This window comes from Heloderma suspectum, chromosome 4 (assembly GCF_057233095.1).
Source record: "Heloderma suspectum isolate Gila_16-S chromosome 4, 16-S_ref, whole genome shotgun sequence".
Taxonomy (NCBI): domain Eukaryota; kingdom Metazoa; phylum Chordata; class Lepidosauria; order Squamata; family Helodermatidae; genus Heloderma; species Heloderma suspectum.
Genome location: NC_139461.1, coordinates 235786695 through 236837999, shown reverse-complemented (window position 1 = coordinate 236837999; position 1051305 = coordinate 235786695). Strand labels below are relative to the sequence as shown.

Sequence of the window (1051305 nt, the reverse complement as noted above, 5' to 3'; positions counted from 1 at the left end):
TTTTAACACATGGCCTGTTGTTTTAAAGAACTGTTCATTCATTTATTTATTAGATTTGTATACTGCCCAATTGACAACTGTCCTCAGGCAGGTTACAATAATAAAACCAAGCAACATCAACAACATAACCCTAAATAAATAAATATAATGCAACTATAAAAATGTCAGAATAATACATTAAACATTAAAAATAAATTTTAAAACAGTGAGGAGCCAGCAGTAAAATTAGTAAAGCAACAGATTAAAGGTTAAATGCCTGCTTAAAGAGGAAGGTCTTAACCTGGCATCTAAATGTATACAGTGTATAAGTGAAGACTGTTCTAAGGAATTGCTATAGCTTGTTGCTTTTAAAGGGATACTTTAAATTGTTACTGTCATTGCTACTGCCCATTTAGTGTTTTGTGTTGTTTTTAATTCTATCTGACTTTATAGTGGATTGTATGTTTCTTTTTTTATGACCCACTTTGTTTTTAACAGAAAAGTCGGGTATACATTTCAGCAGCAAAGACATTTACAGCAAGTTCTATACATGTTTACCAAGAAGTTGTTGTTGTTGTTGTTCAGTCGTTCAGTCGTGTCCAACTCTTCATGACCCCATGGACCATAGCACGCCAGGCCTTCCTGTCCTGTGCTCTCTCCCGGAGTGTGCTCAAGTTCATATTCATTGCATCCGTGATGCTATCTAGCCATCTCATCCTCTGCCGTCCCCTTCTCCTTTTGCCTTCAGTCTTTCCCAGCATCAGGGTCTTTTCCAGGGAGTTTTCTCTTCGCATTAGGTGGCCAAAATATTGGAGCTTCAGCTTCAGTATCTGTCCTTCCAATGAGCACTCAGGGTTGATTTCCTTTAGGATGGACTGATTTGACCTCCTTGCAGTCCAGGGGACTCGTAAGAGTCTTCTCCAGCACCACAGTTGGAAAGCATCAATTCTTCGGCGCTCAGCCTTCCTTATAGTCCAGCTCTCACAGCCATACGTTACTACTGGGAAAACCATAGCTTTGATTAGACGGACCTTTGTCGGCAAGGTGATGTCTCTGCTTCTTACTATGCTGTCTAGGTTGGCCATAGCTTTCCTCCCAAGGAGCAAGCGTCTTTTAATTTCATGGCTACAGTCACCGTCTGCGGTGATCTTGGAGCCCAAGAAAGTAAAATCTGTCACTGCTTCCATTTCTTCCCCTTCTATATGCCAGGAAGTGATGGGGCCAGATGCCATGATCTTCGTTTTTTTAATGTTGAGTTTCAAACCAGCTTTTGCACTCTCCTCTTTCACCCTCAACAAGAGGCTCTTGAGATCCTCTTCGCTTTCTGCCATTAGGGTGGTATCGTCTGCATATCGGAGGTTGTTGATAATTCTCCCGGCAATCTTAATTCCGACCTCTGATTCATCCAACCCAGCATTTCTCATGATGTACTCTGCATATAAGTTAAATAAGCAGGGTGACAATATGCAGCCTTGTCGTACTCCTTTCCCAATTTTGAACCAATCAGTTGTTCCATGTCTGGTTCTTACTGTTGCTTCTTGACCCTCGTACAGGTTTCTCAGGAGACGGGTAAGGTGGTCTGGTACTCCCATCACTTTAAGAATTTGCCACAGTTTGTTGTGATCTACACAATCAAAGGCTTTAGCGTAGTCAATGAAGCAGAAATAGACGTTTTTCTGGAATTCTCTTGCTTTCTCCATGATGCAGCGAATGTTGGCAATTTGATCTCTAGTTCCTCTGCCTCTTCTAAATCCAGCTTGTACTTCCGGTAGTTCTCGGTTCGCATACTGCTGAAGCCTAGCTTGTAGGATTTTGAGCATCACCTTGCCGGCATGTGAAATGAGCGCAACTGTGCTGTAGTTTGAACACTCTTTGGCGTTGCCCTTCTTTGGAATTGGAATGTAAACTGACCTTTTCCAGTCTTGTGGCCACTGTTGAGTGTTCCAGATTTGTTGGCATATTGAACGCAGCACTTTAACAGCATCATCTTTTAGGATTTTAAATAGCTCGGCTGGAATACTGTCATCTCCGCTAGCTTTGTTGTTAGTAATGCTTCCTAAGGCCCACTTGACTTCACTCTCTAGGATGTCCGGCTCAAGTTCAGTGACCGCACTATCATGGCTATCAGGGACATTCAGATCTTTCCTGTATAGTTCTTCTGTGTATTCTTGCCACCTCTTCTTAATCTCATCTGCTTCTGTTAGGTCCCTGCCTTCTTTGTCCTTTATCATGCCCATCTTTGCACAAAACGTTCCCTTGAGATCTCCGATTTTCTTGAAAAGATCTCTAGTCTTTCCCATTCTGTTGTTTTCCTGGATTTCTTTGCATTGTTCATTTAAGAAGGCCTTCTTGTCTCTCCTTGCTATTCTCTGGAACTCTGCATTCAGTTGGGTATATCTTCCCCTTTCTCCCTTGCTTTTCGCTTCCCTTCTTTCCTCAGCTACTTGTAAAGCCTCATCAGACAGCCACTTGGCTTTCTTGCATTTCTTTTTCTTTGGGATGGATTGAGTTGCTGCCTCCTGAACAATGTTACGGACCTCCGTCCATAGTTCCTCAGGCACTCTGTCTATCAGGTCTAATCCCTTAAATCTATTCCTCACCTCCACTGTATATTCATCAGGGATATGATTTAGGTCATACCTGAACGGTTTAGTGGTTTTCCTGACGTTCTTAATTTAAGCCGAAATTTTGCAAGAAGCAGCTCATGATCTGAGCCACAGTCAGCTCCAGGTCTTGTTTTTACTGACTGTATGGAGCTTCTCCATCTTTGGCTGCAAAGGACATAATCAATCTGATTTCGATATTGACCATCTGGCGACGTCCATGTGTAGAGTCGCCTCTTGTGCTGTTGGAAAAGAGTGTTTGCTATGATCAGCATGTTCTCTTGGCAAAACTCTATTAGCTTTTGTCCTGCTTCATTTTGTACACCAAGGCCATGCCTGCCTGTTATCCCGGTGATTTCTTGACTTCCTACTTTAGCATTCCAATCCCCTATGATGAAGAGGACATCTTTTTTTGGTGTTAGTTCTAGAAGGTGTTGTAGGTCTTCATAGAACCGATCAACCTCAGCTTCTTTGGCATCAGTGGTTGGGGCATAGACTTGAATTACTGTGATGTTGAATGGTTTGCCTTGGATTCGTACTGAGATCATTCTATCATTTTTAAGATTGTACCCCAGTACTGCTTTTCCCACCCTTTTGTTGACTATGAGTGCTACTCCATTTCTTCTAAGGGATTCTTGCCCACAGTAGTAGATATGATGGTCACCTGAATTAAATTCGCCCATGCCTGTCCATTTTAGTTCGCTGATTCCCAAGATGTCGATGTTCAATCTTGCCATCTCATGTTTGACCACCTCCAGCTTACCAAGAAGTAAGTCCTACTATATCCAAAGGAGCTTACACCTTAGTAAGCATATTTAGGATTGAAGCCTTATTTAGGTTATTCAGTCCTAGCAAGTTTGCAGGGAACATGTAAGCCCTTCACTCCAAGAAAATAAAACTCGCCAAAGGGAAGCTAGGGATAATTACTCCCAGCATAACAGATACACAGTTCTTTTTGGCTGTGATGCTTGCAGAAATATGCATTCTTTGTCAGTTGGGAAACAGATTTCAACATCCTGTGTGATACCACACAGGATGTAAACATAAAGGTTTCATGTAGGCCTAAGACCAGCTGTTGATGGTTTTCCAGAAAAAGATGGACTCTATGTTCACTCTCTTATAATTGTTCTCACTGACTACTGCAACAGTCCTTTGCTTTGTCTTCCTGCCTGTTTACTCACACCTCTTTCTTCTGTCTCATTCTTCAGCTAATTTAATCTATTAAGCATGTTAGTATAATTTCTGTTCTTCACAATTGGCTTCCGCTTTCTTCTCATATTCCATTTCAGCTTTGTGTATTGACTTTCAAAAGTTTAATTCTCTTTGCCCCATTAATTTAGCATTTCTCTTTCTTTCTCCCGCTTTGTGCACTTTACGCTTCTCTGAGGCCCTTTGCCCTCTGTGATGTCACATATGTGTATGTTATAAATGTGTATATATATGTATGTGTGTGTGTGTGTATATATATATATATATATACACACACACGCACATTAATGTTATGGCTCTGTATTTTCTGGCAAGTAAATCTAGAGAGTGAGCGGTATGAGTGACAGGAGATATGTTGTATTTGCATCTGTGAGATGACTGGCTGAGTGGTGGTGGTGGGGTGAAATGGTGTGTGATATATAAACAGGGAGCAGTGTCTGTAGAGTTTTAGAATAGGAAGAGATAGGTAGGGCTTGTGTGGAGATCGTGCCTAGGATCTGCGTTTATAGGATTAATGATTGAGTGCATGTGTGTGTGAGAGAGAGGGAGAGGATATACAGAAGGTTTTAAAGTGACTTATTAGTTTAACTCAATTATTTATGTGCAGGGGGAGAGTAAAGTGTTTATTTACTATTTCAGACCTTAATTTTGTCAATAATAAATATTTATCTGCTTTTTAAAATCTTTCACCTACAGCTTATGGCTAACAAAGGGTAAAAGTGATAAGGGAATAACGTATGTCATAATAAAAAGCCAGTGTGTCCTCACATCTCGAGAAATAAAAGTGCTGGACCCGAGGTAATGGTCCTGGTGGCAGCGTTACTGTGTGTGTGGTGGAATGTACTGCCTGCTGTGGGAAAGGCCTTATAGAAAGGGTATTCACACTGGTAAATAGGCAGGAACACCACAGTCTCCATAGAGCAAAAATTACATCTGCCATTTCCTAACAATGCTTTTTCTTCTTTGCTCTTCCCTATCTTTGCACTGCTTTACCTCCTGGTACCTGTCTAGCTGAACTGTTGATAAAAACCTGGCTCTTCAGTTTCGTTCTCTAATTTTACCATTTACCCCACCCTGCCTTGTCTTGCCCTACATTGTAAGTGTAAGCCTGAAGGCAGGTCCTGTTTATATGCAACATCTAGTTTATATAGGTGCTCTAAAAATAATAATACACAACTCAGCTGACACTAAAAGGCATTTGACAGTTCATTTAGCCAGAGGTGATGAAGCTGATACAAAACAGAAAATTGTTCTTTTGCTGTTGCTGCTATCTGGCACTAACATCGGCTAGAGAAATAGGATGCTTCTAGATGGATACCTCCTAAAGCTACTCATCAAAAGGAATTTTGCAGCTGTCAGTGTCTGGACCCCGATAAAGTTCTGTGTTTGAGAAAGGGTGATTGTACAATACAGTCGTACAATTGTCCTTGTCTGGAAGCACTTAGTAGGACTAAATAGGTAGACGTCTTTCAAGGAAAGAAACACTGATCTGGCTTAGCAACATCTTTTGAACATTTATAGGCAGTGTGAATCTGGCCAAATATGCAATACTGGAAAGTCTCTAGTAAGACAGCCAGTGGTGCAGTTAGGTAATTTTGGACTCCAAATGCAATGGTCTTACATGGGCCCTGGTCCTTAGATGGTAATGTGTATTACACCACTTACTTCAAAATGTGGTAAGGCAGGCCTGCTGCATTTGGGGTTTTCACTTCTGCTGCATGGGGCCCTGGACCTGTGTCCCAAAGTCCAGTCCTGACAGCACCACTGAAAACAGCCCTTCAAATTGGGATATCAAGCAGTGGGAGCAGACTGAACATGAACATATGAAGCTGCTTTATCTTATACCGAGTTCCACCCTTGGTCCATCCAGCCTGGTACTGAAAGGCTGTGGCTGTCCAAGATCTCAGGCAGGAGCCTGCTCCAGTTCTGCTACGAGAGTTTTTAAAGTAGAAATGCCAGGGATTGAACCATGACCCCTAACAGATGAGAGTCCCTACTCATTTCTGCTTCCTCCTACTCAAACATTCCAAAGTGTATTTCAATCCCCTGGGAATAATCCCCTCACATCTACTATCCTGCATTTCTCCTCAAGCCCTAACCCATGCAGAGATTCTTCCACTCTTCTCCATTAGCTTGCCCACTATTCTTTCGCTGTGGCTGATCCATTTCTTCTCTTTGGGATCTCGCTTTGCTGAAATGTGGGTAAGCAGATGGTCTCCCTCCCTCCCTCCCTACAGAGTCCCACTTTTGTGAAGGTGTTAAGGGGCACCTTGCCCTGCACTTCTTCATTGTACACCCCACCCCTGCTGCCAGCCCTACTTTTCCCAGCTCAAGCATCACTTAGGCTAGCAGCTGCTGCTGTTCCTATCCAAACTGAATGGAGCCACAGGATACATCCACAACAGTCCACTCTTTCTGCAGCGTATTGCTGATACCTGCAGCTGGCAGCAGAGCATATTTATAAATATTGTTTCTGGAGGCTGGGGGAGTACATTGCACACTCCTGCAGGAGACGCCTTGAAATCGGATTGCTCCTTCGCTTCCGCGACTCACTTGGCATTTTCTGTCTTTGTTAGGTGTGTGCGTGCCCCCTGTAGTATATATAATTGAGGCCGTTAAATCATCCCTTCCATTCTCGGGACACGCGCCTCCGTGCTCTGGCCTGCAGCCTTTTTCCGGAGAGGACCCAGGCTAGCATCTTGCTGGCTCCCCTCAACGGAAGTTCCGCTGGTATGTCTTGGCGCCGCCTTAACCCTCTGCTACTCTTGCTTTCGCCAGGGAGCTGCTGCTGCGGCTTCACCGTGGACCAGGTAAAACCACTACATCGCTCTGTCCGGCATGTGGGGGAGGGAAGGTGCCGGGAAGAGAGGGGAGGGGGAGGAATCGCAAGGAGAGCGCATCCGTTGGGTGATGGGGGACGAAAGCCAGTCCAGCTCAACGTGCTGCGCTCCAGCATCGTCGGTGTGCCAGGACCGCAGAAGGGTGCCCGCCCGCCCTCTGCCTTGTTGCTGCGCTCTCCGCCACAGGCGAGTTAACTTTTCCAAAATCACCCACCTTTGGCGGTGGGGAGGAGGGCCTGCCTGCCGGCAAGAAAGCGCTCTTTGCAAAGATTAATCTGGCCTTGATAATCTGCCGCGTTACGTTTGGGACAAGCTTTGCACCAATCACCGCAGCCGAACGAGGTGGTTGGTGTGTTTGTTCCTTCTTCCCTCTCTTTAGCTGCCAGCAGCTTCGTCATCCTGGATTAGGTCAGGCAGGCTGAGGAGACCGGCGCTCTCTCCGCCCGGGCTTCCAAAGCCTTTTTATGCCCCCCTGACCCGTCCCAATCTCCGCAGCGGACAGCGGCCCTCCCACGCTATTCCTCAATTGGCTACCGAGGATACTTCGTGGCCCGCCCAGTGTCGGAGGGGCTGGGGGGGGGAGAAGCAGATGCGGCCCCTCTGATTGGGCGCCCTGTGGTCCCCTCCGCTCCTTGCCTGAAGTGATTGGGCAGCCGCGCGCCTTGTCCCTCGGTGCGCTTGAGCGGCTGGGAGCCCTCCTCGGGTCTGATTGGGCGGCGGGAAGCCCCCCGCGCGCTCCTAGTCGCTGGGCGCCTGGTGGAGAGCGCCCCTCGCCTTCCACCATTGGTCCTCGGAAGTCCCGCCTTGCTGTGTGATTGGCGACGGACCCCTGTCTCCGAGTCCGGCTGCCGCCGCTGCCCGGGTCGGCATGGCGGGTGGCTGGGGAAGCGGAGCGCGAGCCCGGAGGAAGGGTGGCCGGGATCGCCCCGCGGCTCTGGTGAGGAGGCGGGCGAGGGAGGGAAGTGGCTCCAGCGCCGGGGTGGGGGAAGAGGAGGAGGGAGCTGCTGCTGCAGCAGCGAGCGTGGGCTTCAGTTCTGCACCCTTCCTCCGTGTTTTCCTTTGCCCGGGTCAAGCGCCCGTCCCCAGAGCGATTCCTCTCAGTTGCGCCCCTCCCGGCCTGTTGCTTCTCCCTCAGGTCGACCTCCCCTGCCTTGCCCGGCGTCTTTTATGAAGACCCCGTTGTGGCGATCCCCCACCTCCGACTCGTCTCTGGCTTCTAAGATTGCTCCCGCTTGTTGCCTAACCTAACCCGTTCCAGCGTTTGGCCGGATGAACCTTTCCACGGCAGGAGCGCCTCGCTTCGCCTTCCAAGCCCTTCCCATCCATCAAGAATGTGGTCCCAATCCCATCGTCTAAACCAGCTTCCCACAACCTGCCGCCTTCCAGGTGTGTTGGACTACAACTCCCAGCATCCCCTAGCCTTCCTGGGAGTTGTAGTAAAACACATCTGGAGGGTACCAGGTTGGGGAAGTTTGATTTAAACATCTCTCTTTCGGTCAACGATCCTGCCATCTTGGGATTTGCCTGTGCGTAATGGATAGGTCTTTCTGTCTTGGTTTTCACAGCTGAATGGGGCTGGCTATGATTGAGCACTTGGATCGGGGAGAAAATAGAGGGGGAGTCAGGTATGTCTCTCTCTGTGTGTGTGAGGGAGTGCGTGCAGGGCAGGCCCACTTTGTTTTTTCTCTTGAAATGTTCAGGTGGTATGTATTTTTCTAAGACAAAGATGGGCAACTTGTGCCCCTCCAGATGTTGTTGGAGGGCCATAGGTTAATTTGTCATCCCTGAACATTGTCCATACTAGTTGGTGCTGATGCGAGTTGGAGTCCAGCAACATCTGGAGGGCCTCAGGTTACACACCCCTGTTTATTGCCTTCATTTGCTGTGTAGCAATGATGGGAGAGGAGAGAATGAAGAAGGAAAATTAAGCAAGAATGTTTATTAAATCTAGGGGAGTTACCTGATGTGCCTGGACTCATTTTTGCCCTAGGTCTCAACCACATGTAATCGCGCCATGTGGATTAACCATTGACCTGTGTAGTTGAACGTCCACATGCTAGTCACTTTCTGAATAAATTCTCCAGCACCATCATTGTTGACTGACCCAAAGGTGAATGTCAGCAGAATGCTGACTTGAACTACCTTTTTGTTTAGAGTACAGAGAAAACCTGAAGAGTTCTATGCAGACATTTATCTGCATTGGCCAAAACACTCTCTTCTTGTAACCTCTGGAGGTTAAAGACAGACCTGCTGAAAAATAATATCTTCAGCTGTTGGCCAATTTTGTAGGAGTGTCAGCAACATTTATGTAGAAGGTAACATGAGAGTTTTCTGCTGAAAGGGATCAATAATGCCTGACCGAAGTACTAACTGACCAAAGTTATCTAGAAGACCTGATCCCTTCCTGATAGAGAGAGTTTAGCCAACGATTCTTTCATCACCTTCTGTTCTTATGAACTGTCCTGAAGGGCAAGTTTTATGTCAGGGGAAAGGTTCTGATCTAGCATTCTCCCTGACATACTACTATCTTGGAATGTTCAGAGAATTTTTGTGTTTTTTTGTATGAGGCAGTACCCAGACATTCGACCCACACGTGTATTCTGATGTATCACAGTACATCCACTGACATATCATGTGAGGCTGTTGAGTTGTCTAATGAACCCAGTTTGCATGCACTTGCATTTCTTCATGATAAATTCCCATGCTTCTTTGGTACGTGTTTTGAATCTAAGAGTGACATGACTGGAGCTGTGTGCATGGTTCCTTCTCATTTGGTCATTGCTTAGCTAGGGGAATGGGCAATGGCTTGGTGAAAAGGAACCGTGCAATTGGCTATTCCTACCTTATTCCTGGATTCAAATCCAGAAATGACTCTCATGTGGCTACTGATGGTGATAAATTGGGCCTTAATTAAGCAAAGTTGACTTCTCAGCAATGTACCATTGGAGGTAGGAGGCCTAGCCTGATTTAACTGCCTCAGATGAAAAACCCAAATGATGCACCCTCAGGTAACAATAATTGCCATTGTTGCTCTTTTGTGGTGCCCAGATGTGCCATCTGAGGCAGACTGCTTCACTGTGTAATGGAAAGGCAGGGCCTGGAGGTCGCTATACCTCCAGGTCAGTCACTGTGAAAGATATCCAAACTCAAAGACAACTGCCGCTATGCCCACTCCCAGGTGCCTATAGTGAATCTAAAAAGTGCCTGTCAATTCTGGAAAGGTGGCATCTTGTCATCGGGGACCTCTTACGACTTGGAACCAAAGTGACTTAAATGGCTTGAGATCTGAGTACCTGAAGGTTTTCAACAGAGTCCCACCTCCAAGCTCCACCACCTTTTGAAGCTAGGGAGATAGTGATTGATGAGAGGACCTTGTCAGTCATGGTGCCCTGCATGTGGGACATGTGTAGCTTGCCTGATGGTGAACTTGATGTTTTTTCCAGCCCCAGGTGAAGACTTTTATTTCCCTAGCAGTGCAGCCCAGACCAGCTGGGTTGAACAGTTGCTGACAAGTCACTTACTAGCTCTGCTGGTTTCTCTTGTCCTGTTTTGCTCTTGTTCTTTTTAATGTTGTTTGTCATCATCTTTAACCATGTGGGTCCCCAGAACATCTTACACAAACATGTGATAAAATACCAAATAAAAAATAAAACACAAAAAAAGCATCACGACAAAAATATATTATTGTTTTATGATTGTTAGAAGCATCCCTGTGAGTTATCAAAGGGAAGGGTGGCATAGACATATTTTAAATATATACATAAGCCAATCCTGACATTTTCTCCCTAGCTCAATGATGCAGTTAGAGTAGCAATATGAAGAGCCAGAAAAATGTGGTGGGAAATTTCTTGGTAAATATATATAAAATTAGAATATATGGTGTGATACTAACTTATCAAACCTGACTGCTCTAAGAATATGAAATGTATGTATTTAACTACCAGTTAGCATATAAAATAGTACGGCTTAGTAGATTTATGAAATTTAAATGCATGAATACATTAGCTGTTATTCAAACAATGTTCACAAATGTAAGGTATCTAGCGTAAGCATATTTATTTTGTCAGATAACAGACCAGAAACAATTGAATAAAAGATGAAATAAAAGCACGCAACATTTCAATAAATGTTACCTTTCTGACTCTTTTTTTTAACATTGAGAGTTTTTGAGGGTTTATACAATATAGTTCTGAGGGTGTGTAAAATAGTTAGATTTTATATCTGTGTATCAGCGCAAATTTAGTTCACTTCTTCTGGGTGTCAAAAAGGCAGTTAATTATACATATTTTGTACAGGAGCTTACCAGGGAGTGAACTGAGATGATCCAGGTGGGAACCCATCCACATACAGGGGTGTTTTTTTTTGTCCCACTGTGCATCACACTGTTCTTATTTAGTTGAATCTCATACACAGTAATCCTGTCACCTAGGTAGAGATCCTCTTGGAGCTCTTCACAGCTTTCTTGGGATTTCATAATCATTTGGTGTCATCTGCTTATGCTCCTGACTGCCTTACTGTTTGCCTCAGATTTCAGACCATTTATGAACAAGTTAAATAGCACCAGTCCCAGTACTGATTCTTGTATTTGCATGTTAGCTAACACATGTAGCATGCCAAAAACTAGGACAGAAGGAAGGGATGGCCTTGAGTAGAGCTAAGGGGGATGGACTATAGCTATATTTTAGAAGTACTTTGAATACATTATTGTTTCAACATCTCCTTGGGGATTGCATGCGGAGGGGTAAGTCTCAATACTTTTGCCATTACTTTGGATTAGGAATTTGTTTTTTGATAGAAATTAGTACAATACAGTAGGTTTTCTATTCCCTTGGAGCAGGGCACTTAATCTGGGCTAAAGCCTATGTCTGCCAATTCTTAGAAATGCTGCTGTTTTGCTAATACAAAATGATACAAGTCTTGCTTTTTCTGGCCTACCTTGTAATGGGGCAAGTGTTGGCTATTAAATTGGACCCTATACTTAAACATATGGAAAGGTTTCAGCCTTTCTTCCCATATGAACACCTTCCTGATCTGTGGATCTGTGGATCATATGCCCTTCCTGATCTGTGGATACTTCATGCCTGGCTCTTATTATTATTCAGGCGTAACAGCAAGCTACAGTTAACACAAACCATGGCTTGCAAATCTGCTTCAAACTGGTTTTCTATCTTGGTTTGGCATTATATTGCAAATCATGGTTTGGTGTTATGTCTGGCTGCAGTCCTATATAAGGTTGCCTGGGAGTACCTTCCACTGAACTCAATGGGGCTTGCTTCTGACTAGACATGTATAGAATTGCTCTATTAGTCTTCATACCAGAAGTGTCTGTTTTATTCTTTGTTTTACCTGTAGGCACTTTCTTTGACAGGTAAGGGTCAAGAAGGCAAGACAATAATTTTGAAAGCGCACATTGACTTTTGGTTAACATCCAGTAGCAATTTTGGGGTGTGGTAACGTGAGCAATAATAATTGTACCTGTGCCAATAATCTTTAGCTTTTTGCTAGATCTAGCACAGTGTGCAAGTCAACAACTCCTTCCCTTTTCTCATGATATTCATTTAAAATGTTGATAAGAACAACGGACTTTACTTTGTAAATGTTTCCCCATGGGATTAACCAAAGGAGCCGTAGTGGTGAGAACTGGGTGTTCTCGCCTTAAAGCAACTCTGCCCCTTGTTACGAAATGCTGCATTTGTCTTATTATAACAAGCGGGGAAATCACTTTGAGCAATGGCAGCTGTTGAGGATAATGGCAAAGAAGTGTATGCTGCACTCTTCCTCCTGATTGCTACAGTTACATAGGAAGCTGTTGGATTTCTTTCCAACTTACCCAAATGTGACTCTAGGGCTCCAGCTGGCTGACAGATGAGTTTTCTGCAATATTTTTCTCTTCACTGCAAACTGATAGGGAGGAAGTGAACAAGCAGTGCAACAGCAGGATACATGCAGTGCAACTTGGTATTGAACCTGAGTGAAGGTTGGGGAATCCAAGGTTTTGGGCTTCCCATTGACTATTGTGGGAAAACATTTGCACTCTTAAGAAAATCATGTAGTTTGGCATATTTTTCCTTAACATAATTTATTATGTTTGCCTGGGAGTGTTATGGTATTCGTGACACTTTGGCAAGTGCTCTTTAAAAAAAATAAAAATCTTTCATGTAATATTGAAGTGACATTTGATATGATATAGAATAAATCATATCATAGTACATCCCAGTGGTTTTAATAAATGTGTGGTTCAAGAATTCCGCTGAATTCAGATGATATGCCAAGACATGGTTTGGAGGATTTGGAATGAGCCATGGATGAACATTCCTTCCTCCCCCTGCTCCTTCTCTCATTCATGTGTGCAGCTAAATCAATGATTTCTTCTTTTGACCAAACCATAATTTGCTGGTTTTGAAGTAGTGATGTAGTGTGGTGTGATAAAAAAGTGGAAGCAATTGATTAAGGGGAGGAGGGAGTGCCTGAGCCTGTGACTCATTTGCTATCCTCGAACTGTGGGAGGATTGAATTCAGCCAGAGTCTTATATCTTGCTTTTCCAAGACAATGCAAATGAGACTCATTTCCGCAAAAACAGATTGTCCTTTGTCTTTCTTTTGACACACAAAAAACTCAAAAGTTTTATAATAGAAACAGTGACCTATCCAACCAGTCCATTATAGATGGCAGATTTATAATTTCCACTGAGGAGCAATTACCATTCTTCCTGCTATTAAGAGATGAACAGTCATTTTCAGATTTTCTGGTTCCAAAATGGGAGTGGTTCTAATGGAACCATATGTCAAGTCAATATGGACTAATATTATTTTGCAGTACCATATAATATTTGGACAATTCCAGAAACCATAAATCTTATTAGCACTTGGTCTGCCACACTTCTAGCAGCTGTCACGGCCAAGTAATATATTGTATTGAATCTTATGATACTAGTGATGTTGGATCTTATAGAACCTATGTCTTTAAACATAATGTAATTTTTGGGAAATGTTGCCATAGCCATGATGTACGGTAGAATTTGCATTGTTAAAGGAAGGCTGAGGAAGTTTTGAGGGAGCCAAAACTTATGATGGTGAAGGAACAACAGGATATATTACAGAAGATAAATGGCTTTTAGCAACATTTAAATGAAAATAAATAGTACTTTTTAAGGGGAAAGCTGGTATATTTAGGACTTGTAAAATTAAACCAATTAAGTTTATAGCTTTAAACTATTAAAGATTTTTTTGCATAAATTCTCTAGTATCGTTTATCAGTCTTGTGGAATATTTCTTGGAATCAATGTTATCTTGTTTGAAACTTTGATACTTGTTCTAAATCAAGCCCAATGTATTCTGGAGGAGTGGACTTCCTAATCATGGTGATGGAGTAGTGAGTTGGCTTCCTATTATTTAGCACTCTAATATCACTCAGGAATAGCATTTATAGACTAAGGACACAATCCTGTGCATGTTTAGGCAGAAGAAAGTCCTATAACTCCCAGCACGACTGGCTGGGGAATGCTGGGAGTTGTAGGACTTTCTTCTGTCTAAACATGTATAGGATTGCACCCTAAAGCTTGGAGGAGCAGCACCCTGATTTTCTTTTTATTTTTGCATACAGTTACTCAGAAATGTGTTCTGTTCATTTCAGTGGAACTTAACTTCCATGTAAGAGTTATAGAATTGGGTGTTAGTGTCCATGATAAGAGGGCCTGGATAATATGTATGTTAGGAAGGGAGCGTATTAGGGATATGCATTGGATTTGGATTAAGCCTAAAGCTTGAGCAGAATTGGGCTGCTTTGGTTTGGTTCTGTTGCTTTCTGGGGTAAAGCCAACAGAATCAAAGCCGTTCCAGAATGAGGCTTTGTTAGCAACTTGTGTTTCAGAGATGCATAGACTTTGTCTCCTGCAAATAGAATAATTTGGTTTTGTTTCTCTAAATGCTGATTATGAGTCAGGGAGGGAGGGAATGTGTTTCCAATTCTGATTAAGGGGAGGGGAGTTGTAGCCATTTTTTTGGTTCTCCACTGTAGTCAGTGGGAAGCACAAAGCCTCAGATGTCTAAATTGCAACTCTGCTTTGGTACCAAGTTGAAGTGGACGGACTCCAAATTAGTACAAACCAAATTGCATACTTCAGTCAGGCTGTTTTCTGAAGTGCCAAATTGGGGTCCAAGTCAAAGCTGGGGGTCACTGATCTTAATGGTTCTGTGTGTTTTATTTCTGTAAGCTGCCTTGGGAGGGCTTTTGCCCTGAAAGGTGTCCAAGAAATATTTTAAGTAAATAAAGAAAATATGTTTGCTGTCTCATATTTCATGTATGCATATATTCTACAGAGGATGAGTAAACCAATTAGAAAATGCAAGGCTCAAACTGGTTCTTTTCCTCTCAGATCTTGTAGGAGAGCCAATCCCATATGAAGATGGCACTGCTGGTGTTTATGCGTAATGTGCTACTAGCCCTCTGTCTCTTTCTGGTGTTGGGATTTCTCTATTACTCAGCTTGGAAACTGCATCTTCTCCGATGGGAGGATTCAAGTAAGTATATTTGTTGTGCAGGCCATCCGAGAGTTTCTGTTGATGTGGGGCTAAGCAATTTTCCTCTTTTTCAGGTCTGCCCACAATGGAACAGCCTAGAACAAACCCAAACGCTTGGTGTATCATTTCATGTGCTCTAGAGATTGAATTTACTTTCTTTTGTTTTCTAGGTTGACTAATTGGGATACTGTAAAATAAATTGTACTGCCCTTGCTTATATAGGTATGTTTTCATGAACATGACTATTATTTATGTTGACTAAGGCTTTGAGAGTCAAAGTGGATCTATTGGCTTTCTTTATTGTTATTATATTCTTTATGTGAGCAGAGGCATGCTGTTGCTATTTCCCCTTTTTCTTCCATTAGCTTTTGCTTATATCTCCATAGGCCAGAGCTTTCCAAACTTTTCTGTTGGTGACACACTTTTTAGACATGCATCATTTCGTGACACGGTAATTCAGTTTTACTAGCAAACCGGAGGTTAAACTAACCCATTATAAGAGATACGACACATACATAAATTGTAATAACAAAATGTATGGGGATACAACGTATCTCATGAAAACCTTTCATTTGTATTTTTAAAAATATATGATTTGTAAGATAATAACATACATTGTTGTCATTTATGAGTAACAATATGTGCAAGAATTTAAAAAAGTTGAATAACACCAATAACTACTTACCATTTTAATGGGAGGTATGAGGTTGATGGGATGAACACAGCTTTTCAATATTTGGAGGAATATTAGATAAAGACACTCGCATTTTGTCATCAAGCATTTTTAAGCTTCCACGTTTCAGTGTCTTTAAGTTTGCTATCGTTGAAAAGGATACTTCACAAATGTATGTAGTGCAAAACTGCAAAAAAAATTTTAACGCTTTTTTAGCTATGTTTGGATGCATTTTTGAAATGCAAATCCAAAAGCTGTCTAAGTCACCCTGTTCATGCATCATTAACAGATTTTGATCATTTTTTTATGTCAGCTAATTCTTCTTCAATAAGTGAAAAGTTCCTCACTGCAGTTGAAAGAAATGGATTTCTGATCCAATTATAGTCTTGGATTTCAACATTTGGGAAGTAATGATGAACTTTCTCTCCAAGCAATGATAAATGATCAACAATTAGTGAGCTGATATCACATTTTAGCTGGCACTCAGCAGTTTTGGAAAACATTTCAAAATGTCCTTCTTTCATTTTCCTTTTCCAAATTGCTATTTTCTCTCTCATAGCACAAATTTTATCTACTGCTGTTAAGATATTTTCTCCTTTTCCTTGCATACTGGTGTTTATTTTATTCAAATGTTCAAATATGTCAGCAAGACATGCCAATTTTGTGCACCAAAGTTTGCTTTGAATTAGATTGCAGAATTCATTTTGCTGATTTTCCTCAAAAAGTTTAAGCATCATTTCCCTCAATTCATATACACGACAAAGCACTCGACCTCTTGAGAGCCAATGAACTTCTGTGTGTAGTAGAAGCTTTTTAAACCTTGTCCCCTTGTCTTCACGAATATGAGCAAATAATCTTGATTGAAGAGGTCTACTTTTAATGTAATTGACCATTTGAACCACTTTATCCAAAACTTTTCTTAATTCATTTCCAATGGTTTGTGCAACTAGTGCTTCGCGATGTAAAAAGCAATGAGTAATTATAATATTTTTATTCTCTTTCTTTGCTAAAGCTATAAAACCCTTTGTTGAACCAACCATTGAGGGTGCGCCATCTGTGCATATTCCTACACAATTTAACCATTGCAACTTATTTTCCTTCATGAAGCAATCAAAAGTTTTAAATATATCTTCACCTCTAGTTCTCATTGGAAGTTCTAGACAACACAAGAATTGCTCAATAATTCTGTCAGTATGAATGAAACGTACAAAAACCAATAATTGTGCTAACCCACCGACATCTGTTGCTTCATCTAATTGCAATGTAAAGATCATATTATCGTCTTGAAAAATATCCTTCATTTGCTGCTTAATGTCATCAGACATGTCTTGAATACGTCTTCCGATTGTGTTATCTGCCAAAGGGATTTTATTAACTTCTATCTCAAATTCGGGCCCAAACATTGTTCGCACAGCAAGATTCCTTTATGGTGGTTTCGGCAATAGCGTGTGGGTCCTTGTTTTTGGCAATTATTTGAGCAACCAAGTAACTTGCCTTTTGAGCTTTCTCTAATGTCTTAATTCTCTTTGTGAATGATGCAGACTGCTTCTTTATAGATTTTGAAAGCTCAATAAAGTATTCTACTGGTTTTTCTGACAAATGACCGTGTTTTGAGGTAAAATTACGCTTTAATTTATTTGGTACCATACTTTCATTTGCAAGTATATCCCCACAAACTAAACACTGGGGACAAGGATTGTTTTCATTACCAGAAAATGTGAACCCCAGTTTCATATAATCTTTACTATATAAACAAGGCTTAGAAATTCTTCCTTTACACTTCTTACGTACTAATACAGACCGTTCAACAGTTGATTCTTGCGTAGTTTCCTCTTTAGCGGCTACATCTTGTTCATTGCAAACATCATCTTCACCAGCTTTCCTTTTCTTAATTAGAAAGGTATCCATTTTACGGGTAATTCAACTGCAATTTAATGAATAAATCTATGCGAATTTATTTCTAGGTTTTAGCATTAACTAAATATGAAAATAACAGAACTGTTTTTAGCATTTATCTTTCTCTGTTTTTTCTTATGAAAATAACAGCACCTGCGCTCCACTCCCACAGTGATAAAGTGAGATAAAGATAGGAATCAGGACCAGGAGAAAATGTGAAAAATAAATAACATTAACTAAAGTATTTACAATATATATTAGGACACATAGGTCCAGGTAGGAGCTCAGCTGCAAAAACACATGAAGTAGAGAAGCAAAAGTCCAACAAAAATTGTGTAAATATATATGTCTAACTACAAGGCTATACTGCTGTAAATATTTGCAATGCCTATGTCCAGAGTCCAGTTCCAGCACTCTCCGGTGGTACACTGCCAGTGGGTGGTTAATCCACAATTACAGCAGAGTAAAAATAAAAATAAATGGCAGAAATCAACTGAGCTCCATTCTGACTGGCCAAGATGGTGGACGGTCCGCTCGGTGCAGTCCCAGGCGGCGTTTCCACCTGCGTGTTACTCTGGCCTGGCCGCGCAGCAGCGCGGTGCAGAAGTCCGTGAAGGGCATGCCTGAAACCACGCAGGGCTGGTGGCTGCTGCCACTTCTCTGCGCCAGCGTCGGCCGAGCTCTGCTCCCAGGGCAGTGCCTCCCTTCCCCTCTCTTCGCCCTGATCCTCTACCTTTCCGGGGAGCGCAGGCTCGAAGCTCCTCGCCTGCCTGGCACAGCCCTCCCTGCTCTGGGGGCGTCCAGCGGGCCGTTGTTCTCCCCCGCTGCAGCCACACTGAGGACGCGGGGAAGCCTCTTGCCTGAGCTGATTGCAAATTGCTCGACTAATTGCTCCGCTAACTTCGAATTCTCCACACTCCTCGTGCAGCCAGTGTTACCACACTCCTCGCTGTACTGCTCCAACACCGCCAATCACGTGCGTCCTACATCAAGATGCCACATGATCCTAAAGCAGCTAATGTTAAAGCACCTAAGCCTTAGCAGCTAAGCTGCTTTAACATTAGCTGCTTTAGGAAGTTCCAGGGGAGGGGCCAAGGGAAGCAAATGTGAGTAAGGGAGCTCCGCGGTGCCCTTCCGCACAATTTTCTGCATTTCGCGCAACACACCTACACACTGCTGCTGACACACTAATGTGTCACAGCACACAGTTTGGAAAGCTCTGCCATAGGCACTCATCTGTGGGATGGTTTTGCATCAGCTGTGCAGCTGACCTATGTGATTTTCACTGTGTCCATTGCATATAAATGTGCAACTGAGTTGGTGGGATTGAGCCCATGGTCAGGTGCAGCCATTGTGTTTGTGTGGAGTCAGGAGTAGCTTTGGTGCCAAATCTCTTGTGCTTCCTTTTGTATCAGAGCTTTGGCTGTAGAGGGCCAGATACAAGTAGAGTCTATTATCTAGTCTTTCCTTAAATGGAGGAAGATGATTTGATTCTCCAGAGCTTCATTAAGCTCAGAGAAATGGTGTTGCTTTTATTAACTATTTGATTAAATCTAGGATGTGCAGAATAATCTGGGTCTCTCCCTTCAGTATTAGCTTTATCATTTTCCTTTACTTTCTTCGAATGCACTTCTCCTTTCTATTTCTTCTGGGTTCCTTCCAACATATTTAGTAGGTTGTTTTCACATGGTGAGTCAGTAAACTCGACGTACCCTACTTCTCTGTCACATAAGTGTTCCTGCTACATGAACGTTGTTGGATTTTCTTTTTAACAACCTGGTTAGTATTTGTGCAAGTTACTTTACTTTTGGGTTTTTTATTTCAGGTTGCTAAAAGTAGTTATTCATCTGATGGGAAGGTGCAAGACAAGTTCTGTTCTTAACAAACCAGTGAGTGTAGGTGGGTCTTTGCACATCCTTTGGTGTCCTTTTCTAGTATCACTCCTCCTGGCAGCAGCAAAACAATTACTTGGGGCCCTGCAGAGAATACATGGTTTGCTCAAAAACACTCATACATTGACATCTAGATTTCATGCAGTGGAGGAGCCATTACTGTATGTACAGTAAAGTGGATTGTATCCAAAGGTGTCATTCTGCTAGAGCAAAGCTCTACCACTTGTGGAAAAGTGTCAAATCCAGTACTTTGATTCTGCTTGTTCAAGGTGTTCCACAGCTCATTGCATCTTCATTAGGCTAAGTGATGCTTGCACTAGTTATGCAAGCGCTAATAGAACAACAACACCCCTTGTATTTTTTCTTCTACTTAATGTTGGATACAACCCAGTGTGTTCATGGCAGTCTAAGGAAGGGGTTCTGGTATTGCCTTGCTATTGTTTACTGCTTTGCCTTTTTAGGCCCATTTGTGGTATGTTTATTTGGTTTTTAAAATTCCAGTACAGTATATTTTTGTAATGACTGCAGTTGTTGAACATCCTGTTATACAACTCTCAGTTACACCACATGAAATCTTGGATGCTACCGTATTGATTATGATATGAATTTTTTTCAATGGCAGTCTACTTAATTGCTTCACAGAAAGTAAAAAGTGATGAGTGTGTATATATTAAAAATAGGAGATGAAGTACACTAGAGAATAAAATGCATATTAACTACACTGTAGTTAATAACAGCCCTGATCTGATGTGTGTTTACTTGGAAGTAAGTCCTACTTAGTTCAGTGGGACTTATTCTCAGGAAAGTGGGCACAGGATTGGAACTTAGTGTGTTGACAAATTTCATAAAGACAATGAGGTCCACTGGAAGATAAAATGTATTCGTACAACTGGCATAATAACTGATGAGTATTGAAAATAGTGTGATTAAGTGTGAGAGCCAGCGTGGTGTAGTGGTGAGAGTGTTGGATTAGTGTAAGAGCTAGTGTGGTGTAGTGGTGAGAGTGTTGGACTGCAAGCTGGGAGATCCAGGTTCTAGTCCCCACTCAGCCATGGAAGCTCACTGGGTGACTTTGGGCCAGTCACAGACTCTCAGCCCAACCTACCTCACAGGGTTGTTGTGAGGATAAAATGGAGAGGAGGAGAATCATGTAAGCCACCTTGGGTTTCTTGCAAGAGGGAAAAAGGTGGGATATAAATGCAATAAATAAATAAATAAATAAATAAAATTTTCTCTCAAGTGTAGGACCTGAAATGATAGGTGGACCAATTTGCTCCTGTAGTGTTTTGTGTGTAGTTAAAAGTTTAAGTGGATAGCTTTATTTGTAAAAGAAGCAACATCGTTTGTGGTTGTGTAGGATTACCATATACTTCATGATGAATGGGTACAACCCAGCCAAAGTTAAGCACTTTCAAGTGTTATTAATGTCAATGGGAGTTAATAAAGCATATGCTTAACTCTTTCTGAAACCAATGGAATTTCAGTGTTTAACTTTGGCAGGGTCATACTCAGTATCTTCTCCTTTGTGTTTGATCAGATTTTTACATAGGTGTGCATACGTGCCAACTTACGATAGCGCTTAATGCAGATCATGGACTCTAATCCACAAAAGTTTATGCTATAAGCTTATTAGTCTTTAAGATGTCACAAGACTTTGTTGCTTTTATATAGGAATTTCTCCTGGACTGCAGCTTTAGCTTAGTGTCATGTTCTGTCAGCAGCATGAAATCCAGTCTTTTTCTGCTGTCTCTTTGGAGGGCATGATTCCAGTGACTGACTCTTTTATGTTTGAGCTGCATCTTTAAAAAAAGTGATATGACTGCCCAGTCGCCTAGTAACTGTAGATGACAAAGGTACAGAGCATCTTAGTTTTCACTTTTTTTTTTTTAGACAATAGTATATAAACAGAACAAAAGCAAATATTCTGTATGATGTATTCTATGGTCATGGAGTTGGAATATGAGAACATGGCATGTTTATCCTTCACATACAAAATAATGGAAGAGTTTGCTTCTGTATGGAAGCCTACATTCTGTGTGTCATCAGGAGAGCCTCCAATACCCCCTGTCAAAATCTGGCTGCCTCTGTTGTGCTACTTCCCCTTCTCCTTAGTCCATTTGCATTCTCGGAAGTTAAACAGTAGGCACTGCATTCTTCTCCCTTATCTTTATTCCAGGCAACTGGAATATCAGAGCTGATACAATATAGTGTGTTCCCTGACTTCCTAATCAATATTGACTGCCACCTAGATTAGCTGTATATTAACTAGAAATGCAAGATTTCCAGACAGGAATGTTCAGATGGATCTTAAGCAAAAGATGTTTGTACTCAGCACATGTAAATAAGATCTTCAATCACACAGGCAAACACTTAGCATTACAAAAACTGCCCACTACAAAGGCTTGAATTCCAAAAGTTGAGCACAAAGAACTGTTTTAAAATACTTTGACCTGGTTCACACATCATGGCAGCAATTCCTGTGTTATTTCACCCAGGAATCGCCAGAGACGAGTGGAATGCACAAGTTATGTGCATGCCGCTTTTGCTTTCTACCCCATTCCTGGGTTGTTTCATGACATGCGAACCCAGAAACTCAGGGTTGTTTATGGGTTAAACAACCCAGAGTTAACCCATGGTTTGTTGTTGGGTAGCAGCCCAGATGTGTAAATGGAGAGGATTGAAATAGTTACTCTGAAAGTCTAACGCATCAAAGAGGAGTGTGCTTGTATGTCTGAAAATTTAGTACATTTCTTAGCAGTTATTGAAACTGGATGTAACAGCATGTATGATAGAGGAAATAAACACTAGCAGTACACTTTTATTTCCCCCCCAACAAATGGGAAAGGTTTTGTTTAAATGTCTGTAATCAACTTATGAAGCTGCCTTATATGGAGTCATATAATTGGTCCATTTAGCTTCCATCTGGCAGCAGCTTTCCATGATCTAAGGCAGAAGTCATTACTAGCCCTGGTGGTGGGAGCCTTTTAAGCAGAAATGCTAGGGACTGAATTTGGGACCTTCTAAATGCAAAGTGTGCCCTCTGCCAATCATCTATGGACCCTTGGTATCTGAGCTATAGCACTAGTATCAGTGGTTTATGTGATGTGTGTTTTTCAAGAGGGAAAAGTTGGAAGAGTGTGGGTGGGCAGACATATGTAATACCTTTGGTTGACTCTACTTTGATGTGACGCATTCCAGTAAGCATCAGATCTTGACATCTGCTCTCTCTCAGCATCTCTCGTAGAACATCCTTGCTGAACTCTTTGTACCTTCAGCTTGCTGGCAAGCACGGATCACTCTCCCGACAAATTCTGAACCATGAAACTATAAGAACCTGCAAGTGACTCTTGAAACCGTTCAGTAGTCAGATTTCAGCCTGTGCCAGCTTCCTCCTGAAACATACAGTCACGTTCTTACTCATTTCTTTCTGCTGTTAGTGGCTTTTCTCCAATTGTTGTATTGCAAAAATGGTCCGATGGTAGGAAAGTACTGGGTGCAGTTCTTATCTTTTTTTTCCATTGTCTGTTTCCATGGGAACAGAAATTAGATGCATGAGCAATAGTATGACTTGCTCAGCTGCTGGTGGGAGATTCTGGTTTTGCTTCCCTTTCTGGCAAGCCTTAATGAGAAATAATCTGAACTGAAGTTTCTGAAAAACACTCTGCCTTGAAGTCCCCAGGGATCCTGTTGGTACCCTGGGACACTTTAACCAATGTCTGTGCCAGTCACGTTTTTGGCATTTTCTTGCCCCCTCTCTCCTTTAGCTCCCTTTGAGGCTTACTCGTCTAGCAGCGAGGTTATTTATCCACAAACATCCTTGACCCACCAGCAAATTCTAAAACATAGTTTTTGCAATCCATGTTGTAAACAGTTGGAAGTAAAAGCATTTATGAAATGAACCTTGTAGAAGCTTAAGATATGCATGTGTATCTCTAAAATTATCAAGTGTACAGCCTTGAAGGGTAGGCCTTAAGAATGTGTTCTTGATTTTATGTAGATCCTTGACTGAGTCTGATCAGAGAGGTAGACCCCTCACTGTAGGAGAGGAGAGTGACTAGTAACCATAGATATCCATGGTTTATCCTTTCCATTTTGCACATGCACTAACAGTTGGTGCAGCTGGAAAGCATCATAGTACCACTTTATGTTAGGAATCTCCAGTCCTCCTTGGGCCATAGTTTTATACATAATGCTTTTATGTTGATTTGGGGTGTTTTCCATTGTGTGTAAAGGAATTTTTTTTTGCCAAATGGAGAAGTTTTCAGTGGTAGCTCTATAGCAGGGGTGGGCAGCTTGTGGCCCTCCACATGTTTTGACACTGTAACTCCCATTAGCTCTAGCCAGCACAGCTTATGGTGAGGGTTCATGGGAGTTATAGACCAAAACATCTGGAAGGCCATAATTTTCTCACCCCTGCTCTGTAGGGAGTGCATAGGAACACAGAAAGCTGCCTTATACTGAGTCAGACCAGTATTGATCCATCTAGGCCAGCATTGTCAATACTGACTGGCAGCGGGTCTCCAGGATTTCAGGCAGGATTCCTTCCTAGTCCTAACTAGAGATGCCAGAGATTGAACCTGGGACCTTCTGCCTGCAAAACATGTGCTCTACTACTGAGCTGTGGTCCCTTACCTGACTGTTAGAGTGTTTTGAACAAGAATGTGAGCTTTGGAGGTATTGTAGTTTTTATTGTCGCAAATTTGCCCAGTATTGTGAGGTTATTCTTTGACCATCTTCTTAATTCTGTTTTAATATGCTTGATCAATGGAGTGAAGTTAAGCTTTCCAATGTGACTTAAGTCCTTGGAGATGTGGATTCCCAAGCACTTTATCAAGCTAGGTTTACAAAAAACTCAGAAATATTTTCTCACATTACTGGGTTGTGAGGTCCAAGCTCAGGGAGAGCAGTTCTGATTTTGCATCCCAGCCACTTGACCAAATTCCCAGATTACTGAAAACATCTCAGGGATGTATCTGGGTGGTGCTATATCATTAGTAAACAAGTGGATCATGTGTTCATGTGTTCCATTTATCCTTATCCCCTTGATCTTTGGATTTATTTTCAGAGCAGCTCTGTAAAAAGTGCAAACAGCAATGAGGATGAAGGACACTCCTGTTTACTATTCCACCTTATCCAAATATTAGGAGAATCAATTCATTTATTTGTACTCTTGGATCAGATGTCTCATTTCCTTCAGGAGTGGTTATACACACTTGCAGCAACCTGTCAAATGCTTTGCATGCACCCAGTTACAATATGGGAAGTAACTTCTTAGTTATTTTGCTGAAAAGGTCTATTTCTGGTTGGATTCAATAACTGGCCTGGTTGGTCTGGTTGGATTCAATAACTGTTAGTGCAATTCCATTTATTCTGGCAAGCATCACAGCTTTAAATATTTTTGCGTCTATGTTCACTGAATTGACGGGACAGTACTATTCTGTCTATTCAACACCTTTTCCAGGTTTGGGTATAATTCCATTCCTAGATGACCTCACTTTCCATAATGTCATTGTATAGCCTTGCAAGCTGGGGAACTAATCTCTGCAAATTTCTTATGAAAGTCTCCTCTGTCAGGCCATCCAAACCTGGAGATGTATAATTCTCTATTTTACTTGAAACATGTTTACTTTCTTTCTTTGAGATCTGCTGCTTTAACATATGTATGTCCTCCATTTATTGCCCATATGTCTGATCTATCTAAATAACTGTCAATACTTTTCACCTGGATTCTGTAATGTATATAACTCATTATAAACTGAGATCCTATTTTTAAGGATCTTTTTATTAAGCTGTTTACCAATATTCTGGAGTTTTGGTTTCTGCACTTGTAGTATCTTTGAGGTATGGGATGGCACTTAATGACTTTTCTAATCTCTAACTCAGGGGCAGGCAACACATGACCTATGGGCCACATGCAGTTCCCACCCCCAGTGTGGCCACCGGTGTCCCCCACTGCTGGGCCACCAAAATTTGTGGTGGCAAAAAAACCCATCTATTGCTGTGCAATAGTAAGAAGGTCAAATTTAGCTTGTTCTCAATATGCTCTTTATGGAACAGTAAATCGGTCAAATTTAGCTTGAGAACAAGCTAATTTTGACCTCCCTCCCTCTCTGTAGCAGTTTGCAGCTGAATTTTGTGGTACCTGCCATTTTCTTTTGCAGCCGTCTTATGGAATTCCTCAGGGTGGAGGCATCAGGAATGTGTGTGGATGTGTGAGCAAAAATGCCCCCTGGGTCCCCTGAAGTTGCCACCCTTGCTCTAATGGTTCCAGTTTATTTATTTTTATTTCTAGCTCTCTGTATGCCTTTTTACTGCCTGACTTTTTGCCTGGGTTCAAACAACATGATAACCCACACTCAAGGGCTGAGTAGGGGATGCATGTGGGTTGAGTTTGAACTATGTTTTTTTGTTGAAAAGTGGGTTGTGTTGTCTGAAACCAGCCACACTAACAAACCATGGTTTGTTAACCATGAACACCCCATGAAGAGAACCCATGGTTTGTTGTTGGGTTATGAACGGTGGGTTGTCCATGGTTACTAAACCATGGTTTGTTATTGCAGCTGGGTTCAGAGAACACAGTAACCCATGTTTCAATAACAACTCTTGGTTCAACGACAGCCCATGCTCAACCCATACTCAACCGTTTTCATGTTGTCTGAACCCCACCTTCATGTTCATATCCAGTGCCACAGTTGCCTCATGCAATTCCTGTCATTTAGCTTTTTTGACTGCACTTAACTCGCTAATATGCAAGCTTCGGATCACTGCCTTCATTGCGTCCCATACTGTTGCAAGTGATAGGGCCTTCATAACATTAAGCTCAAAATGTTGTTTTAATACTTATTTTTAATATGTTTATTGAGCTCTGCCTTTGCAGTAAAATAGGGTTAAGTCTCCATGCGTATGTTGTTGACTGTTAGCATCAGAAAAGACACTGATCTGGATAATGAAGAAAATTATATGACATGTTAAAGTGAAGAAGAAAGACAAAACAAAGAAACAGAAAGAGTTGCACTTTCAAAAAGGCGATCAGTACAGAGCTTCACTGCAAACCGTCCAGTCTTTTAGAACATGTTTCTTAACATGTAATGGTATTTGCTGTTTTTTAAATGCACTTTACACTCTAAATCCCACAGCAGCTGGGAAGAGGAGGAAGTTTCAGAAATAACACTCTCTGCAAGCATCCAGCTGACACAGGTAGCTCAGCAAGCCCAAGTGGTGAGGGGGGTAGCATGTTACCTGTTACTACCAGTTGGATTTTCTTTCACTGCATATTTGTAGTGATAATCTTGGAAATGATAGTAAGAGAAAGTTGGGCTGCAAGGGTAGAAAACATTTGTAGAGGCATGGTGTGGAAAAGACAAGGGATATGTATGCAACATGATCCATATAAGGAGTAATGGGAGATCTAAAGGTGTTTTAATTTAATGTCAAAATATTGGGTACCCCTATAAAAAGGAGGGGGGTATTGTCAGGAGCGCCCTAGCTGCCTCTTGCAGTCCCCACCAATAGCCAACTCAGGACACAGACGACGAGGAATTCTTTCCGAGACTTTATTCCTTTATTACTTTATGACTCTTTCAGATACTAATCACTAGCAACAAAGCAAGGAACAGCAATGGGGAAAGATAGCAGAGTAGTCTAAACTCCAGGTAAGGCAGTTGGTCCCCATTTGAAGGAGAACCATGGGAAGACCCTGAACTTATGGGTTAGGGAGAGATCTTCCCTCTTTCCCTTGGGTCCTCAGGACGCGACCATTGTTTGCATGCCAAGCGAGCACTACGCCTCCTTTCTATGCCCTCCATCTGTCGTCACTCCCTGCGTCTGCACTGAGCGTCCAGCAAGCCCCGCTCCAGCGCTCTCTCACTGCCAGGGTCACTATCTATCCCAGGTATGCTGGCAGGAGGAATCTCTGCCAGCTGCTGTGCTTGTGAGAGATGAGCTGGCTCCTCTCCCACGGATTGCTGTTCCTCCTCAGAATCAGAACTGCTCTGAGGCTCTATTGGCTCAGTTTCCACCCTGACAAGTATTAAACATTATCAAAATGTTTGCAGCTTTCCACCACCTAAACCCCTTTCCCATGAAATCCTTTCACATACCAAGAGCCACTGACCATTCTGCTAACCTGAAAATCTCTAGCATTCAAATCTCCTTGTCCACTGGCCACAGGTCAGGCGTCTCCTGTTCCACATTCTTCCCCTTTGTCTGCACATTCTGGCAAATTGCAGATTGCATGCTCTGCACACTCTTGACATCTATATCACTAATTTAAATGGACTGGAGGTGCAGTGGCAAGCAGTAGCAGCTATTGGTAGTCTGCCTTTTTGCCTTGCTTGAGGACATTGGTTCCTAATCCTGAAGACAAATACGTAGAGGGTGGCTTGCCAGCAGATGACTAAGCATAATTTAGAAGCTCTCCAATCCAAAGGCGATCTATGTCTAAGAGAGTGATCTGTTTTTGACAGATGTCAAAATCAAAGCTGCTCAGCACAAAGGAGATGCAGCACATGATGTCCTGAAACCAGTAACACAACCTAAGATCATGTTTTGTGTCCCAGGATTTATTGAATATCTGTGATGGCTAGTATGGTGAAGAGAGCTCTTCTATGACACAAGGCCCTGCTCATCCACTCAAAGGTATCAAAATGGCTGGTGACTCAAATTGTTTGAGGCACAGTTCAAACAACAGTGCTGAGACTGGATGAAAGAGTGGACTGCAACTATAACTCCACCAGAGAGTAAGATTGGTGAGATCTCCCAAAAACTGTAGGACATCACAGGCACTGCAAATGCGGTGGTGATGGAATGGGGACTGAAACAAAAAAAGATAAAAGCCCTGACAATGGTGACTCAGGATCACCAGCTACAGAAATAGATGTTAAAGTACATGTGTGAGCATGATCAAAGAGAGCGAGGAAGGCAATGATCAGTAGAGAGTGGCAAATTCAGAAGTGCAGGGTCCCTTCACGATAGTCACAGCCACGCCCCTTCTAAGATTATTCAACCTTGTACAATTATACAATAAAATGAGCTTTCAGTCACTTACTTTACCTCTAAACCATAATTTCTCCCGATTATGTTTGTGCAATTACTTGTGATTTCACCACCTTCTATTTCATTGCTCAGTGCAAATCAGTGCTATGCCTGTTTACTCAGGAGTCCCATTGAGTTCAATGGGTTTACTCCCACATAAGTGTGTGTAGGATTGCAGTCTTCACCTTGCTTCTCATCCCTGGTATATGTAAACTAATAATGCAGAACCATGTCTCCAGCAGTGCCAACCACATGCCTCCGGGACTCTCACAAACAGGACAAGATGGAGAAAGCCATCCCCTCCTGCTGGACTCCAAGATCTGGTGGCAGTCAGAAGTACCCTGCCTCTGATTATCAGGGGTACCCTCCTACCTCCCAATAGCACTGCTTGCACAAGGATGGTTAACAGGAAAAACAAAATCTCACCCTCTCCTCCATATGACATATTCTTATCATACAATGAGTGTAAGTGATTTGCAAAAGAAAACAACAAACACCCATGCACAATTAACATACAGAATTCCCTGACATTAGATGTGGGGATGGCTACTCCCACTGGCAGCTTTTATTCATGTAGGATGGTTCCATCAGTAGCTATTGGCCATGATAGCGATGTTGAACCTCCATGTGCAGAGGCAGTATAACTCTGGGGACCAGATGCTGTGGTCAAGCCACAGGGAAAGTTGGCCTTTTCCTATCTAAGCATGCATTCGATTGTAACTTCAATAGAAGGACAGGAGGTCATGTCAGAGATTCAGGCAGAAAAATCACCTTTCAATTGACTTATTCGCAGATTGCTAAAATGAAAAATGCCTGGATATTTCCTCCCCATTGTTTATTTATTATTTAATGTATATTCCATCTTTCTGCCAAAAAATGGTGCTCAGTACATCTGATAATAAAATACAGATTAAAAACAAAATATTAATTAAAACAGAACATAAAAACAAATACATTAAAAACAATTAAAAAACACTGCAATAAAAAATAAATATCAGTCAACCAATTAAAAACCTCTTCAGCAACAGACCAGCCAAAGAATAAAAAAAAATATTTGAATGCTGGACAACATCCCTATTTCTCAACTTCTGTAAACGCGGGGCCTAACTAAACATCATATGCAAAGGTGTATGATGGAACCCCCTTTTTATTACATCATCTAGTTTTTACAAGCTTGCAAAAAAGCAAAAAAAAAAAGCAAGCTAGCAAACAATGGCATTTAAGCTGCAGTCGTATAATGCTAACTTCTGGGGCATAACTGCAATCTTGGCTTAACTGCAATCTTAACTGTAATCTTACAATGCTAACTTCTGGCACTTAATTCTGAATAGATATGTAAAGCACAGCATAGAAGGCAAGCAAAAAAATTTCTAGTACCTCCTCTCAGTCTACCACTTCATTTTGCCCAATAGCTCTACACGATAGGGAATTTTTATTATTATTATTTGAGGCGGTGCTGCGCTGCCTGTTCAAAAAGGGCTGAACCACATGCCGCGCACACACACACACACACACACACCGTTCCTCCTCCCAAAAGTGATCTCACCTGCGGATCTGAGAAATTCAGCCTCCTCCACTGCTACCTAGTTCACCTTCTCCTCTGAGTGTGTTCTCGTAGTCTGGGCTGCAGCTACTACCCCTAAAACTCTCCTGCCTCCCTCAGAAGCTGGCTCTGGAGGCCACCATCTTCACTCAGGTAGGGGAGCCATGCTTGGTGTGCTCGCATATCCTTAACTGCCACTGCCTAGTGTGTGGTGGAATGAGCTCATCTGAACATGGCCAGGCAGCAGCAGCGCCGCCTCTCCTCCTCATGACCCACCGCCCTCCCTTGGAAGCCCCAGCCAGGGGGAAAGAACAAAAGCAGGGGCAACAGCCTGCGCTCGCTCCCTCCCTCGCTGACTCACTACTGGGCAAGTGGAAGGGAGCCACCTAGGACCTGTCTGCAAAAAACAGTACCAGGTTGAAGACCTGGTGTGACCTATCATGACTACAAGCCTGGCAATGATACCTTAACATTCCAGACGTAGTGCTTCAGTGAAATCTGGCCGATCCTGGAGGTTCTGGTGGATGACTTTGAAAGAACCTGCAGAGCACTGAGCCTGAGGCAGCAAAATAGGGCATGCCCCAGAGGCAAAGGGAAAATTATTAGTTGCATCAGCATGAGATCAAATTGCTGCTTTACAGGTGTAGGGTGTGGTAGTGATGATCAGGCACCATGAATAGTTTCCTGGACTGGAACCTCAACCTGCAAAAGAAAAGGAAAAAGACAATAGCTATTTTCAGACCACAGAAAGGAGAAGGTTTGTCTCCATGCTCAACATACTGAGACTCAGTGAGAGTAACTGTCACCTTCTAACCATGTTGCTAAAATTGTGTTCGTTGTGTTTTTATTATGCTAACCATGTATTTACTTTTTGATCCATTTAAACTTTAAGCTTTGCGATTTCAAACAGTGCTGCTTTAATTTTGTCCAGCTGTTTTAGGGTTAACTATCATTTTTGCTAACTGAAAGGAGCCCTCTTGTGGATCAGTTCATGATGAACATGATCTTATTTTGTTAGGGTTTCTGCAATTTCTTCCCTGGATTAGCAGGCTATGACAGCTGTCATGTGAGACCCTTTGCAGTGTGGGTCTCCGCCTGAAGGAGGTTGATTGTTTTATTGTGTTACTGTACCTTTCAAGTCTTCATCACACAAGGAAATCACTCCCTTGCTTCTATCCTGTTCTATGGCATATATCTCCCAGTGCTTGCATTGTCATTTGAAAATTGTATCCAACAATGTTAAGGGGTTAGGATCCCCTCTCAAAAGAAAGAGTGAATTGATGTTACGTAGATAGAATCCTGATGTAATCTTTTTTATAGGAAACAAATCCTCCTCCTACACACTGCTTAGACATCCTAGCTTGTACGTGCAACAAGATAATCAAATGAGGCGCATAGCCCTTTATTGGATAGGAGTTTCTGCAAAGAATAGTCCAAGTAGTCCATAGACATGACAGAACTTCTAAAATTGCTTAATAGATACCTTGGGGGATCTGAATCTAAGAAGTTGAGACTATTTTTCTCTCTCTTCAAGACAAATTTTTTTTTTTTTATAATAGATCAAATGTTTATTACTAAGGATTATGATCACAAATACAAGACAGCCAAATAGGAAAGATACCAGCCTCTGATCATAACCCTGTCACTCTAACCATAACCTTAGATGATATGAATCCCTGTACTCCAAGCTGGTGCCCAGTCCGTGCTAACTTCTTGACCAGAAGCATGCTGAAAGAAAAAAATAAAGGAAGATATCACAGAGTTTTTAAGTATCAACTCTACCCCAGGCATATCCCCAGGCCTCAGCAGTTCTAAGGCAGTGGTCAAAAGTTTATGTATAAAGGGGGCAAGCTTCTAGAAAAAGAATAGGGAAATTAGAGATTCCTTAAGGAGATCAAAGTAGCGCAAAACCCTATAGAACATTGGTAGGTAAATGGAAATAATTAGAGCCATATGAAAATGTCAAAATCTGTATCTCATTGACATGTATAAAGATCCTACAATGAATCTGGTAATACAATTCTAAATTACTTGCAAGGACATTGCAAAAAAAAAAGAGCTAAAAATTAAATTCCTTCTGTTTCAGATGATCAGAGGCATTAAGCATTTTAAAAGGAAAGATAGTAATAAAGCATTTGCTGAGTGTTATGAAAGAATATATGCATCAGGAAACTCCACTGCACAATGTATAAATCCATATCTAACTAAAATCTGATCCTAAACCTCTCAAATCAGAGCAATGCTTTGGTTTAAGAGGTTTCTTCAGCTTCATTTAAGCTGAAGAAATATAAGTGTTAATTAAAAAGCTTAAAAATGGTAAAAATAAAGAGATTAATGGTGTGACAGAGTTATATAAAGATTTGGCAATTTTTTTAGTCCTGCACCTCTGTTTTTTGTTTTTGTTTTTAACTCTACTATAGATAGAAATGCAATTCCTTTCTAGAAGTAATCCAGAGTTATTGTTATCCCAAAACTGGATAAAAAGCCACAGTCATTGAACCTTTACAGCCTGACTGTATTAGTAAATCAAGACATGAAGATCTTTACCTCAGTAATGACAAATCAACTTCATAAATAATTATCCAAAAGTATTATGTCTGCCCAACAATTGGCTGATTCAGTCAGGAAGGTGCTTAATGTGGTTTATCAAAGTATCAAAACCAAACACCCCATGTCTTTAATCTCATTAGATATCTACTAGGTGTTTGATCAAATTGAATACAGCTTCTTGCTAAACCTAGTATTTAAACTGGATTTTGGAGACAAATTGGTAGGGTTGATCATCCAGTTAGTTATATTCAGCTTCAGTGGTGTACTCACCTCAAATCAACCTCGACAAGAGAACCAAACAAGGGTGCCCACTTTCCCCTCTCCTGTTCACAAGTTATAGAAAGACTTGCAGAATCCATATGTACTAACCTGAAAGTATGAGAGGGGACAGTATGGGGTAAGATGCATATGATAAACCTTTTTGCTGGTGATATGCTTCTCTTCCTCCACAAACTGTGAGAAGTGCTACCAGAAATAAAACTTATACTTAAGGAGTTTAAATTAGCAGCTGGTTTAGAGATTAACTTTGCTAAATCAGCAATGTTATGCCTTAACATGTTATGCCACTCAATCACATAGAGCTCCAACAGTGATCAGACTTCAAATTACAAGCATAAAGCTTTAATTATTTAGGAGTGATACTCCGTAATGGTTTGAAGGAACACTTTCTTGATTAGGAACAATTGCAGCATCAAAAACGATGGCCATTCCCAAGTCTTCTGTTTCAAGTCCTTCCAGCTGAGACTGGGCAAGTGATTTTCAAAGAGTGGCAAAGATTAATAGAAAACTTTGCATATGGAAACACAAAGAGTAAGCAACTTTTGCAGAAAGAGGGGGATTTAGCTTCCCTAAACTACAGCTTTACTATGATGTGTTCCATGTAAAATTACTACTTTGCAACCTTCAGAAGCAAAAAAAAGAATCCCATGGGTGTCAAGAGAAATTTTACCAGTTTGATCATTTTTGTTTTTACCAGTGCAATCCTATACATGTCTACTCAGAAGCAAGCTCCACTGAGATTAATGGGACTTACTTCCAAGTAAGTGGATATAGGATTGCATCTTTAATCAACTATATTAAACAAATATGTAGAACCCCTTTCTAAAATCTACTAGTACCTTTTGCTGTAGCACTGCCCATACACCAGCCTAGATCATACTAGACCAACCTTCCCTAACCTGGTGCTGTGAGTTATAGTCTAACACAGCTGGAGGGTGCCAGGTTGAGGAAGATTGTACTAGTCCGTGAGAGCATGGTTTCCACAAGGAAGCTGGAGGGAATGTGCATGAATCCTAGTTATATGAGTAGATAAACATTCTACTAAAAAAAAAAAAAATAATGAAGGCAATTTTACTGGGAAGGGTGACATCAAAAGGAGGACACTGAGCAATGTGAGGCTGAACAAGATAGTGCCAGAATGCCTGATGAAGAAAATACAAACATATCACCTCTGCCAGGATTCTATATGTGGTGACCTCTCTACAACAAACTTGTAGCTAGAAATCCATGCACAACACTCACAGTGTGCATATAATTAAAGAACCAATTACCTCAATAAAATTGAATTCATTCAGGAGACTGATTAGAGCTCAAGAGCAGCTCAGTAAGTTCTAACATAACCATATTGGTGCAAGAGAAGCATGAGTGGAGTTCCTTTCTGCAGCTCCTTGGACTCCCAGAAAGCTTCTCCTGAGGGTCATGGCACACCCTGAAATGGTGTGGTATCTGGTGTGGAGGGCTGAGGCTGGATGGTGTGTGTGAATTGATGGAAATTGTGAACTCCATCCCCCTCCCCCAACTTGAATGAGTAGAAGTGCCTTTTGCTCACTGAAGAAACTCTTTGGATCCCAGACATGATCTCTGCCTTTGAGCTCTTCTCTTGAAGGGCAGCCTGTATGAAATGTCCAAAAGAGGAGTTTGGGAACTGAAACTCGTATCTACTGGATTCCCAAAGTACTGTGTTAAGCAGACTTGATTTTACATATCTGCAATCTCTTGCTACTTGGAGTTCAATGCTTAAATTCTTTAAAATATTGGCTTTTTACTAGTAAGGGGCTGTTTATTGGAAGTGACTACACATTCTCACATGGCTGGCTAAGCCTTGCTTATGCTTGGCTTGCTCTAATTGCATTTCTACTCTATCGTGGTGAACTAATTCTCCCTAGAGTATAGGTGAATAATTCTTCCCAGCAGTTCTTAATCATAGCTCTGTATATATATTTTTTTTCCAGAAAGAGTGTTTCCTTAGTGCAGGCTACTTGCTGCTGCTGTTCTAAAGTTCCTTAGAAACTAGTCTTTCCTTTTTCTTTCTTCTGAAATTGTATGGTCAAATTAAATAATAGTTTGGCCATTTGTTAGCTTTCATGCATGTGCTGTAGAGTCATTGGCTACCTTGAAGATAGGATTTAGGAAGTGGCTTTCATACGTTCATTAAAATATCCATCGTGGCCAGGTATTCAGGAAAATGACTTTTTGGTGGCCTAATTTCTTCACAGTCATTCTAGCCAACATGCCTTATACCCTGGACTGTGCATATTGCACACTAGAAAAAAAATCACAGTTCTGAACCAAGAACAGGTAAATTATGTGAACTATATACATTATGCAAACTGAACAATTTGCATTTCTCTCATTTTGCATAATCAATTCTGCAAGATTTTTTAAAACTGTTTTCCCATGGAGTGGAGTAAAGGGTCATATAGAGCACTGAAGCACAGCCCTTACTTGTTGTTCAGTCGTTAAGTCGTGCCCGACTCTTCGTGACCCCATGGACCATAGCACACCAGGCCTTCCTGTCCTCCGCTCTCTCCCGGAGCGTGCTCAAGTTCATATTCATTGCATCGGTGATGCTATCTAGCCATCTCATCCTCTGCCGTCCCCTTCTCCTTTTGCCTTCAATCTTTCCCAGCATCAGGGTCTTTTCCAGTGAGTTTTCTCTTCTCATTAGGCGGCCAAAATGTTTGAGCTTCAGCTTCAGTATCTGTCCTTCCAATGAGCAGCAGTCAGGGTTGATTTCCTTTAGGATTGACTGATTTGACCTCCTTGCAGTCCAGGGGACTCGTAAGAGTCTTCTCCAGCACCACAGTTTGAAAGCATCAATTCTTCGGCGCTCAGCCTTCCTTATAGTCCAGCTCTCACAGCCTTACTACTGGAAGGCTTTTTAGCCACCTATTTGTTTCCTAAGATTTCAGCATGTACTGGCCATACACTTTCAAACACATGTTTAAATTGATTTTATCTGTACGCCGCCCTGAGATCTTAATGATATAGGGCAGGATAGAAATGTTTTAAATGAATAAATAAAATAAATAAATGCAACATAGTTTTGTTTCTTAAAGTAGATACTTGTTAACCACTTGAGGGCAGTAGTTTCCTTTGAAATGCATAAATGTTGCATATATTGCTTGGTGCATTCTTGCTGCTTGTTTTGCTGTATTGCAACTCTGGATATTAACTATCTTTCTTTGCTGTCTGACCTTTTGTATAAAAAGCCATGGTGCTCTTCTTTAATCTGCTGCTTGTCTCCCAGGTACTTTTCAAGATTATTTTTAAATTTCCAAGTTGAAAAGTATATTGATGGGGAACAGGGGAGATGAGTGAGTCCACACAAGCCTTCCCCATACTGGACTACAACTCTCAGCAGCCTTCAGCCAGCATGGTCAATGGTCAGGGATGATGGAAAGTATAGTCCAAAACATATGGAGGGAACCAATTGCCTATTCTGTTATATAGAATTGCTTACTAGATTCATTGCCCATCCTTGTGGAATAGCAGTTCATCTGCTGACCCCTCCAGATCAAGGATTTGGTCTCTTGATCAAGCCTGACTACCTTCTGCACATTTTAAAAAGTCTCTCCCCACCTCCATTTACCCAGTTATTTCGTTCACTGTTCCATGCTCGTGGCTAAATTCACGTAGGGCACCAATTTATGGACTTATCTCTACCAGCACTGGTGGAGTTGTGTAGTTTATATTCCCCAACTTCCGCCACCGGCATGCTGTTTTGAATATTGGAGTTGGAATCTTTTTCTGGATGAAATGTCAAATAATATTGATATTAATAGTCACCTGTTTGTCTTGTTCCCAAGCCTGTAGAGTGATGATTTGTGACAGATTGATTAGACTCTGAGTGAAGTACCTGCATGTGTGTATGGTTTTTTTTTTTAATCCTTACAGATAAAACATTTGGCTTTTCTCAATCTGCTTGTCTCAGGATTCTTTCCCCATGCCCCATCAGTCTACCTCTGCCATGTCTCTGAATATGACTTGTATCAGTTTTTTCCCCTAAATATTCTGTGCTCCTGTGAGCTTTCATTCTATAAAAAGCCAATTTCATTTTGCTTGATGTTGAACCCTCCACAATTTAGAGTCCAAATGAATTATCCTAGCATTCAATTTCAGTATCTCTTTAGCTTGGCCTTTTTCAAGTGGGTTGTTTAGCTGCGGGAGGATGGAGAGGGGAAGGAGGCTGCTGTACGACACATAGGATGTGTCGTAGAGGCAGTTACACTCTCCTCACCCTGGAATGCCCCCAGCGAGGTCCCTTTCTGGCCGCTCTGTGCATCCCTTGTGAGTGCGGAGGATGGCAGCGTGGAAGTGGAGAGAGGTTGGTTCTCTGGAACCAACCTCAGAACATGGGCTCCGAGGTCGGTTCCCAGAAAACAGCATATCCTATGACTGTCTAGCCTCTGTCTGGTGGCCATAGGATTGCTCCCTCCATTTAGGATTGGAAATTGAGCAGTTCTGTTGTTCATTAGCAGTGTACTTGGGAATACCATGGTCAAGGATCCCAGTTACAGACTTTCCATTTATTGTGGAACTGCAATAAGCAAAGGTTTCTAGTTATAGAAGACTTTTTTGAATTTAGGGTGATTCTAGTCTGGTTGTTGGCCAGAACTTGATGGACTTGGTTTCAATCTGGCATAAGTCTTTAAGCAGACTTTCTGGATGATGAACGCAGGCATGTTCCAGCCACATGTTATTCATTGTGCCTTTCTCCCCAACTCACTGATAGCATGATACCAGGTCCTATATCATCCTATGCACACGGAGGAAAACCTTTGAGTGCGCCGCATGTTTTAGTCACATTGGTAGTTTATTGGTAGTCTTTTAATTTCATGGCCACAGTCACTGTCTGCGGTGATCTTGGAGCCCAAGAAAATAAAATCTGTCACTGCTTCCATTTCTTCCCCTTCTATATGCCAGGGAGTGATAGGGCCAGATGCCATGATCTGAGTTTTTTTTAATGTTGAGTTTCAAACCAGCTTTTGCACTCTCCACTTTCACCCTCAACAAGAGGCTCTTGAGATCCTCTTCGCTTTCTGCCATTAGGGTGGTATCGTCTGCGTATCTGAGGTTGTTGATAATTCTCCCAGCAATCTTAATTCCGAGCTGTGATTCATCCAACACGGTGTTTCTCATGATGTACTCTGCATATAAGTTAAATAAACAGGGCGACAATATGCAGCCTTGTCGTACTCCTTTCCCAATTTTGAACCAATCGGTTGTTCCATGTCTGGTTCTTACTGTTGCTTCTTGGCCCTCGTATAGGTTTCTCAGGGGACAGGTAAGGTGGTCTGGTACTCCCATCACTTTAAGAATTTGCCACAGTTTGTTGTGATCCACACAATCAAAGGCTTTAGCGTAGTCAATGAAGCAGAAATAGATGTTTTTCTGGAATTCTCTTGCTTTCTCCATGATCCAGCGAATGTTGGCGATTTGATCTCTTGTTCCTCTGCCTCTTCGGAACCCAGCTTGTACTTCCGGTAGTTCTCGGTTCACATGCTGCTGAAGCCTAGCTTGTAGGATTTTGAGCATCACCTTGCTGATTTCACAAGCTAATATATACATTTACTTAATTCTCTTCACAGATTTGGTGTCTTGCTGGTGCAGAATACCCTTTTGTACAGAGTACGCATAGTCTTCTTATTTGGAAAGAGCTAGTATTCAACCCAAGGAGGGAGAGAGGGAGAAGGATGGGTGAGGTTTCTTGCCTTCTTTTCATCCTTTATTGTCACTAATATCTTCTGTGCATGTCTGTGGCAGTCTAATAAGCAAGGAGAACTGTGTACTTCCCATATCCATTAATTTGTAGAAATTCAAGGCAACATCACTAGAGGTCCATGTACAACCTGTCTGATATCTTTTGTTTTGAGATATTAACAGTTGAATCCTCTTAAATGTTTACTAAGAAGTAAATACCATTGAGTTTAATGCACCTTACTCCTAGGTAAGTGGGTATAGGATTGCATCCTTGTGAATTCTGTTTGTTTCACAGATTTTAAAATATTGTAAAGGATAATGAATGAGTATGATTGTTGAATTAGATTTCTGCAAACTGTCAATAATTACAAAATTACAATAATTTGGAAACATTTTGAAGATTATATTTGATCTTAATGGTCAACATGCTTCCCCCCTTCATTTAATATCTGGCAGACCTCCCTGTTTTTTCTTTTGTTCCTCCTCTACTGTTTTTTAAAATTTAGAACTATATTCTGTTACTGAACAGTAGTATATCTATGCCCCCCAACCCCCAAAAAGGAATGTGTTGCAGAAGTGGGGTGGGGGGCTGAAGAGAATTGGAAGTCTTTAGCTATAGAGACTTGTCAAAGAGAATTGAATTGAAGAGGGAAGGCAGCTGCTTCATAATAACAAGAATAATAAAATAACTTTGCCATTTATGAGGAGGTTTGGTGCTAGAAATATTCCAGTAAACTGAAGTAGCTGTAAAGCTTGTCAAACCTATGAGTCTGTGATACCTTGTCTGTGTGCCCTACATAGCAGGTGGGTGGAAATATTCCAAGAAATGGTTGGGAGAAAATGACTGAGATATTTGCTCATGTCTACTTCTTCCAGAATTGAGCAAAAACTCATGAATTAAGTGTTTGTGCAATACCTGTTTATGAGGGGTTATTAATGGTTTGGCTAGAGGAACTGAAGATTTATGCAGCATCATAAAAGATGCTTTGTGAAGGTGTTTGATCAAATAAGTAGTAGAAAACTCTCAGTTCCTTTAGGTTTAGTCAGTGGTTTTCTTCAGCATCTTCTGTGAAGTTCTTGCCTTCATATCTCTTCTCTTTGTGGTAAAAATATAGGCAAATGGCCTTCCATTGCAAGGTTTGCCCCAGCTGTGAGGAATAAGTGGGTTGGAACAGCAAGCCAGTCAAACCTCTTTCCTGTTTGAATCTCCTGCTCAGTTTGCATGTGAACCTCATGTTGCTGCAAATCTCTGCTGCAGTAGAACATCTTACTAATATTCCTGTTAGTTGGCTAGTTGGTAGTTGCTACAGAGTGAGGCAGAACCCCCACCCCACCCCAATTGGCATATACATGGCAACTCCACAACATAACAGTTGAATTAGAAGAGTATTGGTAGTTTATGGCAGCATTTCTAGATATTTGATGTAATTGTCCTTTTTATGACCACATGAAAAATTTCTCTGCATTTACACTTGGGAATATCATAGACTTTTTTTCTCACTAGATCATGTCTTTCTCAAGTGCTAATTTGCAAGGCCTCATTGTGGTTTGGTTTTAATACACACTATGATGCAAATAATGTTTTCCTTTTTGAAAATGCTGCAGCTCTATTTGTCTAGGGCTGGAATGGCCTGTTTCCTTGTCATCTGCTATTATTTTAATAGTTTTCACAGCCATGCATTCTGCTTGTAGAGCTGACTGGTAACTCTCAGAGCCTGGTCTCTAGCTTACTGAAAATGCCCAAGCTTTTCCCATGAAGCAGATCCTTTATTGCTTTGAGATCATGCTCCCATTTGTGGGAATTTTCTCTCTTTTGAGTTTCTTGGCCCCATGTCAGAGCTGCAGTGGGCTTTCTCAATTTTTCAGTTTCACTGCTTTCAAGTCCAGAATCTTGGTCAAATGACCCCTGAGCAGAGGAGGCCAGCTCTTAGACTGTTGGCCCTGAACTTGTACTATTTTATTCCTAAAATGCAAGTGACTTGATTTGTAGTACTGCTTTACTTTGTTACACTATAGGTCACAGGGTTTATTGACGCACAAGCCTAATCTGTATGTAGTTTTAGTTTAGAAATATGTTGCTTTTGGTCTAGCCATCTTATGCGGGGTTTCTCTACAAAGCACATTCACTCCCAACTCGGGTCAATGATCGTGTAAGGCAGCTGAGGGCCAGAAACATCTTTGGACTTACAGTCCAGAATTAAAGCCATTGTGAGTCTGCCAGCCACGGCCTGCAGCCATGAAGGCAGGAGTGGAAAACCAGAAGCTTTGACTGTGTCTGTTCAGTGTCAGCTTTCATTGAATAACTGTCTTGTTCAAGCCCTTATAATGAAGAGGGAAGTGGGGCACTACCACTTCATAGAGAAAGGGTGTCTGGAAGAGCTCTTAGTCACAAGATAGTTTACTTTATCTCTCCTATCTCTCTTCTTTCTTGTGCTTCAGTCCTGTCTGCTGCTGGTTCATATTTTGTCAGTAGAATTGAGACAGGCAAGTCTTATCTGTGTAAAGCTGTCACTATGAAATTGCTAACAACTCTCTAAGCAGTGGAGCCATAGGTTTTTTTTTTAAAAAAAATGCTTTATGTTTTGAGAGGTTTGTGGCCACCTATTTCCTCTTGGAGAAAATGGTGAGCATTGTTGCCTTTATGAAAAGAATTTTTATTTTGAAGATGCTGGGCATTGGTTTGGTTTAAGAACATTCCGATTCATAATGAGCAATTAAAATTGGGCTAAATATCACTGTTTTAAGATGTTTTTGTTTGGTCTGCTTTTGTACTTAACAAAGGGTTTTTAATAATTTCTTCTCCTCCCTTTGGGTATATTGTAAAGTATTTATGGCACAGATTTTCAGCATGAAAATTGGCATATTAATGTAATTTGCCTTAATGCCTTCTGCTTTTTAACACACACACACACACCTTTAAAAAAGGCAATTGTTCATAATTGTTCAAATCACCATATTTTATTCCTATATAAATTGCAATTGCTTAAACTAGTTAGAAATCATTTGTGCTTTTGAAGTGATACTTGCACTAAACCGACTTGCATTAATCGGCATGGGTACCCAATGTATTGGACAATCTTGCTTTGAGTTATAAAACACTGTTGTCTGGTTCTTTGTTTCCTTCACAAGGGTCCTTCGAAGCCTAGGTATCCAGACAAGCCCTGCCTTTGCAAGCATTGTGCCAACTTTGCTGGCTGATCACCTTTCGGGAGTTCTGAGCACACATCAACAAAGAGTCAACCAAGTATTTTGTTTTTTGGCAGCCAATGTGAGATGTCAGCGAATCCACTCTGTTTACATGGGTATTATTTTGAGCAAGGATGGAGGGAATCTCAGGCTCTACTGGAAACCTGAAGAACAGTCTGCGGGATTCCTCTCCCTTTGTGCAAGGACGGCCTTCACATGTATGTGTGTGTAGTTATCTGACCTATGTATCTAAGTATGTAGGAAGATCATAATGTGGGAATGCAAGTGATGGCTTTTGCCAGACAGATCTTAAATTTGGAGGTATCAGTCTTGGAATGATCAGTTTTACATTATTTATGGATTCAAAAACCTGAAAAATGTACAATATGAACCAGTTTTAGTTGTCTGGTTCCTTTTAGGACCTTCAGGTTCTACCTGTATGACCTTCACCTTTTGTTGGTGAAGCAGCATGCCTGACTTGCCAAAACCTGGTCCTGTGACCCTTCAAAGGAGGTTTTTTTGTTCCCAGGATAGAGGCATACCAGCAATACTGTCAGCAGTCAAGTGGTGTGTGTGTGTGTGTGTGTGTGTATGTGTTTTAGTGTATATAGTAAATTCAGTTTGGAACTGGAGGAACCAGAATTCTTGTGGATCACTTCTGTTCTATGCTGTTTCTTTTCTTTTTTCTAGTGGAGTTATAGTATTTTTGGACATAAATTTATGATTTAGTGGTTTAATTAGACAAGACTTGTCAACTGTATGTCTTTATAAACTTTCTGGTTATCATCTCTCCATGTATCTTACAAATGAAAAACATTCTTTAGAGATATATGAAGGTACATATGTTTCTCAGCCGGGCCTCACAAGCACACCTCCAACTTTTGTGGTCTACGGGGGTAATTTTCTAATGCAGTGAAACACACACAGAGTAAGACTTCGTAAAGCAATCTCATTTTAAGGAGGTAGTTTATTAAAGTAGAAAATCCAGAATGTATTGGAAATGGTTTTTACAATCAGATGTTTCCTGTTGCTGGATCCTGTTGCTGCTTACCTTCTGTAAAGGGAATAAAAATAAGCCATGGGCCCCTTTCTCCTATCAATCGGACATGCAGCCAGACTGAGGTTCCATTCATATGTTCACTTACCAACAGCTTCTAGTCCCCTGTTTCACTTCTGCCATTAGCACTTTTCAGATGACATAACAGGGTACACTGCAAGTGTGTGTGTGTGTGTGTGTGTGTGTGTGTGTGTGAGAGAGAGAGAGAGAGAGAGAGAGAGAGAGATTGTGGTGGCAGGCCCCCATCTCATAAACTGTTTTGAACAGATCCTATGCATGTACAGTTAACAAGCTAACTGTTAAGGTAATTTACTGGACACAGCACACTCCCTAGTGATGTTGTCTGAAAAGGGCTGTTGCATTTGCGCACCTGCAAAGAAGGGGTTGTCACTGCATTTTGGAAGTTGCCCCATCATCATAACCCTCAACATTATCATGATTATTGTTACATTGTATTTCTATACCGCCTTTTTGGGATCAATCAACATGGTTTACAAAAATTCAGTAAACAAAAATCATAAACAAAGATAAAATGTTAAAAACAACCTTAAAAAACATAATTTAAAAAGTCAAAATAAAAAGATATATTTAGATTCTCTTCCTGAATGCAGAGGGGGTGGAGACCAGGTGTAACTTCAGAGGCAATGCATTCCAGTAGTCATTCTCAACTACTGTGCAAATAGTCAGAAAGCTGTGATATTTTGTGTACGTGTGCCTGCACATTGCTTGTTGCTTATGTTTTCGTGATTATAACTGTCACAGTGATAGCAGTGACAGTTACGTTAAGGCCTGTCAGTAAATCTCTCCCCCCAGAATGTTGAGCAGGGGTGGGGGGAAACCTTGGATGAGAAGGAGGAAGAGAAGATGACACTGTTTGGTGAGTTGGTGGGGGGGCTGAATCTGCTGGAAAAGGTGGGGTGGTGGGGAGGGGTCCCGGATTCTGCTGGGAAACTGGCACATGAGGAAGACTCTGATTTTTCAGCAGATTTAAACCTCCCACCAGCTTGCCAAACAGCCCACCAAACTCAGCTTGATAAGAACTGGGAGGATTCCTTGAGTTCTGCTGAAGGGAGTAAGGTACAGTGGTTAGAGCAAAAATGCTGTGTTAGGCTTGAGTCTTGGGGAGCGATAAAAGGGGGAAGGGACCACTTCGGTTGCCTCCAGGAAACACAGGCAGAAATTTAACTGGGAAAGAAGATAGTCCATCTCTGTATGAGATGTTTGGGATGAGGCAGGTGAAAATCTGCCTGTGCTGATAGGAACTGGGAGTTCTACTGAAGTGAGTAATATACAGTGGTTATATCCACCAAAATAGGTTCAACACCTTGGATAGCTCCTTTAGTGTTCTGACTGAAACCCAGAATGGATTCACCAGCCTCCACTGGCAGTACTGTTTAAAGTTGCACATTGCTCTTCTTCAGACATGATGCAGAACAAGGTTCCCGGAACTTACCCACTGAACTGCTGGGCTGTGTGCATATGCGTGAAGCCAGTGGGTACTGGGGCTCCCAATAAACTGGGTCTAAGGGCCCAACGAAATGTTCATCTAATTACACATGGTGTAGCTATGCATGATAATTTTACTGACTCTTGAGCAGGTGTGCATGGCCCCCATTTGGATTGGGACCATGGTGCTCCAGGAAGAGGGGGTTTAACCCCCCCCTCCATATGCACATGTTTTGGTCCTGAAAAAAGAAAGAGGTCTCAGTTGGAGACAATTCTAATCTGAACTGGGGCCATGCATGCTTACCTGAGAGTAAGTAAAAGTATCATGCACAACCACACTATGCGTGATTAGACTAACATTTAGTTTGGCCCTTAGGCTGGGGGCAGGGGAGGGTGAATGTCTCTTGTTAGCAGCTGGAGCAACTCTTCATAGCTCCTTATCTTAGGGTAGGGGAGGAAAAGGGATAATCCATGTATATGAGGCATAGTGAGGGGTAGGGAGTGTCCCCTGGCATTGTCATCGGAAATGATGATATTAGACTGCAGGGACTAGCGGAATGGACCAGGCTGTCTCTTGACAGATTACTTCACATATTTTTTTGACTGTGCATTAAAGAATAAAGTGGCTACCCACCAACTTTTCAAGGAGTCTATGTATATTCTTTTATTAGTGAGGTGTTAGTGAATGAATAGGAGCATGTTTGGGCCAATAGCTGTCTGATAGACATAATATGAATGGTATGTTGTTTGTGATTTTGGCATATTTTTTGTGTGAGAGAACCAAATTTCAGATTGGAAAAGCAGACTTGTTCAGTAACTGACTGTTGTTAGTTAATGGTCGGCTTTTCATTGTTTTCCATATCATCTGCTATCAGAAGAGGTCATTTGGAAAGAAACATCATAGATTAGACTTTTATTTAAAGCTGATCTTGAACCAGTAACATACACAGAAGTAGTTGTGTATGAATGAGGAGAGTGTATCTCATCAATACATTTGCACAATACGGCAGAAGTAATTTCTGGAACACTTAACTGGTGTAATACTTCCTATTTGTTCACTGATTTATTATTTAAAGGATTTTGACCCTGCTCTTCAGCTGAAGAACCTCCCCAAAATCAGAATGAAGACAATCCCTGCCCACAGGTTTATAATCTAAAAGACATGACACAAAAGGGAAAGGGATCAGAAGGAAGGAAGGAAGGAAGAAAACAGCGTACTCAAGTGCCACATTCTCAGTTACATAGATCAGCAGCAGTAATTCTGTAAGTTATGAAGCTGGATTTAAGCATAGCGGAAGGGCTGCTGATTCCTCTCCCTCTGGTGGCTTCAACAGTGGCGGTTGGTAGCTTGAGGGAGAGGGTTCTTAACTGGAGATGTATTCAGGCACAATGAAAGGTGCCTGATGCACAATATTCATGCCTGTGGATTAAAGTACTTCTGCTAATGATACTAGGTATAAAAGGTGTGTGCACATGCTTGTATTTGTATGCATCAGTCTTAGTATTTCTGTGAAGAGATTTCAACTTGAAGGGGATCTGGTAGTAGATTCAGCATTGACTGCATGAAACAGCAGGGCACTGCTCCAAGAATCATAGAATAGTAGGGTTGGAAGGGGCCTACAAGGCCATCGAGTCCAACCCCCTGCTCAATGCAGGAATCCAAGTCAGAGCATCCCTGACAGATGGCTGTCCAGCCTCGTCTTGAACGCCTCCAGTATGGGAGAGCCCACCAGAGATCGTTGTTTCATCTAGCCCGCTTTGAGCTAGTTCGCTCATCAGGATATCATGGGGCACTTTGTCGAAAGCTTTGTCGATCATATAAGTCGAGGTATATGATGTCTACAGCATTACCACGGTCCACAAGGGAGGTTACTTGATCAAAAAATGAGATCAGCTTCGTCTGGCAGGACTTGTTTTTGACAAATCCATGTTGGCTTCGAAATCCATGTTGGTTTGCATCACATCATATGTTAAACATGCCTTTTAAAGAATTTATTCACAGATTATAGTGCATGTGATTGTAGGAACAGCCACAATCTACTTTTGTTGTTGTGTCAGATGGGCTCTATGTCTAGAACATAGATGCTGCGAAGTGTTTTAGTTCGCTGGGTTTGTGTATGGCTTGTTAGATGCTTGTGAATTACATGTGAGGTTGGGGGAACTGCCTTCATTAGTAGAAGTTACTTGCTGGAATGTTGACCTGTGCTCTTGCTTTTTTCTGGAAATTACAACTTCATTTTGGGATGGGGTCAGGAGACCCCAAACAGTTTACATGACACTGTTGCACCCCTTTGTTTTCTGATGCTAAATTATATATTCCATGGAATTTCCGAAAATTTAAGTTCCAGGTTTCCCCTTAGAATAGTTGCTTCAGCTGAGCCTTGGAGCTGCACAGGTGTATGCACAGGTGCTTCCTACACTCCAGATTGGCACATCAGCTGTAAACCATATGTGGCGTGCCTGGGGAAGCAAAGGTAGACATTGGTATTTAGATTTAGCATAATACCAGTGCTCCTATCCTTGTGTGCATTACATAACCTGTGCACAGTTTGCAGTTCTTGCAATACAGTGAAGGATCTCACCAAGAATTCCTAAAGATTACTTCCCTGACTGAAATGGGGACTTGGCCTGGGTAGTTTACATGATCATGTCTAAACACTTTTTCTTGCTTGAAAGAGCCCTTTGACTCCTTAGAGCACGGTAGATCAGAATCTACTGGTAAACTACTCTGTGTTTTGAAGTAGATTTGCAAAGCTTTCTGACTCCAAATTGCTTAACAGTGGTAACAACAAAAGGATTCCCCCCTGCCCCATCCCAAATTATACTACTGAAATGAAGAAAGTGGGGAGGAGGGATAAGCAGGAGTGGATTTTTTTTGTGGAAGGACTGTGAGCTTAGCTCTGTTTTGATACTCAGAACAAATTCCTGGACTCAGAATTCTTTAATTATAAGTGTGTGTCTTTTGCATCTAGCTTCAGTTAGTGTATCTCCAACACCAACTGAAGGATTCTTGTAAAGGATCCTTACAAGGATTCTTGTAAAAAACAAACGAACAAAGTAGATCAGGAGTCTCCAACCCTTTTGGATTTGTGGGCACATTTGGCAATTTCTGAAACTGTCTTGGGCACCACACAAAATGGCCACCATTGGTAGCCTGCCCAAAAACTGAGTGTGAGACATTTCTGTACTGACAGAAACCTATTTCACAGAAGGCAAATCTTTTCCTCCCCCACTCCAGGCAACTCATTCCCCCCTTCTTTTTGTCTCTCACTCTGGCTCACCACATATATGGTATCTCCCTCTCATACATGCAGGCACCCCATGCATTCATCATGCATGAATGCATACATATATACTCACATTCCTCCCTTCTCCTCACTGCATGCACACTCACTGTTTTTCAGGAGCCCTCCAGAATCTGAGTCACCCCTGAACCCTGTCTTTCTCCCTCTCTGTTTCTCCCAGACATTCAGACATACAAGCACACAACCCCCCCCACCCCCAATTTTCCAGGTTGCTCCCAGTTGGCTCCCTCAGCCCCTTGCTGGGGTTTTGTTGCACTTCTTCCTCCCTCAATAAAAAATGGGGAGGAGTAGGGCATGGATGTCTGCAGGTACCAGACTGCTTACCCCCAAAGTGGGTTCTGGAAGCCTGAAGTCTACCTGGCCTTAAGCTATAGCATCAGTGGAGAAAAATTGAATACAAATCGGAATGAACACAAGCTAGTGATAATTTTAGAGCCTACTCAGTGGCAGTAATGGTGGCCATGAGATCTTATTGTTCCACCACTGTTGCTTCTGCACAGTGCTGGCTGCTGGAGGGGCCTTTTACAATCTGGCCTTTGGTGGCCCACTGTGTCCAGATTGCAAAGCGATTTGCAAATAAAGTTGCACACATCTGTTCCAGTTTGGATTGTACATTAAGTGTAAAATTGGTCCTAAAAATGGTACCTGTAGTTTCTGAACTGATTATTTGGATCCCCTTCAATCTGTTTCAGGCCTGGTTTTTGCAAGTCTGATTTCTTAAGACGTAGACCTCCAGATTCTATGATGGGGGAAAGCAAAATGGTAGTTACACTGAGATTAAAAAACCAGACCTGCCAGGCTAGTGTTACATATTAAACTAATTGAGTCTTGCTAAATATTTCCACATCAGTGACTGAATTGCAGGCATCCCTGTTCAACAGGAGTTATTACAGCCAATAGCTCTACAATTTCTGCGTATCTAGGCTCTGGTGATCAATGATGAGAAGCATTGTTACACTGAGCAGCAATCTCAGTGAATGTTTCAGAGGTATACCATATTTGTACATATATGCATTGCAGAAGCCTATGAGAAATATTCAGTGTTGGCCAAAATGTACTCAGGTACTCAAAAACAGCCAGTGATACATTTTGGTTCTAAGCCAGTTTGGAAAAGATATCAAAAGATTTTAAAAAACCTCCACTTTGTAGTGAATGTGTCAGTTTTGAAAAGACGTATCTCTGCAATGGTGTCTAAGGTCTGCATTTCTTTAAAGGAGCTGCCAAATTAGTGTTGGTGCCTTGCTATGTTTAGCTTGGATTCTGAAGAATACTATTCCTATGGTATGTAATACAAGAACTGGATCAAACTCTTATTAAAATTGTATTACCACTGTGGGACGAGTGGTTTGTTTTGTAATTTCTCAGGACTCCATCCAAGATAGCATACAATCTGTACATATAACTCTAAACCTTCAGAATAAGGACAGTTTATTGCTAAACATGGTTCTGCTAAAAACTGTATTTCTCTAGATATTGCAAGGAAAAAGAAAGTAGGAAATGGCTTCTTACAAGGCAGTGGGTTGGGTCCCAGGATATGTTAATTTAAAGTTCACAGAAGGAAAGTTTTCCCTCCCCTTTCCACCTTCTCTGCAGCGCCTGAAAAGCCTCTCCAGATGGTTGGCATGGGAAAGCTCTTCAACCCTGTGAGTTGGGGCACAAAGGACATCTGGGGAAGTTGCCCCAAATAGGGCATTTTGGGTGATCCCCACACCCCATCCCACATTGCTGAGGAGCTCCCTCCCCACCTGGAAAGGCTTTTTAGGGGGCTGCAGGGAGGGGAAGAAGGGATGGGTAACTTTCCTTCTGTGAACTTTCTTAAGCTAATTTATCTTGGGAACCAAGCCAATGTATTTACAACTGTGAAGAACAGTGTAGTAAGGTTCATATAGGCGTTGTGGAATTAAGTTAGACTTTGCTGTGTTGACTTCTCACAATTATTGTTGCTTTGTGTGCTCCCTTCTATCCACCTTGCATTCCACTCTTGTTGTTGTTCAGTTGTTAAGTCATGTCTGACTCTTTGTGACCCCATGGACCATAGCACGCCAGGCTTTCCTGTCCTCTGCTCCCTCCCAGAGCATGCTCAAGTTCATATTCATTGCATCGGTGATGCTGTCCAGCTGGAAGACAGAGGCACATGAATAGACACATGCTGATCCTTTGGTTGCTTCAGCAGGAAAATTGAGGATCAGAAACTGTTCCTAGTGCAGTGTATGGCATGAATGGAGCTGCTACTAGAATCGTCTATTGTGGTCAAGGTAGTGCCTGCATTCCTAAAACAGATGATGAAAATCAGCAACTGTTCAGAAAAAATTAAAGGGAGTGATTTGTTATTCAGATTAGCAACCTTTACAGTGTAAGATTTGGGTCTCGCAAACTGTCTAGTCTATCCAGTTGTGAATAAACAAGCGACTGTATTATGTTATACGTATAAGTTACCTCAGGGACAAGGAAAGGCCCAGTCTCCTCCATTTGTTGGATGTTGAAGATTGCCTAGTTTGGACTGAAAGTAAATGAATCAATTCCACAATCATGGGAACTGATGATTTACTCAAGGTCAGGATGGATTTTTTATCATTTGCAGACTTTTACATCAAGATGTTTGGTCTGAAGAGCTAATGTGATATAGTAGTTACAGTGTTAGACCATGACTGAGAAGGCCCAGGTTCAGATCTCCACTCACTCATGAAGCTCACTGGGTGACTCTCTTTTAGACTATCCTGCCTCTTGGGTTTGTTGTCAGAATAAAATGGAAAACCATGTTCTTTCAGGCTTCTTGAAGGTAAAACCATTATACTCTAGATGTAGCAAGCAGCATTCATGAATAGAAGCTCTTCCAATGGGTGTTTAAAAAAATAGTATAGCTTTTTCAGCTACAGTGAAGCAGGAATGTGGAATGAACCATGTGCATTAAGTTTGAATTTGAGAAGCTGTTTTTGTAGCTCACTGCTACATTGAGTAGAAAAATGAGATGATGTTCTTGCCCATTTTTAGGTTAAAGTCACTCTATATATGTCTGTATATGTTCTCCACGTTGGGGAAACAAATACAAATATCAAAGAGAACCATTGGGGAGTTGAATCCTCCTTGAGATTGTAATGAGGTCCTTCTGTTTTCAGGCTTCCCCTAGTTGCTTGTGCTTAGTAGTATTTCAGAGGTAGTCAAGTATGAAAACAGCGGCATTTTAATCATTCAGATTAAGTATCTGTGAGCCATGGGGTGTCTTGGTTGCATGGTTTTATATATATAAATCCGTGAAAATGATTCGTGTAGCAACAGCAGATCTGTTATACGGCCTCCCACTATCTTTCTCTCAAGACTTCTGTTATGTTGGGAAGTTTAAACTGTGGGCAGTGGTGATAAGAAACCACCTGAGACTCAACAGGTCATATCATTCCAGTAGCCATTCTTGATCTGGTAAACTTGAGATGACTCCTGCTCATATGCACATATATGTCCAACTTTGTTCTTGCTTATCTTTCATACATATAGATAGCTTCTCTACCGACCTGACACGAAGAGGGACTTGGGTATTCTATGGCACAGTGATTTGCTAGCACATTTGGCTAGTCCTCTCTCTCACAACACAGGAATAATTTAATAAGTGCAATACTTCTGAAATCCACCTGAGATGTTTGTAGCTTCTCCAAGGCAGTGGGGAGCTTGCCCCCAACTGACTTTCTGCTGTAGGTTGAGTGTCAGGTTTGGGTAGGACTATTTCCCCCCTTCCTGGAAGGGATATAATTCTGGGCCAGAAATGTTTAATGCTTCCCTTCAGTGTGGATTGATCAGCTGCACATGTAGAACACAAAAATGTCATGGTTAGAATTTCTCCACTGCAAGTGTAGCCAGTACACTGATTTTATTGAGGAAGAGGAAATAGGAGCCTCTTGTAAACAAGTAATAGATTTATGTGACAAGGGAAAATGAACTTGTACTCTTGTGTTACAGATTCAATGGTTCTTTCCTCTGACTCCGTTGGACGTTCAATAGGCTCAGGTACAACATCCCCTCCTCTCCCCTCCCCCTCCTCTCATTTTACCTCATAAAAAAGACTGCCATTTAATTTTTATGCAACAACCATGTTGGGAGGCAGATAAGAGGCTGTCAGGCCTAGTTCAGGATTACCCTTCAAGATAGCCACTGAAAGAAATCTGATGAACTTTTGTCTTAAAAAAGGAATTATTAAAAATTACTTAGCATGGCATGGCAACTCAAAGCCACTTAGGATGGAACTATTAGTTTCCTGTGTTCCATTTTTATTGCTTCAGTTGTGTGTTGGATTAAACACATGTTCTAGATCAGGGGTGGGCAACTTGTGGCCCTCCAGATGTTTTGGTCTACAACTCCAATCAGCTCTCACTATTGGCTATGCTGGCTAGGACTGATGGGAGTTGTGGGCCAAATCATCTGGAGGGCCACAGATTGCCCAACCCAATGGTGGACATGATTGCTACATTTGCACCTCATGAAAAGCCAACAATTCTGTCTTCTTATCATTACATATGAACATGGCCATTGGAAACAGGCTGCTGTGTTCCACATAATGAAAATTTGTGTGTGGGGTTTTTTTTTAACACCCACCCACTTTTCTCAAACACGGAGGTTATGTTAATTGCCTGGATAGTATTCCTCAATCCCAAGTTATTCTCCTGTGTGAAGTACCATTTGGTGGAAAGGTGGGATACAAAATAATGATAATGATAATAATATGAGCTTCCTCTAGGCAGAAGGTTTAGACACAAATTCCATATATACACATGCACACCTTCCCACCCCACTAACCATGGAGTGTGCTGTGCACTAATGGGAGAAAAAAGCTCTTCCAAGTCCAAGAGAGGGTATTTAGTTAAACAGATTATATATCCATGTGTGGAAGAAATGCAGATGAGGAATTTATTCAGGAGGGATGACGGAGATGTGTGCAGTTTCAGATGCAGAGTTTTTAGCAATTTCCAGAGGGGTAGATGTGTTAGTTTTTTCGCAGTTTTTCTAGAAATAGTTGGAGTTATTAAGCCCAGGGAGAAACTTCCTTTTGCTTCTGGATTATGAGTGAATTGTATAATCTTACTAATTTGAGCCTAGAAACAAATGTGATTATTGGGTCATGTCAGGAAAGCTATGAACCAACAGTGCAAGACTGTAGCTGCAGTGTCCTGTTGCTGGGAACGATCAATGTTCTGGCTTATAACCACAACACAAGATGAAGTTCTTGTGTTAGGGGCACATACAGAGAATTTGCAGTGTGGATTTCTGGCAAAGCAGGGATGGGGAATTTCTCCTTGGCCTGATTTTGGTACAGGCATAAAGAAGTGTGATGCCCCTACTAGAAGATGCTCGGATAAACTTCTCTTTAAAACTAGTCCAGCTCCTCCCACTCCTGTGATAAATGTCTTTCAGGATTTCTGATTTTACTCTGGTAAGAATGTTTGCTGCCTTCCAACATGGCCTCAGGCGTCTGCCTGCACAGTAATTCAGCACAGCTTGCTGCCTAGCACTAACAGCAAAGTCTTCCCCAAAGGGTGCTTCTGAGTTACTAATCTCAGTCTTGGATCTTTGAAAAAATCACCGGCTGCTTCCTGCTCTTCTTGCTGCATTCTTGAGAATATGTTCCTAAAAGCTGATTGGACAAGGGTGCATGAACTTGCTCACAAATTGCCCAGCTTTGCTTGGTGAAGGGAAATATTCTGAAGTTTTAAAGAGAAAATGGAGGGGTCCTTCCCCCCGCCCCTGTACTAACCCTCTCCAACTTAGCACTTTGCAGATACCCTTGTGGTAGCTGTGTGTGTGTTGGGGCAAACATCACAAGGTGTTAGAGGACAATTAAAAGGAAAACCATGCATTCCTCTATCCCAACAAAATTTAGTTATTCTGTCTTCATAATGAAGTATCCCAACTACACAGAGGAAGCTTGGAAATGGAACAGTTCATTAAAGTGCTGCATGTTAAACTAATTTAGGATTAAGAGCTTTGGCTTCTTTGTGCTTCAAGCCCTAGCTGCGATGAGAAATAAGCTGTGTAATAAGGTTGAGTTGTGTGGTCTGTTGCTGGACTGAGGGATAGCTTTCCTTGTTAAAACAGGAAGGAGAGAGAGAAAACCCACATCTCTTGTGCCTCTGTCATCTCTCCCATCACACCTTGCTGCAGACCTGGGAACAGGCAAACCTAAGAGAGAACCTGTCGCTATTCCACGCCCAACCATTCCTAGTAGGTACTATTTCAGGTTGGGGGAAAAAAGGAAACAATAATCAAGTGACACACGAACTGAAGAAATTTGGGTTACTGATATGTTTCAAGGGTTGGAAACTTGTAATGGGTGGTTTGGGAGTGGGCAGGTTCTGCTTCTGCTCAGTGGAGCTGGGCTTTGGTGACTTTGGAGGTACCTGTCAGCTCTGCAGTTGCCCAGTTATATGAATATGTCTTAACTCCAAATTTGCTCAGTTTTAATGTTTACAGCTTTTTATTCACTTTGGCTGATAAACCAACAGCAATCTTATCTGGATGGATAGCCTGGCTACAGTTATCCATGCTCTGGTAACCTTCTGCTTAGAGTACTGTAATGTGTTGTATGTGGGCCTGGCCTTTTGAAAATGGTCTGGAAACTTCAGCTAGTCCAAAACAAGATTGTAACCTTGTTAACTGGGACCAGATGATTTGAACATATCATGCAAGTGCTTTGTTGGCTGCACTGGCTTCCAGTCAGTGCTGGTCTTAACTTTTCATTCCCTAAATGGCTTGGGACCAGGTTACCTGATGGATCCTCTCCTCCCATATTTCCCTACCTGGACTTTGAGGTCATTGTCAGAGGACCTTCTCTGAGTGCCCCATGAAGTGAGATCCAGCAAGTAGCTACTAGGGAGAGGGGTTGTCTCAGATTGTAAAGTGCCTTCCTCAGAAAAGCTCATCTGGCTGCCTACTTTGCATGCTTTTCAGTGGCAGATGAAGACTTAAAAAAATTTCTCCCATGCTTTTAAAGTGCCCTTATGGGGGGCTTTTAATGAATTTTGAGAATTTCTGCTTTTAAAGTTTTAAGGCCTGTCTACAGTGACTTTTTTGGTTTATCTCTGCTGTGCTGTTTGTATATTGTAATTGTATTTAATACTTGTTTATATTGTATTTTTAATTTTTTATCTCCACTGTCCAGAGAACCTTGGTTATGGGTTGGAATGGAAATACCGTAAATAAATACATCTATTTTTCTTTCCTTTCCTCCTTTTTTCTCTTCTTACCTTTTGATTCTTAGTTACAAAACATTCTGAAGTAGGAATCATCCATAATTTTATGAAGCCCTGTATAATCAGTATTACTAGAATTATTAAATGAAAAATCACTACTGCGTTAAACAACTTATACCATCTTCTGTCTTTTAAAAAGCAAACTAACATAGGTGATCAGATAGTGTATATTCATCCCAGAAAAAGACCTTGGTACCTGAAGGACCACCTATTTCCACGTGAATGAGCCTGTGTGTTAAGATTGGCATTAGAGGGCCTTCTCTGTGTGGCCCTGCCATCAGTGATTAAACAGGTGGCAACCAGGGAAAGGGCCGTTTCACTGATGCTGCCCCAATGCTGGAATGCTCTCCCCAGGGCTGCTCACATGGTGCTTAACTTGATAAGTTTTTATTTCCCCAGGCATATAATAGACTTTTAGCTGCTGTTTTTATTCCGGTGCTGTTCTGCTGATTGGTTTTTATTCCATTTTATTTTGAGTGTTTTAGCTGGTTTTATTATGGTTTTTACTTATATTTTTAATAAGCTCTTTTGAGAACCTTGATTTAAAAGCAGGGTAGGAATAATTTAAAATCCATTAATATTCTGTTCATTAATATCAGAATTAATGGTAACCATGGTGGATTGATTTAAATCAAGGTGATTTAAATAAATTTAAATCATGACTTAAATCAGCAAGAAAAAAGGTTGATTTAAATCACTGATTTAAATCAAGTTTCCCTTTGAAACATTTTCATATATTTCCTGAACTATGGTGCAGATCTGACCACTAAACCATGTTACAACTAACTAGAGCATTATTTACACTGTTTACACTGCTTCATTCTAGCAAGCAGGCTTCACATCTCTTTGCCTCAGTGGGCTGGTTTGCATGATCAACGCACCCTACTCTGGTTTATCTGGTTGCAGTGCATGCCAGTGGCCATTTTGAATATTCAAGCCACAGTGGGTGGGCACCGTGGCTTATCATGTTGTCTGAACCTGGCAAGGGTGAGTTGTTGGTGTGGTTAACAAACTACCCACAACCCTAAAACAGCCCATGGTTTGTGGGTGGTTTGTTAAGCATGCCAATAAACCATCCTCGCTGGGTTTGGGTGACCTGATAACCCACAGAGACCACACACCATGGCTTGAATATTCAAATTGCCTGCCAGCACATGCCACAACTCATCGTGGCTTCAATAAGTCAAATTGGTGTGTGGTGATCATGTGACCCAGGTCACTGTATATATTTTGCATGCTTTCCTTTCTTTTATCTATAGAGGAAATGTCTTTAATATTCTGATATAGGGTCTTTCTTATGACCAGCATCCATTACAGTTTGAGATTAAAAGCACAATCTTATACATATCTCCTCATAAATAAGTTCCATTGAGTTCATTGGGGCTTACTCCCAGGTAAGAGGATATAGGATTGCAGCCTTAATATAAGAATACATGAAGATGCACACTGGACAATGTTGTCTTCTCATTTTCTTTCCAATGTTGGTCCTTCCTGCTGCACTCTATCTTGCCCCAGCCTCAGAAAAAACAAAGTAGCGAACAAAAATAAAATGCCAATGACTGATAGGTCAATCAAGGTTTGATAGTTACAGGGCTGAAAAAATTCCAATTGTTTTTAATCCCATGTTTTTAAGCATTTATTGTTATTCACACTCATATTGTCTTTCTGTTTTAACTAACTCCTTTGCCTTGCTTGGTCCAGCTCTGCCACCACATAAGAGTTCAGAGGAGGGCAACAAAGATGATCTGGGGACTGGAAACAAAGCCCTATGAAGAGAGACTGAAAGAACTGGGCATGTTTAGCCTTGAGAAGAGAAGACTGAGGGGAGATATGACAGCGCTCTTCAAGCACTTGAAAGGTTGTCACAGAGAGGAAGGCCAGGATCTCTTCTCGATCATCCCAGAATGCAGGACATGGAATAATGGGCTCAAGTTATAGGAAGCCAGATTCCGGCTGAACATCAGGAGAGACTTCCTGACTGTTAGAGCAATATGACAATGGAACCAATTTCCTAGGGAGGTGGTGGGCTCTCCCACACTGGAGGCATTCAAGATGAGGCTGGACAGCCATCTGTCAGTGATGCTCTGACTTGGATTCCTGCATTGAGCAGGGGGTTGGACTCGATGGTCTTGTAGGCCCCTTCCAACCGTACTATTCTATGTTTCTATAAGCACAGAACAACAATTCTATCTAACCTATGTCTTTGAACATGTGACTTTAGTCAGAGAAACTGAAAGCCCAGAACATTCAAGAAGCAAGAGCTGCTCCCATCTCCTCTAGCTATGGGATATGAATGTCTCTGGTGGGAATCTGCCTAGAAGAATACTTTAATTTATCTGTCCCTCCAGTAAAAATATTCCCATGTTCTCTTATTTATTATTTGGCATCTTTTGCAGGTCACGTTGACTGTTCCTAGAGGTTAACAAGAACTTGTGCATGTTACTTTTTTGCTAATATTATCTTTGACTTTTACTAGGGAATATGATACAGCTTCTGAAGTGGAGCAAACCCCCTTTTTGTGAAACATTCACTTAGGAATGTTCAACTGCACTTACATGAGGATACATAGCACTGAATGAAATCACAGTTTATGTAGCAAAGACTTGCATGTGTTCAAGTAGATAACATTTTAGAGACGAAAGGGAAAAGTTGATTTCCTTATCTTTTTGTGTTCTTTCTCTGAATTTCAGTATAATCTCATATAATGGATTTCCTTGAATTTCCTTGGTCTTGAAGACTACCTTAAATTTACTGCAGCTCCATTAGCAGAACCAGGAGGGGTGTGTGATTCCCCCTCTCCCCCACAGCCTCCCATGTGACTTCAAAATGTGCTCTGCAGGTTTGGAGAGATTTTCAGACAGCATGGAGGGCTGTAGGGGGCAGGAGAGAGGGAGAAAGTACCATTACACTAACAGACATCCATTAGCACGATGTTGATTTTAACCCAATGATAGGGCTGTCTTTGGGTTAACATTATTTTTTTTGAACCAGTGATGTTTTTGTCTACTTGCATCTGGTTGAAGGTGGAGCTACACAATATATATTCAGGCAACCCCATCTGCAAAGGTTTACCAGCTGATTTCTAATTTGCTTACGGCTTGGGAGATGCCTAAGGTGATCTGGAGCAGGCAGCCACTGAGAAGTGTTCTGGATATAAGCCTAGAAAAGGGGTTTCTCAGGTGTCTACTCTGGTATTTTCATCGAAAAGCAAATTCTTGCCAAAGGGCAGTGCCTAAATTTTATAATTTGCTGAGCAATCTGTAGCAAAAGATGGCATTCAAGATTGATGTTCATTGATGCCATGGTGAGGAAGATGTAAAGCAACGGGATAGGGAGTTTCTTTCTTGACATAATTAGAATAACTTCCATGCATTTGTTAAGCCTTTCCTGTTGGGTATCATCTGCAAGAAATAGTAGGAAGATGCAGATATTGGCAGGATGATGATACAAACAACCAGGTAATTTCAAAACCATGGTAATTTACCACTGGGCAAACTGTCATCTATATCCACCCTGTCTCAGAGATGGGTGAAACCCAACCATCTTGATTCAGAATGGGTTGGGTCTTTTCAAGGCTTTTTGGAAAATTCTTGGAATTCTCAAAAGCTTGGAAAGACCTCTTCTAGGGGAGCACCTTCACTCCCCAATGGCTCTCTTTGTCTACTAATTCTCTTTCCTTCCCCCAAATCCACCAAGTTGCAGAGGTGGGGGTGGGATAGCAACTGAGAGGGCTTGCATAAGCCTGAGGCTCTTCCTATGTTTCCAGTCCTCTGTAATGAAGGCTTTTGAACACAGTCAAACCCTATGTTGTCCACTGGAACTCTGGGAATTGTAGTTTTTTTATTCGTCCTGGTAAATGAGTAAATGGGAATTTAAAAACAAACAACCCTATACTTGCCAATGTTCATGTCTGCAGAATTAACTGAGCACGCAGCCTTGGCATTCACCTCATTCAGTATCAACTCTTCCACATGCAATTTGGTAAGTTTGTGTAAGCGCGAGACAGAGAGGGTGGGAAAGCAGGAAAACCAGTAGGGCTAGTGATGAACATTACAAGTTCAGGTGAAATTGGGAGGGGGAGCTGGACAAGTCTTGCTATGGCGAGGTCATTTCATTTCCAAAATTCTTCTCCATGCCTCAGAACAGTTCTTATTACCTATGTATTGGCATGAACTAGGCAGTTATTGACAATGATGGAACAGAAGGGTGTTTTGGAAAGTAATAACAATTTTCAACATTGAGAGCAGCCATTTTACTGTTTTCCTTCTGAAAATATCCATATGTATCTATATTGTTTTAACAAAGGTAGAGACCTTCCTGAACAGTTCAGTCCAGTTTATTGCTCAATAGCCAACCAGGCTTTTGCATATACATCAAACTCAAAACAAAACAAGAAAGAATACAATATGTTAACATGCAAGGAAATCAGACTAAGTATAATAAGAAAATAAGAAAAAATGTAACAAACCATTGACAACTGATTTGTATACTAACATTATTAAATTAATTAAAATAGCTCAGTGTCCAGTGTTCCCGCCTATCAAAATAAAATACTTTCTCTTCCCTAAAGCTAACTTAGGGCACAATCCTATGGCTGCTAGACAGCGGCTAGATGGCCACAGGATTTTTTGGTTTATGGGAACTGACTTCGGAGCCAGTGCTCCGGGGTCAATTCTCAGAAAACCGCCCCCTCGCCCCTGCCCCCACTGCCTTGTAAGAAGCGCAGTTCGTCCCTGGCTCCATGCTCGTAAGAGCAGTGCAAAGTAGGGAAAAGGGGGTGCTCCTCGCGGAGGAGATGGTGGAAGCATCGTTATGATGCTTCCTATCCACCGTCTGTCCTTCCTCCCCCCTCTGACCCACCCCCACCTAAACAGCCGAAATTGGCCATCTAGCCGCTAATGCAGGGTGGTTGGAGCGTGGTGGAGAAGATCCCCTCCATGCTCTGCCTGCCCTGCATTGGATAGTCAGTCACCTCTGAGTTTGGAGGCGGCTGACTACCCCCACTGGATTGCGCCCTTAACAAATTTAACAGTACAGTATTTCACAAAATAATCTGTGTCGGCCAATAGGGATACAATTTTGTTTAAAGGGATGTTAACTCTTAATACCAGCAGTAAGGGGTCAAGCTACTGAAACCTCAAATCTAAGTACAATGGGCGCTCCAAAATAAAGTCAACAAAATCCTTTATCATCTGGCATCCAACTGGACAATGTGTTGGCAACTGTAGCATCTCATAACCTTCATTAACTTCAGGGTGTTAATTTGCATGTAGGTAAGAGCCATCTAAAACCATCTGGGCAGATAAAAGACAAATATAGGGGCAGTTTCCCAAGAGGGGCTGGACAGTGTTCTTTCTGAACAGATGTTACATTTGATCAAATTGACAGCAAATGAAATATAGATTAAATCCCAAGTCTCTACCTTTGCTATTTGTATGCTGCCCTGAGATCTTAATGATATAGGGTGGGACACAAATGTTATAAATAAACAAACAAACAAACAAACAAATGATTCCTTCTCTTAATTATAACCTCTGTTAAATTAATGTAACAACATTTTGTTTCCTGCCTTCCTAGTTACAGAATCTTCCTCTTGTATAAATTCCCAACTAAACTATTAATCTGATTCTCATAACTCCCCTTGACTTCTGTTGCAGTTTAGATTAGTGCCTTTTTGCTCAGGAAAATGTTGTTTATTTGTATTTATTTATTTAGAGAGCAATCCTATGGCTGCTAGTCAGCCATAGGATATGTCAGTTCCCTGAGAACTGACCTTCCCCCTCCCCCGCACTGCCTCACAGGCAGCTTGAAACGGCCCTGCACTCCATGCTCAGAAGAGGAGCGTGGAGTGGTTAAAATGGGGTGTTCCTGGGGGCGTTCCAGGGCGGGGAAGGCAGAAATGTCAGTACGTCACATCCAAAATGTCGTCCGGCAGCCACTTCCCCTGCTCCACCTTCCCGCGGCTAGACAGCCGATTTATGCAGGGCAGCTGAAGCTCAGAGGAGATGACCCTCTCCGCACTTCTCTTGCCCTGCATTGGATAGGTGATCACCTCTGAGTTCGGAGGCAGCCACTTATCCCCATAGGATTGTGCCCTTAAATATGTTTACTACGTAACTTTTTTTTTTCAAAAAAGAGCTTCTTGCAAGTAACATTAACTACACCATAAAAAATTGTTGTCCCCTCCACTATGAATTTCTATAGAGTATGCACTTCATGGTATCAACATTCTGCTATCGGCACTTAAGATATCTTTGTTGGAAATTGATTCATAATGAATTAAAATTGTCACAAGTTCAATGGCTGGCTTAGCTGGGCAGCATACTTTACCCTATGCAGGCCCAGTAAGCTTTCTTGTAAACGGCCCTGAGAATATGGTTGAAGGATGGTATGAAAATAAAAATACCTATAATAAATAAATAAACTTGAAACCACAAGAGCAAGGGATAGGGTAGCCAGATTTCATGCTGTTGTGAAGTTTCACAGGAATTTTTTTGCCACCAGTTTATCATGTATTTATCCAATATCCCAGGTCTTGTATCCATATAACCTTAAAGATCTTTCTGTCTTGCCAGTCCACTCCTAAATCTTAAAACTAAGTTGCTTAAGAAGAGAGGCAGATTCTTATGTGAGGTAGGTGCAGTGCTTATTACTAAAGATACATTTTCAGCCTTGTTGCCACATGGCAATATTCTGTTGCCATTTTGTGTTGTCCCTTAATAACCACTGTGGCTCAAATGGTTTCATTTTGTCTGAAAGAAAGGCTGGAAAGAGCTGGCAAACTAGACAAAATACACTTGAAAGTTCCTGCCAAAGCCCTCTATTGAAATGGACAAGGATGTACTTCTGTACACTGGTGAACAAGGATGTGCGTCTGTATTCCTTTATACACTGGTGTGGGACCTCCTGAAATTGTCAGTGCTCTATCTTTTGCCAGTCATTATTGTTCTGGAAAGGGTTGCAGATGTGTGTAGAAACCAGTGGTGTAGTGCTGGCAGGTCACACCGGGACTTCACTCCTGCACTTTTATTGCAGCCGGCTCCCAGCCAGGTTAGTCTGCTATGGGAGGAGGAGGGAGCAGAGGAAGGGAGTGCAGGTGACGCCAGACAAAGGGGGTGAGAGAGGGAGCCTAAGGGAGCTCTGTATCCTCCTCTCAGCACCCCCTATTCTCCTCCTCAGCTCTCAGCTTCTCCACCTCTCCCCGCTTTGCTCCGTACCTGCACGCCCAGCGCTGCCCTTGTCCTGCAGCACTGGCCATGGCAGAAGCAGGAGCGTGTGTGTGTGTGTGTGTGTGTGTGCGTGTGTGTGTGCGCCACCATTGTTTACTTGTGGGGCAGGGCAGGCAGCTGGAAGAGCCCTAGAGTGGTCACTGCTGCTGCTATTGCAGTTACTCTCCCCGAAGCGCCAAGCATGGGACAGGAAGAGTGGTGAATTCCCCCCTGCCCCATCCAGAGAGCCCACCTGGGCAAGGCAGCCTTGCCCGGAAAAGGGTTAATTTACCCTCTCTTGCAGCCCACCTTCTCTCGCTCCGAGATGGAGAGATGGAAGAGCTGCCCGCCGTGCCTGTGCCTGAGCCTGCGCCGTTGCCATCTGGTTTCGGGGAAGGATGGGAGCACGTGGGCCAGGCTAAGTTGCTTGATGGAGATGCTGATCATGATTGTCAATCCTGTGCCCCCAGCAAGCCCAGCCAGTCATAGAGTGACGGCAACCCAGCAGCCCTGCGCCTGAGAACACGATGGCCAACAACAGACTCAGATAGGTCAGCTCAGTCAGTCTGTTGGGTGGCGGTGGTGGCGGCCAAAAAAGGCAGCAGGGTGTGGGTTGTGGTTTGAGCTGTTTGAAACTTAATTTTTGAATATACAAACTATTATTATCAGTATTATGTTCCTCTTTTTCCTCACACCATTTAGATATAAAGTGCCTTTAGGAAGTAAGGGTGTGGAGATGTGAATGGCCTAGATCCTTGTCCTCCTCTTGAAAATATGCCCCCATTGTTTTGCATCTTTTATTTAAAAACCCACATGCAGCTGATTTACATACCCTTAACTGAGGTTTGTTGGGGGAGGGGTCATTATTGCATAACCCTTAAAACTCTTGAGGCTTAAACTTGTTCTTGGCAGTTCTCCAAACTATATCCCAGCAGCCAGAGCCAGCTAGAGCACCATTTTTTCTCACTCCCACATTTTCAGGGCAGGAAAGGAGAATAGAGCCACAGCAATACACCAGCTCCCTCGGTAAGTGTGTTTAGGATTGGTGCCTTTTTGTGCTTTACCGGGGTGTGTATGTGGAGAATTGTTATGGAAAAGTTTCTTTCACATCTTGAACATGAAAAAGATGGAGGTAGATGGGCGGTGCAAATGAGAAGCAAGATGGTGTCTTGTTCAGCTATTGAATTATTAATATTCATTGTAAGAGTTGGTCTGGGCCACTTTTTAGGATTTATCACACAGTCCTATGCATGTTTACTCAGAAGTCAGTCCCACTATGTTTAATTGCCAGTTGGGCTTTCTCCCAGGTAAGTGTGCATAGGACTTCAGCCTTAGCTGCCTTCCCAAGATTTCTCTAAATTTAATTCAAAATAAACACACATTGGATTGCACTGTTAATTCTTGAACATTAATTTCTACACTAAGCAGAATTGCCAAAGGCAACTTGCTCTGTCAGCTACAATTTTTGGTACAAGGTTGGCATGGCATGAGCAAACAAACCCTGGTGGAGGGAAGGGAAACAGAAAAAAAATCAGTGGGGGGGAGAGGAGAAAGAAGGTGTGTGTGTGTGTGTGTGTGTGTGTGTGTAGTTCAATCCACCTGGTGTGTGAATGTTTCTGTTGGGGGAGGGGAGAGATGTAATGAAGGAGCTTAAGGAAGGCCAGTGGTTAATGTTGGGGTGCTAAGGGAGTGTGCAAGGGGGCTGTTTAAATGAGAAGGGATCTGTCCATGAAGGCTGAGTTGAGAGGGTGAAGCTTCCATAGAGTATCATATTTTGAAAACCTAAAATGTTGGTGTCTGGGTGGGTGGGTGGGTGGGTGAAAAAGATTTTAACACCCCTGCATTTTTTCTCAGACATCCAATTGAAATACCACTGCCTTACTCTCAGCTGCACTGTTTTTGGATCCCAGCTGAAGGTTGTATATCTTACAAGGTTGTACAGTCTTAGAAGGGGGCGTGGCTGTGACTGTCATGAAGGGACCTCTGAATTTGCCACTACGCTACTGGTAGAAACACACCCTGAGCAAATGTGGCAATAGTCAATTTCCAGTAAGATATAATGATCAGAGAGGTTAGACCAGGAGTAGACAACCTGGGGCCCTCCAGAAGTTGTGGACTACAACTCCCATGATCCCTGACCATTGATTATTTTGGATGGGGTTTGTGGGAGTTGTAGTCCAAAACATCCGTATGGTGCCAAGTTGTCTATCCCTGGGTTAGACATCAGCCCAACTGCGTGTATTCCTTAAGTACATGGATACATTGGTACCATGAAACAGGATCCTCAAACCAGAAATCTCTGTATAATCATGAGCATTTTATTGAACTGGTTGTCTGAATTGTGAGGAGGCAGGACTCAGAGGACGGAGTCTAAGAGCAAATCACAGTGCACTTCAAAGTAAGATCACATGGGAGCCCAATTCTAAATGTACTATATTCTCCTGTAACCGTTATGTGCAAAGATGTAGATTCTGTAGTTTCCTTGATGAATACTCGGTCAGTACCTGAAATGAATGAACTATCATCCTCTAGCAGTTAGAGGAGCTTGACTACCCAACTATATCCCAAAGTTTCTGAAACAAGCCAGGTGACAGAAACAGAACAAACTGATAAAACTTTATGCATAGAACATGGGTCGAACGTGTTCCCATAGTCTATACTTCCAGGCATATTTCTAGAATATTTCTGCAAAAAATGTACACATGAACCCAAAGCATCAGAAAGGGTTGCAGTTCTTCCTTTCCTGAGGGCAGAACTAATTGACTCTCCAAGAAAAAATGTTGTCAGGCAGGTGCTGAGGTTGTAGTATCTGCCCTTTGGTTTAACTTGTGTATATGTTTTTTTTATTTTTTAGATTTTATGTATGTATGTATTTATTTAATTTCTATACCGCCCAATAGCTGAAGCTGTCTGGGCGATTCACAAAAGCTAAAACCACAAAGTGCACCATAAAACAATATAACATATGAAAGCTTAAGTTTTTCATAATTATTCAGCCCTTGAGGGATGCACACTAGAGAAGATTCAATTTCTTTCTGTCTGTGTAAACATGTGGCTGCAGCTGGAAAATGTGAAGGTGGACAGATTGTACATGTATCTGCTCTTTCTGCTCTGTTCCCTGTTTGGGTGGTCTGTTGGGAGTTCAGCAATTAGACTAAGCATTTCTCACTTAATTGTCCAGCAGCTAGATTGACCGTAGGTTTTCAGAGGAAAGTTCCACATTTGTGCAAGTATTTAGCTTGACACAAAAAGTGTGTAGTTTATTGAGCTTGCTGTGCTTAGCTGTAACTGTTTGTGTTATTGCTGTTGTACTTTTATTATTATTGAATTGTTGGCAGTGATTAGGCATTTGAATCTCGGTTTCCTTACAACAAGGAATAATATGTTTTTAACTCTTTCAGCCTGAGGCCCAGTGTGTGTTCTGGGATGAGGGGAAATTAATTTCTTGTACTTGTAAAGTGCTGGGGTTATCTGTGATGTGTTGCCCCATCTGGTACAAAGATTAGTGGAAGATAGCATCTTGTCTGTTATGTTCCCATACCTCAAGAAACATTCTGCTTCCCCTAAATGAATAAAATACCTCTGCTTTTATCATTTTAGTTGGGATAGTTCATCTCTCTCTGTTTAGAAAAATCCATTAATTGATCAGTATTCTTGGGCAGTGAAGTTTCTTTAGGCTTCTGCTGCTCTTAGTTTCAGATGAGGCTGTCTTTATGTTATCCAGGACAGCAGTGGTTCCTCAAACTTTGTTAATGGTGATCCATTTGTCAGTGTATTTTTTTATTTGTGTGAATTAACATTTATTAATCCTTACTTAAAAATAAGTAAGGATTAATAAATGCTTAAATATTAAACATCTTATCTAGAAATGTAAAACTTCTCAATTGTGGATGTACAAAATAAAACCTTTATACCTCATATATACCATATATACCATGGTCATATTTTTGGAAATTTAAAAGATCTGCTTGACTATCAATTTTGGACATCTCCAAAGTAGAACATATAAAACTGTCCTCCTCTGATATTATCATGCAGAATTCAAAATTATTCATTTCTGAATTCATATATGACCAAATTTGGCTGTCTTATAAACCAGGCTAGGAGTTAGTTATCATTTTGAAAATGCATATACTTCTTGTTCATTAAGTCTGAAGAATTTTGAGTTTATGGCTGTGGATAATCCCACCTGCTTCTGAAGTTGTATGAATCTTATGAGGCTTGAACCCCATATTTCTGGATGTGTAGCTTGGCTCTAAATCCATGCAGTAATAGCCACTTTGAGAGCCTATTTTAAGTTAGTCAAGAGGAACATAAATAAAAGGAAGTTTTGTACAGCTCAGGGAGACATTCTATATTACTGATTGACCATCACCACTCCTCTGGGGTGGTTGGGGAATTATTAGTATTTGCAGAATTCAAAGCAGGATTGGATTTGTATTAATGGTAGTTATATGTAGGTGTGTTTAAATTTTAAGTTTACAGAATGCTATGTGGAGTTTTTAAATCCTATACCCAGTATTTCAAAATTTCCAAACAGCATCTCTTATGCAAGCCTCTTATTTTTAAATAAAAGTGTATCTGCAAAGTGTCTTGTGCTACACTGTGTTGCTTTTAAAAAAATACAGTATGCTATTCCAAAGGTCAGTGTATGGCCCTTCAGTAAGGAACAGTACCACTGAGTTTCATTTATGCTTGAAAGAGGCTTAAAACTCAGCTTTCAGAACAAGAGGGTTCCTGGTTGTTTGCATACAATGTCTGTTAATGCACATAGGACTACAACATTTCTGCAACAAAGGGCTGAGAACCCCATCCATTTGATCCCCACCACAGGAGACTGATGTTTGTTGTGAATTCCGTTTCTCAGGAGATGCAAGTAGCAAATTCTACAATACTTAATCTTCAACTGAAGTCACTGGAATTTAGAGTGTTCAGAACTTCCTGTCTTAAGTGTGTTATAACTTCACCCCTGTAGACAAAGCTGCTTCTTGCCTATTGCAAACTTGGACTATGTTCACACAATCAGTGCAGCTTGTCATGGTTTATTTAAGCCATGATGAGCTGCAGCGCCCATGGACACCATCCTGAATACTCAAACCAGGACTGCGGCTTGTCGTGTTGTCCTAACCCAGGGACTGTGGGTTATGTGAGGGTTAAATAACCCTCATAGAACCCATGGCCTGTATAACCCTTGCAAAACCCATGGTGCCCGGGTTTGGACAACACGACAAGGTGCAGTCACAGCTTGAATAGTCAAGATGGCTTAAATAAATGGTGTTTCTGGCATAGTGGGTCTGTTCAGCTGTATTCTGGCTGTGTTTATCTCTTTTTGCCCAGACATGTAGATAATATGGAGCGGGAGTGCAGGGAGGGTTTATAAGCACTTGCTTTCAGTCATGTGCTCTCCTGATTTGGCTAGTGATTTGTCTTGTCAATTATCTTCTAAAAGAAAAATGTAATATTTTTCTTTTAAAATATCTGTTCTAATAAAAATGATATTGAATGCTACCCGGTTTCTCAAAACATAATATTGTTGTCTTCGTTTTTAGAATTGCGGGGGGGGGGGGTGAGGTGATGGAATTCATTTGAAAGTTCGTTTGGAGACTTCATGAGGAAGAGTAAATCCAATCTGTAAATTGCACATCAACACCTGAAGCAGCTGGAAGCAGACAGCTGGGATGCTACTGTCTCTAGTTTGCTGAGCCAGAATGCAATTTGGGTTGAGATTTGAGACTGCCAGATGGAACAGTGTGGGAAGCTGTCAGTACTCTTGCTATATCCTTCTGTTGTATCCTTTTTGAGTAAGAAGGCAGTGGTTACATAGAGTTGATGGCTGTGCTTTATACATCTAATACATAAGTGGGAATATCCCTGCTCAATCAAAAATAATTCTTCTGGGATGCTGTGCACTGTTTCCCTGAAGAAACACATATTATAATGCGTTTTTTTTTAATTAAATGAAGGCTTTGCATTTAATTGTGGTAGGCATTAGAAAATGTTTTGTAACAGGGTGAATTATCATTATTCTGAGAATTTGCAAAATACTTGACCCGTGTCCAGAGTCAAGTTGAGAAAGGTATATACAGAAAAGGGCCTAATCCACTGAAAGAAAAAAATGCATTCTTATTGTTTTACGATCTCTTTCTATAAAATTCCACCCAAAGAGCTTTGGCTATTGGGTGGTATAGAAATGTAATAAATAAAATTAAGAAACCAGAAAAGTATTTATGCAGAAGTACATTTGGTGAGATTTTGTTGATGTATTAACCATGCTGTTACTTCCAGCTTAGAAACATTTTTGCCCTTCACAACAGAGTTTCTGCTCTTTGATGGGGCACCTGGATAATGAAGACTCTTGTTGCCTTAATTACCTGAAGTCTCCTGCTTTTGTCTTTCAGAATATGACAAGCTGGGATTTCTCCTGAAGCTGGATTCCAAATTGTGAGTAGAACTGTGGAAGGGCTTTTTCTGGATCTGGCATTATTGGTTTCCTCTGGAGATAAAATTAATTCTGAGCCTTTGCTATGTGAGGTAGTGCTCAGTGCTTTACAAGTGCGGCACAAAATAACAAAGGTAGTTGGTGGTTTCTTGCTGTTTAGCTCACAGCTTTATTCTTGCTCAACAGGACAAATCCAAAATCACACACATTTTGTTCTTGATAGTTGATTTACAGTGCAATCCTATGCATATTTACCCAGAAAAAGAGTTCAGTGGGACTCACTCCCAGTTAAGTATGTATAAGATTGCAGCCTGTGATCCCATGCACATTTACTTGGGAGTAATCTCAACTGAACACAGTGGGACTTTTCCCCAAGTAAATATTCATTAGTTCAGTCTGCATGAGTGTATTATTTACTCTGGGCTTAAGAAAAGCTTGTCACCTTGCTTTGTGCAAGTCATAAATTTAAAAACAAGATAACTAAATTTAAAAGAAATGGCAGATGGCATCCACTGAATGGGGCAGAAACTTAAGATTCCTTCAGATTTGGATACTGACATCATTGAATGGGCTTGATCAGTAGAGTCGGCGTTCTGTAGGCCAGGTGTGTAGTAAATTAGTAAACCACTATTATGGTATTCTAATTTAAATCCTTGGAATTAAAGGTTTTCAGTAAAGACTAGTTCATGTGCCAACTGACCTAGTGATAGAAGCTCCTTGTTGCTCATGCATACTAAGGGGCTTTTTCAATCCCAGTCCACAGTACAGAGTATTCTTAAAGATACTAGAATAGAAGTAGTAAGGACATACTGAGTTATCTGAAAAATGCAGTGATAGATGTAGGGGAAATGATAGAATTGAATTTGAACAGGCAGTTTCAAATGTTCAGACTTCCTCAGTTGTGAGAACTTACCTTACACATAGCCCAAACTTGCAATAATGAAATAGTGTTATTCAACAACTGCCAGCAATTGGATGTAATACTGTGCTTTTTCTGTTTGCTTCATTTCATAAATAGCCAGCACAGAGGTATAAAATAGTTGTGAAATGAAGACTAGGTTGAAGTAAGCCATAACCAGCATTAAGTTCCCAAAGAGTAGCCATGTTAGTCTGTTGCAGTCAGAAGACATATAAAACTGTGGCATTATAAACCACGCTGACCAGTTTGTGTCATGAGGTGTTTTCACAGGTTGAGGCAGCTTTCAATAGCTTAATTAATATTAAAAAACTGGATGATGGTATATATGTGCATATGTACACATATGCATGCACACACATTCATATGTGTTAGGACCAGCATTCTGTTATTTCAGTTCTTCATGTGTTCTTCCTTTTGGTTGTCCCTGATGCCCCCCGTATTTCTCCACTGGTTTTCATGTCATTTTTTTTTTGTAATCTGATGGCATCTGGCAGTGTGCTACTGCTTCAGGTACATCCAGTGACTCAGGTCTGTGAATGGAGCTACTCTTTCTACTAGTGAAAGGTTGCATAGGGAAGGAGGAATGAGGGAAGAATGGGCTAGGTCAATTTATTCTTCCTCACCTTTACTTCTGCCTTCTGAGCTGCCCCTCACTCAGTGCTCTGTCCTTCTTGTGCAGAGAAGCTGGATCATGGAGTGTATTAAGAACAGTGGAAGCTGCCTTCTACCAGCAGAGATCTTTTACATCATCTGCAACCTGACACTTTTAATTGGAGATTCCAGGGATATTTTTATTATTTTATTATTACATTTATTAATCGCCCATCTGGCTGGTCACCCAGCCACTCTGGGCAATGTACAGCATATAATAAAACAGTTTAAAACAATAAAATTCTACAATAAAAACATTTATTTTATTTGTTAGGATTAATTAGGATTTGTTAATACCTGTTGTGGTTGTCTTCCCATTATGTTTGTGCTTCTGCGAACCTAAGTAACTCCAGTGATACAGGCAATGATGGCACATACAGTCAAGGCCAGAAATATTGGAACAAGGACAACTGTTTTGGCAGTTGGCCTCCGTACACCACCACATTGAAGTTGAAAGGAAACACACCCAGATGGGAGTGAAGTCAGGACTTTCAGCTGTAATTCAAGAGGTTTGACAAAAGTGGGGCACTAACCATTCGGGAAGTACAGCCAGTGGCACCCCCCCCCCATCGTTCCAAGTAATGGAACAAATGGCTGACAAGTAGCTGCATGGCCAGGTGTGGCCTGTTTCCTGGGTACCCCATGACCAATCAAGCAGATAAAAGGCCTGGAGGTGGTTCTGAGTGTTACAGTTTCATTTGGTAGCTGTTCACTGGAACCCCCAACATGAGGTCCAAAGAGATGTCCATGTGAGTGAAAGAGGCCATCATTAGGCTGAGGAAACAAAATAAGCCCATCAGAGAGATAGCAAAAACATTGGGAGCGGCCAACACAACAGTTTGGAACATCCTGAAAAAGAAGGAATTAACTGGCAAGCTCAGCAGCAGCAAAAGGCCTGGAAGACCACGGAAGACAGCTAAAGTTGACGACCGCAGAATTCTGCTCATGTTGAAGAGGAACCCTTTCACAACACTTAGCCAGGTCAAGAACGCTCTTGAGGAGGTAGGCATGTCATTGTCAACATCTACAGTCAAGAGACGGCTTTATGAATGTAAATACAGAGGCTTCACAACAAGGTGCAAACCACTGGTAACACTCAAGAACAGAAAGGCCAGATTAGCCTTTGCCAGCAAACACCTAAAAAAGCCTGCCCAGTTCTGGAACAAGAGTCTTTGGACTGATGAAACCAAGATGAACTTGTACCAGAATGATGGGAAGAGAAAAGTATGGAGAAGGAAAGGAACAGCTCATGATCCAAAGCAGACCACATCATCTGTCAAACATGGTGGAGGCAGTGTTATGGCATGGGCAGGTATGGCTGCCAATGGAACCGGGTCACTGGTGTTTATTGATGACCTGACTGCTGATAAAAGCAGCAGGATGAATTCTGAAGTATGTAGGGCTATACTTTCTGCTCAGATTCGGCCGAATGCTGCCAAACTGATTGGGTGCTGCTTCATATTGCAGATGGAAAATGACCCAAAACATACAGTAAAAGCTACCCAAGAGTTTCTCCAGGCAAAGAAGTGGGATGTTCTTCAATGGCCAAGTCAGTCACCTGATCTCAACCCAATAGAACATGCTTTTCACTTACTGAAGACAAGACTGAAGGCAGAAAGACCTACAAACAAGCAGCAGCTGAAGGCAGAGCCAGTGTAGCGTAGTGGTGAGAGTGACGGACTGGGAGCTGGGAGATCCGGGTTCTAGTCCCCACTCGGCCATGGATGCTCACTGGGTGACTTTGGGCCAGTCACAGACTCTCAGCCCAACCTACTTCACAGGGTTGTTGTTGTGAGGATAAAATGGAGAGGAGGAGGATAATGTAAGCCGCCTTGAGTTCCTTGCAAGAGGAAAAAAGGCGGGGTATAAATGCAATAAATAAATAAATAAATAAATGCCTGGCGCAGCATCTCGAGGGAGGAAACTCAGCATTTGGTCATGTCCATGGGTTCCAGACTTCAGGCAGTCATTGACTGCAAAGGATTTTCATCCATATATTAAAGGTGATCCTTAAGTTTGAAATGATGTTGGTTTGTTCCATTACTTATGAGCCACCAATGATGGGTGTGTGTGTATGCCACTGGCTGTCCTTTCTGAATGGTTAGTGCCCCACTTTTGTCAACTCCCTTGAATTACAGCTGAAAGTCCTGACTTCGCTCCCATCTGGGTGTGTTTCAACTTCAATGTGGTGGTGTACAGAGGTCAACTGCCAAAACAGTTATCCTTGTTCCAGTATTTCTGGCCCTGACTGTACTTGCCCCCCTTGGTAATAATGGTTTCCTGACACTGTAATGTTAAAGAATAAGCTAATAAGGTTCCCTTTCTGCTGAACACAGTCTAGTGTATGACAGCCGAGGTGTGCTCTTCTTCCGAGTAAAACAAGTCTTGTTATGCCTCATTGTACATTGTGTATAGGTTGCCAACCCATAACCCTTGGGAGGCCCTCAATAAGAGGGGTGCTCCAGATCTCTCTGGGATGACCTGTTGCTTTCTCTACTTCGAAGTGTTAAATTGTAGAGGCAGCTTCCAGCAGAGAAACTATGTTTTCAAGTCCACTGTTCCTGCTATCTGTGGTTAAAGTCTTACCTCCAGATGTTTTTCAGTGACTGAATATCCAGCGCTGTGAGAGATTCAACTCAAATTTCAACTAGGAATATCCAAAGATAGAACATGATTTCTAACTTCCAGTACTAATAAATCTAGTTTGTGGACCATGGATATCCTGCCAATAGTGTAAGGTATAATTATTTTGTTTTTCAAATTCTGGCCTATCCCCTTTCAAGGTTATCAACAATTTAACAAAAGAGAGAGCATTTACAAAGACAGATAATTTGGACAGTTAGGTGCAGGCCTCTAACTAAACAAATGAGGTAAAACATGCATTTTACTTGAGTTAACTTTTCCCGAAGGGAGAAATATAATGCCTACTAACATTTAAGATCAATGGTTATCTTTGGCAATGCCTTGCCTATGTGAACTTCTGTAATTTTGTTGATTTGTTTTGGAATCTGCATTCCTAAAGATTTTTATCTTTAGCCCATCTAAAAGGTCCTGGTTCATATAAATGAACATTAGAATGAGGTGCCAAAGTAAGTAATTATGACTTATCCCAATTAATCAAGAAGGTAGGCAAGTCTGTGATCCAAGGTCTGTGATGAGCTGCAACAGTTCAGCTAAAGATGAAAGAGGATAGTTGTGCAATGAAGAAACAGTTGATACAGAATAAACTGGGCATATAGAAACTCCACATGAACTTTATATTTTCTTGAAATGAGGTAATTATTTCTTTTAATAAGGTGGATGGGTTGTGCTATTGAGAGATTCTTCCTGCTTATTCTGATGTATTTTAAAAGCAAGAACAATATAATTAAATATTTCTGTTTTTTATGTTTAGCAGCAAAACTGTATTCAGCATGTTTTTCTTCGCACCTTTAGCCATCTGTGTAGGGTACTTAATGATGTCCTAATCTTGCACCAACACAAGACCCCACATTCTGTATTGCTTATTTTTTATTTGTACAGGGAGAAATCTCATTGAATGTTTTCAGTGAAGGCAGCCATGCCTAGCTACAAAATTGGAAGATTCCAAATGTGGGGGAAAAAACTTTTTTGGCATATTGACAAGAAAGTCAAGGGAAAGGGTTAAACGCTAAATTCTCTTCAGAGCTTAATAAAGAAGATAATCCTGGAGCAGGGAGAGGTTCAAAGTGGAAGACATCTGGGCATGGTGGTGCATGGATATTATGTCTGAGCTGATGACTCTGTTGACAGAAATGGTTTCATTATATGGCTGTTTTGTAGATGCAGTTGTCCTTGTGGAATTCTACTGCTGATATGTAATTCTGTATCAGCGCCTTAATTGGTGATGGTGTGTCCATCCTTGTATGACTTGGTGAAATGGCGACAATTCAGTTACTACTTACCAAGCTCTGATAGGGAATTATCATTTTACCAGCAGAGATAAAGAAGCAAACTTTCTTGTTTAAACTAGCTTTTGAATAATGTCTATCCCTTGGCCCATAGCCAAGATGCTACTATATCTAGGAAATAACCCAACTGATGTAAATATAAAAGAGGCATTTCACATTTGTCTGTTTATGATTTTCCCTTTCTTGTGATGCCTGCTTACGTTGTTGATGCCTAGCCTGAACTGTTTACTGTGACGTCATTGACACTTGCTATGTTCACAGCTAGATAATGATTACTTGGTATTATTCTCTAGGGTTCATGGGAATTGAAAGGAAATGAGAAAAGGAGGCCTTCCCTCTATCAAGGGGAAAAATATTAAGAGTGAGCATTGTATGAAATTTCACGAGGGCTAATGTAGTCAGGCTGAAGTGCTGTCAAATAGGCTGTGTTCCCAGTAAGAATGAAGAAATAGGATGCAGAACAGAGGACAGCTGAGAAGTGTTTGTTTGTTTTTTTAACTAGGTGGTACATAAAGCTTTAACAAAACCAGGAACTGCTGTGCACACTGACAGGCAGACTGTAACCTGAATGTATCTCAACATTTTAGGCACTATGTGTAAATTATGCCAAGCTATAGATTGTAGGCCTGTGTCTTGACCCATATAAAACTTACTTGGCAGTAATTTCTTTATCCAGCCTGTGACTAGAAGAGTAGCCTCACATCAACAGTCTGTGATTAATCAACACCATAAATATATACACAAACCTGTATCGGCTCCAGGGAGATAATTTAATTGAAACTAAGAACTTTTTGGGTGATGGTGGTGGCTTCTCCTCTATCCACTTCCCAGACATTCTGTAGACTCTGAGGATTTGTCTTTGTTTTATTACATGCTTGTTTTACATCTCCCATATCTATACTAGAAAGGACATATTACACTGTAATTGCAAACTTCCTCGTAAGAAATAAAATGTGTAGAAATTGAGGTCTTTGTCCAAAATAAGAGGAGAGCCAAAAATAACAACCTTCACCCTCTCAAACCGAAATGACACTCAACCCAGACTGTGAGAAGACCATAAAAATGGAGGCAGCCTAAGCTAGGGACACATGCAGCTTGAGTTACTAGTGTTTATTTAAATGTCTTCCCTTTTCAGCATTAATAAAAGCTTAAGGAGATTTCTTTGCTTCTTCTCATTTCTGGGATGGGTGTTGAATATAGCGTTTTTTCCATTAGATGCTGAAGACGCAAATACTGAACTTTCGGGGGGCACAAACAAATACTGTGGCAAATGAGGCCACAGTTACACATGCCTTGGTTACATCAAGATTGGATTGTTGCAATGTACTCTACATGAGGCTGCCCATGAAAAGTGTTAAGAAACTTCCAGTTAGTTAAAATGCAGCAGCCAGTGTGGTTGCTGGGGTCAGCTTTGTGGAATATATTTCACTGGTGTTATGTGAGTTGCACTGGCTTCCTGTTTGTTTCCAGGCGCAATTTGAAGTGCTGGTTATTGCCTTTAAAGCCCTAATGGTTTTCGAGACACCTATTTGAAGGACTGTCTTCTCTCATATGAGACAGCCTGCCCACTGTCTTCATAATGTGATGGCTTCCTCCATGTCCCTTTGCCTTCAGAGGCTTGGCTGACTAGGATCTGTGATAAGGTATTTTTGGTAGTGGTGCCAAGGTTATGGAGTTCTCTCCCTTGGGAAACCTGGTTGGTTTCCTCTCTCTTACCCATTAGGTAAGTAGTTGAAGATATTCCTATTATACCCAGCATTTGGCTTGTTTTAATTCTTCTTCTTCCCGTTGTGGTTTGTGGTGTTGCTCCTGTTTCTTTTACCTCTCTGTTATTAACTGTATCTTATTGTTATGACTTTACTGTATATTGTATTTTTAAATTGTTGTAAATCATCTTGGGGGTCTTGTAATTGAAAAGCAGGGTAGAGAACTTTAAAATAAATAAATAATGCAAGCACCGGAGTGACTTGCCTGAGCCTGCTGATCTCAGTCAGCTGCGTATGTCAGCACAATATCAGAGAGATTATGCACTTACAGTCAGGGCCAGAAATACTGGAACAAGGACAACTGTTTTGGCAGTTGGCCTCTGTACACCACCACATTGAAGGTGAAAGGAAACACATCCAGATGGGAGCGAAGTCAGGACTTTCAGCTGTAATTCAAGGGGTTTGACAAAAGTGGGGCACTAACCATTCGGGAAGTACAGCCAGTGGCATACACCCCCCCCCATCGTTGGTGGCTCATAAGTAATGGAATGAATGGCTGACAAACAGCTGCATGGCCAGATGTGGCCTGTTTCCTGGGTACCACATGACCAATCAAGCAGATAAAAGGCCTGGAGGTGGTTCTAAGTGTTACATTTGCAGTTGGTAGCTGTTCACTGGAACTCCCAACTTGAGGTCCAAAGAGGTGTCCATGCGAGTGAAGGAGGCCATCATTGGGCTGAGGAAACAAACCCATCAGAGAGATAGCAAAAACAGTGGGAGTGGCCAACACAACAGTTGGAACATCCTGAAAAAGAAGGAAGTAACTGGCAAGCTCAAAGGCCTGGAAGACAGCTAAAGTGAATTCTGCTCATGTTGAAGAGGAACCCTTTCACAACATCTAGCCAGGTCAAGAACGCTCTTGCGGAAGTAGGCATGTCATTGTCAACATCTACAGTCAAGAGACGGCTTTATGAATGTAAATGCAGAGGGTTCACAACAAGGTGCAAACCATTGGTAACACTCAAGAACAGACAGGCCAGATTAGCCTTTGCCAGCAAACACCTAAAAAAGCCTGCCCAGTTCTGGAACAAGATTCTTTGGACTGATGTAACCAAGATTAACTTGTACCAGAATGATGGGAAGAGAAAAGTATGGAGAAGGAAAGGAACAGCTCATGATCCAAAGCAGACCACATCATCTGTCAAACATGGTGGAGGCAGTGTTATGGCATGGGCATTGTATGGCTGCCAATGGAACCGGGTCACTGGTGTTTATTGATGACCTGACTGCTGATCAAAGCAGCAGGATGAATTCTGAAGTGTATAGGACTATACTTTCTGCTCAGATTCAGCCGAATGCTGCCAAACTGATAGGACACCGCTTCATATTGCAGATGGATACTGACCCAAAACATACAGCAAAAGCTACCCAAGGGTTTCTCCAGGCAAAGAAGTGGGATGTTCTTCAATGGCCAAGTCAGTCACCTGATCTCAACCCAATAGAGCATGCTTTTCACTGCCTGAAGACAAGACTGAAGGCAGAAAGACCCACAAACAAGCAGCAGCTAAAGGCAGCTGCACTAAAGGCCTGGCACAGCATCTCGAGGGAGGAAACTCAGCATTTGGTCATGTCCATGGGTTCCAGACTTCAGGCAGTCATTGACTGCAAAGGATTTTCATCCAGGTATTAAAGGCGATCCTTAAGTTTGAAATGATGTTGGTTTGTTCCATTACTTATGAGCCACCAACAATGGGGGGGGGGCGGTGTATACCACTGGCTGTCCTTCCTGAATGGTTAGTGCCCCACTTTTGTCAACTCCCTTGAATTACAGCTGAAAGTCCTGACTTCGCTCCCATCTGGTGTGTTTCCTTTCAACTCCAATGTGGTGGTGTACAGAGGTCAACTGCCAAAACAGTTATCCTTGTTCCAATATTTCTGGCCCTGACTGTATCATTGCACCCCATCCAAATAAATTTTACTATCCCGGTAATTTAAAGTGGATAGCATTCTTTGAAGCTCTAGGTCTTGATATTCTCGGTTCAAAAATTAATTGCCCCCCAGATTACAATACCTAGGAGCTTTGGGATGGGATGGGACAGTTGTCTTAGCTTGTTTATGTGAATTGTTGGGAAGAGTGGCGATGATACATACCAATTTACACTAGGATTGTTTCTTTTGTGATACAAGCGTGAAACATGGTGGGAGTATACCTGACAAAATTATAAACAATCTCAAAAGCGGAGCCAATACCAAGTTTGAATAGTACTGGTCACTTTTCATCATAGCTGCTGGAAGACTAGATACATCATCCTATGGTGTTCATTAAACTTTATGCACCAAAACTGACAGGACTGCACATACATACATGCAGGACAATGTTCTGTACTCATTAATCATAAAATGTGTACAATATGGTCATGGAAGTCACTGCTAGGCCAACATTTTGTCAGGGTGGACACTGAGCCCATAGAATCCCAGAGTAGTTCTGATTCTGAGGAAGAGCAGTCGCTCCTGGGAGAGGAGCGTGCTCCTCTTTCCCAGGGCCAACAGCTGACGGAGATTCCTCCCACCAGCATTCCTAGCTTAGATAGCAGTCCAGGGAGTGACAGAGCACGGGAAGCAGACTTGGTGGACGCGCAATGCCGACGCAGAGAGCGGCGCCAAATGGAGGGCGCAGAAAGGCGGCGTAGTGCCCGGTTGGCACGCAAACAACGGCTGTGCCCAGAGGATCCAAGGGAAAAGGGGAGGGACTCTCCCTAGTCCTTAAATTCAGGGGTCTGCCAGTAATTCCCTTTCAAACGGGGACCAACTGTTCCAACTTAGGGCATAGGTACTCTGCTGCTCAGATCTAGTTGCTAACGGTAGAGTTGTTAAGTTGTAAAAGAAGAATAAAGCTTTGAAAGGAATCCCTTTGTCTGTGTCTGGACTTGGCTACTGAATTAGACTGAGAGAGACCTCCAAGGAGCCCTTGACACATTTGTCTTAGAATATCTACCACTTTTACTATAACTGTATCATATGAAAACCACCAAATTGTGCTACAACATCCTTATCCAAGACATTGTTGTCACTTAATACTTCTACATGGAATTATTGCAGTCACAAATACATTGACATAATCCAGTATACAGTAGTCCATTTTTGGCACATCTACATTTCTTTGGGGCCAGGTTATCTGAAGGATCGCCTCCTCCCATATGTGCCTGCCCGGACCTTAAGATCATCCTCAGCTGCCTTCCTCCATGAGCCCCTGCCAAAGGAAGTGAAGCGGGTGGCTACTAGGAGGAGGGCCTTTTCTGCCATGACACCCCAACTGTGGAATGACTTCCCTAGTGAGGTTCACCTGGCACCTACATTGTATTCCTTCCGGTGCCAGGTGAAGACCTTTTTATTTTCCCAGGCATTTTAGCATTTTAGCTTTCTAAACTTTTAGCTTTGCTGTTTTAAATCTGTATTTTAAATCTTTGCATTGCTGCTAGGTTTTACTCTGGTTTTACTCTGGTTGTATTGTTATACTGTGGTTTTAATGTTTGTATATTGTTTTACTGTGTGATTTTTGGTTTTAATTTTTGTGAACCACCCAGAGAGCTTCGGCTATTGGGCGGTATAGAAATAAATAAATAAATAAATAAATTGACCCATCCTTCTTCTCCTGGCCATACTGAGAGGTCCTGTTGCAATCACAATATGGGCGCTTGGCACAGGAGGGCATTGCTGCTGGGAGGTCCAAAAAGGTTGTCAACTTACACTATCTCTCTTTCACAAGCCCCATTTCCTTAGACAAGTTAAGTGTGGACATGTGACTAGGGCTTCCCCCAGATATGTCCAGCTTGATATGTTGCCCTTTTTCAGTGCTGAAGGAGTGGTGCTTGAGTAGGTGGTAAATTGTCAATCTCCTTTACCTTTACTAATAAGGTAATTACCTGCTTCCTCACATGGTTAGCTTTGCTACAATGATAAAACAAAAAAAATGTGTATCGCTCTAATTTGGCAAAGCTGTCTATCAGGATTGTTGTTAGTGCATCTCTCTGAAGTGAAGCAGGATTTCTCCAGTACAGCCCAGAGCAAACCTGGCTGCTCCAAGAGCCTTAGAGCCCACATCAGAGATTTGGAGGAACATAGATGTCTTAGACAAGTTGTTTTAAAATTGATACATTTCCCCATCCCAAGCTTTCCATAAAAGGAAAAAGCCAAACAGGGGGGAGTGGGAGGGAATAGAGGGGTGTAGTTTTGTGACTGACAGCTCTAGCTTCCAACCAGGTAATAACTTTATCAGGGCTCTCCTTTTTACTTCTGGTCACAGTGTGTTTGGGAGGGATGTAGAAGGAACTTATCAGTTGGTGTCAGTTGAGCAGGAAACTAACCAACAAAAAACCCCTCAAACTGTTTTCCATGCATCATATCTCTCTAACCTCTACACCTATCATTCTAAAGTTTTGCAGTCGAAGGGGAAAAGGCAAAATAGTGTGCCTACACTCCTTTTTGCTGTGCCCTTCCTGTGATCTTTTCCACTGACACCAAGTGGAAATCTTTTTTCTCTGGCTGTTTCCACCAAACCAGCCTTAAAACTCTCTAGGTCTCAGGTATCTACTTTAAGGAGTGTGGGAGCTGACTATTAGACGTGGGGTGGGTAACCAAGAAAGAGGCCACAAAATTTTGTATAACACATTTTAAATTTTACTGAAAGAAAAGTCAAATAGGAAAAATTTTTAATACCTGTGTATCAAATATCTTACCACAAAGAACCATATGAGCAATAGGGTAATAAAACAAACAGGGATAAATGCATTGAGCTATGCTAACTAGACTTTGTCCCTTTTTTTATCCAGGTCCTTTATCCAAGTCCCTTACCCAATAACAAGCAGTATCTTACTGCCATTGGTCCAGTTCTCTCAGTCAGTTCTCTAGCTTCGATTCTTTCTTTCCTCTAGGACTCTGGACTTCCTTCCTTCCTTCCTCTCTGCCACTCTGCTTTTTCTGCCAGAAGAAGCAATCCTATGGCCACTAGACAGTGGCTAGATGGCCATAGGATATCTGGTTTTCCAGGAATCAACCTTGGAGCCCACGCTGGGATGTCAGTTCCTGGAGAACCGACCTCCCCGCACTTCTGTGCTGACTCGGAGGCAGCGCGGAACAGCCCCGTGCTCCACGTTCACAAGAGGAGCACAGAGCGGCCAAAAAGGGGCATTCCCGGATGGCATTCCAGGGCAGGGAGAGCACAGATGCCTGTATGACACATCCAATGTGTCATACAGCAGCCTCCTCCCCCGCTCTGCCCTCCCGCAGCTAGACAGCCGCAATCAGCTGTCTAACCAAAAATGCAACGATCCCCTCCATGCATCTCCTGCCCTGCATTGGATAGGCGGTTGCCTCCAAGTTCGGAGGCAGCCTCCTATCTGCATAGTATTGCGCCCTTAGACTTCTATCTCTTAAACTTAGTTTTCTCTCTCCCCAAGTCCTCAACTGATCAGGAACGTAGTTTCTTGTTAATTTCTGCAAACTAAGTTTCTGTTTCTCCGAGTCAATATTTCTCTCTCTCTCTCCCTCTCTCTCCTTCCTCCCCTGACCTCCTGTTGAACTTTATAACATCCTGGCTTCCTGAGCAAACTATTAACCTTTTGGATGAAACTGATTTGCTTGTGCACACATACAAGATTTAACTCCATAATATTCTACAAACAAACTATACACAAAATTGAGAAAAATTCTGTTCCATTGCACACCCTTTGCATGAAAACCCCCAGAACCTATCTGTCATCTCATTAGGGGAAATTATATCTGCCAGTGTCATCCAATTCTGCCAAGAAATAAAGGTGTTCCCTTAAGAAAAGCAACCTCAGTGTGAGGGCACCTAGCATGATAACCCCTGAACCAATTTGCCTGAAATTTGGCAGGCTTCATCCACTCAGAAAGGGCTGCTAGGCCTTCAAATTTTCATCCAGTTATCTCAAAAAGTTTAAAAGTTATAGTGATTTGTTCATTTACCCATGTTCCTTCATATAGAGATGTTCCTTTGAAATGGCTTTGATCCATCTGATTCCATGTTTGTCTTGCTGATAGGTGTTTGCTTATAAATAGCAAAAAGGATGACCTAATGGGTTTTTAGTGGATGAGTTTCTTTTGGAGAGAACTGAGGGAGAGAAAGAATTTATAGTACTGGCTAATATGCCATTATTTTAAAACCTGCTCTCCTCCCCATATACATTTTATTAGAAGAATATACATTTTTAGGTTATCATGGATATGGTAAGGTAGAATCACGGGAAGTTATGCCCTACCTGTTTCAGAGTTGTTGTTGTTGTTCAGTCGTTCAGTCGTGTCCGACTCTTCGTGACCCCATGGACCATAGCACGCCAGGCCTTCCTGTCCTGCGCTCTCTCCCGGAGCGTGCTCAAGTTCATATTCATTGCATCCGTGATGCTATCTAGCCATCTCATCCTCTGCCGTCCCCTTCTCCTTTTGCCTTCAGTCTTTCCCAGCATCAGGGTCTTTTCCAGGGAGTTTTCTCTTCGCATTAGGTGGCCAAAATATTGGAGCTTCAGCTTCATTATCTGTCCTTCCAATGAGCAGGCAGGGTTGATTTCCTTTAGGATGGACTGATTTGACCTCCTTGCAGTCCAGGGCACTCGTAAGAGTCTTCTCCAGCACCACAGTTCGAAAGCATCAATTCTTCGGCGCTCAGCCTTCCTTATAGTCCAGCTCTCACAGCCATACATTACTACTGGGAAAACCATAGCTTTGATTAGACGGACCTTTGTCGGCAAGGTGATGTCTCTGCTTCTTACTATGCTGTCTAGGTTGGCCATAGCTTTCCTCCCAAGGAGCAAGCGTCTTTTAATTTCATGGCTACAGTCACCGTCTGCGGTGATTTTGGAGCCCAAGAAAGTAAAATCTGTCACTGCTTCCATTTCTTCCCCTTCTATATGCCAGGAAGTGATAGGGCCAGATGACATGATCTTAGTTTTTTTAATGTTGAGTTTCAAACCAGCTTTTGCACTCTCCTCTTTCACCCTCAACAAGAGGCTCTTGAGATCCTCTTCGCTTTCTGCCATTAGGGTGGTATCGTCTGCATATCGGAGGTTGTTGATAATTCTCCCGGCAATCTTAATTCCGACCTGTGATTCATCCAACCCGGCATTTCTCATGATGTACTCTGCATATAAGTTAAATAAGCAGGGTGACAATATGCAGCCTTGTCGTACTCCTTTCCCAATTTTGAACCAATCGGTTGTTCCATGTCTGGTTCTTACTGTTGCTTCTTGACCCTCGTACAGGTTTCTCAGGAGATGGGTAAGGTGGTCTGGTACTCCCATCACTTTCAGAATTTGCCACAGTTTGTTGTGATCCACACAATCAAAGGCTTTAGCGTAGTCAATGAAGCAGAAATAGACGTTTTTCTGGAATTCTCTTGCTTTCTCCATGATGCAGCGAATGTTGGCGATTTGATCTCTAGTTCCTCTGCCTCTTCGAAACCCAGCTTGTACTTCCAGTAGTTCTCGGTTCACATACTGCTGAAGCCTAGCTTGTAGGATTTTGAGCATCACCTTGCTGGCATGTGAAATGAGCGCAATTGTGCGGTAGTTTGAACACTCTTTGGCGTTGCCCTTCTTTGGAATTGGAATGTAAACTGACCTTTTCCAGTCTTGTGGCCACTGTTGAGTGTTCCAGATTTGTTGGCATATTGAATGCAGCACTTTCACAGCATCATCTTTTAGGATTTTAAATAGCTCGGCTGGAATACTGTCATCTCCGCTAGCTTTGTTGTTACTAATGCTTCCTAAGGCCCACTTGACTTCACTCTCTAGGATGTCCGGCTCAAGTTCAGTGACCGCACTATCATGGCTATCAGGGACATTCAGATCTTTCCTGTATAGTTCTTCTGTGTATTCTTGCCACCTCTTCTTAATCTCATCTGCTTCTGTTAGGTCCCTGCCTTCTTTGTCCTTTATCATGCCCGTCTTTGCACAAAACGTTCCCTTGAGATCTCCAATTTTCTTGAAGAGATCTCTAGTCTTTCCCATTCTGTTGTTTTCCTCGATTTCTTTGCATTGTTCATTTAAGAAGGCCTTCTTGTCTCTCCTTGCTATTCTCTGGAACTCTGCATTCAGTTGGGTATATCTTCCCCTTTCTCCCTTGCTTTTCGCTTCCCTTCTTTCGTGAGCTACTTGTAAAGCCTCATCAGACAGCCACTTGGCTTTCTTGCATTTCTTTTTCTTTGGGACGGATTTTGTTGCTGCCTCCTGAACAATGTTACGGACCTCCGTCCATAGTTCCTCAGGCACTCTGTCTATCAGGTCTAATCCCTGAAATCTATTCCTCACCTCCACTGTATATTCATCAGGGATATGACTGAGGTCATACCTGAACGGTTTAGTGGTTTTCCCGACGTTCTTCAATTTAAGCCGAAATTTTGCAAGAAGCAGCTCATGATCTGAGCCACAGTCAGCTCCAGGTCTTGTTTTTACTGACTGTATGGAGCTTCTCCATCTTTGGCTGCAAAGGACATAATCAATCTGATTTCGATATTGACCATCTGGTGACGTCCATGTGTAGAGTCGCCTCTTGTGCTGTTGGAAAAGAGTGTTTGCTATGATCAGCATGTTCTCTTGGCAAAACTCTATTAGCTTTTGTCCTGCTTCATTTTGTACACCAAGGCCATGCCTGCCTGTTATCCCGGTGATTTCTTGACTTCCTACTTTAGCATTCCAATCCCCTATGATGAAGAGGACATCTTTTTTTGGTGTTAGTTCTAGAAGGTGTTGTAGGTCTTCATAGAACCGATCAACCTCAGCTTCTTCGGCCTCAGTGGTTGGGGCATAGACTTGAATTACTGTGATGTTGAATGGTTTGCCTTGGATTCGTACTGAGATCATTCTATCATTTTTAAGATTGTACCCCAGTACTGCTTTTCCCACCCTTTTGTTGACTATGAGTGCTACTCCATTTCTTCTAAGGGATTCTTGCCCACAATAGTAGATATGATGGTCACCTGAATTAAATTCGCCCATGCCTGTCCATTTTAGTTCGCTGATTCCCAAGATGTCGATGTTCAATCTTGCCATCTCATGTTTGACCACCTCCAGCTTACCTTGATTCATTGATCTGACATTCCAGGTTCCTAAACAATATTGTTCTTTACAGCATCGGATTTTCTTTTCACCGCCAGACACATCCACAGCTGAGTGTCCTTTCGGGTTTGGCCCAGCCGCTTCACTCTTTCTGGCGCTACTTGGAAATACCCTCTGCTCTTCCCCAGTAGCATATTGGACACCTTCCGACCTGAGGGGCTCATCTTCCGGCGTCATATCTTTTAGCCTTGTGATACGTTCCATGGGGTTTTCTTGGCAAGAATACTGGAATGGGTTGCCATTTCCTTCTCCAGTGGACCACATTTTGTCAGAACTCTCCGCCATGACCTGTCCGTCTTGGGTGGCCCTGCACGGCATAGCTTATGGCTTCACTGAGTTACGCAAGCCCCTTCGCCACAACAAGGCAGTGATCCATGAAGGGGGTTTCAGAGTTACTGGGGAATATTTTTGGAATTTTTGTTATTAGAATATATTGCCAAACTAGGTAGAGTTATTAGAAAAACAATATACGCGTTTGCAAGGTTAAGCTGACTGAACTATAAATTTTAAACACATATAACTAGGGTAAGTGGTGACAGACGTTTGATCAACAGTCTGAAAAGCCAAAGAGTAGCTATTAAGTAATGGGTATTACTTAAGCTTGTACAAGGAGAAAGCCATTTATGAAAGAATGAGACTGAGGGAAAATATAATATCAGGGGAAATGCCAATTATGTCAAGATGCATCCATGTGTTGAACAAGTCTCTTCGTAAAGCTGTAGATGCTCATCACTAGGGACATCTGAAATGAGATCCGACAAATCTGCAGTGAATGTACAGTATGGGTTGGTCCTGAATTGACAGAGTTGCGCTGGAAGAACTAACGTCTTTTCATTCTTTAATGGTTAGGATTCTTCTCATCCACAGGCAAATAAGCAATTGCTTTAACTGTTTAGCCATGCACTGGTGACTGATTTTGCCATACTCCATGGCTTTGTTCATAAGTCCTCTTAATTTGGTGAGAGTTTTCAGTGTTAGCTTATGGAATATGGAGGTCATGCTACTATTAAATCTATTAAAACATCTCTTATTTACTAAATTAATATAGGAAGTTTTAATATCAGCTTTAGCTCTCATGTTCCCCTGGGTCTCGTTGAGGAACTGGGCTTTGTGTAAGCTTATTGCATGCACAACTAACTAAAATAAATTGTTTTCATCCTTTTCTTACTGTGTGTCAGGAATTTAAATCAATAATGTCTGCCTTCTTTCTAGGTTACTGGTGCATATATAAAATGGCTGTATTATTTTGCACAATATCTTAAATTGGAGGCATGTCATGACAGCAAGATGAACAAAAGTGAAATAAAATTAAACTCTCTGGTGATAATGGATAATGGAACATCCATTAAAACTGGCTCGACCAAGATATGTTTGTCCAAATATGAAGTTTGTGGACAATAGGTATCTTGTTTGCCAGAGGACAGGGAAGATTTTAGAAAGCACAGTATAGGCAGGTCACTGGCTCCTGTGTTAAGTGTGATAATATAGCTATTCCTGTTGGGGCAGTTTAGCTCTCCATGTATGTCAAAAGCACACCCTCTCAAGGATAACAGAATTCACATGAGTCACCACCAGTCATGACATCATTTGCCTTTGTGAGTCTTGTCCCTTTCTTGAAGTTTGGTCGTGGTGGGATGCCACTCATAGCTGTCTTTCAGTATTGGATCTCTCAGGTGAACTAGAATTGGAGGTAGTCCTGGAATTTTAAAATGGCTTTGCAACTTCTGCCCTAAATGCTATTCCCCTACTTGGTTGGAAGCACCTATTGCCATCTAGGCCCAGAACAGGTTTCTGCCCAGAAGTAAGAGTAAACAGTGGGGATGAGGCTTCACAAGGTGGCTCTTGTAAACGTAAATGGTGTTCATTGGAGCAAAAATCCCAGCTTCACATATATGCTGATGGGGTTTGAGCTGGTGGTGATTGACCAGGAAAGGGATGTTGGAGTTGTGCATAGAATCATAGAATCGTAGAATGATAGGGTTGGAAGGGGCCTACAAGACCATTGAGTCCAACCCCCTGCTCAGTGCAGGAAGCCTCATTCCCAGGTGGTCTCCCATCCAAGTACTAACCAAGGCTGACCCTGCTTAGCTTCCTGAGATCAGATGAGATTGGGCACATCCAGCCAGCATGAAAATGTCGATCCAGTTGTGGTGGTTGCAAAAAAGGCAAATTTAATGTTAGGGACTGTTAGGAAAGGAATTGAAAATAAGCCTGCCAATCTCATAATGCCTTTGTGCAAATCTATGGTGTGACCACACTTCGAATACCGTGTTCACTTCTGGTTTACCACACCAGAAAATGTATATTGTAGTGCTGGAAAAAGTGCAGAAGAGGGCGACCAAAATTGACAGCTCTCCTATGAGGAAAGCTTACAAGGTCTCGGGCTCTTTGACTTAGAAAAAAGGTAAGGAGGAGAGAACAAGATAGGGATGTATAAAACTATCCATGGTATGGAGAAAGTGGGTAATCTCTCATAATACTAGAACCCGGGATTATCCACTAAAGCTCAGTAGGGTGAGATTCAGGACAGATAAAAGGAAGTACTTCACAATGCATAGTTATGGAATTCGCTACCACTAGATGTAGTGATGCCCATCAACTCTCATGGCTTTAAAATGTGATTAGCTGAATTCATGGAGGATAAGGCTATCAGTGGCTACTAGCAGTATGCCTCTGAATACCATTTGCTGGGGAAAATGTGCAGGATGGTGCTATTGCACTCATGTTGTCCTTTGGGGCTTCCCATACACATCTGGTTGGCCACTGTGGAACCAAAATGCTGGACTAAATAGGCTTCTGGTCTGGTCCAGCATGACTCATGTTCTTACTATGCCCTGAAAATTAGGTTTAAGAAATCTAGAATAGCTGGGGACTATCTGCCACAATGGCTTCCAGAGGAGACTGTCTGGGGTCTTCTAGGCTACACAAAGCCAGCATCATCCCACTCAAACAGCACAGTTGAAATAATCCCCAGTCCAAACACCTTGGAAATTGTATCTGATTGGTGACATCACAGAACTAGTCAGTACGCTTTATAACATTTATAGACTACCATTTGCTTTAGGGATCTAGAAAGTGCCAAAAGTTCCTCTTTGAAAGGGGGCAAAAGTATAGGGATGTTTAAGTTGTTGAACAGTAACAGACCCAGGGTATATATATATTGATAAAGTGTACAAAGAACTGGAGTGTATGAGTCATTAGATTGTATTTATTTATTATTGTAGATACTCCTATTATGGTACCATTCATAGTAGACAGTGGTAAATACTATGTTAAAACTGATTTAGTTAATGTTGTAAGAAGTTAAGATATCTTCGTTTTTATTTCATCTTGTTTATGTGAATGTAAAATATTAGTGGGAGCCACAGGAATTTAATCAAATTTCTGGCATTTTTTATATATTTACTATGTTTCTTATCAGTGATGACTCAGCCTATCTGGGAGGAAAAAACTACACAACCTTCTTCATTACAAATATAAGCACTCTTAATATAATGCTAATTGTATTTTACCTATTCAGGAAGCTATAGAACAGTATTGTTGTGTTTATATTTCTAGTAATTACACTCATCTTTCCCCCTCTCCCTTGAGTAAATGTTAATGTAGTCTAATGGGACTCTGAAGAGGGAGAATCATCAGCAGACTCAATGAGCGTGTGGGCAAAAAAAAAGAAAAAAAAGTCAGTGCTAGCAACTCAAAGTATCAGTGCTGATATTTTCCTCACAATGACACATTGAAGTGCAGTTACATTGATTAAAAATTATAGATATGAACCACAATAATCAATATTAGGTTTATAGAGGAATACTGTGTCTAAAACTAAGCTCAAACCATTGGATGTCTTTATTGTGAAAGCACCGTAGATGCTTTGCCACATAACTGCTCTAAATGTGTCAATAGATGTTGGTTTTAGAAGCACTACAGTTGTACATGGGTTGGAAATCATGGCCAGGTTTTGGATCTGAGAGGATCTATCTGAAATACTCCATGTTTAATATACCATTTGCCACCTCAAAATATGACTGTCTCGGTTACATAATGCTTTCAACAAAGTGAGGGGCAGCTCTTCCTCTGAGGAATTTTCTTTGATGTGGCCCAGGTTATTAGCTATTTATTAGTATTCAAGCTGGCTGTGAATGTCTTTGTGAGAGTTTAATAAAGATTGAGATCTGTAGTAGTTAATAGGTCTAGACAAATAAATATCCCCAGATTGCTAAAAGGTAAAATGGTTTAAGAAATGATAATAGACTGACAAAGTGTGTGGTCAGAAGGGGGCTTGAGGTAAAGCTGAGCAACTGGTGCTGGCAGCTGCAGTTGGATTGCAAGCCTAGTTTGCTTGTAACATTTTGGAATGTGAACTTCTATCACATTTGGAAAAGTTTAACAAGTTTGTCTCTTGACTTCAAAGAATTTGGATATAATTGCAGCTTTTATAATAGATACCTCATACATTTCTCATTTGGCACCAGTCAAAGAAACTAGTAATTCAAGAATATTAATTCTTTTTAGGATTAGTTCAGGAGTCATTTTGACATTTTAATGTTGAAAATGTAAAGCAGTGTAAAAAGCAAGCTGGGGAAAGGTTTCTTTATGTATTGTGGTGGTTATTATGGGTAAATGTAGACATTCTGAATGGACAAGAAAATGTATTTTGTGGCAGTTGCTGTAGTAACTGTGCTCTTGAGAAATTACTCTGTTTCCTTGATATTTTTAAGCTTCACGGACTGGGTTTGGATGACACAATAACCCACAATGGGCTAAATAAGCCACAATGGCTTATTTAACTCATTGCTGATTACCGTGTTATCTGTCAAGAATTTTTATATCCACGATGGCTTATTTGGCTGAAATAACCCACACTGATAACCCACAGTCTGCAGTAAGATAACCCACTGTGGGTTATCTTGTTATCTGGCACTCACAGTGGCTTATTCTGATCACCTACAGAGTCAGCTGGCAAGAGTAGCAAAAACTTCTGCCACCACTCTGCTCCAGCCCGCAGAGCCCTTTTTCCAAGATCTGACAAGCAGCCCATGGACAACCACAGCCAAACAAGCACAGCCTTCCCTGATACTATGCTACAGTTACAAAATGACAGCTTTTCCCTAGTACAATGACAGCCTCACACTATCGCGCTACTCTGCTACAGCGAAGGTGCACAAGGACAGGCTTCCCTGATGGTTACTTTGAAACTGCGGAACTTGGAAAATAGGGGGATAGGGGGAAAACTGCTCACTTTTCCATGAAGAAGCACAATTCTGCAATTATCCACTACAGCATGTGGAGGCTGCCCATGAGGGCACCTCACCTGTGCAATTGTGAGCTCCCACCCTCTTTTTTTTTGTTCTGGTCATCCACTGTACAACCTTCCCTGATCTCTTATTGCACGACCCCGCTACAGTGAAGGAACGCACTGACAAACTTCCCACCTGGCAATGACAGCCTTCCCTGATCTCGCCATTGTGCTACCACGGTACAGCAAAGTCATGTAATGGCAGACCTCCTTTATCGCTACTGTGAAAATGCCCAAATGTGCATTTGTGCATTTCTGACTAGTGGAAAGAAAAAGTAGAGGGAAATATCCCTGATTGCTACTGCACAAATGCGCAGAAGTGGAAAGGAAAAATAAAAAGAGGCAAGGGAAAATAGGTAAATAGGGGGGAAAACTTCTTACTCCTCCATGAACAAGCAAAATTGTGCAGTTATCCAGTACAGCATGTGGAGGCTCCCAATGAGGGGTCCCCACCTGTAGAATTTTGCCCCATTCCAGCAAACTGTCAGAGAGTTGTAGTTCCCACCCCCCTTTTCCTTTCATGTGCACTTTCCATGAACAAGCAAAATTGCACTGTTATCCACTACAGCTTTTGGAGGCTCCCCATGAGGGGTCCCCACCCTGCCCCATTCCAGAAAACTGCCAAGGAGTTATAGCCCCCACCCCTGTTTCCCTTTTCTGGCCACTTCCCCATGAAAAAGCAAAGTTGGGCAGTACAGTACAGTCTTCCCCAGGACAATGACAGCCTCCCCTGAATGCGCTATTGCGGGGCTGCACTACAGCTAAGTCACACAATGACAGATCTGCCTGTTCACTACTGTGAAAAAAGGAAAAAGAAGAGGCAACTGCAGAATAGGGGAATGTAGGCATGTGGTATAGTACAGCCTCTCCTGATCGTGCGATCCTGCTACTAAGAAGTGTCGCATTTACATCCCTCTGTGATAAGTCTGACACTGCTTACTTTTCCATGAAAACTGCAACGCAAGGGAAGCTGGGATACCATCCAGCAGAGCAGGAGGACTGGGGAGGGAGGAGAGGCAAGGGCAGGGAAAATAAGCTACTCACAGTAGCTTATTTGGTCGATCGTGTGGGGGATAATAGTAGCTTATTTCCTAAATAAGCTACTGTGAGTACCTTATTAAGTCACCATAGCTTAAAGTGACATACAAACGCAGCCACAGAATGCTTTCTTCATGGGTTATTACATGGCAGCAGTGATGTAGATTACACAGGATCAGTTTATTGATTGACAGTGCAATCCTATACCGAAGTAAGTCCCACTGAGTTCAGTGGGGCATACTCCCAGATAAGTGGGTATAAGATTGTAGCTTTAAAAACCAAACTTTTAAATGATTGCCATGGATTTGCTAAAAAAGCAACCATTTTACAAATGGTAAATATGTAACACGTTACAAATCATACGTTGCCATTACTCTTTTTGTATTTGTCAATAACATCTTGAAAAAGCACAATTTGTATGAGGTTACATTAATGTCCTCATCGCCATAACTACAATTCTTCTCTATAGAGTTACATGTTAATAATATACCTACTCAGAAAGGTTATGAGGCCTAGTCCCTTAACAGTTATTAAGTATTGTAAGTTGAAGTTCCTGGTGATAAGATGAGGCCAAAAAAAGTCCAAGCAGTTTAATTGAATTAATTGAAGCATCAAGTGGCTTTTTAAAAGTACTTCTTTGTCCTCATGTCTAATGGAAACATTAACTACTCAACCACAGTGACTTTCCTTAGAATGTAAAAGCTTGTATATTCAGCATTTCACATACTCATTGATTGTGTGAGAGACTGAGCTATTAGAAAGTGAATGAAGGGAACAATGTTGGGCCTGTGATATAGAAATGTCCATTACCACACTGGCTGGTAGAAATTTGTGGTAATTTGGTTAGACTTCCTCTGCAAATAGTAACTTCACAGGACATGCAGATCTGTCGTGCAACAGAAGAATAGTCTGACAAGGGATTCTTTGTTACTGCTTACCTCCATTCTCACTGGAAAATTAAAGTCTAAAATAGAATCTGAGATTCCTTTCTTTACCTTTCTTGGTGTCTAAAGTCCAAAACAGCAAGGGAGTATGTTAGATGCCAGATTTCCCTTGAAACAATTGGATATTATTCCATTATGATCTAAGAAGCCTTTTTGTTGCTGCCTACTGCTGATCTTAACCATTTGAGAAAAACTAATGATGGAAGGATTAAGCTGACATAGCTTCTTAGAACCATCTTGATGCTTATTCTTTCTTCACAGGCCTCCAGAACTAGCATCAAAATATGCTAACATCTCAGAGGGAGTTTGCAAGCCTGGGTATGCATCTGCACTCATGACTGCCATATTCCCAAAGTAAGTGACTGGATCCCTCAGGTTTGTGCTTTACAGTCCTGCTTTTCTATCGCAGTATTGCCCCTAATTGTGCTAGATATTACTGTGATGATGACTGAGGTACTATCGTAATTTAAATGGATCCTGCGACTCTGCAATGCTGTTCTTAATGATGTAAAAATTAACATGGAAGGGTGTGTGTGTGTGTGAGAGAGAGAGAGAAACAAGAGTTGAACACAACTAAATGAGACAGTTAACTCTTTACATTTCAAATATTAGAATGAGAAGTGAATTATAAGAATAGCATGAGCAAAGGGCTGGATGTGCCTGATCTCGTCTGATCTCAGAAGCTAAGCAGGGTCAGCCCTGGCTAGTACTTGGATGGGAGACTGCCTGGGAATCAGGCTTCCGACACTGAGCAGGGGTTGGACTCGATGGTCTTGTAGGCCCCTTCCAACCCTACTATTCTATGATTCTATATCTTCCTCTCTGCCCAGTAAAGTTTAGTAAAAGAAAAATATACAATGCCACATTATCCTCCCTCCTGCTGTGATAATGTAGATGGAAAATACTGTAAGAGCACAGTCCTATGGGATTGCTGCTCTGTAGATGGACGGTTCCAAGACTGGAGCCCTCCATCTATCCTAAGCCCTGACAGGCAGGATGTGAGAACAATGGAAGCGTTTTTGCCTCCTAGTCCTGCTTTTTAGCATATTTAGCTAGATGGGCTCTGAGTCTTTTCTTCCTCCTTGACCCTCTTTTTCTTTTTCTCCCCTGGAGCTTTCCACAGTGGGGAGGGATGGGAAAATTCCCACTTTGTTCCCTTCCGAGGACATATCTGTGTCTATGGCCTCGGGGGTGGGGGATATGCAGCATCATATGGTCTCTGGGATTGTTCTCTGAAGGCTTAATCCTATGGTGATGCCTGTAAGCCTCCAAACTCGGAGACTTATGGACATCTTCGCCTCTGTGCTCCTGCCGCTCTGTGTTGGCTAGAAGGGCTTTTTTGCTCATCTAACTGGGCGAGTTGGAGAGGAGGGAAGGAGGCTGGGAATGCCTCAGGATATGTTGTCTCCCAGCTTCCCCAGTCCCCTCTCCACCCACTAGAATACCCCCTTCATCCCTCTCCAAGGTCACCTTTGTGACCTTGGAGAGGCAGCCGTTGCAGTTTTCTCAGTGCCGGCTATGAGGGGGAGGGGGCAGGGAGCATGGATTTCTGGATCCATGGTCGGAGTGATGTTTCTGACCTCAGATCCAGGAATCCGAATTATCCAATGGCCCCCTAGACTCTTAGGAGCCATAGGATTGCTCCCTAAGTGATATAAAATAAGCTAGTTTTTATGAAGGCACAATCAAAGCCACTTTATAAAGGTTTAAAACTTTGTCTAATCAGAAGTATGATGTAATTAAAATGTATTAGCTAATTTGTGAAATTAGCATATTTCATAATCTAAAGCTGTGCGTTAGAACAGGATTACATAACATTAATAACTGTAGATTGCTGAATATAAATTTTGCTGGTTTGTACATGCATGTACATTACTTGCTTTCCCATTGTGATGATCATCCTTTGCAATCTTTAGTAATTGTAACTGTGCCTGAATATTCAAGTATTGTTCCTCCTCTCCCAGTTTCCTTTTCTTATGGTTCCAATTCTTTTAGGTTATAAGCTGCAACTGGGGGATTGTCTTATTCAAAGTTTATTGTTCACCACCCTCTGCGTGTATGGAGAGAGAGAGAGAGAAAGAAAGAGACAGGCTTTTAACTATTTATAAAGAAATTCATGTCTCAAATCAAGATAAAACCAATGTTGTAGTATGATTACGCTGAAGGGTTTTTCAAATATATTCATATATGTAACAGCATATGAGAGAATTCAGAGACCAAAAGGCAGAAGCAGATCTTCAGTCTTTGACTTTGAATGGGTTGTGTCTGAAATGAGTGAGATACTTAATGGCCTTGCTATGTCCTTGTTCATTGAAATTATATTTCTTAACTGGAGGCCTTTGGTCATCTAAGAGTTCCATTGCTGAACAGCTTTTGACCTTTTTCTAGGAAGAAGGCTTTCTGTGTTTAAGACAAGGGCCTCCAGTCCTGTGGTATTAGTCTGTGGTGTAAACAACAAATGACCTGGTTTGCACATAACAACAAACCATTGGTTTAAAAACTGATGGGTTGTCATGCATGAGCATCTGTGCTGCCTCCCATGCACCCACCTCTTCCACTTTATCACACAACCCATGATTGGCTTCTTCGTATGTTGTGCACTTTGACATCTGAAACTGGACCACTGGGTTATTTAGGAGCTAAACAAACAAACAACAACCCATTGTTTGTTGTTGGGTTAACTGCTGGGTTGATTAGCCCCTAAACAACCCAGCAGTCTAGGTTCAGATGTCATGTTGCACAGGCTTTGAAGGAGCTGATTGTGAGTTGTGCAATAAAGCTGAAGAAGCAGGCATGTTGCACACGACAACCCATTGGTTTTTAAACCGATTTGTTGTTGTGATATGCGAATGTGACAAGGCCATCCATCTTGTCCTTTGCTTCTAAGCTTGAAGGATTTTCTACTCATAAACATGCTGTGGTTATGTACTAGTGTGCAAGCCCTAGCTACTTGCAGTTTTACAACTTAGGGTTATGTTGAGAGGGGATTTGCAGTGTGAATTGACAACAGGATGCACATCTGCAATTTAAAAAGGAGACAAAACATGTATAGCTCATTTGAAGTTGTTCCAGTAATGTTTCTCAGTGCTCATGTGAGTACGTTGGGAGATGGCTCTCCACTCAAATGCATCCAAGTTTGAATACAGTTGGGTTTTATAGTGGAACTTTAAGATTATACCATGTGAAAAGTACTAGTCCAATGGATGAATGATGAATAGATGTGTAGAGTTAGAAGGTGGTGTTCACTTCGTTGTCAAGTTTTGACTACAATTCAGCAAGATGAAAAATGTGACCTGCATAGTTTGCAATTTCTCTTTCTCCCAGGCCCTTCTCTCTGTGCTAGGCTATTAGTTCCAACCATTCTGCCTCATAAAATAGTTGAAATGGCTTGTTGGGCAGTCATGGCTCTAACAGATCTTTATATGTGGGCTGAGTGAGAACTACATGCCCACTCCTTCTATCATGAAACAAAAATCCTCAGAGTCTGTGAACCAGCCCATCAACGCTTCCTTTATTTAAAAAATATTTATACCCTGCCTTCTCTGTAAGGAGTTCAAGGTGGCTTACAAGATGTTACTGAACTGTGGAGAGTGATGAAAAACCTGAAGGGAGCCTGGAAAAGAATGCATTTTCCTACTTTGCTAGGATAAGGGTAAGATTGTAATAAGTGTGATATGGAATGCAGAATGGACTACTCTCACTCAGGAAAGAAGGACATGTGGAATGCAGTAGTAAAAAAGAACGGATATTTGCGAGATAAATGTGATTTGCCTGCTACTACTGAATGGCAGTATTTGCAACTGAAACATTTGTTAGTATCTAGATTTGGTCCTGCTGCTTTTACTGTGTCAGAGTCTCCTTTGCTATTGAAAACACTTATGGAAGCTGACCAGGTATATCGACTGACAATTCATGTTTATAAATACTTATTATCAGTAAGTAAATATGATACATGGGGTGTACAGCAAGAATGGAACAGGGAAATGGAATTTTCTATTTTGTCTAATCAATGGAACTCTGTTTTGGTGTCTGTATCTGATTTCTATATGGACCTCCGGTTACGTCTTATTCAGCAAAAACTTTTGTTTCGGATCTATTGGATGCCACAACATCTCTTTAACACAAGTTTGTCAAACTTGGCTAATTGTTGGAGGTGTAATGCAGTTAATACTTCTTCTATTCATGTGTTTTGGAAATGCCCAGTAGTTGCCTCATTTGGGGTGGAAGTTATCGTATGGATAAACTTTGTATTGGAAAGCTCTTTAATATTTACTGAATTTACATGTTCTCTTAAACTATTTACCTGCTTTTTGGAATGTAACACACAGTCAGTGTGAATGGATTTTTTGCACCCTTTTGGCTGCTAAAAGACTGATACTACAATACTGCGAGGATAAACGCTCACCACCTATAATGCAGTTGATTGAAGGCTTAACAACACTAGCAACATTTGAAAGAGTGATATATAGTTGTAACTAGTGAATGGACTTACATTTGGATATCTGGTCAGCTTTTACTGAAGTTTATGTGTCATCTATTCTTTTTTCCTTTTTTCTCCCTAGAATGTTGTAATATTTGAAACTGAGGACTTTAGAGTATGTTCTTATATTTTCAGTTTTTGGGTTTTGTTGTGTTTTTGTTTTGTTGAAACTCACAATTAAAAATGGATTTTAAAAAAAGAACTGATATATTATCCTCCCTGGCATGTCCAGCTTAATTATGCTGCCCCCAGCTCTGACCTGTGTATGTTGGGGGTAGCATAATTAAGATGGTGGGGCTGGTTCAAGTGTGCAGCTCGTAGCTCCAGTCAGTGCTGCTGCCATTGCCATCATCATAAGCAGCCAGCCGGCCTGTAAGCCAGAGGGAGCACTAAATGCTGAGGAACCCACCAAGGGCAGTTTTCCCAGATGCCTCAAAATATGGAACTGGGCTTGGCAGACAAGCATAAAGTACTAATCTTCACCAAGTTAATTACTGACAGCTTGGGTGGCTTGTGTGGCAGGCAGTGGGGATGACCAATGAAGTAGCAGCGATGCAAGCCAGGTGGTTATGGCAGTCAGGAAGTTGCAGGTACCAGAAGTCAGGACTCTAGCTCTGATCTGCCACTCCTCCTGATCCTGCCTGAAGCAAAGGTTCTTAGGCTGTTGCATGGGAAGCTCGGCCCTACCTGAGAGGAACAGCAACTTCTGCAGAGATTTGGATTTGAGCTCTGGGTGAGGAAATCAGTAGAATGGTATCATTTGGATGTCAGTTCATGAGGCCACTTTTTGGGAAGGTGAATACTGCAGAATATTCTGGGAGACTGGACTTTTGAGGGCACATCCCACACAAGATGAAATTACTCTTGTTCATCCCAGTCAGTAGACTGCCCTATGGACTCTAACCTGGGAGAGAAATTTGAAATTTTACCTTATTTGTAAATTTCCTGATCTTTCTGGTGGACACAGGGCAGTCTGGCTCACCTCTCGGAAGGGTCTCTCTCTGTTGTTAGCAAGGGGTGAGATTAGACAAAGGACACCAGGAGATTTCCATCTTGCCTTGTCTTCTCATTCTTCTCCCTCTGTCCTTAATTGCATACTCAGTTAACATGTTCATAAGTTACTGTTGGGTTAGGTCAGGGTGGGGAACTTCAGGCCCAGGGCCAAATCCAGTGCTCCTGGGGTCACAATTCAGCCCTCCAGGGTTCTGCAGATGGCCATGCCCTTTCCCCCAACCACCAGCCATTTGGTGATTTCCCAGCTTTTGTGCACTTCTCCCCCCGCCCCCCCCCCAATTCTAAAATGTTGAAATGCCTCTCCTAAGGCTTAGTTACTGACATTAAGGGCTTTAAGCTAGAATATGCTGGCATTTTTTTTTAATTTTTGTCCCTGTCCCTTTTGCCTTTGGCTCTGTCCCTTTGCCTTCAGCCTTGCAGCCCCCAAGAGCTTCTCTCACATGGAATTCGACCCTTGGGCTGAAAGAGGTTCCCCACCCCTGGGTTAGATAATGCTTGGAGCACTACAGTGCTTATGCATAGTTTGGGTATGTGGAGAGCCCATCTTTCCAGAAGAAGACTTAAATGGATGAAGCCACTTTCTTTAGCTAAGAGGAGGGGCAGACCTAGTGTGCAGACTGCCATAAGTCCAGATAAGGAAAAAATTGAATTTCTCACTGTTAGGTCCTTCAGTTATATTAATTAATTAATTTAAAACAATGATATCCCTTCCTATATCATTAAAATCACAGAGCAGTGTACAGATAAAATCAATTTAAACAGTATAAAACAATAAATAATTTAAACAGCTAAAAACATATTAAACATTAAAGAAGCTAATACCAGTTAAAATCTAAAACAATAAAACAGTTAAAAGAGTGTGCTACTTTAGGGAATGCATTCAGCCCTCAAAGGGTTTGGTACAAAGCTATGTTTTTACTTGGCACCAAAATGAAACCAATGTCTGCATCAATTGGACCTCCAAGGGGAGGGCATATCACAACCGGGGTGCCACAGCAGAGAAGGCCCTCTCCCACATCCCACCATAGTGTACGTCTTGCACTGGTGGGACGCAGAGGAAGCCCACTCCAACAGATCTCAGTCCTTGGGCAGGCATATATAGGGAGAGGCGCTCCCTCAAATATCGAGGTCCCAAGCCACTTAGGGCTTTAAATGTCATCATCAAAACCTTGAATTCCAACCGGAAGCATGTTGGCAGCCAGTGCAATTCCTTTAAAACTGGTGTTATATGATGTTTACACGATGTTCCTGTCCATAGTCTAGCTGCTGCATTTTGCACTAGTTTTAACTTCCGAGTCATCTTCAAGGGCATCCCCATGTAAAGTGCATTGCAGTAGTCTAATCAGGAAGTTACCAGCAGATGTACTACTGTGGCTAGGTTATCCCTGTCCAGGAAAGGCTATAGCTGGCAGATCAGCCAAAGCTGGCCCCAAGTACTCTGGGCCATGGAGTCCACCTGGGGCTCCAGTGACAGGGATGGATCTAGGAGTACTCCCAAGCTACACACTTCCTCCTTCAGAGGGAGTGCAGCCCCATCCAGGACAGGTTGCTTACCCAATTCCTGGACTTGAGAACCACCAATCCACAGAGCTTCCATCTTGTCAGGATTTAGCTTCAGTTTATTGGCCCTCATCCAGCCCATTCCAGCCTCTAGGCACTGGTCCAGCACCTTCACTGCCTCAGCTGACTCTGATGACAAGGAGAAGTTTAGCTGAGCATCATCAGCATACTGGTGACACCCCACCCCAAAACTCCTAATGACCTCACCCAACGGCTTCATATAGATGTTGAACAGCATGGAGGATAGAATAGAACCCTGTGGCACCCCACAGCTTAATAGCCATGGGGTAGAACAGGAATCCTCCAATACCACTCTCTGGAATCGGCCCTGCAGGTAGGAGCGGAACCTCTGTAACACAGTGCCCCCAACTCCCACCTTGCAGAGCCGATCCAGTGAGATACCATGGTCAGTGGTATCAAAAGCTGCTGAGAGATCCAAGAGGATCAGCAGGGTAGCACTCCCCCTATCTTTCACCCAGAGTAGGTTGTCAGTCAGAGCAACCGAGGCTGTTTCAGTGCCATACCCTGGCCTGAAACCAGACTGAAATGGGTCCAGATAATCAGTTTCCTCCAAGAAAGACAGAAGCTGCCCAGCCACCACACGCTCAAGCACCTTGCCAAAAAGGGGATATTAGCGATGGGGCGATAATTCTCAAATACCTCTGGGTCCAGGCAGGTCCTTATATGCACTGTAAGGCTGCTCCAATCAGGCCCTGGCATTAATTCCTGATGATACATGGATGTGTGGTGGACCAAAGAAATGATGCACAAAATCTGTCATGGTGGAGCCTCAGTCCTGGTGGGATTAGTATGTCATCTGCCATAATTTTAACAATTAAATTTTGAAATCTATCATGTATGTTAGACTGTGTAGGCCAGTGGTGGGCAGAAGGTAGGTCTCCAGATGTTTGGGACTTCAGTTCCTAGAAGCCCCTGCCAATGTGACCAGTAGTCAGGAATGCTATGAGTTGAAGTCCTAAATGTCGGAAGATCTACTTTCTGCCCATCCCTGGTGTAGGCAATGTATGATACCTTAAAGTATTGCAAATTTTCCCCTAGTTGATAAATTACTGGAGATTTATAGTTTGAAACCATCATTTCTTTCTTTATACTTCAGTTTGTCATCATGTGCTTTTGGCAGCTTCACAAAACATGCTATTTTTTCCCTCCAGTTTTAGCAAGTATCCTTTTTTAAGCATGAGATGACAAGGCTGTTGCTATAAAGCCCCTGTTAAGTTCAAAGGCTCCAGTTGTCCTTGCAGATTAACTCAATTCCTTTCCACTGAGCCAGCAGTATTTTATAGCTGTTAATTCTTTTGGCTAAAGTGAAATTATCAGCTTAATACTTTTACCTCCCTTGCCAAAGCCTTAGCAATCTTAAAAGGAGGGAGGGTGCACCCATTCATGAACCACTCTGATTCGATAGGTTTCTAGTGGCTATGTTGCTTAGCAATCTTCCCTGTATGTCCCTTGATCCTTCCCACCCCATTTTTGTGACTCTAGGATTGGTGTCCTGTGTCTTTTTTGGCTACTGCAAAGTAGTTTGGGGAGAATTAAATTAACAGTTATGCTCCCCCTAGTCATTAGTGCACTGTGCTCTTATCTGGTGAGTGTGCCAGTGGGAGAGCTGGGGAGTGTGAAATAGTATCTTCCCCTGCTTGATAAATTACTGGAGATTTATGGTCTTACTAATTCTTTTGGTTCACAGAAGAGGAAAAATAGAGACAGTACCTTTATACAGGCCAACTAATTCTTAAAATGCTGGAAAGAGACCGTTGAGTTGTCTAAAATGGTCCGTAGGGATGATCAAAGTTAAACAAATTGATACTACTGTTCATGGCTCTGTTGTTCATCTAGTTTTGCCAGGATGGTCTTTATGCAGTAGTGCTGGCAGAGTTTTAAATATCAAGATGGAGGAAATCTGTTGACGCACACACTTAACAAGAATAGAAATAGTCCATGCTGTTCAGGCTGCACATTGCCCAAACATTCCTCATACAGAAGGTAGTAAATGGGAGGTGGATTTACCTTTGGAAATATAGTATACCTCTGAATATCAGTTGCTGGAGTACATGAGCTGGAGGGTACTATTGAGCTCATGTTCTGCTGTGGGCTTTCCATAGGCATCTGTTTGACCACTGTGGGAACAGAATTCTGGACTAGATAGGCTTTTGGTCCGATCCAGCAGGGCTCTTCTTATGTTCTTAAGGTATGTCTCTGTCTCCAGCACCATTGAGACCTCACAAAACCCTTGGAAAGCAGACTGGAAAAAGTAAAACCTAAGAACATAAGAAGAGCCATGCTGGATCAGACTAAGAGTCCATCTAGTCCAACATTCTGCTCACACAGTGGCCAACCAGCTGTCGACCAAGGACCCACAAGCAGGGCATGAGCACAACAGCACCTTTCCACCCATGTTCCCAGCAACTGGTGTACATAGGCTCACTGCCTCTGGTACTGGAGGTAGTACACAGCCATCAAGACTAGTAGCCATTGATAGCCTTTTCCTCCAGGAATTTGTCCAACCCCCTTTTAAAACCATCCAAACTGGTGGCCATCATTACTTCCTGTGGTAGCGAATTCCATCGTTTAACTATGCACTGTGTGAAGAAGTAATTCCTTTTATCTGTTTTGAATCTCCCACCAATCAGCTTCATAGGATGACCCCGGGTTCTAGTATTTTGAGAGAGGGAGAAAAAGGTCTCCCTAGCCACATTCTCCACACCATGCATAATTTTGTACACCTCTACCATGTCACCCCTTACCCTCTTTTTTCCCAAGCTAAACAATCCCAGCTGTTGCAACCTTGTCTCATAGACGAGATGCTCCAGCCCCTTGATCGTTTTAGTTGCCCTTTTCTGCACCTTTTCCAACTCTACAATATCTTTTTTTAGGTGTGGTAACCAGAACTGTACACAGTATTCCAAGCGTGGTCGCACCATAGATTTGTATAGGGGCAGTATGATGTTGGCAGTTTTATTCTCAGTCCCTTTTCTAATTATGCCTAACATGGAGTTTGCCTTTTTTTACAGCAGCTGCACACTGGGTTGATATCTTCATTGAACTGTCCACCACAACCCCAAGATCTCCTTCTTGGTCAGTCACTGCTAGCTCAGATCCCATCAGGCTATACTTGAAGTTGAGATTTTTTGCCCCAACGTGCATCACTTTACACTTGCTTACGTTGAACCGCATTTGACATTTAGATGCCCATTCCCCCAGTTTGGAGATATCCTTTTGGAGCTCTTTGAAATCCCTTTTTGTTTTAACCACTCTAAATAATTTGGTGTCATCGGCAAACTTGGCCACTTCACTGCCCACTCCTAACTCCAGATCATTTATGAATAGGTTGAAAAGCAATGGTCCTAATATAGATCCCTGTGGGACCCCACTATTGACTTCCCTCCATTGGGAGAATTTACCATTTATTGCTACTTAGCAGTCATGGAATAAGAGGACAGGTCCTCTTATGGGTCTGTAGGGGGAAAAAACCCTAGAAACATTTATGTTACTGTCAAGTTGATATTAGTTTTGAAAGACTGCTAGATAAGTGAGCTGATTGAAGTCTAATTTTGTAATACTACCCAGTTGTTGGCAGATCGGATAGTGTGCTCCATTTGTCGTGGTTGTGTAAGGTTTTGATGTGCACACCTTTTGGGCATTTTTCTGGAAATGATGACAAGCTGTTTCATGTATGTTCTCTTCTTCCTCTGCATCCTTTTCCAGTGTTGATTTCTGTTATAAGATATGATCTCCCCTCCCCCTTAAAGTGTTTTATTTTCTCCCTGGCTTGGTCATTCTTGGGAGACTTATATGGGGGTGTACCTGGAATGAGATTGGAAACCATTTTCTTAACTCCTAATTTTTCTGGCTGTTCCTTCTGTAGAGACTTTCAAAATGACTGTGTTTAATTCTTTTTCTGACGCTGTTGACCTTCTGCAACACATTTAGCTTTTGTTTTAGGGAACTATTCATCTCAAAGACCTATTTTGTGACAGTTTAAATTGCCAGCATTGTGTTTGCATAGCAATACTTGTTTTGTCCAATGTCATTATTTTGTGATCATTTATAGAAAGAACTGGCAGAAATTGCAGGTTAAATGCAACACTAAGTGCAACCTCTCTTACGTTTCACCATACTGATTCTTTGTTCATGCTCAGGTTTTGTTATCTCACTGTCTACTTCCTTCTTGTGATTCATTAATGCATATGTTAGAGCAATTCTGATTTCTTGGATTACTCTGCTTTTTTAACACATGTGTGTTTAGGGTCATCAATAAAATATCTGTCTTATTGTTGTTCAGTCATTCAGTCATGTCTGACTCTTCGTGACCCCATGGACCATAGCATGCCAGGCCTTCCTGTCCTGCGCTGTCTCCTGGAGCGTGCTCAAGTCCATATTCATTGCATTGGTGATGCTATCTAGCCATCTCATCCTCTGCCGTCCCCTTCTCCTTTTGCCTTCAGTCTTTCCCAGCATCAGGGCCCTATCCAGAGAGTTTTCTCTTCTCATTAGGTGGCCAAAATATTTGAGCTTCAGCTTCACTATCTGTCCTTCCAATGAGCACTCAGGGTTGATTTCCTTTAGGATGGGCTGATTTGACCTCCTTGCAGTCCAGGGGACTCGTAAGAGTCTTCTCCAGCACCACAGTTCGAAAGCATCAATTCTTCGGCGCTCAGCCTTCCTTATAGTCCAGCTCTCACAGCCATACATTACTACTGGGAAAACCACAGCTTTGATTAGACAGACCTTTGTCAGCAAGGTGATGTCTCTCCTTCTTACTATGCTGTCTAGGTTTGCCATAGCTTTCCTCCCAAGGAGCAAGCATCTTTTAATTTCATGAATTAATGAAATTCATTAATTTATCATGATTAATTTTTCATGATTAATTTCACCGTCTGCAGTGCTCTTGGAGCCCAAGAAAGTAAAATCTGTCACTGCTTCCATTTCTTCCCCTTCCATATGCCAGGAAGTGATGGGGCCAGATGCCATGATCTTCGTTTTTTTAATGTTGAGTTTCAAACCAGCTTTTGCACTCCCCTCTTTCACCCTCCACAAGAGGCTCTTTAGATCCTATTCGCTTTCTGCCATTAGGGTGGTATCATCTGCATATCTGAGGTTGTTGATAATTCTCCCGGCAATCTTAATTCTGACCTGTGATTCATCCAACCCGACGTTTCTCATGATGTACTCTGCATATAAGTTAAATAAGCAGGGCGACAATATGCAGCCTTGTCGTACTCCTTTCCCAATTTTGAACCAATCGGTTGTTCCATGTCTGGTTCTTACTGTTGCTTCTTGACCCTCGTACAGGTTTCTCAGGAGACAGGTAAGGTGGTCTGGTACCCCCATCTCTTTAAGAATTTGCCACAGATGGTTGTGATCCACACAATCAAAGGCTTTAGCGTAGTCAATGAAGCAGAAATAGATGCTTTTCTGGAATTCTCTGGCTTTCTCCATGATGCAGCGAATGTTGGCGATTTGATCTCTAGTTCCTCTGCCTCTTCGAAACCCCGCTTGTACTTCCGGTAGTTCTCGGTTCGCATACTGCTGAAGCCTAGCTTGTAGGATTTTGAGCATCACCTTGCTGGCATGTGAAATGAGCGCAATTGTGCGGTAGTTTGAACACTCTTTGGTGTTGCCCTTCTTTGGAACTGGAATGTAAACTGACCTTTTCCAGTCTTGTGGCCACTGTTGAGTGTTCCAAATTTGTTGGCATATTGAGTGCAGCACTTTCACAGCATCATCTTTTAGGATTTTAAATAGCTCAGCTGGAATACTGTCATCTCCGCTAGCTTTGTTTTAGTAATGCTTCCTAAGGCCCACTTGACTTCACTCTCGAGGATGTCCGGCTCAAGTTCAGTGACTGCACTATCATGGCTATCAGGGACATTCAGATCTTTCCTGTATAGTTCTTCTGTGTATTCTTGCCACCTCTTCTTAATCTCATCTGGTTCTGTTAGGTCCCTGCCTTCTTTGTCCTTTATCATGCCCATCTTTGCACAAAATGTTCCCTTGAGAGCTCCGATTTTCTTGAAGAGATCTCTAGTCTTTCCCATTCTGTTGTTTTCCTTGATTTCTTTGGGTTGTTCATTTAAGAAGGCCTTCTTGTCTCTCCTTGCTATTCTCTGGAACTCTGCATTCAGTTGGATATATCTTCCCCTTTCTCCCTTGCTTTTCGCTTCCCTTCTTTCGTGAGCTACTTGTAAAGCCTCATCAGACAGCCACTTTGCTTTCTTGCATTTCTTTTTCTTTGGGATGGATTTCGTTGCTGCCTCCTGAACAATGTTACGGACCTCCGTCCATAGTTCCTCAGGCACCCTGTCTATCAGGTCTAATCCCTTAAATCTATTTGTCACCTCCACTGTATATTCATAAGGGATATGATTTAGGTCATACCTGAATGGTTTAGTGGTTTTCCCTACGTTCTTCAATTTAAGCCGAAATTTTGCAAGAAGCAGCTCATGATCTGAGCCACAATCAGCTCCACGTCTTGTTTTTACTGATCGTATAGAGCTTCTCCATCTTTGGCTGCAAAGGACATAATCAATCTGATTTCGATATTGACCATCTGGTGATGTCCATGTGTAGAGTCGCCTCTTGTGCTGTTGGAAAAGAGTGTTTGCTATGATCAGCGTGTTCTCTGGGCAAAACGCTATTAGCCTTTGTCCTGCTTCATTTTGTACACCAAGGCCATGCTTGCCTGTTATCCTGGTGATTTCTTGACTTTCTCCTTTAGCATTCCAATCCCCTATGATGAAGAGGACATCTTTTTGTGGTGTTAGTTCTAGAAGGTGTTGTCATAGAACAACACCTTCTGGAACCGATCAGCCTCAGCTTCTTCGGCCTCAGTGGTTGGGGCATAGACTTGAATTACTGTGATGGTGAATGGTTTGCCTTGGATTCGTACTGAGATCATTCTATCATTTTTAAGATTGTACCCCAGTACTGCTTTTCCCACCCTTTTGTTGACTATGAGTGCTACTCCATTTCTTGTAAGGGATTCTTGCCCACAGTAATAGATATGATGGTCACCTGAATTAAATTTGCCCATGCTTGTCCATTTTAGTTTGCTGATTCCCAAGATGTCGATGTTCAATCTTTTCATCTCATGTTTGACCACCTCCAGCTTACCTTGATTCATTGATCTTACATTCCAAGTTCCTAAAAAATATTGTTCTTTACAGCATCGGATTTTCTTTTCACCGCCAGACACATCCACAGCTGAGTGTCCTTTCGGCTTTGGCCCAGCCACTTCACTCTTTCTGGCGCTACTTGGAAATACCCTCTGCTCTTCCCCAGTAGTATACTGGACACCTTGTGACCTGAGGGGCTCATCTTCCGGCATCATATCTTTTAGCCTTGTGATACGTTCCATGGGGTTTTCTTGGCAAGAATAGTGGATTGGGTTGCCATTTCCTTCTCCAGTGGACCACATTTTGTCAGAACTCTCTGCCATGACCTGTCCATCTTGTGTGGCCCTTCACGGCATAGCTTATGGCTTCACTGAGTTACGCAAGCCCCTTCGCCACAACAAGGCAGTGATCCATGAAGGGGATCTGTCTTATTAGCCCATAATAATTTCATTTTTAAAAGAATTAATGATGAGCAATTTCCTTATACTTTCTGAAAACCCTGACATAACTGAGGGGTACAATCCTGTACTACCAGCTGGTTGAGTATAGGATTTGGGAGATACCTTGCTGTACTTGAGCAGAATGCAAGATATATCACTTCCATGATAGATATGTCTGCAGAACACCTCAGATATGCCAGTGGATTGCTTCACTGGCAGAGCTGTTCCACTGGGGAAGATACATTGGTGGAATAGATGAAATTGGCAGGATGTAAGTGGCACAGTGGAGGAGCACACTTGCATGATCACCTCTGCCCCTTCAAACCATGGCCATGCCCCCAGTGATGGCACAACTTCACACCAGCCCCAGATCTGGTGCAAAAAATTTCCCTCCCATTGACTTTGGTGAGGGATTTTTAAAAAACCTGTCCCCATCAAGAAAATCCCTGCCCATGTTGCAATAACTAATCATAGGATATAGTGTAACCCAGTATCCAATCACAACACACCACCATTAGTACATAAACCCCACACAGGGATATCATAACTCAGATGAGTGTGCAGCATGGGGCTATATGTCCTTCACCCCATGTTGTTGTGCTTTCTTCTCAGTTTACAATACAGAACTTTGGAGAAAAGGCACTTTGCACAAAACAGCCTGGTGCCACAACATAGGTAGGAACGTCAGTACGCCACTAACACTTTTCTGCCTAGAGCTCTTACAAGTATTTTGTGGACTCCAGACACAAAGCTTCCTCCCCTTGGTTTTTTGGCAAAAGGTTTTTTCTGTACTTGGCTGGATCTTGTCCCAAGAGGGCTGTGTATACTCTGTGCAGACCTCCTGTCCAGGGAGTTATGCAGGTACTCTGTTGTGCACACTCTCCTTCCTTCCCACTGCGTGTGTGGTTCTCCAAAAGGGTACTTGTGAATAGCATAAGAATATTTGAACCCCTGCCTCTAAGGATGCCTGAGGACTGGCAGTACAGGGTCATTGCTGGCTATGCCACTTGGGCTGATTACTAATGGACTGGGGTATTGTGGCATTGTGTGTGTGTGTGTGTGTGTGTGTGTGTGAATACAATGGGGACATGTCCCCATCATCATGAGTTCATTGACTCTTTCTGTGTTCAGACGATTACAGGGGGACAAGAAGCCACTGTGGCTTCTCCCCCTGCCTCTGTGTGCCTGTCATTTACATAATTACCTGCACCATGTCATCTGAATCCGTTACATGGCATGGCAGGCGTGGCTTCGTATCCACCAACCCACAACATGCAGTAGAGGTTGTAGGGTGGGTATGAAGCTCCTCCCGCCGCGCCACACACCAGGTTCGGACAATGCGCTAACCCATGCTGAAGTGTGGGTAATTATGTAAACAGTGGGTGTGTGTATAGCACACACAGGGCAGAAGGAGAAGTCACAGTGGCTTCTTTTCCCCCTGTGATCATCCAGACAGGCTCATGTGTGGGCAGCCTATAGGTGTTGCTGGCACAGTCCCTGATTGGTGGGCCACTGGTGGTGTTCTCAAGTATACTGCAGTATAGTCTGCCATTTTAATGTATTTTTCCTATTTTCTGATTGTGTGTTTTCCCCCTCCCCTCCTGGAATGTGTCTGCACAAGATATGGCAGGCATTCCACTGGTGTAACAGTGGCATCTCCTTCCCCCACATCCCCAGCATAATTGGAATATAGGATTGATCTGTGAAGTCAATCTCCAGTCAAATACACAAGCACTTGTGGGGAAGAGGGCCTTTTCTTTCCTCCTGAACATCTTTCTTGCAATGTTGGCTTACTTCTTAAATCAGAACTCAGGACGTGCTAAGCGATTGTAAAGCTTTGGTTCTGAGCATGTATACTGGAAAAAGCATGCTATGCAAATTAATGAGATTTATGACTTTGTGCAAGATTAGAATAAGTGCTTTATATAAAAAATACAGGCATGCTCTATGAATAGATGCAGGACATCTAATTTTGGGGGGAAATTGCTTACCAGTTGCAATTTTTAGATTTTGTTTGTCAAATGCTGTGCTCCTCCTTTACAAACCTTATAAATTTCATTATAAGTATTCATATGTGGATGTACTCCAAAGTGCCTGCCATAGGTTTTGTTTAGTCTGGAGAGGATACACTGAAGCAGAAACTATTAAGGGAGTCTGCAGTTTTATTGAGCTTTGCAGTTACTATTGTGATCATACCCGAGAAATGTACAAATAACAGTGACAGAGGACTGATGGCTAAAGTTTAAATACAGCGCACTTCCTACCTTTCAGTGCTTAATGCTAGTGGCTTCCTTAGTTAATCTCTGTGTTCAGTCAAACTGATCACATGAAATCCTCAGATGAAAGACAGAATTATGGCTGGGCACATTCAAAATATGTCCTGCTTTGTTGTGGCAAATGGAAGTTCAGACCTCCACAAAACTCCATTTTGCTGTTCTAATATGCTGAGAACTGCCTATAAGCATTTAATCTCACCCATCCTTGTTCCAGCTTTATTATGAGTGCGTGTGAGAGACACTATCTGTTCCATGATATAGACCAGGCCTTTCATGCTACCTAGGTGACTTGATAGTTATGAATGATCTGGGGTAGGGGCCTGCAGCATCTTACCCTTAGGATACATATATTCGGTTTGATATACTTTATAGCTATATATACCCATGTTCTGATTGTAGTCAGACTGATTTTCTGATAATTTTCCCTCTTTTGAGGAGCAATCATTATTGCACAATTCAGCATGCCAGGAATCGCTACCCAAAATTAAAATACTGTGACGTCAAAGATTCATGACTTGTGTGGTAACAGAAAAAAATAAATAAATAGATCAACCATATTCATCTTATCTTTTTTTTAATATCCTGTTTTAATCTTTTATTTTCTTTTTACTATTGTACTTCTTGTGTTCACCACTGTGGAATCTGTTTGGGTGGGGAGCAGTATACAAATGTTGTAAATAAATAAATTTTCATTGTGCACAGAAAGTATTTATATTAAAGCCATGGTGTTTATGATATGCTTGCAAGATGGTCCTTAGGGCTAACCAGCTAACCTCTGATTTGGAGCACCCCTACTTCTCAGGGATATGGACAGTACCAGATGAACTGTCTTTACATATTGCTGATCAGACAATTAATGTAAACTTTAATTATATTATATTATATAATGTTAATTGTTATATAATGATGTATAAGAAAAGTTCTATATACAGACTAAGTATGCAAAAAAATTTTTTTAACATAAATTATCTCAGTAACATTGTTTAGCCACATAATACAGATAGGGTGCTGAGGCTGGGATTAGTGGCTTCCTAAAGGGCTCAGGTGAGCTGGCATTTCCTTGCCTCATGATTATTATTTTGAGCAGCAACTTTTATCCAAATTCCAGATCCAAGTTTATAGTCACTTGAAAAGCAGTCATGCCTCTGCAGTTGATATCAGCTATGGTATACCATGCAAAGAATGGGGGAGTAATGACATAACTGGAGAGAGGACCAGGACCAGCAGAGCTGCTAAAAGTAGCACAAAATAAGCTCAGAGGGTAATCTGCCTGTTTATTTCTAGTGCTTGGAGTTTTGCCTGGAGGTAAAAGTATCTAAACACATAAAATGAGGATGAGGATGAGGAGAGGTCACAAATGGTAAAGTTTGGTAGTCAACTATTATTTCCTAGTACTTCATTTTGAAACCCAGTCCTATAACAATATACTCACTGTTAGCTGTTTCCCTTGGAAGTTTTAGGGAAGAAGAAAACAGATTGGGGGCAGGGCACTATCAGATGTGGCTTGGTCGTTGTGGTTACTCAGTAGTGATAGTGACTTCTCCGAGTCAGAGAAGGGGAAAAGCTGATCTAAAGCCTCAGGATAGATACTGCCCCCCACTTTGGTGAGAGAGTATAGCTAAGATCATCTGCACCCTTTAGCTCTCTTTCCATCAGGATACTCATGTCTAATGTCTTACCAATTCTGCTTGCTCAAGAAAATTTACCATGTTCTACAAGTTCTACAAGTTCTTCTCAGCTGCCAATGGAAGTTCCCTTTCCAACAGCTTTCACAGAATCCATATCTCAGCCTCAAGTAATTCATAGGCCCTACAACTTCTTCGATCAAGATATTCTTGTCCAAACTGCACTGAAGGCCACAGGAGGTCTTCCTTGCAAAGTTTCAGAAGCTCTTCTACAAGAAGTGAGCATCTTAGTCAGTGTTGTTCGACAAGTAGCTGGGCCATCACAGTCCTTTAGAAGAGTCATCCAGAATCCTGATAATTATGGGTGACAAATCTCCTGGGATGGGGTGCACAGTTCAAGGAATGGAAACAAGCTGATAAAGAAGCCAGGAGGACCAAGTCCTCTCTACACTGGGAAGTCATGAGCCGCCTCCTCTAAGTGAACAGCAACCTACTATTCATCCAACTGACGTGCATGCATGGGCATCACCAACAGGACAGTCAGTTAAGGAGCAGGCACCTGGAGCCAGGAGAATTGGCCCTCAATCCCAGGATCTTCAAGCAGCTGGTTCTGAAGACCTGGAATGTCAGGGATATACTTGTTTGTCCTGGCACACGGTCATCAAATCCAAAACTGTATGTCTTGTCATCCTTGTAAAAAATCTAAAGTTTTAGATTCACAGCTTCCTGGCCAAAGGAGCTCTTACCTATCTTCCTCTATGAGTGACTCTGATTCCAAAGGTCTTTGATACAAAGAGAACAGGTGGTGATCATCCAAATAGCACCTCATTAACCTGTGAGATGATGATCTTAAGAGATTCAGAGGAATCAATGAGCACAATGAGGTTACTGTAATCAGGTGCATCCTATTCTCTTAGCCTTAAACAAGATGTCCACAAATAGAGTGTACAATACACCTAGTGGGCCGTTGTTCTGTGGTGCTTTGTTCCTTCTCCTTTTTTCCTTTTTACATGCCCCCGTATGCAAGCATAAGTACTGCAGGTCTTAGAGGGGCTTTTCATGATGATTTGAATGAGGGTCTCCAGACCAGTGCCCTCAAGGGCAAGGCAACTATTGTCAGTTCTAACCTATCCTGTAAGAGGGAGGAAACCATCTTGGATCCACTGTCCCATATTTCCTGGCAGGAGTTAAATGACTGGCTATTAGATGCTCCTATGTGTGTGTGAAAGCTTTTGAGTTTCCTTGTCGTATTTTTCATCTTGTTGCCATAGACTGCCTAAAGGAAGTTACACCTGTTCCTGCCTCCTGAATGGAGAAAGGGTATTTCCTAGTCGTTTCAGGATATCTTTCTGTTCTTGACATCTCAGTTTTCAGTCCAAGGGAGATGGACTGATGTGAGCAGTAGCTTTGCCCATCCATCTCCAAATTAGCATAGTTACATATGTTTGCATGTAGTTGATTCCCAGAAACCTGGGGTTTTCAGCATGGTGTCCATAGGAACCTTTGTGCCTGCAGATGCCCCACGTGGTGCCCGACAAACTCCCTGTCCCTCCTGATTTTTATTTTATTAAGTTTTTTTTTAAATCAACCACAACAACCTCTTTTTTAACTGAGAGGCTGGTATGCTGCAAAGTGAAGTGCTGCCTTGCAGTGCCATCTTTATTGGGTTCAACACTTTATTTGTGTTTTGGAGGTCAGACCCCACCTCTGCCTTGTACTTAGGTTCTTGGGCAAATTCTTTTTCTTTTAGCCTCATCAGTTTGACTTCTGGGAAATAAGTGTTGTGTGACTGGCCATGCTCTCTGTGGTAGCCATTTTATGAATGGGCAAAACCCCACGGCAGCCATTTTGTGAGCGTGCCCATGGCACTCACTCAAAATTCCCACTGACCCAAAAAAGTTGGCAAACCCTGCTATAAGATGTGGTGATAGTTAATAATTTAGATGGCTGTAAGAAAAGATTAGACAAACTCATAGAGGATAGGCCTACCAGTGTCTATTAGCCATAATAATTACACAGAACCTCTATGTTCAAAGGCAGTATACCTCTGGTTACCAGGTGCTTGGGACAAACATTATGGTGTGGCCATCTTCATCATGCCTTGCTCATGAGCATCTCAAAGATGTCTAGTCACTTTGCAATTAAAAATGCTGAACTAGATGGACTTTGGTCTGATCCCTTTATGATTGTGTATTGTTATGGTTAGTGAATATTCAAGGTGCTGATGAGTGTAAGCGTAGCCCCCTAATGCAGAGCTAACCCATGCTTACTTTAACAGAGACAACATTGTTTTACTGTAGTTCCTCTCAAATACAGCTTGCAAACTTGAGTTTTCCATTTAACCTCCTGCCAAGGTTTTTGGCTTCATTGTGATTCCTGATACTAGCCTGTAATAATTACAGTGTAATTTAATAAGAGGCAGAGTTCTTATGTATATATTATTCAGGAAATACACCTCCATCAAAATAAATGTATTTGTGGAATGGATTTAACTTTCAAAGTGGCACATTCTTTTCCTTTGATATTTGCTTTGTGTGTTCTCCTACTTCTAGTTGAGGTTCAGCAACAGAATATAAAGCGTATAGAAAAGGCTCTTCTTTGGGTAAAAGAGAATGGAAGCAAGGTGGTTTCCTTGATAAAGAATCTGGCTACCCTGTTTGTTGAGTTCTGCTGCTCTGTATCCCCTGACGGTGAAAACATTTAACGCAGGAAAACTTGGGAAAGTTCTGGCTGGTCTGACTGTTGTAGCATTCCAGTTTAAATGACTGCATGTATCTAGCTTTGCTTCTCGTCCTAAATCATTAGGGGCACCACTCCTGTGAACCTCTGCTTGATGCAGTTGAAATTTGATGCCTGGCCTGTCAACAGAAATGCAGTCAGCTAATGGTGTTGGATTTATTTGTTTTAATTAAATGACTATTAAATCATGAAGGAGGCCTTTTGTTAGGGAAGAGAGTGCTTCACATACTGTAAACATATTGCAGATCCTTTGCAGTAAAAGTGGCAAAGAGCTGATCTGTGGGCAAGTCCATGAGAGATTTCAGAGTTGCCCTCTTCACGCATGTGCTGCGAGGTTTGTCCTATGCTGCACAAAATCAGTGTCGTAGATTGACCTATTCTGATCTTTAATTGCAGACCAAGTACTTTGGACAGCGATCTTTATGTCTTACATAACTTTTTGTTGGGGATAAGGGAAATCTGCCCTTTGGATTGGAGTGGGTAGTTGAGGGTCACTTCTGACAAATATCCTGAATAGAGGACTGAAAGCTGTTGCAGCTGATTTCTCTTGAAACAGGGTAGTTTATCCTCCCCCCACCCTATGTAGCTTCTGTTTAAGTATTCTGAAGGGTTGTCCTCTGTTTTTTGTCCAAAGGGTGAATAGATTCTTAAAGCTATCTTTCTTGGCTCCTTAAATTGACCTGGCATACTGGCACCTCCTCAGAACAGGTGCGGGCAGATAATTTGCTCTTGATTTATGTTCTACACTCTGTGTGGTTAAAGCAGCTGAGGCAAAGTTCAGTTTTTTTGTTTTGTTTTAATAGATGTCTGATGCATTCAAGGGCTGCTGAGCATGCTCTAGCTGTCAGGCGAGTTGCCTGTAACTCCTGGGCAGCTTGCAGGTACTGGGTTAAGGGAAAGAAACGTAAGCCTTATTTGAAGAATTAGTTTCTTTAGTCAGCCTCTCCATCTTCCTTCATAAAAGTTTAAATACTGCCTCTGAAATCAGACTCTTGCTGTCTCTGTACTGTTCATGCCCCACAGGGGAGCTGTAGCTATGAATAGGTCTGTATATTACTACTTAGCAGCTTAGTCATAAACAGTTTGTACAAATTAGATAATTCAGATGGGGGATTTCCTTACGTTTCCAGGAAATAACATTTTGTTTATATGAACACAAGATTTAAACACAAGATTCAATCTATACTGGAGGGAATCAGTAATGTAGCTCTGCTGATCTACTGTACATTGATTCCATTGAGCTATCCATTTGCATATGTGAAGTCCTTAATAATCTCCTTGGTAATGCCCTGGTATGATGAGATAGGTTTTGGCCTCCTTAAATGTTGTGAGCACATGATTCTACGTATGTACTATTTAAGTACCCATCAATCTGTATTTGTAATAAAATCTGTAGCCTGTGTTGTGTATGTGTTGTATTCAAATGGAATAGATCAGCAAAACGCTCTTGATGTAACCTTATCCTTAATTCAGCAATATGTTTCATTTCCAAATAAGACACTAAGCTGCTGTTAAGCCAATGCCATTATGAAGCATAGTAATTCCTTGTCTTGTTAACCCCTTTGCCCCACTGAATTGAATTAGCCAGGTTTTCCTAGCAAAATTAATTGCTCTTGGTTTATTATAGAGATTGTTTGCCCTCTTCTGAGGACTGTTTGTTCCCAACAGTGTGTTTTAGGATATGTTTGTATGTGCTGGCAATGTTTAGCTTATTTTTTTAAAGGTCACCTTGGGTTCAGAAAAGTTGAGAGTACCAGCAGCTAAAATAGATGCAAATAATACAGAAAGCTCCAGAAGGTGGTCGAGTAGCAGAATTTTTTCTCTTTCTCTCCAGAGATTTCACTGGCAGAATATACTTGAACTGGCTGTAAAGTGACACAGCCAATCACTTTGAAGATGCATTTCTGATGTTTTTACTCATTTTGTTGCTTCTCTGATGCATGCTGCCATGTGAATGGTTTTTGAAAACTTAAAGGGTAACATCAAAAGATTTATGGATATCAACACACTAGATTTGACTTTTGTCCCCTATAAATGTTGTGCCTTGTTGATCGTTAGACAATTCACATTACTCACCTTTTAGCCCAGTCTTCCACAACTTGGCACCCTCTAGATGTGTTGGACTACAACTCCCAGCATCCTTCAGCCAGCATGGAGGGTGCCAGGTTGGAGAAAGTTGTTGTAGTGTCTTGCATATTTTGTCTGCTACCTAAAATTAATAAATAATTGGGACACAGGTTTTAATCAACTACATCAGTAATTTGAGGAAACCAGTTCTGATGAATTGCCTGGATCAGATCACCCTTTCCAGACTTGGTGTCTCCCTGATGTTTTGGATTGCAACTCCCATCAGCCCAGCCAACATGGCCAATAGTCATGGACGATGGGAGTTGTAGTCCATCTAGAGGGCACCAGGTTGGGGAAGGCTGAAGTAGATGTCATTGTACGAATTGGGGGATGTCTGTGGGGCAAAAGCATAATGGGAGCACTCTTGCTTTTTATTAAAAAATAATCCCTCACTACCTGTGTGTCTTCATTTTATCTCACCATGCTGCTACATTATTTCTCTCTCCACAATGTGGCACACATTAGGAAGGCTCTTGGCATTGTGAACCACTTGCTTTCTTCCACAACTCCAAGATACATGGCCCAGAGCATAGGCATGCTGATAGCTGGCTGTAGATAGAGGAGGAAAAGATAGAAAATACATTTTGGTGGGCTTGATCTAGTATATTAATAAATGGCATGGTGCAAACTTTTCAAATTCCTCTGACTTCACATGACCACTGTGTGTTTCATTCTATGAGGATTCAGATCTTTCAGTGACAGATATGTTTTGATATTGGAGGAGGATAATGTAAGCCGCCTTGGGTTCCTTGCAAGAGGAAAAAAGGTGGGATATAAATGCAATAAATAAATAATAATAAATAAATAATAAATAATAAATAATATTTCCTAATCCTTGAGTGTGCTCAGTTTGAGTCAGTGGGATGCTGGTGAATTAGCTCCATTGGAAACACTAGTCTTATTCATGGGCCTTTTCTCCATTACAACAGGACCATGCAATAAATGCATTACTGTAAATGAAGTCCACTAAAGCAGTATACTTTACTGAATGGTCATTTCAAAACAGTATATCTGAAAAATAAAGGACATGGCGTCTTTATCCGAATATTGGTGAGTTTTCTAGCATTTTTTTATCCAGGTAATCTTCCATTTTTTTATACTGTTGATCTTTAGACAATCCATATTACTCACCTTTTAGCCCAGCCTTCTGCAACTTGGCACCCTCTAGATGTGTTGGGTTACAACTCCCAGCATCCCACAGCCAGCATGGAGGGCGCCAGGTTGGGGAAAATAACTCCTCACTTCCTGTGTGTCTTCATTTGTTCAGATGTTTGGTGTAGATTCTGCCCCAGTCCCTGCCTATTTTTCTGTGGCTTGATCATGTAATAGTGTCTACAAGTTTTCAGTGAGACCTTTACTCTGCATACATAAACATTATACAGCAATGGGCTTGATAATGATCTCGGACCAACAGTTCAATGTCCTTTCCATCTTAAATAATACTGGAATGTACCTTGGAAATGCCAGAAATAGTCCTTGGCTTCACTAAGTCTGCATAATGCAATCAAACAGGCAATAAATAGCAAGTACTTGGCAAAGAAATCTAACATTCATTCTGGATGGTCTTGCAAAGTTTTCAAAAGAGTTCAGTAAGGAAGAGAGTCTGATTGGTCAGATTGGCTTTGCAGGGGATATTTTGGCAGAGTCTTAAAATGGGGCAGGTATTTTAGGACTGATTCTGATAAAAATAATCATTCATGGAGAAATACATGTGAAGAGTATTATGCTGGAATGCAAAGTACTCATGCATTGTGTATTCAGAGTTAATATTTTTCACATGTGTTCCTCTATGGAGGAAATATTTTGCACCTTTTGTAGCTCACATAAGCCTCAAGAGGGAAATAAATTGATTTCTATATAAAAAAAAAGAATGCCAAGATCAACAAATGATCACAGGAAGGGCCAAATATTGAAAAAAAGATGTAATGGATGCAATAAAGAATGGAAAGTGAATAATGCATCACAACTGAGTAAAACAGAAATTGTCTTTATCTGAATGGTTGAAGAAAATTTGTAAACCTCCCAGAGAGCTTTGGCTGTGGGGCAGTATAGAAATGTAATTAATAATAATAATAATAGTGAGGAGGATGATGAAGAAATCGGTATGTGTAAATTTAAGGATGTCCTTCACTGGAGGGGTTCTCAACACACACACCTTTGAGGCATGGCTGCAGCTGGGAACATCCACAAGCACTGTTGGGTGGTGGGCCAATCCAGAACTAATAAGAGAGGCAAATGGGCCTTGGCATGATAGAGGGGCTAATCTGGCCAAGTGAGCCAAAGTAGCTCTCAAAAAGAGACCATGACAGGATGGCAAGGGAGGTGGCACTCAGCACTCTAGGGAAAGGGGAAGACTTGCACACCAGCACTGTACAATGGCCCTTATGGAACTGGGTTTTGCCCTGGGAGAAAGGCAAAAGTAGAACTCCTTCCCATGAAGGACAGGCAACACTTGCCCCAGGCTCACATTGCTGTCTCACAGCTCCAGGAGAAGAGCTTGGCTGGAAGCAAGGAGCATACAACACTGGGGGGCTTACCTCATGTTGGATGTTTTGGTCTAGTAAAGATAACTAGTCTGATTAGTCTTCCTCTGGATTTCCTGGACCTTCTGTTCAGCCATGAACTCAAACCCATGTCCCACCCCTGTCCAAGCAGACATCACGGAATACCCTGATATGGTGGCACTTTATGAAACTACTACCACTGTGAAAATTATACTCATGTGAAGGCACCAGTTTGCACAACTGGCACCTATTTGAAGCCCAACAGCAGCCTTCTGTGCACTGAAGGCTATCATGTGAAGGCTGTCAGTTTTTTCTGCTAGGAGGGTACAGAAGTATTTGGAAGAGAAATTTCTCTCTTCAATATTGACTAATGCTTTTAATACTGTGTGCGAATTAGTTGCTGAATTCTGTGGTGTCATTTTTCTTATATTTTTTTCTTTACAATAACTTAAAGAATCTGTCATTCGTCGCTGTGCTTGGCAATGCAAAGATGGCCATGGAGAAGAGAAAGGGGCTTTATCCCTGGATCTCCCATGTGAATTCTTTATATTTGCATTCTAGAATGCTCTTAGCTACAAGTAAAACTCCATTAAGCTAGGATTTTAATGGGTGTTTGCAAAACTAAAAATATTTGTGGAACATTGAAACTGTTGTTATGCTTGGTCCATAGTTTAGTGTCCTATCTTGGTTGCCATCTCAATGTGTCGATGAGAAGATTGATCTTTTCCAGAAGGAACACAGTATTCAGCTGATGCTGTTTCTTTGTGTGTGCTGAAAAAGAGTGAGAGAGGATAACAGTGATCTTTTTAAAGGTCAGTGCTGTTTCCTCTGAATATTCTTGGGTTCCTCATCAAAAGAAGGGACATCCCTTTCATGTTTCTCTCTAAATTAAAAATGAATGTTGCACAGTAAGGCTCCATGTTAAGGGACAGTTGCTATGTCTGTAACACAGTAACCTGCATTTTGGAGTGATTAGCAATAATAATGTTCAGCAGAAGCATATAATATCCATGGCCATGTAAACAGGGTATAAGTTTTACATTACTATGAAATATACATGTGTGTATAGTCTGTTAGAAGGTGGTCAGATATCAGATGAATGTTTGGGATCTCATCTAGTAATGGGACCCAGTTGCAAGTGTTCCAGAAGAGGCTATTTATTTTGCCCACCAGGTTAGGTGTAAGTGAGCTGCAAGGTTTCATGCATGGACAGTTAGGAGCTTCATTTCCTTTTTCTCACAGTGGAAACCAGGGGTGGGTTAGTTGACAGTTTAGGGAGTGGAGGGTAGGATGGTGGGTTAGCAGCCCATGAGCTTTGTGTCTGCAGGGTCTCACATTTCTTGCAGGAGGTCTGAGTACTCATCATGTTATGTTGCATGTTTCAAAAGAAGCAATTTTTAAATAAAATCTGCCCCACACCTTGAAAATCCCAGGTTTGTTAGCCCATTTACCTTGAAATTGCATGCTTGTGCTTAATAATTTGAACTTCTGTCAGTTCTGTGTACTAGGCATCACCATATTTATAGCATTAGAGAGCCAAACACCTTGGATTTTATAAACTTTATTTGATGTCAGGTATTTCATATCCTTAAGTAAGAAGGGAAACTAGTGTTGAATGAAGGAAATACTTGTATATGTGTCTTTTGAATACTTGGAAAATGTATTTATTATGCAAAAACAAGTAATGTGTTTTGAAAGCTCTTTTGCCTGAACCTTTATAACTTGCTTATATATAACTTGAAATTGCTTAAGAATCTTTAATTTCCAATCTAATAGCTTAACGCAAATGGCATTTTTGCAAAGCTTAATCAACTTTATAAAGGTCTCTGCATTAGTTACAATCTAGGCATCTTAGCTTTTCGTAGTCTTGGCAATTTCGCTCAGTTATCCAAACTTGCAATATCGTTTTGTGCGCCTTAATGAAAATGGTTTTATGCAAACAGTCAGTAGTCTGTGTCTCATAACAGGAAAGTTTAGAGAGGGCTACCTACAGGCTTTTAGAACTGGCGAAGATTTACAGGTGAATGGGCATGAGCACCATAAGCTAAGCCTGATACCCAAATGTAGTACTGGCAGTTACATTATAGCTCCATGAAAGCAAACTCTGCGATTTTGATTGTTCACCTGCTCCTCATCAAACCTTGGATCTGGTTCCCAGACAATAATTTAATAAGCACTTCACTGCCTGTCTAATGTGCTGGCTTTATGATCCATTCTCACAGGTTTTCTCGTGTCTCTCAGTCCCAGATGCCCACCTCTGCTTTTGTAGTCCTGCTTCTTGTGTCTCAGGTTCTTCTGCTCCTCCTTCCATTTCAGTACAGTTCTGCCACATACCTCAGTCTTGACCTGTAGCACCCTGGGCTGTTTTAGACTGATCTCTCTTTAACAGAAACGATTCTTCATTGTGAGATGAAATTCTGGTGTAAGCTTGTTTATATGCCTAAGAAGAACTTTCTGTTAGAACTGAAAGATGCTGAGCTATATAAAGGCAAGTGTGTGAAATGGTCCAGCATTTCCTGTACAGAAGACGATCCTTTGTGAACAGATTAATTAACTACCAATGCGTGGCTTTGTTATGATGGATACCATGTTTGTCTGGTGTGTGTGTGTATGTGTTGGTCTGCAGATGCACGTATCTCTTCTGCAAGGGTAAACAGTGTCAGGGCCTCAGGCCAAATTGGTCTGCTAAGGCTTTCCTCTCCCCCACCAGCCTATGTAGACTTGTACTGCTGCGTGGTGACTCACCCATGAATAGGTCATTCCAGGGGAGAATAAGGTGGGGGAAGCTTTTTCCAGAGAAAAGCCTTGACAGGCTAGATATAGCTCATGGACCTTAACATGGCCCATTCCTGCTGTAATGCACAAGCTCTTTGTCCTTATATCAACTTATCAGATAAATCTTGAATTCATCAGAGAAATTTGGGGTAACCTATAATCATAGGGTTTCACTAGGAAATGAAAGCCAAGCCCCTCTCTTACTTGCCATATTTTCTAGGTATTATGTTTTGGGTACTAGAAAATATCCCCTTCATGGATCACTGCCTTGTTGTGGCGAAGGTGTTTGCGTAACTCAGTGAAGCCATAAGCTATGCCGTGCAGGGCCACCCAAGACGGACAGGTCATGGTGGAGAGTTCCGGCAAAATGTGGTCCATTGGAGAAGGAAATGGCAACCCATTCCACTATTCTTGCCAAGAAAACCCCATGGAACATATCACAAGGCTAAAAGATATGACGCCGGAAGATGAGCCCCTCAGGTCGCAAGGTGTCCAATATACTACTAGGGAAGAGCAGAGGGAATTTCCAAGTAGCACCAGAAAGAGTGAAGCGGCTGGGCCAAAGCTGAAAGGACACTTAGCTGTGGATGTGTCTGGTGGTGAAAAGAAAGTCCGATACTGTAAAGAACAATATTGTTTAGGAACCTGGAATGTTAAGATCAATGAATCAAGGTAAGCTGGAGGTGGTCAAACATGAGATGGCAAGATTGAACATCGACATCTTGGGAATCAGCGAACTAAAATGGACAGGCATGGGCGAATTTAATTCAGGTGACCGTTATATCTACTACTGTGGGCAAGAATCCCTTAGAAGAAATGGAGTAGCACTCATAGTCAACAAAAGGGTGGGAAAAGCAGTACCAGGGTACAATCTCAAAAACGATAGAATGCTCTCAGTACGAATCCAAGGCAAACCATTCAACATCATAGTAATTCAAGTCTGTGCCCCAACCACTGAGGCCAAAGAAGCTGAGGTTGATCGGTTCTATGAAGGACCTACAACACCTTCTAGAACTAACACCAAAAAAAGATGTCCTCTTCATCATAGGGGATTGGAATGCTAAAGTAGAAAGTCAAGAAATCACCAGGATAACAGGCAAGCATGGCCTTGGTGTACAAAATGAAGCAGGACAAAGGCTAATAGAATTTTGCCCAGAGAACACGCTGATCATAGCAAACACTCTTTTCCAACAGCACAAGAGGTGAATCTACACATGGACATCACCAGATGGTCAATATCGAAATCAGATTGATTATGTACTTTGCAGCTAAAGATGGAGAAGCTCCATACAGTCCGTAAAAACAAGACCTGGAGCTGACTGTGGCTCAGATCATGAGCTGCTTCTTGCAAAATTTCGGCTTAAATTGAAGAACGTAGGGAAAACCACTAAACCATTCAGGTATGACCTAAAGCATATCCCTTATGAATATACAGTGAAGGTAAGGAATAGATTTCAGGGATTAGACCTGATAGACAGAGTGCCTGAGGAACTATGGACGGAGGTCCGTAACATTGTTCAGGAGGCAGCAACTCAATCCATCCCAAAGAAAAAGAAATGCAAGAAAGCAAAGTGGCTGTCTGATGATGTCAGGAGCGCCCTAGCTGCCTCTTTCAGTCTACTCCAATAGCCATCTCAAGACACAGACAAAAGGATTATTTTCAAGGCTTTAATCCTTTTATAATTTAATGACTCTTTCAGATGCTAATCACCAGCATCTAAGCAATGAACAGCAGACTAGCCTATGCTCCGGGTTAGGCAGTTGGTCCCCGTTTGAAGGAGAATCACTTGCAGACCCTGAACTTATGGGCTAGGGAGAGTTCCTCCGTCTTTCCCTTGGGTCCACGGGACGCGACCGTTGCTTGCGTGCCAAATGGGCGCTACACCTCCTTTCCGCGCCCTCCATCACTCGTCGCTCCCAGCGTCTGCATCGAGCATCTAGCAAGCCCCCCACACACTCTCTCACTGCCAGGGTCACTATCTGTCTCAGGAATGCTGGCAGGAGGAATCTCTGCCAGTTGCTGTGCCTGTGAAGGATGAGTGGGTTGCTCTCCCACGGATTGCTGTTCCTCCTCAGAATCAGAACTGCTCTGGGGTTCTGTGGGCTCAGTTTCCATCCTGACAGATGAGGCTTTACAAGTAGCTGAGGAAGGAAGGGAAACGAAAAGCAAGGGAGAAAGGGGAAGATATATCCAACTGAATGCAGAGTTCCAGAGAATAGCAAGGAGAGACAAGAAGGCCTTCTTAAATGAGCAATGCAAAGAAATTGAGGAGAACAATAGAATGGGAAAGACTAGAGATCTTTTCAAGAAAATCGGAGAGATCAAGGGAATGTTTTGTGCAAAGACAGGCCTGATAAAGGACAAAGAAGGCAGGGACCTAACAGAACCAGATGAGATTAAGAAGAGGTGGCAAGAATACACAGAAGAACTATACAGGAAAGATCTGAATGTCCCTGATAGCCATGATAGTGCAGTCACTGAACTTGAGCCGGACATCCTCGAGAGTGAAGTCAAGTGGGCCTTAGGAAGCATTACTAAAACAAAGCTAGCGGAGATGACAGTATTCCAGCCGAGCTATTTAAAATCCTAAAAGATGATGCTGTTAAAGTGCTGCACTCAATATGCCAACAAATTTGGAACACTCAAGAGTGGCCACAAGACTGGAAAAGGTCAGTTTACATTCCAATTCCAAAGAAGGGCAAAGCCAAAGAGCGTTCAAACTACCATACAATTCCGCTCATTTCACATGCCAGCAAGGTTATGCTCAAAATCCTACAAGCTAGGCTTCAGCAGTATGCGAACCAAGAACTACCAGAAGTACAAGCTGGGTTTCGAAGAGGCAGAGGAACTAGAGATCAAATTGCCAACATTCGCTGCATCATTAATTCCAGAAGTACGTCTATTTCTGCTTCATTGAATATGCTAAAGCCTTTGATGGTGTGGATCACAACAAACTGTGGCAAATTCTTCAAGAGATGGGAGTACCAGACCACCAAGAAGCAGCAGTAAGAACCGGACATGGAACAACAGATTGGTTCAAAATTGGGAAAGGAGTACAACAAGGCTGTATATTGTCACCCTGCTTATTTAACTTATATGCAGAGTACATCATGAGAAATGCTGGGTTGGATGAATCACAGGTCGGAATTAAGATTGCCGGGAGAATTATCAACAACCTCAGATACGCAGATGATACCACCCTAATGGCAGAAAGTGAAGAGGATCTAGAGAGCCTCTTGTTGAGGGTGAAAGTGGAGAGTGCAAAAGCTGGTTTGAAACTCAGCATTAAAAAAACGAAGATCGTGGCATCTGGCCCCATCACTTCCTGGCATATAGAAGGGGAAGAAATGGAAGCAGTGACAGATTTTATTTTCTTGGGCTCCAAGATCACCACAGATGGTGACTGTAGCCATGAAATTGAAAGACGCTTGCTCCTTTGGAGGTAAGCTATGGCAAACCTAGATAGCAAAGTAAGAAGCAGAGACATCACCTTGCCAACAAAGACTCGTATAGTCAAAGCTATGGTTTTCCCAGTAGCAACGTATGGCTGTGAGAGCTGGACTATAAGGAAGGCTGAGCGCCGAAGAACTGATGCCTTCAAACTGTGGTACTGGAGAAGACTCTTACGAGTCCCCTGGACTGCAAGGAGGTCTAATCAGTCAATCCTACAGGAAATCAACCCTGACTGCTCATTGGAAGGACAGATATTGAAGCTGAAGCGCAAATATTTTGGCCACCTAATGCGAAGAGAAAACTCCCTGGAAAAGACCCTGATGCTGGGAAAGATTGAAGGCAAAAGGAGAAGGGGACAGCAGAGGATGAGATGGCTAGATAGCATCACCGATGCAATGAATATGAGTTTGAGCACACTCCGGGAGAGAGCGGAGGACAGGAAGGCCTGGCGTGCTACGGTCCATGGGGTCACGAAGGGTCGGACACGACTTAATGACTGAACTACAACAACTAGAAAATATAAGCTAGAGATAAATGGAGTGACTGAACAAGGCCTTTCAATATACCCCCTTGAACCAAGTCATTTCTGTTACTGGATTCAGCTTTTGCACCCTGGAATCTTACTCTGCAGCTGCCACTTTTTCCTCTCCTTCCTATATCCGAAACTTGCTTGTGTGCCAGCTTGTTGACAGCTGCTGGACATTATCTGCTGCAGTTTTCTTACCAACACTGGTTCCCACGCTGGCTGCAGATGGAGAGGACTCAGCCATGTGATCAACTGTCATTTGTAATTGCCCGCATTCCTCATTTCCACGTGAAATGTATGCTCTTTAAAAAGACTACCAATTAAAAGTACATCTATTTTGCTTTTGGAAAACCTTGGCCTGTTCTTACGGGTTTAGAGTGGTGGGAGAAACCTTCCCAGAGTGACCAAGGGAGGAGATCATACTGTTTGTCAAAATATAGCATTCTGAGGACTATCAGTTCTCGTGTGGAAAACACAAGATAGCAAGCACCTAGTTGAATTTCCACCCCAGGGTACATTGGTATATTCCTTAGTTAGGAAGAAAGGAGACTCTCAGCTTCTAAAGAAACATATCATTTTCCACCCAATGTTGGTGTTCTGAGTTAATCTAGCTTTTTCTTTAATTCCAGTCTTTGTAGGTTCAGAACTGAATGATCTTGGCTAAAGTAATCAAGAAGGTGGTGGTGTTGCAACTCCAGATGCATCTGGATGCTATTAATTATCTGGACCCATTTCAGTCATGATTTTGGTTGGGCTATGGGACTAAGACTTTTGGTTGCCTTGGTGGCTTACCTACCCTGGGAACTGAATGGGAGGAGCATGACCCTATTAGTTCTCCTGAAGCTCTTAGTGGCTTTTGATACCATCTACCATGATATCCTTCTGGACCGCTAGATGGGGCTGGGCCTTGAGAGTGCTGTTTTGCAGTGGTTTCAGTCCTTTCTGTCAAGTCAGGTCCATCAGGTGGTGCTGAGGGATTGCTGTTCAATTCCATGACCATTGGCTTATGTGTCCCACAGGGTTCTGTCTTGTCTTCCATGTTATTTAACATTGACATGAAAACCAGATATGTTTTCAACAACAGAGGCATTGTTGGTCAGTAGAAAGCCTGACTTGGGGATTGGGATTCAACCTGTTCTGGAAGAGGTTGTGCTTCTCCTGGAGGATGAGGTTCATAGCTTGGGAGTGCTCTTTGACCCTATGCTGTCCTTGGAATGTCAAGTGGCAATGTTGACAAGGACTGCATTTGCACAGTTACACTTGGTGCACTAATTGCAACCCTTCCTGAATTGGCCTGACTTGGCAACAATTATCCATGGCTTGGTTACATCACATTTAGGCAAATGCAATGCCCTCTATGTGGGGCTACCCTTGAAGAGCAACTGGAAGCTACAATTGGTACAAAATGCAGCAGCTAGTATGCTAAACGTTGCACAGTATCAGGACCATATTATACCTGTTTTGAAAAACCTGCACTGGTTGCCAGTTGCTTTCAGAGTTCAATACAAGGTGTTGGTTTTAATCTTTAAAGTCTTAAATGGCTTAGGACCTGGCTGTCTAAGTGACCATCTGTCTCATTATGAACCTGCCTGGATTTTAAGGCCCTTTGAGGACACCATTACCCACATACACCCATTTCTTGAACAGGCATCACTCCCAAACTGTGGAATGTGTTCCCGCAAGAACTATGATTGGCCCCTACCCTCTTGGCTTTTAGAAAAAATGTGAAGACACCTCTCTTTAATTTAGCCTTTTAAATTATGTAGTTCTTTTAATGTAACTACATTTTACTGTTTCTAATGTTCTTATTTTTATTGGTTTAAGGTTTTATTGTTTTAAATTGCCATGCACTGCCTTGATGGCTTTTTAGCACATAAAGTGGTATCTACATATTAATAAATAAATAAATCATTTCAGCATTGGTAACTGTGGCATGTTCAATGGAAATATATTTCATTTATTAAATCCAAAAACTGGGGCTTGAAGACACAATATTTGCCATTCTTAAAATGTGTGAGATTTTAGTAGCTTCAGAGATATCTCCTCCAACAAAGCACAGCAGAAGAGTGGTAGATGGCATCTGACCAAAATTGCTAAAGCGTCTGGGCTGGCTAGTTTGCACAGAGGTGAAGAATCATTTCAGGCATCTTACTACATATTATTACATTACAAGCGGACCTCATTGGATAGAGTAAGTGAATCAGAGAGCATGCTCCAACAGTAAGAGGGCTCGCATGTGGAGCTTCTGGAGGGGTTTAGGGTATGAAACCTTTAGGGTATGAAACCTTAGCACTTGTGGAACTGTTAATACTGTGCTGCAACCCTTCTTCTGTCAATGGCAGATCGCAACACAAAAGAAGGTCAGCCCTGTACTGCTACTGGCCATGCTGCCCTCCCCAGAGGCTCTTTTTCATTGCAGGACTTTTCCTGTGTGCTTTTTTTTTTACTGTTAAATCTATGAAACCAGCAGCTCACAAAGCTTGCATGCAGATGTATCCTAATTTTAATTAGGGAGATAAAGTATGTTAAACATTTGAACTGTACAAACTGTACTATATACATGCCTAAATATTGTTATTTATTTTCTGTAACAGAGACTATGGATGTATAGCCTCAATTTATGTGGAGGACCTGATAACAGTTGAAGGAATAAGGACATGATTTAATTGGCTGACATAATTTCTGTGCCTCCCCATACCTCAAGTTCTCTTGAGAACCATCGAAATTGGTGGCCATCACTGCATCTTGTAATAGTGAATTTCATAACTTAACTGTGAGCTGTGTGAAGAAGTACTTTATTTTCTCTGTTGTGAGTGAATCTCCTGTCAGGATGCACCCTAGCTGCCTCTTATGGTCTACTCCAATAGCCAACTCAAGACACAGACAAAAGGATTCTTTTCAAGGCTTTAATCCTTTTACAACTTAATGACTCTTTCAAATGCTAATCACCAGCGACTAAGCAAGGAACAGCACTGGGGAAAGATAGCAGAGTAGCCTATGCTCCAGGTAAGGCAGTTGGTCCCCGTTTGAAGGAGAATCACGGGAAGACCCTGAACTTATGGGCTAGGGAGAGATCCTCCCTCTTTCCCTTGGGTCCTCGGGACGCGACCGTTGCTTGTGCGCCAAATGAGCGCTACACCTCCTTTCCGCGCCCTCCATCTGTCGTCACTCCCTGCATCGGCACTGAGCGTCCAGCAAGCCCCCCTCCAGCACTCTCTCGCTGCCAGGGTCACTATCTATCCCAGGAATGCTGGCAGGAGGAATCTCTGCCAGCTGCTGTGCCTGTGAGAGATGAGCGAGCTCCTCTCCCATGGATTGCTGTTCCTCCTCAGAATCAGAACTGCTCTGGGGTTCTATTGGCTCAGTTTCCACCCTGACATCTCCCATCATTCAGCCCCATGGGATGACCCAAGTTCTAATATTATGAGAGAAGGAGAAAAATGTGTCTCTATTCATTTCTCCATACCATTTATAATGGCATACAGCTCTATCATGTCATCCCTTACCTGCCTTTTTTCTAAGCCGAAGAGCCCTAAATGTTACAGCATCATTTTCAGCTCTACAGTATCTTTTTTGAGATATAGCGACCGGAACCATACACAGTATTCCTAATGTAGTTGTACTATAGATTTTTATAAAGACATTATGATATTCCAAGTTTTATTTTCAATCACATTTCTAATGATCCCTAACATGCATTTTCCCTTTTGTACAGCTGCCATACACTGGGTTGATGTTTTCACAGAGCTATCCACCATGACTCCAAGATCTCTTCCCTGATCAGTTACCACCAACTCAGATGCCATCTGTATATATATGTGAAATTAGGATTTTTTGCCCTAATATTCATTGCTTTAGACATAGTTGCATTGAACTGCATTTGTCATTTTCTTGTCCGTTTTCCCTGTTTGAAGATATCCTTTTGGAGCTTTTCGTAATTCATTTTCTGTTTTTACTACCCTGACTAATTTGATGACATCCACAAACTTGGCCACTTACGGTTTTCAGTCCAGATAACACTTCATGATGGCACTTTATAGTGTGGTTGTTATTGTCCACACAGCCTTCAAAAAGACCTAGCGACACATGATCTGTCTCCAGGTGAAATATCTATCTTTCTCCCATGGTGTCAGGGCCAACAGGCAGAGGTAACTTTCGGCCGACTCCTTCAAAAGGAAGGGCTCCATTCCCTCTCAGACTGCTCTTGTCTTGGTTGCTGAGAGAGTCAGGATCATAGCTCAGCTCCTGAAGAAGTTTATGTCTTGGTGAGGGATGGGGTTCAACTCTGCATAGTTTGGGACAGAGCTGCTTGACCTGGTGGAATGGGGGAAAGAGAGGTGAGGAAATGTTTTTTTCCCCTCTTTCATAGTCATTCATCTTTCTCACAGCCTGAAGCCAGAGGCTGCCAGTCCTAAGCTTGTTCTTAGCTAAACCAAGTATCTATCTGGAGCCATATCAACAAGCAGGAGTTCAGATGCCTCATCCAGCTAATGCCTGCAAAAGCCATGGTCTCATAATCAAAACATGTGTTATTTTATTATTGACCTTGCATTGAACAGCAACTGAAGCAACCCATTGAGGCACAATCATGCCTTTGGCTTGAACATTCAGAGAAAGGAGTAAGCAGTGAGGGGGAAGTGGTGTGTTGCTTGTCTTGGACTGTGTTCTCTTCCACAGTGAACTTGTTAGTAGGGTCAAGCATTGATAATACTTGTTAGTACTTGTAAGTATTTGTTAGTACTAGAGCTGTTTCTTCAGCTCAGTGCACTAGAAGATGTACTTTGTAGGGAGGGTAAAATTCTCACAGAGGTCAGCCCAGGCTCCCTTGGAATCATGGGGTAGGAAAGAGGGTTACAGCATGGGGAGGTCTGTGTTAGGGCTGGAAGCGAAGAAAGAGGTCCGTTTATGGTATCAAGTTGTGGGGCCAGCACTGGGTGGCAGAGGAAGGGCTGCCAACCTGGAAAGTAAAAAGGTCTAGTAAGAATAGTGATGGCACAGGCATTTTAATATTCCTTCTGGGTGACAAACTGCCCAAGGCTGGCTCTGAATGCTTGAAATAGAACTTTTAAGCAATCACAGTGGGAAATATGATTTAAGCAATTCCCACTATTCGGCTTACTTTTAACTGCTGGAATGCAGCAAGGTCAGGAGATGGAACTACTGGCATGCCACTCTTGTCTGTTGCATTTATTTGGAATGTTAGTATTAATGATGGTGCTGAAAGCATTCATGGCACTGAAGAATTGAGAGATGGAAGTCTGGAACATGGCTGGAAATTGAAGAGTTTAGAGCAAAGGGACTGGGATGGGGTGGTATGTTTCTAGTTAGGAACTTTTGGGGAATAGGTGAGAGTGGGTAGGTATATATAAACAAATTCAGGGCTTTTGGTGAGATATGGAAGATGTAGCATCACTAACTATAAGGGAAAACTCTTATGTTTTTAAAGTCACTTTGAAGATCTAGAGTAACCTTCCCCCACCTGGTGCCCTCCATATGTGTTGGAGTACAGCTGCCAGCAACCCCCAGCTCACTATGCTGGGAGTTGTAGTCCACACATCTGGAGGGCACCAGGTTGGGGAAGGCTGATCCAAACTACAGAAATGTCAAATAGCAAGAAGTATTGAGCAAGAATTACAGTCAAGTGATCTAGAGGAGGTAAGGAATGAAGGTGTGGGCAGATTTAAGACTGAGACTTTAGGGCAGAGGGATGGAGGGGCTAGACACACTGCATCAGCCTTCTGAATCTGCACAAATCAGTTTCTCTGGGAAAGAGAACTTGAATGTACATGGATCCTTTGTCCAAGAGCATTGTTAAGTGCATTTTATGTTAAACGTGACAAGAAGCCTTTCTTGAGTATGATGGAAAATTTGGTTACTCTTAGTGATAAAGCTTAGATGTGTCCTCAAGGACAACACTTTATACCTTTGAAAATCATCAGCTGAAATTGTCCAGGAGCCCACAAAAAATGTGAAATCGTTTCCCTAAATTAACAGGAAAATGGAAATGTCTTTAGTTCTTTGTTGCATTTCCTCTGCCTCCTTATAGATACTTGTGTCTTCAGCTTATTGTGCATGAATTTACAGATAACTGTCATAACCCATAAAGACTATCTTTTTGGCATATTCCCAAGTTTTTTAATTGCTAGGAAATAATGTGAAAAGAAGAATATGGTAGTCCATGAAACTTCCAATGTTAACTAATAGATTTGGCTAAATATGCATTAGTCTCTTCTCTCTAATAATATAACCATGTGGGTGCAAATCTTCATGTCACTTGCCATCAGTTCTACACTTTAATCAGTATAACAGGCAGGTGTAATCACTAATGCAATTGTGATAGCATGTGCATGGAGTTTAGAGCAGTTTCTATGCCATGCTGTTTGAGCTTTAGGTTTTATCTTTCAACCTCTCTTCCCACTTCCCGAGGCATCAGTGTATTAGCAGAGAGCGGTGCAGATGCATTCTTGAAAATAAATACCATTGCAGTTATTATCTTCAACCACCCTTCTGCTTGCCACTCACTGATATGTGTAAGTGTGCTCTCCGTCTCTCTGCTAGAAAAGAGAGATGGAACCTCCAAAGCTTTAAGTTCATACCTGCTAACATATTTTGGTGCTTTTCACTTCAGTGTTAAAGGTCCATTTTTACAGCTTTATCTGAGGCACTAACAACAGCTCAATGTTGCCTGCGTATTTCTCTTGTACTCTTCCTGTTTTTGTTTCTAAGCTTCAGGAATTGTCACCTGTTGGACTGAAATGCTGTAGGGCTGGTTTCCGTTTGAAGCATGATTTAAATGGAAAAGTATGAAGACAACAGTTGAGCCATTTTTAAAGGAGAAAAGTAAAATCAATGCATGTTCCATGTCCAAACGAAAGTGGGGGGGAGATCTTTAATTTGCTCAAAATAACATACCTTTGACTGGCTGGTTAAAGCTACAGTTGAGATCCCTGGTAAACAACTAAGTTTACAGCAGGGCCACTTTCAAGTGGGGGATGTTGATCCAGTCCAGTCCTACAAAGTGGATAAACCTTTGGAACTGAGAGAAAAATAGTCTACATTTTCTTTAACTGATTAGAAAATGATGAGGCAGAGATAGTTCTAACATGTTAGGGACAGATGAGCTACAGCAGAACCATAATCCATAGTCAGCTCTAAGGTATTGGGAATAGGATGGGGGATGTATACAGTAGTAGTATAAATTGCACTTAAAATGTTGTAAGACACTGGTGTTCAAAAAGTGGGATATAAATTAAATTAATACATAGCCTGCTAGCAAGCTCCATTGCCACATCTATCAGTACTTACCTACACACACATGGACAGATTTGGCTCTGGGCCTTTTGGTTGTTAATTACTAGTTTAGGGTGTGAATACTTTATTAGCAGGATGTAGCAACATTGGGTGTGTTTCCACACTATAGCCTTCACTTCTTTTCCAACTTGGTTGCGCCGTTTCCCCAAGTGCATTTTCTCTCTTGTGCATTTCCATGTCCCAAAAGGACCCAGTCTATCATCGGTGTACCCTGGTGGGCTGTGCTGTTTCCACAGAGCCCTAATTGCGTTATTCCCTTGATGGCTGAGTGGAGCCTTTTTGGAGTGGGTTGGGTCTGCTTGCCCAGTCTGTTTTCCCACCTCCTCCTGTTTCCAATTCCCCCCTCCCTCACCCCCTCTGCCCCACTGATGTTTCCCGCTCTGGCCAGTCTCCTCCTTGCCTTCCTAGCCCTTTTGTTTTGCTTTAGAGAAGGAGAGAAAAATCAAAGCACTGTCTGGAGCATCCCACACCCTTTTAAACTTTCTTTCTTGCCCCTAAAACAGGTGCTTATGTGTGCATCTTTTCATCTCTGCCTGACTGCTCCCTCCAGGATCATCTCCCCCTCTCCTTCACACAACTTCAGTATTCCTGCCTCCTCTGCTGTGTTTCCAGGACAACAGAAGGAGAAGCTAATGGAGGAGTATGGGATTTTTAAAAAGCCTTTCCCCTTCTCCCCCCTTTCTCCTTTCCCCTGAAAGTTGAGGAGGGGGGTGGACTAGATGGTCTTATAGACCCCTTCCAACCCTACTATTCTATGATGCTATGAAGTCCAGATGCACCTGCATTTCGGGAGCAAGACTCATTGAGCACAATGGGGGTTACTTCCGAGTAGACACACATATGCTTGTGCTGGGAAAAGGGGGGGACACAAAGAGGGAACCTAGCCCCCATTTTAACCCAGAGGACCTCATTGACCACAGTGGGAGTTACTTCTGACAAGACAGTAATGGGTTTGTTGTGGGAAAGAGAGCAAAACCAGTCCCTATTTCAATGCACAGGATCTCTATTTGGAAGCTGTGAAGGAGTTAGGTCCTGAAGCCTTGAGATTGCGCTTAATCGCATTTAAAGAATTGGGCTTAAAAGTGTGCCATTTCAGTTGAGGGGGAATCTCTGTAAGTTCTGATGTAGGCATTCAAAGGCAAGCCTTATTCAGCACAATGGGAGTAACTTCTGAGGAGACATTAATGGGTTTGTTGGGGGAAAGAGAGTAGTAAAGACAAAGACAGAATCCAGCCCCCATTGTAACCTGCAGGATACCTGTAGAAGAAGCTGCCAAGTACTTTCGTCCTAAGGCAGTTCATTGGAGCCTCGCTTGGTCGCATAAACGCATTTAAGCAATTGGGCTTTAATGTGTGCCATTTCAATTGAGGGGGAATCTCAGCCTTATCCACAGCAATGGGAGTTACTTCTAAGGAGACACTAATGGATTAGTTATGGAAAAGAGAGAGAAACCAGCCCCCATTTTAATTCACAGGATCTCTATTTGGAAGCTGTGAAGGAGTTATGTCCTAAGGCAATGGACCAAAGCATCGAGATCATGCTTAACCCCATTTCAAGAACTGAGGGGCTTTGATATGTGCCCTGTCAGTTGAGGGTCTTCTCTGTCATTTCTGTGGTCACTGAGAAGGCAAGCCTCATTCAGCACAAGGGGAGAATACACCCCTTGACTGGTGTCATGGGCTGTGTTCTACTGCTTATTTTCAATGATGTTTTAAAAGTAACTCCCTTGGCATCCTGGTCCACGATGGCAATGAAACTTCTGGAAAACAGGGAGGCGAAGGGTTGGGTCACTGAGGTCAGAGCAACACACCCATAAAGGCCGGGCTACACACCCCATGGGCAGGGCTAACACAGCAAACCCAGTGCGACTGTGGAAACAGGTCAGTAATGGAGGTGCCATAACTGGGAAAAGTCAGACTATAAGCAGTCTCAGAAGAAGCGGTTTTTCAGCAATAAAATGCAACACTGGGGCTGAATGGCCACGACGTCATGGAACCACAGAGACCCCACAGCGCAGGTAGGTTCGAGTAAATCACTCCAATGGAAACACAGCCATTATTAATAAGGGAGACTCTTAAGTGAAATGTAGAAGTAATTCTATTTTTAAGGATATGTCAAAAATAGCATCCTTATCCAGTATGGCTCGGTTATTGGCAAATTGAATTTATTTTTCAGCTCTAATCTAGCTGCTTGAATAAAGCTTTTAAATCACCACCAAGAATTTTAAAAAACACACAGTAATTTATAGCAGGCTGCTGGAGAGGGAGTATGAGGAACTTAAACATTGGTATTTAATATTGCTTCCATTGCTAGCTGGCTGTTATGCATTGATTTTTTTTAAATCATACCTTCTGCATAAAAGCCTTGTTGTTGTTGTTCAGTCGTTAAGTTGTGTCCAACTCTTCGTGACCCCATGGACCACAGCATGCCAGGCCTTCTTGTCCTCTGCTCTCTCCCGGAGTGTGCTCAAGTTCATATTCATTGCATCGGTGATGCTATCTAGCCATCTCATCCTCTGCCGTCCCCTTCTCCTTTGGCCTTCAGTCTTTCCCAGCATCAGGGTCTTTTCCAGGGAGCTTTCTCTTCACATTAGGTGGCCAAAATATTGGAGCTTCAGCTTCAGTATCTGTCCTTCCAATGAGCAGTCAGGGTTGATTTCCTGTAGGATTGACTGATTTGACCTCCTTGCAGTCCAGGGGACTCGTAAGAGTCTTCTCCAGCACCACAGTTCGAAAGCATCAATTCTTCGGCGCTCAGCCTTCCTTATAGTCCAGCTCTCACAGCCATACATTACTACTGGGAAAACCATAGCTTTGATTAGACAGCCCTTTGTCAGCAAGGTGATGTCTCTGCTTCTTACTATGCTGTCTAGGTTTGCCATAGCTTTCCTCCCAAGGAGCAAGCGTCTTTTAATTTCATGGCTACAGTCACCGTCTGTGCTGATCTTGGAGCCCAAGAAAATAAACTCTGTCACTGCTTCCATTTCTTCCCCTTCTATATGCCAGGAAGTGATGGGGCCAGATGCCATGATCTTAGTTTTTTTAATGTTGAGTTTCAAACCAGCTTTTGCACTCTCCTCTTTCACCCTCAACAAGAGGCTCTTTAGATTCTCTTCTCTATAAAAGCCTTGCATGTGTACAACTTCTTTAAGTTTTCAGAAGATATTTCAGTCTCACGCTTTTACAGCTGGCTGGAGGCAAGGACCTTTAATTTTGTCAGAGCCATATTTTAAATCCAGCAATTTAAGGTGTTCCTTCTCAGCTGGTTTTGATGGTCTTTCAAATTTTAGCAAGTTAACTAAGCATTCTGATATCTTTTCTACCAAAACCTCATGATTCAAATTGAATTTTCATTGCAGCCCTAGTTATAGTTTTATATAGATTAACTCCATAATATAGTATAGAGAGTAAGACAATCAAGTCCAAGGAGGTAAATGGAAGGTACATTTGGTTCTCACTGGGCCTCACATAGACAACAGAGTGTTTTACTGCAAGTTACAAATGAGGCACAAACCTGATTTGGAATATTTGGTATTTGTTGGTTATTATGTATTGGGGTGCTTAGAATCACTTGGGGCCTATCGCATATTTGAGTCATGTTACAAGCTGCATCGCTACTCAAATAATACAGCCCCTGAAATAAATGGAGATTGTCCCACCCATTTCAGACAACCACTTTTTTCTACCTCTAACTTTTAAATTTGTGATCAAGTATGTTTGGCACTTAAAAAACAGTTAAAAACTTTTAAAGATGGGTCTCTTTAATGCTTGGAAAGTTCTTTTGACAAGAGGAGAGGTGGCTTCATAATTGACACAAGGGCCAACCAATCAACAGGGTGCAAAGCTGGCTTTTGCTGTATACCAGAGAAAGTAGTTTTTCTTGAATTCAGTCTAAGACAGAAGATTGTACATGTGCCTCAAACATAGTGAATGTATTTCTGCAAGAAGCTCAGTGCTAAAATTATGTATGTGTGTATGCACTCTTAACTGAAGCCATTTCCCACTCTTCGCCAACCAATATCTGTTAGTCCCTAATCAAGTGAGCATCCCCAAAACAAATGTGGGATTAATATTTTTTGGTTCTTGCTTTTGAAGTAGAAAATAATGGAGAAAGGTGTACTGTTTTATTGGACCAATTCAAGCTGATCAGTGTGCACTAGTCTTTAGGTCTGCATACTGAGTAGTTGTTCGGGTATTAGGAAAATGGCTGAGCTTTATTCAGAAAAGCTTGGTTAGAATTATGCTGAGTTCCAGCCATTTTCCAAAGTTACAATCTCATTTGCTAACTGTTGAATCAATATGTTTGCTTTCTGGATACTAAGTGCTGGGAAAAACACATCGCTGTTACTTGCCAACAGAATGGGGCTTTTCATCTTGCTACTGCACAATGTTTGTTTGTTTATTTATTTAAAATTATTTTTAGACAGCCTTTAAGGGTAGAACCTTTACAAATGTTAAAATGCTTCTTCCCACTGTCTGCTGAGAAAGCTATGTTCTTAATAGGCTGATTTAATCCCCTTTCCCCAAGCAAATCCTGGATAAGATAACTGAAAGAAGAGCACTTGGATGGCCATGGGAAATGGTTGTAGCACATGAGTCACTGCAATAGCCTCTGCAACATTACAGGGAATCCTGGGATACTCTTCTCAACTTGCATGCTGCAGCCACTTCCTTTGGTTGCCTTGAATTAGATGCAGTGCAGGAAGCAGTGTGTGAGAAAGAGGAATGCTCCAGGAATCTCTTGTGGCACTGTAAAAGGTGTTGAACTGCAATTTAAAATTGCACACTGTAGTCACTTCACTTACCACATTATAGTGCAGCACAGCCATCCACTTCCCTTAGCAATCTTATCATTCTTAATGGGGGAGAGGGAATCCTGCAGCAAGTGGATGGGACCATGGTTTGTTCATACTCAATAAGATGTGAAAGCCTGAATTTGATCCTCCGCTACTCAGAAGTGTCTCTTTCTGATACAGGTGAAAATTCAGAAGACAATTTATGCTACCCAATATTTAATGCTCATGCAGTGCAATCATACTTTTCAAAAACAAAACATTGACATTGTTGCATTTGCAAAAATATGTGGCATACTCCTCTCTGAACCCCCAGCCCATTTCTGATGCACTTAGGGGAAACCTTAACTGTGCTAAAGGGTTTGTCTTTTGCCTCAGTTCCAACATGACAGTTTCTTGTGTATCCATCCCAAATGTATTATTGCTAAAAGCTTTTCTCATAAAGATGTTTTACAAGCTTAACCTTACTTTGGTGAAATATTTGTTTATATAATTTTTCTTTAAACATTTGTCTCCTGATGATCACAGGAAGGTTGTTTATATTAAATAGCACTGATGTAAATCAGTACAATTATAAAACATGCTCACTGCATGAGCATTTAAATATTGGATAGCAATTACCAGTTTGCTGATAATTTTGGAGTCAGAAGCTGATGGGACAGTTTCTGTACATTTCTATACATGGGCAGCACTGTGCATGATAGTGTTCTTGTCTTGCACATCAGTCATACCATCAAAACATAGAGACCTGCTGCTGGTATATGTTGAGAAGGCTGTTTAGAAAAGGGTCTTTTTTCTTACTTCCTTTGTTTTGTGTTCGTGGGCAGAGTGAGGAACTGTTGTTTCTAGGAAATTTTGACACTCAGTTAGAAAGGGGGAAAGGCCTGTGCTGAAACAACATCAGTGGACTTGGTTAATACAATGCAAACGGAATTCCTGTTAAATGTAACAGAAGCGTGCTATCTGGAATAGTTTTCTGCTCAGATTGCCATAGAAGTCATTAATATAGGCTTTGCTGTTCCCTAGTAATGGCTTTTCACTCATTTTGTGGAGGTGCTCTAGTACATAGTGTACAAAATACACTTAAAATGGGTGACATGATTGCCTTTGAAATACTTGAACTGAGATGAATGCTTCCTTTCCCCAGTCACACTGTATCAAATTAACAGAGGAACAAAATTGTCCCAGAATTGATTCTCAAACCAGTTAGTTGTGGCTGCTTCATCATAGGACTTTATGGTAAGATGGGTGGAATAGGGGCAACACTAATCCTTCAGGTGCTTGCCACTGGAAAGGGTCAATAAATGCTTATGACAGAGGGATACAGCAAAAGCATTTAATCCCCTTCATCCAAGCGAATCCTGGATAAGATAACTGAAAGAAGAGCACTTAGATGGCCATGGGAAATGGTTGCAGCACATGAGCCAAGAGTTGCACTGCATTTAAATATATAATAAAAGCATAAGAGGTCACAAAATGGTGCAAGCATGGGGAGGAATTGTTACATGACACCATATATGACATATACAATATCCATCAGGTGCCCGTGACAGTTGTGAAGCATATTACATACAATATTTTAGTTAGTTAGTTAGTTAGTTAGTAGGTTTATACCCCTTTTTCGACAAGGATTCTCAAAGCAACTTATAGTGTTTATAAAATAAAATGGATGCATCAAGAAACACAGTGTCAAAACAAAACCCCACTGGAGCAGGAGCTGGCACTTAATGTTCTTTCCCACAGGGCAGTTGTTGGTAGATGGTCCTGTGGGGGTACAGGAACAGTTCACCCACTTTGGAGAGATTCTTTTAGCTCCATTTATTCCATTTATTAGATCAATTTATTCCTACTCTATACTTCCTGTTCTTTAGCCAGTTACTGATTCATAAGACCTGCCCTCTTATCCTGTGACTGCTAAGTTTACCCAGGAGCCTTTAATGAGGAACTTTGTCAGAAGCCTTTTGGAAGTCCAAGTAAACAGTATCTATCAGATGACCCCTATCCACTTGCTTATTAACACTCTCAAAGAATTCCAAAAGATTAGTGAGACAGGACTTCCTTTTGTAGAAGCCATTTTGATTCGTCTTCAGCAAGACCTGTTCTCCTACATGCTTGATAATTTTATCTTTAACAATGCTTTTCACCAATTTACCTGGAATAGATGTTAAGCTATCTGGCCTGTAATTTCCTCAATCCTTTTGGATCCCCTTTTTTTAAAAAATGATATTATATAGGCCTTATTTAGGCATAACTATAGTTTAGTATTCCCAGCTCCCCTTTCCTCCTCCAGCATGACCACAAGAGGAGGATTGAAAGCTTTCACTTCTGTTTTTAACTAACCGCAGTTTATCATTATGTCTGAACCTGGATGAACTGTGGTTAAACTTAACTATGGTCTACTGAACTAAGCCACTACAAACTGTGATTTATTTACCTATACCACAGTTCAAATTAACCAATTCTTAGTGTTTGGACATTATGATAAACTGTACTTAATTGAAAATGGAAGCAAAAGCTTCTGGTATCATTTTTGTAGCCATGCCAGTGGAGGAGTGACAAGGGTTAAAGTTTGAACCAGACCACTGATTACTTTCCAGTCCTTTTGTACTGAGATTTATACTAACTTGTTTCAACAAACTGTAGTTTACAAATCATAGTTTAAACTAACTTATTCACTTTGAATGTAACAATAAATTCTGGTTAGTTTAAAAGAAGAAGCAAAGGCTCCTCTTTGCAGCTGTGCTGGAGGAAGACAGGGACCACATGAGCCAAGGCTGGTTTCTATTTATTCACATAGTACCAAGTTATAGTTTAGTGTTACATCCAAAATGGGCCTCAGGTAACAAGGGAGGAATATGTGCATATAGTGTCAATGTTACTACATCTTGAATCCGTTGTTAAGCATGTGGGAACTTTTACCCCTGCCCCAGGGGTTTGGGAATGCTGTTCCAGCCAGCCTGTGATTGGCTAACACAGATCTCCTTGGAGTTGTCAGGGGCTTGAGCATAAAAAGAGGGAGGCTGTAGCTGCTCGTTGTCTTCATCTTGCTTCTGGTTTGGGACTTTGAGCCTCACCTTTTGGGCCCTGTTCTATGTGAAGACCCATACTTAGGCATCTATGGACAGGTGTAGGTAACTTTTGTTATTTTCTGCCTGAAGTATGGTTTCCAAAGGTTACTCTGGTTCCTATATCCCTTTTTATTATTTTCCCCCTTTCCCCTTGAAAATAAACATAGCTTCCTTACTCAAGGGTTGTGTGGGCTTCCTTCCAAGTAAGCCTTAGTACTAAATCCAGAGTCTTCTGCTTCACTACCATCTAATGTTTCAAGTTTGAGGCTTGGGAATAGGGTGAGCTGGATTGAACTACTACTCCTTAAGCCTCAAGAGTGTCCTGCAAGGTCTCAGAGGCATATAACTCATTGATCATAGGGATGTGAGGGGCCTACAAGACCCTGCTCAATGCAGGAAGCCTGATTCCCAGGTGGAATCCCATCCAAATACTAACCAGGGCTGACCCTGCTTAGCTTCCAAGATCAGACGAGATTGGGCGCATCCAGCCCTCAGGCTGAGGTGGACATAAGGGGTGCGGCAGCCTGCTTTGGTAATTGTTTGTCCCTGCCTACACCGCTGGGAGCCAGAGTAGCCCCCTCCCTTCACAACTTGTAAGATAGGAAGCTACTTTATACTGGGTCAGACCATTGGTCCATCTAGCCTATTATTGTTAACACTGACTGGCAGTGGCTCTCCAAGATTTCACGCCGGAGTTTTTCCTACCCTAAGTGGAGATGCCAGGGAGCAAACCTGGGGCCTTCTGTACGCCAAGCATGTGCTCTCCCGTGGAGCTATGATCCCCTCCTGTGCTACAGGAGACAACATCTTGGCTCTGATCTAGGCTCAGTCAGGATTTAAATAGTTTAGGATGATAGTGCTGCTTCTTACTTGTTTGATTGTTCTTTGTTCATGTAATTCGAGATAGTGAAGCTAAGAACTGCCCTCCCCATCCAATATGCAACCCCAGGCCTCTCTGTTTCCTTACTATCATCACACAAAGTTTGGCACTGCTGCCTGCAGAGCCCTTTGATGGCAGCTCATACTGCAAACAGTGTCCAGCGGTGGACTTTTCTCCTTCCTCCTAACCTCACTGCCAACTATGTTGGCTTATACTGAGGAAATTCGATCTGTGTGAGGCTTTGGCTGTCTGGCTACGCTCATTATATGTGTGTGCGCATGGGGGGTTTGTGTGTGTGTGTTTGGGGTTGGGGATGGTATTGGAGATGCATTCCAATATATCTGTGAAGAAAGAACATGTGCATAGATATACAGACTGAATGCTCCTTCATTATTTTATGCTTCCCTGTCCACCTTTGAAATCCGAAAGCTAGGAATTCCTTCAGATTATGCTTACCTTCACTGTGTTTCAAAATATGTTGAAATTGCATCCTTTTGGCTCAAGCCTACTTTAAAAGCCTCAAGTGCTCCAGCTAGCTTATGGGACACCCACACACACACACAAGAGTAATTCAGCAGCCAGTTTCAAAGTAATACATTAAATACAAAAGATGACACTGAAGTAATGGTAAGAGTTTGATTTTAATCCGACACAGTTTGAACTGTGTGTAAAATTCTGCTTCTCATTTATACACAGTCCATGAGCACATGAGCACTTCATAAAAGTCATGTAAAAAACTGTTTCTGTCTAAATTAATTTTTAAAGTACATCATTTTAAAAAATACCTTCTTAAAATGTGACTTCTTGTCTGCATGTATTAGGAAAACCTGAAAAAATACTTCTTTTGTTCATTCCTGACTTAATTTTGTAGCCATCTGTGCCTTGGAATGGCTTCATTATATTATACTAATATTTCTCAGTAGCAACTTTCCACATAGTCATGTACGTTATCAAGATGTTGCCAATACTAAGCCAGATTGTGGCTGCAAGTTAAAGTGTATATCTGATGCTCCGAACCAGAGGTAGACAACACAGTGCCCTCCAGATATTTTGGACTACAATGCCTATCAGCCCCAGGCAGCATTGCCAATGGTCAGGAATTGTGGGAGTTATGGTCCAAAACATCTGGAGGGTACCAGGTTGCCTACCCCTTCAAACTGTCAAGAAGTGCTCTTATCCCTAGTTCTTGGTGCGGTCAGGGCAGGGATGCAGTCAAATACTTAGTTACTCTGGTACTTGGCAGAGAGAGCTGGCTCTCACATGAAAGTCTAAACAGAAATAGCTTTTGGGTCAAACTGGGGTCTGAAGGACATTTCTCCTTTGTAGCCATAAATTTCTGGAAAAAAAACAAGCTTTGGAACTAACCCAGTGAACATTATCCAAAGTGGTACTCACTCGCTCACATGGCAAAACACAATATGTTATTTGGACCTGATCAGATCAAATTGCTGTTTCCCTTCTTTCTTGAGCACTAGTTTGAAAATGTGTGAGCCATATATTAAATTCAGTCAGTACTGTTGTTTCTCCTCATAAATATCTTAAATGTGTTGCTCCCAACAGCTTTCCAGAGCATCCATAAAGGAGGACCCTCTGTAAATACATACATGTTTCCATAGCAAAAAAGCAATGTATTGGCTTTGTTTTCACTTTAAAATATCAGTGTGCTTTTTGGCCCTTGAAGCCAGGCATCTGTGTGACAGCTGGCTTTGCTGGGCATTTTCTTCCTCATAATTCTCAGAAGACTAAAGAGGATGAATGCTTCTAGTTACTTGGCTAAATCCTGGTCTGCTCAGATAGTACAGTTGAGTCCAGGGCATTTAAGCTTACATTACAAAATAAAAAGCCAGTAATCCTTTCTAGATGGCAAATGGCCTATCCCTGTGAAGAGACAAGCAGGGAAGGGCTTGATTCAGCCCAGAATCAGTTCTTAGAGTGTTGCTAGGTTAATCTAAAATAGTCGATCTGCAGGTGATGGTGTGGCTATAGATCTAGTACTGGTATGCCCAAATGTGAGGTGTTTCAAGATTAGGGCAAGCAACCAAAATATCCTTGTGGGATAGCAAACATAGAAAGTCAAATGGAACCTGAGAAGAATGTGGAAAAAAGAGGAAAGGAACTACCTGGCTGTCAAACAAAAATTTATTACTAACAATGATGGTGAGACTGCATCAAAAAAGCCAAAATATGTGAACTGGTACCACTCTTAAAATTAACTTTTCTTGTCTTTTCTTGCACTTCATATAAGTTGTATCTACTAAAGTGGGTGTGACTGTGCTGTTGATGGGTACTTGTCATGCTTTGTCTTTTTCTTACCAGCTGCTGCACTGGTAAATCTCTTACTCTTGGGCCCACTAATTTAGTTGGTGTCTATTTAATCTTGAATGTGAATGAGCCTGAAACTGGTGGATTGCATTTGTGCTGCCAAAACAAATACGTTGTGTGTGTGCATGTGCGTGCGTGTGTTTATTTTAGAAATCTGATTTTAGAGACTATAAATATTATTTATAAGCTTTATAGGGCCATTCTGTATATATTCTTCCTCTGCCAGCCAGGTATGCTGTACTTTTAACTTCTGAATCCTCTGTCAACTTTTTAAACATCAATTTAGCATTTTAGAAACAAAGTCTGACTGAGGAATAATACAGTTAATATATCTAAAAGATATTAGATACAGTAAATCATTTTCAAAAGAAAAATAAATGTTAATGGTAACTCTTCACTGTGTGATGGATTCCCCACTTTTCTGGTGTCTACTAGTAATTGATTAGTTTGAACACAGAGACCAAATTCGCTGCCTTTGTTTACTTTCTAAAGAGCACAACAAGTAATTTTTCTCCTTTGTCATAGTCTTCTACACAAAAGTTGTGGGAAGAACTCTTTTTCTGTATTGCCAGGTACATTTATCATTAATTGAAACGTTTGTACCAACAACAAAGAACCCCGTGGAACTTAAAAAATAATAGATTTAAGTGACATTAGCTCTTGTGGACTAGAGCCCATCATTCTCATTTCTACTGGCATCACCTGCATCACCCAAATCAGGTTTTACCTACTCCAGAAGAATTCCCTGGGGCATCCAGCCATTTCCAACTTGTCACATTTTTTGGTGATCCCGCTATTCTAACAATGGCTAAACACTGCATTTTAATTTGAAATGGTTTATTTAACATTGTGAAAAACAATAGGTTTCTGATTAGATCTTTCTCTCTGTCTGTACATTGCCTAGCATGGCTGAAGCATCCACCTATTGGAACGTATTCACTTACATTTATTCACAAATGCCTCAATTACTCTGACACTTTTATATACATATAGAAATAAGGAAGGAAGGGTTGTGAGCACCAGTGGGAGGAAGAACATGAGTGTGTGAATGGGAGGGAGAGCAGAAGAGTGCTCAACCATGCATACTAATTACTGCTGAACAGATAATCTTCCTTGATGCAGCAGACTTTGGCCTGAACTTACCTGTTCAGTTGTATCTCTTCCCTGGAACATCCCCCTCACCCCCCAGCATACTGTATAGAATGTGTTTCCTTTCCAGGCTCTTTGGTTTTGCTGTGCTGCTCTAACAGTGACTGCTGGTGTCTCCCTTATTGAGCTCCCTCCAAATTCATTAAACACTAAAGAAAGCTTTCGTTGACTGAGATTAATGATAATACTTTTGATTTGTATAGTGTTTCTCAGTATTCAAAGTGCTTCACATGCATTATTTTGCTGAAGTCCTCACAACAACCCTGTAAGGTGAGTGAATAGCATTATATGTAATACAGATGGGAGGTTGAGAAGGAGTGGCTTCCCTATGGCTATCTAGTGGATCCATGGCACAGGTGAACTTTGAACTGGGAACTTCTTGATGTGTGGTTTTGCTCTTTGCCACTGCACTACACCAGTTCTGAGTTCTCAGTCATATTGAGTTTGGAAACAGCAACTTTCTTGGGATTTGGCTTGCAACTTGTCCTGACACAACTGAATGGCATCTGATGTATTCCACCATTTGTATCCAAGCTTCACTTGAGAGACTACCACACTTCGTTAGAACTTGTGGTACAAGCTGGTATGCAAGAATATTGTATATATTGAACTGTGTGTTTGTTGGACACTTTTGGCCTCTGTGTTGCTACTAGTAGGGTGAGTGGCTGCTATCATAATGGACTCTGAGCTGCATATGTGGCATCGGTGGTACTGAAATGGGTTTTGAACCATTTCTGGGGCAATCCTGAGATTAGCAGACCCACAAGTTCCTCCCGCTTCTTGTCCTCTCTTTGTGTAACCCCCACCCCCATCATTGCTGACTTTTGTGCCATACATTTTTATAATCTGAATTTAGGAAGTAAAACCTTTCCTCTTCAGTTTTCTCTTTTTGTGAAGATTGTGCTTCATTATGTTTTTCAGGTTCTCTAAGCCAGCACCAATGTTTTTGGATGATTCCTTCAGAAAGTGGGCAAAGATCCGGGATTTTGTACCTCCTTTTGGAATTAAAGGACAAGGTAGGATGCAGACAATGGCAATACTTGGAAACCATTCTGCATTCCATAAATGACATAATTTTCATAATTTATTTACTTATGGATAGTGGGATTATTCAACACAGAATGTAAGATTTCAGATCATGGTTCTGGGTTCATGCTGTGAAATTAGCTCCATGAGGTCTGCTTGTTAAATGTGATTTCATTAAAATGGTGTGTGGGGAGGTGGTGCAATTTCACCTTAAAATCTGACTTCACACCGCAAATAGGAACAGGGCTGAGTGTAAATAAATTTGATAGCTCTATGTGAGGCAATATATTTTATTATGTATATAGTGGCATTAGTTGTCCTAATGAGAGGATGGTCTCAGAAACAGGAAGTTGCCATATAATCCTTGCACATGGTATAAAGAATAGTCCACACTTTCCCGATCTTTGCACCAAGCCACATTTTAGTCTGTGTAGGCACTTTGGGTTCTGTACATGTTTCTTCTCTTCCCATTAGAGATGCTTCCTTCCTAGTGAAGCTTATGATTAAATACAGCTGTGTAAATTGTCCAGAAGTGGTAGCTGCGTAAGCTGTTTAAAGTGCTGATGGAAGCTGGAATGTTTCATTGACTGCAAGAGAGTTACACCATCGCTTGTCTACCGGCTCCCAAGGTGTGCAGAAATACTGAGGAATACAGGTCTTGGCATTAGGTTGTTTTAGATCAAGCAGTCAACTGATCAGTTCTTCTGCCAAGCATCATCAAAATGGAGAAAGTTCAGCATAGGATGACTGAACATCTCTGGCAGTCTTTGCTTTGCATTTTCAGGCTGCTGCCAACTTGTGTCACCACCATGGTGTGATGTTAATCTAGGGTTTTATGTTGGATTTTCTTCAGTTAAAAACAGGAACTGCTATTACTTAAATGGCTGGGAGCTGAAGCAATGGGAGCAAAACAGTTGAATGGATTGTTTAATGCCCTCATGGGACAGAACTTTGTGCCAGGATTCAGTCTAAAGCAGCTTGTACATGTGGGAGGGAGGAATTATTACTCTCAGTAAACCAGTGTGCCTAATGGCTGTGCTGACAGGCCAGGAGCGTGAGAGAGGCAAATGGCACCCCTCTCGCCTCACACATCACTGGGAATTCTTGCATCAGCCTTTTCTGTTTATCCCAGGGGACACATTGGGGATGAATAATAGTAGCTTGATGATGGGATCTGCACTTCATTAAGGTCTTCAGTCAGGACTAGCCTGATGCTGGTTGAAATGGGACTTCAAGAAGAAGGTGCTGATAGCTGCCAGAACCACAGCAGGTTCAGAGATTGAGCAGCTAGTAAGAGAAAGATGTGCCAGTTTGGCATCAGAGGTCAGCTCTGATCCTTCATGAAGACACAAGCCATTGTCAAGAGAGTTGCACAGCTTAGTGCTCACCATGGGATGCACTTACTGTAAAAGTTCAGGAGCTTCAGCCTGTTTGCCAGCTGTTTGCTTTGAATTGGCACGGGGATTAACTTGCTTTGTTCTGCCAGCTTTGGATCATCCTGGCTGCAATAAACATAGTCTGCTTGGTTACTTTTCATAGTTCCAAACTGTTGTGCCAAGCAGTTTCATTCTATTCATTACGTAAGTAGATTGTAGAACTCAGAAATGTCTCAGAATGAAATTTTGTCCCAGATCAGTGCAGAGACCCTACAGCACAGAGTCCTGGCCAGCAAACAGTTAAATGCTATCCATAATAGAGTATATTTTAATAAAGACTCTTAGGTCTGGTGTGCTACAAAATAATCATTCTGAAACCAGCAAAATGTACCAGGATGATTTTTACCTGCCAAATCACAATTGGAGATGAGCAACAGAGGTCAGGAATAAATATTCTTAATCCTTGGGGTTTTTTTCCCCTTTCTTTTCTAACATTTGATGAAAAATGTTTTCTGTGCTTACATTGGAGGCTTACTTAGGTCATAAATACAATTGCTGATGAAGCTTCATTCACAGAGGTTGGGGGGAACTCTGCCAAGTCTCAACTGAAAAGATTTGTTGCTAGCTATGGCTTAAAAGAAAAGCCTCCAATATACCTTTTGTGCTGTGGTCCTGTATTTTACTCCCAGTTCCATCAGGTCCATTGTATCTCCTCCTCTGGCTATTTAATGATAGTTTGCTTGTTTGTTTGTTTGTTTATTCATTCATTCATTCATTCATTTGATTTCTACCCCTCCTTTCTACAAAACATGGCACTCATGCAGCTTACAAAACAGTTTAAGATAGATTAAAACAATAAAACACATTAAAATACACTTGCTTTAAGTGCATTTCTTTAAGTACCTTACTGACTGTTGCTTTTGGTGCTCCCTGCTTGCTGAAGTGGATTCCCTGTGTCCCTTTGGAGAGATGATATTTCTGTGATGCATCATTTGGAGCAGTGCATTGGGTCTTAAGTCTAATCATTTGCTTTTCTGATTGTATAGATGTTTCTCTTTTGGTGCACCTAGAGAGCATATTTCTAGTTCCCGAGTAATATTTGCCTCTATTGGAGTACCTTTGGAAGGATGTGTATGAAAAATATTGTGTTAGAATTCTTTACCTGTGTGAATTGAGCAAAATGTTTAACAAAACATGTTCTCTTGATGGCTCTCCCTCATGGGATTGCTTATGGGACTATCCAAAAAAAATATTTGGAGATGGTCAGTTTCAACCTATCATTTTTCACATATGCGCCTCTACAGGAATCATTCGAGGAGCATTCCTGTGGAGGCACATGTTACGTCAGAGAAGGCCTGAGTCAGTGTTGCCCATTTGCTTTTATGAGCTCTACACGATGGAAAGCTATGCATGCACACTTGGAAGTATTGACCTCCAGGGCATACTGAAACGTGCAGATCTGAGCACTACCAAACACAGTCTATGCCATTCACTTCCCTGAACATTCCTTTAGTTTCATAGCAGCCTCTTTTCACATCTGGAGTACTGACATAAATATTACTTTATCTCTGCTGATAAAATACAGATGCATGCTGACATCAAAATTGAAATTTGCACTGAACCAAACTATTTGTCTTTACACCTCCTTCTTGGCTTCCTGCCCAGATCTGTGCCTGGAGGAGTTGAAGTTCTATGAGAAGGAGTTCTCACCCATTTTTACTCCCTCTGCCACTTCCTGCATTGACTGACATTTTTTCAGACTCCTGTGTTATGGTAACCATCCTACACAAGTTGATGGGGTTTTCTAGTCCCTTTCTTTCATAAATGGATCTCTTGCCATCTGGAATAGGTTTAGGTTTACATCTTTGTCTGCCTTGAAAACCGTAGTCAAAGGGCATAATCTGTTCTACCCCAACCCTCTTCCTTAAGGCAGTGTCTTATAAATGTCAAGCCCTCTTCAGATTAACCTACACTGTTCACATTAATCTGTGCCATGAGACTAAAGAAATTAAGGTAAGGTGCATTTTGCCAGAGGAATACTTAGTTTAACAGTAAGGCAACTTATACTGGGTTTTGGCTACCTAGGAAGTTGTAGGCTGCATTGTGCAGGTATAGCATCCTCTTGTGCTGACACAACAAGATGACAATGTTACACCACACTGGTGCAGGAGGCAATGTTGTACACTCAAAACAGCTTTTGAGCTGATGTCACTGTAGTACTGGATATTTCTGCATATACATAGAACTGCTTACAACATGGGAGGAAAATTCTGTACCCATAATGGGTACAGCTTTGTTAAATCTGGGTTTTAGCTTTGCTTATATCAACTGCAGGCAGAATTGCATATTCACCATTTAAACTCCATTTTGAGCAAAACCCAGTTGCTTCTCTGCTAGACTGAGGTTAAAAAGCGAAACTCATTCATTACCATGTAGACCAGTGTTTCCTAACCATGGGTCCCAGTTTATGTTGGATTACACTACCAGCAAATGGGCAGGGTTTATGGGAGTTATAGTCCAAAATCTGGGGACTCAAAAGTTGGAACCACTGAACTAGACACTGGTAATATCAAACATGAATCTGCCTTACAGACCTGGGAGGGATATTCATGTTTTAGCTATCATGCTTGCATTTGACTATTTTCTCCTTACAGCGATACTGTACATGTGTTCAAATTTATATCCCTGCCTTCCCTTCCTCTTTAAGACATGAATAGGGGACCTGTGGTGAGGTGTAAATGCCTATTGCAGGGCTGGGGAACCTGTGACCCTCCAGGTGGTGTTGGACTCCAATTCCCATCAGCCCCATCCAGCCTAGCCAGTGGTGAAGGATGATGGGAGTACTAGTTCATCATGTGGAGGACTATGTGGAGTCCTATAGGCTTCCATTTTTCTGTAGAACAATGGCTGTTTCTTTGGCTTTAGCCTAGGAAGTTACTAGATCATATATTCTAAGAACCTTGTTACTATGATATTACTTGCTCTGCTCTAGAAGATTGGAAAATGTGAGGGCAACATTTCATTGCTTGCTTTCTATGGTCTTGTGTAGTTGGATCTTGACTTCAGCTTGACTTGAGATCCGTGAGTTTCTGGGGGAGAAAAGGTAAATATTTGAGAATTAGGCAAGCAGTGACCACACGGAGAGCCAGCCCTCCTGTATCTTTGAAGTGGAAGTGTGGAGGACTTCTGCACAACACATAAACACTTGTTTCTGCTTGTTAAGTTCCAACTCCAGCTATGAGAGCAATGAGAAGAAGAATGTCTCTTCTCTCCCTACTACTCCCAGAGTCAATGACTCAGTTTGGATGGTCGCGTAGGGAGAAGAAGCCATCATGGCTTCTCCTCCTGCCCATGCATGTGCTGCATGTGTGATGGGCATTTGCATAATTTCCTGTGATGCAGCATGGGTTGGTGTGTTGTCCGAACCTGGTGCACAGCAGGGGTGGCTTCATACCTACCCTACAACCCAATAGGGGTAGCACGGTGAGTACGAAGCCACCCCCGCCACCAGACACGGCCAACCCACCAACCCCCACTGCATCGTGAGGAATTATGCCAACGGTGGTTGTACGCACGGTGTGGGGGCAGGGCGAGAAGCCACAATGGCTTCTTCCCCCTACGTGATTGTCCCCCACCCCCCCATGACAGTCTTGGTTTGCATGACACAACAAGCCATCGTGGGTAACTAACCACAATGGGTCGTCATGTCAGCTGAACCAAGACTGCTTCCCGCAGGATGGCTTATTTTTCAGCAACAAGCCACCCTGAAAACCCGTGGCTTGTTCTAGGGGTCGTTTGATCCATGCTTGGTTGTCGTGTTGTCCTAACCTGGGAGAGCAATTTCATTGTGGTTTGTTGAAAAGTGCCATTGAGTCTTCGTGCAAGAGCAGCCAAAAACACCGCCATTCCTCTCCTTGCAAGTGATCTTGCTTCCCAAAGTCGGCTTAGCAATATATTGGGCTGCGGCAGCCTTTGCCCTGCCTCCTTCCTCGGCAGTCTCCTCCCTCACCTCCCACAGTTTTTCACTACTTCAGTTGTTAGCAGAGTAGTTTTTTCTTGCCCAGGTGAGCCAGCTGTGTGTAATCTGCACAGTGGCCTTGAAGGAGCTGGTTATCCTGCCTCCAGAAAGCAGGGAGGGAAGAGGAAGGCTTCAGCAGAAAAACTGCTCAAGAAGTCAGGCCACGGGATGGGAGTGGGTGGGGTGGGGAAGACTTGGCGACATGAGCTCAATGAGATTTCCCTGTCTGAAGCAACAAGGGCAGAAGGGAGGGTGGGTGAAAGCAGCTTTATCAAAGGGCTGGGGGAGGGGGCACTGGCTGCAACACAAACCGCTACCTGGGGAGTCAGATAGTGGGGGGGGGGCAGAATCGGAGTGAGGGCAGGAGACACTTTATAGAGGGAGGGGGAAGAGGGGGACTGGATGAATGAAACAAGCAGCAAGGGCAGACGAAGATAGTGCCTAATTAAAAAAAATGCAAAAGGGCATGAAGAGGTTTATAGTTTTTATTAGAAATAGAAGTAGGTATCAGCAGGCACAGGGTGGGGGTACAATTGGAAAATGTTCTGAAGGAGCCAGCAAAGGCAACCTATGCCCCAAACATGTAGTGGCCTAGTAGTGAAAAGGCTGCTGACATAGTAAGGGATTATGGGATGCAGATTGTGCTGTAAAGGCTCCTGGGATATATACTGGAGCCAGCTGGAGGACTGAGGGAGAAGGAGTGGGAGAACAAGCCATGGCAAGCCCAATAGTCTGTCAAGTGTATTTGCAAACCTGCCTAATGTGATGTTTCTGGTGGGTTCCTAGCCTTTTTGGCTTTTGAAAATAGTTTTTCAGCCTTTTCTGGCTCTTTTTCTAGAATGCCAGAGGGCATTTGCAATGTGTATGGCAAAGACCCTTCCAATATTTTTTGTGTCCAACGTACACATGCTAATGTTAGCTAGCTCTCCATACATTAACTCCCTCCTTCATCACACTATCTCTCTACCTGTACTTTTTAGGGGAAGAATTGTGCAGTTTGACTGGGTTTTTGGAGTATTTTTGTCCTACATTATAATACTGGGGGTGGGGGGCTGAACGGGGTTCACCTGCAGCTTTTCCACCAGGCAAAAAAGGCTATTTGGCTAGTTGAACATAGAAAGTGACTCAGTATCCTATGACATATTAAAGTTTTATATTGTTCTGGAATCAGTATTTAAAGATTTTTTTACCCTGTGGGATAGAAATTCCATGAATACTGACTGGAACTTCCCAAGAGAAAATAGAGCACTCTAAAACTGCCAGTCAAGGAGAGAAGGAAAAATAAATGCAGGTCTCTTACTTGGGAGTTACCCTTTTCTTAATCATGATGAACGTAAAAGCATGCATTCTGGATGAGGCCTTAGTTGAAGCCCACATATCTTCATAGGCCTATTTTCCACCAAAACGTCCCTTGAAATCCCCTTTGAAGTTTTCCCTAATACCCAAGACCCTAGAAATAGCTTTCACGCCCCTGACAAAAATTCTAGAAGGCTGAGGATAAAAAAATATATACTCTCTAAGGAATTAGAAAAGGAAAGGTATGTTCCATGTATAAATACATCTAGATGTTGCTTTACATCAAATTTTGATGCCCATCCATATATGTTCGAACTCATCTGTCTAGTTTCTTGGGGTCCTGGCTTAGTGCTATCATGCTAAATTGGGGACTCAGAAAGTTTAAACTCTCAAAGCAGGTACAACATAAACTAGATGTACCCTGCATTGGCATTTTACATCTAGCTATGAAAACTTCATGCATCTGTTACTGGTTTCACAGTTGGTCACATCTGGAAAGTAGATGAGCAGGAAACCAATCCAAGCTGAAAGTGTTGGCATCTGTGGATGGACAGATGTGTGCTGAATGTACATCTGATTAGGGGTGTAGTGAGCATTTGGGCAGGGACACTCGTATTGCTGAGCATCCCTGCAGGAATGCTTATAAACAAGATAGAGATGAGCACAGGTGTGCCTTCATCCTGGGAGCCTCTGCTCCCCACTTTCCTAGCTCGAATCCAAGTCCCAGAAACGTACCTTGGAGCAGAGCAGGAGGAAGTGATAGAGGTGGCAGGTACTCCCCAGGCCCTTATGAAGTGTCTTTTCCTGCCCAAGACTGGGACTAGAACTGCAAGTCCCAAAATCCTCTGCAGGAAATTGACTGCTTTTGGAGCAAGCTGTGGGATGCTTTTGCATCTCTAATCTCGTCTCTTCAAAAGCCTCCACATAGAAGTGCCATTCATTGCTTAAGTGTGGCCTCTTCCCAAGCTGGGCTCTAGTCTTTTTCCTTATTCAGTGAACAAAGCTAGTTGTCAAACTTAATAGATATATAAAAAGGGCTACATTCTGTTTAGTATGTTTTCCATTTATGACATTCAGCATCTGTTTGCATGGGTGTCTGTATTGGCTTTGTTCCAGAATCAACCATCCCACAAAATAATGCACTTGTTTAAAGAGGCACAGTGTGGCACAGAATTACCCTGTGCGATGCACACGTTGTTCTGGCATAGTACAAATTCTTACACTGCAGTTGCTTTTATGTGCAATGTCTTGTTCTGGCAAAGCTGTAAGCCCACAAGGCTCTGAACAAGGCCTGTAGGAGAGACCTGTACCCAAGTCCCTTAGCAAGTAACCAGATTCCAAGTTGCGAAGGCTGGGTCAAGCCGGGTGACGTAGTCAGGACTTGGGAGAGCTCCCATTGCCAATTTCTGGAAGCAATGGAAGTTGTCTGATGAAAGGTCGGAGGTTTGTGCTGTACATTTAACTGTATTGGTGCAGGTAAAGAACTGTTAGGGGGAATGCGAGATGCGTGTGCCTTCCAGAACTCCATCTAACTCTTCCTCTCTACCTGATGCAAAATACTTGTGTATTTCTCAGACCTTCAGAATTCTTATTCCTACATTTTTTGCTACTTCGTTATACGAGCAAACAGTGCTTGCATGTTCAGAATTCCATTTAAATGCTTCTAGGCTGATTTTGTGGCACATAAAAAGAGTCAGGGCGATCCATTCACCCAAACCAGTTGTGATCAAGTCATTTGGGTGAATGGAAGGGCATATTTGATTTTGATTTTTCTGGTGTAAATATGATCAGCTTTCCTAGCACCTGATAGTGTTTCACAAACCTGTTCCAGAAGCTTCCCATGTAAGGTCAAACTCATGATAATTGCAGGTGCATAGTGCTGTTAGGTGTTCACTTCCAGAGAGTTTAGGTGAATGTGTTTACCATTTTAGCCCAAGCGAATTCTTCAAATGGAATCCAGTGGAAGATACAATATTGAGATTAACTTTTTCTCACTGTACACTGTTTTGGAACACTTTGTATGAAAGACACAATGTAAACTTAGACGGAGCTGACTCATGTGGCAAGATGACCAAACTTGCTTGGAACACCATCCATCAGTGGTTGTTGATCTCTAGAAATGGGTGCTGAGTCATTAAGCCCAGTGACTGTTTATCCAACTGTAATGTAAAAGGGGAGTGAGAGCAGCACATTGGAGAAGGGAGGCTGAGCATTCCCTGGAGGGGAACTCTTATGTTTTAGAACTCTGGCAGGATCCCCGCTCATTCTGGGTATGTTGGCTTTAGAGTACAGCAGGATGACCCTAGGGTTTTGCTAGGATTTGGGGGTGGTAGTATCTGTAGCTGTACCTCTTACAGAGCTGCATTAGTTTGAAGGCTGGAGTAAGATTTTGTGAGTTACCAAGTTACTCAGGAGTGACAGAAATGAAATAACATCTGCAAGAGTTGGAGTCAACCTGGGCCATAAATCTACAAGTCCACTGCCTATGCAGTCTTATTCCCTGAGCACTATTTAGGAATTGGTATTGTTATTTATATCCCAGTTTTTCAGTTTTCTATGGTGCCCCCTTGCAACACACACCTGATTCATTAACTTATAGAAGCTGGCACTGACAAATGCAAAATACAAGAATGTATAAATGGACCAGATAGCTATTGAAACCAATATGACAGGGGTGGGGCACTTTTTTATATGTTGAGGGCTGCATTCCCTCAGGGGAATTCTCTTGGGGTAGACATGTCAGAGGTGGGCAGGACTGAGGTCAATAGTGGGTCAAAGCCAAATGTGGGCAAGGCCAGAGCTGGCAGAAGGCCACAACATTTCTTTATGCAAACCCCTTTTTCTCTGCCACTTCTTCCTCCACCTCTTCCTTCTCTCTTTTTCTCTCCCCACTTTATCTTTCTCTCCTCACCACCCCTCCATTGCAGTAAGGCTTAGAAAAAAGCTTTCATTTGTGTGAATGGGACCTTTTTCTAAACCTCATTTCCACATAGGGCATTTCTGTGGGATGGCAGCACATGGGGAGGGGTGGGCTGACCCTTTGCTCTGTTTACTCTGACCAGCAAGGTCTCAGGTAAGGGTTTTCTCCAGCTCTGCTTACTGAGGATTGAGTCTGGGACATTAGGCAGACAAAGCATGTGCTTTACCAATGAGCCCTCCCCTATGTAAGCCATGTGTTTATTTTAAGCATTTCCCTGTCTTTACTGGAATGCTTCATTTAGCTATTCAGTAGCACTAATAGTTAAGGAAGAGTATTTGTGCTGATTTTGGAGAAATGTGTGTTCTAACTTATTATGGTAACTTATTATTAGACCACCCTGCTCCCTAAATGTGATATGGAAAGCTAAAAAAAGAAAAAGAAAAAAGAATGGTCTGTTCAGCTACACATACTTGTTTATATATAAAAAAAAGGTTTATAAAAACTTGCAATAGGACCCCAAACCTGTTGTTATTACTGAGCTAATATTCATTTGGGAAAGCATGTAGGCAAAAACTGTGACTTCACTGAGGGGAGGCTCCAGTGCATGATAATTCTCCTTAGACCCAGCCATACCATTAGGCAAAGTGAGATGACTGCCACTGGCAGCTGATGAAATAGTTAGTTATTTAATGTATTGTTGTTGTATTTCTGCTGCCAAGGAGATGGGGAAGTGCTTATGAGATTTTCAGGTACCAGGTACCAAAATAACTTGTTTTACCTTGGGTACTATGCACCTGGGGTGGGGTTGGGGGCTCCATTTGCTCCTCTGCCCAGGGGGCAAAATGTCTTCAGCTGGCCCTGCTTCCCATTTAGTGCCATGCCATGTATCACCTAGATGTCCTTGATTATAATAAGCTCTTGTATCATGACTAGGGATAAGTCACTGAGAAATGCGTTTCTTTTTTGGCTCAGCGGAGTTCTGCGCCATGTACAACTTGCTTTGCATCTGCAACCCAAGCTGCAGGCTGTTCCCCAAATTCCAGGGACTTTTTGGTGCATTTTTGGAAGGACCTGCAATTTATGCAAATTATGGCCAAATTTGAGCAAATTGCAGAACCTTGAAAAATGTGCAAAATGCCTGGAAAATCCACAAACTGACCTAATTCATTGTATATAAGAGTCGAGCATTGCAGTGGGAACCCAAAGGAAGTCTGGGGGGCCAAGCTTAGGAAAACTAATTGAACTCCACCCCTCAAACAGATTTCTCCAACAGTCTATCTTGCTTCAAAAACAGAGATTCATTTCTGAAAAGTCACATTCAGCACTTCTACATGTGCATACTAGGGTGCTAGGATGCTAGATTGGTGAGAACAGGGTCTTTTCTGTGGCAGCACGAGAACTGTAGAACTCCCTCACTCCTTAGGGAAGTTAGACTGGCCCCATCTTTATTTAGTTTTAGGCAGGCTGTTAAGATTTTTCTGTTCCGCTCAGCCTTTGAATGGTTTTAAATGCAATTAACTCCATTTTTTGTTTGTAAAGATGGTTATTTCCTGCTCTTAATTTGTTTCTACACAAATAATATTATTGATATTGATGATGATTATACAATATTGATATTGTTTTAAAGTTTTAAAATTGTATGTCACCTTGGGGGCCTTTTTGGCTGAAAAGCAACCCATAAATAGCTCTATGAATGAATGAACAAACGAACGAACGAATGAATGAATGAATGAATGAATGAATCATGAATAACCAATCTGCCTCAGGCAACAAGGGTTTGTGGTACACCTGGAAAGGAGAAGGAGCTCATTGGCCTGGCATTGGCATAGAGATGGGTGTCTACACGTCTGCCTACCTCTCCTGTGCTATGTTGCTGCTTACTCCCTGGCTCAGTAGAGACAAACCACACCAATGCACTGTGGGGATTGCATATAAACTGTAGTGCATACTAGAGCGGCATCTAATACTATGGGGTTGACTTCTTGCAAACCTGCAGAAAGGTAGGTCATCCATACCTGCATTATTAAGACCTCTTATATAGTTAGGGCCAGAAATATTGTAACAAGGATAACTGTTTTGGCAGTTGGCCTCGGTATACCACCGCATTGAAGTTGAAAGGAAACACACCCAGATGGGAGTGAAGTCAGGACTTTCAGCTGTAATTCAAGCGGCTTGACAAAAGTGGGGCACTAACCATTCAGGAAGGACAGCCAGTGGTATACACACACACCCATCGTTGGTGGCTCATAAGTAATGGAACAAACCAACATCATTTCAAACTTAAGGATCACCTTTAATACCAGGATGAAAATCCTTTGCAGTCAATGACTGTCTGAAGTCTGGAACCCATGGACATGACCAAATGCTGAGTTTCCTCCCTCAAGATGCTTTGCCAGGCCTTTACTGCAGCTGCCTTCAGCTGCTGCTTGTTTGTGGGTCTTTCTGCCTTCAGTGTTGTCTTCAGGAAGTGAAAAGCATGCTCTATTGGGTTGAGATCAGGTGACTGACTTGGCCATTGAAGAACATCCCACTTCTTTGCCTGGAGAAACTCTTGGGTAGCTTTTGCTGTATGTTTTGGGTCAGTATCCATCTGCAATATGAAGCGGCGTCCTATCAGTTTGGCAGCATTTAGCTGAATCTGAGCAGAAAGTATAGCCCTATACACTTCAGAATTCATCCTGCTGCTTTGATCAGCAGTCAGGTCATCAATAAACACCAGTGACCCGGTTCCATTGGCAGCCATACAATGCCCATGCCATAACACTGCCTCCACCATGTTGGACAGATGATGTGGTCTGCTTTGGATCATGAGCTGTTCCTTTCCTTCTCCATACTTTTCTCTTCCCATCATTCTGGTACACGTTCATCTTGGTTTCATCAGTCCAAAGAACCTTATTCCAGAACTGGGCAGGCTTTTTTAGGTGTTTGCTGGCAAAAGCTAATCTGGCCTGTCTGTTCTTGAGCGTTACCAGTGGTTTGCATCTTGTTGTGAAGCCTCTGTATTTACATTCATAAAGCCGTCTCTTGACTGTAGATGTTGACAATGACGTGCCTACCTCCTCAAGAGCATTCTTGACCTGGCTAGATGTTGTGAAAGGGTTCCTCTTCACCATGAGCAGAATTCTGCAGTCATCCACTTTAGCTGTCTTCCGTGGTCTTCCAGGCCTTTTGCTGTTGCTGAGCTTGCCAGTTAAGTCCTTCTTTTTCAGGATGTTCCAACTGTTGTATTGGCCACTCCCACTGTTTTTGCTATCTCTCTGATGGGTTTATTTTGTTTCCTCAGCCTAATGATGGCCTCCTTCACTCGCATGAACACCTCTTTGGACCTCATGTTGGGAATTCCAGTGAACAGCTACCAAATGCAAATGTAACACTCAGAACCACCTCCAGGCCTTTTATCTGCTTGATTGGTCATGGGGTACCCAGGAAACAGGCCACCCCTGGCCATGCAGCTGCTTGTCAGCCATTCATTCCATTACTTATGAGCCACGAATGATGGGGGGGGAGCCACTGGCTGTACTTCCCGAATGGTTAATGCCCCACTTTTGTCAAACCCCTTGAATTACAGCTGAAAGTCCTGACTTCACTCCCATCTGGGTATGTTTCCTTTCAACTTCAATGCGGTGGTATACCGAGGCCAACTGCCAAAACAGTTATCCTTGTTACAATATTTCTGGCCCTGACTGTATGTATGAATAATGGAAGTAGTGCCCTCCAGACAGGCATGAAAACTAAAGTGCTACTTTTCAACAATGTTGCAGTTTACAAGTAGAGAGAGTAATGTGGCTGGTTGTTCAGGTAATTCCAGGTGATGAGTATCTGAGAAAAATATATTATGATATGTAGCTTGAAGAAAGCATTTATTTAATGTTAGCTACCCCTTTTCTGATTTCTCGTTACCCTATGACATAAGCCTACTGATATAAACTCATTCATTGTTCACTTTGGTCCCTGAAGCCTTTACCTGCCATTCTTATTACTATGGAAAATATGTGAGATGGCTTGACTTTTCAGACATATTCTGCCCTTTCTCTACAGATAATCTGATCAAAGCCATCCTGTCAGCAACCAAAGATTACCACCTTACTCCAGCCCTTGACAGGTGAGTAGATACTTAGTGGGAGGCTGAAGGAGCTGATGGCAGTTGCTAGCCATTGCTAAACAGCCTGTCTCTATGCTCTTTGTGATTGCTTTGGAAGAAAATGAGGACCTGGGAATGATGCTGCTGTTCCAATCCCTAGTGACTGTGAAAGGTTTTTTGCCAGCTTTAGAATTTTTATTTTTAGTGATACCACAATCTGCTTGATTGCTTACCTTTCCAAATAAATAACTGTCTATCTTTCAACAAATGCATTAACTTGTCACAGCCTCCCCTGAAGTGTGATGGCAAGGCAACAGAATCGTAAAGTGTTTTATTAAAACAAAATGTAAGTTTGGATTATTCTCACTATCAGGCCTTTTACTAAACCCATTTTTATAGCTGTAGAGCAGTGGAGCTAGTGACAAGAATGATGATGGGAATTTTTGCCAGGCCCTGGCAGGGTTGAACTATTGATGCACATATTCACATGGGGACAATACACTTAGATATGCCTATGTGTACATGTTCACATACATTAAGGGTTTTTCCTTATGTTCTAGTCTTAAATGCAGATGAAATGTAGGTAGAGAACCTATTCTCAAAGGTGCCAAAGGGAAATGTCTTTATTTGAACCCAGAGTGTTTCAGAGATAAAAGCTCCTTCATTGGCGTAACTACCTTTGGCCTTGATGGCAGGGCTGGCCCTAGGATAAATAGCACCCTGGGTGAGGAGTGCCTTTAGTGCATCCTGCCCCCCTAGTCAGTTTTGCAGGGCCACCCAGAGGATTTATGGGGCCTGGTGCAAGTGTGATGTCCATCGAGAATAACATTGCTCAAAACTTTGATCTCTCAGCCACTGTGCTACAATTGCACAAGCCAAAGTTCAAAAAGCCACATTCTGAGGAGTGGCAATGCACTATGCAACACAGCAAAACTATCACAGGTTTTACTTGTAATACTTCTTGTTTTGTAGCAGTGCCTATCTTTTGGTAAGCATTCTTTATTTTAGAATAGCAATTATTTTTATCTTTTTAAGAAAGCTATAAATAAAAAAGGTATCCAGCTGATCTCCTACAGCTTAAGGCTTTATTTTATTATTATTTATATAGTGCTTTAACAGTATTTGAAGTTCTAAGTGCTTGGTAACATTGACTCAAAGTAAAGCTGTGTTCCACTGATTTTTACCTAGCGCAAATGAAGGAAGATCATTTTTGTAGTTAGTACCCAAACAACCCATAGAACCTTGAAGAAAAGGTTACAGACACTTGCGTTTTGCCACCCTAGCTCACTGAAGACTAGGGGTGGGTGGACTTACCTGCATCCACGCTCAACGGGTGCTTGATGAACTCTCACCACCGCCTGCCCACGCTTGTCACTGGACAGCTTGACAAGCACCCAGCAACCTCCATGTGGCTGCCTGGACCCTTAGTGGGCCACGATTTTGAGTAAAAATGGCAGCTTGTTCTGTGTAAAAGGCCCTTTATGCAAATGGCGGCCATAAAGCCGCCTTTTATGCAAAACTAGAGGTGTGAATGGTCCATTCACACAGGGCAGGTGGGCAGCGGGGTTCATGGACCCCAGTCCAGCAGGCCAAGCAGGCTGGAGTCTGTTGGACCCCACTCCTGTCTCAGACGCCTGCAACATCCCTACTGCAGACAGTACATTAAAAAAACACAGCCCCTCAGCTCAGCTTGGAGCCCCCCTTAGCTTGGCACCCCTGCTTGATGGTATATGAAGGATAGCCACCATCTTTGTAAGTTGACTTTGCCTGTTTTCAGCATTTGCATTTTATAAGATGGCCCCCGACAAAGGAGCTTTTGTCTCTGAAATGTGTTGGGTTCGAATAAAGACGTTTCCCTTTAGCATCTATCTTTTTGCATTTCATCCAGTTTGGGTGCCTCCCTTTTAGTTTTTGCCAGCCTTAATGTAGAACACACTTCAGTTTTGTGATTGTGAGCAAACCTAGTGGCACATGGTGGAACTGAGTACCAAATTCTTGCTATCTAATACTAGCGTGGCACCAAGTTCTTGCTATCTTCTTTTTCCTCCTTTTTTTCCACTGAGCTCTGTACTTCTTCCCAGTGTCATTCCATATGCTGCCAAATTTTCTCTTATATGTTGATGTTTGTATAGCTAATGTAAGTGGATTTAGAGCATGTCACTAACGATAATCCACATACTGAATTGAGGAAAAAAATAGGAATAACTCACTGTCATAACAGAATATGGGGATTAATTTCCTGTAACTGGGAACCTTTTGGCAGAGATTGGATTGAAGGAAGAGAAAGAGATATGAAAGGCTCAAGGAAATGTGCTTGGAGGTGAGGAATTAAGGCTGCAGGAGCAGAGATGGGAGGCTATGGAGAGCAACAGGGAGTTTTACAGAATAGAGTATGTTCAACCCAGCTGCTGGAGACTGACAATTTTTAACAAATGCTTTTTCAAGCTTTTCCCTAAATGTGTGATTTAGGTAAGTCGTTGTCATGCAGTTTTCGATTTACTTATCTTAAAATGGGAAGAATAACCCTTTTTTTCAGACTGGCTGTGAGGATGAGTTAAATCAAGATTATAAATTGCTGTGCATACTAGAAGCTTCATTGAAATGATGTGATTGTACTGTTTTCCAACTGAAGCAAGAAGCATTTTCCTTGTTTGTGAACAAAAACCAAGTCAGCATCTCATTTGCCTGGGAGAATTTCTAAGGGCTCAATCCTATCCAGTTAGGTGGCTGCCTTCGAACTCAGAGGCGACTGCCTGTCCAATGCAGGGCAGAGAAGCACGGAGGGGATCGTTCCCTCCGTACTCCTCCTGCCCTGCATTTTCGGCTAGACAGCCGATTGCGGCTGTCTAGCTGTGGGAGCATGGAGCGGGGAAGGAGGCTGCCATACAACACATTGGATGTGTTGTACAGGCATTTCCGCCCTCCTTGCCCTGGAACACCACCAAACACGCCCCTTTTCAGCTGCTTCATGCTCCTCTTGCGAGCATGGAGGATGGCGATGTTCCGCACTGCCTCAGAGGCAGCGTGGAAGTGAGGGGAGGTCACTTATCCAAAAACCAACCTCAGAGTGTGGGCTCTGAGGTCGGTTCCCAGAAAACCAGATATCCTATGGCTGTCTAGCAGCCATAGGATTGCTCCCTAAGTGTCTGTCTTATGTCTGATGTTACAGCTTTGTTCACCTGTATCCTGCTTTACGTGCAGCTTACTGTTGTGTTGAACCTTCTGTTCCAGTTGTGATGCTTCTTTGAGTCAAACAGTTTTTCTGCACATCTTTCTATTTATGGTATCCCAAGGTGCTCCCACTCTCCCCTTAATATTGCTGAAGCCACTGAATGTAACCAAAAATCACCTGGTATTTAGGACCTCCATGCCAAAGATGTATGCAGAGAGGATTCCTTCCTAGAACATTTTCAAAAGACTTTACGGAGCAATGAGCAGGAGGAAGTGAGGGGAGCGGTAGAATTAAGGGAGTGGCTCATACATTATTACATAGGCAGTTTTTACTCAGCCTGGCATTTCCTCCAACCTCCAATCTGTCAGTTTACATGTAACTTACCAAATGAAGCTCTGCAGCCTGCACTTTTGCTGTTGAGAGATCACTCTATGAGGAGTCAGCCAAAGGAAAAGACAATCCTAGCTCTGCTATCCTTTGCTGATTTATTACATTTATGTTCCGCTTTTTCTCCAAGGAGATCAAGGTGGCATACATGGTTCTCCCCATTCGATCTTCACAACAACTCTGTGAGGTAGGTTAGTCTAAGGGAAAGTCCCCGTCCCAAGGTCACCCAGTGAGCATCATAGCTGTGTGGGGATTTGAACCTGGGTGTCCCCAGTCCTAGTCTGACACTCTAACCACTGCACTACACTGGATTTCAAAAATGATAGCTTTCAAATAAAGTAGCCATTAGTGTGATAGAGACTGAAGTCAAGTGTATCTTCCGGGCCTCTAAGAAGAGGAAAAGAGGAAATGGGCTTAAATGCAAGATGAGAGATCTAGGTCCAATGTCAAGTTGAACAGTAAAAGAAAAGGGAAAGAATCTCAACCATCCATCTCAGTGGAACTGTAAAACTGTTTTAAACCAACATTCTACTTGGCTCCTCAATGTTTCCCTGAGCTTTATAGCTGAGTAATTCTCTCAGGACTTCCTGACTGAAGATCCGTTTCAGTCGGGCTTCAGGCCTGGTCATGGGACAGAAACAGCCTTGGTCACCTTGGTGGATGATATGAGGAGGGCTCTGGATAGGGGCGAATGCTCCTTCCTTGTTCTCCTTGACCTCTCAGCGGCTTTTGATACCGTTGACCACGGTATCCTCCTGGACCGCCTGGAGGGGTTGGGCATTGGAGACACTGTATTGCAGTGGTTCCAGTCCTTCCTCTCCGGCAGGTACCAGAGGGTAGCACTGGGAGAGGAGGTTTCGGACCCATGGCCGCTCACTTGTGGGGTGCTATAGGGTTCCATCCTCTCCCCGATGCTATTTAACATCTATGTGAAGCCACTGGGGGCTATCATCAGGAGGTTTGGGGTGTGGTATCATCAATATGCGGATGACACGCAGCTCTACCTCTCGTTCAAATCTTCACCAAGGTTGGCCATAGAATCCCTGTCCAAATGTCTGGAGATGGTGAGTGGCTGGATGGGGAGGAATAAGCTGAAACTGAACCCTGACAAGTCCGAGATACTTTTGGTGGGAGACAAGAGGAGGTTGAGGGATGTTGACCTGGTGTTGAATGGGGTACAGCTACCCTTGAAAGACCAGGTCCGCAGCCTGGGGGTCATTTTGGACTCCCAGCTGTCCATGGAGGCTCAGGTGTCAGCTGTGAGCCAGACAGCACTGTACCAACTCCATCTGATATGGCAGCTGCGCCCCTACCTTCCCGACCATCTGCTCCCATTAATAGTACATGCCCTGGTCTCCTCTCATTTAGACTACTGTAATGCGCTGTATGTGGGGTTACCTTTCAAGATGGTTCGGAAGCTGCAGCTGGTACAGAACGCAGCGGCTTGCCTGATTAAAGGCAGACGCCGGCAAGATCACATCACTCCAGTGCTGAAGGAGTTGCACTGGTTACCAGTTGTTCTCCGGGCCAAATTCAAGGTGTTGGTTTTGACCTTTAAAACCCTATATGGTTCCAGCCCAGCCTATCTTAAGGAGCGCCTCCAGCAACACTAGACAGGCTGCTTAACAAGATCAGCCTTCGATGGCCTTCTCTCTGTCCCATCAGTCAGGACAGCTAGACTGGTGAGGACAAGGAAGAGGGCCTCCTCTGTGGTGGCCTCCACTCTATGGAACTCCCTCCCTAGGGAACTCCGCCATGTCCCCTCTTTAATGAGCTTCCACCATACATTAAAAACGTGGTTGTTCAGGCAGGCATTTGGGGTGGGTTAGGGTATTTTTAGAAGACAATGTTTTTAATGTAGAATTATTATATTATACACGCTGTATATCGCCCAGAGTGGCTGGGTGACCAGCCAGATGGGCGATTAATAAATTTAATTCATAAATAAATAAACTGTTTGCCTCATTTGGCCCTCCTGCTCCCTGCTTGGAGGGCAGGTGGGGTGTTGGTGTCAGAGGGAGGCTCCTATGAGTCCATAAAAAATACCAGGTAGCTGCAGCTTTGTCTAACTTTTGCTGAAGTACAGTAACCCAGTCTCTCAGTGTTTCTTATTCTCACCCTTACTGACTCTTTCAACTGTCATTTTCCCCATTAGGGTTGTCAGTGATATTTATCTTAAGCATGTAATTGTTTCCTGTCCCTGCATGTTTGGGAAGGCTGCCATATAATCATACCCTGCTGTGCCTGATTAAATAGCATTTGATTAAGCAGTTACCAATCTTCTGAGCAAAAGGAGAATTATCTGCCCTCAGTTTCACTTTTTAGTATGGAAGTAGGAACTTTCCCCTTACAGTTGTCATTTCATTATGAAATTAAACATTTTGTTAGCTAGTTAAAGTCAAGGATTTTATTTTGAGCCAGTAAGTCTAAGATATGATGAGAACAGTTCCTTCCTTGGCTGCTTGTGTTGCAATGCTCCCAGTACTATAAAGTGTCAGTCTGTTATTGCGAATTAATAGGGTACAGCCTCCTGACTATTCTTGCTGTGCCTGGATCAGATCTTGACTAGAAGTAGCTCTGCACTCATGGATTTTGCTGTTTAACCAACTGCATTTCTCTCTGTTTCCTTCCCAGTCTCAGTTGCCGGCGTTGTGTTATTGTGGGAAATGGTGGCATTCTAGCAAACAAGTCACTGGGGTTGAAAATTGATGACTATGACATTGTTATCAGGTGAGTTGCCTGGACAGACAAGAAGAGGTGATATATGGTTCTTTTCCTATATAAGGTGCCAACATCTAGATGAGCTCTCAGCAGCTATAGCTCATATTGTTATATGTAATAGAGGGTGAAGTTATTCATAAGATTCGTAAATCTTTCAATGCTTTATTTCTTCTTCAGTGTTAGGAATGCCTATCTTTCTTTAAATCACAAGCCACTGTTCTGGCTTCATTCAGACCCCCTCTGTAGTGCACTTGTCGGTTTGGAAATTTTGCCCAAAATTAGTTACCAGTAGCAGTCAAAGTGGCACTGGAGATTTTGTATTAGACATCCCCGGTTGGCCTTATGCTTGTTAATCCTTGGAAGCTGCTGTTGCAGAGTTATGTGCAGTCTATAATAGGAGGAGGTTTTAGGGAAGTATGACCTCTGTCCTCCTGCTTTGCTCCGAACACAAAGAAGAATGATTATAGGGGTAGGGTGAGGCCATCTTGCAGCTTCTGTACCAGATTTGTTTACTGTGAAACCCCTGCTGGGGATTAGGGACAGCTTATAAGACAATAGGAGGGAAAGCTTCAAGGCTTTGCTAAGGCACCCACTGAAAGAAACTGTTTTCCAAGTTAATTTCAAAATTGGATTCTTGGCAAGATGTCTAGGATTTGCTGTCTCTTGGGAAAGGCATCAGGATGCACAGCCTGAGTCATGCCATTTTGCACCCAGAATTTTTAATGTGTTTGTAGCTGAAGCTCTTTTTTTTTTAATGTGGGGCAGTAAGGATGGAACTCCTCACTGGCTCTAGAGAAAAACATAAAATGGCAGTTTTCAAGGTTAAATACATTGTGTTTTTATTTGCACTCCAATAAAAATGATGGTACTGCTGTGACACCACTTCATATGTAGAGTGTGCAAGGCATTAAAAGACCTCCTTTTCCAAGACCAGGTTGAACACTGAAAACCTTCAGGAGCCTTAGGATGCTCAGGTTTGTGGACATTTAGCATCATCTTATAGGATAGTCTAGCAGTACCTCACAACTATGATTAGCAGCTCAGTATGGTTGTAGGAAAAACCAAGATAGTGCAGAGGGATGAGAATGGGCACTAATGACTTCTGTTGCCTTTCTGTTGAGAATAGTGGCTTGCCCTTTAACTAAGTGCTTAGCTTCTCCCTTAGGTCAGTGGAAGAATCAGGAAATACTGTGAACGCTGAAATTCTTTGGTCAGTTCTAATTGTTTATCAGTTTCTATATTCACTGAGATCACACACTGGTTTTCCTTATCCCCTCAACCTATTTTCCTGGTGAGTTTGAGCCAGAGGGAATTGACTGGGTAGGTTCAGGAAGTGGTTAATGTCTCTCAGCAGGATGGAGTGGTGCCAACCACATTAAAAGATGACTGTAACAACCACTGCCTGGTTGCAAATATCCTCTTCTTGGGTGGTGACTATTCAACTTCAGGCATGCTTGGAAGGAGCTGATTTTCTTTACCCATTACAATCTGGCTTCAGACCTGGTTTTAGCACTGAAATGGCTTGGGTAGCCATGAAGGATTATGTGTATCAGGAGAGAGACAGTGAGAGTATGACTCTTAATTCTCCTTGATCTCTCAGCAGCTTTTGATACTGTTGACCATGGTATCCTCTTGGATCAACCCTGTGAGTTGGGGGCACAGTGCTTTGGTGGTTCCACTCCTTACAGGGCTGGTTCCAGAAAGTAGCATTAGGGGAAGTTTGTTCAGCCCCATGGCAGTTGTGCTATGGGGTTCCACAAGATTCCATTCTGTACTCTTATGTTTTCTAAAATGTGTATGAAGTCATTGGGAGCAGTCACCAGAAGTTATGGGGTGAGGTGTCATCAATATGTGGATGACACCCAACTCTGTTTGTCCTTACCATCTTGATCAGGTGAAGTCAGGTGGGTCCTAGATTGTTGTCTGGAGTCAGTAATGGGTTGGATGAGAGGCAATAAACTGAAACTGAATCCTGACAAGATGGAGTTACTGTGGCTAGGTGGTTCCCAGATCCAGGAAATAGGAACTTTGCCTGTTCTGGACAGGGTTGCAGTCCCCCAGAAAGAGCAGATGTGTAGCTTGGGAGCACTTCTGAATTCCACTTGATACTGGAAGCCCAGGTAGCTTCAGTAGACAGAAGTGCCCATTTTCAGCTCCAGCTAGTTCACCAGTCACATCTGTTCCTGCTCAGGGATAGCCTGGCCAATTATCTGTGTGCTGGTAACCTCCTGGCTAGGTTACTGCAACTTGCCCTTGAAGATTGCATGGAGACTGCAGCTAGTGCAGTATGTAGTGGCCAAAGTGTTAATGGGCATGTCTGTAAGTGACCATATTATACCAGTCCTTAAGCACTGCACTGGCTGCCTATCAGTCACTAGGCTGAACTCAAGGTGATAGTGCTAACATATACTTTGGCTATTGGGCAGTAAAGAAATGAAATGAATAAATAAAGCTCGAAACGGCTCAGGCCAAGGGATACCTGAAGAAATGCCTTTTCCCATGTAATTCTGGTCTGGCTTTGAGGTCAGGTGGGGAGGCCTTTTTGAGGATGCCCTGATTGGAAGAGATTTAAAAATCTTTAACTCATCAGATGGACTTCTTGGCAATAGTACCCCAGTTGTGGAATGCTCTCCTCTCTGAGCTTCGGTTGGTTCCTACATTGTATACCTTTTGGGGCCCACAGAAGGCTTTTTCTTTCCAACAGGCCTTTGGATATTGATTGTTTGTCAGCAATTATTGTATGTTTCTTATTTTTAAATTGTATTTGCTTTTATTTGATATCACCAACCCCGAGATCACATGTGGTAAGGGCCAGTATATAAATGTTATAAATTTATATAAATAAAATGTATACATACATTTATATAAATAAAATAAAGCTAAATACAAATCTTCTTGGTCTCCCTACAGGCTGAACTCTGCTCCAGTGAAAGGCTTTGAAAAGGATGTTGGTGGCAAGACAACAATGCGGATAACGTACCCGGAAGGGGCCATCCAGAAACCAGAGCAGTATGAGAAGGACTCCCTGTTTGTGCTGGCAGGGTTCAAGTGGCAAGATTTCAAGTGGCTGAAGTACATTGTTTACAAGGAAAAAGTGGTAAGATAATTTTCTCTGTGGACAAGAACTCCTGATATTTCATGAGTATTTGCTTGTAATCAGGACTCCCAGTGCTGTGCTTGGGATTCCTGCACATCTGTGTTTCTGTAGAATTTGTCCTTTCCATCTACCTTAGTTATAACAAAATGGGCTTGAGGGTACCGCGCATCCCAAAATAACCTGGGTATGAATGCCCACTAAATTCAGTTGAAGTAGTTCAGATGTTCATGCAGAAATGTGGAGTTTGGGTGCCACATAAGAAGTAATTGGAAGTAACTGAAAATGATAGAGTTGGAACAGCATCTCTTTGAAGGCTGCCTGCTAGCAAGTGGTTATCATTAGAAATAAGGTTGATAAATTAACCCAATGGTCATGGCTAATAAATTCAAACAAGTTAGGGGGAGATACCTTTGGGAGTTGGCTAATCCATCAAGAAGCACCCCAGATCCCAGCAGAATATAATGTACACAACCCATAGATAGATAAACAGAGGGTTTTAATTAGTGTTCGCAGTTAATCAGGATTTTTTTTTTTTACCAAGCAGTCATGCTTCATTGGGTTACTTTTGGTCTCACTTGCATGTTTCATTCTGGCCTTTGTTAGCTGCTTGACACATACTGTACGCATGGAACACATTTTGTTGTAGGCTGAATTCTAAATTAGCAAATGTTGGAGACAGCATGCTTTTAGTTCAGAAGTGTCAGCATTACCTGATGTATTTTTTGGAAAAGGGGCCAGCAGAAAGATACTTTAGAAATACAGAATCTGCCAAGTTCAGCTCAGGCGCTTTTGAAATAAGTAGGCCAGCCTACAAGCGCAGCCTTGGTTTATGCAAACAAGCTATCTAGTGGGTTCAATTCAAAGATAATTCCTCACCTCAGAAAAATGATTTCAGCTGCAGAAGGCTGTCCTTGAACATCTGGTTTATGTTGGTAAAGGAGCCAAGTCAGGGCAAAGATTTCCTTGGAAATAAGTAGCTTCCACACTTTTCCCTCTCTCAAGAATAACCCTATGCCTGCTTTCACCAGTAACCTGCCAAAACGATCAGCTTATGGAGAAAGTGCCTACGGCATCAGGAAGCTGTCTTTAGTAGTGTTGGTGAGTGAGCATCTGCCTGCAAGTGCAGCCATGTTCAAGAGCCTGCTCATTGTAGAGGTCTGTTTGACGCATAATGTGCAGGGATGACGTTGGAAACTGAGTAGGGTGCAGGGACCAACTTGGCTAGCAACACCTTACAGATCTTAAAAATCACACCAGGGCTAAAAGCTGCATAGCTCAGGAAAGGCAAACTAACTTTCCTGTGAACTGGAAACATCCCTCTCCCAGCACATCTTACTATAGTAGATACCAGTGGAAGAAGAGGTGGAAGAAACTGCCCAGTTTTTGTATACTAAACACATTAGTGATGATTTTCATTTGAAATGTGTGAATGAAGTACATATTTGAATGGGAAAATTTCTTACTACATTTGTGCCTGGCCAATATTTTTCCCTCTATTCTTATAGTTCCCTGTGGAATCCCCTGAGGAGCAAAGGGGAAGTTTTACCTGTTGAGCTATCTTTAGAACCATAGAGACACTGTTATCAGTTTGCATGTTATGGTGGCAATTCCTGGGTTGTTTAACTCAGGAATTGTGAGATTGAGTGGAGCGCGCAAGCTACGCAAGAGCCATTTCCGCTTTTAATTAACCCAGGAATGCCCCGTTCCTGGGTTGTTTTGTGACATGCAAACCTAAAAACTCTGGGCTGTTTATGGGTTAAGCAAGCCAGGATTAACCCACAGTTTGTTGTTGGGTAATTCTGGATTGTTTAACCCATAAACAACCCAGAGTTTCCTGGTTCGAACATCACAAAACAACCTAGGTTGTGAATTAAAAGCAGAAATGGCTCGTGCACTCTGCTTGTCACTGGCAATTCCTGGGTTAAACAACCCAGGAATTGCCACCATGATGTGTGAACTGTGTCTAAAAGATTGAAGATTGCAAGTATTTTTTTGAAGTGGGGGTGGGGGAGGGGTCAGGAATATTATGTAAACATGCCAAGTATAGTGCTCAAGTGGCAACTAATTTTTCTTGGTTGTGTAATTCCTTAAGGTATTACCTTATTACCTTTATTTAGTCACATACATGAATTACCTGCTACCATCTGGGAAGAGCCAGCACAACAATATACAGTCTTGCCCCCCAAAACTAATTAGTGCTCCAAAGAGCTTAAAATTAATCCTCTTTGCCAAGCATCAAAGAGGAAATGGGTGATTTAGACACTTAAGAATGAGTCACAGCCACAAGGTAAGCAAGAAGGAGGAAAGGGAGAGGCAGAAAGCAGAGCTGTCAAGTTGACTTCCTCCAGAATTAGTTATAAACACATGGACCTGGTTCACATGTAACAAAAACATAGTATGGGTTGTTGAATTGTGGGTTGTTACGTACGAACTCAGAACTATGAGTTATCTATGGTTTGTTAACCACAAACAACCCATGAAGAGAGAACCCAAGGTTTGTTATTAGGTTGTGAACTCTGGGTTGTTTAAACCATGGGTTGTCAGTATGTGTTAACCTAGAACTCTGGGTTATTCATGAGCTGTTCCACCAGGCAACAGAGGCATTAGGGAAAAGTGATAAAAAAACAAAAACAAAACCCAGCCACTCTACATTCCAGCACTACAGGGCTGCGAAGGCATTTGGGATACAGGGAGGGAGGGGGGTGAAAGGGTCGGGAACCTGGTTTTCTGTGCTGAATTGATAGTAAATGTTCTGCAGGTGGGGGAGCCAATAGAGATTCCTTTGGCATGGACAGATTATTATCTGATCAGTTTTGACCTTCAGGCTACCTGTAACCTCTGCAGTGGTGGGGGACCCACTGGAGGCTGATGAATCCAGATTTTCCTGCAGTCCTAGCTGGTGGTCCTGCTGAGGTCCTGGTCACAAATGTTCTCGATCTAGTCATAGAACAGTATCAGGTCCTTGGTATTCCAAGGGTGCTGTGAAATGACTGTATTGACAATTAGAGTACAAGTGGTGGCTTGGAGTGAATACAAGTGAACACAGGTAAGAATCCATTTGCAATCTTTGGAGGTGATGGCAGTGAAGAAATCCTACTTCTTCGCCACCATTACATCTGCTCAGTGTTGTCGAACAGAGCTCTTTTGGGTGGTTAAAGGCCTCTTGTGTGTAGGCCTGAACACAACAACTCAAACCCTCAAAGGCCTGCTGTGAGCAATTTGCCAGACCCTTTGCAGATAAAGTCACTCACATTTGTGCTGACTTGGATTCCATTGCTTTGACAGAGTCTGAGATGGATAGGGCTAGTGCACCATCTAGTCATGTCATGGATACCTTTTGGCTTGTGCAGCCTGAGGCTGTGGACAAACTGCTTGGAGGACTGAGACCTACTACTTGCCCTTTAGATCCTTGTCTATCCTGGCTTGTGAAATCTGCCAGAGCTGGGCTGGGTACCTGGACTTGGAGATGGTAAATGCCTCCTTGAGGGACAGTGAAGTCCCCACCGCTTTGAAAGAAGTAGGGGTGAGGCCCTTGTTGAAAAAACCAAATCTAGATTCTATGGTTTTGGATAACTACTGTCAGTGGTACTGGAGTGTGAAGTGGCCTCACAACTTCAAGTGGTGTTGGATGATACTGATTATTTAGATCCATTCCACTCAGGTTTCAGACCTGGTTGTGGGATGGAAACAGCATTGGTTGCCCTGGTTGATGACTTATGCCAGGGAATTGATGAGGGGAGTGCAACTGTATTGGTTCTTCTGGACCTCTTGGCGGCTTTTGATACCATCAGCCATAGCATCCTTCTGGATTGTTTATCTGGATTGGGCTTAGGAGGCATAGTTTTAAAGTAATTCTGGTCCTTCCTGGAGGAGTGGTCTCAGAAGGTAGTACTAGGCCTTGTTCCACTCCATGGCCATTTGCCTGAGGAGTACTGCAAGACTCCATCATGTCCCCTGTGCTTTTTAATATTTATGTGAGAACACTGGGGGAAATAATCAGGAGGTTTGGGCTGAAGTGTCATCAGTATGAGGATGATACTCTGCTCTATCTCTCGTTTCCATCTACACATCCCAGGGAGACTGTGGAACTCTTGAACCAGAGTCTGGAGGCTGTTTTGGGGTGGATGAGGGTAAACAAGCTGAAACTTAATCCAGATAAGACAGAGGTACCATGGGTTGGGAAACCAACTACCAGGCTTACAACTGGTCTTAGATAAGGTTGCACTCCCCCTAAAGACCAAATGCATTTGTTAGGGGCACCAAGTCTGGGAGTCCTCCTGGAATCTGTGCTAACTGTGGAAACCCAAGTGGCTGTGGTGTCCAGGAGTACCTTTGAAGACAGTTCAGAAACTTCAGATGGAGCAGAATGCGGCTGCCCAAAGTGTTGGTGGGGGCCAGGTGATTCGATCATATAACGCTTATTCTCACCAGCTGCACTGGTTACCAGTGTGTTGCCAAGCCCAAGTTAAAGTGCTGGGCTTAACCTTTAAAACCTTAAATGGTTTGGGACCAAATTACTTGAAAGGCTGTGTTCACCCATGTCAGCTTGCCTGCATTTAAGATCAGCAAAGGAGGACCTTCTCATCTGCCCACCTTTGGAATAAGTTGCCATTGGGGGGTCAGCCATGCCCCATCTTTGCAAGATTTTAATATGGGCTTGAAAACATATTATTCTACCTTGGCCTCCTCCTGATATGTTTGCTGTTGTTGCTATTGTTTCTGTTGTGGGTGCTGGTTTTATCGTTGGTTTTTATTGCTGTTTTTATTGCTGGTTTATACTGCTAGTTTTATTGCTGGGTTTGTTGTTTTTGTCGCTTTTAGTACCTTTAGTTTTATTGTTGTAAGCTACCTTGGGAGGACTTCTGGCTTGAAAGGCAGCCAAGAAATATTTTAAATACATTAAATACACTGTCTGGTCAGGGCTGGTTTCATGGCTACTACCCACCTCCACAGGGGTGGTGGACCAATTAAGATGGTCCTTCCCCGAAGGCTGATGGATCCATTGCAATTTCAAAATGCCTTGGAGGGTTTCTTGGCTGGTGCCACCACCGACAATGTCGAGTCCCTGGTCTCTGTGCGGAATGAAGATCTGGCTAGGGTTATTGACATGGTCGCTCCTAGTTGTCCTCTCCTACCTGCTTCCAAATGAGCTCCATTGTTTACAGAAGAACTGAGAGAGCTGAAGCAGCAAGGACGATGGTGGAAAACTTGACTTGAATTCTACAAGACACATCATAGGGATCGTTTGAAGACCTATGAGGTGGTGATACATGAGGTGGTGATACTACTCTACACATAACGTAGCCCAGCTGAGCTGTTCAGGGTGGTTAGGGAGCTGAGTCAGCCCCCCCCCCCCCAATACACACACTGAATCCGATCTTGGAGCCTTCAGTAGCTCGCTGTGATGCTTTTAATGAGTTTTTTGAGGATAAAATCTCTCGGATATGAGCCAACTTGGATGCTGTCATGGGGACAGAAATCAACAGTGGGGTGTCCACCAACTCTGCTTGCATGATTAAACTAGATCATTTTCAGCTTGTGACTCCTGATGATGTGGACAAGTTGCTTGATTTAGTCAAAAAGACAACTTGCCCTCTTGATCCCTGCCCATCCTGGCTTGTAGTCCAGGGAGGGGAGATGACAAAGTAATTTTTGCTGAATATTATTAATGCCTCCCTAAGGGAAGGTAATTTTCCATCATGTCTGAAAGAAGCAATTCTGAAGAAACCTTCCCTTGATCCCCTAGACTTCAATAATTATAGGCCAGTAAGTAATTTACCATTTTTGGGCAAGGTAATTGAGAAGGCGGTGTCCATTCAACTCCAAGCAGTCTTGGATGAAACTGATTACCTGGGCCCATTTCAAACTGGCTTCAGAGCAGGATATGGAGTTGAGACTGCCATGGTTGCCTTGGTGGATGATCTTCGCTTGGGAATCGATAGGGAAAGTTCAAAATTGTTTTAGTTATATGTTGTTTGTATATATTGTCCGTATGCTTTTATGTAAATGGGTTTTAAACTTTGTGTATTGTATTTTAATGTTTTAACTTTTGTAAACTGCCCAGAGAGCTTCACCTATGGGGCAGTATAGAAAATGAATGAATGAATGAATAAATAAATGAATAAATAAAACCAAACTACCCAGGAATTAAACAACCTGCAGTTTGCTCAGTCATCTGACAGCCAAATCATGGGTTAACTCTAGGTAAGGCAACAATCTATGGGTTAATTAAACCATGTGTTGTCAGTACGCATGAACCAGACTGGTACAGAAATTCCTATTCACTCCCCCTCCTTCACCTTCTTCTTGCGAGGCAGTTTTCCAGGGCAAACTGAGAGGCACCTTCAGGGAGGAGTTATAATATGTGTCATGGAATTTGGAAAGGCCCTCTAATCCTTTTATAAAGTGATTGCTAAGCTGCTGCTGGGATGGGAGCTAGTTTTTCTGGGGGATAATGTACAGGACCATAGCCTTCCTGTGACTCTTTTATGCTGCCCAAGTAAGAAACTTCCCACATCTAAATATGGAAGGAACGAATAGGATAGTATTTTCTGCTTAGATGTTTTTGCTAGTTTAGACCACTTGTACTGCATCTGCAAACCTTGGTACTCCACACAGGCCTTTGGGAGGTGTACTGTTTTTTTTGTTCAGGCATTGTTTCCCACATTATTATTTTGCTTCTTTTTAGAAGTACTATTAGTAAATAATCAAATTGCTAAGTGCTATTAACATAATATAAGTTCTTCCCAGGACGTGCTCATTTTCTTCAAGTTCTAGTCTCTCTTTTCTGCTCTCTGGGAATGAGGTAGTATCCATGCTTAGTACCTTGCACTGAATATCTAAACCCCCAATGCATCTATTCATTACAGAGGCATGAGTTTAACTCATGCTGGTGCCTAATTTCAAAGCTCTGAGTCATCAAGCTGAATCTTGTGTATCACTAAATATGCCATGTTTCTCTGCCTCCCCTGTTTTATTTCAGTTTTGTAACTGGTTAGTGAGTTTATTCTCTCTCACTAAAACTCAAGGCTGCAGTCCTAGCAAACAAGGGCCTGACTTCCTTGAGGATATTCCAAACTCTTATCCTAAACATATAGCTTTAAAAAAGAAAGGAAGGCCTGTAGCTCTTTTACTTAGCGAGGCACATTTGCATTGTTTGTTGTTAGCTGAGCAAAGTGAGGCCTTTAGTATAATTCTCCCATTTGGCATTTGGTTTGTTTGTAATGTGATAAGTCAACTGAACATTAAGAAAGAGGGTGAAATTTGGTACACATGTTTAGGGCAGAATTCTGTTACAAATACCAGCTCAACATCAGCACCTGTTTTCAAACAGGGGAAGGAAAATGCAAAATACAACACTATGCAATATCTCCCTTAAAAACAAAGAATGAACATTTGTGTCTGTGTTAAGGGCACCAGTCTGTGTTTGAAAGGGTGAGCAAATCCCCTGTAGCCATTTTAAAGAGTGCTAGGGTGAATGTAAAACACAATGCAGCATCTCCTTTAATGATTGAGACATTAGTGTTTAATCCAAAGAAGGCTAAACTATAATTTAGGATTGCATCAATGAGTCTCAGTCTCATGCGCTGTCCCCTCTTCTCTGACACAGCAGTGAGGAGGATATTGTAAGCTTCCACTTCCATTTTTAACTAATTGCAGGTTAGCAGTACTTCCAAGCCTAGATAAACTGTGGGTCACTATGGTTCACTAAAACAAGTCAACTTCAAATTGTGGTCTATGAAGCTGGCTTTTTTTCCCAATAAACCACAGTAAAAATTAACCACAGTGTAGGGTTTGGATGTAATGCCGAATCACAGTTAATTGAAAATGGAAGCAAAAGCTTTCCACCTCTTCCTCACAGCTGCACTGGAAGAAGAGAAGGGAAGGGGGAGCACCTGAGACTGTAGCTCATTCATGTAATACTAAACTATAGCTTAAGGGTTCATCACAAGGAGGTTTTATCTTGCTATTGAGATGGCTCGCCCTCGGAAGTTTGCGGGCTCTTAAGATGACACCGTTACCCTCCAGGGTGTCTCCCGCCATTTCCTCCAGCCTATCTCGTGTTTTCCCGAAACACAAAAAATGTGGTATTTTTTCGGACCCACAGAACAGGAGCACCATGACCTCAGTGTGAAATTCGCCAATAGCAGAAGAAACCAATGTGTCTGCCTGCTGTGGGCGTTTGTTTTCAGTTGTTGGGGGGGCAGTCAGGATGAGATTTAACAGGAGTGAGGGCAAGAATCGCTTGCCAATTGCGTCTCCTGCCTCTGTATTTCTCAACTGGAGGGAGAAGAGGGTAAAATGCCTCCCTGCAACAAAGGGAGACATATCTGATACCCCACCCCACCAAGCTCAGAAGCAACGTCCTCTGTTGTTTCAGAGCACCCTATTAAGTTCAGTGGGGCTTACTCCCACATAAGTGTGCCAAAGGTTGCAGACTTATAGCACAATCTTACATTTTATGTCTACTCAGAAGTAAGTCAGAGGTTTCTTGGGGGCTGCGAGAAGACAGTACAGCAGAAGATAAACTACGAAAACAAGACACACACACCCCACTGCTCCTTTGCACACGTGCCAGGGAGGGAAGGAGGCACTCCTTCAGTTCAAACCATGTGGCTGCCCTGTAAAGGATCCCTTCCTAATCCCTCAGAGAAACCGAAAGCAGGAAGCTCCGGAAAGGATGTGGGTTTTTACAGGTTTTTTGCTTAATGTAGAAACACCCTTAGTGTTACATCCCACTGAGAACTTTGGAGTGAAGATAGGAGTACATGTTCAGGACTACATTCTGCATTTCGCTATGAACCCCACTAAATATTACTTTTATTTTTGAAGTGTGTGTGTGTTGGGGGGGGATTGCAAAACAAATTATAATGTGGTCACTGAAGTGTGAGCCCTCTTGAACACTGTGGTTTATTGGTAGTTCACTGGGAGCAGTGCCTCCATATTCTTATTTCTTCATTTTTTCACCTCTTCAAGCCCCCAGGGCAGCTTGCAATAATGTTTAAAAAATCAAAGGTCCAATACAAAAGATAACTTAAAATAATCAATAAGAATAGCAGAAAAAGTTTCAAGAGGGATAGCCATGTTAGCAAAAACAACAAAACATCTTGTGGCATCTGACTAACAAATTTATTATGGCATAAGCTTTTGTGGAGTACAGTCCACTTCATCAAATGCATGGAGTGTTTTTCCTGAGTTACAAGTATATATAGATCAGTGCAGCGGGGGTGGGGGGTAAACAGGGACCTACTGGGCCCGTTTGCACAATCAAAATAAGCCATCATGACTTATTTAAATCACAGCATGTGCCCATGGGCTGTTGTAGGGTTACTGGAGGGTTGTTTCCCCCTCCAACGAGCCATAGTGCCCAGATTCAGATAACATGACAAGCTGCGCCTGGGCAGTGGTCATGAAAATCACGCCCTGCATGCACTGTGATTTAAATAAGCCACAGTGGCTTATTTTGATCATGCGAAGCAGGTCAATGACAACCCAGAGTATGGGTTGTTGTTGAATAGAATCATAGAATCATAGACTAGTAGGGTTGGAAGGGGCCTACAAGGCCATCGAGTCCAACCCCCTGCTCAATGCAGGAATCCAAGTCAGAGCATCCCTGACAGATGGCTGTCCAACCTCGTCTTGAAGGCCTCCAGTGTGGAGGAGCCCACCACCTCCCCAGGTAATTGGTTCCATTGTCGTATTGCTCTGACACTCAGGAAGTTTTTCCTGATGTTCAGCCGGAATCTGGCTTCCTGTAACTTGAGCCCATTATTCCGTGTCCTGCACTCTGGGATGATCAAGAAGAGATCCTGGCCTTCTTCTCTGTGACAACCTTTCAAGTATTTGAAGAGTGCTATCATATCTCCCCTCAGTCTTCTCTTCTCAAGGATAAACATGCCCAGTTCTTTCAGTCTCTCTTCATAGGGCTTTGTTTCCAGTCCCCTGATCATCTTTGTTGCCCTCCTTTGAACCCTCTCCAGTTTGTCTGCATCCTTCTTAAAGTGTGGTGCCCAGAACTGGACACAGTACTCCAGATGAGGCCTAACCAGTGCTGAGTAGAGGGGAACTAGTACTTCCCGGGATTTGGAAGCGATGCTTCTATGAATGCAGCCCAAAATAGCATTTGCCTTTTTTGTAGCCACATCACATTGTTGGCTCATATTCAGCTTGTGATCGACAACAATTCCAAGATCCTTCTTGCTCATAGTGTGGTTGAGCCACGTATCCCCCATCTTGTAACTGTGCATTTGGTTTCTTTATCCTAGGTGCAGAACTTGGCATTTGTCCCTATTAAATGCCATTCTGTTGTTTTCTGCCCAGCACTCCAGTCTATCCAGATCACTTTGAATTTTGTTTCTGTCTTCCAAAGTATTAGCTATCCCTCCCAATTTTGTGTCATCTGCAAATTTGATCAGCATTCCCTGCACCTCCTCCTCCAAGTCATTAATAAAAATGTTGAAGAGCACTGGGCCCAGGACTGAGCCCTGCGGTACCCCACTCGTTACCTCTCCCCAGTTTGAGAAGGTCCCATTGATAAGCACTCTTTGAGTCCGATTCTGTAGCCAACTGTGGATCCACCGGATCGTTGTTTCATCTAGCCCACATCGAGCTAGTTTGCTCATCAGGATATCATGGGGCACTTTGTTGAAAGCTTTGCTGAAGTCGAGGTATATGATGTCTACAGTATTCCCACGGTCTACAAGGGAGGTGACTTGATCAAAAAATGAGATCAGATTTGTCTGGCAGGACTTGTTTTTGACAAATCCATGTTGGCTTCGAGTAATCACGGCATTGTTGTCAAGGTGCTTCCAGATGGATTGCTTTATGATCTGCTCCAGAATTTTCCCAGGGATTGATGTCAGACTGACTGGTCTGTAGTTCCCAGGTTCCTCCTTTTTACCCTTTTTGAAGATAGGGACAACATTAGCTCTCCTCCAGTCATCTGGTACTTCCCCCGTCCTCCATGATTTCTCAAAGAGAATAGACAGCGGTTCTGAGAGTTCTTCTGCCAGTTCCTTTATGACTCTAGGATGCAGTTCATCTGGCCCTGGAGATTTGAACTCCTTCAAAGTAATTAGGTGTTCCTTGACCATATGCCTGTCGATCTCAAGCTGCAATCCTGCCCCTTCAGCCTGTACTTCGCCTTTTTTGTGGGTTGTTGTTGAATTGTGGGTTGTCATTATGTGTGAACCCTGCACTATGGTTTAATTAGGGGTTGTTAACCATGAACAACCCAGGAAGAGAACCTGAGCTGCCTCCCACCTGCTTGCCACTAGACCTTTTCATCCGCTTTGCTAAACAACCCCATTCCTGGGTAGTTAGCCGTGAAGTCCAACCCGGCACTCTGGGTTGTTGAGAGTTAAACAACCGAGAGTTTAAACCAAACCAAAGTTTAAACCCATGGTTTATTGTTGGGTTAAAATTCTGGGTTGTTTAACCCTCAACAACCCAGAGTGCCAGGTTCAGACATCACAACGAACAACCCAGGAACAGGGTGTTCCTAGATTGTTTAGTAAAGCAGATGCAAAGCAGAAGTGACGAGTTGGTAGGAGGCAGTGCATGCACTTACTCCCACATGGCCCCACCAATTCATGGGTTGTTTACCCCATGAATTGGTGTTACATGCAAACCAGGCCTCTGTATAAACTGCAGCCATGGCAAGAACAGTAGGTAGTACAAAAATTAAACAGAGGAAACAAGCATTTATCAAACGAGATGTATTTAATAAGGAAAAACTCTATATTTTATATAGCGTTTGAATTATTGTGTATATATTTATTTTCCAATCTTAGTAAAACTATTCATTATACATTTACTAATCACTACCATTTTCCAGAAGCTGAATTTTGGAGAGAAAGGGTAATAACTCCGGCAAGTCTTAACTCAGTATAAATTAAAAAATGGTCTGTTACAAGGATAGCCAACTGGCAGTTCACAGGCTTGATCAAGCACATTGAGCAATTTTATTTGGCCCTTGATGGGTTGACCAAAATTTAATGAATTTGGTCAACCCATCAAAACTTTTTAATGAAGATTTTAAAATATTCAGTGTTTGTATCCTTCCTGCTCCCAGATGTATCTAAGTCCTTTTCTCTGGATGAAATGGTTTTTTAAAGTTAATTGTATGTCTGTGTCTGAAAAAAGCTTTTAGGAATGAGATTTCCTGATCAGGGTGGCTTACTTGAGAAGTCTTTTCCTCCCCATTCTGTGACTTCTTACCACAGAATGTGGAATTCAGTCTTGGAAGTCTGAGTCACAATGCACCTACATTATTGACTAGCTGATGCCACAAGAGACTAGCCACCTTGAGTGCCATTTTTCTTGGGAATACAAACTAATTGAATAAATTAATTAATTAAAAGATTCTGGACTAAATTGTCCCATAATGTGGCACCCTTAATCTTCCAAAGTTCCTGACTGTGTACTTGGCTTTCAAACCAGTCCTATTTCAGCTGTATACTCAAATCCCATCCTTTTCTGACAGTAGAATCATAGAATCATAGAATAGTAGAGTTGGAAGGGGCCTACAAGGACATCGAGTCCAACCCCCTGCTCAATGTAGGAATCCAAGTCAGAGCATCCCTGACAGATGACTGTCCAGCCTCGACTTGAATGCCTCCAGTGTGGGAGAGCCCACTACCTCCCTAGGTAATTGGTTCCATTGTCGTATTGCTCTAACAGTCAGGAATGTTTTCCTGATGTTCAGCCAGAATCTGGCTTCCTGTAACTTGAGCCCATTATTCCGTGTCCTGCACTCTCGGATGACTGAGAAGAGATGCTGGCCTTCCTCTCTGTGACAACCTTTCAAGTATTTGAAGAGCGCTGTCATCTCTCCCCTCAGTCTTCTCTTCTCATGGCTAAACGTGCCCAGTTCTTTCAGTCTCTCTTCATAGGGCTTTGTTTCCAGTCCCCTCATCATCTTTGTTGCCCTCCTCTGAACTCTCTCCAGTTTGTCTGCATCCTTCTTAAAGTGTGGTGCCCAGAACTGGACACAGTACTCCAGATGAGGCCTAACCAGTGCTGAGTAGAGGGGAACTAATACTTCCCGGGATTTGGAAGCTATGCTTCTATTAATGCAGCCCAAAATGGCATTTGCCTTTTTTGCAGCCACATCACATTGTTGGCTCATATTCAGCTTGTGATCGACAGCAATTCCAAGATCCTTCTCGCTTGTAATGTTGTTGAGCCATGTATCCCCCATCTTGTAACTGTGCATTCGGTTTCTTTTTCCTAGGTGCAGAACGTGGCATTTGTCCCTATTAAATGCCATTCTGTTGTTTTCTGCCCAGCGCTCCAGTCTATCCAGATCACTTTGAATTTTGTTTCTGTCTTCCAAAGTATTAGCTATCCCGCCTAATTTTGTGTCATCTGCAGATTTGATCAGCATTCCCTGCACCTCCTCCTCCAAGTCATTAATAAAAATGTTGAAGAGCACTGGGCCCAGGACTGAGCCCTGCGGTCCCCACTTGTTACCTCTTCCCAGTTTGAGAAGATCCCATTGCTAAGCACTCTTTGAGTCCGATTCTGTAGCCAACTGTGGATCCACCGGATCGTTGTTTCATCTAGCCCACTTTGAGCTACTTTGCTCATCAGGATATCATGGGGCACTTTGTTGAAAGCTTTGCTGAAGTCAAGGTATATTATGTCTACAGCATTCCCACAGTCCACAAGGGAGGTGACTTGATCAAAAAATGAGATCAGATTTGTCTGGCAGGATTTGTTCTTGACAAATCCATGTTGGCTTCGAGTCATCACTGCATTGTCTTCAAGGTGCTTCCAGATGGATTGCTTTATGATCTGCTCCAGAATTTTCCCAGGGATTGATGTCAGACTGACTGGTCTGTAGTTCCCAGGTTCTTCCTTTTTACCCTTTTTGAAGATAGGGACAACATTAGCTCTCCTCCAATCATCTGGCACTTCACCCATCCTTCATGATTTCTCAAAGAGAATAGTCAGTGGTTCTGAGAGTTCTTCTGCCAGTTCCTTTATGACTCTAGGATGCAGTTCATCTGGCCCTGGAGATTTGAACTCCTTCAAAGTAATTAGGTGTTCCTTGACCATATGCCTATCGATCTCAAGCTGCAATCCTGCCCCTTCAGCCTGTACTTTGCCTTTGCCAGGGGGCTCATAGACCCTCTTTTTGGAGAAGACTGAGCCAAAGTAGGAATTGAGCACCTCTGCCTTTTCTTTGTCATCTGTTATCATTTTGCCATCCTTATTTAACAGCTGAACCACCTTTTCTTTCCTCTGTCTTTTACTATGCATGTAGCTGAAGAAAGCCTTTTTGTTGCTTTTAGCATCCCTCGCTAACCTCAGCTCGTTCTCAGCTTTAGTCTTCCTGACGCCACCCCTGCAATTCTGTGCTACCTGCCTGTACTCTTCCTTTGTTGCTTGGCCTTCTTTCCACTTCCTATATGTGTCCTTTTTTGTTTTCAGGTCATCTCTAAGCTCTTTGTGAAGTCACATTGGCTTCTTCTGTTGTCTTCCTCCTTTTCTCCTTGTTGGAATTGTTTGTAATTGTGCCTTGAGAATTTCCTTTTTTAAAAGCTCCCACCTATCTTGGACTCCTTTTCTCAGTAGAATCGCTTGCCATGGGACCTTCCTGATCATTGTTCTGAGTTTATTAAAATCAGCTTTCCTAAAATCCAGGGGACACGTTTGACTACACTCGGCTTTTGCTTCCCTTAGAACCAAGAACCAAAGTACAACATGGTCGCTTTCCCCCAGAGTTCCTGTAACTGCTACTTTATCCACTAAGCCATCTCTGTTGGTTAGGATCAAGTCAAGGATAGCCGATTTTCTAGTTCCTTCCTCTACTTTCTGTAGGAGGAAGTTATCTGCCACACAAGTCAGGAATTTCCTGGAGGGACCATGTTTTGCAGAATTTGTCTCCCAACAAATATCGGGGAAATTGAAGTCCCCCATTACTACTACATCATGCTTCCTTAAAACATTGGCTATTTGCTTTTCAAAAATTTCATCCTCGTCTTCTCCTTGATTGGGTGGCCGGTAGTAGACTCCGACCACCAGGTTCTTTTTATTCTTTGCTCCATTTATTTTGATCCAGATGGTCTCAATAGTAATAGATACCTTATAATTCTAGCGGGGTGTATTGGGTGCTGTTGTGTGAAAATGTGTGTGTAACTCAGTGAGAGAGTGTTTTTAGAGTAGATATTAAATGACCACCAGATCTACTACTGTGGACAAGAGGACCACAGAAGAAATGGAGTAGCCTTCATAATTAATAATAAAGTGGCTAAAGCAGTGCTTGGATACAATCCAAAAAATGACAATGATCTCAATTCAAATTCAGGGTAAGCCTTTTAACATCACAGTGATCCAAATATACGCCCCAACCACAGATGCTGAAGAAGCAGAAGTAGATCAGTTCTATGAGGATCTGCAGCACCCACTGGATAGTACGCCAAACAAAGATGTTATTTTCATTACAGGAGACTGGAATGCTAAGGTGGGTAGTCAAACGACACCTGGAATTACAGGCAAGCATGGTCTGGGAGAACAAAATGAAGCTGGACATAGGCTGATAGAATTTTGCCGAGACAACTCACTGTGCATAACAAACACTCTCTTCCAACAACCTAAGAGATGACTTTATACATGGACTTCACCAGACAGTCGACACCGAAATCAGATTGACTACATCCTTTGTAGCCAAAGGTGGCGGACATCTATGCAGTTGGTAAAAACAAGACCTGGGACTGATTGTAGTTCAGATCACGAACTTCTTATTGCACAATTTAGAATCAGACTAAAGAGAATAGGGAAGACCCACAGATCAGTTAGATATGAGCTCACTAATATTCCTCATGAATATGCAGTGAAGGTGAAGAATAGATTTAAAGGACTAGATTTAGTAGATAGGGTCCCGGAAGAACTATGGACAGAAGTTAAACAACATTGTTCAGGAAGCGGCAACAAAAAACGTCCCAAAGAAAAAGAAAACCAAGAAGGCAAGATGGCTGTCTGCTGAGACACTGGAAGCAGCCCAAGAAAGAAGGAAAGCAAAAGGCAACAGTGATAGGGGGAGATATGCCCAATTAAATGCAAAATTCCAGAAGTTAGCCAGAAGAGATCAGGAATTATTTTTAAACAAGCAATGCGCAGAAGCGGAAGAAGATAATAGACTAGGAAGGACAAGAGACCTCTTCCAGAAAATTAGAAACATCGGAGGTAAATTCCAGGCAAAAATGGGTATGATCAAAAACAAAGATGGCAAGGAGCTAACAGAAGCAGAAGAGATCAAGAAAAGGTGGCAAGAATATATGGAAGATCTGTATAGGAAGGATAATAATATCGGGGATAGATTTGACGGTGTGGCCAGTGAGCTAGAGCCAGACATCCTGAAGTGAGGTTGAATGGGCCTTAAGAAGCATTGCTAATAACAAGGCAGCAGGAGATGACAGTATCCCAGCGGAACTGTTTAAAATCTTGCAAGATGATGGTGTCAAGGTGATGCATGCCATATGCCAGCAAATTTGGAAAACACAAGAATGGCCAACAGATTGGAAAAGATCAACTTATATCCCCATACCAAAAAAGGGAAGCAGCAAAGAATGTTCAAACTATCGAACAGTGGCACTTATTTCACATGCCAGTAAGGTAATGCTCAAGATCTTGCAAGGTAGACTCCAGCAATTCACGGAACGAGAATTGCCAGATGTACAAGCTGGGTTTAGAAAAGGCAGAGGAACTAGAGACCAAATTGCCAAAATCCGCTGGATAATGGAGGAAGCCAGGGAGTTTCAGAAAAACATCTATTTCTGTTTAATTGACTATTCTAAAGCCTTTGACTGTGTGGATCATAACAAATTGTGGCAAGTTCTTGGTGGTATGGGGATACCAAGTCATCTTGTCTGCCTCCTGAGGAATCTGTATAACGACCAGGTAGCAACAGTAAGAACAGACCACGGTACAACGGACTGGTTTAAGATTGGGAAAGGAGTAGGGCAGGGTTGTATACTCTCACCCTACCTATTCAACCTGTATGCAGAACACATCATGCGACGTGCTGGGCTTGATGAAGCCAAGGCTGGAGTTAAAATCGCTGGAAGAAACATTAACAATCTCTGATATGCAGATGATACCACTTTGATGGCTGAAAGCGAGGAGGAGCTGAGGAACCTTATGATGAAGGTGAAAGAAGAAATTGCAAAAGCTGGGTTGCAGTTAAACCTCAAAAAAACCAAGATTATGGCAACCAGCTTGATTGATAACTGGCAAATAGGGGGAGAAAACGTGGAGGCAGTGACAGACTTTGTCTTTCTAGGCGCAAAGATTACTGCAGACACTGACTGCAGCCAGGAAATCAGAAGACGTTTACTTCTTGGGAGGAGAGCAATGACAAATCTTGATAAAATAGTTAAGAGCAGAGACATCACACTGACAACAACAAAGGTCCGCATAGTTAAAGCAATGGTATTCCCCGTAGTAACCTATGGCTGCGAGAGCTGGACCATAAGGAAGGCTGAGCGAAGGAAGATCGATGCTTTTGAACTGTGGTGCTGGAGGAAAATTCTGAGAGTGCCTTGGACTGCCAGAAGATCAAACCAGTCCATATTCCAGGAAATAAAGCCAGACTGCTCACTTGAGGGAAGGATATTAAAGGCAAAACTGAAGTACTTTGGCCACATCATGAGAAGACAGGATACCCTGGAGAAGATGCTGATGCTAGGGAAAGTGGAAGGCAAAAGGAAGAGGGGCCAACCAAGGGCAAGGTGGATGGATGATATTCTGGAGGTGACGGACTCGACCTTGGGGGAGCTGGGGGTGGCGATGGCCGACAGGAAGCTCTGGCGTGGGCTAGTCCATGAAGTTACGAAGAGTCGGAAGTGACTGACCAAATAAACAACAAAAATTAAAATTGATCTAAAATATAGATAAACACTAATAATATTCCAAGATCACATATTTGTGTCTTGAGTAACAAAAAGCATAAGAAACAAGTTTAGGAAATTAAAGCCAAATCCTCCTAGCAGAAGTTACCTTAACTCATGGTACTGTTACCATGACAGTGAAATTCTGCAGAGAGCCTATGTAGTGTAGTAGGCTAATCCGGATGTAAATGTTTTTTTTAAAGTATTAACCAAAATTATGACCAATCAAAATGTCACAAAATTGTAAGCAAGCTTTTGAGTCCTCCGGAACTCTTCATCAGACTGGATATTAAGCAAAGCAAGGCGTGGGGAGAGAGAAAAAAAAAACCTGGCTGGATGTTAAAGCCACAAAGTCTGTATTTAGTCACAGTCTTAAAATGAAGTAAAGGAGGGGATAGCATACTTAATTAGATTAAGCTCTACTAGGTTATGTAGGTTTCATGTTACACCCAGGACTGCTGGAACAGTATGTATGTAAGCATTTATTACATCTTCCACTATAGAATTCAAGGAAATATGCATAAGCTTCCCCGGGAGTCTCCCACCTAGGTGCTAATCCAGACCCAGGCCAGCTTCGCTTCAGCAAGGTTCCTGACCATGCCTTGTGACCTAGAGTTGCATGTAAAGTCTCATCTCCTGTCTGGGATGTTCCTAATCTCCAGTGCACTTCCTTCTCATAAATTTCATCCTCTTATATTTAATTATCAGTTACTTTATTGCAGGGATGGGGAACCTTGTGTTACCCAAGCAGCCCAGCAATTTCTTCCCTTAGCTCTGCCCCATCTGCCACAAAGGACAAAGCTCTTATCTCTGATCAGCTGCTGATTGGAAATGAGAGCTTTTACCTGTGGAGCAGAGCCAGGGGAGGGAGCTGCTGATTGATTCAGTCTTGCTTTCTTCTAAGCCTTGTCCTGCTTGTCCTACTTACTTCTGAGTACATATGCAGAGGCTTTTACTGCTTATTTGTGGGCAGATATGCTGTTTATGCTTGCTTCTGAGTAGACATGCTTCATACTATACATTGATAAAGGAATTTGGGGGTGGGAGGATGTTTTCAGACCCACCTACTGTTTCCTTTCGTCAGCCCACTATTGGAATGCGACCCCCCAAGAGCTTCTCCAAAATGGAATCTGGCCAAAAGAAAACAGTTCCCCAACCCCTGCTCTATTGGAATTGTAGAGAAGATTGCACTGAAGTTAGTGGAGTTAGATTAGCAGTCAGGCTAGTGCTGTATTTAGTTTGTGCATGGCTACATGCTGACCAAAATGTCAGGCACACAAATTAGCCCAGCAGCTTCATGCAGAATGGCAGTTAGTATAACTTAACACTCAGTTTAGTGTAGCAAAATACCCTGCAAATCCATGCTAATTAAACCAGATTTGAAGTTTAGGGAGCCTGTTATTTTAGTTCCGTAAGTTCACAACATGCATTCGTGTAAACATAAGGCAGGAATTTCCCAACATCAACCACAGGAATGTACAAGCAGTTGAGGGTGGTGTTACACACACACACACACACACACACACCCTGAAACCCTAGACTCCTCTTTTAACACATTGATCGTGCATCCAGTTCAGTGCTCACCTTTTGCCTTCCATATTATTGAAACTGGTGTTGTGGGTGGAACGGTTTTCTGGAGGACTCTGCTCTGCATTCCATCTTGAGATTGAAGCAATTCCTGTGGCCCCTGTACAGAATAGACAAACCAGTGTGCTTGTCTTGTCTGCTGAACTACCAGCTTATCTAAGTGCTTGCCCTATATAAATGATAATATGGTTTACAAGTGGGGGAGGCAGGAAACCTGGCAGCATTGCTCTGCCCACACAGCAATAGACAAGCATAGGTCCACAAAACTATGCAAGCTTCCACTAGATATTGTTGGCAGTGCTTGGGCTGTTTTGCACTGTGATAACCTTCTGAAGGTTAGCTGGGGAAGGGAAGAGTGCTCAGTATAAGACCAGAACTGAGAAAAAGAAAACACTTCAAATTCTTAGCAACTGTTGGATGGCATGCTACAACTGAGAAAAGAAATGCATTCCCTTCCATAACCTATATATACGAAATCCATTGGGATGTAGGTAAAGCATATTTTGGACTGTTCTGAGTCTTATTCTTGAAGGATGTGGTATACACATATCCCCTTCGACCTCTGGGTTTCCTCTAATAGGCAAAGATCTAAGTATCTACTCATGCCAGTTACCTGCATGTAAACACTTTGGAGAAAAGCATCTATGCATTGATGAATTCACAAAGAAGATGATTTCCGTGTCATGTGTGTGATGAACTGAGTGTTTGCAATCCAGTCTCTGCCTCTTTAAAAAAATTCTCTACTTTTGAGTCATCAGGAGTAGGTTCTGCCATGAAGTCTTTCAGACCTTACTCTATCCTTACGTTAGTTTGGTGGGGTTTAAGAGATGCACAGTCAAAGTTTAGGAACCACCTTGCAGCTTGGAACTAGGAACTGTGCAGAGCACCATACTCAAAAGGGTTTGCCAGTACCTTGCAAGCTTGCCTGCTGCCGACTAAAAATCCCTGTTTAGTTAGGTGTCTTTTTTATTATTTTTCACAAGAGAATTATTCTTCCTTGTCCTCTCCCTATCCTCCTCAGGGGCAAATATAACCTGATGGGTCTGAGTTGCTAAATGAGAGTGCTTACTTCAGGCATAACCAAGTTATATTTGGACAGAAACACTTCCCATTTGTCATTGTGGTAACCCTACCTACCCCTTGTGCAATGGTGTCAGGGATTGAATAACTGCATTCCTGGTTGGGTGGGGCAAACAAAGAGGCACATGGTGAACTGGAGCATTGTAGGGTCTATGTCTTCCTTTTCCTCTCATAATTTCTGGCCTTCTCTTATCAATTGTACCAAAGCCTAATTGTCTTCACCTAGATATTCAGAGCTTCTGGGCAGGTCTTCATTCTCATTCCTTGTTCTTTGTTTTCACATACCTGTTCCTGGAGCATAAAGTGTAGAAATCTCCCTTTACAGCAGCCTGTCAGGGTGGACACTGAGCCCATAGAATCCCAGAGTAGTTCTGATTCTGAGGAAGAGCAGTCGCTCCTGGGAGAGGAGCGCGCTCCACTTTCCCAGGGCCCACAGCTGGCGGAGATTCCTCCCACCAGCATTCCTAGACTTGAAAGCAGTCCAGGGAGTGACAGAGCGCGGGAAGCAGACTTGATGGACGCGCGACGCTGACGCAGAGAGCAGCGCCAAATGGAGGGTGCAGAAAGGAGGCATAGTGCCCGGTTGGCGTGCAAACAACGGCTGCGCCCAGAGGATCCAAGGGAAAAGGGGAGGGACTCTCCCTGGTCCTTAAGTTCAGGGGTCTGCCAGTAATTCCCTTTCAAACGGGGACCAACTGTTCCAACTTAGGGCATAGGTACTCTGCTGCTCATATCCAGTTGCTAACGGTAGAGTTGTTAAGTTGTAAAAGAGGAATAAAGCTTTGAAAAGAATCCCTTTGTCTGTGTCTGGACTTGGCTACTGGATTAGACTGAGAGAGGCCTCCAAGGAGCCCTTGACACAGCCTTCATGTCCAAACCGTTTGTCTTTCCTGCCAGTCTACCAATATTTCTGGTTATCTTTGCTGTGTGCAGGGTATTCAGATCTTGTGGAATGGTGCAGTATTGTTCCCTGGTATGGGGAGTTAGTTACACAAGGCTTGAGATTTCGTTTTCAGGGCACAGGTCACCTTAATGTGAGGTGACTTGCAGAATCTGTATAACACACTGCTATGAATTGGTGGGGCTCCTGAGTTATAGTTCTTCAATCCGGGTTAATTGAAGAAGTTTCAACTTTTTGCTACCCCAGGGGCTAACTACACATCACACATAAACAGGTGTAAATGAGTTCGAGTATCTATGAATCAAGAAGCATCTGGTTTGGATCTCCCCCCTGCCATGAACTCATTAGGTGAGTTCATTTGTCACACCTCTTTTAAAAGGAGCTTTTTAGAAAAAAGAAAAGAAAAGGCGCCTGTTACATGTGTCTGCAAGTAATGTATGGCTAGCCTTCAATTTACAGAGAAATCCAATGAGCATTGTCAGCTGCCTGCGTATTCAGAGCAGACACTATCTTTGTGCAGTTCTTCTGTTGTTGGTCTCTCTGATTCCCTCCTTCTTGCTGGTTAATTGCTCAATCATACTGTATTTGTGCACATTTTCTGTAGTACAACTCTTCTGAGAGTCCCCCTGCAACACACACACACTATTTCTCTATTGATATCCCAGCCCTGTCCAGGCAACTTAAGGGATAGCTCATTTATCCCTTGTGCAGCCTCAAGGAAAAAGAAATGCACCTCAAAGAAAAAGTGTGGGAAGGAGTAGGTGACATAAGATAGTTGCACTGTGAGCAGCACAGACAAAATATACGTATATCCAGGATGTCGCAGCTGAGGCCTACTTTACTAAAAAAACAAACAAACCCCAAAACAAAAATAGCTTTATAAAGGCTCCATTAAAGCCTTTTATTGCTTTCCCTAACTTTCTTTTTGAATCTTGGGGCATATGTGCTCAGGGGGTTCTCACACACTTGTTTGAGGAGTTGACATGCTCCATTAGAAGTACAAGAAATTGGGGAAAGTAGGAACTGTAGGAACTTCTCATACAGGTAGTGTGAAGCCCACTCTGCAGACTCCACAGGGTGTGCTAGTCCTGCAGTAATTCCAGTCTACGGTGTGGCTGGAAAGGAAGGCAGCTCTTCCGTGCAAGCTGAAAAGCTGGTGCATGTGACTGTGCGGACTGGATGGATTGAATAAGGGTATCTGATCTCATAAAATAGGCTTGTGTAGACACACACCAAGTTAGCCAGGTTGAGTCCCTTTGAGTAACAAACAACATGTATTTCACTCATGATGTCTGCATCCTGAAACCTTGAAGATTCTTTCTCCATAGCTGGCTTTGTACTATCATACTGAAATATAATGGGTGGAAAGTTACTGCAGGAAAGAGTTACTTTTTTTTCAGGGTTCTTGTACTGCAGTTGCTCTTTGGTCTATGCTTCAGTATTGCCTAGGTTGATCCAATATGTTTCCAGTCTGCTGCTTGGACTATCAGGAATTGGCTGTCCCTTTCTGGCTTGTGGATGTCAGGCATGCTGAACCAATGTGCCTAACACTGAAAATAAAAATGTCAAAAACCCCTTTGACAGAATTATGTTTTCCCCCATTTGAAAACATTCCTGAGGTTATCGGCAGTGGGATGAGAAGAGCGGTGACTATGATAGGGAGAGCAGATACAAACTAATCCAGAATTCACCATCTGCCCACAAATTGTTTTCTGAGCTCTAGTGGCAGTGACCAGGCTGAAGAGCAAATTCTGAACTTTGTTACTTGCAGTTCCTGTGAGGGTAGGGGCGTCCAGGTAGATTTCCATCACATTTGCTTTGCCCAGTCTCCATTTTCATAATGTAACCCTCCTTATTTGATGACACATACACCTCATTATGAGAGTTTATTGCTCACTGAAGGAAATAATTACTTCCTGCAAATAATTATATAAAAATGAAGTCACAATAATAGGCCCATTTTCTGGGAAGTGATTCAGTGGGATGTAGGTAAGGAAAGTGCTTGAAAGAGAAGAGCAGCAGTACTTCTCTGGACCTCCCTCCTTGGCTTTCCTTAATGAAAAATAGATAAGCATCTTCTTTCTGAGCCTACCCTACACATGACTGCAAAGGAGCAGAGAAACTGGCAGTGCTAATATCATCCTCCACAAATTCTTGAAATATCTTTGTCTTTTTAACACCCACAGCAGAGCCCTTATTCAGTCCTGTTGGTTCAGGCATTCATATAACAAGATAGCAAAGATACCCTGAATCCCAAATTGCTCTACTCTGTTCAACTACTGGGGCAAATGTAAGCGCCAGGAAAACACACAGCAATAAGAATGTAACCTCCCAATTTTATAATGAAGACAGCTTCAGTTCCCTGCAGGGAGAAGAGGTTAGTTATTGTCTGTCTTCGTAGAAAGAGGACTTAATTTAGTCACTTGCAAATCTGAAGATGTAATATAACTATGGTACTAGTCAGGTATCTCTAGTTGCCCTCCTGCTCATAGTGGACACAGTCTTCCATGAATATCTACAGCATGCCTTAACTTAAAGGGCTGAACACATGCCACCCTCCATTGGGTATTGGGAGGACCAGTGATGGATGCCAGAAGAGGTATAAGCAGACTCTACTCATACATGTCCTGCTTTGAACTGTAGTGTAGATTAGATTAAATAATTCCTTCCTCCCAAATCCATTTTAGAAACCACAATTCTCTTTGGCTTTGTTATGGAATGGCCTTAGTTTGCATCCTTCCTGTGCCTTGAGGGAGAGGTTGTGATGGTCATGAATGTTCTCTTGCAGTGCCATTGCTAGTCTCTTGGGAAGGGCAAATGCCAAACAAAAATCAAGAGGTAGCCTCATCCTTCAATCCCAGGAGTAGGCTATTTTGTTGCCATCTTACGTTTTGATAATCTTTCTTATGCAGTTATATTGGCCTTACTACATCTTATTTTCTATTCTCTTTCCCCCTTGTTTATGGATGCCAGTTAAGGGCATTAGACCTGGCCATATAAATTTGAAATGTCCGAGCACTGAGTGCATAGGTTGTTGTAGGGGACAAGAATGTAATTTTGCCCCAAAAGTTCACACAGAAGCTCTTGAAAGGGAGACAAAATGAGGGGAAATAGAAGCTAAGTCTGTGAGCCCTCTTTAACCTTTTGGAAATACTGCTGTGATTCTTCAGAATCTGTTGCTTTGCCTTCTGCTTCCTGGGTTATCGTATTGAACCAGCTTGTATTGAACTGTATTCAACCCATCCCCAGCTCCAGTCCTAAAAGGACTGCTCTGATCCCAGATATGGGAGAGGGATGCACTTTTTGATCTGTTTGATGCAAATGGTCAGACCATATCTCTGGCCTTGTCTTCCATGATAGAGATCCTAAATGGACTCCAGGAAAAGTGTGTTCTTCACTAGTGCCTGACATTTGTTAACAGCCCTGTCTGTCTGCTTCTCTCAGTCTAAAGGAGAACAGGTACCCCCAAAAGAGATTAACAGCTTTAGACATTTCCCTGAGCCACTAATCAGACTATTGGACATAATAGTGGCTGCCCCAGTAGATCTCAGCAACTGGGAGAAAATTTTACTACCAGCTGCTAACTAAAGCCTGCAGGGGCTAGTGGCTATGGAGCCATCTGCCTGCAGTTCGCATGGTGGTAGAACCAATTTTTGTAGCTGAGAAACAAAGAGCTGTAGAACAAAACTACAAAGCTTCAATTTTGGAACCCAAATGCAAGGAACAAGATGCTTGTATTTATAAGGCATTCAATGCGATAGCACATTTAGGGAATAGTTCTTGAATAATAGGACTGGAATAAACCAGAATATTGTCCACATCCAATCCCACATGGTAGAATCACTCCTTTCAAACCCCAATGAAGCCAAAATAGATGAAAGAGTAAATGAAGCGTACCATGGTAATATGACTACATAGCTATTGACTCTGCAAGTGAGTCAAGCAGTATCTTATCAGGAAAGGCTCCAGTCTTTCACAGGTGATAGATAATCTGTGTTGGGTGAAGATTTCTTCTCAGCCCCAAGTATGATGACAGAGCCTCAGCCTGAAACAAAACCCATTGACCAGCTCTCTCCAATAGGAAATAATGAGGTGGAAAAATCTATTCTCCATCTTTCTAAAAGTGAACTCTTTGATGACCAGAAGCAGATGGGAAGCCCAAACTGCTACATGGGAGGAAAATTACTCCCAGTGAGGAGTCATTAATGCACTGAAATAAAATACTAAATTTATATCAATTTTTCTTGCAACCATAGTTGGTGCAGTTGGCCTATTCTAGAATTTTACATCTCTTAATAGTTAAAATGTTTTAAGTGCCATCCCAGATTTATGAATGGCCACTTTATAGCCATTAGTTATTCTATCCTAGGGATGGGCGAACGAGCAATGATTGAGATGACCAGGATTCTCCAAACATCATCTCGCTGCTTGACTCGTGCCCAGTTCCTGTTTGCATTTGTGATCGCGGCTTGCTCTACATGAACAGGAAACTTGCTCAAATTGAGCAGCGATCGAATGGGCATTTGCACAAATCTCCCCCAATTTGCGCCAATTTCCTAATTTGAGAAAATTTCTTCCATAGGCTGATTTAAATCAGTGGAGCTGATTTAGTTTACTGGGGACATTTGTGCAAATGGAAATTGGAAATGGGAATGAGGCAAACATGAAGATGTGTTTGACAATTTGTGAATAATTTTGGAAGACATATGCTCGCACTTGCATTCAGAGCTTTTGCAAGCAAAAACGAAATTCTCATACATCCCCATTCTACCCGCAGTTTTATGAAACCTAAATTATCTCTGTTGTGCTGTGTTATCTTCCCACCCTAGATACATTTGTAGAAGGTTATGTTAGTACTAGGGTGTGTGTTCCAGAAGGTGGCTGGATTTCAGTCTTTTTAATGAGGTGGGATGGAGGGAGGATAGTGACTAGAGCTGTACCAAATATTTGGCTGAGATGTTGGGTCAAAACTAGCTATTTCAGCAGGATAGAAATTTTCTTGGGAAGAAAACCTTGGATTATGTGATTAGTCACCTAACATGATGGCATCTCTGAATATCAGTAAATAAAATCACAACTGATTAGGTTTGGATCTACTGTTGTGAGAGAGTGAAGGCAAGTGTTTTTTGTTGTTGTTTTTTGCAAGGAGGCTGCAAAACTGCTGAAAAGGTGGCATCTTCATTTTTGGTGCTCCCCAACAGCACTACCCATTTTTCATGAACATTTTGGCTCAGTTTTAATATAGACACATACTTGCAAATCACCAGGGTATTTTGCAAGAATGCTTCTTTGGAACTCTGATTCTCCAAAGTGTGTATGCATAGTACTCTCTCAATCGCTCAGCTGAATTGGAGAAGAAAATATCCTCTGTTTAAAGCAATAAGTCATATAAGTCAGTATAGTGTTAAGAAGAATTTTTCAGACACACACACACACATTTGATGTATGAAGATTGCCGGCCTGTTGCACACTGGCCCTGGGTTGCAAGCAGATGTTGCTGGCAACAAGACAAGGCAGTTAAGATAAACCTAGAAAACATTCTATTTAGAAAACTTGTTTTAACCTTTTCTTTGCTCCCATCTGCAAAATTCAAACATTTCAGTGTGTTTGGGGTTTTTTTAAAGAGATGTTTCAGGATAACAACTTGAGCTTGTAAGCATAAAGTAAATGTATAGGAGGTTTTTCTAGTCGTTAACATTTTCTTGGCAACATAGAATTGTTTAAGCCCTAGAGCCTGTGTAAAACATAGTAGGAGATTTAATCCAATTTGTAAATAGTATGTTAAAACAAAACAAAAAACATTCCATCTGCTTCAGTTCACAACTGCACTTCATGGTTCTGAGCCACAAATTTTACCTCCCTGTATGGTGGTGGATCTGCAGAATCTTGTCACATTGTGGAATTGATCAATAATTTTCCATCATGGGTTCATTTTCAGCAAACCAACCAGCATCCTGTACAGGTTTTTTTCCCTAGCTAGATATACAGTCCAAACCCACTTGTTTTGAAAAACAACATGGCATTTGTAAAATGTCATATACACCTAACTTCAGATTGAATCTCTCCCTACAATTTCCCTCTTTCTCTCCTTACAGTTCCCCCTTTCTTTCTCTAAGCTACTATTTTGGGGGATCTTCACACATATGAAGCATTTTTTACATATATGTTTTCCATGGAGGAAATCGCGTGTCCTGTCCCCCATCCCACTGTAAACGTTTGTCAAATGCACATGTCTGTTTTGTCACACCTATATGTTGTGTGACTTAATGCCAGTTGTGGCCTTCAGCTGCATGTATTTGTAGCAAGTGATGATCACGCAGTTTCCTACACAAAAGTTATAGTACTATAGAAAACTGGTTTGTATGTTTTGTCATCTCACTTCTCCACTTTTTCTTTCTGTGCAACTGTTAGCTTTCCAGCATTCTTCCCCTCCCCCTTTTATCAGAGCCACACAATCAAATCCAGGTGAATGGTATTACAGAAAGTGACATTGAAATTTGTTATATGGATTACAATACACAATTTATTGATACTAAAACTTCCAGTGTTTCTTCTTCAAATCCCCAGTTCTTTTAATTGACATCTCCGTGGCTACTGTAACTACTCCCTCTATAAAGTTTAGCACCTTGTTTCTCACCATATACATCATCTGCCAACTGATGCTGTAATGCCAACAGGAGATTGTGACAAGTTATTTTATTTCACATAACAGACATCTGTCTTTAATCTCTCATGTCTTAGGACAAGAGCCATTGTTCAGCACCTCCTTTGCATGTGAAAGTCCCAGATTCAGTTCCTGACATCTCTAGGAAGGGCTGGGGAAACCCCTGCCTGAGACTTTGAAGAGCTACTTACTGCCAGTCGGTGTAGACAGTACTGAGCTAGGTAGACCAGTAGTCTGATTTAGTGTACGCTTCCTATGTGCCTCTCTACCTCACTTAGCAAGTTTCACAACAGGAGGTCATACAGCTAAACATAAACTTCTGTCAGACTTCATTTTGATGAAGGTTGTTCTATCAGCGTCAGCACGTTGTGTAAACATTTTATCTTGGGAAGCAGAAATTGCAGCTAACCAAAAATGATATGAAAGTTGATTTTAAATTTAAATAGCATAGGAGAACGGGCCGCGGTGGCTTAGTGGTTAAGACGCTGAACTGCAGACTGGAAGGTCGGCAGGTCAGCAGTTCGAGACCCGAGTGCTGCGTGACGGAGTGAGCTCCCATCTTCAGTCCCAGCTCCTGCCAGCCTAGCAGTTCGAAAGCAAGAAATCGCAAGTAGATAAATAGGTACCGCCTCGGCGGGAAAGGTGACAGCGCTCCGTGCACCTCGGTGTTCAGTCATGCCGGCCACATGACCACGGAAGCGTCTTCGGACAGCGCTGGCTCTTCGGCTTAGAAACGGGGATGAGCGCCGCACCCTAGAGTCGGACACGACTGGTTGGGGGCACCTTTACCTTTTTTGGCATAGGAGAAAGCCCAAGTGGCGCAAACTGATTAAGGTGCAAACTGGCAATATAATACATCAGGAAATCAGTTGAAGGGGCTGAAAGTTCACTTTTGATGTGACAGTTTTTGAAGATCCTCTTATCATACTTTAGAGAGCCTGTCTCAAAACTGGTGTTTCAAAAAGCCCAGAAAAAGCTCAATAAAATGAAATGAATCAGTGGTGATTGGTCAAAGACAATTTATGCTATAAATAGTTCTTAATATTTTTTATGGTAAACAGTTGCTTATCTTCTATATCCCATATATCTGTGAGTCTGTCCGCCTCTCCTCTCCTCTTGAACCACTTTGCTGGCATAGGCAGGAGTGGCATTTGATGGAACATTGAAAGGGATGGCAAGGTAATAGACTGTGTTTGTGGACCCTGCAACCTTTCCCCTGGGAGAGAACTATGCCTTAATGGCCCTTCTTTCTACTCAGAACTGTATAGAGGAACGCTACTGATTTCCCATGCTTTAGGGAGACAACAGTCTCTTTGTGACATTAGCAGTCATTACACTGATCCTCATGATCATCTCATATCTGTTTACATGCCTAGCAACCAACACACCTTACACTAAGAAAAATGGTGAAAACTCTGGTACTTAACAGGACTGGAAAAAAGGGTCAGGAATGAATGTGGGCATACAAAGGTGAGCAACAATCAGCATAGCTACTTAAGTCCTTTTCAGATGTTTTTAATGTTATGAGCTCACACAGGAGAGATGTCAGGCTCTGTCCCCCAATATGCATACATTAAATGTGCTACCTGATAAGGCCTCTTGCATACAGTTGTGTGTGTGGAGGGTTGAATTCCATGTACTCAGGAACCCTAGAAAAGCAGAGTGCCCTAACACTGTATGTGTGTGAGTCTTTTCAAACAGTGCAGTGAATATGTCATGGCAGAATCTGCTACCACAATGCTGCCCCTCACTCCTCCCCCCACCCCCATACATGTTCATTGTATGTATGTTAAAATGTCTTGGAAAAACTATGACCTCCAGGGTTTGGAGTAGACAAAAAATGAAAAAAACTCTGCTCCTTATATAAGAATTCTACCAGTAGGACATTTTTCCCTGTACACATGTTCACCATTTGCTGGAGAACTCTCAGGATGAAAGGAAAGAGAGCAGTGGCAGCAGGTAAGTGAGGATCGCCAAGGACAGAGGAGGAGAAAGCCAAAGCCAAAGGAAAGAAAGATGGAGAAAACCAGCAGGGGAAGCAAAGTTGGGTCTGGTACTTTCTCACCCACTAAGCTATAGACCATTTTTATACCCACATTGCCATATATATTGTAACTGTTTGGGTATTTTGCTAGATCATAATTAAAGCCCAGTAGGTTTATAGTGCTTTAAAAACAACAGAAAACTCACAGTGAGTGAATTGCAAGAATTCATTTTAAAAAATGGAGAAAAACGGTTTTCACTGTAGGTTTGTGTGTCAGCATGCTGAATAGATACAGCTAGGCACATTGGGAATCTCTGGGAAACCTGTAAGAACAACTTCTGATCACTGTATCATGTTGGGAAATTAGTACGTGTTTCTAGGTGCGCTGAAGATTTTGGTTATAGAATATGGAGTAATAGTAAGATCTCAGAGCCACTGGTGCCATCATAGTCCCTACAGTACATCCTTCCCCAGAAGAGAAGGGAAAGTATTCTCCATAAATTCCTGTATCACATATCCCAGTGATTTCCTGCTGTTCATAATAGGTGTTGAATACTTTTTAGAACAATATTCAAAAGAATTGGATTGGGCATTGCAGGGAATCTCTCATGCCCTGACTGGAGTCCTCCTCCTCAGAGGAGGAGGAGCTGGAGGCCCCAGAAGCCCAGGGTACCCCAGACCAGGGACTGCCCCCAGACCCATAGGAGCCTGAACCCTCGGGGGAAGTGGCTGCAGGGGCATCCCTGTCAGGAGAGAGGGGCTCTGCCTCTGAGGCAGAGGCTGAGCTACCCCCTGATCCCCAAGAGCGTTGTTGCCTCAAGCTACAGGTTAGTGGGGCTCCTGTGAGGAGTGCTCGCCTCCAGAAAAGGGCTCCTCAGGAGAAAGTGGCTCCTCAGGAGTAGGCTCTGGAAAGGGAGCTCTGTTTGCTGCAGCAGAGATCTGGGTGGGATCTGGCTGGCTTTGGGCTTAAACGTCTTCACTAGAAACCCAGCCAGTGTTGGAACAACTTGGTCCATCCAGCCTCTGCTGTGTACCTTGCCTCCTGAATTGTGCCCTGTGATTGATGCTCTGTTTACTGACTTTGTGGACTGCCTAATGACCCTGCTTCTGGAATGTGTAATGTATCTGACTGATTTATTGCATTTGACCTCTTGTTTGTTACCTTGACTATTCCTGCTGCTGCCTGATCCTCATTGCCTGCCTGCCTGCCTGCCTGCCTGCCTGCCTGCCTGCCTGCCTGTGTTCTGACCTCTGCCTGGATTTTGACCCCTCGTGCCTTAGCCTATACCTCCTTGGACTGAAACCTGTGTGCTTGACCACTGGCTTGCCAACTTGACTATTCTATTGCTTCACTCCCTGTATTTGCTTTACAAACAGCCAAGACTCCATCTAGACCAGGACAGAATCAGAGTGCCATAGCAGGCACTCTGTAATTAGAACTGCTTGATTTGTCTCTACTAATCTTTCCTCAGCTGTGGATTTTACATCAAATAGCTGGTTTTCCCAGGGGTGCTATAAGAAGCAGAGACCAAGCTACAGTAAATAAAGATACCTAATCCATTTTAGACATGAGCCGAGAGCCCAGTTTCCTCATCTGTCAGAGTTCTCCCTTCCCTGGATTTATGAGGTGTTTCATTCTGCAGACATTCAGTTTTTCCTACAGTCCATGGGTGCAAAGGGCAGGCTGTCTGTATGGTTCATTGTGAGAACAAGTGAAATATATTACCAGTCTTGGTGGTCAGTCTAGGGAACAGCCAGGCTGGAGCTACCTTTCCCTTCCATAAGTAGTTTCAGTTAAGATTAATCTTACTCATTGTTTTGAGAAAGCAAAGGTCTAGTGGTGGGATTTATGTAGTTCTGGGCATACCTTGATTTGTTCTTGTGCGCATTTCCCCCTTATAAGGTGTTGTGTTTCACCTTAAGAAACACATCTTAAGCGATTGTGTTTTTACTAGATATAAGCAGGGCCTGCCCTAGTATTGCTGTCCAGAAAATTCTCTGAAGTATGGGTGTCATCTGTGGGAAGAATTTAGCAAACCTCCAGTCTTGGTGCAGTGCTCAGAAATGGTGGGTTTAAATTAGAGGTGTGCACCAATCCCCAGATTCAACTCGGACCCTGATTTGGCACTTAGGAAAACAGCCCAATTCTGCTTGGACTGATTCAGAGGCTGTCCACTTAGGCGCAGGTACTGAACTCAAGCCAAGTTTCGGAAATCTGAGGCTTCATGCCACAATTGACTATCATAGGAAATGAAAAATGGCTATACGTTTTTTACTTTTAGTCAGAATTAGATGATATGTGTAGGCATATTATTCCACTAGGAGAGGATTATATCTGCCAACTGCCAGAAAAATAGGTACTGGGTTTTTTTGTGCTACATGCCTTTATATTTTGTTTTTTTTTTAGAAACAGAACTTTTTTATTACCTGGCAGAGTTGGATGTCATTTGCAAGGATAGTTGCGCCTCCTGAGGGGACCGAGTTGGCCAAGTTTCAGATGAATAGGCATAGGGGGTTTCATACAAGAGCAGCCTTGACATTTTGTGGGTATCCTAAAGAGGCCACGCTTATCTCCATATGTTCTTTGACAGCCTAGATGTACCCCCAAATTGCTAAATTTCAGAAAGATAGGTGCAAGGCAGGGGCTAGGGAGTTAGGTTGATGGAAAACCAATTTAGGACATTTTTCATAGTCAAGCCTGTTTGCTTTGGAAGAATAGCCATCTCATGGTCCCATCCTTGCCTTCCCCCAAAACAGTCATTAGACCCCCTAGTAAAACATGCCCTAGGTGTAGCAGGTGGCCCTGTCCATCATTCAACAACACTTCCCCCTCTCCCCCACTCATCAGTGTTTTGGAGAAATAAAACCAAAAGACACTGTTTGGAGAGGAGACAGAATGTGTCTCCGAGCATGAAATGGTAGCAAAGCCTCGTTCTGGCCTGACTTTGGTTCTGATGGCTTCAGGGGGAAGCCCACTTTGGAAGCACCAGAAATGGTCCAAAGGGCCCCAGTTCTGCTCAGTCTTTGGGCCTTGTCCAAATCCAGTGCACATCCCTAATTTAAATGCTAGTAATAGTTTTCTCGCTTTTTTGTTCTTAATGTGCACCTCCCTTCTGTTTGCACGCTGTGTCCCAGATACCAGATTATGAGGCATTCCCCCCAAAATCAGGGATGCACAATGGAGAATGGGTGCTAGAAATTTAATCCATCCTGTGTCTGAGCCCAATTTAATGGATAAGTTCTCCCAAAGTTTAGGCCATCGTAAAACAAAACAAAACCCCTACAATTATGCTTGCTCTTTTTTCTTTTTTTCTTTTTCTTTTCCTCCTCACTGTACGTGTGGCATTTTCCTGCACAAGATTATTTTTCATGGATCGTAAATCAGATGTAACTTGATAAGGTTGACCGAAGATGGAGTATGGATAGAATGTATCTTAAAGACCCAGGCAAGAATGGCTGGAATAGACCAATCATTGAGACTTCTTTTGTTACCTGCCCATATCTTTGGCATAAATCCTTGTTAGAACCTAGAGTCAATTCCAAATTTTGTAATTTTTTTCTCCAATTCTGGTGGGTTCAAAAATGAAATGAGATTGTGACACACGGGTTCTCTAATCATCTGTGATGGGCTTTTGCATTTCTACAGAGTGCCTCTGATGGCTTTTGGAAGTCTGTGGCAATTCATGTTCCAAGAGAGCCACATGAGATCCGTATCCTGAATCCATATTTCATCCAAGAAGCTGCTTTCAGCTTTATTGGCCTTCCATTCAACAACGGCCTGATGGGCAGAGGGGTAAGTGTGCAGGGGAGCGTACTCCCAAGATGACCCTTGCCTTCTTTTGTGCTGCTGATGGAAAACAAAACCTGAAGTTAATCCATAACCCAAATCCCCATCCAGGTAATAGGTACTGTAAGTCCTTTGGACATGGACTGTGTCACTTCTATATTTTGTGCAATACCTAACATACTGGGGCTTAATGATAGCAGCAGTAATAGAAGTTAGAAGGGCAGCTAAAAATGATAAAAATAAACACCACAAAAGGGGGGTGCAAACAAATCATGATGTTACACAGAGCATGTAAATCGGCAGGTCAGACCTGGTCACGTAAGCTACATGTATTGAGATGTGACAGCATAAGGCATTATGATGCATCATGCTGCATCATGTTGTTTAAGAGAGTGTCTACTCATGGCTGTGTGTATGTGCTTCCCTGAGACATGAGAATAAAAGGCTATTCTCTCTGCTTCCATTTCACATGAACATATGAAATGTGATTCCCTCAAATGAATTTTCCATGTACCTCAGGGATCTCAATGTAAGGTCTGAGGATGTTTGGGATGTTTTGGGTTCCCAAAATGGCCTGCAGTCCTGAAGCCAATACTCTCATAGTTAGGCCTGTTTGCCAGTGACACCTTCTGCCCTGCAACAGCATCAGCCACTTCTCACTTTCCTTTTGAATTGGTGGTGTCAAGTGGCAGGTACTGCCAAGAGTGTAGGGTAGTGTGACATTTACTGCAACCTGTGGCCAAGGTTAATTCTATATCCACACTGGAGTGAAATTGATGTTTCTGGTGAAAAATTACAATTGCAGCTTCTGGGGAATATGGTCCTCCAACTCATTTGAGTTGTACATTCTGTAGCTGGTCTTAACACACTGAACAGGAGAAACATACAATTTGACCACCTGCTGCTGCTTTGATGAATACAAGCAGAGACATGGAAACAAATGTTGCTGTGTATTCCCAGCTGGTAAGAGCTCATGTTCAGGGTTCCAGTCAGCCTGGATCAAGAACCTTGTAATGTTGTTCATGGCCTATATATTAAGAAGAGGAGAGTTCTTTAAGCTCATGGCACACGTCTTCTCCCAAAGCTAATCCACGTTCAAGGAACTATAAGCAGTTAGGGTCTCAAGTAGGCCAATTTCCTCCCTCCTGGATTCCCCCCCCCTTTCCCCCTCTAATTGCTACTTAAGGATTCCATGGCACAACCGCTCTCAACAGTTCTGGAACTGTAGGTCCTGGAAACTTACCAGTCCTCGACAAGTAATGTTGGTTGTTGTTTTTTAAATGAACAACTTTTAACATTTATTTGCTTTTACAAACTCATATAGTTCTGCATACCTAGGGAGTCTCCCAAGTATGCATATTCACCACTATTTGGGGCAAAATGGTGTCCCCGCTTTGCTTCCAAACTGACAGGCATCGAATCTCCTAAGATTAGTATTAACAATGATGATGGTTCCCTATGCTGGAGAAAGGAGTGGTCATAAGTATAAATTCATCTTTTTTAATCTTCATTTCTCCATCCTTTCCCCATCAACTTTGCAACTTCATAGGATTTGACTAACTTACACTTTTGAGTGAATGCAACATGAACATACACTTATTTCTCCATTAAGTTAGAGATGTTAGTAAGCACAAGGTGTGAGGGAAGGTGTTGCTGATTGGAGGACACAGAAATCATGTCTCATCTATATATGAGCGGAACTGATGTAAATTCAAAGGAATAGGCAAAGATAAATAATTATTCAATAGAGCCAGGACAAGATGGCTCTTAAATTTTTTTAACTGCTTCCATCTTGCTCACACATTGTATCTTGCTTTTTCCCTCAGCAAAGTGGATTTGACTTTCAAATACTCCTGATTAATAGTTTACAAGAATTTACAGTTAAACTAAGTTTTATTTTTATTCTGTCTGTCCAATATATGTCCATGTTCCTTTGAATCCTGCTAAGTTTGTTATCCTCATTATTTGTAGCTAGTGACAACCAATCATTGGTGACATTGTGTGGAAAAATATTTCCTCATCTCAGTTTTCACTCTTCGGTTCACAGAATGGCCTTGTTCTTTTATGCTGTGAGGCAGGGAGGCTAGATACTGCCTCTCTGCATTCCTGTTGGGCTCTGTAATTATAGGGATGTTTGTCATCTCCTCTCTAAGGTAAACAATCCCAGCCTTTGCAGTTTTCCTGTACAGAAGAATCAGTCCAGATCCGTGAGAGTTCATTCCCCTTTTCTGGTCTGCTCCACCCCCAAAACCTTTTGAAGCATTTTTTCCTGAAATGGGAGATTTGGAATGAATGCACTTTAGAGAAGGTGGGACTTCTCTAAAGGTGTGCCATGGTCTGCTCAGAGTCGCTTGCTTAACACAAGACAGGAATAGGTAGTACGCTGCTCGGAGATCTGAGTGGGTCAGACCAACTAGATATGTAAAATGACAAAGAGCCATGTGATAAGTGCAGTCATATTATTTTTGAAGACAGATGTGGGGGAAGCACATCTTGTGATTAGATACTGAAATCAGCATTCAACCTTAGTATAAGATGCACCTCCAGTAGTGAAGGATAATTCAACTCTGAACTATTTACAGAGGGTACTGAGAAATCCAGTGATATTACTGAGATTGACTATTTTCCTAAACAAACCTGCTTAATCTGTATGTTTAGTTTCTACTTGTGTAAGAGATAAAATGAGGGGGTCACCATGCTCTTTTCCACTAAAAATGGGGGATGTGTCATAATCTTCAGAAGTAGAAAGTATAACTGGGGCTAGATATCAAGAAAGCCATATTGCATTTGTTCTTTCTCCTTCTCAGTCAGGCCCAGCTTGCTGGATATTAGCACGCTGTGCAGCAGCCTAGCATTTACAGATCTTCTGGGAGGGCGATTGCAGCATGCATACCTTATGCCTCATAGGATGCATACCTTAATTCTGTACTTTCTGATTATCATTTCTCTATTTCTGTGCTGTGTGCTGCCTAAACCTGTACATGGTAATGGCTACATTCAGAGAAAAGGAGGTCTAATGCCTGTTAAACCTCTCAAATATGCTCTGCCTCTGGTAGCACACTGCTGTACGTGTATATTCCTGCATTATAATAGTATAAGAAGAGCCTTGCTGTTGCTCCCCCCACCACTCCCTGCTAGCAACTGCTTTTGAAAATTCAGGGGTACCACTGTGAGAAGATTTTGTACTTTAGCAAGGATTTCCCTAAACCAAATTACATATGTACGTATGCTGGAAATCCACTTTTTTCATCTTGGTTCTTTTTATACAACAGCCCTTCTGAGGGTTTGATGTGTCTCTTAAAATAGCAGGGAGAGACAAACTAAATCTTTGCCATCCACTTTTCTCTCAATTTATTTTTATTTTGAAACACATTATCTTAAATGCACAGGCAATTACATTTCTTTTGGAATGTAGAGGAGGGACTGCGGAAATGAGCGTGCTGTGAATTTAACTTTGTGAGAGTTGATAGGTTGTGTTACAGATATCAGATTGGTAAAATCAACCAAGGAGGGTTTTAATTAGAACCTGATGCTTCACTTCATGAAAGTCTGCTTGGGCATTTAAAAAAATCTGGTTTATGCGACTTTAAGGAAAACAGATTTTGCCAATGGCCTGTCAGATGAAGTAAACGATAAACTATTTGGTCAGACACTTTGAACAAAAAAGCGGAATGAACTAGCTATGCAGGTGTAGAGTCTTGGGAAGTCAAGATCTTGTGTTCTGTTGTGGAACAATAATGATCCCAGTTGAGAGCATAAGTTTGCATCCACTTGGGAACTTCATGCATTCATGGATTATGATGTAGTGCACAACTAGTTTATGTGAAGGCAACCCCAGGGAAAAGAAGGATGGATATGATACAGGGCTTCTTAAACTAACATTACACCTTCCTGTGTATAGACTGCAGTGCCCATGCACAGCCTGGTATTACTTCTGTCTTCAGTACAGATAGGGTGAGAATAAGGGCAAGCCGTGCATGATGCAGTGTGACCTGTGGCTCTCAGATAGGCCCACTGATTATACTTGATACCACACCCTCAAAAATTCTATGCAGAAGTACCCCAAGAGGTAGTATGTGAAATTCCGCAAGTGTGATGCATCTCTCTCTCTGTAGAAATTGCATTCTCATGTGTTTCATGAACAGGACTTTGACAAATGGGACATGCAGCAAAATGTTGCATCATTCCTGTTCAGGAGGTCCTATTCAGGATTCCAGCCAGCCAGCCAGCCATGCCCTCCTCCAGGATACTCCATTCCCCCTACCCTTTTCTTTCCCCCTTGCCAAAACTGGTTCTCATCATTCCATGGCCACTGGGCTTGCTCAATCATCAATGGGGTGTGTTTTTTTGTGGGGGGTGTGCCCCTTAATTGCTTGAATCCTGTCAACGCTTACCACTTAAATTCACTATTAGAGGGAGTGATACATAGCACAATCCTACCAAACTCATGCTGAGAGTGAATCTTCATAATAAAGACATTGCACATTACATGGATGAGGACTCTGCAGTTTCCCCCCTTAATCTGTATGGTATTTGAGTGTGTATTAATCAAACCTCCTCTTGCATCAGGAACAGAATTAAAGAGGTTGCTGGGCAATTAATAAAAAATCCTGTGTAATCAAAGCCCTCTCACTGAGCGCCTTTGCTGAACATGTCCAGAAGTATACAAAGAGGTACCAGCAAAATGGAAGGTCAGGAGGAGGCTTGAAGTAGATCATCTCCTTAATAACTAGGGGCAATTTGAAATCCTTATAAAGGGTTGTAATATTCCATTCCTCTTTCCAGGCTTAAATAAACTTCAGGGCACTGCTAGGACACCACATATGGTAACAATGTGCTGCCAATTAACTTTGTAATTTTGGGTTTTTTTCAGCACGGTTGAGAAGGCTGCGTGAAATGGTTCGAGGCTGATCCCAAAGCATTTCTTCCAGGATTTAATAAACGGTTAAATACAGGAACATCCTCCACTTTGAGACTATAATTTTTGCCAGATGAATCTGGAGAATACTGCGAGGTACAAGAGCGCATAGGCAGCAAAGAAGGATGAGAGATCAGTTCCAGGGTGGCAGACTTGTTTTCTAGGCAGAATTGCATTGGCTGCATTGGGAATGAGGAAGCTATTGTGAGCATGCTGTTGTAGGTCTGACTGATATCCGCCTCTGTAATGGGAAAAGGATGAGCAGCCTGTTTAAACCAAACTTGCATTGAGAAAAGCAATCAAATCCTTCCCCCCCTCTATCAACCCAATCTGTATTTGGGGCATAAAAGGAACTTTTGGCTGCTTTGGCTTGTACTTCAGTAACATCTACTACTAAGGTAGGGCGTTGGGAGCATACACCTCGCTGCTGAAACAACTGCACTGGCATTCCCAGATCCAGTTCAGAGTGCTGATTATGACCTTTAAATCTCTGTGCAATTTAGGCCTGCCTTCTCCTGTACAAGCTTGCTCATCTACAAAGATTCTCTTGTCACTCCAAAAACTGCATTTGATTGGAATGAGGGAGAGAGCTTTTCCTGTTGCTGCACCTAGAAATTGGAACTCCCTCCCATCGGAAAGTTTGTTTTGTCCCCTCCTCGTTCGACTTCCAACAGTTCTTCCCGTTCAGGAAGGCTTTTAACCATTAGGGGCTGGTCACTACTTCCTGGCCTTGCCATAAGCAGTATGTAATCCTACTGTCTCTATTTTTACTGCTGTTGCTTTTAATAACTTTATTTGTTCTTTTAGTTAGTGTTTCTTATATGTTGGTTTTTATTATATTCTAATTCTTGTTAGCTGCCTTGAACTGTACAAGAAAACACAGGGTAGAAGTCACTTAGTACTATTAGTTTTGTTTTTTTGCTTAATACTGTTGTTTATGTAATTACATAATACAATTATAAGCCACAGTGGGCTGTGGCACATGCTGGCATGTGCCAGGCGGGTTTTGAATATTCAAGCCCAGGCTGCGGCTTATTACTTAATATGTACTGTTCATTCACAACTGTTCATTTTTATGTCTTTTTGCTTCTGCTTCTAGCTTATGAATGTGTTTTAGTGATTAATTATCTTTATGGTTTTATACTTTGTAAGACACTTTGAACAAGTCCTTATTTGGAGGGGGAAAGCAGGGTTAAAATCTATTATTATTATTATTATTATTATTATTATTATTATTATAAATTCTGGGCCACCTTTCAGGGCAGAAGCCCTCCCAAGATGGCTCACAGCAATAAAACAAATTCCAAATAGTTCTGAATTTGTGGATGTGACCACTAGACATACAGAGTATTTGTATTAAACAAATTACACTTCCATCACCTAAAAACCATTCCTCTCATAGATCTTAAGCCTGAATAGTCACAGAAGTTTAAGTGCTTTTTCTTAAGTGCCAACCAGTCAGATCCCAGTCTTCTGTACTTAAAATATTTATCGAAAGCTACCCCGAACATTCAAAGTTGAGTACAATATTTAAAAACACCATAACGATGTCATGTGCTCCCGTGGCAATAACGGTCTTGATCAACAGTTATGTCCCCGCCCACATTCCCTTGATGACATCCTGAGTACGCATCTCTTGCCCATCCACTGACAGTGACTTCAAGGAATCTGCACCTGTTGAATGCCTGCTTGTCAAAGGCACAGAAGTGCCGCCCAGCACAAGCGGCTTCCTCCTCCTCCTCACGAGCAGCCCTGCCTTCTCTCTGAGCAAAGGGAGCGCCTCTTGACGGGGCACGAGCAATCATCAGGCACTCGCTTGGACAGCCCCGGCCTTGAGGCGAGGGCAGCGGCAGCGGCGGCAGCATGCGCTGGAGGTCCTCGCGCGATGCTCAGCTGCTGTACAGCATGGCGGCACTATGGCGAGCGCGCCCGTGCTTCCCACGCGAGCCCGTGCGTCGCCGTACAGCGCGGGCCCTGTCATCAGGTACAGGGATCCCCTCACCGTAGGCCGCGCGGTGTTATGTATGGGGCTCTGCCTCCCCTCTCAGGAAAGCTGGGTTGGGGTCGGGGGGAGATTTTGAAATAGGGTCCATGCTTCTGGCAGAGCTGCTTGCCCCTTTGACAGGAGTGTGCCAGGCAGATATTCGACAGGTGGAGCTCCTCCTCACCGCCCCAGCGGACATTTGACAGGTGAAGCTCCCCGTCCTCCTCCTTGTTCTTTCAAATCTTCTAAAATATGGTGGGTACTCTTAACTCTTAACATAAAATATGGTACTCTTAACAAGTAATTTTTTTAAATAAGAAAAGGCCACTACTGCTGACATCTACGATGCATCCTTATTAATACTTCCTTGGAGTACTTTGTGTATGTTGAGTAATTTACACTCTTTATCTTTTCTATCCTTGCTACTATCATGCCAGTTATAGAACTGATCCCAAGTAATGTAGAACTTTGTAGGTCATAACCAGGATTTTGAATTGTGCCCAGAAATAGACCAGTAGCCAGGAAAGTTGTTATAATAAAGGAGTCACATGCTCCTGATACCCAGCTCCAGTCAGTAGTCTGGCCACAGCATTCTGGATCAGCTGTAGTTTCTGAACACTTTTTAGAGGCAACCCCACATAGAAACCATTACAGTAGTCCAAATTGGCTGTAACTAAGGCATGTGAGCTGTGGCCTAGTCTGACATCTCCAGGAATGAATCAACAAGTCCAGCTTCAGAGTTGGGTAAGCTAGGTTTGGAGAAATCAGGGTTGAGGTACTGAGAGGGTGGGTCAGAAGTCAAGGGTCCAGTAGGCAAAGTTCAGTAGAGCAAGGGTTGAGTTCCAGGATGGACAGCACAGGGGGGAGTCCAGAAGCGAGGACAGCTTTTCCAAGGTCAAATACCATCGAGCAGTACAAGGGGTGGATAGCACCATGGAGAGCTCCAAGTGGGCCTGGGAGCCAGACAACTTGTATGTTGCTCCAGCAACTGGCAAACTCAGACAGAGCTGTAAATATTTTTTAGCTTCCTAGAGGTGGCTAGTTCCTCCCATTGCAATGAGGCCTCATGTTTGCTTTTGAAACCTTTGGCTGTGAAAAGGATGCTAAAAACAACAAAAAGGCTTTCTTCAGCTACGTGCATAGTAAAAGGCAAAGGAAAGAAATGGTTGTTCAGCTATTAAATAAGGATGGCAAAACGATAACAGATGACAAAGAAAAGGCAGAGGTGCTCAGTTCCTACTTTTGGCTCAGTCTTCTCCCAAAAGAGAGTCTATGACCCCTCTGGCAAAGGCGAAGTACAGGCTGAAGGGGCAGGATTGCAGCTTGAGATCGATAGGCATATGGTCAAGGAACACCTAATCACTTTGAAGGAGTTCAAATCTCCAGGGCCAGATGAACTGCATCCTAGAGTAATAAAGGAACTGGCAGAAGAACTCTCAGAACCACTGTCTATTCTCTTTGAGAAATCATGGAGGACGGGGGAAGTGCCAGATGACTGGAGGAGGGCTCATGTTGTCCCTATCTTCAAAAAGGGTAAAAAGGAGGAACCTGGGAACTACAGACCAGTCAGTCTGACATCAATCCCTGGGAAAATTCTGGAGCAGATGATAAAGCAATCCATCTGGAAGCACCTTGAAAACAATGCCATGATTACTCGAAGCCAACATGGCTTTGTCAAAAACAAGTCCTGCCAGACAAATCTGATCTCATTTTTTGATCAAGTAACCTCCCTTGTAGACCGTGGGGATGCTGTAGACATAATATACCTTGACTTCAGCAAAGCTTTCAACAAAGTGCCCCATGATATCCTGATGAGCAAACTAGCTCAAAGTGGGCTAGATGAAACAACAATCCGGTGGATCCACAGTTGGCTACAGAATCGGGCTCAAAGAGTGCTTATCAATGGGACCTTTTCAAACTGGGGAGAGGTAACGAGTGGGGTACCGCAGGGCTCAGTCCTGGGCCCAGTGCTCTTCAACATTTTTATTAATGATCTGGAGGAGGAGGTGCAGGGAATGCTGATCAAATTTGCAGATGACACAAAATTGGGCAGGATAGCTAATACTTTGGAAGACAGAAACAAAATTCAAAGTGATCTGGATAGACTGGAGCGCTGGGCAGAAAACAACAGAATGACATTTAATAGGGATAAATGCCACGTTCTGCACCTCAGAAAAACAAACCAAATGCACAGTTACAAGATGGGGGATACGTGGCTCAACAACACTACAAGCGAGAAAGATCTTGGAATTGTTGTCGATCACAAGCTGAATATGAGCCAACAATGTGATGTGGCTGCAAAAAAGACCAATGCTATTTTGGGCTGCATTAATAGAAGTATAGCTTCCAAATCCCAGGAAGTACTAGTTCCCCTCTACTCAGCACTGGTTAGGCCTCATCTGGAGTACTGTGTCCAGTTCTGGGCACCACACTTTAAGAAGGATGCAGACAAACTGGAGAGGGTTCAGAGGAGGGAACAAAGATGATCAGAGGACTGGAAACAAAGCCCTATGAAGAGAGACTGAATCAACTGGGCATGTTTATCCTTGAGAAGAGAAGACTGAGGGGAGAGATGATAGTGCTGTTCAAGTACTTGAAAGGTTGTCACAGAGAGGAAGGCCAGGATCTCTTCTTGATCATCCCGGAGTGCAGGACACGGAATCATGGGCTCAAGTTACAGGAAGCCAGATTCCAGCTGAACATCAGGAAAAATGTCCTGACCGTTAGAGCAATATGACAATGGAACCAAATACCTGGGGAGGTGGTGGGCTCTCCCACACTGGAGGCATTCAAGACGAGGCTGGACAGCCATCTGTCAGGGACTCTCTGACTTGGATTCCTGCATTGAGCAGGGGGTTGGACTCGATGTCCTTGTAGGCCCCTTCCAACCCTACTACTATTCTATGATTCTAAAGCATTGAGGCAACTGGGGTGTTGTGGTGGCTTTGGAACCAGAGTTGTCGTCGTCCTCCTCCTCCATCATCATCATCATCTCATACCCTCTGAAAAAGCAGCAGAGGGAAACCTAGGATCCCGAGCCCCTGAAAATACTGAGATGGGGTGGGTAGACATCAGGCTTGTGAGATCTACTTCATTTCTTACTAGACTCTGAGATCCACCAACTGGAGCTTGGTGCAAAAGACATACCCTTAGAATTATATTTCTAAGAATTCTCTGAGCCAGGAATTTGCTTTGAGAACCAGAACTGAATGAAGCTTCCAGTCCTTCAACACAGATATCATGGTTAACCCAAGCTGTCCATTTCAGCAGTACAGTTTAGTGGGCCAGGGGCAGTCATTTTGTTGCTGCCATTGTTAAATAATCAGGAGTCAGAAATCCTTGCTGATCTACTGCAAATCACCCAGAGATCTACCAGTAGATCCAGGTTTACCTTCTCCCACCCCTGTTCCTAGATTTTCCTTCATTTACTTTTCAGATGCTGTGATATAAGATGATGAATAGTGTATTTGATTAAGGCTGTTCTCATATTTGTTCTAACATTTGCATTTGGGAAAGGCACTTTGGGCCTTCTGTTTTGCCACACCTTTGTGTACCCTATACTGAAGCTCACTACAGTCAGGGAGCATCAGATTCAAACATGGCAGGTGTGTGGAGTAAGCCTTTGGGTTCTGTGATTGTTCTGAGATGGCAAACTCATGGCTATGGCTCCATCCTGACCCCAGTATTATTCAAGGTGTCACTTCCTGACCATTTCAGGCCATATCTGAGATGTGTCTTCTGTGTGAAAAAGAGTGACTTCACACATGACTGTTTTGTTGCATGCACATAATCATGTAGGGAAAATATGCAGAAAACATGTATACTGTATATGAAACTTGCACAAGTATTTCTTTTGTCAGGATTACATATTTGGAAGCTGTAGTGCAGACTAGCTTCCAAACTCACATGATCATATCAGAATAAACATTTGTGGAACTTTCACACATGGTGATGTGAGAATTTTTCCAGTGTAGGCAAAATGTCGTTTTTCCTGATGTCATTTGGCATGAGACCAATTTCTGTGAGTTATAGGAGTTATATGGAATTATCTCATTGCTTGGGATATCTGTACCCTGTTGCCTAAAGTTGTTTGTCTAGTGACTCTAGTCTGGTCATTCTAAGATATTGTTTCTAATGCACAAGGCAGTGTGTGATGACTCCCCCACATGTCAAGAAAATATTCTCACTAGAATGCCAAATGGCTTCATGGCTGGTTTGGGGGAGCTGCATGTAAGGTGGGTTCCCCACCATGGCATCCCAGGCATGAAGAATATCAGATTGGCTTAAAAATCATGACACTTAATTACATTTCAGGTTCTTTATTTATATTCTAATGTTCTATTCATTCATGTACAGTGAAGTCACATTTTCCTGGATTTTCTTTTTTTCCTTTGTGAAGTCCTAGAATAAAAAAACTGATATTCTCACTATTTCTATAAGGGCTGAGGACACTACATGATCGATCCCTGCCCCCCTTTGGAAACCTATTCTGTGATTGTTTGGCTCATTTTATTGCCATGGCAATGACTGTGAACTATAGTTTGGGCCTCTGATGAGTAAGAATGAATCTGTGTCCCTCAAGGCACCTCAATCTTGCCTAGGGGAACTGCATACCGCAGTATTCACCTTACGTTTCAAGTTATGGATTTACACCTCTGTCATGTTCTGACAGCCCTCATACCCTTAGGGATTAACCTTCGAGGTCAGGAAGTCTGTGAGATTTACAGAATCTCACAGATTTACCTTCCCTATAGTTTTGTAGCTTTGGCCTAATAGTGTATAGCCCATGTTAGGGCCTCGGCATTGGCAGCCAGTCTAGAAGAAGGCATATTCGCAAGCAGTGGCTGTAATTGTACCTGTCTTGCTGTTCCCTGAAGATTATAGGCTGGCTTACCAAGTAAAGAAGTACTTCTGCTAGAGGTCAGTAGAACTGCTATTACCTGCAATCTGTTCCTAGGATTACCAAATTCTTCCCCAGAACAGAACTGGACTGCCCTCCTCCACTGTGGTTATATGTCAATCCACATGCCAGGTCCCTGCTCTGATGCCTTTTTAGGGTTTTAATTCTGAAGCACTTAATGGGAGAGAGGAGTAGACAAAGACTGCAGCAGCATGGTGATGAGGATTGTAGTACAGCAGTTAATGGCAGAGATTTTCCTCTGGCAAAATGTCCTTAGAGATATGTTTTCTGTTTGCTCCCAAATTTGGAAACTCTGTCTTCTCCAGGTTACCTGCATTTCTGGGTGGGATGTATGTATCAACAGTTCCTCTTATCTTGAAAGTCTCATTTTAACTTGTGCTGAGCCATTCAATCTGTCAACTATGCCTCTGATGAAGTGGACTTCAGTCCGCTAAATCGTATGCCATAATATATGTGCTAGTCTTTAAGGTGCCACAAGACTCTTTGTTTTAATTGTGCATGGTATCAACACAGACTGAATCCCAGCTTCAGCCCACCATATCCCCTACTCCAGTGCCTCTCTGCTCTGATCACTGGAAATATAAGTGCAAAAATTGGCTGACGTCCTGAGTTTGGATCACAAATTAACTTGTTGGGCTCTTTCAGTTCTAGAGAAAGGCTTGTTTCTCGCTAGAAGCATCAAAGAAACTCCTGTGCAGAAAGACAACTGATGTACTGGGTTCACATACATGAGATCACGAGTAGCATTCTGCTAGTGAAAGTTGTGGCATCACCACGCTTGTCATTTACACTCTGCCTGATACCCTCATGCAATTATATTATGTTATAGGAATTTGTTATTTTAATCTGGAAGCCACCTTAGGGACTCTTTGGGGATTGAAAGTTGGGGTAGAAATGTTCTAAAATAAAAAAATAAAAAATAATACATTTGCCCTTTTGTTTAAAGAAGGATGACAAGTGGAGTATTTAGAAGCATTTATTCTTCTGCAGGTGATGTCCACAACCAGTCTCACACACAGGATGAAGATCTCAAGCAGTGTGCTAGATGAGTAACAAAGACTCCTGCAGTTTTTCCATGAAACACCAGCTGTTAGGATACCATATGCCAGTGGTTCTCCTAATAAAGGCAGTGTGATAACACCCTTAGTTCAGGTTCTCAAATTTTCTAGAACTGTGAATGTCTTTGGACACTACGCTGATGCGAGGTGAGCAGGAAGTATAAGTGTTTCACAATCTTTGTTCCTCCACATCCTTGTAATGTCTGAACTGTAGGATAGACAGATAGACCAAATATAATGGATCTAATGAGAAATGCATACAAAATAAAAACATCAGGGTTTACCATTCTATTTAGTGGAGGAAGTAATCACCTGCTCCACTGTGGGGTTATACCCACTAAAGGATACATTTTTCATATAAAGGTGCATCTATTACAAAGCTATTTTAATTTATACACTAGCTTTCAGAATGGCCAGATGAGAACCCAAATATACTGTTACAGCACTAAGCATCAGCAAGTTTTGAGTCCTATGCTTGCCAAAGAACAGTGGTCTATCATTCTTGGGTCTTCACGAAACAATATTTGTATCCTGATTTCATAAACTTTTGCTTGATACTTTGTTCTCCCTTGCCAGTGGACTTAAGATAATGAGCCTATAGATGAAATAGGACTAGAAATTATGAGTTGAGACATCCAGCTTGCAGATATGATTAAGGTAATCACAAGTGTTCTGTTTGATTCTGTTTCCTCGAAGTTGGGTTCATTATGCTTTATCTGGTCTTCATAATAGTGTTTCAGTATCTAATTTCAGAGCCCTCCATTGTGGCCAGACTTTGTGATGCTTTGTTAAACAGGAGAATGTTTCCCACAAGCACTGCAGTCATTCACGTTCCCAATTAAAATAGTGAGGAACACTCCATTCTATTATCAGTTTGGCTTATTTTACCTGTCCATTCAGCTGTGCTGAGAGCAGCTTTGGTCTGATAACCTTGTGAAAAGCAGCCCTTCTGTGTCACCTTCAGACTGCTTATCATACCTGCCAAGGTTTCCAGCAGTTGTGCTGTTTGATACCTTGCTTTTCTTAAGAGACTTTGAATTGTGGACCTGAGGACATCTCAGTGGGCTGGTTTGCATGATCTCCGGTGCCCACTGTGACTTAAATAAGCCCCAGTGGGTTGTGGTGCACACTGGCTGCCATTGTGAATTTACAAGCTGTGATGGGTAGACGCCTCAGCTGATCATGATGTGCAAACTCAGGCTGGATGGTTTGTTGTCATGGTTAACAAACCACCCAAGAACACTACTACATTTCATGGGTTCTGGGTGGCTTGTTAAACGAAGGCAACAAGTCACCCTGCCCATCTTTGCATGTCACAGTAAGCTGCAGCGACTGCTCATTGCAACTTGAATATTCACAGTGGTGACCAGCATGCAATTTATTTATTTAAACTACGGTGGGTGCTGCTGATTGTGTGAACTGGGTCAATACCTCTGTCCCTTATGATGTCTTGAACTAACAAATTACCTTAAACATCACAGTCGTGGTTTCTAAAATCTTGTCTGAGGTTCTCTGTGATTTTTCATCATAAACAAGCCAGTTTTACTTGATACATTCTCCTTGCTCTTTTCCTTAGTTTCATATGGAGTTTACATTTAGCAAATAACACACCCATCATATTCACCCGATGGTAAAAATGCTTTCAAACACCTGAAGTGTTCTTGAAGCCTGGGGTCATTGACAAAGATCCTTTCTCAGCTGAAGTGCTATAACAACACTGCAATAAATACAACATTTCTAAATGAAGTATAAGTAAACCTATCTATCGTCTGTCGACTCAAACTAAAAATTAAATACACAAGTAACTGCCCAAATGTGATGGAATAAAAGCTGAACTACCTAGGTAGAATGGATGTTAAAATAGACAAGGAAGACCATATGACCCGTTCATATTGTCTTGGCCTCTGCAAGCATGTTCCTAATGGCAGGTTTGTGGACTGAGGTAAGTCTCAATACAATTGCCATTGCTAGAAAGGTGTACCCAACATGCACTTGACCGGAGACTGCCACTTTATGTGAAAGACTGTGTGTGGGTATTGCTTACGGAAGAATAAATGTTTCTAAGATTCAAGTGTTGTCAGAAAACAATATGAATGTATTATGATATCTTGGCTGACTTTAGTGGCATGTTAAGTTATTGTTTGTCTCAAATTCCACCAACAGAAATCTGCTCTTTAAAATCATTTGGGAATAATTGCTCTATTGTCATTAAAATATTTTAATGACTGTAATGCAAACTAGATCCCTAAATTAATAACTGCATGGTTTGAAGAAGGAAAATACTGTAAAACTATCATTGTGTATTGTGTTATCCTAAAATGCACTACTTATTTTTAAATGGATCATAGCCAAAACATGTTCCTTGAACAAGGGGCTTAGAATACATTCTTGCAAGTGATTGTGGGCAGATACAAACATGAACCTTGAAGGGGGCTGAGAGTCTGGGCTCAAAGGACAAAGGTAGGTGATAGTTTTGAAACTCCGGCACCCTTCCTTAGAGATGTGAATGCCCATCAGGTTTATTCTTCATCCAACCTCAGGATTTTGGCTAATTTGGGGGGGGGGGTAACTTGTATTTATAGTTTGTCTCATTGTTTATGTTTATAGTGACCACAGGGAGCTTGAGATGCTGGAGTATCAGGACTGGGTCTGGTTTTCAGGCAAGAAAGTTGATGGTAACTCTCTGTTGTTAACATGTAAAGTTGGCTGATTTTAACAGGACAAATTGCAGTGAGCTGTCTTGAAGGTTCAGAAACAATTGCTAGACCAAAGGAACTGCATGTTGCTGATACTCTCTCAAAGAACTACAATTATAGGTAGACAGTGGGGTCCCCCCATTGGATCAAATAACAACTGAAACCTCTCTGTACAATTCAGGTGTCAGGTATTTCGCTAAAGAGATTTACTGCAACCATTTCCTCCCAGTCCAAAAGGCAGTGACACAGACATGACCTCCACAACCCATAAAGCTGGCAAGGCACTGAAGCAGCAAGAATTTTCTCATGCATCTAGCCCTCTATTGTAGTATGTGTTGCTGTTCTTCGTGCTTGAGAGAAATGCTATGCAATAATATAAGCTCATTTAACAGTGCTCTCTTACTGAGCTAGCGGCTGTCATAGTGGCAGTAGCAGAAAAGTAACCAATGCCTGGGATACACGCTATCCTGAAGCTATTGATCCCTTGCCTATTCTACTCTGCTCCCAGCTTTTTCTGCTTCTCTCTATAGAGAGGTGACACTGGTGTATGTATGTGTGTGACTTGTGATCATGTTGCTCAGAGGAAATTAACTATTGCTGGCTAACATGAGGTCTGAGAGTTAAAGTTTCCAGGGGCTTTGTATATGATGTGCTAAAGATTTATTTAGGTCATGCCTGAATAATATAAGCCCACAAGCCAAATGCAGCTTCCTCATTGATCATTTGCAGACCCCTAGAAAATGTATAGTACTCATTATTTGTGAGCCTTTGCCAGCTCTTTGTAGGAATATATATGGCCTGCCCAACCCCATTAATTCAGGTGGAAATGGGAGAATGCCAACACAAGAAGAACTCTGCTGGATCAAACCAAAGGCCATCTAGTCCTGCATTATATTCCCACAGTAGCCAAACAGATGCCTGTGGGAAGCCCACAGGTAGGACATGGGTGCAATAGCACCCTGTCAGGGTGGACACTGAGCCCATAGAATCCCAGAGTAGTTCTGATTCGGAGGAAGAGCAGTCGCTCCTGGGAGAGGAGCGTGCCCCTTTTTCCCAGGGCCCGCAGCTGACAGAGATTCCTCCCACCAACATTCCTAGATTAGAAAGCAGTCCAGGGAGTGACCCAGCACAGATAGCAGACTTGGTGGATGCGCGGCGCAGACGCAGAGAGTGGCGCCAAATGGAGGGCACAGAAAGGAGGCGTAGTGCCCGGTTGGCGCTCAAAGAACGGTTGCGCCCAGAGGATCCAAGGGAAAAGGGGAGGGATTCTCTCTAGTCCTTATATTCAGGGGTCTGCCAGTAATTGCCTTTCAAACGGGGACCAACTGTTCCAACTTAGGGCATAGGGATGCTGCTGCTCAGATCTAGTTGCTACCTGTAGAGTTGTTAAGTTGTAAAAGAAGAATAAAGCTTTGAAAAGAATCCCTTTGTCTGTGTCTGGACTTGGCTACTGGATTAGACTGAGAGAGCCCTCCAAGGAGCCCTTGACACACCCTCCTGCTCAAGTTCCCCAGCAACTGGTTTACAGAGGCATACTGCCTCTGATACTGGAGGAAATATATAGTCATTATGATCAGTAGCCACTGATATCTTTATTCTCCATGAATTCATCTAATCCCCTTTAAAAGCTGTCCAAGCTGGCAGCCCTCACTGCATCTTGAGGTAGTAAATGCCATAATTTAAGTAAGTGCTGTATCTGTCCCAAATCTCCCACCATTCATCTTCATTGGATGACCCCTGGGTTCTAGTATTATGAAAGAAGGAGAAAAACTTCACAGCATCTGCATCAAAATATCTGCATTGCTCCATTGGATTTAGAGGTGTGAGGTGTTGCATGTTTTTAGTGCCTGCTGCAGGTCACCAGGATTGAATGAGCTCTTTTGTGCCTGAGATTCCTTCTCTATGAATTGTTGGGAGAGTGAAATATTTGTGTTCTGTTGCTTTCACTGACTTGAGCATGCAGGAGCAGAGATAAAGCAAGTGGGGAGAGCAATAGTAAAAAACAAACAAATAAACTGGGGGTTCGGGGGGAAGACTGAAGAAATAAAGATTTTCTACTGGGAAACCAAGGAAAAGAGGGAGTGTTTGAGAGGTGGGGTTAAAGGAAGACATGCAGTGGTGAAGAAAGAGAAAAGAAAGAGTACTATATGGTGTAGAGAGATCAGGGAAGTTAATAGAGATAATATTGCAGATAGATCTAAGACAAGAAAAAAGAGGAAGGTGGAGAAACAAAAAGAAAGGGTGCAGATGTCTGATATTGTGTCTGTTTCTTATTAGTATTTGATTAAATTCTGCTATTGATTTTGTAGGGGTAAATGGCCCAGTTATTGATCTTTATAGGCATAAATACAAACTTTGACATGGTGGTCGAACTTTCAGGAATGTGCTGTGTCCATGTACGTTATGTATGACTGTATGAATAGATATAGTTGGGTTAACAATGTGACAAAACTGTGTTCCTCATGGTTAATGTAATGATGTAGCCCTCTTAAGTTAAAACAAGTGGCTCTCGGAGTGATTTGAGTTATGCACTCCAGTTCTACAGTGACAGCATCTTGAACAAGATGGTTCTGCCCTAGGGATCACCTCTCTAGAAGAGCAGCATCACAGGTTCAGCCAGCTGGGCAGTGAGAGAGAAGTGAGGCAAGAGGTAGGACCTCTCTGCCTGTGGTAAGAAGATAGTTCATAGTGTCCCCTAAAGATTACAGTGTTCCTGATATCTGATAGTGTCAAGGTCTGAAAGAAGTTCCAGTAACTAACTGCACTCACTACTGTTATCAGATAAGCTTGAATGATTCTTTTTTTGAGCCTTGGAATCTATAATCCACTGAATAATAACTATTACTTGCTAAATAATTAATTAACAACAAACATTAACTTATTAAATAATAGTTCCCACAACATATGAGCAGGAAGTGAACCAATAATACATAAAATGATTGATTAATACAGAATGGCCTGATTTGAAGATCCTGCTTTTCCAGTTGGATTCTCTTCAGGTGCTCTGAAGCTGCTGCATGCCAATCAATATTCATTGTCAGAGTTGTGATCAATAGGTTTCCACTCAGGGATAATTCTGAGTCTTTGATACCTTTGTTTTTCCATAACTACTCCAGTTTAAATATTTTCTTCTCTCTCTCCCCACTCTGTTTTTCTTCTCCATTGCTCCCCTTCTCCTGATTTCCCCTTCTCTTCCCCCCCCCCCGCCTCTTGTCAGGTGCCATGGAATCTTCCTTATGTTTCCTGTATGTAGTTCAGCCTAGCAGTTTGTTCCAATAGAGCTTTACACTAGTTCCACAAAAAATATTTCTTAATATAGTGTTCCTACATTTTTCCTCTTGGAAACCATTAAGAGACTAGTGCTTAAGAGGATGAAAACTTGCTTACTACTTGTATTGTGCTTCTACCTGCCTGCTTTATCTCCACAGAATATCCCTACCCTGGGAACTGTAGCAATAACCATGGTTCTCCACAATTGTGATGAGGTAGCAGTGGCTGGATTTGGTTATGACATGAACTCTCCAAATGCACCGCTACATTACTATGAGAACATCAAGATGTCTGCCATCAAAGAGGTAAGGAATTCTGCATTCAGTATGCATTAGCCATGATAGTTCAATCCATGTTCAGAGGCAGTATGCCTATGAATTTTAGTTGAAGGAGACTTCCTGGAGGTATGTGCTGGGTACTTTGGGAAACAGGATGGTGTACTACATGGACCCTTGGCCTTATCATGCAGGCCTTTTATTATGAAGCAAAATATTACCTCATTGCTTTTCCTACATAAAGGGAACTAGGAAAGCACACAAAGCAAATCAAGCAACACCTGGACATTGTATTCTTAGGGCCTCATGCAAATAATATAAGCTCATATTTCATGTGAATGCTTGGGGGACTCCTTTGCACTATAGTTCTGTGTTTCTTTCACTTCCAGAGTATTCATCATAAAAGAACAGTTACAGAAAAAAATAAGATTTAGAATGGGTAATACAGAAGACTTGATTTTTCTAGAATGAGGTTTCCTTGGTCATTTCCCTTCAGTTGACTTACAGTTATTACTTCAGCTATATCTATACTATAAATTCCAACTGGCTTTACATAGCTTATAACAATCATGGCTTTTCAAGAACAATGCTGGAAACTATGGTTTTTATGAGGATGTGGAGAAGTTTTTATTGGAGATCCCTAAACAGAGCTACATTTCCCAGAGTTCTTTAGGGAAAAGGTGTGGCAATTTAAAGTACAAATACATATTGATTTGACATACAAGTACATGCTATAAGGATCTGGGAGGTGGGTTTTTATATATGGGAGAAAGGGCAGGATTGGAGCTCAAATGACGGGAGTTTTCAAAGCAGGAACAAGTAAAACTATAATCAGGCAAAATTTTACATCTATTAAAATAGGTTCTGGCCTATTAAAGATTATTCCACAATAATTTGTTAGTATTTAAGATGTTATATAACTCTGTTTAGTACTTCAAGAGGGTACCCTTTTGGAGTAATTGGACACTAACACACATTAATTTATTTTGGAGGTCAGGCGATTACCTCTGTGCATTAAAAGAAGCAGAGTGCCATTGACTATGAGTATGATAGGGCAGGTTTTGTTCTCCTTCCTTGCTTCCATTTGGTAGAGCGAAAGAATGTTTACCATATCTGAGCTGCCTTAGACTATTTAAAAGTTATGTGGAAATTAATATGTGCCTTATGGATGCTGTAGACTCATGTGAGACCCAACTGGTTGTCAGGTAAATGGAAGGCAAATGCAGCTGTTATGGACAGGCTAGTCTTCCAGAGGATACAACACCAGACTTCCAGAGTAGTCTGGACCTGCATGTGCCTACTAGTGGAAGAGCTGCTCATAGAAATATGAGGAGCACTAAGGACAGAGGTTCAGGAGGATGGGCAGTTTTTATTAAGTGTCTCTAATCTTCTTCTCATTTCTTATGAAATCCTCACAATCGTTAGAAAGAGGACTGCATCCCAACATAGATCGCCTTTTCCCATTATCTGATTTGTGGGTACCAGGCTAATCCTCATTTCTCAGACACAGGTTCTCCCACTGAGTGCCAGCCAGCACGGGGAAGGCTCCACCTCCGAGGCCAGGAAGGCAGTCTCCTATTTGATCTTCCAGAGGAGGAGGGGCCTCCCTCAAGCCCACCAGTTTTGACTCCCTGCCACATGGTGGGAGGTAGCTTCTCCGAGGCTCTCATGCAGCAAGAACAACGACAACAACCTGAAAAAAAAGAGGGGAGGAAGAAGAGAAGCAGCAGCCTTTTGGGTCACGGTGTGGGGGATATGACTGCTTCTCTAGCACACAAAGGGCTGGCTCACAGAGGGGATGTGGACTCAGCCCGCCCCGCAAGGGCTTCCTGCCCACTGCCACATAGGCACTGGGGAGTAGCCCCAATGCTCCAGCTTCTTCCCTGTGGCCACACAGACACCCTAGAGAATGGAGGGAGCTTTTGGCTGTGCAGGAGTCAGGTCTGACATGACGCCATCAGGCCCCTGCCAGCAACCAAGTGGATGCGGCAGAGTGAAGCCTACCCAAATGGCAGGGCCTGTGAAGGCTGGTGGCAGCCTCCAGTGCCCTGCCCCTGAAGGAGAACAGGAGAGTCATGGAGAGAGTGAATCTAGGTGACAACAGGGACCCTGAACAGCTGCTCCCCCCTCCCGCCTGGACAGACAACCACGCCACATGGAAAGCCAACACCCCCCCCCCATCGTTAGTCTAGGAAAAGGTGGGAAATGGAGGATCCCAGTCCCCCACATTTTCCATCATGGGGGTCCCTAGGAGAAGGATCAGAGGGCTCTCCCCAGTCAGGGCTTGGCTGTAGGCCCAATGCAGAGGGTCAACCCCCACCCCCAGCTCCATGAGGGGGAACAGTCCGTGCTGCAACTCCTAGAGGAGGCCATTCACCAAATCAGGTGCAGGGCCTCCCCCAAAAAGGGGACTGGACCCAAAGAGCACTCCCACAGGAGAGCATCCAGAGAAAGGGCCCAACTCAAGAGGTGCATCCGCTCACGCTCCCACTCATCCACAGACGATTAGCTCAGCAGGTCACACTCTAAACAGGGATGCAGACAGACCCCCACACCCCTGGGCCCACTCTAGGAGAAGTAGGCAGAGTAGGGGGAGGAGAGATGCCTCAGGTGGATCCCGATCCACCTCAGCCAGGAACCCTTCCAGGAGGAAGCACACCAGATTCTCATCATCCTGTAACTGAAAAAAGGTGAGGCACAAGGGGGTGGGGGTGGAGGGGCAAGATCCTCTTCCTCATCCCCCACCTACTGCTCTGGCTTCCAGAGCACCAGATCCCCTTCTCCTAGAGCAAGCTTATTGGAGTCTGAGGAAGGAGAGCCCTCAGAAGGTGGCAAGCACAGGAAAAAGCCCCGCCAAGGCCGACTTTTCCCTTTGGAAGCCTTTACCAAGCTGATCACCAAATGCCTCAACATCCTGGAGCTTACAGACCAGGAAGAGAACATGACATCCCCAGGGTGGCAGCGGCCTTCCCATCATTCCCCTCTACTCACCTGAACATGCCACTCCCGCTATGCCTGGAAGAAATACAGCGTAAGGAGTGGTCAAAGCTGGGGTCAAAGACACTCCATCACCACTGCAAAAAATTCTACTGCCTACAAGAGGATGCCATGCAGGTCCTGGTCATCCTGAGAGTAGACAAACCTGTTGTAGCACTCAACTCCATGGCTTTCCTGACCTCAGAACATGATGAGCACCCCTCAGACCTGCACAACTGAAGGGCTGAGGCAGCAGTCCGCAGAGGCTTCAAGGCCTCAGCCATGTCCATGCAAGCAGCAAGCACATCAACTATCATCACTAGGGGCATCTTCATGATGGCAAACAGACTACTCCATGACAGAGGCCTAGGGAAAGAGGCTTATGAAACCATGCAAGATATAGCCATGGTAGTGTGGTTCCTGGCTGACACTTCATTGGATTTCTTTCAGATGGGAGCAAATGCCACAGCAGCAAATGTCGTGGCAAGAAGGAATATCTGGCTACACAACTGGAGAGTGGATACCAAAACTAAATCTAATCTAGTGAGCATTCCCTTCTCAGGTAAGCTCCTTTTCAAGAAGACCTTGGACAAACTCCTGGTGGAGACAAAGGATAAGAAGAAAACTTTGCCAAACCCACTGAAGAAAGAAACAAAGCACTTCCAGGCAAAGCCCAAGCCCTTTCATCCCTTCAGGCCATCCTTCCCCTCCAGCTGCTTGCTCAGAGAGGGTAAGTCCAAGCCGGGCACCTGCAGAGGGCCTTCCCAGCAAGGCAAGAAATCCGGTACAGCATGACTCACTGTCTCCGCCTGTGGGAGGACGACTGCAAGATTTCTCAAATGCTTGGAGGCAGCTCTGCTTGGACAGCCGGGTTCTGGAAGTGGTAGAAGAAGGCTACTCCATAGAGCTCCAGAGGCCACCCAAGGAGTGCTTCCTCAGCTCTCCCCAGCAGGACCCAGCCAAGCAGTTGAGGACTCTCACAGCAATACAGTTCCTACAACAAATCCAAGCCATCGAGAAGGTACCATGGAGAGAGAGGGTACAGGGCATCTTCTCCTTCTTCTTCACAGTCCCAAAGAGGAAAAGGGGACCAGGCCCATTCCGGACTTGAGGAGGCTCAATCGCTGCCTGAGGAAACAGAAGTTCCAAATGCAGATGCTCCAGTCCATAAAGGAGAGCCTCCGAAGAGGGGACTTCTTGATGTCGCTGGATCTGTCAGGGGCCTTACCTGCACATCCCCATCCAGCCATCTCCCTGCAAGTTCCTACACTTCAGCTATGGAACAAAGCTATTCCAATTCACTGCCCTCCCCTTTGGCCAGCCACAGCTCCGAGAGTGTTCACAAAGGTCGTCCTGGCCCCAGTGGCCCACTTGAGGTCAAAGGGAATCTAACTGCACCACTCTCTGGGCAATATCCTCATCCTCGTTCCATCATATAACCTTATACCTCTCCCTGCAAAAGTATATCGCTCCCTGTGCTGCTGGTCACACCCACCCAACCTCGCGGAGGGTATTCCCATCCAGACTCCAACATTCACCACACTAACCACAGATGCTTGCCTCACCGGATGGGGAACTGTCTGCAAGGACCAATACACCCAGGGCCTGTGGACCAAGGAGGAATCTCACCTCAGCATCAATTTACTGGAACTGAGGATCATCCGTCTGGCACTGAGACACCCTAGCCCCACAACTAGAGTCTCAAGATGTCCTAATCAGAATGGACAGTGTGGTAGCCAAAGCTTATATGAACAGGCAAGAAGGGACCCCGTCCAAATCCCTTCAGAGGGACGCCATGATACTATTCAGGTGGGCACAAAAGCACCTCCATTCCATCAAGACAGAGCACCTAAAAGGCATGTTGAATGTCCAGGCTGACTAGCTCAGCAGGACATCCCTAGACCCAGGGGAATGGTCCCTCCACCCAGACTCATTTAGATGGCTGACAAGCCAGTTAGGCCTGCCCTGCTTCAGCCTCTTTGCCTCTCAGCAGAACACCAAGCTCCCCTGGTTCGCCACCCACTACCTCACAAGAGGCACCGAATTCACTGATGCTGTGATCAGCAGATGGACCAGGGGTCCCAAAGATGATCCAGAAGTTGAGAGACCAGTTAATCTTGATAGCACCCAATTGGCCAAGGAGGCCGTGGTACACTGACCTTATAAACCTATCTATGGACAAATCATTGATCCTCCCGGCCCAGCACGACCTTGTCAGGGTGGACACTGAGCCCATAGAATCCCAGAATAGTTCTGATTCTGAGGAAGAGCAGTCGCTCCTGGGAGAGGAGTGCGCTCCTCTTTCCCAGGGCCGCAGCTGACGGAGATTCCTCCCACCAGCATTCCTAGATTAGAAAGCAGTCCAGGGAGTGATCAAGCGTGGGAAGCAGTCTTGGTGGACGCACGACGCAGACGCAGAGAGCGGCGCCAGATGGAGGGCGCAGAAAGGAGGCGTAGTGCCCGGTTGGCGCTCAAACAATGGCTGCGCCCAGAGGATCCAAAAGAAAAGGGGAGGGACTCTCCCTAGTCCTTAAGTTCAGGGGTCTGCCAGTAATTGCCTTTCAAACGGGGACCAACTGTTCCAACTTAGGGCATAGGTACTATGCTGCTCAGATCTAGTTGCTACCTGTAGAGTTGTTAAGTTATAAAAGAAGAATAAAGCTTTGAAAAGAATCCCTTTGTCTGTGTCTGGACTTGGCTACTGGATGAGACTGAGAGAGCCCTCCAAGGAGCCCTTGACAGACCTGCTGACCCAAAGGCCAATCACACATCAAGGCCCACGCTTCCTAAAACTGACTGCCTAGAAACTGCTAGGGGACTGGGGCTACTTGTCAAAAGTGGTTTCCATCCTCCTGGCCTCCAGGAGGTCCTCCACTAACAGGTCATACAAGTGCACATTGAGGGCCTTCCTCAAATGGACTCAGGCAGCAGGGAGGGAACCCTTAGCCACTAATATAGGCAACGGCCTGAAGTTCCTCCAGGAGGGCCTGTCAGCATGCCTCAAAGCAAACACCTTAAAAAGACAGATTTCTGCTTTGGGGTCCATACTAAGAGAATTAGCCAGGGGCCCTTAGGGAACTACCCCCACGTTAAGAGATTCCTCAGGGTGGCCTCACTGATCAATCCTCCCCTGGTGAGAAGGCTCCCCACGTGGAGCCTCAGCGCCATCTTCAAAGCACTGAACAAAGCTCCATTTGAACCCCTAGGTGCAGCCACCCCGTAATGTGTTGACCCTCAAAACCATTTTCCTTCTAGCCATCATGTCCACCAAAAAGATCTCTGAGCTGGGAGCCCTTTCAGCAGAAAAGGAGCTTTGCATGTTTCACAGGGACAAAGTGGTCCTCCGCCTGGACCCTACCTTCATCCACAAGATCAACTCAGACTTCCACAGAGCCCAGGAGCTATTCATCCCATCCTTCTGCCCTCACCCTTCCAACCCCCAGGAGGGGGAGTGGCACACTCTGGATGCTAGACGGGCACCCAACTTCTACCTAAATAGGAGCAGGCTCCACAGGCAACATAGTGCCCTATTCATGTCCTTTAGACTGTCCTCCATGGGCAAGAAGGTGTCAGTAGTCTCTCTGGTACTTTGGCTACATGAGTGCATCATGCTAGCATACACCTCCAATGGCCTAACAGTTCCAGAGGGAATATTGGCCCACTTGGTGAGAGGGATAGCCACATCAGCAGCCTTCTGGGGAAGAGCTCCACTAAAGAAGATCTTCAAGGCGGCCATGTGGTCATCTTTACATACATTCACACACCACTACAAGGTCAACCTATTTGCCTCTGTGGAGGGTGCCTTTGGCAGGCAGGTCTTCCAGAGTATCTTATAATCCTAGCAGGGGGCTGTCCTGTAGGTTTGTTGGCCCACCCGAGGATTAACTGCTTTTTTACATCCCCATGCTGACTGGCCTCCTGCACTCAGTGGGAGAAATAGAAATTCTTTACTCACCAGTGAATTTCTGTTCTCATCGAGTGAAGGAGGCCCACCTGGGTCGGCCTTCTTCTAGGTGACTCATAGGCTAGGCAGGCTTCACCACTGTTGCTTCCTCAGCCAGATTGACAGTCAAGGTACCCAGTTGAGGGTTGTCAAGACTAGTGGCTTGTGAGGAGATACAATGACTTGGAAGACTCAGTTGGTGGGTTTGGAGGAAGCCCTGCCTCCTCTAGAAGATCAAATTGGAGACTACCTTCCCAGCCCCAGAGGCAGGACCTTCCCCATGCTGGCTGGCCTCCTTCACTCAATGAGAACAGAAATTCACCAGTGAGTAAAGAATTCCTGTTTCTCTTAGGTTTCACTTCCCCTAATACAAGGAGAGCCATCTGCTCCCAAGTATCAATAATTTATTGCTCTCCAGCCTTCTCTTCTCCCCTCTTGACTAATTGTTTGTAATATTGTGGAATCTAACTAGATGAGAGGGGATTGCATTTCTGCCTTGCCTTTCCTTTTTAGTATTAATGACAGCTAGTAATTGTTAGTCGCTTGGGAATTAAGTTGAAAGGTAAAAGGGACAGTGGCCTAGCATGTCATCTTCTGCTTTTCCTAGGAACGTAAGAAGTGAGAATTTGTAGTACGGCAAGGCTGGTGTTCCATAACTGGTAGGCTATGCAAATGCTAAGAGGTGAGAAGAATGTTATGTCATTAATGATCCATGGTGAAGGTGCACTTACTGTCTCTAGTAACCATTGCTCTGGAGAGGCCTTTTGGTACTGAGTGACCTGAGGCTGTATCCCTACTCTGTCTTTATATGCAGAGGTTCTAGTTGCTCATGTTAATTTACAGGTGCTTGTTGGCAGAGTATTCCATCCCATGCTATAAAGATCCAGCTCTGTCTGTGGTACTTTAAAGCTTTTTGAACATCAGCATTAGTGCCAGATAGGTGCAAGATGTATAAGTGATATGACATTGAGAAAGGGTGGAGGATATTAATCATCATAAGCTCTTGGGACACAATTATGTACAACAATGGGAGGGAAGGGTAATGAGAATGTGTTGATTTACTTCTCCTGTTTCTATTCTGTTCATTTGCATGTGCATTAAAAACTTGAGCTGGTTCACTTGGACTTAAAATTTGTGTCTTTTAAAAGGAGTCTTTGGGATCCATCCAGGAAGGTAGGTGTATGACTTGGGGCCTAAAACAACCACTGGGTGGAATGAATTATCTGAGTTTGAATTGCTTTGCCATATAGTACGGGAGTACAATAAAATCCAATAGACAATAAGTAAGAAATAAATCTGTCAGTCCTATGAAGCAGCAGACAAAGCAATCCATAAATGACTCTGAGGTAGCCTTCGAAATGATGGCTTATGTGGCTAGGCAGAGAGTGAATGGGCTGGTTTGCATGTAATGCTACAGTCAGTTGCAGAACAAGCCAACTTCAAACCATGGGTTCAGAAAGCTGGTTTAGCTAGAGTTTGTTTTAAACCAGGATTCCTGGTTCAAATGTAAGGTTAACCCTGGTTTCTTTAAAAGTGAAAGCTAAATTCTGCCAATGTCATTCTGGCCACACAGAAAGAGAAGAGAAGAAGGGGTGCACATTCAGCCCAACACTTCTCTCAGGCTCATTCAGGTTTGTCCACGTAGCACTAAAACATTTTTGTACGAAGTGCTACATAATCTACTGGGGCTAGAGGGAAAAAAATACGCTCATTGCATTTCACTTGGTACAAATTGTGGTGGACAAGATATCTAGCTGCTCCGTTAAGAGTTCCTGTTCTGATACCAGGGAGATGGATGGAATAGCCTGCTAAGATAGGTGTTAGGTTGCCTACACTGGACAATCTCCCTCCCTCCTAGGCCCCGTTACTAGTTTCAGGAAGGTAAAAGAGCCCCTCCCACAAATCTCCATTGTTTTTATATGGTAAGAATAAACAAACGCTCTCCCTATTTCTGCTAGCTCCAAATGTGCTTGGTGTGTATGTATAGGAGCCTCTCTGGGAATGTCCATCAACCAGCAATTCTATTGTACTGTGTCTTAGAGGGAACAGACCTGCAGGCTACAGCGTGTGTTCCCTAACACTAGGTGTGTCATTGATTTACACGCAATGTCTGCTTGACATCTCCCTGGACACCCTGTAAAAACTCAGTGACTCATCTCTAGAGAATTTCTTCTGAATACACACAAAGCCAATGAATTGCATTTGTTTGCAGCTGGGTGGAGATGGCCCCTCCTTTGCCAAGACATGGGTGATAAAACATCAAGATAGAGACAAATGTGCTTTCTCCTGCTACACTGTTGCACTGTGTGAACCTACAGGTTTTGTAATATTTTAAAGGCAAAAATGCTAATTGTGCAGTATATGCAATTCCAGCTACCAGCTAGATAATGCCGATCTAACTTGTATGCATATGGAAGTTTGCAAATCACCCAGGCAATGCTCATCTAGGCCAGCTGGAACAGGTAGGACTCACTGAGCTCAATGGGACTACTCATGAGTAAACTTGCATCTTTACGGTAAAAGATCCATCAAACATCTCTTTCTAAAATATCTTTGCTGAACAGGCAAGATCCCATCATGGCTGACCGTATGCGGACATCCCCTTCAAATGAAAGCACAACCTCCCAGTCAATTCTATTTTTATTTTATTCTATTATGTAAAACATTTCTATACCCACCTTTCAGTTCAAAAATCTAAACTCATAAAGAATTAGAATGAAATGGGAAGTTGCTCTTTTAGACTGGTTCAGTTGAAGTGTATGTTCCCTCACTTCTGCGAGGAGGGAGACACCAAGGAAGAACCAGTATGTGTGCCAGTTCTTGATTTTGGCCCCAGACTACATCCATTCTCGATTTCTTAGTAGGTGTTCATAAGAACAGAAAACATTTGGTTGTATCGTGTTCATTCAGAATGGATTCCCCCTTGCAGCCCCTGTGTGCCCCCCCGGTCTGCTCCAGAAGGTTGGGGGATCCTCTGGAACAGATTTGGGGGACACACTGGGGCTGCAGAGGTGAGGAGAGGAAGGGGAAGTCCCGTTGCATAAGTGGATGTCTGTTCACATAATGTTGGATGGAGCCCAAAGAAAGAATGGCCAAGATTGCTTATTTTTTGGTCCTAGCCTCATTTATCTCATCCTAACCTTGAATCTGCTATTTTCGTAATAAACCTGTATATCTAGTTTTGTCTCAGTTGGACTGAAGGGCCTTACATTCTCAGGACTATTAACTGGACCAGCCTGCTACTTTAGTGAATGTTCAACAGATCTAGGAATTTTGTGAGTCCAGTGTTGCGTAGGCTGGCACCACAATGATTTGACCTTTAAGGGCTTAGTTACTTAAAGCCTAAGGGAGTCAGCTTGGTGCCAAGATCAAAGCTAAAGCGTAAAAGCCTCTCACAAACTGATATACAAGGAGAGCTACCTACTGCCTTGAGTACCAGAAGGCTGTTGCATCTTGTTTCTCAGCAGCTTAAATAGTTGCTGTTTCTTACCTTGTCCTGGAAACTTGCTTGAGCCCTTTCCTTTCAAGTGGTTCAGTGACTTAGCAACATAATTTCTATTATTCCTCTTTAAACAAAATTCTAATTCTTTTTTAAACTTTAAAAAGTTAGAATTAAGAAGGTGTTCCTTTGGCTTGGTTTCAGATCCAGTTTCTTTGTTTAGAGGTGATTACCTAAGTCAACCTCCTCCAACCTAGTGCCTTCTAGATGAGTTGGACTCAACCTGGATGCTGTCTGGGGATGATGGGAGTTGTAGTCCAACATATCTAGGGGGCACCAGGTTAGGGAAGATTGGCCTTAGATGCTGCAGCTGGAATAAGCTCCCATTTTAACAATAGAAAATGCCTTCTCTCCAGGAAGCCACATGTTCCAGTGCCTCTTCTAATGCTATCGTGATAAAATATGGTTGGGGGCATGCTCTTTAATGGAGCTCTCACCCAGCAAAGCAATAAAATGTGAATGGCAACCTAGCCACCATTACCTGCCATCTGCACCATAACACCAAGACTGTGAAAGCTAGACACCTGAAATTTGGCATGCATATTAAGGGGAACATTCTACACCTTGGGGTTATTTTGATTTTAAAATATATTAATTTTAATGTGTCCATGTGGTTAACATCTGCAGTAACAGCTTCAGCCACTAAGGGCAGCCTCCCCGAACCAGCACATAGCTTTGCAGCCCATATAGTTTGAAGTTAGGGGAGTTTAGTAAGCCGACTCATTTTCCAGATGGCAAGCTGGTGAGACCAACAGAAATGTAACTAGCCCAAGAACCTAAGCATAAGGCAGAGGTGGGGTAGGGGTGGAGGAGTGTCTCTGAGCTCCAAAATACGAAAACACTCTTTTGCACCCAAATAAAGGTCAGCACTTTGCTTTGCAGCATGGCAATCTCCCAGTTAAAAAACCAATTTAAAATAATCTAAAGAATGAAATTAAAATCAGGAGAGTCTGGGAGCCTGGTGGATGCCAAGAGAGGTGTCCGTGGATGCATTGGCCCCCCTGGGTACCATGTTGGAAATGCAAATTTAGAGCCTTTAGCTCAGCAAATTCTTCCTGAGCTGGATACCTCCAAAAGCCAACATTTGTACTTAATTTGAGGAAATCTGAATTATGGAACTCTCTGCTACAAGGAAATAGCTATGCCAAAGAATTTACCAATTTCCAAAGAGAAATTAGTTATCAATATAAAATTATATCAGCAATTGCCAGCTGATTATGCCAAATACCACCTCCATGTGTCACCATTTTGTGACTGATTCCAGCCCTGCAAAACCATTTTGTGACTGGTGGATCTCAATAATTTTCAGCTCGCTCTCAAGCAGGCCTCATCGGTAGAAAGTTTAAGAATCTCTGCTTTACTGCATCAAACTAAGGGCTGTTTGAATCCATGCAGAGCCAGGTCCATTCTCTAGTAAATAACAAAATATTGCTGGTGTTGTGCAAGTGATGGTGATGGCAGTAACAGGATTTCATTGGAGCCAGAATATGGAGAAGTGCTAAGGAGGACGGTTTGTAAAGCTCCTTTACTTGCCAAAGAGTCTTCTGACATTGGAAATCTTGTACTTCACCAAATATAGATGGATGGATACATGATTGTCTGATACTGCCGATGAAAAAATGTATTACATTATGCTACAGCAAGAAGGCAAGTTCCAGACAATTTGGCATCAGTTTCTGGAGCTATATACAGATTGAAATGAAACAGGAGGGTTTATTTTACTATTACATCGTATTTACTTTATTAAAATATTTGTATACAATTTTCCATTGTTCAGAGTTGTTTTATAAACAAATCATAAAAGATTCAACTAAAACAAACATAAAGAAAATCCTGTGCCCACTTGCCCCTTTTGCTTTTAAAATTGTACCCCCATCCCTCTTTCTACATGATTGGGTCAGTAACATGCTTAACTATATGAAACTGCTGCCATAATTTTAGGTTAGCCCTTAAACTTTTCTTTTAGGTCACCAAAGTTGAATATACACTTCCATATTCTGAAAGGGAGGTAAAGCCTATGCCAGTTGTATGAGACATACAAATATATACAAATACATACCTTCACTGGAAGAACTGAAGCTAGTGTAGAATTTCAGCTCTATTATATTTTGTTCAAAGGTAGATTTAATGAGACACAGGCCAAGAGTACTAGATCTTTGGGAGAGTAAGTGCCTTATTGTTTGCCTCTGTGTATCCCAATATTACTGGTAAGCATGAAGAACAGGACTCCTCTCAAAACATTGCACGAGTCTGGCTTGATTAATGAACTGACAACATGCTGCCCTTCAAACCTGCCTCATGAATTGACCTGGGAATGCAAGAAACAGCACTGACTGAAAGAAAGATCAGCTTTTGAGAAGCAGGGGGCTGAGGCAGTATGATCTGCAAAAGGATGATGCATTTTTAGGGGGCTACATTGATGACTGATTGCATTCACACACACACCCTTTTAACCCTTATATTAAAACACACACACCACTCTTTGGCTTTTTCTGCCTTTGGATAAGAAGCAGGCTTAATACAAATGATTCTATAGACTCGATAGGCTCATTTGTAGTAGGCCTTTAGTATATATAGTAAAGAGAGAGAGCTGCCATGCATGCAGTTCTATATATATATGGGGGGGGGGGCTGTTAGCCTAGAGTTAGTGCTAGGCTGTATGCTTTTGAAGTTCAAAGGACATTGTGAGGTCCAGGGGAGGTCAGTGGACAAAAGAGCTGCAAACTTTGATATGAAACATGTCAGCGGGTGATATTTCATCTTCATAGCAGCAAACCTGCTCTTAAGCCTGCAAAATCAGAACAGGGGCTGGCCTCTAATATCTTTAACACCCCATGATGGCTACAAACACACAATCCAGTCCAGAATGCAACTTTTTCACAACACTTTCCACTTTTTATAGAAGTCCAAGTGCTTTATTATACTTTGAAATATATAGCTTGTTCTATCGATTCCATCTCAGGGAGGATAATAAATAACAATTTTAACTCCTTCATTCTATTATATTTTACTTGTGGGAAGCTGAGGCAATCAAGCCACCTCAGATTTTCAGCCCTTTACCGTGAAATACTTCATGCCCAATTAAAATGAATAAAAGGAAAAGTGAACAGAAATTACACTGGATAAAGAAATGTTGTGGAACCAATACAAAGCAAAATGAACAATAGCAGGTGAACATTACATTAGCAGAGTTCACTAGCCTTCTCTAACCTGGTACCCTCCAGATATTTTGGATTTCAGCTCCCATCAGTCCCAGCCAGCACAGACAATGGTCAGGAATGCTGGCTGTTGTAGTCCAAAACATCTTGAAGACACCAGGTTGAGGAAGGCTGGGCTAAAGATACTTGCCAGGACTACATTTCAATGTACCAGGATTCCCCCATTTTAATTTTATTTATTTACAATATTTATATACTGCTCCACATCAAAAGATTTTAGAGCTGTGAACAAGGATAAAAGAATAAAACACCATGTTAAAAGAGTTAAAACATTTTTTACAAGACAAGTTCCAATAAGGCTGAATTTAATAAACCTTAATAAACCTTTAATTAAATTTCATTTAATATTTATCCTCAATATTAGGTAATCCAAAATGAAAATACCCAGCTTTCCTCTAAACTATTTTATTCTCAAACCCCCTTATCCCAGCTTTCCAGGAATGCCAGAACTATCCTAAAAACAAAAAAAAGCTATAACTTTGGTTAATTGCCTTGATTTTTTTCTGTTGAAAAAGAAAGGTGGGACTTAAATGTAATAAACAGATTAAATAATAAAATCCAACTCTTTCCCCCATGAATAAGCTTCTGAAGTCAAAGCTGATAGTTCAAATCTTAACATTCTGAGCTGTCTGTTAAAAATCAAATTTCTTGCCTTTGTGCTTATAGAACCTAAAAGTATGAGCATTTTCTGATAACATTCTAAAAAGCCAGAAAGGTTAGGGTTTCTAATAATCAGGGTAAGGGAATAACTTCAGGCCCTAATCCCTACCACTTGTCCCCAGTTTGTATTTCTGCTTCCACACATCTGTCACTTCTCTATATTTTATGATAATCCCCTTTATCTCTGGAAAAAAATAATAATTCAGAATTCTTAAATACTTCTGCCACAAGAACAGAGCATTCAGATGAATTAAATATGAATTATGCCCCACTTTCCTAATTCATTGTGTTGTGTTGCAAAGTTTTAGTATATATTGAATGCTGCAGAATCCCAGATCCGCAGTATACAGGAGCTTGATAAGTGTCCACAGTCATTTCAATCCCAATCTGAAATGTTCCCAATTCAACCTGTATGCTTTACACAGTGTTGTCCCTAATCCTAATCTTAGGAACTGTCACAGGTAGTTTTTTAAACCTAGAACAGTTAGACCAGAAAATCAGCCTGGTTCTCCCACAAAGTCCAAGTACTGAGATGTTATCTTCCTGGGGCTTTTCTCCTCCTGAGCTATTAACTCAGACCCAATTCCTGTGTTCCCTAACGTTATCAAACCTTTGTCTCTGAGGAACTCCCTGTAAAGCAGTAGCTGAGATTCCTAACCTTGTCAGTCAGTAACTGAAGGGACATCATTACCCTGCAAAGACTTGTGTCCTGAATTTTAAAGACTTTTCTAGAGACTGCAGTGTTTCCCTGAGGATCAGGGTGGATTTAACAATCAGTGGCCTGGATATGACCGTGAAAGCAAAAGTGAACAGCAGTCAGGTCATTGTCAATAGAGAAAAAAGAGTTGTGATCCATATGTACTGAAACATTTGGGATGGATGATTAGGCAATTGGATAAGCAGTATACTTTGGAAGGAAGAGGCAGAAAGCAGCTGAGAGATGAAAAGTCTTCTAAGCTGCTTATGCATCTGATGAAGTGGACTTCTGTTCATAAAAGCTTATCTCATAATAAAATGATTAGTCTTTAAGGCCCCACAAGACTCTTGACTATTTAAGCTGCTTAAGGGCGCAATCCTATGCCTGTTTAGACAGAAGAAAGTCCTACACCTCCCAGTATTCTCCAGCCACCTGGCTGGGGAATGCTGGGACTTCTAGGACTTTCTTCTGTCTAAACAGGCATAGGATTGTGCCCTAAATCTCCTTACCAAAAATATTGGACTCCAGTGCCTTATGAACAATAGTAAGTACAGTTGTCCCACCCTTGTCCAGACACATGCTCTGAAGCACTATGCAAGCTGACAGTTACTGTACCTCTTGCCCTCTTCTCCATCCATCAGCATGTCACCATCCTCTGGTTGTTGTGACCGAAAGGACTGTTAAGGAAGAGACAGGGATGAGCAAAACGACTGGTGGAGGACTGGAATAGCAGATGCCGCGTAGCTACAGATTGGCTCAATGTCTCAGACCATTTAATGATATGTGCACTGTTTCTGGGTGATGACGTGGCACCCCTAATAACAACAGGGTTTTATTGTTGGGACAGTGACTCTTCTATTCCTACAGAAGCCATCTGTGACACACATGAAATAGGATAATAGTTAGGCAACATGGGCAAGCCTTCCTTCCTTGGCTATGCATATTAAATGAAAAAAAAACTCCTTTGAAATTACCATTCAGATAAGAAAGGATGTGTTGGTCTTCAAATCAAAGACTGTCCTCTGTAAATTAGGATACATTTAGAATAAACCCTAAGGAGAAATAGACCTGACAGGTTCAATAAAATATATAGAAAACATATTATCATTATCATCATCATCTAAATGTATCATGTTACTTCCCACTACAAAAAGCAGTCTCGAAATGACTTACACACACAATACAGAAATCCATAATTAATTTAACAGAGGAAAAAATCTATATAAACCATAATCAGCAGAATAATACAAATGAAGACCATAAAAACATAATCTAAAAACAGCACAATACAAAAAGTGTTAATCCACAATAGACAAAATGTTGTTTCCCTCACAGCCTAGAATAAATACTGCAGCAATCAGTCCATAACTAATGTCCAAATGCCTGGGAAAATAAGTACATCATCACTTGGCACTGAAAAGGTGATGATGTTGGGGCCAGGCAAGCTTCCTTGGGGACGGTGTTAAATAAATACAGGGCTGTCACAGAAAAGGCCCATTCCCAAATTGCCACCCCCTGAGCTTCTCTTGGAGAAGGGCCTCTGAGGCCAACCTTAGGGACCAGGTAGGTTCACATGGGGAGGGGCAGTCCCTGAGGTGCTGGGATTCCAAGCCATGTAGGGCTTTATATTACCAGATATTTGGTTTATGTGTCATCCAGGTTATTTTTCTTTTCAATATAGTAACTGATTTTAATCTGATAAAATTTATTGGGCTAGAAGGAAGACATTTCATCCATTTGGTACATCTCCCCTCCTCCAAATATTAAACCCATGTATTGTATTCCTCACCACTTTTCAGTTTTCCCACATGCTACAAGACAAAACAAATGTAGCTTCTTATTTCTTCATCTGTGCCCATGCCAAAGTAAAAATAAAATTGAGTGGCTGATACCACACAGCTCTCTCCAAACCATTTCAGTGAAAGAATGATACTTTCCCAGTAACTCTCTAAAAACCTTGGGTCTGTTTATCCCAACAATTACTTTTAGCTTTCATTAGATTGACTTTTTCACGGACTGATGTTGTTTGCATTTGTACACAGGTGCCTATGCAGTTCAGAAGTTGACCATTTGGTTTCCTCTTTGATTGCCATTGGGTAGTAGCTATTTGAGGCACTTCCTTTACCAACCACATGGAGACAGAGTCAAACTGAATCCAGAGAGTCCTCCTTAGAAAGATTAATTCCTCCTACCCGTATCTAGTTTAATCCTAGTAAAGATAGTTAACTCACATCTATCTAACACCTTTTTAGCAGCTAGGTGCCATATAGAATAAAATTTGGATCTAGTTCCTCACTGCAGCAAAGTTATACGCATTTTTCCTGGAAGTCAATTAAACTCAGCTGGACTTATTTCTGAGCAAGCATGCTTAGGATTGGGCTGTAAAGAGCCAAAACAACCAAAGTATGGGTATATTGAGCAATGCCAATGATTATCTACAGGTAAATTAATCTGGTGAGCCCCCGGGTTTTTTTAAAATTCAATAATTTGATTAAGAGTATCATCTTGTAATTTTCGTTCATCTTCCTCTGCCGTAAAACAGGATGAAGACATTCAAAGGAAGACAGGACTTTTATATATTTGTATAGAAGAGGGGATTTCAGCAGGTTTAGCATTTCTCACCTTTGGATGGCAAGATTGTACCTACCAAAATTCCCTTTTCTACTCGTTACTGAAGGTACAGAAGCCCTAAGCTCCCTTGCCTCTGGCCACTCTCCTTCCCCCTTCCTTTTCCATAGCTGTAGATAAAGTTTCCCTTGAGATACCTTAGAAGTTATAGTTGAACAATGTCTCTAATCAAAAACTATGTAAGAGGCACACAGGAAAAGAAAGTGGAGATTAAATGCTAAGTTCAATGCAGAATAAGTAGGCAGAGATGATTATGTGTGTGGCCACTTAGCAGTAGTGTAGTGGCAAATTCAGAAGTGCGGGGTCCCTTCGTGACAGTCACAGCCACGTCCCCTCACAGCCATGCCCCCTTCTAAGATTATACAACCTTGAAAGATATACAGCCTTCAGCTGGGATCCAAACACAGTGCTGCTGAGAGTAAGGCAGTGGTATTTCAATTGGGTGTCTGAGAAAAAATGCAGGGGTGTTAAAATCATGTTCACTCACTCAGACACAAACATTTCAGGTTTTCAAAATATACTCTGTGGAAGCTTCACCCTCTCAACTCAGACCTCATGGACAGATCCCTTCTCATTTAAATAGCCCCCTTGCACACTCTCTTAGTGCCCCAACATTACCCATTAACCTTCCCTAAGCTCCTCCATTATATCTCCCCCCTCCCTCTCCAACAGAAACATCCAGACACCCAGCTGGATTGAACTACACACACACACACACACAGAGTGGTGTAGTGGTAAATTTGGAAATGCAGGAACTCATTGTGACAGTCTCCAAGGGCAGTCCAAAAATTTCAGGCAGCTGTGTTGATCCATATCAACAAACCAGTTCTAGGAGTTTTCATCTCCACCATGAGCATGTCTTTGGTAAAGTAATTATGTCTTAATTGCCCGTTCCAGACCAAGTCATCCCAAATACTTTGCATTCCAACATGGAACAATATACTGTTGCTTGGAAAATTCATTCCCCCTGCAGCTGCAGTGAGAATTGCAGCTAAGCTCAGAGGGAACAGGAAATTCTGAGGGGGTGGCAGATGACATCAGAGTCCCTGCTAATGAAAAAGTGCCGGGGCTTCATCCCTGCAAGCTGTCAGGAGCGCCCTAGCTGCCTCTTACAGTCTACTCCATTAGCCAACTCAAGACAGACAAAAGGATTCTTTTCAAGGATTTAATCTTTTTACAACTTAATGACTCTTTCAGATGCTAATCACCAGCGACTAAGCAAGGAACAGCACTGGGGAAAGATAGCAGAGTAGCCTATGCTCCAGGTAAGGCAGTTGGTCCCTGTTTGAAGGAGAATCACGGGAAGACCCTGAACTTATGGGCTAGGGAGAAATCCTCCCTCTTTCTCTTGGGTCCTCGGGACGCGACCATTGCTTGCGTGCCAAATGAGCACTACGCCTCCTTTCCATGCCCTCCATCTGTCGTCGCTCCCTGCATCAGCATTGAGCATCCAGCAAGCCCCCCTCCAGCACTCTCTCACTGCCAGGGTCACTATCTATCCCAGGAATGCTGGCAGGAGGAATCTCTGCCAGCTGCTGTGCCTGTGTGTCAGGGTGGAAACTGAGCCCAGAGAGCCTAAGAGCAGTTCGGATTCTGAGGAGGAACAGCTATCCGTGGGAGAGGGGCCAGCTCATCCCTCACAGGCTCAGCACCTGGCAGAGATTCCTCCTGCCAGCATTCCAGAGATAGATAGCAACCCGGGTAGTGAGGGAATGTGGGAGGGGGACTTCTTAGACGCTCGACGCAGACGCAAAGAGCAACAAGTGATGGAGGGCACGGAAAGGCGGCGTAGTGCCCGTTTGGCGTGCAAGCAACGGCTGCCTCCCATGGACCCAAGGGAAAGAGGGAGGATCTCTCCCTAGCCCATAAGTTCTGGGTCTTCAAGTGACTCTCTTTCAAATGGGGATCAACTGACTACTTGAAGCTTAGGCTACCCTGCTGTTCCTTGCTTTAGTTGCTGGTGATTAGCATCTGAAAGAATCATTAAGTTGTAAAAGGATTAAAGCTTTGAAAAGAAATCCTTTAGTCTGTGTCTTGAGTTGGCTATTGGAATCTACTGGGAGAAGCCGCCAGAGCGCTCCTGACACTGTGAGAGATGAGCGAGCTCCTCTCCCACGGATTGCTGTTCCTCCTCAGAATCAAAACTGCTCTGGAGTTCTCTTGGCTCAGTTTCCACCCTGACATCATCCCCGCTCCCATGAGGCCCCGCCTCGTGCTTCTCCCCTGGGGCCCCGGATTTGTGGGGGTACAGCTGGTGGAAGCGCCTCAGCAGCAATGGAGCATGCACATTTTCCGCGGGTTCCCAGGATCGCTCATCTGGCCTTTACCCCTTCCAGTCCACTAGATATTGCAGGTGGCCACGAGAAAGGCGGGAGTCCAGAATCTCCGCGACCTCAAACTCCTCTTCCCCCTCCACTAGTACTGGCGGTGGGGGGGGACCTGACCGAACGATGAGGGTCGCCAGAAACCAGGGGGGGCAGCAAGGACCGATGAAAAACAGGATGGATCTTCATGGAGTGGGGGGAGAGCCAGGCAAAAAGCAACAAGTTTAATTTGGGCCGTAATCTGGAAAGGCCCTGTGCGGCGAGGCGCAAGCTTCCTTGCAGGCGAGTGAGAGGGGAGGTATTGGGTGGACAACCAAACCTAGTCCCCCAGTTGCAGAGACGGACCCAGCTGGCGCTGCCGGTCCACAGAGGTCTTGTACGCTGTCTTGGCTTGCTCGAGGGAGTTCCGTAAGAGGTGGTGTACCGCTCGCAACTCCTCTAAAAAGTCATGGGCTGCCGGCACCAAAGCGGGAGCTTGGGTGGACGGGAAAGCCTTGGGGTGGTAACCAAAATTGGCAAAAACTGGAGTTTGGTGGGTGGAAGCATGGCAGGCATTGTTATAAGCAAATTCTGTGAGAGGCAGCAAGGAAAACCACTCATCTTGTAGGTAATTGACATAACAGCGCAAATACTGCTCCAGAGTTGCATTGGTGCGCTCGGTCTGACCGTTCGTCTGTGGATGGTGGGCGGAGGAAAGACAGAGTGTCACATGGAGAAGCCCAAGTAGCTCCCTCCAGAAATGGGCAGTGACTTGGGCCCCCTATCCGAAATGAGACCCTCGGACCATCCGTGGAGCCGGAAAATATGCGCCAAAAACAGCTCCACCATCTCCCTGGCCGTGGGCAACCCAGAGCAGGGGATGAAATGAGCCATCTTCGAAAACAAATCCACCACCACCAGAATAGTGGTCGTACTGTGTGAGCGAGGCAAGTCAGTGATGAAGTCAAGGGAGAGCAGTTTCCAAGGTCCAGAGGGGGTAGGCAGGGGGTGAAGCAAGCCTGTGGGCTTGCCTGGGGGGGCCTTCGCCCACTGGCAGGTTGGGCAGGAGGCGACATAGGTCTTGACATCCCGACACACACGAGGCCACCAAAAATCCTGCGTCACTCCATGCAGGGTCTTGGCGAAGCCAAAAAGCCCAGTGGTGGGGAAGTCGTGGCACTGATGGAGGACCTTCTGGCGGAGAGGTCTAGAAGGCACATAGACCCAGCCGGAATGGTAAAACAGGCCACCTCGCAAAGAGAAGGGGGTAGAGTGGGGGGTCCAGAGGCTAGACCCAATTCCTCCACTTTTGTGTGGACAAAAGCATCCTGAGCCTGTGCAGAGTGAAGGAGCTCCTCCCAGGAGCGAGGTACTGCAGCTGCCACCAGGCTCTGAGGGGGAAGAATCAGAGGGGGGGGATGTCCCTCACCCCCTGGCTGAAGGTCCGGCTTACGAGAAAGAGCATCTGCTTGTAGGTTGTCGGAGGCCTTCACATGGAAAATCTTAAGGTGGAACCGCGGGGGGGGGGGGAAGCGACCACCTAATCTGCTGCTGGTTTAAGGCACGGGCTGTCTGAAGATGTTCCAGGTTGCGATGGTCGGTTCTAACCTTGACTGGGTGCTGTGCCCTCTCCAGAAGATGACACCAGGTCTCCAAAGCGGACTTGATGGCCAACAGTTCCTTCTCCCAGATGGTATAATTCCTCTCAGACATGTTCAGCTTCCTGGAGTGGTAGGTGCAGGGTTGCAACCCGCCACCCACCTGATCTGGCTGAAAAAGCACCGCCCTCACCGCAAAGTCAGAGGCATCAGTTTGCACTACAAAAGGCTTCCTCGAGTTGGGATGTAACAGGATCGGCTCAGAACTAAAAAGCCTCTTAAGTTCCTCGAAAGCCTGTTGGGCAGATGCCGTCCAATGAAAAGGAGATTTCCTGCCCTTAAGGAGGTCCATGAGAGGAGATGTCAGCTGAGCAAAGCTGGGCAGGAACTTTCTGTAAAAATTAGCAAGCCCCAGAAAACACTGCAAGTCCTTCTTGGTGGATGGAGCCTGCCAGGAGAGGACAGCTGGACCTTTGCAGGATCCATCCTGATACCGTCATCTGAGATAATGTAGCCAAGATAGTCCAAAGAGGTTAGGTCAAACGCACATTTCTCCAGCTTGGCATAAAGATGGTGCTCGCGGAGGCGCTGGAGGACGGCAGAGACATGGTGCTGATGGGCATGGGGGTCCTCAGAATATATAAGTAAACCATCGAGATACACAATGAGGAAAGTGTCCAAATAGTCCCGGAAGATGGCATTCATAAAACACGAAAGTGTTGGGGGGGGGGGGGGCACAGGCGAGCCCAAACGGCATCACTAGGTATTCATACGCTCTCTACTGGGTGCCGAAACAGGTCTTCCACTCATCCCCCTCCCAGATGCGAATCAGATTGTAGGCGCCACGCAGGTCCAACTTTGTGAAAATCTTAGCTCGCCCCAGGCACTCCAGCATCTCCGGTATGAGGGGGAGGGGGTACTTGTCGGGGATCGAGATCGAATTCAATGCTCTGAAATCATGCACTGGGCAGAGTTCTTCCAATTTTTTGGACACAAACATGGTAGGGGTGCAGGTAGGGGAGGAGGAGGGGCGAATGAAGCCACATCTGAGGTTTGTGTCCAAAAACTCCCGCAGAGCTCGAAGTTCTGGCTCCGACATTGAATACAGCTGGCCAGCGGGGATGGTCACCCCAGGAATGAGGTTAATGGCACAGTCAAAAGGGCGGTGCGAGGGGGAGCTGGTCATCTTCCTTCTTGTCGAAAACATCCCGAAAAGCCACATACTTCTCTGGGAAGATCACAGTAGCTGAAGAACTGCCAGAAGCAGATGAGGAGGGGGAGGAAAGGGTTAAGGCCTGGACTGGGACTGGTGCCTCGGTCAGGAGGCAATGCTCCCGGCAGTAGGGAGACACAAACTCCACTTACTGAAGCCCCCAAGAAATCTGAGGATTATGCTTAGAGAGCCAGGAAACACCCAGCACGATAGTGTATTGGGGAACCTTGGCCAAGTGAAACTGAATCTGCTCAACGTGGGACTGGGCATGCAGAGTGAGCAGAGCTGTAATCCGGGTCACCGCACCTGAAGAAAGAGGACGCCCATCGATGGTCTCCACTGCCAAGGAGGCAGGAAGAGGCAGGGTAGGTATCTTGTGGAAGAGAGTGAATGTTTCATCCACGAAACTGGTCGTAGTCCCAGAGTCCACTAAAGCTAGGGCCTCCACCCCACCCCACTGGGAAGAGCGAAGGTGAACCTGAAATAGCAGATGGGAGGGTGGGGGGGTTGCGGAAGGCACTCACCTGGTGGGGAACCGACTCCCACACTGGAGACTGCCAACAGGCTTGGGGGACAGCCTAGTCAGGCCTGCGGACAAGGAGGAGGAGGAAGGAGAGGCGGGGGAGGTAGTGGGGCTGCGAGTCTAGCGTGGTAGGTTTTGGCGAAATGCCCCAGCTTTCGACACTGAAAGCATCAGCGCTCTGCATGCTGTTGCTCTAGGTCCTCCAGTGACAGCGGGGCTCAGGTAGCTCCCAGCTGCATCGGGGTCTCCTCCACCCCCACCGCAGGGGTGGGGGAGGGGGCAGGAAACGTGGGGGAATGGGAGGAGGAAAATCTCAGCCCCCGGCGATCTGCCGGCACCCCTCCAGCCAACTATCTATCTGGAGGCAGGTCTGGATGACGTCCTCCAAAGTAGGCAGGCTAGGCGTACGTGCCAACTCATCCAAGATCTCGTCATTCAAACTGTCCAAAAACTGAGCCACCAGTGCGGCATCATTCCACTGTAAAACCTGCATCAGCAAGCAAAAAGTTGTTGCGTAGCTGGAAATGGAGTCCTTCCCCTGCCTGAGGCGGCGAATCTCCCGAGAAGCCATCTGCATATGCAGGGGGTCACCGAAAAAACAGGCCATCGCTGTCATGAAACCTTGATAGTCCCCAAGCAGGGGGTCATTAGCGAGAAGAAGTCCTGAAGCCCATTTAGCTGCCACGCCTGAAAGTAGGTTAATGATGAAGCCCACACGAACCTGTTCTGTCAGGAAATCCTCAGGTTGTAAGCACATGTACAGCTCCAATTGGGCCCGGAAAATCTGAAAAAGTCCTTTCTCACCAGAAAACTCTGGCAGAGCCACTGGGCACTTGCGGCGGGGGGGAATCGGAGGTAGTGAGGGTTGAACCGCAGCTTGCAGACTGTACAGCAGTTGTCAGTTGAGCCACTTGATCACGAAGAACCTGGTTCTCTTGCGTAAGAGCCAGCACCGCTGGGTCCATGGCAACCTCCATAGGCAGTACGAGCAGAGAGAAAAAAAAAAGAGGAACGGGGACCAAGCTGTCAGGAGCACCCTAGCTGCCTCTTACAGTCTACTCCAATAGCCAACTCAAGACACAGACAAAAGGATTCTTTTCAAGGCTTTAATCCTTTTACAACTTAATGACTCTTTCAGATGCTAATCACCAGCAACTAAGCAAGGAACAGCATTGGGGAAAGATAGCAGAGTAGCCTATGCTCCAGGTTAGGCAGTTGGTCCCCATTTGAAGGAGAATCACGGGAAGACCCTGAACTTATGGGCTAGGGAGAGATCCTCCCTCTTTCCCTTGGGTCCTTGGGACGCGACTGTTGCTTGCGCGCCAAACGAGCACTACGCCTCCTTTCCGTGCCCTCCATCTTTCGTCGCTCCCTGCGTCATCATCGAGCATCCAGCAAGCCCCCCTCCAGCACTCTCTCACTGCCAGGGTCACTATCTATCCCAGGAATGCTGGCAGGAGGAATCTCTGCCAGCTGCTGTGCCTGTGAGAGATGAGCGAGCTCCTCTCCCATGGATTGCTGTTCCTCCTCAGAATCAGAACTGCTCTGGGGTTCTGTCGGCTCAGTTTCCACCCTGACACAAGCCCTGCCTCCACTACATCACTGCTGCTTAGTCAGAGAAGACCTTCAGAAGAGGGGAGGTAGAATTGAGTATCCAGAGATGGTTAATAGGGAGCTTTTGCTGCAGCAATGCAGCAGCACAACTTCCTTGACATATGATTGGCTTTCTGTCAGGTGGGAAATGCATTAGTCCCAGGACATTTCAGGAAATGTTCCTGGCCCTAGCCTGCCATTCTTACGGAATGGGAGCCATCAACTTATAGGTTTCTCTCCTGTGATTTAATCTTTATGGGATTTTAGTGTGCTGGTCATCAAGATAAGTATGTCTGATAATAGGGGTCCAGCAACTGCAGTGAAGCTAATTAGCTGTGGCTGAGCAGCTTTTCCTACTGTTGGGATGTTTATCATGTATCTTGATCTAATCTGACACAGTTCTCAACTTGCTACCTGTATGTGGAGACAGCAAGTAAGAGAAAAAGGTAGGGAAACTGATTTTCTTTGGCTGAGCATATTCAATACAATGTTTTAAGGCTTCATACATAATCCAATACAAATACAAATGTTACTAAGATCATATATTTGCCAGTTCTGCTGCTGCTCTTGTCCCAGCCCACACACTTGCACACTCTCTCACTGAATTAATCCAGAATTCCAAGAATACATTTCACCTTTGGTTTGGAGAGCAGCTTCTATCTTTTCTGTCTTTCCTCCTGTTACCACTGAAAGAGCACAGTATCAGACAGTCCCAATCAAGGGACTGTAAACAGAGGAAATCCTATCTTGATCTCCAGAGTGCAGGGAGAGGACTTTTATTTTACTCCACATGGAGCATTCTGGCTGGAACACACAAATCTGTTATTTCTGCCTTCCCCTCAGACGATCAGAAGATTTGTTTGCACAACTGAAAGCAGTTCAGAATCATCCCCATTGAAAATGAAGACTGGGAAAGGGGGAGCACAAAAGGAGTGGGCTGAGAGGTTTGCCTAGCTCAGTGCCAGTAATAATAATGGGTTGCCTGAGGCTAATATTGTCCTGGCCACATGGTTCCTCATCAGAAGCCCAGGGTTTGTGCTCTCTGTACAGAGAACAGAGTGCTGGGTACATTATCATCATATGGGTAAGCCCAGGGCTGGCCCAAGACATTTTGCTGCCCGAGGTGGAGCAGCAAATGGTGCTCCCCAAGTCAAAGTGTATAGTACCATGACTGGTCAAGTTATTTTGACCCCCAAGACAGAAAATCCCACAAGTGTCTCTCCCCAGGAGTAACCCAAAAACCATCACCTTGCTCTGCCCCATGGTAAGGCTAGCCCGGATATTCTTCATCTTATCTTCAAGAGCCTGCACTTGAATTCACCTTTTTACATTAGAAGTTTCTCATTACTTTATAGAAGAACTTGCTTATTCAATTATTTTATTCATTACTTCTTAGATCTCCTTGTAAAATGCTAACAGTTTTAAAGCTTTGGCCAATTTTTCTTCAGTCTCCTCTAATGGGTGTCTTTAAATATTGTTCATTTACTTTCAAAATATTGTTCATTTACTTTCCTTTTTGGTTTCATCAAATTTATTGCATATCTTTTGTTCTTAAATTGAGATTCTAAAACTTGCTTAGTTATCTTCCAATACTGCTGCGATATTCTCCATTTTGTCCTTTGGATTTTTCCTGTTTTGATATTCATGATTTACTTACAAAAATTCACACGATCCACATTATCACCCTATACTGAAAATTAACAAAACAATACTGAGTTTACCTTGTCACTAAACTTGGGAGGGTGGCAGGGACCTGCTTAGACCCCTGAAGAGGTTTCAGAGAAAGACAACAAAGGATTAACTAACATAAAAGGCTTGGTGAATGGAGCCTTTTCACACCAAGAGACTTCTGAGGACTTGTGCTCAGACCACTAGCAGCTAGAATGTTTTATTAAAATGGAAAGTGAGGGTGTATGTAAGACAGAGAGGGAATACTGCACTACTCAGATTAAGATATTATCCTGAGCTGGGATGTTATAGAAAGCTCTGCCACATGACACAAGCAACTGAGCAAGAGAAAGCGGGAAGAGATTGCTCTCTGCCTTGCTCCAGCTACTCCTCCTCCTCCAGCACCCCTGTCTTTTGCTTCCACTGTAGAGTGATGTGCTGGATCAGGCAGCAACTGACTTTTTTCCTCTTGTACTGAAGCAGCCTCTCCACTTTAATCCAAGATGAATAAAAAGCCAGCTTCTGCCCTAGCAGGGAGTGCCAGCTGTGGAGTGTCTGCTGGGCAGCAGGCTTTTGTGGATTAAAGCTGCTGCTTGTAGGTGAGTGGGTGGGGGCCCATGGCCATGATCCATTGCTCCTCCCAGCCCACCACCTGAGCGCTTTGCCTCATTCTGCCTAACAGGAGGGTCGGCCTTGGGTAAACCCTTCTTATCAGTTAAAGTCGTTTGCCGTAATTGGAGTCAGTCCACTCCTCTAGTCTGTCATTAGAGTCTGGTTAATGAAGAAGAGTGAGGAAAAGAGATACAGAACATGACTCCATTGAATCGAAGAGAGTCTATGTTCCATGGAACCGTGTATTCTCCTGATGCCCCTGTTCTTATTGGCATGTGTGTGTGGTTAGGGAGAGCCCTGCTGCACTACGGAGAGTATCTGGAAACCCCTCATTAGCAGGAAATCAGACTGGAAACGACCCAACCATGATACTAGAACAAATGGGATAGCTAAAGTAGACCATGCACTTTTTTTTAACCCACTGAACAGAACTGTTCCCAGAGTATGTCTTCCCAAGGTACTAGCAGGAAGAGAAACAAGAAAATGGTACATCTCACTACGTTGTCAGAGGCATCCTAAGGCAGAGTTAGAAAGAATTATAGCTATCTCAGAAGAGCTTCCCATCCAGTTATTCATATGAGTACTCCGAACTTTTGTTGTTCAGTCGTTAAGTCGTGTCCGACTCTTCGTGACCCCATGGACCATAGCACGCCAGGCCTTCCTGTCCTCCGCTGTCTCCCACAAGTTCATATTCATTGCATCAGTGATGCTATCTAGCCATCTCATCCTCTGCCGTCCCCTTCTCCTTTTGCCTTCAATCTTTCCCAGCATCAGGGTCTTTTCCAGGGAGTTTTCTCTTCGCATTAGGTGGCCAAAATATTGGAGCTTCAGTTTCAGTATCTGTCCTTCCACTGAGCAGTCAGGGTTGATTTCCTTTAGGATGGACTGATTTGACCTCCTTGCAGTCCAGGGGACTCGTAAGAGTCTTCTCCAGCACCACAGTTCGAAAGCATCAATTCTTCGGCGCTCAGCCTTCCTTATAGACCATCTCTCGCAGCCATACGTTACTACTGGGAAAACCATAGCTTTGATTATACAGCCCTTTGTCGGCAAGGTGATGTCTCTGCTTCTTACTATGCTGTCTAGGTTTGCCATAGCTTTCCTCCCAAGGAGCAAGTGGCTTTTAATTTCATGGCTACAGTCACTGTCTGCGTTGATCTTGGAGCCCAAGAAAATAAAATCTGTCACTACTTCCATTTCTTCTTCTTCTGTATGCCAGGAAGTGATGGGGCCAGATGCCATGATCTTCGTTTTTTTAATGTTGAGTTTCAAACCAGCTTTTGCACTCTCCTCTTTCACCCTCAACAAGAGGCTCTTTAGAGGCTCATTAGGGTGGTATCGTCTGCGTATCTGAGGTTGTTGATAATTCTCCCGGCAATCTTAATTCCGACCTGTGATTCATCCAACCCGGCGTTTCTCATGATGTACTCTGCATATAAGTTAAATAAGCAGGGCGACAATATGCAGCCTTGTCATACCCCTTTCCCAATTTTGAACCAATCGGTTGTTCCATGTCCGGTTCTTACTGTTGCTTCTTGACCCTCGTACAGGTTTCTCAGGAGACAGGTAAGGTGGTCTGGTACTCCCATCTCTTTAAGAATTGGACACAGTTTGTTGTGATCCACACAATCAAAGGCTTTAGCGTAGTCAATGAAGCAGAAATAGACGTTTTTCTGGAATTCTCTTGCTTTCTCCATGATGCAGCGAATGTTGGCGATTTGATCTCTAGTTCCTCTGCCTCTTCGGAACCCAGCTTGTACTTCCGGTAGTTCTCAGTTCACATACTGCTAAAGCCTAGCTTGTAGGATTTGGAGCATAACCTTGCTGGCATGTGAAATGACTGCAATTGTACGGCAGTTTGAGCACTCTTTGGCATTGCCCTTCTTTGGAATTGCAATGTAAACTGACCTTTTCCAGTCTTGTGGCCACTGTTGAGTGTTCCAAATTCACTGGCATATTGAGTGCAGTACTTTAACAGCATCATCTTTTAGGATTTTAAATAGCTCAGCTATTTAAATAGCTCAGCTGGAATACTGTCATCTCCTCTAGCTCTGTTGTTAGTAATGCTTCCTAAGGCCCACTTGACTTCACTCTCTAGGATGTCTGGCTCAAGTTCAGTGACCGCTCTATCATGGCTATCAGGGACATTCAGATCTTTCTGGTATAGTTCTTCTGTGTATTCTTTTCACCTCTTCTTAATCTCATCTGCTTCTGTTAGGTCCCTGCCTTCTTTGTCCTTTATCATGCCCATCTTTGCACAAAACGTTCCCTTGAGAACTCCAAATTTCTTGAAAAGATCTCTAGTCTTTCCCATTCTATTGTTTTCCTCAATTTCTTTGCATTGTTCATTTAAGAAGGCCTTCTTGTCTCTCCTTGCTATTCTCTGGAACTCTGCATTCAGTTGGATATATCTTCCCCTTTCTCCTTTGCTTTTCGCTTCCCTTCTTTCCTCAGCTACTTGTAAAGCCTCATCAGACAGCCACTTTGCTTTCTTGCATTTCTTTTTCTTTGAGATGGATTTCGTTGCTGCCTCCTGAACAATGTTACGGACCTCTGTCCATAGTTCCTCAGGCACTCTGTCTATCAGGTCTAATCCCTTAAATCTATTCCTCACCTCCACTGTAACAGCGTGTTCAGCGAACACTGAGCAGCGTGTTCTCTTGGCAAAACTCTATTAGCCTTTGTCCTGCTTCATTTTGTACACCAAGGCCATGCTTGCCTGTTATCCCGGTGATTTCTTGTCTTCCTACTTCAGCATTCCAATCCCCTATGATGAAGAGGACATATTTTTTTGGTGTTAGTTTTGGAAGGTGTTGTAGGTCTTCATAGAACCGATCAATCTCAGCTTCTTCGGCTTCAGTGGTTGGGGCATAGACTTGAATTACTGTGATGTTGAATGGTTTGCCTTGGATTCGTACTGAGAGCATCCTATCATTTTTGAGATTGTACCCCAGTACTGCTCTTCCCACCCTTTTCTTGACTATGAGTGCTACTCCATTTCTTCTAAGGGATTCTTGCCCTCAATAGTAGATATAACGGTCACCTGAATTAAATTCGCCCATTCTTGTCCATTTTAGTTTGCTGATTCCCAAGATGTCGATGTTCAATCTTGCCATCTCATGCTTGACCACCTCCAGCTTACCTTGATTCATTGATCTTACATTCCAGGATCCTAAACAATATTGTTCTTTACAGCATCGGATTTTCTTTTCACCACCAGACACATCCACAGTTGAATATCCTTTCGGCTTTGGCCCAGCCGCTTCACTCTTTCTGGCGCTACTTGGAAATACCCTCTGCTCTTCCCCAGTAGTATATTGGACACCTTCTGACCTGAGGGGCTCATCTTCCGGCATCATATCTTTTAGCCTTGTGATACGTTCCATGGGGTTTTCTTGGCAAGAATGGTGGAGTGGGTTGCCATTTCCTTCTCCAGTGGACCACATTTTGTCAGAACTCTCCACCATGACCTGTCCGTCTTGGGTGGCCCTGCACGGCATAGCTTATGGCTTCACTGAGTTACACAAGCCCCTTCGCCACAACAAGGCAGTGATCCATGAAGTTCAGGTAATGAAGCCCATCTGTAACATTTATTTGGTTATTTATGCAGTTATTTGAATATTTATAAACCACCCTTCATCAAAAGTTATCAGAGCACTGAACAATAAATATGTAACAACAACAATAAAATACAGTAGTAAAACAATAAAAGGTGTTTACACAAACAAACAAACAGTCTGACCAGCTTAAAATATGGGGGTGAATAGAAGTTTTTTGACCTGGAGATTGTGCCAGCCACAGCTCCATGGGGAGGGTGCTGCAACAAGGTGCTGCAACAGCTGGCACACACTGGGTAGCAGGCACCTTAGAAGACCATGACCTGCAAACCTTAAGGCATGGGCAGGCTAGTATATGAAGTGGTGTTCCCTCAGGTATTTGGTTCCTAAGCCATTTAGGGCTTTATAGGCAAGTATCTCCCTCAGGATTGGTGTAGTATGATCCCACCTGACTGCACCAGTTAACATTCTAGCAGCTGCATTCTTCACAAGTCGAAGTTTCTGGGTCATCTTCAAGGGCAGCCCCATGAGGGCACATTACAGTAGTCCAATTGGAAAGGTTACTGGAACATGGACCACTGTGGCCAGATGAATCAGCTGAAGCTGTAAAAGGCACTCGGAGCCACTGAGGCCACCTGGGCCTCCAGTGACAAAGCTGGATCCAGGAGTACCCCTAAGCTACATATCTATTTTAAGGGGAGTGTGATCCTGTCTAGAATAGGCTGCACACCCAATTTCTGGACATGAGAACCGCCTGCCCACAGGGCCTCTATGTTGCTGGGATTCAACTTCAGTTTATTGGCCCTCATCCAGCCCATTACCAAAGCTAGACACAGTTTCAGCACATGGGCTGGCAAATACATCAGTGGCATTAATAACCAAAATGTATTCCAAAAGCCTCTGATTGCTTGGTCTCCTTTCTTTCCTAGAAACTGCAGCATTTCCTTTTCTCCACTCCCACATCATCATCCTCACTCTTCCCATCTTAGCTAAGCTCGGGAATGCAGTTTTATTTGCCTGGTTAGCCATGTCTGTCAGTTGCAGTAAGATTTTCTTCTATAATTGGCGAGCTGAGATGATACTGCGGATGATCCTCTTGTCTTGAGTCTGGATTGCTATATTGCAACACTAGCCAAAAGTGTTTTCAGAGAATTGGGCACCAGGTTGCCTTTCTTGATGCTGGAAAGGCTATTTCCTCCATTGCCATGATGGAGTGCTCCCCAGGATGAAATGGCTCCTGGGGATTTGTAGTGGTATGGTAGCCCGGAATCCCACAAGTTAAATGCAGACAGCCAGCACTACAGCTAAGGCAGGTTAGGTGCAGCTGCCTGCTTTTCTGTCATTATCATGTGGCAAAAGGCCTAGTCAGGCTGTGTGAGACTGTGACATGGCATGCAGAGAGGAGATGGCTGCTTTGTACTCTTGTCATGGCAGTAAAGAGAAGTTTCCTAATGAGAGGCAGCTGTGAATGCATGACGTTGGGCCATGGATGTGACATGGAAGCTCACAGAGAAAGATTGTTGTTATATGCAGCTTTTCTAAACTTGGTCCCTGTGTCTGTTAGAGACTGCTTGGCATTCACTTTCCAGCTGTCAGTTTCTGTCAGCTGAGCAAGATGCCTGTCTATCTAAGTCTCTCTTTGGGAATTTCCTCACTCCTTCCAACAGCACATCTTAAATGCCCTTGTAAAACAATGGGTATTTGGCCTCAAAATCAGTAACTTTACTCCAGTGGGCCTGTGTGTGTTGCCTGAGTATTAGAAGACTAGGGGTGCTTCCAGATGAGGCTTATATTGGGCCATCGCCCTGCCTTATTCACAGAATTTTAAGGAGGGTCCTGACAACAGTGTCTTCCACTTGTAACCCTACCATGTTTTCCCACCACTTTCATCTTTTTTCTTACAGTGGAAAATCTATTAAGGAGAAAAAAGACAGAATAGCTGCACAATGCCTTCTGATTGGTAGTGCTAGGAGCTCTCCATCTGGAAGCATCCCTGTAGCGTTTGAGCACTGGCAGTTTCTTCAACTGTATATGAAAATGTTGGTGCTGATGCAAAGATACTGGGGAGCATAGAAAATTTAAAGAGATGTTGGTAACCTCTTTAATCAGTGTGATCCCATGTGCAATATGAGAAAGGACAGAGAATGTTGTATCTGTCTGAGGCAAAAGATTTATCACTGCAATGCTAGATGAAGATGCTGATAAGAAAAACCAACACTGACAAGCAGCTTACAAGACCTGTGACCCAAACTTTAGAACTCTGCAGAAAGTTGTAGTTGGCATGTGCCTGCCAGGCAGGTTTTACTCCCAGAGAAGATGGGGATATTAGGTGGATTCTGCTTAGCCTTCCAGAGAACAGGGTGCATATCCCAGTGACCTCAGCTCTGCCTCTGTTGCTCACTCTCTGCCAGCCACGGCACGAGATAGCGATTAGCTGTCTTCATGGCCCCGTAATAACCATGTCGTTCTGCATGATTAACCTATTAGATACAGTACAGCTCCCAGCATTCTCAAGCTCAGCTTCTGTTTGCTTTCTAGCATCCAGTAAGAAGTAGTTGAGAGGGAAAGGGAAGTAGCCTTGGAGGTGTAGACCTTTGTATTACAACATTTAGGGGTGCAAGTGCAGGAAATGGAACAAGGCAGAATGAGCAAGTGGTAGAAGTATCCTTTCTTAGTTCAGGATAGCTCCTTTGCTTCCTTTGTTTTGGGGTCATGAATGTATGTCAGTTGTTTCTACAGCTGATGGTGTAGTTGGAGATGCATGAGAAGGATTGGTTAGGGCAAGATCAGGAAGGAGAATCTAGAGGTTAAGCATTTTGAGAACAGAGTCCATTATTGGTTTTTGCATTTTTGTGTGCAGCATGAAAATTTCTGTTTATTTTATTAATTCAGCTGAATTCATAATAGGGAGTGATCCAGGAGAAAACAAATCCACTAAGTAGTACAGATGCTACTTGGGTTGCTATTGCCCTGCATCACCACATATTTAGGAAGTTTAAAAGACTAATTTCTAGGAAAGGACTACTTCTTCCAGTAGGTGCCCCCATAAACTGTTGGGATGTGATATTACTGAATCCCAAACTTGGAACACAGTTTTATATCTCTCTTCCCCTTTGGATTTGGAAATGGAATTCCAAGTTAATAGAGAAACACCAGTAAAAGATTCTGACAAACCTTACAGTATAATGTAAGAAATGTGGCCACAATAAATTAAAACTAGATGCTTTTAGACAACAATTAGGTTGGTAGGTTCCAGCACATACAGCACTCCCTCCTCAATATGCTACCCAATTAGCAGACCTTGGGAGAATTATTCTCTCCCATCTCTCTCCCCAATCCCCCATCTATGACACATGCTTTCTTGCCCATCTCCTCCCCTTCACATGCACCCAGCTCTCTCTCTCTCTCTCTTTCCCTTCTCCCTCTCTCAACCACCACATGCACACTCTCCTGTGTGTGTATCCATCTCCCTCTCCTGTTACTCATTCTCTCTCTCCCCCCTCCTTCCAGTCTCTCTGCCTCCTCCCTCTTTCTTGCCAGTCCATGAATGACATGTCCTATTAGGCATACATGTTATGGGCAAGAGCTCTGCCCTACTTTGTCTGAGTAGTGTTTTTGGAAGTCTAAGAAATCTTAGAAAGACCCAAGGCCTTTTTGTAATTTGTGGATCATCTGGATCACATGAAATGCCCAGATATTTTGCATGCAGATCTGCTACACCCATTAAAATAAATCGTACTCTGGATGCACATTGGAGGTCCCTGTATGAAATTGCTGTGTCAGGCTGAACGTTTCTTACATGGTTTAATTATAAATGCAGGTAGGTATAGGTGCTTTAGATTTTTACATGCATGTGTTTTAATAAAACAAAGAGTTTGGCTAAGTTCCAACATTGACTTCCATATTCTAAGGTGTCATTTTGATCTTTCTGACCCTAATTTTATACCCCCACATAAAATATCCAAGTTTATACCTTTGTAGTTCTTACTTCAGGTTAGTTAATCCAAAATAAATTGTGTTCCAGAGTTGTATAATAACAAGAGCCAACAATGTGATGTGGCTGCAAAAAAGGCAAATGCTATTTTGGGCTGCATTAATAGAAGCATAGCTTTCAAATCCCGGGAAGTACTAGTTCCCCTCTACTCAGCACTTATTAGGCCTCATCTGGAGTACTGTGTCCAGTTCTGGGCACCACACTTTAAGAAGGATGCAGACAAACTGGAGAGGGTTCAGAGGAGGGCAGTGAAGATGATCAGAGGACTGGAAACAAAGCCCTGTGAGGAGAGACTGAAAGAACTGGGCATGTTTAGCCTTGAGAAGACTGAGGGGAGATATGATAGCACTCTTCAAGTACTTGAAAGGTTGTCACAGAGGGGAAGGCCAGGATTTCTTTTCAATGATCCCAGAGTGCAGGACACAGAATAATGGGTTCAAGTTACAGGAAGCCAGATTCCAGCTGAACTTCAAGAAAAACATCCTGACTGTTAGAGCAATATGGCAATGGAACCAATTACCTAGGGAGGCAGTGGGCTCTCCCACACTGGAGGCATTCAGGAATGAAGCTGGACAGCCATCTGTCAGGGATGCTTTGACTTGGACTCCTGCATTGAACAGCGGGTTGGACTCGATGGTCTTATAGGCCCCTTCCAACCCTACTATTCTATGATTCTACGATAAGTGAAAATAAGAATGCCACTCCACCTCTAATCATGTATCGAAGGGAGAGTGCACTATGTTGCTACTTTTTAAGCTCCCCTTTCAAAACATAAAGATGGTTAATGTGTTAAGAGGTATGCAATCCATGCAATATGAACTTGTATATGTACTCCTAGCAGCTGGAATATTCTCATTTTATCATGCCGACTTCTTGGTCTAATGCCTTTCTAGCAGTCTTCCCCAACCTGGTGCTCTACAGATGTTTGGGAGTTGTAGTCCAAAGTGTCTGGAAGGCACTAGGTTGGGGAAGGCTACATTTTATCATTTCTTAGATTGTTTGAGAAGGCTGTGGCACCTGTGTGTGTCTATATAAGCAGAGGGAGAACACTATTCAGGCCTTGGTCAGAAATGTGTCTTGTATAGGGCAAGCTCTTGATGGCCTCTCCAGTCAGAGCCCTAAGGCTATCAGTAGAGATGTACAGGCAGAACAGTGATTTACCTTTTCTTCGCTTCTCTTTACCCTTTCTCTTCCTCCCACCCTCCCCCATGCAGTCTTGGACGCACAACATCCAACGGGAGAAGGAGTTCCTACGAAAACTGGTGAAAGCTCGAGTGATCACAGACCTCACCAGTGGAATCTGAAGAGGCATAGCCACTGTGCTGAAGGGCACAGCCACATGCATACGGCTGAGGACAAGGGCATCAAGAGGTCTTTGGCAAGAATCCCAGCTTCCTAGAGATACACAGTGCCCTTGGAAAGTCTCCCTGGCTTGCTTTGCCTGCCTGCATCAGGGCTGGCAGGGGAGCAGCGGCTATTGGCCTGAGGGGGCAGGTCCCCCACTCGGAACTGCAGGTGGATGTTGTGTCTGGGATGGAACATCACTGGAGAGAACAAAAATAGGCCTGTGAAATCAAACAAAATTGTGCCAAATGGGAACAGGAGCCAGGTCAAACACAGCAGTGCTTGAATGTACAACACATTATTTTTATAAAGAGAGACTTGAGTATCACACTAAATATATCATTGTGCAAAGTGGGGCCTGCCTGGCTTGTGCATAGGCCCCATGGGACACCTGACCTGGTGTTGCACTTAACTTGCCTCTGTGCCAGCCATGGTCCCTTTGTGGGCTCTGAGTCCGTCCAAGTCGTTGGTGCTGCTATAATTTAAAGGTATTGTGGCCTCTCTCTGCCTTAGAGGCAGCAACTGAGAGGCCGAATGGATCTTCAGACTCCCTGCTATTCATGGGGCAACCCCTGCTGCCAACATTCACCTGGATGCATTTTTAGCCATTGTTCATGGAACTCACCTCATTGTGTTGAAAGATCTCTACCTATGTGGCAGGTTGGCCACAGATCCGGACTGGAGATACCCCAATATTTAATTTTATGTGGCATCTGCATCATGTTTTTTAAGAGTTTGGTTCTTTGTTTTTTGTTTGGGGAGGGAATAATTTATTTTTGGATCAGGTCAGAAATTGTCCTAAGATATGAAGATTCATCAGTGTTTAACAATTAATGATGCCAGAGGTTTTTTCACTCATTCTATTGTACTCTAGTTTAAGTGACTACTACCTTGATAGTATTTAAGCTCATCTACAAACAGTGGTAGAAATCACCTGGCTGGCACCTACTTTGTTTGTTAAGCTTCCATCTATCAGGTGTTTTTCTCAGTCTGTTTCCAAATCCTTCTGCATCCCTTTTAAGGGGACAGAGGGCTCTATATTTGTTATTCCTCTTCCCTAAGTCTGAGATGCAGTATTTGCACAACTGTGTACCATTTATGTTGGAAAGGTTAGACATATATTGTGCAAAGTGACCAAACTGTGGGAAGAATGGAATGACATCACTTGTCTGGGGATCTGTGCACCCAAGAGGTATTCTCAGGGGCTAATCCCTCCAACTGTAAGATATGCATATATTTTATATTGGTATGAGGCCCAACCATGCATTTAAATGAATTAGCTTGCCTTTCCTTGAATGAAGAAGATGTGAGAATCTGGACAGCTTCCCTCATGCAGACAGACCTGAAGAATCCTTATCCTGTATATGTCAAGGGCACCAACCTGCAGTGTGAATATGCATTTTTCCTGCTTAATGCCCCAAACTGAGTTAGGAGGCTGTTAACAGGGGCATTGGGTACTCTGCCCCACAAGCAAAGAAGAGATGGTAGCTCAGCTGTTCCCATAATTGTTTTTCAGAGACATTCACAAAGGGAATTCTAGAATAGTGCAGATGGTAAGGGCTCCTGGCCAGTTCCTCTATTCCTCCACTGACCCTCTGCAGGTTGCTATTCAAGTCTCTGCAAAACGGGCCCAGAATGCTGGAATTTCCCCCTTTTAGGCTGACATATCCTGGGTGGGGATTGAGTGGTGTGCCCTGAGTGTGTAATTTTCCTTGTGTGTGCATCAGTGTGACTGGCTTGAATATTGGATCCACATAGGGCAGGAGAATTGCTTTGTTCCTTGGCCCTTATCATCTTGTCAGATCCTACCCAAGAAAGAGTAATGAGGTGCAGTGTGAGGGTATTGAATTTGTAACCAGCCTTTCTTCACATTGTGCATAAGTAATTGATGGAATTCATTGCCACAGGGTGTGATGATGCTACTAGTTTAGATGGCTTTAAGAAGGGTTTAGACAAGTTCAGGGCTAACAACTAGTATTAGTCATGATGGCTGTATGGAACCTCCAGTATCAGAAGCAGTCTGCCATTGAGTGCCAGCAACTGGAGAATAACAGCAGGAGAGGGCTATTGCCTTCATGATCTACTTGTGGGCTTCCTGTAGGCATCTGGTTGGGAAGCAGACTAGATGGACCTTTGGTCTGATCCAGCAGGGCTCTTCTTAGGTTCTTAATCATGTGAATTCGGCCCCATGTATTTGGATTCTATCCCTGTCCCATATGCACAAGCTATGTCATTGAGGCGTAGACTTGGCACAGGGCCTCCAGGAGGAGGACAAGCATGGCAGTAGCTGCAAAAGCTGTGAAAGAAGATGGAACTGCTGCACAGGCCTGAGAAATACTTGGTTTGCTCAGTTGCTTGGGTGGAGCCAACTGCAGCACCTGGATGGATGTATACATATATCTGCATTATACATTTTTCTCTGTGTGTGCAGTCATCTGTTAGAGAGAAATTTGTTCTGTTGTGAGGATGCAAGCATTGTTGGTCCAGCTGACCATTCACTTAAAAATGGTCAGTTTGAGTTCTATATTCTAGAAGGATCATTTTCCTGTTTTAGCAGGTGTGGGAAGATCGCCAACAGGCTGGTTGTTGCTGCTGGACAAGACAGGAAGAGGAGGATTGTGAGAGAAGGAGACACGCAAGGAACACATAGAGAGAAAGATGGCTAGACAGACCTCTAGGTGGAAGCAAAATGACACAAACCAGTTGCCAACTACAGGCTCAGAGGCTATTTTCATTTTTATTTTTATGGTGTGGGAGAGACACATTTCAATGTGTCCCTCCAGTTCATTCAGTCTCTTCAAGGCACCCTTTGCTAGGTTGGACAAATGCAAAAGAAGACAGGGCTTCTGCACCTTTAACAGCTGTGTAGAAGAGGGAATTTCAGGAGGTGTCAGTTGTCATGCAACATCCCATCTTCTACACAACTTTTAAAGGTGCAAGAGCCCTGACTTCTTTTAATCCTGGCCACCCTGCTTTGTGTCCATGCTTGACATGCCGATCTTCCATCTAACCCAGGGATGGGGAATGTGTGGCCCTCCAGACAATGTTGGACTGCAGCCTCCATCATCCTTGACCATTGGCTATGCTGGCTAGGGGTCATGGGAGCTGCAGTCCACCAAAATCACATGTTCCCCACCCCTGATGTAACCACAGTGTAGGTTGAGGGGACAGACAGTGTTCACATAGAGGAAGCTCCATACCAGCCAGATTATACCACCACCTTTCCCCTCTCTTTCTCCTGCTCTTCCCCACGTGGGAGCAAAAGAAAGTCCTGCATGCATGGTTACTGTTGCAGCAGCTCAGCGATTTTGGACTGAAATTTTAATAAGAGAATACTACCTTTGCAGCAGCAAACATTTTATGTAAAACTTTTGCCCCTACATTTATTATATCTGAACTTTAAATATATATTTAAAGGGGAATGCGCAAAAGATATACGCTGTGTGTTGTCGTCCCCCACCCCCGGTAATGTAAGAGTGGTTTTAAAACTCTCTGCTTGGTCTCTTCCCAAGCTCCTCATGCTGCTGTTGCTTTTCTGGCTGGCTCTGTGTTCTACACTCTGAGTACTTTGGTTAGGGTGGTGCCTGCATGTTCACTGTCTTGAATTGAGCTCATTTGAATATACCTCCATTGTTTGTTTGTTTTTCTGCTCCACTAATCTCTAGGTTCTGTTTTCAGAAATGACACACCTGGTTTGCTAAGCATTGAACAACACTGGTGTTTTATATATATATATATATATATGCATCCAAATTTTACTTAAATGCTGTAGTCCCTCTTGTTGTGAGCCCCAAAGTATAATGAGAATGGCCTGCCTGGGAAAGAAGGACATATTTGTCCCCCAAATACTCTGCCAGGTTTCCCCAAGACAGACTGGCTCACTTGGAATTGGAACCGAGCTCATTTTAACTTCCATCTCTGTAATACCTTTATCTGACTTTGCAGCATGTCCTCTGAAAGGCCGCGTTTACAAATGAAAGTGGGTAGAACAAATAGGTGCAAGATGCCAAAAAAAAATGTTGCAGAGTTCCAGAATTTCTTTTTCCATTCGCACCACTGAGAAATGTCCAAGATAGTATCATGGGAGTTTCTGAAATAATGTAATTCATTTCATAACTGCACACAACCTGGTTGGGAGGTGTGCATGTGTGCTCTGATAAGCCCAAAGAGTGTGAATGAGTCGGAGGGTGGGGAAGCAGGCCTCCTCCACCATACTGAGTGATTCTGAGTAATCTCCTATTGGCTGTCAAGCCACACAGAAAACAAGGCTGTGGCATGAGCCTACCAAGAGTGTTGTGCTGCCAGAGGATTAAGATGATGCTGTTATTAGTTCCTGTGCTATATGGGGCTGTATTGAGCCTATCTCATTCTCCTGTCCTGGGTTTAAGGAAGCAGTTAACCCAAGCTCCTCCCCAGATAGCTGCAATTGTGCTTTCTCTGAGTGGACATGGAGTCACTGCCACTTTTGTGGATGTAAAGGCAGAGTAATAGGAGATGGGTGGAATTCTGTCTCTGCCAATCTATGCCACAAAAGTTTTGCTATCTTAGTACATTTTTTAATCTCAGCTGCTTTTTAGTGCATGCCCTTTCCACCCCATTAGCCATGTATCTTGCCAGAGCAATCACAAAAGAGAAGCATTTGTCACAAAGCGATGCTCTACTATGCCCTCAATCCACCTCCTTTCCTGAGCTAAGGTTGCTACCTCTCCCAGAACAGAAGAAAAGTCATCGCTTATTTGCAAATGTTACATCAGTTGAATGTATACAAAAGGTAAAATTGGGTGCTTGTGTGGCTTTATAAATCTTACTTCATTGAAATTCACAATAATTATGAAATTGGCAATTATTCCAGTGCTACAAGGGCTGTCACCCAGTTAAAGAAATCTTACCTGATTAATCATATGGGTTTTAGCCAGTTAATCAAATTAGCATATGAATAAAAATGTAAGCAAAGGTCATTACTGTTGTTTTCAGGTGATGCAGGCATGTGCTTCGTGGCAGGAATTGTCTTAGAAGAGGCATTTCCTCCTGTTTGATGGAGAAAGGGGAATGCCTCTGTTAAGATGATGTTTGACATCTCTAGTTTTTGTAAGTACTTGTATTAAAAGTAATACATTTTTAAAAACCCACCCCTGCTGCCCAATTAATTGGAATACCTTATTAGTCCATCAAGAATTCTTAATTGATTAGTTAATTGGTGAAAGGTTGGACTGCTACATGCTGCAGATAGGGAATTGAAACAGAGTAAATTGCCAAGACCTCCCAGTTGTATATTGGGATGGTGAAGGTGTTGCAGAGGCAATAGATAGGATGCATTTTTCCAGCTGCTTCTGCTGCTCCTTGGCTTTCCTCTGCTTTGGAGACTGGTGGAGTCTCATGTGGCTTGCACTGGAAGTAGCCACTGCTGTGTCCTGACTGGGATCTCAACACAGTTGCCTTCAAGCATTTTTCTACAGAAATTGTTAAACCAGACATTGTGACAATTGCTACATTTGATGCCAGATCAATTTTTGTGACTATTTCTTCACTGTCAGAATCTTCACTTTACAGGTTGTTTTGTAGGCTTCAATGAGAATATGGCAAATCCTTTCTAGCACAGCATCTCTGCTGGCCTCATGAGCCTGCTGCCCTTGGATGAGATGGGAAGATGCTTCTCAGATCCCACTGAGCCCCAGCAGGAGACACTTGTTCACACTATTCACTATCCACCATCTGCCCTGGTGCCAGTTATCTATAAACACCATTTGTCTAAATCATCCAAGGAGTGCGACATATTGGAGGGAGAGCTGGGTCTTTGCTGGCACATGGTGCAGTGGGAATGAACCAGATTGTAGTGGTTGGCAGAGGGGCCCACTCTATTAATGTGCTTGGAATGAGGTATTGAAACATGCAGAGTTTATTAAATAGTGTAGTTTCTATTGTTTGAACTTTCCTTGTAGCTAAGGAAGAAAAGGTGGGATGTGTGAGCCTCCAAGTCACTTTTGACTTACTCATATCATGGAAGCAATAAAAATATAAAAGGAACTTTCTGGGTCTGTGTCTCATGTCTCTCTTCCTGTCTCCCCCTAAGTGGGAAGGCAGGTAGATACCTACAAAGTGCTCTGTAGGCTGCAACCTATTCCTGCATTCACTTCCATAGACTCAGCAAATAGCTGCTGTTGAAATCACATAGAAAGAAGTAGATCTGAAGTTATGAGGAGCCATTTCTGTTGGAATAGGAAATTAGGAACACCCTCCCTACTTGGAAAGCCCTGCTGTGTGCTGCCATAGCTTAAAGGGGCATGCAGACAAATCTGTATTCTGAGTATCAGGTACTACTCCTTCACAAAAACATCCCAAGAGGCCACCTCAAGTATACATGAACTTCTAGAGTTATCAAGTCTCCATCTGCATTATGGCCCTGAACAACCCAAATAAAACACTGGGGAGTGGGGGCTCGATTAAGGGTCTTTTCCACTCATGCTCTGAAACAGCATGGGAATTACAAGTAAAGGCTCCCACTTTAAACTCACACTCCCGGTAAACACTAAGGACATTGTACAGTCTCACAAATTGTCCTTGCTTACAACTTACTCGCCACACAACCACATTTTTCCATGGTCTTTCATCCCCAATCGTTATCGACATGACTCAGGCTCTAAGCACTGACAATGGTTGCTGTGGTGGTAGTTCAATTTTTCAGTGCTGCTGCCACTAGGCAGATGTCCAGCTATTCCCATGGCAGAGAAATGGCCCACAAAATACTCCTTTCCACAGCTCTTGCTTCAGCTCTGTGCTCTCAAGGCTCTTTCTTGCCCTGTAGGGGTGTGTGTCAGCTGTGTGGCATTTGAGGAAGTTGCAGCTTAACTATACATACCCAAATGGAGCCACAGCTGGGCTTGTAGCCAATTGACTTGAAGGCAATACAAAAGCAATGAGCTTGTTCTAATTAGAAGTAATTGGAGTGTTAAGTGTTGTTGTTGTTGTTTCTGCCTGGGAATAGCTGGTATCTGTGTGCACCCAGCTACCCCATCCCAAGATTATTGGGAGAGACCAAATTTTCTTGTACAATGCATTCAACCCACATGCACCTGAGGCATACAAAAAAGCCTTGCATACACAAAAATCTGATTGCAGGTAGAATTATATATGCACAATAGCGTGTAAGATTGCAAGCAACAGGAGTTTCAACCACATATTAATAATCCAAGGGAAAAATCAATGCTAAATTCTTGTTTATATCAGCTGACTCTGTGTTACACACAACAGCCTTTATTATATATTGGAGAATCTGCATGGCCAGTTAAAGCACAGGGGCAACCAGTTTGATGTTCCCTATTAAGAATTTAGAGTTGGTGTGAATTTTGTTTTTGTTTGTTTGTTACCAGAGTAAATTGCTTGGTATGACTTATTATGAAAGATTCACTCCACTGAGAAGTAGCTCTTTAAAATAAAAACACTGCAAGATTCAAACAGCTTAAAAAACAACAGTCAGAAACACAAAGCACTGGTGTAATTAACATCCCTAACTATAAACCAGCTTGAATTTTTGCTGCTTAAACTGAACCACAGGAACAATACTCTGACCTGGTATAAAGCGGCTTCCTATGTTTCCACGTGGCTGTATTTATCGAAGGTAGTAGAAAGCCAGCCTGATTTCTGGGCAACTGAAAGGGTTTGCATCTGATAGAAGTGGATTCTCATCCATTAAAGTGTATGTCATAACAAATTTGTTAGTGTTTGTCGTAAGACTTAGTGTCATAAGACTTTTTTTTTTTTATTACAACAGACTATTTCCAGTTAACTCACTGTCTCAATGGGACATTGAGGCTTTGTCCAAGCTGAATATTTCCTGATACGCCATTTGCATTGAAGTAGGCAATCAATGTAAATGCAAAAGGCAGTAGATGTAAATTTTAGGACAGTAAAATGTTAGGGAAAACTTCCTATTGATGAGAGCAGCTGAGTAATAGGACAGCTGAGGTCCAGCGAACTTTGAAAGGTCTTTATCAAACCAAAAATTGTGCTTAATTCAGCAAAACATGACACATCGCACATACTGGACCCACAATGCTTGTTGAAAAAAAAAGTCTAGCAACCTCAGATAAATGCTGGCACTGTGGTGCAATGGGCGCATCATTGGTCCACATGATGTGGACATGTCTGGTGGTGGTCCCTTTTTGGCCAGAAGTTATTGTTTGAATTAATTTTGTACTTGATGCATCACTAGAAATTAAGGATGTTCATGTACCCCTTAATTATGTTCCGATAGGGTGGAAACTCTCGGAAGGTAACATGAAATGGATCTTACTCAGTTTCATGATAGCTGAGAGGATGATCCTTCAAGGCTGGAAACAAAAATCCACCCCATCCATAATACACTGGACAGAAAGTCTTACAACTCTGGCAACTTCTGAAAAAACATACTAACACTGGCAGCTCTGTCCCGACAAACACATGGACATTCCATCTGCATGGGGTGTGTGTGTTTCTATTTGTTTTTAAGCTACTACTTCTGTTTTTGTTGATACTTCAGTTTTTGTTGATGCTGCCTTATGGTGTTACAGATCCTATGCTGATTTTGTTTTGTTTTTAAATTGAATAATTTTTTAAAATGTAAGAAACAAAAATCAAACCCTATTAGCTTATCCAGATGATCAGTCAAGCCATGCCCAATTGCATATCCTAAATAGTACAATACTGATGCAATTCCTCAAATGTCTTCTAGGAAGACATTTCTAGAAGAAATGATGTTTCAGGAAACAATGTTTCCTGGGAGGCGGGAAACATTGTCTGTTTCCCGCCTCCCAGCTGAGCAGAGCAGAGCCGAGCAAGCTGCTCCAGCTGCTCCAGGGACTACAGAAGCAGGCAAGCTCCCAGAGAGCGAGCGGACAGAGCGAGCGAACAGGGGGAGCAAACAGGAGTTGGCCAGGGGAGTTGCAGTGGTTGAAGAGACAAAGGAGACAGAGGCTAAGAGGTAAGTGGGCTGCATGAAGCCCAGGGGGCTGCCCTTTATCCTTCTGACTGGCTGTGAGCTCACCAGGAGCTTCTGAGAGCTCCAACTGAATTGGAGGGGTGTGGCCTGAGTACTCCCAGCAGCTGAGTGGGCGGGAAGCTTCAGTCTGTTTCCCGCCTCCCAGCTGAGCAGAGCAGAGCAGAGCAAGCTGCTCCAGCTGGTCCAGGGACTACAGAAGCAGGCAAGCTCCCAGAGAGCGAGCGAACAGAGCGAGCCAACAGGGGGAGCAAACAGGAGTTGGCCAGGGGAGTTCGGCAGGGGAGGTCAAGGGGGAGGCCCCTAACATTTTTTTAAAAAATTATTTTTTTAATTTTTTACATATTTTATTTAATTTTATTTTTTAACTAACTTTTTTTTCATTTATTTGTCTTGTAACACACACTTCCACACCAGTGGGACTCTGCTTTTAACCTCTACTGAGTAGAGGAGCAGGCACAGGCTAGTCTAGAACAATCACAAAGCTAGACACAAAAAGGGAAAAGAGGCAATGGAAGGACAAGACTCTCCAGTGGTGGTGACCTGCAAGGTGTGTGCAATGTTTGTTTTCTTGCCTGAGAACAACATGGCCTACACCTGCAACAAGTGCAAGTTGATCACGCTGCTGGAAGAAAAAGTAAGAGGACTGGAGCGGCGACTGTTGACCCTCCAGGGAATAAGAGAACACAAAGAGTTCTTGGACAGAATGGGGGAACTACAGCAGCAAAGGGAAGACCAGAAGCTTGAAGAGCAACAGCAAGATGAGGCAGTGGGAAATGCTGAGGTGAAGAAAAATGGAGTAGAGGATACTCCTTGGAAAAAGGTGACTGGAGAAAAAGAACTAGACGCCACTCCGCACCAGTGGAAGCAGTGGAGCTGTGGAACCAATTACAGGTACTTGCGGATGAGACTGGAGGACAGCCTGCAGAGGAAGAATCACAGGGGAACCTACATGAGAGTGAGCAAGAGGCTGAAGGTCAGTCAAACAGAGGCGATGAAACCCAGGCCTACAACAAGAAGAGAACAGTGGTAGTAGTGGGAGACTCCTTGCTGTGTGGGATTGAGACCCAAGTATGTCGAGAAGACCCGTGGACTCGCCAGGTATGTTGTCTCCCCGGAGGATGGATTAGAGACGTGACTGAAAGGTTGCCTGCACTCATAAGGCCCACTGACAGGTATCCCTTTCTTCTCATCCATGTGGGAACAAATGATACCGCCAAGCGGAGCTACAAAGAGATCATGTCAGACTTTGAAGCTTTGGGAAGGAAACTCAAGAACTTTGGGGCCCAGATAGTTTTCTCATTCATCCTTCCAGTAGTTAGAAGAGGGATAGAAAGGGAACGAAAAATACTCCGGGTGAATGACTGGCTACGAAGGTGGTGCCGACAAGAAAGATTTGGATTCTGGGACCACGGCCTATACTTCCTGGAAGATGGGCTGTTGGCAAGGGATGGGTTGCACCTCACAAAGGATGGGAAGAATGTGTTTGGCCACAGCAGGAAGAACTTCATCAGGAGAGCTTTGAACTGAATCCTACTGGGAAGGGAGATGTAATGTTGGGGTAACAATGGACATAGGCGCATGCACTGCAATGGAGAGAACAGCTCTGATAGTGTCCAATAATAGACTTCAGACACATGTAGGAGGAAAGCCAGGCTATGAAGCACATTGTCTTCAATGTCTATATACTAATGCCCAGAGTATGGGAAACAAACAGAACGAACTTGAACTCTTAATACAAGAGGGAAATTATGACTTGATAGGTATAACTGAGACTTGGTGGGATGACTCTCATGACTGGAATACAGCAATTGAAGGATATAACTTGTTAAAAAAGAACAGGAGGAACAGAAAGGGAGGTGGGGTTGCACTGTATGTGAAAAATACATATCTCTGCACAGAAATACAGGAGGATGAGCTTGGTAGCCCCATCGAGAGCATCTGGATCACAATAAATGGAGCAAAGAATAAAAGGAACCTGGTGGTCGGAGTCTACTACCGGCCACCCAATCAAGGAGAAGATGAGGATGAAACTTTTGAAAAGCAAATAGCCAATGTTTTAAGGAAGCATGATGTTGTAGTAATGGGGGACTTCAATTTCCCCGATATTTGTCGGGAGACAAATTCTGCAAAACATGGCCCTTCCAGGAAATTCCTGACTTGTGTGGCGGATAACTTCCTCCTACAGAAAGTAGAGGAAGGAACTAGAGGATCAGCTATCCTTGACTTGATCCTAACCAACAGAGATGACTTAGTGGATAAAGTAGCAGTTACAGGAACTCTGGGGGAAAGCGACCATGTTGTACTTGAGTTCTTGGTTCTAAGCCAAGTGTAGTCAAATGCGTACCCTGGATTTTAGGAAAGCTGATTTTAATAAACTCAGAACAATGATCAGGAAGGTCCCATGGCAAGCGAAGCTAACGAGAAAAGGAGTCCAAGATGGGTGGGAGCTTTTAAAAAAGGGAATTCTAAAGGCACAATTACAAACAATTCCAACAAGAAGAAAAGGTGGAAGACAACAGAAAAAACTAATGTGGCTTCACAAAAAGCTTAGGGATGACCTGAAAACAAAAAAGGACACAAATAGGAAGTGGAAAGAAGGCCAAGCAACAAAGGAAGAGTACAGGCAGGTAGCACAGAATTGCAGGGATGGTGTCAGGAAGGCTAAAGCTGAGAACGAGCTGAGGTTAGCGAGGGATGCTAAAAACAACAAAAAGGCTTTCTTCAGCTATGTGCATAGTAAAAGGCAGAGGAAAGAAATGATTGTTCAGCTATTAAATAAGGATGGCAAAACGATAACAGATGACAAAGAAAAGGCAGAGGTGCTCAATTCCTATTTTGGCTCAGTCTTCTCCCAAAAGAGAGTCTATGACCCCCCTGGCAAAGGCGAAGTGCAGGCTGAAGGGGCAGGATTGCAGCTGGAGATCGATAGGCATATGGTCAAGGAACACCTAATTACTTTGAACGAGTTCAAGTCTCCAGGGCCAGATGAACTGCATCCTAGAGTCATAAAGGAACTAACAGAATAACTCTCAGAACCACTGTCTATTCTCTTTGAGAAATCATGAAGGACGGGGGAAGTGCCAGATGATTGGAGGAGGGCTAATGTTGTCCCTATCTTCAAAAAAGGGTAAAAAGGAGGAACCTGGGAACTACAGACCAGTCAGTCTGACATCAATCCCTGGGAAAATTCTGGAGCAGATGATAAAGCAATCCATCTGGAAGCACCTTGAAGACAATGCCGTGATTACTCGAAGCCAACATGGATTTGTCAAAAACAAGTCCTGCCAGACAAATCTGATCTCATTTTTTGATCAAGTAACCTCCCTTGTGGACTGTGGGAATGCTGTAGACATCATATACCTCGACTTCAGCAAAGCTTTCGACAAAGTGCCCCATGGTATCCTGATGAGCAAAGTAGCTCAAAGTGGGCTAGATGAAACAACAATCCGGTGGATCCACAGTTGGCTACAGAATCGGACTCAAAGAGTGCTTATCCATGGGATCTTCTCAAACTGGGGAGAGGTAACAAGCAGGGTACCGCAGGGCTCAGTCCTGGGCCCAGTGCTCTTCAACATGTTTATTAATGACTTGGAGGAGGAGGTGCAGGGAATGCTGATCAAATTTGCAGATGACACAAAATTGGGCAGGGTAGCTAATACTTTGGAAGACAGAAACAAACTTCAAAGTGATCTGGATAGACTGGAACGCTGGGCAGAAAACTACAGAATGACATTTAATAGGGATAAATGCCAAGTTCTGCACCTCGGAAAAACAAACCAAATGCACAGTTACAAGATGGGGGATACGTGGCTCAACAACACTACAAGCGAGAAGGATCTTGGAATTGCTGTTGATTACAAGCTGAATATGAGCCAACAATGTGATGTGGCTGCAAAAAAGGCCAATGCTATTTTGGGCTGCATTAATAGAAGCTTAGCTTCCAAATCCCAGGAAGTACTAGTTCCCCTCTACTCAGCACTGGTTAGGCCTCATCTGGAGTACTGTGCCCAGTTCTGGGCACCACACTTTAGGAAGGATGCAGACAAACTGGAGAGGGTTCAGAGGAGGGCAACAAAGATGATCAGGGGACTGGAAACAAAGCCCTATGAAGAGAGACTGAAAGAACTGGGCATGTTTAGCCTTGAGAAGACTGAGGGGAGAGATGATAGTGCTGTTCAAGTACTTGAAAGGTTGTCACAGAGAGGAAGGCCAGGATCTCTTCTTGATCATCCCTGAGTGCAGGACACAGAATAATGGGCCCAAGTTACAGGAAGCCAGATTCCAGCTGAACATCAGGAAAAACGTCCTGTTAGAGCAATATGACAATGGAACCAATTACCTAGGGAGGGGGTGGGCTCTCCCACACTAGAGGCATTCAGGAATGAAGCTGGACAGCCATCTGTCAGGGATGCTTTGACTTGGACTCCTGCATTGAGCAGGGGGTTGGACTCGATGTCCTTGTAGGCCCCTTCCAACCCTACTATTCTATGATTCTATGAAGAGCAATAAGTCTTTCTATACAGCAGGGCTGGGGGTGAAAACGATTTTCACTCTGTTGGCTCCCTCACTACATGTCTTTGAGCTCAACACTGAAAATAAGTGTACAAGCCACTGAGCCTGTGGGAGAGACTGCCAGTCATACCAGAGACATGGATGAGCATCCCCATGGTATATAAATATTTGTTGTTTATATTTCCTTGAAAAGCTTTCAACATTTTTAAAATAGAAGAGCCCGTTTCCCAAGTATACAATTGGTGAATCGGCATATATCAATACGCCTCCCTTTCTGATTGTTTCTTCTCCTCCACCCACCTTCCACAGCTCTCCTGGCAGGTCTCTGGTGTGTTAAATTCTGTGTCTTTAAAATTACCTACCAAGCAATTTACAGTTGTAGCTTACACATAAATTAACTTGTATATTCCAGAACATATAAAATGGAAAAAGGAGAAGAAAGACCATGATGTTGATAGCGTGGTGGGGCAAAACAGCATAGTGTGGTTTAAACAACAACGATTGTGATGCCTTAGACAAACAGATTTATCGTGGCCTAAGTTTGGTGGACTACAGCCCACTTTGTTAAATACATGGGGACTTCCTGCATGCATCTGATGAAGTGGACTCTAGTCCACTAAAGCTTATGACACAATAAATCTGTACATCTTAAAGGTCCCATAGGAGTTTACCGTTTTTTGTTACAACAGGCTAGCATAGCTACTGCTTTGGATATTGTGGCTTGGATATTAGGAAAATACACACTTGCAAGAAAAACACTGCATTGATGGAAGAGATCTAGATCCCTCTCAACAAAAGAGTAACAAATAATCTGTGTTTTTGATTGATTTATTTTTGTCATGTTGTGAACTGCCTGGACTCCCTCGCATTGAAGTAGAAAGGTAGGATATAATACATTTAATAAACAGCCACCTGAAAAAAATGTGTAATGTCACTTTTTGTTAGTGATTGCTGCTTTCTGATCAGCATTCACTGGATATACCAGGTGACACAAGATACAGTCATATCTCCTACATGTCCTTAATGATGAGGGAGTTCACATGTTCATCTCCACACATCACTGAAGGTCTCTCCCAGCATCCCAACAGATGCACACTCATATGAAACATGGATGGCAAAAGTTGTCCCACACAATACAGTAACTTTATCATACTGCCATCATAGGGGAATGTTCTGTCCTTGCAACTAGCCTGCCTTGCTTTTCTTCACACAATATGTGTGCCATTCCAAGTCTGTAGGAAGGTGGCACTCATGAGAACATCTATCCAGTATGTTTCTGGGCAGCCTACTCATATACCTGAGCCCAGCCCACTAAGCAGTTAGCAATTACTCAGTTCAAGGGCCTTTCTAGATGAGATCCAGATCAGAGTTGGTGTTATTTGCTTATATAATTGGTCATAACAAGTAAGATTCTGTTTGCATAAGGCCAGTTACAGAAAAACAATGAACAAATAACTATTGTAAAAATAATCTGTCACTTGAACAGCTAAGGATTGCTGTCTAACAGTTGTCAAAAACAATTCAAAGCAATTCACATGCATAATCTAGTTGTAACTAGTGCAAATCCCATGTTGCCATGGGGGCTAGTAGTCTGAGAATGATTGGTTAAGAATATGTTTTCCCCTTTCCCTTGTGACTGGAACAACTTTACACTTTTAAAATAAATGTACTACAAATAAACCGGCAAAGGAGAAAACAAAAAAACAGATGGTTCTTTTTAAAAAGCTTGTTTACCATTCTTGAAGTTCGAGGTTGAAAACATGTGATGTAAGTTTTTTCTCTCTCTTCTCCCTCTGGTGTCCTTTCAGCTGTTTCTCCTCAGCGTTTCCTCCTCCTACTATCACCAACTGACTTTTCTTCAGCCCCTTTCCCAACATTCTACGCCTGTCCTTTCATTGGCCCAGCACTCTAACAGCCACAGCGGTAAGCATTATTACATGGGCATACAGATGCTGCATCACATGTTGCATTACATGCACAGCTGCATTACATGCACACTGTCACGTTGCATTACAATGCATTACATGCATTAACCTCCCCTTCGCCTCATCCCTCTCCCTTCCCGAGCTGCCCAAAGCTCAAGATCTGAACTTTTACGAAGTTTCAAAATTTGTATGTCTACACTGCTCAAGCTTCAGTTTAAAACAAAAATGAGCAAAATTGCTCTGGTAAATCTCTAGTAATAAACCGTACACTGCTGTATTCTTATATAAGATCCTGACAGCCCTGTATGGTCAGTATAACTACTGCAGGTGGGGAGAATGAGGCTGAGAGTGACTTGCTAAGGCCATCTGGTGAGTGTATGGCAGAAGTAAGATTAATTTGCAGCTCAGCATCTTAACCACTATACTCCATCAGCTCTCTATATAATGAAGCAAGTCCTCCAACATTCATTCACCACATATACAATGTTTTAAATGGCATGAAGTTTCCTTGTAACAGCCATCTCAATCACCAGTGGAGGTGAGAAGAAGTCTCTCCTAATACAGTCCTTAGAGTGAGACGGGGAAAAACTGTATGAACTCCTAGTGCTAAAGTTAGCACTTTAGATGCAGTCGCTGAAAGGGCTAACAGTGCGATATCTTGTCTCCATGGGAAGGATGTGGCAAGGCAGGAATTGCTGTGCTGTGGGTAGGGGGGGGGTGTTTAAAAAACTAAATAACAATCCATGGGGTCTTCACACATAGCATTTTTAAAATTACAACGAAGAAAAAGCCTCAAACAGGTCCATCTTCCAATTGTGCCTTCTCTTCATAAAGTCCAAACAGACTCTACATTGTCTGTCATCTGTTAGTCAAACATTCTGTGACTTTTGACACTTCTGCCAGTCCTCATGTTTTAATTAACCATGTTAGCGCAGGAAGTGCTCAGCCTCCTTAAGGAGTTAAATAAGATGTCTTTTAAAAGCATGCAGAGGGAAGGAGGGGAGTGCTTGTCACCAATGACATCACTCGCACTAGCCAAAAAGTGCCTCTGACATGCTGGAACCGCATTCCGCACCTTACATATGGCTGCAGTTGACATGCTGTCTAGAAGAAAAGGCACTTTGTACCAGCAGCAACAACAGAAAGCTATTTATTTCTGGGAAAATATTATTTCCCCACAACACGAGTGATAATTTGGCTGAGATTTCAAAATCTCGTCCAAATCCTATGCAGACCAACTGGATACATACACTCTGTCATTCCTACCATATGGTGGGGGTGAGGGGGCCAACATAATCTAAAAAAGGCACCAGAATGTTCTCTGAGCTGGCAAAGGACAAAGAAATCATTCACTTTGAAATGAATAACTATAGTCATATACCTCAGAGCTGAACCATCTTCTCTCAGACTGTTCTGCAGAGATCTTAGAATTTCTGTTCTGGCAAGGAAGACAAGTGACCACACAAAGAGATCACCTTGCCTATATCACAATGTTTTTAAGGAGCAATGTTGCTTTTGAAGCTGCCTCGGTAGGCTAGGTGGCTCCTCTCCTAGTTCTAACACTTCATTCCTCCACCTCATCTCCACCTGAAGGACAACTTAGCTGTAGCTGATTCTTGTTTGAAGCTGTAGCATTTCTTTCTTCAGAAGGTCAAGCTGGCTGATTGTAAGTAATCTGCTTCACTTTATTTTTAGTCCACCTTATCTCATGGGTGAGGTGACAGGAAACAATCCACCTTATTTCATGGTGGGAAACAATCATTTTATCAAAAAATGACAGTCATATCCCCATCCTTGAACAGTGTATAGCATAGGAAATTAATAGAAATAGCTCAGGATTCCTGGGGACATGTGGGAAGGAAGAGCAACAACAAATAATTTTAATACTGTCCTATTACAAAAGAGTATTAAAAAAGCCAACCTCATCCCACCCACTCATATTTTCAGTTTTCTTTTATCTTTCAATACACTCACACACTTCTGCCTAGATTTAAAAGTTCTGTTCATTGGGCTGGGGCATATCTTTGGACCAACACTCCAAAAGACAGATGAAGGAAGTTTTTTAAAATAACTTCTTTGAAAGGATCTGCATTGGGATAAAGGTGTTTTTAACCACACTACATGTGCTAATTAGCTCACCCAATGCCAAGATATTTGTATAATCAGCAACAACTCTTTTGTGAGTGGCCACTGTTAATAACATAATTGTTACTGTCTGTACTTTGTCACTGTCACTGTCTTTAATTTCTACATTTTATTTCCTTCTGATGTGGCTGCCCCTCCCCTCTGCAAATCTTTTTAAAAGGACACTCTTTGGAGACACAGCTAGATCATTTCTCAAAAAAAGAGAGTTTTAGCATCAAGATGCTGAAAATACAGTTTTATTCTTTAAGAAGCCCAACGCTTTTCGGCCCGATATATTATTTACGGCCTTCCTCAGGGGACTTCTTAAAGAAGCCTTCAAAGAACTCTGTCAGGACCGCCTCATACATTTGAAGAGCGTCAGGTCTATCTTCAAACACATTGGGCTTCTTAAAACTATGTTAGCATCTTGAGACTAGCTCTCTCTTTTTGGATCTATTTTGGATGCTTTCCAGTTTTCTCATACTTTCAGATAATTTCTACCATGAAGTTATAAAGGGTCCAAAGACCTTCTGAACCTTGCCGTACAGTCACACAAACCAGGCCAGGCTCACCATGATGGAATCTGAAACAGTCTATGTAGGCCACACATTACAAATGGAATGCCATTTTCCCACCAACGGTGCCCATCTTTGTGCATCAATTAGAAATAAAAATGTGTCTAGTGCAGAACAGGGTGTGTATATTATTTTGACATTTTGCCTTAGATGTGAACATGTCTTCAGCTTGGCATGGCAACCAGTAGTGCTGCTGTTTGCACTAGTCCCTGGCAGTCTGCACCACAGAAAGAGATCATTCGGGATTTAGTGCAGGCTACACAATCTGCACACAACCAGCTTTTTGCTACCAAAATGAGGAGAAAGATACCTCCTTCTTTAAAGGGCTCTTTCATGCACCTCTGGGTTTCACTGCATTGTGAATGCTACACTCTTTACTTGGGAATATTATTTCTTCTCCACCTTTCCATTTGTAGAATCCAAGAGATGGCTTCCATTTAAAACAAAACAAACAAAACCCAAACACCACCACCACCACAATAGCAACTCAATACAGAAATTAAAACTGAAATAAATTGGGATCAAAATGTAAACATGACAGTTCAAAATGGGCATAACAGTGTTATGTCAATGAAAAGCTGATACAAAAAGCTCAGTTCAAAGCCCTGGGAAATTGGATGGTTTTAGCCTAAGAGTTGCACATCCTATCCTTGTTAATTAATTTTTGCTCCTGATATTCTTTCCTTGGGTGGTTGTTGTAATTAATTTATAAAGCACTAACATTTACTAACATGTACACAGATTAGAAACAAGATAATCCCTGCCTGTGGGGGGGACATGATACAAAAGGGAAAAGGGAAGGGAGGGAAGATGAAAACAAAGAAACTCTTGCACCAGTTGTGAAAGTCATACTTATTCTTATAATGACCAGTTCAGTGGAAACAGTTCAGAGTGGGGAAGAGCCAAAAATGTAGTGGAACCTCCAAGTAAGCATGCATAGGATTGCACAGTAAATTAACCTTATGACTTATGGCCAAACAATAAACATTCTTCAAAATTAAGTTGCAGCGACAAGCCTGGGGCTTGTAGCCAGAAGGCTACGGAATGGATTGTGCTTGAGCAGCCTCCTTACAATGAAAGCAGCAAAATAAGGATGCCATGGTCCCTGTGTGTAACTTTTCAGATAGGCATAGAGAGAAACATGCTTTGTGCTGGCGCAGGGAAAACAAAGATTTGGCCCCCTCCCTCCTCCTCAACAGTTTGTGAAGGATTCCAGATCCTTAGTGCTGAATGAGACTGGGACTCCACTGAGAAGGACATCCTGGATGGATCTGAAAGCGAAGCTGGACTGCTAGAGTGTTATCCTGCGGAGATCGCCATGAACAGGGCGGTTTTAACCAGAGGTTTACTTGAAGCTATAATACTTGAGATCACTTCATGTCAAGTGTAAGCAAGAGAGGAGTGGCTACACTTTTAACGAAATCTAGCTGTCATTCAGGATAATCCTAGGATTTAAGCAAATGTGCTCAGGGCCAAGACCCTATGTGCTAAGAGTAAATTATGCTAGGCCTATATATAGCTGGCCCAGGGCAGTGGGGAAGGGCCAGGTGGAGAGGCATACCCCAGGCTCATTTGCAGCCCAGCAGCAGAGACCACGAAAGAGCATCCAGTTGCTCTCCTGAGCAGAGAATGATTACATAAGCCCAAAGAGATTGGGTTGGCAATTTATCAAGTGATGCCAGTTTAAATCCTGTGCCAAGAGCAGCACCCCGTTTGGCTCACTCCATTGGAAGAGCTAATTAGAGGCAAGAGAGAGCCGCTGAGGGCAAGTGCCACTAGCCAGAAACAAAACAAAGGGGCTTACGTGAACCAGCAGCAGGCTGGCCAGGGGAGGGGAGAGGAGAACTGGATGCAGGCTGGTGCCCTTGAGAGCTGTCTGGTGCCAGGGGAGCCTGAAAGATAAGGGGGACACATCCCCTTCCAAGGCCTCCTGAGGGAAAGGCCATTGCCCCCCCCCCCAGGGTTCCTGCTGAACCATCCCAGCCCTTCACCGGAAATCGAGACGAGAACAGAGGGTTGGAGGTAAGAACTGGGCTCTGTGCCCACAAACAGATTAGCATGGTCTACCCACAGCAGCTATGTGGAGTTAATCTATGATCCACCTGGCATGGGGAGAGAGCTTACAGGATGTGTGGGAATTCCAGTGGTGATTTCCAGCAGATACCCAGCCTCGTCCCTGCAGCTCTAAGCCAGCAAGGGAGGGGGCTGTCGCTCCTTGGTAGAGCACATGCTTGCCTGCCAAAGGCCCCAGGTTCAATCTTCAGCGTTGCCAAGGGAGCTCAGGAAAGGCTCTGCCTGAAACCCTGCAGAGTCACCGGGCATAGGTGTGACTGATACTGAGCTTGATGGACTGATGTGGCACAGATTTCTAAAACATGGAGGAGAGAGTATTCATCATAGAGAACTCGGGCAAAGGTAACATTCAGAGTGGCACGGCTCCTTGACATTTGTGTTGGGTTCCCAGCAACAACAGAACCAGAACAGACTCTAGTCTAGAAAAAAGCAAAGGAAATGAGGGAGCTGCATGTGCCAAACAAAGCAGGAGACAGCTGAACCAATGTGTATAGTTCCCCCTGTGTTTCGAGATCCTTCTGTTTATCAAAGGCAATGGATTTCTTCAAAACTTCCAAAGCATGCTTAATACTTCCATCAGTGAGTTAGGAGTTCCAAGCATGATTTGGAAGTTTTGGAGAAATCCATTGTCCTTGATAAAGAGAAGGATCTCGAAACATGTTGGGAATCATAAACATTGGTGAAGTTTTCTTTTGCTTGGGCCTTTACATCCCCTTTGTTGCTTTTGGAGCTGAATGGAGGGCCACAAATGGGCACTTCCTACCCTAGCCCTGCCTGATTCCAGGGATGTGCCTTGGACTTACTCCATGGAATCAAAGAATGAAAAACATTCCCCTTTCAAAGGGGCTTGGCTGCTCTCCAGCAAACCACAGTACCCTGCAACCCAGGACCTTCCAAGCCCCCAGCCTCTCCCTCCGCATGTGCTCCCCAGACCACCAGGAACTGGAGCAGCTCTACCAGGCAAGAGTGGAGATGGGCAGAGCAGCACTGGGAGCCTGTCACTTTACCCAGAGGAGAACACAGCCATGGTTCCATCATGTGGACCAGACCGGTGCCAGGGATCAGCAGGGCTGGGCAGCTGTTGGGGCACCAACACCGCCGGAAGGCCCACGGGTGCTGGCTACCGACCAGCTCGGCTCTGGTGCAAGAGCCCCTGGGAGGTCTGGGCCAGTTCGGGGCTGCTCGGTGCCTCCCCTGCAAGCAATGGCAGCAAGGAGCAGCTGCTGCTTCCAGTCACTGGCCTCCCTCTCCCTCTGGGAGGCTCTGCCTGCCTCCTTTCTCTCTGGGCAGTGTGACTGTGAGGAATGGGCCCAGGGGCTGCCCCATCGGAGCAAAGGCCATTGCCACCGCTGTGTCACTCAGGCAGAGGGGGCAGGCGAGCAGCTGCCTCTGCCTGCTAGTCTCCCTCCGGGTGCCCAGTGGGGGATGTACTAAAACCAACAGCAGGAATGCCCGCCGGAGCCCCGGGGCCAGGCTTCCAGGCTTCCAGTCTCCCAGCAGCATTGCTACTCCCCATCATTTCTCCCCGCCCATGCGGTGAATGTGTTCTATCCCTTCCCGCTCAGGATCCATTCCGTACTTTATGCGTAGCTGATTTGCAGCTCGCCTCCATCTCCCCGGAGCCCAGCCAGGTCAACTCCCGGTATTTCCTATTGGCCTGCCGATAGGTCCCACGGTTTCCAGCGGGCCTTCTGGCCATTCCTTCTAGTGCCATTCTCCCGGGGGGCCCGATCCTCTCTGCTGCGCCACCCAGAGAGAGGGAGAGGGGAGCAAGCGGGCAGCCAGGGCTGCTCGCTCCCCACTCCTGGCGCTGCCCGAAGGGCCCGGTCCTCCCGCCACGCTGCCCAGAAGGCACGTGCGCGCAGCCCGCCACCTCGGCCCACTTGCGGGCCCCTCTCTCTCGGCAGCGAGCGGGGCAGGATTCGAGACGGTCCGCGGGGCCAGGAGGATGCCGGGACCCGAAGGCGCGTCGCCAGAGGAGCTCGCCAAGCCTCTGGAACCACCCCTGGCCGCTGGGCGGGAAATGCGGGCTGCCCGGGGAGCGGGGCGCCCCGGCGGCGGCGGCGAGTGGGCGGCGCCCGCGCCTGCCCCGGGGACGGGACCGGCGGCGGGGGGGGGGATGCCTCCCATCACCCGCGGTTCTGCCTGCCTGTCCCCGCCCCGCCCGCGGATCAGGTGACGGCGGAGGCTGGAATTTGACACCAGACTCTGCCAGGCGCGGCGATGGAGCCGGTGCTTTTCTCGCTGCCAGAGGCCGCCTGCCCCGGAGTCGCGCCGGCCACAGGTCCGAGCCCCGCGGGCTGCGCGCCCCCCTGGCTCCTTCCCTCGCCGTGTGCGGTGAGTCCGGCCCGGCCCGGCGGGGGATCTCTGGATCGGGGCCGCCCGCCTGCCGCCCGCCGCTCTAACGCGATCTTTCCCCGCAGGGGGGCGCTGAGCCCGCTGGGCACCTGCCGGCCATGCGGACGACGTGAGCGTCGGGCGCCCGGGGGAGCGATCCCGGCGGCGGGGTCGGGCCATGGCCCCCGGGGCCGGGTGAGCGCAGGGGCTGCCGGGGAGCCGCCGCCGCCGGGAGGTAAGGGGAGAAGGAAGGGAAAGGGCGGGCGGGCGGTTGGTCCCGCACGGAAAGGGCGCTCTATGTGTGTTTCTGTCCCGGGATCCGTCCCTGAGGGGGGAGAGGCGAAATCCGGGTCCGTCTCGAGGAGCGAAGCCCCCTCCCGCACCTCCATGGCCGTTCCTGGCGGGGGTCTGCCCTGTCGCCGCTCCGACCTGGCCCCCCGTGACCGTGTATCTCCGGCGCAGGGAGCGGATCCGATGCCCTGGAAGGGCCGGTACCCGAGGGCAGAGGGAGGCGCTTCCCGGCCCGGATCCTCGGAGCATGGTCCCCGGAGGGCCGCGCGCAGCAGCCGGAGGCGCCCGATCTGCCGAGACGGAGCGCACGGTGAGTGGAGCTGGGCTGGGAAGGGGGCGCCTCTTCCGGACCCGGGGCTGGGAGGAGAGAGCGGGGCGGCCGCTGCGGGCGAGGCGGGCGGGGGAGACCGGCGGGCTTCGAAGAGCAGCTCGCGGCGCAGGCAGGGGCGAAGCTAGGCTGGCTACTGCGGAGCGAGCCTCGAACCCGTCTCATCCTCCGGGGCCCCGCACCTGGCCTCCGCCCGCCCGGTCTGTCTCGTGGACGGCCCAAATTACCCATCCGGAGGAGCTGGGACTGGAGGGGATGCGTGCAGGCTCCTGTGCAAAAAGGGCCCCAGGTCTTGGCCTCAATCCCGGTGGCTTCTCCCCATTTTCTGGTGGTCCAGCTTCTGTGTCTTCTCCAGTAGTTTGCCTGGGCTCCTTCCAAGCTCTGTGGGGCTTTTAGCTCAGGCCTATCAGGCAGGACTTCCTCTGGTTCATCCTGCACCCTTGTCACTTCCAGGACATGCTCCATCAAGGTTCACAGGGGAGAGAGCCAAGGAATTGTGCGCAGTTTCTGACGCCCAAATAACTTCAGAAACTCCCCTCTTTCACCTCAGCCTCTGGGGCTGCCCTTCTGTCCATGCTTGCTTACCGGGAGTCGGCATCACTGAACACGGAGGGACTTACTCCTGAGGAAACATGCCTAGGATTGCACGGCACCAGTCTGTTTTCCACTCCCACCATCACCAGAATCAGCTGTCCCACTCTTCCTTTCTGCGGTGGTGCTGATCCTGGAGTGACTTCTCCCTATCTTCCTAGCAGGTCACTCCTGCTCAACCCTGTTCAGGGGAATGTGGCATCAGGTTGCAATTCCCGCCTTAGCCTGTTTGCTCACGGAGTCTTGTGGCTCCTGTTGGTGGGAGTTAGGCTGTGTTCATTGTATACAAAATAGGCACGGAGGGCTGCACCACCAGTGGCTGGGTGCCCAGAGATGAGTCTCCGAAACTGAGAGATTGGCGTGTGCTTCTTGCCATTAGGGGCCCGAGTTAGCCTATGTATGGGATGCTTTACAAGGTGAGCAGGATGTTCAGGGTGGCGGAGGTGGAGGCATGCATCAGCTGCACACCTGCCCCAAGGAAGGCTTTGCTGCCAACATCTCTTTGGTTTGGAAAGTAAACATCAGTCTTCAAACCAGCTTCCTTCAAAAATTCCTGCAGCCTTGCAATGAGAGTCGCCACTTCAGCTTGCGATGACAATCCAAGGTACCAGAGAGGGGAGATTCTCTCCCCCTTCCCCCGTATATATTTATCCAGGTCCTTCTGATCCAGCCCCTCAATTCAATTTGTAGCTCATGTTTCAGTGGATGAGCCTACACACCCATAGACCTTCCAGGGAAGTTTCTCTGGGCCCCCTTGGATTTGCTTGGGAATTGAAGCAGTGTCCCCCCACTCTTGTGCGGTGATCCCAATTCAGATCCAGGTCTCCAGTACTTGCACTAATGCATATGAGTCAAAGCATGACCAAGTGGTCTTTGCATAATCGGCAGGGCGAGGCGTAGCTTTTCCACCAAAAGGTCTTGGGAAAGGGGAAATATGTCGCTTTGTCTGAAGCCTCCAGAGTTGTTGCTGGAAGCTGATGACTCCCAGAGGTTGTGCAATCAGCTTGGTTATTAGTCTGTGTTGGCTTGCAAACTATGGAAGCATTTGCTTTGATTTCTGTATGGTTGGGAAGTCTGCAGTGCTTTTTATGTATGGTTGCCTGGATGGCAGATAATGATAAATAGAAGTATGAATTCCGGAGTTCAGTGGCATCCACTGTGATGTGTCTGGACACAGGAACCCAACTGGGCTGGAAGAAGGGGGATAGAATGGTCCATTTTCCACAGGTTGATCCTCAGGTGTTCTTTTCCCTGCATGGTCACTGATAGACCCCAGGACAGACATGGGTATCCTAGAGAGCTTAAGGATAGCAGCATCCCTTCTGTTTCAGAGGCCCGTCTTTTTCACAACTATCCTCAAGGAAACATCAAGCAGCTGCTGTGTCTCTAAATCGGTTCAGATTCCTCTGTGTCCCATTCTGGAGAAACAGGCCTGGTATCTCTCAGCCATTAGGATGGGGTAACAGGTTTCCCCTTTGTGTGTGGGCAATGTAAGAAGCAGCAAAACTCTGGTTCTGTGTTGCCACCTTGTGGGAGTCTGAAAAAGTGCATCTCTCTGCAAACTCAAGCAGGGACCCCAGATGTTCCCCAGTGTAGGGAGATGAGTCCTGTCCAGTCAGGGGCTGAATTGTCCTGGTCAAAAGGCAGACTAAAAGTAAACTGAGATCTGGAAGATGCTGGCAGTTTCAAAGGTTTACTGTCTCTTTTGTGGACCTCTGTTTCCAGCCTCTGCTCTAGAAGCACTCAGAGCCCTTAAGGCTTAAGATAATGTCCTGCCTCTGTCTAGCATTCTGGAGAAGTTCTCCACGTGGTTGCAGGTCAGAGGGTGATATGGGGACAGGATGTGCCCCTGGATTTCTGACGCTTCACTCTCCATGATAGCTCTAACCGTGAGATGTCCCCTTTCCTAGGCAGCCTGGATGGGGTGCAGTAGAAACAGTTAATGCCAGTGCAGAAGGCTAGAAAGAGATGTGTGTGTGCATGTTGGATGAGCAGAAATAGTTGACAATGAGCTCTGACAGCTGAAATGTTTGTGGGGCAGCGGTGGGTTGAGTGCTTATTTACGAGGCAGGAATCTGTCTCAGAGTTTTTGGATTGGCACAGCATTTGCACTGCCAGTGTGCATGCATTTTAGAGAGTGCAAGAGGACAGGTCCCTACCCCAAGGAACTTACTATCTAAAATACAGAATGGAAAAGTGGAGAGGGGGAAAAGAATTGTCTGTAAAAATGGGGGTTGCTGAGACCACCCCAGTCATAGAGGCTGCATATACAGTCCCATGTGGAGGCAGTCATGCTCATAAATGGCTCTTCTGTGTGAGTGCTACCTGGCTGCAAGCCTTTACAAGCCCTCAAGGCACTTGTGTGTGTGTGAGCCAGCAGAAGTGTGAACCAGTCCACAGTCTTCAGAGATTATTATTCTTCAAGCTGGATCCTCTCAGATTTGGAGTTTGTCATGAAGCCCTGTTGTCCCAGTAAGGGGAGGGTGCCCAGTCACTCCACTGAATACCCTCTCTGGATGCAACTGGAACAGCTCAGTACATGGTGTTGCAGGGCTCTTCTGTGTTACAAGACAGCTGCTTATTGTGGATGCTGATGCTGTTAGTCAGTGTTAATGAAACTGTTTGTTTTACATGTTTATTGACAGCCAGAGACATCATTGGGACAGGGCCATGGGAATGACCCTTATTCCAGCCTGCTGCCTGTTACAGAACATCCCAGGGAGTCTGTTAGATGGGCCCATCCCAGAAGAACTACAAAATGGACAGGCCAAGAAGAATTGCATTCTGCAAGGGTCCTCTGGGCTGCTTTTATTTAGTTGGACTGACTTGTTTATCCAGAGATTCTTGCCCTGCAGGAAGGTGTGCTCAGAGGTGTGGAGCTGGCCCAGTAGGTTGTAGGAGGAGAAACAAGGCTCTCCGACCAGGAATGTGGGGTCCAGTTCCTGAACTGTGTCTTTGTGTTGCAGGTAGGATGGAGTGGAGAGTGGAGGGGCCAAGGCACAGATCAGACAGACCTCCCTCTGCCTGCAGGAGTTTGCCTGTCCGACAAGTACAATACAGGGTGAGTTAGCCTCTCCAGGGAGTGTTCTTGGCAGGGGAGCCATAGCTAGGGGAGCAATGGACAGTGAGGGAGGCCCTTGCCTAGGAGAGGATCCCATACCTCTCCAGTGCATGGAAAGTGGGTGGCTTCTTTCTTTGTACGTCATTCCGCTTGGTCTCTGGGACATGGGTCTGGCTCTTTCCTTCCCTCTGTTTGCCTAGCTTTTCCCCTTCTGGGAGACCTGTCTCAGAGGGCCACATGGCAAGAGCCAGGGTTTGGGGGTTTCTTACACATCACTTGTGCACTGCTCATGTATGATGACCTCACATGTGTCTATTTTGCTGCATGTGTATATTGCTTGTAGCTTCTCACTGGGTGTACATATGGTAAGCTGCATTCTCACCTGTGCACGTGACAATGAATATGTGCCCAATACACATTTTCCAGCACAGACAGGATGTCCACGTAAGAAGCTTACCCTATGTGAAGTGGCCCTGAGACTCCTCCGGCATGTTGCATATCCCCCGCATCTCTAGGCGGGCTCCCTCCTCCCTCCTCTCTGTCCCAGTGTCCATGAGCATACTGACTGGAATGAGCCATCCTCTCTTTCCTAGGAGTGGGGTTTGTGGGGCACCATCACCCTACTGTCACTGTGTGCTGGGGCAGTCGTGGCAAGCCCAGAGACCTGGCATCATAACCAGACCTTGGGAGCAGCCTCTGAAAGCATGGGCACTGCCAGCCCTGCCCCTGTGGAGGAAAGCGGCAGGGAAGCACCATCAGGGGCCATGTGGAGACCCTGGCATGGTAGGAACCCGATGTATCCCCAAGGAACAGGAAGGGGGGCCCGGGGTGGGGTGGGACTGTTTCCATTTGGGTTCTCAGCCCAAGGCTCTTTCTTCACGTTCACATGCTTCCTCATGTGATCTGGTTTGATGTTCCCATTCTCTTTAATTAACTTGCCCCAATCCCTGGGGGCAGGCAGTCCATTCGGGGAGCAAGTGGAAACAGAGCTTGTGGCTAGACAGGAGGACTGAGGGCTTTGTGACCCAGCTAAGCTCCATGGCCCCATTCCCCCTTGTATTGGGCCTGGCGCTCTCCTCAGGGCCCCTGGTGACTCACCCACCCCCCTCTGCTTCCTTCAGGGGAAAACGTGACCGTTCTAGGGCTGAGCGCATCGGAACTGCTCCGGGCTGAGCGCTCCCCACCAGGCTCCCCCAAGGCCAAGAAAGGATCCCGGAAGCCTGGGCGGGGGAACCGCAACCAGTGCCGCCTGCACAGCCTCACGGTGAAGGTGCGGGAGCTGGGGCTCGGCTATGACTCGGACGAGATTGTGAGGTTCAGATACTGCAGTGGCTCCTGCCAACACAGCCGCACGAACTACGACCTGAGCTTGAGTCGCCTGCTGCAGCAGCATGCCATTGTGGCAGGGCCTCACGACCGCCCCTCCTCACACCCCTGCTGCCGCCCCACCCGATACGAAACCTTCTCCTTCATGGACGTACACAGTGCCTGGCAGACAGCGAGCCAAATCTCGGCATCACAGTGTGGCTGCGTGGGCTGATGGCACTGCCTGCTTGGAGCTTACCACATCCATGGGGTGACCGGTGTCCATGCCTGCGTGGCAGCCGTGCCAAAAGCTTGCCTGGTCTGTGGCTCACAGGACGAGGAGAGAGAAAGCCTGTGATGGGGTTTTCCAGGCCAGGAAGCAGCAGTGAGTGAACCACAAGCAAGAGGGCAATGTGCCTGGCCCTTCACTGGCATACTTGTGAGACACCTTTGCCAAGGTGCCTCCTCAGAACAGCAACAAGATTCATAGAATCATAGAATAGTAGGGTTGGGAGGGGCCTACAAGGCCATCGAGTCCAACCCCCAAAGATGGCGAGACTGAGGCCGGCCAGAAGTCTGGGTGGATCATTCTCCTTAAGGGGTTGGCCTGTCAACAGGGTTGTGAACTTGCTCACGCATTGAGTCAGATGATGGGTACGGTTGTAGCCAAGAGACCTGTCGTGCTAATGGGTAGCTCGTTAAGTGCCCCTCCTTAAGGCCAGTCCTTCAGGCAGTTGAAAGAAGTAGGCTGCTTGCTAGGGTCAGCCAGCACCATCAGTTGCAAGACTCGTGCTCCTTTCTCCCCTTCTTTTTCAAGCTCACAACCCCTCTTTTCCCCAGCAACATGGTCTAGCCCCACCAAGGAGCAGATGTAGTTGAGCATGAAAGTCAGTTGTGCAACCCTTAGCCAGAGCTTTAGGGCCAGCCTGTAGTAGTTACTCTACACCTTGTGTGCCCTGGAGGTCCAGTGATTGTTACCACCATTGATCCTGTGCTAGGATAGTCAGCACATTTGTTGAGAACTTCCTGGTTTTCTTCTGGGATTGTCCTCATTCTTAGAGCCTTCAACCTGGTCGGGGAGGTTCTCCTGGTCAGAACAGGCCGTTGGCAGGTAGAGGCTAGGGTCTGAACAGCCATGGCTGGCGGTGGCAGGAGGTGAGACTGTCCCACATGGGTTCATCTCTCCTTTCTTGGTTCATCTTCCTGGCCTTCCACAGCATGGGGTCAGCCATCCTTCTGGCCACCCTCCCTTTCAAGCCGCTAACAGATCTGGCCCACGGTGGTACAGCTGATGAAGCCTGCATTTCCACAGCACAGTCAAGGCATCTGAAGCAAGAGAAGGGGCTTGTCCTATGAAGCCAGCGATGGTGTGAACACCCTGGCTTGCAGCATTCCTTAATACTTCAGCAACGTCGCTTGTCAGGCCAGCACCAGAAGCAGCAATTGCCCCAACTATTCCCAGAGTCTTGGGGCAGCCATCACTTGGTACCAGCAGGGTAGAGATCTCCCTGCCCTTGAAGTGACACTTTCTGAACAAAGTTATTTATTCTCTAACTTATTTATTTATTTGTTTGCCCCCCACTCCCTCCACCCCAGTGGCACCTATTTATGATGCTGACAGCTGGGGCCAGTATACCATTTAAAGCGGATGCTGATGTTATGCCCTGGCCTGTGACCAGCAGTTCCTGCTCCCTTTTCCCCGCTTGGCCTGAGTAAAGGCATTTCCTCTTCCTCCTCTCCTGATTTTATATTCACTACTCTTTATTTGCATTTGGATAAACTCTATTTTTGTACAGCAGCAACTTCCTGTAGCAATAAAGCCTGTTAAGGCAGTGCAAAATTGGCTTGATGTGTATATTTGTGGGGGAGGGAAGAAAACAGTAACAAATACAAACTCAATTCATAAATATAATTCCTGCAGCAAATGTGAGTCAGATACTTGTTTGGGGTATCTGATATTGGTAAAGTATCATGAACAGTTACCAAATACTGTAAAAAGAAGCTCTGGAAGGCTTCTCTTCTCTAAAATGCTTAGAATGGTATTTTATTCACTTATAGCAACACATCCGTTTAGTTGAGCCCAGGGTGTATAGATCAGGGATGCTCCAACATGTTGTTGGACTGTAGCTCCCCTTATGGGAGGCTGATGGGAGTTGCAGTTCTCCGGCATCTGGAGGGCCACATATTCCCCATCTCTGCTACAGACGGTGCTCTTGTACTTTTCCAGTTTGGGGTTAAGCTGGCAGCTATCAACACATTACTCAAAGAGGAAAAGAATTTTTGAGGAACAACTTCATTCGTCATACAAGAAGAAAAAGAAGAAATGTAAGACCCAATTTAGACTCTATTGACCACCAGGCTGTACTGTTTAATTGTCTGTTTTTTCCACCAATCCACCATAGTTGAATAAACATGCACTGCATGACACAAGCAATGTCTCCAACACTGGTCAGAACAATCTGAGAACATTTTTTCCCCCTTACCTGTCAGATGGTAAATGCCAATGGTAAACCATTTTGCATATGAAGAACCATTTTAATGCATGCGCCCCCCTTTTTCCAGATCGACATCTAGATTTAAAATGGCTTCCCTTCTTGGAGCTTGGGTAGAAGCAACTCAGTCAGGGGAGGGATGGTAGCCGAGTTCGCCTGCTTTGAAGTGAACCATGACGAAGCCATCTCCATGCTGCTGCTTTGGGTTTGGTCATAGGATTGCTGCTTAAAAATCAATATTGCCATGCCATCCATTCAAAAGGCAGCCTCCCTGCTTTCCAGAAAGGTAGCTGTGTTAGTCTGCTGCAGGAAACAATGAGTCATGTAGCCCCATAAGACAAACAATAAGTGGCACAATACAGACCAAGTATTATGGATCAAGGGACTGATGTACCTAAACCAATGAAGTCAATGGGTCAGGCTGCTTAGTTAAGTAAACACTTTTCACACTCCTACCAAATCCTGGTCTGGCTGTTACCACACAAGTAGCTTAAGCAGTGTTGATGCTGGCATCTACAGTACAGCAAGACTGCAGCACCCATGTTTACTTAGACATTACTTCCAGTGAATTACTCTGTAAGGGTGCATAGGCCTGCAGCTGTAAGGTAACTACCCCCCCCCCCAAGCTCAGGTACATAAAGTCGCCTAGTGTTGTTTTTAAAGGAGTACTTAGGAATGACTGAATTTATGCTTTAAATGCTTAGAACAGCATAACCATGGAAATGTTTGTGTAAAATTCTTTGAATGATTTATGAGTGACCTTACCTTTTCTATTTATGTAATAATTTTAATACATGTCAGTATAGTATATTTACACACTCTTATAGTGAGCCAAGACAAAATTATTCGAGAAAAGTATACTTTTGAATCTGTTAATGCAAATAATTAGTGCAAAAGATACTCTCCCATCCTTACTGACAAGGGACCTTCAGTCATTTCAGCGCCAGCACCTACTTCAGTCCCAGGCTGAAACATGGGAACTGCTTCATTTATATCATGATCTACCCTTATTGCTCCTCTTCTCTTTAGGAAGACCAAGGATAAAGCAGGGCAGGATGCCTATATATTTAAGAATTACATAGGAGAGAGATATGTTGTAGGTGAATCTTCTCATGCGGAGGAGCAAAAGCCACACTTACCAGAATATCTTCTTTGATACCTTCCAACCCTATGATTCTATGATACTAAGATACCACGCTCTGCTCCGTTACATTTGGCCACCCTTTTTATCCTCTCACTTTCTGCCTCTCCTTAAAAAACACACACCCAAAAACAAGAACTTTTTTTGGCAGCGCTACTAGTTCTGGTGTGGCTCACTTAAAAGTTGGGGTGCAATTAGTGGTGTAAAGGAACCAGGGCTCAGAGATGCAAAGCACCGGGACTTTTTGACTAGGAGAGACAATAAGGGCATCTGCCTCAGCCTCAGGCTAGTGGTGGTGGTGGGGAGAGAATAGATTTTCCCAGCAAAAATAGATTGCTATGAGATATCTCTATTGTAGTGCCAAGTATTTTGGAGCGGCTGGGTCTTGAATGGGCAATTAAGACCCATTAGCTTTATAAAAGACCTGCTCCTCCTGGAAATGGAAACTCCTAGAAATGGTTTCTTGAAATGGATCAACACAGCTGCCTGCATTTCTGGACTCTCCCTGGGAGTGTGGCTACAGGGACTGTCATGAACGCCCGCACATCGAAGTGTAGCACCACAGTGCTAGGTGTGATCCGCTTGTGATTAGTGTGGCTATAATAGTACTTCATTTCATTTATTATATTTCTATACTGCCCCATAGCCAAAGCTCTCTGGGTGGTTCACAAAAATTGGCAGCCATTGGACCATCTGGGGATGACGAATGGCTGAGCTGGAGAGCTCAAGCAGTTGTTAGAGGGGGTGGCTGCTGTACTGCACGGACCCCAGCACCCATTGCCTCCTGGTGGGCTCAGGGGAGCCTCCCTGCATTGAGCAGGGGGCTGGACTCGATGGTCTTATAGGGCCCTTCCAACCCTACTATTCTATAATTCTATGATCCTCATCCTGGTGCCCTCCAGATGTCTTGGATTTCAACCCGGATTATCCCCAGTCAGTGTAATGGGGCAATGGGATTGGAGTCCAACACAGCGGGAGGGCTCAGGGGCTAACAGCTCGGCAGCGGCTATAATGCTAATCTATCTCACCTACAAATCTACTAGGGTTGTTGCCACGTAGCTTGATTGACCAGACTCCACTCCTGAATGGCTGATTCCTAACATCTGTCTTCCAATTCCCGCAGGATCAGCTAATTGAACTGATATTCGCCATTTCCCCCACCAGGGGGTGTAATAGAGACTCGCCATTACAGGAACTACAAGTCCCGTGAACGTTCCTCGGTCTTGCCCTGTCCTTTATCACGCCCGTGGGCCTCGGAACCACAACTCCCATGATCCCATAAAACAACGTTGGTCCTCAGAAGGAGGGGAGTGTTCGAAGCGCCTGAATGGAAGGGGAGCGAGCGAGCCGGCAGGCGGGCCTTCGGCGTAGACAACCCGGTGGCGCGTGAGGCCCTCCCTCTCCCTGGCAGCCCGGCCCAACTGTCAGTCAATTAGTCCAATTGCGCGTCGGGGGAGGCGGCTCGGTGGCGGTTGCCGCCTCAGGCAGATACACCGACCCTCTTCAGGAGAGCTGAGCGCAGAGCGGAGGGGTCGGGCGAGTGGGGAACAGACAGTCGACCTGCCCTCCCCTCCGGCGAGCGACGGACAGGCTCCCACTCCGCCATTAAAGGCAGAAGGACGGACAGATTTCCTACCCCCACCCCGAAAACCAGCGGCGATTTATCCGGTTCTCCGCCGGCCTCTTCGGTCTCCCCCATCCCTAGGGAATCCCGCTTGGGGGACGGAGATAGACTGCCCTTTCTATTGGGTCTGAGCCAGGTAGTTTTAATTCACCCTGAATCTTGCAGGGAACAGGCGGAATAGTCCCTCCTTCTTCCCTAGCTGAGGATAGGCAGGCAGAAATCGACCCCCCCCCCCAATATTACTCCTAGCCCCACTGGGACAGATAGGCTTGCCCCTCCCCCTATTGCAGAGAAGCTGATAGGAAACCCCCCCTTCTCTTTTAAAAGGACCCCGTGAGGATAGGATCAGGGCAGCAGCCCTTTTAAAAACTCCATTGACCGGCTGAGCCACACGCACTTCCCCCCGCCTCGTCCTGTGGAGACAGACAGAGCATCACCCTTTTCCCTCTCTTAGGAACAGACTGCCGCCTCATTGGGGGCGGCTGTCCTCTCTTCTGCTTCCCCAACACACCCTACTCAGGATGCTGCTGTTACTGCCGCCTGCCCCACTGTAGCTGAGCCCTAGAGCAGGGTGAGGGCGAGGCTCAGACCGTCAGCGTGCAAGCACCATGGAGCGCCGAGGGGAGACGGCCCTTCAGCAGAACCTGGAATTCACCGTGGAGAATGTGGAAAAGGTGAGGGCAGCGCTGCCGTGGGGGTGGGGAGAGGAGTCTCTGTTTTCATCTGCCAGGTGTGGTTTGGGCTGCTGTGCCTTGGTTGGGACGGAAGGGAGTTCCTGATCCTTCATCCCAGGACATTTCAATATGTGCCCATGCTTGGGATTAGGGAAGATTCCATGGTACCCACCTCTGTCACCCGCAGTCCTGCTTGACTTCCGATAAAGCCTGCCACAGACTTCTGCTTTCTCTGTTCATTGGACATAACTGATCCATGTTGATATTCTTCAAGAGATCAAAGCTGCCTTGGCATATTATTGGCTACTGACATTGTCTTCGTGGTTTTATTTGCACTACTGTGACCCCTGAAATTCACTGGGCTACCCAACTTGGAGTGGCAGTACTCTTGGTCCTTTTATGAGGATTTGGGATCCTTCCCACCCTGCCCCTTCCTCCTGCAAGAGTATCACGATGGGCCTGGCAGGGAAATGACACTTGGGGTAGTATTTGTAGAAATGATGCTCTGGATGTATCCTGCCACTCCCTTGAACCCATAGCATGTCATAGTCGGAGCTCTGTTTCTCCTGGCTTTGCCCTTCAGCTTTGCTCCTCAGACAGTATCCTCCAGTTGTGCAAAACAGAGTGGCCTTTAGAAGCTCACCTGGAAGGCAAACTTTTGTATGGGAAGAACTAGACATGTTTCCCTTTTGGCTGCTTTATTCTTCTGGCAAATACATGCTTCTTTTCTCCCTGTACTGTGCATATAAGTGTTCTCTAATCCATAGGAGTCATTTAAATAGCATTGCAATGCTAAGGGGCTGGGGGTGACAAGAGCATCAGCATGGGTATGTGTGTGCTTATACGTTGGTAAGGGCACTAACTGCTATTACATCTAAGGAGTTCCTGTGGATGCTGCTGCTGTGAGCGCTTGTCTCTCTTGTTGGGCCTTGTTTATAATAATACCAATCGCACAATCCAAAGGGATTATGTGTTGGGAGCCATCCATGTACTAGGAAAATTGTGGCTTACAGCTGCAGTGTCTTGTTTTCGTCCTAGCCCCATGAAGTAGGCTAGGTTTAGTCATTCCTCTGAAGAGGGGATATCGAAGTAGACATTGCAGCATGACTTGCTCAAGGCAAAAGTGAGATTTAATGAAGGCTGCAAACCATCTGAATAGAAAGTTTCTCCACCAGCTTCAAACTGTCTCGAGAAGTTCACTTCTTTGACCTGCGCTCCAGCTCCTAGGTGAGTAAATGCTGGAGTGCAGAGAACATGGCCCCTTTTCAAATGTTTGGAGTCTGTTTTTAAAGAATGGCAAAGGAAGGGGCAGGAGGGATTTATGGTACTATACAAGGCTACGTACATATCTCCCTGCCATCTCTTATTCTACCCTCGCTGATCCTTTTCTGACAGCCAAGGTATATGAAAACTATGCTGTGTGATGCCACTGAAAGCAAAGTTTCGGCAGAGTTTTGGGAAAGGAACTACAGCTCAGTGGTAGAGCTCATGCTTTGCAGACGTGGGGTTCTACGTTCAGTCCTTGGTATCTCCAGCTAAAATGATCAAGTAGGATAGGGGTGTTGAACCTCAGGCCAAATTCAGAGCTCTCAGGTTCTCCAGATGGCCACACCCCCTTTTTCCTGACTGCGGATTGTTTAGTGGTTTCCTGGCTTTTGTGCAATTTTCTTCCTATTCTAAAAGGTTGAAATGCCTCTCTTAAGGGTTAGTTACTGGCAGTAAGAGCTTTAAGCTAAAATTTGTTGGTATTTTTTTGTATTTTGGTATTCTAATGATGGGCGGGGGCTCCTTTCACGTTTGGCTCTGCCCACCATTGGAATATGCCCCCTGAGAGCTTCTCAGAAACTGAATTAGTCTCTTGGGCTGAATGAGGTTCAACACCTCTGAGGTAGAATGTGATGTGAAACAGAAGATCACAGAAGAAACCTGTGTTTCCTAGTTCACATGAGTACTGTGAGTATGTACTGTTTCATTGGCAAATATATTGGAGTAATGTGAATGCTACCATTTGGTTGAAGTTTAAAGAGGAACTTGCCTGTACACTTGTTCCACAGCCCTCCACTGTGCTGCTTTTGCACATATTTCTCAAATCCTGTGTGTTGCTCTTCTTGGAAACTGGATGCCAATTAAAAAATTAACCATACTTAACATTTATGCAATGCTTTTCTGAGAGTTCAGAAACAGCCCTGTAAGGCAGAAAAGTATTATTATTCCTGTATTGCAAATGGGTTGCTGAAACTTAGAGAAATAATGGCTTGTTTAAGGTTGCCTAGTGAGTTAATGGCTGAAGTGAGATGGAACACTTCAAAGCTCACACTCATAGCATTAGACCAGGTCTTTAACTGCATCAAAATCAAAAGAGATGCCTATAATCCTCCCTAGTCTGTGATGGGCTGTATAATGAACATTTACAGAGAAAAGGAAGAAAGATAAATGCTGTGGGTACTGGTGAAAGGAAACACTTTTGCCTTGAGGTTCCATCTTAACTAGTGAGGCAATAATAGCTGAGATTCTACCTTGCCACATTATGGTCATTGTCTTAACTATTGTTGTTGTTGTTCAGTCATTAAGTCCAACTCTGTGTCCAACTCTTCGTGACCCCATGGACCATAGCATGCCAGGCCTTCCTGTCCTCCGCTCTCTCCCAGAGTGTGCTCAAGTCCATATTCATTGCATCAGTGATGCTATCTAGCCATCTCATCCTCTGCCATCCCCTTCTCCTTTTGCCTTCAATCTTTCCCAGCATCAGGGTCTTTTTCAGGGAGTTTTCTCTTCGCATTAGGTGGCCAAAATATTTGAGCTTCAGCTTCAGTATCTGTCCTTCCAATGAGCACTCAGGGTTGATTTCCTTTAGGATTGACTGATTTGACCTCCCTGCAGTCCAGGGGACTCGTAAGAGTCTTCTCCAGCACCACAGTTCGAAAGCATCAATTCTTCGGCGCTCAGCCTTCCTTATAGTCCATATCTCGCAGCCATACGTTACTACTGGGAAAACCATAGCTTTGATTATAAGGCCCTTTGTTGGCAAGGTGATGTCTCTGCTTCTTACTATGCTGTCTAGGTTTGCCATAGCTTTCCTCCCAAGGAGCAAGCGTCTTTTAATTTCATGGCTACAGTCACTGTCTGCGGTGATCTTGGAGCCCAAGAAAATAAACTCTGTCACAGCTTCCATTTTTTCCCCTTCCGTATGCCAGGAAGTGATGGGGCCAGATGCCATGATCTTCGTTTTTTTTAATGTTGAGTTTCAAACCAGCTTTTGCACTCTTCACTTTCACCCTCAGCAAGGGGCTCTTTAGATCCTCTTCGCTTTCTGCCATTAGGGTGGTGTTGTCTGCGTATCTGAGGTTGTTGATAATTTTCCTGGCAATCTTAATTCTGACCTGTGATTCATCTAACCTGGCATTTCTCATGATGTACTCTGCATATAAGTTAATGTCTTAACTATTGCTTGGTACCAAAGAACCAGAAAGGGAGACAGTGCTACTTGCTTGTTAAGAGTCAAGTTCTATACTTACAAGTTCTATACTTACAAGTTCAGTGCTAATATTGAGAGGTTCTTCAAGAACATTATTTTGAAAAATATCATTAGGCCTATGTGTGTTCTGTAATTCCACTGCAGCTGCAAGGGAAAATAAAACATGGCACTGGGATGGTTTGGATGATCAACGTAGGTTAAACAAGTCATGGTGGCTTGTTTAAGCTGCAGCACATGCTGGGAGCTATTTGCCTAATCACCTGCCTGGGTGCGGCTGTTCATGTCATCCGAACCTGAGCTTGTTGGAAGAGGAAACAACCCCCAAATAAGTCATAGGCTGTTGTTGGGTAATTTGAGAGTTGTTTTCCCCTCCAATAAGCCATGCTGGCCGGGTTTGAACAACTTAACAAACCACACCTAGGTGGGTGATTAGGCAAATGGTGCCCAAGCCACTGTGGCTTGTTTAACCCATGGTGATCATTCGAACCAGGTTGTTGAATGTATGTAGAACTCATGATGAGAATCTCGGTTTTCTTTAAATTAAAGGGCAATTTCTAAAGTTTAGGGTTATGAAGATGGGCTCGAAATTGTGTGAGCAATGCCTGATGAAATCTCTGAAGCTGAGGGGCTCAGTCAGTCTCCCAGGGGTCAGGACATTGTGGTTCAGTGCCCTACACAGCTCTTTGACTCTTCCCATGTCTAGGCGAAGCAGAATAATTTGAATAACTTATACAGGTTGCAGACTTGGTGCAGATTTTTTAAAATCAGCTCAAGATACATACAGGGTCAGCCCTGAATGCTTTACTCTTCTTCTCTCTCCTGTTAAATACTCTGCAAGATGGAAATTGTGCTTTCTTTGAAAGAAAGACCATACCCTCTTCTCCTTATGGCTTTGAAGGGGACTATGTGCTGTGCCTGTCACTATTCAGGCAGCTTTAACCGATCTTTGCCACTCATTGTGCTCCCTGCAGCACTAGAATAGCCACTTTGTTTTGCACCCTGAATTTTATCATTCTGCTAGTGCAGGTCATCAGACAGGTTCCCTAGCAGGAATTCTGTTGTTCATCTCCCTTCCTAGAAAATCCCAGATATTGGCTTTTCACCAAGGCACACCCTGTAGCTGCATATGCCTTGCTTGCTTCCCTTTCTGTCTTAATAGGTGTATGGACAGGGATGGCAGACTCTTAGACCTGGTTTGCACGATCAAAATAAACCACTGTTGGCTTATTTAAATCAAGGTGCACAGCCTAGGCGTGGCTTGTTCTGTCATCTGAACCGATGCAGCATGGATCGTTGTAGGGTTATTGGATGGTTGTTTTCCCCTCCAACAAGTGATGCTGCCCAAGTTTAGATAGCAGAACAAACTGTGCCTGGATGGTGAGGATTTAAATCGCACCTCACACATGGCATTGTGATTTAAATAAGCCACAATGGCTTATTTTGATCATGTGAATTGGCTTTTAGGGTGCTTCCAGACAAGGCTTTTATTTAATTGCCCTGCTTGGTTCAAAGCTTTTTACAGGGGGTCCAGACAACATTATCTTCAATTCATAATGTTCCTGTCTTTTCCTACCTCTGCTTCTATCTTTTTTCTTACCAGCAAAAATTGGTTAAGCAGGGAAAGATGGAACAGCTGCACAATGCCTTTCGATTGTTACTGCTAGGAGCCCTTCATCAGGAAGCACCCACAGCCCAAGCACTGATGACATGACGCTAAAACCTCCTATTTTCACAATGTGTGTAAAATAACGGTTGGCTCCTTTCTGCAAAGTTATGCAGCAGTGCTAGCTTCTGTGGCCTAATCTGCTACTGGGTAATACTGTTTTATAATTTCCCCTGGAGGGAATGCACAGGCAGCTTCTTTGTGTGCACCGACAATAGAGCAAATGTTGACATCAGGAAAGGTCAGCACGCCCCAGGTGGTGATTAGCTCAGCAAGTGCTGGGGGAGGTGGGTATGTAGAAGTTAGAGCTATCAGGGGTGTGCCAGAATGGCTCCCACACTGGCGGGAAGGGTAGCAGCAGACTGAAGGATGCTTTGGCTCCCCATCCCCCCAGTCTGCCTCAACCCTTCTTTGCTTTGCTGTCTAGCACAGCCTGTATCAAGCTTTCCCATAAGATGCAGTGTTGTGCTATAAGGGTGGAGATCAGCTGCCTGGCTGAGGGAAGGTTGTGAGCTCCTGCCGCACTACTGTGCCATAGTAGACTAAATTCAATGCTGTGCTCATGCTGCAAGAAGCATTCAAAGTTTGGCATCACGATACCAGTCTTTGACTCTGGCAGATACTGCTGAATCTGCCATGCATCTGCCTCTTCAGCCTGAGGCTTTTTTGCTGCAAGCTGCGGAAAGTGATCCTCTGCCAGAGCAGATTCTGTTGCTATAAGACTTTTCCTTCCTTAACTTTGTGAGTATTCTTGTCATACTGTTCTACTATGGGCCTGGGGCTCCCTCACTTCATGTCAGGTGTCACTGATCTGGGGATTGATCTAGTTGCACCGACATGCTCACACACGGACTCCGCTTTGAGGAGACTGAGTAGGAATGGGCTAACCAGCCTGCTGAGCTAGCTCCTAATTCTTGGTTTGTTGCTTTCAGTGTACCTCATATTTAGACTCGAGTAGTTATGGGTGGCAGGCATTGAACTAACACTATGAACTGCTTTCTTATTCAACCCAGCGCTATCCTGCCTCACACCTCTCTATGGATCAATATTATACCAAGTAGGATAGAACAAAGACAGAGGCTTAATTGGGACTGAACCTTTGAATGACCCTGTAGAAAACTTCAGAATTTGTTTCGAAGAAGGAACAGGGGTGGAGGTGGGGGAGAGTTTAGGGCAAACAGAACATAAAACATGACAGCACGTCACATAAGAAATAAACGCAAAACAGGTTACCAGCTGATGTATACTCCTAACTTAGATGCTGAAGCCAAGGAGCCGGGCATCATATATGTATGTTACAATGTCCAAAATGTAGTTCCTTTTTTAGAAAAGGCTTTCTTCCTTTCAGCCAGAGAGAAAACTAGGCTTTTCTATGCCTCAGTCTACAGGCTGGCTTTTCACACAGGTATATAGACTGGAAGAAAAGTCAGTGAAACAGATGCATGCCTTTATTTTTGACTGGACTGGATTTGTGGGGTCTTGTGATAAGACAAGCACATTTAATTTAGAGCCAATCAAATATTTTGGTTACATTTCATCTTGGACAACAGACTCAGGTCAGAGTCATGAGGAGGAAATTTCCCAGTAAGTGTCAATCTTCACTTGTTATGGGAAACCTGCAGGAGGTAACTGGTCAGACAGTACACATACATATACCATATGTTGTTGGCTCTAATGCCATAATGCAAAGATTATTTGGGGTACAGAAAGCATGGCTGCACTTTCAATGAGGCATACCAAAATGATATCCAGAGCAGCATATTTCCCTGACTTCAAAAAGCTAGTAAAAACTGGAAAAATTGCACCTGAAAGTTGTGGGTATGGAATTGGGAGCACTTCATCCCTGTAATATCAGGCTGAACCTGCCCAGAAATGCATTCTCCCCCCACCGTTCCATTTCTATCTTGGTGGTAGTTTAGGCAACAGTCCCTGCTAAGCTGTTTTTTAAATATAACATTTCAGTATGTATAAATGGTTTTGCTTCCCCATCAGAGCAGTCTGAGAGATAGGGTGGATAAAAACTAATGATTTAAAAAATAAAAATTAAAAAATCAGATGTTTAAAATTTAAATTGGATTTTTAATTTACTTTTTTGTGTTTTTAAAAATAAATAAATAAAATACATTTCTCTCACTTAAAAAATAGCATAGTCACAATTACATCTCATTATAAACATGCTAAACATTATAAACATTAAACATTATAAAGATGCTGAACTGCAGACTGGAAGGTCAGCAGTTCGAGACCTGAGTGCTGCGTGACGGAGTGAGCTCCCGTCTTCAGTCCCAGCTTCTGCCAACCTATCAGTTCGAAAGCAAGAAATTGCAAGTAGATAAATAGGTACCGCCTCGGCGGGAAAGGTAACAGCATTCCGTGCACCTCGGTGTTCAGTCATGCCAGCCACATGACCACGGAAGCGTCTTCGGACAGCACTGGCTCTTCGGCTTAGAAACGGGGATGAGCACCGCACCCTAGAGTCGGACACGACTGGTTGGGGACACCTTTACCTTTACCTTTTTATAAACATGCTAACTCTACAATTCGTTGTTCAGTCGTTCAGTCGTGTCCGACTCTTCGTGACCCCATGGACCATAGCATGCCAGGCCTTCCTGTCCTGCGCTCGCTCCCGGAGCGTGCTCAAGTTCATATTCATTGCATCGGTGATGCTTTCTAGCCATCTCATCCTCTGCCGTCCCCTTCTCCTTTTGCCTTCAGTCTTTTCCAGCATCAGCGTCTTTTCCAGAGAGTTTTCTCTTCGCATTAGGTGGCCAAAATATTGGAGCTTCAGCTTCAGTATCTGTCCTTCCACTGAGCACTCAGGGTTGATTTCCTTTAGGATGGACTGATTTGACCTCCTTGCAGTCGAGGGGACTTGTAAGAGTCTTCTCCAGCACCACAGTTCGAAAGCATCAATTCTTCGGCGCTCAGCCTTCCTTATAGTCCAGCTCTCACAGCCATACATTACTACTGGGAAAACCATAGCTTTGATTATAAGGCCCTTTGTCGGCAAGGTGATGTCTCTGCTTCTTACTATGCTGTCTAGGTTTGCCATAGCTTTCCTCCCAAGGAGCAAGCGTCTTTTAATTTCATGGCTACAGTCCCTGTCTGCGGTGATCTTGGAGCCCAAGAAAATAAACTCTGTCACAGCTTCCATTTCTTACCCTTCTATATGCCAGGAAGTGATGGGGCCAGATGCCATGATCTTAGTTTTTTTAATGTTGAGTTTCAAACCAGCTTTTGCACTCTCCTCTTTCACCCTCAACAAGAGGCTCTTTAGATCCTGTTCGCTTTCTGCCATTAGGGTGGTATCGTCTGCGTATCTGAGGTTGTTGATAATTCTCCCAGCAATCTTAATTCCGACCTGTGATTCATCTAACCTGGCGTTTCTCATGATGTACTCTGCATATAAGTTAAATAAGCCGGGCGACAATATGCAGCCTTGTCGTACTCCTTTCCCAATTTTGAACCAATTGGTTGTTCCATGTCTGGTTCTTACTGTTGCTTCTTGACCCTCGTACAGGTTTCTCAGGAGACAGTTAAGGTGGTCTGGTACTCCCATCTCTTTCAGAATTTGCCACAGTTTGTTGTGATCCACACAATCAAAGCCTTTGGCATAGTCAATAAAGCAGAAATAAACTTTTTTTTCTGGAATTCTCTTGCTTTCTCCATGATCCAGCGAAAGTTGGCGATTTGATCTCTAGTTCCTCTGCCTCTTTGAAACCCCGCTTGTACTTCCGGTAGTTCTCGGTTCACATACTGCTGAAGCCTAGCTTGTAGGATTTTGAGCATCACCTTGCTGGCATGTGAAATGAGCGCAATTGTGCGGTAGTTTGAACACTCTTTGGCGTTGCCCTTCTTTGGAATTGGAATGTAAACTGACCCTTTCCAGTCTTGTGGCCACTGTTGAGTGTTCCAAATTTGTTGGCATATTGAGTGCAGCACTTTCACAGCATCATCTTTTAGGATCTTAAATAGCTCGGCTGGAATACTGTCATCTCCGCTAGTTTTGTTGTTAGTAATGCTTCCTAAGGCCCACTTGACTTCACTCTCTAGGATGTCCGGCTCAAGTTCAGTGACCGCACTATCATGGCTATCAGGGACATTCAGATCTTTCCTGTATAGTTCTTCTGTGTATTCTTGCCACCTCTTCTTAATCTCATCTGCTTCTGTGAGGTCCCTGCCTTCTTTGTCCTTTATCATGCCCATCTTTGCACAAAACGTTCCCTTGATCTCTCCGATTTTCTTGAAAAGATCTCTAGTCTTTCCCATTCTATTGTTTTCCTCGATTTCTTTGCATTGTTCATTTAAGAAGGCCTTCTTGTCTGTCCTTGCTATTCTCTGGAACTCTGCATTCAGTTGGATATATCTTCCTCTTTCTCCCTTGCTTTTCGCTTCCCTTCTTTCCTCAGCTACTTGTAAAGCCTCCTCAGACAGCCACTTGGCTTTCTTGCATTTCTTTTTCTTTGGGATGGATTTTGTTGCTGCTTCCTGAACAATGTTACGGACCTCCGTCCATAGTTCCTCAGGCACTCTGTCTATCAGGTCTAATCCCTTAAATCTATTCCTCACCTCCACTGTATATTCATAAGGGATATGATTTAGGTCATACCTGAATGGTTTGCTGGTTTTCCCTACGTTCTTCCATTTAAGCTGAAATTTTGCAAGAAGCAGCTCATGATCTGAGCCACAGTCAGCTCCAGGTCTTGTTTTTACTGGCTGTATAGAGCTTCTCCATCTTTGGCTGCAAAGGACATAATCCATCTGATTTCGATATTGACCATCTGGTGATGTCCATGTGTAGAGTCGCCTCTTGTGCTGTTGGAAAAGAGTGTTTGCTATGATCAGCGTGTTCTCTTGACAAAACTCTATTAGCCTTTGTCCTGCTTCATTTTGTACACCAAGGCCATGCTTGCCTGTTATCCCGGTGATTTCTTGACTTCCTACTTTAGCATTCCAATCCCCTATGATGAAGAGGACATCTTTTTTTGGTGTTAGTTCTAGAAGGTGTTGTAGGTCTTCATAGAACCAATCAACCTCAGCTTCTTCGGCATCAGTGGTTGGGGCATAGACTTGAATTACTGTGTTGTTGAATGGTTTGCCTTGGATTTGTACTGCGATCATTCTATCGTTTTTGAGATTGTACCCCAGTACTGCTTTTCCCACCCTTTTGTTGACTATGAGTGCTACTCCATTTCTTCTAAGGGATTCTTGCCCACAGTAGTAGATATGATGGTCACCTGAATTAAATTTGCCCATGCCTGTCCATTTTAGTTCGCTGATTCCCAAGATGTCGATGTTCAATCTTGCCATCTCATGTTTGACCACCTCCAGCTTACCTTGATTCATTGATCTGACATTCCAGGTTCCTAAACAATATTGTTCTTTACAGCATCGGATTTTCTTTTCACCACCAGACACATCCACAGCTGAGTGTCCTTTCGGCTTTGTCCCAGCCGCTTCACCCTTTCTGGTGCTACTTGGAAATACCCTCTGCTCTTCCCCAGTAGTATATTGGACACCTTCCGACCTGAGGGGCTCATCTTCTGGCGTCATATCTTTTAGCCTTGTGATACCTTCCATGGGGTTTTCTTGGCAAGAATACTGGAGTGGGTTGCCATTTCCTTCTCCAGTGGACCACATTTTGTCAGAACTCTCTGCCATGACCTGTCCGTCTTGGGTGGCCCTGCACGGTATAGCTTATGGCTTCACTGAGTTATGCAAGCCCCTTCGCCACAACAAGGCAGTGATCCATGAAGGGGAACTCTACAATTACAGTCTCATAAAAATGAAGTTGCCTACCAACCAAACAAGGGCACTAATTTCAGTGTTTCATCGCATGGAAATACCTCTGTCCAGCCTAATTAACAGCGCTTGCTTCTTGAAAGTTCTGGGCTTTTAAGTTTCTCTGACTGAAGTCACAGGCTAGATAGGATTGTTGTTCTGTGCTTCTGTGGTGGTGGAATTGGGCCAAGCAAGGCAGAGGAGCTAAGACAGAAAAACAGGATAGCAGGGGGGATTGATGCTTAAAATAAATCCCCAAAAATGGATTTTTTTAAAATCGGCTTTTTTTTTTTTTAGCCAAGAACTCTCAAACCTTGCTTTGACTTATCAGTCATGGGCGTTTCATTTTTGTGAGGGCAGGGTTGGGGCAAGAAAAAATGAAGCAGAATGGAGCAACGCTAGAAAGAAAAAAACAACATTGTCCAGTGTGCCTCTTCCTGTACTCTCATACTAAGGCTGCAGTCCTGTACCGCTTACCTGGGAGTAAGTCCCATTGAACTCAATGGCACTTATTTCTGAGGGGACAGATAGAGGATTGTGCTGTTAACTTCAAACTGTCATGGGTGCTGGTCATAAGAGACCCTATCTGGGAATATTTTAAAGACATTCCCTCTTTAGGTAAAAAGGATAGCATGCAAAATATATACAGTGAGACAAAGATGCGAAGCCTGCTGATAAGCCTGTAAATAATATTCTATTTAGTTGTATGTGCACTCTGGAATGGTCACAGGCCGGGATTGCTTTTCCTCTCACTATTTTGAGCTTCTGGTGTTCTAGTTCAGCAACTGTGCCAACAACTAAATGGAACAATCTTTTCTTGAGGCTCTTGGTGAGGAGATGCAGGGAAATTCTTCCAGTGTCTAAAGCTTGCATTGCCAAGATTACATATCACAATTATATAAGCAGGGAGAGCAGTTTATCTTGCCCAGCCAACAGATCATTTGGCTTGCAGTAGATATTTTGCTTCTTATAAGAGGAATGGCTTGAGAGAGTTTCTCTTGCATTGCTGCATGGCCTTGACTTATGATGGAATCATAGAATCATAGACTAGTAGGGTTGGAAGGGCCTACAAGACTATCGAGTCCAACCCCCTGCTCAATGCAGGAATTCAAGTCAGAGCATCCCTGACAGATGGCTGTCCACCCTCGACTTGAATGCCTCCAGTGTGGGAGAGCCCACTATCTCCCTAGGTAATTGGTTCCATTGTCGTATTGCTCTAACAGTCAGGAAGTTTTCCCTGATGTTCAGCCGGAATCTGGCTTCCTGGAACTTGAGCCCAAGATTCTGTGTCCTGCACTCCAGGATGATCAAGAAGAGATCCTGGCCTTCCTCTCTGTGACAACCTTTCACGTACTTGAAGAGCACTATCTTATCTCTCCTCAGTCTTCTCAAGGCTAGACATGCCCAGTTCTTTCAGTCTCTCTTCATAGGGCTTTGTTTCCAGTCCCCTGATCAACTTAGTTGCCCTCCTCTGAACCCTCTCCAGTTTGTCTGCATCCTTCTTAAAGTGTGGTGCCCAGAACTGGACACAGTACTCCAGATGAGGCCTAACCAGTGCTGAGTAGAGGGGAACTAGTACTTCCCAGGATTTGGAACCTATGCTTCTATTAATGAAGCCCAAAATGGCATTGCCCTTTTTTGCAGCCACATCACATGGCTCGTATTCAGCTTGTGATTGACAACAATTCCAAGATCCTTCTCGCTTGTAGTGTTGTTGAGCCACGTATCCCCCATCTTGTAACTGTGCATTTGGTTTGTTTTTCTGAGGTGCAGAACTTGACATTTATCCCTATTAAATGTCATTCTGTTTTCAGCCCTATCAAGGTCACTTTGAATTTTGTTTCTGTCTTCCAAAGTATTAGCTACCCTGCCCAATTTTGTGTCATCTGCAAATTTGATCAGCATTCCCTGCACCTCCTCCTCCAGGTCATTAATAAAAATGTTGAAGAGCACTGGGCCCAGGACTGAGCCCTGCTGTACCCCGCTCATTCCCTCTCCCCAGTTTGAGAAGATCCCATTGATAAGCACTCTTTGAGTCCGATTCTGTAGCCTACTGTGGATCCACCAGATGGTTGTTTCATCTAGCCCACTTTGAGCTAGTTTGCTCATCAGGATATCATGGGGCACTTTGTCGAAAGCTTTGCTGAAGTCGAGGTATATTATGTCTATAGCATTCCCATGGTCCACAAGGGAGGTTACTTGATCAAAAAATGAGATCAGATTCGTCTGGCAGGATTTGTTCTTGACAAATCCATGTTGGCTTCGTGTAATCACAGCATTGTCTTCAAGGTGCTTCCAGATGGATTGCTTTATCATCTGCTCCAGAATTTTCCCAGGGATTGATGTCAGACTGACTGGTCTGTAGTTCCCAGGTTCCTCCTTTTTACCCTTTTTGAAGATAGGGACAACATGAGCCCTCCTCCAGTCATCTGGCACTTTCCCCGTCCTCCATGATTTCTCAAAGAGAATAGTCAGTGGTTCTGAGAGTTCTTCTGCCAGTTCCTTTATTACTCTAGGATGCAGTTCATCTGGCCCTGGAGATTTGAACTCCTTCAAAGTGATTAGGTGTTCCTTGACCATATGCCTTTCAATCTCAAGCTGCAAACCTGGCCCTTCAGCCTGTACTTCGCCTTTGCCAGGGAGCTCATAGACCCTCTTTTTGGGGAAGACTGAGCCAAAGTAGGAATTGAGCACCTTTGCCTTTTCTTTGTCATCTGTTATCATTTTGCCATCCTTACTTAATAGCTGAACCACTATTTCTTTCCTCTGACTTTTACTATGCACGTAGCTGAAGAAAGCCTTTGTGTTGCTTTAAGCATCCCTTGCTAACCTAGGAATGTCCTAGGTAATCAGACAAAATGTCTTCACACACATGTGCCTGCACTTCTGTCCCCATAGAGGTAGTACTGGCAGGAGCGAATTAAGCTGAGTAGTTTGGAAAACCCAGATTAAATTCAGCAACATGGTGCTGAGAGACAGGAGCCTGCACTTTCTTGTTTCTGCCTTTATAATATTTATATTCAAGAGCCTGCATGCAGGTGTTGTATGCAGTTTAAGTTTTGGTGCTGACTCAAGTTTCACTTCCTCTTTTTTTTTCTCCCCAAAGGAGCTTTCATCTGTGTTCTTAGCTGATTGTTCTGTTCTTCCTTTTTTCTGTGCCTTTTTTTGGGGGGGGACTCTCATTATCCTGGAAGGTTCCCTGTTCCCCTTTTCTTTGTGGGCATGTGTATGCATGAATATATGTGTACCTGAGGTGAGGGCTAGATCATCTAGGAACTGACACCCAGGCTCTCTCCTGGATAATGAGGTTTGGTTTCCATCACTTCTAATTTGAGGTGGTGAGCTGCTGGGCAGTGTGACAGCTGAGACAGCTGCCTTCAGACTAAGATATTACGGAATAAAAATACAAGCGAATCTGCCTGTTTGACTCTTTGAAAATGCTCTTGCTGATTTACTGTTGCAAGAACAGTCTGAAGAGTCCCTCCTGGTTATGCAACTGGGAGTAGCTTTCCTGACCTACCTCCTTTTGCAGTAAGCTTCAGTAGAAATGATGAGAGGTTAAGGGTTTCTTAGGATGTTCAGGGCATATTGGCATTTCAGTTCAAATGAAAATCTAAATTACTGAAGAATGGTAATGGCCACTAGTGCAAATCTTTACTGAAGTTCCACTGTCTGTGTCTTGTCAGTTGGTGGCTGGATTTTTGTCTTATGCCTAATCTTATGAACCCTAGCACCTGCACATGGCCTTTCTACCAGTGCAAAGCCTGACCTGGAATGATGTTGTTGGGAGCAGCAAAGAAGCAGGTCCAGGAGCACACTTTCCTAATGGCATCTTTGGCTCCAGTGGTTCTAGGTAGCCTGCCACAACCCTGGGCTGGCATCATCCCGAAAGCCATCACTCTGCTTGACTTCTTCAGGGATAGGATGCTGGAGCATCTGCAGCAGAGCAAGCCACTGTTGTGAGTATTGTGGCTTTGTAGGCATTTTATTGTATGTATGTATTTATTTCTATACAGCCCAATAGCTGAAGCTCTCTGGGCATGATTTGCACTGCTCATTATGCATTGTGTTGCAGCAGGTCTTACATATGTTGCTGGTAGCACCTGAAATATTTCCTTGGTTCTATGCTTGTTAGAGATTTTTGTTTGTTCTTGTGATACAAGATGTCAGTGCTCATAGACAATGAGGCTTCTATCTCTTAAATGTATGTTGTTTGCTCACAAAGGAGACTGTGCAGGCTGGTCTCATGCTTATTGTTATTGGCTATGCTAGTCTGTGGTGCCTAGCAAAGAGTCAGCCATATCTTCTGGTGTTCTTGTACAGCTTCCTAGTTGTTGGTGAGCAATAGGTGTTTCTTTAATTGCCACAGATGACCAGCCATGCTAGTCTTTATCTAAAAATCTATTTTAGAAAGCACTTGAAAGGAATAGTTTGTATGGTTTTTAATTTTACAGGGTTTTTTTAATTTGCTAGCAAGAAGCACTCTTGGAGGTGGGCTGCAATGGTAGTTCTGTGGCTTTGGGGATGGTGATGTTCTAGGGCTATCACTGGCAAGTTGTGTGACTTCTTTCTTTTGTGAAATGTTACTTTATTTTGATATTTAACAAAATAAGGGTGCAATCCTATGGCGAGGGCATCCTATGCAGAGCAGGAGAAACAGTGGAGGCAATCTTCATCTCCACACTCCTGCTCTGCATTTTGGCTAGACAGGCTTTTTTGCTCATCTAACTGGGCACATTGGAGTGTGAGAGAAGGTGGCCGGGGAGGCCTTGGGATATGTTGTATCCCAGCTTCCTGTCTCCTCCCTTCTCTGCCCAATGGCACATCTTTGTGACCTTGGAGAGGCAGCTGCCGGTTCTCTCTGTGCCAGCTGCAAGAGGGAACGGGTGGGGAGCACAGATTCCTGGATCTGCTGTTAGAGTCCTGTCTCTGACCTTGGATCCAGGACTCCAAATTAGACTCTGGGAGGCCATAGGATATCTAGGGGCTATAGGATTGCTCCCTAAATCAACAAAACATGCATAATATAACAAGATCACCAAAGAAGCAAAGAAATCCACTTATAATTCTTAGTCTATAACAATTATGCTTGTGGAGCACCTACAGTAAAACAGCCTCAGAGCTCAATATCTAATGAAAACATTAAAATACAATTTATACAGCATATCAAAGGACTGTGTGCGAGTGTGTTATTTTATGTGTATTAGTCAGAAAAAATATAGGCAATTGTACTTGGTTGGAATTTGATCAAAAGTTTGAAGGGCTTCACCATACGAAATAAATGGAAACCATGGTGCCATAATACCTTAAAGTTAGGATTCCTTGCTTGCGGCACTTCCTGAATAAGTTTACATAGTCATAGTTTCCCAGATTTTATCAAATCAGTGCTCTTTAGTTGGTTGTTTTGGAGACCACCAGTTACACTCTATACATGACTTTGCAGCTGTCTACAATTGCTTAAGAAGGTCTTTATACAGGAATCCAGGTTCATCAGATTCAAAAAGATGAAGTGACCTCTTTCTATGTGTAAATCAGCATATACTGAAAAAGCATCAAGCATCTCCAGTACGTTCTGCTCACTAGGAAATAGTACTTGGAGGTGGAGAGGATGAATTCTTATGGTGCTCCTTGCCCTTGATCTTCAGCTGCTGTTCTAATCCTAGGCTTTCTTTCTCCGAAGCATCTGCATTATTTGAACACTCCTCTGTTCAGATGTTCAGTCCTGGGTCCTCACTATTCTTTGTTACTCCTAAATGTCAAAACTTGAATGACTTTGTGTCTTGAGCCCTAGAACCCATGCCCTCCCGCCCAAGTTCTGATGAGGACCTCAGTAACAGAGGCAATAGTAAAATTGTTCTCTTGCTATTTAAGTAGCTTTGCTAAAAACGTCCCCAGTGCCCTTGAGCTGTTGAAGATCTGTTGCTGCTGAAGTGTATGTTTGAATTTGTTCACATCCTCTGTGATATGCTGTGCTACCTGTGGAGTGATAGGAGTATACTATGTAGTGTGGGGGTAGAAGACAGGAGGTAGCGCCAACGGTGTTTTTGGATGTGTTAGAGGATGGCACTGGCTGCTGACAAACATGTCTGGCAGCTTGGTTGGCACAGAGATATATAATATGGGTCTGTCAATATTTGTCTCAAGTGTGTAGGAGGAAGATGTCTGTTTGAGCCCCAGAGAAGACTTAAGTTGTGACAGGACTGAGACTGTTGTGGCAGCTGACTGAGCTTAATGTTGCAGAGCCAGAGCATTGCTCAGCAACCTTTCTTCTGCCTATTCAGATTGTCTGCCATAGTGGAGAGGTCTAGGACTTTGCCTGAATGAGCAGACGATGCTCTTGTTGCTATGGTGTCTGTTGCTTGGTGGCAATTGGCTGTGCTACTGAGAGGATCAGGATGATGGGTGGGTTGGGCAGGGTTGAAAGGAAAGCAACCCAGAAGTGAGTGGCAATCACTACCGACCCAGCAGTAACATTGCCCCATTGGAGCTGCTAGGGATAGCTCAGTGAGTTATGAGGCTGGAGTATGAGCAGCATGTTGTTGGTCTCTTAAGTTCATATTCACTTCAGTTTGGCTGAGCAAGCAGCAATATGACTTGGATGGCTACCTCTCATTTTCATGCAATTCCAGAGGCACACATTGTATAGTAACATAGGAGGGAGGTGGGGTTCTGATCTGGAGATTCTCATGCTATTTTTGATTGTAGATCTCTGCTGGAATGTCCTTCTCTCTCTTATTCTTCAGTCTCTGGGAGTTTGAGAATTCACCTTGCTGTTATTTACTTAGTGCTGTCAAGGAGACAAACTCTTGCTCCACAAAAGCTCGGAGGAGGCCTGGGAGGAGGAGGCACTGCACCAGGGATGCTAAGCTTGTGGCAGCTGTTGCTACTAGTCTGTTTTCTTAAGCACCCAAACCTGACACTATACATTTGCATTCATGTGCCTTAAACATGCTGTAGTATACCTAGTGCGATCTGCTTGAGAGTTTTGAGAAAATAAATGTATCCTAGTTGGATCTCTTGTTAGGTTTCCAGGTATCAAGAGTGTTGCCTGAGTAGCTGAAATACCACGTGACCTGGTGCTCATCAGGTTAGCGCTGTCCCAGTGGTGTTCATGTGCTGGAGAGACATCACCCTGTATGCTGGGCTGCTTACAAGATATAATGTTACATGTGTTACTCTCTCTGCTATTGGGCCAAGAATAGCACAACATTCCAGGCCTCCTTATGACACTCTGTTCTGCATCCATCTTCTCAGTCACAGGACTGAATTTGATGCATGCTAACTCCTTGCAGTGTTGAAACCATGAAGCTGGTCAGAGAACTGAACAGCAGCTGGTGCCAGTGCAAAGTGTTCCTTTACATGGGCTCCATGATGCCTTTGCTTCCCCTGCCTAGGGGCAGAGGCACACTCATGTTGCTAGCTGAGGAAACATTATGTAGATTTGAGCATTGGCAGCATACAATCTCTGGAGGTTTGAGGTCCCAGGTGAGAAGGTCACCAGGCACATATCTGTGGAAGTTCTAACATGATTAACTTAGGCAGGAGTTCAACTTAGATGTATTTCTGTGACTGTCTGCTTCACCTATGTGATGACTAAGTGGGTGAGACCTGATCAAGTCCAGTTGGTATAGTTTTTGCTTGGTCCCATCAGTGTGTATGTGGTTAAGATTTTTTTGTTTTCTTTTGTCCATATGTGCATTAGCCTGCACTTACTTATATTGACTCTCATCTGCCATTTTGTTGCCCATTCATCTAGTTTGGAGAGATCATTCTAGATCTTTTCAGAATCTTGGTGGGAATAATTTGATGTTACCTACAAATTTGGCTGCCACTGACTCCAGACCCTTTATAAATAAGTAGCACCAATCCAAATATAAATGGGGGTTGCTCTTTATTTTCCTCAGTTGCGTAAATTCAAAAACTGATTCCCATTTTTTTGTTGGTTCCTATGAATCTTATGTTTGCCTAAAATATCAGCCCTTGAGCAAAACCATAGTGACTAAACAATTTAAATTCACTCATTCTGTGTGGATAGGGGCTTGCTATGAATCTCAGTAGTATATAAACGGTGTGTGTGTGTGTGTGTGTGGTCTGCTGTATATTTGTACGCGGAGGGGATGCATTCCATGGTCTTGGGATATGTCACTGTTTAGTCTCCAGCTTGTGTATGTATGTGTAACCTGTCACAAAGACAGGCCATGGCTGCACAGTGCACTCCTTGATCTGGAGCCTGATGCATCCTTTTGTAGGCACTGTTCAAAACCAGCACCTGGACTTTCATGGTTTCATAGTATTTTCCTTTGTTAAACCCACCCATTAAAATCTTTTCATGTATGTTTCTAGTCTTTCTGTGTTGTTCTGTTATTTGTATCTGCTAAGTTGATCTGCAGTCTGATCTCTGCTGAAAAACATTGTGCATTGTCTAGAGAACTCTACCATGCAAGCCTCGGCACCACTGATGTTGAATTTTTAAAATTAGCATTTAAATCCCTTCTGAGTGAGAGACTGACAAGAATTTACTAGTTATGTAAAGAGAGAGAATGAGAGAACTTTAACTAGGCTAAGTTTGCAGGGTTTCATCTTCAGTCTTGAATCTCAGTAGAACAGAATATATCCAGAGCCAGAGCAAGCCAAAATGTTATTCCTACATGTAAAATGTAGAAACAAAGGTGCATTTGATTTAATTGAATGAGAATGTTGCATTTTGTGTGCAGCAAGTGCATCGAATTCAGTGTTGAACTAGATGTGATGGCTGTATGACCTGTTTGTGCATTGGAGGTTGTGCTGAATAGGCATAAAGCGATTCAAAAGCAGAGAAGCAGTGGATAAGAAGGAGGTTCTGAATCTTCTGCTCTGAAATTGCCACCCAGCTGCTTTTCTTCTAGCGAGGCTTGATTCAAACTTTGGAACACAACTTAGACAAAAACCACTGGGGCAAGAGAAGAGTTCAGCACTCTCCTTGCACTCAGCTCTTTTCCACATGAAATTGTCCCTCCTGCACCCTGCTTTATATCTGTCCAGTGCCAAGCCAGGTTTTAAAACATGGCAGATGTTTCTGCATTTAGGTTAGACTTTCATTGAGGCAGGGTATTATTAAAATGAAGAGCTGCTACTTTTTTCTCACAAGGTGTGAAAGTTATAACCCTTTCCATTCCAGATCATGGTTTTCCACGCTGACAGATCTAGAGCATTTTTATCCTCTCTTCTATTGTGTACATTTGACACTTTGACTAGTCTGTGATCTCTGGGTTGTTCTCGCTGTATTAATTCCAGTGTCTGTAGTATTGTCCCCCAAAAGGAATGAGTACAAATGTTATCCTTTAGTAAAATAGAGCTTATATCCAGAGATTTATCCGTAGCAGGGTTGGTAAGAAAACTTCGGTAGACAACCCTCCTGTAGGGTTGTTGAGCTGACCAATCCATAATATGGGGAAGATTAATGTTTCAGAGCCCAGATACTGATGACATAGGATCTGAGCTTGACTTCTTACTGTCTTGTGCCTTGTGAGAATGCAGAAAATGCTCACTAAGTTGCTGTCTTCTGCCTTGCAGGCACTCCACCAATTGTATTATGACCCCAACATTGAAAACAAGAACCTGGCTCAGAAATGGCTGATGCAAGCCCAGGTGTCACCACAAGCCTGGCACTTCAGTTGGCTGCTTCTCGATATGGATAAGGTGCCTGAGATCCAATACTTTGGGGCCAGCGCCCTCCACATCAAGATTTCACGGTATTGGAATGACATCCCAGCTGACCAATATGAGAGCCTCAAATCGCAGCTCTTCAGCCACATAACCCGTTTTGCTAGTGGTTCCAAGATCGTCCTGACCCGGCTCTGTGTGGCACTGGCTTCATTGGCACTAAACATGATGCCAGAGGCCTGGCCATGTGCTGTTGCTGAAATGGTGCGCATGTTCCAGGCAGAGGACTCTAATGTAGATGGGCGAGCACGCTGCCTTGCACTCCTAGAGCTGCTGACTGTCCTGCCTGAGGAGTTTCAAACCAGCCGTCTGCCTCAGTACCGTAAGGGGCAGGTGCGTAGTGTCTTGGCACAGGAGTGCAGTTCTGTGTTTCCCCTGCTAGAGCAATTGCTGCAGCAGCAAGACTCTCCCAGCTTCATTAAACAGAAGGTGCTGAAGTGCTTCTCCAGTTGGGTGCAGCTGGAGATTCCCCTAATGGAGTGTGAGAACTTGATCCAGGCAGCCTTCTCCTCCCTGCATGATCCAGAACTCTTTGACACAGCTGTGGAGGCCATTGTCAATGCCATTTCTCAGCCTGATGCTCAGAGGTAAGTGCTGGTTTCATGCTATAGATCAGTTGCGGTTATACAGGGGTTGTTTTTATATGCAGCTATCGAGCAGTGTGTGTGTCCTGTATTAACAGAACTTTCACCAGCCTTCAGCAGCAACACTCTTAAATCTAGCCCAGAACTTAGAGTGTGAGTGAGTGAGTGTGTGTTTTGGTTGGGAAGGAGAGTTTCATATCTGTAGAAGGTTGCTTGAACAGAGAATGCAGGGAGAAGATGCTAGTGCATGAAGTTCGCAGGTTTTCTTGTAGGAGAAGGGGCTTGGTCAAAGTAAAGAACTGTGCAGTTAGAACAACCCTTTGTGAGCACGCATTAACATCCTTTGCTGGCACCTTTTCTTTCATTAGAATATATTAACCCATAAAAACAGAATTACCGAACACTCAAATTAGGCTGAAAAATACCAGTCTTGCTAATTTTTAAATAATCATGAGCCATTGATGCCTGTGAGATGTGAACTATTGAGCATCAAACAGGGACATTCTTCAGCTACAACTAATCTACGGGATCATCTGTTGGTTCTGTTTTAATCTGGCTGCTAGAGAAGGGTGCCATACAAATCCACAGTGTGGTCAGAGAGCCCAGCTCTTTGGACTCCTCTCCTATTAGAATCTTACCTTCTGCCTTCATAAAGGTCTTAAGTCATCTCTCTGTTAGCTCATTTGCAGCTGCTGTTATTTGTAGTTCCTTTGCCTTTACAATATGGGAGAAAGCTAGACACTAATGGGGGAATTTAGAGGCCACTGGAGGGAAAAGGATAAACTCGGCTTTTCTTCCCAGAAGTTTACTACTGTGCATGAATTCAGCAACTTCTTTGAGTTCAGTATGGGAGTTAAGTCAGTTGAAGAGTTGTCCAGGACTATTGGTCCATTTCAAAATATGATTATGGCTAGTAGGAACAGCAGTTGCTGTGATTACATTGTTGTGGTTCTGAGGGAGTAAACATAATGCACAAACTGGGAAGGCTGGGACAGTTCAGTTAGCAAACAGAACCTATGATATAGTTTGCTTCCTATCTCCTTCCGTCATCCTCACACATTTCCCACCCCTTCTTGCTCATAGTACAGATGAGGTACTCGAGGCCCAGGAGCTAGATGCTTTGCCCAAAGGCTCGTCAGTAAATCTGGAAACTTGTACAGTGGTTTCTTAGATGGCCGAACTATGCATGGCCAGAAATATAGGTTTGGAAATGTAGAGTGTGTTCAACCTAGAGAATAGAAAATTACAGGGAACATGATACCAGTTTTCAAGTATCTAAAAGGGTGACAGCGTAAACTACTATTTACCAGTACCACTGAAGGAAAGAGCAACTTTGGACTTAAGTTGCAAGAGAATAGACTTCGGCTGGATTTCAGGAAGATGCTCTTCATAAGAATAAATGTGCCCTGGAACAAATTATCCAGTGTTGTTGTAGAATAGAACCGCATTCTCTGGGTGTTTGAGGGGGTGGTTGAGCTTTGGCTGGGAATAGTTTTAACACTCAATGTTGCCTGTGCATGAGTTATTTTAGATCTTTGTCTTTTCCAGTTTTGTTTTTTTTTACTAGACAGTGGTTGCCAAGTTTGCATTATAAAGCCAGGTGCACTGACAAAGTAATTGCTTCACTTCTTTTGCTCAAGCATATCCTGACCATGATGTTTAAACTTGATCCGAAAGGGAATTTGCTAGTCAACTTTAATGCTGGTGCTAAATTCTGGGTTACCGTTAATGCTCCCATCCACCATTTATTTAAAACCCAGTATGACGAAGAACTTGAAAACCACAAGCTTATAATAATATAGATCAGGCAAGATTATTATTGGTCCTAGTTACTGGGCTCCGGGCAGTCCAGTCCCTCCCAGCCATTCCTGAAGGTGTTTTGCTTCACTAGCTTCACCAAAGTATATTCAGATGCAAGGTAGACAGCTTATCCTTGACCAAACATAGTACACTGAAATGTAGAGCCATTTAATTTAAAGAGCATAGGAGAACAAAGTATTTCAAGCACTAGAAATAGAAAGAATAAATCATCAATTTAAAAAATAATGTTTAGCTGCCCTTTTTCTCCTGGTACATTTAAGAAATTGCATATCAAATGATTAGCTACCACAGTACTGATGGCAGAGCTGTGCTTGGATTAGACTTCCTTACTTTAGTTTTGGATCAGAAAATGGTTCTACCTTCTGGCCCCCCAAAACAGACTTACAATCAGCACCTCGTCAGTCATTATACAGAAAAAATTCCAACTGAATAGCAAGTCGGTTGTCTAGGAACCTGCCTTTCTGTGCATTTAAAGTTTGATACGGCTTACATCATTGAGCCAAGGCCAATTATAATACATTTCCAATGTAGATAGTGTGGGAGCTAAAATTTATTTCCTAGTGGATCAGCTGTTCAGTTAAACATGCCAACATGTAAACAAACTACTTATTCTGGAAAGTGTTTTACAGTTAGGACGGCCTGAGTCAGTGATTCTTAATGTGGTCTGCAAGTCTACAGTGAAAATAACAGATGAAAATGCAGAAAGCCTTTTTCAGAGCATACATGTATGCCAAGTTAAAACACTTTCTGCACCCCAGTACAGCTGTACCAAAAACATACAAAGAAAGAAATGGGTCCTTGGCCTTGAATAGTAGTGTCCTGAGTGACATAGACTGAGCATGCACAAATATAGCAATGTCAACTTGCTACCTAGTAGTTCTCCTTACCACAGCATTAGATTTGCTGCTTCAGAGTGCAAAGTTTAATTGAAAGGAAATTATAATAAACCACAAAGGACAAGCAAACCAGAATAGTGGACTGTAATTGTTCGAGAGTAAAATACTAAAACAGGAAAAGTTATGACTATGGAATTGGCATAATCTGATTATTGGAAACAAGACCCCTCTTTATAGGGATTTGGGAAGCTGGCTACCCTTGCATTCAGAACAAGACATTGAAATACAGGATGGTTATCACAGGATCAGGTTGACTTAGTGGAAAACTCCATTTGGACTCAGGCCCTGATGAAAGTTTACCATACACAGTTCAATAAAGGGGAAACTGACTATTGATTGGTTCTTGGTTCTGGGTGTTATCTGCATGATGAATTGCTGTTTTTATTATTCATGTGGAACAAAGGCCAGATGTACAGCTGGGATAACTACTCTGCCTAGAAAAAGCTGTATTTTCATACTCTGATCCTGAGTGTACCCTAGTTTCTTTTCTGTCACTCCACCCTTACTATATTTTACCCTCTACTGTAGATTAAGCAACAGTACAATGATTTTTGTAGTCCAGCTATTTCCAGAATAGCTAAAAGACAGAATATTTAATTCAAAAGAAGCTTGTTTACCTGGGAGGCACAAAAGTCTAGGCACAGTGAAAATAAAGTTTTAAGTATTTATTTATTTATAAATGTATGAGTCTCCTTTCAGCTCAATAGGACCTCCAAGGCAATTTTCAAACACATCACTAGCTAGTTTACATTTACTTGCCCTTGATCTCACTAGGGCAAGTTATACCCCTAGTGGCCCACTCAAATACATCATCTTGCCTAATTTCCATTTTCTAACATTGTTTCAGTAGTTTTATTTATTTGATTTATTAGCCACCCATCTGGCCAGTCATTGTCATTGCTCTATCAGGACTTGTATCATAAATATATCTGGTTCAGAACATAGGGCAAGGAATAACTCCAGCCACCATATAAAATAGTAGGGGAATAAGTAAGACTGCATGGTAGTCCAAAATGATAGATATTAGGGTGGCAACAGGCAGACACAAGGGAGAATATGATGTGGCTGACTGGTTTGGGAAGTTGATGTCAGTGGCTGACTGCTTGTTGTGGCTTCTGGACAAGACAGTGGTTCTATGCTTCCTAGGAAGCATCTCCAGAACAAGGGTTGTGTATGTATTTTCGATGGAGAGTTGGTGAGGGAAGGAGAGGGCTCAAGATAGCTGTATTCTCTATGCATTGGTAATAGAATGTTAAGGAGGGATGCAAGGCAAAGAAGCAGCTCATTTTGTTTCAGCCATTGTAAAATGGGGTGGGTGGGTGAGCAAGCAGCCTGGTTGCTGTTAAAAACACCGTCAAATACCACATCAGCCTCACATCTGTCACAACACTGTTGTAGCTCTTAGGGAAGCTGATATGTAGGGAAGTTCCTGGATCGACTCCATAGGATGGGTATCATCCTACCTGCGGGACCGATTTCAAAGATTAACATTGGGTGACCATTCCTCATCCCCTTGGCAACTGAGCTACGGGGTTCCACAAGGTACCACCTTCTCCCCAATGTTATTTAACATCTATATGAAGCTGCTGGGAGTGTTCATTAGGGGATTTGGAGCCAAGTGTGATCAATATGCTGATGTCACACAGCTCTGTCTCTCTGTGACATCTGAATCAGGAGAGATTGTGCAAGCACTAGACCAGTAATGGGCTGGATGAGGGCCAATAAACTGAAACTGAATCCTGGCAAGACAGAAGCACTGTGGTTGAGTGGTTCCTGAGTCCGGGAGATAGGTTCATTGCCTGTTCTGGATAGGGTTGCTCTGCCTCTGAATGATCAGGTCTGTAGTTTGGGGGTACTCCTAGATCCATCACTGTCACTGGAAGCCCAAGTGGCCATGGCAGCTCACAGTGCCTTTTACCAGCTTCGGCTGGTTCACCAACTACAGCCTCTTTGGACAGGGCTAGCTTGGCCACAGCAGTAGAGCCGCTAGTAACCTCAAGGCTGGATTACTGCGTTGCTGTCTATGTGGGGCTGTCCTTAAGGCTGCTCTGGAAGCTGGAGCTAGTGCAGAACACAGCAGCTCAGCTGCTGTTAGGAGCTGCCCCTTTCCAGCATGTAACTCTCTTGCTGAGGGAACTGCACTGGCTGCCTATTTGCTACCAGGCCAGGTTTAAGGTTTTCGTATCAGTGTACAAAGCCCTAAACAACTTGGGACCAGGATACCTGAGAGAGTGCCTTCTTCCTGGTCATCTACCATTCCTCAACATTTTACGAAGTCCACATGTTCATCCATTCCATTCAACGTGCCTGGTCACTGAGGTCATCGGAGGGCTTGCTCCTGTTGGTTCCACATGGCCTGTGGCCTGACTGGAGTCCAGCAGAAGGAGAGCCTTCAGCGTGGTAGCCCCCTTTCTTTGGAATTCCCTGCCCCAACGGCAGGCACCAACACTGTGATGTTTCCAGAGCCTTCTGAAAACAGCACTCTTCCACGAGGCATTCCTTAACTGACCAGTTACAGTTTGTATTGGCATTGTGTTTTTAAACAACTGTAATTTTAATGTGGTGTTTTAATCTTTTTATGCTCTTACTGTTCACCACTCCAAAACCTCTTCTACATATGGAGCAGTATATAAATATTGTAAATAAATTATGTAGAGGGAGGCAATAGCAATGTGATCCTGGCTGGACCAACAGGATTAGACTCGGTTGCCTCCCTCCAGCCTCTGCTATTCTTAAGAATCGTACTCGACCTCTTTCTTGTTCATGGGTGTTGCTTGGAATGAGCTGCTGTTGCGGCTACAGGCCCCTCCCTGCACTGCGTTGTCTGTGGATTCTTGCTGGCAGCCTCGGTGCACACTCTTCTGTCTTTTTCCAGCATCCACTGGAGCTGGCATACTTCTCCTCCTCCACTTCCATTCTTACACACAGCAATGCAGAACTGGATTCATTTGAGTTGCCCTTAGAGCATACATGATGCTGCCCTGTTTCTTCCCTCCCCTCCATTTCCTTTACTTGCAGCCTTTTCACCAGCCAGACCTCCACCCCACCCCAAGCTTCTAAGCACCATTGACTTGACCAAATGCTTTTCAGTTTGCAAGACCATTCTATAAGCACAGTAGTTGTGGACAGGTTTCTCAGGGCATTGCTCAGTGCACTTAAGCTACCTTCACATCAAAACCTGGCATTCTGTGAAATGACCCAAGTAAACCAATACGATGGTGGTCCCACTTATCCTTGAGGGCTTCAAAAAAATTAGTAGCAGGATTACGTCTCTTCCTCTAGTGCAATTCCCAGCCTCAAAAGTGGTAATAGGAGGCGGATGGCCTATTTAGTACTGTATTCATGTGCCTTGGTGTGGTGTTCCACCTGTATCTGTGGGCTACATGTGTGGTGGGGGCAAGCAGGTGAGTGCAGAATAGCAATGTCTCCAGATAATATGCCTCAGTAGCCAGGTAACTGACAGCTGGCCGATTAGCTGCCAGCACAGCCTCTCTCTGGGGGCCATCCTTTCCTCTTCCTCTCCATTTCCTCTGTACTTGTTGTCATGGTTACAATCACTTATTGGCAGCAGCAGGGAGATTGACAGGCATGAAATTGCTTATATGGTTCTGGAATGCTGCTTTGCACAGGGAGGCAGTAGTTGTCTGGATGCCCCCAGGAGAGCACTGTGTGAGCATTGTACTTTTGATCTGCTGAAATGGATAGTCAAGTGTCTTGACGCCTTCAAACCCCCCCCCCCCAATTCTTCGAGTGGAATAATTATGTGAGTGGCATACATTTTCAGATTTTTATTCATTTTCTGAACATGTTCCACCCAGAATGGATGAACATGTGGACTTCGTAAAATGTTGAGGAATGGTAGAACTATACAGAAAGAAGAACAAGGACTGAGGGCCAGGGGAACTACCCACATTTTCCTGAAGTTTGAGCAGAACCTACTCACCCTGCAAACCTATACTAATTTAAAATAAAATCAGAACTTTTCTGAGTTCTGATGCAGAAATCAGATTTTGATTTTACCTGAGTCTAGGTAAATTCCAGGGAAGAAATTATGATTAGCCTGTTCCAGGAAAGAAATTATGATTAGTCCTCTGCAGAAACAAAAGTCTTGTGCACTGATGTATCGGATGAAGTTGGCATCAACCTATGAAACCTCAGGCCACAATATGTTTGTTAGTCTTTTTTTTTTTAATGTGCTGCAAGACTCCTTGAGTGTAGTTCCTGCTGTTCTGGTGCTGCCACATACTTGGCAGCCCAATGTGGAAATACCATGCTGTTTTGGCCATAGTGATCTCCATGTTGTCTTGTATCATCCTGGGCTATTCCTGCATTATAGGAGACATATTCAGAGAGATTGTAAAGCACAGGTCTGGACTTGGAGGCATTGTCAGGCTGGCTAAAGTTGATTAAACATTAAAGTAAAGTTTCTTAGTGGGCCAATGACTAGAGAGACTGAAGAATCTGATTCCTAGTTCATTGTGTTTGTGGGCAGTTTAGGTGATGGCACAGGTGAAACATATTCCTGTGGTGAATGAGCAGACAGCTATGCCACCCTCTTCTATGTTCATAACATTATATAACGGCTGTTCCTCATAGGTGCCAATACACACCCTGTGTTTTTTTTTTTTTTTGAGCAACTGAATTAGTGTAATATTTTAAGAATTTCTATAATTCTTTTTAGATCTACCTTACAAAGTAGTTGCCATAAATCATTTTAAACAACATTCATCAGTTAAAATGCAATAAGACAATGAAAACAAACAACAGAAAACGAGATAAAAATATCAGTTGAGAATAAAACTTACTAAAAAGCCTGGGTGAGTAAAAACGTCTTCACCTGTCACTGAAAAGAAAGCAGAGTCAGCAACTGGTTAACCTCCCTGGGGAGAGCATTCCAGAGACAGGGCGCCACAACAGAAAAGGCCCAATGCCTTGCTTCAGATGATGATGAGTGTGAAGACCTGTGGGAAAAGTCTGTGAACATCTTAATATCTCGGCAGATTCATGTGGGAGGAGGTGATTCTTGAGCGATCTTCATCTTGAAATGTTTAGGGCTTTAAACAGCACCTTGAATTGGGTTTGGAAACCAGCGTGGGGCAGTGAAGTTGGTAAGTTGATGTTCCATATGTCTGGTCCACATTAGTAAGCTAGCTGCCATATTTTGTACTAACTGTAGTTGCTGAACTGTCCCCATGTCCAACACATTGCAGTAATCCAAATGGGACTTTATCAGAACATGAATAACTATGGCTAGACTATCTCTGTCTAGGCAAGGCACTAGCTGCTGCACCAGCCTCAGTTAGTAAATGGTACTTTATGTCACCGGGGCTACTTGGGCCTCCAAAAATAAGTTGAGATCTAATAGTACCTCCAGACTGTGAACTTGATCCTGAAGTGTCTGTCCAGAACAGGCAGCACACCATCTCCCATGTTACATAAACCTATGGCCTACCAATGGCCTACCAAGAACATCTCTCTTGCCATCACTTGAGCTTCAAATCAACCCCTAGACCATTACTGATTCATTTGCACAACATCAGTTGAATTAGATGAAAATGAGAAGGAGTTCGGTGTCAACTGCACCCGAAATCCCCAGATGATCTCGCTCAGTGTCTTCGTGTAGATTATGAACAGCATGGGAGATACAATAGAGCTCTGCAGCAACAACCCCCAAGCATCACTGGAGCTGACTGTCCAAATAGGAATAGAACCACTAAAGCAGTGCCTCCAGTCCCCTCCATGACGGCCTGTCTAGAAGAATACAGTTGTTGATGGTATTGAAAGTCATGAGAGGTCCAGGAAAATTAGCACCATGACATTTCTCCGGTCATCCTCCTGGCATCAGGGCAACCAGTGCTGTTTCAGTGCCAAAACCAGGCTGCAAAACAATTGAAATGAATTCAGAAAATCAGTGCTGACCTGGGGCTTCCAACCCTGTTAGGTGTCCTGTTTTCTAGTTTCAAGTATGTGTCTTAAACACCCAGTTACTTAGTTTTCCAGCATACAAGATCAATAGATTGATAGTTAATCAGCCTACTAGTATCAGGTTAGATTAGAGCAAGGGTAGGCATCCCAGTGCCCTCCAGATGTTTTGGACTACAATTCCCATAATCCATGACCATTGGCTATGCTGACTGGGAATGATGGGAGTTGTAGTCCAAAACATCTGGAGGGCGTCAGGCTGCCTACTCCCAGACTAGACTGATATTTTGAAGCATGCTTTTTGCAACAATGTAATAATGATGAATAATATGTTATTTCTTACAACAGAAGTTAAAGCATTGATAAGTTACAGAAACAAAGATAAACGATCTACATTGATAATAGCAAGTGTGGCTAATGATAAGAAATAAAGGTTATCCTTGGAGAACAAGAAAATAGGCTTTAAAATTTAAAAGGTGAGATTGAATCTTGCCCCAGTCAGACAGAGGCAGGCATTATTTCTAGTTACCATCACAGAGAACTGACTAGAGAGTTTGTCCTTGGAGCGGCTACCTGACTAGGGGTTGAATCTTCATTCTTATTAGCTTAAAACCACAAGTGTCTTTAGAAATCACAGAGATCATCATTCAGCTTCACTACTAAAAAGTAAAAACCTAATTTTAATTTGTCCTATACACATGTTTGATTCCATACGCTACTTTTAAGTTTTTATTTTTGATTGCATCTGCCATAGGTGTGAGCTTGGCTGACTTGTAAAAAAAAAAAAAAACTATGCATAGGCAAAGTTTCTCAGAGTTTTTAAAAAAGGCTTCTGCTGAAGATGAATTATCTCTCCCTAACAAAAGCCTGCCACATCAACTTACAGTGATGTTCCAAATGCAGGCCTAAACCTTTCCTCTGGCTCATGAAATTGTCAAGCATAAGTACCTCAAATCCTTCCAAAATGGCTGATCCATTTGCCCAAGGCAATCTATATCTATCCATTATTACTAGATCAAATAACAGCTGTACCATCAAGAACTCATTCACCTGTTCACCCCCAGTGTGATATATACTATCGTTTGTTTGCATGGAAAGCAAGAAGAGAACGAGTTCTCAGAGGTGCCAGTATGAAACCTGTTTGTTTAAGCCCAGTGCTTTTCAGAGACTGAGGCTTCTTCATCAGGGGCAATCTGATAAAATGCAAACACTGCGAACAAAGGTAGCCAGCTTACTAAAGTGGTGGCTATCCTTTATGCACCATGGTGTTTCACTTTGGCACCTCTGAGAACTCGTTCTCTTCTTGCTTTCTATTCATCCTGGGTGCCTCCTTTCAGGTTTTTGTTTATCATTTGTCTGCAATGCTGCACTGATTCTGTAAGCCAAACAGGTTATGATCTTACTTAGGGAATAAGTGGATACAAATCAGGTGTTAAAAAGAGACATCTTGCAGAACTAACGAGAGAATGTTCCAATGTCCTGGGACCTTCACCCACTAAGGGGGTTCAAAGGTTGGCTGGAAACGGTTGTTAGTAAATTTAACACTATGCTTTGGTGTGAACAGAGAATATTGATGGCTATCACATCAATAGGAAATTTGCATCCTTTGAATAGTTACAATCTTGGTGTCACCTCCTGTATATAGAACATAACTTGGTATGAGCAGGTCTCTTTGGCATTCTTCTGCAAAAATAATACGTATAAATGGGTTGTGTGTTCACCTGTGGTGTTGCTAGGCTTCATTGGGACCAGGATATGTTAATCATGCATTTTTTCTCTTATATTTTTGTGTTTCAGCCTTAATGTGCACTACTTTTTCTTCCAGTATGAATATACCTACCACCTCTCTGGTTTGTTTTCGTGTATCTCATGTAGACTCTACATTGTAAATGCTCATCACAATATATTTATTAGCCTTTAAGGTGCTACAGAATTCTGTCATGAAAGTGCAAGGTTCATTTTCCTAGCAGGATTTCTAGACTGGAGGGTTTGTAAAGTTTGCTGTTGAAGAGTAAGGCCGTTAATGGAGGTTATCACAATCTTCTGTGCCAGGAAGAATCATAAGAACATAAGAGCCCTGCTGGATCAGACCAAGGGTCCATCCAGTCCAGCATTCCATTCACACAGTGGCCAACCAGCTGTCAACCAGGAACCCACAAGCAGGACATGAGCACAACAGCACCCTCCCACCCATATTCCCCAGCAACTGGGGTACACAGGCCCACTGCCTCTGGTACGGGTGGTAGCACACAGCCATCATGACCAGTAGCCACTGATACTCATCTCCTCCAGGAATTTGTCTAAACACCTTTTAAAGCCATCCAAATTGGTGGCTATCACTACATCCTGTGGTAGCAAATTCCATAGTTTAACTATGCGCTGTGTGAAGAAGTACTTTTATCTATCCTGAATCTCCCACCAGTCAGCTCCATGGGATGACCCTGGGTTCTAGTATTTTGAGAGAGGGAGAAAAATGTCTCCCTATCCACATTCTCCACACCATGCATAATTTTGTATACCTCTATCATGTCTTCCCTTACCTTCCTTTTTTCCTTAAGCTAAACAATCCCAGCTGTTGTAACCTTTCCTCATAGGGGAGATGCTCCAGCCCCTTGATCCAGTTGCCTTTTCCTGCACTTTTTCTAGCTCTACAGTATCTTTTTTGTAGGTATGGTGACCAGAAATGTAGACAGTATTCTGAGTGTGGTTGCACCATGAGACATATATTCAGGCAGTATGATTTCGGCAGTTTTATTCTCAATACCTTTTCTAATTATGCTTAACATGGAGTTTGCCTTTTTTTGCAGCAGTAACTGCACACTGAGTTGACATTTTCATCATGCTGTCTATCACACCCCAAGATCTCTTCACTGGTCAGTGACTGGTCGCTCAGATCCCATCAAGTTATACTTGAAGCTGGGATTTTTTGCCCCAACCTGCATAACTTTACACTTGCTTACATTGAACCATATTTGCCATTTAGATGCCCATTCTCCCAGCTTAGGGAGATCCTTTTGGAGGTCCTCACAATCCCTTTTTGTTTGAACCACCCTAAATAATTTGGTGTCATCGGCGAACTTGGCCGCTTCACTGCTCACTCCTAATTCCAGATCATTTATGAACAGGTTGAAAAGCATTGGTCCTAATACAGATCCCTGTGGGACCCCACTATTTACTTCCATTGGGAGAATTTACCATTTGTTCCTACTCTCTGCTTTCTGTTCTTTAACCAGTTACTGATCCATGAGAGGACCTGTCCTCTTATTCCATGACTGCTAAGTTTGCTCAGGAGTCTTTGTTTACTTGGACTTCCAAAAGGCTTTTGACAATGTCTGCTGGATCACCCCTGTCTACATGTTTATTGACACTCTCAAAGAACTCTAAAAGGTTAGTGAGACAGGACATACCTCTGCAGAAGCCGTTCTGATTCTTTTTCAGCTGGGCATGTCCTTTTATATGCTTACTAATTTTATCTTTCATAATGCCTTCAACCAATTTACCCAGAACAGACATTAAGGTAACCAGCCTGTAATTTCCTGGATCTCCCCTGGATCCCTTTTTGAAAATTGGTGTTACATTGGCCATCTTCCAGTCCTCTAGTATAGAAGCTGATCTTAGGGACATGTTGCATATTTTGATTAGAAGCTCAGCAATTTCATATTTGAGTTCTTTGAGAACTCTAGGATGGCTGCCATCTGGGTCTGGTGATTTATTTGCTTTTAATTTATCAACAAGGTTGAGAACTTCATCTTTTGTCTCCCCTATTTGCCTCAGTTCCTCAGACTCCCTTCCTGAAAACATCAGAGAGAGAGCACAAAAGAGTTGATATACAGTTAGATTGGATTTATCAGGCTGACATATGCAGTGTCAGTCCAAGATTTGGGGGTGGGGTGCTTGTGCAAGATACCCTGAGTGGGCCCACCTCTATGCCACCACCCATTTGTTTTCCTGCTGGCCCGACCCACACCACTGCCCAGAGGAAAAGGCAAGTGGAGGCTACTGCCCCTTCTCCTTACTTTTGTCGCTATTTGCACGCTTGGAAAGGGCAGATGAGCAGGTAGCAGCAGTAAGGAAAAGGTGGACCAGGAGGCTTGACAGGTGCCTGAAGATGTTGACCTATAATGACCTGGCTGTAGGTCAGATATTAAGAGAGGTACATATATTGCCATTATCACAACAAGCAAGAATTGCAAAAAGCTTGTGCAGGGTGGAAAGAACCTCTCTTGGCAAACTCAAGGCCTTTGGTCATACAAGACTGCTTGAATATCTGAAGAAAGGGCAGCCATAATGGTTAAGCAGGTGGAGGTCCTTCTCTGAAATGAAAGGCCAGGTGCTTTTAATTTAGACAAAGGACAACAGTGGGAGGGGCATGATGGAACTCTGTAAAGTAGAGAAAGTGGATAAAGGCTTCTCTCTCTCTCTCTCTCTCTCTCTCTCTCTCACTTTCACTTTTAACACTAGAACTCAGGGTCACCCAATGTATTGATTGATAATAGGTTCTGGTCAGATAAAAAGGATGTTCTTCATACGGTGCACAGCTGACTTAAGGATTTCACTGGTACAAGACATGGTTATGGCTCCTGGCTTAGATGACTTCAAAGGGATAAGACAAGTGGATGGAGGAGAGATCTATTAATGGCTATTAGCCACCTTAGCTAGATGCAGCCTCCATGTTCAGAGGCAGTATGTCAAGGCTGTTGTCTTCAGTCCCTGCTTGTGAGCTTCCTGAAGAATCTGAGTAGGCTCTGTGGGAAACAGAAGGCAGAACTAAATGAATCTTTGGTCTGATCCAGCAGGAGTCATCTTACATTCTTAAAAAAGGGAGAGTTCATGGGGCACATAAAACTACCCACCCCCATCTCTTCTCTCTCTTGGCAGGTATGTGAATACTCTTCTGAAACTCATCCCTCCTGTGCTGGGACTCCAGGAACAGCTACGTCAAGCAGTTCAGAGCAGGGACATGGAGACGTCTCATGGGATCTGCCGTATTGCTGTGGCCCTGGGAGAGAATCATTCCCGGTGAGGAGCATGGTGATGGAATCTGGTAGTGATGATCATTAGAAGGTGGAGCTAGCACTTGAGGCCTCTATACTGCTCACTAAGGGACAGGCTTAGGGGTCTTTCCTGTGCCAAACTAGGTTTCCTTACAGCTAAGCAGCCTATAGGTCTTCCATAGGTCAGAGATCCAAAGCATAATCTGGGCACTACTGTACCGCTGCATGATTGTGGGGAGGCTATACAGAGCCTCAAACCCCTTTTCTGTGTGGAAGCCATTGGAGATGGTAAATCAACTCTTACCTGGTTAGTCTGCTGGTAAGCCTTGCTGGGTCCCTCTCACTATGCTTCCAGGCCCAATTTTCTGCAGAGGGCTCAGTACACCCATATGCTATATTTTCCTGAGTGTGGGGTATTTGCCATTCTAATGGACCTGCCATGGCAAAGCAGATTCTTGATGCTACATGACTACTATCTCCCACAGAGCCCTCTTGGACCAGATAGATCACTGGCAGAGCTTCCTGGCACTTGTCAACATGATCATGTTCTGTACTGGGATCCCAGGACACTATCCTGTCAATGAGACCACAAGTTCACTTACGCTCACCTTCTGGTATACATTACAGGTAAGTGTTCGCTAACTTCCTGAAGTGGATTTCCTCATTGGCATTTTCCTAGCTTGGTATGGCTTGTTCCCTGTTGAGTGCTTTATGTGTGCTTGCACCAGATGTTCTGCATATGTAAACACATATCACATGACTAGCCTTAATCATCTCTGCACTGAGTATAATGGAATGTTCTGGTTCCTTTCATCATGAGCTCCAAGGTCAGACTTTGGGGTTAGCTCTGTGCTTAGAAGAGTGGAAATTCTTGTCTTCCTCCATGCATAGATTGAAGGCCAGACTGCGTGACTGGGCTCTACTGTGATGATGTAGCTCACTAGAGCCTCTATGTTGTAACAACCTGGTTTTATTCTAGTAAGGTGCCTTCTGGCAGTGCAGAAGATGCCCAGATGTACTTGAGTGCATTGTCTAAGGTTCTCTAGGGTGCTGAAGGCATTTGGTTTGCAGCTGAAAATCTAGTTTTTCATAGAAGTTTGGGGTAGACTGCTCACTTCATCATGGAGTCACAAGGACCAACCTACTTCCTGCTAGAAGCACCTTAACTATCAATATTCTGTTTTGATGGGAACAAAGCTCCATCCAGTGTTCAGAGCAGGTTGTGGTGGGTCTTTTTCCTTCTCCATAGCAATGAGAGTTACTACAGTACCTTGGCCTTATCAGGGAGAGCTTTATAGATAACAGCTGTGCTTGACAAGAGAAGAAGAGCAAATCAATTTGACCTGCTGCTATTCCCAGTTCCAAGTACAGTTAGTGCAGATGCTGATTTGGATGTGTGTGTTGTGGTGTATGCTTGCTGCTACACTGAGATAGAATGCTAGAAGCCGTGCAGCCTTGTCTGACCTGCCTTCCCCACCCCCACCCTTCCTTGGAGCCCAGCAGCCTCATTAGCATGACAAATTAGCCTGACACACTCCTGCACGGTCCAAGATCAAGGCTAGCTATGCTGCTGCTCTGGGTGCCAGCTTGAAATGGGATGAGGTCATGCATTGTCTCAGTGTGTGACTGGTGCAGTACTTGAGTCCACAGGCACATCACTATTAATGAAGAGGACGGAACTGGAGCAGCATCTTGTGTATGCTGCTGGAGAGCAGAGGGTTTTTTCTACAATGTCTACTCTACACCAGCACACAGACTTGCAATTCCTACTCTGTCCTTGGCTTCCCAAAATGTTCACCTGAGCATTGCCTACTTTGTGCCAGGCAGCATGGATTCAGCTGCCAAGACAGTGGTCTGTGAAGGTTTTCCTTATCCTTGCGTATCTCCTTCATAGCCTCTGTTTAGTGGAACTGTATCAAGTGAAAACTGAATCCTCCACACCCAATAACTAGGCATGAATTGGAGGGCTTTTGTGAAGCTCTGGGGGTGAACTCAGTGGCCCAGGCTAGCTCTACATCTCTTGTTCTATTTCAGCCCAGCCCTCAATGCAGTCTTGTCCATGCCAGGCCCTTGAGCAGCACGAGAGTACCCAGCATCCTCCTCAGAGCAGACATTGCTACATTGTTTGAACAAATTCATTCCACACCTGGCCAGAAGTGTCTGTGGAAGTCAGAACAAGGTGGTGGTCACTGAAAATAGAAGTTGGCACACTTGGTCAGCTACTTTGCTGGCTTGTGATGGCTTATCTTCTAGCCTAGTTGGTGATGGTAGCTTGAGATGGGATGACACAGCTAAGACAGTGGACTGTAGATGTGCACCTCTGCTTTATGCTCTGATTTAGAGGTGAGGGGAATAGTCAGCTCAGTGCTGAGAGCCTAGATAAATTCAATTGCTAACTGGGTGTAAGGGAAATCTGTGGCCCTTGCTTTGAGACTGTTGTAGCCTCTTGCCACTGATTTGTACCTAGAAGCTGGGCAGGTTTTTGGAGCTTGGAATACTGAGAGGGGAGACCTGTGATGCCTTGGCAGTATAAACTAGTCCACATGATATTGGACAGACTAGACTATTTGAGTGAAGTAGCCTGACTTCAGAATGTGATTTCTGGGTTCCCCATATAGAAAACTCAACAAAAGTGAGAGGTTACTACTTCTGATCACATCGAAAAGTTGGGGTATTGATCATGTTACATCAACATGAGAGTTGGAGCTCTAGGCTGATTTTTTTCAACCTCCATTTGAGGAACAGTCTCTTTCTTTGCAGGATGACATCCTTTCTTTTGAACCAGAAAAGCAGGCCATGTATCAGCAGGTATATCGGCCTGTCTATTTCCAGCTGGTGGATGTGCTCCTGCACAAAGCTCAGTTTCCTTCCGATGAAGAATACAGCTGCTGGTCCTCCGATGAAAAGGAGCAGTTTCGGATATACCGGTAATGGCCTTTTGCCTGACAGCCTCCTTTAATACTGCACACAGCTTGTGATCTGCAAAAAGTGAAGCTGATTGTGCTACATCAGTTGGAGTAAAGGTTGAACTTTCCCTGGGTTTGCTAGGGACTGTATCAGCAGTTTCTGTCCAGCTGCTGTTCTGTAGAGTGGGAGTGCTCTGTGATTCTTTTCTCTCTTGCCCCTTAGAGTGGACATCTCAGACACCTTGATGTATGTGTATGAAATGCTTGGAGCAGAGCTGCTGAGCAGCTTATATGACAAGCTGGGTCGCCTCCTGACCAACACAGAACAGCCATCCTCATGGCAGGTGAGTGGGGCGCTCCACCCACAAATGGAAATCTTGTACTAACTGTCCTTATGGAGAGAGGCAGCAAGTACAGGAGCTGCTGTAGATTTTTGTAGAAATGACAAGAATAGTTGTGGCCAGGACTGGTTAGAGAGCATTGTGGAAGAGAGGTGTTGGAGTGGAGCGAAGGTGCAGAGAATCTTGGTTAGAGGAAACATCTGTTAAATTGCAGAGCAGTGTGTGTGGAGGGGCAATTGAATTTCAAAAGGTCTGAAAAGTTGTTGGTGTTAATTGGGTCTGAAATATGGTCATGTCATCCTTGTAGTGCACACCTCAGCTGGTGATTTATAAAACAGACTGGCTTGCATTAGAACCCCAGCTACCATTTGCTAATTCCTGTCTTAAAGTTTGACACTCTGTTGTTGGTGTCTTTCGCAAGGGTTTTGGCACAGCTCACATAATTCTTCAGCAGTGACCAAATTCTGCAAAAATGTCTGATAGCAGGATTGCAGAATCCACAAATACATGCTCAGTCAAGTGATACCAGCAGCTGATCAGCTTCAGTCCAAATAGGGGATCCTTGGACAACGTCTGCAGCATGGGAGCTAGTCATAGGGTTTGTGTTATCACAGAGGTTTATAAGCCGCAGTGTCAGAGACACCCATATCTTCAATTTGGACAAAGATGCTTAGATATGTCTGCTGTGCCTTGACAGTAGTAATGCTGGGCCAAGGGTCCCTGTATAGCAGCTAATCAGCATGTATCTGCTCACCTTGGTGTGTTGTCAGCATGCTGTTGGCACGGCGAACAGTGATGGCCGTCAAGCATCAGTGACCGCTGGGGCTCCTCATTCATCACTGCGACAGCCAAGCAAGAACCCAGCCTGAGCCCTGATTTACAGTCCACGCACTGGAAGCCTTAATACAGTAGCAGTCATGCCAACACTCCAGCATACTGAACATGTTGTGGCCTAGTAGAACAGCCTTTGGTGAGAGGGAGCAGGAGTGCAGGTGTGTTCCCTATTCCCCCACCTTCCCACTGGCCCTTGGTGGTAGTGGCAGCTGGGGGAGACTACATTGAGTATTATATAGCTAAGCACTATTCAGGATGGTAGGGTGGAGATGTGCAAGAAAAAAATCGTGAGTGTTTCTGGGAAATAGTGACCTTGTCCTATGGAATTCGCTCTCTAGATAGGATGCCTCTACAAAAAAGCTTATTGGTGAAACAATTAGCATCGTATTAACTGTAAGGAAATAACGAAATGTGAGACATCATACTTTTCTGTGGGAGCTGGCCCTGATAATCTTTCATCAAAATGGAATCTAGGGTGGGGGCTGTTTGAACATGCTGTATCACATTTTATCTCTGGCCTCATTGCACAGTGCAGTCTGAACCACCCTGTACATCTCAGCACCAGCTGGCTGTACTTGGCCTGCATCTGTGTGGGGTATTAAAGTGGGACATTATTGGCAGGCCATGGGCTCAACAGACAAATCTTTCCCTCTGGTAGCACACGGAAGCTTTGCTTTACGGGTTCCAATCCATCGCAGAGACCATAGATGTAAACTACTCAGACGTGGTGCCTGGCCTCATCGGGCTCATCCCTCACATCAGCATCAGCAATGTGCAGCTTGCAGATACGGTTATGTTCACTATTGGTGAGGAAAGTGGGCAAGGGCAGGGGGAGTTGATGTTGAAAGGGGAGGTTGATCCCAGTGATCCTGTTTAACTCTTGTGATACTGGTGGGCTCTATTGATGAAGTAGCTGCTGGGCCCTAGTGTCCAGTAAATATGAGTAAGAATGTGTGTTTGTGTGTGAGTTGTTGGGCCATGCACTGTGGTAGGGTGAGGAAGCAGTTCCTGTGCAGTACTCAGCTGCACTGGCAGTGTTCAGTGCAGTAAGCAGAGCAGTCCTGACTGTGCATTCTGTGTCTGCCTAGGGGCCCTCTCAGAGTGGCTTGCTGACCACCCCGTCATGATCAACAACGTCCTACCCCTGGTGTTGCAGGCTCTAGGCAATCCTGAGTTATCGATCTCTAGTGTCTCCACCCTTAAGAAGATCTGCCGTGAATGCAAATATGACTTGCCTCCCTATGCTGCCAACATTGTTGCTGTCTCTCAGGTAACTGAAAGGTCTAAGGCAGGGGTGGGGAACTTCCAGTCATTGGGCTGGAAGCAGCCTGCAGAGCCTTTCAATGTGGCTTGCAGCCTCCATTTTGTCAGCCATGCCCCTTCCTCTGTCAGGGTCTCACAGTTTGGAGCCCCTGTCCTTCCCCACTGCTCCACTCCCCACAATCCCTTTCCCATCCCTCATTGCTCAGCTGATTGGCAGGGAACATTTAAACAATGGAGAAATGGGGGTGGACCTGCAAATAAAGTTTAACTTTCTCTGCAGCCTAGTCCCATCTTACCCACTGCTCAGGTGTTCCCTCACCCCTGTCCTACTGTGGCTTCACCAACAACCTCCTGTCTCTGCTTCCTCATCTGCGAGAGAACTTCTCCAAATGTAAAAAGAACAAGGAAAAAGGGGCGGGTATGCATAGTGTATGTGTGTGCACATGGATGGGAGAATGTATGTATGTTTAATGAATGTGGGGAGTGGGGTGCGCTTTGGCCTTGCTCACCATAGGGTGTGAACTGCTTTGTCAAGAGCTTATATTGGGAGGTATAGAAATGTAATAAATAAAATCCCCCGCCACCATTTTCCCCAAGGAAATTGTAAGTATTGACTCTAGTTTTGAGCTGTATGTGCAGGAGGCAAGGGGGGGAGGGGTGTATGTGTCAGTTTCAATAGGTAAACATTCATCGTACTTTGTTCAGGCCTACAAGTTTCTGAAGGCAAGAATCAATAAGAATAACTTGAATCTACCCCATCAGGGTATTTGCTTACTTATTTTGGCAGTTGGGGAAGTGGAGGGCTTTAAGCTATTCCTGCAGTGGGAATTTGGTCAAGATGGGGCTCAGCTCTCTGCTTGCCTGAATGCTACCTGTGGTACCCTCACATTTCCGGCTGAAAAAGGGAAATTATACTTGTAGGGTGTGTGGAGGCACAGACTCTTGTTGGTGGCATGAACAAAATATATGTAACCAGCTGCCTACAATAAATCCCTTATGGCTCTTTCTCTATTGCAAATCATCTGCAGGAGGAGCCAGTTCTTCACGTGCTAATCCATTACTCCCTGAAACTACTGGGAGGCAAACATGGGGTCCCAAGTGTTCTGGACCCATGTTTGCCTCCCAGATTTGTCAGCTGATGATGTGGTTAGAACATTGTTGTAAGTAATCTCTGCTGTAAGGAGATTCACTTTCACGTATGTTTCCCTCTGTAGGATGTGCTAATGAAGCAGATTCACAAGGTAAGACACTTGTTCTCCTCTCTGTGGTACAGAAGGTCAAAGAGTATACAGAGGACATAGTTACCTATCAAGCTATTATTTCAGCAAAACTGAGCATTGCAGCCAGTGAGAGAAGCATTAGAGAGATTGATGAAATGTGGTGTTCAGTTCCCAAAGAGAGAGCTTAGATAGGGACAGCCATTATGATTTTTTTCCCATTTCATAAAGTAGCCTGAAAGAGCCTTACTTGTGTTTACCTGTGTCTCAGGACTCTGACACTGAGTATTCTGGTGCTGAGTCCTTGCATTAAAAACAGGTTTCTGGGCTGAGTCTGCACAAAGCACAGTTTGGATTTAAGCCTTGGAGCTGACTAAAAACATGGAGAGAGGGTGAACTACAATTGAAATGTAGTATAGCATAGCTTTCTGAGGATAGCAGGTGAATTTGAGAATCTTGTTCATCTTGTTCTCTTCCCCCAGACAAGTCAGTGCATGTGGCTGATGCAAGCTCTGGGTTTTTTGCTGTCTGCCCTTCAAGTGGAGGAGATCTTGAAGAACCTGCACTCACTCATTACTCCTTACATCCAGCAACTGGAGAAGTTGGCTGATGAAACGGTGAGCTACATCACTTGCCTGTTGATGGCTGGCTATGTTCACTTAAGGAAGGAGGCCTGCTGTGTGCAAGATGCTGCCATCTTTGTTACAAGCAATGCCTAGTTCTTACCATGTCTACTTGGCTTTGCAGGCCTTCCATTCCTTCCCTTTTTTCTTCTGATTCTCCCTTTGCCCTTCAGTTTCTACTCTTCCCACCCCCAACACACACGCACATGCGCGCGCGCGCGCACACACACACACACACACACACACGCACACACACACTTCAATTCCCCAATTCTATTGGGACTAAGAACTGAGTGAGTGAGAGTCTGGTGGGGATGAAATATCAGGCATCACAGTATGCTTTCTAGTTCTTCTGTCCATTCTTGCTGCCATCCTGGAGGCATCTTATACTAATGGCCCATATCTTGGGTCCAGTGTGAAAACTACATTGATGCCTTGCCTTGCAGCCGAACCCCTCCAACAAGCTGGCCATCATCCATATCCTGGGTCTGCTCTCCAACCTCTTCACTACATTGGACATCAGCCACCATGATGATGATCATGAGACCACAGAGGTCAAGAAGCTGCCAGTGCCTCAGGGACCCAATCCGGTGGGTGTTGCTGTGTATCTGGATAGGTTAGGTGGCCTCTTGTCTCCCCTGCCATGTAACTACAGGCGGCAGCTCCTAACTCTTTATAAGGGAGGTATAATAGAATGCTATCAAGAGTGGTGAAAAATGGCTGGTACACAATATGGCACTATGTTTTTGTTCCCTTCAGTGTCTGAATGACCCTCTTTAAATCAGCCACCCCAGAGCACGAGTAACAGACACGACTGCTGAATGATCAGAAGAGTGCCCAGAACAACTCTTCAGAGAGAGGTGTAACCTTCCCTTGCATTGGCCTTGAAAAGCAAGGAGAGCAGCTGCACATCTAGCAATGTGACTCTTTTGCAGGCCACTGTGGCATAAAGACTGTAGGACAGGTGGGCAACTTGTGGCCCTCCAGATATTTTGGCCTACACTCCCATCATCCCCCATCATTGGCTATGCTTGTTAGGGCTGATGAGAATTGTAGGCCAAGACATCTGTGGGGCCCCAAATTGTCTATCAGTGATGTAGGACAATTTCTGGTCTCTAGGGATGGCTCTAATTCCCCCTCTATTCCTGGGTTTGAATGGTTATGAATGCCTTCCACCAACCAGAAGTGGGGTAGACTATTTCCCAAATGATCTCCTGTGCTTCTTCTACTCCTGTAGGTAGTGGTGGTGTTGCAGCAAGTCTTCCAGCTTATCCAGAAAGTGCTCAGCAAGTGGTTGAATGATGCCCAGGTTGTGGAGGTAATGTTTCTTTCCGGTTAAAAAACAACAGCCAGGTTAAAAAAACAACAACATGGGCCCCAGTCAGGCCATTTTGCCCAGGTGGCTTTAATGGCTGACAAGCTGGACTTGCTGCTCTGATTCTTGGCCTTAAGGTACCTGCCAAGAAGGCATTCTGTTTAAAAACGCATTCCTAAAGAAAGATCCACCTCTATGCAAGAGGAAGAAATCCATAGCCTTGCTGGTACTGCTAACACCTCTGGATATGGGCTGGTATCTGATGGGTTGCTGGGCTCCACCCACCCCAGACCATGCTAGTGTGTACCCTAGCATTGGATCTGGTCTAGCTCCTCTTAACTGGATGGGAACTGCGAAGCTCCACAGGACCATGCTCCCTTTCTGGGATAACCTATAGGACTTGTGTGCTGAGCCCAGCAGACAGAACTGAAGAGCGATGCCTCAGGTAAGCTATCCAGAGTTGTCATCTATACAGCAATGATGCTGTTTGGATTGTATGTGACATTTGTGGATGAGAAGTTGGCAATATGGCATCTTGTTTTACAGCAAGAAGTTGGCAAAGTGGCATCTTGCTTCACAGCAAGTTAAGCTGCACATTTCTGCTATCCTATGAACAACTTTCACAAGTTTGCTATGAGCAGAATCAATTATGGAAAGATTTTCAAAATACTTTAAGATCAATCTGATTTGATTTTGATCAGCAAAAACTCCATTTAGCAGAAGAGGTAACCATTTTTATTATAGGCCTACACATCTTAATTTAAATCTATGCAGTTATTGTAGGCATTTTTATATAGTTAAAATCTTCCCCATGATAAATCAGTGGTACTATTTTAAACACTTCCAAGCTGTTCTATGCAGCAGGGGAGGAGAGAGAAGGCAAGCAGACTACCTGCCTGAAAAGGAAATAGGTATGCTACTGTGCATGTGCATATAGAGAGGAAGGAAACAGATGTACAAGCCCAGCCATCCTGCAGTTACATTTCCCACCAGTAAGCTTCACCGTGCTCTTTAGAGACAGCCAAGCTGCAGTCAATCTCTTCTCCACTGACCCAAAGAAGCTGCCATCAGAATTTCTTTTCCGCTCCCCCTCTGCCTTTTTTTCCACTTGTAAGTTTCTGCCTGCTAACATTTTTGGGAAGGGATACTGAAATAAAGATGTAAGATCCTTTGTGATTCAGTTGGGGTCTAAGCCACTGGGTGGAGGGTAGTCAAGTAAAAGGGGGAGCTGAACTTGATCCATGTACACTTTATGTGAGAGTTGAGCAGGGTGCCCAGCCTCTAAGCAGCAATAAATGTCATAGTAAATTCTGTCCATAGGAAATACTAGCTTCAAAGATACTTCTAAACACTGCAAAATATAAGCTTCTTTTTAAAAAAATTCTAGCTGAGTGCTTTAGCTATGTTCCAAACGGGTGGGTGATGTGTCTTTGATACTTGTTCCAGAAGGTCAAGATTTAGAATTTGTGCCTGGAAAGCAGGGAAAGTGCCCATATCTTTTGTTCTAGAGGTATCACTTTTCAGTATCATGCTAGCTTAAGCACTCTGTCTTTACTGCAGATAGTGCAGTAATAGAGAGGGACGGGGCTCTGGAATACTGGTGGGCAGTAAACAGGCAGGGAAGTTGGGCCTGAGGCCTATGGGGGAGGAAAAGAGAAGGTGCAACATGTGAGTGTCTTTTCCTAACCACTAGAAACCCTTTACATGCATCATTCTAGTTTGAATTTTCAATGTGCTGTCTCGGTTTTCTTTAGCTTTATCTCTCATCTTAGAGCTAGAGTTTTTTAATTAATAGCTGTGATCTGTCGGAATCTGAAAGACATGCTAGATACTATGCTAGAAGCTAAATTTTCATATTTGAGCCATGATTGTAGCTCTACGTTGAATTAGTTTCCTCATTCTTGAGGTATCAAAAACTTTATGCAGAAGGGATTAAGGAACAGCTAATGTTTGTGTGTGTAGAAGCTTCATTTTCAGATTATAGGGTATAGGCAGGTTTGGGAAGAATCCACAGTTGGATAGTAGAATCAGAGGTCAGCACTGAGAGAAGTAGGTATGTCTATCTGGGATGTTAATGAAAGGGATGTGTGTATCTCACTTGTCAGTTGATCCCCCACATTTTGTTCAGTTTGTTACTGTATCAAGGTAAGGGCTATAGATTCTCTTTGACACAGTCAAATTTCTGTCCCGAGAGTTCCTATTGGGCTGAGGATAAAGGAGTAATGGAATGTTTGGGTGGAGGGAGAAAGAGCAGAAGGATCGGCCACAGGGCAGTTCAAGGTTCAACAGAGAGGCACATTAAGTTCTGACTTAGTGGGCTAGTAAAAAGTTAGAATGAAAAGCAAATGCTTTCTTCATTTGCATGGGGAAATATTGTAATGATTATCTACTATTTTCAATCTTGTCCTGACAATGGATTCTGAAACATTTCCCTAATAAAATGACTGCTTTATTCTTTCCACAATTTGAGTGAAGCTCTTCATATTTCTCAGGAATGTTAATCAGATGGGAGCTTGCAAATTCAGAGCAAAAATCTGGGCTCTGAGTAGGTATGAGGATGAATGTTGGGCAAATAGCAAGGGCATGACTCAAAAGGCTCAGAGGTTGGGATATGTAAGCTGCTTGTCCCATAGAGATGGATGTATGCAAGCAGCTGCCTGGGAGAGACCAGCCTGATGTGTAAAGATGTTGGGGTCAGGGACCTGATCCTTAACCATGTATCAGCTGTTTATACCTGGTTTGTGGAGTAGCAAGCTTCCCTATAACCTTAGGTACTATCACAACTCCTGTTTGAAATACAGGGTTGTCTCATTTGAGCTCTGTTCGTGAAAAGAAAATAATGTTCCAAAGCAGTGAGGGTAATGGGATAGCTAATCACTGGATTTGGGTCCCTAATATCAGCTTATGCAAGCCACTGTGCTCTTGGGTCCAGAGTGTGGGGGACCTTGGGCCAGTCTCTCTCTCTCTCATTCTAACCTACCTCACATAATAGAAGAGGGAGAGCCACCTATGCTACCTCAAACTCATTTGAGGAAGGGCGGGATGCAAGATTAATAAAGAGGTCTTTAGATAAATAGATCTTTAGCTGAAGGACAGGTTATTTAGCCACTCTTCCCTTGACGCAGCCCCTCCTGTCCCCACAGTCAGTCTGCTCCATTTTTGAGAAGTCTGTGAAGACCCTCCTGGATGACTTTGCACCCATGGTGCCTCAACTGTGTGAGATGCTGGGTCAGATGTATAGCACCATTCCTCAGGCATCTGCCATTGATCTCACCCGGCAGGTAAGCACAAGAATTCCTGGCAGATGCTAATTTCGGGATGTAAGTTGATTGTTGAGCAGTTCTTGCCCACCTATTACCCTTTGCTTGCCTCTTCTTCCAGCATAGATATTGCTCAAAAGGTTATCTCTTTTCCCACTTCAGTCTCCATGCAGACAGATTGTGTATGTGCATGTGGACACACAACTGAGAAACGTTGCAGTGTCACTGAAGTACCTGGTCTCTGTCTCCTCTGCTGTGTTAGCAGTAAAGGTCTTACTGATGTTAGTGGGCAGTGATAGCTAGTTAGCCTGAGCACCAGTGACTTTCCCAGTGCGGTGGGAGATAGGGGCTAAGGATGTGGGACAGGATGGGGTATACTGGATTGTTCTGGCTTCAATTACCCTTGTCTCTTATGTCCCCAGCTGGTTCACATCTTTGCCCATGAGCCTGCCCACTTCCCACCCATCAAGGCGCTCTTTCTGCTCGTCACATCAGTTACGCTAACACTCTTTCAGCAAGGTATGTGTGCTTTGGCACCCTCATGTTTGTGGGGCTGCCACATTGGGAACAGCTCTTCCTGGTCTCGGCTGTTTGGATTGGTCTGTAGGGTGTGTGCAGGAAGGCAGAAGCCCCTCCCTCAAATCATGGTAATTTCTGTTGAGCTCCAAAAGCTTTCAGCTTGTACAAATTATGGTAATGGCTAATGAAAAGCTCTTGCTGAGGTGGACTATCTGGCATGCTCCTCCCTATGTATTGGTGGCTGAGTGGGCAGTAGTGCAGTCTTGTCTCCCCTCACCCCCAGCCTTTCAGGGCTGAAACTGTGCCCTTCACCTACCAGACTCCCAGTTTAGAGCCTTGAAGGAAGGTGGAGTGAGTAGTCTCCTTCACTTAATGCTTGACTTTGAGCAGGTTCAGGAATCGCTAGGGAGTGTGTTGCTACATCTTTCAACTTAACCCCTGCCCCTGTGCTTGCTGTGGAGTCATCCATATCCATTAATCTCTTTCTGTGGCCCAAATAAAATATTTGTCCTGCTGGCTCTGCATCCCATCTCCCCTGTTCTCTTGCTCAGATGATTCTTCTTACAGCTCTGTTACATTCCTAACAAGTGTTTGGGCTTGCCTTGGCTTCCATGGAACTGCCATATTGACATCATGTTAGCCCCAGTTGCGGGGACAAGCTTGAAGTCTGTGTACAGCTTCAGTCAAATCAATAAGCCATAACATGGGTAGTAGGGTGTTTGCTCCCATCTCTAGGAGCTTGTTTCATATCAGAACTGCTGGGGAGCCACCACTGCTTGTAGTATTGCCCTGTCACTGCTTGGCTGTGTCAGGCATACCTATAATATCAACACATAGGAAGAAGATTTTCACAGTGCTTGGTACGATCACTGCCGAAGAGAAGTGTGGTTACCAGCAACCATGCTGGCCTTCCCTTACAGTAGATGTCTCAGAGTTGTGTTCTTCCCAGCCAGGCAGGCATCTGGACTTGGGTGAAAGGAAAGTATTGTGTTTGGACTGCACATCGGGAGCTCTCATGGGTTTCCAAGACTTTGTGCCCAGTCCACATCAATACTGGATTTGTCTTTTGACTCCGAAGTTGCCTTTCGGGACTAAGCATTTTATGATAACATCTCCAGTGCAAATATGCTAGCTCTCCACATGAAGCTGGTGTCCAGTTAGCTCCTGCTTCTCCTCTCCTTCCCTGCTAGGGTGCAATGAGCTCCCCCTTCCTATCCTTGGTGCTTGGCAGGGGACTCTGGGCAACAGGCCTATTCCTTTGCACTTTCTTTCTGTTCTTGGGTTTCCAAGCTCCATGATTTTTGTATGTTTTGTTTCTTTAACTTGCTTCAAGCTGCTCATGTGCCTGCCCTCTTCAACCCTACCCCTTGCACCCCTCCTTCCCTTACTCCTGTTTTCACTTGTAAATTCTTTCTGTATCACATAACTATATGATGTTGAGTTGCTGTTTGTATGATTTTTCTCTTCAGTTACATCTTTATTATATTTTTAGGGCCCAGGGATCATCCTGATATTGTTGATTCATTTATGCAACTCCTGGCACAGGTGTGTTTTAGTTTCTTATTCATTCACTTTCTGTTCTCTCTCTTTCTCTTTTTTAATTCAATTTAAACCTATTTTTAGCTTTCTGTTGACAACGTTTTTTCCTTTTAGTTGAATATCGAGTTTCTCCATCTGTTTCCGTGGAAGTTGAAAACAAAACATTCTCCTTTTTCATAGGTGTGCGTTTGCCCCTTCCTCTTCCCGAGGGGCACTACCTAGTAATGCAACAAGGCTTGTAGGTTGGGTTTGTCTTCAGGTCATGTGCTGTGACCTGCTACAGAAGGGGATTGCTGCAAAATAACAAATGTGTTACAAGAGCTATAGCAGTAGCATTCTAGTGCACTTGTGTGTGTGCAGTGATTCTGACCTCTTGACAAATTGTTGTATTGGAAAGATGTTATATTGAATAACTTGATGGGCTCCATCTACAGACCTGGGGGTTGGGCAGCTGATTTAATGGGAATAAAGCAAGGCAGGGATAGCACATGAGCCTTGACTTGTCTACCCGCTTGATTTCAAAATCCTTCTGCGCTCCATCCCTCAGTACTCCTGCCAAGGCTTCATAGGTCTGGTTTCTTTCAGGTTGAGAATTTTTCATGCAGCCATGTCTCTAATGCTGTAAATGACATCATGGGAAGGGCAGTGATGGTAGAATACAAACTGCATAAGGGGCTGAGGGCTGTTCATCTTTGGAGTAAGTGAAGGATGCACCCTGACTGAATTTGGATGAGCCATTCCTAGACTGGAAACAAGCTGCAGTGCTAGGAAATGATGGAGCAGAGAGGGGTGAGATCTTTGGTACCACCCAGCTTTCATGACTACAGCAAGATTGTTGGCTCTGGCTTATTGTCCCCTAATGAGGTTTCTGTATACTGTGTGAGAAGTGCCTGAGCACTTAGCTCCCCCTTGTGGCAGTTGTATAGCTTGCAGATCTGGCAAGTAATAATACTAGTACATCTCACGTGTCTCTTCTGTAAAACAGAAATGAGCTTTTAGAAAATTTTGAAATTTGATGACAGAATTTTAAACCTCAAAATTGAAATATCACTCTTCTAAATGCTGGCTCTCATTTTGTCATCTAGTTAAGGGGATGTCGGCTATCGATTTACAGTGAAATATAAATATTGAAATCAATAGAGACATAGCCCTATGGTAGTTCTATATTTTCAGGAGAGGACTGGAAGAATCTCATCATCCTGGGAAGGGGATCAGGGCATAGCTCTAGGAGACTAGAGAAAAATGGAATATTGTGAGTGGGAAGAGCTTTGGAATGAGGGGAAAAAATGCAGTCAGAGTGGAAGCTGTGAAGCCAACAGAGGAGGAGCCAACAGAGGCCTACTTGGCCACTCCCACTCCACCAGCTGAGGGCCTCACAGCATCTCAGACTCTCTGCAGCTAGAGACGGAGCAAATCGGGACCCCTAAACCTCTGGCTGCCTACATGCAGCCTGGGGTCCTGCCACAAATCAAGAAGCTCCCTAGAATCCAGAATGAGAGATAAAGCCTAAGCTCAAGCCTACATTGTTTCTGAAAAAGACTGAATACTGTATCTAGGACAGTGATGGTTATTTTAACAAAGCCCAGACTGGACCTTAGAGGGGTGGTGTTTCAGTGGACTCAGAGCAATGCTGTTAATGCCTCCCTATGTTGTTTCTGTCGGGGGTGTGTGTGTGTGTGTGTGTCCCTCCCTCCCCACTCCCTCCCCCATTCTCATTTTTCCCTTCATGGTTGAATAAGTGTTGTTCCTTTAGCCCTGTATAGTTTGTGAGAAGCTCAGATTATGAACTGTCTGGCTTTGGCTGATTTGGCAACTCTGAGGCTGCATACGATTGCCCATTGGTTTCTTTCACCCCTTGTTTAGGAGATGTGAAAGCGAGTGGCCTGAAGACACACTGCACTCTCTGGTCCACTGGCACCCCCATATTCTTCTATTTCAGCTATCAATCTAGGCCCCATTGCACTATTCCACCCCTTCCAACAGAGTTGGGGGAGAAAAAAGAATCACACAGAAGTCATACTGGTGTTAATAAAAAATATTCAGTGGATAGCCATATATTCAGAGAATATTTGTCAACAGACTTGCAGAGAATTTTTGGAAGCAAATGTGCTTCAGCTCTGAAACTTGCATTGTGACCATGCTTCTTAAAATCCTAATTTTCAATCCCTACTGACAGCTTTTAAGCACCCCTGTCTACTAGTCAATGTTCAAGTCTGACTGGCAGCCATGTAAATGGTGACTGCATGTACATTTTTTTCCAGATTATCTCCCATGACCTGGTTTCACATAGGAGATACTGGTCTCTTCCAGTAGGGACAACTTAAGCTTCTTCCTCAACAGAGTAGTGCCTCCTGGTGTCCCAAAGGTCCTTGTGTCCCACTCACCAAGCCTAGTTAGTACCATTTCAGTGAAATCTTACTCTGTGCCTCTTCCAAGAGAGAGAACTGATTTCAGAAGAACCTACCAGCTGTCTTCTTGCTGGCCAACCCAACTTGCAATTTTACATTGCCTGTGAAACTTCATTTTAGAGCTCGGCACATGGCTTTGTGGGGTCTCAAAACAACCTGCAGGACAGGAGCTTCCTTCTGAACAAATGTGTTGGGCCCCACCTTTCTTCACTGAGATAGCAGTTCTTTCCAAAATGGTTGTAATAAAGAAGCAGACTGACATGCCTGTGACTCCCTGTGTAGCCATTAGGCCTTTTGCTCACTCCCCGGTAGAAAACTAAGTAGCTATTAAATACTCCATCTTCCGGTCTGGCAGACCTACAAGGCACCTTACAATAACAAGATACAATAAAATTAATTTTAAAACAGCCTTTAAAACTTTAAAAGCTTTATCACAACAGTCAGGACCTAAAACCTTTATCTTCCAAATACCTTGCTTAACAGGATATGGACCATGCATCCAAATGCAGTAATGGAGTTTGGCAGACTCCTAAAGAGGGATTCCAAAGGATGGGTGCCAACACTGAGAGAGCCCTGCTCCTTCTGACCACCAGCCTACTTTTTAATGTCTGTGTCATTTGGAGCAGGAACTCAACTGATGTTCTAAGCAAATGAGGAAGAATGTATTAATTTGGGAGAAGATGCTCCTTGAGGTAGTGTGGTCCCAAACTATTCATCCTTCTGGATTCTTTATGAGACAAAGAGGACTGGGCTGGAGTTAAAAAGGCATCTCCTGGAGTTTGACAGCTCCCCACATTTGCAGGCATGTGATGAGCAGAGACCTATTGAATCTCACCTGGGCCGTTCTCTTTTGGAGTTGGATAGCCTCAGCTGGCAAAAGACTCTAGAAGACCTGTGTTAACATCTGCTGTTTGCTTACACTGCACACCTGGTGTCCCCTCTCCAGTCCCATGCTCTCTAAGCAGCTGAGTTAAAAGGGCTTGGTTATATTGGTATGAGAGGGATCTTTTATCCCAGGGCAATGTCCTCCCCTAACATTTGGAGAGTAGTAGGAAGATTCTTCACAGCATCAGCAGTATCTGGTATGTGTCTATGTAGAAGCCAGCATACAGAGATTAGGATACCAGGCCTAGCAGAAGAACCAGTTTGCTAGAATGAGATCATTAGACATGCAACAAAGTTGACCTCCCAATCAAGCGGACTGGTATAATGTGGAGCATAGAGAGAAATATTTATACTATCACCTATGTTAGGCCTAAATCAGAAAACTGTGTCACCAGGCTTAAATATTTCTGACACTTCTGTTTTCCTGAAATTGGGTTTGTTTTGTTAGTGCTTAGAGAAAACTGGGGAACAATGAGATAAGTAAAGGAATTACATTTTATTGGACCAACTCTAATTGCTTAAAATGTCAAACTGTTGATCCATTAAGGATTTCTTTCTCATATGTGCTTACAGGTCTTAATTTTGGTGCACTGCTTTGAGTTGAAGGCAATTCTTAAAAGACCCAAAGGGTTAATTTTAAATTATGAGCATATTGTGAGCTAGGACTGAGTTTCCTTAAAAAGGGAGAGAGAAAAGCCAATTTGTAGTATATCTTTATAAGCATTCATAGTAGTTAATTCTGCATGGTTCATGTTGCACTGCTCTAAATATGGGCAAATGCTTCTATAACAGATTATGAAGAAGTGCAGGGTCAGACATTTGATATAATACTCTACTTTGCCTTGCTACCTTTTTCTGTGCTGTATGGCACAAAAGGCAATTATATGCCAGGCATACCTATTTTCCGTTTACATTTGCTGTAAGACTTAGACTTGGAGAGTGATAAACAAGCAAAATCTTTTCTTGTAAGGCAGTGGAAAAAAATGCATTAAAAAAATTGGAGAGTGTGTGAAATATTCAGTGGCAGTTTTAAGCATAGCCTTTGCAACATAGAGCTGTTGTGAACCCTGCAAATTAGTACCATGCGAGTTTGGGGCAGAAGTAAGCAGTAGTATAGACAAGCTTGAAGTTCAGTCCAGTTGTTGTGCATTTTTACTATTGCCACATGGAAAGGGGCATAATTCTTTGTTTCTTCTGTCTCTGTCTTTGGGTGTGAAAGCAATGAACAATGAGGGCAGGAAAATTGGGAACTGGGAAGGCAAAATTATTGAAACCAATCATTACACCTGTGACTATTATCATGAGAGTCAGGTTGCAGGTACAGCAGGCAAGAGTTCTGCTTTCTCTGGAGATGGTGCTATAGTGAAAAAAAACACACTTCACATAGTTCAGTGGAGGGTAGAGGTTGGTTATAGGCTAAGGCAGCCTTCCTCAATCTGGTACCCTCCAGATGTTTTGGACTACAATTCCCAGGATTCCTGACCATTGGCCATGCTATCTGGGGCTGATGGGTGTTGAAGTCCAAAATATCTGGAGGGCTCCAGGTTGGGGAAAGCTGGGCTAAGACATTGTGTTTGGGAATGTCTATCCTGTCTTAGGAGTGGGAGCAGCGTGCGGGGGTGTTGTCCATGGTGCTGAAATGACTAGGCTTGTAAAGTTCTTGCCTGTACTTGCTGTCTATGGTGCTGAAGTATATTGCAAGGTACAATATATAATCTCACAAGTAAAACCAGGCATCAAGTGACTGTCTTAATAAGGATTCTACAACTACATTGTTCCTTTTTCCTGGTGGTCCAGAATGAAATTCCCCCACCTGAATATAACTTCATTTGTAGAAAAGTAGGAGGCTGTTTCCTAGGTAATATTTCAATGACATGCCTCTTCAGAGTCTTCTAATTACCTAGGGTCCTATATGGCCTTGACTCCAGAAGTGCCCAGCTTATATCTTTTCCCGTTCTCCCATATCTGGCTTACTGTGCACCATGGCTGATGGCCAGGTAAGTGCACATGAAGGCCTTGGCCAGGGGGCTGCTGTGTGGCACTTGCTTGCCCCTGGCTTGCCAGAGCTGTGTTTACTCTCTGTGTATCTGTGTGTACCTTGCAGGCGCTCAAACGGAAACCTGACTTGTTCCTGTGTAGCAGCCTGGATGTCAAAGCAGTGTTCCACTGTGGTGAGTAGGCAGGCCCCATAAAACTTAGCTTCCTTGCAGTGACTGGGGAAGGTGCTTTAGTTACGCTCCTTACAGATTCAGAGGATTACAAGAAATGCAGCAAAGGCCTGTGTTCTTGTTATGAAAACATTCCCCAAATCAAACAGGCGAAAGCCTCATGCACTGTCCCCATGCTTGGAGAAAGGAAGGCCACTTTTCTTCCCTGCCCATGTGGAAAGCTATGAGTTGTGCTAGCTGAGTTCTCACCTTTTGCTTTCCGTCTAGGTGTGATCTCCTTGAAGTTCCCTGAAGCACCAACTGTCAAAGCTGCTTGTAGCTTTTTTGTGAGTATTTTGCCTTTGGTAGATTTATGATGGGCTGATGGTACAGACAGAGCTGTGTGTGGGCCTAGTGGCTTGGAGAGGGTGAAGACCACCTACAACTGCTGAGAGAAACCCTCACCCAAACTCCAGGAGGGTGCTTCTCTTTTATAAATTGCCACTTGGGGGCATCTCTCTTCTTTGCAATGGATTCATGTGTACTTTGGTAGAATAGGAGGACATATTCTCGCATCTGTATATACCTCTGCTCTATTTGGTTGGATCATGTATACGAGAAAGGGGCAGTCTCCCACTTGGGAATGGATTTTTTTATTTTGTCAAGTAACAGCAAGACAGTTTGCAGCACCTCCTTCTCACCAATTGTTTCTTGCAGACTGAATTGTTGCCACGCTGTGGGGAGATTCCACCTGTGGGACAAGTGGTACATGAGAATGGCAAAATGCTGCTGCAGGCTGTGCTTGAGGTAAGGAGTGGGGCCTTTCAGGCTAGATTTGGGAACAATGAGAGGGGATTATTGGAGCATGCATTGCTCACAGATATGCTGCACTTATCCCAATGTGTATTATTTATTCAGCTTTCTTGTTACCAGAAAATATCTCTGGCTGACTTGCAACCTGTTCCTGTCCATGTTTACTTGGAAGTAAATTCTAGTGGGGCTTACTTCCAAGTAAGTATGAATATGATTGCCTGTTAGCCACTTTCTTAAATACACTGAAGCCTGTAACCAGGCCCTTGGTGCTGTCTGCTGGAGCTTTCCTAGGTCTGCAGTGTAAAGCTCCCTCCTGCTGTGCAGACTCCTGAAAGGGTTAATTGGATTTGTTCCATCCCTGCAGGGTGTAGGTGGCCAAGCCTCACGCAATTTGATGGATCACTTTGCTGAAATCCTCTTTGCTCTCAACAAGCATTGCTTCACTTACTTGAGCATCTGGATCAAGGAAGTGATGCAGCAGGATGGTTTTCCATCAGCCCGTGTCAGTCCTGAGGAGAAGGAAATCTTCAGCCAGCAAATTCTTAGGTGTGTTCCCTCTTTATGCCTTTTCTGAGAGACAGAATTGGGGAAGAAGTGCATGTGTGTGTGGTGGTGGTGGGGCTTCCCCAGTTCTTGAATGGACCTCTGTCCCCCAAAATTGATGGGAGTGAGCCTTACTCTCTAGGCCCTAGAAATTTCTACGTCAGGTATTCTATGTAGTGAGTTCTTCAGGTTCTCAACAGTCCTGCCCCAGATCCCCCTGTAGTAAATAAGCCCAGGATCCTTGAAGATTTGATGGGAAATACTAAGGATTCATAGGCTCCAAACAGCCAAGCATCTTAAACCTAATTAATTTAGCTCAGTCTAATACTCCATAAAGGAAACAACACTTACATTTTCTTAACTAAAACAAATTAATATTTTCAAAAAGGCACAAGGTAGATAGATAAAGTAGAGATAAATAGAGAAAGGTTGCACAGAAAACAAACATGAAAATAGTTTTGAAGGTAATATTCAGGGTTTTCATGCTTCTAGTGAGATGAATCATAGAATCATAAAATAGTAGGGTTGGAAGGGCCTACAAGACCATAGAGGCCAACCCCCTGCTCAATGCAGGAATCCAAGTCAGAGCATCCCTGACAGATGGCTGTCCAGCCTCATCTTGAATGCCTCCAGTGTGGGAGACTACCTCCCTAGGTAATTGGTTCCATTGTCATATTGCTCTAACAGTCAGGAAGTTTCTCCTGATGTTCAGCTGGAATCTGGCTTCCTGGAACTTGAGCCCATGATTCTGTGTCCTGCACTCCAGGATGATCAAGAAGAGATCCTGGCCTTCCTCTCTATGACAACCTTTCAAGTACTTGAAGAGCGCTATCATATCTTCCCTCAGTCTTCTCTTCTCAAGCCTAAACATGCCCAGTTCTTTCAGTCTCTCTTCATAGGGCTTTGTTTCCAGTCCCCTCATCATCTTTGTTGCCCTCCTCTGAACCCTCTCCAGTTTGTCTGCATCCTTCTTAAAGTGTGGTGCCCAGAACTGGACACAGTACTCCAGATGAGGCCTAACCAGTGCTGAGTAGAGGGGGACTAGTACTTCCTGGGATTTGGAAGCTATGCTTCTATTAATGAAGCCCAAAATAGCATTGGCCTTTTTTGCAGCCACATCACATGGTTGGCTCGTATTCAGCTTGTGATCGACAACAATTCCAAGATCCTTCTCGCTTGTGGTGTTGTTGAGCCACGTATCCCCCATCTTGTAACTGTGCATTTGGTTTGTTTTTCCGAGGTGCAGAACTTGACATTTATCCCTATTAAATGTCATTCTGTTGTTTTCAGCCCTATCAAGGTCACTTTGAATTTTGTTTCTGTCTTCCAAAGTATTAGCTACCCTGCCCAATTTTGTGTCATCTGCAAATTTGATCAGCATTCCCTGCACCTCCTCCTCCAAGTCATTAATAAACATGTTGAAGAGCACTGGGCCCAGGACTGAGCCCTGCGGTACCCTGCTTGTTACCTCTCCCCAGTTTGAGAAGATCCCATGGATAAGCACTCTTTGAGTCCGATTCTGTAGCCAACTGTGGATCCACCGGATTGTTGTTTCATCTAGCCCACTTTGAGCTACTTTGCTCATCAGGATATCATGGGGCACTTTGTCGAAAGCTTTGCTGAAGTCGAGGTATATGATGTCTACAGCATTCCCACAGTCCACAAGGGAGGTGACTTGATCAAAAAATGAGATCAGATTTGTCTGGCAGGACTTGTTTTTGACAAATCCATGTTGGCTTCGAGTAATCACGGCATTGTCTTCAAGGTGCTTCCAGATGGATTGCTTTATCATCTGCTCCAGAATTTTCCCAGGGATTGATGTCAGACTGACTGGTCTGTAGTTTCCAGGTTCCTCCTTTTTACCCTTTTTGATGATAGGGACAACATTAGCCCTCCTCCAGTCATCTGGCATTTCACCCGTCCTCCATGATTTCTCAAAGAGAATAGACAGTGGTTCTGAGAGTTCTTCTGACAGTTCCTTTATTACTCTAGGATGCAGTTCATCTGGCCCTGGAGATTTGAACTTGTTCAAAGTAATTAGGTGTCCCTTGGCCATATGCCTATCAATCTCAAGCTGCAATCCTACCCCTTCAGTCTGTACTTCGCCTTTGCCAGGGGGCTCATAGACCCTCTTTTTGGAGAAGACTGAGCCAAAGTAGGAATTGAGCACCTCTGCCTTTTCTTTGTCATCTGTTATAATTTTGCCATCCTTACTTAATAGCTGAACCACCATTTCTTTCCTCTGTGTTTTACTATGCATGTAGCTGAAGAAAGCCTTTTTGTTGCTTTTAGCATCCCTCGCTAACCTCAGCTTGTGCTCAGCTTTAGCCTTCCTGACGCCATCCCTGCAATTCTGTGCCACCTGCCTGTACTCTTCCTTTGTTGCTTGGCCTTCTTTCCACTTCCTATATGTGTCCTTATTTGTTTTCAGGTCTTCTCTAAGCTTTTTGCGAAACCACATTGGCTTCTTCTGTTGTCTTCCTCCTTTTCTCCTTGGTGGAATTGTTTGTAATTGTGCCTTGGGAATTTCCTATTTTAAAAGCTCCCACCCATCTCGGACTCCTTTTCTCGTAAGAGTCGCTTGCCATGGGACCTTCCTGATCATTGTTCTGAGTTTATTAAAATCAGCTTTCCTAAAATCCAGGGTACGCATTTGACTAAACTTGGCTTTTGCTTCCCTTAGAACCAAGAACTCAAGTATAACATGGTCGCTTTCCCCCAGAGTTCCTGTAACTGCTACTTTATCCACTAAGACATCTCTGTTGGTTAGGATCAAGTCAAGGATAGCCGATCCTCTAGTTCCTTCTTCTACTTTCTTAGGAGGAAGTTATCCGCCACACAAGTCAGGAATTTCCTGGAGGGGCCATGTTTTGCAGAATTTGTCTCCCAACAAATATTGGGGAAATTGAAGTCTCCCATTACTACGCCATCATGCTTCCTTGAAACATTGGCTATTTGCTTTTCAAAAGTTTCATTCTCATCTTCTCCTTGATTGCGTGGCCGGTAGTAGACTCCGACCACTAGGTTCCTTTTATTCTTTGCTCCATTTATTTTGATCCAGATGCTCTCGATGGGGCTACCAAGCTCATCCTCCTGTATTTCTGTGCAGAGATATGTATTTTTCACATACAGTGCAACCCCACCTCCCTTTCTGTTCCTCCTGTTCTTTTTTAACAAGTTATATCCTTCAATTGCTGTATTCCAGTCATGAGAGTCATCCCACCAAGTCTCAGTTACACCTATCAAGTCATAATTTCCCTCTTGTATTAAGAGTTCAAGTTCGTTCTGTTTGTTTCCCATACTCTGGGCATTAGTATATAGACATCGAAGACCATGTGCTTCATAGTCTGGCTTTCTTCCTACATGTTTCTGAAGACTATTATTGGGCGCTATTAGAGCTGTTCTCTTTGTTGCGGTGCATGAGCCTTCGTCCATTGTTACCCCCAACTTTCCATCTCCCTTCCCCATAGGATTCAGTTTAAAGCCCTCCTGATGAAGTTCTTCATGCTGTGGCCAAACACATTCTTCCCAACCTTTGTGAGGTGCAACCCATCCCTTGCCTACAGCCCATCTTCCAGGAATTATAGCCTGTGGACCCAGAATCTAAATCTCTCGCACTGGCACCACCTTCATAGCCAGTCATTCACCTGGAGTATTTTTCTTTCCCTTTCTATCCCTCTTTTGACTACGGGAAGAGGTGGATGAGAAAACTATCTGGGCCCCAAAGTTCTTGAGTTTCCTTCCCAAAGCTTCAAAGTCTGACGTGATCTCTTCATAGCTCCGCTTAGCAGTATCATTTGTTCCCACATGGATGAGAAGAAAGGCATACCTGTCAGTGGGCTTTATGAGTGCAGGCAACCTTTCAGTCACGTCTCTATACAAGATGAATACAAGGTGTTGCTTCAGTTTCCCCTTTAAGCACCCGCTACTCCATGTGAGGAGCCATGAGACCACCACCACTGTTATATTTGAAATTCTGAATCCCTCTTCTCTATAGGTTGCCCATGTGCTTCACTCACTTGATCATCTCCCTTTGAGAATTCCACTACCAAACTCTCCCATTCAGGGGCAGTGCTAGGTACCGAAAAGATCTGGGGCTCAGGCCCTTAGGACAAAAAAATTGCACAGTTTTGCATATGCTAATTTACATATACAAATATGTGCATAATTGGAAATAATTGCTATAATTAAAATTTTATAGAAGGCAAGCTAATTAACCTCTTGCTTGCTTTCAAGACATTGTTCCAAATTGTGCTTGCTCATATGCTCTACGCACCCACACTTTTCCTTGGTTTTTCAGGCTCAAAGAACTGTATGGCACTTTAAACATTTAGCAATTGACTGCAAAGTGACCATGGTGCACTGGCAAGGGAGAGTGTGGGACTATAGACTATATAGACTATAATAAATCATGCTCTTTGGCTGCAAATGCACACAATTACTAGGGAGTAACCCCCATTAAACACAGTGGGATTTACTTTCAAGCAAATCCTCATTTGCTCATCTCCCCTCCCCCCCGCATAGCACCAATAAGCTCAACAGCATTGGACAGAGACCTCAGGACTGGAGGACATGGCTTTGCTGCTCCTCGTCTCTGGATCAGGTGAGGAAGCAGAGAGCCGCCACCAAAGGTAGCGCTTCATTTTATTTCAGATACTTTATTTTGGTAGTTTCTGGGATTCTAGAACACATTTTTTACAGTTTTTGGGTTCTAATTTCTGGAAATCCTAAAATCTACACCAAAATGCATAGTTGGATACCTTTATTAGGACCAACCAAAATTCTTCATAAAGTTATTGTCCAACTGTGGATTTCAGGTTTTTATTTATCATGGACCAGCATGGCTACCTTTGTTTTTGGTGGTGTTTTAAATTAACAAAGTTATCAGTCCCCAGGTTTCTCTCTAGATCCAGATATTGGTACTATTTTCAGGGTAAATAAGGCAAGCTGCAGCTCTGAGCACATTTACTAGGGAGTAAGACTTCAATCCTATATATACCTACCTGGGAGTAAATCCCATTGAACTCAGTATGACTTACTTCTGAGTAAACATGTTTACAATTACACAGTAAGTTTGATGTAATCCTGAACCTATTTCCCCATCCACAGATTTCTCTGTGCCCTAAGTTGTTTCCCTACCCCACATAATTTCCTGTACCATCTCAGCTATCTTTTCCCACTCCACAGGTCTCAGGCCCTAAGACATTTTGCTGCCTGAGGCAGATCAGCAAATGGCACCTTCCCTCCAAACCCCAGTCAAGGTGCATAGTAGTACTCATAGTCAGTCAAGTTGTTTTGGCCCTGGGGGAAAAAAATCCTACAAGCACTTCCCTTCCCTGGCAGTGAAAATACAATAATAATTTGCTGCTTTTTCATGATGTCCCAAATCAGCTGTCTGAGGCAGCTGTCTCAGGCCCTTAAGTAAGTAAGTGTGTGTGTGTGTGTGTGTCTGTCAAGGACTCTGTCTCCTAAAGACACCCTTATTTGTAAGAAGGGGTGTATGGACAGGGAAGAGGAGGGCATGTGATTTCAGAAAAAAAAAATCCTCAAACAGAAAGATTCAAGGGAGGCAGCTGGAGGGGAAGCACATGTGGGCAAAAAGCCAGCAAGTGCATTTTACTCCAGTTAAAAGCAACATCTTTCAAAATCACTTTCTGTACAGTGGACTCTGTCCATGGAAGCGTATTATGCCACAGTAAATTTGTGAGTCTTTAAGTTGCCACAAGGCATTGTGTCATTTGATCACAAAAGAGCAAGAATCCCTTATCCTCCTCCCATACCTATTCACCTTTCTCTAGCCTAGTGAAACCTCTGATGCCAAGGAGGACCATGCATACACCAGAATCGGGTCACATGGATCATACAGAAAGTAGGGATGTCAGAGAATTCTGCGATGGATCTCGGTGAGGCTGAATGCCAGTGCATTCGGCCCCCCGAAATCCATCACAGAACGAAGCCCCTGCCCCCCCAACCCATGAAAGGCACGTGGGATGAAGTCCCGGCCACCCCCAACCCACAAAAGGTGTGCAAAATGGAGCACTTACCTGCTCCCGTCCACGCTGCTTTGCGAATGGCGGCCATCCTGCAGCCGCCATTCGCTTCCTCCTCTTCATAGCCGTGATAGGCTACGTAAATACTTACTTAGCCTATCATGGCTAATGCAGGGACGCCATTTGCGTCCCTGCGGAGGCTGTGATAGGCAACGTAAGTATTTACGTAGCCTATCACGGCGGGGGGGAAAACCCCAGCGTAAGCAAATGGCGGTGGCTACTGCCATTTGCGTACGCTGGGTTTTTTTCCCCCTGCCATGATAGGCTACGTAAATATTTACATAGCCTATCATGGCTCAATACAGGGACGCAAATGGCGACGGCTATGACAGCCGCCACTTGCATCCCTGCAGGGCTGCCCAGCGGTTGGATGTCCGGCTGCTGGTGGCTGGAGCTGGCCGGCGGCTCCGCGGCTTGGCCGCAGAGCGGAGCTGGCCAGGCAGGATTCTGTGGGGGGGGGAGGACTGGATCGCCTCCCCCCCCATCAAAGATTCCGGGGGGAGGGACGGAGCGCCTCCCCCCCACCGCGGATTGCCCAGCGCAGAGCCAGGTTGGTGTTTCATACATCCCTAGCAGAAAGCAGGTACACTCCAGAAAGATGATGGCAGATCCAAGGAGCTCCAGGCACACGCCAGCAAGCCAGGGCAAGCTGTACACTCATATAGTACCTTGCCCCAAAATTCAGACACTTTTGCTCATTCAAACCCTTTTTGCAAGCAAACCCACTTCTATTTTTCCCCCAAGGAAAGGGGCCTGGGCCATCTTGGAGGAAGCAAGAGTTGAGGAAGGCCTCTGGCATTCCTTCTTATACGTGAGCAGACAATCTGCCTGGTCTTCCTCTTGTCAGGGCCTCGCTGCCTACAGTGACCCAGGGCAGAAGTGCAGTTGCCCAGTAACAATTGGCTGGGCAGGTCTCTGCAGAGTCTGGCACACTCCGAGAAAGCTAGGTAGCAGTAGTACCGTTAGGCAGTTCTGGACTCTGGACGTCATGAAAATAATGAGCAGACTGTGGAAGGAAAGGTGGCAGTCTCACCTCAAGTTTAAAAGGCTGGTGCCTTCATGCTACACTCCCTATTAGTCTGCTAAGGGAGTAAATCCTAAGGTTTCCTAGTAACTGCAAGGCTACTGAGTTCAGAGGGAAGAAGCAGGCTTATATTAAGGCAGATGATGGCAATTGGGACAGTGCTGAAGATCCGGGGCACTGCTCAGAAAAAAGGATCTGGGGCCCATGCCTAGGTAGATCCCTTATCAACACCACTCATGCTGCCAGTCTACTTCAGTCCGGCTCAAATCTCACCCACTGTCAAAAAGACCTCTTAGCCTTCTCTGTGTAATCTAGATAATAATACCACTTTTATACAGGCTACGTGCTTGCCTGAGCTGCCAAAGAGATGTGGAGAGCCACTGGACTAATTCAGCCACTGATGAGCTGAGATGAATTCTTGACCACTTACCTTTTGGGGGACAGGAACACATAGGTATAGAATCATAGAATAGTAGGGTTGGAAGGTGCCTACAAGGCCATCGAGTCCAACCCCCTGCTCAATGCAGGAATCCAAGTCAGAGCATCCCTGACAGATGGCTGTCCAGCCTCGTCTTGAACGCCTCCAGTGTGGGAGAGCCCACCACCTCCCTAGGGAATTGGTTCCATTGTCGTATTGCTCTAACAGTCAGGACATTTCTCCTGATGTTCAGCTGGAATTTGGCTTCCTGTAACTTGAGCCTATTATTCCGTGTCCTGCACTCTGGGATGATCGAGAAGAGATCCTGGCCTTCTTCTCTGGGACAACCTTTCAAGTACTTGAAGAGCACTATCATCTCTCCCCTCAGTCTTCTCTTCTCAAGGCTAAACATGCCCAGTTCTTTCAGTCTCTCTTCATAGGGCTTTGTTTCCAGTCCTCTGATCATCTTTGTTGCCCTCCTCTGAACCCTCTCCAGTTTGTCTGCATCCTTCTTAAAGTGTGGTGCCCAGAATTGGACACAGTACTCCAGATGAGGCCTAACCAGTGCTGAGTAGAGGGGAACTAGGACTTCCTGGGATTTGGAAGCTATGCTTCTATTAATGCAGCCCAAAAGTATATTGTAGTTCAATATACAAGAGGATGTTATAGTGGAGTGCAACAGTGAGTATAGGAACTGCTTGGAATGTGCCTGCAGTAGGCAGTTCTGGGTGCTGGGATCTTCATGGCTCTGGGAGGTGTCTTTATGTGCAGAAACCTCTGGCCTAGTAGCTGTCACCTTGTGTGTCTCAAGTCCTTCATTCTCCTTATACGCCACCATCCATCAATTTTGTGTCAGTCTTTCACCATCTTTCCTTTGTGTTAGCAGAGAACGTGTGAACAAACGACGTGTGAAGGAGATGGTGAAGGAGTTTACACTGCTTTGTCGGGGACTGCATGGTACTGAATACACAGCAGACTACTGAGGAGTCATGTAGCAAGAAACTGGAGCATGAACAGATCTGCAACTACCTGCCACTGCCCGACGCTGCTACTGAATTGACTCATACAACAATAACTCTACAACTAACCTGCTGAGGCTGCTCCTCTTAAGAATGGGCTGTTTCTCCATCCTTCCTGCATGTTCAGAGGCAGCAGGCTGCAAGGGAGCAGAGGCTGGAGCTGAGGACAGACTCTCTCCCCGCTGGACTGGTGCAGTGATTGCCCCTTGCCTCCCTGGCACAATCCTGTAGACATATCTGTGGTATTGTCTGTTCCTAAAGAGTCTGCCCTTGCCCTGCATGAGGCAGTTTGTGTCTGACTGAAGTGGAAGGCCCTGCAGCCTTGAATTATATTAAGGCTATTTCTAAGCTGTGGTTGTTGGTGAATTGTGAGAGGGAGGCATTATTTGGGGGCAATATGGGGGAGGGGAGAGCTACAGTTGTGGCACTGACAATTACACTTCTTGCTGCCCCAGCAAAACTGGGGCAATAAATAGCTCTGTGATGTCCTTTTGAGAAAAAAAAGCAATCCAAATCCTGCAACAAGGTATCAGAAAGATGCAAGGGCAGCTTCTAAGAAACAAGCATCCCTTTCATCCTTGGCATTCCTTGGAGCACTGGCAAAGTGAGGGCTACTGCTATTACCTCTTCAGATTGCATCTTCTGAACAGCCTATAGAGCATCCTGTATAGATCATATTACACTCGTCTCTTCAAAGTTATGAAGATGTGATTGATTGATGCTAGGTCCACTGTAGGTGAAAGAGTTACAGCCGCCTTCATGGGATTTAATGGGAAATGCTCCTGGTTACTTTTGCAACAGAAGATCAGAATGTAGCAATAGATCTGGGCAAGTGCTACAGCTATTGAGGGTGGGGTGGGGATGGATGAGGAAGAGGAAGCAATCGTTTTCATATGGGGAACTGTTGGTGTCACAGAACTTGAGACTGAATAGAGCTGAGCCAAATGTACAGGTTTGACCCATTCCAGGGACATTTTTAATGCAACCTCTCCCTGCCCACAGGAATAGCTTAACCAGCTTTCATATAGGTTCCTAACTCAGGGTTTGCTGCTGTGTTGTCCAACTCCAGGTAAAAGTTAACATTTACGACTTGGAGTAGTGTTGGACTCTAATCACCCCTGTTTGTTTAATGAGATCATACCAAATTCACCACTGAGCTGTCTAAAGACCACTATCTAGATAATAGCATGATATGTACTAGAGCAGAGGTAGGTAACCAGGTGTCTTCCAGATGTTTTGGACTATGGCTTCCATAACTTTTTCCATTGGCCATGCAGGCTGGGGGGCTTATAGAAGTTGTAGTCCAAAACATCTGGAGGGTACCAGGTTGCCTACCCCTATACTAGAGGCTTATGTACACTTGGAGTAAGTTTCTGCATTCCCAAGCAAAGCACAATCTTTTTTGGGAGGGAACAGGCTTATTCTAGGGAAACAGAAGGTGAACTAAGCTCGGCATCTATGTACATGTAATGGGCAGGGCAATCTTAACCCCCACCAAAGGCCAGCTGAGGGTAGCCCGAATTTAAGCACGTGTAGTTACTTTGAACTTTGAACCTGAAAGCAAAGTAAATTTTTTGTGCAAGCCTGGCTTCTTAGTTGCTGCGTTCACTGGAAAAATACTCTTTGATTAGAAATCTGCAGATCAGCTGTCATTAGTAATTCATTCAGGTTGATTTTTTAACCAGTTAAGGTGTTTGGTAGTTCTTTAGCTCAGAACAAAGGATTTTAGAGCTGGGTAGTTTATGAGCAGAAAGAGGATTAATGATCAGCACTTAAGTAAGTTGATGGAAAGTCCTGCATAGCTGAATTCAGCTTCATAATACGCATGGGTAGGGTAGCTGGGTGTATTAGGAAGACAGTTGGGGACTGTTATTTTTCTGTAGAGAAAATAGGGGAAGGAGAGCAAAAGGGTTGTGGCCAGCTCAGCCCTGTTTCCACCCACCCCGCCTCTTTCTTGCAAGGGGGGAAGGAAGTGTGGCAGGTGAAGCCAAGCTGGCAGAGTCCCTTTTGCTCCTCCGATGGAGAAGCAGAGGGGACTCAGCTGGTTCTGCCCAAGTTGCACTGAACTCTGATCTTTGATCGGACATAATGGGGGAAGGGATTCTTTCCCCTTCATCCTCCACAACCCCTGGGAGGAACAGAACTTGTGGAGAGGGAGGGGCCCGTGGGGACAGGGCTCACAGAGAGGGGTGCAAGCTTCTGTGGGCCAGAGTAGAGCCTCCACAGGCTGAAGATTCTGCACACCTGGCGGAAGCTAAGCAGGGTCAGCCCTGGTACTTGGATGGGAGACCGCCTGGGAATCAGGCTTCCTGCATTGAGCAAGGGGTTGGACTCGATGGTCTTGTAGGCCCATTCCAACCCTATATGACAAGTTGGGGCATGAGGTGTATCACTGCTGGGCTTTTTTCTCTTGATCTTGATGTTTGTGTCTAGTTTTCTCTGCACTGAGGCTGTCCAGGAAACGGTGCACACATATTTGTACATGCACACATTGCCACTTACTTTGAGCGCCAGAACTGAACCTTAAGCCCTTGCCATGTGGTGGCCTCTTGCTTTACTTTGTTGACCATGTGTGGAGGGCCAAGGTTTCCTGTCAACATTATGAGTTCCCCTGCTCACATCATAGCTAACCATGTAAAACAGGGTGGAGAATGTGTGCCCCCGCAGCTATTGTTCATCTGTAACTCCCATCAATCCTAGCCAACATAGTCGATGGTGAATGATGGGAGTTGTAGTCCAACATTTGGAGGATCATACATTCCCCATCCCTGATGTAAAATAACTTATCTGGCAGTGTTCCAAGTCTTGGCTCCACCACAGCATGCCCCAGTCACTGCATAGCAGCAGATGATGAGCAAGATACAAGTCTCATACCAGTACCTCTTCTCCAGCAGCTGATACTCAATAATGAATACTGAATACCTGTGGGGTTTAGAGTTCAGTGGCAGCTTCCTTCAATACAACCAGGTTAAGTTCTTGTGTTCCTTGTTCCTTGGCCTTACGTCCACAAAAGTTTCTACAAACTTGCTTCCCTCAAGTTTACTCTCCTGCATTATTTTATACCATTTTGCAGTGTCCCTTTCTGGAGGCTCTCACTATTCTTCATCCTGCAGAAAGCTCCCATTTGCTCCCCCCCCTTCCCAATTCTGTTCCCTGCTGCCACCCTGGTAGAGGAATATTTTGTATTCACCCCCGCTGCTGCACCCACATATTCAGCCACATGGCAGCACTAAGAGTGTTGAACAGGTGTGGTGTATTCTGCACAGCATAGAGTGGAACTGTGATATCAAAGCAACGGTGCATATTCATAGCAACTGGGGTCACGCGGATTGCCTGCACTATCACCTGTTGAGGGCTAATGATGGTGGATGAGAGAACTCCCCAGCAGTTGCTACAGCATAGCAGAAGTGCACAAGGCCTCAATAGTTTGGTTTGGTTTTGTGCAGTCTCTTAGAAACCAGCTAATGGGACTTTATGGTAAAGGTATTAATGATGTAACTGGGGGAAGGGGAATTGCTTGAAAAAAGTGAAGTAGGTGGCAATACTTAATGGATGACAGAGATGCATCTTATGTGTCTTTGTGTGCATGTGTATATATTTATACATGTGTGTACCTGCACAATCACGATAATTCACTCTGGTAGCAAATGCAGGTGGTGGGTGCCTACAGGATTGCAGCCTAAACAGGTGGACTGAGAAACAAGAGAGGTATCAACATGCTCATGGAATCCCAAGATTTGCAGAAATACAAAAATTCATTTAACAAACCAAACCTAAGGGGGAAACTTCTCCCCCTGCCCAAGAGCTCAGTGAGGATTAAGCAAGTTCAGTAGCCATGAAATGTTGAACGCCAATTAGAAAACTTGGGTGGAGTGGAAAAAAGAATAGAATATCATGGAGGAGGGCATGGCTGGCTGGAACCCTGAACAGGATAGGAGTAGGAGCTGAAAATACAGCAATATGTTGCAAAGTACGTTATAAACAGCTTAATTTGTTTGCCAAAGCTCCATGTATGGGCATTAGAGTCCTAAAGTTGGTGCGAGCCACCTAGTCCAGCCCCCCCCCTTGATACAGGAAATCCAGAGCTAGAGCATCCCCAACAGATGGCTGTCCAGCTTTTGTTTGAAGACCTGAAGCGAGGGAGAGCTTGCCACCTTCTAGATAATGGATTCCACTGTCAACCTGCTCTTACAGTTATATTTCTTCTCAAGTTCAGTCAAAATCTACCCCTCTGTAACAAGCCCATTAGATCTAGTACTGCCCTCTGGGCAGCAGAGACCCGGTCTTCACACTTTTCTGTGTGACAGCCCTTCAGACATTTAAAGAGTGCTATTATGATCCCCTTCAGTTTTCTCCAAGAGAAAGATACGTAGTTCATTCAACTTTCCCGTTAGGACTTATTTTCCATACCTGTGACCATCATCATTGCCCTCCTGTTCTAGTCTGTCTACATCTTTTAAGTGTGGCACCCAGAACTGGACACAGGACTCCAGGTGAGACTGGACTACAGAATAAAGTAGCACTACTACTACTTGTCAGTTGGAAACTGTGGCTTTATTAATGCAGCCTAAAATCACATTAGCTTTCTTTTGCTGCTACATCATTCTACTGATGATACTGCACATTAGCTTGTGATTGTCTACAGTCCTGAGATCCTTTCCACATATATTAATACCAAGCCAAGTATTCCTCATCCTGTTGTTCTTGTTAAGTCGTGTCCGACTCTTCGTGACCCCATGGACCATAGCAGGCCAGGCCTTCCTGTCCTCCGCTTTCTCCTGGAGTGTGCTCAAGTTCATATTCATTGCATCGGTGATGCTATCTAGCCATCTCATCCTCTGCCGTCCCCTTCTCTTTTTGCCTTCAATCTTTCCCAGCATCAGGGTCTTTTCCAGTGACTTTTCTCTTTGCATTAGGTGGCCAAAATATTTCAGCTTCAGCATCTGTCCTTCCAATGAGCACTCAGGGTTGATTTCCTTTAGGATTGACTGATTTGACCTCCTTGCAGTCCAGGGGACTCGTAAGAGTCTTCTCCAGCACCACAGTTCGAAAGCATCAATTCTTCGGCGCTCAGCCTTCCTTTATAGTCCAGCTCTCACAGCCATACATTACTACTGGGAAAACCATAGCTTTGATTACAAGCGGACCTTTGTCGGCGAGGTGATGTCTCTGCTTCTTACTATGCTGTCTAGGTTTGCCATAGCTTTCCTCCCAAGGAGCAAGCGTCTTTTAATTTCATGGCTACAGTCACCGTCTGCGGTGATCTTGGAGCCCAAGAAAGTAAAATCTGTCACTGCTTCCATTTCTTCCCCCTCTATATGCCAGGAAGTGATGGGGCCAGATGCCATGATCTTCATTTTTTTAATGCTGAGTTTCAAACCAGCTTTTGCACTCTCCACTTTCACCCTCAACAAGAGGCTCTTTAGATCCTCTTCGCTTTCTGCCATTAGGGTGGTATCATCTGCGTATCTGAGGTTGTTGATAATTCTCCCAGCAATCTTAATTCCGACCTGTGATTCATCCAACCCAGCGTTTCTCATGATGTACTCTGCATATAAATTAAATAAGCAGGGCAACAATATGCAGCCTTGTCGTACTCCTTTCCCAATTCTGAACCAATCGGTTGTTCCAGTTGGATATATCTTCCCCTTTCTCCCTTGCTTTTCGCTTCCCTTCTTTCCTCAGCTACTTGTAAAGCCTCATCAGACAGCCACTTGGCTTTCTTGCATTTCTTTTTCTTTGGGATAGATGTGGTTGCTGCCTCCTGAACAATGTTACGGACTTCCATCCATAGTTCCTCAGGCACTCTGTCTATCAGGTCTAATCCCTTAAATCTATTCCTCACCTCCACTGTATATTCATAAGGGATATGATTTAGGTCATACCTGAATGGTTTAGTGGTTTTCCCTACGTTCTTCAATTTAAGCCGAAATTTTGCAACAAGAAGCTCATGATCTGAGCCACAGTCAGCTCCAGGTCTTGTTTTTACTGACTGTATAGAGCTTCTCCATCTTTGGCGGCAAAGGACATAATCAATCTGATTTCGATATTGACCATCTGGTGATGTCCATGTGTAGAGTCGCCTCTTGTGCTGTTGGAAAAGTGTGTTTGCTATGATCAGCGTGTTCTCTTGACAAAACTCTATTAGCTTTTGTCCTGCTTCATTTTGTACACCAAGGCCATGCTTGCCTGTTATCCCGGTGATTTCTTGACTTCCTACTTTAGCATTCCAATCCCCTATGATGAAGATGACATCTTTTTTTGGTGTTAGTTCTAGAAGGTGTTGTAGGTCTTCACAGAACCGATCAACCTCAGCTTCTTCGGCATCAGTGGTTGGGGCATAGACCTGAATTACTGTGATGTTGAATGGTTTGACTTGGATTTGTACTGAGATCATTCTATACCTATACTATATCATTCTATACCTCATCCTGTACCTTTGCTGAATTTAATTTTCCACTTTATTAAGGTAATTTTGAATTGTATCCCTGTCCTCTGACGTGTTGCCTATTCCTCCCAGTTCTGTGCTATCCATAAATTTGATATGGATTACACACATCCTTTTATCAAAGTAGCTGATGCAAAATGTTGAAGAGTATGATGCTCCGCAGAGTCCTGAGGTATCCCACTAGAAATCTCCCTCCATTAGATGAGGAACCATCAACGAGCACATTTTTTACTCTTAATGCTACTCTTCCCCCACCCCCTTCTGTTGCACCTATGATGGGGACAAGCTATGTCCTTCAGTGGCTGCATTCCATCATGGAAACCAACCAACTCTGTTATACCTGTCAAGCTGTAACTACTTTCCTGTCCTAGTTCAATCTCACCTTGTTTATTTCCCATACTCTGTCCAGTAGGGTACAGGCATTTTCGGATAAGCTATTCCAACATATATTTTATTGTGGGGTTTGCTAAGCACCCCACAACTCTCCCACAGTCTCTAGCACTCAAGTCTTTCTTTAGCATGTGTGTTTGTACTTTAGGCTATTGTCTCCATGCTTACAGGATTTAGTTTACAACCTTCACTCATGATCAGATTCACCATGCTTCTACCAGACACATTTTTCTTGTGAGGTTCACCTCCTCTCCTGAATGGAGTCTGTTAAGTAAGCTTAGACCATGCTTCTAGAGGCCAAACCTCTCATGACAACATCATCTGCCTAGCTGATCGTTCACCTGAAGCATTCTCTCTGTAGTCTTGTACCTTTTACCAGAAGAACTGTTGAACATTTAAATTATTCTAAAGATGAGTGGTTCCAAGTAGACACACAGCACATTTCTCTCACTACAGAGCCTCTTTGTGCATCTTGGAGGGCAGATCAGCCAAGGAGGCTGGAGTCCCAGCACTCACCCCCTTCTTAACCAGCAGTCATGAAATATATCCCAGAAGGCACTGCATAAATATCTGACTCCAGAAAGTGGTGGCAAGGGCTATTAAGTTAGATTAAGCTGCTCTCTCCAACTTCCTTTAGATAAGCAGAAATCATCTGGGTAGTAGATGTGCCTCAGCGCTAAGTGTGAGTGTAGCCACTGGAAGTTGAAAGCAGCCCTAGCTGCAAGGTTTGGTTCTCTTGCATTCTGACTGGGCTTGCTCTAAAGCAGGGGTGGGTAATTTGTGGTTCCCCCATATGTTTTGGCCCACAACTTCCATCACCTCTAGCCAGCATAGCCAATGGTGAGGGATGATGGGAGTTGTAGGCCAAAACATCTGGAGGGCCACATGTTGCCCACCCCTGCTCTAAAGCCCAGAACTCTCAACTGCCACTCTAAGCACAATTCAGCAGAGGAGAATGTGTTCCCCTTACAGACCCTCCCTAAGAAATGGGGTCCTGTCTGTGCTGATACCAGTCCAGGACTGGCTTGCTCCTAGTAAAGCACAGCCATGTTCATGGGACTCTACCCACCTCTAATGTTTTACAGATGCCAGAGTGACCATGCTTACCAATACTCCTTTCCCTCAGTCACCCACCAGAACAAATCACTCATCTGTCCCAGAGCCCTGTTCTACTTTAAAATCACAATTGCTCCCTTTCTCTCATCAGATCTATTCAAATGCACTATCTTGGCTACAAAGGACAAAAATAAGTAATGTTGCCTGCAAGGTTTCACAGCAATTGTACCTCAAGGACTCCAGATTTCTCAGTTCAGGGGTGAATCAGATTCACTGGGTTAGGGATCGGTCCCTGCCCCAACATGAGATGAACCAATTATGGTAATTGATTAGGATGTATAATCATCCTGGTGCAGGCCTTCCCTGCTCATCAAAAAGAAATGCCCTAGGTCAGGGAAAGCGAAAGGAATGACACCAATGGACTTAAAATGTAACTTTACTTGGCATAACATGGGCTACAAGTAGGGGGTTGTTTTAGAGCCCTGGGGTTTGTTTTTTTCCAAATTCCAAAATATTTAAAATGAAAACAATGTTGCCAGTTTTCTATGAGGCAGGCTCTTGACTTGTTTGGTGTATATCCTATATCTGGTGTTTGTATTCTGTAACTTGTGCTCAGTGCCACTCATTCTTGATTAGATGGCAGATTAGATCTGTCACACAACACAGTGACAGATGGGCTAGACATTAGAAGAGGTGTGTCTGTCCATCTGTGATCAACAGAAACAGCTATTGAGCACTAGCTTAGACAGCTGTGCATAGATACACATCTATGGATGCATCATTTGCCTACATAAACATCTCTTTGCCTGCCATTGGGAAAGAAACTTAAATACCAAACTATTGAACATACACAGGTCCACACCCGTCCTCCTTTCATTTTGTGCCTCTATGAATGTTCAAGGAATACAAAATGTAACCTCCAGCAGTACACAGAGGCCACCCATGTGTCTCAGGAACATAACTGTAAAGAGAACTGGGCTCAATTTTCACTTGGTGCCACAGGATCCTATCCCAGCCATTTAAGGTCCAGTTGAAGATTCTAGCTTGGCTCCAAATTATTCTATTGCTAGTGCTACCTCCCTCATGGGGTACTTTAAAAGCCTTCAGGTAAGCTGCTTTTGGGATGCGAAGTCCAGGTTTTAGTGGGAGATCTTGTCTACCAATCACTCCTGAAACCTTGCTTCACACATCTAACATCAGTATGGGGCAGATAAACTCAACATTCAGCCAGGCGTTGGAAGCCATCCTCAGGATCTACAGCCCCAGCTGGTATGAGAGTTGGGGAGAGGTTGATCCTAGGTATGTAAGTATCTGCTTCTAAGGGCTCTCTAGGTTATGGCAGTCAGTGCCCGATGGAATAATGAGAGTCTGTTTTCCAATTTCATTTGTAGATGATCAAACTCTGACCCATCTCTGCTGAGTGATTCATCTTATGGCAATGTATTTACTTATCAAGTGTTCTTCAATACATCTGAGCATACTATAAGGACATTAGCTTTCACACTCCTCAAATTTCTGCTATGAGTTTCAGACTTCACTTTTATCTTTGACAGTTCCCTCTGACCTACTTTCCTCTTTACCAACTAGTCCTTGCATTCCTAATGTAGCAGCCACTGAATAAGGACCCTGCTAGACTGGGGCAAATGAAACACAGTAGTTAGAAAAAGTTAATCAGATATAGGTCACTCTTGTCTTGTATTTCAGATATTTATCCAGTAACCTACCATACTTCTCCTTACTTCTTCCTTGTTAAAGAGTGCTATAAGTTCCCTTGCCAACTCAAGCCACAGATGGAAACAGCTAAGACCTAGTTTACCACCACCATCCTTACCCCAGGACCAAGGAAAGCTTTATGTGTACCAATCAACAGGAGTGGAACTGACAGCACAGCAAGAACAGTTTTACTTTGCTTCCCAAGCTGGCAGAAAACCTAACCAGAAGAGCACACTCCGAGGAAATTGAAGTACTGCATGCCACAGCACTGCATTTGATAAGTTGATCTGTCCCTGAGAGACGTGCTAGGCCAGGCTGCATCGAGCATGTTATCCCTTGCATTACAGGCATGTTCAGGGAGGAGGGTGAGGTTCACAAGCAAATGGCTTTCAGGCTGGGGCACAGCAACAGAAGCCATGTTCACCTACACCATCTAGACTGAGCAAGGGAAGGCAGCTTTGTTCTCTGTCTTTTACACTCTGCAACTGTCATCCACAGGGCTCATCTTCATAGGCAATGGCAATGCCTCGTCGTCCCACCACAGCTTTTGTGACAGCTGTCTGGCCCAGCTGTTGCTCTAGCCCCCGCCAGCTCCGTGACTCCAGAAATGAGGCTAAGACAGAAAGGAAGAGCCATTATGCCAGAAATAAAATTAGATTCCAGACACTGCTTCACAAGGGAAGAGCACACAGCATGGTCTATTTCAGCCTTCCCCAACCTAGTGCCCTCCAGATGTTTTGGACTTTCATGCCAATCAGCCCCAGCTAGCACGGCCAATGGTCAGGAAAGCTAGAAGCTGTAGTCTGGGGAAGGCTGTCTATTTTATGGATGAGACATCCAACAGGAGACCACTGCATGTCGCTCTGTCCCTCCCCAACTAGTCACCTAATAGCAACAGTGAATGGAGTCAGAGGACCAGGTTAGTCACTTGCTGATTGCTCTTATCAATTAGTGGCCTAAACCTTGGAAGCCTTCATCACATAACTGATTTCAACAGTACTTTTCTATCTCCCAACAACAACAGCCATCAACTGGAAGAAGAGTCCTGTGTTATGGGATTTTATCACCATGTGAGTAGACTCCTTTATATACTTTCTCCAGCTCATGGCACATTGCTCTTGGCCACATACCTGCAGGGCTGATCTGAGCCACAGTCTGTATATGGCTGCGGCAGGCCACAGCAGTGCCAGAGCTTGGCTCTGGGTCTGGTGTCTTGTAGAGGCAAGTTGAGCGCAGCTCTCCAGTGATTAGTGAAATGCTGGGTTCATCGTCGGCCTCTGCCACCTTGTCTGGGAAAGGGGTGTGGTCACATGCACCTGCAGGCATCAGGAAATGAAGATATCAAAATTAGTCCCCTGCAGAATCATTCCCTTTGTGTTACCGAATATCTATTTCAATCCCTCCTGCTGTAAAGTCCCTGCTAATTGCCCTCTGTGTGGGTAAAGGGGAGTGAGGGTGGCAGCAGGGAGCATTGGTCAGTGCTGCTGTAGAAACAGACTGTACTTATAGGACAGGACCAAGGGTATGGCAGGGTTATGCAGATTTCATGAGTCTGAAATCACAATTCATCAGCATGAGAATCTCAGCTTTCATTATAATACAGCAAGTTTCAAATCTTTATGCCTGCAGAGAGAAGCCTGAAAATGTGACCATCCAGAATTTCCAGCGTTCAGAAGGAGTGGGTTTAATAGTCCTTCAGCAAGAGCTGCGCAAAGTTCAGGACTCGCTGCTTGTTGCCCATGCCCGTTTCTCCAGTACTGAACCCAGCATTACCTGGTACGAGGTGGCGGAAGTCGGTGACATAGATGCCTGTCCAGGTCCGTGCTGGATTGCATGCTAGTTCCATCTCATAGGGCGTGATCAGGGGCCGGTAGAAGTCCGTGGAGTCAAGTAAGGAGTTCTGTGGGCAGGCTACCAACACAAAGATATCCACCTCTAGAAAGTTTGCCAGCTTTGCAGGGTTAGGTTTACCCACTGCTAGGGTATAGGCACGTTTGCCTGCCCGGTGAATGATTTGTCGCAGATGCTGCAGAACAGACAAGTAGTCAGCCACACCAAGAGTGCCCACCACGATGCCTACAACTTGGGCATCCCGTGCCCGCTCCACTAGATAGAGGCGCCGTCGCAGGGCCCGGTTCACATCCAGCGTTTCCCGTCGGCCTTGTCCTGTCTTTGGATCAAAGGAACTGAAGGAGCACTGGTTCCAGCTCAGCATGAAGTTGGTGAGCTCTGGCCCTTCACAACCCACATAGAACATCATGTAGTTGTCAAGACCATGCTGTTCATTTACTACAAAGTGCCGCCCAAATTGCTGCACCAGCCCAGAAACTGGCTGGGCTGAATCAAGATGTTCTTTGCTGTCCAACTGGGAGAATGCCACATTGGTATAAGTGGAGTGCAGCTGAGAAGCCAGGTCATCTGAGAGAAGAGATCCAGTGAAAGGTCACCCACATGTAGCCTTTAAGAGAGTATGAGCCATCCTAGTATTTTCTCACTGCCTCAAATACCCAGCAGCCCTCTTCCATGGATAGGGAAGGGTCCCTTTATGCCAGAGGCTGAGCAGGCTAGGTACTGGGTTTGAAAGACACATGCATCACAACACAAATAAATAAGCAGAGCTGAACGCTGCGCTAGCCAGGTGCAGATCAAGACTGATCACAGTCACGTGGCAAAGGTGAGGTCAGAGGTCCTTTAGAAGAGGGCAACCCCTCTGGGCTCCCATTGAGAAATATCAGCTGGAAAACTCAGCATAATTTCATTTTTACTTTCCTCACTTTTCCTCTGCCCTACGCTACCTGTGCGGAAACTATTAAGGCAGCAGCGGGGAACATGTGGCTCTCCAGATGTTGGTGGCCTGCAACTCCTGTTAGCCCTAGCCAATGGTGAGAGATGATGGCAGCTGCAGTACAACAACCTCTGGAGGGCCACACGTTCCCCATCGCTGCACGAAGGGCCCCTTCGCAGCTATTTACACATTAACTGGCCATGTTCCTGCCTTCATTCAAACTACAAAGAGGAAACAGCATTGGTGCCTGTGGTGTGGTTTTGTCTTTTAATATTAGCAGGTGGTGCTATTAACATTGTTTGGAATGCTCTCATTAATGAAACAGTAAATCAGCCCTGGAGTGGCAGATGTATAGGGAAACAAGAGAGAAATTGCCACTGGTATCGACATTCTCTCTGGTTAACCCAGCCCTGAGGGGTTGCAGGCTCTGACTGAAGAAGACGGGAGAAGCTGAGAGGACAGACAGACAGGCAGGACTGATGTGTGTGTGTGGGGGGGGCTGATTTGAGCATGTCGAGAGCATCTACCATGGCAATTTCCCATCCTGGCCTGTGGGATCTCTTGTACACTAATTTTGTCATTGTTGTCATCCCTCCCTGCCCCCCGAACACTGGAATGTGTTTCTGCTTAGCTTTCACATTGCAATCTGTGTGGTCTCACCAATGGCATGAGAATAGGCCACTTCACTCAGCACAACCACATGAGCTTGGAGGTCAGTATACAGCTTCTTGAAGACATCTGCACAGCGCGCCACATCCAGCTGCTCTCGACCAAACACATGTAGCACTGGCAGTTTGCGGCAGGGGCTCAAGCAGGCGGGGCCATAGTGTATCACGGCCTCAGCACCCACATGCTCCGCTGCCACTTCATCAACACAACAGCTAGAGAGAAGCAACAGCATTAGCTACAGAACTCCAAGGGCAACCTTCATCAAATATCTACCTCCCCTAGTATACAGCAATATGCTTCCTTTATCTCAGGGGTGGGGGCACCTGTGGCCCTCCAGATGTTGGTCTCCAACTTCCATCAGCCCCAGCCAGGGATGATGGGAGTGGCAATTCAACATCTCAAAGGCTACAGGTTTCCCATCTTTGTCTTATATTACAGTAGTTTCCAGAGCAGAGACTGAATTGCCCTTGTAGCCAGCCCGCTCAATATGGTAGGAGCCCCAAGGCTGATAGAACAGGGGAACATTTCTCTGTTAGTGGCAAGCAAGATATAGGAAGAGGAAGCAATTAATAATCCCCAGCTCCTAAGTCTCCTTTTGTAAGGACACCCGCCCCCCAAGCTGAGGCAACTTAGCAAGGCAGACAAGAGTCTACTGAGCAGATCTCTAGAAATTGGGAATTGACAGCACAATTCTACGCATGTTTATTCCACAGTCATTTCCACTGTGTTCAATGAAGCTTACTTCCAGGTAAGTGTGTATAGGACACTTATAAACACCAATGCCATGTTTGTGTAAGAGAGGGATCCCCCTTTGTCCTCACCTGCCATATGATGTGTCACCCAGGATGTACATCTTTGCACCAGTTGCTGCTTCCATCCTAGTAGCAATGCCTACTGAATCTGGTAAGAGTTTATCAGGGAACTGAAGGGCAACCTATGACAAGAGCCCAAGATAGTTATTCAAAACACACCTACTGTACATAGCCTAGAGCAGGGGTGTCTCACCTCTTTCAGCCCGAGGGCCAAATTCACTTTCAGAGAAGCTCTCCAGGGTCCACATTCTAGTGGTGGGCATAGTAAAAGGCAAAAGGGGTGGGGCCAGAATACCAGCATATTATAGTTTAAAACCTGTATTGCTAGAAACCAAGCCTTAGGAACTTTTAGAATGGGAAAGAAGCACAAAAGCTGGAAAACTAGCAAATGATTGGTGATCGAAGGAAAAAGGCATAGTGGCCTGAGGAACCCCAGAGGGCCAGATTGGGGCCCCAGGTGGGCTGGATTTGACCTGCAGTCCGGAGGTTCAACATCCCTGGCTTAGAGAAAACCGACACATTTCTGTTCTCCCTCACACCCATTTCTACCAGTACAGACCTTCCGATATGCAAAACAGCATTTTCATGACAATTATATTCTGTGATTAAAACCTAAGACCCCCAACTCCAGGAAAGGACTGGTATTCATTCCTGGAGTTTTTTGCCAGGATGCAACTCACCAACTCACCTTGGTGAAGCCATTATCAGATACAAATGCAGTGGTTCTCTCCAGCTCATAGAATTCTTCCAACTCCATGGTTGGGGGACGTCCTCCTGCAGGAATCAGGGCCCGCTGCATCACCTCAGCTCCATCACTGCTGAATGCTGTTGCCATGATGACCCAAATGCAAACTGTAAAAGAGCAGGGTGATGTTCAGCTGTAGGGGGATATCCCAGTTTTGGCTGAACTAGCATGATACAAGGGGAGGCTGACCTTGAGCTTCAGCTCTGTAACACCATATGCACACGATGAGCTCCTTATATTCTGTGTGAATCCGTATGGAAATCGCTGATAGCTAAAACAAACAAACAAAAAAAAAACCCTTTGTCTATGCGTTATTTAAATGTATAGCCCACCCTACTCCTTCTAGTCCCAGGGTGGAGTCCTCACACATCAATAAAATACTTTCCAGAGGGTAGCTGTGTTAGTCTATTGCAACAAAAACAACAAAGAATCTTGTGGGACCTTAAAGATTAACAAATTTACTCTGGCATAAACTTTCGTGGACTACAGCCCGCTTCATCAGATGCAACAGCATGGCTGGCTAGGGAATGCTGGGAGATGTAGGACTTTCTTCTGTCTAAACATGCATAGAATTGCGCCTTAAACGTGTTAATCAGTAAAACAGTTTCCATCATCACTAACTTGAATTAGAAGTTCCCTTTCCTTCAGAAGTACGCACCGAGAGCGATGGGTGGAGAAGTGGGCACCGCGGAGTTACGAATCGTCTCCTGAACAGCGAGGCACCAAACACCCGTTCCCGCTACTCCCTATTACTCCCCTGGAAGAGGCCCCTACACCAACCACATGGACAACCCACACTCTTACTTCCGGGGCGGGACGTAAAGCCACCCAATGACAACGCCGGACCCATTTCCCTGTCGGAATAGATCTATGCCTATCACTCCTTGACGTAGTTCGTGAAGACCGTTGCAACCAATAAAAGATCCCGACGCAGAAAGGCCGCTGGAAAAGTGAGCGGAATAAAAGACAGCTTTCCTGCGTGGCGCATGATGGGGTTTGTAGTTTGCTCCTGTTCCTGACCGAACCAATCAGCCGAGCCTCCGAGAGCCGCGTGAGAAACTGGAGATCCGGTCACGTGGCGCGGGGCCGTCCTTCGGAGGGTCAGGTGATTCCTGGACGGGCGCAGGCCGTGTCGAGGGCTCGTCGCCTCCGCCGTCGCCATGTCCGGGCTCGCGCTGCTGTATTCGGGGCTGGGGCTGAGCGCGGCCGTCGCCATCACCGGCATCGGTTAGTGGTTGAGCGGGCGATCCGAAGGCTGCTCTTGCCTGTGCCGCGGCCCGTCTCGCGTAATGCTCATTTCCCTCCCTTTAGCCGCGGCCGAATGTGTGTGTGAGAGAGACTGAGTGGGAAGGTCGCCGCGAAACCCCTTATTCTGGGGAGGCGGGCCAGCGGGTATTCGGAGCCCCCGCGATGGGACGGAGCACCCCGGGCCCCTTGCCGGGGGGGCTGCGTCCTCTGGGATGCTGTCCTGCCCTATCCCGGGCGCCCTGTCAAAACTCTTCTCAGGGCTTGGGGTGGGGGCATCGCGTTCTCCTGCCTCAAGCCCCCCCCCCCCCCGGTCCTCGGTCTCCGGGCTTGGGGGCCGCTTGGCTCTCCTTGACGCTGACCTTCTGTCAGCCTTCTTTACACGAAGGATTCTACTAAGGCAGCCTGGTGTCCTCCAGATATTTTGGACTTCAACTCCCATCAGCCCCAGCCAACATGGCCAATAGTCGGGAATGCTGGGAGTTACTCTGCAAAGCATCTGGAGGACACCTGGTTGGGGAAGGCTTTCATAGAGGTGTGTGTGTATATGTGTCTTCCCATCCCACCTCATATCATCCTCCCCATCCTAAGAATTTGCTGGAGCAATGTAAAAAAAAAAAAAGGTTTTAAAAGACATCTCCCACTTAATCTAATGGGCTCAGAGTTTGCTTCCTGTTTAAGTGGTGGTGGCAAAGAAAAATTGGTGTGTCTGTGTGTATCAGGATTTCTTCATAGCTGTTAAGTGCTTGCTTTGAATTTTGATTATGGGTGTCTGTGGAAATCAATGACATGGGTTAAAGGAGGACATGTAGAGGAACTTCCTAAGGCACCATTTCAGTTCCCTTCTGTGCTTGATCTGGTTTGAGCTAATACTACAGATTCCAGAGGAGAGTAGCCAAAGGACCAGGAGATTTATGGCAGAGCATGTGGCTGCTTCCTCTTTTTTATCCTTAGTATCAAATCAAAGGTACTCTCATGAAGTATAAATGTTGTTTATACATAGACAAGTTTATACGGCCTTTGACGTATTTGTTCAGGTAGGGCGTGAAGATATATCCAGAAGAATCTGGGGCCTACATGCCCACACTGAGTGTGTCTGTTTTTGTCATCTTAAGTTCCTGCATGATTATTTTAGGTTCTAGCACAGCCTTCCCTAACCTGGTGTTCTCCAGATCTGTTCTGCAATTCCCTTCATCCTACAGCTAACATGGCCATTGCGCTGGCTGAAAATGATGGGAATTGTAGACCAACACATCTGGAGGGCACCAGGTTAGGGAAAGTTAGGGGTTGGACTCGATGGTCTTATAGGCCCCCTCCAACCCTACTATTTTATGATTCTATGAAAGCTATTCCAGCATGACAGTTTTAGGTACTAGCTCTGCCCAAGGCATGTTTCCAGTTCACATACATCAGTAACCCATTTTCAAGCTGCCTGGGATTTTTTCAGTGTTGTATTTCTGAAAGGACTTCTTTGAACTACTACTGGGGTGTGGGGGCAGGAGGGAGACAGGAATCTCAATGCTTTTTACTCAATGTGTCTGACTATTATTACTACTACAATCTAGTGGTGTCCTAGGCTATGTCTTGCTGAGACTAGCAGTCCCTCTTAACAAGAAAGATAACTGTGTTGGTCTGTCACAGCAACACCCTCCCTCCAAGCCCAATGGCAGTTTAAAGATCAACAGAGACCCTGGAGAACCACTCCCAGTCGAGAAAACTAAGCTAGATGGACAACTAGTCTGTGTTCACTTCTAAAGGTTAAAGCCCACATCCCACAATAAATTGGTTTGACTTTTAGGCACCACAGACACATTGGTGTTGTTCCCCAGTTCCTTTGGAGGATGTTTAAATAAGAACTTACTTTCATCAGTTTGAAGGGGTGTCCTATTAGCAACTGGATACAGTGCTTTCAGGATGAGGGTTTTTAGTGTCACATTCAGTGTTTTTTCCATTAGGTGAGCCTGCTAAAGACATAGTAGGACCAGTAGGATCAATGTAGGTGGCATCATCCTGAGGAGTGACTGTTGTGCAACACACACACACCACCACATACACTCGAGGAATCTCCCTTCCATAACTTTTCCTCACTTCCTTTTTAGTGGTAGATTGGGAGACCAGCTGTGGAGGAAAACTACCATCTGGATGAAGCCCCAGAGATTCCTTGGTTCCAAGAAATCCAGAGATTCCTTGGTTCATTGAGCTACCAGTACTCAGCGATTCACTGGCTTTGCCAGCAGCTTACCTGAAGCCTTACAGGCCAGCTTTGCCCTCACTACCAAGCAGTTAATTCTGAGCCATTCTTGTCAAATTGAGCCCTAGACAGACACAAAATGGCTTCTTGAGAAAATGTCCAGATAGAGTATTGGTAAGAGGTTACACGTGTGAGAACTGGGTCAGTCACAGCCCTGGATACTTCATTCTTGCTGGAAAGATCCTTGCCTTTTCTGTAGTGGTGAACAAGTGTGGAGACTTGTTCAGAGGTGATGAGGAAAGACCGCTCTGGTGAGCTTGGGCAGGTATTCTGCAGCTTTATTCTAGCAAGAAGCAGCCTGGAAAGCCCTCTGTTGTGATAGTTGCATGGCATTTTTTTTCTTATACTGTACACTTGTGATTTCTTGGAAATCAACCATAATAACATTGCTGGAGAGACTTAAGGAACCACCTTTTATCCCACCTAGCCCACACAGAGGGTGCACAGTGGACTCCATTCCCTCTTCCAGTTTGTTTTGTCAACAGGCTTTGGAACACTTGTCCTAGCAATTGTACTTTGCCAGCTACCTGGGATCTGCTGGTAGACTCAACTGGATTCATCCAGCTGATTTGGCTCAGTTTCCAGCAGTCAGGGTTAAGGAATGACAAGCAGCAAACTCAGTTCTGACCTTCTGACTCAAAACTGTCTGTTCTTTAAGGTCATTTTACCAGGTGGGCACAGGTAATGCTGGGAAGCAGAGAGAATTTCTTACTGGTTTCTGCCAGGACTAGCTGGTGTGCTCAGGTATTCTGCTCTACTCAGTGGTGTTCCTTTTCCACCCCTGTGATGTTTGCATCCAGGGCCTCCCTTCCCTCTCTTGTTAGGCTTCTTGTTGACTGGCAAGAAGGACTCTTAGTTCCTCTTTCCAGTTAGGGTGCCTTCAGAAGAATAAAGCTTCTCCTTTTTAGAGCATGATTGCTTCAACAGTGCCCGGGAGGAAGTTAGCACTTTCCTTCCTTTTCAGTAGGATTTGAGCACAGCTCATTCACGGTGGGTCTCTGAGTCTCAGCCCATCTCGGCTGCTGTGGATCCTTAACTGAGCATGATCCTGTTACTGCTTGGGGACATTCATGCCCTTGAGCTGGAGTTTGCCAAACTGAAAGATGGGTATAAGAGGCAGGAAAGAATGTACCTCAAGTCATAAGACAGTCAGTTGGTACCTGCTCTTTATCCAATAAAATGAGCAGCTGTTTGACCAAAAGATGCTGGGTAGAAATCCTTCAATCTGTCCTGGAATATATCTGCCTTGCAGGCAGCAGAGGAAAGAACTGGGAGATCTCCTTCCTACTGCAATACTTCAGTGTGCGATCAACACATAACACAATGAAATTAACTTCTCAACACTTGTGGACAGCATTTTCAGTTTTAACAATGTTACGCAAGGTTTCTATAAATGTGAATGATGTATTGAACAATTCTCTTTGGCTTTTATCTTGGAACAGCTACAATTCTAAAAAAGACATTAAAGAGTAATAAAACCAAGTATCAGCAGCTGTTTTTTAAAAGGTTTAAAAAAACATTTGGGCACTTTCGTGAATTAGGCAGCAGACTTAAAAATAGCAGCAGCAACATGGCTTCATAGCGTATTCAACCGGAGTCAGTTGATTGGTGTACCAAACCTATACGTAGCCCAGATACCTATAGTGCCCCGTCCCCCCATCTTGGATCTTAGTTTAGGTTGTCTGAGGTGAAAAGCATACTTCTGTTCCCAAATATCACTGTAGTTTGTCCTACAGCATGACCACTGTGAGGGTGGTGAACCAGTTGGGGTTTGGACCTAAAGAGGTAGAAAAGAGGAGTATTTCCCTCTGGAAATTGAAGGTTTTGGAGTGTTAACACCTTTCTTTCCCATCTTTGGATTGCCTGGTGCAAATTTTGAAATGGCTCCTGTATCTTTAGAAGTTTCACAGAAAGTGGCACAAGGGCAAGAAGCGTCTTTTTGCAGTTTGCGCCCTACTTTGTTTCTTAACAGAAGAGTAGGGTTGCCCCCTGGTGTTCATTTTTTGCCTTTGCATTGTCCTGTGAAGATCCTTGAAACAAATGTGAAGAAGCTGTCATTCAATTCTGGTCTCTCTTCCTGTTCATTTTCATTCCTGTGTTCCCCCATTGTTGGGATGGAGATTCTTTCAGATATTGGTCTGCTGAGTTTGCATTGACTTGGCTTAAACCACTACTGTGTTTGAATGATGCCCTTGTAGTGTGTGAGGAAATTACTAAGATGTTTTACTACCCTACTACAAAGTCTTGGGATGGATTACAACAACCCCTCATTTTTAGTAGGGTGCACTGAATGGGTGTTGCAGATGTTAGCTTGGTTCCTGGTGACCGCTGTGTAGGCTTTCTGAGGGATACTTATTGTGTAAGCTGTAGCCCTCTCTGGAGAGGAAGGATCTAGCCAAGCTGTTCTGTTGTTCTGTAACTTGTAGGTTTGACTCCTCTAAAGACTTCTATGTAAGGCTCTCCTTGAAGACTATTTGGAAGCTTCAGTTACTACAAAATGCTGCCACTTGCCTCTTGTTTCGATGTCAGGAGGCTCATCTTGCAGAAGCTGTGCTGGTTGCTGATTAGCTTCTGGGCCCACGTCCAGATACTGGTTCTTACATCTAAAGCCCTTCATGGCCTGTGACCTCCATACCTCAGACTGCCTTTCTCAATGTGAGATGTTTATGATCTGCAGGTCTGTGTGCCTACAACAGTGAGGTGAGTGCCTATATGGTGAAGAGCAAGGCCTTCATTACAATTGCTCCAGTGCTTTGGAGTGACCACCTTGAAGAGTTCTCTGGAGCTGTTCTGTAGAGGCCTTCCAGAGGGTGCAAAAGTAATCTTTCAAAAGGCTTTTGGTTTCTGAAAGTGTTGCTGTTTTGATGGTTGGTGGTTTATTGTAAGCTGCTGTAAATTTGGAAGAGGTGGCATGTAAATGTTATGAATAAGTCCCATGAGGAAGATTAGACTATGAGAAAATGACTTGCCTACAGGAACTATACTCTGTCCAAAGCATGGTTGAAGAGGAATTTGAATTTGGATGTCCCATGTCCAAAATGCAACAATTTGTTCTTTATACTGTGCTGTCACTTTCTGGTTTGACAGCTCCTTTGGTAGGGGTCCACACATAGAAATATAATCCCTGTGGGATTATATTTCTAATCCCCACAGGTCGCCAGTGGGGATTAGAAATTGAATTCTGATGACTGATGGGGAAAGCCTGCAGGATATTCTGGCAGAGGTGTAGAAGTTTCTTAAATTGCTGGCAACATAAGGAGGCACAGAGAACTTCTTTTGGAATGGCACCAGGCTGTATCTTGTGTTGGCTATTGGTGTTGGTGACATGGATTGGCGAGGGGAAGGATTGCTGTGTGCATGTGTGTGCGCTTGCATGCACACACATTCCTCCATGGGCACACAAACCACACTCCATTCTTCTCCAGTAAAACACTTTCACTGCACAGCAGCTTCAAATGGGATATACTAGTTAGCCTTTGTGGATCAGGAAGTGAAGGAGCCTTGGCTTGCTAGCTAACAAAAGGGGGCTCTGCCTGTTGGGCAGGTTTGGATTAGCCCCTGCACAACCTGCCAGTTTGAATATTTTCTGCTTCTCGTTCTTCTCTGGATGTCAGGAAGACTTGCACACTCCTTGGGTGTGTGGAGGAGGAGGGTGTGTGCTCATTATCTCTGTTTCCAGTCTGGCTTTCCAAGCCTGCATGGGCAGAGTGAGGCAGCAGGCTGTCAGCTCCTGGCACTACTTTTTCTGTGATCAGAGCCTGCTGCTGCTGAGTGAAGAGTCTGGAGCTGGCGGCACCTGTGGCTTAAAGCTGTCACTTGAAAGAGGCTGTGCACCTGTGAACAGAGGGTTGTGCTTCTGGGGAGCTGAATGTGACCCTACATGCAGTCCCATGCTGCTTATGGATAAGCTCTGAGCCGTTTGTGCGGTCTCCAGATTCCTCCTGCTCCTCCTTAGCCGTACAGGGTTGATCTTATTTGGGGCTTGTATCTAAACTTTAAATCTCTACTGATCGGAACTCTGGTTCCTCTCTTGAACTGTCCCATTGTCCAGTTTTCCTAATGTTGACCCTATTTTTTTAATGGAAGGGTTGCCTACTGCCTTTTGTCTTTAGTAATCTTCCAGTGAAACCGATCTATTCTGTTTTCCCTGGTTCACTTTCTCATTCGTACTCCCTTTTGCCCCCCCAGAACTCATTCTTCATTCTTGCTATTTCTTCCACACCATTTCCAACTTCTGTCTTCTTTCTTTGTCTTTTCTGAAATTGTTGGGTTCACGGTAGAAAGCTTCTGTTTGAGCCTGATAGTGAATGGAGTGGAACACTTGTGTCCGGTGACTCTGTTGTCATCTTTTTGTATATCCCAAAATATCTTTCCTGTAATTGTGTCACTGACTCATTTTGTTAAATGCCCCCATCCCAATCTTCCACTCTTGAGGTTGTGCATGTGATTTTCTTTCCTATGTGTTGTATATGATGGAGTGAACTATTCACAACTGGTCATGTCTCTCTCCATATCCTTTATCCATATATTTAAAAGTAGGAAATAGTTTGGGTAGTGAAGTTGCCTAGAGCCGTTGTGGATGTGAAGATGCAGATTAGTTGCCTTGTTGATCTAAGAATGAAAGCTGCTGTGATCAATCTTCTGCATGCTGCCTTATCTCTTTCAGAAAGAGTATGCACGCTTCCCATATGACTGAGGCTTTCCAGGGGTGGGGTGTATATGTGCAGCTGGTGTTGAACAATGGACTAGTGTAGAGGATTCAATATGTCTAAAACAATCCTTTTATATGGTAGCTCGAAAGGTAATTTTTCTTCTTTGTTATGGCCACAATCTTGCATATGGGTGTGCTTCATGCTGCAGTGACTTCACTTTTTACATAGTAATCCCCATTAAGGCTAAGAAGGAGGGGGCCTGCCTTGTCAGTAGTTTCAGTGGATATGGTAATCTTACTTTTATACATATATATAATTTATTTTACAAATTTGACTAATATTCAGCTGATAATGGTTTGCACTTTTACATACAATGAAAAATATAAAGAAGAAAGGCTTCTATTACTGTATACATGTAACAGTATTCAAATCAGACTTACTGTTCAAGAATTCTGTTCTTGAATAATAGTAAGAATGGAATTCCTCCTCCACTCAATCAAATCTCCTTTGTTATGATGTTATCAAAATGTTCCAATATTCAGTTTATAGAATTTTCCATGGCATAAGGTGCCACTGGATTGCTTTTTTTAAAGCAAATCTCCCTTGAATTCAAGCATACCCCAAACAGTGATCCCTTTATAAATAAAAATTGTTGTACTTCAACAGAAAAAGTTTCCACTCAGTCAGCATCTTGTTTGGCAATGGGCACTCATCTTCTAATTGTAGGTGATAGAAAGGTTTTTATTTTCCTTACTTGTGCTCAAAGCTATTTTTAAAAACTCCATTATCTCTGAATAGTGCATTTTCTTTCTGTATATTCAAACAAGATCTAATCTGAATATATTGGTAAAAAGGGACATGCTGTCTTTCATGACACCTGTTATTTCATTATGGGAGATAATGAATATTCATTATTATTATTATTATTCAAATTAATTATACTATTAACCATATTAATATATAGTTTTGTCTTAATCTACTGTATGCTTTTCTAATACAGAGAAATTACCCAAGTCTTGATCAAAATTAAAATCTAAGTCACTTATTACAGAAGCAAACAGTGATAGTCAGGAGCTTTCTTTTGTCTGTATTTATCCCAGGACTCCACCCATATAAGTTGGATCCAGACTTTGTTCCCTCTGGCAGGAGTTCCACTGCTGCCAGCAGAAGAAGGGGAGAGTTGACTTTTACCAATTGCCCCATCTTGCAGCTGGTTGTGCCATCTGAAAATTTAGATGGTTGGGAGCCCTCAAGCAGATTTTTGGAGGCTGCAAGTGCCTGCAGGGGGGAAAGTGCTAAAAGTCACCTCCTACCTTCTTCCAGCAGGGCCTTCCCCACCCCATCCACCCTGCTTGATCAAACTCCTTCCATGGATGGAAGGAACCCTTTCGTTTGCAGAACACAAAGTCTGGCCCCAACCCTGGATTAATAATATGATGGCTGCCTTTTCCTTCTCAGTCCTAACTGCCAGATGTGACATTCAGGGAGGTTTCATTATGGCTACTTTTATTGGGTCAACAGAAATTGTAGTTGATGATTTAGACCAAAGGCCTTATATTCCTATGTGGGTCAGTGCTGCATCATTCAGAGGAGTATAGAAAGAAGCAAGATTTTCGGGGTGGGGTGGGGTGGGGGTGGTTAACTTTGCTGGTGTACAGTGGGAAGCCTGTTAGATGGGGGTGGGGAACCTCAGGCCTGAGGGCCAAATTCAGCCCTCTGGGGTTCCCAGATGGCCCTGGCCCTTATTCCTTTCCCACAGACACCAATCATTCGGTGGTTTCCTGGCTTTTCTGTGTTTTCTCCCTATTCTAAAAGGTTGAAATGCCTCTCCTAAGGCTTCATTCCCGGCAGTAAGAGCGTTAAGCTACAATATGGTGGTATTTTTTGTCCGCCCCTTTTGTCTTTAGCCCCTGCCCACCACTGCACTGCAGCCCCCAAGAACTCTCCAAAATTGAATTCTACCATCAGTCTGAAAGAGGTTCCCCACCCTGCTGTAGGATATGGGTCCACTTTAACATAGCCCCTTCTTGCTAGGATTTGATGCCTACTTAGATTGTGTTGGCACAACAGAGCACTACGGAAAGGGGAAAGTGTTAGTTTCACCATGGAAAGGTGACTTAGCACCATGAACCTTTGTGATGCAAACTGTATGAAGATTATTTTTAAAAGGGAAGCCCACTTCCTTCCTTTTTTCCCTGTGGGAGATCTGTCACTAGTTGCCCAATATGAGGATGATGGCATCAGTGCTGCCAGCTGGTGCTGTCACAGCTTGGGCTTTGAAGAAGAAAAGACCAAGGGGCCGAAGCATTCAGTGTTGCTCTTGTTTTTCAGGAATCTGCTACACCATATTTGACCTGGGCTTCCGTTTCGACGTGGCATGGTAAGGCAGTGCTCTTTCTCCCTGAGGCTGGTGTTGGTGTAGCAGGGAGGAAAGTGGCTTACAGGTGTTCCCCACAATCAGTCACAGAACGGAGCATGGGGAATGACAGTAACTTTCCAGCACGTTCTCCTTTTTTGGCCTTGTGGATCACTGAAGGCCTGATAGTGCTCTCCTCCGAGGGGTGGGGGCAGGGCTTGGCCTTGTTTCATCCATAGGCAGATGGGCTCCCTCCCATGCCTCTTTTGTTGACAGCAGTGTTGATGGCGGTGTTCCCTTTTGCCAGTCAGTTCTGCTAATTGAATCACTTTGCCTGCTGGTCAGCTGGCTGCCCCTCCCCTTAGTTAGGTTTGGTTTACAGGCCTTGTGCTGCTCAGCTTTTGGTGGCTTATCTGCACAGGCATCTTGAGCTCCCCCCTCTCCCCATCTCTTCCCTCTGAAGCTCTTGACTCTTCTTTGTGCTCTGAACTTTGGCTGGGCCTTCAAACAGTGACAGATGCTTCTCTGTGTGCTCCCCAGTCTGGTGAAGCATTAGGAATCCAGAGGAGTTGTCACAACCCATATCCTGCTTCTGCTAGTTCTAGAGCTGACCCAAGAGTGCCCTGTTGGGTGGAGTGTCAAGCACGTCAGCTGCCGCTACCTGCTTTAATGGTTTCCCTGTACTGCTGTCTATGCCAGCCTAGTAGCACTTTGGCTCAGCACAACTTTCCTGTAGTGCGCTTCTGCCCAACCTATAACAAGTATCCCCATCCTAACATGATCCCAAGTCTCCCTGTCCCTGTTGCAGGAGTGAGGCCTTCTGGCTGCTGCCCTGGGGAGAGTATATTGATTTTCTATGATTCCAGAGCTGGAGGAGTAGACTGACCTGCGGAATTCTGTCCACAAAGGGGAAGATCCTGCCAAACTGTCCTGACTAGGGGCGCTCCTTCTCTGTGGAAACGATGACTTCAGCTGCTATGATGGATAGAAGTATTAGTATTCACAAGATGTTCCTCTGTATACAGGTTCCTCACCGAAACTTCGCCGTACATGTGGTCCAACCTGGGCATTGGGCTGTCCATCTCGCTGTCAGTGGTGGGTGCTGCCTGGTGAGTGACCCCCACCATCACCTGCTGGCTGACATCACCCCTCTCCACCAGCACTGTTGAACTCTGCTTTGGGGTCTGTTTGTTAGGGCTGGTCCCAAGGCATAATGTACTTAACCAAGGATGCACTCCTATGCATGTTAGGCAGCAAAAAGTCCTACAACTCCCGCTATTCTGGCTGGAGAATGATGGGAGGTATAGGATTTTTTTCTACCTAAACATGCATAAGATTGCACCCTTAATGCATGAATAAATAAAATTAGGTGCTGGGCCCAATCTAAACAAGTTATTTTGCCTTTTGCTACCAGCAGGCTCTGTCTCTGAGCATCTAGTGCAGCATTTTGATCACATACTACTGAGTGCCACTTATCTAACCATTCTGTGGCTATGCTTTCAGGGGCATTTACATCACTGGATCCAGCATCATCGGTGGTGGTGTCAAAGCACCTAGGATCAAAACCAAAAATCTGGTCAGGTGAGAGGAACATTTTGTTCAACATATGCCACATACATAGGTACTATAAGTCAGAAACCTCCCTTGTCCATCCTCTTTATAATCTTAGCTGTAGAGAAGAGATTTCTTAATGTGGCTTTTTTCCTGCTTGGCAGATAAAGTGGCCCTGTTTAGCTGTGAGAATGTGCAAGATGCTGAATTGTCTTCTGTGTGCCCTAAAATTGTTGTGACAGCTGGGCATCAAGTCTTACCCAAGCAACAAACAGGTTCCTCTTGAACTACGACAATCCATGTTTGCTTCCCTGGGTCTAGATGTAAGCCTGAAACCTTTAGGATCTGTCTTGGTTGCCAAACCTTGTAGAAATGTTCAGAATTCACTGTCTATAGGTGAGAGGGCAATCTAAGATAGAATGAGATCAAAGCAAGGCAAAAGGGGTTGAACAGAAATAAAATGCAAAATACAGGGTTTTGTCTCCAAAAGAAGAAGATAGATTGCTAAATTTCCTGAGACACTTTGCCAAGGCAGAAATGCTTTTGAAACCTTGTTTTGCAGCATGGTTCTCTGCTGAAGAATCTGCTATCCTCATGGGTTATCAATACGGGGCTGGGAACAATAATGGGTATTCTGCTGGAATGTAGAATCTTTGGAGCTCTGGGCTGAGGTATGAGATTCTGATGTGTCAAACTTTGATAATAAAAAAATAATATTTAAAAAAGCTGGAGAAACCCATCTTCCAAAATGTTGGCTCTTTATTTGCTGCAACTAATATGATGCTTTATCAAGGGCAAATAAGTGGAGTCCTTTTACCAAACCCACCATAAGTGGCACTACTCCTTGTTGAACTGCTCCTTCTGACAGGAGTTGGATCAGGTCACTACACAGGCTGGCTTAGTACTAAATGGAATGAAACTGGCAAAGTATGCGTGTCAGTAAGCAAAAAGACATACATGATCCAAGTTGGAGCTGGTAATCAGTTTTTCTATGGTGCAAGTCCAGTAGTGAAGCCAGCTGCCATCTTGATATCTAGCATAGAACCTTCAATATTGAGGCACACCACTTTGCCTTTTTAGAAAAGTGGGGTTTCGAGTGGTGGATTCCCCTTTAGAGGACAGTCCATTCCTTTCACTTTCTTCCCTGGCCCCTCATCCAGATTTGTCACCCATCAGCTAATCTGTCCTTTCTCCTGGCAGCATCATCTTTTGTGAAGCTGTGGCTATCTACGGAATCATCATGGCTATCGTGATCACCAACATGGCTGAGGTAATGGGGGTACCTGGCCTGTGTATGGGAGGGACGCAGTTGTGTGCTAGACTAACACTGCCAGTTGCTGGTTTATCTGATCTAAAGATAGCCTAACCCAGCTGTTGCTAAGCAGGGGAGAGCAACGAAAGTGATCATTTACCAAAAAGAGACATACTGATCAATTCCAGGCAGCTGTGGTGCTGTACTATGCTAGGTAGAGGCCTGGTTGCAGGAAGCAAGCCTGGTAAGCTGAAATTTCCAATCCTGGTAGGGCAGAGTAATATTTGACTAATTGCTCATGAAACCTGGGATGGTGTTGTTGCAAGGCAATAAGGAGAAGAAGAAGAGCTCTCTTCCTCTGGGATAAATCCTACCTTTGAGAGCAGACTGTCCTCCACATATCCAAAGGAAATGTGACTCCTGGGCTATTGATTGCTTTATTGTCAGCCCAAGAGGGTCTGGGTGGGGTTAGGCTGCATCTGGTTTGTGCCTTGAGTTATAAGGCTGGTGAAAGGTGGGGAGTTTAGGCAGGCCCCCTTCCTGAAATGCTGGCAAGGATGTGGGCTTCTGTGAATGCCAGCTTGGGTGTACTGCATTTAATCTCTCTGACAGGGAGTTATTCTAATCTTTTGGGGCACTAGTTGGGTTTGTGCCTCTTTGCTTCCTAAAATGCTTCCCTTTCTTACAGCAATTTAGTGGCAGAACTCCTGAGGAGATTCATTCCAATAACTATCATGCAGGTAAGCTGTGTTTGTAGGTTCTGGGGATAGGCAGATCAAACTGCTCTTGTCCTTGTGAGATCATCAGATGTCCCTAGTTAGGGAGGAAATGTAGGTCTTCTTAGACCGTTGCTCCATCAAGCTCAGTATTGTCTTCACTGACTGGCTGAGGCTCTCCAGGGTTTCAGACAGGAGTCTTTCTGGAGTTGCCAGAGACTGAACCTAGAACCTTCTGCATACAAAGCATGTGCTTTACTATTGAGCTACGGCCCTTCCCCTAGTTGGATGGTGTCTCGGCACAACTCCACCAAGCTCTTCCTCCGATAGGCTGTCAAACAGTATGCAATAAGCAGTGAACTCATGGATCCTGCCCGCTGGCTTTGCAACGCTCCCTTCTACCTAGCCCATATTGCAGTAGCAATGTCTGATATGCCAGCTATGTGGTGTGGGCGCCTAGGCTTTGTCATCACAGAAGAGACCAGCACTACTTGAAGTGTGTGTTGGCAGTGGCTGTTCTCTTGGATGGCTGTAATAGCAGTGCTGTTCTTGTGGCATGCCACAGAGGCATGGGTTTGAGAGGCATGAGCTGGGCCAAGGCATCATCTTTCATATTTTGCCACCCGGGCAAACTCCTGGAGGCTTGGGATAAACTGAAGATACAACTGGGAGCTACCTATTCCTAATGCTCTTTCCTCCTATAGGTTATTCCATGTTTGGGGCAGGCTTGACTGTGGGCCTCTCCAACCTCTTCTGCGGTGTATGTGTGGGCATTGTGGGCAGTGGTGCTGCATTGGCAGATGCCCAGAATGCCAGCCTCTTTGTCAAGATCCTCATCGTGGAAATCTTTGGCAGTGCCATTGGGCTGTTTGGAGTCATTGTGGCTATCCTGCAGGTGAGCCCTTCCTGTCTCCTTTGCCACCCCTGGTGTTGCTCCTGGAGAGCCCTAAAGTTAGGCACACAGTAGATGATCACCCTGGGAATGTCTCTAATTCCCAACCATTGTGTAGAAAGGAAAGCCTGCTGTTCACCAAAATGCTGACAGACTTGTCTGATTTACAGCACCCCTCTTCTCTTGAATGAAGAACAGATGTTGGGAAGGGGGGTTGGAAGCACCAGTGGTCAGGTCTAGCCTGCTCTCAGGAGTGGGCAACTTATGGTCCTCCAGATGTTGTTGAACTGCAACTTCCTTCAGCCCTAGCCAGCATAGCCAGTGAATAAGGGATGGTGGTAACTGCAGTTGAACAACATTTGCGGGTCTCCAAGTTTGCATAAAGGGCTTTTAATCAAGAACCTTTAGGCTGCATTGGATCTGGCTGCCCTCAGTATTGGAAGGCCTGTTTCAGAAGGAAAGGTAGTAGTCCTCAGTGCTGGTATGGTTTTAAGGAACTCCCAGTCAGACCTGCTTCAAGGTTAGGACAAGAAAAGGAATTGGTGTTTCACAGTATGTCCTTGAGCTTCAATTGACTTCAGCCCACTTACTTGACAAGTACCCTTCAGGTCACATCAAGCCCACTGAGGATCTGCCCCTTCAGTTCCCCCCCTCCCACTACTACTGACCCTGCACCTTCCTCTGCTGCTTTGTGCTCCTGTCCCAGATTGCTGTGTTTCTCACGAACATACATAGCTGGATGCATTTGCAGTGTTTCCTGTTTTTTAAAAATCTACTTTATATAAACAAAAATGGTACCATTACCAAGTACATAAGAAAACATGACAGCTAGGACTGGGGATGCTGGTGGTTGCTAGGAAGAGCAGATATTGGATAGGTGGTCCCCCTGGGAGTAGGTCAGGAGTGGGGGATGCCTCTCCCTTCCCAGCTTAATGAATGCTGGGCCATAGGGGTACTACAGGAGGAATAAATGTTCTGCTCCCAACGCTATTCCTGGGGAGCAGGGATTATGTAGGGAAGTGTCATTAATGGAGCACAGGAATCTTCTGACCTTTTGACCTTTTTGTATTTTGCAGACATCTAAAGTGAAAATGGGTGACTAAGCCCTTTGCCACCTATCTGCCAACTGCAGATTCTGTATATACTTATTTAATGTCTCCTGTTGGCCTGGGGCGGAGCTTGGTGTATAAAGTTATTCCTGTGATCTTCGTCTCCTGAGCCATGGAAGAACCTGACCAATTGATGTGTATGTGTGAGGATCTATCCTTCTCTTCCCTCATCCATTTTCTCCTCCACTTCCCCAGATGAAAGGGGCTCAATGCCTAAGTGGAAGGAGCCTAGGGTGCTCCAGCCCTTGCACCCTTGTGGCAAATCACTGCCGACTGCAACGCGATGTCCTATGAAAGAAACTTGTTTGTGTCCCAATTAGTTGTCCCTCTTTGTGTGCCCCCTGCTGCTGTGCCCCTCCCACCTCTGACAGCCCATTTTTTTCCTGAATAACGGGTGGCACTGACTGAAGTCTTGGCACTGCAGGCTGTGGGAGATGCCCTCCTAGACACGTCAGCTTCATACTGAAGGTGCACATAGGAGTTGAAGGGTGTAATTTTTGGAGCTCTCTGAAGCATCACAAATGATTGGTTATTAAAATGAATGATAATGAAAACATTTTGTACTGTGATTAATAATTGCTATTTCTGTGGAATGCCTGCTGTTCATTGAACTGCTCAGGGCATGCAGAGCAGTTGTTGATGGCATAAAGTAAAATCAGGAAATACACACTGTTCCGAATGATGCACAGGGCCATGATGGAAAATAAAAGAAAGAGGCAAAATATTTACCTCAACCACTGAACAAGCTCATTTGAACTGCATAATGCATGAAATAGCCTTGAGTATCTCAAATAACTGACTTCTAAGACCTATTAAAAATCAGCTTGAGTTTTAAATTTGTCTTTCTGAACTGAAGACTTATTAGCACAGGCTGATTTTAGTAGGTCTTAGGTGCCAGTTATTTGAGATACATTATGTACATTTCACACATTATACAGAAGCAAATCCAAGTTTGCTGTTGACTGTACACTCAGCAGGGAGCTGTACCTAATCATGGGTCCCTGATTAGTGTGCCTGTATGTGTTAGTTGTATTCACACTTTACAGTTTTAGGTGTATAGGTGCATATGCTTAAAGTATCTTGGTTGTACATCTGGAACATGTAATATGTGGCTTTGTATACCAAGCTAGATTATTTTCCTCTTAGCCCATTGCAGCGATAACCTATTTTCTTGTCCAAGTGTTTGCTCTCATCCTTTGCTTAGTGGATTCTAGGAGCAGTTGCATGAAGAATCTTCAAGAGCTGTGTCAATTGTGAGTTTCTGTGTAAGGGAACAGTCCTTAATTTTCATGTAGACCAATTCCTGCATGACATCCTGTTTGCAGAGTCATCTGCTTGGAACAAAGGGCACTCAAACAGTGGGTGGGTATTGACAAGTCTCATATTTATAGGGTCACGCTGTTCTGTTTAATTTCTGTGGTGTGCTTAGAAGTGTTTGAATTATGGTTAGCAGACTAGGGCCTTCAAAAAAAGCAGCAATCTCCTTATCACCCCAGGATTTCAAAACCTCTACCGCAAGTATGTCTTCTGTCCTGCTGTTTTCTACAGTGCCAGTGAGAGCTGAATTAGTAGAAGTACTTGCTTATGCTCCACCCTGTAATGGAAATAGATTTTCACATGTGAAAAATGCAATTCAGGCATGTAGTAAAATGTGCCAGTGTGGTGTATTGGTTGGACTAGGACTGGAGAGACCTATGTGCAAATCCCCACTCAGCCATGAAGCACATTGGGTGATTTTGAGCCAGTTGGTATCCCACAGCCTAACCTAACTCTCTGCATTGTTGTGAGGATAAAATTGGTGAGGGGCAATTTGTGCTGCCTTCGGCTCCTTGGAGGAAAGGAGAGCTTTAAATGTAATAAAGACACTGAGGTGGATCCAGACTAAGTGAGTTGAACTCGCTTCCTGTTGAAATCAGTGGGACTCAAGTCATGGCTTGTCCTATCGATTGCAATGAGACATAGGTTCAGCCCCTATTTTAGAACACATTCCTCTAGATTTTCAACAATAACAGGTAAGTGCATGAGCTGAGCTCTTGAGGGGAGAAAAAGGGTAGGAGGTGCTCTACTATGAGGTCAGCATTTTCTTTGTGCAAGCCAAACTGACTTAAGAAAAAGGAGTCATTCTTACATGTTTTAATAGAGGACAAGAGTGCAGTTTACATACTCGTTACCCTCAAGAACTTCTGGAATCACTGTGCGCCAAAATATTTTGGGCTTGTGTCCCAGGCGTAGTGATGCCCCCCTTTTAAAAGGATATAGACAAGAGGCCAGCCCTGTTCTTTCTACCTCTTCACACACCTCCCTTCAGATGTTACTTATTTCATTATTTATGGCAAGACTTCATTGCTCTGATTGGCTCAGCACTTTTGGAGAAAAAGCAATTCTTACATTCCTACAGGAGCTGACCAAATATACAGCAGGTTGCTAATGCCACCTTTGGCTTCCTGCTGGCATAGAGCCCTGACTCGAGAGATTTCTTGAAACAGTATATTTATCCTCTCTTCCAAATTTTCCATTACTCTGAGTAAAAATACTTGGAATTTACATTTGTGAACCATTCTGTTTGTTCTGAAGGGAAATTCATTGCAGGAACTGTCTTGGCATTTTTCAGAGGCCTAACTGGTCCTTAAAAATACTGCTATGAGGAAAAATCAGACCCATTCAAGCTATAGCGGGCTACCACATAGGATTGCCTGTTTCTCCACTTCTCTCTAATTTGATTGTTGAGCTGCTTGCTTTAGCTAAATATCAAGGTGTGGCTATAAAAGGAATCAAACATTAAAGAACATAAACTTTATGCTGGTGGCGCCGTGGTAGTCTTTCCTAACCTGACGGTAATGGGTTCATTTTCTGACTATATTACTATCTGGATGACACTAAGGGAGCAATCCTATGGCCCCTAGACATTGTTTGAGTTTACATACTTGTTACCCTCAGGAACTTCTGGAATCACTGCGCACCTAAATATTTTGGGCTTGTGTCCAGAATAGAATAGTGGGGATTCCCCACTCTGAGGTTGGAGCCAGTGCTCTGTCCTCAGAAGGGGGAGTTGGAGATCTGCCCCCACCCCTCACAGCTGACATGGAAAGAACCACATGGCTGCCCTCTGAGGTCAGAAAAGTGACTTTGGAGAGGGGGAAAAGAGGGCATTCTGGAGGGAGAGGAGGAGATGAGAGAAGCCGGGAAATGAATTATCCTGAGCCTCTGCCAGCCTCCTTCCCTTCAACTGCAAGTTCCTGTCTAAAAAGCCCATCTAGAGAAATTTGTAGGGCAGGGGGACGGGGAGGCACAGTTGACTTCAAAAGGTACAACGGTCTGCTGTATAATTTATCTGGTACAGATCACTTTCTATCCTGGTGCTGTATTAACAAAAATCTTGATTGCCTATTTAAAACATAAGTTAATAGCGGTAAGATTAGAGTTGCTTTACCCATATTGGAGCTCCTAGTCCAATGTATGATGGATGTATTGTTCCCAACCTTATGCTACACTACATGCCTTATCTACTTTTGGATGCAGCCCAATGGTCCCTGCAGTTTATTTCTCTTTCCACTGAGTTAGCTAGGTCTAACAAGTCACTTTAAGGCCTGTATCTGAATTACTTGCAATGGGTTCCATTCCATGCAGTTCATACTCACAATTTCTTCCCATTGTAATTGCAGGGAAGGGAGCCTCCTTATGTAGATAAGGACTTAAATTTGGCCTTTTACATGTGCCTCTAGTCCATATTTAAGCATTCCAGTTTAATAAATTCAGATAGACTTCTTTGCGAAGTGGCTACTATTACAAGATGCAGCCTGATCTGAGGAGAGTGCTTCTATTCTTCCATATATGGGATCTTAGTCACTGTGGCACTATTCCAAAGTGGTGGGCTACAGTTTGATTTTCATTGGAAATATGCTATGAGGATCCCTCAAAGCCCCCTTGAACAGGTTGCAGTTCTGTGACGTAAAGGGGCTCTACTAGCCAGTAGGCCTGCATTTGCCCTCAGTCAAGACATGTGGAAGGCTACTGGCGGAGGCAAGATCCTGACAAGCCCATCACCTTCTGTTGGGGTGCAGCACTCTGCAAAGTGATGTCCTTTGGCTCGGCTGCTCCTCTGCTATGCTTATTCTGCTATGCTTATTAAACATTATTTTAGAAATGTATATCCTGCACTTTCTGCATTGTGGCTGATGTTGGAAAAAGAGTTTAAGATAATAAAAACTGATCATGGCCAGGAAACAATAGAAGTGGGCAGTCTAGGTAAACGCAGAAGTATGAAAATTGCAGCAGCAGGATTAAAAACCACACATTTTATTATCGCATTTTAATCCTGCCCTTTAGCCAAAAAGGCTTCCAAGGCAGCTCACAAAGACAAGACAATCCCCACTCACAGGCTTACCATCTAAAAGACACTACACAAAAGGAAAGCGGACTGGGAAGGAAGAGGAAAAAAAGCAAATTCAGTACTAGATTCTTCCTTGGAAAATTCAGAAGTCATGGGCACAGTGGAGGAGCTGCTGCTTTCTCTCCCTCTGACGTGGCAGCAGCAGCAGTTGGTACCAGGAGGGAAGGGGGTTCTCAGCTCGAGCTGTATCCCAGCATAATGGAGGGGTGCCTGACTGCTGCTTCCTCTCCCTCCTTCCTCGCTTCAGTCAGCATATAAAAGGTCCATGAAAATAAAAAGGTATGTGCTTGATGCCAATAATATCAGAATTGGTACTAAATGCCCCCAGTAGGGGAGAGCATTCCAGCAGTGAGGTGCTACAACTGAAAAGGCCCTTTTCTCTGTCCCCACCTGTCTCACCTCAGATCTTGCTTTTGTGTGCTTTCTGCCCACAGGAGGTGTTGTGCTCAGGGATCCTGTCAGCACTTTTCTGAGGATGTTTCTTTGCTACCTGTAACGAGGACCTATCTGCCAGCCGTCTACTTGGTACTCTGTGCCATGTGGATGAGCTTTGACGGAGTGTAGTCTGGGCTTGAGCCTGCACAGGGAGTGAAGTCTTCCAATTTCCCCCTCCAGGAGGCTTAAACACAATTGTGGTGGTTTTGCTGGCTTAGTGTCTGCTCCCTGGGCTATTCTGCCACATACCTGCAAATCTGCTCTAAGATGCAGCAAATCCATTCACTTTGGATGTTTGCAGAGTGCCCAGCACGAGGAGCCAAGCTGGCTCATCAGCCTAATGAGCTGGCAGGGATCCTGCTAGCATAGTGGGTGGGTGTTTGGGAAGAATCAGGTCTTCCAGGATATCTGTATCCCTGTTTCCACTTAGCGAGCATGCGAGTTGCTGGGTATGGTAGGAAGGTAAGATTATTGGGCCAAGGCAGTAGGCTGGCAAGCAAAGCTGGAAAGAAGAGCTGGGGAGCCTGATAGCATGGGGAGAGAGAAAATAATAAACACATGAGCCCTGCAATATTGCACTGGGATTGAAGGAGCTCAGATGTGCTTGGGCAGGAATGTTGGCATGGTCTGCAGCAGAGTGCCTGGAGCCACTGTGCTCATCAGGTTACGTGACAGTTGGAGGAGAAAGCTGCAGTGCAAACTGGGGCAAGCAGCAGGGGTGGGGCTGGGCAGCTCAGAGGAAAAAACGCGCACACAAAAGAATTCCTTTGTTCAGAATTTGCAGCCTGCAGACATTTAACTAGGAAGGTACTGTAAATCGTACTGAAAACTGGAACACACTTGTTGGATAGCTGATTCCAGAGTGGCTGGGTGACCAGCCAGATGGGCGATTAATAAATTTAATAATAATAATAATTCCAGTAAGAGGATATTGGGATGAAGAGGCTTTGGAGGCCAACTTGTCTTGGCAACAGTCATATGGTCCCATTGGCTACTCTTTTGCAGTGTTGCTCAGTGACAGCACATGCTTTGCATTCATAAAACCCAGGGTCAGTTATTAGCATCTCTATCTAAGAAGCTCAGGTAGCTCTGAACCTTAGAAATTCACTGCTAGAGCAGACAATACTAGATTAGGTAGACCAATGAACTGATTCTGTATAAGGCAGCTGAGTTTCATATGTTCATATATTCTTTTTCCATTGGGTCTGCGTATTAGTTATGTGCAATTGGGTGAATCTTTCCCAAGGCCTAACTACCAGCAGAAACACCCCTTCCTGTGTAAACTTAATACCTGATGAGCAAAGGGTTGGATGCACCTGATCTTGGAAGCTAAGCAGGGTCAGCCCTGGTTAGTACTTGGATGGGAGACCGCCTGGGAATCGGGCTTCCTGCACTGAGCAGGGGATTGGACTCAGTGGTCTTGTAGGCCCCTTCCAACCCTATGATTCTATAAAAGAGTTACTGTATGTCTTTGCTTGGCTTGACTCAAAAGAGTTCTGGGTCTCAGGTGCCATTTGCCCATTGCCTTGGGCAAACCAAGTCAAGATGCAATCAGATAAAAATGGAATTAAAGAGAAAACAGTACTGTTCTATAATGAACAACCTATACTTCACATTCTAAAGACTAGTATCCTTACTAGAATGTACAATGACTGAAGTTCAGCATTCAGATTTCATGGGCTTCTCACCATTGTAACTGTTACCATCTCTCTCTTCCAAACCATGATCTCTAGTAGTGCAACTCCTTACCCCTGCAAAGGAGGCCCTTTTGCTTCTAGGCTGTGCCTTATGACAGCTTAATTCTTTGCACAGATACCTAGAAATGTTTGAAAGCCCATCTCCACATCAACCCAGAAGCACTGTGCAGACTGGTTGGAAAGAGAAACTTAGGGAAAGGTGTAGCAAATCAAGTTAAACTTGCCGGGCCGGGGGTGCGGGGAGAAGAATAGGATCTGGCCTAGAAAGGAAGATATAGCATCCTTATTGGACATTGTATGCAAAGACGGCCCCCTACATACAGAGAAAGTTTGGGAAACTTTAGTGCCTAGAGATGGAAAATCTGGAAATTTTGAGGCCACGGAAAAAAACAATTTTTTTCTGTGTGTTTTTGAAAAATTGAAAAATCAGCAATACTTATGCTTTTAGTGCTCTTTACAGACCTGCGCTTTGTTGTTTTAAGATAGCCGTCCCCAATCAGGTGCCCTCCAGATATTTTGGACTTCAGCTCCCATTAGCCTAAGCAGCATGGCCAATGGTCTGGAATACTGGGCGCTGTAGTCCAAAACATCCGGAGGGCACCAGGTTGGGGATGGCTGCTTGAGGAACATAAAGCAGCCTTTCTGTTCCTGAAGTTATTTTATGTATGACTTAATTTGCTCATAAAATTATCATATTTTAAAACTTTTAAAAGTAAATCAGTAAATTTGTAATTATTGTCTGAATAGATTAGAACTGCATTAAATGACTGCTACAGCATCAGGAACACAGGACTGTATAGAACAAAACCCAAACTGTCAAGAATGCACATTTACTGTCAAGAATGCACAGTGGTGACTCTGCTCACAGGTTGGGAAACTGAGCATATGGGTCTCGGGGAAAAATATGGGCTTTTTTCCTGTTTTTGTTTCTAGGCCTTCACATTTCTATTAGTGCCTGATTACTGCGGCTAATGAATTATAGTAGTTGACAGGAAGGCCTGGCGTGCTATGGTCCATGGGGTCATGAAGAGTCGGACACGACTTAACGACTGAACAACAACAACATGCTTTATAAATTTTTGCACATTTTAATTGTTAATATCTTCCCCTCAAGTCTTACTGATATGGTGGTATACATATGTTAGAAATCAAGGGCACAGACCAGAGTGGAGTTGGACACACCTAGATCCCACCTGAATCTATGGGTCTGAAGAACACTTAGCTTTCCCTGGATGATGCCCAAATGGTCTATTTCCTTTCCATTCATGTGCTCAATTTGTAGTTACCCATTTGATAGCGCAAGGATCCCTCAGTAAAGAGGACATTTTGGGAATAGGCAGCAAATAGCCTTTTGTGTCCTTTGCTGGTGCTATTTTCTAGCTGGCCTAGAATTAAGACTTTAAGCTCCATGTAACCCTTGTGTAGGTGGCGCTGGCATCACCCCATCCTGCCCTTGGGGACAAGAAAGTTCCTCGCATCTCCATTTCCTTTCCAGGTGTTGGTGACAGACACACTCAAAAATTCTGGCTATGAGCCTGCTCAGTGGAAGATATAAGAGAGGGTGGCTGTGAGGCCAGGTTTAGAGGAAGCACTGCCATAGTAGTATCATGGGGGGGGGGGAGGTTCCTGCTGTCACTCCCACCTACAGCTCCCTGTCCATTTGAAGATCAAATACAGAGTAGAGAAGAAACACTGGGACACTGAATGCCCCCCCCCCCGCACCACCACCTCTCTCCTTCCCTTTAGGGTGCTATGAGATTCCCTTTAATTCTACAGAGCTGCAGGTTGGAAAAAGGCCAAAACCTCCCTCTTCATTGCATTTCACCAGATGGGCCCATGTTCCCTGTTGATGTTGGTTACCCTTGGCAACACCACCTTCAGGCTAAAATATGGCAGCCAGGACTAGTCAGTACTACACCTCATCAATGTAGAAAAGGATGTGATCGGTGCCAGTTCAACTGTACCATGTGCCAAAAGCAGACCAGTCTTGGGTCAGTCCATGGTCAGATGCACCCTCAAAGATTGCCCCCCACCCCAATCTACAATGCCACGCGATACGGATCAGGCTAGCACGATCTGTGCCACACTGGAAATGGAAACGATGGCCACTAGCCCATCTTAATTCCTGAACGTCAAAGCCCCGTGGAACACCAGTGCTTTCAGAATACCAAGCTAAATGTCCCTTCCCTTTTCAAAATTGGCAACGGCTTTCCACCACATTCCATACGTTCCTTATGTCTTTGTGACCCAGACAGTGGTTAATTTCTGGGTGGGGGAAGGGCGGGCTGGGCCAAGCAGAACCTGGGAGCTCTGCCCCTTAATTACAGGGACGAGAGGAGGGGGTATTTAGAAGTGAGGGAAAGACACTCTTTATGCGCTCAACGGCACTCTCTGTTGTGTCTTGGCGTACTCGGAGCTTCCAGAGCGGAAAATATGTTCCACAGGGCTGAATTCGCCTCATCTGAAGCGGCGCTCTGACTCAATTAAGACCTGCCGGAGCCTGCAGCCCGTCTATCTCATCCCCATCATGACTCCCCGGGGTGCGTGCGTGTGACACGGGCGGGTGGCTTCCACGGACCCTTTCTTGTTGCACAATCAAGACCCCCCGCCCCTTGTGGCCGGGGCTGAGATCCGGTGATGAATCTGGAACTCCACCAATGCCGAGGACGCTCGTGGAGGTTTCGATCGTCTCCCATGTGACTTCTTGGAGAGGATCCCCCAGTCCTGTTGCACTACGTGGGACTGAAGAGGGCGCCGGCGGCGGCGGCCTTGACAGGAAAGGCTGGAAGGGGCGGCCTGGGCGGCGCTGAGTGGGCCGGAGGCGGAGCTGCGGCTTGCGCGCCCCGGCAGGCCTGATCCGCTCCCCCGCCTGGCCGCCAGCCCGCCCTCCCGTCCGCCTCGGCTCCGGCGTGCTGCCCGGGATGGGGCGCAGGGGCCGCTGTTGCTGCTGGCCGAGCCGCCGCCCGCTCTGAGGCCGGGCCGGGCTGGGCTGGGCTGGGGCCGGGGGAGTCGCCGCGCCGTCCCCTGTGCCGCCCGGCCCGGGCACCGAGAGACAGCGGCACCAAGAGCGCACGGCGCGGCCGGGAACGAGCAGGCGGTGAGCGCGAGCGAGCGAGCGAGCGAGCGAGGGGGATGGGGAGCTCTAAACCGGCTCCTGGAGCCGGGATGGGGGGGGGGGGCAGCCGACCCAATGGCGGCGCGGGGAGGAGAGGGGGGAGACCCTGCCCTGCTCCGCTCCGCTCCTTCCTTTCCGGCCCGGCACCCTCCTTTTGTTGTCGCCGGAGAAGGGGACTGGGTGTGTTCCCAGCATGTCTGTCTTTCTGGTCCCCACAGCGAACCTTTCGAGTGCTCCATCCACTGCGCCCATCCCCTGGGCGCTGGGGCGCATCCCCAGGCGGGCGCATCCTTGGTCCCTCGGCTGTGTTTTGGTAGGATGCCTCCCTTGGGCAAAGCGGGCGTTGTGTGTGGACCTGTGATTTGTACATAGGTGTCTAAGCGGGGCGTAGATGGATGCTCCTATGGGTGCAAGTTCTTGAGTGCGTGCAGTATGAATGGGTGTTGCTAGGTACACAGTTATGCATTCATGTATCTTTACAGGCAGGTGTGTGTGTGTGAGTAAAGGTGTGCCTCCGTCTGTGCGTTTCTCTAAGATGCTGATACTCGAGCCCCTCCTCCAGCCAGCCTCCCCCGCTCCCTCCCCCAAGATGGCTCCTGCACAATCCCCAAGGCGCTTCTCCTAGCAGAGAAAGGCTGGGGTTGTGTCTGGGCGGCCCAGGAGTGGGGGTGGGCTCTGGCACCTGCTATGCAAGCTTATTCTCTCCCCCCTCCACTCACTCCTGCCATTTTTGGCAGGATCACTTTCGGGTTCTTATCCCTAGAGATTTTTGACAAGACAGGGAATTTTCTGTTCCAGGCAGGAGGGGATCCCTGGGGAAACAAAGCAGCCTTTCTCTTAGGAAAAGGCAAGAGGCAGCTGCTTTTAGGAGTGAGGGGCCTCGTAGTGAAGGTAACACAGAGGGGGAAATAATGGAGCGTGTGTATGTTTACCAGGCTGTGTGCTCTGTATGGAATAGAGCAGCCTTGTTGCCAGCATTTGGATTGATTTAGCAAAAGACTTAGCTGGCAGCAGCTTACCTTTCCTGGCATTGCCACTTGCCCATGGGTTTCTCCCAAGCCAAATGCTTTGTACACCTTGAGAGCCCACATGAGAATGGGGCCCAGCATTACAGTGCCTGGTCTGAACTGGTTTCCCTGGGACTGTTGTACCCTTAGATAGCCTGGAAAGGTGTGTGGCTGGAAAGCAGAGGGTTCTGCGCTGCCTGTGTTTTCCTACAAACATGTGTCACTCTCCTGTGTTCACAGGTAGGGACCTTTCCATACAGGTAACCACTTGAAATGTATATCCCAACCAAGTAGGGTTTGCGAGGAACGTCACTGACCTGCGGCTATGTTTTTGACTTCAGCTAAAACCTGAATTTTTCAACATGCCAACAAATTAGCTAAACACTGGTGTCTGCTCTCTGGTGATCACCAGATAGAAGGGAGGACTGAATTTCCAGTTAAATTATTCACAGCCATGGAGCAGCCCAGCTGCAGCCTGGCTCCATTAGCGTATTGTTAACATTGCAAAAAGCTCATCTCTTTGGCTGTGCTAACCTGTGTTTTGCACATCTTGCCTGCACTCTATTTGTGCAATGGGACATCAAGCTATATACTTAATTAAGGGGAAAAGGAGTGGACAGACTTCTGTGGGGGGAAACACGGTGAACCCTGTGATGTTTTTTAACCCTTCAGTGCTCAGTTTCTCCATCTCATTTAAGAGGCTTCTGCAGATCATGTTCAAGGGATAGGAATGGTGGCTAACAGCCCCTGCTTTGTGCATTAGTTTCACCAGGAGTCCTGTTTGCTATATGCCTTGCTGGGTGCACCACTTGATGATATCGGGGTGGCCAATTTGTTCCTCTGGAAGGTTCTGGAAAGTACTGGGGTGCCATTCTGGCAAACATCATGAAAAATAGCTTCTGTTGAGATTTTAGAATGCAGCTCTGTAATGTCGGTGGGCAAAGATAACTGGTCTATTGCTAGCTCCTAGTTAGCTACATGGCCCTGATGCAGGTATGTTGTCCTCAGCAGCCTGCTTCTGCTTGGAGCATGGCCCTTGTGCAACTGTGGTACAGGAGGTCTGTGAGTTTGGCAAGGCCATAGAGTACAGTTCAAAGAAGCTGCAAATTTTGAAATGGGGCTTTATTCCTCCTATGCTACATCAGAATACTGCTGGCTTTATTGTCTTCTACTGTTAAACTCTCCTCATTGTATGCTTTCCTGGGTGTGCCATAGTACTGGCAGCTAAAATATGTGAAGACTTGACTGGGAAATGATGCCAGATGCTTTACCCCTCCATGTTTATATTGTTCCTCTTCTCCTTGGACCCTCCTCACTGTGTCCTGGAAATGCTGAAGGATGCTTGGTACCCAGAAGGTTAGAAAGAAGAGAGAATTCCTTAAATTCTTGTGCCATTCTGTTGTATTCACAATCTACATAGTTCAGGAGTTGTAAAAAGCTGTAGTCTCTCTGTGGTGTTCTTGTTGTTTTTGCCCCATCATTTCAGCCTAGTCCACAGCTGATTATAAAAATTCCATGTAGATGGGAAAATTAGATATCAAGGGAAGCCTGTGTGCTCTCCCCTGACACAGACTTCCCTAACCTGGTGCCCTCCAAATGTGTTGGATTACAACTCCCAGCATCCCCAGCCAGCATCCCCTCATCCAACACATCAAGAAGACACGAGGTTAGGGAAGGCTGCCCTGACATCTAAATTTCTCTGGATATGGATTCCCTCCTCTCCATGGGAAAGCATTCAACCGTATCCTCAACCTGCAGGTCCAGCAATACAGTTTAGGACTGTATTAGGAGCAGTTTGATCTGCTATTTGTGTAAACTACACCTGAATAAAGTGAATCATTTAGTAATTGTGAATTTGGAGCTAGAGGGGTAGGTGGTGCTGATCAAATTATTAATATAAAATAAATATGGAGATGTGACCTTGGCAATACAGCTTTTGAAAAGAGTAACTGCTCCCAAATCCATCCTTACAATTTCTCCTAAGAGATCTGACACCCCGCTGCCCTTTCTCCGTACCACTGTCCCCCCTTCCAGATAAGGAGAAAGCTATATATCTCCATTTGCAATGATCACAGAAACCTCTATAGTACTTAGGCACAGAAAGAATGGGAGACATTTCATGGGGTTAAGGTATGCTGGTAAATGTATTGTATGCGCAGCTATTTGATATGCCAGGTGCTTCGTGACCAGCCCACTATGTGTGGAAATGAAATAGCTTATTATAACTTTCCTATGTATTAAGCTGAGAATCAGATGCCTTTCCATGTTGCTTGAAGTAATGTTACTGAAACTCCTCAATTCCCTTTTATCAATGGTAGTAAGTCCAGTGAAACTTTTTCATTTAATGGTCTTGTATTTTTATGTAGTCTATTGTTATGGAGGCTCCCTTCTCCATCGAACACAATCCTGCCAGGATACATACCCTTGTTCCTACCTCCTAAAATTTGCCACAATGACCAGAGGAGCAAATTATTTAAAGATGCTGATGCCTCACCTACAGAGGCTTGACCATGGCTTGCAAGTCATGATCAAGTCCCTGCAGCTGGAAGATGGGGCAAGTTGAGGCAAAAGAATCCTTCAGAAGTCTTGGCCTCCTGTGTTTTCTGTTCCGTTTGCTTGCTTTCTGCTATTATCCCGTGAATTCATTGTCAAAAGTGAGAGGGTGTCCTGCTGACAGGATCAGACACTCTGCACACATGTTCAATTATGCCTTGGTTCCAGCTTGCCTTTTTTTCCTCTGCAAAAATGTGGGACTCACAGCTTGGGACAGCAGGATTTCAAAGTGAAAGTAGAACAGGCACTCTTAACTATGCCTCATGTTGAGAATTATTCCCTTTCAAATGCTGCAGAACTGGTCCCTTTTCTGTTAACAAGTGACAGGTGATTGGTCTGCGTTGTCTTGCATGCATGTGTGTGTGTGTGCGTGTGCGTGCATGCGTGCGCGCGTCCCCCCCCCCCGTAGGTCTTTGAAGTTGCTAAGGGCTTAAAGAGATGACCAAATATGGAAAGGGGAGAGTGGCTGGGTCTGGTGGAGGGGGTGTCTTGTTCATAAAGAGCTAGGAGCTGGGTCTGGCTAATGTCTGAGCTGTCACTGGAGAGATAAGAGAGGCCCTGCTTCCTGGGAAAGGGACACAGTGTCTGCCTTGCTTTACTGGGAAGGCGCACTGTGTCTATCTTGGTTTATTCTGCACATGATTCTTATGTGTCCCCTTCCCAATGCTCCAGGGAGAACTCTTCATTTTTGTTGCTAAGGGCAGGAGGTAAGTGGGATGCCATCTCTTTCCTCCTTAATACCCCGTTGGATGGATGTCCTTGTTGGGAGCCAATCCTGCAGCCCTTTCCTATTGGTCCTTGGGCTGGGCTTCCTTCTGACCAGCTGCCAATATTGCTTTATGGAGGGAGAAAGGCCATCGGGGGAGTTTTAGATTGAAAGAGCTGATTGACATAGGTTAGAATCAATATCCATAGTATAAGCATGCAGAGTCATTGTGCCATAGGGTGGTGGTGGGATGGTTGTCCTTTCACCAGAAAGTGCTGTCCAAGTCAGTGGCCAGGACAGAGGGAATAGTGTTTGATTACTTTTGTTGTACACTTCAACGAAGTACATCTTAGAGGAGTGGGGGAATGATGTTGGTGGGGAAGTTATGTTTCCTGACTCCCTCCTCTTTCCCCCAATAGGCTCGGTGCCTGGGCCAGAGCCCCCTATGCTGTGCCCCCCTGATGCTGGCCAGCCTGTGTCCAGAAGATGAGCAGATTGCTGGTGGGGGTGACCCTGGAGAGGATCTGCAAAGCTGTTCTGCTCCTATGTTTACTGCACTTCCTCATCATCATGATCCTCTACTTCGATGTCTACGCCCAGCGCCTGGACTTTTTCAGCCGATTTAATGTGCGAAACTCCTCCCGCACGCTGCCCTATGTCAATGTTTCTCGGCCTAACAGCACTGCTGGGCCTCTGGGCCCTGAGCTCCTGGCCCCAAGTGCCAATTCTGTTGGCAGCAACAGCACCATCACCGAGAAGCCCTTACCACCCTGTCCAGAGGCGCCTCCTGGCCTAGGTGAGGTTGCAGAGGAGCCCTGCTTGCCTTGGCCCTGCTCTCAGAAAGGCCCTTCAGTGGTGACCCAGCATTACAGTGATTGGGTTTATCCCCGCCTTGCTTGTCACCTGTTGTTTTCTCTCTCGGTTCCTGTCAGTGTAATATGACAAGTAGCCTCTAGTTTCAGATACAGGAAGGAACTGGAAGATCTAGGAATCTGCAAGAAAGGCTTGGTATTGGAAATCATGGACGCTATGCCCTCTAATAGAAAACCCAGCCCTGTAGTGAAGGCACAGTTGAAAATATGTGGGCCACATTTGTTGAAAGATAGTGAATTAAGGAATACTTTGAGTGACATTTTCAGTGGTCAGACAGTGGAAATAGAGATGTAAAACATCTGGAAATTTTGAGGTCATGGAAAAGAATTGGGTTTTTAAAAAAAAATGAAAATTTTTGAAAAATTGAGAAATCAGCAGTACTTATTATTTTAGCACTCTTTACAGATCTGAAGTCACTTTGTTGCTTTAAGACAGCCTTCCCCAACATGGTGCCCTCCAGATATTTTGGACTTCAGCTCCCATCAACCTAGGCAGCGTGGCCAATGGTCAGGAATGCTGAGCACTGTAGTCCAAAACATCCGGAGGGCACCAGGTTGGGGAGGGCTGCTTGAGGAACATAAAGCAGCCTTTCTGTTCCTGAAGTTATTTTATGTATGACTTAATTTGCTCATAAAATTATCATTATGTTTTAAAACTTTTAAAAGTAAACTCAGTAAATTTGTAATTATTGTCTGAATAGATTAGAACTACATTAAATGACTGCTACAGTATCAGGAACACAGGACTGTATAGAACAAAACCCAAACTGTCAATAATGCACATTTACTGTCAAGAATGCACAGTGGTGACTCTACTCACGTATTGGGAATCTGAACATAAATGTCTATCAGTAAAATATACTTTAGATCACTAATTTTAATAAGGAATGAAAGAACTAACTCTGCTGGGAATCTTACAGAGAGGATTAAAACATATATTTTTCCCCATGGCTTCATTATTTCCAGACATGTTACATCTCTAGTCTTTCTATAAAAGTGTTCTTATTACATAGTTTTTAGAAATCATTGGGGGGAGTAAAGGCTAGGTAACAATAAAGGCTGGGTAACAATATACACATACTTTGTCTTAAATTCTAAATAAAATATTTCATAGTCCAAAGCTATTCATTTTTTCCAGTTGGGGGGGGGGGGCGGACAGTCCTTGGGGGAAAAAACGGGGATAAATGTTTTTTTCCCAAATTTTTCCAGGTTTTTTCCAGGTCTTCACATCTCTAAGTGGAAACTTTCTACCTTAGACCAGGGTTGGGTAGGCAGTAGATCTCCAGATGTTTTGAACTTCAACTCCTAGCATTCCTGATCAGTGGCTATGCTGACATGAGCTTCTGAGAGTTGAAGAACCAAACATCTGGAGATCTACCATCTGCCCACCCTTGCCTCAGACAACTCCCTGCCTCTCCCCACCCCACACCCCATTGGTCTCTCCCTTCTTCAATAGTTTGTAGTTCCTGTCTTGCTACATTTTCTGTCCTCCCATTCTCAGATACAAAGGTAGTGGCCAGTGATTACACTTCTCCCCACCCTTGTCTAAGAAATGGGTCCTGCCATTATGAGAAAGCCACCTGTGTCCTCAAGCCCTACACGCCTGTCTTTTCTCAAGGTTTGCTGAGCCATTCAGTGTTTCCTTGGCACTTCCTTGGAATAAGTGATTGTACCTGCCCCATACCCATTCCTATGCCTGTTGATAATCCTGCCTGGTTCTCAGGACAAGTCTGAGCCACTTGATACAACTCTGAGTCACTGGGGCAGCTTACAACAGGTCAGCTTGTGAAGATATATCTATATCGAAGTCTTGTTTGGGTATGTGGGTTAACTATGCTTTGATTATTTGCTGCCTCTGTGCAGGCCTGATGAGTTTGGGCCCTTAGTTTTCTTTGCTGAACCTTTCTAGACAAGGCCCTGTCACCTTGGATAATGAAAGTGGTGTGGCCTCCTTGAGGCATGTGAGCCCTGAGGCTGTACTTGACTTGGGAGGCTGATACATAGATAATGGAGTCCTTTCTCCTGCAGTGGGCCGGCTCCTGATCGAGTTCAGCTCTCCCATAAGCATGGAGAGGGTGCAGCGAGAGAACCCAGATGTGCAGGAAGGTGGCAAGTACTCACCCCCAGACTGCGTGCCTCGCCAGAAAGTGGCCATCCTCATCCCTTTCCGCCACCGTGAGCACCACCTCAAGTACTGGCTGCACTACCTACACCCAATCCTACGACGCCAGAAGGTGTCCTATGGCATCTATATCATTAACCAGGTATGTGGGGAGGGAAGACCTGGGGAGAGAAGGATGGTTGGTTTTAGGTGTTGAACCTCAGACCTGGGGGCCAAATCTAGCCCTCCTGGGGTCCCAATCCAACCTGCCAGGGTTGCCCAGATATCCATGCCCCCTTCCCACATCAACAAATGGTTTCCACTTTTCACCCACTGCCCACTCTCTCTCCCCCTCATTCCTATGGTGGCTTCCCAGTTTTTGTGTGGCTTTCCCCCCATCCTAAAAGATTGAGATGCCTCTCCTAAGGCTTAGTTACTGGCAGTGAGAGCTTTAAGTTAAAACATGCTAGTGTTTTTGGCCCTGCCCATTTTGCCTTTGGCCCCACCCCCTAGCCTTCAGCCCCTGAGAGGTTCTTCAAAACTGAATTCTGCCCTAAGGATGAAAGAGGTTCTGCATCCCTAGTTTAGAACATAGTGCTCTCCAGAGGAAGATTGTTCATCATGAAAATCTACCCTGACTAGAAATGAGCAAGAGTAGGCAACCTGTGGCCCTATGCAGCCCACGACCTAATATCAAAAGCTCCTGAAACAATCTGTATCGACCTGGCAACAGTGGCGTGTCTCTTCCCCAGGGAGGGAGAGAGAGCGGGGAGGAGAAGATAGAGAAGCGATACTGGAAAGAGAAAGGAAAAAGGGGCGTCAAACATACAGAGAGAGAGAAAGGGGGAGTGTCAGAAGGAGAGAGAGAGAGAGAGAGAGAGAGAGAGAGAAGGCAAAAGCCCAGTTTTGGCTTTGGCCCCTGTCCATCACTGGCTTTGCCTTGTCCACAGCTGGCATGTGACCCCAACAGACTACCCTAGAGGGTAGGGTATTTTCTACCTAGAGGGTATTTTCTCACATGAAAATAGTTCCCCATCCGTGAAGTAGAGGTTTCCTGCTTTGGGGGCAAGCAGTGTGTTGGCCTTTGATACCTTTCTATGACTTACCAATGGGCCATGGCTATTGCATTTAAGGGTAAGTGTGGAGTGCCAGAGTGATGCTTCTCACTTGCTCATTTTGCAAAATTTCAAGCCTCCTGTCTGATGTGATGACAGATCTGAAATATTATAGGTGGTGCTTTGCAAGTGGTTAAGACGCTGAACTGCAGACTGGAAGGTCGGCAGGACAGCAGTTCGAGACCCGAGTGCTGCGTGACGGAGTGAGCTCCCGTCTTCAGTCCCAGCTTCTGCCAACCTAGCAGTTCTAAAGCAAGAAATTGCAAGTAGATAAATAGGTACCACCTCGGCGGGAAAGGTAACAGCGTTCCGTGCACCTCGGTGTTCAGTCATGCTGGCCACATGACCACGGAAGTGTCTTCGGACAGCGCTGGCTCTTCAGCTTAGAAACGGGGATGAGCACCGCACCCTAGAGTCGGACACGACTGGTTGGGGACACCTTTACCTTTTTTTAAGTTTTGGAAAAATAGGGGGAAATCTAGGATCTTCTTTATAATGAAAATAACTAGAGAGAGGCAGGCCAGAAATGCTACGTAAGAGTAACATGCTAGTTGGACTGACCCTTTCCTTGATCATTGTTTCATACAGTTTGGGGAAGATACCTTTAATCGAGCCAAGCTGTTGAATGTGGGCTTCCTGGAAGCCCTGCGAGATGATGAGAGCTATGACTGCTTCATCTTCAGTGATGTTGATCTTGTGCCCATGGATGACCGGAATCTCTATCGCTGTTATGATCAGCCCCGGCACTTTGCTGTTGCCATGGATAAGTTTGGTTTCCGGTGAGTGAATGAGTGGACTGGATGTCTCCTTGCCAAATGCTTTGTACTGCACTAAGTTGTGTTGAGAATTGCACTACACTACTCCAATAACTGGCTTTATATGTTATCTTATTCTGAGTGATGCCAACAATTCACAGATTCTTTTCTGTCTGCCCACTAGTTAGTTTCAAAACCAGCTCTTTGGGATCTCATCCAGAGGTCTTCTCCCAGTCTGCTACATAATATCATCTTAATAAGAAATTAAAGGTGTGGCTTCATGCATTTCAATCTTTTCTGAGATGCCAATGGCCCTCTGAAATTGTTCAGAGAGTCAGGGGAAAGTGAAAACAGGGATCCAATCTTTTTGCACATATAACTTACCTTACCAGTGTAGTATACCTAAATCTGTCTGCTTGGAGAATCTCTGGAGAGGAGTATCCCTCCTGCACAGGGTGCTTTCTTGCACACTTTGTGGTCTGGGCCTTGTGGAGGCCTGCAGGCTGTGACTTCTTCTCATCCAGAATGCAGCATATAGGATCTTTCTCATTCTTATGGCCCCATTTTACATTTCTCTAAAGCATTTACAAGTTTTCTGTGATTAGACATATATATCCTTTGCTGCCTCTTATGTGAGTTGCTGAAGCATTCCAGGGATGTACTTGTGATACTTCATTATGGAGTGGACACTTGCAAAACCTATGTGCTGGTGACATAAGCAAGCAGGCAGGATAGTTCATGTTGTAAAGCTCAGCCCATTGGGGTCTCCTACCTGCCAAACTAAGCAAGGTAAGACTCATAGGGCACAGTGTGTGTAAAATGGTATCTTGGAGTTCAGCTAAGGCAGCTTCCCCAGCCTGGTACCCTCCAGCCATCCTGGCTGTGTATTATGGGAGTTGTGGTCCCCCACCTGGAGGGTACCAGGTGGGGAAGGCTAAGCTAAGGAGATGGAAAATTGGGAAGGATGTAGGGAGGGCATGATATGGTGGGAGCAATGGATGAGGTGGTTGGCATCACATGGTTGACTTGGAAGCAGGGGTTTAAATTGCAGCAGGACTGGCTTGGACCATCCACATTCCGTGCTCCTGAACCCATTCCTGGCTTGACTGATCCCCATCTCTCCTGCTTGTCCCCTGCAGGCTGCCATACTCTGGCTACTTTGGAGGTGTCTCTGGCCTGAGCAAGACACAGTTTCTGAAGATCAATGGCTTCCCTAACGAGTACTGGGGCTGGGGTGGGGAAGATGACGACATCTTTAACCGGTGCGTGAGAGGCTGGAATGTTGGGCCAAGCCTAGCCAACGCTTGTTGCAATAGTCATGTAGTCTGTCTTTCCATGTGGTGTCTGCTGGGAATGCTTGGACTGGCAGGGGTGGGATAGCTGTGCAAATGATAACTGCCGGTAAATAGTAACTACCTTTTCTGCAACTACATTCCCAAGTTTGACAGAGGAGGGCACAGGCACGCAGCTGTTCAGCAGCATATAACAAGGCCAAATAGAAGACTTGTGCCTATCATCTGTGGAGCCAAAGCTCTGAAAACCATGAGTGGGTGGAGTGCGGGTATGATGAGTGGAGAGTAAGGACTGCTTTATTTAGAGAGAGGTCAGAACAAAGATTTGTTTTAAACCCACCTTTTGCTGATCTCTGTGCTGTAATTTTTCTTTGGGCAGGATCTCGCTTAATGGCATGAAGGTGTCACGTCCTGATGCCCGCATTGGGCGCTACCGCATGATCAAGCATGAGCGTGACAGACACAATGAGCCCAATCCCCAGCGGTAAGAGAGTGAGTGCGCATACTGGCTCCCTACATGAAAGCTTCCACAAAATCTCTGCATCATTTCCAGTCCACATACAGCCTACAAGCCCCATCTTCAGCAGGAGAATAATTTTCCAAATTCATCTGCCCTTTGTTGCATTCCACAAAGTGAGATGTGTGCTGTGCGTGCTATTTCCAGAGGAATAGCCATGTTAGTCTGTTGCAGCAGAAACAGCGAAGAGTCTTGTGGCACCTTAAAGACAAACAAACGTATTAGGATGAAGTGGACAGTGTTCATGAAAGCTTATGCCGTAATAAATGTGTTAGCATATAAGGTGCCACAAGATGCATACCTTTGTGTCTCCTCCCCATAGCATGCGCATGAAACCAACGTCCCTCACAGTTTTCTGTTGCTGTGCATTCTCCTCCTTCCAATTCCACCCTGATTTCAGTTCTGCCCTCTGCCACCCCTTACTCCCAATAACCACAGATACGAATCCCAGCCCTGCACCAGGCATGTTTGATTAAACCCATGCTTTATTGATGCTAGACAGTGAAGAAGAAAGGTGCCTGTACCCTGGCATTTACTATTTACAACAGGGGTGGGCATCATGCAACCCCTGGCCCTTTTTGCAACCAAAATATGGCAGCATGGCAGCATAAAGGGTAGATTTTTCCTTGGGTTCCAGAAAACAGGCCAGGGTTTGCTGCAGAAAGTCAGCAGCACATCAGCAAAAATGGGCCAGTGTGTCCTTGTTCTAAAGGCCTTTGGGCAGCAAATTCACCAGTGTATTTGGGTGCAGGGGGCAAGACTGGGACTCCTAGAGGTTTCCCACCTCTGATCTAGAACCAGAAACATGCCACACCTAGCAGTGCAGGTACTTGTCAAGGGCTCCTTGGAGGCGCTCTCAGTCTAATCCAGTAGCCAAGTCCAGACACAGACAAAGGGATTCCTTTCAAAGCTTTATTCTTCTTTTACAACTTAACAACTCTACAGGTAGCAACTAGATCTGAGCAGCAGAGTACCTATGCCCTAAGTTGAAACAGTTGGTCCCCGTTTGAAAGGGAATTACTGGCAGACCCCTGAACTTAAGGACTAGGGAGAGTCCCTCCCCTTTTCCCTTGGATCCTCGGGGCGCAGCCGTTGTTTGCGCGCCAACCGGGCACTGCGCCTCCTTTCCGCGCCCTCCATCTGGCGCCGCTCTCTGCGTCTGCGTCGCACATCCACCAAGTCTGCTATCTGTGCTTGATCACTCCCTGGACTGCTTTCTAATCTAGGAATGCTGGTGGGAGGAATCTCCGTCAGCCGTTGGTCCTGGGAAAGAGGAGCGCGCTCCTCTCCCAGGAGCGACTGCTCTTCCTCAGAATCAGAACTACTCTGGGATTCTATGGGCTCAGTGTCCACCCTGACAGTATTCTGGTTTCTGAGTCATTTGAGGGCAATACGCTTCCCACATCTTCATGAGACCCTGGCTGTCAATAGCACATCAATATTCACTTGAAAATGGAGGGACTAACTTCCTGTCTGCTTTGATGCTCTAAAGTCACTATCCTAAACCTTTCAGCCTCCCATTATGACGTGCCTTCCAAGCACAGGGTATCACTTCACAGAGATTCTTGTTTTGGCTTCTTCCCACAGGTCTGAGGGGCTGTAGCAAAGCACCTGCTTTGCATCCAGAAGGTCCCGAGTTCAATCCCCAGCATCGCCAGATAGGGCTAGAAAAATTCCTGCCTGAAACCCTGGGGTGCCATTGCCAGTCAGAGTTGACAATACTGGGCTAGATGGACCAAAGGTCTGACTCTGTATAAGGCAGCTTCCTGTCTTCCTTGGTCTTGGCTGTAAATGTGTTACCCGAGACATTCAGCCTGAAGGACTGTGGATAGTGACACTGTCCGTGTGTTCAGAGGAAACAATTTAGTTTTCTGCAGTCTCATGCAGTGGGAATGAGATAATCATAAAATACTTTGTACACTGGAAAAGGTACATAGAGCTTGCTATATTGTTCCTCAGTAATTTCTTATGTAAGGCACTAACTCAAAGTCCCTCCAATGGCCCGGGGTCCTGTTAGATCTTCCATTTCATTAATTTGAGGGATGGTTGATAAATGTAGCATGCACTGGAGTTAGCTTAACTGATAAGGTCTAGTTTTATCTATAAGGTGAGATTCTCTCTGGTTCTCCTGGCAGGTTCACCAAAATCCAGAATACCAAGGTGACCATGAAACGTGATGGCATCGGCTCCCTGCAGTACCGCCTGGTGGAGACGTTTCGCTGTCCCATGTACACCAACGTAACTGTGGAGATTGGCAGGCCACCACCACGCCCCCCTCGGGGTTGACTCTTTGCTGCTTAGCCCAGCCCATGGCCCATGCATGAGGAGCTGTGTGGATCCCAGTCCTGACTGGTTCAGAGGACTGTGTCCTGGCTCGGAGGACCTGTCTACCTCCTTCGTGAGGATGGGGGAAAAGGCCAAGAATGCCTTTGGCTGAAGCCCATCTCCTTATCACCAGTCGGTTCTCCACAGTGTCCTTCACGGGTTGGAGAACGAATGTGAGTGTGGTGTGGTGCCTGGCTCAGGGCTTGGGGGTTCTGAGTACAACCAAGCCCCATTCCTGGCTGGAAGGTGCCAAGAGCAGAGGAAGCCTAGGGAAGGTTCTTGACTCTCTGTATGACTCCGGCAGAGCCCATCCTCCCCCTGGTCTCTTTGCTGGGCTGCGTTTCATAAGGATTCCAGAAGGACAGTAATTGCTCTTTTTTTCCTCTCTCCGCCTGCAAGATTACTGCCTTTTGAGCCTTCCTTCCAGGGCATGGCCTGGTGTTATGACAACTGCCAGCTCACAAGGGGTAAAGGTGGTTCACTTGTGCCCAGTTGAGGAGAGCTCCATCCAAGGAGAAGCTCTAATGGGCCTGGCCACTGCTGCCCGCCTACATTCATGGCTTGGTGCTGTCCCCTGCTGGGCCCTGGATGTCACTTCTGGCTCCAGTAACACAGGGGTGTTTTATACAAACCCTCATTAGAATACTTGAGTGCTTCCTGGGTTCATGTGGCATGCAGCCTGTCTGGCAAGGGGTGCAACAGGCACTTCTTCCTGGCCGTGTTTGCTCTTCTGCCCGTGGATGGGGCAGGTTGGTTGGTAAGGCAGTTGCCCTTCTCAGCAAGGTTGATTCATGATGTGGCATGGCCTACTCTGGGGTGGGCTTGCTTCTCCTTTTCATAGGCACTATGGATCTCTGGCCATCGCTACAGAACAGAGGAAGGCAGAGTTGGCTTCCTGTTGTTTCCCTCGATCCACCACCATAACCAACCAACCCCCCTCACCCCGCAATCCTACCATCCCTCCTCCATCTGCCAGGCAACCTGCTCTTGACCACTCATGCTGCCCTCCTTGTCCAGCTGCCATCTGCCATTGCCTCAGGCCGGGCCCCTGGGTCTGTCTGCTCATGACACATGGTGGCCCTGTGCCTAGTACCTGGAGCTAGAAAGCTGCTGGTGTCCCTCGATTCTGGTTATGGTGCCTGGCAGGTAGAATCTCCTGCATCTGTCCACTTTGGGGTGGCAGCTGGGCCAGGCTTGATGCCAGGCCCCAGCCTGTTGCACAGCCCAGGTGTTGGTGACTTTTGTACATTTGAATGTTTTGATCCCTTTTCAAGCCTATGGTGAATGCAGCACTGGTCACTCTGATCAGACTTTTGTATTCAGTAAAGTTTCAAAACTTGGAGACTCCTTCCTTGTGCACAGAACTGGGATAGTGGATAGAGGGACATCATGACAGGGGCAGGTTTATACCATCTACATTCTCCCCTTCTCATACTCATCTTTGCTAGATCCAAATCGCAGAATTACAGGCAAGGCCCTTTCCAATGGCATTGCAACTTATCACATGCTCCCATCTTGTTTACCTGTAGCAGAGGCTGGGTTACCTGGCCTAAGAAACCGTGTGCATAACCATTCAGCCCAAGAAGCAAGAGAACACTATTCTACAAGGATCCTTTATTGTTACATGTTCCAGGTCTACACACAGGTGAAACTGTTCCAGAGGAAAGAGCTCAGCAAAAGATGCTGTGTTTGATCAGAGCTGGAGTAGAACTGATGGGAATCCTGGGTGGGCATTGGGAGGGTGATTCCTTAAAGAAAGGAAAACATGAAGGAGTGCTGGCAATCTGCTTGTCCTATGATCTACTCCCATGCACTAGAGCAGCCTTCTCCAGCTTGATGCCCCCCCCCCCCCCGAGTGTTGGACTCCAACTCTCAGCATTCCCAGGTGGCAGCTCTCCAGATTGAGGAAGGCTGCTCTAGATATGCCTAGGAGAAAGACAGCGGATCTGGATTAGAGGCTAGGATTGCATGTGGTTGGAAGGGGGTAGGTTGAGGCTGAGCTGAGGCTTGTTGGTTAGATCAGAAGCTTAAAGAGATTGAGGAATGGCTGAGGAACTGCTCAAAGTCCAATGGAACTCAAGCTTGGTGTCCAGCTGTAGCCCGGCATCCCCGTAGCCGCTCACATTTGGCTAAGCGGTTTCCTTCCCAGTAGCCAGCATCCAGGCCATCATGACAACGGCAACGGGTGCAGGGGCCCACCCAGATGCTCTCTCCAGCAGGAATGATGCGGCGCTGGCTCCCATCCACATAACAGTTGGGCCCTATGGAGATATGAGTGTGTATTAGAATCAGGTTAACATTTAGTTCGCAGAAGTCTCGCCAAATCCCAGAAACAGAAATGTCAGGCAGTTCAAGAGTCTGGACAATTCTCCAGTAACTGCACTTCAACCCCACACCCACCCCTACAGGGAACTCACCTGGCATCTATCTCAGCCCAGACTCTGTGCTAGAGGCTGTTCTTCCATTGTGTCAGGCAGGCATTTTTCATCCTCCTGTTACAGAATTTCTGCTGACTCCTTTAAGATGAGGTGCTTGCAAATGTCCCTGACCAGTGCTAAGCCCTCCCCTTCCTGGCTCTGTTAGGCCAGGGGCCCTCAGCATGTCAGAGACAGAGAGCAGGATATCCCCCCACCCCCTTTTCTGTCCTACAGGAGGACAGGCAGGACTCCATTTCTCACCATCCTTGCAGGTGGGGCAGCAGTGGCTCTTCTCATAGATGGGATTGACGCAGGGTGGCGGGGCGCAGTCTGCCACTAGGCAGCGGGCAATGCCATCTAGATCGCAGGTGCACTGCTCACACTCTGAGGGCTGTGGGAGAAAAAGGTTGGTCAGCAGGGCAGGGCTGCTTTCAACTGCACTTCTACATAAAAAGCCACATTGGGCACACCATGATGATGCGCCTTGGTGCAAATTGCCACAAGGGTGGTTTCACAGCGGAGGCTGGTGGCGCTAATGTCAGTGGGGCAGTGAATCCACTCCGGGTTTCAGTCAGAGCTCTACAGGAGCTGTCCATGGGGCTTCACACCTTGGATAGCTCCTTTAGAGTTCTGACTGAAACCCAGAGTGGATTCACCACTCTACTGAGATTGGAACCACCAGCCTCCACTGCATATTACAGAAGAGACCAGATTCTGCAATTCCACAGTGTGTCACTGTCAACCGTGTGTTTTTTCTGTAACCTAGAAAGGGAGATATGTGTACGCAAGTGGGTGGGAAACACATGCCAGAGAGACCCAATTGGCTGCGGCTCTTGGCTGCACGTTTGGATACCTGTGTCGCTGCCTCCAGTATCAGGGAAAAGGTGCATCAGTGCACAAAGGAAATCCAATCTGAGCATGGAGAAAAGGTGAGTAAGAGGGTGGGGAACCAATAGAGGTGTTTAAAACTATGCATTAGAAAAAAGTATTGTGTTCTATTGCTGTAACCCAGGGTCATCCAATGAAGCTGAATGATGGGAAATTCAGGACATATACAAAGAAGTACTTCTTCACACAATGCATACTTACACCATGGAGTCTGCTAACACAAGATGTAGCATTGGCCACCAACTTTACAGAGGGATTAGACAAATTCATGAAGGATAAGGTTATCAAAGGCTACTAGTTATGATGCCTATATATTGCCTCCAGGATTAGAGGTGATATGCCTATAGAATCATAGGGTTGGAAGGAGCCTACAAGGCCACTGAGTCCAACCCCCTGCTCAATGCAGGAAGCCTGATTCCCAGGCAGTCTCCCATCCAAGTACTAACCAGGGCTGACCCTGCTTAGCTTCCAAGATCAGATGAGAACAGGCGCATCCAGCCCATGTATGCCAGTTGCTGGGGAATGCAGGCAGGAGGGTGTTGTTGCACTCATGTCCTGCTTGTGGGCTTCCCAGGGGCATCTGGATGGCCACTGTGGGAACAGAATGCTGGACTAGACAGGGCTTTGGTCTGATCCAGCACAGATCTTCCATGCAATGGCCCACCTTTTTCCATAATGTGTCAAGCGTTCCCAACTGAATGCATGGTCATGACAGTACTAGGATTATACCATCAGAGGGTGCTATCAACCAAGACTTGATTGATTCCATTTATGTGAAATGAAAGCCTCTATCCTGATCTCTCTTGAGTGCATGTAGCTGGCCAGTTGAGGCACTAGCTGCTAGCTCATACACCCAATCATTGTGGCTAACCACTGGGGGAATCTGCTGATTATTAGAAAAGGCTGGAGCGAAAATAGTGTTCCTATGGTGAATATGGGGGTGGGCAGATAATTGCCCCAGATAAGGCAAAGGAGCCTTCAGGAATCCCAATGTGCAAAAAAGGCCCATGACTATGAGGGCTAAGCCCTCCAGGAATCCATCACCAGATCAAGCTCCTACTTAAAATAGCCAACAAAGGATGGCATAATTTTTAGCCCCTTTATCTGTTTACTAGCAGAACCTGAGGCCAATACTAACCAAGCCAAACAATAATGAAGAAAAACAGAAGACCATAATGAAGAAAGTTAGAAGACCATGATCCCATCTAGTCTTGAATCCTATTCTCTGGTCCCCTTTGTCCCCTTCTTGCTGGCTGGCATCCCCACCGAAGGAGAATGTCCCCAGATTTCACCTCTTTATGTGAAATTTCCTCAGTCCAGAACCAACAGGATGGCTGTCTGAACTCGCACCTCCAGTTTGGGTGATCAGCAGGTCTGGGAAGTCATTAAATTAGGCTGTTCAAGTGGTTGGTAGTCAAAATATTGGCTGCTTGTTACAGGTAACTTGCCACTTGACAGAATTACAAAACTGGAAGAGACCTCAACTTAAAAAAAGAATGTGTCTAAATTGTTTAGAATCTTCTTAAAAACTCCAAAGGGGAATCCACAATTATTTTGGCACATTCTTGCCTTGTTCTTACTATCAGTATATACAGATTAAGGTTTTCCCTTCCTAATGTGTCCCTTTCTTATCTTTCTTGGGGTTTTTTGGAAATTAAAGATTAACCACCAGTTCAGTCACAGTGGAATTCTACACGTGTCTACTCAAAAGTAAATCCCACTGAGTTCAATGGGGCTTACTCCAAAATACATGTGCTTAGGTTTGCAGGCCTAATCACAGTTTTCCTCAGAGGATTTTTTTTTAATCCATTCAAATCCAAATCCCAGTACTCACGTGCAAATGAAAGGTATCCTGGTTCCAGGAGCTGCTGTGTTAAGGGCAGTCATGCGATGCTTTATCCACACCCCAGAGTCTGGGATCTAGATCAGCCAAATCTGGCCATCACTAGGGCATGGGAGTGGAGAATTAATGGGATGGGAAGCAATTGTCTTAAGGCAAGTTAGGCCCCAGATGTTCATCTCAGAATCTCTGCCTTTCAAAGGAATTTAAGTATGAATAAGTCAACAGGTAAATGGGAGAGGCCAGGGAATATCTAGTCATCAAAGACAGAGCACAGGGAATCCCAGGTCAGTGTGGTCTTCTGGATAACAGGGGTAATTCATTTAGAAACAACAACCCCCACCCCGGTGAGCTACAAGGACTGGCCCTTTCCTCTTCAATGCACCTGTTTTTGCAAACACTAAATTTACACTAAAGATATGGAACGCAGTAATGGAGTAGGCTTTGATCTTCCACCTGCGGCCTCTGGGGCAGGACCTGACTCCTTTAGGCTAGTGCAGGCTTTGTGCCAGAAACTCCTCCCCTTCCTCCCACCCCCCATTACTCAACTCAGCCATGACAGAAATTGTTTGGTCTGACTCAGTTCCTAAAATATAATTTTAGCAGTGATTGGCAACAGCGAGAAGAAAGGTGCTGAACTGGCCAGTGTCAGGCCTAAGAAACGGATGAAGCTGAACGGTCCAAGGAGACAGCCAATAATGCTCTCTTTTGACTTCAATGTAGTCAAAGAGCTTTGACATTAAGGGTGCATGCTTATAGGTCCTCCAGCTTCACAGAGCAATCTTGACCAGGTGCTTCTCATCCATGATGGCTCAAAAACCATTTCTCCGTTTCGTTTTAATTTTTCTTTTGCTCCAGCCAAACATCGAAGAAATATCAAAGACAGAGGAAGGGGCGGGGCGAGCCAGGATTCCTCCTTTCAGTCTCTTACCATCCCACCTAGGTCTCCTTTTGAGAACAAGATTCAAAGGGCAGAAGTGAGTGTTTGTGGCTCTTACATCGGTCCTTTCTTAGCAGGATTCACCTGGTTAGGAAGATTCTCATGGTCAGGGTTCCTGCCCATCATCACCCATCTGTCCCGCTGCTGGTCACTTCTCCTGCACCCCCATGCCGCCTGCCTGCTAATGTTCATGTGGATGGAAGCCTTACCTGGAAGTGCTGCCCCAACTCGTACACCTGCCCACGGTGCTCGCAGCCAGCCCGTTCACAGCGCGGACAGCAGTCGCTGGGGTAGTGGCTGACGTGAATGCAGGCGGGGGGCAGAGCGGTGCAATCCGTGCGGGCACAAGCGGGTCCTTCGGCCGTGCACTCACACTGGGTACAGTGGTCACTGTCCAGGAAATACCACTCGCCCACGTAGTAGAGGCTCCCGTTGGCCTCGCAGGTGCTAACTGGCCCCGCCAGCCCTGGCATGGGCGGCAGCAGCAGCAGCAGCGCCAGGCTCAGCTGTGCCAGAGGAATGGGCATCGCCAAAGTCCAGGGGCCGCGCCAGGGGCATACGCTGGGGGTCATGGGGGCGGAGGCGCGGAGCAGACGAGCGGGAGGCGAGCGCAGGAGAGGCGGTGGCGGGGCGAGTGGGCATTCAGTCTGCCGGCCGGAGGGTCTCGCACTTGCGGCTGAGAACCGCCCTGGCCAGCAGCGAAGCGCGCCTCGCCCTTCGTGGGGGCGCCGCCGGCGCCTCCTGCCGCCCCGGCCCGCCCTTAATGAGATCCGAGCCCGCCCAGGGGGCACAGCGCCCCCTCCCCAACGGGCGGCGGGAACTGGGCGAGGGGAGGGACCAGCTGCATCGCCTCCCGCCCCCTGCGCCTCCCGCGGAGCCTCCCTGCGCGCTCCCCCGCCCCGCCCTCGGGGCCTGCTCGGAGCCAGCCCCCCCGAACTTCCGCGCTCACCCCGGTAGCGAACGCTGCGCCCCCCCAGGCTGAATGCCAGCGCTAGACCTACTCAGAGTAGGTCCATCGGAACGAATGGGGTTTAAGGTCGCCATGACGTGAGTCGCAGTCGTTTCAGTGGGTCCCCTGGAGTTCACCTCCAGTTCCCAGCCCTTGTCGCCTTCAGCGCGCGCGCTCAGCCCGACAAAGGGCCTCCTTTCTCGGTCCGAGAAACATTAATTGCCCGAGGAAGAAGTTTAGCAACTATGTTGCCAAGGCGTAAATGAGGTGGGACCCGCCCCGGATGAATAATACCTATTTTATGCGCGCGCGCGCGCGTACATAACACCCCCGTGTGAGCTTTGCCGCGCGTTTTCCTGGGCTTCCAGTCTCCACGCTGGACAGACCTCTTTTCAGCCTCCCACATGCGGCTCCTTTAAGAGGCGAGGCTTCCGAGGGACGGGGTGGAGCGTTTCCATGGAGACCGCGAGTTTACGTTCGTGAGAGCCGCGTGGGGGGCCGCGCGAGGAATCGGGGGACAGCCAGACTCGGCCCGGCTGCCCCCCCCCCGGCTCTGCGTGTAAGGGGTGCCCGCGCGGTGCTTGAGGACCTGCGGACAAAGCGTGGGGAGCAGGAATCTGGGGTAGCGCGAGGTCCGCCGGGGCGATGCGTGGATGGGTCAAGGCGGGCGCAGATCGTGGGCGGAGCAGTGATGCGCGGAGCTGAAGCGGCAGGCTGTGGGGCAGTGAGAAACAGGCACCCTGTTTAGTAGCTGTGTAGATCGATGGGAGCTCGCACGGTCTTCTGAATGCATGTGTCGTAATGGGTTTGTATATAGCGTGCAGGGAAGTGAGCCACACGCATCTTGCTGTGGATGATCTGGGAAATGCCTGTGGGAATAACATGCTATGTGCTGCTGGCGGGGTCCCCTGGACTGTGTGGACTTTCCAGTTGCTGTCTCACCTGCCCTACCTCTCTTTCTCCTTTAAAGGATCAGACCTTTTTGCTGAAATTGGACAGTGTCCCCCATGTTGCCCTTGCCTGGTTCATCTGGGGAGCCCTTGCAGCCCGTGCCGCCACTTTGGAGGGTGGTAGAAGAACAGTTGGCGCCCAGCGAGAGGCTTGAGGTGAAGGCAATCTTGGGTGATGATGCTGTGGAACGGAGCTTGGAGCTTCATGCTGAGGTTAAGTACAGGCATCCTGGGCCACTTCTGAATGGGGGCTGCAAGCCAAATGGATGACACAGAGTTGCCTGCCTTTCATTTTCTTACTTCATGAGTGCCACAGGAGAGACAAAACACAATCTTGACACTCTGAACAGGTAGCTTAGGAGTGGCTGGTGCCAAAGTGATATCTGAAGCATCAAAACTCACATTGGCTAAAGAGGCAGCAACATTTTGGGCAAAGGGGCTTGATAGATTAAAGGGATCACCCTTCATGTCTAGAGGCATGGCACATGTACACACACACACACACATGATCACACCTTCCATTTGATGTTTATGTCCATTTTTTCTTATACATGACCTAGAAGACAAAGATCCATGCAATAAGCAGCATCTCTGAGGGTGAATGCAACTTAATGATGTGCAATTATGAAAATCAGTTATATGTTTTGTTAAAATGTATATAATGTTTGGCCAGTACTGTACTCCATACTCTTGGTGCATTTTGTTTTTCATTTCCAGTCTATGAAAATGCTACAGCTTCACTGAACTCTGTGTAGAAGACACTATAACTCCACAATGTGCCTTTTTGTGGTACTGTGTGTATATGTATGTATGTATGTATATGTATGTATACACACACACACACACACACACTGTTGTGGATGACTTCCATGTCTGAACGTTTATGCAAATGTAATCTGAGAACTATATTATGCATACCTGTTTCTGAAAGAGGACCTGTTGTGATCTGTGGCAACGTAATTAGGTTGTTTGCTGAAACAATGCTTAGGCTGGTTTTTGCGTTTCATTTATCTGTACATTGAATGAAAAAGTGTGCCATTCTAGTTCAGTTCTGCATCTTTAACTCTCTTGCTGATATTGGATACATTCTTGTCTCCCAGCCCTCACCATACCACACACTCACTCTTGCTGGCTTTCCTTCATCTCTCATATCCCTTCTGTTTTGTTCAAAACTTCTCTTCCTCTCCATCACTACCCTTGTATCCACCCTCCCTGCACAGCAGCAGGGAAGCAGTGATTCTGGCTGCTTCAGAGTTGCTGAGGGAGAGGGAAGCGAAAGCCTCCTCAGGCCCGCAATAACCTTGATTGGGGTGGTTGTCCCAGCATGGTTAATAGCAGCACTGGAGCAGCGGTCTTTTCCCCACAACCCAGCTAATCAGCTGGGCTGTGGAGGAAAGTGGGTGAGCCTTCCCCAGGCTTGAGGACAGCTGAGGATCACTTGCAGCCCATGGGCTGCAGGTTGCCCACCCCTGCTGTAAGCCATTTCTTGATCTCCCTTGTATTCAAACTCCTCTTCTCTCTGCTGTTCCCTATGTTTTTTCCTCTTTACTCATCAGGATACTGCTGTCTCCAAATCCCCCTTCAATACTCTCACTTTTCAAATAAGGCCTTTCCTTAGTGATGCCTTGATTTGTCTGCTTGTCCATTGCTATGTGATGCTTCTAGCATGATCCTCACTCCTTATTGTTGGTCTTGATTACTTGACCTGTCTTAGTAGGGATTCTGTCATTTTGTTTTCTCTACAGCCACAAGCATGCCATTGGCACTACAGAAATGTTTAAGAGCAGTACTACTAGTAGTGAATGATTGTTTTGCTTTCAGCCTCTCGCTAACAACATTTGCAAGTAACACATTCCTGAAAAAATGGTAAAAGCAAGTGCATGTTGTTTTTTAAAGTTACATGTGAAACATTACAGCTTATTCAACAGAGACTATTTCTCATGTTGGTATCAGTGTAGGCCAACTTTGTGTACAACATGAAATATAAAAATGTACACATTTCTTGTATGTGTGGAAATGTGTAGCTGTAATATGTTGTGGGATCCCACTCTGTGTGCCTGTGGCAAAATAGACACATTTGTCACAAGGAGTGTTTGAATTACAGGGAGAGGGGCCTGGAGAGGAAAGCCCCCCCTTTTTACAGTGCCCCTTTACCTGCTGTTTTTAAAAGGCTGCAGGGGGGCTGTGATTGGAGCTAAAGGGCGGGCCTTGTGAATTTCATTAAGAGCTGCCCTACCTCGCCCCTCCCCCCATGCGTGTGCCGTGGCACCCATGCATTTTTCTACAGAGAGTTACATTCATGTAGGAAAATAATCTTGTATGAAGTAGGTGGCCATGCTAGCAGGAGCTGATGGGAGTTGTAGTCCAACATGTCTGGAGAGTTGAGGAAGTCTGCCTTAGCAAGTTTGCTGTTTAGTTGTGGCCGCCCCAGCTGCTTTGTGAGTCCAATCTGGGCCCTGTGAAAGGGGAAGTATCTCTGCTTTGAGACCGCAAAATGGTGGGGAGTGAAATGATGCAGTTGCCTCCTCCCTTGTGTGCCGGGTCCCCATTTGCCAACCCCCCAGCTCAGCTGGTTCCTAACACTTGGCCAGAGTCTCTAATCCATGCTCTTCCAGGCCTTTTGTTCTCCTCCAGCCATTCATGCCCTTCCTTTATTCAGCATAGCCCTGACTAGGGCTGAGAAGAACAGTAAACATAGCTGGAGGCTTTTCACATGGTAATGGCCTTACCTCTCCCTGAAACCAGAACAGCAGCACACCCTGACCAGCCGGCACCCTTTTCTCTACCCACGTCTCCATGTTCAGGGCTTGCTTGGGATCCATGTCTCCAAAGCTGAGCATTCAGGTTTCCCCCACCCCCTTGTGAACAGGAGCCCACCACCTCTTTAGAGGCCTCTCACCTGGCTTTCTATTACCTCTTCATCTCAAGCCTGATGAGTGTGGCCCAAGTGCAGCCTGTCTCTCTGTTGTGTGCTTGTCTATGTATCCCCTCCCCAGTTAGGCTATCTGGGAGGCTGCCCAGGGAAGCAGCTGTACCATAGCAGTCCCCTTGTGGATGCGTGGGGCCAGAAAGGGAGTTCTGGAGCTTGCTCACCCTCCAAACGTCCTACATTATTTCGACTGTAGCTGGGGATATTTTTGCTGCATGACCTTGACTTTCCTCACAGGGGGATGGTTGTGGGGAGGCATGTTCTCAGCTTTGCACCTTTTATGGAGTGTCAGTGACACAGACAGCCACAGTGCAGGGTCTTCTGGCCAACTGCTATGGAATGACAAACGTCCTGGGTCAGCCTAAGGGGGGAGCATGGATGTCTGTTGAGTTGCTATGGGCTGTTGCTACTGTTGATAAACCCTCCTGAGGGTAGCCTTGCCCATTTTCTCCTAAAAGATTCAGAGCTTTTTTACACAAGGCATTTATCGTGCGCTCATGATTCCTTACACAGAGTTGTTTACAGGTTCTTTAGACAACACTGTGATCCTCTAGTTTTGCTTCTGTTTTTTAAGAGAACTTTGCCAAGGTTTTTTGGAGCAGGGAAAATGGGGTGTTGAGCTTTTCTACACGAGGCTGTTAATTGGCTGTTAATCTGTTGTACCTACTTTTGATTTCGTAGCAGAATTGAGATCAGAGTACTACATGAAGAGCATTTCCTTTCCTGCTTTCCACTACATAACCTCTAGGTGGCACTGTGGTATAGCAGAATAGCGCAAATGCACAAGTGAACAAGCAGTTTCTTTCACTTTCACAATTAAATGCCGCATTTTCCCTACTCTAAAAAAACTCGCTGAAAGTGTTCATTATACATAGAAGTGAAACTGGAGGGTCATGACATCGTCTAAAGAACTCATAACCAATGGTGACTAGGCAATGATGAGTGCGCGATAAATGCCTTGTGTAGAAAAGCCTATTATTTTTGAAAGCGAAAGAACAGTATTTTCCTACTCGTGTAATTGTGATAGTCTGCTATAGCACAGCACCACCGAGAGGTTATGTGGCACAAAACTAGGAAAGGAGAAACTCTTCATGTAGTGCTTGGATCTCAATTCTGCGATGAAACTGAAAGTAGATACAGCGATTAACAGCCTCGTGTAGAAAAGCTCTAAAAGCCCAGAAGCTCCACTCTTAATCCTAAAATAGTCTTCATATAACCTACAGTCTCACAGCCCATTCCCAGCCTATTGGCAGATTAAACATTTTACTGAATTTGGTATGTTCCTGTCTAGTAGATATGGGAGCAAATGGACAGCTTATTCTGGGAGTGTATTATAGAAAGACAGACAGACAGCACCCCAGTCAGGCATGTAAATGGCACTCTGCTTTGGCAGTCTCATGCTGTTACATGAAATCAATGGAACTTATGCAGAGTATTATTGTTGTTGTTGTTGTTATTTGCAGAGCTGCAGCACTGGTTCTTGCAGTTATCCCTGCTCTTATCCAATGCCCTCTGTCCTCAGGTATTGTCCATAAAATATGTCACACATTTCAAAATACCCCTTTTCAACCAGCATCCCCAGGTCATAATTTTCAGCCTAGTACAGACACCTATCCTCCCAAAGGATAGGTGCATACACACCTGTATACATGCATACACACAGACACTCCCCGCCCCCAGCATACATTTTAATGCATATATTTCTGTTTAGTTGTGTAAGCAGTGTTTTACTAAGAAATACAGAAGGTTCACTGCAAACAAAATAAATGTTTCATTTATGTTTCTTCCAGTGTTTGGGTTTCCAAATTCTCACATTATGCGAAGAAAGTAGAGGGTGTAGACGTGTGAGGGCAGCCTGGGAAGAGAGGGGAGCAAAGAAACAGAGAGAGGGGAATAGCAGAAAGGGGAAATAAAGTAGAACAGACAGAGACTGTCAAAGCGGAGGTCATGCAGAAAGAGACACATCTGAGGGCAAGCAAGGAAATGCACCCATTGTCCGAAGTAACAATGTGCTAAGGCCAGGGTGTTGGAGAATTCAGTTTTGGACAAGCTTTTGGGAGGCTGCATTCTAGTGTTGGGTGGGGCCGAAGGCAAAAGGGGCAGGTCCAAAGATACCAGCATATTTTAGCTTAAAGCTCCTACTGCACGCAACTAAACCTTAAGAGAGGCATTTCAACCTTTTAGAATGGGGAAAATACTCAGAATAGCTGGGAAACCACCAAACGGTTGGTGGTTGGAGAAAGGGGGGTATGGCCATCCTGGAGGGGCAGATTTGGCCCCCAGGCCTGAGATTCCCAACCCTTGTGCTAAGGGAATGCAAAGGCAAGATTGTGATAACACATTTTAATCAATATCCCTTCCTTTCCTACTACAAATTATTACAAAGCTGATGAATGGCGTACTTTCTTTTTTCCCTTGGTGCATGACATACTTGAGGAATGTGTTCAGGTCCCAGACACCATTGCTACAGTTTTCACCAATATTGCAGCCTTTGATAAATGTAATTTTCCACTGTCATGTTAGGGATTATCCAGGCTAGGTTTTGACTCATACATGTCCATTGTTTGTCCTTCTATTCTGGAGAGTTTCATATTTGCTTGCTTAGTTTGGTGTAAGTGGCCTTTTGCAAAGAGGCACCTGGCTTGATTTGCAGACATGGTTTGAAACCACATCTCTGTGGGCAGGCTGGGAGAGAGAGAGAAGGTTGTGTGAGGAATGGGATGGCAGTTTGTCTTTCCAGGTTGTGTGAGTGCCTCTTGTCATTTAGGGCAGTGGAGGGTGAGCAGAGTCAGTGGGATTACCAGGAGAATGTTCCTGTAGTTCGTGTCAGTGTGCAGTGGTAATATAGATATAGATGTTTTGCACAGGCTATGCACTGTTCCTAATCCAGTCTAACCCCTTCCCTATCTACAGGTGCAGACACTGTGGGAATTCTATCAGGATCTGCAGTCGGGCCCCCTTAGACTGGAGCAGAGCCCTGTGCAAGCAGCTGACAGCTGGGCCTTGCTGGCTGCCCCTCCCCACCTCAAGGAGCTGGTGCGGGAGGAGATCCGCCTTCTTCTGATGGGCCTGCAACAAAAGGCATTACAGGAGGGCAGGTACTGGGGGGCTCTGCAGGGAGGGCACTCAAGAGGATGAAGGGCGGAATTGAGGGCAGGTTCCAGAATGTTGCAGAGGAGCAGGTCCTGGGAATGGAACAAGGAGAACCAGAACATCCTAAGGTCTGAAGCTTCTTTGAGGAAAGAATGAGTCTGTTAGGCTACAGTGATATACCCAATTACCTGGGAGTAAGCCCACTGAACTCAAAGGGACTTACTTCTGAGTAGATATGTATAGGATTCCGCTGTAAGCCTCCAACTGATGTGGCTGGTGATAGGCCTGTGTCCATGGCAAGCTAGACAGGGGGAGCCAGAGTGGTTACCAAATAGCGTTGCCCTTATTTTCGCCGTAGTCTACGTAAATCTTTACGTAGACTACAGCGACCAAATAAGGAACGGGAATGGCGGCTCCCTATGGGGGCCGCCATTATCCGTACACACTTTTTTTTTTTAAGTCACCCGTGATAGGCTACGTGACGATTGACGTAGCCTATCACGGCTGACTTTGCAAATCTAGCCGTGATAGGCTACGTTAATCGTCACGTAGCCTATCAGGGGGCATGTGTTTTTTTTTTCCTTTTATTGCAATGGCGGTGGCGGCAGCCGGTCGAAAGACCGGCTGCTGCTCCCGCCCCGCCCGAACACCCGCCGAACCGCCGGCCGGACCCGCCGGGAGGGACATTCGGCGAAGGTAAGTCCCGTCCCGGGGGGGGGGGTGCGGGGTGCGGGGGGGGGTTCGGAGGATTTCTCCCCGAAACTTGTTCGGGGGGCCGAACACGTTGGTGCTCGGCCCCCCGAAGTTTCGGGGAGAAATTCTCCGCCAACCCTAGAGTGGTATTGTTTCTCCCTTCAGCCTTTCAGGGTGACGGTTCCAGAGATGCTTCCCAAGGGATCCCAGTTCCAGGTCAGTCTAATTGGCATTTGTAGTCTCAGTTGAACATGGTCATCACTCAGATGGCCAGTGCCCCACAAATAGAGCTTACGCCAGGAAGATGTGGGGGTTGATTCCCCTGCCTCTATTGTTGTCCTGACATTCAAATGCAGTTTTGTAATTTGGTACCAGAAGTTCAGGTCTGTACATCACTGTAGCCATTTCCTTACCTCTTATGATTATTCCCAGTCTTACATGATCTCCTCCTGGGGTCTAACCTTTTGTCACTCCCCAGCTCCACTCCATGCAGGCATCTCATAGGTGAGCACCCCCATCAGGAATGCCAGTCTAGCTGGTGGCTTTGTCTCTCTGGAGTGCTGTTTCTGTAGCCTGAGGCTGGGATTATGTCCCCACACCTCCAAGTTCAAAGGGGGCAGTCATCCAAAGGGGGCAGTCATCCGAGTGAGAACTCTGCTACAGGAACCCTGGCAGGAGATTAGCTCCCTGCCTTGCTCCTCTGTAAACAATGGAAAGCTCTATGATGGCCCAGTCGGAATGGACATGCCAGCAAGGGATGGACGTCTAGGCTGAAGAGGTTCGTCAGGTTTGTATTTGTTCCAGCTACTGGATAGCAGCAGTGCTGGGTCATAGAGGAGACTAGCCTTCTGTGGTCCAGGAATGTTGGAGGGATCCCTCTGGAGGATGAAGTTTGCGGAGTTTTCAGCAGCTCAGCCCCCCAGACTCTGGCTCGCTTACCTGCGAGCTGGCCTGACTTGATCTGTGTCAAGTCAGGCCAGCTCATGGATTTGTGGGTTGTTTTTTTCTTAAATCACAATTAATGCAAATTTCTACCACAATTTGCATACTTTGTGCAAATTCCATCTAATTTGCACAAATTACAGCTATAATTTGCATAAAGTTAAGCATATGGCGGCCGCAATTTGTGCAAATTATGTGCAAATCATAAATGGTGATTTAAGAAAAAGACCTGAGGAAGTTCCCAGATTTTTTGAAAAAGCCTGTGGCTTGGCTTGGAAATGCAAGCTGAGCTGGGGGCTCTGGGGAAATCGAGTGAGCCCAAAAAGGGCTGGATTTTCTCACGGTGACCATCCCTACTCTTGTCCCTGTCAGCAGAGGATGTTGCTAGATATGCAAAAGATTCAGGGCTCGGGCCCGTAGGACACAAATCTGCATAATATCTGCATATGCTAATTTATATCTATATATGCAAATTTATAAATACTTAACAGTATTTATTTCAGCTTCGTAGGAGGCAAAGCTGGCCAATTAATTTTTCATCCAAATCTCAAACTAAATAAATTATTCAATTAACTTGCCCCCTGCCCCAGGTCATCCCAAGGAAAAAGGAAAGGTTCCTCCTGTGCAAGCACGGGGTCATTACTGACCCCTAGAGGGATGCCTGCTTACGCTGGCGTTTTCATGGCAGACTATAGCGGGGTGGTTTACCATTGCCTTCCCCAGTAGTGACTACCTTCCCCCAGCAAGCTGGGTACGCATTTTACTGACCTCGGAAGGATGGAGGGCTGAGTCGACCTGAGCCAGCTACCTGGGACCCAGCTTCTGCTGGGATCGAATTCAGGTCGTGGGGAGAGTTTCGGTTGCAATACTGCCACCTACCACTCCGTGCCACACGAGGCTCTAGGTCATTCCAAACCAATGGAATTTCCCCCTAAGCTTAATTGCCACGCAGGGGAAGATTTTTTTGGAAGGATGGTGGTGTCGCAGCATGTGGGGAGAGTTAACCTTTCCCTCTCCAGCTGCACTCTCCCTTGAAAATTGCTCCCTATGTGGCAATTAAGATGAGGGGAAAAAATTGCTCCCTCCATGGCACTAGTGGACACTCAGGGCACAGTGGAATAGATTCGGGGCCCTGGGAAATAGACTTGGGGCCATGGCCCCGTGGGCCCAGGCCTAGCAATGCCCTGGCCTGTTAGTCCAAAGACTGGGCATGAGGCGCTGTCTTATGCCTCTACTACTTCTTTTACAGGGACCAAGATTGTGCCATTGCTAAATACAGCCCTCATGTGGTTACCTTTGCTTTAAAGGGGAATGCTGGTAATGGCCGGCCATCTGGGAGCACTGCACTCATCAGGTAAGACCTCAGAACAGCTCTGTCTGTGGGAAAGTAGGAACGCCATGCAGCGAGTCCCTGGGCTATGACTGATTCCCACCCAGAACACCTTGCACACTATGACTGGCCTTTGTGTTGCCACAGGTGGTCCCACAGCTCAGGACTGATTTTGTGTGCAGAAAGCCTAACACCCCAGAATGCCGTCTACTTTGAAACCCAGCAGTGATTAGTTCTTGCTGTTTCTGTTGGCAGTTTTGGTGCTCAGTGCTGCTATCCAGTTTTTGAACATCACGTAGACTGGAGGCAGGTAGCTGCCCATGGATCTTTCATCCCTGTTGTGATCCTGATCTAGATATGGGATCAGGACCACGTATCAGTCCACTTTAATTTTAACTCTCCATTTGAATTGAAGCCTGAAGTCAGGTCAAAGGTCTTGCGAGATTCTAGTCAGCAAAGATGGATACTGAAGCCAAATTACATTCACTGTGTTGTCACCATCTTCATCATCAGTATCGTCATCATTTCAACCTGTCCATCTTTTCTGCCAAGTCTTCAAATATTTTAGGAAGTTATAAACCAAATCTTAAATCCAATGTCTTGCAAGTGGAATTCCTGTTACTCTCCTCCCCGTGTGCCTCCCCAAACCCTCTGGAGCAGATTTGGAGGATGTGTGGGAGGGTGCAGTGGGGAGGGGGAAATAAGTCCACCAGTGGTTTCTGTTCCACTGGCGGACACGCAGGTTTGGATTTTGCCCCAGCCTGAATCTCCCTTCCCTTCCCCGTGATCTACTGGGATCATATTTGCATATTAAATTAAGTTTTTGTTCCAATTTGTAATGCTTTGGTTATTTTTTGATTCCTGAGCTGGAAGATTTACTTTTATAGATGGAGATGGTTTCCTTTGAGGTTTTGACTGGAGATTCAGCTGTTCTTGAAAAACCTAGTATGTGTCCCTCTCTAGTTGAGGAAACTTAAGAGCAGCCTAAAGATCAACTTGAGGCTGCATTGAACTCAGTAGGACTGCACTGTAATAACTCTTCATAATGATAAAAAATGTATCCTGTTGCTTGGCCTATAACATACAAACTAGGACAGGGATGTTTTGTGGTCTTATTTCTTAGATGTCTGGTTTTTATGTTTGCTTTTGTTTTCCCAAATACATAATTCCTTTTGTTTAAGAATATACATATCTTGAGGATTCAAGGTCTCAGGCCTAAACCTGTGTAATGTGCTGCTTAGCAGTACACTCATAGATGGTAGTGTTCAGGAGAGTTTTATTTTGAAGTCCTGTGTATTAAGGGTACATAGACTCACAGTGCAATCCTATGTATATTATTCAGAAGTTATTCCCACTACGTTCAATGGGGCTTGCTCCCTAGTAAATGCATTTAGGAGCGCATCCTAAATGCTGTTTTGAAGTACTCCTGCTTATCTACCACCTGTGTATCTACCAGGTAAGTTTGCCTACCTATATCCAAATCTGTGGCAAGATAGTGATAGCTACTGAGTTTAACTGCCTTTACAAAGGATGATTAGTTACATTCATGTGGCCAGTAATTCTAGAGCTGGGTTTGAGTTCTGAGAAGTATGCTGATTCAAGTTGATCATCCTCTGCCCTCTGTCATCTACACAGTAGGGCCAGGAATGCAAGAAACTATGGAGACCGAGGGACATAGAAAGAAAGTGGGTATCTCCAGCAAAATCCTCCAGCTAATCCTGGTGCAAGTGTCCCATTCCATGCTTTGCCAAGTGCAGGAATGCCCATTTCTAAGCACTATGTCTGTCTGACTACAGGGAGACCTAGATCTTCTCAGGTTGTCTGGGTCTTGTAGCTCACCCAGTCTCTGTTTCCCCAGGCCACTATCCTCCAGAATCTCTAATGACTTGGGACCTTTCTGCAATAAACTGAATATTGCCCAGATCGGTGAGGTATCCTCTCAGCTTCGGTAAGTTTTTGCTGGGCAGAGTTTTGCCCTCTGCTCCAACTTTTTCTTCTTAGGACAGATGTTGTAAGAGGGAAGGAGTTATAAGAGGGTTACAGGTTCTTATTGTGGGTCTGGAAGGGATGTAATAGAACTCTTGGTGGTGAAGAGTGGCTACCATGCCAGGTTTAAGGTTTGAGAACTAGTGTACAAAGCCCTAAATAACTTGGGACTGAGAGAGAGCCTTCTCCCTTACCAACCTGCCCCATCACTGATGTCATCAGAAGGCATGCTCCTGGTGGTTCCACATGGTCCTATGGCCCGACTGGAGTCCACCAAGAGAAGAGCCTTCAGAGTAGCTGCCTCCTTCCTATGGAATTCCCTGCCTTTGGAGGTCAGGCAGGTGCCAACACTGTGTTGCTTCTGGTGCCTCCTGAAAACATCGTTATTCCAGGAAGCCTTCCCTGAGTGGCCGGCCATGGGTTTATCAGAACTTTGCTTTAGCAGAAGTTGGTTTATTTTTTTTAAAATAGCAATTATTATAACATGGTGTTTTTATTATTTTATCCCATTTGTATACCGGTAGCTCTGCAATCTTTGGATGTGGAGCGGTATACAAATGTTGTAAATAAACAAAGACAAGTGCATAAGCTCATTGAAAAGACAGGAGGAGGTCTGCGTGTGAAAATATGTGCAGTGCAAATGAGCTTAGGCAGCTTGTATTCTAAGCTTCCCCATCTGTTTCCTCCTAGTCTGTCCTATGCCAGAAACATGAGAACGAGGAGGAGCACAGAGAGATTTGCAGGAGTCCTTTTCCAAACTTCCTGTGAGCACACAAACTGCTGCTGCTGCACAGTTTGCTCTGTGTAGGTGCAAAGAGTGGATCAGATCAGTGCAATTCTAGCAGTTTTCATCTCTACCAGGAGCATGTCATTCATAAAGCTATTGGGTCTTAATTGCCCATTCAAGACCCGGCCAACTCTCAAAATATTTTGCATTACAACAGGGATAGCTTACAACTCTGTATTGTTGTTGAGAAAATTCATCCCCCTCCCCTGCCACGCACACACACGCGCGCACACACTGCCACTGTGAGATTGCAAGCTAAACTCAGAGGGATCTGGGTCTTCTGAAGTGGGCAACAGATGACATCAGCATCCCTCCTTGTCCAAACGTGCTGGCACTGCGTCCCGGCAAGCCCTGGTTCCACTACACCACTGGATCAGAGCAAGCATTGATTGTGGCAGGGTTTGTGAACACTGATGCAGTTAGGTAATTTTAGACTCTGGACCCTGCTTTGTGTGTGTTCCCCCTCTGAATGGGCCCCTGCACTTCTGCCCCCAAATCCTTCTCTGAAATGAAGGCCTACGCTTCTCTGTTTGAGAGCTTTCATTCCTCCATGCACACATAAGAGGAGAGGGAGGCATCTCTCTCTGCTCCATTATGGAATGTGAGGGTGGGGCCCTCCGGAGGAGGTAAGAAGCAGATGCCTTCTAGAGTCATGACCCTACAGCCAAGGAAGAATAGAGGCAGTGGAGACTGGTGGCTCCGATGTCAGCGGGGCTGTGAATTCACTCCGGGTTTCTGTCAGAACCAGTGAGAGCTCTAAAACTCCGCACCTTGGATAGCTGCTTTAGAGTTCTGACTGAAACCTGGAATGGATACACTGCCCCACTGACATGGGAGCCACCAGCCCCCACCGCATAAAGGAGCGTGGTGTTTGAGAGTGGGCAATCTCAGCTCCCAGCACAGCATCAAGTAAGGATCACACAAAGGGTTTTGTAGGGATTCTTCCATACTTTGCCACACCACTGGGCATCCAGCCCCATGGAACTAAGACATCCCAGAATGAGTTTGCCACTCAGCAGCTTGGGAAATTCCAAACCATCAGAGGACAGGATGAGGTTGAATAACACTATCGGGTGTTGGTGATGGCCAGGAATGCTTGTGCCTTTGCATAAGGAGAGCCCTCTCATGAAGTACTTCAGAAGTGGGCCAGTCCTCGCACCCCACGCACCGGGAACTGCTACCATAGAGAAACGGTGGTCACGTACTCCTCTAATTCCCCTTTGAATTGCCAGTCCCTGCAATGGCCAGGGAGACAAAAAGTGAGGAAGTGATGGAGGCACACCTCCCCTTTTAAGGCCTGCGAGGTTGGCAGGTGCTTGTGTGCTTGTTTCAGATCTCTCTCACACCCTGTGGATCTCACTGGCAGTCGCATTTCTCCTAGGACCCTGCTAGAGGAGGAATGCCATGCTCTGGAAAGATACATCCCTTATTTACAGGTAAGGGCCGACACCTCCCCTCCTCCACTCCAGGTAGGGCCTCTGGAGACATCTCTTCCTCATGTGCAGAGTTTATCCCATGCACTCCCGGTGGCCCACTTCGAATGTTGGCCAAGAGGTCTGTGAGATTGGTTTGTACTCTGCCTTACACGAAATATCTGGGGCAACTTTTCCACCACCAAGAATACTCCTATTGCTCTAATGTCTTCTTTCACGTCCACATAAGTGGGAGCTTGACCCTATGGCTACAGCTGTCGGCTGGGTTAGAAAAGACCGTGGGTGGGCCATGAGCAGAACTCCTGGGTTCAAGTGACACTGAATGGGTGTTTGTTTGGCTTCTATCCCAGTTCTATAACTGTCCAAATAGCTGTCATTTCTTTCAGAATCTGAAGCGGGGGGGGGGTGCGTGAGCGCATGTGGCTGGGCATGGAGGAGGATGTGTGGCAGGAGAGTGGTATGGCATCTTGTGAAAATCACGTCACATTGCCTTGCAGGACTGCTGCAACACTACCTCCTGCTGTCAGCATCTGCTCATCAAAACTAGCTTTGCAGCACTGTGTCCCAGTGACAAAGGAAATTGGTGTCTTCAGCTAAAGTGACTGGATACGCTCACTGCTGCCTGTCCCCGTTAGCTTTCTGCAGTGGACTGGGGCAGCTAGAAGACCGAGAGGGAAAAAGAAATATCTCATGTGGGGAGGGTTCTCAGTGCTAGAGCCTTTTCCATGAGACATGTACACCTTTGGGGACATTGTGCAATTGAGCCACTTCCTCAATATGCCTATAAACACTTTGTTCTGCAGAGCCATCTGGAGGAGGCGCATCTACAGGCCACAGAGCTGCTCGAGGCAACACATGAGCCCACCATGGCTGGTATGCAGAGCCCAAGTCTCATGTCCTTGTGAAAACTGGATTGCAGGGAAGAGATACAGCATCGCGGTTGCTGTAGTTGTCCTCTTGAGACAGGAGTTGCCAAGGAGTGGTCCTTGCAATGGGGCACTATCTCTTTAACACCAGTCTGCGCTCTGGAGGCTTGATGCTGTCCCCACCTGAAAGCAGTCTTCTCCCCGCAGAACTACAAGAAGAGAAGCGTGCTATGGAGCGGGATTTGCAGCTGAGCCAGCCCAAGCCGTGCCCTAGCCCTTCCCTGACGTCAAAGCAGCTTGGCAGTAGTAGCTGCCAGCCCAGGTACATAAGAATGTAGGAGGCCGCCATATGCAAAGTCAGACCATTTGTCCAGCTAGGCCAGTACTGCCAGCGCTTACCAGCAGCAGCTCTCCAGGGTTTCAGGCAGGGTTTCTTTCCAGCCCTGCTTGCAAATGCCGACGACTGAACCCGGGACCTTCTGCCTGAAAAGCATGAGCCCCACCGCTCAGCTACGGCCGCTCCGTAACATGAAAACAGCTAGAGCTAAAACACCATGAAGCTGCAAGTTACAAATGTGGGGCATTTGTACCACTGTAAGGAACAGGAGACTGAGGTAGAGAACAGCAAGCACAGTTCAAGGCTGGCATATTATTGTATTGTCCCTGGCATGCCTGGCATATTTAAGTAAAGTTTCTGGAGTTTGTTCAATGCAGGATACATTGGAGACCCATTAGTTCTACTGCAGTCACGTCTTTATTCTTGATGCTTTACTTGGAGAAGGGATTGGGACTGTGGCCCTCCAGATGCTGTTGAACTGCAACTCCCATCAGCCCTAACCAGCATAGCCAGTGGTGAGGGATGATGGGATTTGTGGTTCAACATCTGGAGGGCCAGAGATTCCCTATCCCTGACTTGGAAGAATGTTAGGGCGATGCCTCCTGCTTCCCTGTAACCCCTTCTCTTCATTTTGCAGTTGTCCAAGAGTCTCCACCAATGGTCCAAACTTTGGGGAGATCAGTCCTGCATTGAATGCGGCTCCTCCACCAAGTTCCAGAGATCAAACTTCTCCTTCATGCCAACGGATACCAGTATGGTGGGGCCATGCAGAAAATAGTCCATTGGGATGGCTGCATCAAGATGGTGAGGCATCCAACCCCGCAAGGAAGGACAATGGCACTCGGTTGCCTGGGCCTGTGATTCTGACACCTCCCAAGGGAGGCAGGATTGCTTCAGCTTGCAGGACAGCAGTGCCACGCCTGGACCCTGCCTTCCACCCCATGCCTCCTCCAGAACCATGCCCACTGCCCCGCTTTTGCCCCCGCACTAGGCTGCTGCGATGTAAAGGGCCCAGCTAGGGCATGGAGACCTTCCTGTTCCTTTGTCACCTCATTTTCTGCTCCCATCTTGCAGTGTCTCCTGTGCTTTTGCTGGGCTTACTGGCTGCTGTTGCCTTTGCTCATCCTTGTATGCAGGCTCATGGGGTTTCAGGGTAAGTGAAAAGGCAGAAATTGGCCCCCTTCAACACAGACAATCCTCCTGCAAGTGCAACAGTGCCCACAAGGTCCTTCCTTTCCTTCCCATCCATAAGCGAGTGCCACGGGCCTCATGTTAGCATTGCAGGGAGGATAGGACCCCTCAAACCCCCCTCCTCATTCCCTCAAAAAGGACTGTACCATCCTAGGTTCAGGAATATAAATTTCATTAAAATCTATCAGACTTTAAAAATCTACATCTGGGAGAGTCACAGCATGGGAGACGCGTCACAATTATTGCTATGAACAATGAGAGGTGGCAACGGTAGATGCCACACTCTACACAGGAGGGGAGGACAGACATGGAACATGCATTAAATAGTGCATCTTCGGCACAGTGTTGGGAAGGATGGGGTGCTGGAGGCTTAGGACAAAAGTACCATCATGGCATGGAGCCATCTGTTCCCCCCTCATGAGGCAGACATTTGGCACATAACACTGGCCACTGTGCCCATGCCACTGGCTGGGGCAGGTACCATGTGGGTAGGAACCAGATGTGTGCCCTTGCTGTTGGCACCATGGCTGTACCACAGCAATCGTGCCCGACTGGGAGCTGAGGGGTGCCCCCTGCGTGCACTGTTTGGCATTGCTAAGTGACTTGGCATCATTGCCACAGGGTAGAGGGCAGGATAGTGGCTGCCAGGGCCTCCTGTCTCCTCCTGCCAGGCATTTCTAAGGGTAAAGTGCAGGCAGCAACACTGAAACAGAAACAAGGGGTGATGAGGCCGGAAGACAGAACCATTAGTAAGTTGTACCCCCTCTGAGCCAGCATGGGCCTGACTTGGTGTTAGGGTGAGGTCTCGCAACCAGATATGGTGCGAGCGTCCCTGGCCAACCCCTCCATGCTGGCAGCATGGGGCTGTCAGCTTCCACCCTCCACGAATACTGGAGAAGTGGGCCACATGGAGCCCAGGCCTGGCTGGGGATAGCCTTTAGGGGAGGGTGTGCTTCGTGTCTTTTGTGCTTCCCCCAAATGGTGTGGACAGGTCTTGGCACATCACCTGCTGTTAGCACCATGGTTGGCTCTGCTCCTTTCCCTAGAAGATGGGGCAGGCCTAGGTCCCAATGGTCTCTCGCTAAAAGCGAGACCCCGTTCAAATACATTTGCTCCTCTTCAGGGGAAGGGTGTGGAACAGTGCTTCCAAACGCCCACGCCCCAGGGCGCAGGCATAACCTCCAACAGGGTCCATACCAAGAACAACGGGCTTGGCTGAGCATCCAGAAGATGCTCTATAGCTCAACAGAGCACACTGCACGCGCAGTGTGGGTAGTGGCTTGCATGTGTTGCCCATAGCCTGTGGGACTGCCCTGGATTTGAATCACAGTTACATGGTGCATCCAGTTTCTCACCTGTGCATATGTACATGTGGGAGATTCTGTGTATTTAGGGCTATATAGATGTCGGGGTGTGTGTGTGTGTGTGTGTGTGTGTGTGTGTGTGACAGTGAGAGAGAATCTGGATACATGTGCAAGTAAGGCTAGATTTGAGTTCAAGTTGTAGACTTGTGCATGCTTGTGTTCCTAGAGTAGTGATACTCCCATCCCTTTCCTGCTGTAATCCGGTTTGGGAGAGCTCTCCTGCCCCTCCTCTCAAATTATTCATCTGTCAAACCCACTCAGTTGTTTCCAGCAAGAGCATTTCTTCTGATGGGAACCATGACTGGAACTGCATGTTGATAGTGTTGGGGAAGCTACCTCGCCTTTCCTAGCAGCAAGAGCGGTGGGGATGCTGGGGCGGTATATGTGTTGGAGGGTGGTGTGCAGTCTTCAGTACATCTCTGGAAGCACCCTACCAGGGGCAACAGCAAAACTGCAGCCTGCCCAGTCCAGGGCCAAGCTTTGCCTAGAAGCTCTGGCTCACATTTACAATGACTACCAGCCCTCCCCCCCCGCCCTCATCCCTCCCCGATTCCCCATTTGCTCCTCTGTGGGGCCAGGCCCCACGGCCCTGATCCAGGGCAGTCAGGGGCATACCATCCCCAAGAGATTCCGGACCCCCTGGGCCCAGTTGCAGCTGCCAGGATCCACCCCAAAGGGGCTAAGGAACCAAGGAGGCTCCAACTGACCCTGCTCCTGGTGCCCTTCGAGGTACCCCCAGCTCTTCGGCCAGCGCGCACCCTCCCTGCCTCTGACCCTGGTCCTGGCTGTGAACTGGGGCCATCTGAACATTATTGTAAACAGGAGGGCTACGAGATGGCACAGGGGGCACTAATGAGGTGGGGTGGGGTGGGAACTCACAGCCCCTTCCCCCAGAGTCCGGCACAGCCTGGGAGCCAGGGCTCCCCCACCCAGTGGGGGGCGCCGTAGTATATCTGAGCAAAGTAAGGTTTGGAGGACCAGGGCAGGTGGGAAAGGGGAGGCGCAAGGAGGGCTCCCTGCCCTGCATCCCAGGCTAAGGTTCAGATCTTGGAGTCCTGGCTGTGCGTGGAGCCATTGCTTCCGACGGTGATGGCAACAGCCACGCCAGCCTCGTCGCTCTTGGGTTTCTCAGGGTTCAGCAACTGCACCTCCAGCTGTGACTCTGTGGAAGAGCTGAGCGCCGGTGCATAGCGGCCTGTCCGGTGCTCTGCAAGGGCTGGGCCCCACTCATGGCTTGGCCGGGTAGCATTTTTCAAACGCTGCCGAGACAGAAGGCACGAGAGCTGTTAGTAGTTTCAAGTCCCCTGCCTCCCACTGGGATCCCAGGCAGGCGGCACGCTGGCCCTGCACATCTAGGAAAACCATCCCCGGCCTGTTTGCCCAGCCAGCCACGCACAGCCCCACCTGCAGCAGCGAGTCCCCTTCAGCGCGCAAGACGCAGAACACGGCGTAGATGGGGATGCAGATGACCGACGAGAGCGCCATGAGGAAACCAATGGCGATAGCCCAGTTGGGGTACACGTATGTATTGTAGGAGATGGGTCGGTACTGGATCACTGTGAACACGAGGATGAACTGGGAGAAAACGGGGAAGAAGACTGAGTGAAACAAAGCCCACTTATGTCCCCAAAGTTACACCCCCAGCACCTCTGCAGGCCCAATTCCCTTGGCAGGTGTGTCGGTTCTTGCTCTCTGTAGGTGGTGGGCACTTTGGCATTCCCTTGCATCTCCCTTACCCCTTTTCTTGCCACTGGTCAGCATTGGCAGTCCTACTGTTTATACCCACCCACATTCGTGGAGTTAGTAACAGCCCCCTCACTCCCAGTTCTGCCTGATGCAGCTGCCCCATTCCTCCTCCCCTCTCCCATCCCTGTTGTTCCTTTCACACACTCACAAAGATGATAGCAGGAGAGATAAACCTCCAGCAGATCTGGAAGAAGATGGGGGGTTGGAAACCCAGCATCATCTCAATGTCCTTGAAGTAGTTTCGGTGTCCTGTGTGGAGCAGAAAGATGTTCAGTGGAATAGAGTGAACCAGGAATGTTACTTGGACATGAGGGTCACTGCAGGTTCTTGTGGGTCCTCTGGCAAAGCGTGTCCCTGGGCCTTTCACACAGTGGCTCCCCCCCTCTCCTGCCCCCCTCTGCATTGTGGGTCCAGGCATCGTGGGAAATTAAAATGGCTCCTTGCAGACCCAGCTGGATGACATGGCTGGTGGGCCCTGCCAGGCTACTGGAGCCTCAGCAGTTGCCCTCGGACGCGGGGTTCTGATGCTGGGCCTGTTTTTGCTCTCTTGTTTCTTTTGCTGCCTACAAAGCACTTCTCTCACTGGGAAATAGGATAATGTCCAGCACCTTTGGTCAGCAATGGGCCCTCTTCTGGGGTCTGGGTCTTGGCGAGTGCCCCATCAAACTGACCAACCACCTCCAGATTGCCCTGCCCGAGCAAGATTAGTTTGGGGTTTAGGGGTCAGGGAAAACATGGCCTACATCGCTAGCCGAGAGAAGCCAAGCAGTGGCAGAGCCTTCACAGGCCAAGACTGACCAGAACTTGCTGATGCCCTGCATCTCCCCCTCTGTGCTCTGTCTCTCAGTCCTCCAGCTGGAGATGGAACCAAGAGCTACCATTGTCCCCTACTCATGTTCCAATGTAATCAAGTCCATTTTTCAACATTCTGGCTGTCTGTCACACTGGAGATAGAAGGGAGGAGTCCTGGCAGTCTTGATCAGCAGTGAGAGGTTCTATCTATGGAACTGTGGGTTCCCTGCTGAATGTTGATTAGGCAGTCCAGCCAATCAAAGCCCAGCTCAGCCCATACCTTGTTTAGCTCCTGAATGAACAGCACTGTGCGGTTTCCATGTCACTAGCAAAGTACTTACCATAGATGTACATGATGGAGACACACATGATGCAGGAAATAACGACAAGTGAGAAGCTTGCAGCATAGTTGTCCATCAGCAATAGCCAGTAGATACCAGCCTGTGGGGTGGATGGAAAAAAAGCAGTCAGCAGAAATTGGCGCCAGTGCTCTTCCCTTCAGCCTCAGGGCCCTAGTAGGGGGCCATTTCTCCCCTCCCCGCAGACCTTCTCCCTGTGGCTCATACCTGTGTAGTGAGTGGAATACCTAGCAGAAAGCCCACCACAGCCACCCCGAGAGTCACAAAGGTTTTCCGACGCATGATCCAGTCATTTCCTATTTCATCCACAACAGCTGTGACTAGAGTCTCCAGGAGGCAGAACTAGGAGAATTGATGGAGGAGAAGCAGGAGATGAGAATGCTGTGATGGCTCCAGCTCTCCATCCCTCCTCCATTTGGAAAAGGGGCTGCTCTCTTTCTCCTCCAACTGCATCAGTTCCAGGGTGAGGACCTGAGCCACTTGGAAAGCGGCCCAGGCCCATCCCATGGGCACATATGCTTCCTTTGAGAACCTGGGTGCTAATGTTTAAGCTTGATCTGTCTCTGAGATCATTGCTCTGCTGTGACTCAGCTTGCCTTAAAGCAGAGAAGCGGAACCTCAGGCCCGTTGGCCAAATTCAGCCCACCAGGGATCCCAATCCAGCCCTCCAGGGCTCCCCAGATGGCTCCACCCCCTTTCTCCCAATCGCCAATCATTTGGAAGTCTACCAGCTTTTGCACAGTTTTTCCCCATTCTAAAAGTTTGAGATGCCTCTCCTGAGGCTCACTTACTGGCCATAAGAGCTTTAAGCTAAAATATGCTGGTATCATTTGTATTTTGGCCCCATTCCCTTTTGTTTTCAGCCTGCCCACCACTGGGACATGGCCCCTAAGAACTTCTCTGAAACTGAATGTAGCCCTTGGGCTGAAAGAGGTTCAACATCTCTGCTCTAAAGGAACGTTGAGTGTTTGCCTTGCTTTTCCCAGCCTGGAAAAGGAGAAATCATTCTTCCTGTGGTGCCCACCCTCAGACTGAGAATCCATGTACCCATCACTCCATGACTAGGGTGTACTCATGCCCCAACCCAAACTTGTCCGCATCTCCACCAGGCTTGAGAGTTTGTGTCACTGGCCACACTGCAATTCTCTGTGGTTACTGAGTCACCCAATCACAATGATTTCAAGTGTGCTTCTTCCCCATAGGTTCTTGTGCCCCCTCTTCTAGCTCCCAATATCCTATGTATCCATTTCTGTGATTACCTGTGTGCCCAGCCCCAAAAGGATGAGCATGAAAAAGAAGAGAACCGACCAAAGAGGGGAGATTGGAAGTAGTGTCAATGCCTCAGGATAAGCCACAAAGGCCAAGCCAGGACCATGGTCAGCCACCTTCGAAACTTCCACACCTAGGTGACTGGCCATGAAGCCAAGGATGGAGAAGATGACGAAGCCTGCATAGACACTTGTGGCGCAGTTGGTGATGCTGATGATGATGCTGTCCCTGTAGGAAGGCACACCATATAGTCAGGCACCAAGGGAAAGGTACATCATGGAGGACTGGAGGTGGTGACAAGGAGATCGGACTGAAGTGTACTATTTTAGCCATGAGCATCACCGAATAGAAGGGGAAAAGCTCCAGAGAATGGTCACAAGATCTCTCATGTAGTTAGCTCTCTCTAATGCCAACTGGCTTGGATCCAGATTTAGTCATACTTAGAGGAGACCCATTTAAATCAAAAGGACTTCAGTTAGTTATGACTATCTTAAGTCCCATTAATTTCATTGGGTCTCCTTTAAGCATGGCTAAATCTGGGTTCTTACCAGTATCTAAATAGGAACCCCACATATGCATCTCTAAGCTTCTTGGAGCAACGGGGGAATACAAAAATGTAAGACATAAAGTTTTACATTTTTAAAAGAGTAAGAAAAAGCCACCTTTTTCCCTCTGACTGTGAGCACCAAAGTATGGTTGAAATATGCAAGGGGTAACTAATCCTCTATTTAGTTTAGAGCACATGTCTTGTATGTTTAGTCAACACTTTGGCGGCATGCCTCAGCATTCACACTAAGAAGAAATCAAGTTTCTAGACCTCATGGTTTCAGAGAACAGAATGAAAATGTGCAGTGTCTAAAATTGTGTGTCCCCCAAAATTGAAGGGCCAAGGCTTCTAGTAGCCATGGAGCATGATTTCTGATATCTGCTGTGGTTCCAGTATCTTCTCTGTAGAGACTTACCAGAGACAAGAACTATGCCACCTCAACAAATTCTCTCTACATCCTTTCCCCACCACTTCTGTATTGAGCCTTACCTATAGCAGTTGTTGTGGAACTTGTTATACGATGCCATGGTGATAAGGCCGCCCCAGGCGCAGCCCAATGAATAGAAGATCTGGGAAGCGGCATCTCCCCATACCTACCAAAGATAAAGAAGTCACTGAGGAAAGGGGGTTACTAGCAGCACAGCTCCTCACTCAGCTTACACCAGTCCCAAACTCCTAAGGTGTGTGGGGGGGGTATAGTTGCGGCTGTGAAACCACAGGGATTGTGGCCCTGGGAAAACAAGCCAAGCCTGCCAAGGCCTTCCACACAAGTACCTTAGCTTCGAGGATTTTTTCCCACTGCGGTGTCAGATAATACATGATCCCAGTAACGGCTCCTTCGAGGGTTATCCCCCGCACAAATAAGATAGTCAGCACCACGTACGGGAAGGTTGCCGTGAAATATACTACCTGTGGGTCAAAAGGGAAGTTGGACAATGGCTCAGATTCACTGAAGTCGGCAAGGTGGCCACAGAGTGGTCTGCTTCGCCCAAGGCTTTGCTGTCGGCCACAACTGCCTTCAACAGAACTCTGACTTCCTCTCCCTCTTAACGCAAACTCTTCACTGTTGAGGTCACGATTGTTTACCATGTATTTAGTAGCACTAGTTTGTTAGGCACTGTGAGCTTCTGACTGTATCACGCATCCATGTCCCGCCCCTAATAACCAACTGGTCCATGTTTAAGAATCATGCACAGCACAGCCCTCCCCTTCAGAATCCAGGACAGCAGTTCTGAAGTAAATCTCCACAGAGCTCCTGAACAGGAGACTGACTAGGCCTGGGGGAGAGAAGAGGGGCGGAATGCTTGCAAGTGGCTGGGTAGGCCACATGGAGGCAGTGAGGGGTCTGTGGGCTTTGGGTGGACATAGTGGCGCAGCTAGGGAATTTTAGACCCTGGACTTAGTGGTCTGATTGGGGGCGGGGTGGGTGGGGTCTGGATGGCCTTGTGTATTACTTCAGCTGCAAGGCACACCACTACCATTTCTCTTTCCCTCCCCTTCAACTGGCGTTCCATGCTTTAAAACTGCATCTACATTCCTGATATGCTAGAAGAACAACTACAAAACTGTTTGCCAAACCCTGATTAGCAACATCACGACTACAGGAATAAAATGGAATTTGCTTCACCTGCCACTTTCTAAGTGTTTATCCGGGGGTGGGTAGATTTTGGCCCTAAAGTCTAGCCCTGGCTGCACCACTGGGTGAACATGGACAAGTTTTAGGGGAGAGGGAATATGCTACTTGCTTTTCCTGAGGACTTCACGCCCTTGATGAGGCAGAGGAAGACGACAACCCAAGAGACGCCCAAGCAGCCCAGGAGAGGAAGCCGCACTTCACCCAGGTTCCCGATGTCATCAGACAGCTTCAATACATACCACCTGGGACAGAGGACAGAAGCATAAGCCAGAGTTCACAGGTGCCTCATTGCACCCACCTCTAGCAAACACACCATACAGATCTGCACACATGTACCCCAATCTGTCCCCACCCGAAGACCCTACCCCAGAAAGCATGACCTCCAGCAATGCCAGGGATGCCAGTCTATTATTTTAAAGGCTGAAGTAGTGATCTTGTATTGTTAGCTGCTTTGAACAGACTGTTGGGGATCCTGTGAGTAAGTTAAAGTAAGTAAGTGAACAGATGCACAGAAATTCAGCATTAGATAGCCTCAAGGTTTCAGTTATTGCTAGACAACTGAATTCCTAAGACTTGCATGCAAAAAAAAATCACAAGCATGCTCATATTCCTATGGGAAAAGTCAGTTAATAACCTTCTTCAGAGTGTAAGAAAGGTTTCAGAGCACAATTACAACTTGGTTCTTTCAGAAGATGAAGATGAAAAAAAACCCTGCAACATTTATTATTTTCTAATCATCATTCAAGGGGCAAAGTACGTTAGTTTTTAGATTTTCAAAGTGGCAATACTGCAAGCACATTTTCTCACCCACTGCCTCCATCACTTGGTCCAGCAAGTGCCATTGCACTCATGTCCTTCATGTCGGCTTTTCATGGGCATCTGGTTGGCCACTGTAGGAACAGAATGCTGGACTAGACAGGCCTTTGGTCTGTTCCAGCAGGGCTCTTCTTAGGTTCTTAACAATAAAGAACCTGCCTTCTAGTGATCCAGATGACCCTGCCTCTGACTGAAAATCCCTAGACACTCTCCCCTCATTTATGACCTATGAGGGGTCTCCCCACATTCATTCTGGTGACAAAGAGAACTTTCAGGCCACTTGGGACAACTTCTTTCCAATATGCAATCTGCCTCAGAAACATCATCCACATCAGAAGAACTCGGTGATCTCAGGCACTGAGCCTTAGAGTAGCATCCCTAAGAACTTAAGGAAAGAATAGGCCAGGGCCATGTTCTTCATCTGCCATATTCAAGCTAGGGTGCCTCCTCTTAGGTCAGAAGTAGGCAACTTGTGGCCCTCCAGATGTTTTGGCCTACAACTCCCATCAGCCCTAGCCAGCATAGCCAATGGTGGGGGATGATGAAGTTGTAGGCCAAAACATATGGAGGGCCACAAGTTGTCCATCCTTGTCTCGGTGGTCAGCTCATCTGTGAGGCAAGCCCTCCAATCACAGTAATAAGTGAGTTCCCTCTTCATCCCATACCCATTTGTACCCCTCCATCATCACCTCCAGTATTCCTCACTGGGGCTAGTGCGCTTGAGCGTCTGGTTGAAGTTCTGTGTGAGGTTGAGTGATGACCCAGCTGAGCCATTGGTAAAGTCCAACACACCGGTGCAGTCCTGTGTGTTCCAGGGGTTGGTGCAGTATGTCCAGGGTAGCACCCGTGTCATTGATGAGAAGAAATAATAGAAGGCAATGCAGATCACAACATTGTAGTAGATTCCAATGTAGCTGGACACAACCATCATACCATAACCGACACCTGGAGGGAAAGCGAAGTGTGAGGACCACTGGAAAAGAAGAGAGTTCTAAGACCTTTTGGCCTGGGAGTTCGCAGCTGAATGCAATGCATGCAGCATGCAGGCATGGAACTGTGCACGAGTGGCCAAACTGTGGCACAAGTAGCTTTGGTTTGTGGCATCCCTGGATAGGAACAGGATGGCCCACGGCCTGGTCACGGCAGAGTCGGCTCTGCACTCCTGCCTACCCCTCTCACACATTATGTTGCTCCCTAGTTCACGAAAACAAGACACAAAACTTCACCAAGACACCCATGGGGGGAATGGGAGCAGAGGGGCTGCATGCGCCCTGAGTTGAGTGCCACTGCCTCATACAACTGGAGAGAGAAAATGAGACAAAACGGCAGTGAGATGCTGTATTTGTTCAGTATTTTACTTCTGCATTCACCTTTCCCAGAGGGCCTAAAATTTTTCTGCCTCAAAATCCCAAGTGTCTCTTCATTTTAAATAGTTTAAGTCCTAACAACTCTGGCTGGCTGAAATACAAATACAGTTTCAAACACCAGGCTTCAAATAGGCTCTTTACCAGCAAGGTAATGCCTTTACACAGGTGTGTCTATATCTGAAGAGAAAATGGGACTTCAAATCAGGGCAGGCCCAGGACATTTTGCTGCCTGAGGTGAAGGACAAGATAGTGCCCCCTCCCTGTGCTCCCCCACCACCGATAGACATTCCATGCACAGAAGCCGAGGGATGATGGGAGAGCAACGTCTGCTGCACCTGAGTGAGGGGGCTAGTGTGGGGGATGCAGTGCAGGCCAGGTGGCACACACTGCTCTGTCCTCCCACACCTTGCCACCACTCCCCACCCCTCAGCATCTGCGCCTAAGGCAGATGTCTCACTCTGCCCAATGGTAGAGCTGACCCTCAGTTGTTAGTGGCAAATTTTAAGTGGGGGAACTCATTGTGACAGTCCCCATGGCCACACCCACCAAGGAGAGTCTAAAAATTCAGGCAGCCATATCAACAAACCACTTCTAGAAGTTTTTATCTCCAGCAAGAGCAGGCCTTCTGTAAAGTTAAGGGGTCTTAATTACCCATTTAACATCATGCCACCCCATTTGCATCACAACAGGAATATACTGTTGTTGGAAAAATCCATTTTCCCTGGCTACTGTGAAGATTGCCAAGAGGATACAGATGAAGAATGCGCTTGGGGCAATAACCAGAGGTGGGGTGCACTGACTGCTGCCTCTCACCTTTAAACATGGGGCTAACCCTCCAGACGCCGAGGCAGCCCTGGCTGGCAAACTGTCCAAATGAGAGCTCCATGAAGAAGAGGGGGATCCCACAGAACACCAGCATGATGAAATAGGGAAACATGAAAGCACCTGGAGACAGGAGAAGAGGAAGTGATTATCATAGCTCAACGGTAGAGCAAATGCTTTCTGTGCAGAAGGTCTGAGGTTCAGTCCCCAGCATCTCCAGTTAAAAAGGATGAGGTGATCAGAAAGACCTCTGCCTGAGACCCTGGACAGTCAGACAACGCTGGGCTAGATGGACAAAGTCTGGCCTAGTATGAGGAAGTGTCCCATGTCGACAATGAGTAGGAGTGGAACTTCAAGATCATTAAGAAATGCAGGGATATGCCCTGCGTGTCATATTCTGGATAGGGAATACGTTTCCCAGCTTGTGATGAATCCCAGTCCTTTCCTGCAGGGGGAGCTCTACACTCAATGGACGCCAGTGTATGCAAAACGGCACACAGGCTAACATACGCATCCTGAGGCCAGCACAAGAAACCAATCTGAATCCCAGAACTATTGGGATGTGGCAGCATACATCGCACCCCGCCCCACGCCACCCCAGCAGTGCTGTGCTGGAGCCCTGAGTTCAACACTGACTTGGGAGAATTACTGAGCATCCTCCCCACTACTTGCTGCCTGGCACACTTTAGCACCAGACCACGGCAGAGTCAAAACTACCACCAAGTGCAAACAGGGGCGCCTCTTAAACATACCTTCACACACTGTATGCCCCCCCTTTCCACCCCAGTTGATACTCACCTCCCCCATTGCGGTAGCAGAGGTAAGGGAAGCGCCACACATTGCCAAGTCCGACGGCATAGCCGACGCTCGTGAGAACGAACTCGACCTGGTTGCCCCAGTTGCCACGTCTGATGTTCTCATCTTGCTTACCCGTCTCGCCAGGCACAGCACCGTTCTGCCAAAAGAGGACAGTCAGAGACTGAAGATGGGATTGGGGGCGAGGGATCAGTTCTCCTGTTCATGCCTTCTGGGCCTCCTTTATAAGATCTTCCAACACTGAACTAATAACCGAAGGAAAGGGGGCTAAGGCAACACACCCCAAGGTGTCATGCACACACCCCGCTGCAACTTAGGACACTTGCACTTCTCCTGCTTTAAGTCACTCCCCTTCCCCAGATGGGGGGGACACCAGGCAGGGCGGAGAGTTTGATTATGCTAACGGAGCTGCTGCCCCCTGCCTGCCCAGATGAATAGTCCTGGGTCAGGCTGTAGGAAAGCTGGCAGCTGCAACACATACAAAGCAGGCGGAAGAGGAGTCTGCACAAAGGAGGCTTCTGTTCTCTCCCCACTCTGCCCTCCCCCCACCTGCCCACTGATCTAGCACACGAGGCTCCAAGCAAGGCAGGCAGATCCCTCTACTCACTCACAGTGCAGCCCAGCCCATCCAAACATCAGAAAAGCCCCGCTGGATCAGACCAGGCCCCATCTGCAGTGGAGGCTGGTGGCTCCGATGTCAGTGGGGCAGTGGTCCGCGCCGGGTTTCAGTCAGAACTCTAAAGGAGCTATCCAAGGTGCAAAGCAGAGTTCTGACTGGTTCTGACTGAAACCTGGAGCAGATTCATTGCCCCACTGACATCGAAGCCACAAGCCTCCACGGCCAATCTGATCCAGTTTACTGTTTCCAACGATGGCCAGCCAGGTTCCTTTGGGAAGCCAACAAGCCAGGCATGAGGATGACAGGCCTCCCTTGTTGTCTGTCTGTCAGCAACACCTGCTATTTGCAGGGATATTGCCCCCTGCATCTTCATCTATTGAATGGCTTTATAAATGGCCTCTCCATCTGGAGGTTCCATTTAAGCTATCATGACCAAACTCTGTCCTCCAGAGACCTGTCTCCACTTTTAAAGCCATTTATGCCAGTGACCATTACCATATCCTGTTGCAGTGAAATCCACAAGTTAACTATGTTAACTACAGGTTGTTGTTGTTGTTGTTCAGTCGTTAAGTCGTGTCTGACTCTTCATGACCCCATGGACCATAGCACGCCAGGCCTTCCTGTCCTCCGCTCTCTCCCGGAGTGTGCTCAAGTTCATATTCATTGCATCAGTGATGCTATCTAGCCATCTCATCCTCTGCCGTCCCCTTCTCCTTTTGCCTTCAATCTTTCCCAGCATCAGGGACTTTTCCAGTGAGTTAACTAGAGGTTAACTACACCCAAACTTGTCCCTGGCAAACCAGAGCTCCTGAGACCTCTCATCAGCTCTTGGGAGGGAATTCAGAACATAGTCTCTGCCCGAGTGCACAATCTAAGGCAACCTTCCTCAACCTGGCAGCTTCCAGCTGTGTCACACTACAAGTCCCATCATCTCCACCCATCGTGATCGTGCTGGCTGGAGATGATGGAGTTGTAATCCAACACTTCTGGAGGACACCAGGTTGGGGAAGGTGGGTATATGGGCACATACTTGACATCACTTAAATTGCCTTTTTAGTATGCTGAATTCCTTTTGTCCTCACAGGGAAAGTGGTGGAATTAATTTTTCTGCCCTTTCAGTTCACACAGTTATGTGTGAAATGGAGAGTCTAATGTACTCAATTAGAAATGAACATAATCTATTAGTGGATACTATTTGGAATCACGAGTCATTAACTTCACATGAACAAGTATTTATATAGTGCTTTCAAGTGTTCAAAGTGCTTCAAATTCATGATCTTGTTGTAAACAATATAGCAACCTTTAGGAACATAGGAAGTGGCCTTCTATGGCGTTGGATAATTAGTCCATCTAACTGGGTTTGCACAATCGCAGAGGGAAAGTAAACCATGGTGGCTTAATTTCCCTCCCCACAACTACAGGTTGTGAGCCGCCTAAAAAACATAATTACCCTTGCTGGCCACAGGTTGTTGTGATGTCCGAATCCGTTGTGGCTGGGTGGCTGGGGTGGTTTACAAACCACCCTGAAACCCATAGCTTGTCCTAGGATTTCAGGGTGATTTGTAAACCACCCCAGCCATCCACGCTCACTGGGTTTGGACGTCACAACAACCTGCGCCTGGCAAGGATAATTATGCTCATGAGGCAGCTCATGATTGGCATGCGCGGAGAGGGAAAATAAGCCACCATGGCTTCTTTTACCTCCATGATCATGCAAACCCGCCCAGTCTCATCGCTGGCAGTAGAAAGAAGTCTTTAAGAACATAAGAAGAGCCGTGCTGGATCAGACTGGGGGTCCAACTAGTCCAGCATTCTGTTCACACAGTGGCCAACCAGCTGTTGACTAGGAAAACACACACAGGACATGAGTACAACAGCACCCTCCTGCCCATGTTCCCCAGCAACTGGCATACATAGGCTCACTGCCTCTGGTACTGGAGGTAGCACACAGCCACCAGGACTAGTGGCCAGTGATAGCCTTCTCCTCCAGGTATGTGTCCAACCCCCTTATAAAGCCATCCAAATGGATGGCCACCACTATGTCTTGTGGTAGCGAATGCCATCGTTTGACTATGCACAGTGTGAAGAAATGCTTCCTTTTACTTTCCCAGCCTTACTGGGAAATGCCAGGAGCTGAGCCTGCAGAGCCAGTGGTGCTGCTCTACCACTGAGCTGCAGCCCTTCACTTTAGGATAGGTGAGTGGTGTTTGCCCCTAAATTGCAGACGACTGTGTGTGCACTAAGGCCGAGAAAGGGTGGCTTGCCAAAGGTTACCTAAGGAGTTTGTGGCAAAGGCAAAATTCAAAGCAATGCCTTCTCAATTCCTAGCTTAGCCACTATGTTACACCAACTTGATGAAGCTGAAGTTAAAGAGTATATCCCTTATATGTATGCATACCCAGGAGAGAATACCGAGAGAGAGAGAGAGAGAGGATGAGAAGATACTGTTTTCCAAAAGAGCAGTGGGAAGAACAGAAAGGTAAATGATTCTCTTTAGTGCCCCGATAATGGGGTATTCGATGGATCATCTTCCTTCCTTCCTTCTTTCCTTCCCTCCTTCAGTTCTCCAACCCCATGAGACCAGAGTAGTAACCAGAGGGCCAGATGCGTTGTGCAGGTTTAAAAAAAATGTAAATGGCAGCTTCAGGGGGCCCAAGCAGCAGCAGGAGCAAAGGGGGTGGGAAGGGAGGCTTAGATCCAGAAGCATCACTCCGCCACTGGAGGGATGCCGCCCGCAGAACAGGACTTCTGCATCCACTCCTTCCTGAAGCCCCCCATGCACCATCCCCCAACCCTCTGGAACAGATCTGGAGGGCGCAAAGGGAGCTGCAGATACAAGGAGAGGACACAGACGTCCTGTTCTGCCAGCAGTATCCTTCCACAGGCAGAACAATCCAAGCTGGAGAGCGTAACCCTTTCCACCATCCTACGGGCCTGGCAAAAATAGTTTCCCTGAATTTGTATTTGCATAGGGAGGGAAGTGTCCACTGGAACCAATACAAAGTTACAGTAGGTGCTTCCAGATGAGGTTTAATCATGCAATCGCCCTGCTTAATTCACAGAATTTTAAGGGGGGGATCCAGAAGTTGTCATCTTCCACTTGTAACCCTTCCCACTGCTTCATCCATCTTTTTTCTTACAATCCATTATGAAGCAAAAGACTGAATAGCTGCACAGCATCTTTTGACTGGAAGCACTAGGAGCCACTTGTCTGGATGCACCCAATGAATCTGTGACCAGCCCAGGAAGTTTGGAACAGGTTGTAGTGACAGGACATAACCAGAAGAGGGAGCCTCACTCTTCATTAATCATGCCAGCTCTCGGGTACAGTCCAGCACTGTGCCAAGCGGGGAAAGTTCTGTCAAATAAATGTCACTGCGCAATCTTGGCCCATACCTCTGGAGTTCTCCTTCCAAAGAAGTCCAGATGAGTCCATTGCTCTCCCAAGCCCCAGACAGACATAAGCACATACTCCCAGTGTCTCTATCCCATAAGGAATTAAAAAGGGGGGACAGAGACAACTTGCTTGATACTGCAAGGCTGACAAAGCCACACTCGAGTTACCTCTGAAGAGTGCTAGTTCCAAGTCTGGCTGGAAACACTCAGCCTCGCATGGGAGCCCAAACATCGGATAGGACGGGCTGCTGACAACAAGCATCAACACTCTCCCTAGGACAAAAATGGTGCTTTTGTCCATCTAGATTCCTTCCTGGCAGCACCAGTTCCCTGCACGGCCCCAAGAGCAACAATGGTAGCTTTCAGATCAAGGGAGGGAGGGGCCCTCAATAACACGGCCTGGCTTTTGCATTCAAGCAGATGATGAACATCAGACCCTGCACTGGAGCAATAGTTCCCTGGTGACTCCTGTTCCTGCTTTGCCCCCTCCTCCCACTGGGAGTTAGGCACCTCACTTGCCAATGATTCTGGGGCCTGGACTATTCCACTGGGGCCTGTGTGTTTAAGATTCAACAGTCCCTGTAAGTTCACATCAACCTCTTGTTTACATACTCAAGGTGTACAAATTGGAAGCTGAGGTGGACTGACAGATGGTCAGCAACTTGTGATAAGGTCCAGCGGTGCTGGCTCCAGGTTTCTGAGGGCCCTTGGGCAAGACAACCTCAGTGGGTCCCCTCCCTCAGTACGTCTACCTTCGCACCACCTTCTCACCAGCTGCTATTGCTCTTCATCCTCCTTCTTGCTTACTTGAAGGGAGAGAGCCAGTGAGCAAGTAGGCAGTGGCATCTACTGCTCCTCCTTCTCACCACCAGTGTTGTCTGGGCCGGGGCAAGAGGCAGGTGAACAAGCAGGCTGCAATGGTGAAGAAGAAGAAGAAGAAGAAGAAGAAGAAGAAGAAGAAGAAGAAGAACTCCAGGGGGCTCTTGCAAGTGGGCCCCTGCTGGGGTAGGGGCCCTTGGCATGTGCCCAACCATGCCTACCCTTGACGCTGGCACTGTCCAAGGGCTCCTGAATCTCTCCTCTCTAATAAACCATGTTGGAGTTGTTATATCTGTAGTAGAAGTAGCGGAGAAGCAAAGCAGCCTATTGATTGGTTGAAGCACCTTGTAAATCTTTGGTTGTGTAGGTGGGTGGTCAGCCCTGAGGTAACCTTTGGATCTTGCCTGTTTAATCCTAACCAAGCTAATGCTCCTGTGCAAATGAGAGTGCAAAGCATTTACTTTTACCTTCTGAGATCTAAAAAAAAAAAGGTATCACCTTCCATAGTGTGTATCTTCTCATGCCCTGTCAACAATACCCACAGTTGTCATTATGTTAGTCACCCAAGCGCAGCCTTCCTGTGAGAGAGGCCAGCTGGGACTTCTTTAAGGGAAGGGAGAAAAGTGAGTGTCCTGGGAATGGGCATGTGTCCTCTATGTGGGTCCTCCACTGCCTAGTTGAGGGTCAGTGGCCAGCCACTGGCCCAGCTTCCCATCGGCTGGGCAGAAGACGTGGCTTCCTGGACCCCATTGTGTCTCAGGCGGTTTGAGATGCACAAGCTGCTGACAAGATATAAGGGCCATTTCACAGGGTCCCCTGTGGAAGTTCCCTTTTAGCACGCAGCAAGCACTCCTTGTACGCACAAATGGCCGCCCACCGAAGATAGCTAACAAATGCTGTGAGCGCTCCCCAGATGGAAGCCACTGTGTCAGTTCTGCCTCCTGCCACTGGGATGGGGGGGGTGGCCTGGCAATCGGCAAGTTGTGCACCTAACCGTGTCATTCAATTAGAGACAGCAGCCGCTCTGGCACAGCACTGCCAAGGAGCCATCTGCCGAACTACATGGGAGGGGGGCTGGGGGTTGGCAGGGTGTAGGAGAGCCACAGAGCCACGTCCGCTAGAGCTGACCTCTGCCGTGACCCCTGTCTGTGGAAGCCTGAGGGGACTGCAGTGTGATAGGGACTCAGAGAATGGAGCCTGGTGGGAGCAAAGGAACAGGAGTCACAGATGACTTCCAGGTTCAAATCCCAGGATCTGCTCATCTGTAGGACACGGGGAAGCACTTGTCACCTTATCCCATCACTTTGCTTCCCAAGTGAAGATATTCACCCTCAGTGAGGTCAAATAGGACCACATCCTACCACCACCACCACCACCACCGTTTTAATTTTAAAACATTCATACCCCACCTTTCCTCCTGGGAGCTCAGTACATCATACATTTAACAATGAAAAACAAGTACCCCAACCTTTCTCCACAGTCTGCACTCCTGTCTCTTTCTACCCCGACACATTGGTGGCTTGAATCCCCTTTCCCATGACAATCAAAGTCTTGGGGAGAGGAGTGTGAGCAGGAGACATCAGTGAATGCTTTACATGTCCAGTATGCACCCCACATAAGGTTGGGAGATAAAGCAGTCAGACCCTTGGCCCAGCATCCCAAGAGACAGAACAGTACCATGGCTGGGTTGGACCCAGCCGTCCCAGGTGCTACCCGTATGGGGGCAGTTTGTGCTTTAGGGGCAGAGAATCTGGCTCTCTTACGGAAAGAGCTCTGGCACAATAAGGCCTTTAGGAGATTTTGTCTCTCCTCCATCAGTTCTAAAATGGAATATGAGCAGATCCCTAGAGGGTTCCAAGTAGAATAGCAGTGCACATGTATTTATTCACCTGTCCCAGGTTTCTTCTCTGAATGCTTCTTGACACAAATGTATGGGTGTACATGCTGCAGACATGCATACAAGCATGTCTATATGTGCATATATGCACGCACCAGAAACATTTTTGGGTCTGCCTGCAGAGGGATAAGGCTAACAATCCAAGCATTGCTAGCAACTCTCCCTTGTGTCTTTTGGCTAATGCTCAATCAGTTTGGCCATGTCAGGCCTTTAATCTGGGTGACAACTTTGAGCTAAATGACCTTCTCCCTCCAGCTCCAGCCAAGTCATTATTCCATAAAATGCATCTTCCAGAGGGTTAGTCGTGTTCATTTGTTGCAGTAAAAACAACAAAGAGTCTTATGACATCGTAAGGACTACAAGTGTATTATGGCATAAGCTTTTATGGACCAGAATCTACTTGATCAGACACATTTTTTTTTAACATTTTAATCGACTCTATTATAGTGCTGGTTGCTATTTTACTGTTGTTTTGTGTTTGATGATTGTAAACCGCTCTGAAGGCATTCGTCAGTTGGGCAGTATATACATCTAATGAATGAATGAATTGAAAATAATTGTTACCCTCAGTTGGCAGAGTGTTTGTGTGTGTGTACCGTCACAGACCATAGCTTTTGCATTTGCATATGATCTATGACAATTCTGTTGATGCTCAAATGTATGCAAAAGAAGCATTCATAACAGCAGAAAATAGTGATAAAACAATCATTGCTATTAGTGATTACTATTGCCAAGTTAATTAACACCTATAGTGGGACAAGAAACCATTGTCTTTATTCATGCCCAAATGGAAAAAAACCCCAAATTTCTTGATAAGTTACATTTTGGAGTTTCCTTTTAATGTTCCTTTGTTTAAGAATGCCAGCTTTCAAGGCAGCCGTGAAGCATCCTGGGAGATTTGAAATTTTCTTGCACTGATTTTCTGATAAAAAATAGATATCCCATCACACCTTTCCAGATCAGAACCGAGCTAGCAATCCCAGCTCAGCTGCATATTTAGCACAACTTCAGTCTTGCTCAGGGAGGATAGGCAAAATCAACTGGCATTATGTGGAGAGGCACCGGTGTCTCTCAAAGATTCCCCAAGGTCAGTGGCTTTTGGGGCAAATCCACAGGAACAGTATGATGTTCACTCCTGGGTTTAACATCCTAATCATGATTAAGAACTCTGGTCCTTGATCTGTGCCCACCTGAAGACAACTTCTTTCTCTGGCTCTGTAGGATGTCTATAACAACAGAGAGCTGAGGTTCCTCAGTGCTTTTTCCCTCTACCCAATAGGCCTTTCACCATGGCACACCAGGGAATCTGGAGCAAGGAGAGGAAGCACTGGTTCCCCCTCCCTTTCCCTCACCCATGGAAGCAGGTAATCCAGATGCTATACATCAAGCAACTAGTGCAATCCTAGCTCCCCTCCTGCGAGGTCCCCCATTCCTCCTGCATTGACTGAGTCCCTGCCGGGTGGTCGTGGCCATTCGTGTTCCCTGAGCTCAGGAAGAGATGTTCAGACAGCAGCCACGTGTGGCACATGGCACATTCGCCAGCACAATTAATGGGGTTGCCACCCTGGGTACACAGCACTTTGTGAGGAATTAGGTACACAGCCCATTAGCCTTCCCCATAAAGAGCCAAGATGACAATGAGGTAACAAGAAGCCCCAGGGTTTTCTGCAACCACCTCTCCTCTTGGATATCCCACCGTGTGCCAGCTTGGCCAGCTGAACTGAAGCATCAAACCATGACTCTACACGAGGCACAGAAGAAACAGGCTCAACATTTGACATCTCCGTTCAGGAACAGGCTCTCAAGAATTGGGGCTGTTCTATTGTAGCTGCAGGCCAGATCTTCCATGGCTGGCTTCTCAAAGCAGGCTGCTCACTCTGAGTAGGCTAATCCTAATCCGACTGAATTGCAAAGCAAGCACTAATGAGGTTTCTGTTCTGCTTAATTAATGGGAGCCTGGCTCACTTTGGCCACGTGGGCAGAGGACTCCAGCCCAACAGGAGCTCAGTGAGGGGTTGGAGTGACACCTATGGCGCTACCCCACTGAGCTGGGAAGCTCCCAGCAGGCACGGGTGTGTTCTTATCCTGTTAGGACCAGGCCATGAATCTGCGGAAACTTGGAGTCAATTCACCTTATTCTCTCAATGAGGAATCAGTCAGGGAATCAGCCCTCCATTGCTGCTGCTGCTGCTTGGCAGGGAGAGATGAGTACTGGGACCATCCTCAGCACCCCGCCCCCCACCCCCGGCTGCCTCTTGTCAGCTATTGGAAGAAACTAGCACCACAGCCTACTTTAGCAGTCAAGGCCAGCGGTGGCTTTAGTGGCTGGGGATTGTTTCCATACATTCCCTCATTAGAAGAAATAATGGGAACTGGCTCCCAGAGAGGGACCGGGATGAAAATAGTTAAGGCACTTGTTGGACAACCCCATTTTTACCATCCTTCCTTCATGAAGGGTGGCCATATATCCTACTTTACAGAGGACAGCCCTCTATTTGAAGGGCTGCCAAAGATCAGTCCTCCATTTGAAGATGTCCTCTATTTGAAAAGCAGTCCGGCCCAAGTCTGGTTTGAAGATCAAGAACCATAAGACTGGTTATGGTTTATATGAAAGGGCGACTTCACCATATGATGGGCGACTTCAAGGCGCAGGGGCCTTGAAGTCGCCCATCAACAATTAGCACTTGCACAGCAGGCTGGAAAGCAGTGCCAGCTACACGTTTTTGAGGGTCCTTGGGCAAGACACCTTCAACGGCCCCCCTCCCTCAGTGAGTCTACCTTCTCACCACCGTTGTTACAAGCTCCTGTTGCTCCTCCTTCTCCTGTTCCTTATCACCGCTACCAATAAGCAAGAAGGAATCTACCCCTCCTTCTCACCACCATCATTGTCTGGCCGAGAGCAAGAGGCAGGTGAACAAGCAGGTTGCAATGGTGAAGAGGAGGAGCAAATCCAGGGAGCTCTTGCCAGTGGGCCTCTGCTGGAGCGTGGGCCCTTAGCATGAGCCCAACCATGCCTGCCCTTGATGGTGGCTCTGCTGGAGAGGCACACACATCAACTGGTCACAGTCTTTCCCACGGTGGGGAGATGTACTGTATTTCTATTTAAATTATATTATTTTTAAATTCGCATCTATACATATAAATTAGCATATGCAAATGTTATGCACATATGTGTCCTCTTTTGCCCTCTTTTTTTGGCAATGCATGAAATACAGCACTGACACCTCCCTCACTGCATCACAAGGCCACAGTCCTAGAGACATGGTCTTGTAGCGTCTCTCCTTAAATATTCACATAATAGACTGGATGGCTCTGCCATAACCAACAACGGGAAAACAGACTTGGCCTAAGATTGCCATCTGGCCTAACCTGAAACAGGGTGATCTGTTTCTTTGCCAGACAGGCAGATTTACCCAATTGGCCAACATTTTCCACTGGAAGAAACTGAGGCAATTTTCCCATAAAGTGAAACCTTCTTGGCAAGAAAATAGATGGCTGGGAGGGTGTAGCCAAACCATGTTTTGGTGCCAGCCATTTCCCCAAGACTCCAGAGGCCTGCCCTCTTGTTCTGTGGCAGCACAAGCTAGGAAGTCTCACCAGACTGGGAGTATTATAATGGCTAAGATGCTATCCTGCTGACTAGAACAGTGTGCAAACTCTTCACTTTCTGTTTAGGAAGGTTGGGTTAATTTAAATCAAGATGATTTAAATAACTGATGTAAAGCATGGTTTAAACTACAGGTGGGCAACCTTCCTTCTGTCAAGGGCCACATTTTCTTGAGGATAACCTGTTGGGAACCGTATGCCGGCAGTGGGCAGGACTGAAGCCACAGGCGGGCATGGCCAGAGGTAGATCGGGCCACCCCCTGTCCTCTCTCTCTGATACTAACTGGATGAAAACACACACACACACACTGTTTTTATACTACCTAGGAGCATAATCTAAAAAAACTGGCCATGCAGCCTACAGCACTAGAGAATCTATATTTGCTTAGGGGAGCAATGGTGAAATGAAGGATTTCTCTGTATGTGTGTAAGCACACGAAGCAAGGCCACTTTACTTGAAGACTTGCTGCCATAACTTTCCAGAAGCAAGAGATGGTGCTTACTGGAGCAAACAAAGCATCAGCATGGTTATTTTGTTTTGGGTTGTTGTTTTTAAAGCAACTGTTTAATCATTTTGCCACCCGGTCTCCTTTGCAACAGTCTAACATTGAGCAATGTGGCCCAGCCATACATTCCAAGACAAGGCCTTCCAGGAACCCTCCTGGAGCATCCAGTAGTTCATTCTTTCCCCAGGACCCAGCGCACAGACTGCTCCTGGAAAAATCAGGAGCAGAGCCATGCGCAGGGCCTTAGGGAAGAATGAGCTGCTGGATGTTCCCAGGGGCAGCATGGAATCCCTTTCCTTGGAATGTATGTGCTTGGCAGTAAAATCAGCAGCACATTGCCAAGGTAATCCAGTGGGGGAGGGCTATACGAGCTTCAGTGGTGGAGGTTCCACACACTGTTTTACACATATGCAGTCAGGAGGATTCCAGTCATTGGCTTGGTTCAGACATAACAATTCAGGTCCAACAAACCAGAGAATGAGCTGTATGCCCACATGCTTCCTCCCCACCCCTCACCTTAATTTCATACACCCTGGTTTCTTAAAGCATAGTTTCTAGTGATACCTAAACTGGGAAACCATGGTTTGGGCAAGGCCTTCCAACCAGGATATCAAACCAGAATCAAACCATGATTTAATATCTGAGTTTTGTAGCAATTGTTGAAACCACAATTTCCCAGTTTGGATGTCACAGTTCAGATATCAATAGTTTAAGTAACTGGGGATGCATTGAGTTAAAGCCTGTGAGAAAGGGGAGGAAGGAAGTTGGGAATGGAAGTGGGAGCATGTGGGCACATGGCTTGTTTCTGGTCCAACAAACCATTCCTCACTGTTGTATATGGCTAATGCTGAAACGCTCAACTATTCGTTGGATCAGGATTTTTATATCTGTACTGTTTCCTTGACTTCTGAGTGATATTGTATGCTTCTCATGGCTGACGAGGTGTGTACCCATATCTAATGAAAGAAACAGCACCACTGGACTATAGCCCCTTGGCTGATCATAGGACGCATGTATATATACACATTCATGTTTTCTGCATGTACTTCCCTGTTTTTTCCTCCCTCTGCAATCATTCAAATAAGCAGGGAAAAAATCCTTCAAAACACAAAGTTCTAACATTTTCAGGATGCAAGTTTCTCAGAGAGCAGAGTTCTGCCTGTGAATGTGCATCACGCATGCAATCCTGTCCGTAATCCACAGACTACCTAAGGTAAAAAAAAAAAAAAAAAACACATGCAGAGGCTGAGCCCATTATTAACATTAGGGCCAGAAAGTATATAATGCACATACACATGTAAGTTCCTTCTAACGTATTCGCATCCACGCATTTGTACACACCCAACCACCACTGCTGGGAAGTCAAGGCAAAGCAGGAATTCCAGCTTAATGAGAAATTCTGGTTCTTATCCAGCTTTTAGCTCAGAAGACCTAACAGTGAAGGCATATCTATGGTCACATACATGGGATATAAATGAAAAGCCTAAGACAAGCACACCTCATACTTCAGAATCGGCTTATAACGTGTGTGTCTGTGTTTGTGTGTCTGTGCGTGCGTGCGTCCACATCTGCATTCATATGAAGGGTGACCCAGGGGATGACACCGATCCGAGAGTTGCCAATCGTTTCTCCCAGAGGCACAGCAGCGTTTTGTCGGCATGAAGGGGAAGGAAGTGTTTATACTACCCCACACTAATCCATCAGGGCTCACTGGCAGTGTCACCTTTCTCATGCTAATTCACCTGCTGGCTTGACTGGTGAGCCTCACCGCTGAGCTTGTAGAGCACTGGGCTGCTTCCAGATGGAGACTTCAAGCAGGCACCAGATTTATGCTTGAGAAGCTCCTGTCGGCTGCACAACCCCTTCCGGTAAGTGGTTCCCAAGGGACATGCTGCACTAGCAGTGGCGAGAGAAGAGGAGCAGGTCTGGGCTAGGAGCCAGGTGGCAAGTAGGGGTTAGCTAGGAGCCAAGGGAAATCCTTCTTTTGATCCCAACTCACCCATTTCTTGGGTAGACTGGAACCTCACCTGACCCCACACATCACCACAAAAGCCTCCAACACTGGAGCAGCAGAGGCAAGAAGACGACAAGTGGCTCAATTTATATCGGCAAGGAAAAGACTAGAGTTTGCTGGATCCATTCTGTTCACAGGACAATGCTCTCAGTATCACAAGGCTTGGGGAGTGTCAATGATACACTGTGGCTAGAACAATTGCACCCCAACTAGGAGATGGGAGACAGCTATAAATACATTCATTCATTCATTCATTCATTCATTTATTGCATTTATATCCCGCCTTTTTTCCTCTTGCAATGAACCCAAGGCGGCTTACATTATCCTCTTCCTCCTCTCCATTTTATCCTCACAACAACCCTGTGAGGTAGGTTGGGCGGAGAGTCTGTGACTGGCCCAAAGTCACCCAGTGAGCTTCCATGGCTGAGTGGGGACTAGAACCCGGATCTCCCGGCTCCCAGTCCAACACTCTCACCACTACACCACACTGGCTCCCTATATTAATATACATATTAATTCCGTGTTTCTAAACATCCAGCTTCCCATGAGATTCAAAAGGAAAAGAGGCAGCAGCAGTCCTCATTTCCAGGGAACATTTTCCTAATTTGCTCTGGCTAGGAGCACTTGCTGGTCAAAGGGTTTCCATGTTGCCTTTATGCATAGTATTGCACCTGATAAGACAGTGAGACAGTGGGTAGGTTTCCTTTCTTTTTCTTCCTGAATGAGGGCTTCACATGTGAGCCTGAAGCCCACCCACTTTAGCAAAGGTCACATGGGACATAAATACAGTAGCCCATAAATACATTATTCACACACATGTATTTATTTATTTGACTTGTATCCTGTTTTTCTATCAAAAATGGCACTGAATGCAGCTTACAATCACTAATAAAACTTGATAGAAATAATAATAAAATAAATGCATTAAACACAATTAAAAACCATGTGATGGCTTCTAACCTGGAGGACAGATCCCTCATCAGGACACTGATGTTGTGACTGAAAATGGATTGTTATGCTGGTGAGAAGTTAATATTAAGCATTCTGAATCCAAGGAACACATTTAAAACTATATTTACTATTTTATGGACAGGGCTGGCCTTGATCTTTCTTTTTTCTTTTCGCTAAGGTAAAAACTCTTCGCCCTCCTCCCAAGTAAAGACAAGATGGGAACGAGCATGAGTTCCGCGTGTGCTTCTTCATTCACCTTGCACCTAGAAGGCCTCCTCATCCTCTTGGGGCAGGGAACAGCACCTCCAAGAAGGTGCTGGGCACTGCACGTTGCGCACAGGCTTCCTACAGCCATTGCTCCAATTATACCAGAAAAGTACTGGAGGGGGCACAGAAGGGGCAAAACGCATTGTGTGTGTGTGGGTATGGGGGACCTTGTGCCACATGCTAGATTTCTGAAAAAGAAATAATTACATTTCACATTGGCACTGTCATCCTAGCCATATTTCCTCTGCCATACGTCCTACTGATTTTGATGGCGTTAACTTTCAATTAAGCATGCGCTGGATTGCCTTTCCTTCAAATACAGGGGTCCAGCAATTGTGATGGGGGAGGCGAGCCACTCATCTAGAGGGGGTGCTTGTCTCCTTCCCCACCCCCCTGCTCAGGAGTGTCCTATGGATTGCTCCCAAGTGGTGGCATTTTGAAAATGTTGCTGCTGCCCTGGATCAACCCCTCACAGAAACCTGCATGCAAATTGCATTGGAGGCACTGGATCTCTTCAAGTTAGGGTCAAGGGGCTGCATATTTTGGATAAAATGTGTCACTCCTAAATTGCTCTTCAAATTTGCTCCCTGAGATGGAGGCTTCAGCCTGCCTCAAGACTGGTCCAACTCTTGTCATTCTTGTGCTTCTGTGTCACCTCACCTAAATCTTACCTATCCATACATATTTCTTTGTAAATGATGTGCTCATACTACCACACTCTTAAATCAGAATGCTCTGTCGTTCAATGTAGGTTGAATTAAGGCAAAGGTATTGAATTGACAAAGCAGTGAAGCTTAAATATTCCAAAAAGAATGTGATCACTGGACAGCATGCTTGCACAGAGATGGAATCCATGAAAATTAGCATGTACATATCCACTGCTTCCTCCGGGGAAACGAACGCACGACTGCTAATACACAACAGGAGCCCTGCATTATATCACACAGCTGTTTTGTATCAGTTCCAAGGTATTGCACAACTCTGTGAGCACCACCCTATTCTAGAATCCCTCCTCACACGGCTCCGCACAGGCTATTCCGACGATGGGGTTTGGCAAGGCAAGTGCAGGTGAGTCAGTTGTGTGACTAGGACATCTGTTATACGCACATGACCCCCAGACAGAAATGCAGCTTCTTTGGCCCAGACATCCCTTTACACCAGGGGTGTAAACCAAGTCCTGTCTGGCAGCCCATGAGACCCCCACCATCTGCTGCCATTGAAAAAAGAAAAAAAGGGGGGGAATGCACTAGGAAGAGGCCACCCCAAACTTGAACTCATCCCCAACCCTGACCCTGCCGCAGAGGGGAGGTGTAGTGCCTTGAATGTGATGCGAGTTGTTTTTGAATGTGTGTGCATGCACGTCTGCATGTGTATGCGCACATGGGCAGCCCCCGCCGCACCAGCAGATACCCGATCCATCCCTCAGGACCGAAAAGAGTATGCAGCTCTGCATTACCCACTGTTCAATCACACTGCCTATATAGGTTTGCTAGATAGCTCTTATGTTATGCCTGGGATGTTCCCCATTTTAACAGAATGTCCTTTATGGCAAAAGCATAACCAGTATATGAAACATATGTTTTATATCAAACATCACAGCTCTGATCCAGTAACGCTTCTGTCTTGAGGAAATCCTCAATTTTTAAAAAGCTTTTAGAGTTTCTTTGCATGGCTTTGAACAAAAATGCACTATTGGTCCAAGTTCTGTTGTCAATTTGATGGAGTTGGGGCATTCCCAGCTTTGAGGGATTAGGAAGAGGCTCTCTCAGGGAGATCCATTTGAGCCAGAGAACAGAGACATGGTGAATTTATTACACTAGCAACGGACATATGTTAGGCTTCTAGGATCTACTTTGCTTTTTACTAGAACATCAGGCCCACCAACTGGAATCAGTTGCAAAACAGTGGCTCAGAGCAGACACATTTCTAGTAGAATTAAGGAGCAGGGTGCTTCTGAGAACATGGTTCAGGCTGAGAATTTGTATCAGAAGTGAACTCCCAATCCTTTCATACAAAAATCCATTCCTGGTTTCTCTACAAGCTTTCTTCATTTCAGAAGTCTTTTTTTTTTAAACCCCCCCCCCCTTTGGTTTTGCTGTTGTCAAGCAACTGGGAATCAGAAACCCTTGCAGATCTACTGCAATTCATCTGGAGATCTACCAACAGATCTCAGTCCACCTTCTGCCCACACAACTGATTACCCCAAAGATCACCCCTCAATTCAACAGCTACAGAAGCATCTGTATGTGAATTGTAACATATTCACCAAATCAGAAATCCCATTCTAGATAAATCTTTGAAAGCCAAAATAGCACCCCCATTGGAAAATGAGCCACCAATTGTGCTGCTTCCTGCCCCCCTTCTGTATGTACTCATTAGCAAACATTTAAAAAAGAAAAATCATGGGAAATTATTTGTCTGCTTCACTGACTGCAGTAATGCTTTGGACTCCATCTGGCACCCTGGAATGAACCTTAAATTGCTACATAAAGCAACCGGGGTGGGTGGGGGAATATGACCTGATTAAATCTATGCATCAACCCGTTTATAATACAGGATATAAATAAACAGGCAAACTGAGGCTTCCAAACAGGTGTAAAGGAGTTATCTGGGGATGCATCTCTACTCAACCCTCCCTTGCCCTACCCAGCCACAAACTGCAGCCCTTCTAACCTAAGACTTCCCTTAAATATCTTTATATCTGTTTCTACTGTCCTCACTTCCAGGAAGACAGGAAGGAAATCCATTGTAGTGTTATAGCCCTACAAGTCAGGTGGTTGTGATTACCTAGAGATGGGGAATCTTCTCCAGGGTTTAGCCTGGGGAACCCTAATACTGATGGCTCTCTAGTTTTTATGCAAACAGTACATTTATTGTAGACTACAGGTGTGGGGATTCAGTGCATTTCTTACTGTCACAGACACTAGATTTAATTCCCATATAGGTGAATTTGGTTGAAAGGCACTGTCAAAAGAACCCAACAACAATTTTTCTTTGAGGAATTTTAGCTAACTAGTGTTTTTTTTACTTGTGTGTGTGTTTAGTTCAGACAGTTTATTTGAAGTTTTCTGGTGTATTTCTTGTTACACACCAACTTGAGAGAGCATTCAGTATTTTTTTTTTTTTTATTAACACTCACCCACCCACCCACACTTGGTGGCTCTGGGACTTCTTTCAAGACTTCAAAATTTGTGTGTGTGTGTTTTCCTAAAGCCAATTTGTAGAGCTTATAACTTGCAACTGATTGCTACCACTTTAAGGTTTTTGGCTGTGTTTTGTGTGAAAGCGATAGTATGACCAAGTCCTTATTTACTGCATTCTAAATATATTTAACCTCCCTTCCTTTATCTTTGCTCGTTGGTAAACTACCAAAAGCATCATCAAACCTATGATATAATGTGGGAGAAAAGCCATGCGTTTAAAAAAAAAACTTCGCGTTTTTAAAAGTTTTTTCATGTTCACTTTCTACAACTTACTGAGAGCATGGATCCTGCATTCTGGTTAAGGAAATGCCCCTCTTCAAAAGCTCAGCTGGACTCCCTGCCACCAGACCGGACCCTAGGCACTGGCACAGCACAGCCATCATGCTCTGTACCCACGCAGAGCACAGAGTCACAGAATCATAGAATAGTAGGGTTGGAAGGGGCCTATGAGCTCTTGAGAGGTGCTGCTAAGGTGAGAAGGAAGTGGAACATAGGAAGCTGCCTTATACTGAGTCAGACCATGGGTCCATCTACCCCGGTATTGTCAACACTGACTGGCTCTCCAGGGTTTCAGGCAGGACTTTTTCCAGCTCTACCTGGAGATGCTAGGGATTGAACCAGAGACCTTCTGCATGCAAAGCAGGTGCTCTACCACTGCGCTATGGCTTGGTGGGGGTCACTGATAGCTACATGGCAGCCACAGCCCTTCATATAGCTTTGTTAATAATAAATGCTTGACAAGGGTGCACCAGGGTGAGTTTTATGAACTCTCTCGCAATTATGACTTGATCTTCCACATTTAACAGGAGAGGAAAAACCTATGTTTCTATGCACATAAAACAAAAACAAAATCCCAACAATAGCTGTGCTGGTCCATGAGGAAAAATAAACCAAAATCCACAGTGGGGCAATACTATTATTAGGACCAACCAAATGCCACAAAAGTGTGCAAGCTTTCTATGTTCCTATGATACTCGTGTTCAAAGAGTACAAAGTATACATTATAAGATTCATTATATTTTATCTATTTATAAATGGGATAGAATTTTTTCCCAAGTGTTACAATTTTTAAAACCCTCAGATAGTAAGAGCTGAAATTTTGGCCACTGTACAAAGTAGTGTAGCAATCTATTTCCACACCAAGGAATGGGCTGGAGTCTTCCTTCTCAATTCACTTCCCATTTTGTCTAGTCACACTTTCTCCCTCAGTTCAATTTAATTCATTAGACCTTGTTATGGCAACCTAACAAATAAGTTCACAAAAGTTAGTAGCTCACAATTTTTTTTTTACTAGCCCACCTGCAAATGCTTACCAATGTTAGCCATTTGTGGTGTATTAGCATGGGAGTAGAAATCTGCGCTCATCAAATGTACAAACAAAGAAAGGAGACTGGAAGCCCTAAACGAAATATTTAAGACAGCTGGTGGTGCTGTAAAGAAATAGGTAGGTGGTCCTCGGAATGTGAAGCAGATGTTTCAGAGCTTACCATATTAACACCCTTCATCCTAGGAAAACCTACTGCAGCCGTATTTGTGAAGTGGGACAGAGGGATGGTAATGCAACTGCAGCTTCTGAATTAGCAGGCGTAGGGGTGATCACCCCCCCCAAAAAAAAATTCTGGAGAACCTACCAGAATCCAAAATAGACAGCCATATTTCCATACAGCACTGCATAATCTGTGACCATACCGATTGTGACCTTACAGATTTTGACTCACCTCTTAAGGTAGTCATTTTCCTCCCAAGCAGGAATCCCTTGGTTTTAACAGCTGTTTGGACAAGAGGAAATTCCCCTCCACTCCTCACTGCATCTGCACATTGGGGAAAACTGCATCTGCAGAATTGTTTGCTTATCATAACAGCCAATTAAAGGTATGAAACAAAGGGGGATGGGGTACCTATGAACATGGCATGCAGTTCATCTTTGGAACTCTCTGACACAGGAAGAGTCAAGGTAAAGAGAAAAACTGGTTTCAGTATATATTTAGCAGATTTGTCCATCGTTCTCAAGGCACTCCTAATCATTTGACTGCTGAAAAGTGGGAATAGATAAATGGATCACTCATACAGTCATCCCGGTGTTTCTTCTATGCTTTCTTTGTTCTGAATTACCTAAAGGAGGGATAGGCAAATCGGCCAAAACAACCAACTCTAAAAGGGGAATTAGTTTGGGGAGGGGGTTACATTTGTCCCCAGAATAGATCCAAAAGGCTCCGTTTTTCCCAGACAGCCTTGGAAGCAGAGGACTTGCATGATTTTGTATGCAGATTTTGGCAGGAATTGCCTAACCTGTTGTGGTAATACACTCATTTCATTTTTTAGCCCTCCGTCCTACAGTTTACTTGTGCTGCTCTCTGGCTCTCTCTAGGGGCCAAGGAAGAACACAGCAGGCCCCTATATCTCCAGCAGGGAAATGTAATGTAATGTAAAGCCTATAAGGCCACGACGAGGAATCCAAAAGTGTGGGGCCTGAGCTGTGATGGTGGCGAGCACTTCCTGCTGCCGTATGAGGAGGCAAGGATCGGAGCCCTCAGGAACGGGAAGGCCACCTTATGGGAGCCCACAGGGGAGGGATGCACGTCAAGAATCATTTCGGTAAGCCTCCGTGCACATCCAGCCTTTCCTGCCGGCCTCCTGGCTTCATAAAGCAGGTGGCACAGCAACCAAGGAGCCTCTCCATTGTGTGTTTATGTGCTGGAGCCCCCAAACTGTTTCATGCATCCCCACCCTCACGACAAACAGCCTGGCAGGGATGCTGGAGACACACTGAGCCTGGCAATTCCTCACCTCCTGCCGCTGTCTCCCCGGGAGCCAGCACAAAGAGGCTTTGAGTGAGTGCCGCTACCAGCCTTCATTGAGCCTCCAGCGTTAACTTCTCCCCTTTCCCCCGTCGGCAACTTGCTGTGGCAGCTGCCGCCGCCGCTGCAGCAGCAGCACCGGTGCCCCTTTGCTAGGTGCTCCACTTTGTGGCTCACACATAGTCACCAGTCCTTCCTCCCCATCCAAAAACAGCTCCCTCCCCACAACTTGGGGCTTTAGGAAAGATTTCTCACTGACCTGCTCTTGGGGGCAGGGAACCCCTTGGCGGCTCATCCCTGATATCTTGGGGTGTTGCTAGAGCGGCTGCTGTTTGCTGCTTTCTTCACATCCAGCCCTGCTGCTACTGGGGCAATAATGCGCTCGCCTCTTGCTCATGAACTTGGCATTACTTTCAGCTCAGTTCCTCCAGCACCAGGCTGCCCCCGCCTGCCCAGTGCCCAGCACCGCCCTACCCAGTGCCCATCAACATTCTATGCTCAGCCACATGGTTCTATTGCTGCTATCTCTCCCGCCGCCCTCCCACTGTGGACAGGAAGCCTCACTCTCTGGAGATCCGATGTACACCCATTTTCTCTGCTATTAAGACTCCACTCTCATGGGCAAAAGGTGGCTTCTCTCTACAAGTGCTAACCTAGACAGGGAAAACTCATAAGGCCAAAACTATACATTTTCCGGGAAATCTGCAACTGGATCCTTCAGTGTTTTGATTTTCTGTTCCCTTTTTCTAATTGGATCAAAGCAAAGGCACTATGGGAAGGAACACTAAACTCTTCTCCCTGAACTCTTCTCCCACACACAGTTTTCCTGATCTAAATCACACACACACAGACACACACACACAGGTTATCAGCTGTGCTGGATAAAACATACATATTAAATGTGCAATGTGTAATTTGGCCTGGAACAAATGAAAAGGAAGCTCAGAGGGAGACGAGGCAGTGTGGGATCCCAGCAAAACCCACACACCTCCAGGCTGGGGCTGGCTGAGGCAGTGCCAGGCCGAATGGCCGCTTACACTTTGCCACAAAAGGGGAAATGCATCATCAAAAAGGAAGACAAAAGAAGATGGTGACTTCCATAAAATGTTCATATGTTAATTTATATGTACAGATGTGAATTTAGAAATAATTGCTCTCATTTAAATAGAAATGCAGTCAATCTCACCACAGTGGGGAAGACGGCGATCAGGTGAGCTCTGTGCTGCACAGTCTGCTATCCAGCTGCTGACTGTTGGTGGGCAAATTCAAGGCTCTGGCTGCTCTTCTTAGTGTTCTTTGTCATTAAACTGGGACTGGACTGGGCAGCCCTACAAATAAAGGAGTATCCTCTACAAAGTAGGACATATGACCACCCTACACTGCCAGGATGGATCTGGGTCTCATGTCAAGAACATGCAAAATGAATGGGACCTACATGGGAATGTGTGTGTGAGTGTGTTGCTCATCCCATTGGCTCTCCAAGAGCACTGTGTGGACTTGCTCTCGAAAGGCACTGACACAGCCCAACTTCCAAGAACATGGCTCGTTCACCTTCCCAGCAATGCCCCTGGCTGGCTACCCAGACAGACCATTGGTCCATCTAGCTCAGTACTGTCCACACCAGTCTTCTCCAACCTGGAGCTCTCTAGATGTGATGGACTTCAACTCCTATCAGCCCTAGCCAGCATGGCCAATGGCCAGGCATGCTGAGAATTGTAGTCCAAAGCAGCTGGAGGGCACCAGGTTGGGGAAGTCTGGTCTACACTGACTAGCAGTGGTTCTCCATGGTTTCAGGCAGGAGTCTTTCAAACAGGGACCGAATGCGAAGCATAAGCGCTACCCCTGAGCTGCAACTCCCATTATACTGCATAGTTAACAGCATTGGGGCAATCAGCATCATCAGGAAATAACACCAAGGCAGGCATCTGGCTTACCTGAGGTCTCCATGCCAACATCACAACTTTGACATACACAAAAAGTTCACCCTGCCTCTCTCATACCAGCTGGAAGCTAAGACAGAGAGAATCAGAACTCTGGGGTATAAAGCTGAAGTTATAAGTGGGACCTTTTGTTCCACTTTGCATCCAGCACTGGCTCAGCCGTTTCCCGTCGGCCCAGCAGGCACACACAGCGGTGAAGGAGCCAGCTCAGCCTGACCTCATCCTAATGAGGCCTCATTACCAGCATCCAGCTGTTGGCACTCCCTCCCTCTCCATTAGCTAGCATGGGGAGGGGGGCTCTGTCTCAAGGATGGGATCAGACCCCACAGTGCCTGGGCAAGGAGCCGGGCGCAAGGAAGGGAATGCAGCCAGGAAAGGCTCTGTCTACCCTTCTGCCTAGGCTGCGATGGAGACTTTCTCCAAGCCAGCCCCTCCCAAGCCCAGCGCAGGCTCAGCTCCTGTGCATGCGGCCTGGCCTGGCTCCCTGGAGACAGGAATACCTGGCACAGATTACAGCCTCACTGGATTCTGCAGAGACAGAAATCCTGGGCCTGGTCTGATTTCATAACAACTCATTCATGGCGCTCACATCCCCCCCCCCCTCACTAGGCTATTTAAGTCTTGGCCTGGTGCAGCCCTGGCCTCACAGGGACTTCTGCCTGAACACACCTGTTGCAAGGCATCCTGAAAAGCCCAGCCAGTCACACAGCTATGACGTAGCTGGTGCTGTAGAGAGGCAACTTGGAGACTTGTATGTAAAGAGCAACACAACCTGCTTGAGAGACAACCCTCGAGCATTGGCAGCGGTCTTGCTGATAGAAGTGAGCACCAGAGGCCTGACTATAAGAGCCAAAGCCCCGCCCCTGTTTCTCCCTGCTGCTCTTGGACGTGTGTGCATGTGTTCGATAGCCATGCCCTGACTGGCAAACTGAGCTGTTCAGAGCACATTGCTAATAATGCCAAGGCTGTGGGTTTGAGGTTCATGCTGATCATGGGGGGAGGGTGGGGAGGATGGATAGAATATAAGGCAGCGGTAGGCAACATGGTGCCCACAGGGACTAATGCGCCCCAGACACCTTATTTGGCGCCCACCAAAGTGTCTTACCCCTCCCACTTGAAAAAAACCCCACACATTTTCTTAGTGGCAGCTGGGATTGTTGTGAAATAGGTATCTGTTGGTGCTGAAAGCTGTGAGTTCAAATGAGTTGTTCAGTGTGCTGGGAATCAGACCCCACCTCTGCCTTGTATTCAATCATTTGAGCATGTTACTTGTCCTTTGCCATGCCTCCCATGGCAGCAATTCTGCGGTGGTGCCCAGGACAGCTTCTCAAATTGCCAGATGTGCCCACAGCCCAAAAGGTTGCCCACCCCTAAGCTAGCGATTCTCCTTTCTCTAGGAAAGGGCTGTAGGTCAGTAGTAGAGCAGATGTTTTCCATGCAAACAGTCCCAGGTTCAGTGCCTGGTATCTCCAGGAAGGACTAGCTAAGACTGAATCCGTGGAGTGATGCTGCCAATCAATGTCAACAATACTGAGCTAGATGGACCAATAGTCTTTATACCAATGGGATGAATCACTTTCCTATGTTAGACTTGACCAGCCTAGTTTCCTGCCTAGTCTCACTTCCATCTTTTCCACTCAACACACTCAGATTTCCTGAACAGTGGTACCAGAATGCAGAATGAGCGGGTGGTGGCGGTGCAGTTGAAGGCACACTTGGAAGAAACTGATTATCTAGACCCATTTCAGTCGGGCTTCAGGCCTGGGCATGGGACAGAAACGGCCTTGGTCGCCTTGGTGGATGATATGAGGAGGGCTCTGGATAGGGGTGAATGCTCCTTCCTTGTTCTCCTCGACCTCTCAGCGGCTTTTGATACCGTTGACCACGGTATCCTCCTGGACCGCCTGGAGGGGTTGGGCATTGGAGACACTGTATTGCGGTGGTTCCGGTCCTTCCTCTCCGGCAGGTACCAGAGGGTAGCACTGGGAGAGGAGGTTTCGGACCCGTGGCCACTTACTTGTGGGGTGCCACAGGGTTCCATCCTCTCCCCGATGCTATTTAACATCTATGTGAAGCCACTGGGGGCTATCATCAGGAGGTTTGGGGTGCAGTGTCATCAATATGCGGATGACACGCAGCTCTACCTCTCATTCAAATCTTCACCAAGGTTGGCCGTAGAATCCCTGTCCAAATGTCTGGAGACAGTGAGTGCCTGGATGGGGAGGAATAAGCTGAAGCTGAACCCTGACAAGACCGAGGTACTTTTGGTGGGAGACAAGAGGAGGCTGGGGGATGTTGACCTGGTGTTGAATGGGGTACGGCTACCCTTGAAATATCAGGTCCGCAGCCTGGGGGTCATTTTGGACTCCCAGCTGTCCATGGAGGCTCAGGTGTCAGCTGTGAGCCGGACAGCGCTGTATCAACTCCATCTGATACGGCGGCTGCGCCCCTTCCTTCCCGACCATCTGCTCTCATCGGTAGTACATGCCCTGGTCTCCTCTTGTTTAGACTACTGTAATGCGCTCTACGTGGGGTTACCCTTGAAGACGGTTCGGAAGCTGCAGCTGGTACAGAACGCGGCGGCTCGCCTGATTAAAGGCAGCCGCCGGCAAGATCACATCACTCCAGTGCTGAAGGAGTTGCACTGGTTACCAGTCGTTTTCCGGGCCAAATTCAAGGTGTTGGTTTTGACCTTTAAAACCCTATATGGTTCCGGCCCAGCCTATCTTAAGGAGCGCCTCCAGCAACACCAGACAGGCCGCTTAACAAGATCAGCCTCGGATGACCTTCTCTCTGTCCCATCAGCCAGGACAGCTAGACTGGTGGGGACGAGGGAGAGGGCCTTTTCTGTGATGGCCCCCACTCTGTGGAACTCCCTCCCTAGGGAACTCCGTCATGCCCCCTCTTTAATGAGCTTCCGTTGTGCATTAAAAATGTGGTTGTTCAGGCAGGCATTTGGGGTGGGTTACGGTATTTTAAAAAAAATGTTTATGGTAAAATTTTATTGTTTTAAATTGTTTTATGGTGGGTTGTACATCACCCAGAGTGGCTGGGTGACCAGTCAGATGGGCGATTAATAAATTTAATAAAGAAAGAAAGAAAGAAAGAAAGAAAGAAAGGCAGGCAGGCAGGCAGGCAGGCAGGATGAAATCCTCCCTGTGTATGTACAGGGCTCCTAATCCCCTATATTCAAACAGAGCCTCCTCCTTAGTTGGTTCTGGGTCTTTGGATGGATGAAACAGAAATGCTTCAGTGAGTACAGTTTCTCCATTCTGAACCCCCCATTCTACCATCTTGAGCTGCACAAGTCCTGACTGAGGTGGGGAGAAAGAAGAGCAAGGTGCATGATCCCCAGAGTTATCTCAGTGGGAAAGGGAGCCTATTCCTTAGTGCCATGTGATCCCACTGAGCCATCCCAGGTTGCTCCCTCCAGGGGCCACAGGACACATCCTCCTGCTGCGCTCCCTTCCTCTTGATGCCATCACAGCCATCTCCATGGAAACCATTTATGAGGTCACCCAGCACTGACTAGACCATCTGGTGACACCAATGAGCAGTGGAGAGGAGGGTGGGTGAAGATGGCACACCAAATACTTGATATTCCCCCCTAACTTGTTTTCCTTCTAAGAGCAGCAAGAAGTTGATCTTTGGCCTCCCAGTGCTGCCTGCCTTATCCTTTCCCTTTTGGGATGCTCTTGCCCCTACTACTGCTGATGACAGAATTCTAAGCATCCCCGCCTCCCTACTATGGCTTCAAGCGCCCCAGCTGTTTCCTGAGCATCAACATCCAAGGAGCTCAATGAGGTGTGAATGAGACAACATGGCAGCAAAGTGTGGAAAAGGGGAAGGGGGGGTAGAGACCAGATGGGGTCCAGGGGTCTGCCATTGCTTCCCATGGATGAGGCATGGTCCAGCGATGAGCTGCCATTTGCTGCCACACGTGGGGGCAGTCGGCACACAACGCTAGCTTAGAACCAGTCCCCCACTCTGAAAAACCTACTCACCACCACTGCTGCGGGAAAGGCAGAGTCAGGGCCATGCCAGCAGCAGATTCTAATTCAGCCAGAAGGTGGAGCTAGACAGGTTAGGCAGGATAGGAACCCTATGTTAAAAATCGGAAAAGCAAATGCCAAGGGTGATGCACCCATCACCATATGCACATTATTGTATGAAGAAGAGAAAGTGTACTCCGCAGAATGAAAATGCTTTCAGGTACACAGTGCAAAGAAGTGTGGAAAGTCAGATTTCTTACATTTTGGATCACAGTTATCTTGCCACCAAACTGCAGGATGACACTGTGCTTAGACCCCGGAGACAGCATGCTATTATAGGAAGTACCTATGACCAGCACACAAAAGGAATGTGCCCAAATAACAACGTGTGTATGACCTTGGCCTGGAAGGGTAACATTGATACTGGTCTCCTTCTACTTAAAGCATTAATAACAATAAACTTCATTCATTCATTCATTACATTTCTATACCGCCCAATAGCCAAAGCTCTCTGGGCAGTTTACAAAGATTAAGAACCATTAAAATACATTATATGTAGCATAAAAACCCATTTACATACAAACCTATAAACAGACCATACACACAAAGAGACACATATTTCTAAACTATTTTGACACAATAAGAAAAATCCAGGACCCGATTAAAACCTGATTAAAATTTAAAGCTGGAAAGAGAGATACATCTGATTTAAAACAACCACATAGGTCTTCAAACCATTATCACATGAGAGCCTCACACTAGGTTTAGGGTTCCAGCTTTGAGCCCATTTGCTGACACCTCCCACCTTTCCCTTGGAGGCAGATATAAAACAGTCATGATGTACAGGTCCAGTCAAATATCGTCATTGCTCAGAACAATTGTGCTCTTTGCTACCCTCTCTATTCCAATAAGCTCCCCAGAGTCACAGCATGTGTTTTGGCAACTGTGCTCTAGTGAAAAATAATATTTGCCTCTGGACTATAATACATATGTGGGGTTTTGGCTGTGCTTGTGCATGCCACCTGCTAATGACATGCCTCTTCTCTGCTAGACAAGAAACATTAAATTTATATGCACACTGAAACTCTGCAGACAATACACCGTTCTTTAGTGCTACTATCTCATCCCTTACATACACAGACACATGTGATTTGAACTTTTTGGCTTCCATGCATCCACAACGGGGCACACCCTCCAACTTTACCGCAAGAGACTTAGCAAGAATTAAAGCACACCACAACTCCCCTGACATCCTTGCATTAGCATGTCACCTTATAGGAGGACACTGTTTTGGGCAAGCCCTTCTTCTTCCTGTGCCTCAGTTTCCCAGTTATGTCCACAAGAGGGATACATACTCCTTGCAGAGATCCAGAAAAGGATGACGACTGCTTCAAATTCCAAAGCACCACATATTTTTCCAGGCCCAGGAAAGGAAACCTGAGGATTGACCCTGGCCAAAGACCACTGATCACAACCAAAGGATTTCCATGTAAGACTGCAATGGGAAAGGAAGGGATCTGGTCACACATGTCTTAGTCCCATCTAGACTGGATGAAGGTAATGTGTACAATGAGCTGCCCTCGAACAGTGGACGGAAATGCCGGCTGGTTCAAAATGCAGCAGCTAGACTTAACCAGAGGCGGGGATTTTGCAGTATGTGACTCCTCTTTTGTACTAACCAAACTAGCTACCAGTTTGTTACCAGGCCCAGTTCAAAATGCTGATTATTACCTTTAACCTGCCAAAAATGGCTTGTAAACTAAAGGGCTGCCTCCTGCTGCTCCCATAGTGGGGGAGCCTGTTCTTCATGTCTAATCACCTTCAGAAGGGCAGCTGGTGTGAACAAGGGAAGTGGTTTTTTTTGTTGTGGTGCCCAGAATGTGCACCTCTCTTCCCTGGGAGATCTGACTTGCCCTCTCTTTACTTATTTTCCATTACCTTTTAAAAGAGCGTTTTGTTCCAGCAGGCCTTTGGTCTGCTTTTTATGTGTGTGTTTTTTGTTCCCGAGAAATTGTTTTTGTAACTTTGATGCTATTTTTGTTTGTTCTTAAATTGTTATTTGTTTTGTTTATAATTCAATATGTTAGTCAAAATGTGTTACATTATGAAATGGGAAGGCAGGATACAAATTTTACCATAAAACAAACAAATAAACAAATAAAATGGACATGGGTCACAGCTGAGTAAACAAACGAGAAAGACAGGCATGCAATTTCACCTTTTGCTATAGCCAGGCTTCCAATAAATCCCTGAGAAATCAAATGCCTGCTGTGAATGGAGAATCTGACCATAATTTTACCTATATCACTAAGAGAGGAAGTGCCAGTTCTGTTGCACAATGTGTATACAGGGTTGTGGGGGGGGGGGTAGTCATAAATGTCGAAGACAAAAGATGTAAATGAAAAAACCTTTCCCTTGCAGAGAGATGTGGTCCGAATATACTCCTCACATTACTTGTATGTGGAAAAGCCTAGACACTGTCAGAATAAAACTGCACCATGATTTTTTGTGGAATTCAATATATCACTGAATGCAAACATGAGCATCTCTGCACCAGCCTAAAATCCCGCATTTAAAATGGGGCTTTCTGCTTCTGTTTTAAATCCAGGATCATGACGGACACCCTTTACACGCGCTTCCTTCCCCACCTTTCCTCCCTCTTTTCCCCCCTTATCTGAGTCTTCCGTATGTTTCATTATATAGCTGCTAGATGGAGCTGTGGTCTAGCTCCTCTTATTGTGGGTTTTCCTTTTTAACAGGGAACTCAAGTGGAACTCAAACACTGTAATTTGATGGCTTATTATCGCGGATCTTTTAAAAAATGGAAAAAAGGTCATTTAGTGCTGGAGACGCCCTTGCAGGCTGATGACAAGGACCTGCAAATGTCCATGAGTAACCAATCTCAATAGCAGGATAAAAGCTCCATGTGAAGAAGCCCCACATCTCATCCTCCAACAGCATCTGTATTCGGCCAGCACCATCTGAGCAGCTTTACTATTTCATGGTTGTTAAATCCAGGGACCAATCTGAATAAACTTATGCAATCATTTTGCTGAACGTACAGGAACCTCAGCAACAGCAGCTATGATGAGGCCTGGGATGTTTCCTGTCAACACAACTACTCAGCACAAAGAAGAGCTGTCCGTTTCTGACGCAGCTTTGACAAAGCAGCCAGCAATGTGCTTGGAGATCAAAACACACACAAAAAAACAAATGCAAACATTCTCCCAACCTGCGCCTTCCTGAGCCATGGTGAAAATCAGACCAAAAGATGCTCAAACATTAAACCCACAATTAATACAGGAACGTATCAGGTAACAATGGACAGAAGCAAATACCAACCTATCCTCAAGCTTGGCTGCTATGGAGCCCTTGTATGTGTAACCTCTTGTGGGCAAACATGGTCTAGGAAGTCCCAAGCTTTGCTCTATTTCAGTTCAGAGTTATTTCATGCCATGGCAAGATATCCACATTTTGCCAAAGTATTCTAGAAAGATTGTACTCTACAGTATTGGCCAAGACGTACAAGTTACAGAATAATCATATGCATGTTTACTCAGAAGTAAGTCCCATTGTATTCAATGGGGCTTACCCCCCAGAAAGTGTCAGAGGACTGTGGCCATAATGTACAATTAACTTCTAGAAATCTTTTTCACGAGATGTAACAATGGCCACAAGTTTAAATAGTCTTTTCTTTAAAGAGCCGAAAAAAACCATTGAGGATAGGGTCTATCAATGGCTATTAGAATTATAGCTAAAAATGGCGCCTTCATGTTCAACAGTAGCATACCTTCAATTACCAGATGCTGCGGGCAAACAACAGGGTATGGCTATAGCCACCAGCGGTGGTTTATACTTCATAAGTAAACTGTACATATCCAACTCCTTAATGTAAAAAACAAACAGAAATATGCCTGCTTAAGGGGATGGGGGAGGAAAGAAGTACATTTACAAATTCAGTTATTTTTAAAGTATAATGTTGATCATATATGAACAGTTTAGGAAGACTAAAAATATGTAAATTCAAAGTCAGATATGTAAATTCAAAGTCAAATACAACTATATTCAGTCAAGCTTCTTAGTACTCGAGTTAGCATAATGAATAAGGTGATATCTTTTAATAGACCAACTTTTTGTAATAAAAAAGTGTGCAAACTTTAGAGATAACCTAACACTCTTCTTAAGCAGATGGAATTCTGTTTAATTTAAAACTTGCCTGCTACATTAACCACACTGCTCCATTAAAAGTTATCTGCTTTAATGTACTTTAAATTCTCTGGGAGGAGCCTGGTTATGAACATTTATGCCAAAATAAACAGTGACAGATCTGTATTTCTTTAAATATCTTCCACTCATATTTCGGACTATTATAAACCTTGAACAGCTTGAAGTTATTTAATATGCCCAAGATGCTTTTTGCCCTTTGCACCAAAGAATAGTGACTCACATCTATTTTACTTTAATCAGGAAAGAGTGAAACAAAGCTGTGCTTTCTGTTCCAGGTCTCCTCCATGAAGACATGTGTGAAAGAAACCTGTTCAAGCAATCAGGGTTTTCATATAACTTCATAATCTAAAGCTCAAGAGAGAGAAGTATACATGCTCAATCCTGAAGGATGAAAGGAGGACATCAAGGTAAACTATGATTCCAGGGCAGTCTGTGTATATATACTGCAGGGGTGGGACTGGGAAAGTATAATAGATGTCTCTACTTAGGGAAAACATGTCAAAGGAAGCAGCGACTAGAGATGCTAGCTTTCTGCCCTTGAACATGCAACATCAGACAACCCAGGCATATTGATGCTTGAACATCTGGTCCTCCAGATAAATACTCCATTCTGCCCTGAGCATCTGCACCAGCATTCCCCAATGTTGCACCCTTTCGATGTGTTTGGTTACAACTCCCATCATCCCCAGCCAGCATGGTCATGCTTGTCAATCATGGAGCCAGTTCTGGCGTGCCTTTTAACATGAGACAATAAGTTAACCAAATTTCACTTTGGTTCTTAACCTAGGGTAGTTGTTGCTACTGTCTCTAGTAGTGAATCTGGTCAGATAAAGATATCTGATGTATACCAAAGCAGGAGTATTTGGAACAGATCCTATGGAGCTGCAGGAAGTCTACCCATCCTTTTCTGATATTACATAGGGGCCATTCCAATCTTATCTCCCACCTTCCTGAAGAATGATACTGTGCTAATTACATATATGTGGATAAGGTGTTCTGGCAGGCAAAAACGTTTCAAATAACCCATAGCAAAAGCGTCTTCTTAAATAAAGTTTGGTCAAGGAAAAAAGAATGTAACACAATCAGGCATATAAGAAAATGACAAAAAAATATCATGCTAAACTAGATATTATGGCAGCATGACACAAATGTTATAACTCAAATTGTGCCAATATTCTACAAAGCATATTGTAGAATGCTTTGGGGCCCATTTAAAGTGCAAGTAGGAGGGGAGGCAGGACGGAGTCCTAAACTCTCCCCTGACCCTGCTCCCACCCCCCTGAAACTGTTACACCCCATCTGTTTTTTTCTCAGGGTGGGTGGAATTTCCAGCCTTGGAGCTCTACCAGCAGAAAAACAGCACTCCTTCTCTTGAGATAAAATGTCCAAGGAATCTTCATGTGCATTTGTCCAAAGCCACACCACAGTTCATAGGAAATCACCACAATCTACATAGTAACAAGCAGACCATGTGTCATAATGTCTACTGTTTGACCCTTGGCTGTTGAAAAGACAGGGACTATTGTATTGATATGTGGACGTGCTCTTATTCTTACAGCTTGATCCGACACATATTGAAATAGAAATAAGCCCTGCTGAGTTCAATAGGACTCACTCCAAAGTAAATATGTATAGGATTACGGCTTAGTTAGGGTGCTTCCAGATGGAAAGCTCCTAGCATTACCAATCAAAAGGCACCGAGTGGGTCTGCACATAACAAGAAGTCATTATGTGGCAGCCACCATTTTGAATATTCAAGCCACAGTGTACGGACACAATAGCTTATCATTACATGCAAACATGGTGAGGGTGGGTTATTGGGGTGCTTGACAAGCCACCCAGAATCCATGGGCTGTTTTATAGTTGTGGGTGGCTTGTCAAGCACCTCAACAACCCATCCTTGCTGGGTAACAAGCTATGGCATACCCCTGCCACAGCTTGAATATTCAAAAGGCGGCCACTGTGGCAACAAAAGTCCCACAGGGAAATTCCCCCATGGTGGCTTCTGTTATGTGTGAACCTGCCCAATGTGCAGTATTCCATTTTTTCTTCCTTAACAGATTGTTTTCTGTGGAAAAAAAAGAGATGGAATAAGTGGTGGGAAAACAGGAGGGTTACAAGATGAAATGACAACAACTGGAGCCCCCATAAAATTCCATGACTGAGGCAAGGTGATTGCATGATAAAAGGCTTGTCTGGAAGCACCCTTAGAGAGGAAACAAACTTCTCTTACAGCACTTTGCAAGCTAGACTCCAAACAGGAATCCACTCTGTTTTCTCCACAAGTGTAGCTCATGACTTCATGAGTCAGATGGTTTATGAACCAATGAAAAGCATTTTGGTTATATTTCAAATTGGACAAAGTCTACGGAGTTAGTTGTCATGAAGAATGAAACAGGGCAATTGTCCCAGAGGGGGATGATCAAAAGTATCTGGCAGAGAATATCTGGAACAGATGTCTGTCTAACAGCAATCAATCAAATTGTATTATTGAGACCATGAGCTTGGAAGTATTCATTATTACACAATTCAGTATAACAAAGAATTTAAAGTAATTGCTAACAGAAAAACTGAATGGGTACAGATTTTATATAATACACATTTAGATAAAGGAGCATGGCAAGCTAAAAACTTAATATTCAGCTCTACCAAGTATAAAGCAACAAAAATGGCTATACTTAAGTCAAGAGAAACACCAAAACTGAATATACAGAACAAGCTAAGCAACATATAAAGAAAGAAGCATGGCTCTTCTATACACACATCTAGTCCAGATGGCCTTATGTAGCTTTAACTTTGTGTGTGCCTTAAAGGACTGGGGATTATGTCAAAAGTAGTATTGCATCATATTGGCTAGTGGCAACAAGTTAATGGAGCAAGCTAATACAACTATATGCTTCCCAGATATTCAGTTGTACCACTAGTGACATACGGCACAGTCTCCATGTGCTTGGTCTGTTAGAGTAAGCCCGCTTAGTTCAATGAATCTCCCTCTCCCGCCTGCCCCCAACCAGAAGGGGACAAGAACTCTAATGAGAATGCTGGACAAGAGCCAAGCACTGTGCATTAAAAATGCCACATTCTGCAAGCAGAAACACACATTTGAATGTGCATAAACTTGCATGAACATAATTTAGACATTGCTTACGATGTGCATAGCTGAAAATCCTTTTTTAATGATTTTTGCCCAAAAAAATGGGTTATGTTATTTATGGTAGTGTAGGCTTGGGATGACAAGGCTGTATATTGTCGCCCTGCTTATTTAATTTATATGCACAGTACATCATGAGAAAAGCCGGGCTGGATGAATCACAGGTCGGAATTAAGACTGCCGGGAGAATTATCAACAACCTCAGATACGCAGACGATACCACCCTAATGGCAGAAAGCGAAGAGGATCTCAAGAGCCTCTTGTTGAGGGTGAAAGTGGAGAGTGCAAAAGCTGGTTTGAAACTCAACATTAAAAAAACGAAGATCATGGCATCTGGCCCCATCACTTCCTGGCATATAGAAGGGGAAGAAATGGAAGCAGTGACAGATTTTATTTTCTTGGGCTCCAAGATCACCGCAGACGGTGACTGTAGCCATGAAATTAAACGACGCTTGCTCCTTGGGAGGAAAGCTATGGCAAACCTAGACAGCATAGTAAGAAGCAGAGACATCACCTTGCCGACAAAGGTTCGTCTAATCAAAGCTATGGTTTTCCCAGTAGTAATGTATGGCTGTGAGAGCTGGACTAAGGAAGGCTGAGCGCCGAAGAATTGATGCTTTCGAACTGTGGTGCTGGAGAAGACTCTTACGAGTCCCCTGGACTGCAAGGAGGTCAAATCAGTCCATCCTAAAGGAAATCAACCCTGAGTGCTCATTGGAAGGACAGATACTGAAACTGAAGCTCAAATATTTTGGCCACCTAATGTGAAGAGAAAACTCCCTGGAAAAGACCCTGATGCTGGGAAAGATTGAAGGCAAAAGGAGAAGGGGACGGCAGAGGATGAGATGGCTAGATAGCATCACCGATGCAATTAATATGAACTTGAGCACGCTCCAGGAGAGAGCGCAGGACAGGAAGGCCTGGCGTGCTATGGTCCATGGGGTCATGAAGAGTCGGACACGACTTAACGACTGAACAACAACAACAAGGCTTGGGATTCATAAAAAAGTGGGAAGGAAGAGAATGTATCTGTAAGGGGATGGGGTTGAGGTTGGGCATATCTGTAAGGGGTATAAGAAGTTAGGCCAATAGTTGCTTTAAGCTTTGGAATTCCTACAACCACTGAGATTCCCATCTATTAGAAGTTTCTAATCTTTAAAAGTCTACTGTGCATGGAAATCCTTCTAATTCCAAGGATATTATATATGGTTTGAAAGACCATAGACTCTTTATTGTCAGTTCATAAATATGGCAGTCATATTTCCTGAACATCATTTTCAAAAATTAACAGTGCAACCCTATGCATTTTAAAGGATGTTGAAGAGAAGCTGAAAGAATCCTTTTCATCCATCTTCACTGCAGAAGATATAGGGCAGATACCTGTGTCTGAACTGAATTTTTCAGGAAGGGAGTCTGAGGAGCTGAGGCAAATAATGGTGAGAAAAGATGAAGTTCTCAACCTTATAGATAAATTAAAAGCAAATAAATCACCGGGCCCAGATGGTAGCCATCCTGGAGTTCTCAAAGAACTCAAATACGAAATTGCTGATCTTCTAATCAAAATATGCAACATGTCCCTAAGATCAGCATCCATACCAGAGGACTGGAAGATGGCCAATGTAACACCAATTTTCAAAAAGGGATCCAGGGGGGATCTGGGAAATTACAGGCCAGATAGCTTAACATCTGTTCCGGGTAAATTGGTTGAAGGCATTATTAAAGATGAAATTAGTAAGCACATAGAAGGACAAGCCCTGCTAAAAAAGAATCAACACAGCTTCTGCAAAGATAAGTCCTGTCTTACTAACCTTTTAGAACTTTTTGAGAGTGTCAATAAACATGTAGACAGGGGTGATCTGGTAGACACTGTTTACTTGGACTTGCAAAAGGCTTTTGGCAAAGTCCCTCACCAAAGAATCCTGCGCATACTTAGCAGTCATGGAATAAGAGAGCAGGTCCTCTTATGGATCAGTAACTGGTTAAAGAACAGAAAGCAGAGAGTAGGAATAAACAGTAAATTCTCCCAATGGAGGGAAGTAAATAGTGGGAACCCACAGGGTATTAGGACCAATGCTTTTCAACTGTTTATAAATGATCTGAAATAACGAGTAAGCAGTGAAGTGGCCAAGTTTGCCAATGATAATAAATTATTTAGGGTGGATAAAACAAAAAGGGATTGCGAGGAGCTCCAAAAGGATCTCTCCAAACTGGGAGAATGGGCATACTGTGTCCAGTTCTGGGCACCACACTTTAAGAAGGATGCAGACAAACTGGAGAGGGTTCAGAGGAGGGCAACAAAGATGATCAGCGGACTGGAAACAAAGCCCTATGAAGAGAGACTCAAAGAACTGGGCATGTTTAGCCTTGAGAAGAGAAGACTGAGGGGAGATATGATAGCACTCTTCAAGTATTTGAAAGGTTGTCACAGAGAAGAAGGCCAGGATCTCTTCTTGATCATCCCAGAGTGCAGGACACGGAATAATGGGCTCAAGTTACAGGAAGCCAGATTCCGGCTGAACATCAGGAAAAACTTCCTGACTGTAAGAGCAATACAACAATGGAACCGATTACCTGGGGAGGTGGTGGGCTCTCCCGCACTGGAGGCCTTCAAGACAAGGCTGGACAGCCATTTGTCAGGGATGCTCTGACTTGGATTCCTGCATTGAGCAGGGGGTTGGACTCGATGGCCTTGTAGGCCCCTTCCAACCCTACTATTCTATGATTCTATGATCTAAATGGCAAATGCGGTTCAATATAAGTGTAAACTGTAAACTTTACAATGTAAGTGTAAACTGATGCACATTGGGGCAAAAAATCCCAACTTCAGGTATAGCTTGATGGGATCTGAGCTAGCTGTGAGTGACCAGGAAAGAGATCTTAGGGTTGTGATGGACAGCTCAATGAAAATGTCAGCCCAATGTGCGGCCACTGTAAAAAAAAAAAGGCAAACTCCATGTTAGGCATAATTAGAAAAGGAATTGAGAATAAAACTGCCAATATCATACTGCCCCTATACAAATCTATGGTGCAGCCACACTTGGAATACTATGTACAGTGCTGGTCGCCACACCTAAAAAAAGATATTGTAGAGCTGGGAAAAGTGCAGAAAAGGGCAACTAAAATGATCAAGGGGCTGGAGCATCTCCCCTATGAGAAAAGATTACAACAGCTGGGATTGTTTAGCTTGGAAAAAAGGAGGGTAAGGGGAGACATGATAGAAGTCTACAAAACTATGCATGGTGTGGAGACTGTGGATAGGGAGACATTTTTCTCCCTCTCTCAAAATACTAGAACCCGGGGTCATCCTATGAAGCTGATGGGTGGGAGATTCACGATAGATAAAAGGAAGCACTTCTTCGCACAGCACATAGTTAAACTATGGAATTGGCTACCACAGGATGTAGTGATGGCCACCCATTTGGATGGCTTTAAAAGGGGGTTGGACAAATTCCTGGAGGAGAAGGCTATCAATGACTATTAGTCTTGATGGCTATGTGCTACCTCCAGTACCAGAGGCAGTGAGCCTATGTACACCAGTTGCTGGGTAACATGGGTGGGAGGGTGCTGTTGCGCTCATGCCCTGCTTGTGGGTTCCTGGTCGATAGCTAGTTGGCCACTGAGTGAACCGAATGCTGTACTAGATGGACCCTTGGTCTGATCCAGCATGGCTCTTCTTATGTTTTAAACTCAGAAGTAAAAATTGCTCTATGTTCAAGGGGGCTTACTCTCCAGTAAGAAAGTTTAGGTTTTCAGTCTTAAGCAAGCTCGGATTCTTGAGATTTTACTCTAGCTGTTGAACCCCATGTTAAATGTTTATTCTGAACTAAATGTTTATTCTGAACTAATGACAGCAACCAAGCATATTTGCAGAACCTCTGGCTAGAACGCTAGGGGTAACGAGAATACATGGTGGGACACCAACCACCGGCACAGATAGATAAGAAGTAAATAGGTAGATTAGGAATTTTATGACATAGCATCAAACACCAGATTACGCTTCTGTCTCTAAGTTTCCATTCAGATGATCAGAGGAGAAAGATTCTCCCTAATATTCTCCCCCAACTCCCAGCGAGCCCCTGGAACCACACTGCAGCATGGGGGCTAACACTGAAGTAAGAAGAATTGCCAGTGATGTAAGGCTTTAACAATAGCACTAGGCCACAAAACTGAGGCGCTGAGGACTTGGGGTGCCAGAAGCCCCTGCCCCTTGCTGCCTGACAAGACAGATGGCTAGTGCAGTCAGGCCTGGCCCTACCATTAGGCAGAGTGAGGCAGCTACCTCAGGCAATTAATTTTGGGTTTCATAAAGGGTCAGAAAATGGTTAATTATTTCACTTATTAGTATTGTATTTTCACTGCTGGGGGAGGGAGAGCAATTTGTGGTGTTTTCTGCCTCAGGTGCCAAAATAACTAGACCGACATGAGGTACTGTGCATTTTGACTGGGGTGCGGAAGGGGGCATAATTTGCTACTCTGCTTCAGGCATCAAAATGTCTTAAGCCTCAGTTGAGCCCACTCTACCCTAGATTACACAGTAGCCAGCAGGAAACGGGGAAGCAGGTCAGGTACAGTTAACTCTCTCCAGAGCATCCAATGCCCTTTTCCCAAGAATGTGATGGGTCCTATCTAGCTACCCCATTCACAGGTGTCAGCTCTTGACTCTGTCATTCTGGGGGAGAAAGTGGGGCAAGGGGCAGGGGAAGAGACCTGTGCCAGACACATACATCCTCAGGCAACTTTCTCAGGCCCTGCTGACGGCTCGGCCTCAATTCTCCAGGGCTCTTCAGGCAGAAAATCCTCATCAACTCCCCCCCCCCCCGTCTCTGCTCCCCTTATTATTCCAGGCAGACGCGCTTCCGCAGCCCAGTAAAGAATCAGCACCCACCGCAGGGGGTGGCTTGGCTGCAGGCCAGCATGCATGAGCCAGGGGCTGCTTCTTCAACTTTGACACCCAGGAGCAAAACTCCCCCCTTATCCCTGTACCCCCACAGCTAAACAGAGCAGAACCCCCTGTTTTGCCACAGGAGTATACATCCAGCCCTGGATGTCCCTTTGCTCTATCTGCCTAAAAATCCCCCAACAGATGCTGCAAGCCCCCAAGCAGCCAGGGAAGCGGCCCAAGAGTCAGGAGTGGCTGGCAGGGACTGCTGTGCAAAGAAAAGCATCAGCAAATCCAAGGACAAAACATAATGTCCTTAAAACGAGCAAGTGAGAGTGTCTGGCACTGACTTGTGCTGGAGGGGTTGAGAAATGCCCCTCCCCTCTGGAGAAAAACACACATACACACACACACACACACACACCCCTCTCAGGCAGTGTCAGGGCAGTAAAGGGAATTTGTGAATGGATCTCAGCACCAGTGGAAAAAGGCAGCCACACCACAAGCTCAGCACCCTCTCACTTTATACTTAGCATCCTTTGTGTTTTCTGACAGCTACCTGAGGAACTGGGGTTCCCAGTGGTATCAAAGGTATTGCAGTCTGCTACACAACAGTCTGCACCACTCCAATAACTGGTCATCAGCCCTGCACTATCTAGCTCCGATCCCACTGTGAGCAGCCTGGGGGGATGCTGGAGCTGGCTGGAGCTCAAATCTTGTCCATCCGGACTCAGGAAGCAGTGGGACAGAGCTGTTTTTCTCAGGTCCAGCTCCCCTGACATCTGGGTGTTTGCAAACTATACTAAGATGACCCCATTTGCAGAGCCTGGGGAAAAAAAACCAACTTCTGAAAATGTCCTGCTGGCACCTAAGATCTTTGGCATTTTCCCCCATCCCTGCATTACCTAGGCACTTGAAAGCTTTTCTCACCCCTGCTGCAAGCCCTTTGATAAGGAGAAATCTTCTATCAGGTTTCTCTGTGGAGCAATTCCCAAATCTCAGGAAGACCCAAAACAAAATGCTCCAAAACTCAGCTCCATAGGACAGTGCCCAGAAGCAGACTAACATCTAACAGACAATGGTTTCTCACCCCACCATCATTGCCTTTCTATTATCTCTGACTGCTCTGCTACAATGGTCAAAGCGTATAGACACAGCTATGTTCTAAATAGACACAATCGTGAAGTTTGTTTGGTGAGACTATATTCTGCCTCAGACTCCCAAGTTTTGTCTCCCCAAAACATTAATGGTAGGCATTCCAATACCTGAGCTAAGCCAGTTCTCCTCCCTATCTGATTGGCCTTTTCTTCTAGCTACTACTCAGCATAAGGAAGTCAGTACATGGGTTTCATCCTGCAGGGACCAGGATGTGTATTTGGCTCTTAGGCGGGAATGAAATGAACTGGTTTTAGCGGCAGAATTTCTCTAGCAAGGAGATGGATTATCTGGTTCAGACACAGCTGCAAAGATTAGAGATCAATTGCTCATGTTTTAGCAGGGTCAATTCTTAAAATGGAAGGATGTCCCCATGCTGATATGGTAGAAGATAATTACTGCAATTTGACACCAGAAATCAAGTGCACATCTGTTCCACTTTCTCTTTCTTATAATTAGACTCACTGCCTAGTGGGTAGGACACTAAAGTGAACTGGTTAGTTCTGAGGGACCAATTATTCAGAGAGAGAGGTGGGGGGGGGAGAGAGAGAGAGAGAGAGAGAGAGAGAGAAGTAAACAATCAAAATTCTTCACTGGAGTATTGGAACCCTTTTATTGTTTTTTGGAGTCATATGAAAATGTAAGACAAGTTATGGATACTGTTTAAGGATATATATGAGTCAATAATCCCTTTCTAACCCTTCTTATGCACTGTGCAGGGCTCTGGGTTTGAGACAGGCACTGCTGCGGTCCTCAAGATTGTAAAAACAAGTTAGGTAAAGGACTGGGGATGTCTGGAATCAGAGTGTTAATGCCAAAGAAATGCAAGGGGAAATGTCTTCATGCTAGTTTTGGGGAGCAGTGGGGCTGACCTGGAATACCAGAGTGGAGTGTAATAAGCACAGAGCTCTGAATAAGTTCATAATTCACCAATGGCTTGGCAGGCCTCCATCCTAGATGTACCTCCATGCCCTGCCTTCCTCCTCCTTACTGTCTTGAAGGAATGATTCCTTTGTTTCGTCACCCAGATTGGGTGTGTGGAAGCAGCAAGTACATGTTAACTCCAGTAGCAGAAACACTTTGTACTCATTAGATAGCCCAGTAGCTGACTGAATTGGGCAGAGGCCAGATAGAGAGACCTTTGTTGTTGTTGTTGTTCAGTCGTTCAGTCGTGTCCGACTCTTCGTGACCCCATGGACCATAGCACGCCAGGCCTTCCTGTCCTGCGCTCTCTCCCGGAGCGTGCTCAAGTTCATATTCATTGCATCCGTGATGCTATCTAGCCATCTCATCCTCTGCCGTCCCCTTCTCCTTTTGCCTTCAGTCTTTCCCAGCATCAGGGTCTTTTCCAGGGAGTTTTCTCTTCGCATTAGGTGGCCAAAATATTGGAGCTTCAGCTTCAGTATCTGTCCTTCCAATGAGCACTCAGGGTTGATTTCCTTTAGGATGGACTGATTTGACCTCCTTGCAGTCCAGGGGACTCATAAGAGTCTTCTCCAGCACCACAGTTCGAAAGCATCAATTCTTCGGCGCTCAGCCTTCCTTATAGTCCAGCTCTCACAGCCATACATTACTACTGGGAAAACCATAGCTTTGATTAGACGGACCTTTGTCGGCAAGGTGATGTCTCTGCTTCTTACTATGCTGTCTAGGTTGGCCATAGCTTTCCTCCCAAGGAGCAAGCGTCTTTTAATTTCATGGCTACAGTCACCGTCTGCAGTGATCTTGGAGCCCAAGAAAGTAAAATCTGTCACTGCTTCCATTTCTTCCCCTTCTATATGCCAGGAAGTGATGGGGCCAGATGCCATGATCTTCGTTTTTTTAATGTTGAGTTTCAAACCAGCTTTTGCACTCTCCTCTTTCACCCTCAACAAGAGGCTCTTGAGATCCTCTTCGCTTTCTGCCATTAGGGTGGTATCGTCTGCATATCGGAGGTTGTTGATAATTCTCCCAGCAATCTTAATTCCGACCTCTGATTCATCCAACCCGGCTTTTCTCATGATGTACTCTGCATATAAGTTAAATAAGCAGGGTGACAATATGCAGCCTTGTCGTACTCCTTTCCCAATTTTGAACCAATCGGTTGTTCCATGTCTGGTTCTGACTGTTGCTTCTTGACCCTCATACAGGTTTCTCAGGAGACAGGTAAGGTGGTCTGGTACTCCCATCACTTTAAGAATTTGCCACAGTTTGTTGTGATCCACACAATCAAAGGCTTTAGCGTAGTCAATGAAGCAGAAATAGACGTTTTTCTGGAATTCTCTTGCTTTCTCCATGATGCAGCGAATGTTGGCGATTTGATCTCTAGTTCCTCTGCCTCTTCGAAACCCAGCTTGTACTTCCGGTAGTTCTCGGTTCACATACTGCTGAAGCCTAGCTTGTAGGATTTTGAGCATCACCTTGCTGGCATGTGAAATGAGCGCAATTGTGCGGTAGCTTGAACACTCTTTGGCGTTGCCCTTCTTTGGAATTGGAATGTAAACTGACCTTTTCCAGTCTTGTGGCCACTGTTGAGTGTTCCAGATTTGTTGGCATATTGAATGCAGCACTTTAACAGCATCATCTTTTAGGATTTTAAATAGCTCGGCTGGAATACTGTCATCTCCACTAGCTTTGTTGTTACTAATGCTTCCTAAGGCCCACTTGACTTCACTCTCTAGGATGTCCGGCTCAAGTTCAGTGACCGCACTATCATGGCTATCAGGGACATTCAGATCTTTCCTGTATAGTTCTTCTGTGTATTCTTGCCACCTCTTCTTAATCTCATCTGCTTCTGTTAGGTCCCTGCCTTCTTTGTCCTTTATCATGCCCGTCTTTGCACAAAACGTTCCCTTGAGATCTCCAATTTTCTTGAAGAGATCTCTAGTCTTTCCCATTCTGTTGTTTTCCTCGATTTCTTTGCATTGTTCATTTAGGAAGGCCTTCTTGTCTCTCCTTGCTATTCTCTGGAACTCTGCATTCAGTTGGGTATATCTTCCCCTTTCTCCCTTACTTTTCGCTTCCCTTCTTTCGTGAGCTACTTGTAAAGCCTCATCAGACAGCCACTTTGCTTTCTTGCATTTCTTTTTCTTTGGGATGGATTTCGTTGCTGCCTCCTGAACAATGTTACGGACCTCCGTCCATAGTTCCTCAGGCACTCTGTCTATCAGGTCTAATCCCTGAAATCTATTCCTCACCTCCACTGTAGATTCATCAGGGATATGATTTAGGTCATACCTGAACAGTTTAGTGGTTTTCCCGACGTTCTTCAATTTAAGCCGAAATTTTGCAAGAAGCAGCTCATGATCTGAGCCACAGTCAGCTCCAGGTCTTGTTTTTACTGACTGTATGGAGCTTCTCCATCCCCTATGATGAAGAGGACATCTTTTTGTGGTGTTAGTTCTAGAAGGTGTTGTAGGTCTTCATAGAACCGATCAACCTCAGCTTCTTCGGCCTCAGTGGTTGGGGCATAGACTTGAATTAATGTGATGTTGAATGGTTTGCCTTGGATTCGTACTGAGATCATTCTATCATTTTTAAGATTGTACCCCAGTACTGCTTTTCCCACCCTTTTGTTGACTATGAGTGCTACTCCATTTCTTCTAAGGGATTCTTGCCCACAATAGTAGATATGATGGTCACCTGAATTAAATTCGCCCATGCCTGTCCATTTGAGTTCGCTGATTCCCAAGATGTCAATGTTCAATCTTGCCATCTCATGTTTGACCACCTCCAGCTTACCTTGATTCATTGATCTGACATTCCAGGTTCCTAAACAATATTGTTCTTTACAGCATCGGATTTTCTTTTCACCACCAGACACATCCACAGCTGAGTGTCCTTTCGGCTTTGGCCCAGCCGCTTCACTCTTTCTGGCGCTACTTGGAAATACCCTCTGCTCTTCCCCAGTAGCATATTGGACACCTTCCGACCTGAGGGGCTCATCTTCCGGCGTCATCTCTTTTAGCCTTGTGATACGTTCCATGGGGTTTTCTTGGCAAGAATACTGGAGTGGGTTGCCATTTCCTTCTCCAGTGGACCACACTTTGTCAGAACTCTCTGCCATGACCTGTCCGTCTTGGGTGGCCCTGCACGGCATAGCTTATGGCTTCACTGAGTTACGCAAGCCCCTTCGCCACAACAAGGCAGTGATCCATGAAGGGGAGAGAGACCTTATTGCACCACAGACACCTGCAAACCTGGCTTTTGAAAGACTGACCAATTCCACAAAATGGATGTGGAATCTGCGTAATGGGGGGATGACATAGCTGACAGGGATGATCACTCTTGTGGCTCTGTGCCCAGCTTGCTCTATCTCCCCCATGGGCTGAAAAACCTGTAATTTTCCACATCAGACTTCTACAGGCAACGTCACTTCGGGTGAAAAGTAAATAGACCAAAGTTGGCACCTCTGGGCACAGGATGTGCCTGGTCATTACAGCTACTCATCCAAACAGCAGTGCCCCAGGCACTGTTGTCTGATTCTTGACTCAAAAAGCATTCTTATTTTCCAAAGTAGTACAGGACTGAAATGACCATCCAAGGCAGATGGATCTCACTGCATGTGCCTACAAAACCTCCTGGCCTCTATGGACTTTATGCCCTTCCAAACGTACTTTTTTCTCAGAGTAGCAGCTGCCCATCCAAAGCTAATGCAGACTGGGCAGCTGTAGAATCAGCCCCAAATGGCCAGAATAAGCGTTCCTAGGGCCAATTTCATGACACATGTAAACATCCAATAACACCCGGAGGCTCTCACTCCAGGGGAAAAAACCAAAGTTATTTGTCCACCCACAACTACATCATTATCTTGCTCTGCACCATCTGCATTTAAACAACAGAAATGGGCCTTCTGGAAAGTGTTATGTTTAATGATATGACAATATCTTCATAATAGAAAATTCCTGAAAGGGCCAGGGAGGATTTGCTTCTGGGGGGAAATCCCACCTACACAAACTCAACAGGGCCAATATTCACCTGGGCAAAGAGAACTACCTAAGAAGATGAATGGGAGATGGAAAACAGGGAGGATAGCCAACAGGTTCTTATGTACCTCTGACCACCTTGTAGTGTCTCTCTTCCTGGAAAACGTTGATGGTTCTCAGACTGGAACATCGTGTGCCAGGGCTTGCTTGTTTATTTTTTTAGGCATAGACCTTGGCAAGAAAGAGGAGAGGAGATCCTAGTAAGAAATTTGCCTGATGATGATGATGATAATAATCTCAAAGGGAAAGATCTGAAGGAGCTGTTCCACTCCTTCCCAAAACCTCTAGCAGAAGTTGTTGGCTCTGAAATGCTATTCCTGCCTTGGGATAGGGGATTAGTGGGTGATGGGCTTATGATGCTATTTCAATGACATCTAGGCAGCTCAATGAGAGGATTAGCATCTTCCCTGTGGCCAGAAAGCTCCAGGTGGCTGCCCCAGTGACCTAGACACCACACATTCCATATGGGATCAACCAAGGGCTCCAACGTCAGGTGAAAGGAAGGGGCTGCAGGGTAGAACTAAAGGGCATTTCCAATTTGCCCCTTCTTTTCCTGTCCTAGTGACCTCTACAAACATCCTCTTTCCCAAAACAGCTTTTGGCTCCCAGAATTGGTTAAAGATTGATCGGAACAGATTGAAAACAGCAAAGAGTCTTGTGGCACCTTAAAGATTAACAGAATTCTTATGGCATAAGCTTTCGTGGACCACAGTCCACTTCATCAGATGCATGAAGTGTTATCCCGCATTACCAATGTGTATGTGTTTTGGTGTGTGTCTACACACACAGAGTTGTGTGTGGGGATTGTAAACATTGAGGTCAGAGGGAAATGAAATGCAAAAAGTACAGACAGTGACAACCATGTTATTGACAGTGACCATTCATAAAGTAGTTGTTGCTAAGGTTCACTGAACCATTCCTGCTGCACCACCCATCATCCCCACTCCTACCTCAAGGCACAAAGTGGCACTGACAAATGGCTTCAGACACTCAAATAGCTAGAGTGCTGGGCAACAGCATAAAAGTGGTGTCAAGGGAAGAAAGCAAGAATGGGCATCATGCATACAAGGAGCAATGTGATGTAGTGCAACAGGAGCAGTGTTCTTTGTGTTTGTGCATGTGCAAACAATCACACATATTTGTAGCCCTGGCTGGGATGCTCCCTAAAGCAGTATGTGCAGTCCTGCTGCCAAGCAAGCGTGTGAATCTGACTGGCTTCACACACACCCTTTGCTGCCCAGATTCAGCCAATCTGGATTGCAATAAAACATAGACCAGCAGTGGACCGGTATTTAGATGTGACAAGCCCCTTTCATTTGGACAGATGCTGGCTGATCTGGACTGTTTCCCAATCAGATAAAACACATTCACATGAATGGGGATAGTCCAGAAAGAAGCACCATGGAGGGAAGCATCCTGTTTATATAACCCCCGGACTGAAAAACATGAGTTGGAAAATGCCATGTGTGCGTGTGCGCGCGCGTGTCTGTGCGCACACACGTGTGTGTCTGTCTATGGGTGCACATGGGTGTATCAGATTGAAATACATTGCATTCTATGCGCTGTGTTTGCATAAGCGATGCTGTTCAGATAATATGAAGAAAAAACATAAAACAGTGCAGGAGAGGAAATATGCAAAGGAATATATGAATGTGCCCATGAAATGCTCCAGAAGAGAAGACTGGTGTTCTTTATGGATGAATTGCAAGGGATTCCATGTTGTGCGCGTGTGTGTGTGTGTGCGTGTGCATTGCAGCTATCTGAGCTCCCCTTCCCCCACATGTTCCAGGCCTTAAACTGGCACGGTGCCCCCTGGCTGGGGTGCAGGCTATTTCAGGCGTCTCCCAGGAGCCTCGTACTCTGCAAATGTAGACATCCAAAACACAAAACAGAGTAGCGGCATGGTGGAGCCAAATTTTTCCCACCTGCTGGACTCGGCATGTTTCCCTGGCAGTGCTTTGTTACCTTACAGCTCTTTAGTGGATGTGACATCACTTCTACTGAAGTATGCCCGTGGAAAGCACATCCTACCTTCCCCTTCCCATACTATGTGGGGGAAAGGAAAAGGACAGAAGGAGCAACAAGGTAACAGAGCAGCAAAGCAGGTGTCAGAGAGGGCAATCCTATGGCCACTAGACACTGTCTAGCGGGCCATAGGATATGCTCATTTCCAGGAACAGACCTCGGAGCCCCCCCCCCCCCCCGCCACTACACAGCCGAAAACGGCTGTCTAGCAAAAATAGCAAGGCAGGAGAGGCACGGAGGGAACAATCCCCCCCATGCCTCTCCTGCCTTGCTTTGGATAGACGGTTGCCTCTGAGGTCAGAGGCAGCTGCCCACCTAGTTAGGATTGCGCCCTTAGTCTCCAGTGGCACAGTGCACAGTCCAGGAAAAATGCAAACAACCTAACCGCTCCCATCTACCCAAATCTGGTCTGGGCATTCCCCAGTACTCAGCCAAGTCTCCTACGTGTCCACACATGCACAGACCACATCAATCTGACCACAGCCGTCCTCTAAAGCAGCAGTAATTAACACCCAGTACAGACAAGACCCGTGGTCAGGAGAGCTTCCTTCCTTTTCATCTCAATTCCTTCCAACAGTCATCATTTAGACAGGATAAATGCTGGTTATTGTGCCCAGGAACTTTCCCACCCTCCTGCTGGCTCTGGGGCAGTACTGATAAGGTGGGGAACAGAAGCTGGGAAGAGTGATTAGCAAGAGGACTTTCACAGATGACACATTGCCTCCAAGCACAATGGCACTATGCATTCCAGTGGAATAGAGGAGCCCAGCTGGAGGTGCTGATTGGTATAACATTGTCAGCAAATTCGCAAGGCTCAGCCCAGATGTGGAGACTGAGGCACAGAGAGGGCTGGCTTTTAAGAAACATTAAACAGTAGCTAGAAGATCGAGTGACTGCTTCTTCCACCCATCCACATGGATTCCCCCATCCCCTAGAGACACCATCTATCTTATGACAACAATCCAGGTGCGATATTCCAGCATCCACAAGGGATCCCCACAGACTCACCAGTAACCCCTCACTGCACTTTTCTGCCATAGTTGGGGGCTGTGATGTGGGCGCCCACCTGCCCACTGTCCCGTCTTGCTGGCTACACTTCCCAGGGTACACAGAGAGCTCAGATCATACGGCAGCACAAATTAGACCAAAGAGACAGCAAGCTGTGGAGGAGAAAAAGGACACCGGTTAGAGAAAAGAAACAACAATGGAGGAGCGTCGCCTCCTACATGCTAAACGTTCAACAGAGAAGCGAACACACAAACTGGGGACTTCACCAAGACTGGAGTATCTGCAAGCCCAGTTTGGTTAGTGTCTGAAAACTGTCTCTTTTCGGAGCAAAAATGTATGCTATCACTTCACACTCTACATTCAGCATTTGCCCAAAGATGGTAAAATGAAAAATGCCAGCAGCACTGGCAGGCAACAAAGAGTTGGGGCTAACAGGGACCATATCTGCCCCATATTCCTGATTCTTTTAGTCCGTTATTACCATCTCTGAAGAGGGAAGAGCTCATCAGAATGACACGTGGCTGAAAAGAGAATAGTGCTCAGGGCAGGGGGAGTCTTCAGGCACTGAACACACACAGGGCACAGCTGCTGTTAAGGACACAGATGGGAGGCAATTGCTTTCCATCCTAGTGCACCGAGTCACATGCCAGGTCAGCTCAACCATTGTGCTCAAGACCAGGTGGTACTGCCAGGCCATGAAAAGGGCACAGAGCATTGCCCACCCTCTCCTTGGTGCAATATAATGGCGTTTAAGGAAGTATCTTCCTATTCAGACATGGCGTGTGTATCTGTGTGTCTGTCCGTGGCAGGGAAGAACATTGCCAAGACAGTTGTAATATAGATCAAAACTGAAATGTGAAATAGTTGCAATGGGCACATCATGGCTAGTAGGGATGGAGCATAAAAAATGTCTTTAAATTGTAGCGCATGGGGATAGCGGGGAGAACGCAGTGGTTGGGTGGATGTTTCGGGAGCTTGCTAGCTGAGCCTGAGCCAGTGAGATAAGGTGTGAAATGCTTGAGCATTTCCCCACCATCTCATATAGTCTTACAGGCCTACTATTCTATGATTCTATGATTCATACACAAGTCTCAGGCCGGGGGACCCAAACCTGGATATGTTCTGTCTGTTGAGATCATGTGATTCCAGAGAAGGTGACATAGACACAACAACCCTAAGTTAACCCTTGTTCAATCTCTCAACTCAAGTGGCTCAAACCTTTTGAGGTCAACCCCCCCGCCCCAAGAGCCTGAAGCTATCCCCCCGTCCAACACATACACACACACCATGAAGGAAAATGCTACAGACTCTTCTTATAGCACAATCCTATAACCACTTTCCTGCAAGTAAGTCCCATTGAACTCAATGGCACTTACTTCTGAGTAGACATATATATGATTGCACTCATTTTACTATCTCTGCACTTAACAGACACCCCAAGGTCATGGCTTTTGCAAGGAACAGGCCCTGGGAGTTCTGTCTTCCCAGATCCTACGCAAACCTACATAAACACCCCTTCCCCCCTTTGTCTTATAGTGGTGGGCTCCAGGTGTCCTGCATCCCCCACCCCCAGGGCTGACTTGGCTGCATCAGAAATTTCTGATCATCAGGGACATCATCTCAGCCTCTTCACCTGGGCTCCAGCTTGGGGAATGTGCTTATGTAAGCATGGACATTAGAGTCCTGATCTTCTCCTCACTTCCATAATATGCTCAGCTCTGAAACTGGCAACAAAAGCAGACCTTGGGGACAAGTCAGAAGACACAGGACATCATTAAGTCCCAATAAACTCTTAAGCTTAAAAAGTACAAATTCTAAAACATGGCAAACTAAATAAAAAACATTCAGGCATATATATTATTAGGATTAATATGATTTGGTGTTGTTGTTGTTTTTGGTTAACCTAATTAACCTAATGTTATGAAGTAATGTGTCATTTCTATTTGTATGTAATGTTGTAAGTTTCTAAATAATATATATTAGAATTAATTGTAAATGTAAAATTAGCAGATGTAAAATCAATTAATTAATTAGACCATGGGATCCATGATCAAATATAATTACGCAAACCAATATAATGATGCAAATGTGTGTAATTTGGGTTTTCTGTGAACTTGCAGATGGGGGGGCGTTCTAAGACTGGGGCACTTATAGATAATGTGGTAGACAGCCTAGTTGCAAGGAAACACAGGGAGCCATGGGAGTGGATGGCATGGGCGAGGGCTCTATTTCAGCTTCAGGAAATGGCCAAATCCTTTAGCAAAACTGCAGAATCCATAGGGCCCTGGATATGTCTTCTTGTGGGGCAACAACTACCAGCTGGCGTGCAGTATGGAAAAAACAAGGCGGTGTTCACGGCCATATCTTTCAAATCTCTAGGACCGAGGTAGCCACAGAGTAGCCTATGAGGCACATTTGGTTCCTGGACACTTCAAAGTGTGGTTCCTTAATAGTTCAAGATAGCGCACTGGAACAGAAGATTCAAGTGTGTGTACATGCACCAGAGGTATATAACAGACTTGTCCTTCTCATCCCATCCTCTGTCTAGATCATTTTCTCATGGATTAGTTACCTAATATACTCATAATCAGGGCATTTGCCATGTTGATGCACGCTTATAATGATACTTCCCATTTTAGAGTTGTCAAAGAACTTAATATAGATTGTCTCTTGCCCTTACAACTCTCCAATGTCAGTCAATTTAATCTGCCCTGTACTGGAGACTGGAGAGGGATACTGATGATGGCTTGCCTAGCACTATCCACGGAGTCCAGGGCAAAGGTTGAGATTTGAACCAGGCATCTCCTTATTCACACCGGCCTCTTAGTCATGGCACTGCACTCAGTGGTGCAGTTGACACTCTGGACTTGACAGTCTTAAGGGGAGGCCCTCTTCATTACTTCATTTACTTCATTTACTTCAAAATCTGACAAGCCAGCCCTGCTGCGTTTGGGGACCCTTCTGCTCATCCCACTAAGGGGAGCCCTGCACTTCTGCCTCAAAGGCCCAGCCTGACAGTGCCACGAATGACACCAGCTGTTATGGATGCCGTAGGGATTCTACTTGGGTTTCCTCCAAAGCAGGTGGCTTTTATTGTGCAGTTGCCCTTTCTCATTCACACAATTTTACAGGAGGAGCAGACACGTCGTCGTCTTGCATTTGTAACCCTTCCGTGTTTTTCCACCACTTCTTCTGACTTTTTCCTTACAAGAAATCCATTAGGGAAGGAAAGACAGAATAGCCACACAAGCCTTTTGACTGATTGTGCTAGGAGCTGTCCATCTAAAAATACCCTATGTATTAGAGATTATTAGTATAGAGCAAAGGTGTGCTAGTCACTCCAGATTAACACAAATTATAATGAACGATCTTGTGTGCATTGCACTATCCATATGCTGAGATCAGGCAAGGGAGCACAAAAAGAACACATGGTGCAATCTGTAGGCCCCAGAGTAGTGAGTTCCTGAAGAAGATATGGAGGGAGCATCTGTATATTGAGTCAGGGAAGAGAGATATAGCAGCAGGGGGAGGAAACTTGCTGTAGAGGAAGGAAGACGTTCAGCAGCAAGCATGAGCACAGACACTAGGACTGAGAATCTTAAGCTGCTGCTGCTGCTGCTGCTGCTGCTGCCAAACCCCCCCACAAATGTCTGGCATGTTAAGATGCAATGATAAGCTTGAAAGTGTTTGGCAAAATCTGGGAAACCATGCTGAGGTAGAAGGGCTCTGGTGCCCTACAAAGAGTTTTGCTCCTCCCCATGACTAACAGAAAGGGGGGGGGAGCTCAGGGAGAGAGATGATGCAAAAGAAGTGAATTGTTGCAAATCTGCTTTACATGCTTTATGCAGCACTTCTTAACACAATGTGTAGGCAAGCTTGACACAGATCTCGCTTTAAAAACCGCAGAGTACATACGGCCCTGGGAATGCAGCTGCTGCTAAGCCTATAGGAGCTTTCATCACCAGCCCTGTTCAAGGTAAAAGGTGAAGTCTTCACAACACTGCAATCACGAAATATGACTTGTTAAAAATATGAGCCATGAGTGGCAATTCTCTCTGCTGCCATCACAGTCCAGCTCCCACATCTGGAAAGGTGTTCAAAACACCAGTCCAGAAAATAGATTGCCAACAATTTAAAAAATAATCCAAACAGTTCAAGATCCTGTCCAGAACAAGCTTGAAAAGAAATGTCCATTTTGCTTCAAGGGAGGAGGATATAGTAAGCACACTCTTCTGCAGCAAAGTGACTGGCCAAGGAACCAAGGTGGAAATGCAGCAAGCACAACAAAGAACACTGAGGCCAGAGAAGACATTGTGCAACGAAAAGGACACTGAAGAGAGAGTGGAACAGAGGCCCTTTCTGCTCCAGCGTCCTGAATGCAAGGAAGTATGCAAAAGATACTCTCTCCAGCTGACAAGGATCAGGCAAGAAAAATTGTATCCTACACAGGGAGGCAGGAAAGAAGTGACACAGAAGATATTATGTGATATGGGATCTAGCCTCACCCCTAAGCTAGACAGAGTTGCCCCCACTCTAGACATAGACCGGAATGACGTTTCCCTTTTCATTCCTGAGCAGCCCTTGTCCTGCCAACAAACTCCAAGTGCATTGGGATTCAGAAAAGTTCTCTGCTCTGCCAGGCCAAAAACAAGGAAGTGCAATAAGAATCTCGCAAAACAGCAGGGGCATCTCACAACGGGGCATGAGGAAGTGATGCCCAGGGATGGCGCTGTGTCTCAGAGCCGCTTTGTCACAGACCCCACACACTCTCAAGCGGAATGTCCAACCTGCCTCTGCATTTTGGCCTGGCACATGGAGCTCTCCAGCCAACAACGTCTACACCAACTGAATAGACTTTGGCAGCTGCACATCACAACTGTAAGGGGGTCAGATGTCCTGTGGGAACGCTAACAAAGCTACCTTGAAAGAGACAGCAATGACTTCAGGGAGGGGACTTTTGAAAACGCATGAGACTATATCACACCTAATACTATTGGCTGGGGGGAGAATCCTGGCTCTGAGACAAGTAACTTCTTCTCTCTCCATCTGACTAGCTTGTTTGCCAGCTTGAATGGGTGTATCTGAGATTCACCAGATCAAGAGAGAATACAACAGCTTTAAGGACAGACCCCACTCAGTGATGGATGTGCAAATCTTTACCAAGTGTTTAGGGCTTCAAGAAGTAATTGTGGGTGGTGGTCCCTGAAACCTCTCTCAAGCCAGACAAAACAAACATGATATTAAAGAATATATATTTATTGCTCAAACAGACAATAACAAGCTTTAGCTAAGATGAGGCAGATTACAAACTTCCCTAAATACACACAAGTTATAACCACTAGAGGTACAATCCCATAGGGATAGGTGGCCACCTCTGAACTTGGAGGTGACTGCCTATCCAATGCAGGGCAGGAGCAGTGCAGAGGGGATCGTCCCCAGTGTGCTTCAGCCACCCTGCATTCGTGGCTAGACAGCCAATTTCGGCTGTCTAGCTGCGGGAAGTTGGAGCGGGGGGGGGGGGAGATGCAGGACAACACATAGGAAGCATTGGAAAGGCACTTCCGCCCTCCCCACCCCGCCCCGCCCCCAGGAATACCCCATTTTCACTGCTCTGCACTCGTTACAAGCACAGTGCATGGGGCCAATCGGCGTTGTCTACAAGTCAGCGCAGAAGTGCGTGAAGGTCAGTCTCAGGGAACTGACCTCGGAGCACAGGCTCCAAGGTCAGCTCCCGGGAACCAACCTATCCTATGGCCGTCTAGCCACTGACTAGCAGCCATAGGATTGTGCCCTAAGAGTACAATGAAAATAATAGCAAGCATATTTTCAACACAGTAAAACCTAGGTTCCTCTCAAACTAACAGTCAATATCAAAGTTTCATATTTACCTAAACAGAAGGCATGGTTGGCAAAGCCAGCCTAAGCACATATGGCGGGGTTTCTCATTTTCCCAGGATCTCTCTCCCAAACAAATCAAACCCCAGTCTTTTATAACCCCCATGAAGTCGATAACCTCATCCTTAGTTTCGGACCAGGTATTACCACCACTCCCATTGTCTTCAATGGAACCAGGCCTGCCATTTACACCAGTAACACCTAGACAAAGGTATCCCTGCTAAACTAAGCAGCTTGCTGCTTCCAGTTCTTGACTGACCCACTTATGGCAGCCTTCCTTCAATTCCAAGAATACATTCTATTACTCATAGTTATCTCATTATACACACACATGGAACTAGTCACATCTACAAAATAAAATAAATTCTTTTCAATTCCACATAGTACAATGCATATTCCACTACAGCCCCAGCTCAGCCAAAGTGTTACATTAAGAGTAATCATGTCTCTGTGGTTGCCATTGAATCAATACTTAGGGCTAGCACAGCGCAATGAACGCTGCCTTTGGATGATGTGTCTGGCAGGCTATTTGAGCTGCGGAGCCCTGGGAATTTGGAGAGGATCCCACCCACACTGGCAGCATCCGCATGTGAGTGGCGCAAACAGCTTGCTGCTGAAACATGTTGCACAAGGAGGTTATGTATAATAGGAGCAGATGCACTAGTATCTCTTCAAGGATGGATATGATCATCTCAGGATGAAGGCCGCATTTGACATTTGATCTAATGAATCCTGTTCGCCCCAGCTCATGTCTGTTGGTACTGTCCTGCTGGCAGGCTGCAGTCTGGGGTCTGGTGGAATTTCACTCCTTATATCCGGAAATAAAGCTTTGTACACATTCTGATTATTTAGAATTCCAGGTGGGTAGCCATGTTAGATGTGTCGCAGCATAAACAAAAATAAAAACAACTTGGGGGGGATTTCCCCCCTTTCTTGCTCTATTCTCAGGGTTTCTGTACCTACCACAGGTCAGAGGTGCAGAACCTCAGGCCCGGGGGCCAAATCTGGCCCTATTGTAGTCCCAATCCAGCCCTCCGGAGTTCCTCAGATGGCCATGCCCTCTTTCCCTCAACCACTGGTCATTTAGTGGTTTCCTGGCTTTTGTACAGTTTCCCCCACATTCTGAAAGGCTGAAATGCCTCTTCCAAGGCTTCGTTACTGGAAATAACAGCTTTGAGCTGCCATATGCTGGTATTTTAACCATTATTTTGGCCTCGCCCCTTTTGCCTTCAGTGCCACCTACTACTGGATTAACCTCCAGCCCCAAGAACTTCTCTGAAATGGAATTAGACCCTAGGGCTGAAAGAGGTTTGACACGACACACTTGGCTTAGGTGTTCACTTCATACTTGTGACAAAGTGAGTTCTGTCCCACAAAGCTTATGCCGCAATACAGGGGCACTCCTGTGCATGTTTAGACAGAAAAAAGTCCTACAATTCCCAGCATTCCTCAGCCAGCAGAGACTTTTTTCTGTCTAAACATGCATAGGAGTTTGCCTTAAATGTGTTAGCCTTTAAGGTGTCACAAGATGCTTTGCTGTTTTGATTATTTGGAAGGAGTAATTTCATGAACAGAAATGTTCTGTTTCCTGCTTTCCTTCTAACTGAACAATCCCCATTTCTGAGTCTGGAATGGAGTGCCCTTTCAGCTTCTCAGTCAATGATCATGACTAAATCTATAGTTTTTAGACTCTTTTAGACTTTTACACACTTTATTATGGCAAGATATTAACCACTGAAGTCAAAGATATTAACTACTGCACCCATTCAGTGACGAGATCTGCAGCCATTCAATCTGTTTCCCATTTATTTGAACACCTTTCACTTTTTAGATTGCTCGTTCTGCAGTTCAGGGTGTGTTTATGTACAGTAGTGTGGGCAGGGTAAAGAGGGAGGATATACTAGTGTGAGGCAAGTTTTGGCTGCTCAAGCTGCAAGAGAAACCGGAACTTCTTTTTCTGTATTTTGGTCGGCTGTAGAAACAGCCGGTCAGTGTGTGGGCATAAGCACCGACCCCGAGAAACGAGCAACACCTGGCCAGAGAGGGTGCACGATCTCTTTAAAACCGGGGGAGAGGGCCAAGAAAAGGTGCGTGCGCGTGTGTGTGTGGGGGGGGGGTTACATCAGCTGCCACGTGGGAGCTGCTCCACGCTCCGCCCCGGCACATGCCGGGCTGGAAAACTACAGCGCGCGGGCCCCCAGGCCTGGCCCCGAGGAGCGACCCGTGGCTCCACCTTCCGCTGCCCAGACGATCCCCCTCCGACGTGGTGCTGCGGTTGGGCCGAGCAACCGCGCCACCCCCGCCCGCTGGCGCTGCTGCTGCGCGCCCGGGGTCCCAAGCCCCTGGGCTGCCGCGGCCGCCCCCTCAGGACGAAGGCTCGGGGCAGTTCCGAGCCGGGCAGCGGCAGACGCGACGTCTCGGGAAGGGGGCGGCGGAGGTGGCTGGTCGCCCCGGGAGGCGGGCCCGTCGCCTCCCGTTCGCGAGCAGCGCGGTTTGCTTCGCGCCAGGCGCCCCTCGCGCACGCGGCCGCGCTGGGCTCGCCGAAGCCCTCGGCTGCTCACCCGCTGCACGCCGGCCCTCCGGCCTCCGCCTGCTCGCTCCTCGCGCGCGGGCGGCCAAGGGGGCTCCTCTCAGCGCGAGAATTGCGTCAGCGCCGCTGCCCGCTGGCCTCGCCTCGGCCAGCTGCAGGTGCAGCGCTCCCGCCCGGCCTCCGGGGGTCCGACTTTCGGGGAAGTTTGGGGGAGGCTCGCGAGGAGGCAGCAACAGAGCCTTCCCGCGCCGGCCCCGCCCCGCCGATCCCGCCTCGCTCGGTGATTGGGGAGGCCTGGCTTCTTCTCCGAGACGCCCGCCCGCCGCCGCCGCCTGGCCCCGCCGCGGGGCTCGGGGAGGGGGCTGCAGAGAGGCTGGCTGGCGGCGGCGGCGGCAGAGAGAGAAAGACGGCCGGCGAGAGAGAGCCCTGTACCTCCTCCTCCCGCTTTGCGTGTCAATAAAAGCCACCCGCCCCACCACGACAGCGCAGATACCTCGTGGGCGTGCGCCGGCTTGCTCGGCCGTGGGGGGGGGGGGTCCGCGCGCGCGCCCAAATGCGGGGGGCGAGGGCTTGCAAAGTGTTCCATCTGGGAAAACAGATCGCAGTCGCCACGCGCTTACTCTGGAGCCACGGGCATTTTGCGCACGCGCTTACGCAGGGGGACACACACACACATTCCGAGCAGCACAGCCCCGCACCGAGCCAGGGGCTTCCTTCCCAGGGAGCGTTTATGCTGCGATTGCACCGTCACGGAAGTTTTCCGGCTCTTTACATGACTCTGATCATCCAAGGCGTCTCCTCCACTAAATGCCCTTTGTTCCGTTTTCAAATAGCCCCGCAGATAACGAGCTATCAAATTACCCCGCTGTGTGCAGCTTCAGTTTCCTCCGTGAAACGAAGAAAAGAGGCAAGAAGGCGAGCGAGATCAATGGAAGATACGGCAGGCTCCGATACGGCAAAAGGAGGGGGAACGGACGTGCATGAAAGAGGGAGTCGTTGTGATCCTTCGTTTAAAACAGAAGCAGAAAGCCCCTTTCTGAATGCGGGATTTTAGGCTGGTGGAAAGATGCGCAGGGGCGCGCGCACATTTCGTCTCGGCAACCTGTATGGTGCTGTTGGCGCAGAGATCCGCAGACAGAAAGCCGCCGCGCGCACGCCCACGTCCCAGCGCTCACGCGGGCACCAGGGCACGCGAAAACACGCACACGACCCCCCGCCCCCACGAAGCTTCGCGTAGCTCGCCTCCAAGGCGCACCCTCGAAAACGCCCACACCACGCACGGCTTAGTTAGTTGGAGCCCTCGCCGCAGCTCTGAATGCCCCGGTGCTCAGCCCCTTATCCCAATCCTGCACCTGCAGTCTCTCGCCCGCAATGAGCTTGCCCGTCGCTAAGGTGCCCCTCTTGTCGTCTTCGGCCTCATCCGCTTACCTGACAGTCGCCGCCGCGATGGCCGCTCCGTCTCTGCCCTCCGCGCCTCCGACCCGCGTCCCCGCCTTGCTCTCTCGTGGTCCGCTCTCCTCCTGGGGCCCTCTGGTCTCCTGCTGCTCGCCCAAGAGCGGATGCATCGGGCTGGCTTGCTGTGCCGCGCGAAGCCAGGGGCGGCATTTCCAAGGCTGGGTCTGCGCCGCAGGCACACGCGGGGCTTCCCTCCCCACGCGCTGCGCCCCACCCGTCGTCCACACTTGTTAACCACCCACGTGACAGAGCCTGCGGTGGGGAGGGACGGAGCCGCGGGGCCCTCCCCGCTCTAAGCCTGGCTCCACTTCTTTCCCCCGAAGGTGTGTGTGAATCGCCACCACCATCTCACGCCCACACTTCGCTTGATCCACAGAATTTGGTCTAGATTTGGGTTTTGCGCTACGTGGCATTCACGTTTCAGTCTGTGCCTGGGAACCCCAGGATTTCGCACGCTGCCGCCCCCTGCCGACACACCTTCAGCCTGCAGGCCGGACGGCCGGCTTGGGGCAGGGGACAGACCGCAGCCGCCCGAGGCTTCTGCGAACAGCGCGGATGCAATCGGCCGATGTGGGGTTCTGGCTGCCTTTCAGGGCCCGCTCGTCCGCAACCCCTCTCTTAATACGGAATATCCCCTCTTAATCCGGGCGAGATGCAACTAGCCATGGTTTGCCCCCAAAGACGAGGAGCATTTTGCTCCGATGCAGGGTTTCACTTGTGAGGCGTGATGCTTTCCTGGCAAAGGCAAACGCCAGCATTGTATTGAATCGACACCTTTTCTACTTTTTGTTAGGCTCCGCAAGTGCCAACAGGCTCCGCAAGTGCCAATGACGAGCAGAACAGATTCCGGCAATTGCAACTTGCCGCGACAGTAATTGTGCTGTTCCATCTCATTCCCGTTCTAAGCCTCTGTTGTGTTACGCTTGCAGCTCGATCCGACTCATGTTTACTAGGAAGCAAATTCCACTGGAAACCAGAGTAAATTATTTTCTCTTGGGGTTCTCTTCATTTCGGAGCCCCGTGAGTAGAGTCTTTTGCTTGCCCCCCGCTCCCCTTCTGTGCAGTCATTTCTTATGGGCTTGGAATGGGCATTTTTCTTTCCAGTTCCAACCTCTCCAGCCTGTAGTCAGTGCTACCGCACCTAGAGGAAGCGTGCATTCGTCCTCCAAATGCTACTGCAGTGAGGTAGCTGATGCGATCGTTCTGGGAAGTGCTCTGTGGCAGCCAACTGGCTCATGGCATTGTTCTTTTATGGTCTCTCTCTTTTTTCACAACTTAGGCCATGCTCCCAGTTTCTTTAGCATCACAATAGGGGGCTCGCAACCTGCTACTGGCCTCTGCCTCTCCAATGATGGCCCGCATCTTGATGCCTCACAGGTACCTACACTGGGAGAGGAGGAAGGCTACTTCCTCTCCCCCTGTTCCACGGAGAATCCAGAATCCATTGGCAGGCAGGACTGGCTCAGGCCTGGTTGAACAAAAATAACAATTGTCCCAGAGATGGCCTTCAGGGGGGACTCCCAGTAGGCAACTCCTGGGTACCCAGTGTCACTTTTGTCCCCAGTCTTCTGAAATCAGGGGTGGGAAGATAAGTAGAGAGGAGGAAGGCAAAGGAAGGTGAATTAAGCTATTCAGGAAGGAGGGGAGCTGAATTGTCATGAAATGAAGACATCTATACAGGGCAGCCTTCCCCAACCTGGTGCCCTGGAGATGTCTTGGACTGCAACTCCCATACTCCCATAGCCATACTGGCTGGGAACGATGGGAGTTGCAATCCAAGTCATCTCCAGGGCACTAGGTTAGGGAAGGCTGATATAGGGGATGCCATCCATTTTGCCCCTCACCCAGTGTAACATAGAAGCTGCCCTATACTGCGTCTGACCCTTGGTCCATCTAGCCTGGTGTTGTTGACAATGACTGGCATCAGCTCTCCAGGGCATGAGACAGGAGTTTTCCCAGCCCTACCTGGAGAAGCCAGAGGATTGAACCTGGGATCTTTGGCATGGAAAGCCTGTGCTCCATGACTGGGCTACAGCCCCTGTTTAGAGCTTATTCTATTTAAAGACCTTCCTTCTACATTGAGGATCTGTATGTTCCATTTAGCAAACATGACCATCAATTATTATTAGCTACGACAGCTCAATGACACCTCCCGCTTCAGAGGCAGTTTGCTCTGAATGTCTCTGAATACCAGTAGCCAGGGCAAACAGCAGGGCAGGGCTGTTGCCTTCTTTCCTTGTTTGTGGCATCAGGCTGGGCACTGTTGAAAACAGAATGCTGGACGTGGTGGTCCAATCCAGTAGAGCTCGTCTTCTATTCTATGTAATCATAGCCCCAGCAGGGATAACAGGATAGGGAAAGCCCTACTGAGTACCCAGGATAATCAGCCACTTGTGTCCAGCAAGTCCCACTCGTGCTATTTTGGGTGCTGAGAATTATTACTACTTTTGAGCAGGCTGGTGGAAATCAGCAAGCTGGCTACAATGGTGGTTTGGGCTGCAGTCCTATGCACTTGGGAGCAAGAGTGCTTCAGATGGAGGGCTCCTCCAGCTAGCTCTCAAAAGGGATTGTGCAGCTGTTCTCTTTTTTTCCTTAACAGATTTTTTCTGGTAAGAAAAAAGGTGGAAGAAGTGGTGGGAAAACACGTGAGGGCTACAAATTGAAGAAGGTGATGTCTTGACCCCCCTGCCTGCCCGCCCGCCCCATAAAATTCTGTGAATGAGGCAGCGCAATTGCACAATAAAAGCTTCATCTGGAAGAACCCTAAGTCCATCTGTCTGAACACAGTTTGATGACTTCTGAATAAACATTCAGAGTCTTGGGCTGTTGAAGTCTAATGTTGTATGTGCTTCTTCTGCCTTATGCAGAATAGCTACCACCCTTACATCTGGACTCACAAGCCTTTTTACAAGTTAGAAGAAACCCAGCTTTAGCATGCATTGGAAAGGTGGGAAAATCTACCCTTTTACCACTCTTTAATTACCCAATTGCGAGTACAACAGAATAATGGCAGGCTGTTAAGAGATGCCTAATCTGTATTGAGGGGTTCAATATACTCTCTAAGATGCAAGTTCTGACTACCAGTAAATGTGTGCATGTGACAAAGGGAGTTTATGAGTTGAGGTTTCAAAGCGCTGTGTGTGTGTGTGTGCGCGCGCACGTGTGCGTGCATGCATGCACAGATAATGGGACTGTGTGGCATGCTCAAATGCCCCTAACTCTGTTCTTCTGTACAGGAATCATGAAAGTAAAACCTGTGACTACACTTGTGCTTTCTGAGCAAGTAGCTCTGCATGCACATCATTCATCTGTAGTACATGCCGCATGCAGAAACTTGTAGCAGCAGCTTGTTTACATGCCTGAGAGTTTTAGAGAAAATAGAACAGGTGCACAAGCAGGTCTCCATACATTTAACCTTTAAAGTTTTTATTTTTATTTTGTACTGTAGTTTTAAAATTTTAAATTGTATCTTATCAAGTTGTATTTTATGGTTTTGATTGCTGTGAACTGCCTAAAGAGCTTTGGCTATTGGGCAGAATAGAAATGTAATTAATAAATAAATAAAAATAAAAAGAATAAATGAAGGTGGCAAGGAAGAGGTACCACCCTAAATTTTAGGATGTCACAGAAATGCCCAGAAATCCCTCCATAGGCAGCTATTTGGGGTAATGCATTTCAGTCTATCACCTTTTCCAGTCCAGCAGATCTTTGCTCCCCCCCACCCACCACTTTGCTTGTTTTCACTTTGTTCTTTCAGTTTTTGCAGGAAGTGACAAATCTACAGTCATCTCTGTGCAAGGGGTAGGGGGGTAGTGGTGGGGGTAGGGGGGAGTGTGCAGGTGAGGCTTCTTTGGCCTACAGACCTGGTGAAGGTTGGGAGTCTTCCAGGGTGACTGGGTGGCTGGCAGCATTTATTCCCATACTAAAACAAAGGTCAATGATGTCTATTAGAATCAATAGCAGCTATTGGAAGATATGACTGGTCATTAGTGATGTCAGTATATGGAATCACTAGCCCAGCCACAATATATACATGACATTCCAAACACACATGCACATACATAATGGGAGTTGGGGATGCCTACTGACATGACTAGGCTCTACTGAAATCAAGGCAAGCTACAAATGAGCAACCAATGAAGCAAGGAATGGGTCAGCAGCCAGTGCACGTTTCTGATCAGCCTCCACATCAGCTAGTGCCTTTTCCATGGCCTATTTCATGATATCCTTTCCTGCATTATCAGATATGTCTGTTCTGGATGCACATATGTTAGGAATGTTATGATCTGTTGTTCCTTCAATATGATCTACTGCTCTCCACTAGATGTTCACCTAACCTGTTGGAAGAACTCCACCTCTCCCCAGAGGATGCTATTCTAAAGCCTACAGACCTTGCAGCAGTACAGATAATGGAGCCCTAGTGGCTCAAGAACAAGTAATGGGATATATAATGACTGTTTGAATGAGTGGGAAAGATAAGATCTTAATCTCAGGAAACTGTTTAACCAGGTGCTTGGAACACATTAGCAGAATTGGCAATTACATTCACTCGGAAAAGAAATACGAATTAATATTGCAGTGCTTCCGGTTATCCTACTCCTGAAATCCTTAAAAAGCCAAAGTCTCAGGGTCTTTCCAGAGGATGACCAAAAAGAAAAAGAGGGAGTGACAATTTCACTACTAGCTCTAATCTGCTAGCTTGAAATATCCTGTCCTCTTCTCAGCAAAGAAGGGGGGGGCAGGGGGGACTTGCCATTCTGTAGGGAGGTTCCTCCTTCGTTTTTTTTCTTTTAAACAAGGCTCCAGCTTGGGGGAGGGGGAGGGGAGGGGGAGGGCACAGTCAAAAACTAAATTTAAAAAGTGGGAGAAGAAAAAGGTTTCACAAGATAGCGTAATATTGCTGCAGGAGAGGTGATAAGCATGAGGAAGTTTACACAAATGCATGCACCCCCCCATAAAATAGTTTTCCAAATGGCATGGCAATGGGAGGAGATATGCATGATGGGATGTCAGTGATGTCAAGGATGCTAGTAAACATATTACTAGCACAACTATAGTATATGCATGACATTCCAAACAGCCATGGACACACTCACTGAGGAATAGCAATTTTCCTTTTTTAAAAATTACAGTTCATTGCTTGGAATATATGGTTTTCTTACAAAAGGTATGTAAACTTGGGCAGGAGATCCCATTTTTTCCATTGACAAATATCACAGTTCATTGCTTGGAAAATGAGATTTCCACTCAATGAGTACACAAGCTCAGAGAAAGACTTTCGATCCTTTTCAGCCGTGCAGGGCCACCCAAGATGGACAGGTCATGGCAGAGAGTTCTGACAAAATGTGGTCCAATGGAGATGGAAATGGCAACCCACTCCAGTATTCTTGCCAAGAAAACCCCATGGAACGTATCACAAGGCTAAAAGATACGACGCCGGAAGATGAGCCCCTCAGGTCGGAAGGTGTCCAATATACTACTGGGGAAGAGCAGAGGGAATTTCGAAGTAGTGCCAGAAAGAGTGAAGCGGCTGGGCCAAAGCCGAAAGGACACTCAGCTGTGGATGTGTCTGGTGGTGAAAAGAAAGTCCGATGCTGTAAGGAACAATATTGTTTAGGAACCTGGAATGTAAGATTAACGAATCAAGGTAAGCTGGAGGTGGTCAAACATGAGATGGCAAGACTGAACATCGACATCTTGGGAATCAGCGAACTAAAATGGACAGGCATGGGCGAATTTAATTCAGGTGACCATTATGTCTACTACTGTGGGCAAGAATCCCTTAGAAGAAATGGAGTAGCACTCATAGTCAACAAAAGGGTGGGAAAAGCAGTACTGGGGTACAATCTCAAAAACAATAGAATGATCTCAGTACAAATCCAAGGCAAACCATTCAGCATCACAGTAATTCAAGTCTATGGCCAGCCACTGATGCCGAAGAAGCTCAGGTTGATCGGTTCTATGAAGACCTACAACACCTTCTAGAACTAACACCACAAAAAGATGTCCTCTTCATCATAGGGGATTGGAATGCCAAAGTAGGAAGTCAAGAAATCACTGGGATAACAGGCAAGCATGGCCTTGGTGTACAAAATGAAGCAGGACAAAGGCTAATAGTTTTGCCCAGAGAACACGCTGATCATAGCAAACACTCTTTTCCAACAGCACAAGAGGCGACTCTACACATGGACATCACCAGATGGTCAATATTGAAATCAGATTGATTATGTACTTTGCAGCCAAAGATGGAGAAGCTCCATAAAGTCAGTAAAAACAAGACCTGGAGCTGACTGTGGCTCAGATCATGAGCTGCTTCTTGCAAAATTTTGGCTTAAATTGAAGAACGTAGGGAAAACCACTAAACCATTCAGGTATGACCTCAATCATACCCCTTATGAATATACAGTGGAGGTAAAGAATAGATTTCAGGGATTAGACCTGATAGACAGAGTGCCTGAGGAACTATGGACGGAGGTCCATAACATTGTTCAGGAGGCAGCAACTTTATCCATCCCAAAGAAAAAGAAATGCAAGAAAGCAAAGTGGCTGTCTGATGAGGCTTTATAAGTAGCTGAGGAAAGAAGAGAAGCGAAAAGCAAGGGAGAAAGGGGACGATATATCCAACTGAATGCAGATTTCCAGAGAATAGCAAGGAGAGACAAGAAGGCCTTCTTAAATGAACAATGCAAAGAAATCGAGGAAAACAACAGAATGGGAAAGACTAGAGATCTTTTCAAGAAAATCAGAGATATTAAGGGAACATTTTGTGCAAAGATGGGCATGATAAAGGACAAAGAAGGCAGGGACCTAACAGAAGCAGATGAGATTAAGAAGAGGTGGAAAGAATACACAGAAGAACTGTACAGGAAAGATCTGAATGTTCCTGATAGCCAAGATAGTGCGGTCACTGAACTTGAGCCGGACATCCTAGAGAGTGAAGTCAAGTGGGCCGTAGGAAGCATTACGAACAACAAAGCTGGCGGAGATGACAGTATTCCAGCTGAGCTATTTAAGATCCTAAAAGATGATGCTATTAAAGTGCTGCACTCAATATGCCAACAAATGTGGAACACTCAACAGTAGCCACAAGACTGGAAAAGGTCAGTTTACATTCCAATTCCAAAGAAGGGCAACGCCAAAGAGTGTTCAAACTACCGCACAATTGCACTCATTTCACATGCCAGCAAGGTTATGCTCAAAATCCTACAAGCTAGGCTTCAGCAGTATGTGAACCGAGAACTACCAGAAGTACAAGCTGGGTTTCGAAGAGGCAGAGGAACTAGAGATCAAATCGCCAACATTCGCTGGATCATGGAGAAAGCCAGAGAATACCAGAAAAGCATCTATTTCTGCTTCATTGACTATGCTAAAGCCTTTGATTGTGTGGATCACAACAAACTGTGGCAAATTCGTAAAGAGATGGGAGTACCAGACCACCTTACCTGTCTCCTGAGAAACCTTACAAGGGTCAAGAAGCAACAGTAAGAACCGGACATGGAACGACCGATTGGTTCAAAATTGGGAAAGGAGTACGACAAGGCTGCATATTGTCGCCCTGTTTATTTAATTTATATGCACAGTACATCATGAGAAACGCCGGGTTGGATGAATCACAGGTCGGAATTAAGATTGCCGGGAGAATTATCAACAACCTCAGATACGCAGACGATACCACCCTAATGGCAGAAAGCAAAGAGGATCTCAAGAGCCTCTTGTTGAGGGTGAAAGTGGAGAGTGCAAAAGCTGGTTTGAAACTCAACATTAAAAAAACTCAGATCATGGCATCTGGCCCCATCACTTCCTGGCATATAGAAGGGGAAGAAATGGACGCAGTGACAGATTTTATTTTCTTGGGCTCCAAGATCACCGCAGACGGTGACTGTAGCCATGAAATTAAAAGCCGCTTGCTCCTTGGGAGGAAACTATGGCAAACCTAGACAGCATAGTAAGAAGCAGAGACATCACCTTGCCGACAAAGGTTCGTATAATCAAAGCTATGGTTTTCCCAGTAGTAATGTATGGCTGTGAGAGCTGGACTATAAGGAAGGTTGAGCAGCGAAGATGCTTTCGAACTGTGGTGCTGGAGAAGACTCTTGCGAGTCCCCTGGACTGCAAGGAGGTCAAATCAGTCAGTCCTAAACGAAATCAACCGTGACTGCTCATTGGAAGGACAGATACTGAAGCTGAAGCTCAAATATTTTGGCCACCTAATGGGAAGAGAAAACTCCCTGGAAAAGTCCCTGATGCTGGGAAAGATTGAAGGCAAAAGGAGAAGGGGACGGCAGAGGATGAGATGGCTAGATAGCATCACTGATGCAATGAATATGAACTTGAGCACACTCCGGGAGAGAGCGGAGGACAGGAAGGCCTGGCGTGCTATGGTCCATGGGGTCACGAAGAGTTGGACACGACTTAACAACTGAACAACAACAACAACCTACATTTTTATTGCACAATAGAATTATTGTCTGGAATAGTCCTCATCTGTACATCTGTATTTAAGCTGAATGGCATTGTTCCTTCTTGCAAGGTTTACGTCAGGAACAGACCAGGGGGAGCATTTGTGAAGCAAAAGTCTGGAACTGCTTCCTTTGGAAACAGAAGGAACATGACAAAGAGGAGGAGGAGGAGGTGAAGATGCAGTGGTTCTTGAGAGTCCTTTCTCCTCTTCTCCTCCCATATGGAATGAATATGTCTAAAGACGCTATCCCTGACACATGTTCACCACCAGAGAAACTGACACTAGAGCATCCTATTCAGTACTTCCTTGCTGGAAATGTCTGCAAAGTCTCAAGCCAGAAAGTGGCTTTTTCTTAACAAACATGAGCTTTAATGACAAATTTTCATGCATCTGATGAAGCAGACTCTCATACCGGAATGCATTTGTTAGTGTTTAAGGTGCCACATGAGTTGCCTTAGTGAGTAGCTTCTGCCTCATATCCCTTGCACTGTATTAGAAGGCAAAATATGAACAGCAAAATAGTCCAAATAATTCTTGTCTCTTCTCTTCAGTCCTAGAAGGACCAGATATGCAGGGCAGGCACACCACTGGGACTTAGCAAGGTGGTCAACGGAGTGTTCATTGCCATCAGTTAAATACGCATGGTGAGAGACTGAGGGCTGCTTCCCACTTGATATGGAAGAGATGCTTCCTGGTGAACACTACATGCCTTGCAGTGAATACTGCAGTACTTGAAAGAAGACATGATTTCTATAGATGCATTCCTCCTTCAGATGTTATGGTATTCACCATGTGGGGATGCAATACGCACTCAAGCGGAGGCCAATAGATGTGTCAGGCAGGCATTTGGGCAATTGCTTGAACAGTGATGGAGGTGGTGGTGACAGGGACAGCTTAGGGTACTATTAGAGGGCATCATATTAGCTCTCATTCTCCCCACCACTACTTAAAACACTTTTTTAAGCTGACACTAATAGGAAGAGCAGTAGCAGCAGTGGCAGGCAGAAGCCTCTTTTAAGATAGCAGGGCCATCATCACACTTCAGAATGCTAGTAGGCACAAATACAATGGGTTGAATCCAGACTTAGCCATACTTAGAGTAGACCTATTGAAATCAATGACACTTAGTCATGACTAATTAAATCCCACTGATCTCAATGAGTCTACTCTAAGTGTGACTAAGACTGGATCCAACCCAATGTCTTCTGTGAGTATACAACAAATAGTGATAATTGATCAACTGCAAATTACTGGATGACGCATATTGACATGGTTGGGCTTTACTTATTATTCGTGGGGTCTTGCAGTACAAACGATACTGACCTTTTCATCTTTGCTCTTGGAAAGATTGTTCAATATTGTTTGCAACACACTATCCAAATTAAAGTGAAGTTTTATATGATAACATTGGAACATGAGAGGTTTCTCTTGGCATTCTCTAAAGTTGGAGACATCAGTACTATCTCAGTACCTAATACTGGGCAATAGGGTAGAACATTGCCTGAAGATTTCCCCACATATTTCAGTAAGTAAAAGGGCAAGAAACTGACTTTTTTTCAGACCAAAAGCTGATCATTCAGGGAAGAGGTTTTGAACATCCATGAGACACCAAGTACCTGCAGGCTCTCCCACAGAAATGAGCCCTGGGTATGCTGGATACTGCCCACTTGTTGCCTACCTGTTTTTCCTTATGCCTTCTTATGCAAAGGGACTAGAAGCTTGCTGTTTAAAATAAAAATAACTGAAGGCCAAACAAGACATAAGGAGATTATCATGAAGTCTGAATCAGCCCCCTGTCGGTAGCCACAGATGTAGACAAAAGATACTCAAGTGGTGAGTTAAGGACAGACTTTACTTGAGATATAACAAGCTTACATATCAAGGTAAGTTGGCTGGGGTTAGCCTCACGGTCAGCATCCCTTGCAGGAGGAAGTAGGAAGGAGAATGGGAGAGTAGGGGGAGGAGACAAGGAAAAGGCAATATGATCTCACGGAGATCCCCTCTCACCTGACTCAGGTACATATTAATCCTTCAAGTTCAGGTTAATTGACTCATGGCCCGAGTCCCTCCAACACCCCTTCTCGAGGGCAATGGGTCACTGTACTAATCCCATCCCATCAGGTGGCTCTGGTGCAATTCCCCCGGCAGAGGCTTTGTCAGAACATCTGCCACCATTTCTTCGGGCGGGCAATACTTCAGTTCAATCACCTCTTGCTCTACTACGTCCCTTAGCCGGTCATGCCTCACATCAATGTGCTTCATGCATGGCCTCAGTTTCTCGCTCGATGCTAGCTTTAGGCACCCCTGATTGTCTTCATATAGCACTGTAGCTTGCGTGTTCTCCAGTCCCATGTCAGTGAATAATTGTCTAAGCCAAATCACTTCCTGACATGCACTGGCTGCTGCCACATACTCTGCTTCTGTGGAAGACATGGCCACAACTGCCTGCTTCTTACTGGCCCAACTGATAGTCCCGCTGTTGTATATGAATAGGTTTCCTGATGTGGACTTGTGGACTGACTCATCGCCTGCCCAGTCCACAAACCTGATCAGTCCTGCGTGTGTGCTGCTGGACAACTTGAGCTTTGTATGTGCCGTACCATTCAAGTAGCGCATCATATGCTCCACTCCGTCCCATCCGCGTTGAGATGGCTGGTCTGCTTTCCTGCTCAGGATGCCCACAGCTGCAGCTGTGTCTGGCATGGTCACTGTTGAGACGAATAGCAGCTTACCAATGGCCCTTCAATACCGCTGATTATCTGGCAGTCATCACCTCGCCCCTTCAGGTGATCTGTGGTCATGGGAGTCTTGACCCCCTTTGCCTCTGCCATTCCAAACTCCAGCAGCATCTCCTCGATTTTTTGTCTTTTGACTCAGAAGGAAGTTCCCATCATCTGCCTTCTTGACCTGTATATTCAAATAGTGTGCTACTGGACCCAGGTCCTTGATTTCAAAGTTCTGCTTTAGTCTGAGCATAATTTCTGTGCCATTGCTTTCCCACTCATAGTACAGGAACAAATCATCCACATACACCAGTATGAATGCCCACCTGCCCCCCTTCTGTCTGGTATAGAGGCAGGAGTCTGCTTTCCCCTTGGTGAAGCCCAGATTTACTAGGACTCCATTAACTTTCTCGTTCCAGGCCCTAGCGGTCTGCCTAACTCCGTAAATGCTTTTGTGCAGTTTGCACACTTTTCTTGCCCCTTCTGGATCTACAAACCCTGGTGGTTGCATCAGGTCTTCCTCTATTTCACCATATAGGAATGCTGTTTTAATGTCTAGATGGCTAACTTGCATCTCCCCGCTGGCTGCTACGCTCAGCCTTGTTATTTATTTTATTTATTTTCTTATAGCTTTATTTTCCCACCATGCGGTGGTGCTATACAGTCTGTGGTGCCTTCTCCTATTCCAGCTGCTTTTATCTGGAGGGAGGTAGCAGGCTCTCCCACACTACAGGCATTCAAGATGAAGCTGAACAGCCATCTGTCAGGATGCTTTGACTTAGATTCCTGCATTGAGCAGGGGGTTGGACTTGATGGTCTTAGAGGCCCCTTCCAACCCTACTATTCTATGATTCTATCTGTTTCCCATTAGCTAAGTAAACATAACCCTGATTTTAGTGATCCAGTTCCTTGAAGGACTCCGTCTGGCTAGTTATGTGGCTGCTGGCTCCTAAGTCCAGTACCCAAACTAGGTTGTGCCTCGGAGCTTTGGTTACTCTGAGGTAAACAGACTGGCAGGAGTGGGCCCCTTGTGGCTTGCAGTTTACTCTGCCTTGCCCTCCATTGCTCTTTGGCTCCCTCTTGTGGCTGTTTTCAGGACAGTCTCTCTTGAAATGTGCCCTGGAACCACACTGGTAGCATTGTTTTGTCTTTGCCTTAAGGGCTTGTTCTGATTCCCTCCTGGCCTTTGTTTCTGGTCTAGCCTTTGCCCTCTTACATGAGGTGTCAGCCATGTTTTCCATCCTGCGATTCCACTCACTAATCAGCCTGGCCATTACATAGTCCAATTTTAGTTCTGCTTCCGGGGGTGCTTCCAAAGCTATTATGAGGGGTTCATAGGATCTAGGCTGCACAAAATGATGGCCGCGACATCCTCCTCTGGGGTCTCTGAGCCAATTGCCTGCAGCTCCTCAACGAACTGCAAGACTGCATTTACATGGTCCGGCAAGCTGGCTCGTTTCTTGAGCCTCATTTTAAAGAGCTTCCTCTTCAAAAAGTGCTTTGCATTTATGCTGGTAGACTGGTGCACCATCCACAGAGCCTCCCACATTTGCTTAGCTGTTTTCTAATTTCTGAGGTGGAGCAACTGGTCATTTTGGACTGATAGAGCAATTGTTGCCCTTACTTTTCTGTCCCTTTTGTCCTAGCCCTGGAGGTTTTCTGTGGGGCGAGCCAATTCCAGAACCTCCCATAAGTCCTCTTTCACTAGCACCATTTCCATCTTGAACTTCCATATATGGTAGTTCCCGGTGCCTAGTTTTTCCATGGCTGCATGTATAGTTCCTTCTGCCATCACTCCACCCTCCAAGATTTTTCTCTCTTGTCTATCCGATGGGCAGTACTCAAAGGTGTCTGGGTGATTCCTTGCAAAAGCCTTTTTCTCCTTTATTGGCTACTGGGCCACATAACATGAAGTCCAAATCAGCCCCACCCCCACCCCACCCCCCCATCAGTAGCCACAGATGTAGATAAAACACACACAAGTGGTTAATGACAGACTTTACTTGAGATATAACAAGCTTACATCTCGAGGTAAATTGGCTGAGGTCAGCCTAATGGTCAGCATCCCTTGCAGGAGGAAGTAGGAAGGAGAATGGGAGAGTAGGGGGAGGAGACAAGGAAAAGGCAGTATGATCTTCCAGAGATCCCCTCCCACCTGACTCAGGTACATATTCACGCTTCAAGTTCAGGTTAAGTGACTCATGACCTGAGTCCCTCCAACACAGCATAGAGGTGGCAGAGCTGACCCAAGATAGTCTGCTTCCTGAGATGGAGGACAAGATGGCACACCCCACCCCACCCCAATTCTACAGGATAGCCTGGCCACTGTGGTCCATGCACTGGTAACCTCATGTTTAGATTACTGTAATGCGCTTTGTGTGAGGTGACCCTCATGGATCACTGCCTTGTTGTGGCGAAGGGGCTTGCGTAACTCAGTGAAGCCATAAGCTATGCTGTGCAGGGCCACCCAAGACGGACAGGTCATGGTGGAGAGTTCTGACAAAATGTGGTCCACTGGAGAAGGAAATGGCAACCCACTCCAGTATTCTTGCCAAGAAAACCCCATGGAACGTATCACAAGGCTAAAAGAGATGACGCCAGAAGATGAGCCCCTCAGGTTGGAAGGTGTCCAATATACTACTGGGGAAGAGCAGAGGGAATTTCCAAGTAGCGCCAGAAAGAGTGAAGCGGCTGGGCCAAAGCCGAAAGGACACTCAGCTGTGGAAGTGTCTGGTGGTGAAAAGAAAGTCCGATGCTGTAAAGAACAATATTGTTTAGGAACCTGGAATGTAAGATCAATGAATCAAGGTAAGCTGGAGGTGGTCAAACATGAGATGGCAAGATTGAACATCGACATCTTGGGAATCAGCGAACTAAAATGGACAGGCATGGGTGAATTTAATTCAGGTGACCGTTATCTCTACTACTGTGGGCAAGAATCCCTTAGAAGAAATGGAGTAGCACTCATAGTCAACAAAAGGGTGGGAAAAGCAGTACTGGGGTACAATCTCAAAAACAATAGAATGATCTCAGTATGAATCCAAGGCAAACCATTCAGCATCACAGTAATTCAAGTCTATGGCCAGCCACTGATGCCAAAGAAGCTCAGGTTGATCGGTTCTATGAAGACCTACAACACCTTCTAGAACTAACACCACAAAAAGATGTCCTCTTCATCATAGGGGATTGGAATGCCAAAGTAGGAAGTCAAGAAATCACCGGGATAACAGGCAAGCATGGCTTTGGGGTACAAAATGAAGCAGGACAAAGGCTAATAGTTTTGCCCAGAGAACACGCTGATCATAGCAAACACTCTTTTCCAAAAGCACAAGAGGCGACTCTACACATGGACATCACCAGATGGTCAATATCGAAATCAGATTGATTATGTACTTTGCAGCCAAAGATGGAGAAGCTGTGTATAGTCAGTAAAAACAAGACCTGGAGCTGACTGTGGCTCAGATCATGAGCTGCTTCTTGCAAAATTTCGGCTTAAAATGAAGAATGTAAGGAAAACCACTAAACCATTCAGGTATGACCTCCATCATATCCCTGATGAATATACAGTGGAGGTGAAGAATAGATTTAAGGGATTAGACCTGATAGACAGAGTGCCTGAGGAACTATGGACGGAAATCCGTAATATTGTTCAGAAGGCAGCAACTCAATCCATCCCAATGAAAAAGAAATGCAAGAAAGCAAAGTGGCTGTCTGATGAGGCTTTATAAGTAGCTGAGGAAAGAAGGGAAGCGAAAAGCAAGGGAGAAAGGGGAAGATATACCCAACTGAATTCAGATTTCTAAAGAATAGCAAGGAGAGACAAGAAGGCCTTCTTAAATGAACAATGCAAAGAAATCGAAGAAAACAATAGAATGGGAAAGACTAGAGATCTCTTCAAGAAAATCGGAGATATTAAGGGAACGTTTTGTGCAAAGACGGACAAAGAAGGCAGGGACCTAACAGAAGCAGATGAGATTAAGAAGAGGTGGAAAGAATACACAGAAGAACTATACAGGAAAGATCTGAATGTCCCTGATAGCCAAGATAGTGCAGTCATGGAACTTGAGCCGGACATCCTAGAGAGTGAAGTCAAGTGGGCCTTAGGAAGCATTAGTAACAACAAAGCTGGTGGAGATGACAGTATTCCAGCTGAGTTATTTAAGATCCTAAAAGATGATGCTGTGAAAGTGCTGCACTCAATATGCCAACAAATTTGGAACACTCAACAATGGCCACAAGACTGGAAAAGGTCAGTTTATATTCCAATTCCAAAAAAGGGCAACGCCAAAGAGTGTTGAAACTACCGTACAATTGCGCTCATTTCACATGCCAGCAAGGTTATGTTCAAAATCCTACAAGCTTGGCTTCAGCAGTATGTGAACCGAGAACTACCAGAAGTACAAGCTGGGTTTCGAAGAGGCTGAGGAACTAGAGATCAAATCGCCAACATTCACTGGATCATGGAGAAAGCAAGAGAATTCCAGAAAAACGTCTATTTCTGCTTCATTGACTACACTAAAGCCTTTGATTGTGTGGATCACAACAAACTGTGGCAAATTCTTCAAGAGATGGGAGTACCAGACCACCTTACCTGTCTCCTGAGAAACCTGTACGAGGGTCAAGAAGCAACAGTAAGAACCGGACATGGAATGACCGATTGGTTCAAAATTGGGAAAGGAGTACGACAAGGCTGTATATTGTCGCCCTGCTTATTTAATTTATATGCAGAGTACATCATGAGAAATGCTGGGTTGGATGAATCACAGGTTGGAATTAAGATTGCTGGGAGAATTATCAACAACCTCCGATATGCAGACGATACCACCCTAATGGCAGAAAGCAAAGAGGATCTCAAGAGTCTCTTGTTGAGGGTGAAAGTGGAGAGTGCAAAAGCTGGTTTGAAACTCAACATTAAAAAAACTCAGATCATGGCATCTGGCCCCATCACTTCCTGGCATATAGAAGGGGAAGAAATAGACGCAGTGACAGATTTTATTTTCTTGGGCTCCAAGATCACCGCAGACGGTGACTGTAGCCATGAAATTAAAAGCCGCTTGCTCCTTGGGAGGAAACTATGGCAAACCTAGACAGCATAGTAAGAAGCAGAGACATCACCTTGCTGACAAAGGTTCGTATAATCAAAGCTATGGTTTTCCCAGTAGCAATGTATGGCTGTGAGAGCTGGACTATAAGGAAGGCTGAGCGCCTAAGAATTGATGCTTTCAAACTGTGGTGCTGGAGAAGACTCTTGCGAGTCCCCTGGACTGCAAGGAAGTCAAATCAGTCAATCTTAAAGGAAATCAACCCTGAGTGCTCATTGGAAGGACAGATACTGAAGCAGAAACTCAAATATTTTGGCCACCTAATGCGAAGAGAAAACTCCCTGGAAAAGTCCCTGATACTGAGAAAGATTGAAGGCTAAAGGAGAAGGGGACGGCAGAGGATGAGATGGCTAGGTAGCATCACTGATGCAATGAATATGGACTTGAGCACACTCCGGGAGAAAGTGCAGGACAGGAAGGCCTGGCGTGCTATGGTCCATGGGGTCACAAAGAGTCGGACACGACTGAACGACTGAACAACACCCTCGTGCTTGGTCCGGAAGCTGCAGCTGGTACAGAATAGAGCATCCAGGATGTTGAGAGGAGTGCCTGGCCATGCACATATTATACCAGTGTTAAAGCAACTGCACTGTCTACATATTAGCTACCAAGCCAAGTACAAGGTCTTGCAGTTGGCATATAAAGCCCTGAACAACTTGGGATCAGGTTACCTGGCAGATCGCCTTCCCCAGCACAGACCTGTGAGGCATTAAGATCATCAGAGGAGGCCTTGCTGGTGGAACCGCAACCTACATATTGCCATCTTGAAGCAACCAGGAAGTGGGTCTTCTCCATGGTTGTACCCGCTTAATGGACTGACCTTGCCCTGGTATTTGGGAGGTGCCAATTGTAGCATGCTTTAGGTGCCAATTAAATACCCATTTCTTTACCCAGGCCTTCCTGCGTGAATGTGCTGCCCAGTCTGTTTGTTTGTAATTATGATGTATTGGTTTTAACTGGTTTAATGTTTTTATTAATGTTTTAGCAATGATTATGTATTGCTATTGTATTTTAATATATATCATAATGTATTTTAATGTACTTAATTTTCTTGTAAACCACTTAGAGATATTTTTAAATATGTTCAGCAGTATTTAAATTGATTAAGTGAAATCAGTCAAACCTACAGAAGCTGACAGAACTCACGTGACAATGGGATAAAGAGCAGGGCCTCTGATACTAATATCATAGAATCACAGAATAGTAGGGTTGGAAGGGGCCTATAAGACCATCGCGTCCAACCCCCAAAGTTTGGGCAACTGTTTATAGGAGAAGGCAGTCCTTGAGGTAACCTAGTCCTAGATCGGGGTGGGCATGCAGCCTCCCATGGCCTTGAGTGCGGCCCTTGCCACCCCTGCTGCTGCCCCCACACTGCTGAAATTCGGCAGTGCTGCAGCAAACAGATTGGCAGTTTGCCACTGTAATTTAGCCGCAAACCACTACAGGACTCAAAAGTGCCAAATGTACCTTGTTTTATGTGACCCTCTTCAGTCTCTGTAGTGATTTGCCACCAAATTTTGTCAGCAAACCACCTTTTTTTTGCCACTGCAAATAGTGTGGTCGCAGGGCTACAGCCCCCAGGGAAGTCTAGGGGCTGGGAAATGGCCCCAGGATCACCCAAAGTTGCCCACTTCTGTTCTAGACTATTAAGAGCTTTAGAGGCTACCATCAGCACCTTAAACTGAACCTGGAAAAGTAACAGTGCATCTAGGATCAGAGATATATGCTCTGATTGTCAGGCTCCACATAACAATCAGATGGGCATATTTTGAACCATTTGTAGTTTTTAAACTGTTTATAAAGGTAACAGCATGCAGAGCGCATGGCAGTAGTCCAGCCTGGATGTAACTAGAGCATGAATGACTGATACCTGGTACACTTCACAAACACTGCTTTCTCTTTTTTCTCTTTTTTTAAGGCACAGGGCTCAAGTCTGCCTGGGAGCTGTGCCATCTACCATAGATGCACTGCTGCTCCTTAATCCAGTGTGGGAAGGGAACAGGCCATGATCGCACTGTGGTCAAAGAAAAGCACTCTGCACATTGCTCAGAGATGCTTTACTCACATATCTTGAGATTCATCCCCCCCCTAATCTTGAAAACAGATTCAGGGGCTGAGGCGTGATCACACCTTATCCTGCCCAGTATATAGTATTGTAAATCTGAGAATTTTACACACTGGGTTGGATCCAGACTTAGAGATACTTAGAGTAGACCCACTCATTCCACTGGGTCTACTTTAAGTATAACCAAGTCTGGATCCAACCTTCTATTTCCTCTGAGTGAATATCAGGAAGAAGGGAGGGGACTTTTGTGCTATTTCAGTAGAATGCACAATTTCTTAAATGGGAGTAAATATTTATTCAAACTTCTGAAGAGCTTTAAAAAAATATCTTTGTTGAGATAAGCTTCTCTATACCAAGGTCTGAAATTATCCTTTAAAACCACAGCTAATCTGCTCTGTCATGATACTGTGGTTTAGTGGTTATTTAAGGAGCTCCACACAGAGCCAGTTCATGTACGTTACCTTCACTGGGTCTTTTGAGCATATGCCTGAGGTTCACATAAGTAGTCTTCTCAGTGGTGAAGGTAAATACATTTCATGCATGATGAATGGCACCCTTATGGCCAGAGCTGAGGGAGGGAAAGAGAAGGAGAGGTCGGTAAGTTCTTTCTCAGCGCTGAATGTACATCTGGATAAAAAGAAGTGGGAAAGTTAATTAAACTGCGTATGTCTGCAAACTTACATTGCATGGTAATTAAACCCAGCCCACTGAAAACGTTTTCCCATTCACCCAACCAGAGGAGGAGGAGGAGGAGAATATCATCACCATCCCTGGTTCAAATTTCAGCTCAGCCATGAATGAGCTATGTTCTCTCAGTCTCAGCCCCTCATCTGCAAAATGGGGATAGTAATGGCCTACCTTGGGGATAGTAATGGCCTACCTCATATAAAGCTCTGTATGGCTTGGGACCAGGTTACCTGAAAGACCACCTTCTCCCATACAAGCCTGGGTTTTAAGATCTTCAGGAGAGGCCCTTCTTTCAGTACCACTGCCTTCAGAGGTGTGTTGGTGGCAACACAAGAGAGGGCCTTCTTGGCAGCTGCTCCCAGGCTGTGGGACTCCCTGCCAAGGGAAGGTAGGGTGGCTACCTTTCTGCTGTGCTTCTGCTGGCAGGCAAAGATGTGTTCATTCCAGCAGACCTTTGGCATGCAAGCTGATCAGCTGAGCTGGCTGCTGTTTTTATTCTGCTATTGTTATGTTTTAATGCCTTTGTTTTATTATTGTTTTAATCAAGTTTTTATTTATCTATGATTGCAAGCTGCCTTGAGTGCCACTTTCTTGATAGAAAGGTGGCGTAGAAATCAAATACATAACAATAATAATAATTAAAAACAAACAAATAATACTAGGTTGTTGTAAGGGTTTTTGTGACCATTTATGTAAACCACTGTGTGCTCAGGAAAACATTATGTCAGTTCTAATTATTATATTATTACTAGGACAGAAAAGTCCTGTGTTTTTCAGCTGCCCTTAGAGCTTGCTGTAAGGATCTGATTTACTTGAGAGGATTTAAAGATTCCATTTGCTAAATGATCCTATGAAAGGTAAAATCTACCGTTTGTCTTCTTGTTCTGCCTATAGAAGGGCACTGTTAGGTTTTAATGTTTGTGTATTCTCACCCTCGGAAGCTGACCCAATAAAGCACTTGTCCTACCTCATTTAATTATAGCATCATCTGGACCCCGCCCCTTCTTCCTGGTCTCTCTTTGGTCAGCAAAAGGGCCAAAACTGGAGAGCTCAAGGTCTCTCCCACACCAAACATATGTTCAGAATTGCTCATAGATCCTCCATCCGCCGGCCCGATCAGCCAGCCTGTCACAACAGTGTTCTCCAGGCCGCATCTTCCCCTGCCCACTGCCAAGGCTGCACGGAGAACTGAGCACTGCCCTCTGGTGATGGCAGACGGTGCATCGAGAGCCCTGGCACATTCTCTGCCGCAAGCGCAATGCCCAGGAGCACTGCCATGTGTCTGCTTTCCAAGTGAAAGGATAGTGAGCCCATTCTCCCTGGGATTATCGTCTCCTCAGTAATCCCAGAGTGCCATGTGTTTGCCAGGAGGTGTGCATGTGCTTGCCGTAACAAGGGGTGCTGCAGAGAGGGAAAGACCTGAAACTGAGTGAAGCACTCCTTCCCCTTCAAATTCAGTAGCATGGAACAAAAACCCAACCCAAATTCAGTAGCATCATTGGAGTCTGGCTTGTAGAGGGGCCATAGGCTCCCAGTGAATATAGGCAGTAGGGCCCCAGATTGTGGTGGAATATCAAGTGTGGAGGTTTGTATGTGTGTCTTGCAGCACTTACCTGTTTTACCCTGATCAGATACCCTTCTTGCATATCTCCTCTCTTCTCTAAACAAATTTGGATAGTAGGGAGCAACACCCCATGGAGAAATATCTAGGTCTAATGCAGAAATGGAGGTGTAATCTTGTCTTTCACCGAGCCTGCAGTGAAACTATATTGATGCAGACTTTCCATTGGCATAATGTGATGAGGAGTTATCATGGCTGAATCATAGAATAGTAGGGTTGGAAGGGGCCTACAAGACTATCATGTCCAACCCCCTGCTCAGTGCAGGAATCCAAGTCAGAGCATCCCCGACAGATGGCTATCCAGCCTCATCTTGAATGCCTCCAGTGTGGGAGAGCCCACTACCTCCCCAAGTAATTGGTTCCATAGTTGTATTGCTCTAACAGTCAGGAGGTTTTTCCTGATGTTCAGCCGGAATCTGGCTTCCTGTAACTTGAGCCCAGTATTCCGTGTCCTGCACTCTGGGATGATCGAGAAGAGATGCTGACCTTCCTCTCTGTGACAACCTTTCAAGTACTTGAAGAGTGCTACCATATCTCCCCTGTCTTCTCTTCTCAAGGCTAAACATGCCCAGTTCTTTCAGTCTCTCTTCATAGGGCTTTGTTTCCAGTCCCCTGAGCTTTACTCCTGCCGATTGTTCAGGATACAGGCCTGAGCAAGGGGATTTTTCCAGAGTCACTTCTTTCATAACAGCAGGAGACACTTGCATAAAGCAAATGGAGTGGTGGCAAGGAACAGAAATAGTGGCTGTTATATACCAGGGTGATTTGTTGCTGTACTTGGTGAAAACATTGTTGCTAATCCAATCCCCCACACACAAAAAATCATACTGTTTTGGGGGGGGGAGGGGCCATTTCATTATCATAAACCAGATTCCAGTGCATCTCTGGGTACTAAAATTTCCCAAAACAAATCCATGTGTGTGGTGTCAGAAGAAAAGCACTTAAATCTGATCCCTTGGATCAGTTTTTGTCTGAAAAATCCCAACATATTACATTGGCTGGGGCAAAAAAGCACCCCAAAGGCAAAAACCAATAGATTTCTTGTGATGTTTTATGCTCTGGAGTTATTGTTTTCTTTACAGAATAAAAGTCTGTATGGACACTTAAATCTATTTCCTGGACCCATTGTTGTTTGAACATTTTAATCCCTACCTTGCTTGGAACCAAAAAACACCCTCAAGGTAAAACTCAATAGATTTCTTGGTATTTGTATGTCCCAGGCACTTTTTCATTTACAAAAAGAAAACTGTACGTGGCTGAAATTCAGGGACATAGTTTACTACTGTGCGGGTGACATGTCCTAGAACAGGGGTGCAGAACATCAGGCCTGGGGGCCAAATCTGGCCCTTTTGGGTTTCCAATCCGGCCCTTAGGGATTCCCCAGATGGCCACGTCCCGTTTCCCTGGCCCCTCCCTTTTCCCTCAGACCACCGATAATTTGATGGCATCCTGGCTTTTGTGCAATTTTTTCCCCATTCTAAAAGTTGAAATGCCTCTCCTAAGGTTTAGTGGCTGACCGTAAGAGCTTTACCCTAAAATATGGTATTTTTGGTAATTTCAACAGCCTCCTTTTGCCTTTGTCTCCACTCACCCCTGGGATGTGGCCTCTGAGAGTTTCTCCAAAATGGAATTCGTCCCTCAGGCTAAAAGGGTTTCAGAAGGACCACGTTGTCCTAGAAGGGCTACGTTACAGGTCTACTGCTATGTACATTCTGCAACAAAAAGAACACTCAGGGTCTTTTTTTTTGCCCCACAGGCTGGATGAAAGTTCTAATCTGCTCATTTCTGCAGAGGGCAGCATGTTGAAGAAAAAAGACGTGACAATCTGCTGTGCCCTTACTGCTCTTATTTGCCATTTTGGTGTTGTAAAGGGAACAGGTTATATGCAAGTCATATTCCTTCACGCATGCTGCCTCATTGCCTATTAGTCCTGGGGCTTGTTTGGGGGGGGTCTATTTTGCTGCTAAGACAATCACACACACACCTCAGACAGTTCTCAGAAAAAAGGGTCTCTGCTGCAGTGTTACTGCTGCCTCTCCCATTCTACCTTGCTGGTTGCCTAGGAAACGAGGTGGCAGATTTGGTCCTTAGGATGGATGGATTGTCACTGCCTGAAAGGTGAGGTTGCAGAAGGAAAGGAGGGAGCAGGAAGATGAATATCAAGCTAGGGAACCCAGACAGAAGGGGGAGATTGATTTATTTTTAATAATGAGTGTCTTTAAAAATCTCCAGTGCATCTGAGGAAATTGAGGATTTCCTGTTGGTTACCACAGGGCAGTTCTGTTAATTTTGTCCATGGTAGAATTCACCCCACAGGGCAACAGTGCATGGATATGTCTAAGTCCAGGCAGAAAAACAGGGAGCTTATACCACTGGCAATCTACACCAGTGATGAATAGATCTTCAACTTCATTAACATTAATTTCTGCTTCTTTCTGCACACTTGGAAGACTAAAATTTTCAACTCAGAAATGTATTAGCAGGGTTACGTCGAAATGTATTAGCAGGGTCTATTATACACCACCATTCCTGCAGCATATGGATATGGAAACTACTAATTTGGCCTGTAAAAAATATCAGCTTCCTTTAGGGTGCAATCCTATGCTTGTTTAGACAGAAGGAAGTCCTACAACTTTGGAGCTGGGAGTTGTAGGACTTCCTTCTGTCTAAACAAGCATAGGATTGTGCCCTTAGTGTCTCTCTCACACTCTCCACTTGCCAGGATGAACTGGAAACCTGTGGGCAAGCGTTGAACATGCAGGATGCTTTCACGGTTGCAACAACATGGCTAAAGCTGCACAATAACCTCACATTGATAATCCTGAGGACTCGGGAGGTGCTGCTGACCGTGTCAATTTGGCAGCAATTGAAAGCAGAATAAAGGATGCAAAATATGAACACATTTCCAAGTTTGCATTCTTTCTATGGTAGGGGCCTGAGTGCAGGCAAGAATGAAGAAAGCATATGCATAGCACAGAGACAGAGATTCTTCCTTTTCTCCGCATGCAAAACCCTAGGAATGTAAAGATCTCCCATGTAAATGTTTTGACTTTTGATCGGTGTTACAATGCTGAAAAACCTGTACAGCAAAAATGTAAGGTTCTGCGGACACTGTAAAGAAGAGTTAAAACACAGAGAGTGTTCTGCTTATGTTCTGGTGCCTTTTTGCATTTATCAGGCTTTTGAAAATCCACACTGGCTTGGTAACTGAAAGGTACAGTATAAGTAGGAGCAGAAAGCAGAAGCATGACTGCACTCTCTGCCTCTTGCAATATACAAAGCACTAAGTGTCTTTTCACAAAGCTTCTCTTCCAGGCCTCGGATCCCTCTTGAAGATCCTTACTGCACCTTCTGCAGTTTTCCAACGTTATTATTTAACTGCAAGGCCCCAAACTAGAAGTACTTGTCTAATTCATATAGTGCTAAGGGCCCACCTAAACATCATCTGGACAAGAATTAGGGAGATAATTGTAGCAAAAAGAAATATGGAGGCTATAAAGAAGTTAGTAGTTTATTGCCAAACAGCATGACAGATCCAGGAATATGGTCAGAATCTCTCCGACCATGTCCTAGTGATCCACTTGCCAGGTAATGTACCAACAGTTATAACTAAAGAGCATTGTATGCAGTGAGTCCAGCCCCACCTAGCTTGTAAATTGAGTCAAACCTGGGCTCAAGAAGGGTTTAGACCAGGGCTGGCTTTTTTTTTCAGTAATGAATTTATTCTGTGCACAAAAAGTCTTGTTGCATCTTAAAAGACTAAGGGCACAATCCTATGCATGTTTAGGCAGAAAAAAAGTCCTACACTTCTTTCATATCATTAAATTGCTCCTTTGAATGGGTATTACAGACCCTGATTGGAGATCTGTGAAAAGAGGTGCTCAAAAGGCAAAGAAAGAGGGAAGTCATGGGCTCCCTTTGCCATTCTATTCTACTTTGCTTCCCAGGCACATGGCAGCTTTTCCTCAGTGCAGTCATTCTGGAATAAAAGAGAAAGAATTGCAAATGCTCAGTGACCAAGCCCCAAGCCAATCCAATCCAATCCAAGCCCCAGCATTTCCAGGCTGATCCGTACTGATGTTTGGACTTCCTTCCAGCACAAACGCGGAGACAAAAAAAAAAGGGACGGCTGACTGTACAGGCTGGCTGTGGCCCCAGTTCTGAGTCTCCAGACCCATCACAACCTGGATCAGTCTATGGCTGCTGGATGCACACGTAGCTGCTGCACCCTTGCTAGAATGTTTCCCCACTCCCTGGACCAGTATAGTGCTGCTGCCTGCTCCTGGGATTTGGTGGGTTGGCTGCCAGCTCCCAAGGGTCCAAGCAGCCCAGGCATGGGCTTCACATTCAGCTCTATGGCACACTGGCTGACATGTCAGGCATATGAGCAGTTTCCCCAGCTCAGTGCAACCCAATCCCCACCTGCCACCTGCCAGGAGCCAGGGTCTCAATGGAGAAGAACCAGTTTGCTGGGTGCTCCAACGTCTAGTGAGTGCAAGGTTTGGATGTATTCAGGGAAACTTTGACCTCTCTCCACCCCCTTTGCAAAATATGCTTTGCATATTTGACGGGGACAGTGAGTTCTGACAGAGTTTGGAGAACAGTTACATCTGCCCACTATAGCAGACTTTTACCAATACTAGCCTTCCCAGAGTGCAGGGCAAACAATCTAAACTGGAGAGGGGCTGACATACCGCAGCAACAGACACAGCACTGGAAGTGTACTGAAAACAGGGCTGCTAGAGATCCAAACTTGCAATACTTGCACCACCCTATAAAAGTAACCTTCATGTGTACTATACATGTCTATAAAGTCAGCAGCACATTGCTAACTTTGTCTTAAATGGCAATGACTGAGACACTTATTTGTGTCATATCCAGCAAGCAAACTGGAGCAAAAGAAAAGGAGACAGGCAGAAAATAGTCAGGGTCCAGTTAAAATTAGTATTCCCGAGCTCAGTCTTTCTGGGTCTCAAAGGGAACCCACAGAGCAGACTACTTGTCCCTACAAGCATTCTGTCTCAACTGAGCCTTTTTATGCTCCCTGAAACAGACTACATCTCTCCTGCTCCACCCCCTTGCTGAAGAGTACAGAGCCGTAATGGGGCAACCCTCAGACCTGGAGCCTAGCAATCTGCCATCTGTCCATGAGCTCTTGTCTGGCTCAGTGGAGTATAAGGCCCTTGGATACAAATAGGTTAGCTTCTTGATGGAACTAGGCTTAAGGCCCGCAGTCTCTAGGGGTCCAAACCCAGGGGGCTCAGGCTCAGGGTGGGAGGTGTCTCTGTTTCAGTGATGGGGCTCAGGCCAGAACCACTGTCCCCTCAGCTTCTGTGTCTGCTGGACTTTGGGGTCATGACACTGACTCAGTCATGCACCAGAATGCCTGTCATTTTGTTCAGCTGATCCAGGCATACCCATCTCAATTTCGTAAGATTGCTTGCCAGCGTCTGCTGATTGCATTCCCAGGAGATCTTGCTATTGACCCTTTCTTTTTCATTAGATGCAGCCCCATAGCTTTGCTCATCACAACAGCAGCCGTAATCAGTGCGGAGTCCAGATGACACTGAGCCGCTGCAATCTGCCCATCACCCTTGGGCAAGTTGCAGCAGACAAAACCACAGGCAAGGCCATGCAGGTTCTCAGCCATGGTGGGATGCTGTGACAGGCAGCACCATGTTCCCTCTCATTGCGTGTTCCATCATTAAGACAACTGAAGTGAGTAACAAAGGCAGCACATCAGTCAACCATCATAAGAACAAGACACAGGATATGACAGTATCACAGAGGAAAGGGGGGCTGCCACTTTTTTTGTTCTCACAGGGCCACTGCACACCCATGCTTAGTAATGCTGTGCCTCTTACATTCCTGTGTGTCAAGCAGTTTTCAAAACACAGTAGCCCTACAAGATCAAAATGGTGGCAGCCCTACACAGGAACTGGATGCTTATTGACTGGGTAATTGAGAGAGGAGGCCATCCGTTAGCTGTTTTTCCATTACACATGCCTGGGCCAGTCATGAGTGTGCACTTACTTGGCAGCAGCCACAGCTTTGCATTAGGGATAGATGGGGTGGCAACTGCCCCAACCAGTAACTTGCATCAACGCATGGCACACCCACTGCCAAGTGTCACACTTGCTTTGATCTTCTTCCCCTGCCCTGCTCTTCCAACCTCCAGCATTCTGAGCTGTTGACTACTGAGCGTGCGCACTGGGCATGCACACTGAGAATGTTCCAAGCAGTCGGGCTGTGTGAGTCAGAGGCGCTCAGACAGTGAGGTGGGGGGGGGGGTGGAGGACGGCTCTCCCTATTCCCAAATATGGTCCTGATCCAGGTCATGTGAACCAATCAGGACCTAGCAGTTTGGTTTAAAAGTGGGCATCTTTAAAACTAGGTCAGCAGCTCTGTTTTCATGTTGTTTTTTAAAATACAGTCACATGGCACACCTGCACAAAGCATCCTACCAGCCTTTGGCTTTGTTTTTCTCAGAACATGGGTGAGTATGAGGCAGGCCAGAAGTTGCAGCATGCAGAAGAGCTCCCAGGGAGCAACATGCTCTAACAAGGTCTGAGACCAAACTGAAGCCTTTTATGTTACAGTCCCAGACTCCACCCTTTCCTACAAATTGCCTTAAAGGGACAAGCCTGTAGCCTAGCACTCCTCCATCTCTCCAAGAACTCATGCCTGGTGCGCTGCTGGCGTTGGCGCATCAGCTCCATGGAATGTGGGGCTCTTCTAGAAGGAGGGGGGTGCTGGTCCAGTGCTGATGCTAGGCTCTGGGCTCTGGTCACTTGGGCTCAGGGGTCTCTGGCTGCCCAAACTCAGGGGTCTCTGGCAGCAAAGGCTCAGGGGTCTCAGGTTCTGCTGTGGAGCCTGGAGGTTCCTCTGTTGGCCCTACTGGTTCTTTGGCGTCCGAGTCCATGCCACTACTGGACTCCTGGGTCCTGACAGTGGTGGAGAGAAGCATGTGGCTCTGAGCTCCTCTGATGCCCGTTCCTTCCAGTGAGCCACACCAACAGCAGAGCAGAGTGTGCACGTGAGCATGTTGGTGAGGGAGTGGCGGTGGCCGCGACCTCTGTAGGGCTTGGTGGCATTCCCTCCCGCTCCAGACCATTTTCCTAAATTCCCTTCTCTCTGACAATGGCAGTAGCAATCCCTCTAACCCCAGCCAAGTCCTTCCTTTCCTTCTTGTAATTCCAAGACTGAGAGGCGAGCAACCAGCAACAGAGAAGCCTGGGATCCCCCCCGCCTCCCTAGCTGTTCTTTATGGTCTAGGTGGGGAGAGGGGCTGCTGGGACACATTTGTGTATTTATTTACAACATTTATAAACCATTCCACATCTAAACAGATTCTGGAGCAGTGAACAAAAGAGATAAAATGATAAAAGACAAAAGGAACAACATACTATATTTAAAGACAGTGCCAATAAAAAACGTGGCTGGTCAGTCAAGGAAGGCTTCCTGGAATAGACCTGTTTTCAGGAGGCGATAAAAACAGCATAATGTCAGCACCCGCCTGACCTCCAGAGGCAGGGAGTTCCATACAAAGAGGCCACCACACTTAAGGCTCTTCTCCTGGTGGACTCCGATCGGGCCATAGATCCATGTGCAACCACCAGGAGAATGTATAAAACATGTATTGAAAGCATTATACTTTTGTGTAATGATGGTGCCTGCCTTACACCTGTCCAAATGAAGGGATGGTGATTTATTTATTTTTTTCAAACTTCCTAACTCTTCACCTGTGGATTTGACAACATACCTCTGGCTTTAAAAATATTCACAATCAAACAGATCAGTCCAGCACAGCCATGGCCCCCACTCACTTTGGTATAGCCAGATAGACATTTCAGGCCTCTGATAAATGCTGCTGTCAGCTTGGGCTTTCGGAATGGTTATTCACTTCCTTGGATGATAAGAATGAAGGATGGGTTTGTCCTGTTACTGCTGATCAGGAATGAGTTCTGGGTGGTTAATGTTTGCAGTGACAGGGATACATATTGGATTCCTGAGGAGCATTACAGGGCATCACAGTCTAGTCAACTGATGAAGAGATTGACAGTTCGTCCCTTGATTATATCATCTGCCTTCATAGACAAGTATTGGGCCTGAGCTGATTGGGTAATATAAACGCTCAGCTTGTAACGTTTGAACAGTGATGCCAGTTTTATCCACATACATTGTCGCTTGACATTGCACTCTTCAGCCCAGCCTTCCCAATCTGACATCTCCAGCTGTGTTGGACTAGAACACCCATCATCCCCAGTGAGCAGGGCCTATGTGTAATCTGACACATCTGGAAGGCACCAGGTTGGGAAGGCTGCACTATTTTATTCTCACAACAACCTTGTGAAGTAGGTTAGGCTGAACCCCCAGTGAGCTTCATGACTGAGTAGGGATTTGAACTTGGGTCTTCCCATTCCTAGGTGTTATGGGAATTGTAGTCCAACACACTTTGGAGGGTGCCAGTTTGAGCATGCTGCTTTAGCCTGATATTTCGCCTTTGTTTATCACCAACAGCTCAGTTTTACATGCAATGTAAACAAACTGCTTTCTGGTGGCACTGGGTCAAACGCACTTATCTTTATTTGGCTAGTGTCTCTTACCAGAAGTCTCACCTGGACTTATAAAGAGAATGAAGGATAATCCATTCAACCAGTGGAGACTGGTGGCTTCCAATGTCAGTGGGGCAGGGAATCTGCTCCAGGTTCCAGTCAGAACTCTAAAGGAGCTATCCAAGGTGTGGAGGCACCTTAGATAGCTCCTGTAGAGTTCTGGCTGGTTCTGACTGAAACCTGGAGCAGATTCACCATCCTACTGACATTGGAGCCACCAGCCTCCACTGCATTCAGCTCTCCCCATACTAAAGTGTTCAGGCTGCTGATGCCAATGGACCCTGCTCTCCCAAGTAAACAGATCTGGAATCAAACTGAAATGTTCCGAAATGTTAACATCTAGCCGTAATTGTTCTGCCTGTCCTGTTGGGGGTAACCTCTCTCTGTCTATCATTTCATCTACTACCCTTCAGAAATAGAAGCCCCCTGACAGTAGCTCTTTAGGCTTAACAAACATTTCTGCTGTGCCCTCTGTGTTGCTTCTTTATATTTCCAACTGCATCTCCAATTTACTGCACTGCCTACAAAAATCCTCAGGTCTTTCCTCCTGATTGGCTCTGATTAATGTAAGTGCCACTGATGCGCATGACTAGTTCTTATTATGCCCTCCCATCTGCATTGCTCTCTGTTTTTCACACTTAAATGCATTTGTCAGCATGCAGCTCATTCCCTGAGCTTGGCTAGGTCCCCCCGAAATTCCCTCACAGAAGTTTGGATTCCTCTTGGCTCATTTCCATCATCTGCACCGCTCGGTCTCACTAATGCCATGCAGGAAAGCGGGTCTGCTATCCTGCAGCTGAGCAGGATCTGTGCTAAGATATTTTCTGTGTCTTCCCTAGCTCTTTGGGAAGAATTCTGCACAAGAGAAATGACACCTAGGCCAGCCTATCACCATCTTAACCTTTGTAGTCACGCAGCCTGGAATTCTAATGCTCCAGACATTGAATTGTTTTGTGTGGAGACTATCATGGCCAGCCCCCATCACCCCATCCAGGTCCTCAGGATACTTGTAAGTCCTAGTTTTAGCCCATGTCCTAAATCAAGGCTCTGAGGTATGCAATTCTCAGGCATATCCATCAGAAGGTGGTTTCAAGCAAAATGACCCAAAAAAAACTTTCTTTCAATTCAACAGCTGGTTTTAATGAAGCTACATAATTTCATTTGGTCTGAACTTTTTGGATCATGCAGCCCTTTTATAATGATTTCTTTGGGGACTTTCTTTTTTGTAACTTGGACATGCAGAGCACGACTGAACAGCCCCTATTTGACTGGATAAGGTGATGCTCCTAAACACAGTCCATTGCAACACTGCAGAATTGTCAAGCTTTCATTCTACAGCGGCCTCACCCCACTGTGGATTGTTAAGCTACTGCTTTAATGGAACTTCAAATACTTTTATCTGCAGCAGATCTTCACGTGCGTCTCTTTCTGCTTGTAACCATGACTGTTAACAGCTAACAGAAATATGGAATGGAAACTGAAAAGAGTGTGCGACTGGTTCATTCTGTCAGGGGCCCAGAAGAAATCAGAACTCCATTGGAAACCAGAAAGATGGAATTACTTAAGAACAACACCAGGAGACTTACAGTGAAAAACTATACATGTCTACTCAGAAGTAAATGCCATTGTATTCAATGGGACTTACTCCCAAGTAAGTGGGTACAGGACTGCAGCTTTAGTAGCATAAGGAGCAAGATGAAGGTGCAGGGTCCAGAGTGGGAGATTTAAGCATTTCCCCAACCTGGCACCTTCCAAATATGTTGGACTAGAATGACCATCATCCCCAACCAGCAAGGTCAATGAGTAATCCAACACATCTCGAAGGCAACCAAGTTGGAAAGGAAGCATTATTTTATTCTCACAACAATCCTGTGAAGTCGGTTAGGATGAGACCTACTCAGCTTCATGGCTGAGTAGGAATTTGAACCCGGGTTTTCCCAGTCCTAGTCTAACACTCTAAGCACACTGGCTCCCTATGGCATGTAGAGGCAGAAAGCTTGTCTGAGAGACAGGGTGGGTAGCCCTGGTATACTATTTCACTTCAGAAGGGCTCTGATTTGTGAGGCATCAGGACACATATATGTATATCGGCATAATCACTCCTGATGCTGGAGTAGAGATATTTATTTATTATTAATATTTACATACTACCTTACCTGCTAAAAAGCCATCAAGATGGTGTACAACAATCTAAAGTAATAAAACCGTAAAACAATAAAAATAAGAACATTAAAAACAGTTAAAACATTAAAAACTAGAGCTGTGCACAAATGGCCTCTCAAAATTCTCCACCCTATTTGTGGGCAGAGAAATTGGAGGGGATAATTTCACCGAATTTCTCCAGGGGGAGGAAAAATTCTCCAGCAATTTGTTGCAAGCAGGGTTCTCCATTGGCAGAGGTTGTAGCACAGCTTATTTCTCCTTTCCTAAGTGTGTGTGTTTTAGGGGGAAAGGGTTGCACTGCCACTGCGAGTGCCAACAGCAGCAACTGTGTTGGCAACCTGGCCCCCATTTTACATCCTCCACAATGTCTTATAACTAGCATCATTCTGGGGCATTGTGGTTGAAGAGAGGAAGGCGGCCACCACATAGAATTAATTAAAGTGCAGGAAGCTGAGGAGGCTACTGGCTGCCAGAAAGATGACTGTACCATGAAAGTGCCAGTGTGGTGTAGTGGCGAGAGTGTTGGACTGGGAGCCGGAAGAACCGGGTTCTAGTCCCCACTCGGCCATGGAAACTCACTGGATGACTTTGGGCCAGTCACAGACTCTCAGCCCAACCTACCTCACAGGGCTGTTGTGAGGATAAAATGGAGGAGGAGGAGGAGGAGAACGTAAGCTGCCTTGGGTTCCTTGCAAGAGGCAAAAGGCGGTATAGAAATGCAATAAATAAATAACTTATGCAGAACAGTCACACGCATTCCTGGGCCACCTCCTCCTAAGTAAGGTAAGCAGAAGAATCCCAAACCTAGCACATGAGAATTCCTCTAAAATTATCTTCTCCTTTGAATTTATTTTCAAAAGCAATTTCTTGTCTGTCACATTGAATGAGAACGGTCAAAAAAAAGTGGAAGAAAATTTCAGCATAGCAGTATTAAAAACTACATATTTTAAAGAGGCTAAATTGAAAAGATGCATCTTTACACCCATTCTAAAGGCCAAGAGAGTGGAGGCCAATCGTAATTCTTGAGGGAGCACATTCCATAATTTGGGGGCAACACTGGAGGAAGCCCTCTCATGTGTGCCTGACAAATGGGCCTCTGCAGGTAATAGTGCCCTCAAAAAGGCCTCTCCTGCAGATCTTAATACTCCAGCAGGTTCTTAGCGAGACCAGTGGTCCCTTAGATATGCAGTACACATGGCTGCTGGACACAAAGAGATACGATGGCAACAGCGTGGCTGTATTTTCTTAGCATTGTGCAGGCAGGAGGCTATAGGAACTTTGGGAAAATCGGACTCCTGGCCAAAATTTCATCAGCGGTGCTTGCTTAAGCTTGACTGTAATGCCTGCCTGCCCTCCAGGTAGAGACTCACTGTGGCTGGATGTTCTCTGGAGCCCTCTGCTGGCAAATGAAGGAAAGTGGCTGGCTCAGAGGGCAGAAGATGAGCGCTTTGCAAGGGAACCACACTTTGGATTTCCTTCCCCTCAGGCTGCTTCACAAGGAGAACAGTCATGTAAGGCAGCCATCCACTAACAGCATCATAATCTGGGCCCATCCCTCTTGCACAGGATGGGCCACTATGAAGAGCCAATTCAGAGGACAGCCCTGCCTCGTCAAGGCTAGAAGTTCCATGTTTTTTTCTGGCAGGATCCCCCAACTTTGAATAACTATGCAACAGGCAGGAGATGAATAGGTGTAGCTGCCCTCTCAGCATCTACATGTCATGGAAAGATCTACCTGTGGAACTTTTGCTTGTCTTGAGGCTGCCAAAAATATAGGAGCCTTGTTAGAGTTATGCAGCAATTCAAATGGTGGCCTTTTTTATTTTTCTCATGGCAGTTTTCTGCATCTGTCAAATGGATTTCCTGATGCTTTCAGGTTTGCAGGGCATCTCTTAAGTGTGAAGGGGCAGGCAGCGTGCAGAATTTTGCAGATTCTGGTAGCGTTTACCATGAGTAGGAAGCTGCCACAAACTAAGGAGCATTCAGCCACTTGGAGTAGGCCAGTCGGGTCCTCTAGTGCTGAACTGAACTACAGGATTAGTCATCCCGCTTAGCGTAGGAAAAGCAATATGTGTGTGGGACAGCAGTGTTGACACGTCATCCAGTCCTCCGACAGCAAGAGCTGGTGCAACAGGGAAATCCCTGTTTCCGACATAGCCATAAACTCACTAGGGAGCTGTCTCTCTTAGCCAGTACTTCTGCATCCATTATGAGGATAATGATACTGGCCCACATTATTTGTTTGTGTGTTACATTTATATTCCACCTTTTCCTCCATGGAACCCGAGGCAGCGTTCATGATCCTCTTCTCTATTTTATCCTCCCAACAACCCTGTGAGGTAGGTCAGGCTGAGAATCAGTGATTGGCCAAAGTCGCCTAATGACTTTCATGGCCGAGTGGTGGCTAGAACCTGGGTCTCCTGAGTGCCACTCCAAAACTCTAACCACTACACTATACTGGCTCTCATTACATGGTGGTTGTAAGGATTTCTGAAAGCACTGTGCATACTTGAAATGCACTATATATACACTAAGTATTGTGATTATTATGGGAGTTCCAAGGAGCCTCTGGCCTAGATGAAGGTGCAAAGCCTAGCTGACTAGTCCTCAGTGGCTTCAGCCTACCCTAGTTACCACTTCGCATTGTGATTGAGATGATTAAGCATGCCTGACCGAGAGCCTGAACCCTTGTCCTGCCTGCTATGGGAAACACAACAGCTGAGTTGTCTGTAGTTGCCCAAAATAACCTCCAACCAGTGCAGCACTGTCTTGTGACAGGGATTCAAAGGGGGCACAGCAGCTGGGGCAAGGCAACTGAGCTGGGCTGGCAACTGGGGCTAATTACCCTGATGGATTTATGGTTGTGACTAAGTCCACTGGGCCAGGTATTGGGAGGGCAGAGCCTATGCAACAACTCCGTGGTCCTATATGGGGGGGAACCTGCCATTAGATCTTCGGTCTCTCTCGAGTTCTTCTTCTTTTATTTCAGTATAAATAACCCAGAATAAATCCAGTCTCTGGTTCTGTTCGTTATGTTGGCAAGGATCAGAATAAATCACAGCCACATTCAAGGGTCTGTTCTCAAGATAATTTAACAAGCATTTGATAGTTTTTAAAAAACAGAGTAGCTAAGGGGTGAATTCCTCCCCTTTAAAAGAGCAATTTAGGGCACAATCCTATGCATGCTTAGACAGAAAACGTCCTACAATTCACAAATCCTTTAAGAATATGTCTAATTCTAGATTACTGAAACTGTAACAGTCTTAACAACACAAACATGAACCTGACAGCACAAATTTAAACTCATTCTCCCAGCCTTTAAGTCAGGGGTGGGCAACTCGTGGCCTTCCAGATGTTACTGGACAGGGCTGACAGGAGTTGCAGCCTAACAACATCTGGAGGACCACAAGTTGCCTACCCTTTTATTTATCAAATAAAAATTGATAAATGAAGTTGCCTACCCATGTTTAGGTATATCAGAATCAGTTCCTAACTATTCCGCTTATGTGAATAAAAAGGGCGATCAGAGTATATGATCTATGGGTAATTAATGTTTATCAAAGTATCTTTTGAATACCCATCCTCCCCACAAGTAACGCTTTTTCTCTTACTGCGGTATCTTACATTTGTAGATCAGATCGGCCTGGACTTCTGAAGTACCACAGCTCTCCAGCAGGGGGAAGTATCCCTACACCTCACCCACACAATAGAGATCATAGGTGACCCACTCTTCCTTGCAGGATATTGGGTGACTAGGTGCAAAAGAGGACAGAAGAGTGGACTTTTAAGAACTGTGTAGAAGAGGGAAATTTGGCATGTTCAGCTTGTTATGCAGGGGTAAGAAGAGTAGCACAGGTCTACACGACTCTTCATTGCTGCCCTGCATGTTTGGAACTGTCTCCCAAAACACCTGTGTGATGCCACTTCTCTTACTTCATTCAAATCTCTCCTTAAAAAGCCATTTCTTTCCTGTGAAGTCTTTGGCAGAGCCCTCTAGTAACTCAGCCTGTATCTATAAGCCTGTGCCAGTACCTGTATGCAGCACTTTCAGTGCCCTTCTTGATCCTCACATTCTAGAATATACACCACTGAGTATTAAAGCCAGATTAGTTCTTCCTGTGTGACCCCCCCCTGCCCCCCAGAATGCAGTTTTCCCTCTCTGCTCTCAACTATTTAGGACAGGGCTTGTGGAACAATTGCCCAAGCTTCTCGCATTATTTAGGACTTTTCCAGATGATCGGACTGTTGCACAATATTTTCACAGTAGTTAGCTGCTTTGCTGTGCATGGTCCAGACATCTTGCCTCAAGGTAATACTTCTGTTGTGGGGGACTATCATATTGTTGAAGCATTCAGACTGCAATATCTTTTTCGCAGGAAAGTGCATTTCCCCCCCAATTATTGCACCCATTGCTATTGCAACTACTGCATGGAATGTGGATACTGGGGTCATCTACAGCAGCCTTCTCCAACCAGGTACCCTCCAGATGTGTTGGATTACAACTCCCATAATCTCATCATAGTTAGGCTGATGGGGTTTGTAGTCCAGCATGTCTGGAGAGCATCCAGTTGGAGATGGGTGAGCGATGGGATCTTGCCAATAGCCAGCAGTGATGAGAAACACAACTCTTTCCCCTTGTACCATTTTGTGAAATGTGCAAGTGTAAGCCAGAATTCCAACAAGTAGAGTGTTGATCACCCCAAAATGGTGATGAAAATGGCACAAGACATTAAACAAGAAGAAGAGTGACTGTGTGGGGCCCACATCTTAAGGGAGAGAAGGAGTCAGTGTGTGGGTTGGGGCAGGGGGCTGAGAGTGTCTGCTTCTATGAGGCCTGTATTTGAGGCCGCAAGAAAGAGCGTGGATAAAATAATTAAGGACTGAATGAAGCTCGCTATCAAAATAAGGAAACTAAGGATGAGGATAAACTGTGTCAATTTCAGGGAAGGGAAACTGCCAACTCGGCACAATTATTATGCAGAAATGGCACCGGCAGGACAGTGGACAGGGCATTAATCCTAAAATAAAAAGGCTAACCTGTCCTGGCTGTAGGCCTACCTACACGTGACGTTAAATGCAGCACTTGCAGCTATGCCAGGGTGTAAAAAAAATTAAACCAAGCGCATGTGTGCGCAACCAGTTTGGATCAGTTCCACACTGCATGGGGAGGGAAAGGGAGGTTGAACTAGAATCTGGCGTGGGGCGGGTGGGGGGCATCACCTGCACTGGAAAGCCAGCTGGCCCAGGCTGCTGGTTGAACCCAGAGCCTTTTCACTGAACTCTCTCTCTGATGTCCAGTACAACATATGTATAATCCTTTTGACAAATTCGTACCTCATGGGTAGTGGTCTGTAGCGAAATTAGACCACTTCTAACAAAACATGGAACAGTTTCTTAGAACTCTTTGAGTAATAGGTTTCCTCAAGTTTTACAAGTATTTCCTAGTACATGTACAATATTATCATTAGAGTCTGATTGTAATGCAGTGACTTCAGCATAGTGGGGGTTTGGAGGGATCTGGACTTGTTTTTGTTGGTCTTACAAGCTTGCATTTTTATATTATTAAAACAAATTAAAACACATTTGAAAAAAAGGACTCAAATTGACAAAGATGCAAAGCGGGGCGGGGGAGTTCAATCAGCAGCCTGGGCCAGACCGCTTTCAATAGCGAGCACTGAAAGTCACGGCGGGGGGCGGGGTAGCTCCGGAATTACATAATTCAACGCCCTGATCGCCAGCAACCTTACCAGCTCAGAAGGAGCACACTGCCCTCTGGTGGTTAAACGATGTAGTTTTTCAAGAAGCTGTGCTTCCTCTATGCTCCTCTGCATTCCTTTGCCAGGTCTGTACATTGCTAAATGCTCATCATGCATGCAGTGAGGGTTAACGCTGCTGGGACCAAGATGAGCTTTTCTGCTAATGTAGATTAGCAGAATCTACATTAGAGATTCTACATGTAGAGAGCCAGTGTGGTGTAGTGGCTAGAGTGCTGGACTGGGAGTCGGGAGATCCGGGTTCTAGTCCCCACTCGGCCATGGAAGCTCACTGGGTGACTTTGGGCCAGTCACAGACTCTCAGCCCAACCCACCTCACAGGGTTGTTGTTGTGAGGATAAAATGGAGAGGAGGAGGAGTATGTACACCGCCTTGAGTTCCTTGGAGGAAAAAAGGCGGGATATAAATGTAATAAATAAATAAAAATAAAATAGATGACAGGACAGGAGGCACCTAGCAAGCAGGCAGAGGGCTGCATTGCCAAGGGACCCGTTTTAGGAATCCCTAGGCATCTGAGAACCCAAGGAGAGATGTCTACAGAGAAACCTTGCTGGTGCCATTCATCCAAGTGCTTCTGAGTACCAGTTCACAGAAAATTGAGGAAAAGATTCAATGTTGACCCTCTCTCAGGGGTGGGGAACCTCAGGCCAGGGGGACAAATCTGGCCCTCCAGGGTTCCTCAAATCTCCCCCCTGCCCTTCCTTTCTCCCAACCACTGATCATTTGGTGGTTTCCCAGCTTTTGTGCAATTTTTCCCCATTCCAAAAAGTTGAGATGCCTCTCCTAAGGCTTAGTCACTGGCAGTAAGGGCTTGAAGTCAAAATATGCCGGTATTTCTGTATTTATAGCCTAACTTCCATTGCCTTTGGCCTTGCCCAGCACTGGAATGCAGCCCCTGAGAGCTTCTCCAAAATTGAATTTGGCCCTTGGGCTGAAAGAGGTTCAACAGCTCTGTCCTGACCCTGAGGTCATCTTTGGGGCTCGCCTCCAGGTGGGCCTTCTCAGTTGTGGCACCCTGTTTATGGAACGCCCTGCCCAAGGAGGCTCACCTGGCACCCACACTGCTATCTTTTCAGCACCAGATGAAGACATTCCTCTTCTCCCAGACATTTTAGATAGTATCTGTGTAGAGTTTTTAAATCTGTTTCATTGTGTGAGCCACCCTGAGAACTTTTTGTTATAGGGAGGATATAAATAAAATAGATGAATAAATATAAATATGTAGTCTACAGTGGCTCCCCTGTCCAAGGCAGGTTCCAAAAGAGCCCAGCAGTGTACAGAGGCAGCAGAGCAACCAGCGAGGCCTCTGAGGCTGCAGTCCTGTAGCCACTTTCCTGGGAGTAGTAGAAAGTAAGTCCTAGGGGGATGCACTTTTGTGTAGACATGGACAGGATGGTGCAGCTAAGTCCTTGGGAGCACAGATTTCAGAGTGGAGGCCAAGCCTTGGTGTTATGTTTCTCAGGGTGCTGCAGCTAAAGCTGATGTTCTCTAACCCATTTTCCTCCACTTCAGCTGCTGATGGCTCCTTCGTGTCCTTATGGAAGCTTATTTCGTCAGCATATTTCACAGTCTCCAAAAAGCAACTGGAGACTAATGTCTATACACCCTGTATTAGCCCCAGGAGCGTAGCCAAGTCATTTATAGTGTTAAAGGGGCCTAGAGATCCATAATGCTCGCTTAAGTTCATTATTGGTGCAATTCCCATGCTAGTAAGCCACTGAGCATGTGCAGATGAGTCAAAAGGCCGATAACAGCCTTCTCAGTGCATTCCTTACTAATGAGTAGAAAGCCTTATCACTGATGTGCCTGAGAAGCAGAGTTTGTTTACCTTAAAGCTACAGGTGGCTGTGCTTGAGAACCAAACACTTCTAGCCTATGCTGAGAATGAATGCTAGGGGTGCGTGCTGCTGTTATGCTGCTTATTGCTAACCTGTAGAGTATAAGACCCATTGTACCCCATGGCTCTGGGTTCAGAGAAGCTGTCTGATCCAACCATTGGGTACGCCTGTGTGCTGTAAGTTACTCAGTAAAGTCTCCTTGTAAGCAAACCTTTGAGTCTGACGTATCACTACCTTGGCACTTCTAACCTAAGAGTTCAACGCCTACTGCAGGGGCGACATATTTGGCGCAGTGAGCAGGATGCCAAAGATACTGCTCTGTTCAGATTCAGAGGGAAGGAGAACGAGGGGATCAGCGTGTTAAACCAACTCCCAGGCTGGCCACAGGAGGGTCTGTGGGGTCCCACCGCAAAGCAATTGGCGGTCCTGAGTGGCCCGATTGCATGGCCAGAGGTCGAAGAGGACTGCACCCCAGTGGGTCTGGAAACTGCGTTAGAATCTCTGCAGCTGGGAAAGGGGTCAGCTAAAGAGAAGCAACGTGCAAGACATCTAGCGTGGTTATTGCTGAAAGCTTTAGGAGCTGTCGGGCAGAAGGATTCAGAATGGAGAGAGGAAACAGTAGAAAAGCTCAAGGCTGAGCTGAAAGAAGGAGATCTGAGGCTGTTGATTAGAGAAATGTTGCAGGACAGCCTGGCCTCTAACGAGGTGTGGGAGCGTGAAGCCGAAGGAGTAGCCGTTAGACTGATACATCAAGCACGGAAGAAAAATTGCCCACGGCGTCCCGAAGGGTGCAGCCTCATCACCTCGCCTGATTGGGATGAAATCCCTAAGAAGTGGAAACTGAAAATGAAGACCCGAGAGATGAGGCTGAAGAACAGAGTAAAGGTGAAGAATCAGCCCCCAGAGCACGGACTAGACCCCTCTTAGAGCGGGAAGTGTGCCAGAGGATGGTCCCAAGGCAGAATGAAGCAGAGAGACCATGCTGAATATCTCTGTCAAGGTAACCATGTTTAGCTTTGAACTGTTCTAGAATTGCATAGAACCTGTAGCTACTGACCATCAGCTATATGATTTCTGAAGAGTGTATCCATTAAGCTTTTGCCATGGGATTCCCTGCAATAAAGAAATCCCAGTGATTTGAGTGTCCAGTGTTGGACTGCCTGAGCATGTGCGCTGAAGAGATGAAGAAACCTGGCAGCGTGTTCCTGGCCAGGCCAAACGCGCTACCATGCTCCTGTAAACTGACAATAAACTGTGTAAGCTGGGGGACCCAACCTGATTGAGAAGAAAAGAAGATATCATAGTAGCTGTACCTGTATAACTGGCTAGCTGATGCTGTAAGTGAGGTTACAATTGAAAACGAAGACTGTTTTCCTGTTCGAGACTCCAGTGGAAAAAGCTGACCCAAGTCATTTGTTGCCCCTGACAAGGCAAAGATTGGGCTGCCCTGTATCTCATTGTGTCTTGTTTCGGACTTGGGATTTACAAATACAAACTGTGAAGTTTTACCTTCAAGTCCTGCAAATTACCCCACCGCCACCTCCCAAAGAAGATTAATGGCTGCGTAAAGAATGCAAGTATGACCTGACCCCCACCTCCCCGCTCAGCACTTTGTTGCTGTGTGCCAGGTTAAGGGAGAAGAAAAGGAGTGTGTGTGTGTCATGTTGTGAATCCCTGGCTAGCCTGTCTAGTGATAGAAAGCCCCCAAAGCTTAGTCCTTGTTTAAGAAGTGTTTAAAAGCCCAACTGTTGTTCTGTTGCTGTTAAGAACTGTGTAGTTCAAAACTGCCCTGTAACTTTAAGTGTATTTTGCAGAAGGGTGGGGGAGCACAGCCGATCTCTCCTCCTTGCAAAAGAGATGTTTTTGTTGCTTTTAATGTGTTTGAAATAGCTTAAATTTAGAGATTTCCAAGTAGACCCACTGAAAGCTCAGAATCACTGGCAATGTGTTTTTGTGAGCTCCCTAGCTTGGACAGTCGCTTCCCCTCACCAATCTCCCAGCAACCAAGCTGGGACAGTGTGTGGGGGGAAGGGAGTAAGTTTTTGGAGTGAAAGAGATGTTCTGAGAGCAAACATAATGTCAAGGCCCAGCATTAGAAATGCAGTGACTTGTAAGTTATAGTTGAATTTAGTTAGAAGTAGCCTAAAAGAGTTTAGGGCTATTCAGTTTTAAGAATGTTAGAGTCTGTATGAGCTTACCTCTGTGTGTTCTCAGAGCGGAGCCAGGCCGAGTCACCCAACTCCCTAGCCGCTGCTAGTTTAGCCTAGAGAGGGAGAAGGAGGCTAGAAGATGTCTGGTGAGAACTTGACAGAAGTGGAGTAAGATTAGAGAAAGGTTGCCCAAGTTGAAGCATCATGGCTGGAGAGCTGAGCTGTGCCATTCTGTTTAGTCAGAAGCCTCACTAAAAGGCTAAAAGCCCTTGTCTGTCAAGAGATCTGGAAGGTGTGTATGGTCACACCTTCTCCTTTTGAGCTGATGCAGAGGCAAGGAGCCTTTGCTGGAAACATCTCATCTTTATTGCCCAAAGCCTTCGCTATTTGGATCCATCATAGTCTGGGCTTTTGAGAGACACTCTGCACATGGACTGGAACTTTGAATTGTCAGAGACTTGCCATAGAAAGTACTGTGAGGCTTTTCATAGCCTTGAACTCTCAGTGCTGTGGATTATGTGTCTGTGTTGGTAGTCAGCTCAGTGTATGGCAGGCTGAGTTTGATCCATGACTTTTAGACTTCCCTCTGCCAGAACTCATGCAGCATGGAGTTGCTGATGCAAAAAGGGTGGCCTAGGACTCTTTGCATGTGTGGGTATGCCCTTCCCTCAGTCTTGATGGGCCCTGACCATGTAACCCGGAGGAGCAGTATGATTGCTAAATCTGCTCCATCATCCCTCACCATGCAAGAAATGTTTTCCAGTCATGGTGTTAAATTTCAAGGAAAGTTTGTTGTATTTTATGATTTGTTAAATACTATATAATATTTGTAAACGTTTTTACTATCAGTTGCAACTCGAAATGATACTGAGTGTGGTTCCCAATGGTTTGCAGGGCAAAGACAAAGACAAGCAGAGAAGGACAGAGACAAGTAGAAAAAGACAGAGAGAAAGAGAAAGTGGCAGATAAAGAGAAAGAAAAAGAAAAAGAGGGGGTGCCAGACCCCCCCGGAAAAGCATGGCTATAGTTGCCCCCAGGGTAAATTAGAAGCAGCTGATTATGCCTGAAGCTTATTACCTCGGGGTGGAGTAACTACAATAATGTAAGAGTTCTTTAAAATGAGAAAATGTGACTAGAAGAGGAAAACGAGCCTATCCCAAATGTGTGTCATTGGGACTAGTGTAAGGCAGAAAAGTTTTAAGTAAGTGAGTTTCTGCTGAGGCAAAGGCAAACTGCCTAACTTGCAGAGAAGACAAGTGAAGGGTTAAAGCTGGTGCATGGCACAGAGAGTTTTATGTAGAAAGTTTGAAACATGATCTGCAAAACAGGCAGGTCAGAAAGAGAGAGAGAAAGATTTCTCTTCCCAAAGGGGTGGGGGAGGTAATAGCCCACCTCTGGGCTGTTACATACAAGCAAAGTGAGAAAATACATCACCTAGAAGAGGAGTCCTTCTCCAACCTGACTGGTTTCAAGGAATCGGGGGTGGGGAGTGGAAGCAAGTGGTTGCAATAATTCTGTTATTGGCAGCTTTTTAGCTTTGTGTGCTTGCTTATATGGCTATCGCATTTAAAGTATACATTGACGTAGATGTCAACCCCCTGGTGATCAAGTGGCAAAGCAGACTGTTATCGGCCTTTGATCATCTGAGGGTGGAATGTATTGGCCCCAGGAGCGTAGCTAAGTCATTTGTAGTGTTAGAGGGGCCTAGAGGTCCATAATGCTTGCTTAAGTTCATTATTGGTGCAATTCCCATGCTAGTAATCCTCTGAGCATGTGCAGAAAGCTGCAGGTGGCTATGCTTGAGAACCAAGTGCTGTTAGTTTATGCTGAGAATGAACGCTAGGGGCGCATGCTGCTATTATGCTGCTTATTGCTAACCTGTAGAGTATAAGACCCATTGTACCCCATGGCTCTGGGTTCAGAGAAGCTGTCTGATCCAACCATTGGGTATGCCTGTATGCTGTAAGTTACTCAATAAAGTCTCCTTGTAAGCAAACCTCTGAGTCTGATGTATCACTGTCTTGGCACTTCTAACCTAAGAGTTCAATGCCCACTGCAGGGGCCACCCCCCACACACACACACATTCACTAGCAGTGCTATGCACCCATATGCATAAGCCACTTTTACTCAGCCGTGAGAGAGGCTGAACCTCGTAATATTTAAAAGAGAGAGAGAGAGATCCCCTCTTTAAACACTTGTCTGTCATCTAGCCTCTAGAAGTCTTACAGTATAATCCTATGTATGTCTACTTAGAAGTATGACCCACTGAACTCAGTGGGGCTTACTCTCAGGAAGGGTGCACAGGATTGTGGCCTTGATGAAATAGGCCTTCCCATACAGCACTAAGTTGAAAACTCTTCTGGCCAAGCACTGTGATAAACAAACCTGAATGATTTCTACTCACTCTCCTGCCTTGTATTCACAATAACTTATGCAGATTATTATCCCCATTAAAGATGCACTAAAGTCTAAAATAATAGTAATAACAAACTACTAATCTTGCCTTGAAAATTTGGGAAACAGAACTCTTTAGCCATCCTGCTTATGCATAAAATGGGATGGCTAAAGGGTGTTGAGAAAACTAAGCAATTGAAAATATGCTGCTTCTGTCTGCCTTGGGGACTCTAGAAATACTGGCTCCCCAAACAGCAACTGGCAAAAATAATTTTAAAAGAATCTGCCTGAACCAAAGCTCTGGCAAAATACTTGCCAGTCCTTTTGGGGTGGGTGGGGCAGAGAAGGCTCTTGACAAAGCATCATTGACTCTAGTAGCTAATTCCTACCAGTTGAAGCCATCAACACCTAAGGATCTTTACCAGATCTGTTCTTCCTTTCAGATGTGCCTAGTTGGCCTCATCTAGACTCTCCTGCCTGAATACTGCTGACCACTAGGGATGTCAGAGAATTCCGCCACGGATCTCAGTGAGGCTGAATGCTGGCCCCCGAAACCCATGGCGGAACGAAGCCCCCCGCCCCACGAAATGGGCCCAGAACGGAGCACCTACCTGCTGCTGTCCACGTTGCATTGCGAATGGCGGCTACGTCTGCGGCCACCATTCGCTTCTTCCATATAGCCGTGATAGGCTAGTAAATACTTATGTAGCCTATCACGGCTAACGCAGGGACGCCATTTGCATCCCTGCGGAAGCCGTGATAGGCTGCGTAAGTATTTACGTAGCCTATCACGGCAAAAAAAAGGGAACACAAATAGCGGCGGCTATGGCTGCCCCCATTTGTGTTCCCTTTTTTTTGCCGTGATAGCCTATGTAAATATTTACGTAGGCTATTATGGCCAAAAAAAAAACGCAAATGGTGTCGTGGCCGCCATTTGCGTTCCCTTTTTTTTTTTTGCCGTAATAGGCTATGTAAATATTTACGCAGCCTATCATGGCAAAATACAGGGACGCAAATGGCAGCAGCTACGGCAGCCGCCATTTGCATCCCTGCAGGCTGTCCAGCGGCCGGATGTCCAGCTGCAGGCGGCCCCGGCTGGCAGCTCTGTGGAATGTCCGCAGAGCAGAGCCGGCCAGAGAGGATTTTTGGGGGAGGGACGGAGTGCCTCCCCCCACCGCGAATGTCACCCTTTGAAAAGGTAAGTGACTTTCGTACATCCCTACTGACCACCCTGAGGATAAAAACGTCCTAGTCAGCTTCACAGGACCAACAGGCCATCTGGCTTTATGTTCCCCAGTCTGCCTTTTCCCCTTGCCCCACCTTCTAGAACTATATCATCCTTTGCTCCCCATTTCCTGTTCTTATGATGTCTCCACCTTTCTATACTCTGCCCTGCTGACTGCTGGCGTTGGTCTCTGTTCTCCTTTGTGTTTGTAGCTTTGACCAGACCACAGCAGGCTTTCTTTCTATCGACTACCTTCTCATCTCTCAGTTCTGGCATTCCTTTGAAAACCACCAGAACGTTCTGGTGGGTGGAAGCTGACTTCAGTTCTGATGCTAAAAGGGCTTGCGCTAGTTTTTTTTTTTTTTTTTACCTTTCCTAACATTCTACTTTTTGACAAAACCATAGCAATGAGAAAACAGTGACACCAAGTGACAGAACGCATCATGCTTTAGCAAAAGACCTATGATCAGATTTGGTCTTCCCATAGTTGTAATCACAATTTTCCATCTCTCCCTCTGGCCAAATCCATCCACTTGTTCTATAAAGTGGAAGACAGTGTAAGATTCAGCACATTCTCTGGGATAATGAAGCCCATACAATCTGCCCATTAATAATTTCCTCTATTTCCTGAATGCTGATGGTGATATCACAAGACTGCTTGCTTGCGCTCATTACACTAATATTATGTATGCCTCCCTTTGGGTCAGGGGTGGGGAACCTCAGGCCCAAGGGCCCAAATCCAGCTCTCCTGGGATCCCAGTCTGGCCCACTGGGATTCCTTAGCTGGCCGCACCCCCATTCCCTGGCTCTACCACCTTTCCCTCAAGCACCAACCCTTTGGTGGTTTTCTGGCTTTTGTGCAGTTTTTCCCACTTCAAAAAGTTAAAATGCCTCTCCTAATGCTCAGTTACTGGCAGTATGAGCTTTAAACTAAGATATGCTGGTATTGTTTGTAATTTTGGCACATCCCGTTGTCTTTGTCCCCACTCATCACAGGAATGCGGCCCCCAAGAGTTTCTCTGAAATTGAATTCTGCCCTCAGACTGAAACAGGCTCCCCACCCCTGTTTTAGAGGTCAGCGATGCATCTTTATCAAGAATTTCTGAACAGAACATGTAGTATGCTTCTTCCATTGTTATATGGCATTAATATAAGACTCAATTTTAACTTGAAACAGCCGGCAGTAAGAACGTGTAGACAAGTATGGCATGCATGTGCTTTCTAGGGTGGAAGAGTGATGGGTCTAGGGATCCTTCAGGATAGTGTTCATGGCTAGAGAGCAGGGTAGGCCTGGTTCTAATATTAGCAATCCAATCCTACCCATGTTTACTCTAAATTAAGTCCCCTTGATTTAAATGGAATGTACATTTAAGTAAGGCAGACACAGTCATGTTTAATTTCCTACTCTTCTATCTCTTTAGCCTCAGAAAAGGCTGCTGGAGTTGGAACAGTAGGAATTTACAAATGACTGTATTTAGAGCAGGGCTAGGCAACACGTGGCATGTATGCACCTCCCACTGTGGACCTCGCCACTGCCCCCCAAAATTGGTTAAAACAATTGGGGGGAGGAATGGCATCCATAGCAGCTACAGAGCACCAAAAAGGTCAAAATTAGCTTGTTTGCAGTTTTCTCAGATCTCATGCAGCCCGATCCCATGCATGTTTACTTTGTTAAATTGGACTTAATCCCAAATAAAGAATGCACAGGATTGCTTATCTCTCCCTCCCTTCCCTTTCCCCCAGTGTAATGTGAGTATAGGACTGCTTTGCCTCAAACTTAACAGTGGGATCCAAGGTCTGCTTCAAAAGGCACTCGATTGGTGCATAAATGCCACCCATCATAAATTCCCAGCAATGCCAAGGGAATCTCCACTCAGTGGCAAAAAGCAATAATTTAATAAAACACAGCTGTCTTGTGGCCTTATCAGCTGCTGTTTCTTATATAAAGCACAAATAATAACAACAGCAACTGAGCATCCCCATCTTTTTCCACTTGCAGTATCTGCCCTAATGGTTTCCCATTCAAATTGACTTCAAGTATGTGTGTGCTTGGTTAACTCAGGAATTTGAATTTCCGCTCCTTGAAAAATGTACAGAATCAGTTTCTGGTGCCACATGTGAATTTGTTCTTGAGAACTAAGAGCAGTTCAATTCTTTAGCAAACCCTCATCACTGGACAAATCTCTAAGGTCTTCTTTACAGTTTACCAGCATGGGACCCATTTCTCTAGAGAAGGCATGAAAACGGAGTGAAGATTATGACTTCTGAAGAGTGCACTCTTCTATTTCACTGTGCACAGACACATTTTGGAAAGCTGCTATTGGCTGCAGCTTCCCAGCAAGCATTACCATGTGACACGTGGCAATTCGGTTGCATGTGTGATCACCACGCGTTATTACGTACACACAGTTTTCACTCTTTTTCTTACAGGGAAGCGCTTCCCATACGGGAAACTCATAAAGTTTAAATATATAACTGATATACAATCATTTTAAAATACTGAAATACCCACAGCCTGAAAGCAGTACTCTTGCTGAAGGTTCTCAGACATATAAGGAATCTACTCCTCTGAAGAGAAGTATGGTTTGGGTAGATGCTGGTTCAGGTGAACATTTGTTCGTTCACTGGCATCACTAATCAGGTTTTAACTCTATTAGGGTGCAATCTTATGCATGTAGACAGAAAAAGGTCCTTCAACTCCCAGCATTCCCCAGCCAGCCAAGCATTCCCCATAACACACCTAGTCCCCAGGTATCTGTATAAGAATATTCAGTTTCCTAGCCCTAACCTCTGTTGCACAAATGTACCATCTGAGTGTGTGGCCAAGCTTTACCTTTGCAATTTGTCCCGTGTTGCACACTGCTCTATAGCTCTGATCAGATTACAAGCTGAACACTGAGATTATTAAGCCACAGCTATCACATATACACACACACACTCACAAACGGACAAGCAGGACCCACCTTTAGGAAACATTTGCCTTTGGGCACCTGAGTCTACGGGGCAGTGATGAATCTCGGCTTGTGCTCTTGCACCTGCCATTGTTCATATCTATTGCTATCAGATCTTAGTCACACGCTCTGGTTAAGACTTCTCTATGGATGGTTCCTCGATATCCTTGCTCTGCCTTGTTGGTATCACTAATTGTTTGCACCAAGTCTCTTCTGCTAATAAAGCAGAAGTTGCTGTATAGTCCAGTGCCAGGACTTGGCTCATGGAGACAAACAGATAAAAAACCCAACAGACAGAGAAGGAATGGAGTTTGAGGCCATACTTAGATCTCAACAAAAGCACCATGTAGTCAGGGGAGGATAAAACAATGTATGAAAGAACAGTCCACAGACCTCACAGAGATACATGATCCAAACTCAGAGCCAAACAGGTCAAAACTCAAAAAGGTCAAAACAGGTTAGATGGGAAGACTATCAAGGGAAATATTTGAAGAGAAAGAAAAAATTATTCAGGGGCTGTCCTCGCTTTGCCTTTTTCACAGGTGCCAGACTCCCACCCTCCCTGGTCAACATTTTCATTGAGCTGTCCACCATGATTCCAAGATCTCTTTCCTGGTTCACTCTGACTAACGCTGTATCTTTACTAGTCTGCCTGTTCTGTTCAGCTGTTGCCTCCTATATCAAACCATGTTCACTCAGTTGTTTAAAGTGCATGACTACTTAGAAGTTCAGTGGAGCTTATTATTTAAAGTATTTTTGTCCAACTCCTCAGCCAATAAAAGTCTCGAAGGATAGCTTACATAAAATCAGAAAAACAAGACAGTCCCTGCTCATTGGCTTATCATTTAAAAAGACATGACACACAAGGAAAAAGGAATGGGGAGGGAAGAGGTAAAAAATTAAGTCTTTCAACAGGACTAGTAGAATGGCCCTACTCTCCCTCTCATCTCCCTCAGTGCAGCCTGCCAGAATGGCTGCTGGTGATGAATCAGTGAGGGAGGAGGAACCTTCATGAGGAAAGTCTTCAACAGGACTGGTGGAGATTGCCAAATTTTGCAGAAAGCAAGTTAAGCTGGGGTGACAGAATCTTATATCCCTAGTTTGGGTACATGCAGCTGGGAGAACCAGGGGTCAAATCAGACTTCTGAAGGTTTTCCCTCCAGCTCCCAGCACAATCCTCATTCCCCAAACCTCTCCCCACCCCAGATAAGTTGGTAGAGCAGCATTCCTTAGCCTAGTGCCTTCCAGATGTTTTGGCCTACAATTCCATCATCCTCAGCCATCAGTCATGCTGACTGGGGATGATAAGAGTTGTAGACCAAAACATCTGGAGGGCACCTGGTTGGGGAAAGCTGGGATATAGCATTGCAGCTTTAATTGTGGAACAAAGCAGCAGACACAAATTCAGCTGTGCCATCTGTTGAAAGTGTATTATGCAAAGTCATCACAAGGGGGCATAACTCTACTTTGAAACCAATGTGGAACTTAGACAAGTTGCAGTATTTCCACATCAGGACACAGCAGCATCTGAGAACTCTGATCGTAGCTTTTATACTACAAGTTTTGCTCCCTGGAGGCCAGCGTGCAGGCGGGCAACCAGGGCAAGCACACTAACCCCACCTGAAACAGCTCATGCTTGTGATCTTTACAAAGGTAACACGCGTAACACCAGCCACTTAATACTCATAGTCTCATTTGCTTCCATGCACAAGCCTGGCTGGACCATCTAGCAACATATGGTAGCAAGGCAGGATAAGCTGGTTCTACCCACATTACATTCCCTCTCAGCCGCCCAGCAAGCAAAACCACAGCTTCCATCTACTCTGTTTGTAGAATCAGGGCCTCATCATGAAGTATTTGAGTGACTCACGCTTCCTGGCATCTTAGGGTATTGCTGCATGTCTCTCAGCCAGTTTCTCTTTCAGTCACCCCTTCTCCATCAGTCTTCACCCCATGGAACATGGAGTAATTCCTGATCGATGTCAAAGATGCCAGGCACAATGGTGGAGATGAGGAGCCCACAGGGTGTTTCTTGGCAATATTTTTTTCTTCCCCTTCGCATTGCACAAGTTTGCACAGCTATACTCACTCTCCCTGCCATTTTCTTTCCTCCAATAGCACTGCTTTTTCTCTAGATAGTATTGTTCAACCTGCCCCTTAGCCCAGTATCCTATTTCAAATTGTATTTATGTATTTCAGGGAAAAAATGTAAAGTTCTTTTTATTTAAAAAATAATAATAATCCCAAAGCAGTTTACAAAGCAATCAGTTTTAGGAGATGTAGAAATGTAAAAGATGGAGGACAAAAGTCACTCCCAAAAGGCTACTGTTAAAGACTTGAGGAAGGGAAACAGTCACCCTCTGCCCATCTTGCCTAAAAACAGTAAACATATCTGTCCTCCAGGTATTTTCTTTCTTTCCTATTTTTTCACGTCCACCACTTTCATTCTTTCAAACATTATTGTTTTGATACTATGATATAAATGCTATGAGAATAACTTGCTATCACCTGATACAAAACATTACATAAACAGAGCAATATCCAGTCCATTTCTAGCCCGGATTCGAAGTGCTGGTATTAACATTCAAAGTCCTAAACAGGTTGGGGCCAAGTTATCTGAAGGATCGCCTCCTCCCATATGTGCCTGCCAGGACCCTAAGATCATCTTCAGGGGTCCTTCTCCGTGAGCCCCTGCCAAAGGAAGCGAGGCCACGGTGGCTACCAGGAACAGAGCCTTTTCTGCTGTGGCAGCCAGGCTGTGGAATGAGCTCCTTAGAGAGGTTCGCCTAGCACCTATGTTACAGTCCTTTTGGTGCCAGGTGAAGACCTTTTTATTCTCCCACTATTTTAGCATTTTAGCTTCCTAGTCTTTTAGCTCTGGTGCTTTAAATTTGTATTTTAAATCTCTGCATTGCTGCTAGGTTTTATTCTGGTTGTACTGTTACATTGTGGTTTTAAGCTTTATATTTTATATTGTTCTATGCTGCACTTTGTGGTTTTAATTTTTGTGAACCACCTAGAGAGCTTCAGCTATTGGGTAGTATAGAAATGAAATAAATAAAATAAAAATATGCAATCAAAGGTCCAAGTGACAGTTTGTGGAATGTAGGCTGAAGCATCCTGTTCCATCTTCTATCCTACAGGAAAAGATTCAAAACAAACTTGGTGTGCAGACTTTTGCTCAAAGACAGTGGGGAAGGCAAGCTATGGATCCGGCTTTTCCAGTGTTACAGGATGTTTGTAGGAGCCTGGAAGCATAACTATACCAAAGCCAGTCTCTCTCATTCACACAAGAATTCATCTAGCACATGCTAATTAATCAGGTATTCAGTTTAGCCCACACCTCTCTCCAATTTGTAAACAAAGACATTGCTGAACAAGCCTCTCGAGAAATCACAAAAATCCATTTGCAAAGAATCTAGATCCATTAGAATCTCTATTGAGGATCCATCAAGATGTTTCTTTTTATTCAGCCATCTTTCAAAACCTTAGCAGAGGGGAAAATGTTTCACACAGCGGACAGCTTACCACCACTCAAATACAAAACCAGCAGCGCACACACACCTTTGCATAGAAGCCTAACCCGCTTGCTTGGAACCAAGTTATGTGCTAGGGGTTAACCGATTCCAAAATCATGTCTGCACTAGATTGCATGAGTCACACCTAGCTCAAATGCTTCCAGCATGGAGAAATATGTGGATTTTCACTGTCAGCAGCATGTCTAGAATCTAGCTCCTTCTGCTGTAACAGGCAAGTAAAAAAGTAAATCTTTCTGCCAGCCTGGTGCACACTACATGCAAAAAAGCATGGAACACCTGCCTCCCTCACCTCAGCCCTCTCTCCCACAACCAACTGCCCAAAAATCTCCACCAAAAAGTAGCCACAGCAAGGTGATTTCAAAGGGAGGATTCAGAACCCTTTGGAAGCCTGCCAAGTTCTAGGGGCGGCAGGATGCAAGCCCTCCCATTCTACACCCAGCTGAGAAGCCCATAGCATCAAAGGATGTTTCTCTACCAGAATTCTTAAGAATTATTCTTGTGGCTCACATTCATGCCCACATTCCTTTATCCAGCGATGCTCTAAAGCAGGGGTGGGCAACTTGCAGCCCTCCTGATGTTGTTGGATTGCAACTCCCATTAGCACAGCCAATGGTGAGGGATGATGGGGGTTACAGTTGAAGAACATCTGTAGGGCCACAAGTTGCCCACCCCTGCTCTAGAGCAGTCTTCCCTGGCCAGATGCTCTCTAGGTGTGATGGACTACAACTTCCATCATCCACCGCCACCATGAAGTTAGAAGTTGTGGTCCAAAACATCTGGAGGGGCCCAGGCTGGGGGAAGCTGCTCTACAGTTCCAGCCAGAGCTCCTGTTGTTTGGGGCAGTCAGTTTTGCCTGTGCTGGAAGCTCTGCATCAAGTCCGCACAAGCCCAGCCCTTAAAATGGGTACAAAGTGTCTGTGGGAGGGATGGAGAAAGACCTGCTTGCTGGGCTTGGGGCCTGCCAGAGCTTAGTCACCCCTTGTTAATTTAAAGAGGAAGCCTCAGTACCTAAGCGAGGAGTGAAATTACCAGTAGATCCAGTGTGAGAGCTCAGCTGAGCCAGAGGGATGGGCCATGCCCAGAATGGTAGGAGAATTTGTTGAGGAACCTGTCCTTTAGCCACCTGGCACCACTCAAGACAGAGAATCCAGAGGTCTGATCCTACTTTGTTTGCAGCTGGGAACACAGCCCTGGTTCCTGAATTTCTGTCTGCCTTAGTTTAGCCACTCAAGTTGAAGGGAAGGGAAGGCAAGAAGTGAAAGATTTATAGCACTGGCTTGGGCTATAGCAACTGAAAACAGGCACATCTACAGATTTCTTTAGACTTAACATGCAGAAATGAGATTCTGTAAGATGGATTTCCTACTAAAAACAGAACTTTAAAATGGTTTTGTTTCAATCTGTTTCACTAAAATGTGTTGTGCTATGCTTTTAAACTGCTTTTTTAGTTTTGTAACTGGATTGTTTTGTGTGTATTTTAACATTGATTATATATTATTTTACTTAGGTTTGCAAGGTGTCTTGGGAGGGCTTTGCCCTGAGAAGTGGCATATACATTTCTGAAATAAAATAAAACACTCACCCTGCCATTTGCAGATACTGTTTCCCTCCCTTGGCACCCCATTTATAGTTCAGTTAGAAACAAACTACTTGCTTTTTATTGTATTGTATTTTATTGTATTTGTTTTACATCAGATCAACAATATCTCTAGGTATGCATATAGAGCAAACTAACATTTTGCTGATGGGAGATATCTGATGGGCCCAAGCAAAAAATGTTAATTAACAATATATACAGACAGGTGCAGTGCACATACCAGAGCTGAGGTCATTTACTAAACAGACCCAAGCTATTAAAAAAACAAACAAAACACATTTACAGCATTTTAAAAAAGAATTACAACTTCTTTGCATAAGCTACGTATTGAGAGAGTCATTTTCTTCTCAGAAAGAAAGATTCAAGTATAGCAGAAATGGACAAAAATGCCCTTTACAAAAATAAAACTCAAAAGCTGCCTAGAAAAAAATGCGGCTGCAGCAGTACCTGGTTTAATCATCATCCTTTGGAGGGGGACACCAAAACCACAGATAAAGACGTCCACAAGAGACTCACAGTCAACCCATATAAATCATTGGCATAGGAGGTTGGAATGGATCCTTAACCCCCCCCCCCCCTTCAGAGGTCAGGTCCCAAAAATACAGCTTTAGGATGCAATCCAATGCATGTTTAGATAGAAAAAAAGTCCTACAATTCCCAGCATTCCCCAGACAGCACTGCTGGTTGGGGAATGCTGGGAGTTGTAGGACTTTCTGTCTACACATGCATAGGATTGTGCCCTTAATCAATGCAACTGATCATCTCTAACAGTTTCCCACAATCTGGGGCGCTCCAGATGTGGAGGGAAAAGTCCTACAACTCCCACTATCCCCAGCCACCGTGCCAGGGAATTGCAGTCTAACACATCTGTAGGGCGTACGGGGAAGGCTTGATTTAAAGTTGCAGTCACAGATTTTCAAAAGTATCCATTCACCACTCAAATCACTATCCTTGTGGAACAGACTACTTTTGTGCTCCAGAAACATATTTGCATGAGCAAAGGGATACAGGGTTCAGAGAACCCCAACTGATTACAAGAATAGAACTACATATTTCAGTTGTCATAGAAAAAAATAACCACCAGTTAGATTCATAAACCTCTGAGAGTCTTGGAACATTGCCTGCTTCACACACTTGTGGAGAAGTAGTAAAAATGGCATTCTTTCCCACAGACAAAGACAATAAATTGCTTTAAAAAAATTTACATTCTCATAAAGCACCTTGAGGTATTTTAATTAAGCCGATTTATGCACAATCCAGCCCGTTGTTAAAAGCCAAAACAGTTTGGCTGCCATCTGATTCACACTTAGCTGGGAGTAAGCCCCACTGACCATAGTGGGATTTACTTAGTAAGCATACACAGGGTTGCACTGTTAGCAACCCTATACACACTTATTTGAAAGTGCTTCCCATCAAAGTCAGTATGACTTGTTCCCTTACAAGCAAGCATGTGCAGGATTGCACCCCTCAAGAACTTTAGTTGGTTGACAGCATTGAAACAGTACAACTTGTTTCTTTTTTAGTTCTATAAGGCAACCTTTTCCAAGGTCTTACTTACAATTATGTGGTCTCATGACCTCACAGAAAAAGTAAAGTGGAGTAATCAAATAATTCTTGGTCCTGGTTTGGCAGCATCCCTGAGCAAGAAAAAATGATTTAACATTGCAACCCTAAGCACGCTTAGGTCTCGGGGTGCAATCCTATACCTACTTATCTAGGAGTAAACCCCACTGAATCCAATGAGACTTACTTCTGGGTACATATGCACAGGATTGTGCTGCAAGTCCCATTACACTCAGCATGATTACAGTACAATATTTCACTTGTCTACTCAGAAGCTCTATTTAATTCAATGGGGCTAACTCCCAGGTACTTCAGAATAAGTGTGCATAGAATTGGGTTGCAAACATTGGTCCCTAAATACTTCTGCTCATGCAGCCCAGCAAAAGAAGTTCTCTCTTTCAGGGTTTATATTGTGGTTTTTCAGCCTGTTCCAGAAGGGACAGTTGTGGCATGGGGGTGTTTGTCTGTTGAGTTTATCCCAAACACTCACTGTTGACAGCTTGGAGACTTATTGGTGGACGTTTCTCGGTTTAAGAACAGTTATATCATCACAGGCTGTTTATTGGTCTAAACAGACTGATCAAACTGGAAACTTTGCAGGTGAAACAAAATGTCATTTTTAAAATGTTATACAAAACTGTCAGTCATAGATTTTGGCAGAACACGATCAAATTTAAGAGGTTCAGAAACACCAAATATTTATCTCCAAAGCTCTTTTCCCATAGTTTATTATAGGGGATGCAGAGATCAATATTTAAAACTCACAATTAATTTCAAAAGTAAGAAGGACCAGTAGTTAGTGCAAGACAGTCTTTTGGATGGGCATTTTTAGCCCTTTTGTTTTGGCATAATCCCTTGGAAGAACAAAAAGGGCTAGAATTTCCACCAAGTTTAATTTGCCCCCATCTCCTCAAGGACTTCTACTTTAAAGGTTGAGAAGACAGAGCCTTTTTACAATACAAGAGGGAAAAAAAACACACCAAAGACCACTGTAGAGTAAAACATACAAAAGTTAAAAATCTTACAAACAGCTTGAGACAGTCTTCATAGTATTTGTACTATGGCTGTGTGCACACTGAAGACTTGGATCGGGAGTGGCAGAGATAGACTACCGCATTTATACTGCCCCCTCGCCCTCGCCATGCTCTTCCAGTGAAATCTGTCATATACCCTGGCCGCTGCTACAGCGGCCAGATTTGTGTAACTATTCACTCTTAAATACATAAACCTTTTCCATATTGCTATGGAAGAACCAGATGGCTTTCCTCTTTAAATATTAAAATGTTTCACTAATATATACATAAATTAGCTACTCCAATAAGAAAAAATATTCCATCCCTTCATAAATAGAGTTCTCAGTCTCTTTGCATCCTCCCATCCCATCCCTCTCCATTTCAGCCCTACTACATCCCACCCAAAGGACCCAGGCAACCATGTTTCACACGTGCCTCTTCATGTGCAGCGCCAGGTGATCTGATCGGGAGAAGGCACGGTCACACAGGTGGCACTGGAAAGGCCGGATACCAGTGTGCTTGCGGTAATGGCGCGTTAGTTCGTCTGACCGTGCAAATTTCCAGCCACAGCCTTCCCAGTTACAGTGATAAGGCTTCTCACCTGGGGAAGAGAAAAGAAAAGCAGGGTAAACTTTCTGGCCAGATGAAAAGAAGTGCAAATCACCGCCTCGGCCCCCATCTTAATACAAACCTACCAGTGACTAATAGGAAGTCATCGACATCCACTTTTAAGAAAAGAGCCTTTTCCCGCGAATGCTCTCTCTTTGCCCAGGTGAAACCTGCCCCCACCCCCGTTTCTGTGCACTGGAATAACTACAATAATTGCTTTACATCCAGGTTTACAACCAGGCGAACATTAGGGGGCCCAGATTGCAAAATGATGCACACTTAGCTTGGGATGTCCCACTGAACTCAGCGGGGCTTACTTCTACGTAAACATGGGTAATGGCGTTTGAGAACCCATTTAATTGACGGAATGAAGTCAGCCAGGCTGGCACCGTCTCAGCAGCCCTGGCCCCGCAAGCTCGTCTGCCCCAAGCCACACGTAGCCACGATCCCCTCCCTAATGGCGAGAGCAAGTGACAGGTTCGTAGAATTTGGGAGATGGAAGGGACATTTGGAAGTCATCTAGCCCAGCCCCCGCTCGATGCGAGATCAGCCTGAGGGCGGCTGCGCCATCCCTTTTGCGCCTTCTCCTTACCGCGCGCCTGTCGCGGCCGTGGGAAGAAGCCGCCCCCGCCCGCAGTCGGGAGCGCGCGCCCGCTTCCCCCGCCCCAGCAGCCCAGGGAGCGCGCGTGCCCCCACGCGGCCGACGCCCCCAGCCAGCGCCCCGCCGGCCGTGCGCCTTACCCGTGTGGGTCCGCATGTGCGCCTTGAGGTGCGAACTCTTGGTGTAGGTCTTGCCGCAGCCGGCGTATTCGCAGTTGTGGGTGGCCGTGCGCTTGCGGGCCCAGGAGCGGCGGCCCCTCTTGGGCTTGCACTCCTCCGGGGGGGCCATCGGGGCGTAGTAATCCAAGACGGGCGAGTTGGGCGGCGTGACCAGCAGCCCGTGCAGGCCCTGGGCGGGCTTCAAGGGCTCCCGGAAGACGCTGAAGTGTCCATGGAACTGGGGCGGCATGTGCCCGGCGGCGGCGAAGTTGGCCTGGAAGAGGTGGGGGCCCCGCGGGTAATGCTGGGCGGCTGCCATCTGCGCGCTCAGGTCGCCGCCGCCGCCGGCCGCTTGGCACTGGGCGCCCGGGCCCATCTGCTCTCCGGGGAAACAGGAGGCCGCGTGCTGCGGGAGGCACTGCTGCTGGTGGCTCACGGGCTGCATCAGCAGGGGCTTGTGGTCCAGGCAGTCGGGGCTGCTGCTCAGCATGCACGAGTGCCCGTCCACGGGCTCCCGCTTGACGCGCAGGTGCTCCAGGGACAGGCCCCGCGGGAGGCCGGCGGCGGGGTGGGCCAGGCCGGGGGCGCGCAGCTCCGTGTATTCCCGCCGCTGGAGCTCGCAGTGGCCCGGCCCCGGGGGCGCCTGCTGCTGCTGCAGGTCCTGCGTGAAGAGCTCGGCCACGTAGCTGTGGCCCGGGCTGGGCAGGTAGGACGCGGCGAACTTGTGCGGGGGCTGGTAGCCCGAGCCGTCGCTGTCGTAGGTGGTGCCGCAGCTCTCGGGAGTCTCGGGCAGCGGGTAGTTGGGGTTGGCGTGAGGAGGCGGCGCCGCCGCCACCCCCCCGTGGGGCGGCTGCCCGCTGGTCGTGTGCGCCAGGATGAACTCCAGGTCGACGAAGTTGCCCAGGTCGTCCGCTTCCCTCTTGATGGTGGCGGCGGCGGCGCCTTCCGCGCTAGGAGGCAGCAGCCTCTGCGGGAGAGAGGAGCGGCGGAGCGCGGCGGGGTTAGGGCGCGGAAAGGGTTAACGCTTCCGAAAGCGGGGGGGGGGAGAACCCGGCACTGTTTATGGCGCCCCCAAACCCGAAAGACGGGTTGCGCGCTCCTTGGCTCGAGCGGGCGGGGGCGCGCCTGGCGCTCGGCTCGCTTCGGGTTCGAGCCGCTCGGCGCCCCCTCCCCCCACGACTCCCACCCGCTCCCGTCAAGGAGCCGCGCTGCGTCTACACAGCACGCTTCGGATCATCGGCGAGTCCAGACTGAATTTGCATCGCTTCCTCATCGGCTCTCCTCATGTACCCATCTCCTGTCGGAATGCGGATAATTATGGAGGAGCGAATTAATGTGACCCCTTGGGCCCCGCCCCCTCCCGCCCCCATGTTAGATGGGTTCTGCTCGACTGGGGGTCCCGGAGGTCTCGACCGAACCGACTCCCCATACGGAGTGCAGCTCTTCTTGGCTGCCCGTCGAGGGGACTTGCCACCCGCATCCCTTCCCAGTCCCTCAGAGAGAGGTCACCGAGGAGCCCGGCTCCCTCTGCCTTGCTAAGGCAGACCCCGCGCCGACGTATCCTCCATACCGCGCAGAACCTGAGTCACACTCGAGGGCAAAGTACAGTTTACACTTAAGTACGTGTCAGGAAGTCCCAACGGCCTTTAAAGAAGGACGGGAGGGAGGGAAAGGAAGCGATTTTAAGAGGGAGACGAGCGCCTCAGCCTTTCCCCGATGGCCGTTTTCTGCTCAAAATCGCCTCCCTCAAGATGCTGGTTTCGGGGGGGACCCACCTCTCTCCTGCTCGTCGGCTTCACCACTTCGTTTTAATTGAAAAACGGCTGCCAACCGGAAATCATTACAAGCAATGTAATTTTTGCCCGGGGGTGAGATGGTTAATTCTACATAGGATCGGGCTGCCAGATGGGTAAGGAGGTCTATTAATTTCCAGAGCAAACTTTTCTGCCCAAGCATCAAATCAACTGCATCGGGGACTCCACCCTGCTTAATCTCTGCACGTACTCCTGGACCAGGCTCAAGCGCTCGTTTATTTATTTATTTTACATTTCTGTACTACTCAATAGTCAAAGCTCCCTGGGCAGTTCATTTACACACATTTCTAGTCTCTCCTGCCCATCCTCCAAGATGTTGAGAATGGCATTTTAGCCCTGTGCGGTTAGCCAAAGGAATGTGAGGCTCCGGAATGACAACGCCAAGATTTTTTTTTTTTTTTTAAATTGACATAAAGTTAGTGCCCCCAAATAATAAGACCGATAGAGCTTTACACAACTGAGTCGAAAAATCATTTTGGTTCGAGGTCGTCGCTGATCTTGCACCTATGCTATTTAAATTGGCCACGTTTTTGTTTTGGATTCTCCCCCCGCCCCCCCAAGTGTAAAGACCAAGAACAGCCCCAGCAAAGCCGGGCAGGGTTAGAAGGGGAGGGGGTGAAGCTTCATAGAGCCAAGCAGAGTGGCTGTTGCCGTCCCAAACATGCATCTGGGAACCCTAAGGGCAGGGGGGGAGAAAGAGCCTGGGGCGTTTTTCAAATGAAAAACTCCGAGAAGGAAGGGAGAAAAACTCGCGATCCTCCCTTCGTAATTTCCCACTTCCGAAGCTGCCTCCTATTATAATCGTATCATCGTTATCAATACGATGATGCGTAAAGAGCCGTTTGGGGTAAGGCGTCGCTTGCACCTCCGGCTGACCGACCTCTCAACCGCTTTCCCCAAGAGCTGCCCGCGCCCACACCCGTACCATTTCGGGCTGCCTGTCTTCCAGTGGCACCAAGGCGGCAAAGGTGGAGATGGACGGCAAGGCGGCTTCCTCCACGGCTGCGCTCATCTTGCGCGGCAGCTGGAGCGGAGAAGAGCTCGGAAACTGCCCTCGAGTCCGGCAGCTTCGCTCCAGGCACTGAACGAGCGCTGAACTCCTTCCCCAAGCAGGAAAAGTTTCTTGACGCCTTCAGTGAGTAAAACAGCTGAGAGGGAGCTCCGGTGCGCTCTAATTGGTCGAGGGGAGCTACATATTCATGAGGATCCACTTCTTATTTGTTTGCACAGGGAACGGGTCACGCCCACCGCAAAAGTCTACAAGCCGAAGCTCTTTGACAGGAACGTTGGAAAGCAAGAAAATCCTATACGGAGCAAAGCCGGGCCGCCCGTCTGAGCCTTCCCACCTAGACCCCAAAGCGGTCTCTTTCCTGGAGAAAGGAAGCAGCCCTACTTCCTCCAGAGCAAAGCTGTTGAGATCTTCCGTATGGCCACTTCACAGTGCCCTATGAAGACTGCAGCCCTGCCTATGGCAGCCCCTGTGGGGTAATGGGTTGATTGACTGGGCCTAGGGAGACTCTGCTCAACCTCCTAATTCTCAGCTTAACCTACCTTAAGGTGGGATATAAATGTAATAAATCATATGAGGTAGGAGTTTTAAACAAACTTAGAATACAGCTACCAGGGGAAGCTGCAGCCCTAGCAGGAGAATCGTACCTGGCATCCAGACACTACTAAGAAGTCATTCTCCGTTGTCTGCAAATAACTGCTTAGACCTGTGTGTGGCCATTGATCAGTCAACAACTGTGGTAGCAAGGGCTAAAAATGCAAGACAATTATTTGTTTTATTCCTTGTAAGGTGCACTGAGAACTTTTCATAGAACAGCCTATTAATACTAAATAAACATGCTTGGGACCAGTATTGTTTTAGCCATGGTAGACATATGGGAGGGAACAGGAAGGGCAGATCAGGTGGCCAAACAGGAATATCTCAGGATTAGAGTGTGACAAGGAATCTCAAAAGTCATGTACTTCAACATCCTAGACTAGACCAAAACTTTCCCCAACAGAGTTTTAAACCCCTTTTTTTAAGTCTTCAAAGACATACCATAACTTCCTTTGAATTGTATTGAGAAATCCAGAGATACTCTTTGAAAAGGGGTGTTTGGAACGTTAGGGAATGGGGATTGTGCCAAAAACATCACCAAAAATATGGGGCTGGGGAGGGATCTGAAGGAAGAGATGGCATCATGCAAGTGATCTCGGATGCAGTTCCTCTGTTGTCTATAGACTGTAAGTCCTGGGAGCAGGTTGCTCTCTCCTTGTGTATACTCTGTAAAGCTCCATGCATGCTGAAAATGCCGCCGCCGCTGCTGCTAGTAAGTAACAATAACATTGGTATATTGGCATCAATAGAACATATGCTGCATGAACAGGGAGAGCTTATTTTGGAAGTATTGTTCTCCAGTATGACAGAGCCACAATAACAGAATCATGATTGGGAAGGGACCTAGTGTAGTCCAATTCCTTACCCTGAAATAGGGGAACCTGGCATAAACCTTCCCTGAGAGATGCCTGCCCAATTTGTTTAAAACCTCACAATGAAGGGCGTTCTACAATCTCGAAAAACAGCTTATTGCATTACTGAACTACTGCTACAGTTAGGAAGTTTAACCTAGGACTTAACTAGGTTAAGTCCTATTTTGACTGCTGAGATATCTGATTTTTTTTTTAAACCGAAATCTTGATTGTAGTTATTTATTTAATGGATATTTAAACCACCTTTCAGGATAGATCATCCCAATATCGTTTACAATCTTCTATATATATAAAAGTAAAAAATTGTTTGTGTGTTTGTGGCTGGCTGCAGGGCCGTGTGTAATAAGGGGGAGCTGCCCTGGGTGTAATCACACTGTAGGGGCCCACTGAGCCTGCCATTTGGGCCCTAGAGTTGATGCCGCTTTTAGTTCACATTCTCACTTGCCGGAGTGTATGACAGGAGTCACTGAGTTACATTATTACTTTGTTTATACTTTCCCTTACTAACAAGTACACCCTCTCAATCATGGTACAGGCCAGGTTTCTGATTTCAGCTATGAGTCATCCTATTGGCCATCTTTCATTCTATTGGTCTCTCTCCCATTCACTCTGACTTCCTTCACCTTGGATTGGCTGGCTGCCATTTGTTCCCTCCCCTTTACTCATGGTTTCTTTTCTGGCTGTGCAAAGCAATTAGTTTCTCTCCCCTGTTCCTGCAATATCTAGCAAGGAAGGCTCTGTTGAACATTTTAATAGTGGTATTAGATTAGGTGTGGATTATATTGTAGTAGTGCTTACAGATTCAGTCTCTTGCATTTTTAGTAGTGTTTTTTATTCAATCTGCTCATTATCGTTGTGCTTTTTTAATCAAGTCTGGTGGATTCAACTTTTCGCCTTTCTTATGGGGCCTTTCCAAAAAGCATAAACCTACCTTAATGTGTTTCTAACAAATAGTGCCTATGACAAAATTACATCCCGGGCAATGCCGGGTATATCAGCTAGTAATCAATAAAACATAATAAGATAACATAAAAATATTAAAACATAAGTTCACACCAAAAAGCATGACAACAGCACATAAATCAATAGATCAAATAAAAAGAACCAGATAAAAATACCACCACCATACAAAAACATTAAAATCGTGGCAGCAAATAAAAGCATTTACAGCTCCACATTCATGCAAAAGATAATTGGAATTAAAAGGTCTTTAGAGCCCACCTAAAGGCCAAGAAAGAATGGGCCAAACATATATCCCTCGGGAGGCTGTTCCAGAGGTGTGGGCCCACCGCAGAAAAAGCCCTGGCTGTGGTACTCACCAGCCTAACAACTCCTGCTGATGGACCAGAGAGCAGGTAAGTCCAGATAGCCTGGCCCCAATCCATTTAGAGCTTAATACCAGCACCATAAATTGAGCTCGGAAATGAATAGGCAGCCAATGTCAGTGGCACAGAATAGGTGAAATGTGATCAGAATGAATGGCTCTTTCTCACTGTTTTTAATTCAGATTTACTGTGGCCTGGATCTTGTTGCTCCTCCATTTGTGTAAGGGGGGCATTTTCCATCACCCCATCCATTTGCAACACCCTGCATTATATCCTACACCATTCCCAAGGGCCCCCCAACCTCCAACAACATATTGGGGGGGCACATGGAGCTGCAAAGGGAAGTGAGGAGGGAAAGGCCCATTCCATGAACATGAACTGTTCGCTGTTCGTGGAAGGAAAGTTAGGATCCAAGCCAGTTTTGTTTTTAATGATTTATGGCTTTTCTACCATAGGTGTAAAAAGACAGGATGTTACATTTTAAAAATAAAAACTATTTCCCTTTCATTGAAAGACATTTCTTTTTGTATTATCCTCAATAGGAAGTATGTTGTCCTTTCTCTTCTAAGATATTTTTAAATATGTGAAAACTGTTCAGCATATCCCCCTCAGTGTTTCTTCTTTTTCCTAAGATGACCATACCCTGTTTCTCTATCCTTTCCACCTAAGATTTCTTCTAGACCCATTTGTCATCTCTGTGCCTATTCTCTGATACTGAAACCTTCCTACTAACCAGTAACATTTTGAACTGGGGGTGCCTGGAAATGACCTCTTGTAACCTGCAGCTGGAACTATATCAGTACTTTATGACAAAAGTAATGATAAAGAGTCCCATTCTATGTTCTTCTGAAGCCATGCTTTTGTTGATGCAATAGGAAAAGACCTTCACCTTATTTGTTGCAAAATCACAGTGATGCTTCATGTTCACTAACCCCTACCCCTAAATCATTCTCAGCACTGCTACTATGGCTTGTCCGGGTATTCCTATATCTTGTACCTGAGCATTTGTTTCCTCTTTCCAACTTTTACACATTTATCTACACCAACCTTTCCCAACCTGGTGCCTTCCAGGTGTTTTGGATATCAACACCCATCAGCCCCAGCCAGCATAGCCAATTGTCAGAAAACCCAGGACTTGTAGTCCAAAACATCTGGAAGGCACTGGGTTGGGGAATCTGGATCTACACTATTTCCATTTTTCTTGCCATTTTTGCATTTTGATAGTTTATATTGATATTGAAAAAAATTGAGTTTGAGAGAGAGAGAGAGAGAGAGGGTTTAAATTTATCTCACACTATAGGATGAAACTAAGTTGTAGGGCAGGTGAAACTTTTCCTCTGGAAAGATCAGCCTTTCCCCCTGTATGACTGTGAAACTCTTTTCCTATGAAAAAAACAAGACTCTTGTAGCAACTTAAAGTTTAACAAATTGATGATGGCAAAAACTTTTGTGAACTACAGTCCACTTTATGAGATGTATGAAGACTTATCCTGAGTTCCAAGTGTATATATACGCAACCATGTTTAGATATATGCTATCCTTTGCCAGCAATGCTCTACTGCATTCTGTGCAGGACAAACAGGTCAGTCTCTACACAAAAGAATAAACTGACACAAATCTGATATCAGAAATAAAAATATTCAAAAACCAGTGGGAAACATTTCAACCTCCCAAGACCTGCCTAACCAGTTTGCACATTACAATTAAACCACTTTTTGCCAGGCTGCATGCTCCACATGAACCAATGCCACTTTGCCTAATCTGCAATTAGTTCTTAGGCTAACTTTGGGTTGTTTAACCCATGAATAACCCATAGTGTCCAGCTGCTGACATCATGCAACAACCTCTGATCAGGCGGATTGGAAGTTGATTCTACAAAGCAGTTGTGGCTCATGCACAACACACAACCTGGCAAATCCTGGGCTAATTAATTAACCCAGGATTTGCTGCTGTGATGTGTGAACAGGAAGTCACTGACCTTAAGTGGCCAGTCTTGAGCAAAGGATCTTCAGATACAGATTTCAACACAAAACCTTGTTAGACAACCCTCAACCCTACAACAAGCCATGGATTATTTGAGGGTTGGCTAACCCTCAAACAACTCCTGCCACCTAGGTTCACATGACATGGCAAAGTGGGCACCTGTGAGTGCCACGCAAAAATGGTACCTGCGGGTACTCAGCATGACATGACAGCCCCCGCAGATAGATTAAACCAGGGTGGGATGTTGTCTCATGCGAACCAGGTCTATATGTGTTAATCAGGTCACCAGTGCTAGGTTGTCTGTCTCATCACCCATCTTGCAAAAGGCTACTGTTAAGGTAATAATTATAATGGTCTATATTGTCTGCATTTCGATTCCCTCTGAGAATTTGTGTGTGTATATATCTGAAACTCAATGTAACTGTGCAGCAGATGAAGTAGACTGAAGTCTACAAAAGCTTTTGTTAGACTTTAAAGTGCTACCATTCTCTTTGATGGTTTTGCTGCGACAGACTACCCCTTTGGGAATTTTTCTATGAAGGGCCATTGACCCGTGGGAAAAGTCCGTTGGAGCCCACAGTCAATGCCTGACAGAACCAGAGCCAAAAGTGGAGAGAGTTTGCAGCATTGCAAGACTGCCTAGTGCAGTGTGTCTGTGTGTGCATGTGCCCTCCCACCGCATCTCCCCATCTCTCTTTTCTCCTCCTCCACATTATTATTATTTTATTATATTTCTATATCACCTCATAGCCAGAGCTCTCTGGGTGGTTTACAGAAGTTAAAACATTAAAATACAATATAAAAAGTTTTAAAGCCATTTACATAAAAGCACACAGACAATATACACAAACAACATATAACTAAAAACAACTTAGAACAGTCAGTCATAACTAAAGACACATCCAGGACCGATTAAAACTCATCATGTGCTGCCAAATGCCTGAAAAAAAGAGATAGGTCTTAACCTGGTGCCGAAAAGATAACAATGTTGGTGCCAGGTGGACTTCATCAGGGTACTCGTTCCACAGATGGGGGATCACCACTGAGAAGGCCCTCTCCCTCGTTGCCACCTTCCAAGCTTCCCTTAGAGGAGGCACTCAGAGGGGGACCTTAGATGCTGAACATAGAGTATGGGTAGGTTCATTTTGGGAGAGGTGTGCCGTCAGGTATTGTGGTCCCAAGCCATGTAGGTCTTTATAGGTTAAAACCAGCACCTTGAATTGAGCTCGGAAGCATATAGGCCACCAGTGCAAGTGGGCCAGAGTTGGTCTTATATGTGCAGACCTTCTAGTCCCAGTTATCAATCTGGCTGCTGCATTTTGCATGAGCTACAGCTTCTGAACCATCTTCAAAGGCAGCCCCATGTAGAACGCATTGCAGTAATCGAACTTGGGGGTTACCAGAGCATACACAACTGAAGTCAGGTTATCCCTGTCCAAATAGGGGTACAGCTGGGCCACCAGCCGAAGTTGGTAGAAGACACTCCATGCCACTGAGGCCACCTGAGCCTCAAGTGACAAAGATGGTTCTAGGAGGACCCCCAAGCTACAGACCTGCTCCTTCAGGGGGAGTGCAACCCCATCGAGAACAGGTTGAGCACCCTCCATCTGGTCAGCAGAACCACCCACCAACAGCATCTCAGACTTCTCTGGATTGAGTTTCAGTTTATTAGCCCTCATCCAGTCCGTTGTCACAGCCAGGCACTGATTCAGCACATCCATAGCCTCACCTGAAGAAGATGAAAAGGAGAAATAGAGCTGTGTGTCAGCAGCATACTGATGACAGCGCACTCCAAAACTCTGGATGACCGCACTCAATGGTTTCATGTAGATGTTGAACAGCATGGGGACAAAACTGACCCTCTGGAACCCCATATTGGAGAATCCATGGGGCCAAGCAATGTTCCCCAAGCACCGCCTTCTGGAGCCAACCCTCCAAGTAGGAGTCAAACCACTGCAATACCTCCCACTCCCAACTCAGAGAATGTGAAATATGCAGCTCGTAAGCCAGTGGTTTGTCACTCTAGGTGTAGAATCACACGGGTTGGATTAGGGTCCTAGAACAAGGGCAGCACCCCTATTGATGCTGTGATGCCAGAGGGAAAATCAGAGTTCATGTTTGCTCTCAGCCACGTTGCAAACCAAATGGAAGTGAGGAGCAGAAAGATGTGGCTGGTAAGCTGTGGAGAGACTGGCTTATTCCAAACCCCCAGAGCCTGCATGTCAGACTGTTCAAATGGTCTGGCTCACACAGAGGAAAAGAGAGAGTGGAGAACAGGTGCAAACCCAGGCTCCTAATGCTTTTCTCTCCTCAGCTGTTAAGGAGTTAGTGCCTCAGGTGATGCACCCCCATCCTAACTCAGACACTTTTATTGAAGATCCCTAAGGGAAATGATAGTGGTAGCCCAAAGAGAAACAGGTTCAAAACAATTTCCAGGGGGGTCGCATGTTACTCTGTCGCAGCAAAAATGACAAAGAGCCTTGTAGCACCTTAAAGACCAACACATTTATTTATTTATTCATTCATTCATTCATTCAGTCGGTCATTCATTCATTCTGGCATAAGTTTTCATGGACACTGTCTACTCGTCTGCATGAAGTGTTAATTTCAGACTGGCCAATCTATATTCACGTACAGGGCAGGGCATGGGTGAGGGGGCAGGGAGAGGTGTAAACAATTATGTCAAAGGGGATTGAAATGGGGAAAACAAGATGCAGACAGTGAATATTACCTTATCAGTTGCCATTTCCAGTGTGTTGTTGGCTAATAACACAGACATCATTGCAATGGTGAGCCAATGAAAACAAGTAGTGTTTGCAATCTCCCTGATTTTGAATCACCTACAAATTTTGTTCACTCCTGCATCCACATAACTGATAAAGTTAATCTCACTGGACCATGATGAAATGCCTCCCACCCCCTGCTGAACATCTCCTTCCAATTTCATCTTAATCTATTGGTTATCCATTCCCTCTTTGATAAAGTAAAAGTTGTAGTAGATGATAAGAATGTAGTCTATACTCAGCAAGGTTGGACTTCTTACCAGAAAGTTTGAGAAAAGTGGCATAGAATAGTAATGAAAGTTACACTTATTTCTTCTGCTAGTTTAGAACGTTTGAAAGTGAGTGCACCCACAAGATGACGCATGTACTTCAAGATGTGGAGGCAATTCATTGATTTCCCTGCACGTGGAGATGTGTGGACTTACTTTTAGATGTCAAAAACAAATGCTTTGCCCCAAACTGACTTATGCTTCTTCTCCCCACAACAGTTTTGAATGTCTGAGGGCCACTCAGACAATACAGCAAAAAGGGAAGGAGATAGACAAATGGTTATTGCTACCTGCTGGATTAATACATGTTTGTGTGGTTCTTCTGATCAACTTACCTCTGAATATCTACTTGTGTGGACACTTGTCGCTTGTGTGTACGCATTAGGAAATGCAAAGATATCCCCATCCCAAGCCACCATAGGAAATGGTGCAAAAAGCCTCATGTACTGCAAAATACTGCAGGTACCGTAGCTTATTTACTTCCTACATGGATATATGCATATGAGCCTCCTGTGTTCTGTTCTCTGTTAGGGTATCCCCAGACATGGCTTATTTGATGCATTCAGTACATCCACTGCTGGAGTCCTTGTGTGCATCCTGTCTTGTCTTGGTTTCTTGTCCATCCACATGACTGGTGGGGGAAATTGTGAAAACAGTGTAGAGTCTGCATAACTGCCTTCCTGATTTCAGTGATACTGGTACTTCCAGCAGGAAAGTACCTGCTTATTTCAATTGCCTCTTAAGGTGGTGTACTGCTGGGAACACAAGTGCTACTTTGTGGATGTGTCATTGCACTCCAATCTGAAACACATTTTCCTAACAGGTGGAACCTGCAACAAAATGTTGCAGTGTGGAGTGCTCCTCTCCAGAATTCCAGTCAACCCTTTTCCATGATACTTCATTCCATTCCCATCCCAGTTTCCATCCCCCACTCCTCCAGTCAGTCATCATTCAATGCCCACTGAACATGCTCAATTCTCATTAAATTGTTTTGTGGGGGGGGGGTTCCCTAAATATTTTTTAAACTTCTGCAAACCTTGGGGTTCCCCCAAGCCTACTGATACCTCCCTCTCATGCCCAGATGGTGCCATTTTGGCTACATAGGGATCTACATTCAGTGATTTTTACTATTAGTGTACAGGTGTGATGTCAGCAGAACTTTCTTCCAAGGAAGCGTCCTCAGCTTCACGACATTTATGAATACTAATCAGTTGACCTCATAATGTTCATTCCCACTGTATGAAATCCCCAAACAACTCATCAAAGCAATTCCATTGAATCAATAGGATTCTTTTGGAGTAAGTTGTTTTACAATTCTGTCTTGAAAAATCCTAGACATTTAGTTGCCTGGGCTTGGTACTTGCAAAAAGCAGCCCCTTACGGAGCTGAAAGTATTTCAGATTTTAGGAGGCAACATTGAATACTTTTGAATTCCATGTCGGCTCCCGAATATTTGAAATACCTTTTCCAGCTTCATGTGTGGGTATGCGTGCGTTTGAATTCCTGTGTATGTAAATGAGCGTCAAGAAGAAATACAGACTTGAATTTGCACAAGCAGACTGTGTGTGTTAATCTAAACTTCATGTCACAATAAACTAATTAGTCCTTAGCTGCCATGGCACCTTTTGTTTCTGCATAGTTGTAATTACACAAGAATGTGTCAGAGATTCTCTGTATTTGAGTGGTGTTTATGTCTTAGTCTTGACCTGGTCTCTGCATTCTTTGCCTTTAAAAACAACAGTATCAGACCATTTTCTTCCAAGTCCAATGTATTTTTTTTATAGATAACATGAGTATCTGCTGGCAATATTCGTTGAATATTCCAAGCAAGGACAGTTTTATCACTGAGTACAGGGTCTCAGCTGCCCTTTCTGTGAGATACAGCAGCTGAATGTATGTGTGGCAGGACAGAGATAATTGTTCTTGTTTTCTGGACCCTTTTTTATGAGAGAAATCTGCACAGACCTTAAATATATTGTGGCATTGTGAGTCATTAGCCTGAAAGTGGAAGAACCCTCTATGATCCATTCATACATGCAGCAAGCACTTTCCAGATGTACATGGAATAGCTGAGAGTCCTGCAGAGTCCCTGTGGCAGGTGTGAGACAGGGCTGGCATCAAGGGAGGGCATTGTCAGGAACTTGCCCATTGGCCCCCTGGACTTCCTTTTCCTCTTTAGCATTGCAGCCTGCTTGTCCACCTGCCTCTCATCCTGGCCCTGGCAACAGTCATGGTGAAAAGGCGGAGCAGCAGATGCCACTGCGGCTGTTTGCACAACACAGCAGCCCACTGTGGGTTATGTAACCCACTGTGAGGATGCGGCATGTGGGGGGGCACAGGTGGCCACCATTTTGAATATGCAACCCCCGCTCAGGGGTTCTTGTGTTGTGCGAATCCAGCGAGCATGGGTTAAACAACCCTAGCAAAACCTATGGTCTGTTTTAGGGTTATGTGAGGGTTGTTTAACCTTTGAATAACCCACCCTCACTGGGTTCACATGACACAACAATGCCCGAGTGGGGCTTGGATATGTAATTTGGATCCTGCAGGTGCAAATCTCATCATAGATTAAATAACCCAAGATGAACCGCAGTGTGTTGTCCAAACCTGGTCATTCTGTACTTCCTCATTGGAGCTCTGCCTGTCAAGCATGCAAGTTGTAGCAATGTTGAGAAAGAGAATGAACAGCAATAGCAGCTAGAGACAATGGCGGTGAGAAGTTTGAGTCACTGAGGGAGGGTGTCTTGCTCAAGGGCCCTCAAACACCTGGAGCTAGCATTGGTGAGAAGTCCAGGATAAATACCACCATCTTCTTGGTTCTTCCAGCATGGGATGTATGTCTTTTGTTAAGCAGGGGCTTTCCATGCCTTGGGTACAAAAAAAAGGAAGACAGGTTCCTTCTTTGTCTTCACTTATCAAGGTGAGGGCAGCCTGAGGAGAGACCTTGGCAGTATCCCAAATGGTGCATAGGTGACACAGAGATGTCTTCAGGCTTTTGAAGAACTACATGGGACTGTGCCCATTAGGAGAGCAGAGAGTCTGGTGTCTGCTGTCTTCCCTCCTTAGTTGGGACTTGGCCTGCAGCCACTCATTACCCGGAAGCTCCTTAGCTGTTGAGTTTGTCCAGCAGAGATAGGCCTTATCTCCCCAAGCCTGTTGCTTGTGCTGGGCTTCCCATATCCATTTACCTTTCTAAGAACTTTGGGCTGATTCTGCTGTTCAGAAGGCACAAAAGATCATTACAAATATTGTGGCTGTAATAAACAACGTGGATGCAAGGCATGCTGGTGTTTTAAGACTGAATCTAAAGCTACTCTTCCAGTTACTCTCCTTACCAGACCTTAATTATCAGGGTGGAGCAGCACAATAAATTGTTGCTGTAATCCAGGAGAGCAACAACTATGCAAATCTTTCCCCAAGAGATCTAGCATTCTTTTTCAAAGCACATGCTGGTCTCTGCAAGGAAATTGCCTCCACACTATCCTTATTGCTCATCTTTGTTTCAAGATCAGAATTACTTCACTGGCATACGTTCAGCCCTGCAGTGGTGGTGCAAGGCCTGGAAAATCCTTCTCCCTCCAGGATAAATTCCAAAGGTGGAAACATGGCTCTAACTTGGTGAGCGAGTTGGTTCTTTTTCTTTCTTTTTTTGCTGTCCATAAAGTTTGCATATCAAAATGGCTTATTAAGCCAATTATCAACATTATCCTCAAGTTGTATTGAACAAGGCACAAGTGTCAACCATATTTCTGTCCCAAGATACAAAGATTAATATGCAGAAAGTTGTGAGGTGGGGAAAGAGCTGTTACTCAACATCATTTCCCGTAAGTGGAAATGCAGCCCAGCTCCTTCATTTGAATGGCACAAGGGACAACAAAAATATGTTTGGATTACCAGATATTTCAGTACAAGTGCCATCTATGTCCTGCAGACTTCCCTAACCCAGCACCCTCCAAATGTGTTGGACTACAATGCCCATAATTCCCAACCAGCATGGCTACTGACATGGCTGTTGTAGCTGTCTTGAACAACAATGGCCATATCAGTGGCTGTGCTAGATGGGAATGATGGCAGTTGTAGTCCAACACATTTGGCACTGGGTTGGGGAAGTCTACAGGATACCCTGACATAGGGCTTTGTGGTGGCACAGTGGGAAGACAATACATTTGGGGCATGAAGAGATTCTGATAATGGAGACTTAGACATTAGGAAGTTTAGAAAATGAGAGCCAGTGTGATGTAGTGGTTCACACAATCTTCCCAAACTCAGCACCCTCCAGATGTGTTGGACTGCAACTCCCATCAGTTCCAGCCAGAATGGTAATTGACCATGCTGGCTGGGGATTATGGGAGTTGCAGTCCAACACATCTGGGGAAGCCTGGGTTAATGTGTCAGACTAGGATAGTTGAGAACTGGGTTCCAATCCTTACTCAGCCATGAGGTGACCTTGGGCTAATTGCTCTCAGACAAATCTATCTCATGGGGTTGTTCAGAAGATTATTCAGAAGATAAAATGGCAGTTGGGAGAAGCATGTATGTCACCTTGAGATCCTTGGAGGAAGGGTGGGATATATAGTTAATAAAGAAATAAGTTTTAAATATAGAAGTGGTATAGTGTAGTAGTAGATCCTGCAATCCTATAATTATTTCTAAGTCAGTCCCACTGAATCAACTGGACTTTTCTGGGTGAACATAGTTGGTTAGGATCAGGCTGCAACTGTCTGAGCAGTGAACAGGGAAGTCCCTGGCATAATTCTCAGCTCAGCCATAGTGGCCTTAAGCAGCCTTCTCCAACCTGGTGCTGTCTAGATGAGTTGTACTACAATTCCCACCAACCCCAGCCAGCATAGTAGGAGTAGTACAACACATCTGGATGGCACCAAGTTGGAAACGCAATCCACTATCTCTTAGCTTTGGCATGACCACCTCCCCTCCCATCTGCAATATAAGGATAATAAATGATACTCACTTTAAAGGGCTCTTGAGGAATTAACTGAGATAACGGATGTGAAGCACTCCGAACACTCTGATATGCTTTTAATTACATTTCTATACTGCCCAATAGCCGAAGCTCTATGTATTTGTTTTTAAATATGTACATACACCCTGCCTTTCTTTTCTTTTCTCTTCAAGGCAGCTTATAATACTTCCAAGGCGATTTACATTAACAAACATAGCAATATAGAAATCCTAAATATTTTAGAGAGTGTTCTTTGCAATGGTGCAGTCTAAAAGGGCACATCATCTGAGGTGGCAATGAGAGAGGGGGCTTTCTCGGTGGTTTGTCGAATGTTCTTCCCAGAAGACTTTGCCTCACACCTACATTCTTTTCAGCATTAAGTGAAAACATTTTTATTCTCCTAGGTATTTTAATTTGTTCTTAATTCTTGACAGAATTAGTTTTATGCTGCGTTTACCTCTTTTACCCAAAGTATAAATTAATTTTATATGAGTATTGCTGTGGCTTTTGATATTTTTAACTGCTGTTTTTAACTTTATTGTATTATGTTTTATCCTGTTTTAAAATGCAAGTCACCTTAACAGGTCTTTGCCCATATAAATGCATTTTAAAAGTTGCTGCTGTAGTCACACACATGCACCCCCACTCCCTACTGCTGACCTCTTTTTATTGATAATATTTTTGGTTTTTAAATATTTGTAAAGTCATTTGGGGGGGTATCTTTTTTTGGAAGGACAGGATAAAAATCCCATAATAAATAAATATTTGGAAGCCAGCAAGGAACTGCCTTGTTGTGGCGAAGGAAACTCATTGAAGCCATAAGCTATGCCATGCAGGGCCACCCAAGACGGACAGGTCATGGTGGAGAGTTCTGACAAACTGTGGTCCACTGGAGAAGGAAATGGCAACCCACTCCAGTATTCTTGCCAAGAAAACCCCATGGAATGTATCACAAGGCTATTGTCGCCCTGCTTATTTAATTTATATGCAGAGTACATCATGAGAAACGTCGGGTTGGATGAATCACAGGTCGGAATTAAGATTGCTGGGAGAATTATCAACAACCTCAGATACGCAGATGATACCACTCTAATGGCAGAAAGCGAAGAGGATCTAAAGAGCCTCTTGTTGAGGGTGAAAGTGGAGAGTGCAAAAGCTGGTTTGAAACTCAACATTAAGACAACTAAGATCATGGCATCTGGCCCCATCACTTCCTGGCATATAGAAGAGGAAGAAATGGAAGCAGTGACAGATTTTACTTTCTTGGGCTCCAAGATCACCACAGACGGTGACTGTAGCCATGAAATTAAAAGACACTTGCTCCTTGGGAGGAAAGCTATGGCACACCTAGACAGCATAGTAAGAAGCAGACATCACCTTGCCAACAAAGGTTCGTATAATCAAAGCTATGGTTTTCCCCGTAATAACGTATGGCTGTGAGAGCTGGACTATAAGGAAGGCTGAGCGCCAAAGAAGTGATGCTTTCGAACTGTGGTGCTGGAGAAGACTTTTACGAGTCCCCTGGACTGCAAGGAGGTCAAATCAGTCCATCCTAAAGGAAATCAACCCTGCCTGCTCATTGGAAGGACAGATACTGAAGCTGAAGTTCAAATATTTTGGCCACCTAACGCGAAGAGAAAACTCCCTGGAAAAGACCCTGATGCTGGGAAAGATTGAAGGCAAAAGGAGAAGGGGACGGCAGAGGATGAAATGACTAGATAGCATCACCGATGCAATGAATATGAACTTAAGCACACTCCGGGAGAGAGCGGAGGATAGGAAGGCCTGGCGTGCTATGGTCCATGGGGTCACGAAGAGTCGGACACGACTTAACGACTGAACAACAACAACAAGGAATAATATGGAACCCAGTATATTAACTGTCCTGTGCAACTATGACATACACCTATATTGTGCTGCATAAACAATTAATATATCCAGCTATATACATGGATGTGATCATTCATGATTAGGTTGCATGTCATTTCTATTGAGAAGTGCTTTCCATGTAATATATAAAGTAGCCCTAATTGTAAAGTAGTTCCCCACATCTGAAATACTGATACTTGCTTAAAATGGCATTAGTTTCAGAATGGCTGTAGTGAAGGCATGCATGTGAAACACCTAAATCAGTGGATTGACTAACTAGGTGTTGGGGAGGAGGAGTGTTCCAGGAAAGAGCTGGCTACCAGGAATCTAGTTTCATACTCATGGATCTCTCCTAACAAATTCACATGGCTGGTCAATTTCAAATGGCAAAAAAATCCATGGGAACAATTCCAAAAACATACCCAAGGGGTCTACCATGATATGGGAGCCTAGTCTTTGGTCTTTCAAAGCGGGTCCACCATTACAAGTCTTTGGTCTTCCTACTCATCCTGGGGCATGGAGTCCCAAACATTAACTGCAGTTAGAGCACTTGCTGCAGTACCAGATCAAATATTCAAGTCCTGCTGAATATCCAGTTTAGTACAGGGAAGGGACCATAGCTCAGTGGCAGAACATATGCTGTGCATGCAGATGGTCCCAGATCCAACCCTTGACATCTCCAGTTTAAAAAGATCATGTAGAAGGTGAGGAGAAAGACTTTTGCCTGACACTCTGGGCATCACTGCCAGTCAGGGTAGGCAATACTGAACTAGAGGGGAAAAAATAGCCTGATCTGGTATGTGGCAGCTTTCCTTCAGAAGGGGTGATATAATGGAATGTGATTTCATAGAAGCCAAGGTATAAAGTCACAAAATTAAAAATAAGGTGCACTCTTTAGTCATGTTTTCTGGTGTGTGTGTGTATATATAATTGAACTGGAATAATTTGGAAATAAGTATCTATTCCATTCCATGGAGCTCGGTTGTTCCAAAATGGGACACCTCTTTAAATGGTCAATATTTGGGAAACCTAGAGCCAGGTGAGTACAAGCTGTGTGTTTCTGTGGGTTGTACCTCCCAATCAGCACTTGCACCAGAGTTTTAAAGACTTTATTGACTTTAATTATTCTCGGTTTCCCAGAACAGGAAACAGCTGAAGGGATGTGAATAGGCTTGCTCAAACTCACAATGTGTGGGAGAGACAGGGAGTAGTAACCCCTAGACATTTTGCTTGACTGGTCAGCCATGAAATGCACTGGATGACCTTGAACCCTATCATCTGCCCTCTCAGCCTAACCTACCTCAGAGGGTTGAAGTGAGGATAAAGTAGGAAGATCCACCCTGAATTCAACGGAGACAAGAAATTATTTCTTCACACAACACAAAACTTATTAATGGAATTTGCTACATCAATATGCAATGAGGGGCACTAGCTTAGTTGGCTTGAAAGGGGGATTAGACAAATCCATGTATGATAATAGGTTTAGCAACAGCTTTTAGCTATGGTGGCTAAATGGAACCTCCAGGGAGAGAAGCAGTCTATCACTGGAATAAGGGTGGAAAACAAATGTGAATAATATTAGTATTCATAGCAACAGAATCTGAGGTTGCACAACCTATTTAGGAATCTTTTCATACACAAGAAGGAGCTCCATATATAAGCATTGGCCTGTGGGAGTTTATTGAAGAGAACTGGTAACTTTGGCTAGTGAAAAAGGGCTCAGAATTGCAAGCGCTCCATCTCTTTGGATTTCACCCAAAAAGGTTTCCACAGAGCCAGTGTTTCTCTTGGCTTCAGCCCAGTACAGATCCTTTCAAGACATTCTTCTGATCTTGGATATAGGTGGATACGTATGTATACTGTTGACTGGTGGTGTAGTGGTAAATCTTGAGGCGCAGGCACTCATCATGACCATCCCTATAGCCATGCCCCCAGGGAGAGTCCCAAAATTCAAGTAGATCCATATCAACAAACCAGTTCTAGCTGTTTTCATCTCCATCAGGAGCAGATCCTAATGGGTCTTAATTGCTGATTCAAGACCAAGCCACCCCAAAATACTTTGCATTACAGCTGGAAACAATAGATTGTTGTTGGGAAAATTCATCCCCACCCCCCTACTGTGAGAATTGTACCTAAGCTCAGATGGAACTGGGAATTCTGAGGGGGATAGCAGATGACTTCAGCATCCCGGCTAATAAAAAAAAAGTCCCAGGGTTGCATCCTTGTGAACCCTGGCTCCACTGCACCACTGCATGATCCATGATGACATTCCAAAACAGCCTCAGAGGGCCAAATGGAAAATTGCCAGTATATTATCCTAGGAATAACAATTTGCAGCAGAATCTTATGCACCTCTCTTTTGGGAAGCGAGTCCTATCGAGTTCAATGGGATTTACTCCCAGGTAAGTAGGAGGATTGTAGCATAACTGTATCTGGTTTTGTTTTTAGCTCAGCCCCAAAGGAAAACAAGGCCACTTATGAGCACCGTCTAGTATAGGTGTTGAGTCAGTGCAACCAAAAGATACACGGGGGGGGGGGGGGGACGTTGGCAACCCTGCTGAAAACACATATTCACGTCATAAATGTGTCGGCTTTTAATACTGTCACACAATATCTCGCTCTCCAAAGAATGTCAACGACGCTCAATAGACAACAACAGGCAGGTAGCGCTAACCAGTACACAGCATGTCCGGATAATACACACCAAAAAATACTGTGCCTCCGAGGCGGGAACGATCTGAGGACTTTTGTTCCACGACCACCAAGCAAGCGAAAGGAAAACAAACGACAAGAAAATCAATCCGAAGTGACCTCCGATTAAAGGCAGTTTCACTTATCATCCCTTGACAGCTTTTTCCCGCCGATGGAAGGAAAACAATGTTATCAGGCGTCGCGTTCGTCTTTCTAAAGAAGTCCCGAACATGGTGGGGGAACTCCAAAGCTCGGCGCTCGCCCCAGTTCAAGACGGGGCGTCGGGGGAATGCTGGGAGCTGTAGGACTTCCCCCCATCTAAACATGCATAGGATTGCGACCCTTCTTTGGCTGGCGGGGGAATGCTGGGAGCTGTAGGACTTTTTTTTTCCTTTACATGCTTGCTTGGGAATGCTGGAAGCCGTAGGACTCCCCCCCCCCCCCCCCGTCTCAACATGAATAGGATTGCGCCCTTCACTCTGGAACCTGCTTTGTTGTTGTTGTTCAGTCGTTCAGTCGTGTCCGACTCTTCGTGACCCCATGGACCATAGCACGCCAGGCCTTCCTGTCCTGCGCTCTCTCCCGGAGCGTGCTCAAGTTCATATTCATTGCATCCGTGATGCTATCTAGCTATCTCATCCTCTGCCGTCCCCTTCTCCTTTTGCCTTCAGTCTTTCCCAGCATCAGGGTCTTTTCCAGGGAGTTTTCTCTTCGCATTAGGTGGCCAAAATATTGGAGCTTCAGCTTCATTATCTGTCCTTCCAATGAGCAGGCAGGGTTGATTTCCTTTAGGATGGACTGATTTGACCTCCTTGCAGTCCAGGGGACTCGTAAGAGTCTTCTCCAGCACCACAGTTCAAAAGCATCCATTCTTCGGCGCTCAGCCTTCCTTATAGTCCAGCTCTCACAGCCATACATTACTACTGGGAAAACCATAGCTTTGATTAGACGGACCTTTGTCGGCAAGGTGATGTCTCTGCTTCTTACTATGCTGTCTAGGTTGGCCATAGCTTTCCTCCCAAGGAGCAAGCGTCTTTTAATTTCATGGCTACAGTCACCGTCTGCGGTGATCTTGGAGCCCAAGAAAGTAAAATCTGTCACTGCTTCCATTTCTTCCCCTTCTATATGCCAGGAAGTGATAGGGCCAGATGCCATGATCTTAGTTGTCTTAATGTTGAGTTTCAAACCAGCTTTTGCACTCTCCTCTTTCACCCTCAACAAGAGGCTCTTGAGATCCTCTTCGCTTTCTGCCATTAGGGTGGTATCGTCTGCATATCGGAGGTTGTTGATAATTCTCCCGGCAATCTTAATTCCGATCTCTGATTCATCCAACCTGCAAACCAACTCGGAGATTGCTGGTGGCGCCTTCTTAGGCGTGCTCTGGACATCTTGAGGGCAGCAACACATGGGGATAGAGCTGAACCCTCCATATAACGCTGAGTTAGTTCCACCCTAGCCACCCCCGGAAGAGTCCTCTGTGTTGGAGGCTACCTGTGCTTTCTCTTTTCAAGAGCTTTCTCTCTCTCCCCCACAGTATAGGAGGTATAAGGTATATGAAAAGTAAGGTACTTCTCGTTAAAATAAACAAACGAAAACACCCCAGCATGGTTGGGTGTGTGTGTGACAGCCCAGTTCTGAGTGCGTTTATTCAGACGTTCCCGCTGAATTCAATGGAGTTTAAGTCTTAGTAGTGTGCCTAGGATTGCACTGCTGACTTTAGGTAGATTGAGGGGGGGTATTTATAGAATACCAGGATGTGGGGCGGGGAGGTCAGCTTGAAGTTGTGAAAGGGCAAATCCTGCAAGCTCCCCTGAAGCTATTATTTTGTACAGCCCCGAGAATGCTGTCAGGAAATCGATATTCAAGATCAGCATTAGTTCTGAGGGAATTTCCCTGCGCTTGCAGCCATTGTATGTGAGAAATGTTATTGTGTGTGCTGTAAAAATAATGATATCCTATACATACTTACCTGGGAGTAAGCCCCAGTGGATGTAATGACTTACTTCTACGTAGACATGTATAGGATTGAAGCCTGATTCATTCCCTTTATCTCTGTTTTCTGGAGTTTACAGCCCATTCTTAATCTTATTAGCTCAGAGGTATGGTTAGGATTATATCTCTGCATTTGTTGAAATCCAGAACCATTTCAATAAATGGGAATTCTGTTGTTTCATTTCATCCCTTGACTTCAAGAAGACTCACCCAACTGTATTTGTTTAGGCCCTAAGCTTCCAGTAAAATGATTTATGTGAATATTCTGGGCCCATCCTTACCAGAGATTAAGTTAAATAGGAACTTTGCACTCATTCAACTTGTTTCTGTCCATTCATATTCAAATACTACACAAACAGTGGCTGACCAAGTGTGGTGTGGTTCATTCTTGGTGAGTAGGCAGAAGATGCCTTGTATTAATACTTCCGTTTTGTCCTTAGAAGCAGTGGCCCAGTTATCCTGCACTGTTTGTGTAGGGATTAACAATCTAATATTTTGTGAAGGCAAGAGTTTCAAAAAAGTAAATTTCAGTATCTGTGATGAAAATGAACCATTTTAGAACCCTCTTTTTTATTTTATTTCCTTCATAAATTGTTGTGAACCTGTTAATATTCACTATTTGTCCTGCTATAAAGGGTTGAATCTTCTACACCTATTACAGTCATTAATCTCCCTTGAAATTTTTAATTGTTACAGACAGGCAAAATATCAATTAAAAATTTCCATACTAGAAAATGTAGCCCTACCTGTTATTAGAAAGAAGATTTATGGCTATGGTTATTTTCCAGGACAGACAATAAAAGAGAAACTGACAGTAAAATGGCTAGGAGGGCAGGGGCTCTCTTTATGTGTATGTATTAATGTGCATGAATATACACTACACACACACTTTCAGTTGCAGTTCAGAGCCATGATCTGAACAAATTTTATCGAACATATAATTAAGGCTACAATCCTAAGTAAACATACTGGGAAGTAAGTCTTGTTAAACTGAGTGGAACTTACTTCAAAGTAAATATGCTTAGGATTCCTTTGTAGGGATTCAGTCCATATTCCATTGAAATCAATTGGAAAAGTGCCATTGGGGAATGGATTGTCCTTTATATCTTTGTCACAGATCCAAATATACGCACGCTTGCATGCATAAACACACACAAGCTGCAGTTACTTGGACTATTCAATTTTGGAACATTCTGGCTTTGAACATATCCCCTGATGCAGTGGTAATTCTGGCCACTTCATTGTGCAGCTCTTAGACTCTTTGTTATGGATCTCGCTGGCCCTCTGCATTTCTCTTTATATACCCCTGTTATTTTTAACTCTGCCTACGCAAATCCCAGATCCGGAATGAGCCACGGCTCAGGGCCAAGGGGAAATGGACACGGCACAAATTTCCTGCCCTTTTTACCTCTCTTCCTCTATAACATGCTAAGCACAACTTTATTTTCTCCTACTCTTTAACTTTCACTGTTACAGGAAAGCCTGCCAACAGCCCAATGGAGTATAAGAGGGAGAAACCCCCAGGGTCCAAGTCACACAGGTGGAGAACAGATTACCCCAGCCAAGCTGTGATTTTAGTGTCTTCAGGGAGATGTTTGATAACTTCAAGATAAGGACAAAAGGTCAGCCTCTAAGGTAACAGATACAACCTGGATATGCAACATCTCTTATCTCCAGGCCAGGCAAGTGTGGTCAGCACATAAGAGGGAAGAGAGATAGACATGCATGCACACACACCATTTTTATGATATTTTTAGTCTTTTTAATTAATTGATTTATTTATTGATTGATTGATTAATTAATTATATACTACCTTTCCACAAATGTTACCAAGACAGAGTACAACAATTCAAATAAAAACAGTAATACATAAAAACAAGAAAACCATATGAAAATGTTAAAACATTAAAACCACCAAACCAACTATATTGCCATGTCAATTATTTTTAAACGTTGTGCCAAACCATCTCCAGTAATCTCATAAAATGCTGTAATAACAGGTGTGACCAAGAGCAAAATATGCATAAGAAAGATCAAGTGATGCAGCCTTAGCACAGAAAAGTACATGATGCAGTGTAACGTGGAGTGAAATATATATGCATGACATTATGGTTGGAATCCCATACACATTGTCTTTTGAAAGTGACAGGGCTCACTCATGAATAAGCATGCGTAGGTTGGAGCTGCATGATTGTATGCAGGCCTAAGACTACATAACACAATGTGTTCCTGGACACATACACACATGTACAATAACATCTGGGGCCTTCAACAGAAACAAACAACTACAGTGAAATGACCAGTTCACACACACTAAAATCTTCCACAAGGAGTAGGCTTGCACTTACAGCTTCGTGGAAGAAGTAGCATATGAACTGGCTGCAATTTGTGGCAGAAAAATGTGCTACCTCATTCAGGCAAATTACAGCTAAGAAGATGTTCCCGTCAACATGGTTGCACTGGCTCATATATTTGTTTATTCATGCAGTTGCTGTCATGTGAGCACTCTGCATGAAGGAGTTTAAGAGTTTAGGAACCTGTCTCAAAGAATGGCAGTGCAAACAGAAGCAGTCAAAATTCAAACAGGCAGGTGCGTTTGGTGTGGAAATCGTCTGTTTGGGGCTCAGAAAACAGAACAAAAAACAAAGGTCCTCCTTCTGGTTTCACATGCGACTTTGAACTGAATTTTAGATGTAAATCAATCAAGTAATGAATACGATTAATTCACTTGATTTTAAATGTGCATATTTTAAGGTGTAATCCTATGCATGTTTAGACAGAAAATGCTGGGAAGTGTAGGACTTTTTTCTGTCTAAACAGACATAGGATTGCGCCCTTAATGAGGGTTCTCCTCTCTGTAAGATAAAACTATTTAGTGGCGACCTTTTAAATGTCTCATGCCCATCTTTTCATTCAAACTATGAATTTCCCCCAAAATACATTATTTTGTCTGTATTAAATGATCTAAAACATTTCCTAGGATTAAATAGCATAATATTTTTTCTTTTAACTGGTTAATCATTTTATTAACCAATCCATAATTAATTTAAAAGCACTGTGGTCAATCAACTAATAAGAAATAATTGGCAGAGATCTAACAAGAAGGGTGTTTGTTTCTTTTGTATAAAGACCACCAGAAGAATATGTTGCCTTTCTGCATAGACAGGGTAGATCCTGCCAAAACTGTGGAATTTGCTTCTACAAGATGTATTGATGTACTTTAAAAGGGGATTAGACAAGTTCGTGGAGGATAAGGCTATCAACAGCTACTAGTCACGATGGCTATATATTAGTTCCGGTATTGGTGGCAATATGTCTCTGTATACCCGTTGCAGGGGGAACACAAGTGGGAAGGTGCTATTGCACTCATGTTCTACTTGTGGGCTTCCCAAAGACAGCTGGTTGGTTACTGTGTGTCTGGTTCAGCATGGCGCTTATGTTCTTAAGACTGGATGGTAAGTTACACTAGATCTTCACACAATAATATTTGGCATACTCTTGGTCTTTATAGTGTTAGGATCTTAGTAGTTGAAGCCATTCAGTGCTTGCCCCAAATCTCATCCTGGAATTATTAGACATATCAGTTTACTAATTATAACACACTCCAGAGAGGGAGCTTTAGGATTGTTAGGGGTTTTTTTTTAGCAACATGCAGGACACTGGGAAACTGACATCAAAGCTAGCAATTGGCTGTTTGTCTACTGTTCTCCCAGTTGGATACTCCCTATAGGACTCGCTGTGAAATTTCATGTGGCACACAAGCAGTTAATAATACAATATTAACTACTCAGTTTATAATACTCCTACATGGTAAGATCCTCATAAGAGCCCCTTCTCTTTGTCCTGCCACTATCAGAGGCATGTTTGACAGGAACTCGAGAAAGAGCCTTCTTGGTGGCTACTCCTGAGCTCTGGAACTCCCTGCCAAGGGAGCCCAGACTAGTGCCACCTCTGTTGTCCTTCCACCAGCAAACAAAGACATTTATATTCAGACAGCCTTTATTTTTCTTTTCTTGAGCTGCCTTGTTGCTGAAGCAGATTTTAATCTAATTGGTGCTGTTCATTTCTTTTTTATTGTTGTTTTAAAGGATGCTTTTAATTGATGTGTTTTAATTATGATTCTCTGTTGTCTGTATTTTATTGTTAGCCACCTTGAGCACTATTTTTAGTGAAAAGGCAGGATATAAATTTAACAAATAAATAAATAGGGAAGCACACATAAAAGTCAGGTCTTTTAGTTAACTAAGATTTTTTTTAAACTGCCCCAGCTTAATATCTGACCTGTAACATACATTCTGTTTACATATTCTGCCACCCCTCCAACACACACACACACACTCACTCAAACACTAGACAGCCTTGCTCAGGCAGCACACAAAGTCTAAAAGGAACAATATCCTTCTCCTGATTGAGCAGCAAGCTTCTTTCATGTCACATTACGTAAAGCTTCCTCCCTGTGTTCCAGGAAGTGTCATTTAATTATCCAACTTTCATATTAGTAAATAGGTTTGCTACACATCACAAAAGGATTGCAAATTTTGAAAGCATGTTTGATCACTGTTCAGATTAGTTAATCTCTTGGGGCTAAGGTTCCAAAACAGTTTCGGTTGCTAGTAAGCAAAAAAACATAATTATTCAGGGATAAGATAACTAAAGGACGTTTAATGGTTTCTTGAAAGAGATCTCCTTGCTGCTTTTTTCCCCACTCCCCTGTCAAGAGTTTAGCAGAGGTGTTTGGGCTCTTCCTCCCCATTTCCCACTATCTCCTGCTTCTGGCCAGATTTTTAAACACTACAGGTGAGATGTGCAACAAAATGTTGTAGTGTGCATTCCTTTCCAGTGTTCCAGCTATCCATTCAGGTTATATTCCGTTTCATCCCCCCCCAGTTTTTGGGTCCCCCTCCAATAGACACAGACCTGGTTTGCATTTCATGGTGGCAATCCTCAGGTTGTTTAACCCAGGAATTGTGGGGATCAGCAGAGCATGCGAGCTGCGCTCTCGCTATTTCCACTTCCAGTTAATCCAGGAATGCCCCAACAATTGCCCCAACAAACAATTGGTTTGTTGTGGGGTTAACTCTGGGTTGTTTAACCCATACACAACCCAGAGTTCCCTGTTTCACATGTCATGAAACAACACAGGAACGGGGTGTTCCTGGGTTGTTAATTGGAAACAGAAATACGAGCATGCAGCTCACATGCTCAGTCGTCCCCACAATTCCTGGATTAAACAACCCAGGGATTGCTGCAGTGATGTGCAAACTGGGTTACAGTGTTCTATGGCCACTGAACATACCCAGTATTCATTGGGCTGTTTTGGATCCACCCCTTTAAAAAATATCCCTAAATATTTTTTGTTACTTCTGTAAACCTTTGCGTTCTCCCATACCTGCTGATACCTCTCTCTTGTCTGTGGATAGTATTAGTTTGGCTACATAAGAATCAACACTCGAAAAATGAGTTTGCTATTATTAGAGAGAATGATTCCTTACGTGCCCTGTAAAGCAACTGTACCCATATTCACATAACCCTTTCGTGCCCATTGCATACCTTCCTGGAGATTGCTTGTTTTCAATCCATTCTGCAAGTCAGTGCTTGTGGCAAACTGGTCATATGAGTGGGTTGTTGTGAGCAGAATCTGCAGTTTGGCACACCCAGGCTCATCCAACATGAGAGCTTTTCAGTGGTGTGCAAAGTTGTGGCCAGTGCATGTGACAAATGGGTCACACACAATTCGTTCACTAACCACTGTGAGCACATTTTGGTACAGATTTACAATACGTAGGCTTAGGCCAACTGGCCTGAGGTTTTCTCCAGTAGTCTTCTTTCTTGACTTTGGGAGGACAGAAATCGAGGGACACAAAATAAGAGCAGAGTTTATATCAGATTCAGCCACCTTAAAATAAATGTCCCCTGTCCTCTCAAAGCTGTACATTTCTTCTTGTATCCACCTGTAGATAATGATGAGCAGCATGAGATGGTATGAAGTGTGTCTAATTTTTTATTCTTAAGTCAAGTTACCTTCCTTGCCGCATGAATGCTACAGAGATGTATGTGGTTATTTACTTCTGCTCTCTCGTCAGTTGGATTTTCATCATCCAGTTTGTACCCTAGCCAAATTTGTTTTTTTCTTGCTGGACTTTTATAGCAGGCAGTTGGAGCCTGTACCCAAAAAGAACAACCATTTAACATCCATAGTCCTACTTTAATTCCAAACATAACACCCATGCAGTGATGTAGTGGAGTCAGGGCTCTCAGGGACGCAGCACCAGCACTTATTTATTAGCAGAGACACTGACGTCATCTGCCACCTCCCCCTCTCAGATTTCTCTGTTCCCTCTGAGCTTAGCTGCAATCCTCACAATAGCGGGGGTGGGGGGGATTATTTTTCCCATTAACCATGGCTGGTTCACACAAGACGGGTTGGTCATTGTGGGTCAGCACATGTGGCCACCGTTTTGAATATGCAACCCCTGATCAGGGAGATCAGGGATTGCGCCATGTCATGCAAACCCAGCCATCATGGGTTATTCGAGGGAAAAATAACCCTCTCATAATCCTACTACCAATTGAGGGTTATGCGAGGGTTGTTTAACCCTCAAATAACCCAGGATGGCTGGGTTGACATGATATGGCATGACTCCCAATCGCCCCAGTTGGGGGTTGCATATTCAAAAAGGCAGCAACACGCACCTGACACATACCACGGCTCATCGTAGGTTACATAACCCACAATGACCTGATCATGTCGGTCAGATCAGGTCATTATATTTTTCCCTGTTGTAATACAAAGTATTTTGGGGTGACTTGGTCTTGAATGGGGAATTAAGACCCATTAGCTTTACAAAAGACCTGCTCCTGGTGGAGATAATAACTGCTAGAAGTGGTTTGTTCACATAGATCAATGCAGCTGCCTGACGTTTTGGACTTTCCTTGGTGGCATGGCTTTGGGGACTGTCATGATGTGGGCCTGCACTTCAAAATTTACCATGGCACCAAGGCATTTATTGTAACAGTAGTGCAGTGGCGAGCAAATCCAGTCCAAAGATTACTGCAAATTGCCTCACCACTCACTTATGGCCCTCTGATGACGAAAATAATCTTTTTGCTCCAGCCAGCCTCCTTATCGCTGGTATCAGAAGAAGGGAAGGCTAGCAATGGACAAACTGCATGATCCATGATGTTTCTCTGCTGTTTCTCTCCCTCTTTGGGGAAAAAAAAGCATGTTGGTTTGGCTCTTTCAGTCTCACTATGAGTATGCTGCTAGGATGTTATAAGTAAGTGGGGAGGGAGGTGATGACTCTTGGCTCCCCTATATTGGCCTCACTGGTTAGTCTAGCAATCGCTGTTGTATGGATAACCCAGGACATCACAGCATTATCCATCACACTAAAGTTTATTTAGAATTACACTAAACTAAGCTGATGAGACGGGGTCGCGGAGATTGGCAGAACAAGTGAGGTCTCCAACAAAGTGTTGTATTCTATCCTCACCTTCTTGACAGGAAAGCTCCTCTTCAGGTTTCCAGCCAGCCAGATTTGGACTCCAGGATACCCATTCTATCCCCCGCTCACTCAGCTTCCAAGCTTGAAGGCTTCTTTTCCAGCTGTCCTCAACATTCCATGATGAATGAGCATGCTGAATCCTCACTGAGTTGTTTTCTGGGGGGTGGGCAGGGGTGTACCTCCTTTGTTTTCTTTTAAATATTTTTTTGCAAACTTCAGGGTACCCCCCCCCCCAGCATACTGACACCTCCCTCTTGTTTCTTAGTGGCTCCATTTCTGTCAGCACTCATCACCTGAGTTCACTATTAAAGGGCATGATAGTATCTGCTATCCAGAGCTCTTAAGCAGGAGGTGCGGTTGGGATTCTCAGGGCTACCTCTTGAGAGGGCCAAGCCATGCATCTCAAGTCCTTCTCATCCCCTGCACAGTATGAAGGAGTAAGAGATGGTTGGGAGTTTGAGGCTTTGATCAGAAGCAGCATCTAGGTGGCTACAGACATGTGAGGATAGCACCCCAGAAGTATGTATTTTCACGGGGGGGTGGGGGTGGAGAGGACAGCGCTTCTGCTGCTGCGGTTACAGATATTTTCCTAAGAGAGGTCTCTCAAATCACACACACCTTCCTCCTCCACAGTTTGGCTTCTCAGAATGTTTCCCATCACTCCCTCACCATCAGACTGTTTCGATGTGTTGTGTGTTTATATTATATGGATCTTAAAGCCACAACAAATATTGCATTGGGGCTTCTTTTATTATATATATATATATATATATATATATATATATATATAAAAAAAATAAATAAAATCTTTGGCTGTTGAATAGCAGGTGTGGTCATCATTCCACGCCAAAACCAACAGTTGCTGTGTAGCAGATAACCCTGTAAGCAAGCAAACACACAGAGACACACACACACATGCACGCACGCACGCATATGGGAGATGCCAGTTAAAGAGGGAAGCAGGCAAGGCTCCCTGAGAAGGACTCTGAGCTGATAGAGCTCCATGTGCCTGAGGCACACAGTCTGTCTGGGGTTGGTGTCAGGAGTGTTAGGCAAAGGTAGGAGCAGAAGTCAACTCAGCTCTGGTAAAAGCTGTCTTGGAAAGCTGCTTTGTAGACTCTTGCAGGGGGGAAAATGGTGTGTTTGTGGTTTTTAAGTAATTAGGTGAGACAGAGAAAATGGAAATGCTTTGCCAGTAAAGCTCAGTTCTGCTTTTCAACAGAATCACCCTTTAATTTATCAATACAAATAGCTTGTAGAAGCGTCCAGGATATTGTCGGTGCTTTCCAGCAGATGGGGCCACCCTTGCTGTAATCACCTGCACTAGATCACATCCTTGTATGCTCTGTTAAGAAATTCAGAGTAGATGACACACCATAGTCTAGACCAGAGGTGGGTAACTTGATACCTTCCAGATGCTTTGGACTACAACTCCCATAATTCCTGAGCATTGGCCATGCTGGCAAGAACATATGGGCATACAGTTGCCTATCCATGGTCTAGACTAGCAATGCCCCATTCACCCATTAAGATGAAAGTTGTGGGAAAATTGTGTGTGTGTGTGTGTGTGTGAGTGAGAGAGAGAGAGAGAGAGAGAGAGAGAGAGAGAGAGCAGGGCGGCTGGCGTGCAGAGAAGAAGATCCCCTCCACACACCGTGCATTGGATAGGCGGTCACCTCCGGGTTCAGAGGCAGCCACCTCTCCACAGAGGATTGCTCCCTTGATATATTAAAATCCCTAAGCAATTTACATGCCAATATAAAAACAAGATAAAAATTATAAATAAAAACTATTGAAAATATTACATCATAACAATAAAACCCAGCGGTAACAGAGTCTCTCAGAGGTCAGGGAAAGCCTGCGTGAATAGGTGTGTTTTCAAGAGGCATTTAACACTTTCCACTGTTTCTGCCTCTTGAATCACAGGTGGGAGAGTGTTCCAAAGGGTAGGTGCCACCACTCAGAAGGTCTGCTTACATACCACTGCCTGGTGACATTCCATTGGCCACGGAACAACCAGTAAAGCCTCCTCAGAAGATCTCTGGGTGGATTGGGTGCATATTAGGGAAGACAATCAGCTACTTAAATAGTTTAAACAACATTTGAACAGCTATGGGATACATAAGGCTGCAACTTTATGCACATTTACCTGGGAGTAAGCCCCATTGGACACAATGGGCCTTACATCTGTGTAAACATACCAAGGATTATGCTATAAGTTCCAGAGGGGTATTTGTGTTACAGCTCAACCCTATTCATGGTTACAGTCCCATAGTGTTCAATGGAACGTTTTCCCAGTTACATGTACATGGGATTACAACCTAAGTCTGTTATTGTAAACACAACAGTATAACCACCAATTACTGCTGCTGTGAATAGTCACTTTGTTTATCTTAAATTTAACATAAAATTGTCACTGGCTAGATTTTTTTCATTTCATTGCCATTTGACCCCACTGTTCACAATTTTTCCTTTCTACACTCTTGCGTGAGTGTGTGTGTGTCTACACACAAGTCTAGACAAAATGATTTGTCCCAGGGATTCATCCTGTTTAGTGCTCCATCCCTAACTGCCAGGAACCACAGTTGTTAAGGGAGGCACCTGATCTCTATCTCTGTACAAAACAGATGGGAGGACCAATTGCGTACCAAGAAGCCCCAACAGGACTTGGCTGGGGCTTGAAAAATGGGCTCTTTAATTAATTAATATTGAGTTGCTCCACCCACATCTCTTAAGGAGTCTGGGCATTGTCTCATTGCTATAGGATTGCTAAGTTTGTTCTGAGTAATTCTGTGGAATTGCACTCTTCTCAAGGAATTCCAAGCCTCTACCCCAATCTTTTTTGTGGCAATAAGTTTCCACAGACTGATGACAAAAGATGTGGGCTTAACAGACTGATATATTTTGAATATGCAACCTTTCTATCTTTCCCCTTGTCTTTCATGGCTAGGCAGGAAAAGCAGAATCCTTTCCATTGGCTTCAAAGCAGAAGTATTTTGGCTTGATGTTTACAAAATGTACTCAAGCTTTAGATTTAGAACAGGGATGAGGAACACCCTTTAGCCTGAGGGGTGAATTCAATTTCAGAGAAGCTCTCAGGGGACTGCCTCTATGGTAGGTGTGGTCAAACGCAAAAGGGGTGGAGCCAAGAATACCAGTATATTTTAGCTTAAAGCTCATACTGCCAGTAACTAAGCCTTAGGTGAGGCATTTCAAAAGTTGTGCAAAAGCCGGGAAACCATCAAACAATTGGCAATTGGGGAAAGGGGGGTGGCTAGGGGCAGTGAAGGCTGCTGGCTCCGATGTCAGTCGGTGAATCCGTTCTGGGTTTCAGTCAGAACTCTTAAGGACACGATCCTATGCATGTTTAGACAGAAAATGCTGGGAGTTGTAGGCCTTTTCTCTGTCTAAACATGCCTAGGATTGTGCTCTAAAGGAGCTATCCTAGGTGGCTTAGATAGCACCTTCAGACTTCTGACTGAAACCCGGAGTGGATTCACTGCCCCATTGACATTGGAGCCACCAGCAGGGGAAGGTGGCGTGAGCCAGGAAGGCTGGATTTGGTGTACAGGCCTGGGGTTCCCCACCCCTGATTTACAATAATGAAAATGTGGAAATGTAGGGTTTTCCTATCCCTTTATCAGAAGCTTCAGCAGATGAACCTTTTAGTAGCATGGAGCTAAACATTTGTCTGCTAATTGCTGCAGTTCAAACTTCTGTTAAAGGAACAACTAACATAGCCACACTATGAATATTATCAGCAGTTCTCCAGCTGGTGGTAACTTTCCAATGAAAAGTTGAAACTGTCAATGCCAAACTGTCACTGCTAAACAAATTGAGTAGGCTTCAGTTAGTTGCAACTGAAAATCCAGAAGAGGTGGCGTTTGTGAATGGTGTGGCAGGCACAGCTGTTTGTATTGCAGATGAACCACTAGTTAAGGAGAGCGGTTTCACAGAGATAAAGTAATTGTTTTGCAAAAATCCAGAAGGAAACACACACACCCTGCTCTAGATGAAAGTAGATTTAATTGGTTTTGATGGAACCTATGTAAATGTGCTTAGGACTGTAGTCAGAGGAGTGAACACTTCCAAGGTAATTTATACATTCCAGTCCAATAAGGCTTGCATTCTCCTTGTATCTCACACTCTTGTAGATTTCTTGGAAAGAGAGGTAAGAAGAGAAGCTGCCACACTCAGAAATGCTCCTGGCAAAGGAGTGTAGAGAATGCACTGGGAATAGTATTATAAACATAGCCCTGGCTGCTCCTCTCCAGGTATTTGCCAGGGGAAATTGCACACCCTGCTGCAAAGAAGCAAAGATTAGATCTGTGGAGTTACAGACATGTAAACAGAGTCCTCAGGTGGGGCAAATTGCCAGCCAGTAGAGGTAGCAGGCATGACGATCTCTGCCTAAAGTGATGTGAGCCTTGAGGCAGATGGAGTTTCTCTGAAAATGTAGGGGAAGCAGATTTAGGAGAAGTGCACTAATATCAGCTGGCCTTGTGTAGAAAGGGATGTGCCTGCATGATGGGGAAGACTTCATTTGAAAGTGCTGGTCCTGACCTTTAAAAACCCTTATGGATTAGGACCAGTGGACCTTAGGAATCATCTGCTCCTACATAAACCTGCCCCAGTCTTGAGATCCTGTCCATAGTCTTTTCTTTGGGTCCCCCTGCCTTCAGAGGTGTGGTAAGGGTGACTCAAGACAGTACCTTTTCGGTGGTGGTGCCCCAACTTTGGGATTTCCTCCCCATGGAGGCTTGCTTAGCACCAAATTTGTTATCTTTTCAGCACCAGGCAAATACCCTTTTCTATGCCCAGGCCTTTAGGTGCTGTTTTAATCATGTTCGGCCTAGACTTAAATTATCTCTGACATATACAAATCCAGTCTCTTCTTAGGGATGTTTAAACTTTCCAAGTCTTACCTATTCCATGACCAACTAAATTAGAAATTCTTCCCAATAGTTTGTTCTGCTGGAACATAGGAAGCTGCCTTATTCCAAGTCAGATCATTGGTCCATCTAGCTCAGTATTGTCTATGTTGACCAGAAGTGGCTCTCCAGGGTCTCATACAGGAGACTGTCTTTCCCAGTTCTACCTGGACATGGCAGGGATTGAACCTGGGACTTTTTGTATACAAAACATGTGCTCTATCACTAAGCCACACCTGCCCCCCAAATCAGCAACTGGTATTTCTAGGCAGTCTCCCATCCAAGTATTAACCACGCTTGATCCTCTTTAGTTTCTGAGGTCAGTCAAGATTGTGTTCAAAGCAATTGCATCTTTTCATGCTCATCCTCCAATGGGCCTGGAAAGCTTACTAGATATTTGAAACAGCTTTCAGCCATCTTTCCTCTAAATTAAACATGTGTGGCTTCTTTCACCTGTCTTCATATTTCCTAATTTAAAACCCTTTGTCACCTCAAATTCGCTTTGTACCCTTCCTTAAAGTGTGCAAAGACCTGCCACGGGCTAACATAATGCTACCCCAAAGCAACAAGTTATGGTTCTCTCTGCTAGTCTGAAGTTGTTTGTCTTCTACTGTTGGGCAAGGCCTATGTGCTCCAAAGCAGATGAGTACTTGAGTGATCAACCAATCTTCAGCATTTGCTGCTTTCCAGCAGCAGGTGACTGAGGAGGTGCTTTGTCAGTATTTTGCTTTCAGCTCAAGCATCATAAACCTGCAGTCATACACCCATAAGCAGAAAACCTGCCTCCATCCTGTTGCAAAATACATAAACGTATAAGCCATGGCACACAGCCAGGCCATGGGGTAGTTCCCAGGTCCAGGCAGGTAGGGCAGTATTACCCTATGGTCACACTCCTAGAGTCACTCAGAGGTGAGTCTCGTGCTGCAGCACACCCAGGGGTGTGTGGCAGACAGGCAGTGCTCTCTGTACCTCTCCCAGGCCCAAAAGGCTGATGAACTCGAGCAGGACAGACACCCTGCATGTAACACTGGCTGGTCGGGGAGGCACCCATGTCTCATGACTCTCCATGGTTGTGAGAGATGCTATTTTAAAAGCTTTGCCTATGTGACAATTTAGTGGGCAGTCCAGAGCCTAGCTTATTTCGGATCTTGCTGTGTTTGTGATTCAGCTTAATGTGAGGAAACACAACTTCTGCCATAAGTGAATTGTTTCCCCTCAAGCCAGTGGAGGCTGGTGGCTCCAATGTCAGTGGAACGGTGAATCCACTCTGGGCTGCAGTCAGAATTAGTCAGAACTCCAAAGGAGCTATCCAAGGTGCTTCACCTTGGATAGCTCCTTTAGAGTTCTGACTGGTTCTGACTGAAACCCAGAGTGGATTAACTGCCCCACTGACATTGGAGCCACCAGCCTCCAATGCCACAAGCCCACTGACTAAACTAGGCTAAATGCTAATTTGTATGCTGTTTTTCCACAAGAGAGGCTGCATACAAAGAGGCTCACACAATAAGCCAAACACAAATAAGGATAATAGCACTACAACAAACATAATGTCAACATTCATACGCATATCATATCAATAACATTTCAATAATAATAATAATAAATTTCAAAACATAATAGTCCAGCATTCTGGCCAACCCACAAGCAGGACATGAGTGCAACAGCACCCTCCCACCCATGTTCCCCAGCAACTGGTGTACATAGGCATACTGCCTCTGATGCTGGAGGTAGCACATAGCCATCAAGATTAGTAGCCACTGCTAGCCTTCTCCTCCAGGAATTTATCTAACCCCCTTTTAAAGCCATCCAAACTGGTGGCCATCACTATGTCTTGTGGTAGCGAACTCCATAGTTTGACTATGCATTGTGTGAAAAAGTGCTTCCTTTATCTGTCCTGAATCTCCCACCAGTCAGCTTCATGGGATGACCCCAGGTATCATAAGTCAGGCCTCCCCAACCTGGTGACCTCCAGATGTTTTGAACTACAAATTCCAGGATTCCTGACCATTGGTTATACTGGCTAGGGCTGATGGGAGTTGAAGTCGAAAACATCTGGAGGACACCAGGTTGGTGAAGGCTGATGTAAGTGGAAGTTTGTGTTTATCTTTGAAATGAGAATAGGAAATGTTGTCAAAGGGCCATTGCTCAGCACTAGACCACCTGCTTTGCATACAAATGGTCCAGCTTCAGTCCTTGACAGCTTCAAGTAGGGCTGAGAAAGACATCTGTCTCAAACTCTCCCTCTCCCTCTCCCATAATATTCCCATGGGCCACTGTGTAAACAGAATGCTGGACTAGATGGATCCTTGGTCTGATCCAGCATGGCGCTTCTTATATTCTTAAACTCTGGAAAGCTATTGCCAGTAGGTGTATGTAGACAATACTGAGCAAGATGGACCAACAGTCTGACTCAGTTGGACAATAGGAACTATTATCCTAGTAATCTTAGATAATAGTAGTGTTGGATAATAGGAACAACTCTGCATGCTTCCAGACACTAGGGGGCAATAGAAAATGTGTTGCATCAACAGCCACTTGTCTTCTTCATTCCCCTTGTTGTCTGATCAGTTCCTTCTTCCTGCTCCCTCCCCTTCCTCTTCCTTCTTCCTCTTGCCTCTAGAACAAGCAAATCCCATGTACTCTCTCCAGAAAGGAAGCAAGTAACCATATCTCATGCCTTTGCTCACTTACAGTCATGTATCCAGCTTGTAGTTAAACAGTATTAGAAAGCCTTCTCTGATGATGTGTATAAAAGCACTATTAAAATAAGTTGATTTGAACTTTTTTTAAACTGGCTCTAGCCTGCATTTATTGCCTCCAATACTAAATACTGTGTTGCCACACTTTCTCTGTATAAAGCAACTCTGCTGTAAGTCACACCAGACATTCCAACAAGTAGAAAGCTCTTTGCTGTGTTCCCATTGTTGCTATGTAATTGAAGAATCTTAAAATAATTGTTTTAAAACTGCCAAAATACAAGAGTGTAATCAACAACAGTTATCCCAATAATGGGTGTTTTTCCCCCAAAATCCAACAACAAACTGGTTTGTACACCGGCTCCCCACCCCCCCAACCCATCCCTCACCTGAGGCAATCTTACACATCATGCTCCCCCTTACACCTAAGGTTTAGCCAATTACCCCTCCCTTCCCAGGACTAAAAGGGATTATACCTCTTCCACCTGTTTAATGACAACCAGAGCCTCTCTCTCTTTTCATAATGTCCTGAGGGTCATAGGAAGAAAGCTGTTCTGAACAAAAAGCAGAAGACAAAGAATCTGGCATGTATTTGTTCACGACTAGTCTGATTTTTATGGGGTTGAACTATCCAGGATTCTGATTTCTGACTCTATCATTCTATTGGGGGGGGATGGGGGACATGTTCATATAAGCCGTAACAAGTCAAGTAGTTCTCTGCTTTGAAAAGCACAAAGAAGTAGCAAACAACCTTTAAGATGCTCCTCAAGGTTAATTAAGGCCAGGATTGTGTTAATTCAGAACCTTGTGCTGCTAGAGTTGTAAAATGATGTATTTTAAAAGGATGCCCCTCCCCCATTTTAGAATCTCACACCCCCTACTCAAGCAGAAAAAAACCCTAATTAAATCATCCTTAGGCAGTTCCAAACAGAACCGTGCCTCCATCCTTCCCCTAGGAGTAGAGAATTCTGCAACCTGCTGGAACAATTCCAGCATGGAAAAAAAATACAGCTCTAAAGTTGCCTCTCCAGCTGGGAAAGCAACCTTTCTCTAACAAAACATCATGAACATTTCCCCCCTTCAACCCCAAACATCACAGGACTGAAACATCCTCCACTTGCCTCTCCAGTACAGTATTCAGGCAAAAAGAAAAATTTTCCACCTACATCAAAAATACCAGAATGCTATGAGGTATTTTGCCTGGACATCTGCCCTCCTCGTGCCTCATTGTTTTGGAACAATATGGGCAGTTTATCACATGCTGTCCTCTACACTTACAATTCCATTTGCCCACTGGAATTGTTTGGAAAACAGCATTGTTTGGAAAAACCAAAATAATCATTTGCAAATAGGGGAAGACAGATATTTGTGTGGCATTTCAGCTGTTGTACTTTCAAATGGAATCGGGAGTCCCATTAGCGAGCCTGCAGATGTTTTCCATTCAGCAACTCTGGTGATGCAAAAGGAATTGTCAGGGTGGACACTGAGCCCATAGAATCCCAGAGTAGTTCTGATTCTGAGGAAGAGCAGTCGCTCCTGGGAGAGGAGTGCGCTCCTCTTTCCCAGGACCAACAGCTGACGGAGATTCCTCCCACCAGCATTCCTAGTTTAGTTAGCAGTCCAGGGAGTGACCAGGCACAGATAGCAGACTTGGTGGATGCGCGACGCAGACGCAGAGAGCGGCGCCAGATGGAGGGCGCGGAAAGGGGCCGTAATGCCCGGTTGGCGCGCAAACAACGGCTGCGCCCAGAGGCTCCAAGGGAAAAGGGGAGGGACTCTCCCTAGTCCTTAAGTTCAGGGGTCTGCCAGTAATTCCCTTTCAAACGGGGACCAACTGTTCCAACTTAGGGCATAGGTACTGTGCTGCCCAGATCTAGTTGCAATCGGTATAGTTGTTAAGTTGTAAAAGAAGAATAAAGCTTTGAAAGGAATTCCTTTGTCTGTGTCTGGACTTGGCTACTGGATTAGACTGAGAGAGGCCTCCAAGGAGCCCTTGACAGGAATTCTCTCTCTCTTTCTCTCTCTCTGTTGTAGTAATGAAGACTGTGAGGATCAGAGAGAATGGAAATTACCTACCAAATGGGGAATCAGGAGGAGTTCTGGGACCTGCACCCCAGTTCTTCAATATTTTTCAGAGGTGACTTGGCTTCATGGCAATACCACTTTTCTTGTCTGACACCTTGATAGGAACAATGTGTCATAGTTATTGCCACACTGAACCAGATCAATGGCCCACTCCACCCAGCAATCTTTCTCCAGGGTTGGTTAGTCCAAAGTGGTACAAAGAAAAGCGAGTAAGAAACAAGGCAGCAAAGTGTTGAATCTCCATCTCCCACATTCTGACCTGATGCTGCACCCCAACCTCTCAACTAGAGGCTACTGCACTGATTGAAGGGGAGAAACCATAGCTCAGTCATAGAGCACATGCTTTGCCTGCAGAAGGTGCCAAGTCCAATTTCTGCTGTCTCCAATTAAAGAAGTAGTAAGAGGGGCCGACCAAGGGCAAGATAGATGGATGATATTCTGGAGGTGACGGACTCGACCTTGGGAGAGCTGGGGGTGGTGACAGCCGACAGGAAGCTCTGGCGTAGGCTGGTCCATGAAGTCATGAAGAGTCGGAAGCGACTGAACAAATAAACAACAACAGGTCATGTTGGAAGTCCTCTGCCTGAGACCTGGAGAGTCATTGCTAGCCAATGTAGACAATACTGGTCTAGATGGACACCTAGTATGAGGTCCCCTAGGAGTTAGAACTATGGACAGACGTTCCCAACATTGTTCAGGAGGCAGCAACAAAAAACGTCCCAAAGAAAAAGAAAACCAAGAAGGCAAGATGGCCGTCTGCTGAGACACTGGAAGCAGCCCAAGAAAGAAGGAAAGCAAAAGGCAACAATGATAGGGGGAGATATGCCCAATTACATGCAAAATTCCAGAGGTTAGCCAGAAGAGATAAGGAATTATTTTTAAACAAGCAATGCGAGGAAGCGGAAGAAGATAATAAAATAGGAAGGACAAGAGACCTCTTCCAGAAAATTAGAAACATCGGAGGTAAATTCCAGGCAAAAATGGGTATGATCAAAAACAAAGATGGCAAGGACCTAACAGAAGCAGAAGAGATCAAGAAAAGGTGGCAAGAATATATGGAAGATCTGTATAGGAAGGCTAATAATATCGGAGATAGATTTGATGGTGTGGTCAGTGAGCTAGAGCCAGACATCCTGAAGAGTTGAATGGGCCTTAAGAAGCATTGCTAATAACAAGGCAGCAGGAGATGACGGTATCCCAGCTGAACTGTTTAAAATCTTGCCAGATGATGCTGTCAAGGTGATGCATGCCATATGCCAGCAAATTTGAAAAACACGAGAATGGTCACCAGATTGGAAAAAATCAACTTATATCCCCATACCAAAAAAGGGAAGCACCAAAGAATGTTCAAACTATTGAACAGTGGCACTTAAGGTAATGCTCAAGATCTTGCAAGGTAGACTCTAGCAATTCATGGAACGAGAATTGGCAGATGTACAAGCTGGGTTTAGAAAAGGCAGAGGAACTAGAGACCAAATTGCCAATATCCGCTGGATAATGGAGAAAGCCAGGGAGTTTCAGAAAAACATCTATTTCTGTTTTATTGACTATTCTAAAGCCTTTGACTGTGTGGATCATAACAAATTGTGGCAAGTTCTTGGTGGTATGGGGATACCAAGTCATCTTGTCTGCCTCCTGAGGAATCTGTATAACGACCAAGTAGCAACGGTAAGAACAGACCACGGAACAACGGACTGGTTTAAGATTGGGAAAGGAGTAGGGCAGGGTTGTATACTCTCACCCTACCTACTCAACCTGTACGCACAACACATCATGCGACGTGCTGGGCTTGATGAAGCCAAGGCTGGAGTTAAAATCTCTGGAAGAAACATTAACAATCTCCGATATGCAGATGATACCACTTTGATGGCTGAAAGTGAGGAGGAGCTGAGGAACCTTATGACGAAGGTGAAAGATGAAAGTGCAAAAGCTAGGTTGCAGTTGAACCTAAAAAAACACAAGATTATGGCAACCAGCTTGATTGATAACTGGCAAATAGAGGGAGAAAACGTGGAGGCAGTGACAGACTTTGTCTTTCTAGGCGCAAAGATTACTGCAGACGCTGACTGCAGCCAGGAAATCAGAAGTTGTTTACTTCTTGGGAGGACAGCAATGACAAATCTTGATAAAATAGTGAAAGCAGAGACATCACACTGACAACAACGGTCCGCATAGTTAAAGGAATGGTATTCCCCGTAGTAACCTATGGTTGCGAAAGCTGGACCATAAGGACGGCTGAGCGAAGGAAGATAGATGCTTTTGAACTGTGGTGCTGGAGGAAAATTCTGAGAGTCCCTTGGACTGCAAGAAGATCAAACTAGTCCATACTCCAGGAAATAAAGCCAGACTGCTCACTTGAGGGAATGATCTTAAAGGCAAAACTGAAGTACTTTGGCCACATAATGAGAAGACAGGATACCCTGGAGAAGATGCTGAAAGTGGAAGGCAAAAGGAAGAGGGGCCGACCAAGGGCAAGATGGATGGATGATATTCTGGAGGTGATGGACTCGACCTTGGGGGAGCTGGGGGTGGCGACGGCCGACAGAAAGCTCTGGCGTGGGCTGGTCCATGAAGTCACGAAGAGTCGGAAGCGACTGACTGAATAAACAACAACAAACAAAATTGGGCTGGGCTGATTCCTTGCATAATCAACTGACCAAACAACAACACCCCCAATACACACACACACAAGGAAAAATGGGGACAGATATGTGTGTGATCTAAAAGGATTTGTCATCTCCTGCTTGGAATTTAAATGGAGTGTCCTATGATTACAATTCTAAAGCAGACAAAAATTGGACGGAGCTGTTTTGGCTCTTCAGAAAACAAAAATCTACAAACAGCAGCAGCAGGATACCTTTATTAGGGCCAACAGAAATGTCAGAAATAGTCAGCAGGCTTCCAGATTCACAAGAACTCTTCTTCAGGCTAATCAAATAGATGTATTAAGCAATCCACCATCTAAGCAAAACAAACAAAAACTCAGAAAAGTGCAATTTGTAAGTTTTAAGATAAAAGGAGGAGCTTTGCGGAGTTAATTAGGTTAGATCTCTCCTTTTGAAAATATTTTTGTTTTGAAAAACAAGCCCATCTATTATTCAGATCTGTCTTTAGTAAATTGTTATTCAAATGAAGATGGGCCTGTTAGCAGCTCATGACAGAGGCCTGGCTAATGATGTCTGATTTACCTGAATGTTAAGTCAAAACATGTGAGGAGGTGTTAATGGGCTACCAAGGGGAAATTCCTAAACAGCAACTGAGTTGTGACTCAGCCCATTACGAAGGCTTTGTACGATAAAGTTGGGATCAGGCTTTGTATGATAAAGTTGGGATCAGTGCCTGAGGCCCAGAGGAACCTCATTAATCCTACCTGTAATGTTTTAAGGTCCCTGCCATGAAGAGGCTGCTATTCATTGTTTCAGAAAATGTATATGCTTCTTTTCACTGAAAAAAAATCCCAAATCAGTTCACAATATAAAATTGTAACAAAATACAATAAAACAAATCAATAAAACATTCAAAATGTTTAACCAAGATCCAGCATTGTTGCAATTATGTACGAAGTTATGCACTGTGACTTACAGTGCAATCCTATGTATGTCTGTGTCATCACATTCAGTAGGGTTTACTCCCAGGAAACTGGGTATAGGATTGCAGCCTAAGAATTGAGTTTCTGTTCTGTAGAGTCAATCTCCTTTCTCCAGGTCTGAGCAGATTTTTTTTAAAAATGCCCTCAAAATACATTATAGCCCCATGTCCTTACAGTGCCTTCTTCTTGTTGTTATTCCTAGTCTGCTTCTGAGGTTTGCAAGAGAATGGGGTTACAGGCCATAGCACCTTCTGGGGACATCACTATGTTCCACTTCCCCATTTTTTTGTATAAATCTTGTATCTCACTGAAGAAGTATATATTTGCACAATAGTTCTGGACACAAATTGTACCCAGTTCCTCTTCATGGCAATTGTCCTGCCCTCTTCCTCCTCCATTATTGGAATTCTTTTCCTTTCTCGATTAAAAAAATATCAAGGAAATGTGCACCATTGTGCCAACTTAGGCAACTGCTCACTTAGATAATTTCACCATCTAATTTCTTTCACCTTGGCTATTTCATGATTCCAGGTATTGGTCACTTCACAATCTCATCACAGGGTTTCCTCAACCCCTTTTTTATTTCCTTTGCAAGCTAGATGAGATTGACTGGTAGGGCATTATAGGGGCTATGGTTGCATTTGTGCAAATTCAGCATGTATTAAGGGAAAAATGAATTAAAACCACAAGCAAATTCTTGGAAGACTCACTTTCTATGGGAAACATTTGAAGATTTGCTCTGTAATAGTGAGGGACAAAACTGAGATGAAATTATATTAAAAATAGTAAGAGTGTTAGGCCTTAGAGAGTCTTGGTTGTTAGTGTGGTTTAGTGTTTAGAGGGTCTGGAAGACACAGGTTCAAATCCCCACCCAGATATGAAAAGTTCACTGCATGACCTTGGGCCAGTCAGTATCTCTCAGCCTAACCTACCTTGCAGGGTTGTTATGAGGATAAAATGGTGGTAGCGGGGGGAAGAATCATATATGGCACCTTGAGCTCTTTAGAGGAAAGCTGGGATATAAATAAAATAAAATAAAATAAATTGGATGGATCCTTGCTGTTTTGGCTCCAAGTTTTGCAGAGAAAGCAAGGTATATTCTATATCCGAAAATACCTTATTCTCATTATTTATTTGAAAGGCTAGGGTGGGTTGAGCTGTCCATTTCATCTGTTAAATACTATAGAGATGCCTCCAGAATGTGATTTCATTTTTGGGAGCAGTGGTCTGTGTGTGGGAAGAGATGCTTTGACATGTCATAGACCTATTGCAAAATCTGGATTCACCAAGCCCTGGATCAACTGGTCTCCCAGTCTCACCCATTTGCTTATTATTACCATGTGAAACTGGTCTTCTCATCCGACTGTGGCACAGCAATAAAAGCAGGCTGATTTCTACCTGCAAAGTGGCAGCATCACTTCTATCAGCCTTTAGAGATGTCAGTAGTAGGAGAATTCTTCATGAAGGACGTCATGTCCTTCATGAAATTGAGAAGATTCCTTCACTCTAGTTTAACTGTAGCTTTATCTCTGTTCTGTGAAACAAAGCAAGTGAGAGGATAGCAGCAATGCCATATCACTTACTCATATATAGTCAAGGCACTACTACAGGGTCATATTCACCAGATGTAAATTCAAGGGCATCAGCAAAAATTACTCAGAAAGGAAGGTCTGTTAGGGTGCAATCTTGCACATGTTTAGACAGAATAAAGTCCTGCAGTGCCCAACATGCCCCAGCCAGCATGGCTGACTGGAGGGATGCTGGGAGTTGTAGGACTTTTTTCTCTCTAAACATATATAGGATTGTGTCCTTCATTGTTGTAACCACATCTCACTGGCCAGACTCTTTGCCGTTTTTATTCCCTTCACACCTCCACAGCCACACGCACCATTATATAGAACTAAAGAGAAACAATGAGGACAACAGGTGCTTGGCCTGTGCATTTAACAGTGGCTTCCAGCATGTATTTTTATGAAATGAAAAGGAAATGTTCAAATGTATGTTTGGTATGTAGGTAGAGAGCAATATATTAATACTCAAAGACGTGAGCAAATTGGTTCTTCATTTCCATAGAAGAGCACTCTGGCACTGATCCAGCTGATTAAGCCCCAGCAATGGGATTTAAATTAATCAGAACTAAATTGCCCAACCTGCTTTCAATGAGATTTACGTCAGAACTCACAATGATGGAGCTGATGTCAGTGGTAGAACGGTAGAAGGTCACTGATTCAGTTTTAAGAATAACTGTAGGTTTAACATGCTTGTATTCAGATTTAATTTTAACCAAGCTATTTTTAAAAGAGAGAGAGAAAAGCTTAGTATTTAAACACACATAATAATAAAATAATCTGATTTAAATAGTTTAAAATCTGTTTCAGTTTTAAAAAAACATATTGATTTTTATCTACTCTGCTATAAGATAAGATCCCCCACCTCATCTTCTTTCTATCCTTTCCCCATCCATTCTATCGCTCCCTTCCAACTAAATTGCAGTGATATGACCAGTGGAGGCTGGTGTCTCTGATGTCAGTGGGGTGGTGAATCCGATCCACAACTTGGATGGCTCCTTTGGAGTTCTGAGCTGATTCACCACCCCACTGACGTTGGAGCCACCAGCCTCCAGTGGATATGACCACTTGCCCAACCTGACCCCAATCCTTCCTGAAACCTGGACTCCTTTGGCCTAAGCTTTATGACCTTGCCTGAACCCCTCCAGCTTGAACAACACTACCATCATCCCCCCACCCAGTCCAGGCACATACCTAGGGCCTGGCCTCACCTCTAGATAAAATGAACTGATGGCTGAAGTGCTGATCATCTTTTCAGTCTCTGCTTCCATGCGGGGTGGGCAAGGGGACATAGACTCAGAACCAGATCCAGACCAGATGGAGAGGAGGGCCTTTGGGAAGGGCACAAGCCAGGGCAGGGGAGAAGCAGAACTGGATACATTTATGGGGTGTCCAGATCTTTTAAGTAAGAGGCTGCTTTGCCCCCCAAAAGAAGAAATGCATCACCAAAAAGAGGGCAAAATAGGGTATTTCTTTGCATAAAATGTGCATATGGGAACTTTTATGTATAGATGCAAATTCAGATAACTTAAATAGAAATGTGATACATCTCATCTTGTGGGAAAGACTGTGACCAGATGACCTGTGTGTGCACAGTCTGCTGTCTGGGTGCTGACTTGATGGGCAACTTCAAGGCCCCTGCTCTCCCTTCTTAAGGTTCCTTATCTTTGAACCATAAGATGCACTGCGCTGGATCAGACCAAACGCCAAATACTCCAGCATTCTTTTCATATGATAGCCAACCTGTGGGAAGCCCACAAGTTGGACAGGAGAGCAACAGTACCCTCCTGTCCTGCTCCCCAGCAACTGGCATACAGAAGCATACTGTTTCTGATACTGGAGGTAATATATAGTCGTCATGACTAGTAGCAATTGATAGCCTTATCCTCCATTAATTTGTCTAACCCCTCTTTAAAGCCATCCAAGTTGGTGGCCATCAGTACACCTTTGGGGAATTAATTCCATCATTTAACTCTGTGCTGCGTGCACCACTCAGCGTCATGGGATGATCCTGGATTCTAGTATTGTGTGTGTGTGTGTGTGTGTGTGTGTGTGAGAGAGAGAGAGAGAGAGAGAGACTTCTCCAGACTTGGACTCAGCAGCCCTTCAAACAGAGGACCGTCCTCTGTAAAGCAAGACACATGGCCACCCCACTTGTAAGATTTGCAGGAGACAATCAGCAGCATTGGTCAGAGAGGAACAAGCAACACTTATGGGTACAGTCAGCTCCTGGCTTAGGCCCTTCTACAGAGAGTCCAGGCCTGATACATTGGCAGCCAGAGTTTGTTACTACTCTGTCACTAGAAATGGTCTCAGACATTTTTCTCAGCTTCCTGCTGATGACTGAGGTGGGTGGGGTCAATTTAAAATTTGGAGTGGGGGAAACACCCCCTCTTGCTCCCCCCAGACACCCACAGATGTATTAGTGCAAGCTCATCTTGTATTGTACGAGGTGGGCACTATAAGCAGTATGCTTAGCATCTCTAGCAAATGATTAGCAGCACACTATCTATGCTTAATATAAGCAATGTTTGCCACTGAACTACTATGGAAGAGGATTGCAATGTATTAACAGCACTACTCATGTTAAGTACTTTCACCTCCCCCTCTCTCCTCCCATTACTACTGTTCTGGGTGCAACCAGGACTTGTGTGTCAGTAGCACAATGATCTGGTATAATTCCCTCAGATTAGGACTTGCATATAAATCACATTAATCCTCAGAAGCTCAAAGCAGATGACCTGAACCAAAACTAGACTGGAGACAATGGCTCTGGAAAAGTTAGGAGGGAGGTGTCCCTTTGCAGCACAACTTGCCTGTCATGCACTGAGAACCTTTATTACTGTCTTAGTTGCACCCTTTTTAGCCCTCTGTGACTTTGGGGGCTTCTCCTTAAGGATACAGCACTCCAGCTGACATCAACCTTATGATGATTGGAACAGCCAAATCCCCCATATCTTTTCACAATAAAGCAGGTATTTGCTTTTCTTTGCAAACATTTTTCTTATTCACATAATGTCCCAGTATGGCAGGAGCAGGCAGAAGTTAGGTCTGTATCTATTGGTAGATCTCTGGGTGATTAGAACAAGAGATTGTGATTCCCAATTGGTTAACAATATTAATAATGAAAAGGATCTTTTAATTGTTGTTGTTCAGTTGTTCAGTCGTTCAGTCGTGTCCGACTCTTCGTGACCCCATGAACCATACCACGCCAGGCCTTCCTGTCCTGCGCTCTCTCCCAGAGTGTGCTCAAGTCCATATTCATTGCATCAGTGATGCTATCTAGCCATCTCATCCTCTGCCGTCCCCTTCTCCTTTTGCCTTCAGTCTTTCCCAGCATCAGGGACTTTTCCAGAGAGTTTTCTCTTCGCATTACGTGGCCAAAATATTTGAGCTTCAGCTTCACTATCTGTCCTTCCAATGAGCACTCAGGGTTGATTTCCTTTAGGATGGACTGATTTGACCTCCTTGCAGTCCAGGGGACTCATAAGAGTCTTCTCCAGCACCACAGTTCGAAAGCATCAATTCTTTGGCGCTCAGCTTTCCTTATAGTCCAGCTCTCACAGCCATACGTTACTATGGGGAAGACCATAGCTTTGATTATGTGGACCTTTGTCGGCAAGGTGATGTCTCTGCTTCTTACTATGCTGTCTAGGTTTGCCATAGCTTTCCTCCCAAGGAGCAAGTGTCTTTTAATTTCATGGCTACAGCCACTGTCTGCGGTGATGTTGGCACCCAAAAAAATAAAATCTGTCACTGCTTCCATTTCTTCCCCTTCTATATGCCAGGACGTGATGGGGCCAGATGCCATGATCTTAGTTGTCTTAATGTTGAGTTTCAAACCAGCTTTTGCACTCTCCTCTTTCACCCTCAACAAAAGGCTCTTGAGATCCTCTTTGCTTTCTGCCATTAGGGTGGTATCATCTGCGTATCTGAGGTTGTTGATCATTCTCCCGGCAATCTTAATTCCAACCTGTGATTCATCCAACCCAGCATTTCTCATGATGTACTCTGCATATAAGTTAAATAAGCAGGGTGACAATATGCAGCGTTGTCATACTCCTTTCCCAATTTTGAACCAATCGGTTGTTCCATGTCTGGTTCTTACTGTTGCTTCTTGACCCTCGTACAGGTTTCTCAGGAGACAGGTAAGGTGGTCTGGTACTCCCATCTCTTTAAGAATTTGCCAGAGTTTGTTGTGATCCACACAATCAAAGGCTTTAGCGTAGTCAATGAAGCAGAAATAGACGTTTTTCTGGAATTCTCTTGCTTTCTCCATGATCCAGCGAAAGTTGGCGATTTGATCTCTAGTTCCTCTGCCTCTTCGAAACCCCGCTTGTACTTCCGGTAGTTCTCGGTTCGCATACTGCTGAAGCCTACCTTGTAGGATTTTGAGCATCACCTTGCTGGCATGTGAAATAAGCGCAATTGTACGGTAGTTTGAACACTCTTTGGCATTGCCCTTCTTTGGAATTGGAATGTAAACTGACCTTTTCCAGTCTTGTGGCCACTGTTGAGTGTTCCAAATTTGTTGGCATATTGAGTGCAGCATTTTAACAGCATCATCTTTTAGGATCTTAAATAGCTCAGCTGGAATACTGTCATCTCCGCTAGCTTTGTTGTTAGTAATGCTTCCTAAGGCCCACTTGACTTCACTCTCTAGGATGTCTGGCTCAAGTTCAGTGACCGCATTGTCATGGCTATCAGGGACTTTCAGATCTTTCCTGTATAGTTCTTCTGTGTATTCTTTCCACCTCTTCTTAATCTCATCTGCTTCTGTTAGGTCCCTGCCTTCTTTGTCCTTTATTATACCCGTCTTTGCACAAAACGTTCCCTTGAGATCTCCGATTTTCTTGAAGAGATCTCTAGTCTTCCCATTCTGTTGTTTTCCTCCATTTCTTTGCATTGTTCATTTAAGAAGGCCTTCTTGTCTCTCTTTGCTATTCTCTGGAACTCTGCATTCAGTTGGATATATCTTCCCCTTTCTCCCTTGCTTTTCGCTTCCCTTCTTTCCTCAGCTACTTGTAAAGCCTCATCGGACAGCCACTTTGCTTTCTTGCATTTCTTTTTCTTTGGGATGGATTGAGTTGCTGCCTCCTGAACAATGTTACGGATCTCTGTCCATAGTTCCTCAGGCACTCTGTCTATCAGGTCTAATCCCTTAAATCTATTCCTCACCTCCACTGTATATTCATAAGGGATATGATTTAGGTCATACCTGAATGGTTTAGTGGTTTTCCCTACGTTCTTCAATTTAAGCCAAAATTTTGCAAGAAGCAGCTCATGATCTGAGCCACAGTCAGCTCCAGGTCTTGTTTTTACTGACTGTATACAGCTTCTCCATCTTTGGCTGCAAAGTACATAATCAATTTGATTTCAATATTGACCATCTGGTGATGTCCATGTTGTGCTGTTGGAAAAGTGTTTGCTATGATCAGTGTGTTCTCTTGGCAAAACACTATTAGTCTTTGGCCTGCTTCATTTTGTACATCAAGGCCATGCTTGCCTGTTATCCCGGTGATTTCTTGACTTCCTATTTTAGCATTCCAATCCCCTATGATGAAGAGGATATCTTTTTTTGGTGTTAGTTCTAGAAGGTGTTGTAGGTCTTCATAGAACCGATCAACCTCAGCTTCTTCGCCCTCAGTGGTTGGGGCATAGACTTGAATTACTGTGATGTTGAATGGTTTGCCTTGGATTCGTACTGAGATCATTCTATCGTTTTTGAGATTGTACCCCAGTACTGCTTTTCCCACCCTTTTGTTGACTGTGAGTGCTACTCCATTTCTTCTAAGGGATTCTTGCCCACAGTAGTAGATATGATGGTCACCTGAATTAAATTCGCCCATGCTTGTGCATTTTAGTTCGCTGATTCCCAAGATGTAGATGTTCAATCTTGCCATCTCATGTTTGACCACCTCCAGCTTACCTTGATTCATTGATCTTACATTCCAGGTTCCTAAAAAATATTGTTCTTTACAGCATCAGATTTTCTTTTCACCACCAGACACATCCACAGCTGAGTGTCCTTTCGGCTTTGGCCCAGCCGCTTCACTCTTTCTGGCGCTACTTGGAAATACCCTCTGCTCTTCCCCAGTAGTCTATTGGACACCTTCCGACCTGAGGGGCTCATCTTCCGGCGTCATATCTTTTAGCCTTGTGATACGTTCCATGGGGTTTTCTTGGCAAGAATACTGGAGTGGGTTGCCATTTCCTTCTCCAGTGGAACACATTTTGTCAGAACTCTCTGCCATGACCTGTCCATCTTGGGTGGCCCTGAACGGCATAGCTTATGGCTTCACTGAGTTACGCAAGCCCCTTCGCCACAACAAGGCAGTGATCCATGACGGGGATCTTTTAATTTCCCCCTTCTAATTTAGGCTGTTCTAACAAAGAAAGCTTGCAGGGAAAGTAGGAGTAGATTTTGCAGTTCAGGTTCTGAAAACAAATTCCTAGCCTAATATATAATGGGTAGTATCCTATTGTGCCCATGTGTTAACGGGACTCATTGCAATGGGGCTTTGGCACTTCCAAAAATAACTTAAAATGAGCAGAAATGCTAGTTTCCAGAACAGGGCAGGTCAGCAGAGCTCACAGAACTCTACTGACCTGCCATTATGTGGAAAATAGCATTTCTACTCATTTCTGGGGTTGTTTTTAGAAGCACTTGTTGCAGAAAGCCCTGTTGCTCAAACAGTGGGTCCCATGAGTGCAATGGAACCAGCAGAGGTGGAGAGGCCCCGTTAGATACTGCCCAATATAAGCATGTGCTTGGAGACACCCTGTTCGTTAATTCTTAGTTTATATCCATCCCCATAGCCACTGTTTTGTATCTGGCTATGGTTGGTGAACCTCAGGCTTCTAGTAAAAATAGGTAATCCCACAAGCCTGAAGTCTGCCTACCCCCTACAACAGAAATGAACATCCCGTGACTTCAGGCCCCCTCCCAGGGGTAATTTGCAGGGCCCACACCACCACCACCGAAATTACCACCTAATTTGTTGCCGAGGATAACTTAGGAACCAGCATCCAGAGGGCCTGCTTCCCAGAGGATGCTCCAGGAACCTGTACTCAGAAGGAAAGCTGTTTCCAGGTTTCAAGGGAAAGTAAGTGTGTGTGAATATACAATATCTATGAGGAGAGAGGAAGAATGTGTATGTTTTGGGGGAAGAGTGTATGTTTGTTAAGGAGAGGATGGTGTGCTTGCGAGCATGCATACATTGAAACTGTTGAGCACCCTGTCCTACAGCACCAGCATACTACTTAGCATGAAGTCTGAAGCCTATCCGGTTTCTTCTATTTCATAGAATAGTAGGGTTGGAAGGGGCCTGCAAGGCCATCGAGTCCAACCCCCAATGTATAATTGATAATTATACATTGGTCTTTTTGTTTTTGGAAGTCTAGGCTGATTCTGTGCTGCACACAGCAATGCCAATGGATGCCTCAGCACCAAATACAGAGTCAGGCTTTTAATCAGTATTTACTTAATATCATTATCACATTTCTGCCAGGTGACTTCTTGTACTTTTTCAAATTTTCAAAGTGCTGAATTGTAGAGTTCCAAACTTTGTTTTGTCCAGAGCTCTTTTACCTTTAACAACTGAATTACAGCCAGAAATCCAAAGCCTTTTTTTCATCATTGACTCTCCATTCTTCAAGATGGTTTATCTTAATTTCCCCATAATGCCTCTGGGCCCTAGGTTGGGGCTCAGAGGCATTCTGGGGAAATTAAGTGGTAGCTGCTGCAACCACTTCACCTGGTGCTTCTCTTTGGAGTGCCAGGTCATAGCAAAGGGAGATTAAAAAAAAAAATTAAAAGGAGGCTGTCAGCCAGGGCTGGCCCTACCATTAGGCAAATAAAAGTAGCCATTTCAGGCAGCAGATGCTGGGGAATGAGGAGTGATAGGGAGATGTTGGAGGACAGAGCTATATGTATCACAGTCAGCCTGCCCTATACCCCTAAGTGAGTCTGTTGCCCTCAGTTGTGGTGGAGGATGCTGTCCTGTTGCCAGTGTTGAACTCGGAGTCAACTGCTGTGTATGGAATTGGGGCGGGGGGGATCACAATCTTGTTCTTTGCTTCAGGCTGCAAAATGTCTTGGGCCAGCCCTGCCATCAGCAGCAGTGGTAGGCTCTCTGGAGCCCATGGGCTCTGGCATTTGCCCCACCATACCAGTTCCTGACACCAAGCCTGGCCCCAGCTTGGTGTCAAGATGTGGGTGCACATACGCTGCTTTGGTTTTAACTGTTGGCCTCGTAATTATATACTGAAGGGCAATATATAAATTCATAAAATAAGTAAATAAAGTATCTGCATTGGGTCCTTTTCAGCATCATGAATTCTTGGAGCATCACTGTCACTTTCTTATAGGCCCTGCTGTCTCTTAACAGCAGCCTGAAAGCAGGTGAAGTTTTTTCCACCACATTTCCCTGCCAGGAAAATTTTTAGCTGCCTCATTGGAGTGTGTTGGGTGGTACAGGAACAGAACTAATTTAAAAAAAAAAGTGGCAACCCTACCTGGGAGGGGAAAACCCAGTGAGCATCTGCATGAGAGGCCTTCCAACAGTGATGCATCATCAACAGCAAATTAGAGGCCTGGGCCTGTGGCTGAGACAGCCCTAATTAACAGTGGAAATGAGCCTTATAAATAATAAGAACATGACAGAGTTTCACAATCCCCGCAGCAAAGAAACCAGGGGAAAAGGGTTGCAGGTCCACATTTTTGCCTAGAAGGAGCTTTTTTGAGATATTTCATATTGCTATTGTTATATTTAATACCAGATAGCAGATTTCATTTATTAGATATAATTTACATAATCCTTCAGATATGTGCATGGATCTTTGTTGTTGTTGTTCAGTCGTTAAGTCGTGTCCGACTCTTTGTGACCCCATGGACCATAGCACGCCAGGCCTTCCTGTCCTGTGCTCTCTCCCAGAGCGTGCTCAAGTTCATATTCATTGCATCGGTGATGCTATCTAGCCATCTCGTCCTCTGCTGTCCCCTTCTCCTTTTGCCTTCTATGTTTCCCAGCATTAGGGTATTTTCCAGGGAGGTTTCTCTTCGCATTAGGTGGCCAAAATATTTGAGCTTCAGTTTCAGTATCCATCCTTCCAATGAGCAGTCAGGGTTGATTTCCTTTAGGAACATGGATCTTTACTATCATTATTTTGTCCTGAAAAGAATGTTATGGAGTAGGCTGCTATTCCCATTTTACAGGTGGAAAAGTTACCAGTGGTAGCTTTCCCAAAGACACACAGTTGGTCTATGGCCAAGCAGGGATTCGATCCAAGGTTTCCAGACCAGCTCTGAACATGCAGCCCATGTCCATTAAAGTGAATGGAGATACATTCAGTTGACTTGCTGGGATAGGAATTATGCTTCCAACATTCTATCCAGCAGACCACACTGTATCTCTTCATTCCTTGGTTTTCTTCTCTTCATTATGTAGATTCTAAATTAAATTAATGCTGACATCTCGCCAAGCTATCCACTTTACAGGCACAATAAAAGCAGGAATTTACCTGATCCTTGCTCTTTGTGGTAGAACAAGGTTCTAACTGGCCAGTAGTAAATAAAAACAAGAAATAGCTGGGAAATAATTGGAAGGAGTAAATGTAAGGTTCTAAATGTGGGGATGGCGGGAGTATATTTTGAGGGCTGCAGTGTTATGCCCACTTACCTGGGAATGTGCATAAGAACTTGACCAAAGAGATCTTAAAAGTAAAATGGGAGGAAGATCTGCAAATTAGAATATTGTATTATCAGTGGAGTTACATTTTCAGGGAATATCCCAGAAGTTTGTAAGGTACAAGTTCTAATTTTTTTAAAATAAAATATTATATAGGTAGTACATTATCCCAATGAGAATACAAAAAATGTAATACAGGCATCTGTTGTTGTTTATTCATTCAGTCACTTCCAACTCTTCGTGACTTCATGGACCAGCCCACGCCAGAGCTTCCTGTTGGCCATCACCACCCCCAGCTCGCCCAGGGTCGAGTCCGTCACCTCCAGAATATCATCCATCCATCTTGCCCTTGGTCGGCCCCTCTTCCTTTTGCCTTTCACTTTCCCTAGCATCAGCATCTTCTCCAGGCCAGGGTATCCTGTCTTCTCATTATGTGGCCAAAGTACTTCAGTTTTTCCTTTAAGATCATTCCCTCAAGTGAGCAGTCTGGCTTTATTTCCTGGAGTATGGACTGGTTTGATCTTCTTGCAGTCCAAGGGACTCTCAGAATTTTCCTCCAGCACTACAGTTCAAAAGCATCTATCTTCCTTCGCTCAGCCTTCCATATGGTCCAGCTCTCGCAGCCATAGGTTACTACGGGGAATACCACTGCTTTAACTATGCGGACCTTTGTTGTCAGTGAGATATCTCTGCTCTTCACTATTTTATCAAGATTTGTCATTGTTGTCCTCCCAAGAAGTAAACAACTTCTGATTTCCTGGCTGCAGTCAGTGTCTGCAGTAATCTTTGCGCCTAGAAAGACAAAGTCTGTCACTGCCTCCACGTTTTCTCCCTCTGTTTATCAGTTATCAATCAAGCTGGTTGCCATAATCTTGTATTATTTTTTTTTTTAGGTTTAACTGCAACCCAGCTTTTGCACTTTCTTCTTTCACCTTCGTCATAAGGTTCCTCAGCTCCTCCTCACTTTCAGCCATCAAAGTGGTATCATATGCATATCGGAGATTGTTAATGTTTCTTCCAGAGATTTTAACTCCAGCCTTGGATTCATCAAGCCCAGCACATCGCATGATGTGTTCTGCGTACAGGTTGAATAGGTAGGGTGAGAGTATACAACCCTGCCCTACTCCTTTCCCAATCTTAAACCAGTCCGTTGTTCCGTGGTCTGTTCTTACCATTGCTACTTGTTCGTTATACAGATTCCACAGGAGGCAGACAAGATGATTCGGTATCCTCATACCACCAAGAACTTGCCACAATTTGTTATGATCCACACAGTCTAACGCTTTAGAATAGTCAATAAAACAGAAATAGATGTTTTTCTGAAACTCCCTGGCTTTCTCCATTATCCAGCGGATATTGGCAATTTGGTCTCTAGTTCCTCTGCCTTTTCTAAACCCAGCTTGTACATCTGGCAATTCTCGTTCCATGAATTGCTGGAGTCTACCTTGCAAGATCTTGAGCATTACCTTACTGGCATGTGAAATAAGTGCCACTGTTCGATAGTTTGAACATTCTTTAGTGTTTCCTTTTTTTGGTTTGGGATATAAGTTGATTTTTTCCAATCTGATGGCCATTCTCGTGTTTTTCAAATTTGCTGGCATATGGCATGCATCACCTTGACAGCATCATCTTGCAAAATTTTAAACAGTTCAGCTGGGATACCGTCATCTCCTGCTGCCTTGTTATTAGCAATGCTTCTTAAGGCCCATTCAACCTCACTCTTCAGGATGTCTGGCTCTAGCTCACTGACCACACCATCAAATCTATCCCCGATATTATTAGCCTTCCTATGCAGATCTTCCGTATATTCTTGCCACCTTTTCTTGATCTCTTCTGCTTCTGTTAGGTCCTTGCCATCTTTGTTTTTGATCATACCCATTTTTGCCTGGAATTTACCTCCGATGTTTCTAATTTTCTGGAAGAGGTCTCTTGTCCTTCCTATTCTACTATCCTCTTTCACTTCCGCACATTGCTTGTTTAAAAATAATTCCTTATCTCTTCTGGCTAACCTCTGGAATTTTGCATTTAATTGGTCATATCTCCCCCTTTCACTGTTGCCTTTTGCTTTCCTTCTTTCTTGGGCTACTTCCAGTGTCTCAGCAGACGGCCATCTTGCCTTCTTGGTTTTCTTTTTCTTTGGGATGCTTTTTGTTGCCGCCTCCTGAACAATGTTGTGAACTTTTGTCCATAGTTCTTCCAGGACCCTATCTACTAAATCTAGTCCCTTAAATCTATTATTCACCTCCACTGCATATTCATTAGGAATATTAGTGAGCTCATATCTAACTGATCTATGGGACTTCCCTATTCTCTTTAGTCTGATTTAATCTTGACATCTCCCCAATAACCACACCCAATTTGCCCCGGCTCATAGATCTTACATTCCAGGTTCCTATGGTGTGTTGATCTTTAGAACATCGGATTCGTCGTTCACCACCAGCACCGTCAGCCGCTAGCCGTCCTTTCGGCTTTGAGCTAGCTGTGTCATCACATCTGGGGCTAGTTGAACTTATCCTCTGTTCCTCCCCAGTAGCATTTTGGCCATCTTCTGACCTGGGAGTCCCATCTTCTGATGGTATACCGACATATCTCTGGTTGTACTGATCCGTTTAGTTTTCACGGCAAGAATACTGGGGTGGGTTGCCGTTACCTTCTCCAGGGATAGTATTTAGTCTGACCTCCCTGCCATGACCTTCTCGTCTTGGGTGTCCCTTCATGGTTTAGCTCATGGTGTCATTGAGGGGCTCAAGCTCCAGCACCACGACAAGGTAACAATCTCCTTTGCTGGAGAATACAGGCATCTATAGTCATCTTTTTCCAATGTAATCAGGCCAACAATACTTTTTTTTTTTTTTTTTACTTATATGGTAAAATTGTGTACTCCCAGACTTGTTGGAGTAATATTATAAGGGAGATTTGGGATATCGTTGGATATGAGATCACATTAAGACCTATTGTTATGTTCAACCATACAAGAAGACGGAAGACCTTTCCAAACAACTGCTTTATTGAACAATGAAGGCATAGTCACTTTTTTTTAGAAGGGATCCAAAAACTACCATAGTTGTTCTGGGGCAAACTGCATTTTCCCCAATAATAAACTGACATATGTTGTTTCTGGGAAAATGTCCCACAGCCTCCATTAGAGTTTGGAGTGTCACGTGGACTGTGCTTGCATTTGCAAGACAGAGGTGCCTTTTGGTTCATGTCTTTGTCATCACAGTTGATCAGTGACCTACTTTTCCATGGCCAAAATTCACTCCATTTTCAGATTTTTTTTTTAAAGGATGTTTAAATTTTAAATATATTTTTCTGATAATTCCATAAGAATTGCCCATGTAAACTTCTAACATTTTGGAAATGAAAAAACCCACACACAAATAGCAGGTTACTTTCATCCTAATCCACCCCTGTAATTTTGTGATCCCTCCCTTGTTATCATGTGACTCTGGGTATGTACTCTCTCTTTTTCAGGGCTGGAGTCAGTGACCCAGTTCTCATGATTACCGGAGCCCACTGTAGCACATTTACATGGGCTATTTCAGGGTTGTGGGTGGGTGGTTAACCATGACAACAGCCCACCCTTGGTGGGTTACGATGACAAGATAAAGGACCACGGCAACTGCCTGCCATGGCTTGAATATTCAAAATGGCTGCGGGCACATGCTGCAACCCACTGTGGCTTAAGCCATGGGTGTGTAGGCAGTGGAGATGGTGCAAACCGGCTAAGCATGTATCTACTCTGTTTCAGTGTTTTAAAAGCTGCAACACACAGGTGATTCCCCTACTCCACCCTAGAGCTAGTCTTCTTGCAGCAAGGCTATCCTGGCCAACTCCTCCAATCAACTGTGTGTGAATAAGCTATTGTGCCACACTATACTGGAGCTAAATGGAAAAATATCCACTTTCTGCCTCTTGGAAAGACCCAAGAGCAAAGTGCAGTTTGCTATACAGCTGAAGTGGGAATAGTAAGGTTCTGTGATTGGCTCATGGTCTCCTGCCATTTTACAATTGCTGTTCTTCACTTCAACATTCGCACAAGTTCTATATCTCATGGCCTCACTTTGGCTAACATAGTGAAAAGTTCATTGTCCTCCTGCCTCTTTCCTATGCTCCTCTTCAGACAGCTGAGTCTCACATAGAACAACAATTTTATCCAGCGCTGTAATTAGAAAATGTGTGTGCTATGACTCCGGACCAGTATTCTGGACAATCAGAGCCCTCCCTCATAGAAAGAGGTCTGAACATGCCAGGTGCAAAACAAATGGACTTTCACCTGTTCTCTGATTACATCTCCTAAATATGATCATCTCCCAGCTGCAGATAACTTGCTCATTTTGTGTAGGCTTCTTTTCCCACTCCTGTCTCCATTCCAGGGATGTGGTGGGTCACACCAGTGAACCACCCCTCCCAGCTGCCATTATCATAAGGTACTAAAGAGAAACAAGTCAGGTAAGGCTGGTAAATTTTAACTCAGAAACTGTGTGTGTGTGTGTATCTTTAAATACTTCACGGTAACAAGAGAAGATTCAATCACTGCATCTCCCATCCCATTCCTCCACTGGTCCCCAGTGGTATAGTGTTCCACTTTGAAGTGCAGCTGCTTATCGTAATGGTCCCCTTAGCTACACCCCCAAGGAGAGTCCAAAAATTCAGGCTGCTGTGTTGATCCATATCACCAAACTAGTTCTAGAAGTTTTCATCTCGACCAGGAGCAGGTCTTTTGTAAAGCTAATGGCTCTTAATTCCCTGTTCAAGACCAAGACCCTGTTCACCCCAAAATACTCTACATTACAACAAAGAACAATATATCCTTGCTGGGAAAGTCATTTCCCCATAGCTACTGTGAGGACTGAAGCTAAACTCAGAGGAAACAGGGAAGTTTGATGCGGTGCCTGATGAAGTCAGCTTCACTGCTAATAAAAAAAGTTGCCAGTGCTGTGTCCCTGTGAATCCTGGCTCCACTACACCACTGCTGGTCTCTTCACTGTTCTCCCCTGCCTGCCTGCCTTTCTTTCTGCCCTAGAACACTTAAAGGTATATACACCATCTCTGAGTTGTTATTTTTTAAAGTCCCACCTGATCGAATCAGAGATGACATTCATTCAAGAAACAAAGGTTTAGAGCAGGAAACTAGACTGTGGAATGCTCCTGTTCAATGCTCCAGGTAGTCAGCCATGGCTTCTGCAGTTACACACCATTCCATTCCCACTCCGACCCACAGTCAGTCAGCATTCTGTGGTCACTAGCACATTTAATCCTCTTTGGGCTGTTTTGGGTGTCTTTGGGGTTTCCTTTCTGATTTCTGCAAACCTTGGGATTCCTCCAAGCCTGCTGATACCTCCCTCTTGTCCATGGATGGTGCTGTTTTGGCTACATAAAGATTCACACTCACCCCTGAACTTTGCAGATAGAGCTGCCTTATACATATTTGTAGATATAAATTTACTAAGTGGCCTATGTACATTTAGGGCACAATCCTATGGCCGCTAGACAGCATCTAGAGAGCCATAGGATTTTTTTGGTTGATGGGAACCGAGCTTGGAGCCAGCACTCCACACTCGGTTTCCAGAAACCTGACTCCCCTCCCTCTCCCCCTCATAGGTGGCACAGTTCGTCCCCAGTTCTGTGCTCGTAAGAGCTGCGTGGAGCAGGTGTAAAGGGGGTGTTCCTGGGAGCACGGCAGGGACCGCAGAAGTGCCGTTATGATGCTTCCTATGCGCTGTCCAGCCTCCCCCCACCCTGCTCTGACATGCCCTGGCTAGACAGCCAAAATCAGCCATCTAGCTGTAAATGCAGGAGAGGATCCCCGCCGTGCTCCAAGTTTGGAGGCGGCCGACTATCCCCACAGGATTGCTCTCCCCATCGCACAACACCTTCATGAGACACTACACATATTGTGGTATGGTGCATGTCACCTTTACACCATGCTTCTGACCTCTGAACAATGTTTATCATGATTTCTCTTCCTCCTTGCCCCCCAACCTATTGCCTTCATTTGATTTGACCTATTTGGTTAGCACAGTGCTGCTTAGCAGAATATGCCCCCTGCCTCTGTTATGCACTAGCAGCCTCTTGGAGCGAAGGATGCCAATAATTAGAGGAAGTAAACTTCTCAGCAATAATGGTGCTGCCCAGAGATCTTCCTTCATTCCCATCTCATATACCTCATTGTACAGATGGGGACTGAGGAAGACTTTATATGAGAAAAGTGTGTGCCTGTGCCTCTACAGCCTGCCTACGTGGTGCTTATAAACAGGTTATATTTGTTTGTTTTGCAGTTAGCATTACTGTGTGAACCACTCAGTTTGTACAAAGGATCGCACTTAAGTGACTCTTTGTTTCTGCAGAGTTAGAACCGGAGCTTCCTGGTGCTGAGCAGTCAGTCAGCATTGGCCTGAGCCCTTTGCAGGATGCACTCCTGCAATATTTGTAAGTTTTTGCTTTATTTTAACCCCTCCTGGATTTCTGCAAACCTTTCTTGGATGGTTTCCAGCTGTTGCAGAAAATGCTATTCCACTGGCAGCTACAGTGTCAACAAAACCTGTTCACTGTTGTTTTTTATCCCAGTTTTAATCAACCCAGTTAACCTAACCTACTTGCTCCATGAACTGTGCCCACTTCCTCCTCTCAGGATCATGTGCTCAGCCATTGCTGTACGTGAGGGCACAACATCAAAGGACAAGCTTGGATCTGCACACTCATGAGCAAGAGATGAGGGCAAAGAAAAGAGCTGTCAACTGCTGCAGAGCCGTAAACAATCTTCAGTGACACCTGCCCATTAGTGGAGGAGACAGTGTGGGAGCAGCCAGAGCAAGGCTGAATGAGTAACATGCCTGGGTAATAACAGCATTGGAAAGGAAACTCACTGCAGCAGGTGTGGCCCAAATCCCAGGAGGTAAGGGGCATCCTATTCCTCCTGTAAAGCAGCCCTAGAGAGAACGGCCACAGAGCAGGCCCAGAGAGAACCAGGAGAGTCATGATGTTGGGAGCAAGGCTGAGGCATCATAGCAGCAAAAGAATGACACAGAAAAGCAGGGGGAATAAAAAGAGAAAGCTCAACATTAGATGTGATTAGCTCTTCAGAAATGTCAGAACATTATGTTAGGAATACCAATCAATCAGAAAAAAATGCATTGTTCTAGCCTGGATGGGTTACATAGTCATGATCCATCCATCCCCAAAATGCTGCTTGTTAGCTGTTCTTAAATGTCTGAGAAAGTCTCTAGCTATTCCATAAAATGGGTCACTTGTCCAACTTGCAGCTCTGCTATGTCACATCCTCTTTACTTTCCTACCCCTAAATCCTAAATTGACTATGGGCCACCCGTTCAAATATTGAAAGTGTTGTAAGGTCCTTGATCCAGAGGTGAGTGCTTATCTTTCCAGTGTTGTGAGTCTTTTAGCTGCCAGAAGCACACGGAGAATCAATTTCTGCTGACCATTTGTTAATTTCCAAGAAGTAGGTAGATAATTTAAAAGAGTATGTACATCAGCTAATATTAATGACTGTTCCTGTACAACTTTTATCTGTATAATAACCTCCTCCCCAAAAGAAGCAACTACTGGACATTGCCAAAACATATGTTTAAAAGAAGCATTTGCTATATTGCACCACCAACAATTAGCCGAATTATACAAACCCTTATTAAAGAGATGTTGTGGCATCCAGTAGACATAAAACGAACGTTGTTGCTGAATAAAACGCAGCCTGAGACCCATAGATGCAACAAGTTTAAACACCAAAGCCACAATCCCTTCATTAGGCAAAATGAGACAATCCAGTTCCCTATTCCATTCCAGCTTAAAACCCTATATATTGTATTTATTCACCAAAAAAAGTATTTATAGACATGCATCATGGATAGATTGACATATTTTAAGGCATTCTTGCTCTGTGATTGGTATTCTTAAGTCTCTTTTCCATAATCCTTTATATTTGGATCTTTTAGTGTTAAGATTACACAACAACCTATAGATCTTGGTCAACTGCCTTTAGGTTCCTTATTTGTGATTATACTTTCAATATTAATCAGTTTCCTGAGTTGACAACCAACTTCCAATTAATTAAATAAATTATTCCTTACTTGTAAATACTAAAATAAAGGTGTTATCTAGCTCCCTGTTTTGGGGCCAATAATCTGTCTAGTCAATATAGGTCATCCTTCTATTAATGAGCCAAACGTATCAACATTATTTACATCCCAATTTTGAAACTGCTGTATTCTTCCATTAACATTAAATTTCTTGCTTCTTATAACTGATCCGAGCAGAGATATGTACAGACTAAGCTTCCTGTTTTATTAATCCCATGTTCTTAATATTTGATTTGGGATTAATTTCATTTTGATCCAGTCCCCTCTGTGTTGTTTAGACATCCAAGGCAATGTTCCCAATGGAGCCTCAACATATAGTTGTTGTAATTTAAATAATATATCATTCATATCCCCAGAGAACCACAGAGCCTTCCAAGATAACGGAGAAGCCTGAAAATACATTATCAAATCAGGGACTGCTAAACCTCCCATTTGTAAGATAGTCTGCATAGTATGGCTTCTATCTGTGGCTGTTTATTTTCCCAGATGAAATTATCAATCAATATTTGCTAGCTTTTCATCTCCCTGTAATCTCCTAACAATGGTAAACAGATAAGCATAAGATTTGGGGAGAGTATATTTTATGTATTTATGTATGTATTTATTTATTAAATTTATTAATTGCCCATCTGGCTGGTCACCCAGCCACTCTGGGCGATGTACAGAGTATATAATAAAACAGTTTAAAACAATACAATTCCACCATAAAAACATCATATTTCTAAAAATACCCTAAACCACCCCAAATGCCTGCCTATAGTCATTTTAACTACTGAAATCCTTGCCAACCATGATAGTTTCAATTTCTGTTTAGTTCCTCCTATACTTGACAGTGAAGGGGGTCATAAGTGATCTTGACTGTTTCCGTAGTGCAGGGATTCCCAACCTTTTTGGACCTGTGGACACATTTGGGAATTTGGAAACTGCTGTGGGCACCAACAAAATGGCTCCCACAGTGGATGTGGCTAGTGACATAATAGCTGCTGTGGGGGCCTGGCTAATCAGAAGTGACCAAAAGAGGTGGTGGTGGCAGGGAGAGAAATAGCAAGGCTAGAGACTGGGAGGGAGGGGAAAATATCAAGGCAAACAGGCAGAGGGGAAAGAAAGAGCAAGGCTAGAGACTAGAAAGGGAGAGAAAGAAGACTGCTCTAACATTTTCCAAGAGCCAGTTACTGGCAATATTAAGTAATGTTGTTATACTGGCTTATTATGTAGTGTAAAAGTGTACACTACAACTTTCAGATACAAGCAAGGTTCAATTAAGTTTGGAGGATGTTTGTTCACAGCTCTGCAAAATGAGTGAGGAAAAGCCACACTTGTAACTGGTTAATATTTTTTGTTCCAAACAAGACTATGGCTACAGTGGAGTTGGATTGCTTATGTCCATCAGTCTCTGGCTTTATCTACATGGCATTTTCTTCCAGATCACGGAGGCTCCTATAGTCCATCTAATACGTGCACCACATATCTGAGAGTTTTCAGCCCAAGTGGGTTCCCAGAGAAGGTTACCATGGGTTCTGCTGCCTCTACAGTCCACGTTTTGAGTTCAGTACAAGCTTGTCCCTGTACTACCCCCATCCCAAGTTTGATGCTAGATCAGCCTTCCCCAACCCAATACTTTCTAGCTGTGTTGGACTATAACTCCCATCACCCCCAGCCAACTTGCCCATTGCCATGCTGGCTGGAGACTATGGGAGTCGTAGTCCAACACAGCTGGAAGGCACCAGGTTGAGGAAGACTGTGCTAAATCATATATAGGCCCTCCAATTGATCCAGATAAGACGGAAGTATTGTGCACTGCAAAATCTGCTGATCTGTTGCAACTGGTACTGAATGGGGTTGCACCTCCCCTGAAGAGGCAGGTGCACAGTCAGATAGTTCTGCTGAACCTGATGCTATCTATGGAGGTGCAGGTGGCCTCAGTGGCCAGCCGTGCTTTATATTAGCTCGGGCTAGTTTGACAGTTGCCTCCAGCCATGGTTCAGAAATTGCAATTGGTACAGAATGTGGCACCTAGAATGCTTGTGTGAGCTAAGTGTTTGGATCATATTAACCAATTCTGCAATGGTTATGCTGGTTGCCTCTTGGTTTCTGGGCTCAATTTAAGGCGCTGGTTTGGACCTTCAAAGTCTTAAACTATCTGGGTCCAGCCGCCAACTCTATGAGCCTGCCTGAGCATTAACAATATCTGAACATTGGAGGCTGGTGGCTCCGATGTCAGTGGGGCAGTGAATCCAGTCTGGGTTTCAGTCAGAACTATAAAGGAGTTAGAGTTCTGACTGATTCTGACTGAAAGTTTAGTTTTTCAGCTTTCAGATCCATTCCCCATGTCTGTAGAAACTAAGTCAACTAGCCAATATCGTATTGCCCTTATGCAAGTCTATGGTGTGTCCACACTTAGAATACTGTGTATGGTTCTGGTCACGTACCTTAAAAAAAGGTATTGTAGAGCTGGAAAAAGTGCAGAAAAGGGCAACTAAGGGCTCAATCCAATGAGGATAGTCAGCCGCCTCCAAACTTGGAGGCGACCAACTCTCCAATGCAGGGCAGGCAGAGCACAGAGGGGATCCTCTCCTCAATGCTCTGGCTGCCCTGCATTTGCGACTAGAGAGCCAATTTTGGCTGTCTAACTGGGGCACCTCAAAGGGGGGGGGGAGATCAGATGGTGCATAGGAAGTGTAGTGACAGCGCTTCTGTGGTCCCCTCTCTTCCTCGCCCCCCAGAACCCGCCCTTTTCAACTGTTCCACGCTGCTCTTCCGAGCGCAGAGCTGGGGATAACCTGCGCCTCCTACAAGGCAGTGGGGGAAGGGGTGGAGAGTTGGATTTCTGGGAACCGAGCTCGAAGCGCTGGCTCTGAGCTCGGTTCCCAGAAACTGAAAAATCCTATGGCCATCTAGACCTGTCTAGGAGCCACAGGACTGTGCCCTAAAATGATCAAGAGGCTGGACCAACTCCCCTATGAGGGAAGGTTACAACAGCTGGGATAGTTTAGCTTGGAGAAAAGGCAAGTCATGGTGTGGAGAATGTGGATAGGGAGACCCCTCTCTCTCTCTCTCTCTCTCTCTCTCTCTCTCTCATAATACTAGAACCCAGAGTTATCCAATGAAGGTGATTGGTGGGAGATTCAGGACAAATAAAAGGAAGTGCTTCTTCACACAGCACACAGTCAAACTATGGGATTTGCCACCACAGTATGCAGTGATGGCCACCAATTTGGGTGGCTTTAAAACGGGGTTAGACACATTCCTGGAGGAGAAGGTTATCCATGGCTACTAGTCCTGATGCTTCTATGCTATCTCCAGGATTAGCAGTATGCCTGTGTATACCAGTTGCTGGGGAATCTACTTAAGAGATTATGTATTCTAATAAACATATTTCAGTTTTTAAAAAGGAAACTATTATGGTCAATTTACAAACACACCCTGTTTCGGAAGGCAGCACAGGACAGGTTAACCATTTGCAGAGTAAATTAATACAGTATACAGCCAAGAAAGAAAAGCCTTCAGCAAAGTGTAATATGGGGGTAAGAAGCTTGGGAAGTGATCACAGACTTACAGCAATGTATGTGATCTACCTTACAGGATGGTTGTATGTGAAACCTCTGATCACTCTAGAAACATTGCACGACATTATGTTAAATTAGCTTGTCTGGAAAGTCCTGTAGGCTTCTCAGATCAGCTCAAGAGGTATAAAAGAGAATTCATTTAAAAGACATGAAAGCTCCCTTTAGCTCAGTAGTGGGGCAAATGCTTTGCATAATAAGGCCATAGGTTCAATCCCTGACATCTCCAATTAAAAATAAAAAATCAGAAAGCAGGTGATGTCATGTCACGTCAAAGCCCTCTGCCTAGGATCCTGGTCTGGAGCTACTGCCAGTCCAAATAGAAATTAGTGGGCTACGGTTGCAATCCTATGCATGTTTACACAGAAAAAAGGCCTACAACTCCCAGCATGCCATTGGTGGGAGAACAGGATTGTTCATTCGTGGAAGAACAGGAATGTTTCAAGAGAGCCTCCATTATCATTTGTAAAATGTTGGAGGGTATGCTTTTTTAGACGCTGATCCCCTTCCCTCTGCCTCCTTTAAAGAGCAGGTGTAGTGTAATGGCTGAGGGGGCAATCTTAAGCATGCTTATTAGTACCCTTGATCTCAAGGGGACACACTTCAGTAAACATGCTTAGCATTATGCTGCAAGACTGTGCACTAGTCTTACAGGCCAGGAAGTTCTCTTTCAAACCTCAGCTCAGCCACAAGCTTACTAAGGTTCCTTATCCTATTTCATCCCCTACATCTGTAATATTTTGTGGAAGGGTGGTGGTGGAATAGTAATACTTGTCTAGTACAGGGCTGTTGTATGTGAAGCCTCCAATCACCCTAGAAACAACTACATGTATCATGTTAAATTTATTTGCCTGAAGAGGTCTGTAGGCTTCTATAATAAAAGCCCAAGAAGTATAATAAAAGATAATTCAATTAATACTGCAATCCTATGCAGACTTACCAGGGAGTAAGTGCCATTGATTACCTCAGTGGTGCTTACTTCTGAGTAGATATGTATAGGACTGCCCTCTAAGGACACTGAAAAGGCATTTCACATATAAAATGAGAGACAGGCAAGTAGCATAGGCAACATACTTTTGTTTCTTGCTGCATTTTGATCCCATGATCTTCATGTTCTTTTGTATAATAGTGTCAGCTTCACCCTCCAGCAATCAGTCTGGATGATGCTAACAACTTGAACCGAAGAATTTAGCCTACTTGTCAGACCAGAACAGTTTATTGCAGTCTATGGTACTTAGGGGGATGTGTGAATACCAGTTCTATACTCAGTATATTGTTATAGCTTTGGGGGTAGGGATGAAATTCTAACTCAAGAAGAAGGTAGGCCTCCACATATGATATGAGACCACCACTATCAGTCTACCATAATCCAGACTACTACAATGTGCCACAAGCACAAAACAAGGACTAGAAATATATGCAGAGCCAATACCTCAAGCACATTATCTCATCCACAGACCACACATCAAGTAAAACATATAACATGCATATATGTAGCATATTATCAAGGAATTAACCATTCATAAAATAAGTAATTTGATCTAGTAATCAAATCTATCTTGATTAAGATTTAGAAGGCAGGCTAGAAAAAATGTGCCCATTTTACAGATGGAATATAATAGAGACATTTTGTTTTCTTAATATTTCAACTGTTTTCTGTTAACCTATCACAAGTAAAAGGTTAAATACTAAGACCCCAAGATAGTAACTAGATAGGCTGAGTCTGCCCTTTAAAATAACTAGGTAGGTGGGCCTGCCCCTCCCCTGCCTCCCCTCTCCCAAATTCTACCCCCACTTTGCCCTGTTTAACTACCATACAAGGACAAGGTCTTCCTAGGAGAGTGTGAGAGTTCTTGGGACAGTCCTTTGCTTTTATCATTGGCTCTTCCTGTGCCTGCCAGACCAGACCTTGGTTGGCCCATTCATACCAACAATCTATATTACTGCGCATCTGTTTACAGAAGATCTCTGAATTCTATTCGTCTCCTGTTCCTGCATTTCTGTCTAGCCCATGGTGAGATATTAGTGTGCTCTAGAGTCTAGATGGATCCTAAATGCAAAAATGAGCAATGTTGTGTGCAGAATGTATGTTGGTGAAGGTTTGGTAGCATCTTCTTCAAGCTGTCCCTGGGCTGAGCTCCCAATTTACAGAGCTTGTGAGCTGTGTGACTGCAAACCTGAGAGCAAAGACAGACCTTGTCAGAGAAGGGTTGTCAGGCTATATGATGACTCAGAACTGAGCTGACAGAACAGGTCTAGGGCTGGTACCACTCACTTGCCTGTGCATGTGAGGGAGCAATGAGTGGGCCCAATCCCTGCCTCTCCCAGAGCTGAGTTACCTTAACTTCCCTTTCTCCTTACTTGCCTGAAACCATGGTGCTTATGTTAGATCCAGGGCCTGTGGCAAGGGTAGGCATAGTTGGGAACCTGCTGAGGGGCTCGCACTCAGCAGGTACCCAGAAGGGGCCCACTGACAAGAGCCCCCCTGGAATTGTTCCTCTTCTTCACCATTGCAACCTGCTTGTTCACCTGCCTCTCACTCTGGCCCAGACAACGGTGGTGGTGAGAAGGAGAAGCAGTAGATGCCGTTGCTTACTTTTTCACTGGTTCTCTGCATGTCACACAAGCAAGCGGTAGTAATGATGAGAACTGGATTTCTGGATTTTTTGCAATAGCAGTTGGTGACAATGGTGATGAGAAGGTAGACTCATTGGGGGAAGGGGCCCATTGAGGGTACCTTGCCCAAGCACAAGAGCAACAGGCAGCCACCATTATCTTGGCCCAGCCAGAGATCCCCCATGGGCTCAGGGAAAAAAGTCAGATCTATCACTAGGCTGGATTTGAGGCCTTCGAAACAACAAGTTAAAGAAGACAAGTTTTACCATTTTGTAAGCCGTGGTGGCTTAGTGGTTAAGACGCTGAACTGCAGACTGGAAGGTCGGCAGGTCAGCAGTTTGAGACCCGAGTGCTGCTTGACGGAGTGAGCTCCCGTCTTCAGTCCCAGCTTCTGCCAACCTAGCAGTTCGAAAGCAAGAAATTGCAAGTAGATAAATAGGTACTGCCTCGGCGGGAAAGGTAACAGCGTTCCGTGCACCTCGGTGTTCAGTCATGCCGGCCACATGACCACGGAAGCGTCTTTGGACAGCGCTGGCTCTTCGGCTTAGAAACGGGGATGAGCACCGCACCCTAGAGTCGGACACGACTGGTTGGGGACACCTTTACCTTTTTAACAGAGGAATAGCCAACTTCCAGCTGTGGCTGAATCTACACATAGCAGTTATACCATTATCATAACTATTGGTGCCCATTGGTATCATGTGTACCAATAGTTATGATAATGGTATGATAACAGTGTAACTGCTATGTGTAAATTTGGCCTGCTATATTATCAACTGCAGCTGAATTCAGATTAGAACTTAAAAGCCAAACAGAAGGAAATGTACTTAAAACAATGTAGGAGGTTGGACTCGGGGGGGGGGGTTGTACTCGATGGTCTTATAAGCCCCATCCAACCCTACTATTCTATGACTATTCTATGATCCACAGTTTAAGAAAGTGGCCCGAATAAATACAAATATTAAAACACCTCCTGACCTGGTTTTATTGTCTTTGCTGCCTGTCAGCATTGTCCAGAAATGGGAAATGTTATACTGGGGGTAATAAGTTAACTGAGGAAAACTAAGGTGTCCTGATCAGGCAAAGAAGACAAAACCTATTATTTGGATTTTCAATGGGTAGCAAATTTGTCTCTGCCAAGGGTTGTTGTGTCTTTTGCTTTTTTAGTCTCACTTTCTTTGTACCATTTTCTCCACTCTGTCAGTTACTTAACAGAACCTAGTGCAAGTTCATTTCAAAGTACAACAGTGACCTGCTGAATGGGACCACGTACTACTCACAGATCGTTATCAGTTATTAACATCTGCATTCCCATTGAGGACAAACTGTCTAGCTGGTTGTTACACTCTTACTCAATGTCCAGTGCATCTGGTCCCTTTGGAAAACATCAATGGAAAACATCAGGGGGACTCTGTCCTGTGTGTCCCTCTCAGTCAGTCTCATCCCATACCAAGATATGCTCTTGCCTTCTTCCTCTTTTTCACATTCCATCTCCTGTACCGATTTTTAGATTCCACACTCAGAGGCTTTTCTTGTCTTTGACAGCAGCACTCATGCTCAGTCAGACCAGGAAACTGAACAAGAATGACCAGTTTGTATTTAAAACTGGTTATTTTCCAATTACAAAGCAAGACCCAGTAATTAAAAGGTAGAGAAATTAATCTACGGATGAAAATCAGGATCCTGCTACAAAACATACTTTAGGCAGACAAGTAGGAACATAGAATAGCACCTATATCTGGACCAACATGTGTGTACAACAATGTCAGAAGAAGGCTTATAAGTTAAGCAAGCGTTGAAGTTACACGGAACACATCCTTGGGCTGCACAGTGTATGTGTGTACGTACAAATACACACACACACACGTGTGCCTCCTTTCAATGGTACATCAGATTAATAATCCGCCTCTTTTCAGCCACAGTCTTCGTACTTTGCAAGCTGAGCAGCATTTCCAAGTTCTGAACTCTCCATCCAGGATCTCTTAGCCAGTTTGTTTCTGCTACAGCCAGAGCCATTCGCTCACGTTTTTGTGAGGCTGTTGGGACTGTTTGGGTTTCGTTAGCAGAGTGTGAGTGAGCCATGGCAATTTCAAACTCACCCTCCCTGCTTTCACTCCTCAGAAGCAATTTTAGTGGCATGGCATGGCATGTGCACATGCTGCAATACACCTTGGAAGAAAAAATCAAGGAAGGGGTTGCTTATAGTGCTCCCTCCTTTCTTGCCCCTCAGCTTTCACACTGGTTTGTCTCCTCATGGTGTCATTACATCCCCTCTTTTAAAAAGAGGAAGGTCTTTGATGGTATGCATATTACACGGTGGCGTCATGCCAAAAGTGCCTCTTGTCATTTGAATCCAAATTAATACAAATCTATGGGGCAACCACACTTAGAATACTGTACAAAATTCTGTGTACAAAACTGGGAGAATGGGCATCTAAATGGCAAATACAGTTCAATGTTGTTGTTGTTCAGTCGTTCAGTCGTGTCCGACTCTTCGTGACCCCATGGACCATATTTACTATGTTTCCCAGCATCAGGGTCTTTTCCAGGGAGGTTTCTCTTCGCATTAGGTGGCCAAAATAATTGAGCTTCAGCTTCAGTATCTGTCCTTCCAATGAGCACTCAGGGTTGATTTCCTTTAGGATTGACTGATTTGACCTCCTTGCAGTCCAGGGCACTCGTAAGAGTCTTCTCCAGCACCACAGTTCGAAAGCATCAGTTCTTCAGCGCTCAGCTTTCCTTATAGTCCAGCTCTCACAGCCACACGTTACTACGGGGAAGACCATAGCTTTGATTATGTGGACCTTTGTCAGCAAGGTGATGTCTCTGCTTCTTACTATGCTGTCTAGGTTTGCCATAGCTTTCCTCCCAAGGAGCAAGCGTCTTTTAATTTCATGGCTACAGTCACCGTCTGCGGTGATCTGTGGTGATCTTGGAGCCCCAGAAAATAATATCTGTCACTGCTTCCATTTCTTCCCCTTCTATATGCCAGGAAGTGATGGGGCCAGATGCCATGATCTTAGTTTTTTTAATGTTTCAAACCAGCTTTTGCACTCTCCACTTTCACCCTCAACAAGAGGCTCTTTAGATCCGCTTCGCTTTCTGCCACTAGGGTGGTATCATCTGCGTTATCTGAGGTTGTTGATCATTCTCCCGGCAATCTTAATTCCGACCTGTGATTCATCCAACCTGGCGTTTCTCATGATGTTCTCTTCATATAAGTTAAATAAGCAGGATGACAATATACAGCCTTGTTGTACTCCTTTCCCAATTTTGAACCAATTGGTTGTTCCATGTCCGGTTCTTACTGTTGCTTCTTGACCCTCAGTACAGGTTTCTCAGGAGACAGGTAAGGTGGTCTGGTACTCCCATCTCCTGAAGAATTTGCCACAGTTTGTTGTGATCCACACAATCAAAGGCTATAGCGTAGTCAATGAAGCAGAAATAGATGTTTTTCTGGAATTCTCTTGCTTTCTCCATGATCCAGCGAATGTTGGTGATTTGATCTCTAGTTCCTCTGCCTCTTCGAAACCCAGCTTGTACTTCCAGTAGTTCTCGGTTCACATACTGCTGAAGCCTAGCTTGTAGGATTTTGAGGGTAACCTTGCTGGCATGTGAAATGAGCGCAGTTGTACGGTAGTTTGAGCACGCTTTGGCATTGCCCTTCTTTGGAACTGGAATGTAAACTGACCTTTTCCAGTCTTGTGGCCACTGTTAGGGCTAAGAACATAGGATGGCCTGTTCCTGTGATTAAAAAAAAAAAGCATACAAAGTCAAGTACAAGCACAGGGGCCTTATAATGTAAACCTTAAGTCAGTACTTGAACTCTCTTGAATAGACAACTACCATTCCACTGCTTAGGGTCTATTGATATACCTCGACTTCAGCAAAGCTTTCGACAAAGTGCCCCATGATATCCTGGTGAGCAAACTAGCTCAAAGTGGGCTAGATGAAACAACGATCCGGTGGATCCACAGAGTTGGCTGCAGAATCAGACTTAAAGAGTGCTTAGCAATGGGATCTTCTTAAACTGGGGAGAGGTAATGAGCGGGGTACCACAGGGCTCAGTCCTGGGCCCAGTGCTCTTCAACATGTTTATTAATGACTTGGAGGAGGAGGTGCAGGGAACGCTGATCAAATGTGCAGATGGCATAAAATTGGGTGGGATAGCTAATACTTCGGAAGACAGAAACAAAATTCAGAGTGATCTTGATAGACGGGAGTGCTGGGCAGAAAACAACAGCATGACATTTAATAAGGATAAATGCCAAGTTCTGCACCTAGGAAAAAGAAACCAAATGCATAGTTACAAGATGGGGGATATATGGTTCAACCACACTACAAGCGAGAAGGATCTTGGAATTTTGATCACAAGCTGAATATGAGCCCACAATGTGATGTGGCTGCAAGAAAGGCCAATGCTATTTTGGGCTGCATTAATAGAAGCATAGCTTCCAGATCCCAGGAAGTGCTAGTTCCCCTCTACTCAGCACTGGTTAAGCCTCATCTGAAGTACTGTGTCCAGTTCTGGGCACCACACTTTAAGAAGGATGCAGACAAGCTGGAGAGGGTTCAGAGGAGGGCAACAAAGATGATCAGGGGACTGGAAACAAAGCCTTATGAAGAGAGACTGAAAGAACTGGGCATGTTTAGCCTTGAGAAGAGAAGACTGAGGGGAGCTATGATAGCGCTCTTCAAGTACTTGAAAGGTTGTCACAGAGAAGGCGGCCAGCATCTCTTCTCTATCATCCCAGAATGTAGGACATGGAATAATGGGTTCAAGTTACAGGAAGCCAGATTCCAGCTGAACATCAGGAAAATATTCCTGTTAGAGCAATACGACAATGGAACCAATTACCTGGGGAGGTGGTGGGCTCTCAATGAGAAAATTCCACACTTTGCCAAACCACTGAAGAACTGATGGATGGTGGGAGGAATTCTATATTTTGGCTTAATACCTGGTAAGATTCGATATACTGGCCAGGCTTGCAGGATCATGGAGGAAACATGAGCCATGGTGGCTTATTTTCCCGCCCTGTGTGTGCCAGTCGTGAGCTGCCCAATTAACTTAATTACCCTCACTGGGCACAGATTGTCATGATGTCTGAACCTGGCAAGGGTAGGTGGCTGGCGTGGTTTATAAACCACCGTTAAAACCATGGTTTGTTCTAGTCTCACTGCATCTTCCATAGTTTAACTATGTTTAACTAAATAAAAAGGTTAAGAACTCTTTATTTAGTCAGGCCTTTGAGCTATTTAACTACTGCTGTGAGCTTCTTTGTCTTTGGTTTTAATTGCCTGTTTTTTATTGACTTATTTTTATCGGCTTTGGTTTTATATTCTGATATAATTTATATGTCTTATTATATTTATTTTATTGTCACTAGATGCTTTTTCATGGAAAGTCAGAATATCAGTTTGAGGTTGTAATCCTATGCAAGTTTAGGCAGAAAAAAGTCCTATAACTCCCAGAATGCTGGGAGTTGTAGGAGTTTTTCCCTGTCTAAATATGCATAGGATTGTGCCCTAAGTAAACTTACTTAAGGAAGGATGCTTCTGTAAGCCTCCCATCATGGACAATATATTTGTCCTCTCAGTTATGGTTGGACATTATTATGCTACATTCAAAAACTCTGAGACGGCTTTGCTCACCTGTTTTAATGCACTGGTTACTTTTCAAACAGCTGTTGTTTGGGGACATTCTTCCCCTTTCTTTAATTGCTTCATCTCTTCTTTAGGCCTGTTGAACTTGTTTGCCACTGGTTAAGTGTCCTAGATAGATTATCTGATTCCCTCTGATCTGGCATTGTTGGCTTGCTTGTCTCTGGCATGGTGTAGGCATTTTGCAGCTTCTTGCTGGTGAGGAGCCTTTTCATCTCCAGTCATCATCAGCAAATGCTTCCACACCCTCCAGCTGCTTGGAAAGGACATGAAGTTTCAGTGCAGCTATGATGCTCCTCTGAAACACAACGATATTAACATCTCTTTCCCACCCTGTTCCCTGTAGATAACAGTGCTTATTGTACAAACTTTTTGTTTTATTCCCGCAGATCTACACAGACCTGTGGAAACCTCTGTTTCTTTACTTCTGTAGAACCTCTCGGTAAAATTTATTTGAGATTTACCAATTCCTACCTGCCCCTAGGTGTGTTCCTAGTGTGCACAATGTTCTGCCTCTCCCCTAGTTCTTTGTAATAAGTAATGGAGACAAGAAGATTCTGAAAAGGACACTTTCTAACTTCATTCAGGAAGGCAGCTGTTGTAATTGGTCTGAACTCTGGAACTGTCCATGCTGTCTCTTTTACTCCAATTCCCAGGTAATGGATGCTTCTACCTCTCGCGATAACTACATTTTATTTCACATCAAACTACCATTACTGAAAAGAATAAACCAAAAAGTAGCTGGAGTACTTGTAATTCCAGCAGTAAACCAAAGATGATGTGAAAGTATAGGCACAATCCCTGTTTGATGACTTCATCAGACCCACTGGCTCTAACCTTAGCAGGAGATTGAGAACATAATTATAGGAGTATAGAATGCAGCCACTAGGATGCGTGTGGGAGCCAGGTAGGGTGGCCTACTTTGCAGAGGACTGTCCCCTGTGTGAAGGTGTCCTCTCTCTGAGTACAGTCCAGTCCAGGTCCACTTTAAAGATAAAGAACCATGAGAAGGAAGAGCAGGGTCCTTAAAGTTGCCCAACAAGAGTCAGTGCCTGGACAACAGGCTGAGCAGGCACACAGGTGACCTGGTCACAGTCTACCTCACTATGGGGAGAGGTACTGCATTTCAATTTAAATTATACTAATTATTATTTCTAAATTTGCATCTACACGTATACACTAGCATATGCAAATTTGATCTAAAACTGTCCTATTTTGTTGAAATGCATTTCTTCTTTTTGGGCTACGTTACTGAAAGTTCAGCAAGTCAGGTGTCAAAAGAGTTTCCCCCAGATACAGCAGAGCTTTCCAAAGACAGAACACCTCCATGGAGCCTTTCCCTGTTTTCCTAGAACTCAGTGTACAATGCTTTGTACCTTGGAAAATGCCATTCTTCCGGTAGATACAACAATCCTCAGGATCATAGCAATATGGGCCCTTACTGGATATTTTTTGTGATATAATTAGGGATAAGTGACAGCATTTTCCCCTGCATTCAAACACAGTTTTACAAACTAACATGATTTTAATTTTAATGCTTAAAAAATTCTTCAGATGCTCCAGTGTAAATATATATAAAATCAAACTGCAGCAGCTACTGCAGCAATACTCCCCTCCCCACCAATGTGGCAAAACTTTTGTTTAGTTTTTGTACTTGTTTTTTAAACTTCTTTGGAGAATCTTTATTCCCCCATTCCTGCACTGGACCACAGCTCTAGCCAGAGAGAGAGAGAGAGAGAGGGAGAGATTATTTCTATTCCGTTAACCATGTACAGGTGTTATTAAGCAGTGCATAAATATTATAAATAAATATTAGGTGTATAAATAGAAAGATACACTGCTCATCTCTTTTCTGTTTCCCACCTCCAACCATGCTATTCCCCATTTTTAGCCTTTAAGTGCAAGGACTCAAGGCATGCTTCTATCTTCTCTTAGTAATCCTGGGAGCCCCTTTCAGCCTTTGGAATGTCTGTACAAAATCCTGTGAAGAACTGATTTCACTGGTCAGCGCAAACATGTTTTCTGTGAAGAGGAACAACTGCCTTTCAAAAGCCACATCACCATCTCACTGCCTATACTAGGCCATTCACCACGTGCAAACTGTCTTTTGGATAGTATAACCCCCAACCTATCTGGATCAAAGACAAATTGCTTTGGTAAACAAGCAGGTATAATGTGCCATCATAAAATAAGGCAAGTTAGTGCACTGTTCCAATGATATCTTTGCTGTTCAGCTCTATAATTCTTTCGTGCCCTCAGAACTTGAAGGCAATATACTTTGCCAACATGGTGATTTTCCTTCAAGCAGCCTGGTCTTTCAGCTGTGCATGAATCATGTAAATAGTAAAGGTGCTGGGTGCTCTTGTGCTTGTGCTGAACCAGTGCCAGCTCCAGGGAAATTATCAGTGGAGAGATATGGCCGGCAGCGCGTTTGTCGTGAGCTACAGATAAAAACCATGTTTGCTCTATGGCCATGCAGCAGCCAGTAACCTCTGCTACAGTACCCTGACTTGCCTCAGCCACTCCCACTCCACTCCCACCCGCACCCATCTCAGTGGACCACTGCCACACTACCACTGCCACTGAGTCAGCTGATAGTATGCCTATCGTTTCTCCTACACTGTTTACTTTCCATTGATATGAAGGCCCCTGGAGACAGGCCTTTAAAATGCGCTTATATGAACTCATTAGTCTACGTGAACTGGAAGAAAAATTCTACAAGATGTTGTTGCTGTTTTTCTTCCCTTTTGAAGTGTTTGGTTCACTTTGAAGGTACAAAAACAATTCTGTAATTGGATCCAGATTTAGGCGCATACAGAGCAGCTCCTCCAGCCCCCTGAAAATGCTACACAGAGGGTCAGGGGACCCTGCCGAATGGGGGAAGCTATGGTGCACAGGGGAGCGGGGGGAAGCTTCCCCCCAAATTGGTCAGAAGCACCATCTGTGAGCATTGCCCTCCCATTGGTAGAAGGCAGATCCTGGATCCAAACTCAAGGACTACCAACTTTGGATTTCAAATTGGGCCAGGTTAGGGGGCAGAGCTAAGGCAGTATTTCGTAGTTCATGGGCAGATCCTGGCATTTCTAGCGGTGAGGTCATTAGCAAGAAAATGTTTGTTGGGCTGGCTCTGACGTTTACTAGTTTCTATATCTCTGATAAGTGGTTATCTGCTAGAAGGCAGTTTTATGGTTTGGACCAGTACGATAGATAGCTGGCAGGCAAGCGTATGTGATGGAATGTACATATTTGTGTGGCATGACAGGTCTTTGAGATTTAGATTCTCTGGTATGAATTTAAGGAACAAACCTATGCTAGTAGGGGGCATAGGATGCTGGGGATCCCCCTCTCTGCCCGTGGTGAGTACAGGTCTTCAGGAGGAGCAGGAGGCCTATCATCAAAAGCTTCCCTTGTGCAGCACTGCAAAAGTCTGCCACTGTTGCTGTATTGTTGGCAATGCCAGCAGTGAAGCCAGAATCAGAATGTTCTACAGCAGAGCTTTCCAAACTTTTCGTGTTGGTGACACACTTTTTAGACATGCATCATTTTGTGACACGGTAACTCAGTTTTACTAGCAAACCGGAGGTTAAACTAACCCGTTATAAGAGATACGGACACATACATAAATTGTAATAATGAAATGTATGGGGATACAACATATCTCATGATTTGTAAGATAATAACATACATTGTTGTCATTTATGAGTAACAGTATGTAAATATGTGCAAGAATTTTAAAAAGTTGAATAACACCAATAACTACTTACCAGGTAGGAGCTCAGCTGCAAAAACACATGAAGTGGAGAAGCAAAAGTCCAACAAAAATGGTGTAAATATATATGTCTCACTACAAGGCTATACTGCTGTAAATATTTGCAATGCCTATGTCCAGAGTCCAGTTCCAGCACTCTCCGGTGGTACACTGCCAGTGGGTGGTTAATCCACAATTACAGCAGAGTAAAAATAAAAATAAACGGCAGAAATCAACTGAGCTCTGTTCCGACTGGCCAAGATGGCGGACGGCCCGCTCGGTGCAGTCCCAGGTGGCATTTCCACCTGTGTGTTAATTTGGCCTGGCCACGCAGCAGCGCGGTGCAGAAGTCCGCGAAGGGCACGCCCGAAACCACGCAGGGCTGGTGGCCACTGCCACTTCTCCACGCCGGTGTCGGCCGAGCTCTGCTCCCAGGGCAGTGCCTCCCTTCCCCTCTCTTCGCCCCGCGCCTCTACCTTTCTGGGGAGCGCAGGCTCAAAGCTCCTCGCCTGCCCTGCGCAGCCCTCCCTGCTCTGGGGGCATCCAGCAGGCCGTTGTTCTCCCCCACTGCCTTGCAGCCGCACCAAACGTGGGGAAGCCTCTTGCCCGAGCTGATTGCAAATTGCTCGACTAATTGCTCTGCTAACTTCAAATTCTCCACACTCCTCGTGCAGCCAGCGTTACCACACTCCTCGCCGTACCGCTCCAACACCGCCAATCACGTGCGTCCTGCATCAAGACGCCACGTGATCCTAAAGCAGCTAATGTTAAAGCACCTAAGCCTTAGCAGCTAAGCTGCTTTAACATTAGCTGCTTTAGGAAGTTCCGGGGGAGGGACCAAGCGAAGCAAACGTGAGTAAGGGAACTCTGCGGTGCCCTTCCGCACAATTTTCACGCGACACACCTACACACTGCCGGCAACACACTAATGTGTCGCGGCACACACTTTGGAAAGCTCTGTTCTACAGGCACATTGGGGGGCGTGGTGTTGAGGGACGTTGTGATTCCATAGGATCCTAAGCCCCCTTGTTCCCCTGATATGCCTCTGAAACAGGCCCAGAAATACAGTAGCCCCCAGGGCTGAAGTAGTAAATTCCCTTCCACTGGAGTCAATGAGAGAGGACTGGGGGGAAAGGTTAAAAGCAAAAAATAATTTAAAAACTGCACTTCCCACCCGGGTCACACCGAGCCAGCAGGGCTATGGATATGGCAGAACACCCATGGATACTCCCCTCCTCCTTCACCTCGATAGGACTGCCTCTACCACTACATTGTTGTCAATATTTCATAAGGACGATTTCAAGACATCCCGTTACATTTCCAATGTGTTATGTTGTAATCACCAATACTGCTGGCAGCCTGATAGTGCTGGTTCCAGGTTTTGGGGGGTCCTTGGGTAAGACACCCTCAATGGGCTCCCTTCCTCAGTGAATCTACCTCCTCACATTTTCACAGCTGCTACTGCTCCTCATCCACTTTCTCATTGTTGTATGACAAGCACTTGTATGCTTGTCAGGCAGAGAACCAGTGAACAAGTAGGCAGAGGCATCTACTGCTCCTCCTTCTCATCCCACCTGTTGTCTGGGCCAGAGTGAGAGGTGGGTGAACAAGCAGGTTGTAATTATGCAGAGGAGCAACTCCAGAAGTCTCTCGTCACTAGGCCACTGATGGTGTGTGGGCCCTTGGCAAGTGTCCAACCATGCTTACCCTTGACCCTTGCCCTGCAGCCTGATCCTACAGAGTTAGGCAATTGGTCTATGGCAATGTGCCTAATTCTGCATAAGAATACAACCTTGGTTAAACAAATGCTTTCAAATCTTTTGTCCCTCTTTTCCTAAGAGAATGGGTTGCCTGTGAGGCCTCAGTGGTGATAGGAGAAGGCATTGGACCTGCACTTATGAGAGGCACTTTGGCCCTTATTATTCCTTGTACATGTTTCAGGACAGAGGCTAATAAGGGAAGAAAACTTCAAGGTCTTAGCTTATTAAACCCAACTTAACAGAGAAGGTCTTTCACATTGTTCAAACGTATCTTTGTCCCTCTGATAACATTGGAGGATAATAGACGGGAAACCAGAGAGACAACAACTCCAAAGCCCACCTTCCCAGAATGCATTGCATACGTTGCTTCCATGGGTTCCTAACCTCTTACTAGAATTCCAGAGGCCATAAGAAGGCGTTGGGTGACATGAATTTGTTCTCTTTGCCTGCCTGCCCACGCTCCTAATGAGCACCCTTGGGCATCCAATCACCCTGCAATCTACCTTTGTTCTTCCAAGGCCTTTTTCTTACTGAGCAAGCTTGTTTGCATGAGGACTAAGAGCCCCAGTTGCCATGGCATGCTCTGTCCTGTCTGGGCCTCATGTGGCATATTAGCCTCACTGCATTTTCCACATTCCTGCCAGGTATGACTCAGAAGTGCAAGTTTACTGGGATCAGCTGTTCTAGGAGGATTCCAGAATTTCTTACTCTGACATGGTCTGATCCTACGTTGTCCACCACTGTCCTCCCCCTAAGGTCAAGAATACCAGAGGACCAGTTCATCATTACAGCAATCTGAAATGGCCATGCCAGGCAAAATATGAGTTTAAAAGATGGTAGATACACACACAGCATCCTGGAAATCGTAGGCACGTTGTACCTTTTCATTCTCTCTCTCTTAGGCCTAGGTCTCACAAACAGTGGATGAGATGGCTTACTGGTGTCTCAGTTTTATCACTTCAGACTACAGGTGTGCATTCACATGATGGAATTATCACACAGGCACACACACGATTCCTACACCTGGACAACTAGCATGTCAGAGGGAAGGCTAAGATAGAACCTTTCTCCTTGACACCTAGTTTTCTGTATACATTGGTGATGGGGTGGGGATCCAGAGGAGCAATGAGCATTCAATCATGTGATGTCTGAAGTGGTATAATAGACTCAGGTTTACTATCCCATCTGCTGTTTGTGAGAACAGTAGGCTTTTCATCTCAAGTATCTACTTTCCATTACTCCCATAATAGCCATTCTCGCTTTTACCTAGCTGTCACTCTACAGCACCTTCCACAGCTTCTTGCTTTCAGTCTATTTCCTCTCAGGGACCCCTCTTATGGCTTCCATTGAACTCCTCAGCATCCATTACTGGACATTTAGGCTGCTAAGTGCAAATCCAGAAAGAGACACTAGCCCTTTTCATATGGCCAGAAAACGTGCAAGCTGAATGCATGGAGGGGATAGAGCTGATGAACCTGTGGAAGTCAGGACTGGGGACAGCAGGCTTGATCCTGCTCTCCCTTCACTTGCTTAGGCTACATGGTTTCTGGCCATGTGGAAAGAGCTGCTGCCTGTCACTTTCAGAACTTAGAGGAAGGGAGAGTGTTCACCACCACCTCCCACCTGGCAGGTCCAACAATCCTTTTACCTGCTGTGGGATGCAACTGAAGCCTTCCTTGCTACCACAGGTGGGAGAGGTGTGGGTGAAGAGACAGTTACAAGCACCAAGGTGATAGGTTCCTCTTCTGCATACTGCTCTGTTGCCTTTGAGTTCTTAAAGTGACAGGCAATGTCTGTGGATGTACATTGGTCAATCCTCGGGATGCTCTGTCCTGACTCCTTGCACAGGTGGGGTTGTGTGGGTGACTGGGCCTAACATCTCTCCCTTTTGAAGGTGTGTTAGTGTCACTCAAGGAGTAATGTAGAGACTAGGTTACTCCGTCAAAAAGAAAATAGGTTGGCACAAAACTGAGGATGTGCAGTTCCTTTATTTTAAAAAATCTGTATCCATTGGGGACAGTATTTAATGTGAGGTTATTATGTCAGGTCTTGTTTATGGATTTGATGAGTGTAGAAGAGGATCTTTTGTAAAGGAAAGTCAGACTGGTTTGTGTTATGTAGTTCTTTTACTTTAAACTAGGGGGTCTACCCACTCATTCCGTGGGCCAGATGACATCAGGGGGCACAGGCCCACACCCCTTGATGTCATCCAGTCCCCAGCTGAAGTGCCGACTGAGCTCCTCCACCCAACATCTTGACTGGAGACCTGGCTTCGCTTGCCCTGTACCTTACCCCACTGGGGAGGACATAAGGCCAGATGGAGAAGCGCTCCTCTATCTGATGCTTCAGCCAGGGCAGCTTTGCCTGCCCCATGCCTTGGGAAAGATGTGGAGCAAGCAAAGCTCTTGGCATGCTGCTCGCCCTCTCAATTTGGAGGGTGAGCAGTGCACTAAAAGAATCTTTGCTATTGATTATGATCACTGATTGGACAAAACAGCAGGGATTCCTCTCCTCACCAGCCCTGAAGGGGTGGGCCTTGGGGGAGGCAAGGGGCTTTAGCTGAGACCCAGCAGACTGCCTTGAGTGCCAGCAAGCCACCATGTGTGCTAGCAAGCTGCTCTGAGTGCCATTTTTCTTGGTAGAAAGGCGGGGTACACATCAAATAAATAAGTAAATGGGCTGGGCTGGCTGGCCAAATTTGGCCCACAGACCAGAGATTCCCCATTTCTGGTTTAAACAAAACAAGGGGAAAGATAAATGAAAGGTTATAAAAGATGTCCAAAGCAGTGGAGGCTGGTGGCTCTGATGTCAGTGGAGTGGTGAATCCACTCCGGGTTTCAGTCGGAACCAGTCAGAACTGGTTCACACCTTGAATAGCTCCTTTAGAGTTCTGTCTGGTTCTGACTGAAACCCGAAGTGGATTTACTGCCCTACTGACATTGGAGCCGCCAGCCTCCACTAGTCCAAAATAAGTGTTAACTATTTAGAAATGAAAACAGTCCAGAGGACTGAACTGTAGGGAGAATCCACTGGGAAAGGGGCTGGTAAAATATTTTCTGCTGATCAGTGTCTTTCAAATTGATCTTCTGCACCCCACTGCATGGACCAGTTTGGGTCCCGAGGTCTCCTAACCCTCCTCATTCCTCATCTGCTCCACTGAGATTTTTTCAGAGTTGTAAGCCGATGTCAACCACATTAGCCCTTCTGATTGGGGGGAGGGAGAAAAGAATGAATCATTGCAATGATATGGCATACAAGTAGCCCCACCCCAGGCACTGTGCCAGAACCAAGGTATTATGGAGAGAGTAAAGAAGAGTGTTCAGTAGAGAACGCTTTATATCGAAGCACCCAGCCATTCATGGGAAAAATTCCTGGCCTTCGCATTCATCCATTACCAGCTCCTGGTTTTAGAGGCCCTTTGGGGAAGACACCCTCTTTGAGTCACCCTCCTTCAGTCTGGGCCTACTTCCTCCTTGCTGCCATTGTCACCACAGCTGCTGTTTCTCCTTTTCATGACTCTTTTCTGCTCACTTGCTAAGGAGAAAGCCATTGAATGAGCAAGAAGTAGGTGCTGCTTCTCCTCTTCCTAGCCATCATTGTCCCCCCATCTTGGGACAGAGAGAAAGGATGGGCGAGTGAGCACGTCGCAATGGCAAGGAATAGCCAGAGCCAGGGGGTTCTTGTGGACCCCCTGCAGAGATGTGGGCCTCAGCAGGTGCCCAGCTATGTCAACTTCTGATGCTGGTCAGAAGCACCCACTCATATCCAGCCCGAAGAAGAGTGTATTTATTTTTATTTTTGTTTATAAACCATTCCACATCTGAAAAAATGTGTGAGCTGTGGATGGAGATTTTTTTAAAAAAATATCAACATACACAAGAATAAAAAAATTTAAAATCATATTGTACCAATAAACCTGCAGCTGGTGTTTTTACTCAGGAAAGGTTTGTTTAAATAAGAATGTCTTTAGCAAACAGTCTGGTGATCTTAAGTGGCTACTTATGAATAGCCAAAAAAGAGGACAAAAAAGGACACCAATTTGCATATGCTAATTTACATGCATAGATGAAAATTTAGAAATTATTTTTATAATTGAAATAGAAATACAGTACATCCCACCATAGTGCAGAAAACTGTGACCCAGGTGACCTGTGTGCCTTGCTCAGTCTGCTGTCCAGGTGCTGTTGACGGGCAACTTCAAGGCCTAGTTCTTCCTTCGGGTGGTCTCTTTATCTTAAAACCAGACATGGACTGGACAGCCCTTCACACAGAGGACGTCTTCAAAACAGGGCCAGTCCTCTGGTGCCCTTCAAACAGAGGACTATCCTCTGTAAAAGATGACACATGGCCACCCTTTTGAGCCTCAAAAACTTCCTTGCTATTTTCTGACATTTTAGTTGGTCCTAGCTGCGCTACATTGTTTTTGGATGTATAGTTTTCTTAATAGACTCACATGTCTTCCTTGCATTTCCTTTATTTTAGATTCTCTTCTTTCTGTAGGAATCCTTTCTCTGTTTGACTGCTCGTTTCTGTGAATCCAGCCTTAGTGATTAAGTCTCTAAAATGAAGGAGCTCTGGCTAAAATTTGTCTGGGGGAGCCAGCCTGACTTAGAAACCTTGCCCTCTAATCTGTGGGGGCAGACTCTGTTTCTCAACAGAGAACTTCAGTTCATTTCAGTTTACTTTTGTCTTTGTTTTTAAGTAAATAAATCTTATTAAAGAAAAAAATCAACACTAAATATCAAAACAGAGAAAGAAACACTGCATGTGCTTTTAAGTATTCTCTCTCTCTCTCTTTCTCTCTCTCATTAATACTTTTATTAGTACAACTAGCAGGTATAGATATTCCAGGGCCAAGTCCTGGCACCTGAGACTGAGACCACAGGTTCCAAATGTGAGCCCTGGCTCAAATTTAGTATCTAAATCCACTTCACTGCTGGCTTTCTGGTCGTCCCCACCCCCCACCGCCCCAAGTGGAAACTGAGCCCACACCATACCTGCTGTGATTGGCAGGGTCTTGTTTGCTCCTGTGTATGGAATTCCTTGACTGGGCCAACATCCCCCTGGGCTGAGCAAAACCTGCCTAGCTTTAGTTTGAAAATGTTTTGTTTTGGCAGTGTGCCCAGTACTAAATCCACAATAGGTGAGTCACATCTGGGCCTTGTGTGTGTGAACTGAGTGTATTTGTGTCAAATTAATATGTATGCATATCTATCACATGGGTAGCGGGAAGGAAAGAGTGAGGGAGAGAGAGACAGACTGTGGCTCATCATTGGGTGTGTTTGTGTATATGTTTATAAAAGCACAGTACATGCATATGTGTGAGTGTGGTTTAACAAAACAATTAAGTTGACTGCCATTCCTTCTGTAGCTCAACTAGGGGGATACTTGTTGTTGTTCAGTCGTTGGGTCGTGTCCGACTCTTCATGACCCCATGGACCATAGCACACCAGGCCTTCCTGTCCTCCGCTCTCTCCTGGAGTGTGCTCAAGTTCATATTCATTGCATTGGTGATGCTATCTAGCCATCTCATCCTCTGCCATCCCCTTCTCCTTTTGCCTTCAATCTTTCCCAGCATCAGGGTCTTTTCCAGTGAGTTTTCTCTTCGCATTAGGTGGCCAAAAATATTTGAGCTTCACCTTCAGTATCTGTCCTTCCAATGAGCAGTAATTTGTGTTGAAGAAAGTTTGGAATTTGAGTACTAGCATAACATGCTGCAAAAAGGAACCCTGGAATGAGTATGACCATCACTTCTTGTTCTGTGCTATCTGGCAGGCTTAGGGGTGAGTTACATGTTACAGCTGAAAAAAAAAAAGCAAAAGGGACTGTCCCAATAGGGACTGTCCCAAGTAGATAAAAATAGTATTTTAATATAAATACCCAGAAACATTCAATGTGTTTTGAGCCCTACAGGCTCTTCTTTAGGGAATTGTGGTTGTATCCAATTTTAGTCTAACTGTAGACTCATTCATTTCTATGGGTCTACTCTGAGTAGGACTAACATTGGATACAAGCCTGTAAAATAACACAAGTATATTTTAAATATTAACTATACAGTTATTTCACATCTTACAAAGTAGTGTGTGAATACTATAATACAGTTTATGGCTATGGACAATTTGTGTGCATCTCACCATGAGGACCGTGTGATTTTTCTCTATAGCACCCCAAATGTCCCAAAAAACTTGGTTATGGCATGGAGAAAATTGCCAGAATGTCTGGTGGATTGCTGCACACATGAAGCTCCTCCCCATGATTTGAAGTGGCATCCACATGGTGGCCCTTAGCAGTGTTTTGCAGAGATTCTATTACACTGAGTTGAAAGGGGCCAGAAGCGCTCCTATTTCAACCCTCTGCTGCAACACAGGACTGATCACGTACCATTCCTACCCAATCTAGATCAGTCTAGACATTTCAAACCACAGTGGGCCCCAGAGAGCAGGTGCACTGCATAACAGTACCAACAGATAGCTTAGGGAACAAATAACTGAGTTTATATAGGAAACCAAAACTCTCTAGGATCATTAGCTAGTGGGTAGTATAGCTGAGCCAGAGTTCAATGTGAACATTGGGACAATTGACTATATGAAGGCCCACTAACGGTTGTATCCAGTGGTGTCACTCCACTGATAGAACTGCTTCCATCAGCAGAACTAGGAGGGGAGTGATTTCCTCTCCTCCAGCCTCCATGTGCCCTAAGAATCTCCCTGGAGGACCCAGAAACCCTCCAGCACAGATATTTGGATGGTGCAGAGGGCTGTAGTGGTGAGGTGAGAGGGAACGTGTCCCATTCTGCTAGCAGGCTACTGCTTGTGTAATGTTGAATTTAACCCTAAATGTTTTGGGGCAGGTGGCTGTTTGTCCTGAAAGTTGCTACCCAAATGGTCCCATGTTATAAGGAAGCGCCCCACAGCTATTCAGGTCTTTTTCTTACTACTTGGGTTAGGGCAGATATTCTCCACATAGGACAGTAGATTTATCCATATCAGTGACCCCACATGCTTATGTAGCTGCTGAATTCACATATGGCAGTGTTTCTTGAACTTCATGTAACTGTGCTCTCCTTCTAAACTTATTGAATCTTCCATGCCGATACCTGCACCCTCTTTCTAACCCCACCCTGCAATCCCCACTGTATACATCCATCCAGTTTCTATATCAGCTGTCATATTTCTTTTCCCTCCACCTTGGCTGTATACAGTTTCCCATTCTGTTCATCCCTCCACCTGCTCAGAACCTACATCACCTTCTGCCATTTTACCCCCCGCCTCCTATTACATAAAACCATCCTCTAAGCATCTTTAAGTAGCTGAGGTCATTGGACAAACAGGAACAACAGGAAGTGCTGGTGAGCCCCCACTTCCTACTCTTGCGCTTCTCTGTAACATTTGAAGTAGAGGCTTGCGTATCTCCATGTGCCTAGAGATCAAGTATCTCCCCAAAGTGGAGCATGTGAGTCCTCAGCTTTGGAAATTACACAGAAGTGTAAAGACAGGCAGTTCAATCTCACGTGTGCTTCCTGTAATGTCCACTTGTCAATTGTCCAGAACTATCCTTAAGCCTCATCCTGAGATAACTGGTCCTTTGCAATACCACTTTTCCTTTTCAGCAGTTCCATGGGGTTTGCAACCCAGTCATGCAAAATTGTTTTCTCCCTGCTGGTGTCCCCTACCATCTAGTTTTGGCAGGGGAAACCAAACCTGTGTAATAGTATATGCCAGCCTGGTGACCTCCAGATATTTTGGACTTCAATTCCCATGCTGACAACACTGCCTATCTGCCATGCTTGCTGAACAAGCCATGTTGGAACAAGTCGTGTTGCAGTGATTTCCTGTCTGCCATTTTAACGTTAGCTTGCTTTAGCTGGAATCACCTATGCAGTTTCTAAATTGCCCCCAAATGTGAGGTCATATCAGCATTTGGGGATGGAATAGCTGCCAGCTCTTGGTGTACCTGTGTACCTGTGGGATTTGCTTCCGCCGGCTTCCAAAAAAATACCACACAGCACCCCCTGTTGGCCCAGAGCACAAACAGCCTGTAGGTAGTGCTGCCTCCCTGTCAGTCATTCTAGGTGAATGATCAGCCCATCCCGAGTTCCCTATAAGGCTCTGCTGCTGTGGCATGTGCACAGATCATTAGTGGCAAGGGGACAGGCCAGCGTCTGTATGAGCATCACCAACCTGCTCTCTTAGTCATGCCAAGGAGAAGCCTGTCTCCTTTCCACCAGGAGCAGCTAGACTGGCTCAACTGGTTCTGCCGGGGCTGCCATCCAATTATGTTATTCATCGAGAACGCGTCTCTCATCCTCATCCATCGCTGGCTACGTTCCATGCTCCCTGCACTAAAACAGAGCAGGAATTACCTCTTCCCTGCTGTTAAGAATTATTCAGAAAGGGTTAGGATAGTAAATAAAACTGAACTCATCTCGCTTGTATATATATGTCAGTGGTTCACAACTGTGCCTTGAAAACTACGAGTGATAAAGAATTGCCAATGGTGATTTTTTTTACTGGGCTGGCCTCTATTCGTGAAGGAGAATGTAGGCTTCCAAATTTCCGTGGCTATTTAGGTAGGCAATGTACCTGTGTATGCTTCTGAAACATGAGCTGAAGCGCAGAACATATGCTAAAAAGATTAGAATTAGTCTATTCAACAAAGGTAAGGGGACCCCTTAAGAATCAGTTAGTTCAGTGGCAGGATACGATTGCTAGGATTAGCATCTACGCTTAAGTGGAATCTCAACCCAGCCTGGCACTTAGTTAAGGCACAAACTGGACACTCTGGTATTATAAGCAAAGAAAAGGTGCTAAAACAGAAGGCAGGAAAGCAGCAATCAAAATTTGGGGGCGAGGGGACTGGATCCAAGGCCTTCTGCTGTACAGAAGTTATTGTTGCCTGTGTGAGGTTCTTTGGAAGCTTTCTGAAAGACAGCCATGCTGTTTTATGCTCCAAAGCGTACAGCCTTAGTTAATGGGTATCACCAGAGTAGCAGGGCACGCTGACAACTATGGCCTGCACCTGCCTTCCTGCAGTGCACCAAAGGAATGTCTAATTTCCCTGGCATCTCTAGGTAGGGTTGAGAAAGATGTCTGTCATACACTGGAAGGCTGTTAACAGTCAATGTAGAACAGGGGTGGGGAACCTCAGGCCTGCAGGGCAAATCTGGCGCTCTGGGTTTCCCCAGAAGGCCACACTTCTTTCCCCTGGCCCCATCCCCTTTCCCCTAATTGCCTATTGTTTGGTGGCTTCCCAGATTTTGCACATTTTTCCCAGTCTAAAAGGTTGAGATGCCTCTCCCAAGGCTTACTTACTGGCAATAAGAGCTTTAAGCTGAAATAGGCTGGTGTTTTGGGCCCTACCCCTTTTGTTTTTTTGGCCCTCACAAACAGCAGATGGAGGTAATCTACATAAATAGCACATGCACACCTTCAGTACATCCCATCAGAGATACACAGAAGGAAGACAAAAATGGTGGAATTCAGCCCCCAGCCTCCAATATGGGGAGATGAGACAATTGTTAGGTGTCCTCAGCATAGAAAAAGAAACAAGTAATGATACGTTAAATCATTACTTGATATGAAGAAGGAATAAGAAACTTTCGTCATATAAGTATCCCATCCTTCCTTCAAGGAGCTCACGGCAGTACACATAGTGCTGTTCCATTCTATCCTTGCAACATCCCTGTGAGGTAGGTTAAGTGCTAAGGCACTTAATGCTGAAGCCCAAGGACTCCCAGTGAGTACTGTGTCAGACTGGGGATTTGTTTCATTGTGTTTTTAAATGTTGTAAGCTGCCTTTGGAATGTTATTGAAGGGTGGAGTATTAATTCCCTAAAATTAATAAATAAAACATCAAACTACCGAAAGTTGGATGCAGCTGACAACAGCTCAATAAATTATTATTGCTTCATCTTGTCATGTAGTTGGATTTTTTCCCCCTCAAAAACATTTAAAACTAGTACTAGTACTAGTACCTGGAAAAGACTTTTACTGGTCTGCTCTTATGTTCTTATAACCATTTCCTGGATAACTGACATGATGGAACAGTACAGGTTGGGAAATGGCCCTACCCAGTGTCCCGAAACTGAAATGGTCTCATTTGCTTAGATGATACTTCTATGGCTCATCCTAAAGTTGATCCAATAAAGATAATATTTTCCTATTCTTCTGACTCCCCTTCTGCAATACTAAAGCATGAACAATGCCCTGTTCACCTTGTTGATAAGAAGAATCTCATAACTAAGTTGGTTCCATATTGCTGAGCTGTCTCTCCCTCACTCTGGATTCATGGTGGGTGGGGTTAGGTGGCAAGATGGAATCAATATTGCAGCCAGATGATGTAGACAGTTATTCCCTAGGATAGCCAAGAGTTGCAAATAAATGTTGGGAAATCATAAACAGCATGGAGAAGACTGAAGGGAATTGGGAATTCTAAGGAATCTGGGGTGGGGGGAGCACAGAAGCGAGCAAATTAAGAACTTAAATCTACCAGAAAAGGCCACAATATATTAATGGAGGAGAGGTCTATCAACACCTATTACCGATGACAGCTAAATGGAGCCTCCAAGATCAGAGACAATTTGCCAGCACCAGTTGATGGGAGGCAACAGCATGGGTGGACGATTGTCTTCAGGACAGTATACATCAGAAGTGGGCAACTTGTGGCCCTCCAAATGTTTTGGCCTAGAACTCCCATCAGCCCTAGCCAACATAGCTAATGGTGAGAGATGATGGCAGTTGTAGGCCAAAATACCTAGAGGGCCACAAGTTGCCCACCTTTGGTATACACAGTGCTATTCCATTTTATCTTGAAAGCCAAGCCATTGGCTTGTGGTTGGCCACTGTGTGAAACAGGATGTGAGGCTAGGTGGACGTTCAATCCAGTCTGGCAAGATTCTTCTTATGTTCCTAGGTTCTTCATATGACCTCTTCATAAAGTTTAAACTAAGGATTTTTAGTGTGTAACTCGTGATCTTTACCATAGAATTGTACCAGCATTGACAGATTGCTCTTATTTTTTGCAGTGACGGGTAGGTAGGGATTGTTTGGGATTGTTACTTGACATATCAAATAACAATAATGTAGGGTGCTTTTAGATGCCTTGATAAAAACTGTTCTGATGTAGGTCCACATAATCCAAGCTGCTGCCCAGTCCCTATAACCATATCACACCATATATTTTGCATCTATCAGTGAAAGCCATCCCACTTGAAAGGGCCCTCTCCCCCTTTTATGCAGGAGAGGCCCACCCTTGGCCCCCTGCTGCCCCCCCCACCAATAGGCTTTTTCTGCTCCTCCTTTCCCCTGGGCAGCCTTCTTCTTCCTTCCACACTAGTGGGCTTCTTTCTCTTCCTTCACTTCTTCCAGCTGCAGGTTTCTTGCTTTTTCTCCCACATGTTACGGTTGGGTTACCTTCATCACTGTGGCAGGCTTACCCAATGGCACCATCCCCTCTGGTTGGTGTTGGACAGCTGCCATTTTAATTTCTCCCCAATGCCCCCAATGTAGCATCACTGTGGGGCATTGTGAGAAATTAAAATGGTGTTTGGCAGGACACCTGGCACTGTGTGACAAACAAATATAAAAGGGACCCTCATGGTTCGCTCAAGACATTTTGCTACCTGAGGCAAAGGACAAGATAGCGCCCCATCCCCTTCCATGTTCAAAAGCCAGTTGGACTTGCAGTTGAATCTTTCTCCAACACTGGTGATGGGACAGCATCCTCCACCACAACTGGAAGCAGCAAGGTAGCTTAGGGGATGCAGGACAGGCCTCATGGCAGACAGCTCTCTCCTCCAACATCTTGCTGCTGCCTCCCCACATCTGCTGTCTGAGGCAACTGCCTCACTCTGAGGCTGGCCCTGGGGAACCTGCTGAGGTGCTGGGGCCCTAGCAAGTGCTCAAGGGTGCTAAGTGGTGACACTTGGCCTGACCAGTGATGACCAACCTAGGCTGATTCTAGGTCATCTAGTGGTACCATTATTTAGCATACATCTTATGTCAGGCAGCAAGCTGAGTTGGAGCCAGTGTGGCCATAATTGTATTAAGATATCTGAGAATTGTTTTAGATCAATTAGTTAGATCCTAGCCACCTATCTTACTTGATTGCTTTATCTGTCTTCTCTTTATCCCCATTGCCATAATTTCCATTTTGGCACTGTATAATTGGACTTGTCAACACAACCACTTTGGGGTCCTTTAAAAAAAAAAAAATCCAAGGGAACTTCTCATCTGTTCAGACTGAATGGGCCAATCAACGTGAGCCATTCTCAACCAGAAAACATGGTGAGCTGACTTGCTCACCATGGGCTGTGCTGATTGGATTCTACACAGGCCAATCAAAAAGAAATCAGCAGCTTCCCCTTGTGGTAAATTGCAGTGGGTGGATTCATACAACCTGTTCACCAGAAATGTATTGAGTAGGGATGGCGGAGAATTTCTCCCCGAACCTTCGGGAGGCCGAGCGCTGAGGCATTCGGCCCCCCAAAAGTGTTGGGGAAATTCTCTGCCGGCCCCCCGCTCCCCCCCCCCGGGATGGGACTTACCTTCAGCGAATGTCCCTCTCGGCGGCTGGTCCCGGCGGTGGTTCAGCCGCGTTTCGTGGGGGGCGGGGGCGGCAGCCATTATTTGCGTTGCCCTTATTTTCGCCGTAGTCTACGTAAATCTTTACGTAGACTAGACGTGCCAAAATAAGGAACGCAAATGGCGGCGCCCATGGGCCGCTGCCATTTGCGTACGCGCTTTTCCCCCCCCCCAAAGTCACCCGTGATAGGCTACGTGACGATTAACGTAGCCTATCACGGCTGACTTTGGAAATCTAGCCGTGATAGGCTATGTTAATCGTTACGTAGCCTATCACGGGTTTGTTTGTTTGTTTTCACTTTTTGTTTCGCGGCCGGGGAGACGGGGCACTTCTCCCCGGCCTGAATTTCGGCCGGGCGAGGCGGGGCACCTCCCCCCCCGGCCTGAATTTCGGCCGGGCGAGGCGGGACACCTCCCCCCCCTCGCCTGAACTTCAGGGGGAGAAGCGAAGCGCCTCCCCCCCACCGCGAAGCCAAGCTGCGAAAAGGTAAGTGACTTTCGTACATCCCTAGTATTAAGAAACAAACCCAATAAGGGAATTAGCACAGGAACAGTTTGATATCTCAAACCACAATGAATCCGTGACTTTATCATACTGACTCAGCCAATCACCCTTTCATCTCTCTTTGTTAATTTGCCTAGTTAGAGACTATTGATGGAATGGTTTTGCATCTAGAGCTCTAGTGTATCTGAATCACTAGTATCACTACATTTATGTGCAAAAAAGCCACAGACATTACTGAATTAAATAATTAATTAATCTAGGGTAACTGCCAAGAATAACTTGTTCCATTAAATGGAAGGGCCAGAATAATAATTTCACACATCACTTTTCTTGCTGGAGAAGGAAAAATCCATTCTTTTACTCATTTAGTCTATCCTGATGATGATGATTTACTTTAAAAGAGAAAGTAAAGTATGCTACAGAGTACCTAATCTACATGATGTGCTCTTGAATATGTGCCCCCTGTACATCTTGCTGCAGGTTTGTGGGGGCTCAGAAACTGTTGCTTCATAATTAATATGTTAAGTGGATCCCATTACATTTTATTGCTTTTATTACATTGCATTACACTGTGCTCTTCCGACATGCCCTATGGGTTTAGGGCCCCACCCCATTGATGCTGCACTGTTGAACTTCATCACCCTTTGGCAAGTCTCCGAGCTCTAACCTGTTGTGTTAGAATTAGATCCAGTGACTCTGGGTTGGCCTGGATTAAATGCCAATATTTTAAGTACATGTGTACAATGTTAGCACCTGGCCCATATGACAAATGGAGATGCGTGTGGGAGCTTGTTTGCATGAGCACAAGCGGACAGACCTGAATGTGTTGCCTCTGTGTGTATTGAGCAAATGTGGCCGTGGATAGGCATTGTTGACATACACTGTGTGGGATGGTTTTGAAATGAAATGGAGGATTTCAACTGGTGTCCCTGTGCCATGGTGTCGCACTACACCTAGCTTAAATTCTTCTATTTTATTTAGATTTCTGCACCAAACTAAAGACACATGCTGCAGGGCTTTCATTATTTAGAGGACAGGCTAAAATTCAAAATTTTTCTCCATATACTAGAGAGAAAGGAACATAGCAATATAAAATGAAAATAAAACACAATAAAATGAAATGAAACAAAGATGAATGTAACATGTTATGCATAGGAGAAAAGAAGAACTCAGTGCAGGGGGATAAGAATAAATCATTAAGCAGCATTTCAGTAGTGTTTCTTATATTGCAAAATATTACATAAAAAAGGATTAGGGATAAGAGGCTAGGAAGCAACACTCAAATCTGAGACAGATTTAGGAGCAAACTATGCACAGAGTTGGATATAAATTCACAGAGCAATCATGGGTGGTAGTGGTGAGGATCTTGCGGATGAACTGCCACTTCCTAAGCCTTGCCCACTGACTGTGGCGAAGGTAGGAGGGTGGGAGAGGCATTTGCCATCTTTTTCCTCCATGGTTTTCTTTTTTTTTATATTCCCTCCCATTAACACCAATGGAGAGACTGTAGAATCCTTCCATGGAGGCATTCAAAGCAAGTTTGGAAAGTCATCTATTGTGTGTGTGCGTTGGGTGGTGGTGATCCAGAGACGCTACTGATAAAATCCTTCATCTAGGGCCAAAACAAACATGAACTGAAGCATCAAGGTCCTGCTCAGCTTCCGCTCTCTCCTACAGTTTCCAGCTTTTCATAACTGTGGTCATAAGGCATGGATCCAGCCTTCTGAATATGTCATTCCATAAAACAGGAGAGCAGGGCAAGGAATCAGAATAACTTATGTTCTTAACATCTCTCTTGCTGTACTTTCTTACAGAGTGGCTCCAGATGCGCTGACTCTCTGGCATGGGTAGTGTGTACTATGGACCAAATTGGCATTATCCTGACACTTTGGCTTGGGAATACATTTTGTTCCAGAAGATGTAGGATGGAAGTTTCTAGGAATTATGTTAAGATCTGCCATGGACACAAAGGAGCCATGGCATTTACTTGCTTCCTCCTTAATTCAATTAATGAAGGTTGTTCCCTATGTCCCTGGAAAACATGCAAATACCTGCCTGATTTCCATGACCCTACTCAGCTGACTAACCCACAAGGGTACCTTTCAATTGGCCAATCAAAAGCCTTGGTAGGAAAAATGGTCCAATCCTGATGCGTTCCCAGCTATGTCCAGCACCACCTGAGTACTCTTAATGACACCTTTTGTTTTGAAGATTGGGCTACTATGCTACTCTATATGTAGCAAGCTAGATGAAAAATTCATTAGGAGGCAAGGAACCTCCCTACGCTTTCTATTCGGTGACCAGTACCAAACTGTTGTTTGGTGGAGGTGAAGAAGGAGGACCACTAGGAATAAGGACCAAACTATATGTTATGTTAAAACATTTTGAACTACTGTGCTTAGAACTGTCTACCTCTCATTCTTTAGAGAGAGAAAAACCACACCTTCTGCATCCCCCACTCTAGTTTGGGACAGCAGTGCAGAGGAAAGGAGGATTAACCCTTTCCCCATATTATTCCCCCCCCCAAGCATCCCCTGACATTGCTATTTGCCCCTGAAGGCCCTATTTGCAATAAGCAGCAAATCTGGGGGCAAACAACAGCTTTGAGGATGATTTTTGGTGGAAAAATAGCAAGGGGAAAGGCTTACATCTCTTCCCCTTGCCCTGTGGTCTCAGTCCTGATCAGGAGACTTTGCAGCTGGTGTGTGTGTGTGTGTGTGTGTGTGTATATATATATATATATATATATATAGAGAGAGAGAGAGAGAGAGAGAGAGAGAGAGGTGCTCAATTCTAAGTACATTAGTTAACAATGCAACATAATGTGTGGTAGATGTGATTATACATTCACACATTTGTGAGTACACGTTTGTGCATGCTTTCTTCCATGAACATATATATGAAGACAAACACACTAGCAAATGTTGTTCAGATAGGTTCTTGTACCCATACTACTGTTGTTCCTAATAGTTAATACTAGGGGTGGGTGATGGGGAGAACAGACAAAGTAACCATCAGCCCCATTTATGGAGAGTGCAACAGGAGGTAACATCTTACTTCAAGCAGCTCTATTACCTCAAGAAGAAGTACATTCGAACCTGAGCTGGGAGTGGAGATCACAGAGTGGTTATTAATTTGTTGTGGTGGTTTTACAAAGACGCTGTGTATTGGGAAACAATAGTCTCTGCTCTTAATAATGTACCACTAGGGGCAATTGTATGGAAGGAAAGGAGGGGAACTCTTATTTGTGTGTGTAGAATGAAAGGTCAATTTGCAAATGATTGTGTGGAAATGGCACAAGTTTCTTTTAAAAGAACTTAATGAAATTACTGATTTGTGAATATTCAACTGCAGTGGGCACTGGGCCCAAACCAAGGTCCAACAGCAGCTTGTCTGGGTGTATACCATTGGTAGGGAGAAGAGAGCTATATTCTTTTCATGGTGATAATCAATATTTATTATTAGCTACAACAGAATAAAATAAATTAGAATAGCAACTCAACGGTAAAATATTTTAGATTAGATACAAATTAAAAGCATCTCTCTCACACACATGCACACACAACTGTATGCTACTATTGATTTAGATTTTATTCTTATTTACTAGAAAATAGATGCATGGAAAAATATTTACTCATTATTACAAATATATATTGGTCACCCAATTTATACACAAAAGAAGTTCACAAATACGATGAAAAAAATCCATTCTGGTACCATGAATAACAAAGTTAATAGCGCAATCCTATGCATGTCTATACATACGTTAGCCCCACTGAGTTCAAACAGGGCATACTCCCAGGTAAGTGGGTATACGATTCCAACCTAAGTATTTCACTCCATGGTAATAGGCTGTTAAGTGCAGGTTCCATAGGTACATCTAAATGAAAAAAACTAAGGCAGAAAGAGCTGGAGAAGGTCCATGCTTAGAAAATATATCCTCCAAGGTATGTTCTCATGATATATCCAGGTTGAGCAACTATCCAGGGTGAACGAAAGCAGGGAAGCAAGATCACAGAACCAGATCTGCCCCTGATCTATGCATATTCAATTTAATTGCTGCATTAGTACAATTGTATGCAGATAGGTCATTAAGAGTTGGACACGACTTAACGACTGAACAACAAGGGCTTTCTCTGTGCACTGAATTCTGAAAAAGCAGGATTCCCAAATGCAAGGAGATAACCATATGCACATAAGACAAGCTCTGCTGGATAAGACCAGAGGTCTATGTGGTTCAGTATTCTGTTCCTTCCATAGCAAACTGCTATAGGAAGCCCACAAGCAGGGCATAGCACCCTCCCACTTGTGTTCCCCAGAAAGTGGTACTGAGAGGCTTATTGCCTCTGATATTGGAGGTAATATATAACCAATAATCATGGTTAGTAGCCATGGATAGCCTTATCCTCCATGAAGTTGTCTAATCCCTACTCACACAGAGACTCTGTGGGGTAATTCAACTGAATCCCCCCTCTATGCACGTTCACTTACCCTGGATAAGTTGCAAAAACAGGATTGCATGGAGTCTGTATGCATGTAGGGCTCTCTCCTCGTGATTTGGACCCCTGCTTTCTAGGCTTCCTGACTGCAAAGAGTGACCCCTATGTGTGCGCAGTTCTATGTACCTAGACTCTCTACAGACATTTGATGGAATATAGGAAGCCTGGGGGCAGGGCCTATGGCCATGATCCTGGTTCATTTTCTATACCCATTTACAGGATGTTTGAGATCAGGGTTTGACAATTGGCACCATGCTTCCTAGCAGCCAATTAGAACATAAGAACGATTAACTGTTTCAGTTAATTTAAGCCCTCTTTCCTTATCCCAAAAAGACTGTAACCCCCCTGCTGTTCCTTGTATTTTTCATCTAAAAAGCTTTTAGGAATAGTCCCAAATTGTAAGTGACTGATAGGTTGCTCTTTTAACCAACTTTTATCTCTTGCTCTCTGTAGCTGAGGATGAAGTATCTTTTCATTCTTCCTGTTACAGTTATATCCTCAAAAACTTGGATAATCCTATGTGTAGAGCCATTGTTCCAAATAAAGGTTTGAAAAGATGGAAATCCAACAGGTTACACATTCCCTATTTTGTATCACTTTTGTATCTCTGGGAGAGTTGAGGACAGTTGTCCTGTTTGCCATTAATATGCTGGCTCTCAGGTGAGCTCCTTTGAGCTATTCATTTCTTTAGGAATGCCTCACCAGAGGGGCCTCACTCTTTATTCTCCCTCAAGCACATTGTTATTTAACATATACAGTTAGACAAGGGATTTTCCCAGGGGATGGGGCTGCTAAAAGAGGATACTAGCTGATTTTTTCCCCCTACTACTGCCAGTGGGAGAAAGGCGTCATTACTAAGCTTAGTGGCTGAGAGGGCAAGGTATGTTGTTAACAATTCAGCATCATTGCTCATGGTTTCACTTCAGTCATTGCCATCCTCTTTCATTTCACTCACTACTCATGCAAAGAGAACTGGAGCACAAATTAGACCGTTTAGACCCCAGTTCATATGTGCCAACTCCCCCACATGGAGTGGTCCCTCAATTACATCTGCATGGAGGAAGTAACGTATGAGCCTATGGGATTGCATGGCATCCTTGTGGTGCTTTGCAGTGAAGAGGAGGTCCATTTTTATTTCCCTTGTTCATGTGAAGCACTGCTGGGACATTACCATACATGATGTTGTCAAGACCATGGGGTATTTTGTAGCCAGTTGTATGAGCTGGATTTTAGAATGTCATGGACACAGGTTTTCTGATTTAAAATCAAATGAGGAAACCAGCAGGAAGCTGCTAGGATAATCAGATGCAAAGAAGCACAAGGATCCTGAACTTCTAGTACAGCCTTCCCCAAACTGGTGCTGTCCAGATGTTTTGGATTACACCTCCCAATATTCCTGAACACTGGCCATGCTGGCAAGACCTGATAGGTACTGAAGTCCAAAACTTCTGGAGGGCACCAGGTTGGGCAGGGCTGCTTTAGGAGTTGTGTAAAAAGAAGGAATTTTTAGTTTTTCTCATCTCCATTTGGCAAACTCCACCTGCCAAAATTCTGTCTTGTACACAACTCATAAATGTATAGGATCTTTACATATGGTCAGCCTAGCTTGTGCTAGTGATAATTACATGGGAGCCACTCTGGACAAAGCCCACATTGGGGGCGGGGGGGGGGCAAGGTGACTGGTGGCTAGGGTTGCCAGGTCTCCAGCTGTGGCCCTGAGACTCCAGTTCTGGAGTCTATTCTGTTCATAGATGATCTGGCATTAGGAGTGAGCAGTGAAGTGGTTTCCCAGTGACACCAAATTCTTTAGGGGGGTTAAAACAAAAAGGGATTGTGAAGAGCTCCAAAAGGATCTCTTCAAACTGGGAGAATGGGCATCTAAATGGCAAATGCGGTTCAATGTAAGCAAGTGTAAAGTGATGCACGTTGGGGCAAAAAATCCCAACTTCAGGTATAGCCTGATGGGATCTAAGCTAGTGGTGACCAACCAGGAAAGAGATCTTGGGGTTGTGGTGGACAGCTCAATGAAGATGTCAGCCCAGTGTGATGCCGCTGTAAAAAAAGCAAACTCCATATTAGGCATAATTAGAAAAGGAATTGAGAATAAAACTGCCAATATCATACTGCCCCTATACAAATGTATGGTGCGACCACACTTGGAATACTGTGTACAGTTCTGGTCACCTCACCTAAAAAAAGATATTGTAGAGCTGGAAAAAGTGCAGAAAAGGGCAACTAATATGATCAAGGGGCTGGAGCATCTCCCCAATGAGAGAAGGTTACAAAAGTTGGGATTGTTTAGCTTGGAAAAAAAGGAGGGTAAGGGGAGACATGATAGAGGTCTACAAAATTATGCCTGGTGTGGAGAATATGGCTAGGGAAACATTTTTCTCCCTCTCTCAAAATACTAGAACCCGGTGTCATCCTATGAAGCTGATTGGTGGGAGATTCAGGAGAGATAAAAGGAAGTACTTCTTCACACAGCATGTAGTTAAACTATGGAATTGGCTACCACAGGATGTAGTGATAGCCACCCATTTGGATGGCTTTAAAAGGGGGTTGGACAAATTCCTGGAGGAAAAGGCTATCAATGACTACTAGACTTGATGGCTATATGCTTCCTCCACTACCAGAGGCAGTGAGCCTATGTACACCAGTTGCTGGGGAACATGGGTGGGAAGGTGCTGTTGCACTCACACCCTGCTTGTGGGTTCCCAGTTGACAGTTGGTTGGCCACTGTGTGAACAGAATGCTGGACAGGATGGACCCTTGGTCTGATCCAGAATGGCTCTTATGTTCTTATTCTCAGGGCAGGGCATCAGGGCAGCAAGCCTAATCTCAGGGTTTCAGCTAGTCTTTAATTACTGCCATTGAATGTTGAATTTTGCAGTAATATTATTTTAAACTGAACTATTTTTAATCATTCTGAAACAGAAAAGATTCCTTAACAGGGTTTTTTTCTCGTCAACGTTTTTCCCAAAATTCCAGTTGGAGGGTGGGGATAAATGCCACTCCCTGCAGTTCATCTGAAGCGGAGCAGTTGTTTAGAGCAAGCATTTCAAATACCAATTATAACTTTTTAGCACTGTGTAAATATTTCTGTTATTGCAAATTCAGTTTTTCATTATTGTAAAAATAATTAAAACATTCTTCCTCTGTATTTAATTGCATACAGGAAACCCACATTGATTGATTGTGTGTGTGTGTCTTTCTCTCAAACACACACACACACACACACTTGCTATTTTGGAATGGTTATTGAAGCCCCCTCCATGACATCACAAGGGCCTGCCCCCTCGCTCTCAGGTTTTGGGAAATCTTAGAGAATGGGATGTTGCTGGCCTGGCACCTCTACTGGTGGCAGAGATGGCAGAATTCTTCCCCAATGTTCACTTGGCCAAAATTCTGTTTTATAGAGGTTTCATATAACATCAGAGGGCCAAAATAAACATTGCTTTAAATGTGTGTCTAGCAGCTATGTCTTATTTTCAATTTTACTCTAGAGTAGCTGCTGGGCCCTAATCCAGATCTTAAACACCCCCTCCCCCCTCCCAAACAGATTGGCACCCCTGCACCTACTCAAATGAAAAAAGATGTAGCTGTTGGACACACATTTAAAGCAATATCTGTTTTGGCCCACAGTGCCAGAGAACATGGTCTGTGTTCTTTGTCTCTGTCATACAATTCCCAAATATGCCTTGTTTTTAAATCTTGATTTGGAAGACCTGCACACAGACCTCACATTCCTTATAAGGATATGGCTTGCCTCGGTTTACCCTGCCAGTCAGTCAAATGGGCAGGGCCAGCTCTCTATGGGGTTTCTGCAAATCAAACTGTAGGACCTTGTTAATGATGCTTCTCTGGCCAGTCCCTTACTTCAAAGCCCTAAGAGGGAATTGCACAGGTTAACAAGGGGAATTGCTGGGGATTCAATTACTTTGGAAGCAAAATTACAGGTTCCTAGCAATGACTGACCATGGGTTACCTGCCTTGTGCTCAGGTGCAAGAGGATTAAAGGTCTGCTTCCTGCTGAGCTGTACTGTAGACCTGTGCTTAGCCCTTTGCCAAGATCTAACAGGCCAAGATAGCAGCTTTGGTACAGTAATCCCTGTGGGCTACAAACATACCAGCGCTGCCCTGCCGCTGGGGATGACTGAGAAAAGGGAAGGGATCCAGACTGCATCACAAAGGGGCTCCTGCAGCGCTGATATATCAGGCTGGACAATGGAGACAACAGGTAGTAATGGCTGCCTGTAGGGCCCTGGTATTTCAAAGGCACAGATGGCTCCAGCCAGTTGTTGGCATGTGATGGTGTGTGAAGAATATACACCGGAAGCAGCTCTTCCCGCCCAGCGTAGCCGGCTGGGTCAGAGTAGGAACCCCCAACTCAGAGGCTTCTTGTCTGTGTCTGCACTGTGTCTGTGTACTTCCCCCATTTCAGACAGATCTCCCCTAGCCCTGTTCTCACTGTCTCCTGTTCAGTGGCTCCAATAGGTGATTTTGGACAACTATATATGACCAACAACTATATATGACCTAGACAACTATATATGACCAACAGTGCTGGTTGTACAGGAAGTGCCTGCACAATACTAAATTAATTCTAGGAACATAGGAGGCTGACTCATACTGAGTCAAATCATTATTCTGTCTTGCCCAATATTGTCAGCACTGACTGGCAATGGCTCCCCAGGGTTTCAGGCAGCATTCAGTCCTAATCTTACCTGGAGATGCCAGAGATCAAACCTGAGACCTTCTGTGTGCGAAGCATGTGCTCTTACTGCTGAGCTATGGCCCCCTTCTGATAATAATTTGTTTATTTATTTGCTTGAAATGAGCATTCATCATGAAACCATAAAAGGTCCAGTTACCTGTACAAAGTACCAACAATGATTAATGTATAAGAACTATTACATCCCAGTTTCATTCATTTTGGGTGCAATCCTATGGCCGTTAATCAGCGGTGCCTGTGCTCTGAGGTCGGTTCCCTGAGAACTGACCTCCGCCACTGCCTTGTAGGCAGCATGGATCGGCCCGCACTCTGTGCTCGTAAGAGCAGCATGGAGCAGTGAAAACAGGGCGTTCCTGGGGGCAAGGCAGGAAGTGCTTTTCCGATGCTTCCTATGCACCCTTCAGCGTCCGCCCCCACCTCCTGCTCCGAATTCCCACAGCTAGACAGCTGGAATTGGCTGTCTAGCTGCAAATGCAGGGCAGGAGAAGTGTGGAGGAAACACTCCCCTCCGTGCTTCTCCTGTCCTGCATTGGATAGGCGGTCGCCTCTGCATTTGGAGGTGGCCTCCTATCCCCATAGAATTGCACCCTAAAGCTTGAGTTAATTCAATAGTCAATAGTTTGACGATCAATTACAGCACGTCTAAAGTTTTAGTGTTCTCAAAAGCCTGTAAACAATTATACGAAATATAAAAATTTAAATAATTATGGAATCACTGCAGCTCCATATCTGTATACATTAACCATTCCAAAGTATAGAAGAGCATTTACTCTTGCCTGTTTCAATGTACTGCCACTATTAAATGGACGATTTAGTAAGATCGCGGTTAGTGAACGGATATGTATCTGCGGTGCTGGAGTAACAGAATCGGTGAACATGTTCTCTTACACTGTGATCTCTATAGGGAATGCAGAGAAAAGCTAATTTCCCCACTATTAGCCTTCCCAGGAAGTAGCTCCACCACTTTGGTATCCATTTGCTTACGGGAACTGTCTTCTTGGGTCACTGAAAGGGTTGCCAGGCTTTTTATGATTTCAATGCAAACTAGAAAAAAATGATGTTATTTTCTTGAGAGAAGGAATCTCATAAATTGTATTTTGTTACTGTGCTAGTTTTAACTGTGCTTTATATGTTTTTTATTGATTTTGCTGGTCTGTGACCATAATGAATGAATACATTCATCAGTGGTAGCCAGTTTTAATTCATGACAGCACATTTTAATCAATGTTGTTGAGAGTTAAGGGCACAATTGCTTTAATTTCTGAAACAATCTTGTTTCTGGTATGTTACTATAACAGGACATGAAAAATGAGGCCAGCCCTATCATTAGCCGAGTGAGGCGGTTGCCTCAGGTGGCAGATGCTGGGAGGAAACAGCAAGGTGCTGGAGGAAAGAACTGTGTGCCATGTCCCATGTCCTGCACCCTGCTGCCTTCAGGTGCAGTGAAGGATGTTGTCCTGTCACTGGTGTTAAAGAAAGATTTAACTGCCAGTCCTGTCAGCTTTTGTACATGGAATGGTAGTGGGTGCCATCTTGTTCTTTGCTTCAGGAAGCAAAATATGTTGCGATGCCCTGATAAAAGCAAATATTGAGAATGGCCTTTACATGAACAAGTGGTGGAATGTGGAAGCTTTTGAATGAGTTAATTGTTAAGATGTCACACATTTCCTTCAAAATATCAAAAAGTACCTTTTTGGTAATATAAACATGTATTTAAATGTATTCAGCTGTTTAGTCATACTACCTGCTACAGGCACTCTTGACCCCCACTCCCTTCTCTAGCTACTCCAAACACTAGAGCAGAGGTGGTGGTGTCCCTGCAGCTTGGCAGGAGGGGCAACCAGGTTCAGGATACTGCTCTAACCTATGGCCTGATTGATGGGGCACCCTGGGGCAGGCCTCAGCATGGGTTTGGCCATAAGACTGAAGACTAGTTCTGCAGAGGTGGCCCGTTCATAGCTTCTCTCTCAACCACAAGGCTGGTTATCTCCATAGATCCATGAACCCATTTGGCTTCCTTGTAATCGGAATCCTGCCAGTTCCCCCCTTTCCACCTGTACTATTCCCCACCCCACCCCACTGAGCTTTGAAGTCAGGATTATCCAGAGGGGAGTAATTAAGGAGGGGTGGATTGATTAGTACTGGACTGTACAGGGAGCAATATTCAGCTCACAAAAAAGGGGGCTTTTTATAGCCAACAATAACAGGCTGCTGGAGGGTATTATTCTGGCCATCCCACCCATTCCTCCCTGTTTCCCACAAGGGCAGCACAATTTGCTTCCCACTGGGCAGCAAATGGACTGCAACAGGTCAAAGGGGGCAGCAGATTCCTGGCAATGGGCTACTGGATGTCTTTGGGAGAATTCAATAGGCACATGGTCAGTGGACTGAGCTTCTTCTTACCTTACATAGCTCCTTGCCCTCTGAAACATTTGAACCTGAGCAAATTATGCAGAAAAGACAAACATATGTTTGTCTTTTCTGCATAATTTGCAGAAAATTATCTGACTCTAAGAGTCGGACTCAAAGAGTGCTTATCAGTGGGACCTTCGCAAACTGGGGAGAGGTAACGAGTGGGGTACCGCAGGGCTCAGTCCTGGGCCCAGTGCTCTTCAACATGTTTATTAATGACTTGGAGGAGGAGGTGCAGGGAATGCTGATCAGATTTGCAGATGACACAAAATTGGGCGGGATAGCTAATACTTTGGAAGACAGAAACAAAATTCAAAGTGATCTGGATAGACTGGAGCGCTGGGCAGAAAACAACAGAATGACATTTAATAGGGATAAATGCCAAGGAAAAAGCAACCTAGGAAAAAGAAACCAAATGCACAGTTACAAGATGGGGGATACGTGACTCAACCACACTACAAGCGAGAAGGATCTTGGAATTGTTGTCGATCACAAGCTAAATATGAGCCAACAATGTGATGTGGCTGCAAAAAAGGCAAATGCTACTTTGGGCTGCATTAATAGAAGCATAGCTTCCAAATCCTGGGAAGTACTAGTTCCCCTCTACTCAGCACTGGTTAGGCCTCATCTGGAGTACTATGTCCAGTTCTGGGCACCACACTTTAAGAAGGATGCAGACAAACTGGAGAGGGTTCAGAGGAGGGCAACAAAGATGATCAGCGGACTGGAAACAAAGCCCTATGAAGAGAGACTGAAAGAACTGGGCATGTTTAGCCTTGAGAAGAGAAGACTGAGGGGAGATATGATAGCACTCTTCAAGTACTTGAAAGGTTGTCACAGAGAAGAAGGCCAGGATCTCTTCTTGATCATCCCAGAGTGCAGGACACGGCATAATGGGCTCAAGTTACAGGAAGCCGGATTCTGGCTGAACATCAGGAAAAACTTCCTGACTGTTAGAGCAATACGACAATGGAACCAATTACCTGGGGAGGTGGTGGGCTCTCCCACACTGGAGGCCTTCAAGACGAGGCTGGACAGCCATTTGTCAGGGATGCTCTGACTTGGATTCCTGCATTGAGCAGGCGGTTGGACTCGATGTCCTTGTAGGCCCCTTCCAACCCTACTATTCTATGATTCTATGATATGCAAATACTCAAAGTGATAGAATCCAGTTTTTCTTGGTATGGAATTTGGGTTGCCTTGGCAAGATGTTATTGTTTTTGTTAGTGCCTAATACCCAGGACATGATCCTGGGTATTAGGCAAATCTTTTGCTGGCTGAAATAGAAATGAGGTAGACTTGCTGCTGTAACCTTGGCCTATTTCTCCCAAGCAGCAGGTGAGGTGGTAAACTTGTTTCTTGGCTGTACTACTGTAGATGGCAAATAGGGCTCACAAGATTGAATGTTTTCCCATATGTGTATTTATACACATATAGAAAAAAAGTGTTCTAGTCCAGGCTTCTCCCTGATATGCCAGTAGGGATGTATGAGAAATTTGTTTCAGTCCATTTTTTAAAATATGGATTTACACAGTTTGCACCTCCCAGACTGAACACAGACTCAAACGCAATCTGCGTCTGAAGCCCTTACATTTCTGCGCTTGCAATGTGATTCACCTCCCCGCAAAAAGTGTTTGACAGCATGCATGTGTTTGAAAAATGCACCATGCAAAATGTGTAGTTTTGAAAAATGTGCACAAACTTGCTTTAATCAATGGGAAAAGAATGCATACATTTCAAAGATGTGCACAATTGATACGAACATTTGGAAAAATATGCACCAAAATAATGCATTAATATTCTTGCAAAAAGAAAAAAACAGACCTGCAGTCTGATATGGACACGAGATGGAACAAGCTTTGACATGTAATTTGGAGAACTTCAGCAAGCTCAAGTTTTGCTTGTATACACATCTCTACATGCCAGTTGCCTACATACAGGGACTTACAGCAGTGCAGTCAAGAACCAAGTTTACCACCCCATCCGCTGTTTGTGGATCCAGGCCCCTTCTTTCAACTCATTGAGCAGCTCTGCTCTATGTTCAGCCAGATCATTTGTCTGACCCAGGAAGTTTATGTTTCATAGGTTTTTGTTTCCTCCCTACGCAGCAGCATACTTAGCTCGTGGTTTATTTAGGCTTTGTACAACAGGGTCATGAAAGTGAAAATGTTGGAGTGAGTCTCTTTCTTTCTTTCTTTCTTTCTTTCTTTTAAAAAGTCAACTATGAACTTGGAGGAATGGCAGAGAAAAGACAGACAGATCCCCATCCCATCTATTCCTCCAAGAGATCTTTGGTGTAAGTTTCTGTCATGAAAACTGGTTGGTTGGTTTTCCCTGGCGGTGGTGCTATGTTCTTTCACAAGTGATCTCCAGTGAGCCCAGATATCATTGTTCAAGTCTATCTACTACATCCAACCAGGTACCCTCCAGATATGTTGGACTACAACTCCCATGATCCCCAGCCAGCATGACCATTGCTTCAGTCTCACATGGCAATGCAACACAGAATACTCTAGGTTAGAGTAACTGATTTAAACCCTGACTTAGGGTGACGTAGAAACAGATAAAGAAAGAAAGAGGCTGAGGCAGAGGGAATGAACAAGGAGCTGTAGGTGGGGCAGGGAATCAGCCAGCAGGAAGCCACAGTGGGAGAGGATCAGTGCTGGATGCTGAAGGTCAGGAGCAGGGGCAGGAGAGGAAAGTACCCAGGTTACTTTGCTCCCATGCACTCTCTCTCTCTCTCTCTCTCACACACACACACACACGCACCCCTGTGGTGCCTCCACTCTGCCTGAGTCACACATAGCTGTATGCATTGGGGAGTTGGTGATTATTTTGTTTTTTGGCTCAGGGGAAGAAGCTCTCCATTCAGATCAAGCACATGGCTGCTTTTGGCTGAGAGCCCACCCAGCAGTCAAGCCCCAGCATGGGACACCACATTTTTGGCATGCTTTTCCTGCTACAGCTTGGCAAGGTGCCACATTGCATGACTTGGCACTGGGACATATTGAAGCGACAGAGTTCCCATTCAAAATGACAGAGAATGGGTGTAGAAAAGACCACAAGAAGAAGTAATTGGTCTATGACTTGGGTGGTTAAAAATGATTAAGCCAGTTTGAAACAGGCCAGGTGACAACCCCAGGTAGGATCTTGCCAGGTCTTTTTGGCAAGCTAACTACATAGACAGGTGGATGCAGTGGTATACTGATTACTTTTGATCTGCTGGCAATAATTTGCTTTTCCACTAAAGATCAGTCTTCTGCCTGGCTTAGAATCTCCCTCCTCCCCATCTTCGTGGGGTGGGGCCAAAGAGAGATGGAGTGGGGAGGAGCAGAAAGAACACAACCTGGGCATACAATTAAGCAGGGATGAAGGAAGAGTATGGAAACCCACTTACTTCCATCACGCAGCCCCATTTGGCTTTGGGCAAAGATGCAAGGAGCATTCGAGTACAGAGAATGAACCAGACTGTCTTGGGCAAATATCTCCTAGTGCTGCTGTCAGTGATCAGGAGGAGTAAGCTCTGCACTATCTGAGACATCTTACTGCACATGCCTATGGTATTATTGTTAGTATGAATTATATTTGTATACCAACTTCCTCCAAGAACCTCTGGATTTACATAGGCTTCATTCCATTTTATCTTCATAGTGATCCTGTGAGATGGGTTTAGGCAGAGATTTTATTTATATTGTATTTTAAAATATTTCTACTCTGCCTTTCAGGACAAAGTCCTCACAATGAAGCTAGAGTTAGGGAGAGTGCTTCCAGATGAGGTTTTTATGGCACTGTTGCCCTGCCTCATTAACAACATTTTACAAGGGGGGGAGGGGGTCCATTCATCAACGTCTTCCACTTGTAACCCTCCTGTTTTCCCACTGCTTCTTCCGTCTTTTCTTACAGCAGAAAATCCATTAAACAAAAAAAGATGGAATAGCAGCGCAACAGCAGCCTCAGTGTATGACCCAAGGTCAACCATGACCAACTGAGGTTATGAATTCAGATACTCTATCCACTACAGCCAGGCTTTGCTAAGCTGGCACCCTCCAGTTGCACGTCATTTTTACACTTGGAATAGCGGTGCAAAAGTTGGGGTTTGTGGCACAAAACCAGCACAAAGCTTTGGCATAGGTTCGGAGGGGATACTAGATTTTGTGTGTGTGTGTGTGGAGGGGGGCTGTAGTTAACACATCTAAAATTTACCACTACACCACTGGCCCCTAATCTTTTATTTTGACCCTTCTGTTGTGTTTCATTTCTGTGGGGTGGGGGTGGGAACGGTTGATGTGTTGGAAAATATCACAAGTCCCCCCTCCACACCCCTCTTATCAGCTGGTCTTTCAGAACACTTGGAGTTGTAGAAACCCTGTTATTACTAATCCACCATTTTCAAAATTATGAGTCATAATCTGCAATGCATGGGATGGGTTCAGAAGTTTTAAAAACAATTGAACGTTGATATGGTTTCTATTTGCCTTTTGGTTTCTGATCCTAGGACACGCTGATTATTTCCAGCTTTCCCAAGCAAACATGGAGGAGGAGGGTGGGAAGGCAGGATCTCATTTTGGCTCATTTTCTAACCTCTTGAAACTCTAACAAGGACCAAAGACCCAGGAAAGCCTTCGCTCATTGGGAACAGGGGCTTTAAAGTGAATCCCCAAACACATGTAGAATACAACCAAAATGCACCTCTTTGAAGAATGCTATTTGTTGCTGAAGGTCATTCGGTGAGCTTTTCTAAACAAGGCTTTTATTGTGTGCTCACCCTTCCTTATTCATGGTAGTTCATGGGTGCTTCACATGTTGTCATCCTTCTCCTGTGTCTCTCCTGTACTTTCCTACTACTTCCCTGTTTTTGTTTGTGTGTATTTTTTGAGTGGAGAAAATGAAGTATTTTTTTTGCAATCCTGAAATGAAACTGGCACCATCCACCAGGGTTATGTTATTCTGCTTTTCCCCACTACGTGTTGGGGAGAGTGGTTGTGATGTCACCACTGACAATGCAGTGGGAGCTTTACATGACCACGCCTCCAGAGTTTCATCTTCAGCTTGTCATTTCTGGCCCTTGCCTATTCCATTTTGGGTATCTGCCTCAGAAAGTCTCACTTGCTTTCAGTCCAATCCTATACGTGTCTACTCAGAAGTAAGCCATATTGCGCTTTCCATAGATCAACTACCACTAAGCCCCACCTTTTACATGTAAACAAATTAATATTTCTGCTTCACTGAGTACGCTAACGCCTTTGATTGTATGGATCACAACAAATTCTGGCAAATTCTGAAAGAGATGGGAGTACCAGACTACCTTACCTGTCTCCTGAGAAACCTGTACGAGGGTCAAGAAGCAACAGTAAGAACCAGGCATGGAACAACCGATTGGTTCAAAATTGGGAAAGGAGTACGACAAGGCTGCATATTGTCACCCTGCTTATTTAACTTATATGCAGAGTACATCATGAGAAGCGCCAGGTTGGATGAATCAGAGGTCGGAATTAAGATTGCCAGGAGAATTATCAAGAACCTCAGATATGCAGACGATACCACCCCAATGGCAGAAAGCGAAGAGGATCTAAAGAGCCTTTTGTTGAGGGTGAAAGTGGAGAGTGCAAAAGCTGGTTTGAAACTCAACATTAAGACAACTAAGATCATGGCATCTGGCCCCATCACTTCCTGGCATATAGAAGGGGAAGAAATGGAAGCAGTGAGAGATTTTATTTGCTTGGGCTCCAAGATCACCGCAGACGGTGACTGTAGCCATGAAATTAAAAGACGCTTGCTCCTTGGGAGGAAAGCTATGGCAAACCTAGGCAGCATAGTAAGAAGCAGAGACATCACCTTGCCGACAAAGGTCCGCATAATCACAGCTATGGTTTTCCCAGTAGTAACATATGGCTATGAGAGCTGGACTATAAGGAAGGCTGAGCGCTGAAGAATTGATGCTTTCAAACTGTGGTGCTGGAGAAGACTCTTACGAGTCCCCTGGACTGCAAGGAGGTCAAATCAGTCAGTCCTAAAGGAAATCAACCCTGAGTGCTCACTGGAAGGACAGATAGTGAAGCTGAAGCTCAAATATTTTGGCCACCAAATGCGAAGAGAAAAGTCACTGGAAAAGTCACTGATGCTGGGAAAGATTGAAGGCAAAAGGAGAAAGGGACGGCAGAGGATGAGATGGCTAGATAGCATCATCGATGCAATGAATATGAACTTGAGCACACTCCAGGAGAGAGCAGAGGACAGGAAGGCCTGGCGTGCTATGGTCCTTGGGGTCACGAAGAGTCGGACACGACTTAATGACTGAACAACAACAAGACAATAACAATAAGAGGGAAAGGATTTAGGTGGCCAGAGCAGGTATTTCTGTATGCAGAGGAACATTTGTCCTGAGGAAGACTGAACATTTGAAATTGCGCAAGAGCAGCCAGCCAAAAGAAGATTATCAGCTTTAATGTTGTATTATTGGCAATAAAACATACAAGCTGATTAAAGCGGGGGGGGGGGGTGTTGCAGCTCTTGCGCAACTTCAAAAGTTCTAACTTCCTCTGTGCAAAAGTACCTTCTTACATGACAAGAAATGGGAGTGCGAGAAAGTGGGGAGGAGCTATAGGGAGGAATAATGTTTTTAATTTATTTACAACATTTATATACTGCTCCACATCTAAACAGATTCCAGAATGGTGAACAATAAAAGACAAAAAGATAAAAGATAAATAAAACACCATATTAAGGGAGCAATCCTATGGCTGCTAGTCAGCGGCTAGATGGCTATAGGATATGTGGTTTTCCAGGAACCGACTTTCTCCCCCTTCTGCGCTGCCTCCTGGGCAGTGCAGAATGGCCCCATTCTCCACGCTTGGAAGAGAAGCACGGAGCGGCAAAAATGGGGCATTCCAGGGTGGGGAAGACAGAAATGCCGGTACAACACATCCTATGTGTCATCCAGCAGCCTCCTCCCTCGCTCCTCCTTCCCAATGGCTAGACAGCCAACATCATCTGTTTAGCCACAAATGCAGAGCAGGAGAAGCATCAAGGGAATGATCCCTTCCATGCTTCTCCTGCCCTGCATTGGATAGGTGCTCGCCTTCGAATTCAGAGGTAGCCGCCTATCCCCATGGGATTGTGCCCTAAAATATGTTATTTTTAAAAACAGAGTACCAATAAAACTGTGGCTGGTCAGTCAAGGTACCAGAAGCAACACAGAGTTGGTGCCTGCCTGATATCCAGAGGCAGGGAGTTCTATAGAAAGGGGGCCACCACACTGAAGGCTGTTCTCCAGGTGGACTCCAGTTGGGCCATAGGTCCATGCGGAACCACCAATATAATGGTTAATGTCAATTTCCAATGCATACCACTAGGCTCCACCCACCATATAAAGGTTATATAGCAGAATGTACTGAAAGACAGGAAAGGAAAAACTGAATGGGGAAAGGAACACTTTTCTTCAGCGTCTCTAAAGGGACTCACAGCAAAGGCCTTGTACAGGGACAATTAACACTGATCATTTTAATTTCTTAATTACAAGCAATAATAATGTACATGTAATAATTTTACATGCATAACAATTCACTTATCACCAAACAATAAAACAGAGCAAAGCCCTCCCAAAGTTCTGTCTTTCAGCTTGAGTCCACAACAAAAATATAAATAAAACTTCTCTCTCAAAGAAGGAAAACAGTCCCTACTCAGTTCACTCCAGCGCCACAGCAATTTTCTCAGAATGAGCCAGGATCCAGCACCACAGGAACAACTTTGTAAACAGCCCTTTGTATAATATAAAAGAAAATAAACAAACAAGGAACTCATAGGGTTTGTAAAAAAAAATCATGACTCTTTAAAAAAAAATTCAAAAGGAAATCTCCCTACTAACCTGGCTCGAGGGTTCAGGGTCTTACAGAGAGGAGAAAGCAAACTTCTTCCACACTGCATTTTGGTAACTGCTTAACATGGTGGCCACTTCCTATCTCACCCCTTTACTGAGCATGTGCTGGAACATTCCAACTCAGAATTCTTCAAGAAAAATATACCAGTGGGTTACACAGAGATCTGGAAGAAGTAGGAGATTTAAAAGCCTTGTCTAAAAAAGCCCTGGGTTACCTATGGAAGTTATTCCCAAAAAATATTATAATGATGGTCACAAGCGTAGCTGGGTTTTTAAAGGATAGCATCATGGAAGATAGGTCTAGCAATGGTTATGAGCCCTGACTCCTAGCAATGGTACTTCAGTGTTCAGAAGCACTATATATTTGGCTAACTACCAGGTGCTAGGAACAAAAACAGAGGGTAGTTATCACCAGTGTGCCCCCCCCACACTTGTGATTTTTTTGGACCATTTGGCCAGTTTCACAGACAAAATGTCTGGTGCAATTGGTGGGATCCAGCATGTGGGTTCTTACTTTCTGAAATACATTCCCAATAAAGAGCTTTATTTAGCTAGTAAATCCAGTTTTGCACTCTGGAAATATACATTGCTGGCTTCCACTGTAAATCATCCTTCCCTAATCCACGGATTGTTAAAGCACATGAAGAGAAATTACAACAATCAATTCTGCTGCGTGTGTGGCTTGTTCTGCCTTCAGACTGGTTGCCACTCCACATCTCATCTTCTCCCCTAGTCCTAGGATGATTAAAGTATGTAAAAGTGGAACAGAAGCTATGTGGCTTGGCTTTCCCACTGTGGAGTGCTGCTGGCCTCTATTATGAGGTTAACTTCATGCCCCATATTTTGAAAAAGGAGTAGAAACATTGTGTGTGGACTAAATTTCAGTTTTGTATGTGCTTGCAAGTAAGTAAAGTAAGGACTTTAGCTTTTCTACGTTATACTTCATGGGTTGGATGCAGATATAGGTGCGTGCAACTGGGTTGGCGGGAGCTGACTTCCCCTTCTCCCCAAGGCAGCCCTTCCAGCCCCTGAAAATGCTACAGAGAGGGTCAGGGGATCCTGCTGAATTGGGTGTGCTGTGGTGCAGGGGGAAGTGGGAAACCCCCTGCCCCCCCAAATCAGGCAGAGGCACCTTCTGTGAGTGGAGCCCCTCCATCCACAGAAGGAAGATTCTGGATCCAAACCAGTGTCACCTGTTTTGAATAAGACATGTCACCTTTGAGACTTTTATAGTCACCAGGATATCTTGGGCCATGTGTACCCAATTTTTGTTTTCTCTTTGGAGTGGAAATACTCTAATAATTTTGATTGTGCCTCCCCCCCCCCCAATGAATCAGTCCCAAACGTCGTTATCTGAAGCTGCAATCCTATATACAAGTACCTGGGAGTAAATCCTATTGATTTCAACAGGGTTTACTTCTGAGTAGACACGCATGGGATTGCACTATGAGTAAATCTTGAAATGAACCTGGCAGCTCTTGCCTCAGCCTGCCAGTTTAAGTATTCTCCATTTCAGTTGCTATTATTTTTGGACACCCATGACTTCTCATATTCGGTTAATGCAGTTACATTAAATATTCATTCACTGCAGCCCTGGTTTTGTTCTCATGTCAAACATATTTAAAATGTGTTTATGTAATCCTATTTACAGTGTAGGTAATCCATGGAAATTTCATCTTAAATCAGATTATCTGAATATGAGAAATGTGCATGTATAAAGTACAAAGAAGAACTTATCCTGGGCTATAGTACTCTTTCCTAGAATTCCCCACTCTGGGCGTGTCTCTTGTTTTCCTCCTTTAAAGCAGTATCTGTGGCATCCTAGGATGTAATAGTGGAAAGAAAGAGAGATCTGTATCTGAACACAGCACAATAAAATCAGAAAAAGAAATGTCTGAGCAAATGTAAGATAAGCAATTATTTCGGAAGTTCTTATCCCTATTTAATGAGAAACAACCCTTACTTTACAAATCACACCATCCAAAATGTATTTGCTGGGCTTGTTTTCTTTATAAGCTGAGAGTTGGGGAAAAATCATTCCTCTGTAACAACACTAGAATGGGAGGGGGCTGGAGCATAGGGGTGGCATTGTCTTTGCTCTTTATTTTGGGATCCCCCATTTTCCAGCTTTCTCATATGAGGAAACTTACAAAAAGCCAGCCTCCTTCCCAGTCCTGCTTTTAGCCCTTCAGATCCTCTATAATACTTATATTATCTACTTTTATATTAGCAAGGCTACTAGCGTTTTAAATTTTCCTGCTGCTAACCTGGTATCGGTTTCCATATCTGTCTTGTAATATGGGAGTAGCCACCACTTTCTGTATGGCAAGAAAGGGGCTTAGTGCTGGAAGAAAGATGGGTGCATTCTTCATGCTGGCAAACTCCCAAAGAATTGAACTTAACCCTGCTCTGTAGAATAGCCTTCCTCCATCTGGTTGCCCTCTAGATATGTTGGACTTCAAATCCCATCATTCCCAGCCAGCATAGCCATGCTGGCTGGGGATGATAGGAGCTGTAGTCCAACACATCTGGGGGGTGCCAGTTTGGCTGCTGTAGAACTTTTGTCTTAATGGTGAAGCTAGTAATAGCGCTGAAGAGAAAGTACCAGATGCTCCACTTGGTGTCTTCTGAGCTCACTCACATACATACATGTCTGTTCACACATTCTGAGCAGCAGCAGCCAAGTGCATCTGCACATGTCCACATCATGTGGGCTTTGTGATGGTTTCTGCAGCCCTAACCTTGCGTCAGGCGTTGTTCTCCTCTCTGGAACAAAGCATGTTCCTATTGTTGGAAAATGCATTGTGCTGGCAATGACCTCAGTATCACTTGCCCTTCTTCCACCATGAAGTCTTGGCAGCGGTCCTGTTCCTTGTAGGATCACTTTCAGAAAATAAACAAACACCACCCAGGGAGGCTGGGAGAGCATGTGTGGTTTATTTTTGGCTGAAGAAGCACAGGAAGGTTGCCCTCCAGCTCACTCTTTCACTTGTCATCATGTTCCTATTCGGATTAGGATGTCCCTACCTGGTGCACAAACCATGCATTTGAAGCCTATATAATAGCTGGATGGCAAGACTGCAGGATTTCTGTATATGCTTTGGTAAATGAGCATGGAGAAGACCATGTGGAATCATTAATTTTATTTATTTGCTTGTTAATCTACCTTGTCTTCCCATGCAAAGCTCTCAAGGCAACTTACAATATATAAATATCTTTTAAAAACTCAGCAAGTCAACCCGAGACTAATAAAAAATACAAATAATTCAAGAACAAAACAGCAGGACAGGGATATAAAAAAGAGCAGAAGCATCAACATCATTATATATACACCTTCCAGTTTGGGACTTTGAGTGCCTACCAGTTTGAAAGGAAAACAGGGCCACCTAAAATAAGGTAGTGGATTATACATACTCAGGGGAATCCCTGCATACCCAGAAATATATGTTTGTAGATTAAAATAACATGTATGCATTTTAAAAATCGTAACAGCCTTGTGATTTTCCTTATGACAAAGAGATAAGAAAAAACTGGATAGGCAGAGCAATTCTACTTACTGGGTGTGGTGGGGAGGAGATCCGCAGCAGAGCATCCACCACATCCAAAGCTCTGTTGGCTCACAGTGGTGGGGTGGTGGTGGTTCAGCTGGGTTTTGAGCAGGTGTTTAGTTAAAAAGAAAACTTTCCCCTCCCAATAGGAGGGAATAAATTATGCCAACTCTAGGTCTGGCATAGTTTATGGCCTTGTTTGGGGGCATATCTGGGGAATGGGAGGGCTTTGGATCTTTTTCCCTCAATGTGTCCCAACACACCCTTTTTTTCTTGCTGAGGGAGATCTGCAATATCCTGTGGTCCCTCATTTGAGCTGAGCTGGTGTATGCATATGAGAGAAAAGGGTGGGAGAGAGCTTAACCCTTTCCCCAGGAGCCATATTCTTGATCAAAATCAAGAGCTGATGGGAACTGCTTTTTGTCCTAAAGGAGAAAAAATCCAGTATTCTTCCTCTGGAGGGAAAAAAAGCAGGTGGAATTGTTCCAGAAAACAACTTTTGGAAGAAGGGATAAGCACCCAGCTGCTGCTCTGATCAAATCTGGAGCCTGCTATGGCTGCATTAAAATAAAAACAAAAACTGGTGGGTATCATTCCACGTCTTCTGCATCCTACCTAATTTAGTGCTTAAATTCCTGTGGAAAGTACAATTTTTGTAAACACAAGGGCTGTTAAAATATGGTGTGTCAACCGGTCCGTGTTATTAGTACCGGAAATATTCTCAAAAGAGTAAAGTTGGTGATGAGGATACATTTAAAGATTTTTTAGTACAAAAATAGCGGTGGTAATCATTATGGACTTATATCTATCTGTCTTTAAAGGGCATAATTGCATGAATATCCACTTAACTAACCAACCAAGAAGATGAACTTGAATGAAAAACCACCTTGCAGCCTTCCCCAATGTGATGCCTCCAGATGTGGTTGACTATAATTCCCACCAACCCCAAGAAGAATCTTAAAAGTTCATTGGGTGACATTAGGCCAGTTACTGTGTGCATCTAGCTTACCTAACAAAGGGATTGTATGCCAGGCCATACCTGTCCTCCGTTCCTCCCCTCCACAAGCTTATAACACTGACAAATATTACTCTATCAGAGGATGTCATCATGATTTGATTTCTTCTGTGAAAAAGAGTACCAAAGCTGTGCTCCCCCATGTTCCTGATCCACTACACCGCTGTTTGGGGTTCCTCTGGAGAAAAAGGTAGCTATAGTTTGAAGGCAGGCTTTATGAATTTAAAGATAATAGACCACGGTATCTGTGATAGCTCAGGATGCTGAGCTAACAAAAGCTGATACAGAATCTTTACTCCACTTGTGCGACTTTTGAATACACCAAAAAGGTGAAGGCTGTACAACTATTAGTCCTGTTCTATGAAGTCATGATCCTAAACCTACTGAGGGCAAGAGATGGCTACTCTCATTGTAAATGCCACAGAACAATATTTTAACACAGCATCTTCTTCCGTGTCTTTGGAACTGAAGCTACTGACAGTCTGTAGGCAGGGAAGTCCTTCCCTACACTATGATTTTGTTGTCATCCCCAGAGGCTTCTTAAAATCTTAATTTTGTCCTGGTTTAGTTAATGGTTTTATTTTTCTGTGTCTTGCCCAAGTCTAGCTTTTGTGTTCCCTAAATATGATGCTCTATTTTGCAGAATTACAAACTTTTTTTACTTGTCCCTGCTCAACAGTCAACTCATTTGCCAGCGTAAGCCGGTGATGATGTTAGGGTGGCCAGAAGCAAAATAGGACAGGCCCCCAGCACCTTTAATAGTTGTGCAGAAGAAGGAATTTTAGCAGGTGTAGCTAACATCTTGCATCTTGCCACCCTATGCTTATCTCCATGCCATGAAATGCTTCAGCTGCTAATGTATACAGGACACACTGCTCCAAACAGGTACAAGAGTAAACTACTCCATTTTTTCTAGTCAGTTTGCCTCTCTAAACAGTAGGATTGCTAACAGTTAATGTTCAAAAAAATTCTGGACAAACATGAAGACAAAGTCTTGAAGTGTGCACCTTCAAAGCAATGATAACCTCCCAGAGAGCTTCAGCTTTGGGTAGAATAAAAATGTAATGAAATAAATATCTCTGTATCTAAAATGATTTCTAGGCTGCCTTTTAAGAGTGGAGCCCTTAAATAAATAAAGTAATGCTTGGGATTAATTTCAAGGAAACATATGATATACTAAGATGGGAAATTACTAACTTGCAGTGGAGGCTAGTGGCTCCGATGTCAGTGGAGCAGTAAATCCGCTCCGGGTTTCAGTCAACACCAGTCAGAACTCTAAAAGAGCTATCTACCTTGGATAGCTCCTTTAGAATTCTGACTGGTGTTGGCTGAAACCTGGAGCAGATGTATTGCCCCACTGACATTGGAGCCACCAGCCTCCACTGCTAGCTTGCATGTTTTATTTAAATAAAACTAACCTAAAGAATTTAATATTAAAATAATTTGTGTAAATTTGCAATCATGAACAGCCACATAAGGCTGTGGTACCCTTCTATGAATTTTTCACACACAGTGTTAGATGTGCTGAAGCCCATGGGACTGGCCAACCGTATCGCTACGGAACACACAGTGCATTACAAACAGTGTGCGGTCTGGCAAGAACTGACAGTAAAAACACTGAAATGTTGTTATCAACACAATAAGTAAGACTAACGAAACCACTCACAAATGGAGGAATGTTTCACAAAAGAAATATCAGCTGGATCATCACATTGCAACCCAGAGATCTATCCTTACACCTTTAAAGTGCCTGATACGATGGGAGATGATGAGGCAGTCATGGCTTCCCTATCTGTTCTACCCACAGCCCTGTCATCTATTCCTTCTCCCACCTGCACAAATGAGCATCTCTCTGGCCCTTGTGGAGACTTTGACTTCTTCTGACATAAGACTGCATATTTATATGTACAATATAAGCTATGTTTCCACTTTTCACCTCTAGAAGGCACTAGAGCCTTGAGTTGATGCTTCTGCTAAGTTCAGTTTGATCAACTTACTTGAGCTTGTGAAGTCTCAGCCATTGCAGCTGCCACAAGAAATGTGTTTTGGATTTTATAGTACTTTTTGTCATGGTTGTAAGAAGGGTGGGGAGAAAGCCTGAAAGTCAGGCTGATATTTCAGTGTACAAAACCACCCTTCCAGGTTTTATTTTTTTGATTGTGTGGTTTTTAAACTTATATTTGAGGACTCAGGTCATGATTTTTATTTTATTTTTAACCAAGACAATGCAGCCTTTCCTGGAAATCATCACACCCATTAAACAGCTCATGAGAAAGAAAGCAACAGCTAAGGCTGCACGTCAGCACTCATGACTGAAATGAACCACAGAGAAGTCTGGATGAGTCCCTCTGTGCTTCATTACATGGCAGGTTCCCGGGAATGGAAAAGACGGACAGTAGCTGTAATCAGTTTCTATTTAACCATGTTCTAGGTAGTCGTAATTAACTAGGAGATGTCAACATGATGTTCTCAATAAGATACATACAGTGTTTCTTCATACCTGACACTGGCATGAAGTGTAGTATAGTGAAAAAGAATGCAAAGTGAGATATCCCTGGTTCAAATCTCACCTCAGATAAGGAAAAGGGAGGGGAAACCTCAACTGAAGTCTCAAACAAGATCCAAAGGACCAAAAAGGTGCAATAATGTAAATTATAAGGCTATTAGTGCTTGTGCAGAGTAATATTGTATTTTGCAATACAATAATTGTACTGACTTTACTAGACATAATTGCCTTTAGCCTTATCAGAAATTATTCACTTGAGACAGCATGATATATAAGTAAATTTTGGAATCTATATAAACCTTGGAACAAATCTTGTGTATTTCATATTTATGCTCTGCTCTGCACAAGCACTAATAGCTTTATAATTAACATTATTGCACCTTTTTGGTCCTTTTGATCTTGTTTCAAATCTCACCTCAACCATGACTTTTCTATGGTATCTTACCATCTCACCTAAGATAACCTATGGAGGTTATGGCCAAGGTGAGATTTTTTTCATCCTCAGTCACATCTGCAAAAAAGGGATAATGATATAGGGTCTTCCTTAAAGGGTTGTAAGGTCTACTGAACATTTGAATTGCACTATATAAATGTTAAGTAACTATGACAGTGTATACATCCCCGCCCCCTTGTCACATCCATGTATACCTTTACAGCAGGGGTGCAGACCCTCAGGCCAAATCCAGCCCTCCGGTGGTCCCCAGCTTTTGTGCAGTTCTCTTCCCATTCTAACAGTTTGAAATACCTCTCCTAAAGCTTAGTTACTGGCAGTTAGAAAGCTAAAATGTGCTGGTATTTTTGACCCTGCCCAGTTTGCCTTTGGGCCTGCCCACCACTGAAATGTGGCCCCTGAAAGTTTCTCCAAAATGGAATTTGGCCCTCATGCTGAAAGAGGTTCTGCACCCCTGCAGAACCCCCTGCACCATTGTTAAGGGGGTGTCAGCCATCACACTCACAAGGTAGAGGGCCAGCAACATAAAGAGTGTCAGACTTGGCTAGGACTGAGGGGACCCAGGTTTAAGTCCCCACTTGGCCGTGAAGCTCACAGGATAACCCAAGATGATATCTCTTGGCCTAACCTACCTAAGAGTTGCAAGGGTAAAGGGGTGGATGATATAGGAGAAATATGTACACTGCATTGTGTGCAAAGTACTTCGCTCAGCCTTCTTTCTCTCAGGCTACTGTTCTTTAAGAGGCAAGCCCAGAAGGCCTCAGTGTTAGTAGGCCATGTAAGAGAAATCCTTTCATGTTTAGGGAGAAGACAGTAGGAGTGGTTTGGCCTGGATAATCTCCTGAGGGGCCAGGACAATCATGGGCCTATCTGAGTATACCAGTTACTAGGTTGTTCTGTGTTTCTGTGAGTTATAATAAATAGTTGATGAGTTTGAAGATGTATGGTTGGTGTTGCTGTTTCCCATATAAAAAAATCTACACTACCTTGTCATGAGGTTTAATTAAACAAAACTGTCAAAGAAAACAGTTTAATTAAATAAAACTGAAATAGGAAAGGGTGCTGTAGAAATAGCACAGAAGAAGAAATGGTGCTTTCACTGATCCCAACCAAATCAGGAAACAGGAAGGGGTGGGTGCCCACTGCACAGCCATAAAAAAGTCATGGGAACAGCTGTCCTGAGAACAAAAGAGGCACAGTCAGTGTTAATGTTAGGGAATCAGGGACATCATTTTGCTGGATCTTGTTGATCAGCCCTCTGTTATCAATCCCAGTAGTTCAACTTTGACTGAAACTTCCAGTACTGATGTTAGTGTGATAGGGAACTGTTTTCTTCTAAGGTTGCCTTCTTTTTGCCTCACTGAGGTTCTGTGTCTTTAACAGCTGGATGACAAGCAGAAATTCAACAGGTGGGGCATGTGGAAGTCCAGTAATGAGAAAAGCAGAAGTTTAATTTCTGCCTGTAGTGCAGCTTTTAAAGATAAAAGGCCTTTTTCAGGAAAAAGCTGACACCTCTGATCTCTCCCTGTTCTATCCCAGTATTTTAAAAGTGTGGCTAACTAATAGGGTCTTGGATTCAAATGAATATATAACTATAAGTTACCTCTGCCTCCTTGATAAGGAGCTTTTAATGTCTAATGTTCTCTTCCCCCCAAGTGAATGTACATTTCTATCAAATATGTAATCATTTGAATTAATGAAGCAAATGGGACTTTAGCTATTTCTTACTGCTCTGTTTGTCAGCCCTAAGTCAATACCCATACTTCTTTATAGCTCTATCTTTATCTGCCCTTAGGGATACCAACTTCTTTTCTGACAGAGTTCTTGTGCCTTAAACAGCTACATGACAAGCTGAAATCCAATTCATAGAAGACTTTCCCCACCACTGTACCTGCAGGACAAGAAATACTTCACCAGCTGAACTTCTGCTTGCCATGCAGCTGGTAAAGCCATAGGCACCCTCCCAGGAAAAAAAAAAGTTGCTACTCTTAAGTGCCCCACTTCAGCGTACATGCTTGCTCTGTCTGGTAGTAACATTGCTTTCCTACCCCTATTCTCCCTATCCACCAGGATACCATTTTCTTAGTCAATGGAAGGAGACAGATTGGGCATCTCAAAAGGCGGGTGGCTCACATTCTCCACACGGATTCACTTCCTCTTTGACCTGGACTCAGCACCATAACTGCCCCCACAGTTCCACAGTCACTCTTCACAAACATTCCTTCTCTCTCAGGTAAATATTATTGCTGGGCAAATACAGTGTGAATCAGCCCCTTTTGTTTTGCAGGACTAGCTTGTCAGACTGCTGTTTAATGACACTCTCGCTGTGTGCTGTAGGCTGTTCATTAACCTCTAACCGCAGATGGTGAGGAGCTGGCATGGTGCCACTGGGAACAGTTTGCCAGAGCTTACCATGAGTTGCCAACAACCTTTACGTAGGGATGAGTGTCCCAACCACAGGGCTTCAAACAGGAAGAGAATTAGGTGTAATCATTTATGTCTACTATTAATGCAGTCACTCGGCAAGTCCTTCCAGCCTCCTGCTCCACAATTTTCCTATAGTAAGGACATAAGAGCCCTCCCGGACCAGACTAAAGGTATATCTAGCAGTCTGTCCACACAATGGTCAACCAACTGCCTGTGAGAAGCCCACAAGAAGGACCTGAGTGCAGTAGCATCTTCCTGCTCATGTTCCCCAGCAACTGGTATTCAGAGGAATACTGCCTCTAATACTGGAGGTGACATATAGCATTCAGGACTAGTAGCCATCGATAGCCTTATCCCCCATAAATATGGCTGGGTTCACACGTCATGGGTGGGTGGCAAGCTACGCTGTGTAGGTGGTTATGCAAACAACCTAATGTGCTCCTGTCAGACAATCAGGAAAACAAGCTAAACAGAGGAGTTTATTTCCTTCCCTTGCCCCTTCTCCTCCTATAGTCCTCCCGCCCAGCTGGGCAGGTATCCCAGCTTCCTTTGCTGTGGGTATAGAGATCGCTTGAGAAGAGCAGAGCAGCAGCAGCATTTTTTGCTGCTTTTGTTGAGCAGCTCTGTGGGCAATCTCCGTAACCCATGCTGGTGCAACAGACAATACGCTGTCTGTTGCTGGTGCAACAGACAATACACCATAGGTAACATAAACCTTACTGCAGACCGTGGGTTTTCAGGGTGGCTTATTTGGCGGAAATAACCCACCATGGGGGGTGGGGGGAACATCCCACAGATAACATGCTAACCCATCATGGGTTGTTCTGGAAAATACACCATCACAGGTTAGCATGTTGTGTGAACTCAGCCTATATCTTATCCCCTATTAAAGCCATCCAAACTGGTGGCCATCATTACATCTTGTGGTAGTGAATTCCATAGTTTAACTATGTGTTTCCATAGTTTAACTATGTGTTGTGCACATAATTTTATCTGAAACCAAAGAGATTCCAAGGCTAATTTAATGGAGTTCATCAGTACTGTGTGGTCAGCACCATCAGCGTACTGCATAGGGTAAGCTGAAACTTGGGACCAAGCTGGACTTATGCATAAATCTGCATTTACCATGCAGATTTCTTAAAATGCAAGAGCACCAGCTGGGGGTATATGCTCATAATAGAGTGGTCACTTACACATTGCAAAAAAGCACAAAAGGGAACACCAATTTGCATAATTGCATATGTTAATTTATACACACAGATGCACATTTGGAAAGAATTACTAATGTCAATAAAATAGAAAACATCCCACCATAGTGGGGAAGACAGTGACCCATCTGCCTGCTGTTCAGTCTCCTGTCCAGGTGCTAATTGTTGATGGACAACTTCAAGGCCCCTACTGCTCTCCCTCCTTACAGTTCTTTATCTTTAAACCGGACTTAGACTGGACAGCCCTTCAAATAGGCAATGCCTTCAAATAGAGGACTGTCCTCTGACAACCCTTCAAAGAGAGGAGCATCTTCTGTAAAGTTGGACACATGGCCATCCTATTTAGTGCACCAGTTTCAGATTTCCCCCAATGCAAATACCAGCTGCAGAAAAGGGATTTTTCTCAGGACTGCAGCAGGGAAGGAAAGGGTTAATTTCCCCCTCCACATCTGTTGCAGTCCTGATAGTTTTTACACATATGCACTAGCTGATGCTATTTCCATTTTAAGAAACCTGCACTTTAAATGCAAAGACACATGTAAGTTCGTGTCTAGTTTGGTCCTTAGTATCTAGCAACATGTATGTTGCTAGATGGGTTGCTTATGGGGGCTGGACTCAATGGCCTTGTAAGCCCCTTCCAACCCCACTATTCTATGATTCTATTCTATGTTTCTGGTATCGTATATCGTTTCATAATGTTCAGCAACAATGGTACATTGAGGACTCAGTGCCTGGCCAAAAGCACTGATATGTGGTATGGCATGAGATGGATCTCAGAATCCTAGTGATCAGTAGCACTGATATGGAATTGAGATTGGCCTGGTTCACATTCCTAACAACCCACAGTTAACAAACTGTGGGTTGTGGAGAAGACAAGGGGGAGCAAACATCCCTGCTGGTTCCCCCTGCAATAAACAACCCAGGGAATCTTAGGGCTTCTCTACATTAAGCAAAAATACCGCATCCTTACCTATGTCTATGCCTTGCTTAACTCTTTGCCCATCCTCATGAGTATATGAGGAACAGAATATATGGTGGTGGTAGTGGAAGCAAATATATATGAAAGGGCTTGTCCAGCAGCCAAAGATTCAACTGTGAGATGGCATTTTGATAGCCCTTGAGTTCTCCACCCAGGTAATGGAATCAAACAGATTGATTCTTCATTAGCAAGAAGGGGAAATAATGACCCTGTTGTCTGAGTCACGACAGAGTACACAAGGAGTATAATTCAATAAAGCACTCTTGGGGACACTGATTGGCCATACACTCACACATGCCTGAGTCACAGTAGAGTTCCACTGGTTTACCTGGGATGCAGTATGTGTCGTACAGAGAACTAGGCACAGAGGGTATTTTCCTTCCTCACTTCTAGAACTCTCATGATAACATTATTTTGGTTTCTGAGCCTCTGATGCTATTCACCTTCAAGCAGTCTCAGAACCCTTTGTTAAATATGAACATAAAGAGCCCCAACCATTATAGAATTGAATAGCAAGTTTTCTATTGGGTAGTGTTTCCCAAACGCTTGAATTTGACCCCGATAAACATAATGTGCCCCACCAACCTGCTGGCAGCCATCTCTTTGGTGTGTGATCATACAAAAAAAAAAATCTTCGCACATTGCTCAGTGCTGCGTTGACAAGAGTGCTAAACCAATACTAGCATTCTAAGACAACTAGAACAGACTCTCTCCTAAAGACAGCCAGCCAGGGAAGGAGGCAGAGAACCAGGGGGGAGAAGCTGTGTCCAGAAGCTCTGATATATTTCCTGATACTGTGCAACTTCCATGGTTAGCATAGCCATTTTAGGGGCGTTCCAGGGTAGGGTGGAAAGGCTTCAGATCCACTGGATGCTATCCCACTTTGATCCTCTGAGTGGCCTCAGGATTTGGGCCCCTCAGCTACACTAGCCTGGAACTGATGTACTTAATTCCCTCCCCATTGGTTTCCATGGGGGAATTAAACACACACACACAGCCAACAGCTGGGAAAACCCCAAACTAACCTCTCCACCTCCCTTACTGGCTGACATCAGCCAGCAGGGCTTTGGAAGTGGTGAAGGCCCCATCACTTCACCCCATACCTCCCAGTTTAGAATTTCACTGTTAGTTTGCAGAGAATTTTAGGATGGAGATGTAAAACTGCTTTTTTGCTACATATTAATCCTTACCATACTCACCATTTATTCCCCTACTGTGAGATGCTTCCATGCTAGGGGCTTTTAGATCTGCTGAGGCATTGCTTTTCTGCCATCACGTGGTAGTGGAATTAAAATGGTGGTCTCACATGGCACTTAATATAGGGCTGTTTCCCTCACAGAATCCAGCAGTGTTGGTCCCCATAGGCAAGTTCATACTACATGCCATTCTCACTACCACAGCAGTTTAATTAGCAGTTTACACCCTCTCCCTTTCTTTTAAGGTGGGTACTGCTCCAGTAATTAGTTGATTTGTGTGTTCCTATTTGTGTATGAGGAGGTGGCCCTAATTTCTGGTTTTATCTTTGCAGCAAGAGCAATTGCTCTATTTTATTGTTATGAGCACAATTTTTCAATTGCACTCATAAAAAATAAAATGAATTAATGAGCAACTGCTCTATCTGCAAAGAGGAAACCAGAAATTAAAGGCACCCCCTCACATATGAACAGAAACATCCCACCCTCTGGGAACAGGAAGTAGCTAATTCATGAATGCCACCTGCATAGAAATGAAAAGGAAGTAACTAATTGCAGGGACAGAAGCAGCTTTAAAAGAAAGGGGCAATGAGAAGGCTACTAATTAAAGGGACAATAGCCCTGAAAAGTTGCAATCCTTCTTTACTAGTTCACTTAAAGAGATGGGTTCTGCAAATCCATTTTAAGACAACAATATCGCCACAAGTCAGGTGTGAAAAACGAGAGGAGGACAGCAAAGAAAACACTAGAAATCCAGTAGGATGGCAATAATGTCATCTGGATTATCTGTAAAAATGGTGAATGAATGAAAGTTGTCTCTTCTGGAGAAAACAGCTAGAGCAGAAGCAACAATAACTTGGCTTAAAAATTACCATTCTGGTTTTCAGTAGATGAGGCAAAATTCAGCAGGGTCCAAAGACGCTCTCAAATACATTTTAAGATTACATTGTGAGAAGGCAATGTACTTTAATAACATGTTTGTAATGAATCTGTATCATTTCATATTTCATAATGACAATAATAATGCTATAAGCCCAGGGCAAACAGGCACTCATTTTAGAAGCAAGGAAACTTGTGTTTGGCATGTGTATCTAGTTCTTAGGCCTGTTTAATTGCTTAGAACAATAGTCAAGCAGTGTACAGAGGCAGAAAGTTGGCCAGAGATAGGAGTGCTCCTGAGGCATAATTTCTTGTGGCATAAGTGCTAGTATGGGATGGGGGCTCCTCCCCTCTCTAAACGGTGCTCTTGTTTGGCTCACATGTTTGAGCAATTTGGAGCACATTTAGTCTAAGGATGCTGTTTGAGCGCTGGGGAGATGATTCGATCATACAGCTGGCGTTGAAGTGGGCAGGGTTTCATCCATTCCACCTCTATTATTCTTTCAGTCAACTTAATTAATTTTTCAAAATGTGACATCACTTCGTTTTCTTTCATCCAAACACATGCTGGGCCTTTAGCCTTTTCCCATCAACCAGAACCCATGCTTGTTGTCATCCTCTGAATTTTCTTCCATTTGGTTGTATCCTCTTTAAATGCCATTTCCAAATGTGCTGCAGCAATGAAAAGGCGAATTCAGCGGATGTGGCACATGTATGACTATCTGCCTGCTGGACAGAAGTTGTGGGAGTATACTCAGTGCAATGAGTGCCTGGTTCTAAGTCAGGGGTGCACAACCTGCGGCCCAGGGGCCAACTGCTACTCTCCAGAGTGCCCTGATCCCCCTGCCACCAAATTCCCCCCACTGATTTCCCTCTGATTGTACTGGTGTAGTTGTGGCCACTGCCACCGCTTTTGCTGCTGCAAGCTCCTAGCCTTCTTTTCACCGCCTTTCCCAGCAATCCTGATGCAAATTGCTCTTTCTGCACTGGTAGCAGCAGCGAAGAAAGAGTGATCTGTTTCAGGATGGCTGCAATTTCTGGGGGATAGGGTAGAGGCTCTTTACTCCCTCCCTCAACCATCCTCTTCTTATTGCTCTTTACTCAGTGCTACTAGCAGCGAGGAAGGAGCAATCTGTATAGGGATCACTAGCATTTGTTTGCATGTTTGTGTGTGCATATGCATATGTCTGCGCATGTATGAGCACTCATGTGTGTGGCTGCAACTCCCAAGCCAGCATCTGATGCAGCCCTTTGGGACAAAAAGGTGCTCTAAGGAAACAGTTCCATTCCCTTGAGACCAAGGTAGCTGACCTGGAGAAGCTGAGAGAGGTTAATGGACAGTGTCTTTGGGAGCATTGTAGTTGTGGCATTCCACTCCCAGGGTGAAAGTTCCTCTGCTTTCACAGAGAGTGAGGGTCTCAGGAACATCACTCTGAAGAAGAGGCAAGTGAGCTCTTAGAAGGGACTCATACCTTGGGGAATGAACAGATATCCTCTCGCATCAAGGATAGCATGGGTGAGCACCTGCTGAGGGCCCACACCCCTGCAGGGACCCACTGACAAGAGCCTGCTGGAGTTGTTCCTGCTCTTCACCATTGCAACCTCACCAGTGCTCATGCACGCGCCTCTCGCTCTTGCTCAGACAACTGAGGTGGTGAGAAGGAGGAGGAGTAGATGCCACTGCCTACTTGTTAATTCAGTTTTTGCCTGTCAAGCAAGCGATAGTAATTATTCTAAAGAGAAGGAACAGCAATAGCAGCTGGTGACAATAGCAGTGAGAAAGTGGGGGGGGGGGCAAGGTCCCTACAAACCTGGAGCTGGCACTGATCTCTCATGCTGAGGATATGCCTCCGGGGTGGGGATAGTGGGTGATTCAATCATTAGACACACAAACAGCTGGATTTTTAATGGGCATACAGACTGCATGATAACTTGCCTTCCTGGTGCGAAGGTTGCAGATATTGCACATTGTCTAGATAGCCAGGTAAATAGTGCTGGGGTGGAGTCAGCAGTTGTAATGCATGTCAACACCAGTGAGATGGGTAAATATAGTTGTGAGGTCCTAGAAGCTGAACTTAGATTGCTAGACAGGAGGTTCAAAGCTAGGAACTCCAAGGTAGCTTTCTCTGAAGTGCTACCTGTTCTATGCGCAGGGCCAGCTGCACAGGCAAAGCTGAAGGGTCTCAGTGCGTAGATGAGATAGGAGTATAGAATGAAAGAAAGAACAAAAGAAAGAAAGAAAGAAAGGCTTTCTTCACACGGAGCTTTTATCCTGCAATTGAGATTGCTCCTTCACAGGAGTTTGCCTTCTTTTTGCATGATGCCATGAACCTCCAAGGCGTTTCCTGCACTAAATGCCCTTTGTTCTGTTTTTAAATAGATTGCAGATAATGAGCTATCAAATTACCCCGTTATGTTCCGCTTGAGTTCCCTCTGTGAAAAGAGGGAAAGCTGCAAAAAGAGGAGCAAGATCAATGAAAGATAATGGAAGACTCAGATACGGGAAGAATGGGGGGAAGGGAGGGGAAGGAAGTAGATGAAAAAGGGAGTTGTTGTGATCCTGCATTTAAAACGGAGGCAGAAAGCCCTGTTTTAAATGCAGGATTTTAGGTTGGTGTAAAGATGCCCAAATAAAGGAAGAAGAGGTTTATATTTGTTAGGTACTGGGGAACATTCTGGAACCAGACTACCCTCACTTAATATAAAAAAGGTTGCAGAGCAACTTTCAAACAGACTCATGGGAGAAAGTCAACAGGAGCTGAGAAGCATCTAGTGCAGGATGAATCATCCCTAGGGGATGAAGGTGAAAATGTTTTTGATTACCAAAATGGGGACAGAGTAGAAATAAGCCATGAGCATACTATAGCCAGTCAAAGAGGCCCAAGGGCCACACGGGAAAAGGCACACGCCAGAGACATTTGCAGACAAGACACTATATATAGGTATTTCTTTGCTAATGCTAGAAACCTCTAAGCCAAGATGGGGGAGTTGGAGTGTTTGGTTTTAAACAAGAACATAGATATAGTGGGCATAACAGATATCTGGTGGAATGGAAGGAACCAGTAGGATATGGTTGTCTGTCTGGATACAAACTCTGTAGGAAAGCCAGAGAAGGGCATACTGGAGGTGGTGCTCCTCTTTACATCAAAGAGGGCATAGTGACAAACATACTAGAAACTTCATAAGGGGCAGAGTCTCCATATAATAATTGTGGGTGACAGTATCAGGCCACAAAAGTAATTTAGTACTGGGGAAATGCTATAATTCCTCTGACCATAATGCTCAGAGTCATATTGAGGTAATGAATCAAGGAGGCATCCAAAGGAGAAAGCACTGTAGTAATGGGTCACTTCAATTACCCTCACATAGACTAGATAAATACATATTCCAGTCATAACAAACAGGTAAAATTTCTAGATACGCTAAACAACTATGTATCTAGATACGCTAAACAACTGTGTAAACAACAGTTGGTCATGGAAATGGTGGAGGGTGGGGGTGGCAGCACTAGACTTAATCCTAAATGGTGTACAGGACCTAGTGATGGGGAAATTGCCAAGTAAGTCCAGCATAGTCACATTTGACTGCAAAAGAGGAAACTTCTCTAAAATGAGCAGTGTCAAAGAAAGTAGTGGAGAAAAGAAGGCTTTGTTCAGAAAATGGAAGTACTCCCCAAATGAGGAGATCAACAAAGAATACAAACATACACAACAAAAATGTAGGAGACAATAAGGGGTGCAAAAAAAAGGATTTTGAGGAGCATATTTCTAATAACATTAACACCAACAATAACAATAACAATATATATTTAAATACATCAGGAGTAGGAAACCAATTAGGGAAGCAGTTGTACTGTTGGATGACAAGGGAGTTAAAGGAGTACTAAAGGAGGATAAGGAGATTGCAAAGAAACTGAATGAATTATCTGTGTGTGTCTTCACTGCAGAAGGTGTAGGGCAGATACCCATGCCTGGATGGATTTTTTCAAGAAGGAAGTTTGAGGAACTGAGGCAAATAGTGGTGACAAGAGATGAAGTTCTAGACCTTACTGACAAATTGAAAACAAACCAATCATCAGGTCTATATGCTATCTATCTGATAGTTCTTAAAATGCACATATGAAATTGCTAGACTTCTAAGAAAAATATGTAACTTGTCCCTAAGATCAGCTTTTATACCAGAGGACTGGAAAGTAGCCAGTATAACACCAATTTTTAAAAGGGGATTCAGGAAATCATATGCCAGCTAGCTTAGGGTCTGTTCTGAGTAAACTGGTGGAATGCCTTATTAAATATAACATTATCAAGCATATCAGGAACAACTCTTTCTGAAGAAGAATCAACATGATTCTGCAAAAGTAAATCTTGTATCACTTTTTAGAGTTTTTTGTGCGTGCCCACAAGCATGTAGATATTGGAGATCTGGTAGATGGTGTTTGCTAAGACTGTCAAAAGGCTTTTGACGAAGGCCTTCACGAAAGACTTCCGAGCAAACTTAGTAGCAATGAGGAGAGGTCCTCTTATGGATAAGCAATTGGTTAAAGATCAGAAAGCAGGGAGCAGGAATAAATTGCCAGTTCTCACAATGGAAGGATGTAAACAGTGGAGTCCCCCAAGGAACTGTACTGGGACTGGTGCTTTTTAGCTTCTTCAGGAGATTAAGAATGGCCTGTCGGCCTTGCAACATTGCAATAAGAGATGGCTATTTCCATTAGTCATTGACTACACTAAAGCCTTTGATTGTGTGGATCACAACAAACTCTGGCAAATTCTTAAAGAGTCATAGTCAAAGCTATGGTTTCGAAGAGGCAGAGGAACTAGAGATCAAATCACCAACATTCACTGGATCATGGAGAAAGCAAGAGAATTCCAGAAAAACATCTATTTCTGCTTCATTGACTACGCTATAGCCTTTGATTGTGTGGATCACAACAAACTGTGGCAAATTCTTCAAGAGATGGGAGTACCAGACCACCTTACCTGTCTCCTGAGAAACCTGTACTGAGGGTCAAGAAGCAACAGTAAGAACCGGACATGGAACAACCAATTGGTTCAAAATTAGGAAAGGAGTACAACAAGGCTGTATATTGTCATCCTGCTTATTTAACTTATATGAAGAGAACATCATGAGAAACGCCAGGTTGGATGAATCACAGGTCGGAATTAAGATTGCCGGGAGAATGATCAACAACCTCAGATAACGCAGATGATACCACCCTAATGGCAGAAAGCGAAGAGGATCTAAAGAGCCTCTTGTTGAGGGTGAAAGAGGAGAGTGCAAAAGCTGGTTTGAAACTCAACATTAAAAAAACTAAGATCATGGCATCTGGCCCCATCACTTCCTGGCATATAGAAGGGGAAGAAATGGAAGCAGTGACAGATTTTATTTTTTTGGGCTCCAAGATCACCGCAGATGGTGACTGCAGCCATGAAATTAAAAGACGCTTGCTCCTTGGGAGGAAAGCTATGGCAAACCTAGACAGCATAGTAAGAAGCAGAGACATCACCTTGCCGACAAAGGTCCGCATAGTCAAAGCTATGGTTTTCCCAGTAGTAACGTATGGCTGTGAGAGCTGGACTATAAGGAAGGCTGAGCGCCGAAGAATTGATGCATTCGAACTGTGGTGCTGGAGAAGACTCTTACGAGTCCCCTGGACTGCAAGGAGGTCAAATCAGTCCATCCTAAAGGAAATCAACCCTGAGTGCTCATTGGAAGGACAGATACTGAAGCTGAAGCTCAAATATTTTGGCCACCTAATGTGAAGAGAAAACTCACTGGAAAAGACCCTGATGCTGGGAAAGACTGAAGGCAAAAGGAGAAGGGGACGGCAGAGGATGAGATGGCTAGATAGCATCACTGATGTAATGAATATGAACTTGAGCACACTCTGGGAGAGAGCGGAGGACAGGAAGGCCTGGCGTGCTATGGTCCATTGGGTCACGAAGAGTCGGACATGACTTAACGACTGAACAACAACAATTTCCATCAGGCTTGCAAGCTCTGCTGGGGCATGTGGCTGGCTACTGTTGGAAACAACAGTGCTGAACTAGATGGACTTGTGATTTAATTCAGCGAGTCAGTTGTTATGATAATAAGACCCTAGATGCAGCAATTCTTGGCTAGCAGTTCTAGGCAGAGTGGGACTATTACCTCCTGTGTGTGTTTTTTAGTTGTTATTATTTCATTGCTTAAACCCAATATGACCCCTTTTGCCAACATCATGCTACTGATTTATATTCAGAGCATGATTAGTCTCTCTCTCTCTCTCTCTCACACACACACACACACACACAAAGTCTGGGACAATTTTTGGCATTCGACCTATGTTTTCCCTTCAAGATCTGGAAGATTCCCATTTCAAGGAGGAGTGCAGCGTTCCTTTTCCTGGTGATGTTTAAGCAGGAATTAATGCTGAGGGGAGGGTTGTGCTAGAGTCAACACTTTGGCCCAATTAACAAGAAGTGTGAGGTGCTGAACTGGTCAGTGGATCTGGCTTGACAGATGGCTAGATTTTGTTTTTCCATTACTAAGGCCACTTCTCCAAGTAACATTTAAATAATTTAAACATATTTACTGCATATGTAATTCAAATATAATACCTACACTGGATCCATTCCAGTCTGGGTTTAGGCCCAGTTTAGGAACAGAAACAGCTCTGGTGGATGACCTATGCCAGACTCTAGACAGGGGAAATGCATCCTTGTTGGTTCTGCTGGACCTCTCAGAGGCATTCAGTACCATTGATTATGGTGTAACCCTTTTGATGTGTTGCTCACACTTTCACATCAATCATGGGTCAGATTTTACACTCCCACTTAAACTGACACAACACAACTTGAACTCTGGAATAATGTTATAATTAGTAAACATAAATGCACAGAGCTAAAATATTTGTTGATAAATTACAACTCATACATTCACATTAACATATGGGAAAACACAAAATATAGGAATAATCAAAAGGAACAATTAAGTAGTATCTCTGAGAAGATAAATCCATAAACAATAAGTCCACACATATCCCATTGATTTCAATGAGATTTAAATACAATTAACTTTCTCTGGACTGGGGCCTAATCGTGCAGTGTGTTTATTGACAAGAATCTAACATTCCTTCAAAGAAGGGAAATGGTTCTCTCTCTCTCTCTCTCTCTCTCTCTCTCTCCACAAACAGGTAGCTCACCTTTTGTGATACTTTGTGGGTTGCACAAGTGTCACAGCCATGTATTGGCTAGTGCTTGTGGCACCACAGATGATGAGTAACAAAACTCCTATATCTGTGCCATTATATGACTTCAAAAATATAATTTTATTATTTTTATGACTTTTAAGGGTGAATGGTCTTCTACTGTACCACTGAAACATAGGCATGATTATGAAGACATAAGTGGTGAAAAGCAAAGGTATACATCTGTTAAATAAATAATGTCGCAATCCTATGCATGTTTAGACAGAAAAAGTCCTACAACTCTCAGCATTCCCCAGCCAACATGGCTGGTTGGGAAATGCTGGGAGCTGTAGGACTTTTTTCTGTCTAAACATGCATAGGATTGTACCTTAAATCTCTTTAAAACTAACCCCTTCAAAATGTACCTAACAGCAGCAAGGCTACACCATTTCCCTGCGGTAGTGCACCACCAATTTGAGTACATTTTTGTTTCTTTGTTAAATTTAGTTACTCAAAGCTGTATAGATTTCCCCTTTCTAACAGAGAAGCACACATCACAGCCTTTTAAAAACAAAAAAAGGTGCAGAAAAGGCTATGTCAACACAGCCTCCCCCCACTCCTTCCTACAGCAAGAATAACAGTTACACATTGTATGGGGAAAGGGTATTGGCTGGTTCAGACCTAGTATTAGTATAACATTTTGAATTTGATTTTTATTTGTTTTCATTTGCTGAAAATGGAAAGGCCCTAGGAAAAAGCAATTCAAAGCTAAATCTAGAGGGATTTCCCAGTGTTGACACATACTAAGGTGTGGAAAGGATTTCCCAGTGGTGACATAGATTGTGGCTATTATTTACTCTTAGATATAACATGATCCTACACAAAGTTAGGTGTGTGCATAGGATTGGGCTGTATGTCAGCAATGGGAGTCACATGAGGTAAAGAATCTGCCAGTGAAGAAGCTTGGATATGTGACAGCAAGACTATTTGGGTGATGCGTAGTTTATAAAACTTGGCCAAAACTGCATGATGATAACCTCTCATTTCAGTTCCTACACGAGTCCTCTTAGGCTGCAATCCTATATACACTTACCTGGGAGTATGTCCCATTTAACACAATGGGACTTATTTCTGAGTAGACATGCATCACTCCGGGAGAGTGCGCAGGACAGGAAGGCCTGGCGTGCTATGGTCCATGGGGTCACGAAGAGTCGGACACGACTGAACGACTGAACAACACAAGACATGCATAGGATTGCACTGTTAATCTTTCTGTGGAACATAGATATAATTACACATGCTATTGAGAGATAACGACAGGGCAAATATCTAAAAAATATACTGCTCTCCATTCCCAGTAGTGAAATGTGAATGCATATGTGAAAATGTTGTGGCAAATATGTCCGCCCCTGCTTAGGACGCATCCCGTCGCTCTGCATGTGAGAGCTGGCCAGTGGCAGTCTTCTGGCAGAAGGAATGGAATGTAATCCGGAGCAATGGGGCTCTTTCACATAGTGGCTACTGCCCTCTCCTGGTAAGTGTGACAGTGAGTGAGAGAGCAAGAGAGAGTGCCTTGTTTGGTGGTCTCCATAATTTGTAGAAGTCTTTCCTTTGCTATGTTGAGAAGTAGCCAGGAAGCTTATAATAAACAGGTCCAGTAAAAGTTTTTGTAATTTTTCCATCTTTACATAGTTTATAGAGATCACATACAAGCACAGAATGGTCACTGGACCTTATAGATAAGAAGGGAGGTTGAGGGGAAATATTGCCCAATGGATTGCTTGTGCTTCTGAGCTTAAACAAATATAATTAGGGGTAAGATAATTCTGCTTTCACTATTTTTTTGCAAAATGGCCTTGGAAACAGATTTAACAATATGAAACCACCATTGGGGTTGTTAATAACATACAGAGCAATCCTATGCATGTCTACTCAGCCATAACAAATGAGAAGATGGTGTTCAATGCTTAAAAACAATACATCACAATAAAATCACAACAAAGCAATAAGATAAGAGCAGTATCCCAGTGAAATAGAGAAGTATATATTAAAAAAAACAAGCAAAGAGCAAGCCAATGCTTGCTCAAACAGAAAAGTCTTTAACTGGTGAACTAGCAATGGAAATTTACTGATGAAGGGGAAGATGGATCTCTTGGGCAAAAAAATTCCACATTATGGGTGTGGCTTATTCTCACCGTACATTCCTCAGCCAACGGTGAGGCGTACAGGAAGGCCTTTGCAGCTTGAATGCAGAGGTGGGCAGGACCATATGGAAGGGAGCAGTCCTGAGACTATCCTGCTTGCCTTAAAATTATTTAGGGCTTTAAAGGTGATAACCAGCACTTTCAGTCGTACCTGGAAATGATCTAGCAGCCAGTGAAGTTGGTTGAAAAGCAGAGTAACATACTCCATAAAACGTGCTCAGGTTAAAAGCCTCACAGCTGTATTTTGATTCCCAGATGAAGTTTCTGAATGCTCTTCAAAGGCTGCCGCAGGGCACATTGCAGTAATCCACTCTCCATATAACTAACAGATGTGTAACCATGGCCAGATCTGCCCTCTCTAGAAATGGGTGCAGCTGGCATACCAGCTGAAGTTGGGAAAAACATGCCTGCCACAACAGCCGTCTGAAAATCTAAGAGTAGTACTGGATCCAGGACAATCGTAAACACAAACCTGACTGGATTGCTCTGAGTGGGTCCAATCCTTGTCCTTATTAGGGAGTAATCCCCACTGAAAACAGTGCAATGTACGTCTGAGTAAACATGGTTAGGATTGCCATGCGTGCCTGCATAATGTCTCCCCCTTCAATTTTAAGGCTACTACAGTTTGTGGACTATGACTTTTTCTATCCAGTCCAGCAACATCCTTTTATCTTCTCCCACTTCCCCCCACCCCCAAACATCCAGACTGATAAAGAGTTTTCATGAACTTGAAAGCCTGCTCACTAATCTGTGACTGTTTAGTTGGTCTTACTAATGGTATTATTCTATTTCTTCTTTTGAATTTTCACACATTACAAAATTTCACATTTTCTACACAGAAAATTTAAAAATGTCTATACCAAAGTCTTTGGATTTTTCATTGGGAAACCACTGGGGACCCCTTTGCATTCAGAAATAAAGGATATCTATTGTCTTCTATGTCAGGGATGGGGAACCTCTGACCCGCGGACCTAATCTGGCCCTTGCAGATCCCCTCCCCCAGTGCTAGAGAAGGGCAGGCTTTCTCTAGCACAGGGAGATGAAACCCTGCTGTTATCTCTGATTGGAGATAAGAGCAGGGGTTTTCTCTCAGCAATGTAGAGAGGCTGCCTTTGTCTAACTACTGAAAAATTCCTTTACTCTGTGCATAGAGATGCACATATAGAATCTATGTGACTGTAAAGTTATGGAATACTGGACAAGTATAGAGTAGCAAGTCAGTTGGAGTTTAAAGCTGCTGCATGGTAATGGAATTACTGTGCCCCTAAGGACCAGGAAAAGAGGCCCATGGGAATACTGATGGAGCTGTATTTGCAAGAGCTATGAGCCAGTGCAGCAACCCTCACCCTTGAGTCCTCTCTGTCCATAGGAGCAAGTACAGGCCCAATTGACAGCACAGGTTGGTGACAGTTTCCTCAAATTTGTGATACTTTGGAGCTGTGAAGGTATCTTGTCTGTCTGCTCTATAAGATAAACTCAGGACACAGTTCCAATTTTCCAGGGACAGTCTGTGCTGCCTAGTACTTGTCCCAATAGATTACTGTTCCTACATTTGCCTTTTGAAGAGATTTAGGGGATACTTTAAAACAATATTTTATTGTGCAATGCACACGCATATGCTGGAGTTAACTTTTTTGGAGATTTCAGCACCCTCCCCTGAGTTAATCTCTGAATGGAAGATCGATGAATCATGACTAATGCAAATGCATGTAAACCCATGTGCATGAAGTAATGGTGCAATCTATACATGTCTACTCAGAAGAAAGGCCAACTGAGTTCCATGGGGCTTTCTCCCAGGTACCTATGTATAGGATTGCAGCAGAAGTGCACAACCTGACATTTCATATGTTGCAGCTGGCAAGGTCCATTTTGAAAGGTTAAGTAATGAAAACATATTATAGGGCAATTACATTTTGCTGCTACAACACTCTTTTGCTTTTAAAACATGCGACTTGATCTATGCTATGGAAGTTAATTCTTTCTTTCTTGTCTAAACAGAAAATGTCAGTGCACTGTTTCTTCTATATTCCCTGCATAATTTCATGTCCTATTTAGATACCAAATGTTGCTGACTGTAGCTATTCTATATTAAGTACAACTAAGGGCGCAATCCTATGGGGATAGGCAGCCGCCTCTGAACTTGGAGGTGACCACCTATCCAATGCAGGGCAGGAGAAGCATGGAGGGGATCGTTCCCTCCGCGCTTCTCCTGCCCTGCATTTGTGGCTAGACAGCTGATTTCAGCTGTCTAGCCTCAGGAAGGCGGAGCAGAAGAGGAGGCTGCTGGATGACACCAGATGTGTGGTAAGACAGGATGTGTTGTACTGGCATTTCCGCCTTCCCTGCCCCAGAACACCCCCTGGAATGCCCTGTTTTGGCCACTCTGCACTCCTCTTCTGAGCGTGGGGTCGGGGCTGTTCCACTCTGCCTTCAAGGCAGCGTAGAAGGGGGGGAAGGAAGGGCTCTGAAGTCATTTCCCAGAAAACCAGATATCTTATGGCTGTCTAGACACTTACTATCGGCCATAGGATTACTCCCTCCTTCAGCTGTGAAATTAAACTTAGTTCAACGTTCATAACTTTTTTTTGTTAACGGAAACAATTGTGGCCAATTTACTACTCAGAAAGTCTACAGGGTAAATGGATACAGTGCTCAACAGGTGAAGATTTTTTTTCTTGCAGTCTGCAGTAATGTGGGGAGGGGGATGCACTGGAGTGAGGATGTGGAAACTACGGGTTAATCACACGGAGCTTTTATCCTGTTATTGAGATGGCTCTCTCTTGGAAGTTTGTGGGCTGTTCAGATGACTCTGTTACCCTCCAGGGTGTCTCCTACCATTTCCTCCAGCCTTTCTTGTGTTTTCCCCAAACACAAAAAATGTGGTATTTTTTCCAGCCCAGGAAACAGGAGCGCCATGACCTCCCTGTGAAATTCTCCAATAGCAGAAGAAACTACTGTGCCTGCCTGCTGTGGGCATTTGTTTTCAGTTGTTGGGCAGGCAGTCAGGATGAGACTTTACAGGAGCGAGGGCAAGAATTGCCTGCCCATTGCGTCTCCTGCCTCTGCATTCCTCAGTTGGAGGGAGAAGAGAGTAAAATACCTCCCTGGAATGAAGGGAGACACATCTGATCCTCCACCCCACCAAGCTCAGAAGCATTGTCCTCTGTTGTTTTAAAGGACCCTATTAAGTTCAGTAATTACAAGTAGCTGAAGAAAGAAGGGAAGCGAAAAGCAAGGGAGAAAGGGGAAGATATATCCAACTGAATGCAGAGTTCCAGAGAATAGCAAGGAGAGACAAGAAAGCCTTCTTAAATGAACAATGCAAAGAAATTGAGGAAAACAACAGAATGGGAAGACTAGAGATCTCTTCAAGAAAATCAGAGATCTCAAGGGAACGTTTTGTGCAAAGACAGGCATGATAAAGGACAAAGAAGGCAGGAACCTAACAGAAGCGGATGAGATTAAGAAGAGGTGGCAAGAATACACAGAAGAACTATACAGGAAAGATCTTAATGTCCCTGATAGCCATGATAGTGCAGCCACTGAACTTGAGCCGGACATCCTCGAGAGTGAAGTCAAGTGGGCCTTAGGAAGCATTACTAACAACAAAGCTAGCGGAGATGACAGTATTCCAGCTGAGCTATTTAAAATCCTAAAAGATGATGCTGTTAAAGTGCTGCATTCAATATGCCAACAAATTTGGAACACTCAACAATGGCCGCAAGACTGGAAAAGGTCAGTTTACATTCCAATTCCAAAGAAGGGCAACGCCAAAGAGTGTTCAAACTACCGCACAATTGCGCTAATTTCACATGCCAGCAAGGTGATGCTCAAAATCCTACAAGGTAGGCTTCAGCAGTATGCGAACCGAGAACTACCAGAAGTACAAGCTGGGTTTTGAAGAGGCTGAGGAACTAGAGATCAAATCGCCAACTTTCGCTGGATCATGGAGAAAGCAAGAGAATTCCAGAAAAACGTCTATTTCTGCTTCATTGACTATGGTAAAGCCTTTGATTGTGTGGATCACAACAAACTCTGGCAAATTCTGAAAGTGATGGGAGTACCAGACCACCTTACCTGTCTCCTGAGAAACCTGTACGAGGGTCAAGAAGCAACAGTAAGAACCAGACATGGAACAACCGAGTGGTTCAAAATTGGGAAAGGAGTATGACAAGGCTGCATATTGTCACCCTGCTTATTTAACTTATATGCAGAGTACATCATGAGAAACGCCGGGTTGGATGAATCACAGGTCGGAATTAAGATTGCCGGGAGAATTATCAACAACCTCCGATATGCAGACGATACCACCCTAATGGCAGAAAGCGAAGAGGATCTCAAGAGCCTCTTGTTGAGGGTGAAAGAGGAGAGTGCAAAAGCTGGTTTGAAACTCAACATTAACAAAACGAAGATCATGGCATCTGGTCCCATCACTTCCCGGCATATAGAAGGGGAAGAAATGGAAGCAGTGACAGATTTTACTTTCTTGGGCTCCAAGATCACCGCAGACGGTGACTGTAGCCATGAAATTAAAAGACGCTTGCTCCTTGGGAGGAAAGCTATGGCAAACCTAGACAGCATAGTAAGAAGCAGAGACATCACCTTGCCGACAAAGGTCCGTCTAATTAAAGCTATGGTTTTCCCAGGAGTAATGTATGGCTGTGAGAGCTGGACTATAAGGAAGGCTGAGCGCCGAAGAATTGATGCTTTCGAACTGTGGTGCTGGAGAAGACTCTTACGAGTCCCCTGGACTGCAAGGAGGTCAAATCAGTCCATCCTAAAGGAAATCAACCCTGAGTGCTCATTGGAAGGACAGATACTGAAGCTGAAGCTGAAATATTTTGGCCACCTAATGCGAAGAGAAAACTCTCTGGAAAAGACCCTGATGCTGGGAAAGACTGAAGGCAAAAGGAGAAGGGGACAGCAGAGGATGAGATGGCTAGACAGCATCACCGATGCAATGAATATGAACTTGAGCACACTCCGGTAGAGAGCGCAGGACAGGAAGGCCTGGCGTGCTATGGTCCATGGGGTCACGAAGAGTCGGACACGACTGAACGACTGAACAACAAATTAAGTTCACTGGGGCTTATTCCCAAGTAAGCGCGCCGAGGGTTGCAGACTTACAGGGTGATCTTATGTCTACTCAGAAGTAAGTCCCATTCAGTTCAATGCGGCTTACTCCCACATAAGTATGCCAAGGGTTGCAGACTTACAGCACCTTACATTTTATGTCTACTCAGAAGTAAGTCAGAGGTTTTCTGGGGGCTGGCAGAAAACAGTACAGCAGAAGTTAAGCTACTAAAAAAAGACCCTTCCCCCTTTACACACACACATGCCAGGGAGGCACAAACCAGGTGGCTGCCTTGTAAAGAAGTTCTTCCTAATCCCGCAAAGAAACCGAAGGCAGGAAGCTCCGGAAAGGATGTGGGGTTTTGCAGGGGCTTTGCTTAATGTAGAAATACCCTACAGAAAAGCATTCTTTCTCATCGTGATATGTTATGAGTCTTCCAACATGTAAGTCGCTTTAGAACGGGTCTGAGGGCTCTGACATTGGTTGCGGGAGGTGTCTCTGTCTATCACGCAGCCTGTGGAGTGAAAATTGCCTCAGAATTTAATATAAACCAAAACGGCCGCCATCAACATTATAATTGATCGATATTCTTTTAGATTTATTTTTAAAACAAATTTATGATTTCTCATTATTTTTCGCCTCAAGCGGTAACCGGAACTAGAAAACTCGATCGCAGTCGCTGCCCGAGCCTCACTTTGTAGTGCACCTTCGGACCTAAGCGAGAAACTATGCTCTGAGAAGTGGGGACCGGAAGTGGTCCTAGGAGATCGGTATGGACGCGACACAGCCAGTTTTGCTGCTGCTGGTCTGGAGCCTGGACTGAGTCAAAGAGAAGTAGGAGGTACGGGCAGGGGAAAGCGAGCAAGGATGAGGCGGGAGACCCTGGGAAATGTGTCGGGAAGCGAGAACTGCTGAAGGCAGTTGAGGCATACGGTGTTGATAATATGGTCCAGGGGACCTGGGAACTTCTGAGCGGAGCGTAGTCCGTAAGGTGTGGGTACGGGCAGGAAAGTGGGAACTGAGCATCTGGAAACGGGTAGAGGAGCTTTTGAGCGCTTGGGAAAGAAGCTGGTGTGTGTTTGTGTGTGTGTAAAAGTAAGAATACACTTCAGTAGTATTCGGGGACCTTTCCCTTGGGGTTATCCGTCCCTAAGATACCAAAGACCAATATCTCGTGTGAGTAGGTTTGGAGGTAGTCTTCTAGAGGAGTGTTTAATTCAGGTGCAGTTTTAATCTTCATTTGAGCATTTTAATTTCCCATGAGGACCCCTTTTCTATGCAGTTTCTTCACCTTTCGTCTGTATTTATGAGAGCCACCACAGGAAAGAGTGAATTCCAAAACAATGTATCATAAAGCAGTATGGAAATCATACATGCATAATATATATTTGCCAAACTATAATAATATTGCACTACTATTCTGAAAAGGTTATAATGAAATCCATACCTAATATGACAAATCTAGATGTACTCTTACTAGGGAGTCCCATTGAAATCAGTGGGACTTACATCTCAGTAAACAAGCATAGGATTGCACAGCATGGTATAAAAATTCAGAAGTTTCTCTGTGTTGAAAGGACAACATAATGCACTTCAGAAATTATGTTCCAAAACTGTATCAAATTTACCCTGATGCAGCCGTGGTCAGTCACATGTCTTGGTGTATGCTTTCCTCATGGATTCTCACATAATAACCTAGGTTGGCTCCAAAAGGGGAATATAAGCAAGTTATATATTTTTTAAAAATCCAGTAAAGATACTGAGAATTATAACTGAGTGTACAAGTTTGCTGTTTGTTTATTTAAAGTATTTTTATCCTGCTCCTCAGCCAAAAAAGCATCCAGAGCAATTTCCATATAATCCGTCAAAGAAGACAATGAACAAGGTTTACGAATCCTAGGATGGTATTTCATACACACTAGTGTACTAACAGTGCAGTCCTACATATGTCTGTCTACTCAGCAGTGAATTCAGTGGCTTTTTCTCCCGGGTAAATGGGTGTACGATTGCAACTTAAGATATGTGTAACTGTCAGTACATTTGCTGCAAGAGCAAATACTGATTGAAAAACTCACCCATTCAGAAAGTGAATCAATCTGGTCTGGAATAGCATTGCAATATTGTATCCTTTTTATAGTTGCTTCGTCCTTTTTTGTGGCTGTCTTCACTGAGAGCTATATTCATTTTTAGGTGTACTAGATGTGCCAAGTCGTGATAGTGGGACAACATTCATGAGTGGCTGTTTGTGATTCTAGCAGGTAAGGTGGCAATCCTCGCTATTCATTATTCACAAATAAGAATGGCAAGGGACAGCTCCTTCCACATTAGCTGTGAAGTTGCTCTTGCAGATGTTGATCCATTTTATTGTTTTGGCCACTAGCAATAATGAACTCTGTACAGATGAAAGTACATTTTGGTCTAATACATGATGCAAAACATGAGATTTACTAAACAAAGTGCACATGGTCTCTGGCCAAAACAGAAGTCAGAGAGGATACTTTCTGAGTAACTGCCATATGGGCACAGTTGTAATGATACCACTCGCCGCATAGGAATCATGGTGGAAGGTTTGGGAGAATAACTCTACTTACTATGTGGAAATGTCTGAGCATGATAGTTTTTTACAATGAGGCAAGGAGTGAGCAAAGTAGCAAATAAAGATTATGTAGTCTTGTTTGAGAGAATTCAACAACCAAAGTATATATGTCCGTGTGCACATATTTTAGTATGTTTTAGAGAAATGCTTTCTGTGTTACTCCTTGGGGTATCTGCAGCTCCTCCCCCCCTGCTTATAATCAGTGTGTGTGTTCACATTCTTAATACCTGTTTTTCATGTGTTGGATCCGGATTTAGTCATATTTAGAGTAGACCCACTGAAGGCAATGGGATTTGAGCTGGTCATGAATAACTTAAGTTCCACTAATTTTAATGGGTCTACTCTTAAGTATGACTAAATCAGGATCCAACTTCTCATATGTTGGAAAAATTATGTTCCTCCAAAGTGTAAAGAGAATTGTTATTATTTCTTTTTCATCATAGTAACTTGGATTTTCTTATTGTAATTTATGGAGCATTCGGTCTGGGCATCATTATAGATTGGACAGTGGATTCAGAGCAGCTCTTCTGTTTCTGGAACTCTCACTAATCACCTTTTGGCATCAGGCATGAATGGAGTCTGTACCTAAATGTCTTAATGTTTTGTTTGGTTGGATTACAAATATGTAACTATGTTTATTTTATTCTGCATCAGAGATTCAAGTTTCCAAAAATTTGATTGGGGTGTGTGCGTGTGTGTGTGTGCGCATGCACGCGTGTGTGTATATTTCCTTTGGGAAGGACAATGAGGAGTGAATAGTAAGAAGATTTGGACATAGGTGGACTTGTAGTGGTAGGGATGGGGAGGAGTAGCCAAACCAAGCAGAAAGAAATAATATAGCACTCCATCTGGAAGCCCAGCCTAGCCCCCTGGATTCTAAGCCTTCATTAGATACTGCCTGTGTTGTACACATAATGCCTGGAAATATACATTTCTTAAATGAAAGCAGAGGTTTCATTTAACTGCAGAGGCTCTGCAGTTGGGTGGCAAACAGGTGGAAGCATAGGATACACAAAGCCCTGTTCATTGGACCCTTGGGTACTGAAATTTCAGGTGCTGTCAGGACTGTTGTAGCTGTTTGTAATTTGTATAAGATAAGTAGATGAAGAAGAGAGGATTAATTTCAGAATAAAAGAAATTGCTGAGTGAAGATTATGGTCTGGAGATGGAGTCAAGAAAGACAGTTAATTTTGCATAGACTTGTCTATGTCCTTTAGGTATCGAATCATGGTTCACTTGCTTTTTAATCATGCTTTTTTCTGACTTCAGATAACAAAATGGCCACAGGAGCAGATGTCCGGGATATATTGGAACTGGGAGGCACAGAGTCTGAGAACGTAGGAACTATAAATAAGAAAGACATCATCAATTCTGATAAGGTACAATCTGAGGGTTGTTAAGTGAACTGAAATGAATCCCCAAGGCAATGGATTTCACTTTTGGATTTATTCTGCTGCTATTTGTACCTCCTCCATTAAGTGTGGAGATGTATCTGCAACATATTCTCATCATGTGATTCTATTTACGTTTTGGAGTGCCAGCCACACATGTGTGGGAAGAAATATGCAGAGGCGGAATCTCCACTTACATTGACCAATGCTAAGAGGCTTAATCCTCTTGTCTCCTGCCTTTTTAGTGGAGGTGGGAGAACTTCCCCTGCTTCACAGCCCAGGGGACACATATGCTTTGGGTAGAGAAAGGGGAGGGGAGAACTTTGTGAGGACTTCTGCTGTTATAATTCTAAATTACAAGGATCTTACTGGTGCTTGCCAGCATGATTCCCCATGTTGGAACCTTTCTAACCCTGTTATTGAACTATTTAAGAAACTGTGCCTTAAAAAAAACAATAGAGACCATGTTCCTTTGTGCTTATGAAATCTTCCATAGTTTCACCACCTGAACTCTGTGCTGTCCCTGTCTTCCTGCATTTGTATGTCTAAATAAGTTAACATTTCTGTATTTGCTAGTGAAAGCAAGCTGGTATGACTTAATTCAGTTTTGTTTCCCCCATTCAATGAAATCTTATAAATATATACAGTTAGGATGCATCACTTGAATGCTCTCTTTCTGATCTATTAGTGTAAATCAAATATTAATCTATTCTACTTTTCTTTGTAGTGTTTACATTTTGAATTATATTCTACATACCCTGGTTTCGGGGTTCACAGAACACACATGAAACTGTATTCACACCAGTTCTCCTCTTTTATTCCCCCCCCCCCGCTTCCTGTTTAACTTTGTAACACTTTTTGCCTTGTTGGGGAGAAGAGAGAAGCATACTATGCAGCAGAACAATAGGAATGTCAAAGGATGGGAGAATGAGGTGGGAGGTGGATTAGAGAGGTCTAGCTGATACTATAGGGATTGTCTGTTTGTCAGTCAGCCACAAATAGAACCTCTGCTACTTCCCACCCTCAGGATGTTCCTATGTTTTGATAACCACAGATGAAATGACAAGTAGAAGCTTTGGGGAAAAACAGAATACAAAGAGTGTTTTTCTCCCCCCCCCATCCCCTTTCACACACATGCATACTTGACCTGAGAATTTAAGTAAAGTTAGGGATTAATTAAACTGGATTGTGAGAACATGCCTTAGGGCATCACGAAGCAGAGAACTGGTACAAGTTATCTGATGTAAAAAACCAGAATAACAAAAAAAAGTTGCTCTCAAACTTTTCCCAGTAACTGGTTTTGATTCTCCCACAAAAGTTTTGCCTCAATGCAGCAGTGCCTTTGATAAAGATTTTGTTTTTCAGAAAAAATCCAAGAAGTCATCAGAGACCCTAACATTTAAGAGGCCAGAAGGAATGCACCGGGAGGTCTATGCATTGCTGTACTCTGATAAAAAGTAAGAGTTTTGTCACAACTTTGGTCATGGATACTGGATGCCTTCCCTCAAGCAGCCTCTGATCTCATAGACCAAGGGAGGGGAACCTCCAGCCTGCAGGCCTAATAAGGCCTGTGGAGGTTCCCCATCTGCTCCATGGAGCCTTTGTGGATTCCTCCAGTGGGCGGGGCTTGGGGCTTTCTTGTCCCCTGGAGAAATTCCTGCTGTTATCACTGATCACAGATAGGAGATAACATCAAGGATGAAGGCAGGTAGGGGACTCACCTGCGTGGCTGCAGCGTCCAGGACTGAGCTGGCATTTGAAGGAGCGCTCCTCCAGCCACCAGTTCAGCTGTGGTGGCTTCACCTGCCTCGTGTCCTGCCCCGCAACAGAAAAAGACAAGGGGCAGGCAGAATGGGTTTGCTGCACGTAAAGATGGTTTCTGGTGGACACGGCAGAAGGATCATCCTCTTGATACACCCACCGGGGACCAAATGAGCAGCTTTGCTTGGCCTCATGTCTTATTCCTGGACATTTTGTCAATGTGCCTACTGTGGACCAAATGGCATCAGGGGCTTGCCCCTCCCCTTTTTATGTAACTTGGCCCATGGAGGTCTGGGGGGGTCATCGCCTCCCCAGCCCAAATTTGGTTGCCTATCCCTGTCCTAGGCTTTATGCATGTAAAAGTCTTGACACATCATTTCTTGAAAGTTGACTTTCTGCAACTTTCAGGGCAGTGCCCTTAGTCTTGGCTGTTTCCTAGTACCTCTTACTGCAGGACTGGAAGTGCTGTTTCGGCACTTCTCATCTCCATGAACTTGATGTGTGAGGCACTTCTAATATGTAACATTTCCAGAAATTTGGCAGCATAGAAAACACACCAACATTACTATTCTAAGAATATGAAATGTTTTAAATATAGTAAGATTTGGGTCTGTTTATGAAAATAAAAGTATAACTGTCTTTTATTCAGGCTGATACACCTTAAGGTGCCTAGCTATAACTTAATTTTTGCCGCTTGAGAAAATAGGAATAAACTAAAAGCCGAAAATATAAACCCATAATACTGTATTAACAAAATGAAGGGTTTATTAACTGGCCTTAGAAAAGTAGCCAGAATCCAAAGTGCCATGAAACTTGTTCTGGGAATCCAAGGAGACTCTGGGTTTCTGTTTCTCAAATAGCAATCTACTGTGCCATGTGGTATTTTTTCCCCTAAAACTGAGGGAGTTTTAAAAGCAGTTCTGATTCTGAATTTTCACTCTGGGCTTCATGAACTTCAGACACTGGAAGGCTTGAATGAATTGAAATAGACTTCTCAACTCTTGCATATGCTAGTTGTTCCATGATTGTGTGTGTATGGTTTTTCAAACATTAATTAGTTTCTTTCACTAATTCATTAGTTTCTTTCATCTTCACACAGAAGATGGAGGAATGTGAGGTAAGTGAAAGGTGAGAAAAGTGGTACCATTATAAAGGCCTTGCTGTTATGGTTTGCCTAATAATGTTGCAGGAGAAATATACTTAGCAGACTCTTGGAATGGACCAAATCACTGTAAATGCTCTCTACTCTGCAAATTCGCAAGTACTTTTCCTACACCATGGCCCAATTCAGATGTACCAGGAGACCATAGCTTTTCTTTACAAAGATGTGCTGTAATGAGCTTTTAGATCACACACTTTCCCCTCTCCTCTTTGTTAGCTCATTAGAAGAGGTGATTGAAAGCTTTTGAATTAAGTATAGTTCCCCATTACATCCAAACTGTGGTTCATTTTAATTGTGGTTAGTTTAAACAAGTCAGGATCAAACCATTGTGTTGTTTGTTTAGTAATCCAGCCAGATGTATTAGCCATACTATCACCAACATTAATATCTTTGAATCTGGGGTGTTAGAGATTTTGTAGCTTTGCAGATTGGCCATAATAGTAATTCTTTAAACTGTTACTTAAAATCATTCTGAAAGAACATATTTCATGATTTAAAAAAAGAATTCCCCAAATGTTCAACCTTGCCATTGTAGGTGTGGGGAGGGAGGAGGAAGAGAATATGTTTCCTAATTTTCCACTCCCCCCACCCCTGGGCCTTCATCTCTTCATCTTCATCTTTCATCTTCAACTGGTATTGTGCTTGCTGGTTCATATGACTGTCAAGGATCTACATGGGCAAATGCGGGGTTTGCAGTTCACTTCAATGGCTTCCTGTAGTAATTGCTACAGAAAGAGAACCCAGAAAGAAAACTCATGGTTTGTTGTTAGGTTCTGAACTCTGGGTTGTTTAGACCATGAGTTGTCGTTGTGTATGAACCCAGAATTGTGGGTTGTTCATGGGTTATTTCACTAGGCAACAGAGAAAGCAGGCAAGAGTGGTAAAAAACCCCACCCAGCTGCTGAATGTGCCAGTAGTACAGCGCTGCAAATGCATTTGGGATATAGGAGGAAGAAAGCAAAGGAGGAGGGAACAAAAACCCAGGGATTGAGATACAAATAATAGTTGGTTTGATTGTATGCTACACAAAACATGGGTAGGACAACAAACCATGGGTTAATAAACCATGGCTTAGCATTACATGCGAACCAGGCCATTGTGTTTGTTGGTTATGAAAGGCAGGATGGCCAGACATAGTAAGCTACTGTAATCTTTGCAAGGTCTGACTAATGGATCGGTGCTATCTTCCGCCATTTCAAACATAATTTTATCCTCTGTGGTAGGATACTCCTGAAGGAATTTATTTCAAAAATGTTAGGCCCTGTAGTATTGCAGACTTATATAAACAAATAGCATTATTTAATATATGACAAGATAGGACTTTCCTCTAATTTTACTTTTAGGGTATATAAATGAGGTGCTCAATAAACAAGATCATGAGCTGATAAATAACACCTTTATTATCACCACAAGAATTGAACAGGAGCCCAAATGGAAATAGGATAATGTCTCCAGTAATAAGTGTGGATAACTTTGTTATCTGGAAACTGATATAACTACTTAGATATAGAGAAGGGAAAGAAAGGAGAAATTTGTTTTGACGTAAGTGGTTAGTACTTCTAAGTTATTGGAATAATAGGGGCTCGATATGTCTTCCAGGGTATTACTTCATTACAAGAAAGATTGCATGAGACTGCTTGTGTTGTATTGTAAATTTGTGTTGTATCCATCTTGCTGTAATCAACATCATATTGAAAAATGAAATAAAATGTGGAAAAAATATAATAAAAATGTTAGGCTGTAATGCAAGCTGAGTCTTTTTCTAGACAGATCTAAAATTGGGAGCAGTCAGAAGTTTAATGTGCTTGCAGATCTTCTTTGCAAATTCCAAATGTTTGTTGCATTCCAACATAAGCAGGTATATGCTGGGTGGTGAAGATGGTTTGCAGATTTTACAATACCATTGTTTCTTGATTGTTGCTTTCTCTTTTATATCCTTGATGGGTGTTTAATCTTGGGATACATGTGCAAGGTTAATTGAAGCTTAACAATGATGATCTTCAGATACGACAGAAAACCATCTTTTGGTGCTAACCATGTTTTGGTGCTATGAGAATGAGCCATGTACTTCTCCCTTCCACCTTCCTTTGTGTACTCCAATTCAGTGAGTTACATTCTCTTTAGCACAAGCCATAGGTTTCCATTACATCTAAACTGGCAAATGGTGGTTTGTGCTTGCCCTCCAAACTAGGATTGTAAGCCACAGTTATTCATGTAATGCCAAACCATGGCTTGATGCTTCATGTGAACCAGTCCATTATGTCTTGCTGGCAATTCCTGGCCTTCTACCTTATTGGGAAATGTTCACATATGAGACTGGTAAGATTGATATGGGGCATGGAAAATTATATTAGCCTTAAGCTGGCCTTTAAGCCTTCCTCAGAATTCATAGAATGGACAATGAATATGTGAAATGATCCTCATGCAGACAATACATTCCATTAGTTTCTGTATTGTGTCTTTGTTTCAGAGATGCACCTCCCCTTTTGCCCAGTGACACGACACAGGGCTACCGCACAGTGAAGGCAAAGCTGGGCTCCAAGAAAGTGCGGCCCTGGAAGTGGATGCCCTTCACCAATCCTGCTAGGAAGGATGGGGCTATGTTCTATCACTGGAGGAGGGCAGCAGAAGAGGGCAAAGACTACCCTTTTGCTAGATTCAACAAAGTATGAAGCCTTGATCATGGCTTGTATTGTAGGTGTGGGATGGGAGTGGCTGAAGAAACATGGATCAAAGCATCTCAAAGGACTATCTTGAAATACCCTTTTTCTGCCCCTTGCTATTGCTAGGGCTAATTCCCATATCAGTTTTAGCAGTATAATACTGTGCTTCTGAAACTACTGGACGTTATACCCTGCTGTATTTGTTAAATAAGTATTGTGGGGTATGCGCTGGTACTTAATGCACATACTTCTCTAGCACTGTTGCCTCTAATCAGTGTCCAGATCGAAAGGCCTGCCTTGGAAGGGCATCTGAGAATTCTTGGATGGTTGCCTCAAAGCTATAAATTAATCTCATAATTCATGTGAAAAGCTGGAAATTTCTTAGGAGCTTGCAGGTTTGGTGACTCTTACACGTATAAATGCTGGATTGTGTGAGGGGCAGGGGTGTTGCAAGCTTCAATACCATGTGACATGAGAACCTGAATCTAGAATTATTTCCAATGGGGTTTGTAGTTCTGCTTGTTTTGCTTTTAGTGTAGAGTCCTGGAGGAGCTTGTGGAGAAGAGAGGCTTATTCGTTGGGTACAGATTGTGCATCTTCCCCGTGAGATTTATCATTGGGCTGTTGTGCTGAAAGCACAGAAAGCAGATGATCACCTGGCAGCACCTCTATTAATGTCCAAACCTGTCCTGTGCATCCCCTTTAATCTGGGGAGGCAACACTGGGATAAAATTACTGGAGGGAGCTAGCAGTTCCCATGGTTTTGTTACTCAGGTAGCAGCAAAGATGGAGTTTAGGTAGTATAGCTTATATTTTGAGGGCACTTGTGATTGGGACATAGAGGGAGGCAACTATTTCTGTGCTGTGGAATCCTGCATTTGTTCTGCCTCAAAATACTCCTGCTAGACACAACTATTCTGTGAGGAGAGCCTGTTGGGTGAGCAGTCTCTCTCAATCCGTTCTCTTCCTGCTGTAGACAGTGCAAGTTCCAATTTACTCGGAGCAGGAGTATCAGATGTACCTTCATGATGATGCCTGGACCAAAGCTGAAACAGACCACCTCTTTGACTTATCACGACGGTTCGATCTCCGCTTTGTGGTCATTCATGACCGCTATGACCACCAGCAGTTCAAAGTAAGTGACCTGGTTTGCACGGTGTGTCTTGTCATGGGTTATTTAACCCATGATAAGACATGCTGCCCACAGGCACCAATTTGCATATCCAACCCCTGCTTGCAGGGTGTCGTGTCATGTGAACCTGTGGGTTATGCAAGGGTTGTTTGACCCCCTCGTAACCCACACTCACCAGGTTCACACAATATGACAACTCCTGAGCGAGCATGGCATATTCAAAATGGTGGCTGCATGTGCCTTGCACTCGCCACAGCCTCACTTTGAGTTAAATAATCCATAGTCGGCTGCTGTGTTGTGGGAATGGGCTCGGTGCCTGTTGAATAATATGTTCTCTATATAATCTGTCCTGGTGCAGTTTGTTCAATAACTCATAGTTGCTGTTTAAGAATCTGCTACTTGACAAATGGCTGTCCTATAAGAGAGGTAAATGTTGAACATGGAGCAAGAACTGAACATGCATAGATGGCTGATGAAGTTATATATACACCTGTCAGAGATTCTTGGCTTCTTTTCCTAATTTTGCCACTGAAGTTGTCTGTGAAATTTTACCAGCACTACCTGCATAGGGTAAGAGAATTACAGGAGCAAGGGAAATAGGGAGGATAAATCTGGGACATGCTCCTCAGTCCTGAATTCAGGTGCAGCACTGATACCGTCCTTACTGGGGCTCAAATACCCTTCAAGATCTGACAAGTTGTAGCAACTGCTTTCTGATCTCCTTTGCCTGATCCTATGTGGTACTAATCCCAGAGCTAAAGCCTGTTTTTAGCTTGAAATTCACATGGTATAGGATCAGGCAAATGAGACTGGAAAGCATTTGCTGCAACAGAACCAGAAAAGGAACATTTGAGAATCATATAGATCTAAGCCGTTCTAACATGCATCTTTTTACATCTAGGCCTGCAGAAGGGAAGTTAAGGGTGAGATCCTGTGCATGTTTAGACAGAAAAAGTCCTACAATTCCCAGTATTACTCAGCCATTGCTGGGTAACTGATTGTGAGGTGACATGTACAGAGTTGATAAAGATGGGTCATAGAATAGGGGGCATGGATCAGACAATTTTGGATAATGACAGGTGTATGGAATACAGAAGCCCAGCAAGTCATTTTCCTAGCTTCTGATTCATTGGGGCATACAGCTTATACATCTTCCAAGCTTTTCCTAGTGAGGGCTATAAACTTCTTAAAACAAACATTAAACTATAAGGATTTTGATTAAACCATCATACTCTTACTAGAATGCAAGGATGTAGTCTTAGCAATATACCTCTGCAATGCAGATTTCTAGTAAAATTACATAGTGGTGAGAGAAGACCTCAAGATATTCAGTACTGTCCCTTGTTTTGATTGCTGAATTAACAGCAGCAAGGCCTTGTGTGTAGCCAGGGGCCAGTCTCCTGTGATTCTAGTTTTGTGATAGACTTCCCTTAATTGGTGCTGGTTAGAATAATTTTCCAAACATTTTATCTGTTCTTTTGTCCCTTGTACACGTCTCTTTGCTCTCTTTTCATGTGCTAGATTTGTAACCCTTGTTCTCTCCTTAGAAGCGTTCAGTGGAAGACCTAAAGGAGCGCTACTATCACGTCTGTGCCAAGTTGGCCAATATTCGTGCTGCTCCGGGCACTGACCTGAAAATCCCTGTCTTTGATGCTGGCCATGAAAGGCGCCGGAAGGAGCAGTTAGAGAGGCTATATAACCGAACGCCAGAGCAGGTATTACCTGGGAACATTAGCAGAGAACCAGGGCTTGGATTACTTTATATCAGATCAGTAGCAATAACTGAAACATAAGAAGAACCATGCTGGATCAGACTAAGGGTCCATCTGTTCCAGCATTGTGTTCACACAGTGACCAACCAGCTGTTGACCAGGAACCCACAAACGGCATGAGCGCAACAGCACCCTCCCACCCATGTTCCCCAGCATCTGAGGTACATAGGCTCACTGACTCTGGTACTGGATGTAGCACATAGCCATCAAGACTAGTAGCCATTGATAGGCTTCTCCAGGAATTGTCCAACTCCCTTTTAAAGCCATCCAAATGGGTGTCCATCACTGCTTCCTGTGGTAGTGAATCCCATAGTTTAACTATGCACTGCATGAAGAAGTCCTTCCTTTTATCTGTCCTGAATCTCCCACCCATCAGCTTCATGGGATGACCCCGGGTTCTAGAATTTTGAGGGAGGGAGAAAAATGTCTCCCTATCCACATTCTCCACACCATGCATAATTCTGTAGTCCTATATCATGTCTCCCCTCACCCTCCTTTTTTCCAAGCTAAACAATCCCAGCTGTTGTAACCTTCTCTCCTTATACTGAGGAGATCAGACCATTGATCCATCTAGCTCAGTATTGTCGTCATTGACTGACAGCGGCTTTCCAGGGTTTCAGGCAGGATTTTTTCCAGCCCTACCTGGAGATGCCAGGGATTGAACATGGAACCTTCTGTATGCAAAACATGTGCTCTGCCACAGAGCCTATGTCCAACCAGCTGGTCTGTGGGTGCTGCCATTATTCCTTGGAGCTGTTACCATGATTCCTGTTGTAGGTAGTGTTTAGAAGGGTGCACCTGCCATCTCTTGAGGGCCATTAATCATATTAAGGGTTCTCGGTGACTAATGACATAGTTAATAGAACATACTGTGGTAAAATATGTATTGGATTTTTGTTTGATAAGGCCCCTGAGTAGATAGATGCCTAGTGTTGTTGGCACTTGTCAAAATCTACTTCTTTATTTCAGGTAATGTATTTAAGAATTTTTTTTCTTCCCATGAAGAGTATTTGCATTATTTAATGGGCAGGGCAGGGGTGGGGGAGCTGTTGCTTTCGTTAAACATCCTCAGCATATTGCCTTTTTGGAGATTTTAATATGTTAGGGGCTTTTATGGTGAAGATTCAAGCAGCAATTGACCGAGCTGGTATGAGGATGTGTAATGTATGGAAACATTCAACTTCTGAGGAACAGAATTGTCAACAAAGTGAGCGGTCATTTTGGCTTGGTAAAATGCGCTCACAAGTCTCTGAGGGTAGGAGGAGCTACCATCTTTTCCAATGCCTGTGCATTGGAAAGCTCACGGGGGGAACAGAGCCAAGAGACAGGATGGCAGAAAGGGAAAAACAGGGACCAGGAAATTTTGGATGGTGGAGGTATGAAGTTAAGAAAGTGGAACTGTGGAGGACCCTTTATAAGCAAGAGCTAGGAAAGAGGAGACAAATGAGAATAGATGAACATGAGCTTCAGAAGCTGGAGGGTGATGGATCATGCAACCAAAGGCATATAGTGTTGCAAGGTCCGCACTTTGAGAAGCTTCCTGTGCCATTAAAGGAAGAGTGCATTCTAACAGCTGTTGCTTCTTTTGTCTCTGTAGCCCTGTATTCCTTCGCTACTGGAAGATGATAACGCAGGGGAATCCTAGGCAAGAAGAATAACTGTTGCCACTTGGTGCCACTCTTGTACTGCTTTATCAGTCATGCTTCCCAGCTGTCTTTCCTCTTTTTCATCTGTAGGTGGCAGAAGAGGAATATCTAATCCAGGAGTTGCGGAAAATTGAAGCCAGAAAGAAAGAGAGGGAGAAGCGAACACAAGACTTGCAGAAACTCATTACAGCTGCTGACACAACCACTGAACAAAGACGTGCAGAGCGAAAGGCACCCAAGAAGAAGCTGCCGCAGAAGAAAGAAACAGAGAAGCCTGTAAACATCTCATTCTTGTCTTCTTTGCTTGCCCTTTGTTATGGCATTACCTTGCAGTTTGCCTGCCAGGGCAGTGTGTGAGGAGTGGTTGGCTCGCCCTAACCTTAAGTGTAGGTTCTGTGATTTGGTTTGCTTCTTTTTAGACCCTGATACTGTAAGCTGCAGAGCGGTCAAGGTTAAGCTGGAAGGAACTGAAATTGCTGTGTTGGAGAGGAGACAAACTGGACTTACACAAACCCCTCTCAATGAGCAAATGGTTCCATGTCAGTGAATACACAGCCAGGAACTTGCTCCTTTCCATGTTATGTAGCACAGCAAAAAGAGGGGAATCAGTGAAAGAAGCTAAGCTTAAACTGGTTTGTTCTAGGTAGTGTGGTTCCAGAGGATGGGCACTTCAGTCCATTTCAGGTCCATCTCAGTTTCACGCATGTTCATTCATAAGTCTGTTCTGTCCCATTTTAAAAAAATGCAGCAAATATCCGCACAAATTTGTATATAAATGCATATTTAAATATGTGTATTTGAATGGATTTTCTCACAAAATATGCACATACATACATACATATATATATATATATGGAAAGAGTTTATATGTATACATTTCTAACATATTTTATCCTACAATATGCATTTTAAAATGCATTTTGGTGCATCTTTGAGCCAAGAATAGCATCACAATCAAAAAGTGTGAAATCCAAAGGATGATTATGTTCTGATCCACATATGAGTCCAAGAGGAGTTGATGGGGTGAGTTCACATTAGAATTCACAAGGACTGAATTTCTCAAGCATCTCTAGTAGCTTCCCTGTGAAATCTGCTGCCACAGGATGAAGTGGTGGTCAAACCCCCTTCTCTGGTTTCCATGAGCCTTTAGGTCTGGCACAATTGTCCAAGGGAATTCAAACTGTCCCAATCCAGTGTTAAGCCCATCTTTCTGAATAGGAGAGGATTCTTATGAGTTCATGATCTCACCTTGGCCTAGGATGATAGTTGTATGTTTTCCTGAAGTCTGCAGATAGTAGGCAGGGCTGAATAACTTAGGAAGCAGCTCTGGCCTTGTGATGTCTGATTCTTCTTACATTGTTCAGTCTTGAACATGTCATTCACTCTATGAAACACTATAGAAATCAGGCGTAGGCAGCTTAGTGCCCTCCAGATGTTTTGGACTACAACTCCCGTAAGCCCCAGTCAACATGGCTGATGGTCAGGGATTTACTCCAAAACATCTGGAGGGCATGAAGTTGCCTACTCCTGATATAGATTAAATTGCAGACTACAATATAATCTGTAGGTTCTAGATGAAGGAAAACAGAATGGCTTCATATATGAAATGGTGAGCAGTGTGTTATTTAGAATACAGTCTGGAATGGTAGCATTGGCCCCATGCAGTTTCTGGAAAAGATTTTGCCTGTCAGTGGTTTTGAGGATGAGCTGAGGTGGGGCTTTTTTGTTATTTTAGCATGCATCAGTCTGTGTGCCTGCTACTGGCTTTCTTTGTGCAAGACAGCTTTGCAGACAGGTTGGGATGTCCCAAAGGGTTACGGTCTGTGGTTCTGCTTTTCCTTTGCTCCGTAGTTACCAGTGCCTTGCCAGCCAGATTGTTCCATGCCAGTAGGGTGTGGGATCAAATAGCCACTCGAAATGCCCAAGGAATGTTTGGCCTCCTCCCCCAGTATAGCCTGGGGCTCTTGTGGCTGCATGTAGGCAAGCACCTCAGGGTTCCTAAAGGCAGTTTCTGTTGTTGCACTAGTGCCATTTCAACCATGACAGAGTCCATTAGGAGTCAATTACCAACTGTAGCAGGAGAACGTTTTTTTTTAAATTGCATTTTAACTAAGAATTTGAATCAAGGGCTGTATCGGCATCGTCACAACAAAGGGAAGTCATTTACCAAAGAGTCAATTGAGGTTGAAGCATTTACAGCTCATGCTGGCGTGTGAGGTATAGCAACCTGTTTAATTGCTCTGATGTGAGGTGAAGACAGACTGTGCGGTGCAGGAGGGAGTTAGTGTGTCCCTCATTTTCATTAGGGATTAGGCGGATAATTGTTGAGTGGAGGTGGAAGGGCACACCTAAAACTGTACTGAGATTCTCTTGAACTGAATGAAATAGATTTTTTTATAGACATTTGGTTGCATCTGCCAGATCCTTTAGTATGGTGGAATCTACAGATCCCAGCATGCATTGCTGCTGATTTTATTTATTTATTTATTTCATTTCTATACCACCCAATAGCCGAAGCTCTCTGGGCGGTTCACAAAAATCTGATCTGATAGTCATAGGGTTCACCTGTACTCCTTCCTGTTGCTGTCACAATAGTCCACCCCTCTGGCTTTGGCTGCTGGTCGTCCTAGGTCCCAGGTTCAATTTATTTATTAGGAGTTTTAATAAAGTGTTCTTTATAATAATTTTTGTCATGGTAAAAAGCCCACATAGCATATTTTGACCAATTGATGTGGGTCCAGGTGATAAAGGGTATTATTATTTTAGGGATCTAGTAACTAAGTTGTTGCAATGGACATAGACTTCCTGGGAAGAGATTGGGTCTTTCCTTTGGAAGACCAAATTGGGTATCTTCAACAGGGTAGGTCTTGGCCAAACACAAGTAAGAGAGTTTGAAAATGGCAGAAAGAAATTCCTTTATCAGTGTCATTCCAGTGACTCCTATACTTGGTGTATAGTTGATACTTCAGTATATCATTTGGTTCATAGAATACATGAATTGCTTCATGTATAGTTCACAGTATATCCCTTTACAAATTTGACCTTTCTGGGGGAAAAGGCAGATTTTTTCTCCTCTTTGGCAGTGGAAGCTGTTCAGTAGGAATAACAAGAATATGAGGGACTGGTGACATTTTTTCTTTTAGAGAAGCATGTATGGATTATCCAGCTCAGCCCCATCTTCTATCTCCCAGTGAGCTCCCTTTGGTTGCTGTATTGCCCTTTAACTAATCAGGACTCAAAGTATTTGATACATTTTCTGTCCTTAGTGCTGTTGTGTGTGTTTGGGGGGCAGTTTAAAACAAGGCATCCCCTGCAACCAAAAAAGCACTCCCCCGCATGCCTTGTTTTAAAGTGAAAATGTGGCTTTTTTGCTGCTATCAAAATTTGGTGGTAGCAGCAACTTGGGTGGTTTCAGGGGCTGCAGAAAAGGCGTGCGTGTGATATGGCCAGTGGGCCACATGTTTCCCGCCCCTGCTGTAGATTGCAAATACTGTGATAGGGATTAGTTTAGTACTCTAACCAGTAACACTGTATTTTTGACATGGAGTTATTCCATGTTTTAAAACAATGCTCGTTATCCTTGCAAAACCTGCTATAAGGGAATATCCATTTTTGTCCACCGGAACAGGGACAGTTGAGACATCTGTTGTAGTCTGTCCCTGGCCCACCTTTTTATTTGCCAGAGACATGGAATTCAGTGTGAGAAGGGAAAGACAGAGGATTCTTCTGCTGGCTTTCTTTCTCTGCTGAGGATTCCCCTGCACATCCACTTTTAAAATTATAACTTAATTGTCTGAGAATTTATAGTATTGAAACATTTCTGAATCTGCAGTGTTTAAACGGCAGATAAATTATATACTTAGCTTGTAATGGGGAAATATTTGGCTAGAGGGGAAAGATATTATTCCTGGTGAAAAATGTAAGGGAGTATGAGATGGGTAGATTTTTCGCCAGCATGAAGTCCATGCAGGGAGCAAATGAATAGAATAGAAACAGTAATGTTAAATACAAAGGGTACAAAAGTTAAATAGTTAATACAAAATGACACAACACTAGATGCTGGTTTATTGGAGGCTGAAATGCATTGACTGTTTCACAGGGAAACTGTGAAAATATGTAACCATGGGTGCCGGGGGCAGGGGTGGGGAGGTATAAAAACGATCTTAATGAATCCTGAGATTCTCAAGATTTTGAGAAGTCATAATTTTGCATTTCAAAGTCAGATTACAAAATATAATCAGATTACAAAATCAGATTACACAGTTGAGACCATGCAGGGTTGAGATATGCAGTCATGCAGGTATGATAAAAGTTGTACTAGACAAGACCATAATGCCATAGGATAGGGCTTAGTGGTGAAAAGGTAACAGTAGACCTTCTACTGATGCATCAAAGTAAAAGGATTGAGGCCAAAATTCACACAATACAAAATAGGTCAAAGCAAACAATTTATTTAAACCAAGGAGCAAATCAATGTGGTAGTTGATATTGTGTAAAATGTTGCATGAAGTTAGCTCTATCTGTAGAAGAGTCCGTCTGTTAGGTGACTGGACAAAGCAAAGGTGTTGCAGTTAATCAAGGGTTTGGAGATCTGGTGGCCTGAACAGCATTCTTATAGTCCTGGTTTGTGTGAGGCCCTGTTGATATTAGCCTAGTGGGATTCTCACAGTTCATCTGGAATAACCTGCTGTTAAGGTAGTGCAGCCTTTGACATAAAGAACTTAAACGACAGATGCACATGTTGTGCCATTACTCCATCTTGTCCAGTACCTCAGATGTTAGCTAGTTTTGAACATTTAGGACAAAGTGTGCAAGATCACAGGCATGACTAGGATACTCCAATTCCTATGGATCGCTTCCCATTATAGAAGTCTAATGGAAAGGGGTGGTTTGGCAAGGGACTGAGCAGTCTAACATCTTGGTGCATAGCTATTGGCATTCCTATATTTCATGATCTTTAAAATCCTACTGTACGGTAGGCACATCCTACAATAGTGAGTTCTGAACGTAGATTTGTGCTATAACAAAATCAATACTTTTTTCACGTTTAAATTTGTTGCATATTTGTTTCACTAGGTGACCCCAGTTCTAATATGAAACAAATCATATTTCTCTGTTCACTTTTTCCAAACCATTCATTATTTTCTTTGCTTTGGCTACAAAGTTCTGGTTCCCTACAGACTTCTGAAAGCTGCTTCTCCTACACTTTGCAGTGAATGAGGAGCAACATCATATTCTGTACTGCATGCTGTCCCACCTGCCCTACTCAAGATCATCTCATGTTCCCTGCTTTCCACCTCTGTTTTCTTGCCACTTTTATCATCTGCAAACTGTTAGGTTTGTTGTGTCACAGGAAAGCCATCCAGTTGCAGATTACAAAATCTGCTTTACCCCATGTGGAAAAGTGCTACAGTGCCATGTCTCTTCTTAGTTCTGTTGAAGACAGGGCAGTTCTATGCATGTTTACTTTGGAGTTGTTGTTGTTCAGTCGTTAAGTCGTGTCCGACACTTCGTGACCCCATGGACCATAGCACGCCAGGCATTCCTGTCCTCCCCTCTCTCCCGGAGTGTGCTCAAGTTCATTTACTTGGGAGTACATCCCACTAAATTTGGCATGACTTAACTTCTGGGTAAATATTCATAGGATCCAGCTGCAAGAGTTTGAATCTTCTTAGCCATTCTTATAAAAAAACTAACAAGGGCACTGGATCATTTTTGCTTTTTCTGCACTGTACTTTTTAAAAGCTCTAATATATCCTTTTTTGAGGAACCTATACAAAATTCTTTAAGAAGTGGATGTCAAGTAATAGTAGCTAGTTCAGAACCAAATATCTGTGGCTTAAATATCCTGTGGTGGGCTGTTTGATAGTGCGAACAGTGTCATCTGTATGGATAGATTTGTACTAGCAGAGATTGTTGATATCTTAATGTACTGAAGCTACCTTTGTGCAATTTGAATGGCATTTGAACTAGTGGATTAATATTGGTGCTACTGCAGGACTGTAAATGCAGAGTTTGCCCCAGTCCTGTTTTTCAGAGCCTTGCAATTGTGCTCAGAAGCAATTCTGCCCTTCTTAGTTTAGGCATGTGTCACTGGCAGGTGGCTCTCCGGCAGGAAATGGTGCTATCTTTTTTGGGTTGTCTTGGGCCTCCTTTTGCACTTCCTTTATCAACATATTGTGTCTCTTTCTCTTTTAGGCTGTCCCTGAAACAGCTGGCATCAAGTTTCCGGACTTCAAGTCTGCAGGTGTCACGCTGCGGAGTCAGAGGGTAGGCTGCTGTACTGGTCCTGGGAGGTCTGCATGGATGCTTACTTACTTTCATTTCCTATCTCATCTCCTTTTAGAGCTGTTAAGGTCCAATGGAGTCTGGGCTGCAATAGTAAAATGGGGTCTAGTTAGTCTGGAATACTAGCTGTGTGTTTGCTCTGGAGGCTCAGTAGAGGTGCCAGTTGTGCACAGCTGAAAGCTCTTAAGCTTGAACTGTTCTGAACCTGTCTCTTTGCTCTTACATGTTCATCTAAGGCCAAGCTGTCATGTCTGATAATGGGACCTCAGCATAGACAGGAGAACAGTCCTTGGAAGATCAGTGGGAAATGGATGACAAGGCAGCTTTGCCTCTTGCATTCTTTACAATACCCACTATTAATTTGGCTAACTGACATTTTAACATTTGACCACAAGTTGCAGATTCATCTATGGATTTCATAACATACTTGCATGATGATGCAGGATGAATCAAATTCTGGGAGAACAAGTGGCTAGGACATGGAGCAAACCTGGCTATTCTGTCTGACTTCTGAACTTACTCAGAGGGCATTTTAATGTTACAGAGTTAACCTGACAAATAGCTTTCTGTTTTCTCATTAGGTTTCCTCTTTTTTTTACTCTTATTTTAACTTACTACATAATGATTCTTTTTCACCTAAGCTGCACTAGGCAGATGTGTAAGGTGCAGTTCAGGGGGGACTTGAAAACTCTGGTGGATATACTACTAAACTTGTACCTGGAAAATCTGGATTTGAAATGCTAGTTCATCCATTGGGGTTGGCTAGGAGGCTTCTGTCAAGTCACTGCCACTCATCCTTGCTTCCTCATTAGTAAAACGACAAGAGTAGTGGCTGACCCCCACAGGAATTGTGTACAGGTAATGGAGAAAATAACTATGAAGTTAATAAAATAATTGCCATTTTGCAGGAAATTACTTGGGAGCTCCAGAGCCATCCTCTTCTAGGATGGTTGGATTGGAGGAGCGACAAGATGCAGTGCTCATCCTCCATACTAAGCATGCTGGTCACAGGGGGGTTGCCACAACTTTGCTGTGTGACAAGTTGTCTCAAAACCTCTAGTAAAGTATGGAATACTGGTTGGCTATGGTGCATGTTAGAATTTAGAATTTATGACTATATGGGAGATCTTTTTCTGACAGTAAGCTAATTAGTGTAATTTTGGAACGTGACCTGGAATGCTTCTTTGAGCTGCTGGGTTTGGCTATAGTTGCAGGAGGTGAGTGATTATTGCCTGGTTCAGACATAACAACAAACCATGGTTCTTTTTGTTACGAGCATGAGCCTTGGGCTCACATGCTCCTCCCTTCCCTTTGCATGTAAAGGGAGGAAATGTCACTGTCTGGGGTGAGGGGAGTTGTAGTCCAACACATGGGTTGGGGAATGCTGCTATAGATTGAGACTCCTGTTCACCATCAAGGGTTTTGTCTGTTCTACATTACTATAAACATTTTGTTAAAAGGGATTGTCTTATCTGAGCTTTTGCATGGAATCTTTTTTTTTTTCCTTTAAAGGTCTTGAGCCCTCTAAAGGTAAGACTGTAAGCCATGGAGTGGGGAACCCCTGGCCCATAGGCCTAATGTGGAGTGGGGAACCCTGGCCCATGGCTTACAGTCTTACTTACAGTAAGACTCTAAGCCATGGAGTGGGGAACCCCTGGCCCATAGGCCTAATGTGGTGTATGGAGATTCTCCATCTGGCCCATGGAAGCCCTCTCCCAGGCTTTGCCCCCTCTCTTAACACTAGAAAAAGGCAGGCTTTTTCCAGGGTGGGAAGGGGAATCCCCACTCTTATTTCCTATTACTGGTTGGAGATAACAGCGGGGGATTCCTTTCCCTGGGGCAGAGAGAGGCTGCCTTTCTTTGCTACTGAGAATGGCTGCCTTTTCTCTGTACAGAGAGAGGCACAAAACTATTGCTCCTGCTTCTCTCTGTATGGAGAAACAGTTTCTCTGTGCAGAGAAGGGCATGAGTGAGTGGTCCATGCCTTTCTGTACATTGAGAAACTTACTTAAGACATCAGGGGGTGGGGCTACAGGATGGAGGGTCTGCCCCCTGATGCCATCCAGTCCTTGGGGTGTGAGCCAGACAGCAGTCTGTCCCCTGGGGCCAAACAGTTCCCCTTACCTGCCAGAAACATATGTTAAGGCTGCTTATTAGTAAATCTAGCCCTATTGCTGGAACACATTGGTGCACATATCACTATTTTGGGGGGGGGGGGGGATTTGAATAGGAAAAAAAAGCCATCGGATGATGAGAATGGACCTTTGGCCACTAATTAAAGCTTGTCTGAGACCCAGTTCTTGCGTTAAAGGTTTAGCATGGCTGCCATTTCTCTGTGATTGGATTCCATACTCATTGGTAACCTTCAGAGGGCAGAATCACATAGAATGGGAGGATTGCATGTTAGATTACTATCAGTGCCACCAGAATCCATCCTTTGCAGCAGTCAGCCTGTATCAGTAATATATGAGTCAGGGCTCTGCCTATAATGTTTAGTAATTTTAGCTACGCTGTTGGCACCCACAGAGCTGGGAGGCTTAACTAATGTTTGTATGGCATTTCAGTGGTTTCTCCAAGTCATTGTAATTCTAAGTATTGGCCCGGTTCTGAAAATGCTGGCTATACAGGGGCGCTAGTTCTGCCAGTATGTTCTCTTACGCCAGCCCCTCCCCAGCTCTGTTCCTGATTGACAAGGTTTGGAAACGTTGTGCAGTGTGACATACGCAAAGGTGAGTAGACATAGAAGCCCTGGGGAGCAATCGGGAGAGGATTTGTTAACTGCCTGGATTAAGTCCTCTTTCTAAACAGCTTGTTCAGATTCTCTTTTGCAGTTTGTTGCAATGGAGAAGCCAGGGACAGCTTCATATCTAAGATCAACACCGTTTTCTGCTTAATAATAAGGGGTAAGGCTTTCGTGAATATCAGAAAATAGCCAGTGCGCTCCCAGTAATGGCTTTCACCCTTTGGATTAATGATGACTTTACAAATTATCACATTTATTTAGTATAAACTACAGGAGGCAGCTTTTAAATATGCTTTGTAAGTAATATAATACAGAGCTTACCATGTCGCAGTGCGCTCTACTAGCAGAGATTCACACAGGGATTGGTACACGCCCCATGTAGAAAGTGGGTGTTAGGGATGCTGATTCATTGTACCTATTCAAAACTCCCATTTGGAAGCACCCTAGCAATATGTTTTGTGTCTTTCTTGATCCTCAATGCCATAATTTAGGTATGTCAGATGCCCAGTGTAACGAAGTGTTGGAAATTTGTGGCTTAGACAAATTTCAAGGGGGAAAAATAGCTATAGCTATTAGTTCTATGTAACTAACAGGCCTTTAGCGAAGTAAATGCTTGAAAACAGTCACTGGAAATTAACAGCTGTCTTTCGTTGTTAAAAGATCAAATGTAGGCTACTGTTTCTGTTCTTTTCTTTATAAAAATACAATTTTTCCTTCAGACATCTTGGCTTCAATAGTGGTATGTAGTGACCATCTTGAAAAAGGGTCACTCTGTATGAGTCCAAGATCTTGTGTGGTAAATTTAGAAAAAGTGCAGGCATTGCTTGTTTTAGAAAACCAGACATTATTTTAATTGTGCTCCTCTAGCTCTCCATTCCCCGAGTTCAGACTAGATTGAAGGCATTCAATTTAGTTAGTACATGATGCCCTATGTGCTAATACACATTTTTCAGGGGATTTTGTTGATATGTTTAGTTGCTACTTTATTCCCCTTTGTTAAAGAAAGTGTTGATTAAGGACAGCTGTGTGTTTGGGTTCTGATCCAGGGCTGTTGCACTGAGTCTATGGGACGAGGCAAGAGGTCTGGACTCCAGACGGCAATGTCTTTGATAATGAGGCAAAAACAGTAGGATGAAAGAAAGTTCGTAGCAACCTCAGAGCCACGGAGCGCGCTGGGGGATGCTGTGGCGCAATTGTTTAGCTCACAGCTGGACACCTTCCACCAAGAAAGGCTTCCAGCCAGCAGTTTTACTTGTTACCTGCTAACTAGGATCTTGTAGACAAATTGGTGGTCAGACCAATTAAAAAGAAATGGGGGGAGAGGGAGCTTTCATTCCCATTGATTCACACATCCACCCTCACTTGCTTTTAAATATTTACTAGCCAACTGAGCACTTTTTTAGCACTGATTAATGAGGTACAATCCACTGTGGTGCTTGTTTTTTCAGAACACAGGGTTGGGGAGTGGGGGCTGCAATTGTAGTATGTATTCAAGATAAACGAGTATTTTGGTCAAAGCTTGGTGCAAGGGAGGGCTTAGGTGTGTGTGTATTAAATGTATGTCCTCTCTATTTGATTTGCCCCACTATGAAATGGTTGTGTGAGCTGCTTGTTTACTCTTCATAAGAGGCCCTTGGCCACGTGCCTTCTCTTGGACGTTAATGCAAACCCAGACCTCATCAGCTGCTAATGGGGGAAACATCTGTCTTTCTTTGCTTGATCAATACTGTCCCTTCAGAGGCCGAGCCTTGAAAGCAGTTACATAAAATACCAGTAATATTTATTTGGATTTGATAAATTTAATTACTTGGAACAATTAATAATTTATCTCTTTAGTATTGACTATGCTGAAAGGCATTTTGGTGAGATAAGCTGATGGTAATCAGCGCCTCCTTATTAGCCGGAAATTGTACATTGCCACGACAGGGAAAACTTCCGATGGTTAGAAAGATGAAGTGTTCTTGTTGCTTTCACTGACACATTCATGCAGTAACAGCGTGCAGAGCCAGACTCCACTACACGAATGTATGAGATAATAGTTAGAGACACAGAGCACATGGCAAAATGGGTGTGCGGGGAGGCATGTGTGATTTGAGTGTCATCTTGGTTTGACTCACAGACAATGAGTGCTGAAGCAATACAACACGGAGGTGTTCTGTTGCCACCCTTTCTGTGTATTGAGTTATTGCAGTGGTTCTCAAGTCTTTTGCTAACGGGAGGCTGGCTGTGAATTTTGTCTTCATATGGGACTCACATGTAAGACTGCCAGTGTGGCCCTTTGTGACATGTCAGCTGTGATCCATCAGCTGTGGAGTTGTGCAAGTCCACATCCATGATTGTGTTGCAAATTTTGTAACGACTTGCAGTGTGGTGTCAAGTGCATTTGTCAAATTCTGAGAAACTCTGGTCTTATTTTAAGAAGGCTGTCCTTAAGGTTTGCCACCCCTGCTAGGACCTGTCCTGCTGTCTAAGGTCAACCAAAAGTGTTCCCTTGAGTACAGGAACTGGTGCAGAGTTGAAATAATGCGGGTTCTTAAAGAAGTGTTCTCAGTGGCTGTTTCTGGAGGTGTTGAAAGAGGTGATGACAAACCTTGCTGTTTTAGCAAGTGTTTATTTTAGCAATATAATTTAATATGTCAATATATTAATTTTTAAAGTTATTTCTTTATTTTCAAATATGTACGATTGCACTGTTAATGTATCATGAATGGCATGACACAGTCCAGGGGAATTTAAGCGCAATTCAGAGGAATTTGGGTATGAAACTTAGTGCACAGTTAAAGCTTAAAAGCTGTTGATTTCAGTGGGCGTGGGCGCACTTAATTTCCCTTTCAATAGTTCCTAATAAGGCCTACTGTTTCTAATTGGATGTGTTTGCTGATAACTGAATGGAGTCTAACCAAATTTGCTAATAACACTTGAATAAATTTGTCTAATGATTTCTGCTCATAGTTCACTTGTGAGATTTGGCTTTTAGGCAGGAGGTTGAACTCTAGCTTTTGATTCTTTCAAACCCCTCAGTATTTTGAGTCTGGGCTGTGTTCCCTGACAGTGGGATGCTAGTAGTTTTGGGAACTAATATTTGTCAGTATTACCAGACTGCATATGCCAGACTACTTAACAAGACTTGGAAATAACTTTTGCAAAGTGATCTTGGAAGAATTTGGTCCCTAGTCAGAGTCAACAGTCTGTGGCTTACATTTACTAAAATGCAGCTGTGTGTGAAGGGATTTCCTTAAAAGTGAGTTGTCATTAAAAACAAACTATAGAACCCAATACAGGAATGAGCAGCTGAAAGGGGTAAATATTTTGCATAGTTGTGAACAATCAAACATTAAAGGAAGAACTTTACTCAGCCTGCAGCTGTGGCTGAGAAATGCCAACAGGATGTTAGGTCACATAAAGGAGGGGAAGTCCCTATGGGAAGTATCCTAATGCTTTTGGAAAATTTGGTCCCCCTTATTTGGATAATGTCTGCGTCACCGGTCACTTTATCCTTCAAAGGAAATTACTCAATTGGAGTTTGAGAAGGTGATTCTACAGCCTTCTCGGGCTGCTTCTTCCATTGCTGCACTGATCTGACAGTTAGGAAACCTTTCCTGATGGATGACTTAAATTTTAATTGAATCCTTTTGCTCCATGTCTTATTCCTAAATGGCAGGTTGAGCAAATATTTTCTCCATCTTGGGAGGTTGGGAATCCACTAAGAATCCTCCTATGCAGCCCTGACTGAAAACATTTGAAGTTGCACAAGAGTACAATATTTGGGTGCAACCTCCATTCATTTCAGAACACCTTGCTCTGAGCACATTCCCAGTGGATAATGTCTTGCGTGCGCATCTTATAGAGTCAGTTATGGGTAAATCTTAGACGACAGCATAAAAAGTCCTGGTCTGAATTTTGTAGATCCTTATTTCAGTATATACCTTGAAGAGTGCCTATTGTATGTCCTTGAAGAGAGGCAATTAAAAACCTTTCCTTTGATTAGTTTTTTAAATACAACAGGAGACGAGCTCATTGTTCAAGATGGGGCTAAGGCATAGATTGTACTGTGGAATTTAAAACCTCTTTGGGCAGTTCTGTGAATGAAAAGTAATAATAAGATATAAACATTCCAGCTCCAGGGCTGTTGCTAGTGCCTGACTAGTTGTTTTATAGAAAAGGGGGCAAATCCTCCAATGTCAGCCTGGCACTTCTATGTGGATGCTCTGTGACTGAACCGTGGCTTTGCTGTCAGCCCAAATGTGGTATTCCCCTTCTTGGAGAATCTTATGGGTCTTACATGTGTAGCAGGCAACAGTGTTCAGTATACCCAGAATGCATAGTAGGCTTAAGGTGAGTGGTCATGGTTAAAGCATTGTTCATAATAGTTCTCTGCTTGCAGCCCTTCCCAGACACTTCCTGCCAGTGACCTTTGTAAACACAGCAGTCATAGGATGATTTGTAGTGAACTCTGAAATATCTAGAAGATTCTTACAGTGCCAGGCAAACTCCTCTTCCATTATAGTGTGGAATGTAAATGTGAGTTGCTCAGTAGTGAAACCCACAAAGAAATGAATGAGCTCTGTAGGGAAGGGCCCATATCCCTTCTTAAGCCCAATTTCATTTACACATTTAAAACACCAATTTACAAAATATAATAATTGCAGTATCTTATGAAGAAATGAAATCCTGTTGTAGTTTTGGATGCAACTTGAACAGCAGAAGAGAGAATTCTTCAACCACAGGCCCAGCTGTCCTTGTGTATGAGATCAGTTCATATGGGGATAATGGTGGGATCTGAGACAAGCAGAAGTTCAAACTTTCATGTCAATATGGTCCTCTTACTACCAGGATTTTCATAGTTTGTGGGGTGAGGAAGGGGGTGGGATGGAAGTGAGCCAGGTATGAGTCTTAGTGATCTTGCTCATTGTGCTTTTATTTTCCAATCACGGTGACCAGGTTATTGCTTACTTGCCTGCTCCCTGCCATTTCATTGGTGGGTAAGGAAGAGTCTCTCCTGGCTGCTGCCACTCTGCAAACTTGCTATCCTCATCTGATCACATGGCTTTGATTCATATATTGTTGTGTTGCCCTTTTATTTATTTTTCTCTTGCTGCACAGTTCATGCATTTACTGGTTGTTTATAGTGAGGACAAAGGCTCAGTCCTTAAATCAAAAGCGATGCTGGCATAATTATAAGCACAAGCTGGTGATGCAAAGAGGGCTGCGGAGAGAGGTTGTCAGAGGAGGAGAGCATCCAAAATATATTAACCTAAAAAATCCCAGCTAATCAGTTCTTCAATTTGAGCAATCCATATATTTTTGAGGTATGATTATTTAGGGACTTTAGCAATAATAAATAATTCTGGTAGATTGTTACGAAGAGGAAGGGCCTCTTTGACACTACCTGCTCTCTGAGACTCCTTCTGTTGCACTTGCTTAGAGTTGAACTTTCCCCTGTGTTTCATTGAACTGCCACCTAATTTCTGCCCAACTCAGATTGTGTTGGTAGTTAGGTAAGCACTTTGTTGTCTAGTGGGGAAGATAACAGGTTGTGATTGTCCATCTTTAATCTAATATGGAAGGAGTGAAAGCCTGTAGAAACCAAAAGTCCCAGCATGCAGCACCGCCATTCTGAGCTGAGCTATATTGCAAGATACACAATTGTTGTTTCTGACATGTAGTTTGCAGGTTTCATCTAGGTGGCCCTTAGGCTGGCTTGGTTACTGTTGGCATTCTTCGGGGGATTTCTGCCAAACTGACTCAGCCTTATGGTTCTGCATCTGATTCCATTGTTTTGCTTCTAGTCATATCCAGTTAAGGGGCAGTGCTAAACAGTTGGAGGATTCTATTAATCTGCCCCTATGAAATATTTCTGTCTTGTCTGGAAATGGAGTGAAGAAGTGTATGTCGGACTCAGAACAAATTATCCCTACATGTTTCTCTTACAAGGTTCACACCCTGCCTTATGCTAGTCTTTAGTATGTGTACAAAGATGTGAATATGAGTGCTTGCATTTTATAAATATTCCCCCCTCCCCGGCCAGTAACATCCCTAGTTTTGTGCATATGTTGATACAAGCATCCTTTTGGAAATTGGAGATACTGAAGCATAAAAGGGTCAATGGGTGGAGGAGGAATGAATCTGGAACTTTTCTCCCATTGCAGTGGGATCTCTGCTGAACTGCTTATGTGGAATGCCATGAGAACATATTTTCATGGTAACTGCGTACCTACTATGTATTGAATTAGAGTTTGGTCTTAAGAATGATTTCAAAGGACACTTCCGTTGGCACTGGCTTTCTGATAGTCATTTTTGTAGAGCCTTCTTTAAAAGAAGGCCCTTCTTTCCCATCAGCCTACCTCATACTGCCTACCTGTTAGTGTCAGGACCAAACTGCATATTCAGAAATATGTGTTACGGCCCTTCCTAGGCTGTACCACTTCAAAATGCAGGGATCACAAAACTGAATGCTTCCCCATGACAAACTCTTTGTAAAAAGTGGCATGTCAGGAAGAAACATTCTCACCTACATGTCTTTGTCATATGCTAGTTTGCTATGTGCAGGTTTGTTTGTTCGTTTGTTTTTAATGTGGAGAGACCATTCATCACGTGTCAGTCCAGGAAAGGTTGTAGCACATGATATTTCTTAGTGTATAGTTCAGTTCTAATTCTTAGGGCAAGTGTACTACATGGTGTGGACCTTATATGATCACCTTAGAAGAGCTGGGCTACCAGCTGGGACAAGATCATGTTGAGGCACCATTTGTATGTGCCTCAAACATACCTTCAGTTTTTGTGATTTTGTTTATGTGTTCTGTGTGAGAGAGAGATCAGCCACAGTGGCTTAAACATATGTTGTGTAAATTGACACTTAGATTGTTAGGAAGGTCTCTGTAGGAAACATGTTATGACATTAATGTTAAGAATGTAGGAAAGGATCTTAATCAAAGCATGAAGAACATATTGCTCAGTGGTATGATTTAACGTAATGCCGTCATTGTAGACTTATCCTTCGTTGAAATTTGAAATTTTCCACTACCTAGGAGTTCTTCCCATTGTTATGCTCACTAGCTAGTTCAGCTGGCTAGCCAGTGGGGCTATGTCTGGTAGCCATTATAATCTTAATATGGGTAAACTTCATTTCCTTTCCATTATTATGGTAATGATTTGGGCCACCTATATTGCAGCTTTAGTGAGTTCCATCAAGGCACTTGGTCAGAAAGGCAGTTCTGCTCAAGAAGTTGTTTTACCCATAATTCTTTGTAGGAAGGTGGTGCTGGACCTCATTCCCCAACCTGAATAGATCTCCAAAGAAAGCAGAAAAGAACCTGGAACAGCAACGGTTTCAGTTACAGACTCTGCTTGTGGGATGTAAACTTTACATAGAGCCAGATTAATATGTCCCCACATAACCTAGAAGACAGCATTTAGTTTATCAGTGAGAGTCCTGAATTTTGTAGTGTTATAGCTCTGTCAAACTTGACTACACCAAAAATCTGCAGCTTTTCATAACGGCAGCTGCCTTGTGCTTTCTGCTGCGGAGGTGAATGGAGCATTGGGCCTTCCCCTGCTGTTGAGACTGCCAGGCTAACGGAGCCTACCTAACGGATTATCAGCGCCCTGTGAGTAATAGACTCCTCATTTAGTTTTAATACATTTTGCATAGAGAGCAATCAACCTTCATCAGTCTTAAAGATGAATTGGCTTAGCCAGCTAAATTTTAAAGATATTAGTCCGACAGCAGCCGCATAAATCATAATGTTTTCTTAATGATGGTAAAATTAAAATATACTCTTGCTTGAAGAAGCCAATGGAGCTTTCATGTTCACAGGCCAAATCCTCCCCCAAAATTAAAGGGAAGCTTAATTGATGTTCTCTAAAGCTGAGTAAACTCAAACAGTCCGCTTCTCTTGGGTTGGACTCGTATTTCTTCTGCGGTCTATTGGTAGATCTAAATCTATCCACACTGCTTCTGTGCCTCCCCACCCTTTAAGCCACCAGCAAGGCAATAATGTTGGGTATTTTCAGACTCTTGGGCCAGCTCTCAGTCCTTACCCACCCTACTGGCTAGATAAGGGAAAATGACTTCCTCACTTGCCATTGGCAGCTCTGATTGACATACGGAGTTCCACACTATTTCCTCTTGCTAGTTTATCCTGGTATGTTCATAGAACTTACAGAAGAAAGCATATCTGGAGCTGTGACTAGAGGGGGATGGATAAGCTAAGCACTGGTCAGTACTTGAGAAGAAATCCTAACTAAGCATTCTGTTCTACTTTCTGGAATAGGGAAGGTTGTTGTTGTTCAGTCGTTCAGTCGTGTCCGACTCTTCGTGACCCCATGGACCATAGCACGCCAGGCCTTCCTGTCCTGCGCTCTCTCCCGGAGTGTGCTCAAGTTCATATTCATTGCATCCGTGATGCTATCTAGCCATCTCATCCTCTGCCGTCCCCTTCTCCTTTTGCCTTCAGTCTTTCCCAGCATCAGGGTCTTTTCCAGGGAGTTTTCTCTTCGCATTAGGTGGCCAAAATATTGGAGCTTCAGCTTCATTATCTGTCCTTCCAATGAGCAGGCAGGGTTGATTTCCTTTAGGATGGACTGATTTGACCTCCTTGCAGTCCAGGGGACTCGTAAGAGTCTTCTCCAGCACCACAGTTCGAAAGCATCAATTCTTCGGCGCTCAGCCTTCCTTATAGTCCAGCTCTCACAGCCATACATTACTACTGGGAAAACCATAGCTTTGATTAGACGGACCTTTGTCGGCAAGGTGATGTCTCTGCTTCTTACTATGCTGTCTAGGTTTGCCATAGCTTTCCTCCCAAGGAGCAAGCGTCTTTTAATTTCATGGCTACAGTCACCATCTGCGGTGATCTTGGAGCCCAAGAAAGTAAAATCTGTCACTGCTTCCATTTCTTCCCCTTCTATATGCCAGGAAGTGATAGTGCCAGATGCCATGATCTTAGTTTTTTTAATGTTGAGTTTCAAACCAGCTTTTGCACTCTCCTCTTTCACCCTCAACAAGAGGCTCTTTAGATCCTCTTCGCTTTCTGCCATTAGGGTGGTATCGTCTGCATATCGGAGGTTGTTGATAATTCTCCCGGCAATCTTAATTCCGACCTCTGATTCATCCAGCCTGGCGTTTCTCATGATGTTCTCTTCATATAAGTTAAATAAGCAGGATGACAATATACAGCCTTGTCGTACTCCTTTCCCAATTTTGAACCAATCGGTTGTTCCATGTCTGGTTCTTACTGTTGCTTCTTGACCCTCGTACAGGTTTCTCAGGAGACAGGTAAGGTGGTCTGGTACTCTCATCACTTTAAGAATTTGCCATAGGGAAGGTATGTGGTTCTTATTTTGTATAGGAAGCATGACATAGTTTCCGCCAGATCTTATTCATATTAGTGTCATGCTCTTAGCTAGAAAGTGTGACCCATGTAATGAATATATTGGGTGGGTAGATTATCTAAGAATATATGAAGAGCCCTGCTTGGTCTATCAAAGTTCTGTCCTGGGGTGGGGAACTTGTTGGACTACAACTCCCATCATCCTGGACCATGGTGGCTGGGGCTGCTGGGAGTTAGAATCCAACATCTGGAGGGCCACAGGTTGTCTATCTCTGCTCTATCTAGTCTAACATTCTGTTTTGAACAGTGATCAGCCAGATGCTTCTGGTAAGCTCACAAGCTGGGCATGGGCAAAGGTCCTCCTCCCTCAACCTTTGCCTCCAGCAACTCTTATTCAGAGAGATACTGTTTCTGGACTTGGAGGTTCCATTTAGCTCTCATGGCCAATAGCCATGATTCTTCAAGTATTGGATATAACTGGTGTTGCACAGATGTATGTAGAGAACAGGACTTGATAAGCAAAATACCTGTTAGGAAGTAGGGTTAGTGTTTCTTGATATAGGAAGGTTTTATTGAGAAGTCAGTGTTTTGCTGTTAGAACCTAGATGGGAGCAACCTAGAATTGCTTTTAACAATGAAGAATAGTGTTATTAATATGCACTTTTTGCGTAGCATAAGTAGTAGATCAAACGTGTTGTATGTAGCTAAAACATATTTTCATATAGTTGCTACGTAGTGCAATGAAATTAAAAAGTTGAGTGGTTTGAACTACAACAATATTATTTAGCATTTGTATAGTTCTTTCAAGTGTTGAAAGTGACTTACATGCACCATGTAGTTTTAATCCTTACAACAACTCTGTAAGATAAATCAGTATTATTACCCCCCACCTCCACCCCAGTAGTGTACATGGGAGACTGAGGCCAAGAGAGAGTGGCTTGCCTAAAGCCAGCTAATGAGTATGGCAGAGGTGAGATCTGAACCAGGAACATCCTCATTCAGCCACTATATTAGACCTGCTCTCTGAACTCCAGCTAGAGCCAGAGAGCTGAAGAATAAAGCTGGACTCTAGAGCTAAAAGTGAGAGTGAAAGGGAGAGAGAAATGAGTGTGCCTTGGGCAGCACAAGAAAAGATTATAAAACAGGGATGTGAAGGATGATGAAACTGTGTTCTCTTATGAGGAGATGGTGTTCTCTTAAGTCAGGGGTATGGAGTGTGTGGCCCTACAGCTCCCATCATCCATCACAACTGACTGAGCTGGCTAAGGCTGATGGGAGTTGCAGTCCAACAGCATCTGGGGGGTCACACGTCCCCCACCCTTATCTTAAGCAGAGTACCAATTTGTGCCCAAGTGTAGTGGTTAAAAATGATATAATAAAACAAAGCTCTCATGTTTCATTGTTGACTCTTGCAGGAACCTTCAGAATCTGCTGTTAGACAACTTGTTCTGGTTTCTGCATTAGGCTGCAGAATCCCAGAAGGTTCAGGTTGATGCTAAAAGGGAACCTTTGCCTGCCTATTGCAGATCTGGAATTCCACACAGCTCCCACACCCATTTCCAGCCCGGAGTTATGACTGGGTATTGGACCACCTGCTGTAAAAGGCTGTGGACTGTGAGGAATTGTAATGGAAGGCTTGGCTAGGAGAAGACAGAAATCACTCCTCTAACTGGTCATTGTGGCAACCAGCAGAAATACGTTTCCCTCTCACTACTGTAGCTGATCTCTTCAGATGTTCATGAGTCTGAGTTATACGAGTCTGTGCTCTGCCTTTCCTGTAGCTCCCTATTCGGGCCATCTTTTCCCCCCTCCCATATGAGAAAAAGAGTGAGGATGAACCTATTAGCCACACCCCCTCCCTTGGGCCTTCCCAGTCGCCTTCCACGTGTTGGGAAGACAAACTTCTGCAGCAGAGAGCCTCTGCTTGTGTGAAAGTTCCCCTGTGACTTAGTACCCTTGAAGATCAGAGTTCTAATTGCAAAGAGAGCCTCCATGAGTACAGCTAGCTTCCTGCTGCAGAAGTTCCTTTCCTGACATTTGCAAGGCGACATAGTGGCGAGGGCAGTGCCAACAGGCTTGCACTCATTCTGCCCTGCACATGATGGCAATTGCACGGAGGACAGGGGAAGAACATTCAAATAGGGCTTGTGATAATTTCACACAATCTTGTTGTTCACAAGATGATTGCAATTATTGTGTGATGGCCCAGTTCCCTGCAACCTCTGTAGTGCGTTGGCAGCCATAGAACCTTTGTGGTGTGTTCCAGCGGTATCTGTCAGTGGGGAGAGACACTCACATGAGATAATCCTCCTGTGAATTGGTCATGTGAACCTGCTCTAAATTATATCTCTGAAAGCAGCTAGGGTATTTTCCAGCTTCCTGCTCCCAAAAACGCAAGGTGGAACAAGTTGGGGGAGAGGGTGATATCTGTATTTCCTATGGCAGGATCAAGAAATACCATCCTAATGTTGGAAGTCACCTGAACATGGCCAGAAAGCAGATCCCTATGCCAATATGAGAATAAGGCAAGAGGCAGAAAGCTCCAAAGTGGAGTGAAAGCAAGAACTTGCAGGCAGTCCTCTTTGTACTCTGGTTTGTTGTAAGCCCAAGGGGAGCATTTGAAAGATGTTAGCTTTGCTGTTTTTTCCCTGTGTGCCCAGGGACCCATTTCCCATATTAAATTGTGCCTGATGTCTTTGTACCCAGTCTTTTCCTCAGCTGCATGTTTTGAGCTGCTCCTGCCCATAGGCTTGTAGCAAGGGGGTCATGCTAAGTATGATCTCATGCCCAGCTTGGGTTCCCTGCTTAATACTTCCCTGTTCCCCATGCCCCCCTTGGCTTTGACGTGAATGTGTGTTCACACTTCTACCAATTGAGCAAGTGTGTGTGCTCTTTGTGCCTCCGCATCTTTTGTTAGAAAGCTCGCTCTGTAAATGAATCCCATGGCTCTGGGCTCAGCAGGTAAAGGGAGAAGGAAGTCTTTTAGTGCACGAGTCTAATCAGGCTGGCAAGAGCAAGTAAAGTAGGGCAGCATCTCACATTAGCTGCTGTGTAATTGAGCTCTTTGATGGGCAGGGCACTGCAGGAGAGGTTCGAAGCGGAGCAGAACTTTTGTTGTTAATTCAGTTGCACACGGAAGCTGTAAAGCTGTGCATCTCTGCATCTTGGTGCCAGGAGAACTGAAAAAGCCCTCACGACCAGGCTTTTCAGTCCCTGCCCTTGGCCCTAGTCTGCAAACTTTCAGGCCTTCTCTCTGCCTCCCTCTCCCAGCACTTGATTTCCCTTTTCTCTCTTTCTTTCTTTGGCTCACTTTTTTCCCCATGCACTATAAAAAGCAAAGCTCCCTTGCCGTTTGAACTAGGCGGCTGTGAGAGAGGGCTAGCTCAGAGCTGTGTGGCTGTTACCTTTGTATTCCAGATGAAACTGCCGAGCTCCGTGGGACAGAAGAAGATTAAAGCCTTGGAGCAGATGCTGATGGAACTCGGAGTAGGTGAGTAAAGAGGGCAGGTAGAGAGAGAGAGAGACCCATGGAGCAAAGCCTTTGTAGTCGAGAGGGGCTATTTTTTCCCCCTAGTAATACAGCCAGTTCCTTGAATAACGCTATGTGAATGGGTTTGAAAATAATATGTGTTTTGTTAAAAAAAAAAAAAAAGCAGGGGGGGTAAAAGTCAGAAGATGATGCACAGGATTTAAAAAAAAATTCTTACCAGTAGAAAAGTATTTGAACAGAGTCTTTGTCTCTTTCTCTCTTGTTTGGTCGCTTTAAGCCATCAAGAGTGACAGCATAGTATTAAGGAGGCAAATCTCTTTGTGCATTGAGAAGTACTTCGAAAGGGGTTAGTGGCCATTGCCTGGGAGACTCTGGCTGACTCATTGGCTTCCATGTTGCTATTCTTTTGGCTGGGTCCTACACAACCTGTCTGGGGATATCCCTGGCATGTTGTGAATTCCTTCCAAATAGAAGCGGCTTCCTGTTGGCAAAGAGGGCAACATCCAAACTCCTGCTGTCCAGCCCTATGTAAGGAGCATAGCAGACACCTTGACCCAGGGAGTGTAAGGATGCTTGGCCCCAGCCAGGGCAGTGTAACAAATATGGGGTCATGCAATGAATGCCTTCCCTCAAAGATGGGCTGTCATTTAGGCTCTCCCCACATACCTGGCTCGAAGGTGCTGTGAGAGCTTGGTGGGGGGGTCTGATGAAGACACACTATCAATATGTCTTATGGCTGGGGCAATACAGGAGCCAACATAGTTGGCTCTTTAATGCTTACTGCTATATCCAGCTTGGAATGAAGCAAGATCCCTAGAAAACCATGCAGGTATCAGAGCAGTGGAGTGGGGACAGAGAGCAGCTCTTTGCTTATCTTTCTTCTCTTGCCTTCTCTAGACCTGAACCCAATGCCGACAGAGGAGATTGTCCAGATGTTCAATGAGTTGCGCAGTGATCTAGTGCTGCTATATGAGCTCAAGCAAGCCTTTGCCAACTGTGAATATGAGCTGCAGATGCTGCGACACCGTTATGAGGCACTAGCCAAAGCGGGTAGCACAGGACCCAACACAGATGGTGGCTCACATGCTGATGGACAGTCGAGCTTGTGCACTGAGGAGGGCAAGGGTGATGGCAAGGAACAGATCATTGATGTGGTGGGGGCCCCTCTCACACCCAATTCGGTGAGTAGGTACTGCTGTCAGGGACCTCCCTCACGCCCCTGCCATTGTCTCCAGGTCTTCAGTAGCATTGGGTGCAGCCCTTAGGGTAGGGATGGGGTTGTGGACTGCAACTTCCATCCTCCCTCACCATTGGCTGTGCTAATTAGGGCTGATGGAAGTTGCAGTCCACCAGCATCTGAAAGGCCACACGTCCCCCACTCCTGCCTTAGGGGAGGCATGTGGAACGATGGTGGATAGCTAGGCCTTCTGCAAATGATATCACTAAATATCAAGACACTTAAGAATGCTGAAGATTGTAATGTGCTCTTACTCTGAGGTCATATGCCTACGAAGTGGTTGCTTGCTTATGGGTGGGCAGGGAGCAAAATCCTTCAAGGCAGAGCAGGGAGACAGTAAAACAAAAGTCTAATCTGATGGTATGAGGTTAGCATGGATGGAGACATTAGAGTTAAGGGAAGACTTTTGTGGGACACTGCTTGGTTTCACCAGTCTGGTCTTCCACTACAAGTTTGGGCCTGGGCATTCTCCATCTCTCCCACCCCCAATTTAGGACTGGGGCTTGTTTACTCCACCCTTCATCTAACTGACCTTTTGCTCAGTCTTAGACTGCTAAATTAATGTTTTTAAATAGAGGCTTTGTTCCAGTGGAATCAGTGGGACTTATTCTTGCTTAACATGGTTGTGGTCAGGCTGTTCATCAGCTGGCCACTCAACCCTTTTTGCTCATTGCATAACAGCTGTCCAGTATGTTGGCATAGTGGCATGTCAACAGCTTTACATTTTTTTTATATATAATTGAAGAAACTCTCTCTGTCAGCTTTAGAAATGAAATGGAATTTTGTGTAACAGCTCATTCTTTGGGGCAAGATAGGGGCCTTTCCTGTGGGGTGGGCTTGACCATCCTGTTGAGCCCCAGTGCACTGTCTCTCTAGGGGAAAATGACATTGTGTCTGTGGGGTTTCAGCAAGCCGCCTCATCAGCTTTTACTGGCCAGTTCAGAACTGCTCTCTCCCCATAGAGACTTTTCATCGATATGTGTCTGTTTACAAAATGTTGTGCTCCTCTGCATCCCCAGTGTTATTCCCTTCCAACCCCATGCTTGGGATAGGAACAAAGCAAATAAAGGCAGCGCCAAGAGGGTTAACGTGATCTGGGCTCTGACATATTTGAAAGAAATATAATCAAGTTAATTCACTGCAAGGCAAATTTGGTACCTAAAGGGCCCCCCTGTTAAATACAGCTCTGACCTTTACCGGCTGGTTACACAAAGACGACACAATTAGATTAGTCCAAGACAAAAGGTCAAGCGCATTCACACTGTGACCACTTTATGCTGTCTTTGGAGGGGAAAGAAATTCTACCCAGCAGGAGGGGGGCAGCTCGGGGAGGTTCACCATCACTGCCATGATGGAGAGGAGGGGCATGAGGGCGAGAGTGTTGTCATGGAGGGGAACGGCACTGCTGCCAGTCAGAGAAATAGGGCTTGTGTTGTCTTCTGTATGGGAGGGGATGCCATGGGGGCTGTTCCTCTGCCAATTTGGGGAGTATTGCATGGAATGCCCATTCTGCTATATTGACAGCATCTTGCAAAGGACTTACCATTCCACATCTGGGTCCTTGTACCACTTCAGGGCTGTGTGGTGCATTTCCTGCCTATTTTAGTGAGGTATACTTCACCAGGCTGGAGGTGAAGTATAAAGGATGTCCAAATCTTGGCCATAGAGTTGAACCTAGTTTGCTTTTTCTTCCAGGAAGAGAGAGAAAATGGGCTCACTGTGATGTGGAGTGCATGAGTCCCTCCCTGTCTTTTCAGGGAGCTTATTCTTCCGCTGTGGGAGTTATTTGGGAATAAAATCATCTGACTCCATGATCAAGGCACCCAGAGTATTTTTCCTACTGCCCGGCCCTCCAAATATGACACCACCTGAGCGAACAAGCAGACATTTGCTCAAACAGGTGCTCAGTGAGGGAGAACTTTCTGCTACTTTCAAACATGGGAGCCAGCATTGTTGTGAGCAGAGTATTAGGTTGGGATACAGGAAACCTGGGTTCAAATCCATATTTGACTGTTAGTTTCACTGGGTGGCCTTGGACATAGCAGCATCTTTTAGGTTTATCCTACCACACAGGGTAGTTGTTGGGCTAAAATGTCATTCATTTCATTTATTACAGTTCTATACCACCCAATAGCCAAAGTTCTCTGGGTGGTTTACAAAGCTTAAAAAGCTTAAAAATATAATACTGTACATAATTTAGAAGCCTGTTTACATATAAACATATAAACAGATAGCGCACACACCCCCTAACAGTTTTAACCATCAACAAAAAGAAATCCAGAACCTGAATTAAAAATCTTATCATATGCTGCCAAATGCCTGAGAGTAGAAGAGTGTCTTAACCTAGCACCGAAAAGATAACAGTGTTGGCAACAGGCGGGCCTCGCTGGGGAGATTGTACCACAGTTGGGGGACCACCACTAAGAAGTCCCTCTCCCTTGTTGCCACCTTCCCAGCCTCCCTTGGAGGAGGGCCTTAGATGATAAACATAGCGTTCGGGGTAGGTTCATGCCGGAGGAGGTGCTCTGTCAGGTATTGCAGTCCCGAACTGTATAAAGCTTTTAAGGTCAAAACCAGCACCTTGAATCGAGTTTGGAAGTTTACAGGCAGCCAGTGCAAGCAGACCAGAATCGGTGTTATATGTTCGGACCTTCTTGTCCCTGTTATTGATCTGGCCACCACATTTCGCACAAGCTGCAGCTTTTGAACCGTCTTCAGAGGCAGTGCCACGTAGGGCGCATGTCATTCTGAGCTGCTTGAAGGAAAAGTGCAGTAAAAATGTAACAAATAAAATGCACACAGAGCCTCTGTATTGTGGCTTTTCTCACCATGTTATGGATAAAAGATGAGCACAGAACATTCACATGGAGAGTGAAGGCTGATTAGCACTCTATGTTGGCAGCAATCTGCAGTCTTTACATTGGTGTTTCCTGTAGGGAACATGTAAACTATGATGTACATCTTCACATGCTGAGTGTCAGATGGGGGCTATATGCCAGGGCTCCCTAGCATTTATCTACTGCATGTGTGGGGACATTTTATCTCTGCTTCAGACTTGATTATGCAACCTGGGTATCTGGTATTTTCCAGATTTCCAGCTTCCGTTCTTCCCATGCCTCTACACTTGCCAGTAGCTTCTTCCCAGTACAGAATTTGGAATCCAGCACTGCTATCCACTGTCCCCTGCATTAGCAACAGATGCACCAGCCACATACTCTGCTTGAGAATGGCAACCATATTGCTAGACAGTGACATAGACCTGAAGGACTACATTGACACCTCAAGGGGTGACTGTTCCCTCCCCAAAAGTATTCAGATCTTTCACTTAGAGGCCAGTTCTGTGGCAGAAGTGGCAAGCGGGCACCACCCTTGTCTGTAATTTTGCAAAGGAGATGGTCTAGCATTCATGCAGCCACTTTTGGAACCATTAGCCGTTTAGTATCACGTTGCCCTCCGCAGCCAGGAAAAACCTAGCAGCAAACCCTTATTTCCTTCTGATCAGAAGTGTCACCTTCATGGGCTCAGCTTCTGGCCAGCTGTCTGCCGGCCCCTTCCAATCCATTCCACAGTCTTAGTTAACCCACTTTGGGATCCTCAAATGTGGCGGTGTCCACTACTGTGGCCCACAGTGAAGGTAACCTCCCCACACACACACACACACACACCCCGGAGCACTGCTCTGCTGACCCAGGAGGGATGCTACTCTGGGCCTTTGGGGGGTGAAAGGTGAGTATAACTTGGAACAAATTAGTTCCAAGCAGAAGTGCAGCCAGTTACTCCAGATTAGAGCCTTTGATTTGCGCGACTCAGACTCCACTCGCCTATCCATAATGAGTTGACTCTCCTCAGAATTCCTCACATCAGTGCACTTTGTTTCTGGGCTCACAAGTCATCCCATTAATGGGGAAAGGAAAGGACCTTGCCTCTAAGAAGTCTCGGGTTCAGAGTCAGAATCATTTGACTTTTAAGCTGCCTTTATCTGAACTCCTGCTGTCTCCTTGTTTTCTGAGCCTGCTTGAAAGTGAGAAGTTACATTGTTAACATCAAACATCCTTCCTTCCAGATGGAGTTAGAAAGCTTGCTTGCGTGTATATATAAAAATGTGTATCTGTGTAAGTGTGTGTGTGTGTGTGTGTGTGTGTGTGTATGTAACAATTCTCATTTTAAAATCATTCCGTTCCATTAACAGAGAGCCAGGTTCCCAGGCTCTTGTAAATTATAATGTAGAACATTTTTTCTAACCAGACACTTTCTGTTTTTGCCCATGGCGACAGGCAGAGCCAAGCCAGAGAAGGTGATTGATATGAATTTGTGACATATTTGAAAGATGGCTCTTTTGCCATCTAAAGATTATCAAACACATGCGCTCATCCCCATTAATTCGGCAGCCTCGCTGGGAAGCTCTCAACCCCCACTCCTTTGTTTCCAGGTTGGACTGGCTCTTTAAAAATGTCCCTTTTAGTCCTTGTTTCTCCAAATAGTAGGCTTTGTTTTTCATAGGGTGCCTGCTAACAAAGTGGTGCAGATCTCCCACTAAGCAAAGCCACAGAAGACAGCTGTGGGCTACTATTCAAGACAAACATTCTCAACCATGGAGGATGGGTGCATCCCCAAGAAGTGTGGGGGCTTAATTACAAATTCAGGCTCTTGATCATTTATGCCTGAAGTGTTTAAAGCAAGCAAAGGAAGGTGGTTAATGGGAGCCTGTGTCCCAAGAGGGCTCATTTGACTATGAATTTCTTCTCTTCACTGACTATGGCCCTGAGCAATTGTTTTAGAGAACACCTTTCACTCTCTAGTTGGCCCTAAATGGCCATACGATCCTTGATCATTTCTGTGGTGCTCAGCCTTCTTCCCTTTTCTCCATATTGTTCTGTCTATCCTCATTGGCCTCTTGGCTCCAAACTGTTGAGGCAAGAGAATTTTCTATTGTGGTTAGGCAAACTTAGACATCCTTGATGTTTAACTCATTGCCAAGACAATGGGGATGGAGTTATTACTGTGAGCCTTTGGGAAGGGTCTGTGAACAGGGGATCTGCTAACGTACTGCAGTCTATCCCTGGTGCAGGCTTCAGGCAGGCTCATGTCATGTGCCCCCTCTACTCCCCCCCTTGTGTGTCCAGTCCAGAAATCTTGGCTGTGGACAAGTGTACCTTGTAGCCAGCTGCCTCATGCGATGGGATTGGCTATCAGAACTTTTCCTTCTCTCCCCTAGTTCTGGCACTAGAGTGTTTTACAAGGCCAGCTGTCTCCCTTTTTTGGTAAATAATCACAAGCACCAGATCCAGGCCTGTGTTTATTTCAGGTGTTGTGTGGAGGTCTTTATCTGAGCTGTCTGGGCAGACCTGATAGTTTGGGTTTGGAAGGCTTCTGGGAAGGAGTTTTGATGTTCATGTAGTGCTAGTTTGCCTGATGATCTGACCCCCGTTAAAATCTCACTTTTGCTTCTTGTTCGAACAGAGAAAGCGCAGGGAATCTGCTTCTAGTTCCTCATCTGTCAAAAAGGTGAAGAAGCCATGAGAAACTTGATGTTCCAGCTGCTGGATTTTGGAGGACCATGACAATGACTGTGGGTACAGAAGGGCTGCATGACAGTGACCTTTATGCGGGAGGATTCCTGTAGTGACAATGCCCTCTCCCGCTCGAGAAAAGGGTATGCCTGCCCCAGGTAAAGGGGTTGGACTAGCTCACATAATGGCCTCTTATTAGTTGTTGCTGTGGTTATTGTGTTGTCTTTCGTATGCCTGACTTTTGTAAATTTCCTTGTAAATACAGAATCCCATTCCTTCTTGTTCCATAATCTGAATCTGCAATCATTGGGGGTAGGGATGGGGGGCAGGAGCACAGCACCTGTATGGCGACGGATGCTCCTTTTGTTTGATTTGCTCCCTATGTTGGGGTGGGCGGGAGCAGCATGATCAACCAGGCCACCAGGATTGGAATAATTTTTGTGAAGAATGTGAGGGGAGGGGACAAAAACCTGTCCAGGATTCCCTGGTATGATACACACGGGTAATTAAAGTTATTGTAGGTACTATAACAGTGGAGAAGACTGGGTTCTAGGTTTCAAAATAATACCAAAGTGGGAATGTCTGCAAGGAAGATCTACATGAACAAATTATTTTATGGAGAACAGTATTTTCAAAGAAATACATACATTGCTTATTCTGTTTGGGGCTCCCAGGATCTTCCACTTTCTGCAGGGCCACTGTTGAAGCATGGTCTTCCGTGTTCTTTGGCTACACCAAAGAACATTTAGCCATGGTTGAGCGCTAATTGTAATAGCACCTTCATTCCCATTGGAAGAGATACATGCTTGTTTCTGGATTTACAGAATGTCCTATGGAATGTCCACAAAGTTAAACTTTCCCTCAGAGTTTCATCTGATTAAAGAAATCTTGGTTGACTAATCTGAATGCATTACATATTAATTATACATTAGTTCTAAAGGAAAATACTTTGTTTTAGGTGATGCATGTACACATTACAATAGGCATTATCTTTGAAAAGGCATTTCCTGCTGTGCTGAGACTGGGTAATGCGTCTTCTGGTGTCTGCTGTCTGTGGGTTTTGTAAGTCCTTTTACTAAAAATAATTTAGATCTTCAGTTTGATTATTTCAGGCACCTTTTTATTGAATCAGAAGTATTTTAAATCAGCTAATCTAACCATTCAATTCAAATGTTACATCCCTTGTTTCCACATGTCTCAAGTGGATGGTACCCTCTGAGATCTCTTAGCCTAGCCGAAAGTATTCTGTGCTACACAAAGCCATCCCTAGTGCAATGAGTCCTTTGTGCTAACATGCAGAGTAGTTCTTCAGACTCTTAGTACAACAATCCTATGTGCGTTTACTTGGAAGTAAGTCCCACTCTGCTCAATATGTGTGTTTAGGATGGCAGCCTTCTTGGCTTCTATCGCAGGCTGTCACACACAGAGCAGTATCACTGTTGTGTTGTTTAGTGGTCAGTGGAGCAGTCAGCTGAATGTATGCTGGCATTATAAAACCCACTGTGCGGCATCATCCCATTGTATGTTCAAGTCAGTATAACTAGGGCTGTGTATACAATTGCAGAAAAATAATAGTATTTGGTATTGAATTCAGCATCCTGAAAGACGTTTCCAGCCCTTGTGACTATAAAGATCAACTTGAAAGTGTGTGAACAATCTCTGATGAGGTCTCCAAAGCCAATGGGGTGCTGAGTAGGATTTCCAGTTTCAGTGCTTTGCATAGCTACTTACCCCTCCTGTTTACTAGCAGAATTATGCAAAATGAGCAAATGTATGTACACTTGCAGAAGACATGCAAGCCACTGAATTCCAGTTTCTTGGTACAATGTTGATTTTTTTTTAGTGTATAACCCTTGCCTTCAGCAGGAAGAGATTAATTCGCTGTGCCTGAGACTTCAGTCATACATTTGGCATTGTGTGGCAGATAGTGAAGCCAGTGATATCGTTCAGGAGAGCAAGAACTTCCAGTTGTGTGAGTACTCCTGCCTCAGCAGCATGAGTCTTGAATATTTAGTATTAACCTGTAAGGTAGCCCTTCAGAGTGTATGGTCTGGAGTCTGTTGCCAGTTTGCTGAGTTTTTAACCATTGGATTGCACTTGCCCCAAACTACCAGAAAGCCCCTTTCTCATCCTCCCGTTTCAAGTATTCATCTTCCATCAGATAATGTTGGAAGAGGGCTGGGATACCCCTGGCCTATAGCTGTCAGGTCTAACTCATGCGCTACCCTCCACTTCCCCTTTCAAGTGCAACTGGGAATCGATAATGCATGACAACGCCCTTTGATTTACATTCTTGCTGGCAGAAAGAAAGGTCAAAGGCCAAGTTCTTCGTTTTCATAGAAAACTAATTAGACGACTCCATCGACACTGAATCAATAAAACTGATCAGGTGATTACACAGAGGGAGCCATTAAAATCCCTGTGACCTTTGATCCCAAGTCCCTAACCTGAGGTGGGAGAGACTCAGTTACATTTTCTAGTGCCTTGGAGGGTAAACCCCACAAAATGAGAATGGACTGGCCTGAAAGGCTTCTGTGGGTGATGGTGAACACAGGCTTTGCTGCCTGGCTTGAGCAGACATGCTGCTTCTATATGGTGTATTCCTATTGCCATTCCTACTGGATGAATGGTAGGGTGGAGGGAAAGGCACTGTGTGCACAGAGGGCTTACAAAGTGATATCCTCCTGCAATGTAGCCATAAATGCGCCAAAGTGGAGAGGTGTCCCCAGTGGAGCAGGCTAGAAAACTCTGTACTGCCACAAAGCAGACAGCAACACTGAAATGGTTAGTGATTTACTTTTGTCTTTGTCTTAGCCTAAGCAGTCACTCAGTATATTCTCCAGCAGCTTGTGCAGTTTTCAATCTCCCATTTGTCATCGTTGTCGAAATCATAAGAGGTGGCTCATATTAGTGCATAAGCCATCTTGGGTCATGAAGTTTTAAGCAAACACTGGGTAATTATTCATTGGCATTCAGTGTTCAAGTTTGTTTGACTACTTTAAAATGGATTGTGATTTTTTTAACATGTATCTCCAGGCTTAGCACTGTTATACGTGGTATATTTTCATAGCTGATGGAAAGGATGAGCGACTCTGCATATAAAGTGTAATGACAACCAGTGTGTACATATGTGTTGCCCTATGTAAGTGTTGCCTCCACTTCTAATTACAAGTTATACATGTGACGGGGGAGGCTGTGAAATCTCAGAGCACTCCCCTCTGCTCCTGGGGCCTGGACAGCCTATGTACTCTGTGTGTGAACCTCTATGTGTACTCTATGTACTATGTGTGTGAACCATCCCCTGGTTGTGCAATGAGTTGGGGAGATGAGGTGTAAATATTTGGCAGACTCGGGACCCTCACTTCACCCAGAGGCCCTTCAATAATGTGAAAGCATGCAGACATTTTAGTAGTGCCCGTTAGCATGCTTTCATCCCCTCTCATCCCTTTCCATTGCTTCTTCGAGAGCATTTGGCCTCATCTGAGGTGAAGATGGTGTAGATTGCAAGAAGCATAAATATTATAGGGGCAAGTATTACATCTTCTCAGAGCTTTCCCCAGGGAGGAACTAAGGAAGCAGCTACTGCTCTCCAGCTGGCTCGTTGTTTCTAAACTACAACTGGAAATGCATGGGGTTAATTTCTCATAGGCATGCACAGGTGACCAGTGGAAAGAGGTGGGATAAAGATCTCAGGAAGAAAAGACATTTGTGTAGAGGCTGCTAGCTTTTCTGAGCACCTGAACAGATTTTGGAAAAAGGAAGCCAATGCACCCAGTAAGAGATCTGTGGCAACCTCTGCCCCCTTGCAGTACATAAGGAGTCCTTTTCCAGAAGTTCCTTTCCCCCAAACTTTATTTGTGTGGCACATTTACAGCAAGGATGGGAGTAACGAGCCGATGAGGAGGTCAGGTTGGGTTCAGCTGGAACATCCACACACCATGCATTATTTACCAGGAAGGCCCAGTGCCTGTATAGCTCACAGCCTGACTGCTGCATGGGCAGAGCCCTCTTGGTGTGGCTCCAAGGTAGGTGGCAGCTGGAGCCTATCCACCTGGGGATCCATTCAGCAAAGGCTAGGGGTGGGGCAGAAGTTTTCAGGAAACTATTGAGATTACGGGGGAGAGAGAGCCATTCCTTATCTCCTTCCTCCCACACTGGTCCAGGGTGATGGGAAAAACAGGCCACACCTCTCAAGTAACAAACTGGTTACAGCCACTGTGGAAGGGAGAAAAGGTCAGTTTAGGAAAGGGGAAGGGGCAGAGATTTCAGTGAATTTGCAGGTCGTGGCAGCATATTGAGGCTGGGAACACAACCCCCCTGCTGGGCTAGCAGTAATGGGCATGTCCACTGCCCGCAATGGACCGCATGCTACATGGGGACCATGTGCAAGCACAGGATGGGTGCACAGCAGGGTCTCCCACAGTCTGAGTCAGCATGAGCAAGGGACCAGGGTGCTGTACATGGTGATGAGCATCAACCAGGATGCTCCAGCCCCTGCTGAATGAAGCCCCAGGGAGATAGGTAGCTCTTGGTGGGCAGGGAATACAGGCACTTTACCTTGAACAGAAAGAGCCAAGCTTCCTTAGTCACATACAGGAGGAATTGCAGGGTTAGTGTTTATTTAAAACGGGGGGGCGGGTAGAGGCTGCCGAAGAAAGAGGGGACTGTCTGGATGCTGCTCAGTCAATATTTAGCTGACACGCAGGAGACACAGTAACAGATTCACACAGGAAAAGGGCTTGACTGCAGCTGTTGAGATATTGTACTCAAAATAATATGGGCATGTGCCCTGAACATGGCGCCACGGTCTTGCTACAGGCGCAAATGTGAGCAAAGAGAGAGAGAGAGAGAGAAAGACGCCAATGGAAATCAGAAGCCAACAAAAGGGAAAACAATCTACGTCTCTAACCATGTGGAGCAAGCGCCCTAGGGGGCTGCAGGCTGGGCCAGGCTGGGCAGGCAGCCTGCCCCAGAGAGGGAGTCACGTCAGGCCTACACAGAGATTCCAGTTCCATATATACAGCCTCTACTGGCAGAACAGCAAAACTGACGGAGTCGTGGGGTTGCTCGTTCCTCTGTCCTCTTTCTGTCGTTCGAACGCTCCAGCCCATCACGCCCATGTAGCAGGAGCCGGCCGCATGCAGCCCTGTCCGGCCGGCCCCGGAGATCAAAAGGGCTTGGAGGTCTGCTTGAAGATGAAGCCTCTGTGGGCCAATGTCTTCATGATGTTGGCAATGTTCTTGCAGTCATCTGTCAGCCAAGAAAGAAGTGGACAGAGAAGAGACATGTTATATTTCACTCATGGGTAAGAAAATGTTAGAAAAATGGATTAGACACACTCCATATCCTATGCATACAACAATCCACAGACACCCCACAGGCATGTGTGCTTAAGCACACATGCATACACACCTCTATGATCATGCATGCCCTAGATGGGCCATAGCCCTACTTGTAATACAACTGAATGGAATGTGCTTCTGATTTCAGATTCGGCCCTACATAGGTTTCCGGGCTATGGAAATGAGAGGAACTAGATCTTTGACTGTGGCATTGCATGCTGTTATTTGCAATGAAACAGGTTGTTATTCAATTCTACAGGGCCCTTCTTTCACTAACAAGTAGAGTAGCAATTGTGTAAGCAGAGTTATTTAGGTAACGATGAAGGCATCTCTTCTCTGGTTCCAGACTCACCCACCACCCCTGACTGAGTGATGCAGGAAGCCCAGTTCTTCCTCTGCCAACAAATGCAGAACAGATATTAACTGATCTGCCATCCTAACTACTGACGAGTTATAGCAATCAGTGTCTGAGCAGTTAGCACAGGTCTATTTTTAATAATAATGTATAACTGAAACCTGGGTGGATGAAGGGGCATATGTGAATCTGTCCCAAATCTGTCTGCCTAGGTATGCAGTACAGCACCAACATAGGCTGGGTATCACTGTCATCTATAAGGAATCCATCTCCCTCACCAGGAGACCACTGCACTAGTATGCTGGGTTTGAGCACTGGACCGTGTTCGGCCACATAGAGAATTCTGATGGTGTACTAGCCCCACTGCTGCCCATCAATATCCCTGCCCAAGCTAGCTGATGGTACTTCTGATGTGGTACTGGAAAACAATAGGACGCTTGTCTTGGGGAATTTCAATATTCACACTAGGGCAACTTTAAGGGCTCCTGCTCAGGACTTCGTGGTAGCTACAACAGCTGTAGGATTGTCTCAACCATAGGATTGTCTCTTCGCACCCGGGTGAGAAGGTAAGTGCTGTTTACTTATTTACCTATTAAATTACCTCATGTAATAATTTAAAACTCAATTTAAACTCATAAAACATTAGCTGAAGCCAAAACAAGGATACAGCAAAAGGAGCTAAATCCCAGAAGGGCAACCCTTTACAAACATACAATTAGGAGCTAAATTCCGGAGTGCAGCCTTGCTCTAATAGAGATTCCTAAGTGGTTTAAGAGAACCTCAACCACACACTTGAAATTAAACCCAAGTTTTAGAAAGGGGCAATAAAAGCAATATATAACTCTATATTGATAAGAGCCATTGTGCAGACCTCACTAGTGGAAGAGTCTGCTTATAAGCAAAAAAATGTAGGCTACCTTCAGTTTGGTCTCAGTACAGGGTCAGGTTTTAGGTCTTATAGAGCAGCTCATAAACTAAAGCTCAGAAAAAAGACTCATCCCAAGTTTGAGAGTTCAACTAATCATTTATTTTTAAAAAACACACATAAAGGGAGTCTGAGGCAGCTTGGGGAAGCCCCATCCTCTGTGCTCAGAAGACGAGCACGGAGCGACTGAAAAGGGGTGGGGCTGGGGGGGCATTCCAGGGCGGGGAGAGCGGAGCTGTGTGTACAACACATCCTATGTGTTGTACGGCAGCTTCCTCTCCCAGTTGGCTCCCCTGCTGCTAGAAGAGCAAGGCAGGAGAGGCGTGGAGGGAACGATTCCCCCGTGCCTCTCCTGCCTTGCTTTGGATAGATGGTCGTCTCTGAGGTCGGATGCGGCTGCCTATCTACTTAGGATTGCGCCCTAAAATGATCAAAGGGCTGCAGCGCCTCCTCTATGAGGAAATGTTACAACATATGGAACTGTTTAGCTTAGAAAAGAGGCAAGTATGGGGAAATGTGATAGAGGTCTAGAAAATTAAGTATGGCCATTTCTCCCCCCTCCCCCCAATAATATTAGAACCAGGGTGATCCCATGAAGCTGATTGGTGGGAGATTCAGGACAGATAAAAGGAAGCACTTCTTCACACACTAACTATGGAATTCACTTCCACAAGGTGTAGTGATCGCTACTAATTTGGATGGCTTTAAAAGGGGACTGGACAAATTCATGGAGGATAAGGCTATCAATGGCTACTAGTCCTGATGGCTATATGTTACCTCCAGTATCAGAGGAAGTATGCCTATGTACACCAGTTCCTGGGAAACATGGGTGGGAGGGTGCTGGGGCACCCATGCCCTGCCTGTGGATTTCCTGCGGGCAGCTGGTTGGCCACTGTGGGAATAGAATACTGGACTAGATGGTTCCTTGGTTTAATCCAGCATGGTTCTTTTTTGTAGAACGCACTACAGACTTGGTATTTGTAAATGGACCAGAGGTTGGTGGTTCTTAATTGGTTCCCCAACACCCATAACCCTGATGGTCAGACCACTTCCTGGTGAAGAAATCAGAGGCATCCAAAGGAGAAAGTGTTGTAGTAATGGGTAACCTCAACTACCCTCACATTGACTGGATAAATGCATGTCCAGATCATAGTTACTCTAAGCCAGGAGTCCCTAATATGGTACCCACGGGCACCTGCAAACAGGTCCCCAATGGGGTGCCCATGGGCACCTGAATTTTTGATTCTATTTTTCCCATTTTTAAAAAATATACGTACATGGGCTTGTATGAAATGCATACAACTTTCTAGCAATTATATGCAGGCTTGAACAAAAGCAGACCAAATATCCAAGTAAGTATCGATTTGAAGGTGGCATCTATATGCCACCCATTCAAATACTGAAAGTGTTGTGAGGTCCTCAATCCACTGCATTATAGGAGCTGAGTATTTATCCTTCCAATGTTGTAATATCAGTCTTTTAGCTGTCAAAGGGGTGCAGAGAATCCATTTACGCTGATAATTTGTTAATTTCCATGAAGCAGGTAAATAATTTAAAAGAACGTGTACATCAGTAAATATTAAAGATTATTCCAGTACAAAATTTATCTGTGTAATGCCCCCTCCACCGCCAAAGCAGCAGCTACTGGACATTGCCAAAACATATGTCCAAAAGAAGCATTAGCTGTATTGCACCGCCAGCAATTAGCTGAATTAGATAATTCCTTATTAAAGAGACTTTGTGGTGTCCAACAGACATGAAACAACGTCTTTTGCTGAATAAGACGCAGCTTAAGATCCATAGTCATGACAGGTAGATGCCAAAGCGGCAATCCACTGATTAGGCTTTTTATGGAGGTGCCCACAGCACTTTGTCAAAATCCCAAATATGCCCACAGCTCCAAAAAGGTTGGAGCCCCTGCTCTAAATGACTGTCCTCTAGAAGAGGAGGACCCTGAAATTAATGCACCCAGAAGAACCTAGTGCAAGATGTGAGAGCTGTTGAACTGATTGGAGACAGTGACCACAGTGTTATCAAATTTAATTTTTATGTAAGTGGAAGATTGCCAAGGAAGCCCAACAGTTACATTTGAATTCAAAAGAGGAAACTTCTCAAAAATGAGGAGAGTGGTAAAAAGGAAGTTGATAGGGAAGGCCAAGCAGGTCAAATCTCTCCAGAATGCTTGGGGATTATTCAAAACAAGTGGTGAAGCTAGGTAATTTTAGACCTTAGCCTTAATGGTCTTATCGGGGGGGGGGCGCTTTAGACAGCCCTGTGTGTTACATTTTTCTTCACCCCACCTGCCATTCCATGTTTCACAACCCTGAAATATTAAATTAAAAAATGAACAAAAACTGTTTGCCAACACTAAAATACTCATAATACTTTGAGCATGTGCAGTTTTGCATTTTAAACTCACTTGATTCATTGCACATTCATGACTACAGGAATAAAACAGTTTGCTTCTGCTGCCCTGATGCTAAAACATATACTTGGGAATAAGCACCCTTTTGTTGTAGGAAAAGGTACTATAATTTTAAAGTAAATGTAATAAAATTAAAATCTGTAGCTGCGTACATGTCAGTTCAATTGCCCCCTAATTCTAAATGTTTTTAAAAACAATAAGGAAGGATGATGTTGGGAGCAGTGTCAGCTGTGGTGGGCCGCCGCAGGCCCAGTTGCTGATATGGGGCCTGTCTGCCACTGGCCCCATCACATGCTGCTCTCTGGATGGTCATTTGGGAACCCCTTAGCCTACAGGGCCCTGGACTTTGGCCCCAAGGTCCAGCCCTAGCTGTACCACTGTTCAAAACCACAATAATAGCTCAGCTAGCCTGTACACTACAGATCAAGAAAGGCCATCAGCGTTGTTAACGAGCAACATCAAGGAAACTATTAGAGAAAAGAAGGCTTCCTTCAGAAAATAGAAGTGTTGCCCAAATGAGAACAAAAAGGAACACAAACTTGCACAAAAAGAATGCAAGAAGATAATAAGGAGCACAAAAAAGGATTTTGAGGAGCATATTACTAATATCATTTGTTGTTGTTGTTCAGTCGTTCAGTCGTGTCCGACTCTTCGTGACCCCATGGACCATAGCACGCCAGGCCTTCCTGTCCTGCGCTCTCTCCCGGAGCGTGCTCAAGTTCATATTCATTGCATCCGTGATGCTATCTAGCCATTTCATCCTCTGCCGTCCCCTTCTCCTTTGGCCTTCAGTCTTTCCCAGCATCAGGGTCTTTTCCAGGGAGTTTTCTCTTCGCATTAGGTGGCCAAAATATTGGAGCTTCAGCTTCATTATCTGTCCTTCCAATGAGCACTCAGGGTTGATTTCCTTTAGGATGGACTGATTTGACCTCCTTGCAGTCCAGGGGACTCGTAAGAGTCTTCTCCAGCACCACAGTTCGAAAGCATCAATTCTTCGGCGCTCAGCCTTCCTTATAGTCCAGCTCTCACAGCCATACATTACTAACTAATATCATTAGTGGGCTTTTTTTTAACAAATAAAAACTTTGTTCCACCATCTTGAGATGCTTCTCTTCCATTCTATTTTGGATGTTCTCCCGCTTCTGCACCTTTTGTTATAACATTTAGCCCAACAATTAAAAATTATTTGAATACACCAGAAGCAGATAGGGAAGCAGTAGGACCACTGAATGACAGGGGAGTTGCAGGAGTACCAAAGAAGTGTAAGGAAATTGCAGAGAAGCTAAATGAATTATTTGTGTCTATCTTAACTGCAGAAGACTCAACAGTCTTATAGGCCCCTTCCAACTCTACTATTCTATGATTTTACTATTCTATAAGATGTAAGGCAGATAGCTGTACCTGAACTTTTATTTTTAGGAAGAAAAACTGAGGAACTGAGGGGCATATAGTGGTGACAAAAGATGAAGTTCTAGACCTTATTGACAAATTGAAAACACAAAAATCACTGGATCTAGATGATCTATCTAGATCATCTATCACCAATCTATCTGAGAGTTTCTAAAGAACTCAAATGTGAAATTGCTATTCTTTTAAAAATATGTAATATGTCCCTAAGATCATCCTGTGTACCAGAGGATTGAAAAGTGGCCAATGTAACACCAATTTGTAAAAAGGGATGGGGTGGATGTGGATCCAGTAAATTTCAGGCCAGTTCGATTAATGTCTGTTCTAGGTAAATTGGTGGAAAGCCTTATCAAGCATATAAGAAGGACAAAGTCCTGCTGAAAACAAATCAACTTCACTTCTGCAAAAGGTAAGTCCTGTCTCTCTGACCTTTTAGAGTTCTTTGAGAATGTCAACAAGTAGAGATTGTTGAGATTTTATTATATTGAGCCATACAGAAGTTGTTAATAATGATGATGATAATAGAAATAACAGCAGCAGCTGCAAGTATGTGGATAGCAGCGATCCGGTAGACATTAGGAGGTGGCTTTGAGGCCAATAGGCCTTTGACTATTAGGTCCTTGGGGTTCCCGTGCAGAGATGGTCACCACCACTTAAGATATATATAAGAAAATGCCATATTCAGAGTCAGGTAAGAAAGAAGCCCTGTTTTAGTTGCTCATCAAAAGGGGAGCACTGAGGTAGCTATACAGGCCTTGCTGGAGAGGGCATTCCATAATTTACTCAGTCGAAAAAGCCCTGGTTCATGTCCCATATTTCAGAATATGTGGGGACAATCAACAGGTCCTTGGGTGTTGAACAGAGCTCTCAAGCAGGTTTGTATGGAAGGAAGTAGTCCGTAGGATATCTTGGCCCCAGAATGTTTAGACGAGTCTTTTTTCCACCGAGGGTCTTGGGCGTAATGTGCTGGGGGCCGCTTGCTATGAGTGGCTGGAGCCAGAGTCACCTTCCCCACTTAGGATCATCACCAGTCCATGCTTTCTTCCTCTCTTAAGGATTAAGTGATCCCTTAAGAGCGAGGGATCATTACCACCCAAAACTTCCTCACAGTCTCACCCGTTCTCCTACCCATATCACCCTGAGACCCCATTTCCCTGACTCTTTTCATGTTGGGAAAGGCAGCGGGAGTGAGAGTAAGGTTTGGGAGCTGCTGCTTCAAGCTATGCAAAGTGCCTGCCTTGAAGCAGTGGCTCCTGACAGAGCATCTCCCCCCCCCCCGCTTTTCTATCTGAGGCGCGGGGGAGTGCTCCATTGGGAGTCACTGGGCAGAGCCAAGAGGTTGAGGATGTGGGCTGAACTGGGGTGCTCTGCAGGCTGCAGATGGCTCATGGAGCAGTGGTTTGCCTCCCCTAGTCTACAACCCTAAAAGGTTAACCCCAGCACTTTGACTTGAGTCCAGATGCAAATTGTTAGCCAGGGTGGCTGAAACAGTACTTGGGTGAAGTGAGTGGAATGCCTTATACCAAACAACACTTGTGCAATCAAGTCCCACATAGCATTCACCACTGTATTGCATGTTCCCAACAAGTTGATTTAGTGGTTTGGGTGCTAGGATTCTTTCATGATGTAAATGCTTGCTGGGAAATTGCCAGCTTGGCAAGTTAGTAATTTCTGCAATTCTCCACACAAAACCTGCATCATCTGGAATGTCTCAAAAGAAGCACTTTTGTGGCAAGGAACTGTCAGCCAGTCTCCATCTGGACCTTGAACTCCGTTAGCCACTGCTTAAGACTCCCCTCTTCAACACCATCCAGGCTCCCTCCACTTGTTTTAGTGGGCAAAAGTTCTGGTGAAACTGAATTCACTTTAATCCATAGGTTTTGAACAGGTGGGTCAAGATTCACAAGTGGATTGTGGCCCTAGTTCAGCTGTGTCACAGCAGTGTGGCCACTGAGGTTTTATTGTGGCCTTTTTTCTTTTTTAGAGGAAAGGCCTCCCTCTCCTCTTCTAACTTGAAATGTGTGTGTGTGTTGCTGGTGCACTGTCTTGCTTCCTCCTATTGGCCTGGAGGGTGCATAGGCTCCAACCCTTACTGCTAAGCTCTACTTCCCCCATCCCCAAGTTCACAGACTCTTGGAAGTGGGTCCTATGTTGCTAAGTTTGAGTTTCAGGTAGGTCTTATCTCTTGACAAGTGGAAGACCACTGCTTTAAACCATGTCTGCACTGTACTTACAATCTGTTCTTGCTTCAATTCAAGCGGGACAACTAGTTCCTCTTCAAAACAAATACAGTGTTCATGACAATCCTGATTTCACATCATTCCTAACTAAGATGATGCTATGCCTGGTCTTGCATTATTTTTAAGGTGGCTTAGATAGATGTCAGGTGACCATGCAGCATACAGCAGATAATATTGGGTGGATGTGCTCTACAATAGGCCAACCTGTAGGGCTAGTCTAAATGTTTCTTAATTTGGGGAGGGGGTCACAGTTGGGGGCTGGGAGGGCTTTGGATCCAGAGCCTTCCCTGCTCTGTCCACACCACACCCCTGCTCTTCCCCCTTTTCCTCTTCTCTGACGTTGGAGAGGTGGGGGTGTGGATCTTTCCACGGGGGCAGGGAAGATGGATCCGATATATCTCATGGTTCCTGGAACACTGTCCCAAGGACCAGGCGTTTGCCCTGTTAAACTGAGGATTTTTTTAGAAATCAATTTATCTAATTCACACAAATTGAAATTTTACAAATTCAATGAACTTATAATTTTTTGGCATGGCCAAAATGGAGAGGATTTGGTGACAAAGAGCTGTGAAAAACAAAGATGTGCTTCTCGGCCTCTAAATCAGGGGTGGACAATTTCCAATGGTCCAGGGACCAATTCCCCCCAGGAATCCAGCAGAGGCTGCAGTCCTCCCTGTAATTGTCAGTGCTGGGCTCCTGAATTTGCTGATGAACTTCGGTAGCACTATAGCAGAAAAGATGCCTTGCTCAATGGTGAAATTGCGTCTCTTTTGCCACTGCATTTGGTGGCACATCTGGTGACATAGCAGTGGCAGGGCCACAAAAAAGGACGGGGGCTCGCATGCACGCCACATGATGCCCATCCCTGCTCTAAATGTTTGAAACAGAAAGTAAAATGCCTGGCTACCCCATCCATCTTTCCTCTCTCTTCTTCCCACCCCCTGAGATATTGGCGGAAACTGCTCAAATGTCTTTCCTCAGAAAAGCAAACAACGAGGGCTAGAAACATGCTTTAAAAACTAGATCTCAGATATTCTAGTTTCGGTCCAACAAGACACACACAAGAAACTACACCTGGATTAGGAAAATTGTTACAAATGCTGCTTGCCTATACACTTTTGGTGAGGAGTTTTATTGCAGGCCCTGCTAGTTCCAATCTTGCTCCTTTCCATATGCTTAACAATGGAGAGATGGTTGTAGTTGGGGCAAAATATTAGGACAGAGAAATGGACAGATAATTCAGAACAGAATGGAGTTTGCTCTAACAGGGAAGCAGGGGCTGGGCTGGCTTGGCTCGTGTTATTTACCTGGGACTAAACGCAAGCAGAGTTTGCTAAAATAGAAGCAAGGCTTAAATTGATTCCTGGTGTCTATATTTCATGTTGAAAATTGGCTTGTAAATCCATGTTTTGATCTATGGTGGCCGTCTCCTTAAGAAAAAGCAAGAGTAAATGTGTAATTTCTCCCTTGACAGCACACGGTGGCGAGGCGATCCTTCTTCCCGCTCCCCTCCGACTCGGGACAGCTCCGCTGCCTCCCATCAGCACTCTTTCTTCCTCGCCCCACGCCTTGATGTCTCCATTTCATTAGTGTGCGCCCATTCATCACGCTGTTACCGTAAGGGTGACTTTGCCCACTTGCATGTGGCAGGCAGGGCCTGGATGACATGGGGTGGCGCTGCCACTCTGACGGAGGAGGGAAGCACAACACACACACACACACACCCCTCCTAGTAAATGGATGTTGTGGCAGAGGGACAGCTGCATCATTACTGATGTGTAAATGATAAAGCAGCGCCTCCACATCCATCTCTTAACTGTAAATCCAGGGAGTGCTTTATAATCAAGCGGCAGCGATAATAATGTGAAATTAGGTCTCTCTATCAAAGGGGGGAGGCCTTTTAATCACGGCTTAAAGGGTGCAAGCGCTGTTTATCATAATTGAACTGTATCCGGGCTAATTGTGGCCATATTTCACTGTCTAGGAGACAGGCACGCCGACTGAGGAATGAACGCCAGGGGCCAAATGAAATAGGAAGCCACCACCCAACCAGTCTTGGCCCCAGAGGGCAGTCACCAAAGTATTTGGGGAGGGTGTCAACAGACACACAGAACACCCCCACCCACCATCACCCTGATTAACCCATTGAGTGCTGCTAACACAGTTGTGCGAAAGCAGAAAAGCAAATGGCATTTTTGACCTGCTGATGTTAGTTTATGCTCAAATTTCTGCAACTGCATGGGAATTGATGGATGTGGCTGGCCTAACAAAACCAAGAACTTTGTACCAAAATAAACTAGAAAATTAAAAATTTGGGATAGTTATGCAAATTATGCACACATCAAGTTATATAATTTATTGAGATTGAGAAAAGGCGCAAAAGAGAACTACTAGAATGATTACAGGAATCAGCAGAGCTTGACCCATTTAGTTTATGGGTGGGAGAGACAGGAAGGCTATGATACCCTTCTGCAAATGTATCACAGTGGGTAACATAGCAGAAGAGGGAAAGTTGTTTAGGTAAAGGGGAGATGTGGCATGTTATGTGGTGAGTAGCTGCAGACATTACAGTTAGAACAGGAATCGTTTCCATGGAAAGGTCATTTTTGGCAGCATCCTTGTTGCAACTGTTACATTTACTCTTCCTGAACGTCTGAGGCACATCCACAAGTGAATTAGGTGGGGATAGAGAAACTGTACCCATCAGCCTCAAGCTTCACACATATCAACCACACATATAGAACACATTCAAAATAGAAATTTGCCTCCTCTCCAAATTTCTTGTTCTTCCTGCTGGACATAAGGCAATCTGCTTGATGGGATTGCCCCTCCTCCAGGCCAGAAAAAGGGTCTCCCTCCAATTAAGTATTCCACTGGGAGGAGGCATTCTCCATATATCCAGACAGTGCTTCAGCAATGTGGTGCTCCAACTGTTCTCTAAGCCAACACAGTAAGTTTGCAAACATGTTAGCTGAAAATGCAACTAAGAATGGCAAGAAGACAGGAGAGGGACATCCTCATGTGTCCCTGTCTAATCCCAGCCCTAAATCAGACAAAAGAGAGGGGTTCTACTCAAGGGTGAGTCAGACTGCCCTATATCTACCAGGCAAAACAAGAAATTTACAGATAAACCAACATTCTAATTTCTCCTCTTGGTGGTCATACGGCAGGTTGAGGATTGGAATGTTCAAGAGGTAGGATGTTCAAGAGGAATGTCCAGGTAGGACATGGCCCCTGACTTATTTATTTTTCCAGACTATCTTGCAGCACCCTGCCTTCAAAATATGCAGGTGATCAAATGTCAATCCTGTAGTGCCTTGTAAATGTATGAATTGACTGACATTCAAGTATCTATCCTACAGATTTCCTCAAAAGCCTGCTGAAGTTGTTGCTCCTCTCAGGGAATGTGCTGTAATACCCTACAGGAATTCCCTGGTCAGAGATTTGTAAGATAATAGGTTGCACTCTTTGAGCCATCTAGACAATGTTGTATTAGAGACTTTCCTACCTTGAAAGGAATCCATAAACATATAGGTACTTGCCTTGCTTAAAATGTTGCATCTTAAGTAGAATTTCAGAACCTTGCATATGTCTAACATGTACCATTCCTCATCCCTGAGGTGGGAAGCATTAGAACAGAAAATGAGAGAACAATCCACTGAGACCAGTATTAAAATCGCATTCACCTTGGGCATGAAGCATTGGGACACTGTGCTATCTTCTCATGGTGGAAAATGCAGAAGTTCTTGTTCTCTGGGAGCACACCCAATTCAGAAACCCTACAGGCACTTATTATGGCTGTAAGGAAAACAGTCTTCAAGGTGAGCTTTCAATAGAATTGACACCAGAGAGCTGCCAGCCGAGCTAAAAGAATGGTGGTAAAGCTCAAAGTGAGAAGCCTGTGTACCTATTTAAGCACTTCTGGTTATATGGGTGAGTTGAGATTGAGCCCCTTTTTCTCAATTTCAGGACAGATGCCAAAAGCAGGCACCTGGGGTCTCCGTGTATTGGTGCTGAAGCTCTCTCACAGACCTGATTTGAAAAAATATATAGATTCTCAGAAACAGCTAATGGGACCCTCCTCTATTAATGGCGTGAGGCAACATCAACTGTCCAGGTAGAATTCTAGGCCCTATTAGTTGAGGCTTTTCTAAAGGTCAGCAAGGTGGAAAGCACATCTGTGAAGTAAACTGAACCTTCTAGTTGCTGCCACTGCACCTCCAAGTAGCTGGAGGAACATGTCTCTGGATATGTGTGGAGGATGGGACCCTGGATCAGAAGGTCTGGTCACATTAGACATCTCCAGGTGGCTATCTGCAAACCAGGCTCCCATGGGCCACTGAAGCACTGCTAGTATCACTTCTACTCAACTGTTTTTCATCATCTGTTGCCCTCTGATGAACAGAGAGAAAGGCAGAAAGATGAAGTCTTTGCCAAGTGCACCACTGGGCATTTACTTCTATTGCTTCCCGGTATGACTCTCTGCTGTAGAACTTCTCTACCTAATGGCTGGAGGGCAAAGCAAAGAGATCCGCTTCTGGATGTCTAAAGTGTCTTGAGTTATCTGTTGGAATGTCAGGGGAGTTAATGCCCTCTCTGCCTTGTCCAAAGTCTGACAGCTCATCAAGTCTGTGATTATGTTTTAGTTGCTTGCAACGTGTTCTACTTGGAGATCTCAGCTTCTTCTCTGCCTGTGACAACATCTCACTGACTACCACACAAATAGACTCATTTTTTTTCAAGAATTGTGGAGGAGATTCCCTGAACGGTGCATCTTCCTGGAACCTATGGGAGAAGCCAGTCCACCATCGAACTGCTGGCTTGGCATGGTGAAATAATGTGACAAGATTTTGCTTTGGGCCAAGGAAAGTCTGCACAGTAGGCCTTGGTACAGATTGCATTTTTGATGTAAGCAAAAGTGAGGAACCACTCATAGCTCAGTAGAACTGGAACAGACAGCTGGCTCTCTGGGTTCTATCTCCTCAAGAGAGAGCTCTCATCTCCTTATCAGAGGAGGGAAATTTACAAATCAGCCTGTTGCTTGCAAACAGTGGACTCTAAAAGCCACATCAGTCGGGGCCCTTGGAGTTGGGCACATGGGTATCTGTCTCTTCTGAGGCTGGGTTTGGGCACCGGGGGCAGTACATGCCTTCTGGAGTTTGGGAATGTGGTTTGGTTGAGAACAGGAGGAGGCAGAATAAGCCTCCCCTCCCTGCCCACTTCTGGAGAAAAGCTATATCCCTGGCATCAAGTCCAAACCATGTTCTGCAACCTGGATCTGGCTTCATGCTTATTCTGGCACTTGCAAGTGTGGTGTTGGAACTTCTTTTTGAAGCAAGAACGAGAGTGGCGTGCAGAGCTTCAGGTCACACTGGAGTCCCTTGCAATTTTCTTTTTCACACACTTAGGTAACAGATACCTCGCAGGGTCACTTACCATCTCCCCCAATGAAGGCTGGGTGAGCACTGGGGCCACCTCCACTAATAAGGTCAGGCAGGAAGGCTTTGTTGTTGTTGTTGTTCAGTCGTTCAGTCGTGTCCGACTCTTCGTGACCCCATGGACCATAGCACGCCAGGCCTTCCTGTCCTGCGCTCTCTCCCGGAGCGTGCTCAAGTTCATATTCATTGCATCCGTGATGCTATCTAGCCATCTCATCCTCTGCCGTCCCCTTCTCCTTTTGCCTTCAGTCTTTCCCAGCATCAGGGTCTTTTCCAGGGAGTTTTCTCTTCGCATTAGGTGGCCAAAATATTGGAGCTTCAGCTTCATTATCTGTCCTTCCAATGAGCAGGCAGGGTTGATTTCCTTTAGGATGGACTGATTTGACCTCCTTGCAGTCCAGGGGACTCGTAAGAGTCTTCTCCAGCACCACAGTTCGAAAGCATCCATTCTTCGGCGCTCAGCCTTCCTTATAGTCCAGCTCTCACAGCCATACATTACTACTGGGAAAACCATAGCTTTGATTAGACGGACCTTTGTCGGCAAGGTGATGTCTCTGCTCCTTACTATGCTGTCTAGGTTGGCCATAGCTTTCCTCCCAAGGAGCAAGCGTCTTTTAATTTCATGGCTACAGTCACCATCTGCGGTGATCTTGGAGCCCAAGAAAGTAAAATCTGTCACTGCTTCCATTTCTTCCCCTTCTATATGCCAGGAAGTGATAGGGCCAGATGCCATGATCTTAGTTTTTTTAATGTTGAGTTTCAAACCAGCTTTTGCACTCTCCTCTTTCACCCTCAACAAGAGGCTCTTGAGATCCTCTTCGCTTTCTGCCATTAGGGTGGTATCGTCTGCATATCGGAGGTTGTTGATAATTCTCCTGGCAGTCTTAATTCCGACCTCTGATTCATCCAACCCGGCATTTCTCATGATGTACTCTGCATATAAGTTAAATAAGCAGGGTGACAATATGCAGCCTTGTCGTACTCCTTTCCCAATTTTGAACCAATCGGTTGTTCCACCTCTGGTTCTTACTGTTGCTTCTTGACCCTCGTACAGGTTTCTCAGGAGACAGGTAAGGTGGTCTGGTACTCCCATCACTTTCAGAATTTGCCAGAGTTTGTTGTGATCCACACAATCAAAGGCTTTAGCGTAGTCAATGAAGCAGAAATAGACGTTTTTCTGGAATTCTCTTGCTTTCTCCATGATGCAGCGAATGTTGGCGATTTGATCTCTAGTTCCTCTGCCTCTTCGAAACCCAGCTTGTACTTCCGGTAGTTCTCGGTTCGCATACTGCTGAAGCCTAGCTTGTAGGATTTTGAGCATCACCTTGCTGGCATGTGAAATGAGCGCAATTGTGCGGTAGTTTGAACACTCTTTGGCGTTGCCCTTCTTTGGAATTGGAATGTAAACTGACCTTTTCCAGTCTTGTGGCCACTGTTGAGTGTTCCAGATTTGTTGGCATATTGAATGCAGCACTTTAACAGCATCATCTTTTAGGATTTTAAATAGCTCGGCTGGAATACTGTCATCTCCGCTAGCTTTGTTGTTACTAATGCTTGCTAAGGCCCACTTGACTTCACTCTCGAGGATGTCCGGCTCAAGTTCAGTGACCGCACTATCATGGCTATCAGGGACATTCAGATCTTTCCTGTATAGTTCTTCTGTGTATTCTTGCCACCTCTTCTTAATCTCATCTGCTTCTGTTAGGTCCCTGCCTTCTTTGTCCTTTATCATGCCCGTCTTTGCACAAAACGTTCCCTTCAGATCTCCAATTTTCTTGAAGAGATCTCTAGTCTTTCCCATTCTGTTGTTTTCCTCGATTTCTTTGCATTGTTCATTTAAAAAGGCCTTCTTGTCTCTCCTTGCTATTCTCTGGAACTCTGCATTCAGTTGGGTATATCTTCCCCTTTCTCCCTTGCTTTTCGCTTCCCTTCTTTCGTGAGCTACTTGTAAAGCCTCATCAGACAGCCACTTGGCTTTCTTGCATTTCTTTTTCTTTGGGACGGATTTCGTTGCTGCCTCCTGAACAATGTTACGGACCTCCGTCCATAGTTCCTCAGGCACTCTGTCTATCAGGTCTAATCCCTGAAATCTATTCCTCACCTCCACTGTATATTCATCAGGGATATGATTTAGGTCATACCTGAATGGTTTAGTGGTTTTCCCGACGTTCTTCAATTTAAGCCAAAATTTTGCAAGAAGCAGCTCATGATCTGAGCCACAGTCAGCTCCAGGTCTTGTTTTTACTGACTGTATGGAGCTTCTCCATCTTTGGCTGCAAAGGACATAATCAATCTGATTTCGATATTGACCATCTGGTGACGTCCATGTGTAGAGTCGCCTCTTGTGCTGTTGGAAAAGAGTGTTTGCTATGATCAGCATGTTCTCTTGGCAAAACTCTATTAGCTTTTGTCCTGCTTCATTTTGTACACCAAGGCCATGCTTGCCTGTTATCCCGGTGATTTCTTGACTTCCTACTTTAGCATTCCAATCCCCTATGATGAAGAGGACATCTTTTTTTGGTGTTAGTTCTAGAAGGTGTTGTAGGTCTTCATAGAACCGATCAACCTCAGCTTCTTCGGCCTCAGTGGTTGGGGCACAGACTTGAATTACTGTGATGTTGAATGGTTTGCCTTGGATTCGTACTGAGATCATTCTATCATTTTTAAGACTGTACCCCAGTACTGCTTTTCCCACCCTTTTGTTGACTATGAGTGCTACTCCATTTCTTCTAAGGGATTCTTGCCCACAATAGTAGATATGATGGTCACCTGAATTAAATTCGCCCATGCCTGTCCATTTTAGTTCGCTGATTCCCAAGATGTCAATGTTCAATCTTGCCATCTCATGTTTGACCACCTCCAGCTTACCTTGATTCATTGATCTGACATTCCAGGTTCCTAAACAATATTGTTCTTTACAGCATCGGATTTTCTTTTCACCGCCAGACACATCCACAGCTGAGTGTCCTTTCGGGTTTGGCCCAGCCGCTTCACTCTTTCTGGCGCTACTTGGAAATACCCTCTGCTCTTCCCCAGTAGCATATTGGACACCTTCCGACCTGAGGGGCTCATCTTCCGGCGTCATATCTTTTAGCCTTGTGATACGTTCCATGGGGTTTTCTTGGCAAGAATACCTCCACTAATAAGGTCAGGCAGGAAGGCTTAAGGCTTGCCAAATGAGAACAGGCACCATCTCCAGCAACAGTGACTGCTCTAGCACTCCACTCTATACTGACTCAAAAAGCCCAAAATGAGTGAATGGCATGCATATCCATCTTAATTGCTGAGTAAAGGGAGTGGGTCCCAATAACTGAGGTGGTGGGAGACCTCCCCATATTTTTATTCAAAAATGTCATGATGTGACTGTAGTTAAGCCTGCCTCCTGTTCCCAGAAGAAGAGAAGGCAGCTTGATGTGTTGGGAAATACCCTCAAATCCCTCATCAAACCAACCCTTACTAGGGTCATTGGGAGGGAGAAAACCCTGTAAAACAATGTAGTAAAACTTCAAAGAGTCTTGTGGCATCTGAAAGACTAACAAATTAATTCTGGAATAAGCTTTCATAGGCACTGTCCACTTCATCAGGTGCATGAAGTATTAACCTCAAATTGGAAGAATTAGATACACATGCTTGGCGTGGGGGAGATGTGAACTGTATTTTCAGAGAAAACTCAAATGCAAAAAGTACAGACAGTGATAATTATCTTAACAGTTTCACAAGATGTTATGATAACACAGAAATCATTGCAATGGTGAGCCGATTAACATATGCAGTGTGATTTAAAAAACACACCTTTACCCTTAATTCAAACCACAGGATATAAAGTTGTATCTCTTTATGAATTGTACCCCCAACAATATTGTGTTGATGGTTGTCTTTGAAATTCCTTTGTTCAAGAAAGGTGTGTGTGTATTCTGCAAGGCTGAAATGTTCCTCCACTGGTTTCTGAATATTGCCATTCCTGACATCACATCTGTGTTCCTGTGTTCAGATTTATTCTTTTGAGTAGAGACTGGCCTGTTTGTCTTATGTAGAATGCAATAGGGCATTGCTGGCAAATGATGGATATATCCCATTGGAAGATGAGCTGGTGTACGAGCCTCTGATATTGTGGATGGTATTATCAGGTCACGTAATAGGGTTGCCAGAGTAGACAGAGTTGGCATCTGGGTCTGCCACAGCGTCTGATTCCTGTGTCTGTATCTCTGTTGTGAGGTCATAAGCTGCTAGCGCGTATCCTTTTTATGTTGGGCAGCTGTCTGTGAGCAAGTACAGGCCTAGTACCCAAGGCCTGTGAAAGGGAAGTATTATTGGCCAGGATGAGTTGCAAATCACTGATGATAAATTTGAGTCGTCTTAGCTGGGAGCTAAAGGTGAAAACAAGTGGTGTTCTATTGTTTTCTCTACCAGGTCTGTCCTGTAGTAGAGTATTCCTGGGTACCAGTTTCCCCTACTGATCCATTTTTTCACTTTGTTGGGTGGGAAGTGTAGTCTAAGAAATGCCTGATTTAGATCTTTAAGTGGTCTGATCAGTCTGAGCAATTGCAGCTGTAGGTTTCTGTTACGGAGTGATGCTTATATGGCCATTATGTAGTTGCCCTGTCATATACAGAAAGTGAACCTATTAGTTTATTACATTTCTATACCGCCCAATAGCCAACACTCTCTGGGCAGTTCACAACAACTAAAAACATAAAACATAATTAAAAAGTTTAGAACTACAGTATAAAATAATACAAATAAAACCTAGCAGCAGTGCTAAAATTAAAAAATACAGTAACTGATTTAAAAATAACAGAAACTGAAAGACTAACATGCCTCAAAAAATAAGGAAGTCCTCACCTAGCACCGAAAAGACCACAACATAGGCACCAGAACTTTTCTAGGGAGCTCATTCCACAATTAGGGTGTCACAACAGAAAAGGCCCTCTTCTTAGTAGCCACCCATCTCACTTCATTTGGTGGGGGCTCCCAGAGAAGGATTGCAGAAGATGATCTTTGTGTCCAGGCAGATATATACCCTGTTGTGTCGAATGTTCTAGGCTCAGGCTGATGGTGGGCTGGATGTTATTGAAGTCCTGATGGAACTTCATCAGGGCCTCCTGTTCATGAGTCCAGATAATAAAGATGTCATCAATGAATCTCAGAGGCTTTGAGGGACAGGAGCTGAGGAAGCGTTATTCCAAGACAGCCATGAAGATGGTGGCATAATGTGGGGCCACGCGAATACCCAGAGCAGTGCTGTTATCTGAAGATATATGTTCTCTACAAAGCTGACGTAATTGTGGGTGAGTACACAGTAACAGAGTTTGGTGGCCAGATGTGCTGTAGCCCCATCTAGAATGGGGAATGCTGGTGTAAAGGGCCTCATCGTCCATGGTAGCTAGGGTGGTGTTTTCCAGGAGATTCTAGGAGTTTGTCAGAGGCTACCCCTCAGGAAATTAGAAAGGCCTATTAAGGCTTATTTAAAAAACTATACTGAGGTCCCCTTACTAAGAGCTGTATAAGAGCCCAGCTGCCTCTGGCTGAGACAGAACCTATCTGGGTAAGTGAGAAGCCCATGCTGACAGAGGAGGACTTACCTGGAGGAGAATCCTGGTTTTGGTCAGGAGAAGAGGTAAGCCAAGTGAGCAGACTGCCCTAGGGCCAGCAGAGGAAAACAGCCTCTTTCATATACACACAACAACTGCTCTCTCTCTCTCTCTCTCTCTCTCTCTCTCTCTCTCTCTCTCTCACACACACACACACACACAATGCCCGTTGATGGGGACCCTGCCAGCTCCCTTGGAATCTTATTCTCTTGACAGATTTTCATTCCCTACCTTGTGTAATTAGATTAAACTGACCCACACCTGCTCATTCATTCCTGAGCTTTTTCAACCTTCCCATGAAAGCATCCTTGGAAGAGTTGGGTCTCACTTCCAAAACTCTTATTTTGGTTGCTCACCTTTGGACCATCTTCAATTGGTCATTTGCCCTTCCAGTGAATCCATATTGAGCATGCTGAAACCCTTGTTTCCTGGGTTATAACTGAGGAAGTCTGCCCAGTTCTCAAGAGGTGGTATACCATGGTTGCTAGAGTGTGAACTGTGAGCCATTTCCCGCTATTAAGTCACTGGGTGCATGTAGGGTTGGATCCAGACTGAGTCATGCTTAGAGCAGACCCAATGAAATCTATGAAACATAGGTTAATCGTGATTAACTTAAGTCCCATTAATTTCAGTGGGTCTACTCTAAGCATGACTCAGTCTGGATCCAGCCCATAGGCCTTAGAGAGTATTCTCTCAATCTCAAACCTCATCTGCAATATGTGGATAATGATACTAGCCTACTTCACAAGACTACTGTAAGGATTATTCAGATAATGGATGTGAAGAGCTCTGAACACCTAGAATGTGTTACATAAACTATAATTATTATATTTAACATCCCAATACAGGTGGCAATAATTCCACATGTGAATCAGCAGAGACAGACAATAAATACATCTTCATACAGATGATATGACATTAGATTTCAAGTAGCAATCAACTGGGAGTACTCCATTGTGATGTGCTGTGCTGTTACACGTTTCCTCTAAAAGATCCAGAATTAAGGCGAATGTTCACACATTGTTCTTTCTTTGATGTCTCTACTATCAAACAACAACCTGCAGGTTTGAAACAGCCATCACAGATCAAACACTCTTAAAGAGTTTTCATATTGCCCCATATCTCCTCATATTTAAATGTTTTCAATATAGGCAATTCACACATTCAGCTGAGAGTGACAAGTCATAAAAGTGATGAGCTATTGCATAATGTACACAGATGCGTGTGAAACAGCTCTCCATCGCTGCCAGGGTCAGGATACTGGGCAAGATAAACAATTAGCCTGACCCAATACAACTGTTCTCTTGTTCTTGGCATCTGATCTCATACTCTACTGTGGAGAAGGGACTTCTCCCCCAAGCAAGGAGTACATTCCCTCTGCAGAAATCTTTCAGGGTGTGTGTGGGTGCATGTCAGTGGTGGACATGGCTGGAGCCAGAACGAGCTGGAGTCATCGCCACTGCCACCACCACCACCACCCTGCCTCTCTCTCTCTCTCTCTCTCTCTCTCACACTCTCTCTTTCTCTTCCCTCCTTTCTCCTCTTCCCCGCCCCCTTTGTCTTCCTCTCTTCTTCCCTTTATTCTCCCTTTCACTCCCCAGCTGCCTCCCCCACTCAGCAATTGGACTTTTTAAATAGCTTCCATTGGCACCAATAGAAGTGTTCTTTAAAGTCTAATTGCCATTCGGGCTGGGAAACGGGGGTGGGGTGGGGTTGTGGCGCGTGTGGACAGGAAGAGTCTATGTCCCCTTTCTGGGGACATTATATTTAGGCTGTGATCATGTCCTGTACTTTCCAGATACACAAGAGCAAAGAAATTCAAGCTGCCAGCCTCCCCCATGCTGACACTCTTTGTGCTTCTCCATTTTAAATTGAGACTGTACCAGGTGTGTTCCAGCCACTGGGTACAGGTGGCTCCTGCAAATGTCTGTTAACAAGCCATTGCAAAACTCGCTTGCCACAAGTCATTTAGCAAGACTGACTTCAAATCAGTATGAAGGTAAACACGCTTATTACAATTATCCGTGTACAAAAAAATCAACAACAGCCGAACAACTTTCTAATATGCAATTACAGCCGCTTATTGATTTTACAATGTAATCCGCTCCGATTGATTTAATAACACAATTATAGGCTGGCTCCCGGGATATTAGTGCGGGAGATTTTCATAAACTCCAAAGCAAAAAACTAAGCGGCTTTTAAAACAACACCGTCAGATGACTGTTTGGGGAATTATTAGCCATATGAAATCTCCTAAATCTCATTGTTACCTTGAAAAAGGATTCTCTGTTACAAAAATGGCAACTGAGCATGAGAGACCACTGACCACACAGCACTGGGGGCTTTGCCATCACTTGACTCATTTCAAAGGTGGGCATAGATGCCACAATGTCTGTATTTGGATCAGCTCTTCAAACATAGAGAAAAAGATAAATTCCCTGCCCATTTGAGCATGTGTGACCAGTGAAGCTGAGGACAGACTGCTAGGTTTCAACATCATTGGGTGTACTTGTAGGGTAGCTTGAGAAAAGTACAGAAACATTCCAGCCAAAACTTTTAAACCAAAAGGAGCAAACCAGAACCACGCAATTTCACTCTTCATGTCTAGCCCTGCCATCTGTGCAGCATTCCCAGATCTGCTTTAGCTTGCTCTTGCAGTGCATCTGGTATCACCCTGAATTGAATCACTTTATATTAGGAAGTCCCCAATGCAGCGCGGCACCTCAAATGGCCCCTGCAAAGCTCTTCACTCTCTGCCCCCTTCAAAAAACAGTTTAATAAAAAAGAAAGAAAAGTGTTAGGGCACCAGGTTCTCCTTTCTGTTCCTGGACCTGCCACTGATCAGCTGTTCAGCGGCCTGGAAGAGAAAGCAAGGCAAAGGGGTAGAGGGGAGAGAAAGAGCAAGGCTAGCAGCTAAGAGGTGGGAGAAACTGTGAGGTAAAGAGGTGCGGAGGGAGAAATCGTGAGGCTAGAGGCTGGATGGGGAGAGAAACGGCAAAAGAAAGAACAGGGTGAGCGGGAGAGAAAGAAGGTGGCTAGGAGCTAGGAATGGAGAGAAAGAAGAAGGCTAGGGACATGGAAGGGAGAGAAACAGCAAGGCTAGAGGCTAGGGGAGAGAGAGAGTGCGCAAAAGGGAGGTCTGTGTGGACAGAAGAAGGCTGAGTGGACCAGGAAGCAACTCTTTCCAATTCCCCCTCCCTCCCAGCCTTTAGCCTCACTATTTTTCTCCCCTCCCCACCTCTTGACTAGCCAGGCTCCCATGGCAGCCATTCTGTGACCAGCCACATCCTCCATGGGAACCATTTTGTAGTGAGAACCCACAGCAGGTTCTCAAATTCCCAAATGTGCCCACAGGTCCAAAACAGTTGGGGACCCCTGCTTTATATTATCTGTCCATTGCTCATGCTTGAACTTTACATCATGGGTTTCTGACCATCAAGAATTTCCCTCTCTTAGATTTTTTACACTTCCTCGTGGGCAAATTAAATTTTGGTCTCCGAAAGTTGTCCTTTGCTAAACACATTGCACCATCTCAGAATACACATAATTACTTCCTCTAAAGCAGTGGTGAGCAGTTTGTGGCCCTCTGGATGTTTTGGCCTACAACTCCCATCAGTCCTAGTCAACAAAGGCAACGGTGAGAGATAACGGGACTTGTATCATGTGCATGCACACACAGACACACACACACACACCTCCTTGTCCACAACTGGGGTTATATTCCTCCTCCTCCACCCCAATGCCTACAACAGGGGCGCAGAACCTACAGCCCAGGGGCCTAATCCAGCCCAGGCCCACACAGCCTCTTGGGGTTTCTCCAGGAGGCAGGACTTAGGCTCCAAGAACTGCCCCTAGAGGAATCCCCTCAGAGGGCATCCGATTGCTGCTATCTTCAATCTGAGATTGGAACTAATAGAGCGAATTCCTCTGCTGGTGTGTGCCAGCAAGGGAACCCCTGCTGTTACCTCCAATTTCAGGTCAGAGATTGCAGTGGGGGGATAAGGGGTGCCGAGACTTGCCCATGGGTGAGTTCTCATCTCCTTCACACACATGCCTCCTTCCTGTAATGGGGTGCACGAAGCAACTGAGTCCCTTCTGCTCCTCCACTGGAAAAAGCAAATGGGACTCGGTTCCTTCTCCTTCGCATGCCAAGCCCCCTTCTGCTGGGAAGGAGGTGGGGAAGATGAAGACAGGTAGAGTCGGAAAGCCTACACAGAGTAAATCCTCGTGCTGGGTGGAGCAAATGACGTGGCCACAACCATCTGATGTCATATAGCCCATAGAGGGCTGGGTGAGGGTTTATCTGGTCTCCCCACCCAAAAGTAGTTCTGCACTCCTGGCTACACCCTGGGAGATTCAAACAGTGCCATCTGGGAGATTTATAGAATGTCAAATCAGAAAATATACCAGAACGGGCAGAATGAAGCCAAACCTCTGGGCCTACAACTAGGCTACCTCTTCTCAGTGGAATGCAGTGAACAATTCTGAAATATTTGCCACTGGAATGGTTCACATCTTGACAATAGTGCTACCAGTTTCCCTTACCTAACAGGATTAGACAAATTCATGGAGGGTAGGGCTATCAATAGCTACTAGTCATGCTGGCTATATGTTCCTCCAGTATCAGGGGCAGCATGCCTCTGTAGTTGTTGGGGAACATGAGCAGGGAGGTTGCTTTTGCACTTATGTCCTGCTTGTGTGCTTCTCATGGGCATCTGGTTAGCCACTGTGCAAACAGAATGCTGGACTAGATAGGCCTTTGGTCTGATTGAGCATGACTCTTAAACTTTCACTATAGTGATTCATTCTGGCATTTGCTCCACTAGTAGGAAATGTTGGGTGAACTTGGTTGCTCTAAGCAGAAAGTAGGGGAAGGTCAAAACAGCACTGTTAGCATCTTGCTGAATCTATGCAAGGACCTACCCATAAAAATAAACCCTCTGAGGCCTGCCCAGTACCATAAAGACACAGCCCTTTACAGTGGAGCATTTTCATTCTCAAACACCTGACTCCCACTCACCCAGCCCAAAGCCTACACAGTGGCACATGTTCAGGCCACAACTGATAAATGCATCCATCCTAGGCTTGCCCACTGGGACAGAATCATCACCAAACACAGAACACATACATGCTTAGCTCTTTCCCTCAGATGTATTCGCTAGCTTTATGGGCCCATTTTTCTTGTCAAGCTGACAGCGCTGCTAAGTGGATTTCTCTCTGATATGCGGACAGATTATCACATTACCCCAATGTCCAACACAAACATATTACTTTATATTCAATAGCTCTAATGAATATAAACTGCTTTTTCTCTTTTTGGGAGGGGAAGGAGGCTGATGGGAGGGGGCAATCTATAGATTTTTAATGAGGGCTGCTATTTACTTGCTCCTGTTTAAAACAGGCTGAGGTGCAGCCCCTGGCTGGAAAATCAATGTTGTTATTGTTGGAATATTGTATATTGATATTGTAATAATAAGATGCAATTGATTTAGGGGTGCGTATGGATGGGGTCAACCCAGGGTTACTCTGCCTGGAGAGTGGCCCTGTCTTTCCAAGTGGGCCATTTATTTTAGGCAACCTATTTTCCATTTCAAACCCAGTGAATCTTCCATCTGCTCCCCCCCCCAACTCCTGGCAAAAGAAAAATGTTCAGAAAAATGTAACATAGCATAGATGGTAGTCCAAAAAGGAGGGCCAAGGTTCTTCTAAGAATGAACCAAGATCTAATGGCCTTGAGCTGGACTACTCTGGGTTCCAGGATATCTTCTGGAATGGTAACAGAGGAAAGGGATAGACACCTCTGGTTTTTCTGAGCGCAAGGGGCCACATTCCTTGATTTGTGTTTAAAAAAACAGTTGCTAAATTGAATCAGAGTCAAGGACCATTTTGCAGAATGTCACTTTCATTTTGCACTAAAAGCGACAGAGGAAGGTCCAAAACTTTAGGATGGATTCCTGTTCACTCACCTGTCCCCAGGATTGTGACATATGATTTTAAGCACCTCATATCCTTTTATCATATCCTTTTATGTTTTGTGTGAAGTTTGGGAAACAATTTCAAATACTTTGGGATCACAAAAAAATTGATGACCAGGTGACCAGGTTTTTGCCAGCCATGGTGTATCTGATGGAAAAACTTGCCAAGGACACCTGACCGCTATGGTTACCTAATGGGGACGTTCCCCCCTTCTGAAGTATAGACAGGGCTCCTTGAGACTTGATCCTTGTGCTGACCCCAGATTCATTGTGATGCAGATGCAAGGTGCTAACTTGGGAGGTGATGTTAAGATGCTATTTAGGGGCAATAAATGTTAACTATCATAGCTATTCCAATGCAGTAATCTTACCAGCTCTTGCTATGGAGTGAAGGCGGAAAGCACCTCTATGCTCGCAGCGTACACACAGCACACACATTTCCTAGAATGGCCAGTGGAGAAAAACCACATGAGGTGGGAGGAAAGGAGAACATGGCCAACTGGGAGGAATGAGAAAAGAGGGTGGGCAGATCAGCAACATAGCTTTTTCATGTTGAGTGCTTAAAAGGCTAATGCCAGCCCTGCTGTTGTGTAAATAATAAGAGTTTAAATTGTGGCCCCAACAGATGCAAATAACATGCCAGAGTGGTGAAGTGTGTGCAAGAGATAATCATGGGCACACAGTAGGGATAGTGAAGCTGGAGAAGCTGGCTGAAACAGTCTATCCTGAAATCCCAATGAGATGCTGGAACTAAGTAGTGTACATGCCCAGCCTTGGGAAATGTGCTCATTTGGAGTGAAGCTGGCTGCACCTGCATTATAGCCACCAAGACGGATCACCCAGTGGCCTGCGCTGAGCAGGTCCATATTTAAGCTGTCCCCATGCTTTATGGTCTGTACAGGAGCTGATGCAAAGGCAGCGAGAGGCCATTTGTCACTGCTGGAATGGCAGATTCCTGTTAATGAATAATATCACTGCTCTCTTTGTACAACAGCTCTCAGCACTTGGAGGGGGTGGGTGGGGGGAGACGACATTCATTGGACTGGCTGCCTTGTTTCTGTCTTCCCTGTATTTGCCTTTGTTACCAACCAAAGAGTCTGTCCAAACAACGCATGCACTATCACCATTTCAACTATACCACCACAGCATCTCACAACTCTGCAAGTGCAACTACAAATAAGGATGTTTTCTGTCTTGTCATTATCCCTCTAACACCTACCTTTGCTGCTTGGCATTCTGCTAACAACCAGTGCCAGACTGAAATCCATCATCCTGCCCCAGCAGTGTATTGATGAGCTAGTGTTGAGATAGCATAAATGGGCCTTCCACTGTCCATGGGATGGGTGGCCTGGACCACTCTCTGGCACCTCACATGAGCCTCAGCCCCTTCAACCCCTCCATGAGCTAGCTTCATGCCAGGTTTCACTCAAGACTGTCCCTAACTCATAACAGATTGGAATGGACTAGCGACTGCAGGAAAGACACAACTGCTTGCTGGATTTAGGCAAGCATTATCTCCTGACTTAAACAAAGGCATTATAGCAGAAACTTCCATTGGCAAGTGCTCTAACTTATTCCATAGCTGCCTGCAGGGCTGCTGTAGACAAGTCAGTCCCAGTTTAAAAATGAAAGACAAGATAGGGCAGATAACATCTTTTATGAGACCAATGTCTGTTGTAGGATGAGCACCACCGCTCTCTTCTTCAGGGTTCAGGAACCTCTCATCCCCCTGCTCAAAAATGGTCCAGTGAAAGTGACTGCCTGCCCCAGGTTCACCTCAGTTCTAAGCTTACTCAGAAGTAAAGCTGTGTATTTCTATCGTAATTTCACTTCATTTCATTTTGAGCAGCATGAATAGCCACTACAGTAAGAGACAGAATGTCTAAAACCAGAAGTCCCCAATGTTTGAGGGCCTGTGGTTGTTGTTGTTCAGTCGTTCAGTCTTGTCCGACTCTTCGTGACCCCATGGACCATAGCACGCCAGGCCTTCCTGTCCTGCGCTCTCTCCCGGAGCGTGCTCAAGTTCATATTCATTGCATCCGTGATGCTATCTAGCCATCTCATCCTCTGCCGTCCCCTTCTCCTTTTGCCTTCAGTCTTTCCCAGCATCAGGGTCTTTTCCAGGGAGTTTTCTCTTCGCATTAGGTGGCCAAAATATTGGAGCTTCAGCTTCATTATCTGTCCTTCCAATGAGCAGGCAGGGTTGATTTCCTTTAGGATGGACTGATTTGACCTCCTTGCAGTCCAGGGGACTCGTAAGAGTCTTCTCCAGCACCACAGTTCGAAAGCATCCATTCTTCGGCGCTCAGCCTTCCTTATAGTCCAGCTCTCACAGCCATACATTACTACTGGGAAAACCATAGCTTTGATTAGACGGACCTTTGTCGGCAAGGTGATGTCTCTGCTCCTTACTATGCTGTCTAGGTTGGCCATAGCTTTCCTCCCAAGGAGCAAGCGTCTTTTAATTTCATGGCTACAGTCACCATCTGCGGTGATCTTGGAGCCCAAGAAAGTAAAATCTGTCACTGCTTCCATTTCTTCCCCTTCTATATGCCAGGAAGTGATAGGGCCAGATGCCATGATCTTAGTTTTTTTAATGTTGAGTTTCAAACCAGCTTTTGCACTCTCCTCTTTCACCCTCAACAAGAGGCTCTTGAGATCCTCTTCGCTTTCTGCCATTAGGGTGGTATCGTCTGCATATTGGAGGTTGTTGATAATTCTCCCGGCAATCTTAATTCCGACCTCTGATTCATCCAACCCGGCATTTCTCATGATGTACTCTGCATATAAGTTAAATAAGCAGGGTGACAATATGCAGCCTTGTCGTACTCCTTTCCCAACTTTGAACCAATCGGTTGTTCCATGTCTGGTTCTTACTGTTGCTTCTTGGCCCTCGTACAGGTTTCTCAGGAGACAGGTAAGGTGGTCTGGTACTCCCATCACTTTAAGAATTTGCCACAGTTTGTTGTGATCCACACAATCAAAGGCTTTAGCGTAGTCAATGAAGCAGAAATAGACGTTTTTCTGGAATTCTCTTGCTTTCTCCATGATGCAGCGAATGTTGGCGATTTGATCTCTAGTTCCTCTGCCTCTTCGAAACCCAGCTTGTACTTCCGGTAGTTCTCGGTTCGCATACTGCTGAAGCCTAGCTTGTAGGATTTTGAGCATCACCTTGCTGGCATGTGAAATGAGCGCAATTGTGCAGTAGTTTGAACACTCTTTGGCGTTGCCCTTCTTTGGAATTGGAATGTAAACTGACCTTTTCCAGTCTTGTGGCCACTGTTGAGTGTTCCAGATTTGTTGGCATATTGAATGCAGCACTTTAACAGCATCATCTTTTAGGATTTTAAATAGCTCGGCTGGAATACTGTCATCTCCGCTAGCTTTGTTGTTACTAATGCTTGCTAAGGCCCACTTGACTTCACTCTCGAGGATGTCCGGCTCAAGTTCAGTGACCGCACTATCATGGCTATCAGGGACATTCAGATCTTTCCTGTATAGTTCTTCTGTGTATTCTTGCCACCTCTTCTTAATCTCATCTGCTTCTGTTAGGTCCCTGCCTTCTTTGTCCTTTATCATGCCCATCTTTGCACAAAACGTTCCCTTCAGATCTCCAATTTTCTTGAAGAGATCTCTAGTCTTTCCCATTCTGTTGTTTTCCTCGATTTCTTTGCATTGTTTATTTAAAAAGGCCTTCTTGTCTCTCCTTGCTATTCTCTGGAACTCTGCATTCAGTTGGGTATATCTTCCCCTTTCTCCCTTGCTTTTCGCTTCCCTTCTTTCGTGAGCTACTTGTAAAGCCTCATCAGACAGCCACTTGGCTTTCTTGCATTTCTTTTTCTTTGGGACGGATTTCGTTGCTGCCTCCTGAACAATGTTACGGACCTCCGTCCATAGTTCCTCAGGCACTCTGTCTATCAGGTCTAATCCCTGAAATCTATTCCTCACCTCCACTGTATATTCATCAGGGATATGATTTAGGTCATACCTGAACGGTTTAGTGGTTTTCCCGACGTTCTTCAATTTAAGCCGAAATTTTGCAAGAAGCAGCTCATGATCTGAGCCACAGTCAGCTCCAGGTCTTGTTTTTACTGACTGTATGGAGCTTCTCCATCTTTGGCTGCAAAGGACATAATCAATCTGATTTCGATATTGACCATCTGGTGACGTCCATGTGTAGAGTCGCCTCTTGTGCTGTTGGAAAAGAGTGTTTGCTATGATCAGCATGTTCTCTTGGCAAAACTCTATTAGCTTTTGTCCTGCTTCATTTTGTACACCAAGGCCATGCTTGCCTGTTATCCCGGTGATTTCTTGACTTCCTACTTTAGCATTCCAATCCCCTATGATGAAGAGGACATCTTTTTTTGGTGTTAGTTCTAGAAGGTGTTGTAGGTCTTCATAGAACCGATCAACCTCAGCTTCTTCGGCCTCAGTGGTTGGGGCATAGACTTGAATTACTGTGATGTTGAATGGTTTGCCTTGGATTCGTACTGAGATCATTCTATCATTTTTAAGATTGTACCCCAGTACTGCTTTTCCCACCCTTTTGTTGACTATGAGTGCTACTCCATTTCTTCTAAGGGATTCTTGCCCACAATAGTAGATATGATGGTCACCTGAATTAAATTCGCCCATGCCTGTCCATTTTAGTTCGCTGATTCCCAAGATGTCGATGTTCAATCTTGCCATCTCATGTTTGACCACCTCCAGCTTACCTTGATTCATTGATCTGACATTCCAGGTTCCTAAACAATATTGTTCTTTACAGCATCGGATTTTCTTTTCACCGCCAGACACATCCACAGCTGAGTGTCCTTTCGGGTTTGGCCCAGCCGCTTCACTCTTTCTGGCGCTACTTGGAAATACCCTCTGCTCTTCCCCAGTAGCATATTGGACACCTTCCGACCTGAGGGGCTCATCTTCCGGCGTCATATCTTTTAGCCTTGTGATACGTTCCATGGGGTTTTCTTGGCAAGAATACTGGAGTGGGTTGCCATTTCCTTCTCCAGACGGCCTGTGGGCACACTTGCAAATTTGAGAAACTGTCATGAACATGGCCTCAAAATGGCTGTCATGTCATGGTGCTGTGGCTAACTGCAGAATGGCTGCCACAGAGACCTGGCTAGTCACAAAAGAAAATTAGCCTGTCCAAGAAACTGAGCACAAGGCTGAGGCTGGATTTGAGCCCCAAAGACCAAATCAAATCCTTGACTCCATATAGCACAACAAAATACCCATTTCACAGAAGACATCAATTAATTTTTATAAATCACCTCTAAATAAATATTTTATTCCCCCAAATAGGAAGATCACCCACAAATCAATCTCCCCCAAATTCATTATCCAAACCCATTCCTGTTCTTTCTAGCCCCCTGAATCATCTGCCATCCATGCATCTACATACTTTCTTGCCCCCAAATCATCAGTCATCCACACATGCACATACTGAATGGTACAGGGATACCACTCTGCCACTGAAGACAGGCTTAAGAGGCAGAGGAAGACAAGGGAAATTGGGGCGGTAGGTAGATGGCAAAAATAGCAGGGAGGGGGGAGTGTTTCTTTCCCCTGTAACTGGTCCAGCACCACCAACACAATGTGGATGAACAAGGAATGATACCCCCCTCGAGCATGGCTGCCTACCTCCATCAGCCCCTTTCCCACCCATACATGAAAGAGGCCTGCTGGCCTTGCTCCACAACCATCACCACTGCTAACTCAGGTCAGACAGGTGTGAAAGGCACCCTGCCCCCTGTACCAGAGAAAGCAAGTGCTGCTGCTGGAACAACCCAAGCTGGGTGTGTGGGCAGGTGAGAAAGTTTCCCTTTACTGCAACCCCAGACATGTGCAAAAGAAATAAAAGGGGGGGGGGAGCATGCATCACCATTGCCACCTATTCAAGCAGGCAAGAGTGCTGCTTCATCCACACCCACCCACATGCAATAAAGCATCATGGCCAAAACAACTAAAGCTGGGCAAGTGGGGAAGGTGGCCTGTTGTCATCCTCCACACAAAAGAAAACATTAGGTGCTGCCAGTGGATTCAACCTAAGCTGGGCGAGCAGGCAAAAAAGCCTCCCTCCCTTCATTTGCATCCCCCTCCCATGTGCAGCAAAAAGCATGCGCCGTTATTATGACCACTTCTGCCCTTTATCATAGAATCTAGATTCTAATACATAAACTTGAGATTCCCCAGAACAGCATGCATACTAGTTTTCTTTAAGTACTACTAATGTTATATTATCCTTGTATTTGTATTTTGTATTCAAGAATAAAAATACAAGTTTTTAAAAACCCTAACCAACATATTTATAGTCTTCATTATTACAGTGAAGTGTGTATTAAGGTAGTAGTTAGGCTTAAAGAGCCAGTACAGTTCAGTTGATAAGAGTACCGAATTTGGAGCTGGCAACGTGAGTTCAAGATGTTGGTACAGTCCAAACTGTATCCTGCCTCAAGATCTCCCACCCCCTTGTGCACCTATCTTTGAGAGCACAATACATCAAATTTAGAAGGTGTGATAAATTCAACGTTGTCTAAGAAAAACATATTAAAAAGCTAAGCCTGCAATTCTGAGAGGAGTGTACATGTGCAAGAAACACACAATGATTTGTTCTGGGATTAAAACAACAAAAAAATGAAATGCAACACGAATATTAGTGTGGAGCCAACTTTCCCCAACCCTCCAGATGTGCTAAATTGCTGGCCAAAGGAGGCCAGCTCTGGCAGGGTTGTTTTTAGGTAATTAATGAAAAAATATTGTAAAACATTCTGAACACCAAAGCTGCAATCTAGCACCACTCCGTTGCAAGCTAGACCCTGAAGGGTTTAGTCCTGATGCTGACTTCATCCAACCTTTAATGCTGAAATGTACTATCTGGCAAGAACACTTATCAGATAAATTGGCATACGTATGTAGCCCAGCCACTGAAATGAATTTCCTGATCAATTAATGTTTCGGGAAGAGGGCCACGGTGGTAAAGCACTCGTTTTGCGCACACAAGGCCCCAGGTAACAGGCCTGGGCCACCCCGCTGCCTGAAACAGAGGTGAGCTGCTGCCACCAGTTGGGAGCAGACAGAACTGGCTAAGAAGGACCAGGGTCTGGGTCAGTATAAATGCAGCTTTATACGTTCATATAAAGAGGGAGACTGAGGCACAATACAGGACATCTTACAAGCCAGTCCTGTGAACCTGCTTGCCATGTAGGTATGCCAGTTTTCACCACAAATCCATTTCTGGTTGGAATAAACGACTTGCCACATTGAGCAGCCTCATCGTAGTATTTAAATAGTCGCTCTGTGACTGCTTCTGCACAGTTACCTCTCGGAGCCTCCATCACCAACCAGGTGCAGCAACTGCGTGCATATATCTATGCAGATATTTCTGTGTATGTGTGTGTGTGCACACAAGAGAATCATGTAGCCATGAGTTCCACAGCAGAATAACACATTTAGAAGAAATAGGACTCTACCTTTTAAAAAAAGGTGTAGATAAACTAACAGAATACCAACTTCCTTCCAAGCCTGGAAGGCATCCCAATTGCCATCTGGACATACAACAAAAAATGCAGGAGTGAGAATAAACTGGGGTGTTCTCTCTCCTCCTTCACACCCTCCAAATGGCTACAGTGGGGAGGTCCCTGAGACCGCCAGCAGGTATCTTAGACAGTGCTGACAGCGGGTGGACAGAACATTAAGAATAACTTACCTCATTATCTGCAATTACATTACTGCCACACACCTCATTTCTTCGCAAAGAAAAGAAAATTAGTTTTATATTGACTTCATCCTAACACTTTCCCCAATCGGCTGCTGGATAAACTACTCAATGTTCCAAGGTGGGGGGTGGGGATGTGGGGGGAGGTGGTCTTCGATTCTGTAATTAATAACCATTTCTCCTAACTGGTTGCCTAGAGGTGAAACACCCCTCATGCACAGGAGCCATGTTTCTCTGTGGAAGGGCACACGTGAGTGGTTTGAGAATGAGATACAAGCTACTGGGACTTGATCTTGGATTAGACCCTGAAGTCAGAAACTTCAATTCACAAATCACCCCTATGATAGTCAGTGGGATTCAAAAGGTACCTCAGCTTTGAGGTGAGGAGTTCTCAGGCCATGTAAGTATCTCTGCCTGCAACGTACAACACGCTTCACTTCCAATTCCTGTATGGCCCCGGCCATGGGATGTCACCTTTATAAAGACCCCAAACAACAGCCTGCCTTTAGGGTCCAGGATGCACAAGTACAGTAGTGGGGGGAGTGTGCAGGGAAGGGGCAGCAGGTTACAGTGGAAATGTTTCCCTCTGTATCAGCATCCGGCAACCTCTCCATCCATTAGCTCTAATTGCTGGCAGGAGAATAACTGCATTTTGAAAAGCAGGGCTTTGCTCTGATGGATGGAGAGAAGGGGGAACATGCTCCCTGCCTCAAGGTGCAAATGCCAGGCTCCAATTTATCAAGAGGAAGGGCAGACAGAGCCACTAGAGAGGGACCTTCACATATCCATTTTGCTCAATAACTCGGCATAGTGTGTATGTTAGGAGCCCTGCATGCAAATTGAACACTCAGACCCCAGGAATCATATAGCAGCAGATTCCATGCCCAGCTCTCAAGCTAAATAAGCTGCCCCCTCCTGAGGGATGCAAAGGCTCACGATGATTCATACAGCCATTTACAGCCATAGAAAAGGGCCAGGCCATCCTAATGGCCAACCACTTCGAGCCATGCCAAACAGTCGTGTCCATGCAACACAATGGGCTAAATCTAGCTTTTAGAACATCATCCCAAACCACTCTAAATGTGGATTTATGGTGGTTTGCCAGAAGCCTATTCTGGGGTGAACTCAGACAGTGGCAATTCAGGCAAAGGATGGACAATAATGGAAGCAGCTCGCCCTTTACAGTCATTGCCACATACTGAAATGTTTGGTGTGAATCGGAGGTAGGAAGGTACTCCCCGCCCGCCCCCCACTCATTCCTTACAGCTTAGTCTGCTGGTATATCCTAGGACTATGGAGCCCCAGGCTGCTCTATCCCAGTCCATCCAAGAGCCTTGAAATAGGGCAGGTTATTATAAACCTCATTTAAACAAAAGTAAAATCAGAATGCAAGCTTTGAATTTGTTTCAATATATTTATAATATTTCAACCACATTCAGTGTGCTTGGTTGGATCCCCCCCCCCCCCCACCCTGATCAAATATTTCAGTTCAAATACTTTTGGGTACTAGAAAAAACTTATGAGATATTTCTACAGCTTGTAAAATTAACATGGCACAGTATTTTGTTTATTATTATTTACTAAATATAACTCAAAGCAATATGCTAAATCAGACTGCAGTCAACTTAGGACATCAGAAAAATGTCTGAAAACCCCACATTGCTGCACTCTACCATGGCCCCTGCTGCTCAACACTGAAGTTTGGAACTAGTTGGAGGCCTAAGCACAGGCAATGCTTCTGTTCCTTACTTCCCACCTTATAGGGAACAGCAAAGCAACAGAAGCTTGCCCCCCATTTCTCAACAAGTCACTGACACATCTTTGCAATATCTGGCTTCTGCAGTCACTCTTGTGCTGGTTATAAGAAGCTGCTTTATGTAGGCAGACTACTGGCCCATCTAGCAAATGGTCAGCCAGCCTCTAACAAGTGACACAAGCCTGGAGCTTCCTCCCAACCGTGAGGCTGCTAGGGATGGGGATGACTCCTGCCCTCTCCCCAGCCCAAGATTGGGTAGAAACATGGGATGGGAGTGTGCACACACAGCCATTGCCTCCCTTCTTGCACTCTGAGTTGAAGTGGGGAGAAAGAGATGTGTGCTGGGTGTTTCAAACCCAGAATACCTGGCAGGTGCAGAGACAGAGCAAGCTGATTCACCTTGGCCTTCCATGTCCATCTCTGAGCTGGAGTGGGGAAGCATATGGGCTTGTTTTTGTGCCTGCCAGGCAATCCAAGCATGAAGCAAGCACCCAGCCCAGTGGGAGGAGGGCAAGGAATTGTTTGTTTTTCCAGCTTGGAGCTGGAGAGAGATAGCAGGGAATTATCCCTGACCTTGCACTGTGTTTCAGAAGTGCAGCATGAGGTGAAGGACAAGGCCCTGCCCATTTGAAGGGGAGTTTGGTCCTGGTGGCCACACATTTTGGGCTGACCATCAAAGCTAGCCAAAATGAATCCCGCCCTAGTCCCTGAGACATGAGAGACTGAAACTGAGGCCATATACATCCAAAGTTCGTACTCTGTCACAAAACTAAAGGTTGGGTCCAGACTTAGTCATGCTTAGAGTAGACCCATTGAAATCAATTCAGTCATGACTAACTTAAGTCCCATTTATTTCACTGGGTTTACTTTAAGCTTGAGTAAGTCAGGATCTAACCCTATGATTTCTCCCATGCTTCTCCTAGTGGCATTTATGATAACATGATGATTCCAGTCACTATTGGCTTGGTCCCTAGGATACACCTGTGGACAGATGAATGTCCAAGCAGCCAAGACACTTGTCCTCTCCAGCATGTATTTCTTTCCTGGCCAGCCTGGAAGTAGCTTCCTCCCTACACCCTGGAAGCTGCATTCCTCATCAGCCTTGTTTCTCTCTGGCCACCATCCAAAGGAAAGAGGAACATTCCAAGGTAATGCAATCCCTTCCTGGACTTTCTTTATTTGTTAGAATTCTAAGCAAATATATTTTCAGGTTTTTGTCTGCAACCATGTGCACTAGAAATATGCTGCATTTGTTTGTTTTTTAAAACGGAAGTTCTCAGCTTTGCCTATTTCCTCCAGCCTTGCTAAAATGAGGGTCAGAGGCTGTGCTCTTCTGTGACACAGACTGAAGCGTTTGCGTGTGCCCATGCCTTGTAGCTCTACAATGCTATAGACATAATTTAACACATAGTGTTAAATACACAACTTGTAAACTGATTGTGGGGCTCATATGGAAAGGTGGCATCAATCCATGTGGTGATGCAAATTTTACCAGGTTCTCCCCTGCCTTGCCCCATCCCATCCCACTCCACCCCACCCCCACTTCCAATAACTTAATGAGATATGGTAATCATAGAATCATAGAATGGTAGGGTTGGAAGGGGCCTACAAGGCCATCGAGTCCAACCCCCTGCTCAATGCAGGAATCCAAGTCAGAGAATTGTTTATAAGTAATGTTGCACTGAGATGAAGGAAAGAGACCCTCATTATTCTTGACCACTATTTGCAGCACGTGCTATTTATGTGCACGTACAGAGCCTTCTCCACCTTGGTGCCCATACTCTGGAACTCCTACCTCCAGAAGATTGTGTTGGCATTGTTTTGAAAAGCTGGTGAAAAATTGCACAGTGCGGTGCTCTGGCTTGTGGGCTTTTGCTGCTGTTTTTGTGCTTTTGATGGGGACTTTATTATTATGGTTTTGTGTTTTACATTAACTTGAGTACCCATGGTTAGAAAGACAACGGAAAACATCCATCCTTAATGCCACTAGCTGACACCAGTAACACTGCTCAATAGTGCTGAGATATAATGAAGTGCAAACAGGGCCATTTCATCACAAATGCCTTCTTTTCTCTTTTCATTGGTAACTACATTTCCCCAACTGCCAGAATACTTGTGGAATGGGACAAGTTGCCTACAAAGGTCTTGAAAGCTCCATCACTGTAGGTTTTAAAGAAGGAGCTGGGCAGGTATCCAGTTAGGTAGAGGATGAGTCTATTTAGCCTAGTAAGTTCAACATTCATGAGCCACAGTTCTCTTGAGTCCCAGGAAGCATTTCCAGACCTACTATATGAGAATCTTTTAACTGGATAATCTGGGCTTGTATCTAGGACCTCATATGTACACTGTAGAGCAGGTGTTCTTCCACTCTGCCTTCATCTCTGAAGTGTCTCCAATGGCAGGAACCAGACCAGTAGTAAGGAGGGCGTGATCCAAAAGCTGATGGTGAACCTGTGAGATGCTCTCTTTCTTGTCTCATCTGTGCTTCTATGAATCACACCCTATTTCATAGTCACACTCTAGCGTGGGACAGTAAAAGTGGTGATGTAAACCCTAAGAACAAGCCCATGACCTTGCATTTAGGGGGACAGAAACCCATCTGCAACTGGCTTAAAATACAGCCCACACCCACCAAAAAGGTCTCTGTAAACTCTTCTGACACGAGAGCTGCACTCTGTGGCCGTGTGCGATATGGGTACGGCCTGTTTCTTTGCACAAAGATAGAAACAGCAGGCTGGAATGCCACAAGGAGTGGCATGGATAGACAAAGCAAGGCTGAAACTGTACCCCCACCCCTCCTGATCTATGAGATAACGACCAGGCTGATATTGAAGGATAGCAGCCGGCTTGGCAATAAGGGGGGAAAGGCAATTTCATCTTTATTAGTGGGAGATTTCTCTTTTAGTAATAAGCACACTTCAAATAATTAGCGTGTTTTACGTAATAATGAAATTATGGAAATGCAGTCCACTTATTCAAACAAGTCACCATTACCATATTTTTAAATATTAGACTTAATTAGAGTTTATCACTTCACAGAAGTACGAGGAGTGGAGATTTTTTTCTCCTTTGCGCAAAAAAAAAAAATCCTCATAAAGTGTTTATTAAGAGCGGGTAAGAAGGGGATAATGATGTGTTTGGAAATTAAGGCAATCAAACATTTAATGCTATGCACTCCTGTAGGCAAAAGCATTCAAATGAGTCAATTAGACATCCATTATCCAGGCACGATTAAACACGGCAGGACGAGAGGCTGTCCACCCCAGTGCCTGTTTGTGCTGAGGACTTATGCCCACTTAAAGCTGGCTAATAAAACACTAAACTTGGAAGAGGATGCAAAAAAGAAAGGAAAGGAAAGGAAAGGAAAGGAAAGGAAAGGAAAGGAAAGGAAAGGAAAGGAAAGGAAAGGAAAGGAAGACATAAGGAAGTGGGTCACCAGGATGACAGGCAAACCGTGAGAGGAGGGACAATGATGTAGTGGTGTCTTGTGGACCAGGGTTTCATAAATCACAATAATTAAGTTAACACGAAAATCAACTTCACCATCCCGTTAAATTACAGCATTTGCATATTAGGGCTCAAATGAAGTCTGTGGCCTGGCAGGACAAGGAGGGAGCTAGAGAGAGAAAAAGTAGGTTGGGAGGGGAGGAGGGAGGCAGCTGATAAGGGATCCATTTATTATGGTGAATAACTAATTTCAGAATTTATAGTGCTGGATTTTCGTCCCCATGCCATTTATATTACCGGAGGAAATTAAGGGGCGGGCAAGAGGCTGGCTGGACATCTTTCTGCGTTATTGCTTGTCTGCCATTTGCAAATCATTATTAATTGTGGCCCACACGCATGGTGCAGCAGGCCACAGCGCCTGGACAGACAGTGCCAGCACACATATCTCTTCATCAGGCCCCCAGCCACTGGCCCTGAGAGGCAATTACCCCTCCCTGATTGGTATCAGATAAGGAGGGAATTTTTACAAATTAGAGAATAAATAGGATTTCCACACATGGAGCAGAGAGGATTTGAGAGGCGGTAATGAAAAACGATACATCACCATCAGCTAGACAATCCTATTCATACACTCCTGTATTATGCTCACCACTCATAAAAATCCCACCAAATGACAGACAGACACCGACAGCATAGTGTGCAAAATCAGACTCATTCCCCATCCTCAAGAGTTCCCTCGGGCAGTTTTCGGGGAATTTTCCCTCCAAAATGGCCACAGCCAGAGATATGATATCAGCAACCATTCATTTCTTTACACGAGGAGGCCTGTGGGCTTGTGCCTGCTTGGAAACTGTGCCCTTGGATCTCAAGGCCCTGTACCTTAATCTAAGGTGTGAGGGGTGGTCTGTAAGTATAAGGCACAAGGGATGCTCATTTTACACCACATGCTTAGGAACACTCACTTCTATATTAGCATTTCACCTTGTCCAGGGCTGAACTAACACTGAGCTGGGCCAGAGTGGTACTAAAGCGCTATAAACAGTTCTCCCCCAGAAAAATTTAATAGATGAATTTTCCTTGCGTGATCAGAATGTAAAGATCAATACATTTGAGAGAGAGAAAATAATTCTCTGCATCAGGCCAAAGTTGATGGACAATCCTGGGTTATTTTATTTTGTTAACATTTTCCCATAGCATATTAACACAAGTTAACAGAGTCTGTTTCACTAAATGTGTTCCTTTTCTTTACAAAACCTCCGCGTGCCTTCATTATCCTCTCCGAATACCAGTGTGTGCTTTCTATGAGCTTCTTACTTCTGATACTGAGTTATCTGGATGATTGTATGCCCTAGACTTTTATTATGAGGGCTAACCTGTTGAATGTGTTTGGATCACAATATAGGGAATTAGACATGATAATCTTTTAGTCCGCAACACTTCTGAAATGCTGTATTTCTTTCCACAAGTTAAAAGGGTTGCAACCTGAATGTTCAAATGCAACCAGAGAACAAACAGCAGTGCAAACAGCAGTCTTGGGTGGACCTGGAGTGTTGCACTTTTTCTTCCCACCCCACCCCTTCTCTCAATTATGCCTTAATTGTCCTGGGATCATTTTGCCTTAATTGTATCCCAATTAGATGTAATTCACATCTGTACCACAGACAGAATTTGGGTACATAAAGATCAGTTTACAATGGCAGCAAAACATTTGCAGGCTTTCGGAGGCCATTTTAGTGACTTCCTTGTGATGCAGCAAGTGCCTAATGTCTCTCTTCTGAGAGTTAGTACATGATTTTGAAAGGGAGTAATTCTGTTACACAGCTTCTGTAGGTGTCAAGACAGTTCAGAAAACCAGTGCAAATCAGTGCAGGGAGCCAAACACCACTCACTGCTCCCTTTAGAATGATGTTAGATGCCCTGCCTGTTCAGAGCTCTCCAGTTGCGGAGTATCCTGGCCAACCCAGAACAACAGATACCAATTCCCTAAGCACACCCCCTTTGTGAAATGGTCTTGGGCAGTTCTAATTTTGGGCCTGGCTGGGACTAAAGAGATTTTTCCATGAGTTGTTTTGAAATGTCTCTACACCCACACAGGAGTATGACATGTCATTCAGCAGCACTAATTTGAGACCTACCCTTTGGGCCTCAGAAACCACGTATACTAAAGAACATGCCTTGGTTCCACAATGCTCATTTCACAGTGCTCCTCTGATTTTGGGGGTGAGGCATGGGAAGAGTAAGAAGCGAAATGGGACATCCGCAATTTCCGAAGCTCTCTGGGCAGTTCTCCTCTGCAAGGACGCAAATTGCAAACTGGAATCTTCCTTCCAAGATGTGTAAATAACCCCCCTCCCCACTACAACAAGTGTGTCACTAAACAGATCTTGTTCAGCATTAGTAAGGTTATTGGCTTGATCCCACATATGGCCATGTTCACTATGGCTTAGTCTGCATGTAATAACAATAATACAGTATGGGTTGAGTATGGGTTGTCGTTGAATCGTGGGCTGCTGTTGAATTGTGTGGGTTGCTGTTACATGTGAACCTTGCATTATGGTTTAACTATAGGTTGTTAACCATGAAGAACCCAGGAAGACAACCCATGGTTTGTTGTTGGGTTGTGAACTCTGGGTTGTTCGTGGTTAACAACCCATAGTTAAACCACAGTGCAGGATTTACACATAGCGACAACCCATGATTCAACGACAACCCATACTCAACCCATACGCAATCCATACTCTGGGTTGCCATTACATGTGAACCAGACTAGTGCCTTTAATTAATTCCATTTACAATTCTGCAGTCACACTTCCTGGTCTGCAATGGCTGACTTCAGACTGGAATTTTAGGGCCAAACTAAACACTACACTCTTCAGGCAATTAGCAATTGTGTGAATGGTTTTAAAAATGTAAACAGCAGCCATAGGGACTCCGATGTGGCTTGGCACTCTGGCTGGGGAGGGGGATTTCACCCTTCGCCCTCTGCTACTCTCAATTTCTACTGAGGCTCCCATGTGTTATTTGCACTGGAAGGACAGCTTCCGCTGGCACAAATCAGAGCTTTCTTCCTAGTGCAAATAGCAGGCATAGGGCCCCCAGTCCAGATTGGGACTGCAGCACAGGGCAAAGGGTGAATGCTCCCTCCCCTCCCTCTGTCATTGGGGTCCCAATCCAGATAATCCCATTTGCCCACTCCCTCCTGATATTTACACTAAAAAAAACTTCCACGCAATTGGTAATTTACGTGGGATGTCACGCTTAGTTTAGCAGAGTCACATTTTAGAGAAGTGGCTGTCAAGGATCTGCTACATTGCACCCTATCTGCACCTGGTTTACAGAACCGCTACTTGCAATGTCCTAGTGGGGACACTGTCCTGGGAGTGGATTAAGTCAAGAACACCATTATGGATCCCCCCCTCCCCAGTATAAATAACATTGGTGTTAATTAGCACCATCCATATCATGGTGCCCTTTCTCTCTGTCTCTCTAAAGAGAGAATATTAAAAGAGCTGAAAATTCAGGGATTTGCCAGGTTCCAAAGCTCTACTGAAAATCTTGTTCAGTATTTTTCCTATGCAGACCTTGTGACTGTATGCAAACCCCAGCATTCTCTCTTTTTCCTTTGAACAGTAACAGCAATCTTTTCTGTGCAAGCCCCACTGAAAGAAATGGCAGCTGTGCCAAAGTACATTCATACTGTTGAGCAAGCCCCATTCATTGGGGGGGGGGGGGCTCACAAAAGGGATGCTTGGATGGGCTTCTTGTGCCTGTGGTTTCCAGTGGTTGTGTGGTGTTCTGGGGAAAAGCCTGAATGTATCTAACAGTGTAATACCCAGAAAGCAAACAAAATGAGATTTAAGTTAGGGTAGAAATTTACCCTATTTAAATTTGATTAAAAAATTTTTTTTAAGGTTTATTCCCAGAATTAATTCTTTCCTCAATGTTTGTGTGCATTTAAATGCCTGAACTGTAAGAGCCAGTTTAATTTAGTCACTGTTCTCTAGTTTTGCTCTGGTGAGTGTTCCTTGAGCACTCATTCACACACACAATAGGCAGATAGTGTAAGGGTCAGGGGTGAAACAGGAGCCAATACCCTTAACCTGAAAGGGTCTCCACCCCTCACTGCTCCAAATCAACCAGCCAGGTGTTTGACTGTCTCAGCAATGGGGATGGATTGCTGTTTCCGGCACAGAAGCTGTTCTACATGCAGTTAGAAATGTGCAAGGGAGCGCAGAGATTGGGGATGGGGGTAGGGGACCTCTGCATATCGACACTGTGGAAAAAGAGGCCTGGAGCTCTACTGTGCATGCAAGATGGTAACATCAGGGAATTACCAGTATTTGCATGTGACTAGAGATGGGGAAAGGCCTGCTAGCACCAAGTAATACAGTGCATTTCCTTTTGCACAACAGAATCCAACAACTGTGTAGATGTGGGAGCAATCCTGGTTTCCATTCCCTGATCTTCCACAGATCCCCTGTGTAATCACGGGTAAGAACATCCTCTTGGCTACTTCCCAATCAGTACTATGGGTAATACTAATGTAAAGGAGTGAGAAAATGCAGGCCTTTTGACAGCATCATCCCATGTGAGGAAGAAATCAGTCTGGTTGCTGAAAACATTATAAAAGTAACGCTGACAACACTGACAGTGTACAACAGGACTGTACCTGTGAGCAGCATCAAGGGCTGTGCGGCACTTCTCACTGGGAGAAACTACCACAGCAATGCTGTTTCTAGTATACAGCCTTATATTCTGAGGGAAGATCAGATCTCTGCTTGCTGTAAAGGAGTCATGTTTTAGCACTTATCCTCACAATATTTATGACGAGTTTATGCCTGGCTATTAAAGTCAATGGTAGTTACTGCTGGTAAAGGCAGGGCTCTGCTCCCTGGAACTTTCTGCCCTTGCTGAACTGCTCTTAACCATCTCTTGGCTGCTCCTGCTGAGTACCTCCCATGGATCCTGGGGTTTCCTTTCTAGCACTAAGTAATTTCAATGCTCCCTGCAGAAAGGCACCAGGTCATCCCCAACCTGCAGGTTCTAAAGTACTTCTGGGTTCTATTGTGCTATGCATATATTATTAAGGGGAGGGATCATATTTGTACCACACCAGGTGTACTAGGAACCATAGCCAGGGCTCTTGGGCACCTTTATATTATTATCATCATCATAAAAAAATAAAATTGCAATAATCACCCATTCATCTCCACTGCAGCCCTGCTGTCTCTTGTGGATATCCTGCGCTTCACAAGGAACCTGGACCCTGTCTCCATGACGATGGAAGGAGAAGTGAAGGGAAGCTTACCCGGATTTTTTCAAGGAATCGGCTTTGGTGAGCTTTGGTCCATGCAGGGCTCCACAAGTGAGTGCACTGCTCCAGTATAAGTCGCTTCACAGACCATACTTCGGGAACGGGGGGGATTGGAGTAAACATCATCAGACTGGCAGGGGCTGCTCAACCAATAAGAAAGCCTCCCCACTCCCCATCCAGACTATCCTTTTTCCTTCCCCTGATACTCCCATAAAGTGATGGAAAGAAGCTTAGCCTCATTGACCACAATGGGCGTTACTTCTGAGAAGACCCCTTCTCCAAGCAATGCTTTTTATTTCTCCCCCTCTAAAACTACTAGCTCACTCTGTTGCTAATACATGATAGTGACATAGTGAGAGATAGGGGGCATAGCTGTTGCTAGACAAATGTGTGATAGTGACCTGGTGACATTAAAAACCCCTTTGTAGGTGTGATTTTTTAAACCTTCTTTTCTGGATGGGTGATTTATTTCATGTCTGTATGCCTCTACCATGCATTTGCTCTATCACACAAGTGCTCTAGAGGTATAGAGTTGTGAAAGAAATCACCCATCCAGAAAGGAAGAAGTTAAAAAAAAAATCACACCTACAAAGGGGTTTTCAATGTCACTAGGTCACTATCATACATTTATCCAGCAATAGCTATACCCCCAAATACTGGCATACTGAGGTAGTGAGATAGGGGATATAGGTACTGCTGGACAAATGTGAGATAGTGACATACTGAGATAGTGAGATGGGGGGAGGTGTAGGTACTGCCAACAAAAGCACTATTTCAGCTTAACATCTTAATTTTTTTTAAGAAGTTAAAGAGATTCCTGGAGCACACCTATACTTTACGGGGATGGCCACCAGAGTTTAGTGGTAGGCAAGGTGAAGTAAATGCCATGAGGCAGCACAGAACTCTGATGGCCAGCCCTGAAATGGCAGAAACAGTGGGGAAACACAGGTGGGAAAAACACTGGGGAAACACTCCTTAACTAGGGTCAGTGAGCCCCTGGGCAGGGGCTATCATGCCGGAGTAAATGCGGAGCATGGTGCACACCACAACACAAGCCGAATTAAGGAAAACAACTGGACTAAAAGTAGTCTCAGAAGAACCGGTTTTTGGCACGAAACTCCAGAGTGCCTGCAAGATGGCCATGACATCATGTATCCCTAATGATGTCCAAATGCAGCCAGCTCGGAGTAAGTCGCTTGTGGAGACACCCTCCTGGTCCTGAAGTTTAACAGTCAGTTTTGCAGCACTAGTGTCCTGCACAAATGGCATGGGAAGGGTGAGGGGTCTTATCTTCCCAAATTGCTGCTTGCATCCTGACCACTAGACAGAAAGGTGTACTAGCTGAGTAGTGCAGAAGGTGAGAGCTGGTCCTTCAGCTACTTCACTTGCCCACTCTTTTTACCTTGCCAAGGAATGGTTGTAACAGACCTGTTCGTGCAGCAGCATCCTCTACTGGAGAGGCTTTGACTTTACAGTTGTGGATGGTGCTAAGCTTGGTTGGTGCATTTTGCTATGTGTTTAACAGGATGGATAAAAGTGCCTCTCACTTGCATGACAGCAGCAGCTGCCCCTCTATCTCTGCTGCAAGCTTTGTCCCCTAATCCTTTACGATCCATTGTCCATGTCTCACCAGCAAGCCTTGAACCATCTCCCTGTTTGCTTCCTGGTTCAGTGATGCTACTGGGATTGGGACCCTAATTAGGGAAACATTTCAAAGTCCAAATAGGAGAATCTGTTAAGTAGAGGCACTTCTCCCTTAGAGTGACACGCCATGTCAAGGAAAAGAAATAAAAGGGAAGGGTTGCAATTCCGGAGCTTCCAAGAGTCCTAATATAAAGTTGTCTGCTTTAAAGCCAGGCGAGATGGCCTAGTTATTGCGTTGAAAGGCTTTGGAATGAAACTGCAGAGCTACACTCAAATCTTTCAAATAAGCCCAGCTTCATTTTGGCAGGTCCAGCAAGGCATAGGCACTGATTGCACACAGAAGGGCAGTTCTCTTTATCTTGGAGGGAGACCTGCCTATTTTTAAACATTAGCTCCCAATCCTCAGTCCAGTCTTTTGTCTCTCTTGCCTTCGGAAGGACAGATCAAACGCCAGACCCTCGCCATTGTTTCTCTCCCAGCGAGAAGGATGTGGAGCTGTAATCTTCCCACAAAGCCACACGCTTCAAAGGAATCAAAAGTGCTTATTAAAAGTCCTAGGAAACTAATTTAATAACATCCCAAAGGGCTGGAAAAATCAGCACCAGAGGCTCAAAATATAGTCAGGGGTGAGGGACTATTTTATCTAGCTACAGATGCACAACAGCCTCCTGTGCTCAAGAGGGAGTTTCTTCCATCTCTACAAGGGAAGAATCTATATTTGTTTTGTGCCTTTAAATTATATCTCCTGTACCTTCCTTATTGATCTTCTTTGCCAGGACTATTACTAAAAATTCACAGCTATCTCAGATCTTCATCAGCCTACAAGAGCTCCTAATTAACTGATCAACAAGAACAGTGGCCTCCAAAAACTTTTATTAACAGCAACCAATGATCTCATGTATTTCTTTGGGTCTCACTGGTCAGTCCCCACCATAGACAAGGATTATACATACTATTGTACACAGATTTCATGAGATACTCATTCAAGGAGGTAATACCAGCTTTTATTGAGGGGGAGGTGTCAATTAATACATTGAAGCACAGGATAGTTGACTGCTTTCTGGTAATTTAAGGATGAATAATGGTCACTCCTTTTACAACTAAAGTTGATGCCTAAAGTAACCTAGTTTTCCATATGTCTATATTAAACAAAATGCCACAACTGGCCAGCTAAGCTTGCATACGCTCAATAGGTCATGTGAAGAATGTGCCCTGATAACAAGTCAGTTCTAGTCTTTCATTATTTCAATGTGGCAAGGAGCACCATTAGAGTCTAAGGTGGCTTGGTAGAAGAACAGAATCTGCAGGATAGCAGGGGTAATGCTTATGTAATTAATGCATATATAATATCACCATGAAATTTTACCAAGGCCTAGCAGGAGGCAAAGCATAGTATGAAGAATCCCTTGTATGCCACCACATATGGTCAACCTCTGCTCTGCCATAGTCCTCATTTGTGCAGGGAACAGATGTCCTGTATATGCGCAATCTTCCTTGTAAAGGCCTATTGGTATGAGCCCTGCAGCTGCCTATTCCATGCAACATAAACCCACAGTGACCATTCAAGAAGCAAATGGATGGAGTGATAAATGTGACAGAAATGCAGACAGGGACACTCAAGGGAGGGAAATAAAAAAAGAAAAAGAAAAAGGCCATATGAAGATCTTATGACAGGGATGACCAACCTTTCAATATTAGGGCTTCTGTATCATTAATAGTTGTGTCAAAGCAGGAATTTCAACAGGTGTAAGTTGTCATGTCAAAAGGTATCTGCGAAATCTTTCTCATCTACACGCCTATTTACATTTATTTATGTATTGTATATATGTATGTGCCCAGATATATAGGTATTTGTGACCAGAGATTGCTCTAGATTAGGGATCGGCAGAAAGTAGATCTCCAGATCTTTTGGACTTCAACTCCCAGCATTCCTGACCATTGGCCATGCTGGTGGGGTTTTGGGGGGGTTGAAGGCCAAAACATCTGGAAATCTGCCTTCTGCCCATGCCTGCACAAGGTGACACCACTGGCTCATCACTCTCATAAGCATGCTGAGGCGACTCTTCATCACTTGTGAGACTAGTCCAGCAAGATTTCACTCCAGAGTAAATTCTGTTAATTGCCATCAACCTCAACTTTTCACAACCAAGAGAGGCAAGGTACTTGGGCATGGGCAAAGAGCTAGGAACTAGCTAATGCACACCTCTGCACAGCTACCTTGGTACACACATAAAGCTTTCTAACCCACCACCTTACTTTCCTCTGTATTATGAGGAAAAACTGCATGTGCCTGCAGTTGGGAAAGATGTGGGACCTGGCAAATTCAGAATGACCCAGGGACAAAATCCTGGTTAAAATGTCGAGCAGCCTGATCGCCAAATCATGTTTTGGCGTTCAGGAGTGCCCCTTGGGCTCACATACTCCTTCTAATCTTGGTTTCAATCTTTGTTTTAGAAGCTAATTATGGTTAGAGATAACTATGGTTAAGTCGATTCAGATGCAGCACTGAAATGCGCAATGAATGCTAAGTAGAGAAGGGAGAGGGTGGAGAAGCAATCAGGCCCCTCCCAATTGTCATATCAGTATAAAAAACCAAAAGTTTATAGCAGGGGTGGGGAACTTGTGGCCCTCTAGGAGTTGCTACCATCACCCTGACCATTGGCCATACAAACTGGAGTCTGTGGGAGTTGTAGTGCAGCAACATCTGTAAGTACACAGGTCACCCCAAATAACTAATCTCTTTTTTCTATAATTTTTATCATTATTATTATTATTATTTAAAAAAAAGAAAAACACAACAACAACAGAAACAGAAACACAACAACAATACACATACACTAAAATATCTCTTAAGATTGTCAGATATCTACCTTTGGCTCCCCTTACACAACAAATGCTTATTATTATTATTCTCTAGTTCTTGTCTTAGTTGTATATCATACATTGAGTTCACAGACATTATCTCCTTTCTCCTAATTTTAACAACAACAGAAAAAAGAGAATCAACCATCTCAAAGTTCAAAATCCACATACATAGGTATCATTTTTCTCTATTTCTTTCAAATAACTAATCTCAAAGGAAAGATTTATTTAGGAGAAAACAGAACACAAAAAGTAGACTTTTAACAATACAATCACAAAACAGCCTGCTACTTTAGCAAAAATGATATCTGAAGATGGTAAATTCTGAAAGTCAATAGCAGAAGATGAGTTACAAGAGTTCCCAAAAAGTTGCCAATCTATTAATACGCAGCCTTTGTTGCTCAACAAGAGAGCAACACACAGGTTTCCATCTCACAGTATCTGACCAGCTGATTCCAACAATCCCTAACAATGTTATTTCTCAAGGAAAACTGCTATCCTTAAAAAGAAAAAAGTACAGCTCCATTTCATACACTACCATCTCCATGTGAGCAACAGTTTGCAAACATCTGCAAACAACATTCCACCTGGTTCAGGCTGATTATGTGAAGTATCTCCATACAAGCTGCATAATGCCAGCATGGAGTCTCAACCATGTGGTAAATTGCTGGCAATGTGTGGAGTGCTGTGACATGAAAGCAATTTTTATCAGTGCTGATGTGGGGCCATAATATCTGAAGTGGCCCCACATGATCTTACATATCAGGCAGTTTGAAAATGCTCAAAAACATTTGGTTTCCATTTCAAATAGGACATCTGACACACGTAGATTTCACCCAGTTGAGTCAGGAGGGTAGAAGTAGACAGAGGGCATCCAGAAGCTTCAAGCGGTGTCTTATCTTCCAAGAAATACTGAACTGAATAGCATCATGATCAAATGGTTAGGTGTGAATGATTCGCATACACATTTCAAAATAAAGATGATATGGATGTGCAAAAATTGACCATTTATTTCCACTGAGTTTTCTTCCCCATGGTCTCAGATATCCACAGAAACTCCAGAGAGAGTTTCAGATGTCCTTGATTTTAGGAACTGCAGGTATAAAACAACTGCACATTCAGATGCATACCTGAAGGTGCATCCAAATGCAGTTGCTGTCCTTTGGTTTCAATGGAATACACATTTGGATGCAGATCCTCGTATTCTTAAACCCCAGCTAGCTTATGCAAGAGTTTGTGCATCAAGCAGCCAATAATCATTTTCCCCTGAACAGGAAGTAAATCAGACAGAATCAGACAAAGGATAGGTTTGAGATAATTGTCTGCACCAGTGGAACTACAATATTCTTGTAGGAAATCAAATCTGATGGATTACCACGGCATCCCTACAAGATTATCTAATTCTGAAAGTTAATATTTGGCTCCGGAAGCCCTGACATTTGAAAAGATGACTGATCCAAAGAGTTATTAACATTAATATACAGAAAAAGTACTGTTTCTCCTAACCTCTATGTTTACATACTGAAGATGTCCCAGGAAAAGGAAATTACAGCTCAAAATCTGGTTAACAGATCACAGTTACTTTGGACAAAAAAAACTTAGATTGAGTTTAAAGAAAAACTGAGATGATTTTCAATTCAGGCACAAAAGTGAGCCCAATGTGAAAGGCTGCATCTTTTCACCTATGCAGATTTATAGCAGTGGTAACACTATATTTGCATTTACATAACCCTTTGGCGCATTTGAAACACTACATGTACACTACCTTGCTGTAATCCTTACAAAAGCCCTGTAAGGTAGGTCAGTATTATTATCGCCATACAGCAGATTGGGGGAGGAAATATTCAAGGTAGAGAAAAAGCAGGCTACTTAAGTGAGTTCACAAAGAGGCAAGATTCAAACTGGGATTTCCCAGTTCGTAGTTCAATATCTTAGCAACTAGACCACACCATCTGGTAGTTATATAGACACAAATGGGACCTACAACAAAACATTGCAGTTTATCCTCACCCCCTACGTCTTCCCCATTCCTGAAATTCACCACCCCCACCCCCACCCAGACAGCCTGGCTCCAAACAACTTAGAATAGGAGGCTTGTAGTCCTGTTCAGGGCTTTTGGGGGTGGGGGGAGTTCCAGGAATGGGAAAGAGATAAAAGACACCCCCGCCCCCTGCAGCCATGCTCAAGGCCTTTCCCTACAGTGCTATATAGTGACTGATAGCTGGTAGCCCCAAACCTGAGCATATTTCTGGCTATATAGCAGGGGGAATGCTGTTCAGGAGCTGGGGAAGACATCATCCCACCACCTGGATACTTATTATAAGTGGTCAGGGGCTTGAACAGGCCAATACCGTGTCTTCCTCTGCCTTCCAGTTTCCTTTTAAAAAAAACAAAAACCTGACACATGAATATTCCATATCTCATACAGGAACAGGGAAGGTGGGGCCAGTGCACACAGGAACATTGCGGAAGGTCTTGCGTGCATGCCCTCACCCCACCACCCATTTATCCCTGACCATGGAGCTGCTTTGATATTTTATATCAATATTATCCATGGTCCATGGTCTGATATTTTATATCAGACCATGGACTGATATAAAATATCAGTCACAATATTTTAATCCTGACATGTGGATGTCCAAGTGAAGTATCTTGCTTCATTCCTGTGCACTGGTCTGGTGTTGAATGACCAGTTCATTCAACCCACATGGAGATTCTGAGGATAACAATGATGGTGCTTCCACAGGATCTCAAATAAAGCTATTTGGTCAAAGGGCCTTCTTATTCTATTGGAAGTCTTTTCTTAAATGCCAAGTTCAAGACTGTCCAGCCACTGAAGTGCCCAAGAACACAAAGGCCCAGAAGAACCCTTCCCTGGAAGTTGGAGGGACCCAGCTCTCTTTGTGGGCAACATGGTAGTTCTTGCAAGCTTGCCTGAAACACAGCTTTTGAAAAACTCTGCTCAGAATGGAGAGAGCAGGGAGGCTGTCACCAGCTCCCCCTGCTTAAGGGGGCCTGAATAGAGGAGAGGCCAGTTGAGGCTGCCAGAGACAGCTCCCTTTGAGAAAGGGAGAGAATAGAAGTGTCGACCCCCATTAGCAGGCTGCTTCACTCCGGATCATTAAATATGTATATCTTATTACACGCCTTGTTAGAGGATCGAGCTCTATTGACTGATAATAAATTCCAGGCCTCATCCCAGCCATAAATTTATCCGGAGACGATGAAGACTCAATAATCTAGTCATGCAGATAATATGATAGGGCCTTAAAAAGATCATTACATTGGATGTCAAAATTAAAAGTGAAATACACTTTATTAACACTGTTTCCACACTCAGGCCCATTACTTGTTATATCCCACATTCCCACCCACCCAGTCCCACTGACTGATGATTTGGGGCCAGGCAAAACAAGCCCCCGGCCTCTTGGAATTTTCTGAGTGTACAGCTAGTGCAGTGCTTTACTTGTAAAAGGAGAGATGCTGGGAGCTGAAGGCTACTTGGAAATCATACTCTCTAATCTGGAAGGCTTTACTCCCAAACTCAGAGAGATTGGGGGGGGGGGGAGCTGTGGTTTCTCAGTGGCAACACAGAAATTTTCTGAAGTTGTTCTGAAAGTCTCCCTCCCTCCCTCTCTCAGTCTATATATATATATATATATATATATACACACACACACACACACACATATATATATGTATGTATATGTGTGTGTGTGTGTGTGTGTGTGTGTGTGTACACACACACACACACACACACACACATATATGTATGTATGTATGAGAATGAAGTTCCAGGGCTGAACCCTGGCTCTGAAAACATGATCCACAGGTAAGCCAGGTAAGTCCTGGCTCAAATGAAGCCCTACTGTACCACCCTTACTGTCTAGACTGGAATAGGCTATAATGGTGGCAATCTAAAACAGCATTGCTAATGCATCCTAATAGAAAGCATGGCACAGGTTACATTGTACAAGTTCAGCCATCCCAAGGCAACTGCCTAAGGGCACAAATCTGTGAGCTGCAGGCAGCCCTTGCAAAGGCCACAAGCATGGCAGTGCAGAGGGCTCAGAGGCTTTAGGCCACCCAATGCCTTCTACTCCCCAGTGAGCTACCCTCCAGACATGATTTCTCACTTCTAATCAGAAGGTCACAACCATTTAAACCCCTTTGATTAGGGCTGGCGGCTCCTGCTCTTCTTGTATTGGCCCCACTGGCCTCTTTGTGCTCCTGCCTCCGGATCAATTGGATGTATCAAGTTTAAAGTGGTTCCACCAAGGGCTCACGCACTTCAATTCCACTATACACCCCCCCCCTTTCCCACCTTCCTCTCCAGACAAACAAGGTGGAGGGCACACGAATCGATAAGGCAGCACAGATCAGCTGCCAGGAAACCAATCGCAGATCAGATTGAAACTGACTTTTGCTTGTATCTTACCAGCTCTCTCTATAATAGATTGGCTTGAGAAATCCGATGGAAAGGGAAGACAAAAGGGAGGGGGGGATCCGATAATACTCCCCGCCACCACTGCTCTAATCTGTGACAGCCTGAGGATTTGCTGAAAACCATTATCACATCACACGCTCCCTCCTCTTCTCCGATAAAGCCCTGGCTAATCTGTTTGTTGCAGAAACTGAACAAATGCATTTAGCAAAACAAGGGACAGGGGATTTCCCCTTCCCGCCCTCTCTAGGAAATGTGAGCAGGACCCAGGCAGGTCGAAAAGCCTGTTGTAGCAAGTGGCCCCAAACATAGGCTGGTAGGAGGGAAGCCCAACAGGTTTATCCTGACTATCTGTTCAAGGCAATTTGGCTAGCCAGCCAGCACCTAGAGGCCAAAAATCACATGCCACAAAATAAACAAATAGTGGGCTTAACTATTGTGAGATTTCAAAAAGTCTGATACGGTTCAAAGAGGAACAGATTTCAGGGATGAGGTGATACCGTCAAAAGGATAGGAAATATTTGTCATTTGTTACCCATTACCAGGACAGGAAAGTTCCTTTCTCAGACTGGAGAATTAAGCCCTGCCTGGGCAGCCTATCCCTAAGGAGAAATCACTAGCAATGTTGCCAAAATGTTCCTTGGTTCAGAATCCCATCCTTGAGGACTTGTAATGCTTGCTTTCGCTGCAAGGTGAACATCATAACACCTTGCATTCTTCACTCCTCCCTACCTCCAGTCAGCTCCTGCTAAGGCTACAGCATCAGCATTTTTCTTCTCTCCCTAATGCCTGGAAGACTGCTATAGCAACATTGCCAAGCTCCTAGGGGCATGTAGTTTTCTCAGGGTGGACAGGCACCTTGGAAAATGTAATGTCCCAGGGATCATGGTGCCTGAAATACTGCTATGACAGCTTTCCAGGTGCTGGGCAAGGGGGAAAGAGACAGACAAGACTCCCTCCTCCTACTGTCAGGTGGTGGTGGGAGGAGAAGATGCTAGTGCAGCATCAGCCACCAACATGTAAGGGAGGTAGGTGGCTCATAGACTGAGGGTCAGCAATTACAAACCTATTTAGAACTCTCAAACAATTTCCCCCCTAGCGTTTCCCACTTTGGCCTGGACTGTTTCTTTGGAGAGCAAACAGGTTGACCACCTTGGGTGCTAAATTTGGGGGGCTCCAAAATTGCCCCCTGAAGGTAGCAGAGGTGCTGTGACTCCTCCCCTATGCTGGCCGCAAAACCATTTGTGCCACCCAGAGAGTCTGCATGTTCACCTAATCTCTCGCTCTGAGGACTCTCCCAGAGTAAGAGATCAATTGGGTAGGTGGGATCTCTGGAGAGCTGGCTAGGCTCAAACGCTGCACTTTGAGGGGTCCTTCATTAAAGTGAGACATTCTGGGTGAGGTGGCTATGATGATTGCCTATGCTGCTGTCACCTCACCCAGAATGCCTCGAAGTGACCCCTGAAAGTGTGGTATAGAGGGGGAGGCAGGCAGTGGGAACAGTAAAGAGGAGGATGGTGGCTCAAGTAGAAGAGGAGGTGGGGGCAAGAGTGGGGGGTGGCAGTAGTGGCCAGGCGGGGGAGGGAAGAGGGGCATGGAATGAGGGATGGGGGAGAGTGACGAGAGGAGGCAATCATGGTGGCATGTCCACTGGGGCACCAAAATACCACTTCGCCTCGTGCGCCAAAATAGCTAGATATAGGCCTGACTTCAGCATGTCATTGCCAGTCCTAATCCAAAGCGAGGCTGGAAAATTTTGTACATTACTAGACCTTCCCTATTATTGTTTGTTTTTATTTGAATTAGTCCAACTTTTACAACTGGACTTTCCTCTGTTCCCTTTAGTAATGAATAATGGGGGTGCGGGGGTTCTTCTCAATTACCAGGTGCGGATATCTTAATTTCGCAGTGCGAAGTTCTTCATGGCTAGCCTCTCTGAAACACTGAATTTGAACAAGACCTTTGTGGGGCACAATATAGCCAACACTGAGATGCAGGGCCAATTTCTGGGCAGGATTATAATGGAGAGTGGGGAGGGCTGTCCCTCATGCATATCCCAGGCCTCTTCCCTAAATTTGCAGCTTCCATTCAAAAAATCAAGTCTCTAGCCCTTTTAATTTTTATATATTAGACTGCTTGCATTTTGCTGTTGGTTCATATTGACATTTCATATTCCCCAGTCCGCGTACCCTTAGAACTCCTACTGCCACTACAACATATCTGATTACAGGCATTTTTCTGTGGAGTACCTCCTGTTAATACATCATCAAGGATGAGAAGATGGGGCTGATGAACTGCGGAACTAATTCAGAAGAAAAAACAGTAATAGCAAAGAAAGCAGAGCTCTGTTGGAAGCAAGCAAACAGATAGGCCTACAAGCTCTAAGCAGCTCCAGATCGAAGACAGTGGTTATCAGCCTGGGCTACAAAACCCTGGCATCTTGACTGCAGCATAAAATACCCAGTCTCTTCTTCCATGTAAAGTGTTTCCATTTTGTTAACATGAAGCTGATAGTACCAATATGCTGAAGTCAATATGGGTCTGTGCCAGTCTATGTAGAATTTTCTTAAGAGAGCTGCTCAAGGAGAGCGACATACTTTAAATTCTGCTGCCTGCACTCCAAAATCTTTGGCTATTGGGAGGTACAGAAATATAAATAAATAAATCCTGAAATCATCAGAGTGGGGCCAAAGCCTGTCTAGAGTACAGTTGCACACTATCCACTGATGTGTAAGGAGTGCAATCGATCTCTAGGGCTGAGGAAAGCACATTGGCAGGACCTTCCATGTACTCCTAGTAGAGTATTAACCCATATTTGTAATTAGAAACTAGCCTAGTTACCTACAGGGAGTAAGAATTGCTTGTAGGCGACCAGGCACTACTCCACCTACTTTTCCATGGTACAGTGCCTGCCTCCCTTTGCTCCCTTCCTGTCATAGGATTGTTGTCTTTTCTGATGAGCTGATATATCTTTAACAGATATGTGAAAGAAAGGAGAGAAAATCTCCAGATGCACAGAAATATATTTATTGAGCCCAATACACGTTAAATATCTTCTTCAGGGAGCGCAATCTTTGACTCAACTAACTTGAGTTTTTGGCCTCCAACTCTGTTGCAAAAGAGCAGCCACTAAAAGGTGGCAACTGTACCTTGTCTTTTAGCTTTCAATATAGTAAGAGACCCTTGAGAGGAGAAGAGGTGGTGATGGTGGAGAAGCAAGACGCAGGCATGCTGAGAGCTGTAAATAACATGCGTGAACAAGACACTGACTACTTTGCAACCTGCCTGATACAGGGCACCAGTACTGCCCAACCTTGGAGACACACTCAGGACTTGTTTGATCCAGGGTTAACCAGGGCTTAACACCAGAACCAAGCTAGGGTTCAGAGGGGAACATTCCTGGGCATGTGCAAAGTGCCTTTCCCTCATCACTAGGTAACCACAACCTGGCCCTACACAGTGTCCAAGCATCATTTCTCTGACTTCGGTATAAATGCCCACTTCCTCACTGCACTTTGCCCAGAGTGCTCTAAGAAGAGACTCTAGAACTGAATGATTACAGAGCTATCTGCAAGACTCTTGAGCATAGGACAGTTTATAACACAGTTTATAACACAGTAGCTGGGCTGGAAGGGGCCCACCCCTTCTCTTCCCCCCACCTCAAAATCCTCCAATGTGGTGGGCAGACTAAGAGGGCCATATCTGAGCTCCACATGGCTACACTCTCTGGTGCTGCTTCGTAGCCACAGAACCAGGCATGAAGAAAGAGAACAGGAACAGGAGTGTGCAGAGCTATCTTTCTTTCCATGATCTCATGCCTTCAGGCAATCAGTTAACCCGAGTGCCGTCTCCCCCTCCTCCCTCCATGTAAAATAATGCTCAACAAAGCTGGGCCGGCGCAGGGCAGCATTGCAGCAGTATGTCAAACAGAAGGACATTTTCCTTCTATCTCAGCTGCTGCCCCAGGGTACATTCCACCTACATTCAATCTTTACTCCACTACACATGTTTCCTCTCCAGTCTGGGATTATTTTTTATCATCAAATTACTGTAGCGATAAGATAGACTCGATGTGATAGCAAGCAGAGCCCCTGACCTCACTGCCTTCCCCCCAGCCTGGCATCACCCACCATGCTGCACTGTAACCAGGCAGAAGTGCTTTATTCAAATGTCATCGGGGGAGAAAAGACGCCTAACGGCTGCCTTATTCACTGGCTGAGACCAAACAGCAAATGACAGCAAACGCCTGGGAAATGGAGGCAGCTGTTAGCAAGTTGGCTGGGTTTTGCCAAGGCCTTTGTGGGGCAGGAGGGAACTTTCACGCACTCACCAGACTCCTAGGAAAAATGCAGCTGGGCCAGCAAAAATGATACAGGTGAAGGTGCAGAAGGACAGGAGAGGTGACCACTTACAGCTTACGAGTGATTTTCAGCTACTGACACAGGGTATGCACAAAAGCTAGGTACCAATGGCCAGTTTGTACCTTCCAACCAGATGTGCATTTTCAAAGGTGCAACAGGGAACACTTGTGGCCTGGTCTTCTACTATGAAGAGCTGGTGTGGCATATTACCTAAGACAGCAAGCTATGAGTCAGGAAGCCTCTGGTTCCAATCTCACCTCTGTTATAAACTCACCAGATGGCCTTAGGCAAGCCTCTCTCTCTTAGACTGAGCCCCCCCCCCCCCGCAATATGGGAGATAATAATATTGATTAACCTTACAGGGTTGTTGTAAGGATTACAACACAATAATGCATGTGAAGCACTTCAAAGTGCTATACAAATATTAATACAAATTAGTGGCCATACTGACACTTTCAAGGAGAAAGTATGTAGAAAGGCAAATAAGCCTTTACGTTGTTTCTATACCCTTTGACTTAACCCTGTAGTCTTCACTCATAACCAAAACAAAGTCTATGTATGTGCAATTCATTCGCTTGCACTCATCTCTGGTTACCCAAGTTCTTGCATTTTGCTCTCTTGTCTTTTCATGTCCCTATGAATTTTGAGGTCCTAGGGGCAAGGATTTCATGGTAGGCTGTCACACTAACTTTCCTTCTTCATTTGGTTGCTTTTCATATCTTTATTATATTTTAATAAGTTTGACTGTGCACTGTAAACCACCTTGAGTTTTTTTTAAATGGAAAGGTGGTGTATAAATATGTCTATTCTATCTAAGAATATGGTAGTATAAGTACGGATGTCAGAGAATTCCGCCACGGATCTCGGTGAGGCTAAATGCACTGGCATTCAGCCCCCCGAACTCCATGGCAGAACGGCCTGCCACCCCCCTGCCCCCCCACAGATCCCCCCAGGACGAGACTTACCTGGGGTGGATCTTCCGGGCGGCGGCGGCTCCGGCGGTGGCTTCGGCTGGTCCCCCGACCGGCTGCCGCCGCCGCTGCCACCATTTGCAGTCTTGTTAAAAAAAAAAAAAGACGTGATAGGCTACATAAAGATTTACGTAGCCTATCATGGCTGGGTTTAAAAAACAAAACAAAACCGCATACGCAAATGGCGGCGGCTACGGCCAACGCCATTTGTGTTCCTTATTTTTGGCCGTCTTAATCTACGTAAATATTTACGTAGACTATGACGGCGAAAATAAAGGGGAACACAAATAGCGTAGCGGGCACTATTTGCGTCCCTTTTTGATTCACCGTTTTCGCCCAACGTAAATATTTACGTAGGCTAAAATGGCAAATCAAAAAGGGACGCAAATAGCGCCCGCTATGCTATTTGTGTTCCCCTTTATTTTCGCCGTCATAGTCTACGTAAATATTTACGTAGATTAAGATGGCCAAAAATAAGGAACGCAAATGGCGGCGGCCGTAGCTGCTGCCATTTGCATACGCGGTTTCCCCCCGCCCCCGAGCCCTCCACGGCCGGAAATCCGGCCGCGGACGGCTCTGGCCTGGCTGGGCCTGGCCGGCTGCTCCACGGAGCTACCGCGGAACACAGCCGGCCATGGAGGATTGCGGGGGGGAGGAACGGATCGCCTCCCGCCCCCTGTCGAGGATTCCGGGGGGAGGGACGGAACGCTTCCCCCCCCCCCACCATCAACATAATCTGCAGAAAGGTAAGTGACTTTTGTACATCCCTAATAAGGCTTATTACTTGAGATCTACCAGACCAATTTTGCTCATTTTTAAAAAACTGAAACTTGAGCAGTGTAGATGTGCAGAAAATTTTAAAATTTTCAAAAAGTTCAAAGCTCGAGTTTTAATAGCAAAACAGTATGTTTATTTTCTCTGGCCAAACAGTCTTCTATTGCTCTATGGTTCAGTGCCAGTTTATTTGCTCTGCACCAAGCAGTGCCTGATCTGACATCACGTGTTTTTGACATCCATTACCTGCATCCTTCCACTTTCCTTTTTCTGTTCCTGTTCGGGTTTGTTTTTATTCTTTTTCCTTCATGGGGCGCTGCTAGGCCTCAGGGCAGTTGCTAGGGGCATGTACTGTTTCGAGATGAATCAGAGAGTGAGGAGGGAGGGGCTCCTGCTGCTGCTCCCATGGTGTCCTGTGCAGGGGTCGTGTGTGTGTGTGTGTGGTGGGTGGGGTGCAAGACTGGCACCATATTGGATGGCTCTAGTTCAGGGCAGGTGAGAGAAAGGCTGCATTTTTTCTTCTCCCCCCCCCTGCTCACCTTTTGTTTTTCAGGCCCAAGTGGGGATTATTGGGTGGGGGCTTGGAACACCCCTTTTCCCTGCAACAGAGGAGGAGGGGAAGGTCTATCTATGCTTTCATGTAATGGGAGGGGGTTCTTATTGGAAGGAGGGGGACTAATTGTGTGGGTGAATAAGAGGGAGGTGGGTTGGAAGACCCCGTTTGGTATGGCGGGGGGTGGCTTGCTTTGGGGTGTGCACTGAATGGAAGATGATGAGGGACATAATAGGAAAGCTGAGAGAGGAAGAAGAAGGGAAAGAAGGAAACGCCCCTTTAAAGCTGTTCCAGCCGCAAGGGAAATGGCCAAACATATTTTCATCCAATCATTCTCATACTACTAGCACCCACAGCGACATCAGCTTTACACTAGTAAACAAGCAAACAAACAAGCTAGGTGTACATGCACGAGGGGGTTGCTATTACTGACTGGTAAAAACACTGTACACAAAGGTCCTTGAGCTTAAGTCAAAGCCCTCAGGCACTAAGAATAGGTTTGCTATTGCAGAGGGCCAAACTAGATACGCCAATCATAATTAGCACTAGGATCACTGGGGGGCGGGGTGTTTAACCCCCTCTCCTCACAGTCCCCATCCTGTTCCCCCACTCCCATGGCTGCTATTTAAATTTTAAAAGCTAGACATACTAATTGCAATAATTCAATTAATGCTGTGTCTAGTTTGGCCCTGAGTGAGCCTTGGCTCCAAAAAAGACTTTCCCTTTAGTCTCACAGAATGAGGTTCGAACTGCATGCCCAACTGCATGACCATCAATCTTTATGGTCTCTGTCACTATGGTTCTTAGAGTGGCTCCAGACTACTGATGCAGGCGCACCTATAGCAAACGCATACAGCATAAACAACAGGCACATGTTCTAAAACAGCGGCATTTACACACCTGGGAACCCTGACTGGGCAATGACTCCCCAATACATCTTCACAAGTGTTTGAGGAAGCACGTACGCCTTTCACACAATATGTTTGCTGCGGGGAACATCAATGTACTTGCAGCAAACACAACTGCCATATAAAGTGTGGAATTTCTCTTACAAGGATGTCAGAAAGCAGAGAAAATAGGCTAGAAAATACTCTCTAAATGTATACACGATGGGCTGATTTAAAAGATACATATCAAGGAATTGTTGCTTTTTTATATCATAAATCAATTCAGAGCACTCCGGGATTGGGCCAATTAGTGGCATGTGAAAACATCCAGGGAGATGGTGACCCACCAACTGTTTTCAGTTTCACCAGTAGGCATGAAAGCGTCACTATTCATCCTTGAGCAAGCTCCCCTAGAGACTCAAAGCAAGGCAAATGGCAGGTAGGGGAGCCAGAACAGATGGAAGGATCCACCTGCATTTGCAAAGCCAAGGAAACTCAGTATAGCCTTGTGTGATGAATCTCTTCTACTTCTTGTTTACTCTTGTTTACTCCAACCCCCTTCCCTGAACAACTGCCTGCCCAGCTGCATGTCAAGGCACTCTTTCTAATCCCTATTAATTTAAGCAATGCTGGGCTGCTGCTCGCCCCAAACTCTTTATTATTTATCAGGTTTGTTTATTTGTAGCTAACAGGTAGTGCTCAGCATGGGCCCCCAGGATAGGGACAGGGGCCGTTAATCATGCTGGCTCCCCTGCCATCCGCCATCCGTCAATTACTCCTGCTTCCTTTAATTAGTAATGAGGACTAATATCCCTGCCTTGCACACCGGCTGGAGCGGAACTCCCCTCCAGGGGAAGGAGAGAGTCAGGGCCAGGGGAGGATTCGAAATAAATAAGGGAAATGGGGTTCCTCTTTCTCAAGCAGCCACTAAGCCCCAGGCTCCTGTCACTCCTGGAGAAACAAGCAGCCCCCAAGGCCCTTTATTTATCACCCACTTGAGAGCGCCTATTGCAAAAGGCAAGCAGGAATTATTTTACAGAGTGCGGGGCCACACTCTCTGTAGATGCTGACAAAGGAAGAGGGCGAGCAGTTTCAGTCACTGAGGTGAGCAAAGAAGGTGGGCAGACCAAGGTCTTGTTCAAGAATGGTGTGCTTTCAGCTCAGACCTGAGGCTGGGAAAAGTGGATGGGGCCTGAGGCTGATACTGTTGGCCACCCAGGGCAAAGCTCTAGTCCTGGAAGACAAACTCAGTCGCTGATGTCCCTCAATCCTGACCCACACCCCTTCCTCTGGGTTCTGCCAGTAAGTCTCACTCTTAAATCCACAACTCATGTCAGAGCCAGCCTCTGCCTTTCAGATGTCCCTCAGCCCCAGCTACTGCTAGTCTGCTCACTCTCTCCCTACCCCAAATGTTGATGCCCCACAATTCTGACTCATGCTTCCAGTCCCCAAATTATCTTCCCGAGAGCTTAGTGAAGAGCTACAATTTCTATACACCAACTCTTATCCTATGCCAGGGGTACAGAACTATTTTTAAGTGAGGGGCCAGGTTGTCCCCCACCAGGCCCCCCATGGGATGAATGCCATTGAGAGTGTGACTCCTCTCCATGCTAGGAGAGGCCCAAAGTCCCATGCCTTTTCCCACCAAGGAGAAAGGGACCTGGCTAGTGCTGGGAAGAGCAGCTGCTCCACCTGGTGCTTGCTGAGCCCCTGGCTTCACACAGCACTCTGCATCCACAGAGGTGCCAGGGGCAGCAGCTACTCTTCCTGGCACAGGCCGAGTCTCACAGCCCTGCTCTTATTTCCAATCTAAGGTAACAGCAGGGATGCCCTCCAAGGGGATTCCTCCAGGAAAGGGCTTGTAGTCTAAGCCCCGCCCCCGGGAGGGCAGGGGTTCTGAACCCATGTCTGAGGCAAACGTCAGGAAAACATTTGGGGGCTGTAAACGTCCTTAATCTTGAAGCCCAAGCCATCACAGTGCGTCATAGAGCCCAGCGGCACAGAGTATGATGATCAATAAATGGTACAGCTGTACTGGCTCTCTCTGTGCAAGACTGCATTAGCAATTTGCCCTTCCTGGCATGGAACAGCATGCTTCTATACTCTTATTTATTTTATTATTTATACACTGCCTCATGTTTAAAGGCAGGGCTTCCTTTCTGAGGGACCTGAGCCTAGATGAAATAACATGGGGTAGGAGGAAGTACCAAGAGAGTCCAACATTAGCTCAGAGCTTAAAACTATTTACAGAGCAGCTGCCAAATCCAATTGCTCTTCCTGTGAGCTTCCAAAAGCTAGTGGAGGGAGAAAGCGAAGTCAAATGGCCATTAAAGCTGGCTGTTGTCGGGAGTCCTGTATGTGAGTAAGTTCACCCAGTGGCTCAGGCAGCACAGGATACAAATTATGCCCCTGTGATTTATTGACTGCGGAAGTTTTTACACTGCAGCCTATTAAAACAGACAGCTCTGTTTACAGCTAGGCCTTCATGCTATAGGGACCTGGGCTGGATGCTGAGCTTATGATGACTCTGCAGGTGGACAACTCATTAAACACATCCATATGCACTGTGCCCAGGATCTAAGCTTCATGAGCCTTTAGGGAGGTTTTTAATGAGTTTAATAAGTGAGATAGGTTACCAAGTCTTAAGGCGTCTTAGCTCACTGGATCAGTGGAAGCACATGCAGAACTCTGCAAATCATAGCTATGTTACTTTGGCTGTTGCTTCTGCTGCCACCTGAACATGAAGGCAGGGTCCATAACAGCCAGGGCAAGGGGGATTCTGCCTTCCAAAACACCTTCAAGGAAGTAAGGTAACTTTGTTTTCACATGCCAAGCAGAGTTCGCCAGGACAAAACTACTGTCCTTAGGGCACAGACAGAACATAGGAAGCTGCTTTATACCAAGTCAGATCACTGGTCCTCTAAGCTCAGTATTGCCTACTGACTGGCAGTAGTTTTCCAGCATTTCAGGCAGGAGTCTTTGCCAGCCTTATCTGACGGTGTTAAGGACTGCAAAGTATATGTTCTACCACTGAGCTACAGTCCTTCCACAACGAGCAGAGGAGTCCCAGACAGACAGAGGAATCCATTTCCAAAACGGCTATAAAAAGATATCCCTTAGGATCCTGCCTAAGGCTGTGGCACACAGCAAATGGCCTAATTTACCCCTCTGACATGGAGGATGTTGTCAGATGCTGTGTGAATTATGATGAGAGCAGGACACAGTGCTTGCTAACCTACCACAAAGGACAATGACAATGTGGAGAAGCAACTCCTGTCCCACTGATATTGGAGACAGCTGAAGGAACATAGGTAGGGTTGCATTTATCCTGTGCAAATGTGAATGCTGTAATACAAAACCTGGTGTGAAAATTGGGAATCAGAGAATCTCAGCTCTCTTATAAAGTTAAAAAAGCCAGTGTGACACCATGGCAGGGGCTCTCTGTTGGTCATACTCCTCCCCCCCACACACCCAAAAATATTAATAGAGCAGAATTCATTATTATTGATTCATTATTTCTTAGTAATAATTCTGCCAGTTGGACACTCAGTATGCAAAGGAAAACTGCCTTTGTATCTCCTGCCAGGAGGAAAAAATGGACAGACTAGTTTAGCAGAAGTTTTCTATGGAATGACACACAAAGCAGCAGTAAAGAGGGGAAACAATGGAGCTTGTAAGGTATATAAATCAAAAGTCTGGCAGCCAGTTGATGCACTCTTTTCACCTGAAAGCTGATGAAGCAGGGGCTATAAGCTCCCCACCCTCCACTGACATGGGTCAAGATGCCAAGAACATTCAGAGAATCTCTAAGGTGGCCTTCCCCAAACTAGTGCCCTCCAGAAGTTTTCAACTTCCACCAGCCCCAGCCAGCATGGGCCATCAGCAATGGTCAGGAATGCTGGGAGTTGTAGTCGAGAACATTTGGAGAGCACCAGGTTGACAAAGGCTGCTCTAGGTCTCCGTCCAGAGTGGCAATCATCTGTGTTTTCTTTTGATTTTATTATGCAACTAGTTTAACTAGTTATTCCTTATACAGCTTTGCCTAATTTAACTAAAATCTAAAAACTTCCCTTTACCTCACTATAATTAGGTTTGTAGTGTTGTGTCATTAAGTGGTGAAGAAGAATTGGACAACCGTAGACTGTCCTGCCATTTGTAAAAATGGCATCTCTTTTCTAATTCTTCTCACACATCTTGAAAGGCTCTGAGTTTGGAGCAGACACTGCTGTGCTTCCCCAGGGAGTAAAAGCCAGTCTGAGAGGAGCTTGGTTGTACCTTAGGGCAGATGGGGTCAGAGATCTGATGCCCAGAGAAAGGCATGGAAATTTGCTTGTGCTGGTTTGGGGGCAGCAGGGCCTGCTTGGACTCAGGCTGCCAAAAGATCTTGCAATATAGACCTTTCCAGCCCCTCAGGGTTTCACAGAACCACATGGCAACAATGCCAAGGATCCAAAGATCCCATTGTACTTCTAAGCTGTGGAAGTAATCATTTCTGCTTGTGCGTATGGTCAATCCCTCCACCTACCCACCACTGCAATCCCTTGTGCTTGCTGAAAAGCTGCTGTAGAAGTTAACCCTCTAGGGCAACCTTCCACAACTTAGTGCCTGCCAGATGTTTTCGACTCCACAGCACCTGGAGGGCACCAGGTTGAGAAGACTACTCCAGAGTCAGCTTTCAGTGGGCATGGGGTGCTGCAGACTGGGCTGGGATCAGCAACAAACTAGAAGTGGGCAAACATCCCTATTTGCCTCCAAAATGATCTGATTTTGCCCACATTCCCTTCAAGTACTTGCAAAGCCTCAAGGGTGTTTGCAAGTACTCAAAGGGAATCCTTGCAAAGCCCTAATTGCCCTGACTGTTCCCCTGATTGCCACTGTACTGCTAGCAATCTAAGGTAAGGGGAAAAACGCAAACCATTTATGTTTGCTTGCATGGGGTAGGGGGATAACCTACGGTGGAGTGAGACCATTCACAGACAGTACCTGGGAAAACCACTGATAGGGTTAAAAGCCCGTTTCCTACAGCAGACTCTTGGAGTAAGAGAGTCCCCTGCAAGCATTTGGCTTTTGCCCTCCAGAAGAAGCTTTCTGGTGTGTAGCTCCCTAGTTAGGCCAGTGGAGATAATTCTCCATTGGCTATACTGGCTCCAGCTGATGGGAGCTGTAGGCCTAATGGGTTGCCAGGGAGGAAAAGCTACCTGCCACCGGTTACCCTATTACTCAAAAGTCCACACTTCCACTTGCCACGGCATGTGTACCACTCCACTCTGATGTGTGAGAAGTCCCAGGCTTCCTCCAACTTTGGATCTGGGGAGGGGGCAAGGTACTTTCCCCACAGCTAGGTTGTGCTTCTGAGACACTATGATCTCCTCGGAAGTACAGCACAGCTGCAGGAATAATCTCCCATCCCCTCTCCACCTCAAAGCAAGGAAAGAACATCCTGAAGATGATTCTCCCATAGAGGAAGTAGGTTCAAGGCAACACTTTATTGAAGAGTGCAAAAAGGACTACACCAGACTTAGGCCTCTGGTGGGCAGCTCCCTGGGCTAGCTACCTACAGCATTTTCCTATCACTATACTGTGCCTGCAGTGGCCCTCCTCCAACTGCTATTTAGCCCTAGGCCATACATATATTCTCCCCAGCATCTTCTTTGAGATACCAGAATGTTTGGTGTGAAAAGGCCTGGGACATGAAGCCAATCCTCTGCCCATCAAGTCCTATGGACAGAGAACAGTTCTTTCAATCTACCTACCAGGTTTCTTGGACTGGCTTTCACAGTACTATTATCAATACAGGGAAAGGGCCAGTGCTCAGGCACACATATCTGGATGCAGTCACACTTAAATACATGCACATACACCTGCTTACTCTCATACACACACTCAAGTGCACGTGCATGCACACACACCTTTTGGCATTTTTGAACTGGACAGGAGAATTAGCTAAGTTGTGCCACATCAATGCTTGTAGTGGAAGGATCTCCACTGCTAGACTAATGCATGAGCAGTTTGACACCGTCCAAGATTAATTCGCTTAGAATATAATGTATATACTGCTTTCCACAGGAAAATGTGCTCAAAGTGGCTCACAGTACAATCAACAATACAATTCAATCAAAAATCAGCACAGCAGTGTATCAATAAAAACATTTCAATCCTAAACATTTCCATCTCAAAATATTTCAATTCTAAGCAAAATAGTATCAGTCTAAAAATATCCATCTACCCCTTTCTCAAACAACCAACAAGGATATCAATAATACATAAAATACAAATACAGGTGAACAAACAATACAAATGGCAGATGAATAGTAAGCAGATATTATTTCACCAGCAGAGGGACCCAAACACATAATGCCACACACAAACATTCAGTGCCCCCCCGCCTCCCCCCCACATACATACACAATCCAAGAAAAGCATAGGGAGAGAGGGGACTAGACCCCTAGAGCCACGAGTTGCCATGGCTATACCCTACACATTTAGCCCATGCTCTCACCATGAGACCAAGAGGCCCTTCATCCAACCAAGAGAGAAAGAAGAGTAGAGGTTATGGAGGCTCATGTCAACAGAAAAGTCCCCGCTAGGCCACCTGATGTTTCTGTTGCTCTGCAGCTTCTCTGCTGCTGTTGACTGATGGTGAAACACGCTTTCCCCTTCTCTGGTCACAGAAGCAGGGCCCTTTGTTAAATTTCTCCAAGGGGAAGAGGGACTTGGGAAAAAAGAGCAGGCAAATCCTAGAAGAAGCTCTCAAGACGGTAAAACACAACTTCCTGATTAATCATAACCTTTATTTATTTTATTTACTGAAAATCTTTTCATCCAATATATGTATGTGGGTTCTGCATGTGGGTTCTGATGAGCATAAAATTCCTTCTGGGCCATGGAGGAACCTGCTGTGTAGGCCAGGATGTCCAATTATTTCCCTCCAAATTATCTGGGAGGAAGTGTGTGTGATGGGGAGGAAGGAACAGGCGGAGTTGGCATTTTCACCACCAATTCTCTCCTAAACAGGCTGCAACTCTCAGAAATGAAATTTTGTAGGTGATTAGCTCACAATGTGAACTTAATCGCTTTGGGTATTTAAAAAGCCCCATTAAATTAAATGGCCAAGATATTGAGGTTTAAGCAGTGGCTGCGTCCAATGCACAGTAACTCCCAAGCTCATTACCAGCATTGCCAATTTTGCAGTCAGAATTACAGACCCATGAGAGGCTGAGCTATTTAATGCCCATTCACAGAACACAGCACAACAGAGCTTTGGGGGAGATGAAATGGCTGTAGAAACACAACTGAGCTCACGTCTCTGCTTGCAATGCAAGCCCATGGCAAAAGGGGCTAATGTGACATTCATGTGTTACTAGGGATGAGGAGAACAGGGGCAGATACATAGCAAGGGGGAGCTGCTACCAGATACCACATGCAGTTCAAAAGGGCCAATCTTTTTTAAAGCCAAGATCAGCAACCCATAGCCCACGTGTGGCCCTCAGCCCTTTTTAATGCAGCCTCCAGCATCTCCCATTCTTGTTGCCACTTCCCAAGGAGAATAAAAAAGACACAGGCAGGCAGGCAGACAGGCAGATGGGCATTTAGCCCTTGATGGAAAAAAGGCAGCACATTCCTGTTTTAAAGCAGGAATGCTTTAACATTCAATTCACATAATCCCTGACCACTGGTCATGCTGGCTGGGGCTGATGGGGGTTGCAGCCCAAAACATCTGAAGGGCACCAGGTTTCCTACCCTTGTTTTAAAGGATGCAAAGGAAATGTTATTTAAGATTAAAACATATCACAATGGAACAAGTCTGAGAATGTTTTATGCAGAAGGACATTCAACCATTTGATCTTTCACCTGGAGTTAAATAGGCAGGTTTTCTCAGTAGCTGTCGCCCCTCTGCCCCCTGTAGTCATACTGAAGTTCACCGTGATCCATCATCAGAAGCAGTATAAGATCAATATGGATGGTCTGCTTTTTGGGAAGCAGTGGGGGATTTTTAAGAGCATTTTAATCTGGCTGAGTTTAATGCTGTTTTAATGCGATTTTATGTTCTTATATCTTTACAATCTTACATGCTGTTAGTTGCTTTGAGAGCCCATTGAGCTGAGAACACAGAGTATACATTTTTTTTTGGGGGGGGGGAGATAAAAGGAAAAGAAAACAGTTATGCACTGAGCCTTTGTGATGGGAAATGATATAAATCTAAATAAATTAATAATGTCAGTATTAGAGAAGGTGCATGACCCAATGTAATATGGTGGTACAAACACCTTTTTGGCAACATGCATATAGAACAGGAAACTGATAGACATGGCAGCTTCCTGATCAGTCTAAACCTACCCCGCCCCCCAATAACCACTTCTGTACATGTTATGAAATGCATCTACTAAGTAATGTGTGGTGGCTGCCTGTCAACTAGAAAAGGATGAGGATACCGCCACTCTCCAAATCTAAGGAATTCAAGAACATAACAGAAACTTGAAGTAGAGAAATAACCAAATGTAAGACTCATTTATGATCTTGCTTATGACACTGTAGGTGTCAGGGTTGGATCGGAGCCCATAGAGCCCCAAAGCAGTTCTGATTCTGAGAAAGAGATAGACACCATGGAAGAGGAACCCGCTCGCTCTTCAGAGGTGCAGCTGGAGGGATAGTCCCTCCCTGCTCACATTCCTGAGAGTGACAGTGACCCTGGCAGGGAAAGGGAGGTACAACTGGAGCTTCTGGACGCGAGGCGCCAGGACAAGTGAGAGGTTGCAGGCGCCGAGAGGAGGTGCTCAGCCCGCTTGGCGCGATGACAACAGCTGCGCCTCGATGCCCCACGGGAAAGGGGTGGATACTCTCCTCCTAGCCCTTAAGTTCAGAGGTTTCCGGCCCCTTCCCTCCAAATGGAGACCAACTGACTCCCTAAGGCTAGAATCCCCTGGTAGGCTGCTCCCTCTGAAGTTTTCCTCTTAGGCTAAGGCAATTGGCATCTGTAAGTGACATTGGGTTGACAGGAAATAGAGCCTTGGAAAAGAACCCTTTTGTCTTCATGTTGATTCTGGGCTACTTGAGGATTTCAGAAGGCAGCAAGGGCACTCCTGACAGTAGGAAGGTGTTTGAACACAGCAGTGATGAGGCCCACAGGATAGCAGGTACAAGTCCAAAGAGGATTAATGTTTATTCCTGCTCTCTGAGTGACTGAAGAGGCTGGATTCTGCTTTGCATTCCTTTCTGTAACACCATTGAGCTGTAAGCAATTGTGATTTTACCTGACATTGTTGGTTTAAATTATTTACACTCCTCAAATGTAGATACGCAACTTCTCTTGGCGTGCCCTGTGAGGGGGTAGGGACAGCAGCTTTGAAATTACTTGCATCTATCACTCAATCGCTTTCAGGTCAAACACAACACTCCCGACTTAATGACATCATTTCTGCAGCCACAAATCTGTCACTGGTTTTGGTTTAAAGCCAACAGGATCCCCCTGCCTCAGAGCTGAAATAACTAGGCTCCCAATGATAGAAGTACCTCATCACTCAAACTGCACTTTTCCTGCAAGTGGTGAAAATTGCAATTTCCTCTCTCTTTTGTGACATGAAACATGTTGCATTGTCGAGCACAGAGTGGACAACCAAAATAAAGCACTCCCTCATACTAATTATATATTGAGCTATACAGAGTTTGGCAGAAGATGGGGTCAGAAACAGCAGCAAGGAATCAGACTAGGCAGGAGAATCTTGAAATAAACATGGCTGATCACCCCTATAGCGCATCTCACCTTTCATTCCTGCTTAGTAGCGGATGGGTTAAGATAAGTTTTTTCCCTATCCGATAACACATACCACCACCACCCACTTGGATGCCCACACCAACAAGAGCCTGCATAGCAGAAAGTGAAGGTGGATGATGGCCTCTTAACAGCAGTAGGTGTATTTAGTAGTAGCAAAGAAATGGCTGGATCAAATTGACTTGGGTGAGGAGCTAATACCAAGAGGCAACAAGACCTCCTTTCTACCTTAGAACAGGTCTCCATAATGACACTACAGGAACATCTGAGTTTCTGAAATCAAGATATCCTCCTCCTCCTCTCTGCAATGACTAGAAACCTCTGGGAGATGTTTCAGAGGTCTGGACTAAAACATCATCAGTATGTTGATGACACCCAGCTCTACTTCTTATTTCCATCTTCTGATCCAAAAAAGATGGTGGAAACTCTGAACTGGTGTCTGAAGGTAGTTCTAGTCTATGAGGCCAAATGAACAAACTTAATCCAAACAAGACAGAAGCACTCTTGATTGGGGACTCTGCTGGTGAGGGCAGAGGTGTAGAATTTGTCCCAGATGAAGAGGCACCACTTCAAAGGATCAAGTACACTGTTTGGGTTTTCTCCTGAACCTGGCATTGACCCTGGATGCTCAGGTGATGCTGGTAGCTAGGAGCACATTTAAGAAGGTGGATCTGGCTTCAGTTGCCTCATATACTAGTTACACCTACCCTGCGGTATTGCAATGTTCTATGTGGAACTGCCTTTTAAAGACAGATTGGAAACTACAATTGGTACAAAATTGGTGGCTGTGAGAATGCAGGTAGGAGCAAGGTGTTTCCAGGCTCAACAGAAAGTGCTTGTGTTAACCTTCAGAGCCCTAAAAGACCTACAATCTGGTTAACTTAAAGACTACCTTCACCCATGTGAACTTGCCTGAGCCCTAAGATCAGCCTTGAATACCCTGGTTGCTGGCCCATCTTTACTAGATATCTGATTGGTGGGTATCAGAGACAGGGCCTTCTCAGCAGTAGTGCACAGTTATCAAATTCTTTGCCCAGGGAGATATGACCATCACCCTCTCTCTACATTAACAAGACAGTGTTTGAAAACACTTACTCCAGCAGGCATTTTTATTTGATCTCTGCTGTTTTAACAAAAAAAAGTTTTATGCCTGTTGGGAGCTCCTGTTTTTATTGTGGTATTTTTAGTCTGATTTTTACTGTTTCTTATATTATGTTAAATTTGTAGGCCGCTTTGATTATATTGGTAAAGAGCATGCATACATATATACATTTGTGTATATATACACACACAAATGATAAACTAATGAGCCACCAGACTCTTCTGGAAAGCCAAAGCAATGTCTGCACTGCTGGTACAATTAACTCAGGCAGCCTCAAATCTTTGCCTCGCCCATTGATTTTGATTCAAGTCCAATCTTCTGCTTTGACCTTCTCTCCCACAGCTCTTGCTCCCAAACCAACAAACAAATCTTATACAGCTTTCTGTCTTGGAATAGCTGTGAGGAGTCCTAATGAACAGTAGAATACCCAGGGAGAAGAGCACCTCTCTGACAAAGGCAGAAATAGTTGTAAGCCAGTAAGTTTCTGCATGAGCCACTACAAGAGCCTTTTGGCTGAGTGGTGGTGCAACATTTTAAAATAAATGAAAAATAAATGTCTGGAGCCCTCCAGTGTTCCAATATTATAGCTATTCGACTGCTTCCTCCACTGCCAGGGAGAAATTTATTTTGGTGAAAGTAATATATGACCCAACTTCAGAAGAGAAATAATCTCCAACCATTTGAAACTACACAAACTAGAAGCTCTGAGAGACTAGAGTTCTTAATGATATGCTCTCTAGAACAACAGTGATCCGAGGAAGAAGATGAAGTCACAGAACAGTCTTATTCTTTTAACCACGGGTTTCTTCACTGCTGATCCTTGGCCAGATTTGTGCAAGTCTCTAACTAAACTGGACCCAAATTATTTCAAAATGCAGCCCAATGCTTAAAAGCCTTTTCCTTCAACTGCCACAAAATGTTACCAATGGAAGGACATATAAAGTAAAGATGGAGTCTCTTCCAACAAGTCTGGCCAACTCAAGGTTGGCAAGAGAGGGCAGTTATCGTGTGTGCCCAAGCATAACCAATCAGGGCTCCAGGGCAGAGCTCGCCTTCACTGTACCATTTCCTAGATGTGGAGCACAGGGGCGTTTCTAATGGTTTATAATTGCGTTGGAAAGATTTTGCTGGTCCCTTGAGTGGGAAAGGTCATGAACCATCGCTACTGCCCAACTGCTGACTAAGTAATGATGTTTGTTTTTATCTAAATTGTACAGATAACAAAGCTGGATCCTGTCCAAGGCTCTTCGTTACTATTCCATTCATCATGTGACTACCGCTGCTGCAATATCTGCCAGGAACTAGAAGATAAATAATAGCAGGCTCTGGGCTGCTGTCAAACACAGCCAGCCTAGCAACAGGTTGGAGTGCCAGAGGAAAGGGAGAAGAGTAGTGAAAGTTAGCTACCATTACCATCTTCTTAAGATACTGAACCCCAGTTGGAATGATAAGTGAAAAGGGGGACTTACATTTCATCCCTATGGGGAAGGAAACAGATTTGTCAATGGGTTTCCACAGGCAGAAGCAGCAAAGCGTGCCATTCAGTTTTACTCCTTTGACCAGTGAATCAGGTGTCCGGATTTGATCAGATGTAGCGACTATTCTAAATTGTACTCAACTGGGTATGTAGTATTCCAGTACCATCACAAAACGCTGTGTATGATCCTTCCAGGACCTTACAGGCAATTCTTACATCCTGCCCCAGCAGAGGAGGTGGCATCTAATCCACCCTCATTTTAGCATGACCAAGAATCGACAGGCCACTTGCAATGAATAATAGTGTGCTCTTGAGAGAATGAACATATAGAATGCAGCTGATTTTTAAAGTTTTTTTTAATATACATACATAAATTTGTATATATCCATAGCAATGAATACATATGAGATCCATATATATGAAAATACAACTTACTAACAACTGATCTAAAAGGGACAAGTCAATGAACATGACAACTGGGGACATGGAAAAGCTGGAGTGTCTGATGCAATGCTTTTGTGTACTGCGTATGTGTGCATGGAAGGCTGGACCTATAGTTGGTAGCCTACACGGAGTATTTTGTGACTTCAAGCAGTTTAAAGAGCAACATCATATCATCTTTCCAGTTGGGAGACAAAGGACAGGTGTACGGCCCAAATATAAAAACCATGAGTAACGGATCTTGCCTAAACTAGGCAGTACCATCTACTGGGTTCAGCCACCCTTCCCAACACCGATGCATGGCGACACATCCACCACACCTAGAAGAAGCCTGAGAGGTGCAGTTTTTGACATCAATCCTCAATGCTTTGGCCAGATGCACCAGTCTATCTCTGGTGCCTATTAGCTTCCCCTTTTCCTCTTCCCCACTGCACAATGGAACATGAGGCAATCATTCAGAAAGAGTTACCATCAGGGTGTAATGCACTAATGGGAAAGAGAGCCTGTGGGGGACAGCTTCTGCACCATCCCCATAGAGATGAGGCAAGGGGTTGGATCTCCTAGAATAATATCACAAGAGGCAGAGATGGAAGGCCTTCAGCCTGCAGAGTTTTGTTTCTGATCAGTAGCAATTTACCATGTGAAGGGGCTGGATATTTATAATTATGCTCAGAGTGGCCACTTTGAAAAATCTATATGTCTCTAGGCTCTGCGTACATCACCATGTCAACTCTCTGAACAGAGGCATCCATCAGCTACCACGCATCATAGATCTTGGTGAGCACTTGGGAAATGCTCAGTGATGCCTGTGTCCCACATCCTGGCTCATAAACCATTCTGGTCCAAAGGAGGGCATCCCAGCCTGGACCCAGAGAAAAGGACGTTACAGACACAGCACCATAGAAGCATAAATTATGAAACTAAGACTCAGTAATGGTAAACTTCGTTTTGTCCAGGAAGTGATGCGGGCACCACAGGTTAAGACAACTTTTTTTTAGTCCTGGTATCTCTAAACTATCTTGCTTTGAGTTTTTTCCAAACTCACTAGATGTGAATGTGGCACAGACATGGAGGCAATATCTATAGCAATGAAGGGGATAAGTCAGCAGAAACAGCCAAAATGATAAAGATGGGATACCCACCAACCTATTTACCTGCCCTGCCAGACAGTCAAAATCATCTGCACTGGGTCTTTCAGAAGAAACCACAATGGAGCTGACCCTTCCATGTGCTTTTCAGAATTCAGCCTCCCCTAAACAATTCTCATCATAAAGGTGAAGACACAGATGCCCATTGAGCAGATGAGACTTCCTTCAGAATTATTCCATAGTAGTTCTCATCTGCACTCACTGGGAAATGCTCTCCATCCCTCCTGAATGTTTGAATCTGGTGCTTTTCCTGGGGTGGTGGGGTGGATTTGCTCTAACTTGCTACCCTAGCCATCTTCCTGCAAAGAGTGAACAAGAGCTCTCATCAGGAGCAGAGAGGCCTCGAAGCAGACAAACCATGCTTCCTTCCCCAATGCTATGCCCAAGCTGTTCTTAAAAATTTATTACTCTGTTGCAACATGAAAAATAAGACAGAGAAGCAATCATTAGTATAACTATAACTCCCCGTGCAATAGTCACACTTGTAAATTGAGATTTATGATTGCAGCTGCCGATATTTTAGAGCAGGGTGCCGGTGTCGGCATCAGCAAAGCCCGCTGCTCGCTGCCCCGGCACTGTTACAGTTTATCACAATCTGCAGAGATTATTGCAATGAATAATACAGAACAGGCTGGCAGTGAAGAACTATTCCCGATCAAACGCTTCTGTAAACAACTGAATAAATAATATTTCTCATCCTCTCTTTGAAGCCGTTGTGGGCCTGGGGAGATTGCTCATTGCGCAGTAACAGAAAGAGTGTGTGTGGGGGGGGGCAGTAGACAGAACACAACATCAGGCATGTGGTGGAAACTCTGCTCAGACCATTCTCAGTCAGTCACAGCTCAGTCCACCCTGTTATGGAGGAAGCAGCCAGTGAAGAAGGGGCATGACCAAGACTATATTATAAGCCTGTGGCAGAGAGATGAATGAACACCCAATCTCCTGAGACTCAGTCCAGTGGAGTTAACCAGCTAGAGATGGTCTAAGTATTCTTTCTATACATATCTGATTGTTTGTCTAAATAAATGAAAAGATCACAGAGATGACAGAGAGACAAACACACAAGGAGGAAGTTGTTCACAGTCAGGTTCAGCAGCAGGTGCAAGTATGATGAAATGCCATCCCCTGAAAAACATCAGAGCCGCCTTTCAGGCCATGAGGAGTTAGAGGGTATGCAGAGAGAACTGGCTCTCCACTTGCATAAATGTCAATAAGTAAAGTAACATGATAAAGATTATGTGCCAACATCTACAAAAAGGGCATCTCTTGCAGGATGTTAAAGGATAAAGTTCACCTCCGGAACAGCCCTCAATTTCCACTGCTACATCAGAGCCATCTTGGCCTCTCTCTAACCTGCTCTGTGGTTTGGATTTTCGGTATGAGAGCTCAAGTACAGCACAGCCAAAGGGATTTAAGGGGAGAACTTTCCATGTAAGCTTTGACATTTACCTCAGGCATATACTACTGAAGTATTTTAAGAAAGATCATAGAGTAGGATCCCCCCAGTTCTTCATTCACTCCAGTCTAGGAGGAGATTGGATGGAAAGAAGGCATGTGTGTTCATAATATTCATATTTAATAAGGGAATGTGCAAGAGGAAACAAAAGCTCATTCTGGTACATATGCACACAGCTTACTGGGGGTCAGTAATTCCAGCACAACCACTTTACCTTAGGGAAACCAGGCAGTTTGCACTTCATGAAAAGGTCCCCATGGTCTGTGTGGGTAGCTAAGTCACATGATTTAATTAATTACTGTTGGATAGTTTATTTCATTAATAGTAATTGATAATGATATAGCTTTGGAAAATGCACTTTTTGTTGCCCCTTATAGTGTTCAGTGGCATGGCAGCAAGGGAGAAACTGAAACACAAAAGAGGAGGCAAGAGACCCACAAACAAGAAGAGCAAAGTACTGCCCCCAAGGGAATCCTGTCTCATTTAGGGTTAGAAGGACAAAGCTAATCCACCAAAGCCCAAAAGAATTAGAGGTAAGAATTGATCTGATTCTCTGGGCCTCAGTTGCTGCCTTTCAAATTCTATTCTTCTAGGCCTTATGCAGATTTCACAGATTTTACTTAAATAACCACATCAAGCAGGGCTTGTCCAGCTGGATTATTCTGGCTTCTTCTCTGCCTCCAAAAAGAGTGAAAACAAAGAACTTGTTAGAAAATCATTCTACCTTAGAACCCTACTTGGCTGTGGTCCTTATTCCCACTGTCTTTGCCTTCCAGCTGTGCTTCATTCATCTTCCTTCCCATCTTACTTGAGAAAGACCCATTAACTTGACCTCAGCTTGAATTTATCTTCACCTTGGACTGCTATTCAAGTTATTCCAAACACTTGTCTTCTTTGGTTCTTAGGGGCACTTCATATGTTACACAAAGGCTTTTCATTTTTGTGAACCACCCAGAGAGCTTCGGCTATTGGGCAGTATAGAAATGAAATTAAAAAAATAAAAAATAATTAATTAATTAAACATGTGTTCCGCCATACAATTCAACAGCTTGTTTTTGATGGTTGAAATCATGGACTTCAATGTTCATATCAGATAATATATTTGTACTTTCAACTGCCTATTTCACTATTTCTATCCCACTGCCAAAATGAATCCTAGATCAGGAGTGAGCAACTTGTGGCCCTCCAGATGTTTTTGCCTACAACTCCCATCTGGAGTATTTGCTGGAGAGGGACTAGCATCAAGGGGTCAAGCATTTCCACCTGCCTCACCCCACCCCACCCATCACCTTGGAGCCTGAAAAAGCTGCTGCCTGAAGTCCAGTGCTGGAAGGGGTGCTTGGTGGAGAGAGGCTCAATAATGTCAAAACTTATTGTGGGTATATGAGGCTTGAAGAAGGACTAGCAATCTCTACCTCCCCAAGTGAGAGATTGGGAAGGAACTATCAGAGGAGATGCAGGTGAGAGCTGGGAGAGAGGAAGGCTGCCACAAGTGAGAGGTGGAACTGCCAACCTGTGTTTGTAGGCTAATTGTGGAGAACCCTCACATGGAATGGAGATTTATTCATATTTGTACAATATTTTTGTATTGTGCTTTATTCTCTCTCCTGTTTATTGCTGAGTGTTGGATTAGTTTAGTAAATTTGTACTATTTTATTGGAGGGGGAGGGGGGGAGAGAGAGATTCATATTCTACTATTTATCTGCCAACTTTATGGTTATTTGTAATCGTTTCCACTATATTTTTGAATATTGTTATATTTATTGCTGTCTGATATCTTGTAAATTATACTGCTGGTTATTTGTTATGGTGCGAGATGCTTTGGGCACAATTTTGTGGAAAAGCGGCATAAAATAAAGAGATGATGATGATCTGCCCTAGCCAGCATAGACAAAGTGAGGGATCACAGAAGTTGTAGGCCAAAACATCTGGACAGCCTCAAGTTGCCTACCTCTGTCTAGATGATGACCCATACAGGCTCACTCCAAAGCCTGTACCCTCAGCTTAGAAGGAGAACTGCTGACATGTCTCACTGCAGTTGGCTTCTCATATCTCATACGAGTCTTCTCAGCAAAGGTTCTGGCACCAAGCATTGAAGTCATACAGGTAAGCAGTTACAAATTGCTTCTTCTGTTCTTGTATGGTCTCTATACAAGTTCTTAACCCTACCTAGACTGGGTCTCACTCCTTTCTCAATTTAAATGGGGTCCTCAGTTATATCCTTGTTTAGCCACCCCACCAGGAGCTAACAAATACCATTACTAGACTCCTGTATACTTACTGGGCACTCCTGTTTCTCATCTTGGAAAGGTATCCATGATAGATTCCTGGGAAGACCTTGCCCATTACAGTGACATCTGCAAAGAATGCTCAGCTTCCAGAGGTTGGCCAAATATCCCAGCTTTTGTGAGGCCAGCAATAACTCTACTTTGCATTCCAAATGCTAGCTGATCACTCCCTTTCCTCGAAGGGCCCTTGAAACAAGGGCCCAGCTTTAGCAGAGGAAGGCGGTAAGTCTGTGCTCTATGAGCAGGAATCAGTTGCAATTAATCCCCTCTCAGCTTGGCCTGCCCGCTTCATTACCTCCCCTTGATGAGAACCATCAGTGGGGCCTGTATGATTTTGCTAATTAGCCTCACTTCGTTTATCATTTCCATTTTCTCTCAGCGATGCACGGCTTGCCGGGCGACAGCTTCATCTCCTGCTGAAACAATGCGGCCCCTTCTGTGCCTGTCTCACTTAGCGCTGTCACTGCAGCCATTATGAAATTGGGGTTTCATTTACACACTAATTAAACATTACAGCTTGTTCACAATTACAACACGGGGATGAGGAGGTAACTAATTACTTAAGAAATGAGCTAACATTTATCTCCAATTCTTTCCTCCTTTATTCATCTCCCCGCCTTCTCCAATCAAGACTAGATTGTTGTTAACAGAGATGGTGCTGGATGCCCCTGGTAGCCTGTGCATATGCAGCATCCCCTTCTGAGGACAATTTGGGGGCCTTGGTCCTAGAACAATAAATCAGTCCCTAATTGCTGCTAGGATTGCAGGGGACCACCACTGTCACCAACATGTCAGACAACAGCTGAACAAGCAAGCATCTCAGTACTCACTCTAAGCATTGTTGTTGTTTTTTCCCCAGGGGATGAGTTTTGAGATGGATGCATGAATCTCTCCCTACTCGGATACTTAGAAGGAAAATATACAGGAACCCAAATCCTTCACTTGCGGGGGGGACAGGACTGATTTCTTGGCTAATTTATCCTTTGAAAAAAAAGCCTCTGGTCTCCACTCTTATTCACTGCTTAGAATAAGGAGCTGCTCTCCAAATATCCTGCCTGACTGGCATTAGTGGTTATGCCCTGTTCCCGGTTAAGCCTATAGCCCAGCCCCAAAGTATTTACTGACACCCTCCCTTCCAAATGGCCACTGTCCTTGGCTCATATACGTGTTTGCATTTGAGCTGTTATAATCCAGAACCTGGCAGTACAAGCAATGAGGAAAATCAATGGTTCTCTTTATTTCCCCTGGGAGGAGTAGGCGGGGAGTTAGCTGCCACAACTGTTTGGGCTGGAGCCAGCACCGCTGCTCCCTTCCGATTTGGTCATTCCTGTCACACAGGGAGCTGCACTAGTCTTCTTGCACTGTCTCAACTGAGACCAAGCTCTACTTCATACAGTATTTTGCCCCCTCCAATGTACCTGAGCGAAGTGAAGCCTTTGATTTAACTTGCCTACTTATCTGTTCAACAGGAGTTTGTTTGTAATACTATAACTCTCGTGAACACAGAGCTATCGTAATGAAGTTTGGGGCACATGTTTAGGATATAAATCTAGATTACGAAGTTTGAATACAAGTTCAATCCCCACACCCATCTTCAAAGTGGGGGGAAGAAAACTATATAGTGTGATACCTGCTTTGAAGATCAAGACATCAGGAAGGAAGCTGGTGTGCATTTCAGGACACAAGTTTACCTGTCAAGTTCAAAAACCCAGCTGAAGCCCATACATATATTCGCAATAGAGCAAGGAAAAGTGTAAAGAACACTGTCATGTCATATCTCTCTTGAGCACTGAGATACAACAATGAAACTTGGTATATTCAATTGTAACATCATTCTTCCTTTGATATGTAAACAACTTATTGACATTCCATGTTCAAGGGAAGAAGAAGAGATGCAGAATTAAGAACAGTGTTATATCAGAGAAGGGCCATACCATAGCTCAATGGCACAGCACATGTTTTGCATACAGAAGGTCCCAAGTTTACTCCCTGGCATCTCCAGTTAAATGACCTGGTAGTAGTTGATGAGGAAGACTCTACCAGAGCCCACGGAAAACTGCTGTCAGAGTAGTGGACCAATGGTCTGATTCAGTATAGAACAGCTGCATACATCCATATTTCCCTTGAAGAATGAGTTATCAGAATGAAAGTTGTTGTGGACATCTAGGGTACAATTCTGCATTTCAAGCTTGAATCCCAGCTCAAATCCCAGATGTGTTTTCAAGAAATTCAGGAAAGATGGGGGGGGGGGAGAAACCTCAAATGCTAATGTGGTATCTCCTTTGAAGCTTGAAATACTAAAATGAAAATTGATATGCACGATCTGGACACAATCCTATGCCCTCAGCTCTTCGGTTTAAGTGGGTGTAGAATGCAAAATATATTGAAATGTAATGTCTAAAGCAAGGCCTCTTGAATGTTGTAGTTTACTAGCAATAGGTGTATTGGGAAAAGCTTGCATACTAATATGTAAATAGTCATGCTATTCTTAAGAGGGACAATGTAACTAGAAGGACAGGTATTGCCAATAAGAGGCATGCTTTAGGCCAGAACGGACTGCAAAAGTCTGTGTTTCATTTGTTTAAACTAATAATGACTTAAGATATAAGCTAACATTTATCTCCAATTCTTCTCTCCTTTATGTTAGTGTTTTAGCCTCACAACCAAACCTGTGAGGTAGGGTAAAATGAAAGATAGTGACTATCCAAGGCCCTGCCAGTAAATCATGGTTGACAGGGGCTTTAAATTCAGGTTTCCCACATCCAAATCCATATTCTAGCCACTATACTACATGGGTTTTCATACAGTCTGTTCACATAGAAAAACAATTCTAGGTGCACCATTGCATCAGAAGCGATGTATCGAAAAGTTGAAGGGGTCTTACTGACATTACAGGAAGGGTTGGAAAGGCCTGCTCCTCACCTTCTCAAAATAAAGCCCTTTATTGAGGCAGTCTTCCTATCAGACCACCTGAGCCTTTCTGAGAATTTATTGTCAAAGTGGCCCATTTTGCTCTGGCTGCAGCCACAATTCAGAACAGAGTATATTCAAAAAGTGATTTGCTGCAAAAGAGATGCCCCATTTTAAGTATTTCCATTCACCCACTGTATACTGCTTTAATGTTGCTGACTTAGTTTCTTTGTAATATATGTAAACATTTATTAACTTGGCTTTGTGAATAATAAAATTACTCTGCTTCTAATATTTTACTATTACTGTCTATTGGTAAGAAAAAGAAAACTGATATTCTGAAAGAGCACAGCTGGAAAAATTTAATGGCTCAAAACAATTGCCTGCATCCCACCAAACTTCCTCTCTAAATGGGTACATGTTGAACTGACTATCACCCTCTTCAGGTTTTAAAGCATGTAGCCTCTACACACAGAGAGGGGTGTGGGGATGAGCATCACCATCTAATGTGTAGAGGGCGATTGTCTGTGGTGAGGAGCTTCCTGTATTTGTGGACACGCTCCCCGAGCATTTGAATCCTGGAAAATCAGGATTCTAAATGATGGAATGCCTCCATGGATACAGGAGGCTCTCCACTGCAGACAGCTGTCCCTCCCATTGGCACAGCAAGGGAGGGGCAGAGCTAGCATGCTCATCCATGCTCCCCTTCCTTGCATATAAAGACTGTATGCTTTTCAAACATCTAAAGAGGGCATATAGTTCTGCTAATAGCACATATCAAGAATATACCCAGATAAGTGCGGGCAGCACTGTGGTTCAGAAAGAGAATCTGAGAGGGGAGGATGGCCTGGTGTGAGGAAGAAGAGAGATATGCAGCTGACTAGTTCAGTAGGAATGATGTCTGCCTATGTTCTCAGCTACAGGGATGGGGACAGACCTTGCACACACCAAAATGCTCAACTCAGTGATGGCCAACTCATCTTGAAGAGACATTTTCTTCAGGGAGGAATTAACATTTACAAATGAGACCTATTAGAGTAAATAAAGGCGATTGTCATTTGGCTCAGGAGGTGATGGAGACCACAGGCGTAGATACAAATCTGATTAGGGAGATGTGCCTTTTGGAGGGGGAAGGGGAAGCCTTTGGCACTGGTGTGTGTGTGTGTGTGTGTGTGTGCGCGCGCGCGCGCGCGCGTGTGTGTGTGTAGCAGGGAGCTTTTTTCTTGGCTTGGACACAGAGGCACTGTGCATTTGGCCTAGGCCAAACTGCAGGATAGCTAGGGACAGCTTGTGTGAGGCAGATTTGGGATGGACTAGGCAAGTTATGAAGATTATGAACAACAATATTTGGCCTAAATCATCAGGCCACCAAGTCACTAAGCAAACTGAAAAAAGGTGAGACCAGCAGTATAATTTCCTTGCATACTAGCATTCAAAACAGAATGTCTGTTATTGGGTTAAGTGGTCTGACCCAGAGTGCTGTTATGCACTCATACTCCTTGTCATTGTGGGATGCTGACAGTAGGGGAAAGCCAGAAGCTCCAGTAGATTAGAAGGCAGCACCAGGAGGAACAGAAATAGGGTGAAACTCACAGATAAATTAGGATCAGCAAAGCAAACTCCCAGCAGCTATTGCCCATAAACTCACTGGAGAAAAGTGCCACCATCCATGGAAATGCTCCTCGACTGCTTTGGAAACCTGAGGAGAGTTTTTCCGTCTAAAAACCTGGAGCAGCAGGGAAGCAGCCCTGAAGCTAATTCCAAATAATTTGGGGGTGGGGGGTTGCAAGTTGCATGTTCCCAAGACGAAAGTCTGATTCACACATGGAAACAGTGACATGGTGGCTGTACATACCGAACCTGTACATAGCAAACCATTCTGAAGAAGTACCTTGCTACCTTTTCCAGCAATACTCACCACGCTATCGCAAAACCACACAAAAAAGGTGTGCAATGGCATGGCAAAAACTGAGGTGGCAAGTGATTTTATACAGACAGCTTGCCACACACAGGGCAAGTTTGCATGATCATCATGGGTTAAACAAACCATGGTGGCTTGTTGAAGCCATGGCATCATTTGCCTAATCACCCGCCCGGGCATGGCTTATCATGTCATCTGAACCCAGGCAGCATGGCTTGTTGGTGGGGGAAACAACCCTCAGATAATCCAACATCTTATAGGTTATATGAGGGATGTTTCCTCCTTTCGCAAGCCATGCTGCTCCAGTTTGGATGACACGACAAGCCACACCCAGGTGGGTAATTAGGAAAATGGCGCCTGGCACATGCCACGGCATAAACAAGCCACCATTGGTTGTTTAACCATGGTGACCATGCAAACTGGACCACAGACTCCACCCGGTTCCATTTCAATCAATCATCTTGCCGGCATTGCATGTGTGAACTGGGCTTTTAAAAGAATGCCTAGACATCATTAGGATCCCCAACTGCACTTTAACCCTATAACTGTGAAGAGTACAACCATATTACTGGACTGGGGAATACATGTGGGTCTCACTAGAGAGCTCTTTAGGAATGTTTAAAATATATGGGCCCGGAAACAGTTAAAGCACTAACAGGAACGGAGCTCCATGGCTTTTAATAATAGTAACTCCTCATTCTCATAGTTTTTATCCTTCCTGTCTTTGGCCTACAAAAAAATTCTCAGCTAAACTACTGACACTGGCTGGGAGCTTAGAACTCCCAAATCAAACAGGGCCCTTGATTCTCCAGCACATAATTGTGCTGCCCTTTCACCCCCACCTTCAATCAGTGCCGTTTAACTATCTCGTTTAGCCTACGGGACCCACCCCTCTGCTAACTAGCAGCCATATTCTTCTCATTAGGACAGAGGCTGCTCTGGCTTTACAGACAAGTAGAGACAAATTCATAATGTCTTGCTCAATGCAGTTATATATAGAAAGGGTTTGACGGGCGGGCAGGGTGTGTGTGTGTGGAGGGGCAATCAGAGGCTCCTGCAAAACAGCCTAACTTGAAGCTCCCTGGATATGAAGCACACACCAAAAAATTACTGTATTTATCGTGCTCTTATACAATTAAATAAACAACAGGAAAAGGGGGGCTTGGGGGTTTCACTTACCACAAGGATATGCTTATATGAAATGGCTGCCCTTACTTTTGGACATAATGTTCCCAAGGTAAAGCACCAAGGCTCCCCACAAAACCCTGAGTGGCCTTTGTTTACCAGGAGTACATTTCTCCAGAATAAGGAAAAAAAAATACTGCTTTTTGTTTAAGAGCAAACTGTTCTTCTCTGTAGTACTAACTAGATTTACCAAGGTTGGGGGGAACTTGGGCTGATTATTCATCCTTTGCATGAGTTATTAATTTTCAACCTACTCAGTGTCTTCTGAGTCACTCTGGATCCAGAAACTATCCATGTATTATATACCAAGTGATCCACCCCCAATCCTGCTATGGCAGGAGTAGGAAACGTATGGCTCTCCGGATGTTGCTGGAGTGCAACTCCCATCATTGCTAGCCAGCAGAGCCAACGGTAAGGGATGATGGGAAGTGCAGTCCAACAACATCTGGAGGACCACACATTCCTCATCCCTATTCCACCGATGAAGCATCCATGTACCAACATGCAAGCATACCATTCCCATATTACCTGTGCACCACTCCACTAGCCTTGCATTTGCTTACTGTAGCTGTCAACTACTGAGATGCAATCCCAAAGAAACAGGCTCACAGTAGACATTTGAATAGGCCATAAGTATGTTAAGGAGGCTGGAGTCTCTCAATAGGAGGCAAAAATTGCTTACCTTGCAGTATCAAAGGCACCCTATTTACAAACTGGTAAGAGCATGGGCACACTCTCACCAGAAGTATGTTGATTGGGTGCTAATCTGCCTTCACATGTACCGGTTCTCACTTTGTCTTGAAATCAGGAGCCAAAAGATAGCCCCAAGAAATAGTGTCTCAATGAATGAGTTGTGTTTTTGACCAGCACTGTCACTGTAAATTGAGCTAATTCCATGGGGGTGGGGAAGCTCCTGGATGATAAAGCCAAATGATTTTAGCCAGGCACTGATGGCACACAAAACAGGGAGTATTGGCGGCATCTATTCTCAACCATAAATGAAAACAGCCCACAGAAAGCAAACCTTAATCAAGTGTCTGTCTTATGAAGCATGCAATATGCCAGAGAACTAGCTCTTGGAACATTGCGAGCCACAGAGGACTGATTTACATATACATGTGGCATCGAGAAATGAACAGCATTAAATTACTCAATATTCAATGACTTGCAACTTAAGGTGTGAACTTCCAGTGGAAAGAATTGTGTTTGATGTGATATTATGTAAAATAGTTTTAGCTTTAATGCTTGATCTTTCATGGCTGTTTCACAGGTAATCCCCAGATATTACATTCCTCATCTGGTGAACATGCACCTGGTGAACACACCTTGAGTGGGCATGTGAAGCAGAAATATGACAACCAGTACCCCCAACCATTGTAAGTCAGCATTACCCAACAGAGCTCTGGTATCAGTAACAATGGTTATTTACTAAAATTGTCATAACATGTATCCACTGCTGCCAGATGTTCTAAAAACTGCTAGAAGCCCAACATGAAAAATATGAGATTGGAATACACTATTTTTCTCTAGACAGGGTGTATACTTTGTTTTCAGTATCCATTACTAAAAGGTAAAAGGTAAAGGTGTCCCCAACCAGTCGTGTCCGACTCTAGGGTGTGGTACTCATCTCCATTTCTAAGCCGAAGAGCCAGCGCTGTCCGAAGACACTTCCGTGGTCATGTGGCCGGCATGACTGAAGACTGAGGTGCACGGAACGCTGTTACCTTTCCCGCCGAAGCGGTACCTATTTATCTAATTGCAATTTCTTGCTTTCGAACTGCTAGGTTGGCAGGAGCTGGGACCGAAGACGGGAGCTCACTCGGTCAGGCAGCACTTGGGTCTCGAACTGCTGTCCTGCCAACCTTCCGGTCTGCAGTTCAGCATCTTAATCACTAAACCACCGCAGTCCATTACTAGCCACTGTTAAAGAAAGGATATAGGGCTTTCTGATACCATCCAAACACAAGGCTCTACTTATTGAAAGACACAACCTTCAAGTGTAGCTTCAGAGAGCTATTGCAATGAAAATGTGTATTAAAGCAATGGTCTTCCCATCCCATCCTGTGTAGACACCATGTTAAGGGACTTCTCAAACTCCAATACACCATTCCTATTATTTTGAAGTTCACAGATCTTCAAAATTACACCAGTGCAAGAACTGGTTCCCTCCCTTATTCCCCATATGTGCAGGTGCCTATCTGTAGTAGAGGCCTATCAGTAAAGAATATAAGATATATCACTACAAATAGAATCAGTAAGGTCTCTTCAGCAGTTGCCCCAAAGTGATGGAATTTATATGAGCCAAAGAGGTAACCAGTCAGTTAAATATTGGAAGTTGGTGGCCCACTGCCAAATATGCCCTTTTGGTGATGGCTTCGAGGCTTTGAAATCAACTTCCCAGAGTGTGACAGGCAGGCTTTTTATTAATGGGGGAGGGTTAAGCCAGCTCTGGGTTACCTTATCTCTCTTTTTATTGTTGTTGTTTTATTATTTCCCTGTATTGTTGCATTTTAATTGCACCTCACTGTGGGATTTGCTATGATTGCAACACATGTTAAAAATAATCTAGAACAAACAAAAAGGTTGCAGGTTTTGTTCTACCTCCTCTCTCAATAATATTTAGTAGTCAGATTTATCCATATTGTGATATTATCATGCCTTACATTTTCCCTAAAAGTTATGGGGCTGGGGGAGATTCTACATGGGCTGCCATTTTAAACAGCAGTGCTGTGTTGAGAGTTGTATCTAGTCCTACCTGGGAGGCGAATAAAATCTAAGGTTCTCTTAAACAGCTACATGTACACATTGCAGAAGTACATGCTTTCAGTCAGATTACTAGCATTCTGCATTGAAATATACCAGCTGTCATGTATTTGAGCATGGAAGTTGGGCAGTCTTTTCCAGACCTGGAGAAGAGCTCTGTGATGTTGTAAAGCTTGTTGCATCTTCCAACAAAAGGTAGTCCGATAAGAGATTCTACCTGACCCACCTTGTCAGTCTTTTGCTTGTATCCTGGGACTAATATTGCTGAGATCAGCTATTAAAACCACTCCAAGTTCATTATCTTGCACAGACCAGCTAAGACATGGGGCAGTGAGACTTAAACCAATTAACAGAGCGCTCCAGTTTTAAGCAAGAAAGAGCTGCGAGTCAGGCCTTCAAGAGGGGGATGTCAGCGCAACAGCAAGAAACATGTCACGGGTCACAGCAACTCTGAACGGAGGGACCTGTTAGATCTTAATGATAGTTGGGAAAAGCTGATCGAGTCAGGTCAGCCTGTGCTGTTGCCAAGTCTGGGCTCTGCCATGGAGTGCTTCCAAAGAAAGAAACCTCCAGAGGTTTACAAGAGTAGTACAGAGCTAAGCTGGGTCTCCCAGAAAACAGGAATCCTGCAAATAGCAAAAGGTCATAATGGATGATCAAGCTCTTAGTACGGTCCTTAGGCACAAAAGGCTCTTGAAGCCCCTGTACAAAAATGTGGTGAACATAAGTAGAGATTTCTGTTTGACAGTGTGTGCATATAATGGCTCCTTTTGTTGGGTTAACAAAAACATTAATAAATAGGGCGGGGGGGATTACTTTGTTCTGAGCATGAACGCTAAAGAAGAAAGTGCTGAGCACTAAAGAGCCTCTTCAGTAAGCAAAGGCCTCAAAATATATTGCAGATGGGGAACTAAGACGGAGATGGTGGCTTGCCTAAGGCTACCTAGCAAATTCAACTGCCCACTTTCTGATTCATAGCTCAGTCTAAGCCACAGCACTACACCACCTATCACAACAGTGAAGTTGAAGTTAAAGGCAAGGGAAGGCACAGCAAGTGTGCAAAATGTAGATGGCATGTGTTATGAATTCCAAAGGTGTATTTGGGAATTATTTGGCATCTCTAATGGAAAAGGAGAGGTCTCTAGGCCCAGTTTTTCAGCTGCTCTCCTTTGCTCATTTTAAGGCAGCTGGGCCAAGGGGAGAGAGGAATATTCAGCACTTACCTGGGCCTCAAACCCCTTGAATATATGAATGAATGAAAATTCATCAATACACATCAATATGCCTACAGTTAACCCCCAAAAGGGATAGAACATCACAACACAGACAGGAAGGGTGATCAGTTTTCAATAGGAACCATTTTGGCTTTCAAGTCTACGATACTTTGGTGATCATCCATCTATCTGCAGTTGGAAAGTCCTGATAACTGGCTCCAAACACAGCAAATAAAACCTATACCCATTTAGAACAGTAGCTATGATAAGTCAACAGCCCATTATTAAAGTAACAATAGCTGCCCATTAGACAACTGGCTTTAGATGGGAGAAGAGTATTTGAAAGATCACACTGTACCTCACATATGCTGGGTAGCAAGACATCCCCTATTCCCCCCCCCCACTTCCAGGAAGGGAAACTTCTTTAAAAGCCTTGTTTCTCTCCTTGCCAACTCTTTTTTGCTACAGGAAAAGGGGAGGGATAGTAGGAAGTTAAAGAGAATTGTCTTGCTACTCAAAGGCTTTAACAACTATTTTTAATATCAGGCTGAGGAGCAGGATTGTGAAATGAAACAGCTGGTTCCTCTTTGATGCAGGAACTACAGATCTTGAAACAAGGTCCATTCCCTCCTCCTTCACTAACTAACAGCCATATTTCTCTCATTAAAAGACAATCTGACAGTATTTTCAAACTTCTTAACAAGGCGATCACCATAATTTGAGGTTTCTATTATCCCTGTTCCTATTTCAGTTGGACCAGGAAGAAGCATGTTCTTTTAGGGGGTGGGGAGAGGCCTGTATTTTTCCCCTCTTCTCTCAAACTGCTGCCTGTGGTAATGACGACTTGTGAATTGATTAAATAAGACTACAGGGAGGGGGGTGTTGATGGAGTTTTTTTTAATTCTGGAAGCCAGTAATAAGGAATAAAATAAAACCTAAATCAAAAGGAAGTTCACCTATCTTTCATTAAGAGTTTGGTTCTTAAGTCTCCTGGAGACATAAATTAATCTGATGCACCCTCTTTCTCCTTCCTGTCACTCCTGATCTCCCACAACTCTGACCCCTTCCCAAATGCATACAGCCAGAGCTCCAAAACACCTCCTCTTCGGATCCCTCTCTGCCCGTGCAGCACCCTCACTCCTCTGAGCGAGCTCTACCAGATGGATGCAATTTGCATAATATCACCGGCAGAGGCTGCAGGATCAACAGGGGTCAGGCTCTGACATCTCCAGCACAGTCTATCTCCGAGTGCTAATTTGGACTGCATTGATCTCTCTTTCTGATTTCTTTGTCATTTACGTCTGCAGCAGTTTGACAGGAGATATGGAGACAGACAAGGGGGAAAAAAAGGAAAGTGAGGGGAGGCAAGGAGAGAAACAAAGATTGTAGTTACAGATGTCTTTAAAGAAAGAAAAAGATTAAGCCAAGGACTCCGCTGAGGGTCGCAGCTCAGAGACATCCTAATTACCTTGTTCTTAGGAATTCTTGTGCAGACTTAGAGGGGGGTCTTGTCATAGAACTTGCAGGAAAGGAAACTTGTTAAATTGCAATGGAGTGCCTCCAATAGGCTGCTATCCCCCCCGCCCCCACACCACACCTCCCAATGGTTTCTCATTAGGTGAATGGCAGGCTGATAGAAGCCAGTATCCTTCACTGGCACATCCTTGCCTCCATACTTCTCTAGAAGCTCTCATTAAAAACAAAAATAAGGCCATTTTGCAATGTACCCAGGTGCCAGCTCAAAAACCTGGCAGTGAACAATCCCACTGCCACACTACCATGGTTCAGAATGTAATGGAAAAAGCCCAGCCCCACTCCACAGTTTCCATCAGCAGCCAGCCACTATGCCAGGTAGGAGGAAGAGCAAATCCCCTTTCCATTGGCCTAGAATTGACCCATTTGTATTTTACATTCCTTTTGTTAACTGCTATGAGTTTTTGTGCTGAAAAAGAAAGGCAGGATACAGATATAATTAAGTTTAACTAAACCAATGAATGTGTTCCATTTTGATGAAGTTTTGTTTTATTCATTTTATTTTATTTTTTAGGTGAACCACCTTGAGGGCCTTTGATGGATAGGACAAATGTGGGAGGAGCAGAACATGACAGAATGCTCTTGTTTAATCAAGGTTTTATTTGGGGATTTGATGCATTCAAAGCATTCAAATTCACATTATTATTTTTATTTATATAAGATCATCTCTTGCCTGCCTATTCCCAAAGGTTCAAGGTACAGGGTCCCATACATTTTGGCTGGACTTAATAGCTGGCCATTATTTGCAGTAGCCCCTAACATCTCTCCCACAAGTCTCCAGCATACATGGAAGACTCGGGAGAGGAGTCAGTCTCTCACTTCATGCAGGGCTTGAACACATTCAGAAGCAAACAAAAAAACCCTCTACCCACTTGCAAGTGCTTCCTACGCATGGTGCAAATTAAGTGAATCTCGTCTGCCCTTCCCAAAGTTCCAGAGAAGTCAGGGGAGGGAAGGAACCAGTCTCCATTTTGTGCCAGGCACTGCGACAGTCAGAAGTAATAAGAGTCTTTCTCGCTGCTTTGGACCACTCCCAAAGCATAACACATAAATGACCTCTTCTTTGGTGACCTTAGAACTTGGGGGGAAAGCACCTTGTATCATGCTTTGGGGCAAACTGAGTATCTCTCTACACTGCAGGCATTTTGAGCACCATGTTTTGGGTGCACTTCTCCCAGCCTAGCATGGAGAGAAGCTGATCCCTCACCACCTCCTCCTCCTAGTTCTCTGTGCCTGCCAGGAAGTGGCACCACTAGGGCTGTAACACAGGAAACACGTCTGGAGCCCCACAGCCCAGAGGTCCTCAAGGACAGTCATCACAGCTTTTTCTTTTCATTACAGAAGAGTTCAGACATGCTGCAGAGCAAAGCTGCAGTTACGCCCAGAATCTTCATTTCCACAGAGTGCCTCTACGTCTCATATGGGCCCAGACACACATCTGGGGAAATCATGATACCAGATGTGACTGCAACTTTGCTCTGCAGCATGCCCAACCTCTTCTGTAAGGTGCCACCTGCTCTGACAATGCCTGGAAAGAGAGGAGAGTGAGTGCTGGGGGTGGGGGGTGGGGCAAGTGTTGTGGCAAGGAAGAGCGAGGAAACAGTGAGCACCACGGGGGAGACTGGGGAAGTGAAGTGCCCAGGACTGTGTGGGAATCCTGGCAGTGTCACTGTTGCCAGGAAATACAGTCTATCTCTCCTGTCCAGCATGAGGTGAAAGACCTCTTCCTCTCCCTGAGTTCTTCAGTTATATGCACAGAACTTGAGAAAAGGGGAGGTGCCTCACCATGCTCATTCACAAATGTGGCTACCAGGAACAGATTTCTGTTTGCCAATCATGATCTGATCACCATATTTGTATAAACATGTTGAGACAGATCAACATGGCTAACAGGCACCATTTTAGAAGCAGTATGAGCTGTGGAGTTTGCACAGCAAGCTTCCTGCTTTAGATGCAGGACTGTCTTAAAAAGAATGGCATCTGGTTTTTTGAGAGGCAGTTACCATGCTCTTGGTTGTCTCAAGAGTGTGATGTTCCCTGCAGCGGCATTTCTCAAGAAAAACCCTTTACAAAACAGCTGTACACCAGCTCTGGCCCTAGCCATTTCCAATGTACTGACACGCCATCAAACCTCAGCTTCACCACATACAGAATATGTGCTTGATATGTTGCTAATCCAGCTTGTGAGAAAACTACAGTACAGACATAGCATAAGGATGCCCTCTCCTAACACCAGCCAAAGGCTCTGCACTGTGAGTGAGCATGTTTGGGCATTTCCATGCCCACACTAAAATCCATCCATTAGTTTTAGCCTGATCCAGTATAACTCCTGCCACTTTCTGCCTGGGAGATGCCCTGGAATTTGCTGGTGAGTGTTAAAAAAAGGAAAAGAGCACTAGCACCGTTTGCAGCCATGAATGTACTTAAAGAGCAAGATGCCACCAATGGGAACAGAGGGTATGTTGTGCTCTGGATGGGGGATGCCTGAGGATGTAATCTCATGGTGCTTCCCTTTAAAAAAAAAGCATTTTTAAGATAAGAGTAGGGTGAAAGACTCTGAGAAATAGCAACATCCACCTATTCACATTGCAGCCAGGATGAGAGATGCAAGAACACAAAGTTATACCACAAACAAGAATATGAAGGAACTCCAATTTCATTGCAAACTCTTTACTGAGGTCACATTTATAAGGAAACATTCAACATTCTGTTACACTTAAAGCTCTATCCCACCCCGACTTCTGCATGTTTACCATATATTCACATCCATTTGAACTAAAAATCCTCTGACCCATTTCAAAACCTGATTGATGGATTTTAGCGTGGGTGCCCCCCCCCCCCACACGTACAAAAATAGCCATTCCAGAGCACTCATCTCACTGCCTTTGAAGAAAGGCACTGCATTAATGACACCATGCAGCAACGGTCTGGATAATGGTACCAGCATTCAGCTAAGATGGCCACTGCTCCCCACTTGGCAGGGAATGTCAAGTATAGCCTACACACAATCTTTTGGGTCCACCCCATCCCCCTTGCCACTGCTGTATGTGGCAATGAATAGCAGATTGACATAAAAGACGAACAAGTCAACACAAACACCCAATCACACTGCCTACCCCCAACCCCAGTTTTCTTTGTTAACCTTAGGAAACAGTTGAAAGCCCTTGAGTTCCCCATTGTAACACACATAGGAAGAGAGCAGCAGTGATAAGAACATACCTCCTGCTGCCACCAGGAAAAAGGAAGCCCTGAATCTTTGCTAAAAAGGGCTGAACGCTGGCAAGAGTGTTCTGTCACTTTTGCGCACAGTAATCCACTGTGCCACTGAGTCCCATCAGAGGGATTTTGAAAACTTAAATGACTGAAAGCACAAGAGCACCAGCTCAAGGTTCCCAGCCGGCCCAGACATCCTAATTAGCTTTACACACACTCCCACTCCGAGGGGAGAGAGCACATACACAAAAAGGACTGTCACTTTGCTTTTTTCTCTTTCTAAAAGCGTGTCTACGCTTACTGGCTTTCCCACTGTGACACCTCTCATGGTAGTTAATTAGAATCATGTCACCAAGTTAATGCGCTTTGACTGGACGCTGACAGACGTTTGGCCTGTATCCTGAGCCGCAGCCCCCTCCTCTCAGGCCACCGCTACCTATGCAAAGCACCTCTCCACTTCCAAAAGCCTTGCCTCTTGTCCTGGGCAGAAAGGGCCTCATCGCAATCCCACCTCTGTCTGCCAGTCCCTTGCTCCCCCTTGCCAGAAATATTTGCCCTATTGCCTCACTCATGGAGCATCCGCTCGACCTGTTTTGAGCTGCCTGACCTTTAGCAGCACTAATTCAAAATGACACCGCTCATTTGATGACATTTCTGTTGATTTTTGTTTTAGTCTCTTTTAATTATTTAACTCTGGAGTCTTTGCCCCTCTCCCTTAGGCTGTAAGAGAGTTCCCCCTGCTAGTCTAGGGCCACGCCTCAGCCCTGCCTATTCTCTGCCATTCTTGAGTGAGCAAGGCATCCCGTAGCAAATCAAAAGGGAGTGTGGGGGGCTCATTGCAGAGGTTCCTTCAATATTCAAAACATCACAATGGCAAAACTGGAACACAGGAACATAGGAAGCTGCTTTATACCAAGTCAGACCATTGGTCCATCCAGCCCAGAATTGTCAACACTGGCTGGCTGCAGCTCTCCAGGGTTTCAGGCAGGAGTTTTCCCAGCTCTACCTGGAGATGCCAGGGATGGAACCTGGGACCTTCTGCATGCAAAGCAGGAGCTCCACCACTGAGTCATGCTCCCTTCCCTAAACTGCAGGGCACTGCACAGACAACTTGGTAGTATTGGATTAAAGGGACATGGGTTGATATGCTGAACTGTAGTCCGAAACCCCAGATCCCTGTGAGCCATCTGCTACACACACACACCATTTACTCACACAGGCACACAGAGGGAGCCCTCTTTCTCCTGCCCCACACCCCAAATCTGCTATGGTATAGAAGCCATCATCATTCAATACTTTCATAACAAGCAGAACACCAGACATTTAAACTTTTCCCTGCTACTGAAGGCATACATCCATCTTCCCTGTAATAAGGTAAGAAACAGCCATGATTGTTTATGGGAATTTTGAAGGGGGTCTATCTCAGACAGCAGAAAAACCCATACTCCACACAGGAGATGCTCTATACTACCACAAACCCCATAATGATTAACCAAGCTCTGCCTTTTGGAACCCAGACAACACATAGGAAGAGCAACAGGATCTGGCAAAATCACATGGATGCCAAGAGACTTGAGAACAGCCATGTTCGGCCTATAACCCTATAAACCATGAAACATAATGAAGCTGTGAGACTTCCTGCCAAAGTATCCCATAGAGGGCAAGGAAAAGAAGAAGAAACTGAACAACTTTAATCATTGTGTATTTTCAAATGGCTTGAAACCACCCCAGTGTGGGGCTATGCCAATATGACTCTTTAGGGCTTGGCTGAAACACTCTCCTGGGACACATTATCCCAAACTGACCAACATCACTGGATGATCTCCTTCATTTTGATGCTTCCCTATACCACTGCCAAAACCACTGCTTGAACAAGCCATGTCTGATGTAGCCTCAGAAATCCCCTTTTTCTTTCTGCTAGCATTGAAAAAAGATCTTAGTTGACATGCCTAAGCAAAGGCTCCAGGTGTGAGTGCCACCTCTCAGGGCAAGAGCAGTGGCTCCATTTCTAAACAGTCCTGATAAGGCTACCCAGAAGAATAGAGGCAGAAGGTCTAAGATTCTTCACCAAAAAGTTTCTCCTGGAGACTATGGCAGCATCCGCAAAAAAAACCCTCAAGTCTTTAAGGAGGGCAAAATGGAAACATGTTCATAGTTTGCACCAAAAAACAAAACGAAAAACAAAAGAGGTGCTAAAGCTGTCTTGTTTGCAGAATCTGGCTAAAGACTTTGAACAGTTTTTATGGTGGGAGGTAGGGAGAAATTAGTTTATTTTTATAAAATTCTGTAACAACAACATTGGTCAGGCAGTGGAAAACAGTAGGTGGGTAGAGCAGCCTTGTAGTTTAGACACTTGGCCAAAACAAGCAGCAACTCCTGCCAGGCAAGCACTTGCCAGAGCCGCGGCTCATACTGCCCAGTGAAAGATACGTACATGCAGGCAGACAGGCAAACCCTTTTGTGGACTGGTATATTTTGTGCTTCTCTACAAACTGGTGGAGAAGCCTTGGAACAGGAAACTGATCCAAGTACAGAAGGCCCATTCATTTTGCCACAAATACTAACACCAAGACCTCCCCCAGTGTCAGTAAACCATCACCTGAAATGCTACTGAGGAATCAAAATTTAATCTAAAACAGTGAGAGCAAGAAAGTCACTTCTTTTTAAATACATTCAGATTCTGAAAGATCTGGGCACTTCCCAGATTCCATTACAAAGCTTGGTTCTACTCTATGCACAGCCTAATCACCATGGTCATGTATGCTTTCTAGAAGTCTTAGAGCAAAGCCCAACCTCTCTGCCCCAAGGGCCAAATCTGGTGTTGGATGCAGGGCTGGGGACTGCACATGTGCACACACACATACACACTGTTCCCCCACCACATACACAGAAGCATTTTTCCTCCCCATGTACACACAACCACACACTTGCTTCCCACCCACAAACACCCCATCACCCAGGCACACAAAATCTCAGCATGCACAGGGATGGGGAAATTTAGGCCTGCCCGCTGAGAACTAGGGATCACAAGGGGTTGGAGAAGGCCAAATCCTCTTCCAGCCCCCAGCGATTTCCAGCAATATTGCTTTTTCTTATGCACCAGTAATGGTGAAGAAAGTGATCTTGATGGCAGAATCACTGGGGGTTGGGAGAAGCTTTTGCCTCTCCCAGCCCCTAACGATTTCCAGGAAGATCAGCATTTTTTCACTGCTAGTGGTGGCAGAAAAGCAACTATCACAGAGGTGGAGTTGTTAAGAGTTGTGGGAAGTGTTCATCTCTTCTAGCCCCCAGTGATCATGCTTCCGCCAGCAGTGAGAAGGTTTCTGCAACAACAGGGCTAGAGATCTTGGGGTGGGGATGCACATAGCAGGTCTTGGGGGTTGTGTACATCTGTCTTAGAGGATTTCAATTCTGTTTGGCTGAATCAGTTGTGAGGTAGAACATTTTCCATTACTATATTATTTTTCAGAAAATGTTCCATACTTAGAAATGCATTGTTTCATAAAATTAATTTGTTAACATAAGAAATGGACAGAGAACAAGTCACACTGGGCAAATACAATGGATACAGTATCAGTCAAATCTTTAAAAAGTTGTAATTATCTTTCTTCTGGTGACTATCCCGAAGAAACATAGATCTTCAGGCATGCTAAAATAAGCATGTTAACAGTTTGCTGTGCCTTAATTTTATTTTATTTTTAATCTAAAATCTGGTCACCTTAGTGGATGATCTCTGTTGGGAACTGGGCTGAGGAATGTGTCCCTTGGTTCTGCTGGACCTCTCAGCAGCTTTTGATATCTTCTGTCATGGTATCCTTCTGGGGTGTTTCTTTGGGATGGAATTTGGAGGTACTGTTTTATGGCAGCTCTGGTCCTTCTTGGAAGGGCGATTTCAAAAGGTGGTGCTGGGGGACTCCTGTCTGACACCCTGGCTGTTGGCCTACATTGTACCTCAGTGTTCCATCTTGTCTCCCATACTATTTAATATATACATGAAACTGCTGGGAGAGGTTGTCAAGAGTTTTGGGATTTGGTGCCACCAGTAAGATAATGACACCCAATTCTACCTTTTCTTTCATCTAAATCCAAGGAAGATGTTCTAGTTCTAAATCAGTGTCTGATGTCATTAATGGCCTAGATGAGGGCGAATAAACTGAAGCTTAAACCAGACAAGATGGAGAAGCTCCTGGTTAGTTGAAAGACAGATCAGGGAAAAGGGATTCAACCTGTGCTAGATGGGGTTGCATTCCCCTTGAAGACTCAGGTTCACAATGTGGGCGTGCTTCTGGATTCAACCTAGAACCTGGATACCCAGGTTTCAGCGGTGACCAGGGAGTGTGTCAGGCTGGTGCACCAACTGCGTCCATTCCTGGAGATCTCTGAACTGGCCATGGTGACATCACAATGTTATTACTGTTAGCTGCCTTTAGTGTAATTTTTGGTGGAAAGGTGGAATATAAATTTAACTAACAAACAAACAAACAAACAAACAGAAATATATGTTATTGAACTGTCATGTCTTAAAATATTTTCAAGTATTCCAATAAAAATTATTTCCAAGTGAAGCTCTGAATCTGTTTGAATATAGGGTTTAAACCATACTAAGTGCATTTTGTTGATTTCCCACTCTTAATAAAATATTTCAATTCAAGTGCTTTTGGCAATTGGAAAAATGTTTGAGGTATTTATACAGCATGGAAAATTAACATGGCGTTTTTAAAGATTTTGTTGACTAAACATAAGTGAAATAAACATGCTAAATCAGATCTCAATTAATTTGGGGTAGCAGAAAACTTTTCAATCCAAATTTTCCAGAAAAGCCACATCCGTGTTGCTGGCTGATGCCTGAAACAAGTAATATTGAGGAGAATATAGGACCTGTATTAGAGAGAGGCCAAGAGAGTGCACAGAGCACAAAAGAGAATGTGTACAGCACAGAAAGCCTAAAAGAAAGAAAAAAACCATGAAGCCAAGAAGCTGTTACGGACTGCCAAGGTGCATGCCAGGCTACGAGCTCAGTAGCTTATGACAAGGCAAAGTCATCCCTCCTGTTGACACACAGCAAGTGCATGAACACTCCTGCACATGCACAAATAGACCTGTTCTTTACCATCAGTCATGGAAGCATGGCAAAGCCTCTCCAGAAACAAAACCTATATGTAGAATGAGGAGTTTATAAGGATGAGAGGCTGCACCCTGGCAGCTCCCCATAGGGTGGGTGGGTGGGTGGTTTGGTGGGAGTTAATTAGAATCTTGTCACTAAGTGAATGTGCCCTGCCTGGACTCTGACAGATGCTCCCCTCTGACACTGGGGGCCAGGAGACAATCCACATCAAGCTACTGCAGGATGACCCTTTTAACACAAAGAGTAAACTCACTGCACAGCAAGTTGAAGCTCATTAAAACTGTCTACTCTGTGAGCATCCCATTAACCTCCCTGTTAAAAACACGCAATCCCTCTTCTTCTCTTGCAGGCCTAATTAATGCTCAGGATCAGGAACAATATAACACCCTAACCTTCCTAGATTTCCAATCAGTAAATGAAAAGAGAGGGGGTGAGCCAGAAAGATACAGATGCATCACCTGCACCTCACACCATATGGGTGGCTGACCCTTTCAAATAGGTAGGCTTTCCCATGAGGCTAGCATGAGCTAAGGGCGATTGCCTGTGCATAGCTGGCAGTGTGATCAGGCTGCCATTTGCACTACATGTTTTAGTTGGTCAGCTGTGTAAAGCTTCTATATCCTATTTCCAAGTTTTATCTGCATGCTGGGAGTGCTTGGTGGAGTATGCGTGTGTGCACGCATGTGTGTGATGCACTAAGCAAGGCTGGAAAAAAATTTCCCCATGACTCCTCCACTTCTCTCCCAAACTCCAAATTGTCTCACCAATTGTTGGGTGCTAGCTTCAATCGATGAAGAAGGTTTGAGCAGATTAGGCTAGTGCAGGGGTGGGCAACTTTGGTGGGTCCAGGGGCCACGTTACACACACACACACACACACACACACACACGAGCTGCCACAAAGCCCCACACAAATGATAAGCACAGCTGAATAACCAGTGCTCAGCAGTTGCTAAAGAATGAGGGCTAGGAGGGCAAGGCTCCCTTGGGCTCTCTGTCCATCTTCTGGTGGTGGTGAAACAGAGTGAACATCTGTTAATACCACTACTTGCCAGTTCAGCCCTGGAGTTCATGGGCTCGCAGCTATGACCAAAGGGTCCCTCTACAAATGTTCTTCACGGGAAAACCTAGCAGAGGCGCTCAATGCCATTGCAAGTACATTCAGGTAACCCATGCACTGCCGGAAGCCTGAAAAGCTCAAGGTGATTTGTACAGAGGAAGATTCTTCTAAGATATCCCAGGCACATGCCTTGGGGGTTTATACAGCAACCACTTTAGCTCAGGCATAAAAGCTAATTGGCAGCCAAGGAGCTGAAAAAGAATGGTCTTGATATATAGTCTCTGTATCCAGCTCTCAGAAAGGATATAGCAGAATTCTGTGCCCGATGGGGCTTCCAAATCATCATCAAGGGCAGCCCTATATAGAGTGCACATTACAGTAATTTATCTGGGAGGTTATTAAAGTATGGAGCAGAATGACGGCCAGTACCCCCCCCCCCAGTACCCCAGAATGAGGGCCAGTACCCCAGGAGCTACTTCTTTATGGAGAATGTGATCAAAAACATGCAAACCCCCCTCTCCTCACAGCAACAGACTGCAAACCATCATCTTTCTTGTCTAGACTTAGTCTGGCCCTTATCTAGCCCAGAACAGAATGTACTATTGCTCCTGGATCTGATGGGGGTAAAAAAGCTGGATCTAATCAGCATATCGATATTGTCCTTCAGATTACTGATGACCAGCGGCATACAGTTGCTAAATAAAATTTGGGGCTAGAAAGAGTCTAGCAATACCCTACAGACTAACTGTAAGGGTTAGTCTGCATCTCAACTCAAAATGCATCAGTCACCATGCCCTGAGACAAGGACTTAGCAGAGGTGGTGATTTTTTCTTGTGAAAATCTTCATTGCCACTGAAAGCCCTCTCCTTTTTGCCAGTTTTTAGGTGTCAGTGTAAAAGGTGTGTGTTAGGGTTCAAATATTAAAAGTGATTCCTATTTGCCCAGGATTGGCCATGCAATCAATACAGGAAGCATTACCTTCATTTGTCCTTACTCATATCATACTCATGTCCTTACTCATATCATAACATAGCTAGATCTTACTGGCTTTGTTGTGTTATGATATCATCAGGTTCTGTGCGTGATCTTTGATAGGTTGGGATCACTGGAGGAGGAAGAAATCTAGGGGGAAAGGTGACACCAAAGCAACAGCACGCGCACGCACACACAGAAAGATTAAAGGGTTGGGAACTTCACCACTGTCTCTACTTTCCAGGCAAAAAGCAAATCTGGACAACATTCAGTTCAGCCCTATCCAGAACTGCCCACTTAGCTAGGAGTGGAGCCCCTGTAGCACAGTGCCCTAAATTTCTAATCACTCCAGACAGCTCATAAGGACCTCGTCTGAATGTCCCCAAATGTCAAAAAGTCATATGGAAGCTAGCTAACTTTGCAGAAGTGTTCAAAACATATGGCCCTTTCCCCTCCTGCAGTCTGAAGTCCCAGGAAGACTAAATATGTTTTGCTCCTTCAACATCTGAATCAGTTCTGAGGTTAGAGATAACTAGGCATGTAGCTTTATTCCCTGTCTTGGCTACTGACATTTGTTGATCTCCCTGCCCTTCAAAGATTCCCTTGTTTTTCTTTTTGAGCCTCAATCATACATATATGGGCTATGAGTTTCAAATATAAGGGCTGTGAGTTTCACAGACCCGCTGTGCACAGTGCTTCAGGCTTAACTGCTGATTAATCCCATCAAGCACAGTGAGAAACAGCAAGGCTGAACAGCTGCCAAATAAATACCTTTAAACATATATAAACACTGTGAAAGAATGGAGGGGAAGGGGTCACTGTCCGCAGGCAGCTGCCAGAATACAGACATTCCCCTGTGGTTTCAGACGAAAGGATAGTAGGGATTGTTAAAATCCTTCCCTTATCAAAGGACAACTGGGCCCTAACTAGGCTCCAGGGTCCTGTTTTCCCTTGTCCAAGATTCCCCCTACCAAGTTCCACACTTAGTTCTCTTTCTCCTCAACTGGCTTGCACAACTGCCCTTTACAGCCACGCCTGTACTAAGTGTGCAGTTCCAGAACAACTCTCCCGCGCAAAGCCCCATGGCTTCCCCTCATAGTTGCCCCTCACATTCCAGAGCAAGAGCCAGACTCAGTCATGGCTACATCCAAAAGTCCCTGGTCTGAGAGCTGGCTTCATCTCAGGTGGGGCCACTGGACCTGCCATCTGAGCTCCTGACCTCTGCTCACCAAACAAATGAAGTGCCTGATTTTGAACTGAAACATTCTGGGCCAAAATTATATTACACTGCCCCATTTATGGCAAGTAACACTTGCTAAATTCACTCTTAAGCATTTGGTAACCTCATATAATAGGAATATGTTAATATGAAAATGTGTAATTGTGACTAAATATGGACAGTAAAAAAGTGACTACCATCTTGTAGTTGAGAAAAAGAAATAATTATTTTAAAGCTATGCTGACCCACCTCATTAAGGTCTACAAAACTGTAAAAAGACTCATGACAAGACTGTGAAAACCACAAGTTTCAAAGCTCTTAACCTTTTTTTACAAAATGGGATGTGCCTGGGTGGGGGGCAGGCAGGGGTATGGTGCATCTAGCACAACACTGCAGTGCTAAAATAAATGTTCCTTGTTAAAATGAGAGAGAGGGTCAGACTTGACAGTGTTACTAGAGGGCAAGTGCTAGGCTCGGAACAGACGCAGGGACAGCATTTAACCTCAATGTGCTACACCCACAGGTATCATGCAAATGCCTCACACCACAAGTAGCAGCAGCAGCATGTACTCCCACCTTGAGGGTGTTTGGCTGAAATGAAGAAGCAAAAGCCCCTGGAAAGAAAAGTCAGTCAAGAAGACTGGAGAAAATAAACCACCATTGTGCACAGCTATCCAGCAGGGCAAAGCCAGCTAATGGCAGTCCAATAGATGTACAAGGTAATTAAAGGCAGTGACAGATGATATTCTAGGGATGTTTGTTGTTTTAGTGTGGTAAGAAGAGACACTATAAACACTTCTATAAAACACAGAGAAGAGATGGATAGTTCTAAGGGGACCCTAGCAACAAAGAGAAACAAGTTTCTCATCAGTCACCCCTCCACACACACAATACATGGGGTTTTCCCCAGCATACATATATTGCTGAAAGGAACATAGACCCAGGCAAAGAAGCAAAATTTCAATGCTACATCTCGTCAATGACACAACCAGATCCATAGTTCAAAAGGAGCTTGCTAATTAAAAGCTGGTCGGCTTTAAATAATTCATCTCCTTAACTCATATTGATTTGGTAGTTTAGTGGTTAGGATCTTGAAACAATATTAAACAGCTTCCTCCAGGCCTGGGTGGCGGGTGACTTTCTCCCGTAAGTCTTTGGCCCTAACAAACTTAAATGTACAGCAGTAAGAAGCATATAGAGGATCAGGAGACAAAGCAGAGAGGGACATATCTAGGCAGCAACAAAGGAAAGAAGATGCACACACAGTAGAATCAAGACATCAGGCATTTGAAGGGTGAAAAAGGAAAAAGTGACCAGTCACTACCAGCATCCCTCAATTGACATCTCTCATATTTCCTATGACTGGCACTACACATTATTCCCTATAGCACATACCCATGGCTACTAAGCATACAGAACAAGCAGGCAGACAGACATATACTGACTCACATCTGCTAGGGCTATTACGTTAGAAATTCTAAGACACATGGGCAAAATTTATAGGACTGTATCCTCTCACAGTTGCATTCAGCAAGACCTGCACAGAGACAAATCTTCAAAGCAACTGGATTCAGAAGGTGGCCTGGATGTGATCAAAATCACCCACCTGAGCAGAAACATGAATTATTAGAAAATCAGGGGCCAAAAGAGAGATAGTCCAGCATCAGGAAGGAGCACGGCATGATGCTCTGGCAATACCCAAGTATGGGGAGAAGGAAGAGAGAAGCATTGCTCTTTTAAGGCTTCACTCTCACCACTGACGTTTCAAATGCAGCAGCAAGGAGCCAAGTATCTTAGAGACTTATGGAGAGGTGATGGACCTGGATGATGGACTGGAACAAAAGGTAACAGTACTAAGAGGGAGCATGCTCCTTACTCCACTACCAACTCCTTCTGGATCCAGTATTTAGTCCCCAACACTGCTTCCATTGCAATTCCTTTTGCATTCAAGAGGCAGTGACAATCCTAACCTTGCATGCTAAATGTCTTGCCTCTTCACTGAATACCCACACCAAAGATAATCACAGGCTAGTTCCCAATGACAGCCACACATCCTGGGGAATCGTAGCTGAGCAAGGGAAGGGCAGTCTTCTACTATTCTCTTAACACAGGCAGAAAACAGAAATGGGGTGGGGTGGGGTGGGGTGGAGTGGAATGGTGAGAGAAGAGAGATGGGTTACTGACCTATCCCACTGTGAGGCCTTCCTATGTGCTGTAGGTTCAGGCCTTTGTTCATGTCTAAGAGTCCGTTCTTTGGCCAGCTCCCCATGGCAAAGCTGTATGCCTGGAAAAGAGAAATAAAAAACATGTTAGATGATTATGCAGCAAGAAGGTGCCTCAGTATCCTGCCCCTGCACCAGAATTCTACTTAGCTGTTGTCCAAAGTTACACAGCACTCTTAAGTACTCTCTAGCTGATTTTTGGCTGATTTCACAGGAAGCCCACATGGTCTCCTCAGTGCTCTGCTTTCCACCTCCACATAATTCTGCCATTACAAATTCACCCCTCCCTCTCTTAAACTTTCTTTCTCCTCTCTGCAGCAACTTAATCTGGCTTGGTGCAGAAGTATTTGACTTGCTGTGGAGAGCCATCTCAGTTTAGCCCAGATTCCACAATCCAGAATGCAATGTTCTCCACATTTGGTATGAACAGAATGATGAAGACTGCATTATGCAAATTTTAGTTTTACTATTTTTACTAACAAGCCAATCAGATTAGATCTATTATACACAAACACCAGTCACCATCAGCAACATGGTCTAGAACTCATTCAGGATAGTGCTGCCCACACTGGGTAAAGTACTCCATCTTAAATGGATGTGATGGGAAATTAGAACATTATATTGGAAAGCAGCAGTCACAGAAAGAAAACTAAGTCCATAATACAGATGAAGAACTATGAAGGGAGTGACACTGAACACCCCTCTCAGAACCCTAGAATCCTAAAGCATTTAACAGGGTTTATAGACATTACTGGAAAGACATAGCTAGCAGCTTCATCTTTTTTCATTTTTACTTTAGAGTAGATGTAGGGGGCCTGATCCAAATCAGAACCCTAGCATGGGGGTAGGGGGCTTTAATTTCTATTTTGCTCATGCCTTCAATTTCTACTGAAAAATAGTGGTCTATTTGCTTCTAGCTACATCTTTCAAGTAATATCTGTTTTAGAGCTTAGGTGCAGAACCTCAGGCCCAGAGGGCAAATTTGGCTGCCCAGGGTCCCAATCCAGCCCTTAAGGGTTCCCCAGAAGGCCATGCCCCCTTCCCCAGACTCCAATCCCTTTCTTCCAACCACCAACTGTTGCGTAGTTTCCCAATTTTTCTGCAGTTTTTCCCCATTCTAAAAGGTTGAAACACATCTCCTAAGACTTTGTTGTTGTTCAGTCATTCAGTCATGTCCGACTCTTCGTGACCCCATGGACCATAGCACATCAGGCCTTCCTGTCCTCCGCTCACTCCCGGAGTGTGCTCAAGTTCATATTCATTGCATCAGTGATGCTATCTAGCCATCTCATCCTCTGCCGTCCCCTTCTCCTTTTGCCTTCAGTCTTTCCCAGCATCAGGGTCTTTTCCAGAGAGTTTTCTCTTCGCATTAGGTGGCCAAAATATTTCAGCTTCAGTATCTGACCTTCCAATGAGCACTCAGGGTTGATTTCCTTTAGGATGGACTGATTTGACCTCCTTGCAGTCCAGGGGACTCATAAGAGTCTTCTCCAGCACCACAGTTCGAACGCATCAATTCTTCAGCGCTCAGCCTTCCTTATAGTCCAGCTCTCACAGCCATATGTTGCTACTGGGAAAACCATAGCTTTGATTATGCGGATCTTTGTCGGCAAGGTGATGCCTCTGCTTCTTACTATGCTCTCTATGTTTGCCATAGTTTTCCTCCCAAGGAGCAAGTGTCTTACTTACTGGCAATAAGAGCTTTAAACTAAAATATGCTGGTACTTCAGGTTCTTTGGCCCCACCCCTTTTTCCTTCAGCCCTACCCATCACTGGAACGCAGCTCCCAAGAGCTTCTCCAAAATTCAGTTGGACCCTCAGGCTGAAAGCGGTTCAACACCCCTGGCTTAGAAGCTTCCAGTTCTGTCCCAGCCTGATTACTCCTGAAGCAGATAACTGGGGTCCAGAGAGTAATCTAAGGGTGTTTTGTTTCGTTCCATTTCAACAGTTATGTTGAACCAGGTCTGGCCAGTACCACTATGGGAGACCAGCATACACTGTGAGTTACTTAGAGGAAGGATGGATAGAAATGTAGCAAGAACAATGGACTCTGGAACTCATCAACAATGGTAATTATGCTTTTTGCACTCTGCTCTGAGCTTAATATCTATTAAGGAGGCAATGAATCCATTAGCCAAGCAATATTTCCTTCTCTATTTGCTTAACTCCATGAAATCTATTTATAATTTATTTGTTGTTGCTGTATGTAATTAAGATATTATTCCTGTCTGTGCTATTCTAAATTTACTTATGCCTACAATCCAACAACATTTAGGAATTTAGCCACGAGCTACAGTGCTATATTATGAATGTAAGTAGTTGGATGGGGTAGCTGGGCATAACATGAGCTCAGTACTGTTAGGGCAAATAGGGCTCAAGCTAGTTACCAAGCTACTGTTCCTCAAAGAATTATAGAATCATAGAATAGTAGGGTTGGAAGGGGCCTACAACGCCATCGAGTCCAACTCCCTGCTCAGTGCAGGAATCCAAGTCAGAACATCCCTGACAGATGGCTGTCCAGCCTCGTCTTGAATGCCTCCAGTGTGGGAGAGCCCACCACCTCCCTGGGTAATTGGTTCCATTGTCATACTGCGCTAACAGTCAGGAAGCTTTTCCTGATGTTCAGCCAGAATCTGGCTTCCTTTAATTTGAGCCCATTATTCCATGTCCTGCACTATGGGATGATGGAGAAGAGATCCTGGCCTTCCTCTCTGGGACAACCTTTCAAGTACTTGAACAGCACTATCATATTTCCCCTCAGTCTTCTCTTCTCAAGGCTAAACATGCCCAGTTCTTTCAGTCTCTCTTCATAGGGCTTTGTTTCCAGTCCCCTCATCATCTTTGTTGCCCTCCTCTGAACCCCCTCCAGTTTGTCTGCATCCTTCTTAAAATGTGGTGCCCAGAACTGGACACAGTACTCCAGATGAGGCCTAACCAGTGCTGAGTAGAGGGGAACTAGCACTTCCTGGGATTTGGAACCTATGCTTCTATTAATGCAGCCCAAAAGAGCATTGGCCTTTTTTGCAGCCACATCACATTGTTGGCTCATATTCAGTTTGTAACCTACAACAATTCCAAGATCCTTCTCGCTTGTAGTGTTGTTGAGCCACATATCCCCCATCTTGGAACTGTGCATTTGGTTTCTTTTTCCTAGGTGCAGAACTTGGCATTGATCCCTGTTAAATGTCATTCTGTTGTTTTCTGCCCAGTGCTCCAGTCTATCAAGATCGCTTTGAATTTTGTTTCTGTCTTCCAAAGTATTAGCTATCCCACCCAATTTTGTGTCATCTGCACATTTGATCAGCGTTCCCTGCACCTCCTCCTCCAAGTCATTAATAAACATGTTGAAGAGCACTGGGCCCAGGACTGAGCCCTGCGGTACCCCACTCGTTACCTCTCCCCAGTTTGAGAAGATCCCATTGAGAAGCACTCTTTGAGTCCGATTCTGTAGCCAACTGTGGATCCACCGGATTGTTGTTTCATCTAGCCCACTTTGAGCTACTTTGCTCATCAGGATATCATGGGGCACTTTGTCGAAAGCTTTGCTAAAGTTGAGGTATATGATGTCTACAGCATTCCCACAGTCCACAAGGGAGATTACTTGATCCAAAAATGAAATCAGATTAGTCTGGCAGGATTTGTTCTTGACAAATCCATGTTGGCTTCAAGTAATCACTGCATTGTTTTCAAGGTGCTTCCAGATGGATTGCTTTATCATCTGCTCCAGAATTTTCCCAGAGATTGATGTCAGACTGGCTGGTCTGCAGTTCCCAGGTTCCTCCTTTTTACCCTTTTTGAAGATAGGGACAACATTAGCCCTCCTCCAGTCATCTGGCACCCATTCACCCGTCCTCCATGATTTCTCAAAGACAATAGACAGTGGTTCTGAGAGTTCTTCTGCCAGTTTCTTTATTACTCTAGGATGCAGTTCATCTGGCCCTGAAGATTTGAATTCATTCAAAGTAATTAGGTGTTCCTTGACCATATGCCTAGCGATTGCAAGCTGGAAGCCTGCCCCTTCAGCCTGTATTTCGGCTTTGCCGGGGGGGGGGGGTCATAGACCCTCTTTTGGGGGAAGACTGAGCCAAAGTAGGAACTGAGCACTTCTGCCTTTTCTTTGTCATCTGTTATCATTTTGCCATCCTTATTTAATAGCTGAACCACCCTTTCTTTCCTCTGTCTTTTACTATGCACAAAGCTGAAGAAAGCCTTTTTGTTGCTTTTAGCATCCTTCGCTAACCTCAGCTCGTTCTCAGCTTTAGCCTTCTTGAGCCTTTCCTGCAATTCTGTGCTACCTGCCTGTACTCTTCCTTTGTTGCTTGGCCTTCTTTCCACTTCCTATATGTGTCCTTTTTTGTTTTCAGGTCATCTCTAAGCTTTTTGTGAAGCCACATGGGCTTCTTCTGTTGCCTTCCACCTTTTCTTCTTGTTGGAATGGTTTGTAATTGTGCCTTGAGAATGTCCTTTTTTAAAAGCTCCCACCCATCTTGGACTCCTTTTCTCATTAGTCACTTGCCATGGGACCTTACTGATCATTGTTCTGAGTTTATTAAAATCAGCTTTCCTAAAATCCAGGGTATGCGTTTGACTACACTCTGCTTTTGCGTCCCTTAGAACCAAGAACTCAAGTATAACATGGTCGCTTTCCCCCAGAGTCCCTGTAACTGCTCCTGTAACTCCTCCTTTCTTCCCTCTACTACCAGGACCTGAGATTCCCAGAAAGCCTCTTATTTGGGATCCAGGAGAAAACACTACAGTTATCTTTCCGACACCCCTCAGTCCCATCAAGTGGCAAGGATAGGGAAAGAAAGGGCAACTTTCTGCAGCATCCATAGAGCCTTCTCCATACATGTCTTCGAACTGCCAGGAGCTGTGCTTGAATGGCTTGAGAACCATGTGTTACTCCCAAGCCACAGTTTGACCACCCCTACAATAGAGGAGCAAGTACCCATTTGTTTAAGAACAGACATACTAACTTTTGCTTCTTTGAGCGAGGAGAAAACTTATAGAACACTAGAGGGCACTTGTCAATCTCATTGCTGGGGGTGAAAGAAGATCCCAGACTAGTTCACAAATGGACGGGTGGAGAAGAGGAAACTGAATTTAAGTGTGCAATGTACAACAGCACCACTAACCTGGAAACAGCTGGATAAAGCTTCAGGCCCCCAAAACACTGCAATAATTATGATCTGACAGAATATCTTCTCCGTCACAAGGTATTGCAGCAGCTGTGCCATTGTGTGATATTAACAGTGCATGGCTCAGCCATACTTAGGAGTCTAGGCTGCCATGTGAGCCATTGTTCCCAGATGGGATTATGTCAATCCAGCTGAGAATATATCATCGCTAGGTCCCCAACGTATCAGCTATGCCAGGAATGAGCAGAATGGGGGATTTTAGCAGAGTTAATAGCTACCCCTTTCCCTTCTTGGTTAACCACAACTTTGAGAAGTTAACAGCTAAGGGGGTATGCAGGAGCTGTTATAATGGAAGGGGGAACAAGCCAAAATTTGGCCATGAGCATTAGGCCAAGTGGGTTTGTGAAGACTGCAATTATGCTTCCAAAAAATACAGAACTCCCCTATATGAACACACCATTTCCCAGCCATGCCAGGCTCAGCACAGACACTGAAGTTAAGCCATTCGCACACCCAATCAACTAGGAACACTATGAACATGTAGGATTAGATCCAACATCACACTAGTGGATGTCCACTAGCACAACAGGAGTTTCACCCTCTCTCCTTCCCCCTACATGCCTCCGTGTCACCCGAAAATCTGCTCCAGAGGGTTTCCCACAGCGGTGGTGGGGAGGGGGACTCATTCCCCTTCTAGTTCTGCTGACGGAACTGCTTCCATCAGCAAAATTGCAGCATCAAATTTGTTTATTTAAAACATTTGCATCCCGCCCTATATCATTAGGATCTCAGGGCGGCATACAGATAAAATCAATTTAAACAGTGTAAACCAATGCTTTAAATAGCTAACATCATATTAAATCATTAAGCTAGCTAACACCAATTTAAAATCTAAACAATAAAATACTTAAAATAGTGTGCAAACGCAGGGAATCCAATTAGGCCTCAAAGGCTTTGGTAAAAAGCCATGTTTTAACTTGGAGCCGAAATGAAACCAGTGTCTGTGCCAATTGGGCCTCTAGGGGGAGGGCATTCCACAACCGGGGTGCCACAGCAGAAAAAGCCCTCTCCCATGTCCCACCATAGCGTATGTCTCGCACTGGTGGGTCACAGAGGAGGGCTCCTCCAACGGATCTCAATCCTTGGACAGGCATATATAGGGGGAGGTGCTTTCCCAAACCGAGGTCCCAAGCCGCTTAGGGCTTTAAATGTCATCACTAGCACCTTGAGTTCTGACCAGAAACGTATTGGCAGCCACTGCAATTCCTTTAAGACCAGTGTTATGTGATCTTTACATGATGTTCCAGTCAACAGTCTAACTGTTGCATTTTGCACTAGCTGCAACTTCTGAGTTGTCTTCAAGGGCAGCCCCACATAAAGTGCATTGCAGTAGTCTAATTGGGAAGTTACCAGTGCATGCACTACTGTGGCTAGGTTATCCCTGTCCAGGAAAGGCCGTAGCTGGTAGATCAGCTGAAGCTGGCCCCAAGTACTCCAGGCTATGGAGTCCACCTAGGGCTCCAGTGACAGAGATGGATCTAGGAGTAAGTACCCACAAGCTACACACCTGCTCCTTCAGGGGGAGTGCAATCCCATCCAGGACAGGTGGCTTACCCAATTCCTGGACTTGGGAATCACCAATCCACAGAGCTTCCATATCGTCAGGATTCAGCTTCAGTTTACTGGCCTTCATCCAGCCCATTACAGCCTTTAGGCACTGGCCCAGCCAATTGCCCCCACCCTCAACTCTCACCTAAGGGATGGTTGGACCTGAGCCTCCCCAGCTATCCTACGCAATCACCCTGGGATAGCTCACTCACCCAAAACATGCACATGCATATATGCGCACGCATGCACTTGCTCAAGGAGGGGCTGGTGACCTTGCCCTCATCACTCCCCCTTCGGTGGTGGCCTGCCACCTCAGCCAGCCAGCTTATATATCCTTCCAAGAAGGGGACAGGTGGAGGTTGTCACCAACAGCTGGTTCAGTACACAGGGGCCTGGTCCTGCAGGGAATGGTGGTCTGTGGAAGTCCACAGGAAGACAGAAGCGTTGATGACAGTAGTTGTGGCAGCAGCAAGCAAGCCAGCGGGCAGCAGCAAGCACCCCCTCTTCCTTGAGCTTCCCCTTTCTTCGATGGTGGCTTCTCCTCCTTCTCCTACAGGTACTGGCTCTCAGATCCAACTCATGGCCACAAGCCTCCTTTACTTCTGAAGTCCTGATCATTAAGAACCAGGAAAACTATGGAAGAGTATAAGCACCATAAATGGGATGCAGGAGTCCTTAAACATTCCCAGCATCTTCCAGGAAGTTCTAATCAGGTTAGGATTATGACAGCATGCTGAGCAAACTACTCCTGCAACTACTACGATATTTACTGGGGGGTGTTTATTACTCACTGAAGAATTTTAAACTAAAAAAAAAAATTATTGCATCACTTCAGAATACATGTTCTGTTAACTGCTGGAGCAAAGACACCCACAATATGTGCACCTCTGGTACTCCGAGTGCCACATTTTTCTAGGACAAGGAGCGACAATGCCACTAAAGATTTGCTTCCACATCTTTCTTAGCACTGCATACTGTATATTTCATTTTCTGCTATTACCCCTTTCGTTATCCTTCAGAGAAGCTTTTGATCTCAACAAAAATATACAACATCATTAAATCAGTCTCCTTTCCAAAGAACTGATGGATTCCCAATGTAACATTCATGTTTTTTTTAAGGGTCCCATGGTCTATCCAGGACATTACAGACTTCTCAGCCCAACAATTATAACATATAGAAGAACAAGCCTTAGTGAAGAATTCAGCATGCTTTCTGTCTCACCAACCTTTGACAGTTCTTTTCATGTGTCAAAACACAAAACACAACTGAGAGGATGCTACTGCACTTATGTCCTACTTGGGGGGTTTCCCCCAGGCAGCTGGTTGGCCACTATGTGAACAGAATGCTGGATGAGATGGACTCTTGGTCTGATCCAGCATGGCTTTTCTTATGTTCTTATGTTAAAAAGGTATGTGGATGGGATAATCTGGTAGTAATTATATGGTTGGACTATTCACCACAACATTTTACATACATTTAGGGATCCATGGAACAAAAAGGTCCTCTTATGTATCAGAAACCAATAAAGAACAGGAAGCAGAAGGTAGTAATAAATGGAGAGTTTTCATAATGGAGAGAAGTAAATAGTAAACAGACCCCAAAAGGATCCGTATTGGGATCAGTGCTATTTAACATTTATAAATGATGAGCAGTCAGAGGTGAGCAGTGAGGTAGCCATGTTAGCAGATGACACAAATTCAGGATAGTGAAATTCAAAATAGAATATGAAGACCAGGATCTCTCCAAACTGGATGGATGGCCAACAACATGGCAAATAAAACAAAGAGTCCTGTGTGACACTTTAAAACTGTGTTTCATCTGAAGCATGAAGTGTTATCCTTAGTTGGCAAAGAAGTGGGCTCTTGCCCAAGAAAGCTTATGCCACAATAAATTTGTTATAATCTTTAAGGTGCCACACAGGACTCTGTTGTTTTTGCTGCTACAGACTAACATAGTTACCTCTCTGAAAAATGGCAATGAGATTGCATATAAATAGGGCAAAATGATAGACACTGGGGCAAAACAAAATCCTAACTATATATACACTGGCACAGTTCACTGAAACCATCAACTCAGCATGCAACAGCAGTGGAAAAGTCAAACTCAATTTGGGAATTATTAGGAAAGTGATTGAAAATAAAACAGCTAGTCTCATAATGTGTTTATACAAATCTACACTGTGGCTGCATTTGGAATACTATGTAAAGTTCTGGTCATCCCATCTGGAACAGGTACAGAAAACAGCAGCCAGAATGGTCAAGTGTTGGAACACATTCTCCACTAGTAAAACATCTGAGGCTCTCTTTTTTTTTTAAATTTCGAAAAAGGACAACTAAGGGGAGACATGATAGTGCTTTATAAAATTACTAATGAGGCAGAGAGAATGGACAGAATTTTTTCTCCTTCTCTCCCAATAGAAGAAATCAGGGTCACCTAATAAAACCGATCAGCAGCAGATTCAGAAAAGAAAGATGTACGATTTTACAAAATGCATACATTTACTACCAAAGGAAGTGATGATGGCCACTGGATTAGATGACTTTTTTTAATGGGTTAGACAAATCCAATGGAGAATAGGTCTCTCAGTGGAACCTAAATGTTTAGAGGCAGTATACCTCAGACTATCAAGCACTGGAGCCATGGAGCCACAGTGAGGAGCATCTAGTGACTCCATTCCATGTTCGTGGACTTTCCAGAGTCCTCTGGCTGGCCACAGTAGGGAAAAGAATGCTAGACTACATACCCCCAGAGAAAGGTCCATCAGGTCTTTTCTAATGCTCTTATCCCCAACTCAGTGGCATTCTCAGACGACAAATGTGGACAGCTGTAAAGCGCAATGTCAAATTTAACAATGTTTAATACCTCTGACACCCAGCTACCTAAGGCCACGTGCCTAAGTTTGGCCAGAACCTAATCCTCAACAGCTTGGACCATTCTAGAGACTATGCAACTTGAGGGTCATCAGCTCCCACACAGTACAGAATGCAGAAACTGAACTCCCTTTTTCTTCAACAGCACCTCCTGCTGTCACTTCCGTGGCGTAAGTGACTGAGGTCAACATACATTGTCTCTCATTCCCCAGAAGATAAAACACAAAGAGGTTTGCAGAAAAGCATCCTTAATGAAGCAACCACCTCAAGGAAAGCAAGGAGCAGACACCCCTAACAAAGAGAATTCAGAGTTCCAGTTGCAGCACAGTGACACAGTTAGGAGACTCATACAAATACCACCAGCAGCCCTTCTGAGTAGCAAACGCTTACTCTTTCAAAGCCAGTGTATTTAAGGCCCCTCCCCAACAATCAGTGCCACTGTCGAGATGTCCCTGGAGTTCCATCATGGGGTTTTGGGTAGTTAATTTATTGCCACGTATGTAGCCATTTATGCTGCTTTGTTACTCCTGCCTTAGCAAAACACAGGGGCTCCACAGGTAATTAATAGACAACACTGCTAATCCTATTGGGAGATGATTAGCAATTAAAACTCCTAATTAAGTCTATGCATAATTCACTGAAATTACATCCCTGTGTACACAATGGAGAGGTTTCCTTCGCCTTTGACAAATATGCAGTGATATCTTTATTACTCATTCAAATCACTGTAGCCCAGGATCTGGTCTATTGCCCACAAGGGAGACTGAACTTCTGGGTTTCTTCCTCTTGTGCTGAGCTGTACTTCATCCCACCCCTGCCCGCACCCCTGCCATAGAAAGAAACTTGCTGGGTGGGGGAGCAGTTCCACCATAATACTATGAGGGAAAAGCAGTACAGCTTTTTGAAACAGGCACAGCGGTGCCCCCTCCTGGCTTGAGCTTATATTTGAAAGGTGCCAGAAAAGAAGGTCATGTGAACAACTTACCAAATACATATATAGGGGAATCTCGCCTATGTGAGCGGCAGAATGCTATGCACAGGAGGTGAAAGGTAGTACTTTCTGGGTTACTTCACACATTATACTTTGCTTACATAGATACAGCTTCTGTGTATAGAACACCTATAAACTGTAATGCATAAAGAACACACCTATCTTTTCAGCTGCACATATTCTTCATGTGTTTGTCGCACATGATCATGTAGATGTGTTGTAATACTTTCTCCTAAACAGAAACTATCCATGTAGAAAAAACTACCATGTGGCCCTCAGTGTATCCATGGACTGCTGGACTAAGAATATCATAAGAACTAAGTGGTGTAATTTCCCCAAATTCTGCCCTCTTGTGGTGTTCAAGTGACATATTACTCACAGAAAATTGTGTTCATCTGAAACTGAGGCCTGATCTACACATGCAGCAGATTTAGGCAGTAATGAGGAAGTAGAATGGACTGCAGATAGAAGAGGATTCAAAAATTGTGATCTGTGTAAAAAAAACAAAAAAAAAAACTTCCTTACAAGCAGAAAACTAGTACATCAAGGAAGGCCTTTCCCCCTGATGTGCTAGCTCTTTTACTTGCAGGGAGTTATTGTTGTTTTTAACAAAAGGCAGCATTCAAAAATGGTATCTCCCACCTGCAATCTGAAGTAGTGCAGTTCACTCTATCACTCACCTCAGGATTCTGCCATCTCATTCTGCTGCACATGCACAAGAGGCCTGCACATAGGCACACACATGCACACACACAAACATACACTCCTATGACATCTGAGAAACAAGTCCATTAAATGCCTCTGAAATCATAATGAACAGAAACTGGCATATAGGCAAGACCCAGCCTGACACCAGCTGTTCAACCCCATTGGCAGTAGATCACTGAGGCTCCAAGTAGATATTTTTCCCAGCTCTGCTACCTAAGATCCCTTAAAGGAAGATGCTGCAGATTCAGCCTTGGTGTTCATATATACAGTACTGTGCAAAAGTCTTAGGCCACCATCAGCTTTGTTGTTTTAGCAAAGTTTTAATGACCATCCATAATTATTTTTCGGTCTCTGTATTAAGATACAAACAAAAAATACAGAAAATATGTACAAGCAAAAGTCAGTATTTAGTGCGACCTCCCTTGGCTCTAAGCACATCCTGAACTCTTTTGAGGAGACTGTCCTGAAGTTTTCTGAAGTAATCTTCTGGTATATTACACCAGGCTTCTTTCAGCACTTCCCAGAATTCTTCTTTGATGTAGGTTGTCTTTTATTTATTTCTCTGTCCAGGTGATCCCATACTGCCTCTATAATATTCAGGTCTGGACTCTGTGGAGGCCAGTCCATGACTGTCAGTGTTTTACCAGCTGTTGTCCTCGCTAAATATAATTTCACTGCATTAGCAGTGTGCTTGGGATAGTTATCATGCTGAAAAATGAAACCATTCCCAATCAGGTGCTTTCCAGAAGGAATGGCACGATGAATTAAAACCTGTCTGTACTTTTCAGCATTCATGATCCCATCAATATGGACAAGATCGCCAACACCACTGGCAGAAATGCAGCCCCAAACTAGGACAGATCCTCCACCATGTTTCACTGAAGGCCGCAAGCACTCATTTGTCCATCTCTCTCCAACTCTTCTTCTCACATATTGTCAACAATTAGACCCCAAAATTTCAAACTTGGATTCATCACTCCATAATACTCTTTTCCACTGATCCTCATTCCAATCTTTGTGAGCTTTAGCATATCTTAGCCTTTTCACCCTGTTCCCCTTCTGCAAAAGTGGTTTCTTGGCTGCTACCCTTCCACAAAGACCATTCCTGGCCAGGTGCCTGCTGTTACTCTAGTGTAAGGGGAGGTCACACTAAATACTTGCCACTTTAGCCTATGGAAGCTGTTTTTTCTGATTTTTTTTCTATTATTGAATACTGCATACAAATTTCCTGTATTTTCTTGTTGTATTCTAATGAAGCGACTGAGAAATAATTATATATGGTCATTACACGATTGCTAAAACAACACATCTAATGGTGGCCTAAGACTTTTGCACAGTATTGTATATAAAGCAAAAAGAAGCTAAGAATGAGCTACAAAAAGCAAAACTTATCAATTGAGGAGAGGATGCTGCCCTCAGCATTACCTAAGTCCATCATCATATAGGGAAGGGCTACTGGATCTTCTTCCAAGGAATGAAAGTGAGCCCCTGAATTGGAGGTCCAGATATGGGCTTTTCTTTGGATCACATTCTGCTTTGCTCATCAAGGTCGTTGTGAATGGCAGAAATACCTGAGCAAACTTGTTAAGAGGCAGTGTGGAGGTGGCCTGAGCACTGAAGGTCAAGTGTGCCCTTATGCATATTCACAGCTGCCTGCAGGATCGATTGGGTTTTAATTGTTTTTCCTGGGGTTTTGGAAGGAAGTGCCAGGGGCATTGATCAGCCTTTGACGAAGGCGCTCGCACTCGGGGCCTCACGCAGACTGTCACTTTGGTACAGGCAGACAGAAACGAAAGAGCTAAGAATGAGAGACAGAAAGCAAAACATGCCACTTGAGAAGGCGATGCCGCCCCAGATTGTGCAGAGTGGAAAGCAGGGAGGGGAGGCAGGAGCTGCGCTCGGAGATGTGTGACCAGTGAATTGTATTTGAAAATAAAGTTTTTAATTAAAACGAGCAATTCTGAGCCGCCTGCTGGCAGCGGCCAAGCAATCAGGAGACAGGAGCATGGCTGTTTAATATTTAAACACAGCGTTTAATCTTTAAACAGGAAAGTTCTTCTTCTGACTGTTAAAGCCTCTATTAAAGAAGGATGGAAAGGCCTTCATAGCGGCTGCCACTGGGGCTTCCCAGACCATCTAAGGGATAAGATAGATGAAAGGGGGAGATGTAAAAAGAAAATGCTCTCTGCAGGTACACATCCTGCAACAGGAAATCCCATGTGCCATGGGTGGAGGAGAGGGAGAATCCATAATCCAGGCTTCAGACAGGCGCATGTTTGGGTAGGGGGGAATGGGGGCTCAGAAATGAATAGACATGCCCCCATATTCCTAGCTCATTTAGCTTCACGTACAGACACTAATAACAGAAGGGATTTCAGATCTACAGCAATACCTGCAGAACCCATAATTTCATTTTCAAAATATATTGGATTTATCTCCCTAAACCATGAATGCTACCAGTCCTCATTTTAGGAGAAGAAACCTAAATATAATTACAGTGATGTGAGGAAAGCCTGAAAAAAAAGGAAAAAGACATACTGGTCTGACCAACTCAACTTGTACAATACTGGGGGGGCGCGGGGGTGCATGCGTGCATCCACATTTTGTTAACACAACACAGGTCTCTCTTGAGTCTAATTTTGTTAAGTAAACATTTCTATTAGTATTTGATTTTAAATGGTGAAGTCTTTATCAGGAGCCCTTTATTTTATGTACTAATTTATCCCTACACTCCGACAAGGATACAGCAAAGCCTCAGGGGTTAGCTATGTGGATATTTTGCTGGATAGAACATCCTTGCCAAAGTCCACTTGTTGTTTCAGTAGATAGAACAGAGAGCCCAGCCAGACTGGCAGCTGTCCTATATTTACATGCCGCAACTCCTTCATTCCTACTTTCAAAGTATGGCATTGTGGGCAGAGATGGGGAAGTTAACTAAAAGGAATCATCTACTGCATGACATCAGGAAAGTTCCTCTGCACAAATATTAGGCATTGCCCAATACTTTCTCAGCAGCTCTGGGAGGCAGCATAACCCCACCAAATGCAATCCAAGCCTTTCCACGAGAGAAAGCCCAGTCAAGGGGCAAGCACTAAGGAAGAGACAAGTACTTAGGAAGGATTCAGCACTCTACGAAGTATCTGGGTTTAGCCCTCAGCATTTCATGGAGAGTCCAGCTGCAGAGACATTTCAAGCTGAATCTTGTGTCAAGTGAGTATTTTGACTTATTTAGGCGATAGGCATCTCACCTATCAACAGAAAACCTTTAAACACACCCAGATGCCTGTTATTTACATTGTCCAAACATCTTGTGCTGTTAATGACAAGACAATTTGCAAAGAGCATAGTTGCACATATTGAGCTTGCATGTGATGTTCTTACAAATAATCTATTATGGACATACACTCCTCTTTAATGCTAGTTGCACTATTTAACAAATTTGGACCCATTCCAACTGTGCCATTTATGTATGTGCAAGATACTGAATGTACAAAGCTGAATTTCTTTACTGATTACATGGGAGTGTGGAGGGGAGCTTAGCTCTAACATTCTGTGGCAAAACTGAAAGAAAAATATGAGTGCAAGACCAGGTTCCTGCATTCATGGAAATCATAGCCTTTTCACCACTCTTCCAGAGAGGGTTCTTTACATGTGAGATGGTAATTCTAGTCCATGCTGTGAATGAAAGAAATTGAGGCACTAGACTGATTTATTAAAAATAAAAGAGCTCAAGATACAAACAATCCCATGGTCTCATCACTATTCACCTGTCTGGTCCTCCCCACATCTTTGCAGCAGGTACTACACCTCCCTATCTTGCCCTTTACAACCTAATCTGAATGGGACATAGATCCACATTATCTCCCCCTTACCGTCTACAGTGCAGTGCCTTGTTCAGTTTATTCAACACCCAGCACACTAGAACATACCTAAGGGCACAATCATATCAATCGTGCCGTCGCTGCTCAGAAGCCTCCGAATTTGGAGGCTTCAAAGAATTCCATGCCCTGCTGGGCTGGAGCCAACAGCATAGGAAGAGCAGCAGAAGCGATCTTCCCCTCCCCATCCTCCATCTTTCTAGCAAGGGCACTTTGGAGGGGGAGGAAAGGAGGCTGGAGGAGGCTCAGGATATCTTGTATCCTGGCCTCTTCAGTCTCCTCCCCTCCCCACCCACTGGAACACCCCCTTTTCTCCTCCCAAGGTCAATTTTCTGACCTTGGAGGGCAGCCAGCGTGGTTCTCTGCACTGACTGCGAGGGGTTGGGTGTCAGATCTCCGACTCTTCCTTCTGAGGTTGGCGCACTGTCTCCGACCTCGAAAAGATTTTTCCAAGCAATCCTATGGTCCCTGGAATGCTCTCCCACGGACCATAGGATTGCTCTCTAAAAACCATATAGTCCAACTTCCTGCTACATGATAGGACCATCACCCTCCCAACAATCAACATACATAATGTTCACATGTAACAGTAACTCCACATACATAAATGGCACAATAACTCCGAATTTTTTAAAACCCAATTGTTCCCACTGCAAGTGGGAGTAGCTAAACAAACAAAGGACCCTCCATCCATGTTTTGCTTACTGTTACATAAGAACCAGGAAGTCTGGTTTGTCCCCCCCCCACCAACAAGCCAGAGAAATAATCTTCAGTTTGTCTTTGGATTCCTTTTTTGGCTTGTTGGGGAAGTGACAAGCCAGAATTCCTGGTTCACCCATAATGGCAACCAAACTATGGTTCATGATTCGTTTAGCCCCCCCCCCCCTTGCAGTAGGAGTGATCAGGCAGTGTGCACCAGCATGCTGACCTGTTCATGACAACCCAGAGTGTATGTTGTTGTTTTTTAAAAGGTTATTGTTACGTGCAAACCAAGCCATTATTCAGAACACAGCATGACACAATCAGCAGATACATTAAAGAAAAGTACATGAACAACAAATACCTACAAATGAGTGAGGGAAATAAGTGATATACAACCAGGAAAGGCAACTTTAAAACTCCTATAGTATTACTAACCAATGTGATTTGGGAGGAAATACTTCCCTAGCTCCAAATCAGATCCTAGTCATAAGCAAAACCTATCTATTTTCTTACCAAGAAGCTTGGAACTACTAGTGGTGTAAATGTCCACATGGCAGACTATAAGTCCAACAAAGAGAAGTGAGCTGGTTTCTGGGTGGCACTTTAGGTAGTAGAGTGGACCAAGCCAGAGGCGACGTCTACGCTCCAAAACACAACACCACTTCCTTGAGCCCACACTTTTCTGCTCCAACAGAACACCCGTTTCACAGGCAGCAAGCTAATTAATTTCCCCAAATCACCTCTAGGTAAATGCCTCTAAAACTAATTATTTCTCCAAATTAATAGGAACATCACTCCCAATCAATTTCCCCTGAAACTGATAATCCAAATACATTCCTGTTCAATTAACTCTCAATCCACTCATTTCCCTCTGCCAGCCAACTCACCACCCCTAATCTCTTTCTCTGCCAGCCAATCCACCTAGAGCTGGCCCAAGACATTTTGCTGCCTCCCCTCAGTCTCCCTCTCCCAGGATCACTGCCCAAACACACACACTCCATCCAACTCACGTCCCTCCCTTCTCCTCCTCCCCAACCTTGCTCCAGTCACTCTGCAGCCCTCCTCTCCCACCCCCAAGTTTAACAGATGGTGGTGGGGCCCTTCTTTCTTCTCCTTTTTAAAAAAACCTGGGCAGCCATGTATGCTGCAAAATGAAATGCCAGTCTCCAGTTGCCCACCATCTTCTTTTCCTAAAAGTGTCTCTTGGCCTACCTAGGACCCAAAGGCATTCTGGGGAAATGGCAGCTGGAGACTTGCATTTCACTTTCTGCGCAGGCACAGAACCATATGTGTGAGTCACACAGACCACGAAGAACTTCTTCACACAGTGCATTGTTCAACTATGGGATTCACTATCACAAGATATAGTGATAGCCACCAACTTGCATGGCTTTAAAAGGAAATTAAACTATCAATGGCTACTAGTCATGATGGAGATAGATATATTACCTCCGATATCAGAGGTAGTATGGCTCTATATGCCAGTTGCGGGGAACACAAGGAAGGTGCTATTGCACTTATGTCCATACTTGTGGGTTTCCCATGGGCATCAGGATGGCAGGCATGTGAACAAAATGCTGACTAGATAGGACTTTGGTCTTATGTTCTTAGGCATGTTAGGCCACATCTCAATGCAAAAGCCTGGGCTAGATGGCCTTCAGGTACTCTTCCCATCCCACAACCATATGACTTTACAATTCTTTCAAGTGGATGCTCCATCACAGGGACAATTAGAAGGAAATGAGTATGACCAACCCCCTAATGGTTACTAACTTCAGGTCCATTTAAGTTTTGCAGATGATTGTGGAAAGTCCCCAGATTTTCCTTTTAACCTATCACAGCCTTCCCCAAATTGGCAACCACCGGATGTGTTAGAGTACAGCTCCCATTATCCCCAGCCAGCATGGCTATTGGAGGAACCAGTTTGGGGAGGGCTGACCTATCATCTTGGCTTAATGCCTCAAAAAATGAGTAGCATTCATTTAATAAGTATCACCAACACAATGGCAGAGGTCTTCAATTTGTTACACATGTACAAAAGTAATAAAGTAGCTGGAACAATATAAAATAGGTTTTCTGGTACTTTTGTAAAGTAATTAAGTTTTACTTCATTTGGGGCAACAGCACCACCTGTTATTCTAGTGTCGTCGTCCCGTCCTCCCCTGTCTTTTACAAAGGAGATTGACACCAAGTTCAATCAAGAGCAGGCTGGTTCTGCTCTTGTACAAACCATTTCTTACTGGACAAACTTTTCAAATCCTGATACCAAACCAAGAGGGGACCCAATACAATCAACAGCCCTGAGGTGTACAGAACTCATACAGCTAACAATAAACAAATATTCGCATGTTCAGGAAACACCGGGGCTATGTTTTAAACCTAGCAAACAAAAAGCAGACGGTGTGGCAACATTAAAAAGAAAATTCTGTGACAATCTCACAGCCCACTCTCTGGGATGTTGGCAAACTTTGTACATAAAACAGGATTTCTCACACAATCTGCCCATTTCAACGCACAGTCAAAAAGGCAGGTACAGCCATCCATGCCCAGTGCTACACATATCTAGCTGTAGCATGTCCCTTTTTAAGCAGTTTAGACAGAGGTGCTGCTACATTCATGGCTTTTCAAGTATTTTTAAATCACTTACAAAAGCAGGATTAAACTATCAGAAATTCCATTTAATAGGACAAATAAAGAAATAACAATATACTCTCTATCAGACCCAAGAAGGCAGGTTTGATTTAAAAAAAAAGGATAGGAAAAAAGGAAGAGAGGGATAAAAAAAAAAGGATAATGTGTGTTTACTCAAGCAAAGAAAAAAATATTTAAGTGATGTAGGGGAGAAGATTGCAGTAACTAGTGAAGAATAACATCGTCTGCTTTGCTGTCAAATCACACAAAAATTTCAGTAATAGATTCTCATTCTGACACTCAATTCAATTCGAAGGTGATCCTGCTTTATCCCAACACATCAAATATTAAACACTCGTATTAGCCAGGGTGCTGTCGCCTTCCCCGGCTTAGAGACACAGCGTAGGAGGGGGAGGGAAAAGGGGAAAAAAAGCCCTCTTCTTTCCTTCACTCACTATAATATTCTCAATGTTATCTAAACATGCCTTCATACACTAGGCTTCTTATCAATTCTATTTGGGGGAGGGAGGGGTACTTAAAATGGTATTAGTTGTGGGGGGTTGTATTATTCTGATTTCCAAAAGCTTTTCAATTTTGTGTGGAAAAAGCTTAAGAGGAAGCGGGGAAGGGAGGGGAAAAGGGGGGGTGGAGAGGAGAGCTGGAGCAGGAGAGCGAGAGAAAGTCTAAGAAAGGGAAAAAGCAGCCAGCAGCTCTCGTTTGACGGATGCCTTTCAACAAGGGCAGTCTAGCTTGTCAAAGCTCAGGCTGGAGATGAATTGGCATATCTATTCAGCCTGCCTCTGGATGTCATGCAATACAGTTTCATATTCCAAGATAAGGCATGATAAGCAATTGCTGCCCTGACACCAGCTCCATCCATCCCTTGCCTTCCTGAGCACATGAGTGTGTACCACATCCCTCCACTCAGCTGCTAATAAGCAGCACTCCACTCTTATAAAATACTGAGGTAAAAAGTACCTGAAAACATTCCAGAAGCTCCCTGAACACACACGTGCGACTCCATAGTAAAATACTATGAAAACAGTTAATGTTTAATTACTTTCCTTCACTTGTGCCCATAATGTTAAGCAGGTATGGGATGTGTATGCAAAGCACTGTGGGTGTCTGTTCACTCAATCAGGTATAAACACAAGACAGTATCTAGTGGAACTACATGTTAATTCAAGGAACTGAGAAGAATTAGACCTGCCAGATTCAGATTATGACCCAAATGTTCAAAAATGGTCAAAGTGGAAGGTTTGGGGATTAGACTGGAAAAATGATGAGCAGAAGCCCTATTCAGGTGTTTGCCTGCTCATGTGTAGGGCTAAAGTGTGTAGGGGGATGCGGGGATGCATGTAAGGCCTGGCTCCAGCATCCCCATGCACACGGTACACAGTTAGACGTTCACGCATTGAGCACGAAGGTCTGAAGAGGGCTCTGAAAGTACGTTCAGCTGAACACGCTTATAGAATCCCCATGACCACAAAACCCTGTCTTATCAGGGTTTCCAGTTACAGGAACTCAACACACGAAGGTCTAACTGAGTACCAGGGGCAGGGCTTATGTGTGCACCCGTGTGCACCCATTTTAGCCCTACATGCGAGCACTGCTAGAGACGACATACCCTGACTAGAGACAAAGTGATGACAGATTAGAAGCAATTGCTGGGGCTTCCCCACGTGTACAGATACCAACTGGCAACAGAACCATGTGGTTTAGGGTCAAACTAGGTAAGATGGTAGGAGACCCATGACTGGATCTCCCACATGTTTAAAAAAACCCTTACAAGCAGCCATGGGGTGGAGGGGATTGGATTGGGGCTGTGGCACTTCTGAGTAGGAAGTTAACCTTCACCTCCGCCATTGTCCGCAATCTAAATTGTCCCAAAGCTGCTATTTGCCCTGTGCGGGATAACATACATGTAGCCATATTTATTTGTTTTCCCTTATAGCACAAATATGATCCTATGATCGGATTCCTGCACTGAGCAGGGGGTTGGATTCAATAGCCTAAATGGTCCCTTCCAACTCTATGATTCTCTGTCAGTTGGGGAATTTATATCAGGAAATCTGCATGGGGAAAAGGGTTAAAAGGGTTAATCTGTGTGCTGTGGCACCACTCCAAAGCTCTCTCTCTGTAGATGCTTTTAACTTTTTTTTTAAGCATCTTGTCTAGTTTGGCCCTTAGTGTTGAGACCAGCAACACCACTTCTCCAACAGTGAGAGAATGGTACCTCACCGCTGAGGTGTATAATGGCTATTGTGGTGAGAAAAAAGGCCTCTGTGTGACCATGCGAATCTTCACAGATGCATGGATAGAACCCCATATGTAGCTACTGTAGAGCACTAGCCTGCAGTATGGCAACTGCAGACATGGATCTTTCGTTCTCCCTTCCTGTCTTAAAGAGCTACTGGCTTTTAAAAATCAAAAGGAAGAGAAAGAGCTTCCCATGCAAACCTGCCATATCACAGACTTGTACTGTGGAACTTGCATCTGGGACTGTCTTTGTTTCTCTTTCAATCGTATAGCCTGTAGTTTTACGGCTGGAAGGAAGACAGTGAACTCTGCACCCTTCCATAGCACGACCTTGTTTAAAATAGGAGAACATTGGGGGAAGGGGGGGAGCAAGAAGTCCAAAGAGAGATGGGCAACTATCCATGCATCCTGAATTTTTTTTAGAGGGCTGACTGTATTGGTGGATTCCAAAGTCCTCTGTCGCATGACACACTCGCACCAGGGTCAGGAGAACCAAAAACAAAAACCATTAAAAAGAATTCTTTACCCACCCCATTAGAATGATTTGGCCATACCCAGAAAGAAATAGACCCACCATCATCATCTGCTTCACACAGAAGGCTGGAAAACAGTGTCATGTGGAAGATGAGAATTTGTCACAGATTCACTTGATCATTCCTCAATATCCCCTGTAGCATTGCTAGCTTCAAGCAGTTAAAAATTTGAGACTTTCCCTCAAACACTTAGTATACATAAGGAGGGGGGGGGGCGGAAGGAAAGGTTCCTCCTGTGCAAGCACTGAGTCATTGCTGACTCCTAGAGGGATGCCGCTTTCACTGGCGTTTTCATGGCAGACTATAGTGGGGTGGTTTGCCATTGCCTTCCCCAGTCGTGGAGGAGGCCAAAGGATTAATTAAGATTTCTGAAGAAGTGCAAATCTTTTTATTTCTTTCCAGGGGCTAAAAATTTAAATTAAACAAACAATGCATTGTTTAGGATTAAATCACAAGAATGCTTGGCACTGTCCTATCTTCATCTTTAAAGCGTCAACCTGGAAAATCCTAACATTAATGTGTATGGCACTGAATTAACTACCATATGTGCTATTAAACTAACAATTGCAGAATCTTAGAAGACCATATACTTTTAACAGCCTACAATTAAATTGCTACACTAAAATATTAAGAACCTTGTTGGCCTAAGGGTATGAACAGGCTCCATGGACTGTTTTAAAGGTGTTATGAAAGGATAGCCAAAGGACAGGTTGCTTAGAAAAGGACACCCTGCCATGTAATTTAGGCACTGCCATTACAATATATTTGATCAAAACACACTCCATAGAACATTCTCTCTAGGGCTATGGGTTCTCAACAGTTCGTTGGATTTGAATCATTCCTTATTAGGAGTTAGCTGACGATCTGGACTAATGCACTGAATCCAAGAACTGCTTCAGGTCACTACAAAAGATGCAAGTGTGGTTAGCGATTTAGAACACTGGTTACCTGCAACTGAATTGTTATTTGTAGAATCTAGCTTTCTACCACAAGGTTTTGCGTTTTTATCAATGTAGAAAGAACATCTATTTTTTCATTATTCTTATTTTTTAAATGCGAGTTTCAAATCATTCATACTTGCAGAGAAAGTTTGTAAACATGTGGACACTTTCTATTAAAGGCCTCAAATGTGGCCCATAAAATTAAATTTAAAAATATAGCACATGAAGGATTAAGGTAAAACTTCACAAAATCTCAACAAATATTATCAGAGCATAATAAGCAAGAGGCATTAAGACCAGAGGCCAGGTGCTCTGCAGGGTTTCCTTTTTAGGGGGTAAAAATACCAGCCTATTTCAGCTTAAAGCTCTTACTGCCAGTAACTAAGCCTTCGGAGAGGCATCTCAACCTTTTAGAATGGGGAAAAAACATGCAAAAGCCAGGAAACCTCAAACGGAAAGGGCATGGCCCTCTGGGGGTCACCAGGGGGACAGACTGGGACACCAGGTGAGCTACATTCAGCCCACATGCCTGAGGTTCAACACCCCTGATATAAAGATTTGTACTTAGGGAGAAAAAAATCCATACAGGATTATCAACTAAAAAAGTGAAATATTTTATAATCTAGCACTGAACACAAACTACAATTTAATACCTGTATGCATGCACATACATTACATACATACCCACCCACACAATAAATACTATACATATAGCTAGCTATAGACTTGGAAAGAGATGGTTTGAGTGGCTAGTAAGCTCTTGCTAACATAAAGAAGCTCATGAAGGAAACTGCATAAGACAGAGCCCCCCCTCCCCCAACCAACCACATGCTGCCAACAGCCCCCAATACAAAAACGCTTCCATGAAGGTTGCTTTCACTCTACCCTTGCTGCAGTCAGTGGAAGCTGTCTCCTTCCATTTACAAAGGGAACTGGGATCCAGCAGTCTTCCTGCTGAAGTGAATGAGTAGATAATTTTCACTGATTCCCCCTTCCACCCCCAGCGCCATCTCCCACTCTGTACTGGAGGGTCCCTCAGTGCTCTTGAACAGGGGAAAGAGGGCTCTGTGGTGGGGAGGTGGAATCAGCAAAAATCACCACTCTGCCCCCTTCCTCCAGCGCAAGTGGAACTCCACCCAGTACCAGTCTGAATCCAACCCCTTGTCTTTAGGATAGGAGAGATCATTCTCTAGCTGACCAGCTTCCTTCTCATGACAACAATCTAGGCCTGAAAGATGAAGCCAAGAGAATTGCAGCTGCCTACACAGGTTGTAGCAACCCAGAAAGCCACTTCCATATAAGCACAGACAAGGATTTGCAGTAAAGGACACTAAACCTACAACATACACTGCTGCTTTGGTATTCTCATGTTCCAGCTGACCCAACGGCAAGCTTCCAGAGGGACAGCAACATTTGTTATTTTTGCTGCAGTAGACTAAGAGTCCTGTGACACCTTAAAGGCTAGCAGAATTATCGTGGCATAAGCTTTCGTGGACTAGAGCCCACTTTCTCAGATGCATGAAGAGGGCTCTAGTTCACAAAAGCTTATGCTACAAGAAACCTGAGTCTTCAAAGGTGCCATAAGATTCTTTGTCAAATTCACATTTTAAGTCACAGATATGCCCCCTCTCTCAGCATGCAGCCATATTTTCACTTAATCCTTATTAAGACAGGGGTCACTGTCAAAATATTGAGCCCTCCAGCCACGTTATATTTTATCACATTCACCCACATGGTGGTACACACACACACATACACACACACACTTAATTTCCATGCGAGAGGGAAGCAGGTGCCCACATTCCCGTAAGCACTCCCATCTCTCATTTCCCCCCTGCCTCCACCACCTTCCTTGGATCCTGCCCCATTAGTTTAGTGCCCAGCCATCTGCGACGTCTCCTGTAATGCTCTCCCCCCTGTGTATCAGGGAGCTTTTCCATTAGCGCCTTTAATATTCTGACACCTTAGCACAGGCTGCTATTACATTCAAACACGGATCGCCCTGTGAAATTACATTGCCAGGCTTGCTAAAATGGAATTGGGTATAATCAGGCTGCTCCATGCGCTGTCAGTCCCATCACAAATACAACGCAAAGCAGGCTTATGGATGGGCTTAGCAGCTGCTACAAGTGTATTTTTTTAATAGATGAAGTATCCCTTATTTAAAAGCATTTCCTTAAGAAGAAGGGGGAACACACACATACATGCAGTGGAAAGACAAATCAAAAGCTGCATCAGTGTGTTTCCAATACCTCTGGTCTCTTAAAAAACTGTTATTTACTACAGGGCTATCTGTTTATCTATAACTATATCACATACACAGCGAGAAGGAGGGAGAGATAAAGGTAGTTAAACAGACAGACAGTGAGATATGTGCCACCAGGAATTAATAGCTAAATAAAGAGCCCTATTATTTACTCCAAGGAGGAGGGAGTCTGGGGCGATCTTACAGGTGTCTCTCTCAGACGTTAACATACAATGTGGTGTTTCTTTACAAGAAGCCAGTAAGGGCCGCTGGATGCTGCCTACTAACAGTACTACTCCATCTTGCACATACCAGGGCACACATAATCAGCTTTACCAAATAACACCCCAGAATTGTTTATTCATTTAAAAGTGTGCCATTGGTTTAGGCAGAAGTTTAGAGCAGGATAATCCATAGGTGGGTGGCCAGCCAGAGTGCTAGTGGTAGGTATTAGGGACAAGGTGAGGAATAAATTCCTGGTCAGACAGCAAGTTCAACAGGTGAATCAAACTTCCACTCTAGTAAGAACAAAAGCAATTAGGGACTAGAGAATCACTAGTACCTAGCGCAATTTGGTTATCACTTTGTTTGTCAGTGTTAGTGGAATGGCAGCATCCATAGAAATAGAAATGTTCTCCCTGTCAAGGACATTGGACTTAAACTAAGGCTATGGAAGACCAATGAGACCAATCACAAATACAGAACACTGAAGCTAGACAAGGACTCCTGTCATCTAAGGCAGAGATGGCCAACTGGTTGCCCATGACATGATTTACCATACTGGTTCTTGGCTGCCCTGCTAGGCCTGGAGTACACAAGAGGACAGTGCAAAGGCAAAAGTAGCTTGGCTGCTTCTTTCATTTCATGTTATTGTCTACTCCAAGAGTGCTAAGTAAAGCTTAGAATAGAAGGGAGATCAGTAAAAAGGCATGTGCCTGCACAGAAGCTAGAACAGGAAACCAACGTATGTTTACTCTTGTGTCATCTCTCCACTCTCCACTAAGCCTAACTATGATGTTATAATAGAGGAGATTCTGGCCCTCAAATAGTGGTGGGTCAAGCCCCACACATTCTGGAAGTTGGTCATCCCTGATTTAAGCCACTGAGTTGGAATAGGAAGTTATCCCTGTGATCATCTACCCTACCTCCAGATGTGAATTACAGAAGCCTAAGGACCACTGCAAACATTACTCTCCCTCAACACAACTATAAGCATTCAAGTCAGGTTTCTTTTTCTTGCAAATAGCAAACAGCACACAAGTATGTCTGGGAAGTCAGCAACTTCCTAACATGCTTTGACAAACACTTAAGACTGCTATTTACACATTACAGAAGAGTATATGCCTTTGTAAGAAAAAGATAACATCTGAAGCTATCCTAAGCCACTGTTTGAACACCTCCAGAGAGAAGAGCTGCATCATTCCTCTATACACTGTTATCCTTAGGATGTTTTTCCTAATGATCAGCCCTAAATTCATACTGCTGCATGCATTTCCTCCCCCATCCCACCAATAGGTAGAATGATTAATTAGATTTAGCTACCTCACCAGAGGGTCAGGAACTGCAATCCCAAATTTAAGACAAATTAGCTCTCAATTGGCTTTTCAGACAACCCTGAATACTACACGTCAATGCGATGTGACTGTCAAGCAAAAACCATGGAAACTATTGCATAGACCATGATTTTTAGTAACATAGATGCAATATGGTAGGAAAGAATCAACACAATTGCTGTGCCACGAAGTCATGCCTCAATCTATTTCAATACTTCAAGGATGGCAACTAACAAGTGATCCAGTTAATAACATGGTGCTTAGATGTTCAGAAAGCTTTTGTCACATTTTTTTCGACCAAAGAAAAGTATATTAGGTAATCATATATTAGAAGCAAATTACTTTTCATGAACAGGCACAGGTTAATGACTGAGAAAGTGAGAAACAAATGGGGAGTTTTAGCAATGCTGAGGAGACAAACACTGGGGCACCCCTTATGATCTCTAGTGGGACTTCTATTGAACGAACAGATTTAGCAGTTAAAGAGGAAACACTACACTAGTAGTTCCTGACATTATGCATAATTAAAGAGAGGGCAAAATACATTATTATGAGTTACAAAAGAATTGTGAACAATTGAGTAACGGAGGTTTTTGTGACGATTACAGATTGGTCACAAAAAGTATCACACATTACAATATGAAACACCAATCAAAAGAGGGGGACATTAGCACAGAAACTAGTTCATAAGACATCAGTGCCTCTGTACAATTTCATAGTGGTCCCAACCCTCAATATAGTATGTAATGAGTGGTCACTTTGGGGGAGGGTGGTTTGTGCTCTTTGGGGCAGGAATTCAGTTTATCCAGCTGTGTACACCAACAAAACAGAATGAAATTAGAGCTCTACTTCTAGGAGGGATAACTGAAGCAGACTTGCAAAATATTAAGAGTTTGGTTCAAGTTATTTTTCTTCACAATGAACACCTGCAAGTCAGAGACTACATCAGCACTGAGATCTTTTAAAATTAGCTGGAACTTCTAAAACAGGAATATTAATCAAGAGCCTTCCAGAACAGGTGCCAAACATATTTATGAAACAATGGAGGGCAGTAAGTGTGGAAAATCAGGCAAATAGAAAAAATAGGGATAAAGAAAGTAATACATACACACAGATCAATATGGATTATCAGAGCAGTGTCTTCAGTCAGTTCCTATCTGGTTTTCATGAGCCTCTGAATTGAGGCAATATGAAACACAAGGAAAAAATTTAATAGCCTGAAGGCCATACAACACGAGGAAGTGATTTTATACTGGGCCATCTCACCGTCTACTCCTCTAGGATTGTTGATTAAAGCCAACATTAGGATAAGTGAGGTCAAGAAACTGAAAAAAAAAAAACCTAGGAACACAGATGCAGGCAAACATGGGGGCAAGAATCCTACAATGCATGCATGACAAGGAACTATGGACAATGAAGGAACTTGGATATAAAATTGAGGACCTTTATATTTTTCTATTCTAATTAGTTCAAGAGACCTTTTGTCAGTTACGAATGGTGGGGTCTGCATTTAAAATTACAATTTACTCAGAAAAACAATATATGGAAACAGAAGCAGCTGCTGTTTTCATATAATATGTCAAGAAAAGCAGCACTTTAAACATGTATATACGATTCTCAGCTGATGTAGGGTGTGGATACCTATTCCAGGGGGTAAGCCAGGATGTGGGTGGCATAGCCAGACTAGGGGGAAAGCCAAGGACAAGCAGACAGGAAACAGGCACACCCATCAGGTCAAAGCAAGATAGAGGATGGACAGCCATCTGTCAGGGATGCTCTGACTTGGATTCCTGCACTGAGCAGGGGGTTGGACTCGATGGTCTTATAGGCCCCTTCCAACCCTACTATTCTATGATTCTATAAGAGTAAGACAAAGGAAAACAAAAGACTTAGCAAGATGTTTCAAATGAAAGCCGAGGAGGTCTAAGCAGGAGTGTTGACCAGCATACCAGCAGCTTCTACCATTTTCCTTTTATAAAAGGTCAGAGACACTAGAACAAAAAGAAAGTGGGCCTCTGGAGAATTTATATTCCAAGACTTGGCAACAAGTGCGTGGGTGTAGGAAGCTATTCCCAGCAATTTTGGACTTGGGATATTTGTAACAGGAGTACAAAATGTAAGAATGTAGCCTTCAAACAGTCAGACACACAACAGTAAGATACAGTAAAGGTGCTTGGCGCAACACTAACCAGGAACAGGGAAACTCTAAGCGAGTAGCATAGGGCACTGACAAGAAGTGTTAATAAGGAGCTGCTGTTCCAGTAGGCAGACGCTCATTATGTCCTTGCAGAGATAATGTAGCACAAAAGAGAGAGAAAAAAAGATGCAACAATATGCGGGGACTCAGAGCACTTGGCGAGCCTTCAGTTTGCAAGTGCGAACAAAGAAAGCAAAGGACCATTAATGAAAGGTGTTAGAGAGGGCAGTGGAGTGAAAGGAGACCAATGGCATGACTGTGTCATGCCAAGTCCCAACAGAAATCCAGCACAGCTGCCTTCCTTGCAGTCTAGGGAAGCGGGCAAATGAGCCTGCAGCCAATCTGCTCCTTGTAACCAGAGCAAGCCAGTGTCTGTCTGTGTGTGTTCATGTTCCGCTTGAGATGAAGCCTGGTGTTAAATTCAATGCCTTGAGTATTGATTTCCTCGCACATGCAGAACTTTGTTAAAGGGTTTGTTGTGAACTGAGATCAAAGGGAGGTTAACTCGCTTCTCATAAGTGATAAAACAGACCCCAAGAAAAATTCTGCCACCCAGCCTATCCTCAGAGGACAGCCAGCAAGAGCTGTTAGTTACCCTTGTATCACCATTTCAAGGCAGCAAACCATGAAGGTCCCAAATAACCCTGGGATAAAAATGAGCCCAACAACTCACAATGCCCTATAAAGCATGATGTGGCAATTCCAGACCCAACCTCACCATTCCGTCTCTGATATCTCATTCCCAACTGGGAGAAAATGAGTTTATCAGCCTGCCTCAAGGAGCTAGCAAAGGAGAGGCAGAGTTACCTTTGTAAGAGGGCTTTAAACACTGGAAATTTATAACAGAGACTGGGATACCTTTCTCATTTAGCCTCTGGTACTGACCATTATCGATGACACAGTATTGGGGTGAATGCACCCATTGTCTGCCCTAGTAAGTTTGCTTAGTTTCCTTCATAAATGCCTAGAGAGAGAAAACCAACAACAACAACAACACCTACTACTACTACTACTACTGTTGCTGATGCATAGCTCCAGTGTACATAGCACTTTACAGAATTTCATAATTTAAAATGCCAGGTCCCATCTCATTATATGGGACAGACTGGAAAGTTTAACCAATCCAAAGTGAGTTTTCAATTCTCCCTATCATAGCTCTGCCAGGAGAACAGTCATGTTGGAGTAGCACAGATACATAGTTTGGACAGATGAGCACTCCAGCACACAAAATGGGGAGAACAAGTCTCAGAGCAAGCGTTAAAACAGAGAAACATTGTTAACATTACGGTTCACACACAATGACAACCCAGGTTTGGTCCAAACAACCCATGGTTTGTTGTGTGCGAGAACCCAGGATTTAAACCAATAAAACAAAATATTTGCAAAACTTCAGGGAGATGACTGAAGAAATCTTGATGGTGTTTTGTCTTTCTTTGCTTAAAAGCTAGATAAGTAGCCCTACGCTATAATTGCATAGTAGGAGAAGCCCTTTAAAATGAAGGGTGGAAATATCAAAAAATGCCATAGAAGTTGTGCCACTCGAAACTATTATCATCTTAAACAATATTCAGTAGTTGCCTGTGAGGCTTGCATGAACACATCTTATACAGTAACTGCAACAGTAACAGTTGCGTTATTTTAATATTAACAGAACCCTTATTTTCATATGTACAAAGATCAATTTCTACGTTGTGAAAGCGTAAGGAAAATCTGGATCCCACATGACAAATAAGAAATAATTACATATTTATTGCACAAAAAAATGTAGACAACTATAAGTGGCATTCAAAATAGAGGCCTCCAGGTTTAAAATCTCAATTGCCCCACCTTCTGCTACCACCCAGCGCCTGCCTGGGTAGCTGATCCGAATCAAATGCTGGCAGTGTTTATAGAGCAATTGCTGAGTGTTCTCCACTTGCAGAATGATGAAGATTTCACTTAAACTCTCAACATCTGCACATTTCAACTAAATTAGGCTACTCGCTATAAAAGAACACAATGACAGTAATGGAATAATAACAGCATTAATAAAACACCACAATCCTGGAATGAGGAACAGATGCATTCACAAGAGAGAGAGAGAGAGAGAGAGAGAATGAGAATCAAGTTTTAAAATCCACCAATGGATTTTGTCATACAAAATCCATTGGTGGCTAGAAAAAAAAAGCAACAAAGACAATAAAAGGCAGGGTCAGAAAAATATTATGACTGTAACTTTTTCAAAAACCTTCCTATCTCTAGACACTTCCATCCTCATCAAAAGGTGAGATTTCCCTGGAAAAACAACGGTTTGTAATAGGCATCCAACAGACCCTCTTCCACCCCAATACACACTGGAGTGTATACAATCATATGGGTGGGGGCTGTCTAATTGGGGAGTATCAAGCATCTACACTAAATTAGTCCAAATTCTACTTTGAGGAAGCCATTGTGAACCAAATAAAATATGCAAAAAGGCAATGTGCAAGAATCTACAGGCAGTATTAAAGGTCACTTGCAGGCAAAAGCTCTTGAACAGCACGGGACAAAATGAGTAAACAACGAAAAGATTCATTTAGGAAAAAATAGAACATCAGGCACACAAGACACAAAACTAGCATGGAAACCTAGCTTGTACTCTGACTCAGATGGGGAAGGAAAACATTATGGCAAGGCAAGGTTCTTCAATCCACTGGCAGCTAAGTATTATCACCCTCAGTCAGAGAGCAAAGCAAGCCTCCTTTTACAGCACTGGATAAGCAAGGTTAAAAATAAATATCACCCTCATTGCTGCTCTCCAAGGAATAGAGTCATGTCCTTTATTGAAGACAAAATTCCAGTTTGAGTTGTAACTAATGACCACATGAGTCAGATGTTTTCATATGTGAAAGCCTGTTTCAGAGTGTGGCTTATCCTGGGAGATGGGCAGGGGGAGAGAGAAGTAGTGTTCTAAAACTTCCAGGATTGGCAAGGGGGGATTACCTATTACCAAGTATAGTAGTTTCTCCACATCCCTTCCTTTGAATCATAAACCTAATTCCCCTCCCCCTTTCTACAGCCAACCAATATCCCACAATTCACATACCCCCCCTTTGTTCCACTATGCCATATTTTGCGATTTGATTACAATATATAACCTAGCAAGGCTCACGCTGTCATAAACTGGGATTCCCCCCCCCACCCCCACACTACAGAATGTCCCCAAAATGGCTAACATCTGCAATTTAATTTGCCCAGTTCATTCTGTTCATTCACAGGTAACTTGTTGAATTTGGGTTTTGACTTCTGGTAAACTAAGGTCCCTGGTTAATTTTCACCAGCCTCAACAAGTCATGTGATGCTCTGTTCCCATATCTTAGAGCTGAAGTGGACCCACAAATCAGAGGACTCACTTCTCCAAACTACAACTTGAAGAAGAAAGCAATTAAAGCTGTGATCTGCATAGTATCTTTAAAAGGAGTGGACACATGAAGGTTCAATTATTTCAAACTCCCACCGTTACCATGCTTCTTAGAAGGCTGAAATGTGCTTTCATATTATTCCCTTTTCTCTTGTCAAGGTGTCCCCTTAACTTTTATGTTCTGAATCAGTCTGGAAATTGTCTTGGGGCTGAACTGTAATATGAAGGACATTTTGCCAGGACACACCGTCTTCCTTGCAGATGGTCTGCGTTGTATTAAAAATCCCTCCAAATTGTAAATCCCAATCTGCCTTATCCTCTCATATGGTTGAGAAGCAAAAATAAAACTTAGAATTCCAACACATTCAACAGGAAGAGTTAATTATTAACAGATGTTGAGTTGCATGGTAATTCAGCCCCGGTTGACCACTGGAGTATAATGGCTTCACAGAACCATTTCCATCACCATTTAGTAATGCAATCACCCTGGTAGAATTGTTTACATGTGCAGTTGAAGGCTCTACTGCTCAGTGTCCACAATCTATCCCAAGCATGTTGCCATCATGGGGCCTTTCCTCCAGCTCCTTAGTTGAGCTGCCCTAATTGTATTGCTGGTATTACCTATTAGCCTATGAAGAACTCGTGTTGCCTTTTCTATCAATGAAAACAAAATACAATTTTTGTGAAGGCAGGAAAGACCCAACCAGGATCTTCTTCATTTTGTTATGCAAAACCTTTTAACAATGAAAAACTCCAAGCTCAAAAAAAAAAAGCAGGGTAAGGAGAGACACGGTATAGGTGTACAAAATTGTTCATGGTGTGGAGAATGTGGATAGGGAGACATTTTTCTCCCTCTCTCAAAATACTAGAACCTGGGGTCATCCCATGAAGCTGATTGGTGGGAGATTCAGGACAGATAAAAGGAAGGACTTCTTCACATAGTGCATAGTCAAACTATGGAATTCACTACCACACGATGGCCACCAATTTGGATGGCTTTAAAAGGGGGTTGGACAAATTCCTAGAGGAGAAGGCTATCAATGACTATTAGTCTTGATAGCTATGTGCTACCTCCAGTACCAGAGGCAGTGAGCCTATGTACACCAGTTGCTGGAGAACATGGGTGGGAGGGTGCTGTTGCATTCGTGTCCTGCTTGTGGGTTCCTGTTTGACAGCTGGCTGACCACTGTGTGAGCAGAATGCTGGACTAGATGGACCCTTGGTCTGATCCAGCATGGCTCTTATGTTTTTATGTTCTTAAAATGCCCCAAGAGCATCAGAGATCACTCCCCAGGTCCCTACACTGTTGGCGGCATGGTTATGTTCCCATCCCAGCAAGAAAGGGCATCTAGCATACATGTGGGGCTACCATATTCCTGCTTCTTCCACCAAGTGTTAGCTATTTTGGCTCAGTATTTCTACCTATACTATTTGTACCAGTTAGCCATTGCTCAGAGAACTAAATTGCCAGTTTTTGCAAGTGAGGGAAGCGGATCTGACCTGTTTAGCAACAGCTCACCTAAATTCACAGGCTGAACATTCCACTTTTGCACTCATAATTCCTTAACAGAACGAAGAGAGACAGGGGGAAATGAAAGGCAGTGAACCAGTTGCCCAGGATACAGACAAGGTTGCAAATGTCTGTTGTCATTACAATTTCTTCTCCCCCTGCTTATTTTTCGCCATCTCTGCTTCCCCCCTGAGGTGCCCTGAGTGACTGAATGAAATACAACCCTCAGCTCCAATAAGCGTATTTCAATTACATCTGTCACCACGTAACGGTGTAATGATATATCATGTGATATTAAATCCATGGTAATCGTATCAGTGATTTTTTAATAGTGTTCTAATCATGTTATTACATTTCAATAATTAACAACAGAAGACCTGGAAACCTCAGTTACCAAGCTTGTTTTGTCCCATGGTGCATATGAAAAGTCTACAGGCTGTCAGAAGGGCAGGGACCGGACATCTCAGGCTCATGTGGCAACTACAAGGCACTGAGCTGCAAGAGCAAGAAAACACAGCGAAGTGAGATAGTGATTACTTTTGGCCCTTTGTGTCTTCTAGAATGAAGACAGATAAGTCAATTATGATGTATAAGAGGAGGGCAGCAGACAATGGTTTCACTGAGTGGTTGGGATCTTAACCCAGGTCAATGCTAACCATGGTTAAGATTTGCAAAAGATGGAAAGGGAGACCAGAGACTGTATGGCCGGTACGGTTTTGTTCAGCAGCCGTGCTCTCCTCCCTTAAAAACGATCACCTGCCTACTATAAAACAAAAAGATTAACCTCATTCCACTCTTATGCAAATAATGGGAAGGAACTTGTACTTTTGCAGTCTACCCTTATACAGTGCATTGTTGATTCATGAGACGATGCAAGGCAGGGCTTTGTTGAAGGGAATGCAACCTTCAGCTCTCAAGTATTCAGGGCTAAACTTCCTTCACAATCACTACAAATAGTAGCTAATACCAGGCATATATTTCCCCCTCTCCTCATCCTCTCTCTTGCTTTTTTGGGGGGCGGGGGGGCATCAAAGTTCTAGGCTGGTAATAATTTTAACATTTACTCTGATCTTAGATTTGTATAAAAACTTGGTGGCCAATGAAAGGAAGCGCCTTCAATTGTTGATCATTTGTACAAATTTCTTGTTTTTGAAAAACAAAACAAAAAGTGAAGTAGATCGCTAATGTTTCAATATTACAGACGGGGAACTGAGGATCAGTGACATATTTGTCTATCTGCTGGACCACACTGGAGCAAGAAAAACAGGGAAGAAAAGTGACAGGAATGATAGCGGGGGCAGGAACTAGGAGCCAATAGAGGAAACAAAGTGCTAAACAGAGTAAGATGAGGCCTCTGTTGGTTTCTGAATATTAGCAAACACCACATGCACTTTTTTTTCAAATTTAGCCCACAATGCTGAGGGTTAGAAACTTGATTTGCTCTTTTCAAATGAATATGAAATTGACATGAACAAAATTCCATGAGATTCTGCAAAGCTGCAAAAGAATTGGGTCAGCTTAAACATTAGTCCCTTAATGAGAGAATGAATAGGGCCAACCCCTCATTCCCCAACTCTATCCTTGCTACCAGCACTAGTTTTCTTGACTGCCTGGGGAGAGGAGTGTCACACTCAAGCTAGACTGCTGCCTATCCTAGCTCCCAGAAGAGAGCAACCTATTGACTTCTTCCAGCAGTGCTCAGTAGGAACTTCCCTTTCATTCCTTATTTTGAACCCCATTCGTATGGGAGGTATCTGCTCCACTGACCAATATATCCATTTTTCAAGCAGGAAACAGGAGACTTGGAGAGCAAGCTGGGTGCCCAGTTTCAAACTGTTAAAAATCAGGATGGCTGTAGGGTATAAATGCAGAGAGAGATCAAGGGATTATGTGGTTCCAAATTCAGGCACTCCTGCCTGGGAAAACTTAGAGTGAACAATGTTATTTGGAAGGTTTATCCCCTCTGGAGTAAATGATACCAAGAATAAGGTATTCAAAAGTTACCTGGGGGAGAGAAGGCTACCCTCTAGCTGCGACAGAACTTTCACACTTATCCCATTTGCAGCCTGATCAATCTAGCAGTTTCCACTCATGAGCTGATCTGAGAGAGCCTCATTACCTGCCTTAAAGTTTCAGCCATGCACTTAGCTCTTAAAGATGGGATTTCAGGAATATCTGACTGATCATTTCTCTCATTTATTTCAGCTGCCCTGAACCAATTCAACCTGTAAAGTCGAAAGAGGGAGAGTAAGTTGGAACATATTTGCAGAGCACCTGCCACACTGTGCTCTTAACTTTCTGCATCCTGTTTCGAATCATCCATAGCAGATCTCATCTCCAAGTAGGATGAGGGTGTACACCTCCATTGTCCCAGTAACACCAAAAAATCCAGGATGCCCTACTGTAATGCCATCGAAGGAAACAGAACATTCCCTGGGAAGCCACTGGGTCACAATACCCAAGAACCTTCGAATCATGTGAAAGCACACAACTGCATTTGTGGTTTTTTTGACACCAGACTCTGCAGGCTAGTTGCCGACTTCAAAGCTAAGGTGCACTAAAAATCAGTAAGACTCCGTATTTAGCAACAGCGGGCAAACATTGATTTAACTCCCCCCGCTTTCTTTATCACTAATATTTTATAACTTATTTTTGCCTTCATCCATCTTATCTAACCCTTCAATGTCTGATTTTTTCACTAATAAATCTGCAACTTCCGTTTTATTCTAACTGGACTTAATGTGTCAGTTGCTTGAAATACCTATCTGAGATGAATTTGTAAATTGGGATACACTGTCTCTTTCAGACTTTGAATTTTGTGACATCTAGAGGGCTTAAAAGCACAGGAAAACAACCTTAATAGCTTGCGGGCTCAGCCACTTATCTCATCCACATAAACGCAAACAGACTGCTTCATGCTGGTTAGGACCAGGGTAAAAGATGGCTCAGCAACATACAATTTGGGTTTGTTTATGCCAATATCAAGAGGGATTAAGCTACGTAGAATTCTGATGTTAGACAGTTCATCCATTCAAGCCCAACTGAAGCATTCACCATCTCAGGTGCTGCAGCCCTCTTATGTACCCATGCCACCTCAGTTTTGACGTAAGTTTCTTTTTTGAAAATTATACAAGCATACTCTACAAAGATCACATCCTTGTAAAAATCCTTCTTGCTGAGATGGTCAGTTGAGACAATCATCTGAGGTGGAACCATTTGATGTGACCATAATTTTTCCATGAAGGAGATGCTTTCAAACAAGCAACTCACCAGGTGAAAATTGTGGTAGATAAGGGTCTGTGCAAGGTTTGTATTATGTCATCCACAAAGCATCTGAATTCATCTGCAATCCCTGGCAGTAAGAGAACAGAACCTGTGGATGAATAGTTCTGGTTTCTGCAGCTCTGGTCTGTTCTATCAACCTACCTTCTGAGAATAACTCAACAAGCACAGACCATGCAGTACCCCAGTCAACACCACTATAGGGAAAGATCAACTTTGCCCACCATTCCAGATAGCACTTCAAAACTATCACAGGTTTTCACTGGAAGTCCATAGCCATGGTATTTCCTGCAAAAAGGGAACAATGACAGAACTATACTGTACTGAGGGCCAGTCTACAGAAGCTGTTTCCCCTGTACGTGGGGAGCCATGGCCTGTTCTTGGAATGCAGCTTGTGTGGAAAAACAGCACGGGCCAGGCTAAACATTAATTCAGTTATAGTAAGTCCCATTAATACAGCTATAGCAATTCCTGTGACCACAGCAGCACTTTGCAAACCCAATTCTGACTGCATTGGTGTACAATCTATATATATTAATATTTTCGTGCGCAATCATGAACATACACATGGCCAGGGAGGAGCTGCAGCCATTCATGACTAGGGAAAACTGACAGTATGAACTTAGTAGACTCTGGAAATGCTTCATTACTTCCTACCTTCAGTCCAAGCAGGCAGAAGAGAGATTTTCCTCATGCCCATACAAATCTTCAACATCTTGGCTGTTAAACAAAAAGTGCTGCAGCAATTGGCTCAAGTCACATATTTTGAGCTATCTTCAGACAAAGCTTGATGTGGGTGCCACACTTGTTAAGCTGATGGAGGTTTTATTTATTTTCTATAAACTATTGCCTCACTGAAGCACAATATTTTAATAACAGGCAGGCCTCATTAGCTCTGCCTTGGCAATCATCAGAACCCTCTCCATATATAGGATGGTGTGGAACAACTGAGGAGGGGGAAATCTACTATTTTACAGTTAAAGGGAAACTGTCAAGGCACACCCTGTGAGGAGCAGCTTTCCTTTCTTCAAGCTTCTAATCGCTTACACATCCCAACCTCACCTTCTCACACGTGCACAAATGATGATGATGAGACTAGTCAGGACTAGGAATCACGCACAGAACTGTGGAGAGACATGTTTAATTTCTATCAGCCTGAAACTCCTGTCCATCACACCAGAACAGCTGGACCAGTGTTTGACCTGACTGGCATGACACTCAAGTGAGTCTCTGAATCCACAGTTTACAAAGACTTCTTCCCTGCCTTCCCCACAACTCCCTGCACCACCAGTAACAAAGTAAAATCTAGTCAGTTTTCTTCTATTACTTGCAGGGGGAAGCATCAGTAGGAAATGGCATATACATTGCACTTACACAAAGAAGCATTTTAAAATGTTTTGCTGTCATGATATTCATTGGGATAGGACAGGGAACTACACAGAACACTAAACCTCACCCACTTCATCCCAGATTAGTGGGCGTCCAGTTTCTCTCTAATTTCTTATATGGGCCACTGTCCAAACATCTTCAAGCTTACCTCTGCAGCCATAAGGGCAACTAACTTGGAAGGAAGAAAGAAGAGATAGACTCAGAATGCTGGGTTCTGCAGCACTTTTTTTTTTAAATTAAATTTATTAATCTCCCATCCGGCTGGTCACCCAGCCACTCTGGGTGATGTACAACAATAAAAACAGTTTAAAACAATAAAATTCAACATTAAAAACATCACATTTCTAAAATTACCCTAACCCACCCCAAATGCCTGCCTGAACAACCACGTTTTTAATGCATAGCAGAAGCTCATTAAAGAGGGGGCATGACAGAGTTCCCTAGGGAGGGAGTTCCACAGAGTGGGGGCCACCACAGAAAAGGCCCTCTCCCTCGTCCCCACCAGTCTAGCTGTCCTGGCGATGGGACAGAGAGAAGGCCATCCGAGGCTGATCTTGTTGAGCGGCCTATCTGGTGTTGCTGGAGGCGCTCCTTGAGATAGGTTGGGCTGGAATCATATAGGGTTTTAAAGGTCAAAACCAACACCTTGAATTTGGCCCAGAAAACAACTGGTAACCAGTGCAGCTCCTTCAGCACTGGAGTGATGTGATCTCACCAGTGGCTGCCTTTAATCTGGTAAGCCGCCACATTCTGTACCAGCTGCAGCTTCCGAACCGTCTTCAAGGGTAACCCCATGTACATGTCAGGGTAGAAACTGAGCCGATAGAACCCCAGAGCAGTTCTGATTCTGAGGAGGAACAGCAATCCGTGGGAGAGGAGCTTGCTCATCTCTCACAGGCACAGCAGCTGGCAGAGATTCCTCCTGCCAGCATTCCTGGAAGAGATAGTGACTCTGGCAGCGAGAGTGTGCTGGAGGGGGGCTTGCTGGATGCTGGACGCCAACACAGGAAGCGACGACAGATGGAGGGTGCGGAAAGGAGGTGTAGCGCTTGTTTGTCGTGCAAGCAACAGTCACGTCCCGAGGACCCAAGGGAAAGAGGGAGGATCTCTCCCTAGCCCATAAGTTCAGGGTCTTCCCGTGATTCTCTTTCAAACGGGGACCAACTGCCTAACCTGGAGCATAGGCTACTCTGCTGTCTTTCCCCAGTGCTGTTCCTTGCTTAGTCGCTGGTGATTAGCATCTGAAAGAGTCATTAAGTTGTAAAAGGATTGAAGCCTTGAAAAGAATCCTTTTGTCTGTGTCTTGAGTTGGCTATTGGAGTAGACTGTAAGAGGCAGCCAGGGCGCTCCTGACAGCACAGCGCATTACAGCAGTCTTAAACGAGAGGAGACCAGGGTATATACTACCAATGGGAGCAGATGGTTGGGAAGGTAGGGGCGCAGCCGCCGTATCAGATGGAGTTGGTACAGCACTGTCCAGCTCACAGCTGACACCTCAGCCTCCATGGACAGCTGGGAGTCTAAGATGACCCCCAGGCTGCAGACCTGGTCTTTCAAGGGTAGCCGTACCCCATTCAACACCAGGTCAGCATCCCCCAAACTACTCTTGTCTCCCACCAAAAGTATCTCAGTCTTGTCAGGGTTCAGTTTCAGCTTATTCCTCCCCATCCAGCCACTCACTGTCTCTAGACATTTGGACAGGGATTCTATGGCCAACCTTGGTGAAGGTTTGAACGAGAGGTAGAGCTGTGTGTCATCTGCATACTGATGACACCGCACCCCAAACCTCCTGATGATACCCCCCAGCGTCTTCACATAGATGTTAAATAGCATCGGGGAGTGGAGGGAACCCTGTGGCACCCCACGAGTGAGCGACCACAGGTCCGAAACCTCCTCTCCCAGTGCTACCCCCTGGTACCTGCCGGAGAGGAAGGACCGGGACCACCGTAATACGGTGTCTCCAATGCCCAACCCCTCCAGGCCGTCCAGGAGGATACCGTGGTCAATGGTATCAAAAGCTGCTGAGAGGTCGAGGAGAACAAGGAAGGTGCATTCGCCCCTATCCAGAGCCCTCCTCATATCATCCACCAAGGCGACCAAGGCCGTTTCTGTCCCATGCCCAGGCCTGAAGCCCGACTGAAACAGATCTAGAAAATTGGCTTCTTTCAAGTGTGCCTTCAACTGCATCGCCACCACCCGCTCAATCACCTTGCACAAAAATGGTAGATTTGAGACTGGGCAAAAGTTGTTCAGAACTTGGGGATCCAAGGAGGGCTTTTTTAAAAGCGGTCTTATCACTGCCTCCTTGAGGACTGATGGCATCACTCCCTCCTCAAGGGAGGCGTTCACCACCACCCTGATCCCCTCACCCAGCCTCTCTCTGCAGCTCATAATGAGCCAAGATGGGCAAGGATCAAGTAAGCAGGTGGTCGGCCTTACAGATGAAAGCACCTTGTCCACTTCATCAGAAGGAAGAAGCTGGAACCGATCCCACAAAACCGGTTTGCCACAGACCGCCTCTTGCTCACTAACTGTATCCACAGTGCACGGAATAACACTCCTGATCCGATCAATTTTATCTGCAAAGTGCCTTGCCAAGGCCTCACAGGAGGCCTTAGACTGTTCCAGCGGTTCTGGAGCAACTGGACCGACCATTCTGGCTTTCCACAAGTGAAATACATATGGAGGGAGATGTTACTGTGTGCCCTTTCTTCCAGCACTACAGCACATAAATTTCAAATGCTTGTGTGCTCTGAACAGTAGAAGCCCCTCTTCTCATATGCACACACAGTTCAGCATAACAGGTGTTTGCCCATGGTGTAATCCCATACCACTGGAGAATGTGTGAATGCTGCAACCACACTGGGGGGCAGGGGCACTCATGGATCTCGCTTATCAGACCATTGCCTGCCTTTCCAGCAATGTAGCAATTAGGTGATAAAGACTCCCCAAATCAGCCCCACCCATAGCGTTGCAGCATCCCACACACACACACACACACACCAGCTGCAAGACACCACACCACAATGTACCCTTGGAAGAAGTGGGGCAAAGACTTCATCACGTCATCTTTCGTTGCCTGGAAACTTAGATCCCCAGCTAAAATAGAGAGAGGAAGAAATCACAGTTTACGTGTACTCCTAGAGAGCACTGGATTTCATGAACTGACTTTGTCACTACCACAGGGAAGCTACACTGCTACAAGTTACAAAGTGGGAAGAAGAATGCTGGCAACAAAAGCTCAAAGGGCAGGGGGAGAAGTACAAGCACTGATTTTCACATGTGTAAACCAAGGTGCATGCAATAGTGAAACTCCCATCATCAGGAAGATAAGCGACAGGAGAACTGCAGTAGCTGGAGTGGGGCATTCTACATACCAATAGCCACTGTTATACCGACCTTTCTCTCCAGCCCCCCTAGCATGTATGCCCTCTCAGAATGAACACTCAAAGGCTCAGGTTAGCAGTATAGCTGATGTGTAACCAGCACCAGCATGATTTAAACCCCCACCAAACTTGGCTTCCCTTGCTACCTCTCCCTAGAAATTTAAAAAGGGAATCTGTAGTACGCAGAGTCAAAACGTCCAGATTTCCCAGATCATTCTGGTTTGAACGCCTAAACACCTGGTCCTACCCACAAGTCACTAACATAATGCAAACCAAGCTTTCTTTGGCTGTTCCCTAATACTTTGTGCCCACAACACAAGCATGTTGCACAAGTTCTGCAAATCCTTCCAATGCAGCCAACAGAGCTGGGCAGCCATGGCCAGAGCCACAATCTTAGGAAGGATCCTACCTATGCACAAGGCTGTCCAACAACTTGACAGGACTCTGTTTGAAAAAGCTGTTGAAAGAAATGATCTCTTTAAGTGCAACGGGGAGATATTTGTCTCTGATTTACCCTTGGCTTTTTGCTCTGGTTCAGGTAGGAGCGGCATGGGATGGCTGGCAGATCTGAGAGCATGGCACGCCCCAGCGGGCAAAGCGCGCAGTGCGGAGGAATGCGAGAGTCAGTTTGGAGTGCTCCCCATTTATCAAACTCATGCAGCCCGCCAGCAGAGCGAGTCTTTCTATCATTACACCTCTCAAAATCCGATTCATACCACTAATCCTGCCTTCATTCCCCCAGATTAATAACATCTCTTTCAACCTTCACAGTGTGATAAATAGACAAAGAGAGAACAAAAGGAGAAACAGAAGTGAGGGAGAGAGCCAGAGCAACTCCAGATAATAAAGAGAACCAAGAAAGGGGAAAGGAGAAAAAAAGAAGAGAAAGAAAGAAAGAAAGAAAGAAAGAAAGAAAGAAAGAAAGAAAGAAAAGAAAAGATAGCTGACCTGACTCTGCCATTTACCTTAACAGAACCTCGAAGAGAGCCGGCTCAGCAGAGCTTTAGAGAATGTAAAACATTGCTCAAGAGAGAGGGCTTGCTAGCAGCTCCTGCCAGCCGGGTGTTTGGTTGGAATCCTTTTCACTCCCAGTGCTGGTTTAGGTCATAAGTGATAACCAGTTTGTTGGTTTCTCATGCAGCTTTCCAATCTGCTCCCTTTAAAGAGACATTTCCAGTGCATGTTCATTTTTTCTTTTGCTCAACTGCCCAACCATGGCCTCGCAGTAGCCTAGCAGGGGATGCTACAGATCAGGATGAACACATTCTGGAAACCCAGAGCCAGAGTAGTACGGGTGCTGCTGTTTCAGTTTCTCTCCCCCCCTCAGGTGGCCAAGAACCAAAGTAGCATGGGTGCTGAGGGTCAGCATGAAAGGGCACTGGGAGAGGACAGAGCATCCAACCAGCTGCAGTCAGAATTATTACATCTCTCTAATTCACAAGCACTGGTTATTACCTTTTCCCCTCTGTGCTCTGTCAGAATAGGGCACTCCAAGACTGACAAGCATATTGAAATGCCTATTCCAAGCAGCAAAGCTTCATGAAAAAGTGTACCCTGGCTTTGTACTGAATTCTAATATAAATTAATAAGAGGGCATCTATGAAATGCTAAAGAAGCCCAGCTCAGTGTGGGAATGGAGAGTGTCCCTATAGACAGATATTGTTGGGCTACATGCTCAAGTTCAACTGTGCTCACACAACAGGCCATGTTGAAATTACGGCGCAATCCTTTGAAGACAGTCAGCAGCCTCCAAACAAGGAGGCTGCCGAGTATCCAATGCAGGGCAGATCAAATGCGAGAAAGCCCCCTTTTCTTGTCTCCACACTTCTGAGTGTGGAGACATAACCAGAATCACACCGGCTACAAGTGGGAAGGCAGCGTAGTTTCTTGGCTCTGAGGTCGGAGCCATGTTTCCAACCTTGGAGCCCAGAAACCAAACAATCCTATGTCCTTCCCAGACACTCTCTAGAGGACAGAGGATTGCTCCCTTAGTTGCTCAGGGCAAATAATTATGTCCAAGTAAGTAAGGGCTGCATGTATTCCACGATCACATCTCACAAACACAGAAATTATTGGATAGAGAATTATATTTGATTTTCCTCCAATAAGCTTAGAGCAGCATTTCAGTCCCCAAATGCCTCTGCGAGATAGATTATACCAAGAGATTATAATGTGCCTCAGGATATCCAGTGAGATTCAGGGCTGAGCAGAAATATGAGCCCAGTTTCCCACCTCTAAACCATCCTTCCACGCTCCTGACTTGTATGGCTGCAAAGATAGGCCCAAAAAACCTGTGAAGGAAGCTGAGCAGTATTTCTAAGAGTCAGGAGGTGACACTTCAGTGCCCTAAATAACTCTGTGCTGCAAACCATGATTAAAAGAACAGAATATAACTATGAAAAAAGCATGTTTCTTTAATTTGTATGATTTATACAAGGTCACAAAATTTAACTACAAATGCCATAGAATTTTGGGGTGAATTAGCACAAGGAGCATACACCGCCCAGCGAACAGTTTGCCAGACTCATTTTCCAAGCCTCCCTGCAACACATAGGCACAGTTGGAACAGCAAAACCTGTTGTAGGCTAGTTAATTTTTCACACCAATCTGCAAGGCTGAGCCACAAGCTGAAATTCTGGACTATAAGTAACGCTAGGTGTAGCTCCTCCTTCCTACCCCACAGTTCTGATCCACAATGGAAAGACCTTTCAAAGGCATTATTAGTGGGTGGTGATCAGGATACCATTAGAAGGCAATGGCTACTGAGTAACTAACGCAAAGTAAGAGGTCCTCAAACCTGCATTACACCAAGATGCAGCTGCTCCAACTCACCACGTTACATGTTGACATGTAAGGTGGGCAGCAAGAGACCCAAACCCAGGGTTAGTATTCTGGAATGCGGCTAGATCAAATCACACATCATTCTATGGTAATGCTGCACAGTTTACCAGTAACACATTTTGGCTAAGAGTGGAGAGCAAGGAAAGAATGTGGCTGATTTAGAAGCAAGAGCAAAGGCACAGCAAAGATACATATCAATACACAGAAGAGGACAGAAGCATTTTAGTTGATTTGTATCCTTTGAATGTAATGTCTATTGGATTTGAGGTCTATACAGCTAGACCTATTGACCAAAGTCACCCGCACTCCCATGTTAGTAAGAAAGCACCTCTTTGCTGTGCTTTCCCTGGTTTTTGCACGTTTTAATCTAATGATGATGTGTCAGGGAAACTATTCCCTCTAATAGCAAATTCAGATGGTGAGTGCTACCAGGACCATGGAATGAAGGGACAGCTGGAAAAGAAAATGGCGGAAAGAGGCGGGCAGGGAGATGAGTAGAACACCTTGCTAGAAGGGCATGGTTGACTGAAACCCTGAGCAGGAACACTCCTTTTAGTATGGAGGATATATTACAACATTTCATTGCCAGTCCCACTTGTATTGAATATAGTTCTGAAAAACATGTTTTCAAATCCCAGCTCGGCCATAAGTGATCTTGGGCAAATTCTCTCTCAGCTTCGGTTTCTCTTTCTTCAAATTAGGGATGTGTGGGAGTGGGGAGAGAGAAATAATAGAATACGTCCTAAAACTAATGTAAGGAAAAATGAAGATTATAATGCGTAACGCACAGTTAAGGTGCATGCAAATAGACCTTCCACTGAATGTTTTAATCTTAATTAAGATTGTGAAGGCATATATCCTCTTGCTAAGGTGTTGCCCAAACCTTTTCCCCCCCGGAAAAAAGCTGGAAACTGTTGACATTTACTAGAGTACTCTAGGCAGTAAACTGTGGTATTATATGCCTACTGTAAAGCATCTGCAACTGGACATTGTTAGAAATAATATAGCTATAATACTGGGCTAGATGGACCATTGGTTTGACCCCCAAAAGATTATTCTTATATCATGCACTGCTCCACTGAAGTTTTAATAGGCTTTCATATTTCATTCCATTAACCGTCCTGCCCCAGCTTAAATCCCTCAAAAAGCCTTACCTCAATCCTGTGCCTAGCCTCCTTCAGCCTGCAAGGACTTTGCTTCATGCACCACATAGCACTGAGCTAACACAGCATGCGCCAAATCACATTTTCTATGGATAGATTTTAATGTCATGTTAAATATGGAAGCAGGATGCTGCCCTTTTCTGATACTGCCGCTTCCAAAAATCTCCCACAGCCCAGAGAAGGCTGGGGTGGCTTTTTAAAAATATGATTCTATATTACTTCAGTCTTTGAAGTACAGAGAATAGCAACACTCACATGCAGGTTGTTTTTTTTTTTTTTAACATTGCCTTTATCAGAATAAATCTTTTCCTCCTCTGTGTCACTGGAGATAGATAATCAAGTCAAAAAAGAAAGTCTCTTCTAATAATACATTTCTTTTTCCTTCTGAAGTTCAAATAGGAAACTCTTATCTCCAGCCACAGTTGACCAAGAGAAGAAAAGAAAAGAACACACAGACACACTCACCAAACCTTCCATTTACTCCAAAGGCCATGCTAACTCCACGCTCCCGTACCACCTCCCCCCTGCTTCACAGAGAGGCATTCAGAACATTTTTATGGAACATATTTACTCACTAGAAACACTCTTGAAAGAGATGCTCCTTTTTACTCAGAAGAACTCTGATCTCTAAAACGGTATCTTGCCAGGTAAGCATAGCTGCTGTAGGCATGAGAAATTTTCAGAGACATCACCCCATATCCAATAGTCACTGACCTGCTAACTTTTCAAGGGTTCTGGTGTCCTGCTTTTGGGTGTTGTTTCCACACACACACACCCTCATTTTCCCAACTCTCCACTGCTAGGTATGCCAAGGGCCTCCTTTTATTCCCATACAAAAGAATTCTGGCCAGTAACACTCTGAGTCAGCATCACAGAGTTGCAACCTACTTTGGACAATCATGGGCCAGGGTTAGTGGGAGGTTTCCATAAGATACTGATTTTGATACACTGAGTAGATGACACCTCATCGCTTCAGCTGACCATTCTGCATGGCAACTAAATCCAATGAGAAATCACTTTCTGCATAGGAAACAAGTTCAGTAATCAGCAGCTGGCTGGCATATTGCCTCTACTGCTACTCTATCAACAGAAGTTAAGTCAAAACAAGTGCAAAAACTAATTTACCTGTTTTTTCAAGCCAGTGAAACATGACTCTATACTGCCACTAGCCCAGAAAGAATACACACTTGGAAAAGGATATTAGAGTTTCCTTTATAATTTACTCTAAAGATTAATTATTGGTTTAAAGTACATGAAAAAACAGCCTTTCTCCAAGGCATTTCCAATGGAACAGGCCTTTGTCTCAGAAGCCTCCCTCTCATGAGTCACATGGGATGATCCATCACACAAGGTACCCTCACTTCGAGCTGCCTGATGACTGATGTTCACTACCAGCACGTTGGGATTGGCTGAGCACCCAGACAAATGTTTTATAATTCCTTTTTCCTCTCCTCCTCTGCCAATGTCTCCCATGAGAGGTGTGATGATGGACGGTGACATAACTGACTGTTCCCAATCAAGGTAATGTAAGTAATGACAACTGACGTGATTCCTGGAACGTGTTTCCAGCTGTCGGCCTATCTTGCTTTGCCTACTATAGCAGTACCATGGCACAGTACATACAGAATGAAGGGAAAGGAGATGAAGGGAGGGAAGAGCCTCAGCACAAACCTTGAGAAAAGTTAGTGAGTCTACCTTAACTGACTATAACTACAGTCACCCCTGGTTGAAAACATACATCAAGACCAAAAGTACCACAAAGGCCCTGTTACAACATAATCTGCCCCAGGGAGAGCCGTCAGAAAGCTAAATTCTTCTCACCCTTTGTCCAAGAGGCCATATTGTCTGACTGAGTGGCATCCACACAATCATGGTGACATGAACATCTATTAATTGGAAATCTCCAGGCTCAGGGCTGCTTCATGTGTTACACAAAGGTGTGCAAACAGGGAAGCAAATATATGGAGAATAGGTGTTTGATTACAATAATCTGCTTAGGCTCCCAAGCAGTGGTCCATAAATTTTAGGTCACATTATTTATGGTCACCCCCCAACACTACTGCTTCCTTGAGTCTTCTGCCACACACAAAGGAACTACAGTAAAGAGGCAGTCAGTTTCTCACTTTGCCTCATATTGGGAGACAGTCAAAACAAGTAAGAATCACCTTCAAATCCCAACCTAGTATAGAGGACTGGGAAAGGGAAGAGGTCAAACTCTCACTTAGTGACAGGTGTTGCTTCACTGTGGCACACAGGGAGGTAGCTGGGCTAGGATGAAGTCCAGCATGGAAGTGGAACTCTTGGTCTGATGGGTAGGTGGGCAGCCCAATGGGAACCAGATGCTGTCAACTATGCAAACCACTGATGTCCACCCACACAAGGAACAGTGTCCATTAAAAGACATACTGAGAGCAGTACAATGAGTACTGCATGTATTCTGAATACATACAAACACAGAGCACAACAAAGAACCAGAAATATGGTCCAAGATTAAGGTTCATTTTAAGAGCAACACAGTGGTGGCCCTCATGGTCAACAGGAAAATCTAGTGCACAAGCACTGTTGCTAAAGGCTCAGAAAGCAAAAGGAAATTGATCAATCAGCATGAATGGTAAAAAGGCAGGGCTCCTGTGCTGCCCATCCTCTCTAAACTTTCTCTTATGTTCCTAAGACAACGCTGCTTTGCCAGATCATGATAACCAGCTTCACCTCATTTTTCACCAACTACAACCCCTGTTCTTGTCAAAAGCTTTGGAATCCTGTGAAAACTAAAGTATTGCAACCAAAATTCAACTTAAGTGTATTTCATGCAAACTGGAACCATTTATCCATTGTGCAGAAGTCTGGATTTTCTTAGGCTGAAAAAAGACATGGTGGCATAATAATTCTCTCTCAGAGTTCAGCAAGTCACCCATTTGCCCTGCTTCTTCATAAAAAGCCTAGTGAGGATGCCATGAGACTTAATGTCTGCAAAGTTCCTAAGGAAAATATATAGTAGAGGCTATATTAATCTATTAAGCCCAGCAGTAGGCATCAGGACTGGAGTTCTACTCCTAAGCCTGTCTTTTACTTACCCAGTTGCAGAGGAAATTTTTTAATTTCTGCTTCAACTTCCCAGCTATAAGATTTGCTTCTAACATTAATGAATGCAAAATGTGTGGAACCCCTGGATGAGGAGGATCTAGGGAAGCCAAAAGTGTTATGGTCTATTTCATTTCTGCAATGGAAGGTGATGGGAAATTAATATGGGAATATGGTTTAGATACATTTTTTAAAAAATCAGCCAATGAGGTAGCACTATGTTGTTTACACAAAAAGGAGCATTCCAATCAGAAAGAATAAAAATGGTGGTATCTGAAAGGAGGTAATACGGAATAATCAGAATTTCCAGAGGAACAGCAGAGAGAGAAGAGCAGATTTATTACTAACAGATCTCAGCATTACAAGAGGGGTCAGCTAAGGCAGGCCAAGGAAAACTGACCTCACTGCCCTCCACATACTCCATAGGGCTCATCTGTGGAAGAACTCTTACAAAGTTGCAAGATGTTCGTAATGTCTCGCCCCCCCCCCAAAAAAATCCCATGGAACATGCCATCATTTACCTCTTGCACTATTGCTCAGCAGAGCTAATAAATCTTGCATGAGCAGAGCAGATTGTAATTTTCTAATATGAAAAGGCATTTGGATTGAATGAGGAAGGAAAAGATAAAAGTGATTGAATCCCCTGTAGCCCAGGGTCAGCGACAAGAAACATCCTGAGACAAACTCCTGAGAAACATGACTCCCTCTTCTCTCAACCCTGCATACTTTTATTTCTCCCAACTCCCCACATGTTCTGTTTTAACCTCCCTCAGCACGTTGCTTTAAATAGCTACACAAGTTATCATTTTTCCCCTCCTGATCAATCTGAATTTTCAGGGCAATTACCCTCTTAATCCATTATTGCCATCAGCAGCCCCTCAGATTCCTTCTCAGCCAGGCAGTCACACCTCCAGCACCAACAGCACACACATAGGCAATGAAGCTGGGGGCAGCACCAGCTCTCCCAAGTTCATCTTGTGCAGATGCACCTGCCTGCTGCAAGGGTGGAAAAGTGTGAAGGCCACTTCAAGAAACACCTGATGGGAAAAAATGAGCATGTGTGGGAGGAGGGCATTTAGAGAAGGAAAGGAATACATAGGGACCCACAAGTAAAGCAGGGGATCAGGACTCCAGAATCGACAATCAACCAGCTGGAGAACAAACCAGTTTATGCAGCCAGGTTGACTGTAAGCCATAAAGTAGGGGCAGGCAATGCTCAGGGATTATGGGAGTTGTAGTTCAAATATCTGGAGGGCACAGGGTTGTCTGCCCCTGTCGTAAAGTCTACATGTTTAGACTTTATTGGATGGCCGCCAATAAACTGAAGCTCAATCCCAGTAAGATGGCAAGATGTTCGCAACTGGTTCATCTAAGTTGGGAGATGGTGTACGGGATTTTTTTTTTTTTTAATGACCTAAATCTTTTTTAGGATGTTTGGTTTATGATTTGGATTTTTAAAAAGCTCTTATGCTGCTGTCTTCTTTGGTTTTAGCATATGAGTTCTTACTGATGCTAAATCCCATTGGAAAATGTTATACCTTAAAACGCCTAAAATAAATAAATAACAGTATGGTATTCAGAAGCAGCTAAATGCAACATTTTCTACAGGCTTTCCAAAGTTGCTCATGAACAATTCACTGCCAAAGATGTTATGTATGTTCTTCAGAATAGGATACAATTTCTTTTTAATCAACAGCAGGGATAGGCAACTTGTGGCCCTCTAGATGATGTTAGGCTGCACCTCCCATCATGCTCCACCCTGGCTATCCTGGGTAGTGCTGATGGGAGTTGTGGCCCACCAGGTGTTGTTGAACTGCAATTCCCATCAGCACTAACCAGCATAGCCAGTGGTAGGGCATGATGGGAGCTGCGGCCCATCATCATCTGGAGGACCACAAATCTACGGATTCAACAGGAATCCCACCTCCGTTCCAGCCAGTGATCTCCAGTGACCCAGCCTCTATGGGCCCTACTTCTCCATATGCATAGTGGACTAAGAGGCCGACCATTCTTCACATATATAAATATGTTAAGGTCTCTGGCATCTTCAGTTTAAAGATTTCAGGTACCAGAACTTCGCCTGAGAACCTGGAAAGCCATTGCCAGTCAGAGTCAACAATAGTGGGCTAGAAAGACCAATCGTCTGACTCTGGATGTAAAGACAGTTTCATAAGATTTCACTTAATATTTGGAAGGATAAACTAGCATGTAAAATGTAGACATTAGATAGCATTCTGAAGCAGCAGTATTATAAGGCAAATATAACAAACTATTAATTTACTATCAAAGCAAGGTAACTTAGAAGGTGATGCTCCCACAGAAGGAGCATCACCTTCACAATCAGATCGGCAGCAAAAGGCACCCAGAGGCAGGGGAGCCTGAAGGGGCCAGCATGTCAGCAGACCAGTCCCTGGCAGAGCGCCTGACGGATGGCCCTGTGCTTCACTAGCCATTTTACATGGAGCATGGCCGATCAAAGCTATCCCCACTGTGTACTATAGAGCAATAAAAATAAAAAACCCACAGGAAGAATTCCTTAGGCGAGTAATGGGCACTTTATTCCTTTTTATGGCACTAAACATAGGCAGCTGGCATAATTACACTACAATAAAGGCATAATGTGCACCCAGCAGAACGAACGCGAGGCTTCTGATAATTAGGCAGAGCAAACAGTCTGGGATTCAATCACATGGTTTTACTTGGTCTCCTGGATCTGTCGGAGCCCAGTTCCCAAAGCAGACCAAGCCTGTTCCCAACAACATCTTACCCAGCTCAACTCCTTCCTGAGTGGTACTGTGTCTCAATTTTCACTCATTTCCCTCATCTTGCAAGGCAAGATGCAGCCAGCCACCCCGCACCTCAAAAGTAAACAGTGATACTTTAGCTCTATTAATAGAAATGTATCCATTCACAAAATATGCAGAGCCTAGTAGGTACCAGGAAAGACGGCACTGGATCTCTGCTCTGACATCTGCTATAAGCTTCTTGTCCAGGCCTGTATTTCTGGACAGTTATGGGTATCTAGCTCTGAGTGGGTTACAGAAACTTACCATATGACAATGATGAAGGAAATGAAATGGACACCTTGTGATTATTAATTATTTCTATATGAATTACTTTTTTTCTTGCTGTGTTGACTTTTACTGTGCTATTCTATAAAACGTAATAAACATATTTATAAAAAAAATAATATTGTAAGAATGCAAAGGAAATGCTGTGTTGTCAGCCACAGTCCTGCTACTTATGCAATGAAATGTGGGGATCAACCACAATAATGCAGCTTTTCATGTGTACTTGCTTTGAGAAACAATAGATCCCTAGAGTCTGGAGGTAATTAGGACTAACCCACCCGTTCTGAAACAACAACTGAAGATTAGAATAACACAAGGAGTCTTCATCACTCTAGAACTCCACAAACCCATTACCCTGCAAAGCAGCAATTCCTCACCTGTCAAGAGTCTTATAAGAAAAACTTGAAGCCAGAAGCTAGCACAATCATGTTGGAAAGGGTTGCCACCTCAAACATTTACATAAGGCAACTGGAGTCTGTTAGAAGCAAAATCGAAATTTAAACCAATTTGGATGGCTTTAAAAGGGGCTAGACAAATTCCTGGAGAACAAGGCTATCAATGGCTACCCTTCCTGATGTCTCTATGCTACGTCCAATATCAGAGGCAGTAAGCCTATGTACACCAGTTAATGGAGAACATGGCTGGGAGGGTGCTGTTGCACTCATGTCCTGCTTGTGAGTTTCCCATCAACAGCTGGTTGGCCACTGTGTGAACAGAATGCTGGACTAGATGGACCCTTGGTCTGATCCAACATGGCTCTTATTATTATTGAGCCAACACTCCTAAATAGTCTTCAAAATATCAATCAAGAAAATCAGAAGCAGCTTTGCAAAGGTTATATTCAAATCTCAAAGTTTAGGGCCCAGCTCACTTGGGCAATATCCTACTACTAATAATTGGAGAAGTTTCCCAAATGAACAGGAAAGAACCATTTTAGCATGAACACTCACATCTGTGCTCTAATTGTTGTAACACCGACTCCCAGCAACAAAAGTCTAGATTCCTTGGGGACCAAACCCACATTTCTTGCTGTAGTAACAAGCCTCAGCAACATCATCAGCGTCCTTCTTTAGAGCCAGAGTTGTGAATTTTATTAACACAATTCTAACGCCTCAGAAAAATGTTAGCTGCAACCCTGGCCTTGGGGCAGCCCTCGATCTCACACAAACACACACACACACACACTGCACAGGTATGGTTTGTCTGAAAACAAATAACCTTATGCTGTATTAGTAAAAGCAGGCATTGCATTCTCCTCTGCATCTGGGAAAGGGACTCGTTTAAAACTAAGTTGGTCTTGGGGTTCCTGGACCAAAGTTGCAATATCAACATTAAATAGTAATAAAATTTGAAAGTGTTTTAAAATCTTTTATACTGAAAATAGTTTTTGCTTAACATGATTTTTTTAAAGGATTTATATAATTTAGTGACATGGAAAAACCTCAGTCACTTGTATCTTTCTCCCTCCTTCTCCCTCCTCTACCTCTTATTTTCCTGCAACAAAACAAAATGCCGAAGAAGAAAACATAAACACATAAAATTAACATTTTTAGATCAAATATTATTTTTGTTTCTATTTTTCTACCAACCACAATGTCTGCTTATGTAGTGGGGTGCTTGCTCCTTTCCCCTCCCTCTCTCATACGTGCATGTCACGCATGTCCCTTATTCCAAAACACCTATATCCATGCACACCACACACAGATTTGCCGCTAGGGAATAACAGCTTCTGAGTAATACAGAAAGGAATCAATTTTAAAACCCACATCACGTTGATTAGCTTGTGATCATCAGCATACGACTCTACAAAAGTACAGTGAGATGAAAACCTAAGGCATCATTTTCCAACTACTCTTCTTTTTTTCAAACTGATTCCCTTAGACCAGCCTTCTCCAACCAGGTATCCTTCAGATGCGTTGGACAACAGCTCCCATAGTTATAGTCTAACACATCTGGAAGGTGCCAAGTTGGGAAAAGCTGTCTTAGATGTCACACCAATTTTCCATTTGTTCAATCATCTTTCTGGATAGGCTGAATAGGGTGTAAATTGGAGGCACTGGACAACTGATTCCATAAAGTAATTCTGAAGAACTACTGCTCAACACCTTGGCATTTATGCTATGAGGTCCCACAGGCTTCCATTTTGTCCCCCATGACATTTAACTTCTACATGAAACCACTGAGCAAGGGCATTTGGAGGTTTGGGGTCAGGTGTCATGCAGATGACACCCAACTCCATTTATTCCTTTCATCAAATTCAGGTGACGCAGTAGAAGTGCTAAATCAGTGGGGCTGTTTGCACAGCACACCAGCACACCTTGGGTTATTTAACTCATGGGTAAGGCTCTAGTGCATGTAGCTGCCATTTTGAATATGCAAACAGACCATGGGTTATGCGAGGGTTATTGAACGCTCTCATAACCCATGCTTGCTGGGTTTGTATGACATGACAACCCAAGCGGGGTTGGATATGCAACCTGGGGCCCATGGGTGCCAGTTTGTCATGGGTTAAAGTCATGGTGTGTCATCTGAAACCAGTCACTGTTTGGCTCTGGTAATGAACTGGATGAAGGCCAACTAACTGAAGCTCAAGCTGGCCAAGATGGAGGTACTGTTGGTAGATGGTTTGTCTGCCCAAGGGAGTGGTGTTCATCCTGTGTTTCCCTTACCCTGAAGGAACAGGTTCACAGGTTGGGAGTGCTCCTTGATCCACTCTTTGTCACCAGAAGTGCAAGTTGTTCCTCTGACATGGAGTGCCTTTTACCCGCTTAGGCTAGTACATCAGCTTTGACACTACCTGGACAGGAAGAGCCTGGCCTGAGTTATCCATGCTCTGGTAACCTTCCTGTTAGACTACTGTAATATGCTATATATGGGTATGTCTTGGAAAACTGTCCAGAAATTCCAGTTAGTAAATCTAGTAGCTGCATTTTGCACTAACTGGGACTGGGTGATCATACAAGTGGGATCTGCAATAAATGTTGCAGTGTTTCTGTCAAGTGCCAGCTAACTAGCCATGCCATCTTCCAGAATACCCACCACCACCAGTTTGCCTTTCCTGCCCCCCAACAGTGAGCCAGTATTCCATGGCCACTGAGCATACTCAATCCTTCATTCTGCTATTTTTGGGGTCCTGAAAACAAAATTCCCTTCCAAGCCTGCTCATACTTCCCTCTTGTATCTGTTTTGACCTTTAAAGCCTTCCGTGCCTTAGGACCAAGCATGAATGACCATCTGTCTCCATCTGTACCTACCTGTTCATTAATACCTTAGGTGGACAGACCCCGGTGGGTGCCCCCAATACCTGATTTGAGCTAACACCTTCTCGGTGGTAAAGTAAATGCTCTCTCTGGAGAGGTTCACCTGGTATTTGCCTTATTGTCCTTTCAGCACCAGGCAAAAGACCTTTATTATTTTCTCCAGGTTCTTTAGATGCAATTTTAATCTGGCTGAGCAGTTTATGCTGCTTTTATGATTGTGTGACTTTTAGATTATATTTTTGTATTTACATTTTAAGTGTTTTATTCTTTTTGTAAACCATCATGGGAATATAAATTGAAGGGTAATCTAAAAATATTTATAATAATACATTATATATATATATTCCTGATGCAAAGCAAATATAACCATCCAAGTACACTGTTTATTTATTTATATTAACTTTTAGATATCACTACAAACTAGTCTAGAAAGATTCTTGTGGTGGCTTACATCTATAACATCTGAACATGTGAATATCATAAAGCTAAATAAGATAACAAATTAATAACCAGGCCAGTCAACAGCCTGGAGATCATCTAAAGATGATACAATCGATCTGGAGAAGATCATCAAATGATATAGTGATCCAATGACATGAGACATCTGCAGGAATAATGAGACTGGGGAGGCAGCTACAGAAAGCTGTAGGACACAGACAGGATCAGGGATTTTTACTTGGTTTGGACAGCAGATAAGATATCTCGGGACTTCTCTGTATCAAAGATTTGCAGCCTACTCCAAGCACCAAACAAGTGAATGGAAATGTGACCAATAATATTACTTTATACTGTTCCCTGGAACCAGCAGTGCTCTTTCTTTCCCATCATTTTCTCCTTCCTTGTCTGTACCACATCAGTATCAGGGAAGGAGCCCATTTCCTAACAGCACAGGCACCAGAGTGGCTTCTAATAGGTAAGAGGATGTGCTGCTCATTCTGTAACTATAGCTGAATTGTGGATGCCTGAACAGGGGCTGTTCTAAGCACAGCATTGACCTAGTGGCCTTGCAGCTGCAATGACGTAAAATCTCGGTTACTGGTATGGGCAGTTAGGTGGAACAGCATACTGCTCACCTCTGTGTTACCATGAGTAAGAAGCTGCTAACATTTTAATCTCAAAGAGCAGAATTTAACTTTCAGTCCCTCTTCCCTCCCACTAAGGGATCAAGGGCTGCAAAGGGCAACAGGATCTTTACATAGCCAGGATTCTTTGTGTTTGCCAAAGGGAGAGAAAGAGGGAAACGAAAGAGGGGCTTCTTCCAATCTCTTTCCTAACCCTTTCTTCCAATTCATAGCACAGCAGTGGTTGATTTCAGAGCATAACACCTTTTGCCAAGAAGCTCCTATATGGCTTGGCTGCAGATTAGATATTGCAGACTCTTCAATGTCATGCTCTAAAATAATGTAAGCAATTAGAATGGGGAAAAGATACTGGTCCCAGCAATATGTCCTCCCTTTCCTTCAACCTACTGGATCCCTTCTGACCCTTTTTCATGCATGTGGTAACTACCTCTCCATTCTCACCTGGCCTGGAATGCAGCCCACGTTGCAGGATTATTGTAAGACATGCCCTGCCTTTAATCCCTTCTTCTCCAGTCTTGCTCTAGTATTGACTGCGGGGGAGGAAGGGTCAGGTGCGAGGTCAAGCTTGTCTCTTTCAACACTGGTATGCACAAGCATCCCAGCCTCTCAGCTGATTTCAAGATACACTGAAATCCAGCAAAGCAACAGCAACAAAAACAAGGACTTGTATAAGACAGTATGGAGCCAGGGAGATGAGAAGGAAGAAGACGGTTGGCATCTAACTGAACATAAGCTATCTTTGGGCTGGTGTTTCCTGAGTTCTGCCAGTTTAGGTCTAACAGAAAATGCTGGTGCTAGTCTAGGGTAACGACTGCTCTTGAAACGCTGACAATTTTTAGCAAGTTACAAATCCATGCTCATAACATGCAGAGGTTGACCCTAACATTCACATGGGGAATAGGACTCCATAGCTGTGCTTAACAGCATTACTATGCCTTCAAAATGTTGAATGGTCCATTAGTGACATGTAAAATTCCCCCACACACACATACACAAACTCTGACTTTTTTGCTGGTTTGAGAAGTTATCAGCAGGAGGTCTGGAACTGTACACTAAAATACATTAGGGTAGACACACAAATTAACAAATTTGTAGCTCCTTATTCTATTGCAATTTGGGTTGTGCCTTCAGTATATTGATTTGTAATAGTGGAAAGGAAGGGAAAATATCATTCAGAGATTGACCATGGCCAGCAGCAAGTCAGATTGGGTTCTTTATAAAATGATGGAATAGTGCATAGACTGGAGTTCAGCCTTTTGAAAGTCCTAATGCCACCTTATTTTTGTAAAAGTTTTTGCCAATTACAGTCTCTCTCTCAATCTCTCTCTCACACACACACAACCTTGATAATTTCATCACACATTGGGGGTGGGGAGAGAGAGAGATACCTGCAGCTTAGGAGATTGCCTTAACGTTAGCGTAGAAAGATTTAGGTGGTCTTTTCTATATCTTTTCCCACAGTCTGGGGTCTAGTTTGTTTGCTGACTTAACAGTTCCCTACCCTTTTCTATAGGAGAAAAATTAACAGAACCATAATACTGCAATCTCTATACTATGTTCTCATTCATGGCATCTTTGTAATATGCCTTCCAGAGGCTCATTTATACTTGTTCTCTTTCCAATTTGAAGATGAGGTAGTTTATAAAGTGCTGGATTCAGTTTCAGTTTCCATACATCCCAAACTCTCAGGGTCTCTTCTCAGATAGAGGTTTTCTTGCAGACAATGAGGCCTGTACCCTTGGTGTCCATGAGTAGTCTCTACTGTGGTTCTTAGCATGTACATTTCCAGTACCAGTAGTCACACTTGCATCAGTTGCCCTGTATGTAATATGGTACACAGGTTTTACATTAAAGGTGTCCCTAGTCCTTCTTTCATAGCTGGATGTATCAGGATTAATCTTTTAATTTGGATTGGGGGGGTCATTGATATCAATTTATGTGATAGTTTTTGCCATTACCTCAGTAGTTTAGGATGGATTAAAATTGTATGGTTTGGAAGTAAAACAGTATCTGAAGAATATGTCCATTTTCACTGCCATGAGAGGTCCAACTTGACCCAAGTTTAGTCGTCTTTTTTTTTTCATTAGCAGAAAATGATTGGCCTTTAACATATCCTGATTGTCTAGCAGATCTGGATAAGTAAGTATCTCAAGGAGCTTTGGTTTTTTTTAACTCATGAATTTAGGAAAAGCCTCTTAAATTTCATTTGACTTGGATAGTGATTTTGTATTCCAGCATCTCTAGTTTAATTTGTATTACTGTTGAAACTTGTGATTCAGTTTTTTTTATTACTTACTGTATTTCAGATATGGACTTACTTGCAAGACATCACATATTTCCAAAAAAGGCCTACTCTTTGTTTAACAATATTCCACCAGCCAATTCTATCTACACTGTAGTACATAACTAAAGAAAGTATTTTTCTTTCTTTTTTTTTGGAGAAATCGTCAAAAACTGTGTCTAATATTATATGTCCCTTAATTGTGGCACTGTGCAGCACCAGCAGCATTCAGGCAAGTATAGCAGGCAGAGGTCTACATTATGCAATTAGCCTATGTAGCAACACATCAACTATCACAGACAAGACCAAATGGCAACTAGCAGGATTGTAAGCACACAGCTCAAGTGCTTAGGCATTGCAGCAAGGGATATAGGTTGGGAAAAGCACTGTAGGAAGCTTACCAAAAAGATCTGCACGGGGAAATTCTAGACCAGAATTACAGGCTCAGGTCAGGCCAGCCCAGCCCAGAGCTGCAACTGGTGATGTATGGCCCATTTTGGGCCAGGTTTGGATGGAATCTACCTTTTGCTGCACTGCCAGGCATATTCATATACATAACCTAAGAGAAACCCCTTGTGGTTAAAAGAAAGTCCTGGATTCAATTTCAACTCTGCCACTGATCTAGTATGTGACCAAAAGCAGGTCACTCCATCATTGGAGTCTTCAATTCCCCTGCCCAATTTATATTTTTAGTGCCCAGCTACATGTTACACACACTAGCTTTTAAGAAAAACTAGCTTAGGAAGAAGGCAATTTGGGGTGAAGTGGAGTAGCAGTAGGGAAGGGTGCTTAATTCTTTCCCAGCTTGCTGCTTCTCCACTCCAAATCACCTTTTTTAAACAACAAAAGGTTGGGGGAGTTGTGTAGTTAGGCCTTGCTTAGGCATACCAACCACTACATTTGTTCTAACCCTGGTTAGTTTAATGGTACTTAAATTAACATGGATTCACATGGTAGTAATCATTAATGCAGCAACATGCTTCTTAAAAAACAGTCTTTTAAAACTATGCTACAGAAGCATAGTATCTAGAATACCCTTCCTCAACCTGGTGCCTACAGATGTTGTGAACATCAACTTCCATCAGCCCCAGTCGGCATGGCCAATGGTCAGGAATGCTGGGAGTTGTAGTCCAAAGCATCCGGAGAGCATCAGGCTGGGGAAGACGAGGTAAAATCGGGTAGTTCCAGGTCTGAATCTCACCTCACCCAAGAATTCCCTAGGTGGCCTTAAGCAAGTTACTCTTCCTCAACTTCAGCTGCACCCCCCACCTCCACCTGCAATATAAGGATAATAATACTGCTCTACCTTACTGGAAAATTAAACAACAACATGCTCTAAAAATATCTAAAGTTACTCACTTATGAATAATCTCAGGGGTTCAACCCACCCAGCCCATGAACCAACACAACAGAATTTGACAACTGGAACTTTTGCTAATTCTACATTCTCATGCAGTTCCTATAAAATCTATCAACAAACAGCCATTGAAGTACACCTGACGTGCTTTTGAAGATTGCCACCACTGTCCTGCTCGGCTGATGTATTTCTGAGCTGCTCATCCATGTTTGCCCCCAAAGCTCCATTTGTCACTGGTACAGCCTTAGCTCTAGCTTTCTAAACACAATTCTTATCTCATGATCTCAACTATTTTCTTAATGTGCCCAGTGCCCACATAATATTTATTTAGTTATGCCTGGGTGGCTTACAATTGATCTAAACAATGTAAACAGCTACCAGTAACTTAATACAAATCAACTAACCAAAATTTATAAAATATAGTATTAAGTGTTTTTAAAAATCTAAACCTAGTATTCCATAAGAGGTAAGAAGTACAAACTAAGTTTCATTTTAAAAAACAAACAACATTTTATCTTGGCCAATAAAAAAACCTTCCAAAACAATGTGAAAAGCTTACAAAATTGGGCTCCAGAGGCCACTACAGAGAACACCCTGAACTTACCTGGCAAACAGATGGCACTTCCAAGTTATAGATCGCCAACTAATTATAAAGGCTCATAGGAAAAGGTAACTTCAGGTGACCAAGACCCAAACCATGCATGGAAAAAGCACAAATCCACTCCAATGCTTTTCATTCAAACTTCCTTGTGGGTAGGTGGAGGTTAAATGAACCACTGCACATGGTTAAACAGCTTTTGGTAGAGGGAGGAATGTGTATCAACATCAAGATTTGGCTTCAAAACTCATGTTTCCCTATCACAAATTCAACTTTTATTAGTATATAAATATTTACACACCCAAGTTAGGGAGTTCTAGAATCAAGTGGATCCCTTGCAGCGTACACTGCAGCAGGGCAGAGAAGACTCAGTTTCTTTAAGGTCTTTCCTGGATGCCCTTTCCGTCTCCAATAACTACCCGCTAGCTCTCTTCCTTTGATTTAAGAGTTCCTCTCCTGGCCCTGACAGTAAGGTATTTCTGTCCCACAGATTATAACTCACTCTGGGCTATTATTCAGCTCCCAAGCCCTGGCCCTGCTGCATTTAGTCCAAACATAATATCCTTCATGCATATATTATCTGTCTCCCTATTATCTGGAATCATTTCGGAATTAAATTTCAGTCCTGCAATATTGGCTCGAAGAGCGGCTCGCTTTATGGGCTAGTCAAAGGTTAGAATACCAATCAAAATAACACTGCCGATGCAGCGAGACATTTTAATATTCCAAAACCCGGTAATTGTAAAAGGACATAATATTTTTTCCCTGATTACCCCAAAGGCAACACATGTTAACAAGGCAAGAGAGAGAGAGAGTGAAAGGATTTCCAGAGTTCAAGACAGCTGTGTGATGGATTTAAAGGCAAAGTGGTAGAAAGCTGGCCCCATTCAGCCTTCCAGAAGGGAGGGGGGAAGACACCTGCCCCTCTGAATCAGAATGTACCAGGTGTATCTCTCTATGATTGGCCGGTTAGCAGTATCCTTTGAGTTATCACATGACCACCAAGCTGATCTCATGCAATTTGGAAAACTGCTGGGTTGAAGGAGCCATTATGCAAGGTAACAATCCACAGAACAGCACCCTGAACCCAATAGAGAAATACCAGCTCCAAGATATCCAAAGCCAAGGCTAGCAAGCACTGGAAGTAGAACTGACCAAGCATATGACAACAGTGGGGAGTGCTGGCTTAGGACTTCTGACAAAGAACTCAGCATTCTGACCCTTTAGGTTAGGATCAGTCTCTGGACTAGACAAGTCCTTTAAAGTTAAGCAGATGCTTGAGAGCAACAGCACCTAGTTTAGCGGTTTGCCATACATGCACCAGTTATTTCACTGCCTGGGTCATTTTTGCTTCACAGTAAATTTCTAAGATCCTAATATCTTCACCAGACCAACAATTCAACTAGCCCTATATCCCATCCCTGATAAAAGCCAGATAAAGATGCTTAAGGAAATATACAGCAGTAGTTCATTCTTAGTCATCCATTCCCAATCACAAGGTTTAAAGTTTAGGGACATCCTATGCATTAGGATAGATACCTCGAGCATCCTAATAAAGAACTATTGATATTCTTCTCTTCCATTAACTAGTCTAGGGGTTTTATTATTATTGCGCAGCAGTACTGATAGGAGAGTTCCACAAATAAACTGTAGGTCATGTGAAAGTAGTTTATGTGCTTGTTTTAAACCTGCTGCTTGTTAATTTCATTGGAGGTTCACTGGTTGCTGTAACTACTTGAAAGGGTAAAAAGTCTGTTTCCTGCTAACTTTTTTTTTTACTCCACTCATGATTTTATATACTTCTGCTTAGAAAAGTAATAGATAAGAGTGAACATTACTGGAAACTCCTAATCTTTAGCCGTACATAATATGGAAGAAATCACATACTTCTGATTGCTTTTAATTATTTATTTATTTATTTTATTGATTTTCTAGTTTTACTGTATCCTTTAATATATGCAAAAAGGATAACAGAATTAGAGTAGGATACACTAATATCAGAAAGACCCCAAATCCCATACTCCAAGAGTCCCCAATGTAGTGTCCATGGGCACCCGAAAATATTTTCTTCATTAAAAAAAATAAATTTTATTCTACTTTTTTTAATATACATGCATGGATTTGTATGAAATGCATACAACTTTATAGCAATTATACATGGGCTGCAACAAGTGGACCAAATATCCAAATAAGTATCCATTTGAAGGTGTAGTCTATATGCCACACATTCAAATACTGAAATCATTCTAAGGTCCTCAATCCATTGTATTATAGGAGCTGAGTGTTTATCCTTCCTGTGTTGTAATATTAGTCTTTTAGCTGTCAAAATGGTACAGAGAATCCATTTACACTGACCATTTGTTAATTTCCATGAAGCAGGTAAATAATGTAATAAAAGAGTGTGTACATCAGTGAATATTATAGACTTTCCAGTACAAACATTTTCTGTGTAATAGCCTCCCCACAAACAGAAGCAACCATTGGACATTGCCAAAACACAAAAAGAAGCATTAGCTCTATTCCACTGCTAGCAATTAGAGAATTAGACAATCCCTTATTAAAGAGATCTTGCAGTGTCCAATAGACACAAAGCAAAAGTTTTTGCTGAATAAGGTACAGCCTAAGATCCATAGACGCGAAAGGCAGTTGCCAAAGCGGCGTTTTGTATCTCAAATTCCCAAATGTGCCATACTTGGTAGACAAACACCATTTAAATTCTAGTTTTTTCAGACACAAACTTTCAATCTCATTTCCTAAGGAGACAGCTCCAACAGAACCAAGATGCATGAAGAGGTCCACACAAGCTCTTCAGGTAAGTTTTAATTCTGATGTGTGCCAATGTGCTACTAATCTATGCAGTCTGCACTATGCTATGAGTCAGTTATATATCACTTGAATTCTGATGTGCCAGTGAACCACAAAATTGTGCAGATCATATGGGTGCTATTTTTCAATGAGGTTTACAGCATGGATAAAAATGCAGTTGGTGCTATATTTGGTACTAGAATTGCAGTTGGCGACACAGCAGCACCAATGTCATGTAAAACCAGGCAGACGCTGGCCAGCAACCTAATTGGTGAATGCACCCATAAGTTCTGCGCCACACAGTTGTTGGCTTATAAAACACAAATCCCACCCCTTAATTCCTCCTCTCTGCCATGCTGGACCCAAGGTCTTGTGTAGACTGCCTAGGAAAAGAATAAAGGCCATTTGATCGTGTTTGTATGAGAACATCCCTTTTGCTTCCCATTAAGTCCTAATCAAAGTCGTTTTATTACACAGCCTAAGGAGCTGCATCTGATTGTATGGCAACTACTGCTACCAATCGTTTATATAGCACCATCAATGCTCATGGCAGTTTCCAGATCAAAGTGTGAGAGAGGGATGGATCCGGGTTCTAAAGAGTTTACAGCACAAGTTTCACTGGTAAAGTACAGCTATCTGCTTCAACTGACTAGGAGATGTAACAGATAGATATTTGGCTATGGGCATTTTGGTGTATTCCCATGTATGTCTCCCTTTTTCTCTCCTCCTTTCAACTATAGCGGGCATCAACACTGTGTCCAAAAGAGTACCATATACTTCAGTTCTAAGGCATAGCAACTTGCTCTCCTGTCCTGGGCCTTCCACACACCACTGCTTTATCCACATGCTTCTGCCCTTGCCCATTGGCCCTGCTATTCCAGCTATTTGCCATTTCCCCAATGCCTCCTCCATCCTGACCTGCAAGCACCCTTGGTTTTTCCAGGCTTGGACATCACCAGTCAAGACAATACAGCTTTGTTACAGTATCTTAATTCTGACCCACAACACCTCAGCTAATCATACAGACAGTTTTTGACAACAGTAGAAGGGAAACCAGTCAAGAGCACTCAACAACTATCTCAATGGCTGCCCACTGAGAGGGTTTGTTTGTTTGTTTGTTTATTTATTTCATTTCTATACCGCCCAATAGCCGAAGCTCTCTAAGGGGAGATCTGATATACAGGAACGTTCTAATGAAATCCATATCCCCGGCAGCCCACCCCAATACAGAACTAGTTAAGGCAAAGAGCACAATAAACTCCCTGCCCTATGTCCTCAATAAGCCGACAGCTCAAAGAAGGATACAAGATCGCTAAGTGACATTAAGAATGTCAGCAAGAGGCCAATGCCATTTGGCAGAGGGGAAGCATTTGCAGAAGGAAAGTCAATGCATCCAGCTATGAGCAGGGTTTGTTCTCATTGCTACTGATTTCTGCCCATCCTAAGGTCTTGCATTTATCCAGCTCCCTGCATCCATGTATCAGACTACTGCTAACCTTTACATGAAAAAAATCAACGTTTTTCTGTACTAACTCTTGCAACAAAGGCTACTGATGCCTTATGGTTCCAACCAGAGTGCTTTTCTTTGCTTACACACACAATACAGTGTATTGGGAGTATCCTGGATCTGACTGCTAGTGGGAACATGGACAGCCCATTGCCATCACCAGGACACTCAAGGTTACAAGGCATGAATCAGTTTCCTGTCTGTCCTATTGAAGAGAATATAAAACAATGAAGGAGATGCAGGTGGCCTGGCTTTAACTAAAAACAGAACATCCAGAACACCGTGCAGTTCAGACTGGATGAGGAGAACAGTGTGTTTTTGGTTTTGCTTCTTTGCAGATAAAGCCTGCACATTTCCTTTTGTACTTTGTCTCCCTGCCCAACCAACATAGTCAGACAATTTTCGACTGTTTACTATCCATGCCTCCCCGCAGAGTTTGGTATAGAGACCAAAAGAACTGTGCTGACATCAGCACCCACACCATCCTCTAACATGGCACCCACGTGCACATCTGAATTAAACTACGTGTCTGTTCCAAATACAGCCAACTGGTTTTAACTGCATGGTTATGGAAAACCACCTGAGCAAGCAATTTGGTGAATCACAACCTAATGCCAGGTACTCCCCACCAATTCCACCCTGGCCATCAATTCCATACATAACACTAAGCCATAGTTTGTTTCGATCATGGTTTGTTCAACAAGCCATGATATGGCACACCGACAAGCAAGGAAACAGCAGTTTGTTCCATGTAATGTTTGTTTGTTTCTCTCATCCTCCCCTCTGCGAATATTCTGCTGCTATTCCAAATACTTCTGCAGCAATGGAGGAATGCTGTGTCCTCACCAGTTCCCTTACCACTGGCTAGTTGCAGAAACAGAAAAGGGAATATGAATGCTCTCCTCTCAGAGACCTTCAGCTGCTCTTAGCATGCCCCAAACCAAACAGTCCTAAAGCTTCCCTCCTTTCCCCATTCCTAGACACATCCTATGGAGGCTTGCTGCCATTATTTCTTTCCCCTCAGCCCTCCTGAACGAAAGAATCTCTTGTTGAAAGACTTCTCTCTGCAGTCCCATGAGCTTTTTATGAAATTTGCTAGCAGCCCAAAAAGGTGACTGATCAGCAGTGGAGGGATATGTGAAATTGGAACTCAACCACCCAGCACCTGCTTCAAGAGAAACCTCCCCACAAGCACCATCTTTAGCAGTCACTGTCTCGCATCCTCCAGCCAAGCATACCAGAGGATATTTCTGCAATTTATTTCTATCAGATCACCCAACCCAGCAAGCTCAGAGAGCTCTGACTCAATTTCTGCCTCAGAAGAGAACTTCCAACATGTAAACTAGCACCCAACTCTCCAGCTGTAAGCTGTGTAAAATGAGCTCTTTCCACAAACACCAAATGTCTATAGCACACCAGAAATTACCAGAAAACAACTGAAGTTAGCCTCCAACTTCCTAAGAACCAATCCCACCCTTCTCAGACCTTTCCCTTACCTTCTGCATCAATGCATCCAATAAAGAAAACCAGTTTTGTTACGTTAAGAAATGTTACTGCTTAATAAAGAGAACAACAGGTGAGAACAATAACTGTTGTTAGCTGGGTTATAACTGAGGCTTGGAGGTATGTGCTATAAACAGAGTTACTGTATACATGAAGTAATCAATTACAGTGATTCCTTTTGGCATACATGTACAGAAACAGACTTGGGGAACTGGACCATGGGTAGCATGGGAGTAATTTCCCAAATGAATTAGCCTAAAGCGCTCCTGATGGTCCATGCTTAATCAACAGACTGAGGCTTCACTAGACGAGGCTTCACCAGGCTGCTCATCTGGCACCAGCATCGCATCCTCCTCAGCCAACAGTCAAGGAATATTGAGGTATTCCTCAAGAAGAACGTTCCCTGTCTTGCAGGTGTTGTGGAGGATGCAACACACCATGATCACACTAGTAACGAGGCCTCAATGACCAAACTTTATTGAGACCTCTGCTTCAACTTTAGCCATCCAAAGGATCTCTCCACAGGCAGCCTGGCCTTGCTTTTTTTGTAGTAGTTATCTGTGGCTATCCTGGGAGCACAGCATGGCTTCATAATCCAGGTCTACAAGGCAAAGTCTGGTCTGTGAGGACATATCAGACAGACTAGAGAGGGAGGTGGGCAGGGAAAGGAGCCTACTGCCAGGCAAAGAGAGGAGGGAAATTGAGGTTGGGAAAAATAGCAGCAATAGTCACAAAGCTGCACAAGTGGCTTCGTTTTCTAATCACTCTCACCTCATGTCTCCATGGCTAGGTAGGCAGTTGGGGTGGAGTGCCAAGACAAATGAGAATTAAGCAAGTTCAGGCATAAAGACACACCATGGATAGCATAAGCTGAGATTTCAAGCCAACTTCAAACCGTGGTTTCAGATTATGGTTTCTTTAAACAAACAAACAAAAGTTAGTTGGCCAGGGCAGGCTTGGAAACAGAAACAAACCACTGTTAAGTTACATAAACCATGGTTTAGCATTATGTCCAAACTCACTCCATCTCAGGCACGAAACAAGTGTAATATTAAGAACTATAGTATTTGATAACAATTACCCATAGGATGTTGAGAGTTTTTCTGTACAGGGTTGAGGATTCTTCCAAGGCTAAAACCTAACAAACACTCTTCCCTCTTGGCAGTGTGGAAAATGTGAGGGCTGGGTACACACTCAAATCCTGCTCTCCCCACACTCTGCAGAGAAAGTGAACATCTATTTCCTTCTGACAAAGACTTGCATGGGTCACCACACTTGATCACAGAGTGAGTGGTTTCTAAGTGATGTTAACCCTGATCTTTTCTGTTTTATCTACATGAGCCCTGATCTCTACTGATCCTCTGTCCTGGGGTTTTGTGTTGCTCCCATTCTTGTGATACAGAAACATCATGAATTTTAATCAAACATCTTTACCATAAAGCTATTCCCCTGGAAGAGACATAAAATTTCCCTCTGTCTCTATGTCAAAATGGATTATACATAACAAAAGCCAGACTTCTTGTGGGCTGAACCTGATAGCCCAAAATGATGGCAAAAAGACATAACATATTATCCCAAGGGCAGAAGGTAGAACATAGCCAAGGGTTTCAGCCAGTTGATATCAATCACCACCACACAGAGGGATTTGACTTTTTTTAATGTCCGTCAACTGGCTGGTTATATCACTCCTATCCATTCACCAGAAGTTTAGTGAACTTCAAATGGTGATCATCAATGGTCACTGAACTCCAGAACGCCCCAGTGTGCTTTCAGATTACATTTGCAAAAGCCCAGCAATAAGACAAGAGATTTGCTCTGACAGCAGGGAATGAAGGAACCCCTTGTCAGGCTCAGTGAGGAACTAGCTGCCAGCATCTCCTTCATTACATTTGTGCCCTCCCCAGATTTGACAGAACAGTTCATGCTAATTTTTTTTCTGTTACTACTCAGAATGTCAGTCATTTTCATTTTAAAAAATGGACAAAACAAAATTAAGAGAATGGCAAACTGTAGGCACATTTCATCTGGCAAACTCCTATTTATGAGTAAAGAGCCAAGTTCCATGGAACCATGATGCCTTAAGAGAAAGCAGAAATTATTTAATGAGTTGTAGCATTTGTATGCACTGCACTAGGTTTTACTTTCTTGCACCAACTGACATGTTTCCACTTCCTAACTGCCTTCTTATGAACATAATAGGTCTGGCTCGGGGATTTCCATATATGTATTTTCATGGATGCCAGAGGGGGGCTCTCTAGAGAAATGCAAGATGTCTGAGTAGCCCCATCCATGAGGTGTAAACCCAGAAACAAGGGAGCTATCCACGCCTATGCAGCTAATGGTCACATAATTGTGATGGGAGGGGGAATCAGAATTTTTTAAAGATGTAAATAAAGCAGAAGGTCTCCAGCAGGCTATTTTCTATGTATTTTTCAAAGTCTTCAAAGCTGACAAACAGCTGGCTAATATTCACATGGGAGGGGGTCTTAGAAACCTGGGGAGGGGGGTGGAGGGCAGACTTGGATATGCTCCAGCTGACCCAGCCTTTCCCAGAGAGATCTGAGTTATTATGTATAGAGGTGCTGCGCTAGGGTGGCCACAATGGGATTCTCCTCTGCTGCAGACCATATTCCATCAAGTATAGTAAGACTCTATTAGAGGAGATACAATAGGAATGTCGCTTCACCCAGCCTCTGAGAAAATAACTCCTCATTTCAATGCAAAACAGCAGTGCTTATTAAATACCTCCTTGAAAGAAGAGAGGAAGGGAGAATGGAAGAGGAAAGGAAGACTCAATTGGGGAAGGGGTGGGGGGAGAGATTTGCAATGAAAGTACCTTTTTGAGATTAATCCACTGTTTGAAGTAATCAGCAACTGGAAGCCCTAAGTATTGGCATTGTCCAGGTAACCTGTAAGAGAGGAGAGAGAGCAGGTTGCATTCAATTAGAGTAGTCTGACAACACAAAATCACCTTATTAAACACTTTTGGTTCTGAGAAAGAGGAGAGAATGAAATACTTATGGAAGAAGATGACTGGCAGTGTATTTGGACTTCTTTTGCATCTTTATCAATCAATACTAATTTAAAGGAAGCACAATACAAAGTTCTGAGTAGGTGGTACATTTCTCCTGCAAGGCTTCACCCAAAACATTCAAATCATAGCCAATATTGTTGGAAGGGATGTGGTCACATTGGTTCATACTTTCACCTTTAGTGGGAATGCTCTATAGTGCAGGAGTTTTGGAACATGGTTGATGATTACTGTCAGTAGTTTCTTCATGTTAGACCACTGGTAACTCCGAAAGCAATGCTGCTTCATCTTTTTGAACCTAATTATCCCAGATTCCTTCATAAAGACCTTCTTAAGCAATTGTATACAACTATGAAGTTGTATATAGCATGTAACTGGAAGTCCCCAAAGCAACCAACTGAAGAGCAGTGGATTAATAAAATTTGGGAGACTATGAATATGTATAAACTTACTCAGCAAGTGCAGCAAGCAAGGAATCCTAACTTGAAGAATGTTATTATGGCACCATGGTTTCCATTCATTTCCTATGTTGAGGCACTTCAAACTTTTGATAGAGTACACTTGCCTGTATATTTTCTGATTAATACACACAAACACACAAAATGACTTACACTTACGCATGCTCTTTTTATATGTTGTAGATCTTGTATTTTTACTTTCATTAGATACTGAGCACCTACTTAGATCATTTTATTGTAGAGGTTCCATAGGCATATCTGTTATAGACTAAAATTTATAATTAGTGAATTCCTTTGTTTCTTTAATGATTTTAAATTATTATTATTATATATATTCTTTCTCCTTTATATTGCCTTTATTTTGTTAACCTCATTTTGAAATAAAATTTCATAAGAAAAAATACTCCAGTCTGCATTTCAGAAGGATCCCATGCATTTCACAAAGGCCAAACACTGTAGCTCAGCCCAAGCCCTAGATCAGGAATGGAGAACTGTGGCCCTCCATATGTTCTCAGATTCCAACTCCCATCATCCTTTAACAGCATGGTTAATGGTCGTGAATAATGGGAGTTGTAATCCAGGAACATCTATAGGGCCACAGGTTCCCCACCCCTGCCCTTGAGTCTAGTTTGGGCTCCCTAGACAAGAATAATTGTATGTCCAGGATCAAAGCTTGCATAGTATGGGGGCACTTAGAAGAAGTGTATGTCTCCATTAAATGCCCTTCAATAGCATGCAGTTCTACTGTCTTCCCCAAAGAATATCCCCATTAAATTGTTTTATGGGAATATAACATGGATTTGTTTGTTTGTTTTTAAAGAAAACCTCAATTTTTCATGAGCAGAACTGTTGTATTTCAGAAAATGCATGGAGAAAACATGTGGGTCTGGTGAGCTGGAACAAATCATCTCCTACTAGAGATTAGCTCCACAACAAGAATAGCGAAGACGTTCAATATCTTTGATGAGCTACAAAGAAGACGACTTTTTGGCAGAAACTCTGCTTGTATTACCCCACCAATGTTCATGTGAACAACAGAGTATCGTATCACGTAGCAGTGTATCTTAGATATTTTGAACATCAACAGCTGTTAACTGCAAGTGTCAGGAACATGCATCCTCATGCTTAATCTATGATTTCTCAGGGTTGAGAACAAAACAAAAACAAAAAGAAATAAAGTACACAATAGAACTATGGGGCTGCTCATACAGTAAGTTTGGTTTGGTTTTTAAAGTGTAACATCCTTTAAATAACCTCTCCCCATCCCTTATGTCACTGTAGTACAAACTACACACATTCCCCAATATGTCACAGATATCATGTCACCTCTCAGTATGCATTTTAATGCTTGTAATGTAAAACTCTGTTATACACTGAGAACCCCTTTCTTAACAAATATGGATTGAAATGAATTGCAAAAAATTTGACACTTTCCAGACCTGCCACTCAACATTTGTCTCTTTCAGAAACATTTTGTATCATACAAGAATTCTTAAGAGAGTCTCACAATATACAGGGAAGATTGGAAGAAGGGGCACAGGAAAAAAAACAGGACGTGGAAAGCAGAGTCAGAAGATGGAATAAAATTAAGGGAAATGGGAGGTCATGTGAGGAGAGATGAAGCCAAAAATCAACAAATGAAATGTACCTATAGCCAGAGAAGTACACACAGAAATATACTACCACATTTTAACAAATAGCTCTCATTCCTTTGTCACAACATATGTTATGAATGACCCCTTTGTGTGAAGTTGTGTAGCTGGCCATTATAAAAGATGGGGTAATGGACTAGATACCACTACAGTCTACAGACACAAACAGTCAAAAGATACAAGAGCAGCATCAACGTTTTCATTAGGTCATTTGAAGCAGAGGGGTTGGGGGTCTAAAGCTACTCTTTTCAGCCCAATATGCACAATGCATGTGAGGTGCACTCTTTCTGAAATTAAGATTTTAGAGGCACAGCAATAAGAGAAATATACTCTCAAAGTTCCTATAAAACTCTATAGAATCACTCATAAACTATGCCAGTGCTTGCAACAGGATCCGAAGGTCCAAAATACACAAGATCATCACACAATCAGATCATCAGAACTAGGCACAGACTTCATAGCCATGGTGCAAGTGCTAAACACCCAGAGACATATGTAGGAGATGAAACATCACATCCCATTTCTATAATGCTGTAAAGACAGTCATCGTGAGCAACAGTTATCAATAACCTGGAAAAGGGGGTAGGGTACTGAGACACAGGGCTTCCAATAATAAGAACTTCAGTTTTCCTGGTCAGCAGGCTTGCCATAAATCCCCCAACACCCCCACCCCACATTCTACTACTGAGGGGCAAAGAATGGACATTGTGTCCATTATTTTGGAATGTAGATTCTTTTGATTCCAATCAATTTGATTGATACGGGGTAGTTAGCAGGTCGTATTGCTTATTAATGCGTTGCTAAAGATTTTTAGAGATGCACTGAATGCAAGATTGGGTATGAATTAGGCAAACATAGGAAAGACCAAAAATTAATTAAATAAGTGATTAATAGATCCATTTACACATGGCAATTACTGCAATCCTAGCAATTGGATATGCAAATTAGGCATACACTTTGCACCCAGCACTTCTTTGTAAACTATGCTCCTTGAGTTGAGCTTCTATCAAAGAGGGAGAGAGAGAAAGGGAAGGGATTGGGAAAAGCAGGGGAGGTTCCTTGGCATCATTAGTGCTGCACTCAGGGGAGCAGAGTTCTGCTCATGTATGTTTTCAGAAATCAAAATTCCTGGTTAGCAGCAGCAAGAATGGATATCTTCCTGCTGGGATTTTCACATGCCCAGCCCCATCAATAAGCAGGCACTGACCTTTAGGGTTCATCAAACATGCCAAGAAAAATAACATGTTGGTGACTGTAGTGATGGGAGAATGGAAAGCAATAACCATTGCTTGGCATTAGCAAGATTATCAGTTTCTCATAAGGACTAAAGTCGGTTGCTACAGGCAAAGCAGGCCTTACCCTGTAATGCCCTCACATCTGCACACCTATCTAGTCTTTCTGGATTGGTCATCCTTTTTCAACTATGATCATATTCCCCTACTTGAACAAAATGGATCTAGAAACAGAACTGTCAAACCACCACCCCTGAGTAGCCTGGAGTGACATCTTCCCATGAATATATGCTACACTTGGGCAGGTGCATAACAGTTCCAAGGCAAACTGCTCCTAAATGAAAGTTGTATCAGGATTCAAGAAACCCTCCTCTTGAAATAGACAAGAGACTTTTACTCCTATTATTGTAGCAACCCTCCTCAGATCAAAATACCGGAAAGCGTCAAGAGTTTTGAAACCTGTTGCCTTCTAAACTCATCCATCTCACTCCACCCTATCACTTGGAAGTACAACTCCATGGTTTAAAGCAGGGGTCCCCAACCCCCGGGCTGTGGACCGGTAACGGTCCATGGCCTGTTAGGGACCGGGCCACAGTAGGGGTGTGGGAACCCCCCCTTACCTTGGGTCCGTGGGGGGGGGGGGGGAGGCGATCTGTCCTGTCCAGGAATCCTCGCCGGCCCTGGCTCCGGCCAGGGGAGGACTTCCGGACACCATTTGCGTCCCTGTTCTTTATAGTAATAGGCTATTACTGCAAAGAACAGGCTCTGGCCGGGGGCGGACTTCCAGCCACTGGGACACAAATGGCGTCCGCATAGCAGATGCCATTTACGTCCCTGTTCTTTGCAGTAATAGGCTATTACTGCAAAGAATAGGGCCAGAGCCGGCCAGCAGCTCTGTGGACTTGCCGCGGAGCGGAGCTGGCCAGGGCCGGTGAGGATTCCGGGGCGGGGCGGATCGCCTCCCACCCGCACCGCGGACCCAAGGTAAGGGGGGGGGTTCCCACACCCCTGCTGCAGCCCAGTCCCTAACAGGCCGTGGACCGGTACCGGTCCACAGATCGGGGGTTGGGGACCCTTGGTTTAAAGGACCAAGTGCAAGGCTTACTTCCAAACAGATACTATTTGCACAAAAGGGGAATCACAGAAAGCAGAATATAAATAAATTGACAGTTCTCACTATGGAGAGATATAAGAAGTTGAATCCTCCAAGGTTCTGCATTGGGTCCATGCTTTTTAGCTTGTTCATCAATGATCTAGAGTTAGGTGTGAGCAGTGAGTTGGCCAAGTTTGCTGATGACACTCAATTATTCAGGGTGATAAAAACAAAAAGGGATGGCAAAGAGTTCCGAAAGGATCTCTCCAAACTGGGTGAATGGGCAAAAAAATGACAAATGCAGTTCAAATGCAGTTAATCAAGTGTTAAGAGATGCACACTAGTGTAAAACACTGTAACTTCACATTTATACTGGTGGGATCTGAGTTGGGAAAGAGATCTTGGGTCATGGTGGATAGCTCAATGAAAACGTCAACCCTGCGTGCAGCAGCTATGAAAAAGGCAAATTCCATGTTAGGGATCATTGGGAAAAGAGTCAAAAATAACATTGCCAATATTGTAATGGCTCTATACATATCTATAGTGCCACCACACTTGGAATACTGTTCTTGTCGCTGCTTCTCAAAAAGGATACTGTAGATCTAGAAAAGGCCAATCAAAATGATCAGAGAGCTGGAGCAACTCCTCTATAGGGAAAGGTTACTATGCTTGAGGCTTTCTAGTTTTTAAAAAAAAGTCAAGAAGGGGGGACATAATATATGTGTATAAAATTATGCATGGTGTGGAGAACTGGACAGAGAGAAGTTTTTCTCCCTTTCTTTTACAATACTAGAATCCAGGGCCATCCCAAGAAGCTAATTGGTGGGAGATGCATAACTGACAAAAAGAAGGAGTTGCTCCATACCCTGCATAGTTAAACTATGCAATAGGATACCACAAGACGTGGTGACAGCCACCAAAGCAGACAGTGTTAAAAGAGGATCAGACAGATTCACAGAGGATAAGGTTTTCAATGCCTTCTCATTATAATGGTTATATACTACCATCCAGGATCAGGACAACATGCTTCTGAATACCAGTCACTGAGGAACAGTGGGAGTGCACTACTGCCGTCATGTTCTGGGGGCACTTTCCCTCATAGCTATCTGATTGGCCACTGTGGGAAACAGGATGCTGGACTAGACAGAACTTTGGTCTGGTCCAGTAGGTTTCTTTGTATGTCCTTATTAGCCCGTCACCTTTGTTTGCTGTACTATCAGAATGACAGACAGACAATAAAAAGACAAGCTTGTTCTTATGGTCCCCTACTATGTCTTACATGGGTAGGAAGAGCCTCTGTTGAGGCCTAGATGGCTCAGAGGATGGCTTCATTTGCTACTGCAGCCACGGCTGTCTGTATTCTGCATCCTCCCATTACATTCTGCACTAGAAAACAGTCTGTAATCTGAAAATATAGACAGGCTGCGCCTGCCCCCTGACCACTGAAAATCCTCTTCTGGCTTTCTTATCTTTCACAAATAATTACCTGTGCATTCACACACATTTGCATTTTTCTCTCTTTAGCTATAAGACCTAGAAACTAAGGTTTAAAACCAAAATGAAATACTCAGTTATGTGCCAAATTCCAGGCAGCATCACATGAGGGAGTGCTTCTAGCACAGCAGCCTGGCGACTCTGAAGGGCTAGAGAAGGGAAAGGTATGCAAATTGGAGGCAAGATCACATGGCTTTCTTTTCTCCTCTGAGGACAGCTCTCCTTTCTTCCAACTAGGAAAGAAGAGCCCAGCTTGGCTGTGATAAACAGCCATGCTTTGGTTATCACTTTCCTTAAGTTGAGGAGAGGCAGCTAGTGATGGATGGGTAGGAATTTGGTTATCAGGCAGGGCTGTCAGCCAGAGTTGCAGATAACACGCACACATTTAGCAGGGCATCATTATGCAATGGCATGGAGCTAAAATATGGCCAAGGGTATTGAAAGAATGAAAGAACAGGATTTAGAAAAAAAATAGCAAATTGAGCAACAATAAAGGAGCGCAAGGCAAGGACGTTATCGTCCTAGTGACACCTTTTATCTCAGTCTGGTTAGCGAGAGAAGGGCACAAATTGGTCCTTCCTCCACCATTGTATCCTCTTGTACAAACAGAGGCAGATAAAATGTGTCACCGGTGTGATAGCATATCAATTTAACCCTAATTATCTAGGGGGTCACGCTAAGAAATAAGGGTTTCGCATTTCAACAGGTCCCTCAGTTTCTTCTATGGAGGAGCACATTAATAACATGGGGAAAGAGGGAGGGAGACAAGAAAGGGAGGGCGCCTATAATTGAATTCAGTCACTCAGGTGGTCCTAGTGTATAAAAAATTAATGTGCAAGTCTCCCAACTAATCAGAGATAGTTAATGTCCACCTGCTTCTGGGTTCGGAGTGTCAGAAGCCCAAGAAAATAGGGCCATTTGCTTCAAGCTGGATTCCTTGATACCGAGCTTTAAAAAAATCTCCTTTGGAAAAGATATGGGGAACATTAAATGTTGATACTTCAGGACCCAGTCTCAGTCATTGATAGAACCCCATATGCTACCACATTCTAAAAATAAATAGAAAGCATTGTCACCATTGCTTCAGTAAAGACCCTGCCACATCGGTGTTAGTAGAGGGAAGGGAGCAACACTGAGAGTGGCCCCTCCCTGGTCTCAAAATCTGTTTCAAACAAAGTTATACCTATCCTAATATTTTTTATTTTTTATTTAAAATATTTATATGCCACCCTATAACTGTGCAATAACTAATGGAGCCTCATGGGAAAGCAACTAAATTGCATACAAACAATGTGAAAGGAAGATGCAGCAGGTAAATGAGGAAGCAGAATGAAACAATCCCTTTCCTACACCTTAGAGGAAAGCCATACAACCCCTCACATTTAAATGAGACAAGAGAGCAAAAATCACAACCATGCATGCCTTCAAGCCTGCTGGAGCACTGATCTGTTTGGAAAGTTCAGAAGGCATAACTACGTGAAAGGCATCTACTCCCCAGAATGCACTGCTAACCTTAATCCAAGAATAACTCACTACCTCAAGGTATAGGTGGCACCATCTATTATCCCAGAACAAGTCGTTGGAAGATACAGAAGAAAGGCAGCAAGAAAGGCATGGCTTGTTTGGTATAGCTAACTGAAAAAAGCCATATCTTGTACCTCCATTTAAGAAAACAACGGGGGTGGGGAATGAATCTACTGTAGAGGAGGGGGACTGCTCTCTAAGAAGGGCTCTAGCTTGATATTCACTCCTATATGTATTTAGCATGCATCAAATTGAAAACCAAGGCTTTGTATTTTGGATCTTGATAACCCAATTCTAGTTGTTCTAAAGGAATTTTCTAGCCTTCACACAAGCAGAAAATATCTAAGATGTACAATTGATACTTCAACACCACTCTAGGTTATGTGTTACAACTGCCATTGTATACAGTAACAGTCCTGCAATGCTTCCAAGCTTACTGCAAGTCTTAATTTACTGAGCGGTAAAAGAGCCAGCTTTGAGCACTTCTAAATTGCAGTAAATAAATTTCAGAGCTCTGCTAGGTCATCTAAATGCTCTTCATCAGGACCACCTGCATTTTGCTCCTGTACCTCTACAGGAGGCTTAATTACTTTCCTGGAGTCATCTTAGCAGCATCTAATCAGCCAGTGGGGTGGCTGAGATTCAGATTTGCAAGTGACTGCAACAGGAAGCAATATCCTTGCTGGAAGTGCTGGGATTACTACAGCAGTGAGTTTTCATGCTAACTTGAGACAGATCTCCCCTCTCTCTGCCATCAAACATGTCACAGCACAGCCGGACTATACGATGCATGTCACTCTCACACATCACCATGCATGAAGCAGAAAGGCTCAACACTTGGCTCCTCTATTGGCTGTCAAGGGTTGCCAATGAATTCCTGCTTCTGAAGGGCTGGTAGGAGCTGCATCTTTCTCTCAAAGTTATACTATGAGTCGGAGTCACTTGAGCAAATGAGACAAAGCGGGAGGCCTGTGGATTTTGATGTTCAGCTTCTTGCAGTAGGACTTCTCAAGCAAAGTTACCCAACAAGTAATCCAGGAGCTGCAGCATTTAGCTTTCCCAATATCCTCCTCTACTAAGAAGTGCCCATAGTTCCAGGTGATGGCCAGTAATTCACTCATGCTACGAGCTAGTTGCCACCTCAGTCAATCTGCTTGTGATCCCTCACACACATCTTCCTTAGTGTCAGCACTCTGGGGACAAGAGCTCTGTACGTCTATTTTTATAAACATCCATCTCCCACAGCCCCTCTCTGCTTACAGTCATGATGGCCAAAAAGAGCATCCCAACTCAACCAAGTGCCCAAATGATCAACATTTGCCACCTCACTCCTAGATTGGATGCCATTCCATTTCATGATCCCTTACTCCCTCATCGCTGTTCTGAGTGGAAGTGCTGGCAAGATGCAGACGCATTTCCTCTCCCCCACTTGCCCCCAACACCCCTCTAGCAGTAAAGGGTGTGATGAGCCAATTGCCTCCTTCATCCCACCCATATTCCGGAGATGCCAACAACACATTCAGAGATGGGCGCTACAAAGCCATTAATGGAAACAGCCTTAGCACACAACATGAAGGTCATTGAAAATTTTCCCTACAAAAGTCATCCTGCCACCTCTAGATATTAATGAGGGCTGACCAGCAGCAAAAATGCATCTATGCTCTATTAGTAAAAAGAGAGACACATTATAATAAGAGGAAAGCATACATCATAGTTGAAGCAGACACCAACCAAATTTCAGGGCCACAGGTGCTGCTGCAAGGGATTCTGGTGTGCAAGCTCAGCCACCACCAAATGCTACCACCAGCACACCCCCACCCCCAGGAAGGGTAACCATTTCCAACATAAATCATGCACACAAAGATACAATATGCACTGAATTACACTCCTATTTCAAAGACCTTTTGACAAGTGTTGATTATTTGTTTATTTATTAAATTTATCAATTGCCCATCTGGCAGGTCACCCAGACACTCTGGGTGATGTACAACAATAAAAACAGTTTAAAACAATAAAATTCAACATTAAAAACATCATATTTCTAAAAAATACCCTAACCCACCCCAAATGCCTTCCTGAATAACCACGTTTTAAATGTGTGGCGGAAGCTCATTAGAGGGGGCATGGCGGAGCTCCCTAGGGAGGGAGTTCCACAGAGTGGGGGCCATCACAGGGAAGGCCCTTTCCCTCATTCTCACCAGTCTAGCTGACCTAGCTGATGGGACAGAGAGAAGGCCATCCGAGGCTGATCTTGTTGAGCGGCCTATCTGGTGTTGCTGGAGGCGCTCCTTGAGATAGGTTGGGCTGGAATCATATAGGGTTTTAAAGGTCAAAACCAACACCTTGAATTTGGCCCAGAAAACAACTGGTAACCAGTGCAGCTCCTTCAGCACTGGAGTGATGTGATCTCGCCAGTGGCTGCCTTTAATCTGGTAAGCCGCCACATTCTGTACCAGCTGCAGCTTCCGAACCGTCTTCAAGGGTAACCCCATGTACATGTCAGGGTAGAAACTGAGCCGATAGAACCCCAGAGCAGTTCTGATTCTGAGGAGGAACAGCAATCCGTGGGAGAGGAGCTTGCTCATCTCTCACAGGCACAGCAGCTGGCAGAGATTCCTCCTGCCAGCATTCCTGGAAGAGATAGTGACTCTGGCAGCGAGAGTGTGCTGGAGGGGGGCTTGCTGGATGCTGGACGCCAACACAGGAAGCGATGACAGATGGAGGGTGCGGAAAGGAGGTGTAGCGCTTGTTTGTCGTGCAAGCAACAGTCACGTCCCGAGGACCCAAGGGAAAGAGGGAGGATCTCTCCCTAGCCCATAAGTTCAGGGTCTTCCCGTGATTCTCTTTCAAACGGGGACCAACTGCCTAACCTGGAGCATAGGCTACTCTGCTGTCTTTCCCCAGTGCTGTTCCTTGCTTAGTCGCTGGTGATTAGCATCTGAAAGAGTCATTAAGTTGTAAAAGGATTGAAGCCTTGAAAAGAATCCTTTTGTCTGTGTCTTGAGTTGGCTATTGGAGTAGACTGTAAGAGGCAGCCAGGGCGCTCCTGACAGCACAGCGCATTACAGTAGTCTAAACGAGAGGAGACCAGGGTATATACTACCAATGGGAGCAGATGGTTGGGAAGGTAGGGGCGCAGCCGCCGTATCAGATGGAGTTGGTACAGCACTGTCCAGCTCACAGCTGACACCTCAGCCTCCATGGACAGCTGGGAGTCTAAGATGACCCCCAGGCTGCAGACCTGGTCTTTCAAGGGTAGCCGTACCCCATTCAACACCAGGTCAGCATCCCCCAAACTACTCTTGTCTCCCACCAAAAGTATCTCAGTCTTGTCAGGGTTCAGTTTCAGCTTATTCCTCCCCATCCAGCCACTCACTGTCTCTAGACATTTGGACAGGGATTCTATGGCCAACCTTGGTGAAGGTTTGAACGAGAGGTAGAGCTGTGTGTCATCTGCATACTGATGACACCGCACCCCAAACCTCCTGATGATACCCCCCAGCGGCTTCACATAGATGTTAAATAGCATCGGGGAGCGGATGGAACCCTGTGGCACCCCACGAGTGAGCGACCACAGGTCCGAAACCTCCTCTCCCAGTGCTACCCTCTGGTACCTGCCAGAATACGGTGTCTCCAATGCCCAACCCCTCCAGGCCGTCCAGGAGGATACCGTGGTCAACGGTACCAAAAGCTGCTGAGAGGTCGAGGAGAACAAGGAAGGAGCATTCGCCCCTATCCAGAGCCCTCCTCATATCATCCACCAAGGCGACCAAGGCCGTTTCTGTCCCATGCCCAGGCCTGAAGCCCGACTGAAATGGATCTAGAAAATTGGCTTCTTCCAAACGAGCCTTCAACTGCATCGCCACCACCCGCTCAATCACCTTGCACAAAAATGGCAGATTTGAGACTGGGCAAAAGTTGTTCAGAACTTGGGGATCCAAGGAGGGCTTTTTTAAAAGCGGTCTTATCACTGCCTCCTTGAGGGCTGATGGCATCACTCCCTCCTCAAGGGAGGCATTCACCACCACCCTGATCCCCTCACTCAGCCTCTCTCTGCAGCTCATAATGAGCCAAGATGGGCAAGGATCAAGTAAGCAGGTGGTCGGCCTTACAGATGAAAGCACCTTGTCCACTTCACCAGAAGGAAGAAGCTGGAACCGATCCCACAAAACCGGTTTGCCACAGACCGCCTCTTGCTCACTAACTGTATCCACAGCGCACGGAATAATACTCCTTATCCGATCAATTTTACCTGCGAAGTGCCTTGCCAAGGCCTCACAGGAGGCCTTAGAATGCTCCAGTGGTTCCAGACCAACTGGACCCACCAGGCTCCGGACCACTTGGAACAGCCTCCTGGGACAGCACTCTGCAGACGCGATAGAGGCAGCATAATATTCCTTTTTTGCTGCCTTCACCGCCATGTGATAGGCTGAAGATACAGCTCTAGCCCGTGTCTGATCGTCTTTGGAGTGAGACTTCCGCCACCGGCGCTCTAGCCGTTTCACCTCCTGTTTCAGAGCTTGTAACTGCGGATTGAACCATAGTGCAGTCCGAGCCCTGTTCAGGGGGAGAGGGCATTTCGGAGCCACCCGATCTAATACCCCAGTGATTGCGGCATTCCAGCCACCCACCAGGGTCTCGACTGAATGGTCGTTGGTGTGCTCCAGAGAATCCCCAAGCGCGTTCAGGAATCCATTCGGATCCATAAGATGCCTAGGGCAGACCATTTTAATGGGTCCTCCACCCCTGCAGAGGGGTTGTGGAATCGAGAAGTCCAACATCACCAGATAGTGATCTGACCATGACAATGGGTGGTGGATATACCCCCGACTTCCAGATCACTTCCCGCTTCTCCAGAAACAAACACAAGGTCTAGCGCATGACTGGCTACATGGGTGGGCCCAGTTGGAATAGGGTGCAGCTCCCAGGAAGCCATGGTCTCCATGAAGTCCCAAGGTGCCCCCATGAGGGCAGCCTCTGAATGTACACTGAAGTCCCCCAACACCAATAAGTTAGGAGACTATGCACGCACATCAGAGACCGCCTCAAGCACTTCGGCCAGGGAGTCAGTCGTGCAGCAGGGTGGATGGTACACGAGCAGATTTAGAGATTACTTTCTAGCTTATAATTGTAGCATTATTTACTAATGATTGCTTTACTCACAGTGTTTTTAATCTTCTTTGTAAACTGCCTGGAGTTCTTGTTAAACAAGAACTGCATAAGACCAATATTAAAAAAAAAAAAAAGTATGAGATCAAGGACACAAGAAGCCTGAGATTTGGATTTTCTACAGGGACCTATTTTTTCATCACAGAATGGAAATTTTGTTTCCGGAAAACTCAAATTCTGTTGGTAGGCCACTTAGGCAGATTCAGTAAATGTTCACATTATCACAGAATCGAAGTTGGAAGGGGCCAAGAGAGTATCAAGTCTAAAACCCTTCCCCAAAAGGTAGGAACATGCATCCACCAACCCCATGCTGATCAACCCATATAGTCCAGAGATGAATGTGCTACGAGCAGAGATGAAGTGTGCTGCAGAAAGTAACTCTGGGAAACTGGTTTTTGTAAGCACTGTAGTAATTGAGGGAAAGGATGAAAGGTAGACATGAATTTATCAAACGGCAGGGAGATAAATGGGAGGTGTATGAATGATGGACAGCCCACTTGTGTCAGTCTTTTTCCAATCTCTTAGCAATATATTCAAGCTTTCCTTTGTAAGCATGAGGACTAGAATTTTACATTTCCTTTAAAACTGAAGTTAAGATTCTAAGGAAACTGATATGGGGATTTCCCCATATGGTTTTCTTCCTTTAATTTTACTGCTGTTTTAAATTGTTTTATGACACTGTGATGTTTCTGCTGCAGCTTTTTTTATTAGTTACTTTTGTTGTTGTGTTATTGTTTACTTTGTATGCCACTCTGAATGTATTTTTATGCAGAAATGCAGGGCATAAATAATATGAAACGAAATGAAATGAATAAACATTCCCTTAGCTGTATGAGAATACTTACAGTACTATATATGCTCTGTACTTAAAATGTTCAAAAATTATGTGCCAATGTATCTCAAATTCTGCACCAAGAAAAGTTGAATTCTGCAAAGTTCTGCAAAACAGGACATCCTGCATTATATATTTTCTTATTTTTAATACATTGATTCTACTTCTGCTAGTCATGGAGAGTGGGTGAGAGCTATGCAAGGAACTAGTGCCTTGACTATTAGAAATTCTGCTTGACCCTATCTGCTTTGAGAGTTCATCAAGTAGCGCTTACATACTTACAGGCCTATCTTCACAACTGTGAGAGCTCAGTTTAATAATTTGTTTTAAATAAAAAATGAGACCTTCAGGATTCCAGTAAAAAGTCTGGCAGTCCCATCATGGAACAGACACGGTCTTGAACATGTAAACCACAGGTTCACACATCTGAAGCTGTCTTATACCAAATTAGATCCTTGGCCCAGCTACTCTAGTATTGTCTAACTAACAACGGTTGTCTAGGATCACAGACAAAGATTTCGCTCATCACTTGGTTCCCAAGGGCTTTTAAATGGGGATGTCAGAGATTGAAACATATTGTCTACATGCAAACAAAGCAAGTGCTCTACCACTGCGCCATGGACCCTCTACTCTGCATCACTGGGGTGTTAAAAAGCAGTCGCTATCTTGCAGTGTCTATTTCCAGTGTAGTTCGGGTAGTGGTGGGAGAATGAATTAAACCCAAGAACTTAAGTATCTCCCATGTCCGCCCCATCAAAGTGGTCAATTCCCTCTCCAACTAACAAAGCATGCCAAAGAACTAGAACTTCTCCAAACCTACACCCTGCCCTCCCAAAAGTGAATTTTAATTTCAATTTTTAAAATGATGGGAGAAAACAGAAAATCAAGTGGAACAGACACCCTTGCCAGTGAAGGGTCAAACAACACTTCCTTAAAACCACAACTTGGCAGTAAAGTGCAATAGAGCTAAGCACAATACCAGTGACACAGCTGACGACCCTTTACTCCCTGTGTTCTCAGCAACATGCACGCAGCTGCTGACAGCAGAGCTTAAAATCTCTCCTGGGGTCTGAAATCATAGAGGGGGCATCTTCAGCATTTGGATCCATACAACTAGAGACTAGCTTTGCTCTTGCCAGGGCAAGAGAACAGAACACTCCTCCCAGAACCGGCTGCCATTAGCATGTGTTCTGCCAGTGAGAAACCTCCAGAGCCAAAGGACAAGTGCAGCAATTAGAATGTGGGAAGGGGGGAGAGACAAGAGCTGTTTAACTGCACAACCCCAGAGGTCAGTGCATCTGACTCCTAGCTCCTACATAAATATTGCATGAGTTAAGGGGGGAGGGGAGATAGTTTTGAGATTTCCTGAAGGCTTTTCACCCTGCAACCCTTCCCCTTATTCTTGCATTCTGCATACAGCTCAACATGTGAGCAGTGTTATTTACACATGCAAAAGCCAGAGAATAATTTGTGTAAATGAACGGAAATTGAGAAATGTGTCACCTGCTAGAATGACCTAGAAAGGACACAGATCTCCAGTAACCAGCTTTCCCAGTACAACAACTCTGTATATTATATTCATCATCTACCCATAACCACTGCCTTGCAAATAAGCTAGAAAGCACAAGGCATCAATAAAGGTGAAAGGAAATACAGACCTTTCAGCAGTATGTGGATAATACAATATGGTTGTGATTGCATTCAATCACTGCTAAACCTCAACTCTCATGAATGGCTCTACTCTCTGGTATCTTTCACATTAGCCGGGTGGTGTGGCAACTCAGACAGTAATTGCAGATCAAGCCTTTTACAAGTTTTCCCTCGATTTCCAGTCACAAACCTGTTGGTATCATCTCTAAACACAAGCTACTATCGGTGCGTCTGCATTCTTCCTGTCACCCAAGTTGGTCTATTCTAAATTTGCTGGTGCAGCCTGTTCCATTACAGATCCACTTTCACAGCTGCAAAAAGTGTTCTGCAGTTGAACCCAAGTTCGTTTGCTTTTCCTCAGTGCCACCTGAAATAAAATGTCTCCTCTTCCTTTATGACACACTTTCAAAATGGCTGAATACTGCAATTATGGCTACCCCCACCCCTCACTCTTTCCCTGGGCCACACATTTCTCATTCCTTCAGCCTTTCTCTGCAAAATGATGTATTCTAAAGCCTTGGCAGCTTCACTGCTCCTTTCTGAATCTACACGCATGCACCTGCACACACACCTACCTCTACCTTCTTTTTAGCTTTATTGGAATAAAATAGTCACTAGCGAGAGAAGAAGCATGGCTTCCCTTGGGCATTCACCTGGCATGAGGCTGTGTTCAATTCATCCTATATCCACCTGACAAAGTAGTCATCAAGTGACTGGCTATGTTTCTTGTGTGCCTCTGAGCTTGATACCAAGCCTATTTGACCACCTAGATATTTCCCACACTGGCTGCACCAGGAAGGTGATGAGCAGGTGAGGTCTGCAAATATCCTGGAACTGGGAAACAGAGAACTCTAGCCTCTATGCATCTCCTGCGGTCATGCTCTAATGCTCCCTGACATTTATCTGAAGACGGTGAGCTGTTTGTAGTCACCACCATGATTTGTTAGTAATTATTTTCATGGTGTCACATTGCTGTCACACTGTTAACAAAGAGAAAGGCAGACCGAGGCTGCTTGCAAGAGACACTCAGGAAGCGCCGGGGGGGGGGGGTGTCAGACACCCAGAGACTCTCTTTGCTCAACGGAGCTTTCGAACCAGAGTCCTTACAATGCCCTAAATCAATGGCTCCTCAGAGGCAGCAAGCCAGCACTGTCTTGCACTTTGGCCACAATGGCTGAAATTAATTACAATAGTCTTCCCCATTTCTGGCTGAAACAAAGCTCACAAATCCAGTAGGTTCAATAGGACTAGATCTCCTTAAGCTGTGAATATGCAGGAGGCCTGAAGCAAAACACAAACAACATTAGATACTGATGACTTCCACTCTCTTTCAAGCTGCATATTTTTAATGTAGTCTTGCTATTCAGTTGCTCTTTCCAAGCAATGCAAAACCACTGTGAAATCTATACTGTCCCACTGCCTGCAAATATGCTCATCTATACACACTGACAATGTGCTATATATTTCTTCAGCCTGGCCTCATTAGCTGTATCACAGCACTGTTAACCATCTTCTAATTAAGGATTTCCCAGTACCAAGAGATAGCAGCAGCCCTACACACAAAGTCATCCACCTGGACTTCACAGCATAGTGGTTGTGCCCCAGTTACTTTGCCCTTATGCCACTGACATACCAAAAACTTCCTGTACACTGGCTCCACCCAACCATCTTCCACCTGTGATTGTGATCATCCTTTCCCCACTTATCTGTGTTGCTTGCTTGGCCCCCTGAGGAATGTCAGCAATTCTGCCGCCTGGTATGTCACACAATACAAATACAGCTAGATGAGAGTGAGCTGCCTGACCAGCTGATCTTTCAAGCCGCACTTGATCTCTGCACAGAACGATGATGAACATGGCTCCTTAAACAACCTAAATCCACATTGTACTGGATAGGAATCATGTTTAAAAACAGCTCAGAGGAGGCACCTGCAACCACAGCAATTCGCAGGGCATTAAACCGTAATGACAGAAGCTCAGACATTCCATAATTAGGAACCTGGAAGCATCTTGGGAAGCAACTTCCATTCAGGGCTCCTATCAATAGCCCATGAGTGATGCAATGAAGTATTAGGATAATCATGGGTAGACTAAATATTCCATAACACAAAATAGCAGTCTCTTTACCTGGTTCAGTACCTAATGAGACTGAGACATGATGCCACAATTCAAAAGAATCTCTTGATCCACCAAGATCAAGAGACTTTCCACCAATTTTGTAGGTGGGGATAAGATGCTAGATCCCCAGTTTGCATAGTTTCCAACAGCCTCCAAAAGCACAGCCTTGGTATCAGTGGCCTGGTGGTAAGGTATCTCAAGAGCAAACAGATATATCTACTTCTCAAGTATGGAAATAGCAAAGTATACTGTTCAGACAGCCTGATAATGCTGGCATAACTGCAGTACAGTAAGGATAGATCACACTACCTCAGCCATACCTAATACCTCTTGCTATTTAACTTTGCCCTATGTTCATTTTGCTTGCCCCTCAAAACCTAGCTTGAATTGCCTCTTTCAGCTTCAGAAATTACTGCATCTAACAACCTTGATTCAGGCTGGTAATGGGTCGTTCACATGGAGGGGAAGCCTAAAGCCAGCAGGGATCAGTGTACTGACAACAAAACTCAAGTTTCAGATTGTATGGAATCAAGGCTCATCTCTGCCTTTCACCAACAACTTAACAGAATATTGCCATTTCATTAGATTTTGCTGCAATCCTGCCTGCCAAAAAAATGAGTTCTTGAATGTTCAGCACCACATAAAAAAACTGACATCTCTAGAATGAACAGAGTGAAAAAGGAGCTTCAGGATTATCTACTTAACCCCATACACTGAAAGTTTGGGCAACATAAAGCTCATATACCAAATATCAAGTAGGAACCTCTTTTTTGTAGCTCCTGAAGGATTCACTGCATTGCATGGCATTTCAGCCACTTCCTTACTTTGTTTGCATCTTATGGCATATCCACTTGCATACTTTTTCAGCAAATAACCTTGTCCATTTTCCATGAAGCAGTATCAGATAGCCCAAAAAGTACTCTTCCCTATCATGTTCCAGAAAGCTTCAGTAGATAAGCAATTACTCCCAAGGAGTAATACAGTACAATGCTAAGCTGCTACGAATGCAACCTCCCCCATCCCCACTTTTCTGGAAATATATTTGAACAAAGAACATACCAGGCATGGCCAGGCTGCCTAAAACCCCAAATCTGAATTTGTATGCCATTTCCAGGCTGACTCAGCATTACACCAATAAGGTAATATAGAAATCACTTGGAGAATGTATCATCAGGGCCTCCCAGGTTTTTGATCCGTCAGTTTAAATTTACCTCTCTGGGAACTGCCCAATCCCCATAAAAATACCTGTGACTGTGAAATCTTTTATTTATCTTCAGGTGGTTGGAAAAGAGTCAAGGCAAAATTCTTCCACTCTCTGGAGTCCCAGGTGGACCTCTCCTGCCTGTAAAGTGCTATGGTCAGTTACTCTTAGAATCCTGATAAGTGAGTGCTGGTAAGCTAGTTTGAGGTTTCATTTTATTTTTTTAAAGCAATTTCCGAAATTCTCTCTGCTTAGTTCCTTAATAAATATATTGAATTGGAAACTGGACTTGAGAACTTGATCCTCTTGCCTAGACTGAGGGTTGGCTTCACCCATGTGCTGGACTGCTTGGCAAACATGTTAACCTGACTGTTGAGTAGTTTAAAGGAAGCTCTGAAAAAGGAGCCTGTCATTCGCCATATAAAAAAGCCATAAACCCAGATCCCCATGTATCCAGGGTATGAGTTATTAAATAGTAATATTCCATAACTTAATAATATTTGGATGGTGGCAGCCTATCTGAGAAATATAGACAAAAGGTGTCTTGCAGCCTCTTCTACCTCATAGGGGTGGAGGTGCAGACACAATGGTATGTCACATATGCTAAGTAACTTTGTCTCCCAATTCATAACATTACCACATCATCAAGCTAGGAAGGCCTTCAATATCCTGACAACTGCTCCTATATAGGCATTTGGTACTATGCAAATATAAATATAATTGATTACTCATCTGTTACAAAACTGATGACAAATCTATTAAAAAAAATATTTAAATCAGCTGATTTTTCTATTTCTTTATTTTCTTGTCTTCACATAGAACATTAAAAGAGTTCAACAAACTGTTCAAAAATAATACTGTCCTAAGTAATACAATCCATGAAAACCCACCTGGTGATTCTTGTGGTGAGGTGAGATAAATTACTACTTGGAGCAAATGAACTCAGCTACCACAAACTTATAAAAAGCCACTTATCCTATCTCCTGTGAGGACACTCTCCTCCAGACAGGGAAACTTTTCCAAATTCCCTGCTCCTCCAGACAGGGAAACTTTTGTAAATTGGAAGAGAGTTGATGTTTTATCCTCCTTTCAGGCTGTTGATGTACTACAAATGGCTACATAGATATGTGAGTAAGTGGGCTAATATTTTATTTATCACTTTTCTAAGAAAGAGAGATACTCAAAGTGACTTACAATAGATGTTTAAAGGCTAGTACATTTTATAGACTTATTTGTAAAGCTATGCCGCCTTGTGGTGTAGCCACTGCCAGCCTTTGAATACTTTTCTCAGACTCAGCTTCAAGGAAATAGGTGAACCCCCCACCCCTAATTGTTTTGATGAACTGTCCCAAATAGTCAACCCTAGGTATCTGTTTCTCTGACTTGCTTTTCCCCCATCCTTAGAGCTTTACTATCCCTTGTAATACCCTTGTCTGGCTCCATTCCATGGTCTTAATTTCCAAACAGCAGGCACCACCGTGCTCTCTCGACTTAGACTCTGTCAGAGCTCATTATGCTTTCAGCTAACACACCACCAACCCCTTCAGATATAGGGATGAGGCTCTTACCCTTTGTGTGTCGAAGATTCGACAAGCTGAAGTTTGCCGTCCACAGCAAGGTAATCCCTACATGAACAGCTTAGTTACAAGTATCTCACCCAAAACCAATTCCTGAAAACCACAGGGAGGGGGAGGAACACACTTGCTCTATTCCACATACAACCCTCCATTCTTAAATAAAGCAAGAAATGGAAAGCAGAAGAAAAGGTACCGAAGAATGCAGAGCCATTAAATTAGATACAGAAAGAGAAAGTGCAGGACTGAGAAAGGGAGTGCTTAGTTTACAAAACTAGTTTCCTCATGTCTTAAAAGATGTGAGATTTGGGGTAAATTAATAGTCAGGTTTTTAGACGCTCACTGCCTGCGAAAGCAATAGGTATATGCAGCAGAACTCAGCATATATGTATGTATGTATGTATGTATGTCACCTACCTTTGTATTCTAGAACATAATCAAAGTGACGGCAGTTTCATGGTGCAGCATGCAATCTAGTAGCATCTCTGTTTGAAAAGGTGTAAACAGTTATGTCTACTAAAGGTTCTGAAACAAGAAGTCTTTGTAACCTCCAGTGATTAAGAGAAGGATTTTAGAACCACACATAGCTCACTCCCTACTGGAAATCTTATTGTTGCTTTGGGGTTTTATGATTGTAAACTGCTCCAAGAGCATGTGTGAGTTGGGCAGTATATAAATTTAATAAATAAACCTTCCTACGCAGTGGTTTATGTCCCTGCTCTAAAGTGAGCCTGACCAACAATGACATGCCTAAATAACGCCAACACCACCAGTCCTTCACAAACATCATAAACTGGGCTCAGACAAGTGCTGGTTTCAATTAGACCTATAGAGAGCATGCAAGGCCTGTGGCAAGAGGTCAAATGCAACCTCTTGCATTGGAATGCAATTTCTTTATTCTGCATTTGAATGGAAATTCAGTGATTTCCATGATTACAAACACTCTCCCTTTGCCCATACAGGTCAATGGAACAGTAAATACATTTACTTCCTTTGCATGATTTACTCTGATACTGCTAATCATGGGGAGGAATGAACACTCTATATGGAATACTGGACCCATGCTCCATACACACTGGAAATCCTGTTCAGCACAGCCCCATCCCCCTGATGACTTCTGAGATAACACCAGCATTTCCTATGTACTTTCAAGGTATAAGGGCTAGAAACTTGCCTTTAAAAAAAAAGTAAGTTCACGTTTTTTAAAAAATTGAATGTAGATAATTCTTTCAAATGAAAGGAGCTAATAAAAACACAACCTGAAAGGAGAAATAACAGGAAGGAAGGAAGGAAGGAAGGAAGGACAGACAGATGTGAGAAAATGTATTCCTGTCACCAGCCCAGTAATCGGAGCTTCTGTCCATGTTAAAATTTTCCAAATAGATATAAACACGCTGCATATTAACACAGTCATTATCTGCTAGGATTCTTAGGATGGGGAATTCTGTACGCCATACAAAATTCTGCACTCACATGCCTTGACTGCAGAATACACACAGCCCTGCCTTAATCATGATTTCCCATTCCAGCATCTATCGCGATAGGGAAAATATGACAGATTCTTCATGCAGAACAACGCATGAAAATTAATTTGACATTTTAACTTGATTGTCATTCATGGTTGCAGTTTCATTTGGTTCTTTTTAAGATGCAGATGTCTTGATTCTTGAGCAAAGTCCTTTACTTTCAACATATATGGGACAATGAGTTCTGTAGCACTATTTCTAAGAAGTCACAAATAGACAATCATTAGCATGATGGAAGCTGTATTAAAAAACAGAATATATTAATACTGTTAGTTCATGCCCAGCTTATAGACTAATGCTGAACTTCGGTCAGCCAGAACATTGCTTGGAATCCTGAGATATTTGCTCTATGGAAATGAAATGGCTCATTCCCTGAGCCTGCAAAAGAAAGTTTCTGCCCTCCCAACCATTCTTGCTCTTTTGTGAACATAGCACAGCCAACTCTTCTTATAAAACATGGACAAGGAAAAATTAAATACGTTAAAAAAATTAAGCAATGGTATAATTCACTACTAAGGATTCACTAATGTGCATCCTAAGAAATACACCAAGAGCTATAAACATTTCAAGCCATTCCAGTATGTTTTATCGCCATATTAGAAAACAAGCACTTGCTTTTTACCACTTCCTTATCAAAATAAAGCTTCTGAGCAAGTAGTTTCCTGGAAAGAAATGAATTAGTTAGGTCTTGCCTGCCATGAAAATCATCATATGGAGTCCAGTAGATATATAAGTCGACCATAAACTAATTCCACCAAAAACAACTTTTCCTTTTTTGAGAATGTCTATCTGTCCAGAGGCCAAAAATAAAATAAAAAATCTAGAGCTTTCTTCCTGAGGAAAGGCTGTTTCACATTTACTTATATCATACAATAGTGGGGTTGGAAGGGGCCCATAACTGAGTACAACTCCCTGCTCAATGCAGGAATCCAAGTCAAAGCATCCCTGTCCAGCCTCGTCTTGAATGCCTCCAGTGTGGGAGAGCCCATTACCTCCCTAGGTAATTGGTTCCATTGTCGTATTGCTCTAACAGTCAGGACGTTTTTCCTGATGTTCAGCTGGAATCTGGCTTCCTGTAACTTGAGCCCATGATTCCATGTCCTGTACTCTGGGATGATAGAGAAGAGATCCTGGCCTTACTCTCTGTGATAACCTTTCAAGTACTCGAAGAGCGCTATCATGTCTCCCCTCAGTCTTCTCTTCTCAAGGCTAAACATGCCCAGTTCTTTCAGTCTCTCTTCATAGGGCTTTGTTTCCAGTCCCCTCATCATCTTTGTTGCCCTCCTCTGAACCCTCTCCAGTTTGTCTGCATCCTTCTTAAAGTGTGGTGCCCAGAACTGAAAACAATACTCAAGATGAGACCTAACCAGTGCTGAGTAGAGGGGAACTAGGACTTCACATGATTTGGAAGCTATGCTTCTATTAATGCAGCCCAAAAGAGCATTGGCCTTTTTTGCAGCCACATCACATTGTGGGCTCATATTCAGCTTGTGATCGACAACAGTTCCAAGATCCTTCTCGACTGTAGTATTGTTGAGCCAAGTATCGCCCATCTTGTAACTGTGCATTTGGTTTCTTTTTCCTAGGTGCAGAATTTGGCATTTATCCCTATTAAATATCATTCTGTTGTTTTCTGCCCAGTGCTCCAGTCTATCAAGATCACTTTGAAATGTTTCTGTCTTCCAGGGTATTAGCTATCCTTCCCAAATTTGTGTCATCTGCAAATTTGATAAATGTTCCCTGCACCTCCTCCTCCAAGTCATTAATAAACATGTTGAAGAGCACTAGGCCCAGGACTGAGCCCTGCAGTACCCCGCTTGTTACCTCTCCCCAGTTGGACAAGATCCCATTGAGAAGCACTCTTTGAGTCCGATTCTGTAGCCAACTCTGGATCCACCGGATTGTTGTTTCATCTAGCCCACTTTGAGCTAGTTTGCTCATCAGGATATCATGGGGCACTTTGTCGAAAGCTTTGCTGAAGTTGAGGTATATGATGTCTACAGCATTCCCACAGTCCACAAGGGAGGTTACCTGATCAAAAAATGAGATCAGATTTGTCTGTCAGGATTTGTTCTTGACAAATCCATGCTGGCTTCGAGTAATCACGGCATTGTTTTCAAGGTGCTTCCAGATGGATTGCTTTATAAATCTGCTCCAGAATTTTCCCAGGGATTGAAGTCAGACTGGCTGGTCTGTAGTTCCCAGGTTCCTCCTTTTGGCCCTTTTTGAAGATAGGGACAACATTAGCCCTCCTCCAGTAAACTGGCACTTCCCCCGTCCTCCATGATTTCTCGAAGAGAATAGACAGTCGTTCTGAGAGTTCTTCTGCCAGTTCCTTTATTACTCCAGGATGCAGTTCATCGGGCCCTGGACATTTGAACTCATTCAAAGTAATTACATGTTCCCTGACCATATGCCTAATCAATCTCAAGTTGCAATCCTGCCCCTTCAGCCTGTATTTCGCTTTTGCAGGGGGGAGGGGGGTCATAGAGCCTCTTTCAGGAGAAGACTAAGCCAAAGTAGGAATTGAGCACTTCTGCCTTTTCTTTGTCATCTGCTATCATTTTGCCATCCTTATTTAATAGCTGAACCACCATTTCTTTCCTCTGTCTTTTACTATGCATGTATCTGAAGAAAGCCTTTTTGTTGCTTTTAGCATTCCTCGCTAACCTCAGCTCATTCTCAGCTTTAGCCTTCCTGACACCATCCCTGCAATTCTGTGCTACCTGCCTGTACTCTTCCTTTGTAGCTTGGCGTTCCTTCCACTTCCTATATGTGTCCTTGTTTGTTTTCAGATCATCTCTAAGCTTTTTGTGAAGCCACACTGGCTTCTTTTGTTGTCTTCCACCTTTTTTTCTTGTTGAAATCAATTCTACCTTGTTATTTCCATACATTATATATGTTTTAACTTAAGACACAAAACATTGATAATGAACTAATGTCACTAATGTAGCTATCATTTCTGCTTGAATGGTTCAATAAAGTTCATAACAAAGGATGCTGAACACTGCATTATTTGTGACAGTGTACTTGGTGATGATGAAAGTTGTGTGATTCTTTGGGAAAAAAGACATGAGAGGCATAATTGAAGTGAGTAAGGAAAGACATGACAATTTGAATGAGAGATTTTTGGAAGTTCCTCAAGGTGAACTGAAAGTCCATGAAGCATGTATACCAACAAAAACTACATACAAAGTTGTTTGAAAAAAAGAGGAAGTGTTACGTACTTCTCTCAGAAGTTCCATGGTTTAATTTCAAAGAAAATTGTTTATTATGTGGTAAATTTATCACAGAGAAAGAACGGAATAGAGAGGGCCCATTTGTTAATGAAGTCAGAACCATGCAAATCAGATAAACAAAGAAATTTGTAACATAAGAGGAGATACATGGGGTGCCCTCATTCAGGCACATCTGCTTTGAAAATCAATTTGCCACAGCGAAAGAGTGGGGCTGGTAGTGCCACGGAGTGGGCAGCAGCTCCGGAGAGCCCCACCAGCCCTGTTCTCCAGCTGTGGCAAATGCCAAATTGGCAGAGCAGCCAGTGGGACTCTCTGGAGTGAGGCAGTAGCATGATGGGGGACTCTTGGAGGGAGGCAGGGAGGGAACATGCAATTTACTGCTCCTCCTGCTCTGTCACCTGATTCACTCCACCTCATGGGAAGGCTGGCCCTGCCGCTATAGATTACAAATAGATTGCAAAGACAACCAGAGCCCAGATGATCAGGGTATATGCAGACTGTGTATGCAGGCTCTCAGCCAGAGGTATGTTCCACATTATTCCTCCAACTGACTGACTTAAACCCAACTAGTCTCAGTTGCCTGTACACCACGCTAACATTCATATGTGCAGAACCACAGAGATTGGGTATGGATGTGTCTGTTGTTGCTTTCAATCAGAGTCTGTGGATAAAAGCATGTCAGATAGTAAGTTCCCATCTTGCAGAGTTTAATAAGATTATACATCTTGGAGGACTCAACTTTTTGATGTTATATTTGGAAGCCACTGGGAATTTTATGAATGAATCTGGTACTGAGGAATCATAGAATAGTAGGGTTGGAAGGGGCCAATTACTGGTATCAACAGCAGGAAGTGCTCTACCAATAGCGGAAGTACACTACAATATAGTACAATACTCCAGAGGTGGGAACCGCTAGAGGACACAGAGTGTCTTCACCTTCAGACATAGACAAACACGCCCCAACAAAGACCAGTGAATCCAGTGGAAGCCCCTGAATCCAGTAATACAATGGCGATTGACAACCAGTAATCGAGTAACTTTTCTTACTTTTTGAGAAATCCATTACTGAAGAAAAGCCAGCTGAGCAGATAAATTCTTCAATAGTTCTACAAACCTTACCCAAAAGGCTTGAAGAAACTAAAGAAACTCTTAAGAGTAGAAGAGCAGTATACCTTTGGATTATGTGCCTTCACATGGTTGATATGTTGATACAACAAAGACCGAAATGCCTGGAAACTGGTAATTACATTTGCAGACTGCTGAACTAATAATTCCATTTTTTTCAAGTGCTGGACACAATAATTACATCAAATGTGCCAGACTATACATTCACCAAATGCTAGAACTTAGAGACAAGTTTCCAGAAGTAGATAAAGACTTCCAGGAAAGTAAGAGTCAGAACAAAATGTGGACTGGAGTGTGGAGAGGTATGTTTATAGAGTAAATGCTCATGAGATCATCAAAAGCTGAGGAGAGTTGATACATGGGTAGGGCTAGGGATGATGGAAAGTCAATGAGCTCTATGAATTGTGAGCCACTCAGCATACTGCGAAGTACATTAAGAACTCAATGGTCTTGTAGGCCCCTTCCAACCATACTATTCTCTGATTCTATGAACATTAAGAAACTATCTAAAGAGAGCTTAGCGTTGCAATTCCAACTGTTGATGCTACTACATACCACCTGTACAGGGTTCATTTCCACTGTTTGGGATGGAAAACACTTGGAGTTTACAATGTGTTTCCAGAACAATGGGGATGGCAATGTTTACAAGGATATCTTCATCCACTAGCCACAAAAAAAGAACCGGCACCAGAGAAATTACTAAAGACAGTTCTCTGTACCTGCCAAATCGCAGTTGACAAAACATGCAGTCAAAGATGTACATGCCAACTTAAGCTCTTGTTTATACTGTGGTTTGCAAGCACTGCAATGGAAGCAACTGCACAAGTGCATTACCAGTTTTTACCAACGAGAAACATGACTAAGCAGTAACCTTGGTAGTGAAAAACCAATGCATATGTATATTCTCATCAATTGCTTCAATGTCAAGATTTGCATATAATGGGTTAGAACGACTATTTCACTATATAGTTTAATAATCCTATTGACATATTGCCCATATCTGCCTATATCATCTTTCATTAGATATACAGTAGATAGCTTGATGTTTCATGTTGAACACTTTTTGACAGTTCTCTTATAATAAAGGCAATTTACGTTTTGAGTTTCATTGAAGTATTATATGAAAAACAAAAGAGATCACTGTTTTTTAGGCCTGCTTTGTTGGTTTTAGGTTTTGGATATTTAATATAGAATACTATCCTGAACAAAGTGCAACTGGAATAATTTTGGGTGTAATTCGTTTACTGTTAGGCCTTGTCTATGCAGTACGTCTACTGGACTAATAAGCATTTTCACATCTCAGATGACTACAATGGTTTACCTCTTGAAGATGGACTAGCCCATTTGTCCACCTCACTCTCAAACATCACCCAGGAACCCTCCTGGCCCTGGATCAGACTGGAGGCCCATGTAAGCCAGCATCTTGTTTCCCATAGTGACCAACCGCTGTGGGACGTCCACATGGAGGTCATGAATGCAGGACCTTCTCTGTTGCTGCCCCCAACAATACTTATTCAGAGAAGCAAACTGCCTTTGAACTGGGATGCTCAGTTTGCCTATGATGGTTAATAGTGGTTACAGACCTATTCCACACAAACTTGTCTAATCCCCTTTTAAAGCCATCTAAGCCAGTGGCCATTGTGACCTCTTGCAGCAGCATATTCCATGAGCTGGGTAAAAATCCTATACTCATTTACTAAAGAATAAACTTCACTGAATAAAGTAGGATTTACTTCTGAGTAAACATGCTGTTGATCAGTGTTGTGTACAGAAGTACTTTCTTTTGCTTGTCCTAAATCTACTGCCATTCAATTTATTGGTAACTCTTAATTCTAGTATTTATAAAAGAGGGAGAAAAAAATCTATTCATTTTCTGAAAACAATGCATAATTTTATAAACCTCTATCATATCCAGCCCTTTAGTAACCTTTCTTTTTCTTGTTCAGATAATTATATTCCAGCTTAATAAACTGATATTTTGAATGATATATGAAGGTGATATTTTGCCCATGTATGCAGCCCCTTCATGTTAGCCATACCAGGAAGTCTCTAGTTAACCATGGTTTTTTTTGTCTGAACCGAGAAACAATAGTTAACCATTTCAAAACAAGCCAGGATATTAAGTACTTGGTTTAATATCTTGTCTTATGCTGAAGCTATTAACCATAGTTTCCTGGACTGGACAAAATGGGAAACTACGGCTAACTAGAGATTAGTTTTCCAGCTCATGCAAAGGAAGAACAGAAAGGGAGGCAAGGTTGCACTATATGTGAAAAATACATATCTCTGCACAGAAATACAGGAGGATGAGCTTGGTAGCTCCATCGAGAGCATCTGGATCAAAATAAATGGAGCAAAGAATAAAAGGAACATGGTGGTCGGAATCTACTACCAGCCACCCAATCAAGGAGAAGACGAGGATGAAATTTTTGAAAAGCAAATAGCCAATGTTTCAAGGAAGCATGATGTAGTAGTAATGGGGGACTTCAATTTTCCCAATATTTGTTGGGAGACAAATTCTGCAAAACATGGCCCCTCCAGGAAATTCCTGACTTGTGTGGCGGATAACTTCCTCCTACAGAAAGTAGAGGAAGGAACTAGAGGATCGGCTATCCTTGACTTTATCCTAACCAACAGAGATGACTTAGTGGATAAAGTAGCAGTTACAGGAACTCTGGGGGAAAGCGACCATGTTGTACTTGAGTTCTTGGTTCTAAGGGAAGCAAAAGCAGCATGTAGTCAAACGCATACCCTGGATTTTAGGAAAGATGATTTTAATAAACTCAGAACAATGATCAGTAAGGTCCCATGGCAAGCGACTCTAACGAGAAAAGGAGTCCAAGACGGGTGGGAGCTTTTAAAAAAAGACATTCTCAAGGCACAATCACAAACCATTCCAACAAGAAGAAAAGGTGGAAGGCAACAGAAGAAGCCAGTGTGGCTTCACAAAAAGCTTAGAGATTACCTGAAAACAAAAAAGGACACATATAGAAAGTGGAAAGAAGGCCAAGCAACAAAGGAAGGGTACAGGCAGGTAGCACAGAATTGCAGGGAAAGCGTCAGGAAGGCTAAAGCTGAGAACAAGCTGAGGTTAACGAGGGATGCTAAAAGCAACAAAAAGGATTTCCTCAGATACATGCATAGTAAAAGACAGAGGAAAGAAATGATGGTTCAGCTATTAAATAAGGATGGCAAAATGACAGCAGATGACAAAGAAAAGGCAGAAGTGCTCAATTCCTACTTTGGCTCAGTCTTCTCCCAAAAGAGGGTCTATGACCCCCCTGGCAAAGGTGAAGTACAGGCTGAAGGGGCAGGCTTGCAGCTTGAGATCTATAGGCATATGGTCAGGGAACATGTAATTACTTTGAATGAGTTCAAATCTCCAGGGCCCGATGAACTGCATCCTGGAGTAATAAAGGACACCTGGCAGAAGAACTCTCAGAACCACTGTCTATTGTCTTTGAGAAATCATGGAGGACGGGGGAAGTGCCAGATGACTGGAGGAGGGCTTATGTTGTCCCTATCTTCAAATAGAGTAAAAAAGAGGAACCTGGGAACTATAGACCAGCCAGTGTGACATCAATCCCTAGAAAAATTCTGGAGGAGATTATCAAGCAATCCATCTGGAAGCACCTTGAAAACAATGCAGTGATTACTCAAAGCCAACATGGATTTGTCAAGAACAAATCCTGACAGACAAATCTGATCTCATTTTTTGATCACGTAATCTCCCCTGTGGACTGTGGGAATGCTGTAGACATCATATACCTCGAATTCAGCAAAGCTTTTGACAAAGTGCCCCATGATATCCTGATGAGCAAACTAGCTCAAAGTGGGCTAGATGAAACAACAATCCGGTGGATCCACAGTTGGCTACAGAATCGGACTCAAAGAGTGCTTATCAATGGGATCTTCTCAAACTGGGGAGAGGTAATGAGCGGGGTACCACAGGGCTCAGTCCTGGGCCCAGTGCTCTTCAACATGTTTATTAATGACTTTGGAGGAGGAGGTGCAGGGAACATTTATCAAATTTGCAGATGACACAAAATTGGGCGGGATAGCTAATACCCTGGAAGACAGAAACAAAATTCAAAGTGATCTTGATAGACTGGAACGCTGGGCACAAAACAACAGAATGATATTTAAGAGGGATCAATGCCAAGTTTTGCACCTAGGAAAAAGAAACCAAATGCACAGTTACAAGATGGGCGATACTTGGCTCAACAACACTACAAGCGAGAAGGATCTTGGAACTGTTGTCGATCACAAGCTGAATATGAGCCAACAATGTGATGTGGCTGCAAAAAAGGCCAATGCTCTTTTGGGCTGCATTAATAGAAGCATAGGTTCCAAATCCCGGGAAGTACTAGTTCCCCTCTACTCAGCACTGGTTAGGTCTCATCTGGAGTACTGTGTCCAGTTCTGGGCACCACACTAAGAAGGATGCAGACAAACTGGAGAGGGTTCAGAGGAGGGCAACAAAGATGATCAGCAGACTAGAAACAAAGCCCTATGAAACCAGACTGAAAGAACTGGGCATATTTAGCCTTGAGAAGAGAAGACCGAGGGGAGATATGATAGCGCTCTTCAAGTACTTGAAAAGTTGTCACAGAGAGGAAGGCCAGGATCTCTTCTCCATCATCCCAGAGTGCAGGACACGGAATCATGGGCTCATAGATTCATAGAATAGTAGGGTTGGAAGGGGCCTATAAGGCCATCGAGTCCAACCCCCTGCTCAATGCAGGAATCCAAGTCAGAGCATCCCTGACAAATGGCTGTCCAGCCTCATCTTGAAGGCCTCCAGTGTGGGAGAGCCCACCACCTCCCCAGGTAATTGGTTCCATTGTCGTATTGCTCTTACAGTCAGGAAGTTTTTCCTGATGTTCAGCCAGAATCTGGCTTCCTGTAACTTCAGCCCATTATTCCGTGTCCTGCACTCTGGGATGATCAAGAAGAGATCCTGGCCTTCTTCTCTGTGACAACCTTTCAAGTACTTGAAGAGTGCTATCATATCTCCCCTCAAGTTACAGGAAGCCAGATTCCAGCTGAACATCAGGAAAAACTTCCTGACTGTTAGAGCAGTACGACAATGGAACCAATAGGGAAGTAGTGGGCTCTCCCAAACTGGAGGCATTCAAGACTAGGCTGGACAGCCATCTGTCAGGGATGCTCTGACTTGGATTCCTGCATTGAGTAGGGGGTTGGACTTGATGGCCTTGTAGGCCCCTTCCAACCCTACTATTCTATAATTCTACGATTCTATGACTGTATGCTTGGGCAAAAGACTCATTCATATCTCAGCTTATTAAGCCAAGATATGTTCATTTGAATGCAGTCTGTATCAGTTTCCACCAAATCCGACAAGGTTGAGACATCTATGCTCGACTTCTGGTTCTCATGGATCATTATGATGGTGCTAGACAGGCTGCCTTTCTTCTGTTACTGTATTCTCCAGGAAACAGCACAATGCATCAATATATAGCAGTCAGAAAAGAATGACTCACAAGCTGTTGGTTTCACTTAGAGAAAAAAGTACAATGCCGCCGCCACTGCCCACCCCACCCCTGACCAATTCTATTGGAACAGGGAAGAATTTGCCACAGAGATACAGAGAGCATAACTGCTCAAAGGCAAGCCTAATGTGCATGAGCCCTAAGCAACTCCTTCATCTGGCCCTCCAAGCATGCATGTTACAAGTCATTGCTTGTAAGAATTGGTGTACATTACACTTTGCTGTAAATCCCTCATTAAATTACACCAAGTCCAAGCTTGGCCTCACACCTTTTCATTCTTAAGTAGCTCCTTGTATCAAGCCAAAGGAATCCTCTTCCCACAGCACTTGCTCTCAGGCCTAAGGTCCCACAGGCTTAACAAGGCTGAATCCCCACTCATATATTCCAGCCTGGCAGGTCTAGTGCCTCTTATCTTTAGCTTCAGGTAGCTTTTCTTTAATTAATAGCATTTCTGTGTCAATGGTGGAAACTTTACACCCAGAATGAATGGCCCTCTCTCATTAGATCCACTGCTGTCATGATGTATTCAAGCTGTGGAGTATGATTCATTTCCTCTTTGGTGCATGAGCTTCTTTCTTTTTCTTAGTGGAGGGAGGTTTTAGAATGAGTGACTCATATTTGCCAAAGTTGACATGAGACGCTGTTGATGTGAAATGTCTTTGTCAGGACAAGCCTTCAGAAAGGTGATGTTCCCACTCAGGAGCTTTTTCCTTGTTAAAGAAATTGCATCTTAACAAGGAAGGAAGGAGACCTGGGGAGGTGGTGGGCTCTCCCACACTGGAGGCCTTTAAGACGAGGCTGGACAGCCATTTGTCAGGGATGCTCTGACTTGGATTCCTGCATTGAGCAGGGGGTTGGACTCGATGGCCTTGTGGGTCCCTTCCAGCCCTACTATTCTATGATTCTATGATTCTATGAGACTGAGCAGGATGGGAACAGCTGTCTCCCCTTTGCCAGTCCTATTCATGCTGATCTGCGGAGGCCTGAAACCAGTTGATCCATCCATGCAAAGGCTGGATACAGAATCAGCATATTACTTTAACAGTCACTGGGGTGGGGTGAGGTGAGGGAATTTCAGAGCATTCTAGGGAATACTTCACTACACATCCCAGCTCAGATGGGCTCATGATACCATCTTGGCCAAAGACTAACACTGCTGAATATTCACCTATACCTAGATACTTACAACTACTGTCAGCTCCAGATGAAGAATCAGAGCCATGAAGCATCACAAGATGATGTGATGGAAAGCCAGCTACAACCCTAACTGTAGCATCACAAGATGATGTGATGGAAAGCCAGCTACAGATATAGCCTTGCTATCTCCATGCCCTGGTAACCACCTTGTAGACTACTGCAATATGTTGTATGTGAGACTGCCTTTGAAAATGGTCCAAAAACTTCAGTTACTTCAGAATGTGGCTGCAAGACCACCAACTGGGACTGGGTGAATTCAGAATTCACTTTGAGAATTCTGTTATAGGACAGTCTATAAATATCATTAATAAAGATAATTCTAGTCTACAAAGTTACTGTGTCCACACAAGGATAATCCCATTCTTTATGAGCAATGCTTCTACCTTCCCTACCATAATTACCATCCCACTAAAGGGTGAGGAACCTGTGGCCTTCCAGATATTGTTGGACTCCAACTCCCATTAGCCCCAGCAGGCATGGCCAGGAATTATGGGAGTTGATGTCCAAAATCTGAAGGGCCACAGGTTCCCCACCCTTGCACTAAGCTACATTACAGAAGGAAGCTTTCTCTGTTTATGTGCTCACCCCAGCATCTCCAAAGCACAGCATGGAACACAATACTCTCCCAGGCATTTAGCTTCCTATTCACACACTAGTAAGCACCCCTGAGAGAAAAGGGAAGTATAACAATTGATAGTTACTTGCTGTTTCTAGAAGTAATAACACATTCTGTGGGTTTACTTAAAATCTGCAAGACCTCATTCCTCATTTGCAAGGACTATAGGTCAGAGATAACAGCATTTTTGTGTTCACTCACACCTGCACCTCCCAGTCCTTTCTTCCCAACCCTGGACCATCCTTTAAGGGAGCCATTACCAGGGCACATGCCTGGCTGGCTCAAAAAGTCATTTGCCCATAATCTCTTGCAAAATATCCAGTACCTAATCTGATCCAGAGACCAAAAGTGGTTACATTCATCACAGGAAATTCAATCCCAGTTGTACCCCTTCCATCAGTATTTAAGGCATCTTATGATGAGTCCTCCACCTCCGTTCCTTTTTGAAAAGTATCTGTTCTAGACCTCCCTGAGTCCATAACAAAAGAAAGAAAGAAAACATTCCAGGCATGCTATTCTCTTCTCATTAAATTATGAAAGTCCTAAAATAAAATCCTTACTACAGCAGCAGGTAACAGTTTGGAATTAGTTTCTAACGCATTGAGAGAAAGAGGATGCACAGCACTGAAAAAATGTCACAGATTCTTATTAGAGTCTGCATAAGTACTGCTGAAAAAATAGGCACCAAAACAGATTTTGGCTGCTTGTGCCAAATGCCAATTACAGAGAAACAAAGTTTCCCTTGAAGCACAGAACATGTATTTTCAAAAGCACACCACCTAGTTCCCTTGGCATTTATCTGGAATCAGATGTTTAATACCCATTAACCCTAAGTATTCTTGCAACTTATTTGATTCCCTAGCCTTTGACTTTCTTTCCCCATCTGGATTTGAACCAATATAGTTTCTGCAAACTCACACTCTACCCTATCATAAGCAACACAGTGTTAATCCTTTGCACAATAACAGCATACTGGGCAGCTCCCTTCCAGTGCACTCTTAAAATATAATTGAACTACACTGAAGAACACATCCTAGGTATGCTGCACATCCTAACTACTGTGCTTCCTTTAGTCCTTGAGGCAGCATAACAGCTCTGCACCAATCCCAACTGAAAAGAGATGTAGCTCAGTTCTGCTTTGCTAAATCTTATTTGGCAATGTGTCTAAACACATGCAAACTTAATTAGTTCAGGGGGAACCTCAGCATTGTAGTGATGGATAAAAGTAAACGGGGAAATGAGACGAGTCAGGGCTGGCAGCAAGCATTCTCTCACTCAAGCTCAAGCCATGTTCTCTGACACGCAGCTAATCGGATGTGATGCCACTAAGGCTGCCACAGCCAATCTCCACTGCGATAAAGTGATGGGCTGTTCACTAACAGGTAGCTGCTGAAACCCTTACCTCCATGAAGCTGGAATCACAAGATCATGTATTTTCCACGGTACCAGCAATGCCCAAGGATCAACCTAAGCATCAACCTCTGAAGATATTGTGTAGAATAAAATTAGAAATGGAAAGGTGGGGGGGATGAGCCATTCATAGCACCTTCTGAAGCTAGAACTGAGTCTTTTCTCCCACCTGGATGAAAATGCATGCAAAATAAGTGATGTTAACACACTGAAAAATGTTCTGTAGTGTCTCCTGCTGGCCACCAAACCTCAAATCCTTCTTACGGGGGGGGGGGGGGACGACGACACGGGGCCCTTCATACCCTTTTCCCTCATAGGATCAAAGACCTGTAAGGATCTTTCTGTCAAGTCCCATTTGGCAGGATTCCCTACATGTAAACACCACAGACAGAAGCTATAAGGCTTCCATTGAATGAGATTACACAATTCCTCAGCCTAGTCTATTGCTCAAATGTTTTAGAAAACTGTTTTGTTTTCTGGTATCCAACCTAAAATAAGCCCTTGACCATTTTAAACGATTTCTTCTTGTTCTGTATTTAATTATCATGGACTCTCTTCTCCATGGCAGCCTTTTTCACATTCTATTTGCGAACAGCAAATAGACCCTCAATAAAGCTAGTTTCACTCAGCTTTTGTGCATTTATGCATTCCAAGTTCTTTATCATTTTTATGCTCTGTTTCAAATCTTCTCCTGTTTGTTTGCATTCTCCTTAAAATGCAGTGACCACAACTGGACAAGCTGTCCCAGCTGAGCAGTACTATTAGCTTCCATCCTGGACAGAATTTAATGAACTTCAGAGAAATCACTACCAGGGAGTTTGGAATTTGATAACCAGAACATTAGACTCCAATGATCAGACTAAAGGACTGAAAAACATACAACTGTACATAGGTTAATTTGTCTTGGTTACCTTGGCAATTTTGAGGGTATATGTGTACAATGATGAAGAAAGATAGCAATGCATCTGGATACAACAGGAACATGTGGGCAAAGAATAACTATTAGGCACAAAATGCCCTCCCTATGGAGCAGGAGAACCAAGCATCAACCATTCAAATTCCTCATATACCCCAAGAAGACAGCCTAGGCATATCCAATCTAAGGATCACTTGGCTGTTTCCAGGGGCATCAATTTATTGCATGTCAGAAGCTTACCTTCTAAACTGGGGGTGGGCAACATATGGGCTGCTGGTTGCATGTGTCCCCCATCCTTTTCTGCACCCCCTGCCACCCTCAAATTGGCACCGCTGAATTGTGGCAGCAGTGGCATGAAAAAAGCTGAATTTTTGCTAAAGCATGGAGAGGAATGTGCACCTTGTTTTAAGGTGCAAATGCAGCTTTTTTTCTCACCACCACAATGATTTCAGCAATTTTCAAGCTCCATAGTACCTTTTTTTAGGTATCGTGACCAGAACTGTACACAGTATTCTAAGTGTGGCCCCACCATAGATTTGTATAGGGGCAGAATGCTATTGGCCATTTTATTCTCAATTCCTTTTCTAATTATGCCTAACATGGAGTTTGCCTTTTTTACAGCAGCTGGGTTGACATTTTCATCGAACTCTCCACCACAACCCCAAGATCTCTTTCTTGGTTGACCACTGCTAGCTCAGATATCATCAGGTTATATTTGAAGTTGGGATTTTTTGCCCCAACATACATCAATTTACACTTGCTTGCACTCAACCACATTTGCCATTTTGAGGCCCATTCTCCCAGTTTGGAGAGATCCTTTTGGAGGTCCTCACAATCCCTTTTTGTTTTAACCACCCTAAATAATTTGGTGACATCTGCAAACTAGGCCACTCCACCGCTCACTCCTAATTCCAAACCATTTATGAACAGGATGACAAGCATTAGTCCAAAATACAGAACCCTGTGGGACCCCATTATTTACTTCCCTCCATTGGGAGAATTTATAGTTTATTCCTACTCTCTGCCTTCTGTTCTTTAACAAGTTACTGATCCAGAAGAGGACCTGTCCTCTTATTCCATGACTGCTAAGTTTGCTCAGGAGTCTTTGGTGAGGGACTTTGTCAAAAGCCTTTTGGAAGTCCAAGTAAAGACTGACTACCAGATCCCCCCGTCTACATGTTTATTGACACTCTCAAAGAACTTTAAAAGGTTAGTGAGACAGCACTTGCCTTTGCGGAAGCCGCGTTGATTCTTTTTCAGCAGGGCTTATCCTTCTATATGCTTACTAATTTTATCTTTAATAATGCCTTCAACCAATTTACCCAGAACAGATGTTAAGCTACCCGGCCTGTAATTTCCTGCATCCCCCCGGAATCCCTTTTTAAAAATTGGTGTTACATTGGCCATCTTCCAGTCTTCTGATATAGAGGCTGATCTTAGGGACATGTTGCAAATTTTGGTTAGAAGATCAGCAATTTCATATTTGAGTTCTTTGAGAACTCTAGGATGGATACCATCTGGGCCCGGTTATTTCTTTGCTTTCAATTTATCTGTAAGGTTGAGAACTTCATCTTTTCTCATCACAATTTGCCTCAGTTTCTCAGACTCCCTTCCTGAAAACATCAGTTCAGGCACAGGCATCTGTCCTATATCTTCTGCGGTGAAGACCGATTCAAAGAATTCATTCAGCTTCTCTGCAATCTCCTTGTCCTCCTTCAATACTCCTTTAACTCCACTGTCAGCCAATGGTCCAACAGCCTCCCTAGCTGGTTTTCTGCTTCTGATATATTTAAATAATTATTTATTGTTGGCCTTAATATTATTAGCGATATGTTCCTCAAAATGTTTTTTGCATCCCTTATTGTCTGCTTGCATCGCCTTTGTGCAAACTTGTGCTCCTTTTTGTTTTCCTCACTTGAGCAAGACTTCCATTTTCTGAAGGAAGCCCTCTTTTCTCTAATAGTTCCATTAACACTGCTCGTTAACCATGCCAGTGACCTCTTGGACTTGGTGCTACCTTTCCTAACCTGTGGCATACATTTTAGCTGGGCTTCTATTATTTTGGTTTTGACTAATCTCCAAGCATTTTGAAGGGAATTAATCCTCTTGACTCTCCACTTTCCCTCATTTTAGAGAAGTTTCCTCTTTTGAAGTCAAATGTGACTGTGTTGGACTTGGGCAATTTTCCACTTAAATATATATTAAATCTGATAAATATATATTAAATATGACATGGATCATATACATACGTTTCTGTTAACACAACATTTGAAAAAGCAATTATTTTGTCTGAAACAACAGCACCATTTCCTTCCACATTGGGCCTTTTCATGCCAGTTCACTTCCCATTTTTCAGGTTAGTGTTAATCAGGCCAACCAATAAGTGCTTGAGGATTCTTTCAGCATGCCTCTTATAACTGAGAGAAACTCATGCCTGAATGGAAAGCCAAGTGGCTGTGAAGTTATAACTGTCAAGCCCACAAACTTTTTCATGTGATATAACCATCAGCACTCTGCCAGGGAGAGGCAAAGACCAGGTCACAGGAACTCCAACATTTTCTGATTGTGTAGATATTATTGATGATATCTAGGGAGAGGTGGCTTTTTGTGTACATGAACACAAGATATAATTAGTTATACTTCAGTTGGTTATTTAAGAGGGGCAAGACGGGCATATGACCCAGGCACAGAATGGATGAACAAAATGGCCTCAACACTAAAGTATGATATATATACAATTAAATTAATGTTAAATTAACATTCCAAATTGAAACTTGAACAACTGGACACCCACCCCTGCCAACATGGTAAGAAAAAGCCTCCCAGTCATACCAATTGACTGGGAGGCTTGGTAAGGGCAGCTGGCAAAGTCACCCTTGTGGCTTCATTCTGGCTCTGTGTCTAGTAGGAAAGAATCAGTACTGCCCAGCTACTGAGCAGGTTCTTCACATAACCAGCTTTTACCAGCTTTGGCTAGTTCGCCAGCTACAGCCTCTCCTGGACAGGGATAGCTTGGCCATGGAGATATAGGCATTAGTAACTTCAAGAATGGATTACTGCAATGCACTCTATGCGGGGCTGCTCCAGAAGCTGGAGCTAGTGCAGAACGCAGCAACTCAGCTGTTGCCAGGAGCTGCCCTTTTTCAGCATGTAACGCCTTTGCTGAGGGAACTGCGCTGGCTGCCTATTTGCTACCAGGCCAGGTTTAAAGTTCATTTAAGAAGGCCTTCTTGTCTCTCCTTGCTATTCTCTGGAACTCTGCATTCAGTTGGATATATCTTCCTCTTTCTCCCTTGCTTTTCGCTTCCCTTCTTTCCTCAGCTACTTGTCAAGCCTCATCAGACAGCCACTTGGCTTTCTTGCATTTCTTTTTCTTTGGGATGGATTGAGTTGCTGCCTCCTGAACAATGTTATGGACCCCCATCCATAGTTCCTCAGGCACTCTGTCTATCAGGTCTAATCCCTGAAATCTATTCCTCACCTCCACTGTGTATTCATAAGGGATATGATTTAGGTCATACTTGAATGGTTTAGTGGTTTTCCCTACATTCTTCAATTTAAGCCGAAATTTTGCAACAAGAAGCTCATGATCTGAGCCACAGTCAGCTCCAGGTCTTGTTTTGACTGACTGTATGGAGCTTCTCCATCTTTGGCTGCAAAGGACATAATCAATCTGATTTCGATATTGACCATCTGGTGATGTCCATGTGTAGAGTCGTCTCTTGTGCTGTTGGAAAAGAGTGTTTGCTATGATCAGCGTGTTCTCTTGGCAAAACTCTATTAGCCTTTGTCCTGCTTCATTTTGTACACCAAGGCCATGCCATGCTTGCCTGTTATCCCGGTGATTTCTTGACTTCCTACTTTAGCATTCCAATCCCCTATGATGAAGAGGACATCTTTTTTTGGTGTTAGTTCTAGAAGGTGTTGTAGGTCTTCATAGAACCGATCAACCTCAGCTTCTTCGGCCTCAGTGGTTGGGGCATAGACTTGAATTACTGTGATGTTGAATGGTTTGCCTTGGATTCGTACTGAGATCATTCTATCGTTTTTAAGATTGTACCCCAGTACTACTTTTCCCACCCTTTTGTTGACTATGAGTGCTGCTCCATTTCTTCTAAGGGATTCTTGCCCACAATAGTAGATATGATGGTCACCTGAATTAAATTCGCCCATGCCTGTCCATTTTAGTTCGCTGATTCCCAAGATGTCGATGTTCAATCTTGCCATCTCATGTTTGACCACCTCCAACTTACCTTGATTCATTGATCTGACATTCCAGGTTCCTAAACAATATTGTTCTTTACAGCATCAGATTTTCTTTTCACCACCAGACACATCCACAGCTGAGTGTCCTTTTGGCTTTGGCCCAGCCGCTTCACTCTTTCTGGCGCTACTTGGAAATACCCTCTGCTCTTCCCCAGTAGTATATTGGACACCTTCCAACCTGAGGGGCTCATCTTCCAGTGTCATCTCTTTTAGCCTTGTGTTACATTCCATGGGATTTTCTTGGCAAGAATACTGGAGTGGGTTGCCATTTCCTTCTCCAGTGGACCACATTTTGTCAGAACTCTCTGCCATGACCTGTCCATCTTGGGTGGCCCTGCACGGCATAGCTTATGGCTTCACTGAGTTACGCAAGCCCCTTCGCCACAACAAGGCAGTGATCCATGAAATGAGTGCAATTGTGCGGTAGTTTGAACACTCTTTGGCATTGCCCTTCTTTGGAATTGGAATGTAAACTGACCTTTTCCAGTCTTGCGGCCATTGTTGAGTGTTCCAAATTTGTTGGCATATTGAATGCAGCACTTTAACAGCATCATTTTTTAGGATTTTAAACAGCTCAGCTGGAATACTGTCATCTCCGCTGGCTTTGTTGTTACTAATACTTCCTAAGGCCCACTTGACTTCACTTTCTAGGATGTCCGGCTCAAGTTCAGTGACCGCACTATCATGGCTATCAGGGACATTCAGATCTTTCCTGTATAGTTCTTCTGTGTATTCTTTCCACCTCTACTTAATCTCATCTGCTTCTGTTAGGTCCCTGCCTTCTTTGTCCTTGATCATGCCTGTCTTCTACAAGCTAGGCTTCAGCAGCATGTGAACCGAGAACTACCGGAAGTACAAGCTGGGTTTCGAAGAGGCAGAGGAACTAGAGATCAAATCGCCAACATTCGCTGGATCATGGAGAAAGCAAGAGAATTCCAGAAAAACATCTATTTCTGCTTCATTGACTACGCTAAAGCCTTTGATTGTGTGGATCACAACAAACTGTGGCAAATTCTTAAAGTGATGGGAGTACCAGACCACCTTACCTGTCTCCTGAGAAACCTGTACGAGGGTCAAGAAGCAACAGTAAGAACCAGACATGGAACAACCGATTGGTTCCAAATTGGGAAAGGAGTACGACAAGGATGCATATTGTCGCCCTGCTTATTTAACTTATATGCAGAGTACATCATGAGAAATGCCGGGTTGGATGAATCAGAGGTCAGAATTAAGATTGCTGGGAGAATTATCAACAACCTCCGATATGCAGACGATACCACCCTAATGGCGGAAAGCGAAGAGGATCTCAAGAGCCTCTTGTTGAGGGTGAAAGAGGAGAGTGCAAAGCTAGTTTGAAACTCAACATTAACAAAACGAAGATCATGGCATCTGGCCCCATCACTTCCTGGCATATAGACGGGGAAGAAATGGAAGCAGTGACAGATTTTACTTTCTTGGGCTCCAAGATCACCGCAGACGGTGACTGTGGCCATGAAATTAAAAGACGCTTGCTCCTTGGGAGGAAAGCTATGGCAAACCTAGACAGCATAGTAAGAAGCAGAGACATCACCTTGCCGACAAAGGTCCACATAATCAAAGCTATGGTTTTCCCAGGAGTAATGTATGGCTGTGAGAGCTGGACTATAAGGAAGGCTGAGCGCCGAAGAATTGATGCTTTCGAACTGTGGTGCTGGAGAAGACTCTTACGAGTCCCCTGGACTGCAAGGAGGTCAAATCAGTCCATCCTAAAGGAAATCAACCCTGAGTGCTCATTGGAGGGACAGATACTGAAGCTGAAGCTCAAATATTTTGGCCACCTAATGCGAAGAGAAAACTCTCTGGAAAAGACCCTGATGCTGGGAAAGACTGAAGGCAAAAGGAGAAGGGGACGGCAGAGGATGAGATGGCTAGATAGCATCACCGATGCAATGAATATGAACTTGAGCACACTCTGGGAGAGAGCGCAGGACAGGAAGGCCTGGCGTGCTATGGTCCATGGGGTCACGAAGAGTCGGACACGACTGAACGACTGAACAACAACAGGTTTAAGATATCAGTGCTAGTGTATAAAGCCCTAAACAACTTGGGACCAGGATACCTGAGAGATCGCCTCCTTCTTTACCAACCTGCCCAGTCACTGAGGTCATCAGAGGGCATGTCCACATGGACCCATGACCCAGCTGGAGTCCACCAGGAAAAGAGCCTTCAGTGTGGTGGCCCCCTTCCTGTGGAATTGTCTGCCTTTGGAGATCAGGCAGGCACAACGTTGTGTTGCTTTCGGTGCCTTCTGAAGACATTGTTATTTCAAGAGGCCTTCCTTGAGTGACCAGCCGCGATTTATTAAGTTCAGAATCTGTTTCTTTTAAAATGTTTTAATTGTTTTAAGATGGTGTTTTATTCTTTTATCTTTTTGTTCACCACTCCAAAATCTTTGATGTGGAGCAGTATATAAATATTGTAAATAAATAAATAAAACAGCTTCTAAACTGACTTTCCATAAAACAGGCGTAAACTCTGTGAGCAATGGGTATGAACAAGAGTACACTTAAAGATTGACACCCATTCTTGATGTGGTCTAGATTTTATCAAAACCTCTTACTCCTTCTCCTATATCATCTATCTAGAATGCCTGCACATTTAACTACTGCTGGGGCAAACATGGACTCTGCCCCAAGAACACAGAGAATACTAGTTGGGTAACTGATCATCAAGATAAGAATATTTGAATAAAAGTCACATAAAATTAAAAACCACAGAGATCCTGATGGACACCATCTGAGAATTCTTAAGGAACTCAAATGTCAAATTGCTGATCTTCTAACAAAAATATGTAACTCGTCCCTAAGATCAGCCTCTGTAGCAGAAGACTGGAAAGCAGCCAATTTAAACACCAATTTTTCAAAAGGGATCTAGGGGAGATCAGGGAAATTATGGGCTGATTAGTTTAACATCTGTTCTGGGTGAAGTGATGGAAAGCATTATTAAAGATAAAATGATCACGCATATAAAAGAACAACTCCTGCTGAAGAAGAATCAACATGGCTTCTCCAAAGCTAGGTCCTGTCTCACTAAATTTTTAGTTCTCCAAAAGTGTTAACAAGCATGTGCATAGAGTGCTCCAGTACACACTGTATACTTTGACTTTCAAAAGGCTTTTGACTAAGTCCCTTACCAAAGGCTCCTGAGAAAACCTAGCAGGACTTGTCCTCTTATGGATCAGAAACTGGTTAAAGAACAAGAAGTAGACAGTTTTCAGAATAGAAAAGGTATTGGGACCAATACTTTTTAACTTGTTCATAAATGAGCTAGAACTAGGGGTGAGCAATGACTTGGCCAAGTTTGCTGATGACCCCAAATTATTCTAGGTGGAAAAATAAAAAAGGAACAGCAAAGAGCTTCAAAGGATCTGTCCAAACTGGATTAATGGGCAATAAAACAGCAAATGTGGTTCAGTGTTACATGTAGTAATGCACACTGAGGCAAAAAATCCTAACTTCACAAGTTCTGGTGATGGCCACCAAATTAGGTGTCTTTAAAAGGTGATGGCAAATTCATGGTGGATATGGCTCTCAATGGCTGCGAGTCAATATGTGACCCCCAGGATCAGAGACACCATGCCTCTGAATACCAGTAACTGAGAACAACATGGGAGAGGGCTATTGCCCTCATGTTCTGCTTGAGGGGCTTCCCGCATATATATCTCTGGTTGGCCATTGTGGGAAGCAGGATCCCAGACTAGATAGGCAAGTGGTCTGATCTAACAATGTTCTTCTAATGTATGTAACGCCTCTACATCAGTGTATGCCAGCCATTTTGTGTAGCTCAAAAACCTAATAGTACAACTGACCAAGTCAGTAAGAGAGTTTCAAAAACACAGACGGTTCAGAAATCACTCCATCATCAGCACCTTCAATATTAAACTGTGTTGCTGTTAACTGAAGTGTTCTAGCTGATTTTCCTATAAAAATGCCCAGGGAAAGAACAGAGCTCTTGGCTCAACAGGCCCCAAACCATACAGGACTTCCTAGATTAAAGAGCCATGACGGGGTGTACAAAATTATGCATGGTGTGGAGAACAAGGATAGGGAGACATTTTTCTCCCTCTCTCAAAATACTAGAACCCGAGGTCATCCTATGAAGCTGATTGGTGGGAGATTCAGGACAGATAAAAGGAAGTACTTCTTCACACATCGCATAGTTAAACTATGGAATTCACTATCACAAGATGTAGTGGTGGCCACCAATTTGGATGGCTTTAAAAGGAGGTTAGACAACTTCATGGAGAAGACTATCAATGGCTATTAGTCTTGATGGCTATGTGCTACCTCCAGTGTCAAAGGCACTATGCCTATGTACACCAGTTGCTGGGGAATGTGAGCAGGAGGGTGCTGATGCACTCATGTCTTGCTTGTGGGTTCCTGGTCAACAGCTGGTGGGCCACTGTGTGAACAGAATGCTGGGCTAGATGGACCCTTGGTCTGATCCAGCATGGCTCTTCTTATGTTCTTAAAGGTATGCCAGCCTCAGGGATATTGTTTTTAATTTAAGATTAATGCACAGAAGTCAGTATCCTTCAAGATGGAAATAGGAAAGCCCCATTATAAATCTGATCAAAGGAGAAGAGTGTTATTCAGAAACAATATCTACCCTACACATACAATCCTTCTCAATCATGAAATGCAACTTTCCTCGAACTTCAAGCTTAACAGTCTCTGTTCTTGAAGGGAAGGGTCTCTTGGACAGACTGCAATGTAGTTCAAGCCCAGGAGAAATTGCTCTTGTTGTCTTCTTGCATTCTACCTGTTCGCAATCTTGGGTATTTAGAGGGGGAAATGTTGAAAAGTAGTAATGCATCAAACCCCAGAATTTAAATTCTTATGGGGATGCTCAAGGAAGTGGCATCTTATATATCTGACTAAACTAAAGGAGCATGCCAGCCTTCCTCCCTGATGTGTCATGCTCCATAATGATGTCTCTGAGATGGACAAATGCCGGTATGTAGGCAAAGGGAGAGTGACATGCCAAGAGTCAGAGCTGACATGAGTGGCTAGACCTACATCAGGAGTAGATCGTTTGAAGAGGTTTTATTCCAAAAAGCACTGTGATAGTTGGAGAGTTAATACAGGAGAGATGGCAGGACTAAGCAACCCATGCATCCCCAAAATAAGAGACACGTGGATATCCTACTGCATAAGGAAGCCTTGCTGGGAGCAAGAGTTGTCACATCATGAATACATAATCTTCCTCTGCATACTTACATTACTTTCAAGTCCCAGTCTCCACAGGTTACAAAAATCGACTTGACACTGGGATCCAAGAGGCCTTCCTTTGCCATCCATTCCTCAACCCTCTGAAAGAAACAGACAGAAAAGGAGATGAGCTTTCCGAGACATGGAAAAGAGACGCAACAGTTAAATGCTAATAAGCCTCACAAGCACAAGAGAAGAAAATTGTGATCTTATCAGACATGGCTGCCCCCCTACTCCCCTCTCATTCTCTTCGCCTTCTCATCTTTATGAAAGTATGCTTGGACCTTTGAAGATTTCCAATAGGAGACATCAAGCAGCCACAGAAGGGGTGATTTTATCACAACATTTTTGCTTACAGAATAGTCATCATACATTAATATTGCTTAGCCATCTCTTGTGTGCCCTGACCTCCCTCTACCCCTCCAAAACATAGCATGGTAAACTAGCAGATGCAATAGGTCCTACTTCAACATACCCTCCATACCCCTTCTTATTCCATCCGGGATTTTCATTAGTTTTAGATGTTTTATGATCCTTGCAATGCTCATTCAAAGACAATTCCCATCCCCATTTTGTTCCCATGAAACCAAGACCAGCTCTCACGTACCAGCGATCTGTGATCAAATCCCTCTTCAGCCACAGACATACTAAGTCTCTACCTGCTATGCCACATTGGCAGCCTGCTTGTTTTCACTTCATGGAGGTGAGCTAGCAAGACAGTGCACACAAACTAAAGGAACAAACCAGTGTCAAACAGAATATTGCATTCTATTCCCTGATCGAATTCTGCCTTGGATAGACAGCATCGTATTCTGCAATATGAAACAGGTAGCTTTATTCATTCATATACACGGGTAGCTTGTGAAATGCATTTCCACACACTCCTCCCACAAGGAGGTTGACAATACAAGATGTAGTTCAGGGTAATATGTTAACAAACCCCCAAGCAATATACTCTGGTATGCCCCAATTCAACTCCCAAAATGAGTTGTTATTGTGGCCTATATCTAAAGAACTACATAACAAGTTTTGCACACTCAAAAGGAACTTCTGGACTTTTATTTCTCAACCATTACTTCTCTATGCCACCTGACAAACCTCTTTTGAAACCAAGAGAAATTTCAAAAGCAGCCAGTGAGTGGAGGCAAAAGGTAGAGACCTACCTGCTGATGGGGGGGGGGGAGGCAGAGGAAGAAAGAGGCCCCCCTCAACCTTTCACCCCAAAGGGAGTTGGATTGTTGACTCTTCCATGCAATGTTCCTGCACAACAGCCATCCTGAACCAGGTGCTTCCAGAAGCTGTAACTCCCAAACAAAAATGCCTCTGTACACCAGTTGCTGGGGAACGTGGGTGGGAGGCTGCTGCTGCAGTCCTGTCTTGGTTGTGGGTTTCCCATGGGCAGCTTCTTGGCCACTGTGTGAACAAAATGCTGGACTAGATGGACGCTTGGTCTGATCCAGCAGGGCTCTTCTTATGTTCTTATGAGATTCGGGACAGCCAAAAGGACTTCTTTACACAGTACAAAGTTAAACTATGGAATTCACTGTAGTGATGGCCAGCAATTTGGATGGCTTTAACAGGGGGTTGGATAAATTCAAGGAGGAGCATGCCATCAGTGGCTACTAGTCCTGATGGCTATATGCAACCTCCAGGATCCGAGGCAAGATGCCTGTGTACACTCATTGCTGGGAAACATGGGGGGAGGGTGCTGTTGCACTCATATCCTGCTTGTGGGTTCCTGCTCAACAGCTGGTTGGCCAGCATGTGAACAGAATGCTGGACTACATGGACCTTTGGTCTCATCCAGCAGGGCCCTAATTACGTTCTTACAGAATCAAAGAATTGGAATGATTCAATGGCTATTAGTCGTGATTGCTATGTGCTGCCTCCAGTATCAGAGGCACCAGTTGCTGAGGAACATGGTCGGGAGGGTGCTATTGCACTCATGTCCTGCTAGTCAGTTTCCTGTGGGCAGCTGTGAACAGGATGCTGGACTGGATGGACCCTTGGTCTGATCCAGCATGGTTCTACTTATGCTCTTAAATAAGGAACAGGTACTAATCCTGATGAGCAGGAGGGTACTGATGCCCTCGTGTCCTACTTGTGGATTTCCTGTTAGCACTGTGTGAGCAGAATACTGGACTAGATGGACCCTTGGTCTGATCCAGCATGACTCTTATGTTCTTAAATTGGAATGAACAACTGAAAATGCTATAAGACACAGCTGTGTTTATCTGCATTTAATTATTTATTATTTATTTATTATTACATTTATACCCTGCCTTTTTTCCATTTCATTTATTATATTTCTGTATTGCCCGATAGCTGAAGCTCTCTGGGCAAGGAACCCAAGGTGGTGTACATAGCCTTCCTCCTCTTCATTTTTATCCTCCCAACAACCCTGTGAGGTAGTTTAGGCCGAGAGTCATTGACTGGCCCAAAATCACACAGTGAGCTTCATAGCAGAGGACGGGCTTGAACCCAGGTCTCCTGAGTCCCAGTCCAACACTTTAACCATTACACCACACTGGCATCACATTTATTACATGATAAATGAATATAACCTGCATATATAGTCAAAGCATGATCAGATGTGTCCTAACAAGTGGAATTCAGTACGAAGTTTAGAAAAAAATATCAAACCCATGAACAAAGGTGAAATTCTGTTATACGCAGTCTAAATAACAATGCACAGTAAACTGATGACAAAAGGGGGATTTCAAGTTGGGCATCAGGTAATATACCCGTTTCAAAAATCTTCATCAGAAGTTGCCTGGTAATGAGGATTTATTTATTTTATTTATTTCATTTCTATACCACCCAATATCCAAAGCTCTCTGAGTGGTTCACAAAAATTAAAACCACAAGGTACAGCATAAAACAATATAAAATATGAAAGCTTAAAACTTGGATTCCTGCATTGAGCAGTGGGTTGGACCCGATGGTTTTATAGGCCCCTTCCAAGCCTACTATCCTATGATTCTAGTCAGAAAGTGCTTGGACACGCCTAAAGTAGGTCTTTGACCCTGACCTATTTATACTGTGCCACATGTGTATAAAGTTACTCAGAGCAAAATACTATTATTTGTTATTTATTTACAAGTATTTATAAACCACTTACATCTACAGATTTCAAGGCAATGTACACAAATCATAAAAACATACATACAAAACCAATACATAGAATCAATAAACCGTTATGTACATATCCATAAGAATAAAATACATAGTAGGCTAAACTACCAGAAAAGCTTACATAAATACATTTGTCTTTATCATCCAACTAAAAATAAGAATTACTGGTGAACATCTCATCTCAGGGGGAAGACCATTCCACAAAGTGGAATGTGCTTAGCAGGCTTCTGATGGATCTAAACCTCCACTCACCAGGGTAAATGTTAATAAACCCTGGACCACCCTGAAGAGCTCTGGTGGAGTTACATAAGGATGAAATGGAAGCAGCGAAATAAGCCTTTTTCACCACTCTCACTGCCACAGATATCACATAATCATGTCTAACACATTTGGTTGGCTTCAGCATCTTGAGTCATCTGTGTTCTAGCCGTCATCCAGCTTGTTTCATTGTTCTTAGCTCCCTGGAACACCAAGGAGCCAAATGGACACCCAATAGCCCTTCACACCTCACCATTCCATAGTGAGACTAGGTTCTTAAGAACATAAGAAGAGCCATGCTGGATCAGACCAAGGGTCCATCTAGTCCAGCATTCTGTTCACACGGTGGCCAACCAGCTATTGACCAGGAACCCACAAGCAGGGCATGAACACAACAGCACCCTCCCACCCATGTTACCCAGCAACTGGTGTACATAGGCTCACTGCCTCTGGTACTGGAGGTAGCACATAGCCATCAAGACTAATAGTCATTGATAGCCTTCTCCTCCAGGAATTTGTCCAACCCCCTTTTAAAGCCATCCAAATGGTGGCCATCACTACATTCTGTGGTAGCGAATTCCATAGTTTAACTATACACTGTGTGAAGAAGTACTTCCTTTTATCTGTCCTGAATCTCCCACCAATCAGCTTCATAGGATGACCCCTGCTTCTAGTATTTTGGGAGACCAAGGAACATGTCTCCCTATCCACATTCTCCACACCAGGATTGCCAGCTATATCCACTGGATACTCCCCCCAGAGTATGCAGGAATTCATCTGATTCCATTAGTTTCTGGCAGTCAGACATTTGAATTTGTCTCCCACCCCGTCAGGGGGAAACTGGAGTCGTGAGTCCACACCTTACCAGGAAATGGTCTGACCTTGACAATGGGGTTGTCTGTATGCCTCCTGTTTTCAGACCATCCCTGTCACAACTTGGGACAAAGGCCAAGTTGTGGGTATGTCCTGCTTTGTGAGTCATCAGGCCAGTAACAACTTGAGATAGCCCCATGGTTGACATGGAGGTCATGAAATCCTGAGCCAATCTACTAGAGGGAGCCTTAGCATTCCTCCAACATCAGCCCAGGAAGGTGGCTGGGCAGCAGAGTGCATGGCACACCAGCAATATCCCCAATTTATCTCTTTGGCCCAATACAAGATGCAGGCCCTCCAAGCAAGCCGCAAGATGAAGGGGTTACTTGGTGAGGAAAAATGAACTGCTATGGACCATGGTGACATCATCCCAGAACCCTCCAGCCTATGCTGATATAACACAAACTACGCAGATGGGCAAAACTGGATCAGATCAACTCTACCCAGCTTACCCACCCAAGTCTCAGTAATAATGCCAGGTCAGCTTCTTCCACGAAAGAAAATGTTATGCTAATTACAATATTAAGAATGGGGAAATAGTGCCAGGACTTAGATTTTTTTTAAATGCATACAAAGGTGACAGACCAAGAAGAGAGAAAGCAAAAGCGGTGAGCAGTATGGGAATGGAAGTAGAGGACATGTACTAAGGCTGGAAAGGAACAAGGGCACTAAAATTCCAGTTATTACTCTCGGATCCTTTTCCCTGCAACTAGGAACAGTTGACATGAATGGGAGGGGGTTGTTAAAATGAATTGGTGTAAAATTATACGCAGAAGCCAATATTCAGGACTTGCTTCATTCCAGAAAGACTTATAAAAAAGGACATTTTAAGGGCAGTGACTCAGTGGCAGAGCACATGCTTTATGTGCAAAAGGTCCCAGGTTCAATTCCTGGCACCACCAGGAAGGGTTGGCAAAGACTCCTGTCTGAAATCCCAGGGAACTGCTATCAGCATAGACCAGGGGTGCGGAACCTCTTTCAGCCCAAGGGCCAAATTACATTTCAAAGATGCTCTTGCGGGCCACAGTCCAGTGGTGTGTGGAACAACAAGGGCCAAAGGCAAAAGAAGTGGGGCCAAAATACCAGCATACTGTAGCTTAAAGCCCTTACCGCCAGTAACTTAAGAAAGGCATTTTAACCTTTAAGAGCAGGGGGTGGGGGTGCAAAAGATGAGAAACCACCAAACAATCAACATTTGGAAGGAAAGGAGGCATGACCAGGGGAAGGAGGCATGGCCATCTGAGGAATCCCAGAGAGCTAGATTGGGATTCCAGGAGGGCCAGATTTGCCCCATAATCCTAAAGTTCATCAACTGTGGTGTAGACCATAGTGAACTAGATGGACCAATGCTTTGACACGGTATAACCAGCTTCCAATGTTCCCAACAGGGGACATCATCCCTTTGCTGGAGGTGCAATTCTTCCAGTGCCCTCTTAACTCAGTAGCCTCACCCTTCCAGATGGAAGTGTAAAATATATTAATTTTGTATCGGGCACCATATCCAAACTTCTTTGTCTGGCTTATACTAACTATATTAGAGTATGAAAGCAAACTAAAGGAACAGGAGGCATGGGTGTTTAGGGCCTCATTCTTGGCCGAAGCGGGTCCCATGGATAGTGAACAAACTATTACGGTTAGCCCTATTAGTCACAAACAGATATTTTTTCGGCAGAGAGTGGAAGATAGGCCTTCTCCTCAGGGCCAGTTGAGGGAGCTCCCAATGCAGCAGGGAGGCTCACTACTGAATATCATTCAGGGATACCCAGCTGCTCCCTTTCCCCCACCAGGAGATTCCACATTATCCCTAAAGCAAGAGAGTGCAACTTTAACCTTTAATCAGATTTCCTTACACAAAGCTATGGTTGCAATTATGTTGATTAAGCACTATTAGGCCAAATCCTGATGGGAGCAACACATCGAACTGCAGTCAGAATAGGATCTACCTCCTGGAGAATTGCATCCATAGATACCAAACAACAAAAGCTATTGATTGCAAAAGTACTTTCAGCTAATTAAGCCTTAAATGCTGCAGAAATACAACATTAAACAGATGGCACTATTAAGACTATCTCCTGTATACAGTACCATCATAGATAAGATTTCAGAGGCACTATTTCTTCTACTGTGGTTTATTACTTAGCATTTAAGCTGATACATACATTAATCTATCATCTTTCATGCAGTAGTCTTAATGCAACATTGCTGACCCCTGAAGACCATTTCTAGCAAGAGAGTTCCCCATACACACAGCTCCTCTCATGACTTCTGGCAGAAGCCTGGACATGCTGTCAGTACCTTTGACATGAACAGCTGGAAATGACAGATCAATGGTTCAATATTCTCAACAGCATGCCACTGATGTGACAGCAAATGTTATTCTAATGAAGCTGTAATCATAGTCAAATTACGTGGTTCAATACACAGGAAGAGGAAGGAGGAGGGAGAGGAGGTGTCAGAGGTCAGGAACTAAAGGTTATTCTTCTTACCTCAAGCACTTGCTGGAGAGTGGGTTGCCCATCCACCATGGCTTGAATTATTCCAGTCAGCTGAAACAAAGGAAAGGCAGAAAACAAAAATTAGTGAAAACATTAGAAGACCATTGGAAGGAACGGACCATCTTTTTCTGCTCTTCTCATTAATTTGCCAAAACATTGTTGTGCTCCACACAAGTACCAAAGCACAGACACTCACAGAAGCCCAGATTAGGGATCTACTGAAAACAACGAAGAATACTGTAGAGCTAGGGTCTCCAGTGTCTCTACAGACACCTCTCTTGGCACCCACCATGCTCCCTGTCCCTCCAAATTTTTATTTTGTTTCTTAAGATTTTTCCAGGTCGGACTAGATGACATCCATGCTCCCTTGTAGATCTACACTTCTAGGATTGTATGAACCTGCTCGTAATCTGCGCTCAGTTTCCTCCTCTTGCCAACAGAAGCGCAGCTGGTGGAGAGAAAGAGGCCCTTTCGTCTGTGGGACCTACATGTTAATGCACAATCCCAGTCTCACAGTGTGATTCTGAGCAAGCCAGTCTTGCTTACTTACCCTCTAACTCCCTCATCATATAATGGGGAATGGAAGAAGGGAAGCTTGCTGCCCATCACAGAAAGGTTATTATGGTGTGTAACTACAATGTCCTTAGGACTGACATGCAACATGAATACCAACTCCATGCTATCAAATACTTACCTTAGGAAAGCAAAAGCTATACTTCAAGCCCTGCAGTTGATGCTCTAGTCTAATGGAATAAGCAAAATGCCTCCAGTTTTAGCATGCAACTTCTTCAGTGCCATTCCCGCTGCACCCCTCATTTACATTTTACAGCTCAAGGTGACTTCAGGCACTCCCATACACTGGTGATTAAGAAAAAGGGCCATAAACAGATAAATAAAATAAACCTCTCTGGAAAAGTGTGGTGCTCTGGGCATCAGCACTGCAGCTTTCCAGGGAATGGAGGAACAACTATCAAAGCATTATCAGAACAGAGCATAAAGCTAGGTTTACAATTTTATAGACATTTGCAAATTCAATTTGAGAAGAAGTGTTTGCATTTTAAAAGTGATTGCATTTTGTATTATAAATCCCACAGAGACAAAGGAGATCACTGTCAGTACTCTGCTAATACTTATATGGAATATTATTTCAAGGAGACCACCCGTGTATCTACTATTAGGCCTGAAGCAAAATATTTCATAGTAACACAGAAACATAACTCTATAATGATACCCAGGAGTGTAGAGAGAGGAAGAAAAAATACACAATCATATTGCTTGTTAAGGACACTTAGCAGATGACAAAGATACAGAAGCTAGTTCATCCCAATCATCTGCTCTGAAGCAGGAAACCCTAATCGTTAAGCACCTTAGGGAGATGCCTGCTCATAAAAGCTCCATGGAAGGAATTTTCACTACTTTTCCTTGTCAATTTGTGACACTTCCTAATAAGATTCCATAGCTAGGAAATGCCTTTCTGTACCCAAACCTATTCAGCACACAGTTTTATTATGAAAGGGAGACCCCAGCCTATACCCCACAAAAGGTAGTACCCGGACAGTAACCGAGTCTCTGCTCCACGAATTAAGCGTATACTGGCCTGACACTTGTATTTCTTTTTGCTGTACAACTCTTCTGCTTCCCTGTTCTCCTATGCATTTGTCATCCCACATCTATTTTTGCCTCTCCCTCATCTGTTGTCTCCCCATACAACCACCACCCCATCTTCAAAAGTCCTAAATGTAACATTGTAATCTCCTCAGGGATGAGACCAGCCATTTCTTTAAGTTACTCTGAAAGGATGCAAGCTTGTCCCACGTGGCTTCTTTCTGGACTGAAGCCATTTTCCTGTATTAATTTTGTTTTGGAATTATCTTTGAAGTATACTAACATTCATGTTCTTTTGAATTAAATCCCAGTCCTCTGGGAACTGTTGGATGGACAACAAAGAGGGATCCTGAAAGCATTTGTGGTAGCAAAAAGACAAACTCCAAACTGGAAAGACAAATCTCCATTGTCAATTATACAACAGACAGAGAACCTTAATGCTATTTCCACATTTGAGCTTGCAGGACAGCAGTTCCCATACACATAGCTGGGCATCTGATGTATTGGTATCTAATACATATGCATAGACTAGTTTTCCTTTCTCAGAAGTGGGCCTTTAACATATTTTTACTAGGTACATTACTATTGTAATCTTTTGCCTATCTGTTACCTCAGATATGTCATACTTGTTAACCCCTACCCCTCCTTGCCCTCCTGCCTCATTTATATTGGTTATCTAAAAACCATAATTATAATTGTTTTAAAAAGTTACTCTGCAAAGTGCCACTGATGGTGTTATACATATAATAAATAATAGTAGATACAAAACACAGCGTAGCACCAGCAAGTTTGTTTCCAAATTTGCATTTCTGTGGCAGGCTGGTACTGTAACTGGGGTGTGGAAGAAAAAAGATTAAACTCCAATTAAACTGTAATTACATCTAATGAATACCAAATACCTGACCAGCTGAATAAGCTGCTTATAATGGGAAGATTATTTTCTCATATAACTTCCCTAGAATGGTAATACACACCTTTTAGGGGGAAATTTTTAATTTTCAGAATGCAGGGTTCCTCTAGGTGGACTCCTGAAGTTCATCAAGTCATTATTAGGTGGAATTTTAAGGAGAGAGAGGGACAAAGACTGCATTTTGCATTCTTGAAGCCATTTTTATATTAATCCATAGTTTAATTAGGTAATAGCGGCTGCCTACAGGCCTCAGATACTCTGAAAGGAAAAATAAATGTGCAAGTTAACTGTTCTGTGCCTCCTTCTTTTCTGTATCATGAAACTCATGAGTTTCTTATGCTATAAATAAGGGATAAGCAATGTTGTGCACATGGGAACCAGTGTGCCCACAGACAACTTTCTTGGCACCCACCAAGGTACCCTACCCTCCCTAATATATATATACACACACACACACACACACACACACACACGTAACAGAATCTCTTATTGGGAGCTGAGATTCCCTCAAAGCAAAGTGAAGGTCTCCAGCCAGTGGGGGAGGGGGGGTGCGTGAGAGAGAAACTGACTGGGTGGTGATCCAGAGTGTGTGAGAAAAAGAGATAGGGAGGAATGAGTTGGCTGGCAGAGCAAGCGGGGGACAAAAAGAGGTTGTTTTCTGTGAAAGTTTCTATTGATGCTGAAAACTGTTCATTCAAAGGAACTGTTTACTGTGTTGGGTCTCAGACCCCACTTCTTCCTTGTACTTAGTCCTTTGGGCAGGTTACTTCTGCTGTGACTAGCCACGCCTCCCAGGCAGCCATTTTGTGGTGGTGCCCAGACAGTTTCTCAAATTGCCAAATATGCCCATGGGCCAGAAAAGTTTACCTATCCCTGCTGTATCTAGTGTAAATAGGTAACCTATACACCAAAAATGTACCACAGTGAAAGAACAGGATGGCCTTTGTCAACTTCTACAGATGGCCATAGCCATCAGAGCTGATGGACCAGCTTTGAGGAACTTTGTCAGTTGTGTGCTCCAGATTCTCACATAACCATTCCAATATTACATCTCTTTGCATCTTTGGCAATCTCATACACATTGACACACTTCTCTACATGAATCTTGAAATCTTAGGGGGAAGTAATGCCGGAAACTCTTAAAAATTCCTGACATTCTTTGTACTAAAAATTCCTTCTCTCTGCCCTGCAATTACCACCAGCAGGCCTCAGCTGAAGACAGAAATAGTTTCTGCTCAGTTTTATGCCTCCCTGATTCCAGGCTAAGAACAAAACACCTGCAGAATGTAAAGTCTCCCCACCTGGCTTTGAAAGCAGTTAAGAGAAAATAAGTTTGATAGCCTTTCCCCATAGACCATTGTGGAAGAGAACAGTATGATATGGAAAAAGACACTATGCAAGATGATCCCCCTGTCTTCTAGCTCCCCCTGTTGACCAAGTGTTTCTAACCTCATGAGTAACAAAAGATAATCAAAGAGAAGCACTAGCATCAACCTAGATTCACATTCTAGTTCAAACGCAAGCCAGCAAAATAGATTTCTTGCTGGTCGACCAACAAGGAGGACATATTTTCCGGATAACTCTGCAGAAAGTTGGAGGAAGGTGTGTAATTAGTCAATTTGCCACAGCAGCTTTCCCTCATGGAAATGGCAAAGACAAAAGAGGGCAGCACAGTAGACAAGCTTCAAGACAATGTCAACAGCATGGATTTTCCTCTGTCTCTTATCTAGTACACCATCGTATTTCTAGTTCAAGACAGTTTGCTGATTACATAAGCACTTGTCTCTGGCATACCATCAGATAATCGGACCTGGCTTTTCTGTGCAGACAAAGAGACATATAAAGCTTACTAGTTATAAGTAGGGTTGCAGATGCAAAACCTTTTACCAGCATTTAGCAAAATCAGAGCTTTTGGAGAAACATAAACAGAGGGGACTGCTAACAGCTATTTAGACAAAAGCTTATAATAAAATATGGAGAGGGGGAGAGGGTGCACAGAGAGATAGGAGAATTAGGTACTCATTATATGATCCAAGACTGTGTTCTTCTTGCCCATGCTATTCTTCATACCACCCAAAACACCTTGGTTTCTGCAACATTTCCAGCTCTCATGGGACAGGACTTGCCTTTAAAAGTTGTACAGAAAGGAGAACTTGGGCAAGTTCAGCTTCTCCCAACACAGCAGTATGCAGAGACAGAATGTGTCCCTGCTTAAATTCTTCCAGCTACTCAACTACTGTGTGCAGCAATTCCCTGCCTCCTTTCCTGGTATGAAGTAACCTGCAAACACGTGCTTTTTTCTTTTTTCAGACTTGGAAAGGAGTGAGAGACTTGTCATGTGAGAGACGAGGGAGCACACAAGCCCAAGGCTCAAACATGTTATACCAAACAATGGTTTGGTTTTGCATCTGAACCCAGCAAATAGGATTCTCCTGCTCCCCTAAATTTCTCAGTGAGAACTTCATATTATGAGATTTTGCTTGCATTCGCACATCATGCTTCCCTGCCTCTTTCATCTGCTCCCTCCCTGTATCCCAAATGCCTTTGTGGCACTGTAGTACTGAAAGGACATCACCACATCAGCTGCCTGCTTACCACTGATCTGTTCTACACATGGGGTGAAGAAGACTTATTGACTGTTCCCAGAACCACTCACAGCTCACTGAAGAAAAGCTTCCTTCCCCCATCCCCACCCAAAATGCTGGAAACCTTCCTTGCAGAAAACATTAACCCTTTCTTAATGCAGCAGAGTTCTTGATCTCCGCAGGTTGGGTAGTTGGTGTGAACATTTTGCAGGAGGAAGAAATGTATTTTGGGGGTAACCACAGAAGAGCTAAAGTTCTTGACCTCCAAGGGGTGGGGTAGAGATAGCCTTGTATGTGCAGTCTGGCACTAGAAACTGCCCACCATTTCTCCATGATGAAGACAGCAAGAAACTTATTTTAGGTCAATCTCAACTTCATTGAAATCAAAACCTCTAAACTACTGCTACTGTAGCAATGTCTAGACAACTAACCAATGCATTCTAGTGCACCAATTAAAGCAAACAACAGGCGAAAGGATTTCAACAACTGCTGTGTGAAACTAGGAACAATTGCCTTCATTTCAGATGCCCCAGAAGAAACCTTTCCCAGCAACCAGGTAACAATCAACTCCAGGAAAATGAAGTGCTTTACCTCTGTGCAGAATGGTGTGAGCTGTGGGTGGACCATCGGCTGCACATACATGTGGAAGGTGGATTCAATTTCCATTGTCCTGCCATTTAGCTTCAGGATGGGGAACTCAATGATCTCCTACAATAAGAAGACAAGGTATTAACCCATCTGTTTTTTAAAATGAAGGAAAAAACCTGCCAAGAAATTAAATGGTAATCCATACATGCATGGAAAGTGAATGTAATATGTGACAAAGAGCACCAGTCAAGATAGGAATGATGTTTTGGATCCTAAGAACCACAAGCAGAGCTCTGCTCATGGAATGGGCCTTTTCTGCCCCCTCCTTACTGATGAGCCCCCTACACCCCCTGAAAAGCTGCTCAGGAAGATCATTCAATGCAATGTGGGAGACTGCATTTGAAAGGGTGAAATCAGTGACACACACACCCTTCCACAAGCAGAATTGCCTTCTGATAGGGCTTTGTTGGATGGATCCAAGCCAAAAGTTTCCGTTTTAAGGACTTCAGGGTTGTATCAAACTGTGTCTGTCCACCAGCAGAGCAGACACTACTAGCGGAACCAATTCCCCCTTTCCCTCAGCAGCCCCACACATGCCACAAAAATCTGCTCCAGGTGATTGGGGAGTCTCTGTAGCATATTTGGGGAGTGCAGGGAGGAGAGGAAGGGAAAGTCCCACTTCCAGGTGGACATCAACCCATACAAAATCGGATGTCACCCTCCATGTTGTTACAAAGATCAACGAACATATTCAAAGACAATTACAAATATACCCCTGCTCCAGGACATAGTTTTGCAGTCTTAACAAGCTTCAAGATCTCACATTTAGTTTTGTTTTGTTTTATTTTTAAATCCTCATGGTCACAGATATAAGATTGCAAATATTACTGCAGTATATGCAAGAATCAGAAGGAAGATGAGGACAAATTAAAGTGTTATTATTAAGTCTGCAAATTAAAATTATTATTATTATTATTGTATATAGCATCTGGATATGAACTTGAGCACACACCGGGAGAGAGCGGAGGACAGGAAGGCCTGGCGTACTATGGTCCATGGGGTCACGAAGAGTCGGACACAACTTAATGACTGAACAACAACAACAACAACAATATAGCGTCATCTATTACATGGAACTATACAGAAAACAGGTCTGGCACATCCCTACCCCAAGGGATTTATAATCCAAGAATACATACATGGGAAGCAGAAGAAGAGAAATGTGCATATTATTTGTAAATATGTACATGAACTGCTGCTCCCATGCAACAATGCCATCCCGTAAAATTGTACACTGAACCCCATGTGCACATATCTAGAACGGAAGACACAACATGTTAGACTTCAGCCTCTGTGACTCTTGCATAGAAACTCAAGACAAATGCGAAACGCTGCTCCCACCCTACTCATGTACATAACCCTGTACATAGCATACATTACTATTTTCTGTAGCAAACTGATACTGATAGAAGGAAAGGGAAACACTGAATGTTCAACAATTTGAATAATCAAAACTTTACAAGGGCTTGTTAATAAAAAGTTTAAGCAAGCCCAGTTACAATGGATCTGGCAATTATTAAAATATATACATGAAATTAAAAAAAACACCCAAGGAATAAAAACAATAAAATCCTTTGTCTCTTTCCTCCCCTCTCCACCCCCTCCTGAGTTTAATGTAAGAGGAGTGACAATTTGCTTGGTGTCTTTAAAGGATAATTTGTCTGTGTTATTTAATAGAGAAGCATGATGCTGGAGCTCTGGAGTGCAAATGAGCCTACTGAGTGATAGTCAAGCATTCAGCCTCTCAAATCACTTGTGGAGAAAAGAGAATAAAAAAAATTGCTTTTTAATATTCAAAAACAGTTTGCAAAATTTAATCAAAGCAGAGCAAAAGCTAACATTTTTACCACTTTGACATTTTTATTAGTGCTTTCATAAATTTTTAAAACATGAATAGAATTAGTTTAAAGAACAACAACAACAAAACTGCCTGAAAACATCTGGAAGAGGAAAAATAAGCCTAAAGAATGAAAGAAACTGCCAGGAATATTTGCATCTTAAGAATCCAACTGCTACGGCAGAGGGAAATAAATTAAGCTTTTGGGCCCTGACCACAACGCTGCTGGGCAACATGTAGCAAGCACATCCTTGTGAGGTCATAAATGTGAGGTAATGGCATCAGCACACCCTCAAAGAAATATAAATTATTTTAGTATGTGGAATGTGTAGTTCTTCTTTTGAAGAAGATAAAAGAAAGAAGTAGCTTTGATTGAAACCTGTAAATACACCAATCAAGAGCTTATTTGGTGGACAGCTAGTTACAATAAATTATAGTGGGAAACACCAAGTGCTACAAGCTCTGTAGCCTATATCCAGAAGGGGTTGCTTTCATGGCAACACTACTGTCAATAATTTGCATCTTCCATAGTGGCAGGAGAATTGCAAAGGACTGTGTGGAGGGGGAAATGTTATGATTATAAAAATATGAAACGTTTTCACTAAGTTATTAACACCCCCCCCCCTCAACTTTAAGGAAGACCATCAGCTACTGCTTACTTCTGTCAGGAACAGTTGCATAGTTAAGGTGGAACCACTTTTTAGCATTCTATCCTTAAAAGCACAAAAAAGTATATTCCTTATAAAACAGATATTGTTTGTCAAATCAAAATGAATTTTGGTATGGAAAATCTCCTTGATGAGTCAAACAAGCTATCCAGATTTCAGGGAAATCAGACTAAATGGCCAAGATACAGCAGTTTACAAATTTTGGCTGGAGTGATATTCACCACTTCTAATCACATTTTGCCAATAAATAATGTACTTTGAAATTATCTTCTTGGACTATTTGAGTGAGTCAGTGTACATATGCTGAAACATTGTCTGGAGTGTACAGTAAACAGGAGCAGCATTACCACTTCCTATGTAAACATGTTGTGGTCATATTCAAGTGTTTAGGAATTATATGAAGGCTGGTACCGCTACAGAAAGTGGAATTTAGTACATTATTTTTTAAAAATTGAAAGATTGGGATGAAAATACTTTCAGTTTAAGATGTGAAGTTAAGGGTCTTACAAATTCATTCATGAGCCAAAAAGCTTCTACCTTAACATCTGCACCATGTAAGCAGTAAAGACATTCTACAGACTCACATATTGTGCTGACTTAATAACCAGAGCTGAACAAGCCTGTAAAACTGATGCTCTGATAGTGGCTGAGCAGTATGTCAGTATGTATGTATGGCATTTCTACACCATCCAATTAACTGGGTGGTTCACAAAGCTTTAAAATCGATAAAATACAAAATAGCAATCAAATAAACTAAAAGCAATCCATATAATATTTAAGAACAATTCAGAAATCAGCATAAAACCAACACAGAACAGCATAAAATCAATATAAAAACCTCACTAATACCCAGAAGGAAAGAAACAGCTGCAAGATCTAAGATATACAAATCATTTAAAATGCCAGGGAAAATAAAAAAAAAACTCTTCACGTGGCATCGAAAAGATCCTAATGTAGGCATCAGGTGAGCCTCTCTGGGAAAGGCATTCCATAATCAGTCACCATCATCAAAATGCTGTCTCCCTGGTAGCCACCCACTTCACCTCATTAGACAGGAAACCTGGAGAAGGGTCTCTGATGAAGATCCTAAGGTCTAGACAACACCATACAGGAACAGGTGATCCTACAAGTAACCTGGCCCCAAGCCATTTAGGGCTTCAAACGTTAATACCAGCACTTTGAATTGCATTGGCCCAGAAACGGACTGGAAGCAAGTGCAGGTTACAAAGCACTAGTGTAATATGCACTTATTGACCACTCCCTGTTAACCATCTCACTACTCTATTTCTGGCCAGCTGAAGCTTCCAGAGCATTTTGTTCCAAATAGCAACTTTGCTCATTTTACTCTCGGTTCACTATATACAAAAACGGAACTTTGCAAGAGTTCGGTTGTCAGAATTAAATGTTTATTTTTATTATTACTTTAGAATATTTTTGCATCGCCCTCTCCACTCAATGATTCCTTGAGGCAACATACAATAAAAATACAAAGATTAAAATACATAAAAATAGGAAAACCTAAAATGCATTTTAAAACCAGGGATTAATGATAAAAACAGATAGTGGCATTAACTGTTAAAAGCATGGCAGAACAGTATCATCTTCACCAGATGTCTAAAGGACACTAAAGAGGAGGCTAGCCTAACCTCTCTGGGGAAGACATTCCACAACTAGGTTGTTACTACACAAAAGGCCCTGTTATGAGTGCCCACCAGCCTGACCTCTCTAGGAGGTGGGACATGCAACAAGGCCTCAGGTGACAAGCACAAATTTCAGGCAGGCTCATATGGGAGGAGGCAGTCTTTCAGATAGACTTTATATTATATAACTTATTAAACATCAATATACCACTGACTCCAGCTTCAATATTACCCCCAACATTAAGAGCAAAAGGACTGGGACTGAAAGACAAAGGACAGTGTGAGTACATACAGCCTAAGTTGTCCATGCCTGAGCAACATGTTCCTTTACCCGGTTCTCAAGCTTTCCTGGCACCCTCTCTTCTTAATCCTAGAAAGAAGATAATGTAACTAACCAACCTTTGACTGTCAAAGGTATTTGTCAAAACTCCAGTACCTTATAATCCCAGATAATAATGACAACACCCAAGGTATCAACATTTTTACATTTTCCTTCTCTCAAGACTTTACATATAGTTCAGTATCGTAGATAATTTTGTTGGGGTGCTGAAGCATTGGAACTTAAGCTTTACTCCATAGCTATGTTTCAGTTCTAACACACTTTAATCATGTGTCCTACACTTCCATTGTTGTAGCATTTGGCAGCCTCTCCCTTAAGTTTTTGAGAGAATGCTCATTAGAGCAGGAAGAAGAACCAGAGTATAGAAAGCTGTCGGGAGTATCTAATGGGGCACCTACACCCCCGCCGATTCTTTTCCACCCCACCAATTCTGTTGCGCAAGCAGTGGGTCCCGCCAACTGTGTTACGCAAGCGAGGCCCACTGCTTACATAAGGGAGATTTAGTGCTTCCTAGGGGAAGCCCTGAAACAAGCAGGAACAGTTGTTTTTGGAAGGAGGTAGGTTGGCAGGGCTCCCTGATGCGAAGCACTAAACTGCCGTTGGTCAAGCAGCAGGGGTTGCTTGTGCAATGCAATCGGCAGAAGAGAATTGGTGGGGGCAGAAGCATCCCCTTGGATTCCACCAGAATTAGAACAAGGGTGGGCAACCTGTGGTCCCTCCAGATATCGCTGGGCTTTTACTCCCATCAGCCCCAGACAGCATGGCCAATAGCCAAGAATAATGGGAGGTGTAATCTAAACAACATCTGGAGGGCAACAGGCTCCCCACTCCTTGCAAAAATTAGAAACTCACAACAACTTGTGCTGTAGCTCAGGCAACACTCCCTCAAAGGGGAGAAGGTATATACGGACGTATCAACTTTCCCCTGCTGTAAACACCCTGCCTAGGCTCAATCCTCACATGTCATACATCAAGCAGCTCAAAGGGTTTGTCAGTTCTGGAGTTTCCATTTAACAACTATCAGCCCTGTCTAAGTCTTCCTCCTCCTACTCTTAACAAATTAGCCCTGCAGCACTGTTGCCAAGCAGCTTTGCACTGGGACAACAGATGATCCCATACATTGTTGTGAACTTCCTAGAGAGCTTCAGCTGTTGAGTGGTACAGAAATATAATAAATAAAATATGAAAGGAGACAGAATCAAGCAAACACCTCACCTTCAGGCGGGCTACATTAAACCAACTGGAGAAAATAAAACACTGAAATGAACAAGTCTGAAAGTTTTGTGATTGACCAAATTATTGCCACCTTATGAAAACTATAGGACTACAAAAGGCATACTAAGAAATCAGATGCCTTCAGGGGAATCTCAACATCTTTATTTTCCTTCCAATCCACACCCTTTTTTCCTTGGCTTCGTTGTTCAGTTTCTCACAATGAGCAGAAAAGACCTTCCCCAAAGGCTGCTATCCCAACGTTCCCGTGGGGGTGGGAACAACAACTTTTTCCTTACGTCTCCAACAATGTTTGCTCCACTGGTATCTACAACAGATACTGGCCCTATGAAATCAGCACCACTGCTCTCTAACAATGTTAACCAGCCCTGCAATGAAATGTAACCTGCAACACTACTACTTTCCATTTAAACTTCCATTTGGAGAGCAGCAGCATTTGGGGAGCCCGCCGTCCATCCTGCTAATAAAGACAAGTGTTGGGACCTTTAAAGCTGCCATTCATCTTAGGCCTTTATTAAATTCAATTTTCCTAAACCCATGATACATCATGAAATTAGGAGCTGACATTCCTGCGGAAACAAAAATATCTATCAAACATAAAGAGGAAAAAAGCGCTCCATTACCCAGAATTTATGGCTTAAAGCTGATCCGTTTCCACTTTTTTACAAGCATATGGTTTGTTTTAGATATCCAAAATGTTATTACAGATCTAGAATTTCATTAGGAGCTATTATGAAATGGTAAGCACTTGCACACACAACCGAGCAGGCTGGTTTTAAAGCACATAGACTAGCAACTTAGCCAGCTTTAAAGTACTATAATATATTCATTCTGTCACTCAAGTTCAAAGAATGGATGGAAGAGGGGGTAAAAAAAGAGGAGGGGGGCTAGAAGTTAAGTTGTAGCTGACTTGGTTTGAGGGAAATAATTCCAGAGTTGGTGCTGTGACAGTGCCACCACAAGGCACAGGGTCAGTTAAGAATATTTCTGATTGAACCAACTTAATGATGCAACACACAAGAAGCACTTGAGATACTCTGAAAGTTCAATCCATCTTTGTACCCTCTGTAAAATCCACCTTTGCCTTTCTACAAACCTATTGCTTTCTTAGCATTTTTTTCCTTTTAAATATGCCTCCTGGGGAAAAGTTCCCTTCATGTTTTACTAAGAAAATCCATCAGCAAAATATTATCTGCAGTCTGGCCACGCCACGTCTGTGCCAAATTCAAATCTAACAATGAAGAGCCTGAGCCTCTTGGGCTACATGAACCCCAACCCACCTTTAACCCACTGTTGACAACTTAGCAAGCCACGCTTGGGCAGTTGTTTGATTAAGGATCCCCATATAGATCTCAAATATCAACTGCAGGGGCCAAAGTCATCACATTGCACTTTCTGACAAGGCACTAACTGGAGTATGCCTCAATTCTACCATGTAAGTTTCCCAGATACTTTGTGTATTTCCACTCTAGGAATTTGCCATAATGCCAAAATAAGAGATGGAATAGTACTAAGACTAGTCAAAGAGTAATACACTTCCCTAAGATTATACACACAGCTAAACCCATTTGTGCCACCAATGCATGCACCCACAGACTAACTAAAAAGAAAAGCAAGGATTCCAATTGCTGGTGATGAAAGGAGCAATTGGAATCCTTTAAAGGAGCTTTAAAGTTCTCCTGCCCATTGTTATGAAATACGTATACACCAATTCGTACTGAATAATTCTGCACACAGCTCATCAGTACAGGTATTTGCATTTATATGATAGGAAGACAGTTTCTCTTATCAATTTTAAGTTGCCAAAAATACTACAAGTCAGCTAAACACACACACACACACACACACACACACAGAGTAAAGTTCAAATTATAAACACTCTTACCAAACATGTCTGCTTTAAATCATCTTGGATATAATTGTCTGCAGCACTTACGTTCTAAAGAGTTGGCAGTCCATGAAGAATTTCTGACCTACCACCCTCAGAGGAAAACATATATACACACATGCCTGCAGCCACCTTGGGTAATTTGCCTACCCCACAAAAAGTCGTCAAAAAACAGATGGGAGGCTGAATCTCAACTGGCCTGTTGAAAACTTAAAAGGACTTTCCTTTCCAGGGGATTACAAAAATTCATGAGGGCCTGTGATTTCAGCACTGTAAACCCAACTTATTTCACTCCACCCTCCTAAACAACAACAAAAAAGCTCCTGGCATAATGTCGTTGAGATGAGGGAAAGGAGAAAAACTAGTGAAGAGAACAAAATTAAGGCTCTAGCTAAGTGAGCTTTCTTACTGAAAGGGTAAGCTACAGGCTTAACTGCTTGAGCCACTTCTACAGAAATCTCTCAATTTGGGAATGGCGCAAAAAACATTACACTGATATTCACAGAGGAACACTTTGTCCACAATATTGTAGCCCTTATTAGATTACAGAAATAAAATACCCACAAGAACATTCAGGCTCTCAAATGTCTATCTGAGCAGTGGGCAAGACACACACAAAGGCCAGTATATATTTATTGGAAGTGGATAAGATTACCCCATTCAATTTAAAAAACTGCAATTGAGAATAATTTATTTTCCCCCGCCCTTGCAAACTTTTTTTAATAAATATAAAGAATGAAAGATGCCACAGGAAAATCAAAGCCGACTGTTCTCACTGCAGTAAAAAAGCCGGGTGCTGTTGACAGTAGGAGATATTGCTGATAAGAGAAAGGACAGTGTTCTCTGCTTGAAAAACAGCTTGTTTATACCTCCAGGAGAAGAAGCCAGGATTTCAGTGGCAGCAGCTCATTTCATTCAACAGTTTTTCTTCTTTTCTTTTGAAAAGACAAAAAAGTCATTTTATGCACAAGGAGCTTGTTTCTTAAACAAACACTTGTGTTTTTGATTTACACCACAGGCTGCTCCTAAATAATTTATGGCGGGTTAAATTTATTGCACAGCCCTGGCCGGCTGCAAATTCGAATTGCCAAATAATTAGATTTTAGGGCAATGCTTATAAATTATCCGCCGATTTGTCCGGACTTGTTTGTCAGTCGCTTTGTGCTCCAGGTCATCTTTGGCATTTCGCTGTTTGTGTTTTAATTGCTGATTTACACTTTGACAGATGAGAGTTGATGCCTCCAAGTTGGGGGGGGGGGATAGAAGAATCAGAGATTGTAGAAAGCTTGGGTTATATCCCCCCCCCTTTTTTTCCAAGGCAATTAGAAGAAGGGACAGCATGTGGACAGTACTGGCCTAGTGAGTTTTTAATTATTATTTTAATGAAAGCTGGCTGAATCGAGCAGTCCTACACTGGACTCCTGGGGTACACATGGCTAAACACTTTGCTTGCCCACCCCCAAAATGCGGCCTCAAAATTTCTGCAAAACTGACCACACAGAGCCATTACAAAAAGAAGAAAAAAATCACTGCTACATTAGTCAGCCGTCCTATCTCAACACACACACACACACACACACACACACAGTGTGTTATTCTAGCTCAGCACATCTGTCTTAAAATATTCAAGCCAGTGTGTTCATCAGAACCACTGAAGAGACTTTCAGGCCAGTATTTAATACCAAATTACATTTTTGCCACAGTTACCTGAAGAAAACAAAATACACAGATATTTGTTGATTCAGTGAAATTTAAACATTCCATATACTTGAAAAGAGAAACAAGAAAATGCCAATGACAAAGCTTCTACATATTCCCATAAATGAGCATTAAAGAACAGAGCAGTGCCATGAACCAGGCAAAGACGATTAGGTGCTAACATCTGCTGTCAGAGCTTTCAATCCTATGCCTTTCCTCTTTACTTTCTCAAGTCATATTCTTAGCCATTTTACAGAGGTCTTAAATCCAATTTACTAACCTAAGATATTGTCCCAAGCATCTCTAACAAGTCTAGTTCCACAACATACTCATTACTTGGCTGTCCTTACATTCATCATAATATCTAGGTTAAATCTACAGTGCAGTAACTGTTATTCCTGTGTCTTTTTTGCCCAAAATCATAACCATTTCAAAAATGACAAGGTCTCAATTTAGGAACATCAAAATGCAGTATCTTAACAAGCCATGGAGATCACTGTTGAATCACACACACCATACTTTATTTCATCTGAAGCCAACAAGTTCAGCATTAACAGTTTCTCAGAAATGGAATGGGGAGGGGGATTAAAAAAACTGACACATAGGTCTACCTATACAAATTGCCTTAAGAATGCATTGAGATTACTTCAGTTAACGTGGGGGGGGTAGAGAGAAGGGGCAAAATTTGTAAATGTTTAGAAGAAAGAATCAAGAAGCACTATATACAACATGTATTCACACACAAGAAGTTTAATACATATGGAGTACACACACACACACACCCTTGTAACAACCCTCCACTCTTAAAACCCACTGTTATGGGATACAGTAGTATTAGCTAGTATAATGGATTCCAAAACAGGTGTACAATACATGGAAGATTATCAACAGCTTTTATCCAAGATGGTCAGAGCAATTTCAGGAAGGGCATCCTGAAATTCAAAGCTACTAAAAATTGGAAGCAATTGGCAGCAACTAGAATCCTGTGTTAGTGTCCTGTACTACTACATAGATTTTCTGAAGCATATGGTATGGAATACTTTTTAAGAGGGGATACCAGGCAAGGTAAACTGCCTTTCTTAACCTAGTAAGGCTCCTCTTAATATGGGAAAATAGCAGGGCTCATAAATGGAATGCACAAGAGAAACAGGGGAAGCTGAGTAATGCAAAAAACTAAAGAAAACACTGAGCTTGAATGCCAAGAAAAAAGTCTCAACCATAATGTGTCTCTGAGGTAATTCATACAACCTTTGGAAGTATACTAGCAACTTAAAATTGCTTTACATTGGGGTGGGCAGAAGGTAGATCTCCACATGTTTTGGGACTTCAACTCCCAGAAGCACCTGCCAGCATGGCCAATTGTCAGGAAAGCTAGGACTTGATGTCCAAAACATCTGGATATATACTTTCTGCCCATCTTTGCTTTACATTATTGCTCCCTGTCCATGGCTAGCCATTCCATGCAATTACCATCAATGTAAGAGTAAAAGTTTTTTTGCTGCTATCAATAAAAGCTCATGAAACTTTGACACTGGCATAGGAAAAAATATTTCTTCTGCATATGGCAGTGTCTGCACACAAGTGTCTAGCCATGGCCAAGGAAGCTCTGTGGAGGAATTTCAAGGAGCTACTATATGCACAATGATCATATGAATGGGCCCTTAAACTGGATCTCTCATAAAGGAAAGTATTCTCACTGTTTGAAACAAAGACTTGGACCACGCAAACAATCTAGGGACATAAATTTAGTCTGATCACAGCCAAAACACCTCACATTGGATTGTATACACTACAATGAAATTACACAAGGCTACTGATTAAAAAAGGAGACACCTTTGAGTCAAAAGACCATTACAGCAAGTCATAAATACATTTGAGCTCCTAGTAACATAAGAAGAGCCATGCTGGATCAGAACAAGGGTCTATCTGATCCAGCATTCTGTTCACACAGTAACCAACAGGCTGTTGACTGGGAACCCAAAAGCAGGACATGAGTGAAACAGTACCCCTCTGCCCATGTTATATAACTGGTATACATAGTGTCAGGGTTCCCTTGCCTCCCTGATTTCCTCCAGCACTCACAACACACAAAAAGAGAGGCTTCAGTCTCATGCCTTTCATTCATTATTCTCAGGTTCATTACAGATGCAAATACTCAAAGACTCTCTGGCTACAAAGGAATACTTCCAGGAGATTCAAATGGGAATAAATGAGAGTTGCCTGCAGTTTAAAAAGGCGGCTGTCTGATTAGGCTAACTTAGAGGGGGAGGTTCCGCCCCTCACCTGCTGCTTCCCTGCGTAACCTATCACGCATTGCTAACCGGTTCGAATGTCTAAGCTCTGCCCCTGACGTTTCCCTCTTAGCTCTGGGTCTCTGCTTAGCATCCCTTAGGTCACAGACCTCAAGCTCCTCCTCCTCCTCCTGCTCACTGTTTCTCACAGAGAGGGGCGAGGATGAGGTTTCATGCCCGGCCATCTGGGAGCTGGTAACCTGAGAAGAACACCTATCCATATCTAAACTGCCCTGTGAAAAAACCTCCCCCAGTTCGAGCTGCTCCTCTTCTGAATCTGAGCTGCTAACTATCTTCCTGTGCTCAGAATCAATCCTGACACATATTTATTTATTTATTTAGGCATACTGCCTCTGATACTGGAGTAGCACATAGCCAGCCGGTACCTGCAAAGAACATGGCTCTGAAATTCAATGAGTTAATTTTAAAAAGGAAGCAAAAGCAACTTTTTGAAGACTGTTCAATGTAACAATTATACTGATAGCAACACTGCATTAACTAAACACTAAACAAACTCGCAGTACAACAAACCCAAACGAAATTCCACACACTGGATGAGACACATGGGAAACCTCTTTTTTCTGCTATTGCAGATTAGTATTTTCTATTATTGCAGATTTCAAGGTATTTCAAGGTATTAGCCACAGTGTCAAAAAGGCTTTACAAACTCAAAACTGTTTTGATTTATTAAAGATAGGCTTTACAAACTCAAAACTGTTTTGATTTATTAAAGATAGGCAGGATATTCTCTTTAATAAATTAAACAAACTAAAAGTAAACTATCTCCAGTTGTGGTTAAGTGCAAAGCCTAATATTTGTGGGGGAAAATACAGTTCTTCAAAAAATCAAATCCATCAACGTTAGTTGATAAGAAAATTAAGATGTTCACTGATAAATAAAAGGACACATTTTGGAAGAATCTTAACATGTCCTCTTACGATAACAGTCAGCCACTTCTTCAACACCAGAAATGGAAGCATCTTTTAACTCAAAGAGGAATAAGGTCTGAAAGGCAACAAACTGCCCATGGGGGAACAGTTTGCTTCCTTTCCATGGTGTGTGGTATCAAAGGGAGCCCGTTTCTCACCACACAGCACAGAAAGGCAGCAAACTGCCTAAGGGACAAGAGAATAATCTCTCCATCCATGGGAGGTTCACTGCCTTTCCATGGCAGTGTGTCTGCGAGTGTGTCCAGGCAAGCATGCCAGAGGACAACACTTTGGGCTGTGGCTCTGCCCACTGCTAGCATGCAGCTGCCAACATGCTTGCCTGGAGCCAATGTGGCCCTTGGGCCAAAAAGGGTAACCCATCCTGGTCTACACCGATTGGTAGTGACTCTCCGGAGGTTCAGACTAGGCTTGGACAAATCTGTCAACTATGGTTCCTCCCAGTCATGGGTTTTTCCCATCCTTAGTCTGCATGGAAATGTGTATGCAGTTTCATGCACATTTCTCCCAAAATACATATTTCTGTACATATTTTTGCCTAATATATGCATTTTTCGCAAACTGCTTTCCCTTATATAATGCTTTTTTGTACATTTTTTTCATTTATATGCATTTTTGTACAAATGTTCTGTTTGAAGAACTGCATGGCAAAATTCTAAGAAATGTGAATACAGAAGGTTAAATATGTTCTGGTTCACATACCGATTTCAGAAGTGCAGATTTGGTAAGTTCTTATCTCAATGTGAACTAAATCAAACTCTCCGGCTTCCCTAGTTCAGGCAGGGCTCTTTCTCAGCCCTACCTAGAGATAGCAAGTACTAAGCTATGGCCCTTCCGTAAGAATATATGTGGTATGTGGGTGGGTGTATATGTACACACACATGTGTGTGTATATAATTTTATATAAAATATTCCCCAAATATACTAAGAGAACTCTATATGATTGTCCAAATGAGTACCAATAAGCAACCTTCCATGGCTGTTGAAAGTCTGACCTCAGGGAGGTAAAACAGTTCAGAACAGAACTTGTTGCATTGCTGAAAGAAGCTCAATGTGAATGAATAAAATGCAGCAAAATCTGCAGGGATTGACTTCAAGAGTAATTACATACAAGAAGCAAAAATAACCTTTGAGAATTAGAAAAGCAAATACTATTTGTGGGGGAGGAAGAATGAGTCTGCTCCCTGGGATCCTCCATGTTAAGCTGGCTTGGTTCTCTCAGCAAAGGTATAGAATATACTTTGTGAGCTGTTCTTATAGCAAATTGGGGCAAACAGCATTTTTCACCTCCACTGCAAGTTTTTGCTCTGCTCACAGCATCCCTGTTTAGGAATAAATTTAATTTTTGGAAGAGAGAAAGCAGACATGACTAAGGGGTTGCATCCAACAGTGTCATTCCACTAGCACAAATAATGTTGCACTTAGCAGAAACCAAGTTCTGAACTATGTCTGAGTGCAGAATCCTACTAAAGTTCTACCTGCACAAGTAGTTGCAGAGCCACTTGCAGATATTGAGTTTACAAAGTGGTCCTCTACCACTTTGACAACCACTTGCGCAACAGAAAAGGAAGCGGAGCTCTGCTAGCGCAGCAATTTCTTCCATAAACTATATGTTGGATTTAAGCCAAAGATGTGGAATCAATGCCTAAAATGCTCTGGGGAGCTATATTTGAATTCCTCCTGTCGAAGATTTGGGTTTGGGTTTGTTATCAGTAAGTGTCTGAGAATTATAGTGCTGAAGAGACCCCAACTACTTTTAAGTTGTTAGTCCTTCATTTAACTGGTTGTCATACTCCGAGATACAAGAAAGCCTGCTGGGAAAGGAAGGATATTTATCTCATTTTATTGGCCTCTACCTAAATGGTACTAGGCTAATTGCTCCAAATCCCATCTTTGCCGAGCCTGCACTTCTTCAAATGCTGGCCCTGATCTTATATACCACCCTACACATCAGCCAGCTCTCCAAAAGCCCCTCTCTAGATCCATATTAAATGCACATCTGCCAAAAAAATAATAACTTTGACGTAGAGAACAAGTTCTCATTTTTAATAAGATATTTTGAGTCAAGTTTCTTTAGTGCCCCTACAGCTTTCTTCAGAAACACAGAGTAACAACCCTGGGCAAAGAAATGCATGGTGCAGGTGAGCCTTGGACACAGTTGATGAAAAGATCCAACTGAATAATGTCCAGCCTTAATGCACTATCTTCCCCACAAAATATATAGCCAAGCCACGATGGCACATACTGTTACATTCCACAGCAAGGACTTGGGGGACACAGCTCCTTAAAGTTGTAGTAAATGTATTCCACTCATGCTCCATTTTTACTGCCAGCAGTAAACTAGCTCTACATGCATCATGGTTTGCATCAAAATGCACACAGGCCAAGCCCATATCCAAAGGGGATACAGTAGAGTCAATTTACAGCTTTGGCAGGTCTCTGCACCCAAGGCTAGGCGCACAGGAAACAGCCAGAGAAAAGTTAAAACATTCCTGCAATATTGCTCACAAAAATCAACTCCACCTCCCCACAGACACTCAAGACTGCAGGAGATTTGAAAGATTTTTTTTTTTAATCCAGTTTATTTCAATAGGGTAAAGTAACATAAAGGCAGGTACACCTTCAAGGCAGCTAAAACTGAGATGCAATCCCCCAGAAGAGCTGAGGCCCATATAACCCAAACTAGAAAGAGGACCTGGGAAGGCAGCTGAAAATAGTAGCATGATCAACAAGAATTACCTCTACAGTTTTCCCCTGAATTCAAATTATTTGGCAGGGGTAGGGCTTAAAAAATCCACAAACCTCACCCTCCAATTTTAGACAAATCTTGCACCACCTCCACCACCCCCATAGTTTTCTAAAACTGTAGCTAAGGGGGCCATCACAAAAGATAATGGGGCTGGGCTCCCTACAGCCTGCCGCAATTCAAGCCCACTTGCCCCATTGCCAATTTCAAATATTTCAAGAGAAAAGGGCCATTATACTGCAGCTTAAAATGCAGCCTAAAATACTGTGATTTTTAATGAACACGGGGGGAGGAGGGGCAAACCCATTTTTCAGGCCAAGAAAAAATACACCAACTAGCCATGCTAGCTCACAATTTTGAAGTGCAAATCTAATTAAGACAGCCACATTACACAGCTCCACTGAAACCCACAATTCAGAATTTCTATTACCATGCTGACCAGGAGGCTCATTTTTACTTAGTAACCCTTTTTGATTCAAAATCTTAAGCAGAGACACTAGAGAGCTCCATAGCCATAACAGGACAGAAATCTAAGCTGCACAATACAGGCATATGCAATATCCTGAGAATCTCCCCTTTGATTTTTTAAATTAATACCTTTAGCCTGCTTAGCTGTGAAGAGGCTAGAAAATGCATGTGCACTATTCATATTTAGAAGAGGAAGGAGAATCAAAGGGAGGACATATTGTTGGGGTTTCTAGTGATCATGAAGAAAAGAGCTGACATACCTCCCTAGGTGTGCTGCACTCATACAGTCTCCCACCACTCCAAGTGTTCCTTTTCCTTCCACCACCCTACCCTCTTATCAGAATTATTTCCTCTATAAGTATATATAATTAATGAATTAAGAAAACCAACATAAACAACTTTGACCACCATGCAGTATTCTGCTTGAAGGTTTGTGGGGTTTTTTAGTTGCAGAATATTAAGGAATTGTAGCACAGAAATATCTTCAGAGATATTTTTCTAAAAGGAAAGTGCACTGCCAATCCCAAGGGGAATTGCGCAGAAGTAGTTGTGCAATCTAGATTTACCCATAGGCCCATAACAGATGGAAGTTACCTTTTAAGTGATACAAATATCGTTTTCCTTCTAAATTAACACCTAAGTTAACACCTTCCAACTCTTCTGCAGAATCCAGCAAGCAGGAATGCATATTCACACCTAAGATAATTTCACTTGCAAGTTAAGGGGCTTGGTTATTCCCACTGAAAAGTACACAGACAATGCAGAGGTCAACAAGCATATTATCACAACATACAGGGGATGAGCTTTGCTTCTGAGGAAATGCTTTCTAAGCAGGGAAAGCACAAGGGCAGAAATGCCTCAAGCAGCTTTTCAGACTCCTCAGACTGAGGGAAAGTACAGAAGTGGATCAGCAACTTACAGGAGTGAATGGGGGGGGGGGAAATGTATTTCTTTTGTTGTTCATTTCTTTAGCACCGTTAAACACAGAAGTGCTCTACAATTTCATTTCTTTTCCCCTTTTTTTTGTCCTCATAATGTTTTCTAAAGAAGGTAGTTCATAATCTTAAACATGAGGAACTAAGGGTGTAAGAGTGGCTTGCCCAAAGGTAACAGTGAGCCCATGACCAAACTGAGACTTGAATTCTCTAAGCCAAGTTTTGTGGTCACAATCCATCCATCCATCCATCCCGCGCTCTCTCTCTCTCTCTCTCTCAAAACAAACAAACAAAAAGCCTAGAAATATTTTTAACTGCCAGTGTGGTGGACCTAAGCCCAAATTACTGGGGTCATCTTGGGCTGTCAAACTTCATAAAAAGGTAAAGGTGCCCCCAACCAGTCGTGTCCGACTCTAGGGTGTGGTGCTCATCCCTGTTTCTAAGCCGAAGAGCCAGCGCTGTCCGAAGACCCTTCCGTGGTCATGTGGCTGGCATGACTGAACACCGAGGTGCACGGAACGCTGTTACCTTTCCCGCCGAGGCAGTACCTATTTATCTACTTGCAATTTCTTGCTTTCGAACTGCTAGGTTGGCAGAAGCTGGGACTGAAGACGGGAGCTCACTCCGTAACACAGCACTCGGGTCTCGAACTGCTGACCTGCCGACCTTCCAGTCTGCAGTTCAGCGTCTTAACCACCAAGCCACCGCGGCCCCGTCAAACTTCATACATATCTATAAAATGGGAATAACCACCACCTTTCAGAGGAGACACAAGTTGACATAAGTTAACAAGATTCTGGGGCTGTTCGCACATAATGCTGGGCCGTAACTCAGTGTGATAGAGCATGTGCTTTGCATGCAGAAGATCCCAAGTTCGATCCCCAGCTTTTCCAGGTAGGGCAAGGAAAGAATCCTGTCTGAAACCCTGGAGAGACACTGCCAGTCAGTGTCGACAATACTGGGCTAGATGGGTCAATGATCTGACTCAATATAAGGCAGCTTCCTATGTTCCACCGTGGGTTGTTTTCCCCACAGGGCCTAGTGGAGCTCATCAGCAGCCATTCTGAATACACAAGCAGCAGCACCAGAGCGCTTGTAGCTTGCCATGTTGTGCAAACCCAGTGTTGTCGGTTGTCTGAGGCGGCAGGCAGCCCTTAAATAACCCATTGTTAGTTTTAGGGGTTTCTGAGGGTTGTCTACCCACTCAAACAAACCACAACGCCGGATTCACACAAAATAGCAAACCACAACAAGCAGGGGTGCCCACAGGCACCATGCAAAAATAGCACCCACAGTCACCCAGGATGACACGACAGCCCACGTGGCTAAATTAAGCCATGGTGGGCTACCGTGTTGTGTGAACCAGGTCACAGACTGCAAAGCCTTGATGCTACCCCCACCGTTCAGCTCTTCACCCCAGGAGGTCTCTTGAAACTCTTATCAGAATTTTAACTCTTGAACTTGAAACTCTTATCAGAAAATCTTAAGGGTAAACTGAATCCACACACTTACCTGGGGATGGATCTGTGGCTTGTCGCATGTGGCCTCAAAATCCAGCACTAGGAAATTGTGATACCTCTGTGGGGGAAAGGATGACATTGCTGCCATGGAAGCAAAGCCGTGAGACGCCAGTTTCCCGGTTATAGTGGATCCGTACCCCTGGAAAACACCTAACAGCTGAAGGGAATGCAGAGTATTCCTCGATCTTGGGAGTAACCTGAGGCAAAGCCTTTCTGCTGTGGTACAGACAAGTGCTACCATTGAACGCCTATCAGCATCTGGAACTTCAGAGAGAAAGAGAAAGAAGGTATTACTTCATAAACACTTCACTTCTCAGCCATCACTGAAATACAAATTCTACTTTCTATTTGGGTGAAGAGGTGGAAATTAGCTCTTATTAACTAAACATTTACTTAAAACATGCAATGTATACCATCTCTCTCCTCCCCCTTTCTCCCTTTTCCATAAGAATCAAACTGTAACAAGCAATGCACACCGAGTGAAAACCAAAACTGCAAAACACTGGAGCAGGGAAGGGAAGGGGCGCGGGGAATTGGGGAACTGTAATTAAACTTATTGTTAAAAGCCTGAAAAAACAGGAATAAACTTTAATAACAAAACAAAACCATGTATACCCTGCCTTTCAACCAAAGTAGCTAAGGTAGCTAACAAAAATAGCTTAAAACAGTAAAAACAGAATAAGCAAATGACCAATATATCCAATAAAATAATTAGAATAAAACAGCTACAGAATGCTAACCTTAAACACTTTATGACTGAGTTTGCACATCATGACAAGCCACAAGAAGTTAATTAACCAGCACATGCCAGCCACCATTTTGAATATGCAAACCCCAGCTGGTGATTGCCGTGGCTTGTTGTGTCATGTAAACCCAGCTGGTGGAGTTTGTGTGAGAGTTAAATAACCCTTGCATAATCAATAGTCTATTCTAGAGTTAAACCACCCTCACACAAACCCCAGCTGGGTTCGTATGACACGGACACTCCACAGCAACTGCCAGCCAGGGTTTGCATATTCAAAATGGCAGCCAGCTCACACTGCAGCACATGGAGGATTCATTAACCCATGGGGACTTGTCATGATGTGCAAACTAACCCTATATATCCCTCCAAAATGCTTGACCAAACCCTCAAAAACTTGTTTTAACTTGCCACCAGAAGAAAAGAGTAGTAACAGGAGAACATCTGACAAGGGCATTAACCATTAACAAACTACACTAGAAGATACTATAGCTGGCCTAGTTCAGGCCTAAAGCCTAACCTACCTCAGAGGATACAATGGGCAGAGTCCAATGGGGTGCTCATGCCCCACCAATTCCCTTCCACCTCTGCTGATTCTCTTGTGCGCCACCAAATCCACTGCGCAAGCAGCCCCCACCACTTGTGCAACGTTGATTTAGCACTTCTGGGACAACCCAAAATTAGTGGAAACACTCATTTCTGGAAGGAGGCAGGTCGGCGGAGCTCACAAAGTGTTTCCGCTCATTTCAGGGCTTCCTCTAGGAAGCACTAAATCTCCACTGCATAAACGGTGGGTCCCGCTTGCGCAATGGAATCGGCAGGACCTAATGCTTGCAGAAGGGAATCGGTGAGACAGAAGAGAATTGGCAGGGTGTGAGATTCCCAATGGATTCTGCCCACTGTATCCTCTGAGGTAAGTTAAGCTGAGAGATAGTAACTTCACAGCTGAGTGGGGATTTGAACCTGCATCTCCTTGGCTTATGTCTGGCACTATTCACTGTACCACACTTGCCCTAATCATTGCTTCCCTTCAGGCCTGAACTAGGGCAGCTACAGTGGGGGCCGGTTCCGCAACAGAATTGGTGGGGTATAAGAGAATCGGCAGAGGTATAAGTGCCCCATTGGATTCAGACCACTGTGAGGATACGATGCAGGGAAGACCACGTATGCCACACTGAGTTCCTTGGAAGAAGGGCAAAATAAAAGTGTTTTAATAGATATGTAGTTCACAGTCCTATCAAGAGGAGTGAACAAGGTTTCACAGGAATCACTCTTTTATAAATGTGATTAATGAACTGATTTAAAATCATACTGATCAATCAAGTTAATTGTACCACACATTTGCAGCCTCCACAGCAGTAGGTTATAAAACAGGCATCTTAAGACAACAGAGTTAACCTACGGCTTTATGTGCTGAATAATACTCATGCCACCCACAACATATATGCATGCGCAAACCTGACACTTAACCCTCCCCCCCAAAAAGCAATATCCTTTTCAAGATGCATAATCCTCAGCAAATTTCCTAAGTTGAGCCCAAGATAAAGCTGCTGCTCTACACAGTTTCCAGTAATATTGTGCAATGGAATACTGAACAGGGATTAGAAGCATCCTTGTATTTCTTGGACTTGCAAGTTGAAAGCCCAAACTGAGGATACAGAAACTAATACTTTAAAGTACAGCAGGGATGGAGAACGTATGGCCCTCCAGATGTTGTTGGACTGCAACTCCCATCCGCCCTAGCCAAAATAGCCAATGGTGAGGGATGATGGGAGTTGCAGTTTGACAACATTTGGGTGTCATAGGTTCCCCATTACTGCACTACAGATTGTATGACTACAGTTCAAGCTACTATATAGTGCATGATAAGAATATTTAACACATTAGTATTTTAGATTAAGCATACATGTTAAATATAAGTTAGTTACAAATGCAAGGCCCTACATTAGTGGCTTACCTATAGCAGCATTCACATAAGGCTACCTAATCAGTATCAATATTTGCAGGTTTTCACTTGCTCTTATCTTCCCATAAAAATCATCCCCAAAGGGAAAAAATGCCCTGGTAAATACATGATAGTGTTTCCTCCCTGCTGATGGAGGCTGCCTATGGTGCAGAACTGCAGAGCCTTAGACCTGCCTTCCATTGGTATATACATTATTAATGTCTTCCTGCTGCAAGGAGGAGCAGGAAGCACCCTTTGAAGACCATTATGCAGAGCAGGAAAGACTTACACCAAAGCACAGACAGGCAGACCAGTTGCCTGTGAACATTAAGGGGTTATTTATTTACACAACAGACACCAACTGCTCCTCTGTATCCGTTAGTCCACCAGGTAAATAACACACGTGCCAAAATACACACTTAATGAGGTAAATAATATGCCTTGAAGAACAACTAGAGCTGTATTTACCTGAGAGACCAGTGAAGGGCCAGATTAGAAGATAATTGCAGATGAGCAGGTCAGGTAAATACACATTTTATAATCTTCCCACAGAAGGAGTTTTGGTTAGAGATACACACTCACATTGTGCATGGAAAGGTTAAAGGCTGGGACTTCTTGCAAGCAGAGGGTTGGTGTGTTTTTTTACAGAGTAGACTGGTTCACACTAAGATGCATTAACTCTTGGAGGGAGAGAGGGAATGGCAGAAGTGAAGGATGTTGCTTCCATAAAGCAACGGATGAAGCCTCAGAAACTGGAAAGCCAAGCTGCAAAAATAATAAGCAGCTGCCCTTGTAGCCTAACATTGTATTTATCCTAGAGGTTCCCTGCCATAACTACCATCTTTCCATCTAGCGCTTTTTATTGTCATTAATAAATGCATTACAGCCAAATAGAAGTTAGTAACAGTCACTTCCAACCCATCATGGTGTAACATGTATTTGAGAGAGATGCCTTTTAAATCTTCAAAGCTGCCAAGCTGTATAGCTGTAGGGCTATCAGACAGATGTAATGCTCCGGAGTAAAGCAGTTTCTCTAATATTTTACTGTGGCAAAGCCCAGGCCACATCAACTATACAGAAAAAGCCTCAGAAAAGGAAGAAAAGGCCACAACCATTATATCAAATATATCCAATAAATACAACCAACTCTACCCATCCACGTGCATATTAAAGCCACAAGTTTTCCAATACATTTTCCATGAGCAGTGAGCCCTATTTTAGCATCTTGCTCTGAAATCTGTAAGGGAATGGGAAGACAACTGCCCCTTTCCCTACCCTAAATAAGAAAGATTAACTTGAGGATAAAATGGAGAGGAGGAAGATCATGTATACCACCTTAGGCTCCTTGGAGGAAAGACAGGATACAAATGTAACAAATAATAAATATTATGGAATACTTTTCTTATTGAACTGAAGCTAGTGGTCCCATCCCTCCCCTTACCCTCCACACACACACACACACACACACACACTCATGTTTAAGCCTTCCTCACACTACCACTTTGCCTCATATTCGTGTGGACGAAAGCAAACCACCACCACCATTTGCACTGCTAGACTGAGAACAAATCTCAAATATGTCAACAGATACAGAAGAAGAAAAGCAAGGGGCAAAAGTCCATAAGGAAGCTCATAGCCAGAGCTTATTTTCTTGAGAAAGAGATGTGGGGGCTCAAATCTGTCTGGATTCCCACCTTCTGATATGAAAGTCCTGCTTCCTAATTCAAGATTTTGCAGGGTGAACTAGGGTTCCTCACTGGTTAAGGAAATTAATTCTACATAGGCTCAGATGAACTCACTCTACATGGGCTCAGATGAACTCTCCTTCAAGCACTGTGGTATTAAAAACAAGTCCCAGGACTCGTCTCACAGGTTCAGAGGATGAGCTTTGGATGAAATTAAGCCTAGCCCATGGCACAGGGAACACAAATGACAATACTAATTTTCAGGCTTGTACACAAGCTATTCTTGAGAGGGCAAAATGATAATGGTGACTGCTCTATACTTTAGTAGTTTCTGCTAGAAGCCAATTCATATGCTGGTTTAACCTATATCTTTGTGAGCATATGCATATTCTCAGACACATACAACAGCATCAGTCCCCAGACACTATTTTGAATCTAAATGGTTATTGTGGTACCGATAACAGCAAAACAACTTCTGAGCAAGAATCCCATGTTCAAGCAAGCATGAAGCTAGCAAGATTCAGGGGGAGGAAGAGATGGAAGCCCTCATAAAACCCAGCTGTTAAAAAAAAAAAAAAAGAAGGTAAAGCTGAGTTCTGCAACCTACATAAATTAAGTTCTTTTAGGGTACAACTGCGAGGGAAAGAATGAGCTATGAAGGGCCCTGAAGTGTTATCTGTGACCAGTGGAAATCCAGCTCAAACCTATCCACCTGTACTTATGAAGACCCCAAGTTCTTTGGATGCCCTTCTCTGGGTGCCCCCATCAAGTGAGGTGTGATAGGTGACAACTGGAGAGCCTTTTTGGTGGTGGCAACACCAGTTATGGAATGCTCTCCTGAGAGAGGTTTGCCCAGTGCCTTCCTTATACTCTTTTGGCAACAGGTGAAGACCTTTTTATTTCCCAGAGATTTTAGATCTGTCTACTTTTAATCCACCAAATTTTAGATCTACTGTGCAGCTGATGCAATGTGGGGGGGTCATCACAGGAAGATCCAGTTCCCAATATAGCCACATCCCACTGGCCCCACCCCTGATATGAGCTCATGAAGGTAAATGTTTGAAAATAGGTACCCACCCTGTACCCATTTACATGTTCCACATCATCAGGGTTCCTGATGGCATGGAGCACCTTCATGCCTACAGCAATCCAGGAAACCCCTTTTCAGACCTTTCGCCCAGAGGTGGGGTACAGCCAGCAAATGTGGTCCCTCTCCTCACTCCAGATATTTACCTTATATGTGGAGGAAATCTGTGAAAGGGCCTAATGATATATCGATATCTTACACATTTTTGTATTGTCCACAGACTAGAAAATGTACAGAAAAGTATGATAAAAGCGATATCTGATCAGGGACCCATCCCCACCATACTAAAAAGAGTAAAAAGCTGAGTAATTGTACAGCTTAGGGAAGCAGCAGGGTTTTTTTACGTTTTAAAATTATTTTTCTTAATAAAAAAAGAGTACTGGACAAAATTATTTGAGAACTTTTAACCTTTTATTTTTAAATCTGTTAATACAGACTGTCTGAAGTAGATACAGGTACCATACAAGTAATAGAAAATTTACTGATACACACACCCAAATCATGCATAAAACAGGTTTTTAGAACACAGATAGATCAATCCAATAAAAGGTTATGGGTGAAATGCAATGGTTCCTGAGAGGACATTGGAAGGGCCACAGGATTTTGTGGAATCTCCCCCTCCAAGGGTGGAGAGAGAAGTCTGCCCTTGGAGAAGACGACCTCTAGTGTCAGAGAGCACAAAAAGGCGATGTGCTGGGGGAAGCTGTGGATCCTCCTCAGGATCCAAAGACTTCCCATGCCTCCAAGACACCCCCAGAACAGAGAAAGAACTGTGCCAGCCCTAGAGTTCATTGGGATCAATGGGAGATTAAATTTTATAAAACAAAAAAGCCAAATAAAAAGGGGGGAAAGGCACACACGAACATACCTTCCACCCCCTGCCCTTGATCTGCCCAGGTACCTTTAAAAATATTTCAGTAAGTCAGCAATATTTCATAGCTGCCAAGTGGAGCTTAAGTCTATGATGGCAGATCAACGAAAGCTGGAAAATGACACAAAGTAGCACAGAACATTTCTAGCTTAAACTCACCAGTCCCTTCACATTAAGTTTCCCATTATTATTAAGTAATCTTAATTATTAAGTGATCTCAGAGACATTTAAACAACATGACAATACTGGGATTTCATGGGCCTTTTCAGTTGGTTGATACTATAGTTCTTACTGCTCCAAGGGAATGCAAACTAAAGTTTTTATGCAAGATATTCTGCTGATCTGACAGAAAGATGCTCATCAGTACAAGCACTGGTATCCATGGCATATTTTGCCTTATTTTATCAATTTCAAAAAAACTAAGTCAGTGCCTCTAATGAACCACAATATCACTCAATCAACAATTTATATATAGTAGAGGTCAACATACTTGGCTTTTAATGTGTAAAATTTCAAGAGATATTCAAGATCTATCAACGGGCATTAATCAGTGACAGAATGGTAGAGTTGTGAAGAAAATGGCATATCTGCATATAGTTTTACTATATGCTAATTTTCCAAGTTTCTCACTCAGATTTGCTCTAGCCAGTTGTGGAATCTATATTTACTGTTTAGATCCATAATACCAGAATGATAACTTAATAAAATATGCAGCAAGTTTAATGCACCGCAGGGAGGCTGTATGGCACCCAGCTGATTATAGAAGTCACTGGAATCCACCAAAAATATGGATGGTCAACAGTACTGCAATTGTGTTTTTTTTAAGTTATATAAATCTGTAGGGAATGGGAATACAAAAGGTTTATTCCATTTCTATACTACCCAATTGCTGCAGCTCTCTGGGAGGTTCACAAAACAAGACGTAAAACCATAAAATACGGTAACATAGTAAAACATGTTAAATAAGTAAAACATTTATATGATAGTATTTTTTAACATTTCAAAAGAGTAAAATCTGGAATAAAAACCGAAATCAAAGCCAGAAGCAATTCAAAGATTTTAAAACACACTATCACTGTTTTTTAAACTGAAGGACTAAAAAGCCTGGGAGAATAAAATGGTCGTTGCCTAGAAGACATAGGCGCAAGGCGAATCTCTCTGGGGAAGGTGTGCCACAACTGGGGTGCCACCACTGAAAAGGCCCTCCCTTTAGTAGACACCTCACCTCATGTGGTTGGGGCACCTTTGAAGTTGACCTTAAAGGTCTGGGCAGATATATATGGGAGGAGACAACCCTTCAAGTAATTATCTATTAAACAAAGATAGACAGGTTTGAATATCAGGGACCCTGGGCTGAAGGGGAGAGGGAAAAGACACATTTGTCCTCATCTCTGGTCAGAAGGCCAAGAACTACGAAGGCATTACATTCTCTCCATTCAAAGAACACTAGCAATCCCAGAGCACCCTGGTCCGAAATGAATTTAAATCCTGTTAAGAAGTAACCTCTACTTTTGGCATTGCAAAATTGTCTCTATCTTCTATCTTGTCTCTGTGCTCCCCTTTCCCTTTTGTCCCCCGTCTTTTAGACTATAAACCAGCCCAAGGGCAGGGCTTGTTTTATTCCATTTGATGCACAGTGCTCCAAAAATAATAATTTATAAACAGACAACTGGAAATAGTCAAGAGGACACAAAAACTCTGCTATAAGAAACAGGTTACAGGATTTGAAAATGCCTTTTTGAAATCAATGTTGAAGTCCATCCTATAGTTTAGGTGAAACTATCCTTGTTGAAGAAAGATTTGGTGACCTGATCAAATATAACTGCCTGGAAGATACATGTTCTACTACAAAAACTAGATTATATTTCAATATCCCTGTAGAACAGGATCAATATTGTTTGGGAAAGGATCTTGCAAGAGCTGAGAGACCTGCCTTTTTTGGAAGGAGATAACTCAAATGCATTACTATCTTAACTCCATGGTTCAAGGCTGAGCTCTGCACAGAAACTAGGTTACAGGACTAGCCCCTGGTAACTCTGACTCAAATTAAGCCATGACATTAAGCTAGATAGTGTGACTCAGTAAGATGTCTCTGTGAGTGAGTGAGCGAGCGACAGACAGACAGACAAGAGGGAAAACAAAAGCAGACAATGGCACAGAAAAGAGAAATCAGGACACTTCAAGCAACTACCAGCAGAAGAAAAAGAGACCCTACTTGCCTCAAGAAAAATGCTTAACGCCTACCTTAGTTACAAGCAATTAATGATACTCAGGCATGCAACTATTTTTTGCAGAGGTACAAAGTAGCCTATGAATCTCAGCTTTATGGGATCTTTGTGCATAATACTAATATTTAAATTTTACAGGCAAGTGTAATTAAAACAAATCAAACCCATGCATGGGCACAAATGAGACAGTTAGATAATTCCAATAGCCAGCTTTCAACAAAAGCAGATAAATTCATATAGTAACCAATTATTGGGATTTTGATGGCATCATTCTGTACTCAATTACTACAAAGTTTTGAGGGGGGGAGAATGGTATAATCTACTATGGGTTCGTATATTACAGGTTACCTTTATGGCCCAGTCACGAGTGTCAGTAGAACTCAAATTAGGGTGCAATCCTGTGCGTGTTTAGACAGAAAAAGTCCTACAACTTCCAGCATCCCCCAGCCAGCATGGTTGTAGGACTTTGTCTAAACAGGCATAGGGTTGGACCCTAAGACAATATATTTAGATCTTCAGTATATAAGCCAATCCAAAAGCAACACCTCCACTCTATCTTCATAACACAAGATTGCCTTGCAATGCGTACACCTCATATGCTGCAGCTTGGTATGATTCGCACACAAAAAGATTTGGGCCTCATACTGAACACAATTTAACACACATTGAGTAGCTGGCTGCAAAGGCTAAACTGGCTCACCAAAAGCTAGAAGTATCCTATATCTTAAACAAAAAGAAAAAAGACAACAGATGCAGTGAAAAACCTGCATAAGTTCACTTCCTTAGTAGAAACCGAAGGCTGTCATAGCAGCTTTCTACAGCTATGGCCCTTTACCTCATTCACAACCTTTAGCTGCACAAGCACTTGCATTTCACCAATGCAAGTGCTTGTGCACTACCACTGCCATGGTAGGATGGCAGAAAAGTAGCGGTGGATAATTGCTGGCCCTCAGACCACTTGCACCCTGTAGTGCATCCCCATTTGGCCCCAGTCTCTTCTCCTGGGCCTCACAGCCTACCCACTTCTACTTCCCCTCACTTCTCCCAGCCAGCAGCTCCTGAAGCTCCCCATTCTTTCCAACAGAAGGACAAGCAGCAGGAGAAGCATGTTCTATCATGAGCCACCTCTCAAGGTGCCTTGAAGCAGTGGCTCCAGAAACATCCCCCTTCCAATTTCCATCAAGAAAAGGGAGGTCAGCAATTTCTGGATCTGCTGCTGTTTCAAGGTGCATGTGAGAGAGAGAGAATGGCTGGATGGCATATGTGGGTACGCATGAGAAAAGGTGTGGTGTGGTGACAGTCTTAAGAAAAGAAGAGGAAAGGAGTGTGGGGTGCCTCTGGCCCCACCCACCACCACCACCACAATGGATAGATTATCCAAGGGAATGCAGAGGTCAGCAGGGAAAAAAGGTTTCCCCATTCCAGCAGTCAAGTGAAGCTCAGTGCTAATTCTACTACTTTCCATTTTAATCACTAAGACAGGAATGCGGAAGCTCTGGGCTGCGGAGGTTCTCCATCAGAGGCTTGGGCTCCTTCCACAGACCCATCCCCACGTACCACCCACTGGTTGGGAGGCTACCAGAAGCATAGGGAGGAGGTGGGGAGAGGAATCCCCTTGTTATCTCTGGAATCCAATGGAAGGGTGAACATGCAAATGGGAATCCCCTTTTTATCTCTGATCACAGATTAACAAGTGGATCCCAATTGGGAGGGGGAGTGGCACACTAGGCCAGCACTTTCCGGAGCTCTTGCATGAGTTAGCTAAGTGCACTTCACTCTTGCTTGCTGTTCTCAAGGTAGGGAATGACAAGCAGGGGCAAAGCCAGCTGCACACTTGACCAGCAGTTGCAAGAGCTCCTGCAAGAGCTGACCAAGTTCCTTCGCTTCACATGCTGCTCCCTACCTCAGTCAGGACAGCAAGCACCTTGCGAAGGAGGCACCCAGCTGACTCAGCTTAGCCTGCCCTGCATCATCACCCAATAGAAGGAAGTGCAAGCCTGCCAAAATTGCCCCAGACAATGTGCCAAATGGATTGTACCCTGACATCATTCAGTCCACAGGAGGCCGGGGGGGGGGGGGGAGGTCACCCAAATCTATTTCCCCCTCCTTACACTAAAGTAGTAGCAGCTCAGCCAAGAGACAAGGATTTCAACACTACCAAAACATCTGTTAACATATTGCAATCAGGCTATTATTTGTTTTATTTATTTTAAGAATGCATATTCTGCTTTTCCCCTCCAAGAGGAAAGTGGCTTACAAATCACAAAAGCAATAATCAATCATGTTATGCTATTCCTGTGTTCTTTGACCTGACTATATCTATTTAACCTGACCTTTCCTATTGTGACCAGTGATATGAGACTGATCATTTTCAAAAACTGAAACTTTTCCAGTGCTTTATTTTTCCACAGAAAATTTTCCATTTCATAAGTTCTTTAGTAACAAACAGAAGCCAACTGCAAATCCATTATTAGGCAAGCTTGGCAGTTTCAAAATTATAACTAATGTTTTTCAGGTGATTCTCTCTAGCAAGTAGTACACCAATAAAAACTTGCACGTAACATTTAAAACACATGGAGGGAGCAATCCTATGGCCACTAGACAGTGGCTAGACAGCCATAGGATATTGTGTTATCCAGCAACCAACCTCAGAGCCCATGCTCCGAGGTCAGTTCCCAGAGAACCGACCTCCCCAGACTTCCACACTGCCTTTGAGGCAGCGCAGAACAGCTCCATCCTCCGTGCTCTCAAGAGGAACGTGGAGCGGCCAAAAAGGGGTGTGGCTGGGGGGCATTCCAGGGCGGGGAGGGCAGAAATGCCTGTACGACACACCCAATGTGTCGTACAGCAGCCTCCTTCCCCACTCCATCCCATCTAGCCAAAAATGCAGGGCAGAAGAAGTGCGGAGAGAACGATCCCCTCCGTGCTTCTCCTGCTGTGCTCTGGATAGGCGGTCGCCTCTGAGTTTGGAGGCAGCCACCTATCTGGATAGGATTGCACCCTAAGCATGCTTTAATTTTTGCCCTCAAATATTTCAGGTCAAATACCTGTGGTGTATTGGGACAAAAAATTAACATATGGTAGCTTTTAAAGCTTTGTTTACTAAAGACAAGCAAAGTAAACATGCTAAATTAGCTCACTCTCTAGAGCAGCCTCCTCCAACCTGGCACCCTCCAGATGTTTTAGACTACAATTCCCAGCATCCATGACCATTCATGCCAGGTGGGGCTGATGGGAGCTGAATTCCAAAACATCTGGAGGGTGCCAGGGTGGCGAAGGGTGTTCTACAGCATCAGAAAAATTGCAAATGCAAATTACCCCATGCCAATTAGCCAAATTCAGAATTCCTGAAAATCCACATCAATAACTGTGACTTGATTCTGCTTACTAGATGGGACTTTACCTGTCTTGATCTGACTGCCATCAGATGCTACTGCCTTCCCTTGAGAGCCTCAAGTAACCGGAGAATGGGACACTTCTTAACCAATAGCACCTCTGTCTTGTGTGGATTTGATTTCAGTCTGTTTATTGTTATCCTGCCCATCACTGACTTCAGAACACCAATTCAGAATATTAACAGCCTCCCCAAAATACAGTGGAAAGGAGTTAGAGCTCAGTAGCATCGGTTTACTAATTTAGGAACCCCACTCCCCGTCCCCAAATTATCTCTCCCAGCAGTTTCACGTAGATGCTGAAAAGCACAAGTGACAAAATCAAACCCTGTGGGACCCCAAAGACCAAAAGGTAAAGCATGAGTATCAAAACACCACCTTCTGAAACCTATCCACAATGAAGGTCTGGGGCCACCACAAAATAATCCCCCCTCCACATCCCAGCAAGGTGGCCCAGAAGGATGCTATGGGATATGGTATGGGATATGGTATCAAGTAAAAGGTTCAGCAGAAGCAAAAGAGATGCACTCCCAGCAAAGATCATCTACTAGATGCTTCCATCGCAAAACCAGGCCAAAAGCCACACTGAAATGGGTCCAGATAATCACTTTCATTCAGGAATTCTTGGAGTTGGGTTGTTCAAGCACCTTACCAAATAAATGTTTGACACTGGCCAATAAATATTCAAAGCAGTGGGATCTAAAGACATCTTTAACAGAGGATGAACTACTGCCATTTTTAGACAAGATGGAATAGAAACCTCACATGAAGAAGAGTTGACAATTTCCACCACCCAATCCATCAGTTCACCTCTGGCAGCTTTTATAAGCCAGGATGGGTAAAAGTCAAGTACACACGTGGATGACCTCACAGATCCAGAAAATCTGTCCACTTCCTCAGGTTGCATAAGTTACCAATAAACCTTCATCACGGGACAAGCAGCTAATATTTCGGTAATTTAGAAGTCCAGAATCTCTCTCTCTCTCTCTCTCTCTCTCAAATCAGTAATTCTCCCTATAACATTAATTTGATGTTTGCCTCTCTTTTTGCTTGCCTGACATTTTGTGGTACTTCCTGCCCTATTTTTTGTTAATATATGAATTGGAACATAATAATCAGGCCACACAGTGCCACCTTCAGAAACCTCAAGTAGTAGGTTTCTGTCTCATTAATGTTGTTTCAGCAGTCACTGAAATCTTAATGTCCACATTCTGAGAAAGCCACACACATACTATCCTTTACTACAGGGATGGGGAATGTGTTGGACTACAACTACCATGACCCTTTCCCTTTGGCCAATTTGATGGGAATTACAACCCAACAACATCTGGAAAGCCACACGTTCCGCACCACTGCTTTACTGGCACTGTTTGCCATTTTCATTCCATTTCTTAAAGAAACTAGATTTTCTATACTAAGGGCACAATCCTATGTGTATTTAAACAGAAAAAGTTGTAGGACTTCTATCTAAACATGCATAGGATTGTGCCCTAAATAAACTATGTATCATTACTAAAACAGGCAAAATTAAGCTAAACAATGAAATGCTCTCTCAAGGAACAAAACTAAGATGTATTATCCTTCATCCAAAAGCCATGGCGGAGGTTAAATGGAGGGCTGTACATCAACATCAGAAACACTTGGTGATCTGTGCAAATATAATTTGTTGACCACATTCATACTTTCTTCTTGCTCAAATAGGTTTCAGAGTCTAGTCTTAACTTCTGTTATAGTCCTCTTTTGAAAGACTAAGCATGATGGTCAAGGGATAGAATGTACTGAATATTTCACATGCAAGAACTGAAAAAGCTGACCTACTGTTAAGTAAAGGGACCCAGAACAATGAAGCTATGTAACTATTTTACCCTGTAATTTAAGAATCAGGTTTTTTAAAAGAATGTTTAAAAAAAAATCAGCCTAGCACTCAGCACTTCTTGGCAGCATATATTAAACCACAGGTTTTTACCACTCCTCAGTGAGCCATCCAATTAACTACTTTTGGCACATATATTTTTTAAACAATCTAATGAGCAAGATCTCACATGCCAGATTTACATACAAGTGTCCTGAGCCTCTCTAAGCATTAAAATACTGCATTTTTTTAAAGTAACACTACAAAATTTCCCATAAGGCCACAATTTTTTAGAACACCACATAACTATTCCATCTAACTAAAATGGGAAAGTGGGTGCCTCAAGTGCAATATAACACTCAACCATGTCCTCATTACATCATGGAAGAGTCTTATCACACATATTTACCAATCTAGCAGTCTCTATGTGGAACTTCCAAAGCTAGATTCTGAAAGACAGATGTTCTCAAACTGTGCTCCAGGGATTCTTGGGGTTCCTTAAGGAACATCTAATAAGCTTCCAATGACAAGACAACCAAGCTTCCCTGAAACACACCACGACTGTTTATGATGTGACAGATGCATTCTAGGGTACATCCTTGGTTCAGAGTGATGGCGAAGTCCAACAGGTCTGGCCAATACCCCAAGTGTAAGACCTAAAACACAACATTCATGTGATAAAGAGGCTTGAAAGTCACTGAACTAATGATAACAACGCACAGGTCTGGCAATACTTAGCAGTTTAGCTGAGAGACCTAAATCAAGAATCATGAAAGTGGTGGGAAACAAAAATTTTATGACAGGTGATACAAGAGAAGTGCACTGACTCATCATTCTAAAGAACTCCAAAGGGAGAAATCCAATGAAGTAGTTCTGCTGAAGACACTCTTTCTCTCAGTGGAACAGTGGGGGGGGGGGGCGAGTATTACCCTTCCACCCCCACCTGCGTGCCCTCAAAATCTGCTCCAGAGGGCTGAGGGATCTTTTAAAGCAGATTTTCAGGAGGGTGGGGGGCTGCGGAGGGAAGAGGGAGAAAGTCCCGTTACACAAATGTCCGTTCTCACAATATTGGATTCTGCCCAAAATTTCTAGAATAGTCATGCTCGCTAAGTGAGCCAAGACTTGCATAAGATTACAAGGGTGGAAATAGACCTCAAGATGCATAGTTGATACTGCAGCTGTAGATTCCCCTAAATGACAAGATTTGATCTGTTAAAAGCCATCCAGTCTACCCTTTTCAACAGGAACCTCTATGTTACACCTACTCCAGAAGCCCTGGCTTCACATTCAAGTGACACTCTCCTAGATGTTAATCAAATTCTTTCTAAGGCTTTAAAGTGCTGGCCAGGCAACAGTTAGCAGAATAAACAAGCTTATATCATGAAAGATCTCCAGTACATATCTACTTTGGCAAACTAGATGCAATGCTAACTCACATCGCTCAATACATTTGTTTTGAAGTACATTTCAAGTTTCCTATTCTTATAAATAGAAACACTGCCAGCAATACACACTGTTGAGGCTAATACGGAAGGCATGATCCTCCTAACAATGTTTATTCCGAAGTAAATCCCACTGAGTTCAATAGTTGTTACTGCCTAGTAAATGGTTTCGGATTGCCACCTAAATACTCAGTGGCATTTCTCCAGTAATGTATTTCCCCGCAAAAGGCCAAATACCCACATATTATTTGCCACATATACAACCTTCTAGCCCCCAATTGCCAGTCCCAAATGTCTAGTTCGGGGGTGGGGGGGCGCAGGAGTAGATTAATCTTTTCCAACTCTAGGACACCACCTGTAGCTCTCTAGATTTGCTCTCTAACGCAGCCCTTGATTTATTTAAGAAACACACATTATTAAGAACCCCAAGTACCAAACTTCCTACCACTAAGTTTCACCACCCTTGGGTTCCAGACTGAATTCTGCCAGATCTCCAATTCTCAACACTTCTACACCAGACATAAACCAAATGTAACTACATCACTTCTGGTCCAGGCCTGAAGTCTGCCCAGGCACATCCCCCTCCTCATTAGCTCTCAATTACCTATCACTCTCCCAGAGATAGAGAGATGCTTTGTCTACCGTAGAACCAACCCACAACCCACTTAAGCCCTGTGCTCTTGCTTCCACCCATTACAACAATGCAATTTCCCCCCTAGATCCGATATAACCTCGTGTCCCAGCACATCACAAAGATCCTAGGCGCTAAAAAAAATCTTGCGCCAAATGCACCCGACCCCCTTCCACAAACCACAGCAATGCTATTCCGTTCCAGCAGTTCCCTGTTCCAGTTCTCCCGAAACTCACGCACACATACATACACCGACTAGTATAGGCCTTGCACGTCCCGTCCCCCCCGCTCCATCCCCATATATTTTGCCAACCAGGCCTTACTCAGTTCTCCCTTGTATCTCAAGCCAACCCCTCCCTTGGCCTTGATAACTCCGCTTCACCAATGCAGCCCGACCGCGCCCTCCAGCACAGACAAGGGCATCGGCGCCCCCCACATTCCCAAACTGGACGAGATCCCTGCAGCCCGTCTCTCCAGGCCGAGCTCCATCCCCCAATGCATCCTGCCCCGCGCCCCCAATCCTGGCCTCAGGGCCCAATCGGGCCCTCAGAGCGCCATCCAGCACGCCCCTCCCCTCCTCGCCACTCAGACATTCCCCTACCTGCAGACACCCCCCGCCCCCCAGGACGGGCCGGTCACCCCATCCCTCAGCACCACGAGTCCCCAACAGCAACCACTCACCTTCGCGCCCTCTGACCCTCGAACTCACTCTAAACGGCAGTCCGTCCAACCAACCGCAGCTGCAGTTCCCGCCCCATAGGGCGGGCTTCTTGGATTTGAACATGCGCACTGTAAACTTACCGCGCGCCGCTTACTCCTGTGGCATTGTGGGAAAGGTAGTTTTCAGCCCTATCAGGAGGAGGAGGGGCTGAGTTCTGATGGAAGCATCTCAGAATTCGCCCTTCTCTAAGGGCGCAGAGAACCAGTACAGATTCGAGTTATGGCATGAATTAAAACTGAATTACAGAGCAATTCTATGCATGTCTACTCAAAGGTAAGTCTCATTGAGCTCAATGGGACTTACTCAGGTAAGGGTGTATAGGACTGCAGCCTGAAGCTCACAACTTTATGTCATCATGTGCATTCATATTTGGCTTTACATTTCCAAATATTTTGCTTTTAAATCCCAAATACTTTAATTCAGAGATCTAATTACTCATAGTAGGAAAACCTACTTGGTAAAAAGAAGTCTCACTAAACTTAGTGAAACTTACTGCTAACTAAGCTTGTTCAGGATTGGGTTGATAATGGTTAAGTATGTTATGTAAAAAAAAACTGGTATAGTGTCCTTTAAACTTTCAGTTTTGTTAGATAAATATTTTTGCCCTTTATATGTTATTTTTAAACTTGTATATGTAAATATAACATTTGTATAAACTAATTTAAATTCATTTTAAACATAAGATAGAGCTGGGATAAACCACAGGTATAGTACTGGGTTTAAGATGTGCATTCAGGTCTTATTTTCATAGCCTCTTCCTGTGATTATCATCCTTTCAGATAAGCCAATTGTGTTCATTCACATAGAATCATAGAATCGTAGGGTTGGAAAGGGCCCACAAGGCCATCGAGTCTAACCCCCTGCTCAATGCAGGAATATTTCAGTGTATCTACATTTATGTAAATATACATTCACAGTGAAATCCTATGTATGTCTACTCTGAAGTAAGATCAAATGGCTTACTCCCAAATAAGGAAGTATAGGATTGCAGCCTTAATGTTGTTGTTTTTTCATCTACCTTTTTCCTAAACTTAAGCCAAGTAACATTTCATCTTTCTGTTCTAGGATACATTGCTCTTTTATTAATTGAAAGAAAGAGAAAAATTAAAATGTAAGACACATCATGTTTATCCCCATTTTAAAGATTTGAAGGGAGGATGAGAGGCAACTATTTTTCTGTAGCTACCTGGTGAAACTACGTCTAACCTAGTGTCTTAAATCCAAGTCTCCTAACACTGTTCACTGGTTTACTCTCAAAGACTAGTATTCTATTCCATAAACTACGCTAATTTTAAAAATGTGTTTTAGGAACACTGTCCTCATTCTGTATGTATTATAGATCTATGTTGCTTAATATATGTTCTTAGTAGATAAAGAAAATTATGAAGAAAAATCTTCACTGTGGAAGAAGACAGGAGCCCAAGGAGAAAAGGGCACATATTGCTGGGTCCTCAACAGGATGGGAGGACCAGCCCCTCTAGTCTTCTGTATGGGAAATGTTGCAGAGGTAAACCCCCTAATGTAATGAAGCTAGATGCAATGGAGCTCAGCAGTGGTGCATTTTGGTACTTTTAGACTCTGGACTTAATGGTCTTATGTGAGGGGTGAGTGGCTCTTGACTTAATTGTTTTATGGGATGACACTCTTTAGATGTTAATGTGAATTACTTCACTTACTTCAAAATGTAGAAGCCAGCTGTGTTGAGTTTGGGAAGTGTCCTGCACATTCTGCTGAGTGGGGCCCTAGATGTCTGACCCAAGGTACTGACTTGAGTGCACCACAGGAGCTCAGTCTCCTTCCCTCTTTAGTTTGACCCCAGAAACAGAAGACAGGATGACCTTGAGGAATTAAAAGCCTCTTCTGCTGTATCTCCAGCAGAACAGGAACTCTGCTCCCTTCCTCACTCTGTACACGCACATACACACAGAGGAGTGGATAGGATGTATGATGGTGCTAAAGGCCCTGGCTTAGGCTAGTGCAGAGAAAATGGCCTGGGGCAAGGGAGTTGCATATCCTGGGTCCTGCCACAGAAAGTTCAACATATAACCCCTGTTCCAGCATTATGTGAACATGTGAGGTCTAAAGGTGGGGTCAGGACAAGCTGTCCCCAACATCTCCATCAGGGCTACCTTTGTACATTTAGTTCACAAGTCTAAAGCAGGATTCATATGTGCATTGGGGTAAATGTGCATAGAAGCCTCCCCACAATTAGGAATATTGCTCAATGGGGGTTCTCGATTGTGCAGAAGATTCTCGATAAATGCAGAAGCATTTTCCCCTCAATACATGTAGAAGCCCCCTTCAGACCTTCATGCTGAATATGGGGACATTAGCAGGGCTAGCATGCATGCCCCTACACTCTGTCCACACCTTTAGCCCTCATTAGTTATCTCTGATCAAAGATAATCCCTTTGTTATTTCCTACTAGTCCCTTCTTGCTCCACTCACACCCTGATCAGGACGTAAGCAGGGCGGGAAGGAGGCGCTTGACTTAGCCAGGGCTTGCAGAAATTGCTTGGCAAACACCGGCCAAACACTCCTGCAAGTGCTGGCCAAGTCTCTTTCCCTGCAGAGAGAGGGAGGGAGCTCTGTGCCTCTCTGCACAGTGGGTGGGGCCAACACCAATGATGTCATGAGAGGGGCTCTTTTTATATGTAGGGTAGGATGAGGAATTGTGTTCCTTCATCTGGTGGCTCCTAGTACTATCCATGCATTGCTCTTCCACTATAAACCGTTTAAGGAATTTCAGTTGACTTTCCACACTCTCTAGGGCAAAGCACTTTTTTGTGTATACATCCTACTATATTCTGTGCACGTTAGTGGTTGTTACATAGCTGCGTGGGTGGGGAAGAGACAATTTACCTGAGTGTGCCATATGTTTTCACCATTTTTAAACCATTTTTTTCTGATCATATTTTAAAATAAATTTTAAAACTTGTAGTAAAGCACTTTTTAAATTTCAGCACTATTGCACAATTATTGAATATTTTCCTTCCAGTGTTTAGCAAAACACTACAAGAACAAAATAGGGGTAGGAGGAGAAATCCAGTGAGAAAATAGTGTCAACTAGAAAGGCAGCATTGTGGTGCTGGTTTTTTACTATCAAATTTTTTATTTGAACTAAAACACTTTTTAATTTAAGTGCTATTGTATAAGTATACATAAGCAAAAAAACACAAATTAAGAGACTGATGAAAAAAGTGTGGCTAAAATGGCACCAGCTAGGCAGATAGTAGTGAAAGTGTGCAGAGATATTGTTGCATGATTGGGTTCACCTACCCAATACATCACAGCTCTGTTAAAACCATGCGTCTTGAGACAGATATGCTGCACCAAGGCGATCCACACATGTAGACTGTACTAGAGTTCTTTTATTTATTTCTTTTTAAAAATCCAGATTTTCTGCAATCTGAGAAAAGATGGAAAGCGTACAAAGAAAAACAGAAATACAATTATTCAATTACTATAACATTTATTTATTTTTAAGATTTATATTCCGCCTTTCAGCTACAAGAACCCCCTAGGTGGCTTACAATATAAAGGAAAAAAATCTATACAATAAAATCACAATACAATATAACAGATCTGACAGTTAACAGCGCAGCAATAAACCAATAGTAGCGGCAGGGTACAATATTAAAATAATCCATGCAATTTCCCCATAAAAGCTGTGCTAACGAAGCATAGCTATTCCACACTAAATGCCTAGTGTGGAAGCACCCCCCGCTGCAGCATTGTTTCCTGTCTACAAGAGAGTGGAGCAGGGGAACAACCTGCAGTCAGGAAAATGGTAGAGGATTACACAGATCTGTCCCGCATTACAAACTGTTATCCCAAGGGTCTGGGGTTGAGGAGAAAATTGTGCTCCCCTTACGGGTTTTTCAAAGCAACCCTGCACCTTCTGAATCCTGACACTCCAAGTACCACTGTGTGTTGGGTTGGGCTAGCCCCGTTTGAGCTATACCTGCCTCACTGCTTTAACCCTGTACAACTTCTTTGTTCCTGGTTCTGTTCTTAACCTGGATCTATTTCTGGCATCCATTTTGTATGGATTGTCTGTCTACACTTGTCTTGTATGGATTGTCTTTCTACTACTCTTGTCTGTCTACACTTTTACTGTCTTTTATTTTATGCTCTACAAACTTCTAGTTTCTGACTCTTTAACTACTATATTTGACCCATTTCTGTTAATTCCATGCCAGGTGTGATAGGGCCCCTCTGAGAAAGGCTGCAGTTACTACTTGTGCCATTCGAGAAAGGGATAAAGAGCAGATAATCTGAATTAAGTGAGGACAGGGCAGACCAGGCAGCTACATATAGGCACTGTCCGTACATCCTATGTATAAGAGGAAAACAACAGTTGATGTATTCAGACATCAAGTTCTCTGATTCTCCAAACCATGGTTTGGAGGATCAGGAACGAGCTTTGGGTGTGGAGGGTTGCACATAAAGAAAAGCTAGTAAAAATGCAGGAGCCCTGCCAGAAAAAAAAATATGGCAGCACTAACACAAGAACATACGAAGAAACCTACTGGATCAAACTGAAGGCCTATCTAGACCAGCATCCTGTTTTCCACAGTAGCCAACCAGATTCCTATGGGAAGAGCACAAGCAGGACATGATAGGAATTGCCCTCTCCCACAGTAGTCCCCAATGACTAGTATTCAAAAGCATGCTGCCTCTGATCCTGGATGTAGTATACAGCCATCATGACTAGTAGCCATCAATAGCCTTATCCTCCATGAATTAATTTCCCTTTAAAGCTGTCTAAAAGGACTAAAGAGTTGGTTTTAATGCAGCTTAATTTAAATGATGTATAAGGGTCACAACAGAAAAAGATATCTGTTCAAAGGATAATCTAGAAGAATAAGGACAAGATCTCAGCTGTCAACAGAATCTGAGTCATTTTGATGGTGGGTGTGGAGTAGAGAAGACACAGAACAGCTTGTTTAAGTGCTCAGTAAACTCTTCTTCAGTACCTTTCCCCTATGCAAAGGACATGGGCTGGGATTTGGGAAGCACAGGAAATTTCAATGGAGCAAAAATCTTTACTGCCGCCAGTGCCTCAGGGTGGTCTGTCATATGTCTCTCACCCAAATTAAGACCTATCCCATGCAGCATTAAACTCAGAGCTCTTTAAGAGCTTCAGCATCAGGCAGAATGGATTACAATCATCTTGTTTCTAAAAACAGGCTCCCTATGCTAGCATAGTCACTTCCGTTGACTACAAATATTGTGACGATGTCTCTAATACCCATAAGGAGTAATCTTGTATTATACTACGTTCTGTTTAACAAGTTAATAATGTGCCAGCCCAAATCCTTCAGTTCCTAACATTGCCAGTGGGACTAATTAACCAAGTTGGATACATATTTAGGGGAATACAAATATTCACAATGAACATTTTTATATTCATGTTGTTTCTTGTAACCAGGGCTCTGTTGCAATGTGTTTGGCTTAGACATTAGTTTGCAGACACTTCTTGCCTATTTTCTTTCTTCTGTTTTTCTGTTCTAATTTCCACCAGGATATTCTAGCAATTGATACTGGGAATAATTGTCATAAAGTAAAAGTATTTATGTGGGTATGATGTTAGAAAGGAGACACAAGCTCTGTCAAGCACCCCTGATAGTAACATCAATGTGAAAGATATAGGAAAATGAAGAACTACAGCATAACAGGGACAAACAGGATTATAACAGAGGGTAGTTTTAGAGTAAGTAGGTTCCACTGGATCCATAGTTCCTCTCATGAGTCTTGAGGAGTACAGGGGCAAAAGGGAAAATAGGTCATGATGCTAGGGGATGGAATATTTAAGTGAGAGCAGTGCCATATGTACACCACTCCCTAGTTCCATAACTGATCATGAACAGAGGTTAGAATATTTTATGCATCAATAATCATGCACTGAAAGAATGAGGAAAATCCACTACTGGAATTCTTTCACCACCCTGTAATTGAACACAAAGGATAATGGAAGTGGACTGATAAATAACTAGTCCAAATTTTTACTTAGACTTACCAAGAGCAAAGATTAGAGGTTGCTGTCTAAGTTAGGTACTAGGTTAAGGGCGCAATCCTATGGGGATAGGCAGCCGCCCCCGAATGTGGAGGCGACAGCCTATCCAGTATAGGGTAGGAGAAGCACGGACGGGATTGTTCCCTCCGTGCTTCTCCTGCCCTGCATTTGTGGCTAGACAGCCAATTTCAGGCTGTCTAGCCGTGGGAAGGCAGAGCAGAGGAGGAGGCTGCCGGTTGACACATAGGATATGTCATACCGACATTTCCGCCTTCCTCCCCCTGGAACACCCCCTGGAACACCCCACTTTGGCCTCCCCACACTCCTCTTCCGAGCACAGAGCACTGTCAGGAACGCCCCTTGCAGTCCCCTCCAATAGCCAACTCAGGACACAGACGACGAGGATTCTTTTCAAGGCTTTATTCCTTTATTACTCTTACAGATACTAATCACTAGCGACTAAGCAAGGAACAGCACTGGGGAAAGATAGCAGAGTAGCCTAAGCTCCAGGTAAGGCAGTTGGTCCCCATTTGAAGGAGAACTGCGTGAAGACCCTGAACTTATGGGCTATGGAGAGATCCTCCCTCTTTCCCTTGGGTCCTCGGGACGCAACCGTTGTTTGAGCACCAAACGAGCGAAGCACCTCCTTTCGGCGCCCTCCATCTGTCGTCGCTCCCTGCATCTGTGCCGAGCATCCAGCAAGCCCCGCTCCAGTGCTCTCTCACTGCCAGGGTCACTATCTCTCCCAGGAATGCTGGCACGAGGAATCTCTGCCAGCTGCTGTGCTTGTGACAGATGAGTGAGCTCCTCTCCCACAGATTGCTGTTCTTCCTCAGAATCAGAACTGCTCTGAGGCTCTATGAGCTCAGTTTCCACCCTGACAAGCATGGGGCGAGGCAGCATGGAAGGGGAGGAAGGTCGGTTTTCCGGGAACCAACCTCAGAGCGTGGGCTCTGAGGTCGGTTCCCAGAAAACCACATATCCTGTGGCCATCTAGCTGCTGACTAGCAGCCATAGGATTGCTTCCTAAAAGGCTGCTTTGTTATATGAAGGCTTCAACCCTATGCCCTGTTGAACACAGAGGATCAAGCTGCACTATCTTATCCTGTCTGTTTCCCACCTCCCAGCTGAACAGAGCAGAGCAAGCTGCTCCAGCTGGTTCAGGGACTACAGAAGCAAGCAAGCTCCCAGAGAGCAAGCTCCCAGAGGGGGCAAACAGGAGTTGGCCAGGGGAGTTGCAGTGGTAAAAGAGACAAAGGAGACAGACGCAAAAAGGTAAGTGGGCTGCAGGAAGCCCAGGGGGCTGTCCTTTTTTCCCTCTGAGTGGCTGTGAGCTCACCAGGAGGTAGAAGAGACAAAGGAGATAGAGGCAAAGAGGTAAGTGGGCTGCAGGAAGCCCAGGGGGCTGTCCTTTATCCTTCTGAGTGGCTGTGAGCTCACCAGGTGCTCCTGAGAGCTCCAACTGAATTGGGTGTGTGTGGCCTGAGTACTCCCAGCAGCTGTGTGGGCAGGAAGCTTCAGTGTGTTTCCCGCCTCCCAGCTGAGCAGAGCTGAGCAAGCTGCTCCAGCTGGTCCAGGGACTACAGAAGCAAGCAAGCTCCCAGAGAGAAAGCAACCAGAGCAAGCGCACAGGGGGAGCAAACAGGAGTCGGCCAGGGGGAGTTCAGCAGGGGAGGTCGGGGGGGGGGGTCCTAACATTTTTTTTTCTTTTTTAACAAACATTTTTTTCCATTTATTTGTCTTGTAACACACACTTCCACACCAGTGGGACTCTGCTTTTAACCTCTACTGAGTAGAGGAGCAAGCACAGGCTAGTCTAGAACAATCAGAAAGCTAGACACAAAAAGGGAATAGAGGCTATGGAAGGACAAGACTCTCCAGTGGTGGTGACCTGCAAGGTGTGTGCAATGTTTGTTTTCTTGCCCGAGAACAACATGGCCTACACCTGCAACAAGTGCAAGTTGATCACACTGCAGGAAGAAAAAGTAAGTGGACTGGAGCGGCGACTGTCAACCCTCCGGGGTATAAGAGAACATGAAGAGTTCTTGTACAGAATGGGGGAACTACAGCAGCAAAGTGAAGACCAGAAGCTTGAAGAGCAACAGCAAGCTCAAGTTACAGGAAGCCAGATTCCGGCTGAACATCAGGAAAAACTTCCTGACTGTTAGAGCAATACGACAATGGAACCAACTACCCAGGGAGGTGGTGGGCTCTCCCATACTGGAGGCGTTCAAGACGAGGCTGGACAGCCCTCTGTCAGGGACGCTCTGACTTGGATTCCTGCACTGAGCAGGGGGTTGGACTCGATGGCCTTGTAGGCCCCTTCCAACCCTACTATTCTATGATTCTATGATTCTATCCTGTTTTCAGTATCTCAGCAAAGACATTGCATTAGTTCAAATGTGTTTTATATTTCTTTTATTTTTGAATATGCCTGAGTTTTCCATCCTTTGCTGAATACATTTTATTTTTGTTTAAGAATATTTCTAAAATTTCAAATGATCTAGCCTAGCTCCATATAAGCCTCAACTTGTTTCTTTGCTACCTGGATAATATTGTTTAGAAGTGTTATTGTGAGACTGGAAATCCTCTTTTAATAAACAAAACACGGATGCTGTCTTCATGTTAGTGCAGCTCCTGTTTGTAACTACCAGCAGCACTCCTAACAGCCATCATTTTCACCCAGAATAACCACCTTCTTCTCCTGTTCCCTTCACCTTCTAAGCACTTTGGGGTATATTCTCAAGATCAGAACATGATTTAGGTACCTAGGTTTAGTAACGTATAGTAGCTACTTCGTGCCAGTGTTAAAACTGGCTAGGCTACTTCTATGGGTACTTCCAGATGAGGCTTTTATTGGGCAATCACCCTGTCTCATTCACAGCATTTGGGCCCGGGGGGGGGGGGGTTTCCAGATGGTGACATCTTCATTTTCTAACCTTTCTGTGTTTTCCCACAGTCTTATGGATTTTTGGCCAGGTTGACCTTGAACTACTAAAAATATATGTTGGGCTTTCATCAAGCCAGGATTCTTTCCCAATGGACTCAGGTTGGGCCATGCAACGTTTTCCCTTAAATATGCAAAACAGAGGATTTTAATTCTCTCTCTCTTTCTACTAGGGTGGTCAGGTCAAGGAGTTTTCTAGTTCTTTGTTTTCTTAAGTTCTCCTTGGTCAGTTATAAAACTGAACAGATTTACTGTAGATATATTTTTACTTCAAATGGACTTACTTGGTTCAAACACACGCACAGAAAATTTCCCCCCAAAAAAGCTAAAATCCATGTTAGGATAATATCTGTTTTAGGCCAACTCAAAGGTAATAAAATACTGTGCAAGCTTCCAGTTCACACATCACAGCAGCAATTCCTGGGTTGTTTAACCCAGGAACTGTGGTGACCAGCAGAGTGCATGAGCCACACGTGAGCCGTTTCGATTTTCAATTAACAATTTTGTGACTTCTGAACCCGGAAACTCTGGATTGTTTAATTGAAAATGGGAATGGCTCGTGTGCTCCGCCCATCACAATTCCTAGGTTAAACAATCCAGGAATAGCCACCATAACATGCAAACCAGGTCTTTTACTTTTAAGGTGCAATCTTATACATAGTTAGACAGAACAAAAGTCCTACAAGACTTCTTTTCTGTCTAAACATGGGTAGGATTGTGCCTTTAATCAGGCAAGTTAGTAAACAAACCAAAAGTGGGGAGGAAGTCACTGATGTTAACACCATGGAGTCTGCATTTGGTTAGTCTTACAATGGAAAGTGGAGGGGGCTGCAGACATTCAAATTAGGCTCTACCATGTACTGAGATGGTTTCAACTTACCTTCTCTCTGAAGGGTTACTGGGAAGAAGAAACAAACAAACAATGGTAGATGCCTCATTTTTAAAAAATATAAAATCCAGCAGTTTAATCAAAACCACTCCATCCTTAGGTGAAACACACACATTCCTAGGTAGGTGGAAACAGAAGTAGAGAGAAACTAAACTATTTTTATATTGAGAAAGCTGGAGATAATTTCAGATGGTGTACTAGGCAACAAAAAAAGTAATTGGAAGTCAAATAGGGTAGTTTTACCTAGTGGCTGGAGAGGATGTACTCTGAGAGAATAAAGTCCCAGCTTCAGGTGGTAAAAGGTCACCTCCCTCCAGTGTAGGATCTGGTGGCCCTCCCTATCGTTCATCAAGGTATGAGGGGAAATTTTGCCCAAAGTGTCAATCATAATTAAAATAAACTTGCTTTCAAAAGCTGCAAAAGATAAAGAACGTGATTTGAAAGTTAAGACACTTTACTGACACCTCTCCTTTTCTGTTTCATATACTCCGGCCATGTCTGGGCACAGGTGCTCCATAACTGTGAAGTCCTGGTAGCTGATTTTATCCACCCAGGTTGTGCATTAAAATAAACTTCCAGTCTCTAGACCTGGGGTGGGCAGACTTCAGGCTTGTGAGATCAACATTGTATTTTTGCAGGCTTGTAGGATCTACTTATTTTGGCCACCTAATGCGAAGAGAAAACTCCCTGGAAAAGACCCTGATGCTGGGAAAGACTGAAGGCAAAAGGAGAAGGGGACGGCAGAGGATGAGATGGCTAGATAGCATCACTGATGCAATGAATATGAACTTGAGCACGCTCCGGGAGAGAGCGCAGGACAGGAAGGCCTGGCGTGCTATGGTCCATGGGGTCACGAAGAGTCGGACACGACTGAACGACTGAACAACAACAACAAGGATCTACTTGTTTGTGGGGGCGTTTACTAGCATTTTGAGATCCACCAGCTGGAGACTGGTACAAAAAACAGTCTCTTAGAATTAAATAATTCTGAGCCCAGGAATTTGTTTTGAGTACCAGAACTGTGTGGTTCTGTGGAACAGTCTTTCCATAGAAAAATGCACACTGGGGCTGGATCTACACTTACCACCTTTTTTCGCTTCCAATGAGGTTTCATCGCCCACACTACACAGTACCCGCCTCAAATTAGAACCGGAATTTCCCACTTCCATGCTCCCACTGTCAATACCCTAATATCCTGGTATTTCCCCTTAATGTGCTCTGATTTTCTGCCTTTGCTACTGTATCCAGTCGTAGTCCCCTCCCCCGCCTGTCCAAATACAGCGGTGTTTGTATTTCCCTCCTGTCCAATCACAGCTCTTGACAGCCCCATGTCTTCTTCCAGCTACTGATCACATAGCTTCCTCAGCAGCCCCTGTTTCCTCAGCAATAAGCAAAGGGCTGGATGTGCGTGCACTTGTCTGATCTCAGAAGCTAAGCAGGGTCAGCCCCGGTCAGTAGTTCGATGGGTGACTGGCTGGGAATCAGGCTTCCTGCACTGAGCAAAGGGTTATTCTATCCCTTCAAATGAGACTAAGTTTTACTCCCTCCTATCCCCCGCTCTGGATGGTTTTTTTTTTTAATTAAGGCATTATCCTCGCAGAATCGGGGCTTCTCCACGATGTTTTTTTTTCTAATTCAGGCATGAGCTTCGAAGTTGTGAAGCTTCACAACTTTGAATCTTCGAAGATCATGCCTCAATTAGGGAAAAAAACATCGTGGAGAAGCCCCGATTCTGTGAGGATAACGCCTTAATTTAAAAAAACAAACACCTGAGCAGGGGATAGAAGGGGGTAAAACTTAGTCTCATTTGAAGGGATAGAACAACCCCCTGCTCAATGCAGGAAGCCTGATTCCCAGGCGGTCGCCCATCCAACTACTGACCGGGGCCGACCCTGCTTAGCATTCGAGATGAGACAAGCATGTGCAGGAAAACAGCAGGAAAACAGCACAGTGCTCAAGTGTGAACCGAGCTCACGCATTTGATGAAGCACTGCAATGGGGAAAATGGGTGAGTGTGAATAATCACGTTTTAATGCAAGAGCGTTTAACCCAATGGGACACCAAATTCATTGCGATGGCGGGCACAATGTAGATCAGCCCCGGGTTACCCCAAGCTTTCTTAATTTCAGCAATATCATATAGGTTTGGGGAGGGGAGTCATTTAAGGGAGTGTCTCACTTTGATGCTCCTGTTTCCTGCCTCCCAGCTGAGCAGAGCAGAGCAGAGCAGAGGAAGCTGCTCCAGCTGGTCCAGGGACTACAGACGCAAGCAAGCTCCCAGAGAGTGAGCAAACAGGGGGAGCAAACAGAATTTGGCCAGGGGAGGTCAAAGGGGAGGCCCTTAACATTTAAAAAAAAAAATTCTCTTGTAACACACACTTCCACACCAGTGGGACTCTGCTTTTAACCTCTAGTGAGTAGAGGAGCAGGCACAGGCTACTCTAGAACAATCAGAAAGCTAGACACAAAAAGGGAAAAGAGGCTATGGAAGGACATGACTCTCCAATGGTGGTGACCTGCAGGGTGTTTTCTTGCCTGAGAACAACATGGCCTACACCTGCAAGAAGTGTAAGTTGATCACGCTGCTGGAAGAAAAAGTAAGAGGACTGTAGCAGCAACTGTCGACCCCCCGGGGAATAAGAAAACATGACGAGTTCTTGTACAGAATGGGGGAACTACAGCAGCAAAGGGCAGACCAGAAGCTTGAAGAGCAACAGCAAGCTGAGGCAGAAGTGGGAAATGCTGAGGTGAAGAAAAATGGAGTAGAGGATACACCTTGGAAAAGGGTGACAGTTAGGAGAAGAAGAACTAGACACCACTCTGCACCAATGGAAGCAGTGGAGCTGTGGAACCAATTCCAGATACTTGAGGTTGAGACTGGAGGACAGCCTGCAGAGGAAGAATCACAGGGGAACCTGCATGAGAGTGAGCAAGAGGCTGAAGGTCAGTCAAGCAGAGGTGCTGAAACCCAGGCCTACAACAAGCAGAAGAGAAGAGTAGTAGTAGTGAGAGACTCCTTGCTGCATGGGATCGAGACCCAAGTATGTCGCGAAGACCCGTGGACTTGCCAGGTATGTTATCTCCCGGGAGGACGAATTTGAAAGGTTGCCTGCACTCATAAAGCCCACTGACAGGTATCCCTTTCTTCTCATCCATGTGGGAACAAATGATACCGCCAAGCGGAGCTATGAAGAAATCACGTCAGACTTTGAAGCTTTGGGAAGGAAACTCAAGAACTTTGGGGCCCAGATTGTTTTCTCATCCATCCTTCCAGTAGTTAGAAGAGGGCTAGAAAGGGAAAGAAAAATACTCCGGGTGAATGACTGGCTACGAAGGTGGTGCTGGCGTGAGAGATTTGGATTCTGGGACCACGGCCTATACTTCCTGGAACATGGGCTGTTGGCAAGGGATGGGTTGCACCTCACAAAGGATGGAAAGAATGTGTTTGGCCACAGCATGAAGAACTTCATCAGGAGGGCTTTAAACTGAATCCTACGGGGGAGGGAGATGTAAAGTTGGGGGAAACAATGGATGAAGGCTCATGCACCACAACGGGGAGAACAGCTCTAATAGCGCCCAATAATAGTCTTCAGACACATGTAGGAAGAAAGCCAGACTATGAAGCACATGGTCTTCGATGTCTATATACTAATGCCCAGAGTGTGGGAAACAAACAGAACAAACTTGAACTCTTAATACAAGAGGGAAATTATGACTTGATAGATATAACTGAGACATGGTGGGATGACTCTCATGACTTGAATACAGCAGTTGAAGGATATAACTTGTTAAAAAAAGAACAGGAGGAACAGAAAGGGAGGTGGGGTTGCACTGTATGTGAAAAATACATATCTCTGCACAGAAATACAGGAGGATGAGCTTGGTAGCCCCATTGAGAGCATCTGGATCAAAATAAATGGAGCAAAGAATAAAAAGAACCTGGTGGTCAGAGTCTACTACCGGCCACCCAATCAAGGAGAAGACGAGGATGAAACTTTTGAAAAGCAAATAGCCAATGTTTCAAGGCAGCATGATGTAGTAGTAATGGGGGACTTAAATTTCCCTGATATTTGTTGGGAGACAAATTCTGCAAAACATGGCCCCTCCAGGAAATTCCTGACTTGTGTGGCGGATAACTTCCTCCTACAGAAAGTAGAGGAAGGAACTAGAGGATCGGCTATCCTTGACTTGATCCTAACCAACAGAGATGACTTAGTGGATAAAGTAGCAGTTACAGGAACTCTGGGGGAAAGTGACCATGTTATACTTGAGTTCTTGGTTTTAAGGAAATCAAAAGCCGAGTGTAGTCAAACACGTACCCTGGATTTTATGAAAGCTGATTTTCATAAACTTAGAACAATGATCTGTAAGGTCCCATGGCAAGTGACTCTAATGAGAAAAGGAGTCCAAGATGGGTGGGAGCTTTTAAAAAAGGACATTCTCAAGGCACAATTACAAACAATTCCAACAAGAAGAAAAGGTGGAAGGCAACAGAAGAAGCCCATGTGGCTTCACAGAAAGATTAAAGATGACCTGAAAACAAAAAAGGACACATATAGGAAATGGAAAGAAGGCCAAGCAACAAAGGAAGAGTACAGACAAGTAGCATAGAATTGCAGGGAAGGCGTCAGGAAGGCTAAAGCTGAGAACGAGCTGAGGTTAGCGAGAGATGCTAAAAGCAACAAAAAGGCTTTCCTCAGATACATGCATAGTAAAAGGCAGAGGAAAGAAATGGTTGTTCAGCTATTAAATAAGGATGGCAAAATGATAACAGATGACAAAGAAAAGGCAGAGGTGCTGAATTCCTACTTTGGCTCAGTCTTCTCCCAAAAGAGGGTCTATGACCCCCCTGGCAAAGGCAAAGTACAGGCTGAAGGGGCAGACTTGCAGCTTGAGATCGATAGGCATATGGTCAAGGAACACCTAATTACTTTGAATGAGTTCAAATCTCCAGGGCCCGATGAACTGCATCCTAGAGTAATAAAGGACACCTGGCAGAAAAACTCTCAGAACCACTGTCTATTGTCTTTGAGAAATCATGGAGGATGGGGGAAGTGCCAGATGACTGGAGGAGGGCTAATGTTGTCCCTATCTTCAACAAGGGTAAAAAGGAGGAACCTGGGAACTACAGACTAGTCAGTCAGACATCAATCCCTGGGAAAATTCTGGAGCAGATCATAAAGCAATCCATCTGTAAGCATCTTGAAAACAATGCAGTGATTACTCAAAGCCAACATGGATTTGTCAAGAACAAATCCTGCCAGACGAATCTGATCTCATTTTTTTATCAAGTAGCCTCCCTTGTGGACTGTGGGAATGCTGTAGACATCATATACCTCAACTTCAGCAAAGCTTTCGACAAAGTGCCCCATGGTATCCTGATAAGCAAAGTAGCTCAAAGTGGGCTAGATGAAACAACAATCTGGTGGATCCAGAGTTGGCTACAGAATCGGACTCAAAGAGTGCTTCTTAATGGGACCTTCTCAAACTGAGGAGAGGTAATTGTCAGGGTGGAAACTGAGCCCGTAGAGCCCCAGAGCAGTTCTGATTCTGAGGAGGAACAGCAATCCATGGGAGAGGAGCTCGCTCATCTCTCACAAGCACAGCAGCTGGCAGAGATTCCTCCTGCCAGCATTCCTGGGAGAGATAGTGACCCTGGCAGTGAGAGAGCGCTGGAGGGGGGCTTGCTGGACGCTTGGCACAGACGCAGGGAGCGACAACAGATGGAGGTCACCGAAAGGAGGCGCTCCGCTTGTTTGGCGCTCAAACAACAGTCGCATCCCAAGGACCTAAGGGAAAGAGGGAGGATCTCTCCATAGCCCATAAGTTCAGGGTCTTCACGCAGTTCTCCTTCAAATGGGGACCAACTGCCTTACCTGGAGCTTAGGCTACTCTGCTATCTATCCCCAGTGCAGTTCCTTGCTTTGTCACTAGTGATTAGTATCTGTAAGAGTCATAAAGTAATAAAGCCTTGGAAAGAATCCTCATTGTCTGTGTCCTGAGTTGGCTATTGGAGGGGACTGTAAGAGGCAGCTAGGGCACTCCTGACAGTAATGAGCGGGGTACCACAGGGCTCAGTCCTGGGCCCAGTACTCTTCAACATTTTTATTAATGACTTGGAAGAGGAGGTGCAGGGAATGCTGATCATATTTGCAGATGACACAAAATTGGGCGGGATAACTAATACTCTGGAAGACAGAAACAAAATTCTAAGTGATCTTGATAGACTGGAGGGCAGGGCAGAAAACAACAGAATGACATCTAATAGGGATAAATGCCAAGTTCTGCACCTAGGAAAAAGAAACCAAATGCATAGTTACAAGATGGGGGATACGTGACTCAACCACACTACAAGCGAGAAGGATCTTGGAATTGTTGTAGGTCACAAGCTGAATATGAGCCCACAATGTGATGTGGCTGCAAAAAAGGCCAATGCTCTTTTGGGCTGCATTAATAGAAGCATAGCTTCCAAATCCTGGGAAGTATTAGTTCCCCTCTACTCAGCACTGATTAGGCCTCATCTGGAGTACTGTGTCCAGTTCTGGGCACCACATTTTAAGAAAGATGCAGACAAACTGGAGAGGGTTCAGAGAAGGGCAACAAAGATGATGAGGGGACTGAAAACAAAGCCCTATGAAGAGAGACTGAAAGAACTGGGCATGTTTAGCCTTGAGAAGAGAAGACTGAGGGAAGATATGATGCGCTCTTCAAGTACTTGAAAGGTTGTCACAGAGAGGAAGGCCAGGATCTCTTCTCCATCATCCCAGAGTGCAGGACACGGAATAATGGGCTCAACTTACAGGAAACCAGATTCCAGCTGAACATCAGGAAAAACTTCCTGACTGTTAGAGCAATACAACAATGGAACCAATTACCCAGGGAGGTGGTGGGCTCTCCCACACTGGAGGCATTCAAGACAAGGCTGGACAGCCATCTGTTGGGGATACTCTGACTTGGATTCCTGCACTGAGCAGGGGGTTGGACTCGATGGCCTTGTAGGCCCCTTCCAACCCTACTATTCTATGATTCTATGATTCTATTATTAGACAATTTGGAGTCAGAAATCCTTGCCAATCTACTGCAAATCACCCAGAGATCTACCAGTAGATCCAGGTCTAACTTCTGCCCACTCCTGCTCTAGAGCAGGGGTGGGCAGAAGGTAGATCTCCACATGTTTTAGACTTCAACTCCCAGAAGCCCCTGCCAGCCTTGTCAATGATTAGGAATGTTGTGAGTTAAAGTCCAAAACATCTGGAGATCTACTTTCTACCCACTCCTGTTCTAGACTACGGTCTGGAACAGGTCTGGGGAATGTGTGGTCCTCCAGTTGTTGTTGGACTGCAACTCCCATCAGCCCTAGCCAGCATAGCCAATGGTGAGGGATGATGGGAGCTGCAATTCAACAACATAGGAAGGGCTATATGTTCCTCATCCATTGAAAGTAGAGTGGCCGCTGCCAATGCAGGCTGGACATTGCCGCAGTACCCAATTTACCTCCTGAACTTCAAACTCCCAGTATTGTGACCAACCTTATTTCCTGCTGTTGAGAGTATGTGAAGAAGCTGGTCCTTACAATACTAGAATTCTTCCTGAATCCCAAGGGTTTATAGAAAATAAATAAATAAACAAGCTACTGTGAAATATTTTAAAGACTACTGTTTCAATGCCTTGGACACCCCTCACAAAAGGAAGACCCTGGCCTTTAGAATTGAGCTCATTCAGCAGATTCACCATATCACCCAGTGGTTTCCTTCAGATGTGGCTCAGGTAGGAATAAGTAGCCTAGAGGGCAGCATTCTCTGCTGATTAAGCATCTCCATTTGTACTGTTGACAAAGCACCCAAACCTCCTTTCTGCATTCTGCACTGTTGCTGGATGCCTGCCATTCAGGGATATCCCCTGGATCTAAAAAAATCATTGCTATTGTGACCTGCAACTGAACTAAGAGACCGATGTCTCTGACTGAGTAGGTCAGTGTAGTAATGTGCTACCTTATCCCTCATGCCACCAACTTGGGTCTATTTAATTTTCCCTTTGATTTTAATACAGATTTATTGAAAGTTTCAGTTATCAAAACAAACTGCAGCGGCAAATTGGTGTTCGTCTGCAGCCCTACAAGCACCTATAAACCTGCCATAGCATGAAATAAATGGCACTATATTGGAGGTCAGTTATTGCAATAGTCATTCCCCTGGGATTTCCACTGTGCAGTTTAATATTTTTCTTATTACCCTTTTTCTTCACTGCTATTTATGTCTTTCTCTTTACATTCAGAGTAACCTACTGCTGTCCACCTCAATAGAAAGTCACCTCAGATAAACCTGTGAATGATGCACAGCCAGAAGTCCCTAGCAAATCCAGCTAGCAAAGGCCTCATAACATCAGGAGAAAAATTATTAAAGGATTGTCCTGGCTGGCCTCACTGCTTGGTTCAGGGTGGTATCTTCAAAACCCCTTCTCTTGTTTTTCTCACTGTCTCTCGTCCAGTTCACACATGACGTTTTTTTACCTACACAGAAAAATCTCAGTGTAGGAAAAGTGCCATGTCTATAGCAGACCTGAATCCTACTCTGCTGGAATTAAAAAGGATGAATAAAGAACAAGTGGGTCCTGCAACAAAATTTTGCAGTTTAGACTGCTTCCTGTTCAGTAACTTCATTGTAGTCACTCTCCCCATCCCCAGTTTGTCATTTGCCCCCTTGGCTAGAGTGTCCTACTTCACAGTCCTCTATTTTGGAGAGCTGGCAGAAGACAGTCCTCTATTCAAAGGTGTCCTCTGTTTGAAGGGCTGCCCAGTCCACTCTGGATTAAAGTCAAAGAACCAGAAGGAGGGAGAGTAGCAGGGGCCTTGAAGTTGTCCATTGATACTTAGCCTCTGGACAGCAGACTGAGCAGGCACTCAAGGCACCTAGTCAGTGTTCTCCACTATTTTGAGATGTAATATATTCTATTTAAATTATAGTTATTCTGTCTAAATGTGTACTTATACATATAATTTTGCATATGCAAATGTTATGCAAATTGGCATCATCTTTTGTCTACTTTTTTGGTGATGCGAAAGTGGCCACCGTCCCTGCTCCCCAAATGGTCAGCATTCTGTGGCCACTGAGTACAATAATTGGGCTGTTTTCTGGGGTGTTTCCATTCCCTTGAGGGATTTTTTGGTAAAGACTTTTTGTACTTCTGCAAATGTTGAAATCCCCCCAAAGGCTGCTGATAGCTCCCTCTTGTATGTGGATGGAACCATTTTGATTAGATAAGCAATGACACTCACAGACTGAACTTGGGAAATAAAGGAAATGATGTGCAGCTTCTTGAAGGGCCCACAAGTATGTACCCTGATGTTTGAAGTATTACCTATCTTTGAACAAGTAAGTATTTCTACAAGTGATTACTTCAGCATATCTAGTAACATATCTAGAAGCCCTTGGGTTGGAAGCATGGAAATGCAGTCACATTTTTGTTTTAGCAAACTCTCTTCTTTCTTTTAATTGATAAGGTTTGTGCAGTGTAAGTCTAACTATGTTTACTCACAAGTAAATCCAATTGAGTTCAATTCTCCCTAGTAAATGTGTTTAGGATTGTTTAGTTTAGTTTAGTTTACTTTACTTTACTTTATTTTATGTGCCACTTTCCCACAGTGCCCCAAACAGCTCACAATAAACATCACATTATTATTAAAATACATCATATGGGGTGGGGGGAACACCAATGTGTTACCAAACATAAATTCAAGTAAAATGTAATATTTAATTTATGCGGTGCTTACAATGAAATAATCTAGGTGTAATACCAGTGTGGTGTAGTGGCTAGAGTGTTGGAGTAGGAGTTGGGAGATCCAGGTTCTAGTCTCCTCTCAGCCATGGAAGCTGACTGTGTGACTTTGGGCTAGCCACAGACTCTCAGCCCAAACTTCCTCACAGGGTTGCTGTGAGGATAAAATGGAGAGAAGGAGGTTTATGTGCACTGCCTTGGGTTCCTTAAGGAGAAAAAAGGGAGGGATATAAATGTAACAAATACCGCAAATAGGCACAAAGCAAAAGCAAAATTAACAGCAACAACAAAACTAACCCAGTCCTCACTCCTAGTGTATCCTTGCCACACTCCAATCGGCCTAAGCAGCCTTGCAGTTCTGAGGTCTTGAGGATAGGGCAGGGCTGAGGGCCAGATTCCATTTCAGAGAAGCTGGGGGCTGCATTCCAGTGGTGGGTGGGGCCAAAGGCAAAAGGGGTTGAGCCAAAAATACCAGCACATTTCAGCTTAACGGTCTTACTGCCAGTAACTAAGCCTTAGGAGAGGCATCTCAACCTTGTGGAATGGGGGGAAACTGCAAAAATGCTGCAAAATCACCCAACAATCAGTGACCAGGAAAAAGGGGCATGGCCATCCGGGGAACTCCAGAGAGCTGAACTGGGAGCCCAGGAGGGGTGAATATGGCCCCTGGGTCTTCTCACAGGGCTAAATACTTTACCATTGGCTTCCTCATCTCTCCTCCAAAGGAGGCTGGCATCAGCCAGAGGGAAGTGCTGGCGAGCATCCATGACGGCAAGTCCTCTTCCCCAGCCTCCCAGCTGTTCGGGCTGCCAGTGCTGGTCTTATTGCACCAGCAGTTAGTGAGAGCAATGTGTGATGGATTGTTATCTGCACTAGATTAAAAGTTTAACTATCAACACTATGTTGAAAATTCTCAGTGGTTTCCCCAACTAAGTAAAAAGAATCTTAATGCAAAATGGTGACAGAAAATATTAAATCCAGATAACTTGCTAGCTTTCTATCTGGAGAGTGTCATGGTTATTAGGAGCACACCAGCCCTCTTACATGTCTTGCCCTCACTGGTTGTAACCATCAACTGCCACTACCTCCTGTTCTGCTCCTTGGAAGCAGGGCTGACCCTACCATTAGGCAGGGTGAAGAAGTCGCCTCAGGCAGCAGATGCTGGGAGGTGGCAGCAAGGTGTTGGAGAAGAGAGCTGTATGATATGTGGCCTGCCCTGCTCCTCCCAAGTTAGCCCGCTGCCTTTGGGTGCAGTGGAGGATGCTGCCCCATCGTTAGTGTTGAAGACCAATTCATCCACCAGTCCAGTCAGCTTTTGGACACAGAATGGGAGGGAGCACCATCTTGTTTTTCACCTCAGGCAAAATATGTTGGGCCAGCCCTACTGGCAGTGATACAGAGAGAGGTCTCATGCAGTTGGCAGAGGTTTAACAGCTAGCCCCGTCCTCTCAGTCCTCACGGGAAGGGGAAAGCACTTGAGCTATGTGGGCTGGGAATGCTATCGTTTTAAAGGGGCATACACCATACGGAACATTTTTTTCTACTGGCAATGGTGTAGTGGAGCCAGGGCTTGCAGGGATACAATCTGGCACTTTTGTTATTAGCTGGGGAGCACATTCAAACATGTGATCCTGAACTTGCACCCTAAAATACATAGCCCAGTAAGAGTTGCTCTATGTGATTCTTCTGATGAGGTGTTTCACCTCATTGGTAATAACTCGGGAAATGTAAGTACACTCAACTGGATTGCCCTAGATAAGAGGCTGGCAACAAATAGCTAATGGGCCTCCAGGGCTCTAACTCATCCCACATATACATTGCTGCCACTATTATCATATTGGCAGTGTCTTCTCTATCAGACCAAAGGCATTTTGCATCACACAGCAAAATGCCTTTGGTCTCCCCACCCCCCATTTTGAGATAACCAGATCAGCAGTTCCCACTTCAGATTCCCAGAAGGGGCCATCTGAGGCTTTGTGAAATCATTTGGATTTTATTCTATTGCAATAGCGCCCTGTGCAGTTGTGCATATGAGGAGACAGCTTTGGAGAAAATACACTATTCCATGCAGTCAGATGATTCACCTCTGCACATAAGAAGGACTTTGGGTTTTTTACAGCTCTTGTTAAAGACGTTTTCTCACCATGGCACCAGACATATTAAAACCCACAATAAATTACACTCCCTTCCACCTTGAGCTGAAGCACACACTTCATGAAAGTTGTCCACCCAAACCTCCTCTTAATCAACTTGCTTTTTGACAACAGGGTGTTCTAAAGGTTTGGTGTATCCTGAATTTCCTTTATCTATAGATATTATGAATTTGTTTGGCTGATGTTGAACAGAGAATTCTGAGTCTGGGGTGGGGGAGGGGATGAGTTGGTTCAAGATGCAGGTTCATTTTTTATTTTATGTTATTTTGATGCACTGTGTTAACAATGGAGTAAATCGTCCCTGATATATATATATGTCCTCAGAAAACCCATCAGAAAAAGTGTCTACTCTACAACTTCACTCACTGATTGCCAGTTGTGCTCCTTCAAGAACTCATGTCAAGTTTGCTTCACAGAATTCTTGACAATGTGGTGTACCTTGAAAGGATGCAAGGCAGAAGTCTACAAGCTTTTCTACACGGGGCTGTTAATCTGCTGTTTCTACTTTCCATTTTATTGCAGAATTGAGATTTGAACTCTATGCAAAGAGCTTTTCCTTTCCTGCTTTTATACCACATAACCTCTAGGTGGCGCTGTGGTGTAATGGAATATTGCAATTACACAAATAGGAAAATACCTTTGCTTTTGCTTTCAGAAATAATACCCCACTTTCCCCACCATAAAACCAACTGGGAAAGTGCTCTTTAAAAACAGAAGCAAAACTGGAGGATCATGACATCAGCTAAACAAATCATAAACATCCGTGAGTAAGGAATCATGAACGCACAATAAGTGCCTCATTTAGAAAAGCTCTACATGAGACTGGAAAAACAACAAAAGGATGCAGGTGGTACTGGTAAGTACAGCTGAGAGAACATCATTGTGAGCCAAACTAATTTCCCATAGTCTCACTGAAATTAGGAGGTGGGAATGTAAGAAATGTTGATCCTATGTGAACAAGGTCAAATTAAATCACATTTCCAGGCTAGGGAAATTACTTTTGCCTGCAGCAAAAGCGAATGGCACAGAGCACAAATTACGGCAAAGCGCCTGGTGCCCCTGGGTTGGTTGCACTTGTATCAACTTAATGCACAACGGATGGAATCCGTAATTAGTGCATTGCAAGAGACCATGTGGGATACTTGCTGACTGACTGCTAGAAGGTTACTTTAAAGGGAGAACTGTCACACATCTCTTTCTGGGTATGCCATAAGATGGACCTGTGTTGACAAATACATGCCCCATCTCTCTTAGTGTCCCAAGCAGGACTTAATTTGGTCAGAGGTCATCTGAACTTAGCCCCCAAACCTGGATTTAGTGTCATAGCTCAGCCTTTGAACATGTACAAATTGCCCTTTTCTCATAACTGGTTAAGCACAACTAAAGGAAGGGCTGTAGCTCAGTGGTGAAGCACATGCTTGGCATGCAAAGGGTCCCAGGTTCAATCATTGGCATCTCCAGGTAGGGATGGTAAAGACTGCTGTCTGAAACCCTAGAGAGATGTTTCTATGCACCATGGACAACACTGAGCTAGATGAACCAATGGTCTGATATGGTACAAGATATCTTCCTATGATCCTATGGTGTTACTATTAATTCCCAATCACCTGAAATCAGTGGACAACACTAAAAAATATGTGAGGGCCAAAGAAAGTGCAAGATACTTTCTGAGAAGGTAAACTTCGTCTTTCACATGCAAACTGTTAGTGAAGTTGTATTAGATTGGGGGTGTGAGGAGGAAGCAATTATTCAATGAGGCATCCGCCCCGTCTGTAATGCTCCCTATGCCATGACTGATATTAGGAATAAGGGCAAGATGATATGACATCCAGGCAGTCGAGTCTCAGCATCTCACATTTTAGAAACAAAACTACTGGTTCTAGTTATGTTATGTCCACGTCTGTACTGAAAAATAGGTCTGCCCATAGCAGTCATAGGAGAAAGTCATGCTGACTTCCAGCCACTTCAGCTCATGCTAAGCTGACTGTGTGCATGCTCTGTCACTGTCTAAGTTCACCCTGGATTTATTAGTAATGAATGAATGAATTAATAAATATATTTATATGCTGCCCTTCAGCAAAACTTCCAGGGCAGAGTAATCACATACACATAGCAATATATACAAACCAATAAAATAAAATAGATAAAACAGCAGAAAGCAGCAGTTAAAAACAAATCATAACAATTAGCATAATGGATAAAACAAAACCTACAGCCAGCTTACAGGTAAAAGGCTAGGGTCAATTAAAAGGTATATGTCTGACTTCAAAGTGACACAAGGGTTGGCACCAGGTGGCCTCCCTTGGGTTGTAGGGAGGAATTTAACAGATGGGGTACCACAACCAAGAAGGCCCTTTCTCCAGTCACCACCTGCCTAGTGTCAGATGGTGGTGGGGCACGGTGAGGGTGGGGGAACAGAACATGGAGAAGGTCCTCCAGATATGACTGTCAGGTTCAAGCATCTCACATTGTAGAAGGCATGTACCTTTCACGTACCTGTGTCCCAACCCATTTAGGACGTTAGGTAATCACAAGCACTTTGAATTTCACCCAGAAATTATTTGGCAGCCAATGTAGCTCTTTAAAAACTGTTGAGATATGATCCGTGCATTCAGTCCCACCTAATAACTGGCATCAGGATTGTTAAAACTAACTTGTTGTTCAGTCGTTCAGTTGTTCAGTCGTGTCCGACTCTTCGTGACCCCATGGACCATAGCACGCCAGGCCTTCCTGTCCTCCGCTCTCTCCCAGAGCGGGCTCAAGTCCATATTCATTGCATCAGTGATGCTATCTAGCCATCTCATCCTCTGCCGTCCCCTTCTCCTTTTGCCTTCAGTCTTTCCCAGCATCAGGGTCTTTTCCAGAGAGTTTTCTCTTCTCAATAGGTGGCCAAAATATTTGAGCTTCAGCTTCAGTATCTGTCCTTCCAATGAGCACTCAGGGTTGATTTCCTTTAGGATGGACTGATTTGACCTCCTTGCAGTCCAGGGGACTCGTAAGAGTCTTCTCCAGCACCACAATTCGAAAGCATCGATTCTTCGGCACTCAGCCTTCCTTATAGTCCAGCTCTCACAGCCATACGTTACTACTGGGAAAACCATAGCTTTGATTAGACGGACCTTTGTCGGCAAGGTGATGTCTCTGCTTCTCACTATGCTGTCTAGGTTGGCCATAGCTTTCCTCCCAAGGAGCAAGCGTCTTTTAATTTCATGGCCACAGTCACCGTCTGCGGTGATCTTGGAGCCCAAGAAAAGAAAATCTGTCACTGCTTCCATTTCTTCCCCTTCTATATGCCAGGAAGTGATGGGGCCAGATGCCATGATCTTCGTTTTTGTTTCACACCAGCTTTTGCAGTCTCCTGTTTCACCCTCAACAAGAGGCTCTTGAGATCCTCTTTGCTTTCCGCCATTAGGGTGGTATCATCTGCGTTATCTGAGGCTGTTGATAATTCTCCCGGCAATCTTAATTCCGACCTGTGATTCCTCCAACCCGGCGTTTCTCATGATGTACTCTGCATATAAGTTAAATAAGCAGGGTGACAATATGCAGCCTTGTTGTACTCCTTTCCCAATTTGGAACCAATCGGTTGTTCCATGTCTGGTTCTTACTGTTGCTTCTTGACCCTTGTACAGGTTTCTCAGGAGACAGGTAAGGTGGTCTGGTACCCCCATCTCTTTCAGAATTTGCCACAATTTGTGTGATCCACACAATCAAAGGCTTTAGCGTAGTCAATGAAGCAGAAATAGACGTTTTTCTGGAATTCTCTTGCTTTCTCCATGATCCAGCGAATGTTGGCGATTTGATCTCTAGTTCCTCTGCCTCTTCAAAACCCAGCTTGTACTTCCGGTAGTTCTCGGTTCGCATACTGCTGAAGCCTAGCTTGTAGGATTTTGAGCATAACCTTGCTGGCATGTGAAATGAGCGTAATTGTACAGTAGTTTGAACACTCTTTGGCGTTGCCCTTCTTTGGAATTGGAATGTAAACTCACCTTTTCCAGTCTTGTGGCCACTGTTGAGTGTTCCAAATTTGTTGGCATATTGAGTGCAGCACTTAACAGCATCATCTTTTAGGATTTTAAATAGCTCAGCTGGAATACTGTCATCTCCGCTAGCTTTGTTGTTACTAATGCTTCCTAAGGCCCACTTGACTTCACTCTCGAGAATGTCCGGCTCAAGTTCAGTGAGCGCACTATCATGGCTATCAGGGACATTCAGATCTTTCCTGTATAGTTCTTCTGTGTATTCTTTCCACCTCTTCTTAATCTCATCTGCTTCTGTTAGGTCCTTGCCTTCTTTGTCCTTTATCATGCCCGTCTTTGCACAAAACGTTCCCTTGAGATCTCCAATTTTCTTGAAGAGATCTCTAGTCTTTCCCATTCTGTTGTTTTCCTCCATTTCTTTGCATTTTTCATTTAAGAAGGCCTTCTTGTCTCTCCTTGCTATTCTCTGGAACTTTGCATTCAGTTGGATATATCTTCCCCTTTCTCCCTTGCTTTTTGCTTCCCTTCTTTCCTCAGCTACTTGTCAAGCCTCATCAGACAGCCACTTGGCTTTCTTGCATTTCTTTTTCTTTGGGATGGATTTCGTTGCTGCCTCCTGAACAATGTTACGGACTTGCTGAACATAGTTCCTCAGGCACTCTGTCTATCAGGTCTCATCCCTTAAATCTATTCCTCACCTCCACTGTGTATTCATAAGGGATATGATTTAGGTCATACCTGAAAGGTTTAGTGGTTTTCCCTACGTTCTTCAATTTAAGCCAAAACTTTGCAACAAGAAGCTCATGATCTGAGCCACAGTCAGCTCCAGGTCTTGTTTTTACTGACTGTATAGAGCTTCTCCATCTTTGGCTGCAAAGGTCATAATCAATCTGATTTCGATATTGACCATCTGGTGATGTCCATGTGTAGAGTCGCCTCTTGTGCTGTTGGAAAAGAGTGTTTGCTATGATCAGCGTGTTCTCTTGGCAAAACTCTATTAGCCTTTGTCCTGCTTCATTTTGTACACCAAGGCCATGCTTGCCTGTTATCCCAGTGATTTCTTGACTTCCTACTTTAGCATTCCAATCCCCTATGATGAAGAGGACATCTTTTTTTGGTGTTAGTTCTAGAAGGTGTTGTAGGTCTTCATAGAACCGATCAACCTCAGCTTCTTCGGCCTCAGTGGTTGGGGCATAGACTTGAATTACTGTGATGTTGAATGGTTTGCCTTGGATTCGTACTGAGATCATTCTATCGTTTTTAAGATTGTACCCCAGTACTGCTTTTCCCACCCTTTTGTTGACTATGAGTGCTACTCCATTTCTTCTAAGGGATTCTTGCCCACAATAGTAGATATGATGGTCACCTGAATTAAATTCGCCCATGCCTGTACATTTTAGTTCGCTGATTCCCTGTTCAATCTTGCCATCTCATGTTTGACCACCTCCAGCTTACCTTGATTCATTGATCTGACATTCCAGGTTCCTAAACAATATTGTTCTTTACAGCATCGGATTGTCTTTTCACCACCAGACACATCCACAGCTGAGTGTCCTTTTGGCTTTGGCCCAGCCGCTTCACTCTTTCTAGTGCTACTTGGAAATACCCTCTGCTCTTCTCCAGTAGTATATTGGACACCTTCCGACCTGAGGGGCTCATCTTCCGGCATCATATCTTTTAGCCTTGTGATACGTTCCATGGGGTTTTCTTGGCAAGAATACTGGAGTGGGTTGCCATTTCCTTCTCCAGTGGACCACATTTTGTCAGAACTCTCCGCCATGACCCGTCCGTCTTGGGTGGCCCTGCATGGCATAGCTTATGGCTTCACTGAGTTACGCAAACCCCTTCGCCACAACAAGGCAGTGATCCATGAAGGGGCTAACTAACTAAGTATCTAGAAAGACCTCTAAGGCAACCCCACCCCTCAACTCATTGCCGCAGTCTAATCTGGATAGCTGTGGGCAGGCTGTCCAGGAGAGGTCATAGCTGGCAGACCACCCTAAGCTGATGGAAGGCACTGTGTGCCACAGAGGATACTTCAGCATCCAGTTACATTGTTGGATCAAGCAGTTACCCTAGAAGATGAACTTGATCCTTCAGGGGGAGGATAACCCTATTGAGAACAAGATTCACCCTCTTTCCATGGTCAGATTAATCACCCTGCCAACAATACCTCTGTCTTGTCTGGACTGATCTTCAGATAACTGTCCCTCATCCACTCCATTATTGATTTGCAAACATCTGTTCAGCATATACACTGCTTCAGCTAATTATGATGAAGAAGAGAACTACAGGAAGGTGTCATTAGCATACTGATGACACCTCACCCCAAATCTCCAGATGACCTCACTCAGTGTTGAATGTAGATGTTAAAAAGCATGGGAGATAAAATGGAACCCTGAGGGACCTCATAGCATAAATGCCACTGGGTTGATCAGTACTCACTCAGCACCATTCTGGAATGCCCATCCAGGTAGGAGCAGAACAATTGAAATATGGTGCTTTTAATCCCTAACCCAGACAGCATATCCAGAAGGGTCTCATGGTAAATGGTAAGAAAAGTTGCCAGGAGTTCCAGGAGACCAGATCTGAAATGAGATTGAAATGGATCCAGACTATCTCCAAATACTCTCAGTGCTGATTCTCACAGTAGTCTCACTCTGTGGCAGCCATGGGGAAAAGAACCCATGGCTACACTAGATCTGGCTTTTGGGACACTACCACCAACCAGTTCTTAGGGTGATTAGCAGTGGCATGCTGAAAGGCAAAACCACACTGCATTGGCACTGCACATGTATTGTCAATTTACTGTAAACTGACATGGCTGAAAGTTACATGGGCAGAGTTTTGAGAATGAATGTATGAAGAAAACAAAGAATCTTTTTCTCATGGCTGCAACAGATTGAGATTATCTTGAAAACCTGCACCGAGAGTATATGGAGATTTGGATGAGCTCATTAATGTTAATTTAGTGCCTCTGTAGCACAGATCAAATGCTTCAGACTTCACAGGGCTGTCAATCCCAAACATACAAAAATGAAAAATCATACCAGCTCTCCAAATCACATCACAAGAAGTCTTTTATTGAAGCATTTCTTTGTCCTCCTTCAAATACTCCCATGATGCTTATATAAAAATGGACAAAGATTGGGTGACAGGTCAAAAGGGATCACTGATGACTTGTATTGCTCCACTCTTTCCTCAGTTTAACTGTAATTTTTTTCCATCTGCTTTTCTTCTCCTATATTTAGGCTTTGAGCAGGGCTACATTTTATCCTGTGTACATTGTCTGATGCAATGGGATTCCTAAAGGATTTGCTTTAACTAAAGATAATAGTTGTATTTCCTTTGTGCATTTCAAGCATTTAACATTATGCCATAGCTGGGTTTCAGACGATTCCTTGCCATTTGGAAGAGTATATCTGTATATGCCATTTGGAAGAGTATATCCCATTAAGGCAGTGCTTCTCAAATACTCTGAACTTGTCCCCTTCTGAACTTACCCTACCTCTTGCCAGCACCAACCATCTCTTTAGTGAGTGAGCGTTAAGAGATTCTTCCATGCATCTGAGTTCATGCATTCCACTGCAGTACATGAAGACCTGTGTATCAAGACAAAGGGATATTAAAGATAATTTTGTCATTGCCTACTCCCTGCTTCATCTAAATCAGGGGTGCAGAACCTCAGGCCTGGGGTTGAAATCCAGCCCTGTGGGTTTCCCTAGATGGCCATACCTCCTTTCCCTCGACCAAAGATTGTTTGGTAGTTTCCCAGCTTTTGCACATTTTTTTCCATTCTAAACGGTTGAAATGCTTCTTCTAAGGCTTAGTCACTGGCAGAAAAACCTTTAAGCTAAAATATGCTGGTATTTGGCCTGGCCCTTTTGCCTTTGGCATGCCCACCAATGGACTGCAACTCCTGAGAGTTTCTCTGAAATGGAATTGTGCCTGTGGGCTCAAAGAGGGGGTTTCACACCTCAGATCTAGGCCCCATCTACACGAGCCATTTATTCCTGGGCTGCTGCAATTCGAGGTCCTTTGGGACATATGACGTAATAGCCGCTTTGCAGCCTAACCGTGCTTTTCACCTGGAATATGCAGATTTCCAAAGATGTTTTTGCTGCGATGCTTTTGGTTTGCTGTGGGTTTCCTATGGTTGCAAGCTGTCTGTTCCTTCTCTGAACCGATTTTGCATTTTGTGGTGGGCATCTGGTAGGCGTCCCTAATGCTTGTGTCACTCTGTGACGCCCTTTTGCTCCTCCCCATTCCTTTGCAGCTGCGCAGTTACAGAGGCATGGGGAAGCACGCTAATTTCTTCAACCACACTTTCGTACACCTTTGCAGCTTCATATCTTCGCAATGGCTGCTTTGGAGTCAGTGGCCAAGGGCCAGGGGGCAGGGTGGTGTTGGGGGAGCCAAAGGTCCAGGACCAACTTCGCTCTAGCCACCATTGTGGAATGATGGGTAGGCACGTACCTCTCATGGGCACACGCCTTGGCATGTGTGAACCATCACAAGAGTCTCGGGCTGGAGAACTGCAAAAAAATTGACATGGTAACAAAGGAGCAGACCACCCACATTTTACCTAATGAGGAATGGACAGACACAAAAGAACCCCTAAAATACAAAACAACCACTAAAACACAAAGTGTCGCACCCCCACCCTCATGTGCCTGTGCAGCTGCGCATTTAAATATAATGGTAAAAAAAGGGCAGCGCGACTGCTGTTTACTACTCCGACGGCTATGTGTCAGGGCACAGCGGATTTTCCCACTGGAGAAGTCTGCAGTAAATTGCATGTGTACTGCAGGAGAAGCAAATTCACAGCTGCGATGCTGTGCAGTTACAACAGAGTGAAGGTTGAAAGCGGTGCCATGTAGATGGTGCCTGTCAGGGTAGACACTGAGCCCATAGAACCTCAGAGCAGTTCTGATTCTTAGGAGGAACAGCCGTCCATGGGAGAGGAGCGCGTTCTTCCCTCCCAGTCCTTGCAGCTGGCAGAAATTCCTCCTACCGGCATTCCAGGCATAGACAGCAGTCCTGGGAGAGAAAGAGCGCGAGAGGAGGACTGGCTGGATGCTTGACGCAGATGCAGAGAGCGACAAGCTATGGAGGGCGCAGAAAGGAGGCGTAGCGCCCATTTGGTGCGCAAGCAACGGTCGCGTCCAGAGGACCCAAGGGAAAAGGGGAGGGACTCTCTCTAGCCCATAAGTTCAGGGTCTGCAAGTGATTCTTGTTCAAACGGGGACCAACTGTTTCCAACCTGGGGCATAGATTACTCTGCTGTTCATAGCTTAGTCGCTGATGATAGAGTTATTAAGTTATAAAAGGAATAAAGCCTTGAAAATAATCCTTTGTCTGTGTCTGGAGTTGGCTACTGGAGTAGACTGAAAGAGTCCGGCTAGGGCCTCCTGACAGCACCTTAGACAGACAGGTAGCAGAGGTTTAATTGAAGGGATCCAGGAGAGGAAATCTTTTCCCCTAAAAAAACACACACACACACAGAAAAATTTGACTATTTAACCTGCATTGATACTGGTGCTATAGTTATTATAAGGTATACAACAGTAACCACAATGCTCAGGGGAAGAACCATAGCTCAGACCACATGGTTTGCATGCAGAAGGACCCATATTTAATCCCTGGCATCTCCACTTAAAAGGATCAGGTAGCAGGGGATGTGGAAGACCTTTGCCTGACACCCTGGAAAGCCATTGCCAGTCAGAGCTGACAATACTGGGGTAGATTGACAAATTGTCTGACCTGGTATGAGACACCTTCTAGATTTATGAAAACGAAAGCATAGGTTAGATCTAAGTAGTAACTGAAAATAATTGTGAGTAATTATTTTATGTGCAAAATGTATAATTGTATGTTTATAACTGAAAGAAACACTAAAGATATAGTGACAATACTATTTAGAAGGAACTCTGTACACCAGTTGCTGCGGATCATGGGTGGGAGGGTGCTGTTGCGCTCGTGTCCTGCTTGTGGGTTCCTGGTTGACAGCTGGTTGGCCACTGTGTGAACAGAATGCTGGACTAGACGGACCCTTGGTCTGATCCAGCAGGGCTCTTCTTATGTTCTGGAGCGAGCAATCCTATGCAGATAGGCATCTGCCTCTGAACTCATAGGCAACCGCCTATCCACTGCACGGTGGGAGAAGCGCGAAGGGGATTGTCTCCTCCATGCTTCAGCCACCCTGCATTCACAGCTAGATGGCCAATTGCGGCTGTCTAGCCATGGGACATCGGAGTGTGCGGTGGGGAGGCCGGACGACATATAGGAAGTGTCGTACTGGTACTTACGAACGCCCCACCCCTGGGAATGCCCCCTGTCAGGAATGCCTTGGCGGCCTCTCTCAGTAGATTCCAGTAGCCAACTCAAGACACAGACGAAAGGGAATTATTTTCAAAGCTTTAATCCCATTACAGCTTAATTACTCTTTCAGATGCTAATCACCAGCGGCTAAAGCAAAGAAACAGCAGCGTGGACTGCGCTTCAGGCAGGCAGTTGATCCCCGTTTGAAAGAGAGTCACTTGAAGACCCAGAACTGATGTGCTAGGGAGAGATCCTCCCTCTTTCCCTTGGGTCCATGGGAGGCGGCTGTTGCTTGCACGTCGAACGGGTGCTACGCCTCCTTTCCGTGCCCTCCATTGCTCGTTGCTCTTTGTGTCTGCGTCGAGCATCTAAGAAGCCCCCCTCCCACACTCCCCGGGTCACTAACTATCTCTGGAATGCTGGCAGGAGGAATCTCTGCCAGGTGCTGAGCCTGTGAGGGATGAGCTGGCTCCACTCCCACGGATGGCTTCTCCTCCTCAGAATCAGAACTGCTCTGGGGCTCCCTGGGCTCAGTTTCCACCCTGACACCCCCCTTTTCCCTATTCTGTGCTGCTCCTCCGAGCACGGAGTTCAGGTACGATCCACACCATCTACGAAGCAAAGGGGCTGGGGCGACGGTTCTCTGACCAATCCTATGGCCGTCTAGCCTCTGTCTAGTGGTCATAGGATTGCGCCCTAACTCAAGCAAATGTTCTTTAATTACACGCTTTTTTGCAGTTTAATCTTGAATATATCCATCTGTGGGCCTTTAAATCTTAAAGCATCTTCCTTCACCCCCACCACCCTTGAAATCTGAAATGGCGCCGGTGGCAGACAGGCTTTGTGGGTCTGGGAGGAGGGGAAAGAGTGAGGAGGAGATTACAGGCCCTGCTTGGTTTTACTTATTGATCTGAAAGGTAGAAACTGAACTGCTCATTCCTCCAGGATTTGTATCCATCCATTGCAGAACTTCTCTGTTCACTTTGAATGCTTGGAACTGCCACTTTTTATTGCATAACAAAAGATCACAGATCCACAGAGTATCATGAATGTCCCTTGCTTCAAAATGTTAGGTCTCCCTATCATTTGCTTTTGGGATTTAGATTTTAGAATAGACAACCCTAATTCCTAAATTCTGATTCTTTCCAGCAGAGGGCATGGAGCAGACACACTACTTTAGTGAGTAGTGATCTAAGAGCCTGCCCACAAAACACAGCTTAATATGAGCTAATGTTTGCCAAAGGTTGGCCCCAGAATCTGCTTTTTCTATCTGGAGCTCAGCCTTGGAGCATGTGAAGTAGAAGAAGTGCTGCATTTGCATCCTGTCGAAAAAGAAGAAGAATCTCTTGGCCTCTGCTAGCAACTTTTCCAAACAGTAGTATTTCCTACATTTCAATACTAACCCAGTTTACTGGGAACTAACTCTCATTGATTTCAGTGGAATTTGCTTTCAAGTAAATATATTTAGTTGAGTACTCCTAAAGATATCTAGAATAGACAATTCCTATATTACAGATCAATCCCTGCACAGGTATCTTTATGTGGACAGATAACTTTCACAGCTAGAAAATAGATGAATCTACTTCAGTGTATAAATAAAACCAAATTAATTGGTGTGAACTATTTTGGAAGGCATTGTTGAATGCTGGAGCCTGAGCATTCCTTGACAAACCTATAAACCTGGGGCCCAGTTCACATAACCACTGTGATATAGCAGTGAGACTACCACAAGTTACCATATCTGGCTTAGTAGCTAAGCTTCTGACTGCTCTGCCATGTGTTGATATGGCAATTCTGTGCACATCTTTAAGGCATTAACTCTCCTGGTCACTTCTCTGAAGAAAAAAGGGGCAACTCATGTTGGCATCTCCATGTCAGCATCTAACGAAAAGAATTGTGTGAATCAGCCTCCATCTGGTCCCTTTAATGCTTCTCTGTCCCTTCTTTCTCTCCACAAAGAGCACAGCCAGGGGTTTAGAAGACAGCTTTGTTTCGCTTACAGCTGCTACAAAATATTAATACAGTCGCTTGTCTACTTTGCAAGAAAAAAGACTCAATTATAGTCCACCTATAAGGGAAATGACAGGAATGGATAGGCTCACCCTGCCTTGCTTTCCAAAGGATTCTCTTGCCTTCTTAATTGCCTCTGTTTTTGTCTTGTTTCCTGGATGTTGATGCATCTGCTTTTTCTTGGTCTCATGAGAGTATGTCCATATACTTGATTTGATTCAGTTTGATTAGACTTGATTATGGAGTGTGGCAGCCATTTTGTGAATGGACAACCCCCCCATGACAGCCATTTTGTGAGCATGCCCATGACACTCTCTCAAAATTCCAAATGTGCCCACTAACCCAAAAGGGTTGGAGACTTCTGTTCTAGCTTATAGATGTTTAGAGTGTCAGGGTTGCCCTAAATGCATTATGATAGATGGCCATATGGCATCTTCCTATGAACAATATACATAGTAAACTATTTGGATACTTCCACCCCACAAAACATAATGTCTCTAGGGCCCCATCAAAATGTGCCTGTTAAACCTATGTATTCTTGCAGTGAGTTATAAAAAGGGATGACTGGAAAACTGTTACATTTATGTGTACCAAGGTTGCTTCTCCTAGAAAATAGAGAATTCAGAACTGTAATATATTTAATTATTTCCAATGATTTGTCATCACAGTAGTACAGTATCAAAGTACTTGATCCCAAGAGCACTTAAACATATGTTCAACTTTGCTCAAAAGGGATTATTACTTTGGATAAAATTACACATATGCTTTGAATATATGCAGGATTTACAAAAGCTCTTGTACTCGCCTTGGATTTAGAAGCCATGTTCTTAGGAAAGACTGCACTTACAATTTACCCTGACTAGTGTGAAAGTGGAATATGTTACCCAAAGTTGTGGTGCTTAAGACTGAGGAAATCCCCGTCCAAATACTGTGCTTATCAATGATTATGCCACACCTGGAGGGAAGTCCCTCTGTGCCTGTGGTGCATGCATTTCTACTCCTTGCTGTGCCCAATATAATTATGGGGCACTTAATCTAGTGCTGCTTGACTGAGTGATTTAATGCTGCTGCCCTCATGGCAAGTTCACTTGCTCAGTTGTCCTGTAATATCTCCAAGCCTTGACTTTCTCCATTCTAGGCTGCATTTCTTGAAGTGAACACACCATATTCTGCCAAATACTGTAAGGGCTGTCTGTGCATGCTTTGTACCAAGCAGCTTTCCAGAGATATGTCTAGTTCTCATTCCCTCCCTGCCACACACACCCAGCTGCACTCCTAACTAGGCATACTTGTAAAGAAGGTTCAGTTTAAATTTCAGCAGAATTTATTTCCAAGTAAATATGCTTATGTTTTATTATGTTACATCTCTAATATATAAAAAAATATTTGAGCCAATCAATAGTTTATGTTAATTTATGTTCCAGTCCACAGGAATGCCTAAACTAAAACTAACATCTACCAGAAAAGATGTATGGGTGCTCTAGCACAGAGACTTGGGTAAGGATTACTACATTTAACCAGGGCAAGACACAACAAAGCCTTACCCTGTTTCCCTTCAGCTCCCTCTCCATGTTGTCTATGGTGCACTCCATTATTAATGGATGTAGGTTTTGCACAGTCATCCTGTTACATTGTGCAATGCTGTCATGGATACCCCAACTGTCATGAAGCATCACTGTTATGCATGTTTCTGAGGATTCTGTTAGCACAAGTGTGCTGTCATCTGATTGCTCTGACAGGGAAGCTTCCTTGATTGGTATGGCTGATCTCTCTGCAATTTCCCCCTTTTTCCAGAAAAGAGCAGAGGCATACAGTTTGAATGCCCACATGACATCCCCCAGGTCACCTGTTAATTGCCTACTGTGAGCTTGAGTCCTCATATCAACTAATTTGGCTAAAGCAAGAGTGGGGGACGTGTGGCCCTCCAGATGTTGTTGGACTGCAACTTCCATAGCCCTAGCCAGCATAGCCAATGGTGAGGAATTATGGGAGTTACAGTCCAACAACATGTGGAGGCCACACATTCCCATCCCTGGCCTAAGGTTAGGGCCAGGCCTGGTTGTTGTCATTGTTCATCCTAATTCTGTGATGCAAAAATATCACAAAACAAACTCTTCTAAATCTTAGGTTTTAATAGTTTTATTGGCGTTACGTTCCATATAAAATTACGGCACAATCACAAATATATTCTGTCGCAATGCAATACTTTTGGAAGAACTGCTGATAGCTGTCTACTGTGTATACTATCGAAAACGATTGGAGGATTACTATCGAAAACATGCATGAAACAATATTACCTACACTTTGTAATTTTTGAAAGAAGGTTCTTAAAGCCATCTCCCACATTATATTTTGCTGACATAAGATGGTAATTCATGTATCTTCGTATTAAATAAAAGGTCTTGTGAAGATGAGTTGTTCACATATCTAGATTCTGATATATCCATAAATAATAACTTCCAGATTCAGCTCGGCAAATTCACTAATGTATTGTTAAGTTTTGGAAATGATATGATGGACCAGGATAGCAAACCTTTACCTATTTACCTGGGAGTAAGCCTCATTGAACTCAGTTCTACTTACATCTGAGTAAAATGCATAGGATTGTGCTGTTTACTGCAGTTGTATGCACACTTGAGAATAAGGCCAAATACCGAGGGGCTTGTTTCTCAGTAAACATGTGTAGGTTTGGGCTCCACAACTACTTAATTTAAACAAAAACAACTTTATAGTCTAATCTAATGTAGTGAAGAGTCTTGCACACAAAGTTTGAAAGAAAAAGAAAAAATCAGAAGGCAAATCAAAAGAGCACACTGCTTCTTACTTTTGGAATAAAAATCACAGCAAGTTCAAAAGTGTATTCAGACATTGAAAGTAAATGTGTAATTAAAGGCCTATGCATGTTTATCCAGAAAAAAGTCCTACAAATACCAGCATTCCCCAGCCAGCATGGGGATTGCGCCTTAAGTATCAGATTTTAACAATTTAAAGCTGACATTCTGTGAACAAAAATTACACGTAACAAAATCTGGTGTGTGTGTGTTTTTTTACATTTAGTTTTTTTGTTGACCCTATTATTTGAATATTGGAAGTAAAAGTAACAAACTATATTTGTATCTCATTCTTACATGGAGCTACAAGTGGTCTCCCATTGGAAGTATTGATAATCCATACCTACTTCACTTCACTTCATCAATGCTGCAGTATCAGGTGCTCCAAGATTATTCACTGGTCATTTACATGTGTAGTGTTCCTGTAGAATTTAACTTCCTGTCCTCTAGCCCACAAATGCTGTACAGTGGCTCAGGGGTCCCCAGTGTGGTGCCCACAGGAACCTCCAAAAGCGCTCACAAAGCTGACCATTCTTTGCCCCTTATTATTATTTTTTAATGAAAACCTTGAAAAATGTTAGGGCACCAGGTTCTGCTTCCTCTTCCTGAACCTGCTGCAGATCAGCTGTTTGCGGGCAGGCAGAGAAGAGTTGCTTTACCCAATCTTCTGTGCACACCTTTGCTCTCCACTCCCAGCCTTGCTACATCTCTCCCCCAAGCCCTTTTCTTGCTCTTCTTCTCCCTTCCCGGTCCCTAGCCTTCTTTCTCTTATTTTCTAGCCTCTAACTTTGCTCTTTCTCTTCCCCCACCTCTTTACCTCTATGTTTCTCCCTGCCCCTAGCCTTGCTCTTTCTCTCCTCTCTATCATCCTCTTTCCCCCTCCCTCCCAGACTCTAACCTCACTGGTTCTCTTCTCCCTCGCCACCTCTTTAGCTCACTTTTGACTAGCCAGGCCCCAGGACAGCCATTATCTGACTATCCACATCCCCTGTGGGAGCCATTTTGTGGGGGTGCCCAAAGGAGTTTCTCAAATTCCCAAATGTGCCCATGGGCCCAAAAAGTTGGGGACCCCTGCTCTGATGTGTTAGGCAGACAAGCACTTTTTCAATAGTACTGTATATGCTTCCATGAGTAATGTTGCTGGTATTGAGACTCTGCCATAACGTGGTCATTTGGAATAGTGCAGCAGCTGCTGTTGTTAACAAGGAAGGAGTAAAGTGCCTGGAGAGTCCCCACCCCACCAGCGTCTCACTGATTTCAGAGGCTTGGAATGCTGTATAGTTTTTATTTTGGAATATTGTATGTAAAAAGAGAAGGCCCCCTGCTTGACTTCTTTTATTCCCATTATCCCAAAGTTTAATGACAAGCAGGGCAGGGAGAAGGGGTGATGATGAGCTAAGAGGTCTGTCTCTGAGGTGGTATCAAATGGGTGGTTTATGTCAATGCTGGAGATGTGAAAAACCCATGGAAAATATTCTGACTTCATCTTACTTAAACTGTACATTAAAAATTATTTTTGGTTTCAAGCACATGCCCAGGCCTGTGGAACTCAAAGTCACTATCACTGATTTCAGCAAATTCCAGATCTAGCCTGAACTATGTTCTATGACAAAATCTGTGACTACAAAATAATAGTGAGTATATTAATTTCAGGAAATGATGTGTCAGTCCAGCAATGATGAATTGTGCCTACTTTGATGGTGAATGCCATGCACTGTGGGGCTCCTATGCAGCCTGTCCTAGGTCAGGGCCTTCAGGAGGGCTCTATGTTGTCTATCCTTGCTATAGAGACACAGAACTTTATCTTTATAGCAAGAATGGACAACATACAGACCCTGAGTGTGGCCCCTGCCACCCCCTGACATTTTGGAAATCTCCCCCCTGCCCATCCTATGCACACTTATCTGAGAGGAAATAGTATTGAACTTAGTGGAGCTTACCTTTGAGTAGACATGCACAGGACTGTGCTGTTATATTCTGACAGTGTGTAACATATGAGTCAAGTACAAAAATCAGGCAAGTAAAAACTGTATTAATAACAAAAATAACAATACATAGTTAAAATGCATTGCCATATTATTTTGCTATTCAGTTAATATCTGATTGAATTTAAAGCTTAAAAGCAAGAAAGTTAATTGTTTAAACAGATGTGATCAGTTGACAGTCCAAACGTGCCATGTGTTGTATGTAATATTGCAGCCAACACATGGGATGTTTGATGCTCTCCAAATGTTGGGCTTCAACTCCCATCAGCCCTAGCCAGAATTGGTAATACTCAGGAATTCTGGGAGATGTAGTCCAAAACATCTGAAGGGGAACCAGGTAGAGGAAGGCTGTAATATTAGCTTCCCATGTGTGCATAAATACTAATGCTGCTATATTGGTACTCACCATCTTAGTACAATTTTCTGTAGATAAATACTTTCTATAATTCGTGGAGATAACATTTTTAAAAGGACCAATTTGCTATGATTTTTATTTTTATAAATGTTATGAATGACATGTTAAAACAACTTTTTACTGACAATACATTTACTGATCAGCAGTAAATCAGCATTTACTGACCAGCTGATATTTGACAGCTGATATATTTTAATGGGTTTTAATAGTCTATTTTTTAATTTAGCATTTTCTTGGTGGTTTTTAACAGAGCATTTTCCTGTTTTTATATGTTGCTTTGAGAGCCTTCTTAACAGAAAAGTGATGAATAAGTTTATAAGGGTGTAATTCTATGTAAGTTTAGACTGAAAAAAGTCCTACAACACCCAGGATTCCCCAGCCAGCCATGCTTGTAAGGAGTTGTAAGACTTATTTCTGTCTAAACATGCATAGGATTGCACCCTAACATGAGTAAAGGGTGTGTCTGAGGGACTTAATAGTGCTAAAAAGTAGAAACCTGCCCAAGCATTTTTAAGACTTTAGCCCAGAAACCTTGTGCTAAAACATGTTTGTTTGTTTAACTTTTTATTTGCAAATACATTAATGACATACAACAAAAACACCAGTTTAAATATCAGATAATATACAAAAAGCTTTTTCCCTTCTCTTATGGAAGAAGAATTTAAAAGAGGACAGATGTTTTGAGCTGAAGTGCTGGTTCTATTACATGGCCCTGTAAAATAGCTATAATAAAGGAATGACTTGGCTTTCTCACCCTTTCTTTTTTCACCTTTGATGACACAACCTTCCATTAATTGCTTTATATTACATTGTACACAACTTTCTATGAACAGACTTTAGTTCAAAACAAGAGTTGTAGAGTTAGGTTTCTGGGACTGCAGCCCTAAAAAATAATTTGAAAAGAAGAAAGAGTAAATGTGGTTAGGATCAGTCTACACAGGTCAACAGTTTAACTCTTGTTTATGTTAAGGTATTCTTAATATATGCTCTATATGGTATTCCAGTATCTATCTATCTATCTATCTATCTATCCATCCATCCATCCACCCACCCACACACTCACAGAGAAAAGAGAGAGGGAGGCCAGCATATTGGTTAATTAAAATGTGCATTTACTAAGTGGATTTACACATGCAATTTTGGAAAAAAATGTACAACAAAAATGTAGTATGCCTCTGAATTTACCCACAACACAATTAATCAGCCCTGTGAACTTAAAATAAAAACTAACTTTTAAGGATTTAGGCCTCTTTTGCTTTCTTCCTTCTTTTGTTTCATCTAGCACAGTAGGCAATTTCTAAAAAGCAAGGTCCTTGGGTTCAAGTGTGCCTGGAAAAGTTATGACCTGGAAATTTTTATCATAATCACATGGGTGTGGGCAGCTCAGATGAGTACCTTTTAGATGATGTCATATGTTACAGAGATGTGCTTTGAAACTGAAAACAGATTGATTAG

At 44.3% G+C, this 1051305-nt stretch overlaps 12 protein-coding genes across 48 annotated transcripts; 7 read left to right on the top strand and 5 right to left on the bottom strand.

The window, feature by feature from the left end:
- The first annotated feature begins 7450 nt into the window (after positions 1-7450).
- Positions 7451-257507, top strand: ST3GAL3 (ST3 beta-galactoside alpha-2,3-sialyltransferase 3). Of its 9 annotated transcripts, XM_084852770.1 has the most exons (14): positions 7451-7568; positions 8197-8256; positions 15007-15151; positions 51663-51710; positions 53793-53918; positions 68553-68595; positions 92463-92555; positions 145301-145395; positions 159054-159117; positions 165290-165385; positions 168287-168473; positions 202230-202376; positions 221376-221522; positions 257389-257507. In XM_084852770.1, exons 3-14 carry the CDS (start codon positions 15031-15033, stop codon positions 257476-257478), a joined length of 1257 nt encoding a protein of 418 aa, XP_084708896.1. In that variant the 5' UTR covers positions 7451-7568; positions 8197-8256; positions 15007-15030; the 3' UTR covers positions 257479-257507. The 9 variants fall into 9 exon arrangements, with proteins under 9 accessions (XP_084708896.1, XP_084708895.1, XP_084708898.1 ...); XM_084852769.1 differs by lacking the exon at positions 8197-8256; XM_084852772.1 differs by lacking the exons at positions 8197-8256; positions 257389-257507 and adding an exon at positions 229019-230659.
- Positions 257508-279924: 22417 nt separating this feature from the next.
- On the top strand, positions 279925-287450 carry ARTN (artemin). 2 transcript variants are annotated; one of them, XM_084848287.1, is made up of 5 exons: positions 279925-280273; positions 280501-280639; positions 284219-284309; positions 284903-285092; positions 285431-285849. In XM_084848287.1, exons 1-5 carry the CDS (start codon positions 279925-279927, stop codon positions 285847-285849), a joined length of 1188 nt encoding a protein of 395 aa, XP_084704413.1. The 2 variants fall into 2 exon arrangements, with proteins under 2 accessions (XP_084704413.1, XP_084704414.1); XM_084848288.1 differs by having other exon boundaries at positions 280162-280273; positions 284215-284309; positions 285431-287450.
- A 3240-nt stretch (positions 287451-290690) lies between these two features.
- On the top strand, positions 290691-357095 carry IPO13 (importin 13). Of its 11 annotated transcripts, none has more exons than XM_084852753.1 (22): positions 290704-291007; positions 291326-291545; positions 312017-312753; positions 326268-326408; positions 326869-327010; positions 329144-329310; positions 329513-329633; positions 331123-331270; positions 331553-331734; positions 332035-332145; positions 332942-332968; positions 333427-333561; positions 334014-334157; positions 334805-334885; positions 338026-338163; positions 338565-338661; positions 340154-340206; positions 345598-345664; positions 345929-345987; positions 346358-346447; positions 346818-346999; positions 355372-357095. In XM_084852753.1, the coding sequence occupies exons 2-22, from the start codon at positions 291480-291482 to the stop codon at positions 355469-355471; spliced, it is 2988 nt and encodes a 995-aa protein (XP_084708879.1). In that variant the 5' UTR covers positions 290704-291007; positions 291326-291479; the 3' UTR covers positions 355472-357095. The 11 variants fall into 11 exon arrangements, with proteins under 11 accessions (XP_084708882.1, XP_084708879.1, XP_084708880.1 ...); XM_084852754.1 differs by having other exon boundaries at positions 332008-332118; XM_084852751.1 differs by having other exon boundaries at positions 332008-332145.
- A 6725-nt stretch (positions 357096-363820) lies between these two features.
- Positions 363821-370891, bottom strand: DPH2 (diphthamide biosynthesis 2). 4 transcript variants are annotated; one of them, XM_084852764.1, is made up of 8 exons: positions 370747-370891; positions 370315-370396; positions 370069-370232; positions 369390-369502; positions 368560-368780; positions 366888-367532; positions 366245-366430; positions 363821-365727 (listed from the first exon to the last, which is right to left on the bottom strand). In XM_084852764.1, exons 3-8 carry the CDS (start codon positions 370213-370215, stop codon positions 365603-365605), a joined length of 1437 nt encoding a protein of 478 aa, XP_084708890.1. In that variant the 5' UTR covers positions 370216-370232; positions 370315-370396; positions 370747-370891; the 3' UTR covers positions 363821-365602. The 4 variants fall into 4 exon arrangements, with proteins under 4 accessions (XP_084708890.1, XP_084708889.1, XP_084708892.1 ...); XM_084852763.1 differs by having other exon boundaries at positions 370784-370891; XM_084852766.1 differs by lacking the exon at positions 370315-370396.
- A 332-nt stretch (positions 370892-371223) lies between these two features.
- On the top strand, positions 371224-386703 carry ATP6V0B (ATPase H+ transporting V0 subunit b). Of its 2 annotated transcripts, none has more exons than XM_084852767.1 (8): positions 371224-371352; positions 380605-380653; positions 381655-381738; positions 382133-382210; positions 383381-383450; positions 384121-384172; positions 384853-385043; positions 386117-386703. In XM_084852767.1, exons 1-8 carry the CDS (start codon positions 371286-371288, stop codon positions 386141-386143), a joined length of 618 nt encoding a protein of 205 aa, XP_084708893.1. In that variant the 5' UTR covers positions 371224-371285; the 3' UTR covers positions 386144-386703. The 2 variants fall into 2 exon arrangements, with proteins under 2 accessions (XP_084708893.1, XP_084708894.1); XM_084852768.1 differs by lacking the exon at positions 371224-371352 and adding an exon at positions 378289-378422.
- An 8780-nt stretch (positions 386704-395483) lies between these two features.
- On the top strand, positions 395484-410371 carry B4GALT2 (beta-1,4-galactosyltransferase 2). 3 transcript variants are annotated; one of them, XM_084852742.1, is made up of 7 exons: positions 395484-395768; positions 400472-400848; positions 402953-403188; positions 404729-404919; positions 406035-406157; positions 406567-406671; positions 408840-410371. In XM_084852742.1, exons 2-7 carry the CDS (start codon positions 400539-400541, stop codon positions 408988-408990), a joined length of 1116 nt encoding a protein of 371 aa, XP_084708868.1. In that variant the 5' UTR covers positions 395484-395768; positions 400472-400538; the 3' UTR covers positions 408991-410371. The 3 variants fall into 3 exon arrangements, with proteins under 3 accessions (XP_084708868.1, XP_084708870.1, XP_084708869.1); XM_084852744.1 differs by having other exon boundaries at positions 406567-406679; XM_084852743.1 differs by lacking the exon at positions 406035-406157.
- Positions 410372-410630: 259 nt separating this feature from the next.
- On the bottom strand, positions 410631-416107 carry LOC146348279 (von Willebrand factor C domain-containing protein 2-like). Of its 3 annotated transcripts, none has more exons than XR_014790586.1 (4): positions 415324-415867; positions 411708-411837; positions 410956-411290; positions 410631-410842 (listed from the first exon to the last, which is right to left on the bottom strand). XR_014790586.1 is itself a non-coding variant. In XM_084852750.1 (4 exons), the coding sequence occupies exons 1-4, from the start codon at positions 415684-415686 to the stop codon at positions 410823-410825; spliced, it is 567 nt and encodes a 188-aa protein (XP_084708876.1). In that variant the 5' UTR covers positions 415687-416005; the 3' UTR covers positions 410631-410822. The 3 variants fall into 3 exon arrangements, 2 of the variants coding, with proteins under 2 accessions (XP_084708876.1, XP_084708875.1); XM_084852750.1 differs by having other exon boundaries at positions 410631-410852; positions 411247-411290; positions 415324-416005; XM_084852749.1 differs by having other exon boundaries at positions 410631-411290; positions 415324-416107.
- Positions 416108-417033: 926 nt separating this feature from the next.
- Positions 417034-432801, top strand: CCDC24 (coiled-coil domain containing 24). Of its 2 annotated transcripts, none has more exons than XM_084852741.1 (8): positions 417034-417226; positions 422856-423040; positions 425920-426024; positions 427859-427948; positions 430155-430209; positions 431010-431079; positions 431280-431394; positions 432047-432801. In XM_084852741.1, the coding sequence occupies exons 1-8, from the start codon at positions 417071-417073 to the stop codon at positions 432426-432428; spliced, it is 1158 nt and encodes a 385-aa protein (XP_084708867.1). In that variant the 5' UTR covers positions 417034-417070; the 3' UTR covers positions 432429-432801. The 2 variants fall into 2 exon arrangements, with proteins under 2 accessions (XP_084708867.1, XP_084708866.1); XM_084852740.1 differs by having other exon boundaries at positions 430107-430209; positions 432047-432800.
- On the bottom strand, positions 425815-491636 carry SLC6A9 (solute carrier family 6 member 9). Its single transcript, XM_084852732.1, has 13 exons — positions 491552-491636; positions 444117-444273; positions 443310-443441; positions 441819-442074; positions 440423-440555; positions 439452-439586; positions 439167-439270; positions 438121-438358; positions 437069-437203; positions 436844-436943; positions 435859-435959; positions 435369-435539; positions 425815-435223 (listed from the first exon to the last, which is right to left on the bottom strand). The coding sequence occupies exons 1-13, from the start codon at positions 491579-491581 to the stop codon at positions 435005-435007; spliced, it is 1911 nt and encodes a 636-aa protein (XP_084708858.1). The 5' UTR covers positions 491582-491636; the 3' UTR covers positions 425815-435004.
- On the bottom strand, positions 491617-561223 carry LOC146348276 (uncharacterized). 5 transcript variants are annotated; one of them, XM_084852736.1, is made up of 5 exons: positions 561021-561219; positions 558264-559248; positions 557349-557514; positions 555896-555974; positions 491617-491703 (listed from the first exon to the last, which is right to left on the bottom strand). In XM_084852736.1, the coding sequence occupies exons 1-4, from the start codon at positions 561105-561107 to the stop codon at positions 555941-555943; spliced, it is 1272 nt and encodes a 423-aa protein (XP_084708862.1). In that variant the 5' UTR covers positions 561108-561219; the 3' UTR covers positions 491617-491703; positions 555896-555940. The 5 variants fall into 5 exon arrangements, with proteins under 5 accessions (XP_084708862.1, XP_084708860.1, XP_084708861.1 ...); XM_084852734.1 differs by lacking the exon at positions 491617-491703 and adding an exon at positions 519807-520350; XM_084852735.1 differs by lacking the exons at positions 491617-491703; positions 555896-555974 and adding an exon at positions 519807-520350.
- A 10751-nt stretch (positions 561224-571974) lies between these two features.
- On the top strand, positions 571975-759224 carry DMAP1 (DNA methyltransferase 1 associated protein 1). 3 transcript variants are annotated; one of them, XR_014790585.1, is made up of 13 exons: positions 699952-700050; positions 701400-701467; positions 703075-703184; positions 704562-704653; positions 708590-708785; positions 709759-709917; positions 711462-711629; positions 713423-713608; positions 719531-719602; positions 735113-735185; positions 736083-736366; positions 741883-743904; positions 758596-759224. XR_014790585.1 is itself a non-coding variant. In XM_084852733.1 (12 exons), the coding sequence occupies exons 3-12, from the start codon at positions 703083-703085 to the stop codon at positions 741940-741942; spliced, it is 1392 nt and encodes a 463-aa protein (XP_084708859.1). In that variant the 5' UTR covers positions 571975-572551; positions 701400-701467; positions 703075-703082; the 3' UTR covers positions 741943-742222. The 3 variants fall into 3 exon arrangements, 1 of the variants encoding a protein (XP_084708859.1); XR_014790584.1 differs by having other exon boundaries at positions 741883-758447; XM_084852733.1 differs by lacking the exons at positions 699952-700050; positions 758596-759224 and adding an exon at positions 571975-572551 and having other exon boundaries at positions 741883-742222.
- Positions 738816-1010513, bottom strand: ERI3 (ERI1 exoribonuclease family member 3). Of its 3 annotated transcripts, none has more exons than XM_084852745.1 (8): positions 1010408-1010513; positions 993924-994195; positions 975664-975780; positions 969964-970023; positions 963221-963312; positions 917964-918036; positions 849340-849439; positions 738816-739352 (listed from the first exon to the last, which is right to left on the bottom strand). In XM_084852745.1, exons 2-8 carry the CDS (start codon positions 994170-994172, stop codon positions 739255-739257), a joined length of 789 nt encoding a protein of 262 aa, XP_084708871.1. In that variant the 5' UTR covers positions 994173-994195; positions 1010408-1010513; the 3' UTR covers positions 738816-739254. The 3 variants fall into 3 exon arrangements, with proteins under 3 accessions (XP_084708871.1, XP_084708874.1, XP_084708872.1); XM_084852748.1 differs by lacking the exon at positions 738816-739352 and adding an exon at positions 743084-747182; XM_084852746.1 differs by lacking the exon at positions 738816-739352 and adding an exon at positions 743084-747182 and having other exon boundaries at positions 1010488-1010513.
- Positions 1010514-1051305: the final 40792 nt, after the last annotated feature.

Bases quoted from the DNA above. Each gene is read 5' to 3' on its own strand.
- CCDC24 (XM_084852740.1), top strand. From the start codon at position 417,071: ATGTTGCCCTTGCCTGGTTCATCTGGGGAGCCCTTGCAGCCCGTGCCG. The intron at 427,949-430,106 runs GTAAGTTTTTGC...TGCTTGTTTCAG, and splicing joins GAGGTATCCTCTCAGCTTCG to ATCTCTCTCACACCCTGTGG. The intron at 431,080-431,279 runs GTATGCAGAGCC...TTCTCCCCGCAG, and splicing joins ACATGAGCCCACCATGGCTG to AACTACAAGAAGAGAAGCGT.
- B4GALT2 (XM_084852742.1), top strand. From the start codon at position 400,539: ATGAGCAGATTGCTGGTGGGGGTGACCCTGGAGAGGATCTGCAAAGCT. The intron at 400,849-402,952 runs GTGAGGTTGCAG...TTTCTCCTGCAG, and splicing joins AGAGGCGCCTCCTGGCCTAG to TGGGCCGGCTCCTGATCGAG. The intron at 406,672-408,839 runs GTAAGAGAGTGA...TTCTCCTGGCAG, and splicing joins AATGAGCCCAATCCCCAGCG to GTTCACCAAAATCCAGAATA.
- ATP6V0B (XM_084852767.1), top strand. From the start codon at position 371,286: ATGTCCGGGCTCGCGCTGCTGTATTCGGGGCTGGGGCTGAGCGCGGCC. The intron at 371,353-380,604 runs GTTAGTGGTTGA...CTTGTTTTTCAG, and splicing joins CGTCGCCATCACCGGCATCG to GAATCTGCTACACCATATTT. The intron at 383,451-384,120 runs GTAATGGGGGTA...CCTTTCTTACAG, and splicing joins TGATCACCAACATGGCTGAG to CAATTTAGTGGCAGAACTCC.
- IPO13 (XM_084852751.1), top strand. From the start codon at position 291,480: ATGGAGCGCCGAGGGGAGACGGCCCTTCAGCAGAACCTGGAATTCACC. The intron at 329,311-329,512 runs GTAATGGCCTTT...CTTGCCCCTTAG, and splicing joins GAGCAGTTTCGGATATACCG to AGTGGACATCTCAGACACCT. The intron at 345,988-346,357 runs GTGAGTATTTTG...TGTTTCTTGCAG, and splicing joins AAGCTGCTTGTAGCTTTTTT to ACTGAATTGTTGCCACGCTG.
- ERI3 (XM_084852745.1), bottom strand. From the start codon at position 994,172: ATGGTAGCACTTGTCTGTACCACAGCAGAAAGGCTTTGCCTCAGGTTA. The intron at 975,781-993,923 runs GTAAGTGTGTGG...TTCTTATTGTAG, and splicing joins AGCCACAGATCCATCCCCAG to GAGATCATTGAGTTCCCCAT. The intron at 849,440-917,963 runs GTACTTTCATTG...TCTCTTTTCCAG, and splicing joins AGTGGATTAATCTCAAAAAG to GCATACAGCTTTGCCATGGG.
- DPH2 (XM_084852764.1), bottom strand. From the start codon at position 370,215: ATGGCAACAGCATTCAGCAGTGATGGAGCTGAGGTGATGCAGCGGGCC. The intron at 366,431-366,887 runs GTAATGCTGGGT...TGATGCCTGCAG, and splicing joins CTTCCGCCACCTCGTACCAG to GTGCATGTGACCACACCCCT. The intron at 365,728-366,244 runs GTATGTGGCCAA...TTTCTGTCTTAG, and splicing joins GGCTCAGATCAGCCCTGCAG to CCTCATTTCTGGAGTCACGG.
- SLC6A9 (XM_084852732.1), bottom strand. From the start codon at position 491,581: ATGGCAGAAAAGTGCAGTGAGGGGTTACTG. The intron at 444,274-491,551 runs GTGAGTCTGTGG...CTCTTTTGGCAG, and splicing joins AGTGCAGTGAGGGGTTACTG to AACGGTGCTGTGCCTGGCGA. The intron at 436,944-437,068 runs GTATGAGCCACA...TCCACCCCACAG, and splicing joins GTATTCCACTCACTACACAG to GCTGGTATCTACTGGCTATT.
- ST3GAL3 (XM_084852769.1), top strand. From the start codon at position 15,031: ATGAAGATGGCACTGCTGGTGTTTATGCGTAATGTGCTACTAGCCCTC. The intron at 51,711-53,792 runs GTACAACATCCC...TTGTTAAAACAG, and splicing joins TGGACGTTCAATAGGCTCAG to GAAGGAGAGAGAGAAAACCC. The intron at 221,523-257,388 runs GTAAGGAATTCT...TCCCCCATGCAG, and splicing joins AGATGTCTGCCATCAAAGAG to TCTTGGACGCACAACATCCA.
- DMAP1 (XM_084852733.1), top strand. From the start codon at position 703,083: ATGGCCACAGGAGCAGATGTCCGGGATATATTGGAACTGGGAGGCACA. The intron at 735,186-736,082 runs GTGAGTAAAGAG...TGCCTTCTCTAG, and splicing joins GCTGATGGAACTCGGAGTAG to ACCTGAACCCAATGCCGACA. The intron at 736,367-741,882 runs GTGAGTAGGTAC...TTGTTCGAACAG, and splicing joins CCCCTCTCACACCCAATTCG to AGAAAGCGCAGGGAATCTGC.
- LOC146348276 (XM_084852739.1), bottom strand. From the start codon at position 561,107: ATGAGCGCAGCCGTGGAGGAAGCCGCCTTGCCGTCCATCTCCACCTTT. The intron at 559,249-561,020 runs GTACGGGTGTGG...TCTCTCCCGCAG, and splicing joins AAGACAGGCAGCCCGAAATG to AGGCTGCTGCCTCCTAGCGC. The intron at 557,515-558,263 runs GTAAGGCGCACG...TCTCTTCCCCAG, and splicing joins GCACATGCGGACCCACACGG to GTGAGAAGCCTTATCACTGT.
- LOC146348279 (XM_084852749.1), bottom strand. From the start codon at position 415,686: ATGACCCCCAGCGTATGCCCCTGGCGCGGCCCCTGGACTTTGGCGATG. The intron at 411,838-415,323 runs GTAAGGCTTCCA...TTTCTCCCACAG, and splicing joins AGTTGGGGCAGCACTTCCAG to CCCTCAGAGTGTGAGCAGTG. The intron at 411,291-411,707 runs GTGAGAAATGGA...ATATCTCCATAG, and splicing joins CTGCCCCACCTGCAAGGATG to GGCCCAACTGTTATGTGGAT.
- ARTN (XM_084848287.1), top strand. From the start codon at position 279,925: ATGGAGCCGGTGCTTTTCTCGCTGCCAGAGGCCGCCTGCCCCGGAGTC. The intron at 284,310-284,902 runs GTGAGTTAGCCT...TCTCTTTCCTAG, and splicing joins TCCGACAAGTACAATACAGG to GAGTGGGGTTTGTGGGGCAC. The intron at 285,093-285,430 runs GTAGGAACCCGA...TGCTTCCTTCAG, and splicing joins CATGTGGAGACCCTGGCATG to GGGAAAACGTGACCGTTCTA.